This window comes from Lycorma delicatula, chromosome 11 (assembly GCF_047948215.1).
Source record: "Lycorma delicatula isolate Av1 chromosome 11, ASM4794821v1, whole genome shotgun sequence".
Taxonomy (NCBI): Eukaryota; Metazoa; Arthropoda; class Insecta; order Hemiptera; family Fulgoridae; genus Lycorma; species Lycorma delicatula.
This window is the reverse complement of record NC_134465.1, coordinates 22,353,507-23,360,440: the sequence shown is the minus strand read 5'-3', so window position 1 is coordinate 23,360,440 and position 1,006,934 is coordinate 22,353,507. Positions and strand designations below refer to the sequence as shown.

The following is a 1,006,934-nucleotide window of genomic DNA, read 5'->3' as shown; positions in this document are numbered from 1 at the left end:
TCAGCAAAAATTATTATGAATTAAAATAGTCGCTTAGTAGTCTAATTTTTAACTAATGTAAGGATGCAGAATGAGAAAGTTGAGCGGAAATGTATTAGTGAAGGCATATTATGAAGAGATCATTTCGAAATTCTTTTACTGCGTAAAGTGATTTACTTTACAACTGAATTATAATAAGAATATAAAAAATTACACACATTTTCAAGTTAATCAGCAGGTATGAATGCTGTCTTTAATTAGGCAAATAAAAATTTAACCGATTTCATTTCATTGCGAGTTTCAGAAATTTTGTTTAAATTTAATGATAAGTATCAAATTTAAAAATTTGATAATGATCATCAAATTTTTTCCCGTAGACTGCTGCATCAGAAGCAGAAGCTTTTTCTTGCTGATAGAACATTATTTTTACGCGCTTCATTTCACCTCAAAAAAGATGAGATAAACAATAAAGGAACCAATATATATCCAACACGTTCTACGAATAAACACAGGTAATCACTAATCGTAATCTTATACTAAAACACAAGAAATAAATTTAATATAAGCGTATATCATTCAAAACTTCATTACGTGTAATCGTTATTGAATTTATAGAAACTAGAAATAACTTTTAAAAATATACCTAACAGGATCAGATAAATTGATTTTAAATCCATTTTACAAATTATTTTTTTTTATCCAACTATTTATTTATTTAAAGAAACTTTCGCAAAATTTTAGGTTGGTTTAATTATTTATGTATTTTTTTATAATAAATGGACCTAGTAAAGAAGCTAAATTGTTTATAATAAGCATTTTATAACCACTAATGATAGCTTTATACTATTCGCCGTTTGCGAAGGCTATAAAGAGACTAACAACGAACAAATTTCTTATAAATACAATTTATTATTTTAAAAATATATAAAATAATAAAGATAATTAATATATATGTAACATAAAAAATAGTAATTTAAATAAACAAAACAAAATTGAATTAATAACAAATTAGTTTTTCAAATATGGCACCGTTAGGTATAATAATTATTATATATAATTTAAAAAACAGCTTACCAGATCCCAGTTTAATTTCCTCGTGCGCTTTCGGTTATTTGCCATCTTCAAGAGAAATATAATTATGATTAAAATTATAAAACTACCATAATTAAATTATATATATATAAAACAATCGATCGTCAATTTATTATTCGTCAAAAGTTAAAGTTTAAGTTTAAGTGACTACGTCCGTATTGAAATACTTTCTCAGTTGTTATCTAACGTAGACATAAACTATAACTTTTGATGAATAATAAAATGACGATCGATTGTTATATATATAATTCAATGATAGTAGTTTTATAATTTTAATCATAATTATATTCCTCTTGAAGATGGCAGAATAGCCGAAAGCGATCGAGGAAATTAAACTAGAATTTGGTAAGCTTTTTTTTTAATTATATTTAATAATTAATGACAATTACATTATAAATACCAAAATACAGTCCAATATACTATTAAATTTGCAATGACTCTCTCTTTTTTCCTATTTAGCCTCCGGTAATTACCGTTCAGATAATACTTCAGAGGATATGTATGAGTGTAAATAAAGTGTAGTTTTGTATAGTATAAATTCGACCGTTCCTGAGATGTATGGTTAATTGAAACTCAACCACCAAAGAACACCGTTATCCACGATCTAGTATTCAAATTCACGTAAAAATAACTGACTTTACTAAGACTTCAAAGCTGGAACTCTCGACTTCCACATCGGCTGATTTGGGAAGACGCGTTCACCACTAGACCAACCCGGTGGGTAACTTTGCAATGACTAATAGAGACTAATAATGAATTTTTTTTTTTTTTGTCTTCAGTCATTTGACTGGTTTGATGCAGCTCTCCAAGATTCCCTATCTAGTGCTAGTCGTTTCATTTCAGTATACTCTCTACATCCTACATCCCTAACAATTTGTTTTACATATTCCAAACGTGGCCTGCCTACACAATTTTTTCCTTCTACCTGTCCTTCCAATATTAAAGCGACTATTCCAGTATGCCTTAGTATGTGGCCTATAAGTCTGTCTCTTCTTTTAACTATATTTTTCCAAATGCTTCTTTCTTCATCTATTTGCTGGAATACCTCTTCATTTGTCACTTTATCCACCCATCTGATTTTTAACATTCTCCTATAGCACCACATTTCAAAAGGTTTTAATCTTTTCTTCTCAGATACTCCGATCGTCCAAGTTTCACTTCCATATAAAGTGACACTCCAAACATATACTTTCAAAAATCTTTTCCTGACATTTAAATTAATTTTTGATGTAAACAAATTATATTTCTTACTGAAGGCTCGTTTCGCCTGTGCTATTCGGCATTTTATATCGCTCCTGCTTCGTCCATCTTTAGTAATTCTACTTCCCAAATAACAAAATTCTTCCACCTCCATAATCTTTTCTCCTCCTATTTTCACATTCAGTGCTCCATCTTTGTTATTTCTACTACATTTCATTACTTTTGTTTTGTTCTTGTTTATTTTTATGCGATAGTTCTTGCGTAGGACTTCATCTATGCCGTTCATTGTTTCTTCTAAATCCTTTTTAATCTCGGCTAGAATTACTATATCATCGGCAAATCGTAGCATCTTTATCTTTTCACCTTTTACTGTTACTCCGAATCTAAATTGTTCTTTAACATCATTAACTGCTAGTTCCATGTAAAGATTAAAAATTAACGGAGATAGGGAACATACTTGTCGGACTCCCTTTCATATTACGGCTTCTTTCTTATGTTCTTCAATTGTTACTGTTGCTGTTTGCTTCCTGTACATGTTAGCAATTGTTCTTCTATCTCTGTATTTGAACCCTAATTTTTTTTAAATGTTGAAAATTTTATTCCAGTCTACGTTATCGAATGCCTTTTCTAGATCAATAAACGCCAAGTATGTTGGTTTGTTTTTCTTTAATCTTCCTTCTACTATTAATCTCAGGCCTAAAATTGCTTCCTTTGTCCCTATACTTTTCCAGAAACCAAATTGGTCTTCTCCTAACAGTTCCTCCACTCTCCTCTCAATTCTTCTGTATAGAATTCTAGTTAAGACTTTTGATCCATGACTAGTTAAACTAATTGTTCTGTATTCTTCACATTTTTCTGCCTTTGCTTTCTTTGGTATTATGACTATAACACTTTTTTTGAAGTCTGACGGAAATTCCCCTTTTTCATAAATATTACACACCAGTTTGTATAATCTATCAATCGCTTCCTCACCTGCACTGCGCAGTAACTCTACAGGTATTCCGCCTATTCCAGGAGCCTTTCTGCCATTTAAATCTTTTAATGCTCTCTTAAATTCAGATCTCAGTATTGTTTCTCCCATTTCATCCTCCTCAACTTCCTCTTCTTCCTCTATAACACCATTTTCTAATTCACTTCCTCCGTAAAACTCCTCAATATATTCCACCCACCTATCGACTTTACCTTTCGTATTATATATTGGTGTACCATCTTTGTTTAACAGATTATTAGATTTTAATTTATGTACCCCAAAACTTTCCTTAACTTTCTTGTATGCTCCGTAATTTTACCAATGTTCATTTCTGTTTCCACTTCTGAACACTTTTCTTTAAACCACTCTTCTTTCGTCAGTTTGCACTTCCTGTTTATAGCATTTGTTAATTGCCGATAGTTCCTTTTACTTTCTTCATCACTAGCACTCTTATATTTTCTACGGTCATCCATCAGCTGCAATATATCGTCTGAAACCCAAGGTTTTCTACCAGTTCTCTTTATTCCGCCTAATTTTACTTCTGCTGATTTAAGAATTTCCTTTTTTACATTCTCCCATTCTTCTTCTACATTTTCTACCTTATCTTTTTTACTCAGACCTCTTGCGATGTCCTCCTCAAAAATCTTCTTTACCTCCTCTTCCTCAAGCTTCTCTAAATTCCACCGATTTATCAGACACCTTTTCTTCAGGTTTTTGAACCCCAATCTACATTTCATTAACACCAAATTATGGTCGCTATCAATTTCTGCTCCAGGGTAAGTTTTGCAGTCAACTAGTTGATTTCTAAATCTTTACTTAACCATGATATAATCTATCTGATACCTTGCAGTATCGCCTGGCTTTTTCCAAGTGTATATTCTTCTATTATGATTTTTAAATTGGGTGTTGGCAATTACTAAATTATACTTCGTGCAAAACTCTATAAGTCGGTCCCCTCTTTCATTCCTTTTGCCCAGCCCGTATTCCCCCACTATATTACCTTCCTTGCCTTTTCCAATGCTTGCATTCCAATCTCCAACTATTATTAAATTTGCATCTCCTTTTACGTGTTTAATTGCTTCATCAATCTCTTCGTATACACACTCTACCTCATTATCATCATGGGCGCTTTTAGGCATATAGACGTTAACAATCGTTGTCGGTTTAGGTTTTGATTTTATCCTTATTACAATGATTCTATCGCTATGCGTTTTGAAATACTCTACTCTCTTCCCTATCTTCTTGTTCATTATGAAACCTACTCCTGTCTGCCCATTATTTGAAGCTGAGTTAATTACTCTAAAATCACCTGACCAAAAGTCACCTTCCTCTTCCCACCGAACCTCACTAATTCCTACTATATCCACATTTATCCTATCCATTTCCCTTTTTAAATTTTCTAGCCTACCAACCTTTTTTAAGCTTCTAACATTCCATGCTCCGACTCGTAGAATGATATTTTTTTAATTTTCTGGTGACCCCTTCCTTAGTAGTCCCCACCCGGAGATCCGAACGGGGGACTAGTTTACCTCCGGAATATTTTACCAAGGAAGGCCCTCCATCATTGTTATAATATTGAATTAACAATAAGATAACAATAGAAAATCAACAACTATTCACTTTCTGCAAGTGACTTTTACTGTTTACAAAAGAGCTACACTACATTTTACCAACTAATAGAATACACTCCTATTTTCACTCCTATTTACAAATAACTTTCCGAACAGCTTCTTGGTTTACAACCACTATCCAAAACGGAATACTTGTGATGCACTCTTCAAATGTCGTTACCAAACCCTTACTGTTATCCCTGTTATCACCACTGCACCGAACTCAGACTTGAAAAACTACTAACTCTGTGTTGCTGGTCCTCAGCTGTATTTACACATCCTGGCCTGCAAATCCACTACCCCACAAGTCCTATTAATTGTTCAAACGCAATACTTTTTTATTGTCCACACCTTCTATGTTTTTCTATAAGAACTTTTCTAGAAAGAATCCCTTTTTCGTTATTTCTACAGTCTTTTTTGTTTATTTTTTCTCTCTTTCTGCTTTTAGAAGAAACCCGTACACTGACCCCGCTACAATACGAATCATAATCCTACAAAACAATACCGAAGCCTGATTATCTAATTTCAAAGAATAATCTATCGAAAGATTACATGTATAATTTAAATAATTATATATATATTTTTTTTTTAAAGAGAAGTAAAACAGACGCAATACTTTTATCGGAATAATATTTCGGATTTAAAACATAAAACCGGGTATATAATTACCAAATATATATAAACACACTTTGCTTCCTTTGTCCCTATACTTTTCCAGAAACCAAATTGGTCTTCTCCTAACAGTTCCTCCACTCTCCTCTCAATTCTTCTGTATAGAATTCTAGTTAAGACTTTTGATGCATGACTTTTCCAGAAACCAGATTGGTCTTCTCCTAACAGTTCCTCCACTCTCCTCTCAATTCTTCTGTATAGAATTCTAGTTAAGACTTTTGATGCACACAGTAAAAGTCACTTGCAGAAAGTGAATTGTTGTTGATTTTCTATTGTTATCTTATTGTTAATTCAATATTATAACAATGATGGAGGCGTACAAGCATACAAGAAAGTTAAGGAAAATTTTGGGGTACATAAATTAAAATCTAATAATCTGTTTTTTATATATATATATATATATGATATAAATTAAATTAACTAGAATAAATGTACGAAATAAAAATATAAATTAAATTTAAAAAGAGATAATAATATAAAAATAGAAGGAAGCCAAGTTAAAAAAAAAAAAAATTGCTTTATTTTTTAAAATCAATTTTTTATATTAACACCAACAGAATATATTTATGGGCAGTATTAATACAATTAGAAATAATACCCCAAAGCAAATAGCAAGGAAAAACACAAATAGAATTTAAACTCAGCTGTTAATATAACTGTAGATTTATTTTTGGACAATATAATAAGTTACTTAAAACCAATAAGCTTCCAAAAAATTTCACCAAGAAAGAATAGTCAACAATATGCTCTGAAATGTTGAAAGGAAGATATGTTAGTCATTGTTGTAGTGAAATTGTTATTAAATTAGGATATTTTTACTGAAACCGTTTTGCAGTGGTATCAGCTACTGACTGACAGGATTACATAGTAATGTACTGTAAATCTAAAGCTTATTTTTTTTTTGTAAAACATGAATTGTACTAATATATTTAAGTGGGTAAGGTGAGTACATTATGTATCCTTATACCTCTACATATTCATTCATAATAAAATAACAGAAATTGGATTCAAGCAGAATACAATTTCTGTACAATCGTACAATTATTTGTATAAAGTTTATTTTTCAATGGATATAGAGAACTGCTCAGTATAACATTGAATTAGATTTTATATAAATTTTTAAATAAAATTTCCAAATTTTCTGTTCCTAACCGTATGAATATCTAAAAGAATGCATTATATGCAACGAGAATAACATGATAGCAATTGATGTACGAGTTAGAAGTAAGTTACGACACGAGCCTTGGCGTGTGTCGTAAATTTCGCAATAGTATATTATTATCCATCATAGAGATTTGCATACCGTATTTTTTTTTCAGTTGAGAAAACATTGGGATTAATGATTTAAATCAATGATAGAATTCATAATTTAGGGAATTTTTTTATGTTTTCCAAAAATATATTAAACAATACATTTATATGGCAATAAGTTATAGTCATAAGTTCTGCGTTTTTTTTAATATCGATCGATGTCAAAGACATTTCTTCCTCAGAATCATAATTAATGAAACATAATTAATATAACATAATTAATAAAACGATAAACAGTGTAATATAGAAACTTAGTTACCTATCGATGTACTTTCAAACTAACCTCTGCTTACAACTATTAAATCGGATTAAAAAAAAAAGAAACAGCTGATGGATTAAACAATACTCGCTTCTGATCGGTCCGTGATTAAAGAGAATAGACTTCTGATTGGTTGAACACCTGTATCATAATAAAAATCTGTTTCATAATTGGCTGGATACACGTTCCAGTCAAACGTTATATGTACCATCAGAAAAAGGTATTTATTTTTTTAAAAAAAACCTTAAATATGTAAATCTTTTCTTGAAAATACTATATAAAATGTTATCTATTTATTCTTTAAAGGTAGTTTTGATCACTAAAACCACTTTCCTAGTATTAAAATAGAAGTTGTGTGAGTAAGATTAAAGTACTTACGCGTTTTCTGATTTATCAATTTCACTCCTTAATCTAAAATAAAAAACACATTAAAAATTATATTCTAATAAATTATATATCTATCCATTTATGTTGACACTGTAAATACATTTCATTAATATTAAAATATACTAATACAGGACCGTATCGAATGATGCGATAGAAGTACTTGCGGGAATCCTTCCGATAGATCTGGTAATCTAAATACGGATAAGACTACGTGAGCTTGGGGCCCTCTCACCCGCAGACAGAAAAAGATGGAAACGCACACTGACGGAGGAGATGGAGAACAAGTGGCAAGAACGGTGGAACGGCAGCACAAAAGGCAGATGGACACACCGCCTAGTGAGAGATGTAAGGCGCTGGCGTGGGAGAGCTCACGGCTCGCTGGATTACTGCCTTACCCGGTTTATGGCGGGCCATGAGGGATACAGAGTATACCTTCATAAGTACGACCTTGACGACGAACAGAACTGCCCGGTATGCGAGGAGGATGAAACACCATACCACTATGTTCTTCCACTATCCAAGATACGAAGGACCTAGGACAGAACTACTTGATATACTATTCGCAGGGAAGTGATGTTCCAGCCTGAGTAGCTGATGGACATAATGATAGAAAAGAAAGAAAACTGGAAGGCGGTCACTACATATGAGAAAATCATGATGAAAGATCTGCGAGTATGGAAGGAATCACGAAACAATAGGTGGCGCGGTGAGTGCGGGGTGGACAGGCTCGTGAGTGAGCGACTAGGAGGTACCCCGTGCATGTCGCCTTGATGTGAAGAGGCCACGGACACTCTACTACCGTATCTGATGGCGCCCACAGGTATTAAGTATAAGGGGTATGTATGTGTGTCCGGTTAGTTTATGGTGTAAGTTTTCTGTACTGATATCATGATGTAATGTTTTTGATTTTATTACGATTTATGATTTAATATTTTTAATGATTATATTGTTGTGAGACTTATTGTTTTCCTGAGTTTTTGTTCTTTTGTATTTGTATATATTGTGTGACATTTTTATTTGTACGTAGTTTCATAATCTGTATTCTGTATCCTGATGTACGGTGATGTATCTTGTTTGCTGTTTTGCTGTGACTGGTATTTTTATTTTTTTTATATTCCTATTATGATTTCGTTGTACTATGACGTATGAGTGTATGAGCGAGAGTGTAACCCCCTTCTAGAAGGAATGCTTAGCTAGCAGTTCCAGGAAGGGTGGTAGCCAGAAGTGGCGGTTCAGTCGGTAGTGCGCAGGTTTACATACGCATATTAATCACAGCTTGTGGCACCTGTTCGCAAGCCCGACACTGCTTAGGTGTCCGTAAATGGGATCTTAAACAAACCTCTCTTAAACAAAAAACCTCTTAAACAAAAAAAAAAGGAAAAAGGTATATACTGATTTAAGCTACATTACATCATTAAAACAAGTCTCCAAATACTATTCTGTACACTTCAATATGAATTGTTATCGTTACTCTCATAAAATTTTACGTCTACATATTATACTACCATAATTTTTAGTTTTTTTCGACGTCTAGTTTTGTTTTGCTTTTTCTTTTTTTATTACAACTTTTCATTTTAGTATCCATATTTATTATTTTTTTTTCTTTTCGTCAGTTAATTGCATGAGTTTTGAGTGCAATTTTATTTTTTTGTATCAATTATTATTATTATTACTAGCCGATCAAGGCTCCAACGTTTAGATCTCAACTAGGTTCATTATCCTCATGCTTTTGAGAATAATACTGATAGATAACAATCTTACGTCAGTTCAGTTTATGTAATCTAATAGGGTGTTGTAATTTCTTTAGGTCAACTGTTTAATCAGAACAGGACTCGAAAGTTTGAGGGATCTGATGAAGTATGCGGGTTTCAGAATAGTCGGCCCTACCTTAAAAATAGTAGTCAAGTAACTGGAGGCAGATCCAACCAGTCGCATTTCACATAACTGTGACAGAAGCTGTGTTGATTGACCCACCGCTCCATACACACTCGCAACTTTTAAACTACTTTTCTCGAAAGCCAAAATAGATATCGAAAAACTTTTATTGAAGAAAATTTAATTTCTGAATACTGGTCAAAATTTCTGAATTCAATTCGATTAACAGTTTGGTAATAACAAAGTTCATAATAAATGACAAGGAACATAATCCGGTTGTTACAGCAAACCATTAAAATTACCACTTTGTAACGGGAAAAATTTTTATAACGGCTATAGTCCTATGTTCTTTCTAAGTATAAAACAATACTCTTGCAAAGTTTCAGCTTATTCAGTCGAGTAATTTTTGCGTGAAAGACTCACAGACACCATTAAATTTTGTATATATAATAAATAATATATTATTATAATCATTATAATAATAATATATGTTTGATTATAATAATATAATTATTATATTATATAATACAATTATTGACAAGACAAGAGTCTGACGTTCTCACGACGTACAGACTCCTCATATTTCCGGTACATCATTTATGAAGTTCGATAACGATAACGAGAAAATCACATTATCATTATGAGAGGAAATGAGAGAGTCCAGGAAATTATGGATTTTCGCATACGTTTTGACCAAAAACTCTGTATGGTCAGGCATGTTGAGGAGATAGTCAGCAAGGCGAGGCGGAATCTTGGTCTAATTCGATGGTTGGTGAGGAATTTTAAAGATGTATTCACCTGTCTCACTCTGTATAGGTCCCTGGTACATTGTCATCTGAAGTACCTTACAGTATTGTGGAACCGAGAGAGGGATTTTACATCTGAAATCATCGAGGATGTCCAAATGAAATTTATCTTATGGCTTCTGTGCAAATTCCGTTTTCCTATCGAAATTACAGATGATGAAATTCACAAACAACTTGGCCTTCCTTACTTAAGTAACAAGAAAATATTTTGACTTGTTGCACTTCCATTATCTGCTGCATAGTCAGTTTGATAACTGTACTGACTCGATGCTACGCATCCCTTGTATGAGAATAAGAGGTTTTAAACCTTTTAAGACTGAGCGGAAAACTGATTTTTCTCCGAATGCAAGGTGCACGGATGCAGCTAATGAATATAATGAGAGAATTGACTTCTTTATGTCAAATGGAAGATAATTCATTAAAAGCCTTAAGAAACTATTTGAATAACATGACATTTATACGGATTCATGTTGTTTTATACTGAAGTTGCACGAGGGATGGTGGAGGTGCAACATAAAAGTGTTATTTAACTAGCTGTTTAATTTTTTTGAGGTATGCAATTATTTATCCATAATAATTGTGATATTCCATCATAATTTGTTATTATTGTTATTATTATTTTGATAGTATAATAGATATCAATTAACATTGATAGTGATGTAAATTTCTTTTTTGGCTATTTTTACCTGCACATATATTTATAAATTAATAATGTTTTATAATTACCAGCATTTCTAATTAAATTATAATACAAATGTAGTTGGATGAAGGAAATAAGATGTAAATGTGACAATGTGATGTACTGCTACTTAGATATATTAATATTATTATTATTATTACTATTATTGTTGAATAGTTTCTTATGCCTACTTTTTATTTTAAAGTAAGAATTAAAGAGTAATTTAGAATATTTTATTGTATATCACGATTCTTAATTACACCAAACACATTAAAGCAGGTTGAATTCTTGTATACAAATAATCTAAACCACAATATACTCGTATATATTAGGTTTTATAAAAATCTGCTCAATGCTATATACAAAATTAATGAAACTGCCAATAATTAATATAAAAATTAAATAAATGTAATAATAGTAATAATAAAAAGATATGCTTCTTTTTATTATAGTAATGCAGAAGCTATGCTTCTGCATTAATATAATTATTAACAATATAGATGAAAACACTACAAATAAAAATGGATCGGATTTAAATAAATACTTTATCAACGCAGGGAAAAATAATCCAAAAAAAATATCAAATCTGATTCTTTGTCCTTCCGTTTTATGAAAATCAACCGATAGTTAATTCTATTTTTCTTGACACATTTATTCTTCAGAATTGAAAAAATTATTCATAATTAGTAAAACAACCTTGGGCTAGATAAATAACATAACACTTAAACGAATCGGCTCATTTATACGTAGACAACTAACAAAGAACTAATCTGCATGAAAGGAGTATTTCCTACAAAATTTAATTTTAAATATTAAACCTCTATTCAAAGCTGGAAATCCAATATGTCTTGGATATTACAGACCGATTAGCTTATTGAGTCATTTATCCAAAATTATGGAAAAAGCAATGAAAACTAATAAAATTTTTAAAGCTGTATAAAAGTTTGATTTTCAGAGCAGCAAAAGAACTGAGGATGCGCTTATTCACATTACAAACAATTTCTCATAACTTAGAAATACGAATAAGGAAGCACTACTAGTTTCCTTGATCTAATTAAATCTTTTTATACTATATCTCACATAAAATTATCGGAAGAAGTGGAACATTACTGTACTATTTTAAAAGTGTTTCACGAATATTTTCAAAATAAATAAAAAATATTACAAATAAATTATGATTCTAATAAAATGATATCGTTATTGTCTTATGGTTTTACCATAGGGATCTGAATCGTTACCTATTCTTTTCTTAATATACGTAAATGTCTCTTAAAACACGATCAGAAAGAGGTAAAATTATTCCATTTACAGACTAAATAGTGCTGACTTTTTCAGAATTTTCATGGAAGAAAAATTATATTTCATCTGTTAACGATAAGACATTTCTTGATCGTTATTAATATGGGTGAGAATGTGAAAAAAAATACAAATATATATATATATATTTGTATATATCACATTTACCCTAACTAAGGTTTAGTTCTATAATTGATTAAGTATTAATTTCTTAGATGATAACATGTGTAATTATAACTTGTAAAAGGTTATCGTAATAAAATATTTCTGAGTAATAATAAATCAAAATCTGTAATGGAATCTCCATATAAACTAATTGTGTAAAAAATTAAAACACGTATATTATATCTACAAAATGAGAAGGGTATTATTATTTTATTAAAAATAATTAGGGAATTATAGTTTATTGCTTTTATATAATTTCCTCAGTAATAATTATGAGGTAGAACACTGACTCATTTAGTGGATTTATTTAGACGACAAAAACTAATTATAGATACAATACTAAATAAACCGTGAATGTATCCGTGACACTTAATATTTAAAGACTTCATTGTCATGAATAAATATAACTGTATAATTAATTAGTTATAACGATGATAATATTAAATCTGAATTACCACATGATAATACAACTATTAGAAAACGGCTAATCTATGTATTTATGTATAAATTGAATCTTAAATAAACAAATAAAGTTTATTAATTCAACATTACTACGACCAAATCGTTGGTAGAATCGAATTCAAAGACCACTTGTTGTATTTTAAATTAAATTTTATACAAAAAACGGTGTATTCGTCTTTTTTTATATCACTTTCGGTTATCGAAAAAAGTAGCTTTAAAAGTACGATGCGGTGCAGCGCGGCAGCTTAACCAACACAAGACAAAACACTACCATTTTAGTACACCCGGTTCTGTTTATATGACAAAAAAAAAAACATAAAAAATGAGAAAGGAAACATAGGGTGCCTCCTCATGATGTTTATTAGGTAACGCTAAGAATGTGAAAATTTCCTTGTATAAATTTATATATTTTTACCTGTAAAACGGAGGCGTAAGCAATTATTTTTAAGTCGAGGCAACTATTCTTTTTTTTCCGTAGGAAGTGGGAAAATTTTCCTGAACCAAATGCCCAGCAGCCCGCACATACTGGATGTGTGAGATTCACCACCTATACGGTGGAACCCATTAAAAATTCACTCCCTCGCGCTGGATGGTGCTGGACTCGACATAAAAGGCGTAACATCAGCATCACCCGCGTCACAGGCACACTTCTCATTCGCATCAACATTTACATAATACATTCAGACACCATTTACACTCGATATTTACAGTTAATATATACAGCTCGAATATATACACTATAGCTAAGCCGGACTCAGACAACAGGAACGCGTCCAGCGGGAGCCATTATTGACGACAATGCCGAGGAACCTCCGCCACACGTCCCCGAAGACTGGCGTCCATCTATTGATCCTCCTCTATTAGTTTCTGCTGTAGCACCCTTTTTTTTCCCCTACTCTCCCCGACCGGATATCCATTTAAGTATACTCAGTCGGAGAGAGTGTCCTTCTACTCAAAGGGGGCGTCCCCCACCCACCGGCTTTACATCCGGCACGGCAGGTTGGCCCCCCCGGTCTTGGATCTTTTGTTTTATTTTTTGCCTGCCTCTAATTCCCCGCGTTAGGGCCAAGGTCCGGCGATGCCGTCCCCCAGCCCCTCCGCAGGGAACCGGGTCTCGGTCTTTACGCCTATGCCTCTAACCGACGGTACCCACCCCACAAAGCGCCTAGACGCCCGCAGGGAGACACACCGCCGGCCGGGACTCGGTCTTTTCTTTTATTCCCATCTCCCCTGGAGTTCTCTCCCTTCGCAGGAACCCGCATACCAGGGCACACGGGCCCTCCACGGAGAGACTGTCCACCCTTCCCTACTTAACTTAATCACAGTCTACCGCCCTCTTCTTCCTTAGTTCTCAGGATCTCTCCAGCAAACCTTCTGAACCAGTCCCAGTTCTCTTGATTTTGTACCATCCAATTAATTAGATTATCCGGTGTTAATCGATTTGTTATAATTACCCTCCTGTTTTCAGCCCATCTAGGACATACAAATATAGTGTGCTCCGCATTATCTGTTTCCTCACAATAAACACATTGTGGTGTGTCCCTTTTTCCAATTCTGGCTAGGTACTGCCCGAAAGATCCATGCCCCGATAATAACTGTGTCATATAGAAGTCAACGTTTCCGCGTCTACTTCCATACCACCTACCTATATCAGGGATTAGTCTTCTAGTCCAATCCCCGACTCTTGAGCGTGACCATTCCAATTGCCATTCTTGCTCCAATTGAGCCGCTATCTCGTCTTGTGGTAGTCCCTCATATCTAAGCATCCTGCTTTTAATCTGCAGGTCTATTGGTAGAACCTCTGTTATTACGCAAAGCGCGTCATAGGACACCGTTCTGTAACTAGCGGCCACCCTCAACAGTGCAAGTCTATGCGCGCTTCTCAATTTTCCTTTATTCCGTTTAATACTAATTGTATGTCCCCAAACCGGGGCCGCGTATAATATCATTGATGTTGTTGCAGCAGTTATTAATTTCCTAGTTTCTATTTTTGGTGTTCCATGGTTCTGGAAGAGTACTCTCAGAGCTTTGACCATTGGAGTGACCCTACTACATATCATATCGATGTGTCTACTAAATCTCAAATTTTTATCGAGTATGACTCCCAGATATTTTGCCTCATTGACTTGCATAATTGGCTCTCCTCTGTTATTCAAATTTATACCTCTAATAGGTCTTCTGCCGGAAAGGGCAATACAACTGGACTTCCCTGGGGCTATCTGTAGTTGGCTTCTTTGTAACCATTCATCTATAATTCCTAATGCCAGATTGGCTTTGCGTTCTAAGTTATCTACATCCCTATCCTCAACGAGGATTGCTATGTCATCAGCATAGCCAATTGCAGTAACTCCTTCAGGATAATTCAGTCTGAAGACTGCGTCATAAAAAATGTTCCACAAGGTTGGGCCCAGCACAGAACCTTGAGGAACGCCACCAAACATCTGGAAAACTGCCTTACCTTCCAAAGTTTTGATCTCAAGAAACCTTTGATGTAGATAGTGATTAACTTGATTTATTAGATATTCGCTTATTTGCATCTCATGCAATGCATCAATTATAGATGACCAGGGTACTGATCCGAATGCGTTTCTAATGTCCAGCATTATCACTAGGGGGATTTTCCTGATCCTCCAGATTCCGCTCCTGCTATTTAAAGCCCAATTTTTAACTTTCTCTAAGGCATTTATGGTAGATCGGCCTTTTCTGAATCCATATTGTTGTGGATGTAGACAGCTCTTTTCCTCAAGCTCTGCTCTAAGCCTGCCTTCTATCAGCCTCTCAACCACCTTTCCCATATTATTAATAAGAGTAATCGGCCTATATCCATTATTTACCCCCGCCTTGGGTATAAAAACCGTCCTGGCTGCTTTCCAGCAGCCAGGAAAATTACAGTTTTGTAGACCATATTAGCCAGATCCACAATTTCCCAGGGCATTATTCCTGCTATAGTCTTGATGATGGCCGCAGGTATGCCATCCGGCCCTGGACTTTTCCGGTTTTTCAACTTTTTAATGGCCTCCATTACCTCTTGTTCTGTGAATCTGCCACCTTCACAAACAATTGTTTCCCTATTCAGATTTTCAGGTCTAGGGAAAAGAATCCTAACTTGTCGTTCCGCTTCCTCCTTACTGAACGTTGGCACCTGTCTACCTAGCCTTTTGGTAATTATCTTAAAAGCTTTCCCCCAAGGGTCAGTGTCAAGTTCGTTACAGAGCTCTTGCCATTTATTCCTCTTAGATTGCTTAATGAGAAAGTTAAGCTTTTTCCTGGCCTGTCTATAGTCTTGGGCAGCACGTCGACTTTCTTCATCGTTACTATTCCTTGCTCGCGACCTCTGAGCAGTTCTTTTGTGACGCTGCATGATTTTCCCTTGGTCTTCGATTTCTTTGGTCCACCAGTACACCGGATGATATCTATTACCGGAATGCGGTATGTTAGCAATTTCCTCTTTGATTATTTCTTGAAATTTCTCCGGTTCTATGTTTTCACAGTTCCTAATCCTATTTGCCGCATTATTTGACACCCGGTGTATCTGGAAATCCGTTAATCTAGAGATAATATTATCCTGCCTTACCCGCCTTGGACAATCTCTGATGTTAACCAATACGGCCTTGTGATCACTACCAGTTTCTTCGGTAAGGACAGCAAACTCGACGGTTTCTGCTCTAAACCTACTATCCACAATTACCAGGTCTATTGTTGATTGGTGACCTCTTGCGCTGTATGTAGGAGCCCCATTATTTATACAGCACGTACCCGTAACCTCCAACAAGTCCTCGAGAATTCTACCTCTAGCATTTGTAGAATTGGCACCCGCTACAGTAGTTTTACAATTAAAATCTCCAAGCACTACCGCTCTTTTCCGCGATCTGGTCATGATCTGCTGTAGGTTAAATATCTGGTTTTGATAAAACTCTATAGTGCAATTGGGGCTGATGTATGTACCCACAATAATCGTGTCACTTAATTCAATAGCTATTATTCCGTCTTCTCTGCTGTACAAGTTATAATCCACTCTATCGAGTATTCTTCTGATGGCCACAGCCCCATTCCTGTCGGGTATCCATTGACCTCTGGCAGCCGAATAGACATTAGGCTCCGTAGACACCAGAAAGTCGACATTGTATCTTGTGGCTATTTCCAGCGTCTCCTGATAGTAGGCTTCTATTATTATTACTTAATAATATTTTAATCATTATGTTTATTGCAGCTCACTCTCCCGGTTCTGTGTTCTGTACTTCTGCAATCGAGACACTTCATTGCTTGCCTACAGTCTTTGATGAAATGCTCCGTATTACCACAGTTGAAACATAAGTTGGTGCGGTCAGGGCCCCTGCATTCTGTTCTACCGTGACCCATGCTCCAGCACCGGTAACATTTTTCGTTTTCGATGCGGATATGTGCCCTACAGCAAACCCAGCCTACTCTCAGTCTTGCTGTTATTAACTTTGTTGCGTTGCGTTGAGTAGTAATTACTGTAGCATTTTTGGTACTACAGTATGCGTCTCTCATAGATGTTATTTGAAATCTCTCACCCGTTCCTAGGACCTTCTCAATTGCCTCTTTTAGCTCACCTTCCGTAGTATCTCCAAGCATGTCGTTAATGTGTACAACTGTTCTACGGTCTCCCTTATAACGTATATCGACCTGAAGATCCCCTGCTCTATCCTTCAGCATTGCAGAAAACTCCCCTGCCTTCTGTACTCCACTTACCCTAACTTCTAGCTGTTCATCTCTACCCTTTCTTATAGAAAGAATTTCTCCAGCCTGCTCTACTTTAACTTTCTCTTTCATAGTTTTTAATAGATCAGCGTATGTTTTCCCTTGTCCTTGTACAACAATGGTTTTACTCTCGGCGACCGGTGGGGTTCCTCGCCTTACAGACGCCGATCTGAATCTTGGTCTCGCATTGTCACTTGGATTGGGGAGGACCATCCTTGGTAAGGTCTTCCCCTTCCTTAAAATATATATTACTATTTTCCTAATCAAAATGCCTGGAGGGCCATTTGGTATCACGAAAACTGAAGACTCAGAGTTACCCACTACTCTTCTTAGTGCCTTAAGTACGTGTGACGCCATTTCCTTATCCCCGCAACTGGAGTCATAGATGACTGTGTATCTTGTACCGTTAGTTGTGACCTTACTGTCTTCGAGTATCGTTGATTCCTGAAGAAACATTGCACCAGGCGTTGCTCCTGCATATATGCTGTTTGGTCTTATGCCACTCAAGTCTACAAACTGACAACTACCCTCTCCAGGTTTTGCTGCGTTAACCTGAGTGTCCTGTTCATCACCCACCTTGACCATCTGAGGGCAGTCTCTCTATCAATTGCTCGTCTGATAGATCAACATCCAAAATATCCGACATCTCGCTGTTATAATGATCTTCAGTCTGAGTGGTCTGATTACATGTCTCCGCTTTCTCTTCACACAGTCTTTGTAAGTCTTCATATATTTCTTTAAGTTCCCTTTCATGGGCTTTGATTGCAGTTTGACTCCCCTTGCCAGTCATGTGTCTCAGTTGTGTGATTGCATTACCTAATTTGTAGGTAATTTCCTCAAGAGTAGGAGGGGTTTCTTCCTCCTCCAAAGAACCCGCTCTAGGTCTTTTGGCTACTCTGCCCTCGGTTTCCCTCCATTTATACTTTTCCTGGGTGCTCACCGTAGTATCGATACCTTCAGTGTCCACTGTGCCACTCTCTCTCCTTCCAGTTGCTCCCTTCGAGGGTCCTGCCCCTTGTGAGGCTGTATCCTCAGATGGGAGGGAGCTACGACGTCGCATGTCTCGAAATTGTACTTAGGGGACAATTCCGCATCCGTTGATACTCAAAAAAAGAAAAAAAAAATATATATATATAAATGATAGCTTGATAAACTAAGCTACAGCAGTCTATCTTATCAAGAGATAACAACAACCGAAATTAATTAAATTAATTCCAATATCAAAAGTTTATCACTTGAATAATAATAAACAATATTATCAGTCGATGCCAGTTACAATTGTCTATGCCATCCACTACAGATAAGCTACACCCGAATTGAAAACAACTCAAGGTACACCACTACTTACTCACACCAACCACTGCGACCAGCAGTCAACTATGAACCTTATTGCCAATAGCAATAAGGCTACTCAGATAAAAAAATCCAATAAAAAGGTCAGTCCGAAACCAAAAATCACCAAATTATATTAAAACACTTCCGAAAATTTTCCACCGTCGATTCCCAATTCCAATAATCAGATATAAAACCGTTAATCCGAAAAAAAAAACAGTATAAGACAGAGCGCACAACAATACGTCCAACCGCAACACAAGCTTCCACTCGACTGCTGTAGCACCCTTATAAAATACCAGGTACACGCAGTCCAGGCTTCACCGGGAGAGAACATCAACCACATGATTCCCGCTCCGGCGAGTTCAATCGCCACGCGTTATCTCCTTCCTCCCTCTGGGGCCAACTATTTTGAAACCGTCATACTTCAGATCCCTCAAAGTTTCGTACCCTGTGCTGACCATATTTTTTCTCTTAATAAATTACGGTACAATGATAGTTTTTATAAATTGGAGAGATTTTGATTGTTATTTATCAATATTATTCTCACAAAGATTTTCTTGATGCTAGTTGGAAAGAAGGAGCCAGTTGAGTTTGGACCGGCTATTATACTCGTATAATAAATAAATAAATATATATATATTAAGTTTTTTTCCTGATATGCTAAAAATATTCTGTTTTTATTCGGATTAAAAGCTAAAGACTGAATCAAAAATTGATATGCTTTTTTAACTTTCTAAAATCCTATTGATAATCTTGATACCGCTTCTTGTTTATGTATATTTATAGAATAATAATTTTATTATATATTTGTCTTTTCAGTGTCCAAAGCTGTACTCCAAATCCGAGTACAAAAATATTTTATGATTGAATTGTTATTTTACTTTAAGAATATATTATTCCCTTTGCGTCGGCTTCTCTGTAACGAATTGTAATTGTTTTTGACAAGAAAACTATTCTTGTTGAGCCTCTGGAAAACAATATATAACCATATAAACACAAAGTTTTAAATAAACGTACATATTAGAAAATAAATTATTTTACTAATGTTATTTCATTCTATATTTCTTAAGAAATAAAAAAATTCTTGTCATACTTACACGTAAAGTAAACATCTTATAAAAAGTTTTGTAAGTTCTTTAAATTCAGAAGGTGAACTCCGCAAATTTATATGATGAAACAATGAAGGAAGCTGTTCTTCCATTACTTTTGGAAATTTTATCATAACTTCCCTAAAATAAAACAGAAAATTTTAAAATTATTCCGTAATTTATATTTAAAGTTATTTCTTTCTATGTGCAACAGAAATAGTTAAACATTGCCGGGTGGTTTCTACCAAAGTTTGTTTGTGCGGCAGGTAGAAAATGGATGAAATAATAACTCGGTTATCCATACATTTTGGAAAATCCAAGATTGGGAACTTTGAAATTCTCCTAACAACCAAGCTGAAGAGGGTGCAGAGCCTCGCGATGGAAGTATGGCAGTTAGAATGTGACACCAGGACCAAAAGAAGATCCTTGTATAAGTTTATACAGGATTTGGGGAGATGGTATGCCTCGAGCTCGTTTTTATGGACAATGGATGCCCGGGTGCTAACCAACCACGCTAACTTGAACCAATATCTATTTCGGTTCCGCTTGGCAGCTACTGACGCAGCTGTGCGTCTGCGGGGAAGTCCAGTCAAATGAACACCTGATGTTTGACTGCCCTGCTCTTGGAGGGGGGTGGGCAGAGTCCGGGCCACCCTGGAACTTAGAAATCAAGGGGAAAATTGATCACTTGTAAGCGGCGAGTCAATGTTGCGAGAGCCGCATTGTCAGACCGTGTGGGAGTTTCTAGGTGCGGTTGCTTTGTTCAACCGGCATCTGTAGTTTGCTTAAGGGAAAGACTCTTACCGCATTGCCGTGGGAAGCTAACTCTGAGTACGGCTGACCACTAGCTAATTATTATGGCTCCAAGCACTGCAAAATAGCGGACAGGTACTTGCTGGCATTCAACGACCTAGGCGTGGCAGCGAATTGCTACGACGAAATAAATTTTATTATGGATGTCATATATATTTTTATTTTTTTAGTAGTTGACGGGGTGCACCTACCCGTTTTAGCAAATACGTATATGACAAGTGAGCGGTTGGGACACGTAGGCCGATGGTGTATGGCACCATGCTTAGTCCGCTCACGCTGTTAGGTAAGCTTTAGGAGCTATGTTAGGATACTGGTCGCTATACTGTTCGAAGCTCAGTTGCCGTTTGTGGCACAGACATTAGGTCTTATGCTTTAGGGCGACCGAATGGGCTGATGGCGGGAGAAATATCATGCAAACCAAATAACTCCAGACCAAATAACCAAGCTCTTAACAAAATAATTTATTAATATATTCTTCTCCTCGTAAAGGCAGTTACTTTTATAGGGATTTGAGTACTAAATAGTGGATACCGGTGATATTTGGTAGTTGGGTTTCAATTAACCACACATCTCAGGAATGGTCAACCCAAGACTGTACAAGACTACACTCATTTACATTCATATATATCATTCTCATTCAACCTCTGAAGTGGTTCAACCTATCTTACGGTGGTTCAAGAGGCTAAACAGAAAAAAGAGAATATTTTTCAACTATTGGATTCAGTTAAAAACCACTATTTCCTTCTCATCTGACTAAAAAAATAGAAAAAAATTACTTTTGTCAATATTCTTTGGTTAATTTTTATTTCTCTTGTATTTTCATTTTACTTTTTCAGGAATACCCTTCACATAATATTAGTTTTTTTTTTGTATCTACAGAAAAAATTCTGGTCGATTCCAAACTCTGTTCAGTTGGAAAAAATACCAGTGCTTCATTTCAACAGTATCTTAATATATATATATATATATATCAGTATTGTTTTCTTCGAGCTATTTACGTGTCTAGATGGCAAATACTGTTCAATCAAACTAAAAATGTGTTGTGTTCTTATTTTTAAGCCAGTAATCAGAATCTGATTTATTATTGTAATGCGAGTAGTATTATTACTGTACGTGAGATAATTGTACATCTCATCAATCCCTTTTTGTAATAAATATACTCAGACCGTGGATTCAACATATAGTTAAAGTGATAATTGCTATTACTAGCGAAATGGAAAGGATGATTACAAATCTATGAGGCTAGATTGATTCGGTCAGTGAATACGCACATATACGTGCAATATATACTACATCTTTCATCCAGCAGTGTTACAAAAATACTGTTTTTTTGGAGGAATAAGGGATCACAATCGGCAATTTTGGTTGATTTCAAAATAAATCCTTTCTTCGGTTAACCAAAGGAAATTAGATTACTGAAATATTTTAAAGGCTGCCACACATTCATATCTAGCAAAATAAAGTATACCCTATTTCTGTTGCTAAGTATTTATCATTTTATTAATTAGTTATATTCATTCTTATATATTCAGTTCTTTGTGTTCCATAATTTCAATTATAATAAAATAATTGTTTTTTTTTTTTTAATTTTTAGCTGGTGTGTAAAATAAACGTTTTTAAAGAAATATTTATCGATTAAAAGAGGAAAATGATTCTGGTTGATGTTAAAAAAAATAATAATTATTAAGAAAACACTTTATTTGAGAATGTTATTGAAGCGCTTCTTTCGATAAATTCTTAATGGTATTACACTTTTTCAATGTAATTCAAGTTTAAGCGGTCCAAATGATACCAGATAAATACCTGACTTACTGCCGTAATCAATATAATAAGATACGACGGTGAATCAAATATAAACGGTAATTTTGTTATTCTACCAAGCAAGCATTTTCAGAGTGTTAGAGGAATGGAACCAGCTTGGTTAGCTCCTCAACACTGTTCTGTCGTCAGTACAGCCATGAGTGGGCATGAGGTTCTGTCGTCTGTTGCGCAACGTATAATCATAATGTTTTTAATCTAATGAAGGACTTTAACTCGCGTAAATTTTAACTCGTATAAAGGTACAGTTTGGGGACGCTACACTGTCCCAAAACCAGTGTATGTATGAGCCAGACAATTTAAGGACGGATGAGTAAGTGTAGAAAACGAAATTCATTTTCTACGCCTAAGGTCAAGTCTCACAACTGACAACATTCGTGCCGTTCGAGAGCATGATCCAAGATGATCGGTGGTTCACTGTTGAAAAAATCTTCACTCTTGAAGAAATCTATTTCTCTAAAAGCTTCTGTGGTGAATTCATTAAAAAAAAAAAACATTATAATCACCAACATAATATCATGTCTTTAATTTTTCAAAATATTTTTTTTACAGTTATGTTCATGCAAATAAAAGCTGTTAAAACAATCAAATACTTTATATACCCTCTCTATTTGACTTTTTTTTTTTTTTTTTAAATAACTGAGAAACAACTAAGAAAGAATTTAAATCAAATAAGTATTCTACAATCCGGAATAAAGTCTAAAAACTTTTTGTAAATTTTAATGTAAAATACAAAAGGTATATCTGAGATGAGTTCCAGATTATACCGATTTAAGCGCGAAGTATAATAACAGGTATCAAGGATCATTAATATATATATATTTTAATAAATTCATATTTCTGCTTTTAAATGGATAATAAAAACAGGGAAATTTAAATATCAGTTGAATTAACGCTGGGTGATTTATCTAATACAATAATACGGAAAATCAGTACTCACACATTAGTTGGCTTTTTTGCGACCTGCAAAAGCTTTTGCGATTTTCCATTTAAGATATTAATCATATGTTGTGTTCTCTCATCAAGATTTTTCGTTGAATTTGCTGGTAAATCTAGCGCATTTTTATTAGGAAAATATTTTCCAGTTAACCATGGTGAACGATAATTATTTGTAACCGTCGGTTGTTGATATATTTGTGGAGAATATGGTGTAACCATATTTATCCAGTCAGGGAAGCTACTGGAAAATCCTTGTTGCACCAATCTATAAAAAGATCAATATAAAATGTAAAATTATATTATTATTACTGTACATAAAATATAACAGTAAAGTCAATGGAAAATACAAGAAAACTATTTATAAGAAATTAACTACATCATATCGTATTCCTAATTCTGTATCCAGCAAAATAAATCAATTCAAATTGAATTGAATTTGAAATCAATTCAAATTGAATTAAAGCTCGCATTAAAATTTTTTGCTCATTTTTGCAAAGTAAAATTTAGTTAATTGTTTATTCCCATTTATTTAAGTAATTTTATTCTTTCTCTCTCTCACTGTAAAAAAAAAAATAATAAAACTTTTTCGCTATAACTAATTGGTATTATAGTTGTCAATATTAGTGAAGTTTCCGAACTAAAAACGCATGCCTGAAAAGGAATAAAAGTGCTTTCAGAATTAAAAATGTTATTTTCCTTTATTCCTTTTGGTATAATTTTCTTGCTGCTCAACATTCTCTTTTTAAGCGGAGCAAATATTTAAATATAAACTTAAAAATGGTATCTAATTTAAAATTTCAGATGATAAATAGACTGTAAAGGGGTATCTGAGCAGTTCATACTATAATATACAAAAAGTCTGATTATACTATCATTAAATTGTATGGATAAAAAGTAATTATAACTAAATTTTGAAAGCCAAATATTTTTTTAAATTAAACTGACTTACAAATTATATTTTTGTTTATTTTATTGAAAAAATGAAACAAAAATTGTATAAGTAACTCAATTGATAACACGTGAAGAAAAAGTAATATGAGGTAAGATTAGTTTATTTTTGTTTGTAATAACATTGTTTTTATTTTTTTTTTTCTTTCCGTAGCGGAGGAAAAAGCTCTGCCAGCCGCGTACTGACGGCAGTGCGGGGCTCTCACCCGCTAAAAAACCTCCCCTTCTACCATGCAGGGGCCGGATCTAAGCCATATGGTATCTACAGCCCCTGCATGATCACCCAGGCACTCCACTATCCGAATCCGTGTGACCGACCGGAAGGCGTCCCCAGGGGGCAATCGACAAGCGACGACTCCGAGGAGCCCCCACCGCCCACCACCAGAAGCTGGCCTCCCTTGATCACCCGTCATCGAACTGCAAGCCTCCATAGATTCGCATCACCTCAGCCTGCCGTTGTCTCTCTTCATTGGCCTTCTCTCGTATGATTGATACGATCGTAGCCGAGACACAGTCCCACTTGTTGCTGTCGCTGAGCATTACCTCGATTATATTGTTGGCCCCCGCCACACCCTGACCATCAAGCACTACGCGGAAGTTGCGCCATCTAGGACAAAAAAAACTACATGCTCTGCTGTATCCAGTCCGCCGCAATCGTGACAGCGACTTGTATCGCATCTGTCCATCCTGTACAGGTAGTCTCGAAAACATCCATGTCCAGACAGGAACTGAGTTAATTCGTAGCCTGTATTACCGTGCTTTCGCTCCACCCTGTTCCTGACGTCTCGAATTAGCCCATACCTTCCTTTGTCCGAATCTCGCCATCTGTCACGGCAAGCCATGTAGAGACCGTCAATTGCCTCCTTTCTGTCCACTCCATTCACAATTGCAGCTCTCATTTGCGCTTGTAAATCTATTGGCGGTACTCCAGCTATAACCGCCTCGGCGGTGATCGTACGATACCCTGCGATGACACGTATGTTATTATTGTTATTATTATTACGTAATATACGTATGAAATAAAAAAAAAAAAAAAATGTTCTTTCGATTACTGCTCGAAAACTAAGTTCGGCCAACCCTTCGAGAAGCAGATCTCTTTGGATAATATGCTCAATACTGTATGTGTAATATTGAAACGTTTAGACACATACACACATAAGTATAATAATTTAGTAAAATGTACATATTAATAGAAAATAAACAATACGCGATAGACATATCGTTCAGTAACAATAAACGTAGTTTTTAAGCGACATTTCAAAGAAAATTTTAATGATATTAGTTTCGGTTGTATTGGGTGAGAGGGGAGGAGAAAATGAATATTCTATAGATTTTGAGGAATGAGGAGTACGAAAATTCACTTAATTTCCAGTTAAATTATGGTCTCATATATTTGTTTATTTTTAGAGGTATTAGTAAATGTTTTTGGATCGAATATCTCCAAAACATCTTGATAAATTTCATTAAAATTTAAATAAGCTGTTGATTGATTTAGTTCGGTTTGCTTGAGATTTCTCCCGCCACCACCCCATTCGGTCAGCCTAAAGCATAAGACCGAATGTCTGTGCCACAAACGGCTACTGAGCCGCGAAACAGTTTAGCGACCAGTGTCCTAACTAGCTCCTAGAGCTAACCTAAAAGCGTGAGCGGAATAAACGTGGTACCATACACTACTCGCTTGCGTGTACCACCGCCCGCTTGTCATATATCACTAAAATGGGTAGGCGCACCCCGTCAACTACTAAAACATATATGACTATCAGTAATTAAATTTCTTTCGTCAAAGACAGCAATTCACTGCTACGCCTAGGCCGCTGAATGCCAGCAAGTACCTGTCCACAATTAGCCTTAATCTAAGCCATATCTCTCGGTTAGCTTCCTACAGCAGCGCGGTAGGAGTCTTTTCCCTTAGGTAAACTACTGATGTCGATTGAACAAAGTAACCTCATCAAGGAACTCTCACACGGTCCGACAATGCGGCTCTCGCCACATTGACTCGCCGCTTGTGAGTGGCTAATTTTACCCTTAACTTCTAAGTTCCAAGGTGGTCCTTCCAAGAGCTGGGCAGTTGAACATCATATGTTCGTTCGATTGGACCTCCCTGTAGACGCACAGCTCATTAACTGCCAGGCAGAACCGAAGCAAATATTGGTTTAAATTTACATGGTTGCAGAGCACTCTGGATCCCGTTGCCATTAAAAACAAAGGAGAGGCATACTTTTCACCCAGATCCTGTATAAATCTATACAAGGACCTTCCCTTAGTCGTGTCATGCCATTCTTGCTGACATGATTCCATCGCGAGGCTATAAAGCCTTCTCCAAAGGCTGGAGATGGGCAACTGTTCGAAATTTAGAACCGGTGCATTGAGATCAACGTTCGTTCTGTTACAGACCCGGCTCCATACAGCATCCCAAATACCGTCCCCTCCCAGCCTCTTCGCAATTTCCATATGTGTATCTGAAGTTGTGCATGTGAAAATCTAATGAGGATTGGTAGAGTCCTTCTTTGGAAATTTGAGCGAGGCAAATTAGAAACGTGGTTCGTTACGAGCTGCAACTCGGAACTTTGATGATACTTTATCTTCGATATCTGTTGGTAGCAATATTAAAACAGATTAAAAAACAATATTAAAACCAAATTATGTTAAGAAAATCTCGGTCTTAATGCGCGAAATTAACCAAGATTTTTAATATTGATATTCACATGAGTTGATTGTCACATCTCGTGGTTCCTGTTTTCAATTGTGATATTCTTTACATTCAATCGAGTGGTATACCATTTTCTTCAATGTGCTAATGAAAGAGATAAGTATTTTTTCACTTTACGCAATCTTTAGCAATTTTTTCATACTTTGTAATAAAGTCCTTTTATTAATCTAATATTGTAACATACAGATTTGTTTATTAGAGAATATAGACATAAATCATAAATAAAGCAAATAATTTAGTCAGTAACATAAATAAGAGAAAAACTGCTAACATTAATTTTGATTACACCCGGAAGTTAAAATTCTGTTTTCATAAGGTTTGAATCCCTCTTCGAAAAGAAGACATTCTTTAGTTAACATGCTCAATATAATATATCTATAATGAAGATCAAAAACTTTGGAAACAGTTAACTAAAATAACTTAGGGGGAAAACGTATTAAAAGAAACTGAAAAATAACAAATCTTTTTCATATATATTTATGATAAAATATTGATTTATTTATATTTGCAAATGATTTAAAATTATTTTTCATAAAAGTTGATATCTCATGATTACCGTTTTTACTTATTTATTTTTTTTAATCTTTTCCAGTTTTTTTACGTCACATAATTAATTATTTTAGATGAAATAATCTAAATTTAGTTCAGGACAAGTATTCAGTTTGAAATTCAGGAAAACGTACTGGCGAAACAGATTAAATTTTTGATTATCTCACCTGAAACACCTGGATTTTTTTTCACATGAAAAAATGTGTATTCATGATAATAGTTATTAAGTCTTACAGAAAAATTGAATGAATTTATAATAATTTTCCTTTTTATATAAAATAAAAAAACCATTCGTTAAATAGCATATTGCACATATCATGTAATGTTCATCGAAATGAATGTTTGTTATACAAATGTAAGTTTTTTAAAATTTTGTTTTTTTTGTTTTGATAGTCGTTTTTAAATTGCCCTTTCGTTTCTTTTGCAACTGAAACTGTTCCCAATTAACGGTTTTTAATAATTTATTCCTTTTTAAATAAAACTAATCCAATTTTGTTTTCTCCTCGGAAATATTTGGAAACATATAAAGTTATTTCATGAACATGCATTGCTTTTATTTAATTAAATTGAAAATAGTAATTTCTTTTGTAATACCGTACATCCTTTATACTTATCTAAAAAATCTTTAATGATTACCGATGCAAAAATATAGATAAATGAAAAAATTGTAATACTTACAAAAGTGTAGAAAAGATATTAAATAAAATTTTGAAAAATATCATTTTCGTTTTTATTATATCTTCTTTTACTTTAATGTATTAACAAAATTTTAGATAATTATAAGAATAAATACATATACCCAATATACGGATGTTTTATACGGCTTGAAATGTCGAGTAAAATAGTTATAGTACTATTCGATGAAACAACAATGTATATTACATATTCCGTATTAAAACGTAACAATAAATAATAGATTAACAGATAAAAAATACTTATATATAAATTAATATTTAAATTCAAAAACTTAAAAATTAGTACGCTTTAAATAAAATATATGAATACTTGTATTTTAATCATGCAACTTACATAAATGAACACTTTTACGATTAAATATGTAAAATAGATAAAACAATAAATATATAAATTATTTATCATGAATTGGTTACATATTTTTGAATACAACTAATAATAACAATAGTAATATTTATTAAAAAAAAAAACACAATTGTAATTTACAAAATTATAATAAATTATTATAAAATTAGAATATAACGTTCGAAATAATTTTAATTCAAAGGTCATGGCATATTAAAACCAAGATATTAATTGTTTAACTGTGCTGTAATAATTAAAATCAAGGAGCATTTCGATATAAGAAAAATCAGCATCGGTAACGTATGTCTTACAAAACAGTTACAAATGTGAGTACATTGTTTAATGATATTAAGAATTATCATTTAGAAAATTATTCCAAAATTAATCATTAAAAATATTAAATAATTAATATTTAAAATTAATAAAATATTCTTAGTCTCATTATTCAGATCTTTTTTTTGTTGTTGATAATTTTGTTATTTAACGAAACAATCAAATTATTATCCAAATTACAATTTTCATTTAAAAAATGAAATTAACGTTAACTTATCTATTTTCCTAATGTATACGTTGTAATCTGTTCAACTAGTAAAAATAAACAACCCTCCTCACACGTCCAAATGAGATTAGGATGATATGTATGATGTAAATGAGGTGTAGTCTTATACAGACTCAGGCAGACCATTCCTGAGACTTGTGATTAATTGAACCCCAACAACTAAAGCACATCGGTATTCACCGTTTAGTATTTAAATCCGTAATCCGTAAAAATGCAATCAATCTTTGCTAGGATTTGAATCTCAGAAACTTACAACTTCAAAAATAAGTTATTAAACAACTGATTTGCGACGATATGTTAACCGCTAGACCATTCCGGTGGATAATAATTTTTTTTGTTTTTTTGGTCATGGTTTGATGTAGTTCTCCAGGATTCCCTATCTAGTGCTAGTCGTTTCATTTCGGTATACCCCTTACATCCTACATCCCTTCATTAAAATAAAATACAAGTTTAAGTTTACAAGAGATGATAGCTGCTAATAAAACACAAAAAACACGAACAGTAGCAAAGTGTTGCAAGATTTGATACATAAAACAGAAATAAATTTGATTGGTAAAACTTTTATTCGTTACAACTATTTGAACTAATTGATAGAGAAATTTAAAAAAATGTAATTTAATAATATAAAAAATGTCCACGGATACGTTAAAAATTGAGGGTTACACTTACAAAATAATAAGTGCAATATTACATCAAGGATCTTTGATTCGTGAAAGTAATTATATTAGATCTATTAAAAAAGTAAACTTATGGAGTGAAGTGAATGAAATGACTATCAACTAAAAAAATTAGCTGATAAATTCAAAAAATGTATATTTGTTTGTTTTAAACAGACAATAAATTTTATTAATAAATCCATAAGATAACAATCAGTAATTTATAAAAGAATAATCCAACAAAACGCAGTGATATCCAAAGAATTACAATTAAATGGTAAACCGTTCGGTAAGTCTCGTATATATCACTTCTTCCGCTCAAAGAACAAAAATCTCTTTCATATAAATAAAACTGTTATTAACTAAATAACAATAATTTCAAAAAAGGTAAGACACTACATTTCCATCATTAAAATCTGTTATTAATTTATAATTTTGTTTAAAAAAATGCGTGTTAAATATATATAATTCACAATAGATATACAATAATAGATAATAAACAATGTTTAAGCGTACCATATAATAAGCAAAAATTTATTACAAGATTCTTACCGGCCCGATTTCATTTATATGTAATACATATCACATTTACAAAAATAATACAATTTTTATGATTACTCGTTGTTTAAGAAATGAAATCGGGCCGGTAAAATCTTGTAACAAATATTTCTATATTTTGCATATTATATGAACGCTTAAACAGTTTTTATTACCTATTATTGTATATCTATAGGTTATTACATATATTTTTGTTTAAACAAAATTCTAAACTAATAACAGATTTTGATAATAGAAATGTAGTCTTGACTGCATTGCTTCACGATACAAAAACTTTTCATTCAAGGCACATTGTGCTGTTTTGTCGGACATAACTAATACATACATTTGAAACTTCTCATCTTAGTCTACCTTAAAATGTATTCTTTACAGATCCAAAATTTAATATATCAAATAATATCGATATTTTAATCGGAGCCCAATTTTATTTAGATCTTATTTTACCTCCTAAATTTATTCGAAATTCAAGAGCCTAAAGTAGGATATATTCTTAGCGGTTGTCTTCCTACTAAATTTAAACATAAGAATACTGTTTGATTCCTTTTTTCAAGCGATAATAACTTAGATCATTTAACTATACTTGAACATTTTTTTGGAAAATTCATGAAACTGATTCTCATGTTTCCGTTAATTAAACTTCTATATGTAAAACAAACTTCCAACTTTATACCGCTAGGGACAATCAAGGCAGTTTTATCGTCTCATTACCACGTAAATCCGATAAACTCCGACTAAGTGATTCTTTCATTAACGCTAAAAATAGGTTCTTATATCTGGAACGAAGATTATGCAACGATTCTAATCTTAAAGTGGAATATTCTGCCTTTATGCAAGAATACTTAAGATTAGTTCATGTCATTACTTAATTCTGACGATTCACTAATGCTTAATTCTGAATTTTATCAATTCACTAATGCATCAGATATATATGATTTACCTCACCACCCGGTATTTAAGCCCGCAAGTCGATGCGAGATGTCTTCGATGGCTCAGCTTAAACCTCTAATGGTTTATCTCTTAATGATGCGCTTTTAATTGGGTCTGTTGTCCAACAGGATCTTTTATCAATAATACTTAAATTTAGCATTCATAACTATGTCATTACATCAGATACAGAAAAAATGTGTCGGCAAACACTAGTTAAACGTAATGACTAATTTATAACGCATACTTTGGCGCGAATCTCCAGATCATGAATCAAAATATTTTGTACTTAGGACTATGACTTACGCAACCGCTTCTGCATACTTAGCCACCAGATGCCTAATTCAAATATCAAATGAAAACCAAACAGATTTTCCCATTTGCATGCAATGCTGATAGAAATTATTTTTATCTTGATTTTATCAAGCTCTGACCACCTAGATGAAGCTAACCAACTAAAGGTTGATTTTTCTAATTTACTCCTATGTTATGGTTTTCCATTTCATCAGTGGTTCTTTAAAAATCATAATATTGCTATTCCTGAGCATAATTGTTCTATTCCTTTAGCCCAGGAACATGCGTTACTTACCTTAGCCATTATGTGGAACAATTTTAGAGACACATAATTGCTTCGGCAAGCCTAACTTGATAAGCAGAGGTGGAAGGAGAACTTTATACGGATTTATGAGAGCTTTTTGAAGCACAGTTTTGGTTCCAGATTTTAATGAAGCTCTCTTTGGCTAATATTTTCTCATCCAATGATTTTCTCTGTTTCTGCTATCCCATTCACACAAAAAACAAGGAAACTTTGTGTACCTTCCTTGTTGTTCTAGGAGCATCGATATTATTTTGAGATCGCCGCACGTAATCCACTTATGATTGTCGTATTTAATTTTATCGAGAACGAATTCCAAATTCATAACTCTCTTTTAAATGGACAGAATGTCCGAAGGGTATTGACGGATACGTATTCCCATTGTGAAGAAGGACAAATCTGAGGCTACTTTTGAACGAATTTATGAACAGTCTCCGATCGGTACTTTCGTACGGAATGTTAAATCGAGTCAAACCTCCACGTACATCGTGCAAAAGACTAATTCTCCTTCTTCAAAAAAATATGGAAGAAAATCATTTCTCTGTTCCTGAACTAGGAAAATGAGGTGGCAGCTGCAAGCAGTTCTTCTCTTTAAGCCTTGAACCAAGCAATTCTGAGTTATCTTTGGTCAGATGTAAGTCTCAAACCAAATCGTTTTGTTCAGACTGTGAATAAATATTTTGTGTACAGCCATTTCAGGGTTCGTACTCCTCGATGTTATCGTCATTTTAATCACTTGTGGATTCGACTATTTTAGGTAAGTTTTCTGATGGAATTGGCACTGGTACGTCTGGAGACCATGACGAACCAAGTGTAAAGTGGATGGTATATTTGGATAGACGATTCTTTTTTTATTCTTAAAAATGAAACTATGAACACCAAGCGTACAAAAGTAACAATTAATAGAGTGATTTAGAGGTTCTCCCCAACCCATTTGAACTCCAAATTTTAATGATTCTTGTTCATATTTTGACCGTCTTAGTGCGTCTCAGTTCAACACATATGTAGCAAACGTAAGGGGGTGCTGAAGTTTGTTTTGATCTATTTTCACTCCGGAATACGTGAGGTACACTTGTTGAACGAAACTCCTTATATTTTTGTTTTGCCTTTCCACAATTAACTCAACAAAAGTGTAATAAAAAAAATCTGTAGAACTTTCGCAGCCTCTTGAAGCCATTTTGAAAACAAAAAGTTTGCTTTATGGCCTGAAAATATATTTTACACCGACAAAAACGCGTCTGACCACGGAGGACGGAAAAAACTCGATTACGCACGCTGATGGTTGAAACAGCTATGATAGTAGTTGCACGGTGCATGAGTGAGGCGAAGCTACCAATAAACATGCTACTCTTTGTAAAGTCTTGTGACAACTTGTCTACCAAGTTCTCCTACCGTATCGCCATCTTCAACCCAACTCTTCTATTTAGCCCACTCAACTCTTTAGCTATAAGAATGCATAGTATAAGACAAAAAAAAAATATATATATCATATTCATTTATTATAAAGAAAAAAGTTTTATATTATCACATTTTTGTAATTTTTCAACTTTTTACAAATTTTGAAATTTGCGATTTACAAAAAATTCTAACATGTTCGAAAAAATACATATGACGCTCTTTGGATAATATACTCAATACTGTATGGCTGCCAAAGACTGAAAGGTTTGGATACATAGATAAATACAATAATAATAATAATGAAGCCAAATGTACATGTTAATAGAAAATAAAGTAAGGTATGCGATTCACATATGGATCAATAAAAATAAAAGTATTTTTACTGACTTTCCAAAGAAAAGACGGTATTATTTTCGGTCGCACGGATGTTGGGGGGGGATGTGAAAATGAATTTTCGTTGCATTTTGAGGAATGGGGAGCACGAAAATTCAATTTACTTAAATATTTAGTTTCCTTATAAATTTGTTTATTTATAGACCTCTGTATAAATATTTTTTGGTCTAAAATCTCCAAAATACTTAACAATTTCATTAAAATTAAAATATGCTGTTGAAAGGTACTTGAAGTTGTGCTTCTGAAAGTTTGATGAAGATTGATCGAGTCGTTCTTGAGTTACGCTAAAATTTTTACTTCATTGTACAAAGTAAAGGAAGTATTTGGTGGCGAAAAATTTCATTTTTCAGATTTCAACAGAAAAAATATCCATTTTGAACATCCTTGAATTCATTTTGACTAGTTTCGGCGAGACGTCTATACGTATGTATCTCGCATAACTCTTAAACGATTAGCCGTAGGATGCTGAAATTTTGTATTTAGGACCTCCACTTTTCAATGCAATCGATTGGACCAAAAGTGTCCAAAAAAGCCCAAAATCCAAAAAATATGGAACTTGGACTTTTTATAACTGCAGTAATAAGCCCTCATTGAGTGTTTTTCAAGTATCATAAGTGATACTTATTTTCATTGGTTCCAGAATTGCAGACAAATTAAATTTTAATTAATGAAATATTTGGATCTTACAATGGCAAATCAGTTCGAATCCGACGTCATCTTTATTTAACTTTTTTTTTTTTTTGTTTTTTTTTTAATTTAAATATATTGATTTATTAGTAATTATTAACCACTGATGGTAAATACATTTTACGATGTATATTTAATTTAATAGGCGTACAAGGAAGTTATCTGATGTCCACATCAAATTTTTTTTATTAGGTTACAAAACATCTGTATTTTAACTCACATTAAAAAAGTATACTCAGGGTAATACTTATTAATTTTCTGGGTTAATGAAATGAATTTATAATAACTTTCCTTTTTATAAAATAAAAATTCGTGTAGTTTAACGATTTTTTTTTTTTTTTTGCATATCACGTGTTGTTCAGCGCAATAGCTGTTCGTTACATCAATGTTCTGCCTACGTTTTTGTTTTAATTTTAAACGACCAACGTTTTTTGTTACGATAATCATTTTTAAATCAACCCTTTCGTTCCTTTCATACCTGAAACTGTGCCTCATTAACCGTTTTTAATAATTTATTTTTTTTTTTAATAAGACCAATTCAATTTTTTTTTTTTTTTTAATTTTTGGTGGTAAGACTTTTTTTCTCTTTGAAACTATCTCGTAACATATAAAGTTATTTCATGAACATGCATTCCTTTGTATTATTAAATTAAAAAGAAAGTTTTTTTTGTATTGACGTACATTCACTGTATTTAGGTAAAAATTTTTCTAATGATTATCTAAGCAAATATATACAATAATGTAAAAATGTTTATACTTAAAAAGTGTAGAAAAGATTTGAAATAATATTTTGAAAAATATCATTTTCGATTTTATTATGCTATCTTCTATTTTTATATGTTTACAAAACTGCAGAACAAATACATGAACGCAATATACGAATATTTTATAAGATTAGAAATGTCGAGTAAAACAATTATATGCAATTTGAAGAAACATTATATATACAAATAATAGACTAACAGATAACAATTACTTATATATAAATTAATATTTAAATAAATTCAAAGACTGAAAAATAATAAGTTAAAAATATGCTCTAAATAATTAATATATATGAATAGTTTATTTAATCACGCAACAACAAAATAACAAATTTGTTGTTAAATATGTAATACAGGCAACGCAATAACTATATATAAATTACTTAAAATGAATTAGTTACATATATTTGAACACCAGTAATAACAGTAATGATATTTATTAAAAGTATACAATTGTAATTTATAAATTATTATAAAAAACTAGGAGAGCAGACAATGCTTCGTTCGCTATTGCTAGATTTGAGCTAGATTTATATATTTATATATATATATATATATATATAGATTGAATGAACACAACTGAAAGTTTGATAAAACATGACAAAATGAACATTACGGAACTTCACAAAGTTCCGCAATGGAGCACGAAAATTCAATTTACTTAAATATTTAGTTTCCTTATAAATTTGTTTATTTATAGACCTCTGTATAAATATTTTTTGGCCTTTCACCCATTACTTTTTCCCATTTCCTCTTTTCCGCCCCTATAACTTACCTCCCCCACCCGTTTCTCATTCCCTTGTTTCCCTTTCCCCCTTCCACTTTTCCTTTTTCCCTTTTATTTTTTCTCCTTTCCCCTTTCCATTTTCTTGTTCCGTTTTTCCTTTTCTCCGTTTTCCCCTTTTTTATTTTTTCCCTTTCTCCCTTTTTTCCCGTGCGTAAATCGGTCCATAAGTTTTTAATCTATAGCGGACAAACATGTAGGAAAAACTGAAATGGAATCGTAAAATATTTGTTTTGCGTATGTTGCTTTTACGTCGAACAGAAAGCGCTGTTTTTCAAAAAAGCATGTTTTTACCATTCACAGGTGTGACATCTTAGGTATATAAATAATACATATACAAAAACACGCGCGTATTTGAATGCAACGTTGTGTCAAAATTTCAAAGCAATCGGTGAAGAACTTTCAGAGATTTAAGATTTTGAACAAACGAATATTTACATTTTTATTTATAAAGATTCGAAAATAATGTGATAGAAGACGGGATGACTTTGATAGAAGAAAAAATATTATTCCAATCCTGTTGTCAAACAGACTCATAAAGACCGGATATTCACCTCGAGACAACAACAGTAAACCTCTAAAATTTTTATGAAACTATTTAGTCAAATGTTATGTAAATACCCAGGGGATCGTAATATTCAATGTTCAACCTCGGATTACAAAATACAATTTTCAGACCGCTTTCACCAACCATGTGAATACGATCATGATACCATTTTTATATCCATTAAAAAAAATAATTTATGGACAAAATTTTCTAAAACACAGTAAAAATCCAGATCCTTTTCCTGAGTTTTCTTCCTGCAAGAGGCAGATTTGGGCTAATATATTATGTAACACAATATAAGAAAGATCGGAGCTGCGATCACCATGTAGAGTTATACTATTATTTAAATTAGCACTACCAATCCGATAACACACAGGAGTATTATAAATTTTGGGTAACAGAAAACAGTCAGAACATAGATATACCGCTATATTCAATTTATGAAGAATTATGCTATACGAATTGTTGCATGCTACGCGTTTTTGCTTCCCAGAAAATCCCTTATCATACCCAAAGTAAATCAAACCTATCGCGTCAAATAATAATATACGAAGCGTTTACTAACGAAAACTTCTAGTCGCAGTTCAATATATGAATTAATTTTCCAACTTTAGCTTACTTTTTTTGGTGTTAAAAGTTAATATTATGCTTACATGTAAGTAAATAATTTCATTTCTTAAATTAAATGAGGATGTTCGGCGAATACTACATATCTTTAGTACATCTACCTTTACCTCTTATTGAAACGTATTATCAAAATAAGTCTTAGCATATCACAGTTATATCGCTGCTGTGTACTAATCGCTTAAATTAATTATCTCAATCGTGTGCCGTGTGTTTTCTGTAATCGTCAAAATTGGTTATTTTAATTCGACATGGGTTTATCCATTAAGGTTAGGCGTTTGAGAAACAACACACCGTTAGGTTTTTACAAGCCAAAGGGATTTTACATAACTAGTTTTTATGCGCAGAGTCGTGAAATATCACTTTCGGTAAGATACAACGAAGATAAAAGGCGAGTTAACGTAATTCTGCTAGTTTGTAGAGCGGTAAGTAGCTGTAATACAGAGAATTGAAATCGGAAGATTTCCATTATTTCCTGTACGCATATAGTATCGAATATGTAATGTTTTAGGTTCTGTAACAAAGAATTTGGTACGGGTAGTACAACCGTAACTGATTGAAAAGAATTTTTCAGGAAAGATTAGACAGATATGTTATTCCGTGATCCAGAAGTAAAAGGTGAGAATTATCTAAACGTGGAAATAGACAAATCTCTTTTTTTCAAAGAAAAAATATAACGTGAAGTAACGTTTACCCTTGGTAATGTGTGTATTTGCGAATTCTCAGAGAAACAAAATATTTTGCGGACGGTCCAGGACTGAACGAAAGATAAGTTCTTAGGTGTTATAAAAAAGTATATAAGATTTTGAACAAATTGGAAATAGTTTAGAAAATCAAATTATAGTTTGTTGAGCAATAGAAAGTAGACAGATATAACTCCTACTTTTGAATAAATTCCTGTGAAGACTGCGAAAAGAATACCGAGAACAGCACGTTATCTTTCGTGGCGGCGATACTGTCATTTTTTGTTATCACCGTTAGGGAGATTTTGTGATCGATTTAAATTAATTTTGGGGTCAAATCACTGTGTAAAAGAAACTTAAATATATATGTATATCATATCTCCCGGAAACTAATTAAACGTACAACCAATTTTTTAATGAAAACAAAAGAGAACTACGGTTTTAATAGGATAAAATAATAGAATGAAAAAAAAAATAGTAGGTAAAAAAAAAATGTAGTAATTGGATAAAATTAATTCTTTATTTTTATCGTTTACAAATATTCTTACATGTTTCCAATAATTTAATATTTAATTTTTTAAGTACATGCTAAACAAAAATCATTATATTTAAAGAAATTATTTTAAATTTCACGATAAAATAAGTATTTATTTTTATTATTATTATTATTTAATGACAGATGATACGTGTTATTTAAATATTTTAAGTCCATCAACCTGGCTCCTTTGATGCGATGTATTGATTTTAAAAAAGAAGGATGGGGTGATAATGATATCGATTTATTTCAAACCCAAATACAACATATATAAAAATATTATTTTATTAACGAGTGGCTAAAATAGTTTTGTTTTCGACATAGCAAGATATGCAGCCTTGCAATTTCATTTTATACAATTAACGCTACACAGGGATTTTATATAGGTTTATGTTAGATTTACTTTGACTTCTATAAGTTGTTTTTTTGACGTCCCCTATTAGAAAGTCCCGGATAGTTAAGTGCATATTTTATGTTAAACGACTGTTTATGCATTTTTCACATTTAGAGTAGTTCACAGAAAACGGGGTCGCTATAACGAGAGATCGCCGTAAAAAAAATTAAATGTTAAGATTGATTTAACTGTAAAATTATTAATCGCTTTCAGAAATTTATTTTATTTTAATTATTTTTTTCTCTCTTTTTCTGCTTCTCCTCCGGAACGGATCCTGCAATTAAGTATTACACAGCCCAGAGGAGTCCTTTAATGTAACGGGTCTCCACGTCTCGGCCCGCCGGTCGGATCTCACTTTGCGCCGCCTCAAACCCCTAGAGTAGGATCCATAAGGCCCGGCTCTGCTGTTCCTGGATCCACACTCCGGGAGCCGGGACTCGGTTTTTATGCCAATGCCTCTAACAGGGACACACTACGTGGGGCATCCCCGCCGGGACAACTCATTTTAATTATTTATTTAATCGCAATATAACTTTTCCAAATGATTCTAGACAAACATCAGTAAAGATTTCTGATCGTAACTCTTTAAACATTAAAAAAACAAATTTCATGAAATTACACAAAAACGATAACTTACGGTATAAATAATAATAATTACCTAAAACTAATAAAATAATTACGGTATATAGCGTCTAAAACTATTTTTTCTTCCTGAACATTAGGTTCAGGTTCTTATTGACTAGGTGGTTCTTTAGATTAAGCGGCAACCGCGTTTGGGCTGCCTGAATTACTTGTCCCCTGTGGTGGATTTTTGGGATCGGTTACTGCTTGAGAATCATTTGAACTGTCTCCTGATTTATAATGTTCGTTGTGTGTGGACGAACTTTCATGACCTGTTGAAGGTTCTGGCTGAGATGTGGCAATTGGAACATCTTTAGATGATACCTCCTCAGATGTTTTAGGTACTAATGTAACATTTTCAGCAATCGTTGTCGGAGAATGTGCGCCGCCAGTAGGTAAATGTGTATCTACACTATCACCTGTATTTTCATGTGCTGCCGGGGTACTTAAGGCATCTTTATGTACCTCTTCATCGTGTTTCTGTGACGGAGTTGTTTTATTTAATTGGGGCTTAATTACTGGTATTCCAAACACAGTATTTTCTGAATCTAGACCCGCTTGCTGCAAACGAACAGCAAATCTTGTGTTTGGTGTTCTGCGTTGAAAGATCTGCCGTTTTGTTGGAGTAAGGCCTATTACGTCTTGTACTATAGGTAAAAACTCCCTGAAACATTACAAAGAAAAAAACGCAATTAAAATTGATAATAATATAACATAAAGAAGTTCCTTCCAAAGGTAAGTTTTTATTGATCATTTAAACATACACATATAAATTAGTCACTTTGTGCCTTAATCTCAGTAATATCATTTGACATATGGTTATTAAAATCGTATTATCGCGTGTTCGCTGTTCGCTGTTCGACAAGGATATTGACATATTAACGTAGTTAAAAATTTTGTATAATTACTTAATAATAAAAACTATAAAATAAATATATAATATATCAGGGTTTACTTAAAATTATACAAAAATAAATTGATTTAAATTGTAAATATCGAAACAGATATATCACGGAATACATATTAATATTTCACCAGAAACTACCTTTGCATATATCAATTTCAGCGATGGAAACATTATCTATATATCATTATCTTAAGACAAACGTTTAAAAATATTATTTTAGGAGTTGCGGTTAATAAGTTGAAAAACAAAAGTATGTGTAAAAAGCAACATACCGTTTTTTAATATATTTTTTAAATTTTGATAAACTAAATAAACCGCATTAATTATGGATATAATCGTTATCGTATTATCCGTGTATCACAGGACCATAGTTGCATAGTTTCAAAGTATCCGTGCGCATAGAGTTAAAGATTTCTAACTCGACCCTATTACTTTACAATGACGGTTTGAAAACCATCATGTTATCTACAGTACTCTGTATTGAAACTTTGTAGGGCGTCCAGGAAACGTGCAATAGTATGCTGAAAAACATACTATTAAAAAATACTATAGTAAATTACTAAAATACTATTGTAAAGTATACTAAAAAAAGGAAAAGACAGATACTTTTAGAAATTAAAAAAAGCCTTGAATATTGAAATAGAATTTATGTAAAAATAAAGAACTTACGGATTTTCTGATTTATTAGTTTCAGTCCTTAACCTGAAAACAGAAAAAAAATTATAATTTTAAAAGAAATTATACAAATATCATTACACGAATAAAACAGATTAAGGAAAATGTAATTGTATATCAGCGCTCATTTAACTACATCATCAAAACAATCACCCTCATACAACCACGCGGAGATGAAAAGCAGGTAGTAGGTAAAACAGAAAAAGAGGTAGTTGGAAACAAAACGGTCAAAACATATGTACATTGTTGAACAAGAAATAATCATTTTACAAAATTCATCTTTTTCTATCAGTCATACAATATAGTAACGTTCAAATTTTCCTTCATCTCGCCGATCAACACTTTTTGTGTTTTTTTTTACTAAGATATTACACTTATTATCGTACAATTTCTCATTTTGTTAAGCTTTTTTATTTTTCTTATCGTCAAAAAAATTGGCTTGATTTTGACTAAAACCATCCGGAAGAAACATTTTGAATTCAAACTACTCATAATTATCGCTGAAGGATTGGAAAATTTGATTTTACATCCATCACCTACAGTACCAGGAACACAAAGATGGTGGTTTGTTGTTATATTTTGAGCTGCTTATATATTTTTAAAGGACAGGATTCAAGGTTTAATATATTCCATTAATATTAAAGTCTCTTAAAATGCAACCACATGTAAACAAATTAATTTCTAATACGCCATAAACGCCAGCGATCGTTTGCATTCCTATTAATAAACTAGACGTCGGCTGGTTGAGAAGATTAAACGTGTTTACTTTTATATAACTTAAAATCCGTATAATACGAATTATTCAATTTATGGTGCTATTATATTTACGTATAAAAGCAAACTTTTCGTGAGAAATATAGCAACAAACCTTACGTAGATACCTGAGATAAATATAAAGATGCAGAACAATTCCTAATATTCAAAATTTAACTGTGAAATTGAGGTAGTCGAAAAGGTGTTTCGATTCTGAATATAAAAAGAAATAATTTCTCCAGTGTAAATGTAAATCTATTCTTTTTTGTGTTTGTCCTCCTGCTCCCCTGGGCCGGCTCAACAATCAAGTACTACTCTCGCGAGGGGAGTGCCAAGCCTCCCCGCCTACCAGCAGTACGACAGGTGTACCAGGTGGGTTGACCCGTTCCGGATCATTTCGTTATTTTCATCTTGCCTCTCTGCCTCTAACCGCCAAGGCCAGAGACACTAGGCCGGGCTATGCCATTTTCGAGTCCTGCTCCAGCAGAAGGGTGTTAGTCAGTCTTTTTTTTCCCCTTTAAGTAACTTCTCCCACTTCATGTAATTCACTTCCTTTCCTCATGTAACCTCAGCCACGAATCTCTCTATTGTCAGCCATTCCTCTTTACCGCTCATCATGTACTTGGTTGCAGTTTGCGGGGCAATCTCTTGTATGTTATATCTTGCGTTTATATCCCCCCAACGTGCACTATCAAAAAAGGTGTGCCAGTGTGTCCTCTCTTGACCGCCGTATACAAATAAAGCGGGAACTCCCTTCTTCTAACCCTTATAAGTATACACCAAATCTTCCATGACCGGAGAGGAATTGTGACAGGTAGTATCCCACGTCGCGGTATTTCCTCCCCAACACAGTCCTAACTCAGGAATAAGCTTCTTTGTCCACGCTCTAATTGTACCGGCGTTCCACTTCTCTTGCTATTCTTATAGCCGGGGATTAGTGGCATCTTCCCTGTCCATGCTCTCATTTGGATAGTCCGTAACTGGATCAACGGCACCCCGGCACATCAGCAGGACTCCCGTCGCATCCGCAGTTGTAATATTAAATCTGTCAAATATTTTATTACAGGATACTAAAAACGTAATTCGCGTTACTAACCTAAAAAAAAATTTTTGAAACTTTAGTGAACCATTAATCAATAAATGTTTTAAATTTTATTTTATCAAAACAATTCATGTAACCGTCTCATAACATATCTTATTACCCTTTCGAGATTAAGATTATTTTTTTTTAATATTATATACTTACATATCAAATAAATCTCTTAAATAAAGTTTCATGAGTTCCTTAAAATCATAAGATATATTATGCAAATCAGCGTCCTCAAAAATCGATGAAACATGCTCTTCCATAAATTTTGGGAAATGTATCATAAGATGCCTAAAATCAAACAGGAAAATTAATTATATTATGCAGACTTCCATGTTTTTGAGAATTATTAAATGCCATCAGTTGTTTTTTTTACCAATTTTCATTTGTTATTGGCAATTTTACCAATCGATTGATTTTTGATTTGTTTTACCAGTTTTGAAAAGTTGCGATATCTTAATCGGTAATCAGGGGATGAATGTTTACAGCTTATTTCGATTACCGAAGATTTCTGGTAATTTGAGATAGAAATAAAATATTTCGCAATGTAAAAACCGATAATTGTATGTTGAAATCACTGCTGTGACACTAGTATATAAAATTCAACTTTACGTCATGATTATCCAAATGTATATAGCAGTCCAAATTTGTAAATAAAAACTAACACGAACAGCTTTTCTGAATATCACTTCGGAAAAGTGATACTCAGAATTCTTACGAACTGTTGTCGACAAAATAAAAAAGAAATATTAGATCGATAAAAACTACAAAGAAGATGGAAGTTTACTTTATGGCAGTTAACGGAGTTGAAAGTAAAGGAGATAAGAAACGGCAAATACCGGAAACTATGTAGTTTCAAGGCAATTAGGTATGCAATGTCCAGGTCAGCGTAAACAAAGGACACCGACGACAGAGATAGGAAAAGATAGAAACTTCTGGTAGTAGATTATGTGTCATGTTCTTGAATTGCTGTTCTGTTGGATTTTGTTGGAAAGAAATATCTGAATTTCAGTATCATATCTAATAACATAACCATACTGTCTGTATATCAGGTCTCTTATTTGATGTAATCCTCAACAAATCTTTGGCTTTCTTCGTAACTTCATAATAATAGAAACGGTTAAATTTTAGTATAGATATCTAAACCTTAGATAGTTTGTTCCAACACATTCTTTGCTAAAGTATTTGGTTACTTTGTTTCTGATTTGTTTACTAGTAATCAGGGAAGAAGTATTTAAAATGAAGCATAAGTCGACAAATAGAAAAAAAAACTTCTCCGAGGTAAGTTCCGAGGTTATAAACGTTAAAGGAGAAAAAATTATTTTTATTTATGAAATTATAAATAATATTTAAACTATCCGGCAAATTACAGTTTATATGTTGTTATGGAATTCCGGCCCGATCCTAAATCTCATTACCATCCAGTATACAAAATCATTCTTTAATCGTAAGGTTTCAGTTCCAATTCAAAATGTTATTTATTTTTATTGAAATGTTTATTTACATTGTTGTTTTTTTCTGTATTATTTATATCTAAATTTTAAAAAAATATTCTATCTCCTTGTAAAACGTGATTATTACTTATATCACGTTCGCAACATCGTGCGCCCGTACGGGTACACGAGTTGTTTTTTTAAATAACGTCGTGTACCCGTAACGGCGCATTCAACTCATTAGTAAAGTGCGTCGTGCGCCCAACGGAATACACGTCTTCGCCGGTTCCTTATAGCACTTATTTTTAGTCTGGCTATACTGTAGGTGTTTAAAATCATACAACGGCATATTAGAATTGTCATTCATTTTTATAAATAATTACGGCAAATAAAAAATTTATGTATTTTGGCAGCCGTCGCGAACGTGATATTCTGTTTATTCATCTATTGAAAATAATTGTAACATAATGAAGAGACTAAAAATAAAAATTTATTAAAAGGTAATATTTAATAAAAATATATTTTGCATCGAAAATATATTTTTACATTAAATTTTACGTCGCACCAATATTCTCAACAAATTAAGACGTTATATAGTACAAAACCTAAAACTAGAATTACAAAATAGGATTTTTATAATCATAAGATATATAAATTGTTATATATATATATATATAGGCATATATATATATATATATATGCCTCCTCTATGAATCATGAGACCTTGCCGTTGGTGAGGGGGCTTGAGTGCTCAGAGATACAGAGTAGCTGGACGAAGGTCCAACCATATCGGAGAGGTATCTGTTGAGAGCTAGACTAAGGAATGATTCCTGAAAGAGGGCAGCAGCTCTTTCAGTAGTTGTTAGGGGCGTGAGTCAGAATGACTTAAACGGTCATATCAACATCATTCAGTCCTCTGAGTACTGCGCAACTGAAAGCAAAGGAAAACTACATTTGCTTTCTTCCAAGAAAATGTGGCTCTCTCCATTTTCATATAGCAATGATGGAGGCGCCTTCCTTGGTAAAATATTCCGGAGGTAAACTAGCCCCCGTTTGGATCTCCGGGTGGGGACTACTAAGGAAGGGGTCACCAGAAAATTAAAAAATAACATTCTGCGAGTCGGAGCGTTGAATGTTAGAAGATTAAAAAAGGTTGGTAGGTTAGAAAATTTAAAAAGGGAAATGGATAGGATAAATGGGGATGCAGTAGGAATTAGTGAGGTTCGTTGGGAAGAGGAAGGCGATTTTTGGTCAGGTGATTTTACAATAATTAACTCAGCTTCAAATAATGGGCAGACAGGAGTAGGTTTCATAATTAACAAGAAGATAGGGAAGAGAGTAGAGTATTTCAAAACGCATAGCGATAGAATCATTGTAATAAGGATAAAATCAAAACCTAAACCGACAACGATTGTTAACGTCTATATGCCTACAAGCGCCCATGATGATGATGAGGTAGAGTGTGTATACGAAGAAATTGATGAAGCAATTAAACACGTAAAAGGAGATGAAATTTTAATAATAGTTGGAGATTGGAATGCAAGCATTGGAAAAGGCAAGGAAGGAAATATAGTGGGTGAATACGGTCTGGGCAAAAGGAATGAAAGAGGGGACCGACTTGTAGAGTTTTGCACGAAGTATAATTAGTAATTGCCAACACCCAATTTAAAAATCATAATAGAAAAATATACCCTTGGAAAAAGCCAAGCGATACTGCAAGGTATCAGATAGATTATATCATGGTTAAGCAAAGATTTAGAAATCAACTCGTTGACTGCAAAACTTACCATGGAGCAGACATTGATAGCGACCATAATTTGGTGTTAATGAAATATAGATTGGGGTTTAAAAACCTGAAGAAAAGGGGTCAGATGAATCGGTGGAATTTAGAGAAGCTTTAGAGAAGCTAGAGCAAGAAGAGGAAGTTGAGGAGGATGAAATGGGAGAAACAATACTGAGATCTGAATTAAGGAGAACATTAAAAGATTTATATGGCAGAAAGACTCCTGGAATAGACGGAATAGCTATAGAATTACTGCGCAGTGCAGGTGAGGAAGCGATTGATAGATTATACAAACTGGTGTATAATATTTATGAAAAGGGGAATTTCCGTCAGACTTCAAAAAAAGTGTTATAGTAATGATACCAAAGAAAGCAGGGGCAGATAAATGTGAAGAATACAGAACAATTAGTTTAACTAGTCATGCATCAAAAATCTTAACTAGAATTCTATACAGAAGAATTGAGAGGAGAGTGGAAGAAGTGTTAGGAGAAGACCAATTTGGTTTCGGGAAAAGTATAGGAACAAGGGAAGCAATTTTAGGCCTCAGATTAATAGTAGAAGGAAGAATAAAGAAAAACAAACTGACATACTTGGCGTTTATAGACCTAGTAAAGGCATTCGATAACGTAGAGTGGAATAAAATGTTCAGCATTTTAAAAAAAATAGGGTTCAAATACAGAGATAGAAGAACAATTGCTAACATGTACAGAAAGCAAACAGCAACAGTAACAATTGAAGAACATAAGAAAGAAGCCGTAATAAGAAAGGGAGTCCGACAAGGATGTTCTCTATCTCCGTTAATTTTTAATCTTTACATGGAACTAGCAGTTAATGTTGTTAAAGAACAATTTAGATTCGGAGTAACAGTACAAGGTGAAAAGATAAAGTTGCTACGATTTTCTGATGACATAGTAATTCTAGCCGAGAGTAAAAAGGATTTAGAAGATACAATGAACGGCATAGATGAAGTCCTACGCAAGAACTATCGCATGAAAATAAACAAGAACAAAACAAAAGTAATGAAATGTAGTAGAAATAACAAAGATGGACCACTGAATGTAAAAATAGGAGGAGAAAAGATTATGGAGGTAGAAGAATTTTGTTATTTGGGAAGTAGAATTACTAAAGATGGACGAAGCAGGAGCGATATAAAATGCCGAATAGCACAAGCGAAACGAGCCTTCAGTAAGAAATATAATTTGTTTACATCAAAAATTAATTTAAAGATTTTTGAAAGTATATATTTGGAGTGTCGCTTTATATGGAAGTGAAACTTGGACGATCGGAGTATCTGAGATGAAAATATTAGAAGCTTTTGAAATGCGGTGCTATAGGAGAATGTTAAAAATCAGATGGGTTGATAAAGTGACAAATGAAGAGGTATTGCGGCAAATAGATAAAGAAAGAAGCCTTTGGAAAAATATAGTTAAAAGAAGAGACAGATTTATAGGCCACATACTAAGGCATCCTGGATTAGTCGCTTTAATATTGGAAGGACACGTAGAAGGAAAAAATTGTGTAGGCAGGCCACGTTTGGAATATGTAAAACAAATTGTTAGGGATGTAGGATGTAGAGGGTATACTGAAATGAAACGACTAGCACTAGATAGGGAATCTTGGAGAGCTGCATCAAACCAGTCAAATGACTGAAGACGAAAAAAAAAAATATATATATATATATATATTTGCAGTAACCGACATTAAAATTATATAAATCTAGATTGATTGCCCCTTTCGTGCGACTTTGGCTAGGTTTTGTTTGGTGGATTGAAGTAAATACCCGGATTGTGGGACTCATGATACAGTGGACCACATCCTCTTCGTCTGTCCCCAATACGAGGTAGAACGTTCACGAGCTGTTAGGGAACTTGAAAGAATACATTCCTTCCTGGATCTCTGTATCAACTGAATGACCCGCGAGAAATGGTCTATAATGGCTGGTTTTCTTCACGTCCTTGCGATGTGTAGGTCTGCAGAGGGAGTTTAATCGAGGTTCTCGATCGTGATAGGATCACGGGTGGCTAGGGTTCCAGCTTATGCATTGGATTGGTTGGAAGTAGGCGGATTGGCATCGTGCCACGGTTACACTTGTATCGTTTGTGATTCGATTTGTGCTGCGCTGCCGGGGTATGGTACCCGTGTGACCGGTAATGTGGCTTCCCTCCGCCGGTGGCGGTCCTGTTCGTGACTTGGCAATGCCACGCAAGATACTATGATGGGACCGGGTGAGAGTGCGTGGTTTGTTCCTGGTTCTTGCGCGGAGCGGAATGAGGCTGCGTTCCCCTTGTTAGGTGACTTAAAATGGACGACTTATTTGGCTGTAGGTCTGAATTTCTACGTTGCGTAAAATACAATTTTGATCGGTATTAGTGTAGCACTGATGTAACTTTCATCTCGTTCGTTTTCTGAGGTATTCATAGTCACGCACGGAGTTGTCAAATCTGTACTAGGCACGGGGTTCGCGTTTCCGCGGTTTCGATTATTTAGTTTGAAGGAATCATGTTAGGTCGGATGTGAAGATGTCTCTTTGAGACCTAAGTGAAGGTGAAATTTAATTTGTATTTTACTGATGCAAATGTCTGGCGAGGCATTTACATCGGTGGCATCCCGACCGAGGCCTGGCTGATGACTGTGAGATGTAATCAGTTAGAGGGTCTAAAGAAGACCTCAGATAAAGCCTTTCAAGGTTCTGAACGGTGGGAGGGGGGTTGTGGTGAACGGTAACGTAACAAGTTGGGTGTCTTCCCCTTATAGGGATGGGATGTACCTGATCTGGTTACTTGACTAAAATCAGAATATAAAAAGGTTGTTTTTTAAATGAGACATTTTTTAAAATGGTCACCTTCTATTTGTGTTTATCCGTTAATGCTAACAAACCGGGCAAAATACATGTTTACCCTAACAAAGGACGGGTAACAAGCAATAACTACTATTTTTAAGATGGAGGCCGACTATTTGTAAACCCGTATTCCTCGGATCATTCAAATCTCGAGGTTTTGTAACGACCAAACTGTTGCTCTGAGGAAATTACAATACACTGATAGTTTTTATGTATTGATTAGGCTATAATTTTATTTTTTTATCATTATTATTTACTCAAACATGAGTTTAATGAACAAAGGGGGGTCCAATAGCACTGATTGGCTAGTTTTAGTATAAAATATAAAAGATAGATTTCAGAATGCATAAAATATTCAAATATTCATTGACGGACACAAAGAAATTAAATATGAGAAATGTAATTTATTTTGTAATTTGTTTTTCAGTTTACTGTAAAATAAAGGAAAACATGATAGGTTAAATTAGAATTTGTAAACAATAAGTTATTCAAATTCACTAATATTACGTTATAATGACAGAGTAAGTGCAAAAGCGTAAATACGAATATCACGAACAGGTGATTTTGAAAAACGAAATCTATTCCTTTATTTAGATATTGGTAATATAAAATAATTTAAATATGCGGTTAAGTACGGCGGTAAGTTAATTATTATAATAATGATAGTGATCGGTACTCACACGTTCTCTGGTTTCTTTGCCATCAGCATGACTTTTTCTACTTTTTCATTTACGGTTTCAATCATATGTTGTGTTTTATCATTATAAACGTCAATCGATGTTGCAGGTGTACTCTGCTCTCTGTTTCCAGGAAAATATGCACCGGAGGGTACTACGGGAGACTGGTTAACTGCATATCGATTCGCCATTGGTTGACCACTTTGCAGAACGTTTTCATTCATCACATTTCCCTTGTTAGGGTTGGTGAACATATTATTCTGCTGTGCGGCATAGGGACCATAAGGCGGAAAATATTTTGCAATTGTTATTTTTCTAGTTACACTATTACCTTCGCCAATCCCACTCAGCATTTCTTCAGTTGTATTTTTCCCGGTGCTATTTACATCTTGAGATTGATGACTATCTTGAGACTCATTATGTGTATCTTTCTGTTTAGTATCGTTGGCTTTCTTATGTTGATTCATCGGTTTAATTTTTATTTTTTCAGTGTACATCATACCGTGTTCCATTTCATTGGCGGCACTCGCCATAGTTCTTTTGGCTTGGCTAATATTTTGTGCAATCTGTTGGCCTTCAGCATCAATCAATGTCTGAGAGGGTTGAGCCTGTCCGCGAGGTTGCTGTGTTGTTTGAAGAGGTACAGACTGATGAAGTTGAGGTTTTGGTTGATGTTCATCCAAGTGCTGCTGATCGTGATTTGGCGGCAAATCATTCGACGGCGCGACAGGAGGTTGATTATCTGTATTAGGCTTTTCTTGTTCATTTCGATCACGTTCTGATTCCAGAACAGAAGCAGAAAATCCTCGTTGTACCAATCTACAAAATAGTTTTTATATTAAATACAATATAATACGGATATTGAATCATAATATTACTAGTTTTATATACAATAAAACAGTATAACTAAACACACGGTCTGCAATAATTAATTTGATATAAAAACATAAACCTAGGATTTTACATATTGCTGCAGCAAAAAATGTTGCTACTTTACCTGGTCTAAAAAACAATTATTTACAATTAACTAACTACTCAAGCATTGTATCACATGTCCACTCTTCCGTTTACCTATATCTCACACTCTCACTCTATCTGCCTCTCTCACTCAAACTCTCTCTCTCTATCTCTCACTCGTTCTCCCTCACTCTCTCTCTCACTCTATCTCTTTCTATCTATCTATCTATCAAGCTATCTCTTATGAAATAGTGATTCTTTTTGTTATAATAAAATATTACAACAGCCGTAGGTATCAGCAAGAATCCAAACTAAAACTGATGCTTAGAAATAATCAAACAATATGTTAACAGTCAATATTTTTAACAAATCGTTAATTTGATAATAAAAAAAATACTAAATTTTTGTCTTTCCATTTCCTTGGTAATAAATGCTGTAATATAAAAAATTTGTAAATTGTAAGCTTATTTTTAAAGAAATTAGATCATATTTTCTCGTTCATTATAATACGATTGTGGAACAATTGTTTAAAGTTTCCTCTAGCAGGACACATTTAATGTGATTCTTTCTATATTGGTGATAATAAAACAACCAGGTAAAGGATATCTTGACGCAGTTTAATTATAACAATATATTACAGAAGAAAAAATCATAGAAAGGGTTTAGATTATATTATTCTATGTTATGTGTTCACAGTTACAAATCATCTAATATTTTGAATGAATTTCATATATAGCTCAGTAACTATGAAATAAGTTCTTTTTGCAAATCATCTAACAATCTTTTTCATAAAAGTTATTTTATCCATTCGGCGGTTACCGTTTGTATAGTTTTTTGATACTTTTAAGATTCAATAAAATGTTAAACCTTTCTTCAATGTACTTAATAAAGAAGTACAGTAATTTTTCGTTTTACACCCGATCCTTTTGATATCTGCGAATATAAAAATAATCTAAGGAATACATCAGTGTCACTAATCACAGTTGTTATCTCTTAGAGCAATAATTTCTTTATAAAAGCAGTTTACGCGGTGAAATTAATAGTTGAAGATTCGAATATCCTTATGCCAATTCAGTAATGCTGAAATTGGCAAACCGAAATTCATTTCACCGAAGGAGGAAGCTTGAATCCAGTCCATTTCAAGACAACACTGCATATCATGCTTTTTATTCTTAAAAACGGTTTTTTTTCAAAAATATCTCGTTGAATTTCACAATAAGTCTAAGTCATAACACCGAGCTTGTAAAAATACACATTAAATAATTATTCTTCATCATTTTTTAATTCTCATTATTAATATAGTGTTTGATTTAAACTTAAGCTAAACTTCGTTCATTCCAACGAACTTTGTAAGTCCAAATGAAGGAATGTATGCTGCCATATTAAATCTAATCCGGGACTGGATTCCTCCATATTTAATATAAATAGATGACAGCAAAGCTGTTGTTACACTTTCCTGGCATTGGTTATTTATTTCATATACAGTGGAAAAATAATGATACGTGAAATAATTTACAAAAAATTAATATATATTTACTTTCTTCTGCTCGTTCACCCCCATAATACCTCCTCAGAATACTTTTGTCAATTGTTTATATTTACTATATTAAATGGAGGAAAGTAAAAAAAACCTCCGCTGATAACTATATAATAAATAAATTGTTACCTAATATTTATTTTTTTTGTGGTATGTGACTTACGATCAATTTTATTATAATATTATTATTAAAAGATTAAATAAACCAAATAAAGATTTATAAAATTCCAAAAATTTCAATTTTTCAACTTTGATCCGCTCCTCTACCATCAATATTTCGCCGAAAGTATTTTTTCAGGTCATTTGAACAACTACAGTTCCTAGGAAGACATAATATTATCGGTTAAAAATATAAATAAATAAAAAGAAGACTTTTCCTATTTTCGAGGACGTAAGGAATTTTAGGACAGATCTTTTTTTTTAGTTGTAAGACAAGCATGTACGCATGTACTGAGGTTGACATATAAAGTTATGTTCGCAAAATTTTGAGAAAATCTACATCAAAAATTTTTGTCGTTATGAAAAGATAAAAATGCAAAATTACCTATACTCCATTTTTTGACTGATTACCATAATTTCATTCTTTCATCGTATTTCTGGAATTTAAAAATTAGAAACATTTTCAAACCTAACCGATTATATGATCCTAAGTGCTTTCAAAGAAAACGGACAGATATTACTGGATAGTATAATCATCAAAATATTACATAACAATTTTTTGTGTTCAGTGAAGAAATTTATTTCTACGTGTTACAATAATATTATAATATTAATAATATTTTTTAGTTACGTTTATTTTACATATTTATCTATGTTTCCAAATTTTATGATTACTTATGCAAAAATAAATATGGATGCAAAATTTTTATACTTACAAAAGCGTAAAAAATACTTGAATTAACATCTTTTAGAATCTCTTCTTTTCAATAAAAAAAAAAAATATTATGTTAAAATTTTATGTTTCTAAATATTATTTATATAATTTTTCCACAATCGTAGGTAATTATAGAAATAAATATACATATATATATACCCAGTGTTAATATATTGCTTAACCAGAACGTATGAGCAAAAAATAATATTATAATATGCTATTTAAAAAACAGTATATAGGCCGTACTAGAGCGTAACTATGATTAATAACTGTTAACAGAAAACAAATATTTATATATAAATAAATATTTAAATAAATTCTAAAAATTGTAAATTAATTTTCTTATAGTATATAAATAAATTATCATCATATTTTTTGTCACGGACCTTACATAAAATAAAGTTAATTAAGGATTAAATATTAAAATTAGACAACGTTGTAAATATATAAATTATTTATCATTAATTAAATACGTAATCTTAAATATAAATTAAAAACGAATAATTTAATACTATTTTTAAAAAACAATTCATAATTTAAAAAATTATGTTTATTCTGTTACAAAATTAGAAATAATGGTAGCATTGCTTTAATTCAAATGGTACAGCCCAATGAATGCCATTATGCTTATCGTTTCGATGAAGGTAGAAATATTCAGCGTTTTGTTTGGAAAAAATGTAGTTAAATCTTTTACTGGTGTAAATAAACAATACATTATATCCTGTTCGTTAGCTTATAGAATTCAACTAAACAAACTGGGGGTGTGTGGGTTCAGGCGGCCCATTCACAAGCATCTCCTGTAAATTCTGATAAATATAAAAGAACAACGCAACGTTAATATTCATTAACCACGCGCTATTATTATATTCTAAATTGTTAAAAATATTTAAAATTTTAACAAGAAATTTATTAGAGTTTTTTAGAGTTATGAAACGGTCGATTATCCACAAACCATAAATTTCTCTTATGTCTTAGATTAAATTTCTATGATATTAAGCAAATAATGAATTCAGTTTTCTTTATCTGATTGCGAGAAATCTGTAGAGCTGTCAGTATTTAAAAAGGGGGACTCAATTTTATTTTCTATTATAAGATCCAATTCCCAATAATTTGGTTCAATAGTATCCGTCACATGTTTTTATACAGTTTTTCCATTCCTGTTGGTTAGTTTTATCGATGACTTTTAAGTGTAAATTTTTAAAATTAGATATTTTAAAAGCAGTATTTTCTGACGCTACGTAACTTTTGTGATTTGTTCCCGAATTAACTCAATCGGGTTGACCACACAATGATATGAAGGTAATTGAAGCACGATTTTGCCGCTGGATTTCGTTATCAGACACGGTGTCAAAATAATAGTATAAGTCAAGTCGCACAGACAAACATCTAGGAATATAGTATTACGCTCACATTTCAGTATACTTAAAAAATTACATTATATTAACTTTAAATAACGTTAGATTAAATAAATAAATACAGAAACACAAAAATTGAATACGAAAACAAAATAGCGATCGTATGAAAAGGTCAAAGGTTTTAAAATAACTGAGAAGACATAACTTTATATAAACTTTTGATTACATAGATTAATATGTAACAAATTACTTATATGATATCTACATATGAGTAATGACTGTAGTTTTGTATATAGATATGACGTCGTTGTAAATCGGCAGTGCGATATAATAAAGGATATAATAGGAAGAATAGACGATAGAATTGACTTCAATAGAGAATGTACCGATATCAAAGTCGAATACAAAAATTAAACCAAATATCTGGAATATTTCAATTTTTCACTTTGTTGAGTGAAAATTTGTATTATTTCAATGTACATTATTAATAAATGAATGAGTTCGAATTCTATATTCACATACCAATATTATAAATTAAATAAATCACGGCAGGAAAAAAATGAAATGTTGAAACTAAAAATATAGGGAAAATTTATCAGAATCGCATGATAAGGTTAACTATCAATTAGGAAATAAAAAGAGAAATGGCCATACTGCATATTAATATACATTTATTACTTTTATTTCTTCATTTCACTTATGAATCTTTGCAAAAAGAAAAAATTAAATAATTCAAAAAATTAAGATTAAATCATAAAATATTTAAATATATTCTTTCCGAGACGTCACTAAATTTGGCTGCATATGTTGATAAATTTATATATAGCAAAAAATTTGTTTTATTCATTTTTATCATTATTAAAAAAAAAATCACCAAAAATTTATTAATATAAATTATATTCTTAATATATATATTTAATATATTTTGCTAAAATTGATCGAAAAAGAAATAACATATTAAATATGCACATCAAGTAACCAACTAATATTTTTTAAGTTATCGAGACATTATCGGGTGATCAGAAATGATTTTATTTTCAATAAAATAGTATTTTTTTTAATTTATTGCTGACTATTCAAAGAGATGTATTGTCCAAATAAATTCTTCTACAAATTTATCCCAACCACTTTGCCCCGTATTCGCTCAATTAAATACATATACTCAAAACGCAGACTAAAAATGTACTCTAAGCAATAAATATTATTCTCGATTTAGTAGCTTTGAACTTCAATATATCCTAAAATTCAATAATTTATAAATCATCCCTACACGAATAATGATTTTACTGCATCATTTAGATTCGTAGCACTGACTGTCTGCTGGATTGTCTTGACCAAGTACCAATCGGACGCTCTTCAATTTTCTCGTTCCTGATAATCGTACATTTTCTATTAATAAATTACTTTCAAATAATTTTTCCTGTTTTTATATAGGTTACATATTCAATCCTTCTCATTGTTCCTCCTCTTTTTCTGTTTCTTTCCTCCCACTAATCTATGTTAATAATCTTTATGTTTTTATAATTTTATTTCTGTACATACCTGCACAAATCATTTCAATTCCTTTTGTTGTGATTTTCCCTCTTTCTCCTCCAGAATTCTTTCATTCTTTCACTATATTGTGTTTTTCGTACTTATGTCCAGCACATGCACACTCTTTTCTGTTTTGCATTCGCAAAACCTCTACTCTGGGAATTTTTATTCTATTTTTTTCTACCTTGACAATCATTTATTTATATATTTGCTCTATTTAGAACTTCGTTTACTTTTTTTATGTATGAGGACGGAGTTTTATGTTTCCAAAATTTATCAGAAGTTTTTTTTTCAATCTTTGTGAATCGATTCGAATCATGTGACCCGCATATTACACAACTTTTAATTTGTTGTTATGTAAAATATTACAGGTATACTTAGAGAGAAGTAAGAGTATTAACTTGACCTATTGCTATTTCAGTGTTTGTATATTAATAACAGCTTTTCGGCAAAAGAATATTTAACTTTTTCTAACATCCTGCAAAAAAATCACTTTGTATGAAATTAAACCGGAAATTAATGATTTCAAATAGCAGAAGAATTCATCTGGCTTACTTTTTTTTCAACTACCAGCAATAAGTTTTGCTGGAAATTGTAGTCCTCAACATATAGTAAATATACAAGAACAATGGGACATCACAGTTTTTATGAGACATCACACCATATTGTGAAAATCAACTTTATTTGCAATAGCTAAGCACTTGTCTTCAATATTTATCAATGATTCGTTGTAAATGCCTTCTGTAAATTCCACGGTCATATTGGTATTTTCTAGGCGTACTCTATGCAAAATATCCTCAGCCATATGCGATCGATATCTTTCCCATAACTCTGTGAGAGATGAAGGGAAGCAAGCGGTCAATATAATTGCAAATAAGGCGCGAATTTGGTTTGGGCAAGACGTCCTCCGATTAAACCACTGATGGCTAGGAACGGAGGGTGTGATGTAGCGACCAGAAACGCTGCGAGGCAGGTGTTCTCCCTCGTGGGGGTGAATTGAGATGAGTGAATGCTGTGAATTACGTAGGTCTCCTTGTGTGCGTTCAGAGTGCTATACGTTTGAGTCTGCTTTCAGTTATTTTCAAGCTCTTCATTGAGTGTGTACCCACCAGCAGTTACGGGCTTTCACGGCGTTTAGACTTGTCCTATATGAATTTTTCGGAAGTAAAAAGGTGCTATTTATTCCACGTGTACCCGTCTCATCGCAGCTGAAAGGTGTCAACGATTCCTGGTCATCAGTTCCTGTGACAAGCAAAGGAGTAAATCCTAGTTCTGCTTGCGTTCTTCTTAGAACGAGGGCTATAATCCGTGGTTATTTTATAACCGATTCAGAAGCGTCCAAGAGGTACAAAGATTGACAGGGGATTACAGAAGGCCTCAATTATCCGTGGCTCCCTGCGGCCAGTAATCACATTTGTGGGTTTGTCCACTGTTATTTGTAGGAGTAAGACAGCGAGCAATGTCGTCGCAGGGTAGTGAGGCTATGGTATCTCTGGCCATTATAGTGGACGCGATGCTAGTTCCCGGCGGAAAAGAAGAACGAAACTTTCCCCGTCATCCTCAGGGTCAGACGGCGAGTTCTCCGAGATAAATATAGAGACATCCACCTTTACAGAAGAAGTGACTCACTGGTCAAAGAGTTTCTTGCAGCTAAGGTTAGACCTGGAAGTTATACCCAGATTACTCTCGCAGCCCATCAGAGCCTAGAGAATTTATTGGACTTCGTATAAGGCCCCACAACACTGATGCTGTTGACCTTATACGAAGTGCAGTTTCTACTGTTGCATTTTTGCAATTTTACTTGGCTAGCTTACTTCTCTTCACATCTGGCACTGGCGACTGCGGGTTCATTCAGTGTTGATTATCCGGGTGGCTACGGTACCGTCCGGAGAGTTTGATTGGCAGGAGGTAAGCGTGCTTGGCACAGAGTCCTGGTTAGAGTAGTTCAAGTATCAATGGGGGTCGTGCTCGGGAGCGTGATTTTCATTCTTCCGGGTACAATTTCACTAACTTTAGCATAGCGATTTGTTGAATTGGAGTACACTTATTTAGAGGCAAATAAGTAAATGTTAGTTGCGATCAACTTAGCGTTAAATCCAAATGGTCCTCAAGTTGGAGCAGAAGTGACTTGAGGTTACACTCAGCTCCTGATCCGACTAGACCTGAGGTCCTTTAGTATAATTTCATTTACACTGGTTAGCACTCCAATCTTTAAAATAACATATTTTAAAGTCTTACGCAGACCTACTGCGCATAGTGAAGACTGCAGTAAAAACTTACGAGGCAAGCGACATCATCTCACTTCGCAGAGGGAGGAAAGAGGAATTACATGTAAGGATCCAAGGAGCTCAGAAGGCAGTGGACTTTGCAACGGCTATTCGAGATAAAGCAGTCGATCTGCGGTGGACTTGAAGTCCAGGGCTGGCAGAAGAACCATTCAAGGTTGAATATATTCCATTAATATTAAAATCTCGTGAAATGCAACCCAAATGAAAACAAGTTAAATTCCAATAAGCGATCAACGCCAGCGATCGTTTTCATTCTTATTAGTAAACGAAACATCGGCTGGTCGAGAAGATTAAACATGTTTACTTTTATATAAAATGTAAAATCCAAATTATATCACTTGTTTAATGTATGTTGCTATTATATTTAGTCATAAAAGCAAACTTATCGTGAGAAATATAGCAACAAACCTTAGGTAAATACTTAAATTAATATAAAGACTCAGTACATTTTCTAATATTCAATATTTAATGGTGAAATTGAAAAAATTGAAAATGTGTTTCAATTCTGTATACGAGAATTACCTATAAGGAGAAATATTCTTTGCAATGTAAATGTAAAAACTTTCAGATAGTTGCTAAAAGTATTCAAAAGGTTTACAGAAGATGCTAAAGGATTTCCTCTTCTCAAGCCTTTTTCTCCTTTCCCTTTGATTTAAAAATGTCTAACATACAGCACGGTTTAATAAATATATTTTTAAGTGTCCTTAACATTTTGAAAATTTTAATTTGCATTTTCAAGCAAACGTAAATCTTCAACTAAAATTTACTACTGGTAATATTAAATCTGTCATATATTTCATTCCAGGATCAACAAAAGCCATTCGCGTTATTAACCTAATAAAAACAATTTTTAAGTTTTAGTGATCCATAACCGATAAATGTTTTAAATTTTATTTTATCAAAACGACTCATGTAACCGTCTCATAACATATTTTATTACCCTTTCGAGATTAAGATTATTTGTTTAATATTATATAGTTACACATCAAATAAATCTCTTAAATAAAGTTCTGTGAGTTCCTTAAAATCATAAGATATATTATGCAAATCAGCGTCCTCAAAAATCGATGAAACATGTTCTTCCATAAATTTTGGGAAATGTATCATAAGATTCCTAAAATCAAACAGGAAAATTAATTATATTATGGAGACTTCCATATTTTTGAGAATTATTAAATGCCATCAGTTGTTTTTTAACCAATTTTGATTTGTTACAGGTTGAAAAGTTGCGATTTCTTAATCTCATAATAAGGAAATGAATGATTACAACTTATTTCTATTCGGTTTTTGGTAATCTGAGGCAGAAATCAAACATTTAACAAACTAAGAACAGGTAACTGTATGTTAAAATCACTGTTGTTAAACTAATATATCAAATACAAACTTACTTCATGGTTATCCAAATGTATATTTATAGAGCAATCCTTTCTTCCCGTTTAGCCTCCGGGAATTACCGTTCAGGATGGTGGAGGGCCAGCCCTCGTGGGTGGGTATCGGTGGTCCTACAGGATCGACGCTCTGGGTTCCCTTGGGGGACGCTTGAAGCCGCTGCTTGAGGACGTCACAGGTAGAACCCGAGACAGTCTTGGGGATGATGTGTGCTTGCTTAGGAAAACCCATCCTCATGCTGTGTGAGGGGGATGGTTTTTAGTGAGTCCCTGCTTCGCCAGGAAACCCCACACACTTAGTAGTACGGTCTGCTGGGCGTCTAGTTGCAGATTTTCCCTTCCTCCGAAGCAAATAAAAAAAGAAGAAAACAATGTACGCAACGACCAGGTCGACGCAAGCAGAAGATACCGATGACAGAGGTAGGAAAAAGATAGAAAATTCTGGTAGTAAATTCTGTTATGTTCTTATTACCGTTTGTTTCGATAAATGAAATATCTTAATTTTACTACCCTTTCTAATAACGTAGACATATTGTTTGTGTATACGGTACTTCTATTCGATGTAATCTTCAACAAATCTTTGGCTTTTTTCGTAAATTCATAATAATAGAAATTTAAGTTAGGCGTGTGATAAACAACATACCATTAGTTTTTTACAAGTCAAAGGGATTTTACATAACTAATTTTTATGCTGTTTTTCAAAAAAGCATATTTTTACCTTTCACAGGTGTGACATCTTAGGTATGTAAATAATACATATACAAAAACACGAGCGTATTTGCATGCAACGTTGTGTCAAAATTTCAAAGCAATCGGTGAAGAACTTTCGGAGATTTAAGATTTTGAACAAACGAATATTTACATTTTCATTTATAAAGATTCGAATATAATGTGATAGAAGACGGGATGACTTTGATAGAAGAAAAAATATTATTCCAATCCTGTTGTCAAACAGACTCGTAAAGACCGGATATTCACCTCGAGACAACAACAATAAGCCTCTAAAATTTTTATGAAACTATTTCGTCAAATGTTATGTAAATACCAACGGGATCGTAATATTCAATCTGCAACCTCGGTATTACAAAATACAATTTTCAGACCGCTTTCACCAACCTTGTGAATACGATCATGATATCATTTTTTATATCCATTAAAGAAAATAATTTATGGACAAAATTTTCTAAAACACAGTAAAAATCCAGATCCTTTTCCTGAGTTTTCTTCCTGAAAGAGCCAGATTTGGGCTAATATATTATGTAACATAATATAAGAAAGAGCGGAGCGGCGATCACCAGGTAGAGTTATACTATTATTTAAATTAGCACTACCAATCCGATAACACACAGAAGTATTATAAATTTTGTGTAACAGAAAACAGTCAGAACATAGATATACCGCTATATTCAATTTATGAAGAATTATGCTATACGAATTGTTGCATGCTACGCGTTTTTGCTTCCCAGAAAATCCCTTATCATACCCAAAGTAAATCAAACCTATCGCGTCAAAAATTAATATACTAAGCGTTTACTAACGAAAACTTCTAGTCGCAGTTCAATATATGAATTAATTTTCCAATTTTAGCTTACTTTTTTTGGTGTTAAAAGTTAATATTATGCTTACATGTAAGTAAATAATTTAATTTCTTAAATTAAATGAGGGTGTTCGGCGAATACTACATATCTTTAGTACATCTACCTTTACCTCTTATTGAAACGTATTATCAAAATAAGTCTTAGCATATCACAGTTATATCGCTGCTGTGTACTAATCGCTTAAATTAATTATCTCAATCGTGTGCCGTGTGTTTGCTGTAATCGTCAAAATTGGTTATTTTAATTCGACATGGGTTTATCCATTTAAGTTAGGCGTTTGATAAACAACATACCGTTACCTAAGGGTATGTTGTTTATGTAAAATCCCTTTGGCTTGTAAAAAGGTTTTTACAAGCAGAGTTTTTATGCGCAGAGTCGTGAAATATCACTTTCGGTAAGATGCAACGAAGATAAAAGGCGAGTTAACGTAATTCTGCTAGTTTGTAGAGCGGTAAGTAGCTGTAATACAGAGAATTGAAATCGGAAGATTTCCATTATTTCCTGTACGCATACAGTATCGAATATGTAATGTTTTAGGTTCTGTAACAAAGAATTTGGTACGGGTAGTACAACCGTAACTGATTGAAAAGAATTTTTCAGGAAAGATTAGACAGATATGTTATTCCGTGATCCAGTAGTAAAAGGTGAGAATTATCTAAACGTGGAAATAGACAAATCTCTTTTTTTCAACGAAAAAATATAACGTGAAGTAACGTTTACCCTTGGTAATGTGTGCATTTGCGAATTCTCAGAGAAACAAAATATTTTGCGGACGGTCCAGGACTGAACGAAAGATAAGTTCTTAGGTGTTATAAAAAAGTATATAAGATTTTGGACAAATTGGAAATAGTTTAGAAAATCAAATTATAGTTTGTTGAGCAATAGAAAGTCGGGGCAGATATAACTCATACATTTGAAAAAATTCCTATGAAGACTGCGAAAAGAATACCGACACCAGCACGTTATATCTCGTAGCGGCGATACTGTCATTTTTAGTTATCACCGTTAGGGAGATTTTGTGATCGATTTAAATTAATTTTGGGGTCAAATCACTGCGTAAAAGAAACTTAAATGTATATGTATATCATATCCCCCGGAAACCAATTAAACGTACAACCAATTTTTTAATGAAAACAAAAGAGAACTACAGTTTTAAAAGTATCAAATAATAGAATGAAAAATAAAATAATAAGTAAAAAAATAAATGTAGTAATTGGATAAAATTAATTCTTTATTTTTATCGTTTACAAATATTCTTACATGTTTCCATTAATTTAATCTTTGATTTTTTAAGTACATACTAAACAAAAATCATTATATTTGAAGAAATTATTTTAAATTTCACGATAAAATACGTATTTATTTTTATTATTATTATTATTTAATGACAGATGATACGTGTTATTTAAATATTTTAAGTCCATCAACCTGGCTCCTTTGATGCGATGTATTGATTTTAAAAAAGAAGGATGGGGTGATAATGATATCCATTTATTTCAAACCCAAATACAACATATATAAAAATATTATTTTATTAACGAGTGGCTAAAATAGTTTTGTTTTCGACATAGTAAGATATGCAGCCTTGCAATTTTATTTTATACAATTAACGCTACACACGGATTTTATATAGGTTTATGTTACATTTACTTTGACTTATGTAAGTTGTTTTTTTGACGTCCCTTATTAGTAAGTACCGGTTAGTTAAGTGCATATTTTATGTTTAACGACTGTTTATGCATTTCTCACATTTAGAATAATTTAAATCATGCCGCTTCCCTGTTTATGTAATGTTTCACGGAAAACGGGGTGGCTATAACGAGAGATCACTATAAAAAAATTAAATTTTAAGATCGATTTAACTGTAAAATTATTAATCGCTTTCAGAAATTAATTTAATTAAATTATTATTTCTCTCTTTTTCTCCTTCTCCCTCGAGCAGGATCCTGTAATTAAGTATTACATAGCCAAGGGGAGTGTCCTTTACTGTAACGGGTCTCCACGTCTCGGCCCGCCGGCGGTATCTCAGTTTGCGCCCGCCTCAAACCCCTAGAGTAGGATCAATCAGGCCCGGCTCTGCTGTTCCTGGATCCACACTCCGAGAGCCGAGACTCGGTTTTTATGCCAATGCCTATAACAGGGACACCCCGCCTGGGGCATCCCCGCCCAGACAACTCATTTAAATTATATATTTAATCTCAATATAACTCTTCCAACGGATTCTAGACAAACATCAGTAAATATTTCTGATCACAACTCTTAAATATTTTTAAAAACAATTTCACGAAATTACACAGAAACGAAAACGTACCTTATAAATAATAAAAATAACCTAAAACTAATAAAATAATTACGGTGAACATCATCCACAACAACCTTTCAGTTTCTTTTTGAGTAGATTCTTGAGATTCACCGCCCACCCGAATGGGCCTGGACTTGAAGTCGTTGTCGGAGAATGTTTGCTGCAAGCTTGACTATCACCTGTATTTTCCTTTACCGCCGGGGTATTTGAGACATGTTCAGTTACCGGTTCATCGTGTTTCTCTGACTTAGGTAATTGTGTACCTTCAATGTCACCTGTATTTTCTTTTACTGCAGGAATACTTGAGGCATCTTCAGTTACCTGTTCATCGTGTCTCTCTGACATAGGTAATTGTGTACCTCCACTATCACCTGTATTTTCCTTTACCGCCGGGGTACTTGAGGCATCCTCAGATAACTTTTCATCGTGTTTCTCTGACTTAGGTAATTGTGTACCTTCAATGTCACCTGTATTTTCTTTTACTGCCGGAATACTTGAGGCATCTTCAGTTACCTGTTCATCGTGTCTCTCTGACTTAGGTAATTCTGAACCTCCACTATCACCTGTACTTTCTTTTACTGCTGGGGTACTTGAGGCATCCTCAGATAACTTTTCATCGTGTTTCTCTGACTTAGGTAATTGTGTACCTTCAATGTCACCTGTATTTTCTTTTACTGCAGGAATACTTGAGGCATCTTCAGTTACCTGTTCATCGTGTCTCTCTGACTTAGGTAATTCTGAACCTCCACTATCACCTGTACTTTCTTTTACTGCCGGGGTACTTGAGGCATCCTCAGATAACTTTTCATCGTGTTTCTCTGACTTAGGTAATTGTGTACCTTCAATGTCACCTGTATTTTCTTTTACTGCCGGAATACTTGAGGCATCTTCAGTTACCTGTTCATCGTGTCTCTCTGACTTAGGTAATTCTGAACCTCCACTATCACCTGTACTTTCTTTTACTGCTGGGGTACTTGAGGCATCCTCAGATAACTTTTCATCGTGTTTCTCTGACTTAGGTAATTGTGTACCTTCAATGTCACCTGTATTTTCTTTTACTGCCGGAATACTTGAGGCATCTTCAGTTACCTGTTCATCGTGTCTCTCTGACTTAGGTAATTCTGAACCTCCACTATCACCTGTACTTTCTTTTACTGCTGGGGTACTTGAGGCATCCTCAGATAACTTTTCATCGTGTTTCTCTGACTTAGGTAATTGTGTACCTTCAATGTCACCTGTATTTTCTTTTACTGCCGGAATACTTGAGGCATCTTCAGTTACCTGTTCATCGTGTCTCTCTGACTTAGGTAATTCTGAACCTCCACTATCACCTGTACTTTCTTTTACTGCTGGGGTACTTGAGGCATCCTCAGATAACTTTTCATCGTGTTTCTCTGACTTAGGTAATTGTGTACCTTCAATGTCACCTGTATTTTCTTTTACTGCAGGAATACTTGAGGCATCTTCAGTTACCTGTTCATCGTGTCTCTCTGACTTAGGTAATTCTGAACCTCCACTATCACCTGTACTTTCTTTTACTGCCGGGGTACTTGAGGCATCCTCAGATAACTTTTCATCGTGTTTCTCTGACTTAGGTAATTGTGTACCTTCAATGTCACCTGTATTTTCTTTTACTGCAGGAATACTTGAGGCATCTTCAGTTACCTGTTCATCGTGTCTCTCTGACTTAGGTAATTCTGAACCTCCACTATCACCTGTACTTTCTTTTACTGCCGGGGTACTTGAGGCATCCTCAGATAACTTTTCATCGTGTTTCTCTGACTTAGGTAATTGTGTACCTTCAATGTCACCTGTATTTTCTTTTACTGCCTGAATATTTGAGGCATCTTCAGTTACCTGTTCAGCGTGTCTCTCTGACATAGGTAATTGTGTACCTCCACTGTCACCTGTATTTTCCTTTACCGCCGGGGTACTTGAGGCATCCTCAGATAACTTTTCATCGTGTTTCTCTGACTTAGGTAATTGTGTACCTTCAATGTCACCTGTATTTTCTTTTACTGCCTGAATATTTGAGGCATCTTCAGTTACCTGTTCAGCGTGTCTCTCTGACATAGGTAATTGTGTACCTCCACTATCACCTGTATTTTCTTTTACTGCCGGGGTACTTGAGGCATCCTCAGATAACTTTTCATCGTGTTTCTCTGACTTAGGTAATTGTGTACCTTCAATGTCACCTGTATTTTCTTTTACTGCCGGAATACTTGAGGCATCTTCAGTTACCTGTTCATCGTGTCTCTCTGACTTAGGTAATTCTGAACCTCCACTATCACCTGTACTTTCTTTTACTGCTGGGGTACTTGAGGCATCCTCAGATAACTTTTCATCGTGTTTCTCTGACTTAGGTAATTGTGTACCTTCAATGTCACCTGTATTTTCTTTTACTGCCGGAATACTTGAGGCATCTTCAGTTACCTGTTCATCGTGTCTCTCTGACTTAGGTAATTCTGAACCTCCACTATCACCTGTACTTTCTTTTACTGCTGGGGTACTTGAGGCATCCTCAGATAACTTTTCATCGTGTTTCTCTGACTTAGGTAATTGTGTACCTTCAATGTCACCTGTATTTTCTTTTACTGCAGGAATACTTGAGGCATCTTCAGTTGCCTGTTCATCGTGTCTCTCTGACTTAGGTAATTCTGAACCTCCACTATCACCTGTACTTTCTTTTACTGCCAGGGTACTTGAGGCATCCTCAGATAACTTTTCATCGTGTTTCTCTGACTTAGGTAATTGTGTACCTTCAATGTCACCTGTATTTTCTTTTACTGCAGGAATACTTGAGGCATCTTCAGTTACCTGTTCATCGTGTCTCTCTGACTTAGGTAATTCTGAACCTCCACTATCACCTGTACTTTCTTTTACTGCCGGGGTACTTGAGGCATCCTCAGATAACTTTTCATCGTGTTTCTCTGACTTAGGTAATTGTGTACCTTCAATGTCACCTGTATTTTCTTTTACTGCAGGAATACTTGAGGCATCTTCAGTTACCTGTTCATCGTGTCTCTCTGACTTAGGTAATTCTGAACCTCCACTATCACCTGTACTTTCTTTTACTGCCGGGGTACTTGAGGCATCCTCAGATAACTTTTCATCGTGTTTCTCTGACTTAGGTAATTGTGTACCTTCAATGTCACCTGTATTTTCTTTTACTGCCTGAATATTTGAGGCATCTTCAGTTACCTGTTCAGCGTGTCTCTCTGACATAGGTAATTGTGTACCTCCACTGTCACCTGTATTTTCCTTTACCGCCGGGGTACTTGAGGCATCCTCAGATAACTTTTCATCGTGTTTCTCTGACTTAGGTAATTGTGTACCTTCAATGTCACCTGTATTTTCTTTTACTGCCTGAATATTTGAGGCATCTTCAGTTACCTGTTCAGCGTGTCTCTCTGACATAGGTAATTGTGTACCTCCACTATCACCTGTATTTTCTTTTACTGCCGGGGTACTTGAGGCATCCTCAGATAACTTTTCATCGTGTTTCTCTGACTTAGGTAATTGTGTACCTTCAATGTCACCTGTATTTTCTTTTACTGCCTGAATATTTGAGGCATCTTCAGTTACCTGTTCAGCGTGTCTCTCTGACATAGGTAATTGTGTACCTCCACTATCACCTGTATTTTCCTTTACCGCCGGGGTACTTGAGGCATCCTCAGATAACTTTTCATCGTGTTTCTCTGACTTAGGTAATTGTGTACCTTCAATGTCACCTGTATTTTCTTTTACTCCCGGAATACTTGAGGCATCTTCAGTTACCTGTTCAGCGTGTCTCTCTGACATAGGTAATTCTGTACCTCCACTATCACCTGTACTTTCTTTTACTGCCGGGGTACTTGAGGCATCCTCAGATAACTTTTCATCGTGTTTCTCTGACTTAGGTAATTGTGTACCTTCAATGTCACCTGTATTTTCTTTTACTGCCGGAATACTTGAGGCATCTTCAGTTACCTGTTCAGCGTGTCTCTCTGACATAGGTAATTGTGTACCTCCACTATCACCTGTATTTTCCTTTACCGCCGGGGTACTTGAGGCATCCTCAGATAACTTTTCATCGTGTTTCTCTGACTTAGGTAATTGTGTACCTTCAACGTCACCTGTATTTTCTTTTACTGCCTGAATATTTGAGGCATCTTCAGTTACCTGTTCAGCGTGTCTCTCTGACATAGGTAATTGTGTACCTCCACTATCACCTGTATTTTCTTTTACTGCCGGGGTACTTGAGGCATCCTCAGATAACTTTTCATCGTGTTTCTCTGACTTAGGTAATTGTGTACCTTCAATGTCACCTGTATTTTCTTTTACAGCAGGAATACTTGAGGCATCTTCAGTTACCTGTTCATCGTGTCTCTCTGACTTAGGTAATTCTGAACCTCCACTATCACCTGTACTTTCTTTTACTGCCGGGGTACTTGAGGCATCCTCAGATAACTTTTCATCGTGTTTCTCTGACTTAGGTAATTGTGTACCTTCAATGTCACCTGTATTTTCTTTTACTGCAGGAATACTTGAGGCATCTTCAGTTACCTGTTCATCGTGTCTCTCTGACTTAGGTAATTCTGAACCTCCACTATCACCTGTACTTTCTTTTACTGCCGGGGTACTTGAGGCATCCTCAGATAACTTTTCATCGTGTTTCTCTGACTTAGGTAATTGTGTACCTTCAATGTCACCTGTATTTTCTTTTACTGCCTGAATATTTGAGGCATCTTCAGTTACCTGTTCAGCGTGTCTCTCTGACATAGGTAATTGTGTACCTCCACTGTCACCTGTATTTTCCTTTACCGCCGGGGTACTTGAGGCATCCTCAGATAACTTTTCATCGTGTTTCTCTGACTTAGGTAATTGTGTACCTTCAATGTCACCTGTATTTTCTTTTACTGCCTGAATATTTGAGGCATCTTCAGTTACCTGTTCAGCGTGTCTCTCTGACATAGGTAATTGTGTACCTCCACTATCACCTGTATTTTCTTTTACTGCCGGGGTACTTGAGGCATCCTCAGATAACTTTTCATCGTGTTTCTCTGACTTAGGTAATTGTGTACCTTCAATGTCACCTGTATTTTCTTTTACTGCCTGAATATTTGAGGCATCTTCAGTTACCTGTTCAGCGTGTCTCTCTGACATAGGTAATTGTGTACCTCCACTATCACCTGTATTTTCCTTTACCGCCGGGGTACTTGAGGCATCCTCAGATAACTTTTCATCGTGTTTCTCTGACTTAGGTAATTGTGTACCTTCAATGTCACCTGTATTTTCTTTTACTCCCGGAATACTTGAGGCATCTTCAGTTACCTGTTCAGCGTGTCTCTCTGACATAGGTAATTCTGTACCTCCACTATCACCTGTACTTTCTTTTACTGCCGGGGTACTTGAGGCATCCTCAGATAACTTTTCATCGTGTTTCTCTGACTTAGGTAATTGTGTACCTTCAATGTCACCTGTATTTTCTTTTACTGCCGGAATACTTGAGGCATCTTCAGTTACCTGTTCAGCGTGTCTCTCTGACATAGGTAATTGTGTACCTCCACTATCACCTGTATTTTCCTTTACCGCCGGGGTACTTGAGGCATCCTCAGATAACTTTTCATCGTGTTTCTCTGACTTAGGTAATTGTGCACCTTCAGTGTCACCTGTATTTTCTTTTACTGCCGGAATACTTGAGGCATCTTCAGTTACCTGTTCAGCGTGTCTCTCTGACATAGGTAATTGTGTACCTCCACTATCACCTGTATTTTCCTTTACCGCCGGGGTACTTGAGGCATCCTCAGATAACTTTTCATCGTGTTTCTCTGACTTAGGTAATTGTGTACCTTCAATGTCACCTGTATTTTCTTTTACTGCCTGAATATTTGAGGCATCTTCAGTTACCTGTTCAGCGTGTCTCTCTGACATAGGTAATTGTGTACCTCCACTATCACCTGTATTTTCTTTTACTGCCGGGGTACTTGAGGCATCCTCAGATAACTTTTCATCGTGTTTCTCTGACTTAGGTAATTGTGTACCTTCAATGTCACCTGTATTTTCTTTTACAGCAGGAATACTTGAGGCATCTTCAGTTACCTGTTCAGCGTGTCTCTCTGACTTAGGTAATTGTGTACCTCCACTATCACCTGTATTTTCTTTTACTGCCGGGGTACTTGAGGCATCCTCAGATAACTTTTCATCGTGTTTCTCTGACTTAGGTAATTGTGTACCTTCAATGTCACCTGTATTTTCTTTTACTGCAGGAATACTTGACGCATCTTCAGTTACCTGTTCAGCGTGTCTCTCTGACATAGGTAATTGTGTACCTCCACTATCACCTGTATTTTCTTTTACTGCCGGGGTACTTGAGGCATCCTCAGATAACTTTTCATCGTGTTTCTCTGACTTAGGTAATTGTGTACCTTCAATGTCACCTGTATTTTCTTTTACTCCCGGAATACTTGAGGCATCTTCAGTTACCTGTTCAGCGTGTCTCTCTGACATAGGTAATTGTGTACCTCCACTATCACCTGTATTTTCCTTTACTGCCGGGATATTTGAGGCATGTTCAGTTACCTGTTCATCGTGTTTCTCTGACTTAGGTAATTGTGTACCTTCAATGTCACCTGTATTTTCTTTTACTGCCGGAATACTTGAGGCATCTTCAGTTACCTGTGCATCGTGTTTCTCTGACTTAGGTAATTGTGCACCTTCAGTGTCACCTGTATTTTCTTTTAATGCTCGAATACTCGAGGCATCTTCAGTTACCTGTTCTTCGTGTTCCTCTGACTTAGGTAATTGTGTACCTTCAATGTCACCTGTATTTTCTTTTACTGCCGGAATATTTGAGGCATCTTCAGTTACCTGTTCATTGTGTCTCTCTGACTTAGTTAATTGTGTACCTTCACTATCACCTGTATTTACATGTGCTGCCGGGGTACTTAAGGCATCTTTATGTACCTCTTCATCGTGTTTCTGTGATGGAGTTGCATTATTTAATTGGGGCTTAATTACTGGTATTCCAAAGACAGTTTTTTCTGAATCTAGACCCGCTTGCTGCATACGAACAGCAAATCTTGTGTTTGTTGTTCTGCGTTGGAAGATCTGCCGTTTTGTTGGAGTAAGGCCTATTACGTCTTGTACTATAGGTAAAAACTCCCTGAAACATTACAAAAAAAAAGCGCAATTAAAATTGATAATAATATAACATAAAGATGTTCCTTCCAAAGGTAAGTTTTTATTGATCATTTAAACATACACATATAAATTAGTCACTTTGTGCCTTAATCTCAGTAATATCATTTGACATATGGTTATTAAAATCGTATTATCGCGTGTTCGCTGTTCGCTGTTCGACAAGGATATTGACATATTAACGTAGTTAAAAATTTTGTATAATTACTTAATAATAAAAACTATAAAATAAATATATAATATATCAGGGTTTACTTAAAATTATACAAAAATAAATTGATTTAAATTGTAAATATCGAAACAGATATATCACGGAATACATAATTATATTTCACCAGAAACTACCTTTGCATATATCAATTTCAGCGATGGAAACATTATCTATACATCATTATCTTAAGACAAACGTTTAAAAAGATTATTTTAGGAGTTGCGGTTAATAAGTTGAAAAACAAAAGTATGTGTAAAAGACAACATATCGTTTTTTAATATATTTTTTAAATTTTGATAAACTAAATGAACCGCATTAATTATGGATATAATCGTAATCGTATTATCCGTGTAACACAGGACCATAGTTGCATAGTTTCAAAGTACCCGTGCGCATAGAGTTAAAGATTTCTAACTCGACCCTATTACTTGCAATACGTATACGAAACGTGCAATAGTATGCTGAAAAACATACTATTAAAAAATACTATAGTAAAAGTACTAAAATACTATTGTAAAATATACTTAAAAAAGGCCTTGAATATTGAAATAGAATTTATGTAAGAATAAAGAACTTACGGATTTTCTGATTTATTAGTTTCAGTCCTTAACCTGAAAACAGAAAAAAAATTATAATTTTAAAAGAAATTATACAAATATCATTACACGAATAAAACAGATTAAGGAAAATGTAATTGTATATCAGCGCTCATTTAACTACATCATCAAAACAATCACCCTCATACAACCACGCTGAGTTGAAAAATAGGTAGTTGGTAAAACAGAAAAAGAGGTAGTTGGAAACAAAACGGTCAAAACATATGTACATTGTTGAACATAAATAATCAGTTTACAAAATTCATCTTTTTCTATCAGTCATACAATATAGTAACGTTCAAATTTTCCTTCATCTCGCCGATCAACTATTTTTGTGTTTTTATTTTACGAAGATATTACACTTATAATCGTACAATTTCTCATTTTGTTAAGCTATTTTATTTCTCTTATCGAAAAAAAAATTGACTTTATTTTGACTAAAACCATCCGGAAGAAACATTTTGAATTCAAACTACTCATAATTATCGATGAAGGATTGGAAAATTTGATTTTACATCCATCACCTACAGTACCAAGAACACAAAGATGGTGGTTTGTTGTTATATTTTGAGCTGCTTATATATTTTTAAAGGACAGGATTCAAGGTTTAGTATATTCCATTAATATTAAAGTCTCTTAAAATGCAACCACATGTAAACAAGTTAAATTCTAATACGCGATAAACGCCAGCGATCGTTTGCATTCCTATTAATAAACGAGAGGTCGGCTGGTTGAGAAGATTAAACGTGTTTACTTTTATATAAAACTTAAAATCCGGATAATACGAATTATTCAATTTATGCTGCAATTATATTTACGTATAAAAGCAAACTTTTCGTGAGAAATATAGCAACGAACCTGACGTAGATACCTGAGATAAATATAAAGATGCAGAACAATTCCTAATATTCAAAATTTAACTGTGAAATTGAGGTAGTCAAAAAGGTGTTTCGATTCTTCATATAAAAAGAGATAATTTCTCCAGTGTAAATCTAAAACTGTTTCGCATACGGGCTAAAAGTAATAGATTTCCTTTTTTTAAATTTCTCCCTTTCTTTTGATTTTAAAACGGCCGAACATACCGCACCTTTTAACAAGTATATTTTTGTATTCTTAAATTTTGAAAATTTTAATTTGGATTTTTAAGCAAACGTAAATCTTCAACGTCAGTTTACTACATGTAATTTTATTCTATTTTGTGTTTGTCCTCCTGCTCCCCTGGGCCGGTTCAACAATCAAGTACTACTCACGCGAGGGGAGTGCCAAGCCTCCCCGCCTACCAGCAGTACGACAGGTGTATCAGATGGGTTGACCCGTTCCGGATCATTTCGTTATTTTCATCTTGCCTCTCTGCCTCTAACCGCCAAGGCCAGAGACACTAGGCCGGGCTATGCCATTTTCGAGTCCTGCTCCAGCAGAAGGGTGTTAGTCAGTCTTTTTTTTCCGCTTTAAGTAACTCCTCCCACTTCAGGTAATTCACTTCCTTTCCTCATATAACCTCAACCACGAATCTCTCTATTGTCAGCCATTCCTCTTTACCACTCATCATGTACTTTGTTGTAGTTTGCGGGGCAATCTCTTGTATGTTATATCTTGCGTTTAGATCCCCCCAACGTGCACTATCAAAAAAGGTGTGCCAGTGTGTCCTCTCTTGACCGCTGAACAAATAAAGCGGGAACTCCCTTCTTCTAACCCTTATAAGTATACACCAAATCTTCCATGACCGGAGAGGAATTGTGACAGGTAGTACCCCACGTCGCCGTATTTCCTCCCTAACACGGTCCTAACTCAGGAATAAGCTTCTTTGTCCACGCTCTAATTGTACAGGCGTTCCACTTCTCTTGCTATTCTTATAGCAAGGGAGTATTGGCATCTTCCCTGTCCATGCTCTCTAGATCAGTCTCATTTGGATAGTCCGTAACTGGATCAACGGTACCCCGGCACATCAGCAGGACTCCCGTCGCATCCGCAGTTGTAATATTAAATCTGTCAAATATTTTATTACAGGATACTAAAAACGTAATTCGCTCTACTAACCTAAAAAAAATCAATTTTTGAAATTTTAGTGAACCATTAATCAATAAATGTTTTAAATTTTATTTTATCAAAACAATTCATGTAACCGTCTCATAACATATCTTATTACCCTTTCGAGATTAAGATTATTTTTTTTTAAATTATATACTTACATATCAAATAAATCTCTTAAATAAAGTTTCATGAGTTCCTTAAAATCATAAGATATATTATGCAAATCAGCGTCCTCAAAAATCGATGAAACATGTTCTTCCATAAATTTTGGGAAATGTATCATAAGATTCCTAAAATCAAACAGGAAAATTAATTATATTATGCAGACTTCCATGTTTTTGAGAATTATTAAATGCCATCAGTTGTTTTTTTTACCAATTTTCATTTGTTATTGGCAATTTTACCAATTGATTGATTTTTGATTTGTTTTACCAGTTTTGAAAAGTTGCGATTTCTTAATCGGTAATCAGGGGATGAATGTTTACAGCTTATTTCGATTACCGAAGATTTCTGGTAATTTGAGATAGAAATCAAATATTTCGCAATGTAAAAACCGATAATTGTATGTTGAAATCACTGCTGTAAAACTAGTATATAAAATTCAACTTTACGTCATGATTATCCAAATGTATATAGCAGTCCAAATTTGTAAATAAAAACTAACACGAACAGCTTTTCCGAATATCACTTCGGAAAAGTGATATTCAGAATTCTTACGAACTGTTGTCGACAAAATAAAAAAGAAATATTAGATCGATAAAAACTACAAAGAAGATGGAAGTTTACTTTATGGCAGTTAACGGAGTTGAAAGTAAAGGAGATAAGAAACGGCAAATACCGGAAACTATGTAGTTTCAAGGCAATTAGGTATGCAATGTCCAGGTCAGCGTAAACAAAGGACACCGACGACAGAGATAGGAAAAGATAGAAACTTCTGGTAGTAGATTATGTGTCATGTTCTTGAATTGCTGTTCCGTTGAATTTTGTTGGAAAGAAATATCTGAATTTCAGTATCATATCTGATAACATAACCATACTGTCTGTCTATCAGGTCTCTTATTTGATGTAATCATCAACAAATCTTTGGCTTTCTTCGTAACTTCATAATAATAGAAACGGTTAAATTTTAGTATAGATATCTAAACCTTAGATAATTTTTTCCAACACATTCTTTGCTAACGTATATGGTTACTTTGTTTCTGATTTGTTTACTAGTAATCAGGGAAGAAGTATTTAAAATGAAGTGTAAGTCGACAAATAGAAAAAAAAACTTCTCCGAGGTAAGTTCCGAAGTAATAAAAGTTAAAGGGGGAAAAATTATTTTTATTTATGAAATTATAAATAATATTTAAACTATCCGGCAAGTTACAGTTTATATGTTGTTATGGAATTCCGGCCCGATCCTAAATCTCATTACCATCCAGTATACAAAATCATTCTTTAATCGTAAGGTTTCAGTTCCAATTCAAAATGTTATTTATTTTTATTGAAATGTTTATTTACATTGTTGTTTTTTTCTGTATTATTTATATCTAAATTTTAAAAAAATATTCTATCTCCTTGTAAAAAATTATTACTTATATCACGTTCGCAACATCGTGCACTCGTACGGGTACACGAGTTGTTTTTTTAAATGACGTCGTGTACCCGTAACGGCGCATTCAACTCATTAGTAAAGTGCGTCGTGCGCCCAACGGAATACACGTCTTCGCCGGTTCCTTATAGCACTTATTTTTAGTCTGGCTATACTATAGGTGTTTAAAATCATACAACGGCATATTAGAATTGTCATTCATTTTTATAAATAATTACGGCAAATAAAAAATTTATGTATTTTGGCAACCGTCGCGAACGTGATATTCTGTTTATTCATCTATTGAAAATAATTGTAACATAACGAAGAGACTAAAAATAAAAATTTTTTAAAAGTTAATATTTAATAAAAATATATTTTGCATCGAAAATATATTTTTACACTAAATTTTACGTCGCACCAATATTCTCAACAAATTAAGACGTTATATAGTACAAAACCTAAAACTAGAATTACAAAATAGGATTTTTATAATCTTAAGATTATAAAAATCCTAAATAAATAAATTAGGATTATAAAAATCCTATATATAAATTGTTTTATATATATATATATATATATATATATATATATATATATATATATTTGCAGTAACCGACATTAAAATTATATAAATCTAGATTGATTGCCCCTTTTATGCGACTTTAGCTAGGTTTCGTTTGGTGGATTGAAGTAAATACCCGGATTGTGGGACTCATGATACAGTGGACCACATCCTCTTCGTCTGTCCCCAATACGAGGTAGAACGTTCACGTGCTGTTAGGGAACTTGAGAGAATACATTCCTTCCTGGATCTCTATATCAACTGGATGACCCGCGAGAAATGGACTGTAATGGCTGGTTTTCTTCACGTCCTTGCGATGTGTAGGTCTGCAGAGGGAGTTTAATCGAGGTTCTCGATCGTGGTAGGATCACGGGTGGCTAGGGTTCCAGCTTATGCATTGGATTGGTTGGAGGTAGGCGCATTGGCATCGTGCCACGGTTACATTTGTATCGTTTGTGATTCGATTTGTGCTGCGCTGCCGGGGTATGGTACCCGTGTGACCGGTAATGTGGCTTCCCTCCGCCGGTGGCGGTCCTGATCGTGACTTGGCAATGCCACGCAAGATACTATGATGAGACCGGGTGAGAGTGCGTGGTTTGTTCCTGGTTCTTGCGCGGAGCGGAATGAGGTTGCGTTCCCCTTGTTAGGTGGCTTAAAATGGTCGACTTATTTGGCTGTAGGTCTGAATTTCTATGTTGCGTAAAACACTATTTTGATCGGTATTAGTGTAGCACTGATGTAACTTTCATCTCGTTCGTTTTCTGTGGTATTCATAGTCACGAACGGAGTTGTCAAATCTGTACTAGGCACAGGGTTCACGTTTCCGCGGTTTCGGTTATTTAGTTTGAAGGAATCATGTTAGGTCGGATGTGAAGATGTTCCTTTGAAGGCGAAATTTGATTTCTATTTTACTGATGCAAATGTCTGCCGAGGCATTTACATCTATGGCATCCCGACTGAGGCCTGGTTGATGACTGTGAGATGTAATCAGTTAGAAGGTCTATAGACGACCTCCGATAAAGCCTTTCAGCGCTCGGAACAGAGAGGGTGGTGCTGCGAACGGTAACAGTAGTACGGAAATAGGCATACTAGCATCAAATTCAAGATGGAGCCATCTTGGATTGGACGCTAGTATGTTGCCCGTCAGTGTTGGCAACACTGACGGGCTACGACGCTAGAAGCCCGTCAGTGTTGCCAACTTTGTAATATATCTGTTTTGAATATTATTTATAATAATTAATTCAAAGGTTGGTACCGCTGTTGGTCAGTTGTAGTGTACCAGAAAAAAAACTTGGTGGGCTAAGACTCAAACCCAGTCATGACTAGACGCGACTGACTGACGCCTTAAACCAATCGGATGCAGTGGCTCCCTGAGGTAATGAGTGAAACATTTTCTGCATAAACTGTAAATCAACGTCACGTCAGTCTGTACAAAAACACACATACACCTATACACAACTACACCCACCTGCACCCACCCATGCCCACCAACATCCACCCGCACCCACCCGCGATATCCACCCACACCCGCCCACATCCTCCCACGCCCACTACCACCTACACACCCATCCACACCCACCACCTAACCACCACACACACACACACACACACACACACACACACACACACACACACACACACACACACACACACACACAAACAGCTTGTACTGCGCCACTAGTTCTCCTGGTGACCAGTAGGAGCGTTAGTGTCGCGGCCGCCACCTTGAATTTTCCCTTTTTCCCCTCGGAATTTCCCTTTTCCTTTTTTTTCTTATTGAGTGAAAAATGAAATATATTATGGTTGTGTGTGTGTGTGTGTGTGTGTGTGTGTGTGTGTGTGTGTGTGTGTGTGCGTATGAATAAAAATTTAGACGTACCTCGAAAATGGCCGTGGTCGTTGCACCGGGAGGCGCCACACACTACTCAAGGACCCGAACGTGGCTAGTTCTCCGAGTTGTGGTTGCGTGTGTGTTCACGTGAGTGCGTTGACGAAGCGGCACCTAGTTGTTGACAGTTCGAAGTGTGACGCGCGACTGAAGAACAGCTGACGAACATGACCTAAGGTTGAGCATCCTATTTTGAACAGCCGTTACTGTGCTACGCCCTTCCGACCAATCACAGCGTAGCATTCAAAGCGGTTGCGCATGCACAGCACAGATACAAGGCCTTTGACGTTGAAGCCACATTTAATTTTACGAGTAACCTTGAACAGTGTTAATCGTGTAATTCTAAGAAACGATTATGCATAATCAGCACTTTTAATAGCGTAAGTAACCGGAAACGGCATATCATGTTACACAAACTAAGAAACGACTACTATCGTATAATTCTAAGAAAAAAACAAAACCTGACGTCACACACACACACATGTCATAACCGTATAAAGTGCCACACCCAAACCGACGTTAAATGAAGCCACGTGTCATTTTACGAGTTACCTTGAATAGTGTTGATCGTTTAATTCTAAGAAACGGCCATGCATACTCAGCACTTTTAATAGCGTATGTAACCGGAAATGGCACATCCTGCAATTCTACAAAACTTGTCGAGATGTTACGGTATGTTAAATCCAACAAAGGTTATCGAACCCCGCTTTTATAATTTTAATCAAATGTAGCAATGTCCTTACACGACGTTAGGAGAAATAACCTAATCCGATGCGGCTATATCAACATCCATCGTGAAACTGTACCTATTTACTAGTTGCATTTTCACACCACCCTGGAGGTAGCAACCATGGCGCGTTAAAATTTTTTTTTACATGAGTGAAATCTCTCCCCTATAGGCCTACTATAAAACACTCGTATTAGTTTTTATATGGTTTTTTCTATTTTGTACTTTATTTTGTTTTTATTTATTTATTTTTTCTTTTGAATGATTGTATGTGATCCACAAAGCAAGCTTAACTATAAATTCACCTCGACTGTCGAGAAAGCCGTGATATTCGATAACTCCTTCCATGACCGTGTTCAAACTACGAATGCCTGGTCAAAGATAACTTTCTTATATCACCGTAGACGTTGTGTGGGTAACCCTTTCCACTTTTTCTTCTACAAATCCATCATCATTATGTTAACGTAGTAACATCATCATTTTTATGTATATGTAATTTATGTATATGAACGTTATGTTAATATAGTAATGATGTAACATTCATTACGGGTTTCTTCATTTAACCATACGTTAGGTAATGATAAACTCGTATTACTGACGTTAACCTCTGCTTTTTATGAAGGTAATGGTGCTGTGATGTTGCTAACAGTATCACCAGACTTGTTTTTTTGATGATTATGATACGGTAGTGTTGTAAAAAATGGACACCGCATTACCGTTGATGAATTACACCATATTAACGGAATGTTAACCGGCGATGGTGCAGAAAAAACCAGTCTACATCGTATCGGTTTCATGCGAAAAGTCTTCCATTAATAGTTTGATTTTAAATAACTCCCGCATTACATAACCTTTTTCACTATTCCCATAAGCCGAGTGTATGTGACATTGGTATCATGTATAATGAGACAGTAGGCAAGCGTGTGCGCTGGTATATTGTTTTTGTCTCAAAATCGATAAGTAAATCTACGGTTCTTGTTTTTAGCGAATCGTTCTGACGGCAACAGTCGATTACTATTAACGGTACACTGGTCTTGAAATCTGCCAAACTGTAAGCGGGACACTCGTCCTCCGGTTTGTTGTAATAACCGGACCGAAAGCTGGCGAAAATTTTATACATAATTTTCACATCACCCAGTAGATTGTCGTACGGATAGTATTGCGAATTCAAACACAGACGAACGTTTACCAATTCGCACATATCGAAGAGTGTCCGTCTGTAAACCAAATATCACGTATCTCAGTTTCTCCGTTTGCGCACATGTCTTTACCGTCCATGAATGTATTTGTTTGTGGTAGTGCCGGAAATTCGTAGATTTGCCATGAACGAAAAGCTACCGCTAATGTTCTATCTTGTTCTACTACCTTCAATAATTGCAATCGCATCATATCGGCATAGTGAACATACGGAATTTTCCACGCTACCTTAGTCACTTTCAACTTGGAATCGAGCGCCTCTTTGGAAGACACTAGTGCGTTCACGTCGTTGGAAGATCTAAGCATAACCTATTCTTGTTTGACGTTCAATATTATGTGTTTTTAGTCTTCGGCAAAACCCATCAGCATACGCAGCGGTACGTAGAAACAAAATCTTTCCGTGGTTTCATCCAAATCGAATTTATTCGTCACATCGAACTTCCACCCGAAATTTTCCAAAATAACTTTTTCGCTTTTACGCAACGATAGGATACGCGTTGTTTGTTAACCACAATTCTGTTGCCATTTTATCACATGCCTTAGTAGTTAGCGACCCTTCAACCACCAAAAGCTTTTATAGGGTAAAGTGTACACATCCTGTTGGTGTATCGGTATCCGAATTTCATCGTTGTTGTTGAAAGTCGACGAAGCGTACGGTAGATGAGTATGATATTCGTACAGGGTGATTTTGTTGTCGAAAGAAACACTTTCACCAACCTCCAACAAATTCGCCTCTATTGCTGCCATTACGGTTCAACACAACTATAAAACCAAGTTTTTGAAAAAATAACACGTTACGCGATGTTAACGCTTTGTTGTTTTCACATCAACTGATCAATCTGCGTATCGTTTCGCTACTACTACTACTACTACTACAATCGTTATTGTATATTATCCCTATCGGTCGGTCGGTTTTCCTTTTATTTTGGTTTTCTTTCTAAATGCAATCTCACCGTTATGGTTTCACCGCGGAAATTTATCAGTTTTCCGTCTTGATCGGTAAATTTTATAGCGATCGCGTCTAAGCTCTATGTATATATGGGTAGATATAGTATATTCTTCAGCGATTCGATTATTTTGAAACCAGGTGGTACGCTTATCGTAAATTCATGCAACACGTGTCCTTCTGATCCGATCGTATAGGAGCCTCGTATAAGGTTGCATTCGACCCGTACGGTGTTCACGTTGTTAATGGCAACCGGCTTCGATGACTCGTGTCATATATTCGCCGCTAGATTAGTTTTCTCAAACCCCAACAACGATGCCAAACTATCTCTTGATGATAGATTGATCACAGCATTGCATTTAAGTTCGCATTTTAACATATTGCTATTCGGTTGCATAAGTAAATCTATCTATATGGTGTTTGTTTTTGAGTTCATCGCTCAAACGTTTAGGAATATCATCCACTTCGTACGATCCGGTCGGCAGTGTAAGCTTAATCGTTTTTTGAAATTTATTTGAAACAACAATAATTGTGTTGTTGATTCCCTCTTCGACATTCGGAATCGAGTTATATGTTGTTAGGTTTATCAACGCCAATTCGCAATCAGCATCAGACAAATCCAATGGTGGAAAGAATGTAGCGTGTAATAACGACCTATTTCCACTTATGCAGAACATGATGATGATGATGATGATGATGTTTACTAGTAGGCTGACGAACCATGACTGAGAAATTTGAGACATAAATATAACCGTGTTTATATTCTGTTTGGCATTATATTTGAAATTTATAATCGAATCGAATGGAAAATAATGCATCAATTCGTTAGGTGGACGCATATTACCGAAACTCAAAATAGTCCACCATTCGTCCACATTTTCTATAACATACCCAGTGTGTTCCACGACTGGTACTGCGTTCAAGAATAACTATCGCAGACTCGTTAGTCTTCAGCTTTTTGGGTAATGCGTCCAACAAGAAGACTCCTCGAAAATCGGCTATATTAATTTTTCTCGCGTACCACATCAGTTCTATATTCGATAGCGGATGCACTGCTATTCCCTTTATTGGAGGCGATGACGACGATTTTTTTTTTACCACCCATCCCCGATCCGGTCACAGGGTAGGGCTTAAGGTATAATCCCCGCCCTGCAGTGCCGGCTTTTCTTTTCATCATTTCAACAAGACGTTTTATATTATTCCTTTTTGATCGTCTTCTTCTTACTCTTCCACCGCCGAACTTTGCTTTTAACTTCATCGCGTTTGTAACCGCCAATGCAGTAGCCTTTTCTGCGATACACGAGTCCTTTGATTTAACTCTTTCCCAAGCACTATCGGCTAATTTACGATATGCAGCCGCTCTGTTTTCGTTATCGTTGTACGTAGCGTATGCGATATCGAGTTACAAGCTGCGTCCAACTTGTTTGCACCGGGATTGTTTCTCTTTAATTGTTTTTCTAAATTCGTTCCCGGTCCGCAGTACTGATATCCAGGAATATGTAACTCTACCGGCATTAAATCGATTCCTTTGTTTACAATTTTACCCACCACCTTTTTGACACCTTTTAATGCTTTATCACCAATATAAGATCCTAACACCCCTGCAGCTCTTGCTGTTAGACTGTTAACAGTCCACCGCCTCGTTTAAGACTGGCATTTCGTTTACATCTTCTCACCTTACCCTTTCGAACAGGGAAACGTTTTGACCTCCTCACTCTTGTTATGTTGAACAGACAATGAACCTTTTTACAATCTTCCAGCAACTTACATTGGTGGTCGTATCATATTTTCTTTCTTCGTCTTCGACGTGAATCTGTTATTGTTTAATAATTCCATTAGCACGTTTTGATCAAAGTGTGTTAATTTTGACGTCAAATTTTATTAGAAATCTGTAAAATTTAAATAGATGCGCATCGACATCTCCCTTAGTTGCGAGGTCGGTTGATTTAATAAGTGTTTTGGTGTTTATAATACTACTCATTAATTTTTGTTGATGCAATTCCATATCGTCTACGTAGGACTTTGTTGCGAGATTGGAACTATTCTTAGGTATACCAGCGTTAGTGATAACGCAACCTCTAGCATTAATTATCTTCTTTTCATCGAAAAGGTTTGTCCGTAAATAGTTGACAGTAAGACGTCTGTTTTTTCAATTGGTTCACCGATATAGCATAATCGCTTCTTTGAAAAAAAGAGTGCGTTGTTGTCCATCGTTGAAACTGACGGTAAGTATTTATTATTCAAATCGCTTTGCTTTACGTACATTTTTTAACGTAACCAAATGTTGTACCATCGTTATCATCAACAGAAGTTCCAAGATTCCACAAACGTCGTTTTTTGATATCGAAATTCCCGTCAGCGGTTTTGTCGAAAGTTTCAACAATTCGAGTTAGTGGTTGAGATGTGACGTGTGTACCTCCAACGGGAGAACGTCCGAACTTGTCGATAACCATCTTCAGACTGTTTAAAATAAAACGTTTCCTCTACCACCCCCTCCTTTATGTATCCATATCCATGCAGTTGTTCTATGATGGAAATTATTTCGTTATTATGATCAGTATGACCAGCGCGCCTTGAAGCCACCAATAAACGCAGTCTATCGCAAAGTTCGTTCGGATCGTCCCAGTACACGTAATCTGGTCTAACCGTTTTCTTCGTTTTCATAAGCAGAGCTATTCCTGTTATTGGACTTTCGTTGTCGTTTTGACTCGCATTTCGTTTCCAAGGAAACAGTTCTTTAATAATAGTATTGTACTTGATAGATTTACTGGAGATTATACGACCAGTACTTTGACTCTTATGCGATTCTGTATATTCCAATATCTTCTTATAGTGGTGTAAATCTTTTTCCGTATAATCGTAGGGTTCATTAAAACATGTCAACTGATACAAGCCGTCGGCTCCATTATAACTTTTTTATCGATAACAATTGTATTTCCTTTGAACACAACTTCCTTTTTCCTAATCATCCACCGATCGGTAACGTTTTTCACTCTGTACACGTTTCTCTTACTTTTATCGGTTACGGCTAGATTCAAGTAATGATTTGCACAAAAACCCGGTGATTTCGATGACCGCGTGTCTACAGGTTTGACAATCTCTTTTTTTGGAGTACTAAATTGTCATCTCATAACCGTTGGTGAAGATACGCTACTCTCTTCCTTTACATCCATCGCCTCCTCCTCCTTTAGTTCTTTTTTAATATCATCATATTTTTGGTTAAAGGCTTATTAAGATTGCGAATCGGTTCGACAATAGATTTAAAACGCTTTTCCATAACTTGCTCCGATTCCGTTATTCCTTGCGTAATAGCGCGATGTTTTCTTTTAATTGAATCTCGTATTCTATCGATTTTCATTACTAACTTCGCAGACGACGACGAATTGTTCGACATCATTCATTCTTGTTCGACATCATGGTTACGAATGATCGGAAAACGGTCGATCACATTACCATCCTAGTTCGATCGATCTAAAGAACACTGGTTTTTTTGGTACTGTGTAAGAAACGTATAACATAGATTAACCGAAAAGTTCATTGCACAATTCGCGGTAATATTGCGTCACACCCTGATCATAATAGACGGTAAAACAGTCTTACCATCTCCACCGTTTATCAACTGAACTCTTTTACAAACACATCGAAGCCTACTCCATACCGTCCTGCGTTGATGTCGCTCTCCTTATCAACAACCAAAAATATGTGTGTTTCTTCCAGGCTACACCGCACAGACTTTTAAACCGATCGAATTTCATATCGGTATTTACGTGATCTTGATGGATGTGACATAAATTGAGATCGTCTTGTCTGAATACCAGAAGAAGTTTGGCGTTGTCCCGTACGAGGTGGTTGCCAGCGTTGGAATATGTCTGTGTGAGATAAAAGCTATCGATGTTGTGACGACCGATCGCAAAGTACTTGCGAATATTATTTTGCTTTTCACAGGCTATATCGTCGAAAATCATTATTGAATTCGCTTCCGCTACGTCGGGCACCATCACATAATCGTTTTCAGAGTAGGCAAAATAACCGATCTCCGATATACAAGTCATCACATGTTCTAGAAATTTATATTTCGGTTGGTTACCACTTACCACTTTACAAATAATTTATCTTCTTTTCTTCGTAAGACTTTCTCGACTAAATACACATTACTTTTAACATAAGTTTTAGTGAGCTCTTCACCGTAAAATTTACCACTCACCACCTTACTCTTAATATCAACCACCGTATAGGTACAGGGGCGAGCTTCGGTGCGTACTTTATAAACGGTAAATATTTCATTTGTCCAATCCGGCAAGTATCCTTTGGGGAAGGGTTTTTTAAATTTGCTTATTCGTACTCGATCGCCTACTTTCAATTTCGGTAATGTAGGCTTTCGATACAGTACCGTGTTGAGTCGTCTTAAAACGATAAACTTGTTGCTCTTAGTTACATCTTTTGGTTTCATACCGATAGTGCGATGGCGGGTACCGTTATATTTAACGATCAATTTCGGAAGTAAATCCAACCAATTGTACGTACCCTGTTCATTAAATTTTCTCCACATCATTGTTTTCAGAGTTCGATTAAAGCGTTCGACGATCGATGCTTTTTATCCGAATGTGTAGAATATTGATTTATATTGTACGAAGCCAATAAATTTTTCACCGGCGGATTGTAAAACTCGTTGCCCGAATCAGTTTGAAAATGTCGCATCGGATGTTTATCCAATATAGGTTTAAGGACCATTGCGATTTCCGAACCGGTTTTGTTTTTCACCGCCACCCCGATCGCCAGTTTAGAAAAACAATTTATCATCGTCAGTATGTAACGATAACCTTTGTTGGATTTAGCGTACGTTAACATCTCAAGAAGGTCAGCTTGATACAGGTCTGAAATTTCTTTCAATTCAACGGTTCTTGTGGGGTAGTTTCGACGCGCCTGACGATGGCGCTCTTTAGCTATTGACGCCTTGACGTTCATTTTTGTACTGATCGTATATCGTGTGTGTGAATAGGATATTTATTTATTATACTAATTGTGTTTGGATAGTATTAGGAAGAAAAAAAAGGATCTTAATTTTTTTACCCACTTCACCACTTATATCCCAGACTTGCACCGACCGTAATGATAACAATGATAAATCACTAATATATCTACAGATTTACACTATGATGTGTGCCATATGTAGAGGAGAGGCTGCCACCGCATTCGACGATGATGCATCAGTCATGTAAATAATTACAGATTTATGTTAGAGGTTTTTTAAAAAAGTAATACAAAAATTTTATGAAAATAATTTTTTTATATAACATACATAATTTCTTTTTCAGTTAAAATAATTTATTTTAAGTACAAATGATTTTACTTTAAGAAATTATTTATTAATTTTTTTTAACGAAATAATATACACCATTTTTTAACAATAAATACATTAATTTATTTTATATTACGTACGTAATCTTTTTCACTTAAAATGTAATACGGAAATTTAATGAAAAAAATATATTTTGTATTGTTACATTCATAATTTTTTTAAATAATTTTTTCACTTAAAATAAAAGAAAGGCAATGTATATCAACATTGTAAAAAAATTAACAATAGCCATGGTCGTAGGCTATTGGGACTTCGTTTACGGTTCTTGGACTACAATAGTCATGACCGTGGGCTGTGAGCACTTCGTTTACGGTTCTTGGTCTCTTTCGGTCGTCATTCGTCTTTGTCGTCATTCATGGGTGGGAGTTTACGTTTCTTTTTGTTTATACTATAATGTCCATACGGATTTTATTTTCTAATATATAACGTTTATCGTCATATGACGAAAATGATTTTTTTGACTTATTAATAGAAAATATATTGTGTAAAGTGCTTATGATTCCGTACGCCCTTATAAATGTAACGGAATCATTAAAAATACTTTTTTTTACAGGTCGTGTCTAAGATCCTTTGCAGGTGATATTCTAGGAATACCCTTTGCAACATTCTTCTCCTTCTTGTTGAAATCGAGAATGCTATACATCTTAGCACGAAGTCAAACAAATTCATGAATAGCTTTTCCATTCATCTCGTCTTTGAATTTACCAAAACATACGTGATCACGGGGGTATCTGAAGCATCGAACCGATCGATATCATGAAGAATATGACCGATGACGTTGTAAACGTTATCGGTCACTATATGATACATCAGGCTGTCATCAGAAGATTTATATTATGACCGTACTTTTCTACCATGTAGTCATAGTGGAATTCGTACATGATCATTTTGCTAATGACCAATACGGTAAATCCGATGTAGCTCGGACGATTAAGGAATATCTCCGTTTTCTTCAGACTTACCCCGACCACCTCCGGGTTATAGATATATCAAGCCTTAACTCTTGGTTTTGCAATCACTTTGTCCAGTTTACGTTCGTTAGTGACCTGTTGAAAGTCTATTCTATTTCGTATGTTTTCCAAGGACTTACCATACACCGCGTTGTTCATCAACTTAAAAAAGTCCTTTTCAAAACTGTTTCGTGCTAGTGCACGTTTTTCAGTATTGAAGTCGATGTACGGTTTAAGCCAAGGCAATTGGAGAATTCCAGAGCTCTGAGAACGTTTTTTCAGTTTCAGTACGAGTCGAGTGTACAACTTTAAGTTTCTGTAATGTACAACGTATCATTCATTGTCGTACAATGTTGTCAGTAATTTCTTTACGGGACATCTCTTTACGTCCTTCAAATAAGGGGACAACATTTCATCGGTTGGTAGTAATCGTTCTGGTGCGAGAGGGTAATCCTTGTGACGATCGTGTAATTCTTGTAGATACTCAAGATCCACTTCCAAGATATAGCCCTTTTTACCACGATCGTCAACGCTGTTAATATCGAAATTGTTAATCTCTTCAGTACTCAACCACCTAAAATTAGCGTGTGGTAAGGGCTCAACCATAGCTGTCTCGTAAAGAATGTTGCAATCATAATATTGAATCCAGGACGTGGGTTCGGATGGGTCATACTGATCAGGAATGTCTGGATTGTTCGCCTTGGCGTATCTGTTTGAAATCATGGCAACACCGCCACGTGTACCTTTTTAAGATGCATATCTATGTCGGTCAACAGTTCCAACTGTTGACGGGTAAATTTTAACATGGCATTCCACATGAAATGGGGGTGGAGTAAAAGTGGCAGGGGTTCAAACCGTAATATTGCATAGACGTACTACGAAAATTTTCAAAGGCATCTGCTAACAATAATACATCGCGAAAAAGGTAAAGATCGTGGTAATCGCCCAACTTAATGCAGTCAAACGTTTCCCACACGTTTTGAGCGTGGACGTAATCATCGTCCGTTATGTACGCTCTTCTTAGCGTACTGTAGAATGCCGTCTGTGGTGGAAGTTGGGTTTCAAAAAAATTGTTTACATGTGTTATATATTTGTACGAATAAACGCCTTTACGGATTAAACAATACCTTTTCTCGGGTAGCGAGTAACAATGTGTGTGACGTTTAAATACGGCGTCTTTGTCCTGACAATCTTTTACTAGATTTTCAACAAGTTTTTTGAGGATGACAAAAGAAATTGTAGAGTCCAAGATCCTCAATGGATCGACGGACAGTGACTGTAATCGCTCAGACGTGTTGGCGATACAGTTTATTTTTACATCGTCCTTGTATTTTCACAAAACTTGAACTATATGATGGCTATCGTAGCCGCGGAGGTTATGAAAAAATACCGGAAAATGCTAGGTGTGCTTACAATTTAAATTGCACTCATTATGACATACACCAAGAAACCGGCCTCTGGTATGCGAGTGATGACGTACACAATCGTCGTTCAACTCGCAATGACATAGCTCGTTAGACTACAGGACCTTCGCAAATCTGCCCTTCCTCGTCGACGATTACGTATGCGTAACCGGACGGAAGATGATGGGCTACCTTATCGGTAAAACTAGTGTTGGGTTTCGGGATGGAAGTGTCCATCGGATGTACAAATGATTCAAAGTCTGCATACGCCGAATACGGAACGCGTAGTGCGGACGGGTAGTCCCTGAACTTCATCACGCATTCCTTTTCTTTAGCGGGATCAGGTAACCTTATCATTGTGTTCTGTGTCGCTTACACTCAATCAAATGTTTGTCCAGGTTTTGTTTAGGGACAAGTGGGTCTGATGAACTGAAACGGTGCAGGCAATATGGAGAGTACTGACCGCTGCAATGAGTTTTTGTGGGACCCGAAAGGAGACGAGATAGCCCATTTTTACCTGGTTTGGTATTAATAAAACAATAGTGGAATTTATCTCTCGTCTCCCCTGTAAGCAGTGGTAGGTGTATGCAGTGGGTACAATCGCGGTTTTCGGCAACACGTACCGGGTACACACGATCGTTTTCTTTCTCATAGCCGTAGACGTTGACGCTTATTGTTGGGTTCAACGCCTCAAAGTGACCAATGTCTTTTACTTTTACTGGATATTATATTCCGGTCATGTTAATTTCATTTTCGTGTGTAGCATACTATCCCTGTCGTTGTTTACGCCTGGTTGGTCATGTAAGTATGCTAACACGGATCAAAGGAAACATTTTTCATCATGTGGATTTTGTATATAAATTATTGCTTTTCTTTTCATGAGTTTAGATGGAGATTTTATAAAGGAGGAAAAAGCACCGTGTAGCAGACATAAATTATGTTAGTCATTACCCATCCACTGCCATTGTTGATGAACTTTGTCAGCGTCTCCACGATTTTCTCCATCGACTTGATCCAAAGTTCATCGACGACGTCGGCGTTTTCCTCCAAATTTATCACTGTTCTGGTTTTACCGTGCAAATAAAGATTTGTGAACGACGTTTCCACTCCGTCTTCGAGACGTGTTTGATTCATAAGTTCAACGTTGACTGCAACATACTTGTGTGTAGAAACGAAAATAAATTTATTAGTTCATATTCAATTTTTTTCTTCTTTATGGCTGAAAAACGAGATTGTTAATAACAAATATCATCTTCGTATACATAATAAATAGTTACCATTTTACATTGCCGTCAAAACGCCTGCCTTCTTTCTTAAGAAAGTTCAGGATGTTTGTTTGATACCGTAGAAGGGTTGAGTGAACGTACAATTCATCAAAGTCAGACAGGTCCAATCGAAGACAGATTACATTGTTATTTATTGCACCGATAATCGCCAGTGATGCTATTTCTAATTATATCTGAAACAAATTAAAATATATTGTAAGATTTTTTATTAACACAAAAAGATGTTAATTATTTTTTGTTTCAGTTGGAAAAAAAAATGAAAATTTTTTTTTAATTTATGTAATAAATTTTTTAAAGAATCTTTTGTTTACGTTCTGTTTTAATCCTTTTTTTAACAATTTTTTATTTATGTAATTATTATTTTATTTGAAAGTTATTTAAACTTACCTTGTTTATTAGGATAAAATCACACGTTATAATTTGCGAACAGAGATAATGATCTCACAGCAGACTATGTGATATCTCATTAAATGACAGATTGTAAATGATGAAATCGCGCGAGGTTACTCAAAGTTAGTCATAAAATGACACGTGGCTTCAACGTCGGATTGGGTGTGGCACCTTATACGGTTGTGTTCCTATTGGTTGTGTGTGTGTGTGTGTGTGTGTGTGTGTGTGTATGTTTGTGTGTGTGTTTGTGTGTGTGACGTCAAAGTTTGTTTTTTTTCTTAGAATTATACAATAGTAGTCGTTTCTTAATTTGTGTAACATGATATTCCGTTTCCGGCGGTTACTTACGCTATTAAAAGTGCTGATTATGCAAAATCGTTTCTTAGAATTACACGATTAACACTGTTCAAGGTTACTCGTAAAAGGACACGTGGCTTCAACGTCGGTTTGGGTGTGGCACTTTAGACGGTTTTGTTCCTATTGATTGTGACGTGTATGTGCGTGACGTTAAGTTTTGTTTTTTTTTCTTAGAATTATAAGATAGTAGTCGTTTCTTAGTTTGTGTAACATGATTTGCCGTTTCCAGTTACTTACGCTATTAAAAGTGCTGATTATGCATAATCGTTTCTTAGAATTACACGATTAATACTGGTGAAGGTTACTCGTAAAATGAAACGTGGCTTCAACGTCTAAGGTCTTGTATCTGTGCTGTGCATGCGCAACCGTTTTGAATGCTACGCTGTGATTGGTCGGAAGGGCGTAGCACAGTAACGGCTGTTCAAAATAGGATACTCAACCTTAGGTCATGTTCGTCAGCTGTTCTTCAGTCGCGCGTCACACTTCAAACTGTCAACAACTCAATGCCGCTACGTCGACGCACGCACGCGAACACACAACCACCACCTCCCGGAGAACGAGCCACATCCGGGTCCTAGAGTAGCGTGTGACGCCTCCCACGCAACGACCACGACCATTTTCGAGGTACGTCTAAATTTTTATTCATACACACACACACACACACACCGGTGCAACTGCCACGACGACCAGGATCATCCTCAAGGTACCTCCATACTTACTTATTGGTGGTGGTAGCAGTAACGGTATACGTAATGCGCATGTGCGGTCGCTTTGATTCCGGTCTGGTATGTATTTATACCTCTAATTATTTTTCCGATCTACAAAATTTTAAAGAAATCATTTTTTTTTAGTGGAAATAAATTTGTAAAATTTTTCTATTTTATATTATTATATAAATAAATTTACTTTTCATACAATTATTAAATAAACATATTAATACTGCATAAACTCAAGGGTTTTATTCCTTATTCGATTAAATAAAATTTAAAAAAGGGCATAAATTTTTCTTCTGTTACAATGATACGTTATATATCACATTTTTATTAGATGTTGGGGGCGTTAAGAGATTTTCTTTTTCTTTTTGCTTAACAAATAATAATTAATTGTTGCAAACTTTGTATTCATCATTAATATTTAATTCCTGGGTGTAAATATACTACTTTATTTGTAATAATACAAAGTTTGAGTATAGTGTGTGTGTATGTGTATGTGCTTGTTGCATGACGCTACTGTCCATCGTAGGAATCTTTTAACACACACATACATACACACACACACCTAGATATTTTATTTTTTATAAACAATGTCTAAATGCTGAATCAATGTTTACGGGATAATTAGTGTAAGTTTACGTACATACACACACACACAGAGAGAGAGAGAGAGAGAGAGAGGGAAGGAGAGAGATAATTTTGCATTACGATGATTCAGCACATTCCTATGTGTGTGATTATTGTTAAGTTTTATGTAGGCACGTGTCTGCAGCGGTGGTGGTAGCAGCAGTAATGGTCTACATATTGCGCATGCGGAACCGCTTTGAATCCGGTGCTGTGATTGGTCGGAAGGGTGTGGCGCTTTCGCGCCAACCACTGCAACGGACGTTCAACCTTAGGCCATGTTTGTCAGCTGTTCTTCAGTCACGCGCCACACCTCGGACTGTCAACTACTCGGTGTCGCTACGTAAACACACGCACGCGAACACAACGGCAGCCGCCGCCTCCACCATGTGAACGGGTCACGACCGGGTCCTAAAGTAGCTGGTGACGCCTCCCGGTGCATCAACCACGACGACGAGGATCATCATCGAGGTACGTCTACATTTTTATTCCTACACACACACACACACACTCACACATATATTTAATTTTTTACTCAATAGAAAAAAAGGGGGAAAAGGAAATTCCCACGGAGAAAAAAGGAAAATCCAAGATGGTGGCTGCGACACGTACGCTCCTAGTGGTCATCAGGAGAAATATTGGCGCAGTACAAGCTGTCACATATATAAGGGAAAAGGGAACTTCCCACGGGGATAAAGGGAAAATCCAAGATGGCAGCTGCAAAACTAGCGCTTCTAGTGGTCATCAGGAGAACAAGTGGCGCAGTACAAGCTGTGTGTGTAGGGTGTAGGTGTTGGGTGGTGGTGGATGTATAGGTGGTGGTGGGGTTGTATGTGGGGGTGTTATTGGTGGGAGTGGGTGTGTGTGTGTGTATATGTACAGACTGATGTGACGTTAAGATTCACAGCTTATGTAGAAAACCTTTTTTTCATTACATCAGGGAACCACTGCAACCGATTGGTTTAAGGCGTCAATCAGTCGCGACCCATCATGACCGGGTTCGAGTCCTAGCTGAAGAAAAAGTTTTTTTTCACTTCAAATATTATTTATTTATTTAATTCAAACCGACCGGTACACAACAGCTGAATAACAGCGGTACCAACCTTTGAATTCATTATTACAAATAATATTCAAAAACGAATATATTCCTCAAGTTGGCAACACTGACGCGCTACTAGCGTCATTCTAAGATGGCGGACGCCGCCATCTTGGATTTGACGCTAGTATGCCTATTTCCCTACTACTGGTAACGTCAAAAGGTGGGTGTCTTCCGCCTATGGGGATGGGATGTACCTGCTTCTGGTTACTTGACTAAAATAAGAAAAAAAAAAGTTTTTTTTTAAATGAGACGTTTTTTAAAATGGTCACCTCCTATTTGTGTTTATCGTTAATGCTAACGACCGGGCAAAATACATGTTTACCCTAACGAAGAACGGGTAACAAGCAATAACTACTATTTTTAAGATGGAGGCCAACTATTTGTAAACCCGTATTCTTCAGATCAATCAAATCTCCAGGTTTTGTAACGACCAAACTGTTGCTCTGAGGAAATTACAATACACTGATAGTTTTTATGTATTGATTAGACTATAATTTCTATTTTTTTATCATTATTATTTACTCAAACATGAGTTTAATGAACAAAGGGGGTTCCAATAGCACTGATTGGCTAGTTTTAGTATAAAATATAAAAGATAGATTTCAGAATGCATAAAAAATTCAAATATTCATTGACGGACACAAAGAAATTAAATTGAGAAATGTAATTTATTTTGTAATTTGTTACTTCAGTTTACTGTAAAATAAAGGAAAACATGATAGGTTAAATTAGAACTTGTAAACAATAAGTTATTCAAATTCACTAATATTACGTTATAATATTATAAAGTTATAATATTACGTTATACGTTATAAAGTGCAAAAGCGTAAATACGAATATCACGAAAAGGTGGTTTTGAAAAACGAAATCTATTCCTTCAGTTAGATATTGGTAATATAAAATAATTCAAATATCCGGTTAAGTACGGCGGTAAGTTAATTATTATAATAATGATAGTGATCGGTACTCACACGTTCTCTGGTTTCTTTGCCATCAGCATGACTTTCTCTACTTTTTCATTTACGGTTTCAATCATATGTTGTGTTTTATCATTATAAACGTCAATCGATGCTGCAGGTGTACTCTGCTCTCTGTTTCCAGGAAAATATGCACCGGTGGGTACTACTGGAGACTGGTTAACTGCATATCGATTCGCCGTTGGTTGATCACTTTGCAGAACGTTTTCATTCAACACATTTCCCTTGTTAGGGTTGGTGAACATATTATTCTGCTGTGCGACATAGGGACCATAAGGCGGAAAATATTTTGCAATTGTTATTTTTCTAGTTACACTATTACCTTCGCCAATCCCACTCAGCATTTCTTCAGTTGTATTTTTCCCGGTGCTATTTAAATCTTGAGATTGATGACTATCTTGAGATTCATTAGGTGTATATTTCTGTTTAGCATCGTTGGGTTTGGATATCGTATCTTTCTTATGTTGATTCATTGGTTTAATTTTTATTTTTTCAGTGTACACCATACCGTGTTCCATTTCATTGGCGGCACTCGCCATAATTCTTCTGGCTTGGCTAATATTTTGTGCAATCTGTTGGCCTTCAGCATCATTCAATGTCTGAGAGGGTTGAGCTTGTCCGCGAGGTTGCTGTGTTGTTTGAAGAGGTACAGACTGATGAAGTTGAGGTTTTGGTTGATGTTCATTCAAGTGCTGCTGATCGTGATTTGGTGGCAAATCATTCGGCGGCGCGACAGGAGGTTGATTATCTAAATTAGGCTTTTCTTGTTCACTTCGATCACGTTGTGATTCCGGAATAGAAGCAAAAAATCCTCGTTGTATCAATCTACAAAATAGTTTTTATATTAAATACAAAATACTACGGATATTGAATCATAATATTACTGGTTTTATATACAATAAAAGAGTATACCTAAGCACACGGTCTGCAATAATTAATTTGATATAAAAACATAAACCTAGGATTTTACATATTGCTGCAGCAAAAAATGTTGCTACTTTACCTGGTCTAAAAAACAATTATTTACAAATAACTAACTACTCAAGCATTGTATCACTTGTCCACTCTTCCGTTTACCTATATCACACACTCTCTCTCACTCTGCCTCTCTCACTCACACTCTCTCACTCTATCTCTCTCACTCTCTCTACCCTCTCACTCAATCTCTCTCTCTCTCACTCTCTCTCACTCTATCTCTATCTATCTATCCGTCTATCTCTATCTACCTAGCTATCTCTTATGAAATAGTGATTCTTTTTGTTATAGTAAAATATTACAACAGCCGTAGGTATCAGCGAGAATCCACACTAAAACTGGTGCTTAGAAATAATCAAACAATATTTCAACAGTCAATACTTTAAAATCATCAATAATTTGATAATTAAAAAAAAATACTAAATTTTTGTCTTTCCATTTCCTTGGTAATAAATGCTGTAATATAAAAAAATTGTAAATTCTAAGCTTATTTTTAAAGAAATTAGATCATATTTTCTCGTCCATTATAATAGGATTGTGGACAATTGTTTAAAGTTTCCTCTAGCAGGACACATTTAATGTGATTCTTTCTATATTGGTGATAATAAAACAACCAGGTAAAGGATATCTTGACGCAGTTTAATTATAACAATATATTACAGAAGAAAAAATCATAGAAAGGGTTCAGATTATATTATTCTGTGTTATGTGTTCACAGTTACAAATCATCTAATATTTTGAATGAATTTCATATATAGCTCAATAACTATGAAATAAGTTCTTTTTGCAAATCATCTAACAATCTTTTTCATAAAAGTTATTTTATCCATTCGGCGGTTACCGTTTGTATAGTTTTTTGATACTTTTAAGATTCAATAAAACGTTAAACCTTTCTTCAATGTACTTAATAAAGAAGTACAGTAATTTTTCGTTTTACACCCGATCCTATTGTTATCTGCGAATACAAAAATAATCTAAGGAATACATCAGTGTCACTAATCACAGTTGTTATCTCTTAGAGCAATAATTTCATTATAAAAGCAGTTTACGCGGTGAAATTAATAGTTGAAGATTCGAATATCCTTATGCCAATTCAGTAATGCTGAAATTGGCAAACCGAAATTCATTTCACCGAAGGAGGAAACTTAAATCCGGTCCATTTCAAGACAACACTACATATCATGCTTTTTATTCTTAAAAACAGTTATTTTTCAAAAATCTCGTTGAATTTCAACAATAAGTCTAAGTCATAAACCGAGCTTGTAAAAATACACATTTAATAATTAGTCTTTATCATTTTTTAATTCTCATTATTAATATAGTGTTTGATTTAAACTTAAGCTAAAGTTCGTTCATTCCAACGAACTTTGTAAGTCCAAATGAAGGAATGTATGCTGCCATATTAAACAACACAATAACAACATATTATATCAACACAAGTTCATACGTACTTGTGAACAAGAGCCTCATATTTTTTTTTTTTTTTTGTGGGGGAGTCGGTTATGAAACGACAAAAATGCAAAATTACCTATACTCCATTTTTTGACTGATTAACATAATTTCATTCTTTCATCGTATTTCTGGAATTTATAAATTAGTAAAATTTTCAAACCTAACCAATTATGATCCTAACTGCTTTCAAAGAAAACTGACAGATATTACTCGATAGTATAATCATCAAAATATTACCTAACAATTTTTTGTGTTCAGTAAAGAAATTTATTTCTACGTGTTACGGTAAAAATATGTACATACGGTACTTCCTTTAATTTATTCGTTGAAATTACATTGTTATTTCAATGTCACGTATTACTTTTATTTAATTAATTTAAAAATACTTAAACAATCATATCTTTTAGTTACGTTTATTTTACATATTTATCTATGTTTCCAATTTCTATGATTACATATGCAAAAATAAATATGGATGCAAAATTTTTATACTTACAAAAGCGTAAAAAATACTTGAATTAACATCTTTTAGAATCTCTTTCTTTTCAATAAAAAATATATATATATATATATATAAAATTTTATGTATCTAAATATTATTTATATAATTTTTCCACAATCGTAGGTAATTATAGAAATAAATATACATATATATATGTATATACACAGTATTAATATATTACTTGACCAGAACGTATGAGCAAAAAATAATATTATAATATGCTATTTAAAAAACAGTATATAGGCCGTACTAGAGCGTAACTATGATTAATAACTGTTAACAGAAAACAAATATTTATATATAAATAAATATTTAAATAAATTCTAAAAATTGTAAATTAATTTTCTTATAGTATATAAATAAATTATTATCATATTTTTTGTCACGGACCTTACATAAAATAAAGTTAATTAAGATTAAATATTAAAATTAGACAACGTGGTAAATATATAAATTATTTATCATTAATTAAATACGTAATCTTAAATAGAAATTAATAACAAATAATTTAATAATATTTTTAAAAAACAATTCATAATTTATAAAATAATGTTTATTCTGTTACAAAATTAGAAATAATGGTATCATTGCTTTAATTCAAATGGTACAGCCCAATGAATACCATTATGCTTATCGCTAAGATGAAGGTAGGAATATTCAGCGTTTTGTTTGGAAAAAAATGTAGTTAAATCTTTTACTGGTGTAGAGAAACAATACATTATATCCTGTTCGTTAGCTTATAGAATTCAACTAAACAAACTGGGGGTGTGTGGGTTCAGGCGGCCCATTCACAAGCATCTCCTGTAAATTCTGATAAATATAAAAGAACAACGCAACGTTAATATTCATTAACCACGCGCTATTATTATATTCTAAATTGTTAAAAATATTTAAAATTTTAACAAGAAATTTATTAGAGTTTTTTAGAGTTATGAAACGGTCGATTATCCACAAACCATAAATTTCTCTTATGTCTTAGATTAAATTTCTATGATATTAAGCAAATAATGAATTCAGTTTTCTTTATCTGATTGCGAGAAATCTGTAGAGCTGTCAGTATTTACAAAGGGGGACTCAATTTTATTTTCTATTATATGATCCAATTCCCAATAATTTGGTTCAATAGTATCCGTCACATGTTTTATACAGTTTTTCCATTCCTGTTGGTTAGTTTTATCGATGACTTTTAAGTGTAAATTTTTAAAATTAGATATTTTAAAAGCAGTATTTTCTGACGCTACGTAACTTTTGTGATTTGTCCCCGAATTAACTCAATCGGGTTGACCACACAATGATATGAAGGTAATTGAAGCACGATTTTGCCGCTGGATTTCGTTATCAGACACGGTGTCAAAATAATAGTATAAGTCAAGTCGCACAGACAAACATCTAGGAAGATAGTATTACGCTCACATTTCAGTATACTTAAAAAATTACATTATATTAACTTTAATTAACGTTAGATTAAATAAATAAATACAGAAACACAAAAATTGAATACGAAAACAAAATAGCGATCGTATGAAAAGATCAAAGGTTTTAAAATAACTGAGGAGACATAACTTTATATAAACTTTTGATTACATAGATTAATATGTAACAAATTACTTATATGATATCTACATATGAGTAATGACTGTACTGTAGTTTTGTATATAGATATGACGTCGTTGTAAATCGGCAGTGCGATATAATAAAGGATATAATAGGAAGAATAGACGATAGAATTGACTTCAATAGAGAATGTACCGATATCAAAGTCGAATACAAAAATTAAACCAAATATCTGGAATATTTCAATTTTTCACTTTGTTGAGTGAAAATTTGTATTATTTCAATGTACATTATTAATAAACTACCAGCAATAAGTTTTGCTGGAAATTGTAGTCCTCAACATATAGTAAATATACAAGAACAATGGGACATCACAGTTTTTATGAGACATCACACCATATTGTGAAAATCAACTTTATTTGCAATAGCTAAGCACTTGTCTTCAATATTTATCAATGATTCGTTGTAAATGCCTTCTTTAAATTCCACGGTCATATTGGTATTTTCTAGGCGTACTCTATGCAAAATATCCTCCTGGGGGTGTGTGGGTTCAGGCGGCCCATTCACAAGCATCTCCTGTAAATTCTGATAAATATAAAAAAGAACAACGCAACGTTAATATTCATTAACCACGCGCTATTATTATATTCTAAATTGTTAAAAATATTTAAAATTTTAACAATAAATTTATTAGAGATTTTTAGAGTTATGAAACGGTTATTATCCACAAACAGTAAATTTCACTACTGTCTTTGATTAAATTTCTATGATAATAAGCAAATAATAAATTCAATTCAGTTTTCGTTAACTGATTGCGAGAAATCTGTAGAGCTGTCAGTATTTACAAAGGGGGGCTCAACTTTATTTTCTATTATAACATCCATATATTACATCCATATTACACAACTTTTAATTTGTTGTTATATAAAATATTACAGGTTTACTTAGAGAGAAGTAAGAGTATTAACTTAGTCGAGTACTGGACTCGTTACCGTACGGACGCCATTAGTGAGCTGCGGCTATGTACTGTGTTTTGGTGAGATATTGTTATTTTTGTGAGTTTTGAAGTGTGAATATTGAAAATATAGAGTAAATGAAGTATAGTGGTGAAAAAATTTTTCAAATCGGTTGGAAATAAACCGAGATACAGGTGTTTTAGTGCTAAATACGGTAGCTGCTTGGCGGCAAACTGGTGAAATTTCCAAAAATTTTTTAGTGAATATTTATGATACTGTGGATAGTTTTAGGTTGTAGATTTAGTTATTAGACGTAAGTAAAACCAAAGATCAGTGGAATCGGTCCGTTAGAAGCTGAGATATTAGGTTTTTTACGTGAAACTAGGTTAAGCACGTGGCGAATTTTCGTCTACGAATATTTATTTTTAGGGATAGTTTTTAGTGAATCTAACGACGTGAACGTTTAACTCATAGTAGGATAAGTTTTAGTTTTAATTTTCGCCGTGATTGGACGATAATTGTGCTAGTTATAAGGTTTTTCAATTTTTACACAAACACGTGGTAGCTAGCGGGAAGTTAGGGTTGGCAGGTTTGCCAATCCACTTTTTCGAGTAGAGCGAAAACATCGTAAAGTTGTCGGCAACTGAGGTGCTCCCTGGTGAGTTTTGTGCAGCACTACAAACTTTGTAATCTAGAATAAGTTATACTCTTTGTGTCAAAAAGGTTGCGGCGGGTATTTTTAAAATACGAATATAGGACTTAGAATATTTTTTAAATTTTTTAGTATAAGTCGTTCACGGAAGACCCGTACATCAAAAACTTTGAATTTTTTTCACTAGTGATTTATATAGGGAAACCTTAGTTTCCCTATAACTCCGGCTAGGGACCACCTAGCCCTAAACCCTTTTGGGTCTAGGCCAGACCCAAAAGGGTCTGGCCTAGACCCTTTTTTTTCTTTCTTTCTTTCTTTTGATTCCCCATCTTGAGACTTTCTTTTGGCAAGTATGCCAAGGAAAAGGGTAAAAAGTGCGGGTAGTGACTCCGCGGAGGAAGGAGCACGGGCGTCACACCCTGACCTACTTGACCTCCGTATCGAGGTCGATAAACTGCTGTCACTGATAAAGGAGAACGTCAACACGAAGCGGGAGATCAAGGAAGCGGTGTGGATCCTTGACAAGCAAGTGGACGACGTTATAGAGAGAGTAGACGGGCTGCGGGTTCCGGACACGAGAGAGATGGCGGTGCAGACGGACCCGGAGATGGCGGTGACGGAGGTCGCAGAGGGTGCTGAAGAAGAGATCCGCGCCCAGCTGGAGGCAGGTGTAGAACCGGAACAGCTCCCGGTCCTTATCGCTCGTAGGTGGCCGGGGGACTTTTTCCGGCTCACAAAGGTGGAAGAGGGACTGCCAGAGGAGGAGGCCGGACAACGAGTGGCCATGATACTGGATCTGAAAGGGGACAAGAAGGGCGCCTTTGCACGCAGGGTATGCGACAGGGCTCCACGCATTTGTAAAATGCTGAATGACGGGAAGGCGGCTCCGGGGAGCGTCCTCCGAGACTCCGTGGGGGCGGAGGTTTTGCTGGGTGAACCGGCAGAGAATACGAACGAGACCTTCGTCCTGGTGGTGGACTCGGAGGCTCCGGAAGTGGAACTCGCCCGCCACATTGTGGAGGGATTAGCGAAAATAGAAGGCGTCGCTGGGGTAACAGTCCCGGTGTGCAGCGTGACTGGGAAGGCGGCGAACTGTGTGCGGAGGCGCCAGGAGTACTTGGCCAGAAGAGACGGGGTGACGAGGACCGTCTACGTGACCAGAGAGGAAGCGGGCCGCAGGAAGGTGATTTTGAAACCGTCGACGCCGACGAAGACTGTGGTGGTCCAGAAGGAAGGACTGACCTTCGCTCAGCTGCTTCGAGAAGTGAAGGCGGGGACCGGTGAAGAGCTGGCGGGGGCGGTAGTCTCCGCCCGAAGAGGTAGAGGAGAGGGCCTAGAGATTAGGATCTCCGACAAGGCGGGAGAGGCTAAGGCCCTCTCCGAGAGCATTCAAGGGCGTCTTCAGGGGGTGAGGATCACCCCAGGAGGAAGAGGAGAGAGGCCCACGGCGGTCAATGTGAAGGGGCTTGACTGCGAAGTGACGAAAGAGGAGTTATTCCAGGCAGTCAAGGCCGCGTTGCCCATGGAGGACCATTGGGCAACGAGAGTATCATCACTGAGACCGGCGTATGGGCAGGCCCAGAATGCCACAGTGGTCCTTGCTAGGAGAGCAGCTGAGGCACTCGTGGCCACAGGCAGGATACGCGTCGGGTGGCAGTCGTGCCGGGTGCTCCTGTGGGAAGACGACCCACGCTGCTTTCGGTGTGGGGAACAGGGGCACAGGGCGTCTGCGTGTAAGGGGCCGGACAGATCCAAGTCCTGCTTCAACTGCGGAGGTGCGGGCCACTTGAGGAGGGACTGCAGAGAGCAGCCAAACTGCACTAGATGCGGCCAGAGAGGACATGGCTCTGGAGACCGCAGTTGCAGAGGAGCGTCCACCGCGAAATGAGGCTGCTCTACCTCAATGTCAACAGGAGCGGTTTGGTTCATGACCTACTGTGGGAAGCTGCCTCGAGGAACGGAGCGGACTTCGCCCTGGTGGCGGAGCCAAATGGCCGGGTGGTCAAGGACAACGGATGGCTGATAGACGGAAGACAGGATGTCGCATTGAAGGACCTCACGGGAGGGTTTGCAGTCTCCAGACAACACCGAGGAGACGGGTTCGTTAGGGCTAAGGTGGGGGAGATGTACATCTACTGTTGCTACATCTCCCCGAACTCCACGTGGGACGGCTACGTGGAATTCCTTAACGAACTCGGGGATGATATAAGAAGGGTTGGGGTTCCCACCCTGGTAGTGGGGGACTTCAATGCGAAGACTGCTGAAGTTGGAGGAGGTGTGACAGACGAGCGAGGAGAGGAGTTAGCTGGCCTAACCGCCTCGCTCGGGCTGGTCAGCCTGAATGACGACACCCCAACTTTCTGGAGGGGCGTCAGAGGTTCGGTCCTTGACCACGTTTACATCTCGGACACGGCGGCTCGACGCGTGATCGACTGTAGAGTCATGCAGGAGGAACTGGGCAGTGACCACAGAGGTATATGGATTGAACTGGGTGGCCCGCGACCAGTGGAGCGGCAAGCGGCATTTGTTGTCGGCGATCGACATCTGCCGGGGCTCCGGCGACGGCTGGCCGGCCGCTTCGCCGAGGAATACCCTAGTACTCCGGAGGAGCTGATGGGGGCGGTACAAAAAGCCTGTGAGGACGAGCTCGTAGTCGGCCGGAGCCCGCGACGAAGAGTGTACTGGTGGACTGCGGCGATTGGAGAAATGAGGGCCAACGTTCAACGTCTTCGACGTCGTCTCAACAGGAGTAGAGCTAGAGAGAGGGACGACGTTGAGGAGCTAGCGCGTGACCTAAAGGCGGCAAGGAATCGCTTGAAAAGGGAGATCCGGAAGGAGAAGAACGAGTCGTGGAGGAGGCTTCTCGACGAGCTGCAGGAGGACCCTTGGGGGCAGGCCTACAAGCTTGTCACCAAGAGGTTGGGAAGGAGGCTGCCGGTCATCGCCGGGGACATGATCGGTAGAATAGTCGACTCGCTCTTCCCCAGTCTACCGGAGGTGGAGTGGAGAGTGGCGCCGATGGACGACGTCAGAAGGATCTCCCTTCCAGAGCTCCAGGGAGCCGCCGCGAGGATTAACACCAAGAAGAGCCCGGGCCCGGACGGGGTGCCGGGGGCGGTGGCTCGGATGGTTGTAGAGGCGTTCCCGCTGTTGGTGCTGGAGTGTATGAACAGTGCCTTCGAGCGGGGCGCCTTTCCGGCTTGCTGGAGGGTCGCGCGGTTGGTCCTGTTGCCAAAGCCGGGTCGTGCTCTGAGCGATCCGGGAGCATTCAGGCCGGTGTGCTTGCTAAGCACACTGGGCAAGGTCTACGAGCGGATTGTCGAGGGACGGCTGACGGCGGAAGTGGAGGCGGGTGGTGGACTATCCCCCCGCCAATACGGATTCCGACGTGGTAGGTCTACAGTCCACGCAGTACGTGAGGTTATGAGGTTTGTCGACAACGCTGCCGGCGGGACTTGGAGGACACGAAGGATTCCGGCCCTAGTGTTACTCGACGTGAGAAACGCATTCAACAGTCTGCCCTGGGAGAGCATTGGGCAGGCGTTGGAGGAGAGGGGTATCTCCGGTCAGCTACAGCACATCTTGAGGGAGTATCTTCATGACCGGAGAGTGCACGCGGATACTGACGCCGGACAGCGGATGTTCCATATGCAAGCAGGGGTGCCTCAGGGTTCAGTCTTGGGACCCCTGCTATGGAACATCACTTACGATGGAGTGCTGCGGCAGAAGTATCCTGAGGGGGTGGAAGTCATCGGCTTTGCAGATGACCTGGCCCTGCTAGTTGAAGGTTCGACGGAGCGAGAGGTTGAACGAAGAGGCAACAAGGCGCTGCGAGAAGTCCATCGCTGGATGGTGAACCACGGGCTGTCGATAGCCCCAGAAAAATCGGAGGCTGTCATCTTTGCTGGAAGGCGGCCTCTGGGAGACATACGGTTGGCTATCGATGGCAGAGATATTCGGAGGGTGCCAAAGGCCAAATACCTTGGGGTCTGGGTGGACGGAAATCGTTCATTCGGGCCCCATGTAGTTGAAACAATATCGAAGGGCGAGCGACTACTGGCGGCGATCTCTCGCCTGATGGCCAATACGGCAGGGCCAACGGAGAAGAAGAGGAAGGTCATCGCGACGACGGTGACTTCCGTGCTGCTCTACGCGGCCCCTGCGTGGAGCAGGGTTGTGTCGGTCCAGAGATACAGAAGAAAGCTTGAATCGGTCCATAGGAGACTGCTCCTGCGTACGTCCTGTGCGTATAGGACGGTCTCCTACGACGCGATCTGTGTCGTCGCGGGGTCCCCTCCCATCGACCTCATGGTAGAAGAACGGTGCATGAGGTTCGGCGGGATCTCGAAAGAAGAGGCGAGGGCGCAGATCCTGGACCGGTGGCAGGCGAGATGGGCGGTGAGTCAGGTGGGCCAATGGACCAGACGTCTGATCCCGGACGTGAGGGCTTGGGTGGGGAGACGACATGGAGAAGTGGATTACTTCCTCACCCAGCTGCTCACGGGACACGGCGATTTCGGCAGTTACCTGCATAGGTTTAAGCGCAGAAGATCGGCGAGGTGCAGGTACTGTGACGAAGTGGACACGGTCGAACACACCTGGTTCGAGTGTGTCCGGTGGGACGCTGCGAGGAGAGCGGTGGCGGCGTTCGCACCCGACGATGTGGTCAGGCGTATGGTCAGGTCCCGGGAGGAATGGCAGGAGATGGCGAACCTGGCTCATCAAATTTTGGATACCAAGGCCAAGGATGAACCCCCGAGATTGCGTGCACGCCTCTAAAGAGTGAATGCGGTTCTAATGTCGGTGTCGACGGACAACGAATAATGTAAGCATTGGTTAGGATAAATTTAATTAGGTACGGTAGGTTATAATAAAAAAAAAAAAAAAAAAAAAAAAAAAAAAAATTTTAAATTTGTGCTTAGAATTAGGATTTTTATTTTTTGGTGATATGTATGTTAAGTCGTTCTGGTCCGGGAATGTATTAGTTGCCGGACCTTGAAGGTTCTTAGGTACTTTTCTGGCTGCGGGATGACGGGAAAGTTATCTAATGTCAGCCCAATGAATCAGGAAAAAAAAAAAAAAAAAAAAAAAAAAAAATTACGTTAAATTTGTGCTTAGAATTAGGATTTTTTTGTTTTTTTGGTGATATATGTTATATGGTGATAAGTCGTTCTGGTCCGGGCATGTATTAGTTGCCGGTCCTTGAAGGTTGAGGGATGAAGGGTAAGTCATCTAATGTCAGCCCATAAATCGGGGGAAAAAAAAAAAAAAAAAAAAAAAAAAATAATAATAATAAAAAAAAAAAAAAAAAAAAAAAAAAAAAAAAAAAAAAAAAGCCTCAAAAGATTCTGGAGGCTGGGGTTGAAGCGTGGCGACGTGTAGGGCCAAGGGAGGTAGCCTTATTGTCTAGGGTGTTCTGGCTCCACTGGCAAGTGTAGTGGGGTCGGGGCTCCCCGATGATGGCATCAAGGACCCTCAGGTGTGTGAGGAACGCGTGGGGGTAGCGGTACGCGGAAGGCGTGCCGGCTACATGTAGGTTAGGGACGGGGAGGGTAGCCCCATTGAAGAGGGGGGAGTTAGCTGCCAAATGAGGTGGTTGGCTCACCCCGAAGAGGCTTTGGGGACCCCGGCGGGAGATCCTCCGCAAGGAGGCAGTCAGGGTGGGCAGAGACTGCTGCCACGGCACTGCAAGGCGACCATGCTATGTCTTAACAGGCGGAGGCTGGTTGCCTTGGGGTGCTTAACAAGTTAAAAAAAAACAAAAAAAAAAAGAGTATTAACTTGACCTATTGCTATTTCAGTGTTTGTATATTAATAACAGCTTTTCGGCAAAAGAATATTTAACGTTTTCTAACATCCTGCAAAAAAATCACTTTGTATGAAATTAAACCGGAAATTAAAGATTTCAAACAGCAGAAGAATTCATCTGGCTTACTTATTTTTTCAACTACCAGCAATAAGTTTTGCTGGAAATTGTAGTCCTCAACATATAGTAAATATACAAGAACAATGGGACACCACAGTTTTTATGAGACATCACACCATATTGTGAAAATCAATTAAATGGTACCGATATCATATGATATATTGTGAATTGGTATAATGACGGAACCCTTCCGTTTTCTGCGCATTGGTTTGGTACGCACGCCAGGAAACAACACTTGATAGTCGAATGCCCAACTATAGAAATCGTGACCATCACGAAACTGAGGTACAAATTTGTCAGCCACATGCCGACGCGCATATTGATATTCAACTGGCAAGTACGTTCATTGCAACACTATATCACACTATATTAGTCAGAGAATTCTAAACTCGCATGTTAAACGTCCAAAACAATATTAAACTGCTTTCACGATAAATGTACAGAACCAATTCTAGGTAACCGGCTGTAATGTAAGAGATAAAATTTTCGAATGCATTTTATGTCAATGCGATAAGGAAACTTACTCTTATTTTGTCTTTACCGTCCGAGGCATTTTAACAAACAGCATTCCTATATTATTAAAAATAAATATACGGGGTATTTAAAAAAAACAATCAGTGGCGCCGATATTCAATAAAATTACTGCATTAAAAAAAAAAATACATTTACACTTGGAGAAATATATATAAACATAAACGTTGGTGCGGGCATGTATGTAAGTTAATTTTACATATCATGTGTAATTTCTAAAAAATCCCTTTCGGCACGCCGGAAGGCGGAGGTAGATTTCATCGTCGCTAAGGAGGGGATAAATAGATTTCCACTTAAAGTTAAGAAAAAATTTCAAATTACTCAATACGACAATGGTTGCATGTGAAAAAACATTTTCACATATTTAGCATACGACAAGCCTCATCTTCTTACAATTCCGGTAATATTTTGGTCATTCCTTGCCGTAAGGGTTAGTCATCAAAAATTATTTCAGACAAAAGTTTTAGGTAATGTTTAGAGGATTAAGGAACACTTTAAATCGATTAGATACTGTGCCTATTAAGGGAAATAAGATTTTTTTCTCTTTGAAACCCCATTTTTTCCACCCCCTGAGTCAACGGTTGGTGATATCATACAACTTTACTTATATTAGTTTTAGGCCCTTATCCAAAGAATAGTAAGAACTTTAATCGAATTCGATATTTTACTTAATAAACAAGTTATAACGATATTTTATTTTTTCGTAAAAGACCCCCATTTTTTCATATCTCCATTGGGGATGTGAAACGCGAAAATATGTCGAAATTTTTCGGAAGTTGAATCATGAAATCATAACTCCAATACAATACCATAACTCGGCGGCTATTTGTTAACCGATTTGAAAAAACAAAATGTTATTTTGTTCAAAATAAAAGGGTTAATATTTCAGCAAAACATACATTATTATAAAACTTATATTTATGGAGATAAAACCGATTGAAAAATAAACGTAGCTACCATTTTTTAAATTTCGATGGTATTTAAATCCTGATTTTTTTTTAACTTTAAAACTTATTTCAAAGACCGCTTACAAAATATTAATGCGATTCCTTTATCTGAACTTGAGATATAAAAATTATATAAAATTATTTTATATAAAAATTTTATATTAACATTATATTTATAACGAGAAAGTGTATAGATTGGTCAAAAAATAAATAAATATATAATTTTTTTTTTTTAATTTTTGCGCCTTAAAAAGACATTTAAAAGAAAGTTAACAAAAAAAAAAACGATTTAAATAAATTGTAAATAATCAGCCAAAAAAATATTTATTCGAATGCTACGAAGTCAAAAAATCTATTTTTATCAGACGGATGTTATACACTTATGTACACATATGTAACATATGCTGGCTTAATATTTAATCTTGTAACTCTAAAACCCGTCGATCGATACTTCAAACTTGGTATAAAGGTACCTTTTGTGAAAGAATGAATGGATTAAATGTTTCTAACTATTGGAAAAATATGTGGAGTTTTTGCCAAAGTAAAATTTCAGATCTTTACTAGGACACTAAAGTATCTTTCTTACAAAAATTTAATTCTTTTTATCAAGACCATAAATGACCAAAAGTATTTTTTAATAGTCACCCTTTCCACAAAAATTCAATACATATTTTCCTTTTTTAGCTAATCTTGCTTCGAAATGGGAGTCAATAGGAATTTTTTACATCTACATTTTCTAAATCAATAGGCCTTCAAATCGCTAAAAATATCCTTTGTTCATACTACTTCAATGATATGTAGTAACAAAATGATTAATTTTTTTTTAAACAATTTTTTCTAAATTTTACATTTGTCTCGTAAGATATTCACTGCATTTCAAAATCAAAAGTTAATTTTTTTATAACCATTATTCTAGTATTTTTTGGCAAAAATGTTCACCCCTTCCTAGAAAATCTACTTTTTGTTTATTTATAGTTATGGTTGCATCATATGTTATTTTTGAAATAATTTTAGAAATTTTTTTTTTTAATTTACTATCACCACTTAGGATTTATTTTATTCAAAACTAATTTTACTTGAATGCATTCGCTTCAGTATGGGAGTCCCCAAAATGGAAAAAAAAAATTTGTTCGTTTTACAAGAACATAAAATATAATTGTCCCACCGTTCAACTTCAAAAGTATACAAATAGAGTTTAAAATGATTGAAATTAAAAAAATTAATTTCATAACTTGTCTGGTGTAGCCGATAAAGTTATACAATTCATTGACGGCTTTTTTGATATCAGATTATCATCAATTTCCAAACAAAAATTAACGCAAAAAATTTTTGAATAAATATTTGATTAATAAAAAATTAAATATTTTATTTCGGTTTGTTATTTTAGATGAATAGGACGAAGTGTGTGTTTGTATGTGTGTATAATACGTTCGGATTTTTATTTTTATAAAAAAGGAATATCTTTGGCCGGACTTCATATGCCAAAAGTGGGACATACAACGGAATAGGGCGGGTATCGCACAGTGCACACCAGATACCCTTGTGAACTACATGTTACAAAGCGAACATTGGAGGAGAGTCGACACATATGTCACGGAGGTATGTCACGGAGGTAAGTCACGGAGTAAAAATAAAGAGGAGCGGCGCCGGGACTATTAGTATAGGAACGGGAGGACAGCCCCAGAGGTGAGAGCTACCATGCCCAGGTGTGCCAGTGCTTATGATCCTCTGGGGACTCCAGAGGATGGTAGGCACAGTAAAAGAGAAAAGACCCGGAGCTTGTTTTGGGAAGATATGTCCGGACTCGGCGTCAAGAAAGGGAGCAATAAAGACTCCTCAAAAGAGCTGACCGGCGAGCAGACCTAACATGCCGGATATACAGCCGGTTGGTGGAAAGGCTCGTTAGAGTAACCAGACACTCCTCTGGGTGGAGTTATACCCGACAGTGCGGACCAACCTAGAGGAGTAAAGGAACAAAAATACAATGCTATTCCTCCTATGGACGAAGATGATAAAAATAATGTAATACTTTACTTTAGTTTCTACATACATTATCATTCTTCGTTTTCTTTTTAAATAAAAACTTGATGATCAAAAACTGTTTTGAAATGCCAGTTGTGGGAGCTGCATTTTATGAAAATAAACTGTTTTAAAACTTTCAATTATTAACACCTTCAAGATTTAATTACCGATGTTTTTTTCAAAATAGGTAAATTAATTAATAGAGATAATTAATTAATTTTTTGCCGTACATCAAAAATATAGGGAATTCTTATTTAAACAAAGGATAGAATAAAGGGAATAGAAGAATATCGGATTCCCACGGATTCATTCTGATAAAATATATTTTTTAAAAATCCGTACAATAGAAAAAAATATATATTTATGTCCAAACGAACATAATTCCTGTAATAATAATAAAGAAGTAAAAATTCTTACGGTAAAAAAAAAAGAGTAATGAATGAAATGTTTTACTTCAGCATTAAAAAAATAGTGTAGAGAATTAAATATGATTAAACACCATTACCAATATTTATAATCAATATATAATTATAGATTAGAACTGTACAATTAAAACATTAGTTGATGATATTTTTATATAATAGACAATTTATAAAAAAGTAATGAGGCGATTAACTAATTAATCGTGTAAATAAAATATTAGGTCTTTTGTTAAGTACTAAATTTTATTTTGATTAAATTAAAACGATTTTCATTCACGCAAATGAAAATTTTCTTTAACTACGTCACATTTACTCAATTGAAAACCTCGTTAATTGGAACATCAGCAATGTACTTGTCCACACAATGCACAATGATAATAAGGCGTTGGGTAAGAATATGGAATACAATATTCACTGTAATTATCACCTGGTATTTCCGATTGCGAACTATCATTGGGAAGTGTAGAAGTTACAGGTGTCTTCTGAGAAGATGCAGGGGAAAATGTATTTGCTGAAGATGACTGTTGAGCATCAATTGAGTTATCAGTAGATGAAGATGATTTTACATTACCATCTGTATTTCCATCCCCTAGCTTAGAGAGGGTAGGTGAAAGAGGTACAGACGATAACCTTTCAGAGGTTACAGGCAATGAAGTATCGCTTCCATCTTCATGAATTGGGTCGGAAGTAGGTAAAGGTGGTTGTACATTATCATCTGTATGAGAAGATAATTCTTCAATTGGGATTGATGTATATTTTTCACCATTCGTCATTTGAGGAGGTGTGCTGTCATTAGCTAAATTTGGAGTATCTATTATTTCTGTATTTACTGGTTTTCTGTCGGAGATGTTAGTTGAGGCATCTTTAGATGATAACACTTCTGTTATTTCAGGCGCTGAAGTATGTTTTTCACTACTCGTCATTTGAGGAGGTGTGCTGTCATCAGATAAATTTGGTGTATCTTTTATTTCTGGATTTACTGGTTTTCTGTCGGAGATATTAGTTGAGGCATCTTCAGATGATTCCACTTGTGTTTTTTTAGGCGTTGAAGTACGTTTTTCACTATCTTTTTGCATATTTACTTTTTGCACGTTGGAATTATCAGCGAGTTTTTCTGATAGAGTTTCAGTATTTAATTGAGGTTTAATTATTGGTAATCCAAAGACTGTTTGTTCTGAATCTAGATCCGCGTGCTGCATTCGAACAGCAAATCTTGAGTTCCCTCTTTTGGGGGTAATGATCTGCCTTTTCATTGAAGTTAGGCCTATTTGGTCTTGTACTATCGTTAATAACTCCCTGAAACATTACAAAAAAAGGTACAATTAAAATTCTTAGAAATATAAGATAAAGAATTTTGTTCTTTTCTATGTTACTTGTGTTATATGTATAATTTAAACAGAGATATGAATTTGCCACTTCAGGGTTAATGTATTTAATAATATAATTTGACACACGGATCTGTTTGATGATACACGAACCGTGCTACTCTAATATTATTTCATAATATCTGTGTACAACGGTATAAATTATAATTTTATAATAGTTAAATAGTATCCGTTTGCACAGTTTTAGTGATTCCTAAATCGAACCTACTGTTAGAAATGGTAAAAGAGCCTTGAATGTTAAAAAAAACTTATGTATGACAAAAGTACTTACTCATTTTCTGATTTATTCATTCTAGTCCTTATTCTGAAATAAGATAAACAAGAAAAAAATTATAATTTAAATAAATTATACAAATACCATTACACTGAATAATACCGATTTTCTAAAATATAATTGTATGATTTTACAAGCGTTACTGTTGTGCATAACACTTTTTTATTATTGCAAAATTAAATAGCTAGATTTGTTAAAAGTCGATATAGTGTTTAAAGTCACTTTTAGGTTAGCTCTATGAGCTAGTTAGGACACTGGTCGCTAAATTGTTTCGAGGCTCAGTAGCAGTCGTTTGTGGCATAAATATTCAGTCTTAGGTTTAGGGCGACCGAATGAGATAGTTGCTGGAGAAATGCCAACGCAAACCAATGCTGAAGTCGACATATTACTTGGCAGAAACTTTTCTAATGATATTTTGAAGCAAAACTTTAAATGAAATATTACGTTTAGTAACATACATACTCGATTTTACTTAAATTTTGTGTTTATACCGAAGTTATATTAAAAAAAAATGTGGTTACTGACTTCAAAACAACAATAATAATATAAATAAATATATCATGTTTAGATGTACAACATCTAAACAATTGCAACTCATAAGCTGCGTTCAGCTATTTAGAAAAACAAATAATATTAAACGATTTTGTAAAATATCCACTGTCAATGAAACAATATCATATAAAAAATTCAAGATGATAAGACTGAAAAAATGAAGGTTATTTCTCTTTGCTTTTATTAGGTTCTAAAAGAGACTTCTAGAGGGCTGCAACTAATTGTTTGAACTAACCACTCTGAGAAAGCAGATGACAACCTTTGATAGCTTACAGACAATGAAGTATTGCTGCCATCATTAGCTTCTTGTTGAATTGGGTCGGAAGTAGGTAAAGGTGGTTGTAAATTCTCATGTTTGTTTCCATCTGCTTGCTCAGAGTAGTTAGTTGAAACAGGTTCAGATGATAACTTTTGACTGGTTTCAGGCAATGCAGTATCGTTGTCATCATTAGCATTTTCCTGAATTGTATCAGGAGTAAGTAAAGGTGGTTGTACATTCTCATGTTTGTTTTCATCTACTTGCTCAGAGTAGTTATTTGAAACAGGTTCAGATGGTAACTTTTCCCTGGTTTCAGGCAATGAAATATCCTTGTCATCATTAGCATTTTCATAAAACTCCGTTCGGTTATTTAGAAAAACAAATAATATTAAACGTTTTTGTAAAATATCCATAGTAAATGAAAAAATATGATATGTAACATTCAAGATGATAAGATCGAAAAAATTAAGGTATTTCTCTTTCGTTTTATTAGGTTCTAAAAGAGACTGCTCGAGGGCTACAAGTGTCAGAGCTCTACTGATAAATCAATTATTTTTTTTTTTAAGTATTATTAAAAAACCCTAGGAAATTGTTCATTAGATCTATTTTCATTAGAGTAAATGTGACTGAATACGTTATAAATTTATTCGACATACAAATAATTTTTGCGTTGTCTTAACTATGTATTTTTAACTTTTCAAATACTTGCATTAAAAATTTTAAAAAACTGAACTTGTATTTTTGGAAAGGTAGCTTTTAATAAAACGGTGAGAAAAAAATGTACATGGTTGAATAAGAGAAAAGTGAATTTTACAAAATTCATTGTTTTATATCAGTCTTCGGAAATTATCATAATGTTAAAATTTTTCTTCATCTGTCCAATCGACACTTTTTGAATTTTTCTACGAAGATATTGCACGTTATAATCGTACAACATCACATTTTCTTATTAATTTTTATTTTCTTATCAGCAAATGATCAGCTTGATTTTCACTAAAACCACCAGGTAGAAATATTTTTGATTCAATCTACGACATAATTATTGATGTAGGTTTGGAAATTTGATTTTTCATCCATCAGGAACACAAAGATGGTGGTTCGTTGTTATATATTGTAGTCAATTATATACAGCTGGTTACATATTTTTAGAGGACAGGATTCAAGGTTGAATATATTCCATTAATATTAAAGTCTCGTAAAATGCAACCCAAATGAAAACAAGTTAAATTCTAATAAGCGATCAACGCCAGAGATCGTTTTCATTCTTATTAGTAAACGAAACATCGGCTGGTCGAGAAGGTTAAACATATTTACTTTTATATAAAATGTAAAATTCAAATTATATCACTTGTTTAATGTATGTTGCTATTATATTTAGTCATAAAAGCAAGCTTTTCGTGAGAAATATAGCAAAAAACCTTAGGTAAATACTTAAATTAATATAAAGACTCAGTACATTTTCTAATGTTCAATATTTAATGGTGAAATTGAAAAAATTGAAAATGTGTTTCAATTCTGTATACGAGAATTACCTATAAGGAGAAATATTCTTTGCAATGTAAATGTAAAAACTTTCAGATACTTACTAAACGTGTTCAAAAGGTTTTCAGAAGATGCTAAAGGATTTCCTCTTCTCAAGCCTTTTTCCCCCCTTTCCCTTTGATTTAAAAATGTCTAACATACAGCACGGTTTAATAAATATATTTTTAAGTGTCCTTAAATTTTGAAAATTTTAATTTGCATTTTCAAGCAAACGTAAATTTTCAACTAAAATTTACTACTGGTAATATTAAATCTGTCAAATATTTCATCCCAGGATCAACAAAAGCCATCCCCGTTATTAACCTAATAAAAACAATTTTTAAGTTTTAGTGATCCATAATCGATAAATGTTTTAAATTTTATTTTATCAAAACAACTCATGTAACCGTCTCATAACATATCTTATTACCCTTTCGAGATTAAGATTATTTTTTTAATATTATATACTTACTCATCAAATAGATCTCTTAAATAAAGTTTCATGAGTTCCTTAAAATCATAAGATATATTATGCAAATCAGCGTCCTCAAAAATCGATGAAACATGTTTTTCCATAAATTTTGGGAAATTTATCATAAGATTCCTAAAATCAAACAGGAAAATTAATTATATTAGGCAGACTTCGATGTTTTTGAGAATTATTAAATGCCATCAGTTGTTTTTTTTACCAATTTTGATTTGTTATTGCCAATTTTACCATTTGATTGATTTTTGATTTGTTTTACTAGTTTTGAAAAGTTGCGATTTCTTAATCGGTAATGAGGGGATGAATGTTTACAGCTTATTTCGATTACCCAAGATTTCTGGTAATTTGAGATAGAAATCAAATATTTCGCAATGTAAAACCCGATAATTGTATGTTGAATCTCATAATAAGGAAATGAATGATTACAACTTATTTCTATTCGGTTTTTGGTAATCTGAGGCAGAAATCAAACATTTAACAATCTAAGAACAGGTAATTGTATGTTAAAATCACTGTTGTTAAACTAATATATCAAATACAAACTTACTTCATGATTATCCAAATGTATATATATATATATATATATAGAGCAATCCTTTCTTCCCGTTTAGCCTCCGGGAATTACCGTTCAGGTATTACATCAGAGGATGAATGAGGATGATATGTATGAGTGTAAATGAATTGTCTTGTATAGTCTCAGTTCGATCATTCCTGAGATGTGTAATTATTTGAAACCCAACCACCATAAAACACCGGTATTCACGATCTAGTATTCAAATTCGTTTAAGTATATAGCAACACAAATTTGTACGTAAAAACTAAGATGGCATCACTTTGGAAAATATTCAGAACTTTTACGAACTGTTGTCGACAAAATAAAAAGTAAGCACTGGGTCGATAAAAGACTACAAAGAAGACGGAAGATTATTTTATGGCAGCAACAAAGTTGAAAGGAGATAGGAAATGTCGAATGCCGGAAACAATGCATTTTCAATACAATCAGTATTCAATGACCTTTGGCAGGAGAGATGGTGTAGTACCCTAACGAGTCGATGGACCTTCAGGCTGATACTCCGTTCAGGCTGGAAAACCGTTCATCGAAAAATCCCAACCGTAGGGAACAATGAGAAAAGATTAGTTCTTATGCATTTGATGAACTTTTAAAACAATTAAAAAATTGGATCTGTCACGCGGGTGAAGTCCAGTAGTTTTAAGAAGAAGATTAACTACCCGATATACTACAGTTAGTAAGTTCTTATGGATTTCCGGCCCGATCCAAAATCACATTACCATCCAGTACACAAAATCATTCTTAAATCATTTCAGGTTTCAATTCCAATTCAAAATGTTATCTATTTTTATCGAAATGTTTATTTACATCTCTTTTTTCTACTGTATTATTTATATCTAAATTTTTAAAGAATTTTTTTAAAAAATTTACCCTCTCTCTCTGTGAAGCAAGATTATCATTTACATTGTTTATTCACCTATTCAAAGTAATTGTAAAATAATGAACAGACTAAAAAAAATCTAAGAAAAGTTCGAAATCAAATACATATTTTTAGTATCACAGTCTAAATTTAGTTCAATCCGTACTACGATCAATTTTACGTCACATCAATATTTTTAACAAATTAAGACATTATATATAGTCCAAAACCTAAAAACAGCATTACAAAATAGGATTTTTATAATCTTAAGATATGTAAGTTGTAATATATATTTGGGATAAACCGCAGTAAAATTAAATACATCTGTACGTTTAAATCAAGATGTCCTAACTGATTCATAACCAATGGAAAGCAAAAACTACCGATGATAAATCGCTGAAAATTTATATACACAAATTCATAGGTTATGGTGGACACCAAAAACTGATTTTATAATTCCGAATTTAAAGCTTTAAAACGGGATAAAATTTAATTTTATTATTATTTTTAATTTCTCAGTAAGAAATAGAGATATCACATTGATATTTAGCAAGTGTAATCTTTATATGAATATCTAAAAAACAATTTCTATTTTTAATAAATTCGACCTTTAAAGCGGTGAAGAAAGGTAAAAATATTTCAAGCAATGATTGCAAATTTCTCAATTCCGACTACGCTAAATCAGATATTCACTCGATTTGAACTTGAAAATACTCTTCAGATAAATATGAAAAACCGCTTTTATGTTTGTTTTTAATCTCGCATTTTTAAGGGATACGACAGTATACACAGCCGGATCAACCTGTGAAGGGCGGCTCAACCAACACATCCATTGCCATTTTTACTACATCACTATGCGATGCGACTGGCTGTAACTGCCTCTGTGATAGAACAGCATGGTGTTCCCCTGTGGCAAACCAGATGGAATGAGAGTGTGGACGTTATACGCATTATCTTTTCCCTAATGTTGTTGATTTGCCGGACGCCTCTTGGGTACACCCGAACAATTATGTGACGCAAATACTTTCTGGACATGATGGTTTTCGGGACAGACTTCAGAAATTCAGCTTGGCGGACTCTGGTATGTATCCGAAATGAAGAATGCTGGACGATGCTTATCGTGTGATATGTGAATTTGCTAGGTATGACTAAATGCTCACGGAGACCATTTTTCGGCTTGATATTATCGAGTCGACACTTGATTTCCGTATTAATTAGAAAAGCCGTGCCGAATGGGTGATCGTGGAAACTTTTATTGAATAAAGGTATCGCTTAAGGGGTATGATATTCTCTTGGACTTTCTTCTTTGTGTTTGTGTTTGGTTTTATTGTAATTTTGTCAATGTTTTTGTTTCTGTTTGGTTATAGATTTTTTTCGTTGGTTATGTTATTTACATTATTATGTTTTTTTTTAGTGGTTTTGTGTTGCGTTTTATGATTCGTTGCGTATCCAATTCATTTTTACCTTTCTAGTACGTAGGGTTGAATCGTTCTTAGAAAATCAGTCTTGTTTGAGACTTGGCTAGATGTGTTTTGTTTGGAGTTTATGTTAGTTCGTAGGACACCGATGGAAATGTCGCTTGTAGCATTCGCATCGGTGGCATACTGGTTGAGGTTTGACTGAAATATGTCATTGCCGAGGTACTGAATATGACCTCCAATAAAGTCCATTCGGCGAAGCGACCGAAAACGTAACATGGAGGTTGTCTTCCCCTATGGGGGTCAGAATGTACGCGCATCCGGTCACTTGACTAAAATACAAAAAAGGAATTTTTATTTTTTAACAATGAGAAATACGGTCTCCTCCTAGTAGTGTTTATCCGGTAATGATAAGAAACGGGGAAAATATATGTTTACCCGTACAAAGGACGGGTAACCAGCTTTAACACTATTTTCAAGATTGAGGCCGACTATTTGGATACCCGTATTCTTCAGATTACTCAAAGCTCCGTGTCTTGTACCGACCAAACTGTTGTTCTGAGTAAATTACAATACACTGATAGTTTTTATAGATTTATTAGGCTTTAATTTTTTTTTTTATCATATTATTTTCACAAACACGAGTTTAATGAACACAACTGAGGTCCACTAGTCTTGACTGGCAAAATTTAGCATAAAATAGAGAAGATAGATTTAAGAAATGCGTAAAGAATTCAACTATTTCACAGACACAAAGAAATCGTACATTAAATTTTTAATTTGTTACTTTAGTTTATTGTAAAATAAAGAATAATATGATGGGTTAAATTAGAATTTGTAAACGATAAGTAATTCAATTTCACGTAATATTGCGTTACAATGCCAGAGTAAGTGCAATAGCAATTACTCTCACCTGAAGCTGTTACCTGAATTAATGAGTTACCTGAATTCAAATCTTTGTTGCGTGAACGACTCTACGCCAACGTTTTCGCCCGTGTACACTCATCAGTGCTAGATACCACTATCCTCGAAGGGAGGTGGAATCGTGATTGTTGTTCCTGGAGATTGCTGACAAATGACACCGCCAGTGACCGTCTGGTTACCCTGGTCGAACTTGGGGATGCCTTTTCCGTCCACGGATTTAAGTCCCTCCTACTCGATTGACATCTCGAGAAGTTTGTACCATCGTTGAGGAAGTTTAGACAACATACGTCGTGGTCTACACATCACACCTGAAATCTTACAGTACACTGTTGAACAGGCGATTGCTAGGTTGGGTATCAGACACCGCTCATCGGCCAGCCTACTGGTGGACCCCAAAGATCAGTAGTTTACGAATGGAACTACACCGACATCGGAGGACTATGCAACTACTTAGGCGACGTGCTAGAGATGCCTATGATTTCGTATCCCAAAATTATTTGCATTGCTAGCGACCCCTTCAAAACACCATCAAGAACGGAAAGAGGAGGAAATGGCTGGATCTCTGTTCAGAATTAAACGAAGATCCTTGGGGCCAGGCATATCGACTGGTCATGAAACGTTTTGAAAAACGTTTACCAAGTTTGACAGAAGAACGAGCTAAAATAGAGCTGTAAAGGCTTTTCCCATGCTTTAAACGGGATTTGTTAGCCTCATCGACTTCGAGCAACGACGAAATACGTTGCCTGAGTTGACTATAGCCATGAGCCGACTGCACAACACCCGCAGTCCTGCCCCTGATGGAATAACATCTGCAATACTTAAGGATCTCCTACTAAAGGCTCCGCAGGACCTGATTGAGGTTGCCAATCAAGGACTACAAGCAAGAATTTTTCCGGCTTGCTGGAAAGAGGCCAGACTGGTCTTCCGTCCGAAGCCGAGCGTTGGAGGCTGGATTAACACCTACTTGCCACTAAGCTTTCTGAACAGCATGGGTAAGGCCGTTGAGTGCATGCAGGCCATGCGGCTTATTGATGAAATACCCGCCGGCCCCGGAGCTGTTTTCGGTTTTTGGAAGCATTCAAGCCCTCTTAAAGGTCACATCTTGGCCGAACACTATGAGGAGGGGGAACTTGACGAACGAGACGACTGCCAATGCTAATTTTATTGGATGTCTGCAATACTTACTCGATCCCATGGAACGCTATTCTTGACGCTCTGCGAAGGAAAGGAGTCAGTTGTTATCTATAAAAGAAGATTTGGGATTATTTTCGAGAAAGATGGGTCTCTGTTGATACACAGCAAGAAGACCTACGCTTTCGGATGTAAAGGGGGTTCTGCAGGACTCTGTGCTTGGCCCCCTCCTCTGGAACGTAGTGTTCGAAGAGGTTCTCGAACTTCATCTTCCGGAACAGTTGGAGATGATTGCTTATGCTGATGACTTGGGTATTCTGGTTGGTGGTAAGTCTGAGCAGGACCTCCGGGACAAAGGCAACATGGCCCTTACTACTATAGAGAGATGGTTAACGGTTCACCGACTACGTTCATTGGCACAAAAGAGTAAATATATCGTTCTAGTCGGTCGGAGGAAGGTGGCCCGGATAGACCTACGCATCGGAGTAAATGTGATCCCGTCCAAAGTCGCAGTCTACTATCTACGGGTGACTATTGATCGGTCCTGTAGATTCAGCGACAACATCATCGCGTTCTGCGGGCGGGCAGAGAACACACTTGCTGCCCTAAAACGGCTTCTTTCGAGCCAGATGGCACCTCGAGCAACGAAACGAGAGGGTCATCATATTCACCGTTACATCCATCAATCTATATGCTGTTTCGATTTGGGCCTCAACATTACTGATTAAAAGAAACCTCGCTACACTTAAGAGACTGCAAGACGATCACTACTTGGAATCATTGCAGCATATAGGACTACATCTTATGATGCTGTCTGCGTGTTATGTGTGGTGGATCCATCCATTGATCTACTGGTTAAGGAGAGGAAGGACAGGTATATTGAAATATCAGCTGACTTGGTTCAGCATGTGACATATAGTGTCCGGCAAGATAGATGGCTGGCTGGGGACACATCAGCCTATACGAGGATTCTTATATCGGACCTGTGGCTGTGGTACTTAAAAAAGATTAATAACCTCGACTAATTCACTACCTAAATGTTCACAGGCATGGAAACTTTGGAAGCTATCTACACGGTATTGGGAGGCGTAACAACCCCTACTGTGTATTCTGTACAGCGCAGGACACTATCGAACACACCTTGTTTCAGTGCCCTGAATGGGAGGAACATAAAGTTCGTGCAGGGATTCCCAGCTTGACACCTGCATCTTTACTGACTCACTTAACTGCTTCTGCAGCTTGTTGGAATGCGTTCAGCTTCTTTTCCCGGACGGTAATTTGAGTTAAGGATGATGAGGAGCAGAGAAGGAGCTTTTAGCGGGTGGCGTTGGACAGCTTTAGCTGTAAGGACTGGTTTGCCTTGGTGTACCAGCTCTGATGATTGGTTGGGAATTCCGTAAATGACGTATACGGCTATGACAGTTCCCTGTTGTGATGAAGATCTTCAGAATCCGTAATCCACTAAGGAGGAGTTCAGTCCAAAGTCCCGGTGGAGGATACTCTTGGAGATTCCTCATTTAAGGCATAAGGCACAGACAAGACCGAGACCCGGCCTTCGGCATACGAATAAAGGTTGCAGATTAACTGGATCCAAAAATGCTGGTAAACAGCCAACCAGTGGGCCGACCTACATTGCCGGACGTACAGCTAGTGAGCAAGAAGGCCCGGTAGAGTTAAAGGACCCTCCCCCAGGTTTAGTTATACGTATTTGTGGGGATCTGTCTGTTAAACGCAGGCGGAAACCCGGAAAAAGGGGTGGTTCTCTGACCTTAGCGTGCTGCGCGCAAAAGTTAGGTCCACTAAGAAAAGATACTAGCGTTGCACCCTAACGGGGATTATCGTTCATGACGTGAACTCTGAGCGTCTGCGGATGTACCGGCGCGCAAATATACGCATATACCAGCCCTGGCAACTCGCAAAATCAAGTTACCGGCCAAAGCCATTGCACGTGTTGTCCAGTGTTGGATGCGGGTTTGGAGGTCGTGACCACACATTAACAACTGTAGCGACTTACCAGGCGTTCCTGGATACTCTGTTTTGACATGTTCCGGAGGGTGAAGCAGAGGTCGGCGTTAGGGCGGAGGCTACGCCCTTTCCTGGCGTACGGGCTGTGGATCTCAACGATATAGTCCAAATGGTTTCTCAAATGACACTGAAAAAGGCACCGGGGATTGGCCAACTTGACCCGGACATATACTACCATCATAAGAGAGCCGCTTGGCAGGATGTTCACGGGGTATATTAACTGCGTCGGCGTCCCGACTTGTTGGAAAGTAGCTTTGGTGAGGGTGCTCTTAAAACCAGGAAAGGATCCTAGTGAGGTCGGCAGTTATTACCCCATCACCATCTTGCAGGTAATCGGCAAGTTGCTTGAAAGTCTGGTGGTGGAACAGCTCTGGGAAAGCATTGAGGTGAACTGTTTTCTAAATCGAGGCCAATATGGGTTCACGAAAGGGGTTGGCACTGAGGATTGCATATTAAATGCTTTTGCCGAGGTGGAAAGTGGCGACTGTAAATATTTTTGGCAATTATTATAGACATACAGGCACATTTCCTTCCTTGTGTTGGAGTTCTATCCGCTAAGAGTTGGAACGCCGCAATGTTCCCGTAGCCCTGCAGGCCGTAGTACGTGACTATTTGTCTAATCGTACGGCTCTGTTTAAAGATGCGCACATAGCTGTGAAGAACTCCGTCACCAGGGGAAGGCCGCAGGGTTCCGTTCTTGGTCCCTTGCTGTGGAACCTGGTATTTGACAGGATTCTGGGACTGAAATTCCCAGAAGGCGTCACGATCCAGGCATTCGCTGATGACTGTCTCCTTTTAGTTCATGGTAATTCACGACCACAGCTGGAAGATAGAGCACAAGTGGCCCTTGTCAATTGCAGACGGCTGGATGGATATTCAAAAAAGATTTCTGTGCCCAAGACGAAGTTTATGCTTCTCAAGGGTGCAGACAAATTATCATACAGTCATAACGCCTATATTAAGTATTAAAGCTGTGTAATCAGCCGAGTTCGAGTTCATAAGTGCCTGGGTGTTTTGTTTGATAAGAAGTTGCTGTTTAGCAACCACATTTTGCAAGTAGAGGCGGACGCCGTCTCTGTGATGCACAAGCTTAGAAGGATTCCTAGAAAGGATTACGGGCTGTCGAGTCGTCATTTATACAAGGTGTACCGAGTTGTCTTCATATGTATGACCTCTTAAGCGGTGTTCATTTTGGCGCATAGGTTGGAAATAAATGGAGCACTTATTCAAAATTTAACGAGTGCCCAGCGCAGTGCCGTAATTGTATGCACTGGTGTTTTTAAAACAACCTCCTACGAGGATACCGCTCTATTTGGAAAGGCTCTCTCTCTCAATTGAGTGAGTTAGTGGTGAAAGTTCGGACAACCATGTGGAGATTGCGAAGAGGCAGGCAGGCCGATGTGATTGGGATGCGGTTTCGAGCCCTGTACTGGAGCGGAAAGGTGATCTCAATGCACCAGTTCTTAATTTCCAACAGTTTCCAATGTCCCGCCTGCGGAACAGGTTTTGCAGCCTCGCGATGGAGCATGGCAGCAAGAATGGCACGCTACGACTAAAGGAAGGTCCTTATATAGATTTATACACGATCTGGAGGGATGGTATGCCTCTCCTACTTTTTTAAGGGCAACGTGTTTTCTTCAACCATGTAAATTTAAACCAATATTTGTTACCGTTTCGCCTGGCAGCTGATGAGCTGTGCATCTACGGGGAGGTCTAGTCGAATGAACTCAGGCCACCCTGGAACTTAGAGGTCTAAGAAAAAATTGGCCACGCACAAGCGACGAGTCAATATGGTGAGAGCCGCATTATCGGAAGTGTGGAAGTTCCTTGAAGCGGTTACTTTGTTCAACCGACATCAGTAGTTTACCTAAGGGAAAAGACTCCTACCGTGCTGCTGTAGGAAGCTAACCGAGAGATATGGCTGGCTACCAGCCAGATTAAGGTTCCAAGCGCTTTAATGGTGGACAGGTACCTGCTGGCATTCAGCGGCCTAGGCGTGGAAGCTAATTGCTGTCTTTGACGAAAGAAATATATTTATTGATAGTCATATATATTTTAGTAGTTGACGGGGTACGCCTACCCATTTTAGTGATATATGACAAGTGGGCGGTGAGTCATGCAAGCAAGTGGTTTGTGGCATCACGTTTATTCCGCTCACGCATTTAGGTTAGTTCTAGGAGCTAGTAAGGACACCAGGCGCTAAACTGTATCGAGGCTCAGGAGCCGTTTATGGCAGAGACATTTGCGCTTATGCTTCAGGGGGACCGAATGGGTTGGTGGCGGGAGAAATTCTAATCAAACCAATACAATTATCTATGGGTCTGGCTCAAAGGAGGAGGAAAAAAGTGCAAAAGTGTAAATACAGATATCACGGAAAGGTGGTTTTTAAGAAAGGAATTTATTTCTTTATTTTGATACTGGTAATATAAACTAATTTAAATATCCGGTTAAGTACGGCGGGTAACTAAACTATTGTAATAATGATAGTGATCGATACTCACACGTTCTCTGGTTTCTTTGCCAACAGCATGACTTTTTCTAATTTTTCATTTACGGTTTCAATCATATGTTGTGTTTTATCATCATAAACGTTAATCGATGTTGCAGGTGTACTCTGCTCTCTGTTTCCAGGAAAATATGCACCAGAGGGTACTACTGGAGACTGGTTAACTGCATATCGATTCGCCGTTGGCTGACCACTTTGCAGAACGTTTTCATTCATCACATTTTCCTTGTTAGGGTTGGTGAACATATTATTCTGCTGTGCGGCATAGGGACCATAAGGCGGAAAATATTTTGCAATTGTTATTTTTCTAGTTACACTATTACCTTCGCCAATCGCACTCAGCATTTCTTCAGTTGTATTTTTCCCGGTGCTATTTAAATCTTGAGATTGATGACTATCTTGAGACTCATTATGTGTATCTTTCTGTTTAGTATCGTTGGCTTTCTTATGTTGATTCATTGGTTTAATTTTTATTTTTTCAGTGTACACCATACCGTGTTCCATTTCATTGGCGGCACTCGCCATAGTTCTTCTGGCTTGGCTAATATTTTGTGCAATCTGTTGGGCTTCAGCATCATTCAATGTCTGAGAGGGTTGAGCTAGTCCGTGAGGTTGCAGTGTTGTTTGAAGAGGTACAGACTGATGGTGTTGAGGTTTTGGCTGATGTTCATCCAAGTGCTGCTGATCTTGATCTGGCCGCAAATCATTCGGCGGCAGGACATGAGGTTGATTATTTGAATTAGGCTTTTCTTGTTCATTTTGATTGTGTACTGATTCCGGAATAAAAGCAGAAAACCCTCGTTGTACCAACCTATAAAATAGTTTTAATATTAAATGCAAAATACAGTTAAATATTAAATGGAAAATACAGCCCTGAGGTAGATAATCCCCACGTCCGGAACATAACATCTACGTTCCACGTCCAGGGCGGTAACAGCTGTACTTAGGTACAATACATACAGCTGGCTATCGGCGTTCCGAGTAGATTCCTCGGATATGCTTTTCTTTTTGACCTGTTTCCACCTTCAGGTCACCAGACTGAGATTTTTCGGCCACCTGCAGGATACGGACAAATATACGATTTGGAAATGGATTCATACCATATTTAGAGCTTGCGATGTGGCGGCCAGGATCAATGTTATTGCAGGTGTAACGGAGACACTTCCGTTGTCCACATGCACCCTGTGATGGCAAGCATGTAGCAATGGTGCCCATGTATGTCGGTCCATGGGAGCTCTGAAAGCTTCAATGAGTAAGAGCCTGGAGTCAGTGAAGAGATTGCGCATCCGCTCTCTGCCAGAAAATATGCCGGTTCCACCGGAGTACCGGATCGGACCTCCGGTTAGTAGCCCTGGAGTGTGGGTGTACCCCGGCGGCTAGCCTTGCTACAGAAGGGATAAACTCACATGAATATTCTTGAACAAACAAACGTGGCAGAGGGTGCAAGTAAACACTCTCGTTTAGAAACCTCCGTTTCTCCACCAGCGAACAGGAAAAAAGTAAGGAGACAGATAAAAAGCATCAGGAAAGATGCTGATAGAATCAGTAAAGACTTAAGGAAAAGTTTATTTGGCTATAATGTACTTAAGCCAAGATTTTTAATTATTACGAAGGAGAATGGAAACTTCCAAAAGGTTAGTCCATTCTTAATCGCTAGAGAGATTGATAATTTTGCTGGTGGTCCTGTTAAAAAAATCCGGAAGACTTTTAATGAATTACACGTCGAAACTATTAACGACAGTCAAAGCCAGAAATTCCAGGCATTGAAGAAGATCGGTGAATTTGCGGTATCTGTGCAACCGCATAGCACCCTTAACACATCCAGAGGAGTAGTTGTTTGCCGCGATCTTCTAAACTGTACAGAAGAAGAAATATTACAGGAAATGTCGAGTCAAGGAGTGATTCAGTGTCGCAGACTAACAATGAGAAGAAACGGCGAGGTTCTTCCTTCGGCCTCGCATGTATTGACATTTAATAGGCATAATCTTCCTGAAAAGGTACGTGCTGGCATACATCGGCTTGATGTACGTGCATTCATTCCGCAGCCTATGAGATGTTTCAAGTGTCAACGTTTCGGACACACTGCAGCCAAATGTGAAGCGCAGGAAATTTGTATATGTGAAATGAAAACACATGAGGGTGATCCATGTAAAGACCCTCCAATCTGTATTAATTGTAAAGGGCACCACAACTGCCGATCAAGAAACTGCCCAGTATATAAATTGTAAACGGCCATTCAGGAAGTTAAAACGCTTCAAAAAGTTAGTGATCCTGAAGCGAAGAAAATTGTTAGTCAGGGAACACCACGACCATCAACCACATATGCAGAAGCAGCTGCTGCCCCTTCCACATCTAAAATTAACGTGGAGCAGTTGCTTAACACGATGGGACAAAGTCTTGCGACAATGATAGAAATAATCATTAATTCAAAGATTGAGTCGACTCATCGGATAGAACCAACTAGACATGAGAAGGCTCATTCCCGGACTGACATCGTCGATATAAGAAACGTACCAGCGCAGCATAAAAAACTAGTAAAACCTGCGATCATAACACCACCACTTGATGTAATAAATAAAAATCCTGATTTATCTGGAAAAGAGAAATAGATCACTCCGACGTCTAGTCACAAGGCTAAGGAAATTGTGACAAGAGTACAGGAAAAATCTGTGTCTACCGAAATGGAGGTGCAAGTCATTATTGAGAAAGCTCCAGACACAGACGATATAAAAACTGTACCAATAGAGTCTCCCAAAAGCTCAAAAAACAGCTTCGGTAAGGGCGTCTATTTCAGATGGATCCAGCACTCCTTTAGAGATCGAATCCAGCTCATCAGCCGCCGAAAGTGCATCGCTTGCTAGTTTAGATTCCATAGCAACGATGCTAACAGCACCAACAAAGCTTTCATCACCTGATGGAAGCCGGAGAACATCATTGTTATCAGAAAGAGAAGAAGATGCCATGTCCGAGGCCTCAGACATACTATCATCAGAAGTACGAACAATGGAAAAGCGGTGCAAGAAAGGATGGTCGAAAGGAAAGCCTAGGCGTTAAAAATTAGGTTTCAAAAGTGAAATAGAAATCGGAAATTATGAACCGTTTTTTTTTTTTATGATGCCCCTAAAAACCTCAAAAAAAAACAATAGCAATAGCAATAACAACAAGAATAACAATAACAATAATAATAATAATAATAACAAGGATGGTATTTGATGTAAATTAATACAAATCTCACAATTATTTTAGAACTCTAAGATGGAAAAAAACGCATCATACTTTACGGAGTAAAGGAGAAAAGTCCTTTTATCTTCGTTTTTTAAGTCAGTGTTAAAGTAAAACAGTTTATTATCTCCAAGTGAAAATGAAATCTTTTTTAAGTGTGATTATTATTTTAAATTAATTTATTTAAAACGAGTTCATAAATTTATGAATAATAACTGCACCGTAACTGTAATTTTTGTTTCATTTGGCGAGTTACATAGGTTTTTAAACGTCAATGAAAAGCATATCTCCACGTACTGAGTTTAATAAAATTAGAGGTACTCCTAGAAATATTTGCAAATAAATACATATTGATATATAAACTTTTATATATGCGAAGGTATGTCGAAATTTTCTGGAAGTCGAATCATGATACCCATTACAATAGGTATCTTTCTTATGAAATCTACCTAAAATATATAAATTCGAAGCTTATTTTTACCGTTGTTTATTTTTAATTTATTTAAAATATACTCAATCATATTTGAGAATATTAGGTAAATTTTTAATATCTATACTTAGTTTGATAAAAAACCGTATCCTGAATGGTTGCTGCATGACGGTTCACCATTTAATTCTCTGGTCATAAGATATGAACCTCTGCCATTAATATATTTTTTTTTATTTGAGCGTGTTAAAAGGAAACATTCAATACAAATCAATAGAAGACATAAATCATCTCAAGCAATTCAACCATAATCATCAAACGTTCTGTGATATATTGTTAAAAACCAGTCAACAGGGGTTGTTATAGATAAAACTGTTACCCGTAAACCTATTTAGGGGGGGGGGGGTACTTTGAAGTACTTTTCTTAGATGAAAACGTATATGTTTTAAAATTGTAACTAGGTCGTAACAATCGTTAAAACAATATTTACGTGCAAAAAAATGGTTTTATTTTCGTTCGTACATCTTTGGCGGGCAAGTGCACCACGGCGCTCGCATCAAAAATATATCTCCAAAGGTATACCCTTACTACCACCGCCTCGCTCAAATGTAACAATCGAAGTTTGAATGCATTTTAAACTAATTCAACGGTATTTAAACGAATGAAAATAAATTAATGAATTGTTTTGATTCTCTAGTTTCTGAATCCCTATTTAAATTTTCATTTAAGCGATCATCTTTTAATTTTTATTTAAGAGTTAGAATGAACGAAGCAAGAAAAGGCTTGAAAAATTTAGAATGTCTATTGTGTACAAAGTACGCATCCGATAGAACCCAGCTTCTACATCCAAATTCTGTAAGACATTACCTATATTTTCTCCAAAGACCGAAGCTTCATACGTAAAAACTATAAATGTTGGAAATCTTTGCAAAAATAACCGTTTTTAGAATTTTTGCGGGAAATGCATCAATCAAAACGCATAAGGTCACATTTTACAAGTTCTCCAATTTTCTACAACTTTTGTATTAATTCTATTGTCATTGGGGAACGGTTTTCGTTTCATAAGAAAAAAACGAAAAAAATAATTTATTTCAGAAAACATTGTTTAAACAATTGTTATACCTAGTTGTGAGTTTAAAATATGTACGTTTTCATATATGAAACGTACGTCAAAATATCCTGCAATATGTTTCCGGGTAACAATTTTGCCACAAACTCAGGCCTTTTTGAACTCTACTGACCGTGGTCTATGTGTCTTGTTTGTTTCCATTTGAAAGTAGTTAATACTTATATAAATACGAGTATGGCGTTCAGCCTAGTATCTTGTTCTTTACATCGATGTTGATCTCTAACATAATCTTCTTACAGCGAAGTTTTGTTTTATAATCCATTTATATTTATTCCATGCCTTCCCATCTTAAACTGTCCCTTCATGAGATATAACCTAACCTTCTTTCATGATCATATTATTTTTATGCAATTAAAATAAAAATTACAGTATTAATAGTACAACTTCAGTGTTTACATTTTCAAATTTTTTTGATTCTTAATTCTAGTGATTTTTAGTGTATTTAAAAAATGATAGTACTTACAGAAGTATAGAAAATATTCGATAAAATATATTGAAATAAATCATTTTTATTTAATTTTATCGTAATTATATTACAAATATAATTTTATAATAATATTAAAGATGGTTATAAGAACAAATATATACATGTATATAATATTCTGGATATTTTATTTGGCTAAAATTATTAACTTAAATAATCGTATTTAATTTCGACATAAATTAAAATATATAATCGATATTAAAACCTAACTATGAGTAATAACGACGAACAGAAAAAATGTATGTTTATATACACATAAATATTTAAATAAATTCGCAAATTAAAAATTAATACATTAAAATTATGCTCTAAGTAAAAGATCATAATATTTCAATCAAGCATCATACATAGAATAACTCAACCATAATTAACGATGAAACTTAGACAATGCAAAAAATATATAAATTATTTATCATTAATTAATTTTTGTTTTTATTTTATTTACAAGATGTATTATATGTTTTTTTTTTTTATTTTCAGTCATTTGACTGGTTTGATGCAGCTCTCCAAGATTCCTATCTAGTGCCAGTCGTTTCATTTCGGTATACCGTCTACATCCTACAATTTTAAATATTCCAAACTTGTCTACCTGCCCAATTTCTCCCATCTATATGTCCCTCCAATGTTAAAGCGTTTATTTCAAGATTCCTTAATACGCGGAATATAAGTCTGTCTCTTGTTTTAACTATATTTTTCCAAATGCTTCTCTCTTCATCAATTTGCCGCAACACCTCTTCATTTGTCACTTTATCCAACCATCTGATTTTTAATATTCTCCTATAAAACCACATTTCAAAAGCTTCTAATCATTTCTTCTCAGTTACTCCGATCGTTCAAGTTTCACTTCCATATAAAGCTACGCTCCAAACATATACTTTCAAAAATGATTTCCTGACGTTTAAATTAATTATTGATGTAAGCAAATTATATTTTTGACTGAAAACTCGTTTCGCCTGTGCTATTCGGCATTTTTTATCGCTTCTGTTTCGTCCATATTTAGTAATTATACTTCCCAAATAACAAAATTCTTCTACCTCCGTAATCTTTTCTCTTCCTATTTTTATATTCAGTGGTCCATCTATATTATTTCTATTACATTTCATTATTTTCGTTTTGTCCTTGTTTATTTTAATGCGGTAGTTCTTGCGTTGGACTTCATCCAGTCCATTCACCATTTCTTCTAAATCTTTTTTCTCGGCAAGAATTACTATTCTTTTCATCACCTTGCACTGTTACTTCGGATCTAAATCGTTCTTTATCATCATTAACTGCTACTTCTATGAAAAGATTAAAAAGTAACGGCGATAGGGAACATCTCTGTAAGATTCCCTTTTTTATAACGGCTTATTGCTTAAGTTCTTCGATTATTACTGTTGCAATTTGGTTTCTTTTTAGGTATTCCTTCATACACTCTTTCGATTTTTGATTTGTATGTCATTTCTCCCGCCATCACGCCCATTCGGTCGCCGTAAAACATAAGACCGAATGTTTTTGCCACAAACAGTTACTGAGCCTCGAATCAGTTTAGCGACCAGTGTTCTAAATAGCTCCTACAGCTAAGCCAATTGCGTGAGCGAACTAAGCATGGTGCCACACACCGTGTCCCACCGCTCACCTGTCATATATTCTAAAATGGGTAGGCGCACCCGTCAGCTACCAAAATATATATTCAATAAATTAAATTTATCACGTCAAGACAGCAATTCCCTACCACGACTAGGTCGCTGAATGGCAGCAAGTACCTGTCCTCCAATATTAAAGCGCTTGGAACTTTAATTGGCTGATGGGCAGCCATAACTCTCGGGTAGCTTCCTACAGCAGTGAGGTAGGAATCTTTGCCTTAAATAAACTTCTGATGCCGGTTGAACAAAGCAACGGCATCAAGGTACACCCACACGATCCGACAATGCGGCTCACGCCACATTGTCTAGGCGCTTATGAGTGGCCAATTTTCCCCTTGACCTCTAAGTTTTAGGGTGGCCTGAGTTCTGGCTCCCCCAAGAGCTGGACAATTAAAAATCATATGTTCGTTCGATTGGATCTCGCCGCAGTCGCACAGCTCATCAGCTGTCAGGCGGAACCAAAACAAATATTGGTTCAAGTTTGCGTGGTTGGAGAGCACCTGGGTACTCGTTGCCCTTAAAAACAAAGGAGAGGCATACCATCCCCCCAAGTCCTGTATAAATCTAACAAGGACCTTCTCTTAGTCGTAGTGCGCCATTCTTGATGTCACGCATCCATCACGAGGCTGTAAAGCCTCCTCCTCAGGGGGGAGATGGGCAACTGAACGAAATTTAGAACCGGTGCATTGTGGTCACCGATCCGCTCCGGTACAGGCCAGGCTCGAAACCGCATCCCAAATACCTCGGCCTCCCTGCCTCTTCACAACTTTCACATGGCCACCCGAACTTTCACCAGTAAATCAATTGTGAGAGCCTTTCCCAATACGGTGGTAGCCTCATAGGAGGTTGTTTTCAAAACACCAGTGAATACTATTAATGCTCTGCGCTGGCCATACCTTAAATTCTGAATAAGTGCTCTATTTCTGTCCAACCTATGCGCTCAAATGGACGCAACATAACAGTCCATCCTTTCGAAGACATCTCGGTAAACCATGTACAAATGACGGCCCAACAGCCCGTAATCCTTCCGAGCAATCCTCCTAAGCTTATGCATCACAGACACGGCGCCCGCCGCTACATGCCTAATGTGATTGCTAAACAGCAACTTCTCATCAAACAAAATACCTAGGAACTTATGAACCCTAACTCGGCTGATCACACAGCCTTTATACTTAATACTGGGGTTACGACACTATGATAATTTGTCTGCACCCTTAAGAAGCATAAACTTCGTCTTGGCACAAACTCTTTAAATTTTGAATGTCCATTCATTCCTCTGCAGTTGACAAGGCCGCTTGCACCCGGTCTTTTAGCTGCGGTCATGAGTTACAATGAACTAACAGGAGACAGTCATCGGCGAAAGCCTGGGCCATGACCCCTTTCAGGAATGTCGTCCCAAAAATCGGTCGAGTACCTCGTTCCACGGCAAGGACCGAGAACGGAGCCCTGCAGGCTTCCCCTGGTGACGGAACTTTCCACAACTAGGTGCGCATCCTTAAACAGAGCCGTACGATCAGACATGGTCACGTACTACAGCCTGCAGGACTACGGAAACATTGTGGCTTTCCAACTCACACAGGACAGAACCCCAATACAAGGAAGGAAATGCTGCCTCTATGTCAATAAAAATTGCCATAATACATTTACAGTCGGCGCTTTCCACTTCGGTTAGAGTATTTAAGATGCAATCCTCGGTGCCAACCCCTTTCATGAAGCCATACTGGCCTCGATTTAGAATACAGCTCATATCGATGCTTTCCCAGAGCCTTTCCACAACTAGCCTTTCAAGCGACTTGCCGATTACCGACAAGAGGCTGATGGGTCGATAACTGCTGACCTCACTCAGATCCTTTCCTGATTTTAAGAGCACCCTCACCAAAGCCACCTTCCAACAATTCGGAAAGCAACCCCAGCTTAGGCACCCCGAGAACAATCTGCCAAGCGGCTCTCTTATGACAGTCAGCAGATGATAGAAAATATTCGGGTCAAGTTGGTTAATCCTCGGTGCCACTCTTTCAATTTGCTTAGCCCGTAGGCAAAGTGGTGAACTCCCGTGATCACCCCGATTGCATCCCCGGAGATAGTCCGGTAGGCCGATGCGACCGCAATCGCCATTGTTCGTTAGAAGGATATCACCAACCCAGCCTAAACCGTTATGTCTAAACCGTTACTCTATGCCGGTACTGAATACAATAATGCTGACGTAGCCACTGAGAGAATAAGTTTCCTTCTACTTGGTTTTGAGCCTTTCTTAGCAGGTAAAGGCTTCTTTATACTAACCGTTAACTTTTTTGCCCTGGCGCTAGCTCCCCTGACTTGGGTGGTGAAACTCTCCGTCCTCTTTACCCACAACTCCCAGTTTTTTTCTGCTCTCTTCTCATTGATTTTTCCCTTCTTTTGATCTAATAATTTTGCTAGATTTTTATCCAAAAATCCACAGTATCAATAATTTCTATATTATGATTGTTCCTGTATTATAGTAGATGGGAGATAAACAATGAAAGTCCTTCGATTTAAAGGATAAAAGAAAATTTATCGTGACAGATTCAAATAAAACAGGCTAGTTATTTTTCTTTTGTATTATTAATAAATATACTTACATTATTATCACCTACAAATGTATTTCTTTAAAATACCGAAGGATTAAAGAAAACTGAATTCTATTTAACCATGTAGCATTTATTATTAACATATTTAATATAATAAGTTTTTTTTTTGCTTTTTACGTCAACTAAATTTTATTTTCATGTCTAGGCAACTTAATTTATGATTAAAAAAGGAAGAAAAAACATTTTTACGGCGCTAAAATCGATCTAGGTTTAACAAAATGTAAATGGCATAATGTAATACTAGTAAAGAATTATATTTTACCCTTTTTTTTATTAATAAAACATCTTATTTTTACCTTTAAAAGAAGAAATGATATCTGTTTGATTATCGCTTAAAGTTAAAATTTTAAATTAAACTTATTACCAAATTCTTAAAAATATTGCGTTGGAATTGGTAAGTAGTTATAAAAATTTAAAAAAAATTCCAAACTTTTCAAAATTGTGTTATATTATTACAACTACCACAGTTTGCGGGACAACGACTTATTTAGTGTTCGGAATAACAAAATAAGTTTAGCATCGACCTTATATCTCGAGGGGTCTAAAACTAACTTTATTTCAGTGTTTGTTAAATTCAAATACCAAATAAAAAATTTTGATCCTTTACTTCGTGCCGTTAAATAAACTACGAACAAATAAATTCGATCATACTGGGATCAAACTTTCATTGAAAAATATATAATCTATACTCTTTATTAACCAAAAAGATAGTGGTCACGTAGAAACAAAACGCATCTCAGTCAGTCTTAAAGAAAACTAAATACGCAAACACCGAATGAGGAGTTAAAAGTGAGTGCGACACACAACTTGAACTAAAACTAAAACACACAAAACATAAACCGTAACATAACTAGTAAAGAATTAACAAAAACAAAGAAACAAGAATAGAGACAAAAGAGACAAAGGAAGGCTAGCCGGAACTAAACCCCTTCCGCTAACCTTTCTTTTGCTAGATAAACCGTGAATTCCTTAACAAATTCAGCACTGATCAAAGAATATCCAGTCGACAAATGATCTCGTTACGCTTCTAACCATATTTCATACCCTCACATAGCACATGAAAAGCAACATCTAACACCCCGCACTGCGGGCATAAACCCGTAACAACCAGGCCAAATCTTGCCAGCTTACCCCGAAAAGCGCATGTATCGTACGGGAATCTTCTTTAAACCTCCTTTATCTTAATAATAGAATTTTCATAAAAATATTTTTAACAAAATAAAATCGAAATCAAATAACGCCACACAATAAGTAATGGTTTTTTTTTAACATATCAATTTTAGTTCTAGCACCAAATTAAAATTAATAAATGAATTATTTAATCTTTTATTTAAATGGTTTTTTAATAAATTTTTGTCAGCGTTATCGATTAATAATTTTCTTATTGTGATCTTTGGATTTATTAATTCTTCTTATTTTTGTAGTTTCAACAGGTAATATATTAAAAATCAGAATTTTCAGTATTAAACGATAACATTCTGTATTCGTAAGTTAGTAGCTTACCATCATAGTTAACACTTATACATGATATTAAGAACTTCGTAAATCGCACAGAGCTCAGCCAAAAAAAAGAAACAACCTCTGTGTTTATTAATAAAAAAATGCTAGTGTAATCTAAAACGCCAAACGTATAGTTTCCTAAATATTTCAGGTTCTGAAAAGTTCAAGAAATTCGGCCGTTAGTAAAACTGTAGTTGAAGTGGTCCATGATATGAACACGTTCCACTCTGTAAATGATTTAATTAAATAATTATAAAAGATACATAGAAAGTTTTATTAATATATTATTTTCACGCTTGTGCGAATAATACTGAAAAATAAAAATTAAAAGTTGTTCAGTTTATAAAAACCATAAATGTATAGTAATTTCTTCAGAGCAACAATATTGTCAGCACAGGTCTAGAAACTCTTTGAGTGATCTAAAGTATGTCGGTTTCAGAACGGTACTTATATCAACAGGGGATCATCAACTAGCTAAAATAGTAGAATCATTACTACAGAACAGGCGTTTTTATGTTAGCTTCGAAGGAAAGAAAAGTCGCTGGAGAAACCAGAGGAATGGACTGCCCCAGAGCAGTGTGCTATCACCCTTACCACTGTATCACTGTATACCAACGATCGACCTATCTTCCCCGAGGCTGAGCATTTCCTGTATGCGGACGACCTTGCCTTGGCTGTTCAAGACCGAACTTTTCCAGAAGTTGATAAGAGACTTACCGCAGCCCTAAATGGTTTAACTGAGTATTATAAAGCAAATTCCTTAAAAACAAATCCAGCAAAAACAATTGTATGCGCCTACCATCTGAAAACCAGGGAAGCAAAAAGACGATTGAATGTTACATGGAACGATCAGCAGCTGGAACACTCAGAAGCGCCAAAGCACCTTGGAGTTATATTAGACAGATCACTTACGTATAGGGCTCACTGTCAAAGCACAATGTTGTAAGTAAATACGAGGAACAATCTACTGAGGAAACTCCAAAGCAATAAATGGGGTGCTAAGCCAACCGTCCTGTCGACGACAGCTAGAGCTTTGTGCTATTCAACAGGCGAATATGCATTTCCTGTGTGGAACAGATCAACACATACAAAAAAGGTTGATATAGCTCTGAACGAGACTTGTCGTTTAATAACGGGATGTATGAAACCCACTCCTATTGAAAAGTTGCGCCGAGCGGCGGGCATGGAGGAACCTGGAATACGTCGAGCTGAAGCCGAGTACATTGAACGGTTCAGACAATCTTTCGATACACGACATACAATGTACCAGATGGAGCAACCACCCCCTCCGAGACTGAAATCGTGAAAAGGGATTTTTGAACTCTACATCTATCGAGCCCCCTCCATGGTTCCCAAAAAGGGCCCCAACACCTCCAGGACATGATCTGGACTGGCAAACGTGAGTACTTTAAACCAGCTTCGAACTGGGGTTGCACCAACCAGAGTTAACCGCGCTAGATGGCGTCAAATAGAGCTTAACGGCCTGAACTGCGAGTGCGGTGAGATTCAGGTTTCTGAACATCTCCTAAAGTGCACCCTCTGCCCGACCAAATGCACACTAGAAGATCTGTTGCACGGAAATGCTTCTTGTGTTTCCGTAGCACAATATTGGTCGCAAAGGTTTTAATGTCTCATCACTCGGACACGAAGAAGTAAAGTAAGTTCAGAACGGTCGGCCTCGATCTTAAAAATAGCAGTTACAGCCGATTACCCGTTCTTTGTACGGGTAAAAAAAATTTGACACATTTTTAATGTTACCGGACAAACACCTCGAAGAGGTGACCGTAATTTGTTGATAATGTTTTTATTTTTTTTATTTTATATTTAATCAAGTTAGTTTAATCAAGATAGGTGCAGCTAGTCGCGTCCCACATACTCTTACAGAGGCAGTGGCTGTGTTGATCGAGCCTCCGCACCGTGGTATAACGTCGCACCTTGAAAGCTTCTTTTCTCGATATCAAAATGAGATATCAAAAAAGACTTTTTCGTAGAAAACTTAATTTCAAATACTACTGGTGGTCCCCAAATTCTATTTAACCACCATTTTGAACACAGTGAAGTTGAATATCGGCAAAAAACATAATCCAGTTGTTACAGCATTCCATTAAAAAGGCCACCTTCTTAAAATAGTAAACTATTTCGTAACGGTAATAGTCTTATTTTCTTTCTAGGAATAAAAATTATATTCAAACAAAATTTTGGCTCAAACTGTTGAGTAGTTTTTTGCATAAAATCGTCATAGACAGCACTCTACATATATATCATATTTTTACACATTTTAAGAAAACTTATCCAATAATTTCTATTCCTAGGCATGATTTTTTGTCTTAAATTATACATTTAAGAAAACTTATACGTAACTATTTGGAAATATTTCGTAATAAAACCATAAATTTTATGTATGAATTCGTTAAACAAGCTAATAGTAAACATTATAATCTTAAATTTATTTAAATTAATAATAATAATAATAAAAGTTAATTAATTCGAAAAATTAATACGTAAATTTATTAACATCAGTTACAACAAAATCTATTAAATAATAACTGCACATTAATATTCATATTAACTGGTGCAGTTATTAAATAAACATCTGTTAAATTAATTTATAAAAATTGAATAAATTATAATAAAATAAAAGTAATAATAATAATAACAATAATAATTTTGCTCAGAAAAAGCTGTGTATGATATACCGCATGAAATTGCAGAAACTAAACAGAAATTTTACGCCGATCAGCTGTTAAATTTTTTTTTTTTTATCCCTCCAGGCCCACAGTTAGGTATTGCTTCAGAGGATGAAATGAATGATAAGTAACATGTGAAAATGCCATGCTTGACCGTGATTCCAACCCTGGACCTCTGGATGAAAGGCCGAGACGCTACCACTCGCCCCACAGTGGCCGGCGTTATAATTAAACGTAGCCGTTATAACCAAACGACTGTAGAAGGAATTGATATGATTGAAGTAATTTCCGATAATGGTTAAATCCTTTTTTAAAAATAACAAACATCTCGTGTTAAGCTTATTAAAATAATTTGAGGAATGAAGTAGTTTTTCTTTGTTATCGTTACTTATCCGAAAATACTATTTCATATCGATATGATATACGGTTGTATTAATGTCGATTTGTCTCCATGTTTTTTATTATTAATTTATTCCGTACTGTTAATACTATTTTAAGATTAGGTCCCTAGTCTACCTTAAGTTGTGAATGTGAAAATTTAATGAAAATTTGTTGAGTCGTCTTGTTACACTCAATTTAAGGTAGAAAAAATTTGGTGATAATGAAATGTAGATTGGGGTTCAAAAACCTGAAGAAAAGGTGTCAGATGAATCGGTGGAATTTAGAGAAGCTTGAGGATGAGGAGGTAAAGAAGATTTTTGAGGAGGACATCGCAAGAGGTCTGAGTAAAAAAGATAAGGTAGAAAATGTAGAAGAAGAATGGGAGAATGTTAAAAAGGAAATTCTTAAATCAGCAGAAGCAAACTTAGGCGGAATAAAGAGAACTGGTAGAAAACCTTGGGTTTCAGACGATATATTGCAGCTGATGGATGAACGTAGAAAATATAAGAATGCTAGTGATGAAGAAAGTAAAAGGAACTATCGGCAATTAAGAAATGCTATAAACAGGAAGTGCAAACTGGTGAAAGAAGAGTGGATTAAAGAAAAGTGTTCAGAAGTGGAAAGAGAAATGAACATTGGTAAAATAGACGTATAGTATAGGCATACAGGAAAGTTAAGGAAAATTTTGGGGTACATAAATTAAAATGTAATAACGTGTTAAACAAAGATGGAACACCAATATATAATACGAAAGGTAAAGTCGATAGATGGGTGGAATATATTGAAGAGTTATACGGAGGAAATGAATTAGAAAATGGTGTTATAGAGGAAGAAGAGGAAGTTGAGGAGGATGAAATGGGAGAAACAATACTGAGATCTGAATTTAAGAGAGCATTAAAAGATTTAAATGGCAGAAAGACTCCTGGAATAGACGGAATACCTGTAGAATTACTGCGCAGTGCAGGTGAGGAAGCGATTGATAGATTATACAAACTGGTGTGTAATATTTATGAAAATGGGGAATTTCCATCAGACTTCAAAAAAAGTGTTATAGTTATGATACCAAAGAAAGCAGGGGCAGATAAATGTGAAGAATACAGAACAATTAGTTTAACTAGTCATGCATCAAAAATCTTAACTAGAATTTTATACAGAAGAATTGAGAGGAGAATGGAAGGAGTGTTAGGAGAAGACCAATTTGGTTTCAGGAAAAGTATAGGGACAAGGGAAGCAATTTTAGGCCTCAGATTAATAGTAGAAGGAAGATTAAAGAAACACAAACCAACATACTTGGCGTTTATAGACCTAGAAAAGGCTTTCGATAACGTAGACTGGAATAAAATGTTCAGCATTTTAAAAAAATTAGGGTTCAAATACAGAAATAGAAGAACAATTGCTAACATGTATAGGAACCAAACAGCAACAATAACAATTGAAGAACATAAGAAAGAAGCCCTAATAAGAAAGGGAGTCCGACAAGGATGTTCCCTATCGCCGTTACTTTTTAATCTTTACATGGAACTAGCAGTTAATGATGTTAAAGAACAATTTAGATTCGGAGTAACAGTACAAGGTGAAAAGATAAAGATGCTACGATTTGCTGATGATATAGTAATTCTAGCCGAGAGTAAAAAGGATTTAGAAGAAACAATGAACGGCATAGATGAAGTCCTACGCAAAAACTATCGCATGAAAATAAACAAGAACAAAACAAAAGTAATGAAATGTAGTAGAAATAACAAAGATGGACCACTGAATGTGAAAATAGGAGGAGAAAAGATTATGGAGGTAGAAGAATTTTGTTATTTGGGAAGTAAAATTACTAAAGATGGACGAAGCAGGAGCGATATAAAATGCCGAATAGCACAAGCTAAACGAGCCTTCAGTAAGAAATATAATTTGTTTACATCAAAAATGAATTTAAATGTCAGGAAAAGATTTTTGAAAGTGTATGTTTGGAGTGTCGCTTTATATGGAAGTGAAACTTGGACAATCGGAGTATCTGAGAAGAAAAGATTAGAAGCTTTTGAAATGTGGTGCTATAGGAGAATGTTAAAAATCAGATGGGTGGTTAAAGTGACAAATGAAGAGGTATTGCGGCAAATAGATGAAGAAAGTAGCATTTGGAAAAATATAGTTAAAAGAAGAAACAGACTTATAGGCCACATACTAAGGCATCCTGGAATAGTCGCTTTAATATTGGAAGGACAGGTAGAAGGGAAAAATTGTGTAGGCAGGCCACGTTTGGAGTATGTAAAACAAATTGTTGGGGATGTAGGATGTAGAGGGTATACTGAAATGAAACGACTAGTACTAGATAGGGAATCTTGGAGAGCTGCATCAAACCAGTCAAATGACTGAAGACAAAAAAAAAAAAGTCTACCTTAATGTTGTTCGGGGTTTTCAGGTAGCGTTACCTACTTTAAGGATCAGATAAATGAATAGGTATGTATTTTTTATGTTGAGTGTGCAGTGTTGCATTTTTCATATACACTTATGCAGCGAGTCACAGTGGTGAGTGACTTGAGAAGTTTTCAAAACGAATCAGAAAAAATTAACGAAAATTCGGTCTTCTTGCGCAGAACTGCGAAGTAGCTTTTATTTGGTTAATGCTAATATTCCTAGACGGGCACTGTTTTAAATCATCTTATTAATGTAATTCTGTGGATTTCTGATAGAAATTTGTCTGTTTATTATCATAATAAAAAGGATAATTGGATACAACCATTCAAAAAAAAAAAAAAACGGGTAAGGAAACATAAATAAACAGTTAAAAATTCGTTTATTAAAAAAATTTTATTAGGACAATATATAGCAAATTACATTACACAGTCACCGGTATATTTTTTGTACTTGTTGCTTGATTGAAAAAGCTTTTCTAGAAACACACCATTATATTATAATTTCGTAACTAAAATATATTTTAACTGTACTGTACTGTATTTTTTCAACAAATTTGTATGCTTAAAATCAAATTTTGATTGTTAAATAACATTTTTCATTAAAATTTTGTCATTTTTTTTAAATATATTTTTTGCAAAAATCCATTTACAAAAAAATTAATTTACCTAAAATAATAAAATAATAAATAAAAACATTTTTACCATAATAAGTAACAAATAAGTCTTTAACGCTAGGTCCAATCGCTGGATCAAAGTATACCCGAGCTCTGTTCTCCCGATATGCATAACAATGTCCTAAACTTAATGACCCTGTCTAAAGAAATAAGTAAATTATAATTCATCTTGTACTTGTCTAATATTAAACGGTAACTTTAATTTTTCTTTAATATCTGATAACGAAGACCAAAAATTTAAACCGGCTAAATCATTTCTGACAACCGGAAATGCTTTATCGTATGATAATATTTCCAAATATCGGATTTTATTTCCATTTTCCAAAACTGTAGGTATTTGCTCGTTATTAAAAAATTCTGGTTTTCTGAAAAAATAAAATAATAAAAATAAAAATAAATAAAATAAACAAAAATAAAATAATAAAATTAAATTAAATGAGAAAATAATCGTACATTTTAATGACACATAATTTTTGAAAGAATGAATGAAACATTGCGGAAAGGAAGAAAATTAGGCAGAGTAAATTATTAGTTAAACTAATAAGCTTCATATTAACCAAATCGTTTAAAAAGAAAAAAAACTGTAATTTTATTGATAAACACAAATGTTGCACCTTTTTTTAAGTAAAATTTTAATGTAAATTAAACTACTAAAACATTTATTTTAAATCGTTTATTCTTTTTTTTTCAACACCTTTGTTATTAGCTAGCCGGTCAGGGTTCCGCTCCCTACAGCCCCACTATCATTACCCTCATGCTTATGAAAATAATACTGATAAAATAACAATTAATTGTGTATTTAATTTAGATCAACAGTTTGGTCAACAAAGACTCGAAACTTTGAGCGATCTGAAGTATGCGAGTTCCTGAATAGCGGGCCATTATTTTAAAGATAGTAGTTATAGCTGGTCACTCGTACGAAGGACGGGTAAAAAGGTAGTTTTTTGGTTCTTAGCGTAACAAAAACACCACGAGGAGGTTGCCCTGAAATTTCGATTTTTTTTTTTCTTTTTTAGTCAAGTACCCAGAAGCAGATGCACCCAGTCGCGTCGCAAACATAGTAACAATGGCAGCTAGTTGAGCGCTGTACCGTACACCGTCACACGTTCAAAGGTTGATTTTCAAAAGATATATAAAAAAAAATTATAATTAATTTCAAATACTGCAAGTGGTCACTAAATTCGATTTGATTAACAGTCGGCGTAGTAAAGTTGAAAATCGACAATGAATGTAATTCGGTTGTTACCGCAAGTCATTAAAACAACCACTATCTTAAAACAGTGAAACATTTCGTAACGTCAATAATTGTGTATTCTTTTTTCTTGTTATAAAATTTTAGCTCAATCGGTTGAGTAGTTCTAGCGTAAAAGAGTAATAGATTCAGATATACCACTAGATATATATATATATATACACGAGTTAACACTAAATCCAAAAACCAGAAAGTGATTCAGTGAAAAGATTAATTTTTGTCTTAGAATTGTTTTCCTTAACAATAAAACAATAAAGGAATGATTGTTAATTTTATCTTATATATATGTATATATATATATATATATATATACAGGGTGTCCCATATAAAACGCAACCCATCAATCACTCATCCATGAAATTTCAAAAGTCAAGCTTACTCCCTTACTCGTTACTGAAATGGACTCGTCCAACATCTGAACATCGCGGCGACGCAGTAGAACAAGAAACACAAAAGATCTGCGTCAGTGTTGAATACAGATACAGTCACTGAAATCAAAGACCGTTAAATAAATCGATCAGACGTTTGTCTGCTGAAATTAATTTGTCTAAATCGACTGTTCATCGGGCGACCAAACGATTACAATTACGACCTTATCGCATTCAAACGGTTCATCGACTTCTTGAGCACGACAAAGAAAAACGTCTACAATATTGTCAACGGTTCCGTCGATTTCTGCGTGAGGGAATGAATGTTATGGATTGTTATTTTTCACAGATGAAGCACGGTTTCATTTGGATGGCTACGTAAACAGCTACGTAAAAGGTTGGGTTGCGTTTTATATGGGACACTCTGTATAATTAAAAATATTACCTTTATTAATCTGTTGGGTTAACCGATCAACTATACTATCTTATACATTAAATATACTACGTTTCACTTAGAATTCTCTAAGCTTCTTCAGGTATTTTTAACTAAAATATGTCTTGTTATAATTAATTCTATCCAATCAAGAGGAAAATAAATTTAAATAAGGTACATTTAAGTTAATATTCATGTACATATATGTGAATATATATATATCAGATAAAATTAACAATCATTCATTTATTGTTAAGGGAAAACAATACAAAGACAAATATTTATCTTTTCACTGAATAAATGTTTTGGTTTTTTGATTTAATGTTAACTAGTTCATGTATTTTCTGTAATAACTAGGTTTTTATATATTTAAAATAAAATTAGATTTTTTAACGATAACATGATTAAATGTTTTTTTCTAATAATGGAGAAATGTGGCATAACTCCTAATAAAATTGAGAAAAGTCTTCTTTTATATTATAGAAATACACATTAAAAAAAAAACCGGGTGTTGAACTGGAGTTTACTACTGCAAAGAAAAGCACATAGTTGATTCTGACTGAAATGAGGAACGAGTATGATGGAGTATTCCAGGAACTTTGGTAGATGGATTACAAAATACGGCTAGAGCTGCAAAGAACTTTCTCAGAAAAAATGGAAATTTTAACTCAATCAGCGTATCCATGTTTTTTTTAATTATGTTTAAGCTTTTTTTTTCTGTTTAGACTCCGGAAATCACCGTCAGATATTACTACAGAGGAGGAATGAAGATGATAATACGTATGAGTATCCAAACCAAAACACCAAACAAAACAACCGGGTTGGTGTAGTGGTAAACGCGTCTTCCCAAATAAACTGAGTTGGAAGTCGAGAGTTCCAGCGTTCAATTCCTAGTAAAGTCAGTTATTTTTATATGGATTTGAATACTAGATCGTGGATACCGGTGTTCTTTGGCGGTTGGGTTTCAATTAACCACACATTTTAGGAATGGTCGACCTGAGACTGTACAAACTACATTTCATTTACAGTCATATTTATCATCCTCATTCTTCCTCTGAAGTATTATCTGAACGGTAGTTATCGGAGGCTAAACAGGAAAAAGAAAAAGAACCACCAAAAAACACCGGTATCCACCATCTATTATTAAAATCTGTATAAACGTCACTGCCTTTACTAGGACTTGAACGCTGGAACTCTCGACTTCCAAATCAACTGATTTGGGAAGGCGTTCACCACTACACCAACCCGGTGGTGGGTTATGTTTAAGCCTTACCTATTTTTAAACTTATCACTCATAGAAAAATGAATAAATTTTATTGTTTCTTTTTCTTTTTTTAGAGATAGTTTATCTAATGATTTCATGGTCATTTTTCTACAGATAACTTAAATTACAGAATTTTTAATTAAAAAATTACGTATCTGTAAAATATATATTTTTCATTTGTTTTTTAACAAACAACCGATCTTTGTGTTGGAGTGGCAGCGTCTCGGCATTTCATCTTGGAGTCCCGAGTTCAAATCTCGGTCAGGTATGGATGGAATTTTTAATACGCTGCAAAATTTCCATATTTTCACGTACAAGCTTCTCTGAAAGCTTCTGTGATGAAATAATGTATCAAATAAAAAACAATATCGATCTATTATTTGTAATGGTATATATAGACTATGTTATTGTATGTTTAATTATATTTCCACAAAAATTCAAGAAAATTAGTTGGGAAAACAGGATAAAAATCATAATACAGTTCCCCAGAGAACCTAATCTCAAGCTCTGAACTAGTTTATCAACGTCGTTTTTGGGGGTTTTTTTTAATTCATTTCTTTAGTAATATACCAAAAATACAGGTTTTTGCCGTTGCGATTCTGGTTGTTTTTCATATTGAGTAGTTCTGTTTTTATAGACTTATTCGCATTTAAAACTAAAAAATGTAATTAAAAATGAATTTAAATAATAACATTAGAAATAAGCTTCATAAAATAACGTTTATAGATTCTTTAAGTATGAATTTTTTATGTCAACACAAAATTCAAGATGTGTAACTTGTAATTAATTCGTTTTGTGTTAAATTTCTTTTAAAACTCAAAATCTTAGAATTAAACGAAAATTAATTATTATATACATTTTTTTTTTGCCTACGAGCTAAAGTTTATTTTTGTTTGAGATCGTTTACGTAGAATATATCAAAATTCATTACGTTCCCGTACTCTTATTTATCGATAAAAATCCGTAAGTACAAAAAAACGTTTACACCAGACTTCCTTAATAATTACAAAACTAAAAAAGATAACATTGCGCCTGAGTTAAAGGAAGGAAAGTCCAACGAATCTACCGCCACAGCGTTCAAGATCAGATGATACAATAATGAGCGTGCGCATCCGTTATTTTGTGGTGAAATTGGCGCTTTCGGGAACGCTATAAAATTTGAAACCGCAGCAAATTGTAAATTTCATTTCATCTGTGAAATATTTGCTGATATCTGCAATAATATTTCCTAAAAACTTGATTGAATGAATGAAAAATTATGAAATAAATGACAGTTTTGTGAAAATACATCGATATTTTAACGTGAGGAAGGTTCAAGCTTACCGGAAAGGAAAACGAGTAGAAAATGTGCTTCAAAAGGAATCGAATTAGCCCAAAATTTCTGAGACTGAAAAAATACATGATAAAAAAAAATGTCGGTGGCAGTTTATAGATTACATAAGAAAACTTAATTGGCTTCTACCTGCACCGATTTTTGCTCATAAATTCATTTCTAACAGCTAACAGCCAAGTGAAAAATTCTAAACCAAAAAGATCTATGCAGCTTTCACTCCCTTTTCGTTTTAAAATCAGTTTATTACATTTATAATGAACGAAAAGAATATAAATTACCAGATGATGATAAGAAACAATATGTAGATTAACCCGTTTGAGTGGCAGGTAACAAACGAAAGATTATTATAAAATTCTGGAATATATAAATCAGGAATTATTATTATTACTTTAATTCAATAACTATAATACAAATCAGAAAATATATTGTATGTAACAATTCGATAAATAAATGTTTTTAAAAATTCTAACAATCAAGAGAGCTAAGTGCAAAAGTAAATTAAAAAATAAAATTCACCTTAACATTGAATCTAGCAATTACTTAAAAAGACTATTTCTTAAAAATACGCACATACTTCTCGTATGTAGTAAACATTCTTTAACATAAATACACTATTACCTAAGGAAGAAAAAAAATAAATTTTAGAACTTCTTTGTATAATACAATAGTTACAGAACATCGTACAAATTTTATACCCGTTTAAGTTTATTAAATCTTTCCATTTTAAAATGTATGTATAAACACATTTATTAGTATCAAATAATAAACCTATAAAATCAAATACATAAAATTTACTGTAAGGTAACTTAATTTTTCTTGAAAATATTATTCGATTAGTATAAAATATATAGAAACGTATAAAAAGGTTTGCCAAACGATCGCTAAAATTCATTGTAAATTAAGATTCCCTAAGAAAAATGATTACAGAATATTTTATTTGAAATCTAAACAGAGACATTTACTGTTAAACAATCATGATTACTTAAAAAGCATTTATAAAAAAAGGATAGTTTTTTTCCCAGGAAAGTCGTACGACTGCGGATTGTTTCTGGTGCACGACTTACAAAACACATAAACACAAAATTAAAAATATTTATCATTTTATTTAAAAATAATATTTTTTCGTTTATTTAATTCAATATTTCTAACTAAAGCGCGCGCGCGCATACCATATTTAATTCGTGTGGGTGTGGCGGTACTAGCGGCGACGGTCGGCACTAATGTAATTTCACAACTTACATAGAACAGATTTATCTTGTGCGGTAACGCAGTATGCTCACTGAATTACTAATTTAGAGAATTTTTTGGTGTAAGATGCGATTTTACAGGAATATTTTTTCCAAATATTGTTATTTTTTAATTGTTAACAAATTTCTGTAAGAAAAATATAACTTTAACTAGGCGAAATAAATTTTTTCTATTGTATTTTTTTTTTGTCTTCAGTCATTTGACTGGTTAGATGCAGCTCTCCAAGATTCCCTATCTAGTGCTAGTCGTTTCATTTCAGTATACCCTCTACATCCTACATCCCCAACAATTTGTTTTACATACTCCAAACGTGGCCTGCCTACACAATTTTTCCCTTCTACCTGTCCTTCCAATATTAAAGCGACTATTCCAGGATGCCTTAGTATATGTCCTATAAGTCTGTCTCTTCTTTTAACTATATTTTTCCAAATGCTTCTTTCTTCATCTATTTGCCGCAATACCCCTTCATTTGTCACTTTATCCACCCATCTGATTTTTAACATTCTCCTATAGCACCACATTTCAAAAGCTTCTAATCTTTTCTTCTCAGATACTCCGATTGTCCAAGTTTCACTTCCATATAAAGCGACACTCCAAACATACACTTTCAAAAATCTTTTCCTGACATTTAAATTAATTTTTGATGTAAAAAAATTATATTTCTTACTGAAGGCCCGTTTAGCTTGTGCTATTCGGCATTTTATATCGCTCCTGCTTCGTCCATGTTTAGTAATTTTACTTCCCAAATAACAAAAATCTTCTACCTCCATAATCTTTTCTCCTCCTATTTTCACATTCAGTGGTCCATCTTTGTTATTTCTACTACATTTCATTACTTTTGTTTTGTTCTTGTTTATTTTCATGCGATAGTTCTTGCGTAGGACTTCATCTATGCCGTTCATTGTTTCTTCTAAATCCTTTTTACTCTCGGCTAGAATTACTATATCATCAGGAAATCGTAGCATCTTTATCTTTTCACCTTGTACTGTTACTCCGAATCTAAATTGTTCTTTAACATCATTAACTGCAAGTTCCATGTAAAGATTAAAAAGTAACGGAGATAGGGAACATCCTTGTCGGACTCCCTTTCTTATTAGGGCTTCTTTCTTATGTTCTTCAATTGTTATTGTTGCTCTATTGTATTACTAATACAATAGACATGTATTTACTAGCAATACTTACCAGTATTTTTTATATATTTAAATATATTTGGCTAGATAAATATGTTTTACTCTCATGAAGCCAATTAATTATAAAAAATAGAAAATGTAATAACTTAAAAATGTGTAATAATATTTACCCTGTTTTTACAAATGAAAGCCATATATTGATCATTCTTTTACTCATGTCACGATCATTTTGTGTCTGATCCATTTTAAGGATTTCTGAATTCAAAATGTAACCAGAATCATCTGCATGACAAACTCCTGTAAGTACATAAATTTATATAACAAAACGAATAAAAAATCAAATAATAATATTATAATCGTATTAGTCGTAATATTAAAACTAATTCCCTACCATGCAAGTTACTATCATTTACACGACAGTATAATCATTATTTAGAAAAACTTGAAATTTAAATTTATTAGAAATATTTTGTATGCTTTTTTTAATGTCTTACGATAGTTTTTAAATGAAAAAATATCAATACACGCATACGAACAGAGTAAGAAAGATCTACACACTTTAGAATAAAAATAAGGCATTGAAAGAATTATTTTCTGACTCAAATGCTAGAGAAAGTGAAAAATACGCTTCCTCCATACAAAATTATTCTTCAATAACTGGCAATGTACTAATGATATCTGTTTACGATAAGTAGGCAGAGTAGCACATTTTTTTTATTTAATCACTATCCAATCACGTGCACCGATACGCATATGCACCGCTCTTATGCTTAAGCAAGATTTACGTCACTGCTACAGTAACGGGAGTAAGGTAACCTCACATCCAATACCAAACTCTAATTATGCACAAATTAATCGGGATTACCTCTCTATTTGTCCAACCACTACTAATACGTAACGTTTTTAATTGTTTATGAAAAGTACTACGATCAAAGTTCTGCTATGCTAAATTACTCACGATTGTTTAATCGTGAATTGTTAGTCAAATTACGATGACATTAAATTGTATTAACACGTTAATGATATACTTATTTCATTTATCTTCAGTTTTCAGTATTTTATTTTGACCGTTCGACTGATATTGGAAAAATCTAACTAAAAAGTAATTGCACTGACACAGAATCTTATAAAAATAATATAGTTTGAAAATTAAAAAAAAAGACGTATATTTTGTTGTCAAAATTCATTACCTTGAAGAATTTCAGTTGAACCGTATTTATTTTATGTCAAATAAATTTGAATTCAAAATTTTAATATATTTTTATGTTGTTATAATATAAATTATTATTGGATAGCTTATCTCACCAAAATCGGTCTCTGTATGAGAGAATGCTTGAGATGCGCTGTATTTTCCTCGATATCCAAAACGGTACAAATAAACAGGAGCTTTCTCTTCATCAGAAACAGCAGCTTGCATTAATGCAGATTGTACAATACCCGATCCAAAAATTCTGTCACCAACCAACTATTATAAAATATATAAGGTACATTATTATTATTATTATTATTGTAATAAAAACATATATTTTTGAAATATTTTCATCTTTTTTTTATTTCCCCGTTCATTCCTATCGTTTAAAATTAATTAAATCCAAAAAAAGATTTTGAAAAAATGAAAATATTCCATAGCATGAATGATTCCTACTAAACTATAAAATATATTAACATCTGGATGTGAATAATGAACGGTCAGAGGAAAAAAAGAGAATAGAAAATTATTAAATATAATTATGCAGAAAGAGGAAAATGAAAAGGGCTGATAAAAAAGGAAAACATTTGAGATTACTGAGAAGTTTTAGAAGGTAAGGAAAAAGAAAACATCTTGGTTGGGGCATACTTTAAGAAAAATTGTGTTCAACAAAGGATGTAACACAAAAACTTTGAAGGAAGGAGAGAAAGAAGAAGAAGAATAGGAATGCTTACAGATATTAGGACCGAAAGAAGTTACAAGGAAACAAAATTCTTAGGGCCAAAGAAAATTAAAGATAAAGAGATCTACAAAAAAATTTAATTTAAATATAGCACACCGAGTATGTAAATATCCTATCACCCACATCACTAAGTTTTGTAACTATTTAAATATAATTTTAAATGATATTTAAAATTGAATTTTTTCAGCCCTATTTCCACAACTGAACCGTGCGTTTTTGTACTAAAATAAAAAATGAAATATCGTTTAACATATTATTACTAAAAAAACCGACCCGTGGATTTCTATCAAAAGGATCACATTAATTGTCAATCCTATGCGAACGATTCGGATTAACAAATTTTGAACGAGATGTAGTTTATCGTTGAACTTTAAAAGATAAAAATCTTTAACGAATACAACAGAAAAAAATGTTTTAAGCAATTCTACTGAATAATTTTCAACCTGTCTACCATCACTGTGACCATATACTGTTACCGTTTATGATTTATTTTCTTTCGTAAAATATAGAATTTCAACAGAAATAACGAAAATTTGTTTTCTCAAATTTTCGTTATTTTTATTGCTTGGGAATTACGAGACCTGACTTTATCCGATAGGTACTTGATCAATAATAAAAGTCATTATTACCCTTATGGATCAAAAAATATGTATTAATCTACAGCCAGATCGTACCACATAACAACCGTGCTACAGGCTGTAATAGACACGTGGAGAACCCAAAGTAGGAAAAGTTATCAGAGATAAAGAAACAAAGAGAAAAAGATGAAAAAGGAAACAACTCGCGGAAGGACCGCAATAGAGACAAACAATTCCATCCAGAAGATAGATCAGTCTAGAAATAAGACGCCTCAGACTAGCAAAAATCCCTTATAGTTATCTTAGATATGACTCAATTTTTCGATGATTAGATCTCACTTTAATTTCACTTTCTTATAACTTCGGCATCGCAGTCGCTATTTCGGCTTTCTGAACAACGATAGGAAACCGAGTCAGTCACGGAACAGTTACAAAGACAAAGAGATTCGTTTCCCCATTGTGCCTAAATAAAAAAGCGATTACCGGTCCGCGCTTCTTGAAGGTGCCATCACTACAAAAAAAATGGAATTGGGACGGAGCTGATTATGCGCAACCTTTCAAATAACATAAAAGGAATAAAGGACAAAGAACTATTTGTCAAAAGCAGGTCTGCCTTTACTGGTAGATAACCAGTTTTACCCTTCATGGTTGCATATTATTGATTTCATCAACTATTTCTATTTTACTAACTTATTTGGTGTTTTTTTATTACGTAGAAAAAAAAACTGTTTTTCCTTCAGAAATTTAAGTCGCTGATTACAATAAATTATAGAATTTATAAAGGAACTACTTCGAAGATTACCACAATATTTCGGTGCGTGGAACTGTACAACTCGATTACAAACCGGGCTATGGTAAAAACCTTCCTACTACCTGTAACACTAATATTAAATATTTATTTTTTATAAAGAAACATATGTATAGTTTAAAAAATAAAACATTAATCTTACCTGTATCAATTCTTTAACACCTTCTGTTATCTTTTTATCCTTTAAGTAATATTTTGTTATTATATCTGTAATATAATTCTTTTTATCTAAAGGAACAGTGTAATTATAATCCAATAAATGTGGAGCATAACTGTACCAATTTTTTTCAAGTTCTTTAAGTAGTTCAGGATTATCGACAAATTCTGAAATTTTGAATAAAATACAAATTATAAAAAAAATTTCAAAATAGAAATATTGTTGTGAAACAATAAATTAATTGATAAACATTCTAATGTTTTTCCTAACAAAAAATTATTTTACCTTATTCCCGGTTTTAAATATTGTACACTAGCGTTTTAAATTCAAATTTCTTAAAATAATAATAATAATTATAATTATAAAACTCAATTTTTTATTCATCATAAATAAATTCTGTCAGTACTATAATTTAAATTCACAAAGATAATTCATATTTTTCTACAAAGTATCCTAATATTTATTTAAAACACATAATATTTATTTGTTATTAAATACAGTCTTTTCTGACATGAATGCAAATTTAATGTACGTACATAAAAAATCAGGGAAAAACAGAAGCAGCAATCAAAAAATAATAAGTTAAACAATAAACGATACGAAAGATTGGGGGGGGGGGGTGAAAATGGTGATTACTGAGCTTCCGATAAAATTAATTAAATGTTTTAATGAAAAATCGCCACTCCGCCCATCTCCGTGGCGGAGTGGTAGCGTCACCGTTGGTCCCGTATTCGAATCCAGATCAAGAATGGCATTTTCATACGCTACCAAATTCCACTCCATACAAGCTTTGCAAGGCTTCTGTAGTGCATTAATTCATTAAAAAGTAGATAAAAATGAGTAAATTATGTACTAAAATGGCGTAACGGGATCTAAAAGAGCGGGTAGTGACCAAATGATTTTTTTTAAACAACCATAATTCTTTTATGATATAAGTACGGAGTTTTATGATATAAAGTACGGAATACGAAACGTTAAAAATGAAATAACATGAAAGAAATTGTTATTAAAATCGATGTTAAGGAAAAAATCCCTTTCGACAAGCCGGAAGGCGGAGGTAAATTTCACCGAAGCTAAGTAGAGGATTAAAAAAATATCCACCTTAAAAATAAGAAAAACTTCAAATTTACTCAATTCATCAATAGTTTCAAGTAAAAAAAAGTTTCACATGTTTAGCATACGACAAGCACCATTCTTCTTACAACCCCAGCAACATTTTGGTCTTCCCTTATTGTAATAGTTGGTTATATCAAAAATTTTCAGAAAAAGGTTTTGGATAATGTTTAAAGGACTAACGACCACTTTAAACTGATGCGATACTGTACCTATTAAGGGAGGCATAATTTTTTTGTCTTCGAAACCCCATTTTTTTCACCCCCTGAGCCAATGGTTGGTGATATCAAAAAATTTTCTTAGATAAGTTTTAGGCCGTTATCCAAAGAATAGTAGGAACTTTTAACGAATTCGATATTTTAGTTAATAAGAAAGTTATAGTAATATTTTGTTTTTATCGAAGAAGCCCCACATTTCCCTTTCCATAGTCCGATTTTGCCCATTAACGAACTCGACCGAGATTTTGGGTCTTTACATTTTATGTATCAATTTGAAAGTGATTGGCACAAAATTACAACACTTATAGTGACCACAAGAAAGGGAAATATATATATATATATATATATATATATATATATAACCGTTTGAACTGACGATGGTTTTGGGGTCTGGGGGATGTGAAACGCGACGATAAGTCGAAATTTTCCGGAAGTCGAATCATGGTACCCATTACAATAGGGTAGTTTTATTGAATACCGGCACCACTGATCATTTGTTTAAATACCCAATTTATTTATTTTTAACAATACAGAAATGCCACTTCTTTAAATTCCTGTAACGAAAAGGATGGAAAAAGTACATTTTTTTATCACAATAATGTAATTAAAACTCGGTATCTGTATGTAATGTGTTGCAGCGAGTTACCTTGATTCGGTTATATGCGTTTATAGTGAAACTAGTTTAATTTTGCTACCGACATTTAACATGAATATTTGGAATTTTGTGACTGATGAACACGATGCGAGTGGGTTCCTTCAACTGTCCGGGAACCAGGAAATATACTCACGGATACGCTATATGTCTTCGTCTACAAAACTGACTGCAGTGTACGGCATTCGAAAGTCAATATATGTCACTGTAAATGCTGTAAAATTCTAACCTCAACTTCACGACCAAAGCTAAGGTGAATGAATATACGTTTCTATAGTTGGGCGTTCGATTATCAAATGATGTTCGGTGTCATCGTGAATCGGATATGTATTGAATGCAGTAGTCGACTGGAATAATTTCGTTAGAGAAGTAATATAAATATTACTTTACAGCTAAAGTAAAATTGAATTAAACGGTGTGGACGTCGAAATCATCTATAACAATTTATTTTCGACGACAATGAGATTCGTTGTTAAACTTGTTGACAGATCGATTAAAATTTTACTGCTTACAATGTTAATGGCTCGAGCATATTGTACTGGGTCTCCTGGAGTACGTAATCAAACGGATGCTCTGGAAACGGAAGGGTTCCGCCATTATACTATGATAGTGAACGAGAACCTGCTCCAGAAAGTAATCGATGCAATAAGGGACACCTGCCTTCGGTAGTTGCCATATAGTAGTCAATAACTAAATTTCCCATCATATTTAAGTTTATATAATGCAGTAGGCCGTAAATCAACAATGAAAAAAGAGATTCATTTGAAAAAGTCAACGATCTGAAGGGAACGAGTGATGGCGGCGATGTCCGATAAAGGAATAAGGATAAGAGACACATGCCGATAAAAATCTATTTGAAAGAAGGAAACAGAATAAGTTAAACAGTACGCGTAGTTGGTAAGCACACGAGAAAAAATATTGTGACAAGTAAAAGACGTGACTGATTGGCAGTGAAGAGGTAGGATTCTATAAAAATAAATATTTATTGTTATTTAGCAAAAATGAGACTTACTGAAGCATCATGTGAAATGCTTTTGCGGGCGTATATATCGATATAAATATAAAACAAGGAGATTAAAGAAAAGGAAGACATACAAAACCATTCTGATAGAGAAACTGTTAATATAAAATGAAATCCATACTGGAAATTTTTCTAACTGATATCAACACTTTATCGACTACAAATTAAAAAATGTGGCCGGCCTCTGTGGCACGAGTGGTAGCGTCACTGCCTTTCATCCGGAGGTCCCGTATTCGAATCCCGGTCAGGCATGGCATTTTCATACACGCTACAAATCATTTCTCATCCTCTGAAGATGCCTAACGGTGGATCCGGAGGTTAAAAAAAAAGAGAAAAATTGTACAATCATAAAAAAAATTATATTGATCGTCTGCTCACCGGTAAAAGTGATTTCTTTGTGAAGAAAACCCAAAAACTTAATAAATTTCTTAAATTATTCAGGTTTAACAATATATATTTGTATAAAAAAAAATATTTTGCAAATTTTAATCTTGTTAGAAAACTTTAAAAATACGGGTATAAAGAATTATTCCAAAAAAATTGCTTTTACTCATATTTTTCCTATTACTTCTTCCCAAATAGGAAATAGTTTTTTTTAAATTATGATTTTTACCATAGTTTTTCAAATTAGAACCGATGGGAAAAAATTCATAATTATCTGATTCTAAATGCATTTACCAAAGTTTAAATTTTCTGTTTAGGTTTTTTATTTGCATTAATAATCCAAAATTCTTCAAATACTTTTTGCTGTTTTACTGATTCATGAATCAGCTGGATTTTTGTTTTTTTTATTTAACGTATACATTTTTTATTTATTTATTTATTTTTTTTTTTGTTATTTCTATTTTGGGCCCTGAACTGCTTTAGTATGAATACGGCACCAAAAGGAGAATCAGGTGGAATTATTTACTCCTGCACTTATTATGTCATTTTTATAGGAAAAATCTTCACAAATATTGTGGACATCGTGTGCTGCCACGTCCGTAGCATAATCCCGGCAAAGATTTCTGGAAAAAGGCACACTGAATTCCTTTCAGCATACTTCGCTGTGCTGCAGGAACCGATCACACATGTACCCGTACGTTTTGCGGAATCCTCTTTCCCGCAAGTCACATTTCACAGAGCGTCTTAACCTCCACGCGGACAGGTGCACTTTAAATCACCCGTGACCGGTAAGGAAATCAACTAGTACCCCAATTTCGGTCCAGCCATCTTTGGAGGTCCAGAATCGGCCTGTACGTCAATTTACCACTTTGTTGACCGATTCCAATGTTATCTATAATTAATTATTTCTCTGGATCGCCAAGCCGTGAAGTGTGATTAATTAGAATCTAATAACATAATGAAAGGCGATAGATAATATGAAGGAGAAGTTGGGTGTTATAATATAACCGGTCATCTACCGTGAACTGCCTACCTAATTCTCATACGAGAAAACAAGCTCTAAACCTCTGCGCCACTCTAACATACTAGAAAGTGGCTTAACGGAAAAAAATTTCATCGAAACTTATTGGCCAAAAATTGGACAAGAGTATACGCCAAACAAGATTTGTTTATAGCCTGTTGTGTGGAAGTATAGAAATATAAATAAGTCAATCAAATTTGTCTTTCTGTGAAATTTACAGATTTTTATATTACTTGCCTCACTTTCACAAGTATACTAACGTTGATGGTTATGATAATGACGATTTCTTGGACTCACTCAGAATCAAAACCAGAATAATAATAATAATAAACAGAACAAAAATATTACAATAAAAATATATTACTCTTACCTGAAGCAGGATAGAGACCTTCTTCAGTTGTGAAACTGGCAAGCCAAGGAAGCTTTGCAAAGTCACCATCTTTTATCATGTCGTAAGGATTACGCGGTATGAATGGTGATTCTGCATCTTCGGGTTCAACTACTGGGCCAAACGGAGTAAAAGGACTGTATAACCACCCCTTAAAATATAAAATTTTTATTACTTAATTGATGAAGTAAACACAATAATAAATATTACAGAAAAATTAAAACATTTAAAACAATAGCGGTGCTGCGAAATAACAACCAATTAGTAATACTCTTTAAATAATATAAACACTTTAAAATTAACGTAACTATTTCAACTTTTTTTATAATTATGATACATAATAATTTAAATCTTTTTTGTTAAATGTCAAAAATGTTATATATAATTAAATGATCTTAAACTACCATGTACTTAGAAAAAGAAAATTAAAATACATTCTTACTTACTACGTGGAAGCCAATAGCGGCAATATCGCTCAAGAATTCTTGAAACAAATCGCGATTTGGTATTCACACGAGTTCAACGAGATACGACTCAAGTAGTGTTCTATTTATTCCACGATCGATTCTATTCCATTATTTGACCAACCTCCACGTACTTTCTATTTATCGTATGTTCGCTCCAGTTTGCGATGAACGAAATTTTCCGCCTTGGCACGCGCGCCACTCGTCTAAAAAACATTTCCGAACTTGGACGATTATAATTCGTTACGAGAGGCGGTAACATTTCTGCATTCTGTCCTGCACAACAACTAGAAAACATTCCTTACGACAGAAACCGCCGAAAAATCCATTGCTGAAGTAAGACCCGGCCAACATTATGTTTCCGACGTGAGAACAAAGTCTCATTGATTTGAACTGTTAAGTTTAGCCCCCCTCCCCCCCCCCCCCGTGATTACTGAGGGATTTTTTATACTATTATGAGCACAAACTAACTGCACGTAGTCGCACTAATCAACTGTTGTGTTATGAATTATCTCGGATATTAGATTCTTCGCCTAGCTGTAAATGAAAAACACAATTTTTCGAAACTGTAATCAAGATCCGATAAGAAAAGATTCCCGACTTAACGTTTTGTATTCTGTGCAACTACTTCGGGATCACGTCTACCGATCACACATACCAATACGAAAGATCATTTCGTGACTACTTTGACATATGTGAGGGTTGTAAACAGCGTTCTTTTGCAGGGATGAGACAGCGTCGTTTTCATTTGCAACTTTTTCTACCAGATGAATAATGTTTATGGCGATTGAGAAGAAATAAACATGCGACTGATAATACGTACCTAAAAAATTGTTAATAGCCAACAAACGAACCACACGTTCGAACATGCAAAACTTGCATCGTAAAAATATGTTCATCAAAAAAAGAAATATTAATACAAAAAAAGAACTAAAATATATAACCAAAGAAGATTTTATAATACGAAATGATATATGAATCATTTTCATGATTTGTCTGTGTTTTATGGTTTTTTTTTTAACACTGAAATGAAAAACTAATATAAACTAATATATTAATTATTATATATTTAAAGTATAAAAGAAAAAAAACCAAACCAGGCGAAAGGAAATAATGAAAGATAATTTCTTGACATTTCGTGAAAGATTCATATATTTATATTCGTTAATTCATAAGTTTGCATATGGGGGAAAGTGACCAGAAAAGTTAATTCATATGATTCATATGATTCATTCAGGGAAAGTTAATTCATATGGGGGAAAGTGACCAGAGATGAGATCGGTGTATTGCAGATGGTTTGAGGGAGCAAAAGGATGAATCTGTGTTTCGTAGATTTAAAGAAGGCATTTAATAGATTCAATGGGGGAAAACGATGGATATTCTTTAAGAGAAAAAAGTAGAACAAAAAAACAGAAATTTAATTAAAGGATTTTACATGAGACCAACAACAGCAGTAAAATTAAGTAAAAGTATTACTGACCGGGTGAGTCTAGGTTGAAGTGTTAGGAAAGGACTTTTCACTGTGACCGTTTAACATTTACATTAAAGATATGATAAGGAATATGTCGGGAGTAAAGAGAATAGGACCAAATAAAATGTTTAATCTTTATTGAGGATGCGTTAATTCTACCCGGTTCTACATTTGTCGTCGATGATTGTTAAGAGCCTTAGAGGAACAACGAAAGATTACGGAATGAAAAACATACAGAAAATAAATAACAAAGAGGATTTAGCGGTACGGACGATTAAAGGAAAAACAGAAAAAAGCATAAATTACAGATTTTTGGGTACTGTCGTGACAAAGGACTATCAAAGCGCAATGAAAATAAAAGGAATGACATCGATGGCAAAAAATGCCTTCCGTACGAAGATGAAATTACTATGAAGTAAAATTCTGGATTTATGAGATAAGATAAAGGTGAACCGACTGCTATATATTACTTTAATAATTAAGTAAAGCATTTACGATGCAGAAGAGGGAGAGGATCTGGTTATAGGCTTTTGAGATTTGGATACGGTGAAAATGTAGATTAAGAAAATATTGAACAGGAGTGATGAAGAAAGAGCACTTACGCGAAAAGTACACAAATAAAGGAAATCGGTTAGGGCATGTATTCTAAAGGAAAAAATCTTAACAACTGCATCGATAGAAAGAGTAGAAGAAGAAAACAAGAGGAAAATGAAGGATGAATGAAGTTAATACACGAGGTAAGGATTGGAAACAACAGGACGAAGAAATTGTAATTACAGACTTACAAGAAATAACGGAACTTGTGATGCGATTTGTTCAGCCGGTCTTCTATTTAAACATTTGATCATTATATTAGAATCTGAAGTCGGACAACCTAATCTTGTTGCTATTATTTTAGTCTTTAATGGAACATCTTCAGCTAGCGCCCAAGGATTTAATACTGCTCCACTCGACGATATACCTTTATTAAATAAACCTGAAAAATAATTTTATTTCAAATTAAATTATAAGTAAAGCTTCACAAGAAAAACTACAGTTTTGATTGGTTTATATATATATATATATATATATATATATATATATATATATAATATATTTATTTATATATATATTCCCCTCCTCTAATTTTTACATTTCAATTTGCTAAACAAGTGAACAATAAACAACCTCCGCTAAGGCCCAATCAGATGAGGATGTTAAGTACGACATGTAAATGGGGGGTAGTCTTGTACAGACTCAGGCCAATCATTCCTGACACATGGTTAATTGAACCCCAACCACCAATTTTTACGAGTATAACTGTCTAGTATTCAAATCCGTATAACAGCAACCGACCTTTACAAGGATTTGAAACTCAGAACCTGAGACTTCAAAAATCAGCTGTTAAACAACTGATTTTTAACGACGAGTTAACCACTAGGCCAATCAAGTCTAGTGGTTAATATATTTCATACAATTTTTTAAAATAAGAACCTTACTGATGGTAATATTGGATAGGGGTAAGATGAAAAGTCAGATTCGGGTTTTTATGAGGGCGGCTATTTTGCCTCCATCGTAAAGATCTTATGGAAAAAAAGAATTGTAATACAGTATAAATTAATACATTTTATAAAATATACATTCATATATATATATATATATATGTGTGTGTGTGTGTGTGTGTGTGTGTACACAAGTATATAGAATATCGTTTAATCGTCTTTGTAGGCAGGAAGTAAGTATTGATTTTTGCGAGCAAAATTACAACACGATCGAAGAGAATTCTATAGGAAGAAATCAGCAATGACGTTGCTTAACTTTGTTAACAAATGGCTTGCAATGTGATCTCATTGACCGTTTAAAGTTTGAAGATTTTTGTCCAAGCCGATCCTTATACGATTATATTAATTAAAGAATGTAACCAACACACCGATGTTAACAAAAGAAAGAATTTTTTCCTGCCACCTTAATGATAACCTAAATCCAAAAAAAGAAAATTTAGAAAATCGGGTTTAGTGTAATTCATTTCATTTTATGGTCGAATGATGTAAGGATTTAGAAAAATAGAAAAAGATTCAAACTAAGAACCTCCACATTTTATTGAAATTGGTTAATAAAACTATAAAACCAACAATATAATGTATACTTTGTAAAACTCGAAAAAGTTACAAACATTATACATATATATTCGTTTGGACCATTTAAGGATGATGATCAGGAGCATTCAATTTTCAGTCTTTCCAATACTTAATCGTTCTTTCTAGGCGATTCTTTTTTCTTTCTGCTTTCCATGCTAGGCTTTTTAAGATGTTTTGTTCCTCTGTAAACTTAACTTCTAAAATAGTATTTTCTTTTGATATCTTAATAATTTTTGTATGAAATTTTATTATGGCAGTTACTAATGTAAAACTATTTAAATGATTACGATACTAGCATTCAATAGTATTTAATAATAGTGTCATTTAGTGAAAATTTATTTAAGTTTTACTACTTCATAACAATCACTTAAAGTCCGTAAAAAGAATGAAGTACGACATAAACATTTAGAGGATTCTTATCCTCTAAAAGCATACGAAAAATATACACCGATGACAATACACATACATCCTTCCATATCGCCGATAATGCCTACGTTTCACCGCCACCACCGATTATTTCCATAACTAACGAATCAAAATACCGTATTTTGATTAACGATCAGAAATGATGATTTGTACTCACAAGTACAAATGCGTGTGACCAATCAAAATTATCATCAGAATTATTATAATTCATTATCAGAGTTATCATCACCGTTATTTTAACTCATAAGCATAACAAAAATAATTCGTTAACCGATCCAGATCATTTTATTAATCGATATTAATATATGTATAAACAACCCGCTGTATACATGCATTGTAATTTTTCAATTTAATGTGTGAAATAATGTACTGCCACTATAAATCTAGTAATTTTTGACAGATATAAACAAGAAACTGTTTGCGAGCGATATATTAACCTATTACCAGTTTAACTTTTATGTATTTTTAAAAGCAACACTGGTATCGTTAGGATAGGATATAAAAAATAGAAAATTTTTTTTTTCGGAATTGAGAATTAAATTAAAAATGTTATTGTTAATTTCACATAGTTTTACGAGTCAAAAAACCTAACGGCATATAGCGGTGTTTAATTTGTACTGTTCACTATAAGGGAAGTTGGTGGCTAGATGAGGTCATGTCACAATAAAGAAAATGGCGTTAGCGCGGCTAAGATCTAGCGTTAGCGGTGGTCGAAGGAAGAGGAGGAGGAGTATCGTGGCTGGGAAGCAAATTGGGGACTAGTGATAGGGGAATGGCGAAGAGCCCTAATCAGGAGGTGGCGGCTCGCTGAGGTGGACCGGATCCGATGAATGATCGGGGACCCCAAGAGTCTCAGGAGTGGAGTCTGTGGCTTAGACGGGCTGTCTAGGAGGGGGGAGTTAAGACCGTGTCCCGGTGGTGCGTACCACCACTGGGATTTGGGGATTCACCACTTGAGACAAGGCAGAAAGATCATAGACCGATGGGGATCCCTTGGGGGGTCCCCGTTAGAGGCACGGCAATGGCAGACCATAGCCACGGTGGAGGGCCCCTTTTGGGGTTCCTTTATTTGAGGCGGAGCGTAGAAGACCCTGTCCCGGCCGCTTGGGTTGCTCTGGCGAGGCCGACATAGCCAGGCGCACCGGGGGGTCCTGAGTGGTCAGAGGCTAGGTACCTCCCAGGATGCTTGATTGCAGGTCTAGTCCTGGGAGGCTGGAGAAAAAAAAGTAAATGTTGCAAATTTTTCAAAATGATACGAAGGAGTATTTAGTTTTTACGAAAGAATCGCGACAGTACGAAACTGACCCAGAAAAATTTCCATTCAGACCGCAAATACAACCCGAATGAGTGGTCAGTAGTCTTGGTACGTTTGTAAAACAAGACCCTAGGATCGAGATATATAATCTTATTGGAGATCGGTCGGGAAAAATTGTAATATAATAACAAAACTAATTATCTTATTAACATAATGAAAATGGTTTCGGACTATCGTTTTCCCAGTGATTACATTTTAATATATTAAGCAGTTAAAGAGCTTTCTTAACCTTGTCCGTAACATTTTAATCTTTTTTCATCAAATCATTTTAATCCATTTTTTGTAAAGATCTTCCTTTTTTTCTTGTGATATATATATATATATATATAATTTTTTTATTCTGTCTTAAATATTTCAGTTTCTGGAAAATATATAAATCGATTAATCGAAACTAGACCATGAATATTTATCGATACTTAGTGGCTGTAATATCAAAGTTGGTGATTATTAAAAATATATTAATAATAATAATATTAAAAAATAGAAAAGTTACTATTTTATGTAAGTTTTAATATGTTATTATTTATATTTCAGTTTTTTATCTAAACCTTTTTATTTAAGTTATATTAAGTAGAATAAATATATATAAATACTAGCTGCAGAGGCGCGCCGTAGGCACGCCCTCCTCAGCTAGGACCTCAGGGCCGGTTGCCCTAGCGGGCGGCATCTCGGAATGGGATTATTACAGATCCGAAATTGATTACCTCTTCCGTAAAAATATTTTCTTTTGAATGATGAAAATTGATATAACGATAGCTAAATTAGAAATTTAAATTTAGAAATTGATACGAACGAATCGGAATTTTCCGCTAGTGACCGTGTGACCATGTTCAATATAATAAAAAATAACATTTCCGAGGGAACAAATATATATTCAGACAGTGGAAAGCATACTTTACAACAGAATTTAGAAAAATTCCCATATTTTAAAATCAATCATACGATCCGTTGAACCTCAAAACTAGGACCCATATTTAAAAATTGAAAGTATTTTGAGCTACTGCTCAAAATACTCTCAATGACGCAATTATGCTTTTTTTGCCACTTCCAGTACGAAGTGGCGAAAAAAGCACCACTGCGCTACAGTACGGCATCATTTTTAGTCGTAGAACTTGTATGATTCAATATGATATGTAACAAAAACGACTGCTTTCTCGGACATATTTCAAGCTATAAAATCATTTTCGGGCTCCGATTACACACCATGATTAACCATCATAATCGGGAAAAGTAGGGTGGTGACTCTAAATGTTTATACTTACACATCTACATATCAATCTGGACACATAAACAACTAAAGCTATCGTGCTTAATAACTTTTAATGAAGGTTTAATAAAAAACATGTAATAAAACTCACTTAAATAAGCTGATCGGTACCTGAGTTTTAAGCGTAGCGAATATGAGAAAATATTGTATACTTACATAACGAAAATTCTATTGTGTGTGTGTGTGTGTGTGTGTGTGTGTGTGTGTGTGTTTATATGTATATATATATATATATATATATATATATATATAATGATATTACCTCTACTAATTGGAGATAAATAATGATAATGAACACTGACACCTCCAGCTGATACACCAGTTATTGTTATCTTATTTGGGTCACCACTGAAATATTTTATATTCTTTTTAATCCATTTTAACGCAAATGCTTGATCTTTTAAACCTAAATTTCCAGGAAGTATTTTATCTCCAGTACTCATGAAACCTAAAAAATCAGATTAATAAATAACATTAAAACTAAATAGGTTACATTACTACATTAGATTAATGGGTGCGGAAACACTAAACACTAAAACTGGGCACTAAAAACGAATCTTTATTTTGAGCACCGAAACCCCCCCCCCCAAAAAAAATAATAATAAACACTAGAAGTGGTAATTTGAACTATTATACTTTGTCAAAAAAAATCAAAAAACAAATTTTTATCTTCAGTATAATTCCTACTATTATTGAGAGAAGAGCCATACTTTTAATTAAACCAGCTTTTTTTTAGATGTGAAAACAAAATCCGATAACTTTTACTTACTTTGCGAATATAGCTAGAATAGCAATAATTAAAAGAGAAAGTATGGTGGTCATGTCAACGGTACAACTTGATCATCTAAACTAAAAACCACATAAATATGTATGTACGAGTATGTGTCGCACTCAGATTTTGGTCTTACATCGCAGAATCTTCCAAACCGTTTTTCTTCAAATTTGGCTGAAATATTTCTATATATTGATCGTATTTATTTAATTTTATTCAAAATTTGTTAAGGGAGATGGGTGATATCGTGAAAAAATCAAAATTTGATTTGATTTTCTTCAGAAACATTTTAGAGAAAACTTTATTAAAGTAAATATGTTACTTACAATGTATAGGCAACATAAATTAAACAAATTTAAATCAACTCCAGACTCTTAAAATTTAAATACATGTTTTTCTCGTCAATCTCCCTTCGGTTTAAATATTTTTCAAAATTTTTGGAATGTTTATACATATACAAAAAGCTATCAAGATCATTTTTAAAATTTGTTACTTCCTTGTATGAAGTAAAGGAAGTATTGTGATAGCGAAAAAATTTGTTTTCACATTTCAACGGATATATCCATTTTGACTTCCCCTGAATCCATTTTGACTAGTTTTGGTATGACGTCTGTACGTACGTACGTATATCGCATAATTCAAAAACGATTAGCCGTATGATATTGAAAGTTTGAGTAAAGGACTGTTGTAATATCTAGTTATGCACCTCCCTTTTTTATTACTATCGACTGGACCAAAGTGTCCAAACATGCCCAAAATCCAAAAAAAATTGAATTTTATACATTTGTTAACTACAGTAATAAGCATTAATTTAGACCTTTACAACGATATATCATAAGTGTATGTATATAAACTGTTTTTTTTTTGTTTTTCTTTTATAGCTCCAACTATTTTAATTTTTATTGTAAATAGCCGGGGAAATTAAGCAATACTTTGTCAGATTTTTAATTCATAAAATCATTAATTTCAAATTTTTAGTAATTTATCATTATCTAATCTCTCCTTTTTTTATTTAGTCTTCACTCAGCTATCAGCTCATCAATCAGCTGAATGAGTTGGTGTAACTCTCCTTTCCTTTCTGTTCTGTTCTGAGCATTCAACCGCAATATATTTTGCACACCCTCAATTATCTGTTTAACTTTTTCTTATCTCTATTTTCCTCTATATTTCTTATTTTCTACGTGTTCATCACCAATTTAACTAAACCTGGATGTTTTAATATACGGCCAATCAACCTAGTTGTCTTTTAAAAGACTGCCACAATTTTCTTTGGACTATTTTAAACTTCATTATTTCAAATTTGACCGATTCATCTAATTTCCAACATTCGTTTGTGATGCCGTTTTTTAAAGGCCTCTTTGTTTTTCCTTTCTGTTTCTTATTTTGTGTTTCACTATAATAAAAAACTTCAATCCAAACAAGTTCTTCCAAATTTTTTTTTTTAATTCTTCAATGTATATTTGATACAACCAATTTTCTATTTTTAATAAATTTTATCTTTCTTGCGCCAGTCTACTTTCTATATCTTCATTAATCCGTCCATCCTTTGTATCTAATTTAACTATTTAAATAACGAAATTTTCCCGTTTGTAGTTTATGAATATTTTAATACAGGAGGTTATTAATAGTAGGGGAATTCCTAGATTCCTTCTTTCTGTGACATCTTATAATCTTGGCTTTAATAATATTCATTTTTAAATTAAATGTCTCTTTTAAAAATGAAACCGTGTTATTTAGAATTTCTGAAAACTTGCTTTTGGTTTCTGACAAAAGAATAATATTGTCAGAAAATGTTAACTTCTTTCTTCTTAGATATTTGCTCAAAATTTTCTGAATTTCTGTTATTATTTTTCTTGTTAATCTTTAAATTGAGAAGCAATCGAAGACAGATTATATGAAACTGGAAAATCGATCTAATATAGACATCCGATTTTATCGTTAGTCAACACTTTCATCGATTTTACACTAACAATAATCAATAAAGGAGCTACATATGCCCAATCTAATAAAATATTTCGCTAAACAAAATACTTTACGAAACTCAAGAATGTACTAAAACGTCAAGAGGTACTTTTGATAATATTGAGTGGTTCAACTTTTAAAATTAATTATTCTTCTGAAAAAATTATATTACATAAATTTACTTGAAACACTTAAATATAAAAAAGCACGACCTTTAAGAATATATACACAAAATTTATTTTCTGCCGATCACATCTTGCAGGTAAGCTCTGTCTCTGTGTAGACATTCCTACAGTAATGAAATTCTGCACGGTTCAATGTAACATTCAATAAAAGTTTCAGCAATTTTTGTTCGGATCTTGGCTTTTAATCCTTCTGTCATAGCAGGTACTATGCACTTTTCTTTAAAGGTGATCCCACAAGAAGAAACGGTTCATCCAAACCAGAAGATCTAGGAGGCTATGGAATGTCACCATTTTTCGAAATTATACCGTTGCCAGAAACTTATGTGAGCATTTATTTATTACATGTCTCAAATTCATTTAATTATAATAGTGCACATTGAATAAATTTATTAATAAAATTCCTTTAAATTTTATAACACGAATAATAAAAGTTTGGGGCACACTTCAGTATCACACATATATTATATATATATATATATTTTTTTTTTATAATCATTTCATTGATAATCTGCTATGTAATACAATAAAGGGTGCAGCACGCTTTTATTATTCGTGATATAAAATTTAAAGGAATTCTGTTAATAAATTCATTCAATATGCATTATCATAATTAAATATAGCTGAGAGGTGTAATAAATAAAAGTACATTCGTTACCGTAAATAGAAAACACATTATAAATCATCATTATCAATAAAAACATTGTTTGAATTTAATCGAAGAGTTTATTACAAAACATCGAGACGTTATCTCTAAACTAAATACATTTTCATTTGTAAAAAAAAAATATATTTTGAAAACTTTATAAATATTTTTTATTTCTCTTAAACTAGATACTTTATACTAGTTCTCAATATGAATTAAGACAATTATCGTTGCGATACACCAGTTTCAATATATCCCCATCGTATTCTTCTGCCGTCAGTCGATTTAAACACCGATTAACAGCATTTTTAAGTTCATCGTAACCCACGAATCGGTAACCACTCAAAAATTCTTTTAATTTCAATTCGTACAATTTTCTTGTAAGACTTACCGTTTTGGAGCTGTAGCTTGTGAAAGTGTGAAAATGTTGTGAATTGGGCATTGCCGATCTCCCCGGCTACAATAAGAATAGGACCGCTGCGTTGCCATTGTAATGCTAAGTCGTACAAGAAAATTATTTAAATAAAAGTTGTCTGTTTTTTTGAGATAGACAACTTTTCCAAATGCAATACAGACGAAAAACAATTTTTTCAGGTGAAAAAACACATTTTTTACAACTTCAGCGCCACCTAGTATTTCAATTTCAAATTATACGGCATAAATTCAAAGACATTAATTGTAGAGAATGTCCTCTACATTTTTTGTTTGAAAAACTAATCTCTAAAATGCATAGATTCAGAGAAAAACGCATTTCAAAAACTTTTTGAGTTTTTCGAGTTTTTCAAAAATCGATGGGAGAGGGGATGTTAAAAATCTGGAGTTAAGCTTCCCTCATCACCCCTAGATCAATAGGTACGTAAGGATTTTCAAATACAGCCTATTTTGATGACAAATTGCCTGTGCTATAAACGAAACAAAATTTTAATTATTACAAAACTAAAGAATTAAATATTTTAAAAAATAAAAAATAATTTAAATCAAATAAAATAACATATCAAAAAGCAATTTATTAGATATCTTTAAAGATAACTAAAATTTATTTTATCTAAATTTATTTTATACCTTGACAATATTAACGGATGATTCCAAGAAGTAAGTTATTTCTCTTGCATTTTAACAACAATAAACAATTAAATAAGTGAATGGAATACTACGTATATCGTTATTTTCATGTCCTCCTTATTATATATAAACAAACTATGTAACTCTTTTCTTCTTATTTATGTCAGGATATGATAATCAAATTTAGTTCAACAGCTGTTCTTGAGAACGCTATTGTTAGAATACGTTTCATTAAAATAAATCTTCTCTCTCTTCTAAAATGTTGTTACAGTAAAATCATTGTCTTTAAAAATTTTATTAAAGTTCAATAAAAGATGTCTTAAAGTCTAAATCAATGCTGTTTAAAATTTAACTTAAAAATATGAATCTAAATAAATACTGAAATATAAATATTTTACATGTATATACCGATTAATCTCAATAATGTGAGACAAATGTAGCTACGAACATAATAATAAAATAAATGAGATATCTAAGACTGTATTAAAATGTATGTATAATAAAAATAAAATTGAGTACATTAACAGTACATTCAGTACATTAACAGTAACAGTACATATTTATTGAAGATATTGATCCAGCGGCATAAGTATCAAATACTAGAAGGTGCAATTAGGCGCAGTTATTCGAACATATATGTCATTATCTAACAAAACCTTGTAAATTTTACAATGAAGAATACGTAGAAATTACTTTTTTTATGGGTTCTGCAATGGAAACACACGAGCTTAACGGCGTAAATATCATTAAAATTTCCGAATAAGTAGAAAGTTTGTTTTCCGACCTCAATATATTATTTTACGTCATATTTCTCAAAAACCACTAAAAACACAGTTCTGGTATCTATTTTTTGCAAATTTTTAACGGTTTCTATTTAAATCGTTAAATGTATACCTTAATTTGTATCCCAGGAATTATAGTCTTGCTTAACTTTACTGAAGGGACAAAAATGTTTCGCTAACCGATACTCCCAAACTAAGTGTTACCAAACTACGTTATATGAACCTTTTTCTTTATTTATCACCAGAATGTTCTGAAAGTTTGTTAAATTCTTTGCAAATCATTCTGTATAAACGGTATAATATAAACGATCTGAATGTTATATACTAAGAAAAACGAGTCGTTAAATTACACCTCCATGAATTTATTTATAAGGCTAGAATTAAAATAAATGAAATATTGTATAGCTAGATCGAAATTTTTCTATATTTCAAATGAAAATGCAAATAATTCTTAACTGTTCCGTTCCTACGCTACTTAAAGAGGAATTATTCATTCGATTCTTTAATTAATCTAATTGTCTTTTGATTAAATCGTATTTAATTCGACAAATTATGGTTTTTTTTTATGTAACAAGTTGAACTTAATTTAAAATACTTATCGTAAAATAAAAATTATTGTTCATTTAAATTAAAAATATTTACCTAACGGCCCTAGTCGATAATTAAAGCTGACGAATACAATATCGTGATTCATTAATTTATCAGGTGTAAAACCTCTGGCAGCAAAAAACATAAATGCACCTCCATGTATATGGACTACTACATCATATAAAGATCCATCTTTAATGGAAGTCTGTAAGAAAAACCAAACTTATTACAAGTTTTATAAAAAAATAAATGATTGAAGGGTAAAATAAAAACGTCAACAAAATAATAATAGGAAATGGATGTTTATTGTATTATTCAGAGTGGAGATCGGTTTTCTGATCGCATGAAATAGACCACAAATCGTGTTAGATTATTATTATTTCAGCATAATTTTAGCTAGATTTCAAAAGAAATCTACCTATTTTAATGGGTAACATGATTCGACTTGCGGAAAATTTCGACATTTCGCGTTTAACATCCCCTAGACTAAAAAACCACCGGGTCCTGTGGACCCGAAAACTGCCGTAATATTTCGCCAATCACTTTCACATTGATACATAAAAATAACTCAACGCAAAATCTAGGTCAAGTTTGTTAACGGCCAAAATTGGACCATGGGGGTGGAAATGGGGTGACTTTTACAAAAAAAAAAACAAAAAATATCGCTATAACTTTCTTATAAAATAAAATATCGAATTCGTTTAAAGTTCCTACTACTCTTTGGATAACGGCCTAAAACTTATCTAACCAAAGTTTTTTGATATCACCAAACCATTGGCCCAGGGAGTGGTAAAAATGGGGTTTCAAAGACAAAAAAATTGGTTTTTAAATTGGTCGTTATTCCGCTAAATATTACCTAAATATTTTATGTGAAACAATTTTTGATATGACCAACCCTTACGGCAAGGGATGGCCAAAAGATTGCTGCAGTTTTAATATGGTGCTTACGGCTAAACATGTGAAACTTTTTTTCACATGCAACCATTATCGTATCGAGTAAATTTGAAGTTTTTCTTAACTTTAAGGTGGAAATATTTTTTATCCCCTACTTAGCACCGGTGAAATCTACCTCTGCTATCCGGCATGCCGAAATGGATTTTTTATTTTTGAGTTAATTCCTTCATATAATTCTTTTCGTATGTAATTAAATGAATTGAAAATTATCGAAAACGTTCTGAATAAGCCGTTAATTGAATCTTCTGTTTAGCCTCTAGAATCACTATAAAGTATTACTTCAGAGGATGATATGTATGAATGTAAATGAACTATAGTTTTGTACAGGCACAGGTCAACCATTCCTGATAACTGTAGTTAATTGAAACCCAGCCACCAAAGAACACCGGTATCCACGATCTAATATTCAAATCCGTATAAAAGTAACTGCCTTTACTAGGATTTGAACTTAAAAATTCTTGACTTCGAAATCAGTTGATTTGCGATGACTAGTTGACCAATAGTCCAACCTGGTGTGCTGGGAATTGAACACTACAATATATTACAGATTTTAACCAAAAAACCTGGGTTGTATAGGAAACATACCTTTTTGTACGTTTGATACACTGATATACTTGTAAGAGTCGATTATTGGCAATTGAATTATATACAGACTACCAACACGCAAAATTTACACAAATTTAGTATAGTAAATTTTATATTGAACTATTGAGTTAAAATAACATTTATAGAATTTTTGTATAAATATAAAAAAGGAACGATTTTTTTAATTAACAGTTGATGAAATAATTGCATTTAAATTTACTTTATTTTCTTAAATTGAAATTAATTAAATAAAATATCATTCATTTTATTTAAGGAAATGTTACAAACAATTGAAACGATGATCCCTCATCTTTAACACAATAATATTTCATTATAGCTTTACCTGAGTTAAAAATGGTTCTAATCACTTGTACGTTATATAGATTCACTACAGTGTTTTATTAAAGTAATAAAAAAAAATACATCCGGAAGAATCAGAAAACCAAAAGTGATTGTTAAGATGTATTCAAAATTCTTCATATATTCACGTATTCAAAAAAATATGTTGAATTACTTTACTTTCTTTCATTCACTGGTAACAATGAGAAGTTTTTTGTTTTGTGTGTGTGTGTGTGTGTGTGTGTGTGTGTGTGTGTGTGTGTGTGTGTGTGTGTGTGTGTGTGTGTTTTAACTTACGGAAGGTTTGTAGATATTCAAAAATAAGCAATCTTCTGATCCAACCACATCATATCCAAAATGAGAAAACTGTAAACAATCACTTCCGTACGAAGTTGCGTTATAAGTCCCAATCCATTCTGGTAATTTTTGCGGTTCCTGTAAATAAATAAAAAGCATTAAAATTATCGAGAAATAAAGTAAAAATTCGTTAAAAATTGAATGGAAATTTATATATCGTATCGTAATTTATTACACAGCCTATTTAATGGATGTTTAGTCTGTATGAATCGAATTGGACAAATTAAAAAAACTCTTGCGAAGTTTGCGCGAGAAGACAGACTTTTAGTTTCCGACGCTCTAACTGTTTCACCGTCAGAAATTCCCTGATTTACATAGTTCAATGCAACTGTATACGTTCGATTAACAAGTAGACCGATTAACCACTGTGATTCACTGCTTAAAGGCGTATAAAACATGCACCGATACAAAGTCATCATAATCTCAAATTGAGGTTATGTTGACGAATTGAGCTTATGTTCACGAACAACTTCTTTGAAGTCGTTCGTGAAGTTACAAGACGATTCGTGAAGAATCTTCATCAAATTTTGTTATACAGAACTTCAAATACACAACAGCATATCTGATGAATTTCAATGAAACTGATCGTGTAGTTCAGGAAATTTATTTTCTTTAAAAAGTTAAATCGTTAATCGAAACCCAACAACCACCAAAGAACATCCCAATCCGCGTAGGGAAACACCTTGTGACGATTCCGGTCGCCATATATATACCCCACCCGCGTTCATATCCCTAATGGGCTTTAACAGAAGTCATCTTCTGACCCTCTAACGTTTTACATCTCACAGTAATAAAGCAGAACTCGTTGGGATGCCACCGATGTAAATGCCTCGATAAACATTTACATCAGTGAATTTATAACAGCCTTACGCTTCTTTCGGACATCTTGACTGACCTACTTCGTTGTTCTCTGAATATTTTATTTCATCCGGAGGTCCTGGCTTGAAAGCCGGTCAAGCGTGGTATTTTTCATACGCTACAAATTTATATTTCATACTAGCAGACTTGTCAATGCTTCGCTATTGCTAGATTTGATTTATATATACACGACGTCTGTTCAAGAAATACGTAAACTGTTTGAATTTCTCAGGTCCGGTTGGTTCCAGTCAAATCCGTTTGGCGCCGCCATGTTTGTACAGATCAGCTGATTACAACGCAGGTTTTTGATTGTAGATATCATTAATGGTCGCTTAGCTACGCGGTTGTTTGTGAAGAGTGTTTTTTTCGTTTGGTGGATTTTAGAACGACCGACTTGAACGAGCAAAGAGTTGCAGTGAAATTTTGTATTAAACTCGGAAAATCTGCGAGTGAAACTTTTGATATGTTCAAGACGGCATACGGCGACGTTGCTATGAAGCGTGCGACATGTTTTAAGCGGCATGGACGTTTTAAAGATGGTCGTCAGTCGATTGAAGATGATGAGCGTCCTGGACGTTCTTCCACGTCAACAGACAACTCACACGAAAAAAAGATCAACACCCTAGTTCGTGCAAATCGACGTCTGACCATCAGAGAGTTTGCTGAAGAGTGTGGGATGTCAGTCGGTTCATGTTACTAGTTTTCGAGATCATTTTACGAGAGGGGTGACTGGTTTTTTCATCATGACAACGCTCCAGCCCATTCAGCCCTCTGAATTCGTGAGTTTTTGGCCCAAACACTCGATCACTGTTCTTCCCCACCCACCCTACTCACCTGACCTCGCTCCTTGTGACTTCTTCTTGTTCCCCAAACTCAAAAGACCTTTGAAAGGAAGAAGATTTGAGACGATTCTCGAGATTGAGGAAAATGCGACGAAGGAACTGATGAACATCACAAAGAAGTGTTCCAGGACTGTTTCCATATGTGTAAACACCGTTGGGATAAGTGTGTGCGTCGGTGAGGAGAGTACTTTGAAGGGGACCCAGACAAGTAACTTCTAAATAAAATACATTTTGCATTATGACGTTAGACTACGTATTTTTTGAACAGAAATCGTATTATACACATTAAACGAACACAACTGAAAGTTTGATAAAACATTAAAAAAATGAACATTACGGAACTTCACAAAATTTAACCTTTCACTTTATTTCTTTTTCCCTTTTTCCCTATTACCCTTTTTATTTTTTCCCTATTTCCCTTTTCCCCTCCTTCTGTTTTCCCTATTTCATTTTTTACTTTTCCCTTTTTCCTTTCCCCTTCTTCCCCTTTTCTTTTTTTCCATATTTCCCATTTTACCCTTTTTCCTTTTGTTCCGCAGGAAAATCGTAGTTTTTTAGTCTATAGCGGACACACATACGAACATTGCCTTTTACATTTATATATATATATATTATATATAAAAAAAAATTCTGTTTGAATATTTCTTTATTTAAAGAAATATACGCCACTTAGAGGGTATAGTTTTTGGAAAAATTCTCCTTTTAACGTAACTAATACATATGCTGAATATGAGCAAAATCGGTCCATAAATACATTTTTCTCAATATCTCAACCCGAGCGCTATCTAGCGGGTCCATTTTTTGGAGAGGCATTTCTTTCCATGTAACATATTTTGAATATGAGCCAAATCTGATAATAAATATAATTTTTAGAAATATCTCGACTTCAGCGCCACCTAGCGGGTCCAAACTAATTCAGAAACCTTTGCGGACGTGCGCACAACTCGCCAAAGTTTCATCGCGATCGAATGAATGGTATAGGAACGCATACGAGACAAACAAACAAAAATTCGTTTATATATATATATATATATATATATATATATAAGAAAATATTTCCATGCACAAGCTTCGAAGCGTATATGATGAATTTGATCATCTAAAACAAAATTGTTTATTTTATAATACTACTGCGATTACATTTTTTCCTTAATCCCTCCAGGTAAATTTTAGGATAATTTTTTATTTATTTATAAATCAGCATATCTATCCATTCTAGAAGTGATCTATATAATGTATTATTATGTAACGAAATTTAAAAAAAATATTTATAATTTAAAAGATTGTAGTATTATAATTAATAAGATTAAGATTGTAGTATTATAATTTAATAAGGATTGTAGAATATGGATTGGAGATACGAAAAGATCATCTATCCTCACAGAAACCGCAGTATAAAATATGTAACTTCACGTAAAATGTAGGTCAAAGTCCTCTTCTAGGGCTTATAAAATACGGGGAAAGAATTGAATAAAATTTCACTGTAAAGGAGTTTTAATTTATAGCAATACATTACGCAATAGAAATTAATTTCCTTCAAAATTAAACAACATTTCGAGTTAAGTACAAGCTTATTAAAGGACAATCTTGTTCATCGAAGGAACAGTGTGTTATTTGGAAATATCCAGTTGTATAATAAATTTCCAGCTTATCAATGGAATTTATAATACAATTAGAGATAAGAAATCATTTTGAGGTAAAAAATGTAAAATTTTTCAATCGCTCAACCGATACAATTTTTCAGATATAACAACATTGTTTCTAAATCAATTTAATTAATATAATATAGTATTAATTCAAATTATTCTCATATTCATTTTTCTTTTCTTTTCTTATTAATTCTGCTTAATTTTTTTAATAAATAAACCTTTTAATCTCGTAATAATTCATCAAATACATAGTCTTTCTGCAAGGAATCAAGTATAACGTGTATTAAATGCATAAATAAATATCTATGTGAAATGGTGTGTATGAGAGCAATGTATCTTAAATTAGGCAATATATTTTTAAACGATATGCTGCGTTTTTCGTTAGCTTTACTCTTATCACTGACAAATGTAAGTAGCTTCTCTTAAGAATGTTAAAAAATTAAACAATTAAAAAAATACTTGTAACTTATTTACTTAATTAAATATAACTACTGGTAATATATAATTCCTCGTACCTCATTTATCGGTAAATAATTACTGGCATTTTTTTTATTATAAGTAATAAAATTAGGAATACTTTTTAAAATTCCGGCCCAAATATTGTTACATTTGAGTATACATATATATAAGTTAAATGAACACAATTGAAGGTTTGATAAAACATTAAAAAAATTGAACATTACAGAACTTCGCAAAATTTTATAAAAATATTTATTTTCACGTAACTAATATATATTTTGAATATGAGCCAAATCGGACCATAAATGCAATTTTACTAAATATTTAATCCTCAACGCCACCTAACGAGTCCAAACTAATTCAGAAACCTTCGCGGGCGCGCGCACAACTCACTAAACTTTCATTGCAATCGGATGAATTTTACAGGTACGTATACGGAACAAACAAACATTAAATTTTACTTCCTTATACGAAGTAAAAGAAGTATTGTATCTCGAAAAATTTCGATTTTCAGATTTCAAAGTAAATATCCATTTTGACCATCCCTGAATCCATTTTGACTAGTTTCGGCGTGACGTCTGTACGTACGTATGTAAGTAGGTACGTATGTATCTCGCATAACGTTGAAGTATTGGATTTTGGCCTGTTGTAACATCTAGTTGTGCACCTCCCATTTTGATTGTAATCGACCGAACCAAAAATATAAAAAAAAGTCCAAAATTAAAAATAAAATTGGATTTTTGATTTTTTCTTAACTGCATTGTGTCCTCATTGAGAGCTTTTCAATGATATATCATAAGTTATACTTTCATTGGTTCCAGATTTATAGCTAAATAAAATTTTAATTAATGAAATATTTGGTCTAAGGGAAAGGCACATCGGTTCGAATCAGACGTCATCTCAATTTTTCTTTATTTTTAATTTAAATATATTAATTTATTAATAATTAATAACCTTTGATTGTAAAAATAATTTTACGATAAATAATAATTCAATAATAACGATAAAAAAATCTGATGTGAACACCACATGACTCCCTTGTAGGCCCATTAAATTACATATGCACTTTTTTTTTTTAAATGAGAAGTGCATAAAATTTTATTTCACTAATAATAACTTCTGATATTTTTTATGTTTTAATTATTTTTTTTTTTGTTACTGAATTATTTTCATCGTAATTTTTTTTTTGACAATCAGAGATTAATAATTATTAATAAATCGATATATTTAAATTAAAAAAAAAAAGTTAAAAAAAAGGAAATGAAGTCTGATTCGAGTCGATGTGGTTTCCCCTTGTAAGATCCAAATATTTCATTAATTAAAATTTGATTTGACTATAACTCCGGAACCAATGAAAACAAGTACCGCTTATAGTATATCGTTGAAAAGCTCTCAATGAGGGGCTTATTCCTGCAGTTAAGAAAAAATAAAAATCAATTTTTTTTAGATTTTTGCCATTTTTTTAACATTTTTGGTTATGTTGATCGCAATCAAAAGGGGAAGTGCACAACTAGATGTTACAACAATCCTAAATCCAAAATTTCAACATCCTGCGACTAATCGTTTTTGAGTATGAGATACATACATATTTACGTACAGACGTCACGCCGAAACTAGTCAAAATTGATTCAATGATGATCAAAATCGATATTTCCTTTGAAATCTGAAAAACGAGATTTTTCACGATAATAATACTTCCTTTACTTCGTACAAGGAAGTAAAAATATGAAAAAATATCAGAAGTTATTAACGAAATGTTTATATGTAATTTAATAGGCGTACAAGGAAGTCATGTGGTCCCAACAATAAATTTTTATAAATGTACAAGATTTTCATTCATAATCTGGTTTGTACGTTAAATTTAATGTAGCTTTAACAATAAAATATTGCTAATTTCTTTGATAATATAAATATATGCTATTGTTGAATTTGTGCTTTCTAAGCGATTTTTTTCCTTATAATATCACTACATAAGCTTAAAGCTTGTGCTTAGGCTACGAGAATGAAATTTTATTGCGTATGAAAGATGCCATGCCTGACCGAGTTTTGAACCCGAGACCTCCGGATGAAAGGCCGAGGCGCTACCGCTCTGCTTTTACATCATTGAATTTATATATACTAAATCAAAATATAAATTGGTTGTATTGTCAAGCAGATTTAATTATTTTACCCTTTTTAAATAATAAAATTTTCAAAAAGGATAATACGGTTAAATTTTGAATAAAAACTTTGAATTAAAATTAAAACTTTTGATGATGGATTTGTTACTTTTGGGGGATAAAAAAAAAATAAATAAATAAAATAAAAAATTAAATTAAATATAATAAACAAATAAATATATATATAATTAAAAAAATAAATATAAATAAAATAAATTGTTGTACTTAATATAAATAAATATATAATAAAATTTTAAAAACTTACCTTAAATCTTAAATCACCAACAGGAGGTTTAGCGTAAGGTACACCTAAATATGCTTCGTAAAATTTATCATCTGGTGTTTTTAAATAAGTACCTTTAATATCACCATAAGGTGTACTAATATGAGGTAATTTTTCATCACAAATAATTAATTTTATAAATAATAAAAATAATAAGTATATTAAAATTTGAAAATTATTATTCGGCATTTTATATATGCAAAACTATCAATTATTAGTGTATATATATATTATCAAAAGATTTGAAGATCATGCACGCTTAAATAATTAAATTGAAATAATAAATCATTTTCTTCTACTCTTAGTAGGTTATCTGTAACAAAAAAAGAAGGTACGCTTTTTATACATTTATAAAACAGCTTATCATTTTAACAGCATTAAAAATTAACAAATTTAGTAGATAGTACTTATTGTTTTTGTTTATGTAATACTTAAAATTACTCGTACAATAGATCATGATAATAATGGCGTGATGATAACAAGAATTGTCAACAGAAAATGTCGTTTAATATATAAATAAGTTTGACTACTGAGAGTAAAACTATCAAAAATAAGGGGAATTTCTCCTTTAAAGGGAATTTTATTAAATATGCTATAATAAAATTGTAAAATGAATAAAAGTAATATTATGTTGAGAACATTATTATTATTATTACATAAAGTATTTAACGGCTGTGAAAACATAACAAGAACACAACGGTGAACTCTATTTTAATAGAATGAAATTCGGCTTAATATTTTAGATGAAGGTCTTCCCTTCGATACTGACGTGGACAATAATTGGATACTGACTTCAACAATCTGGGTTTTTATAGCACGGACTATTTCGAGGTTAACAAATTGTCAAACTAATATAATATCATTAAAACGTAAAGTAATTTAAAAACCAAGATTAAATTATTTTTATAATTAACCATCATATAATAACGAAAATAAAATTCATTAACATGAATACAATTTTTTTTTGGCATGAAAACTTCATTTTAGGTATTTCATAAGAAAACTATCTATTACCTATTGTAGTGGATACCATGATTCTATTTCCGGAAAATTTTGACATATCTTTGCATTTCACATCCCTCAGACCCGAAAACCACCGTCAGTTCAAGTTTATATATATATATATATATATATATATATATATATATATATATTTCACTTTACTGCAGACACGATAACTGCCGTAGTTTTGCACCAATCACTTTCAAATTGAAACATAAAATATAACAACCTAAAATCTCGGTCAATTTTGTTATTGGGGTAAAATCGGACCATAAGGGTGGAAATGGGGAGACTTTTTCGAAAAAAACAAATATCGCTATAACTTTCTTATTAAGTAAAATACCAAATTCGTTTAAAGTTCCTACTATTTTTTAGATAAGGCCCTAAAACTTAGCTAATAAAATTTTATTGATATCACCAACCATTGGCTCAGGGAGTGAAAAAAATGGGGTTTCCAAGACAAAAAATCATACCTACCATAATAGGTACAGTATCGAATCGGTTTTAAGTGGTCATTAGTCCTCTAAAAATTACCCAAAACGTTTATCTGAAACAATTTTTGATACGACCAACGCTTACGGCAAGGGATGACCAAAATATTGCTGGAATTGTAAGAAGATGGGACTTTTCGTATGCTAAATATGTGAAATGTTTTTACCATAGAGTAAATTTGAAGTTTTTCTTAACTTTTAAAATGGAAATCTTTTTTTCTCCTACTTAGCACCGGTGAAATCTACATTCACCTCCAAAAGGGATTTTTTTAGTTTTACAGAGCAGAAATAATTTATGTAAAAAGGTTTATGACAGATTAATTATCTTCATTTTTCGTCTTAAGAATTTATTTTTTAATTATCTCCCTCTCTCTTTTAATTCAGAGAAAAATATAAAACAAATTACAATTTTTTTTCTAAAAAAATATATATATCTTTTAACATACTTTATTTTATTATTTTATTCTTTATTTTAAGCCAGATTAACCGAACTTTATCATAATTTCGCACTACTTATAGGAATTCTACTGTGCATCCATTGTAATTTTTTTCAATAAAGTTTTGAATTAATTTTATTCAATTATTTTTTTCGGAAAATATATCCTTAATGAATAAATAAGAAAAAATAGTTTTTACACAAGAAGGTTCTAAAAAAAAATAAACATCACGGAATTTTCTCAGAGTTTTCAAATAGTGTAAAATTAAAATTTTCCATCCGGTTATTTTATTACACGTATATTTTTTAATATATTTACTTAAAATTTTAATAAATTAATAAGAAATATAACAATAAAACCTCTTCAATTTTTTTTTATAAAATTAAAAAAAATTTCCAAACCCAAAAAAAAAACAATTGTACATGACAGAGATTCAACAATTAAGGTAGTAAGTTACTGATAATAAAGGACTTTCTTTACTTAAGGAGATTTATTAAAGGTTTATTTAACGATCCATAAGAGGTTTATAAAAATGCCGTATAAAAAATTCAAATAAAAGATGAAATTTTATCATCTCTAAGGGAATCGTTTGGAAACGAAACTAAGAATTATTTTAAGTAATAATTTCTAATGATTAAAGAGGTTCGTTTCCTTATCTTAAAAAAAATATTTAATTAAGAACGAAAAAAAAATAAATTTAACAAAACCCGTTCTCGAATGCGTTTCCCAATTTACTTCTCATCAATAATAAAAAGAAAAACCTGACAGCACAGTTGTAAGAGTTTAACGTCACGCAACGGGAAATATTTATCATATATTTAAAATATTTATCAATTTATTTAAATATAATAATTTTCATTTATTTAATTCAATTATTCTAACTGAAGCGCGCGCGCATACCGTATTTAATTCGCGCGGGTGTAGCGGTACTAGCGGCGATGGTCGGCACTAACTAAACTAATTTCACAACTTACATAGAACAAATTTCGCTTGTATGGTAGCCGCAATGCTTAACGCAACCGGGCTATCGAGTTCGAGACCCGAGCAGATCGAGTTTACTTTTTTTACACTTTAAATACTATTCATTTATTTAATTCTACCGCTCAGCTGTGACGCACAACATAGCAGACGACTACAACAGAATTTTTGGGATGGGAGTGCGATTTTGAAAAAAGGTTTTTTACAAATATTGTTATTTTTTAATTGTTAGAAAATTAGAAAGAGATACTGAGGGTCACCTTGCTCTACAGCTTCACCCCTTTGACCGTTTAAGTTGAAAATTTAACGGCAGCAATGCCCTGTATATATAGATGTAATCTGATCAAGTTTGGTGAAAATTAGTCCAGTAATTCTGGAGATATAAGGTGATATATAGGATAACACCGAACACACACACGTCCATTACGAACATCGGAGGATTTCCGGATTTCTCAGGATTTCTCAGGTGTCAAAACGCATCCGATGCAAACCGAATACGCCCAAATTGGACTGATTACAATACTTTCCCTTCTAGAGCTATAACTCTGCTAAGCGCTATCTAGACGGGAAAATAGAAATATTTAGATATTGCTAATAAAATATATAGTATAAACTTTTATATTCATTTTTATCAGAATACTTTTAAAATTGGTAATAATTACATTTTATGACAAATATTATATAATCGGGCTTATATCGATAAAGTTAGGTATAATTTTTATGAAAATTGTACGTATAAGTTTTACAAAAAATAGTTAATATTTTTCTTTTTTACTAAGATGTACGAGTTCGTTTGTCGTAATTCTTTTGGAATGAAATTAAAAAGTTTTCAAAAAATTAAAGTCGACAAAAGTCCTATTATTTGTTATATGTACTTAATAAACTCATAAAAATAGTAGTATTACATCTGTTATGAAGTTATAATGATAAATATAAATGTGTGGTTTTTTTTTTAGTTTATATGTTATTTCTTTAGTTGACCGACTTTTCTGCTACTGTTAATGCGAAAAGGGAGTCCCAAAGTAATTTTCCAAGTACAATATCTTCAAAAGGTTGCTTGGATCTCGTGACTAGAAGTGAACAGCGAGAAATGTCCATTAAATTCTCAAACCTGACCGGTCTACCCGTTGTCCCTCTAACTAAGTTTGAACTCTTTGTATCTCCCAACAAATTTCTCCCAATATTTTCACCGCAGCACCATTATTCTTCCGTCCACCATTCTACGTTATTAGTCAGTAACCTCTCTAAAAATATTCTCAAATCTTTTACGCCTTCCCCCTTACATCTTTTGTAACTCTACAACAATTTTATTTTTCTATTACAGATACCAAATTAATTGATAAAAAGCAAAAAAAAAAAAAAAACGATATATCAGAAACAAATATTTCAGTTTACGATGTTTAAAAAATATACTATTAACACAAATACAGTATTTAAGTGTAAAACGAAATAATTAATAATAAAAATATACATGAACAATAGTGTGGCAATAAATAATGTTACAAAGAACAACCTTGAAAGAAAATTAAACTTGCGGTAAATTTCTTTAAATAACGAATTAATTGTTTTAAAACTTATACGTTAAATCAATACACCAAAAATTATTTAATTCAATAATAGAAAATATATTTAAAAGGAAAAATTAATAAGGAAAGATTAGAACATAGAAAATAAACACCAAGTAACCAACGAATAATGTTTTAGATTCGAATACGGTTAGCAATCGTGAAAAGAGAATCTCTCAGTAGCTCGTAGAAAATAAATTTTCCTTAAAACTAGCTGTTTGATATTAAAAATTGTAAATTTTTGACGGACACGGTTCTAAGGTTGTCAAATAAAACCGTTGAAATTTTATTTTAACTTATGCTTAGTTATTCAATTATCTTTCGCACCCTACCATCTCTCTTTTTTTGTTTAGCCTTTGGAACCACCGTAAGATATTATTTCAGAGAATGATATGTATGAACGTAAATGAAGTATAGTCTTGTACAATTTCACTTCGACCGTTCCTGAGATGTACCGTTAATTGAAACCCAACCACCAAAGAACACCGGCATCCACGATCTAGTGTTCAAATCCGTATAAAAGTTACCGCCTTTACTAGGAAATGAAACGTTGGAACTGTCGACTTTCAAATCAGCTGATTTGGAAAGACACATTCACCACTAGACCAACCCGGTGAATAGATACCTAACGACCTAAAGACGATGTACATTATGCTAACTTGTTTAATTTTTTTTAACGACTTTTCGAAGAAAGGTACGGTGTTACTTTCGGTTGCACGGTGGGAGTTGGTGAGTGAAATTGTATTATCTTTACGTTTTGAGGTATGAGGAGTATGAAGATACCATTTTTTTAAATTTATATATATAAATTTAAGAAAAATATACAAAATTTAACTCAAACAGGCCTCCCCGTCTACCGGCAAGATCCGGCATGGCAGGTCGGCCTGCCGGTTGGATCTTTTATTTATGCCTGCCTCTAACTTCCAGAGTAAGGTAACCGGGCCCGACTTAGTCGTCCCTAGGCCACACCCCAGAAGATGGAACTCGGTCTTCACACCAATGCCTCTAACGGTAGCACACCCCAGGAGGGGCGTCCCCGCGTCTCATCACCATCGCCCATACGCGTACGTACAAGCAAACGGTGACGCCGCAAGGAGCTGTCCATCACCCACTCGCTCACCATCGCTCATCATGCTTCTAGCGCATGATCTTCGTGATAAAGCTTGCTCTGCTTTTAATTTAACAGGACTTAATAAATCGCATAGTTTTTTCTATTAAAAAAAGAAATGGTAGAGCAAGTACAAAAGGAAAGCGATGAAAAATGAAAAAAATAATTAAAAAATCACACACTCGCACACACATACAGGCGCGAAACCAGAATGTGTAACAAGACTCAGAATCTAAAAATCGATCAGAGAAAATAGCTTTAAACATAAATCTATACATTTAAAACGTTTCTCTCTGTATGTATCGTTGAATACATGTATGTATCCGTTTATTTTCCTTTCTGAAAGTAGAGTACGAGTTGCCTATAGAATTGTAATTTACTTCAAAAGAGGAGTCTTCTATTCATTTCCATTCTATTTCCTTACTTTTTTATACCTATACTAAATAATATCTAGACAATAGGATTGCTTAGTCGTACGTAAACTAAAAGCTTGTATTTCTATATTATATATACCATAAATTAATATGAACATTATACGTATATTACAATATATAAAATACACCAAACTTATGGTTTCATACAAAAAAAAGTGTGTGTATGTGTGTGTCATAATGTTCATTATTAATTATATCTAAACTGTTTATGAATTTAAAAACATCTCTTAACAATTGAGCATGTAAAAGATACTATAAAAAAACTGTACATACATATATTATATTTTTATAGATTCTACAGATAAAAATTATAAATATATATAAAAATATTGTTTTTTTGGAGGGGATTACAGGCATCGAATACTAAAGTCATTAGCCCTTTTAAAAAAAAAAGAGAAAAAATTTCTTTCCCTCCTTAATAAAAACACCAGCGAACTAGTTAGAAGACTAGTCTTGTCTTTTTTTTTTTTTTTTGTCTTCAGTCATTTGACTGGTTTGATGCAGCTCTCCAAGATTCCCTATCTAGTGCTAGTCGTTTCATTTCAGTATACCCTCTACATCCTACATCCCCAACAATTTGTTTTATATACTCCAAACGTGGCCTGCCTACACAATTTTTCCCTTCTACCTGTCCTTCCAATATTAAAGCGACTATTCCAGGATGCCTTAGTATGTGGCCTATAAGTCTGTCTCTTCTTTTAACTATATTTTTCCAAATGCTTCTTTCTTCATCTATTTGCCGCAATACCTCTTCATTTGTCACTTTATCCACCCATCTGATTTTTAACATTCTCCTATAGCACCACATTTCAAAAGCTTCTAATCTTTTCTTCTCAGATACTCCGATTGTCCAAGTTTCACTCCCATATAAAGCGACACTCCAAACATACACTTTCAAAAATCTTTTCCTGACATTTAAATTAATTTTTGATGTAAACAAATTATATTTCTTACTGAAGGCTCGTTTAGCTTGTGCTATTCGGCATTTTATATCGCTCCTGCTTCGTCCATCTTTAGTAATTTTACTTCCCAAATAACAAAATTCTTCTACCTCCATAATCTTTTCTCCTCCTATTTTCACATTCAGCGGTCCATCTTTGTTATTTCTACTACATTTCATTACTTTTGTTTTGTTCTTGTTTATTTTCATGCGATAGTTCTTGCGTAGGACTTCATCTATGCCGTTCATTGTTTCTTCTAAATCCTTTTTACTCTCGGCTAGAATTACTATATCATCAGCAAATCGTAGCATCTTTATCTTTTCACCTTGTACTGTTACTCCGAATCGAAATTGTTCTTTAACATCATTAACTGCTAGTTCCATGTAAAGATTAAAAAGTAACGGAGATAGGGAACATCCTTGTCGGACTCCCTTTCTTATTAGGGCTTCTTTTTTATGTTCTTCAATTGTTATTGTTGCTGTTTGGTTCCTGTACATGTTAGCAATTGTTCTTCTATCTCTGTATTTGAACCCTAATTTTTTTAAAATGCTGAACATTTTATTATTATTTAGTCTTGTCAACACCCAAAAATAGACTTGTATAGAACATTAGAAACTCCAAAAAATAAGACAAGATAAGAAGGTAAAGAGCCCTTGTCACTTAAAATCAAACAATCCATTTCTAAAGAAATGTCCGATTTACCAGAATAGTTGCACAGTCATACTATTATTAAAAGATTTATCTTCTAATTATATTCGTGAAACGATTTACATTCTTATTTATATCGCTTAGGTTTACCTTTAGGCCACGCACTTTTCTTCTTTTTCTCCGCCATCCTGACGGCTCCGATGTAGTATTCCAGAGTGTCTTTGACCTTAGAGATGGAATCTTTTGATCCTCCGCAGTAAATTACGAAAGATGTCTTACTACTTACATCAGATTATACCGGCACCAAAGATACGGTGAGCAATGCATCGAGTCGAGATTAGATGCATTCCCCGTTAAAGCGTGTGAGGAGCTGAAATGCTCGCCCTCGCATCTCTGTGCTTTCGGAGGCTCCATTGTTGGTCTTCAAAATCCACTTTTTCTTGCATCTTTATTTCTTGCTTCTTAGTTCCTTGAATGGGGATTTTTTTAATCTCAATTTTATTTTTTTTTATTTTACTTTCTTTCACATTAGTTCTCAGTTGAGAACACTCCTTTCTATTTGTTCACATCTATTGTCTTCTTTACCGGTTTTGAGTTGTCTTCTTCTGATCGGTCGTTTATTTAATTCCTTATTAATAATACTCTCAACCTTACTGAATAAAGCTGGTGCTAGTTCTAAAATCATACCTTTCGGTATGAAAGATGTCGCAAAGACACAGCAACTTGTGCGTAAGACGTTACCTTCTGAGATTTACTTTGAAAAAGTTTCTTGTCTTAGAAGTAGCTGACCGTTTGAATGGTCTTTACCTTTTGAATTCCTACTTTTTTCTTATAAGTCGGACAGTTCCGCAATCTTGTTAGTTGATGGCCTTGACAATTTCCAGAAGCAGGAGGCTTTTTACACGGATCCTCTTGATGAAGAGGTTACCACAACCACAGATCTGTTTTTGACGGTAAAACGTGCCGCTGTATGTCCAATTCTTTGACATCCAAAGCAGTGCAATAAAGTCGGATAAACGAATATACATCTAATCTATGGAATCCAGCTTTTATTTTCTTTGGACAATTAGGTGTATTGAAAATCTGGACATGCGACGCAGAGGGTGCAACATATCTGCGTATCCTCCTGTGTTTAATCGTCGACAAGCAACAACTCCTTTTTCATGCAGCTCTAACGATTTACTCTTCAGTGCCTGCACACAAAACTATTTCAGGTATTTAATGCGCCATGCGGTGTAACCTCAATGTCCAACACTCCAATTTTCTTCGCCTTGAGTAACCGTGAAGATTGTAAATCGTTGACGGTTTAACAAACAGTCCAATAGTGGTCTTTCTAACCTCGACTATCGGTCCTCCAGCAGCTTCTGATTTGTCTCGGATCAGGAATGGATTAATCTTACCAAAATCTCTTTCCTATCAGCAAATATTTTGGTATCACTGCGGGGTCTTTCGGTTCGAACCACCCCATGAGGGGGGGAACCCCCCAAACCAAGTTCGGGATCGAACTTGGTTCGATCAATCTTTTCTGAATTCGTAACCTCTGCACTCTTCCTTTGCTTTGTTTTGCTTTCAAAGACAAAGCCTCTTGATCCAAGAGTTTTTATTAGACCCTCTGCACCAGAATGTGTGGAAGTAGAGATTTCGATACATGAAGATTCAGCATTCAAGACGTCACAAGGTGTAGGCGGAGAAACATACCCCGGATCGCTGATCCTACCTGGATTTCTTAGCCGCATCCCCCTGATTTAAACCCGGCCGAGAAGTCAGGTACTGCCTGATCCGCTATATAGACAATCAGAGACTCGCATGTAACAGTAAGTGCTCCGACACCCTTACCCCTGGGATTATCTCTGCCAAAGGCCGAAATGACTCTCACGCTGAGCGGTTCAAGACTTCAGCGGAACAAACTCACATCAGCCCACCCTTAACATGATCACCACCACTGGGAGAAGGGATGAGCACACCTCCTCTGCACTTCACCCACTGTCGGCGAAAAACAGATCGCGGTCATGCCTCCCGCCCATTATTGTCAACGGTGATGATGTCATCATCGTTGTCGACGTAGTCCTTCAATAAATGTCTTCATAATGATCATCATCAGTGTTATTTATTATTCGGAAGGCTATTATTATTAATATATTATTATTGTTGTGTTTAAGCCATTAATTACAATATTAATTGCTTATTGTTTGTTATTGGATGGAATTCTGAAGGTAATACGTTATAAAAAAGTTACTACGGGGCGTTTTACCTCCTTATATTACTACAGCGAGTTTTCCACACACAATAGTAGAAATTTTGTAACTATAAGAAGCCGCATTTACTTCTAACCTCCTTGTATTTGTCAATTTGAAATAAAAGCCGTTTTAATATTTTAATATCACTCTGTATATACACCGTAACTGTAAACAGATTTTTTTTTAATTTGACAGAATTATTTATTCTGTATTATTATATTACTTACCTAAAAATAAAGTAAATTATGAATATAAAACTAAATTACAGATACAACTTTTTATTTAATGTAATTTACATTTTACTAATAGGTATTTTTATTTTTCCATTTCGTTTCATTACGTAATACATTCACTTCAAAATTTTCCATTTAGAGTTTAGATAAAAAATGATGGAAAAAATTTAGAAGGTTAAGTTGTAATAGTACAATAAAGAATATATAATGGTAGGGAAGGGTTTATGGATGAACGGTTTGAGTATAGCGATCGGGGTGTAAGGAGATGTATTGCTTGCTGTTATATCGAGCAGTAAGGAGAAATTTGATGACTTCCTCGCCATATCCTTACTTTCCCCACCCTTTTTTTCATATGGTTCTTTTGTTACAAATCTACCACCCACCAACCCACTACACCAATAACCATTTTTTTTCTTTTCCCTTTAGTCCTTGTGAACTTTGTAACCACTTCTAGGTCTACCAGGCTTATGTACCAAACTACGTGGAAACTTTAATATCTTCGATTGACCATTTAGTGGAAAACTTTTTTATATAACAGAACCAACACGAGCACGCGCGATATATATATCATACGTACATTCATAAGCAATCAATATCCTATATAATAATTTTGTTACTTTTTTTGCTAATCAAATCCTGTACCAAGATAATATAAAAAATGAAACCCATTTCATTTTTTATCAATTTAAAAAAAAAAAAATTTTGTTCTAACCACTTTTAAATTTTAATGAAACATGTAATAATGTTAAAGAAACTTATGAATGAAAAAAATTTAAATAGAGAGATGGGATACAAACAGAGAAAAATAAGCATGCATAAATTAACAAATAATGTAAAATAATTAAAGTGGAATAAGAAAATTTGTGGAAAATAATAATTCTAAATTAAAATAATGTACCTTGTATAATGAGAAATAAACTAAAACTGATGAATTCAAATAAAAATAATAATAATAATAATAATAATGCAAAAAAAAATCAAGACAGGAAAATCTAGACGTTTTTAAAAACAAAATTAATGAAAACTATAAAAGACCAAACAATTTAAAGAAAATGTACGAAGTTCATTTAATAATTAGATAAATGAGTAGCTGTAGAGGCAAACCAGTTGGTAGGAAGGTTATGCTACTTTTAGATCAGTAAGTTGGTAATCCTGTAATGATTTTTGATCAGCTGTTTAAGTAAAATTATTTTTTTTTATAACTTCAAAATCTCATTTCACGATGACAAATCCTGAAAGAGTTTGCAAATTTGTTGAACAGCTTACAATGATTGGTTCTTTTTTGCTTTCAGAAGGTGAAAACCCAATTAACATTTACTGTCGTGTGACAAACAAACAATATGCACAAGGTTATATGAACCGGAAAAAGTTTTACATATAGGTAGAAAACTGTAATGAGAATGAATGAAGATAGGTTGCCCAGAAGGGACTATTAATCCAAAACGTCGGAAGGAGAGATCGGGTAGATCAAGGAACAGTGGAAAGATGTGGTTAGGGGCGGTTTTGTGCGACGGGAAGGAGACTGGAATCGAGTGAGGCAAATGAACGGGAATCTCAACGAAAAGATATTTCTTGTAATCTCGACAATTGGTAGTAGAACGGTATAGAAATAAGCAGCAGAATATGTTGAAAAGCGAAAAAAAATCACATTGATTAAAAAATCGTTTAGCTTCACAGCAATATGTATCTTTAAGTGCTTTATGATTGTCTTATAATTAGGTAGAGAAAATTACGATTACTGTAAAATTAGAGATCTTCCACAGAAAAAATAAAGTCTAGTGAAAATGATAACAAAATATAATAATTTCAGAGGTGACCGAAAATTATGTTAAGGTGAGAAAAGATAACTAACTGGTTGGATTAAACGAAGAGAGATTAAATAGAAGAGATCACTTAAGACAAAGTTCCAGAAAAAGAAAATAAAATATTTTCGTAACGATTTCATTTTGAGATTCGGATTTGACAGAACTCTAAAGTACTTTCAAAGTATAAGTTTATGGTAATACAGATGTTTACGCCGTTTGCGTAAAGTCGTTTTATTCCAATGAATTCCAAGATTATGGTCGAGGCTTGTAGGTTACAGTCTTGGTAATTTATTTTGCATTTTTGTAAGGCTTATCTACGTGTATTTTTAAATAGGTTGTTTGGGTTTGTCTTCGATATCAATTTCTCCAGGCTCCAGTTTGACTTACTGTTGCATCATCATATTGGTGTTAGCTTATTTCTATAACGCATTATTTCATTGCTGTTTAGTCTTAATGTATATTATATATTAGGCTTAGTGTTTTTTATTCTCAACCAATTTCAATATTGTCATAGTTCCTAGAAGTCTATTTCTCTTTGTTTGCCCTGATGTCATTACTTCAACTTGCGTATTCAGAAATTATTTTATCAATCTTTTGATAATTCTTTAGTGGTCTGCTTGCTTGTAAATTATTTTTGTTATGTCTTCGTTCCCAAATTCCGCACGTTTTCTCTAATCGTTCTCATACTAACAATAAGTCACTACTCTTGTTGTCAACACACACACACACACACACACACTCTTCTGTCCATTGCTTTGTTCGCTTCCCCTACCTCTCACCACGCCAGCTTTGGTCATCCTAGTCCTGACTTTCACGCTGTGCAGATCCTGGTCCTCCCGCCTTGGAGGACCAGGCTTCGATATTCTCTTTCGCTCGTATAATGTTAGTACTTTCTTCGTCTTCATAAACGTTGCGGTATTTCTCTGTCAAAATATTCTCTAGTTCTACTCGTCAGTTTTTCGTGATTTCACAGTTTTCAATGTTCGTCCAGCCTCATTTCTTTGTTTAGTTATTCTTCAAATTCACTATTTTACGTCTCTCTCGAAAGTGCTTCAATCGCTACAAACTGCCAATTCTATCGACGCCGAATCTTCTCGAGCTGCTGATTATATTTTCATCGATGCAGAATCTCCAAACTCGTTGCTACATATCTGAGATACTACGTATTAGTCTACCTATAAACCACGTCTCAGCCCCGTATTCCTGAAAGCCCAGTGCCAATAATAAGATTTACTGTAGTTTATTTTTCTAAGTTAATGACATTTGTTCATTGCTAATTTTCATTATTACAGAATATGTCAGTAATGCAACAGTTTTCCAGTCATACTATGTTTATTGATGTTATGTTTTTCTAAGTATAGTATTGTAAATAACGTGTTCTATGTTCTCTTGTTTTCAGGCTTTGTTAAATTGTATATTTTCAAAATGTGTATTTGAAAAATGTTTATTCATGTATTTTTTCATTTAATATCATTATTCATATGTTGTTTTAGCTGATATTTCTTATACAGACTTAAGTTATGTTAATTTCATAATTTCTTTTTAGTTTTTAAGGTTATGATTTAACATAAGTTCATTTGTTTTCTTTCCAATTAAAGTCCAATTTCTTTTGGCAAATACGAGCTGTGTTTTCTTTTATTTTTGTTAACTTTACCCAACAACAGAAATATATGATATATTTTAAAATCTACTACATTGTTTATAACTATGAATCAATAGATTATGTAGAATTTATAACAATTGATATATAAGAACTCTCAGATTAAAAAATTTACGATTTTCGTTACAATAAACAAAAAGTTAATAGTTGTGTGGACAATAAGCTTCACTCAATTTGTACAGAATTTAACAGATTGCAGAACCGAAATTAAAATAATAAAGCGAAAATTTAAATAAAGTATAAACCAGAATTCAGGGGAGTGCCAAAAAATTACTGTATTACTAATATCAAAAGAATTATTTCCATGGATGACGGGCATTAGTGATAGTTGATTGTTGAGAAATTATTTACAATACATTTACAATTTCAATTACATTACATTTTCAATTTTTACTTTCTTGTATGATGTAAAGGAATTATTGTATCAAAATATCCATTTCGACCATTCCTGAATTTATTTTGACTAGTTTCGGCATGACGTCTGTACGTACGTACGTACTTATGTGTTGTCTTGCATAACTCAAAAACAATTAGCCGTATGTTGATATTTTGAATTTAGGACCGTTATAACATCTAGTTGTGCAGGTCCCTTTTTGATTGCAATCGACTGAACCAAAAGTGTTCAAAAAAGCCCAAACTCCTACACCAAATTTATGGCCGTATGATCTTCAAAAAATTTCCAAGGTCATATGTGTGACAGACATTCCATTACAAAATTTTCTGCTCTTTTCAATGGTAGGGTCAAAAAATGGGTCATTCGATTTGAAAAAATTATGTTAACCCTAAAATAAGGTCAACGTCAAATTGAAATTCACCATGAGTTGACCTCTCCAATCACAGTACTTTTGTTAAAGCTATTTTTGGTATTATGCGTAGTTTAGAGAAAATCGTCTGGGATTATTAAAATGAAATGCCCTGAAAAATTGTCCAGGTCATACGTGCGATCACATATTGCAATGTTAAAAAAATATTCTGCTCTTTTCATTGGTGGGGTCAAAAATAGATGATTCGTTTGAAAAAATCGTGTTAACCTTGACATAACGCCAACGTCAAATCCAAGGTTAACATGAAGTGTCTCTCCAATCTGAGTAAGTTTTGTTTAGGGCATTTTTTTGTGTTGTGCGTAGTTTACAAGAAGATCGGCTGGGGCTATTAAAATGAAACATTCTATATAGCAGACACTAGTCATGACCAAATTTTTAAGCTTTTCCTATTTTATATACTTTTTAAACACAAGAGATACAAATATCTGAAAAAGATAATTCTTCAGAATGAATTGTTTTCCCGTTTTTTATTATATAATTTTTATTTATTTATTTTTTTATTAAATGTTGACCCACTCCAACATTTTCCATCGTAAAATGGTTGTTTTAAATCGTACAGGTTGCTTAAATTAAATACGATTTTGTGAAAAAAAAATATATTTTAATTTTATTAACTAGCCGGTCGGGCTTCCACCCCCTGGACTCCCGAGACCCAGGTTGGCCCAGATGAACCCCGGAGTCAACCCAGGGGCCTCCCTCAGGACCGCAGAGCTTACTTCATTTACCATTCATATCTACCAGAGGGCTCCGCCCCTGGTTCCCCGCATAGCTCCCTTTACTTGACGTTCCCACAGAGCTCGCTTCGGTTGCAATTCCCGTCTACCCACACAGTTTCACCGCCTGGTCACCCGCAGGGTTCGTTACCCTCATAGTTATGGGAATAATATTGTTAAATAACAAAATATTCAAACTTTATAGAAACCTGAAAAAGAAATTAAATTCCAAAAGACATTATAGTAATACCTATGGTAACTTAAATAATAACACCTCTGACAAAGAAAATTCATAACATATTTCTGTTGCCATGGTGACAGAAATATAATAATGAAATAAAAGATTTATCTTTTCTTTAATGAGTATCTTTAATTCACAATTTCACCCCTCACGGGGGCTAAGTTCTCGGTCTATGGCTTAAGACCTTCCTTGTGATAACGCGAATGAATCCTGCAAATTTTAAAACAAACGGGTGGGGGTAGTTCTTGCGTGATGCCAGAACAAACAAAGAAAGAGACAGACAGTCAAATTTTTGGTATAATTAATTATATGAAGAAATTAATTGAAGGGCAGGAATTAATTATTATCTCAAATAATATTTTTTATTTATATTTCTTTATTACTTCTATGCACGAAGTAAAAGAAGTATTGTGATCGCGAAAAATTTTGGTTTTCAGATTCCAACGGAAATATCCATTTTTTCAATCCCTGAATCCATTTTGACTAGTTTCGGCGTGACGACTGTACGTATCTGTCTCGCATAACTCAAAAACGATCAGCCGTAGAATGTTGAAATTTTGGATTTAGGACTGTTGTAACATTTAGTTCTGCACCTCCCCTTTTGATTGCAATCGACTAAACCAAAAGTGTCCAAAAAAGCCCAAATTATTGGATTGTGGACTTTTTGTCAACTGCAGTAATAAACCCTCATCGAGAGCTTTTCAATGAAATATCATAAGTGGTACTTATTTTCACCGGTTCCATAGTAACAGCCAAATAAAATTTTAATTAATGGGATATTTGTATCTTACAAGGGGAAGACACATCGGTTCAAATCCGACATAATCTCCTTTTTTTGTTTTACATTTTTTAAATTTAAATACATTGATTTATTAATAAAATTATTAACCTCCAATTGTAAAAATATTACAATAAATAATAATTCAATAAAAAATATATATATGAAAAAATATCACAAGTTGTTAATGAAATAAAATTTTATGTATATTTCATTTTAAAAAAATATATATATGTAATTTAATAGGCGTACAAGGAAGTCATGTGACCTATAATTAAAATGCATTATCAACATAATTCCATATTGTTATACATATGAAAGGTAGGGGATAGTTTTATGATCATATAAGGGGAAATTGTAAAAAATAAAACAGGGGAAACGAGGAAAATGAAATGGAAAGGGGAAAGGAGAAAGAAGGGGAAAAGAGTAAGGGGGAAGGGAAATAAGGGAAAGAGGAATGAGGGAAAAAGGGAATATGGTAGAAATGAAAATGGAAAAGGAAGAAAGGGAAAGAGAAAAGGGAAAGGTTCAATTTTGTGAAGTTCCGTAATGTTCATGTTGTTAATGTTTTATCAAACTTTCAGTTGTGTTATTTAATCTATACATGTACTCAAATCTAGCAACAGCGAAGCATTGCCGGGTCTGCTAGTTTAATAAAAAATATAATTTTACTTAAACAATAATTTTCATGTCATAATTATTAAAGAAACAATTTTTTTCCTGAACGTAGAATATCATTGTAAACGATTTTATGAATGTTAATGGTAAAGTTAATAGTTCAATTTCAGTAAACGTAGATGATATGAAACCTTAGATGAACTTTATTAATCAAATGACACGTTTTTTATTAAAAAAATGTTTTTAGACCATAAATCGAATGTCCTCAAAAATGATAGCATATCTCCTAAAGTAGTGCCCATGCGAGTAACAAGCTTTTTTGTATAATACCACGAATTCTATGAAATATGGTACTCATGATCGTCTTAAGTGTATTAAAAATAGCACTACTTTATTTAATAAAAAGATTAACAAAACGGTTATCTCAAGTTTTTTTGTGTTTTTTTTTTTAATTTATTGTAATGCCTGAAAAATCATATGTGCATTATTAAAATTATGAATTTCATTTCTTACTGGACGAAAATTAACTATTTCAGCTTGTAATAAGTCTAATTTCATCTAATTTAATTTTTAAAAGCATACGCATTTATTCATCTTAAATTTCATGTTTTATTTCATTACATTTTCATTTTATAAAGTGCAATAATCACTTTAGCAAAAATAAGTTAAAGACTTTCAGATTATCATTTGATATATTTAAAAAATGTATTATTGCACTGCATTTAACTTTTTGATAAATTAATTAAACATACGATTTCTTGAATACGAGTATATACAAATATATAGCAACTACGTGTATAAATTTAAAAAAATCATTCTCACTGTGAATAACAAGTAATAATGATTTTTAAATATGCTTTTATTTAAGATTAATAAAATAACTAGCAATCCTGACGCTGTTTCGCAAGCGCTACATCATTATTAGAGTTTCCCGTCAAGATCAGGGGTTGTTTAGCTAATTAGACTCCCCCTTCCCATCCAGCCAGAGGGGTCTGCGCCCCCTGGATTCTCTGTGTTCATTAAACTCATGCTTATGAGAATAATAACGATAAATAAAAATTAAAGCATGTTCAGTTTATAAAAAATATCAGTGTATTGCAATTTCTTCAAGCAATAAGCAGGGAGAAATATTGGGCAGTACAGCACCCTTATTACTGATTTATCTGAGGTATGTTGTTTCATAATAGTCGGAATCCATCATAAAAATAGTATGGTTACTCGTACGGAGGACAGTATATATGTATTTTGCTCGGTTCTTAGCGTTACCCGATAAATACCACTAAGAGGTTATCGTATTTCGTTTCTGTTTTTTTTTTTCTTTTTCTAGTTTTTGTATTTAGTCAAGTAAGCAGAGGCAAGTGCAGCAAGTTACATCACACATACCTCTAACAATGGAAATGGCTGTATTGGTTGGGCCACAACGTTGAATTCCTAAAAAAATCAAAATTTAAAATCCCTAACTTCTGTTTAGATATTTATCTGAAGAATATTTTCAACCCCAAATCTCGTTTAGTGTAGTTGGAATTGCGAAATATTTGCAATCATAATTCAAAAACTTTTAAATTTCTTCACCCATTTCATGGTGAAATTTCTAGAAATCTTGAAATTTGTTTTTAGAAATTTACATGAACATTACACAGACCAAAAATCAAGTGAATATATACATTTGTTAGCAAGAGTTTAAGTAAATAATCGGGTTTCAAAAATAATTGAAAAATCAGTTTTAACCCGTTAAACTCGAAACAGTAAAAAAACCATAAATTGAATTTTATATATTTACATGAAGATTACACACTCCAAAATCAAGTTGATATTTTCATTTGTTACAGAGAAATTCAAAAAATGATAAATTTCATAGTTATTCCTGTTTATCCTTTAAACTCGGAATTTAAAAAACCCTTTTTTTAGTGTATACTTACACGGTAAGTAGAACATGTATACAAATTTTCGTAAATTTATCTTCACTATCTTTTGTTGGACGTTGATTAAGAATCACTCAAGACATGTTTATTTAAATATATATATATATGTCGGAGAATAAAGAACAGTGGAGTATCTTCCGACAAAACGATGAGAATATTCTTTAGAATGTCTGTATTTTTAGTAGTTTTAAGAAATGTATTATTACTAGTAATATTTTGTAAAATAAGGTTTAAATTGTTTTATTGCGGTAGGCTTAGGCTAGGTAGGCACATGGTTGTCAACGTAGTCGGGATCCCAGGACGATAGGGGTATTATAAAATTAATAAGGAAAAGGAAATATGCAGTAGGTATATTATTTGAGAATATGGAGAAAGGGTAGTCTTGCTTTGGAACCCAGATCGAACAGACGTCCTGGTGATCGCGAATTCGTTATTTCCCTGAGCCTCGGTCTATCGCAAGTTGTTTTAATATTATTTGAATTCTAAATTGAATTAATCTTATATTGTAATTCGTGTGCTACTGAGTTATTGATAAGTGATAATTATCATTTGTAATTATTTCATTGTACGAGTTATCTACTCATTTTTATTAATTGAACTTTATTGTAATCTTATATATTCTCCACTTGTAATGGTGGGAATGAGTGAAGCACAAAACGTTGAATCCCTGACAAATCTCCTCGCCTCTCCGACATATATATATAATCACTAAAACAAAAAAATAATGTAATTTAGATCTAATAGAATCAAAATACTAAATTATTTTCTTTAAAAACCTAATCTATGCTACCGAAAACTAAATATAGAATGATTTTCTTTTGCGAAAACCAACTAGGTTTATGAGAAAAAGGAATTGAATAATTTTCTTTACGTTAATAGAAAAAAAGTCATGAAAAACGTTTTTTTTTACAATACTCATCTACCATTTGATTTCACGAATAATTAAAACTGTAGGCAACTTAAAGAAAAGTGCCAGCCTCCGTGGCGCGAGTTGTAGCGTCTCGGCCTTTCATCCGGAGGTCCAGGGTTCGAATCCCGGTCAGGCGTGGCATTTTCACACGCTACAAAAATGTCCATTCATCTCATCCTCTGAAGCAATACCGAACCGTTGTCCCGGAGGTTAAAAAAAAGAAAAAGAAAAGAAAATAAAGTTACAAAGCGGTAATGATAGCGAATAAATAATTATTAATTACATTTATATGTAACAGTTCATTCTATACACCCGTTTTACATTGAACGATTGGCCTACCAACGTATTCGATTGTTTCCATTTGATTGAAATGGCTTTCAAATTTATGAAGATGGTTTGTAATTTTGGCAACGTGACCCGATCATCAGATTTGGTAATCGGGTTCTCGATGATTTTGTAAATAAAATTATTGAATTAAAGAATAATTTTTCGACAACGAATAAGAAAGAACGTTAAATAAGTCAAGGAAAAATTATTAATGAAAGTTTTGAATAAAAACAAGCGAGGCGAAAGATAAAAGAAGAATCTAACTCGTGAACCGACTGAACAATTTGAGTAAATTAAAACATTCAAGACATTATTATCAAAAACAGTAGCTTCAAATTCAATACAGCAACATAAATAGATTGTCTTACTCGCAATTTAGAATAACACTACCGTCAGAACAGCGAGAAAGTAGATAAGAACGCGGCTATTTGTAACATTCACAAACTAAGCAATCAGAACTAGAAATTATATTAGTACATGACTGTTTGTATCACTCACAAGTAAGACTAGCAGAAACATCAAAACAAAGCGAAGCTAGATTGTAGCCGAATCGTTTACATTTTCAAATTATATAAAGACAAATTAACTGTCTGGAGAAACACCTTATAACAAAACAAAAAACTTATCAACCTCAGGTTGAGGTTATACGAACTTAAGTAACATATTTCCATTAAACACATCATTGACACAAGAAGAACGCTGCCACGGAACTTTTCCGCTCACATGGAACCTACATGAATGCACACCGTCAAGGAATTAAAAAAAAATCAGCATAGCAGCAGATGAAACACGTTAGTAGACAAAACACACACGGATATTTACACACTCTCTCTCTCTTTTTCTCCCATCCTGACCCCTGTAAGGGAAGACACCCCCCTTGTGACGATCACGGTCACCACACCGCCCCTCACCGCTCAGTTCCTAACCCTGATTGGCTTTACCGGAGGTCATCTTTTGGCCTCTGTCAGGATTCCACCGATGCAAATGCCTCGGCAGACTTTTCTATCGGTGTATTTGCACAACTTACTATCTCGTCTTCGTATACTTCTTTCAACCTCAACCACCTACAGCTAACTCTCAACTAACTAATTAAGTCATTCGTGGAAGAGCAATCCCCACGCCGTCTCTTAACACCACAAGTTTCACACAAACTATTTCGATATCTAACTTCAATTAGCCTATGTACTCAGATCATTTTTTGATTGAGTCTTTTCAAAAATAAAAATACTATTCTCATACCAACAATACAAGTGCTGATCGTAATAACAAAACTTTTGTCCTATAATTCAATTTACTCAAAAATCAATAAACAAATTCATAAATAAGATAAAACTCTAATGAAAATATATCCTATCTTTTTCTGCTCCGGTTCGCTTTCGGAAGTAAGATCAATACCTACACCCTCCTATACCGCAGCTCCACAACAGAGTTTTCAATACATCATTCTCATCCTAACAACGAATAGCTAACCGGATGTCGATTCCAAAGTACCTTCTTGGCAAAGTAAGCGCTTAGGCAGGCCCTTAGCCAGCCGGGTTGCTACTCTACGTACGTATCCATAACAGGATCAAATCTTCTCAGCCACCCTCCGCAGGACTAAGAATCTTAGGAAGCCACCAACTTTGTTCCATTCCCTTTCGGTTTTCCAATTAGCTTGCAGATCAAAAGCAAAATTGACTCTCGCAAGGTCTCTAACTATTTTGGTACGTTCAGCTTCGTACCTCTCTCTCTCTCTCTCTCGCTCTCTCTCTCTCTCTCTCTCTCTCTCTCTCTCTCTCTCTCTCTCTCTCTCTCTCTCTCGCTCTCAGTCAGTCAACTTCGAGTATATACGTTTGAAATCGAATATTTAAAAAAAAAAATTAATTTATTCGTGAAAATTTTTGTCACATCGTATTTTTATCCACAACGAATGTGTATGCTAATTTTGGGTAGCTAGCTCAAAATTTATGAATAAGTAAGTTAAATAAAAATCGATGCCAAACATTACCATCCCGCCGTCGATAAAACGACAGATAAAAGTGAGTTAAATAAAATGTTATATATAATAAGACATTTTTTTTCACTAGTACATTATGCATGTATCGTGTGAAAGAGAGTGTACGTTCTTGTAAATACATTTAATTAACGTTTAATTCATTAGTAAGACAAAGAAATTTTTTATTTAAAATTTAGGTCATGAAGTATATAATAAATAAGGGAAAATTACTTATTTTAAAAAAACGAACTTAAAAAATAAAAAAAAATAAAAAGAAAGGGAAAATTTCAAAGTTTTGTATTAATGTCAAATAAGCTAACAAAGTAGATAGCTAAATTTAAGAAACTACGAACTGAGTACATATCCCAGATTCTAATGGTAGATTTTAATATATTGCTGACCTAAAATGTCTTTTAAACTCTACTGAAAAACTAAGAAAATATATGTCGTATTTATACAGTTAAAAGTTAAATTCTTGGATTCCTTCCAAAGAAATTACTTTGTTAAAAGTTTTACGAATATAACTTTACGTATATTTATATATATCACAATAACTAGACAGATTTTATATTTTTATTAAAGTATAAACGTGAATTTCAGTTAGTAACACAGGATACTTCTACATGTACGAAGAAATATTGTAATAGGCTTTCTCATTTTCTAGAGTTAAATGAGTTCATATGAAAAACGCTGTCCTATCTTTTCTTTATGATGTGATGAAAGAATTTAAATATATTAATTATATTAAAACAATATATTATTTTGAATATAGTATAGTTAGTTTTTTCTGTGAACAAATAAAATTACACACACAGATATATATAGCGTTTCTAAAATGATGGGCTGGAAATACTTTTTCGGATTCTACTTGTAAAACTAAACAAAAAATATGCTTAGGAAAAAAGACAATTTTTCCTTCGTTCTCCTCCGGTTCTCCATTTTGTTATTTTTATATAATAATTTATATCTCAAGTTTGGATAGACGAATCATTAATATTTGGTAAGCTTTTTGTTAATAAAGTTTTAAAATTAGTAAAAGATCAGGACTTAAATACCATCGCAAATTACAAAATGGCGGCCATGTTTATTTTTCAATCCGTTATATCTCCATAAATATTAGTTTTATCAAAATTTATGTTATTCGCTAAAATATTAAGTCGTTTATTTTGAACGAAATGACATTTTACTTTTTAAAATCGATTAACAAATACACGACTTATGGGAGAAAAATTGATGTTGTAATTTTGCATCATAATTGTTAGGTCTATTATTGTGAGAAATTATTACTTAATTGTATACTAATTTTCAATACTAGAATTAAAAATGAATAAAACAATTAATATTTCGTCGATTTCAACGTAAACTAAAGGACATGAAAAAAGACACATAATTACTTCAAAATGTGCCATAAATTTCTTCCATATATATATATATATATATATAAATTTTGAATTAGAATTGCGGCAGGCTTGGTATTTTTTCATACCAAAAAAAAATTAATTTATCATCATAGAAATTACATATATTGGTAATTAAAAGACAAACTTATGCTCCAAAACATTTTCAAAATTTTTTAGCTACAAACATAGATACATACGTATGTATATATGTACATACATACACATATATATGTATATAAACGTGAACGAGCACAGTAATAATTACCATATTCTTTAGAAAATCCGCTAAAAAAGTCAACATCTGTTTATTTTAACTTTTCTTGAAAAATATGATTCTTTTTTGATTTTATTTAACGTTTTAATCAAATATAAAATTTGATTAGAAGTATTAAAAATAGTAAAACATCCGCGTAAATAAACTGCCGTAGAATACTAATATATTTAATATTTTAGAATTAAATACTTAAGACTTGGATTTCAGATTATACTGTAATATATATTTCAAATTTCGTCAATATGCAGAATGATTTATTGAAACTATTATGATTCCATAATACATTTATAAATTCGACGGATAAAATACTTTTAACAAAAATTATTTCGGTAAGTTAGTTTTAGGTAGAATTATTTTTTTAAAAAAATATCAAATATATGGTTAAAATAGGTAATGTTTCACATAAATTCCTTTCATTGTCTTATTAAATATAATTAAAATAATTTTTTTTAAAGAGTGAATTAATCTAACGACTTGAGATTTTACCTACAATAAATTGATTATTTTTTTTTTTGTCTTCAGTCATTTGACTGATTTGATGCAGCTCTCCAAGATTCCCTATCTAGTGCTAGTCGTTTCGTTTCAGTATACACTCTACATCCTACATCCCTAACAATTTGTTTTACATATTCCAAACGTGGCCTCCCTACACAATTTTTCCCTTCTACCTGTCCTTCCAATATTAAAGCGACTATTCCAGGATGCCTTAGTATGTGGCCTATAAGTCTGTCTCTTCTTTTAACTATATTTTTCCAAATGCTTCTTTCTTCATCTATTTGCCGCAATACCTCTTCATTTGTCACTTTATCCACCCGTCTGATTTTTAACATTCCCCTGTAGCACTACATTTCAAAAGCTTCTAATCTTTTCTTCTCAGATACTCCGATCGTCCAAGTTTCACTTCTATATAAAGCTACGCTTCAAACATATACTTTCAAAAATCTTTTCCTGACATTTAAATTAATTTTTGATGTAAACAAATTATATTTCTTACTGAAGGCTCGTTTCGCTTGTGCTATTCGGCATTTTATATCGCTCCTGCTTCTTCCATCTTTAGTAATTCTACTTCCCAAATAACAAAATTCTACCTCCATAATCTTTTCTCCTCCTATTTTCACATTCAGCGGTCCATCTTTGTTATTTCTACAACATTTCATTACTTTTGTTTTGTTCTTCTTTATTTTCATGCGATAGTTCTTGCGTAGGACTTCATCTATGCCGTTCATTGTTTCTCCTTTTTATTCTCGGCTAGAATTACTATATCATCAGCAAATCGTAGCATCTTCATCTTTTCACCTTGTACTGTTACTCCGAATCTAAATTGTTCTTTAACATCATTAACTGCTAGTTCCATGTAAATATTAAAAAGTAACGGAGATTGGGAACATCCTTGTCGGACTCCCTTTCTTATTACGGCTTCCATCTTATGTTCTTCAATTGTTACTGTTGCTGTTTGGTTCCTGTACATGTTAGCAATTGTTTTTCTATCTCTGTATTTGAGCCCTAATTTTTTTTTAAATGCTGAACATTTTATTCCAGTCTACGTTATCGAATGCCTTTTCTAGGTCTATAAACGCCAAGTATGTCGGTTTGTTTTTCTTTAATCTTCCTACTATTATTAATCTGAGGCCTAAAATTGCTTCCCTTGTCCCTATACTTTTCCTGAAACCAAATCGGTCTTCTCCTAACACTTCTTCCACTCTCCTCTCAATTCTTCTGTATAGAATTCTAGTTAAGATTTTTGATGCATGACTAGTTAAACTAATTGTTCTGTATTCTTCACATTTATCTGCCCCTGCTTTCTTTGGTATCATTACTATAACACTTTTTTTGAAGTCTGACGGAAATTCCCCTTTTTCATAAATATTACACACCAGTTTGTATAATCTATCAATCGCTTCCTCACCTGCACTGCGCAGTAATTCTATAGGTATTCCGTCTATTCCAGGAGTCTTTCTGCCATTTAAATCTTTTAATCCTCTCTTAAATTCAGATCTCAGTATTGTTTCTCCCATTTCATCCTCCTCAACTTCCTCTTCTTCCTCTATAACACCATTTTCTAATTCATTTCCTCCGTATAACTCTTCAATATATTCCACCCATCTATCGACTTTACCTTTCGTATTATATATTGGTGTACCATCTTTTTTTTAACACATTATTAGATTTTAATTAATAAAATTAATAGATAAAATTAAAAAAAACGTTAAAATAAAGAATTTAGATAAGAAAAAACAATACATTTGAAAAGAGTAATATAAGATAAATAAAAAACAAATTAATTAAGCAGTTTTAATTGCATCTCCGTAGCGGAGTGGTATTATCTTGGCCTTTCATCCTGAGGTCCCGGGTTTGAATATTGATCAGGCATAGTGTTTTTCAAACTAAAACATTCCACTTCCATATCCCCACGTGCAGGCTTCAATAACTACTGCAGTAAATTATAATATCAAGTAAAAAATACAAAAGGAATTCAGTGAAATATAAGAGATTAAGTTAATTAAAAACATAATATAACGATTTGCATATAAAAAATGTGCTTTTCAATAAATGAAAATACGATCCAATCGAAGAAAATATTTATAAAAATACTTGTGAATTAAACAATGAAAAAAAATGTTTAAAGAGATTACCAATAAGAAAGTTAGAGAAAAAATCAAACATAACTAAATCTAAAAAAAAAAAAAAAAACGAATTCAAATTGTTTTATTCTGATCATTGGTTTTTATCCCCTAATTTTAATATTATTGAGAGATAAAAATCAAGCGATTTACAGTAACAAATTCACCTGCCGCCTTCACTTTTTTCTTTTTTTTAGGGGCTGATGGTTGGGTGATAGAAAATAAGAATGTATGAGGAGGAGAAATAAAAGGTAAAAGTGCAAATAACAGAACAAACAGCGATAGGCTGAACGGTTTAGTAACAACCGCATCAGATTGAAACTGCTGGAAAACTCCAAGTGCTCGCGTAAACACTTTTATCCTAAAAAACAAAAAATCACGTATCTCTTCATTCCGTTACAACGCATCAGGTTTTCTTCTTTCAATCACGTTTGACGGTGCACAAATATAATAATATACAGAGATAAATGCAGAAATATGTAGTTTAAAAAGATATATAGAAAAAAGTACAAGTTTTATACTTCAACGAATTTTATTTTCCAATAATATTATCTAATATGATATATAATTTCTAATAAATTAAAAATGTTATTACTTCTTCGGAGAATTAATATTTATGAAAGCGGAAAAAAATTATTTTATTTAGTTATTTATTAAAGTTTAGTTATTTAGTTGTTTATTTAATTAATTTAGTTTATTTAATTTGGTTGAACCCCAACCGTAAAAGTACACCGGTATCCACTGCCCGGTATTCAAATCCGTATAGAAGCAACATAACCTTTTTTTACCGCATATTAACTCGCTCTTAGACTATGTACGTGAAATTCATGTTACGGAACCTTATAGTCGAATTTTGAAGCACTTCCGCTTATCCATTCGCTCTAAAATTTTGCCCCTTAAACTTATGCAACCTCGTTTACATGGTTTTATAAACAAGTGAGATATAAATTAGGATATACAGTTGCTACCACAAATTCTGTACAGTAGCGACTGAACTTTTGGGAAAACTTATTACTTTTTAACCGGATCAGAATTTTCGGGTGAAAAATCGCAAATACCTCAAAAACGGTAGGTTCTAGCGCTCTGAAACATTTTTACGACCACCATCCGTTCCCAGTGGTACCCATCGGATGATATAATTTTCAAGCGCCCCGGGGCGCAGTTCGGAAATTGGGGAGGGGGTGTGATGGGGTGCCGCCGTAATATCTCGGCAACCGCTCGTTCGATTATCACGATTCAAACGGCGTATATTCATCCGTAGGTGACGGGTTCAAATCCCGGTCAGACATGGCATTTTCACATACGCTACAAATCATTCATCTTCATTCTCTAAAGAATTCCTAACGATGGATCCGGAGGTAAAAAAAAAAAAAAAACGGCGTATATATCAACGGGTCAAGCGCTAGCTGTTTAATGCTTTGGTTATATTTTCGATCGAACGGATCTTGGTTATTCGGAAATTAAATCAATTTAAAAACCGAAAATTTAGCGATATTTTCAAAGATTTTTAATTAAAAAAATAATTTTTTTTTTAATTTTAGTGCAGTTTTTTTTTTTAAGGCAACCACTTTTATATTAACTTGCTATTGGACTATGTGAGATTGGTGGTACCGACCTTTTAGTCGAATTTTGAAGCGCTTTCGAAATTTTTCATACAGGTTTGCTCCAGATGACAACACATTTTAGCAACATTTCTAGTCGCTAAGATGCATCTAAGTTGCTATGTGAAAAAAAAACGCCGCTTGAACTTATGAAAACTCGTTTACATGAATATTTTCTTAGCGAAAGAATTATCCGTGTTTGCAATAGTGCCGTGTGCGAGCAGGATATGCTGAATCCAAAAATAAATTACTGCGTACACATCTAGATTATGGCAAGAATCAAATACAAAAAACACGACTTCTCCAACTTGCTCCGATCAAGTATATATGAGTATATACAATAATATTTTAAGATATATGAACTTTTAAAGCTGTCTGCGGTATTGGAAATTGGAGACATGAAAACTTCGAAAGATCGCTCACACCTATGCGCTAGCGTAAAGTATAAACTTATGAAGACTAAAAAATACAAAATAAAAAATATGTAAAAAAAAACTTTTTAAAAATCACTCATATTAAATTCAATAAAAAGTAGAAAATAATTTTAGTTACGCATCTCAGAACGGATTTGACAACAAGCTTTGATGATGATATGTAAGATTATATGAAAGTCATAGCTTCAAATTAAAAATTTGATGCTTTTGATCATTTTTTCATATGCGTGATGAATGGCCTAAAGAGTGAAGTGCTCATGTCAAAGTACAAATCTTTGTATCCCACACTTTAGGCCGTTCATCACGCATATGAAAAAACGGAAAAAATATCAAATTTTTAATTTGAAGGTATGACTTTCACATAATCTTACCTAACACCATCAAAGCTTGTTATCAAATCCATTCTGAGATACTGTTCTAAAATTATTTTCTACTTTTTATTGAATTTAATATAAGAGTGGTTTTTAAAATGTTTTTTACATATTTTTTATACTAATTACATAATATTTAATTATTTATTCTTACATGTAATTTATAAATAGCAAATATTAAAACTTACTAAAAAATATAGCGAAAGTACAAAAAAAAAACTTTTTTAACTAAACAAAATCCAATTACTTAATTAAAAATTAATAAGTAATAACAATGAGATATCCATTTGCCTAAACGTAAATAAACACAATCTCCAATCTGTATAGACAAAATATTTGATGTTACGTTCACCACACAACCGATATAAGACTGTGATGAATTTTTAAGTTCATAAACCCCGACAATTCGTTTGAACAATTATCATTTAAAAACAACAATATAAATAACAATAATTATAATACAACAGCACATTATACTTAGAATAATTAACGTTTCTTTCATTCATTAAAATTAATATAAAAGTCACAAATAACATCATAACATAGTCTTTTTGTATTGGTCATTTTATAAATACGTCGTTAAATTACACTGTTAAAAAAACAACTGCTTTTAAATAAAACAGATATAATTATTATTGTAGGCGTCACGAAAGAAAAGTATTTCTTTGAAGACTTATATATTAAGAATCGCTTGATAAAAACAAAAAATATGTTTTATATTACATTAAAATTTGTTTTCTTTTTATTATTTGAACACAGACTGTGGGAATTATGGCAAGTTATGAATAAAACTTAATAAATCTTTTTTATTTTCTTATTAATGAAATTTGAATGTTTTATAACATAACTAGCAGGTTACCAATCGCGGCCTCGTCAACGCGATACTTGAATTTTATACATATTTATTGAATGTTTTGGAGTGTTGCTTTTACTTATTATGTTGCTTTTTTATTATTTCTAACAGGAATAGTTGAAGAAGAATTTTGTGAAATGTTGTCTTCTAAATCTGGCAAATACATATTGAAATGACCACTATTAGCATTCCCAATAAGACGCAATCTTTTTACGGGCAATGTGTCAGTACCAAATTTCCAATAAAGATTGCGGTTGTAATAAACTTTAAATAAAAGTGGAAAAGTCTTACCGGCTGCAACTAATTATAAATACTGGTTTGTAAAATTTTACTATGCCACAGTTTTTTGTTTCTTATTTGACATTTTCGTTTCAGTAGAACAAGATCTCTTTCATTCATTTATCTCCTTTCATTTGGTTATTTAATCAAAAAGAATTAAAAACTAAAAAAAATAATACTTAAAGCTAAAAAAGAGATCTTGAAAATTAAAATCAATTTACAAATTATTATTTTTTTAATAGGTAACGTACAGTGTTTTTTTAAATTGTTTTTAATAATATTACTGAAAAAATATTATCTCCGAAGCGGAGAGGTTGCGTCTCAGCCTTTATTCTGGAGGTCCCGGATTCGAATTCTGGTCAGGCATAGCATTTTTCATTGCTACATAATTCCGTTTCCTTATCCCCCGCACAAGGTCCAAGCTTATAAATGATGCTCTATCATCAAGAAAAAAATATGTCATCAATATTTCAAGAAATAAATTTTGAGGTCAGTAGATAAAATAACAGTAATAAATTTTAATCAATGAACGAACTGATGCAGTCGTTTTATATTTAAAGAGATTTCAGAGAGGTTGTACGAAAGGTTAAACATTCAATCACGCTCAATTACTCACACTCCTATTATATCTTCTTGATTATGATTTTCAATTACAGATATTTAATAAATACTAGCAGACTCGGCAATGCTTCGCTATTGCTAGATTCGTATATATATATATATATATACAAATTAAATGAACACAATTGAAAGTATGAAATGGCTGTAAAATCATCACAATTAATACTTAACATTAACAAACTTACAAAACATTACGGAACCTTTCATTTGATGAAAGTCACAATGTAAATAAATCCAATTGTTAAAACACCACTACCAATCATTTTTAATTCTAACTAAACTTCAAGCACAGTAGTCGGTTCAAAATACCCCTAACTTTCTTTCTACTGGTCAGATCGAAGATTTCAATAGCTTTAAACCTACACCGATCAACCCGGACCATTTTGCAAAAACCCACACGTAAATTGGTCCAGTAGTTTTTTAGTCTATAGCGAACACATATACGAAAATTTTATTATATATATATATATATATATATATATATGGAAGAAGAAAGTCTTTTTGTATATTTGTTTGTTTCATAAATATCTCGACCCCAAAGTCATCTAGCGGGTTCCTTTTTTGCAAATATATTTCTTTTCACGTAACCAATATATTCTGAAAACGAGCCAAATCGGACCATAAATACAATTTTTCAAAATATTTCGATCCCAGCGCCATCTAGCGGATTTAAGTTAATTTAGAAACCTTCGCAGGCGTGCGCACAACATCTCACCAAAGTTTCATCCCAATCGGATGAATGGTATAGAAACGCATACGGGACAAACAAACAAACATTCATTTTTATATATATAGAATATATAAGATTGAAGAATTTGATTTTAATTATCGTTTTTTACAATGTCCTTCTGAAATGTTTATGAATTAATGAGATCTGGTTGTATTGTTATTAAAACAAGTTTATTTTTTAGTTTGAGTCTTATAAATATTTTATTCCTGACAAAAATATTTATAATTCAGAAATTTCTTGGTTTTCTATTTTTCTTTTACACTTGGTACTGAAATATTTAGCTTCTTTGTTAATTGTACCATGATTTTTCATAAATATTTTCTATGTTTAAAAATTATACAGACTAATATTACACAGCCTGTACATTTTCCTGCATGGTACTTTTATCGAATACCGACACCACCACATATTCCTTTCAAATCCGCTGATTCTTTAACCGAATTTCTTTATTCACTTTCAAGGAGCTACAGCATTACTTTTAGTTAAAGATCACGGAAAATTTATTTACTGACTGATAATGGCAACATTCGGTGGTCAGGTGTCCCACATAGCCACCTCCAACTCATCATAAGATTACAAAGTCGAGAGTTGTAAGGTTCAAATTCTAGTGAAGGCACTTCCATTTATACGAATATGAATACTATATCGTGGATACCGGTGTTCTTTGGTGGATGGGTTTCAATTAACCACACATCTCAGGAACGGTCGGCCTGAGATTGTACAAGACTACACTTCATTTACCTTCACACATATCACCCTCATTCATCGTCTGAAGTAATTCCTTACTGTGGTTCCGGAGGCTAAAACAGAAAAAAAAGAGAAAGGTGTCCCATATGACATCGAGTACTTTCTGGAACAGGTTCTTCTTCCCTACCGTGCGACACTACATGAATTTGACGAAGCAAGATTCCATGTGGTACCTGACGGTTCCCCTCTGCTATGTATTTTCACAATTTCAGCGGCCTTCACAAGCTTTTACGGTTTGAGTATGCGTACCGTTGTGAGGATCAACAAAATGCAACCGATGATTCAGAGTATAATAGTAGAACCTTTCGGTTAGCAGCGCATTGGTTTGGTACGCACTGTGGGAATCCGAAAACAATAAGCTTCCGGTCATTAAAGTTGTCTTTGATAGCAATCAGCAGAGTTTGAATCGATCGTATGCAACTTTCATAACGAAACACTGGCCGTTTTCATGATAAATGCCACCGAAAACTCACTGCTGCGGGTAGACGCGATCGGTATTATTTTTGCGCCTCGAGAACCTATTTTTGCGCCTTCTCATCGATTTCGGCGATTTACTGTTTCCCCCCAATTTTACCTTAATTATGTTGTTCAAAATAGTCAACACCTCTCAAATGAAATTATTCCAGTCGACTACTAAATTCGGACCCGTATCCGATTCGCTATGACACCGATCAACACTTGACAGTTCGAACGCTTAACTGTATAAAAAACTATGAAGGTTCAAGCAGCTAAGGTCGAATGTTTTAGCGACGTACTGACACGCATATTGATTTTCGATAAGTAATGCAAGTACGTTTGTTGCAACATATAACATCTTCATTTTTGCAAAGACGCATAACGAGTTCGTCGGGATACGTCCGGATTCCTGATAGAATGTCACGCAGTTGCAGGAACTCAAATGGATCGTGTTCGTTATCGGAAAACTACAGCATTCATATTAAACGTCGATAGCTAAATTAAACTGCTTTCACGATAAACGCACCGAACTGAATCGAGGTAACCGGATGTAATAAATTATAGATGCAGATGCAGAGTTGAATTTATGTTAATGCGACGAGGACTCTTATCTTATACTCTTATCTCCTATCTCTTAATCTTATCTTATATTTTCCGTTCGAGACATTTAATCATTTTTTTTCCGTTGAGACATGTCTGTGTTGTTATAAAGAAACCAAACTGCCTATTTTTGTATTTATTATAATAATCAGTGGCGCAAGTATTCAATAAAAGACTAAAGTGTTCCTTAGTATATTTGAAATCAATGTTTCAGTATTTCATTACTAAAATTAATGCTTTGCTTAAAACTAATTCTCATTTTTTCTTTAATGACTGTCGTATACAATAAAAAAATGTTGTTTTCTTTAATAATTATTTTTATTTTTTATTTAGCCTTAGCAAAAAACCGGCTGATTGTACAATTACAGTTGCTTTTATGATAGATGAGATATGAATCTCTGACTGGGATTTGAACCCAGAATCTTTCGGATAAAAGAAGAAGACCTACCGCTCCACCAAGGAAATCGAAAGATTGATATAAATAGATTTATATAATAATCCTAACCGAACGAATGTTTATCACTTAATTGATTGTTTTAATTCATTAATTAAAGTTTATTAATGGTTATCATAATACAATTCACTCTGAAAATGAATATATCTATTCTTAAGAGTAACAAATATGCTATGCCAAGTTAGAAAGAGAAAGAAAGGAATTAGGTGGTGTTTCAAATTATGTTTTATTACTAGAAATCAGGGAAGAGTTACGAAACAAAACTGACAATATAAAAATACTACAAGAAGCAAACTCCACATTTAAAATTAGAGAAAATAAAACAACAAGGGTTTGTTCAGAAGAACTCAGAAAAGCAAGATCTGACAGAATGAAGAAGTATTGGGAAGCAATCAAGAAAAAAAGACGAACCAGAGTTGACTAAATGGTTCACTGTGACCTAAAAATCCTCAAAAAAAAAAAAAGTCAACTCGATACAGGAACACCATTAGTAAATTGTCATAACTAGATCTAAATATCACCTGAATTTAAATAGACTGAACATATTGATAATCAATAATACGAACAGGTTAGGGGGAAAAGAGAAAACTACTTCATATCTCATTTTTTCTAACAATCCTGAATATACGTTTTGGATGTTCTTAAGAAGGGTTTAAGTCATTTTGGTTTTTTAACGGGAAAATAATTGAAAACAAATACAAAAAAAAAAAATTATACAAACAAAAAAAATAAAAAATATGAGTACATTATACATATAGTCGAACAAATTAAAATGACTTTCTAATTTTTAGCAAAAGATTTAATAATGTTTTAATCGATACATTTAATGAAAAATATTTTTTGGATCCTGTATAAAATAATTAACTTTATTTACTTAAAAACTGATAATTTTTTTAACATCTGGAACGTCTGACGAAATGGATAGAATCCTACAAATTAATAGGTATTATTAAGTAAGGTGGGTAAAATGGTAATTTTTAATAAACTGACTTCCATAGATAACAGGAGATCTACAGATGAAGATAACTGGATCTACTTACATTACATCTGTTAAAACTAATCGATTTACCAGTACTGTTACTTCAGATTAAAAAAAAAACGAAACAAATTGGTAAATTTTTTTTCAAAACCTACAGTAATTCTGGAATATAAATGTTTTGAAATGTTATATTCAAAGACAATAAACGATAAAAAAAAATAAATAAATAAAAAGAAGTTTTGTCTGAAAGAATTTTTATATATGACAAATTGTTTTATTTAAGGAAGATAAAAGAAATATATAATCACAAATAGAATTCGAAGATTCTTGAACGTAAAAAATTTTAAATAACTTTCAATGCTTGAATAAATTTCTTTCCTGCATCTATTTATTTTGTTTTTTTTTCTTGTATTGAAAAAAAGCGTAATATTTTTCTTTTTCACATTTGTTTAAACTAAACAAAATAACTTATTTCTGTAAACTTTAATTATTGTGTTATATTAGAAAAAAATTCATTTTGAATCTAAAACGTTGACAACACAGTTGTAATTCTTTCCTGGCATTAGTTACTTATTCTTATACAGTGGAGAAATAATTATACTTGCAAAAAATAACCTACGATTTATTTTTTGGGGTGAAGGTAATTTATGAATGAAATTTTACTGTAAAATTATCATTATAAGTTTTTAATTTATATTTTTAAACTCTAATATTGCCCCCAAAGTATTTTTTTTGTTCATTACTACACTACTACTATGCATATGAAGACAAAATGAAATTCAAACAAAATATATGCAATAAATAGAATTGCAGATTTTTTATTTTTGGTAAGGGAGAATTTTGAGAAATATATATTTTTTTTAAATAATAAGCTAAGCATGCCCGTAAGTACTGAGTTTAATATAAAGTGGAGTTATGTTTGGAAAATTTTGAGAAAATTGACAAAAAAATTATCTTCCTTACCCTCTAGAGATGTTGATCCCAAACTTTTACCTACAAATTGCCCTATATACACAAATCTCTGTACAAAATATGTCTAAGTCAAAAGTTATTAAGCTTCAAATGCGCTAACACACGTACGTACGAACATTATCCCCAATTTTCCTACGTCATAAAACGTCAAAAAATGCAAAAAAAAAACAACCATACCCCATTTTTTGACAGATTATCATACTCGACTTTCCATCTTGCACAATAGCTCTAGAGCTATGAAGCCAGGAAAGTAAAACGATAGAAAAGAGAAAAATAACTGTTAAATAATTATATACGTTTTCTTCTTGTTGAATAGTGGAAGAGAGTCAAGCAGGAGAAATATTAGAACGCTTAATTTATTTTTTAAAAAATAATAATACCGTTTTAAAAAATAAGTTTGACAAATGTTTTTCTTCATAATAAATGGTAAAACACTGTTTTTTATATAAGAAAGATAAAAAAAATTAAGTTAACGCTTGTCCAATAAAACTCCGGTAATTTGTAGAAAAACGTTAAATATGACGGATAGATATGATTCAATGTAAGTATTGAGGGTGTGTGTGAGCGCGTGTACGCGCGAATGTCAGAGTTGTTGAGAAATTCAAAGAGAAAAGATTGCTGTAGATGAGAATAAAATCAAATGTATGTGTGTGTTTCACACAGACCTAAGGTTTAGGTTGTAAGTTGGGGGGATGAAGTTTATCGGACTAGAATCCTGATTTGGCCTAGAATCAATAAATTCCTCATCGATTCCTTTTTTCTCTCTCAATCTATCATCGTCCCTTTTCACTAACAATTCTGAATTCTCAACTCTCCTAACAATCATGTTTCAACTGTACTTGAACAAACATTTGCTTCCCTCATAAGAATGCGGCTTGAATTCTACCGCTTGTTGATTTCTCCTAACTCTCAAGAGACTTTCAGTAATAACTCAAAGCTATTATATTATATATATATATATATATATATTTGTGTGTGTGTGTGTGTGTGTGTGTGTGCGTACGTGTATGTATGTATGGAAGGTTTATTCGTGTAACAATTCTTTTATTACTGTTTTAAAACGCACACAAATATAACCTATACACATTTACTATATTTTAAATTGATTTGTTAGATTAAAAATCATTCACAGATATTCAAAACCTAACACGAAATAAAGTATATATACATACACACATACACACACACGCATACACACACACACACACACACACACACACACACACACACACGCACATATTCTATTACAATTGGGTGTTAGGTATTTTCTATGAATATCTTTGTATGATTTATATAAACACACACGCCCACGCGCGCGCGTGTATATATATATATATATATATATATATATATAATAATAATAATAGAATATAATATATATGTTTGGACTCCAAACATTTTGAAAGCACAATTAACCAAAATTATTAAAAAAAGATAGATAAAAAAAACAAAAAAAATCTGATAAGGACACTACATGACTTCCTTGTACTATTAAATTACACGTACACATTTTTAAAAGTAGATAAATTTTATTTCTCTAATAACTTCTACTTTTTTCATATTTTCTTTTTATTGTTATTAGGAAATTATTATTTATCGTAGAAAATCTTTTACAGTCAAGTTAGTCACCGTTTAATACGTAATTATTAATAAATCAATATATTTAAATTAAAAAAAGTTCAAAATAAAGGAGATGAAGTCTGATCCGAACCGATGTGCCTTCCCCTTTTAAGAGCCAGATATTTCATTAATTAAAATTCTATTTGGCTGTAACTCTGGAACCGATGAAAATAAGTACCACTTATGATATATCGTTGAAAAGTCCTCGTTGAGGACTTATTAGTGCAGTTGAGAAAAAGTCCAAAATCCAATTTGTTTCGGAATTTAGGCTTTTTTGGTCACTTTTGGCCAGTCGATTGCAATCAAAAGGGAAGGTGCACAACTAGATGTTACAACAGTTCTAAATCCAAAATTTCAACATACTACGGCTAATCGTTTTTTGAGTTATACATACGTACGATGTACGTACAGACGTCACGCCGAAATTAGTCAGAATGGAATCAGGGATGTTCAAAATGGATATTTCCGTTGAAATCTGAAAACCGAGATTTTTCATGATTACAATACTTCCTTGTACGAAAAAGTAAGTAAAGTGTAAAGAGCTATTCGTAAAGAGTGTAACAAATTTTCAGAACATGTTCTGAGGGTGAAAATAAAGATGAAAGTTCATATAAAGGTAGGTTCGGAAATGTTTCGTTAGTGAGTGTTGACTAGCGAAAAATATCACACAAAACAGTATTTTATTTAGTTTAATTAGTTTTCACGAAACAGTATTTTATTTTTGGTAGTTTTTGAGAAATCTAGGGAAAACTAAAGACGGATCTAAAAGTACACCACTTTACGTTTGGGTAAAATAACTTTGTGAAATGGGTAATCCTATCCTACTAAAGGGCATTTGTATGCGGGTCTGTGTGTGTGTCCGTCCTCCTTAGGTTAGCACCGGAATGTACCGATCGCTAGCGGAAAATCCCGATTAACTTCTAGAGTTAAATTTCTAATTTAACTTTAGTTATACCAATTTTCATCATTCAAAAGAAAATATTTTGACCCCAAATAATCTCATTCCGAGACGCCGCTCGACAGGACAACCCGTCTGGATGGACTAGCTGCAGAGGCGTGCCGTAGGCACGACCTCCGCAGCTAGTAAACACGTAAAAGTTTTAACCAAAACTTGCAGAGAATATTATTTTGAGTTACGAATAAAGTCCATAAAAACTAAATACGAACATAAGAGTTTTAATTTTATTAAAAGCAAAATATATTAAAATGTAGCAAATTTTAATTAGGTATTAAACGAAACAAAATGTTAAATATTACAAAACAAAAGAATTAAATAAATATTTTAAAAAATAATGAACAGACAATAAAACCAACTAACAAACAAATAAATAAACTGATGAAAACGTGATCTGAATGACAATAACATTCATCGGTTGCATAATCGGTTTTAAATGACTGAATGTCTGTGTAAAGGAAAATACGGATCGACCGAAGATGTCTGAAAAAAACTGTTGAAAGAGTCAGGAAGTCATTCACGCATAGCATTAAAAAATTTGTTAGGAAATGCAGCCGTGAAATAGCAACACCACGTATATGGTACACATTATACTACTGACTACTCTGAGTGTGCTGAATTCACATTCTAAATGTTGCAACATGAATTTGATGAATTCCTGGATCGTTTAATAATTAGTGACGAGTTAACATTTCATTATAGTGGAAAAGTTGACGTAAATAATATGCGTTTCTTGGGTTAGAAAATCCCTTTGAACTCTTACAATGCGAACGAGGCTCCCTAAAATTAATTTTTTTGTAAGCGATATTTCGACGGCAAGTTTATACAGATCGATCTTTTTCGATGAAGTAAGCGCAACAAGAGTTGATTATTTGAATATTCTGCGTGCATGGCTCTTTCCTCGGCTGTAAGATATACCAGAGAATTTTATTTGGCAAAAAAATGGTGCGTCTTTTCATTAGCATAACTCTGTAGGGATCGGTTGAATGTAGTTTTTCCCACCGCTGAATCGGTTGGCATGAATACGTTGACAGATCATCTTCAGGTACCCTCCAAGATCATCCGATATGACCCTATTTGATTTTCTTCTTTTTGGGGTTTATTAAAGAAACCGTGTTGTGCTTCCACTACTGATTTTCCTTATTTTTTTACATTTGTACAGATTGTTTTTCCACATTTAGTCGATTTGAGGAACAAGATTGAAAGAGTTGTCGCTTCCATTACTCCAAACATACTGGTTAGAGTATAGGACGGACTCTTTTATCGGTGGATGTGTGCCGCATGACGAAATATGCTCACATTGAACACTTGTGGGGAAAAGAGGTTTTCTCTCATTTAATTTCCGATTCATTACTGTAAATCAAAGTTAAGAGACATTAAATGACTTTACAACCCCAATATTCTATTTTGTACAACTTTTACAATATACTGTTTCATATTTCTCGCTGTGATATCACTTTGTGAAAAAAAATTGTCATTTTAACCACAAAGAATTATAATTTACGATTAGCGTATTACATAATATTTGTTGCAAGTCATATTTTTATCATTATCAATTTATTAAAAACGAAGCTTACGAAAACTAGCTAACCTATGACTGTTGGTATTTTATTTGTTTTCTGATAAATTATGAATCATTAAAAGTAATTCATAAAGAAATTTATTTATTTATTTATTTACCTTACTGTATATATATATATATATATACATTATTTAGAATATTTACTTCTTTTAATTCCTTAAAAAATGGATTGTGTTAGCCTCAAAAGAACGTTTTTACTTCCTAGTTCGAAGTAAAGAAAGTATTGTGATCACGAAAAATTTCGGTTTTCAAATTTCAACGAAAATATCCATTTTTACGATTCCTGAATCCATTTTGACTAATTTCGGCGTGACGTCTGTACGTATGTATGTATGTATGTATGTATGTACGTACGTGTATCTCGCATAACTCAAAAACGATTAGCCGTAAGATGTTGAAATTTTGGATTAAGGACTCTTGTAACATCTAGTTCTGTACCTCCTCTTTTGATTGCAATAGACTGAAGTCAAAAGTGTCCAAAAAAGCCCAAAATCCAAAAAAAATTTGGATTTTGACTTTTTATTAACTGCGGTAATAAGTCCTTCTCATTGAGAGCTTTCCAACTATCGATCATAAGTGGTACTTATTTTCATTGGTTCCAGAGTTACTTTAATTAAATGAAATATTTGGATCTTACAACGGGAAAGCACATCGATTCGAATAAGACCATCTTCCTTTTTTTTTAATTTACATATATTGATTTATTAATAATTATTAACGTCTGATTGTAAAAAACCTTTTTACTATAAATAATAATTCAATAATAACAATTAAAAAAAGTTATGAAAAAATACCAGAAGTTATTAATGAAATAAAACTCTACGTACTTTCAAAAATGTGTATATGTAATTTAATAGGCGTAGAAGGAAGTCATGTGGTGTCTACATAAGATTTATTAAGAATATGAAATTATAAAACACGAAAAAATAATTCCAATAAAATAAACTATACGTAATAAATAAAGAAAAAAGTGAATTATAACAAAAAATTTTCGTAACTAAGCGAAAAGAAAATGATTAAAAAACTGGAAAAACATATTGCGTAATATCCTGTAGGCGTCTTATTAAAGAAACAGCTTCAAATGGAATCAATGATACTATATATAATTCTGATCGTATAACGGCTATATAACTGTAAAGATAAAGGGTGGCAGATTAAAAGGATGGGGTGCATCGAGATTGGTAGCCGAGAAACGGTACCCTCCAGTTTCGTCCTCCCTCTCGCAGTACTAAAAATAAAATCTCATTCAATTAACAGTTGAAACACTCTTACATTCGTTCTGTAGAATAGTATTTCCAAACGCTTTTTTTATTCAAAGATTAAAAAATAGTTCGTCCTTTAATAAAACAGTATATAACATTCCTTTTTTTTAACGGAAATGTATCTTAAATTGCTGAATACCCAACTACGATATTCATCCCGTTCTCACACTCACAGAGATACTCACTCAATTCCTAGCCGTTATTGGATACTACAACCCAGATGGTCTGGCAATTTGCGATTATTAGATTTCTCTTTTATTTTACTTTTTTTTTATCTTATCTTTCCTTGTTTTTATTAAAAAAGAAATCGTAATATTTTTTTTTTTATATTTACACAAATTAAATAATAATTTTATTAATAATTTAAATAAATAAGAGATTAAAATTTGTTGTTGTTTTTTTGTAAATAATCTCATGAACCACTGAGCCGATTTAAAAATTAATTTAATCGTTTAAAAGCTGATTTCCCCCAAAATAAAAAAATAAAAATAATATAAAAATTACTTTACACCGTCTCTATCATATAACGTCATCTTTTTCACATTCTTTTAAAACATGTAATAAAGAAATATGCCAAAAGGATATGATAGAAAAGTGTTAAGACAGCCTATACTAAACTAACAACACTGTAGACACCCTTACCACAAGTAATAAAAGCGTCCGCAAAAGTATACATATTTCCTTCAAACAAGCATAAATTTTATTTATATATATATATATATATATATATATATATATATATATATATATACAGAGTGATTCTAAAATGGTGGGCTGACCCTACTTTTTCGGATTCTACTTGTAAAACTAATCAAAAAATATCCTTAGGAAAAATGACTTTCTTTTTCGTTCTCCCCCTGACCACCATTTTGTTATTTTTATATAAAAATTTATATCTCAAGTTCGGATGGACAAATCACATTAATATTTGGTAATTTGTCTTGGTAATAAAGTTTTAAAATTAGAAAAAAATCGGAACTTAAATACCATCACAAATTACAAAATGGCGGCCATGTTTATTTTTCAATCCGTTATATCTCCGTAAATATTAGTTTTATCAAAATTTATATTATTTACTAAAATATTAAGCCTTTTATTTTGAACAAAATGAAATTTTATTTTTTAAAATCGGTTAAAAAATAGACGAATTATGGCAGAAAATTGATGTAATTTTGTACCTGTTTTCATGTCCGCCACTACGTTCAATTCCAGGAAATATTGTTTTTAGTTATTGTAAATTAGTAATAATTTTTTCACAATAATAGACCTAATAATCAAAAAAATAAAGCAACTTCCTGCGATAATCTTACGTTAATTATTGTAGAACATTAGGTGTAATTAAACAGTCAATAACTGTTAAAAAGTTATCAGAGATGTTCAAAGTGTCCACCAGTCTCAAGTCTTTTACTGAGAGATTGTCTTAACCGTTCAAAAATTCCGGGAGTATTCCTAATCGCTTGAAATTCATTTTGGATCCTTTGTTGAAGATCCTCAATGTCGAATTGAATAAACAATGTTTCAAATGGCCCGACAGGTAGAAGTTAAGAGGATTTAAGTCAGGTGATCGGGCAGGCCAGAGCACTGGCCCTCCCGGTTTTTCACGGAAAGTTTCATGCAGGAAATTTGATACCGACTGACTGAAATGTGCTGAAGCTCCATCGTGGAAAACCACATATTTCCTCTTAATTGTAGAGGTAGGTCTTCCAAAAAATGTGGAAGATTTTTGGTTAAACGAGCAAGATAATTTTTTCCATTTGAATGATTTGGTAGAATGGCAGGACCCAAAAGATAGTCATTAAAAATACCTGTCCATATGTTTAGGGAAAATCTTTGTTGATGGCTACTTTGGAGGTAACATGGGGATTCATGTCGCTCCAGATACCTTTTGCTTGATGATAATCTTGGTGATAAGCTTGACGCATAAGCTTGAAGCTTGTGCGTGGGATATGAAAATTAAGTTTTGTAGCGTATGAAAAATGCCATGCCTGACTGGGATTCGAACCAGGGACCTCCGGATGATAGGCCGAGACGCTACCACTCGCGCCGTGGAAGTCGGAATTATAAAAACCCAAACAAACAGTGCCAACCAAATTGAAATGGTCTTGAGCCAATGATAAACCCAGTCCAGTATGGCAGCAACGAGTGCGTTCGTACACACACATATAATAAAAGCAACTGTCTATTTTTCTTTTCTACTAGCCGGTTAGAGGACGGAGCAACCCTGGGTTCACACTGTGTTCATTATTCTCTTACTTGTAAGAATGATATACTGATAAATAAAAACTAAAGCCATTCAGTTTATATTGTAAAACTATTAGTGTATTGTAATTTTTTGAAAGCAAGTAAGCACAGTATTCGAAACTTTGAGTGATCTGAAGTATGCAGTATTTAGAATAGTCGGCCTCCATCTTAAAAATATTTGTTATAGCTGACTACCCGTCCTTTGTATGGGAAAAAAGTATTTTGTACGGTTCTGAGTGTTATCCGTACACCACGAGGAAGTGACCTTACAGTACTTCTTTTTGATTTTTTGTTGTTTTTTTAATTTTATATTCTTTAGTCAAGTAACCGGAGCCAGGTGCCAATCTCGACACATCGCGTCGCATCGTTCACAGAGTAACAATAGCAGTGGCTGTGTTGATTGAGCTTCCGCACTGAACACCGTGGCATCTTTAAAGAAACTTTTCTCGATAAGTGAAAGAGATTATCAAAAAAGATAAAGAAATTTTTTTGCTTAAAATTTAATTTCAAATACTCATGTGGTCTCCGAATTCGATTTGACTAACGGATTAGCTAAATAAAATTTAATGTCGGCGAGGAATATAATTCGTTTATTGCTACAAACTACTTTGAAACGCCCACCATTTTGAAACTGTGAAACCTTTTCTTACAATAATAATCTTATATCCTTTTCAGGTATAAAATAAAATATTGTCGAATTTGAGTAATTCAGGTGTTCGCATGTGTTCGGTTTTGGTCTGCGATTACTGATATTTTCGGTCGGATCTTTAGCTTTATTAATGGTACAGACATTTGGAACTTCTGGTATAGTGATTTTTGGACATGTTTAGTGGGGTTTGATTTCCGGAAAACGGACGGATTTGGTTTTTATTGGTTTTTACTCTACTAGGGTGAAGTCGCCGTATCTCGACCTATAACAGGTTATTGAGTAAACTAATAGTGTTTTTTTTATAGAGCGGAAGGCTTTAATCATTTACAGCTTTGTTTATAGTATTTTCTGTTATTTTTTAATATTTTTCGATTCTGGTTGAAGTTATTAAACTAATTAGGTTAAAGACAAGAAACAACTAGTAGGTGACGTCACTTTTGATGTACACTATAACTAGGTTAATAACAGATACCTACCGGGTTAGTCTAATGGTAAACGCGTCTTCGCATATCAGCTGACTTCGAATTCTAGAGTTCTAAGGTTCAAATACTAGTAAAGACAGTTAATGTTATTCGGGTTTGAATACTAGATCGTGGATATCGGTGTTCTTTGGTGGTTGGGTTTTAATTAATCACATATCTCAGATATAGTCGACCTGACACTGTACATGACTACACTTCACTTACACTCATACGTACTCTGAAATACCTGTCGGTGATTCCCGGGCTAAACAGGAAACAAAAAGCTTAGTAATAGCTGTTGCTTGATTTGGCGGTAAATCAGTTAGTTTGGCGGGAATCGGCTACTATTTTTTAGGTTAGCCTACTTTAAGTGACGCGAAGGCTGTTCCCGCGTTTACAAACAGTTGTAGTTCTTTTCTTTTCCAAACTACTTTTGCCAAGAATGTTTACATTTGGACTTGTATTATTTTCGAAAGGTTTATATAAGCGGACTTGAAACTTTTCTAAGTCTTATTTGTTCTTTGGACTGACAATTAGTATTCTAAGTCCTTACTAGTTGATAAGGGAACTTTCAAAAGCCATATCTTCATTACATTTCCTCTTTTTTTCATTTCCGCTTGTATCTATCCGAAACAGGCTATCCACATCTCCCCCCCCAAACTTTCTCCAATATTCGGTCACATACATTGTACTTCCCCCCCCCCCGACCAATAGTCCTGTGGAGTGTCGTTCAAATCGGAATGAGAAGGACGACCTACTACTGTGTGTATTTTTGTCGATGGACGCATTGGAATGGAGAAGCCTTTGGGAGAGTTGCTGGAAATTTCAATGGAGTAAAAAATCAGCAGTCGGCTTAGCTGTTTCATTTAAAATTGTGTACAAAAATTATGATAAAGAAACACGATTCTGGAGTTCAAATAATTTGTTTAACTTTTGACGTCGAAGGTTCTGAGGTTTAAATCTGGAACGAGTTAGTTACTTTTAAACGGATTTGAATACTAGACAGTGGATACCTAGACAGTGGTGGTTGAGGCTCAATTAATCACACGTCACATAAATGGTCGTACTGAGTCTGTACAACACTACACCTCATTTACATGCTATACATATCATCCTTATCTCATTTGGTCATGGGGGGGGGGGAGTGATTATTGTTCATTAGTTAACAAATTGGAACTTAAATATTAGGAACAAAAAAAAAATGTTTACATAACGACGTGTTGACGTACAAAATAACCCCGCTATAACGAGGTTCAAAATAACGCCGATGTTCCCCAAAAAAGTAATTATTATGAAATATTAAAAAAAATTTCAATTTTTTTATATTTATATAGAAACGCAATACCTAAGTCTTAATTTATATACATTCAGTTTATTGTGTTAATGCAGTAATTTATTCTAATAAAGTACGTTACATTACGATATATTGAACTAAAATCGGTTATTATATGACTGTATTTTTAATTAGGCTATAACGGAAAGTGCTTGAAATACTGTACAATTACCGTAGTTTACCGTTCCAAAAAAAAGTGAAAATGTAATCCACCTACAAAAATGTAATTACTGAACAGTACATATTCAGTACTGTATTTTTATTTTTTTACATTTTATTTTATTCCATAATATTCTCATTTTTAATTGTAACATTCGGTAATATTTTAATTATCTTACAATATTAGCTTGTTTTTTTTTTCAGTTTATCACTCACTATCTTCGAAATAACGCGGTTAACGTATAACAGTGTATAACGGGTAAAAAAGTTGTCTCCGAATGGTTGCGTTAAAGCGAAGTCATATTGTATTGAGATTGAAAATAATAATAAGAATCGTTAAACCGGTTGTGTAGTATTTATTGAAGCATTTTTGAGAGTACAACTTAACAAAATGTGAAAAGTACGTAATACATAAGATTTCCAAATGTAATCAGGGTGTCTGGATATTGCAAACAATATAAGAGGAATTAAAAGCATAAAGAGCTCCATTTTTTTTATCAGCTTTATTATTGCTTAGAAAATTAATAAAATTTAATCTTTAATTTGATACCTATTTTAAAACTTTGGGAGTTGAATTTTATCAAAAATATTTATTAAACTGGGTTCTTGTAAAATTTCAGTTTTTTGAACCACGGATTCGAAAAATACTGTGATGAATAACCGGGTGAGCAAATATTAATTTGCTTTTATAAAAGACAAACTTAACTACCCACCTGTTTTTCGCAACGATAAATGTTTGTTAATTTGCTGAAAAATATTATAACCCAAAGTATTTTATTTTTAAAATCGACAATGAACGTAATTCGATTATCAGAAAGTAACGAATTTTCTTTTTTGTCTCTATATAATAGGTAAGATTTGAAATCTCATTGTGGCCCATATTAAATCCTGTTAATCTTTACTTATGGCAATAAGTTTTACATGGTTACGATATCTGGTTATGGGTTATCTACGAGTATAAAGACCTGCATAATTTAAAACTACAAGAAAAAAATTATGTTAGCAAAAAAAATAATACAACTATTATTATAGTTAGTAATATAGATGCGGTATTGAGGGGATAAGACTGAAGTATCTTTATGGATGGCCATCTCCCGTTTACCTCTTAACAGTACAATATTTAGAAAACATGAACTCTATTATAGATTTGTATTTATTTACTACACTAGCTAATAAAATCGATGTGAAAAAACAAAATTATTAGATAGAAAGGAAAATAAATAACGTTTTGATTATATGCAGTTCCTCTTTCCGGCTGATATATCGTGTTCATATGTATCTCAAGATTATAGATATATGAATACTATAAAACTGAATCGCATACAACTTAATTAAGTTACTTATTTTGCGATAATAGTTAGACACATATTCAAGGTAGAATACAGATAAATAGATACAAGTATCGTACCCTGTTACGCTCACACAAGCGATTATCTGTACAACGTATTTATTTATAGGTGAACACATGACATCAAAAGAGAAGGACAGAGCTTTACGTACTTTCTCTTTCTCACTATAATAATACCCCTCTACTATCGACCTGATAATAATTCCTGACCCGCAGTCCGCTATATTAAGCTACCTAAATATCATCTAATCACCTCTGCTACAATCATTAATTTAGTCGCTTCACATAAATATGTACAATTAGCAGAGACCGATCTCCTTTACAGTACCCCGATGAATATCGCTTTCAAAGCCCGTTATTGTGTACACTATGTCAAAGATGAAATCTTACTGTATGCTGAATACAACATCCAATAAACAAGTCTGTCTTACATATCCCTTCTCTATAATTATATATATATATATATATATATATACATATACGGAATATATATCCCAAAACATCCCTTTATCATTTCTAATTATTAGAACCCACACCTTCATCTTCTAAATCATTACTTAAATATGTTATTCGATAAGGAAATAAATTATACTGCTTTTCATGTTTTATTGATACTTGTCCCTTTGGAAAATGTATTAAAAGTGTATTAAATTATACTTTTCTCAATAGAAGTAATAATTTCTAGTACCTCGACTATTTTTAGATAGTTGTATCTTTTTAATGAGTATACTTGTCGCATCCTTGTGTAGCAGATGTGGATCGCCTAGACAAGATATGTTGTTAATTACAACCTAATATTAGAATGAAATCCGAGAGTCAGTATAAAGAATCTGATAGTATAATATGGGAAGGCTAAAAATAGCCACTCCAATTTTTTAACTGTTTACTATGTATATATATATATATATTTACATAGTAAACAGTTAAAAAATTATATATATATATATATATATATACATCTAGTGTTTTCTGTGAATCTATTACTCTTTAATGCAAGAACTACTCAAGATTGCGCTGAAATTTTACATAAACATAGTTTTTATACTTGGAAAGAACATAGGATTATTACAGTTACGAAATGTTTCACAGTTTCAATCTAGTGGCAGTTTTAATTGCTTACGGTAACAACCGGATTATGTTCCTTACGAATACTAAACTTTAATACGACCAAACCGTTGATGAAGTTGAATTTAGAAACCACTTACAGTATTTTAAATTAAATTTTCTTATTTTTTTAATATATATTTTTTAGTTATCGAGAAAAGCAGCTTTAAATTTATGACAATTTACGGCACGGCGACTCAATCAAAACAGCTACTGACATTGTAACTCTTCCGTGCGACTCGACTGGCTGCACCTGCCTCTAATTACTTCTAAAAAACATAAAACAAAAAATTGGTTTTAAATAAAAAATGAGAAACGAAATACGTTAACTTCCACATGATGTTTGTCTGGTAAAGCTAAAAACCATGAAACAAATTTTTTTCCCGTATGTAACTAGGTAACCGGCTATAAATACTAATATTAAGATGGGAGCCGACTATTCTGAAACCAACTTATTTCAAAACACTCAAAGTTTCGAGTCCTTTCTTTTTTCCTGTTTAGCCTCCGGTAACTACCGTTTAGATAATTCTTCAGAGGATGAATGAGGATGATATGTATGAGTGTAAATGAAGTGTAGTCTTGTACAGTCTCAGTTCGACCGTTTCTGAGATGTGTGGTTAATTGAAACCGGTATCCACGATCTAGTATTCAAATCCGTGTAAAAATAACTGGCTTTACTAGGACTTCAACGCTGTAACTCTCGACTTTCCAAATCAGCTGATTTGGGAAGACGCGTTAACCACTAGACCAACCCGATGGGTTTAAAGTTTCGAGTCCTGTGCTGACCAAACGTTACTCTGAAAAAATTACAGTACAATACTTGTTTTTATAAATCGATCAAGCTTTAATTTTTATTTATCAACATTATTCTCACAAGTATGAGGATAATGAACACAGTGGAAGTCCCCGTCTGGAGCAACCAGGCTAGAAAGGAAGGGCGAACGTAGCGAGACCTCACCAGCTAATAAATAAATTGGTTCGAGTCAAAAATTACTCATACATTTTTCTATTTCTCTAAGTATATTATGTTATAATAAATCTTGTTTATAATATTCTAAACGTATACGTATTAATAAGTGTCGATTATCCTACAACAGGGAATCTAGCTGAACAGATTCTAATATCCAGTTAGATCCTTTCACACGCCATATAAATCGTAGATAAGTTTATTTTAAATAATTTAAGCACTGAATGAATCGCACTTTACCGTTTGGAAGAAAAGGGATTTTTTTTTTTGAATACGCTTAAACTGATCAATACAAAATCTATGAGAAGTAATGTTCTACAGCCATCCTAGGGAAATTTAATCTGATTTTCAGAAAGATTACAAGCAGAGCAAAAATTCCAATTTCCACAAGATATGTGGTATTAATCTGGATAGGATTGTCTCTTTTACAGTCCTTCCTGAGTCGTTCGTAACTTCATTTTTTCTTTCTTGGTACTTTTTATGAGTTTTTGACGTATTAAAATTCCCATTAGATTCGTGTTTAGGATGTGATGATCCTTTTCAGTTATCACAACCTAATTATTTATATAGCTAAATAAGAGCGGCTTTATCTATAAATCTTCCCACATTTATATTTCCTTTTCGGTGGTTGTATAAAATTCCAGCCAGAAGTAAGGTACTTATCTACAAAATCCGGACCGTAAAACAATTACAATTGTTAGTCATGATTCTATATAGTAGGATTACTACTTTTACAAATTAATTTTCCAGTAACATTAGAATTAATTTAAGATAACTTAAAAAGTGAGTACACCCATAAAAAATTGATATTTCAATGTTTTCATATTTTATTTTTTTTGTTCCAACCGACTGGTTTGAATTATTTTTTTTTATTTTTCCTTATATATATATATATATATATATTTTTATATATATATGAATATATATATATATTCATATATATATATATATATATATATATATATATATATATATATATAATACTGTTGTTACCTTTCAGTATGAAAGTTTTTTCTTTTTTTAAAGAAAATAGGCTTTACGTAATCCAGACAAAAGATACACCTAACCATACATGCATAACTTTTTAACCTAGAATATTTTAACATAAGAAACGTCCAGATGTCCAAAAATTGAGATGAGTTGGTGCGTCAATATTGGATCGAAAATAATATTATCCCATTTTTAAACATAATTAACATCCAGAGGGAGGGAAACACCTTTAAACAGAATAAATCTACAGCAAACAAACATAAAATTCAAATATTGTAAGCTAACTGCAAAATTAATATTCTAATGGTTATGTAAAACCATAAGATACTCCTGTTTTACTTGTAATAACAAGTAATCGTAACCTTGGGATGTGAAAAAAAACAGAAGGTAATTAGAAAATCGAAGTTAATTAAGGTAAATGTAAATACAACTTTACGGTTCGGTAAATATACTTTTTTTTCTAGAGGTTGTTAAACATTATTCCTTGAAAAAACTATTAAGAAAAAAGAAAAATGAGTAAATATTAAATGTCCTAAGATCAATGTCATAATTCTTTTTTTTTTTACCTGCTTAATTATTATTTTATTTGTATATTTATCTGTGCATAAAATATGTTTACGTTAACAAAAAAAAATCCTGTCTGTATGGATAAAAGCCTACTCCAAAAATATCAAAAGGCAAAAATCCAGTAACTACAAAAAGATACGATAATTAATGGAGAGATATTTCATAAGAGACTAGAATCGAGCGTAAACTCAACAACCCAACGATCTACTATTAGAATAAATATTTTAGAATCCAACAATTTACTATTACTTTTCCGGCAAATATAACTAGTAAACCCTTAGCACCTTTAACTAACATGGCACCTATAGCCATGTTAAAAATGAGAGTATGGTGATCATCTCTAAAATGGTGAATCGGGTATTTGCCAAGCTCTACAATTTAGGGTCCAACTAGTTCATCTATAACAAAAAAGCATACATTTGTATGTACGTACAAATGTATGCTTTTTTGGTATAATGTATGTTTTTTTGGTACGTACATGTGTCGCACTACATCTCAGGATTAACCAAACCGATACAATAAAAATTTGGTTCAAATATTTATATATATCATTGAACGTATTAATATTATTCAAAATTCGATCAGTGGATGTTGGGATATCACGAAAAGACCAATTTCGACTTTCTTTAGAGGCCCTTTAGAAAAACTTTACTTTGGCGAATTTTTTACCTAAATTTCATATATAAAAAATCTGATATGGGCACCACATGACTTCCTTGTACGCTTAATAAATTACACATACACATTTCTTTTTTAAACTAAAAGTACATAAAATATTATTTCATTAATAACTTATGATATTATTTCTTTTTTTTTTATTATTATTATTTGTTGTAATTTTTTTTTTACTATCAGAGGTTAACAATTATTAATAAATCAATATATTTAAATTAAAAAAAGTTAAAAAAAACAGATGAAGTCGGATTCGAACCGACGTACCTTCCCCTTGTAAGATCCAAATATTTCATTAATTAAAACTTTATTTGGCTATAACTCTAGAACCAATAAAAATAACTACCACTTATGACATCGTTGAAAAGCTCTCAATGAGAGCTTATTACTGCAGTTAAGAAAAAGTCCAAAATCCAAACGTTTTGGGTTTTTTTGGACCAGTCAATTGCAATCTAAAGGAAATCTGCGCAACTATATGTCACAACAGGCCTAAATCAAAAATTTCAACATTCTACGGCTAATCGTTTTTGAGTTATGCGAGATATATATGTACAGAAGTCACGCCGAAATTACTCAAAGTGGATTCACGGATGGTCAAAATGGATATTTCCGTTGAAATCTGAAAACCGAATTTTTCGCGAAGGAGTATATACTTCCATTTACGGAGTATTGTGATCGCGAAAAATACAATACTTCCTTTACTTCGTACAAGGAAGTAATAAACCAAAAAAACATTTTATCAAATAATCAATCACCATCTCTTATATCATAAGTGGTACTTATTTTCATTGGTTCCAGAATTACAGCCAAATGAAATTTTAATTAATGAAATATTTGCATCTTACAAGGGGAAGGCACATCGGTTCAATCTGACAAGATATATATATATATATATATATATATGTTTATTTCTTAATAATGATTAATCTTCAATTGTAAAAAAAGTTTTACAATAAATAATAATTCAAAAACAATAAATAAAAATTGAAAAAAATCCGAAGTTATTAGTGAAATAAAATTTTACGTAGTTTTCATTTTAATTCAAAAATTTTTGCAGAGGTTAATAATTATTAATATATAAATACATTTAAATTTTAAAAAAATAATAAAAAAAAATGGATGTATACATCCATTTTTTTATTATTATTTTTTAGTCGGAATCGAACCGATGATATATGCCTGGTTACGGATCCGACACGTTCTCACTTACACCACATAACTACTTGAGCGACGTGAAACAAAATTAATATATAAACTAATATAAAATGCTGATACGGTCACCTCAAAAGAATGTATTGTAATGTGGTGACCACCGCAATGCAATTGTGTAATTGTCCCCTTTATTAAAGAACTGGAGGAGCGTATCTCCCTTTCAAATGAAATAGATTTAAATTAAGTGCAGCAAAAAATGTGTATGTGTAACTTAATAAGCGTACAAGGAAGTTATGTGGTATTCACATCAGATGTTTTACATTTGCGGAACATTAATAATATGAAAAAAGTTCCAACATATTTTCTTTAAATTTTACTTAAAAATAATTTTAATACGATAACAATCAATTTATGAAGACAAAACAAAGCGGAATAGTAGCGTCTCAGCCAATCAGCCGGCTGGACTAGTGGTTAACCGGTCATCGCAAATCAGCCGATTTTGAAGTCTAAAGTTCTAAGGTTCAAATCCTAGTAAAGACAGTTACAATTATACAGTTATTATTATAGTATCCAGGTTGTAGATACCGGTGTTCTTTGGTCCTTGGGTTTCAATTAACAACAATTCTCAGGAGTGGTCGCCCTGAAACTGTACAAGACTACACTTCATTTACATTCCTACATATCATCCTCTTAAGTATTACCTTTCGGTGGTTCCGCATGCTAAACAGAAAAAGAGAGTGTCTCAGCCTAACCTCTCACTCGGTCTCTATGGTATGAGTGGCAGCGTTTCGGTCTATCATTCAACGTTCCCGTGTTCGAATCCTGGGCAGGGTGGTATTTTTTTATTCGCTTTAAAATTTTTATCTTCAAATTTGTACGCAAAAGCTTCGAGTTTATGTGGTGAATTTAATACATCGATAGAAAAATAAATAAATAAAAATTTTAAAACTAAAATTATCTTCAGTATATTAAAAATAATATAATTTTTTGTTTAAAAGATGTTCCAGTTAAGTTACCTGAATGAAATTTACAACGCAACAAACAGATGTTGTTCCTATACAAAACAAAAAATAACAATAGATCGGTGCGATTAATTAACAGTAATGTTTAAAAATGTGTATTAATGAAAAAAGTATTAACCGGTTGATTTTACCATTCGCGATGTAATTTGTATAACAAATAATAATTATCTGTTTTGATAAGAATAAAGTAAACATTTATTCACTAAAATTATAAACACGATTGTAAAATATTAAAATACTACCAAACAGCTGTTCTATTGAAAAATTTCAGTACAATTATTTCTTTGAAAATGTACTGATTAATAAAATTAAAAAAAAAAAATACTTACATTTCCATGATAGAAACAAGATGAATAAAAAAAGTAAAAACAAAAAAATAAATCCACGTTTTGTATGAATCAGTAAATAAATAATTAAATCATACGAAAGAAACTAAAATTAATGTTTAAAAATAAAACTACATTTAGGGTAGCAACTTGGTTGGCACGTAACTAACTTCACAACTGTGCGAATCAACAATAGCCACCTCCTGACCTAGAATACAGTTTAAAAGAAGTTTGACTAGTTTCACTTGCCGTATTATTACTACGCAACACAAATCGTTACACACTTTTAATGATTGAATAATAATTTATGTACTCCATATTTTTATTTTAATAAGAATTAAATGGAAAAGGAAGATGGAGGGACTTCCCCTCGTAACCACGTTTCATATTAGTATCCAATAATAATTTTTATAATGAAAGATTTAAGAAAAATAGAATATATTTGCAGAATTTTATATAAATAACAATTTTAATTATATTATAAAAATGGTTATTTTAATTTTACTTTCCGCACTATTTTTGCTATACCAACGTACCATTATCTCATTTCTAACTAGAAACTCACAACGATAAAAATTATTGCAATTAAAAGCTTTCTCCGATTTCTAGAGATTAAACGTAAAATTTAAATTTAAAAAAAAATGATAAAACTTTAAGCATTTAAATAAATTTTTCTTTCATAAAGTCATGAGTCTAATCGTTAATCAAATTTTATAGAGAGCGTTCGGAAAGTCCTTATGCAATATGATATAGAACCCATCGGGTTGGTCTAGTGGTGAACGCGTCTTCGCAAATCAACTGATTTTGAAGTCGGAAGTTCCAGCGTTCAAATCCTAGTAAAGACAGTTATTTTTATTCGAATTTGAATACTATATCGTAGATACCGGTGTTCTTTGACGGTTGGGTTTCAATTAACCACAAATCTAATAAATGGTCAACTTGAGACGGTACAAGACTACTCATAAATTACACTCATATATATCATCCTCATTCATCCTCTGAAGTAATAACTGAGGGTTATTCCCGGAAGCTAAACAAGGAAAAATGTATGCATTAGAATTACGTGATGCATTCTGTTCTAACGGTGTTAGGTTGGCTGCCCTGTGGGTTCGTTGAGCATTGCTCAGTAATAAACAAAGAATTCAGATGTTAAGATGTGACTGAACGTGCTTAGTTTCATTTTGTGTTGTTTTATTTATCAGAATCTATATTTACAAGAAATGAAATGTTTTTTTCGGTAGAGAAACTCATTTTTCTTATTGAACACGTCTTTCGTGAAGGTGATAAGTACACTGCTTTAATGAAACACAATTTTTCTGAAAAGATTTCAAATACGTCTGTTCCTCATCGCAATCTAGTTCGAACTCTTATCGAAAAATTTCAGGCAACAGGCTCTGTTGAAGACGCTGATCGAAGTGGATGACTACCTAAATTAAACCAACAGAAACTGCTTGATAAAATAATCAAATAAAAATACAAAGTAATAATTAAGAAAGTTTTGTCATTAGACTTCCATAATTCCAGTACACCGCGAATTTGCGAACGCGCTGTATTTTTCTTACAGTAAAATAAGTTCCACAAAACAAGGTACAAAGTTTATACAATGTGATTCATGAAGAATGTAACAAACTTTAGAACATGTTCTACTGGTTCTACGTATAGAGGAGAAAGTTGATATAAACATATGTTTGTTAAGGAATGCGGCTGGTGAAAGATTTTTGCACTTTCGGTAAAAGTAAGATAGACTGTAATTTTTTAGGCCGAAATTGAGGGGAAAATTTACTAGTTTTATATGAAAAAACTAACTAGTTTTAACCGATCTGGAAAATTATAAAAAGCAAACAGGTCCAAGAACTGTATTTTTAGTATTTTCTTTAGAGAAATCTGGAATAAAATACAAAAGATTAGGAACTAAAAAGACACTAGTTTATGTTTAGCGTAAAATAATTCTATTAAACGGGAAATAAACACACAAAATATTTAAATAAAGCTTGTAGAGAATTTTATTCTGAGTAAAATGGTGTAATACCTACTTACAAGCTGCCACATTTTGATATGTTTCTTTTTAATAAAAATTTAAAATCTTAGATTTGTATCATCTAGTTTATATGAATTTACTTAAATCATTTTACTCAGAATCAAATGCTCTACAAGTTTTGTTTAAGTAATTTAGCCCGTTGGGCTCTGTTTATTCTGTTTATTACTTCAAAGGATGATATATATGAGTGTAAATGAATTATAATTTTGTACAGTCTCAGGCCGACCACTCCTGACATGTGTGGTTAATTGAAACTCAACCACCAAAGAACACCGGTATCCACGATCTAGTATTCAAATCCGTATAAAAGTAAATGCCTTTACTACGATTTAAACGTCAGAAATCTCGACTTTGAAATCAGCTGATTTACGATGATGAGTTCACCACTAGACCAACCCGGTGGTAGCCCGTTCGGTTACTCTGTATACAAATATATATTTTTTTTAATTAAAATTTTTTTATTTGGTAGTTTTTCCCGTCTTTTTTTATTGTCGCATCAACGATAACAGTTATTAGTGACTAAAATAAAACTAAGCGATTATAAATAATTATACAATAAACACACCAAACACTGGATAAGAAAGTGGAACATAAATAACAAACGGGTAACAAAGATTGGAACATGACCCCGAGACTAATTTCACTATGCATTCACTACTCCGTAAGGGATCTCACGTAAGCAAATCCGCAAAAATAATTTCTCATCCCACTACCAAAGAGAGACAGTCTTTTGATGTATTTTTTCCCGGTTGAGTATACCTTTCATCTCTCAATCTAGGTGTAATTGTCGGCGATAGACCCGAACATTGAGCAATCTACATTGACCATTTTACATTGCACGCCTACAGTTCCACTGAGAAGAGCCAAATCGATGGGGCTGGGTTAGCTGTGTGTGTCTAACTCTCAGCCAGGATGATTTGGTTTCTTCTGGAATAGAAGATTTCTCGAAGACTTTCTCCCGGATATCATTAAGGCCTGGAAGGAATCACCAGCCAGAACCTATTCCACTGAGTACGTAGTTTGGCACAGACTGTCTACGTGAAGTCGCTCTCACACGTTAATTCTAATCGGAGGCCATTTTTGCCGCTTTCTTGGTAGCCTCATCAGCACTTTCGTTCCCGAAGAAATCCGAATGGCCCGGAACCCGCACCAATACCAGTCTTCTTTACTGTTGAGAGGATATCGTAGATAATTTGAATGGTGGATCGTCTACTGTTACAAGCTCTCAAGTCCAGTCCAAGAATCACATGTTATTTGAAAGCTGTCGTCACTAAGGGCCTCAATAATTTTCAAGGCGGAGTAATTGCGTAGGCCTCGCAAAAGAACACAGTGGAATAGGCACTAAGCTTATATATTATCTCTTTATAAGAGAATATTATTGAATAGCCACACCCGACCGTCTGTATAGATGTGTGTGTAACCTTTTTACTTCTCAATCATCAACCTAAATTTCTGGTTCTTAGCAGATCGGTAATGAGGTTCCCGTTTAAGTCTTCCAGATGGTAAGTATTCATCTTTAGAGATGCTGTTCTTTTTATTTATGGAAATAAATTAATATTTTAAAAATAAAATAAATTTAGCTATAGTCGTATGCTACCCTTGGCGATTTCAACTCCTTGGAATTTTGGAGGTTATACGGGTGGTTTGCCATTTTTTTTTTTTGACCTCCAGGACGACCGTTATGTATTGCTTCAGAGGATGAGATAGATGATTTGTAGTGTGTAAAAATTCCATGACTGACCGGGATTCGAACCCGGGACCTCCGGATGAAAGGCCGAGACGCTACCACTCGCGCCATGGAGGCCGGCCAATTAGCCTTTCCGATGCGGTTAGTTGAAACCCAACCACCAAAGAACACGGGTATCCACAGTCTAGTATTCAAATCCATATACAAGCAACTGCCTTTACAAGGACTCGAATATTAGAACTCTCGACTTCGAAAATCAGCTGATTTTGCGATGACGATTTTAACCACTAGACTAATCCGGCGGGGTTTTTTTTAAATAATTTTTTATTTCTAAATCCATTTAAAAGCAGATGAAAAATATTAATTTCATTTTGAATAGAATTTTTTTTTATTTTAATATAAATGAAATAATTTTTTGGGAATTTATTTATTATTTTTATCAAATTAAAATTTTTCAAATTTTAGCATAATTGTAATTGATTGATTATGTACATTTTACAGAATCATATTGTTTGTTGTTTGTACAATAATATATTTTCTATTACAAAACATTGGTTATTTCTTTTTCTGACACAATAGAAATCAGGGATAAATAAAATGAAAAAATCCACCTTTTGTGGAAACAAGATTTTCCGTACGTAACAAAGAAGTTATTGTTATCATTTTATTATTGTTGTTATATTTTTAACGAAATAGAACTGAAAGATTGGTTCACTGTATGTAAGCTTTGAATTCAGTAGATAGTTCTTGCGAGAAGTACTTATGTTTTATTTAAGGTTTGTGTATTAATTCAACGAAATTTATAAGATTTTGTGTTATCTTTATTCTTGACTGACTTGTAAGTTTTTTTTTTTGCGATGTTGTATATATATATATATTCTTGTAATATCAAGCAATACAATTAATGAAAATGTATAATGATAACTAGTGCGGAAATTTTTTATTGAATTAATTCTTTTTTTTCTATCGACTTCCACTCCTTGATGCTCCAGCTATTCTTTTATCTGTATACTTCTTTTATTCTTATTTCTTTTTATTCTTCTTTCTTTACGACTACCTTGAAGTTTTAGCTTAAATCTATTTTTGATAAATAAAATAATTTTATTTGTGAAAAATATTTCAAAACATGTTTACCGTTGCAGGTAAAATTTATAATAATAATCTAGATAATAAATATGTTATAATCTTCCCGTGGATTTCCTTCATTTTTCTACGTTTACTATGATAAATGAAAAAACTACACAGAATTCCACTGAAAAATTTACGACCAATAAAAAGTTACCTAGAACTTCTTTTTTGCGGTGGGTGGGGGGAATTATGGTGAAATGTTTTTATAATATTATTACTAAAAGTATAATATTTAAGATTTTCATAATATTTTATATTTCCACTTGGATTATTAATTTATATGAGTATTATTTTCTAACTTTCCTAGAATTATCATTCTAACATTCGTAGTCTGTGCGTTTCAAGTTACCTCCATTCTCAGAAATGTTGAGTGCTGAAAGTAGTTTTGAGAATGGAAGAAATCTGAAGAGCATCTTCTACGAATGTTAGAGACGATGCTAGGAAGGACACAAAATAACACTAAAATGAATTATTTTTTTTAAAATTAATAATGTTAAAAGTTTAGATAAAATGATAAAGTTTTTAAAACTTCAACAAAACCGTTAGTTTTAAACGTTGATCTGCTCCCCCCTCCACAATACTGACCCCCAAAGTTTTTCTCTTTTAGTCATTTGCACAACTATGCCTAAAAAAAATGTGATGTGGACAACACATGAGTTCCTTATACGCCTATTAAATTACATATACACATTTTTTTTTTTAAATGAAAAGTACATAAAATTTTACTTCATTAATAACTTCTGAAGTGTTTCATTTTTTTATTGTTATTCATTATTATTTATTATATTTATTTTTTATTTACAATCAGAGGTTGATAATTATTATTAATATAATCATCAATATAATTAAATTTAAAAAAATTAAAAAAAAAGGAAATGAAGCCATGTAAGAGCCAAATATTATTAATTAACATTTCTTTGGCTATAACTCTGGAACCAATGAAAATAAGTACCACTTGTAATATATCGTTGAAATTCTCTCAATGAGGGCTTATTACAACAGTTGAAAAAAAGGCCAAAATCCAAATATTTTGAATTTTGGGCTTTTTTGGACACTTTTGGACCAGTCGATTGCAATCAAGAGGAGAGGTGCACAACTAGATATTACAATAGTTCTTAATCTAAAATTTCAACATCCAACGGCTAATCATTTTTTGAGTTATGCGAGATACATACGTACAGACGTCACGCCAAAACTAGTCAAAATATTATCGGTAATAAAAGGTATTATCAGACGAAAGAATTTCATATTTATATCCGTTACATAAACTTTCATAAGCAAATAAAGAAAGCTCAAACAAAATGGTCCGACTTTGGAAGAGGAATAAGGCAAAAGTTTACCTTATTACTGCTGTGTTGAAAATATTTGATCGAAAATATTCTGGACAAATATATAAAGGGATCAGTGAAGGAAAAAGAAGAGTAAATAACATGTTATTATTTTTTTTTTAAACTAAAACATAACAGATTTATCAAATTGTTTCAAAATTAGAATATATTAAGGCAGAATACGGAATGAAAATGAATCTTAAGGAAACAAAACTAAGTCGATAAATTTCTGGTCAAAAAAGAAAAACTGAAAATCTAAAATAATATCGATACTTAGATGCCGTAAAATGAAAGAGAAATAAAACCAAGATAAAACGGCGAAGAAAGCGTTTAACAAAAACTAACAATTATTATGTATTACGATGGAATTAGAATCGAAGCATTAACTGAAATCTTTTATTTTCCTGTTGGCTACGTCGCAATATGTTAAACTACAAAACAACAAGCAACCCTCTCACAGTCCAGTAACATGGGGATGATATTTACCGCATGTAAACGAGATGTAGTATTGTTCAAACTTAGTCCTTTCCTGAACCATTCCATTCCGAAAACCATTCCTGAAAAGTGTGGTTAATTGAACCCCAACCACCAAATTACACCGGTATCCACTGTCTAGTATTCAAATATATGTAACAGCAAGTAACTTTTATTAGGATTTGAACCTTAGAATCTTCGACTTCGAAAACCAGCTATTAAACAAGTGATTTGCGGTGACGAGTTAACCACTTGACCAGCCCGTGGGCTATGTTATATCTGAATGAACTTTTACAGTGAAACGTGGACGCTAAAAAAAAAGAAAAAAGTACCCGAGATATTTTTTGAGGTGAGCATTAGAGTTTTTAGAGAATATTAAATTAAGAGATAAGTGAAAAGTAAAGAAATAATTAGGAGATTTAGGTGATTATTGAAGGAGAATTGTTCTTATTGCACAGCTAGGTGATAAGAACAATTCAAATTAGAATGATAATCGGTTGTGATACACCGTGTGAGATAAAAAGGATTGATTAAAATAACGGTAGAAAAATCAGTAGAAGAGGTAAAAAGGAGAGCGTGAAAAATAATAAAGATTATTATTTAGCTGAGGTGCCTCGCCCCGAAATCACAAAAAAAAACATTGAATTGAGTCAAATATATAATTTTACCAAAGGCAAGATACATAATATGAACAAGATTTCCTTAAAATTATCTAATATTTTAATTTTTTTATCGTTAAATATTCATTAAAAAGGGATACGTGCGTATATAATAAATAGAAATTCTTTACAAATTAAAAATAATTCAAATTATTATTAAGTTTTAATAATTAATTATTAAGACACAGTTGTTTTTACGCTTAAAATTTATTTCGCATTACCGGATGACAAGTTATAACTTGTACCATCGTAAATTCATAAAAATTAAATCTAATCTACCGTATAATATATAAAACACCACGCTTAAAACTAAAGTAGTTTACAGATGTTATGAAGAAAATAAATGAAAGATACTATAAGTTTAAGGATTAAACAGAAAACGATACCTCACGAGTGTATAAAACGAAACAAAACAAAAAAGAGGAAAGAAAAAGAACATCAGAAAAGAATCACAAAAAGTAATATAAGAAATAAAAGAAGAGATACAAATGGGCTTAACGACATTGGAAAAAGGCAGGGTGTTGTCAAGGGTGCTAATAGGGGTCGTTTAAGCGGTTCAAAAGAGCAGGGAAAGAATAACAATAGTAGTTATAAAAGAACAAGAAGCGAAGAAGAGGGGAATAAAAAAGGAGAGAAACAAAAGGGATGATCGATGAAGAATGAAAGGGTAAACATTAATTCGTCTTCCTTTTATTTTTGTATATACGCAACTTACGTTAAAGTTGTTCGCTTTAAATAGAAGTTATTACGGTAGTAGAATATAATAAACATGTTAATAACCAAGCACACTCACGCCCATATAACTTATGAACAAAAATAAAGTTTCTTTTATTATTATTTACTACATTATAGCTGTATGTGAATATTTTAATTCATCTTCAATTATTTAAAATCTAATAATTTATAGTTGTTCTTTATATGAAACAAATAAAGAACAAATATAAATAATGTGTCGCTTTATATGATAGTGAAACTTGGACGATCGGAGTATCTTAGAAGAAAAGATTAGAAGCTTTTGAAATGCGGTGCTATAAGAGAATGTTAAAAATCAGATGGGTGGATAAAGTGACAAATGAAGAGGTATTGCGGCAAATAGATGAAGAAAGAACTATTTGGAAAAATATAGTTAAAAGAAGAGACAGACTTATAGGCCACATACTAATCATCCTAGAATAGTCGCTTTAATATTGGAAGGACAGGTAGAAGGGAAAAATTGTGTAGGCAGGCCACGTTTGGAATATGTAAAACAAATTGTTAGGGATGTAGGATGTAGTGGGTATACTAAAATGAAACGACTAGCACTAGATAGGGAATCTTGGAGAGCTGCATCAAACCAGTCAAATGACTGAAGACAAAAAAAAAAATATTTGTTCAGTACCACAAATAACGGATATATTTTGAAAAATAACGCCCACAATAAAACAAAGCATAGAAAAGAGAAGGGTACCGCAAATATAACTTGATATAAGATTAGTTAATTCCTTTTTATTTGTGGACGTAGATCTTGTAACACTTAAAGCGGCGTAATTATGTTGTACGTAAATTTTCAAAAAAGAAAATAAGCTATATATTTATTTAATTAAAACTTTTGTCATCAAATCATCACCTCACATCGATATTGCTATCAAAAACATAGTCCGTCGAGCAGAGTGTTGTACCCGTTATGGCAGAAGACGTATTCAACAGTTTATTTAATTATTTGTAAATTGTTTTTTAATGTTTGTATTTGTTATTTTTATAAAATATTTAATTCTTTTACTTTCCGATAATGAAAATTTTATTTCGTTTATATCTAGTTAAAATCTTTCATATTTTGATAAGTTTGTTTTTATTAAAATTCGAAATTCTGATGTTTATATTTAATTTATGTAGACATTACACATACCATTTTTCTTAAAATCAAATTCTATACAAGTTTTGTTTTTAAATGTTTTTTTTACGTATTTAACAAAATTATTTAACGCCAAACGTAAAATAGTTTGTTCTTAGACCACAATATTTTGTGTTTTACCACCAATTTCTCAAAAAACAATTTAAAATACTGTTCTGAAATGTATTTATTACTTTTTTCTTAGTTTTTCAGGTGATATTTCATATAAAACTGCTAAATTTTACTACTTAGATTTGGTTCAAAGAATTACATTCAGGCTTAATTTTACCGAAGGCGCAGAAATCAGGGAGAAATCTTTCGTCAGCCGATACTCACTAATAAAGCGTTTCCGAACGTATTTTTCTAAGAACTTTCTTCTTTATTATCACTAATAGAACATATCCTTGATGTTTCTAATCTAATTACGAATGAGTAAACATTTTAAACCGTTAATCCAGTAGAATGTTGGTTTACATCAGTACCATACATAAGTGAAACAGATTTTAAAATCTATTTGCTTAAAAACGTGGATTCAGAATACTGCAAAACATAAGGACAATGAAATATAATATTTAATTCATGAACATAACGGGGAATTGTATAAGTTTTCGTCGTGGGTAATATAAAAGTAATTAAAACAAAAAGGACTTAAGAGTAGTTAAATCAAATAAGAGATAAAACTTTGTTAACTATTTTAATAAACACTACAGTAGTTAGATGATATGATTCCAGACAGAGAAAAGTTATAATTAATTATCCTTTTTAATGTATACCGCTTTTGAATGTAAACGTACGCGCATTCACAAACACGTACAAAAAAAAATTATTTTTTCCTTTTCTAAAGAAATACGCTACCAAGTAAAAAAGTATGATCGCGCGCGCGCGCGCACACACACACAGACACATACACCACAGATAAATTACTATTTATCAGTAGTACTCGGAATTTTTCAATTCATTTGATAATATTATAATAAATTATGAACAATTAAAAACATCTGTTTTTATAATAGACGAAGTAAAGTTGTAACAATTTAGTTTATTTGAAATATTATAATTAATTGATTCAAATTATAAATTAACCTATTTATTATACCAGTCGCATTACATCTTCTTCGATGAATTTTAAGATTAATTCGCTTCCTAATAATTATAAAAAATTAACGATAAACTCTATTGCAAAAAATTGTAAATGATAAATAATTGTAAAAAATTTTAACGATAAAAATCTAAAGCACACATTTCTGGCTTGCCTACTTTGGAAGGCTATGAGGCCGATCGAGGAAGACATCACCCCAGAAGACGTAATGAGATGTAGGCTCTCTTCCAGGGAAGGCTGGAACCGGTGTTCCGAGTGGTTTCGAAAAGTCCTTTCTCAGAAGATGATGGATGAACAAAATCGGTAGGAAAGCCGGAGAGAGTTGGTGGAAGGCCAACCCTCGTGGGTGGGTAGCGGGGGTTCTACCGGATCGCCGCTGCTGGGTACCCCCGGGGGACGCAAGAAGCTGTGGCTCGAAGGCAACACAAGTGAGGCTAAAATGGTAATACGTGATCTGACAGATGATGAACAAGCATTTCTGCTTGCCCACGTTGGGAGGCTATATGAGGCCAACTGGGAAGGATATCACCCCGAACGACGTAATGAGATGTATGCTCTCTTCCAGGGAAGGCTGGAACCGGTGTTCCAGGTGGTTTCGAGAAGTCATTTCACAGAAAACAATTGAGGAAGAGAACCAACAGGATAGTGTTCTGCCGAAGAGTGGGGGTTGGAAGGCCAGCTGTCGTGGATGGGTAACGGGGGTCCTACCGGATCGTCACTGCTGGGTGCCCTCAGGGGCGGCCTGAAGCTGTGGCTCAAAGACTATGTAGTTGTACCCGTTAACACACGAATGATGGCGATGAATACCTGATTAGGTGGTTTCCATCATCACGTCGCGGATGGGAGGAGGTTTTTTAGTGGGAAAACCACTTCTGCGGGATACCCCACTCATCCAGCAGTACGGGCTGCTGGGCGTCTGGATGCAGATTTTTCCTCCTCTGACACAAAACAAAAAAAAGTTCATACAAAATCTCACTAAAAATTTAAAAAAATATACTTGATTAACCTTAAATTTTTTAAATACAGAAAAATGCCATGTTCTTTCTTATAAGTTAAATAAAAAGATGTGTGTAAAAAAGTTCCAGATCCTTTATTTCTCATTTATATGGATAACTTACAAAAGGATAGTTTTAAAGGAAATCGCTTTTCTTAATGATGACAGACGTTGTTTTAGATTTTATAAATGCACACACACACACACTTGGCTTCATATTACAAATACTAACTCATACAATATGAAAACTGCTTCATATTTCAAAACTGAAAGATGCTAGGAGGTAAAAACAAATGCAGATATGTATAGTTAGAAAATTACTTATTTATCTTTGAAATTTTTGTCTGCCATCTTGGTTCCGCCACATTGAATCAAACTAAAAGAAAGATGGACGTATGATACATGATTTTAATGTAAACCTTTACGAGAAAAACCATGGCGAAAACCATTTCTTGATAAATGCTTTCATTTTCAAGTTATAAGCAATCAGTCTACAGTAACTTTTTTATTTCATATTACCTTCACAGTTACATCTAATAAAAAATTTTAAACAGTTAACAGTTAGTTTTTTTTTTGTTTTTTCGGGTCCCTGGGTCATGAAACGTCGAGAAATGCATATAACCCATACTCCCACTTTTTGACTGATTAGCATAATTTCCTTTTAGCAACTTAGAGCTATTATTTTAATATTTTTTTAAGTTCAATAGTAATTTTTTTAATATTTAATAAATATATTTATATATTTTACACATGACTGTATATAGTAAAATAAAGCTATTATAAAAGTAATCTATATCTAATCACCAACAATGAATATTTAAAAATATTATCCAGAAACTTCCATTTGAATATTATTATTAAAAGATTTTTTTTTTATTAAATAATGTTTTACGCTTTTTTATTATAAATAACAACTTAAAAACTAAATAAAAATAATAAAAAGTTAACAAGCTGATTGGAAACTTTTAATATAGAAGAACAACGCGGCAGTTTATGTATAATGCATGTAGCTTGTTAACATGACTTTATTAGGAGGCAATTTCCTGGCTTATATCTTCTAGGTGGAAGCAGTTTACATGCAAATTTCTGATCAAAAGATTTTATAAAGGGTGAGGAAAATGTTTGCATAGGTTTGTGTATCTGTGTATTTGTATGTGTATGTTGTTAAGCACTAGGCTTAGCCTATCTATTTTAAGTATATGCAATGAGGTTATTTTATGAGAAAGAAACCTTCCTTTAAGCCAAACTCTACTCTAAGTTGGGTACAGCTTACATTTAGAGTAAAACACTGTTGTTTGTACTTTTAGAATAATCTATACTTATCGTTTTACGATTAAAAGGTTCAAACTGCTGTTAATCCCAGACAGAATAAATATGGATGAAATGTAAATAAGAAAAAACCAAATGAGATCTTTTTACTAAAATTTAAAATAAATATAAAAAATGCAGTTAATAATAACTATTATAATTCTGTATGTATAAATATTATTTATATATGTATGATTTAGTTATTTAGTATGAATCAAAAGTCACTATAACATATATAACACTATAATACGCCATAATGAATGAAAGATTCAGGTAAACAAATGATATCTTTGATTTACACTCAGGATGTCATTACTCTAACAGCAATGTTGTTTGTTATGGAGCTTCTCTTCAGATGATTTAAATGTCATGGCCATAAGAAAGACTAAAACTGTTTTACTTCATTAAATAAAATTTAAAAAACAATCCACTTTTTAAATAGAATTTAATATTTTTACAAGTCAGATTAGTACAAAATTTAAAAAAATTTACTGGGCCATTATTTGGTATCTACTTTTAAAATTCAAAATTTATAAAATACTTAGAAAATAATAATTTTTATTTTTCTAATAAATTCTAGATTGATCTTATTTTTTTACATTAAAATATATATATATAAATACAAAAAAAACAAACAGTTGTAATGTTGTTTGCATTAAAAAAAATTATTCATAAAACCCTAAATTCTGTAAAAATAAAAAAATGAATACCAAAGAACAGGTGTATAAGCTAATTTTGTTTGGAGTGCAAGAATAAATATTATAATTTTTTACTTTAAGTTTTTTTAAATATTCAATTGTTTTGAAATTCTTCTCAAAATATATATATATATCACAAAGAAATCAGTATATACTTCATTATATTACTAAAATCCATACTCAGCAAATTATGGAAACAAAAATGGAAAAATACCCTCTAATTGTCTTTGTTGACAAAAATTTTTCCTTGAAATACCTTTCATTAATGATGAATGGAAAAACCCTACAACAAAAACTTCCACCACAAAAAACCAAACAAAAAAAAAATTCATTAAATTTGGGCATTCAATAAAGATTTAACACGCATAACAATAACTGCAAAATTTATGCACCATATAATAAGAATTAAAAATAATGGTTTCATATTAGATATAAGAATTCATTTTATATATATATTTATATATACAGTGTTTATAAAAGAACTCCTTCAAGTACTATTTAAAAAGCATTCTATTTAAAATATTACTTACATGAGTGTATATTCTGAAAGGGTAAATTCTGAAGCCTTTGCAATTTAAAACACTTCAATATGTGCATCATTTATTGCCGTGCACAAGTACAGATGGTAATCCAGCTCTTCCCACATACTTACCAGCATTTCAGGTGTAATGGATGCTACTGCCGCAACAATCCTCTCCAGTAGTGGTTGATGTTACGCATTTTTTCCGAATAAACAATGTTTTTCATATGCTCCCACAAAAAGAAATCTAGTAGGATCATATCTTTGCTCCTTGGTGGCTAGGCGATCAGACCCCTCTTACAATCGAACTGAATGTTTAATGCAGCAAGGACACGATTGCTGTAATGCAGCAAAGCACCATTTAGCTGATAGAAAATTAATTCTTATTTTTTCATTAAACTTATATTTTCATGAAAACAAAAATTAAAAGATTTTTTTTTATGATTAATTCACTGTATACGCTTGAAGCTTGTGCATTGTATTATGAAATGTAAATTTTGTAAAGTATGAAAAATGCCATGCCTGACCAGGATTTGAACCTGGGACCTCTGGATGAAAGGCTGAGATGCTACCACTCCATCAAAGAGATCAATAATTGTATTATTTTTATACCTACTGAAAAAATTAATATTAAATATTAATATCACTACCCTCTAATTGTTGGGTCTGACAAAACAGGTAATAGTTCAACAATATTCTTACATGTGCTGTACAATCCATGAATGTGCAAGGTTATCTTCAAATTGATCTTAACTAGATAAAACTGCTTCAATTTCCCTAGAATTTGTGAACAATATGAACATCTGTTACCAACATGTCTTCAGCTTTCCCGTGGTAGGAACATTCATTTGTTACCTTAATCCTTCCTTGACATCTACTAACTTTCCATTGATCTCTTCTTTCCTATTTCTCACTCTATGAGTCTAGATTACCCCCTTCTATGTTCATATTGCAAATATTTGGAATGCTTGATATGATCTGATGAGGGGCTACCTAAGAGATAAATCCAGGCATTTTTATTTTCTTTACAATAGCTACGCAATAAGTCATGATAGAAGTCTTTTCAGGATGATACTGGGCTTTTTAAAATATAAACACTTTTCTATATCTGAAATGAAATAATTAACCTTAAGAACTGGGTTGTTTTTAATTAATTTTGGATTCATCTGATCAAAACTATATTCCAATTTTACAGTAATTTATTATTCAAATTTGCATAAATTTAGAATTAAATTTTTAAATATATATATGATTGTTTGTAATCATTCAACCATAAATTTTCTCTAGATTTTTATTCAACACACATTTGCAAACTTGATATTAGTAATTTTTCAAACTTAATAAAACTGTAAATGAATTAAAAAAAAAAAAAATTGAAAATTAAAAATAACACCTTAGGGTTTCATTTAACCGAAGAACTTTTTAAATTATCAATAAAAATGTTGGTATAAGAATAAATTTTTCTGTAATAAATGTGCTGTATTAGAATAAATACTTCACAGCCAAATATAATTTGCGAACTGAATTTGTCTGAGATATGTAATATTGAAAATTGTTAAATATTAAATTAAGTACATTAAATGAATGTAAATTATAAATTTATAATTTACAAGACATGTAAAGTAAAGAGTATTTGAAGTACATAAGGCAGTAAAGCTGCTTTTTCTAAGAGTAATGATATTCATTACACAATTAGGCCCTTTGGTGAAATATGCGAGTGATATATCATTTGTATGCCTGAATATCACCTGCATTTTAGCAGTTTACCAGGTTGATATGGAACAGTACATTCAACTAAGTAAAGAGAACAATAGAAACCAGTTTATATATACATACATTACTTTCCCCACTAAAATCCCTGGCAAAGAATTCTAGTAAATTCTGGGGAATGGCTATTCAAATTTCATAAATAATTTGTAATTTTTACTGAGCTCTTAAAATTTAGTTAATAAGTTTTTAAAGTTTGAATATTTTTTTTTGAAAAAATTATTGAATGTTCAATATTAGGTTTGGTATTCTTCTTATCCTAAAACATCCTTTTTTCATCAGCAACTAAATGTAATCGCCTGTATTTCCTAAAGTAAGCATAGTAAATAAATAAATATTACAAGATCAATAGGAACATAAAAATATTAATATTATATATATTAAGTATTCCATGCTCCCTTACATTTTCAGTGAATATTTATGATTTTTATCAAATTATTGTTGTAAAAGAAAAAACATTTCAGTCAGTTTTAGCTATAATAAAATAACATATCACAAAAAACTACATAAGCATAATAATTATTAATAGTGAATTATTTTATATAAATGGATTTTACAATTAGAATTACGCATTGGAAATACTACACAGATATGTGATAATGTGATTGTACGTACTTGATTAGTTGCAGAGACATGAATGGAATTCAATAACACAATTGCAACAGTAGCTGGTTGTATGAAAAGGACGATGGTAGGGAGATGAAACATATATAGTATCTAATGTAGTGTCAGAGAAGGGTTAAACAGTGACAGAGGTATTTGTAAGACAGGAATGCAGCGGTTTGGTTCAACGTATATAGAGATATGTATATTGTAATATGTAGATGTACTGTTCAAGATAACATTATGTAATTGTGACAACATAAATTACTAGTAATTGACAACCTATTTAATATTATTATTGTTGTTGTTATCATTATTATTATTTATATAATCTCTTATGGTAGTAACTCTTCCAACAATAACAGGTACTATACAACTTTATTGAGTTATGCAAACCTACATCGCATCATATAAGTAAATAATTAATTGCATGCTATTGCACAGGCTATTTGGTTTAACTGCAATAGAATGTCTAATGTCACGATGGGATGGTATGACATTACACATGACTATAAAGCAATAAACATTGAAATTCCTAATCGCTGGTAGAATGTGGTGTAAATGGTTACCTCTATGTTGGCAACACTAATCATGTCATGAGTCAGTACCTAGGGAAATTCTATTGTACAGGGAATTATATATGATTATAGATCGATCTATTGCTTTCATTTAAATTTCTATTCTCCTTTCTCTCTCAACCCTTATTTCCTCACACCATTCCATAAATAAATTTGTATTAAAATACTAAATTAATTAATAGTAACAATATAATTATTTAATACATAAAAAATTATTGACTAATTACAATGACCAGTTGTAGTAGTGGTTCTGGAACTAAACTAACTTTACTGCTGGTTACACCACACATCTAAACCATATAGTTGTATGAATACAACCTTTTATAAAATGAATACCACTTTCAGTTTAGTTTTTATGTAAATATGTTTTTTTTAATGTGTAAAGGTCAAATAGAAGAACTGAGGTTAGTAAAATCACATTCATTATTCATATTTACCTTAACGCAGATGCAGAACTTAATCTGAATTGTTGAATGTATTAAGAAGATTGTCAACTATTCTCTTGAGTTAATTATAAATGTTTGGCGGTTGATCTTGTCATATTATTTATGGAATTTTTTTATTGTAAGCTATACTGCAGTTCATAATTACAAATCAAAGGCTTCAATAAATAAGAAGAGAATTTTGTGACTGAAATCTATTTAAAATCAACTACATTAACATAATTTTAAAGATAAAAATTATTTTAAAAAAATAACTTTACCAGTTTCTGAGCTGGTTTTCATTTGATGTTAAATTTTATAAGCAACCACTGCTGGGAGCACCATGTGATGTAGCGCTAAATGGAAATTGAATATGATACAGATATTTGAATCAGTTTTGAAATTTTTATAAATTATAATGTGTTTAAAAAGTGCATGTATCATTTGTTCATTTTAGAATGCTGTTTTATGTATTGCTGTATATTTTAAGTTGCTGTAAATTTGTTTCTGTCTTTTGCTGTATAGATAAAATTTTCATGTTGGTATTGATTTTTGTGCATTTGTATCTTTTTTCAGTGAGTTAATCAAAACTAAATGACTGGTGGTATATAAAACTTAATTGTAGTATAAGATCAGATGAAAGACAATTTTTTATAACTTCTACTATTAAAAAGTATACTGTCGTGATTTTATTTTTATAAATTTCAGTACTTTAAAGGCAATACACCAATGGATATCATCATTTAAATATTTTTATCACATTTATAAAAAAATTGTCTAAGAACAAGCCACATTAGATTGGAGGCATTATTTATTACTTAAGTTGCTTGTCATGTGGTCAATTGTGTGCAACTTGTTAGAGCGCAACTCATAATGTTGTTTATGAAAAGGCTCTGCAATGACTATTATATAATTTAATACTATATTTATTTTACCATTATTAACTCCTTCCTCTCTCAACCCTTATTTTATCACAACCATTCCCTATAAACAATTACGAGTGTATATATATATATATATATTAAAATACTATATACTATATATTAAACAGTATAAATATTTAATGTATATTTAATGTACTTATATAATTGGGTATATATACCCAATTATATATATAAACAATTACAATTGTATATATATGTATATATTAAAATACTATATACTATATATTAAACAGTATAAATATTTAATGTATAAAAAATTATTGACTAATTAACTGGTTGTAGAAGTAGTTCTAAAATTAAAATAATTTTATAGCAGGGTTTTTAATGTTGGCGTTATATATCTATCTACAGTCTGTAGATATACAAATTTAATTTTAAACAGAATGATACTACTTTCAGTTTTGTTTTTACATAAATATTTTTTTTTAAATGTATAAAGGTTAAATAGAAAAATTGAGATTTATTAAAATCATCAATTTTCTTCTTAAAATTTAAGATTTATATTACAAGCGTGTTAGAATGACTTCATTTAAATATAACGTATGAATTAAACACATGCAGCAGAAATGTAAAACTGTAACTATTTAGAAGAACAAAGTTATTTGGACAGTTCTGGATATTATGAGTAAATTATTAAAATAATAATAGAACTTTATTTTTTTTTAAATGTTCTGATATAATTTTATCTTAAAACTTTTTGTTATTGATACTACACTTTATAATTTTTTATTATAGTATCTACCTCACATATTTAGAGGTTCAATACAAAAAGTTATATATTCTTATAACTTTATTTTTTGAACTTAATTACCTGTCTATTTTTAATTTATTGAAGTAATTACTAACTTGTTCTCTTTCTTTCATTATTACTTTTTAATTAATTTGTGATAAAAGTTTCGATAAGTAATTCCTTCTTTTTTACATGAAAGAAAATAATTAATGAGTTTGGTTTATTGCAGCAAGAAGTTTTATCGTAATATTATAAATAATATTTTTATTTATTTAATTTTTTAAAGTTTTAAAGGGTTCAGTAATTAAAAATGTATCTTTTTTAAGAGTATGTAAAAGTTTATAACTGAAAGATGGTTTTCTTTTTTTTTCAAGAAAGAAATATGAACAAACAGTATTTTAAGCATGATGTTTTTTTTTGTCATTATTAATTTTTTCTTAAATAAAACTTATCTTCTTCATTATAAAAGTTATTATGGAATGAAACAAAGTTTTTGTGTTAAATAATTTATTACATTGATATTGTATACACTGTGTATGAAAAACAACATTTTTCTCTTGAGTAATGATACTGTTCTAAATTAATGCGCTATTTTTGTTGATTTTTTTAGGTTATTTGATTAGTTTGTCTCTTGACATACTACAAAATTATTCTTCATTAATCTGTTTCATAAATTCTAATACTCATCTTTCTATACAGTTTTTACCTTCTACATATCTCCCTATATCTAAATTAAATCCATCTGGACATCTTAGTATGTGGTCTATCAACTTATTACTTTCCTTCCCTATTTCCCATAAGACCTCTTCATTTCCAACTTTATCAATCAGCTTAATTTTTAACACTGATTTCTAATATCACTTTTATAAAGCCTTTCTATTTCTTTCTCCTTTTCTTACTGTCCAAGTTTGACAATAATAAAGCACAAGACCCACATAAATATTTGTAAGAATACCTTTCTAATCTTAAATTCAAATTGGATACAAATAATGTTTTTATTGTGAATTTTTCTTACTTATGTTAATTTGCTTTTTGATATTTCTTTATAACTTCACTTCCTATATAAAAATTCTGCAAATTATGATCCAATCATAAAATTTGTTATTAAGGAGTACATTAATTTGTGGCTTGATTTGAACTCTCAGTCTTTTTTTATGAGTATGACACGTATAAAGCAACTAAGATGTAAGATGCCCCAGTTAATACTACTTTCTTTCAGAGTAATGATATTCATTTATATGGTGAGTCTCTGTCATGTAGTATGAAGGTTTCACAAGTAGGATTGAAAATTATTTTACAGGGCTTAACTTGCTCAAATGGGAAGGAAGCAGCCAAAATGAGTAAGTACTCTACCCGAGTAATTATTAATTACTACACCTTGTATCTACTACACTATTCTAGAAGTACAAATGTGTAGTACACTTTAAGACATTGAGCAATACTTCACAAATTTTTCTTTTCTTTTTTATTCTTTTTATTTAATAAATTTAGATGAAGAACTTTAATGCTTAGTTTTACTCGACTAAAATTACTTCATTATATTGACTTCATTAGTTATGTTTTATTTTATTTTCTATAGTTTATTCATTTTTTAAATCAATTGATATCTAGGTTAAATGAAAAATAATGTATAAAAATAATAATATATTATATTTTAAGAAAATGGGAATATAAAATATGAAGTAATAAATGAATTTTAAATAAAAAATGAAGGGTAATTTAATTCTTATATGCTCCTGAGATATTGTAAAACTTTTTCTAACTATAATGAAGTTTTCTATGTCTGTACGAGTCATTAATATTTCATCAGATAACCACTTCTTCTCCATCCACCATACGTGTTCTTTCTTTAATACTGCTAACTTCTTATTTTTACATATCCTACATTCTACTTTAAATCGTGTAAGTGTTATCTCTATAAATATATATACACACACACACACACACACACACACTCTCACTCACTCACTTTAGTATCTGTTGTACTCATATTTCACAATTCCATTCTACTTATTCATTCTTCCCACCCTATATCTTGTTTTGAATTTTATTCATCATAGAACCCTACCCCTTCATCAAAAACTATTCACAACCAAATCAGCCAAAATCCAAACTCTCACTGTTCCTTTCCTTTCACAATTCCAAATATGATTTTGTAATGTACTAGCTAACAAAAACAAGAGATAAGTTCTTCAGTTATTTCACAATAGAAGTCTGTTTTCATATTCTCACTCATTTACATACCAATATAATTCAAGGAGTCATTTCACTTTTCAAACATGACCCAATCTATTTTGCTCTTAGAATATTATAGCATTCAGTAATAATAATAGTAATAATAAACAAAATAATAGTACTAGCAGTTATATTATGGTACTTATATTTCTTCTAGTTTCCTTATTTGTTATTAGCATTTCAAAAGTTAAGCATTCTTATCATCATTTCCTCTTTTACTATTAATTTATTTTACCTCTTCAGACTTTTCTTCAACAAAAATAATTTTCAATTACTCTCATTTAATTTTATTCAAAATGAATTTTCTTTCTTTAAATTTTAAACTGAAAAAAACTTGTTTTTTTTCAGATGACACAAGCCCGCTGCAATAAAATGACTGACATTAATTTTAATTACTATTAAATATAATAATGAATAAAAAATGTATAATTTGTAAATATTGGATTTCAAAATTCCCAATTTTTTCTTTATAACCATTATTACGTGTAGCTGATCAAAAGAATGAACCACATCATGATTGTTAATTGAAAAACATTTCTTTCTTTAAAACCATAATAACAGCAAAACTGGTGTTTTAAAATTTAACTGTTAAGATTTATGAGTATATCTTCAAGAAAAATAAAAATTATGGAAGATCAGTTCCATTACACTTACTTATAAGGGGTTGTGTTGAAAAATGAATTTTTTTTGCATAAATTTTTTAATACACAGAGTGTATATAAAAAGAAACAAACCAATCTCAAACCAGTGTGCAACCTCACATAGTCAGTGAATAAAATGTACATTACTTGAAAGTGGGCGTCCTAAAGTTTCAAATACTGGCTGCAAGATTGCTATACTACTATCCAAACATACACTAAACTCAGTCGTAAACAGCAAGGCGGTTATGCAATAGAAAATGTTTTATGTTCTACAATTGTAAAACAAAGTCCATAATAATGGTTCAGCATGTGTTTCAGGATTGATCCACCACTAGCTAAGAACAATCATCACTGGAATAAAAATTAGAAAAATTGGGGTGTTTATCTAAGAGGAAGAATCCAAGCCGATCATGTACTAAGAGATAAAATGTACCACAAATTCAAGAAGCATTTTGAAAAAATCTACTTGTCATGCTAGACAAAAATTTGTGATCCTTCATATGACTGTTTAGCATGACTGTTTTAGACAACACCTGCATTTCAGGCCGTACCAATTACAATTGGTATATACTCTTTGTGTAAATTACAAAAGAAAATAAAGATTTTTGTGATATGCTCTTAGTCGATATAGAAGACGATAGGTTCTTATTGCAGCTAATTTTTTAGTGATGAAGCAACATTTCATTTAAGTGGTAAAGTTTGGCGTCACAATATTCGTATATGGGGACTTGAGAATCCACATGAGATTGTACAGCAGCAGCAGGATTCACCAGTTAATGTTTTCGATAGTGTTTTTTTTACAGAAATCTATGCCTTTTTTCACTACACTCCTGGCCCCCAAGATCCCCAGTTATTACCCTTGATGTTTTCTTGTGGTGATGTATAAAACAACCCCCAGTAACTTCGGTTACAAAAGACTTCTGCAATGCACTGGAGAAGAATTCAGTTATTGTCTTGATGTGTTATCCAAACAGCAGATGGAGGGCATATTGTTCATTTATAATTTGGTAAATTAAATTTTAAACATTTTTGGATAATATTTAATTTATTTTTTAATTATAATATATTCTCATTATGAAATATGTCTGTTTGAAATCAGTTGATTATTTTTTATACTCATTGTTTTATGGAAGCAATTGAAAACAATAATCAAGAGGATTCAGTAATATTAACTGACAGTTTGTCATATGTATCATCAGAGCTTGAATGGGAACATTTTAGACAGGTTAAAAATTACCATGAATTCCATTTTATTGGCTAAACCAGTGTAGTTATTAAAAATATAGAAAAACCTGTGTGATCAACAAAATCGATAATTAAAAATGTTACATCTATAATCTTGCGTAACGAGATTAATTACCCTTTAAACATCTCTTAAAATGCCCATAAATCTTCTCACAGTATGAGCCATAGTTCCACCCTGTTGAAAACCAGACATTTTGATTTTAAATTTCTCTAATTTTTGGTCCTAGAAAGTTGGGGAACATACCATTTTACTGATCGGTAGTTACTATAACCAGTATGCCTCTCTCCTCAAAAAGTAAAGTCCTAAATTCCAAATGATCCAACTGCACGCCAAACAGTAACACTTTGACTGTGGAGGACTATTCATGAAGCTATCAAGGATTTTCTTCTGCCCAATGTCAAAAAATCTACTTGTTAATGCTGCCAAATGAATGAAAATGAGCTTTGTCACTTATTTCCAAGATTACATTTTGAAGAATATCCTCTTATCAACATGCTCTGCGGTTTTCCAGGTTGCGTTGATCACTTTCTTGTACGACCATCATTTTATATGGATGAAACTTCAGGTCATGTAAAATTCTTTTCACAGTTTGATCTGTGAAATCAGACTGTGAGAAGTGTGTTTGATCCCTTCTAGATTTGTTAAACCCAGAAGCATGCTTACAGGCCAAATGTCTGGGAGATCAATACTGATTCTCTGATAACTTAGATGTTTTCTGGTGTCTGAACACTAATGAGCCTTCCACATAATTTTCTTTTTAACGCTGAACCTGTGGATTTGAAATTATTTACTAGTTTGATATAACTACATTCCTAGTTTGATATTTTCTGTAATAGTAGTCATTAAGGTGAAAAATAATCAATGTGGAATCTTTAAGATAAAGCTCTCATGTACTGACTGGCAGTCATCAAAAATCTATTGGAGATGTTGTCATCTAACAAGATTTTTTCAAACATTAATCAATCTCAAATATTATCCCAAGATATTATTCTCTAGACTCCATGATGTTCTCATTCACCTCATAGACTTAACAGCTTCAATCTGTAACCGATCCCTTCCACATGTTCAACAAATTGCAAAGCATTTGTTTACAAACTATAACATCCAATTAACAGCAGTTGTTCGATTATACAGAGTTTACTATGACATATATGATTATTACATTGTCAAATTACTCATTGTGAAGTACAAAGCGCAATATCCTGGACATTTCTGTAACCACATCTATTAGGAAGGAACCCAACCTCTTAAAGAAACATAATAACAGCCTCTTCTACAGTCACAGTGAAGTCCCAAATTCTCATTTCAAAAAGTAGTCATAAAAAACTCACAGGATGACTAAGGAGCATTACTCTAGCAAATTGATTACTTAGGAAAAATATGAAACCATAATTCTTACAGAGAGCATAAGATATGAACATCATACAGTTGTCAAAAATTACAAAGAGAATCATTGATGTAGAGATGATTGAGTATTCAGAGATAACAAAGTAAATTGTAATATCAATAAGAAATACTGAAAAACAATCATCAAGAGACAGATGGGACTGTTATAATGTAGGTTTTACCCTATGAATTTTTATATTATTTAATGAAAAGCAATTTTTTTTTTTTTACGTAGAAGAGGCTCAGTACTGTTCTGAATTATGCCAAGTTCTATTTATAGTATGACAGTCATACTTCACAAAAGTCATAGCAAATTTTATGGGCTTAATTTATGTCTCTCACACCAATTTTGGTTGAAAATTTAACCTGAACAACTAAACAACAAAAAATAAATCCATCAAAATAGGCAATTTAATCATGAAGTTTCAACTTTAAAGTTGTTCTTACATCACGACTTAAGCTGTCAAAACAGAAATAGGTATATATACAACATACACTTACAATTTTACCCAAACTATATAAAATCTCTATTTTCTAATGAAACAATCAACTAACAAACAGCTAAATTTTTTTTCATAAACTGTATTTATATTAATGAAATCAAGATTGTACTTACAGCCAAGTTGTTTGGAAACAATACAACATGACCTAGAAGATCTCCACAAAATTAGAAGAGTTAAATGATTAAATACAGATTGATTTTACTGTGTAAATTAATTCCTCTCATCTTTTAAATATGGTCAAGTGTACTTAACGGGAATTATTTGCTAAAATAGTTCATTAACTAAATGTATTTCCAATTTTAATACCACGTAAAAATTTATATTTTCGATAATACATATTAATTTAATAAAGTATACTGATTATTATGTAATTACATTAAATAATAAATCGTTACGTGAGAAAAGTGTTTTTCTTTAAAAAATTATAATATTATTAATATAAAAATCTGAAATTAAAAAAAAATTAGAAATATCATTTATTGATTTACCATATATTAATCATTTGATATGGAAAAAGACCCTGGAAATAATGTTTAAATCGAAGGTTTAACAAGAAGAAATGTAGTAGCAATAATTTAGCTGTTTACATAGTAGGCAGTTGGCTGTTACAGCCAACATAGTTGGCAGTTGGCAGTTGACGTAACTTGTGAAAACTAGGTAGTTTTCGTAAATGTGGTGTTAATTCTGTATAGAAAACATCTGCTAACAAATGATGAAAAAATAGCTTAAATTGAACATATAAATAAGACGTGAATTTTTTTTAATTTAGTCCGATTGTTTTTCTCCACACATGACACAAAGTTTTATGCAAGTTTTCTCGGTTTTTGATGATCATATCTGAACAGCTGATAATATATAAACATTAGACAAAAGAATATTTAAAAAAACTACCACAAAGACTATCTTATGTAAACATATCTGTTGTAAGAATAAATAAATTATGTAAACAATTAACATAGATCATTTATGTTAATTTTTATGATAATCTGAAACGGTTTAAATTCTTCAAAAAGAGTAAATAACATATATTTTTTTTTTTTAATTTTAATTTTATTTACAAATGAGAATACAAATTTATTTTCTCACTGATCAAAGACTTTACTGTAGTATCAACATCTAAGGTTTTCTTAAGAATTCCCATTGTCTGTATTCTTATTCTTTTTTTATTGTTTGTTTATAGTCACATCAATGATAAGTTATTAGCGTCTTTCTTTTTTTTCTGTTTCACCTCCAGAACCAACATAAGGTATTACTTCAGAGGATGAATGAGGATGATATGTATGAATGTGAATGAAATGTGGTCTTGTACAGTCTCAGGTCCACCACTCCTGAGAAGTGTGATTAATTGAAACCTAACCATCAAAGAACACTGGTATCCATGATCTAGTATTCAAATCCACATAAAAGTAACTGTCTTTACTAGGATTTGAACCTTAGAATTCTCGACTTTGAAATCAGCTGATTTACGATGATGAGTTAACCACTAGACCAGCCTGGTGGGCTAAATTATTAGCGACTTACACAAAACTAAGTGTTCATAAGTAATTAAGCAAGTAACACAAAACACTGAATAACAAATATGACCACTAGACTATTTTCACTACATACACAGTACTCCATAAGGGATCTCATATAAGCAAATCCACTAAATTAAGTTCTTCATCCCACTATCACAGAGAAACCGCAACAGTCTTTTGATGCATTTCTTTCAGTTGAGGAAACTTTTCACATCTGAACCCAGGTTTAATATATGACAAGAATTCCTGAACATTAGGCATTCTAGAATAAGAGATTTACAGATCATTTTACATTGCAGGACAGCCAAATCAGTGGGTGTGAGATTAGCTTAGTGTGTTTGATCATCAGCTGTATTAGGATGACTTCGTCTCTTCCGTTGTTTGGAATAAAAGGTTTTTTGAAGATGTTCTCCTGAATGCAATATAAGGGTGTGGAGGACTCAACAGCCAGAAATTATTCCATTGAGTAAGTAGTTTGACACTGAAAGTCACTCTCTTAACGTTAATTCCAATCAGAGGTAATTTGTCACTCCTTGGCAGCCTCATCAGCTCGTTAGTTCTCAAGAATGTTGCAATGGTCCGGCATCCTTTAATGTTTCTTTAATTATTGAAATCTAAAACTATATTTTTTTCAATAAAAGTGTGAAAATTACAGTATAATAATTTGGTTATCAACTGAGAAAAGAAAAAGGGAAAACAATAATGCAGTATAAATAAAAAAATTAACATTACAAGCAATTACAAAAGTCAGAATAAAATGATTTTAAACTTATGATTAATCTTTAATTATTTGAAACAATTATCAACTTTAATTAAAAAGTAAATAAATAAATTGGCAATAAAATTGGCAAAAATTAAAACCTAAATAAACTTAAAAATATTACCATAATAAAATAATGTAGGACTTATGCAGATTTGTAATTTTATAAATAAAGTTAGTTGTATTGATAAAAAATTAAAACCTGTTTTTCACTGTTACTGAAACTTGAATACTTGATAACATTCTTCAGGCTAATTTCTTTCAAAATAATATTTATCAGTATAAGTAATATGCTACACGATATTTCTATAAAATGTAAATATACTAAATAATTTGACTAAGTAGTAGAAAAAGATTTATTTAAACCACTATTATTGATATTATTTTATTTAAATAATTGAATTACTTAAACCACTGATATTATTTTAGTCAATTTTTCCTGACTAAATTGAATTTAGAAAGATTTTCGACTAAAGTAACAAAATTACTTTGGTTATTTGCAATAAATCTAGTTTTGTTTGGTTTATCAACAGTTTTCATTTATAATTAGTATATTATTCACAACATTAAATGAAATATTGTCAGTGAAACAATGTTAAGAAGTATAAAATGTAATCAGTAATTCTTCCCTGTGTTATATATATATATATATTTTTTTTTTGTTCTTTTCTTTTAAATTAACTGAATATAATGTTTGCACAATTTGCAAATTATGAAGTGTATTCATATTCAGCCAGATAATGTACTACAAAATGAACTAATCATTAAGATCGATGTTTATCAGATTCGTGTACTATTTTGAAGGTTGTTGTTTGTATTGACAACAAAAATGTTACATGTAGTTGTTTTATATTTAATGATTACTTTACAGTGGCAGAGATGACATTTTTAAATATTTAAAGTTTGACTAAGAAAGATATGTGCCGCATTTCTTGTTCCAACAGGAAGGATTAGGTAGGTTATGTAATTTAATACCATCGTCGGAGGTTATCGGTGTTTTTTGTATATGTGTAACTAAAAGATTGTTTTCTTCATAAATTCGTATATTTACGATTCAGCCTTTTTAAAAGGGCGTTGATTAAAATTCATGTTAAAGTTAACAGGTTTAAAAAAAAAATGTAAGGTTATGTTGATTCATGCTAATTTATTGCAACTATCCTCTTCAGTTACTGATAAAATAGCTTACTAAGAAAATTTCAAAAATAGTTTTTATTATGTCTGAGAAAATTAATATATAATCATAAACATATGTATGTAAATACAGAAAAAAGTGAATTAACTTGATTTATTTCTGTTAAAATTGTTTATTTACAATAAACAGTGTGATATCAGCAATATAACTTTATAGAAAACATGCTATGTTTAATAAAAAAATTACATTTAGTATTACAAATGTAATCAGCTTTAATTATAGTTATTTAAGCAATAACATTTCAGTTATTCTTTGCACTTGCTCGATAACAAGCTTAGAATTTTATTTATTCTTTGTTTTTGCATATATTGGTAAGCATACATTCAGTCTCTCTTGAAGTACTTAAGATAGTGTAACCAGAGCAGTTAATTTATATACTCTTGTTGCTATATTTGTTAATTTGAAAGAGACAATAACGTTCCTTCCTGAAAATCCTGGCAGTTTTGTGTGACTGCTGATTGATGATATTGTTATAATCATATTTGTCAAAAGTATGTTTGTATTATTTCATATTGTTCAATCATGTTAAGATTTTTAGGTTTTATATGCTATGCATAAAATGTACATGATTTAAATAATTTGTTTGTGTAATGTTTTTATTAGGCGATTTGCAAACATTGATTCTGTTGTCATATGCAACGTCTGTTTCAGGGTTCCTGACCTTTTAAGGACAGATTCCATTAACAGCAGCATCACCTAAAACTACAATGAGGAAGGTGTATTTAGCTCTGATCTGATATTTAGCTTTTGAAATTCTTTTGAAAAAGTAATTGCATTATTTTGGGAAATTAAAACTTTTTACTGATTTTATGTTTTTTTTAGCATATTAACAATATTATTTATATTACTAGTTTAAAAATAAAAACCAATTAATTCTTTTGTTTTAGTTATTAAATTACAATGGCTTATGTACAGAGTTCACGGTGTAAAAAATATGAGTTATTGACAGCTTATGGAGAAGAACCTACAATACATATTGAATCTGAAGGTGAAAGATTAATTCGTGATTTAAGTGTTAAACAACTTGATACTAGTTTAACATTTGAAAAGTAAGTTAACAAAATTTATTTATTGTTACTTTAATTTTGAAATTATTTTATTTATGTAATGTTACATATCCATATTTGTAAGCCTATAACTTACTTTCATTCATAAGTAATGTAATAAAATTAAATTTTTTTTGTCTTTGACAGGCTAAAGAAACAAGAAAAAGAATTTGAAAGAGGTACTGGTTTTGTACCGCTTAGTGTACATAGTGGTGGAAGTTCAACATTACAAGAACTAAAAGAGAAAGTTATTAGAGAAGAAAAATTAGAAAAACTTCATATATTAGGTTTAACAAATAAAGAAGCTAATGCTGTATTAAATAATGAAGATTTGACATTTCCAGATAGTAAAATTGAAATATCTGTTAAAAATGCAAGAGCCGAACAAATTAAAAAAATTATAAAAGGTAGTAGTGATAATTTACTATCAAAACAAGAGGAAAAGTAAGTATGTTTTTTAAAAATTGTATTATATAACGTTTTGTAATTACATTGTAAGTTACTTACGTAACTTACTATATGACTACATTGCCAAATTGTACTTTATACATTTGGATGCCTATATGTAATTTATTCAACTTTTTGGAGTTTATGTTGCTAAAGAAAGTTCTTGTTTACAAAAAAAATTTAATTTTTTTTACATATAAGAAATGCAGTATATTATTTTCTTATTGGATTAAATAATCCTTACATTGATGATGACAGTAACTCACAATATTGGCAAGAATTTTATCAAATAGGTCGGTCCACTTCCTTCTTGTTGGTGGTGGCATATAAACTTAACAGATAAGAACCTATTTTAAGATAAGGTGAGGATCTGTTATTGGTAAGGTATCTATTTTTGTAATGCAAAGTCCTGTACTACAGCCTGTAGCAGTGTTTTGCAAGTTTCCATGTGCTTTCTAAAGCTTGTGTGTGCCCAATTGAGCTTGGATCAATTAAATTATACATATGTAACAGAATGGGGCTGACACAGTTCTTGAATTTAGTTATACGCCTTTCACTATACTGATATAATGATTATGCCTGGAAGAATGTGTTCATGTATGATAGATAACAGTTGTGTTTTGTTCTGTTTTTTACAACAATGATAAAGCATTCTTTTATTTACCTGCATATCACCAAAAGTCTACTTCTCAGATAAAATGCACCTAATGACACAGCATATTGCACTGTAACTTTGTTGCTGTATAGTAAGCACTAGTGTGGTTGTGTAGGGTTTTCTTGTACCCAAAAACAAAAATTTTGTTTATTAACAAATTCATTAAGGTGGAAATAGGCTTCATCCAACATCCACAGTTTGTTAATAGTCACTGTTTATCTTTACAACCATTCATTTACAGAATTGAGGGTACATTGTGTGATCGTTTGATGTCAATTTCTGAATAATCTCCAACTTGTATGGAGGGTAAGATAAGTCTTACAACAGTATTCTTGAAACACTTGAAATATGAAAATGTAATGACACTGCCTGATAACAAATTGAATAGTGTGGGTTTTCATGACAGCAGCCAAAACAGTCTTGATATTGTCTGATGTACAAACAGTCTGCACAATGCCTTGAGATTTCTTTTTCTTTGCTGAACCTGTTTCCTCATCTCAAAATTAATTGTTTGTGCTGGCAGTGTATGATCATGGCATCCTAAATTAAACTAGCAGCAAAATTCTGTACATGCAGTTTCTACACTGTCATTATTTTTATAAAATAAATAATTTCTTTCTATATATCTATACTTTGTTGTGAAATTCAATAGCTTTCTTCTAAAATTGAGGCAACTATAATTACTTTATTTAATATATTTTTCCATTTAAATCTAGGCATATTTAATGGTTAACGCTATTGTAAATAGTATAATATATGAAACACATCTTTACAGGGATTTTATTAGCAGACATGAAAAAGAACTTGCTTTAGCTGTAAAACCAGAAAGTACTGAAACGAAATTATTACAGTTTGCTTTGTCTTGCCAAAAAAATCAAAATTTTGATAAAGATATAAGACCTCCTGGACATCCAATAAATCATTTACAAGAATTAGAAAAAGAACTTTTCAGAGATTACAATCCACATCAACTAGCAAATACTGTAAAAAGAAAACGGTATCAACTTTTGGAAGCTTCTTTATCACCATATGGGGTAAGTAAAAAATTTTTAGATGAACATATACAGAGAAATATAATGTTATTCTACTTAACAGACCTTTTCACTTAACTTAGTACAGTGAATAATAAAAAACCTTCATTCGAGTTAGGGTTTAATTGGTTGGTGTACAAAATCAGTTCTCTACTACTAATAGAAAAATGTACAAGGTGTGTACTGGATCTTTAATGTAAAAATTATTTATATTTTCACAATACATTATATTATTTGTCATCATCATCATACATTTTTAGAGTCATGGAATTGAATTAATAATAACAATTTATCAGGCGTAGTCAGCATGAGACTGTACTGAAATGATAACAAAACTGTAATTAGTCTTGTCTTCCTACATAATCTTGAAATCTCTTTTTAAAAAGTATGAGGTATATCCATAAAGAAGTACAGTTTTCTCATTAAAAAATACCATATGACAAAATAATTTTATTATTGCATGGAAAAGCATTCTTAAACTACGTTTCTGTATAATTTCCACCATTATTAAGCACTTCACATATCTTGAAATCAATTTTTTATTCTTTCCTCAAAAGTAGTGCTACCAGTAAAGATAACTACTTTGTTTAGCATTTTTCACATCGGCATCATCATTGTAAAGCTGACCAGCAAGGGATCATTTGAGATGGAAAAACAAGTGGTTGTCACTTGTTCATATCACAGGACCATTTGTTCATCTTATATTCAGAACGATAAGTTTCAGTTGCTCCCATCCAAATTGTTGATTCAGACTTCTGAATTTTACCAGTAGCATTGTCGTGAAGCAATAAGACCCAAATGAGCGATGCCCTCCTCTTTTTTTTGTAATGTACTACCCAGTTTTTTGAGAGTATCACAATAAAGCAAAGCATTTATATTTGCTATCTTGACGAGAAGTCAACCAACAAAACCCCTTTCTTATCCAAGACATTGCACGTGATTTTTTGTGTTAAAATTGTGGTTTTCAATTTCTTTTTTTTTGGAGATGTATGTTGCAATTGCATTGGCTGCTGTTCAGATTCTGCAATGATGTGAGATCAAGTCCCAGTTGCTGTTTGACTCAAAAAATCTTCACCTTCATTTTTCTTTCGGGTACAATAAACCAAGCAGAGTCTAATCAATTGAGAACTTCATCAGCATTTTTGGCACCCAAGAGCAGTTTGTGATAGTCTTAAGTTTTGTGCTAAAATTGTCAGGATTCTCAAGTAACTTGAACATTTCTTTAGACGTATTCTAATAAAACTGTATCTCACTGTAGTTGTAATTTTATCTACTGATTGCCAACAAATGAGAGAATGTGGTGTAGATGCATAGAGCTGTGATGTAGCACTGCATCAGTTATAGAAAGAAACAATATTTTCCAGATTAGCCTCTAAAAAGATGTACAATACATAGATTTTTTTTTTTCAAGTACCATCTGGTAAATCAGTTATTGCCAAGTAATCATCTTTAGTTCATTAACACTGATAAAATGTATTAAGTGTTTGTTATTTGTAATTTAACTTGATTTACAAATGATCTAGACTAGATTACATAGTGATGTAAATAACCTATTTCTCAAAAGTTAACCTTAAAAATGACCACCACCTATATCCCACAATTTTTTTTATTTAAGTATTATAATTTTTATAAACAATATTTTAATCAAATTTTGTTTTAAATATGTAAATGTTTGTTTTCAGCCAAAATTTTTGAAAAAATCAGATAATGAAACAAAAGCATCATTATGGGACCAAGAGGTAGACCGATCTGATATTAAAAACGCAAAAACTGAAATTAAAGTAGCAAAACCATATTCGTGTAAAAAACAAACATTTTACACAATTAAAGATGGTAAAATTGTTGAAATTGATAAGCTGAAAAAAGGTGAAACTAATAAAAACAATGATGAAATAAAAAACAATTGTAGTCCTACATTAGGGACACCTTTCGTTAACATTTCTCAGTCAAATAATACAGACTTCAGTGAAAAGCAGTTAACCAAATTATCAATGAGATTATCAGAAGAAGAAATAAAAAAGTTACCACATTTTACAAATTACAAAAAAGGTATTCGCTCAAAAGTAAGTAGATTATTGCCTATCATTAAATTTTTATTTAACAACTTTGCAAAATCCTTGAGTGTGTTAGTGTCAAATTTATAAGGAATTTTCACACTTCTCCCTCCAATTGTGACATTTCTACCATTGCAGTCAGTCAGAATTGTTGCTGAATTTTGTGCACACATTTATGAAAATTTTTATAAAATTTTGTTATTTCACTGTTACAACCAGTAATTTTTATCTTTGTTTTACTAAAATTGACATTTGACATTATGTTATAAACATATTACATATGTGTTATTGTAAGTGTTTTATAAATGTACGCATCATTCTATTTATTTAGATATGGAACTATAAAATTATTTGTCACAATTATATTATAAATCCTATTTTAATGAGATTGTTCTGCAAAAATTTGATGTTTGGTTATTTTGTAGCAGGTTGTTTTTAAAAAGTAGCTACAGAAATAAGAATGATTTATTTTTTACTTACGAATAGGTAGCATTAAAGCAATGGAAACAGAGCTGCCCAATAAATTAGGGTAAAAAGAAAGAAAAAAAAAATCAACTCATGTGCATTAGAAAGAACTTTTGAATGTCCAGCTCATAAATAAATATTTTTAAAGATTCTTTAACTTAATATACCTATTACGCCTCCAATCCTTTTTTATTTTTACAGGTACTTTATATTAAGAATCTGAGTAGTGGTGTAAAAGAAGATGACCTGGTGGAATTACTAAAAAGATTTCAAAGATCAGATCTACCATGTCTCATTTATAGATTAATGTCTGGTAAAATGCATGGCCAAGCATTTGTAACATTTCCTAGTAAGTATATCTTTTATACCACTTTCTGCTATATATAGACTTGTAACTGGTAGACAATGCATCCAAACAGAATGTTCACGTGTATTGATATATTTACTGTTCAAAAACTGCTGGGCCAAACTAAATGGTTCATCAGTGTTTTCAGTGAAGTTTGGGGATGGTTTTTACATATAAATTTATTCATAAAAAAGTCATTGTGAGGACAGTGAAGCTTAGAGATCATGTCCATATAGAATCATCTCATTTAGTAGTATTTTTAAAATTTAAGTGTGATGTACAAAAACCTGAATCTTAACTTTTCATATTCCATTTATCAGGATTGTATAATTTTTAGATATTTGCAACTTGATTAAAAATTTTACTTTACTATGATGTACATAGCTAGGAGTGTGTTGTTACTATTCGTAGTAAGTATTATGCAAATATATATATGTATATGGAATTAAAGGTACTTAGTTTTATTTTATTTTTATGTTATTTTGCATACAGAACTACCATATCTGCATAACTAAAGCAAAACAATTTATTTAAATTTATGTTCATTACCTTGACTTGCATATGTTGTGCTGCTTGTATGGGATTATATTTGAATGACCTGTTTAATGAAACCTTTTCTTTAATTAGATATAGAATTTCATCATCAGTGATTCCTTCCTCTCATGACTGAAAGTTGGTGATCTGATTCATATCTCGCTGAAAATTTCCTGCCATAGCTCACAGTCCTCAATGTGCCTAAAAACTTCTCCTGTCGCCTCTTCAATTTGGTCCAGCCATCTTTTTGGCAGTCTTCTGTGTGACCTGCTGCCATGATTTTTCCCTGTATGACTAGTTTCTCAAGATTTTCACCAGACGTATGGACTATATGTTTAAAAAAGCAGGGGATGCACTGGAAGCATATTGCAAACAACTTCCTCTGTATACCCAGCACATTCATTCTCTATTCCATCCATGTGATGTGGGGCATTCTTCTGTAGGGCCATATTTTGAATGCAACAATTCTCCTTTACTGTTAAAGAATAGAATTTGCATGATTAAAATCTTAGCAAAGTCTGATAAATTTCATTTTAAATATTTATTTACCTGTGGCTTGGCCCCCTCTTGACAAAAAATTAGACTTTAGTATTACTCGTTCAAGATTTCCTGATAAATAAAGAAGTAATAGAACAAAAAAAAATGTTATATGGACACCACATGATTTTCTTGTACGCCTGTTAAATTACAAACACACATTTTTTTTTTAAATGAAGTATGTAGTACATAAAATTTAATTTCACTAATAACTTCTGATATTTTTTCTTATTATTTTTTTATTGTTGTTATTGAATTATTATTTATCGTAATTTTTTTTTTACAATCAGAGGTTAATAATTATTAATAAATCAATATATTTAAATTAAGTCTGATGTGCCTTACCCTTTTAAGATCCAAATATTTCATTAATTAAAATTTTATTTGTTTATAACTCTAGAACCAATGAAAGTAAGTACCACTTAATGATATATCATTGAAAAGCTCTCAATGAGGGCTCTTATGCAGTTAAGAAAGAGTCCAAAATTCAATTTTTTTTGGATTTTGTGCTTTTTTGGACCTTTTTGGTTCAGTTGATTCTAATTAAAAGGGAGGTGCACAACTAGATTTTACAACAGTCCTAAATCCAAAATTTTAACATCATATGGCTAATCGTTTTTGAGTTGTATGAGATACATATATATATATACATACAGACGTCACACCAAAACTAGTCAAAATGGATATTTCTGTTGAAATCTGAAAACCGAAATTTTTTGCTTAATGTGAAATCTTCTAATTTAGATATTCAATATAAATTTCAAGCAATGAAAACCATAAATTGAATTGTATATAACTTCTAACAGGGGAACCCTTCTCTCATCTTGAAGAGACATTTTTTATGATCTTTTTTATCACAGAAAATAATTCTCAGTACTATATTAACAATAAAACTCCAAAACTTTCTGATTCCGGTCATGTATCAAAATTTTATATATATGTAGATAAACCAGGCTACAAAAGTATCATAACTTAGAAATACCTATTATCTGCCTCTTTATTTATCAGCAAATACATTTATAGTAATATGATTAAAAGTTAGCCTAAAGTGAATGTATGATTTGTTTATTTTCAGATGAAGATATTGCAGAAGAAGCTTTAAATTCTGTTAATGGAACAATTGTAAAAGGAAGACCTCTAGTAATTCAGTTTGGTAAATCTTGAAATTACAAATAAAAGCTGTATAATTGTTTCTAAAACTTATCAGTAATATGAGAACTCAAGATGATTGGCTAAGCATCTGTATTAACTTAATGAGAGCTAATTAGATACTATAAATAATACTATTTACATTTTAAGAAATATTTTACAACTAACCTACCTCAAATTTTGATTCCTTTCAAGGTTTTAGAGTGTTTTCACCTTTCATTTAAATATATACGTAACATGACTGAGGTTGTGATAAAAAATATCCATGAAAATTTACTGTTTAATTATTAAGAAAGCAGGTGAGAAACAAGCTCCAAAGGCATTTATGATCCATTCAGCTCGTTTTCCTTAATTAGTGCCAGAACTTTTTTATTTTTTTGAAACATTGTGACTTGTGACGGCCTTGTAACGGACCAAAAATCTGAATCTGAACAAACGTGTTTGTTATGATGATTCCATAATTAATCTACTACGGGAAAAGAGAAGCATCAAGCAGCCCTTGGAAGTGCTTATATTTATTATGGAAGATTACTACCAGGATCCCAGTGTTTAAACTAGACTGATAGAGTTGGTTATTAATGCTCTCTTGAAGGATTAATAACTCTCTCTGAGAGGTTGAACCTCTTTTCCATTTATGGCCTCTAAGTTTGTGGTTTAAATTTCACTGAGAATAATTTCCTATCCATTCAGCTCTTTTTCCTTGATAAGTGCCAGAACTTTTTCAATTATGTTAAAAGTGTTCATAGTAAACAAAACATAGTTGCAAAGATTTTTCTGGAATAATTTCCTATGTAAAGTTTCTCGGTAGTCTCAAAAAAGAGCAAAATAAATTGTCAAATGCTAGGTGCTAGAGTGGAAGTTGTTCCATACTGTTTGTACCTATGTTTTGTTTAGTATGAACACTTAACATAAAAAGTTAAACACTGGGATCCTGGTAGTAATCTTCCATAATAAATATAAGCACTTCCAAGGGCTGCTTGATGCTTCTCTTTTCCCGTAGTAGATTAATTATGGAATCATCATAACAAACACGTTTGTTCAGATTCAGATTTTTGGTCCGTTACAAGGCCGTCACAAGTCACAATGTTTCAAAAAAATAATAATGTACTTGATCAAAATCAAGTTCATGTACCACAACAGTTCTACATAAAATATTGATGATTTATTTAAGAGTATTAATAAACTGGCCCAAATTTTTTTTAAATCTTAAAAGAATTAGCAACTGGTTAAAATATATAATTTGTAAAGGAAATTATTATAAAATTTATAGATATAATTTTTTTTTTAAACAGTTTTTATTTCTTATTTTAGTTATTTTCTCTGTCTTTAGTAAGATTGGTATGCTATTTGTTATTGGTTTACTTGAATCTTTCTCACTACTTAAGAGTCCTTAAGAACTTTTAGTAAATAAACATATATAAACTACTTTTGTCAGAATAAAGAACTGTCTAACTATGAATCTGTAACCCTTATATCCTTCTTATTAATTATTAAACTAATAATAACAGGCTAGTTTCTTATTCCTAACCCTTGCTCTGATAATCTGTTCTGGTTTGATAATTTGGAACCCTATTTATGGCATACAATATATGCCATAAATCCACAACTACAAATCAAATAAATTATCTGTACTGGAACAGTGTAGAGAATTAGTGCTTGCTTTCCTTCAAGTAAGAGAGCCAATTTGAGGTCCAGCTTGGTGAATTTCTTAGTTATCAAAATTTTCTACTAACCACCATTCAGTTGTTTGATTCTAATTGTTTTAGTTGACAACCTTATGTTGTTGTCCTGACAACTTACTACAAGTATACCTGCTATACAAACAATGGATGTAGATGCTTATGAGCACAGCAAATCAACTAAATGGCAGAAGAAATCTAGAGACTTCCACAATATAATCAGATATTGCAAATTCCACTGCTAAAGATGCATGTGGTCAACTGTCCTTCACCAGTCGTATTACTACTATTGTATAAAACACACTATTCATGCAAAGTGGCAAGGTGACTGGACTGTTACAATTGATACAAGCTTTGATGTATCAAACATACTGTGCTGCCTTGGGACTCCTCGTGCAGAAACGTTTGCTTAGAGGAAGTGGTCTCCTGCCGATTGTGGTTAGGATATACAAGAGCTCCTCACAAGTTTTTGATGTTAAGAGAAAACACTCGTTATACATACAATGTGACAGCTGCTTGACTGTGACCACATCCTTGTGGATTGCATATGTTACGTGGCCTTGCGTCTTAATTATAAATTGCCCAGAAACAATTCAGTGAATCCTGGGCAATGATAAGGAAATTTTAGACCAGGTGTTGTTATTTCTTAGGGCCATCTGTTTATACTCAAATATTTAAATTATTGTAATGTGTATAAGCTCTTATGCTAACTGCTATACAGCAGTTGGAAATTTTATTATTCTAATTAAGGTATAAAATGTGATATTATTATATTAAATATGTCGTGTCTAGGCAATGTCAACTAAGGTGTCTTTCATGGGATTACTGTCTTTGAAGATGGAGAACATTGGATGAATATACAAAATCAAAATGATATTCGATTTAACATCATTTGATATTGTCATGAACTGATTTTGATATTGTTTTTTTTCTTTTTCAATGATAACACTTTGGCTTTATCATTTATCAGTTGATTTTTTTTTATATACTAACGAAAAATATATTAATTGGGCCAATTTTTGTGTAATATACACCTAATTCAAAATAGTATGTACATAAGAGATTGGTCAGGAGATCTACTCTGTAAATTAATACAATGTATATAGTTTATAAAAAGACAGCAGTAGTTTTTTAGAACTACATGTTCAGTTTTTAAAAGATATAATCTTCACCACTTGCAGATTGTAAGCCACTTTGCTGCTTCACTTACTAAATAATGTTATTTTGATTTTGATTTTGTATACTCATCCAATGATCTCCATCTTCAAAGATGGTAATCCCAAGAAAGACACTTTAGTTGATCTGCATCTTCAACATCAAGAATTGCTCACTTCAGAAAAGATAATATAATTTTCAAACCATCCAAAATGGACTCCATCACATTTTAGCTGTTTTTTTGCTGAGAATTTAAGTTTATATGCTGTAAATTAAATGTTTTCATTTACTGCTATACACTTTTCTAAAACAAATAGCTAATTTATATGTTACATGTAATAAACTTACTGAATGTACCAAAGTTTTGTTTTTATTGCACTACATATTTTTGTATAAACTGTCAAAACCAAAAAAACAATAAAACTTTCTGTTTTTATTTGGAAACATTAAAGTTTTTCATCAATTCTTTTTAAAAAAGCTTACAATTTGAATTATAAACTTTCAGATATATTATCCATTATCCATTGAAAAGTTTCTTAAATACAAGATTAAGGAGAATCATATATTAATAAAATCATATTCAACAAAACAACCACTAAATAGTATTAAACATTTATTTATTTATAAATTAGAATAACTTAAAAAATATAACAATTAGAACAGCGAAATAGTTTCCTTATATTGCAATCAAATGATTACATCAGTTGATTGATGTAAAAATTGGTTTGAACACCACAGTTTCCTTATCTGTGACAATAATATAATAATATTTAAAAACTTTATCATCAGTTTCTATTCTAAATGGAATGACTTGTTTAATTTCACTGCCATTTAAATTTATAGGGATAGTTTTTGGTTTTGATAATCCACCAACCCATATCATCGTATATGGATAGCTACAAGGTGATGATAAAAATATAACAATTTCATTTGTCTGGACGATTACCATTTTTATAGAAGTTTCAGAATATATATTGGAATAAGATATGTCAATAATGTTCCATAATTTATTGAATCTGAAATACAAGTTTAAATAAAAATAATAAAAACAAGATAAAAAAATAAAATTAAAATTAAACTTAAAAAAATTAAATGAAGTTCTGGATAAGAGAGCAAATTAACAACCTTATGGTTGTACAATACCTGGAATACTTAGGAGCCTCAGAAATATAAAAATGTAGGTTCAAAATATTTAAATTTAGATCTTGCATCCGACACTAATTGTCTTAATTGGCAAACATCTAAAACTAAAATGTCTTAAATATATTAAGTCTAAAATTACAAGTTATAACCCAGATGTGCAACTTATTTTCATTAAACTACTAATACATATCCCTTTTTAAAGAAAAAAACAGAATACTGAATTTAAAAAACAATATTTTATGAATATAATTTAAACTTTCAGGAAACATTAAAAAACAATGTTATTTTTGTGCTTTTGTATATATATAGCTGATATAGTTTAAGAATCACAGTCTAATTTTGTATCTATATTTCATTTATAAGACAAGACCCACAAATTTAAAAATGTTCAGAATGTTAAAGAACCAAAAATTATAAGAATATAAACCTTATAAAAGTATTTACCTATCTATAAAAGTAACTAAAAGTCATAATGTTGCATACAAAATCAGCAGTAAAGAAATTCATAAAATGTATGAAAAACCAAAATAATGCAATCATTCAAATTAAACTTATCAATAACTCCAAATTTATTTTTTGAAAACAATCAGTTTCTATTAAAACTTGGTAAAATTGAAAAGTAAAAGTATATAATTATTTGAAAACTTTCTTTTGCAATATTGTCTTTAAAATATCATTTCAGTTTTTATTCGTGATAACAGAGGAAACATAAAAGGATAAACTCCTTTAGTAACTGCAAGTAGTAACTGCATTTCTACTTATGATACTATATACATTTAAAAACTTAAACATTATCTTAATTCACATAGATTGGCTCAACAACTGATATGCTAACCTAATAAACAACTTACATTAACGTGACATCCATCAAACATATATTAAAAAAAATTACCTGTAAAATATTAAGTTTGTCCCAGCAGAAACTGCTAATAAGTGCTGTTTTGTATCACTATCATAAACAGCAGAAATTGAATACGGTTTAATATTAATATCTGTAATATTTAATACAGAAATCAATTCATTATGATCATTTAGTCTCCAGACACCCAAACTTGGTTTTTTATTTCCATGAGCATTACTTCTGTTTCGCAGTTTATGACTTCCTCTGGCTATTACAACATATGAATTGTTACCATCTGATGTAACAATACCCTATAAAAATCAATTTTTAGAATAAATAACATGAGTAAATTGCTAAAATCTACATGTTTTTCTTTAAAAAACTATTAGACCAAGTTAACAAGAATACACAATAAAATCTGAGAACCAGGGAAGTGGTATAATTATTGATCTCGGTGACACGTGGCTGTTGCATAAATGTGCCTACGATTGAAAAATCGTAGGACTGGAATGTGATGAAATTTCTAAAATGATATTGTAAAGTAGTAATCAATACTCTCATATTATGGACTACAGTTCTATTTTACTGAAGTGACGTTCACTGTATAAAACTATTCACTTCATCAATTAGCATCAATGATTTTTTATAAAAATACAAATTTGTACAGCCTTATTTCTTTATGATGACAATACACATAATTTCATAATGTAAAAATTATTAGTTTAAAGTTGATAATTCTCTGCAGCTCATAACTGAAAGTTCTATACTTCATCAGACATCCAAAGAGTTTTATGAAAATTTTAAATTTATACTTTACTAAAAACTTTTCTGAAATGAAAATCTGTCACTAGAATCCATGTTCTCAATTCCTGGGTCATTTGCATTCTGTATGCATGAAATAATAATAAATCTAGGTTCAATATTCTGCCTAAAATCTGATTGAGCAGAACACTGTAGACTATGCAGGAATAAGACACTGTACCAGTTTCTGGTATTCAGAAATTTTTTATTGTCGTTGTCTACCTTAATATTTAACTTCAAAATTTTCAATCTATGTCTTTATAGTCTCCACTGATTAAACTCTGTTACAACCATGATGCTGAGGTTGGAAGTTACTATGAAATCATCTTTGTAAAATACTATTACTGCAAATTTACGAAGTACTGTTGACCAGTGCTTAATTTCAATTATTGACTGTACACTCTGTATTATAGTATTTAAAGCATTTGGTAAAAATAAATGAAAAATAAGCTTAAATAACAGGCATCTGAATATAAACAATGTTTATAATGTCCTTTTGGTTTTTTCAAAGTTCATAAACCTATTGCCTTTACATTAAATACTTTAAAGTATTGTAGAAAATGGCATGAATCTATCTTCAAGCTTACCACTGTCAACTGAACCTGCTCCAGCTGACATTCTATTCCCCATTTAGTGTAACATACAGTTTGCTACGGAACCATCTATATTTATACATTATATGAAATTAGCACTCTAAATATTTATTATTATTTCATTCATGTTGATATTAATCATGTCAAAAATAAATTTTCTTTTATCTTCAGTCATTTGACTGGTTTGATGCAGCTCTCCAAGATTCACCAGTCATTTCATTTAGGTGTACCCCCTACATCCTACATCCCTAACAAATTATATACCTTATGCTAAAAATCTTTGTTTTTCAATATTATGCCGATCCTATGATGAAATAACTGAAGTTATATAGATTATTTTATAGATCTTTAGAAAAAAACACTAACTATTACATGTTTTACACAAATTTAAATAATACACAAATTTACAAAAATAGAAATAAACATAACACTTTAGAAATTAAAGCATTTGAATGTCATCATCCATATCACTAAATTCTGATTTTCCCTTGTCACTTTCACTACCACGATCATCTTCTAAAGAAATTGAAAAGATTCTGTAGTGTTGTCAATTACGTGCTCCTGTCTAATGTATTCATTTTCATTTCTTTGTACTTTTTTGCAATAACATTGTACAATCCTAAGTACTCTTCTTCAGCCTAAAAAGAGTGGAGTACTACAACAATTTGGTTTCAATTCAGAAAAGACTGAAAACAATAGAAAACTTATTGTTGAACATCATGATATTAGAATTAAACTAATATACTACATAACATGATCAAAAAATTCAATAACTGCAAGTGAAATAATTCAGGATAATTTTATTTTAATTCTAATTAAATAAGTATTATATTTTTCTTGGCAAGTTCATCAAACAAAAAACACTTAGTATTTTTATTTGTTCCTTTTAATTTAGTTTGTTCATTTAGATGAACAAACTAAACGCATCACATTATAAAATTGTATTTAACAGTGATTTGTGATAATTTCTTTGTTAAACAAGATTTACTTTTAATGTAAATTGTAAAGCGATTGAGATTGATTCATGAACAGATTTAGTTTTCCGTTTTATAAACACTGATATAAGAATTGATGATATACAACATATTAGTTGCTTGACTACAAGTTTTGGATTTATGCCCTTACTTTGTAAGAGTACTACTCTAGTGGTATAATCAGATGCTAAGAAAAAAAGTGATAAAATTTTACCTGTAAAACATTTTCACAACTTAAAGTCTGTTGTAAATGACTATTACAATACAAATGACAATGTTTCCCTTTGCCAGTGTCTAATAGCAGATAGCATTTATCAAACACGTGTAGTAGTAGCCCAGGATGGTACATAGGAACCGATGAATTAGGCCATGGAGCATTATTCATGGATAAATCCCAATTAAATAACCAACCTTTATATTGAGGTACATTATTACGATAACTTTGTTCATCACCTAACAGAAAAACAAAAAATAATTAAGATGTTAATTATAATGTTATTATTTAAATACAGTATAGTCTCTTTTATATATTCCTAGACAGCTGTTTCATTGCCAGCTGTTTGAGCACTGGATAGAAAAACTAAAAGATGGTTTTACTGCAAATCGTACTCTTTTATTTAAAAAAATTAAATTTCTTAAATGCATTTTTCTGAATAACAGTCTCTTTTTTAAGAATAAAACATTTTAAAAACTCTTAATGAAATAAACAAGAAATAAAAAAAGAAAATATCTAGTTAACATGAATAAAAATCAAAATGATTGAATATCTTTTAATAATATTTGCAAATAAAATGAAATAACATAAATGTAATAATATTCATTAATACATGAATATATATTTTATGATACATGGGTTATTAATGAACCATATTATAATTATTTGTCTACATATAAAATTTAAGGATATTTTTACTGATTTTATTTTAAAACATAGTTGGTTTTAAAACAAACTATGTTTTTAATTCTGTTATATATTTATGTCATACAGTTTAAAAAATGTGTTATTGTTAATATTCAAAAATATAAAAATGAACTATAACAAAACTTACTATTTGAGTAGTTACGTTCATCTGTAACTATAAACAATTTGCTCAATTTTACACCACTATCAGTTTCATAGGTTGCGATTGGAGCAACAAGGTGTGGTGAAATCGTAACACTGTATCTGTAAACTGTAAAGATTGATTTTTTTTTATTTACATCATAATATTGTGACAAAAAATAAATTTTTTGATAATTAATACAAGTTTATTTTAAATTAATCTCAAAAATATACTTAACTTTTATTTTATTGCTAACATAAAACTCCCACATGGTAACTATTACTAAAATAGAATTGTTGAACAATTCCTTTTTTAGTATTTTTAGAGGTTACCAAAATGTCAAACAAGACAATACAGGAATCTAGCACCTTTTTTCATAAACAATTAACTGATCTACATAAACAAAAAAAAAAATTGTGGTGAGTTAAATGTTAAAAATGTTATTACTTTGTTGTTAACAGACCTAAATCAAAAAAAGAAATTAATTGATTGAGAGCTTTATATAAACATATTTTTTTCATATAACTAAAATTTTTTAATAATGTCACAGACAAACCTTAAACATTAATTAACTCTTTACCATAATACATCACTATCTGGAAACATCTAATGCTAATAATTTGTCACGTTAAAAAAAATTAATTCATTTCCCAGTTTGCATATTACATGATTATTCAATGTTCATTCTCACGTAATTTTTCCTATTATAATCTTAAATTTTACTGATGTACTCTTATAATTTTTATTTTAATAACATCATCAGTTACTTCTCTTGGCACACCATTAAATATAATTTAGATCGATTGTAACATAATTATCTTCGTGTTGTTACTTTTTTTGTTCTTTCAATCCTCAAATTTATTTTTTTCTTTGAAGAATAACTACTAACATTTTTGACAAATCTGATATCTTTCAATAAGTACCCAGGAACATTCCCATTTCTTACTTAAAAATTAACATTAAGCTTAAGAACAATATCCATTACTTAATATTATTTCTAATAATATAATGTCTTCAACATGAAATTAATGCTTGTAAATCAATTAACTTTCACTCACGTCACTCTGTTTTATAACTTCTGTATTCTGTCAATTTGTACCTCATTACAACAAAACAATATTGAGGCACAAAAATCTACATAAGGTGCCACCATATTTTTATATAAATTAACAGCTTTAACATAGTCTAAATTTTTGACATTTTTTTAGACATTTGATCAATATGATTGTTGAATTTAAACTTCTTATTATACTCTACTTTTTAATATCTTGAATCATCTATTCTTACTGAAACTGTTTTTGATTTTTGTAATTTAATATAAATTTTGTTTTGCTACAATTTAACTTTATTTAGATTCACTGATTTTCTATTTTTATTTTAATCTATTTGAAGTTTCACTTCAGTGCTATCTATGTCATCATTTTGTATATACACCAAGGTATTGTCAGTAAACAATTTTACACTAGTGAAGTACTTATTTTAATTTCAATTACATACAAAATAAACAGAAAACCTCATAACACAGTCTCTTGTGGTATCAATAAATTAACAGCTTTAGAGATGGTATTATTCATCTTTTAATAAAATTTACATATCATTTATTTTTCAATAGAAAAAAACTCAAAACTATATTTTTACACTCATCCTTTTAAACACAAAATAAATATTCTGCCTAATGTAAATTAGCAATGAAAAAGTATGCTAATTCCTGTTACTGGTTATCAAATAAGCTAAATTATCTACCTTTTGGTGAGCTTGGTTTGTCAAAGAAAACAACAAATAACTTTATTTTCTTCGATAAGCCTAGCATAAGATGAAGTTCTTCTTTATAAAGGATATGCTGCTTTTGGAGTAACTAATGATTCATGTCAGGTTGATATTGTTATAGGACTTAAAAAAGATATATCTGAAATGAGATCTAAAACAATTACCCAGGTTAGTTCTTGGGAGTCAAATGAAAATCAGAAGGATAATATGATCAAGTAATTGTTGGTAAACATTCAACAAACAACTTTGTGGTGAAAGTATTCACCACTGAAATTTTTAAAAATAATTTTTTTTTAAATTTAAATCAGAATGTACATATTTCTGGTTAGTCTTTACAAAAGTTTTATACCCTTTATTAAGTGAGCTTACAAAGGAGGAATTTTTAATCACATTACAGTTTTATTACTCACTAATCTCGATAAAGTGACAGCAGAAATATAAATATGAAAGGAGATTTAATAAATGGACACTACAATTGAATATACACTGGATACTCACTTTAATCTCTACAGTTTCATAAAACTATCATATATAATTAATTATTTTGGTGAAAACCAAGAAAGAAAATTTAGGATTTATAATCATCTGGTTAGAGATACATTCCAAGAAGTAATCACTGTATACTGGATAGATTTATCTATATAAATATATTTTCACTGACCTTTCATTAATTTAAAATCATGTACAAGCACATATTTTTAATACTTATTACAACACATCTATTGTTATACAGATAATATAATTTTTTGTCAATACAAATTTGATGTAGAATGAATGGCTTGGTTTATTTTATCAATACCTGTTATTTTACAAAACAAATGAATTTCTAATTATGTTATTTAAAGCCAAATTAATTAATTACCTGGTTTCACGACAAAGTGTTGTAATATTTCATTCCACGTATGAACAGTTAAATAATACCCACGATTCCCATATGCTATTAGACCAATAGTAAATTTTGGGTTAATATCATATGATTTTAGTGGAACTAGTAAATGAACATTACCTTTGATTTGTTGAACTACTTGCCATCCTTTTAACAAGTATGCTTGCCCTAAAACCAATAATAACAATAATTATTAAAAATTATAAGAAACACGTATAATTTTTGTAAATAAAGCTTTTTAGTAACATACTCCATATAAAAAAGGGAGTCAGGCAAGAATATTCCCTACCCCTGTTACTTTTTAATCTTTACATAGATCTAGCAGTCAATAATGTTAAACAACAGATTAGATCCAGAGTAACAATCAAAGGGGAAAAGACAAAGATGCTAAGATTTGCTGATGATATTGTAATTCAAGCTGAAAGTAAAAGATTTAGAAGAAACAATGAATGGCATGTATGAAGTCCTGCACAAGAACTACCACATGTAATAAACAAGAACAAAACGAAATAATGAAATGTAGTATAAATAAAGTAGATGAACCACTGAATATAAAAATAGGACAAAAAAAGACTATGAAGGTAGAATTGTTATTTGGGAAGTAGAATTACTAAAGATGGACAAAGTAAGAGTGATATAAAATGTAAATAGCACAGGTGAAACAAACTTTCAGTCAGAAATATAATTTGCTTACATCAGAAATTAATTTAAACATCAGGAAAAATTTTTTAAAAGTATCTGTTTAGAGCATAGCTTTATATGGAAGTGAAACATGGACCATTGAAGTACCTGACAAGAGAAAAGATTAGAAGCTTTTGAGGTGTGGTGCTATAGGAAAATGTTAAAAATCAGATGGGTGGATAAGGTGACAAATGAAGAGGTGTTGAGGCAAATTGGTGAAGAAAGAAGCATTTGGAAAAATATAGCTAAAAAAAAGACAAGACTTATAAGCCACATCTTAAGGCAACCTGGAGTAGTCGCTTTGATATTGGAGAGACAGGTTGATGGGAAAAATTGTGCAGGAAGCAACATTTGGAATATGTAAAATAAATTTGTTAGGGATGTAGGTAGTATACCAAAATGAAATGACTCGCACTAAATAAGGAATCTTGGAGAGCTGCACCAAACCATTCAAATGACTGAAGGCAAAAAAAACCATATATCAACTCCATAAAACATTATTAGTCCAAACTTGCACAATAATTAAACAATCCTTTAAATCTAGTCAAATGTAAACAGATCCAAAGTAAGATATATAAAAACACACACACACCTTAGTTCCACTAAGATGTGCTAACACCGTGTTCAAATTGTACCTTACTTCACAATCTATTTATTTTGAAAATTAAATAATTCTTATTTTCAACTGCAACTAGAATCAAGAAACCAATTGCAGTGAAAAAGTCAACAATTTTTGTATCGTATAGGTATTATTTGATAAATAATTTGAAAAATGCAATTTATTATCCTAAAAAATTTGATAATCTAATCTGTCATCAAATAATTTTTAATTAATTTTCTCTTGGTGAAATCTAATGTAGACCTTCATGTTAACTAAATCTGTAAATTACATCTTTTCAGCATAATGTTAACTACAAAAACATTTTCTTAACAACATATTTGAAAAATATACAATTTTTTAATATAAAACATATGTTAACAATAATTAGTAATTACTGGATGAAAATATAATAAATACAGACTTCTAAAAATCTTGGAACAGATTACATCTTACAATTATTTTCTATCCAGATCTAACCAGTTGAATTTTAAATTTTATTGTTTTTTTATCTTAATTCTGAAAAGCTCATTCCAGCAAAGATATGAAAACTTGTTTTTTTTTATAAGAAGGCAAAAAATGTAGATGACAATGAACAACAACAAGTTTAGATGACGCTAAGCAATTATAAGTCTCCTGATGACTTGCCAAATATAATTTTTGGAATTTTACTTCTTGCAGCAGTTTACTATGCTTGCTCCTAACCCTTTAGGAGCAAGGTTTAAGTACTTTGCCTTCCTTATAAGAACAATTAAAAACCTATCTGTACAAGTTAAATTTTAATTCTTTCAATTCTGTCTCTAAACCATAATTTCTTGTTAAGTTTGTTGAATTCTAGATAAAAATAAATTCTGGCCAAGAAAATCAAGCAAATATAATGCATTTATGTAGACTGTCATCTAATGAATTACAAATTTTATACAACTATCTAACAGTCACAACTGAATAAACCTGAATCAAATATAAGTTTTGTTTCAAACTGTTGTAAAAATCACTCACTGCATGCTTTTCCTTGAATACATACACATACAGTATTGAGGAACAAAAATGTTTTATGAAGTTTTATGACTATTGCAGTTTGGTGATTTTTTGTTATTAACCTGATAACTGGTGGTCTTTTATTTCTCTGGTGAAGGACTGCTTTAGTGCATTTTGCTTGTGTACTTGAAATCCTTTTAAATAACTGCATTAAATGATGAAAATGCTTTTGTTTGGAAAAGTATATGGAAAATTATTGTAATATTCAGAAATTACTGTATAATCAATAGTTGCTAGTTCTAACATAAAGTTATTCTGTATTGTTTTTGGTTTTGGTCCTAAAACACTATTCATCCCAACAGAAATATAACTGAACCTGAAATATAAAATTTGACTTAAAAAATGTTGTTTTCAATGTGTTTAGGAATAATTTAATTTTAGAAATATGGCATTCAAAAAAATTATCTACTATCTGATTTGAAATATGTACATATTAGAAAGTGTCAAATGAAAGATCATATTTCAAATAAGAGAAAAATAAATAAATAAAATAAATCATGGTACCTAATAAGGGTATTGATTTCATTTTTAGACTGACAGACCCTGCAGTGTAAAATGTATTATTCCCAAACTACTTTTAATCAGTCCTCAAAGTCATACACAATTCATATTGTTTCTTCTAAATATCACAATAAAACTGATTTTCTAACCAAAAAATGTAATTAAAAAGTTTGGTTTTTCAATTTTTACCAATAATTTTTTGGATCTTTAAGATTTCACAATTCCTTTAAAAATTCTTTAATTATCTTTATTTATAATTCAATTTTTGAGTTTCATTTATAATAATAAAGGGTGCAAAAAATGACAAGAAAAGATTAGTAATGACTTCTAAAGGAAAATAAGGGAGACTAAAAAAATAAAGTTAAAAGAGGAAGTGAACAACGCAAAATTAAATTAAAATGATTCAAGGCAATATTTATCGTAACTGGTAGCAGCTTCAAATTCAAAATAACATCGGCAGATTTGAACATGATCATTTGTATCATTCAAAAGTATGACTATCAAAAACATCAGAACAGTGAACAAGTATTATTAAAATACCATACACAAACTGAGGAACCAGACAAATGTTAAAGAAGATTAGAACTTGGCTGTTTGTATCATTCACGAGTAAGATTAGCAGAAACACCACAGCAATGCGAACATTTACATTATTTATACATTAGAATGAATATTCTATAAAATTCATTTCAGACAGACTGACAGGAAGAAAGCTTTGCAACAAATGAAAAAACTCATCAATCTTGGGTTGAGATTATTTATGGAACTTTTCCACTGATAGAGCAAATTTCAATGCATTTTGTCAAGAAGTTAAGCAAATCAACAGAATAGAAAATGAAGCATGTTAGCAGACAACACACATACACACACACTTTCTTTCTTTAGTTGTTTCAAAAGCGAACAACTTCAGATGAAGTTGTTCACCTTTGAAACAACTAATTTTCTATTGAAAACAATCTGTTTGTGAAAATGTTCCATTATGTTGTTATCCACAATAATTGTATATGCCAATTTTGAGCTCACTACCTTATTAGGAAGTCAATTAAAAATTGGTAGCAAAGTTTTGATCATCTTGCTGCTGACAGAACAGCAGACCTAAAGAGCGCATTAAAATGAAGACCATTTATTAAAATGGGATATTGTTCTTGAGATATCAGTGATTAACAGAAAATTTTCATGTTATCTTTGTTTGGTATGATACTAAAACTTTTTTTTTCCTGTTTTATTGTTAATGTTATACTGTTTTTGTTATTTACAGACTACAAATAATTTTTTTTGAAAAATTTCATAGGATAAGAATTAAAACAAATAAAATTTGATACAAATTTCTTACTATTTTTTTTTTTTAATTTTGACAAAGCATTTCTTTTCTTAGTAATAAATTTTACCTTGAAATATGTGATTATAAATAGTACATAGCAACTATAAAAATTATTTTAAAAAATACCCACCTAAAATACTAATTTCAACATTTTTCCGTATATTTTTAAGAATTTCAAATTCATCATGAAAATTAAATGCTTTATACTTCTCATAATTTAAGATACCATCATTTAGATTGGATAAATTTAATTCACCATAAAATTCTGGTAACATAACATTATTTGCAGACAAGTCAGACAAGAAAACTTTATCACCAGTTACTGTAATATTTTCATTTTTATACATCTGTTTAAAAGAAAATCATTAAAATACTAATAAAAAACAAATTAATGTAAATAAATAACTATTCAAAAAATTTTCTTCAGCATTAACACTACAATACAGAATTATGTAAGCGATTTACAAAAAAAAATTATAAAATATAATTAATCTATAGATTAAGGATCTAGATTGAGTTTAACAATCTTACAAACTAAGAGTTTGTAGATGAAGGAATGTTACAGGCTTGACATTCAACAATGCTACTGCCTGGTTAAAGTAACACAAAACAAGTGTAGCTGCTATAGCTCTATTGCAGATAAGTACAAAGTTCTGTTCTGTCAGAAACAATATACTGTATAAAACAATAGTTTCATTATCTGTCAAGAGATTGCAATGCCAGAAATACAGTTTATTTTTAGGACGAAGATTTTAAACTGGCCTTTTTTGTTTTAATTGTGTTTTTACTCTAATTTCATAAAATATTCTGATGAAACAGATATACAATGAAAATACAAAAAGTGGAAAAAATGAAGCAATAAGTGGAAAAATTATGTTTTATAAATAATCACACTCGCATAGTGAATTACATATTTTTTGTTGGTTTATTCATTAAACCGATTTCCTTTACTGGCATTTATATCAACATTCTTTTATTATAATTTTGGTGTTATAATACAACAGAAGATAATATAGTAAAGAAGAATGATGAAACAACCTTGACAAAGGTAATCAGAAGCTCGGATGTCTATGAGAAGGAGAAACGAAACAAAAAATATAATAAATCATCTAAGTAAAGCAGCAGTTAAGTTTTATTTACAAATATGTAAAAACTTGGAAAATTATTAATTACGACTTATATGTATAAATGAACTTACTTGTTTTTTAAGTAGGTCTGTAAAATTAATATTGTTAATATAATTATCAGTAAAAAGTTTATTAATGAAAACATCAGATGTATTATCAAAAACATTATATCCAGTTAAAATCTGATCGCTATTTGTTAACAATATGTTATCTTTATCAAATTTTACACCATTAACTAGTCCTTCAACCCTGAAAAAAAATGTTTTTAAAGATTGAATAAAAAATATGCTGAATGTTACTTACATTTCGACCAAACAACAGCATACTTATAATCATTAAAAATTATTAACAACTCATTTTCAAACACATCAATTTGTTCTACCAAAAACCTTTAAGAATGAATTTATGAGCGTTTCTTCAGTATCTAATTATTTTCTTCTGGTAGGAGTGTAAATAAAAAATTCAAAAACATTAATAATTGAATGAATAATGCACACTAAAAGCAACACAACACCTGAATATGTTGATGGTCTCTTATCAATCTATCTTATTCAATTACAAACTTAAGTAGTTTTTTACTTTTTTACAATAGACACTATTAACAACAATGTTATTATAAACTCTATTAAAGATACCAATAATTAGTTCCAAAAGATCTTTGGAAGAACAAGTTTCATTTATTTGATAGTGAGGCATTTATCATTTTAAAATTAAACTATATCACATCTTGTCATGCTGTTTAACAAAGAACATTCAAAACTGTAACGTTAATTATAATCAATATAATTAAAACTCAAGACTCATTTTTATTCCCGTTCATGCCCTAGTAAGCTCTATTCCAACAAATGAAAAATTCTCTTTTACATAATTAAATTGTAGATTATCAATTTATTTCAAAATTTTGTATTTTGTTGCAGTTCTAGATTCAAGTATCTTTCAGAACATAAGTTTATTTTTTAAGCGTTCAAGATCATCATTCTATCAGTTTACAGTACTTCATTTCAGCTCAGTTTGAAAATAATTACTCCAACTCAATTGACGGTGGTTTTATGATCATTAGGTATCAACATGTTGATGGTCTCTTATCAAACTATATTATTCAGTTACATACTTAAGAAGTTTTCTACCTGTTTACACCAGACATTATTAACTACAAAACTATTAGAAGAAATTCTATTAAAGTGCTATTTTAAACTCTATTTTCTAGCTATAATTATACCAGCAACAGTACTAAAAGAAAAAATCCAAGTGCAATCATTTCATATAGGGATAAATTAAAGACAGACTATATACTTCTCAATACATTTGTTTTACAAGGAGCAACTGTATATTGACTTTTCTAACAGATGACCAAAATTGCTACCAGTTTTAATAGAAATTCTTCTTTCCTTTACAATCCTTTTTCCATTACAGAGTTAATTAAAATTAAAAGTATTGTAATAATTAATTAATTAATTAATTAAAAGTATTGTAATAACATAGATAAAACATAGTGTTCAGCTCAACAAAAAAAAAATGTCCTACATATGCTGATAATTAAAATAACTTTTTGTTCTTAACAATTACCATATTAAAATTTTATACCACGAACTTAAAAAAAAAAACAAGAAAATTCTTAATAACAGAAAAACTTCTGTTCTTAAATATAATACTAAATGGCTATTTTATTTTACAAAACTTTTTAATAATGTTATAAAAATTTGAAAATATACTACCAGGAAAGCAGGGTACATTTTTTACATCCTGTCATAATTTTGATTCAAATAAATCGCAACTTACAACAAAAATTCAAAAAAGGTTTTATACAGTATAAAATTAACTTTTTTTTCATTAAGTGATTTCTAAGACATCCCATTCAGACATCCCTGGTCTGTATGATGATGGTAAACTATCCCAACCTAATCTAATAGGCAGATCGACTCTTTTCCTTATTCTTGATCCTTGTTCTGTGAGTAAAGCTCTTAAATTGCTAGGTTTTCCATGCAAAGAATAATGAAACCTGAAAAGCTAGTGAATCATTGATATCTGAGACTTGGTATCTGGTACAATACTAAGTTGTTCAGAAAGTTCTCAGCCTACACAGAGATGGCACAATTATGACAAAATGATATTTGTCAAGTATAATCCTTTAGAAGTTGTGCTGTGAAGTTTCATGAGTTTATTTGCTCGTTTGTGGTAAACAAAGGCAAATAAGTTTTGATATTTTCTGAAAAATGGATAAACTGAAATTCAAGATTTTATAAAGTTGTTTATCCTAAAAGAGTTAATCCTGACAAATATGTAAAAAAGTAAATAGATTCCACTTTAAAAGATTTTTTCTCTTCATTTTCAGGAGTAAAAAAGTGGGATGCTCAATTTAAATCCGGTCATATATCCATTCCATTTGATGAATGCTCGAGATGCCCAAAAACTGTTATGACCAATGAAATCATCACAAAAACTCAAAATGCTGTATAGATTATCACCGACTGATTTTTGCTGACATTTCAAACATCTCAACATAGTGTCCACTACATTTTACACAATGTTTTGGTATGAAAAGCTTTCTGCCAAACGGATGCCATGTTTGTTAACAGTCAACCAAAAATGCAGTTGACTGAACACTTTTTGAGGTCTTTAGACTTATTTAAATGTAATTATGCAGAGTTTCTTCAACATTTTATAACAGTACATGAAACATGGATTCATCTAACACACATGAGACCAAACAGTGATTGGGAGCTGGTGAAAGCAAAAACAGTTCCATCTGCAGGAAACGTAATATGGTTGTGGTTTCTTGAGATTCTTATGATATGGTGATAATAGACTACTAGGAAAAGGCAGGACCATCATCAGAGAGTATTGCGCTTCACTACTGGATCAAAAAATGAAGGATGCTTATTCAGGCTGAATATCCACATCTGACCAAAAAGAAAGTGTTCTCTTATCAGAGTAATGCACCTGCACACATGCCTCTAGTTGCGGCAAAAACTCCATGACCTCCACTTTGAGATGCTTCCACATGCATTGTGGTCACCAGATTCCCAGTGATTTCTGGGATTATTGCGATTATTTGGCTAGTTGGATAAATCACATTAAACTGAGGGTAATATAGAGTTGGAGAGTCATTGGTCTAAATCAGCATTTATCAACTTGGGGGATGCAGTGAAATAAAAGGGGGTGGTCAGGAAATTAATTAGCCTACAACTTTTATACATAAAATAATAAAATAATTTTATGAGAAAAAAATCATTTATTATAAACATTTTACTTACATTTATAAGTATACAGGTAAAGAAAATAAATTAATGAGATAGTTGCATTTGCTTTTCATTTAAAAGTTGCTCCATACATGGATCTACATTAGAAATACACGAAAGCAAATTGTTTTCAAGTAATAAAAGACGATTCCTATATTTAGTTTTTAGTGCGACCGTATTTGAAAAAAAACAGAGGTAAGATGTGGTGGAAGGGATTAATATTTTCAATTCTTCTGTGACTAAATTTCCATATTCGACAAGCAAACCAAAATGTATCTAAATCTTCAGATATGAATTGTAGTTGTAACTTTTATCTTCAGACATATTGATGGGCTGGTCGTGAATCTCAATTGGTAACTTAGCAGCTGCAACAACATTTTCACTAAATGGATTCAGTACCCCATTGCTTTGAGAAATCATTTTTATCTTCCGGGAAATACTCCAACTGAATTTTCAGCCCATGCAAATGCATTTTCGTGTTATTCAAACTGTGGTGAATAATAGTGTCTTCTTCATTCAAATTTTTCTCAATATAATTAGAAGCGAGTGGAAACATCAAAATGTTTGCATTGAAGATGAAAATCAAGATAAGAAGCTTCCTAATGAAACCCTGAACTTTGTCATCAATGAAATGTTTTTATCACATCCTTGTAAATTTAGATTCAAGTAGTTTAAATGCAAAAATGCATCAGCTAAGTAAGCCAACACCAACATATACTCATTATTCTGTAAAAACATTGAGAATGCTGTTTATTTATCCAGGAAAAATATTATTAATTTATCTTGCAATTCCAATAACTAGATTAACACTTTCCCCCGTGATAACTATCTGACTCGGAAAAGAAGAGTTTTTTCTTTTCACACAGTTTAGCGCACAGCCTATTATATAATGGTCAACTTTTAATAAAATTAAACATTTGTAAAAACTCACAAAAAATTTGTTTGAAATTTTCTGGCATATTTTTTTGTGGAAATAGCACGTCTGTGAAGGAAGCAGTGCATCCATTCCACCCTTGGTATAAGATGATTTTTTTAATTTTTTAAGAAATCCACTGTTTTTTTCTATTATTACCTTTGCACAGCACTGTGCAAAGGTAATACAGCAAGGTAAGTACAGAAGTACTGCAATACATATTGTCCGATTAACTTTTTTTGTAGTTTCATCAAAAAGATATTTTCCTGTTACATGACCAGATATTGATTTGCAAAACAACATATTTTCTTTGATTGATCTGTACCTATCTCAATCATACCTCATAAAACATAGGAAATAAGAAATATTTGCTACATCTGTTGATTCAACAAATTAAATACTAAAATATTCTCTTGAACTCACTTGCTGAATTATCTGATCGTGAACATCGGCAGCCGTATCATCAATTCATCTTGACTGTGTCATTAGAAAGTAAATTTTTTTCCAATTTCTTTGCTTCTTTCATGCCTATTAAAACACTGACCATATCAATTGCAGCAGTCAATATTTCTGGCAGTAATTTTGCGATTGTATAGAGTTTGGATACCTTAGCTACTCTTAATGCTACAAGATAAGATGCTTCAGGTGTACTTTGATCAGTATGGCTTCATTTACAAATAGAAACTTGTTGATTTCTCAAAGTATGTAATTTTCTTTCAAAAAATTCCAAGTGTTTGATTTTATAATCCAGGTGTTTAGTTTCCAAGTGTCAAATAAATTTTGATGGCTTCATGCTTTCAATGGAGAGGACTAGAAAGCAAACAATGCACTGTGGCTTTCCACCTAATGAGGTAAAGCCATAATTTAAATAACTGTCATTGTGGGAGTGCAGGGTTTGTCCCCGGCTCCTGTGCGAACCGGAATAAGGTTATGTTTCCCTTGTTAGGTGACCTAATTTTGTCGACTTATTTGGGTGTAGGTCTAAATTTCTATGTTGCGTAAAACATAATTTTGATTGGTGTGAGTGTAGCACTGATTTAACTTACAACTCGTTCGCTATCTGAAGCATTCACAATCACAAACGGTGTTGTCAAATTTGGACTAGGCGCTGGGTCTGCGCTTCTGTGGTCTCGCTTAGTTAGTTTAAGGGAATGCTAGGTTGGATGTAAAGATGTCTGTTTGAGGCCTATGTGAAAGCAAAATTTGATTTGTATTTTACTGATGCAAATGTCTGCCGAGGCAATTACATCGATGGCACATCAAGTTAAAAACTGTAATTGCTCATGTTTGTACTCTTCATACATGTATGTTTATATCTGTCGCTATCAGTACAGCTAAATAGCTTTAACTAGGTTTCATTGGGTTGTGATTAGGGGGGTCGTGAAATATTCATTATACATTTTTTTTACACAATGTTTTGGTATTAAAAAGCTTTGGGGTTTGTGGAGCTAAAAGGTTGAGAATCACTGGTCTAAAGGCATCAAATTCCAAGATATATTGAAAAAATTTCTGAAAATCTTATTTTCTTTATCAGATTGAGTACTTTCCAAACAATGCTCATAATCCTAATGGTTGAAATATGTACTGATTAAAACATTGGGTATTTTAATATTTCTGGAAAAATATGAAAAACATTTGCTTTCAAAATTCATACTATACGGGTATATGGGTAAATGAGCTTTAGATTTTTCATTTTTCACAGCTGAGAATGGCAGGGACTGGTAGGCTGGATAGTGTGCTTGATTGTCACTTAGTAATATTAAGAAAATTTTCTGGATGTGTTAAAAACAAACAATAAGTTTAGTTCAAGAAATTGAAATGGAATACAATCAGTGATCCAGAATCACTATCAAATCTCTCAAGAAATCAGCACACTGAAGCTAAAAAATGTTCAAGTGAGGTAAATGACTGTAGATTATTTATTATTCAGCAATGGGAGGTTTGCGATAGAGGTGAATTATACAGTTTACAAATCTGTGAGCTGTATAATTCATTCATTATGTCAAGCCGTATATAGATTTCCATATCTAACATTTTTTAAAGTTGCTGCAACAAACATGTTAAAAAATTCAAACAAGTAAACAGATTTCAAAATTCTCATTTAAAGAAAAAATTTATTTTAATATGAAAATAATAACTTACTTTATATCATCTGAAATAAAAAAACCACCATTAATGATTACATTACCATGAACATTATATTTCCCAGTTTTTCTAACAGCCAAATCATCCCATTTCTTAATATCAACACCTTGTATCTTTATTACTTTATTTGGATCAGTAAACACATTATTAGTTATAACGTTTTTAATTGTTGTACGCCCATTAACAACAATATTTCTACTATATTTATCATTATTGTAATCATCACTTATTATCAACACATCCGATGTAATATTTAAGCCATTTATAAATCCTTTAGTTTTGAAATTATCTGAAATACATAACAGAAGGCGGCATTCAATAAAAGTGTACATCAAATTTTGAAAACTATTATTATTCCCCCTAATAAAATAAAAACAATTCGATGTATTTTTATAAGAAATTATACCTACACTTCCATAAACCTTTCAATTTAAAAAAATAAACTAATCTACATTTCCATCACTTTGGCCTGTAATTTTTAATTTTTATTTATTTACTTTATAGATATCATGTCCAGGTACTGATAACACAACACTTCACTGTGCACCCACAAAAAAAAAATTATAAATAACGTTGCACATACCAAACTTTTTGAGCGAAATTAAAAGTCTCTGATTCATTTCAGTGTTGTAACCAATATCCCAACTTTCATAACATGCGATGTTATTCCCTGATTGAAAATTTACTTTTATACTCCCTTATAAAACACAGGGAATTAGAAAAATTTGTATGTTGAGAGGTCATTCTGTATAACTGTCATCTTCATCTGACTTTTCACTGCCTTTGAAGCACTCAAAACACTGCACACGATTGGAAAACGTAATCTCTAGAACGCTAACAAGACATTTTGAATACCTTGGATACAGATTTCCTGTGCTTCATCGAAACAAATTTACTAATGCTCCTTTTTGATAACTGTCTACTGCATTGCAACCTTGAACATCAGCCTTAAAATATCTTTAAAAAAAAGAAAGAAAAATTGTTAATGTGGAATGGATTGCTATGTTTATAAAATGGGCTCTTTTGGTACAAGAAAGTGGCCATTAACAATTTTCTGCCTACATATTAAGGTTAAGAAATAGAAATAGTTGGTTGTAAGGAAGACAGTAAACTACCATAATCTTATTATTAAATTTTTTTACTGGTGTAATTTTTCTATTTAGTATAATTATCTAGCTTTCTTAGCTTTGTCAAATTAAATCACATGTTGATGTGTTTTGGATATATATCCATTTTCAAAACTTACTGTATTCGAGTTTTTTAAGTACAGCGAGTTTTGAAAAAGGATATATTCTAAATGCGATTTAATTACGACAAAGCTAAGAAAGATAGATAATTGTACTCAATATAAAAATAAACTACCTCAAGCTGTTACTGTTAACACAGTCTTTCATGAGTTAATCATCTTAACTTGTCTGGAATGATATTAGGGGTTTGTATCAGCTATTGTATCACTGTTATTTGTATTATCATGCTGTCACAAGTTATAGCTGATGGATAGGGCCATCTGCTTCCATCATAAAGTATGTTCTACTTGTGGGTTTGTTTTAAGGGCTTTTGTGGATTTGTTAAAGAATCTAGTTAATGTAGAAAAACCTTTAGGTGTACCTTACTAAACCTACAAAAATCAACTAGTAGGTACATTTTGAAGCTTTTTGGAACCTCATAAAATAACCAATGTACAAAATTCAAAAGATACTACTGTATAAATAACAAAAATACAAACCTTGAACAGTAATGCTAGAAAAATCAAGTATATCAGAAATATGTTGTTCAGTACCATTTTTAAGGATATTATCAACAAATTTATCCAAGACAACACCATTAACATGTCGTCCAACATTAACTTTCTTAGCACGTAACAGTCCTTTAACAATGACACCATTCATAAATGTTATAGGTGCATTTATTTTTTGATCCTTAGTAAGACTTAAATATTCTTTGTTTAACAGTTCCAGATTTATACCATTAAAGCTTCCCTGAAATCAAAATATTGTTATTCAGTAAGAACAGCAATAAATTTATAGGTTCATAAAAAAAAACTATTCTACAAAAGAAAAATGCAATTACATAAATCTCAATAATCCAAGTAGAACTATTAAATATAATATGAATAATGGTTATTATTTTTTCTCCTTTTCCATCTTCTCAATTCAACCTTGGTTCATAATATTATATGTCTTTTTAGTCTTGCAATGAATGAACTATTAAGTCGGTTTGAATTGGCAGATTTAAATATATATGTCAATCTCCCAGTCAACTAGAATTATAAGGACTTTGGCCAGCTTTATAGGTAATATTTTTACAAATTTACCAAAAAATAATTTTCAGTCCTATTGTGTAGATAGCATCTTTCAGATCATAATTGTAAAATTGCAATTGCATCATTTATAAATGAAAATGTGCAACAAGAAAATGATTTCTTTTATTCTTTCATAAGGAAAGAATATTCAATTCGAAATGTTAGAACCTTGTTTTCAGTAACAAATCTGGAAAGTAATAAGAAAATTAGTTATAATGAAAAATTAACAATTTTCTTAGTGAGTTTCAGAAGGCTTTCTTTCTAGCTTGCCCTTCAGTAAAAAAAGTAACAATTTAAATATGAAAATAAATGAATGAGTTTGTAAAGGAATTGTAAAATCTAGCGCAGCACCAAGAAATCTCTTTAAATATAATTTGTCTGACAACTTCCAGAAAAATTTATAATTTACAAAGTTATTCATATTACTAAAAGAATTTATTATGATAATTTAACATCTAATTCAAACAATAAATCTAAAACCATGTAGGCAGTTATCAAAAGTGAACACTGATTTTAAAATAAAACAGGTTAGGTAACTCCACCAAAGTACAAAAAGATTCAACAGCCACTTCCATTAAGTCATCCCCTAATTAGGAAGCAGAGAAATTTAATAATTTTTTCCAGTATTTCAAACAAAGCCATTTATCTTGAACAGTTTTGTTAATTAATGAATATTTTTGTTTCTGTTGGTATCCAGGAAGTTAAAAATTTTATTTTAAATACAGTGTAAATATTCTGTGGGTATTGATGATAGTCCAGCTAGTATTTTAAAAGAGGTTGTAGATGCTACTGTTACCTGTTTTACAGATTTAATTAATAAATCTTTCACGAATGGAGTATTCCTAGCTGCCTTAAGATTTCAGTTGTTATTCCCTTCCTTAAGAAAAGCTCAACACCTAATTTGCAAAATTATAGGCCAATTTTGTTAATGTCTTAATTTTCTAAAATAGACACTTGAAAAAATTATGAAAAATCTAATTTTAACTTTTCTTGAAAGGCATACTGATAATAAACTTTAGCAAGGTTTTAGGGAAAACCATGACAGAGCCTTTTCTACTTTTTGGAAAATATTTAAAATTCCCTAGATAACAAAAAATTCTATTTTCAATTTTAGCAACCTCAGTAAAACAATCGATTTAGTTCCTTTTTTATTGATGAAAAACTTAGTAGCTAAGCTATTAGAGGACCTGCTTACAATTGGCTAAAACCACAAGTAGTTGATATGTCATCTTTTGATAAGAAAACAGACATGTAAAATTTAGGTCATTCTAATGACCTAAATTAGAATGACTAGTCATTATGAATGATTAGTCATTAGAATGACTATTTAGGTCATTAGAATGAAATAAAGATATTTAGAATGTGAATACCTCAGGAAGCGTTCTTAGTCCCTTATATGTTTATTAATAACCTACCTCAAAATCTTAAGTCATTCATAGTAACCCTTTTCAAAGATGATAACTATATCTATATCTTAAGATATTTATATAAACAGAATTGAAAATTGTACAATAGCAGTTCAAAAAATAATTCATTAGATGGATTGCAACCACCTAACTTTAAATATGAATGAAATTGTTACATTGTGCTTCTCAGATACATGCAACATTTCTGATCACAGGATAGAATCCTGATTAATAATGACAGTATTTCTGTTGCCCACAAAGTGAAATTTCTGGAGGTTAAAATGGAATTCAGAGAATGATTAAATTGATTTTGATAGCAACAAAATCAAGCTGTACTAATTTGCTCTAAAGTGTCTTAATAAAATGGTAAGCTTGTCATCATTATTAAATATTTATTATGCTTACATTTTGTAACAAGACTGGTATAGTGGACCTGACTAACGGATTCCTACCAATTAAGAAGAAAGTAGTAGAAAATAAAATAATGGGAGAAATCCAGAAAGCAGCTAAAAAAATCCTTTTATTAAATATAACAGGTCTGTTTAACAATCGTCTTTTGTAATACTGCCTACTGACACACCTATGTTCCTCTGTGAGAAGAGTTACCGGACCCATGTTAGGAATGAATGGGAATGAAAGGGCTCGGTTGATCATTCCCATGCTCAACTGGGGTTTGGTCCGGCAGATAAAGAAGGTAGGAGTATAAATACTTTGGGGAAGACCAGCTGAAGTCAGTTCTGCAAATCAGTCTAGGCGAGATGTTATGATGTCAGTCTGCGAGATGAGAGTGTTACGATAGAGGAGTTATCATGCGAATTCAATGTGATTAAGGTTACAAATAATTCCAGTACATGAAAACAAGAAATGGTTTGGTGAGTTACTGTAAAACTGTAAATGAAAGAAATAATGTACTAAATCTCATTCATAAATTCTTAGGGTAGTATTATTTGTGAAAAGCAAAGGTATTTCCAGTAAAAGGACTTTATACTTATCTTATCTGTTCTACTATTGTTGTTCATACAAGACTGGTGATTAAAAGTGTTAAGACTAGCAGTGACACTAATGTCTTTTGTCAATGGGACTGAATTCTGGTTTCCATTATTTACCTACCTGTGAATAAATCTTGATAATTACTTAAATTCTGTTTTGTATGTAATCATTGTTTATTGTTATTGACATTTATTATTGTTGTTTGCTGTTGTTGTTGTTTTTATTATCATTATTATTGTGGTTATGATTACCATTTTCATTATTCTAATTATTATTTTGAGTTGTTTATTATGGTCGCTTATTATTATTATTATAATTTATTTGTCCTGTTTTACTTGGGTTTTTTAAATAGAAATTATAATTACATAAACATTTCCAATCGTCAATCTCTCAATATCCTGATCGAGCCGCAAACATATGATAATATATTCTCGTAAAAAGTATGTTATCTACAGGGGCTTCCTTAAAAAGTCGAAACAAATTTTTAAGATACAAAAATGGTCAGATACATGGCGCTGATAAACATGAATCATGTTGTTTATCAAAAAACAAAAAAAATGTTAACTTGCCCTTGTGTATTTACTTTATACCTCTTTTTATCAACTTTTAATTTTCTCGAGATAAGAGTTTAATTTTAAGTTTAATAATTGTTTAGTTAATAATAAAACCAAGAACAGTTATAGAAGCTTAATCAAGTAAATTTCATAATTTTTTTAACAGCATTTAAGATTAAATAATAGCATCTGTTTAACGTTATCACAAACAAATCTTTTTGAGGTCATGACTAGCATCATACATTGTTTTCCTTACAACCTGATGCTGGTGCAACACCTGTAACACATCAATCTGGAAGTTGAAAGATGTGAAACAAAAACAAATGCCAACAATCAATGTCATATTCAATAAATTGGTTCTCGTAATCATTTAAGTTAAAAAACAATGGATGCAGCTGCTAGCAATTGGCTGTAACAGCCAATATTTCATAAAACTTAAAATTATTAACAAAATAATTATTTATTTTACTTATATTTATCTTCACTGTAATTAGAAAAAGAAAACAGTCACGTGATGAGAATGAGATGAATTTTGTAGAAAATGCAAAGCCTTTAACAATAAACCAACCTGTAAATCAATGTCATGATGGAATACAACATCTGGAAATGAAACTGTCGATGTAAATATTTTATCCTCATAATAAAGCCATGCTAAGCCAGACAGTAATTGAAGAGTAATATTATTTAAAGTATTTACATATGGTTCTTTAGAGAAAGTCACATTACCTGAAATAATAATACAAAACTTCATTAAAAAAAAGCCCATATTTACATATATACTGTGCATGTGAGTGTGTATTCGCACACATGAACACACATGGGAAGCATTACTTTAATGAGCTGTAAAGATGTACATATCTTCCATTAATTTCAGAATGAAGCGAGTTAAAATTTTTTTAAAAATTGAATATTACTTCTAATTAAAAAAAATACATGCTAGTTTTTCAACATATAATAAAATGAATACATTTTTCCCAACCTATGATCTCCATAGAGCATTTTTTTTTTAGTAACTAAGCTGATATATTACAAACTGATATTTTTGATAATCCGAATTGCCAAATTGTTCTTGGGTAATGTGGTTACGATCTTATTTAATCAGTTCATAATCTTGAAACTGATTCTTTGAATGTCATACAAAATTGATTTTCTACTATGAGGTTTATCTGATATATCTGCTGAACCGGGTTTACATTTACAAAATTATATTACAGAAAAAATACTAATCATTAAATAGCCAGAAAAAACCGAAATTGTAAATTTTCATAGGTTTTCATTTTATCGATAGCATTTTTAATGAGTAATGCAAAATTGATAAACTCCTACAAAAAAATATTTACTTTTAAGTTTTTCCTCTGATAATATTTGTAAATAAAATAACATTAAATTTGGTCATATATATTAGATCTTAGACATTCACTAGGGAATCTTTTTTTAAAAATTCAACCACCTTAAAGTTAAAAGACATACCAATCTGAAAATGATAATACAATTGAAACTAACATTCCAATCCATTCTCAATGCTCCAGGCATTTCCTCACAACCTTATTATCAAAGTAGAAACACTCATCATTGCATTATGAAATTTGATATCAAAATTATATGATGGCGCTAGATGTCATATTTTATTTAAATTTTTATATTTTTTATAAAGGAAATTAATATTTCCTTTAAAAAAATGTTAAATTGTTTGTGTTCCTATAACATAAAGTACTCAAGAAAATTAAAAAGAAAAACAAGAAATAACTCGATACTCACCAGAAATAACAAGTGATTGATTGCTAGTTGTATTTGAAAACAGACGACATAGATTATCAAGTGATTTTATATAAATATTGTCAACAACTAAATCATTCATTAGTACTTTATCTCCTGTGATAACAACAGGTGAACTAATCGTAGACGGTCTATATTTAAGAACAACATCATTTGGTATATCAATCCCATTAGTTAAACCAGATACTTCTACATTTTCATTTGATTTAACTAAACAATCTGAAAGAGCATAAAATAATTAAAATTTTCATTTTGACAAAAAACATATTAAATAGTTCATCCAGTCACTTTAAAATAAACACCAGTGATAATAGTATCTACAATACCACTAAGGGTAGAATTTTACCACTGTTCTAAAAAGTCTTCGGAAGGATATTTTCAAGCAATAAGAAAGGAATACATTCATTACTTCAATAAATTTTAACATTATTGACAATTTTTTTTTTGTATAATGAAAATAAATACACACTATTTCACTAACTTAAGGTGCCCATTCTTTGCATGAATATCTCCTCTTTCATAAACGTGTCTTTGCCCCTTTGAGTTCAAGAAAATATATTGTGTCTAAAAATCAATACCCAGTTTCTGCTGTCAACTCAATTTCAAATGTGACCTGTGAATGGCTCAAGTTTTATTCTAAAGTTTTCTCCATAACAATACGGTTAAATATCTCAATCTACTTGATGAGGGATTCTTTCTCACTGATCACAGAGTTTATTATCCCTGATCTGTTTTCCTCTATTATTTGTTTTGTAGGTGTAAGTCTGAATCTCCTGGGTTCTCCTTACTGAGGATGCCATGGCTTGAACAGCCAGTGTAACCTTGGTAACAATAAATTAAGATAGAAAGATAAAATAAAGTGAAGATAGAAAGTGAAAATTCACCACCTTCTATCCTGAAAATGGGACTGAAGAATAATATCAGGGGTGTGCCTAGAAAGAAAGAAGGCCTATCTATGGCAATCAGCATGGTAAATGAAAACTTCTCCTACATCACATTACTCCATTTTCCCCTCTCACAGTAGGTGAAAATTTTGCTATAATTTACTTGCAAATAATTTTAAAATGTAAAATGATAAAATGATGATGAGTCGGATGTTTAATTTTTAGTAGAGGAACCTGATTGTAGACCGACTCACAGACTCCTACCCAGTAGATGCCTACAATCCTAATAATTGAAATAAGCAACAGGTAAAGCCAGGACTCCTCCCTCCCCAAAAAAAATTACATTCATGGATCACGTACATTTGTTAACCGCATAACTTTTTATGAATGTACACTGGAAATATGAATCCTTGTTATTCATCTTCATCCTAAGAGTGTTTTAAATTAAAACTCTGAAATATACTTTGATAGAATTTTGTATATAGCATCCGTGTCAAATTAGATTCTACTGAATGTATTAGAAATATCAATGGTCAATGATTTTGTCACATGATCAATATTTACAAATATTTTCAATGTTTTTCAGCAAGCATATATACATGAACAATGCAAAAACAATATATTAATTATTTTATTTATTGCAGCTGTTAGTTGTTAAATAAACTAAAATTTATTTGAGTTGATAAATAGCCATGAAAAAAGTTCTATTATTTACACAGTAATTAAAATGATGACATATGATTCATGTCATATTTTTTTCTAAATGTATTTATCTCACCCATTAGTTACACTTGTATTAGTCACATATTGTGCAGTATATATGAATTTTGTTTTGGTAATTCAGTGCTGGATGTAATACTGTAAACAATAAAAAATGTATCATTGCTGGCTAAAAAAAATTTCAACTACTTCAGTTAAGTGAGATCTCTTCTTGTGTGTGTAACATTTAGTGATGCAGCTACTTTTCCTACCAATTTGTGATTTTATATTTTCCTGTTAAGTCGGTGTATATACTACACTAATGTGTGTATACATTAATGTACGTGCTTAACATTTTGTAATATATCTAGCTGAGTGTATTACAGTGAACTTTTTAATAAAAATGCACACATTTACATTAACCATCCAAATAGTTTCTGCTACATTTGTGGTGAGGTAACATGAAAGTCTCAGAGGAGAAATATAATTCCACTGATAAAAAGGGAACATATGAACTATATTTTGGATGTAAAGTACGTGATCAGGACAGGTCCTGGACTCCTCATATTTGCTGCAATTCATGTGTAATGCTTTTGACTAGTTGGTTGAATGGATTTCATCAGATGATACTAGCGATTCAAATGAACTGGAGAGAGAGAGAACAGAAAGATTACTTCTTGGACTGCTAGTTTTGTATCTTTTATCAGGGATAACAGCTAAGATTAGACATATTGTTAAACATCCTGATAATCCCTCTGCTATAAGACCAGTACCTCACAGTCCACAGTATCCAATTCCAGTTTTACCACCAAAAACATGGGAATTAGACAAGGTGATGCTGTTGATGTTGAAAGTTGTCCAGATTTATCAGATGATGAACAAAGGAAAGATCCAGGCCTTTTAGAAAATGCAACTAGTGAACCACGTAATTAATCAGTCAGAATTAAATGATCTCGTTTGTCATTTAAATTTATCCAAGAATCAAGCAGAAATTTTCTCATCATGAGTGAAAGGATGGAATCTTTTACAACACAATATTTGAATGTTTCCTCTTTTAGTACAAGCACTTAATTTATTATAATGATGTGAAATTTCTACTAGAAGCTTTGGGATATATGCACTGTTCTGATGAATGGTGTCTTTTTATAAGCTCCTCAAAGCATAGTTTGAAAACAGTCCTTCTTCATGTTGGAAATAATATCCCATCAATCCCTTTAGCTCATATAGCTCATATGAATGAGTTATCTGAAAATATGAAATTTGTGTTGGTTATGATTTCAGTATGAGAAATATTTGTGGAAACTTGAAAGTGTACTATTATTTAGTATTGTTTGGAGATAGCACTGTTACTTAATTTACAACTTGGGTATACTAAATTTTGTTGTTTCTTATGTGAATAAGACAAAAAAGTTAGAAAAAATCATTATGTTAAAAAAGATGGTCAAAAAGACTGTAGGAGAGAATAACATTGTGAGCCCAACCTTCTTTCTTTTTCTGTTCGGCCTTCGGAACCATCGTAAGGTATTACTTCAGCGGATGAATGAGGATGATACATATGAATATAAATGAAATGCAGTCTTGAATTGTCTCAAGTTGACCACCAAAGAACAACAGTATACATGATCTAGTAATTGTGAGCCCAACCTGAAAAGTTTATCTTCCCGTTACAGATTAAGCTAGGTTTAACAAAAAATTCTGTAAAAACAATGGATTGTGATGGGACTTCATTTCACTTTCTATAAAACAAGTTTTGTAATATAAGTGATGCTAAGAAAAAGGATGGTGTATTTGTTGAATCACAAAGAGGAGAATTGTTGAATGATATTGAATTTGAAGACAGCATGATGGCTGTGAGATTGCTGCATAAAAATCTTTTAAAAAAGTTGTAAACAACTTTCTTGGAGATAACTAAGGCAGATAAGGTAGTAGTATGGCAGATAACTATAAAACACTTATAATTGAGCTTTTTAAAAATTATAAAGTACATGGATCTAATATTCACTAAAGATCCACTTTTTAGATTCTCATCTGGATCTTTTCACTAACAATCTGACTTGCGAGTGACGAACATGGATAACGCTTTCACCAGGAAATATCTACCATGAAAAAATCCTACTAGGAAAGATGTAACTCAAGAATACCGACTGACTATTGCTGAAATCTCAAGACTGATGTACCTACTACAGCAAACTATACACAAAATCCAAAATATGCTGATTTTAGGAATTGTAGAAATTGCATGTACAGTAAGCACTTTTATATTGTTACTATGCTTTTGTCTTAAAAAAAAAATGGTAATGACAAAAAACTATGCCTGGTAGAAAGAAACCACTGACATATTTAAACTCCAGTTTCAACGATTTTGTAAGATTCACCAATTAACGATCTTGTAAAAAAAATTTTAAAAAATACTACAGAATATAACTTTTTATAGAGTTTGATTTACCACCTGTGCTAGATTTCAAATTTTTATTATAAGGGTTCATAAGACATATATACAGAGTAGGAGTTACAAATTAAATTCATTTAAACCTCTTAAGAACGGTTTTAAAGAAAATTCCTAAACTTACAAGTAATTAATCTAATAAATTTCAGTTTACATCTCAACTTGGGTAGATATTATGATTTTAAGTAAATCAGTTTTCACTTCTTTTCAATGGTCAATTTTAAGGAGATTAAAAAAAAAAAGAAGACTTCTCACAATAATTTAGTACCAAGGGTAACTTGGTAAGATTTAAGCTTCCAACTCTTGATAACCCTTTTTAATTCAAACACTTACAGGATGTTAATGAAAACAGTTTTTAGTTTATTTTTCTTACATATACCCTACGGAACAACAATGGCAATTTTAATTTTTAGATTTTCAGGAAATGGAAAATCAGTAAAGAGCAAGTGATCTGAGGAATTTCTATTTCATTGTATACATTAACTCATTTCTTTGAAAAAAATAAATAATTTATATATATATATATATATATATATATATATATATATATATTTATACACGAGGTGCGACAATAAAGTAATGAGACTGATTTTTCTTTGCAAGATATGGCAACCCTGCAGCTTGTGTAGGCACACCATCTTTGACCTTGGTCTATAAGCTACTTCTAGTCCAAGCGGCACATTGATGCAACTGCTCAGTCGTGAGTTGTGCTGTAATAAGTGAACACGTGTTTGTGTCTCTCGTCACAGAAATGAAACCGCAAAATATTGCTCAACGGTATGCCATTTCTTTTTGCTTTAAATCGGGTGAAAACACGATGACAACTTATGGTAAGCTTCAGAAGGCTTTGGGAGAGGATGTTATGTCAAGAGCCCAGGTTTTTCGGTGGCATAAAATTTTTAGTGACACAAACACGTGTTCACTTATTACAGCACAACTCACGACTGAGCAGTTGTATCAATGTGCCGCTTGGACTAAAAGTAGCTTATAGACCAAGGTCAAAGATGGTGTGCCTACGAAAGCTGCAGGGTTGCCACATCTTGCAAAGAAAAATCATTACTTTATTGTTGCACCTCGTTATATATATATATATATATATATATATATATATATATATATATATAATGAAGAATTAAATTTAAAAATCTCATAATTAAAAAATATATTCTGATTTACTATTATACCACTCCGTGATATTACTACATATAAATATCACTCCATAGGTAGAATCTACCTTTCATCCAGAAAGTTCTGGCTTCAAACCCCAGTCAGGCTTATCATTTTTCATACACTACAAAATTGAAGAACTAGCCCACAGTTGTTAAAATAAATAAATAATTTATGCTGTAATATTTTTTTTCTTCAGTCATTTGACTGACGCAGCTCTCCAAGATTCCTTATCTAGTGCTAGTCATTTCATTTCGGTATACGCCCTACATCCTACATCCCTAACAATTTGTTTTACATTTTCCAAATGTTGCCTGCCTGGACAATTTTTTCTTTCTACTTGTCCTTCCAATATTAAAGTGACTATTCCAGGATGCCTTAATATGTGGCCTATAAGTCTGTCTCTTCTTTTAACTATATTTTTTCCAAATGCTTCTTTCTGCATCGATTTACAGCAACAACTCTACATTTGTCACTTTATCCACCCAAATGATTTTTAACATTCTCCTATAGCACCACATTTCAAAGGCTTGAATCTTTTCTTCTCAGGTACTCAACCATCCACATTTCACTAAAGTTATGCTCTAAACATATACTTTTAAAAATGTTTTCCTGACGTTTAAATTAATTTTTGATGTAAACAAATTATATTTTTGAGTGAAGGCTCATTTTGCCTGTGCTATTTGTTATTTTAAATTGTTTCTGCTTTGTCCATCTTTAGCAATTCTATTTCCCAAATAACAAATTTCTTCTACCTTCATAATCTTTTCGCTTCCTATTTTTAGATTCAGTGGTCCATCTTCGTTATTTCTACTACATTTCATTACTTTCATTTTGTTCTTGTTTATTTTCATGCGGTAGTTCTTGCGTAGGACTTCATCCATGCCGTTCATTGTTCCTTCTAAATCTTTTTTACTCTCAGCTAGAATTACTATATCATCAGCAAATCGTAGCATCTTTATCTTTTCACCTTGTACTGTTACTCCGAATCTAAATTGTTCTTTAACATCATTAAGTTGTACGTAAAGATTAAAAAGTAACGGGGACAGGGAACATCCTTGTCGGACTACCTTTCTTATAACGGCTTCTTTCTTGTGTTCTTCAATTATTACTGTTGCTGTTTGGTTCCTGTAAATATTAGCAATCATTCTTCTATCACTGTATTTGAACCCTAATTTTTTTTAAATCTGAACATTTTATGTAATATAAAATGTTTCCCAAACAACAAATAGATTTTCTAGAGTGAAGTATGCCAGATTTTTCTTGAATTTAAACCCACAATTGCCCAGATAAAAGGTTGAGATGCTATCGCTATTCCATGGATGCCAGTCGACAACTTTTCATTGCTATACTGTTTTGAGATCAAGTACTCTCCTAATATTGGTAAAAGTACTTCTTTTTTCTATTTAGCAAATTTTTAACAATTAAATATTATTTTCAAAAAAATATATTTTTAAAGTAAATTTCACAAAAAACATTATTTTGTAATAGTTTAAAATATATAGTTCAGGACCCGCAGTGATTGTTTTAAAAGTAAACAATAATATCAAGCTTTATTAACTTTATAATTAGCTCGATTTACTCATTTTTTATTAATTATTTGTTAATTATAATAAATTTATACATTAACCAAAAATGTACCAAAAATATACCACTGGTATAATCAGAAATCCCACTAATAGCCATTTATTTCATAACTGGTGTGCACACCTTAAATTACTGAATGATTATCCTGCTGTTTAAAACAGTTATTACAACTCACGAACAAAAAAAATTATATTTATGTCAAAATTAAATTAACAATGTGTAATGATACAAACCAAAAGTAATTCCTGAAAGGTTACTAGGCTCATTAATTTTCACACTAATTTCTGAAAGCTCAGTTATATTAACCCCATTAATTACACCTGATATTATGTTCAATCCTTTTAACGTTTCTATTGATGATACTCTTTGCTGACCCATTATCACCTCAAAACAAAAAATTAAAATAATATTCAATTAATACTTTTAAATCAATACTTTTTTACACAAAAAAAATAATTTAAAAAAGATTAATAGTTAAATAATGAATGACTAGATTTATCTAGTCTTGCTTCTTTACTTGCTACTTCAGTTAAGTATACAGTTGATAATTTTACGATTCCCATTTGTAGTAATAGTTCTATTTCATATTGAATGACTCATTAGATAATAATTTCTCATAAGACATCCTTATGTCATACTGTTTACAACAAAATAAAGCCATACTGTTTCACTAAGATATATCTCATTGAAACACTAATTTTTTTATTACTTATATCCTTTACAACTTTTTCATAAATTTTATTAAACTTTTCATACTGAATCTGAAGCAATATGCAATCTCTTTTATGTTTTGTTTTGTTTATTGGCAGTGAAATTCAAAAAATGTATATTTGTTGTTCTAGAAAGGCAATAAATTTTAATAATAAATCCATAAGATAACAATCAGTAATTCAAAAAAAAATAAATAAAATAAAAGAATAATCTAACAAAATGCAGTGATATCCAAAAAAATTACAATGAAATTGTAAATCGTACGGTAACAGTCTCGTAAATATCATTTCTTCCCCTAGCAAAGGAGGTTACTTTTATACAGATTTTAATACTAGATCGTGGATACCGTTGTTCTTTGGTGGTTGGGTTTCAATTAACCACACATCTCAGGAATGGTCGACCTGAGACTGCACAAGATTACACTTCATTTACACTCGTACATATCCTCATCCATCCTCTGAAGTAATACCTGATAGTGATTTCTGGAGGCTAAACAGAAAAAAATATCATTTCTTCTACTCAAAAAACAAAAATTTCTGTAATATAAATAAAACTGTTTTTAACAAAACAATCCTAATATCAAAAAAGGTAAGATACTATCAAAATCTGTTATTAATTTAGAATTTTGTTTAAAAAAATACATGTTAAATAGATGTAATTGACAATAAATACACAATAATAGATAATATAAATGATGTTTAAGCATTCCATGCAAAAAATTAAAAAAGTTGTTACAAAACTCTTAGTGGCCCGATTTCATTTATTAAACAATGAATAAGCATAAGAATTGTATTATTTCTGTAAATGTGATATGTATTACTTGTTGTTTAATAAGTAAAATCGGGCCAACAAGAATTTTGCAATAAATTTTTCTATTTTTTGCATGGAACGCTTAAACAGTGTTTATTATCAATTATTGTATATCTATTGTCTATTACATATATTTAACATGTATTTTTCTTAAATAAAATTCTAAATTAATAGCAAATTTTGATAATAGAAATGTAGTGTCTTACCTTTTTTGTTATCAGTATCGTTTTATAAAAACAGTTTTATTTATATTAGAAAAATTTTAGTTTTTTGAGCAGAAGAAATGATATCTGCGGGACTCTTGCTGTACAGTTTACAATTTCACTCTAATTTTTTTTGGATATAATTTGTTTATAGCCACCAACTTGGAAGTCAATTTTAGGATAGTTCTCATATATTTTAAGTGTAGTTACAGTCATCAGGAGTAAATATATAAAAACAGATAAAGAATAAGCAACAAAATATGAAATCTAATTGCTGATGTTAAATCATAAATGATTAAGTATTTTTTAAACTTTTAAATATTTAAAACAAACTATTGAAAAAAAATTACCTGGTCACCTTCACTAAGAAGCCATTTACCAAATTCATTAGCAGGGACACCATCTAAACTACCTATAAAAGAAAAGTAAAAACAACTTGAAGTCACATTAAATAAATTTATATGTAATTAATTTCTTTGTAAATAAAAATCTTAAATGGTAATATAAATATTACTACCATTTATAAAATTTTTCTTCGCTTATTTGTCACCTTTATAAGAAAATAAATTGTGGGAGTGTATAATGAACAGTTTGAAGATTAAACTGACTTCTTTAAAGTCAACCTTTTTTTGCTTAAAAAAGCTTACACTCACTATAGAGATGTACAAAGACATATTATAGAAATAATTTCAGTCAAACTCGTTTTCAAGCATACACTAACAACAGGCCATTCTTTTTTCCTTCTTATTTAAATACCCCCAAAAACCTCGCTATAAAGCATGACACAGTCACCTCAGGATGTCGTGGCAGCAGTTCCCTGTCTTGCCTCCTCCAGGGACTTTCCCATTGGGGTTCCCCCAGCCTCATTGGAACACACCGACTTCCTCTTCTGGATAGCCAATGCATCCTCCACTAGGAGGATGCAAAGGGTAGCCATGCAGCTACCCTTTCCGTTCCTACTCTACCAGCTCCAGACATGTATTTTGTACATCCTTTGCTACCCACGACCCACTCAAGCCTCAAGGGTCCTCCATGCCATCATCGAGGTGTTCCAACCCCCCCACTCTTGAATGTGGGTGGACCAAAATACCCTAGACATAGAGGCTGCTTCCCTGACCCTAAACATCACCACGTTTTGTTTCAGTTTTTTTTCTTTTATTATAAAAACACTCCAACACGTCTTCCAGCTACAACCCCATCCAGGACAGGGTGCCACACCCTACCCTCCACACTTATACACTGCACAGCCCTTGTTTCATCATGGGGCACTTCCCACAATACACAGCACACCATTAAACAAACACTATATCACATAATATATGCCAGGCATAAATACCTAACATCCTAATCTGCCTTAGTATGAAAGATAGAATATCTCCATGGATACACTCCTGTGGCACAAGAATCTATGATATTCCTAGCAGTTAACCACACATATGCATATCCCAGGACAGGGAAACAACTGGCTATTGATATGTAATAAGTAAACTGTGTAATATAAAAATTGAAAATCTCTTATTAGTATATGCTTCTAAACAGAAAAGAAGTTGGCTGAATTTATTTAACATGCTGCTTAATGCATCTCCATAGTGAGGTACAGGCTTTTTAAAGCAAAAAAGGATAGACAGGGAGAAGTCAGTCTAATATTCAAGCTGTTAATCGTGCATTCCCACAATTTAATATCAGAATGTTAATGCCTGACACTTCCCCCACCATCTTACATTCTCCTCTCTTGAACAGTCTTCAATAGCGGCAACTACTTTAAATCATTACTGCATTAGGACTACTGTTATCATCACTTTAGAGTTCAGATTCACATAATTATGAATTTATATTTTCTCTGTCAATTTTAAAGAAGAGATTGAAAAAAACATATTTCTCAATCTGTTTTACACTTCTTTCAATTTTCAGCTCTACACTTTTCAAAAAGTATGATTTATTATGACTTTTTTTCATGTAAAGGTTAATCTATTTATTGTTACAACTATTTTATATTTTACTTTAGCCCAAAACAGTTCAATTGGATTTGAAAATCAAAATGATAAGATTAAACCTATAAAGAAATTCCACCGTGATTTCATTATAATTTCATTCACAAAGGGCATTTATTTTGCATATGAAAATCAAACAAAAGTTTGAAGTAATTAAACTATCCCTATACAGAGTGCATTTTAATGAAAACTTTAATGGTGAACTAATAACTGAAAACATTTTTAAATCTCCCCACGGTCTCAAACTAAAAAAAATCAGAGAAAAAGCCACAATAAAGTCGTTTGAGGATAATATGGTGAAAAATCTACTAGGACACTTTTAAAGACTAATATTGGGCCGGAGACAGAAATAAAAGCTTCAATAGAAATATCACTAAAATATACTTATCAAATGAGTAGTAAATCAAGGTCTCTATTAAATAAATTAATGCATATAAAGTACAGTTTTATGACAAAAAAGTCCACATTAATTTAAACATCATCTGCCCCGATCTTTCTTATGACTGTAATAAAAGTAAAGCACTTGAGGTAAATAATACACCAACCAATCATGATTTCTGTAAGAGAAATATTTTTTTATACTATAGAGCCAATTCAGAAAATAATTTAAATCTGTTACTTATATGATTGAATGTTAAAGTTTTCGTAGAGACAAATAATTCAACCATTGGGAAGAACCAGAGATAATTGTATGATTTCCATAAAAAAATTACATTATATTAATCATGAACTAATTAATGTCTAAACCATTTCATATGAATACTAAAATAATTTTTATTAATAATACAAATTGCACAAAAATAAATAAGCAAATAAATTTAATATAATGGATAATAGAAACATTATTTTTTATATAATATAACTAAATAACAATACATTTCAGCTTACCAGAAAATACCAAGCTACGAACAGACAGATGTTTATCTTCAATATAGCGTAAGTTTTTTGAATCAATTTCAACTGAATCACAATAAACAGTTGATTCTAAATTTTTATCATTAAATCCTTCAATATCATCAACAAATTTATTAATTTGTGCATTTCCATTAAATACTTTTGACTTCTCAAACTTCTTAGAACCTGTAAAATGAAATTTAAAAGATTCCAAAATCTTCAGTTTTTTAATAACATCTAAATCCTATTGATTGCGACACTCTTTAGCCATTAATAGATAGCAACACCATACAGTGAAACTACAACAGATGTTTAACTTCAGTAATTTATGAGGAAATTTTTGAAATGTAGCTTCAGCTTTTAACTTTTTATACTTACACACCCCACAATTTCTGAGATGATACTTCTTAAGAAATTTCAAATAATAAAAACTAGCGATTCAACAACACATTTATCTAAAATTATACAATAATTATAAATATAAACTTTGTTATTAGTAAATAATCTACTGATTGACTGTAATTAAAAATAATAAAAATGTTATCTGTAGAAAATAATTCTAATAAGAATAATAACCTCAATGGATAGTTTGGTTTTTAAAACTCAGACAGGGAACAGATTCCTCAAACAGTTGAGTCTTCTCATTCATCCAGTAAATGAATATTTGCTATGATGCAAGCTGCTAGGTATCAGCACAGTAATCTAGATGAAGTACGGTGGTGATTGAGATTTAATTTCCATTGCACCAATTCTTATCAAAAAAAGAGATGAAGAATTAGGAAAGAGGAGAAGAGTAAAGGAAGGAGACAATAAACTGATATAACTGATATAAAAATTATTGATAGCGTTCATTTATAGTTCTGCCCTAGGCTATCTATGTTAGAGTAATGTGATATTTTGTCTCCCTATAAAATTATGTTTATGAGAAACATACCATTGTTCTTAATGTACTGAATGATGTCATTTATATCAATTCCATTAACAGTTTTATTTATCCATAATGATTTTACATCAATGTCATTTTTAATAATAACTGTCTCCCATATGTCTTGAATTTCATACTGGCTATTTTGGTCAATATTTTTTTTATTTATTTGATTATTTTCTGAACTGCAAATAAATAAAATTAATATCAATTTAATATTTTAGAGCTCTGAAAATTACTTATACCATAACATAACTTAGTAGTTCCTAAGAACATAAGTAGAAGTACTCTTAAGTTTCTCATGAAAACAGAGAAGAGGATGTTAACAAAACAAACATTCTATCAGAAAAAATCTGAATTATTAATAGCTAATGAAATAAATATGGTTGACAGAAACGCGCACGAACACACACACACCATATCAATAAACTAACTTAAATCCAATAAAATTTAAAAACCAGTCAATTCAATATTTAACAGAAATGTAATCATTACAAATCTAAAACATTTTTATAAGATTGAATCACACTTAGAAAACTAGTCTAATAATTACAGAACTAACTACATAATCATTTTACGAATCATACAAATATTTCCAAAGAAACTAATTACCAAATATATTCAAACTTTAAAAGATCGAGCATTAAATGACTTGATATTTTCACTAATAGCTCATCACACACATATTGCACAGAAACAAATATACTGATGTATAACTACAAACAACTACAATAGCAATAAGAGATTTCTTATAATATTTTAAAACAGACCAGTCTATATTTTTAGATATTACAAGATAGAAAATATGAGAAATTTAATAAGAATTCTATGGACTTTAACAAATCCATTTATGCAGTAGTCACTTCATTGGATAAGTTCAATCTGGTCAAGAAACAGTGACTTGGAAAAAATTTGGTAGTCTAATTACATTCCATCTCTATTTTCCATAGCCATAATGAAATTTGGCTAGAGCACATTAGTGTTTATAACACAGTAAAACAAGTTACTTTTTTTAAATATGAAATATAATAACTAAAAGTCAATTAAAGGATATGAGTTTTAAATTGTTAAAATAGGAAAATTATTTTTTAATTTAATTTTCCTATTTTAACAATTATTATAACAATATAATAATTATTATACAACTATTATAACAATTATAAATTATTGGTTTCAGACGATATATTGCAGGTGGATGGATGAACGTGGAAAATATAAGAATGATAGTGATGAAGAAAGTAAAAGGAACTATCGGCAATTAAGAAATGCTACAAACAGGCAGTGCAAACTGGCGAAAGAAGAGTGGATTAAAGAAAAGTGTTCAGAAGTGGAAAGAGAAATGAACATTGGTAAAATAGACGGAGCATACAGGAAAGTTAAGGAAAATTTTGGGGTATATAAATTTAAATCTAATAATGTGTTAAACAAAGATGGTACACCAATATATAATACGAAAGGTAAAGTCGATAGATGGGTGGAATATATTGAAGAGTTATACGGAGGAAATGAATTAGAAAAAGCCTTCAGTAAGAAATATAATTTGTTTGCATCAAAAATTAATTTAAATGTCAGGAAAAGATTTTTGAAAGTGTTTTGGAGTGTCGCTTTATATGGAAGTGAAACTTGGACAATCGGAGTATCTGAGAAGAAAAGATTAGAAGCTTTTGAAATGCGGTGCTATAGGAGAATGTTAAAAATCAGATGGGTGGATAAAGTGACAAATGAAGAGGTATTGTGGCAAATAGATGAAGAAAGAAGCATTTGGAAAAATATAGTTAAAAGAAGAGACAGACTTATAGGACATATACTAAGGCATCCTGGAATAGTCGCTTTAATATTGGAAGGACAGGTAGAAGGGAAAAATTGTGTAGGCAGGCCACGTTTGGAATATGTAAAACAAATTGTTAGGGATGTAGGATGTAGAGGGTATACTGAAATGAAACGACTAGCACTAGATAGGGAATGTTGAAGAGCTGCATCAAACCAGTCAAATGACTGAAGACAAAAAAAAAAAAAGGAAAATTATTAATAAAGATTAATTTTTTTATGATAGGAAGCTAACAAAAAAACTTTTTAACAAAGATTATATAACTAATGAAAAAAAATTATCAGACTAATAATCATGTTACAGAAGAAACAGACTGTACATCCTACAGGTTACACTGCAAAGGTATGAATCACGGATTATTTATCTTTTTATAAATGATATAAGTGTACTGGCTGCAAGGGCATTTCTTAATACAATTATGTCTGATATGTTTCTCAATTTGCTAAATTTAGATGTCTGAATGGATGTATTAACATCTGGTAAGCCTCGGCCAGATATTTTGAAATTTGAGTAGAATTCTGAACTTTCTGTTGCGAGATCAATCATTAATAATTCAATCAACTAACTTTTGTTCTTTCAGATAAATAAAAACAGTCAGAGGTTGTACGTATTTATATGAGTTGCATGACAACGAAAAAAATTCCATTAAAATTAAATTGTGTAGCGATTTAGTAGTGAAACCTATACACAAATTGATATATTAGTTAACATGTATCTAGCTGGTTTGCAATAAAGTGAAATCATACATTAATTAATGCAGAAAAGTTCCAGTAATTACTGCACATTTAGTCTGACAGAATGAAAACATCACTTTAGTTAAGTACATTTTACATCTGTAGAGTTTTGTTTAAAATTTTCACAGAATCTTGGCTAGTTCTGAATTTGAAGTTAGTGAACAAACTCTCTGATACTTGAAAGGATAAATTCAAATTTTTGGACAATTTTGGATTACTATAACTAAAATATCTGAAAAGTCAGATTTTATTACTATACTTTTAAATTCTTAAATTTAAATATTTTAAAGTTTCCTCAGATGAGACATGGGTTTCAATTATTAAAAAAGTTGAATTTTTATATACGACATAACTTTTCTTGATTTCGACAATAACATAAACTGCAATTTCATCAGCAGTCTTTGAAGCTGTAACAAATTTATCCCTTAAAAGATCAAACAGTTTTCGCTTTATCTTAATATTTCAACATTTACAGATGAAAAAAAATGTTTTAATAAAAAAAAATTATCCTTTAGTTTAAATTAATTTAAGCAAAGTTCATTCCTTCTTACCAGAAATTTGTATCTATTCTGTAAAAAAAGTTACCACATTTACTGCTCTCAATACAAACATTAAAAAATTCATAAAACAATATCATCTACATCTTGAAAACAAGATATGATAGAATACTATTTCTAACTAACAAAACATTGGGAAATATAAGAACATATTAAAAAAAAAAAGAAATGGTCAGGCAACTGATATTGATTCATTTGATATATTATGACCTTAAGTAAACTTATAGAAAGAAATTTCATCAAACACCAGCGCAGAATGAAATTAATCATAATTTGTTAAACATTATTTTTTTATTTATTTTATACAAAAGGGTAATGTTTATAACTGTAGTGACATTTATTACTATTTTATAATAATGAAAAATATAAAATATTAGCCAAGAATTGAATTCAGGACTGACTGATAAAAAGCAAGTAATTATTAACTACCAAAATTAATCTATCCAATTTAATGTAATATATACTTACTCATAATTCATACTTGAAGATTTTTGAGCCATTGTGTCAAATTCTTTCACCAATGATGAATCGTTAACATTTTTTTCAAAATCTGTTATATCTATACCATTAATAGTACCATTAACAATAGCACCACCATTAAGATAAATATCACCAATAAATGTCTTATGACCAGTTATAGGTACAGGAATGTCTTCATTTCTTTGTAACAAAGATTCTGGCTTGATACCATTTATATCATTTACTTTTAGTGTCTTAGTCTAAAAAATATTTTAAAAATTAATCATAAAAGGATTCTGCAAGTATAATTTATAACTGATTATAGTTTATAATTTTTTTATACAACTTATATAAATAAATAATAATATTTTTCATCAATTTTATCATGCCACAAAGAAAAATAAATACAAAAAAAGGCTTTCAGATTTATTACCTCATGCTTAAAAACAATTCATTTTTTAATTATAAACTCAATATATTAGTTTTATAAGGAATAAGTTTTAATTGCACAATGAGTTAAAAAACATATTGCAATGAAACCTTTTCTTTTCTTTTTCCTGTTTAGCCTCCGGTAATTACCGTTTAGATAATACTTCAGAGGATGAATGAGAATGATATGTATGAGTGTAAATGAAGTGAAGTCTTGTACAGTCTCAGTTCAACAATTCCTGAGATGTGAGGTTAATTGAAACCTAACCACCAAAGAACACCGGTATCCACGGTCTAGTATTCAAATCCGTGTAAAAATAGAACTTGAACTCTGGAATTCTCGACTTCCAAATCAGCTAATTTGGGAAGACATGTTCTCCACTAGACCAATCCAGTGGGTTATCCCAATGAAACCTAACCTAAGTTTGTAGTACTCTATTAATATGTTCATATTACATAATTTGAACATATTTTTCTTTTTTTTTCTTTTTAAAGAATGAATCATAAAAAATGATTGCCCAAATGCCAAAAAGGAAAGAAATCATGACAATTTACTAGAATTATATATCTAATTTTGCTTAAGCATGAAAAAAGATGAACACACCAAAAGTGAGTTTATAAAACTTTTGCAAGCACCAGTATGTATAACTGAATGAACAGAATCCATAAAGTAGAAAGTTATGTTCTTTTTGAGAGGCAATAAATAGTTAAAGCTGTATCAATACTGAAATTAAAATGTACTACGTAGATCACATCTGGGTTAGACAGGAGGTATGCTACATGAATTAAAAAACAATTATATTTCCATGAGAGAAACAAGAAAAATCATGGAAAAACTTTGATGAGTGGATTAAAAAATATAAAAAAAATATAAGTAATATTAAAGTCCACGTAAATACGAGGTCTGTTCAAGAAATACATAGACTGTTTGAATTGCTCGGGTCCAGTTGGTTCCAGTCAAATCTGCTTGGTGTTGCCATGTTCGTACAGATCAGCTGATTACAATGCAGTTTGTTGATTGCAAATATGATTATTGTTTGCTTAGGTACGTGGTTGTTTGTGAAGTGTGTTTTTTCATTTGGCAGTTTTTAGAATGAGTGACTTGAACGAGCAAAGAGTTGCTGTGGAATTTTGTGCACGCCTCATTGCTATGAGGCGTGCAACATGTTTTAAGTGACATGGATGTTTTAAAGAAGCTCGCCAAGTTTGTTCCACTGTGAAGGTGATGTTGACAGTTTTTTTTGATGCTCAGGGCGTAGTCCACTACGAGTACCTCTCCCAAGACTTCACAGTGAACCAGACTTACTACATTGAAGTTCTCAAACATCTGTGGGACACTATTTGGCGGAAAAGGCCAGAAATGTGGAAGAGTGGTGACTGGTTTTTTCATCACGACAATGCTTCATCCCATTCAGCCCTCAGAACTTGTTAGTTTTTGGCCAAACACTCAATCACTGTTCTTCTCCACCCACCCAACTCACCTAAGCTCCCTCCTTGTGACTTCTTCTTGTTCCACAAACTCAAAAGACATTTGAAAGGAAGAAGATTTGAGATGATTCCCGAGATTGAGGCAAATGCGACGAAGGAACTGCAGAACATCACAAAAGAAGCATTCCAGGACTGTTTCCAAAAGCAGAAACACCTTTGGGATAAGTGTGTGCATCGAGGAGGAGAGTACTTTGAAGGGGACCCAGACAAGTAACTTTTAAATAAATTACATTTTGTTTTATAAAATTAATCTATGTATTTTTTGAACAGACCTTATATATAAAAATTAAATATACGGACATCTTCAATTAGTAGTGAAATGCAAAGCACAAAATAAAATCTTAATTTTTCTTGAATTACTTTTCTTTGTAAATTATTAATTCACTACATATGGTAGAAACTTGTGTGTGTACAGACACACATACACATACATATATACATACACATACACATGAACAAATTACCTGAAATGGAGTAGTGAACTTAAATGGTCTATTAATAACATCATTTAACTTTAAACCGTTAGTAATTATATCGGATACACTAATGTTTTCATGTAATAATTTAATATCTGAGACATTCAAAATTCCTCCTCTAATAATTAATCGCCCTTCAATAATAATATCACCTAAAAAAAAAAAAAAACATCAATATAAATACATACATTACAGTGTCTATCATCTAACACTAGTAGAAAAAATCTCATGAAAGATTCTTTTTTTACTGTTCAATCATACAATATGACAGGGTGACAAATGAAATTCTTTACATAAAATATAATGAATGAGTAATATTAAAAAAATAAATCTTTTCTGAAGTAACAACTTTATCAGAAAAATCTCTATTTGCCTTGGCTTCTTAGTAGAGGATTTGTTGCAAAATCAGAGTAGAGGTAAAACGTTGATGGCAAGGTATAAGATTATACGAGTGTAAAGATTATAAGGATCAAAGATCAATTTTAGAGGAAAGAAGGAAATAAAACTGAATGATTTATCATAACATTTATTAATAACTGTAATAAATAGATACACTTAAATAAAATAAATAAAAATTAAAACATCTTTTGCCTAATTTTGATTAAGGTATACAAGTTTGAAGTATAGTGAAGCACTAAACTGGAAATAAATTAATGGTATTTGAGAAATATTACAAGTAAAATTGATGATGGTAATAGAAAAAAAAAATAACAATAAAATAGTGAACATCCTGATTTTGTAGGGAAAGACACCCAACATGTGTCAGTTGTGGTTGCCAGGCCACCCACTCTGTAGCTAGCCCTTATGGGCTTTACCAGAGGTCGTCTTCAAAGCCTTGGCAAAAGTCATATCTCAGGCTTGTTCTTACCTCAGTCAGGATACCACCCATCACATTCCCATCAGCGTACTACTATCCCTAAAAACAAAACACATCTCATGTTAGTCTCAAACAAGACTGAGTAAGCAAAATATGGAAAAAACTGAAATCCACTACCTACCCGAAGGCAAAATAGTGAATTCAATGCACAATGACAACAAAACAAACCAACAATAATTAAAAACTTATCAATTAAAATACAAACAAAAGAAGAACGAGGGAAGGTCCAGGCAACACCCTAAATGCCCTCGGCAATCCTTTACTTTGCCAAATGGTGTATAGAATTCGGCCTGGTTTCGCCAATTGACACAGAGATCCATCGCCGACCCGATAATATCGAGTCGACAAATAGCAACTCATAGTTTAAACAGATACGCAGAACATGATGCACATCGTCCAATTGTCTGCATTGCGGACATATTCCTGAGTCGACCAGGCCGAACCTCTGCAGCCTATTCCGGAAAGTGCCATCCCCAGATTGCGTCAAGTACTTATTCGGGCGTACCCAAGAAGCGCCCTGCAAACTAACAACATCAGAAAACAGATCTTGCGTATAACGCCCGCCCTCTGCCCCATTCCATCTGGCCTGCCACGAAGAATTACCATGTTGTTCAACTTTCCGAACTTTGTCAGAAGTTAACTAACCTAACTTTTAGGCGACATAATGCTGTTGCCACTCTGACGCAATCAAGTTTCTATCGGTTTCACGTCCGCAGTCACCAAGGTCCTGTGAAATTGTAGGTAGCCACCCGCTACCGTTAAAAGTATAAGGCCTTGGAGCCCTCAACAGTATGTCACGATAGCTTTTAAACTTCAGTTCATCCGCCCAAACCGCCGCGCATATAGCATAATTTCCTCGCAGACGTCCTTATACAGCATACTCGTAGTCTTAAAATTAAGACCCCAATCAGGACTGACCACCCGCCGAATACCAAAGAAGGCACTACAGGCCTTCTCCGCAACCCAGTGAAGGTGCTTCTTGAATTTCATTTTCTAATCGAGAAACACCCCAAGATACTTTTGAGCCTAAACGTATTTTATGCGCTGGCCTGCCATCGAAACACGAACCTACCGCCTCACTGTCAAACGGCCTTTGAGGAGTATCATAGTGGTCTTCTTCGGGCTGAAAGTCATCTTATGTTGATGACCCCATAGCTCAAGTATCCTGCAAGCCTTTGTAGTTCGGAACTCAACCTCCATCCGCGAGTGTCCTTCGACCACAGGAGCCCAATATCAACATAAGCCACAATGCGACACCCGCTGGGCAACCTCAGCCGCAGAAGAGAATCGAACTCCACCACACACAACAAAGGACCAACCCACTGCCCTGGGGATACCTCTTGGAAGCGTCTTGCCTACCTCATTGCCCCCTCCCTGAGCAGCACATCCCGATCACTGAAATAACTTTTCATTACTTGCAATTCACTCACAGTGCATTCTCTTTTTAGCAGTTGATAAATTGCCGAGGGCAATTAGTTATTTTTTTTTTTTTGCCGAGGACCGAGGGCCACTACAAATTGTTAAACGCCCCTGAAATTTCTAGGAAAATTCACAGGACATATTCCATCTCACTTGGTTCTCCACCAGTAAGCCACGCGAGGTGAACCTCTCATTTATGCGAAGGTACAGAACCTTCTCAAAGACCTTACCAATGACCGGTAGTAACGTCAAGGGCCTAAATGACGAACTAACAGTAGGATCTTTGTCGCCACCTTTAAACGACAATTTAACACTCCCTTTCTTCCAACAAATAGGAAAGCATCCGCCAAACAACAAATTCCTGAAAATACGCGTGATAATTCTCATGCTTATCCCTACCGAGCGAACAAAAAGCTCCACCGTTATTCCATCGAAGCCCGTAGCATTACCCCTACCTAAACTACAGATCACTTGACGCACCTCGGTCTCAGTAATCTCCAAAGGCAACGTTCCCTCACGAAAATGAGCAACCTCATTCCGTACCCGCAGATGGTATGCGGTCTCCCCAGCCTCGTCGTCGTCAGGCAGTAAACCGTCTATTAATCTGTGCAAGATTTCAGAAGTATCTGAAATCACACAAAGTCTAGGCGAGAGAACAGACAGAAGAATGTCCTTTCTCCGTTGTGTCCCAAAACCCTATATACGACTCCTCGGGATCCTTATTCCCCTGCTCATGCACAAAGGAACGCCAGGATTCTCTCTTTGCCGTACAAATCTTATGAAAGTAATGAGATCTGCGGTCTCGATATTCTGCAACAAGGACCGCCCGCCGCTCAGGATCACCCTCACATTGAGACGCTCTCCTTAAGCGACAGACAGCCTATTTCAAGGCTGACAATTCCCTGGACCACTAAGGAGCAAACCTCTCTCGACCTAAACTGCGGGGAATCGACCATCCAGCGGCCTCGATGAAAGCCGCCGACAAACTCTCTGCCAGCTCCTTCAATTCCAAAGACTCCAGATCCAAATCTCATAAACAAAACAATCAATCGATGATCGCTTGTACAGTCATTCACCACCTTCCAGTTACAGACACTGGCAGGAATAAACTCACCAACGGTAACATCGATGCTCGTTCCACCAAACAACCGATGCCCGTCTACATTAACTGCGTAGGTTGGCAACTCACCAGGTACATTGAATACCTGTAGACCATATTGGGCAAAAAAGCCCTCTATCAATTCACAACCATCATCGGTGAAGCCAGTATGCCACAATAGTGACTTAGCGTTCACATCCGCGCCAATTAGGATTAGATTGGTACCAGAGAATCGTAGGATTTTATCCCAGATCTCAAGATGACGATCAGCAAGCAGGGTCTCCATACTAAAACTATGAACGTACAACATATAGATGCATGTTCCAAACATCGACACGGACAATGACATATGATTATTAGCAGTCGAATGAAGACAATCTACTTCCCTTCTATACACAACAGCAGACATGCTATTAGAACCACAATAGAATCGCTTCCAAGAAGAAAAACCTGGCAGCTCTCTAGACACAATCTACTTCCCTTCTTCACACAACAGCAGACATGCTATTAGAACCACAATAGAATCGCTTCCAAGAAGAAAAACCTGGCAGCTCTCTAGACACAATATATGGATGTTGCAATAAAACAACATTCAACCCTTCTACAAAGAGTGACTTCACCGAGCTCAATCTGAACAACTTAAGCACCCTGTGCATTTAATTGCCCGAATTTAATCATTTAATGCTAAATTATTTAAGTATTTAGTGACAAACCTCTGATAAAAACCACATTCCTTGCTATTCACAGAGTGCTTGAACTCCTTCCGAACACGCTTGCAATTAGCACATGTCGGATCTTCTGACTTCTTTGGACACTCATCACGCTTGCGACCCTCATCACCACAATGAGCATAGACTGCAGGATGATTACAGAACTTAGCCCTGTGACCATACCTGCAGCATATGAAGCACCTTTGGACATCTAAAAACTCCTTGACTTTACACGAACAAAAATCCACAAACAATTTGCCCTCGTCTACCAAGCTGTGGAAAAGAGTCAGACTAATCTCAAAAATTTTTTGGTAGCACTCAGCCTCTCGCCTACCTGATTTGAACAATAATCGACATTTGGACTTGAAGGTATTCTCAGTCATCTGAGTGTTTTACTAACAAAGTATTTTTTTTTGTTGAAAATATTTGTTTTAACAAATTTACGGAATGAAATTGAAAAAGTCAATCTTAAAAATATAACAATTATCCAAATGTATAAAATCATCATCATTGGTATACAAAGAAGCTAATCCTCCAGTTCAGAAAAATCAACTTAAAATAAATCCCTTGACTGAATCTGCAACTGACCAACAATAGAATGTTTGTAAAACAAGATTACCTAATCATCATAAAATGAACAAATGTAAAAGAAATAATTTTTCCTTCTTTTACATAAAATATTAATTTAGAATACATCAAGAGTTAAGCGAATGTAATCCAACAGATATAAAAATCAAAAGTGAAGATAATGAGAAATTCTCCATGAACAGTTTTCAACAAATAATTATAAAAGGATTCTTTCCTCACCCTTTTTTAAACAAAAGAAAATTTGAAAGAGATAAAACAAAAATTATTATTAAGATATTTAAAGAGACTTAGAAAAATTTGTATATCAAAAAAATAAAATTCAATTAACAGGAAATAAAATTAATTGCAACTCTTTGGAATCACTATTTGTTTTTAACCAGATAAAAAACCTTAATGACAAAAAACCCTTCAGTTGTTGAATGTAGGGACAAATAAGATTTGATTTGCTGCAATAAATTATGAGCAGAAATTATTTTATTATATATGATATAAACAGCTTACCAATGAATTCAAGCACAAGATAACAATTGTGGTACTAATACAATACGGACATAGTTACTTTGACTTAAGAACTTTTATAAAATGACGATCAATTGTTAATAAATCATTATTGTATATAATTAATATCAATTGTATATAATTTAAATATGGGAATTTTATACATTTCAATCATAAATTATAATCCCTCCTGAGGATGGTAGAATAGCTGAAAGCACTTGTGGGAAACAATTTATATATTGGTAAGCAGTTTATATTATATATAATAATTATATTTTACCAACAATACCACGTAAAAAAACTTAATGGAAATTATTTTGTTACAACTACTGTGCATTATGTAAAACATTATGTAAGAAATACATTCATTTCATTTCTGCATCATAATTACACGAGATCTATTTAAAAGACATAAATTTCTTATTTCTTAGATTAGAATCTCACTTTAATACAATTATGTTGTCGTTCAGTATATATTATAGATTAGGGTAAAGGATGGTAGCTTAATAAGAATTATTTTATTTGTAAGTGCAAAAACTGATCACAAAAATTTGTCATGCAGAAAGAATGATAACAAATGCATAAACTGCTAAAAAGGAATTTCACTGTATAATAAAATTATTGCATATCAATATTAACTTACCATAAAAATTAGTATAGGGTGCACGATTAGGTTTAGGGTGATAGTCATTGCTACTAGCACGGCGATAAGAATACATTTCATCTTGATCAATCTGTAACGATAATTAAAAGATTAATAAATCATCATAAAAAAATTACTTACTTCTGCAAAAGGGTATAAATGAAGATTATGTATAAATTCAGAATAATTCCTGTGGTCTAAATTAGATAGGACCAACTTTGCGTGAATCGTAGAACTGGATCAGAACTAAGTTCAATAACAAAAATATTAAATTTCATTGAAATGGCTATATATTTTTACTTTCAATGCACGCTAAACAAAATAATTTATTCTATTTAAGTTAAAGTACTATGCAGACATTCAATCAAATAGCTATTTTAATTTATTCAAGAACAACTGAAAATCATTGTACACAGGCATGTTCAGGATGGCTATTTGTTTTACAGACACTGAAATGCTGCAGACTCGGTTTGCTAATTCAAAGGGTGATATTGTAGGAAAGAAGAGAGAAGATGTCCGAAAGAAGCCTAAATCGAAGGCGTTGGCTTTGATAATAATTTTTACTGATGTAAATGTCTGCTGAGGCATTTGCATCAGTGGCATCCTGACTGAGGCCTGGCTGATGACTGTGATTTGTAATCAGTTAGAGGGTCTAAAGACGACCTCCAGTAAAGCCCCTCAGGGCTCAGAACAGAGGGGGTGGTGTGGCAACCGGAATCGCCACGAGAGGCGGGTGTCTTCCCCTACGGGATCGGGATGTACTCTTTTAAGTTACAAGATTTTAACTCAAATTAATTAGATTACTCTTGCCATAATCAGTTCTTAGTAAAATAATTCTAATTTTTCTTGAGATATTGAAACAGAAATTTAATACCATTCTCCTTTTCTGAAAAAACCATACAAATATAGTAGCTTTAATGAATTTTTTTCAAAACCTTATTTTCATTTTTTTATCAATTATGTACTAGAAAACAATGATTAGCAACAGGAAAGTTGATCCTTTTAAAATACTCATCACCTACTTTATATTATATCATAGTTTATGATTTCTTTTAATATTAGGTTAGAAGTGACTACAACATGTTTTATAAAATCTATCTCTTTTTTTTAATCTTTCCATGTTATAACTTTTAAATTTGATTCTAAAAACAAAAAAAAGTTTTTTTAATTAAGATTTTTTTTACATTTTAGTTCAATTCTAAAAACCTGGTATTATATCTATACAGAAAGTTAAGTAAGTCAACAATCTAGTTTTAAATTAATTTTGGTTTAAAATTATATGTAATACTTTAAAACATTTGTTTACATCCAAATTAATTAAAGTTAGTAAAAACAAAAACTGACAACACAGTTGTAGGACTTTCCCATCACGTGGCTTTTTTCTGATGCAAATCTTACACACACACACATACACACACACACACACACACACACACACAGAACTTAATTTAAAATATTTATCACTTTATTAAAAATATAATATTTTTCTTTTTATTTAATTCAATGATTCTAACTAAAGCGTGCATCCATATCGTATTTCATTTGTGCAAGTGTGGCGTACTAGTGACCACTTTAAATACTTTTTTTACACTTTATATATTATTCATTAATTTATTCTACTGCTCACCTGTGACATCACAACATAGGAGACGACTACAGCAGTTATAAGTCAGTACTACACTAGGGCTCCTTGTGGTGAAAGGGGGTGCTTTTGATGCAGTATACCCATTTAGCCACTAGTTTATTTAGAGCATTTTTTGGAGTGGGGGTACGATTTTGCTAAACTTTTTTGCAAATATTATTTTTTTTATTATTAAAAATGTGCCTAAGAAAAATAAGACCTTAATTGGGTAAAATCTTGAGATACTGAGGGTGACCTTGCATTACGCCTCACCCTCTTGACCTTTTAAGTTGAAAATTTAATGGCGTCAATACCACACATATAGAACTAATCTGAGCAATTTTGGTCAGAATTGGTCGAATATTTCTGGAGATATAAGGGGATTTAGAGAAACATACACACATACATAAAAACATCAGGAAAATTTCCAATTGGTTTTTGGGTTTTTTTGGGTTCCTTAGGTGTCAAAACATCAAGATCGGGTGAAAACTGCATATGCCCAAATTGGACCGACTACAATACTTCTCTTCTAAACTACAGCGCAAGACAGGAAAGTGCCCGTATAAAACTTTATTACTGCCACTTCTAGAATTAAACTAATCTAGATATTACTTTTCAAAGAACTTAAAGTGGTATAAATTAACTTTTAATTAATAACAGAGGTTATTTTTATAACAATAACACAAAATTAAAATTTTTAGATGAACTTAGCCTGCCTCATTAATAATCACTTACAATTTCCCGTAGATCATACTACATTATAAATAATTTCACAATAAAAATAACATCCAGGATACTCAAAATAAGTCATACACACTGTTAAAAAAAAATGAACAGTATTTAATTAATGAATTTAATAATAAAAAATAAATCACTAAAACTTACATAATAATTATTATTATTGTTATTTGATGGTTTTAATATAAATGTTTCAGTTCGACTATAATCGCTCATACGTTTTGGACTAATAATCACTGATGTGTTTTGAATAATATTATTAACAAATAATTCATCAACTTCAAGATTTTCATAAGTATAATAACCTATTAATAAAAACAAAAGTTAAAAATTGTTTAAAAAAGCATAAATGACATGTGATGTAATTTTATAACCCAGAGTACAGACTGATCACACATAATGAATGAGCACATCATGATGAATATTTCATATAGCAAATTCTGTTCAACTGACCAATGTAAAAAATAAACCTTTAAATTGTAAGCCCTTATAACTGTAATCTTTAGATTATAAACATTTAAACTGTAAAAAATAAATTTTTACAATCGTAAAAGTATATAGATTCCAATAAACAAATAAGACCCAGAATCAATTTGATTATGACACTTAACAGATACAAAAAACATTCTCGCAAATGAGATCTTTACATTTGATTTAACTTTAATTAACTAAAATATAATTTTTCCTCAGTTTTGAACACATTTTTTATTAATAAATTTTATGAAACTAAGAAATTAAATTATTTTTTTAAGTTTTAACATTTTTCACAGTAGGTTTCATAATAAGATATTAAATTTTATAAAACAAATTGGATCAGTTTCATGAAATGTATACATATAGGATTAAAAATTATGCGGAACTTTAATAATTAAATACTTATATAAGCTCAGATAATTTGCTATGAATGATATAACAAAAAATGGTAAATTGTCATGAATCACACGATCAGATTAATATTTTTGAGTTGTGTATGAAGGATATTTCCAGGTCAGCCAAGCACAAAATAAACCTGTTTTATTATATTTTGTGTCCAAAATATCTATAACTATATCTATAATCTTAACTGTATAATATCTATAATCTTTAACTGCTTTATGAGAGTTTTAAAAAAAAATCCATAATTTGTTTTATTAAATGACTCTCAATCTTAAGATCAAGGTCTTCTACAGACATTTCTTGAATTAGTATCATGAGTTATCAACTGATTGTGAATTTGTTAATCTTCTTCCTAAATTGTGTGACATCTGGTCTAACATCACACCAACTTTTTCTTATCTTTTTCCCTTTTATGATTGCTAATAATCGTACTATTGTCTCAAGTTTCTTCTATAGTCACTGTTTATAGAAGAAAAAAGTTTTCTGTAAGAGGTAAAAGATCATAAAAAGTGTAACTTATCTTCTGAAATCAAACTTATACAATATTTTTCATAAACAAAAACATATTTCTGGTATAATATGAATGAATTAATATCTATGACATTGAAAAGTAAAAAAAAGAAAACACAAAGTAAACAATGAAATCAATGCATTGTATTTTATATTAAATAACATTAAAAATTACTTGATATATTGTAATATAAACGTAACAACAATATGACTATACAGTCTATATAACTGAAATACAAATAAAGGAACACAAATATATGACAACTTCCAAGTAAAACTCACAGCAATAAGAAAGAAATATTGGCAAAATGAGACACATAAATATTTAAAATGAGTAAATTCTCCAGGTTAGATTGAAAAAACAAAATAACCCGCCTGTAACAAAAAACTTTCTCTATTCAAAAAAGCCACCTTAGAACTTTACAATATAACTTGAAAAACTATTCACCCTTTTTAAAAATGGAGAAGAAACTACTAGGGCTTGTAATCAAGACCAATCTTTGTTTCTATTTATCTTAAAATATTTATCTATAATACAGAAGAAATTATTGAGCATAACCTATAATTGGTTAAAACTGAGTACTTCAATTGAAAAATGATTAATACAAAACTAAACAATTTTAATATCTGTAATAATGTCATTTACTAATAATAAATATTTACTTGTAAATATTACACATACCTGTAATGATTTGCTTATCACTCTTTACTTTCAGCGTGTTATTAACTACATCAAGTAAATTAATACCAGATATCAGACCATCAGTTAATGTTAGATTTTCAACCTCTAATTTTGGAATAACTTTCAACAAATTATCCCGTTTATTAACTGCTTTATTTGAATTTAAAGGAACATGATTAATTGTTTTTTCAATTGTTAAATTACCAATATTCAATGATTCAGCAATCAATCTTTTACCTAAAAAAAAATTATAATAATAAAGAAAGGAAATATGAATTATTTAACAATAGTTTCAGATCGTACAAAGACCTAGAAAAAGAAAAATTAAAGAGAAAAATATAAATAAAATGCTGATGATCTCCGTAGTGGAGTAGAAACATCTCAGTCTTTCATCTGGGGGTCCCAGGTTCAAATCCTGGTCAGGGATGACATTTTACATATGCTACAAAATTCTATTTCCATATTCCCATGTACAAGCTTCTCTGTAAGCTTCTGTGATAAATAAATTCATCAACAAAAAAAAAACTGCAGAAAATATCTATTTTAAAACTTGTTAAAAAAAAAAAAAAAAATACATCAATCTTGGCATGTGAAATAAACAAATCTGTCTAATCCTCTTCAATAAATTGATGAATTGATCATGCACAGTTAACAGTCCTCTACTAATTAAATAAAGTTCATCGGATAAAAATTAAAGTAAGGAAAATGTTTTAACAAAATTCATACAAAGAACCTTTTTTTTTTAAATTTCTTAATATTAAATGCAAAATTCTTAATCACAGAATGAATTTTAATAGAAATTTTCAGGGTAGAACTAAAGCAAATTAAAATCTATATATATTTTTTTAATAAATAATTCTTTATTTGCTATATTTTTATTTATATTATTATGAATTTACACATAAGTAAGAATTCTCACAAAGTTTAAGGTTGTTCATTAACAAGAACCACTGTTATTTTACAGAAACTCTTTTGATCTTATTTCAAATAAAAAAGTGAAATAAAAGAGAAGTTTTACTTTAAAAAGTACACAGCAAAAATATTTCTAATGGTAACTTACAAGAAACTAATGATAGTTATTAATAGTTAGACTGTTGATAGAAACTGAAGATGTTATTTTTTTTTTAAATATTCCTCTTCACACATAAATATGACTAGAACAAGCTATTAAGAAAGTAAATGTAAAAAGAAAAAATAACTGAAGAGAATTATCATAAGAAAACTTTAAAAAAAAGCAGTTCAAATTCAATATCATACATAATGAATAATTTTGAGTTCAATGAAACAGAATTTTCAGATTTAATAAAGATGATAACATCCTTTTTAAATATATAATATGAAAAAAATATACAATTGAGGTGTGAAATATTTTAAGGATTCTTATACTGATGATAACTGGGTAATAACTAACTAAGAATTTCGTTTTCATATTAGGAATCATTATTACAAATCTACCCATAGAAACTTCAAATGATATGATATAAATTATATATATATATACACAGTAGATTCCAGAAAATTGGACCTCTTCAGGACCAGGGTTAAATGGACATTTTAAACAGCAGGCCCTATTAAGCGATATTAAAGAAAAGGTATACAAAATTATGCACAAATACGGTGTACAGGTGTATTCTAATTATTAAACTCAAATTTGCAATTTACTATTCTGAATTTTATTTCTAATACTAAGAATACACGAACAATAATACAAATTACAACATAATAAAAATTTAAGTCCTCTACCGTATAATACGTATCTAATAAAATACAATACATTATTTACTATCCTTTTACATTATACAGCTACATATAAAACAGGCCTATTACATTTAAAAAGAACTACTGTTCTGGGACAATGCATTACTGAATAGTTTTTGTAATGTTACATAATTAAAAAAAAACATATTAAATAAAGCAAAACGATCGATAAACAAAATAAAGGTACAAAATACAGTAATGAGTGCTATTTATGATCAGTAAAATAAAAAAATCCCTTTCGGCATGCCGGAAGGCAGAGGTAGATTTCACTGGTGCTAAGTAAGGGATAAAAAGATTTCCATCTTAAAGTTAAGAAAAACTTCAAATTTAATCAATACGACAAGTCCCATCTTCATACAATTCCAGCAACATTTTGATCATCCCTTACCATAAGAGTTGGTCATATCAAAACTTGTTTCAGACAAAAGTTTTAGGTAATGTTTAGAGAGGAATAAACGACCACTTTAAACCGATTCGATACTGTGCCTATTAAGGGAGGTATGATTTCTTTTGTCATCGAAACCCCATTTTTTCAACCCCCTGGGCCAATGGTTGGTGACATAAAAAAAATTTACTTGGATAAGTTTTAAGCTCTTATCCAAAGAATAGTACGAACTTTAAACGAATTCGATATTTTTCTTAATAAAAACCTTATAGCGATATTTTGTTTTTACAAACCCCCCCCTCTTTCAATCCCCATGTTACGATTTTAGCCATTAACAAACTCGACTGGGATTTTGGGATGAGTTATTTTTAAGGAACAATCTGAAAGTGATTGGCACAAAATTACAGCAGTTATCGTGTCCATAAATAAGTGAACTGGCATATATATATATATATATATATATATAGATACATATATAAATGTATGTATAAACTTTTGGACTGACGGTGGTTCTGGGGCCTGAGGGATGTGAAACACGAAGATATGTACGAAGTCGAATCATGGTACCCATTTACAATAGGTAGCTTTCTTATGAAACCTACCTAAAATACTTTAATATCTCTTACTTTTTAAACTTTATGAAAAATCTTTTTATTTCGCTTTTCGTCTTCCTTTTAATACTTGGTGTTCTACAAATTTTGCACAGAGTTGTAGAGTTTGCAATTAAGAAGAAATACGGTTTCATAGTTCTTCTAGCGGGCTTCCTTCATTCCCTTCTTGTATAAAATTCTGCTGAAGTCCGTCAATGAATTTTGTATAAATAGGCGTTTGACAACGGATTCTACTTTATTTTGGCGCAGGACCACTGACACTTACTCTTTGACTAGTAATGATAGAAAACCATTCATTTAAAGCTTTCTCAATGAGTGAGTCCTTTCCTTCACGTTTCCTAAACCATTCATTGCAAAGCGTTTCTTCTTCTTGCTGTAAAATCCGAGATATTGTAGTTTTTGATGCTCCTAGCAGTTCTGCAAGTTTATGCTGGCCAGTGTTAACTTTTTATTTTGTATAGCAAAGCAATTCTTGCTGTCAATGACATGTATTTACGCGGCATGGTGATGAATTGGATAAATTATGAACACCTGACTTTAACTAAACTAAACTCTCCAAAGTAAAAAGATAAGAAAAGCGATTAAAAATAATTATTGAAAAATGATAAAAACAGTACCACACACAACGAACAACAGACTCGCAATTAAGAAAATAAAAACATTTGCTGTGTCATAACTGCATGGTGTCATCTGTGACGCCATGCACTACGTACTGTGCAGACCAGTGATAGAAGGAAGTTGCCTCCCTCAATACAACATTCAACAACAATCAAGCGATTTAAATCACTAATAAAATTGTGATATTTTAGAAATATAAGAAAGAAACGAACGAGGTATAGGCCTTATAAGCGGCATTTTGGACCATTAAACCAGAGTAATTTTACATGAATTATACCAGTATGTTTCTGTTTTAACAAAAATGCCCCATTTAAACGGCTGCCCCGAATAACCGGTGGTCCTATTAATCAGAATCCACTGTATATATATGTGCATGTGCGTGCAGTAAGAATAATAACAATTATTATTATTAGTCATAATACTAGAATCTGGAAAAGGTAGAGTGACAAATATTATTACAAGTATAAGACAACATCAAAAAATCACAACAAATCTATGCAATATAACCCTCCAGAGATTTTTTCTGTCCTCCCAGTTTTTTCCTAAACCAAATCAAATTTTTTAATGTGTGTATTTAAAATGACAGATAAATGGGAAATTTTCTTTGGACTATAACCAATTTTCTGGTCAACTCTTCCACAAATGGAGTCAGTTACTCAAAATTCTAGTGAGTCAACCAAAGGAGGGGGTATACCACGCCCTGTTACTTCTCCTGAACAACAGATGCTATCATTTTTTTACGTAATCTAATAAAATTTATATTTTAATATCCTGTGTTATTTTCTCTCTCATGAGACAATAAACTGCTTCACTACACTTGCTTGATCATTGAGGAAGAAAAGCAGAGATAGCCAGTCGTCATTCTTAATATTTTAATAGAAACTATGCATATTCTGCCCTTCTTCTTATATGAATAAAATAATACCAACCATGATAGATATACTCAGAAAACAAGCGGCTTACTGTTCCAGCTACTGTCTGAAAAGAATGAGGTTGAGAGAAGAACCCTACTGATTGTCTTTTAGTTTGTGCTAGAGATTATTCCTAGCATCTATTGTTAGATTGTTTTAGTTACAATCTGTTTATTGGTTTTTTGTGAAAAGAATGGTACGGTATCAATTACAATTTAAAGTGAAATTGAAGTGGTTTAAGGTGATGATTGCATCAAGGTGCAACAATGTAACATTGTTTTTTATATTTTATTACATATCAATAAATGTGACAGACAAAGAAAGGAGTTTGCATCTTTCTACACCACTAGAACTTCCAGGAATCAAAGCACTTTTGCATAGTAATTACCACATCACAATAAAACATTGAATGTAAAATTTAACTCAGGAGACACTGTTAATGACCGTTTAGAATATACAGCAAAACATATGACTATAGTAGAGTCCGTTCACACAACTGACGAAACAGGACTCTTTTGGAAAATGTTAATTGGCAAATTCTTCAACACCTGAATTACAGCCCGTATCAGACTCCAAATTTCCAAATTTCCAGTAATGAAAAATTAATTCCACAGTGATCCAACCAGATAATTTCAAGTGTAATGTGAAAAATGGGTGTATCAACAATTTTCCATTTTTTTAATGAAACAATTTTAATTTATTGGAATTTAGAACCTGAACAAACGCATCAACCAAGAGCAACAATATTGAAAAGTTGTGAAATTATGTTATCTTTTAAAAATATCTCGTAAATATTTTTGTAAAAAAAAATTATTAAAATAGTACTGAAGTCGAGAACCTTATTTTCTCGCTTTCTCTAATAAAATAATCTTTCCAGATGTTCATATTCAAATATAACAAAAAAAACACACCTGAAAAACTTTGATCGCCAGTAGTAAGCAATACAGAATCATTTGATATAGAAACTTCATCAACAGTTCCACTGACAGTTATTCCATCTTCATTATCAATAATAATACTACCTCTTACCATTAATGTTTGATTTAAGTTATTATCATATTTTGTTACGAGATCATTTAATTTATGATTATTGATATAAGTGGTGTTGATAACACTTTGAATAGCAACATTCTCAAATTCTAATGGCACATTGTTTTTTGAATTTAATGTAAAATCTTCTTTTACATCAACTGTATTTTTTAATAATAATGTTAAATTTTCACCATTTAATGATTCAATAAACAATTCATCAAACTGACATGAATTTGGATAACAATCAATTTCTATAGCAGAAAAATTTTCACTTTCTGTAAACAAAGAAATAAAAATAATACAATCATTAATACATTTTTTCTAATCCTATTCAACACTCCGGATGCTATTGCAATCAAAATTTTTGTTAATATTTCCATCCACTTTACCAATAAAAACTTGATTGATGTAGCAATCCAGAGATATAACAATTATACTGATAGATGGACCTTTACACAAAAATTTGGCAACGGATAAAATATTCTATTTTAAAATTTATTTAATATAATTATCACATGAAGTAAATTGGGAAAATTTAGAAAGTAAATTCTGTGAAAGTTCAGCTAAGTTGTATTTAAAAATACATTCTTTTAAATGTATTGATAACATTAAAAGTAAAAGAATATAACAAATTACTTGAAAAATGTATTATTTTGTCCCATGGCTTTCTAAACAACTATACTTAACACATATTATACCCTTATAATAATCGATACATAAATATTTGGATTGTATTAGAAAATTGATTTTTCTTTTGATTAATTTGCATTTGCTCTAGCTTAAAATTCACCAATGTACTGGTAAATGGAACACATATTTACAATATTTTAAAAGATTAAAATAATTCAGTCAGTATTGAATAATACTTTAACAATGGGTAAAGCAGTGTATTTTTTTAATAATTGTATGTACACATCCAAAATGTAGCTGACTTTATTTCGCTTTCCTGAAACTGTAGGAAAAACAGTAGTGCTTCTTAAAGCCCTCCTTGTAGACTTTGTTAAAAGAATAAAACACTTATAAATTGCTAGTTCCTCTACAACTGAAACATCCTGGAAATTTTGATGATTATATGATAATAATTAGAGACCAGATTATATGCATTTGCATATTAAGCCCATTCTCACCAGTTATTGCATGTTTTCCTTAAAATCTAGTGATGATGCATATTTTCGCTATATTTACAATATTTTTCAGTAGGGTACCCTGATAATAATTGAAATCTTACTTTGTAGCTGGCCAAACCTATTAGCTGCATGGCTCTTAGAGTGCACTTAGCAGTCGCTGAACAGTACCTCTGATTGTTTGTGTTTACAAAAGTAACAAAATGTAATAATTGTTAATTATCAAATTTATCGATATGTTATTCAACTAATTACTACTTGTATGCTGATTTTTAAATAAAAAAACTAAAAATTACTATTTTTTTATTATTTAAAGTTGCATATTTTGACACTTTTCATGCACATTAACATGCATATTTCAAGCTTTTTATGTTGCATATAATCTGATCTCTAATTATAATGTAAGGAAAAATGAAATGTGGTGACATATTTTTTAGTTTTAGAGCGAGTTGTGTTGGAAAATCATAAGACAGTTATAGGGAAGTTGTAAACGAATTAATGCCCACCTAAAATTGTCAAAGCTCTCAAGAAGCTGTACTCAAACAAAAAAAAAAATATATATATATATATGGTTTATTCACCACAATAACACTCCAGTTCACTGCTCCAAACTTTGCTCTGAGTAACTGGCCAGCACTAAAATAAAACTGTTAGGCACTCCCCTGTAATCCTAACCTTGATCCATGTGACTTCATGCTGTTCCTCCCGTTGAACAGACTGGAAGGGAGGCATTTTGTAAGCAATGATAACCTCCTAAGAGCTTGGAAGAATCAGTTTGCCCAGATCACCGACAAAATATAGCAAGATTGCTTTGATGTCTTGTTTTAAAAGACGGAGAAGTGTATAATGTATGGTGGAAATTATTTTGAAAAATTGTAAAAAATAAAATCGTATTGAAAAACTTTTCTAGTGCTTTTTATATATTACATCAAGAAAGAAAGATAAATTAATTTTTCATTATAAAAATATGTAAGGAGCGAATGCTTGATATTTGCCAAGAACTTAGCTTAGCTAAGAATTATTTCATATAAAAGATTATGAATTTAACATTTAGTTTGTATAGTTTTCTATTTGATAAATCATGTACTTATAGCTAAGTTTTATATACTAATAATTCACTTATAGCTCAGTTTTCAGATAAACCTTGCTCCTAATTATATAACTTAGGCTAGCAATACACCTTTTCTATTTCTGTTCAGCCTCCGGAGCCACCGTAAGGTATTACTTCAAAGGATGAATGGGGATAGGTATGAATGTAAATGATGTGTAGTCTTGTACAGTCTCAGTCGACCATTGTCCAGAAATGTATGATTAATTGAACTCCAACCACCAAAGAACACCGGTATCACGATCTAGTATTCAAATCCATATAAAAGTAACTGTCTTCTGCCTTCACTAGGATTTGAACCTTGTAACTCTCAACTTCGAAATCAGCCAATTAGTGATTATGAGTTTAACCACTAGACCGACTTAGTAGGTTAACATTACACCTTTAAAACACACAAAATCAAGTATTCTGAGTAGGTTATAAAGCTTATAAAAATAGTATTACATAATATACTTACTTTGAATAGAATATACAGGTGCCTTATCAAAGCTATTCATTAAATCTTTTAATTCATTTTCTGCATTATTAATAAATTGGGTCAATGTTTTATCGTTTTCATCGATAACTGACTTATTAACTCTGTCATCATCATTCTGAAAACAGATTAGTAAAATTAAAAATAAGTAAAGTAGGTAACATAAAATAAATGTAAAAAGATTAATAGATTTAAGAACTTAAACTAAAAAACAAAATTAAGCATCTTCTTTCCTGAAATAAAGAGAATTTGATTAACTTATTATTTCTGTGTAGAATATTTTTCATGATTATCCACATATCTTTAATGAGTCAATTTATTTTTCAATTTCAACATTTTTAACAAATTACTAAAATGGGTTTAGATTAGAAAGAATGTTATCAGGAAGTTACCAGATTTATTTGCAACAACTTTTATTTATGAAAAAGCAATGTGGAATAATGAAGATCGAACTCCCAAACCTACTCAATCAGTCTGCCACGAATCATTATGTTATGTACATACATTCAGACAATACAAACAATTCTACAACCATTGTTAACTTTCTCAATGGCTCATAAATTCAATATGCTTGCATCAAATTTTACACAAACCTTAAGAAATGATTGGCTACTTATACTTTTGAAATGATTCTTCAGACTTTAAAAAAAGATTTTAGATTGTATATAAGTTTTTAAACAACATAATCTTGTGAACAATATAGGTTTACAGCATAGTCTATTTGTGTTAACATCAGAGTCTAAAGTATTACATTAGTAAGCTAAATATAACTACAAAAGTCCTAACAAATATAACTCAGGGCAGTCAAACAAAAACGGAAAATAAAGAAAAATTTTAGAAAAACATCAATGAGGATCGTTACTGAACAGTCTGTGAACTATGAATTGAATCGTGACAAAACCTGCCAAAAAATTTAATAAAAATCTTGAAAATGCACTGCATACTGCAAAATTTGTCTATTAGTTTTTTAATCACTTTTTAATTTATTTTTTAAATGGTTCTTGTCTTTGTGAGTGTGTGTGCATGTGTATTAAAAAAAGAATACTTATATGTATACTTTGCCCACCAGGCTGTCTAGTGCTTAACTTATCATCACAAATCAGTTATTCAACAGTTGATTTTCAAAGTCGATGGTCCTGTGGTTGAAATCCTTGTAAAAGTCGGTTACTTTTATACTGATCTGAAAACCAAACTTTGGTGGTTGGGGTTCAGTTAACTACGTCTCAGGAACAGTCAGCCTGAGTTGAATCTGTACAAGACTACACCTCATTTACATGTCATACATATGATCCTCATCTAATTAGTCCATGGGGAAAGGGGTTGCTTATTGTTCACTAGTTGAACAAATTGCAACATACACACTAAGAAAATAAAAAAATTGCATATATATATGTATGTATGTTTGTATACAATAATATATGGGACTGTAAAATATTTAAATGGCAAACCAAGTCAAATTTATTAAATACAATAATTTCAAAACATATGACATAATGTCTGCACTTGCTTTTTAGCAATCTATAGTAACTAGTGTTCATGTTCTAACCCTGTTATTTATTGTTTTATTTTTTATTATTTTTTTTTTTGTATCAGACTATTAAAAATTTTGTCAACTACTGTATTGAAATGTGTCTGTCTATTCATTCGGTACACTTAATGTGCATTGATTTGTATCAATGAAGTGGATGGTAAATGTAGATGCTGTGTTTGTTATGAGGATTTTTTTAAATGTTTATTGTATCTGTGTTTCAAGTTGTCCCATTTGACCAATTAGAACATTATGATACTGGATCAATTTTGTTTAAAACAATATTTATTAATTTGGTTCAACTAATTAAACTTTTTAAACTTTATTTCAAAGAAATAAAGTTTAAAAAACTTTCCATTTTTTTTTTTTTTACTTGTAGTTGATACTAAAAGAATATATTATTTACTAACACCAATATGACTGTAAATATTTAAAATATTTATCATACATCAAAAAGTTTTCTTCTTTTTTCCTTTTTAAATAGAATCTAATTCAAACCATTAAATTGCTGAAACTAACTCTTTCATTGATACTTACTCAACTTCAATTTGTGTTTAGTCAAAACGTATATATATATATACATATATATATATATATACTTTGTACTTAGTTAAATATTTGTACATGTACTATATACAAAGTACATATATTAATAAACTAGCAGGCCCGGCAATCCTTTACTATTGCTAGACTGGAATTTTATATATATATATATATATATATATATATATATAGATTAAATGAACACAATTGAAAGTTTAATAAAACATTAAAAAATTAACATTACAGAACTTAACAAAATTTAACCTTTCCCTTCTTCCCCCTTCTCTTTTCCTTTTCTCCCTTTTCCTTTCCCCATTTTCCTTTTGCCTATTTTCATTTTTACCATATTCACTTTCCCTTTCCCCCTTTCTCTTCCCCCTTTCCCTTTTTCTTTTTTCTCCTTTCCCTTTCCATTTCCTTTTCCCATTTTTACTTTTTTCTTTTTTCTATTTTCCCCTTCTTCCCTTTTACCTTTTTTGATTTATTCCTATTTCCCTTTTTTGATTTTTTCCTTTCTCCCTTTTTCCCCACGCATAAATTATTCCAGTAGTTTTTAGTCTATAGCGGACACACATATCGGAAACATTGAAATGGAATCGTAAAATATTTAGCATAGCATGTGTTGCTTTATGTCCAACAGACGGCGCTGTTTTTCAGAAAAGGCATGTTTTTACCTGTCACAGGTGTGACATCTTAGATATATAAATAGTAGGTATATAAAAATATCCACATATTCAAATGCAACATTGTGTCAAAATTTCAAAGAAATCAGTGACAAACTTTCAGAGACTTAAGATTTTGAACAAATGAACATTTACATTTTTATTTATATATATACATATAACTAATATAAACCTGTTACAATACATCATTAAAGAAATTAAGAATCTAATGAAATGATAAAAATTAAAATTGATCTCCAAAAAGAAGAAACTTTTAAAATACTTAAAAAAAAATTAATTTTTTTTCTTTTAAAAAAAAAATGATAAAAAGATAAATACACTCACATTAACTATAATCGTAATATTACCAATTCTTGAATCACCAGTTAATACAAAATCAGAATTGATTTCAATGACTTTATCATCAATATGTGGAACATCATGTACAGAATTTAGTATATGTGACAGCACAATATTACCATCTTTTACTTCTTCTAATGTTTTCTTACACCATGATTCCATCTCTGATTTAAAACGTGGAACTTGATTATCTCTTTCAATAATTATTTTGAATACATTTTTCTCTGTACCATCATTCCCTTTATTAGCAATAGCTAAAAAAAAATGTTAAACTCAAATAAGTATAATAAAAAAAAAAAATATTATATCAAAACAAACTAGCATAGAATTGAAGGAAATATAAATGGCATCCCCATGATGAATGATAGCCATCTCAGTCTTCCCAGAATGTCCTTAGTTCTAATCCTGGTCACAATTTTAATTTAATAAAGATGTCATTACATATTCCCACACAGTGCTACTTAATTGGTGGTTTAATTTTCTCTGTATAGAAGAACAACTGCTAACCTTTACAGGAACCAAACTGCAACAGTAATAATCAAAGAACATAAGAAAGAAGCCGTAATAAAAAAGGGTGTCCGACAAGGATGTTTCCTATCCCTGTTACTATTTAATATTTACACAGAACTAGCTGTTTTAATGATGATAAAGAACAATTTAGATCCGGAGTAACAGTGCAAAAGCAAAAGATAAAGTTGCTACAATTTGCTGATGATACAGTAATTCTAGACAAGAGGAAAAAATATGTAGAAGAAACAGTGAATGGTATGGATGAAGTCCTACGCAAGAACTACCTCTTGAAAATAAACAACAAACTGAAAATAATGAAATGTAGTAGAAATAATGTAGATGGACCACTGAATATAAAAATAGTAAGAGAAAAGATTATGGAGGTAGAAGAATTTTGTTATTTGGGAAGTACAATTACTAAAGATGGATGAAGCAGGAGCAATATAAAATGCCAAATAGCACAGGCAAAACGAGCTTTCAGCCAGAAATATAATTTGCTTACATCAAAAATTAATTTAAACATCAGGAAAACATTTTTAAAAGTATATGTTTAGAGTGTAACTTTATATGGAAGTGAAACTTTGATGATCAGAGTACCTGAGAAGAAAAGATTAGAAGCTTTTGAAATGTAGTGCTATAAGAGAATGTTAAAAATCATTTGGGTGGATAAAGTGACAAATGAAGAGGTGTTGCAGCTAATTGATGAAGAAAGAAGCCTTTCTTTCTGGAAAGAAGCCTTACTTTCTGGAAAAGTATAGTTAAAAGAAGAAACAGACTTATAGGACACATTTTAAGGCACCCTGGAATAGTCGCTTTGATATTGCAGGGTCAGGTATTTGGAAAAAATTGTATAGGCAGGCAACGTTTGGAATATGTAAAATAAATTGTTAGGGATGTAGGATGTAGGGGATATACCAAAATGAAACAACTAGCACTAGATAGGGAATCTTGGAGAGCTGCATTAAACCAGTTAAATAACTGAAGACAAAAAAAAATTTTTCTATAACAAAAGTTTACTTACATTATAACGTAGTACGCTCACTAGATAACATATTTCTAATGATTTTTTTTTTTTTTAATGTACCACTTAATATGAGATTAGTATGAGGGATTAAAAATGGATTATTTTAGCAACTGAAAAATGTCAATCCTGAAACTACCTAAATGAAGGATAGAGACCCTAATACTCTGCCGTGGAGATCAATAATAATTTGATTTTTTTTTTAATAAAACAAATTAGAATTGGAAATGGAAATTATTACTAAATTAAAATATTACTGCTGGAATGGATGAAAAAATGGTACTATAACATTCCTTTAAAATCTTACCAAAAATTATTTGAGACACCAACTAATTTATCCCAAAAGGTTTGAAAAAGTGAAAAAGCAATATATATATGTTTATGAAAAATTTCAGTACAATCAGTTGAACAGTTTTTGCATGAAAGAGTAATAGACTCACAGAATCCATGAGATTCTTATATATAAGAGATAAACAACCAAATACAGCAGGAATGTTCTACCAGTTATATATAATTTATATATATATGAAAAGGATTTCAAATTGTATGGCAATCGCTTGGGAGAAGATTTTATAACCAAAAATTAAAAAAAAAAACATTTAAACATAGGTCAGAAAACGGTTCGTTAGCGGTTTTTTGGCTTACAAAAGCAACCTTGCTTCTGCTCCTTCTGTGAAATTACACCATACTAAAATTCTTGGACTACAAATCAAGTAATAAACTTGGTGTATCCTTATTTTTTTTTAAAACACGAAAAGTTTTGTTGGAAATTACACTTTTTTAGGTTTTGAATAAAATAACTTTGTTAATTTGCCAATAAACAAAAAAAAATGTCTACTTATCTCTGTAGATAATTTAATTCTGAGAAAATAAATATAAATAATGTTATTAAAATTAAACACAAATTTGAAAAGTTCAACTTTAATTACAAACAAAATACACAAACGGGATTAGAAAATTTTAAATACAATTTACACACAAATGCTAAATATTATAAAAATAAATTTCAAAGACATCCTTCTAAAACATATTAAAAATTTTTATTTTTACATAGGTTGGTAATAACAGCTGATCAACATTAAGTTTTGTGTCCAGCATCTGAATATTCATTTAAGCAGTGTTTGTTCTTTTATTGTTCGGCAGTCATTCACAATGGATGATACCACAAATTTGTTTTCATTTAGTGAGTTGACGGACATGTAGTTAATTTATGGTAAAATAACTAAAAATGAATTGGCTGCTGTGCATGAATACCAGAAAAATTATCCACGTAAAAGAGTACTGTATCGTAAAGCATTTGAGGCTTTGGAGATCAAGATGATTTGGATTTGGATTTTGAGGCAAGATCGAGAAACAAGTATGCTTAAACCACAACAATTCAGTGCTGGTAGTGAACGTTTTGTGAGAAATGAAAGCACTGAAGATGCAATATTAAAAGCAGTACAAGTATTTCCCACCTCAAGCACCAGAAGGTTGTCACACCACTTTCATGTTTCACAATCAAGTGCGTGATGAACGTTACGGGAGCACAATCATACCCATTCCATAAGTGTAAAAGTGTTATTACCATCTTATTATGAAAAACAGATGAAATTCTATCGATCATTGAGTAGAAAATATGAACATCATCCTGATTTCCTAAATAATATTCTAATTACTGATGAATCCTGTTTTACAAGAAATGGCATTGTAAATTATTAAAACACTCACACTTGAGAAGAAGAAAATCCCCATGAGACTGCTACAATTCATTTACAACATGCTTTTTCATTTCATGTGTGGTCTTCTTGGTGATAATCTTATAGCCATTTTTTCTTACTACTAAGGCTCAATGGAGAGCAGTACTTGCATTTTTTGTAAACAAATCTGATGGAACTCTTGAAAGATATTTCACTTGCAGATAGAGTGCAGATGTGTGTTTTCAATGATGACGAACCTGCTCGGTACTGTTGTGATGTGATGAATCATTTACATAACACATTTAGTAAGCGATGGATGGTCAAAACAATCACTGAAATGGTCACCTCCATCTCACCCAGAAAGAACATAGGACTACTGCCATTATAAAACGTTTCACTGTTTCAATATTGTGGCTGTTTTAATGGCTTGGGGTAACAACTTTATGTTCCTTGGCGATAACAACTTTACTAAAGCCAAACCATTAGTCAAACTTAATTCAGAAAACATGAGCGATATTTGAAATTAGATTTTCTACAAAAAATTCTCTGTCTTTTTCCACATTTCTTTCAAGCTTCCCAGTATCGAGAAAAATAGCTTTAAAGAAGCGACAATGTATGGCATGCATTCCTTTAGACTTTTATTACTTATCAGTATTATTCTCACAGTCATGAGGATAATGAACAGAAAGATCCTCCAATGGGGGTCTAGCTAGACAGAAAGGAGACGCTGGACCAGCTAGTTAATTATAAAATCACAACTGTTTTTATAAAAACAATTTTTTTACATTCCTCTAAAGTTACCAACTATTTTACAACAAAATTATGGTATTTGTATACTTTTAGTAATTTCATTTTTAAAGTTCATATAAGTTCAATGTTTCAAGAATACTGGTGAAGGAAATAAAACTAAATATTCAAGTATTACCACAAGTATTAATCTGAAGTCAATCATTAACATAAAATAAATATATATTTTTTTTAAATATATTTTTTTAAACTTATCTTTGTTACATATTTACATATCTCTGTTTTATCTTTTTAATCTAAGATTAATACAAATTTTTGTCCAAAAAAATGTAAATCAATTACTGTGTATTTTTATTAAATACTAACAAATTAAACTTGTAAAAATTAATTACAATTCAATAAACATTATTATTAGCCATACCCTACAAATGGCAAAAGCTTCTCCCATACATATAAACACACACACACACACACAATCCATTTTTTTTAATCTGCAATGAAAAATAGGTAAAATACTCTTACAGAAACAAAATTAAAACTCCAATTTCTATGGTGACTTTTTAAGTTTTATAAACAAATCAGACCCTACTAGTGAAGTTCCACAATTAATTATATTGCTTAATTAAGAGATAAAAATAATAGCACAATTCTTATAAATCTTGAAATCATTTTAAATAATATCAGTTGAGCTGCCGTAATCTCTCATTTAATTTTATATTAATATTGAAAGCATCTGTTAATTGTATACTCTGTTTTTAATTACTGAATAAAATCTGATTTTAATAATGTTTGAGTTGTTTACAACAGTAACTACTCGACAATCTTAAAATGAAATGTTAAAACGTCCTTTAGGACATTTCTCAATTTTATTAGTACATGAATTTTGGTTCTCTGTTATCTCAGAAGCAGTAACAGATCATCATAATTTTTCTAATTAATCTGTTTACAAAAATCATGTATAACACATGATAATCTTGCTGTATAAAGAATTAAAGCTGAATCGATTCAAAATAGCAAATAAAAATTAACTCTTTCTGTAAAGTAGTACTGTATATTTGTAGTTGTAAGCAACTGCATGTATTTTTATCATTTAATTGCATTCAACTCGGTAATATGAAACATTTTAACACTATATTCAAATTTTTTTTGAAAAAATCTATATGCAGTCTGTCTTTAATTCAACCATTTCACTGCATTATAAACACAAAAGTGTATCTGCAAAGATGCTGCTCTTCCTTTTAACTTTTACATTTTTTTTAACTTTATACTTTCTTACCGACAGATGGTACAGTAAATTCTCAATTTTTCAACAACAGAAAATAATCTATAGTATATCACAAAAAATAGGATGTATCTGTTAATAAATATCATTTAATCAGATTAACTTGGGTTTTATCTGTCAGTGTCATCAAAAGATCAAAATGTATTACAGATTCACTCTAATTTTACTTTAACAATAAAAAAGAAGAATTTAAGAAATAATAATAAATAATTAACTTACTTAAAAGAGATTTATTATTAAATATAAACTCTCGTATTGTTGTAATAGCACTATCAAATAATCTACCAAAATATCTAACAGGACTTTCAACAAATCTCCATCCATTATACTGATATGCTTTTACTCCATAAAATCGGCTGACTACAAACAACAAACTTTTATTTGTACCTCTCTGTAAAAGGAAGAATAAGTTAATGATTACTATACAATATACTTACTTAGAAAAAATAGATAAAGGAGTCATTTTCTGAAGTATTCGATCCTTTGGAATCAGGAAGAAACAGTTTATGGTGTCAGACTAAAAATTAAAACATCCTATCACATCCGGCTGCTCTATAGGATGATCATCCCCTTATCCCTCTTACCATGACATCATACTCTAGGGTATGTGCTTCTTTATTGTGCAAAGTGAAACAGAAGTTCTGACCTACTGGATTGGCCAAGGATAATCCAGTAGGTCAAATTTCTGGATATTGCTCCAGAAATTTATTCTCTCTCAGAGAAATTATTTCCTTCTAAGAAAAAAGGAATGATCCTGTAAGAGTTATCTAGGAGTGTTCATCTATTCAATTATCAGTGGAAAAACACATAAATGCAAAATGATTATACATTATTACAAAGATGTTTGCTTTGATTCATCGTTCCTGCATGCAAAAAAAATATGCACTTCACATTTCTTCCATTTATAATCAAAACATAAAACTAAAAAATAACTTAGTTAGCCCCTGTCAGTTATGAGATTAATTATTCACAGGTCACTGCAAAATGGAAAAATTAAAAAATGATACTAAAATAGTATTCTTTCTAAAATCCAAACATTCATATTACATTAATAAATTAAATTAACAATTAAAATTAGCCTTGAAAAATCTTGAAATAAGTACCTTCAAAAAAAAAAGTTTACTTTCTTAAAACAAACATGTTTCATAAATATACATGACATACCATTACTGGGAGCCACTGTATTGGTGCAGACACTTTAATACTCTGAAAAGGCATGAAGTATTTGTCATCCGAAAATTTATAAATTATAGAATGAGTCTCGTAATTTAATGTTTCATCTGGTTCTAAAAAGTAAAAATACAAAAAAATGTAAGTTCATTATAACATAAGCAATTGTTATTTGCTTGTTTTTTCTTACTTTATTTCTAGCATTAGCCTCTGAAAGACAATTTTGTTGAATAAACAAGATGAATGAGTAAAAATATACTTCCTTTTTTTAAAATAATTATTACAGTATTAACTTGACAATACAAAAAAAATCTAATACAAAGTTTTTATTTTATTGAAATATTTAATTTAGTTAACGAACTCCCACTGATTTTTCTCAATTACTCAGTATGAAAAACATAAATACTAAGTAAATCTAGAAAACTGTTAATTAGGCACAACTAACTATAAACATGTTGATTAATACCACCTATATAACACTGATAAATACATGATGTCTTATGTTTCAACAGTCAAACATCATAACTTAAATTTCTATAAAATTTAGCATACAACTCAATTTAAGTGCTGGAGCTAAAATAATAAAAATTATTTTAACTTACCCTCACGCAGTGAGAACAAAATTCTGAAGATAAAGATGCTTTATTAATGAAACTAATACTACTGTTAAAAAATAAATATATACTCACTCTGCACTAGAAAATCATGCAGAAACTTTTCACACATTTATGAGTAGAGCCATGATTATGAACCATAATTATTCAGTATTTTAAAGAACTTTATTATTACCAGAATGAAGTAAGGTCCAGCTTTAACCTACATTTCTTAGGATCTTTCTTCAGCAATTCATCTGTTTTGCACCCATAATGTTGTTACAAAATTCAATTTCTGATTTTTAGATTTTGTTACATTGTTATTTGTTAGTAGGCAAAATGACATGTGTGTAAGAATTTTTAATAAAATTTTTCATCTCAAAATAACAGCCAGTACAGCTCTAACCCATATAATTTGAAATATAACAGTTTAATGAATGATCTGATCAAATGCTGAAGAGTCTATAAAACTGCTTTAGTGACAATTCTCTACCCGCAATGGTTAGTTTTTTTAACAGAAAATGAGTGACCATTAAAATCAGAATTTTAACTTCTATCTTTCTAATTTAGAAGAAAGGAAAGGATCAGTGGAAGGAAGTTTCAATTACCAAGCCATTACGACTGGCAAACAGAACATCTTCGATACACCATGCCTTCCTTGGGTAAGACAGCACTGGTTAGAGCTTACAAAGCAACTAATTAGATAGCATTGTTTCTTGCTTCAACACTGTGTTGTGATATAAGTAGTGCCTGCATACTGCCACTTCTCATTCCCCAATAGTACTTCTTTCTGGACAGATCCACTACACTCTCTTTCATTCTGATTATGTACAGTCATCCAACCACTCACTATTTCCAGTCTCAGTAATATACATAAGATACTCTTTCATGATTTTCTCCAACTATAAGCCTGCATTTGTTTCTCAGACCATTCTCCTACCACTGCTGTACAATATGTTTTTCACAATACAGTCATGATTAAATACTAATTGATAAACATTTCATAATTTTCCCTTCAGATAATTATTTACTGTTAAGTACACATATTTTAAAAAAGTTTCCTTTATATTTTTATTTACAAATAGCTATTTCATCAGTAAATCTTTTTCACTTATTAAATTTAATTTTACTGTAGAGATCTATTGATTAAATTCCAAACAAAAAGAGTGAAGTCTACTGACCACAGAACTTGCAGTACAAATTTTGCACTTAGCTCTGTTTTTATGAAACTACGAGCATATTCTACACCTGTATAAAGGATTACATTATGCAATATAAAACAGCAATTAAACATACATATCTGTATCTGTATCTGTACATACATACATATCAGTATTAAACATACAGAGGATTTACAGACACTAGAATAACATACCTTTAACAAAATGATTGGCAACAACCAGAAAGCTCTCTTTTTGATATCCTTTTTCAAAAAAAAAATACTTTATGTCCATAGCAGCATGTGTTCTTATTTTTTGATGCAATAAAAATGTTTCTTTGTCTAAGTTATAACGATATATTTCTGAATCGATATCTGTCTCTCCTATACAAAATCAATTTATTTTATATAAATAGATAACGACATTATCTTAACACAAGAATATTATGAAATAAGCAATATGACATAAGCATTGTATGACATACAATCATAAGACACAATTCAAATCCAACATACTTTCCAATCATACTCTTAACACATGACTGCCTAACAAGAAAAAACCACCAGAAATAAAATTAGCTGCTGTAAAAGGGGAGAGTATGGTGATCATGTCAAAAATGGAGAATCAGGTTTTTTGTAAAGCTTCACATTTTAGAGTCCAACAAGTTCACTTAAAGCAAAAAAAAAAAAAAAAAAACATACGAAGGTAAGTCAATTATTATCCGCAATGTAACTATAAATTTTATTGCAATACAAATAGGAAACTTACACGTACATCATTTTTCAACATGTCCCCTTGCATTTCAACGCACTTGGTCCATTGTTGCACAAGCTTCCTGATGCCCTCATAAAAGAAGGATTTTGGTTAAGCTGCGAGCCAGGAATGAACCGCTTCTTTCACAGTTTCATCCAAAATGAATCGACGGCCCCTTAATGCCTCTTTGAGCGGACCAAACAAGTGATAGTCAGAAGGGGCAAGATCAGGACTATACGGAGGATGAACCAGTATTTCAAAGTTGAGTTTCTGGAGCGTTTCAGCAATGTGGGCAACAGTATGTGGACGGGCATTGTCGTTCAACAACACAACAACTATTGACAGCAGTCCTCGACATTTGCTTCGAATTGCAGGCTTCAGCTTAGCAGTAAGCATCTCATTGTAACACGCACTGTTTATTGTCCCTTTCCTCATAATGTTCCAGTACTGGGCCTTGTGAGTCCCAAAAAACCGTAAGCATCAGTTTTCCTGCCGACGGTTGGGTCTTGAACATTTTTTTGCAGGGCGAATTTGGATGTTTCCATTCCATACTCTGTCGTTTACCCTCTGGCTCATAATGATGGATCAATGTTTCGTCACCAGTGATGATTCTTTCTAAGAAGATGTCCCGTTCGTTACCACAGCGATCCAAATGTTTTTTGGCAGATGTCCAAGCGCGTTTGTTTATGCAACTGTGCGAGTTGTTTTGGGACCCAACTGGCGCAGACTTTTTGAAACCCAAGTCTGTTGTGGATGACTTCGTAGGCAGAACTGTGACTAATTTGCAGATGATGTGCCACTTCATCGATATTTACTCGTCTGTCTATGAAAACCATGTCACGTGCACGCTGAATGTTTTCCTAATTTGTGGCGGTAAACAGTCATCCGGCTCCTTCGTCGTGTGTAACACTTGTGCGACCATTTTTGAATTTTTCAATCCATTCGTAGACACCCCATTGCGGCAACACACTGTTCCCGTACAGTACCAAAAGTCTTCAGTGTATTTCGACCCCTGATACACCTTCCGACCACAAAAAGTGGATCACTGAACATTGCTCTTCTTTGGTGCAAACAGAAAGTGGAGCAACCATGGTTAACGCCAGGGCAGCGATAATGGAATTAACCTAGCAGCATCAAACCTGCACAGACATAACAACAATTAAACCACGCATGCGTCATCTATGCAACATGACAGTACTACCAACATAAACAAAAATATAACTAAATTGCGGATAATAACTGACTTACCCTTGTATGTATGTAAGTGCATATATATGTACATATGTGTGTTGCACTGTTTTTGACCTTATATTTCAGCACTAATCAAACTGATTCTCTTTGAATCTAGCTTAAATATTTCTATTCAATATATATTAAAGGGATATAACAAAAAAAAAAAAAAAAAAAAAAAATTTATTTTCTACTGAGGCATTTTAGAGAAAACATTTTTAAAGTAAATTTTTTTACATAAAATGCAAATATAAATAACCCAAAAACGTTTTTCAAAAAGTCAACGCCAACCTCTTAAAATTGAGTAATATGTTTTTTGTTCTTTTCCTCTATCTCCCTTCAGTTTAAATACTTTTCAAAATTTTTGGAAATATAACTTCAATGAGCTTCATATGAGCTATCAAGATACAAATGTTTTGTATCAAGAAATGTTTTTTTTTAATTATAGACCTCATACCCAGAGTGGAGAAAAGTTTTTTGGAAAACTTTCTTTTTCTTATTTTAATCGTTATTAAAGTCTGTATTAGATTTACAGAAAACTTTACTAACTTTTAACCTGTTAAGCTTAACCTATATATGAATTTTTTTTTCTTAAAATTTATTCCCCACCTCTAAAAAATGTACATTCTGGTTTTTGTTTTTTTGATCTAACTCTTTTAATTGTTATTACTAATAGCTGGGAAAGTTATGTGATACTTAGGCAGTTTTTTTTTGTTTTTTACATTTATAAAAATAGTTAAATATAATTTTTTAACTGAAATTTCATTACTCATTTAACTAATTTAATTCAGAAAATATTCATGCGCAGTTGCATGCACTTCCCCCCTGTAAACGTTCTACTATTTTTATATATAATATGTACATATCTATAAATATTTCAATTTTCAAATACCTCTTAATAAGATTTATATTATAAACTTGAAATATGAAATCTCAATTAAAATTGTTAGATTCAGATAACTTATTTAAGCAAACAGAAATGTTTAATATCCTATATTAGGTACTTAAGTAAATACAAAATTTGGTATGGATGTAACAAAAAAACATAATTTATGTACACCATTAGTAATAGCAAAAAAATTACCTGGTATGACACTTTGGTATATATTCAAATGTTTACATTTATGTTTGCTTATATATATGGTTGAAAAAGAAAGTTGTCTTCTTTTTAAATTAAGTTTCTACATAAAATTCACAAATCTTTGTCAACAAAATTTTAATTAAATTTATAAATATTAAATTTTGAAACGTTCTTTCAATCATAAAATCATTTAAATAGATTATTATTTGATTAACTTTATTTTACGTATCTTTTAGCTGCTGTTATTTATTTATTTTTTTTTTTCACTACTTTAATAATTTTTTAAGAGTGTGTTTTACCATCAGTAAATTAAAATACACACAAAATAAGATTAAAAAATGACAGAAATTGTTGCAATTGAATTGATACTTTATATACCATGGTGGTAAAAGGTGGTACACCGCCTTTTTAAAAGTGGTATCTGAAAGTTTCTGACTAGTTCCAAAAATATGTTTACCTTATTCAAAAATAGTTGCTACCCACATTTTCCTGAAGTCCATTCATTGCCTGCAGTAGTAATTTATTGTCATCTGTGTTCTGTGATAGATTTGAAGTGGTGACATTTTAGTTCAATTTCACTCATGGAACAAGTTATACCACAGTGGACTGGATTAAAAGAATACAGAGACTGTGAAGCAACCATATTATTTTCTGTCAAACACTGCACCATTCTGAAAAAGGCTGTAATTCCTTGGAATCTTCCAAAGGATAAACTTAACATCAATTCCATGTATTTTTAAGTTGTCAGTTAAGATTTGTGAGCAGGCCCTATAATTAAGCCAAACCATGTCAAGGAATTTACAGAATTTTGGCCGATGATTCTTATGGAGAAGTAACAAAATTTTTTCAAGCATTTAGCGCATAGCTGGCTCATGATTGTCATCTTTAACTGATCATCGACTGGCCAATGTTCAAACATGAAAAGAAATATCTTTATACTTCTATATTTTAAAGAATATATTTAAAAGCCTGATAAAGCATTCTGAAAATCTTGGGAACCATTTTACCAAGTTAGATTTTATGCAACAATATTATCTAAAAATCATAGAACTGACTGAACCTACATCCACAACACAAGGCCTAGTGGCGGACACCTAGCAGGCTTTGGTGTAATGATAATCATTGTTCCATGTGGCATCATTGTAAAAGATAGTCCAAGAATGTTTTGATCCACCCTCTCATGTCCTATCTGTGAAAGAACACATATATGGCAATTGTGCAATTAAATTTGAACCTCAGTTTTATGCACTTGTTAATATGCTGCTCAAGCTTGCACATATATTGTTTTGCTATTTAAAAATTAAAGTTCACATATTTTAAAGGTTTATATTTTGAAAAAGAGCAAAAATAAACATTAGAGCATAGGCGATTCAAATGACTACACATAACTGTATAGTGTGCAGTTACACTACATACATCAGTAAATCTAAAGTCAAAACTATGAGTCCAGAGAGTTTCACAAATTAATTAACATTAAAAAACCAACTTTTATATATTACCTTTATCATTTTGATAATTTGCAATTGCCAAATACATTGTACTTCCAATTGTAAATGGAGTAATACTTTTTGGGTTATATGTTTTTATAACTGAATCAATTTTATCAAAATATGTATCTAACCATTTATATACATAACTTTCAGTATTTAACTGGAAATTACCAATCATATTTGTAGCAGCTGCTAAAAAGACTGTATTCATATCTTTTTGTTCCCTACAACAAAGTAATTTTATTTTTATTTAATTCACATATTTTTCTACTAATGTATAAATATATTCGTTAAAAAAAAAATTGTTAGATGTAAAAAATCAAATAAAAATCGATTACATGCAATCAAATGAAAAAATATAAACAGTACTGAAAACAAATATAAAACATTTTTCACATAAAACTAATCTCATTACACAAAACAAATGTTGGAAATAGAGTAGTTGTGTCAACAGTAAGCCCCACTCATTTTTTAATAAATTTAACAAATTAAGTTCTACAACAGAACTGAATAAATGAATGAATATTTTTTAAATTAAAATAAGATAGAAAACAAAACTATTAATTGTAATTGGTTGAGGGAAGTTTAGCAAATGCCAAAAATGATCTTATAACATTGGGCTGTTAGCAGGAGCAACGGGAACATATGGATGTACTAAAGAAGTATTTCCATTGGGAAGTTTTTTTTCCAGTAATGTAAGGGACATAATAGCATGTTGGATGAAAATTTCCCCTCTACAGCCAACATTTTGAAACGAAAGATTTTGTGAAAAACTTCAACAAATATCATTTTACCAAATCTTTCTGAGAAATTTCATAAAAATTGGAAAAATGTCCAGTTGTGACTGCATCACAAACACACCAACAGACAGAAAGACAAACGGTTAAGTAAAAACAGGGCTTTATTTTGCTTAGGCAAAAGATATAAAATACAGACCAATAATAAATGGAAAATTATAATAATTATCAGTTTGGGGTAAAAATATTGGCCAAAAATTAGTAATTACTTTTATGACTTAAAATACAATTTTATGAATAAATCAATACAGAAATAATTATAAAAATAAATATAAAACAAATTTGAATACTGAAAAAAAAGGTAATAGAAACAAAGAAAGTCATTTTTACTTCTTTGTACTAAGTAAAGGAAGTATTGTGATCATAAAAAATTTTGGTTCTCAGATTTCAACGGAAATATCCATTTTGACCATCCCTGAATCTATTTTGACTAGTTTCGGCGTGACATCTGTATGTACATATGTATGTAGGTACTATCTCGCATAACTAAAAAATGATTAGTCGTAGGATGTTGAAATTTTGGATTTAGGACTGTTGTAACATCTAATTCTGCATCTCCCCCTTTTGACTGCAATTGACTGAACCAAAAGTGTCCAAAAAAGTTCAAAATCCAAAAAAATTGGATTTTGGAGTTTTTCTTAACTTCAGTAATAAGCTCTCATTGACAGCTTTTCAACAATGTATCATAAGTAAGTGAGTGGTACTTATTTTTATTTGTTCCTGAGTTATGGCCAAATGAAATTTTAATTAATGAAATATTTGGATCTATAACGAGAAGGCACATCGGTTCAAATAAGACTTCCATCTTCTATTTTATTTTTTAACTTTTTTTTAATTTATTTTTTTAACATTTTTTTCTAAATTAAATATATTGCTTTATTAATAATTAACCTGTTATTGTAAAAAAAAATTTACAATAAATATTCAATAACAAAAAAAAAATGAAAAAAATTATTAGTTATTAGTGAAATAAATTTTTTTTATTTTATACACATTTTACTTTTAAAAATGAGTATATGTAATTTAATAGGCATTATTACATGCATGTATATATAAGAGATTTGATGAAACATCTGATTATTTAATATTAATTGAAAAATATAATTTAGAATGGTATTATTTTTGGATTTTTTAATTTAATTTCTGTTTAATTTTATCTACATTAAAGTTAATTACAGAATGACTGAAAAATAAACCCTCACAAGAACAATATATACACTGAGGCCGTATAGGCCGTAGGTATGTATACAATATATACATACATGCCCGATCTTTAATAAATTGCAAAATATTCTTATCTTTTAGTTCATTACTCCACTGATATTGTGTTGGACAATATCCTCCCTAAGTCGGAGTTCATCATCATCATTTCGTTTGTTTTTTGTTGCTAATCATTAATTCACTCTTTGGTTTGATATAATTCTTCTGATCTTAATTTGTGTACATGTTCTCTAGTTTTCAAATTTTCTCTCTCTTTATATTCATCATCCACTCTTGATCTTTTTATTCTTTCCTTGGTCTTAATGTTTTCTTTGACTTTACATTTATCATCTTCTTATTCTTTCTTTGGTTTTAATATTTTCTTTCTCTTTATAGTTATCATCTTCTCTTATTTTTTTTTTATTCTTCCTGTGTTCTTAACATTTTCTTCCTCTTCATATTCATCTTCTTGTCATTTTTTGAGATATATTACTTCATGTTATCTTTCTTTTTACTGTATGATTGTTTTTTTTTTCATTTTTGATTATTCACCAAATAATCTAATAATAAAAACTAAATATTTTACACTGTAAGGTCAAAATTAACAATTGTAACCAGTTACAGGAGTTCACTAAACGGAATAGTTTAATTATTATTAACTTTTATTTATGACACACCAGAAATCTAAAACTTTTATTAATCAGCAACTCATGAAGATACAAATAATATTGATCTAGTAATACGAATAATAAAAGGACTTTTACTCTATCCTAATATTTCATGTAAAATTGTTGAATTAATTCATGTATAAATATTTGATGTTACTAAAAACTAATATTCTAGCAATTCTGTAACTGTCCACTTTGTTAAATAATTGGAGAATCATACCTCACTTTCAAGTGAAATAAGTTTAAATGTAGTGCATATGTAATTTAATAGGCATGCAAGGAAGTCATATGGCGTTTATATAAATTTTTACATAAAACAATAATTTTTTAGTCATTTTTAAAAACAAACTAATTAATAAAACTATAAAATGTTTCAGAAGAAATCAATGCAGAAATTTGAAAATATATCACATTTTATTAAAATAAAAATTAAACAAATTAAAAAAGTAATCATCTATAAAATAAGAGCTTAGAGCAATAACACATTTGATCTACACTCAAATTAAAAAACAATTGGATCCACACAAAATTGCACAGATGCTAATGTAATCATTTTATAGATCTATGTGGTCCAGAAAAATGCTCCAGCATTCAAGGCAGGCAACATTTTTTTAAATTATACTTTTGGTTCCAAAATTTTAAATTACCTGCTGGGATTAATGTTAAATGACTAATTGTGAATAACTTTTAATGACAAAATTCTGGGTAAACTCAAGATAATTTTCAAAGTAGCAAAATTTCAACCAAACTAAAAAGTTTTTATACATACTTTCATAAAAAAAAGAAGTCACTATTAAATAGTTAAGATTTAAGGCTAACTTTAATAATTTACTGTATATGAGTTCTGATCCAAATAAAATTTACTAATTTATCAGTCTATATTCATAAATAGCAAATAATACTTACCACATTACAACATCGCTTAAACATTTGTCACTAAATGTTTGTATATGTTCTAATTTTAATGATAAATGATTAACTTTATATATAGCCGAGTTGTTGTGCGGATGATTTATAGTGAAATTATCATAATTTTTATTATTATAACATTCAGCAACAACAACATATTGATAATTATTAATAAAAAGAGTCGATAATTTTATTCCATTTCTTATATTAACTTCATCGACTTTAGAAAACTCATATCTCTGAAATTACACAAAACAAAATTTTAATGTATATTTTTTTATAAATTCATATATTACTAAGTTTTTAAAATAAATTAATTTTTCTCAGCCCCACAGTTTAATTAGCAAAATTTTACTCACAGAAGAGATAATAGGTTTGATTCTCTAAATTAATTTGGTACATTTTTCATCTTTTATTAAAATGAAATCTTTTTAGATTGAAGTGAAGATTCTCCCAAAGTCATATAAAGAAAGAATACCTTTCAAATACATATGTAGAGTGATTCACAACTATATGGCAATCTCTTGTGAGCTGATTCTACAGCTAAAATTAGTAAAAACGTTTGCATAAATATAAGCCCGAAAATGCTTCATCAGCAAGTTACGGCTAGTGACAGATTTTGCCCCGATTTCTGCTCCTCTGCTGAAATGAAGCCCTACTGAAATTTTGGAAAGGTAAATTAAGGGATGAATTAAGTGATTTATTATGATTTTTGACCTGAAAATATTTTAAAAATCAGTCTCATTACTGTATCGCAATAGTTTTAAGGATATCTGGCATAAAACACAAAAATTGAGGATAAAAAAAGAACACGTTTTTGGATTTAATGTAAGAAAACTTTGTGAAATGATTAATCAAGATGTATTTTTCTTTTTCAATTAGAAATGTAAAAAATTTAATACTGAAAAGACTCTTGTAAATTACCTAAGAAAAGATTGAATTCAGGATATTGAAATTTAACTTATTAAAAAACAAAACAGACTGAATTGTGAAAAAAAATTTTAACAGCATGAAATAACTAACTTTGTCCATAGGTTGGAAATAACAGCTGATCATTTATTTACTACTTTTTTATCAGAATGAATTAATTTGTTTTCATAGGTTGGCAATATCAGCTGATCAACAATAAATACTTGAAATGGTGTTTGAATAATCTTGATGACGGTTTTTTACTATATTAAGGTATCTGTGAGATTCTGTGTACAATTAAGGAAACAGAATTTTTTTTTTAATTTTTACAAAATTTAGTGAAATTTTCTGTAATACAAAATGGGAGAAAATATAAATATGTAATCATTTGAAGAGTATATGGTCATGATAATAATTTATAGTAACATAAACAAGAATGATTTGGCTGCAGTTCAAGAATATTGTGATAATTATCCACATCAAAGAGCACCTGATAGAAAAACCTTTTAAGCTGTGAAGAGACAACATAAATCAAAACAAGTAGATAGTGGTTCAACGTAGAGCAAGAAACCATAATAATGAACAAGCAATAATAAATGCTGTATAATTATCATCAACTAAAAGCACCAGACATCAATCATATGGTGAGCACTTCATGAGGCACAGTTATACTCGTTCCATGTAACACGGGTACAAGACTTATTATTGCAAGATCATAATAAACAGAAGATATTCTGCCAACGGTTAACTAGAAAATGTGTACAAAATTGCAATTTCCTTTGTCGTATTCTGGTAACTGATGAATTTTTCTTCACCAGAAATGGAATAGTAAATTTTTGTAATACCCATATTTGGGCGGATGAAATCCCACAAGAGACTGAGACAAGACATTTACAGCATACATTTTCAATTAATGTTTAGTTTGGTGTTCTAGGTGATAATTTGATTGGTCCATTTTTCTTACCAAGAAGGCTTACTGGAGAAGCATTCCTTTTTGAAAACAAACCTGCCCACCCTCTTGGAAGATATTTCTTATGAAAACAGGTTAAAGATGTGTTCATGCACGATGGAGCACCTCATTTTTCTAAAAACGTAAAGGTTATTAATATATCCATCTGACATAGCAATAGTACATAACAGCTAGTTCATAGTCTGATATACAAGAAAGTGCCATATTTTTCTTCCATTACTAGTTTTGATAATCATAAATTCACTCAAAAAACTTTTCATCAATTTGTTTAAAATAAACTTAAGAGATTACCAGTTTTAAATCAATATTATACTTTTGACAAATTTTTGATTAACAATAATTAAAACCTTTGAAATTTTTGCAAACTTGATTAATGTTAATAAATAATATTTCTTAAATAATTTCCAAATTTTTATTGTTTGTATAATCTTTTTGGTATCTCCATTTGCTTTACAATAAATATATTTATTATTATTGCTATTATGTAATAATTTGTATATTATACATAATATATGTATATTACGTATAATATATGAACTTCATTTACTTATATTTCTTATAATTAACTGAATACTTCAAGATGTTGATTGAGATAATGTTTTACCATGGTTTTTCTTTATCTGTCAAGGTAATGATTGATTTATTTAAGATTACAAACTAATTTATTTATCAGTGCAGTAATAGATTTCCCTTCCTAGTATGATCTATGTAATATACAATTAAATATTGACCTGAGAAAATATTTATCTATTTATCATGAATGTTTTATCAATATATATGTATATATATGAGACATTTAAAAATATAATGAACTCATAAAAAGGTATTACTAAACATATTCTCAGGATTTATGTACTTATCCCCATATTCAAAAGTTTAGGTTTAATCAAGATTTGTCTTCAATGTTACATTATTTGATGTGGCAATAAACAAAGTTGTTAAGATGTGTAAATAAACTAATAATTTGTTTAACAGCTGGAGATGAGTTTATAATTTACTCGACATCACATTCTTTTTTTTTTACAGAGAGAAATACAATTTACGTACAAAGTGTCAGGTTCAGTAACAGGTTCCACAAGATGTTATTGAGTATGTATGTGTGCCTGCGCCCCCGACTAAACCTCCACCTCTGTTTGTTACCCCTTCCTGGAACTGCTTATGTGGCATTACTTCAGGAAAGGGGCAATGCCATCAGATACAGGAGACAGAGTGCCCACAGCTTCATCACACCAAGGCGACCTCCTCATGCTCAGGAGATCCCCTAGGCACTCAGCCGGCACCCACTGGTATCTCCTTCCCATACAGGACTCTTCTGCTTCATGTAGTTTCACCATCATCTTCCTTGCAAAATCCTCTAAAGCCTTCCAGCCGCCCTCACTTTCTGTTAGCATCTGTTGTGTTTCATCTGTACGGTCGTGACTCGTGTATCTAGGATTTCCACACGGTCTTCTGTGAAATGCAGACACCAGAAGCAGACTTGTTTTGGAGTCTCTTCTTCCTCACACTCTGGACACATGTCCAAATTTTCCCAATTAAATCTATAAAGGTAATACCTAAAGCTGCCATGGGCCACCACGAACTGCGTGAGGCTGTATCCTAGCAAACCATGCAACCTCTCATACCAACCGTTTAAGTCACCAGAGGTAATGGATCCAGTGGCCCTTTGTGCTCGGGTCCCATCTCTCCTGCCATATTGCCATCAGCTCGTCTGTTATTATCTTGAGTGCCTTTTTAATGTCGCTGGGTGGCAGGATCCCATACTCTCTAAGTCTCTTTCTTTACAGCAGTACCAGATCAATCAGCATGTATCCAGCCAGCACTTCTGCTGCCTCTAAAAACAGTGTTATATAGACAGAAATAACCTGTAAACTGCACCTTCTGTTTAACGAATCCAATTTCACTATGTACTTGCTGTATCTAGCTACTCCCGGCCACAGCTCAAATCCATATAAGAGAATAAAATATCCCATCCCAACTAGCAACCTCCTTTGCTGTTGGTGAAGTCCACCTTTGTTCAGAAGCACCTTTGTTCAGGAGTCTAGAGTCAATCCATACTCTCAGGTACTTGATTGCCGGTCTCATGACAATCTTTCTACCTTCAAGTGTAAAGGTCAGGTCAGGTCAAGAGCAAAGGCCTTCTTGTAGCAGATGTGATGACCACCATTAATGTTTTCTCTGGTGCCAGCTCCAGCCCGACACCGGTCACCCAGCCACTAATCATCGAACAGGAGTTACGGATTTTAACAGCCTCCTGCCATGTACTAGCATCAATCACCATAGCCAGGACATCCGCGTATCCAAAAAGCGTCACTCCCTGAGGAAGAACTACCCAGAACACACCATCATAAGCCAGATTCCAGAGAGTTGGCCCGAGGACCGACCCCTGTGTTACTCCTCTGTCTAGTCTTCATTCCACTAATCCAGTCTGAACCTGGCATATCAGCCTACGCCCGGTAAGATACGGACCATCAGAGTCCGGTACTTTGGAACACCGTAAGCCGACAAGGAACGCATAATGGCGATGTGAGAAATGTAATTAAATCCATTTCTCACATCGCCTCCATCTTTCTGGGAAGACACCTTCGGTAAGGCAAGCATTGCAAACTTCCAGAAAAACATTTTGTTCAGCCCCAGCTGCCACCTTAACTACTAAGTCAGGCAGCAAGTCTGGGCCTGGCCCCTTATCTGTTGGTATCCGCGACACCGCAGCAGCAAGCTTCTCAGTGGTGAACGGAATCGGTGATACCGCTTCATCCCAAACATCTGCTTCTAATTCTTCTCCATGAGGGAAAATTCCCTCTATAATGCACCTTATTTCACGTGCATCTCGTGTTACGGGTACCCTGGGTCTTAATCTGGCACGGTCTTCCGCACGGATCAGAATCCACCTCCGAGATTAGTTGTTTCCAGGCCCTTCTTTTTGACTCTCGAATTAGTCCGCGAGCTCTTTCCTGCACTCCCTGTATTGGAGTGGCATAAATGGTCTCACGGACTGCAGGTACGCCCTGGTCATCCGCCTCCTGGCCCAATGACATTCCTCCCTATTTTTAGCGATGTCAGGGGTCAACCAATAAGTGGGTTAGTGTCTTGTTTTACTTTATTTCCATGGTAATTCCCCACAAGCCTCCTCCAGACAACCTGCCAGGCGGGAAGCCTTTCCCTTTAACGTAATTTAACACCCGGGTCTAAGTCCACCCGTGGTTGATGCTCCAGCCCGCAAACATGAGCGAACCACGTTTATCATGGCCGTTATCAGATACTGACATCAGAACCGGTTGATGATCGCTGCCCATGTACTCCTCGGAGACCCGCCCGTAAAAAATCCGAACGGCCACCTCCGGCGTAGCGAACGTTAAGTCCACGATGGACCCCGTCATACTCTTCCTGTAGGTATTGGCGTCTCCCCATCGTCTGTCTTGGCGATCCTCAGGCCATAGACCAAGCATTAAAATCACCGGCTAGGACCGTCGGCCGATGATCACGGAGATCCCGAAAAAGATTCTCCAGAATCTCCCTGTAATTCTCTACATGTATGTTGGACGAGAGGTAGCACGAATATTAAAACACTCCACCTACCTTCGCTCTCATAAAACCAGCGTTCCTATGAGCGTCTTACATCGGCAGGGACACATACGATCACAGTGCTGCTCCACAAACCTCGAATACAATCCAATTCGTGTCCAGTCGGGGTACATACGGCTCGGAGACAAGTTCTATATCCGCACTCGCCCCCAAGACATGAACGGTCAGCATATCCCGTGCTAACCTAGATTGATTCATATTTAATTGAACAATTCTCATTATTAAGCTGAGGACTGACTCAGCTTAATAATGAGCGAGCCGGGGGTGGACCCCCGGCTCACTCTTCTTAACTTTTTTGTCTTTGTTGATTTCTTATTTCGCCCCTTTAGGGCATGAAACACCACAGTACGATGCCTCTCTAGGTTGCATGTTGAGCACTTTTTAGGCGTTAACTTAGAGTCGGCCGCACGATGCCCTACTCCGCTATCCCCGCTCGATTCTCACTCTTAAAATTTATAGAAACATGCCCCATCACCAGGCAACGGAAGCATCGCTTGGTGGGAGGGGGGTCAACAAGGTCCACCCTACAGGATACCAAGCCAGACCTTATCCTCTTATCCCGGCCTTCTGTACTACAGGAGCGGCAGCGACGCCGGAAGCCGAGATATTGCTACCCCAGTTTCTCCATAGTCCGGCCTAACCGAGACTCTCAGGTCACCCGGCAACTTCGGAGGCCACAACCCGTCCCCGTATAATCTCAGCAGGTAGTATATCTTTCTCCAGGTCTCTTATGCGGAGAGCGACAGTTCTGGTTTTCATAAAGGGATTTCCTTCCTTTATTGCCAAGGATATAGCCTGTCTAAAGGTTCCTGAGTACTCCTTTTCTTCCGTCATTCTGATTTCCATTTTGTCCCGGCCTTCCTGATGGACAAAATTTCAGTTGCCTCTGGGACCACCACCTCGGATCTAACTGTCTAGAGTAGGTTCGCATATGACGACCCCGACTGACCACTATTGTCTCCGTCCTGTGCGTCTGCGGTACTGGCTCGACACTGCTCCATGCGAGCGAAAGCCTACCCACCGGTGAGATGAGGTGATACTTGCGTTCAGTTCTTCTCCCCTTCCTTTAGAAGAGTTCCCCTCTTCAGAAGCTTAGACTGTGGACGTCCTGGTAAGTTCTGTGAAAAGTATATGGTAAGTACATTCCAAGATTTCACGTTCACAAATGTGGCCGTAACCCTCTGTCTGCAGCGGTCCTATATTGCCATCACTATTGCCCTGACCTTTTCGAAAATGTCAATCAGGGTTGAGCAAGGTCGGCGCCGTCTTCAGAGTCCATATATCTCACATGGAATTTATTGGCGATAGGCGGATTATCACTTCCACAGTCACCAATTAGCCTAGCCTCATCTGTGGCCGACATCACAGTCCCGGGTTTAGTGCCAGGCCCGTTCAAAAGCCAGGCTACTTGTGGGTGCCTAGCGGCTAGCTTATGCAGCACTTTGCCCTCCTTCAGTTCATATGGCATCACATTCTGTAGTAACTTCATTTAATAAAACAACATAAGCGTATACATGTTTATCTCAATTATGGATGAATAATACATCGAAATTATTTTAAAATTACTGATAAAGTATAAAAAAGGGTACCTATCTGATAAAAGTAAAAAATTAGCATAATTTTAAATAAGCATACTTACGTCAAATTTATACAAAACCAAACGATCAGAAAATAAGTTCTTATCACTACCTTCAAGAGTGATACCAAAACAACCTTCTTTACTTACACCCTCAGGTAAACAAAATAAAACTATGTCATCTGTGAATAATCCAGGTATTTTATAAAACTCCTTGAATCCTTTAAATCTGTAACCGGCTAAAAAATAAAAAATATACGTTCAGCAATTCAAAAAATTAATATCAAAAGAATTAGCTCAATCTAAACATATTTGATAAATAAATATATTGTAACAAGCCTGGTATAACGGATCTGATTTCTTAACGCTAGAAATCTGCGTTAAGAAAAATGGTAGAAAAGATAAAATAAAATAACAGAAGCACCAACTGCATATGATATAAGATAAGGTAAAGACAATTAAGTCTAAGCTGTATTAATAAGAAAAACAGAACTAATTCCTAGCTACTTTTTAAACATTTCACTTTATTCACAGTTCTATTAAACAACAAAAACTTGAACTGTAAAAGTAATTAAGTTTTCTAATCTTAATGCATAATTTTATTTCTCCAAATACATAACTGATACAATCACTAGATACAGCTATATCTGATTTCTAAACATACTATCTATGATGGACTTTGGGAGATTTGTTTAATACAACAAACATTTATGCATTAAACAAAGTTGAAAAAATTGTAAAATAGGAAACTGCAATGTCAAGATAGATGACTTAGTAAAAGAACAATATCATCCTCATTCAAGTGTTACAAAAAGTATGGAAAATACTACATGTGCTGACAAAGACCAGTAGAAAGGTTTTTGCAACATGACTTTATTTTTATAATTTTTCAAAATAATTTTGACCACACATTATACACTTCTCCATCCTTCAAAACCAATCTTCAAAAAAACCCTGTCATGTTTTGTCAGAAATCTGGGGACACTTATCATTGAAACCCCTTAGGAGATCATCACTTCTGGTAAAATGTCCTCCTTTCAGACTGTTCTTCACCTAGGGGAATAATGTGAAGTCACATGGAGCAGGGTCAGAACTATAGGGAGGTTGCTCTTACAGTTTTATTACAGTGCTGGCCAAATACACAGTGCAAACTTTGAAGCAATTTGCTTGAGTGTTATCATAGTGAAGAAACCATGTGTCCATCCTTGATATTATGCCCAGCTTCTTGAGAGGTTCAACAACTTTAGGCAAGCATTCCTCAGTATACCACTTCCCTGTAATTCTCTTCTGAGTTTTCAGAAAACTCACTCTAAAGCTCCACTCACACTAAAAAATATGGCTAACCAAACAGCCAAGATGTCTCCTCATCTTCCAGCACCCATGTTTTGTTCTTAGCCTTGGTCGGGATGTCATAATAGTACAGCTAAATTTCATCACCTGTCACAATACTATTCACATAGAAAGATATCTCATTTTCAATTTTTTTCAGATTTCACAGCACTATGAGTGCCACCTGATCATTTGGTCAAGTTATGCAGCACCCAAACGGTACAAAGCTTTTTTTAACTTGAAGGTTATCTCATAGAATAGAATGAACTACTGATGCTACCCAAGAACACCTCTATTTGGTGGTAGTAGTAATCACACGCCTGTCTGTTTCAAGCATTTTTCAAACTACAGCAATGTTTCCCTCAGTCACAGACAGATGGTCAATCTTACCTTGGAGTATCCTCAAGGCCAAAATTTCCTCTTTCAAACTCTTGGTATCACCTAAATATTGTTGTACAATAAGGACAATCTTTTCCAAGCACAGGAATCATTTCTTCTAAACAGTGATATACACTTAAAGTACATGCAAAATGGCAGCCACAAATATAAATATAATTATACCTATAGAATATTACACTTCTTTAAATTATGAAAAATTTAACAATATTTTGAGGAAAATCTAAATAGAACACTAAAACACAACATTTAAATATATAAGCAATAGTGTTCCAGTTGCCATAAAGTAATCATATGTTTATATAATGTAATTAAAGCTATACTATACCTAAATAAAGTAGGAATTGTAAAGGGACTTTAACTAACATGAAAATTTTTACATTAAATTTATAATATCAAATTGATATTATTGATATCATATATATATAAAATTTAATGTAGAAATTTTCATATATATATCACCAATGTAGAACTAAAAGCCTGCCTGCAAGAATTAAAAGTATAGAAGATTAATTAAAACTCAGATAAAAATCTGACAAGAATTTTTAGTTTACCAATTTCACTAAAAACCGATTAATTCTGGATGCTACTTGAAATCGACACAATCCAACATAACATGCAAAATCTAATAGAATGTAATGTATAGTCATGAAAGAGTCATAAAAAATTATTTACCACCACATCATCAGACAAAATAAAGTGTGTTAATCCTAGTGGGTGCTCCAAACACACACACAACAAAGGACAAATTTAACAGAGCAACTATCTACTGTTAATGACTTCCAAGAGACTACTAAAAGTACTCCCAAGAGAGTATCAAACTAATATAAAGATAAATATAATCTATTAAGTAATACTGTTTTTAGAGTGCAGCAATTCATCACAAATTAGAAAAGATTAACATGTCACTTATATAACTTTTATGTTAAGATATAGTGTTAAGGCGTACCATTTAATAATTATGGCTCAAGCAACTTAAGGTTAATATATAGTGGAAAAGGAAATCATTTAATAGTTGTGGCCTTTGACTATGATTTTTCCATTCTTACCAAAAGATGAATATGGACACTGAAAATTTATCAAATTTGACCGTAAAGTAATTACATTTTTGGTACTCACTTTGAAAATTAAGTTACGAATCTTTCAGCTTGTTCCTTATTGTGATTATAATCACTTTAATTTATAATTCACCTACAATTTATTGTACTTCATATTATTTATAAAAAATATGATTAATTTAGATATGGTTATAAACATAAACGCTTTAGGAGTAAAAGCAGTACCTTCTCTGACAATAAAAAAGTAAAAATAGAGTAACAACTTCAATGCAAACCACAGCATATAAGCTGTCTAAATTATTCATGGTAATTTAAAGTGAAAAATCATAAACTTACAATAGTGTTTTTTTTTCCAAATTCAAACTATTTTTACTAACTACCGAATGCAAAGTAACAATTCTCGCCAATATACCTTTGGCATCCGTAATTTAAAGCAGCAATGCTTAAATATCTCTAAAATATATTACATAATGAAAGCTTCGTTGATAATATATATTTCGAAGGACTTACTTTGTTTCAAAACATACAATAACAATAACATTAATTTCAAGGAATGTAAATTTTTATATCGTAATCGAATAAAATTAATAATAACAAATTAAATTACTGATAACAACCTCGCAATTTCGTGAAAAATAGAGAAAACAGTTAATCACTTACCCGATAGAGTGTTCCGACACCTTACATGAAATGTTTCCAATTTTACGAGATTAAAAAAGTATCTAATTAAACTAATTTTTAATATAAAAAATAAGATTAATATTTTACACTGTAAAATAAGTAAATATCGAAAATTACCAAAAGTAAAAATAAATATATACTAGAAACTCTTACTGCTGTTGTCACAACTGTCAGTTGTGTTTATTATCTTTGTTGACGTTAACCTCTTGACGTATATTTTTTTTTTTACTCCAGTTAATTACCGTACGTACTACTATTTTATGGTACTTAAGCAGATATTTTAATTGTTTAATTTATACAATTATCAATAAGCATAATGTAAATTATGAATCCGTCATTGTCAACGAGATCAAGAAAAGAAACATAACCTAAAAGTCACGTTGTACATGTGAAGAGTGATTGATTTGTTTTGTTGTGTAAAACCTATTTACAATTTTTTATATATAATTTTATACACTATTAAAGATGTCTGGAGATTGGCCTGAAGATAGTTATCTGGATTTTAAGTTATTAGAAGAGCAAATAACAAGGTTTGTTGATAAAAGTGATTATGATGAAATGTTAAGAATTCAACTGAACGAACTTGAAATGTTAGAATCTATGTTTTCAAATCCTGGGGAATTTTCAATTTATGATTATAGTGTTATTGCTGATATAAATGATTTTCTCGATGGCAAAACTTCTATATTACCTCCGTGCTTAGATTTTAATATAAACTTAACAATAGGAGATTCAATTAAATTAGAGGTATGTGTAAATTTACCACACGATTATCCAGCTAATGAACCCGATATATTTGTAAGAAATGATACACTAACACGTAATCAACAACACGATTTAAATGCGGATCTAGCTGCATATATATCAACGCTTGATCGTGGTGAAATATGTATTTGTCCAGCTGTTTCTTGGTTACAGGAAAATGCAATAAGGTACTTTAATAAATGTGATAAACCAAAAAAACATCAATTAGCTAATAATGTACATGATCCTACAAGTGATAAAAGGCTTTTTATGCGGTATTGGATTTATTCGCACCATATTTTCAGTAAAATAAAACGGCGAGAAATTTTAGATCTAGCTCAAGAATATAATATTTCTGGATTTTGTTTACCTGGTAGACCTGGAATTATCTGTGGTGAAGGATGGAGTATAGATTGTGAAGATTGGTGGCAAAAGGTAAATTACCTTATTCTATTAATATGTAGTATGTATATTAATTTTATAACAATTTAAATTACCTAGTTTCATTTTAATATAAAAAGGAATTTTTTGTTGACTACCTCTAAATCAGTATAACCATACGCAATGCAAGAATAAGAGCAAAATGTGTATGAGATGCTAGCTCTTAATTGAGCTTAAATTTTTTATATTCAAAGTAATCCTTTTTTTAAAAGATGAACTGAACCCATTTTAAATATTTTTTTTTTTTTAGTGTGAAATAAATCTCACCATTGAATGTTGTTTTTATTCCCTTTTTTAGGATTTTTTGGAATTATTACTCTTGTAGAACATTAAATTACTGTTTTTTAATATAATGTTAATGTAATTTGTAACTAAATATGTAATGAAATTGATGAACAGAGACTTGCATTATTTTTTTACATGAAGGTTCATTCTGTTACACATATAATTTTTTTTGTTTTTATTTATTTCATATTAACATTGCAAAACATCTGAGGATGTTTTGGATAAGTCAGCTTGTTTATTTTAAAATTTTTTTGTATTTTTTAATCCGTTAGTTATCTTCTTCATAATCTTTGTTTATACATGTTAGGATTTACTACCCTAACATACTTAAATATCCTAATATACTTTGAAATATCAGCTGGATCAGAATTCAGTATCAACACCAGTTACTTAGCTGAAAATATTGATTTCATGATATCCTTGCAGGGGTCACTTTAGATTTTTTTATACTCTTAAAACATTGAACCAATTTGTACTTATTTTTGGAGCCTTTGACTGTAATATATATTTGCATTGAAAGATAGGAATAAAATTTTTATGTACTCTATTGTTAATAATCACTTAGAATCAGAGAAAATCGTTTAAATAAAAGGATTAAATCAAAAGAATGCTAGTTTATCACAATATTATTACAAACCTAATAAGTTTCATTTCTATAAACTGTGTTATATACAGGTTTTTATATATTAAATGACAAAGTAATAGATCTCTTTCTTTCAAAGGACTTTTTGGCGCTAATTACTGGTGCTATTCATAACAATAGAGTCATGTTTTACTAATTATTTTGTAGAAACTAGACACTCATTCAAAGCAATTAATCACAACTTGGAAAAAACTTTACATATATCACATAACTAAAATCTTGACATTCTTTAATATGAAATTTATAAACAACATATTGAATGTATTATACGATTACATACTTAAGGGATTTCCTAACATTTTGGAAGATAGCTACAATCAACAACTGTGTAACCAGAACTTCTACTGTAGAAAATTCTGGTGATTAAGCTTTGAAAAGTCTACAAAAAAAAGTTTATTTAATTTTTTAATAGAGTTATCTAATATGTTTTTATATATATAATAAATTAGATACATTTACACTTGATGAAGAGAACTTGTTCTTGAGACATATTAAACATGGAATGAGTTAGAATTTGGATTTAAATTTGAGGTATTTATTAATAGAGGTGTTTTATAATTATAGTAAGCAACCTAGTGTGAGATACCAATTACCCTTGAACAAGTAACCTATTCTAGGATTTTTCTTTTGTTATCCCATGCCTTAGTTCTCGTTTTGTTTTATGGAAATATTCTTTTTGCAGATACGTTGTATGAATTGGAAAAAAATAATGTGCAAGAAAAAAGAAGAAGTGCCTTTAATAAATAATTCAACTAATAATATAGATTATTTACGTAAATTTAAAGGATTTCATGAAATTTCATTTGAAGGCGGAAGAACTAAATCACGTGATACACATATGAATATGGGTGAATTTTTTAGATATCTATCTCAACATGAATGTGGTTATGTTTTTAAAGATTATTTTGGTGTTGATGGGAAAACTGGAGCTTCAACTGCTGCTCATTGACACATCACTAATTACATGTTTATTTTTATATAAAATAAAGTGGTTTAAATATTAACAACATAAGATAATTCTTTTTACATTATATCAATGAAATTGGTTGTAACTGAGAAGTTTATTTTGGTTTATTAAAACCAACTTATTTTAAGTGTAACTTTTTAATTACATTCTCTTTATCGGTTGTTTTACATATCACTATTTATTTAATTAAATTAAGTTCTTGCAGTAAAATTTTATGATTTTTATAAGTGTAAAGTTTTATTTCACTGCATAAAATTTTATCTCAATTGTTTGTAAGTTTTTATTTTACAGTGGTTATCTATATTAAAAAAATTTTTTTTGTTACATTCTCTGAAAAATTTAATTTACATTATTCGTCATAAAATAAAAATTTCAATTGTTATTGAGAGAGTAATAATTATTATTGTATTCTCTGCTAAGAACACTATGATTTCTTTGCACTTTAGTGTGAGTGCAATAAGTTTTGACTATGGCGTTATTCCAAAGCACATCAGCATATAATAAAAGAATGGAGCTAAGAAAGGTAAACAGTACTCAACATAAAAACTTCAACTTTTTTGAGCAGTTTCAAAATTATGCACCCAGGTTACATCCAAAGACTAATTTCTTGTTGCAGCATCGCTTTGTTTCCACCATTCATGTTTAGTCATTAAAAGAAAAAGATAATAGTGTATTTATAAACCCATTTTTAAGTTTTGAAATTTCAAAGCTGTAAAATGTTTACAGCTGTCATTTTTTTTAATTCCCAAAATAACTTGTATTTTTATTTGCGTAAAACATCATGTATACATTTTTAACTTATAATGATGAATCAAATAAAAAAAAGGAAAGAATAATTCATATAGTTTTTCCATATACGTGTTCAATGTGAGCACCTTTTGTCAAGCAGCAGGCACAGTCAATTGGATAGTTTTTCCATACTTCAAATCACCATGTTTGGAATAATGGAAGTGACAGGTGCTTCGACCTGCTCTAGTTGGGTAAATCAGTAGGTAGCAGAGGTGCATATAGAAGATCCTCTATAAAACCTCAAAGGGAAAAAATTACATGAGGGTCATGTTAGGTGACTTTAACAAAACAAGCTAGTCATCGAATCCATGCCGACCGATCTAGCGGTCAGGATGAACAGCATTCAACCAATCCCATACAGAGTTATGCCAGTGAGGAAACACATCATCTTGAAATGAAATTCTGAGGTTCATCTTGCAGTTGAGGAAAGAGCCCACGTACACAGCATATCCAAAAAACAACATCTGTTGTCGCTTGCTTTAGTAAAAAGGAATGGCCAAAAAACTTGCCATCAGGATATCACACAGAAAATATTTAATTTTGGGTAGTACGTTTCACATTGAGTTCATGAAGATTTTCTGACCCCCAGATATGGACATTGAGTGTTAATTTTTCTACCAAGTTCAAATGTTGACTCGTCACTAAACACAATAAGACTGAGAAAATCATGCTGCAACAAGTCAATTTTGAAGTCAGTATGCACAGCAGCAGTTTGTAGGCTTTAAAGCCTGTAACAGCTGTAGACTGTATGGACGCTTAAATAAATGTTTACTTAAAATATTTCACACTTCATCACCGGCAGTTGCTAGTTCACTACAGGAAAGACTCACAGACACGTGCAACATTTTCTTCAGACAACCTCGGTTGTCCTATACTCTTCCCTTTACAAACATCCGTTCATTTCAAAGCAATTGTGCTATCGACAAATGTTATTGTCACTCGGAGGATCACAGTTAAACCTTCTATGGAAAGCACATTGAACTGTATCTACAGACTCACATTTAGAAAACTGAAAAACAGAGAAGGCTTTATGTTTAAAAACTACAACTACCATCTTTATTAGAGAGCTGTCGAACGGAAAGATAGAGAATCAATCTACAGCCAATCACCCAACTAAAACTGACTTCTTTGCTTCCAGCCTTAAATTAACACTGTACACCTTGTACAAGAAATATAACAAATTAACACCCTGATATTCTTTTTTGTACACCCAGTATTTTGTTACATGTTAATACTTTAACATGTAAAAATGTAAAACTTAACAAAAAACTGAAAAAATATTGAATAAAGTAAAAAAAAAAAAGTGAAACTAAAACTAATAAAAAAGGAGGAACTGCACATGAATATTAATTTGACAGTTTAAATATATATAAATTATATCTGAAAATTATATAAGCTTTATACAAAAAGTTTATTTTTTGTTGAGTAAAAGAAAATTTATTCCTTTTATGAAGCAATTTATTGTGAGGAAAAAAGGTTTGTTTCAGATAGTCATTATTTATATTTCACCTTTTTTCACTCCCTTAGTTATGAGTAAGAAAAAAATTCCTTCATAATAGTAGCTTTCAATTTAGAGAATTATCTCTATCAGGTTTTAAGTTTTCTGATTTAATATCCCTTTCTAACATAACCTCTTAGAGGTTGTTATCAAAATATTTTTGTTTACTTTAGTCAGAATTTTAGACCACCCAAGGAATAAATATGCCATTTTCAGTTTTCTTGTTAATGTATTGAAAATAATTAAGAAAATTAAAACCATGTGGGACAAAATAAAATTTTTATCAATATAAAAAAAATTACATAAAATGAGTCCGCGATTCAATCATTTCTATAATACTCGTATCTATAAATGTGTTGTGATAAAAATAATGGTTTATAAAAATAATTCAATAGGCAACCTTTTGACAAATTAATCATTTTTATTATCACTTCGCTTATACAGTGACCCAGAAACATTCTTCGTTTATATTGCCGCTTTATCCTTGAAATTTTTTACGTTATTATAAATTCAGTGGATTAGATATTATACATATTTTCACAGTAATAGTAACAGTAAATATCTATATATATGTAGTTTATATATAAACTGCCAGGCATTTTTCCACTCTTAATAGTAGTCAACTGTGCTTTTAATATGATGGCAATTGTAACTAAATATGTATTTAGTTACCAAATATGTATTTTTAAATGTATTACCAGTATCATTTTTTTTTTTTTTTTTTTACAAATTCTTAATTATTTTTGTCCCTGCTAAATTTAAAGAACATTAGTGAATACAAAGTGTCTTTAATTGGGCGTTTTGGAACAATCACATATGTTAATGATCTTTCCTTTTAAAAGGACAGTCATCTCAGTATACCTTATTACGTGTTAATTATTTTATAAGCTGTTTTATCATTCAAAATAGAAACTGTAAGAATACTAATTTTACAGTGTTTCATAAGAATTAATTGTTAATTAATATCTATCATTATTTCTTTACTTTCTTTTAATATTATTTTTTCATTATCTACTTATGAGCACTGTCTTTTCTTTTCAATTTATGGGATTTTCTTGATTTACTTTTAACATATTATGTTTACCAAGTATTATTAAACACAACATTAGTAGTCATGTTATATCTTTGCTAATGATTTTGAAACTTAATATATAAATGTAAAAGTAAAGAGAATGAGCCGACTTAATTCTCCATTTAATTTTTTTATAATCTACACAATTTGATTTTATTACTGAAAAGACTGAATGATAATGAAAAGTACCCTTTTTTGCTTAGTTTTCTAGATATCCAAATAATAAAATTCCAATAAATATTTCTATTACTGGTTGTCAGCATCCTGATTTTTTAATGACATAGCATATTGATTGTAATTTAAAAACATGTATTTTGTATCTTCAGCGATAACTAATTGCATATATCAATAGATAATAGTGGTTTTGTTTACTGACATTGTTAGTTACTGAGAAAATAATTTTTTAAGTTGCCAAGCTCCCGCTTTTGATTTTTGGGGTTAATTGATGGAAAGTTTTTCCTTTTAGCCTTACCTCATCATTACTTCAACAACAGTTATTAACTGCCCTGGCCAGGTAAATAAGCAGACTATATACTGCCGACTAGGGTTTATAGTATTCTCATATGTATGATATGACAGTCTTTATCGGGCTGAAGCATAATTCCAATGTATATTCCTTGTTCTGAGAGAAAATATCTTACTTTGCCATTTTCTAATGCAGATTTCATTCAAGATGGGGCTTCAGTAAATGTTAATAGATAAAAGAAATTTTTTCTGTTTAGCATATTAAAAATGCGCGGGTGTTTTATGAATATCTGTATGCTTGCATGTCAAGATTGTATTATATCAATAGTACTGTCCGTAAACGTAATGTACAATTAAAAAAAAGGTAAAAATCAGTTGAAAAGTGACTGTGACTGTCTTTTAAAAGGAAGCTGAAATCGAATGACATTTTGTAAAACAAAAATCCATAATAATAATAATAGTAAAATGAATAACTTTTTTTAATGTGTTTGTATCAGGAAAATTAATAAATAATGTAAATCCCTGTTCAAATTGAACATCTCATTGTTAAAATAGACAGTGGTAAATAATTTGTTAAAATTCAAAAAGCTTAGCCACTTCGATAAAACATCCAGAATTCTCACTACAAAAAAATTTAAGATGAATATTACTTCCCCTGTTGTTTTAAAAGGCCATTTAGGTATGCAATTTAACATATTTTAGGCTATTCACCAAATTATCTTGGTTAAAGATGTATATTTTTTGCTTCATTTTTACTTAAGTTGCATCAACCGTTCTAATCATTAGTCAGAAAATATTAACAGCACATAATCATGCATTTAAAGGGAAACTGTATTCAATAATCTGTTATTGTCATGGCCATCTACAGCAACCAATTGACTAGACAAAGCACTCGCTGGTTTTAGGCATTTTATCTTACTTCATTTATTATTATTATTAAAATATCTCCTCATCATTTTTTTTTTTCATTGTTTGGAGTAACAATGCAGATAAAATCTTTAGTTACAGAAAACTAAATTCTCATGGAATAATTTATTAATGTTATATTTTATTCTAGTATTAGAGCCAATAGTTTAAATTTTTATTATGTAAGGAGAGAAATTATATTTTAATATCACTACGTTTCTCAGTATAGTTCAATTGACAATACAGTTAAATTGAAATAAATATACTTAATTTTACTATAACACATTTTTTATTTATAACAATTTTTAATAGTGTTCATCTATTTTTATGAAATGGTTGTGCACTACATAGTTATTTAAAAATTGCCAAATATTTTTATATATATGTGATTCAATTTTTTTTTAGTTGTATATCATTTAGAAACTAATATCATTACATTTTAGTTCATATTAAAATAAAAGTTTGATACTTTGTGTTTTATACGTGTTTTTGTTATTATTGTTAGTTAAAAGTTATTAAATTTCTTTGATTTCAATTGTTTTCTGATCTTATAACATACATATTTAATGTTTCTTCATTCGTGGTTTTGTTGTACATCACTTTTTATTTACAATTTTTTTTATACCTGTTTCTAGCTTATGACTCTTGATACATAGATTAAAATAATACATTTCAGAATATACTTTACATAATTAGAGTTATTACAACTTTCAAATCATTAAAATTTTAAATAACATAAATGTGATCTTACAAGTGTGCATCATAGTCTGTATCAAGAGCATTGACATTATTTAACTTTATTGATTTTTTTAAAGTATATATAATTTTCACATTTTGATGACTTCAGTGGAGGGTGTTTCATTCTGATGAAACAAACATACAAAAATGCATCATTTAATCTATGAAAAAAGTCACCTACATTTTAAAAGGTCGAAAGGATGATATTGGTATCATACATTTTTTATTCCTAAAGTGACTGACTTGGATATTATAAATTAAAATTTTTATTAAACAGTATTTTTTATATACACAAAACTGAAATACTCAAAAATAGATGAAATTTTAAATTGAATTTTGATTATATCTCCGGTTGTAAATTTACAAACATGTCGCGCACATATACTACTGTAAAGTTTTCTGTAGTTCAGTTTTCTAAATACAAAGACTTTATCTGTGCAAAAGGAAAGGGAAATTTTTATAAACTTTTCATTGGTCTATTAAAACATTTTTAAAATGCCCAGTCCAAACTTTTAAATTTATTTTGTGATTTTTAAAATTAATTACAATAAAATTTGTAAGTATTATGTAAAGATATACTCAAAAATCAAAATTTTAATATTTAAATTCAGAATTATTAAACATTACTCTACTCACAATTATTAAACATCATTATAAAAATCTGTTTTTAGAATGTTATACAGGCATTATTATTTTTCAAATTTTATTGTTACAAATGTAATAATACAGCAAAAACAAAAGTGGGGAAAAATGAATAAAGGTTGTGGATGGCTGTAAACTCAGCTACATAGATTGGTCATTCATTCCAGTATCATTCTGATAATAAAAGGATTCAAATTAATATACTTTTAATTATTAACTCATTCAGTATTATTTATTATACGTATTTAAGGACACTAATAGAAATTCTTTTGATAATGGAAGAAATAATGAACTGATAAATATGTTGATCCAAATTTTGGAAAACACAATACTTTAATAAAAAAAATGTAATTTAAGTTAGTTGCTATTTAATTACTGTAAAAAAAAAAGGAGTATTTGTTTGTTATTTAATTTTAAGTTTGTATATAACAGTTTAATAAGATTTTATTATAAGTTAGAAATATGTTAATGTTATTTTTTATTGTTTTATATCTCAATTGTTTTGTATTTTGTGTGATTGAATTAAATGGTAAATGTTCTTGTAATAAGTTGTCGTGTCACTGTAACCTTAAGAAATATAAATTACCTTTATTAGCACGTAGTATGTTTGATTTACATGATATCTTTGGCTTTTTAAAAAACCAAAATTCACTATGTGATAAAATAAAATACATAATGCGTAAAAATGAAGATTAATAGAACATTGTTTAAATAGAAAAATTTGGATTTAGTTGTTTTCTGTTTTAAAGTAATTTACAATAAAAATTATACTGTAATCATTTGAAAATCTAAAGTTAAGATGTGATTGATATATTATACATTTTCGGAATTTGTAATTACAGAATATCATCCTTAGAAATTGTTGATATAAGTTTCCATTTCGGTCCATGAAATTTTACCATTGTTGTAAGCTAAATACACTATTACAATAGTGATTTAGTAACAACAGTCTTCATATATAACAGGAGATATATCTGGTAAAGGAACTATAAAATTTCCATCTATAATGATAAAAAGTTGTGAAATAGATAAAATGGATTTGTGATCTGTATCGGGTAAAACTTTAATTGAGATACAGAAAAATTACAAAAGGAGCCGATTCTTTTGTCTGTGACAAAATGAGACAATCATGAATTAACAGAAAATAAAACATTATCACAGCTGAAAGATAATAAACTTAACTCGATTGCTGGTTTTTGACTTCTTAAAATTGTAAAAAAAAAATCTGTTTTTATCTCTATTTTATATTCTATTTATTTATTTTTTAATAAACTAACTGCAATAGTTACCCATAACTAATATTAATAATAACAGTAATGATAATAATTTATTTTTTTCTCATAAAAAAAATAAATATCAAAATTTGAAGCATTAGTAATAGTAATGCCCATAACTAATAGTAATAATAACAGTGAGGATAACAATAATTATTATAAGCTTGTAATAATAAGAGAAATAAATTTTCTCATACAACACATTCTCCTTATGTAGATTATAAATTTACAACCACAATAGATTTTAAAAAATTAATATTAAAAATAGTTTTATATTATTTTATATTTTAAATGGCTAAACACTAGGCATTTCCAACAAAAAAAATTAATAAAATTGTATAAAAAGTACAATATATAAAACTGCCGCACCCTACATAAATTGCCCTTAACCTTTGTCTAGATGGAAGTAAATGAAGCTGTTGTGTTTAACTTTTAATAACCCTTTCTAGTCGGTATGCAGTCTTTTGGGATAGGAATGTATTAAAATATTTGTATCCCATTTCACGTCATGAATATCTTTCATATGTTGATAAGGATAGCTTGATAATGTCAGATATATTGTTCTATACAATCTTCAAACACTCAATAGTTCCTTAAGTACACTCAAAAATGTTCTACAATTAGATATGAGTTCCTTACGGCTATTCAGAACTTCTAGAAAGATCAATACCACCATTTCAGAACAGTTTCAAAAAATATTGGTCTTGAAATAATAGATTTTCACTGAGAAAATCTCTTTTGGAATAGTAATCATGTTTTCTTTATAAAAAAAAATTACAAAGATATTTTTCATTCAGTGACTTGTCCTCCTTTATGATAAAATGAACATCACACTCTTTGCTAATAAATTAAGCAAATAAATTCTCTGATACAATCCAGCTTCTTAGAAATCTGTTGGTTATGATCATTATCCAAAATTTCTCTCCTTATCATGTGATAGTTTGGTCTCTGAATTGTCCACAAAAGAATTCATTGTTTACTACATGATATAAAACCCAAAAATCCCTCTTTTGGAAACACAATCAACTTTCTACTGTTTAATATTAATATCACAGGTTTGGGATTAAGATTTTTGAAGCCTTCTTGATCACAGTATCTCTACAAACAGTTTATTGATTACTGTGTTTTTTCATATTTATAAAATGATCATGAGTACTCTTAATTGATTCAACACCATATACCATTGCTGTCTTCAGTGATTCCTTCCCTTTTTTGCGACTATTTTCAGATAACTTTCAATGAAGTAAAACACTTAAGAGTATATAAAAACCAACAGTGAATGATACTCTCATACATTACATGCATAACAAAGACTTCATGAGGCCAGTTCATAAATAAAACAATCTGGATTCAGTATGGCCTTCACTACAACAAACAAGTTATGTATAGGTCACAATCACTGAACAACATGGTGTTAATGGGATATATAAATATAATTTCTTAGGCTGCACAATCTTATACATTGATCAAATAGGACACAGCTTCAAACAAATAGAAACTGAAAATTTAAACACACTTCATAGGAAAAACGCTACATTCTGTAATATATAAATGCACAACAGCAAACTTAATGAACAGACACAGTCCAAATCTAATATACTCCTTGACTGCATCTACCTAAGTCAAAAAACTGCTAGTAACATCAGCCAACGCAAAGATGACGTAGCATCAATCTTTAAAGGGGCTACTAGAGTGAACCTATGTTTTAAAAAATAAAACAAGTCTTTGCTCTCATTTAATATGTTTATTCTAGTTTATAGCTGCAAAAAATTAAAAACTATTATTAAATCAGAATAATTTCAGACGATATACATCCAGATCTGGGTGGACAAAGGTTATGGAGACTACATGTGTATGTGTGTGTATTTATTAGTAAACTTTATTTTTTTATTTATTTACTTTTTATATTATCTACTTAAATGTTAATTACATGCAATTCCATTTTAAAATCTCACCTGTATCCATGACATAATTTATTTTCTTTCAGTTTATACTTAACGTTTGTCGAGTTAATGAGTATTTATAAAAATATTTTAACATTTTAAACATGAAAATAAGCATTTATTTAAAAAAAAAATTATATTCTGGACAGAAATAAATACATTTTTTAATCTTATGGTTTGTATTGCAAAGTTATATGTTCTTTTTTTGTTTATATCTACACATTTTGTTAAGTTAAGGATCATATTTATTTTATATTGTAAGCACTATAATATAATGAATTGTCATAAATGTGTGGTTTTCTCTCACTTGATATAAATCAGATAGAGAGTTTTGATCTTCATGTAATAGATGATAATGGCACCTTTTAGTTTAAAGCTAGAATATTTAGATCATGAGATATGTACTATTTTAATAAATATCTTATAAAAACACAAAACAGAGTTATGAAAGAGGTATTTAGTAGATAGAACTGTTGCATTAGACAGGGGCCAGAGATCTGTATCTTAGTTAGAGATTTGCTTTGTGATGTTTGTACTATTAGTATGATCTTCAGTTACGCATTTTTATAAACACTTACTTTTAATATTAAGGATTTTGAAACTGTACACTGCCTTCTTAATCCGTCTGGAAATAATTACTATTATTTTATGAAAAATTATTATATTTTTAGTTTTGTGATTTATGAATAAAAGAGTACTGTTTTGAATTTGTAAGTAATAGATTTTATTAACCGTTTTATTTTAAATAACCTGGCAAACCTTTAATTTTAATTACACCAAGGGTTCTTTTAAAGCTTTACTCAAGTACTATGAATGTTATACAATTACATTTCTTTCAGAAGAAAACAATTCAAGAAAAAGTTTTTTTTCAGGTTCCAAAGGTTTGATCCATAAAAATATTTTTACTGCACACAGTATAAACTATCATAACCAAACTTCTTTTATTTGGAATCTCTTGTAACCAAGATCATTTATGTTTATTCATAACAGTTATTGTGTTGAATGGTGAAGGTTTGTTTGATCTAAAAATGTTGTGATTATTTAAGTTTTTTAACAGTATTATATATGCTTTCAATGTTTAGTGTAACATCTTAAATTAGCTGTGCTGTCAATTGCAAGGAAAAAATCATGATAAGAAAATATTGAAGGTATTATGAAAATTGTAAAATTGACTTTTTGTGATTTAATGAACAAAAAAAAAACATTTCCAAATTTGGAGTAACCAGCAACAGTGTAAAATAATGAAGTAGAAAAACATAAAACCGTGAAATTAAGTTATATAAATATGGTCTCCTCATCAATGAAAAAAGGGTCATGCCCTGTTTTACAGAGAAGAAATTTTAGATTATAATTAAAGAGGTTTGTGGTTAGAGGGTTGGAAATTGTACTACAATAATGGGTAAATGCGGAAAAATTATATAGCATAAAAGTGGTGCAACTGAATTCAAAAACAAATTTTTAAACTTTATATAAGTATATATAAGGGATCCGTTTATAAAGACCTAATTTGAAGCTGCTGTTGATAAAGTCTTGTTACCAAATAAAAAACATACTGGATAACAAAATAAATAAATAACAAACCGTTTCCATTTTCTTGTGTGATACAGAGATTGTGATCTTCCATTTTAACTTTTTGTGAATTCAAAAAAATTGCAAGTAAAAATATTAATTCATTGCTTAGCGAAATGGTAGTGTCTTGGCCGCTTTATCCAAGAATTCCAGATTCAAATCGTGGTTAGGAAATGGCATTTTTCATATGCTACAAAATTTCATTTCCATACTTCCATGTACAAGCTTCTATGGTGAATTAATTCAACAAGCAAAAAAAAGTGCATTGTAAGTTCATTATAGAAATCAGAAAAATTCAAATATTTTATGATTTATTAAAATATTTGTTGCATTTTGTTCTTATAGCTGGAATTTTATTAGCGGAATATGTCCAGCTCACATTACTATGGTTAAGAGAAGTTTTATTGTATCTCATATATAAATATAACTTATTTTAAAAAAATAAAATAATAACACTTTTAAAACAAAAGGAGTAAGTTAATCTTTATTTCACATTAGAATACAATGCGGGGAAAATATAGTTGGGATTGATAAATGCCATTTTTTTCTTTTTTAACTTTATTCATAGTTAATGTTTGCAATTATTAAATTGATTTGTCAATGTTTTAGGTCAGTAGATCACAATTTAAGAGTTTCAAAAGGTAATAGAACAAGCATCTTTTATTAAACTTTTAATTGATACTAATTATTGGTGATTATTTGTAAGAACAATGTAAAATCAACAGCGAGTACTATTGTAATATGCTAAAAAATAAAATGAAACCGCAAAAAGGATAAAATGTTATGTTTCTTTCACAAAAGGTGTAACTCTACATGATAACACCCAACCCCACACCATCAAAAGGCAAAGGAAGCTAGTCAAAAGTTGGGTTAAGAGGTGTCTCCTTAACCAACTTATATTCTCCATTTTTCATCAGCAGATATTTTTTTTGACCCTCTCAAAGAGTTTTTACATGCCACTGACTTTGGCAACAATGAGTAGGTCAAAAGTGGCTCAGACACCAAAGTAACAAATAATTCTTCATAAGTGGAATAAGAAAGCTTACAAAAGGATGGTACAAGTGCCTAAATGTAGTTGAAGATTATATTGAAAAGTAGAGTTAGTTTCATCGTCATTGAATAAAAAATAATAATTTTTCTACAGTCATTTGTCTCTATTGAATGATATTCATAATAAATAAAATCACTTTTTTTTTGTTCAATGAAATTCATTAGTAACAATACGTAAATAAACAAAAATAGAACCAAGAAAAGAAAGAATTTTTGTTATGTATTCAAAAAAAAGTACTTCTGCTTTATGTATCCACCCACATGGCTATTTTTTACACATAAATCTTGAAGGGCTCATTTGAGAATGATTTTAAATTTTTATACAAGATATTCTTATCAGGATATTAGTTGATTACAAATAAGATATTTACTAGTTTAATAAATTTTCAAATAAAATATTTCTCTAGATAAATAATTTTACTTCAACCTGCCAGATTATAGCATAATCATGTATTAAACTGTGGTTTAAAAAACTGCCAGCTATCAGTATTTTATTTTTTTGTGATTCAGCTGGAATCAGCAATTGTATTCATCATCTGAAAGCATGCAGTAAAATTGCATCCAGTTTGTTTAACATTGGTAATAAATAGAAACTGATATAAAATCAAATCTTTGGTTACTCGTATTTATCGTTACTTCACATACTTTAATTTCAAAATTGCTACCATGAGACATTCTGAGCGTTATAAAAACATTGAGATATGATGCAGTTTACAGTTAAAACTGATTTATTATTAGCTTCACAGAAGCTCATAAAAGACTTTTTTCTGGAAAGAAAGGTATATAACAAATTATTAATCGCTGAGTACCCAGCCAGACCTTCATCTTAATAAAGAAACTGTATTTGCTGCAATAAGTCTAAACTGTATGGTAAGATCACCTAACTAAATTGCTCATGTAAGGTGTCTATGATTGTAATCTACAGAATACTGTACTAACTTTGAATTAACTCTTGTACGTAGTGTAATAAACAGTTTTCAACTATGAGATTCCAGGTTTAGGCATGATATTTATCACATGGTACAAAATTTTCATATCATATACCTACACATAAGCTCTAAGATTATTAAGTGAATTAATTATTTAAATAAATTTTTTATGGCTTAAAAAGTTCATATTATCAACTAAAAACTTATAAGGAGAAGTTCATTTTCAAAGAAACAAGAAATTATTCCCTTTTTAGTCAAGGAAAAAATGTTTAACGAACATGAAAATAAAATGAAAAATAGGTTTCATTCTTAAAAAGGAAACCTCTATTTTACTTAATTGTAGAATATTTAATGTTAACTTCTTCAGAACTGAATAATTTTTCATAAGTAAAAGTGTTTATATCATAATCCAGTTTAGAAATGCTGTTAATATATTTAAATAAAAGTACATTTTATGTATTATTTAATAGATTATAAATATATTTTGTTACCTCCAGCATCTAACATTTCAAAGTTTTCACTTGTTTCTCTTTTGTTTCGATCATTATTTTGTTCTTCATTATCATCCAATAAACCAAGATTATGTTTTACTCTTCTTAAATAATTATTTACTTCATTTTGTATTTCTTCTTGTATCATTTGATCACCTATAATTAATAAACTTATTAAAATATAATAATAAATGTCATATACCAAGTTCTGTTTTTAAGTTTATACTACCTCACAACAGGCTGAAAGTCCACATTTACAATCCCAACTGACCTTGTTCAATTAAGTTAAATCTCGGTTAAAAAAAAGTTTAAAAATAGAGTTAATTCATGTAAAACTAGATTTCAATACTTTTATTTCAGATATGAAAAGTATGGTTGTTTCAGTTCGGTTAATGGTACTATCCCAGGAATGAGACTTGAACAGGTATGTCCACTACTATTTCAGTCACTGATATAAACTACTGCAGTATGTGTATTTTTTGGCTGTTGCAATCTGCTTGGTGTAGCTGTATCATTGTACCAGTGTCTGAGGTGTAAACAAACTTCTCTATATTTTTAATATTTTAATCACGTTTTTAATTTAATTCCTCATGAAACATTCTGATGAAGCAGAATTTTCTGTGAAAGTATTACTTGTCAAGGTTTAGAAAGTGTAAACATACAGATGTACTGTATTTCTATGCGGGGTGTCTGACAGTGATGGCGATAATGTAATACAAGATGACTTAGGTAGTAAGAAGCCAGTCCACCCATTCACCTCACCTTGCGCATCAACTGAGCTTTCTAAACTCACAGTGGAAAAATCTTTTTTGTAAATAGTTATACTTTCTGCTAGGATCCAATTTATTAAACAGTCTTTTTATTCAACCGATTTTATGAATTTTTACTGTTGCATATTCTGTTTTCTTGACCAATCTGGGGGTAGTACAAAATGTAGGTTGTAATAGGTAATAAAATATCTCTAAATTTTATATATATATATATATATATATATATATATATATATATATATATATTTATATATGTTTTTTTTTTTAATAATTTGATATTGACAGTCTTTAAGAGATTTCATGATATTGAGACACTGGTGAAAATAAGTGTAGACTTGTTGGACATAAAAATGTGTTTGATTATATTGAGTTTGAAGCACTCCACAAAATCAGCTGATCAATAGAATAATAAAAAATGACAGATTGAATTGATCAGGTCCTTTGTAAGAGACCAGCTGGACCTTTGATTCACATGGCCCATCTTACATAGGCGCATTCATTTTCTCTTGCTCTTTCTTACAATTTATAACATTTTTCTTACATTTGACTTTTTTATCATTTGCAATTTTACTAAAAAATGAATCTGCAACTTCCGATTTTTATTATATTGTTTTATCACATTTTTATATATAGCTTCTTCTTTGTGAACATTCACTAGAATGGAAGGTGTATTCCAGAGATAATAAAAACTTTGTTTTAATAATTTTCAAATTCCAACCATTTTTAAAAAAATAAATGTCTTCCATTTGTTAACAATTATGAACAATTTTTTAATTCAAATAAAAAAGTAATGTCATTAAATATTTTAAATGACAAACTGCTATGATCTTAGCCACTAAAATAGATCCACAGAATTACATGCTGTGTAACTTCAACCGGCATAACCAATATTATTTGTGCAATAATTAACTATTAATAATGTTTAATAACTGAATTTAAGTATGATTAATTTTTTGTTGTAATCAATTGTAACTAACATAAAAAACCTGATTACTTCTGAACATGAGGAAAACATTTGAGAAATTAGTAACTAGGAAATTAGTGAACGTAACATGACTGGTAGTTATAAAAAACTTTATATGAATAGGTAAGGTAATGAGTTCTGGCACAATACATATACATTATAATAGTAAAATGTCCAACAATATCCACCTTAAAACCTAGATAAAAAACTTTCTCTGCTCCATATATGGCATTATCACCACATGACTTGATATTCTTTATAAAAGGATAAGATTATTCATTATTTTCCTTAATTTACTTGTACGTTACTTTTGTACAACCATAATATATAGATTAGCTTACCAAAACATCATATTTTCAAAATTTGTATGTTCAAAATAACTTTGCAAAGCTAATTACATCTTAATGGTAAACCACTGTTAAAGAAGTCATTAGCTTCAAAAGGCTTTCTGGAAGCACAATTTACAAATAATTTGAAACTCAGTAATTCACCTTTTAAATATTTTAACCTAATAAATAAGTGATGTTAATTTAAATTTTAAAGTTTAGATTTATAATGGATCAATTAAAAATAGCTTACTTTCCAACAGAGTATCTCCTTGAAATAAACTCTTCACTGAAATAGAGAGGAGTTGCAGCATGAATGAGAACCAAATAATCTGAAGTCTCATCTTAGTACATCACATATATCTTACCTAAATAAAAAAAACATAAATTTATTGAGGGGAAAACTGTAGAACATAGAGGAAATGTATTATAAAATGCTTTATTATTGTGTTATTATATTATATATGTATGACATAGTGTTTATTTCAGAGATTACCAATTTAATAGTTTATGCATGTGCTCTTCATTTCTTCCACTTTAGCCATTATTAATGAATTACAAAAAAAAGGTACATAAGTACATAACTGGAAATGAAAATAAATAAAAGATTTAAAAAAGAAACATCCATACATTAGTAATATCTTAAGAATTAAAACTTCATTGTTTAAAAATAAAATAAAAATTTCATTAATAATTTAAGTGTGTGTGTGTGTTTGTGCACTCATGCACATGTATGTCTTAGAAGGAAAATCTAACTAAAATAAGCACTTTTCTGTTAAATTAATTAAAGATGAATTAAACTAGTTAGTTATAAATCTAAATTTTAAGAACTTAAATTAAATAAAACAAGAAGATTTTTAAAATAAAAATTTGAATAATTTGTTTATACCATACCAAAAATTTAATAACTTAATATTTTCTTAATTGCCATAGAGAAATTTTTCACTTAAATCATTTTATTTATTATGCTACATGTAAATGTAAAATACATATGATATATAATTTTTGCAATTAAACCTTTACCTTACAATCGAAATTATATAAAATAAAACAAATTTTTACTGTTTTTCATTGGAATAAATTACTTTCTTAATGTTCACTTTAAAGACCAAGAAGACACAGATTAAATTATTAGCAGCATTCAGAAATAATCGTGGATTATGTTAAAACTTGAATGATTTTCTTATCAAATTAATTTATATAATTCTTAAATCAAAATAAGGAGATAAATTACTTTTAACAATCAGAAAAATCTTTATTTAGATTTTTTTTATCATATTGAATTAAGTAAATTATCAAGTAACTTAAACATTAATTATTTTAATTAAATTTGTTTGTAATTGTACCACTCAATTTATTTTTGTAATTTTAGAAGTTATTTTCCTACTTAAATAAAGATATTTCTTTAAGAAGACAAAAAATATAATTTATATGATTTGAGATTAAAAAAAAATTATGTTACAAATTGTCAGCATCTATAACATAATCACAACATACAAAATAAGTGGAAGGACCATCTATAGAGAATTTCTGAATAGATCTGAAGAACAGACTGCAAAAAACTAGAGATCTGGAAACCGGATGAAACACTGCAGCAAGCTACTCAACCTAATCTGTGTAGTGCAGAAGTAAATATAACAAATGATAACTTAAATTTTAAAGTACTTTTCAATTTTTTGAGCGATTAAAAGGCTCAAGTACAGAGAGATCCAAAAGTCATCATAGTAATAAAAAAATAAAATATTGCGTAATAATATTTAAAGATTTATTTATTTTCAAAACGTGCTCAAAATGGCTAGCCCCATTCAGCAATGTGTGTACAAACTCTTTTTACCATGTTCGATGTCACTTTGTGGAGCTCATATATACTGATGTTAATTTCTGTTGTTATGTTCACCTTTGTCCTCCAGTGTGTGCGGCATGTTTTTATAGACCTTTCCTTTAAGATAACCCCACAGGAAGAAATGTGAGGACATCAAATTGGGTGAATATGGGGGCCATAATCCATTAGAGATGATATACTCGCCAAAAAACGCACAAGAAATGCATGGTTTCATTAAATGTATAACATGTGGCACTGTCTCACTGGAACCAAAAATCACATTCATCATCTTCAAGAATTACAATAAACTGAGAAATGATATGTTGGTACACAACATTGTTCACTGTTATTTTGAAAGAAAATGGGACCCACTGTTTGACGAAGTGATATGACACATCACACTCACATTTTTTGAGAGTATAAGGGGTTTCATGTAATACATGTGGATTTTCAGCTGACCAAATTCCAGTGTATTGACTGTTCACTAGCCACTAAGGTGAAACAATGCCTCATCAGTGAAGAAAACACGCTCAAGCTCTACAACTCCTTGGTTGTCAATAAATACCCGAAACCATGTACAGTACACTAAACGCTCTTCTTTATCTGGCTCCTTCAATTCCTGACCAGTGAACATGATATACATGAAAGTGTAACCACTTCATCACTCTCTGAACACTTTCATATGAAATCTGAGGGTGCTGATAGTCTTTCAAGCTTTTTTAAGGTGACTGCATCACATACTTAAACTCAGCCAGTTTAGCATCAGTCAAAATGGCTAACTGTACTGCATTCTCTTAAACAGATCATTAATCTTGTTATGACTGAATTGTTAGGTACTATCACATCCAGATATTTCCCATGAAATTCATAAGAACAATTGAAAAAGTAATGTTCAACAATGAAAACTCATTGCTCTTGGGAAAACATGTTCGCCAGTCGATAAACAAAGCACTATTGCAAGTGTTGTGTGATCAGTACACATCGCAATGGTTTATGGCTATCTTGTGGTAGTCTATAGAACTACACTATTTATAGAGACTGTAATTTTGATGTTGCCGACTTTTGGATCTCTCTATATAAAGCCGCATCCCTTCATTCTTAGAATCGAGTCAGATTTATAGCCACAGAACTGATGAAAATATTAAGAAATCAAGAATAAGAAAAAAACAGTAACTTACATGGCAAGAAAGAATAATTTACCTTCATCCTTTACTGTCTTGCCCAGGACCTTAACTATATTTTAGTTATCTGTCTTATAAAAAGAAACTTGTTATTTAAACCTAGCTATTTAAAGAGCGCTTCAATTATTTTTATTTTATCCCAAACTGACATTGTTTTAATAACAGGATAAAATTATCTGAAGTATTCCAGAAATTATGGAACCGAAAGTTTGTAAAAATCAGTTTACTATTAAAGCCTGATTACATGAATTCCATTATTTTTTTATTAACACATCAACTTATTTTTTGTATAATAACCATTCTTTGAATCTGTGTGGGGCAGTGATAGAATCTCAGCCTTTCATCTGTTAATTGCAGTTATAAATCTAGGACAGCTTTGATATTACTCATATATGTTTAACCACATACCCACTTACATGCAAATGTGATAAATTATTCATAAAAATAAATAATAAATACAAAATATCACAGCTAATCAGACAATCTGCGATGCTGCAAATACCTAATTCTAATCCGGTAATTTAAAAACAATCTAAATTTCATTATTACTAATGGTCTTAACTCAAAAGTCAAATGAACGGTCCAACTGAGACTGTACATAACACATTACAAAATGTAATGACATTTGTATCATGTTATGTAAGGCAATACAATCTAAAACAAAAGTAAAAAATAATTTTGTAAACTTTAACATAATATTTAGCTCGATAAGGAGTTTAATAAATCTGTGAGAATTTTCAGATTATGTATATTTTTATCTTCAGGTAATAACGTAGGAGATTTAAGAAAATGTTACTGAAAAAATCTAGTCTGCTTTTTTACGCAATATATGGATATAAAACTAAATAATTATAGCGCTCTCTGACATACTTTCCCTAAAGCACATATTGGAAGACCTGTATAGGCATACCACAATATAATCTTAACCGCCAAATAAATTTTTTTTTATCGCATTTTATTATGAATTTTGTAATAAATATTGCTACGAAATAGATACTGTCAAAAACTATATACAGCTCCAAAATATTTTTACACCTGAAATTACTTAACGATCGACAGCACTTTTTTTAATGACCGACATCACTCGACAATTGCCCCAGATATTTTAGCACATAGTGTTTCAAAGACGAGTACTGATATAGCAATCATCTCCAAATCATATACGGCCCGGCTTTGTGTGGACCGGTTGGAGTCGGTGCCTTATATTATTAACGGTAAGGAGGTTACCGTACTATTTCACCGGAGGCGATCTTGGTGACTGCAGATGTGAAACCGATAGATTTCATTACGTCAGAAAAGCAACAGCCTTAAGTTACTAATTAGTCAGGTGAATTGACTTCAAAAAAAATTTGCAAGATAGAACGGCACGACAGTGCTTTATGGTAGGCCGATGGGACGAGGCAGAGGGTGGGCGTTATACGCATGTTCTCTTCCCAGATGTTATTGGTTTGCACGGCGCCCCTTGGGTTCACTCTAACTAGTATGTGACGCAATTTCTTTATGGTCATGACGGCTTCAGTGACGACTCCAGCGATTTGATCTGGTGGATTCAGATTGAGGACAACTAGATGACGTATACCATGTAATTTACGAATACGCAAAATAAGAACTTATGCGCACGTAGACTGTTGTCTCGACATTATCGGTTCGATATTAGATCTCCGTGAGGATTGTAAAACCCGAACCTAGTGGGTAATCGTTGAAAATTTCATCGGGTACCTGGCAAGAGAACGGATTGCCGAGGGAATTTAGGGTTCCGCCTGGTCTTTCCTGTGTTTCGTCGCATGACAGGGGACAAGAACCCCATTCCAGAAAATACTCGATGTAATAAGGGGCACCTGGCAGCCGGAGGTCGTTATATAGCAGTCGGTAAGTAAATTAGCAATGAATAAAAAAAAACCCCGATTTGAAGGGAACAAGTGGTGGTGCCGATATTCGATAAATGTAACGAAGTTTTTTCAGTTATTTTTTACTTCAGTTCCTTAGAGGCCTTCCTTATGGCTACACAACTCGAGCATGGCTGATCATACTGAAGTTAAAAATTTAGCCCGTTCTCAATATTTCAGTGCCCATAGGAATAGCAGATTTAAATTTTACAAATAATCAAATACGAGGTGATTTTTTTAAAGTAGGGACCTTTTTGAAATATAAGCAAATTTAAATACGTAAAAACTACATTATTTTTTTCTACATAGTTGCATTCAACTCAACACTTTTTTATAGCTTTTTCGAGAAATTCCGTCACCAGTGACTTAAACCATCTCTCGAGTAACGCCATTTTTCGTCGTCATTAGACAACTGCGACACAGTGAAGCGCTGGTTTCCTCCAGTTTTTTAGTCAAATTATGCGTTATCAATGACGACCGGCCGCTAAAGTAAACTAAACTAAACCGTTTCAGTTTAGCATCACTGATAATATTCGTCCATAAACGAAAAAAAATCCGATTTTGGTTATCAAAAATCGGATTACTTCTCGAGGTTTACGAATTGTAGCACTTATTATAAATGGATGAATATAAACTATAAACAAAAAAAAGAGTAAATTAGTGTTGCTAACACCTAAGAATAAACATTAACTGAAGCTAAGCTAGCATTATTTACATCGCATATCTTCTTCCTCATGTTTTGGGTTCAAGTTATGATTACGCAAGCGGATCGTTTCATCTTTTCCCTGGACGTCATTTTGGCTTATACTTTTGTAGTAGCTTAAGTATTGTCTCTTCTGCCATTCTTTCAACACGGGTTTGTCCATTTTGATTCACTCATTAACGTTATAGATATTTAATTAATTTCTGATGTCACTGTTCCTCTTCCTATTCGACAACTGGTACCCTGCGATATTTCTTAAAAATCTAATTTCTGCGGCCTGATTTTTTTTTCCATTTGTTTTGTAAAACATGAGGTTTCTGCTCCGTAGAGAAATGCTGTGAATAAAACTGTTTTGTAGAATTTTAATAGGGTTTCTTCCTGAATTTTATTTCTCAAACTCTTTTTACGGTACCATTATAGTATTAAATTTCTAAATTTAACTTGGAACATCTGATTCACCCCAACCTGCGACAATTGTTCTATGATTTCCCTGCTGTGTGGGATTTTTGATCTGATGATAACTTTACCACAGAAAGAAATTACTTTCACGTTCATTCTTTTGCTACTTTATTCAATTTACAGAAGGCCTTCTGTATTTGATAATAATTATAGATCATCTGCAAACAGCATGGATACAACAAATTGATAAAATTTAATTCATATGTATAATCTAGCATGCAGTCTATCACTTCCCGCAGAATATCGTCTATGTACACGATAAACAATATTGGTGTCAGTGCAGCCTTGTTGAATTTATCCTAATTCTATTATTTCTCTCCTCTGAAATGACTATCTAGTTACCTCCACAGATTTCTTGTATGGTGCTTGCGAGTTGTTTTGGAATTCCTCGGGTGTTTAATATTTACTATAATTTTTCTCGTTTTACTTTATCAAATGCTTTCTCTAAATCTACATATAATATTTGTGTTTCTCTTCCAAATTCCTGATATTTTTCTATCAGCTGCAAATACATTATCTGTACAATTTCTATCCTTTCTGATACCAACTTGTTCCTCTCTTAGAATCGTTTCTACTATATTTTTAATTTTTTGTATTATAATTTTTGAGAATATTTTAAATCCAGACGGAAACAGACTTATTCCTATATAGTTTTTTCATAGCCTTCTGCAATTCTGGCATATCCAGGCTGTCCACTTTTCCATATAATGTATTATCTCTCTCCTCCTCAGTATTCTGTTCATTGATCATCCATAGTTGTTGAAAATATTTCAAGAATTTTCCTGGTTCTACAGCTTCTATTTTCGCAAGATCCTTCTATTCGTTATTTAGACATTTCATTACTCTATATGCTATGTTTTGTCATTCGTAGATGTTATAAAAAAGTCCCTAATTTCTTATTTTGTTGTTCCTAGCAAATCTTCTTACTGATGTTTCTTTTTCTGTTGTATTCTTCATCTTTTGTCATGAGCCACTTCAAATATGCTTCTTCTATTTTCTTCTTAACTGCTACTTGAATCTTTTCATTCCAAACATTTATCTTTTTCTTGGTTGATAGTTTCGATTACCCAAGGTCTTCATGCGCTGCTCTGTTTAATATTCCCTTTCTGTTATTCCATTCTTTGTTAATATCATACTATTATTATGGATATCTAATCTATTATTATAGAGAAGTTTTACTGACTTTTCTTCAAGGAAGTGGATCTTGAATTGTAAGTCCACATTCTTCCTCTGTTGTGTCTTAACCCAACGCGCCTTGATATTAATTTCTACTCTTAAAAGGTAGCTGTTCCTACTTCAGCTCCTCTAAGAACTCTTGTGTCTTTAAACAATTCTGCCGTCTTCTGATTTGTGATTAAGTAGTCTATTACAGATTCTTGACCTCTAGCTGCCCATGTTATTTTATGGATTCTCTTGCGCTTAAGAAATGAATTCATTATTCTCATATTATTAAACCTTGCAAAGTCCCTTAACTGTTTTCCATTATGATTCACACTTCCCTCATCATTCAAACCAACTATTCCTTCCGATGGTTTATTTCTTACATTAGCATTATGATCTCCTCCTATTATTACATAGTCCTTTTTATTACAACGGTCCAATGTGTCCTGCAGCTTATCATAAAATAACTCCATTTCATCTGTCTTCCCTTGTTCTGGAGCACATACACATATAAAGGAGTGTTCCATTCCTAGTTTGAGCCAGCTAGTGCTGCTCTCTAGTTTTTAGTAGCGCTGGCCTGCGAGCCGCATTCAATCTATTCTATTACATAATGAATGTAATTCACATTACATTCATTCTAATTAAGAATCCCGTCTGGCGCGGTCATGTATTTTGTCGTCTTATGTTGTTTAGTATTTTGACGAATTAAATTCAATTACCTATAAGAACACAGTCTTATTCTTTCATCAACAATTAATACCGTCCATCCTAGCTTTAAAGAATTAACAAGGATATAAAAGTATATCCTCTCTGCAGTACGCATCTTAATAGTATATACATTGCGGAAATGGCAAATTCAAAACAACCTAGCTTTACTTTAAAAACGCTTCTTATATATTACTTTTAACTTTTTAGGGATCTTTTGAAATCAGTTTTATTTTATTTTTTAAACCTGTTTTATATTACTATTAGGACTGTGTATCCAGCTATAAATGGAAGGATATATATATATATATATATGAATAATTTGGATTCATCATGTAGGTCGGCTGTTGTTTTATCCTAATAACAAGAAACGACTTACAAAATAGTGGTCAAAAAACAAATAAATCCTTCCTTCACTTACATGTATCCACTAGGAAAATATAAAATTCAAATATCTGATGACATATGAAGTTACAAAGGACTAACATGAACTTGTTTATGGCCTTAAATGAACTGAATCCACTGGCTCATTACAGGTTTCAAACTCCTCATTTGTTTTACTCAGTTACAGGAAGGCAAAAAAACATTGAAATAAATTAACATCATCAATACAAAAATAAATAATTTATTTTCTACAGCAACATATATTATTTATTTTAAAATGCAAATTATTAGGTCTATGTACAAAATGAATAATAGAAAAAAATGTAATATATCACAAGGTAAATAGGAAACTGCTTAATTTAAAGAAAAAACAGATAAATAAAATAGCATATTTTAAGAATATGATTGTAAATATATATATTTTTTTAAAAATTAAAAATATTTTGAATGTTATGACTTTGGTGAATGAGTAGATTAATGCAATTTACATTAATACAAGTAGATCTAGCATGATAGAAAAAGACAATTTTGTACAATTATTAATTTAATAACAAACAGTAATTAATTTATATTAAACTTGATTACAAAACAAACAACCTGTTTTGACAAATGCAGTGAAAGAGAGAAGGAAAATCAAAAGTCCTTTAACAAGAAGTATATGAGAATTGTGATATCACCAAAAAGAATAATTAACAGAGGAGAAACACAGGCTGCTACAAGTGTTTCATGATGAATATTATCCTGTCATGATTTAATGAAAGCTGTCAGAATGAAAAGAATAAATGCATCTGTTTATTGTAAAGTCTTGTTCAAAATATAAGGTATGATGAAAAAATAAGTGAAATTTTTAAATTTCCAAAGCTTGAATAAGTCAAATTCTTTTTTGTTGTGTTGGCACACTTGTCCCTAATGTACATTTACATTGGTAGCCATATTGGATGCTTAGTTTATTGTTGTGTTGAAAAAGTTACACTGTTTTTGTATGGACAAAAATTTTTAAATTGTGGGAAAAATGGAACAAAAAATTTTCATTAAATTTTGCTTTAAGAATGGAATAAAGGGGCACTGCATTGAAAATGCTGTATGTTGCTTTTAGTGATTCTTCTATGAATAAACAAATATTTACAAGTGGTACAAACATTTCCAAGAGGGCCATGAAGACATTTAGATGATGAGTAGCTGGACATCTGATGACAACATAAAAAGTAAAGAAAATGATTATGGACTATCACAAGAGCCAATAAGAATTACTACCTGGAAGTACTATGCTGTCTGCATGAATCAATCTGAAGGAAACACCTGGATTTTTGGCAAAACAATTCATGGCAATTGCACTGTGATAATACACCTGCTCATACTTCACTGCTTGTTTATGAATTTTTGGCCAAAAACTACACAATTATGAAACCTTAGTCTCCATATTCAGTGGACTTAACTCCTTTGATTTCTTCCTATTCCCCAAGCTAAAAAGAATCATGAAAGAATCATATGTTTTGCAAACATTGTAAAGACAGAATCTCTGAAGGAGCTAAACATCATACTGAAAATCACGTTTCAGAGGTGCTTTAAAGATTGGAAAAGCACAGGAACAAATGTATTATATCTGAAAATTAAGTAATTTGAAGATGACAAAATCAATATTGATAAATGAATAAAGATTTTTTGAGAAAAACTAAAACTCCATGTATTTTTTTTATCAAACCTCATAGTTATTAAAAGTATTGTTTCACAAGATTATTCTAAACGATCTGTTATATACCAATTTTTAACTCGGTGTACTAAAATGAAAATGTAATTCATTGTTTTCTGTTGCCAGGTTAAGGGACTTCAGCCAGGCTTATTTTGCAACCACCAGGCAGGCAGGAAGAGAAATATTTAACTGATCACACCAGCAATATCTTTACTGGATATCCAAGATGAACTGGCTCTTTAAGTCCTGACATCTTCAGTGTGGTAAGACTAACAACATCAGACCTGCATCCACAGAACTAATTATGGGGAAATCCAGTCACAAAGAACCATGTATCAACTGAAAAAAGCTTCAAGAGATTATAGATTAACTCACTGTGATTTCAGGTCATGAAAGTTGGCATTGATCTACAGATTAAATATCAATGAAAGAAGCTTAGGAGTGCAAAAGAAAAGAAGCAAAATGATTGTTTCTTGGGAAGTCATTCTTCTTGGTTGAACAATAAATCCCAAGTTCTGGAGTTCCATTCTGAAAAATATGCATCATGACAATGCACCAATTCATGGTTTCTGGATGAATGCACAAGTTTTTGTACACCTTTGTACATTACTGTAATATTATAACTTATGCCTTAATATTAAAATAAACTTTAAGATATGTCTGACATTAAAGAAGAAGTTCAAAATAAATCTCAGGTGGTTTATGATTTACCTTAAGAAAAGGAATTTTACAGAGCATTTAGGGAATGACAGAATACTGCGATCATAGAACAAATCTCAAGACAATAACTAGTAATACAATTAATTTTAAGCCAAGTCTGGAAATTTTTCAGTAGTACCTAGTATTTCTTTATCTTAAAAAAATCATGGCAATTGGTAACAAAAAGAAAAAGATGGGTAATTAAATCTCTACTTTGAGGACAATAATGCTGGATAATTACAGTAAATAATGTATTAATTTTCTAACTCACTTTACTACAACAAAGATTGTTTTTACTGGCAGGCATTAAAATTTAACTATCTTCTTTAATCACTATTACATACCATTAACAAGAAATTACTCATTCAAAACTACACCTGAATAATTTCACTGATCTATGGAAATCAGTATATTAAATGTGATACCAGGTGTATTAAGGTTTATCCTTACTTTTCATCATTCTATTTTCCATGATACTGTAATGAAGGTGTTACAGAACAATCAGGTGGTTAGGCATTAAATTCACAATCCTGCTTAGGGACTGAGTTATATTACATATAACATATACTGTTAAAAAATATTTGTTAATGTTAACTGACATTAAATTAATAATCAATTAATAAATAAAAAAATGTGGTAATGTTAACATACAGCAAATTAAGTCTTTATTTATTGTAATAATTTTGTTAGTCTGTGATGTATAATTATAATTAAAATAATTTTACTGAATATGTACACTCAAACTATACCACCTCCAAATTTTAGCTTTGATAGTGGGGCAAGACAGTAAACTAGCCTGATCAGAGGTAGTTTTACAAGATGCCATTTCCTCTTTTTCGTTTCCAATTCTGTTATTCTTTTATGTTTCTCCTTGGAAGATTGGCAAGGGAGCTAGGTCAGCTCCCATGCTTGTCAATCTGTGGTGTCATAAAGATTCTAGTAGGTGGCAATGGACTATCTTTTTTATTGAGACTCAGTGGGTGGCATCACTCTTTTATGTGCCAATGGAATTGTCCAAGTAATATCTATTTTAAATTCTGGAGGTTACACATAAAATCATAATAACAGATAAGTTTCTCATAAAATCTAATCTTATCACAATTTTAACAGGCGTCTTTATCAAGTAATATTAATGAACATGGAGAAGCAATTAATATCAACAAACAAACAAGAAGCTAAGTTTTAAAAAATATTTATAGAAATCTTTTTTATAGTTTAATGATATTTTTCCTCCTCTATTTCACTCGCTTTACATTTACGTTTGATTTTTACTTCTTTCATATTAGAAATTCTAAACAGACATTATAAATTACAATTATTATGTGTAAATATTATAATTAATTAGTTATGAATTATTTCCCATTGGCATCAGTTGGTCATTAATGTCCGTATTATTTTTGGATTTAATATAAAGATAATACAAAAATATAATTTTGTTATACTGTCATTACATAATGACATTACATAATAACTATGGTTTGATGGTTACAGTCTGATAAATTGTACTATGTAACATCTTATCATCTAGAGTAGTCTTAAAATTAACGAGCTCCACTCCAAGTAGCAGTAAAGTTGAAACACACGCTTCAGACAGTGTTTGTTTCAACTTGTTCAATGGTTTCCCCTAATTTGGGCTCTATAGACCTATCTAAAATAATAAAGTTATAAAAATAATATAATAAAGTTCAGTAAACTAATTTTACTAAACTGATATTTCAATTTGTGAGTTTTAACTACGAAAAGCATATGATATATATGTACAATTTAATTGAAACTTAACCACCAAAACACAGTAAACAGGTAAGCAAACTTACCAAATTAACACCAATAATTGATTTTTGCAGGATTCTGCATCATCAGTTGGTATTCAATTTATAATTATATCAAAATCAATTATTTTAAAAAATGTCAAATTCAGAATTACCTAAAACCCACAGTTTTATTATCCTGCAAATTTTTTTATGGACGAACATGCAACTCCAATGTCCATACTGGAATGATTCTAAATTTTTTTTTAAATAATTGATTTTGGTATAATTATAGAATTGAATAGCAACTGGTATGCATTACCAGTTGCTTATAAGTTGAGATCTTGCATAGATCCCACAAAGATTGATTATTGGTGTTAATTTGGTAAATTCACTTATTTGTTTGCTGTGTTTTGGTGGTTAAGTTTCAGTTAATATTGAATTTAATTAGCACAATGGTCAATATGTTGATGAATTATTTGAATTTTCAATATACATATAAAAACCTTTTTTATGATAAGATCCTTCAGTAGATCAAAGGAAACAAATCTTAGGATGACTACTGAACTAAAAGGATTTTTTTATTTTTTTATTATGGATCAAATATATAAGATATGATTGTTAATAAGTATACAGATGACAATGGATAATAAAATCATACATTAGAAAAATGGTAATTATAAACAAATAAATGAATAAAGCTTTAAATCACATATTGATTTTTTTACATAAATAAATGTAATAATGAAAAGTCAATTAAAAATAAACAGTCTTGATCTTGACAAATGAAATGTCAAAAATTACCATGGCCAGCATGGGTCTTCACAATCTTGTATCCATGAATGTAGATCACCAGATGTAACATCCATTATTGCAGTATAAGTTGTCAACTATTAAAAGGATAAAAGTTACAAGAAAAGAAAATTATACATATGTAAGAGATTTTTTTTTTTTAAATATAATTTTTTTAATTTTATGTTTTCGCTTTCATTAACTTTATAAGATATCTAATGAGGCAGTTATCACAAAATAAAAACTTGCCTTTGGAAAGTTACACTTCACAAATCACTAGATAACAAAAAATAATTCTCAACTAAACTAAACCTTATTTTACTTCATGTGTTTTTTATGTGTCAATAAATTTAAAACTGTAATATAGAAAAAAAATATGTACCTGATTTTAATACATTTTTCATATAAATATACTTCGAGACCACTTAGCTCAGTTTGTTTACAGTAAAAAAAATCTCCCTTAGGAATATATTTATATTCTTCAATATATTTCCAAATAAATAAATAAAACTTTTATTTCCTTATTAATAAATGACAACAGACTAAGATAACATATATAAAGTTAATTAATACCTGCAAAGGAAAATGCTGTGCACAAGTATAGCCATTATAATTTAAACAGCGATGAAACAAATATAATAGCAGTATGTTAACAAAGTTCAGTCTTGTAGGTACAAGGGTTTGGTAGTTAAAGAACGTTTTTTAGAGAATTCTTATCGCTGTTTAAAGTCACACACCTGAACAGTTTAAACACTATTATCATTGTTTTTTTTTTTTTTTTTTTGTCTTCAGTCATTTGACTGGTTTGATGCAGCTCTCCAAGATTCCCTATCTAGTGCTAGTCGTTTCATTTCAGTATACCCTCTACATCCTACATCCCCAACAATTTGTTTTACATACTCCAAACGTGGCCTGCCTACACAATTTTTCCCTTCTACCTGTCCTTCCAATATTAAAGCGACTATTCCAGGATGCCTTAGTATGTGGCCTATAAGTCTGTTTCTGCTTTTAACTATATTTTTCCAAATGCTACTTTCTTCATCTATTTGCCGCAATACCTCTTCATTTGTCACTTTATCCACCCATCTGATTTTTAACATTCTCCTATAGCACCACATTTCAAAAGCTTCTAATCTTTTCTTCTCAGATACTCCGATTGTCCAAGTTTCACTTCCATATAAAGCGACACTCCAAAACATACACTTTCAAAAATCTTTTCCTGACATTTAAATTCATTTTTGATGTAAACAAATTATATTTCTTACTGAAGGCTCGTTTAGCTTGTGCTATTCGGCATTTTATATCGCTCCTGCTTCGTCCATCTTTAGTAATTTTACTTCCCAAATAACAAAATTCTTCTACCTCCATAATCTTTTCTCCTCCTATTTTCACATTCAGTGGTCCATCTTTGTTATTTCTACTACATTTCATTACTTTTGTTTTGTTCTTGTTTATTTTCATGCAATAGTTTATGCGTAGGACTTCATCTATGCCGTTCATTGTTTCTTCTAAATCCTTTTTACTCTCGGCTAGAATTACTATATCATCAGCAAATCGTAGCATCTTTATCTTTTCACCTTGTACTGTTACTCCGAATCTAAATTGTTCTTTAACATCATTAACTGCTAGTTCCATGTAAAGATTAAAAAGTAACGGCGATAGGGAACATCCTTGTCGGACTCCCTTTCTTATTAGGGCTTCTTTCTTATGTTCTTCAATTGTTATTGTTGCTGTTTGGTTCCTGTACATGTTAGCGATTGTTCTTCTATCTCTGAATTTGAACCCTAATTTTTTTAAAATGCTGAACATTTTATTCCAGTCTACGTTATCGAAAGCCTTTTCTAGGTCTATAAACGCCAAGTATGTTGGTTTGTTTTTCTTTAATCTTCCTTCTAGTATTAATCTGAGGCCTAAAATTGTTTCCCTTGTCCCTATACTTTTCCTGAAACCAAATTGGTCTTCTCCTAACACTTCTTCCACTCTCCTCTCAATTCTTCTGTATAAAATTCTAGTTAAGATTTTTGATGCATGACTAGTTAAACTAATTGTTCTGTATTCTTCACATTTATCTGCCCCTGCTTTCTTTGGTATCATAACTATAACACTTTTTTTGAAGTCTGATGGAAATTCCCCATTTTCATAAATATTACACACCAGTTTGTATAATCTATCAATCGCTTCCTCACCTGCACTGCGCAGTAATTCTACAGGTATTCCGTCTATTCCAGGAGCCTTTCTGCCATTTAAATCTTTTAATGCTCTCTTAAATTCAGATCTCAGTATTGTTTCTCCCATTTCATCCTCCTCAACTTCCTCTTCTTCCTCTATAACACCATTTTCTAATTCATTTCCTCCGTATAACTCTTCAATATATTCCACCCATCTATCGACTTTACCTTTCGTATTATATATTGGTGTACCATCTTTGTTTAACACATTATTACATTTTAATTTATGTACCCCAAAATTTTCCTTAACTTTCCTGTATGCTCCGTCTATTTTACCAATGTTCATTTCTCTTTCCACTTCTGAACACTTTTCTTTAATCCACTCTTCTTTCGCCAGTTTGCACTTCCTATTTATAGCATTTCTTAATTGCCGATAGTTCCTTTTACTTTCTTCATCATTAGCATTCTTATATTTTCTACGTTCATCCATCAGCTGCAATATATCGTCTGAAACCCAAGGTTTTCTACCAGTTCTCTTTATTCCGCCTAAGTTTGCTTCTGCTGATTTAAGAATTTCCTTTTTAACATTCTCCCATTCTTCTTCTACATTTTCTACCTTATCCTTTTTACTCAGACCTCTTGCGATGTCCTCCTCAAAAATCTTCTTTACCTCCTCTTCCTCAAGCTTCTCTAAATTCCACCGATTCATCTGACACCTTTTCTTCAGGTTTTTAAACCCCAATCTACATTTCATTATCACCAAATTATGGTCGCTATCAATGTCTGCTCCAGGGTAAGTTTTGCAGTCAACGAGTTGATTTCTAAATCTTTGCTTAACCATGATATAATCTATCTGATACCTTCCAGTATCGCCTGGCTTTTTCCAAGTGTATATTCTTCTATTATGATTTTTAAATTGGGTGTTGGCAATTACTAAATTATACTTCGTGCAAAATTCTATAAGTCGGTCCCCTCTTTCATTCCTTTTGCCCAGCCCGTATTCACCCACTATATTTCCTTCCTTGCCTTTTCCAATGCTTGCATTCCAATCTCCAACTATTATTAAATTTTCATCTCCTTTTACGTGTTTAATTGCTTCATCAATCTCTTCGTATACACATTCTACCTCATCATCATCATGGGCGCTTGTAGGCATATAAACGTTAACAATCGTTGTCGGTTTAGGTTTTGATTTTATCCTTATTACAATGATTCTATCGCTATGCGTTTTGAAATACTCCACTCTCCTCCCTATCTTCTTGTTCATCACGAAGCCTACTCCTGCCTGCCCATTATTTGACGCTGAGTTAATTACTCTAAAATCACCTGACCAAAAGTCGCCTTCCTCTTCCCACCGAACCTCACTAATTCCTACTATATCCACATTCACCCTATCCATTTCCCTTTTTAAATTTTCATTGTATTATCATTGTATTAATAAGAAACTGAAGAAAAGCAGACAAAATTTCAGTCTATCAAGAAGTTTTTCACAAACGAGTAAAAAAAGACAAAGTTTTGAACTATAACTCAATGGAGGAAACAGCAACAGAGAAAATAGGCTGGAAGGGCTCATGTACGCTAGTGAGATTTTCCATATGTTCATATTTTAATATGCATAACTGAATTGCATTTTTGTGATAATTTATATGTTAAAATACTGAAGCACAATTAAAGTATTATATATATATATATATATATATATATATATACACACACACACACACACACGAGGTGTGGCTATTAAATAATGAGACAAGCTGTAAAATATTTTATTTTAAATTTATACATATTTAGTTATCTCCTTCAATATACATCCCTCCTCTATCCTTACAACACTCCATGCAAATTTTCCATTGTTTGAAACAGTGCTGGAAGTCTTCTACTGTGAGCTCTTTCATGACGCGTGCCACTTTTTCTTTTACAGCTTCAATGGTCTGAAATCTTGTTCCTTTTAATGCAGATTTGACCTTGGGGAACAGACAAAAGTCACATGGTCCAGGTCAGGCGAATGGTCTAACACTGGGATTTTATACTTGGCTAGAAACGTCTTGACAGACAATGCAGTGCGAGTCAGTGCGTTGTCCTGATGAAATCCCATGACTTGTTCTTTGACAATTTGAGTAGTTTTTCCTATTTTTTAAGAAGTTGAGCATGGACCTCAATGTTGATTAACAGTTTGACCTTCAGGAACCCATTGAAGGTACACAATCCCATGAATATCAAATAAAACAATTATCATCGCTTTGAATTTTGATTTGCTCATTCGAACATTTTTAGCTCTCAGTGAAGTTGGGGGCCTTCCAATGCATGGATTGACGCTTAGTTTCTGGATCATAAGTGAAAAACCAAGATTCATCACATGTTATCACTCTTTCCAATAAAGTTTGGGTCATTTTCAATGGCATTCAAAGTGTCAGAACAAACATTTTCACAAGCTTCTTTTTGTTCGATTGTGAGAATTTTAGACACCATTTTCAGGCAAACTTTTTTGTATGTTAAAATTGTTATGTAAAATTTGCCTTATGCATTCCTTGACAATTCCTAAAGTTTCAGCAATCACATGAACAGTTAACCGACAGTCAGATCAGATTACCAATTTTGTCCATATTTTTATCCGTTTTTGACATGGAAGGGTGACCCAGATAAACATCATCTTCAACATCTTCTCAGCCATCTTGGAAACCACTCAAAAACCCATACACATGATAAACATTGCCATACACTGTTTTTAATAAAAGATAAGTTTCAGAATCAGTTTTTCCAAGTTTCATATGAAATTTCATGACAATTGTTTGCTCTAATAAAACACTTATTTTTTCGGCAAAATAAAAAACAGATGTTATCCAAACGAAAGCCACAGCCAGATTAATGTCTAAAGAAAAAACTAGAGTGGCAACAATCGAAAGAGAAGGATTCACACTACACAGCTGTCGGTCATATGAATTTATATTTCATTATAAATAAAATAACTTTAACAAATACACAAGGGATATCTCTAAAGTAAAGGCCGCTTTCACTCCTTAAGGTTGGTGAACCTGTGTTGTTCATGGCCACGCTAATAATGTACATATTGCATTGTTGTCTGTAAGTTAGCGCGTTGTAGTATCTTTGACTATGTGTGAGTTATTACATTATAAAATGAATAGGAAAATCAATGTTCCTGCCGACTGTGAAATACGCGGTCATATGGTTTTTAAACCATTAAAACATTAAGCCGGCTAAATTCATAGGCAGTTGGTTGCTGTGTATGGTGATAATGTAATGAATGAAAGAAATATCTGAAAATTGTATGAAAGGTTTAGAAATAACAGAATTAATGTGCATGAAGAACCTTCGTGGAGGTCCTCAATCACCGAGGGCTTGTTGAAACACATCGATAATGAAATCAAAAAAGATCATCGCTCAATGATTTCTGACTTGGCCCTTCTTTTTCCTAATGCTTCAAGAATTGTTATCGGTCGCATTGTTCATAACCATTTAGGCTTCAGAAAGGTTTGTGTACATTTTAATGGAACATCACAAAAAAATCCAAATGGAACCTGCTTTGGAATTTGTGATGCGCTACACAGAAAAAGGTGATGAGTTTATTAATTCAACTGTTACAGGCGATGAAACATGGATTTCATATTACATGCCAAAGTAAAAACGGCAGTCAAGTGAATGGCATCAATCACCAACCAGGCCAACAAAGGTCAAGCCACAGCCATCTGGGTGCAAACTGATGACCACAGCCTTTTGGGATCGATTTGGCATATTGCTAATTGATTTCATGCCACATGGAATGACTATAAATGCAGAAGCCTACTGTGAAACTCTACATAAGTTATGGCACGCCATTTAAAATTGGTGACGTGGGTGGCTAACCGATGGTGTCGTCCTGTTGCACGATAATACACATCCACATGTTGCAGGTCCGACACATGATAAACTGAGAATGTTTGGATAGGAAATATACAATCCAAGACCATATAGTCCGGACTTAGCTCCTTCAGATTACCATTTGTTTGGGAAATTCAAAGAATTTTTGAGTGGTAAGCAATTTGCAGGTGACAATGAACTTAAAAATGTCTTACAAAAAATGTCTTAATTCATGAGGAAATTAGTAGTAAAGGTAGTACAGGTATTAGTAGTAAAGGTACTTCTAATTAGTAGTAATTTGTGGTAAAGGTATCTAGTTTAAGAGAAATAAAAACTATTTATAAAGTTTTCAGAATAGATTTTTTTTACAGTCTTTACTTAGAGATAATTTCCTGTATAAAAGATGCTATACTAACTTCAAATAGTGAAGACATCACAAAGCAATGAATTATGACTTAAACAACTTTATATATTTTTCTTAGTTTTGTCATTTTTTCAGAATAACAAGAACGTAGAGTTAAAGAGAAGTGGTAAAGCACGGAAGAATGCGAAAAGACTCAAACAAAACAACTGGGTACTTGGCAAACAAACAATGACCAATCTGAGAAGACTGAAAATGCTTGTTACTTTATGAATACATTCTTTAAACACAAAAAACTTAAGAGAAAGGTAGAATAACATTAAGTATCAGAGTCAAGGTATATGGATGATCTACTGTTGGATTGATTGTAATGTTAAGAAGAAATATTTTATTTTCAGCAGCTTGGCAAAAAAAATTATTTACAGTAAATTTTGAAAATGACACAAAATATTTTATTTTGTTAAAAAAATTTTTCTTTAAATTCACTTTTTTAATTTATTATAATCTTAAGTTCAGAATGACGTAAAACAATGAAAAACTACTTTATTTTTTAATTAAACCTAATTAATATTTTTTTTTTAAATCAGACATTAGTAAAAATATATAGATATATATATATTTTAGGTAAATATTCAAAAACAAAAAAGGAAGCAATTTGCTGGTGACAGTTGATGCAAATCATGTCAGATGTTTATCGTAACAACAAAGCACCTTCAATCATAGTAATTCAAATTCGATTAACAACACGGTACTAAGTTTTGTTTAATTATACATGTATACATTTTTTTTCAAATAGTTTAATCACATTTCATACAATGAATGAAGAACAGAGTAGTAAATTTAAATAAAACAGCATTTTTAGAAATAAATACTGTAATAAGACCATTCAGTTAATGACTAAATGAACACTTTGCACAATGTTTTGTATTACATCAGATCACACCACTATTAGAATGAATTAAAATGGGTAATTGTACAAGTGAAGAGAAATATTAGAAAACATAAAGCGAATACTTGACCATATATTAAGTTTAAAAAAGATGGAGTATTGTCTAGAATGGAAAGTTACATCAAACATATCAGATCTAGTCACATGACTGACGTAAATTAGTATGTTTCAATGAAATATTACTCCAGTTTACAGCCTAACATTAAATAAACTAATTAGATACTATACCCAGCCCATATTACTAACCTTATTTAAAACAGGCCTGGTTGAAAGAACTTTATATAAAGTGTCTTCAGCATGTTTACTACCAAACTGTTTCATACACTGATTAGCAGGATCAACTCTATTGTCATAAAATGGTGGTTTTTTCCAGTGATCATAATTTGTTTGTACTAAAAACCATTTACTTGTATTACTACTATCAACATTATCAATATTGTCATTAACAACGTAATTTTCTAAACTCCAAAGGTCTGCATCATGTCTACCACGAGTTATAACACAACCCTGAAAATATAGAAAACAAAATCAAAAACAGAATTTACCGACAGAATAATTAGAATATTGTAATTTGTTCAGCACCGCAGACGCATATTTGGCAACCATCGGTTCTCCACATCTCTAGATACTGGTGTCCCATGTGTGCCTTAGCCCGCAGTCCTACTTCATCAGAGTGCTCAGTTATGACCTTTATTTTCTTGCAGCATGTAAACTGAAGTATAAATTTTATTATTTTACGCTCAATCTTAGTGTGCCTTAATATTATAATGAAAGAGGAAAAAAATTCCTAGTCCATCGCAATCAAAAAGGCAAGCTTAAACATTAAAAATACTTTGTTCGATTTTGAATTAAAGCAAATTTTAGAAAACGATAACAATGATGAAGACTTTACTGATGAAACTAACTGACCTAAAAAAAAAACCAAAATAAAGATTCATCAACCAAAATAAAGATCTATAGGGTCTTATCGTCCCTCTTCTAAATTTATGCTTTTTAACTCAAAAATAAAATTCAAATTAAATTTTAAAAATAAAGTATAATTTTCGTCAAACCTTTCATTCCAGACCTCAATTAAAAGACTAATTATTATGCTACCTTAGCACAGTCAAAATACTGCGGCTATTTAAACCGTTGAGCAGGCCAAACCTTAAATAAATCACAAAAGGACATGTTTTTGATAAACAGGCAAAATTATTTTTTGCCTAATTCATAAATAAATTTTTAAATCTACTAATTCAATCATAATTAAAAATAAAAAAAATAATTAAAATCCAGTAAAAAAATAAATAAACAAAAAATTAAATTTTAATCTACAACGAACTTTAAATGATGAAAGATTCTAATCCAACAAGAAAAAGAAAAAAAATTATATAAAAAAAAGAGCTTATCCACCTGCATATAAAATTTCAAAATGAAAAAAAAAGAAGAAATTAACAAAAAGAAATTCTCGATTAAATCAATTTACCAGATAACCAGATAAAAAAGAAATGAATTTCATATCAAAACAATCCCAAGCTTATAAATAATTATTCTACAATAAAATACAGATTAAGATAGATCTTCATTATTCTGGAAAAAAAAAAATTTTAAAGTTAATTAATCCTGATACCAAAGGTACTAAAAAAAATTATTATTCTAAAATAAAATTTATTAATCCAATACTGTACAATCAACTAAATTAAAAAAAAATCAAAAAAAAGAAAGACACAAAAAAAAATTTTATCTTTGTTTTGTTGGATGGATGGTGATGTTAAAAGTATAGAAAAATTATTGGGGATAAAAACCTTGATGATTTTAATATGAGCAATATCACCGAACAGCAACAATTTTCATGGTCGACATGAAACCAGATGACCTGATATTAATTTCTACTCTCTAGCTAATTCTTCAAGTAATATTAATTGGGTGTCAGACAAGTTAAAAGTTAAAATAGATCTACTTATTTAAATCTTTTCAAGTTTTATAAAACAAAATTTTTCTGCTTTCTATTTATTAATCCTTCATTTCAGATGTGCCTGCCTTATTCCCACGTTTTAATGAAGATTTTTAGGTTAACAATTGTTATATTCAAATAAAATAATAATCGCTAAATAATAAATTCTTACAATCTTTTCTAGATTCTTATAAGTATAATTATTATAAATAAAATTACATAGTAAAAAATCATCTGTGTTAGTGTATATGTAAGAAAAATATAAAAAAAGGATTGGAGGTTGAATCAGAGAACTCTCAATTATTGTAACTGAATGCTCACCAGTCAGCTGCTGCTGCTGTGACTGGAGATTTAGAAATATTAGACCTCACATCCTACCACCCTGCAAAGGGCATTAATAAACTCCATTTTAAACCAATTTCTTACCCAAGTTAGATAAAAAATGGGCTCTTCAGACAATCAATTTTTACAGGAATTTTGATTTTTGTTATATTTTTACCAAAAGTTGTTCAGAAAAAATAATTTTGTTCTTAATCATGTGTTTTCAATTCCTGGACCATCTAAATCTTGGAAACAAAAAGTTAAAATCTAGGATCAACAGTCGATCCAAAGTGGAATAAATTTGCCTAATGAGATGGCATATTGCTGTGCAGAATGGTATGAATTCTGCAGGAACGATGTTGATTGCTTTGATGTTTGGATATGAGTCTGTAGTTTCAAAATCTTCAACCGATGTTAAAACTTAGTATAATAATAAAGAATGTGATCTGCAATCCTTCCATCATAAACAATCAGCTATGGAACCGAATAATGGCATTGATGTTAAAACTCTTGTTTGTAACCTCATAACAATTAAAATGTTTTGTTACAAACACAAGATGCAATCCTAACCAATTTCCCACTATAACTAAATTTAATTAACCGGGAACAAAATGGTTTAAGAGTTCTGTCAACTTAAAATATGCTTTGCAATAAAAAATTTAGAATTCTCTATTCCCACACACCACCTGTTACATATTATAACATATTCCTTTTCCTCTTCCAGATACTTAAGTCATTCAAAATAGACTACCTTAAGAAAATTCATACCCCATTCTCAGAACTGTAACACATGGAAGCATCTATCTAAACTATAAACTGTTTAGTGAGACCCCATTGAGTGGGTGACCGCTTGTCATAAATATTCAAAAGTCTGGAAATTGTAGTGTAAAAACTACATTAAAAAAATAAACATGGAATAAAATAACTGCAGGTACAACTTCCCTGTATGCTGTTATGTTTTATTAGAAGTTGTTGTGTCAATTAAAACCAACTGCTTAGAAGTAAAATCAGAGAAAAACTATGAAAATTAGGTGAACAGCTTTTAACAAAGGATACCCCATAACCTGTACATCAATATAGTTATTTCATGCTCTAACAATTATAGTACTGTTACTAACTTGATGAGATTTTCTACCAGCTAAAATAAAATAAACTGGCGCTATTAAATCTGGAGCAAATAATGCTTTTTGGGCTTGGGTGTATGAGTTAGCTGTCTCCATTACTTCTCTAGTTAAAAGTCCCATCCATTTTTGGTCACGTCGTCCCAAAATCCATTCAATTAAACCAACATAGCCTCCGTTAAACTTAAATCTTTCATTAACTGTCAATGCAAATGCATCCTGCAAAAAAAAGCATAAATCAATTAAACTGAAATTCTAATTACTGTTATATAAAATCTACAAGAATAAATCAAAATTAAAGTACAGTTTTTACTCCAGCAAGATAAAATTTCCACTTAACCCTTCCCTTCCTATCACTCTAGGATTTTTACTAAATTTAATAATTACTATATTAGTAACCAAGATGGTAAACATATACTATACCTTCAATATTTTAAGTTATTATTGTAATAACTTAATTTATAAAAAATTTAAGTTATGTATTGTATATTTTAAGTTATTAATTAATATACAGTGTTTCATGTTATTTGTTAACATAGATTGTAGTTATGTTAGTAATTAACAAGAAAATGTTCCAATAAAACAGAGATCTCTACAACAGTGGTAAATTGCTGATCTCTGTAGTGGGGTGGTAGTGTCTCAGCCTTTCATCCAGGGATTGCGGGCTCAAATTCTGATCAGGAATGGCATTTTTCTTATGCTACAAAAATTTCATTTACATATTCCTACGATTTTTTAAAATTTGTTAAATGCTATCTGTTTTATCACTAAATGATTAGATTATTTTAAATCTGTTTAATGATGCATAAATTTTTACACTTTGCTAAATTTTAGTATTAATTCAGGTATTTCCACTTCACTATTTACTATGAACTAAAGTTGTTAGATTCAACGAAAACTTCATTACGGTTACAAGAACGATCGGCCATTTTACCCACGTGAATGCTGAGTAGGATGTAAACAGCTGATTTAAAAGTAATGATAAAAATAAAACTATCAAAACAGAAATGGTAGCAAATGATATACAACATCTGTACTTCCTTATAAAATTAAACTCTGTATTACAGTAGAATGTTGATATACAAGCTGAAATATAGTGATGGATTGGGCCTGTCTTTCAGAATTACATCATGGAAAAAACATGGACCATGTTCGTCTTTCATGATGAATGGGTTTTATCTTGTGTACAAACACATAAAATTGTGTGTGTATATATATATATATATAAATGTAGATACATTTAGATGAAATAGTCTAGCCTAGGATTTAATAGTCCACATCCTAGGTTTTCTTAATTAATGTAGTGCTTAAACATAAAAATTACAATGAAAACTGTAACACATACTGTACCTTTTTAATAGCTGTAAGAATACCAATGTAACCAGCAAAACTAACAGATTTATATAGTGTTTTATTTTGTTTTTTAAATTCTATTTTCACAATTAAAGGACGTAAAAATTCAGGAGCTATCCAAGTCTTGTTCTGTACATCCCACCTGCCAAACAAAAATCAAAATGCTGTAAAAAAAAAATAATTTATAAAATTGAAGAATTGATTCACAGACGTATCTTACCATACAAATATACAAGAAACCAAATAAAAAATTATTAATTCTTTACCAATTTCCTTCACGAAAAAAATGGATTAGCACAGAGTTGACTTCAACATTAGAAGAAAAACTGAAAGGTTAAGGATTTAAGTAGTAAAATATAAGAAATGGACAATATAATAGAAAAGCAGGTTTGCTTTCAAAAGACCCAACCTCTTACACAATGATGAAAAAAAAATTAAAATGTTAATTAAGAATAATATTTATACAAACATGATATTTAGAATATTTTTCCAAACAGTTTTCAATGTTTTGAATTTAACTTAATAAACAAATTCCATAAACAAATCATACTGCAAAAACTAGAGTGACATATCCACAACTAACAGCATAAAAAAAATAAACAAAGAAACAGCTGTGGTGCAGAATGATGGACTGCAATGAAACGTCAAAAATGGCTCTAGTTACAAATTCTTTATATCAAAGTGGTAGAAACAAAGGAGAAAAATCTTTCTTTATAATCATGCATCTATAGGATTAAATTTTATCAAAAATAATGCATAATAAGAGGGCAGCATAAAATGGCATGTCAAAAATACACATACAGTACAGCACAACTTACTTGGATTAAAACACATTGTTCTTTTTTGATGAAATATTTACAGTAAAATACATCATATTAAAAGTAATCAAGTTGAGATAATCTACAGATATTAATAAAAACTGAATTACAAAAAAAAAAGTATGCTAATTCCTTTATTCGGTTAGTATCGGAGGTCTGTTTTCATTACTTCCGTGGCATCGTTGCTCTAGAACTACATTGAAAGAAGGAAAGTATGGTAATCAGTCAAAAATAGAGTTGGGTTTTTTGCATTTCTCAATGTTTCATGATTCCAGAACCACAAAAAAAGTAGGGGTGTAATGTTTGTGTTTATATGTATGTATGTGTGTTTGCATGTTTGAAGATTAAAAACTTTTGACTGGATAAACAGATTTTGATGAAATTTTGTAGACTCGTGTATATGGGGAAATTTGTTGGTAAAAATTTGGGGTCAATATCTACAGTGGGTGGTTTAAGTATCTTATGGAATCAAATTTTTTTTAAATTTTGCAAACATAACTCCACTTTATATTACGCTTATAAGCATGCATTCTTTTCTTACCATTTTTAAAAAAAAAATTGCCTTAAATTTTCCCTTCCCCAAAAATAAAATAGCTATCTTTTTATTTATTGCATATTTTTTAACCAATTTTTTTTATGACTTCCTGGGTATACTAGTAGTGCAAGTGACCCAAAAGAATACTTTGGTGGCGGGAAGCCAATCAGTTTAAAAATATTGATTTTTTTTTTAAATTTTTTATAACTTTTTAAGTTTATTTTTGTTTCATTATTTTCCACTACATAAGAATAGTTAACCAATACCAGGAAAGTATTAAAATTTTTTTTGTCAGCCTTTGTTTTTTATTGGGAGTGAAGTCATTTAAAACTTTTAAAAAATCATGCGTATTTTCACAAAGATGGCCAAGATAATATAAGTAGCAAAGTGTGTCACATAGAGAAAGAAATAATCAGAAGTAACTTTCTTAATTTTGTAATAGGATATAATTATCATTAAACTTAAAACTTGTATTTAGCTTAAATAATTGTATTTAAGCAAAAGATCATTTTCAACAAAATGTGTCATTGTAAATACTAATTTAACTAATCAGATAGTGACATATAGAAAAGAAAACATCCTACTAAACTTTTTAAAGTTTCTGCTATTGAAAAAATTTTTACTTCTAAAGTGAGAGATTTATTAAAATCATAGTGATGGATAATTAAATTTATGGAAATTACATAGATTTCTCTATAATGATATTAGTTAACAAAATCATCTTAAAAGTAACTTACGTAATCAAATTCTTAAGTAATACTTACTTATTTGATTACTTAAATAATCAAATTCTTAACATTGAAGAAAAACAAAAACCAGTGAAAATAAAACTTACTATAAGAATTAGGTTGGTAAGCAGTCATTTACTAAGGTATCCAGGGTTAGTTGATTTAGTGATCAAATTTATATAGAATGTAAAAACTGTAAATGAAGAAAAAGGTTTGAATATAGAAAGCATGGCATAATGGTAGTTGCAGTCTTATATAAAGAAAGAAATCCTAAGTTTGAATGCTGGTCAGGTTTCTTAATTATAAACACAATGAAAATGTCGCACAAGATTCTCACAGCAATCCTAGTTTTACACAGAATATTTTTAAGATTTTCCAGACTGCCTTTTGATATTTCCCATTTTGGACTGTGAAATAAAACACTGAAAAAGACAAACCACTGTAAAAGTTTTGATGTGAGATATTTGTACTATCTTGAGCCCTCTTTGGATTAATCCAAATGTGTATTGAATAAGCCATCTAAAAGATATTTCAAACAAATGTATTGGGTATTTTACTGATATCAACCATGATTTTTTAAAAGAATGTGCATTGAGTAAATTGATTTATTCTATTATACAATTCCATACATAACAGTTTTCAATTTGTAAATTCTAAAAAAATCTGATGTGGTCACAACATGACTTCCTTGTACGCCTATTAAATTACAGTACAATTTTTTTTTTTATTGTTATTATTGAATTATTTATTGTAATTTTGTTTTTTTTTTACAATCAGAGGTTAATTATTAATAAATCAATATATTTAAATTAAAAAAAAAGTTAGAAAAAGGAGATGAAGACAGATTCAAACCGATGTGCCTTCTTATAAGATCCAAATATTTTTAATTAAAATTTCACTTGGCTATAACTCTGAAACCAATGAAAACAAGTACCACTTATGATAATATCGTTGAAAAGCTCTCAATGAAGGCTTATTAATGCAGTTAAGAAAAAAATGGCTTTTTCAGACACTTTTGGTTCAATTGATTGCAATCAAAAGGTGCCACAACTAGATGTTACAACAGTCCTAAATCCAAAATTTAAACATCCTACAGCTAATTGTTTTTGAATTATGTGAAATACATATGCACATACGTATGCACAGACATCACACCGAAACTAGTCAAAATGGATATTTTCTTTGAAATATGAAATTTTTTGTGATCACAATACTTCCTTTACTTCTTACAAGAATAAAAATTGGAAAGAATAGCATTTATTAGTAATAAATTCAAAATTATGAATTTTTATAAAAATATTTGCTGGGAAAATTTTATCAATGTTAGTTTTTTTTTGTATATTATAATTAAACAATGAATCACATATTAATATAAACATAAAAAAATTATATGTACTACAGTTATGTATGCTGTATTTAATCTTGAAAAAAGTATCTATGAGTCACCAATACAAAATAAATGTATTTTCATCAAAAACAATTCATGAAAAAATATTTTGAATGGTTTTTTCTCTGCAATTCATTAGTTTCATTACATTTTCATCAATTTTTCTAACATTATAGTTAATTTAGGGTTTTAAAACCCATAAATTTGAACAGATACATGAGGTTATGTGAAAAAATTCAACTCTAATCCAATATGCAGTAAACTATAGAGGCACAGTTTACATAGTGTTTTTGCCACTTGTAGTAAATCCAATTGTAACTAATTTTATTTGTATTTAAGAAGAACTTAACAGAATACTTAATAGAATATGCTTGCTATAGTGAAAAATCCTAGTAGAAAATAACAATTTTCTATCATTTCTACATTATCATTTCCAAAACTGATTATTGCATTCATAATAAAGATTTTTTAAAAGAGTATCATATCCCCACACCATGAATTCACCACAGAAATCTTTAATATGATGGGAAATATAACACACAAAAGAAATTGATTCAAATTGTGTTTTAATATAATAATACAATAAGACAGACAGAAGAAAGTTGTTATATATTCTGAATGTCAGAATGTATGAGTAAACTACACAGAACAATATAGAACAATGACAATTACTAACAGAATCTATTGTTTTCTTTCTGTAACTTCTAGTAGGGCATCCTTATCACCACTTTAGCAGGACATCTATTCAACCAAACATTGTGTTGTTTTATTTTATGTATATATTTCACTAAAAATGAACTTCATTAAAATAATAATCTGAGAAAAAATAAGATTTTATAAAATTTAATCATTTTTAGGGCAATGATAAACATTCTAGGGCAAATACACCAAATTTCAGAACATTTTCAGAACCGGAGAAGTGATTTTCAAATTCCAGTTTTTCCAGGATGCATGTGGGAACCCAGTCACATCAGTGTAATGATAATTTTAAAAATTCTATATTTAATTAGTATTTGTACGTAGATATGAACAAATTCTAAATTTTCAAAATTCAATCATGCAAATCAACAAAACTAATTTCAACAAAACCTAATTTTATTCTTACCACCAATGTTCATGCCTATCACAGTTAAGTAATTAAAAAACATTTTTTTTTTTAATGTAATAACTTACCCAAGAAACAATCCAAAATCAAGATTTCTACCAAGATACATTCGTTTATCATTGCTTTGCATAACAACTGATGTACATGCGCTAAACAATTCATAAAATATATTATAAAGTGTTACTTCTCCAACAGTAATACCAGTTGCTGAAGAAATTCCAATTAATTCTTTATAATATTCTTTAGGTAATGTCTTAGTTACAAAAGGCATTAACAGATCAACATATTCTAATATATTAACACCAAATAACTGATATGTATTATTTTTTAACATTTGGTACAAGGCTAATAACTGGAAAAAAATAAACAAAAATTAATAAATAAAATATAAAAAGAAACAAAAAAATTGTGTAGTTTCCATTCTTATAAATATAAAAAATGAAATATAAAAATAAAATCTTTTGATAAGTATTAACAAAAACTGATAAATAAATTAGTTTATTATCAACCAATCATTATTTGAGCATTTTCAGAACAACTGTTTTTTTTCTGTCAGGATGAGCTGCTCCTGATAAAAAAATACATATAATATTTAAGGGACTTGAAGATTGTTGAAAATTAAACATTGATGTATAATTTAAACAGTAATATTATTAATATATTTATACAGTAATATATAAGTGTGGAAACGGCTTCATATTTCAAAACTGAGGGATAGTAGATGGTAGAAACTAATGCTTATCTATATACTCACAAAATTACTACTATAAGATGCATTTGAAATTTTTAATTCCATCTTGGATCTGCCATATGAATCAAACTTTTTTTTTAATAGGAAGGTGGACATGTAATGCATGATTTTAACGTAAACATTTACGTGAGAAATTATGGTCAAAACTGTTTCTCAATAAATGCCTCTGTTTTCGAGTTATAAGCGATCAAATCTGCAAAAATTGTGGAAGTAATAAAACAAGATAAAATACCCCATAATAACTTTTTTACTTTCTATTATCTTCAGAAGTACATCCAATAATAAACTTTAAGCAGTTAGTGTTGGAATTAATAACCCAAAACTAATAGTAGCAGTTTTCATAGTAATAAAAAAACATAGTATAAAAGGATTTGGATCTTAGGCAAATCGGTTCAAATCAGACTTCATCTCCTTTTTTTTAATTTTTTTTTTTAATTTAAATATATTAATTTATGAATAATTATTAACCTGTGTTTTTACGATGAATAATAATTCAACAAAAAAAAAAAAAAGAAAAAGTATTAGAAGTTTTTAATGAAATAAAATTTTATGTACTTCTCTTTTTAAAAATATATCTACATGTAATTTAACAGGCATACAAGGAAGTCATGTGTTGTCCACATCAGATTTTTTTCAAACAGTTAATGTTTTCATAAAAAGAAGGAAAGAGTCGTAGACTTAGATGGTATATGTGATAGAGAGAGAGTAGAAATTTACAATAAAATGCAAAAACTTAATTCACTGACAATAACATCAACAGTTTTTAAATTCATTTATATCTATCCTGATCAAAGCAAAGTTCAAAATATTATTTTTTATCTTATAAATTAAAGATTTTTTCCTTAATATAGCTTTTAAAAACATAAATAAATAGAATTAACGAAAAAAAACATGATTAAAAATATATACTGGTAATAACAAAAGAAAAATCTAGTTTAAATTGTACTAAACCAGTTTATTATTTTAGATTACACTATCAGCATAAATGATAAATATAAAATAAATTACAATGACTCATATATGCATATTAAATATAGCAAACATATTAACTATAGTATTAGTTACATATTTCATAAATGCAATAAATAAAAGTTTAAAATTAACAAAGAATTTATGTATATATATATATATATATATATATATATATATATATATATATATATATATATATAATTTTTTTTTAAGATTTATAATGCAAAATGTATCTTACGTTCTCTCAGGTTATTACTAGGTTCTTGTGATAAAAGTTTATTATTTACAGTAATTTTGAAACCAACCAATCAGTGATAAAATGTCAAACTTAAACCCCATCTTACCGACCCTCAGAATTCAGGTCATTCCCCTTGACCTCTTGTCACTTCACCACTATGCTGCTTATTATCAATAATAAATAGATCTGTGTAATGAATGATTTATTACTTTTCTGTTCTAAGCATTTAGTCAACTCGTACAAAATAATTATATATTATATTTAATTTTAATCAGTAATGTTTATGAAGAGACTGGTTCAGTCCCATATTTATATGTCAAGTACTTTAAGAATAACCTGAACTAAATCAAAGTCATATTTTATTGTACCTATAACTATACTCACATAAGGAAATTAGATTTCAGTGTTAATTAAATTAAAAAAATTCATCTTGTAAATCTATATATTAAATGAGAAGGAGCTTTCTCTTAATCACCGTAAAAGATAATAATAGACCACTTTAGATTTCAAAAAAGAAAAATTGAGGATTAAAATCTGCTGTCCTAAATTTACATAAAAATTATGGTTCTGATAATTGATCAAATATGTCAAGTTAAAGCAAGTTATGATTTTTGCATATATTTTTACCATAGATATTGTGTTTTTTACTAATCTTAACATTTTAGGGTCCAACTAATTCATCTAGATAAAAAAAAACATACAGATGTATGTATATATGTGTGCCATACTGTTTTTGGTCTTATATCTCAGGATTAACAAACCAGTTTTTTTTGTTTAAAAAAAAAACAGTTTTTTTAGGTGATTAAAAATTAAAAAAAATAAATAAAAAAGTTAAGTAAAAATTAAACTTTTAGAAATGAAATCTAAATTTTTTGAATAACTAAAACTTTTATAGTTCTAATGTATTAATTTCATTCTTATATTTCTGCAATTAAAATAAATTCATCTTTCTGTTATAATATGCGTTTGATTTGTCTTTTGAAACTTAGAAGGCACTTTACTGTTATATAAAACTAAATCTAAATATGTTCATAAATTATTTTTTCTTTATTTGGTAATCTCTTTGTTTAAAAATATGATTTATTTATACATGTGTGCATATGTGTTTTAACACACAGACACGCACGCACAAGGTTTGATAAAAAATTAACAAGAATTTTGTATTTTCTCTGAAATTATTTACTCAATTTACAAAGTTTATCCCACCCCCTTCAAAACAGTCCTACTGTGATATTACGCACTTATGCTAATATAGCTTCCAGTTTGAAAAATACTGATGAAACGCATCTTTGAGTATCGACTTGATCTTGGTTAGGAATTTCCCTTTTAACTCATCTATTGTTGTAAAACATTGTTACTTGGTTCCTTTACAGTTTGGGAAATAAAAAGAAGTCACAGGGAGTCATGACTGGAAAATAAAATGGCTGCGCCATCACTACAGGATTATGTTTTGCAAAGAACTGTTGGATAAGTGAAGCAGTGTGTGCCAATGCATTGTTGTGGTGCAAAATCCATGAGTTGTCTTTCCAAAGTCCGAGTCATTTTCTCCAGATTATTTCACACAAATTGCATACAATTTGTAGGTAGGTAGTACCCCTTGTTGACTGTAAAATCTTGCGGTAGGGATTCACATGAATAATTCTATTATAGCTGAAGAAAACAGAAGTGGCGTCACATTTGACCAGACTTGATGTGCTTTTTTTGGTCTTGTCTCCTCAGAAAACTTTCAATGGGATGATTGAACCTTCATCTCAATGTTATACCCGTACACCCATGTTTAGTCATCAGTTTTGATATGTTCGAGAAAGTTGCAATAATGGTTTTGCAATGCTGGATTTGTTGAAAACTTTAAAGTTTTGGAACAAATTTGGCTACGATCCATCTCATGCTCAAGACATTAGTAAAAACTGCTTTGCATTAGTCATATGAAATTTCTATTTCTTTGGTAATCTCTCTAATGGTGATACTGCATTAGCAAACACATTCCCTAAGTTCTTCGACAATTTCATCAATGATTGATGAAAATCAAGTCTGTGTGTCTAAGAGAACCAGACCTTGCGTCTCCTTTGATGTCTTTTTGCCCTTCCTGAAAGAGTTTGTACCATTCATAAATTCAAGCTTGTAACACAGCATCATTGCCAAAGGCCTTCTTTAACACTTTAAATGCTTTGCTACACTTATTTCCATTTTTAATGCAAAATTTCAGATAAATAAAGAAGTCTGATAAATTCTTTGATCTGACATTTCACCACACAAAAAAATCACAGAACACAGTATAGTAAGTCTTGCTTTTTGCTTACCAAACACAAATTAAGCGTTGCAACTGGCAGAAAATTAACACATACATCACCGACAGTACTACCAATATACAGAAAAAGATTAACTCAACTGACAAGATACAATGCATGCAATTAAAGATTCTTGTTACTATTTGATCAGACCTCATGTAAATAACATTTATAAGTAAGTATATATAATTATTTATATCATAATTTTAATAACTTAACAGAAGTATAGAGCTTATATTAAAGTAATAATAAAATTAAATTGCATTTTAAAGCATTATTTATATATATATATATATATATATATATATATAATTTATAATTTATAAATTGTATATTTTATTTGTGTTGCACAAAAAAAGGATTGTAATGGAAAAAAAGGATAAAAGGATAAAGGCTAAAAAAAGGGTAAAAGTTGAGGGTTTAAAAGCTGTTGAAAGCAATATCAGTATATGACCTTCACGCATCTATCAACTCTTTTCAAGTAGGTTATGCTATTCTTTTTTTAAAATCAAGAGTCATCTTCAACAAAGTTCTATGAGGAAAAACATTAAAATCCAAAGAATATGAACCAATTTTCTTCAAAAACATTTCGTAATTTTACAAAATTAATCGAATAAATTTTAATTTTATGAAATTAAGATCTATTAGTTATAATTTGTTTTCTCCCCATTTATATTCTATTAACAACATAGAAGTCAAATCACAGTTCAACAGTTACTTTCACAAACATTTAAATTAAAAAATTTTGAGTTAGTATAGTCAGCTGAATCCGAAAATGACTGAAGTACATTAATAATTTGGTCTATTGCATAGCGATCCCATATACATCCTTGTAAAATGTGTCAATTTCCTAAAAAAAAGATGGAAAAACTTCTAATATTTTGTGATAATGTTTACCATTATTTTGGATATTTCCCACTCAATTAACAACCAAACTGATTCACAATCACTGTATTTGCTACGTATATCAATCTTTCATTCTCATTCTTCTATGTATTAAAAGTATCCTGATATTATTCGTATTCTCAAATATAATGTATAGTAATTTATATTCAAAATTTCTGTAAAATGTGTAATTATTTAACGCATATACTTTTATGGCATAAACAAATTCTAAACAACTACTTCAAGTAAATGTAACAATTTTAGGTGATGTATGAATTTTAGAAATATCTTCTAAAGCAGTATAATTGTAAGAAAACAAAATTTAGTTACTGATATGAACTTTTTAAAATCAATGATGGCACTCTTGGATATTTGCAAATAAACAAAACCTCATAAATTGTATTGTGACTGCAATGCAATTTACATACTGAGAGGGTTAAGAAACTGCGAGGGTTTGGTCTACCCTTAGTTCAGATCACTTGATTTTTCCTGTTTGTATTAATTTGCAGTTGCAATAACAGACTGTAAAAGCCTGAATGGGTGTTAAGCAACTACCTTAAGAACCCTATCGATCATAAAAATATGTACCCAATCCAAATAAACCACCAATTAATTTATATATACTGTAACTTAAAAAAAAAAAAATTTTTTCACGAAATGTATTCATATTAGATCTTAGGAAAACTAAACAGAAACAAAAATCAATATGATAAGAAACAGAAAATGAAAATATAATAAAAAAATAAGATTAAAAAAAACTGAATTTATGGTAAAACAGATAGTTACTTACTTCAGCGTTTTTATCGTTAACTAGTTGTACCCATCTTTCTTCTGGGGGTTTGTCTAAATCTAATTCATATGTAGGTATATGTTGCCTGTAATAAAAAGTAAATTACACTAACTATTTTTTTAAGTATCAGTGAAAATAGCAAAATGATCAATAATATTAAATTAACAAAAAAATTATAATATCACAAATTATGCTATCAAATAAATTAAACAACTGTATTTACATTTACTAAAATTAATGCTTTTACTGTATATTAATGGGAACACCTGGTTGAAATTTCTGTAAAATCTATTATATAAAAATCAAGAGATTAATGTGAATCTATTTTTTTTCATGCAAAATTTACTCAAATAATTGAGCTGAATTTTGCATGAACATAGGTTTTATACCTGAAAAGAACACAGAACGACCATTGCCATTTCAAAATTATTTACCGTTTCAAGATAGCGGCCATTTTATGGTAACGACCAGATTGTGTATCTTGCTGATATTCAATTTAATATGACCAAATCAAATTTGGAAACCACTTGCAATATTTCAAATTAAATTTTCTACAAAAAAAGATCACTTTTTTGCCTTTTTTATATTTATATTTTTACTGAGAAAAGTAACTTTAAGGATGCAAAACTTTAATAGTGTACAGCGAACATTCATTTAGTTTTACCCTGCGCTTACAACTACCTCCAGTTTCCACTTAAAGTTGGTTTATTATTGACAATAAAGTCACAAGAGCAGATGCTTCAAGTGGCAGGTCTGAACTTGAAGAGTCAATGCTTCCCGAATGAGCAATTGTATGCGGGTTACTCCAGAGTCTCCTGCGGGAACAATCTGTATATATACACTCTAAAGATAAACTCTATAAATATTGTACACAAGTCATTCTTTAGATTATGTTGTTCAGAAACTGTTCCACAAAAAAATGTGACAAAGTACAGTCATTTCCTTGTGGTAGTTGTCGTGTAATGCTAAGAACTGTGCAAAATAAAATTTTTTTTGATCATATGAAGGATAACTTTAACTGCTATTTTTAAGAAGGGGCTAAGTATTCTGAAATTCACATATTTCAGATTAAAATGAATCTTATTTTCATTTACGGAAAAATTCTTTAAGTGAAAATGGAATCTTTAATCTTGCAATTAATTAGAAAATTATGATCTAGTGTTTTTACTTTATGGCTACTGTTACTTATCTGGATAAAAAAATTTACTGTAGATACACTATAAAATTACATCCTTTACCTACCTCATGAGACTGAATTTTAAGGTTACCTGTAAATAATTGTATAAACATATTGTTCCAGATATGAGCCATTGAATCAATTTTAGATTGCAATTGAATGAATCCTGCCAGATTTAAAAAAAAAAATTACTCATTAACTGTCTATTTACTGAATGTTTATAATTAGTCATTTTTTTAATGAAAAAACAAAATAAATTTCTACTGAATTCAGACCGACATGTGGACAGGACAAGAACAAACTGTTATTTTCACACTTTCTGGTCTTATTTTTGAATTGATCCTGGTCCATGTTTTAGAGAAAGCATTTATTTGAGAAAACATTTTTTTATACAAAAGTAATAAAGAGTAAATTTTACATATTCCTAAAAAATGTTTTAATTGGGAAAATCGTAATGTTCTCTCTGTGGAATGACATGACTAGAAAAAAAGAAGTTACTTACATATAACATCAATAAATATATGTTGAGTTATTTAAAAAATAAAAGTAATTTTATTTCTGAAATAGATACCTTCCTATAGGCTCCTGATGGTAAAAAAAACTTCTATACAGCAAATATTGAAAAACATTATAGTATATGTGTCCTCCCTACAAGCTGCCGCCTGTATAGTTGCCTCCTCTGTACGGCTACTGTTTGCCATAAAAGTAAGACGAGTCTTGTACTTATTATTATTTTTTATTTTTTTATTATAATTTTTTTTCACTAAATTCATTTATTTTTGCTATTATTTATTTAATTAAATTTGTTGTTTAATTATTACTTATTTCATCTGTTATTTATTTATTCTACTGTATTAATTTATTTGAGCTACTACATAAATTATTTTGTGTGAAATGATTTTATGTTTCGTAAAATAAAAATTTTACGTTTATAAAATATAGCATGAATTAACATTTTAATTAATTAATTAATTTTGCATTTATTATAGTATGAACTTAATAGCTCTGTAATATTCATATTTTTTTTAAATAATTTAATAATGATTATAATTATATTACTTTTATTCACGTTTCTTTAATACTTAATTTATGTATTTTTTTGCATAATTTAATATTTATTTTTTTTGTGGTTTTGTAGGCCTACAAAGCTCAAAAGATTATTAGTTTTTTTTTTAATAGGAAATTAAAAAATGACTAAATATCATAATCAATTAATATATATGTAATAAAAATTACAACTGTAATTAAGATGTAATAAAAATTAATATAACATTATAGCCTATAATAAATAAATAACTCATTTCATATATGTTTTTATTACATCATTGTTGTGTTTATTTATAGAAAAACCTTCATTTAACATACTTGAAAAAGCTGATAACACAGTTGTAGGACTTCCTCGTCATTATTAATACATAAAATATAATTAATTTATTAATGACATATGAAATCGATGTTATAATTACAAGATAATAACATTGGCATGATGTTAAAACTGCAAATTTAAAATCTGGTATTATTAAAAAAAAAGCTTCTATTTCAACAATTAAATTTTAAAATCGTTTTTAGCACCCTTGAAAATATATAAATTATTACCTCACACAACCATATTTGTTACTTTTTGCACGAACCCCAAAGTGGAAGTCAAAGTTCAATTTTATAATTTTTTTTTTAAAGCAGTCTTGATTACAATAAAAAAGAAAAATGTTAAAAAATGCATGTTGGTTGGGTCTGGCCGCTTGGTGAGGTTTGGTTCTCAATTTAATAAAGATTAATTTATATAGATGACAACAGAAGAACCCACAATGAAAAACAACCATCACAGCAATCACAAAAAAGCTTTAAAGTTTAGAGTATGTCTTGGAGAGGGGATGCAATTCTCAAAATATTATGTTTTAATTGTAAACAAATGTATCTAAGAAAAATATGATCTTAATTAGATGAAATCTTAAGATACTGAGGGTTACTTTGGTAAAAATCGGTCCAGTAGTTCTTGAGTTATAAGGATTTAGAGGCCAACACCGATCACACACACGGACATACAAACATTAACATTCAGAAAATTTCCATCCAGTTTTTTTCGGTTCTTAATGTCAAAACACCAAGATTTGGTGAAAATCACAAATGCCCAAGTTGTACCGATACCTTTCCTTCTAGAGCTATAGCATTATCTAGATAGGAAAGTAAAAAATACATATACGTTCAATAAATAAATAAATTACTTCATTTACATCTTGAAAAAAATATTAGGCATAATTTTATTTGTAATAACAAATTAAGAGAACATATTTTGTTACAATAATATCGATGTCATAATTAGACATGGTGCAAGTCATTGCAAATTAATTGATGTCACTTTTGGAATACATTACTTTGGCTGCTAGTGTGTGGAGAAGTTACTGAATGATGTTAAAAGCAGTGGAGGGGATGCTATAGTGTACTATGTACCCATCTTCAGATATTACATTCACTATAGTAACCGCATTATATTCACTATTACCATTATTCTAGCAATTATTATTATTCTGGTAGAAAATACATAAAAATAATAAAACTAGAACATTAAAAAAATCTAAATACAGCTATTAAATAAGTTTACATTTCAATAATTTAATGGACATCTATGTTATATTGTAAGAGATGACAAAAATAAAATATTTATCACAAATAAATCAATTTATCACAAATCAATCTGTATCAATGAATCATCATCTAATCATAACTCTTTTTTTTAAATGAATATCTAAATATACTGCCTACTGGTAAAGAAAAATTAATAAAATATATAAAATAGTATCAGCACAAGAGAGTTGTTATTATACATGTTTGCAAGACTTATAACATAAGTCCAAGTGTAGCTCTAGAGAAGTAAAACACAAATGATTATGGCACAAGTACGTTTCAGGGCTTACCAAAACCACTTTATAAATTCTCATTATTTACTCTTTAGGATCATTTACAAGATAATTTTAGTTCATTTCTAATCCAATTTAAAAGATTACATAATTGTTTAACAACAAATAGAAAACTAATACTGTTTAGGTTTTCATGATAAAAATTTTGGAGTTATTTTGAAAATTTCTCTTTATAATTTTAATATTATGTTATTATTTGTAAATACTTTGTTACAATATACATAATTGAAAACATCACATCCTTCAGAAAAATGTATGATCTTTATAATAGACATAAATTCATTTATCACATGTTAAGAAATTAAATCTATGTTACATCAGTGACATTTAATATTAAATAATTTATATAACATTCTTTTACAGTAAAACTTAAGATATGAAAACTTTACATGATATTTAAAAAAACAACAGAATTAAAATTTATTTTAAAGTTTTATTGTAGAAAATCTGACCAAAGTAGATAATTTATATCAAATACAAGAAAACAATTAACCTGCTTTCTAATGTAATAACAGAGAATATTTGATAGGTAATATAAAAGGCCCTTATCAGTAATAAGAGAATTGATTTTAATCCTGGGTTTCCTATATCTATTCAAATTTGCCATAATGTGCAACTTAAAGATAACTCTAAGAAAAACAACTGTTATTAGTATATAGGCTAAATAAATACATAGTTAATATTCTCATTGCTTGTTAAAATATAGATGCTTTATGCATACTTGTTATTTTTCAGTCATATGCAACTGATAAAGATCTCTTTATACAATTCTCATTCAACAAACTTTATCATTTTTGAAAAACAAGGTAAACTAAAAGATTTTTTTTTTATCACAATGATATCAAAAGAAAACTGATACAAAAGTTGTGATTTTACATTTATGTATGTACATTTCATACGCTTTTTTATAAATTTCAGCAAATACAAAATTTATAAATAGTAATATCAGTTTAAAACGGACACTTTACTGAACAAGTTGGAGTCATTTTTTTATAATTTTAATTGCAGTTTTAAGTATTTTAGATAAAAAAAACCAAAAAAAAAAAACAGACTAATAATTCATGTCATATCAACATGTTTTTTTTTTATCAAAATTAATATGTAGAAAATAAAATTGAGTTAACTGGTTTTAATAATTCATTTTGAAAAAATATCAAAATAACAGGTAGATTTTGTTGAAAATGTGTTATCATCTATCACTGAGCCATTAAAAGCATGACTATATTGTATTATCTTGATAAAATCAACTCAAAGTGTTTCAACATATATTAGCTTACTAAGAAAGAACTTTATCGTTAAAAGTATTGTACATACGTATTACAATTTTTTTTTCAACACACTTGCATCTTACCACTCAATTATCATTTTTAGCCTTTTATTTCCTTGATAGATTTCACCTTCTACATTTGTCTTTAATATCTAATTCTAAACAGGTGTTCCATAAGACAAGGCGCACACTGTTAGTCTAGTTCGCCATTTAAAGAATGCCACAAACTTCTCTCTACCTCTAATTCATCTTAAAATCTCTTAATTTAGAAAAAAAATTACCATCTACCTACTTGTCCACCACCTACCTTACAGAATCTTCAAGTTATCCTTACTCCAAAGGCATCTATTCTTTTCCTTTCTTTTTTTCCTTGTTTCAGTCTATTAAACTTCACAAAAATATTCTTAACTTTGTCTGTCAAGTGTTCCCCAATCTTAAAACTTAATTTTTCATTAGTCATATTTTTCTATCACACTTCATTAACTTTGTTTTAGTCCTATTTATTTTCGAACAAAATTTCTTTTCTAGTAATAAAACTATGTAATTCAATTTTTTTTTTAAAACTCATCTTCTAATGCATAACAGAGCTTTATCTACATGATATTTTAATAAATTGGTAAAAACTATGCATACAAACATTATTCATTTTCAAAATAAAATTAATACACATTATATTTACTCAGAAATATAGACAAGCACTGACATGTTGAACCAGAAATGGTACTCTCATATGTAAGTAGCTATACCAGACTTCATATAGTAAATATGGATATGTCATACAGCAATTATGAAAGGAGTAAACCATATCATTTTCTAATATAGGTGTTTTTAGCTATCTCATTCATTTTACAGTTTTGTGAAGAGGGTTAACTATGAATAATATATTATAAGCAAATGTTGGTATATCATTTTACAGGATTTTGCGTATATTTTTAAATTACAGAAATCTTTTTCTTAATTATAAAAATCCAATAATTTTTCTTGTACAGGAGGTTTATTTTTGAAAATTAATTATTAGAAGAATAAAAAATAATAAATTACAGGAAAAACTTACTGTAGATCTGGTGGATATGTATTGTTAGCACATCCCATAAACTAAAAAAAAAAAAACAAAATTAACAAAATTAATGGTTGTAGTTAAATTTTAGTAAATTATATTGCTAGAATTTATGATTTATAAAATAATATAACAGAACCCAATCTTCACCATTTACTGCATTTGTATTAAATCAAGAGCAATAACAGTAATAATAATCTGGAATGGTGAATATCCAACAATCTATTCTAATAGATGACAAAATACAACCAATCATTGATTTAATAATCGCCATAACTAAACTTTTATACACATAGTAATAGTCTCAAACATTGTTTTATTTTTAAAAGATCATAATTCACTGCATACAAGGTGAAATAAAAAATAAAGAGAATTTTGTAATTTTGTGAGCTATGTCTTTTTGATTAAATTTGACTTTTCTCCAAGTGATGGCAGCACTACTATAATGCATATCAATATTTTCAGCCATACTAGATACAATTTCTTTTGTTTTCTTAATGTGTGTTGTAATCTGTAGTAAAAGTTAGTTCCTTTTATACAGATTTGAATACCAGACTGTGGATATCAGTGTACTTTGGTGGTCACACATGTCTCAGGAATGGCCCGAGTCTGTACAAGACTAGACCTCATTTACATGTCATACATCATGTTATCCTCATTTCAGTGGCCATGGGGGAGGGGTTACTCATTTATTGTCCACTAGTTGAACAGATTCAAACGTACACGTAAGAAAATAAAGATATTAAATAAATAATTCAAATCTGGTAGCTGACTAATTAGGACTTATTTATCATGAATGGCAATTTATTTAAATTGAAATTAATGGAACAAAGATTTGCATAGACTTTGCTTTAAAAATGGAATGAAACGCAATGAAGTAGTAAAGATGCTAGAGAAGGCTTTAGGCATGGATCTAAGAGTGGTAAAGATAGTTTTTAGAAGGCTGCGAAGACAATAAAACAACAAGTGTGGTTGTCCTAACACATCATCAATCAATGAAAATATCAACAAAATAAAGGATATTGTGATCAATAATCATCAAATCACTACTAGAGAAGTTCCTGAAGAATGGGAATCTGTTATGGCTCATATTAAACAATTTTAACAGACATTTTTGGGTTTGATATGAGTAGCGGCAAAATTAGTTCCAAAACTGTAAAATTTTCAACAAAAGCAACATTACAAAACAATTGTTAGCCAACATCGCTGATGACTCAGAAATATTCAAATGTTATCATAACAGGTGATGAAATGTAAGAGTACAGTTATGATATCAAAATTAAGATCCAATCATCCCAAATAAGTTTCCCTAAGAGCCAAGACTGAGAAAAAGATACTAAATTCGAACTGTTTTTTTCCTTTGATTTTAATGATGTCATCATTATAAATTCTTACAATATTGTAAAGTTACCAAACAGTAAAACTTAGCAGTTTATATGAGGCAATCCAAAGAAAACTACCATAAATGTGGGCAAACAATTTTTGGATTTGCATTAAGATAAAGCTCCAGCTTACACTTTGCTATTAATTTGAGATTATTCAGTCAAAAATAACACCGTACTGATGCCAAAGCTTCTTTTGAATTTTCAATATATATATAATATTTTAAAACATTTCATTATAAATACACTCTTTTTTATTTGAAAATAATGGTCATCCTCTGTTATCCTTCTTCCCCGTCTGTCGAATGTTATTACCTCAATTTATAATATATTTATTGCTACACTTATAAAAGACTGTGTTAATAAAACTTATAACTCAAGTTTATGTTCATTCCTGCCTGTTTAAAATAGCACCCCATCAAGAGGTTGATGTAATTATGATTATTATGTTACATTTTAGCAAGCACTTGTCTCATTACATTGTATGGTGGATATTGATATTCAGAATGGTATTTATTTAAAAAATTACATTAGTAGATAATAATTAATCGAGCAGTGTTGTACAGCTATTGTCGCCATTGTACTAATTACAATTCAGCATCATTTTCAATTCTTCTAATTCTGGAAGATATTTCTGCTTTTTGACTCGCATAATAAATATTTATGTTCATATGTAAATATTCAACGTTTTTTTTTAATATTATTATCTTGGTTTCAGCTTTCATTAATTTGTATTTAACACTTCAATTTACAAATTATTTTGTAAATTTATTTATTTGCACATTTTTTATTAATTTTCTTTAAATGTAAAGTAACAACTTATGAATTTAAAAAAAAGTTTTCCTGAACTGCTAGTGCAATTTTCTGCCAGAAATATTCGCAAAATAAAGAGAGGAGGATAACAGATATATTTTTCAGATCAATTTTAAAAAATTTCCTACTTTAACTATCATATGTAGAATACTTTTTTTCATCTAGTCGTTTTATTTTTTTAAACAACATTATTGAGCACATAAAGTTTAACAGAGGGCTGCTAACAGAAGGCCAACTTGGATTTAGAAAGGGTATAGGTAGAGAAGCAATTTTAGCACTACGGCAAGTAGTAGAGAAACAACTGAAGAAGGTAAAACTACTTTCATATCGTTTGTAGACCTGGAAAAAGCATTTGATAGTGTAAATTGGAACATTTTGTTCCACCTATTGAATCAGATAGGTATTAGCTACAGGGAATGAAGAATTATTTAAAATATTTATCAGAATGAAATGGGTTAAGATTTGCAGATGAAATAGCTGTAATTGCAGAAAGCAAAGAAGACTTGCAATGAATTTAACTGTTATGGATATGGTACTGAAAGAAAAATTTCACATGTGTATTAACAGGCATAAAGCCAAAATACTGGTATGCACTAAGAACAGGACAGGACAAATAGAACAACAATAAAACTGAGAGGTGAGACTAACCAGGAAGTGGAAGAGTTTAAATATTTGGGATGTAAAATAACAGATTATGGAAGAAGCAACAACAAAATAGTGAGTACAATACACCAGACAAAGAACGCCTTTAACAAAAATAAAAACCTTTCTACAGCAAACATAAGCCTTTGAATTGAGAAAACAATTAGTGAGAACATTTGTGTGAAGTATTGCATTGTATGGGAGCATGTCGTGGACAATTGGATGAAAGGAAAAGAGGAGACTTTTAACTATTGAAGTACTGTATAACAGAAGAATGATGAAGATAAGGTGGATGGAAAAAGAGTCAAACAAAGAGGTATTCAAGAGAGTTAACGAAGAGGGAAGTTTTTGAAACAATTAAAAAGAAGAGCTTAACTACTAGGACACATTCTTAGGCACCAGGGTCTGGTTAAGAGGGTGATAAAGGACAGATGGAAGGGAGACATTTTTGGGGAAGGCCTTGGTTGGAGTTCATAAAATAGATAATGGATAATATGAACTGTGATACTTACTGGGAGCTAAAGAGAAAGGCTGATAAGCGAAAAGGGTGGAAAGCTGCTTCCAACCAGCCTAAGGGCTGTTCATCAAAGAAGGTTTAATAATTTCAACAGGGTGGAAAAAAGTTAAAATGAGAATGAAGAATTTCTATTAAAATTGGTTAGAATTTTGGTCATCTGTTAGAAAACCATAAATTTACTTTATACAAATGTATTATTACACAGATATTATAATTTTTGATACCAGATAAATTAACTAAAATAGTCGGTGAATAGTAATGTAAAGCAATTGTGCTCTTTTCAATCAGACGGTTGAGAATTTCCTCTATTTTAACAAAAATTCTTAATTAATTTATAACTCTTTTTCCACTGAGACTATGTAATATAATAAATTTGTTAAAATGCATGTTCAGAATAGTTTTACACAGTAAAAAATTAAATTGAAAAACACAACCTGATGATTATTTTTTACATTCCACAAAGGGGTTAAAATGCCCTCATGATGAAGAAAAGATTCCACGTTTGAATTGTAATACTAGAATTTGTTCACACTCCCTAAAAGCTAATTTTATATTTTCAATTACAGCTTCAAGCTTATATGGTGAATAAATCACAATAGGTTTTTGCAACTTTGGATTTCTATTTGGCTATTCTGATAATGACCACAAAATTGGTAAGTATAACTGCCAAATATTCTATAAAATGATAAAACTAAATAAACAGAAAAACATTCAAACCAAAAATAATCATACTTACTGAAGGAGGATATGGATTATTAATTAATCCATTAACAATGCTAGATCCTTCTTCTGTGTCTGACAAAGTATAGTTGATAAAACATCCAAGTAGCAGATGCATATAGAAAAGAATCATAGTTAATTGTGAAAGACTCCTACAACCACAATAAAAAAATTACTGGAATTGTTTAAATTAAAATTATTATTATCAAAATTCTTTAAAACCATTTTCTTAATCTCAACCAACAGTCTTTCAGTACTACACGCAAACTTAAAAAAAAATGTGCATAATTAAGTAGCCAAATAGTAGTCTTTACCTTTCATATTTTTTGTGGAAACAGCATTTTTAATATATATTACAAATAGTATTCCTATAAAGTGTTAAACTTATTTGGAGAATAAATCCACTAAAAAAATTAATTTCAAGTCATTATCGGTAAAATTATTAAAAGATATGGGAAAATTAATATCTTCAACAGAGTAATAAAGAACTCTACTTGTGAAACTAAATTATTCCCTTATGACATGACACCTTTTTCAATAAAAGTATTTTATATCAAAAGGTAAAATTATCAATTCCAAAATTTCCAATAATAAAATTCTTTTGCAGGCTACATAAATATTACAGCAATAATCTAACTAAAAAAGATTGTAGACTATAGATAAGAAATAAACAGTCTTAAAATTAAATAAAAGCATAGGCAATATTAAAATCAAGGATGAGATTTTGCTAAAATAATCTAATATTTACAGTAAGTCCAAAAAGTTATAATATTAAAATTTTTACAGAGAATCCAAATTGATATTTTATACAAATTAGCGGTGTAACTTAAAGATTTATTTTTCCTGAATCAATTGCAATTCTTTTTTATGTAATTTACTGTTTTTGAACATTGTCGTCATTTATAAAACATTTTACAAGTTTAAGATCAATCTCGTAAGTGTAATTACATTAAAAAACTTCCATCATCCACCCAGAATAAAAAAAAAGGTACCAGAACAAAAAAAAAATCCGTTAAAAGTTAAATAGGGAACATAAATTAGAAAACAATAAATAGGTTATAATCAGGTATAATATTCTACAAACACCACATCTTAGGCACAATGTTAATTATTATATATATATATTTACCCGATCAATTCGTTAAACAAAGGTTTTGAGAAGTTATCCTATCTTAAGCAAGATTACTAATAAACCCTCTCCGAACAACACCGCTCATATACGTCAAATTAGTAATCACATGTACTGCACTACTTAGATCGTAATTACTCATCTGATCCGGAGGTATACGAAAAGACGTAAAGAAAAACCTTAAGGAGCGCTCGTAGTGGTAATTTTGAAAATGTAGCCAAAAGTATAATAATATTCGTTCATGTGTTCTTAATTAGAATCTCTTTAAAATCTTAATACTTAATAAATACTATGAAAAATATTCTAATAAAATGTCTGTTCGTTTAGTTTAGATGATTGTTACGTAAATAATAATTAATTTGCTTCTAATTTACCTCACACATAATTGAAAAATAAATATAATGTCTTAGTATTTCAACTAATGTTTAACATATTCCGATTACATGGAAAAAATCATTCATTACGGAAAAATAAGACGAATACAAACATTGATAATCTTCACCATACTTTAAATGACCATAATATTTGCTAGGCATTTCTCTAATGTGTTAGTACAGTGGATATGGCAGAATCAGAATCAATGAACTAGTTCAGTTGTTTCAATAGGAAGCTGTGACGTTAAAAACGTGCCTTATCGATGTATCTTATTGCAGCGTTTCTCAACCTTTCAGTATTTGCGACCCAATTTTCATCACCACACCCATACTAAAACAATAACAATGTATACAATATTAATGTATTTTGACGCTGAAGCTATACTACGATCTTAATTAATTACAAACCTTAAAAATTACCAAGAAAAGTAAATTTAATGATATTTGGCAACACCGACCGCTGTACTGACAAAACCAGAATCGATGTCACTCTATTGTTCTCTGTTTTACGTCAACCATATCGGACATTCTCGCAGCTTAGCGAGAAGTTCCGATTTGTCTCTTACATTCTGGAACGTCTGTGCAAACGTTATAAATGCTGCACCTCGTTCGATTCCAGCCATTAGCAGAGGAAGAAGACGATGAAGGAAGAATTACCGCTGAAAGAAGGAACCTGCCTTCTCGCCCGCTTAGTTCTTTTTAGAACTACAAGCAAAGCGGTGACTTAGAGGTTACTCAAGAGAAGAGTTAGGCAAGGTCTACGGCTTCGCAGTGAGGTCCCACCAAAGGAAGACTGGCGGACACGCTACCAAATTCCGCGCCCACTTCCATACCCTTCCGGCAGCACAACTGCCTTAACCCGTCACCCCCACATTCCACGGTGATGAATGAGCAATCTTTCTCACCCCTTCAACAGTTCAATCCGCTGTGTGCTTGGGCTTTTCTTTTTCAGGTGAATCACCAAGAACTCCAAGGACAGCTAGAAGAAAGCGTGTTTGGCCACACACCACCAGAACCCCCAAACCCTCCGCGGACCATTATATTTTCTAGGGCTAGACCAGCATCTGCATCACGCCCAAATTTATATATAATAGGGGGGCGTCTTATTCAAAATTGTCACCACCCCGGCGCACGGCCGCTCGAAAAACAACCTGCGTTATGTATATCTCTCCTGCCTGCCCTTACGGCGGGCAGACATCTAATCCTTAATAGAGGTATATCGCGCTCAGACTAGTAAATCCTAATCCATAGCTCTGGGGCGCAACGCCTCAGAGTAATCCATCCAACCACATTTCCTTAATTCAAACCAAGTTAAATTGAATTGAATTAAGTAAATGATTAAGTGTAGGTCCAAAAATCGCCTCCGACGATTTTACAGTGAAACGATTTGATAGTGAAGCATCAACAAATTCACAGAAGCGTGGTTCCCAAAATAATATGAAGAATACTTAAATTTTGGGTTTACCACTATGAAGTAAGTGAAGAATTAAGGACCCAGTTTGTCATTTGCTCAAAAATTTTGGCAGCAGACAGCATGAAACCTAATAAACTTAAACGACGTTTGGAAACACTTCATAGTGAGTACGTTAACAAACCCTGATAATTCTTTGAATTAAAATCAAAATCATATGAAAAAAACATCATTTTTAAATAATGTTTGTGAATGAAAAAGCTTTACTTGCCTCTTACAAAGTTTCATATAAAATAGTCAGATGTAAAAAGCCTCACAACAGTGGTGAAGAGCTTATTTTGGCAGCTGCAATTGAGATTGTAGAAACTTTGTTTAGAGATAAACTTGCCAAACAGTTGCAGTCCATACCTCTATCAAATGATATTGTTGCTTGTCAAATTAGTGATATAGCTGAAGATGTACAGCATCAGCTTTTTGGGAAGTTGCATGACAAATCGTTTTCAATTCATCTTGATGAGGCAACAGACAGCAAAAAAGATGCTTATTTCATTGTCTATGTTCTATTTTGTGATGGTATGTCAGCAGTAGAAGAAAATTTTTTCTGCAAACCAATAGAACTCAAAGGGACAGCACTCACATTATTTGCTATCTTAAATGATTTTATAAACGAGACAAACATAGAGTGGAAAAATTGCGTCAGAATATGCACCAATGATTCTTGTTCAATGTCTGGAAGATTCCAAAGTATACAAGCACTTGTGAAACAAAAATCACCACGTGTCTGGATACATTGCATGATCCACAGACAAGCTCTGGCTTCCAAAGAAATGAGTCCTGATCTGAATATTGTACTAATGATGGTTGGTTACAAACATAGTACGTAACACCATTAGTTGTAACCAAAATAAATTATATAAAAATGAGACACCTAAAATCAAGAATCTTTGATTCACTTTGTACTGCTACTAATCTTCACTGTACTTTGTAAAGACAGGGGTGCAGTACATTCAGCATTACTATTTTATTGCAAGGTAAGATAATTATCATGTGGGAAATTTTTGTAATGTGTTTATGAATTACAAGAAGAAATCACGATTTTTCTAGAAGGAGAAAACCAACCAGAAGCTGAGAAGTCTCGAGATGGTTTATTTGTGATGGAATTGAGCTACTTGGTTGACATGTTCAAGACATTAAAAAACCTTGAAGTTTCAATTCCAAGGAGCAAATACACATATGATGGATACAAGTGATAAAGTTAATGCTTTTTGTATAAAACTGGAATTGTGGACCAGAATTTAAAGCAAAGAAACCTAGAAATGTTTGCAAATGTGGATGAATGTGTTAAAATTTACAAGGTTGAAGAAAAACATGAGAAAGTTGTTTTTGTAACCATTGCAAATCATTTAGTCATGCTGACAAAGAATTTAAAAAAGTATTTTCTTGTTGACGACAACTTGGTAGCAAGTTACGAGCGGGTAAGGGATTCATTTCAAAATACACCCGAAGGGCGCTCAAGTGCTGAAGAAGAAATCTTCACAGACTTCATGGTAAGTGGCGAAATCAAAAGACAATTTAGTATTAAATTCCTCTTTGAATTTTGGGCAGGGTTGGATGATGAGTTTTCTGCACTGAAAACATGAGCATTTCGTATACTATTACCATTTTCAACATCCTATCTTTGCAAAACCAGATTTTCTGCAGTGGCTGCTTTAAAGACAAAATACAGATCTCAGTTAAACGATAACTTTTTAAATGACGATAACATTTTTGTTTTTAATTTCTAAAGAAATAAATATTTCACGAAAAGAGGTCAGATCAGTTTAATCATTAAAACAGCATAAATTTGATAAATATCAATGGTTCATAAAACTAAATTAAAATGCTATTTAAAAAATAAGAGTATTTAAAAAATGGGGATTAGATGACTGAGATTGAAACCCATCTCACCCCAGTTGGAGTACAAAGAGAACTGGTGAATGAGTTTAAAATTATTAAAAGTATGGATTACATCAATCTTTGTGAAATGATTCAAATGGATTTGTGGGTATTTTCGAATGTATGGATTGTACAACTCACCAAACAGCCTGCTGAATATCAATTTTATAAATATAATTTATAAACTTTGTGATTTCAAAGCACATCTTCCCGCCATTGGATACCAAGACACTAATGGTGCTGGCAAGGCAATTCAAGATATTATGTCAACAAATTATGTACAGCTTCTATATAATGCCACTATTACACCTTCGTACTTCCACTGTAGTGGATCAACAACAAATTAAGGTTTAACTCTGGTCTCCATTGATGTTCACTCCATGATGTTAGCTCGGAAGTAGGGAAGACTACAGGGTGGTGTATTGAGTCACCTTCTTTGGATAATTGAGTTCGATTTTATTTTACGGTTGAGGTTGCTTAGTGGTTGCCACATTATTGCTTATGCAGATGATGGCCTATTGCTGGCTGAAGGGGACTCGCACAATGAGGTAAAACTCCGGCTGCCCATACATGTTAGATTCTCAGGTTGTGGAGTTTCCAGCATAAGATGATTTTTAGTCCAGAAAAAAACACGATGATGTTGTTGAAGGGTTGGCTGGCCAATTCATGCCGAGCACGGGTTTCAATGGTCGGTCTTCTCATTAGATATGTTTCTGTTCAGAAATACTTTGGTGTAATCCTTGATGAGAATCTTTGATTCAACAAACACCTTCAATATGTTGCCAAGAAGGCTGTTGCTGCCTTTTTTTGGAATTCGCAGAATTATCCATCCAGATAGGAGATTGAATTTCTGTACCATGCATATCCCCTACAAGGGTGTAAGTGAGGTTATTATGTTATACGCTGTGCCTGTCTGGGCTCATCGCATGATCTTTAAGTGTCATAGGGGCATTCTTTTGAGAGCCCAGCATCTCCTTCTATTGGCTATTGTCGGTGGTTACAGGAATGTGTCACGGGAGGCAGTCTGTGTTATTGCTGGCATTATTAAGCCTATAGATATTGCTAACATAGATCGTAAAGAACGTTATATTTCCAAACAGTATGGTCTTCTTACTTTGGAATGTATGCGGGAAATTGAAGAACAGGGTTTTACATCTTGACAGGCCAGGTGGGATGACTCCCCTGTTGGTAGTTATTGCATGGCATATTTCCAATTGTGTCTGATTTGCACGCGATTAGGTGGATTTCCCCCAAATAAGTATATTACGCAATTCCTTTCCAGGCATGGTGCTTTTCAGGAGAGATTGGCTAGGTTTCATTTAGTAGATTTAGATCAGTTGTATCTTAACCCACTGAAAATGTACAAGACTACACTTAATTTACACTCATACATATCAACCTCATTTATCCTCTGAAGTATGAGTATTATCTAAATGGTAATTACCGGAAGGTAAACAGGAAAAGTAAGAAGATCAGTTGTCTCAGGATGCTAAAATAAGAAAGAAAAAAAGGTCTATGCCCGGATTGCGGGGTCGACAAGATGGCCAATGTCCTCCATTCTGTCCTCAGTACGAGGCTGAACGTACCAGATCATTTAGGGAACTTGAGAGAGTGAACTCCTTTCTGGATCTCCGAGTTAATTGGAAGATCCATGTGGAGTGGTCGATAGTGGCTGGTTTCCTCTCTTTCCTTGGATTACGTAGATTGGCTGAAGGTGTTTAAATGGAGTAGGATCCTGGGTAGGTGGGGTTTTAGCTGAGACATTTGATTGGCCGGGGGTAGGCGTTTTGGCAATGAGCCTCAGTTTATTCAAAAGTAGTGACTGTTAAAATCAGATGGCGGAACCAGTCAGCAGAGGGGGTGACTGCGCTGCCAAGGACATAGTAGTCCATGCAGCCGTGACGTGTGGCACTGTCTTGGCAAGAGCAGTCTTCATACTTGAAGACTGCTCTGTAGTAGGTGATAGGATGTAGGTTGAATTTCATTGTTATGTATAACACATTTTGAAGTAAGAGTTTAGTATTGTATTGACTTGTTATTTAGTCGATGGTTGAGGTATTTACAGTCACAAGCATTGGTATTAAAACTGTACTAGGCACAGTTGCCAAAAGAATCTAAGAGGCAGGAGAAATATATAAATCAATAAATGTTAGAGGCTGGAACGACAAATGTCAAGACATCTTCATTGATGAGTTCACCGTGTAGGAGGTTGAAAGAACCGCCCGCTCCCTGAAGAACAAAAAGGCGTCAGTTGCAATATGATAGTAGAAAAATTCCTCAAAAACCCTGGGCCGTTTACACTGCAAATGCTACTACAGCATCACTATTTAATCAAATACGGAAATGAGATGTCCCAGCATCCTAGAGGAAGACAATAATAATATCAATTCTGAAACCCAAAAAATCTTCTGACTCTCTCTCCAGCTTCCCCCCCCCCCCCCAATTTCTCTGACCAGTGTTTTGATTAAAGTTATGGGGAAAATGGTGAATGGTTGGGTAACCTATTTCCTGGAGAGAATGAATATTATTTGCCAGGAGCAGGCAGGCTTCAGGAAATATCGATTGACCACGCAACTTTTATGGTTTTCCACGAAATTAAGGATTATCTGGATAAATCTGAAATGACTCTGGCAGTTTTTCTGGATTTCAAAGGTGCCTATGAGTAACTGGAGAATGCAACTTATATGAAAAGTTATAGGGGAAATGTTATAAGTTGAATATTTAAGTCTGATTTTTTTTCTGCTTGTTTTAAGTTGGATTTACTTTTTTATCAACCAATGGATCTGTGCTATGATGGTCAACGGTACATTATCGGATTTAAGGAAACAAAATGTTGGTGTACCTCAGAGAGCTGTATAGAGCCCAGCCACTTTCAACATGATGATCAATGACTTGCCAACTGCCCTACAGAAAATAGAGGGGATCACTGCATAGCACTTTATAACAAACACCTTACTGCAATTATCTTACTATATTAAATCTATCATCTATCATCTATATTAAATCTATTATCATCACATCTATCTATATTAAAATTTGATCTTTTGATCACTTAGAATATCTTCCTTGGAATGAAGCATTTCATGAAAGAATTAATCAAATTAGGCTATTATACCAATTTGTGTTTGATAACATTAAACTGGTTTAGGTACAGTCGCATTTTAAATTATGTAATCTTTAATTTTATCTTCACTTAAATTAGTACTAACAAAATTCAAGGACATGCCTGTCAGTAGTTCAATGGCACCCTCTTGCAAAAAACTTATTTTTTGGTTTATCAAATTCAGTTTACCAAATCGATAAGTAAATGTATTAAACAAAGTTTAATACATTTTTGTTACAGAGTTCTTACATTTTTTATCCCCGTTTCATCAAAGTTGAGAGGAACAGTATGAAAAAAAATGAAGTTTTTGTCTGAAACTTCTTTAAGGGGCTAATCACATGATAATCACAAACTTGAAGCTCTAGGATTGTCTAAGATAATTTAAATATTTTATTTTCACTTACAATGTCAATATGGGGTATTGCTTTCTTAAGGAAGAAAGATTTTGAAATTAAGAACATAAATAATTTTAAATCAATGAACTGTTTTAAGGAATTTCACAGCAGCACACAGTAGTATTATTTTGTCGTTTGTGAAGAGGCAACGTAAGTTATAACTTAACTAAAGCATAAAAAAAGCAGTCTTCTAAATATTTTTTTTTTAATCAAATATACTGATAGTTTGTTGGTCTGTTTTTAATGTCCAGGTAATTAAATTTATTTTAAATGAATATTTACAAACATGAATTATGCAAATTCCATATAGTAAATTTTAGTGTACTGTCAAATTTTTAAATTATTTTCCTATCCTGAGTAAGAATATACACTTCTCTTCTCTTCTTCTGGTTACAAATGACAATGCTAATTTATTCAAAGTTTTGACAATTAAACAACTAAAAAGTGCTATTCAAAAATCTTTTGTGTAAAAAATGAGAGATTTTAAAGTTTTGACAGATTTGAGACGAGTTTTGATCTTGATTATGTTTAACAACACACTTAAGGCATTCAGATCTCAGTAAAAAATGTATATAATTTCCTACCAGTCAATTTTAATTTCTTCTGATCTTTTTATTTAAATATTTTTTGTAATTATCTATTCTGAAAATGGCATGGCCATTCCAAGAATAACATGCTGGGCATATTAAGGAAAAAGAAGAGTGAAGTGGTTTCCAGATGCTTTTTATTCCTTGTACGAAGTAAAGGAACTATTGAGATTGCAAAAAATTTAGGTTTACAGATTTCATGGAAATATCCGTTTTGAACATCCCTGAATCCATTTTGACTAGTTTCGGCATGATGTCTGTACATACATATGTATCTCGCATAACTCAAAAATGATTAGCTGTAGGATGTTAAAGTTTTGGATTTAGGACTGTTGTAACATTTACTTGTGCACCTCCCCTTTTGAATGCAATCGAATGGACCAAAGGTGTCTAACAAAGCCCAAAATCCAAAAAAAATGGATTTTACTCCATCTCCAATTTTTTTAACTTTTTTTTAAATTTAAATATATTGATTTATTGATAATTATTAACCTCTGATCGTAAAAAACGTTTTACAGTAAACAGTATTTCAATAACAAAAAAAAAAAAAATAAATATGAAAAAATATCAAAATTCTTAATGAAATGAAATTTTATGTAACTTTCATTTAATAAAAAAATGTGTATATGTAATTTAATAGGCGTACAAGGAAGTAAGTCATGTGGTTTCCACATCAGATTTTTTTTTTAATCGAATATGTTTTTACATGCAACATGTAAACCCTTGTAATATTCAGTTTTACAAGTTACCAGAATAGAAGTATCCTTCTATTCTGGTTAACACATTGACTATATTGTAACACTGTTACTCCCAGAGAAAGTAACTCCAACTGGTTTCTTTTGAACCTCCAGTGTTTAACCTAAGTCATTGCCATAAAAAAATTATGAGAGATAATGTAAAGCAACAGATTAATATACCCCTTCCTGTAAAAAAAACGAAGCATTTTATATTATATATGTATGGAGTCTTGTGCATAAATAAACGTGAACAAGAGTACATTTTCAAAAATAATCAAATTTCTTACTTTCAAAGAGTGTACATTGTTTACTACAGTATTTAATATATCCTCCTCACTCTTTAACAACCATTTCAATTCTTTTAGGCATTGAATCTATAAGTTTTTTACATTCTTCTTGAACATGAACCCATTTTTCTTGATCATGAACCCACACCTTTATCACAGCATAAATCATCTTCTTTTTGGTAGTGCACTCCATTTTTCTCAGTCTTTTCTTCACAATTGCCCATAAACTTTCAATTGGGTTCAGGTCTGGTGAATTTCCAGGCCATTCCAAATACTGAATGCCTTTTTGAGACATGAAAAGCTTAAATTTCTTTGATGAGTGACAAAGGGCCAAATCTTGTAAAAAAGTGTTTTTGATTCCAAGTAAATCTGCAAGTTTTTGAAGTTCTGGCAGAGCCCTATTTTCAATAATGGTATGTACATTTCACTGTTCATCATCCCAGAGATGTGTGTTAAAGTTTTAGATCCAAAGTAGCTGAAACATCCACGAAACATCTTCTTTAAAAGATGATTTAAAACTTGTTTGATACATTTTGGTGAAACTCTTTTACCATCGCTTCTTTGCATATGTGACATGCTTATACCCTGAACTAGAAAATTACTCTCATCAGAGAAAAGGACTTTTCTCCAAGTCTCAGCACTCCAGTTTTCTTATTTTTTTACCCAAAGAAGTCTTTTTTACTTTATGGCATCTGCAAGAAGTTGTTTTCTTACAGGCCTTCGTGCCTTGCAACCACTTTCTGGAAGTCTTCTGCATACAGTAGAATGTGAATTTTCAAACCAGCTGATTCTAAGTCTTTTTGTAACTTAAAAATTTTTTTCTGACGCTTAATTTTACTTATTCTACATAAAATAGTATCAATATCTTTTAAAGCAGTTTTACATATTCTTTCATAGAGAGCTTTTCATTGGAGATTGTACCCATCTCAAGATTTTGTCTTATTATCATATTTACTACACCTAGACTAACTACACTCTGTTGCTATCTGTCTTTGAGTCATATGAGTATGTTCATTGAAGTTATTATCTTCCTTCTTTTCTTAGGAGTTAAATCCACATTGCTACTTTTCTAAATTTATTAACGAAATAACAAGATCACTTACACTAGAAGAAACCAAAATAAAATAGGTAAGCAATACACATAACCTCTCAAAACAAATAAGATATTTTCATACTTGAAATGAAGAGAAGCAGCAGTACTACATTTGGAATCAGTGATACATCATAACTAACTAAAGATTACCTCTTGTTCACATTAATTTGCACAAGACTGGAAAAAAGATGTTTGTAATATATGTAGAGAATTCTTAGATGATTTAATCTGTAGTGTGTTATGCTTTAGCTATAGCTGGCAGCTTTGGTTTAACTGTTTTGCTATATAACAATAATTTTGTTTTGTAAAAATTTACTATTTACATAGATGTGCTATGGCATTTGTTTATTCTTCTTGTAATTTGAAGGAATTAAAAAGTAATTCAGTACTTATTACATCCTTGTAGATTAATAGTTAAGATATCCGATAAAGAAAAAGAACCACATTATTCATAAATAAATAGCTGTATATTTCAGATCTGTAAAATATATAAAGAAAAGGTTGAATGTTAATACCCAATCTTTTGTTTCTTTAAATATTAAAGTTATTTATAATTTTTTTGTCAGGTCAGTAGCAAGTTCAAAAAATCCAGTTTTAGGAATCCTCCCTCAAACATTAAAAAACTGATTTAAAAAAAAAAGGTAAAAATGCACTAAAAACTAAAGAAAAAAATAAATACATTTCTAATATTTTATCCAATTTTTTTAAGTTTGCTCAAAATCAAACAAGAACCATTTAGTTTTTATGTAGTTTTTAAGTAGTTTTATTTTTTTTTAAAGTTTATTTTTACGATTTGTATTTTTATTTAAAATTTAAATAGGTCTACAAAATTAAAAAAAAAAAATTAATAAAAATATTAATGCTGAGAAAAATACACCTTTATAAAATTAAAAAAAAACTGATTTTGAAAAAGAACTGAACACAGTTGTAGGACATTCCTGTCATGCAGCTTTTTTATGATGCACGGCTTACACACACAACTTAATTTAAAATATTTAACACTTTATTTAAATATATGTTTTGTTTATTTAATTCAATGATTCTAACTAAAGCACGTGCTTTAGCGCGGGTGTGGCAGTACTAGTGGCCACTTATATATTTTTTTACACTTTAAATATTATTCATTTATTTAATTCTACCGCTTCCCTGTGATGTCACAACATAGCAGTCAATTACAGCAGCTGCACATCAGTGCTACACTAGCGCTCCTTGAGGTGAGAGGGGGTACTATTGACAACCCCCTCCATAGTAAATTTTAGTAGTAAATTTTAATATTATTGGCTTCAATGCCCCATATATAGAAGTAATCCGACCAAGTTTGGTCAAAGTTGGTCGAGTAGTTCTGGAGATATAGGTGTGAAACACCAAACGCACCCATGTACATGCGAACATTTCCATCCAGTTTTTGTGCTTTTTGGGTTCCTTAGGTGTCAAAATGTAAAGATCCAGTGAAAACTGCATATGACCAAATTGGACCAATTACAATACTTTCCCTTCTAAAACAAAAATATTGTTTTCTTCAAATAAACAGAATATTTGATGATGGTGACAACAAATTACCCAATAAGCCAGTAAGATCAAGTGTTTGTAATAATATCCAAGATCATATACCATAAAGTCTGATCTAAATTCTGTAACCTGTCTGGCAAAATGTTAGGTAATATTTTATTAATTATTTTTTTTTTAGGGCATGACATTAATTATAAACATTATTACAAATGCAATTGATTTTGTTTTGTTTTCAGCTTGATTTGCATCTTAGTTTCCTGCACTATTAAAAGAAAAATGCTATGTTAACAACTGATCCACAATGACAGTAATCAACAACCCAACTTGATCAGATATGCACTGAAAATTGTTGCTGAAATTGAAACTAAATTGACAGTAACTTTACGACAATTAATAGCAAGATATAAGAATTATTTTTTTTAAATTTATGATTAATTTACCACATAAGCTTAAAGCTTGCACACGGGAATATAAAATGGCATATGAAAAACCAAACCTCACTGAGATTCAAACCCGGAAACTTTCAGGTAAAAGGCTAAGAGAGCTTTTTATCTCCATAACTAAGTTTAGTAGATTGATTACAACTAACAGATAAATTATAGGTAATTGTTAAGTATGTAACTTTAAAAGAAAATAATCAATTTCTTAACATAAAATACAAATTATACATTCAATTCTAGAAATACGATCACTGTTGTACAAGAATTTACACAATATATCTGAAGAAGCATTCTCTGCTATTAATTTTGTCTAGGTTTTCGTGAATGTAAACTGGAAGTCCTAGCTTATGCTAAGTATGACTGATATTGTTTAATGAAATGTAGGGCTGTTCTTTTAAGTTACTAGATAGTAATTGCACAGTTTGTTTAGAAAGTACATTTACCATATAGTAACTCAGTTTAATAGTACTAAAGTTTGTTTACATTTACCTTAAATTTATAATGCATTTAGAAATGCACTCCATTAGTATATTTTCAAAAACTTCACAAGTTTTTGACAAGTAATGTTTCTATTATAGTTGGCAGCAACTTTTTATAATTCTTGGAGCATATTGTTATACATATTCTTCACAAAAGTTATTTTTTCAACATTTCAAAAGAAGAAGCCTAATAGGGTTGCATCTAGAAAAAGATTTTTCAGAATTTGTCAGACTAGCGAATTGACCAAATGGAAAGAGTTGGAAAAACTCTTTTCAGTTGCTTTATAAAATGTTGGTAGCACATATGTGTAAATAAATCAATGCGGTTTAGTTTTTACACTGCTACTAAAATAATCAGTTTATTAAAAGTGGTGTTGGCTGTTAGCATAGTATCCTTCTTTCCTATTTTTCTATTACCTATTCTATTTTTTATATACAATTCAAGCTTGATATTTCCACAAAAAATTGGGACGCCAACACTCAACTGGTTCAAATCTTCCAAACAAAATATGACAATTTACTTTTCAGAATTTCATTTTTCTTTTAAATTTACCTTTTCTACCCCTAATCATCTTCCTGCTTACTTATACGGTTCATTTTGAGCTCTGAAAGATTTGAGATCTTGATAAAATATTCTTCCTTGATCAAAGCTGTCAAACTAGTGGGAAGCAACCATGCATGGAACAATGAAAATCTTCTTCCTTATTTTAATGTTTAATATCTGCATAGATTTTGCTTACTTACAACCAGTATTTTTCAGGTTACTACTACTTGTCACATTCTGGGTTTAGTTAAATCTTAAAGTTGTAGGAGAGTGAGAGTGAGAGAGAGAGAGAGAGAGAGAGAGAGAGAGAGAGTGAGAGAGAGAGAGAGAGTGTGAGTGAGAGTGTGAGTGAGAGTGAGAGTGAGAGTGAGAGTGAGAGTGAGAGTGAGAGTGAGAGTGAGAGTGTGAGAGTGAGAGTGAGAGTGAGAGTGAGAGTGAGAGTGAGAGAGAGAGTGAGAGAGAGAGTGAGAGAGAGAGAGAGTGAGAGAGAGAGAGAGAGAGAGAGAGAGAGAGAGAGAGATAATTCACAATGTATCTCTTACCTTTAGTTCAATCTGTTGTAAATTTCATTTTCTGTAAGGCTGTCTCTGAGTTTGTAAAAAAAAGTTATAAAATAACAATCAAAATTTAATGTTTTTATAAAGAATATGAATGCTATTAATGTTTTTTTTAGAAACTGCTATCTAGTCCAATATTTTCATCCTTCAGAGGGATTGCATGTACAACATAATTTTTAAAAAGCTTACAGGATTTTTTGCATAAATAAAATCATCTAACCTACAAAAAATAAATACATCAAAATTTTGCAAACATGAAATGTTTGGAATCAGTTTTATTTTTCAAGGTCAATACAATTCAGTTTTAAACCACTGTTGATTTATAAGTGAAAAGATTGAGTTTTTTTAAACTGTTCTTGTGTACAGTTGCAAGCACAATACTCTTATATAAGACACATTTTTGCTTATATGTAGAAGTATAATGTTCAACTTACATAACAGTTTATAAATCAACCTTTGACAAGAATATTACGTAATAATAATAATAATAATAGTAATAATATTTAGCTAATATAATCAATGACCTCTTAGGCATACAGTTATGTTTTGAATATGCTGTATATATATCATCTGAGACAGATAAAATATAACTTACAAAAATAACATTTCTGATTGGTGAACAGTACAACCTATTCATATAGTTTTATTACATAATAGTATGTTTTATATGGAATAAATTACTGTAATATGATTAAGAATTAACAAGTCTTTAATAATATATGTATCCTTTACATCTTTACACCACGTCAAGTCCTTTTCAATAAAATTATCATTAGGAATATTTTTAATTGTGTTCAATAGCTTGCATTATTACCACGCATAGATATACTCATTCTTCGTTCGGCATGACATGGTGGAAATGAAGCTGGTGGTGGATATCTCCAATTTCTAGTTTTAGATAATAAATGTCCATCAGTTGAAGCTCTACCACGGAATGGAGGTAATTCAGTATTATTAACACGCGTTTCATTTTCTACTTTTTCATCTTCTTCATCCAGTTCTACCTCTGTCCAACGACGTCCTAAATGAAATAAATATTATTAAATAATTGACTGTAATGAAAAAGTCATGTAAAATTTCAAAAAAAAAAATTATGGAATTTTTTACATATGTTAACCAAACGATACAAAAATGTTAAAAACATGAGCTATAACCATAAGTTAACATAACCTAACCTAATTCATATTAAATTTAGTTAAATTTAAAAAATAAATTATTGGTTTCCTTAACTTGATATAAAGCTAGTGGGATCACTCAAAATAAATAGACCTAGAACACAGTTAAAGAATACATCTTGTGCAATTTTATGTTTATCACAAATTTATTTTTTAAATGAATTATTTACAAAGCATATAAAAGCTTTCAACATAAGCAAAGCTTCGCATTGCATCACCATTAACAATTTGCAAACATTGCTTACAAGATCTCAAATTAGAGTGCAATAACTATTTAATTTGCTCAGGAATTTATTGTTTTTAAATGTAAATGAATTGTGTAATTTGTTTTATTACTATAACTTTATTTGAATTCAAATTGCAGGTTAGCAAACATAAGTAAAATATGGTTAATTCTAACTCAAATGTTTACATCTTTATTTCATAGATAATTATTTGAAGTAGCCCTTTCCAAGTGATCAAATTAGCAGATTATACATATTTAAAACACTGAGCTACAGTTAATTTAAAAAAAAAATAGTATTGAATAACTCCAAACATTTAAGTTTATGTATATTTAAAGTGATTCTGATATATCAACCAAAAAAAATCTTCTTTTTAATATAAAATACAAATTGATCACAATTCACTTCTTAAATACTTGGAAAAATGCTTCCAGAAGATCTTTATAATACTATGGTGCAGTTCCTTCCTATACTGTTCCTAATTAATATTGTTATACTGTTCCTTCCTATACTGAGTATAATTAATCTGTGTTGCGTCTATTTATTTTGTCAAATTTAAAATGTTAGAAATTTCATTCTGTTCAAGTATATTGAGTTTGGGAACATGTTATGTGTAATATTTTTGTACATGTTCTCAGTTTCAATGATGTGATATGTAACAGTTGATTTTGCTGTTTGCATTGTGTTTGTATGTATTTTTGTACATTACTGTAGATTAATTTATATGGTTTCACTTGTATATACTTGGTTAAGGGGACGTGGTCCTCATATGTTTCTCCATACTAACATAAGGAACATTTTCTCAACCTGCGGTTGAGATAATTGGATGAAATTTATAACAGACATTTATTGGTCCTTCATACATGTTTTAACATGAGAGTTTCTCGAATTAATTTTTAGTTTATCAGGAAAAAATTTTCTTTGATAATGTCATGAATTTTAAAAAACTTATTTTTTTGCAACTGTAAAATTGCTTTAAGCAATTTTTTTTGTTAAACCACCATATCAAAATGTTCATTACTATATGAAAGATATGAGCTCTGTAAATAAAGTAGAGACTATTTTTTTTTGGTAGCTAAAGTGGCAAACTGTAAAATTACTAGTAAACATATGGTAATATGAACAGCTGATTTATATTAGGTATTAATATTTTTAATCTATTGTTGCCATGTGAGACGTAAACAAACTTTTTGTGAAATGAGTTTTTGTTGTGCTTACAAAACTGAGTGATACTAATTATGAGCAATGTACATTGTGCAATCAAGTTTTGTGTAAAAACTCAGTGAGAATGCTACTGAAACGATGTCAAAATTGAAAAGGATGTTAAAAGATATTGCTCTGTCACAAGGATATTTGAGTACGACCCAGAAACAAAATGCCAGAGCAAGGAGGGGCACATTTCAAACTCACGACGTCCCAAAAAAGCAAAAATGAACAAATCAAAACCATGCTAATTTGTTTCTCCAATAGTAATGGCATCGTCCATAAGGAATTTTTGGCTACAGGACAGACTGTAAATAAATATGTTTACCAAGAAATTCTTGAAAGACTGTGGAAAAGAGTTGCCCACGTGAGAATAGCCATCAAAGACAATTGGATGGTGCATCATGACAATGCACCTTGTCAACTGCAATCTCAGTTAATAAGTTTTTGACAAAGAAAACATTCCTGTAGTTCCTCAACCACCTTATTCACCTGACTTGAGTCCCTATGACTGTTTCCCGTTCCTGACTTTAAAAACTACCTCAAAGGAAACCATTTTGGAACAGTAGAAAAAATTTAAAAAATGTAACCGACCATCTGAAGGATATTCCGGTTTCTGAGTTCCAACGCTGCTACGAAGAGTGGGAAAACCATTTGAAGCGTTGCGTGGTTTCCCAAGGGAAGTATTTAGAAGGTGATAGAGTCCATGTATAATTGGATTGTAAATAAAAAGTTTTTCTGAACCAGTCTCATTACCATTTACAGACCTCGTATACCCTGAAAATTTCAAGTAAATATCTCCAACTGTTTCTGAAAAAATTTTCCTTTAACATAAAAATATTTAATTTCAGGAAATTAAACGTAAAGAAAGTACAATAATTTACCTCAGCCTCGTACATTTCAACCTTATATTCAGATAACTCCTGATAGTGATCTAATCTCCTAGCAAGTTTTCTTACTCTTCTACTTTTCCTTTAAAATTCAGAAACTGATCTTTTACTATTTCTACTTTCTAATAAAATATCCTGGTTTTAGCCAAAGTATATTTAACACTAAACATCTAATATGTAAATCAAGTTAAAATGAAACAAAATCAATTTCATAACTGTAATTAAGTTTACAATTAATGACATAACCTAAAAAAAAAAAAAAATGTCTAATAAAATGTTACCCAATGTTTTTCCGGAGAAGTTACAGAATTTAGATAAGACTTTTATGGTGTATGACCTTGGATGTTATTATAAACACTTGATCTTACTGGCTCAGTGGGTAATTTGTTGTCAATATCATCAAATATCCCATATATTTGCAGAAAACAATATTTTTGTTGTGCATGGCAATAAGCAGTGAATGTTATTCAAATTAATTGATAACTAATTGCTTCTTTATTAAAACAAGAAATAGCTTCATAGATACCTAATTATAAAGTTTTTATCTGTTCAAAAACATTTTTAGATAGAATATTCCACACCACATTATTGAACAAATCGTTCAAATTTTGTGTTTTACCATGTCTGGATTTACGCAGAAAATCTTTCTGTGATAGGTCGAACACTGGTTTTAATCGCTTCTGATATTTTTGCTAGCATTGCATTTTTATGTTGGTAAAGAGCTCCATCACCTTCAGCTTCTCTTTTTCTATACTTACACCAATTATCAGGACCAAAAGGGCCAGGCATTACGCATTGGGTTGACTTCTTATAAAAATAAATTGTCCAGATAGCTTGATGGATTGTTTCAATTGAATGCAAGTTTTTTTGAATAGCATTCCCATAGTATGTTTGCGACTTCTTTTATCTCAGCGTCAGTCAATCTATTTTTTCCTCCTATAAGTAAATTACCACTCTGTAACTGTCCTTTAGATTCTAATTCCTTCCTCTGTAATCTAGCACCCATTATCTTCTGGATGTGGCCTACGCACTCCATTTGATAGTTACATCACTGCAAGGTTTACTATCAAGCACCGATTTACCACCTACCTCCAAGTCTCCACTACTTCCACAGCAGTTAGCCTTACAATCTCTCCATGATGATCATTATCAATGCTCAAACAATTCATGAACAAACAACATAATCAATAACTTTTCCAGTATCAAAATTAGTGGCAGAAAAATGCCATTCATTACTGGTGGCCTCCTTTCTGCCACGTCCCATCAAAAGCAGGTGATAAATCTGTTTTTTATGTCACATTCTGAACCGTTTTCTGTTACTGCTTCCTCCACTGCTTTAAACAGTGCATCTTTAGCAACGTGTTTTACAGCTGGGCCTAATATGTCAATATATTTATTAAATTTTTCTATAGGTATAGATAAGTTCATAATCCCACAAAACATTCTGCATACAGTGACTCCTTTTCCATTAAACATAAAAACATACCCAACATTCAAATAAAAAAAAATTCTTGTTGTATCCTTTTCTAACATCTCTTTCCTTTTTGAATTATAAAAATGTGTTTTAAATCACATTTTTTTACAAACCAAGCTAAAATTACAGCCTAACCCACACTGACAAACTACCTCTAATGTTATACCAGCTTTACTACAATTTTTATGCAGAACATTTTCAGATAAATCACTATATAATAAATTTAAATTACAAATTTGATTCAAGTCTGTTTCACATTCAAAATCAGAAAAATTGTTCTTCAAAAGTTTTAGTTTAGAAAAACTAGGAGTAATGCAAGGAGAAGACTTACTTGTACTTGGTTCATTAGGCTCAACTAGTACATTTATCTTAGAATAAGGCCGATTTACTGATTTACGCTTTTTAACATGTTGTTTGAATACATACTGATAAAAACGATAAAATAGTTACCAAGCATCATTGAAAAAGGTGATTTCCCATTACTAGGAGTCGGTGGATGACTGTAAGGTGGTGGAGTTTCAGGACTATGTATATCACTTGATGATCTTTTCAGTTTTGGAAATTTGTTATGAACTTTCCAAAACTGCCAAACATCTCTAAAAACTGACCAAACCTGAAAAAAGTAAAACATAATTATAAAAATATTGTTGTTATCCATTTAACCGAATCAATGCATTTTCAATTACTTTTTTTTGCTCCATAGAATATCTATTATATCCTGTGCTGTATTACCTTTCAATCTCATAACAAAAAGAGTTTGAATTTGCTTCATTTAATATAACTAATTTTTCTGCATGTCTAATAATCTTCCATTGCATTTTTTAAATATCTTTATTACATATAATTTCCAAACCAGTTAAATCATAAAAATAGAACAAAAACTCAAATACAAACCAACCCAGGTTACAATTTTATCTTTAATAAATTATTCCAACATATCTATTGTAACAGTACATAAACTACTATTTTCATTAGGAAAGAAGAAAAAGAAAACCATATGATAACTGTTGGTAGCATTTCCCAGCTCAGAAATAGTTACAATAACTTCACAAATACTTGTATTTTTTTTAGTTTTTTACAATGCATTTTTCACCCCAAAAAACTGTACTTTGTCTATTATCAATCATTAATGATAACAATGAGTTTAATTTAATACTTTATTCTTGAAAATTAAAAAAATATGTTTAATGTAATAAAATCAATATTAAAACACTGTTGATTCCCTTAATTTGTAATATGTATTTTTTTCTCTTTAGGAGGACAATCTCAAAATACTTTCAAATTCACTATCCTTTTAGAATAAAAAAATTTTTAAATTAATAAAGTAAATATTCTAGTCAGTTTTTGCAATAAATTTATAGTGTTCTTCTTTTTTTCTCCTCTCCTTCATTCTTGTAAAATATGTAGGTAAAACTTACGATTTAGTTAAGTTGTGATTATTTCTTGAAAATAATGGAGTGCAAATAACTAATCCAGAATAACAAATTAAGATGTATTTTTTTATCCTGTATATGATCATTTTTCACATTGATATACATTTTACTTGCCACTGACCATCTAGGTTGATTTACCATCCCACTAATCATGATATCTGATGAATCAATATTTTTTTAATTAGTATTTGCAGAGTAGATTTTATCTATTTTACTGTTTTTATTTCTCTGGTCACTGTATGTAAAGAAACTTTACAGTGATTAAGTTGATTAATTAGTATGATATTTTCATCTGACTATAGTGTCAGCAGATCACCATTTGGGTGATAACTATAGTAGATTTTTTAATAGTTATTTATCCACTGGCCTACCAGTTGGTGGTGGTTTTTGATAATCTTTTCACTTAGCCCTACATATCTCAGTTGAGAATCTGTATAAAGACAGCTTCATACCTTCACTTTCACCATTGAGATCTTTCATATCAATTCGTGATACTGTTGTACACTCATAGATTCTTCTGGAGTTCTACTCTAAATTATTATTGTCATAATGGATTCGGTTTTTCATATTCTAAAAAACAAAATGCTTTTTCATGATTCTTGCTGGTAATATGTTTGTTAATATTGTCAGTTACTTGCACCACTTACAATTAAAGCAACCATGAGCATGTAATTTCTTTAATTTAAAGAGGTTAGCTTCTTGACTGCATTAAAATTATAACATAATTTTATAAGCATTTCATAATTTGTATCTACATAAAATTTTTCATAGATTTAATAATTAAGCAATCTATAAATAAAGATTTTACTTTATTTTTATATAGAACAGATTTTTAAGCAAAAAATAACCTTACCTGATCAATACTTTCTCTAACAGAGATCTCATGAAAACATATACAACCAATTTCACGACTTCTTCGTTGACCATCTTCTAATGAAACCATTCGGTCTCCCCACTGGTCTAATTTATTACCGACAAGCACAACTGGTACATCAGTCATCATCTCCTGGACAAATAAAATTAGAAATTAACAAACCAATAATTTTAAAATGTAAAGAATGTTTAAAAGAAAACAAATAACAAAGTGCATTGAGTAATGACAAATTATAATTTTAAGTTTAAGAATAATACTATTTTCATTGAATATCTATACTGAGGTAACAGAAGTGTTAAAATTCTTACAAAGAATAAAAAAAAGTTAAAAATATTAATGAAGAGGTAAATCAAATTTTTTATTGGTATTAATATTTGTGTTGGGAAATATGAATTTATGATTGTAAGTGTAACATTTTAGAATTAAATAATCTTACTTCCTTTGCTTGTAGAAGGAACTGACTTGAAGTAAACAAAAATCTGTTCATTTAGGCTCAATGCATATTTATTTTTGACAGTTCCTTCTCAATGCATTTTAAGAGAAATGTATGAAAGATTTTTTTTAAAAGTTAGGACAACTTATTACCAATTAAGTTTCATTATATTAACAAATATTAGTCACAAGTATTTCACACAAGTATTTTTTTAAAGAAATAAGAATAATATAAATAGAAATAGTTTGTTCAATAAAAGTTAAGTGAAAGTTGTTGAAAAGGGTTCATAAATCACTGGAATTTTCACACATGTCAATGCAAAGACTATCTCAGTGAATCGGACATTAGTGGTGTTTATTCAGCTAGAAATAAATGAAGACTCCATCCATAATGGATTAACATGTTTAGATTTAGCTTTAATTCAAAACCTAATATTAAAAGATAAAAATAAATACTTATAAAAAAAGTATAACTTAGTTTTCCTGCCTCAAAATTGAAGTTATGGTTGAAATACATATCTTTGAATAGCATTTAGAATGATTAATGTTTCGAGAAAAATAATAAATAGAATAATTATTACTTTATTTACATGCAAAAACAGTGTGAAAGTAGGTATAATTGATGAAAAATAATTTGTTAATACCCAGGAGTCACTTCCAGTGGAGAATCTGACTGAACATGAAAAAACCTCATTGAGTATCCTGATGAATTACATATTTCAGGTAACAATAACAAAAACAATTAATATTTCATCAAATTGAACATAAAGTGGAGGAAATGAAGACATAAAATTACATCAATTTTCTGCCATAATTCGACTATTTGTCAACCGATTTTTAAAAATAAAATGTCATTTTGTTCAAAATAAAAGGCTTGATATATTAGCAAATAATGTACATTTTGATAAAGCTTACATTTATGGAGATGTAATGGATTGAAAAATAAAAATGGCTGCCATTTTGTAATTTGCAAAGTTATTTAAGTCCTGATTTTTTGCTAATTTTAAAACTTTATTGCAAAGATGCTTACAAAATTTTAATGCAATTCCTCGATCCAAACTTGAGATATAAATTTTTATATAAAAATAACAAAATGTTGGACAGGGGAAGAACAAAGGAGAAACTGCCATTTTTCCTAGCAATATTTTTTGTTTAGTTTTACAAGTAGAATCCGAAAAAGTATAGCCAGCCCACCACTTTAGAAACACCCTTATATAATTCAACTGCACATTATTTAAAAAAAAAAATATTATTCTATTAAATAAAATTTCCTGAATGATGAAACTCAACATGATCCTTTTAGTTTTGAGAATATAATTTACTCAAAAAAATTAAAATAACTTTCTATATTTAAAAAAAAAAATATTAATTAAATTTAGAAATCAATCTGCCTCTTGATCGTTAAATAACAATTCATAATTGGTAACCATAATAATGCTTAATATTTGAGCTATTTTTACAATCTGTAAAGTCTCTTTAAAATTATATATGAGTATATTTCTACAATCAATTAATATTTTAATGTGTTTTAAAGTGTTAAGTACTATCAATGTTATGAAAAGGATTTTAGTTTTCTTTTAACTACCTTTCAAATTGCTAAGGTACATTTATAAATGCTTTCATATCTTGTATGTTTTTTGATAAATATAACTCTCTTGCACAGAACTCCATGCCTGTTGTGTATAAAAGTTGATTTATGTTTTTTATTTTAACACTTTCTCAACACATTAAATTTGATATTACTGGCATTCTTTTTTAAAAATGCCAACAATATGGATCTAAGAAAATTATTAAATTTATCATAAATCTGACAATCTACAGGAACTTGTTAGTTAAATTTTGATTTCATTGTATATATTAAGGATGAATGAAAAATGTCAGCTTGACATTTTTCATTTTTAACATATCTAAATGGCTGGGGCTCTGCTTACATAAAAGATATAGTCATATCTGTTCTAAAACAATATTAACTATGGAGTAACACTTGACAAAAAATTACTGTTTTAAAAATAAAAATAAATAAAATATTAAAATAAAATAAATAAAATAATTAAACATGAACATGTTATACGAGTATACATAACAAACAGGGTGTAATTTGTTTTATTTTAATTTTTACTTCTTGCTCCAGCTATTGAGACACCAGTCAGAAGAAAGTTAACTCTGATGCATTCAAAAAGAGTTTGAAATCATCGGAATGTAAGGAATTTAAATTACTAATCTTTTCCAAACATTTTTAATTAATTACATTCATGATATAATAAAATGATGATGTAAACAATTCATCATTCATGATATAAAAAATAAATATCACACATTTACCTTTGAACTATTTAATCTTCGTTTTCTTTTATTATAATTAATAAGAAATTTAAGCCTGTTACACTCATCAAATGAACATTTATCTGTGACAGAATACATGAGTACAAATGCTTCTGCCCATCTTATATTTGCTTCCAGAGTCAAACACTCACTTTCCTGTAAATAAATGAAAAAATAACAATAAAAAAGTGTAATTTTAATTGAAATCTATGTTCAGTTCTATCATTTTAATACTTTTATTTATAAACATCATTTATTATTTTTTTTAAAGCTTTTTAAAAAGCTGGCAAAGTATTGTGTAACTTTCTCAGCTATGCCGATCAATTCATACAATACCTTGCACAGTTTTTTTTTCATTGCAAAATTTTCCATTTTTACCATAAAGTTTTTACATAATAAACCTTTAAATTTAAGTAAAAAAAATTTCCAGATTTTTTAAAACTTTTGTGGTCCCCGTATCAATGGGGCTTTTTTAAATCGATTATAATGATTCAAAATTAAGATTTAAGCACCAAAATTTCCAAATTTCAAATAAAAATATTTGAGATTTTGGGGACTCCCTTATTCTGTGGGGGCAACTTACTCATAGATTTAAATTTTTTTATAAAAAAGTTATCCTTAAAAAAATAATTGTAAGAAAAGAATTGTTTAAAAATACTGAAAAAATAAAAGTATAACTTTTATGATGGTAATGAAAAGAATTGCTTATTTTGTGTCGGAAAATATATTATTCAGGCCAAAACTACTTAAATTTTAATTGCCTTAAAGTGAAAAAGAAAAGTATTTTTTTTTAATAATAAAAATTAAAAGAGTTACCGCCAAAAAAAAAAATAAATAAATAAACAGAATATTGTACTTTTATAGGTGGAACATAAAAATTCGTAAAAACCTTACACCCCCTTCAATAAAGGCTAAAATAAGAACGTAAACATTTTTAAAAACCTTTTACGTGTTTAAGGTCCAAGACTATAATTTTGGAAAATTGTGAGCATTTTACAATAACCCTCTACATGATTTATAAAATACCAATAATTTGTTTAAAAGTATTAAAACCACAGGGAGAAGGTGCAAAAAAAAAATACAAAACATATATTTCAACTTTAAGAGGTGGAGGTTGATTTTTTGAAAAAAATATTCTTTGGATTATTTTTATACACAATGTAGGTTACAAATTTATTTAAAGTTTTTTCTAAAGTGCTTCTGTAGAAAATCAAAATCAGTTTTTTCCCCAAAAAAAATTATAATTTTGTGTTGTCCTAGAGAAATAATATCACGTAAGTAAAGTTAAGTCTTCCCCTGTTTAAGTATAAGACTCCCCCCAGAACAAATTAAAAAAAGAATAATATAATTAATGCTCCATATATAGAAATATTTGAACAAAACCTGAAGAAAACTGGTTTATCAGCCATGCGATACAAGGCCAAAGGTAGCATTGTGTATAATGCATTGTGTATGACGCACATGCGTACATACAGACACATATATAAAAAACGCTTTTTGTGTTCTAGTAAATTAGTTGAACCCTAAAATGTATAGATTTGCAAAAAAAAACAATATTCCATTTTTCCCCATTCTCCAGGAAAATAAAAATAGCAAATTAATCTTAAAAAAGAACAATATTCACCTCTACCAAACAAAACAACACAACCTTTTTTTCATATAACTCAACACAATATTTTAACGCATGAAAGGGCCTTATTATTGTTTCATTATCATTTTTAATAAATTATTGATCCACCTAAAAGATATTTCCACTCGTTTATTTGGTGGAAATTTGGTGAAATTTTATCCATACAAATTAAAAGATTTTTTTTTTTGCAGAAACAATATTACTGTTGATGAGTTTTTAAATTACATCAATCTATAAAACCCTCATATTTTTGGACTCTTTTAACAGGTATATAATATATTGTTAAATATTTTTTTTTTATTAACATTTTCTAAATTGGTATTATTACTGTAATTATAATTTTTTATCTTCTCATGTTTACTATTATTTCATGTATCAATCTATACATGTATGTTAAACTACTAATGTGGGCTTAACCATATCTTAATTAATTGATAAATTTAGTTACAACCTTAAGTCAAACAAATATAAGACTGCTTTAGAAACTTTAGGTGAAGTTTTATGAACTTGTTCTAAATTTTGAAAATAAAGTTAAAAAGGAAATATTGTTTCAAAAGATAAATTCTGAAAAACATTGATAGGTTATAAAATTAACAATTGTGAGAGCGGTAATTACAATGTTAGAAACTTAGTTTTAATCAATTCTATAAAAAATAAGGTGTTAGAGAATGATATAGTTTTTAAACGTGCAGATAAAGGAAAATCTGTTATTGCTTTGGAAAAAAGTAATTATATATCAAAAACCCTTGAATTTTGAAATCTAAATAAAATTTGATATTATTAAGGTGAATACTAAATTTGAAAAATAAGTAAAAAAATTAAAAAGTATACTATTTTCAGGGAGAATGTTGTTTTACATTAACAGTAACGAATCTTTCTTCTTTTCCTGTTTAGCCTCCGGTAACTACCGTTTTAGATAATACTTCAGAGGATGAATGAGAATGATATGTATGAGTGTGAATGAAGTGTAGTCTTGTACATTCTCAGTTCGACCATACCTGAGATGTGTGGTTAATTGAAACCCAACCACCAAAGAACACCGGTATCCACGATCTAGTATTCAAGTCCGTGTAAAAATAGCTGGCTTTACTAGGACTTGAACGCTGGAACTCTCGACTTCCAAATCAGCTGATTTGGGAAGACGCGTTCATCACTAGACCAACCCGGTGCGTAACAGTAATGAATGTGTAGCTACCAAATTACACTCTCTTATTAAATTGCATAGAGAAAATTAATTATTATACCAGTTGTTTCATATGCTAATGCTCCTGATGTTAAATTATCTAGGAACATGATTAATATTATCCAATCTCATTGTAAATTTCAACAAAAATTTAGTATAAAAAACTCAACTGAGCTTGTTGAAAATATGAAGAATTTATATATTCCAAATAATTCTTCTTCGTATACTTTTAATGAAAAATATATTTTTCATAGTATTCCAGCACAAAAGGTTATCAATATTGTTAACAAGGTACTGATTACCCAGAAAACTAATGAAGTTACAAGAACTGAGGTAGTTGAAGCATTGAATGTTTAAATTAAATAAATTAATGATTAATATAACCCATCTTACCAGCACATTGATATATTCTCTAGATCTTTCGGCTTTCTTGGAAGCCATCATCAGTAGTTAAAATTAAGGATTAAAGTCAAAAGTTTAAAAAAATCATAGTTAAAATTTAAAAATAGTTATGACTGTCATGTCCTACTAGTATTACATTATAGAGTATACTGTTTTTTAAATTTTAACTATGATTTATTAAACTTTTGACTTTAATCATTAATTTTAACTCCTGATGATGGCTTCCAAGTAAGCCGAAAGATCTAGAGAACATATCAGCATGCAGGTAAGATGGATTATATTAATTGTTAATTTATTTATTTAACATATCAGCGATACCATTTTTAAGAAATTAATTCTTACACATTGAATGTTAGTTTTAATCAAAATTTTTTTAATTTTAATTATGATGTTTTTACTCTGAAAGAGGGTCTTATTATAAGATAATCCACTTAGTTCATTAGCTGCTGAAATTTTTATGGATGATTTAGAAAATAATATTTCCTGTTCATCCTTTTTTCTATATTTTAAATTTTGGCATAGATATGTGGATGATATTTCTGGTTATTTTATGAGTAGCTTGATACAATTAGCAATATTCTTGAATTTTATTAGTATATTACACAAAGATATAACTTTTACTTTGGAGGTGAAACAAAATAATTATATCGTTTTTTTAGATTTGAATATTACTAAAATCAATAAAAAATTGGATTTTAGCATACATCACAAACCCTCACACACTGATACTGTCATTCATAGTACTTCATTACATCCATTAGCACATAAATTAACAGCTTTTAATAATTAATTATATTCATAGACTTAAATGTTCCAATGTCAGAAGGTAATTTTGAGAGATAACTTAATATTATAATACAAATAATGGTGAATAATAGTTACAAAACAAGTCTAATTGATCAACTGCTTCAAAATAAATTATACAAAATTTCAATTAACAAAGGCTTTTCCTTCATCAAGTAATTCATTCCAACAACAAAAATTTCACACTTGTTATTCTTAATAAATTTATCTAGATGATTATCAGATTTGAAAGCAATATTAACATCTCATTTAAAAATTTACTAATTTTCTCTATGGGTTTACCTATGTAAGTGAATGTGTAAATTTATTTTTTAAATAAAATGATAAACTTAATAAAAATCAGGAGTTTACAAACTTGAATATGGTTCTTGTGATAAAGTATATATTGTACAGATTGGAAGATATTTTGAAAAACATATAAGAGATCACAAAAATCTTGTTTTTCCAATAATAAAAGGCTTTCTAATTATGCCTGTCATTTAATTGATGAAAATCATGTTTTTAATGTTAATTTCAAAGTACTTCATGCTGAGAACAAAGGTTTGAAACTAAACCTTTTAGTCTTTGGAAATTAATAAACTTAATAATTCTAATTTACTTCTAAATGATCAATTAGACTTGAATAGTTTGTCACTGTTGAACTTATGGGTACATTTAGGGAGTGTACATGTGTGTACACTCCCTGTGTACACTCCCATATGTGTACACTCCTTCTTGTTCCCCTTACTTTTTTCATTGTAATGTACTTTTAGCTTTTGTAATCAGTCTGTAACATCTGAGGAAGGTGCTGCGTGCCGAAACAGCTGTCATGATTTTTTTTTTAAATAAATTTTGTGAAAATTAAATAATGTATTTTTTATTTTATTTTTGTTTTTGAGAAAAAAATGATGAAATTTAAAAATATTTAAACAAGTAGAACAAACCATGAGGAAAAAAGAATGAAATTTTACAGACACCTGCATAGAATATAATTATCACCTGCATGGTATAAATAATTATTATATGATTTATAGGTAATGAATAAGAGCAAATAAACCATATAAATTTTTTATTTTGTTTAAAAAAAAATAAGCTGATTTAGAGAAGCAAAAAAGGATTTCAAAATACTCAATACATCAGAAAGCAGAACAGATAAACTTTGTGAAAAAGGATAGGTGAAACAGAATTTCCAGAGGAGCAGAAGAAAAGCAAATTCATAAATGGTGTGCTGAAATGTTATGGTGTATTAAAAAAAGAAAAATGAGTGAAAGGATGAAGAGTTTTTAGAAAATAAAGTAGTCTGAACTATGTAAATACGATCTTTAAAGAGCACATCAAAAGAAGAAAAATGTACAATAAATGAAAAATAATTTTTTTTTCAATTCTTCTTTAAATTTTGATGTATTGAAGCTGACACCAAATTAAAAACAAACTACACATAAAATACTAACCATTAATCTAGACTTAGAATGTCAGAATTAATAACTGAAAAAGTATTATTTTTTACTTCTCAGTGCATTTCTTAAAGTTTGTCTATTCTTTCTTTTTTTTTTAATAATTTATTTACCTCTTTTTTCCTATTTATTTAAAATATGAGGGGGTATAAAATTTAGGCCATTATGAAAAAATATTTCATATCTTTTTGAAAGATAAGAAAAGTAGGAAGTAAAATTGAAACATTTAGAAATTAAAAAACAAAAACAGTGATGATAAAGGAAAAAAACATTTAGTAATAGTTATATGATAGAATTTTATATACAATATTAATAAATTCTTATAAAAAGAAAGAAAAAAGAAACGCTATTTCTATTATAAAAAGAAGTGAAGAAGCAAGAGAAACTGTTTACAGAAAATAATTTTAAAAATAGAATGAGTTGATTGAATGAAATGATCAGAAAAAAAAGAAAAATAGTGATAATCTGCAATAAAATGAAAAAAATCTGACACTGAATAGGATTAAGTAAAGGATAGATATTATTTTCCTTTTAAAGAAAAAGGAAAAGCCTGTCAGGAAAATTAAATTTTAAAAATATGACTTTTCAATGAAATTAAGAAAACTGTATTCACTGTAACAAAGTCATATAATCTCATAATTGGATTTATGAATGTTGTAAGCTTAGTTTTTTAATATTTTATAATGATATGTAAAAAAAATACGTTGAGATGATTGGTTAATTTTTTTTTAAAAGTATTCATCAAAATTATGACAATTTCTTTAAAACCATTTTTTCTGGTACAGTATTTGTAAATAGCACTAATATTTTACTTAGTAATTTTATGTAACTTTTGTAAATTTTAGATGACTAGTTGGAGTTAAGATTTTATAATTATCAGATAAGTACTGAAACTATACAAATAACCCACAATGCAGTAAAAATATTTCTTGTGGTTTTCTGTATTTAAATTAAAAAGTCGAAAATCTGTAAAAATAGATTACAATACTTTTAAAAGAATATGGTGATCTGTATAAAAAAAAATGCCTAAATTATGAGTATGGAAATGCATTGTATTGTATATACATTAGGTTACACATATCTTTTTTTCTTTTTTTTCCCAGGCCAGACATACAGTTAAATAAAACTCAACTTAGGGGAGTATCCTTTACTCTAAGGGCCTCCCCCCCCCCCCCCAACCGTAGCGGCAGTAAGTCCGGCATGGCAGGTCAGCCCCTGGTTGGATCTTTTCATTCTTTATTTCCCACTCTAATGGGAGTACTCCATTACTGGATTTCCCCCCACTGGTATCCGGTCTTTTTGTTTGTATCGCCTTAACCTACTCTTCCTTGGAGTCCTCAGTTGATCATCGGAACTGAAATGAGACAATGTTACTCCCAAAAAATGGCAAAATTCATTCCCAGCAAAACAAACATATCAGGCAGATTAAGAAGGGTATGAAAAGAAAAGAAGAGTAAGAAAAGAAGAGTAGATGGTCTCTGTTGCCTTCTTTACTGAACCAATATATTATCTTATATCAGCATGTCGCTCCATCAAAGTATAGGTGATATTCAATCCTTCACTTGTTCACCACCAAGTTATATAATGAACATCATTACTCTACAGAAAGTGTACTCTAACTACACTTCAGATACTCTGTATGCATCCTGCTTATAAAAAAGGTTGTGATAAAAAGTGTAAATTAAAAAGTTTTTATAATTTTTTTTACAGGAAAAATGCTTACATTCATTGTTGAGGGTAGGAAATCTATTATTGTGTATTACTGGTCATTTAATATCATAAACATGTTTTTGTCATCATATAATATCATATGAATGGGGTTTTATGTCGTCAGAAAATTATAATTACAATATTTTTTTCATTTTGGATAATTACAACAATGTCAAATTTTTTATTTTAATTCCTTTTGATTCTAATATTTAAATGTTGAAAAGAAATAGGCCAGGCTATTCTTGTCTCACTTTTCTCAGTCACATTCCAGCCTTATTCATTTTCTATTTTTATAATACCTATTGTGATATTGATTATGTAGATCTCTTTTTCCCCTAAATTTATGTCCAAATTTTTAATAGTTTATTGAATTTTTATTTTTTTTATCACGCTTTTATTTATAGTCGCATCAACAATTATAGCCATTAGCAACTACAGTAACACTAACATGCAGCATTATATAAAACAACAAAAATCATAAAGAATAAAAATTAAAAATAAAGTAACAGGAACAATAAACAACAAACATAGACAAGCGACAACAATAAATGCAAAATAAAATACACAAATCAGACATTATTGAATATTAATGTTTAGTATATAACGGATATAATTTGTATACATAATATAAAAGTTTAATCTGAAAAATATTGATTGCTATGAAAATTATTCAAAAAAAAATTAATCCCACTCATCAATCAAGGATTATAATAGATTAACACATCAAGTACTCAGGTGAGTACGTCTAAAATTACACCACTAATAATTAAAAGGTCTGAAAAGATTAAATGATTACTTAAAAGGTATATATATATATATATATATATATGATGTACTAGACATAACTTAATCAAAGTAATATTTCAAATTAATACGCTAAGAGGGTTATAAGATGTTATAAGTAAGGGTATGAGAATAAAATTGTAATTCAACTTTTTTAAAACATTAAAGATAGTTTTACGCACTTTCCTGGTATATATCATTTCCCAAGGTGGAAGTAATGTAAGACTGTAATTTAATCCAGTTCGTTGCAAAAAAGTTTCATGACTACCTCTTTCATATTATGATAATTTATGACTAGCCTTTTTTTTTCAATTTCATAATTCAACCTCTTATACTTTATATAATTTATACTTATAAATATATTTTTTTTCTTAATTAAAGTTCTTTAAAAAAATTTGTATATGTAAATTTTGTACATATTACAAAAGTACAAAATCTTACAAGGTCAACTCCTCTATTATCATTAGACCTTTTCTTTCTGGTCACTTAGATTTACAAAAATTCATTCATTTATTTTCCTCACATCATTTAAACAATAATATCCCTTTTTTATCTCATTAATTTGCTTCTTTTACTTATCCACCACTTCTTTGTATTTATAATGAAGTTAATTTTCTTGGTTTTTACCTTCCCTGGCAAATACAGCTATTCTAGTTATATTAAAGGGGAGACGTATGATAATCATGTCAAAAATGGAGAATCAGATTTTTTGCAAATCTTTAAACACATTTGCAACCAAAATAAAAAATGTATGTATGCATGTGTGTGGCATTGCTCTTGACCTTATAACTCAGTACTGAACCAAACAATTTTCTTCAGCTCAAATATTTCTACATAAGGAAAATTAATCATATTAATTTTTTCCCAAAAGTTTATTTAGGAGTGTTAGGGGAAATTACAAAAAAAACAAATTTTAATTCTCTTCAGAGGCATTTAGGAGAAAACTTTATTGAAGCAAATTTATTACTTGCATATATAAAAAAAGCCCCCAATTTTTTTTTTTAAATAAACTTTCACCTTTTAAAACTGAATTTTTTTTTAATCTTTTGTTTTAGCTCTCAATTTAAATATTTTTTAAAACTTTTATATTTCATATATTATCAAGAAAAGACTAAAAAAATTTTTAAATTATAGTCGTCAGACCTGAAATGCAGAAAAGTTCTTTTGAAAATTCTCTTTTTCTTATTTTAGCTTCTATTGAATGGAGTATTAGATTTAAAGAAAACTTTATTTCAGCAAATTCGTTAAGATTAACCAATACAAGAATATTTTTCGAAAAATCTTTCTTAAAATTTATTCCTCATCCCTAAAAAATATATATTCTATTTTTTTGTATCTAACTATTTTAATTTTACAATTAAAAATTTGTTTTTGTATTTATCTTTATAACTTAAACTGCTATTAAAATTAAACTAGCTGTGGGCGCCTATATTATATTCTGGAAATATATTTAAAAATGAGAAGCAATTTTTTTCATTACTTTCATTAAAGTTTTCTTTTATTTTTTCAATATTTTTAAACAGTTCTCTTTTAAATTAATTTATTTTTTGTTAGGGATCACTTCTTTATAAATAGATTTTTCCTAAATTGGTCCTGACAGAGTAAGGAAGAACCTAAAATCAAAAATAATTTTATTTGGAATTTGTGAATTTTGATGCTTAAATTTTAATTTGATAAACATGACCTGACTAGCAACCAGGAAAGTCATGCAATGCTTTGTCAGCTTTTGTTATATGATTCTTATAAATCCATTTTCTGCATTAAAAATGTACAGAAGTAAATTAGAATCGCTCTGATGTTAGTACTTTTTCTTACAAACAATATTTCTATTCTTTTGAACCCCTACTATTTAAACATCATACAAAAATAAAAATTATTTTTCAATTGTTCTTTAAATTTGATTTTTTGAAATTTTACTAGATTAAAAAAATGAACCACTTACTAACATTTAATTTGGTGCTGATGAAATTTTGAAATTTGAAGAATTCAAAAGTATTATTTTTTAATTTTTAGTCCAGTTTTATTACTGCTTTTTTTAAGTTTATTCAATTCTATCCTTTTTAGTTTTAACATTACTTGTATATACTTAAAAAAAGCTGTTCGAACCAAAAAAACTTTTCCCAAGAAACATAAAGGTGAAAAACTTGTATTTTTTTAAAAATAAAAAATAATGGAAAGAAACAACATAAAACATTACTAGTAACTGCGAGCTAAGGCTCTAAAATAACTTTTATTTAAAGAATTGGAGGATTGTATTACACTTTCAAATGAAATAAGTTTAAATGAATTGCAGCAAAAATGTGTATATGTAATTTAATAGCTGTACAAGGAAATCATGTGGTGTCCACATCAGATTTTTTTACTTCATATTGACAAAAATAAGGGACAAAATGCAAAACAACTTTAGAAAGATATTTTTACCAGGATCTTTGTAGCATAGAAATGTGCTATTTTTTACTCTAACTTAATTCAGTAATTTTCTTGAATTTTTACAGGTAAATACTTTAATCAACATGAGATTAGGTTATACATCATCATAATTCTACAATAAGTAATAATAATGAAAATAAAATATCTCCAAATGATTTATTTAGACATACAACATATCATTAAAAAAATCCACTAAAGATATCTTGAAAAAACATATAATCAGATCACTAGAGGAAGTCCTATTAAAAAAAACTCATCAAATTAATTTTTATGGTAAAGAGTAAGACTTGAAGAAATATAAAAAAATATAAACACAAGTTGAACTGAAAATCTTCTCCTTTTATAAAAGTCACTTAAAAAGTAGAGTAAAAAAGAATTTTCATATACATAAGTTCTGCATACTACATTACTTCTGCATACCTACATTACTTCTTTACATACATTCTGTCTACAATTGGACACTTATCTTGTTGTAAGACCAACTTTGGGAGATCCTTGCTAAAGAATTCTGACATCAGGGGGTCACCCATTCCATTAATAAAATTAATGGAATGGGTGACATGAGTTTCTCTGGGCATCAAAATTACTACTCAGGTAGATGTTCATCTTGGTGAAGAGCTGGATAATTGGAAAAATATTTAGGTATTCAGGAGATGGTCGAAAATTTCCTGTTTCAACTGGTCAATTAAAGGTTTTACACAACCACTGGCAAGGGCTACACATTTTCATACATTCTTCATTGAATATTTAATGCAATTTATTTTGGATTTACCTCTAAAACCTCTTTAACACTTAACAATAAACTTTGACATTATTTTGGTATCAGGTTTTATGAATTATATCAACAAAATACCCTTGCATTCTTAAAACACTGTAAACATAACCTTTAGATCAGATAATATCTACTTGAATTATTTTGTTGCCTTACTACGTGATGTGTTTTACTTGTTAACCTAAATATTTTAACATTATTACGTAACTGGACACAATTTTTTATGGATTAATAAATGCTGTGTCCTTCCACTTAAAAAAAAAACAAATCATAATATGTTTCTGACAGTTAGAAGCAGGAACGACAATGACAAATTTCATCGACCAATAAATGCTTGTTCTAAGCTAATAGAACAATTTCAAAACAAATTTCCAATGACAAAAGTTATTGTAAATTTTTTTTCTATTAATAAATGTTCAAAAAAAATTATTTTTTTCAAGTAGGGAATCACTGTAAATAATTATTCGGAGTATTAATATAACATATATATATATTTTTCATAATAAAATAGAAAAAATCTGTTACAGAAAGAATAAACAAAATTTCCTGTACTCCTGCGTAATAAAATTTGTATGATACTTTATCAGATATAATAATAAATAAAATTATTATATAAATACTTACATTGGGTTGACCAGCCGTATCAAGTATTTCAAAATAAACCATTTCACTATCAATTAATGTATGAAATGTGTATACTTTTTCAAGAGTAGGATCATATTCACCGATAAAACGTCTTGTAATAAATCTAACAACAAGTGCTGCAACAATAACAGTAATATGTATTATAGTATTTATTCGTTGATGATTGTATTTATTTGTCAAATTAATGTATAAAATATACACCTACAATACAATTTGTGATGGTTTAAGTAAAAGAAATATTATAGATAATTATCAACAAAAAAATTATTCTTTTTCACATGTAATTACAGTTCTAATTACAGATTAGTTACATTTATTTATCAAAGCTTGTTTTTGCGAAATCCAAAAAAAATCTTGTTGGTTTATTATCATAGTAGTTAAACATCATTACTAATTCAAATTTATCATCATCATCTTATGAATATTTTCCCTGAGGCAGATTCCTTGAATCATGTTCGTCTCCATTTTTCAGAATTTCTAGCAACAATTCTGATAGTCTTTCTCATCTTTCAATTCAACTTTTTCATCTTCTCTATACAAATAAGCCTTTTTTTAATCTACTCTTGCTCATGAAAAATTTAAGGTTAATGTTTTAAGGAGACCTGGTGCTGATAACACATCAGCAGTTACAAATTGAGCTTTTTTTACAGCCACCATAAGAAAAATTGTTTCCAAACAGATCCTCACACAGAACTAAACCGACCAGAACAAATACTAAGGCCTCAGCAATGCAGGTTTCCATACCTGTAATAGGCCATACCTGCAGGTTTCCATAACCTGTAATTTCCATACCTGTGGATCTAGGAAGATATTTAATTAAAACTCACAGAACACTTAGGGAGATCAGAGAAGGATTTAGTGCACCCAACAGAGCACACATATTAAGCCAAACAACCCTACTCAAAGAAGTGCTTCAACGCCTTCTGATGGATGCCCATCTGACACAATTCTTTGAAAATTTAGGATATTTTTATCCAAGATGACAGTACTGTATCAGAGACAGACAATGCTCATAATAACTCAGTAATTTGGCATAAATATGGAAAATTGATACCAAATAAGCGAGTAAAATTTATTAACTTGTATCTTTAAGCTGACCATTAGGGCATTCTATTGCTGTGACAATAAGTGGTAGCCAGCATGTTATGTCATAGGAAACAGTAGTACGGATATCTGAGTATGGACTCAGATTCCCTTTTTTATAAGGATGTAATATACTTAATTTTTAATATATTATATATTTAATAGATGAAGTAACCAACTTCTTACATCAACAACATTGGACTGAAAAGCGCAAAAATGTTTACGGTTAAAAATACAATTCTGGAGGCAAGCAAAGTTTTCCTTTACGGAAACTCTCACCTGACAATTACAAAGAGGGAAAGATTTTTGGAATGTTTTTAAACTCATCTATGCAAAACTGTTTGTCAGTAATGGGCTGTTCTTCTCACCTTGGTAAAAAATACTTCAATTTCCTGAGGGTTATGGGTGGGATGGTTACCTAGAACCAGAAGAGGACATAAGGCACTCATATGGGTAGGATTGTTTGCTCATTTTACTATCTTTTATTTGGAAGATCATTCTACCACTCTCTACTCTTCCTCTTTACCTCCTATCCGCCTCAGTGGCTTTTGTAGGTATAGCTAAATATCTGATCAGTGATCAGAATGTAAGGATCTCTTTGAATTATTACACCCTAAATGGATTTGATAGGATGCTTGCCTATAGACCTGTTAAGGTATTCTACTTTCTTCCTGCCAGTTGTGCAAAAAGCCTAACTTGTGACTGACGTACTATTGGATGAAGCTAGGCTTCCTAATCCTTGAAGTAGGTTTATTGAATTAGGACGTTAAATAATTAAAGAGACAAATGAAAACAGCGGAAAGACTATTTAATTGAATTGAAATTGTGTGATGTTCAAGTTTACACCCTTGATAGAAAATATCAGCTGTTCAAAAAAACAATTCATTATTACGACCTCTTTTTTTATTTCAAAATATAATTCCATTTGATATGTATGTTTATGTTTGTTTCTTTCAAAGAGTTTTTACTGATACAAAGTTCGACAACAATGAGCAGGTCAAGAATATGGTACAAAAATGGCTTAGACATCAAGGTGAACAATTCTTTACCACTAGAATAAGAAACTTATAGAAACCACCTAAATGCAACTGGGATTATGCTGAAAAGTAGTATTAGTTTCATTATCATTGAATAAATATTTTTTCTTGTTGTCATTTGTTTAATTATTGAAAAAACTTCAAACAATATAATATAAATCTTTTGTGTTTTTAATGGATTCCTACTTAAAAGAAAAAGCCCTAGAAATTAATTTTATTATTATTTTCTTTTTACTCTTGAAATTTTTTTTAAAAATAACATTAAAAATAATAGTAATAATAATGATAACAATGTAATTGACAGACGAATTGGATTATTTCCAAAATAACAAAAAATCAATAATACATTCATAAATGTTTTGAAATTAGATTAGATTTAGATTGGGCTACTGAAAAGATAAAAATAGAATTTTTAATAAATAACTTCTCATTGACCCCGAATTTAAAATTAAAAAAAAAAAAATTTCAATGAAGTGATTTAAGAATTCAATAAATATAGCTAACAATTTTTGTTTATATGTGTGCATGTTTGTGAATATGTGTATGTAAATTAGGTTAAATAATTTTATTAAATGTTTTCTTTAAAAAAATAGAAAAAATGGATTAAAAAACTTTTAAGTAGATTTCTCTTATAAATATGCCATTTAATAAGGTTTATTATTATTATTATTAGATATATATATATTTATTCTTTTCTTTTTAAAATAATCTTTTTACATGTACTCTGCAGTAAAAATACGAGTAGATATAATAATTTTAACTACAAGAATTTTTTTTTTTTAAATACCAAAACAAGAAATGTTTTGTAATTTGCTTTTTTAGTAATACTTTATTTTGTTAAAATTTCATAGTAAGTTAATGTTTTATTACTGATCATTCAATTTGGTTTAATGTAAATGCATGTTATAACATACTTCAAAGAAAATACAAACATATGAAGCTGCTATAAAAAATTTTATCTTGGATAATATTTAATCATAATCTATGATCTTTTAAACACAAAGAGATAATTTGTTAGCTTGATCCTGGCTGTCTTTTGTACATGCGCCAATTTTTCAATAAAAATATTTTCTCATAAAACGTTTTATGTTTTATTTAGTCACCTTGGGACAGAATCCTTAATAATTATATTTCTGTAAGGTCATTAGATATATGAATGCTTATCTACTCATTCATCTATTTATAATAATAACAATATATTATACATGTTATAATCTCATAAATCAACAATTACAACATTATGTAAATTGTAAATAAATCTTGGTGGCTCTCAGTCCTTCTGGTTGAAAAAAAAAAATTATGCCATTGTAAGAATTGGCAGGAACAGCAATGTCAGGTGCGTATTTCACTGACAACAGCTTTGCAAAGTGAGGAACAGATGGGCATGTAATGAGGTCAGATACTCATATTACTGGTAGATACTCATTTTTCATTATGAAAAAAAAAAAATTGGCACTTAATAAAATAGCCAATAATTTATACTTTTTTTTTAAGTAAAAGGAGAGACTTTATATATTATTATAAGAATTCTCATACCATTACTGTTTTGAATGATTAATTTACCACACAACCACATCGACTTTCACTGTTTACTTTTTAATTTAAAAAATGATAATCAATGGTTTTAATTGTGAAAGTTTAACAAAGAGATTAAATCTGGAAGTTAAAAATGACACACGAAAATTAATAAAATGTTATAGTTTGGGTTGAAATTCAAGTCTATACATACTTGGACCATAGACAAAAATATCTATGTATGGTTGGTTAGTGAACTCTACAATTAACACATTCACTTTGTCACAACAATGATTTACTATATGACTAGTGATGCCACAACATTACAATAACTAGTCTTATGTACTGGGTAACAATATTTAACATGTTTTATAAACATTAGATCTTGCTTATTTTATACTGATTTTAACAAATTGAGCTTCCCAATGAAACTTTAATAATAAAATCAGGTTTAAAGAAAATATAAAATAGATTATTTTTTTCTAACCTATTTTGGAAAGGTTTCCAAAACTTTACAGTATTAAAAATATCATAAGTACTATTTTCTGAGCCATCAATCATTAACTGATCGCTGCTGAGTGATACTTTACTGTTGTTTATACGTTTTAAAATTTTCTAACTAGAATCTATATAATAAAGTTAATATTTATTTACAAATAGTATTAAAAAATCACTTGATGAGTACAGGTTAACAGCTGGTGCTGTCATAAACCATTAATGTAGAAAAGAAACCTTAATGTAAAAAAAATTATAAAAATCAGAAGACATATTTGGCCTTAACTGTATCACAAACAAACAAAATTTCAAATGGTTGAGCCAAAACAGGATATTAATTATTTATTAATAATGTATGTACCAAATTTTTCCAAAAGTTATTAATTTTAGAAAAATTAACAAACAATATTGGAGAACTATATAAATATTTTTATTTAACTTATTTTATGTTTTTTGTTTAATATTGTGTTTTATAATTTATTATATATATATATATATATATATAAAGAGCGTATATTTTAATAAATAAATATATACTGACCAGATTTTCCGACACCAGACTGTCCAAGTACCATAACTTTAAGAGGCTTGTGTTTTGAGCAAAGCCCTATTTTACAAAATGACGATTTTGGTGATGTTGTTGCCATTATAGCCATACCATTTTTAAATTGCAGACTGAAAAAAAAGCAAATAAAATTGAAATGTTAAATAAAAAAAAATTATTCTTGATATTATCTAATATAAAATTAAGGATTTTGTAATTTCACTTTCCCGCCAAGTGCTAAAAAAAAAAATTTCTCTTGAAAAAAAAAAGGTTTCTCTTGAATCATCCAGGCAAATGTTAGAATAGTTCTTTTTTTATGTGAAGTAGCAAACAATTCTATATATTCCTGACATGGTTTATAAAATATATTATTTTTTACAGATTACAGTAAAAGTTTTATTTAATTATTAGTTTTCCTACATTCCATTCCTTATGTAAATTTTGCAAATTTGATTATGGTGTCTTATACATAGAAATGTGGTGAATTTTTTTTTTTTTTTTTTTTTTTTTTGTAGAAGGGAAAGTATAGTAATCGGTCCAATTTGGGCATATGCAGTTTTCATAGAACCTTTACGTTTTGACACCTAAGGAACCCAAAAAACTAGATGGAAATTTTCCAGATGTTTGTATATATATGTGTATGTGTGTGTCTGTGTGTTTGGTGTTAGGTGTGGCACCCTAAATCACCTTATATCTCCATAACTACTCCAAGTACCAATTTTGACCAAACTTGGTCAGATTACTTCTACGTATGAGGCATTGATGCTAAAATTTTCAACTTTAAAAGGTCCAGGGGGTGAGGCTGTAGAGCAAGGTCACCCTCAGTATCTTGAGATTTTGCCTAATTAAAGTTTTATTTTTCTTAAGCACATTTGCTAACAATTAAAAAAAAAAAAATTTTAATAATTTCTTGTCATATGCTGCTTGCTACTGATCTTACCTAATGGTGAATCTGAGCAACTAGAAAGGAGACTAAACTAAATGAAGTGTAAACATTTGTATAATATGGTTTTTATTAAATGTCATTTTTAAATTAAATTCACTTTTTTACAACTTTAAAATTTTATCTTCTTTTTAAAAATTGTATCTTCTTTTAAAATCATTTATAACCATTTAGATTTAATAATAGTGTTAAGTTATACAGAATAAAAGAAAGGTTAAAAAATGGCTTCATATTACAGGAGCAGTATGATTTACTGAGGTGCATTTAACTTTAAATGTTCAACCTGCATTTTGTATACTTTGGATTAGTTTGAATGGTTTTATTAATTTTGTACTTCTGTTAACAACAGTATTTATTTTAAATATGCTATTTAATCCAGTCATTAGATGAAACCCAATAAAAACATATTTCGTGCAGCATTTAGAATGTGCAATTTTTACTAAAAAGAATAGTCAGTTATTCTGAAAAAACAACAATATACTTGTATACCTCTATCAAATTAGAAGGAAATCTAGTTTAATAGAATATAACTGTCCTTAGGTAACTTTCTTTATTTTGTTTAACCTCCGGAACCACTGTAAGATATTACTCGTACTTAAGAGGACAATATGTATGATGTAAATGAAGTGTAGTTTTGTACAGTCTCAGATTAACCGTTCCTGAGATGTGTGGTTAATTAAAACCCAACCAGCAAAGAAAACTGGTATACATGATCTAGTATTCAAATTCCTTGTGTAACTCATACTTTGGCTAAAGATAAAAAACTGAATATTATGCTTTGCTGCCATGATTTATAAGTTACTAAATCATTTTAAAAATTTTCACACGAGTTTATTAAAATAAAAAAATTAAAAGATTTTCTTTTATGGAAACAATATTATTCTGTCTATGGAATTTTAAATAATAAAAAGTAAAAACTTTTTGCATTTCCTGTTCAAGATATAATAAATTATTTTTTCAAATAATTTTCAGTAACAACTGAAATTGTTTTTTTCAATTGTTACAGTGTTATGAATTATCTTTTTTAATTTTTTTTTCTTCTAATATCTTCTTGTATTTATGTTTTAAATAATTAATGTGGGCTTTCTCAAATATATTTTTTATTTTATAATTAATTATACATTTTTAACAGACTTCAAAAAAGGAGGTTATGTATTATATTCGTATATTTTTTTTATGTTTATTCACCCACCATTTTTTATGTTTAGAGTTCACCAAGGTTTCTCTTGAATCATCCAGGCAAATGTTAGAATAGTTCTTTTTTTATGTGAAGTAGCAAACAATTCTATATATTCCTGACATGGTTTATAAAATATATTATTTTTTACAGATTACAGTAAAAGTTTTATTTAATTATTAGTTTTCCTACATTCCATTCCTTATGTAAATTTTGCAAATTTGATTATGGTGTCTTATACATAGAAATGTGGTGAAACAGGTTTTAGTATTCTTCTGCTTATCAAAATCTAAATGAAAATCAACAATCAGATTTTTCCATGCAAAAAATTAAAGTTGGATTTAAGATGGCAGATAGAAATTTAAAATTTTCTGTTAAATTATATTTTTATAAATGTTCACATATGTATCTGTTTCTAGTTTATCTAGTTTCCCAAGTTTTGTAGTATGATGTTGTTAACAGAATTTTTAACAATTTGTATATTATAAGCATTATAATTAATCTTTTATATTTATTAATAAACTTAAAAAAAAATAAGGACAGAGTTTAACATGTATTAAAGAACTTAAAAATTACACTAGTCAAAACAAAATTTGTACCTAACATGTTATACAATTTTTCTCACTGTAATTTGGATGCTGATTTCAAATATGTTATTAAAATTGCATTACCATATAAAGATTTTATGTAAATCGTAATTTTTTTTTAATAAACTCATTTTGATCAACTACTGGTTACAACTAAGAATAGTTTCTGCATTTTTATTTTTAAACAATTTGCTTGCTTAAGAAAGGAAAAATAAATAAATATATATACTGTATCATGAGAAGTAGACACGTACAAACATGTCTGTATGATGACATCATACAGACATCTGTTGTTGCCTACTACAGAGCTCAAAATCTTATTCAGTCTAGCTTAACTTGTCTATACTGTATGTTGTGTTTCACAGAATTATTAGTGTTTTCCTATATTTTCATCAATCCTTTATAAACAAAAGTGATTTTTCTCATTTTTATTTGCTAAAACATGGCTTCTGGAAAGGTTCGTGGATGTTCAAATCATCCAGACAATTTTTGTTATGTCTGTGATAAATTTTACCTTAATCTCAAAGAAAGATTATTTTTGAGTCGATAAAAACAGCTTATAAATTTTATTTGATTGTGCACTCAGGGATCAAGATAAAATCTGGGCACCTCATATTATTTGTATATCATGCTCAGTAACTAACTGAAAGGTTGAAGGGGAAACAACGAGCCATGCCGTTTGCTGTACCAATGGTTTGGCGTGAACCTAAGGATCATTTCACAGACTGAAACTTTTATACGACAAATATATTTGGATTTTCATTCAAAAATAGAAATTCATAAAATACACAGATGTGCCCTCAGTTCTAAAGCTGTCATAGAGAGGTTACCTGTTACCTGTTATCACCATCTAATCCAACATTGTTAGAAGATCAATCTGAAAAAGAAGCAGATGATGTAGAAGATGTTGAAGAATTTCTTCCTGTATCTGATGAGAAATCTACAAATTTCATTCAACGATATAAACTTAATGATTTAGTTTGTAATTTAAAGGTATCAAAGCAGCAAGTTAAATCTTTGGGGGCTAGACTGCAACAGTGGAATTTTTTAGCGGAAAAAGCAAAAGTTACTACATTTAGAACATGAAATAAAACTCTTTCAACTTATATTGCTACGAAAAATTCATGTACTGATGTCGATGGCCTGATTAAAGAGCTTGGAATTCACCATATTCCTGAATAATGGTGTCTTTTTACTGACTTTTCTAAAGATAGCATGAAAGCAATTTTATTGCATAATGGTAACAAACAGCCATCCATTTCATTAGTTCATGCAGTCTACATGAAAGAAACGTATGAAACTATGGCATCAATATTAGAACCAATAAGATATAAAGAGCATATGTGGCAAGTTTGCAGTGATCTGAAGGTTGTTGCATTACTTCTTGGTTTACAAGGTGGGTTTACAAAATATTGTTGTTTTCTTTGTTTTTGGGATAGCGATACAAAAAGTCATTGCCAGGTAAATAACTAGCCATTGCGGCAGAACTTTGTAGCTGGTGAAAAAAGTGTAAAGCATTTAACATTGAGAGTGGTAAAATCATACTGCCTCTCAAGGAGGGTATATTTATTGATCCACAAATCAAGAAACTGCTGAAGAACACAACTTTTGACAACAAATGTGAAGTATATTGGTGGTTTTTTAGGGGGAAAAAATATGACAACTATTTTTTTTTTTTTGGTTAATAAGCTGTTAGAAAATTACAAACATTCAGGATGTATAATGTCATTATAAATTCATTTCCTACACTCCCATCTAGACTTTTTTCCTGAAAATTTGACCTCTTGCAGCGATGAGCAAGGAGAATGCTTTCATCAGGATATCTTGGCCATGGAGCATTGGTACCATGGAAGATGGTATCCTGGGAAGATGGGTGACTATTGTTGGTTTATATTTAGAGAAACTGATCAAACATCGCATAAGCGAAAAAGTTTGCGAACATATTTTAAGAATTAAGATAAGACACAAGTCAAATGATTTGAACTTTTAATAACTGTTATTTTGAAAAAAACATTTCCAATTATTTAGACTTTTAGAAAATGTTATTTTAAAATTGTATTAATGTATTTCAATTTATCTGTGTTTGAATAAATAAAAATTAAGTTGATTTAAACAAATTTTAAATGAATACATGTACATAAATAATAATCTTTTCAAAATTCTGATTTCACAGTGGTTATGCATTTATTGGTAAATAAATCGTAAGTATCTAAGAAAAACATGACATACTACACAAATTCTGAAAAAAGTTTTGAATTTACTACCCCAAAATTAGTTAAAATCACCAAGTACGATTCCAGATACACGAAGAACATTTTTATTAGTTGACGAGTGTTTTTAATGAAAATCACGATATAATGAAGGTCGGGATTGGGTGGGATTAGTTTATTTTGGTTACTTGATATTACCAGTAGATCTTTAAAAAAATTCTTAGTTGTTTTTTACTGATTTACGTTTGTTTCTTTTACTTTATGGTAAAAGAATGAAGAATAAACAAACATTTTTGGTTAATTTAGTTGCTAGTGCTTAAAAAGAAGAAGATAATTTACATTAGATATAATTTCTCCTTTAAGTTGAATACGAAAAAATAGATTTTAATTTTTTTTTGTCTTCAGTCATTTGACTGGTTTGATGCAGTTCTCCAAGATTCCCTATCTAGTTCTAGTCGTTTCATTTCAGTATATCCCCTACATCCTACATCCCTAACAATTTGTTTTACATATTCCAAACATTGCCTGCCTGCACAATTGTTTCTACCTGTCCCTCCAATATTAAAGCGATTACTCCAGGATGCCTTAATATGTGGCCTATAAGTCTGTCTCTTCTTTTAACTATATTTTTCCAAATGCTTCTTTTTTCATCAATTTGCCACAACACCATTTATCACCATTTATCACTTTATCCACACATCTGATATTTATTTAACATTCTCCTATAGCACTACATTTCAAAAGCTTTTAATATTTTCCTCTTAGGTACTCTGATCGTCCAAGTTTCACTTCCATATAAAGCTACGCTCCAAACATATCCTTTCAAAAACATTTCCTGAATTTAAATTGATTTTTTTTTTTTTTTTAATTTTACGGATACAAAAGTGGAAAAGCAACAGTATTCAAGTAATCCTTTGTAGGGATATTAAAAGCTGCTACTTCCTTTTACGTTCTACTTTGTAATACTTTCTCTTGACTTGTTGGCCCAAGCAGCGCACCCAATCATTTTGTGTATAACTACTCCTTTCTAATAAACTTTTGTATAATTTAGGGCAAGTGAAAGTAGGAGGAATTTACAATTTCATAATTTTCTTTAAAAAGCGGATTAAAATCAGGATCTCCTAGTAATATAAGTTAATAGTTTATTATCTTATAATTAAAAAAATAAGAAATGTTTATTGACATGTAATAAAGTTGTAAATCTTTATTAAAGGTAAACTTTTAATCTAAAAACTCTTGGAATAGCCTTTTTTCGAGTATGAATAACAATACCTGTTTAAAGTGGAGTAGGTGTGAAATTTAATCACATATTCTAGCGATAAAACCACAAAAATGTATCATAATACATGAAGAAGAAAATATACATGTGCATGTGTTATTGCATACAAAACTTGTTCATTTATATTTAATTTTTTAAAAGTTTTGCAGTATTTTATGTCCTTTTTTAAAAATTTATTCTGAATATAATACTTTCTTTTAAAGAGGTTCCAATAAGGTTACACTTTTTAACATTAGAAGTGTAGAATATAAAACCTGTAAAAAAAGATTAAAATATAAAAATCAAATGAGTATACCATAGAGGATTTAGAAATATTTTAAAATTCAAAGATAAGTACAACTTTAAAAAAATCCCTTTTGACACTCCGGAAAGTGGAGGTAGATTTCACTGTTGCTAAGTAAGGGATAAAAAAGATTTCTACCTTAAAGTTAAGAAAACCTTCAAATCTACTCAATACGACAATGGTGTGAAAAAAGGTTTCGAATATTTAGCATACGACAAGCTCCATCTTCTTACAATTCCAGCAATATTTTGGTCATCCCTTTATAAGGGTTAGTCATATCAAAAATTGTTTTACATAAAAGTTTTAGGTAATGTTTAGAGGACTAAGAATCACTTTAAATCGATTCGATTCTGTCCCTATTAAGGGGGAGGTATGATATTTTTTCTCTTCGAAACCTATTTTTCCACCCCCTAAGCCAATGGTTGGTGATATCATAAAACTTTACTTAGATAAGTTTTAGGCCCTTATCCAAAGAATAGTAGAAGCTTTAAACGAATTCGATATTTTTCCTAATAAGAAAGTTATAGTGATATTTTGTTTTTTCGAAAAAGCCCCCCATTTCCATCCCCATGGTCCGATTTTGCCCATTAACAAACTCGACCGAGATTTTGGATCTTTATATTTTATGTATCAATTTGAAATTGACTGGCGCAAAATTACGGCAGTTATCGTGTCCACCAGAAAGTTAAATATATATATATAAAAACTTTTGAACTGACGGTGGTTTTGGGGTCTGGGGGAGATGCGAAACGCGAAGATATGTCGAAATTTTAGATTAGATTAGATTTTAGATTAAATTTTGTTCGAAATATAGTCGATGAACTTTGTTTTATGTGACAACGAATACTTCAGTACTTTTTATATCATATAAAATAAAAATTATTTAATTAAGTGTTATTTATTCAAAATTTTATTTAGGGTATTTAATGTCATCTTTTGATCGTTTGACTCAGTTCAAATTTGTTTGAACGCGTAAAAAATTATTTTTTTTTTTTAATAAACTTCAAGGCTCTTACGTTTGTGTGTAGTTTCTGTTAACTTCATTCATAACATTTTACCTAGTATTAATTTTTCTACAAGTTTTGTTTAAAAGTCTTATGTGTTTATTATTTATTTAACAAAGATATTTTAGGGAAAAAATAAAATAGTGTGTTTTTCGACTCCAATCTTTTGTCTTTTACCTCAGATTTCTCGAAAGTTACTTAAATACAGTCTAAGGGACGAATTTTTTTCCCAATCTTTTATATCAGATTTCATATAAAACCGCTAGATTTACTCGTTAATTTGGACAGAGATCAAGGTAAAATCTTTTGCTGGCTGACATTCGCTATTGAAGAACTTTCAAACCTATATATATGTACATATATATTCATTATTTTCACAAAGAGAATATGTAATGGAAGTTTGTTAATTAGTTGTGAAATACTCTTTATATATAATATACCTTTAAAAATATATAAATAACCTTTTTGTATATATATACACGAGTATATACACCGACAGGGAGTATCACGAAATTCTCCGGACTTTCATAACCTATTTCAATCGTGAAAATAACAAAAAAGTTCAATAAAAATACGTCCTAGCGAGTTATAGCTAGTGAAAAGTTTCAGCTACATCGATGAAATGAGGTCATACTGAAATTTTTAGGACGTTAATTAAGAGTCAGAATTAATGATTTCTTATGGTTTTTGACCCGAAAAATCGAGTAAAATAGGTCCCCAAACCTTACCTGCAGTAGTTTTTGAGAAATCTAGGGTGAGGACCAATCAATTGGTGTAAAAAAAACCCTGTTTTTTTATGTTTGACGTACAATAATCTTGTTAAATGGGTAATAAACTCGTAAAACTTAAAAAAAAAATTATAGAGAATAATACAAGAACAGTACGACCTCATTTAACCGGAGTAGCTGAAATCTGAGTGAAATCTTTCACTGGTCGTAACTCGCAAATGAAGCATTTTGGGACAAATGTTTATATAAACTTTTCCTATTATTTTTACAAGTAGAATAAGTTACGAAAGTCCCAGAAGAAATTCGTGATACATTCTGTATATATATTTACAAATTAAAGTATCGATGATAAAACCAATACATTATTCTATAAATTATGATTTTTTAGTTTTATTCTATAAGTTATAATTAGCGCCGTACTTTTTAAATGTTTCAAGTAGTACTCGTATAAAGAAAGTCAATTTATATTTGAATTATATTTAACAAACACAAAAAATACGGATTGTTCAAGGTATATTTACATTATGACCAATTTTAATGTATATTTATGCATCGTACTCTATTGCTTTTGCTGGGGAAAAGGAAGTTAAATTACTTTTGAGTCGTATTTTAGGAAAGGCTACTCCATTAACAAAATTGATTCCGCTATATTAAACAATTTTCCGAACAAATATACTTTAATGCAGTTCATAACACACATACAAGATTACCTATTTTACACCTCTTTAAAAGATTATAGGAAACAAAGGTTTTTACAATAAATGAAAAATTTGACTAAGGAAATTTATTTACATGAAATTAGGATATTAATGTTACGAGTATATATATATATGTATGTATGTATGTGTGTATGTGTGTGTATGTATGTATGTATGTATGTATGTATGTGTGTGTGTGTGTGTGTGTGTGTGTGTGTGTGTGTGTGTGTGTGTGTGTGTGTGTGTGTGTGTGTGTGTGTGTGTGTGTGTGTGTGTGTGTGTGTGTGTGTGGTGTGTACTTTAAAAAGTAATTTATTTTTTATATGATGTTTATATTTAATATTTTCAATTATTATTTAAAATAATAAAATTTGCAACGTATTTTTAGATTTATGTAATAACACAAGTTTAGGTTTTTAATTTTTCGATCATCTGTTGTTAAAATAATTCTGAAAGATCCTAGTAAAATTTAGTGAAAATAATTATTAGTAACAATGAAATAAATTTGAATCTCCTATTTTAACTAAGTATTTTAATTACTGAAATACAGGTATAAATAACTGAAAATATTTAAGGGATTTCTCTTTTAAATTTAATTACAATTTGTATATTTATAAGCAACTGGAAATTAATTTTTAAAAAATGAGAACGCTGTTTCGCCCATACAAGAATAATAATGGTTAAGAAATATTTAACAGAAAACCCTTTTTTAGTATTTGTTAAGATGGAATTATACTTGAAGTATCGGCTTACGAAAGTCATGTTTGAAGTGTACAACGACGCAAACAATCTTGAAGCTTGGTGCTGCTGCGGCTGAAATAATTAACTGGAGTAGAGAAAAAAATCTTACCCGATTTTCGGCAGCTTTCTTTTTCCTGTTTAGCCTCCGGTAACTACCGTTCAGATAATACTTCAGAGGATGAATGAGGATGATATGTATGAGTGTAAATGAAGTGAAGTCTTGTACAGTCTCAGTTCGACCGTTCCTGAGATGTGTGGTTAATTGAAACCCGACCACCAAAGAACACCGATATCCACGATCTAGTATTCAAGTCCGCGTAAAAATAACTGGCTTTACTAGGACTTGAACGCTGGAACTCTCGACTTCCAAATCAGCTGATTTGAGAAGACGCGTTCACCATTAGACCAACCCGGTGGGTTATTTTTCTAGCAGCTACCTTTTCTCTTTTCCACTCTTTGGGCTTGGGATCGCGAAAACCTTCACACGCAGCCGCTGTTCTTTCTTCACATTTTTTCATTTGAATGAGGTGTTTATCTTCTTTTTCCGGTTTCGGAAATCACCTTTCTTGTTTCATAAAATTATACACGCTATTTATTATTTACTGGGCCTGCCGTTTTAGTTTTTTGTTTTTACGGAAGACTTAAGTTCATTCATAATTATAAAACACTAAAAATACACAACCGATTATAAAATGCGATTACTTTTCTCCGTCAAAACTCGAATAAAAAGAAACGGAGTTACCACAATTGGTCTTACAGGATCAACAAATACAGGACAATTAGTTAATTGGATTATACTCCGGCATTCAATAACGTAGGATTATTGCTAATTATTTATTTTTTCATTGGCCTGGCTGTATTTGAAAACTATGACCGCATAGTAAACAATATATCTATAATGTTCTTTTATATGATTCTAAGAAAGTAACTCGTTTCTTGAGTTGTAATACTTGTTTGTCCGTGTTTATTTTTATAACAAAAAAATTACGATAGATTATAAACTATGTTTACATATTTCAGACAATTATAATGCAAGTTATTTCATCATTTAACGTTTGTCTGCCGATGTAATTATAATACTTATTGAGAATAGAGCTACATTTTTATACCGTTTAAAAATATACCGTTACATTTTTTTTTATAGTAAAATACTTCAATCATCATTTTTAAAGTACGTATAAATAACAGGATTAAAACATATTTAAAAGTAATCCCTAACATTATCCAGTAGCGTAAAATAATAAGTTCGTATTTACAAGAAAACAGTTTGCTTCTGTATATGAAAACTAAACTGAACGTTTTCAGTTTGATAACAGGGACTGTACTAGCCGTCGTAGAACAAGCTTCACGATTTATTGCGGTAGCTATACGTCTACCTAAAAAGTATAATTCCACGGTTTTTTTTTCATATTTAAAATTAAACGGTTACAAATTTTCAGCGAATAACATTTTAGTTGTTATCGTACAATTTTCAAATAATTATCTTCAGACGTAGAAATAGTAGTATGATCTACAAAAGGGGTTGTTATAATGAATGGCTAAAGATTTGGGGGAAAGCCATTAATAAAAATATGGGAACAAGAATACTTCCCTGAAGCATTCCATATTCTACACCTTGAACTGATGAGGACCTACAACATTTTACTTGTGTATTCTTGTCAAAGGATGAAATGCCAGGTTGTTGACGGTTTGTAATTTGTATCATAGAAAAATTTACGTTTTAATAACGGCTGTTAGAAATTTAAAATTCAATATTAATATTGATATAATACGAGGTAAAACCGGTTGGAAACCTCAGTACGATCTTATTTTTTAGAATATGATAGAAATATGTAATGATAAACGGATAGAAAAAGTTAACCCGGCATCAAGTACATTCAAAATTAAATTTAAGTTAGCGATAAATGAATTTATTAATGATAAATACAGTATAAACTTTGTTAGTATACCGTTCAGAACTGCAGATGGAGTGATTCCTGTAATTATACGATCAAAGAGGAAATTGATTGATGAATCTCCCTGCATAATAAGCAGGAAGAGAAAAACATCATGTTTTTTTTCGTAGGGTTCCATAGAATCTTAATTTAGGGAAAGTATTTAGACAGAAAAAGAAATAATTAGAATTTAAAATTTAAAACAAACGGGTCAGATTGATGAATTATAAGAACTTTATAAGTATAAAAACAATTTTAGAATGTTTAAGGTTTGAATGCGCTACAAGCGTATGCTTTTTTTATTTATATAAAATAGAATTAGTAGTTTATTTTAAAATTAATATAAGTCTATTTTATCTGTCAAAAAGTTTTTCATAATTGCTTTTACATCTGAATATGCAAAGCAGCGCAAAAGTTTTAATTTCTATCAAATTATACTTAATCAATTATCTTACACAAATTATGTTAATTATTAATTTAATTTTACCTGTTATTATTATTATTATTATAAATAAATAAATAATGAGCTAGAAGACTGTTGTCTATACAGTCGTGAATATAGAGCGTTAAAATTAGGTTTTCCAAAAATGTTAAAAAAAAAAAATCGAAATTTTTTATATTAATTAAAAGGTTCTCTCTCAATTTTGTTTTTGTACAGGTCGTTCGGAAAGTCGCTATGCAGTGTGCTTTACAGTTTATGGTGTATTCTGTTTTTTCTGCGTTAGGTTAGTTGCCCTGTGAATTGGTTAGGCACTGATCAGTAATAAACTAAGACGTCAGTTGTGATTGAACTCGCTTCGTTTCGGGTCGTTTCGTTCATCGGAATCAATATTTGCGAGAAACTTAACGGTTCTTTCGGTAGCGGAACGCATTTTTCTCGTTGAACACGTATTTCGTGAAGGTGATAAATATACGGATTTTGTGAAGCCCAAGTTTTCTGAAAATTTCCCAAACACTCCTGTTCTTCCCCGCAATGCAGTTCGGACTCTTAGGAAAATTTCGGCTAACAGGCGCTGTTGAAGGCGCTGATCAAAGTGGAAGTCCATATAAAATAAACAAACAGAATGATTGACGAACTAAAAACTGCAATAACGTACGAGACATTCCAGTACATCGGCCGGTTAAAGTATTTGAAGATAAATTGAAACGCGTTATAGCGTTGTACTGATGTCGGAAGAGGTCATTTTCAACCTTTTGTAAACTACTACAGTTATTGGAATAACCGTTTTTGTAAATAAAGAAATAAAAACACGAAGTTAATAATTAAGAATGTTTCATTATTAGACTTCCATAACTCACAGTGCACAGCAACTTTCCGAACTCTCTGTACAATAATCAAAGAAACAATTTTCTAAGCGATAGAAAAATATGTTTTTTTTAAAAACAACCTTTAATTTTGTAAAGTTATTTAAAAAAAAATTCCATCTTTCATATTGAAAAAAGGGCCTGAAATATTATGTAAAAGTATATACATATGCATATATACGTACATTACACTATGTTATTACAGGTGCATTACGTCTTCTTATTTAATTTTTCTTTACTATATCGCAGTTTGAGAAAATTTTGTTGTTAGAAATCATATAATTTTTATCTTCCTCTTTTTTATGATTCAAATATCTATTTACTCTTTAAATAAAAATTAACATAGATAATTATTTTAAAAAAATACTAATTTGGGTTACTTTTTCTTGTTAGGTAAATTTTAATAGTTCGTTCCTTTCATTCAATCGATGGATGAGGCCGATAATTGATGAAAATCCACCATAACAAAAGATAATAAATATGTTAAAATATTTTCATGTTTTCATATTTTTCATATTTATTTATTTTTTATTATTTTATTTGTTGTTTAAATGACCAAAGATATTATCATATGAGAAGTATTAAATAAATAACAAGTGAAAATAATTTAATAATAAAAATATGTTTTATTGTAGGGTTGAATATAAATGAATTTATTTTCATTTTAATAAATAAATTTGGAACTTTAAATAACAATAAAAAACCGTAAAGTAAAAACAATATTTACCTTTTATAACTAAGAAAGGAGATAAATTTTAAATTTTAGATAAGCGCTAGGAAAGTTAGGTTACGCAAAGGAAAAAAAAATTCAGGCGTTTTATTATTTATTTTTTTCATTGAAAACTCAATATTAACTAGAAAAGTAATAAATACATTTTTGAAGACGTGTCATTCAAACAGTAGGAGAAGAAGAAAAAAGAAAAGGAGAAAGAAAAATAAAAAAAATATGAAGCAAGAGAGAAAGGAGAAAGGAGAAAGATAAAAACAATGAAACAAAGAACGAAGGGAATGAAAAAAAAACGGAATAAAAGGAAATGAAGAGAAGGTAGACAGACGTTTAAAAAAAAGGGAAGTATAAGGAGATAAATTAAAAAAAGGATATAACAAAGAAATTAAGACACAATTATAATAAACTAAGTTACAGCGGAAAGAAATACTTCAAATATAATGATTGTTTTTTTGACCCCGTGTTCAAGCCAAGTACTTGAAAGTAGGTGCCAATTGAATGTACGTGTTGAATACACTTAAAAGTTAGCCGACCTATTATACACACACCGTACATAAAAATAAAACTAAAAGAAAAAGAATTAAAAAAGTTAACTGTAAAGGAAATGTCCTCATTTTAAAACTAAAATATACCTAGCATGTAAAAAGTTTTTTTATACATTTAATTCTTTTATAGACGTTAATATTTTTTCTATTAAAAAATGTTGTTTATTAATTCTATCAATATGTATCCGTTTATTAAAATTTATTATTATAATTAAGCGATATAGAAATTTTAAACTATAACTGTGCTTGTTCCAATTATCTAAAATATTTTTTTTAATAATATTTAGAAGAAGTGATCGATGTATTCTTTTTAATAATATAAGCAAGATTTTTAAAAATTAAAATAAAATCTAAGATTTCCGATCGCATTAAGAATTACGGTATTTATAAATTATTATATAAACAGTTCAGCATTTATTCAAAGTGGGATTAAAAAGATACAATTGAAATCATACCTAAATTTTAGTATAATGCTCAAAATTAAAAAAAAGAAAAAAAACATTACAGAGAAAAAAATTTCTTACGGTACCATTATTTGAAATAATAAAAAGAAGAAAATGCAGTCGGTTGGGACACTGGGTGACACAAGACTGCCTGTTGGTGAAGGCATTGGAAGTATTTGTAACGGGGAGGAAAGCAAAAGGGTGGACAGGAATGAAAACGATAGACAATGTAAAAAGGGAAGCGAAGTTACTATAAAATGAAACGGATGGCACAGAATCGAACAGAATGGAGGGCAGCCGTGTGAAAACCTGCCTTTGGGCAGACACTTAGTATTATTATGGTACTAGGTTTCTAAATTATTATTTTTATACAAATGTTTCAAAAACTTTAAGGAAAAACATCCGGTTTTACTTTTCCGTCAAGCTCTATAGGATAGCTACACCACCTTTAGAAGGGAAAGAATTGTAATCGATACAATTTGGGCATATGCGGTTTTCACTGGATCTCTACGTTTTGCCACCTAAGGAACCCAAAAACCGATTGGAAATTTTTCGGATATTCGTACTTTTGATATCGCCCTCTACATCACCTTATAATTTCCACGACTGATTTTGGCCAAATTCGGTCAGATTACTTCTATATATGGTGCATTGATGCCATTAAATTTTCAACTTAAAAGGTCAAGGGGATGAGGCTGTAGAGCAAGGTTACTCTCAGTATCTCGAGATTTCGCCTAAAGTCTTATTTTTTTAGGCGCATTTGTTAACAATTAAAAAACAATATTTGCAAAAAAGATTTTTTTTCAAAATCGCAACCCCACCTCAAAAAATGCTCTAAATAAACTGGCGGCTAAATGGGTATACTGCGTCAATAGTATCCCCTCTTACCACAAGGAGCGCTAGTGTAGCACTAACGTAGAGCTGCTGTAGTCACCGCTATGTTGCGATGTCACAGGTGAGCGGTAGAATTAAATAAACGAATAATATTTAAAGCGTAAAAAAGTATTTAAAGTGGCCGCTAGTTTCCAATTAACCGCACATCTTAGGAACGGTCGACCTGAGACTGTACAAGACTATACACTTCATTTACATTCATACCTATCATCCTCTGAAGTAATACCTTACGGCGGTTCCGGAGGCTAAACATACAAAGAAAAAGTGGCCGGTAGTACCACCGCCATATGAATAAAATACGGTATGCGCGCGCGCTTTAGTTAGACTCATTGAATTAAATAAACAAAAAATATTACATTTAAATAAAATGATAAATATTTTAGATTAAGTTGTATGTGTATGTGTGTGTAAGCCGTGCATCACAAAAAAGCCGCGTAACGGGAAAGCCCTACAATTGTGTTGTCAGCTTTTTTCATTACATATAACGATTTAAATAACAATTTTTACAAAATTCTAAAAATTTAATTCAGATAATATTACAATTAATCGACACAAAAATAATATAGACGCCGAGTCTACAACCATTTAGTATCCTGTTGTTACACGAGAATATTATAGTATACAAAATAAGTCATATATGATATTACATGAAGGTGTACCGGATTTCTTTCGCACACAAACAAAGACCATTCATTTTTCTTTTTTCAAAAAAAAAGTGCCGTACTCTTATAGAATATATACGTCACATTTACAATTAGGACATCAGAGAATAATGTTACGTGCCAAAATTACTTCTCGTTCTACATTCTGAGTAAGAGCATGTTTCTCAAACTGAAGAGCGCGCGCGTGCACATACACATATACAGCATTTGCGAGAATTAACGTAACTCATATATTTTAAGAAAAAAAAAATTGTTCTATAAATAATGTGCAGTAAAACTTATTCGATTGGATATTATTTACAGAAGAATTTTTTTTTTTTTTTGATGTAGTAGTTCAGGCCAGAAATATCCTTCTTATTAATTGGTGTGAAACAAATTGTCTAAAATTTCAAACATGATATTCTAGTTTTTAGAAGAAAAAAATTATTGAGATCAACTGTCCATGTAAGTACCGATAAAAATATTTAAAAAAGAACCCAAGTCGCGCGCTCCCCCCCAAAAAAAAACTTTTATAGTTTCAACTTGATTTTAAAATATCTGAATTTATTTTCGCCAGTTCATCCAACAAAAATATACATTTCGATATAAAACAAAGTAAAAAGTTTGACAGATATGTAGACTTATCCGATTTTTCAAAATGTTCGATAGCGAAAAAGATTAATGTTTTTTTTTTTTTACTTCATAACTGTCCCTAACAGATCGTTTTTTAAAAAGTTATAGTTTTCGAGGAAACTGTAATCTCACACACATATAAAACACACATATATATATGTGTATATTCTATTCTATATTGTATATATATATATATATATATATATATGTGTGTGTGTGTGTGTGTGTGTGAAAATATATTAAATTAGCTTTTATTTTTATTTGTAACATGTAATGTATTTTTACAGTAGGGGTCTAGTTGATATTTGTTGATAAGAACTCCTATTTACTATTATTGGGAGTTCAGTTGGATACATTCACACTCCATAGTATTCCAGGAATTGACATTATTGTTCCTTCAGGACCCTGTACTGTATTTGTAATATTTTTTTCTAGAACAAAAACCAAATTTTAGATTATTTTATGATTTGAGATTACAGTTTCCTCGAAAACTATAACTTTTTAAAAAACGATCTGTTAGGGACAGTTATGAGCGCGCGCGTATGTGTGTGGGTTGATGAGGGGGGGTGTATATGCAAAAAAAAACTTTTACATAAGTAGAAAACTTTTTTAAAATGAAATGTTTTAAAAAATCAAATTACACAAATGAAAATAATAATCCATTTTATTCATGTTTTAGAAATGAAAAAAATCTTACAGAATAACAAAAAAATAAAATAAAAATAAAATCTGTACTAAAAAGAATAGTTAGAATTTTGTAAAGAAAGAATTACATACCGGGTGTACAAAAAAGAATTAGGGTTTTAATTTGTTTCAATATTTCTTGGATAAAGTGTTTATTTAAGGCTATAATCAAAGAACAATAAAAAAATACGCTTTTATTTAACTAAAGAAAAACGAAACAAATAAAAATAATTTCACTTTCATATTAAATCAAGAATAAATGTTTGTAATAAACTCTTTTGATTAAATTCAAACATTTTTTATGATGATCTATAAATTAACAACATTCAACATCGATAATGATGATCTATAAATTTGTTTTCTATTCACGATAGTGAATGTACTTTTACATAGCAAATGATGATCGATAAAACGATTACACTGATAGATAAAAAAAAAATATTTTTAATGTTTCTCTAAGTGTGATACCATTTCTTGAATTGCTTTTTTGCGTACATTACAGATCTGTAAATACAATTTTTTCTATCGCCATTAGTCTTAAATAAATAACGCTTCAAAAAAAATTAAGGAAAAATATAGTTAAATCTATAAAATTTATAATTTTGCATGGCCACCAGTGTTAGAATGACTTCGCTGATGCTTTTCTTTTATAAATAGCCTTAGTCACATCCCGAATTAATGTCCAACACTAATCGGCTAGCATGTTAGTATTCCATTTCTTTTTATAGCGGCTTTCCATCACCGAAATGTCCTCGTAGAATCATTCACCGTGTTCGTCATTTACATCTCCCAGGTTGTCCGGGAAAAAATCCAGATGTGAAGAGGAAATGCATTTTCAAATACGTATTACAAACCGTATAGTTCTGTATGAAGTAAGAAGTCGATTAACAATATCGTGGTAATTGTCGAATTTTAGTTTGCCGAAAAAAACTTTTACAAACGTCTTTAAATGAAGCCTAAGGTGCGCTTTCTACATTATTTAACATCGAGTTAAATACATCTTTGACCAAGTCTCTTATTTGAGGACCAAAAAATATTCCTTCTTTAATTTTTCCTTTACTTACATTCGGAAATTTCTACCTGATATACAAAAATCCAGGACTATCCTTCTTCATTGCTTTTACAGATTTTTTCATTAATCCTAGCTTGATATGGAAAGGGGATAAAAATATTTTTTTGGGTTCAACTAAGGGCTCGTGAATAATATTTTTCCTATTTGGAGTTAAGTTGTCTCCTTTCTTTCACTCTCTGGTAACATAATGTTTATCCCTAGCTCGGCCGTCCCATTCGTAAAGAAAACACATCTACTTAGTACAGCCTATCTGCATGCCTAACAAAATAGTTATAACTTTCAAATCACCACATTTGTTCCAGTTATGTTTTTAATTTATTTTTTCAAGAACGTTTCATCAAATCGTACGTCTCTTTCAAATTAATACCATAATCGATTGGTATCGAACAATATTTGTTACCGTTGTGTAGTAGAACCGCTTTTAAACTGTACTTAGACGAATCTATGAAAAGGCGTCAGTTCTCAAGTTTATGAACTTGTCCTAAGTGACAAATAAGCTCATCAATATTTGTGAAATAAACCAAATTATTTTCATAAATAAAGTACTGAGAAAGTTCTTTTTGTCGGCTTGGAAGCCTGAAATTTTTGTATTTTTTTTAATGTAAAAGTCTTGATTCTAGCAATTCAGTTTGATTTTTTGATAAATTTAAATCCCTAATCAAGTCATTTAATTTACCTTTTGATATAAGATGTGGCTTATTGGAAGGTAATTTAAAATCAAAATCAAAATCATTATTGTCTTCTTCAGTACTGATCGATTCTTCATTCTGCTTTCGAAACGTACATTCACAGGTGGCTCAGGAACTGGAATAATTTCACTGTGAGGTACAAGACTGATTGCAGATTGCAATGAAGGATATTTTACAGTATGTTTAGATTTTTTAGAAATTCCAGACACCCTTGTTAAACAAAAGTAACAATCGGTTACATGATCCTTTGGTTCACGCCAAACCATAAGTACACTAAACGGCAGAGCCTTCCGTGTACCTTTCAGCCAACCTCTTAGATATGTAAACAATTAGATCGTACTGTATGAGGAGCCCACGTGTTATCTTCATCACCAATTTTACAGTGAAAGTATAAATGATATGCTTTTGTAATTAAAGGTGTAATGTTTTTATATTTTTTATTTGATTTTACGGCAAACTGTGTACATACATAACAAAATGCATTCACATCATTTACACAATTTCGAGGCATTATGACACTGCACTGTTAACAAACTTAAGACAGCAATAAGACTGAACAAAATTAATTCATTCCTAAATTCAGTGCTTAATACAAACAATACGGCTGTGTTTTCAGCTACATGTTTTCTTCTCCATGAAGGCACACTCTTCAGTATTTGATATGATGTCATAATATGTGACTATGATATGATTTAATTCTTTGTCTAGTATTATTTATTTATAGCTTACAAATTATGATAACAAAGTTAAACAATAAAAAATGAGCTAACAATGTACAATGTAGGAGCTTAAAATGATGATTATACGTTGAAAAATGAAAAAAAATCCTTTAATCAAAATTTAAAAAACAATTGTGGGTGATAGAAAGATTCTGAGTTCATTTTCGTTTTCTAGATCAAAAAATATATTAAAATCAACTATCGCATGTTAGGAAACAAACATTTTGTTTATTAGCGTTATAAAATATAATGTGATACAAAGAAAAAGAAAGGCGCCCCGCGCTTTTATTATTCATGGTGAAAAATGTGAATAAATTTTGTTAAGAAATTCATTCAATTTGTATTACTACAATTAAATTTAGTTTTCTTTTTGTTGTGCATCTTTTTCATTAGGTAAATAATAGAGTATTTATTTAAAAATGTTTGTTATGTTTATAATTTTTAGTCTCAAAGTAAAAAAAAAAAAATTACTATAACAATTAGACTGTGTAATTAAAAAAAAATTCTGAGATTATTTCCTTCAGGGAAACGTGTGAATTTTAAACACTTTTGTACTGTATGAATACGTAACTCAACAGGCTTGTACGCAATCGTAGATGGATTTCTTCTGAAATATAATGATTTAGCAAACTGAATAACCGACTCGAACACATAAAGTATAAATCTAAGAGCAGCGGCGATTCATTGACACTAGTTGACAGATGTAATATAAAAATACGTAATAATCTCAAACGGAAAAGCAATCAAAACACATAAATATGAATTCCACTGATGTAATATCGGTGTTGGTTTTTATGAAGTATACGAATACAGTATTGTAGAACGAATTTATATTACGAGGGATATCTCTAAAGTAAAGACCGCTGGGAAATTTCTCTCCTTAAAATTGGCGAACCTGTGTACATTACTAGCGTGGCCTTGAACAACACAGGTTCGCCAACCTTAAGGAGAGAAATTCCCCAGCGGTTTTTACTTTAGAGATATCCCGCATCTACTTTAGAGATATTTATTTTAAGAGATATACCGCATTGTTGTCTGTAAGTAGTAGCGTTGCAGTACCTTTGATTACGTATGAGTGGAGTAAAATACGTGAACTCATACGTTTTTTAAACCATCAAATCGTTAAGTCGGCTGAAATTCATAGGCAGTTGGTTGCTACGTACGGTGATAATGTAATGAATGAAAGAAACGTTCGAAAATGGTGCGAGAGGTTTAGAAATAATAGAATGAGAATGCACGATGAAGAACGTTCGGGAAGGCTCTCGACAATCACCGAGGACTTGTTGAAACGCGTCGATGATGAAATCAGGAAAGATCGTTCTCAACGATTTCCGACCTTTAAAACAACATACGAAATCATAAAGTTCACTTTTATTCTTTTACTTTTTTCTACGTATATATTTTGAAATTAGCCTCTGAAGATGGTGGATCTATCGAAAACGTGTTAGTTTAATTTTAGCGATTATATAAAGATAAGTTTTTTTTTGTTTTTAACTTAATCTAAATTAATAATTAAAATATAATTTTTAATAATATATATTTCAATTTTTTTTTTTATAATTAATTAAAATTAAAAAACTTTTTAAGTTCAAAATTAAAAAAAACCTTGGTAAAAACTGAAAACTAGAGAACAACAAGAATAAATTCAACTAGTTGTGCTATAAATGGAACAAAAATTGTGGTATTTTATTTAACCGACAATAAAATGACAAATTTGTAACATATAAACAAAAAGTAATAATAATAATAATATTAGTAACTTTAAAATCGAACCAAGGTCGTCAAGTTAGTTAATATCTGATATGTGTATAAATTTGAAAGATGTCTACTCATATCATATATAAATTATTATTTAATATAACAATATATTTGACCACCCATATCCTGATTTTATGATTGAACGAACACGGTTTCACACATCAGTAAACATTATTAAAATACATGTAAAGAATAAATTACTTATTTTCACACATACGGTTGGTGTTTTTTATATATATATATATTCATGTAAAATAATTTTAAATGACCTTACAATTTTTATACGAGCAATTAAAAAGGCTATTTTAAATTTTTTTATTGGGCGATGCTAAAGAAGCCAAGCGATTTGAAAAATGTATAAAATTTTTATTCTAATTGATTTTTTTATCTTCTTTTAGATATTATAAACGAAATCCGGGAAATTAATGTCGATTCCTACGAATATCACAGAATTCAATTTTGAAAATCAACATTTATAGTAAAGACTCGACGAACTTATTGCCGTCCTTTCAATATAAGGAATCTCTCTCCAGAGATAATGTAATGATTAGGCGTTTGGTGAAACGATTTCATCTGTAAGGTTCACTAAGGGAAATGCCAAAATCCGGAAGACCAACGACCGATTAGCAGTTTATAATTATATTTGATTATATTACTAAAAGAATTTTTAATTTCGCCTACAATAAAAAAAAAAAACTATAAACATCAGGTTTAAAGATACGAGGGAACTAAATTACACGGTAGAAATTAATCTTAAATAGAAATAACTTAAGAAATATTAATTTAGAAAACAAGGGTTTCCAGGAAAAATACCCGAAAACATTTGATTACAGATGGAGTAAAGAGAGAAAGCGAAAATATAGAGAAAGAATAAAGAAAGGAAGTCAAAAGAGAAAAAATTATTAAGATGTTTATTGTGGTCCTGTTGGCCAATACAAGAAGAAGAAGAAGAAGAAGAAAATTATTTCCTTGTCTTTAGATTTTTTTCATTGTGTTGTTGAACGGTGTAATAAAATCATAGAGAAAAGAAAGTGATTATTTTTTTGCACTCATTAATTAGGTATTCAAAAATATCTTATATCTTAGGTTTCAGAATAAAGGGTAAAATAAAATTTTATTATTATTAATTAATTTCTGTTTGTTATAAAATTTATAATTTTGTGTGTTAAAATTGATTTAATCAATTGAGATTTTAAAAATATACATCGTACGTACTTCTACGGTAACCAAGTAAAAATGGAGAAGTTAAAAAAAAACATTTCCGTATATAAGGTTGATCTTAAAACTACTATTCCCGTAAATTTTTAATCTAAAACAAAGAAATGGTCTTACGTTTGAAAGTAACTTAACTCTCTGCAATCTAATTTAAAGAGAGAGATTTATTTATAGAGAGTGATCGAAAAATGTCTACACTCTTTTTAAATTATAGACCCCGGATTTAAAACGCATACAGTTTTTTTTTAAATTCTATTTTTCTTATTTTAGTCTATATTGAAGGGAATATTAGATTTAGATAAAACTTTACTTAAGCAAACTTGTTAAATTCAACTTATATATGAATATTTTAAGAAAAAAAATCTTAAAATTTATTCACCACCTCAAAAAAATAATATTTATTTTTGGTTTTTTTTTTTTTGGCGCCTACACTTTTAATGTATATTATCAATAACCGGGAAAGTCATGCAATACTTTGCCGGTTTTTAATATTTAAATTTATCAATAATAAGCCTGTACTGTAATATTCGTTTTAAAATTCTCTCTCTGATACGTAGCCGTTAAATCGAAATTTTTAACTTTTTTATGTTAAATAAGAGCTTCTATAGGATGGCTTACAATTCAGTAAAACGGAAAAATTCCAGTTATTTAATCCATAAAGCAAACTTTTTAACTTTGTTTAATGTTCCTGTAATTTGATATTTCTATTATTCATATACGAAGAATTTGATTTGGGAGTTGTAATATTTAGTCCACGAAACGAAATATTACATAAAAATCGATGGCAGAATGAGCAGCTTTTATTGTGTTTAAAAGAAAAAATACGTCTCAAACTCCAAACATTAATTATATTTTGAATTAGTATAGAATTAATTATTGGTTAGACACTAGTAGGCTCTAAACTATATATATTCTTAGAAAATAAAAATCAATAAATTTTTAAGTTGTTTTTATCATCAATATGTGAATCAATTAATTTGATTAATTAAGTGATAATTTTTATCAAGATTTATTAAGTAGGTCCTCACATATGCGTAAAATAAAGAAGTTATATGTCACATTTTCTTTTTTTTTTTTTAACTTAGATTTATTAAATTATATTAGATTATTAAATATTTGATTGAAAGTACTGTCTACAACCTATTTTAAAGAGAGAAATTTATTTATAGATAGATTCGTGGCTGACGATATACGAGCAAAGGAAGTGGATTACAAGAAATGGGAGGAATTACTTTAAGAGAGAAAAAGAAAAACATAACGACCGAGACCAGGCTGCTGGGGCAGCGCCCGGGAACGGCGTAACCGGGCCCAGAGTCCCTGACTTTAGCGGTTAGAGACAGAGGCAAGATGAAAATAAGGAAAAGGTCTGAAACCGGTAAGCCGACCTGCCATGCCGGACGTATTGTCGGTAGGCGGGGAGGCTCATTAGAGTCGCAAGGACACTCCCCTGGGCTGAGTAATACTTGATTGTTGAGCCGGCAGAGGGGAGCAGGAGAACAAAAAAAAGAAAAAACATATTTTAAAAAGATTTATTGCCCGGAAACCAGAAGATAGTATTTTACTTAACTAATTTTATAGTTTTATATTCCAGCTTATAGATTTTTCATTGTTTAAGGTACGATTATGTATAATAAATTATTTATTCTTTCTTAAAATATAAATTGAATAATCACAAATTATTTTATTAGTAAAAATCATTAATTCTTCTAATTAATTTTTCTAACAGAAAAAATGCAACTATATTAGAATCACGCGTGGAACGAATATGTTAAGAACATGGAAAGTTTTCCCCGACGAATGAGATTCTCTGTAGATACTTATGTAGCTTATAGAAGTCTATAATCATATAATCAATTATACTCTATAATCAAATAGAGAAGTCTCTATAGCAAAAATAGTCACGTAATTATTTATACTTGAGTTGTTTTACCTCAAGAAAGAGAGAAAAATATTGTATATCAAGAGTAAAAACAAATATGAAAAAATGGACTTTCACGCTTCGTTTACGGTATTATAACTTGTAAATACCATCAATTAAAATTGAAAAGCCTTTTTTTTTTTAAATCAAATATATCCATGAAGATTTATAAAAATATTCTAAATATATTAAAAATTTAAATAATTTTTATACTGAGATAATTAAAATAATGTATTTGGTTAAAAAAACAAAAAAACAGAATTAATTAGTAAAAAGATAACGCATACATTCATTCATTCACCCATTTGCCATATTTTTATTGTAAAGGCTAAAAAAGCTTTTTAAAAGATTAAATTTTAGATTTAAATGTATACAATAAATTAAATTCTACGACACTGTTTTTAAAATACAGTATAAAAATTAATAGGCTAAGATAATAAGTCCAGCCAAGCGTATAAAACACAAAAAACATAGAATTTTGTAAAAATTAACGGTATTCCCAAATATTAAGTACAACTTGATTCGAAAATTAGAGAAACGTAAATAAAAAGGTTTATTTTAAAAATAAATAATTACATTTTTCCTCTTGTATATTAAATGTAAAAAAAATAAAAAGCATAACATAGAGGAAGTGATAAATGGCATTTAAATAAACAAAAAATTTCCAACAGACTAAAAAAACTACTGAACCGATTTACGCCCGGGGGTAAAGGAAAAAAACAAATCGGAAAAGGGAAGTAAGGAAAAATCGGAAAAGGGAAAAATTGAAAAAGGGGAAAATGGAAAAAAAGGGAGAAAACGGGAAAAGGAAATGAAAAGACGAAAGGAAAGAAAAGAGAAAGGATTAAAGAGGAAGGAGAAAGGGAAATATAAATGGAGAAAGGAAAGGGAAAGGAGTGAAAAGTGAAAGGGGATATGGTAAAAAAGGGGGGAAAGGAAAATGGCGGAAAGGGGAAACGTTTTTGTCTACAGGACAGACTGTAAATCGACATGTATACCGAGAAATTCTTGAAAGACTGCGGAAAAGAGTTGCCCACGTGAGACCAGCCATCAAAGACAACCGGATGCTGCATCATGACAATGCCCTCTCAATTAATGAGTTTTTGGCAAAAAAATCCCTGTAGTTCCTCAACCACCTTATTCACCTCACTTGAGTCCCTGCGACTTTTTCCTGTTTCCGACTTAAAAAAAAAAAAATTTCAAAGGACACTATTTTGGAACAGTAGAAAACATTAAAAAAGTGTAACCGACCATTTAAAGGATATTCCGGAACCATACCACAGTCCATCAAATTTTGACAAACGAAATGGACATAAAAAGAGTGTGTGCAAAACTGGTCCAAAAAAACCTCACTTTTGAACAGAAGAACAACAGGGTGGAAGAGTGCCGCGATCTTCTAAGGCGAATTGGTGTACAGATGCGAGGTTTTCCTGTTCCCGACTTTAAAAAAAACACCTCAAAGAAATTTTGAACACTAGAAAACATTTAGAAAAATATATCCGACCGTCTGAAGGATATTCCGATTTCTGAGTTCCAACACTGCTATGAAGAGTGGGAAAACCGTTTGAAGCGTTGCGTGTCTTCCCAAGGGAACTATTTCGAAGGTGATAGAGTCCATATATAATTGGATTGTAAATTAAACGTTTTTCTGAACCGGTCTCATTACTTTACTTACAGATCAAATTTTAATTAAATCCTCCTAGAGATAACAAGAAAATAAAAGGCAATAATTACTAATAAACACATCCGATCCAAAATTTAAAACAAGAATGTTCTAAGTTAAAAAAAAAAACTAAAAAAAACGGTTGATTATTTTTACATATATAATATTTTTTGTAAAGTTCTATCATCATTCATAAGCATTTTAGGCCTACAATTCAATCATCGGACTACTTTTTTTTCTCTCCTTCGAATCGGATTCTACAGTGAAGCATAACGCAATCTGGGGGACTGTCCTTTTATAAGCCGGCTGGATCTTATCTACTAATGCCTGCCTCTAACTCCCAGAGTAGGGTTACCGGGCCCCGACTATGACGTTCCTGTTTTTCCACCCTAGGAGCCAGGACTCGGTATTTATGCCTTTTGCCTCACACGAGAACACTCAAAGGAACATTCTCGCCGAGACTACGGTCTTTTCTACAAGAGGACGATACAGTCCCAGTGCCTCATCACTGCTACCCTTCTATGGATGCACTAACGAATATCAATTCTGCAGGGAGCTGTCCCTCATCCCCTAGTTTCCCTAGCACCCTGTCAGACCACGTAACACGCAGCTTCCTATTAATATAGGATACAGTATTTCTAAAGTACTAGCATCATCAACATGAATCTGAGGCATAGTCCGACCTAAATACATAGTCAGACGTAGAACCTAAATCGAGGATCAAATGATAACCGGAATGAAGTAATGAGAAAAACAATTAACCTATGGAGTTCGTTGATTATTTCCATTGCTAGCTCAATAATTTTAGGTTAATCAACTTAAATACAGAATGTCCCTCGAAGAAACTTTCAGGACATGTTCTACTGCTGAAAATAATGAAAAAAAGATCTTTATAAACATAGATCTAGAAACGCTTTGTTATCGAGTTACGGCTGGGGAAAAGGTTTTCCCGGATTTCAGCTTTTTTTATACAAAGAAACCCTATTGTAATTTTTGGCATCCAAATTAAGAAGTAAAGTTGGTGGTGTAATATGTGCTGGGAAATAGGATAAAAGAAGTATCAGAACTGTAACTCCACTAGTTTTCAAGATATCTGACGTAAAACACAAAATTAGATGTACAAAATCAAGTTTTTTTTATTAGGTTTGTAGTACAATATATTGTTAAACGACTGTTAAATGTGAAAAATTTAATAACAAAAATTTTAGAGAATTTAATTCTCAGAAATAAATACTGCCTATAAAAAGTAAATAATTTTTTTTTTTAAATCCGTTTTTACTTCCTTGTACGAAGTAAAGCAAGTATTACGATAGCGAAAAATTTCGGTTTTCAGATTTTAACGGAAATATTCATTTTGACCATCCCTGAATCCATTTTGATTAGTTTCGGCGTGACATCTGTACGTACGTATGTATCTGGCATAACTCAAAAACTATTAGCCGTAGAGGCGTTGAAAGTTTTTATTTAGAATTGTTGTAACATCTAGTTGTGCACCTTCGCTTTTGATTGCAATCGACTGGAAAAAAGTTTCCAAAAAAATTCAAAATCCAAAAAAATTGAATTTTGGACTTTTTCTTAACTGCAGAAGTAAGCCCTCATTTAGAGCTTTTCAACGATATATCATAAGTGGTACTTATTTTCATTGGTTCCTGAGTTACAGTCAAATAAAATTTTAATTAATGAAATATTTGGTTCCTACAAGGGGAAGACACATCTGTTTGAATCAGACTTCATCTCCTTTTTTTAATATATTTATTAATATATTTAACCTCTACAAAAAATATTATATATTTATATATTTAGAGGTTAATATTTATATATTAACCTCTATAAAAAAAAATTTACGATAAATAATAATTCAATAATAACAATAAAATAAGTATGAAAAAATATCAAACGTTATTAATGAAGTAAAATTTTACGTACTTTTAATTTTTAAAAATGTGCATATATATAATTTAATAGGCGTTCAAGGAAGTCATGAGGTGTCGACATCAAATTTTCTATTAAACCAAAACAAACGAAAAATAGACAGAAAATCGTATTATTCTTTCTGTAACTAATAAACAAAAGCGTATCTTATCAGTTTCATTTTTTATGTCATCCATTTGTTAAAACTTTTCGTAATTGTTCCCCATTTCAGCGAGTTTATCGATGTAACTCATTAAAATTTTTGAATAATTTGAATAACTTTTTTCAAAAGAATAAGGGCAATCAAAACGATTTGTAATTACCTATCCATATTCCAAATTAAAGAAATTTTTCATTCAAACCTATAGGGGGCACAGGTAATCATAATTTTGGATTTCTATATTTTCATAAATATAATATATAAAAATAATTTATCCAAGTCGGTAAAAAAATTTGACAACTTTCTTACACGAATTAGTGTCCCAATAGATAAGAGGAGACAATGCCGTACAGTTCCGCACAGGATCTACAGGAAATACAGTTCCATACAAGAAACAGGAACTACAGTTCCTGTTTCACGAGCAATTTAAAATATCATAAACATTTTTAAAAAAGCGTGTACATAATTATTTATATTATTTTAAACTAATATTTTTTAATTAAAGTATTTATTAATACACTAATTAAATTAATTTAGGAAGGTAATTCTTTATTTATTCTGAGCCTGATGATGATTATTTAACAATCAAAATAGCCATCTACTTTTAAATTTTCTTTCAATGATTTTTAAACGGTTTTTCCAAATTTATTTTAATATCCATTGCTTATAAATATTAGTAAATTCTACGTTTTCAGTACGAGCTCAGAGGGGCTGTCTCAAAAATATTTTTCAACTTTTGTTGAGAGAAGAAAAAAAATCTTCCGCAGTTCTACGCAAGAAGGCGGAGTTTTCGTTAATTTAATCTGGTTTTAATATTTTTTTTTTAAATTTGGTTTAATATTATTAACAATAGATAGCGCAGATAAAGAAACGTTAATGTTCCAACTTGCACTTTCATAACGAACCGTGTTTCTAACTTTTTTCGATCTTAAATTGACCGTAACTGAAGAACGACTCGACCAATCTTCATCAAATTTTCACGTGGACAACATCAGATACATTATAACAGTATGAAATTGATTTAATGGTTTTGGTGATCTTTGAGCCGCAAAACTTTATACATAAGCCTATAAATATATAAGGAACCTCCGCGATTTAAGTGAATGAAGTTTTCGTACTCCTCATATTTTAAAACGTGAAGAAAAATTAATTTTCCCATTCCATTCTAATGATGCGACCGGAAGTAATGCCGTACTTTTCTTCAAAAAGTTGATAAAATACTTTTTTTTGTAAAGAAAATAAATTATTGGATATTATTCGATATACGATGTTTTGTGACCTTGTTAACATATTCATATTTAAATAAATAGTTTACTTTAATATGATTATTACTAAGAATACAACTAAATGAAAATAAAAATACGTGTAGGCAAAATGAAATTATTTTATGTAACATTGCAAAACATTACAAGCGGGAATAAAAAAAAATATGAGTCGAATGCAACTGTGTATTTTAAATTCTCTCCGTGTTATTTATTTAAAATTCAACTGAGAGAACTACTTAGGAAAATAAAAGATGTACTCGGTGGCTTTTATCTTAAACTTGGAACGGTTATGTTATTTTTTACGTACAAATATCTTACATTCATATATATATATTTATGAATTTTGTATTTCGTATGTACATATTAGATATCCAGTTTGCTTATTTTCATCCGATAAAACGGAAAAACCTTGAATAGACAGTGGAATGCAGTCGTAAAAATAAAATAAACGGGAAAAAAAATTTACGGTTGTTGAAACTATAAATAAATCTTGTTACCAAATGTTCAATATTGTGTTAAAATATACACGTTTATCTCACCTTCTTATTTTTGGAATACATTCAATTTTCATCTTAATTACACGAAATAAAAACAATAAATTTTAAGTTATTTTACTCCGTATATTATATTACGTGTATTTTCTCAGACATTGTACTTTATGTGCGCGCGCGTCTTATAGCTAACCTACTTTTATTTGTTTTTTACTTTTGTGTGCGAAGTAAAGAAGTATTGTGTCGGCGAAAAACTTCGTGTTTCAGATTTCAACGGAAATATTCATTTTGACCGTTTTTTGAATAGTTTCGGTGTGATGTCTGTAGATACGTATGTATCTCGCATAACTCAAAAACGATTAGCCGTAGAATCTTGAAATTTTTTATTTAGAACTGTTCTAACATCTAGTTGTTCACCTCCCCTTTTGATTGCAATCGACTGGAACAAAAGCGTCCAAAAAATCCAAAATCCAAAGTTCAAAATCCATTTTGAACTTTGTCTTAACTGCAGTAGTAAGCCCTGATTTAGAGCTTTTCAACGATATATCATAAGTGGTACTTATTTTAATTGCTTCCAGAGTTATAACCAAATAAAATTTTAGTTAACGAAATATTTGGGTCTTACAAGGGGAAGGCACATCGGTTCAAGTCAGACTTCATCTCCTTTTTTATAACATTTTTTTTTTAATTTAAATATATTCATTTACTCGTATTAATAATTAATTTCTGATAGTAAAAAAAAAATTACGATAAATAATAATTCAATAATAACAATAAAAAAAAGTATGAAAAAATATCAAACGTTATTAATTAAATAAAGTTTTATGTACTTTTCATTTAAAAAAAAAAAATGTATAAGTAATTTAATAGGCGTACAAGGAAGAAATGTGGTTTTTTTAATGTTACTATCAAAGTTTTTCCTTATTAAAAAAAAGTTTGTCTTTTTATCCATTTTTTTGTTAGGTGGTAGTGAATTTGAAGGATTTTTATGGCCGGATCTCTTCCTGTTGTCAATTTAATAAACACAATCATCATCATATGATATTAGGCACTTCCCTTGCCACCCCCCTACACCAAATCCATTTCCTTCTATTCACAGCGAATTTATAATCCTGAACGTTTCCATCCTTTTTAGATTACTTGTAACTTTTACTCTTCTCCGCCATCTCTTTTGACTTTCAACTGATACTTTTACCCGCTATTTTAATAGATCCTTCGCCATTTACGACGTCTCAGCCAAATTGTTGATTATCCTTATATTTTCGTTCACTTTCTTCATTACGTCATAAAATTTCCTTTTATTTATCCATTTAATCTTCTTCAATTTTTCTATGCCCACCTTTATTCTTATTTTTTATAGTGAATATGTATCTAAAAGAAATACAAGCTATGGAAATTCTTAGCGAGAAAAATATCATTTCTCCCCGGGATACGATCGCGGGACATCGGAATAAAAAATTTTAATACTAGCACTTTGGTACGAAGGGTGATGGAGTAATAAAAAAAATAATAAAAATAAATTTTGAAAATATTAACGGAGAAAGTATGGCGTCCATGTCAAAAATGGGGTATTTATTTAGACCACAAAAAAAAACATATATATGTAAGCATCGGGCATAAATATGTGTGTAGCACTGCCATTGGCCTTATACCTCAGGATTAATTTTTTCAAATTTCCTTAAGTGGTGGTGGAATATCGCGAAGTACCTAATTTCGATTTTCTTCAAAGGCATCGAAGAGAAAACTTTATTAAAGCAAATTTGTAACCTACAATGCATATATAAATAATTCAAAAATTGTTTTTTTCAAAAAATCAACCCCCACTTCTTAAAATTGAAAAATATGTTTCTGTCCTTTTTCTCTCTCAACCTTCGGTTTAAATATTTTTTCAAAATTTTTTTTAAGTTTTTACTTCGTATATTGAGTTATCAAGAAATGTCTATACTTTTTTTAAATTATAGACCCCGGATTTAAAACGCATATAGTTTTTTTTTAAATTCTATTTTTCTTATTTCTTCATTGAAGGGAATATTAGATTTAGATAAAACTTTACTTAAGCAAACTTGTTAAATTCAACTTATATATGAATATTTTAAGAAAAAAATCTTAAAATTTATTCACCACCTCAAAAAAATAAAATTTATTTTTTGGGTTTTTTTTTGGCGCCTAATCTTTTAATTTTTATCAATAACAGGGAAAGTCATGCAATACTTTGCCAGTTTTTTAATATTTCAATTTATTAATAATAGGTCTGTATTGTAATATTCGTTTTAAAATTCTCTCTCTGATACGTAGCCGTTAAATCGAAATTTTTAACTTTTTTGTGTTAAATAAGAGCTTCTATAGGATGGCTTACAATTCAGTAAAACGGAAAAATTTCAGTTATTTAATCCATAAAGCAAACTTGTTAATTTTGTTTAATTTTTCAGTAATTTGATATTTCTATTATTCATATACGTAGAATTTGATTTGGGAGTTGTAATATTTAGTCCACGAAACGAAATATTACATAAAAATCGATGGTAGAATGAGCAGCTTTTATTTTGTTTAAAAGAAAAAATATGTCTCAAACTCCAAACATTAATTATATTTTGAATTAGTATAAAATTAATTTATGGTTAGACTAGTAGGCTCTAAACTATATATATTCTTAGAAAATAAAAATCAATCAATTTTTAAGTTGTTTTTATCAACATCAATATTGTGAATCAATTAATTTTATATAGTAAGTGATAATTTTTATTAAGATTTATTAAGTAGGCCCTCACATATTCATAAAATAAAGAAATAAAAACAATCGCAGTCAGTAACTTATAAATTTACCAAAAATAAAATAAAGATTTTTTTAAATTTAGATTCATTAAATTAAATTACATCATTCTACCGTGAAACTAGGATGAAAGGGAAGTAATGATAAGACTTCAACATTAAATAATTGCTTCTATATTTAATACTGTTTACGACGCAAAACAAGTAATCTCAAGCACACACCTCTAACGCCATAACTTCTTTTTTTTTTTGAGGATGAACAGAAATTCCGACTTACCTTTTCAAAGTGAGGAAGATAAGAATAAGAAAACCGAAGAGAAAAAGATTGCATGTCAGAATAAAGTTAGTACTGGGTGAATAATTTTCTTTCCTTTGCACAGAGGGGAATCAGAAAAACAGTAATTCGCATTTCGTAAAGAATGTTTTATTACAAAGTATTTGTACATTTTATAACGTAATTCTTTTTTCTTTTTTGGAAAGAAAAGGTGATAAAAATATTATTATAAAAAGCAATATATATATATATAATATGTAGCTTAATAATAAAATAATACAATTCTGCTTTTTTTCCAATCAGTTTCCCAAGTAATACCGGGTTTGGATTTGTGTGTGTATATAGTCAAATGAAATTACCGCTATCAGTTTGCCAGGCTTGTTGTATCTGCAGATATAAGTGTAAATTTACCGGTAAACATGCAGTCTGGAATAGATTCAGGTCAACCGCTCCTGAGACGTGTGATTAATTGAAACCCGACCACCAACGAACACCGGTATCCAGAGTGCAGCATTCAAATCCATAGAAAAGCAATCGCCTTTACAAGGACTCGAACCTAAGAACACTCGACTTCGAAAAGTAGCTGATTTTGCGATGACACCGATAAAATAATACATTAATGTAAGATAATGTATTATCTTAAAGAACCAATTTATTCAGAGGAAACCTGAAGGAATTATAAATTATGAAGTGATGGCTAAAAATAGGTATCTTGTTTTCAGCTATTTTATGTAGATTTCATAAGGAAGCTATCTATTATTACGGGTACCATGATTCGACTTCAGAAAATTTCAACATATCTTCGCGTTTCACATCCCCCAGACCTCAAAACTACCGTCAGATCAAAAGTTTATATTAAGACATCCTGGAATAGTCGCTTTAATATTGGAGGGACAATTTGAAGGAAACAATTGTGCATGCAGTCAACGTTTGGAATATGTAAAACAAATTGTTAGGTATGTAGGATGTAGAGGGAATATTGAAATGAAACGACTAGCACTAGATAGGGAATCTTGGAGAGCTGCATCACCAGTCAACCAGTCAAATGACTAAAGACGAAAAAAATATATATACATATATATTTTATTTATAATATATATATATGTATATTTCACTTTCTTGTGGACACGATAACTGCCGTAATTTTGTGCCAATTACTTTCAAATTGATTCATAAAATATAGCAACCCAAAATCTCGTTCGATTTTGTTAATGGGCAAAATCGGACCATAGGGGTAGAAATGGGGGATAACTTTCTTATTAAGTAAAATATCGAATTCGTTTAAAGTTCCTATTATTCTTTGGATAAGGACCTAAAGTTACATTTTTTTTATTTATGATCTTTTTTATATTATTATTTTGGTTTAGATTTATTATTTTATCTTGATTTTTCAAAATTGTTGACTATTTTTCTTCTTATAAGGAAAAATTAAGCCTCATTTATTTTAACTTCGCATCTATGTATTTTCATTATATTGTTTAAGATTTGCCGAAGAGAAGTTCTTTAGCGAATAATATTACTGTAAATTTTATTATTGAATTTAAAGGGTCAATGAGTTTTTTTATTGTTTAATAATCGTTTATATAAATTTAATTTAGTTTCAGAATTTTTTTTTGTATGCTATTATAAAAATGAAACTTTATGATGTACTCTGAAGAATTTTTGTTTTTTTTAATAAAATAAGATTGTTATATTTTTAAGAAAGAATAAATTATTATTATTATTAATTACTCATCGTTATATATTTATTACCACCGTTTCATTTGTGTGTAGGTTGCGTAAAATAATATATAACTTACTCATATTTCCAATAAAGATTAATTCCACAAAAAACGAATAATTTTAGCTACATACTTACCATGACGTAAACCAAGTAAAAAATTGGATATAAGTAATAGTTGAACCCAAAATAAATTAAGACTGACACATACTGTTGACGATATCTCTATATATATTACGCCAACTTATTTTCTAGCTACTGCTGGGTCTGGGTGTGTGTACAGGCAAATACAATTATTGCTACCGGCTTACCAGGACTGACTTAGTATAAAAAGGATTTATACATATATATATATATATATATATATATATATATATATATATTTATATAAAATGTTCAGCATTTTAAAAAAATTAGGGTTCAAATACAGAGATAGAAGAACAATTGCTAACATGTACAGGAACCAAACAGCAACAATAACAATTGAAGAACATAAGAAAGAAGCCCTAATAAGAAAGGGAGTCCGACAAGGATGTTCCCTATGGCCGTTACTTTTTAATCTTTACATGGAACTAGCAGTTAATGATGTTAAAGAACAATTTAGATTCGGAGTAACAGTACAAGGTGAAAAGATAAAGATGCTACGATTTGCTGATGATATAGTAATTCTAGCCGAGAGTAAAAAGGATTTAGAAGAAACAATGAACGGCATAGATGAAGTCCTACGCAAAAACTATCGCATGAAAATAAACAAGAACAAAACAAAAGTAATGAAATGTAGTAGAAATAACAAAGATGGACCACTGAATGTGGAAATAGGAGGAGAAAAGATTATGGAGGTAGAAGAATTTTGTTATTTGGGAAGTAAAATTACTAAAGATGGACGAAGCAGGAGCGATATAAAATGCCGAATAGCACAAGCTAAACGAGCCTTCAGTAAGAAATATAATTTGTTTACATCAAAAATGAATTTAAATGTCAGGAAAAGATTTTTGAAAGTGTATGTTTGGAGTGTCGGTTTATATGGAAGTGAAACTTGGACAATCGGAGTATCTGAGAAGAAAAGATTAGAAGCTTTTGAAATGTGGTGCTATAGGAGAATGTTAAAAATCAGATGGGTGGATAAAGTGACAAATGAAGAGGTATTGCGGCAAATAGATGAAGAAAGTAGCATTTGGAAAAATATAGTTAAAAGAAGAAACAGACTTATAGGCCACATACTAAGGCATCCTGGAATAGTCGCTTTAATATTGGAAGGACATGTAGAAGGGAAAAATTGTGTAGGCAGGCCACGTTTGGAGTATGTAAAACAAATTGTTGGGGATGTAGGATGTAGAGGGTATACTGAAATGAAACGACTAGCACTAGATAGAGAATCTTGGAGAGCTGCATCAAACCAGTCAAATGACTGAAGACAAAAAAAAAAAATATATATATATATATATATACACACAGAGTGTGATACAAGGAAACGGGAAATTTTGAAGTAACTCTCACAAAAATAAAAAAAAAGAATTTATAAGTTTTATTGTAGAAAAAAGTAAATTACCTGTCATTAACTGTGCCAGAAAAAAAATTTTGATTCTAAGTACAATATCCATAAGACAATGGCCATTCAACCGATGGATTCCTGGAAGCGAATGCTGAGATTTTGCATGGCACTTTAAAACATTTCCATGGGAATTGTATCGATTTCTTCTCTAATCCTCGTTTTCAACTCAGCGATTGTCGCCGGCCGAGAGGTGTACATTTTACTTTTGAGGTGGGCCCACAAGAAAAAATCGCACATTGACAAATCTGGTGATGTTGGGGCCGTAGGGGGAAGACACCCACCTTGTGACGTTACAAGTCGCCACACCACCCCCTCCGTTCCAAGCCCTGAGGGGCTTTACCGGAGGTCGTCTGTAGACCCTCTAACTGATTACATCCCACAGTCATCAGCCAGACCTCGGTCGGGATGCTATCGACGTAAATGCCTCGGCAGACATTTGCATCAGTAAGATACAAATTAAATTTCGCCTTCACGTAGGCCTCAAACGGACATCTTCACATCCAACTTAACATGATTCTCTCAAACTAACTGACCGAAACCGCGGAAGCGCGAATCCCGCGCTTAGTCCACATTTGACAGCACCGTTCGTGATTGCGAACGCCTCAGAAAACGAACGAGTTTAAAGTTAAATCAGCGCTACACTCATACCGATCAAAATTATGTCTTATGCAACATGGAAATTTAGACCTACACCCAAATAAGTCGACCAATTTAAGTCGCCTAACAAGGGGAACGCAATCTCATTCCAGTCCGAGCAGGAACCGGGGACAAACCCCGCATTCCCACCCGGTCACCATCTTGTGGCCAATAAACTTTGCCAAACAGTGAGATAACGTGGTTATCAAAGAGCTGTCAAACGGCTACCATTGATGCTCTGGCTCTGTGGGCCGTGGCTTCATCTTGCTGAAGCTAAGGACTGCGAAGATCAGGAAAGTTTTGAAGCTGTTCTGCTACAAACGTTTCAAACAATCAAAATATCGTTCAGACGTTACCGTCGTTGCATCCCCTCTCTCATCCTCAAAGCTGAAAGAAGTAAGGCTCGAACACAATTCGCGTTGATACGGCACATCAAATTCTAACTTTTTGGTTGTGTAACGGTCGTTCGTGAAATTGACGAGGGTTGTATCCGCTCAATATCTGCAATCCCGCTTGTTTACATACTCGCTGATGCGGAAATGTCTAATCCAACAAGAAAAGATTGTCAACAAAATTGGGGTCGTCATAAATCTTTTCAGTCATTTTATCATAGAATTGTTGCCACACTACGTGGTCTGATAGTTTCAGTTCCTGGACAACGTGACTGTAACGTCCTGGACAGCCGGTTGTTTGATTTAGGTTCACTATTGACGAGTTTCCTTGCCGATCGTCGCGCCGTGGGCTCATACCGATTGAGGCCCGAACTGCTTCAATGTTTTCCGGGGTACGTTGACCTCCTGGTGGTTTCTTTTTTAGAGCTGAATCCATCTCCTCGAAATTCTGAACACATGTCTTGATGGCGTGGTATGGTGGAACGCGATCACGACGTCTTAATTTGTAATGACGTCGGAATTTTCGTTGAGCAGCAGTCACACTGTCACCGTTCTTTTAAAATTCCTTCACGGTAAATGCACGTTGCGTACCAAGTCACTGAACCGTGATTACCAAATTGCAGGTTCACAGAAGAATAGCACTCTCACTTTTCTACCAGCTCCTCAGGGCTGCCACTACTACTTTCAAAATTTCCCATTTCTCTGTACTACTCGGTATCCACACATAAGAATTTATGTGGTAAACGCACATAAATTCTTTTCATGTAAATTATTTCTTAAAAACAAGAGATAAATATTAAAAATTAAAAAAACACGACTACCAAAAAAAAATTGCTGACAAAAATTGCTCTTTAATATAGGACAATTAAAGAGCATGCAGGTGACAATTTTGTGTATAGAATTTTTTTTCACATTTTAAAAATTTATTTAAATATATATATATATATATATATATATATGTGTGTGTGTGTGTGTGTGTGTGTGTGTGTGTGTGTATGTAAAATTATATATGTCTTAATGAAATGTATGCAAAACTAGAATTTATCTATAAATGGTATTTTTTGAAATTATTTATTTATTTTTTTTTGTTAATTCACAATTCGGTTACCGACCAACGCAAATTTTATAAATATGAATTCATATTCAACTATTTAAATAATATGAATTCAGAGAATTCATATTATTAAACGTTTTACCTGTGGTCACTGCATACTAACACTGAAAATCATTGTATGTAGAATAAAGTGTATAATAAACAATAATATTTTTACACTACTCTTTGCTTGGAATATTTGACCATTAAGAACTATAACATCGTTACATGGATCCTTCTGGTAATTTTGTAAGGATGAAAATTTACAAATAGAGGAACCTAAAAGAAATGAATTCAGTAAAAAGTCAACTTCTGGTTTTATAAAGCTAGTGATTCTGAAGAAAAAGATACAAAACGAGAAAATAATAATTCTAAACATCAAATTAAAAAAAATCACGTTCGTCACGCCGGAAGACGGAGGTAAATTTGACTCATGTTAACTAGAGGATAAAAAAGATTTCACCTTAAAGTTAAGAAAAACTTCAAATTTATACAATACGACAATGTTGCATGTGAAAAAAGTTTTACGTGTTTAGCATACGACAAGCCCCATCTTCTTACAATTCCAGCAATATTTTGGTCATCCCTTGCCGTAAAGGTTGGTCATATCAAAATTTTTTTCAGACAAAAGTTTTATGTAATGTTTACAGGACTAACGACCACTTTAAACCGATTCGATACTGTGCCTATTAAGGAAGGTATGAATTTTGTCTTCAAAACCATTTTTTTTTTCAGCCCCCTGGGCCAATGGTTGGTGATATAAAAAAACTTTATTTAAATAAGTTTTAGGTTCTTATCCAAAAAATAGTAAAAATTTTAAACAAATTTGATATTTTACTTAATAAGTAAGTTATAGCAACATTTTGTTTTTTTTTCGAAAAAGCCCCCCATTTCCTCCCCCACGGTCCGATTTTGGCCATTAACGAACTCTACTGAGATTTTGGAACGAGTTATTTTTAAGGAACAATTTGAAAGTGATTGGTGCAAAATTACGAGAGTTATCATGTCCACAAGAATGTGAAATATATATATATTGTATATGTATATATTGTGGCATATATATATAAAGTATATATAAACTTCTGAGCTGACGGTGGTTTTGGGGTCTGCGGGATCTGAAATGCGAAAATATGTTGAAATTTTCCTAAATATAGCAACATTTTGTTTTTTTTTTCGAAAAAGCCCCCCATTTCCTCCCCCACGGTCCGATTTTGGCCATTAACGAACTCTACTGAGATTTTGGAACGAGTTATTTTTAAGGAACAATTTGAAAGTGATTGGTGCAAAATTACGAGAGTTATCATGTCCACAAGAATGTGAAATATATATATTGTATATGTATATATTGTGGCATATATATAAAGTATATATAAACTTCTGAGCTGACAGTGGTTTTGGGGTCTGCGGGATCTGAAATGCGAAAATATGTTGAAATTTTCCTAAAGTAGAAATTTTTCCTAAAATTACTTTAGGAATTTTTCCTAAAGTAGCTTTCTTATGAAATCTACCTAGAGAAAGGCAGATATCAGAATAGAACTAAAAGCTTAATTGTCACGTATTAAAAATAAGTGTCATGAGAAGGATTTCGATGATAATTCACAACTGTATACTAAAAAACTTAAACGGGCAATCGCGTCAAAAACATGTTTAATTTTAAATCTTAACGCAAAAAACGGTCTCTACAAAGAGACTGTAAGGGTTTTAGATTCGGAAATATCTAAACTCAAGTCTGAAAATGAGAAACTAAGGAAAAATTCAAGAAGTCTTTCTAGAGTTTTCAAGAAATAAAAACTTTAGCTTCTTGAAATGAAGCTGAACGATAAAAGATATCTTGAATTTTCCACTGTCCATGAAAACTGTGATGAAATAAAGTAGGTTAGAAAAACACAAAATAATTGCTAAAAATGAGGAAAAGTTTTTCAATTTAAGAGATCTCAGCGATAATGATACTAAAATAACGAATAAGTTTAAAGTAGTACAACAAGCTTTAGGATTAAACTTTCAGCTAGGCGATGAGGTTTTCCAAGATAAAGATGAATATTTGCATATAAAAGATAATCCGTAACTCTCAAATAAATATGTGTACATCAATGCATACATTAAAAAATTTACATTAAAATAAACCCGAATATCAGAAGAAACCATCAGAATGTGATGGTATATCACATTCAACTGGCGATATACCATCTCATAACCGAAATAATCAAAGAAGTAATGAATTTTGTAGACTCGAAATGATTGTATCTAAGGTCCGATTATTCACAGTAGATAATAATTTTCATCCAGGGTCTTATTCCAGGCTTTCTTCGAAGAAGATAATTCTAATCCAGGCTCACCTAACCCCGAAGAAGATAGTTTTTCTACCTTCTTTCTAATTATCTAATATAATATTAGTTTGGGGGTACGAACCAAAGTCTGGTTCTATAAGGGAACAAGACTAAATTTGGTTGTTGCGAGCAACATCTTTGGTGGTATGTTGTGTTTAAATTTGCCTCGAATATCGATACATTACAGAAATTGGCTCAATAAAAATAGAACTAGGCGCGGGGTTCGTGCTTCCGCGAACTCGTTAAGCTAGTTCAGAGGAAAACAATGTAGAACATTCAAGATGTTCGGACGAGGCCTACAGCGAAGACAAAAACCGAGTTAATAAATCACAGATGTAAATGTCTACCTAGGCATTTACATCAGTGGAATCCCAACGATGTCAGGCTTATTACTATGAGATTAAAAAAGTCAGAGGGCAATAGGCTATTCCCGTTAAAGCCCGTCACGGCAAGGAACTGGAGGGGGGTGTGGCGATCCCGAAACGTCACTAAGCGGGTGTTTTCCCCTACGGGGTTGGGATGATTATCTAATATTAAGATCCGTCTGTTAATACACTTCACACAAAGCAAACTTCCTCACCCTAGGCAGGTTTATTTTTTTAAAATTGTTATTCTTTCATAATAATAACAACAGTAAATGTTATGTCGTCATCATTTTGTCATCGGTCTTTAGTCAGGTCCCTTGCACCATATCTGTCTTTTAAACTTTTAATATCCGCGTAAATATTAAAACAAATACGGTTGATGATGAAGTGTTTACATTAAAAAATAATAATAATAAATAAAATGATATGTATTTTAATTAATAATTGTTGTTTTATTAATTATCAATATTGCGTAATAACTAAATTAAAAATAATTGAATATTATTCAAAGATGCAGAGAGCAAAAAAATCTGCAGTCTGTTTACTATAAGAAAGATATTATTACTTGAACCCCATCAATCTACGAACAGGATGGACTGGTTAGTTTGGAAAAGATCGCCATCCAGCTTATCAGATGAGACTGTTCATATCGGCACACATTTGTCCATCAACGGGACGTCCGGTTAATGGATGATGCATGATATCTGCTAGGCTATTATTTTGCAAGTGTTCGCGTAGATATTTTGGTCTGCATATGCGTGGCAACTTTCGGGTTATCTCTCGTTTAGATTTATACTGTTGTCTTACAATACACACCCGGATCGACTCTTCAGGTCGGGAGAATATGTCCTATGTTACGGGGCCTTCGTTTACTTATGTATTCGGCATGTCAAATTAAAGGAAAAGGCTTGGGATTAAATTGCAACCGCTCTTGGAGAACTAGATTACCACTAAAAAATAAATAAATAAATGACGATCTCTTCAGCAGAGTGGTAGCTTCTCGGTCTTTCAAGCAATGTTCCGGACTCGAATGCCGGTCAATCATGGCATCTTTCATACCCTAAAAATTTCCATCTTCATACTCTCACGTATAAGCCTCTTTGCAAGCTTCTGTGGGAAATTAATTCATCAGTAGAAAAAAATTTGAGAAAGTGTACATAGCAATACTCGCTGTTTACAAGATGAATGATGTTTAAAAAAAAAAATAGTGTAATCTACTTCCACAAAGCTAATTATTTATGCCTATACGACTATTATTTATCAGACGTAAAAGCAAGTTAATATTGTTCTAAAATGTATATATATATATATATATATAATGAACTATAAGCCGTGTTGAACGGCAACACAGTTTCATGTTTTAATTCACGTGACAATAAAATTATAAATTTTATTAAACAATAGCTCTTCAGACAACTGGTATATCAAACTACTTTCCCAAGTTGTATGTAACACGTGCATTGGTATGATAGTGTTTTAATATTCTGTTCTCAGAAAGTACAGTATTATTAAGAACTCGTATTATCAATAAAACCTTTTGTCATATACGTTGATACACTCAATATGTTATCCACTATAGTTATTAAATTTCATTTTATCTATAACGTTAGAGTTTTTTAATTTTTATTTCGTTTTATCTGAAGTTGCATTTTAATTAATTTTCCAATACGTATAGAGTAGGCCTACTCTGAATAAAATAATAAAATATTTTACAAAACATACATACTACAAGTAGAAAGAAAAGAATCTGAAAACAAAAGAAAGAACACGCTTAGAATGAGAAAAATATCGACCGTTCACAAGAAATTTATTGAAATAATAATTTGATTATTATCTAATCCTAATCATACATCCAGTAAAAGAAACTTACTTTAAAAGATATCTGTACTACGAACCACGTAAACGGAACTGTTGCTGCACTCTTGTCTGGTTCAATAGTTTGCTTTGTTAAATAATATACGTTGTGATTCATACGCGTTACTGGTGCTTTCTGAGCTCATTTAATAGCAAAAATAATAATAAAATAGTACTTCGTTAAAGAGTTACGGCTAGCGAAAGTCTTCGCCATAATTCTTAGGCAAAGAGTGAAATAAAACCGTACTGAAATCCTAAGAATCCAAATTAAGGAGTAACTTAATGGTTTCTTATGGTTTTTGGTCTGACAAATTGAATAAAAAGTTCCAGAACTATATCTCTAATGGTTTTGGTAATATCCGACGGAAACAGAAAATTTGTTTTCTAAAATCACGTTTTTTTAAGTCTGTAATACAAAAACTAATAAATGCCTAAAATTTGTTATCAAAACTTATACAGAATTTATTTCTGAGAAAACTGATGTAAAGTAGCCCAATAAAAAACGAAGCCCTTTCATTTAATAAAATTAAATTTCTTGAACAATTAATAATTTTTTTTTTAGCTCAATGAATGAAAAAATATATCTATTTCGAATTTTTAAATATGAATTAAAGAAATTGTAAACTTTTGCAAAAAAGCGTAAACAGTCAATTTAAATAAAATGAATTTTACTTTTAACCACAAATTTGTTTTTTTTTGTTTTAATTATAAAAATATTATAAAAAAAAAAAAATATATATATATATATATATAAGGATATTGAAAAGGACAAGTATATTATGTTACTTTATTCAAAATTAATATCATGTAATATATAATCTAAATATTGCAAAACTGATTTAATTACTGAAGCTAATGAAGCGTAATATTATTTTCAAAAACAACCTGTGTATTAATAAGCAAAAATTATTTTGTAAAAAAAAAACCGGATGTATATAACGAAACAGGTAGTGTGGGAATTTATAAATAAAGAAGTTATCATACATCCGGTAATATAAAACAAGATTATATTGATGATACAAAATTTCAAGTAGTAGTTTTATGTTTGTATAAAAATCATAAAAGAAAAAAAAGCTGGCAGTAGCGTTAAAAAAGTTCCCCGATATCTATGTAAAGCTTAAACTTTAACTCAACTTGAAGTTTTAAAAAATAATTTTAAAATTTATTATTTTATTAAAGTAATTTACTTCTATATATTATTTTACACATATTTTTAAAATACTTCAATATAGATATTTATTTTACTATATTTTTTCGGTATTCTTTTAGAGAAACTTCCTTTGGGTGATCAAATTATAGTTAATTCTATATAAATAATGAGTAAAATTTTAAACAAAATATTAAACTAAAAATGTAAAAATCCATTTCTAGGGATTCCGGCATAAAAAAAATGTTTTTACTATTTATAAATTACGTAAATTACGTTGCTCAAGAATTATAATATTCTGGGAATACACTACCAGTTATCAGCGAGGTTCGCGTCCAGTTGCAGCTTGACAGCTACCGCAGGTATTCGTCCGAGAAATTAAGGACGACATCATCCTTGGTCTGGACATCCTGCAAGCTTGCGAAGCGACTATAGATGTCGGTCGGCATTTCCTGCGGCTAGATAGTGAAGAAGTAACGATCTGGAGTCAGGGAAGCGAACCACGTCCAGCGAGAGTGATGCCGATGCAAGATAAGACGAGACCGGTGTAGACAGAACGAGAAAGCGGTGATGACTCGGTTGTCAAGACTTCTAAAGGCGGCGACAGAAGTTAGAGATCCTAATAATACGGTACCCAAAAACAAAGTTCGTGATGGCTGTTAAACAGTTATGATGAAGGTTCTCGTCCGGGTGGTAAACCTCGGAATTACCAAGAAGACTGAGGTGTAAGGCTCTGATAGGGGAAGGTGTAAAATTGCAGGCTGGGCAACTCCTAGAAGTTCACAAGAGAAGGTGCCGAAAAGGAAGAAATAAACAGTTTGCTGCGTAGAACATCGTCAAGGAGATGAATTCAAACCGGATGGAAGGTACGACCTTTAGGAAAATTCGTCCGGGTTTCGGGAAGAAGATCTCAGAAACACCAGACCATTTGGAAGGGACGTTACACCGAATTGAACAAGGTCAACGACGTGGTCATCAAGAATCAGCGCAGGTCAAGAACAAACAAGATCGTGGTTCTTCTAGATCTACTGGCGCCTTATCAGGGAGCTGTTCGGGACGAACAGGAAACGAAAGTAATCCAGAAGATATTCGCTCCTTTACCGACTCGCAAAATCTAACCTCGCAGAACATTCGCTTGATACTCATCTCACTCGTCTTCCCCGGAGTGTTTATTCTCTTATACTCTTTACCTGCAGAACTAGACCCAAGTTGAAGCGTGAGAATGATCTTCGCAGACACTTTCCCATATATTCCTAACCTCATCCGGTAACCATTCTCGTGGAACAACATCGGTTGTGGCTGTGCCAGCGGGCAGTATTACAAAGAACGATTGTTAAACGGAACTGTTAGCCTTAGAAAAAGGATTCCTTTTAGTCCCCTTCTGGATTCCATTCGTTTGTTATTTTCTATTACTTTTTTCTTAATCGGCAGAAATCCGTTATTCAGATCCGTTATACCAGCCTTGTTACAATATATTAAATTTTTGAATTATTTCTGCTAGCTGAAGAAATCCATTTAAAATATTTTAAAAATATATTTTACTTTTTCGGTGAATATAAATAGAACAGCTATATAAAAGAGAAGATATGGAGATGTCACAAAATGGGGTGTCGGGTTTTTGCAAATCTTTACGTTTTCGGGTCTAACCAGTTCATCCAGACAAAAAACATATATATGTATGTATTAGTGTCGCACTGCTTTTAGCCTTATATCTCAGGAATTACCAAACCCATTTTCTTCAAATCTGGCTCAAATATTTCTATATATGGGGCATTGACCATATTAATATTTTTCCAAAATTCAACCCTCACCTCTTAAAATTTAAATATATGCTTTATGTTCTTTTGCTCTATCTTCCTTCGGTTTTTTAATTATCGACCCCCAATCTAAAATGGAGAAAAGGTTTTTGAAAACTTTCTTTTTAATATTTTAGCCTTTATTAAAGAAGGTTTTGGGTTTAGAGAAAACTTTTCTTAAGCAAATTTATTAAGCTTAACATATATATGAATATTTTTCGAATAAACTTTTTTAAAATTTAGATTCAACCTCTAAAAAATATACGATCTGTTATGTTTTTTTTTGTCGGTAATAAAGTAGGATATTACTTTTGGACGGGAATGAGAAGGTGGTAAAATTTAATTTTCATTATACGTTTAAGGTACGAGAAATAGGAAAATACCATTCACTTAATATACAGCATGTTTCATGAAGTTCTCCTGGACTTTCATAACCTACTCGTGAAAGTAATGGAAAATATTCATATAAATATATATCCTAAAATTCTTCGTCTGCGAGTTACGGCTAGTGATTGATATCGCTCGGACTTCAGCTAGTTCGGCGATATGAAATTTAAGACTTTATTAAGAAGCAGAATTAGATTTCTTATGGTTCTTGATCTGAAAAATCGAATAAAATAGGTCCCAGAACCGTATCTGCAAGAGGTTTTTGAGAAATTAGGGGTAAAAATAAAACTGTTTTTGAGAAACAGTAAATTGTGGTAAAAAAAAACCTGTTTTATATGTTTGATATACACAATACATTTGTTACACGGATAATAAATACATAACATTTTTGAACAAAACTTGTAGAGAATTTAATTCTGATCAAAATAGTGCAAGATAAGTTGAATAAATCAAAGAAACATGTAAAAAAATTGAGGTTATATTAACTTCCACTTCTTTTTCCTGTTTAGCCTCCGGTAATTACCGTTCAGATATTACTTCAGAGGATGAATGAGGGTGATATGTATGAGTGTCAATGAAGTGTAAGTCTTGTACAGTCTCAGTTCGAGCATTCCTGAGACGTGTGGTTATTTAAATAAAACCCAACCACCAAAGAACACCGGTATCCACGATCTAGTATTCAAATCAGTGTATAAATAACTGACTTTACTAGGACTTGAACGCTGGAACTCTCGACAACAAATCAGCTGATTTGGGAAGACGCGTTAACCACTAAACCAACCCGGTGGGTTCACTAGACCAGCCGGGTAGGCTATTGAATTATTTAAATATCATTTATTTAGATAAGTAAATTAAAATTTAAATTAAACCAAAAAATAATATATTTTCAAGCTGAAATTTTCTGATAATAATAATCTTCTATACTATTCAACATTTTTAGTTGACTGTCATTGGCTAGTCTTAAAATTTTGGTTTTATCTCTGGACAGTTACTCCACTCTCAAATTTTTCCTTCTTAAATTCCTATAATGCTTCTATTAACAAGGTGAAAGCAACTAGAATAGCCTAGGTAGCAACGAGAATATCCTGTCACTCTTACCTGAATTATAGATTGCCTTTCTTCATTTTCCAATCTTAAATTTCTACCTTATTCCCTTGGTAATCGGGCAACTGGTACGTAATTCTTCTATAGATTATAAATCCTCTTTTCTCCCAATATTTAAATCATATTTTCTTCATATTTAAAAAATTTAATTCCATTCTACATTTTCAATTTCTTTCTCTAGATCTACAAACAAATGGCTTTATTTATTTTAAACCTACCTTCTACAATTAATTTAAAATCCACCAGATTGACTCCTCTTGTATCTCTTGTAGTCTGTGTTATAGTCAAACCCATAGATATCTTGGCTAATGAGCGCAAGGAACGCTACATTTCCATGGTAAATAACCTATTGACGTCTAACGAAATCAGGAGATTGAAGATCGGGGCCTAGCGTCTTTGCAGGTCAGGTGGGACGAACCCCCCACAGGTCACTAAACGCATGGTGTATTTCCTATAGCGTCTAATTTAGGTGCGATTAGATGGGTGTCCCCCAATCAGTATATCACACGGTTTCTCTCCGGGCATGGTGCCTTTCGAGCGAGTTTGGCTAGGTTTCGTTTGTTGGATTCGAGTCGGTGCCCGGATTGCGGGACTGATGATGCAATGGACCACGCCCTCTACGTCTGTCCCTGATACGAGGTCGAGCGTTCACCAGCTGTTAGGGAACTTGAGAGAATACATTCGTTTCTGAATCTCCGTATTAACTGGACGATCCGCGATGAGTGGTTTATAGTGGCTGGTTTTCTTTGGGCCCTTGCGGTGTGTAGGTCTGCAGAAGGAGTTTAATCGAGGTACTCGATCGTGGTAGCATCCTGGATGGTTAGGGTTCCGGCATAGGCATTGGATTGGTAGGCGCATCGGCATCGTGCCGTGGTTATATTGGTATTGTTTGTGATTCGATTTGAGCCTCCCGCTGGTGGGAGTGACTGCACTGCCGGGCTATGGTAGCCCGTGCGACCGGAGGCGTGGCTGCCCTCCGCCGGTGGCGGTCCTGATCGTGACTTGGTAATGCCACGCGAGACGCACCATGATTGGACCGGATGAGAGTGCCGCTCCTTCGCGGACCGGAATGAGGTTGCGTTCTCCTTGTTAAGTGACCTCAGTTGGTCGACTTATTTGGGTGTAGGTATGAATTTCTTTGTTGCGTAAAATATAATTTTGAGTGGTATGAGTGTAGCACTGATTTAACTTCAAACTCGTTCGTTTTCTGAGGCATTCACAGTCACGAACGGTGTTGTCAAATCTTTACTAGGCGCTGGGTTCGCGCTTCCGCGGTTTCGGCAAGTTAGTTTGAGGGAATCGTGTTAGATTGGATGTGAAGATGTACTTATGAAAGAGATTTTCATTATAATACAGGGGTTCAACCGATCAAAAGCCAGAAGGTGGTATTGTTCAATGTATGAGCTGTTTTTTACTTTGATTTTAATCCAGGTTAGTAATTAGTAAACTAAATTAATTTGAAAGTACACCGATATTAAGTTTCTATATTACATTATTTATTCTTTTGTTGATTATGTCAGATTCTAAGGAAGAAATATCTTTAACAGAGATAGATATTAAAGAAAATGCAAAACTAATGCTTCAATAACCTATTGCCACAGAAATATATTTTTTAATATATTTTTTGTAAAAATTAAAATAATACTCCGTAAATAATGTATTATATTGATTTAAATCAATAATCCCAATATTTTCTAATCCGAAGAAAAAATACGATATGCACCCTCTATAATGGTCATTAATGCATCTTGCGAAGTTTACCAGACGAGCCTTGGTGAGTGCCGTAACTTTGCACTCGTGTATTAATGGCTGTAAGAAGCTCGTTGCATAATATACTAATAGTCGATTTAAGTTACATTTTTACGAGTATAATATCTAAACGGAATGATTAAAATTATTACTTAATAATATATTATTAGATTTCTAATCTAGCGATTATACGGATTTGAATCCAATCAAGATCGGTTAAAGTTTATAATTTAATCAACGAATAGCTTGTCAATTCAGATTACAAAACTCGTCTTCACTTACTGTGAAAATTAATATGCGAGCAATATCAAAAACTTTAAGTAATATTGACTGTGAAATGAAGTAGCTTTATTTAACTTACTATGATGAAAAAATAAGGTTAATAAATGTTTCTTCTTTATCCGAGAAAAACAAAACATAGATTTAAATTTTATATTATCCTCTTTGTTCATACGATTGACAAAACTTAAATATTTTTGAAAAAAAATTATTTTATTCAAAATTATAATTACTTGAAATATAAGGAAGAAAATCAGAGATTTTAACCGGCAGATTTATATTATGCAATTAAAAACAATCGTCTTAACTCTAAAATAAATTTAAAGTCGGTATTTTGAATTATGAAAGAAAGAAATATTCTGAGAATGAAAAAAGGATCTTTTCCGTTAAATGTCAAGAAATTATTTTTCATTTATTCTTTCGTCCCGTTTGTCTTTTTTTTTGTTTTAAACATTAAATACACTAATTAGTGTTTTCATTTCAATATTTAAAAGATTACACACACGCATTGTCTCAGCACTCGCTGAGAGAATGAGTCGTACACTAATTGTATGTTATAAAATTATATATATTTTTGTTTGGATGACGCACGTTTTGTTTGTTCGAACATATGGATCTTATGTTGGATATCAACAATTTTGTTAGTAAATACTTTCAATCGCGTGTTTATTTCCATTCGCTCGCCAAGAATTTTATTCGTCTCGTAGAACAAATTGCAAATGAAAACGATGCCGTCATATTCTTACAGAAGCACGGAATTGTAGATAATCCTCGCTTATGTCAACGTGATCATGAAATTATTTTTCGAAAGGGTGCGCGTGATCCGTGGACGTGTTTCGGAAATGTTTGTACGAAATACAAACAGTTACATTCAGAAAACTTTCCTGTTGGGTCTAAGTAACCGATCTGCAAAATTGTGTTTTTCATTTTACTGCCGAACGAAGAGTTTAACAACCGTCAATTATTGGCCGTAGAAGCTGGAGATTAACCAAAAAAAAGTTGACGAGTAACTATATGAGATAGAATTGTGACAACAATACTATAAATAATCCCTTAATAACCGAGGGGGGTGGACTAACAGTCTGTTCTCACAAAATATAATGTCGGCTGAGTTCCACTTCAGAATGGATCTTCGGCGATTTTTGTCGTAAAACTAAAGAACGTTTTCTGGTTGATGTGCAGGAAATGCAGTAACGTTACTTATCCCCTACAGGGTTGGGATGTTACTCCCGTTAAAGCCCATCAGGGCTAAAAACGTGGAGGGGTATGGCGACCGTAAGTGTCAGAAGACGGGGGTGTCTTCCCCTATGAGTAACGTTTACTCATAGCGAATTATAATCCGCCGAAATCGGTTAATTATTACAGAGGACTGGCACGCGTACCGTGGTATTCAAAACCTACCGGATATTTATAAACACACCAAACGGTAAATCACATCGAACATTTTGTTAACAGAGAAACAGGAGGACACACTTAAACGATAGAAAGTAACTGGAGGTCAGCCAAACAACAGAATAAAATTGACCGAGACATCATTAAAGCACTTATCTCGTTGAATTTTTATGGGGCCAGCGCTACCATGATCGCGATTTGTTTCAACAAATCCTACTAGATTTTGGCGCTTATTGGCCTCCACAATTAGAACAGCTTTTATTTTTTTTTGATTGTCAAGTGGTAGATTAAATCATAAAATAAAATAATTTCTGAAAAAAACCCAAAAAAAACACTTCTTCACACTTAACGGAAAAGATCCTAAAAAAATCACAGTATCAAAGAAATTAAGAGTGGAAAAAATGAAAACCTATCGTACGATAAGCTTAATACGCGGGTAAGTCAATTATTATCCGCAATTTAGTTATATTTTTGTTTATGTTGGCAGTACTGTTGTGTTGCGTAGATGTCCCACGCGTGGTTTAATTGTTGTTATGTCTGTGCAGGTTTGATGCTGTTAGGTTAGCTCCATTATCGTTGCCCTGCCGTTAACCATGGCCGCTCCGATTTCTGCACCAAAATACAGCAACGTTCAGCGATCTGTTTTTTGTGGTGGAAGATGTATCAGAGGTCGAAATTCATCGATGACTTTCAGTACAGTACGGGAACAGTGTGTTACCGCAACGGAGTGTCTACGAACGGATTGAAAAATTCAAAAACGGTCGCACAAGTGTTACGCACGACGAAGAAGCCGGACGGCCGTTTACCGCCACAAATGAGGAAAACATTGAGCGAGCAAGTGACCTAGTTTTCTTAGACAGACGAGTAAATATCGATGAAGTGGCACATCGTCTGCAAATTAGTCACGGTTCTGCCTACGAAATCATCCACAACAGACTTGCGTTTCATAAAGTATGTGCAAGATGGGTCCCAAAACAACTCAAACAGTTGCATAAACAAACGCGCTTGGACATCTGCCAAAAACATTTGGATGTCTATTGTAACGAATGGAACATCTTCTTAGACAGAATCATCACTGGTGACGGAACACGGATCCATCATTACGAGCCGGAGAGTAAACGCCACAGTATGGAATGGAAACATCCAAATTCGCCCTACAAAAAAAAGTTCAAGACCCAACCGTCCGCAGGAAAACTGATGCTTACGGTTTTTTGGGACTCACAAGGCCCAGTACCGGAATACTATGAGGAAAGGGGCACGACAATAAACAGTGCGCGTTACAGTGAGATGCTTACTACCAAGCTGAAGCCTGCAATTCGAAGCAAACGCCGAGGACTGCTGTCGAAACATGTTGTGTTGTTGCACGACAATGCCCGTCCACATACTGCTGCCCACACTGCTGAAACGCTCCAGAAACTCAACTTTGAAGTACCGGCTCGTTCTCCTTATAGTCCTGATCTTGCCCCTTCTGACTACCGCTTGTTTGGTTCACTCAAAGAGGCATTAAGGGACCGTCGATTTACCTCGGACGAAACAGTGAAAGAAGCGGTGCATTCCTGGCTGGCAGCTCAACCGAAAATCTTCTTTTATGAGGGCATCAGGAAGCTTGTGCAACGATAAACCAAGTGCGTTGAAATGCAAGGGGACTATGTTGAAAAATGATGTACGTGTAAGTTCCTATTTGTATTGCAATAAAATTTATAACTACATTGCGGATAATTGACACCCTCGTATATCATGTAAAGTAATACTTTCTAGGTTAACTTGAAGAAGAATAAAGTACATCGGATTTGAAGAAAAGTAGATCGGTTTCAGAAAGAATATGGCTAAAAGACAGACCATTTTAAAACCTAAGATAAATTAAAGAAGGCAGGGTTAAAATGAATAAAACGACACACATTTGCAGATCTGAGAAGTATTTAAAAATTGAAAATGGAATAAGATGTTTACAATTATAAACAAATTTGGATTTAAATGTAGAAAAGGGAAACATATTTATAATTTGAATAGCAGTTACGAACCAGTTATGAAAATAACAACAGAAACATGTATAATTGAGGTAAATTCAGAAGATGAAGAAAAGAAAGTTTCAGTTCAGAAAGCAGTGAGAGACGGATTAAATCCGTTCTAGTTACTTTTCATCTTATAGATTAAGAAGCAATTACAGTAAAAATTTGAGAAATAGAGTGACTGATTATAGAAGAAGGGAAGAATAAAAATTTAAAGTTTCTGTGATCCCACCGTTGTTTTAGCAGAACGAAACAAGAGTTAGAAAATTGCTAAATACGGTCATTCTGAAAATTCTCGGCTTGACAAAATATAAACAAGTGTTTTAAAAAATTTTATTTTATTTTTCAACCTAATAACCTTGTAGTTTGACAGATTTAGATCAACGACTTTCCAACTTAATAATACCTACATTATCATCCGATTAGTTCAACTGTGTAAAATAAGTAGTTTTCTCAAGTTTATCCATCCAGTTTGAAGTAAATCTTCTTTCAGCGAGATGTTTCTTGAGATTGGCAAGAGAAAGAAATCGCTGAAAGCCGAAATCTCCCAAATTCGTCAAAGAGTAGGTCATGGAATTTTGCAGCAAAAACCCGAGACGTGTGTGCATTACCTTGGTGAAAGGTTTTTTTTGGCTAAATGTGGACGTTTAGCCAGAATAGCACTCGCTCATCAATCGATATAATAAAAGCCTAATACTCCCCAATAATGGTCCTATTTTTTCCAGACAGTCTATGAGGATCGCATCACGAGAATCACGAACAATAACTTTTCATGCAGATGAAATCGTTTTTGCATTTTTAGGCGCACTTTCACCTGCTTCCATCCACTCTTTAGTCTCTGGAATCTAATGGAAAACCCATGTTTCACCTATTGTTGTAAAATGTTAAAGAAACTCGGCGGAACCGCATTTAAATAGGTATAATCACCCACGAAAAGCGTTCAGTCGAATGCGGTTTTGATCGACCGTTATCAAACGCAGCATCCATCAAGCGAAAAACTTTTATATACCCAAAATATCGTGTAAGATGTAACGGACTCGGTGTACAGAGATTTTTTCGTTAATATCAAGCTCGCGTACTTTCACTCGGCGATAATTTAATTCGGCATTATGGATTTTGTCACGAGTTTTTTAGTCGTAGCAGTTTTTGAGCGTTCTCAGCGTTGATAATTTTAGATGATGACGTACAACGTGGTCTATGTATGTACGACCATATTTAAATTTAGGAGCCCAATTTTTACCGTCGAAAGCGAAGCGGAAGAATCCTTTAAAGTACAATATAACGCATTTTGTATGTCCGTTTGTGTTAAACATTTTAAAACAAAGTACTTTAATACAGTTCTAACTTAAATTTAAACATTTTTCGTAAAATATTAGAACTTTTTTACTTTACTAGAGCGCTACCAAGCAAGCGACTAATTGCACACGTCTGAAACTTCGCAGCATGCTATCTAAAAGACCATGTTTGTGGTAGGCCGAAATTTTCTGTCACTCCGAAAATTTTACTAACAGCCATCGTACATGGAGTTATTGTTAGCAAAAAATACAGTCTAAAATTAATAATTAAGACTAAGTAAAAGATAATGTAATGTGTTAAAAATAAGGATAATGATAAGTTAAATAAATATAAGAGAATATAAGTTACACAATCTACACCTGAAGTGGATGAATTTGTTATTTGTAATGTAATTGTTATTTGTACAATGGATAACAAAGTAATGGAGACGTAAAAAGCCTGCTGGCACAAGTACGGAGAGCTTTCCTAAAAAAGTTCTTCTAGTATTAAATGTATATCTAAATATTAGAAAAAAATTCTTGAAAATATTTGTAGCGTTTTATGATAATGAAAAAAAATTTCGGAAATGGGTGTTTGATCACTAGAAGTCTCCATTAATACAAAGCATCTTGGGTCCCGTAAAATCAGGGCGAGATAGGTTTCAAGTCTTGAACCCACCGGGTTGGCCTGGTGGTTCTGCGTCTTTGCAAATCAGCTGATTTCAAAGTCGAGAGTTCCAACTTTTAATTCCTAGTAAAGGCAATTACTTTTATAAGGATTTGAATACTAGGTCGTGGATACCGGTGATCTTTGGTGGTTGGGTTTCAATCAACCACACATCTCAGAAATGGTCGACCTGAGACTGTACAAGACTACATTAACACATATCATCCTCATTCATCCTTTGAAATAATATCTAACTGTGATTTCCGGACACTAAACAGGGAAAAAAAGATTTCAAGACTCGACTCAAAATCAGAAACAGGCTAGAACGTACATTTTCCGAAAGTTTCTGAATCGATTACGACGAAAAAAGATTAACTTTTTTTTACGATAACGCCAGGTGTCACACAGTCGTTAGCGCTCAAAATAAACTGGAATACATTTTGTTTGTAAACTTAGAACATTTCCCGTACAATCCAGATTTATCCCCTTGCAATTTACTTTTTTTGGGGGCCACTGAAGTCGGTACTAAAAGGACAGAGGTTACAGAGCAACAACGAAGTAGAGGAGTTCGAACTCAATGACTCGTGACACGTCCTCAAACGTTTCATGAAGAAGGAATTCCCAAGATCTCCACACGTTAGGAAAAAATTTGTAGAACTTCAGAGATACTACGTAGAAAATCAATAAATTTGTTTTATTTATTTATTTTGTACTAATAAATGTTAAATACAGAAGTCCGATTAATATTTGACTGATCTATATAAACAAATTTAAAAAAAAGATGCGAGTTAATAAAATTTAAAAATTAAAATCATAAATTAGTTTTTTATATAATTGTATGTATAAAACACTATTTATATTTTTATTTTTTAAATTATTTTATTAATATTAGAGTATAAACAATATAAAGCTATATTTTTCTTATGATTAAAATTTCCTCTGCTAGGACAATTCATATTTTTAAAATTTAACATTTTATAACTCTATTTGTTATCTACTTTTATCTTATTTTTTTGAGTAACGTTATTAAAGCCTTAAATATATGTTATCACAAAATACTCATAAAACAGGTTTAACCGCTACGATAACCTACTTTTTTGAAATTTATTAACTTATTATTTACAGCTTTAAAATATTACGGGATTTCCCTTTTTTTAAAGATAAAAATAAAATTCAGTTTACATTACTTTACACGTTATTTTTCTTTGTCGATAAATATTTATATATAAAAAAAAAATACAAAAAAATACAAATTTACTCTATACTTCACATACATCATTATCTGTGATATAGTTATTTTGTATGTCAATAAAAGTCTCCCTTTATTTCACATTTTCGCTTAAATAATGTAATAACATTATTTTTGTGTGCGGGTGTATCCTTGTAGATTAACTTTACTTCTCCGACAGTTACTTAGATGAAAGAGGGAATATTACAGATACTGACAAAAAATTATCCCCCGAACCGATTTTACGTCAAAGTTTTTCATTCCTTAATCAATAACTATACATTTTGGGGTAAAATACTGATCGTATTCGTTTTGGCATCTATAAATCTTTACGCGTAAGAGATTCATTTATACTATGAAAGTTAAAAATTAAGATTAGATAAACGATTAGGAAAGTATTGAGAGGAAATGGAAGTACTATTTTTCGTTTCTCTTTTTATTTCTTTGTACTTCGAAAAAGGAAGTAATCGCGAAAAATTTCAGTTTTCAGATTTCAACGGAAATATCCATTTTGATTAGTTTCGGAGTGACGTCTGTACGTATGTATCTCGCATAACTCAAAAAACGATTGGCAGGAGAATGTTGAAATTTTGGATTTAGGACTTTTATAACATCTAGTTGTACACCTTTCCTTTAGATTGCAATCGGTGGAACCAAAAGTGTCCAAAAAAGTCCAAAATCCAACTTTTTTTTGGATTTTGGACTTTTTCGTAATTGCAATAATAAGACCTCATTGAGAGCTTTTCAACGATATATCATAAGTGGTACTTATTTTCATCAGTTCCAAAGTTATAGCACAATAAAAGTTTAATTAATGAAATGTTTGGATCTTACAAGGGTAAGACACATCGGTTTGAATCCGACTTCTTCTTTCTTTTTTTTTATTTTAAATATATTGATTTATTAGTAATTTTTAAACTCTGATTGTAAAAAAAGTTTTAATAATACTTCTTCAGTAATACAAATAAAAGAATGAAAAAAAAATCAGAAACTATTAGTGAAATAAAAGTACTTTTAAAAATGTGTATACGTAATTTAATTGGTGAACAAGAAAGTCATGTGGTGTCCACATCAGATTATTTTTTTACTAAAAGATAGTATACAGTCGAAAATACCGGTAGATGTAGAAAAACCAAAATTGGAATTTAAAACTTTTTTAACACTACATCAACCTTTTTCATTTTCTGTTTAGCCTCCGGAACCACCGTAAGGTATTACTTCAGAGAATGAACGAGGATGATATGTATGAACGTAAATGAAGTGTAGTCTTGTATTGTCTCAGGTCGACCATTCCTGAGATTTTGCGGTTAATTGAAATCAAACCATCAAAGAACATCGGTATCCATGATTTAGTATTCAAATCAGACACTATAACAACCAAATTTTTAATTCGTTAATCGATTTATAAAAGGGAATATATAATTTGAAGCCGTATGTTTTGTTTCAGATTTCGAAAACTTTTCTAATATTTAACAGAGAAATTTATAGCTCTACTGTAACAAATTTTTCTAGATGACTAATGGGGAAGTTAAAATTACACGGGATACACATAAAAATTACATTATAATTCCGATTTAGACATCTGTTTCATTCTATTTTTGATGACATCATGCTTAACTTTTTTTAAGATGATGTTATAATGTTTGTTAGTCTTCCAATATTTACATAAAAATAAAATATAAAATTTTAAAAAATAAACATTTTTATAAAATAAAACCGAATAAACAATAACCAGCGTTAAGATTAAAAAAAATTCAATTTTCCTTTTAATTTCAATTTTTTTAAGTCGGAATAAATTTTGATAATTTATTGGTAATTCATTTTAATCTGGCTTGAAAAATAATTTTTATTTTATTTATTATTTTCTTTAAGAGTTTTATAAATCTTACTTCTATATAAACTTTAATTAAAGTGTTTTTCGTTTGTTCTTGATAAGTGTGACAAACCAATCATTTCGAAATTTTAACTTTAACTTTTTTATGACCCCCTACAGTGTTTACCAAAGTTAAAAAAAAATAGTACTACTTCTTTTGCTAAACTTAATGTCGTTTCTATATCGATTATTGTCTACGCCAATATCAACTTCTTCAGACAGTTATTACGTGATTTAGTCAATTTAAAGCCCTTGCGAATAAAAGATGAACCTGTATTATTATTTTTTTTTTCTTTCCGTAGCGGAGGAAAAAGTTCCGCCAGCCGCCGTCAGGCCCGCACTGATGGCAGTGCGGGGCTCTTACCCGCTAAAAAACCTCCCCTTCTACCATGCAGGGGCCGGATCTAAGCCATATGGTATCTACAGCCCCTGCATGATCACCTAGGCACTCCACTATCCGAATCCGTGTGACCGGAAGGCGTCCCCAGGGCGCGATCGACGAGCGACGACTCCGACGAGCCCCCGCCGCCCACCCCCAGAAGCTGGCCTCCCTTGATCACCCGTCATCAAACTCCAAGCTTCCATAGACTCGCATCAACTCAGCCTGCCGTCGCCTCTCTTCATTGGCCTACTCTCGTATCATTGATGCGATCGTAATCGAGACACACTCCCACTTGTTGCTATTGTCGAGCATTACCTCGATTATATTGTTGGCCCCCTCCACACCCTGACCCTCGAGCACTACTCGGAAGTTGCGCCATCTAGGGCAAAAAAATACTACATGCTCTGCTGTATCCAGTCCGCCGATGGGCATCTGCCCATCCTGTACAGGTAGTGTCGAAAACATCCATGTCCAGACAGGAACTGGGTGAATTCGTAGCCTGTATTACCGTGCTTTCGCTCCACCCAGTTCCTGACGTCTCGTATGAGCCCATAGGTCCACCTTCCTTTGTCTGACTCTCGCCATCTGTCACGCCAAGCCATGTAGAGACCGTCAATTACCTCCTTTCTGTCCCCTCTATTCACTATTGCAGCTCTCATTTGCGCTTGTATTATTATTATTATTATTATTATTATTATTATTATTGTAATATACATAAAAATAAATTATTTCATTTTATTAAATGATTTAATTTCATTTTATTAGTACGTAAATTTTATTATATAGTTTTGAATTTATTAAAAAGAGAAAAGGTTTTGCCAGTTTTTGCACTTTTAGTTGTATAAACGTATTGACATAAAATTCACATATTATTAGTATATTTAACGTAAAGAGATAGTGTTAGGATTGTAGAATTTGTGAATTTTATGTAGAGATTACAAATTAATTTTCTTTTAACTCGTTGGGTTGGCCTAGCGGTAAACTCGTCGTCGTAAATCAACCGATTACGAAGTGGAGAATTCTCAGATTCAAATTATAATAGAGAAAGTTAATAAAAATGTAAATGTTCGTTTGTTCAAAATCTTAAATCTCTGAAAGTTCTTCACCGATCGCTTTGAAATTTTAATACAACTTTCCGTTCGAATACGCGCGTGTTTTTATATACCTACTATTTGTATACCTAACAGGTAAAAACATGCTTGTTTTGAAAAGCAGAGTTATCTGCTGGACGTAAAAGCAACATACGCTATATTAAATATTTTACGATATCATTACAATTATTCCTGAAATTTCAAAAATTACTGGACCGATTTACGCGCGGGGAAAAAGGGATAAAGGGAAAAATCGGAAAAAAGAAAGAAGAAAAAATCGAAAAAGGTAAAAGATAAGAAGGGAAAATGGGGAAAAGAAAAAAGGGGAAATGGGGGGGAAATAAGGAAAAGAGAAACGGGGAAGGAAATGAAAATAGTGGGGAAAGGGGGAAAACGAGGGAAAGGGAATATGGTAAAAATGAAAATGGAAAAAAGTAAAATGGAATAAATTAAAGGGAGAAAGGTAAAAGGTGAAAGGAAAAGGTTAAATTTTGTGAAGTTCCGTAATGTTCATTTTGTTAATGTTTTATCAAACTTTCAATCATATTCATTTAATCTATATATATATATATATATATATATATATATATATATATATATTCAAATTTAGCAATAGCGAAGCATTGTCGGGTCTGCTAGTATATATATATATACACTTTGTCCCCTTGAACTTCGATTTTTTGTGAGAGAAGGATGTATTAATCTTTTTAAGGTTACTGAAACAGAATTTGTGATTATTACTAATTAATTTAAATCTAATGAAATGTTTCGGCTCCACACTATTACAAAAGTTTCTAATAAAAAATGTGTAAGTGTCTGTACACACACACACACATAAACATATATATATATATATATATATTTGTGTGTGTGTGTGTGTGTGTGTGTGTGTGTGTGTGTGTACAGACACTTGTAAACTATAAATTTCCTTTATAGATAAGTCGTATCATGATTAATGTTATGTAATTTGTTCTTCCTTTAGTTTACCCCGATATAGTGTAAAAAAAACACATCACTTAGTGTTTACTGAACCGAAAATTAGATTCTTGAAAGCCAAACATGTTTTATTCATAGTTAACGAAAAAAAATGCGGTTTTTTTAAATCTTTTCTCCACTGAACAAAGTTATATTAGTTTCTGCGCAAACTTACAACACACACAGAAACAACTCGAACGCGCGCGCACGAACGTTCTCAGAGAGTTGAATATACGTTCAGATGTATGAGCATAAATTTTTTATGTTCTGTAATATTAAATACTTAAATTTTTTGCCGCAATGTAGATAATATTAATTAACTAATCGTATTTACTACGTCGGAAAGGACTGATCGATACAATAAGGCGAGGAAAGATTTATTCTCAGTTTGGATTTATTTTCACGGATAAAAAACCAGAAAGTTTATTACGGCTAGAACACAAACAAAGAATTCTACAGTAGAGTTTAATAAAAAAAAATTTCTCTCTTTAGAAATTCTAAAAAGAAAAACTGAGAAATATACAAAAATGCTGTAAGTGTACAATACAGAAAAAGAGTTGTACAATAAGTAGGGGGTTTATTACAAAAAAATAATAGAAAATAAATTGTGACCAAAAAAATGGAAATAAGATAATCAATATTATGTAAGTAGATAAGTTAGAAAAATCTAAATGGATGCTTAATATTTGTCCAGATTAAAAAGAAAACAATAATGCAAAATATATTAAAGTTCTGAAAATATTCATTTTAAAAATATTATCAATTTTGGTTATAGTATCACTGATAAGAACGTCAATTCTGTATGTTAGTTTTAATATTCATCGGTGCCACAAAACATACACAATTAATATGAAGAAACTTGAATAAGTATTATCTATAAGACATTTTCTGTAGCACCACCAAATGATACATGGTAAAAACGTGTTAATCAGACGTGTCTCACTTGGAACTGATAAAAAACAAATTTTTCACTACGGTTATAAGTACTGATACTTTCCACTTTTTTTTTTTTTTTCTATTTAGCCTCCGGAACCACCGTAAGGTATTATATCAGAGGATGATATGTATGAATGTAAATGAAGTGTAGTCCTGTACAGTCTCAGGTCTACCATTGCTGAGATGTGTGGTTAATTGAAACCCAACCACCAAAAAACACCGGTATCCATGATCTAGTATTCAAATGCATACAACAGTAACTGCCTTTATTAGGATTTGAACCTTAGAACACTCTACTTCGAAATTAGCTGATTTACGATGACAAGTTCACCGCTAGACCAAGCCGGTGGGTTGACAATTTCCACTGTTAGTTCATATCTTTACTGCATTCTAGAAGTTTTTCGTAATTAAAAACATACTTAGATTAGGTGAATACAAGCTTCTTTAAGCGGCTTCATCAACATATTTATCACGTAAGTTCTAACAGGTTCTTTAAAAAACCTTTAAACAGCCAACGTTACTAATTACGTCTTATTCATTTTATCTCCCTACACAATTCCTTTACTTCAAATATCAGATTTTAACAGTGTTAAATCCACATTAATATTATCGAATAAATAAACAAAAAATTAAAAAAAAACAATTTAATGGTTTTTGTCTGATTTATGTATTTTAGTTTGCGTTTGTTGTAACTTGTCATTGTTTATTCTTTATTATTCCTGTTTCTTTATTTTTTATTTTTATTATTTATGATCATGTAGTGTTATTTTAGTCGCGAATGTAATTTTAGTGTTATTGTTGATGCGAATGTAAATAAAAGTGTTAAATATTAAAAAATAAAATAAAAATTACTCTTCAAACATTATTCAATTTTTATAAGAAAAATGTTTTGCTAAAGTACTTCAGTAGAGATTTGAAATTTTTTTCGGCCAAAAAATGCCACTCATTTTCCAATTTTTACGAAAATTTAAAACATTCATCCCCCCGCCCTATAACTAATACTTATCTATCAAGTTTGAAGAAAAACGGTTTTCGGGATCCAGAGTGTAAGACTAAATACAGACTGACACATTATGTATATACGCACAAACGTCCATCTGACAGAAATACATTTTCTTTAGGACTTTGGAGCATTACAATAAAAAATTCTTTTCGCAGACAAAAAACTTTACTTACATAAGTTGTAGGCTCTTATCTAAAGAATAGTAGGAACTTTAAACAAATTCGTTATTTTACTAAAAAAAATTATAGCAATTTTTTTTTGTTTTTGTTTTGGTCATCTCTTGCCGTAAGTGTTGGTCATATTAAAATTTCTTTCAGACAAAAGTTTTAGGTAATGTTTAGAGGACTAAGGACCACTTTAAACCGATTCGATACTGTGCTTATTAAGGGAGGTATGATTTTTTGTCTTCAAAACCTTATTTTTTCCATTCCCTGGGCCAATGTTTGGTGATATCAAAACCTTTACTTACATAGGTTTTAGACTCTTATCCAACAAATAGGAGGAACTTTAAACGAATTCGATATTTTACTTAATAGGAAAGTTATAGCGATATATTGTTTTTTCGGAAAAGTGCCCCAATTTCCACTCCCGTGGTCCGATTTTGCCCATTAACGAACTCGACCAAGATTTTGAATCAATATATTTTATGTATAAATTTGAAAATGATTGGCGCAAAATTATGGCAGTTATCGTGTCCACAACAAAGTGAAATATTTATATAACATATACATATATAAACTTTTGAACTGACAGTGGTTTTGGGGTCTTTGGGATGTGAAATGCGAAGATATATCGAAATTTCCCGGAAGTCGAATCATGGTACCCATTAAATTGATAGCTTTCTTATGAAATCTACCTAAGATTCGTTACAATTAATTACGAGGGATATTTATTTTTTAAGGTCCGATCGGTCGCGAAATAAAAACCTGCGCAAAAATCGGATGAACCTTTGCGCATATGTGTTGCGCAGCGTCTCTAGTATGGCCTTCTATGACACCGCGTCACTTCGTTTAGTTCTGAACACCCAGCTAGCACGAAAACATGTCTACAACAATAACAACTCCCGCCAAGTGTGAAATTCGTGCGGTAATTCGATTTCTTCAGGCTGAGGGGTGTAATGCGGCTGAAATTCATCGACGAATAAGTAATGTGTACGATGAAACTTCAATGAGTGACAGTAAAGTGTGACAATGGTGCAGGAACTTTAAAGCAGGACGTACAGATGTTCATGATGCAGGCGATCAGGGAAGGAAGAGGGGGTCAACCGATGATCTCGTTGAGCGAGTGGATGACGCGATTCGAGAAAATCGTCGGTTCACAATTTCTGTATTGAGTGATTCGTTTCCTGAAATTTCAAGGTCAGCTCTCTACACCATTGTGAGTGAGAGACTTCAGTACCGCAAACTGTGTGCGAGATTGGTTCCCAAGATGTCCGACCATCACAAAACAATGAGAATGGACGCCTCCCTAACGTTTCTCCAGCGCTACCACAATGAAAAAGAAGATTTTTTGAACAAAATTGTCACAGGGGACGAGACATGGGTCCATTTCGAAACTGAAGAAACTAAAAAACAATCCAAACAGTGGATACATTCTCATGCTTCCAGTAAACCAAAGAAGTTCAAGCGAACCTTCTCCAACAGAAAGCGTATGGCAACTGTGTTCTGGGACCGGAATGGAGTTCTCTTGGTGGAATTCATAGAACGTGGCACGACCATCACTGCAGCCTCATACTGCGTGACTCTTCAACGTCTACGAAGGTCAATTCAGAATAAGCGGAGAGGAATGTTGTCATCAGGCATTGTATTTCTCCATGACAATGCTCGGCCGCACACTGCGGCTGTAACAAAGAAGCTCCTGCAGCGTTTTCGTTGGGAAGTGTTCGATCACCCACCATACAGCCCGGACTTGGCTCCATCCGATTTTCACCTCTTTGCTCACATGAAACGCTGGCTAGGAGGGCAACATTTTGGCACAGACATCGAGCTACAGACCGGCGTAGAAACACGGCTGAAAACACAGGCGGCTCCGTTCTATGACGAGGGTATTAGAAAGTTGGTACCACGCTACGACAAATATCTAAATCGCAGTTGCGACTATGTAGAGAAATAGCGTAACTATGTAAGTACTTGTTAAAAATAAAAAAACTTTTTATTTTCACTGTGATTTTAATTTCGTGACCGATCGGACCTTGAAAAAAATAACCCTAGTAATTTTTTTTTTTTAAATTATGCTGATTACTTTCAATGTAATGTGTCGATTTTCATTATTATACTCAATCTCTTCAGAGACAGAATAAAATAGACACATTATTACGGTCACAATAATTTTTAAAGGGAAATTAATAATTTTTTTATGGAAAGTAATCAATAACTTCTTACCTTGTGAGCTATTAACTCTTTTTTAATAAATTTGGAGCTCAAATACTTTGGAATTATTACTGAAATATTAACAAATGTTCAAAAATAATGAACGAGAAATGTTTTTTTTTTATATTCGTACATTTAAAAAATATCACGTTACGTGATCTCTCTCACTCTCTCTCTCTCTCTCTCTCATTCTCTCTCTCTCTCTCTCTCTCTGTGCGCGCACGCGTGTGTGTGCACGCGCGTATGAGTGTGCGTATGCATATGTTAAAAAAAGAGGTCAATAAAGAACCTTCAATCAAGAATCAAATTGCAAAAGACATTTAGATGAAGCCTCGGAAATATTTATTATGTTAATACAAAAAGAAACTATACGCGCAATAACAAATGATTTTAAATAAATCTAACCTATCATATATTTTTTTTTATCTTTCAATTCAATTTCACTCGTACGGGTTTTCAATAAAGTCAATAACTCAGATATCATACATAACAACTAATCATGAATGGCCGGTTATAAATTATGACTTTGAAATATAGTTAGATCTCTTGTGAATCGTTATAACTACTATAAAATTATTACATGAAAAAAAACTATTTATTCATAGAATGTCTCACTACAGAAATGACTATTTTAATTTACTATTGACCGTTACGAATATATATTCGTCTTTTTTAAGACTTTGACGCATGTGAACCACCTGAAATCCAAGACAAAAATTAGCTTTCTAGAATAATCACGCCCACTATATATTCGGTTCTGTTCTCAACAAATTGATGTTGTATATCGTATTGGTGAATATCATCTACATTTTGGTCAGGCGATACGTAAACTTTATATTTCATAAATATGCCTCGTACATTTGGTTCAGAACACTCCCTCAAACCGGCCCCATTCCTGCAAGCAGATGGGGAAGTGTGAATTGTGAAAGAGATGCCAACCTCGTCAAGAAAACCTTTGTCCATTTGGCTCCTGATATTAGTAGCCAGTTATAGAGGCCCTGCCTAGGGTTACAGGTAAAGACTGGTCCAACGGTCTTGAAAATAGATGAGGAAATATTCCTAAAGGTAGACAGAGCGGTTGAGCATCTCTAGTGGTGATTTCTTCCCAAATCAGCTGATTTGGAAATTCCAGCGTTTAAGTCCTAGTAAAGGCAGTTACTTTTATACGGATTTGAATACCAGACCGTGGATACCGGTGTTCTTTGGTGGTCGGGTTTCAATTAACCACACATCTCAGGAGTGGTCGAACTGAGACTGTACAAAACTACACTTCATTTACACTCATACATTTTATTCTCATTCATCCTCTGAAGTAATACCTGAACGGTAATTCCCGGAGGCTAAACAGGAAAAATAGAGAGAGCGGATGAGCATAGAGCAGGGCAATCCGAAGGAAACCCTGCAGGCTTAGCTGCAGTAAGTTAGCACCCAACTGTTAAGCTTAACTTGCAAAGTTTAAATGATTAAACACTTAAGGGCACCTCGTACCCTGTATTTTTTTTATAATTCGATTTTTTTTTGCTTATTTCAAATGTTAGTTTATGCATATAAAACAATAAAATAAGGAAAAATAATATTTGTAGTGCCAAAATTGCACTACTCCCTGAAAAATCCGAAGTTTGAAGTTTTTTTTAAAGATTATTTGTTTTTTGTTAGCACTGTCTAGTTATTATGAAAGGGAAATTTAGTGTTTATATTGGGAAATTATATGAATTTTAGTTAAATTTGAAATTTTAATCATATTCAGAAGCGGATGACCTCATGATTGCGAAATGTCCGCGGAGAATGTTCTGTTAGAAAATGGTAAAACAATTTCAGGAAAGGGTCAACTGAGTGGTAAACTGATCGATGAAATTCAGGGCTACTACGGTGTTTCTATAACAAAAAATACGCGTAGTATCAAAGACATGAAGTGTGCAATATGGGTTATTTATTTTCATAAAATCTCGACTGATAAAAACCCTTCACATGGGATCTGTCCGTGGAACGTCATGAACTATCATCAATATATGTACTTCATGGAATATAAATTGCTGATAAGAAACCAAAAAAAGTTTATTAACATGGAACTTAGAAAAACAGAAAAAGAACTCGACCAGAATATAAGGATGATGAGGAAGAAAACCCAGACAATGCAGAATATGGTGCTGGGATGCATTGACCTGCAGTAAATGATGTTTTTAATCGTTTTCAAAAAATTTCATGTTTTTAAAATAAAAGATCCGTTATCTCATGAACCGTTTAAAATAGGAAAATGAAATTTTTACAGTGTGTTTGCGTATGCCAAACACAACTACTGAGTTTTTTTTAAGACCTGATGATTTATATTTTTTAAGATACATAACTTTTTGTGCCAAAAAATAGCTTCAAAAAATAAGAAACTGAATAAAAATTGTACGTGAAAACATTCTTGTAGTAAATCTATGAAAAACCTCAGTAGCTAAAAGAAAGACCGTAAAATAACTGTGCAAAATTTCCCTGCTGAATTCCTATTGTGTTCTGAGATAATAGGTCTTAAAAGTTAGAAAAAAATAACATTACCGAGATACAAGGTACCAGGTGCCCTTAAATGATTCAGGGAAACAGAACCAATGTAGATTTAGAGAGAGATGGAAGAATGCAGGATTCGGCCTCCGTGGTGCGATTGGTAGCATCTCCGTCTTTCACCCGAAGGTCTTGGGTTCGAATCCCGGTCGGGCCTGACGTTTTTCATACGCTAAAAATTTCCATTAGGGCTAAATGATCATAGCATTCGACGCTCGCACATCTCATTAAATAAAAAGAAAATGATGTAGGACGATAGAATACTCAAACAAGCCGTAAACACTGCACCGGTTGGAAAAAGATCACGAGGACGACCGAAGAAACGCTGGAGAGACGCAACAGATTTATGACTTACACATTATTAATAAAAGAAAAGCTTGATAAACAAAATGGAGGTTAATTTTTCAAAACAATGAATACCTTTCACGGTCAGTAAAATACAAAAATACATATTTTATTGTCTCTTACTTGGTTAAATTTCTTGAAAAAAATTCTTCTTTTCTCTATGTCACCCTTTCTTACCGGCATAATTTTTTACACGAATTATATCGTTACGTTCCACAAAAACTCTCATAAATGGCTGACCTGAATAACCGGTGGTTTTGTTAACCGGAATTCACAGTATTATAAAAAAAAATGTAAGCAAAAAGTATCACCAAAGTAAGGATATAAGAGAACTGGTTAACTGGTATTTCTTCCGCCACCACCCCATTCGGTCGCCCTAGAGCATATGACCAAATGCCCGTGCCAAAAACGGCTACTGTGCCTCAAAAACAGTTTAGCGACCGATAATCTAATAGCTCCTAGTGAGCTTACCTAACAGCGTGAGCGGATATAAGAGAAAAAGAAAAATTAAAATTACGAGAAAACGATCTTGCGGAAGAAGAAAAATTATAAACAATAAACATCAATCTTCGCACAGCTCTATAAAGAAAAGTTTTACCTGAGGTTTTTTTTATAAAACATAATTTTCATTATTGCATAATGAGCGCTTGTTTTCAAGCGATAGCCCGGTGAATAATAATGTCGGGATTCGTCCTTCCTCTTTCTGTTTACATTCTCTTTGCATGAATTATCGATTGCATGAAAATTATTCGTTATTACATTATAAGAAGCAGAAGAAGAAGGAAGAAAAATCTCAACGTAAATAATTTGGAAAAAAAATTAATTTCAATAAATGCATTTAATTTTAAGAATTTTCCTACTAATTCTCAGATTCTTATTATTGTTTCTGATACAATTTATCATTTAAATTTATTTAAATTCGTCTTTCATTTCACTAGTTCGATGTAATTTTTACTACTATCCATTTTAAAACAATCTTTAATTATTAATAATGTATCCTCAATTTTTTATACTTTATCGTTGTCTTCATTTACAATATCCCCCTATTCTTTTAAAATCAGACTAAATAAACTTGGCTGCCTCGTACACCCAAGTTATCTTTGATGGTCCACTACTACACTAGTCCTTTTAATAAAGTGCTGTTATAATTATTCAATTTTCAGAATTCATCCTAAAGTTGTAATTATTTTACATTATACGAGCCTATCGAAATTATAATATTTTTTTTAGGTTTAAATATAAAAAATTATCGAATTTTTTCTTTCTTATATCCCGTAACCTATGTTTCATTACCATAAAATGGTATCAACTGTAATATATATATATACATCCCATCCTACTAAAGGGCATTAGTATGTGTGTCTGTCTGTGAGTGATCCGTCCCCCTTAGCTTAGCAACAAAATGTACCGATCATTAGGGAAAATATCGACTCGTTAGTATCAATTTCTAGAGTTAAATTTCTAATTTAACTTTCGTTATATCAATTTTCATCATTCAAAAAAAAAATATTTTTACATAGGAGGTAATCAATTTTGGGCACCTAATAATCCCATTCCAGACGCCGTCCGCCAGGGCAACCCACGCGGATGGCCCAGCTGCGGAGGGCGTGCCTATGTCACGCCTCTGCGACTAGTATAGTTACGAGGTGTGGCTATTAAATAACGAGACTAATGCTGCTTCAAAAGAACTGCGCATGCACCAAATACGTACGACCAATAGCTGTATAGCGTGAAGCCTTCTCTTTCGATTGTTGTCACTCCAGTTGCTTTAGGCATATTAGTCTGGCAGAGGCCTTCATTTGGATAACATCTATTAGTTTAATTTGCCGAAAAAATGGTAAGTGTTTTATTAGAGCAAAGAATTGTGAAATTATGAAACTTGGAAAAACCGCTACTGAAACTTATCTTTATTAAAACAAAGTATACGGCAATGAATTTTTATTTCGTACGCGGGTTTGGAGTGGTTTAAGCGTTTCCAAGACGACTGAGAAGACTTGAAGATGGTATTCGCCCGGGTCGTCCATCAACATCAAAAACGGATTAAAATATTGAAAAAATTGCTAATCTGATCCGATCTGACCGTCGGTTAACTGTTCTTGTCTTTATTCAAGGTCCTTGCTCAACCCCGTGAAAAAATAAGAAAAAAACGACCCGAATTGTGGAAGAACAAGTCATAGGTTCTTCATCAGGACAACGCACCGGCTCACACTGCATTGTCTGTCAAGACGTTTCTAGCCAAGTATAACATCCCAGTGTTAGACTATCCACCATATTCGCTTGACCTGGCACCACGTGACTTTTGTCTGTTTTCCAAGGTCAAATATGAATTAAAATGAACAAGATTTCAGACCGTTGAAGCTGTGAAAGAAAAAGCGGAACGCGTCATCAAAGAGCTCACAGAAGAAGACTTCCAGCACTGTTTCGAACAATGGAAAATTCGCATGGAGCGTTGTAGAGATAGAGGAGGAATATATATTGAAGGCGGTAATAAATAAATATGTATAAATTTAAAATAAAATATTTTACAGCATTAGTCTCGTTATTTAATAGCCGCCTCGCATACATAAAAGAATATGTTTTGATATACAATCAACGCCCAGCAAAGGCTACTGAACATAAATCGATGGAAATTTGTATACACGTTCTTTTTACCGCGTAAGCGCACACTAAAAAAATATTTTTTTGTAATTCCGAGTTAAAAAGATTAACAATGTAGTAACAATGAAATATACTTTCTTTTTTAAATTTATCTGCAACAAATGACGATATCAACATGAATTTTGGTGTGTAACATCTAACTAATTACCAGATTTTTTTAGATTTGACCTTGAAAGGGGTGAAGAAAAGTAAAAAAAATTTGAACAATGCCAATTTTCCCCATTTCCGACTACACTAAACAAGATATTTGTTCGATTTGATGTTGAATAATATTCTTCAGATAAATATCTAAATACCATTTTTGGGTTTTTCGAATTTTAATATTTTAAGGGGTAAAAAACATAAAGTTTTTTTATATTTTTGCCGTTTCATGCTATCCCAATGGACTCAATCTTTATGGAATTTGGTAGCATTATGATGACAATTTATGTTTGTAATTCTGATTACACGTATATTTTGCTAGGAAAACCTCGATGGGAAATCTATAAACCAATTACTGGCACCCGTGAACCCCCAATCGGTTTATAGATCAAGATATTTCAGACATCATTTCAGCAACCAAACTGCTGCTCTGAAGAAATTACAATACACTGATAGATTTTTTTTAAAGTGAAGGCTTTAATTTTTATTTAATGTTATTATTCTGAAGCACGAGTTTAATGAATACAGAGGAGTACAGGGGGAAGAGCGAATGAAGCCCGTTCATTCTCGAGTATGCTGCAATGGCCAGGAACCCATACCAATACCAGTCTTATTTATTCAACAGAATTAGATTTTTCAAAATTAACAATAATAGTCAACTACTCGATGGACTTCCTCAATAATGGTCTGACGGAGTCTATTCAATCTGTAATATAAATACACACACACACATATATATATATATATATATATATATATATATATACAGAGTATTTCTAAAATGATGGGCTGGCTATACTTATTCGGATTCTACTTGTAAAACTAAACAAAAATATATTCCTTAGGAAAAATGGCGATTTCTCCTTCGTTCTCCCAATGTCCACCAATTTGTTATTTTTATATAAAAATTTTCATCTGAAGTTCGGATAAGGGAATCAGATTAATATTTTGTAAGCGTCTTTGAAATAAAGTTTTAAAATTAGCAAAAAATCAGGAGTTAAATGTTTGCAAATTACAAAATGGCGGCCTTGTTTATTTTTCAATCTGTTATTATATCTCATGATATAAGTTTTATCAAATTTTTATAGAAAATTATTACTTAATTTGATACTAGAATTAACAATAAATAAAAACAATTAATTTTTAATCGAATTGAACGTATAGTGGGGGACATGAATACAGATACAAAATTACAACATCAATATTCTGCCATAACTCGGCTATTTATTAACGGATTTAAAACATAAAATGTCATTTTATTCAAAATAAAAGGCTTAATATTTTAGCAAAACATATATTTTGATAAAACTTATATTTATGGGGATATTACTTATTGTAAAATAAAAATGGCCGCCATTTTGTAACTTGCAAAAGTATTTAAGTCCTGATTTTTTGCTACGTAATTTTAAAACTTTATTGCAAAGACGCTTACAGAATATTAATCTGATTCCTGTATCCGAACTTGAGATGAAAAGTTTTATATAAAAATAACAAAATTGCGGACAGGGGAAGAACGAGGGAGAAATTGTCATTTTTCCTAAGGATATTTTTGGTTTAGTTTTAAAATTAGAATCCGAATAAGTATAGCGAGCACACCATTTTAGAAATACTCTATGTGTGTGTGTGTGTGTGTGTGTGTGTGTATATATATATATATATTTTTTTTTTTTTTGCATGAAAGCTGATCGAAATAGTTAGTAATAAAAGGAATAATAAAAGGATTGATGATGATATATGATTAGATATAGTTCATAAAAATAGTTAAAAGAACTCGCTCAAAAACCGAGCAAAAATAAAGTTTAAATTAGATACGTATTTCGTTTGTTAAGCAATCATCATCAGTAGATAGAGTAAAAAAAAACATTACGAAAAGGATATTTTTAAACGCATTAATAAATTAATCAAAATGCTGACAACAAAGTTAAAACACTTTCCTGGCATTAGTTATTTATTCTTACATAGTGGAAAGATTTCATTTTGGGGGGGGGGGGGTAATTTATGATGAACTATTTAAAATTATCATTATATGTTTAAATAAAGCAATAAAAGAATTTTAAAAAATCGGTATTCTTTTATTTCTTTCTGCTCCCCGGCCTCCAAAATCACCTTCCATGGAATTTTTTTTGCTTTTTCCACGTTCACTGTCTTAAATGTAATAAAAAAAAATAATTCCATTGACAAATTAACAACAAATAAAAAGTTACCTAAGATTTCTTTTTCGGGGGAAGATGGTGAATTATGATGAAATATTATTGTAATATTACTATTATTTTAGTAAAATAATAATAAACTTATTAAAAGTTTCAATAAGCCAAAATATGTTTTAAAAAATTCATAAAATTTATATTTTTAAACTTAATTCGGCGCTCCCCCATCCCAATATTGCCTTCAAAATATTTTATTTTCTATCAATTGCACTACTACTACTACTACCTAGGTAGAAATAAAAAAATATTTGGTTTAAAAATATGCAATATATAAAAAATAACCTTTTTTTTAGCTGTTTGGAGAAGAGGAAATTTTTGAGTAAATTAAAAAACAAACGATAAGATAAGCATGTATGAGCTAAATATAAAGTGGGGGTTATGTTAGCAAAACTTTAAGAAAATCGATCCCAAAAAACTATCTAACTACATCCTTGAGATATTATTCCCAAACTTTTATCAACATGTCTTATATACACGAGTCTCCCGCAAACAAAATTTCATCAAAATCGGTTTATCCAGACAAAAGTTGTTAATTTTCAAACACACCAAAACAAATATATACGTACGAACAATCACCCTCCCTTTTTTGTCTTTTGGAATCCCTAGGTCTGAAACATCGAGAAATGCAAAAAATTAAATACCATATCCTATTGTCTGATTTTACTTCTTCCAGCTTGGCTCAAGAGCTATGATGCCAGGAAAGTAAAACAAATAAATATCGATTTAAATAATATCAATATCGATCGATTTCATAAAAGAAAGCGGGTTAAAAACTGTTCAAATCACAATACACCGCCAATCTAAACTAACTTTGCGCTTTCAACTTGAAATACCTAAAATTATACTATATCCTTTGTTTTTAATAAACTTTTTTTTGTTAATTTTATTTACTTTTTATTTCATAAATAAGTTAGAAAGACTATTATAGCTCATCCTACATATTGGTAATTTATTAATAAATTATTCCTTCACAAATTTTAAGCTTTTTTTTTATGTTTCTACAGTATGATTTTACTGGTCCTGGTTTAATACCATTATGTATGCAAATGATACTAGTTTTGCTATCAAAATATCCACGTAATTATAGATTTTATTTTTAAATTGTTGAGAGTTTTGTATTAACGATTTTATATCAAAAATTGTTCGGTATAGTTATTTTCTTTGTATATAATTAATAGATATAGATTTTTAACTAGAATTTTATACAGAAGAATTGAGAGGAGAGTGGAAGAAGTGTTAGGAGAAGACCAATTTGGTTTCAGGAAAAATATAGGGACAAGGGAAGCAATTTTAGGCCTCAGATTAATAGTAGAAGAAAGATTAAAGAAAAACAAACCAACATACTTGGCGTTTATAGACCTAGAAAAGGCTTTCGATAACGTAGACTGGAATAAAATGTTCAGCATTTTAAAAAAATTAGGGTTCAAATACAGAGATAGAAGAACAATTGCTAACATGTACAGGAACCAAACAGCAACAATAACAATTGAAGAACATAAGAAAGAAGCCCTAATAAGAAAGGGAGTCCGACAAGGATGTTCCCTATCTCCGTTACTTTTTAATCTTTACATGGAACTAGCAGTTAATGATGTTAAAGAACAATTTAGATTCGGAGTAACAGTACAAGGTGAAAAGATAAAGATGCTACGATTTGCTGATGATATAGTAATTCTAGCCGAGAGTAAAAAGGATTTAGAAGAAACAATGAATGGCATAGATGAAGTCCTACGCAAGAACTATCGCATGAAAATAAACAAGAACAAAACAAAAGTAATGAAATGTAGTAGAAATAACAAAGATGGACCGCTGAATGTGAAAATAGGAGGAGAAAAGATTATGGAGGTAGAAGAATTTTGTTATTTGGGAAGTAAAATTACTAAAGATGGACGAAGCAGGAGCGATATTAAATATCGAATATCACAAGCTAAACGAGCCTTCAGTAAGAAATATAATTTGTTTACATCAAAAATTAATTTAAATGTCAGGAAAAGATTTTTGAAAGTGTATGTTTGGAGTGTCGCTTTATATGGAAGTGAAACTTGGACGATCGGAGTATCTGACAAGAAAAGATTAACAGCTTTTGAAATGCGGTGCTATAGGAGAATGTTAAAAATCAGATGGGTGGATAAAGTGACAAATGAAGAGGTATTGCGGCAAATAGATGAAGAAAGAAGCATTTGGAAAAATATAGTTAAAAGAAGAGACAGACTTATAGGCCACATACTAAGGCATCCTGGAATAGTCGCTTTAATATTGGAAGGACAGGTAGAAGGGAAAAATTGTGTAGGCAGGCCACGTTTGGAGTATGTAAAACAAATTGTTGGGGATGTAGGATATAGAGGGTATACTGAAATGAAACGACTAGCACTAGATAGGGAATCTTGTAGAGCTGCATCAAACCAGTCAAATGACTGAAGACAAAAAAAAAAAGATATAGATTTAAAGATAAATATTTTAAAAAATAATTAATTAATAAAAAATCAAATTATCAAAAAAAAAAACTCAAAAGCAGAAAATAAAAATAATTACAAATTTATTTGTCACAATGTTTTCGGATTATTAACCTGAAAATTTTTACCCCGAAAATAACGATAATTTCCACGAATCAATTTACCTACGTTTACTAAATTATATATATATATATATATGGAGTTAGAGAGTAAATAAAGTAGAAATAAATAATTGAAGGTCCTATAATTTATTTACAACATTATTATTGATTAATGACAATATGATTGTTTACTTCCTTCATTCTGTAAGTCGGTAACTGTATTATACGCAAATAAGTAAACAAGGTCAAAGAAGTGATTGCGGGGGTTGTTTACTTGTTTTTATTTTTTTCACAAGTTTAAATCATATTTAGAAATATATTTATACATTATTTAGATTAAACAAATTATAACGTGATTGATTACTATCATATAGATTTATCTAATGTACACATCAAATTTACGAAAAAAAAACATGGAATATATTCTTTCATATTGTAATTTTATATTGTTTTTTTTAATTCAAGCGAATATCAGTGGCTAAATTACTCCAACTTCATAGGAAATTTATCAAATCTATTTGTCAAAGATATGTTGCTTTCATAATTATTGCTTTTTTTTAATCTGGTTGTCTTAGTTTTTTTATTATTTTTTAACATTGGGATAATTTGTCAGTCAGGTGTATCAAGTATCGTATGACCTTCCGCCAAACTGGCGCCTAGATTACTTGAATGCGCAATTTTAGTAGACGTCCTGTAAATGAAGGAGAAAGAGAGGTTTTTTGAACCTAATATTTGATTTAAAACTACATCCAACTCATTTCGTTCCATCACGGTAGCTAATAATTTAATATTTTTAAAAAAATTTGCTTCGAACAAAATCCAAATGTAAATAAATAAATATCATGTACAATACAATACTCACTTACCTTTTGCAATTTTTTTTTTTACATTTTTACTTTTGCATTTATTTTTTTGCAGAATTTCAAACAATACAATATTTAACAAAAAGTATAATATATTTTTTTTACTTATATAAATATAAAATTAAAATCAAGCTCACCAACAGTTTGTTTATGTATCTCTAGTACTTTTGGTCATTCGACCAAGTCGTAGTTGTGAATGTCAACCCACCGGAACGGTCGAACTGAGACTGTACAAGACTGCACTTCATTTACACTCATACATATCATCCTCTGAAATAATACCTGAACGGTAATTCCCAGAGGTTAAACAGGAAAAGAAAAGAAAAGAAAAGTTGTTATGAATGTTAACGGTTCGAGGGAGAGATAATCAGGTTAGTACCTTGATAACTATTGATTATTTATTTGAATAAAATATCGTCTTTAAATTTGGTTTGTTCGTAGATTAATTTATTGTTATAATAATATGTATGAAATTGTTCGAGAATACTGGTTTTATTAAAATCGTTAGAAATGTCTAATATTTTAATCGAATTATCAAGATTGTAATTATGTTTATTTTGTAATATATATTTACCATAATTGGATCTATCTAAATAGCCATATATCTAAACTAAAAAAAATTTATTTATTTATTTTTTTTTTTTGTAAAAAATTGGAAACAAAATAAACAACATTACCACCAACATTATAAGACTACATAATTTAAATTTTAAAATATCGTGCATTGTTTCTGATAACTGCGATAATAATAGAGTAGATTAATGAAAAATAATCATTATTTCGACGCGGATGATGTGATATTTGAAAATAAAAATGTGATTAATACAATATTTCAGTTTATAACAGGAAATGTGTTGTGAAACTAACTTTAAAAACCTCGTGAACGGTTCGTCTTCTCAGAAACAGTATCCAATAATACCTCAATCGGATTATTACGCATCGTAGCTTAAGTACTTTTCTCCTCGCTATTACTAATTAAGAGTTTATTTTAAGATATTCAGGTTATCAAAATGAACGTACTAATTTTTTTTTCTTTGGTTGTAATTTTATTCGAAAATATTTATTTCTGATTGGAAGAAATATTAATTGAACATTAAATAATAAACTTAAAAACAAATGGTATAAGTAAAACTTAAATTCGCTGAATACAATGAGAAATTAGTTATTAGGAGTTAAAAAAGTTATTAAGTCGCCAACTTTTGTGATTGTTTAATATTATATCTCGATTTTTCTTTTTTAAGGTTAACACAGTAAAAAAGTTCCATATGACATTTCCACGATCAATTTGATAAATAGTTCTACTACAAAAAAAAATCTGATGTGGACACCACATGATTTCCTTGAACGCCTATTAAATTACATATTTACCTTTTTTTATTTTTTTAATGAAAAGTACATAAAATTTTATTTCACTAAAAATTTCTGATATTTTTTCATATTTTTTTTTGTTGTTATTATTGAATTTATTATTTATCGTAAATGTCTTTTTACAGAGGTTAATAATTTTATTAATAAATCAATATAATTAAATTAAAAAAAAAAAAGTTAAAAAAAGGGAGATGAAATCGGATTTGAACCGATGTGCTTTCCCCTTGTAAGATCCAGATAATAATCTTTATTCTACAAAATAAACAGATTACAAATGGAAATAAAATTATTTACAGTTATAAATTGTTAATACATAAGCTTAATAGACTAACAACCAAACAATATAAAATCATAAGAGTAAACAATTATTACATAATCATGTGGAACTAGGTACCCCCTACAGTAATAACTGTATTGGAGGTTACCATCCATTATTTTTCAACGAGCAAAATAATAAACTAACCATTTATTGAATAACGGTCAAGTATGGATTTCCAAGTTGATTTAAAAAATAATTACACGATACAAGTCTTGCAGTACTAAAATTTCAGTTAGTGACAAGATTATATATACGTACGTACAGATTAAATAAATCAGAACCGTAAATACAATACAAGAATACTATAATAAAATGGAAAATGAAATTAATCCTAGATAAAAAATTTAAAGAAAAATAAAATTAAAAAAAATGAAATATTTCATTAATTAAAATTTTATTTGGCTATAACTGTGGAACCGATGAAAATAAGTACCACTTATGATATATCATTGAAAAGCTTCGATGAGGGCTTATTACTGCAGTCAAGAAAAAATTCAAAATGTAAATCTTTTGAAATTTGGGTTTTTTGGACTCTTTTGGTCCAGTGGATTGCAATAAAATGGGAAGGTGCACAACTAGATGTTACAACAGTCCTACATCCAAAATTTCATACTCCTACGGCTAAAAGTTTTTGAGTTATGCGAGATACATACGTACATACGTCACGCCGAAACTAGTCAAAATGGATTCAGGGATGGTCAAAATGTATATTTACGTTGTAATCTGTAAACCGAAATTTTTCGTGATCACAATACTTCCGTACTTTTCAATTTTTTAAGATTTTTTTTTGGATTGATGAATTAATTTACCACAGAATCTTATAAAGAAGCTCGTACGTGGGAATCTGAAAATGGAAATTTATAACTTATGATAAATTCCATACAAGACGGATTCAAATCCGGAACTTCTGGATGAAAGGCCAAGATACTCTGCCACAGAGTTCGATGGATTCAATTGAACTAAAATTGCTCAGATGAAAAACAAAAACTAAAAAAAAAACGTTATAACTGAATGAAATAAGACCATCCTCGATTTTTTCTAAACCAAATATATCGGTTTAATAAAACGCGTCTGGTACAGAATGTTAAGTTTTTTAAGTTTCCTAAAATAATTTTTTTTTACAGTAAGCAAATTTTAATGGCTCTTATTTCTTTAAAACTGATTTAAAAAAAAATTGTTATACAAAAAATAATAATAAAGAAAATATACATTAATTTTTTTTTAAATCTGTTTTTATGTTGTTTTTTCATGTTTAAACAAATATCTAAAATCTGCTCCTGCAAAACAATGAACAGATATGTTGAATATATATAACATGATGGAGACAAAAAGCGAAATCGTAATTAACTGCTCAATATTCCGTTTTTCTGGCTGGCAATAGATAACAACAGCTGTAGACAAATTACATTCTTCCAAGCAGTTTTCCAGCTACTGCCGGGTCTGGAAATTTGTGAATAGGCAAATGAAATGACTGCTATCAGCTTGCCAGGCCTGACGAAGCTGTAAATGACCGGAAAACATGTAGTATGGAACAGACTCAGGTCGACCACTCCTGAGACGTGTGGTTAATTGAAACCCAACCACCGTAGAATACACCCGCAGTCTTGTATTCATACCCGTATAAAAGCTTACAAGGATTCGAAATTTAGAACTCTAGACGTCGAAAATCAGCTGATTTTGCGACGACGAATTTAACCGCTAGACTAACCCGGTTGGTTCCGATAAATAATAATGAGATTAATTTTTTTTAGCGAGTGAAAAAATATCACGCCTGACCGGGATTCGAATCCAGAACCTCCCGATGAAAATCATTTCACCACGGAGCTCGACCAAGAATAATTTTTGTTCGATACTTTACCGATGATTTTTCATCAAAAATTAAAAATAAACTGCCAAAAAAAAAATTTAACAATTGTGTATAGATATTAATAAACATCTTTAAAAAGAAAAAAAAAATTAAATAGTACAATAGTAAAAAAAAGTACTATAATGTTTTTTTACCTTCCTACGCAAATAGTTCGTTTAATGGTTTTTAAACGTCTACCTACATCTGACTAACTCATTTCTATACATCCGTCTCTCTTTTACGTATTCCCTCTCTTTATTCAAATCTTTTTTTGACATGTGTAGTATCTTTCTTTACGTAGTGAACATCTGGGAACAAACAACTTAAAACTGTTACACATTAAACTAAATACTCTCTTCTCGTTCATTAAAAAATAGAAAAGAACCACGCATATAGTAACGTATAGTAAGTTATATATTACGGGCTAGTGTAATTCGGTAAGTAATACAGGAATAAGTTTCTTTAAATATCGTAGAATCATTAACCTAACGGTCTAAAAATCTTCTATTAATAACAGCACATCAGCATATGCTTCAATAAATAAAGGATTTATTACTTATGAAAACACCAAATGCGATAAAAACCGACCGTTTTATTGTGTTAAAACACCGTTTGTAATAAGAACACGGTTAAGTACATATTTATGTTTAAGACCGATCTTTCTCAAAGTGGGCGACAACGCACCATTGTGGGCGCTGGAGGCCTTCAGGAGGAGCGGTAGAAGGCTCACAGAAAAATTAGCGGCGTTCAGGCGGTCTAGAAAGCCGATGGCTAATAAAAAAAAAGGCAAAAATTGTGCTTGGCTACCGAGAATTTTGGCTGCAAAAGCCAATTCCACAACTGTACCAATTATTATTTTTAACAGATAGTAAGTTTAAGAACTTTGGGGGCGCTAGAAAATTTTTAATTCTCAATGTGGGCGGTGGACGAAAAAGTTTAAGAATAAATGTTTTAGACTAAAGGATGGGTGACTGTACATTTTTAGTATCCAATGATATCCATCAGTTTAACGTCACGAAAATCAAATACTCATAAAATTTTACTAAATATCTTCCATCCAACCTGAGATTACCGAGAAGAAATCTAGTATACAAGATCATATTTAAGTTTAGAAACTGCTTCATGTTTCCAAACTTAAACATGTTTGAAATTTTTTCCGCCATTTTCGTTCCGCCTAAAAGGAATGAAACGATTTTTTTTTAAATAGGAAGGTGGACATGTGATATATGATTTTTATGTAAGATTTTATTCGGAAGACGAAGGTGAAAACCGTTTCTCGATAAATGCCTTTGTTTTTGAGTTATAAGCAATCATAGTTACAAAAATGGGAAAACCGCGGTACTAATAAAACGAGGTAAAACGTCCCGTATTAACATTTTTATTTCGTATTACCGTCAGAATTATATCCAATAACCAACATTAAACGGTTAATGTTGGAATTTTAATGGCGCAAACACAGATAATATAACAGCCATCACAACAATAACTAACCTCGATCACAAATGAAACCAGTTGTCAATGAAAAGGTTAGTAAAACTTTCCAAATGAAAATTATTTTTTAACTGAAATTTTTACGGGCATCGACTGCTAAGGTCATTAGCCCTCGTCACATTCTTTAAAAGAAATTATTATTTCCATCAGGATCGTCATATGTAAGGGTGAAAGGGCCCTTACATTTTATTTAAAAACACAAACTTGACGATAAACATTAAAACATAAAAGATAAGGACAATCACAAACACTTACGGGGTGTAAAGGGCCCCAATATTAAAATTAAACTTATCAATACCATATATTTCTTTCTTTCTTCTACGAAGTCTCATTTATAGTTTGTTTAAGCACCCTCGGGGCGACCAGAACCGCCGTTGAGCAGTATATCAGTCGTGCCAGGGTGCCGTGGCAGTTGAATCCTTCTTATATCAGGCCATAGGCATGCACGGCATACACCCATAGCCTCGCGCCCTCAATCCACCCTTGAGGGTCCCCCATGCCATCATCGGACACACGCCGACTCACTGCTCTTGAATGCAGGTGAGCCAAAATGGCCTAGGCAAGAGGGCTACCTCCCGTCACTATACGTGCCACGCTTCGAGACTCCCTTATATGTATATATAAAACTACCGCTTAGAGTATCTTTTACCACAGCTTTAAACTTCCATTTTATAGACTTTTAAGAAGTCCGCTGGCGTGTAAAAATGCAACTACATTTTCTTCATTTCCATTATTCAGATCAGCACTAATATTATTTGTAAGACCGAACCTCTTTCTGAGGTCCTCATATATGGTACACTCTTCTATTAGATGCTTGATTGTCAGTGTTTTATTACAAACACCGCACATTGGTCTCACTTCGCCGGTTAACAAATATAAATTTGTTAATCGCGTGTGACCGATTCTAAGTCTGGTCACCGCTACTTGTTCACGGCGAGTCAACTTAAAGTCGCTTTTCCATTTGTAAGGAGAAGTTTTAACTGAGTTTAATTTTGTATTTAAACTCCTCCATTCAGCGTTCCACTTGTTTCTTACTATGTTTGTTAGACGGTTTTTAACATCTGCCACTCTTACAGGAAATGCATCCAAGTCATCGCAGACTGTTGCCTTTCTGGCAGCTTCGTCTGCGATTTCATTACCTGTAATACCAGCATGCCCTGGAGTCCATACAAATACGCATCGCTGTCCTCGTTGTTTTAGTACGTATAAAATGGACAGGATGTTTGCAATTAGGACATCCTTAATGTTCTTGTTCCGAATTGCGACGAGTGCACTTAATGAATCGGAACATATTAGCACTCACTCTTCGCAATAGTGTTCAGTGTAGCGAAGAGCTTGCTGAATTGCAGTGAGTTCTGCCGTGTAGACACTGGCCACATCTGGCAGTCTCCAAAAGTGGGCTTCTTCATTTACATATATCGAGCATCCAACACCATGTTCGGTTTTAGAACCGTCAGTATAAATTCTAATATGTTCTTCGTAACTACTGACGGTTGCTAAAAATTCCTGCTGGATGATCACTGCTGGTTTCTTTTTTATTTGTCCTTGAGAGAGATCCAAACTTGTAATTACCGCTGGCAAGAGCCATGGCGGTATTTCTCTAGTAGAAATTGCTAGTGTCTCTGGTATAGCAATTTCATATTTTCTTCTTAATTCGTGGTACCTAATTCCGGTTGGTCTGGAATAGGTAGCACGATGTTCATATACTGCAGCCATAGGATGATTCGTAAACAATTTATTGTTTATATGAGCAGGGAAAGCCCATACATTTGCTACATATCTTAACAAAAGGATCTCTCTTCTATAATGTAGTGGCATTATTCCGGCTTCAGACATCAGACTAGCCGCCGGACTTGTGCGGAAAGCGCCTGTTGCATATCTTATTCCGCTATTATGAACTACGTCTAACTTTCTTAAGTGCGACTTTCTAGCGGATGAATATACGATACATCCGTAGTCTAGTTTAGATTGAACCAATGCTTTATACAATCTCAATAATGTCTCTTTGTCTGAGCCCCAATTTAAATTCGATAAACATTTTATAATGTTTAGGGCTCTTTTGCATCTATCACTCAAGTCCTGTGTATGTAATCCCCATGTAAGGGATTTATCCAATACTAGTCCTAAATATCTTACGCTATCTTTATATTGTATTGGATTATCGTCAATTGTCAACGCAGGACTTTGATGAGGAATTCTGTTCCTACAAAAGTGTACACAGCATGTTTTCCCTGGTGAGAATTGGAATCCGTTATTCCTTGCAACTTCATTTAGAGCACTGATCGCTCGTTGCAATTTGTACCTCACCATAGCAGTCTTGTTGCTGGCATACACAATTGCCAGATCATCAATATAGACGCTTTTGCTGATTTCTACTGGAATGGCTAGTATCAATTTATTAATGGCAATGGTAAACAAGGTACCACTCAACGGCGAACCCTGCGGTATGCCATTTTCCAAGATTCTTTCACATGAATATTCATTGTTGACGCGTACTTGGAAGGTACGGTCATTCATGTAGTTGCTGAGCAGTATAGGCAGATTGCCACGAATGCCCCATTCATGTATCTGGAGCATTATACCATGACGCCAGGTCATATCGAAAGCCTTCTGAAGATCAAAGAAGACTCCAACACAATGTTTCCTTTTAATAAAGCTGTTATATATAATGTCCTCTAAGCTGATCATTTGATCAGTGGTAGAATGGTATTGCCGAAAACCTGCTTGATACGGTGATATCAGGTTTTCTTTTTCCAAAACCCAGACGAGTCGATTATTAATCATTTTTTCCAGTATTTTCCCATAGCATATGTCAAAGAAATAGGACGATAGCTATTGGGGTCTGTTAAATTTTTATTTTTCTTTGGTACTGGAACAACATGAGCTTTTTTCCGCTGCTGCGGGTACGTTCCATCCCGCCATATTTTATTATAAAGTTCTAATAATTTGCGTTTTGCAGTGGTATTCAGCTGCCTGATCATATTATAATGAATTTCATCCGGATCAGCAGCTGTGTTACCTGCTTTTTCCAACGCTTTCGCGAATTCTTCCATTTTAAATGGTACATTATATGAGTAATTATACTCAGTTCTAAAATTTAGTAGACCTTCGAGTTCTTCTTTTTTGGTTCGAAAGCCATCCTCGTAGTTGGTTCGAAAACCATAACTCCAGTTGTTTCCGGGAGTATCGTTCTAGCTGTGAAGCTCGTCCAGTCTGCCTTTTCAAATAACCATCTTTTAGAGATGGGATATATTGTTCTTGTAACATCAGTTACAATTTGCACCGGGAAATGATCGCTTCCATGCAGATCGTTTATGACATGGAAGCTGTACCTCGGTGCTATCGATCCGCTTATAAGTGCAAGATCTATACAGGACGTCGATCCATCTCTGGCATTGAAAAAGGTTCCTGATCCGTCGTTTAAAATAATAAGTTCTGAATTCATCAGGAACCCTTCCAGTTCTCTTCCACGGGGATCTACTCGATCTGATCCCCAAAGAGAATTATGAGCATTAAAGTCATCTACCAGTAAAACAGGTGGGGGAAGCTCGGAAATTAGCCTTGCTATGTCATCCAATCAAAATGTTATTCCAATCAAAATACGGCAAATATATGCTGCAGACAGTGACCTGGAGCGGACGCTTCATTCTAACGGCGACCGCTTGTAGGTTTGTGTTTAGAACAACCGCTGAAAATTATTATTATTATTATTAATGTTCTCTCAATTATTATTTAATTTCTACAAAGTTATTACTAGTAAATTCTACTTAATTTAGATTATATAACAAATATAATTATAATCTTATATATATATATATATACATAAAAATGAATGTTTGTCCCGTATGCGTTCTCCTACACCACTCATTCGATTACGATGAAACTTTAGTGAGTTGTGCGCACGCCCACGAAGGTTTCTGAATTAGTTTTCACCCGCTAGATGGTGCTGGGTCGAGATATTTTGAAAAATTGTATTTATTGACCGATTTGGTTGATATCAGAATACATATTAGTTACGTGAAAAAAATATTTTTACCAAAAATGAACCTGCTAGGTGACGCTGGGGGTGGAGATATTTGGAAAAATTGTATTTATGGTCCGACTTGGCTCATATTCATAATATGTTACTTACACTGAAAGAAATACCTCTGCAAAAAATGGATCAGCCAGATGGCGCTGGGATTGAGATATTTGGAAAAATTGCGTTTACGGTCCGATTTGGCTCGTATTCAGAATATATACTATTAGTTACGTGAAAAGAAATATTTTTGTGAAAAAATGGACCCGCTAGGTGGCGCTGGGGTTGAGATATTTAGAAAAATTATATTTATGGAGCGATTTGGCTCATATTCAGAATAAATATTAGTTACGTGAAAAGAGAAATTTTCACGTCAAAATCAAATACTATACCCGCTAGGTGGCACCGATGTCGAGATATTTACGAAACAAACAAACAAATTTACAAACAGAGAAATAAAAGGCAATGTTCGTATGTGTGTCCGCATAGACTAAAAAATTACTGGACCGATTTAAGCGCGAGAGAAAGGGAAAATAAAATGGAAAAAAGGGCAAAGAGGAGAAGGGGAAATAGTTAAAAAGGGAGAAAGTGAAAGGTTAAATTTTGTGAAGTTCCGTAATGATCAGTTTTCTTTATGTTTCATCAAACTTTCAAACGTGTTAATTTAATATATATATATATACTCAAATCTAGCAATAGTCAAGCATTGCCGGGTCTGCTAGTATTTAATAAAATATATCATTATAATTAGTTAAATAATATCATTATTGTACATTAACGTTATATAAGTCTTTAAGGAATAATTTTTATGGCTTTTTTCCACCCTGAAAAAAATTATGTTTCAAAGTTCCCTTAGGTCACGTAACCATTATTTTGTGGCCGATAAAATTAGTACTCAGATATTATGTTGATCATAATTTAGTCTTACGTGATTGGTTCCTCTTCAATATTTGTTACAATTAAAAGTTACATTTTTTTTTTTTTTTGTCTTCAGTCATTTGACTGGTTTGATGCAGCTCTCCAAGATTCCCTATCTAGTGCTAGTCGTTTCATTTCAGTATACCCTCTACATCCTACATCCCCAACAATTTGTTTTACATACTCCAAACGTGGCCTGCCTACACAATTTTTCCCTTCTACCTGTCCTTCCAATATTAAAGCGACTATTCCAGGATGCCTTAGTATGTGGCCTATAAGTCTGTTTCTTCTTTTAACTATATTTTTCCAAATGCTACTTTCTTCATCTATTTGCCGCAATACCTCTTCATTTGTCACTTTATCCACCCGTCTGATTTTTAACATTCTCCTATAGCACCACATTTCAAAAGCTTCTAATCTTTTCTTCTCAGATACTCCGATTGTCCAAGTTTCACTTCCATATAAAGCGACACTCCAAACATACACTTTCAAAAATCTTTTCCTGACATTTAAATTCATTTTTGATGTAAACAAATTATATTTCTTACTGAAGGCTCGTTTAGCTTGTGCTATTCGGCATTTTATATCGCTCCTGCTTCGTCCATCTTTAGTAATTTTACTTCCCAAATAACAAAATTCTTCTACCTCCATAATCTTTTCTCCTCCTATTTTCACATTCAGTGGTCCATCATTGTTATTTCTACTACATTTCATTACTTTTGTTTTGTTCTTGTTTATTTTCATGCGATAGTTTTTGCGTAGGACTTCATCTATGCCGTTCATTGTTTCTTCTAAATCCTTTTTACTCTCGGCTAGAATTACTATATCATCAGCAAATCGTAGCATCTTTATCTTTTCACCTTGTACTGTTACTCCGAATCTAAATTGTTCTTTAACATCATTAACTGCTAGTTCCATGTAAAGATTAAAAAGTAACGGCGATAGGGAACATCCTTGTCGGACTCCCTTTCTTATTAGGGCTTCTTTCTTATGTTCTTCAATTGTTATTGTTGCTGTTTGGTTCCTGTACATGTTAGCAATTGTTCTTCTATCTCTGTATTTGAACCCTAATTTTTTTAAAATGCTGAACATTTTATTCCAGTCTACGTTATCGAAAGCCTTTTCTAGGTCTATAAACGCCAAGTATGTTGGTTTGTTTTTCTTTAATCTTCCTTCTACTATTAATCTGAGGCCTAAAATTGCTTCCCTTGTCCCTATACTTTTCCTGAAACCAAATTGGTCTTCTCCTAACACTTCTTCCACTCTCCTCTCAATTCTTCTGTATAAAATTCTAGTTAAGATTTTTGATGCATGACTAGTTAAACTAATTGTTCTGTATTCTTCACATTTATCTGCCCCTGCTTTCTTTGGTATCATAACTATAACACTTTTTTTGAAGTCTGATGGAAATTCCCCATTTTCATAAATATTACACACCAGTTTGTATAATCTATCAATCGCTTCCTCACCTGCACTGCGCAGTAATTCTACAGGTATTCCGTCTATTCCAGGAGCCTTTCTGCCATTTAAATCTTTTAATGCTCTCTTAAATTCAGATCTCAGTATTGTTTCTCCCATTTCATCCTCCTCAACTTCCTCTTCTTCCTCTATAACACCATTTTCTAATTCATTTCCTCCATATAACTCTTCAATATATTCCACCCATCTATCGACTTTACCTTTCGTATTATATATTGGTGTACCATCTTTGTTTAACACATTATTACATTTTAATTTATGTACCCCAAAATTTTCCTTAACTTTCCTGTATGCTCCGTCTATTTTACCAATGTTCATTTCTCTTTCCACTTCTGAACACTTTTCTTTAATCCACTCTTCTTTCGCCAGTTTGCACTTCCTGTTTATAGCATTTCTTAATTGCCGATAGTTCCTTTTACTTTCTTCATCACTAGCATTCTTATATTTTCTACGTTCATCCATCAGCTGCAATATATCGTCTGAAACCCAAGGTTTAAAAGTTACATATTTTTCTAATTTTAAATTATTTTTTTTTTTAAATCTGCAGATGGCTCAAATTAATTTGTTATAGTTTTAATAAATCTGTAGTATTGAGGTCATAAATACGCTAATTTAATATAATCTATTTTTATTTTTATTTTTTCATATTTTGGCGGTTATGGAATTTTTTTCCAATTATTAAAAGGTGTAAAGGAAAGAAGGAATTTTTTCCGTCATATTGGTGTCTTACAGTCGATTTCAAAAATTGATATTTATATACTTTATGCATTTCAGTAAATCTTACATTAATGCTTCTGATAGCTTACTCCGTTACTGAGTAATGATTATTACAAAATTTAATTTTAGCTATCATTTTTTGGTGAAACCGACGGCCGATCGTGGGAATTCGTAAATATTTGTAATCATCTAATTGTGATTAATTTAATCCGAGACAAAAAGACATTCACATACATACTGAATTCAATAATGAACTGTTCGTTCGTTGAAAATACATTAAGATTGAATTAACATAAGATGAATTAACAGTAAACATGCTAAAAGAGTAAACAAGTTTTTTAAAAATAAAAACAAGATACAAAAAAACTACTTTGAATATTTATCTCTCTGATTTTGTAATGTATTATTTTGCCACTAGGGATGCTGTAATTCAAAAAATAATTAATAATCTCTGTTCTACGGTATCTCACAAAGAAATATTGTTATTCACTGTTATAGTAGCGATTTATAAGAACGCGTTTATAAATTGTGTCGGGTTTTCCTTATAAGTAAACATTCAATATAAAATTGAATGCGAATAAGAAATAATTCAAAAAATATTATTTTGTATGTAAGTTGTTATGTGTTTTTAAAACTGTATGAAGTAATACAGTATATCAGGCGCAGTAATTTTACAACTGTCAAATTCTTCAGCGATCAACTGAAACAAAGCTAACACTTTTTTTAAATAATTGCAATATGCTATATACCATTTTGTTAGAAAAATTTTATAAAGAAAGTTACTGAGTAACGAAAAAAGTAATAATATTGTCCTTATGTATATTTTTCCTTTTATTCAATCACGCGTAAATAATTAACATATTTAGCTTAACGTCTTTGTATATGTCACGTCTCTACAATGGAATTTATAGATGATGATTCTGTTGTTATGTCTATTCCTAACATTTATGTGTGGAGTTTTGTTCATTTTACCGGTTCGAAAAAAAATTAAGTCAAATTTATTAGATTTTATATAATTTCGGATTGGTCTTTTTATCTTTTAGTTGACTTTACGATTTTATTTTATTCGTAGTTTTGAAAACGATATACCTTTTCTTTTATACAATTTAGTAAATATTTTTTACGTGTGTTATAAGTATTGTGTGACTTACATGTACTTTACCGTTATTAAGACATGAAATCAAAGAGAGTGGTCTGAATTTATTTGTACAAATTTTTATTCCAAAAAGTTTTGTATTTTTGGATTACGAAGATATCAAAAATTCAAGAAATATAAATATCCAGATAGGGTAATTTTTTGGACGATAGTTATACATATTTTCTGTAGTAACTGAAAAGGAAAAAAGGGGTAAAAAAATAAAATTTCATTAATTTAAATAAATTGTAATTTTTTAAGCTGTTCTTAAAAGAGAAAGTTGTGATGATTTTTATAATTGAAAGCGATAATCATTTTTAACCAGATAAATGAAAATGAAATTAATTATTAATTTGCGTCGACCAGAGAAAATACAAAGGTTATATTTTCCTGAAATTAATACTCATCCATCCTAGAACAATTACAGAATTCCTAGAGATAACTTATTCGTCCCAAAACGTGGAGTATACCCGCTTATTATGGGAATGTACCGGAAAATTAGTTGGTAAATTTAGCGGTTAATTTAAAAATTGTGTGGCGACCGGGATCGTTACAAGACTTTCTCTATGGGGGTCAAGATTAGGAATCAAACCAAAAAAATTTAATATCCACAAAAAACATTTAATACATGAACATTCATAACGTGAATTCGTCACGTGATATTTGAGGAAGCGATAATATTTGCAGTACGATAACAGTGTATACTTAATATTAAAAATAAAACGTAGGCCAGACTATAAGGTAAAATAAATTTTTTATTTCTTCAAAAAAGTAGTATCTGAACGGCGTTCTGGCATAATTTCACTCCTGGAATCTACTCGACTGCAAACAGAAAGACCATTCAGGTGGACCCACCCCATAATTGAATGATACCACGTTAAAAGTAGCAATCTTTTTTTTTACCTTTTACTGTTTCAATTTTATATTTAATTTTTTTATAAGTTTTTTAATGAGTAATTTTATCAAGGTGAAAATATTTTTTTCTACCATTAAACACGAAATTAGAGGAGAGGGTATTTTTCATTTAAAAAACTAATTTTTCTAAAAATAACCAAATTTAACACCATTTTATATGACTCACGAAGTTTTTATAAGATTCTAAAGACAATAGTAAAAAAGAAGAATTAATAAGTTTGTGAAATAATGTAAAAATTGTCTTTAAAAATAATTATAAAAACCTTTTTTTGTAAAAAAAAATCAATGTCATTAAAGAGAAGAAGTTTTTCAAGATTCGATTTGTTTGTATTTTTTAATGTGTATTTGAGGGAGAATAAATGCACTAAGAATGGAAACTTTAATTATAATTAATATAGAAACCATTAGCGGCTAGGATATTTTATCTTATCGAGAGAAGAATAATCGATTAAAACGATGCTAAAAGATGTAAAGAAGACAAGCAGGCAAACACGTCATTCCAAATTATAAATAAATTAAATGAAATAATTAATTAAACAATAATAATAATTCATTAGTTAAATGAAATAATTAGTTAAAAATCTAAATTTATTTTTCTTTTCGATAATCTTCCAAAAATATTTACCGTCAAATCCTAGAAGAAAAAAAATTAAAGCCTAAAAATAAATGCCCGTTTCGATTATTATTAGAATCGACGAATTAATAAATAAGTGATAAAAATTTAAGTAAAAGTAATTTCTGTGACCTCTTTTTTTATTTTATTTCAAGACACAGTTTCTTCTATTTGCAAGCACTTTTTTTCATGCAGAGAAAATAAAATTTTTGAGCGCCCAATTAAATTTCAAATAAAAGAAAAAATAAGTAAAATAAAATAAAACTAAATTGTAAAAATAATAAATAAAAACCGGTAAATTTCTTTTACTGAAACTGAAATCATGGCAAACATTAAACATTTTAACAAGGAAAATAATCTATACCAAATTAGGAAATGCAAAAACAACTAAAGCCTTTAAATATGTAGGAGAAATAATCAACAATAATGGAACAGAAAAAATCCTTACAAAGAAATGGGTAAATTAAAAAAATTATTATTTTTAATCAAAAACCTTTTAGCCATTAATGCCAAAATTAGGCATTACAATACAATAAAGCCTGTCATTCTTTATGGTATGGAAATAGTTTAATAATTAAGAAAAAATATTAAAAACAGAAAAAAGATTCCTCAGAAGAATATAGGACTAAAATACTTATGAATTAAGAACAAATAAATAAATTTATCAAAATATCAGTGCACTAGAAACAGAAAAAGAATATTAAAATTTCTTAAACGTATTATTAGGATAAATGAATCTAGATTGAAAAAAAACAAATCTTTGATAAAATTTGGATATACTAAAATCATCAACGTTACATCAAACAAAAATGCATAAATTCAATCTAATGGAAAGTTTTACAAGTAAAAATTTATTATTTTTCTAATGTTTACGATGCGATTTATTCAACTACTATATCATAAGCAATCCAATAAATTGAGAGTGAAATGAATGATATGTAAATGAGGTTTAGTTTTATACAGACTCAGTTAACCATTCTTGAGATGTGCGGTTAATTGAACCCCAACCACCAAAGTACACCCACCGGGTTGGTCTAATAATGAACGCGTCTTTCCAAATCAGCTGATCTGGAAGTCGAGAGTTCCGGCGTTCATGTCCTAGTAAAGTCAGTTATTTTTACGCGGATTTGACTACTAGATCGTGGATACCGGTGTTCTTTGATGATTGGGTTTCAATTAACCACACATGTCAGGAACGGTCGAACTGAGACTGTACAATACTACACTTCATTTACGTTCATACACATCGTCATCATTCATCCTCTGATGTAATACATGAACGGTGATTCCCGGAGGTTTAGCAGGAAAAAGAAAGGAGAAGTAAAGAAGCCACCGCAGTACACCGACAACCGCTATTTAATATTCAAATACGTAAATAAGCAACTAACTTTTAATAGGATTTCTTCCTCAGAATCTTCGACTTCCAGAATCAGCTGTTAAACAACTTATTTGCTAGATTTAACTCCTAGAACAGCCCGGTGGGCTAAATACAAATGAGTTTAGAAAGTTCTTGTACTATTTGAACGTACTTATGGAACAGAAAAAGCCCGGTTGTAAGAAATGGATTGAAGATAAAAAGATCAGATAAATGAAGAAATTCTGGGGAAAAAAGAAGATATCTGCGTGATACTTTGACGGTCAATTTGCACAAAAAAAAAATAAAGAGATAAAAACCGGCAAAAAATCCTTTTGTGGTTATAATCAAAATAAGATATTGGTTTAAGCTTGGCACGGTGAAATTTATAAAAAGTGAAATTTTTTTTGTTGAGTATCTTAATTATTTTAGTTTTATTTTTAATTTGACAAGAAAATAAGTTGTTGCAACAGTAACTATCATTATTAATTTCAGTACGTTTAAAATCTATACCCAAATTCCAGGAGACTTCAGCGGCATCTAGCCGGCTTTTAAATTTTTTTTTTTTTTTTTTAATTATTTCTTTAATTTTACCATTATATTTAAATACCTATTGTAATAATTTTCTTTTTATGTTTTTCTTGTCCATTTGTATATATTTAATTAAGTTGAAAGGATCATTGACAACCAAATACAAAGGGATAAATTGATCAATAAATCTCTGTTTTCTCTCTCTCACTCTCTCTCTTTCTCTCCCTCACCCCTTTCATTTCTTCTTGCTTTTTTATATAGAAATATAGTTGAGGTAAAATAAATACAAATAAAAAAAAATGATAATAGTAATAAATACTTGGAAAAAAACCCATACAAATTAAACAAATATTATATGAAAATAATAATAATAATTATTATTATTTACAAATACTTTTAAAAAGAAATTACTTGTACTTAATTCTAATTTAATAATTTTAGAGATTTATAAAATTTTGGAAGGAGTTTACAAGTTAAAATAGTTTTTAACATTTTATCATAATGTTATTTTTAGTCTCCCATAATTAAAACCAAATTATATTACAATTTTAATAATAATAGTAATAAATATTAAAAAAAACCTTTTTGGGGCTAGCAATCCGAAGTACGAAAAAACTTATATGTCCTATTAAAAAATGCGATATTATTTAATATTAAATTCTTCTGTTACATTAAGATTAAAATGTATTAAAATATTACGTACTGAACTTTCCCCGTTTCTATACATATCTTAAACGACTTTTTATTTTGTTTAAGTTATGTCAAATATTTCTTTTATTCTTTTCGTTTAATTATTTAAAAACAATATTATATTTACTATTATTAACACACCGGGTTGGTCTAGTGGTAAACTCATCATCGTAAATCGTGATTTCGACGTAGAAGGTCTCAGGTTCAAATCCTAATAAAGGTAGTTTATTCGGATTTGAATACTAGATCGTGGATACCGATGTTCTTTGGTGGTTGGGTTTCAATTAACTACATATCTCAGGAGTAGGTGACCTGAGTTTTTTCAAGACTACAAATTTACCGGTACAATTACATTACACCGACAAGTCGCTAATGACTTTAATTGTCGATGCGACTATAAATAAAAGTATTAAAAAAATTATTAAAATCTGTTTATATATTACTTTAAATATATAATATAATATTTATTTAATGTCAATTGAAAATTACACATACAATTTTATTCAACATATTTATCCTTGACGCAGGTAATAAAAGAAACCTCGAGCGCTACACGCCAGTTCAAATCATTAAAATAGTATGATTAATAAAAGAACTAATTTAAATAATAATTAATTACAAATACAATAAAACTAAATAAAAATACATGATTTTTGTAGCATAATACATATAAATATACATCATCATAGAAACATTAATAACGCCTACACAAGCGTGCACCCACATGCACTCAAATGTACACAGAAAACTAACCATATAACATGCTGAATTACCACTCTTGTAAATTACCCAGGAATGAAACTTCAGTTACATCTCCAAAAATGTTACCTATGAAAATCGGTTCAAATATTTTATTTTTTTTAATTGTTGCTTGCTGAGGTATTTTACAATATAACTCCAGCTATTAAATAAACTTTTGAAATTGTCAAAAACATATTTTTTTTTTATCTCCAATGAAAGACTGGCAGACATATATATATATAATTGTACCAATAAAGTAACTTGTTCTGACTGACTGATTTATAAACGCCCAATCAAAAAATTGCTGAAAATAAATTGATGAAAATTTGTGTACATGTTCTTCTTACGGTGAAAGCGCACACTAATAAAGGATTTTTTGAAAATCTTATTTTGAAGAGTTAAAATAGAGTAACAATGTAATTTACAATCTTTTTAATTTCTAAGTTGACAAATGAAGATATCAACTTCGTTTTTGGTGTGGGTGTAATCCTTTACGTGAATATCTAAAAACCAGTTTCTAGATTTTTTGAAATTCGATCTTGAAAGGGGTGAAAAATATAAACAATTTTCGAACATTGATTGCAAATTTTCCCCGATTCCGATTACACCAAACGAGCATATTCAATAGATTTGGGCTTGAAAATACTCTTCAAATAAATATATAAAATCCATTTTCAGGTTTTTTTTTTAATTTTAATATTTTAAGGGTTAAAAAGACATAAATTATTTTATATTTCTACCTTTTTATGCTACTTCTATTGAATCAATCTTTATGACATTTGATGATAATCTATATTTGTAATTCAGACTACGTATTTCGCTAGCGAAGCTGCGACGGGAAATCTAAAAACCAATTAGTGAGTCTCGCTCTGAAGAAATTACAAAACACTGATAGTTCTAATCAATTGTAAAGAGACTAATTTTTATTTATAATTATTATTCTCACAAGCATAAGGTGGATTCCAGACTGGATAGAGCAGGCGAAGGCGCAACGGGAATGCTTGTATATATATTTTCTATATAATACGCTTTTTATGTATACCTTTAGTACAGAACATAATATACTATAGAATATATACTCGCGCGCGCGCGCGTGTGTGTGTGTGTGTATATGTATATAAGAAACAAAGTTCATCTAATGTAGGTTCGGAAATTCTTCGTTAACGAGTGATTTCTGCTCTTTTAGTAAAATTAAGCAGATTGTAACTCTTAGGTCCCAAATTAAGGAGTATATTTAATGGTTATCTGTGAAATCTGATCCGAAAAATTGACAAAAATAGGCCCCACAACTGTATTTTTAGTAGTTTTAAAGATATCTGGGGTAAAAGACAAAAGATTGGGGTCAAAAAACACATTATTTTATGTTTAATTTTTCAATCATGGCACCGTTGGTATGTAAGATTATTTATATATAAATTAATTATATCAAAATTCAACATTGGTCTGTGCTTTTTCAAGTAATATCGGTCATTCGACCATCATCAGTAAAAATTCTACTTCAATTTAAAAGTATTAAAAACAAAACCAATAATTAGATTAATAAGTTACTATTAATGAAGTAAGGTTGAATTTTTATTTATTTTATTTATACATAAATACCCTATTTTATGTTTGGCCTAAAATAACCTTGAAATCGGTAATAAACACAAGTTTTAAACAAAATTTGTAGAGAATTTTATTCCAAGTAAACTGGCAAAAATAAAATCGAGGGGAACTAAATACAAACGTAAGAATTTCGAAGATTATTTTAAACTAACCATATCAAAATGTGGCAGATTTTTAATTAGTTATTGAACGCAAAAACACGTTCAATATTACGAAACAAAAAATCTGATGTGGACACAACATGTACGCCAGTTAAATTTACGAATAAATTTTTTTTTTTTAATGAATAGTACATAAAATTTTATTTCATTAATAACGTTTGATATTTTTTTTCATATTTTTTTTTATTGTTAGTATTGAATTATTATTATTTATCGTAAGTTTCTTTTTATAGAGATTAATAATTATTAATAAATAAATATATTTAAATTAAAGAAAAGGAGATGAAATCTGATTCGAACCGATGTGTCTTCCCCTTGTAAGATCCAAATATTTCATTAATTAAAATCTCATTTGCCTGTAACTCTGGAATCAATGAAAATAAGTATCGCTTATGAATATCGTTGAGATGCTCTAATGCCCGCTTATTATCGTAGTTAAGAAAAAGTCCAAAATCCAATTTTCTTTTTGGATTTTGGGCTTTTTTGGACGTTTTGGTTCAGTCGATTGCAATAAAAAAGGGAGTTGCAGAACTAGATGTTACAACAGGCCTAAATCCAAAATTTGAACATCCTACGGCTAATCGTTTTTAAGTTATGCGAAAAACATATGTACGAACAGACGTCACACCGAAACTAGTACAAATGGATTCAGGAATGGTCAAAATGGATATTTCCGTTGAAATATAAAAACCGAATTTGTTGCGACCACATTAATTCCTTTACTTTGTACAAGGAAGTAAAAATTAAAAATTTTAGAAAAATAATCAATCAAAATCAAAATAAATCAATCTAGTAACGGTCTTTACAGCTAATTAAAAATTAATTTAATCTAAACTTGTTTGAAATAATTCATTTCATAAGTTTGCAATATTTAACAGTTGATTCCAAAATTAAGTTTTTTGTATTGCGTTTGAACAGCAATAAGCTTACATGTACGTCGTTTTATAAAAATGCCTTATAAATGTTTCAATGAAGAATACGTAGATATCGTTTTTATTTATGAGTTCTGTAATGGGACCGAACGAGCTACACAGTGAGAATATCAACAAAGATTTCTGGACAGAAGTTTAATGATTCATGAAGAATACGAGTATAACAACATCCTTCTTGAATCAATCTGTAGATATTTTTGGCCAATCAGAAATTATATTCATTGTTATCTGTAAATTTTTAATGAATTAACTAACATTAATCTCAAAGCAGATTTCTCGAAATTATTTGTTATTCTTACATCTTAAACATTCGAGATTGAGTAATGAATAAACTATAAACCAGTTAGTCATCCCGCAGCTCCGTATAACGGCTGCGTTTAGAAAAGAGTACTCAAGAATAAAAATATCTTAAAATATTATTTTCTACCCAAAAATGCAATAAAACATGAGGTTCCCATTTGATATAATGAAGTTGGCTACCATATTGGAAAAACTCCTTTTCGTCACCGTTAGGTGGAGGTAAATTTCATCGGTGCTACGTAGGGGATAAAAATATTTTCACCTTAAATTTAAGAAAAACCTCAAATTTACTGAATACGACAAAGGTTGCATGTAAAAAAGTTTCACATGTTTAGCATACGACAAAATCCTTGCCGTAAGGTCATATAAAAAATTGTTTCAGACAAAAGTTTTAGATAATGATTAGAGGATTAACGACCACTTTTAACCCGATTCGATACTCTGCCTATTAAGGGAGGTATGATTTTTTTTTGTCTTCGAAATCCCATTTTTCCACCCTCTGAACCAATAGTTAGAGATATCAAAAAGGTTTACTTAGATAACTTTTAGCCCCTTATTCAAAGAATAATAGAAATTAAAAAAATCGATATTTACTTAGTAAGAAAGTTGTAGCAATATTTTGTTTTTTTGAAAAAGCCCCCCAATTTCACCCTTACAGACCGACTTAACCCATTAACAAACTCGACTAAGATTTTGGGTCGTTTTATGTATCGATTTGAAAGTGGCGCTAAATTATGGGAGTTATTGTGTCCACGAGAAAGTGAAATATATATATATATATATATATATACACACGAGTATATATTGTCGCCGAATGTCTTCGACGCGGATAGCACGTAATTCTTAACCTTGTGATGGTTCTGAAAGGGCCGTTTTTTGTGTTAGCTCTGAAAAGAGCTGTTGGGTCCGGAAGCTAATTTCCGGCTAAGTTGCAGCTCGCAACTCCCCGACTTCGCCGGAGATCAGCTTCCGGACTTCTATGGACGAGCCGTCCATAGACCGGGCTTTCCCTCAGCGCAGTTGGGTCCCTACTACAGCATGGCAGTGGTGGCCTCCAGAATCTCGCAGTGTCGGGTCGGCGTCGGTCGTCCTTCGCCGGCGTGGCCGAGGCGGTTCTCCCCGAGCGATTCCAGGCTGGGCCGGCCAGGGTGATTGAAGTCCGGCGAGCTGGAGCAAGAAGGTAGCGTCTGCGTCCAACGGCTCCCTCGGCGGGCCGGTTGGCATCTGCCGGGAGGTCCCACGTTGGGCCAGTCGGGGAACTTCTGTCTTCTTCTTGGTCTTCGCCAGGTGGTGGTCGACGATGAATTGATAATTCACTCTCGTGCACGCTCTTTTATTGGAGCCTGAGAGTGGTGGGGCCGCAGCGCCGCTATGGTGTGAGAAGTGCGCGTCGGTAGTGATGCTTGTATCAGCGCGTCCGTATACTATGCGCCACCTCACATTGAGTTGCTACAGTGTTCGTCCGCCAACATTAAATTAGGCATATATGCGGTAAGAACATATATATATATAAATTTTTGAACTGACTGTGGTTTTGGGGTCTAGGGGATGTAAAACGCCAAGATGTGTCGAAATTTTCTGGAAGTCGAATCATGGAACCCATTACAATAGGTTGCTTTCTTATGAAATCTACCTAAAAGGGCGAAGACTTCAAAAAAATGGTAATACTGTATTTTTAATGTAGCAAAAAATACTACGGAAGGATCCCCATTTAAAGTTTCTCAGAAAAACTATAATTTATGAGATGAAAATGGTAGCCATCTTGAGTTGATCTCTCTGTACATTATGCATAGGCTATCCAGAAAGTAACATACCCTTTATTGTTTGTAAATGAATGAACGGGGTAGCGGCAACATTTTGATGATCGTTGCTAGGCTGACTAAGTACGCATCGAGCTGCGCTAAGAGAAGAACTGTGGCGCACCTTGTTGATTTTTTTACAAGCGTTTAATATGTGTGACAGTTGTGAAGTTCGGTTATTAAAGACCTTTTGTCAAAAAACTACAAACCCACTGAAATTTATCAGGAACTATATAATGTTTATGGGATAGATGTAATGAGTGAAAGTGTAGTGGGACAGTAGTAAGCTGTTCTAAAAATGGCCGCACAAATTTTCACGAAGAAAAACGATGTGGTCTGTCTAGTTTTTTGTCTTGATGAACCGGTTTCGAAAGTTGATAAATAAATTCGCAATAATCGGCACTTTACCAATAAAGAACTTTCATTATAGTTCCCGAAAATTTCACGTAGCCCTTTGTATGAAACTGTGATAAAAAAGTTGAGTTACCATAACTTTAGTAAAACAGTCTCTTCGAGCAAAGTGGTATGATGACTGAACGGCCACCGTTGATAACAAATTCCGGCACATTAAAGATTCTGTTTTGCCTTGGGATTCCTCATGCAGAAAAGCGGAAGGAAGTGGTCCTCTGTCGATTGCGATTAGGACATACCAGCGTCACACACGAGTACCTGATGTCAACAGGACACGCACCACTATGCGCACGATGCAATTGCCCCATGACCGTGCACCACATTCTTGTGGATTGCATACGTTATGTGGCGGCTTTACGTCGTAAATTTAAATTGCCCAGAAATATCCGTCAATTTTTGGGCAATAATAACGAAGTTTTAGACCGGTTGTTTCTGTTTTTGCAACATACTGATCTTATAACTAAAATTTGATATTGCGGTGTATAGTTTTTGTTTTTGGTAAAGTCTTTAGTATGTTTATTTTATTTTTTATTTTTATGTTTCTGGTTTGTTTTTTTATCCTATTATCCGAAAAGGGGCCCTTTACACCCCCTCCTCAGGTATTGTAAAATTCTATATTTATATAACTTTTTATACTGTTTTTTTTTCATTTAAATAATTTTTGTCGTATTTTAAAATTCCGATGTAATATTAGTTGTAAGTCGTTAGTGATATTAGATATAAGTTTTTAGTGATATTAGTTATAAGTTTTATTTCATATTTAGTATTTTAATTTTTATATTATGTATATATTTTTTTATGTTAGTTATAGTTTAGTTATAGTTTTTATTTTAGTTCTTAGTCTTTCTGTTACCCGAGAAGGGGCTCTTTACACCCCTTTTCGGAATTCGTAAAGTTTTATTTTTGTGAATTTTATATATTTTTATTATGTTTTCTTATATTACGTTTATTTTTAATCGTTTAAGAAAGCTTTTATTCCGGGCGATGATAACACGAAAGTGTTTTTCGCCCTCAAAAAAAATAAAATAACTTTAGCGTTCGATGGGTTCTAAAATTTCTTTCAGAACAACCCAAATTGCAGTTTATGCCAATTCTTTAACTTTTCTAGCGACTTATGACGTGGAAGGTGAGGCATAATTTGATAAATGACAGGATGACGAAAAGCTAGCTGACAACTAAGCGCTTTGACGACGATGAGGGGATCTAGTAAGATGTCGCTAACCGACTGAAAAACCAGGAGGTAGAAGTTTTTAATGATGGGATACAAAAAGTCATCCACATGTATGATGTGTCTCAATTTATTTGGGGAACCGTGGAGAAAAGTAGTAAATGGTACACAATAAAAGATTTTTCAACAGCTATTTTTTTTATTCTAAAACGTAGTTTACTGTATGGACATTCCTACGTATTATTTGAATATGTATATATTTTCAATCGTTTATTTTGAAAAATTATACATTAAAACATACTAAACAAATAAAGTAATTCATACAAAATATATATATTTTATGAAAAAAATTAAGGTTTTTGGCATTAAACAAAAATTATCTGTCAAATAAATAAAAAAACAATGTTAAGTTAAACGAAAAAACAGATACGTGCATGAAATAATTTTGGAAATTCACGGTTGGATTTGAATGAAACATATTTATTTTATTTTTTGAAAAAAAAAAGTATACTGTTTGGCTTGAAGCCTATGTTGTATTTAAAAATATATTGTAAACAGACTGTCAAGGTAGTTTTTTTTTTTAATGTTAGTAAAATCATTCAATTCATTTTTCAGAGATTATTTTAACAACAAAATTTGAGTACGCAGATATGCACTAGCACCCGCACTCGCGTAGACACACACAAGTGCGTTCACTACCACTTCTACATATCTTTTTTATACAAATCATAATGACTAACCGCTTGAATAATCTATTTAAGATCGTCTAAATTTCACGGATCGCTAGGCTTATTTGAATGATCACCTTCGAATTGATCGAGATATAAACAAAACTTAGGCATTAGATATTGGATCATCACCAAAATTTAAAATGAGAGATTATTCATTTTTTACAGCATCATTTTTCGTGCGGTAATATTTTAGCCGCTAACTAAATCACGTTCTCTAAAAAATCCCTGCGTGGATCCCTTAAATAAAATCTAAAAAAATAACCCGTGTTTTATTTTGATATTTAATTTATCAAAATCGGATAATCTGTACATAAACCCATCCAAAAAAAAACCAACAACGTCGGACTGTTGTTCTTAGATATTTCTTCCTCAAAATGTTATTTTCAGGAGCATTTGAAAGAAAATTCAATTGGTACATACGAGTACTTTTTAAAAAAATCTGATGTGGGCACCACGTAACTTCCTTGTACGCCTACTAAATTACATATACAGATTTTTATTTTTTTTAAATGAAAAGTACATAAAATTTAATTTCATAATAACTTCCGATATTTTTTCTTTTTTTTTTATTGTTATTATAGAATTATTATTTATCGTAAATTTCTTTTTATGGAGGTTAACAATTATTAATAAATAAATATATTTAAATTAAAAAAAAGAAGATCAAATCTGATTCGAACCGTCTTCCCCTTGCAAGACCCAAATATTTCATTAATTAAAATTTCAATTGATTGTAACTCTGGAACTAATGAAAATAAGTACCGCTTATGATACATCGTTGAAAAGCTATCAATAAGGACTTATTACTGCAGTTAAGAAAAAGTCCAAAATCCAAATTGTTTTGAATTTTCGGCTTTTTTGGATATTTTTGTTTAGTCGATTGCAATCAAAAAGGAAGGTGAACAACTTGATGTAACAGTAGTCCTAAATCCAAAATTGCAACATCCTATGACAAATCGTTTTTCAGTTATGCGAGATACATACGTACGTACAGACGTCAAGCCGAAACTAGTCAAAATGGATTCGGGGATGGTCAAAATGGATATTTCCCTTGAAATCTGAAAACCGAAATTTTTCCTTTACTTCGTACAAGGAAGTAATTAAAAAAAAAGAATGAAATAAAGTTGAAAACAAGATTTCTAATATTTTAAATACAACACTAGATAGTTTGATTATCGTGCATTTTTTTAACTTTTTTGGAATTTTTATGAATTGAAATCCAGCCAAATTATTAACAGAATTATTATAATCAGAACTGTTGTTTGAAATTCGTCTTAAACTTATGAAAAATCAAGTTTAAGATCGTTAAAGAAGTCTTAATCAGCATAGGAGATCACAACAATAAACGACAGCTTGACTTAATTATGAAACTTGTTTCATTCGATAACTATGTACGTCACGTAGTTTTCTTTTCTTTGTTTTGAAATTACTTTACTATTTCCACAAAGATTATCCGCAACCTCAGATTTTTTTATTAATTTTGGTGTTCCACGATATCTTTTAATAGTTTTTTTTTTTTTTTTTTAAGGAAGGAAGATTTAATTTTTAAATATCTGTCCTTCTGCTTTATACATAATCGAAATAAACCCATGATATTTGCTATTTTAATTTTATAGACAAAACAAAACAGACATGTGATTTGATATCATCGAACTAAATCTGATTTTTGATTTGTTTGGGAATGAAATTTTCTATCGACGTGTATCGACTAAAGGAAAGGACCGCTCCAGCAAACTGAACCTTATTAGAGCTAAGGCCTGGTTTTATCCGTACCCTAGAATATTCTTTTGATCTTCCTTCAGAGCACGATTTTCCATCTTTGGGTACATGCTGGAAACACGTTGCCTTCTTATATTATTTTATGGAAATAAAGTAACAAGTTATCTGATATTATGTAGTACATAATGGACGAAGAAGGAGCGATATAAAATGCCGAATAGCACAAGCTAAACGAGCCTTCAGTAAGAAATACAATTTGTTTATATCAAAAATTAATTTAAATGTCAGGAAAAGATTTTTGAAAGTGTATGTTTGGAGTGTCGCTTTATATGGAAGTGAAACTTGGACGATCGGAGTATCTGAGAAGAAAAGATTAGAAGCTTTTGAAATGCGGTGCTATAGGAGAATGTTAAAAATCAGACGGGTGGATAAAGTGACAAATGAAGAGGTATTGCGGCAAATAGATGAAGAAAGAAGCATTTGGAAAAATATAGTTAAAAGAAGAGACAGACTTATAGGACATATACTAAGGCATCCTGGAATAGTCGCTTTAATATGGAAGGACAGGTAGAAAGAAAAAATTGTGTAGGCAGGCCACGTTTGGAATATGTAAAACAAATTGTTAGGGATGTAGGTTGTAATCTTGAAATGAAACGACTAGCACTAGATAGGGAATCTTGGAGAGCTGCATCAAACCAGTCAAATGACTGAAGACAAAAAAAAATGTAGTACATATATTTACATTGCATAATGTGTAATATGAGCGGCGGTTTTATAGCCGTATCTAGTGAGAAGAATTTCTGTGTGGTACTAGGTTTTGGGATGTTAAAGCTCAGTTTTTGTAGGCCTTTTCTTTATACTTGCAGCAAGCATTTGCATGAAACTTCACTTCATTTCCTTCCCAGTATCATTTTTGAACAGAACAGCAAAGCATCATCAACAAATAATAATTTGACATAGCGTGCAGAGAAGCGTAATGGGAAAAATATATGAAACAGAACAATGTAAAACAAAGAACCAAACAAACAAGCTTAATTTTTGATATCTGATAATGAAGGAACTTTCGCACACTGAACTTATCATTTTCAAAACTTATTTATTAATCCTTAAAGTAAATTTTAACTATCATACCTACTTGTCGCTGGCATACTTTAAAAAAATAACCTAACCCCAATGAGTACATCTCTTGTGTTCTATTTTCCGGGATAAATCCAAATTACCCACCTAATAAAGAAATATTAAACTCTACTTAGATACATTTACACTCTACTCTTTTTAAGTGTACACAGCAAACTCAGGAACATAATTTGTAGCTAAAAAGACGGGATATGGATAATGCTTATGTCCCTTGAAAAAACCTTAGGAAATCCAATCCTTCAGGCTAAAAAGAAAACCCATTTAGTCAGAAAAAGTTGAAAATTATATACAAAAATAATCGAATCTACCCGAAACTTTTCTGCAGTATTAATACAATCTCTGCGACCAATCGTAAAGCTTTAAACCTGCTCTTGATAAGTGTAACGTAAATCTTCTCTTCGGTCATGTGTACATAAAACCAACATTAATTCAATCTTCATTTTAATACGATATAAAAGTGAAAGTAACTTTCATTAAATAAAAACCAGCAAGAGCATCCGTAATTTCAAGCTTTGGAACCGCATGAGAAAACAGGTTTTCCCATTTACAAACTTTATTTTTTTAAATACCAAAAGTAAATAATTTATAATTATTATTAATAATAATTACCCGATTTCTATTATATAATTATTTAATGGCTTACACACATTCACGCATCAATTCATCCATCACAGTATAAATTAAATTCATTATACACATCTTAAATTAAATTTTATCTGTACAGAATCCCATTTGCAGTTTCGCTCGCGCTATACGATTACTTGCGTTTCCTAGTCACGGTCAATTGTTCTTTTTTTTTTTAATTTGGTTTTTTAGTCAAATAACGGGGGGAAGGTTTAACCAACGCTAGATCACGGATACCGGTATTCTTTGGCGGTTGGGTTTCAATTAACCACACATCTTAGGAACGGTCGACCTGAGACTGTGCAAGACTACACTTCATGTACACTCATAAATATCATCTTCATTCATCCTCTGGCTATGTTGATTTATTCGTCGCATCACTTAAAATAACAAAATTAAAAAAAAAACAAAAAAAAAAACACGAAAATGTTTTAGATATTTATATCTTGAAAACTATTTTCAAGTGAAAATCTAATGAATATCTTGCTTAGTATAGTCAGAAATGGGAAAAATTTGAAATAATTTTTTAAAATCTTATTTACTTTTCAAGGTAGAATTTCGAAAATCTAGAAATTCGCTTTTATATATTTGTATGAAGATTACAAACCCCAAAAATCATGTTGATATCATCATTTATTACCGATAAAATAAAATAATAAATCGGGTTTCAAAAAAATTAAAAAATCCGTTTTAATCCTCTAAACTCAGGATTTCAAAAAATTCTTTCTTAGTGTGCACTTACACCGTAAATTATACGAGCAAAGGAAGTGGATTACTAGAACTGGTAGGCGTTACTTTAGAAAAAAAAAGCATGACCGAGTCCCGGCTGTTGGGTCAGGACCCGGGAACGGCATAGCCGGGCCCGGTGTCCCTGGCCTTAGCGGTTAGAGGCAGAGGCAAGATGAGATTAAGGAAAATATCCGGAACCGGTAGGCCGACCTGCCGTACCGGACGTACTGCTGGTAGGCGGGTAGGCTCATTAGAGTCGCTCCCCTGGACCGAGTAATAATTGATTGTTAAGCCGGCTCAGGGGAACAGAACAAAAAAAAAACGTCATAAACTATTGGAGGAAAATGAAAAACAAGAATTAATACTAATAAAATATTTTTAAAAATCATAAAAAGAATCGCACTCATCAAATCAAACGGGGTTGGTTAAATTATAAAATATCACCACTATAATCTTAAGGTAGAGAAAATATGATCTGTGATTTGTAATCTGACGGATGAAGCCCATTACAAGCTCTTTCAGTCTAATGAAAAGTAATTTATTTTCATTGAAGAGGTCTGTCCCGTCTGAAAGAAGATAACTGTGCTTGTTTTAACCCTACACTTCTCCGCGTGAATCTTCGCATTAAGAAACGGTTTCATCGGTAAAACAATCTCTAAATTTTTAACATAATGCATAATAATCGAATATTATTGATATATTCCATAATTTAAAGAAAAATAGATTTAATTTTTAAATAAAATTGTGAATAACGACAACAAACCGAACACTGTTGATTTAAGTCTCGATTAATCGAATTTATAAGCGTGTGATTTTTTTTTTAATTTACGTTCATAACTGCTTAAACACCAAATAGATTCATTTCATTGATACTAACTTTATTATAAGCCTGGATTTCCCTCTGTTAGTCATTTTTTCAAGGGAATAATTACATTGTACATACAATTGTTTTGAAGACTTTTTAAAAATCTATTTCTTATCATAATTACGTAGTATTGGAGGGTTATAACGAAATATTAAAGAGCTGGAACATAACAACAATATATTTCTATAGAAATCAATTTTGGGTAAAACCATACAAATTCTCTACATTTTAAGGAGACTTAGTTCGAGTTTGGTAACTTTGGATAAAGTTTCTTTGCATTTATTTCAAAATTTTTATCGAGATGCTATTTTTACCGTCATTTAAAAAAAAAGGTATTTCTTTCAGTTGTGTGACGGGATTGGAGGGGTGAAATTGAATTTTCTTTGCGTTTTGAGGTGTGAGGAAATCGAAAATACCAATTTGCGTATAAAAATTTATGGCTCGAAAATCTCCAAACTACTACACAAATTTCTTTAAAATTTAAATATATTGAAGTAGTGTATATAAGATGTGCATTTAAAAATTGGAGGAAGCTTGATCAAGTCTTTTTTTCAGTTACGCTCAATTTAAAGTCGACAACAGAAATTTCAATTTGAAATTATGTTTTCTTTGTATCGGTGTATTTTTCATAGCACTAAGGAATGTTTTTCGTGGAATAACAGCTAAATTATTAGCTATTAATTGGAAGCTAAGGGAATAACTCTTATTTTATTCAGACACTGTTTTAGAAACATTAGTGGGATGATCAAAATTACTTTGACACGTTGATTTTTCACCTCTTTGTACGAAGTAAAGGAAGTAATGTGATCGCGAGAAATTTCGGTTTTCAGATTTCAACGGAAATAGCCATTTTTATCATCCCTGAACCTATTTTGACTAGTTTCGGCGTGACGTCTGTGCGAATTTATCTCGCATAATTCAAAAACCATTACCGTAGGATGCTGAAATTTTGTATATAGGACTGTTATAACATCTAGTAATGCACCTCCCTTTTTTATTGCAATCGACTGAACCAAAACTGTCCAAAAAAGCCGAAACTCAACAACAATTTGGATTTTTTACTTTTTCTCAACTGCAGTAATAAGCCCTCATCGAGAAATTTTCAATGATATATCATAAGTGGTACGTCTTTTCATCGGTTCCAGAGTTATAGCCAAATAAAATTTTCATTAACAAAATATTTGAATCTTAGAAATGGAAGGCAAATCGGTTCGAGTCGGACCTCATCTTATTTTTTAACTTTTTTTAAAATTTAAATATATTTGTTTATTAATAATTATTAACCTCTATAAAAAGAAATTTACGATAAATAATAATTCAATAATAACAATAAAAAAAAAAAAAATATGAAAAAATATCAGAAGTTATTAAAGAAATAAAATTTTATGAATACAAAAAAAGTTTGTATATGTAATTTAATAGGCGTAAAAGGAAGTTATGTGATGCCCATAACAGATTTTTTCTATAAAAGTTCATCAAAAGTAAATTACTATTCTATTAATTCAGTACTTAAATACTAATTTTTAAAAATATGATCTGCTTTGATAAATCATCATATATGGCTAAATATTTTTATACTCATATTTTATTAATATCGTAACTTTGATAGACACTGCAGTACTGTAGAACGATCTAGACCGATGGTTATTTATACTCGGTTGAAAGCAGAGTAGCGTAGAGCTGTGAAGTAACTGTAGACGATAATAAGCAGCGACGTATAAAACAATTACTGTATTGTTCTCGAAATCGTACAATGCAAGATAACAATCGTGAAGAATTTGTAATTTCATGATTTCGTATGGGACTGATTAACGCAAACTGACGCGGATTTCTCATTTTGTCTTCCGCTTTCCATTTAAATTAGCTTCCGAGCTGAGTTATTAAATGATTTTTTAAGTTAATAATAGCTTACTTTAACATTGACTTTGCTGTGAAAATTTTAACTAGCACGCGGCATTGAAAGTGATACGGCGAAAAAGATAAAATATTTTAACTGCTTAAAGCTTTAAGTTTAAATTTAGGATCTTAGTTTTTTTTCAACATTGATGTTATTTTAATTTCCCGACGTAAAATGGGAAAGTATGGTAACGTGTTAAAAATGTAGTAAGGCCCTTTTTTTGCAAATTTTTATGTTTGAAGGTCCAATTAGTTCATTTAGATAAAAAAAAATGTATGTACGGTATGAAAGCACATAAACATGTACTAATGTGTGTGACATTGATTTTAGCCTTACATCTCAGGATTGACTGAACCGATTCTCTTTAAATTTGGCTCAAGTATTTCTATAATGGGGTATTAATAATATTTTTTTTCAAAAATTGTTAAAAGGATAGAGGATATCGCGAAAAATCCAATTTCGATTTTCTTCGAAGGCAATTTAGAGAAAAATTAATTTAAAAAAATCCCTTTTGGCATGCCGAAAGGGGGAGAGATAGATTTTACCGGTGCTAAAAAGGGGATAAAAAAGGGTTTCCACCTTTAATTTAAAAACTTCAAATTTACTCAATACGACAACGGTTGCATGTGAAAACGTTTCACATGTTTAGCATACAAGCCCCGTCTTCTTACAATTCCAGCAATATTTTGGTCATCCCTTGTCGTAAGGGTTAGTCATATTAAAAATTTTTTCAGACAAAAATTTTAGGTAATGTTTAAAGGACTAACAACCACTTTAAACCGAATCGATACTGTGCCTATTAAGAGGAGTATGATATTTTTGTCTTCGAAACCCCATTTTTCCACCCCCTGGGCCAATGGTTGGTGATACCAAATAACTTTACTTGGATCATTTTTAGACCCATATCCAAAAAAAGGAACTTTAAACGAATTCGATAGTTTACTTTCTAAGAAAGTTATAGCGATATTTTCTTTTTTTTTAAAAAAGTCCCCCCATTTTGACCCCCATAATCCGATTTTGGCCGTTAACAAACTCGACCGACATTTTGGGTTGTTATATTTTATGTATCAATTTGAAAGTGATTGGCGCAAAATTACGGTAGTTAACGTGTCCACAAGAACGTGAAATATATATGTATATACACTTTTGACTGACGGTGATTTTGGGGGTCTGGAGGAAATGGGGGTCTGTGAAACTCAAAGATATGTCGAAGTTTTCTCGAAGTCAAATCACGGTCCCAATTACAATAGGTAGCTTTCTTATGAAATCTAACTAAAAATCTGTTACCTATAATGCACACATAAATAATTTTTAAAAAATTCAAAATTCTACCCCCACCTCTTAAAACTTAAATATTTGTTTTTTGTTGTTTTCCTCTATCTTCCTTCGGTTTAAATATTTTTTTTAAGTTTATGTTTCAATAAGAAAAACCTTTCTTAAAATTTATTCCGTACCTCTAAAAAACAAATTTTCTGTTTTTTTTTTTTTATTTATTTTAATTCTAGCACTTTTAATTTTATTTATTAACAGCCTGAAATGTTATGGCAATACTTTGCCAGCTTTTTTTTTTATTAACATGGGTGTCTCTTAAAAATCCATTTTCAGGTTATATGTATTTATTGTTTTCCTTATTTTTTACTTTCCCGTCTAGATAGCGCTATAGCAGCGCTGTAGCCCTAGAAGGGAAAATATTGTAATCGGTCCAATTTGGGCATATGCGGTTTTCACGGGATCTTGATGTTTTGACACCTAAGGAACCCAAAAAAAACCGGACGGAAATTTCCGGATGGTAATGTTCGTATGTACGTGGATGTGTTTGTGTTCGGTGTCGGACTCTAAATCTCCTTATATCTCAACACCTACTGGACTGATTTTGATCAAAATTGGTCAGTTTGCTTCTATATACGGGGCATCGATGCCACTAAATTTTAAACACAAAGTGTCAAGGGAATAAGGCTGTAGAGCAAGGCCAACCTTAGTATATCGAGATTTCGACTAATTAGTTATATTTTTCTTAGGCACATTTGTTAACAATTAAAAAATAACAATATATGCAAAAAAGACTCTTTGTCCAAAAAATTATCTAAACTACCACCCCAAAAATTACTGCTATGATGTAACGTTACAGGTGAACGGTAGAATTAAATAAATGAATAATAATATTTAAAGTGTAAAAATATAACTCTGTCTGGCCGGGTATCGAATTCGATCGCCCGGTTGATTCGGTACCACGTGCGTTAAGCCTCGCGGTTGCAACCGTCTGCCCACTGTACAAGCGAAATTTGCTCTATGAAAGTTGTGAAATTACATTAGTTTAGTTAGTGTCGACCGTCACCGCTTGTACCGCCACACCCATGCGAATTAAATGCGGTATGCGCGCGCGCTTAATTAGAGTCATTGAATTAAATAAACGAAAAATATTATACTTAAATAAAATGATAAATATTTTAAATTGAGTTGTGTGGGTATGTATGTGTAAGCCGTGCACCAGAAACAAACCACGGTTGTAGGCACACGGCTAAAACCGCGTTCTGGGTAATTCCTACAGCTGTGTTGTCAACATTATTGGTATACAGAGTTGTCATAAAAGAATGGTGCGGTTTCAGTAATTCATAGGAAGATTGTAGGGAAATTTCTAGATGTTATATTGGTATCCCTGAAAGCCTCCAACCCAAAAGTTTGTTTATCAGGAGTTGTAACCGCAACGTCAGTTCTTGTATTGTTGCGGTGAGTTTAGCGAGTTACTATATTCTCGGATAAAGACAAAGCAAAGTGTGTTTTATCGATAGCCGAATTAAAATCCGTAATTTTAGTTCAACGTGCGTTTCGACGTGAATTCGGAAGAGATCCGCCGCACGAAAATAACATAACACGTCGGTTCAAACGATTCGAAGAAACCGGATCGGTTAAGAAACAGAAATCAACCGGCAGACCGAGTGTACCGGACGAAACGGTTGAACTAATTAGACGATCGGCAATTAGAAGTCCTGGGAAGTCCATCCCCCGTCGAAGCGTCGAATTAGGTATTCCAAAATCAACAGTTCACAAAGTTTTACGGAAAGAAACTGAAATTACACGCTTATAAAATCCAGATACTGCAGGAATTGAAACCCGATGATGGTGTAAAACGTTACAATTTCGCTGTTGAAATGTCGGACAGAATAACTGAAAACGAATCGTTTTTAGACGATATCATTTTTTCAGACGAAGCTACATTCCATGTGAATGGATGCGTTAACAGACACAATTCACGAATTTGAGGCTCTGAAAACCCACTCGCAATTATCGAGAAACAACGCGACTCGCCTAAAGTTAATGTTTGGTGTGGTGCGATGAAAAATCGTGTAATAGGGCCTTTCTTCTTCGCTGAAAAAACAATTAATGGAGTTGTGTATCTTGACATGTTAACCGATTATCGCTCTCCTCAGCCGGATGAACTCGAAAACATTCATCGACTTCATTACCAACAAGACGGTGCTCCCCCGCATTTTAATGCGTCGGTCACGGACGCTTTGAACGAAAAATTTGGAGATCGATGGATAGCCCGGCAAGGACCCGTACTTTAGCCTCCAAGGAGTCCAGACCTGACACCTTGCGATATTTTGTTGTGGGGGTACATCAAAAGCGTTGTTTATACATAAAAAATTCGCGACCTAAACCGTTTAAAAAACAGGATTAATGAAGCGATGACAACCGTTAACGAAGAAATGTTAACTAATGTTTGGAGAGAAGTTGAGTATCGTTTGGACATTTGTCGAGCGACTAAGGGCGCACATATTGAAATTTATTAATTATCTAAAAAAATGTTTGAGACGACAAATTTGAAAAATAAAAAACATAAACTGTAAGTAATTCCGTTTTAATTTAAACCGTGTTCAAAACCGCACCATTATTTTATGATAACCCTGTATTTTTGTTCTAATTTTATCTCATTTTAATTTTTTTCTCATTTATTTTTTGTCATTTCTATGGTATTTATTTACAATCATTTCTTTTTTTTTCTTTATCAACAGGTTTCTTTCTTTTTCCTGTTTAACCTTCGGGAATTACCGTTCGTGTATTACTTCAGAGAATGAATGATGATATGTATGAGTGTAAATGAAGTGTAGTCTTGTACAGTCTCAGTTCGACCGTTCCTGAGATGTGAGGTTAATTGAAACCCGACCACAAAAGAACACCTGTATACACGATATGATATTTAAATCCATAAAAAAAAAATTGCTTTTTCTAGAACTTAAACGCTGGTACTCTCGACTTCCAAATCAGTTAATTTGGGAAGACGCGTTCACCACTAGACCAACCCGGTAGGTGCCTTTATCAACAATACTACTAAAAATCTGTAGTTGTTTTCCCTATGGCTACTTTCTTTATCGATAATATTAAAAAATTCTACATTCTTTTCAGTAAATAAATACTGCGGATTTATTTTGTTTTGCTTTTTTCCAGGAATTACAAATATTAATAAGCATTTATTAAATTAAATAAATTTATTTAATAAAAATAAATTTTGCTACCATTATTAAAATTTTTAAACGATAATAAATTTCCTTTTTTTTTCATTAATGTGAAAGTTCAAAGTGGTGGAAAATGAAGCATTTTCGAAACATTTACTCTAATTTGTTTTTATTATAAGGAATCATTTCGCAATGTATTTTGATATTGTACAGAAAAATGAAATACTGAATAAACCCCAATAAAATACCTTCTTCCGATCCATGTCTATAAAGAACATAATATAATGAGGTATATTTAAAAATAATCATTTATACAGAAAATTAATATATATATTAAATTAATTATCGTAAAAAGTAATTATTACTTTCATAATTGAAAATGCTGTAAATAAATGTTTTAGTAGATTGTTTGATGTATCGTAAAATTTAATAATGTTGTAACATTAATAGCTTTTGTTGGCAACACTGCGTAAACATTTACACATTCCTAACGCAGACCCATAAAGAAATGTGAGCATCTACTCTTTAAAACAAACAAAAAAAACAATAATTATTTTAGTTTAACAAATTTATAATAAAATAAATATGGATCAATAAGTAATTAATTCAGTAAAAAAAAGAAAAAATATTAGGCTTAATGGTTGTTTAAATAAAATGGGAAAACCAGAAAATGTTAAAAACATTTTTTACATAAACTCTTATACTAGATGCTAATTTCTATTGAAAAACAATCGTCAGAAAACATTCAGGAGCAGTAATAAAAAAAAATTATGACAGAAAAAGCAATGGAAAAAATACAAATAAGCAATAACTATGAAATATTACAAAACTAAATTTTGCATGTAAAGCAACTGAACTAGAAAATGCACTAAAGAATTGCTTTCCTTGAAAATTTACTGCGCAGAATTCTGTTAATACAATAAAGGTACATCATTTATTGATTTTAATATTGTCTCGTATTTCAATAGACTTGCTGATAATAATCGTATGTTCAATTCTATGAAGAAAGTAACGGGAATCTATTTCACTTTTGATTTTCTCTAATAAACCTGGCATGCAATGCTTCTTACTCTTGAGAAAGTTTATTTAAGCCAAGACGGTTATTATTACATTGTAAACTTATGAAATAAATTATTTCAAACAGATTTAGGTAAAATTAATTTTTAAATTAGCTTCAAAGATGTCTAATAAATCCTTTTATTTGATTTTCATTTATTTTTTAAAATTCTTTGGTTTTACAATACTGAGAATTTTTTTAACTTTGACCTTTTTTTATTTTTTAACCTTGTTAAACACCCCCAACATCTCCGGCCTCCGCCGTTAAGCTATGCGCAGGAATGTCGGAGTGTCGTGGCAGTCGACTGACCCCCTGTCACGCCTTCTATCCGGCATCCCATCGGGGTCCTCAGTTTCATCGAAAACTTTAAATTTGACCTAGTTGAAATCTACCTCATTTGAATACGTTTTATTTTTAGTAAACTTCGAAAATCTTACGTTTATATTTCTGTAAACATTATTCATACCATTTTACTCGGGTTTAAATTCTTTACAAGTTTTGTTTAAAAATGTTATGCGTTATTACCCATTTAACAAACTTATTTTACTCACTTAACATAAAATATTGTGTTTTTCGATCCCGCTCTTTTGTTTTCTACACCAGCTTTCTCAAACAACACTAAAAACACAGTTCTAGAATCTACTTTTTTTTAATTTTTTGTTATAAAACCGCTAAATTTACCCCTTAATTTCAGTCCCAAACAATAAAGCCAAACTAATAAAATTAATTTTAACTAAAGCAAAACTAATTTTAAGCCAAACTATAAAGTTTGGCTTAAATTTACTGGTAGGCCCAGAAATCAGGGCGAAATGTTTTCCAGCCAGTACTCGCTAACGCAGAACATATAAGAACCTTTTTCTTTATTTTCACCAGTAGAACATGTCCTAAACGTCTCTTACATTCTTCGTGAATCACTCTGTATTTTATCGTAAAGCGAGTGTTAACAAAATATGGTAACTCCTGAATAACTTTACAACATATAAATATAAAAAATGAGATTTAGCAAAGTCTCCTACCTCGAAACGATCTATTTTAACGTCTGGAAATCACTCCACCACAAGGAAAATGGTTTGATTTTTTTTTTTTTGTTAGGACTATTTGATTTAACCCCGGTATCCACGATCTAGTATTCAAATCCATATAAAAGTAACTAACCGCCTAAACTAGGATTTGAACTTTAGAACTCTCTTGTTTGTCCCGTATGCGTTCCTATGTCGTTCATCCGATTGCGATGAAACTTTGGCGAGTTGTGGACACGTCCGCGAAGATTTCTGAATTAGTTTGAACCCGCTAGATAGCGCTGGGGTTGAAATATTTCGAAAAAAGTATTTATTCTCCGATTTGATTTATATTCAGAATGTATATTAGTCACATGAAAAGAAATATTTTTTGTAAAAAAATGGACCCGCTACATGGCACTAGGGTCGAGATATTTCGAAAAATTGTATTTATAATTCGATTTGCCCATATTCAGAATACGTGTTACTTACATGGAAAAAAAAATACCTCGCAAATAATGAACCCGCTAGCTGGCGCTGGGGTTGAGTTGTTTGAAAAATTGCATTACGGTCCAATTTTGCTCATATTCAGAATATATACGAGGTGCGACAATAAAGTAATGAGACTGATGTGAAAAAAAATGTTGCTTACCGTTTTAGTCATGTTTAGTGTTAAGTTCTTCTGCAATCATTTTCACGGATAATTTTCGATCAGATCATACGATTTCACGCACCCTGGTCAAGTTGACATCTGTCCGTGAGGTTGATGGTCGTCCACTGCGGTCTTCATCTTCAACATTCGTTCTGCCTTTACTAAAAATTTTATGCCACCGAAAAACTTGAGCTCTTGACATAACCACCTCTCCAAAAGCCTTCTGAAGCTTACCGTAAGTTGTCGTCGCGTTTTCACCCGATTTAACGCAAAAAGAAATGGCATACCGTCGCGCAATATTTTGCGGTTTCATTTCTGTGACGAGAGACACAAACACGTGTTCACTTATTACAGCACAACTCACGACTGAGCAGTTGCATCAATGTGCCGCTTGGACTAGAAGTAGCATATAGACCAAGGTCAAAGATGGTGTGCCTACGCAAGCTGCAGGGTTGCCACATCTTACTTTATTGTCGCACCTTAGTTACCTGAAAAAAAACCTTTTTACAAAAACTATACCTGCTAGACGGCGCCGGTGTCGAGATATTTACGAAAAAAACAAATAAAGACTTTCTATTTATATAAAGACTTGTTCTATGTATATAAAAGCCGATGTTCGTATGTGTGTTCGCTGTAGACTAAAAAACTACTGGACCGCTTTACGCGCGGAAAAACGGAAAAGTTGAAAAGAGAGAAGGGGAAAGGAAAAAAGAAAGCCGGAAAATTGGAAAAGGGAAAATCGAAAAAGGAAAATGGGAAAAACAGGAGGAAAGGGAAAGGGTGATAGGGAAAAGGGAAATAGGGTAAAAGTGAAAAGTTAAATTTTGCGAATTTCCGTAAATGTTCAATTTTTTAATGTTTTATAAAACTTTCAATTGTGTTCATTTAAAATTATATATATACTCAAATATAGCAATAGTGAAGGTTTGCCGGGTGTCTATAGTGTGCTAGTTGTCTATAAAAGATCGATTTGTACTATTATCGTAATATATGTAAAAACACATTAATCTGATAGTAAAATTAAAGGGAATGACGACTATTTACATATTTAACGAAGTTTTGATCGTATGAGAAATACTCATATCGATATCGACTTCTTCAGAAATTTATTATGTATTTTACTAAATTTAATATCGTCGTATAAATCTGGTGATAACTCGCGAGAAGTCATCCTAACGCGAATAAAGTAGCACTCCGTAGATTTTTATATATTGAACTTGCAAGTTCCATCAAGATCAGCCGTACATGTAACTGGCATAGATTCGACTTTCTATTTTCTATTAATATTTTCATAAAATTTAGATAAGTGAGGTCACTTCTCTAGAAAAGAACTTCTGAGGCTACTAGAATTTATGATCGTAAACATAAATTGAATCGACGCCAGAGCGTTCTCAAAGAGTAACGTATACGCTCTTCTCAAAATCAAGTTCAACCGAAGAGAAATACGTTATAAATTGTGAACGGTGATATCTCTGAGAGCTAACGCGTAATTACTAAAACGCTATATTGAATTTTTGAAGTTTTGTATGCGGATGACGCGCGAAAGATGCCGCGACGAAAAATGCTATTGATATATAAAAATAAATATCTGAAGAATTTTTTTTCCCTACAATAATATTTTAGTCCCGTTGTACAATTAACAACTTTTCTCACAATATTATATATTACACTTTTATTAATGGAATATAAAATCAATTTTTTTTTTTTACTTGAAAGTATGCTAATTAAAATTAGCTAAATTAAAATTACTAATTAATTATATTATACAGTTCTGAGTCTTTAATGCACCATAAGTTTATGTTACAGTTAAATACTTGTGTGTATACGTGTTTGTGTGTGTGTGTGTGTTTGTGTGTGTGTGTGTGTGTGTGTGTGTGTGTGTGTGTGTTGTGTGTGTGTGTGTGTGTGTGTGTGTGTGTGTGTGTGTGTGTGTGTGTGTGTGTGTGTGTGTGTGTGTGTGTGTGTGTGTGTGTGTGTGTGTGTGTGTGTGTGTGTGTAAATAATTTTATGTAGAATTAAATAAATGATTATTAAAATAATTACAATACCGTGAAGTGAAATTCTAAAAAATCCGTGTAACCTACCTGAAAAAAACAAATATCCTATTATTATTTTTTATTTATTTACAATAAAATAGATTACTTGTACTAGTAGTACTTAAATATTACGTTAAGATATTTTCTTATCAGATAAAATTTTGTTTTTAATTAATATAACCTCGATCTGTATTTATATTAATTACTCGTGAAACTTTAGAAAGCTCGATTGACGTTCAAAGGTGGGGGATGGCTTTACTGAACCGAGGTTAATTATTCTCTTGCTACTTAAGACGTCCTGTTTGGACTGTACAATTTCTTTCACTAACAGGTAAAACCATAGCGCATCTACGTATTTACGCTTTATAAACTTTGACGAGTAATTTGTATCTAAATTAGGAAGCGAAATAAATAAAATCGTAGAAAAATAATTAAGAGTTCAATCAATTTTAAATAAAAAGTAACAGATTTAAAAAATATACGAGAAAGATTTTTCATTATTTCTTTAAATTTCTGTTTTAAAAGTTGCTTCAATAATCGAATAAATCGTTAATCAATTCGTATTCATATAGTAAAAACCTAAAGTAGTATTGAGATTATTTAAAGCGTATTATTTTTTTTTAATTATATTTTTATTTATGTTCCAATCAGCAATTAAAGTCATTAGCGGCTAAAGTATAACTGTCAATATACCGGTACACGTATAATCTTGAACAGACTCAGACCGACCATTCCTAAGACATATGGTTAATTAAACCCCAGCTATCAAATAACACCGGTAACGATCTAAAATTCAAATCCAGGATTTGAATACTAGATCGTGGATTTTACCAGGATACTAGACCTTTCTTTTTTCTGTTTAGCCTCTGGAACTACAGTAACGTATTACTTCAGAGGATGAATGAGAATTATATGTACGAATGTAAATGAACTGTAGTCATTTAGAACCCCCTGTAGCGAACAGATAAGACATCCGTCTCCAGGATACCAGACTTGGATTGAAAAACTAGATCGTAGATATCCGTGTTCTTTGGTGCCTGAAGTAATACTTAACGGTGGCTCCGGAGGCTAAACAAAAAAAGAGTATTCAAATCCAAATAAAAGTAACTAACTAAGGATTTTAAACTAAGAACCTTCGACTTCGAAATCAGCTGATTTACTTTATAGAAATTTAAATCTTTAATTTTTTTTTAGATTTATGTTTATTTCAAATATGGACTGATCTACAAAAATACTCTCCCCGTACGATCAAAGCGATTTTAAAGAAATTAAAAAAAAGTGTCATTCATCTAGATGAATAAACAGGATAAAAAACAAAAAGAAACCCAGCACCGCTGCAGAATCGGTAGGTTGTGTTAGAATGAAATTTTATGAATGATACGGATAAATTAAATAAGAAAAACATATAACGTTATTTAAATGTTGCATTTATGTTCCTTATTGTTATAAAAGATGTTCAAAATGACCACCCTCGGCATCGATACACTTTTCTACTCGACTGATTATACAGAGTATCGTCTGACGCAAAACGTTGTTGTCAATTCCGTTGATTTCTCGTTGAATGTTCACCTTCAGTTCATCAATATTATGGGGATTAGATGCGTAAAATCTCTCCTTTCAGTAACCCCAAAGGAAAAAATTGCAAGCAGACAACTCTATTTATCTACCAACAATGTTTTAGAGAAGCCGATTGTCTAATCTCCTTTCAATATCGGCAATGTCCTGTGAAGTTCTAACGGAAGGTTCCCTATTTCGTTTTGCATTTAAAACCTAACCTACGCCATTTTAAACAAAATTGTGTATGCTACTCTTCGCTGGCATACAGCCAATCGGAAATTTTTCTAGGAATACTTGACGTGATTCTTCAACGATCCAGAACGAATATAGGCCTCGACTATACCTATCCTCTCCTGCATTGAATAAAGCATTTTACACAAACACAACTGCACTCGCAATACTGCACTTCAACAAAATGTATACCGCACTGACACGTAACCGCATGACAAACGGCAGCAACAATCAGTAGTAACATATACATCCACTAGTCGCGCTAGTTGTGTGAGAGTCTTTTATAAATAGTGTTTGTTGGGTAGCGGTTTCATTATGGGTTCGGTTTTATGTTGCTCACCTATATACACACTCACCTTTATACGATATGTTTTTCCACCCTAGCAGCACAACGGATGAACCGATTTAGATGTACTACTCCGCGTTGGAATCCTACGTTACCAGGCTTGTCATGGGCTATATCTATATATTTTTTTTATAACAAATAATACATATGATTTTTTTTATGGGGAGTATGTTCGATCATGTAAACATCCCCTTCCTATTTGTACTTATTTTTTGTTGCTTCTTCTTACTTTTAGGTAATTGCATAAAAAAAGCTACCTATTGTAATGGGTACCATGATTTGACTTCCGGAAAATTTCGACACATCTTCGCGTTTCACATCCCCCAGACCCCAAAACCACCGCTGATATATATATATATATATCTTAATTTCACTTTCTTGTGGACACGATAACTGCCGTAATTTTGCACCGATCACTTTCAAATTTATACATAAAATATAACGACCCAAAATCTCGGTCAAGTGTGTTAATGGGAAAAATCGTACCATGGGGTTGGAAATCGGGGGCTTTTTAGAAAAAAAAAACCAAATATCGCTATAACTTTCTTATTAAGTAAAATATCGAATTCGTTTAAAGTTCCTACTATTATTTGTATAAGGGCCTAAAACTTATGTAAGTAAAGGTTTTTGATATCACTAATCATTGGCTCAGGGGGTAGAAAAAGTGGGGTTTCGAAGACAAAAAATCGTACCTTTCCTAATAGGCACAGTATCGAATCGGTTTAAAGTGGTCGTTATTCCTCTAAACATTACCTAAAACTTTTGTCTGAAAAAAGTTTTGATACGACCGACCCTTACGGCAAGGGATGACCAAAATATTGTTGAAATTGTAAGATGGCGGTGGGGTGGTGGGGGGGGGGGGTTGTAGTATGCTAAACATGTGAAACATTTTTCATATGCAACTGTTGTATTGAGTAAATTTTGAGGTTTTTCTTAAATTTAAAATTAAAATATATTTTATCCCCTACTTAGCACCGGTGAAATCTACCTTCGTCTTCCAGCGTGCCGAAGGGTTTTTTTTACTCAAAGTTTATATTCGTAAATAATGTAAAATAGCAAATCAACAGTTTTTTGCTCATATTTATTACATAAACAACTTTTATATTTAAAAATATTTTTTAGATTAATAAAATGTTAACTTAATTTTTTTTAAACTTTCATGTGAAAATATGTTAAATGAAATTAATTACAAAAATTGAATGCTAAGCAATGACAACAACAAATGAAATATTTAAAAATTGTTTATTATGATCCTTCATAGTGGAACAATCTCCAGCTAAAAATATATATATATATATATATATATATATATATATATATATACACACATGAATTTCTAATTACTTGAGTGAATTTGTAAAACATAATTTAAAAAAAGAAACAGGGTTTAATATTTTTCTATTGTACAATTTTTTTATAGGGGGTTTATTTAAACATTAAACTCAATATTATTATGAAGTTTATTTTTATTTAAACTCAATTTATCTCGTTAGAAATACTATAATTCAACTAACTTTTATTATTTATAAACATAAAAATTTATTCTAAAAAAAAATAAAATCTAAAAATAAAATCTTTCATAAAATATAAATTTTATTCAATTTTTTTTAATTAAAAATGTTTTTTTTTTAATTTTCATTAATAAAATATCTACCCAGTTATTTAATCAGAAGAAAGCAAACAAAAAGATAAGATCAGATTAATTTTCTGTCCTGCCGCCAAAAAAAAAATTGAAGCAAGATAAAGACTAGATCTTAATCCGGAAGGTTCAGGCTTCAAATCCCATTCAGGTTTATCATTTTTCAACATAGGTTTTGAGTAAACTAGTGTTAATTTCGGTGGTATATATTGAGGGAAGTGAAAATGAATTTTCTTTACGTATTGAGATATGAAGACTACGAAAATTTCAGTCGTGTATAAAATCCTATCGTTAGAAAATCTCAAAAATTACATTCATGTATAAATCTTGTTGCTTGAAAATTTCCAAAACTACTAGATCAATTTCAATAAAATTTAGATATGCTGTAGTAGTGGAAATTGTGCGTGTGAGAATTTTATAAGATTGGTTAATAATAAGATTGAGAAGTTTTTAAGATTAGAATTTATAAGAATCAGTTTCATTCGTAAGATTTATACGTCATTCATCAGTTACGTTAATTTAAATTCGGCAACAGACAACATATTTGAGATTATGTTGACTTTGTATTACTGTATTTTTTATATGCGCTTATGAATGAACCTCAACGGTGAGCGAATTTAAACATGATGCTTGTGTGTCTAATTATTTCATCTAATTATGGTTATAGTAGTAATTTAATTTTCTTACAGTCAGAAAATACGAGGCATATCCCTCAAGTAAAGACCGCTAGGAAATTTCTCTCCTTAAGGTTGGCGAACCTGTGTCGTTCACGGCCAGCTAGTAATGTACTAGCTGCATTTTTTTTTGTAAGTTGTCGCGTTGTAGTATCTTTGATTACGTGTAACTTATTACATGATAAAATGAATAGGAAAATCGGTGTTGTCGCCGACTGTGAAATACGTGGTCAGACGTTTTTTAAACCATCAAAACTTTAAGTCGGCTCAAATTCATAGGCAGTCGGTTGCTGTGTACGGTGATAATGCAATGAATGAAAGAAACGTCCGAAAATGATGTGAAAGATTTAAAAATAAGAGAATCAATGTGTACGATGAAGAACGTTCGGGGAGGCCCTCGATAATCACGAGGACTTGTTGAAACGCGTCGATGATGAAATCAGAAAAGACCGTCCCTCAACAATTTCCGATGATGTTCATATATTTCCGATTCTTTTTACTAATGTTTCAAGAGATGTTATCGGTCGCATTGTTCCTGACCATATACCTTCAGAAAGGTTTATGTTCGTTCGGTGCCACACGTCTTAACAGAACGTCACAAAAAATCCGAACGGGATCTGATTTGGAGTTTTTAATGCGCTACACAGAAAAAGGTGATGAGTTCCTTAATCTAATTGTTAGCGGCGATGAAACGTGGATTTTGTATTACACGCCAGAGAGAAAACGGCAGTCAAGTGAATGGCGTCATTCTTAATCACCAACAAAGATCAAGCCACAGTCATTTGGGCGCAAACTGATGGCTACAGTCTTTCGGGAACAGTTTGGCATGCTGCTGGTTGATTTCATGCCGCGTGGAACGACTATAAATGCAGAAACCTACTGCGAAACTCTACGTAAGTTACGGCGCGCCATTCAAAATCGACAACGTGGGCGGCTGACCGACGGCGTCGTCCTGCTGCACGATAATGCACGTCCACATGTTGCGGGTCCGACACGTGATTTACTGAAAACATTTGGGTGGGAAATTTACTATCGCCACCATACAGTCCGGATTTAGCTCCTTCAGATTACAATTTGTTTGGGAAATTGAAAACATTTTTGAGTGTTATTCGATTCACGGGTGACGATTAACTTTAAGATGCTGTTAATCAGTGGCGGTAGAATAATACGAATAGGATATATTGAAGCTAATGTATCGCTTCGATAATGTCTTAATTCACGTGCCGATTATATTGAGAAGTAGTATAAGGTATGTAGTTTCAAGAGAAATAAAAATTATTTATAAAGTTTTCAGAATAATTTTTTTTACAAAGAAACTTTTTTTTACTTTAGAGAAAACCTCTCGTATATTTTAGTATTAAATTAAAAAAAATATCTCTTCGTTTTCTCATTTATTTATGATTTTTATATTTGTTGCGCAAAAAATTATACAAAATAAAATAATGAAAAGTCGGTTTTCTTGAGCAGAATTGCAAAAAATATTTTTTTTATTCTGTAAAACCTTTTATACTGTATTCCTAAATATAAGTATCAGAAGGAGATTAGTAATAATAGATAAATAAATTAAGTGTTCGAAAAAGTACACGTGACATGTCATTTTATAAAAAGATTTAAAGATATCTAATGTGAAAAGACGTATACGTAATGATGTCCGTAGAAAAAAATATTAATTATTAAAAAAGAAAAAGTAAGCAAGGAAATTCGTCGGAAGTTATATTAATAAATAAAAGGAAGTGAAAGGTACGTTTTGTTGATAATGGAAAAACAGGAAATATTTTTAAAGGAAATAAATTCAATTTATTTTACATTACAAAATAAAAATAATAATAAATGCATAATATGTAAACAATTTCTTAGAATAACACTCAAAGAATACAAGATAAGTAAAACCTGATAATAAACGATACGTAGGAAATAAATAAATAAATTGAAACTTAATGATATCCAAAGGGGATGCTATATTAAAATAAATCTATAGTTACAAAAAGAATACCGGGTGATCATTCGAAACGTTGCCGCATTTATTATTCAACGGCTATCAGTCCCACCGTGTTTCTGTTTACAGGCATGTATACTATTCTCGGGGAGAACTTTTTTAAAATTATTTTCAAAGGGGTGGAACCCATCCTCTCCGTTACACCTATCCCAACTCAAAACTTTTAAATGACAATGGTAACATTTAATTGACAACTCGAAAAAAATAATGAATTTTGTGAAAAGAAAATTAAAATCCGTCCGGCCCTTCCATCGGTAGGGGTGAAAAACCATTTGGGGTAGTACTTTTTTTAAATTTCAATCCGACAAAAATAACTATAAAATTACGTTATATTACTTCTCAAATCTTTTGAAATAAATGTGTAAATTTCTCCCTTAAATTAATTTTCAATGTTGAAAACTTATTTTTTTTTTTTAATGAGATGATGTAGCGTGTGACACACATTGGAAGGACCTTTGAAATTTGGTACAAATTAAACAAAAATGGGTTCACTGTTATTGAACTTATGATTAAAAATGTAGTTTTTTTAGGTTATGTTGGGATACAGTGTTACTGACTCGAAGAAAGGTCTGAAATCGTCCGTCCTTTTTAAAAATATGGGTTTTAAATTTCTCCAGCACTGGAAAAACGTACCAGTAAACACAGCATTATAACATCAGTTAAACATACGGAAAACCAATAGTAAGATACCTACTTAATTGCTGGTAACATGTTGAAAAATTTATTACCAGATAATTACGTGACTGTTTTCATTTCCTCCACTTCACGTTCAATTTGATGAAATATTAATTGTTTTTATTTATTGTTAATTCTAGTACGTAAATTAGTATCGCATTAAATAATAATTTTCTCACAGTAATAGACCTAATAATTACGACACAAAATTACAACTCAATTTTCTGCCATAACTCGACTATTTGTTAACCGATTTAAAAAAATGAAATGTCATTTTGTTAAAAATAAAAGGCTTAATATTTTAGCGAATAACAAAAAATTTTATAAAACTAATATTTACGGAGATATAACGGATTGAAAAATAAACATGGCCGACATTTTGAAATACGCGAAGGTATTTAAGTCCTGATTTTTTGCTAATTTTAAAACTTTATTACCAAGTCGCTCACCAAATATTAATCTGATTCGTCTATCCCAACTTGAGATATAATTTTTTTTATAAAAATAACAAAATGGCGGACAGGGAAAGAACAAAGGAGAAATTGCCATTTTTTCTAAGAATATTTTTTGTTTAGTTTTACAGGTAGAATCCGAAAAAGTACAGCCAGCCCACCATTTTAGAAACACTCTGTATACACTAACAGAAGACTAATTAAGATTAATAAAAACAATCCAAAAGGGAATTTTTTTATACCTACATAATTAGGTCATCCAAATAATTTTTATCATGTAATTTCATTTTTGTCTTCATTAACTTTTTCAATCCGTTATATTTTATTATAATGAATACAAATACAATTTATTTAAACATAGGGTAAATAAGAAAATACTTTATTTCTTGAGTATATCGCGTATCAATAGATAGATATACATCATATATTTTTCATTTAACGTTAAATATTTGGAAATTCTATAAAAAAAAATATATTACTACCGATGAGAATCTTTTAAATACTCCAAAATTTTTTCTAACAACTGTACGCTTGCTATAAGTCACGTGGTCTTGCGAGAGCCAATCGCACACCAGCACGCTTCAACTCAGCCAGTCGCGCCGATATACGTTCTCACAGTTCAACTTTTTTTCTTTTTTTTAATAACCGGGAATCACCGTTAGGTATTGTTTCACAGGATGAGATGAATGATTTGTAGCGTGTGTGAAAATGCCATGCCTGACCGGGAATTCGAACCCGGGACATACCGGGTTCACTTCAACGGGTTCACTTCAACTTTTTTTTTCTCTCAACTCCCCTGGGCTAGTCCGACTTGTTGGTATTACGCCACCCAGAGGAGTGTCTGATTACTCTAACAGGCCTTACCACCTACCGGCTATATTCCGGCATGGTAGGTCGGCCCGCCGGTCAGCTCTTTTGAGATTTTTCTTTATTATTAATGCCCTTTTTTGACACCACGCCATACCAAGTACGTCGTGACGTGATGTAGGGTCATTTGTTCCAATTTCCTACTCCTATACTCCCTTGGAGTCCTCAACGGTTCATCGAGACCGACACACCTCAGCATGTCGACTCTTACCGCTGAGGCTGTCCTCCCTTCCCTAATCTCTTACTAATAACCCAGAGTCCTTTCGTCGGCATTCTTCTGGGACAGCACATTTCTTACGAATTCAGCCACTTTTTTCCATAGTAATTCGTCGCTTAACATGTATCTTAGTATCTCAGGTGGGCTTTTACCCGCATCGTCTCTATAATTTGCTCGCTTGTGGCAATCCAAGAACGTATGCTCCACGTCATCCAGTCCCTCACAGTACATACAATGTGAGTTCTTCTCGTCTACCCACCTTATGCAGATAACTATTAAAATTCCCATGTCCTGTGAGGAACTGGGAATTTCCTCTCCAAGAAATCGGCCTCTCCATGCCGTCTCTCTATCCAAGATTTTATATCTGGTAATAACATTTTTGTCCACCTAGCCATCCATCTCTCCTGCCATCTGTGGATTGTTCCGCTTCTGACCTCTTGCTCATCCTGTCCCTTGTGCTCTCTCGACACGGTACCGTGCTATCAAATCGATTGGAGGCACATTAGCCAGCACACACAAAGCATCATATGATACCGTCATATATGCTGCAACAACTCCCAGCAATACTCTTCTGTGTGTCCTCACAAGCCTGTCACGATTTTTCTTGAATCTAACTGAAGGCCACCAAGCGGGTACCGCATACATCAGTGAGGACATCACCGTCGATGCTATAAGGTTTCTCTTTGATGTTCTAGGGCTCTTTGCGAGGAGGACATGATTAAATTAAAACTTTTTATCATGCCCTCCGCTTTCTGACATATATTGTATATGTGTTCTGTATATCGACAGGTTTTTTGCAACGTAATACGTAGACATTTCATGCACCGCACCTCTTCAATCATATTTCCATTGATTTGGATATTAGGTGGATCCAGGTCCCTTCTACCTGTGAAAGCGATATACTTGCATTTTTCGACAGATAACTTCAACCTACCCGTCGCGTTACTTACTTGCACTCACATATAACATCCCCGATCACCTGGCAGATAAAAAGTACCGCCAAAATATCCTATCCTTTTAAAAATACATTTTTCTAGGTATAAATATTATTCTGTCTAAACCTCAGCTCGCCACAAATATATTTTTTGGATATTAATGAAACACAATTTTGAAACGGCCTGGCAAAGTTTTAAACCTGACTAAATAATCTGGCTCTTTTAATTTTAATTCCAAGAAATACTAAATTTGAAAGTATTAAAATTTCAAAATACCTCGAGGATTTTTTTTTTGCATATAGTATTTCACATAAGTAAAAATTCAAGGTTTGGCTAGACCCCACTACTCTTCAGCCCGGTCTTCGATTTTGTATTCAGATATTACAAAAGGAGTGTTACACAAATTTTCACGGTCCCTCAAATACATAACATTTTTAACAGCTCTTCTTCTACTATGGATTGAATGAGCATTTTATATAAATACAACTGCACTCACAATACTGCGCAGCAACAAAACGTGTACTGCACTGACACGTAACCACCTGACAAACGGCAGCAACAATCAGTAGTAACATATACATCCGCTATTCGCGCAAGTTGTGTGAGAGTCTTTCATAAATAGTGCTGTGTTTCATTATGGGTTCGGTTTTATGTTGCTCACTCTGTATAAAAAGATTAATCGAAATCAGTACAACAGCAATTGCTGAATGAAGAAATTTATACGTTTCACAAATTGATAAGTTCTTCAAGCTTGCATAATATTTTTAATTTTTAGAAAAATTAACGATGATATCAGATTATATTGTATTCTATGTGCTTCGCTATAAAAAAATTTAAAAAACCATTCATCGAAATCGGTACAGTATTTTTGGCATGATCGAGTAAAAAATAAGCAAACAAACTTTTAAATTTATATCTACTATATATAAAAATGAATGTTTGTTTGTCCCGTATGCGTTCCTATACAATCCATCTGATTGCGATAAAACTTTGGTGAGTTGTGCGCACGACCGCGAAGGTTTCTGAATTAGTTTGGACCCGCTATGTAGTGCTGGGGGTCGACATATATAAAAAAAAATGTATTTATGGACCTATTTGGCTCATATTCAAAATATATATTAGTTACGTGAAAAGAAAAATTTCTGCAAAAACTACACCCGCTAGTTGGCGTCGGTGTCGAGATATTCACGAAACAAATGAACAAATATATAAACTGACTTCCTTCTTCTATATATATATATATATAAAAGACAATGTTCGTATGTGTGTCCGCTATAGACTAAAATGCTACTGAACCGATTTACGCGCGGTTTTTGCAAAATGGTCCTCGTTGTCCGGAGAAGGTTTAACGTTATTGAAATCTTCGATCTGACCAGTAGAAAGAAAGTTAGGGGTATTTTGAACCGACTACTGTGTTTAGAGAATAGTTTGAATTAAATCCGATAGGTAGTGCTGTTTTGACAACTGGATTTATTTACATTCTGACTTTTATAAAATGAAAGGTTAAATTTAATGAAGTTCTGTAACGTTCAGTTATTTAATGTTTTATCAAACTTTCAGTGTTCTCCTTATTAAGGGGAAAACACTGAAAGGAAGGTCCTAAATGAGACTCAAATGAAGTTTTATAAAGTGATGGCTGTTCCTACTGTGTTGTATGGCTCTGAGGATTGGGACAGCTCAGTAAAATTGAGGCAGCGGAAGTGAGATACCTGCAATCGGTAAAGGGGTGTACTAGAAAAGATCGTTTTAGGAACGAGGACATCAGAAGACAGTTAATGTTCTCCCCTTTTGCTACACGATAGTAGTGAACAGGGAGAGGTTGAAGGACCATGTTAATAGGAAGGTTCTTCAAGCAAATAATACACAATCGACCGAAAGTCAAAAGAAATGTGGGACGGCCAAGAAAGCGCTGTTAACCCTTTGAAACCGGAACGGGTGAATCTCCTATACCGTAATGGAAGAAGAAGAAAATGATCAAACTTTCAAGGATGTTAATCTAGCAAAATGTAAATCAAGCAATAGCGAAGCATGTCTGCCAGTATTAGTATAACAAATTGTGTCACGACAGAAATTTTAAAAGAGATGCATTAATTTCTTGTTTTACAATACGTGTCCCAGTCTTTTTTATAGCTAAAACATATGTTAAGCTGTGGTGTAAGTGGCACTTGTCAGAATTATTTTTTCTTTAACGGAATGCCAAATATACAGTTATGACCGAAACTATTTAATCTATTATATAAATAAAATAATTATTTATTTACTATCCTAAATACTTAATCGAATGTAAATACTGTATGATAATCGATACTCGGTTGTAGGCTCTTTAAATAAACCTTTTCACATCTACTTAACGTATAAATGGCAGATCTAATTTTAACGAAACTATTGAAATAAGTTACAGCAAGCAGCCTTGGCTTAAATTTTGGCTAAATTTCATCAGAAAAATTTCACGAAAATAATTCTTGTCACGAAAATCTCGAAGTAAACCGGGCGTATGCGTAGATAAAAATAAATTGTCAGTTAATAAAATAAAAAGATTCTTACAACTTATATTTATTTATTTATTTACTTTTTTTAATTTATAACAGAATATTTCGATACCCTTTAAGAATTAAATTAATTATTTAAAATTTTTATTATTTTAAAAATTTGACTAAAATAAAGATAAAAGTGAACGAAAGAAGAATAATAATGAGATAAGAGAGAGAGAGACATATATTACATCAGAAGAAGGAAATTTTTAATATTTAAATAATAAAGTTACAAAGGGTTTGATGATGTAATACAGATATAAAAACAGACTGGCACAAACAAAGAGAGTTTTATGAAAAAAAAATAATAATAATAAATCTGCTATAAAAAATTAGATAAAAAGAAAATTTTGAAAATATTTGTATCTAGCGTTTCGCTTTACGGTAATAAAAATAATCACTAAGAAAAGAATAAAGACCTTTGAGTTACTGTATTGACGAAGGATGTTAAAAATTAGAATAAGATTGATAAAATTCGAAATGAATTCTTAAGACGAATAGAAGTTGAGAAACATTTATGTTAAGAGTCTTTTAAGAAAAGATAAAACATAAAACGGTTGAGTAATTTATTGAAATACTCATAAATTAGATATAATTCAGAGTAAAATCTAATTTATTGAAAATGAATAAATTACTTTTTTAATCATGGCCCGTTGGTACTAAATAATCGAAGAAATGAACTCCTTAAATAATGACATTAAATTCGCATTAGATCGAGAAAATAATAACAAACATTTTTCGGATATAATAATAATAAACTTGATATCGACATATGTAGGAAATCAACTAAACAGGACGCCATAATTCATTATAATTCGTTTCATCCTTGGAATCAAAAATTGTCGACGTTTAATTCATTAATATAAAAAGCTGTAAAATATTTAAAACATAACAATATAAAATGAAAAATTTAATTAAATTAAATAATATCAAATATATAGCTATGTATAATGGATACAATAAAAATCTAATAAAAAAATTATATACTAAAATATAAAACAAAATTTATATAAAAGATAATATAAAACTAATACACAATAATTAGTGAAGTGAATAAAATCCAGTATTTACTTTTACTTGCAATTATACAAGTGTTTACTTGCAGTTCTGTGAATAAACAACGGTAAACCAAATACTTGACAAGTATTCTCTTTACTTGTAAAATAGGGAAGTGAATAACCTTTACTTATCAAGCGTTTACTTGTAACTACACGCAATTACTGATTCCGGTCAGACTTTACTTAAAACGAGTGAATAAAATCCTAAGTTCGGAAGAGTATTCAAGTATTTACTGGTAGAATTTCAAGGTAGCTATTTAGTAGCCTTATCAAACTTTCATTTAATTTTTTATACTTGGTATAAAAAATTGCCTTTGTCAACATTCGTCAACCAAAAACTTACAAAGAAAGGCGAGTATTGAGTCCAAGAAGATATGAAGAACTAATTCGTTTTACAAAAAAATCAGTTGAATTTTTGACGAACGCTTTTTTGGAAGAAAGTAATGAAAAGCGAGGAGGTGCTCTGTCATCGCAACAGAAGATGGAAGTATTTTTGCGGTACTTATCAGACCCTGGATTTCAAAACGGTGTCGGTGAAGACTTCGGGATTCACCGTTCTACAGTATGCAAAACTTTTGATTACGTTCTGATTAAAATAAACGAAAAGGCATCTGAGTGGATTCGCTTTCCACAGAATGCTCATGAGTTAAATGAAGCCAAGAGAAAATGGAGTTCTCGCTTTAAAATGCCGAGCGTAATAGGTGCTGTGGATTGCACGCACTTAGAAATAAATAAACCAGCACGGTACGGAGACTGTTACGTAAACCGTAAGAAGTATCCCAGTATCAACGTTCAGGTAACATGTGATTCCACTGAAAAAATCACTAGCGTTGATGCTTCTTGGCCGGGTAGCACCCATGACAGTCGCATTTGGAAACGGAGCAATGTTTGCCAAACCGTGGCTAAATTTAATGGTACGGTATGCCTTTTGGGAGACAGTTTTAAAACGCTATTTTGTTTATACGATGTAAAATGTTTTATTTAGACTAGAAAGAATATGACCATTTTTTTCTCAGAAATGTATAGCTTATCTTACTAGCAACATATCGATGTATTGAAACACATAATAAATTATGATATACGGCACACAAAAAAAAAGAAGGAATTTGTGGTCATAAATACGTCACTTTACTTGAGGTCTATAAATATCTTTTCTGACAAATGATATCGGTAAATATATAACACATAACGATTCGTAATGAATAAGAGTTTACAGTAGAAATGGTTTTTCTCAATATGAATAGCCTTTTGAGTTGTGGGAAATTTTATAAAACGTAGTTTTCTGAATCTACGTTCACTTATACTAACGTATGTTACTAATCTGTGATTTATGACACGGGTTTTTCATCATATTTTGCCCAATTTTCAACCGATTTACTTGAAAGTATTATTTTTAAAATCGGCAAACAACATTTCATAAACACAAAGCAAAAAAAAATTTCGCTAATAAAAAACGCGGTAGAAATGCGCAAAATAATTCTGCAATTAAATTATCGTAATTTTTTAGGCAATCAGATACCAAGATATTTTCGCGGATACCAATCAACAGCGGATCTATGTGATGGGAAAAGATTAAAACAAAAGAAACGTTTGATGTATTGACAAACGTGTCTGAACATGATGATGTACAGGATATGAATCATATAAGTGTTTACTTGATAAGTAAAAGAGAATACTGGATAAGTAAAAGCAAACTGGGAAAACTACTGGCAAATACTTGGACAATTACAAATGTTACAAGTGTTTACTTATAAGTATTAGTAAAAGGTTATTCACTTAGTCTCAAGGGTTTACTTTACTTGACCAGTATTTACTTTAAAGTAAAAAGTATAGTTTATTCACTTCACTAAATAACGGATACAAATATGCTAAAACTGAATACAATATAGATTACGAAGAATTCAGTAAAATATTTAAATCTTTTGAATTAAAAACTGCATATGCAACGAATAATAAACTATATAAATAACAGGGATTCTACAAGAATAATAAAACAAAACAATAAATTTAATTTAGATAAACAGAGAGTATATAGTTTAAAATACGCAAATTGCGATCTGGAATATATCGGGATGACAAACCGATCTTTTTCGATTAGAATTAATGAGCACATAAATTATATAATAAGGTAAATAAGAACGATTCAATTTTGCTAGACATATCTAAGAATTACAACCCAGATAATTTTATTAATATCTTTGAATATACCAATAACCTTCGTAAAACAAATATTATATATACGTTAATAAAAAAATTTGATAAATGAGCAAACGAAATTTGAAAATGAGGAATTATTCAAACAAATATTAAACAATAATTTCGTTTCTTAGGTTGGTTATACTGCTTTATACTAATTAACATAACAATTGAGACCTTCATGCTGAAATAACGGATAACGGTACATTATTTTACCTTTTGAAGATCGATTGTTATACTTTAATTTTTGTTATTACAATTCAAGTTAGTGTAATTAATGATATTTGAAGTAAATAATTATAATTATAACTCATAAATGTTCCTGAGGATGGATTAGTAATCGAAAGCGCTCGAACATACTATTAAAGATTGTCGGTAAGTGGAAACTATTATATAAATAAAATAAGTAGAAGAAAAGTCAGAATATATAAAACATATAAATGAGGATGTAGATAGAAATAAATATCGTAGTTGCTCGAATCTAAGCCGCCGACGATTCTAAGCCATACCGTAAATTTTCAAAAAGTTTTTTATAATCTAATTACAAGTAAAAATAAAATTTTAATTTTTTTTCCTAGTAGTTACGTTGCAATCTATTCAACAAGTGACAAACAAGCAACCTTCTCCCAGGGCCTAATCAGATGAGGGGGATACATACGACATGAAAATGAGGTGTAGTCTTGTACAGATTCAGGCCGACCAATCCTGAGACATGTGGTTAATTGAACCCCAACCGCAAAATTACACCGGAATCAGTGCCTAGTATTCAAATCCGTTTAAAAGCAACTAGATTTTACTAGGATTGAACCTCAGAACCCTCGAATTCGAAAATCAACTGTTAAACAACCGATTTACGACGACGAGTTAAACATTAGACCAGCCCGGTGGGCTACTTAAAATTAAATAATAAAAAGTTGCGATATGTAATTTAAATTAAATAAATATTAATTAAAATCAGATAGAACACTCGCTTTCATTGTCACTACTCTGCCTTTGGAAGCGATATCAATGTCATCATTACCAACCCATATGAAATCGTCTTCTGTTCCGTTCATGACATTTGCGACTGCATTTTTTAAAGGAGTGTGATATTTCATTCGGAATTTTATTCCAAGCGATAGAAACCCATTCCGGTTTGGTTGAAGAACTTATAATTTCCATTTTCTGGAAGCAGTTAGAAGACGGTTTGTTGGATGTAACCGGTTTTCATAGGCTTTTCTTACGTGGAAATCGAGAGGTTTTATGATACAGACATCGAGTGGCTGGTCAAACCACCCGAAATTATCATAGAACCACAATTTTTTTCTTTATTCTCAATGAATCCGCTAAATGTCCTTTAAATGCAACTATTACTTGCATGTTTTTAGGTTTTCGCAAAGTTCCGGATCCTCTGCTCCACGCGTCATTTATCCAATCTTCCATAATTTCGGAAGTATTCCGACCATGTAGCACGCGCTAAAATATCGTTTGGAAAGTTTCGTTTTTGGGCATTGTTTTCCTATTTAATATTAAGAATGGCAATCATTTCTGTTCTTTTGCCGTAATAAGTAGCATTACTAAGACACATTGTTTTTCGTATCCTGTACAAACAGTTTCAACTTGTTTTTTATCCTTTGAAGTACTGTGTAATTACTCTGCAAATCCAAGTACTCTTCCGCATCTCCAGTACTCTTGAATTCATATCTATGTTTTGCATCCAATGATATGTATTTGAAAATAATACAAATCAACTAAATTAAAAGATACTAATAGGAAAAAAATATTAAAAGAAACCAAAGTTTAGCTTATCTTCAAAATCTACAGGAAGATTTTCAGTCATATTAAGAAGTTCTCATTTAAATTAATTTTATTAAGCATGACCTGTTGGTATTAACATACAAATTATTTATATAATATTTTCTACTTACCGACAATCTTTAATAGTAATGTTCGAGCGCTTTCGGATTATTAATCCATCTTCAGGAACAATGATGTGTTATACATTATAATTATTTACTTCACATATCATTAATTACACTAAATTGAATTTTATAAAAATATAAATATAAAGCATGGCTACGCCGATGACCGGGTGCTAACAACAAAATGTAGATCATTTGAAGAGTCGGAGGAGATCCTGATGGCCGACCTGGAGAAACTGGAAAGGTACCAAATGCTAGTAAAACAGAGAGGTATCGTGCTTCCATCTGAGTAAGAAGTTCGCTAATAGAGAGGTTAAAATTCTATTCAAGAATACATAACTTTTTTCACAATAAGACACCAAAATATCTAGGACACTTGATAGAACTCTATAATTTAAGGAGCACCTTATAAAAATTGCAGAGAAATTGAAAGTGAGAAACAAAATTATACATGAGCTCTGTGGAACAACGTGGGGAGCATCGGCTTCCACTTTGCGCTCATCGGCTCTGAACCTGGTCTTCTCGACTGCAGAATATTGTGCGCCAGTGTGGCTTAACAGCCTTTATGTTCATAGAATTAATGCTCAACTTAATAACACTATGAGAATGATTGCCGGGGCTATCAGGTCTACTCCTGTCGAATGGCTGCCAGTACTGAGCCACATACCAGCCCCAAATCTGCGCGGTATGAACGCTCTTATAAGAGAGTATAAGAAGATTATGGACAATCGAAACCTACCGATACATGAGAACATTGAGGATGCCAATCGTGGTCACCTTCGATCTATAAAGCCACCTATCAAATCAGCAATTGCCGCCACAGAGGAAGGATTCAACCTAACTGACGCCTGGCGTAAAAAATGGACCACAAAGCAGAATAACCAAATTCCATGCATCACTCAAAAGCCGCCGGGCTTTGACTTGCCACGTAAAATATGGTCAACGCTAAACAGAATATGAACTCAGCATGGTAATCAAACTGTTAAACGCATCATAAAAGTTTGCCCTAGGACAGCTTATGAAGGGACTCCTGAAGATTTCCTGATGGCGACTCCAGAATCAACATCGTGCATTAGTTTGTTCATATTTTTTGACTGTAATTGGTGTTGTGTCTTGGTGCCATATGCTAAATTAATAAATATAACAATTGATCGTCAAAAGGTAAAATAAAGTTAACTTATCCGTCATGTCATTATGAAGGTCTCAATTGTTATCTTTAAAATCGTTAAATTACCTCTAAGACAACAACTGAGACCTTCTTACTGACATGACGGATAAGTTAACTTTATATTACCTTTTGACGATCAATTGTTATATTTATATTATTATATAATTCAATTTAGTATAATTAATGATATGTTAAATAAATAATTATAATGTATAACACATCATTGTTCCTGAGGATGGATTAATAATCCGAAAGCGCTCGAACATTACTATTAAAGATTATTGGTAAGTGGAAACTATTATAAAAATAATTTAAAGTTCTCCGTCCAAGAGAAAACCCGTCCCTTTTCATAAATTTTCTGTACCAGCCTCTTGATGAATTAAAATTTTAAATTGATCAATGACTTCTCTTGCCTTCAATTGTAACATCTGTATTGTTACTGACAGTGCTTTAGATCGAGCATTTTTTATAAATTGAATAATATAATCAACTAGTTGGGAAAATTTTCCTGTTTTCCGTTCTTTGAAAGGATTTGTCGTAGATTTTCAAATAAAAATCAAATTACGTTGTTTATGACACCTACGAATCATCATTTGTTTTTTTTTTTTCAACGTCGAACTTTCTGGCAGTTGATCTATTCTCGTTTTCTTCCGAGTATAAAATCATCCTCCTTTTTATAACGACTTCTTTGTGAACTCTTCTTGATGCTATTGACAGCACACTAATGAAAGACTAACAAAAATATAGACAATAAAAATGCAGTACTTAGAAAAATTAAAATAGTAAAAAATTTAAATAGGTAAGTACACACAACCAAGTTACAAGATAGACTAAATATCTACTGAAGTTTACCCTAGGAATGGTATATTACAAATCATTATTAAAAATTAAAAGGTTGTCAATCTTTAAACTGAAAGGACTCACTTTTGTCCTCGATAGCATTCTGAAAAACTACCTAAGAAAATAAGTTAAAACTACCAATTTTCAATGAAAAAATTTATTAACTCTGGAGAAAGGATGCTTCTATTTTCAGTCATTTATTTCTTTCTTAAATGTTAATATTAAATCGTAATAATGTACAATACTTAAGGAACTGAAACTAAAGACGCTAAGAGGATTTAAAAAATCTGTAATAAATATTTTTTAAAGGTTAAAAAAAATTCGAATTTAAGCACAAGATTTTTTAGATGTTAAAAAGAAGAACAAACGTGAAGCTCAGATTCGAATAAATACAGCATATCATCTAGATTAAAGTATTTATCACAGAACAAAAAGGGACGAAGTATAGTATTGAATCATTCCACTAATTAATAAATCAAAAAAATGATTTTATTAAAATTGTGAAAATGTGTTTATTAGTTATGTAACTGAGATTCAAAATGAAAAATATATTGTTATTCTTTAAAAAGATAAAAAATTAAATGAAATAATATACAACGAAATCCGTTATTTTAATTAAAAAATAATAAATAAAAATACAAACTCTAACTTAAATTAAAAGAATATCAATAAGCTTTTTTACGGTACTCAATAAACATACAATATTTTTGTTATTTTAAAAATATTCTTGTCCAAAGAAAAATAAATATTTGTTTGGTCGCTAAGCAACTTCAATATTGCCATACTAGTTTAGTTATATCTCTGACGTGTAGCTTGAAGATTAATAAATCATTTTATAATAACAGAAAAAATTAAGAACAGCTTTTTTTATTCAATTATTTTTATTTTAACAAAATAGTTTAATTTATTGAAATTATTCTTCAAAAAACTAGAAAAAACAAAAATTAAAAGAAATTTACCAATTTCCTTATTTTTTAATCTTACTCGAATTTATATCCGTGTTGTGAAACGCCTAAAAATAATTCTGTAGTTTATATCTTACAAACAGCCTAATTAATATCTTATTATTATTAAAAGCACACAATTATTATTAAAAATTCACTTTAATCTTGGTCCTCTAGTATTTATATTGTATTTTAATAACATCAGAAAAGGTATCGAGTCAAATATTTTAATGTTTGTCGACGATTTCAAATTATATTCTACAATTAAAGGTTATGAGGTCTTTGACGTAAAACTTCATTAAAATCACACCGAAACGTGCGGCTACTAGAACAGAAATTTGTAACGTAACGAAAAGGTCTATATCGTCCTACCTTAATAACTCCCTGACTATTAGTCTCAGAGACGTAAATTCGGTGTCATTTTATAACTTATATGGAGAGTTCACCGATACAACTTTTGAGTTTGCAAGTGGATTGGCGGGAAGAGGGCACAGCCCAGATCGACCAAAACTGGCGCTCTCGCTCATTTCCATTCAGCGTACCTCACGCGGTAATTAGTGTGTTTGTGGTTAGAGTTTCTCGAGATAGATCGATTTAAGAAATAATAAGTGTATTTACGTGTAAAAAACTAAAGTAAACATGTAAAAAAGTACAACAATTCAATACGTCAGCCTCAGCCCGCTCAAATACCAGCCGGAAATATAAATTACGCATATCGTTGGATAGGGGAGGTTATGGACCACACACACGTACCCCAATATGCGGTGCCGAGCGAGCGAGACTGTTTCGAGAGCGTGGCAAAGCTGGAAGGCCCGCTCAGTTTTCAATACACTTCTATTGTATGAATACTGGCTGTTTTCTGTGGCTTCGCTCGCATGAATTTTGAATTTGCACCTAGAATAACTTTTAGGTGAAAATTTTATAACATATATATATATATATATATATATATATATTTACTACAATTATCTTGTATCGTACGATTTTATAGTCTGTGAATTTGTAAATAGATGACCAGCATGTAACGTAACCAATATAATTTGTTTTCGTGGACGTGAAAACATTTACGTACTGTAGAATTATACTGACACTGAAAACATTACCGAATGGGATTGTACAAAGCAAACAATAAAATCAAATTTGCATGAAGGAAGAAATAAAGTGAGCTTAAATTAAAAATATTCCGTATCGAACTTGAATGATAAAACTATACAGAAAGTGGATCGGAGTCGTCTCATAGAATAGTTACGTATTATTGAGATTTAGAATTTCATTCAAAATTTTGTACACCTCCTTAATCCCCAATATGGATTTTTGAAAAAATGATAAAAAGTAAGCCTTTTCATTTTGAAGGAAAGTCTTAATACTAATTTCACAACCGTAACATCTTCAGCTACGTATGATTTTATGGAAGATTTTGCCTCTCCTTTTGCCGACACAAATTGGATATTTGAAAAGTTGCGAAATAAATGTAATTTTATTTTTAAACAAGAGTTTAAATACTAACTTCTAGAACTATAACATCTTCGATTCGTAAGATATAGAATTCTCATTAAAATATTTAAAAACATCATTAACTCCCGCCCATTAAAAACTCCGTTATAGAAGGAGTTTTCCAAAATCCTTCCTTAGCAGTTGCATACGTTATAAAACAATGTAACCTCCAAAATCACTTAGGTTAAGGGGTTCGAGCTGCGAGGTTGATGACTCGGTCAGTCAGTATATTTATTTTATACGTACAAGATATTAAAATGTGGAAACAGCTTCATATTCAAAAATTGAGAGGTACTGACCTCATAGGGGAAGACACCGTCCATGTGACGGTTTTGGTCATTACGCCTCCGTACCTAGCCCTTATGGGTTTTGCCGGAGGTATCTTCATGACCTCGATAATAACATCTTTCAGTCAAGTCTCAGCCAGGATATCACCGACGAGAATGTCACAAGCGACATTCCCATCGCTGTCCTACTAACATAAACTCTAAACAAAACACATCTAGCCGAGTTTCAAACAAGAATGAATGACTTTCTATAAACAAAGAAACTGAACTCTACCAACCCAAAAGGTAAAAATGAGTGCGACACGCAACGAATAGTAAAACAACGCAAAAAAATTAACAAAACATAACAATAAAAATAAATAATCTTTTATAACCTTTTATAAAAGATTAATAAATAATCTTTTATAACATAAAGCATATCTAACGAAAAACAAACAGATATATAATCACACAGAAACAAAAACAGCAACAGTTTAGCAAATAGGAGGTGAAAACAAATGAGGATGTGCAAAGCTACCAAATTGTAACTTTATGATGTTTGAAATTTTACTCCGCCATCTTGGATTCGCTACACTGCGCAAACGTTTTTTTTAATAGGAATGTGGGCATGTAATGTTACGGTTGCAATATAAAGATTTTTTAGAAGAACTATATCGAAAGGCGTTTCTCCATAAATTATTCTGTTTTCGAGTTATAAGAAATCAACTTTTCAAAAACAGGAAAATTATGTTGGTAATAAATAGAACGATGTAAAACGCTTCAAAGTAATTGTTTTACTTCGTATTACCTTTGGAATTACATCAAATAACAATCTTTAAACAAATAATTTTGGAATTAATGGCCCATACACCAATAATAACAAGCAATCACAATAATAATATTAACAACAATAATAGTAATAATAAGAAGAAGAAGAAGGAGAAAATCGCCTGATTGCTGACGTTTCTTACCACTGGTCTCCAACATGAATGAATATTTATCGAAAAGGTCTGAAAATACCAAAACTTGGTAAATAAGATCGTGGAGATCTGGCGTCATTATAAAGTGAAAGTAGTGACCGTAATTAATGGTGCACTGGCTGAAATACCCAACACCCACTAAAACTCTAGGCGTTCTACCTAACCTCTACCTCACCACGCAGAAATCAGTTGGATAAAAACGTGCGAATTGTTGAGGAAGTAAATCATTTCCGAGTAGGGGCACTGAAAAATCTATAGATTCGGGTGTTCCCGTGTCTGTCAGTTCGGCCATATGATATCTGATTAAATACGCCGTAATTAGTTTTCCATAGCAAAGCAAGAGACCAGATTTTATGCCTTTCTGCGGATGGAAGCGTGTCAGTAAGAATGGCGACTAAGTGGCGTGCCATTCTCCTTGTATAGATTCATACAGGACTTGGGGGGATGGTACGCCTCTAGTTTTTCTCTAAGGGCAACGGGAGCCCAAGTGCTCTCCAACCACGAAATTGAACCAATATTTGTTTCGGTTCAACCTGGCAGCTGATGACCTGTGCGTCTGCAGAGAGGTTCAGTCGAACGAACACATGATTTTCGACTGCCCAGATCTTGGGGAGGGAGGCAGAACTCAGGCCACCCTGGAACTTAGAGTTCAAGGGGAAAATTGGCCATTCACAAGCGGCGAGTCAATGTGGCATGAGCCGCATTGTCGGACCGTGTGTGAATTCCTTGACGCCGTTGCTTTGTTCAACCGGCATCGGTAGTTTAAGACTCCTACCGCTTGTTGTAGGAAGCTACACTCGATAAATGGCTGGCCATCGGTCAAATATAGCTGCAAGTGCTATAATATGGTGGAAGGTACGTGCTGGCATTCAGCGACCTAGGCGTGGTAGCAAATTGCTGTCCTTGACAGAATATATTTTCATTTATTTGCAAGTCAGTATGTAGACGGTAGTAGTATGTTGTCGGGGTGCACCTACCCATTTTAGCAATATATGACAAGTGAGCGGTGGGACACGCAAGCGATTGGTGTAGGGCACCACGCTTATTCTGCTCAAGCAGTTACGTAAGCTCTAGAAGCTAATTAGGATATTGGTCGCTAAACCGTTTTGAGGCACAATAGCCGTTTGTGGCACGGACATTCGGTCTTTGTTTAGGGCAACCGAAAAGGTTGGTGGTGGGGGGAGAAAAGCCAGATATAAGCTACACTTAAGCCGGCTGGGGCCTTTATCCCATTTAAAAATCGAGCTGTGTAAAAAAAGTGTAGTGAAAAAATCCATTAAATAATAAGACATCATTCAGGTAAAGATATGCGTAAAGCATACATAAAGAATATTAAGGGTAAATTGCTATTCTCAGGATATTTCTGAGAATAGCCGGTATTCTTACCCTTATTTACGAGTGGTTTGCCTTAAGAATAAATTGCGCGATCTAATACCCTTTTTTGGGTTTACAGTCTTCAATACATGTTTACTTCCCTGTACGAAGTGAAGGAAGTATTGCGGTCACGAAAAATTTCTTTATTTCAGATTTCAACGGAAATATCCATTTCCACCATCCCTCAATTCATTTGACTAGTTTCGGAGTGACGTCTGTACGAACGTACGTATGTATGTATCTCGTATAACTCAAAAACGATTAGCTGTAGGATGTTGAACTGTTGTAACATTTTTTTATGTACGTTCCCTTTTGATTGCAGTCGACTGGACTAAAAATATCCAAAAAATTCCAAAATCCAAAAAAATATATTTTTTGGATTTTTTCTTAACTGCAGTAATAAGCCCTCATTGAGATTATTTCGATGATATATCATAAGCGGTACTTATTTTCATTGGTTTCAGAGTTATAGCCAAGTAAAATTTTAATTAATGAAATGTTTGGATCTTACAAGGGGAAGGAATCCGATAATAAAAATAATAATAAAAAAAATGCAAAAAAATATCAGAAGTTATCAATGAAATAAAATTTTATGTACTTTTCATTTTAAAAAATCTTTATATTTAATTTAATAGGTTTACAAGGAAGTCATGTGGTGTCCACATCAGATTTTCTCTTTTAATATAATTATTATTTTTAAAATAAAAGAACAAACGATACCCAAAATACATTAATTAAAAAAAAAAAATTAAATTGAATTTCCCATTTCGTTGTTTATTGTTTGCAAAAGCAAACGACCCCCAATAGTCGTCAGTCGTATTTTTGTTTGCATTTAATGTAATTAACTTCATCAGAAATTATTATTATTATTAATTTATAATACAAACATTCAGTTTAATAAGCTAATATTAATTTCCCTTAGCATTTATTTTGGGAACGAAAAACAAATTTAAACAGACACAAATGTTTAAAGTAATTTCTGAAGAGAACAATCAAATAAACAAGCAAACAGAAGCACATTGCACACCACGTGAAACTTTATCATGCTAGTACGTCACTCTGTTAAATTGAAATTATAACGTTAATAAAGAAAAATTGATTAAAAACGTATTCTACATAATTTTGTGATAAAAAATTTAATTTGACCGACAGATGAAAACTTACAAGATTCAAATTTTTTTCATCAATTTTTACTGACTTTTCGTAGAAAAGTACGGTATTACTTTCTGACTCACGGTGGGATAGGGAATATGAAATTGAATCTTCTTTACAGTTTGAGGTATGAGGAGTATGAAAATACAATTAACTTAAAATATAAGTTCCATATATATATATATATATATATATATATATAGGCCTGTGTAAAAAATTGTGGCTCAAAAAATCTTAAAAATTACTAGGTCAATTTCACTGAAACTTCGATATACTGTAGAAATGTATCTGAATTTGTGCATGAGAAAATTTTATGTAGATCGGTTGAATTGTTCATGGGTTACGCTCAATTAAAGATCGACAGAAGAGAACATAAGCTCAATTTGATGTATATTTTCGGTCACACGGTGAGATTAGGGGGGTAAAACTGATTTTTTTTTTTTTTTTTTTGAGATATGAGGATTATGAGTATACCACTCGTGTATGAAATTTTACGGTTCGAAAATCTCCAAAGATACTAGTTTAATTTCATTGAAATTTAGATATGTTGTAGTACTGTAACTGAATTTGTGCATGTGAAAATTTGATGAAGATCGATTGAGTCGTCCTACAACAGACAACCAAACCTCAATTTTAGGTTATTGTGACTTTCTATCGGTGTAATTTTTCATACGCGCTAATGCAGTGACTAACAGTGGTGATTACGTTTAAACTCGATGCTTATGTGTAAGATCTACTCGTTAATCGAACGTATGTTGTGCGTTACACTCTGAAAATCAGTGCGTTTCTGATGGTAAACTAGTGAGGCATTGGAAACGAAAAGTTCTTGCGCAGAACTGCACAAAAATTTAAAAAATATATACATAAAAAATATGAACAGTGTATAAAAAAAACTTTTTCATTGCAAAAATGTAATCTTTTAAGCGAATATAATTTTATGGGAATAAGCCTAGATAAATATTGTAAGTTTCGATGATACACTATATTTAATTCTACATCAGAACAGATGCACACACAGATTTTCATTAAATAAATATTAAACGGTTGGTTTATCTTCACCACTCAAGTTAAACTGAATGAGTATGTGATGGATTTACGGAAATAAGAATAAAAATCGTTGGATAACACTTTAAAAAAAAAATTGAAATTCATAAGATAGCTTGATTTGAATTAAGCTAATATGAGAAGGATAATAATTCTAAAAGCTATTAAAATAATTTAATACTGGAAAGAGAAGATTCTCAAGAAATACTTACAAAAAAATTAAAAACTGAAATCTCATGCATTTCCATTAAGAAATTATCATTATTGGATATAAGAAAATATTAATAAAGAAAAAAAATAAACTTAAATAAACGGTAATATTTAAAACAAAATATCTCCGTGTTGGGAGTGGTATCGTTTCGGCTTTTCACCGGGAGGTCCCCGGGTAGGCATGACATTTTTCATACCCTACAAATTTTCATTTTCATATTTCCACGCGCATATCTGCAAGCTTGTGTGGTGAATTAATTCATCGGTTAAAAAAACTAAAAAGTACAAAAATAATATATTAATTTATTTTTTATAAAAAAGTAACTCCAATGAAAACAACTGTTTTTTTTTTTAAATGATAAAATATAATTTTTGATAGTTCGATTTGAAAATGTAAGTTTAAATACGTTTATTCAGTGCTAGTTAAATACTAAACTCGGTTTGGCCACCAAACTCTAAATCACGTTCCTTATACACAGTAAATAAGATAAAGGTGAAATGCATCCGTACAATGAACCTTCTATCTCCATAAAAATAAATTCTACGATGCAATTTAGATTTAAAAAAAAAGTGATTTCGGCTGTAAATTATTAATCACAAAAAAGATTTTTAATAAATTTTAAAACTCTGAAAAGATTATTAAATAATCTAGAAAAAAATATTGATCCTTATGTTTATTTCAATAATAAATCTTCTTTATCATCGTTTGTACAGTAAGTTTCTAAACAATAAAATTCTTGTTTATTATTGAGTGTTTAAAAAACATTGTGTCTAGAAAATTAATTTTCGAAGCGATGTTTGACCATGGATAATCTGTTTTCTTTACTAGTAATGAGCTAAATTCTCCTTTATTTTACTTTAAGTCTTCCTTTTTCCTTATGTATTTTAAATTTCAATCATTATTTTTACAAATCAAGTAATAGGTACCTGTTCATTCGACGAATTTAGTTTAGTTGCCTGCTTCGATCGTTCAAATATTTAAAAAATCATACTAAACTTCTATTTTTTATTTAAAAAATGATAAGTAAATAAATATAAAAGTACTAATTTAAAAATTTATCCCTGGTAAAAGGATTACAGATTTAAACACTAAACAAATCCAGTGAGGTATAACAACATCGATTCGGGCTCGTTAAATTTTCAATTTAAATATATTAAAATTATTTTTTACTGATTTTCTTTATGAAATTACGGGCTCAATTGCTATGGTCAACAACCGAAATGGAAATTTGTAGCGTACGAAAAATCCCATGCCTAACCGGAATTCGAACTTGAGACCTCCGGATGAAAGGACGAGACGATACCACCTCGCCACGGAGATAGGCTTTTTTTATTGACTTCAACGTATAAGCTTCCAGTTATATTACGATGTGATATTTTTATAATGTATGAAAAATACCGACTCAGAATGATAATCGATATTGGGACTTTTCGAAAGAAAGACTGAAACTTTGTTATGAAAACCGAATACGGTTTAACCGAATAAATAATAAATTGTCAATACAGAGAATATTTTTTAGTATTATTACATAACTTAATAAAATGACCGCTTAAAAACACTATACTCCAACGGTGGTTAATTTCAATTTCTATGTACGCAGAAACAAATACGTGATTAGGTTTTACTAATTACCTTCTCTTTAGCCCTCTGATTTGGCGATCAAAGAGCCCTTGCTTTCTACCATCTTCTGATCATTACTGAAACAAACAACTAAACCGCTTTCATATTCCTTCCACCGACTAAACTAGAAAAAGGAACGTTCCATATACACGCGGAGTGAAAAAAAAACTATCTTCCACCGGCACGCCAGGGTAGGCACTGCGGGAGCGACAGTGCTCTCCTTCCCTCACAGTCTCACGTGCAGCTTCCTATTTGCGCATGCGCACAACAGCCAAACATCATGCTTCTGGAACTGTGAAGCGCACAGTTCCGTACAAAGATTTTTGTTTCTTTTCCGTAAATTAGGGGATGGCTACTGACATTAAGCTTAAGGATTATATGTTTTAAAAATATAAAGAAAGAATTAAAGAAAAAAGGACTCGTTCTATTAAATGTTATCGATAATATTAAGTGGAAATGAGGAGTGCTGCAGTTCCACAATAACTATAAACGAGCCGTCACTGAATAAAAATATAATAATTAAGGGAAAAATAAGTAAATGCAAAAGAAAAAGAATGTTAAATTATTGCATTAGCAAAGACAAATAAATTAATGAAGGAAGTAGGAAGTAGGAAGTAAGAAAAGTATATATATATATATATATATATATATACTTATTTTCCTAACGTGTACTTAAGTTTGATCAACTAACGAACAATAAGAAACCCCCCCCCCCTCTAGGCCCAATCAGTTTTATACAAAGTCAGGCCGACCATTTCTGAGACGTTCGATTAATTGAGCCTCTACCACCAAAGTACAGCGGTATCCACTGTCTAGTATTAAAATTATATAAAAGCGATTAACTTTTATTAGGAACGCTAGAATCTGCGACGAAAATCAACTATTTAATAACTGATTTACGACGACGCGTTATCCAATAAACAAGCCCGTGAACAGTATTTTATATATTTGGCAAAAAACATTCTGCCTGCCATTGTTTTTACTTCTTTTTACGAAGTAAAGGAAGTATTGTGATCGCGAAAAATTTCGGTTTTCAGATTTCAATGGAATTATCCAATTTGATCATCCCTGAATCCATTTTCATTATTTTCGGTGTGACGTCTGTACGTACATATGTTTCTCGCATAACTCAAAAACGATTAGCTGAAGGATGTTAACATTTTTGATTTAGAACTGTTGTAACATTTAGTTCCTCCCATTTTGATTGCAATCGACTGAACCAAAAGTGTCAAAAAAGTCCCAAAATAAAAAATAAAAATGAATTTTGGACATTTTCTTAAATGCAGTAATTAGCCCTCATTGAGAGCTTTTCAATGATATGTCATAAGTGGCACTTATTTTCACCGGTTCCAGAGTTATAGCCATATTAAATTTTAATTAATGAAATATTTGGATCTTATAAGGGGAAGGCACATCGGTTCAAATCAGACTTCATCTCCTTTTTTTTGTAATTTAAATATGTTGTTTTATTGATAATTATTAACCTCTGATTGTAAAAAAAATTTACGATAGATAATAATTCAATAATAACAATAAAATAAAAATATATGAAAAATTATCAAAAGTTATTAATGAAATAAAATTTTTTTGCATATTTCATTTAAAAAAATATGTGTATATATAATTTAATAGGTGTACAAGAAAGTCATGTGGTGTCCACGTTAAAGTTTTTGAATTTCTTCTAAAACCAACAGGTTTTATTTCCTGCATGAATATTACCTGTATGAACTTTAATTCTGATTAGTCAAAAAACACGTTATTCAACAGCATATTAAGGTATTCCCCATTTAGTTATGTTTTCTGCTCCTTGTGTTCGTCTACGGGGGGAAGAAATCACCGTATGGATGGTGGAGATGAAAAAAAAAAATTAATAGTTTTTTTTTTATTTACTTATTTTCTTAACTTACAATTTTCTTATTGACTACTATTGATGGTTATTTTTTAATAAACAAAATAATCGTTTAATTTTAGCTTGTAAGTAAAATTTTGGTAAAAAAAAAAACATTTTTTGAGAGCAATCTTCTTTTACAATATAATTATTAAATTCGTATTAAACTGTTCTTGAAAAAATAATAATAAAAAATTAATACCGATTGATTTTATTTTTTTTTGTTTTTAAAAAAAGAAAGGATCTTCGGAAAGAAAAAGTTAATTGTAGAAACTCAAATGATAAATGAGATTTATAAATGTACATGTAATGCGGTTAGGATAATATTACAATAAAGTTTTATGTTTGAGTAGTTCAAAATTAAGATCGCCTTCGGTTGAGTTATTTGTGTTCATCTGTAACGTTCACACAAATTAAACTCGCAAACAAATTACACGAAACTTATTCACGTAACACGTATTTATACTTTGGAACAGTAAAAAGTAGATGAATTTAAAAGCTGACGTTTATATTACTTACCTATCTTTTCTTCTGTTATAATGAAAAAGATAGTTACAACTTGACAATTTTCAATGACGGGTAATATTTAAAAGTAATAAACGTCTATTATTTGAAAGATTTATTTTGTTGCTTAATGGATTTTAGTATTTAAAAGAATAATGTCAAATTATCCTAAAGTTAAATTAATTACATAAGGATCTAAAATTTGAAAAATTAAATTAAATTATTTTGAAATAGTAGCCATACAATTTGGCGCAGTTCTTTCTGTAGCAGGGATGTGTCTTCGAAAAAATATTTTTAATTACACAAAATTGAATTTTAACCCAACACCCATATTAAGATAAAAAAAAAAAACATTTTCCCCCAAGTTTTAAGTGTAATATTTATTTCTGCTTCAAATAATTAATAACCAAATGAATTTTTTCCCCGAAATCTGGTGAAATTCAAGAATACGGTATACCGTATTCTTGAATGTGATAAAGTGTAGAATTAAATTATTATCCTGCTTTCAGCTATTGTATTCGATTCATTTTTTCTCGGTTCTTTTATTTTACAGAAAACTGTGGCCTTGAAAAGGCCCAGAAAAAATTTTCTGGAGCAGCACCCCCACTAATCTTAGCTATGAGCCGTCACTATTTTTATTTATTATTGTAAATACTTTTTACCCAAAACAATTTTTTTAATATATTTTGTTTAAGGTTGGAAGAATTCTTTTCCATTTCCACAATCACACTTCTTTTGCTTACATCATTTTTTAAGTAAGAGGAAGGGGATCTTTTATAGCACCATCCGGTCTCGTACCGCATGATAATGTGAGACTCTCCTTTGCGGGCTTACTCACTAAAAGCTCCTCCACTACTACAACATGGGATGCCGGGCCTACAATACTTTATCAGAGAATCCGATGTATCTTAAGCCACTCCACCCCCCCCCCCTTTCTATTCAATCTGCGGGAGACTCAGGGGGAATAATTCACTCCTGCACTTCCTCCGCCATCATCATAAGGTTAATAATCACCCACACCGCGGAGTCTATGTACAAAGTCCGTTCGTCCCGTAGAATAATCCCCATAATGTTATATGGGGAAAGAATGCCGAATCCCCTCCAGCATTCTTACCTATGCTTTTTTCCCCCTCCACCACTGGGTCAGATCGACTGATTGGTATTTCACAACCCAGGGGAGTGTCCGTTATACTCTAACGGGCCTCCCCGCCTACCGGCTTAATATCCGGCATGGCAGGTCGGCCCGCCGGTCGGCTCTTATGAGATTTTTTACTGAAATTGATGACTTCATGTCATACCTTGGTCTATCGCAACGTGTGTCAACATTTCTTTTATTTTTATTTTTTACCTACGCTCCCTTGGAGTCCCCAGCGGATCACTGAAATCGGCACACCTCAGCATGCCGACTCTCACCGCTGGGGCTGTCCACCCTTCCCTATTCTACACTAATAGCCCTGTAGTCTTTCATCTTCATTCTTAGTCTTTAAGATTCTTTTGATGTAACCTGTTACTTCATTCCATTTACCAATGCTTTGTAACATGTACGTGGTTAACCCACCAGTGCTTTTTTCAACAAAACCAGAATCCGTTCTGTATTGGTCCCATCTATTGCAATCTATGAACGTGTGTTCCGCAAGATCATCGCGTCCGCAGAACATACAGGCCGGCTCCTGCCTTCTGCCTATCCTGTATAAGTAATTGTTAAAATTGCCATGACCTGTATAATACTGCGTCATGTGATAATCCATATCCCCGTGTCTCCTGCTGAGCCGTGCTTGTAGATCTGGTATCAGCTCTTTAGTTCTGTGCTCTTCTGTGTATCTGCTCTTTAGTTCTTTATTCTTACCTACGCTGCAGGAACTTGTCGCACACGAACACCGTGTGTTTTGCGGTGTCCTCCTCCCCGCAACGATTGCATTCCGCAGAGCGTCTCAACGTCCACGCCTACATGTATGCTTTCGAAGCACCCGTGACCGGTAGTAAACCGGGTCAACTCTACTCCGATTCCCGAGATTGCCGTCCAGCCATCTCTGGAGGTCCGGGATTAGCTTGCAAATCTAGTCGATTGATATCAACTTTCCTGCCACCAACGGATAAGCGCAGGTGCCTCTTTCCTTCTTCCGAAAGAGGAGATCCAGGGGCACATCGCGTACAAAAAATGCCTTACCGGGATTCTAACCTGGGAACCCCGGATGAAAGGCTGAGACGCGTCAGCGGCGATCTTCAAGTAATTTTTCAGTTATTATTTCTTAATTCTATTTTTAAAATAAACATTACATAAGAAGAATCTAGAGGAAAAGGAATCTAAAGTTCCATAATTTTACGCTCCCTAAATTATGAATATTGAATAAGAACGATTTATATTTTGTTATTTTTCCCCGATTACGTTTACTTTATATTATATGATTTATTTAATCTCAGATTCATTCTAAATCGTTCAATAATTTACTCCGTAATACGTAGTAATAATAAATTCATTAAACAATGGTTTTAATGGGTATGAAAGCAATTAAATTTGATTTGAAAAGAAACAGAACTGGTAACATCGATAGATTAATTAAGCATGTAACCGATATCAAATTTCAAGAATTAGTTATTTCAATTTAGAAAAGCTTCGAGTAACAACATACTTAATGAGTGTAATTTTAGATACTCTAATTAATGGATGTACAATTACGGTCAATAATGAATCCAATTAATACAATACGATAATTGTAAATTTTCATTTACTTTTGCCAGTTAAATAACATACGGGCGCGCGCGAAAATATGTAAATCGAATGAAAATAACCAATCAAGGACGATTAATAGAAATTGTTTGAAATATTATTACTTGACAGGTACAGAGTATTGGTGAGACCCCGCCTATTACACTGATAGATAAAAAAATATTGTTAATGTTTTTCTAAGTGCGATACCATTTTTTGAATTGTTTTTTGCGCACATTACAGATCTGTAAATACAATTTTTCGATCGCCCTTAATTTTAAATAAATTACTCTTCAAAAAAAATTAAAAGAAAATATAGTTAAAATCTGAAAAATTTATAATTTTGCATGGCCATACCTGTTAGAATGATTTTGCTGATGCATTTCTTTATAAATAGCCTCAGGCACATCCCGAATTAATGTCCAACAGTAATCGATTAGCATTTTAGTATTCCACTTCCCTTTATAGCGGCTTTTCATCACCGAAATGTCTTGGCGGAAACGTTCACCGTGTTCGTCGCTTTCATCTCCGAGGTTGTCCGCGAAAAAATCCAGATGTGATCGGAGGAAATGCATTTTCAAAGACATATTACATCCCATATCTCTATATGAAGTAAGAAGTTGATTAACAATATCGAGATAATTTTTGTTTGACGAGAAAAGTTTTTCAAACGTCTTTAAATGAAGCCTAAGCTGCACTTACTGCGTTATTCAACATCGAGTTCAATACATCGTCTTTGACCAACTCTCTTATTTGAGGACCAACAAACATTCGATCTTTAATTTTTCCTTCGCTTACATTCGGATATTTCTGCCTGATACACAAAAATCCGGGACTATACTACTTCACTGCTTTTACAAAATTCTTCATTAGTCCTAGTTTGTCTTTGATGACGGGGTAAAAATATTTTTCTGGGTTCAACTAAGGGCTCGTGAATAAACTTTTTCCCATTTGGAGTAAAGTAGTCTCGTTTCTTCCACTATTTGGTAACATAATGTGTATCCCTAGCTCGGCTGTCCCATTCGCAAAGAAAACACATGTACTTAGTGTAGCCTAACTGCACGTCTAACAAAATAGCTATAACTTTCAAATCACTACATATGTTCCAGCTATGTTTTTTATAATTTATTTTTTCAAGAACGTCTTTCATTACCCCGTATGTCTCTTTTAAATTAATACCATAAGCGATTGGTATCGAAGGATATTTGTTACAGTTGTATAGTAACACAACTTTTAAAATATACTTTGACCCCTATATATGAAAAGGCGCCAGTCCTCAAGTTTATGAACTTGTCCTAAGTGCAAAATTAGCTGATCAATATTTTTACAGTAAACCAAATCATTTTCATCAATAAAGTATAAAAGTTCTTTTTGTAAGCTTTGAAAGCACGAAATATTTATATTTTTTTGAAGTAAATTCCAACCTTGCAGTCTTGATCCTAACAGTCCAGCTTGATGTTCTGATAAATTTTAATCGCTAAATAATCACTATAATTTATATCACTAAATCATTTAATTCACTTTGTGTTATATGACGTCGCTTATTGGAAGATAATTCAAAATAAAAATTATTGTTGTCTTCTTCATTACTGCTCGATTCTTCATGGCTGCTTTCGAAACATGCATTTATAGGTGGCTCAGGAACTGGAATAACTTCACTGTGAGGTACAGGCCTGATTGCCGATTGCAACGAAGGATATTTTACAGTACGTTTAGATTTTTTTAGAAATTCCAGATACACTTGTTAAACAAAAGTAACAATCGGTTGCATGATCCTTTGGTTCACGCCAAACCAAAGGTACACCTAATGTCAAAGCCTTCCGTGTACCTTTCAGCCATCCTCTTAAATATACGGCACAGTTAGTGCATACCGTATGAGTAGCCCACGTCTTATCCTGATCACCAATTTTACATTGAAAGTACAAACGATATGTTGTTTTAATTAAAGGTGTATTGTTTTTTTCTTAATTTTACGGCAAACTCGTCACGTACATAACAAAAGATATCCGCATCATTTACACAATTTCGAGGCATTATGACACTACAACGTTAACAAACTTAAGACAGCAATAGGACTGAACAAAAGTAATTCATTCCTAAATCCAGCGCTTAATACAAACAATACAGCTGTGTTTTCAGCTACATGTTTTCTTCTCCCTGAAGGCTCACTCTTCAGTATTTGATTTTTTTTTGTCTTCAGTCATTTGACTGGTTTGATGCAGCTCTCCAAGATTCCCTATCTAGTGCTAGTCGTTTCATTTCAGTATACCCTCTACATCCTACATCCCTAACAATTTGTTTTACATATTCCAAACGTGGCCTGCCTACACAATTTTTCCCTTCTACCTGTCCTTCCAATATTAAAGCGACTATTCCAGGATGCCTTAGTATGTGGCCTATAAGTCTGTCTCTTCTTTTAACTATATTTTGCCAAATGCTTCTTTCTTCATCTATTTGCCGCAATACCTCTTCATTTGTCACTTTATCCACCCATCTGATTTTTAACATTCTCCTATAGCACCGCGTTTCAAAAGCTTCTAATCTTTTCTTCTCAGATACTCCGATCGTCCAAGTTTCACTTCCATATAAAGCGACACTCCAAACATACACTTTCAAAAATCTTTTCCTGACATTTAAATTAATTTTTGATGTAAACAAATTATATTTCTTACTGAAGGCTCGTTTAGCTTGTGCTATTCGGCATTTTATATCGCTCCTGCTTCGTTCATCTTTAGTAATTCTACTTCCCAAATAACAAAATTCTTCTACCTCCATAATCTTTTCTCCTCCTATTTTCACATTCAGCGGTCCATCTTTGTTATTTCTACTACATTTCATTACTTTTGTTTTCTTCTTGTTTATTTTCATGCGATAGTTCTTGCGTAGGACTTCATCTATGCCGTTCATTATTTCTTCTAAATCTTTTTTACTCCCGGCTAGAATTACTATATCATCGGCAAATCGTAGCATCTTTATCTTTTCACCTTGTACTGTTACTCCGAATCTAAATTGTTCTTTAATATCATTAACTGCTAGTTCCATGTAAAGATTAAAAAGTAACGGAGATAAGGAACATCCTTGTCGGACTCCCTTTCTTATTACGGCTTCTTTCTTATGTTCTTCGATTATTACTGTTGCTCTTTGGTTCCTGTAAATGTTAGCAATTGTTTTTCTATCTCTGTATTTGAACCCTAATTTTTTTAAAATGCTGAACATTTTATTCCAGTCTACGTTATCGAATGCCTTTTCTAGGTCTATAAACGCCAAGTATTTGATATGATGTCATAATGTGTGACTATGATATGATTTAATTCTTTGTCTAGTATTGTTTATTTACAGCTTAAAAATTATGTTAACAAAGGTAAAAAATAAAAAACGAGCTAACAAAATACAATATAGGAGCTTAAAATGTTAACTATACGTTGAAAAATGAAAAAAATCCTTTACTTAAATTTTTAAATTTTTCAAAAACGGCGGGCGATAGAAAGATTCTGAGGTCATATTTGTTTTCAGCATAAAAAATCAGATTAAAATCACGCATCGCATGTTAGGAAACAAAAATTATGTTCATCAGTGTAATTTTTAATTTCCGATTGTAAAAGTTTTTTTACAATAAATAATAATTCAATAATAACAATAAAGAAAAAAAAATATGAAAAGATATCATAAGTTATTAATGAAATAGAATTTTATGTACTTTTCATTTAAAAAAATTGTATTTATGTAATTTAATAGGCGTACAAGGAAGTCATGTAGTATACACATCAGATTTTTTTATCTTATAATTTATAAATAAAATAAAATACGAAAAGAACTTGCCCGAAACATTTTGCAAGATTATTCTGTGAGATGCGATTTCACCTGCTGAGCAATAATATTGTCAGTATATATGGAGAAATAGCAGAATTTAGTGAAACTATAATTTAAATAAGTGTAAAACAATAAATTAATTAGATAAAAACAACTTACAATAATATCCCGTTAGACATTCCCATTTGAAAGTTAGTTTAATATAACGTTAACCGATTAAAATACCGCTCTGACTGCTGTCAAGCCTTATTCCATATTCCTTCTTTTACATAGGGTAAGTTGTTCATAAAGGTAGATTCGCATACTAAAGCATTATAAAAGTATTTCCAGTAATAAAATAAGAGGTAAGAAATGATAGTTGTTTAAAACAAGAGGTAATTTTATTTATAAACAATAGCTTTTTTTAGCGTTATTTATTTATTTTTATCTTTTTGTTAACAATCGATTTTATAATAATTTATTTTTTAAGTTTTACTTAATTTTAATTTTACAAATTAAATAACCGCATCTGTGGTTAGTTCTAAATATTTTTCTTTTCGACAGTTTTTGAATATTCTCTTACAAATTTTATACCAATAATATTTTAGTCTTCATGTTTATAAATTCAGATAATATTAATTTGTGTTACTAGATAGATTATTTATTTTTATGTTTTGTTCAATTTTTTTTTATAATTTTTAAAAAATAATAAATATTATAAAAATGAGCATTTATTCTATTTTTTATTCTTTGAACTTTCTCTTTTTTATTTTTATTATATATATTTTTTTTTGTGCTAACTTTACTGCTAATGCTTATTACCTGAGTACTTTATCTTAAAATTCGTTTCTCTTTTTATATATATATATATATATATATATATATATATATATATATATATACTCATTTTTTTTATGGAAGATTTGAGAAAAAAATTCCATTTAATTAATATTTTCTGTTTGTAAAGATGAGTTAAATGAAACGATCATTAGTCATTCTACATTAATCCATTTTCTACTAGACTGCAACCCTTAACATCGTAAAAACTACCGCGTATTTTCTAAACGAACGAGCTACTCCATTAAATAACTTATAGCACATCTTATAAAAGGTTAAACTTGACGTAAATTACAAACGACAAAAGCATTTCTATGAAAGTTTTTTTTTTTTATAATTTTTTACTGCGTACCTTCAGTAATTCCACAAAGCAAAAGATTTACCGTTAGGTACATCCAAGAATAATTAAACGCATTATTTTTATTTTTTCATATAAAAATATGACTAAGTGGATTACTAATGTTGAAAACGACTCGAGTAGTCCACCGATTACTCCTTACTTAAATACAATGAACGTCTGTTAATTTTCTTTAAAAATGTTTAAAAACAGAATTTAAAACGCACAATTTTAAAATTTAATTCTGAAGATCTTAATTTAATAAATTATTATTTTCAAAATCCTACCGCTATTCATCGTAGTAATTTATAATGGATCTATCTAAATTTAAATGACCTGTATAGTTCAATAATTAGAGAGGCATGAACTGCTCTGGAGCTAAAGCGGTTGTTTATTTAACTGGCGTAACAATTTTTCACATTTTAACATAATTTCCAGTAAAATTAATACATTTTTCTCATCTCTGAATTGAGTTTATTTATGTCTGCCGCAGTAAGGTTTCAGAATAAGTTGGACACAAGGAGTCTAGTCGTCTAACTAATCTTAAAAGACAATTTTTTTTTCTCCGTCGATTTCCCCGCCCCTTGGAGCCGGATTCGCGACCAAGCACAAGCTCAGCTCCAAGGGGTGCCATCGCCTCAAACTACCTCGGAAGAGCACGAGGTCCCGCCCAGGCAGCCGGGACTCGGTCTTCCTCGATTGCCTTCCTCAAATGAGGGGATCGCAAAAGGTTCCCTTCATCGGGACTCCGGTCTTAACGCCTCGACCCTAACGAGGAACCAAAGAGATCCCTCGCCGGGACTACGGTATTACTTTCCCCCCCAACGGGACTGCAAATGAGTCCCCATCCGATCATCGAAGATGAGACGGCGGAGCCTTTCACCCCACCCGGATGAGGCTGTCCCTCGCAGATACCACAGCGCAGCTTTGTACATATTCATGGTGCTGGCGTAGGTGGGGCCACCTTACATCCTCGAGCTCCGGGTGCACGTCCGTGCGATCTACATGACTAAAAGCGAGGTTCCTGTGTGTATTTCCTCCTTCTAATCTTATTAAAAGATAAGCTTGAAATAAATAAAACCATCTATATAACATTGTAGCTCTAGAAGACTTTTTACTAATGTGGAATAAAAATTGAAATTAAAATCGTAAAATGGAATGAAATAAAAGAAATAAGTAATAAGACATCAAAGCACTAATTGGAAAACAAGATTATATAAATTGAATGAAAGATTTTTTCTAAAATTTATGCTTTAACAAAAAACGTTACTCAAAATCCTAAACATATTTCGATTGTTAAACAATTATCATCATCCCAACCCCGCAGAGGAAGACCTTGTGATGCTTCTGGTCGCCACACTCTCCCCCTTTCTAGATTTATCATCATCAGTAAATATTGAGAAGAAAAATGCAAAACAAAGCAGATAAAATCTTTAATAATCTTTATAACGATATAACTTCAGATCAAGCGGCAACCAGTAATTCTAAAAAAAAAATCTTATGTGGACACCACATGACTTCCTTGTACGCCTATTAAATTACATATACTTGTAAAACAAGTACAATACATATTTTATTAAATGAAAAGTACATAAAATTTTATTTAACTTCTGATATTATTTCTTTTTTTCTTTTATTATTACTGTTGAATTTATTATTTGTCATAATTTTTTTTTACAATCAGAGGTTAATAAATCAATATATTTACATTAAAAAAAGAAGGAAATTAAGTCGGATTTTCTTGCTTTCCCCTTGTACGATCCAAATATTTCATCAATTAAAATTTTATTTGACTATAACTCTTTCTTCTTTCTTTTCTTTCTTTTCCTGTTTAGCCTCCGGAAACTACCGTTTAGATAATTCTTCAGAGGATGAATGAGGATGATATGTATGAGTGTAGTCTTGTACATTTTCAGTTCGACCATTCCTGAGATGTGTGGTTAATTGAAACCAAACCACCAAAGAACACCGGTATCCACCGGTGTTCTTTGACTATAACTCTGCAACCGATGAAAATAAATACAACTTATAATAATATATCGTTGTAAAGCTCTCAATAAGGGCTTATAACTGCAGTTAAGAAAAAGCCCAAAATCCAAATTTTTTTGGATTTTGGGCTTTTTCGGATACTTTTGGTGCAGCCGATTGCAATCAAAAGGGGAGGTGCACAACTAGATGTTACAACAGTCCTAAATCCAAAATTTCAATATCCTGCGGCTAATCGTTTTTGAGTTATGCGAGATACATACGTACAAACATCACGCCAAAAGTAGTCAAAATGGATTCAGGGATGGTCAAATATTTCCGTTGAAATCTAAAAACCTAAATTTTTCGCGATTACAATATTTCATTCGCTTCGTACAAGGAAATAAAAATATAGCTGTTAAAAGCAGCACATCTCATGTTACAAAGGATAAAATACAGGAAACCTAAATGGTTTTACTAGAAAGAGATTGTCAGCATACGGAAAAAAACTGGGGCGAGGGAAATTAACAAACGTATCGATAAATAACCTTACTTCGGTACAATAAAAAAGATCGAAAAAAGTACGAATAAAAATTGCACACAAATAAGTTTTCAAACCGCTATAAAAATGTTTTGCTCATTCCACTCCAATGGTCTCCGGTAACAAAAGATTTTTTTTTTAATCTAAATCCATCTCACAAGGTATCTATTGCATTTAAAATATAAAAATCTTATTTTTTTTATTCCCCTTATTTAGTATTTCTTTTAAAAAAAAACTGAATTTCTTATGATTTTCACTCCTTTCTTCCTTGACTTGCAAAGCAGGGAAAGGTTATGTAATACAATGCCGGCATTTTTACTGCAATAATAGTAAATAGTCCAATTTAGGAAATGTGTCAGATTTCAGAATAAGAACCAATTTAACTGTTACAGCAGGGATTCGAACTTCTATTTCCAATATGTTAGGGTGTGGGTTTTACCATCCATACTATCCGTAATATTAACGCAATGATATTTATTAATTAAAAACAATATCTACTTTAAAATTTAATCATCACAAAACGCAAATAATAAATAAAGATTGAATATTTATCGGTTGATATTAATATAATTGATGATTTATTGTTCAAAATACGTACCTTACGTGTCTGATTATTAGACTCGGGAATTATATTATTACTTAATGCATTAGTTAAATTACAAAAAAAAGTATCTTTTTATCGATTATACGTCATAATAAACAGCATTTATTACTTAAATAATATCATTTGTTAAGTATTCTTTAAAATATTTCTAAGTAATAAATTTAAATTTATTTTTTTATATACTCGTGTGTGTGTGTGTGTGTGTGTGTGAGACAGATAGATAGAGAGAGAGTGAAAGAGTGGTCGAGAGGGCGAGCGGGCGAGAGAGAGAGAACGAGAGAGCGAGTGAGTGAGAGTGTGGGAGAGTGAGCAAGTGAGCGAGAGGGCGAAAGGGCGTGAGTGGGTGAGAGGGCGACTGGGTGAGTAAGCGAAAGAGCGAGAGAGAGAGAAAGAGAGAGAGAATGAGTGAGTTTGAGAAAGGTGAGCCGGAGGTCTCGGGTTCGAATCCCGGTCAGGCATGGCATTTTTACACGCCGTCATTTATCTCATCCTTTGAAGTAATACCTAACGGTGGTCCCAGAGGTTAAAAAAAAAACTAAACTACAAAGATACTCTGCCAGAAATGTTAGGCGGCTACAAGGTATACACAGACGTGCCCTGATTGGCGTTACTAGCGCACCTTGGTTACCGCACCTTGTCGTATGAGACTGCTTGTGTCCTCGCTTCTGATCCACCTATTCAGCTTAAAGTGATGGAAAGATCGATGCGCTTTCAGGGCTTGGAAAAACTACAAGCGAAGGACCAGGTCCTGCAGAAATGGCAAGAAAGATGGGACCAGCACGATGGAGCCCGATGGACTAAGCGTCTTTTTCCGGACATAGGTCAGCGGGTGAATCGTAAACATGGAGAAATTGGATATTACATAACACAAATGTTCTCAGGTCATGGGAATTTTCAAGCATACCTTTTTCGATTTCGTCTGAGAAGCTCTCCCAGATGTACGTACTGTGACAATGACGACAGCCCGAACATACTATTTTCGGGTGTGATAAGTGGAACGATACTAGATCGCGTACCGGCATACCAGTTCAGGAGCCAGAGCAACTAGCTGGATTCCTCTTAGCCTCCGAGGAAAATCGGCAGAATTTTGAAAAATTTGCTTATATAGTCATTAAGGAGAAAGATGAAGAAGACAAGAGAAGAGGTTACTAATAAACGTCGCTACTAATAAATATGGAAAAAAAAGTTAAGACCGAGACCCGGCCTCGTGGTCGGGGCCCGTGACGGCATAGCTGTGGCGGGCTCCCCGGCTGCGGGGTTAGAGGCAGGCACTGGTTAAGACCGCGACCCGGTCCCCCCGGGGGGGAGGGGACAGCATAGCTGGACCTGGCTAACCTTCCTGGGGATTAGAGGCAGGCAAATATTGATTAAATAAAAGATCCGACCGGGGGAGGGCCGACCTGCCGTGCCGGTAATATAGCCGGTGGGTGGGAAGGCCTCCTTAGAGTAAAAGGACACTCTCTCGGGCCGAGTATACTTAATTGGATAACCGGCCCGGGGGAGTAGGGGAAAAAAACTACAAAGATACAGATCAACTGAGTATAAGATATAATAAAAGAACCAGTTATATAAAGTAAAAATAATGAAATAAATGTTATTTCTTTTAATCAACAATCGTTATCAGTATAACATTAATTTACACTAACCGAACTGTTAAACTGAATTAGCTACAAATTTTGTTTGATCACGTAAAATAAACACAGATGGAAATTTCTGTCAAGGAAGACCGGAATTCAAATAACAGTTCAAGTTTCTTTTCTTTTGAAGAAATAAATTATAGGAGATACCAAGCAATAATTCTCTATTTAAACGAAATGTTTTAGGCAGCAAAGCTTTTTGAACTGAAGAAACTAATTCAATAAATATAATACTACAAGCTAATTAAGTAATTATAAATATTATCGTCTTAGGTAGACAAACAAATCTAATAAGATGAGCTTTGTAATTAAGCTACCTTTAAGAAACAATTAAATCAAGGATACATTTAATATTCGATCTATTTCATTTTCATTCAAACATTTTCATTAAATTAATTAGATGACTTATTCATTCATTAAGATGAAATATTATCACTTAAAAGAATGTAAATATTCAATATACGTTTTCAATTGATAGTTAATCTAAAAACTATTATTTCCTACAATTTACGCGCAAAACGATTTTTTGAAAAACGTGAGATTTGATGAGCTACGGATATCAACATACAGAGTGATTCAGGAGGATATGACAATACTTTCACGACTAATTCTAGAGGCTAAAAATAAGAAAAACGTTCATATAAACATAGGTCCGAAAACGCTTCGTTAGCGAGTAATACAGAGTGAAAGATTTCGCCCGAGTTTCAGTTCCTCCGGGTAAATTAAGGCTTTCTGAAATTGAAATGTTTCTTATGGTTTTTAAGCTGGGAAATTGAAAAAAATAGGTCCCAGAACTGTATCTCTCTTAGTTTCTAAGATATCCCATGTAAAAGGCCAAAAATGGGGTCAAAAAACACATTTTTTTACGTTTGACGTACAATAACGTTGTTAAATTGGCAGTAAATCATACATTTGTTTAAACATAAATTGCAGAGAATTTAATTATAAGAAGATTGATGTAAATAATTTCAACAAAAAAGAAATAAAATTTTAAACATGTCGACTTTTATTAACAACAAAACCGACGAAAACTTAGAAGAAAATGTTATAATGTATATAACGTTATTTTTATAATGTATAATGGAAAAATAACGATTCATAAAAAAGTTGCGTAAGATTTATCTTTTGGGGTGGGGGTATTTTATAATGAAATTTTATTGTAAAATTATCGTTATACGCTTAAATTTTCCGGCTCTCTCCTTTTAAGATCACCTTCCAAGAAATTTTGTCGACTTTTATAAGTTTAATATGTTAAATGAAAAAAACTGAAAATAATTCTACTGAAAAGTAAATAACCAATAAAAAGTTTTTTACGATTTCTTTTTTGATTGAGGAGGGTGAATCATGATGAAATTTTATTGTAATATTATTATTAAAGGTTTAAATAAACCAAAAAAACATTTTTTAAGATCAAAAAATCGTTATCTTTAAACCCTTCCCAAACCCCAATATTGCCTCCAAAGTATTTTTCTGGACCACTTGCACTACTAACATGCCTAGGAAGACGTAAAAAAAAATTCGGTTAAAAAATATGCAAAAAAATACAAAAATAGTTTTTTCAATTTTTGGTGAAGAAGAAATTTGGGGGCAAAATCTTTAAAAAAAAAAAAAAATGGTAAAATAAACACGCACAAATATACTGAGCTTAATAAAAAGTGGGGTTATTTTGGCTAAATTTTTAGAAAATTGACCACAAAAACTGTCTACCCCAACCGCTGCAGATATCGACTCCAACAAATTACCTTATATACTCGAGTCTGTAAAAAAATTACCAAAATTGGTTTACCCGATCAAAAATTATAACGCTTCAAACACCCCAACATATGTACGTAAAAATTATACTTCCCACACTTTTTTTTGTTTTTGAGGTCATTGGGAGATATAACGGCGAGAAATGAAAAAAACATACCCTATTTTTTTTTGTTGACATTTTTACCGTACTTTCGTTTTTGCATCGTAGTAGCTCTAGAACTATGATGCCAGGAAAGCAAGATGTTATAGAGCATTTGTCATGTATGGTATATGTAAATCGTAACCAGGATATGAATACGGAACCATCTCTATAAATATGAAAAGACACTCTGCCAAGGAGGTTAGCTCAGAACATAGTTTTCCTATTACTTATTATTAACAAACCGCGAATTGTTATTTTTGTTAAAATAAATATTTGACGTAAAAAAAATAATATACAAGTTCACTTTTTTATTGATGTTTTTCCCTTTATTGATTCAAACGGTTTCAATTAACAAATAACCTCATCCCTCGGTATAAAATTTCACCTTGGCAGTTAAGATTATAGAGATAATATATGACTTGTATAAGGAAAATTGATTTTTTTTCATCTATCTTATCAAACATCTCATCTTCCTCATTACACGTATAAGACACGTATAAGATCACAATGAAAAATAATAAAACCATAAACTAGGTACCGTAAAATGTAAATGAAACTCCTACCCGCCAAGAATTTAAATACATAATGTCTATATCGCTATAATATTGTATTATAAAATTAATTTTTCCGGTAAGTAGAAAATGCAAAATAAAACATTCATACGCAGTTCTGCACAAGAAGACCGACTTTACTTTATTTTATTTTGTATATTTTTTTGCCTAAGAAATAAATATATAGAAGAAAAGTAAAATTAAAAAATATATATTTTTATTTTTGTTTAATATTGAAATATACTTTCTGTTTATAAGAAAATTAAATTATTATAATTGTAATTTGAAGAAATTATTAAATATAACCAGTAGACACTATTGACCCCGTGTGTGTGTGGGGGGTGTGTGTTTGTGTGTGTGTGTATTATGTTATATAGAGGTTGATTTAAATTTATTTCATTTTTATTTTTTGGTTTAGTTTTTAGTTTAAATCGATTTTATAGAAGAATGAACGATCTTAAATGCAATCTTTAATGGATACAGAATTTATTTTAGCAATACGTAAAATTTTCATAAAAAATCCCATATTTCTTAATAAAAACATTTTTTTTTAACATTTAGTCGCTCAGAACATATTTTCAATAAAAATAAAGCACGTAAGATGTCAACAGAAACTTATCAATTTTATCATATGCATAAAGCTTACATATAACTTCTAAGTCTATATTTATATAAAACATTGTCATTCATAATCAACGCCCAACAAAAACTACTGAAGATAAATTTATGAAAATTTGTATACATGCCTTTTTATGGTGTAAGTGAACGCTAAGAAAGAATTTCTAGTTTAAAGTGTTAAAATGTAATAACAATGAAATTGACAACTTTTTCAATTTCTTAATAACAAATTAAGAAATCAAGTTCATTTTTTGTGCGGGTAATCTTCATGTAAATATCTAAAAAGCAATTTCTAAATTTCTCGAAATTCGACCTGGAAAGGGAAAAAGTAAGGTAAAGAATGTTAATAATGATTACAAATTTTCCGCGTTACCGACTATACTTAACGTGATATTCACTAGATCTTGCATATATACTCTTCAGATAAATATCTAAAAACCATTCAGATCCATTGCTACACGGAAAGGATGTCTAATTAAAATTAATTTATTGAACTTCGGTCATTAATAAAAACATTATTATCTATTTTTTATGTATTACTTCCTTGTAAGAACTAATGGAAGTATTGTGATCGCGAAATTATTTAATTAATTAAAAGTTTATTTAGCTATAACTCTAGAAACAATGAAAATAAATACCGCTTATGATATATAGTTGAAAAGCTCTCGATGAGAGCTTATTACTGCAGTTAAGAAAAAGTCCAAAATCAAATTTTATTGAATTTTAACTTTTTTGGACATTTTTGGTCAAGTCGATTGCAATCAAAAAAAAAGGAAAACACTAGATGTTACAACAGTTCTAAACCCAAAATTTCAACATGCTACGGCTAATCGTTTTTTAGTTATGCGATATATATACGTACGTACGTACAGACATCACGCCAAAACTAGTCAAAATGGATTCAAGGATGGTGAAAACTGATATTTCCGTTGAAATCTGAAACCCGAAATTTTTTGCGATTCCAAAACTTCCTTGTGCTTCGTACATTGAAGTAAAAATACACTATTAATATATATATATATATATATATATATGTGCCACACATCAATATATCATAATATAACAAGAATACACCTGACCATCACGAGACATGTACTAACGAATCGGGATTTTCCGCTAGTGATCGGTACATTCCGGATCTAAGCTAAGGCGGACGCAAACACAGACACATGCAAATGTCGTTTAGTAGGGTAGGATTACAATTTAACATAATTCCGCCAACATAATATACTGTATTTTTTACCCCAATATTTTATCTTTTACCCCATATTTCTCGAAAAGTACTAAAAATACAGTACTGGGACCTATATTTTTTTTCAATATTTAAGATCAGATTTCACATAAAACCACTAAATCTGTGTTCCAAGAATTACATTTTACCGAAAGCTCTGAAATCAGGGCGAAATCTTTCGTCAACCGACACTCGCTAACGAAGCGTTTCAGAAGCTATGTTTATATGGACTTTTTTCATTATTTTCGCCAGTAGAACATGACCTGAAAGTTTTTTACATTCTTCGTGATAGAAAAAAGTGGGGTTATTTTTAAAAGATTATGAGAAAACCGATCAGAAAAAACCATCTACGTCTGATCGACTCCGAAACCTTACCAACAAATTGCCCCATATACTCTAGTCTCTGTACAAAATTTCTGTACAAAGAAATTTCTGTTTTATATATATATATATATATATATATATATATATATAAACTAAAATAGAAAATTTTCTAATCCAATTCAATTTTTTAGTTTTTTTATATTTGTCTAACCAAAGAGTACAGTTTAGTTATTGTTTTATATATCAATGTTTATTTTTATATATGTATATATATTTTAATAATTAAAGAAGCAAATGACGTTGAAAAATTATTTATTCAATGAAAATTAAAGAACGCTAATCTGGAACTTATTTCCCGGCTACATTTTGTCATTATCCAATAATATTGTGAACTTTCTTATTCCAGTAATTAAGAATTGTCTACCTCGGTGTCTCAGTAAATCGTACTGTATTGTTGACCTGCTCATTATTTGACGAACTCCGTACTTCGTAAAACATATTTGAGAAAGTTAACAAAAAAAAAGACGGAACGAGATCGGAACTGTAAGAGGGATGTGGCACACCTCCCCTCCTGACTTTTGAATAGTTTTCCATGTCTTTGAGCGGTATGGGAGCCGGAATTATCATGCGAGGGATTATAAATTTTGTGAGAGAACCAGATATTTTCATGTTATTATGAGTTTTACCTTATTTTGCATGTTCACAATAGTATTTATCGTCGATTGTATGTTGTTCTTCTAAATAATCGCAATAAATTATGTATTTATAGTCACAAAACGACATCAGGATCACTTTGCCGCCTGACGGATAGGTTTTGGAAATTTTCCTGGGAGAGGGCGAACTCGGATGTTCCCATTTCACATTCTTACGTTTGGATTTCAGTTCAAAACGATTAATCCAAGTTTCACTGTTTGTCCAATTTAAAACGCAACCCACCAATCAGTCTTCTATAATATTTGAATCGATTGCCCAACTCCCCTACGTTTTACTGGAATGGACTCGTCCAACAACTTAACATCACGGCGATGCAGTAGCAGTCTACCGATAGCCATAACAAAGCGATCATAACGCTCAGTACATTGTTAGAGAGAAGATTGTGTTTTCGCAAGACGAACGTGTTTTTATTCTCGAGTCGAACTTTAGCAAGCGATCAGTGGTTACAGTGGAAGAGTCTTTTTGCTGTAAGTACAGTCATAAACCAGCGTCTAACAAGACATCACTGTAGAGGATTGTGGCTAAATTTAGAGAGACAGGTTCTGTTAACAACAAGGAACCGTAAAGATCGATGTCAGTGTTGAATGCAGGACACAGTCGATGAAATCACAGACCGATTAACTGCCTCTTCAAAAAATCAAATAGACGCTAGTCAGCTGAAATTAATTTACCAAAATCAATCGTTAACTAAGTGACAAAAAAAACTTACAATGATATCGAATTCAAATAGTTCACCTAATCATGATCATGTTATGGATTCTATTTATTCGCAAACAAGGCGTGCTTTCATCTGGGTGGCTATGTAGACAGTCATAATAGTAGGATTTGGAATGTTGAAAATCCCTACGCGTATCATGAAAAAGAATTGCACCCGTTGAAGATGGGCGTATGGTGTGCGACATCACGAAAAAATTATTGATCTTCTCTTCTTCGAGTACACCATTGTTGCAGACCGATATCAGATTGTTTCATGGCAATTTATTGCACTCTTGCAAAAGGAAGATCGATAATACTGGTTCCAACAAGACGGTGCGACATTACATTATGCATATTCAACTTCTGATTTTATTTACGAATTCTTCGGTGGTCGCGGAATTCGACGTGGCTTATACCCACTAAGATCTCTAGATTTGACTACCCCAGATTTTTTTCTTTGGGGTTATCTCAAAGAAAACATCTACAGCAACAAACCACGAAAACTTGAACAACTGAAGTTCAATAAGGAACAGGCTGTTTTAAATATCAACCCGCAAACTCTGAAAACAGTTGCAAGAAAAACAGTGAAAAGGGTGAAAGAGTGTTTTCATGAAGACGGCAGCCGCTTCCAGCATTTACTCTAGAATTTAAGAAACTGGAAAATCAGGAAATAAAATGTTTAATTTAATCACTTACAAATTCATCTTTATTTAAATATACTTACTGATATAGATGAGTTGAGTTTCATATGGAACACCCTATATAGTGCGAGTACTTCCGCTAAAACCCTTTGTTTAAGTTCCGAAGAAATGTGAATTCGGGTGCCGTGCGAATTTCGAGTCGACCGTCCCAGAATATACCGTGATTAAACTTACCATGGATAACGGAATGGATAGTGTCAAATATTCGTTCTATAATTTCCAGCAATTTCCCCAATTTTTACTCGTCTGTCCTTGTGAATAAGATCATTAATGCGATTTTGCAATGTGTCGGTTGAAACTTCCACCGGTCTTTTGCCACGATGAAAACCGGTGACACCTGTTCAGTTCGATTTAAACTGTTTGATCCACTTATAAAAATTTTCACCGTTAATAATTTTTTTATCATATTATTTGTATACAATTTAAGCAGAAGAAGAAGTGTTAGAGTAAGACCAATTTGGTTTCAGAAAAGGTATAGGGACAAGGGAAGCAATTTTAGGGCTCAGATTAATAGTAGAAGGAAGATTAAAGAAAAACAAACCGACATACTTGGCGTTTATAGACCTAGAAAAGACATTCGATAACGTAGACTGGAATAAAATTTTCAGCATTTTAAAAAAATTAGGGTTCAAATACAGAGATAAAAGAACGATTGCTAACATTTACAGGAACCAAAGAGCTACAGTAATAATTGAAGAACATAAGAAAGAAGACGGAATAAGAAAGGGAGTCCGACAAGGATGTTCCCTATCCCCGTTACTTTTTAATCTTTACATGGAACTAGCAGTTAATGATGTTAAAGAACAATTTAGATTCGGAGTAACAGTACAAGGTGAAAAGATAAAGATGCTACGATTTGCCGATGATATAGTAATTCTAGCCGAGAGTAAAAAAGATTTAGAAGGAACAATGAACGGCATGGATGAAGTCCTACGCAAGAACTACAGCATGAAAATAAAGAACAAAACGAAAGTAATGCAATGTAGTAGAAATAACGAAGATGTATCACTAAATATAAAAATAGGAAGAGAAAAGATTATGGAGGTAGGTGAATTTTGTTATTTGGGAAGTAGAATTACTAAAGATGGATGAAGCAGGAGCAATATAAAATGCAGAATAGCACAGGCGAAACGAGCCTTCAATCAGAAATGTAATTTTTTTACATCAAAAATTAATTTAAATGTCAGGAAAAGATTTTTGATGGTATATGTTTGGAACGTAGTTTTACATGGAAGTGAAATTTGGACGATCGGAGTACCTGAGAAGAAAAGATTAGAAGCTTTTCAAATGTGGCGCTACAGGAGAATGTTAAAAATCAGATGGTTGGATAAAGTGACAAATGAAGAGGTGTTGCGGCAAATCGATGAAGAAAGAAGCATTTGGAAAAATATAGTTAAGAGACTTTAATAATAGCTTTAATATCGGAGAAACAGGTATAACGGAAAAATTGTGCAGGCAGGCAACGTTTGGAATATCTAAAACAAATTGTTAGGGATGTAGGATGTAGGAGGTACACCGAAATGAAACGACTAGCACTAAATAGGAAATCTTGGAGAGCTGCATCAAACCAGTCAAATGACTGAAAACAAAAAAAAAACCTTTTAAGTGGAGCAGACATTTCAAAAAACAAAAAAAAAACAAAGGAAGTATAATAATGATAATTCTTTTCGAACTGCTGATATTTTATATGTCAGGATTGCCATGTTTAACGCAAGAAAGAACCGATGTGCCTTACCCTTCTAAGATCCAAATATTTCATTAATTAAAATTTTATTTGGCTATAACTCTGGAACCAATGAAAATAATTACCACTCATGATACATCGTTGAAAAGCCCTCAATGATGGCTTATTATTACAGTTAAGAAAAAATCCAAAATCCAATATTCTTTTGGATTTTATCATATATATATATATATATATATATATATATATACAAAGTATATAACGAAGTTCTGGCGGGACTTTCATAACCTATTCTACTCGTGAAAATAAGGGAGAATGTTCATATAAACATATATCCTAAAATTCTTTGTTTTCGAGTTACGGCTAGTGAAAGATTTCGCTCAGATTTCAGTTATATCCCAGCGAAATGAGGTCGTACTGGAATATTTAGGGCAATAATTAAGGCACAAATTAGTAATTTATTATGGTTTTTGACCTTAAAAATCGAATAAAATAATCCCCACAACCGTATCTCTACTAGATTTTGAGAAATCTGGGATGGAAACTAATAAATTGGGGTAAAAAACCCTATTTTTATGTTTGACGTGCAATAACTTTGTTAAATGAATAATAAACACATAAAACTATCTATAGTAGTTCTAGACCCTATTTTAATCGATTTTTAAGGTCAAAAACGATAATAAATTACTAATTTGTCCTTTAGTTAACGTCTTAAAAATTTCATTTCGACCTCATTTTGACCGGGGTAGCTAAAATTCTAGCTGGAATCTTTCACTAGGCGTAACTCGCAAATGAAGTATTTTAGGACATACGTTTCTATGAACGTTTTCCATTATTTTCATGAGTAGAAGAGATTATGAAAATTTTGGGAGAACTTTGTGATAAATTCTGTATATTATTATTTTCATATATTTCCAACATCATATAAATAAAAAATTCATTTATCCTTGTATTTTTTAAGGAAAACCTTGAGGGATATATATATATATATATCCCTAAAGATTATAGGTTAAAGGTTACACATGTATATACTCGTGTATATATATAACTTCAACCATGAGAAGAAGGAACATAAAAATAATGAATTATATGTTTTAGAAGATCTGGATGTAGGAGAAGCCTTCCCTAGTGAACAGAATGTTACTAAAAAACATTATTAATCTAAAAGCAAAAATAAAAAGTTAAAATTACTTATAAGTTAAAACCTCTTAATTTATTTAATTAATTTTATGTTTTTTCTTTTACATTTAATACAATCCCACGCAAAAAAAAAAATAACGAGAAATTAAAGAAAAAGATGAAGTACAGCATCTTATAATTATTTATCAGACCATTTAATTAAAATAAACAACTTGAACTTAGTACCTTATAACCAACCATCCATGCATTTTATAAAGTTTAACTGCGAAAATTTAGTTACTTCTTAATGATTATGACGTAGTAAGAATCTAAAAAAATATGTAGCTGTTAAAAGATTTCTTTAAACAATTATTATAATGAATTCTATATAAAAAAGAAAAAAGTTATAAAAACAGTAATTACACAAGTATATTCTTATCACATTAAAATTAAATGTATCGTTTTTTAAGTATAGAATGTTTATTATTATTAACTTTTCTATAATTTACATTAAACTCAAATAATAATTAAATATCATATCGTTTTATTATATCGTAGAAAGACGTGTACAAATCACATAACAAAAACCACTTAAAAAAATTGAACATCATATTGAAAGATTAATTCTACATTTTTCTTTTAAATTAGGGCAGCTTCCCGATCGTATCAAACTCTACCCTTTTTTTCATTATCCCTTACTCCCCTGGGCAGAACATACAATCAAATAAACCACAACCCACCGAAGAGAACGTCCTTCAACTCTAAGAGGGCCTCCCCGCCTACCGGAAGTAGATCCGGCATGGCATTTCAGCCGGTGGACCGTTTTTATCGCCTGCCTCTTATCTCCGAGAAGAGGAGTACCGGACCCGACTATGTCGTTCCCGGGCTGTTCCCCGGAGACCGGGTCTTGATCTATACTTTTATACTTTTTAATGCCTCCCACCTCTAACCACTGAGCAGGGAGAATCGGGCTTGACCAAGTCGCCCCCGGTCCCCAACCCGGCAGCCGGGTCTGGGTCTTTTATTTTACCCCATCCCGGCCTAAGGACCCCGGTGTCTCCATCAAACTCTACCTACAAAATTTATACTGTATCAGGCGAAGTATCTAAATCGGAGTAAGTCCAAAATCAAGACATGTGGCTTATTACAGAAGCTGTTAAATAAAAACACTAATCCTATAGACAGCGTCTGACTACCCATCTTTAACATCAAAATTAAAAAAAACTAACGATTCTTCAATATGAAAAACTAACCCGGTTATCTTTTACACAATTACTAACTACAATCGTAGTTGGCAAGCGTAGTTATAAGAACAATGAAAGGTTATACAAAATATCGATGCGGTAAGAAAAAACACTACCGTCCACTCGTTAAGAAAAAGGTCTTTTGCCTCCAGCCTGTCCTCTCAACACGTTTTCTGTAACAAATTGATTTAAATGAATCGGTCCAAAAATTGGCAATAAGTAAAAACATCCTTAAAAGTATGATATTACCACCTACTATTAAAAAAAAAAAAAAAAATGGTTATACTTGTATACCTTTTTGTTTTCAACCTTGTTAAACACCCCCAACATCCCCGGCCTCCGCCCTTAGGCTATAAGCAGGAATGTCGGAGTGTCGTGGCAGTCGACTGCCCCCCTGTCCTGCCTTTTCTGTGGCGTCCCATCGGGGTCCTCTCAGATTCATCAAGATGCAGTAGCCTTCCCTTCTGGACGACCACTACATCCCACCACTAAGAGGCTACCCTTCCCGTCCCTACTTTAGGTTGCCGGCTACGCCTTGCGCGCAGCCGGCAAACGGCCGCGTTCGTCCCTCTCATACCTGAGGGTCCCAGATGCCATCATCGGAAGTACCCCGATCCGTCCACTCTTGCGTGTGTACGGACCAAAGTATCCTAGGCATCCATATACTTGTATACCTCCTCTCTTTTTCCTGTTTAGCCTCCGGTAACTACCGTTTAGATAATTCTTCAGAGGATGAATGAGGATGCTATGTATGAGTGTAAATGAATTGTAGTCTTGTACATTCTCAGTTCGACCGTTCCTGAGATGTGTGGTTAATTGAAACCCAACCACCAAAGAACACCGGTATCCACGATCTAGTATTCAAATCCGTGTAAAAATAACTGGCTTTACTAGGACTTGAAAGCTGTAACTCTCGACTTTCCAAATCAGCTGATTTGGAAATATTCTTGTATACCTACAACTGATTGACTAAACGGTTGTAACATCGGTAAACAGTAGTTATTTACTTTTAAAAATACCTGAAAATGTACCATTCACATTTTGTTTAGTGAAATAGAGACAACAAAACTAAATCTATAACAAATGTCAATCACAGACGCAAACATAAAAAATATTGTGCGCGCGCGCGCGCGCGTGTGTGTGTGTGTGTGTGAGGCACTTCGTAATTATGTTTCTAAGCAATAGCGTTGTTGAAAGACCAGTTAACCTCCTTATAGTGAAGGAAATAAAGCCTTTCATCTTCTCCGTAAGTCAGATCAAACCAAATTAATTACCAAGCGGGTAGCTTTGGAAATAAATAGATATTCTAAAGTTAGAAGGGAACTCAAATCAGTTAAACGTCACCAAAAAAATTACCTTACTGTTTAATCAAACTGTATATTAGTAATAACAGAAAAATATTATTATTAAAAGACAAACAACCAAGAATAGTGGAAATATTAAGGACAATTACAGGCCATAATAGTTTTGTAAAAGACCTAAATAAAATTTCCTACCGACCGTTGTCTAAAGTATATAGTAAATAAACAAGAATACATAGTTATGATTTGGAAACATTTAAGAGAAGTTATGAATTTAGTAAGAATTCGTTGATCAGTTTTACTAGGAAATTAAAAAACTGTTTACAATTTTGAAAAATATGTAATTTTTAATTAAACTATTTATTCGTGATAAATTATTCTAAAATCGACAAAAAATATATTAACTACTTTCAAAAAGAATTCTGATTTATTAAAACTGTACAAAAAATAACAATCAAATTTCAACTTTGAGTTAATAATTTTCTAAATTAATATTATTAATCATGGCCCGTTGGTGTTGATATATATAATTTATTTATAAAATAGTTTCCACTTGCCAACAATCTTTAATAGTATGTTCGAGCGCTTTCGTATTAGTAATCCATCCTCAAGAATATTGATTAATTATTATTGATGAATTATTAACATAATTAATAATTATAATTATAACGCATCAATGTTCCTGAGGATGGATTACTAATCCGAAAGCGCTCGAACATACTATTAAAGATTGTTGGTAAGTGGAAACTATTTTATAAATAAATTAATAATTTTCTGTATTAAGGAATTGTAAAACGTTGTAAAAATACTTAAAATTAAGATATTTAGAAAAAAATTATGAATTTAAATAGCTTGTGATGGACGCGAATGTTTTCGTCTGTTCAAAAAGTTATTGGAACCGTTTAGTCGTCAAGCGATTCAAGAATGATGAATGGAGTGTTTTAAGTTATATTTAAATGGGCTTGAAAAGAGAAAAGATATTGTGGATCCCGCGGAATTTAAGGTAAACGACATAACCTTGCCAGGTTTCAACACACAATTAAACTAAGACGTAAATTTTTAGTTAATACTTCACATTAAAATTGATAATTAATCAAAAAACCTTAATTCAAAGATAGTCGTCGTATATCAATAAACCATCAGCACGTCAAATCTCATTTTCCCTAACGTTTTGCATTTTATGTAATTTCATAAGAAAGCTACCTATTGTAATGGGTAGCATGACATCCGGAAAACTTCTACACATCTTCGCGTTTCACATCCCCCAGACTCCAAAACCACCATCAGAGTCCAAAAGTTATTATATATATACATATATATTTAACTTTCTTGTGGAGACGATAACTGCCATAATTTTGTGCCAATCACTTTCAAATTGATAGATAAAACATAACGACCGAAAATCTCGGTCGAGTTCGTTAATGGATAAAATCGTACCATGGTGGTGGAAATGGGAAGTTTCGAAAAAACAAAATATCACTATAACATTCTTAATAAGTAAAATATCGAATTCGTTTAAAGTTCCTACTATTCTTTGGATGAAGACCTAAAACTTATATAAGTAAAGATTTTTGATATCACCAAACATTGGCCCAGGGGGTGGAAAAAATGGGGTTTTGAAGACAAAAAAGAACATACCTCCCTTAATAAGCATAGTATCGAATCGATTTAAAGTGGTCGTTACTCCTGTAAACATTACGTAAAAATTTTTTCAAACAATTTTTTATATGACCAACCCTTACGGCAAGGGATGACCAAAAAAAAAAAAAAACAGTAAAAACATTTAAGTTTTTAGAGCTAGGATGGACTGTATTGATTGTTGGATGAACGAATGAACCAATATTCTTCTAGGATAGTTGAATTTAATTTGTAAAAGATACAAAATAACATACTAGATAACTAAACCACGTAAGTCACATTAGACGAAGAAATACGTGTCCGCGCCGGACGGGATTCTTAACTCGAATGAATTGTATTATCTGGCTCGCAGGCTAGCGCTAATAGAAAACTAGAGAGTAGCACTAGCTGGCTCAAACTAGGAACGGAAAAAAAATTGTTATAACTAAATTTCTTATTAAATAAAATATCGAATTCGTTTAAAGTTCCTACTATTCTTTGGATAAGGAACAATGGGTGGAAAAAACGGGGTTTCAAGGACAAAAAAAGTCATAGATCCCTTAATTGGCATAGGAATCATAAAGAGGTCTTGATAAATTCAGCAATAGCTAAATTTATCAGACTACGTAAAACATGGAAAGTAATGTTTGATACGAGCTCGTACAATCCGAGTTCACCTACTCCTATTTTGCCCAGATGAAATCTACCTCTTGCCGAAAGGAATTTTTTTTTCTTGTTAGCGTAAAACTATTCCTATTATGTAAGGTAAAATCAGGCTTTATTTGGCGTAAAATAATTTTTTTAACTGGGTATTAAAGACATAAAAATTTTAAACAAAACTAGTAGAAACTTTTATCTTGAGTAAAACGATATCAGTACATTGCAGTCCACAGAAACTGAATACAAACGTAAGCATTTAAAAATTTGTTAAAAACAAAGCATAATATGATAGAAACAAAATACATAATATAATAATAAATATAGTACCTATATGAAGCTGTTAAATAAAGTAAATATTACAAAATAATAACAGTTCAGAAGTTATTAATGAAAATCTATCGGCCACACATTATTTTTAAATAATATAACAAAAACATTACAGGTTTTATTTTAAATTACATTTTTAATTGGAATTATTTAATAATTTATCTGGATAATAATATTGTTGTTGTAAAAATATCATTAAATTTTACTTTAAATCAATTATTTTAAAGATCCCTTAAATGAATAAGTAATCTATTAAAAAAGATTAAGGATGTATTATAGATCCTTTCACGTAGGAGTTTCACTAATTGTTAATTACGTCACAATCAGGATTTTTTTTTTATAATGGTGAATTAATGAATTAATTCTCAAAGCTTTCGAATACTGTACGTAGAAATAGGGAAATGTATGGAAATGAAATTTTTTAGCGTATGAAAACTGCTATGTCTGATCGGGATTCGAACCCGGGACCCCCGAATAAAAACCGAGACATTATCACTCTGCCACTGGGATCGGCAATTCCTTTGTACTCTATATATTAATAACGATTAATAATCTATCGTTATCTGCACCTATTTGAAATTTTTGTTTTTTTTTTTTTATTTTCAAGCAATTTTATTAATGATTTTATTTTGAGAATAAAAAGAATTTTAATTTCTTTGGATCCTTAAAGAACAAATTGAACAAAAGAAAATTATTCTTTTATTTGTTATTTCACTAGACTACTATTAATAATTTCAAAACAAATTTCTATCTGAAACGTAAAGCTTCTTTACTTATGTTCGGAATAATTAATTACAGATTTATTCCTTTAAATATTACGTAACTAGATACTCGTAACTATATATCTCATAGAATTAATAAGAACAGCGAAGGTCTTTATAAACAATTTCATAAAGAGGCTAATAATTGACTTAACCGTTAAATGTTCTCTATTAATTTAGCCTGAATTTGCGACAACTTCTTAATTACGTAACAACAACAACAACAACACCCCATATAAATCAAATAAAGAACCGTAAAGCATTATATAATATATAACAACTACACTTATAATAAACTGCTTCAAGAAGAATGTTAATATACTCGTATTAGAGTAATTTTAATAATAATTTAAAAAAATTAATTTTGAGATTAAAAATAAATTAGTCTAGTAAATTCTAACTGATTTAATTAAAAAATTCAAGATGTGTTAAAAAATTAAAATTAATTATATAAAAATTACGTGACACATTTATAAAATAAAAAAATATATATTTAAACGATTAAATACTTCAATAATTGTTATTTAATATTCCAACCAAAATTTATTCTAAAAATAATATATATATATATATATATATATATATATATTATATATATATATATTGTTATATATATAATATATATATAATATATAATATATATATATATATATATATATATATATATATATATTGTATATATATATATATTATATATATATATATATATATATATATATATATATATATATATATATATATATATATATATATATATATATATATATATATATATATATATATATTGTTACCACATATATGTCTAATTTAATATTGGCGGACGAACACGGTAGCAACTATGTGAGTGCCGCACAGTATACGGACGCGCTGATACAAGCATGACGCCCATCGCACAGTTCTCCCACCACAACGGCGCTGCAGCCCCACCACTCTCAGGCTCCAATAAAAGAGCGTGCACGAGAGTGAACTTTCAGCTCAGCCATTAAAGAAGTGGATGAAGATTTTCTCCTATCCATTCCTAAAATACTTACAATCAAATAACTTAAATTAAATCAGCAATTGCGACTCCCTCCGGAGAAGGGGGCGCATTGTTCCCTCCAAATAACTAGTGCCCCCTTGTGGCGTATTCCTGCTAGACAATAAAGCGTTAGCACCGAAAGGACTTCAGCGGACGGTCTGAAGGGGAATCACGTCGGGAGCATGGGTTTTAAAAGCCTAGCCTCCCGCGGTCGGACCCAGAAATGGGTATCAGAACGCTGGACACGTAGGGATATGGAACGCTATACAAAAATCCGTCCATAAAACTAAAGGAAACCTTTAAACTCATACCCGACATTAAAATAAACCCCTAAACACGCCCGATTAATAGAATGATACAGCAGCAAGGGACACTCCAGGCTCTGCGTTTTCAAAGGGAGAAATGAAACTCCCGCCACTTTTGCGTTCCGTTCCGTGAACTTTCAATTCATCATCGACCACCACTTGAAGAAGACAAAGAGAGGAAGAAGTTCTTTGGCCGCCTCAACGTGGGACCTCCCGGCGGATGCCAACATCCCCGTCGGAGCAACAGGCCTGGCCGGCCCGCCGAGAGAGCCGCTGGAAGCGGACGCTACCTTCCCACCAGCTCGCCGGGCTTCAATCGCTCTGGCCGGCGGACTCAGCAGCAGTAGCCGGCCCAGCGTGGAATCGATCGGGGAGAACCGCCTCGGCCGCGCCGGCTATGGACGCCCGACGCCGACCTGACACTGCGGGGCTCTGGGGATCACCACTGCCACGCTGTAGCGGGAACCCAACTGCCGCTGAGTGATAGCCCGGTCTGACTTCAATTGGCAAGCCGCAACTCTCCGACTTCGCCGGAGTCCAGCTTCCGGATACAACAGCCCTGCTCAGAACTAATGCAAAAAACGGCCCTTTTCAGGGCCATCACAAGGCTATGAACTACGAGCTGTCAAAGCCATTCGATGACAACAGCCCTTCTCAGGGCTATCATAATGTTAGTAAGTGCCACGTGCCGTCCAAGCCATTCGGTGACAATATATATATATATATATATTTAATTTAACGTTGGCAGACACGATAATAATAAATATATTTCTAGAGTAATATTATTATTATGAATAATAAAGAATATTAATTACATAAATTCAAAGAAAACGTTCGAAATATACGAAAAACGTGGCATTATATAAGTAAACGGTTTGCTTAAGAAAAAGGAAAAAAATCAACAGAAAAAACTATCCAAAACCATAAATCTGTACAACCACGAATGGTCATTAAATGAAATGTTCACATTTTGAAAGAGCGCGTCCTAGAGTTTCAAAAAACAGCCGTCAGATTGCAATACTAGCACTCTAACGTAGGCTAACTTCGGTTCATAAACCCACCGGGTTGGTCTAGCGGTGAACTCGTCATCAGCTGATTTCGAAGTCAAAAGTTCTAAGGTTCAAATCCTAGTAAAGGCAGTTACTTTTATACGGATTTGAATACTAGATCGTGGTTACCGGTGTTCTTTGGCGGTTGGGTTTCAATTAACCACACATCTCAGGAATGGTCGAACTGAAACTGTACAAGACTGAACTTCATTTAAATCCATACATATCATCCTCATTTATCATCTGAAGTTGAAGTTTACCTTACGGTAGTTGCAGAGGCTAAACAGAAAAAAAAGTCATATACAAATTTAGCAAGACACAGCCCAAAATAACGGGTTTTTTTTTTTATAGAAACAGATATTAAAATAACTGAAATAGTTTAAAAGTTGTTGAAAATGACCTAATAAAACACTGCACATGTTTCAATTTGTTCTCAAACACTTTATCAAGCTGATGTACTGGAATGTCTCGTACTTATGTCGCTATTGCGGTTTTAGTTCATCAATCGTGCATGATCTGCTGCGATACATTGCTTGTTTTGCAGACCCCTCCCCCTAATACCTTTCTTTTTCCTGTATAGCCTCCGAGAATTACCGTTTAGGTATTAATTAGAGGATGAATGAGGATGATATGCAAGAGTGTAAATGAATTATAGTCTTGTACAGTCTCAGTTCGACCATTCCTGAGACGCCCCATCGTAAAGGGACCCATCTGCGGAAGTCAGATCGGGCGATCGTGCAGGCCACAGATCCCTGGAAATAATTCGTTTACCAGACTTTTCGTAAAAAGCCATTGATCTGTTAAGTGCGAGCGCTGTGGGGCCACCTTGATGGAACCACCCGTGATTGATTTCCACTTATTTAACCGACTAATGAAGTTTGTTCAGCACAATAACACAATAACGATCAGTATTAATCTTCAAAAAAGATTGGACCAACAATCCGTATTCTACTTACACCGACCCGAAATTCGCAAAGCGAATTTTCGCTTTGCGTAAACATCGTGTAATTTATGAAGGTTAAGTGTCGATCAGACTCGTGTATTTTGTGAATTAATATATTCTCGCTGACAAAACTACGGTTCTTCAAATGTAAACTTTTCAGAAAAATTGTGCTTCAATAAACCAGAATACTTATCACCATCACGAAAGACGTGTTCAACGATAAAAATGCGTTTCTCTACCGAAAGAACCATTACGTTTCTCGTCTTATTGATTCCAATAAACGAAACGAAATGAAGCACGTTCAATCACAACTCAACAATTGACGTCTTGGTTTATTACTGACCAACGCCCGTTGAACCCACAGGGCATCCAACCCGGCGAAAGAACAGAATGCACCACATACTTATGAAGCATACTGCAACTTTCCGAACACTCTGTATATACAAATAATCTCTCCTCAAAATATCCGCTCCATTCTTAGTATAAATTAATTATTTTTGAATTCTATAACATTGATAAATTAAATTTGTTTCACAGTTTATAATGCTTGGAACTATAAATGAAAGTATAATTATAGGGTATGTACAGCAAATGTATGTTATTTTTTTATTTTAAATGAGTTTTTTGTAAATAATAAATTAGTATAAAGAGAAGTTTGTAAAACATTTAATTAGTTGTTAATACTCTGTAAAGGTAAATAGAGAAGTTTGTTGTTCAAATTTAACTAAGCATTAACTCTAAATAATTTAACTTGTGAATATACATCAAAATATAGATTTTATGGTAATGAAGTTTCTTCTTCTGCATTTAAATGTTTTAAATTAAACCGAAAAAGTAAGCAGAAGAATTTTTACGTAAAAAAAATAATAAATTTCAAAAATGTAAAAAAATTAAGAAGATAATTATTTCCTTCTTTTTCTCCGAAAAAAATATAATTTACTATTATACAATGAAAATAGACAAAAAGAATATAATAAAGAGCCATTGATGGCTTTAATATTCTACATCTTCGGTTCTATTCATTTATTAAGATACTAAAATATATAGTGATTATTTAAAAAATTATCTATCTATTTATTCTTTTTACGATTAATTCACCAAATCAGCACGATGCTTTTACGCGGTACGAATAATATGGAACGGAAATATTGTATCGCATAAAAATGCTCTGCTAACCGGAATTCGAGCACGGGTCCTTCCGGGTGAAAGACTGGAACGCTACCGCTACGCCATTAAGGTGAGCAAAAAATGTTATACAATTTCTTAAAAGTAATAAAATTACTTTGAATCTGAATTTCTTTTACGTGGTACGATAAAAAGAAAATCCCATTTACGCCTAAAAACTTTGCTTAGTAATTTTATTTTTAACATGTACTTCCCGTAAAAAAGAATGATTTTATACTAATACTAGCTACAGGATATGCCTACGACACGCCTCCACAGCTAAGCCCTCCGGACGGGTTGCACTGGTGGGCGGCGTCTCGGAATTCTATCTCAGGAACGGTAGATCTGAGAATGTACAAGACTACACTTCATTTACATTCATACATATCATCCTCATTCATTCTCTGAAGAATTATCTAAACGGTAGTTACAAGAGGCTAAACATGAAAAGAAAGAAAGGTGTCCAAAATTAATTACCTCGTGTAAGAATGTTTTTTTTTCTAATGATGAAAATTTATCGAGGAAAAGAGAAAAGAGGGTTCGTCATCGTTCAGTTACGCACCCTTATACTGAAAATACTTTGTTCAAATCCATAATATCCATATTCAGATTCACTCCCTACAAGAGCTGGAAGCTTAAATATAAATTTAATTAATTAATTTCTTATTTATGTATTATATTCAATTTACGAAACAAATTATCGTAATACGAAACTAACCTTCCGATAAAATATCAATGGATACTAAATGGATAATCGATAGTATTTTCAGTATCGACTTCTTTTTATCGAAAACAGTTTTGTTTTAAGATCTGCTACGATATTTAATGAATGAATTACAGTAGTAATATTTGTTTTATAATTATTATTACTGTTGTTATTTATTGTTTATAAACATTTAAGAAAAAATCTTATGATTTCTTTACGGGCAGTAAGTTTAATCATGTTAGCATGTTCTTCTTTTTGATCTTTATTTCTTGCTGCGCTTCTACTTAATTATTGTTTATAAACATTGAAGAAAGAACATTATACTACGGGATAAAAAAGATTTCCGCCTTAAAATTAAGAAAAACTTCAAATTTACTCAATACGACAACGGTTGCATGTGAAAAAAGTCTCACGTATTTAGCAGACGACAAGCCCATCTTCTTACAATTCCAGCAAAGTTTGGTCATCCCCTGACGTAAGGGTTGTCATATCAAAAATTGTTTCAGATAAAGGTTTTAGTTAATGTTTAGAGAACTAACGATCACTTTAAACCGATGCAATACTGTGCCTATTAAGGGAGATATGGTTTTCTTTTGTCCTCAAAACCACATTTTTTTCACCCCCTGAGCCAGTGGTTGGTTATATCAAAAATCTTTACTTAAATACGTTTTAGATCCTTATTCAAAGAATAGTAAGAACTTTAAACGAATTCGATATATTACTCAATAAGAATGTTATAGCGATATTTTGTTTTTTCTGGTTTTTTTTGGTTTTGGTCATCCCTTGCCGGGATGACCAAAACTTTAAGTTTTACCTAAAACTTAAAGTTTTAGGTAATATTTAAACGACTACTGACCACTTTAAAACTTATTTTATACTGTGCCTATTAAGGTAAGTATGGTTTTCTTTTATCTTCTAAACCCCATTTTTTCCACCCCCTGAGCAATCAAGGTGATATCAAAAAACTTTACTTACATAAAACCTTTTAGGCCCTTACCCAAAATATCTTAAGAACTATAAATAAAATCGATATTTTACTTAATAAAAAATGTATAACAATATTTTGTTTTTTTCGAAAAAGCCACCCTATTTCCATCGCCATGGTCCGATTTTGGCCGTTAACGAACTCGACCGAGATTTCGGATCGAGTTGTTTTTTTTTTCAGGAAACACTTTGAAAGTGATTGGCGCAAAGTTACGACAGTTATTATGTCCGCAAGAAAGTGAAATATACAGATATACTCGTATATGTAAATGTATGTATAAACCTTTGAGCTGACGGTGGTTTTGGTGTTTGGGTCTGTGAAACGCCAAGATATGTCGAAATTTTCCGGAGGTCGAATCATGGTACCCATTACAATAGGTTGCTTCTTATGAAATCTACCTAAAATCGTATTTTTTTTTTTTTTGATGGACAGTATGTTTGATCATGTAAGCATATTCTCAGCTAAGCGGATGCACACACAGACAGATCCACAATAAATGCTCTTTAGTAGGTCAGGATTTTACGATTACCTTTTATTTTTGTTTTAATTTTTGATAAATTAGTTTTCTTACGTTTTTTGTCCTTTTCCTTAATACGCCTCAAAAATTGATATAGTTATGGACATAATATGGAAAATATCAATTATTTTACTGAATAAAAACTAAACGTTATCTCACGTTTAGTAAGATTTGTCTTAGGACATATCTTTTGAATTTTGTCCGTCTTCATTCTACTAACAGTTTTAACTTTTTTCCATCCTCTCTTTATACATCTTCTAATAATCCTTCTGGTATTGTTTTGACCGAACCTTCTTCTCTCAAGATATTTCGCAACCAGTCAGCTTTCATATTTTGAATTTTTCTAATAAAGTTGCTTATGTGATATAAGTTTCACAAGTAATTCTCGTCGATTCTTTTTCACACCGTTCGTTTAATTTTCTTATTTCTCACAGATACCCACATTTCAGAGGTTTATAGCCTTTTCTTTTATCTTTTTACTAACCATTTTTTTTGTCTTATCCATATAGAAGTGCTTCCTCCAATCAAATTTCATTTTTTATATAAGTTTCTTTTAGATGCTCCTTTACCCATTATATTTTCGTTTTTAATTTAATTTTTCTAATCTCTGTTAAAATTAAAAATTGTTCAAAACTCCTTTCTTTAGTGCAGACAATTTATTGGCTTATCGTCTCCTTATTTCATTTTTTCTAGTTTTCCTAGCATTCTTCTTTCCATTCTACTATATCCTGACACAATGTCTAAATACTGAAATCATTTGTTGAATATCCAACAGATTCCTTAAGAAATTACTCCGTCTCCAAATCTTTTACAATTTATTCTCCTTTCTACTATACCGATTCCTTAATCTTATTCAAGAACATTTTCTAATGTATCTTCCAACATACATATCAATCAAACAAGGTTTGTGATCGGGCAGCATCGTTGTCTTAATACTCTTCCTAAGTCAAACCACTTGGTTCGAGTATTTCTTTATTTTTATAACCGTCGTTTTCTTAAACATGTCAAATAAAAATCTTAAAATAAGTAACTTTTTTCTTTCTTTATTATATTTTTTTTACTGCCACTAGCTAAAAAGATTTTTAAAAAATCAATAGCTTAATAACAATGAGAGCTTAAATTTGATGTAAATGGTAAACTAAAAATAGTATAATTTTCATAAATATGAGGTTAAATATTGCCTTCCAAGAGTTCTTCGAGTTTTCAAAATGTATCAAATGAAAATGAATTACTAAACATTAATTTCCCAATGATTTTGATGCGAGATAATGCGTAACACGATATAAGTAAAAATACGAAGAAGTTTTATGAAGAGAAAGACTCTATGCCTTATGCATATTTTCTGTAAAAGTAAACCACCAAGAAAATTGTTCTCTTGTACCGATCGTGTATCTAACTTTCAAAGTTTGTTTTATTAATATTTTTTTTTGAAAAAAAAAACTTTTATCCAAGAGACAATATAAGCAAGATTCCTATAACATTTTTTGTCGATATATGATCCCTTTTTATCTCACCGCCTCCACGGTAAATTTTTTAAAACGTTCATTTTTTAGTAAACATTCTACAAATTTTCAATCGTCTGTATAAAGCAGTTACGTAATATGTAATTGAAACTCTTATTCCTTTCAAAACGTTCGTGAAAATGAAACTTAAACATCCCAAAAAAATATTTTTTTAAAGATAATTAATACGCCTTTCTCCGTAGCGGAGTGTTTGCATCTTGGCCTTTTATCCGAAGATCCTGGGTTCGAATCCCGGTCAGGCATGGCATTTTTCATACGCTACAAAGCTCCATTTCCAAATTCCGTGCACAAGCTCGAGTTTATAAAGCCCCAAAAATAAAAAAAAGTACTACTAAGTCACGATTAAAAAAAAACTAGGCGTTGATTGAAACTCTTATAAATTAAATATTTCCCGGTTACCACGGTCAAGTTACGGAATTCATTTTTTCAGTACGTCATTTAGATTTCATTTTTCATTTGTACCTTTACGATAAAATAATTCTTTTTTACTGAAAAACAAAAATTTTGGGACTCGTGCATCAGGGAACTTTTTTAAAACGGTTTAAATATTCATTAAAATTGATTTTAAATAAATTTATTTGTTTAAACGTTATCGATCATATAATAATGAAGTTATTTAAATAAATCTGCACGCATCAAAATCCATGACAAATATTCAATAGAATAAATATTCGTAAAAGAATAAATCAGATCGATTAAACGGTTTTAGAATTTTATCCGAGTATTTGTTAGATAAATAAAACGTATACATAGTATGGATTTATAAAACTGTAACAACACAATATAAAATATATGTATAATATTCATATACGTATATTATTATTATTATTTACATGTCGTTTATATATATATATATATATATATATATATATATATATATATATATATACATATAAGTTGTAAATATTAAGTTACCTTCTACTAACTTGTAAAATTCTAGATAAAATAATTTACAAATTTACAACATTCGTTAATATAACGTGTCAACTGTGAATTCTAGTGTACGATAACAAATACGGATATATATTAAAAAAAGATACATGTAAATTAAACTGAATGCGTTGATAATCAGCGATGTCAAATTCTTATGCGACAAAAAATTGTTTAAAAACAATGATAGAAACATACTATACTAGCGAATGCTACAAAATTCTATTACATAACACAGTAATTTATTAAAGTATATAAGATATGTGTAGACCATGACACTCAATTAAAAGCAAATTAGAATAAGTTACGTTCATCAATCCACATAACACCAATGTATGTGAAGGAACGTTCACAAATAAGCTTATTTAAGTTACAGAATATTCCAGTATCTGTCTGTAAATTTTATGATTAATATGAAATCATATTCGTCGCATTAAAATAGATTAATTTTGAAATACGATACCGAAATTTTAATGGAATATTGATTTGTTATATATTTCCAAAAGGAAATATAATTATTATATAAATTTATTAAAAAATAAATAAAATTTTATAAATAGAAAAAATTTAAAATAAAAAAAAACATTTTCGGCACGCCGGAAGGCGGAGGCAGATTTCATCGGTAATAAATAGGGAATAAAATAGTGCTAGTAGGGCTCGTGCGCAAGTTTATGAGGATGTGTCAAAGGACGAAGCCAACGCAACTGTCTACAGGGACTGGCAAACCAGGTGGGATGCATCCACGAAGGGAGGTGGACGCATCGTTTGATCACGCACATTGAGCCGTGTGGACGGGAAGAAGTTTGGCAAACTGGGATTCTGGTTGACACAATTCCTGACCGGCCATGGGGTCTTTCGTTCATACCTGTGTGGACAAAGAAGAGCTGAAGATCCCTTCTGTCCCTAATGTCGGGCATTAATATAACATGTAATATTGACATGTAATATTGATTGACATGTAATATCGACATTAATATTGGAACATGTAATATTCCAATGCCCGCGTTAGACGAGGAACGCCGCAACTGCACTGCCGTAACTGGGAATCTCGACGTGGGCACCATCGTTGGAAACGATATTACGCAGTTCGGTGGACTTCGACACTGTGACGGGGTCTGTGTAGGGAATATTGCAAATGAAATATCGGGAAGCGAGGGGATGAGGGACAGCTCTGTACGGAGCTGTCGTTCGCCCGTACTTGCACGGGTGGACGGTGGTGAAGTGCGGGGACTCTCGAGCCGCTGAGCTCAAAGGCTGAGTCCCGGTGGGGCCGTCCTTCCGGGGGTATCCCCGTTAGAGGCGAAGCACAAAGGACCGAGTCCTGGTTGCTGGAGGCCGGGAACGGCATAGCCGGGCCTGGCGTTTCCCACGTCTGGCGACTAGAGGCAAAGACACGTCCCGGAACCGTGTTCATGCTTAATTGGAGGCTGGTTCCAGGTGGCAGGGGGAAAAGTAGGGAATAAAAAAGTTGTCCACCTTAAAGTTAAGAAAAACTTCAAATTTACTCGATACGACAACGGTTGCATGTGAAAACAGTTTCACATGTTTACCATACGACAAACCCCATCATACAATTCTAGCAAAATTTTAGTCACCCCTTGCCATAAGGGTTGGTCATATCAAAAATTGTTTCAGAGAAAAGTTTTAGGTAATGTTTTGAAGACTAACGACCACTTTAAACCGATTTGATGCAGTGCCTATTAAGGGAGGTATGATTTTTTGTCCTCGAAACCCCATTTATTCCACCACCTGGGCCAATGGTTGGTGATATTAAAAAACGTTTCATAGATAAGTTTTGTGCCCTTATCCAAAGCATAATAGGAACTTTAAACGCAATTCGATAGTTTACTTTATAAGAAATTTATAGCAATATTTTTTTGTTTTTTTTCGAAAAAGCCCCTCCATTTCCACCCCTCATTTTTAAGGAAAAATTTGAAAGTGATTGGCGTAAAATACGGTAGTTATCGTGTCCACAAGAAATTATATATATATATATATATATATATATATATATATATATGTATATATAAACTTTTGAGATGACGGTGGTTTTGGGTGTGGGGTGTGTGAAAAGCAAAGATATGTCGAAATTTTCCGCAAGTCAAATCATGGTACCCATTATAATAGATAGCTTTCTTATGAAATCTACTTAAAACCAACTTAATATCAACAGTAATAAAGACACCTGGATTTATTAAAAAATTAATTTGAAAAATATAAATGACATTTTTTTTCTGTCTTCATTAAGAGAATAGAAAAAAAAAGTTTGATAAATTATGTTTCCTGACCAAAATAACTGTAATATAAAGAACTTCTCAATAAAAAAAAGTCGAGTTGATGTCCAAGCACTGCGCTCTCTTATGGCGTTGCTGCCATAAGAGAGCACAGTGCGTATACTGGTTTACAGAAACAAAATTGTATAAAGAAACTACACGCGAGTGTATTGTAAAAAATCTCAGAGTGAGGAATGCAAGCGGTGAGAATAGTTTTTGTAAACCGGAAGCGTTTTGAAAGAATACTCATCAGGTGGGTCTAAAACAAGTACCGAAAACACAGAAACAATTCGACTGTCTTCCAACAAAATTCAGAAAGTTTAGTTTTTAGTGTTATACGTCAGCTGAACATCCCTAAAAGTACTGTCCATGATATCATCAACGATAATCCACAAAGAGTCAATTTCTAATAACGATGTTAGACTTCATTTATGCTAACGAAAACCGCTGCGCATTTTATTATCTGATGAAGCATCATTTCAATCTTCATATTCATGGAGCCATAAATCGCCATAATTGTCCAGTATGGTGCTCAGAAAATCTACACGAATCAGTAGATTCATCCACAACTGTCCTAGAGTGAATATCTGATGCGGTATCACGCACAAACGAATTTCCGACCCATTTTTCCCACTAGTAAATTATTAATGGGATAATGTACTCAGACATGTTAGAAAACATTTTTATCCGCAGATTTAAAATACGGAGAGCCTAATTTTTCAACAAGGTAGAGCATTTCAACATCATGCAGAACTGCGCTTAACAATGAAAGGCTGGATAAGATGAGAAGCTCCAGATTTGACACCGATTTATACTTTACGTAAAAGACATCGAACACCAAGAAAAATCCAATCACTTGACCACCTAGTCTAAGAATAATAACAATGGTAGAAGCGTGTCCCGCAGAGTGTGGAATGAAGTGGATGATCGATTTGACGTCTGCAGGGCTGTAATTAGTATTTATAGTGAGTTACATTAAGATGTAAAATAAAAAAATAAAAAATTATAAAATACATTTTTTTTTTGTCTTCAGTCATTTGACTGGTTTGATGCAGCTCTCCAAGATTCCCTATCTAGTGCTAGTCGTTTCATTTCAGTATACCCTCTACATCCTACATCCCTAACAATTTGTTTTACGTATTCCAAACTTGGCCTGCCTACACAATTTTTCCCTTCTACCTGTCCTTCCAATATTAAAGCGACTATTCCAGGATGCCTTAGTATGTGGCCTATAAGTCTGTCTCTTGTTTTAACTATATCTTTCCAAATGCTTCTTTCTTCATCTATTTGCCGCAATATCTCTTCGTTTGTCACTTTATCCACCCGTCTGATTTTTAACATTCTCCTATAGCACCGCAATTCAAAAGCTTCTAATCTTTTCTTCTCAGATACTCCGATCGTCCAAGTTTCACTTCCATATAAAGCGACACTCCAAACATACACTTTCAAAAATCTTTTCCAGACATTTAAATTAATTTTTGATGTAAACAAATTATATTTCTTACTGAAGGCTCGTTTCGCTTGTGCTATTCGGCATTTTATATCGCTCCTGCTTCGTCCATCTTTAGTAATTCTATTTCCCAAATAACAAAATTCTTCTACCTCCATAATCTTTTCTCCTCCTATTTTCACATTCAGCGGTCCATCTTTGTTATTTCTACTACATTTCATTACTTTTGTTTTGTTCTTGTTTATTTTCATGCGATAGTTCTTGCGTAGGACTTCATCTATGCCGTTCATTGTTTCTTCTAAATCCTTTTTACTCCCGGCTAGAATTACTATATCATCGGCAAATCGTAGCACCTTTATCTTTTCACCTTGTACTTTTACTCCGAATCTAATTGTTCTTTAACATCATTAACTGCTAGTTCCATGTAAAGATTAAAAAGTAACGGAGATAGGGAACATCCTTGTCGGACTCCATTTCTTATTACGGCTTCTTTCTTATGTTCTTCAATTATTACTGCTGCTGTTTGGTTCCTGTACATAATAGCAATTGTTCTTCTATCTCTGTATTTGAACCCTAATTTTTTTAAAATGCTGAACATTTTATTCCAGTTTACGTTATCGAATGCCTTTTCTAGGTCTATAAACGCCAAGTATGTCCGTTTGTTTTTCTTTAATCTTCCTTCTACTATTAATCTAGGCCTAAAATTTCTTCCCTTGTCCCTATACCTTTTCTGAAACCAAATTGGTCTTACTCTAACACTTCTTCTTCTGCTTAAAACGTATACAAATAATATGATTAAAAAATTATTAACGGTGAAAATTTTTATAAGTGGATCAAACAGTTTAAATCGAACAGAACAGATGTCACCGGTTTTCATCATGGCAAAAGACAGGTGGAAGTTTCAACCCACACATTGCAAAATCGCATTAATGATCTTATTCACAAGGACAGACGAGTAAAAATTGGGGAAATCGCTGAAAATTATAGAACGAATATTTGACACTATCCATTCCGTTATCCATGGTAAGTTTAATCACGGTAGATTCTGGGACGGTCGACTCGAAATTCGCACGGCACCCGAATTCAAATTTCTTCGGAACTTAAACAAAGGTTTTTAGCGGAAAGTACTCGCACTATATAGGGTGTTCCATATGAAATGCAACTCATCTATATCAGTAAGTATATTTAAATAAAGAGGAATTTGTAAGTGATTAAAATTAAACATTTTATTTCCAGATTTTCCAGTTTCTTAAATTCTAGAGTAAATGCTGGAAGCGGCTGCCGTCTTCATGAAAACACTCTTTCACCCTTTTCACTGTTTTTCTTGCAACTGTTTTCAGAGTTTGCGGGTTGATATTTAAAACAGCCTGTTCCTTATTGAGCTTCAGTTGTTCAAGTTTTCGTGGTTTGTTGCTGTAGATGTTTTCTTTGAGATAACCCCAAAGAAAAAAATCTGGGGTAGTCAAATCTAGAGATCTTAGTGGGTATAAGCCACGTCGAATTCCGCGACCACCGAAGAATTCGTAAATAAAATCAGAAGTTGAATATGCATAATGTAATGTCGCACCGTCTTGTTGGAACCAATATTATCGATCTTCCTTTTGCAAGAGTGCAATAAATTGCCATGAAACAATCTGATATCGGTCTGCAACAATGGTGTACTCGAAGAAGAGAAGATCAATATTTTTTTCGTGATGTCGCACACCATACGCTTACTTCAGCGGGTGCAATTCTTTTCATGATACGCGTAGGGATTTTCAACATGCCAAATCCTACTATTATGACTGTCTACATAGCCACCCAGATGAAAGCACGCCTTGTCCGCGAAAAAATAGAATCCATAACATGATCACCCTCATGCATGAATCGACGAAATCGATAACAATATCCTAGCCGTTTTTTTTTTGTCTGGATCAAGAATTAGGTGAACTATTTTAATTCGATATCATTGTAAGTTTTTTTTGTCTCTCAGTTAACGATTGATTTTGGTAAATTAATTTCAGCTGACTAACGTCTATTTGATTTTTTAAGAGGCAGTTAATCGGTCTGTGATTTCATCGACTGTGTCCTGCATTCAACACTGACATCATCTTTAGGGTTCCTTGTTGTTAACAGAACCTGTCTCTCTAAATTTAGCCACAATCCTCTACAGTGATGTCTTGTTAGACGCTGGTTTATGACGGTACTTACAGCAAAAAGACTCTTCCACTGTAACCACTGATCGCTTGCTAAGTTCGACTAGAGAATAAAAACACGTTCGTCTTTTGAAAACACCATCTTCTCTCTAACAATGCACTGAGCGTTATGATCGCTTTGTTATGGCTATCGGTAGACTGCTACTGCATCGCCGTGATGTTAAGTTGTTGGACGAGTCCATTCCAGTAAAACGTAGGGGAGTTGGGGAATCGATTCAAATATTATAGAAGACTGATTGGTGGGTTGCGTTTTAAATTGGACAAACAGTGAAACTTGGATTAATCGTTTTGAACTGAAATCTAAACGTAAGAATGTGAAACGGGAACAGCCGAGTTCGCCCCCTCCCAGGAAAATTTCCAAAACCTATCCGTCAGGCGGTAAAGTGATCCTGATGCTGTTTTGTGACTATAAATACACAATTTATTGCGATTATTTAGAAGAACAACATACAATCGACGATAAATACTATTGTGAACATGCAAAATAAGGTAAAACTCATAATAACGAGGAAATATCTGGTTCTCTCACAAAATTTAAAATCCCTCGCATGATAATTCCGGCTCCCATACCGCTCAAAAGACATGGAAAGCTATTCAAAAGTCAGGTGGGGAGGTGTGCCACATCCCTCTTACAGTTTCGATCTCGCTCCGTCATATTTTTTTTTTGTTAACTTTCTCAAATATGTTTTACGAAGTACGGAGTTCGTCAAATAATGAGCAGGTCAACAATACAGTACGATTTACTCAGACACCGAGGTAGACAATTCTTAATTACTGGAATAAGAAAGTTCACAATATTATTGGATAATGCCAAAATGTAGCCGGGAAATAAGTTCCAGATTAGCGTTCTTTAATTGTCATTGAATAAATAATTTTTCAACGTCATTTGCTTCTTTAATTATTAAAATATATATACATATATAAAAATAAACATTCATATATAAAACAATAACTAAACTGTACTCTTTGGTTAGACAAATATAAAAAAACTAAAAAATTGAATTGGATTAGAAATTTTTCTATTTTAGTTTATATATATATATATATATATATATATAAAACAGAAATTTCTTTGTACAGAAATTTTGTACAGAGACTTGAGTATATGGGGCAATTTGTTGGTAAGGTTTCGGAGTCGATCAGACGTAGATAGTTTTTCTGATCAGTTTTCTCATAATCTTTTAAAAATAACCCCACTTTTTTCTACCATGAAGAATGTAAAAAACTTTCAGGTCATGTTCTACTGGCGAAAATAATGAAAAAAGTCCATATAAACATAGCTTCTGAAACGCTTCGTTAGCGAGTGTCGGTTGACGAAAGATTTCGCCCTGATTTCAGAGCTTTCGGTAAAATGTAATTCTTGGAACACAGATTTAGTGGTTTTATGTGAAATCTGATCTGAAATATTGAAAACAAATATAGGTCCCAGAACTGTATTTTCAGTACTTTTCGAGAAATATGGGGTAAAATATAAAATATTGGGGTCAAAAAATACAGTATATTATGTTTGGCGTAATTATGTTAAATTATAATCCTACCCTACTAAACGACATTTGCATGTGTCTGTGTGTGCGTCCGCCTTACTACAAGTTCCAAATTAAATTATTAATATATCAATATTTAAATTAAAAAATTTTTTTTTAAATATATGTATATAAAGTCGGATTCGAATCGTTGTGCCTTCTCCTTGTAAGATAAAAATATTTCATTAATTAAAATTTTATTTGGCTATAACTCTGGAACTAATGAAAATAAGTACCACCTATGGTATATTGTTGAAAAGCTCTCAATGAGGGCTTAATACTGCAGTTAAGAAAACGTTCAAAATCCAATTTTTGTTTTATTTTGAGCTTTTTCGAACACTTGTTGCTCAGTCGATTGCAAACAAAAGGGGAGGTGCACAACTAGATGTTAAAACAATCCTAAATCCAAAATTTCAACATCCTACAGTTAATCGCTTTTGAGTTATGCGAGATACATACGCATCTATATTTGATGTGACGTCAAAACTAGTCAAAATAAATTCAGCGATGGTTAAAATGGATATTTCCATTGAAATAAGAAAACCAAAATTTTTCGCAATCGCAATACTTCTACTTCGTTCAAGGGAGTAAAAGTTTATTCTATTATGTAGATTTTACTGGACTGTAAAATCAATAAAATATTGAAAGGTTTTAGTAAGATACGGGAAATCTTGAAGAAAATTGATTACTTATTTAAACTGTATTCAATTCCTATTAACTTTCCCTTTCGGTATAAGGAAAAAACGGAAGATCTGAGCTATGAATTTCCCTTTAAAAAAGTGATTAAACATACCGCATTTTAAGCCATAATAAATTCTGTTTTAAGCAATAAAAATATTTAATAGATTTCAAAAAAAAAATTAAGACACTGTAAAAAACTTCATTTTAACTAATTTTTAAATTGGATTATGATTCCAAATTTTTTTATTATACTTCTGTTTATAGTCGCATTAGCAATTAAAAGTTATTAGCGACTTATCAGCGTAATGTAACTATACCGGTAAATGTGTTGTCATTAACAAACTCAGGCCGACCGTTCCTGAGACGTGTAGTTAATTGAAACTCAACCACCAAAGAGCACCGGTATCCACGAACTAGTATTCAAATCTGAACAAAAGAAACTACCTTTTTAGAATTTGAACCGTAGAACTTCGACTTCAAAATCACCTGATTTACGACGACGAGTTTACCATTAGACCAACCCAGTGGGTAAGTTCAAATTTTAATTTATTAAAAAACATTATTAGCTTGTACAGTTTAACTAATATGTAAATAAACGTTGTTTTTAGAATGTTTAAAGAAAATTAAAAAATATATATTATTTTATACTGTAAACTTTTGTTACAGATACGTAAATCCTGTATATACGTATAGAGCAATCCATTACTAAATCATACAAAATAAAATGTATAAAGTAAATAGCACGTTCATCTATTCACAAACAAATCTCTATCGTGTATCTTGTTCTTTAAAATAAACATAAACTCCTCACATATGTTTTGCTTACTTTTTCTACCTATGTAAAAGAGAAAGAGAGAGTGTGTGAGAGAATAAATGAGAAAGAGTTTCTCTTAGAATTTGCTACCTTTTTTCAAGTGAACGTACATCTAACATCTTTATATAAAAATCAGAATGTGTATGTGTTTTATGTTTATTTATATACAATTATTCTCTTACAACTACAAACGCCGAGCCGATTTAATATTTAGTTCATTTAATCCTGGCCTTTACTAGATTATTATTCTTATTATTTCGATTGTGTCCTTCCTGTACCATTCATTACTTTTCTACCGCATTACTAGTTTAAACCAAAATAATAATATTGTCAATGAATATTTTTAATTTTTAATTAAAGCCACTGTAGAAAAGAAAAAAATAAGATTAATCTGAAAAATAGTAAATCGATTGAAATAATAAAATTTATTTTTATATTTTAATTGTAGTCCCAATTGCAATTCTCTGCTACAGGGTTTCGTAGCTAATCTTGCTTCATTTAAATAAATTAAGCCCTAAACATTTTTTGTTACGTCAAAAACCAAAGATGTAAATACATTTATATTCATTAACATTAACACGAGTAAAATTATTAAAATTATAATCGAAAAATAAAAAAAAATGAAATAATCTAAAATAACAGGGTGTACATATTTACACCATTTAAATACAGAGTTATCATAAAAGAATGGTGCGGTTTCAGTACTTCTTAGGAAGATTATAGGGAAATTTCTAGATGTTATATTGGTATCCCTGAAAGCCTCCAACCCAAAGGTTTGTTTATCAGCAGTTGTAACCACAACGTCAGTTTTTGTATTGTTGTTGCGGTGACTTATGCGAGTTACTATGTTCTCGGATAAAGACAAACCAAAGTGTGTTTTATTGATGGCCGAATTAAAATCCGTAATTTTAGTTCAACGTGCGTTTCGACGTGAATTCGAAAGAGATCCGCCGCACAAAAATAACATAACGCGTCGGTTCAAACGATTCGAAGAAACCGGATCGGTTAAGAAATAGAAATCAACCGGCAGACCAAGTGTACCAGACAAAACGGTTAAACTAATTAGACGATCGGAAATTAGAAGTCCATCCCCCGTCGAAGCGTCGAATTAGGTATTCCAAAATCAACCGTTCACAAAGTTTTATGGAAAGAAACTGAAATTACACGCTTATAAAATCCAGATACTGCAGGAATTGAAACCCGATGATGGTGTAAAATGTTACGATTTCGCTGTTGAAATGTTGGACAGAATAAGTTAAAACGAATCATTTTTAGACGATATAATTTTTACAGACGAAGTTACATTCCACGTGAATGGATGTGTTAACAGACACAATTCACGAATGTGGGGCTCTGAAAACCCACACGCAATTATCGAGAAACAACGCGATTCGCCTAAAGTTGTTTGGTGTGGTGCGATGAAAAATCGTGTAATAGGGCCTTTCTTCTTCGCTGAAAAAACAATTAATGGAGTTGTGTATCTTGACACGTTAACCGATTATCGCTCTCCTCGGCCGGATGAACTCGAAAACATTCATCGACTTCATTACCAACAAGACGGTGCTCCCCCGCACTTCAATGCATCGGTCTCGGACGCTTTGAACGAAAAATTTGGAGATCGATGGATAGGCCGGCAAGGACCCGTACTTTGGCCTCCAAGGAGTCCAGACCTGACCCTTGCGACTTTTTCTTGTGGGGGTACATCAAAAGCGTTGTTTATACACAAAAAATTCGCGACCTAAACCGCTTAAAAAACAGGATTAATGGTGCAATGACAACCGTTAACGAAGAAATGTTAACTAATTTTGGAGAGAAGTTGAGTATCGTTTGGATATTTGTCGAGCGACTAAGGGCGCACATATTGAAATTTATTAATTATGTAAAAAAATGCTTGAGACGACAAATTTGAAAAATAAAAAACATAAACTGTAAGTAATTCTGTTTTAATTTAAACCATGTTCAAAGCCGCACCATTCTTTTATAATAACTCTGTATAGTGAGCTCACCAGTGTACTTTCCAGCCATTTTTTAATTACTTCTTTATTTTTCAGAATTGAAGGATAGATTTTGCCGGTAGGGAACCTAACTTTTTCATAAACATTGGCTGCAATCATAACATAATGCCAACGCTACATCTCAACCATACATATTATTGACAAGTTGTAGCATATGCTATTTTCATTGTAGAGAATGGAAAACATATATATATACACATACGCATCTGCAGCTTGACAAGTAAGGTTTTAGTCAAATCTAACCCTTTCATTCATCCTGCATTCAATTCTGAAAAATTCAGGATTAATCTTCTAACCGACAACACCTGCATTTATCGTCCATCAATCAGTCTTCCTACCTTTGTTTTTAAGCTTAATATATCTTAACTCATCATCAATGACCAGCTTCTTAGTCTTTGGTATAATTTTTAAACTTTCTCAAGATGTAATTACTGTACGAATATGTTTGGTCCGTTTCTACAATATCAACAACAAATTTTGAATCCGATCAGAAATATAATTTCTTAATAACAGTTTATTTTTGATGACACTAATATAAGCTTAAATTATTTTAATATATTTATATGATTATATTTGAAGTAAAGTTTTTTTATTTATTTGGAATTAATGTTTGCCAAAGAAAAAGACATTTATTGAGCTGCAAAACTGGTAGCAAAGTAATAAAATAGCATTGGAGGTTACAAATAAATTTAATTTGTTTTTATCCATAGAATATTTTTATTAATTTTCTAAAACTGCTGAAATGCATAGAAGATTATTCTACTGCTACATATTTAAACAATAAACATAATTAATTCTTTATAAGTATTTTTGAGAAAGTCGCTTTGAAATATTTAAAAAGAAAAAGCTAATTTATCAGCGTTTAATGATTTACTTTTCTACTGATCTACGTTAATTAAAACAAATTCCTGGAGAGAAGCGAAACAAAAATTTGAACTTTTATCAAATAGAAAAAGCATATTACAAACTTTTTTATATGTGAAAAATCATAAAGACACCTATTACAGATAATTTTAATTATAAGTAACATTAGGTTATGTTTTAAACAAAAAAGAAAAGCTCTAATATTCTCCATTAATTTTCCTTTTTAATGTCATTTAATTTTGTACATATTACAACAAAGAACAAAGTCGACGTTAAAGCAAGTTCCTTTTTTTTAAATCGTTTCAAATGAAAGAACAAAGTAGAATTTTTCTATTAAAATTGAGAAAAGTTTTAATAATGAAAAAGAAACAATATACTTTAAAAGGAATTACAATAAAATAGAAAAAAAAGACTTCAAATAGAAATAAGAAATCAAATTAAAATTACTTTCGTTTGAATGAACATAAATATCTTGTACTATGTTATATCATTTTCAATCATATAAATTATAAAATTTTCATCTAAATTTTATACGATACATTTTAGCCTTTTTACTTTTCTGACGAATACAACTAGAATACTTATATTAAAGAGGAAATAAGGTGATCTTGAAAAAAATGGGAATTTGGGTTTCTTAAAATATTTACGTTTTAGGGTTCATCTAGCTCCTCTAAACCAAAAAGACACATCTACAGTATGTATGAACGTACGTATGTCGAACTGCTTTTGGCTTTATATTTCAGAAATGACTAAACTGATTTTCTCAAATTTGGCTCAAATATTACTATATAGGCAGCACTGATCATATTCATTTTGTTTTCAAAATTCGTTAGGATATCGCGAAAAACCTATTTCGATTTTCTTTAGAGACATTTTAGAGAAAACTTTATTAAAACAATTTATTATCGACAATGCATACATAAATTTTAAAAAATTGACCCCCACCTCTTAAAACATATATATATTTATATAAAACAGCGATTCATAATCAACGCCCAGCAAAAACTAATGAAGATAGATTGATGAAAATTTGTATACATGCTCTTTCGGTAGAGGAACACAGTAAGAAAATAATTTTTTGAGTTTAAAGAGTTAAAATGGAGTGACAATGAAATTTACTATTTTTTACTTCCTTGTACGAAATAAAGGAAGTATTGTGGCGCGAAAAATGTCCTTCTTCATATTTCAACGGAAATATCCATTTTGACCATCCCTGAATCCATATTGATTAGCTTCGGCGAGACGTCTGTAAATAAGTATCTACGTACATAGTATGTATCTCGCATAATTCAAAAACGATTAGCCGCAGGATGTTGAAATTTTGGATTTAGGACTGTTTTAACATCTACTTGTGCACCTTCCCTTTTGATTGCAATCGACTGGACCAAAACTGTCCAAAAAATCCTATAATCCAAAACAATTTGGATTTTGGAATTTTTCTTAACTGGAGTAATAAGCCCTCATTGAGAGCTTTTCAACGATATATCATAAGTGGGACTTATTTTCATTAGTTCCAGAGTTAGAGCCCAATAAAATTTTAATTAATGAAATATTTGGATCTTACAAAAGAAAGGCACATCGGTTCGAATCAGACTTCATCTTATTTTTTTTCTTAACTTTTTTTTAATTTAAATATACTGATTTACGAATATTATTAACCTCCGATTGTAAAAAAGGTTTTACGATAAATAATAACTCAATAACAAGAATAAAAAAAAAAACATTATGAAAAAATATCAGAAATTATTAATGAAATAAAAGTTTATGTACTTTTCATTTAAAAAAAAAAGTGTAATTCAATAGGCGTACAAGGAAGTCATGTGGTGTCCACAACAGTTGTTTTTTTAATTATCGATAGCAAATGGAAAATATCAACTTGTTTATTAATGTGCGTTTTCTTCATGTGAATATCTAAAAACCAATTTCTAGAGTTGTCGATATTAGACATTGAAAGAGATAGAGGAAGGTAAAACGTTTGAACAATGATTGCAAATTTCCCCCATTTCCGATTATAATAAACGAGATATTCAGTAAACTTGGGCTTTCAAATATTCTTCAAATAAACATCTAAAAAGCATTTTCAAGTATTCTTTAATTCCGATTTTAAAAAGGTACGACGGTGTATGGCACCACTGTTACTGTATGGACGACACGACTGGCTGGATCTACCTCCGGTTACTTGACTAAAAACATAGAATAAAACAAGTGACCGCGACAAGAAATGTAAGCAAACATACATCACAGACGAAGCCATGATGAGGACGCTATTCGAAATACCTGTTTTTTTTTTCAGCTCTATTTCGCTTCGGTCAGAATTTTTTTTTTTTAATTGTAGAACCCGCATGCAGTAAAGTTTCTTTTTAAGATTTCTTTTCTTATATAATAATCTCTATTAAAACAAGGGCTGTTACACATTTAGAAAAAAAATTGTTGAAGCAAATTTCTTAAGTTTAAACTATATAAGATTATTTTTAGAAATCTTGAAACATTTCGCAGAGTGCTAGCATCTTGACCAGGCATGGTATTCTTCGAACGCTACAAAATTTTCATTTCATATTACGATCGATGCACAAGCGTCAAGCTTTTAAGGTTAATTAATCATAAAAAAAGATAAATGAGTAGGATTCGGATTAAATTTAAATTTTAGTTGTAATTGTTAGTGAAGTAAAAATAAATATTTTTTTATTTATGCTATGAGTGCATAAAATAATATATATATAAAGCAGCCATCACAATCTTCACAGTTTTAAAGGTAAGAAGTATTTTTTATATTTAAAATTTAATTGACGGCAGGAATTTTGATTAAACTATAGTAAAATGTGTTAATTAAGTCACCTTAAAAATTGTGAGCTTCAGAGGGTTAAATCCACTTGGATAAAGTTCTTAAATTCAATACGAATCTTTCAGGAAAAGTATTGTAAATCTTTTTTTATTAATTATAACAATTAGAAAAAAAATCTGAAGTGAACTCGTGTATATCATCAGTGTTCCTTCCTGTCACGTCTGAGAGCCGGTGACCCGATTCATATCTCGCTGATTTTTTCTCGCCATAGCTCACGACCCTCTGCCATTCGAATCAATGCGCCTAACCTTTCTCCTGTCGCCTTTTCAATTTCATTCAGACATCTTTGCGGCGGTCTTCCGCGTGACTTGCTGCCCTCAATTTTTCTGTATGATTAGCTTCTCAAGATTTTCACCGGGTCTACGGATTATATAGCCGAAAAAGTTGGTTGGCTGAAAGCCATCCACTTTATTTGTTCGTCCTTTTTTTCGTCTATGCAACGCGGAACATTCTTCTGTAACCCCGCATTTCAAAAATATCAATTGTCCTCCGGTCTTCCATCTTGAAGGTCCAGGTTTCAACGACGTACTTGACTACTGGGAAGACTAGTATCTAAAACGGTATCAGCTCTATATTCTTCGTGATTGCCCTAACATTCCAAATGGGAAGTAGTCAACTTCGTAAGCGCCTTTTTCGCGGAGACAATTCTTCTTTGTGTTTCAGCCGACCGGCCTCCATCTTTATCTATTGTGGATCCTAAATATATGAAACGGTCCATTTTTTCGAAATTACACGTCGCATCACTGACTAGAAGATCGTCGACTGTGTCTAAAATCAAAACTTTTGTTTTTCGATTTTTTATTTCTGTCTAGTGTCTTGCTTTCTTGCTGAACGCCGTCGAGGATTTCCTTCATTTCAACATCAGAGTCTACTAACTGGATCGTATCATCGGCAAACCTTTTGTTGGTTATACGTCGGATTCCTATTCGTATACCGTCATGCCAGTTTTTCAGGCTCTTCTACATGATATATTCACCGTAATTGTTGATTAAGATCGGAGAAAGAATACGTTCTTGTCGTACTTCTCTTGACGGGTAAAAGGGTTCTGTTGTGTTTCCATTTTAACCATCACGCTGTTGTTTTCATATAGGTTCCGAATGAGGGTATAAAGATGATCAGGAACGCCCATCTCCTTCAATAATCTTCACAAATCTTTCCATCTAACTTTTGTCGAAAGTCCTGGCGTAATCTAGGAAGCATATTACAAGAGAAGTGTTGAACTCGCTGGCTTTCTCTATCGGCCGGCTAATATTTAGAATTTGCTTACGCATACTCCTTTATTTGACGAATCCGGGTGCTCTGCAGGAATTTCTCTGTCCATATAGTTTCATAGACGTTCATGAAGTACATACAACAAAATTTTACTCGCGTGTGAAATTAGAGAAATAGTTCTATAATTTTCGCAACCTTGCGTACGACCCTTAGGGAATATCGAGGTTGCTCACTGATCACACCTTTTTCCAGTTAGCCATATGTGTTTACAGATCTGGTGCATAATCGTAACACCTAATTCATCAGTTGCTTTGACCGTTTCCGCTGTGCGCTATCTGAGCCTGGCGACTTGTTGTTTCTCAGTTTCTTTATTGCTTTCCGTACCTCCTTTTTAAGAAACAATTTTTTGTTGAAAATTCAAAATTTTCGGAAAGCAGCAAAAAACGTACCACATTTCAATCGTTCTTTTTCAGTGTTTATGTCTTCCTGACTTTTAAATAGTTTTTTCTTCCTATTTATTTCTTAGTCGCTTCTCTGTTCAATTTTTTTTTTACTTATTTTTCTGCATTTTTAACCGTCCTTTTCCTTAAATGTACGTATCGCCTTCTCACTTAGTTCCAGCCGATACTTTTTAATAATTTTTATAAATAAAAAGTTTTTATCATGCAAGGTTATATTATAAAATAGCGTAGATACTACTACTAGATAATATATATTTTTTTAAACCTGAAAATACAATTTTCGAAATTTTTGTTCATAAAATGTTGATTCGTTTAGGTTCTATGTAAGGTCAACCAGACCTTTTTTTTCAAAAGAGTAGAATTTAAAAAAATTAAAAATGAAATTTATACTTTAAAAATGTCGTTTTCTTTCTATAGTTGTTTCTTTGGTACGGTAAGTTTATGGAAATGTATGTTTTCAGTTCTCCTTTGTTTTGTTGATTTAATATGTGTTTTCATTGTCGATATAAAGTCCATTTGTAGTTTGTTCAACGCTTGAAGTTTTATCCAAATAGGTTGCGCAAACGGTACGTTTTATATCGTTTAATTTATATTTTTCTAATCGAGTGATTTGATTCCGCTCGTAAACTGCATTTCAAATTTAATACGCAACTGGTATTTATAGTAGAAAATGTTTTTTTTAGTTCCATAGGGGGGTAAAAGCAGTGGTCCGAACTTAAGAATTATATATTAAAAAATATATCCTTCGCCCAAGCGAAGGACGGGTGCATCAGCATATTTTAATTACATTTTAGCTGACTGTATAACTTAATTTATGTTTAGTTCTTTAAAGTATGTACTGTTTAGGTCATTACAGTGGATGTTCGCTTAAGAATTTTCCAGATCTTAGTTGGGAATTAGATTCGATTTATTTGTTATAGCAGGCAAGCGCCTGGCCTTTTGTCATCGAGGCGATCGAATCTAATTTTCATTCTTTTTAATTAAATTATAATCTTTGTGTAAGTATAGGAATTAAAAAGCAGTAGAAAAGAGTGACTTTAATAAGAAGTTTTAAGAAATGTACCGTAAAATATCTTCGTAAAAATTTATTATAATTGGACTGCTGATTAAATTTTGTTGTATTAATTAAAAGAAGACTTTTATTTTAATTGGAATTTTTATTCAGCAATTAAACAAGAAAATATAATTATAGTGTATTTGAGATAATTTTTTTTTTTTGAGTTGTTTTAATTTCTCTTTCTATAAAGTAGTAATTATTTGTCATATTGCATTTTTAAAATTTTTTACTTAATTAATTTCGCTTTGTAAAGTAGATTAATATATATATATATATATAAAACTGGGAAAGTATTGCATAACTTTTCCGGCTACGCCGGTCAGGTGAAAATGAGATTTAAGAATCAAAATTCTAAAATTTTGATAAAAATTTGATTTTATTCACTTGCTGTAGTGAAAATTCAGGAAGAATTTGTTAATAAAGAAGTCCAAGAAAAAAGATTAATTAAAAATATTTTTTTTTTTAATATTAAAGATAGAAACTGCAGTAAAACTTTTCATAAAAGAAATTAAAAAATAGTTTCTCATTTTGGGTCTGGAATGTAATATAGGTATCAAAGATACTTTAATTTTAATAACCTTAATTATTGAAGAAAAATATGAAATAACATTTTTATATTTTATATAACTAGCAGACCCGGCAATGCTTCGCTATTGCTATATATATATAGAGAGAGAGAGAGATAGAGAGAGAGAGAGAGAGAGAGTTTAAATGAACACAATTGAAAATTTGATAAAAAAATTAAAAGACTGAACTTCACAAATTTTACCTTTCACTTATTATCCTTCCTCTTTTCCCTTTCCAACTTCACCCTTCTCCTTCGCCCCTCTCCAAGTTACCTTTTTACCCTTTCCCGTTTTGCCCTTTTCTCTTTCTACCTTTTCGCCTTTTTCCCTTTTGCCCGCGCGTAAATCGGTCCATTAGTTTTTTGTCTTTAGCGGACACACATACGAACATGCCTTTTATATATATATATATATATATATATATATATATATATATATATTTATATATATATATATTTATATATATATAAAGTCTGTTTGTATATTTGTTTGTTTCGTAAATATCTCGACACCGGCCCCACCTAGCGGGTATAGTTTTTGCAAAAATATTTCTTTTCACGTAACTAATATTCATATTCTGAACGTGAACCAAATCGGTCCATAAATATAATTTTTCGAAATATCTCAACCCCAGCGCCATCTAGCGGGTTCATTTTTTGCAGAGATAATTCTTTCCATGTAATAACATTTATTCTGAATATAAGGCAAATCGGACCGTAAACACAATTTTTCGGAATAATGGTCGACGCCAGCGCCACCTAGCGGGTCCAAACTAATTCAGAAACCTTCCCTGGCACGCGTCCAACCATTTCCCAAAGTTTCATCGCTATCGGATGAACGGTTTAGGAAGGCATAAGAGACATACTGACAGACAGACAGTCAAACATTCATTTTTATATGTATAGATAATACTAGCGTACCCCATCGCGACTTCGCCCACAATATAGATGTAGGTTCACTCGCGATGCTCTTTTTTGCAAACTAACTTAAATAAAAAATATTTAATCGACAATATTATATTTAGATTTTCATTAAATCCTGAGGAAACGGTAAATAAAAATTTTTATAGGAATATACGATAAACAATTGTTGCCAAAAACTTAAATAAATGAAAACAAAAAAAGGAAGATAAGAAAAATTGAACAATATTTGTTAGACCGATCCATTTTATGAATGAATTAAAGTAGTTTAATATAATAGTTCAATAAAGATAAACAAAAAATGTATTATAATCCCAAATCTAGCATCCTCATCGTGGCTTCGCCCGTGCTCTATGGTTACTTGCGCCTCCCGTCACGATCAGAGGTTCATGTATGGCTCGTTTCGCTCTCCCTTCCAATTTTTTCCATTTCTTATTCCCGTTTTCCCCCTTTTTCTTTTTTCCATTTTCCCCTTCTTCCCTCTACCGTTTTACCTTTTTCGATTTTTCCTTTTACCGATTTTCCCCTTTCTCCCTTCTTCCCCGCGCTTAAATCGATCCAGTAGTTTTTAGTCTATGGCGGACACATTAGAATGGAAACATTATCAATCGAAACATTACAATGGAAACATTGCAATGGAATCTTAAAATATTTAGTATAGCGTATGTTACTTTTACGTCCAACAGATAGCGCTGTTAACACGACAGCGATTAGAACCCCTAGGTTCTAATTTGAACCCCTTAAGGTTCTATCGATTTATCGATAGGTTTTATCGATTTTAACCCCTTAAAATCGATTTCGCAAAATCCTTTCTTAGTGCACGCCTACTTAACGATACCAAGGTACCCTGAAAATTTCAAGTCTCTACCTATAATAGTTTTGGTTGTGCATTGATTATGAGTCGGTGAATGAGTCAGGACATTCTCTTTTATGTAAGAGAGAATATATTTTTTAGAGGTGGGAAAAAATTTAAGTTCTTAAATTTTTTATTAAATCTTTATGATTTTTTAAATAATTTTGGGCGTGCGTAAAATTCTAATATCTGTACATTTTTCCCCCGCCCGCCACCAGACCCGGATCCGCAACTAAACATAAACTCGGCTCAGAGAGGTACCACAGCTTTTAACTACCTCGTCGGGAACAAAGTTCCCGCCAGATAGCCAGAACTCCAGCCGCACGCAAGAGTGACCGGGTCAAGGCGTGTTGATGAAGCATAAACGACCCTTGTGGTATTCGGGGAAGGCGCGCTGGATGAAGGGGGTACGCGTGGGGAGCACACTCGGACCCCAAGTAGTGTAGGAACGGGAAGAATAGCCCCACTGAGGAGGGGTATCTCGGCTGTCCTGGAGAGGTGATCGGGATGTCCTTATGATCCAGAGGGGACCCCGATGGGAAGACCGGATTGGACTGGAGTCAGGGTGGGCAGTCTACGCCGCGACACACTGGTGCGATCGAGGCAACGCCTTTTAGACAGTTACCGGTCGCCCCTTGTTGTGTTTAAAAAACGGTAGTAAAAAAGAAGGTAGTCAGGACTCGGTCTTTTAGACGCCATGCCTCTAATGAGGGGACCCCAAAGATCCCCACCGGACTCGGTCTTTATGTCTTGCCTCTAATGGGGAATCCCCGAAAGGATCCTCACCGGGACTAGGTCTTAGTTTCCCCCCAACGGTACTACAAGGGAGTCCCCATCCGATCATCGTAAGCGGGAGACCGAGGCTTCCCACCCTCTTCCGTATGGGGCTGTCCCTCAGAGATACCATGATGTTCCTACGAAGAAGCAGTTCCAGATGCCGATAGAGCCATCTTACATCCCCGACCCCCGGGCGCATGATCATGTGACTTGCAGGACAAGCACCTAGGGTCCTGCTGGTAGTCCTTGCGTAAATGGCCAATATCTGTACTTAGAAAATAATAAAAAACTTAAAAATAGTTAATAATAAAATAGGTATTTTTATTGAACCATTGTACCACCATATTGAACCATATTGTACCACTAATTATTTATTTAAATACCCAATTTATTTATTTTTAAAAGTATAGGAATGCTATTCGATTAAATACTTCGTATAGAAAGTATAAGATAAGAGTAAGTTTTCTTATCACGATGATGTAAATTCAACTCTTTATCTAATATATTGCACCCGGTTCTGTAAGTTTATCGTGAAAGCAGTTATTAATTTCATTACACTCGATGCCACTGAGCTCTACAACTGTACGGCATTCTACCAGGAAACAGAACATATCGCAATGGATATGCCACTTTGCAAAACTGACGGTGTTGTACGGCGTTGTAATAAACGTACATGCCGGTCAAAAATTAATATGCGTGTCGGTTCACGGTTGAAAAAATTGAACTCCAGCTTAGTGATCGACCTATGTTTTATATACAGTTGGACTTTCGAAATATAAAGATTGATTTTTGGCACCGTAAATTGAGTATGGATCCGAATACAGTAGCCGACTGGAATAATCTCATTAAGAAAAGCGTGTATCGTTTAAATTGAACAGAACAGGTAAGGTAAAATCGGGGGATACGGAATAGTAGCCGAAATCGATGATGAAACACTACTCAGACACAAACACACGCTGATCGCGTTTACCCAAAATAATGGGGTTTCGTCACCATTTTTCGTGAAAACAGCTAGTGTTCCGTTGCGAAAGTTTGCTGACAGATCGAATAAACCCTGCTATCAAGAACAATGTTAATGACGGAAGGATACTGTACTCGGATTCCCGCGTGCGTACCAAAGCAACGAATTGGAAATGGAAGGGTTCCGTCATTATATTGCAAAACACTGATACAATTTCGATGATTCTCAGAGCAGTACTCATACTAAAACCGTTGATCGTTTATGAAAGTCACCGAAATGGCCGAATAAAAAGCGCAAGGGAAATGACAGACGCCACGTGAAATTTTACTTCACCGAATTCATGTAGCATCGCATGATACGGAATTACAATCCGTTCCAGAAAAACACTCCATGGTATAAGGTACACTTAGCGGCGGTCGGAAGTCTTCATGCAGTAATCACAGAGTAAATTTGTCGTGATTTTTAAAGTTGAAATAATAAATTAGCACTTAAATTAACAATGAATGAAGAAATTAACTAGAACAAGGTACCGATTTAACGGGAACAACTAGTGGTGCCAGTATTCGATAAAAGTACCGTAAAATAATTTTACTTTTATTTAAAAACTAGCGGTTGAAACTCGCTTCGCTCGCTCTACCGTCTAGCCAGGAAACTCCACCCCCTGCACCCGACGTATTTGTTATCTTCATGGTTGTGAAGAGTGTGAATATTAGTTATTTTCCTTCGTTATAATTCTAATTTTTTATTTCTTTTTTTTTCAACTATATTAATCGTTTATATTATATTAATCTTTATTTCTTTAATGAATATCTTTAATTCACATCTTACAACTTCTCCCCACAGGACTAGGGCCTCAATCTACGGCTTTCCTAGTATAACAAGAATGTATCCTAAAAATTTGAAAGCAATCGGTCGGTTGCTTCTCGCATGAAGCTGTTGTAAACAAACAAACAAACCATCAATCATTAATTCAATGAATTACTACCGTTTAACAGAATCGATTTGAAATATTACTAATTACTAATCGTAACAGATATTGACCGTTAAAAATAGTTAAAATTGGAAAGAATAACAATAAAGAGATAAGATAGATATGGACTCATTAAAAAGTAGCATCGATAAAATAATACTACCATACTAAAGGGCATTTGCATGTCTCTCTCACTCTCTCTCTCTCTCTCTCTGTGTGTGTGTGTGTGTGTGTGTGTGTGTGTGTATGTGTGTGTATGTGTGTGTGTGTGTGTATATGCGTGTCCCTTAGCTTAGCACCGGAATGTACCGATCACTAGCGGAAAATTCCGATTCATTAGTCAAGTCTCGTGGTGGTCAGGTGTATACTTTATATTATTATACGTCGAAATATATGCAAAATATACATCGATATATATGCGAAATAAATATTACGAATACACTTTTTTATTAATGTGATTATTTTTCTTTATAAAATAATGAACTGTAACCAAAAATTGGGCAAAACAGGTGGGTTAAATCAAATGGTAAACTATAATAAAAATTAAAAAAAATTGAATCCTATATATCTTCCTTAGTGATTTATTGATTTTGAATCCAGTTTCTCTTTTGTTATTGTGTCAAGGAAGGTTAGTTTCGTATTACGATAGTTTTTTCGCAAATTGAATATAGTATATAAAGTGCAAGCAGATTTTTTTTACAAGTTATTTTGGTTTTAGAAAGCGCGATGATGATACCCCACCCTGAAATTTATTTACTAATGAGGAAGGATGCTTAACTGAACGATGACGAACCTTTTTTCGCTTTTCCTTTATCAATTTTCATAATTCCAATAAAAAAAAAAGCATCTTTACCCAAGAGGTAATCAATTCTGGACACCTAATAAATAATACCATTCCGAGACACCGCCCGCCAGGGCAACCCGCCCTGAGGGCCTAGCTAGTCTGCAACTAGTTGTAGATTGAAACAAAGGATTCGAACCCGACACCTTCCGGATGTAAATCAAACTCGCTATCCTCTTGATCAAATAAATATGAAACGATTAATACAACCTAGTCGGTACGGATGAGATCGTAGAACTTAATGCAATTTTATTCGCTCGTTACGTTTACGTTTTTTATTTCCATATAATTCTATCAAGAAAACCGTTTACATAAAATGAAATTTAAACTAAAATTTAATTACGTATAAGAAAGTAACACGTAAAAGAGATACAATAGAATACTCATTTAATTTTGTATGCAGAACAGAAAATGTAATCAGTCTTCGTATCAGAGAGTTGGTACTCCCTAATAATAAAAATCACTACTTTGTTACAAGAATCAGTACTAAAACACGTATTTCCCTACTTACTAATTTAAAAGAATTAGGTTACAATCTTCTTTCGTTTACATTTATTTCAGCGAATTAAATTATAAAACTAATTGAAAAAACATCCACTTAATCATTTAAATTAAGATATTTATTTATTTGCTGTCAATTCGTCTTTCTCCGTTAAAAAGACAACTCACAACTTCAAAGGAATGTAACATTTGGCAGAAACGGTGTCCATAATTCAGGTCGACATATACGAATAAGAAGTATTTTAAAATGAATGATTTTAAAAAAATTGAGATTTTTTTTAATGTAATTTGTTTTATAAGTTGAAATTATATTTTTCTGTAAAAAAAGATGCGCAGAGACCGAAAAAATAAAGTGGTTATTGAATAATAAAAAAATAGCTGACTACACAGTTGTAGGACTTTCCCGTCACGCGGTTTTTTCTAATGTACGGTTTTAAAATATTATTTAATTTAAATACAATATTTTTTCTTTATTTAAATTAATGATTCTAACTAAAGCGCGCGCGCATACCGTATTTCATTCGCGAGGATATGGCGGTACTACCGGCCACTTTAAATAGGTTTCATTTATTTAATTCCACCGCTCACCTGCGACATCACAACACAGCAGTCGACTACAGTAGTAGTCCACCCGCTACGTTGGATGTGGAGTGTGTACGGGGCGGGTGGCTGGGTTAAAACCCCACTTTGATGGGGAAAAAATTTTTTGATCCAACGTGATGTTAACAGAAAAAAACTAGAATGAAAAAGACCCGCTGTACTGCCTTCTACAACGTTTCAAAATTATTTTTTTTTTTCCAGTAAAGGTGCACTTTAGCAAAAAAATTTTTACACAAAAGATTTTTTTTAATAATTGTTCACAAAAATTATTAAAAAAATGCAACGAAAATCACTCCTTGTACAGCCTTCTGTAACCCTTCAAAATAAAAACCGATTTTTAGTGTGGGGATGAATCTTATCAAAACGTTTTTACAAAAGTTATTTACTTTATTAATATACACAGAATTATAAAAAAATATATAACCTTTATAGTGCAAAATCTGGAGACGATTTCGTTTTTCCTTCCTGAATCCCCTACCTCCAGACCTTTTGAATTAAAAATTGAATAGCATCAATGCCCCTACTATAGAAATATAGCCAATTCAACGAAAATTGGTCAAGTAGTTTTGGAGATATAAGGCGATTTACACGCCAACATACATACATACGTACGCACATTTTGTCGTAGAAATTTCGATGCTATTTTTCGGTTTTCTGGAGTCGTTAGGGTCAATAGTATCCATAGACTAGCATTCAAATCCATATAAAAGTAACTGCCTCTACAAGGACTCAACATCAGAACTCTCGACTTCAAAAATCAGCTGATTTTTGGATGACGAGTTTAACCACTAGACTAACCGGCGCAATAATATATATATATATATATATATATATATATATATATATATATATATATATATATATAATATATATAATATATATATATAAATACTACTGTCGAATTTCAGACAATAATGTATTATAGTAAGTATTTTTTTCTAGTGATATATCTTTATTATAATCAGTTTCTAACAAAACCAATCACTTAGGAGGTTGCTAACTTTTTTTAATTTTATGGACACTGGACAATTTCAATGAATAAAACATTTTGTACTCTGATCAGTTTCAACTATTAAATGTTAAGTTGTTCAAATGTTAATGTATTAGTGTTTTTGTTAATATTAAAAATATTAGGTTTGTCCTAACCTTCACTTCACTTTTATTTTTGTCGATAGGTTATTAACAAATTATTAACCGAAAAAATATAACCTAAATTACAAAAATCAGACCGCACAAAAATGGTCTTTGGTTGGATATGGATATCCGTGAAAACATCGCGACAAAATAAGTTCTAAAAATCTAATTCACGAAAAAAGTTAAACGTTTGAAAAAGCCAAGTTTTGCTTCTTTTTAAGGTAGACATCAAAATGAACGTGCGTTTTTCAGGACATACAGCCAGACGCCAGTGGTTGTAGATCGACCCGCCGGGTTGGTCTAGTGGTGAACGCGTCTTCCCAAATCAGCTGATTTCGAAGTTATTTTCGAAGTTATAGATTTAAGGTTCAAATCTTAGTAAGGCAGTTACTTTTATACGGATTTGAATATTATATCGTGGATACCGGTGTTCTTTGGCGGTTGGGTTTCAATTCACCACACATCGCAGAAACGGGTCGACCTGAGACTGTACAAGACCACACCTCATTTACATTCATACATATCATCCTCTGAAGTAATATCTGACGGTGTTTCCCGGAAGCTAAACAAGAAAAAGGAAGAAGTGGTTGTAGATCATAGTGGTTGCAGTATGCTATAATACAAAATCAAATATTACTGTACTGGAGAATTTACTAGTGCAACCCTGCCGAAACTCTTATCAATAACTGCATGTTACTCAAATTAGAATAAAAAAAAAAACCAAAGATCTTTTTTATTTAAAATTTCATCCCTCGTCTAATATTAGACATTAGATATTATTAGATATTTTATTTTGATAGATTCATCTTCAAAAAAAAACAAATTTTTCTTCAAAAACCCCAACGAAAATCATGCAAAGAGGGTTTTTATATTAACCTGAACAATAAAAAATTCAAGGTGAGTTTTCTGTACTAATCTAAGCAGAAATACGACCTGTACGAAAAATTCACCCGATTTGGAATTTTTATAAAACTTTTGCGAAATTTTACTTAGTAGATATATTTATGAAAGGAAATATTATATAATTTGTTTAGAAAATGAAAAAGAATTGTCATCAACACATAGATAAGGAACTAATCGTTCCAATTTTATGTATATATATATATATATAATATATATTTGTGTGTGTGTGTGTGTGTGTGTGTGTGTGTGTGTGTGTGTGTGTGTGTGTGTAAGCGCGTACGGGAGTGAATTATTGTGAATTTATATTACATCACGTTCTGAATTTACTGATTACACAATTTTAGTTCTAACTTTAAATGAATATTTTATAGTACTATTCAAAACCAGAACTTATCAATGAATAAAGTTTTACATGTAAATAAACTGTATTATATATAAGTTAATCTCCCTCTAGCAGCAGCAAAAAGTTAGGACTATAGATGCCAAAAACTTTCTTTCACTATGTACATTAAAATTGGCAATTCTTTTTTTTTTACTTGATGAATTAATGAATTCTGTGTTTCACCGCAGAAGCTAACCGAGAAACTTGTATATGGGAATATGGAAATGGAATTTTGTAGCGTATAAAAAATGCCATCCATAACCGGGGTTTGAACCCGGGACCCCAAAAATCGACGAAATATAATTGTAAATATTTTATAAATAAATATTCTGTACAATAAATAAATATGAATACGTAAAATAAATAGAGCACTGCTAGCATATTGAAATTTATCGTTTATTACTTCAGAAAAATTAATGTGCGGGGCAGTTATTTTCTCTTTTATGCCGTTGTCCATGTACTTACTACTAGTTGCATGAAATAAGTATCTATAAAACATACGTATAAAATGTATTAAAAACGTAAAAAGAAAATATTAAAAAAAAAATTATAAAACTAAGCGCGCATTTCAATTTTTAAGCAACCATAATAGTAAGATACAAGGGCACTATTAAAAAATTAAATATAAACACAAAAAGTAAACTAAATAAATATAATAATATTAAAAATAAATTAGTAAAAAAGGGAAAAAGAACACCTGTTTATTAAATATCATAAAAATATTATTTTTAAACATATTTATAATTATATATATATATATAATCTATCAATGTCGGTTTATTCACTCCAGGTCACCAACGAAATCTGAGAATAAATACGGGATTTTTTTGTAAATGCGTAGTTGGCAGCACTGCTTCCATGATTACAGGTGGAAAGATTGCCGCTCTGTAATCATGGAGCAGTGGAACGGTCAACAACATGCTTTCACCATAAAAATGTTTCACAAAACCAACGATAACTTGGAAGGTGCACAGAGGGAGTTCAAAAGTTACGTTTTTCTTTTTGTGTCACCTGTACAATCCAACCCACTTGATCTCGTCAGCTGGACTGGTTGTTACGTAATGACTATTTAATCAATATCAGCTTCTGATCAAAGGTTCTTGACATCGATCTTTTTTTAGATAAACCTTTACCTTATCATAGCCTGTTAAAGGGCACACAACGAGGAGTGTTGGCTAATTCGAATGAGAAGTTTTAGAGGTTAGATTATGAATCTTTTCCGTTGTCAAGTATCAAAAAAGTATTTTTCATTACATTCTTTCGTCTTCTTTATATTTTTTACTTCCTTGAACGAATTAAAAAAGAAGTATTGTGATCGCGAAAATGTCGGTTTTCAGATTTCAACGAAAATATCCATTTTGACCATCTCTGAATCTAATTTGACTAGTTTCGGCGTGACGTATGTATGTATGTACGGACGTACGTACGTGAGTATACATCTAACATAACTCAAAAACAATTAGCCGTACGATGTTGAAATTTTGGATTTAAGACTGTTGTAACATCTAGATACGCATTTCCCTTTTTGAATGCAATCGACTGAACCAAAAGTGTCCAAAAAAGCCAAGTCCAAAAAAAAAGATTTTTCATAGCTGTAGTAATAAGCCCTCATTGAGAGGTTTTCAACGATACATCATAAATGGTGCTTATCTTCATTTCTTCCAAAATTGAGTTGTAGCCAAATGAAATTTTAATTAATGAAATATTTGGATCTTAGAAGGGTAAAGAACATCGGTTCAAATCAGACTTCATCTCCTTTTATTTTTAATTTAAATATATTGATTTATTAATAATTAACCTCTCATTTTAAAACATGTTTTACGATTAACAATAATTCAATAATAATAAAAAGAAATATATCATAAGTTATTAAGGAAATAAAATTTTATGTACTTTTCATTTTAAAAAAGTGTATGTGTAATTTAATGGGCGTACAAGGAAGTCATGTGGTGTCCACATCAGAATTTTTTTAACAAAAATAATCTCCACTATTTTAACTTATATAATTTGGTTTACGCAAAGCACAGTTAGTTTATTACAAACAGAATATTAATAAAGCATTGTTAGGTAATAAATTAACAGCGTATGATTTTTTTTTTTTAATTTGTGTATACGATAAAGAAGTACGTAAAATTCTCTTTAAATAAATAAACTATAATTACGTCTTCATTCATTCATTTATTTGTCACTTTTAACAAATAAATGAAAAAATTACTTTCGTAAACTTTAAATTGAGTATGTAATATAGAGTCGCATCGTCAGTTTTATTATTTTACTAAAAAATTATTTATTACTCTCTAGCGTAATAACTCTTTCTCAATAACTCAATAAAAACACTTCATACGTAAGACGCAAGAAACCACAAGCGCGCGCGCGCACACACACACACACACACACACACACACATGGGCGCTTGCATTACAAAAAAAAAACAGATATATATCCACACTCACATACACAAATGTGACGTTATCCATCTTTCTGAGAGGGAAAAAGTCTTGCTCCAAAACAACTGACCCACTTCTAATAAGATTTTTTCCCGTTAAATTTAGATTCTTAAAAAAAAACCAGTAGGTTGTTCATTTAAAAATAAAGACAATCTAATAAATCTGTTTTAACAGGTTCATAATTTTAATACAAAAAAAAAAAAAAACACTTAACCTCTATGCTTTGGTTGTCATAAAGTACACATTTTGGTCTAGAATAATTAAATTTGGCAATCACAAATAAATGCACTAATAAGAAAAATTTCATAATTTTCCTATAAAAACTTCGAAAATTAAGTTTATTTGGCATGATTTTCTTCTTTCTTTTTAAATCAGGTTATTTTATATTATTAATTAAAACTATTTATTAATATAAAAATCTGATGTGGACACCAAATGACTTCCTTGTTTGCCTATTTAATTATATATACACATTTTTTTTAAATGAAAAATACATAAAATTTTATTTCACTAATAATTTCTGATTTTTTAAATTTTTTTTGTTTATTGTTATTATTGAATTATTTTATGTAAAAAATGTTTACAATCAGAGGTTAATAATTAATAAATCAATATATTTAAATTTAAAAAAAGGAGATGAAGTCTGATTCGAATCGATGTGCCTTCCCCCTTGTAAGATCCAAATATTTTATTAATTAAAATTTTATTTGGCTACAACTCTGTAGCCAATAAAAATAAGTACCACTTATGATGATATATCGTTGAAAAGTTCTCAAAATGAGGGCTTATTACTGCAGTTAAGAAAAAGTAAAAAGTCAAACGTTTTTGATTTGGGGCTTTTTTGAATACTTTTGGTTCAGTCGATTGCAATAAAAAGGGGAGGTGCAAAACTAGATGTTACAACAGTTCTAAATTCAAAATTTCAACATCTTATGCCTAATCGGTTTTGAGTTGTGCGAGATACATATATGTACCTACGTACTGACGTCACGCCAAAACTAGTCAAAATATGGATTCAGGAATACTCAAAATGGATATTTCCGTTGAAATCTGAAAACCGACATTTTTCGCGATCACAATACTTCCTTTACTTCGTACAAGGAAGTAAAAAACAATCAATATTCTCGTATGTATATAAATATATATTTCAGATAATTTAATTAGCAGATAAATAGTCTAACAAATTGCTCCTAGCAGGAATATTATTTATTACTTATAAAAATTAAAATTTTCACTTGCAGTTTTATTTTTACTTTCCCGGCTAACATAGAAAGTGTAGCATTACTAAAAGTATGTACAGTAATCGATTTCAAAAATGTTTTAATTTGTTTTCATATTTGTAATTTATATAATACTGACGTAATCGGTATGTACAAGATATAAATATTTTATAATATAATATTATTTTACAAATATTCTATATATATATATATATATATATGCATATTTTATATTTAAAAGAATTAATCATATTTGTTAGGATTTAATTAACAGAAATATAATGGAAAAAATAATTAGCCGAAGTATAACCCCTTCTGACATATATTATTATATATATAATAATAAATTTATTATTTATAAATTTTTAACTAATAAATAAAGCATAGTTTTTTCTTAACATAAAGATCTACCTATATAATCTACAAAAAATTTGTATGTGAAATTATTCACGTTCAAAAAAAACAAAAAACAATTGCTAATCAATAAAATACAACTTTTCTCAGATAATTTTCTTTATTTTAAAAATCACTTTTAGTTGTAATATTTTAGCATTATAAGAACTTTTTTCTTTCGTTTAAAATTATTATTTTTGTATACCACATTTTATTTTTGTTTTGAATTAAATTCGAATCTGTGAAACTTGTATTTTGTTTCCTGTTGACTTTAATTGCATAAAACTTTTCAAATAAATTTTCTATAACTTTTTTGTTGTAGACAATTAAACAAATAATTTACGGGACAAATTTAATTTATAATGTATATATATATATATATATATACAGAGTGTATCATGAAGTTATCCCAGAACTTTCATAATCTATTCTTACTTCTAAAAATAATGGGAAAAGTTCATATAAAAACATGTCCTAAAACGCTTCGTTTGCGAGTTATGACTTGTGAAAGATTTCCGAGCGGAATCTTTCACTAGCGACTCAGTCAACCATCATCATCATCAAATTTACACACCCAATTTCAGATACACTAATACAACATTTCTAAATTGCAACGAAATTGATGCAGTAGTTTTTGATATTCTTGAGTATAAACGTACAGGTATGTCGTAAAATGCTTTGTTTGCGAGTTACGGTTAGTGAAAAATTTCGCTCGGATTTCAGCCACCCCGGTGAAACGAGGCCGTACTAAAATTTTTAGGACGTTACTAAAGGGGTAAAATTAGCGATCTCTTATGGATTTTGATCAAAAAAATTTAATAGAATAGATCCCAGAGCCAAAATAGTCTTTGAGAAATCTGGGGTTGAAAATCAATAAATTTGGGTAAAAATTCCTGTTTTTTACGCCTGACTTAAAATAACTTTGTTAAATGGATAATAAACCCGTAAAACTTAAACGCAACATTTAGAGAATTTAATTCTAAACAAAATAGTATTAAGTTGAATAAAACAAAGAAAAGTTTAAAAATTTCGATTTTTAGTTAGAATTAGTACACTAGAACAAAATGCATTATACGTACCAGTTTAGTGTTTTAGTAAAATGATATAATCCTATAATAGAATTTATGCGATTTTGTTTACGCACTTAAATTTTTATAACATTTGTCATGATATATCTTTACGGATGAGTTTAAAATTTAATAACTAGCTTCATCATCACGACATTAAAATTTAAGGATTGCCCTATTTTATCCCCCCAAACTTTTCTTCTTTAAATCTATACAACACAATTTTATTATTCCATTTTCTTTTTATTAATTTTCAATCGTACTTGACTCTACCGCGAGTGCGAAATAATAAAAAAAAACATTCTACCGATTTAAATTATGAACTATCGAAAAACTAATTTCTCCTTATTGACCCTATTAAATTTGGACGTTTTAAGACAAAAAATATCGACCATTTCTTATGTAACATTTTTTTTCAGTCAGGAATCGGCAAAAAAAAGGAATTTTATTTTTTATCGCCGCATAATCTTGAAGACTTGTGCGCGTGGGATACGGAAATGGAATTTAGTACTATGAAAAATGCCATCCCTGACCGGAATTCAAACCCGGAAATTCCGGATGAGAGACCGAGACGCTACCACTCTGCCACTGAGCTCGGCTAATTTTTAATTTTGATTAATTTCAATATAGAAATGAGGTTTAATAGATAGAAAAAGAAACTGGAGTAATAAAATAAATAACATCCGCTACTTTTTTTCCGTATTATGAAACTATTAAATATCTACAGCATTGCCGATGATAAGCGCATAAAGATTTTTTTTTTTTAATGTACGTTATGTTAATCCATAATAAAGATATAAATAAATTCAAGAGCGTAAAAGTTATTTATGTATAAATAATGTACAATAAATCTCACAGGCGGATGTACAATGAAGTTATTATTTTGTAACGAAGAAACAAAAATTCTCCCTCCCTGGCCGAGAATCAAACAGATTATTTAAACGAGGTAACGACAAAAATATGTACGATTACTTTTATTATCAACAACAACAAAAATTGTAATACCTTTAAAAGATTATCCGATATTCTTTTTCTCGGAAAAAAAAATTGAATCTTATTTAAAGTAGCAAAATGTATACAATTTTTTTTAATATTTACGTAGCATAAAAATAATAAATTTCATAATATCAATATATTACAATAAAAATATTAAAATAAATCATAAATACCTGAATAAAATAAAAAATATTTCTTTAAAAACAAAAACTAAGTCGAAGAAAAAATTGACGATATGGCAGATAAAGACTAAAAAGTAACGTCCTTCGCACACGAAGACAACTGTAGTACTAACAACAGATGCGAACCGACATAAATTCTAATCGTCGAGCGTGCGCACTAGAATCACAACACAATCACCCCTTCCTTATTCATTTAAATAATAAAAACAAAACCAACGAAAAACTAACCGCAACATTATAACAATCAACTTTATTTTTATTTACCTGCATAAAACAAATTAAAATTCATTTACAGTTCTTAGTGTTAATATCGTATTATTAAACTAGTTTTCCGTTTATTTGAAAATCAACAGGAAATTTAACAAAAAACGTTTATTATGTACAACGTTTATAGTTTTCTAAAATTAAACAAAATGAAAAAATCGAAACTGTGTAGTTAAAATTTCTCGTAAACCTGTTATATATTTTAATTTAGTGTAAGAATACTTTAAACACAAAAAATCAGTGTAAAAAGTTTTAATGAAAAATACTAAAACTGAAGGAAATTAAAAATTAATACAAAAACTGTTTTTTTCTTTTTTTTGTTTGGTAATATTTTGAACGATGCAGTAACGTAACCGAAGTCTTAAGGCAATATCCTTGTATGCCTATAACGACAAACATACCTGCTGATATTATTGTTTTATTAATTAACACGCTTAGAAAACCTTCCAAATACAGAAACACTACCTCATAAATTTCTCCTTAAAAACAACGAATGACTTTACAGGTGTTGTGTTTTTTTTTGGATTCTAATAAAATGTAACAGAAAATTGAAAGGTACATTCTGAGAGTCGTAATACAAATATCAATTTGTATAATGTTTTAATAAATTTTTAACGGGTTACTGAAATTGCACAGCAAATATACAATACTGGAAAAATTTCCTAACAAGTAATAACTTTTCACGATAAACTGCATCCTTTTACGTTGGAGATGCAAACATATTTAAACCGAAAATCGTTAATCGTAAAACTACATGCGTACAAAGTTAATAACTTTTCTATGAATTTTTAAATGGCAGAAGCTAATGTAAGAATACGTAAAAAAATTTTAATACGGGCATCCATTAATTTTTAATAACAGTGCTATTTGGTAATATTAAAAATCTGCCCCTTCACAACAGTCCCCTAATGATTCTAATCTTCCAAAAGATAAAGCTATAGAGAATAAACCAATGACAATATACATTCGTCCTTGAATATCGCAGATTAAGCTTTAGTTCCCTCGCCCCAGTAAATTTATTCAGCAACTAACCGATCACAAAACACTAATTCTCTAATCGATCAAAAGTACGATTACGATTGACCGATCAAAAAGTCACAACTTCGCATCAATCACAACTATAAAAGGAACTGACCAATTATTAAGCAGTAATTTCCAAACGATCACGATACCTGATTGTAATCAAAAAAAGATGTGAATTAAATTTACCGATTGGAATACAGAAAATGTTTACCGATAACATATGCACCGACACTTAATACTGATAACATTAGTTAGTATTTAATCACAGAACTTTACACTTTATTAGACACATAGACCGGGAAAGATCCCAAAATCGATTAATTTTCACCAAGCACTAGAAACAGAATTATCATCACCATTCTTTTATGCTCTAAGCATAGCAAAATTATTATTAACCGATCCATATCTATTTATGATTATATATTTATTTAAGTATATAAAACCTACTACATACATATATATTATGATTATATCATAATATATATTTATTAAGTGAAACGATATAATTCTGTGCATCTCTTAATTTTTGACAGATGTAAACAAGTAAATGTTTGTAAACGATAAAACGAAAAATTAAAAGTTACATTTAAAACCCAGAGCGATACTTTTCGCACGCGAGAAAATAGGAAATTGATTTTGTCGAAATCGAGAATTAAGATTACAATTTTGTAACTAATTTCACATATTTTTTTTTAGGAATCGAAAAATCTAACGGCATATAGCGATGTTTGATTTCTTATATTACCGGAAATGAAAGTTGATCGATATCAAGTGGTCATATCAAAAAACTATTTTTTTTGTATTTTATACATATTACCAAAAAGTCTCTGCAATTTTCCAAAATTACAAACCCCCGACCTAAAACAAAGAAAACGATTTTGAAAATTTATTTATTGGAAGGTTGTTAGTTTCACTTAAGGTAAATTTACCCTAAACCTATAAATAATTTTAAAAAAGGTTTTTAAGAAGCATCACCTCTTTATAAATATTTTTTTATAAATAAATAAAAGTTATTTTTTTTTTACAGTCATTTTTTTCCACAAATAAGGAAGCTCCTAAAATCGAAAACTTTTTGTTCGATATTTGGGAATTTTTGTACTTAAATCTTATTTTGGTAATAATCATAGTCAATAAAAAAACCCTTGATACTTGGGCTCCCAAATTTTAAAAAAATCGGAATAATTTCTTTTGAATTTTTTCTATCTCAACGTTTATAAGAGAACTTTAATTAATATTAGCGTTATTTTTAATACTACAAAAATGTGCAAGAACATGTATAATGATTTTTTTAAGGCTAATTTAATTACGACTTCGTGGAATTTTTTACGATTTTATCATTATACAACTTCTTTTTACTTTATATTCCCGGCGAATATAGCTAGGATAGCTGTATTGAAAAGGGAAAGTATGGTGATCATGTGAAAAATGGAGTATCCGGGTTTTTTTTAATTTTACAATTGTTTTTTTATAACTAGAATTTTTTTTTATTTTACAAATATTAATTTTTTTACAAATTTGTAAAATAAAATATGACTACTGACCGGTATAGCCGGGAAAGTCATGCAATGCTTAGCTACTTCTTTTTTTTTTTTAAATTAAGATAGATATAGAGTAGGAGCATTAAATTCAAAACACGAATACAGGGACAAAATTTTTCTGTCGATCATACCAGGTGGAAAAAATCCCTAAGCATGCCACAATTATCATATTATAAGTCGAGAGACTTTCTACAATTCCGACAGTTTTTATAAACAAAATAAAATCTAAGAACCGTGTTTATTTCACAATTTTGGCTGTGGGTCGTTAAATTGATTTTACAAAAAAAAATCATTCTTGTTAAAAATTTAAACCAGAAACTTCTACACAGAAAAATCTATTGACACATTCCGGTCGCATCAAAACAAAACGAGCTGGCACAGTAAACAGTAGCGCTATATATACGCCTATCAGGAAAGATATGAGGTAGCCGGCAGCACCGTTTTTAACACGCGATAAAGATAAACATACCTATAACTTTTGATCGACAATAGATAACGCAAAACATCAAAATGTCATCGATAAACGATTCCTAAACATAACGTTTGGTAAATTTAAAATAATTTGCTACGTTTATGAATAACATATTGTACTATAATGTTGTCAGGTCGAAGTATTTTCAGATTTGTTTATCAAAGAGCTGAAAATAAAAAACAAATTTAAAAAATCGAAAAATAACAATGAAAATATATTGTTGAGGTAATAATAGGTTTCGTATCAAAATATATTGTCATTTTTTAAATATTAATCATTTTAAAATCATTACATTTCAAAAGACGTATTTTGAGACTTTCGCTAAGTACAAAAACCAATCATAACTTACGAGGTGTGTGAGAAAAGTAATGAAATTGGTAATACTGTGAGCGATCTGGCAACGCTGTGTCTACCGGTCTGTGCTAGACCGGTTTGTTCATCCCTTCCACACGCTCAGTACGAGTTTCAACTCCGTTCAGCTAACACATTATTTTTGACAGCGCCATCAGTGAAGTTGTGTTTTTGTTGTGCGTTACGAAAATGGAGCATCGGATAATAGAGCGATGTTGTGCGATCAAGTTTTGTGTTAAACTTGGGAAATCCGCGAGTGTGACCTTTGAAAAGTTGAAACAGGCCTATAGGGAACATTGTTTATCAAGATCACATGTTTTCCGCTGGCACAAAACATTTTTGGAAGGTCGAGAACAAGTTGAAGATCACCCTCGCTCAGGGAGACCTACAACTTCAAAATCTGACGAAAACGGTGAGCGTGTGAGGGTTCTTGTGAGATCAGACCGTCGTTTAACAATAAGGATGATGAGTGAACGGTTAAATTTAAACACTTTTACCGTACATCAAATTTTGACAGACGATTTGAACTTGCGAAATTGGTGCCGAAAAACCTCACAACGAAACAGAAGAACAATCGAAGCGAAGAAACGTGTGCGTTGATTTTCTTGAGAGGATTGACAACGACCAAGAATTCTTCAATCGTGTGATCACAGGTGATGAATCCTGGATAGTTGAGTACTATCCTGAAACAAAGCGGCAAAGCGAGGAGCGGCACACTCCGTCATCTCCTCGACCGAAAAAATGTCGAACGAGCAAATCAAAGATCAAAACCGTGCTGATTTGCTTTTTTGACAGAAGGTGTATCGTGCATAAAGAATTTTTTCTTCCAGGACAAACTGTCAACCAAGTGTTTTATAAAGGTGTCCTTGAAAGAACAATGCTCCAGAAAAGAGTGATTCGCGTGAGACCAGATATTGCAGACAAGTGGATACTTCATCATGACAATACCCCGTGTCACACGGCCATTTCCATCAGGGAATTTTTGACCTCAAAACGCATTCTTACGGTTCCTCAACCCTCCCTATTAACCTGATTTGATTCCTTGTTACTTTTCTTTTCCTAAAATTGAAACACGTCTTAAAAGGACGTCATTTTGAAACTCTGGAGAACATTGAAAAGACTGTGACCGACCGGTTAAAAGCCCTACCGGTTGAAGCCTTCCAGCGCTGCTACCAGGAGTGGGAACAACGACTCCGCCCGTTCTCCGTTCTATAATGAAATCATGAGACAGCATTGAGTTATAAGAAAAAAAAAGTACAAAACAAAATAAGACTGCAATGCATATTTTTGCAGTTACTGTAGTAACAAGAACTCCTATTCCTTAATTTAAAAATATTAAAGCCTTCAAAAAATTAATAATAATGACTAATATAGAATTTAATTTATTCTTTTACAGTCAATATTACGTACAATAACGACCTGTTCTATCCTAAAAAAATTTTTTTTTTTAAATTGAAAAAGGAAACTGATACATAAATTAAAACAATTCCGTCTTATATTAATTCATCCTTAATTATTTTGTTAAAATATAAAGGAAAGCTAACGGGTCTCTTTATAGGTAAATTGACTCAAGGGTAAAGCGACTATGGACATATTTAACAGAAACAGTGAGGAAAGATAAGTACAAACTTTTAAAACTAAGAGGTTTTGTACCGGTGGCCTTTGCTGACGATCTGGCATTGGTAGTATGGGCGAGGGTTGTAGACGACGTAGCGACAGCGGCCAACCTTGATGAGATAGGGGTTAACCTTGTCTCCTGAGAAAACATGATTCATCTATCTGGCTGACGGGCTATCTGGCTATCCTCTTTCTCCGATCCAGATCTCGGTTGGCGGAGCCTTAGTACTCCAGTTAGAGTCGGTGAAGTATTTAGAGGTACGGCTGGACCGACGACGTACGTTTTTCGTACACGTGCTAGAGACATCTGATCGTGCAGGCACTGAGTAGGCTTCTGGGTAACGTGGCCGGCTCCCGGTCGTCCAAAAGGAAGTTGTACGACCATGTGATCAATTCTGTACCGCTATAGGAGTAATTGTTTGCTCGAAAGCTCTGGGATGTGATCGAAATCGGCGGGTACTGGAGGAGTGCAGAGGTGGACTACCCTCCGCATCGTTTCGGCATACTCTTCAGTTTCGGCTGACGCATTGTTAGTCATTGCGGGCATGCTTCCATTTAAACAACTAGCTGGGATTATTGGGGAAGATGACAGGAGTGATATGCACAGGCGGTTGTTCCGAAAATGGCAGGTTCGCTGGGACCTGTCCTCCACAGGGCGATGGACACATCGACAGATCGAGCCTTGGGTCAACCGCAGCTTCGGTGAGGTCACCTACTGGTTGACCCAATTTTTATCTGGCCACGGCCTGTTTCGGATATACTTACATGCCAGGAGGAGAGCTAACGACCCCTTTTACCTTTCTTGCGGAAAGCTCGAAATACCGGAACATGTCGTGTTCGACTGCCGACGTGGGCTACTGAACGTCGTTGCTGTGAGTTGGCGACTGGGCCCTACAGTTGACACAATCATAGACTGTGCTTTATCAGAAGCAGAGAGGTTTCGTGCGGTAACTGACTGTTACACGGATACTGGAGCACAAAGGCAGGGAGGATGAGGCGGTAAGGGGTTGAGGGACATCGTCTATGCTTGCGTGGATGAACGGCAGTGATGAGGTACTCTCTTTTTCCTGTTTAGCCTCCGGTAACTACCGTTCAGATAATACTTCAGAAGATGAATGAGAATGATATGTATGAGTGTAAATGAAGTGTAGTTTTGTACATTCTCAGTTCGACCGTTCCTGAGATGTGTGGTTAATTGAAATCCAACCACCAAAGAACACCGGTATCCACGATCTAGTATTCAAATCCGTGTAAAAATAACTGGCTTTACTAGGACTTGAACGCTGGAACTCTCGACTTCCAAATCAGCTTATTTGGGAAGACGCGTTCACCACTAGACCAACCCGGTGGGTTAGTGATGAGGTACTGGGACTCCCGCATCCCTTCGCGAAAAAGACGGATACCCGGTGTGAGTGGCCTGCACAGGGTGCTCTCACTAGAGGCTTTGGTGTCAAGCCCGAGTCCCGACTTCTGGGGTGGGGTCCAGGAACGACATAGTCGGGCTTGGATACCCCGCCCTAGGGGTTAGAGGCAGGCAATGGAAAGATCTAACCGGCGGGCTGACTTGTTGGACTAGACTTATGATCGGAAGACGGGGAGGTCCGTTTGAGTAGATAACCCCTGGGCTGTGCTTTGCTTTGTAGTGGATCCGGCCCGGGAAGTAGGGTGAGAAAAAACTTTAGAAACTGTCGGCCTCCGTGGCGCGAGTAGTAGCGTCTCCGCCTTTCATCCGGAGGTCCCGGAGTAGTACGGAAATGGTGGTACGGCGCCAAACAGTGACGTCATTCCAAGATGGCGGCTGTCCGCCATCTTGGATTCCAAGATGGCGGTGGTCAGCCATCTTGGATTGTGACGTCATTGGCGCCGGTACCCCGTCAATGTTGCCAACTTGATTTATTTTATGTCGATGTGAGTCAGTGTTACCAACTTGATTTATTTTTTGTTGACATGTTTATATATTGAAGAAATATTTCAAAGGTTGGTATCACTGTTGTGTGGCGGTCGATTTGAATTAAATAAATGAATAATATTTAAAGTGAAAAAAAATCTGTCGGCTAGAGGATTCGAACCCGGTCATGACGGGACGCGACCGACTGACGCCTTAAACCAATCGGCTGCGGTGACTCCCTGATGTAATGAGTGAAAAATGTTCTACGTAAGCTGTGAATTTTAACGTAACATCAGTCTGTACACACACACACACACAATCACACATGCACACATACATATATACACACAAGTGAATATAGACGTACCTCGAGGATGATCCTGGTCGTCCAGGCGATGGCGTCGGGAGGCGTTACAGGTTCTCGTCGTAGATCGTGCACCGGGAGGCGGTGGCGGTAATGTCTGCTACGACACACACACACAAACACACACGCACACACACACGCGCACACACATACATATACACACAAGTGAATATAGACGTACCTCGAGGATGATCCTGGTCGTCCAGGCGATGGCGTCGGGAGGCGTTACCGCGACGGAGAGAGGTTCTCGTCGTGGATCGTGCACCGGGAGGCGGTGGCGGCGATGTCTGCTGCAACACACAAACACACACACACACACACACACACAAGTGAATATAGACGTACCTCGAGGATGATCCTGGTCGTCCAGGCGATGGCGTCGGGAGGCGTTACCGCGACGGAGAGAGGTTCTCGTCGTGGATCGTGCACCGGGAGGCGGTGGCGGCGGTGTCTGCTGCGCGTGTGTTTGCGTGCGTGCGTCAGCGGAGCGACGCAGACGTGTTTACCGTGCGAGATGCGGCGCTCGACTGAAGAATTGTGGGACCGACGTGGTCTGAAGTTGTCCGATTGACCAATCGCAGCGTTGGAATTCGAATCGGCGCATGCGCACTAGCCGTTAGTGCGTACGTGCGAACTCGAACGTCGTCTCTCTAATAAGAGCGGAAGCGATAAAGAAATTTTTTTTTTTTTTTATTATTATCGGGTCACTAATACAAAAGTGACTTGAGTTGTTGTAACCGGTTAAATCCGGTTGCGTGTATATAAGTGAAAAAATTTGTGTGATTTCATCATTCGCAATCTGTTATTGAAAGTGAATACATCGATCGGAGAGAGATCATTACATTTTCATCTTAATTAGCAAGGTAAGTTTTACTTTAATTAAATAAAAAAAATAAATACTAATGGAACAGTATGGTATTATCAAATAACTTTCAATCAAATCAAATCAAATAAATTATTTAATTAAATCTAAAAAAATAAATACGATAAAAACATACTTTATAAATTTAAAAAAAATACTTTTAAACAATTAAAATAAATACAATTAAAAAATACTTTATACAATTAAAATAAATACAATAAAAAATACTTTTAAACAAATAAAATAAATGATATATATAATGAAAAAAATGTCTTCTTCTGTTATTCACTGAAACACACAAAAAAAAAACAATGTTACGATATATGTTATTTTAATTTGTTTCAGATATTACAAAAAAAATTGAAATGGTATCACCGGTAGTTATCCATGCAATAAATAACAACGTCATCCGTCTTCGATGGGACCTGTCTGACTCTGAGGAGTTGTATCTCCTTTCAACCCTTCTACGGTATCAGAAGAACATCCTGAACTGTTTGAAGGAAGAAGGCAGACGCTTTGATGGCAACATAAAATGGTAATTAAAAAAAACGTTAATATTTTTTTTGTAAATGTACTGTTTTTTTTTTTTTTTTTTTTTGTTTTTTTTAAAGTAGTCAATATGTACTAAAATTATTCTGTTTCTACAGGTACGTTGCAGCAAATGTTGAATTGATGAAGCGGACACAACTCGAAGACGGAGTAGAAACAACATTCACAAATTTGTACTTGCATGGAAAAACTAGAACGGTGATAAATTTGGACGATAACACCGACGTTGTTGAAGAATCATGGATAGAATCAGTGGAGAAAATTATAGAGACACTGACCAAATTCATCAACAACGGCAGCGGATGGGTAATGAATAAAATAATATATATTGATTTAAATATTATCCGTTACCGTCCGTTATATGGCGCCTCTAGTTCATTTATAAAAACACCACAAAAACTTGTAAAAAGAGAGGCAATAATTAATGTAAAAAATCCGCATGATGAAAAATGTTTCCTATGGTCCGTACTAGCATACCTGCATGACCAACCAGGACGTCACTATCGTCAGAGTTGGTATGCACGCTTTGAACATGAAATTAACATGACCGGGATATCATACCCAGTAAAGGTAAAAGACATTGATCGCTTCGAGGTGTTGAATCCCACAATAAGCATCAATGTCTACGGCTATGAAGAAGATAACGATCGCGTGTACCCGGTGCGTGTTACCGAAAACCGCGATCGTACCCACTGCATACACCTATTGCTGCTTGCAGGGGAGACGAGAGATAAATTTCACTACTGCCTTATAAATACCAAACCAGGTAAAAATGGGCTATCTCGTCTCCTTTCAGGTCTTACAAAACATGGCGGTAGCAGCCAATATTGCCCTTACTGTTTGCACCGTTTCAGTTCATCAGACCCACATGTCGCTACACAAAACCTAAACCAACATTTGATCGAGTGTAAGCGACACGGTGCACAAAGGATAAGAGTTCCCGATCCCGCTAAAGAAAAGGAATGCGTGATGAAGTTTAGGGACTACTCGTCCACACTACGCGTTCCGTATACGGTGTATGCAGACTTTGAATCATTTGTACATCCGATGGACACTGCCACCCCTAAACCCAACACTAGTTTTACCGATAAGGTAGCCCATCATCTTCCGTCCGGTTACGCCTATGTAATCGTCGACGAGGAAGGGGAGATTTGTGAAGGTCCTGTAGTCTACCGAGCGAGAACCGATGGTGAAAATATCGTTGAAAAGATGCTGGATGAATTGCTCGGTCACGCCGATAGATTGCACCAAATTATGATCACCGAAAAACCGATGGTGATGACTCCCGAAGACACTGAAACATTTCAAAGGGCTACCGAGTGTTTTCTTTGTCATTGTGAGTTGACCGATGACCGTGTACGTCATCACTCGCATACCACAGGACGGTTTCTCGGTGCATGTCATAACGAGTGCAATTTAAATTGTAAGCGCACCGAGCATATCCCAGTATTTTTTCATAACCTCCGCGGTTACGATAGCCATCATATAGTTCAAGCTTTGGGAAAATATAAGGACGATGTAAAAATAAACTGTATCGCCAACACGTCCGAGCGATTACAGTCACTGTCCGTCGGTCCGTTGAGGTTCTTGGACTCTTTACAATTTCTTTCGTCATCGCTCGAAAAACTTGTGGAAAATCTAGTAAAAGATTGTCAGGACAAAGACACCGTATTTAAACGTCTCACAAACTGTTACCCGCTACCCGAGAAAAGAGATTGTTTAATCCGTAAAGGCGTTTACCCGTACGAGTACATGACCCATATAAACAAGTTTTTCGAAACCCAACTTCCACCGCAGATGGCATTTTACAGTACGCTAAGAAGAGAGAACATAACGGACGATGATTACGTCCACGCTCAACACGTGTGGGAAACGTTTGACTGCAATACGTTAGGCGATTACCACGATCTTTATCTTCTTAGCGACGTATTATTGTTGGCAGACGTCTTTGAAAATTTCCGAAGTACGTCTATGCAATATTACGGTTTGGACCCCTGTCACTTTTACTCCACCCCTCATTTCACGTGGAATGCCATGTTAAAATTTACCCAACAAAAATTGGAACTGTTGACCGACATAGATATGCATCTGTTTGTCGAAAAAGGTACACGAGGCGGTGTAGCCATGATTTCAACCAGACACGCCAAGGCGAACAATCCAAACATTCCAGATCAGTATGACCCATCCGAACCCACATCCTGGGTTCAATATTACGATTGCAACAACCTTTACGGAACAGCCATGGTTGAGCCCTTACCACACGCTAAATTTAGGTGGTTGAGTACTGAAGAGATTGACAATCTCGATATTAACAGCGTTGACGATCGTGGTGAAAAGGGCTACATCTTGGAAGTGGATCTTGAGTATCCACAAGAATTGCACGATCGTCACAAGGATTACCCTCTCGCACCAGAACGGTTAGTACCAACCGATGATATGTTGTCCCCCTATTTGAAGGACATAAAGAGATGTCCCGTAAAGAAATTAATGACAACATTGTACGACAAACAAAAATACGTTTTACATTACAGAAACCTAAAGTTGTATACTCGACTAGGACTGAAAATGAAAAACGTTCACAGAGTTCTGGAATTCTCCCAGTCGCCTTGGTTGAAACCGTACATCGACTTCAATACTGAAAAGCGTGCACAAGCACGAAACAGTTTTGAAAAGGACTTTTTTAAGTTGATGAACAACGCGGTGTACGGCAAGTCTTTGGAAAACGTACGAAACAGAATAGACTTCCAACTGGTTACTAACGAACGTAAATTGGATAAGGTGATTGCAAAACCGAGAGTTAAAGCTTGGTACATCTATAACAAGGATGTCGTTGGGGTAAGTCTGAAGAAAACGGAGATATTTCTCAATCGTCCGATCTACATTGGATTTACCGTATTGGACATTAGCAAAATGATCATGTACGAATTCCACTATGACTACATGGTAGAAAAGTACGGTCATAATATAAATCTTCTAATGACCGATACGGACAGTCTGATGTATCATATCGTGACCGATAACGTTTACGACGATATTCTTCACGATATCGATCGGTTCGATACTTCAGATTATCCTCGCGATCACGCATGTTTCAGTAATACCAATAAGAAACGACTTGGTAAATTCAAAGACGAAATGAATGGAAAAGCTATTCGTGAATTTGTCGGACTTCGTGCTAAGATGTATAGCATTCTCGAATTCGACAAGAAAGAGAAGAATGTAGCAAAGGGTATTCCTAGAGTATCCATTGCAAAGGATCTTAGACACGATCTGTACAAAAAAAGTCTTTTTAATGATTCCGTTACGTATACAAGCGCGTACGGAATCATAAGCACTTTGCACAATATATTTTCCATTAACAAGTCAAAGAAATCGCTTTCACCTTACGACGATAAACGTTACATATTAGAAAACAAAATTGACACTATTCCTTACGGTCATTATAGCATAAAAAAAAGAAAAGTACCCGCCAATGACAACACTTCCCGAAAGAGACCGAGAATCGAAAACGATGTCCTCATAGCCCATGGTCATGACTACATACAAAGAAGCCAGAGAACCGAAGACCACATAGACCACGATCATAACTATTTTTAATATTATTTTATCATGCGGATATATATTGCCTTTCTTTTTTTTTAAGTGAAAAAAATTATATGTAAAAAAAATAGGACAAAGTATATATATCTAATTACATAAATCACTTTTTTCAAAAAAATTTAAAATATGAAATAAAGTATATATCTAATAATATAAATGACTTTTTTTTCTTTTAAGTGAAAAAAAATTATTTGTAAAAAAATATGACAAATTATGTATCTAATTATATAAATCACTTTTTTTTCAAAAAAATTTAATGTAAAAAATATGAAATAAAGTATATATCTAATAATATAAATGACTTTTTTTTTATTTTAAGTGAAAAGAAATTATTTGTAAAAAAAATATGACAAATTATATAAATCACCTTTTCCCAAAAAAAAAAAAAATTTAATGTAAAAAAATTATAATTACTTACATCAATTACTGCCGTCGTCTCCCTCTCTAATCCGATGGTATCCACACATATCCCGTCGACAGACGGGACAATTCCTGCTATATCTCGCTAATTTCCTCACACAGTCTTCACAGTATCGATGACCGCAACCCGACAACTCAACAGTAACCGATTCTGTTAAACAGATCGGACATCTGTCGGTTGTCGGGTTACCATCATCGCCCTCGTCCGACTGGCTTGGATTAGCGTTGACGACCTGTTGTAGAACTCTACTTACAGTTCTACAATAAGGTCGACGGGGTCTCGAATTAACATCCACGTCTGTGACCTCCGGCCGACGACACACCCGAACACGCCGACGTTGACATTGTTGTGCACGACGAACACGATGACTTATGCTACTACTACTCTGACCACTATCACCATCGATAATCTCATGTATTATCTGAAGTTCATTGTCTGGTAATGGCGATTGTGGTGGTTGATGGTCATTGCTGATGTTGTCGTCGTTGGTGGCCGGAGTGAAATCTGTTGTGGACCCATCGGATTCTGCCTCTTCCTCTGGATGGTTCGATGGTGATGACGGTGGAGGCGGTCCATCAAAACGAGCGGCTAATAGCATTGCCCGTCTTCTTGCCCTCAATATAGCGTTTGACAAATCAGTCGCCGCGTGTTCGATCTCCGAGTGGTCATATACATTTCTTACTATTCGGTCTTTAATGACAAGCAGATCTTGAAATGCGCTCATCAACTCATCAATCTCGTGCTGTACCGTATAATAACTCATTGTGAACACACTCTCAATATGTAATGATGACATGTAAAATGTTGAAGTCAGAATGATACTTATATATATACAAAAAGAAATATTAAGTAAACTGCAATCTTATCAATTTTAGTTTATGTACTGTTTTTAATTGCAGTGTCAGCGATAACAAGTACGCGGTTACCAATTAATTTTATACAAAAAAAAGAAATAATAAGTAAACTGCAATCTTATCAATTTAGTTTATGTACTGTTTTTAATTTTATTAAAATACAATTTTAACTGCAGTGTAAGCGATAACAACTATGCGGTTTTGATAAAACTTCTTATAACAAATAAATATAATTATTAAATAAATTAAATTTTATTTAACTTATCAGCGGAAGTTGCATTCAGATAAAAAAAATAATTGGAAAATAAAATAAATTGCATACGATAATTTAATCGCGGTTATAAAGTCAACTCTTTGAAAAAATTTTATTTTCGGAACTTGCATTCAGATAAAAAATAATTGGAAAATAAAACAAGATAATTTTTTAAGAGATAAAAAATATTATTTGAAACTTTATTCATTCTTGCGTTAACACTCAATCATAATGGATCGTTCTTTTTATGATAGAGTCCATACATTTTATAGGGTTACTAGAAACGGTAACAAAAAGATTTATACGCCGTTATGGCCACATATGGACAATCCGTTTCTTTCCCCCCTGATCCTAGCTATGCATGGATTCAGGTACGAAGGTATCGACGATCTGGTCAGATGTGACTATTGTCGTATACGTTTGTTTAAATGGGAAGAGACAGACAATCCGTATGTGGAACATATACAGCGTATGCCATCTTGTCCGTTTTTTCGGTAACCGTTTAAAATGTAAAACGACACTTTATGCAAAACGGTCCTTTTCAGGACCACCCTAAACCCCCCGAATCGATCACACATTAAATCTTTAACCGATCTGAACATATGTGCAGATCGATTAATGATTTATTATTGTTATCGATACGGCCGGTGCCAAGGCCGGGATATAAGAGTGGTGAGGCGGGTAAAAAAAAAATAAAGAAATAAAGATCCTTTTTTGTTCTTCCTATTCCTATCCAAACATACACACACGAAATACAGTCAGTACAACAATGAACGTCAAGGCGTCAATAGCTAAAGAGCTCCATCGACAGGCGCGTCGAAACTACCCCACAAGACGCGTTGAACTTAAAGGTATTTCAGACCTATATCAAGCTGACCTTGTTGAGATGATACCGTATGCTAAATCGAACAAAGGTTACCGTTACATACTGACGATGATAAATTGTTTTTCTAAACTAGCATTTGCCGTACCGGTTAAAACCAAAACCGGTACGGAGATCGCTAAAGCCCTCAAACCCATATTGGATAAACACAAGATGCGACATTTTCAAACCGATTTGGGTAAAGAGTTCTACAATCCGACGGTTAAACGACTATTACAGTCGTACAATATAAATCACTATTCCACACATTCGGATAAAAAAGCGTCGATAGTCGAACGGTTTAATCGAACACTGAAAACGATGATGTGGAGAAAGTTTACCGAACAAGGAACCTACAAGTGGTTAGAATTACTACCGAAACTTATTGCAAAATACAACAACACTAGTCATCGTACTATCGGAATGAAACCGAAAGATGTAAATAAGCGAAACCAAGCCGCTGTTTTACAGCGGTTAAATACGGTACTCTATCGAAAACCTACTTTACCGAAATACAATGTCGGTGATCGAGTGCGTATAAGCAAATTTAAAAAGACATTCGCCAAAGGCTATCTACCGAATTGGACGAATGAAATATTTATCGTACATAAGGTACATGATAATACGCGTCCGTGTACTTACACGTTGATCGATGTTCACGGTGAGGTGGTGAGCGGTAAATTTTACGCTGAAGAGCTCACTAAAACTAACGTTACAAATAATGTGTATTTGGTCGAGAAAGTCTTACGAAGAAAAGGCGATAGGCTATTTGTAAAGTGGCAAGGGTTCGATGGAAAACACAACAATTGGATACATAAGGCGGATTTGGTGTAGTGAATCGATCAGTCATAAACATGAAGTTGGAACGTCAACAGGTCGGTAATATTACGCTAGAAAACTTCGACGATTATACAGGTGCCGGGTGTGGAGAGGGGAAAAGGTCTCGTCATGGACCTCTTCTACCGAATACAATCAGATGTATTATCTGCGGACCGTCTAATTGCGGAAAAACAAATGTCCTATTCAACTTGCTGTTCTCACCGGACGGTTTACGATTCAGAAATATTTACGTGTTTTCTAAATCGCTGTACCAACCGAAATATAAGTTTCTAGAACAAGTCATGACTGGTGTCCCGGAGATCGGCTTTTTTGCATACTCAGAAAACGATCATGTGATGGCACCCGACGAAGCGGAACCGAACTCGATAATGATTTTCGACGATGTAGCTTGCGAAAAGCAACATAATATTCGCAAGTACTTTGCGATGGGGCGACACAACAACATCGATAGCTTTTATTTGACTCAGACATATTCAAGTGCCGGGAAGCACCTTGTACGAGACAACGCAAATCTCCTTCTTATATTCAAACAAGACGATCTCAACTTACGTCACATATATCAAGATCACGTAAATACCGATATGAAGTTCGATCAGTTTAAAAGTCTGTGTGGTGTTGCATGGAGAAAACCTCATGGATTTTTGGTTGTGGATAAGGAGAGCGATATCGATGCTGGACGATATAGAGTAGGCTTCGATGTTTTTGTAAAAGAGATCAGTTGATAGTCGGTAACAATGGCAAGCATACACACCTATGAGGACGGAACACCGTACGCTAACGCCATACGTTTTAGACAAAAACCGCAAAACAACTTGTGTTCCAAATATTTTAGCGACCGTCAGAAGTTTTGCGGTAACTACGTGTGTCGTAAAGTGAACTACTGTGAAAATAAAGACCGACGATGCTGGCGACATGTAAAAAGAATGAATCGTGACTATCCGTTGGTCGTTCTGTTGATGATTACTAGCGAAGGTAAGATTTTCAATAAGCGTATATGGTTAAAATTTTTAGAAGAATGTGACAAATACGAGATGCCAATCGAACTGGTGATATACGATAAAAACATGTTCAACACCACAATTCGACACGGATGGAACTTTATTTCAAGATTTAGACCCTCTCCACTCGTATACAAAAAACCTTTATTGGAACTTCGAAACCGACATGCATCTATGGACTACACAAACGTTTACATGCACATGTTGGAATACGGTAGTCGTCTAGAAGGAGCGAGATGCTGTATAGTGATCACGGAACGAACTATTCCGATCAGGTCGCCAAAAACGTTGTACCGCTTAGCGTTATCATACGGTAGAAAATGTTTTGTGGACACGGCTTACGGAGTACAATTTACCGACGACGTACCGGAAACATTACCGATAAGACGAGGAGGATTACCGTTCGACATCGTGAACAACAGGGCGCAGGCGCTCTTTTCCGGTGAATTTCTAAACGAAGCGATACCTACTTTGCGACTATACGCCAATGTGTTCGGATTGAGGTACAACGAACGACGCGAACTGTTTGAAGTCCAAAACGAAGATCTGTTGCGAAAATGGTGCGAATATGCAGGAGCGAAACCAGACGAATTTTGGCTGTTCAATAGCTATCTGTTGCATTTACATTCGGAAGGTGATCGTCATCCGATCAGACGACTTTCCACACGGTACCTGACAAAGGTCCCACAACGCGATCACTCAACTGTTGTGGATATCCCAATGTGGGTTGGAAATGTAAAGAGAGCTGTTGTCTTTAAAGACACAAGCACGAAACTCATGATACCGTCTATCGATCAGGGTGTAACGCAATATTACCGCGAATTGTGCAATACCATTCGTCGTCCGACAAGAATGAATGTTTCGTTAATCGATATTATACGCTTTTTACGCAGAACCAAAAAACATGCAGTGTTCTTTAGATCGGTGGAACTAGGATGGTGATGTGTCGACTGGTTTCCGATCATTCGTAACCACGATGTCGAACAAGAACGAGGTCGATATGTCATCGTCGTCGACGTCTGCGAAGTTGGTAATGGAAATCGATAGAATACGAGATTCGATTAAACGAAAACATCGCGCTATTACGCAAGGAATAACAGAATCGGAACAAGTTATTGAAAAACAATTTAAACCTATTGTCGAACCGCTCCGAGAACTTAATCAATCGTTTAAACAAAAGTCCGATGTTAAAAAAGAACAAGAAGAGAATGCAAATGGAGTGGTTGAAAAAAAGGAGGAGGTGGTGGAAGAGACACCGACGGTTATGAGAAGACTCTTTAAAACACCGACGTCGGAAAAACAATTCGTGAAACCTGTAGACCCGTCGACACCGAAAACGATGGGTTTTCGTGCAAAACATTTCTTGAATCTTACCGTAACAGATAAAGGTAAAAAAATAGACAACGTCTACGGAGTTAAAAACATTGACGATCAATGGATGATCGGAACAAAACCACTCCAGTTCAAAGGAAATAAAATAGTTATCGACAACAAGACGTATAGCGGTTCCAAAGGTTTATATGAATTGATTTTTTTGAATGAGCCTGTAGATTACACAAACAAAGATTTAAATAACTATAAGAAAATATTAGAAACTACTGAGGCGCATAAAAGTCAAAACACCGGTCGCATAATTTCCAGTCGGTCGTTAAAGTACAAGAATATTATCAAAAGACTGTTTCCTCGTACACATCTTTCGTCGGAAAGCTGTCATGACGACGAAGAAAGTCCAATAACCGGATCGGGTCTGTTGATGAGAGCGAAGAAAACGGTTAGACCGGATTACGTTTACTGGGACGATCCGAACGAACTGTGCGATAGACTGCGACTTTTATTGGCTTCGAAACGTGCGGGTCATACCGGTCATAATAACGAAATAGTCTCGATCGTAGAAGAACTACAAGAAGGCGGATACATAAAGGAGGGTAGTACAGGGAACTTTTTATTTTAAACAGTCTGAAGATGAGTATCGACAAGTTCGGTCGTTCACGGGTTGGAAGCGCAACCACCCAACCACCACCAACTCGGATTGTCGAAACGTTTGACAAAACCGCCGATGGAGATTTCGATATCAAGAAAAGACGTTTGTGCAACGTTGGACCGCCTGTTGAAGATGATGATGGTGCAACAATCGGTCACGTTAAGAAAATGTTCGTAAAGCAAAGCGAGTTGAATAATAAATACTTACCCACGGTTTCACCGATGGACGACAACGCACTCTCCTTTTCAAAGAGGCGATTGTGCGATATCGCCGATCCAATTGTAAAAACAGACGCCGTAACTGTCGACTATTTACGGAAAAACCTTTTCGGTAAAAATGAGACAATTAACGCGAGAGGTTGCGTTATCGCAAATGCTGGTGCACCAATTAATAGCACGGATCTCACTACAAAGTCGTACGTAGACAAAGTGACAAATGGGATTTTTACGAGTAAAGACGGCGTTGTGGATATCCAAAAAAGTGTTATAACAAACGCCAAGGCACCTGTTGAGTTGACTGACCTCGTGACTAAAGGATATGTCGATCTAATGAAGGGTCAATTGAAGAGAAAGATGGTTGAAGAGTTCGTAATGCATAGCGACCTAAATCATGTTTTCTTAGCGAAGTGTTTTAAAGATGATGACAACGCAATTAATTATCAACATAAGCGATTATGTAGAGTCGGTGATCCTGTCGAAAAGACGGACGTCGCAACAAAGTCCTACGTAGACGATATGGAATTACATATACAAAAATTGCTTACTGCTACTAAGGGATATATCGATGACACACTATTTAGGTTCTACAAATTTCTATTAAAAATTAACGACAAGGCTAACAGAAACTTAAATCAACAAACGCTTATGCGTATATTAACCGCTGACAATCATCACCAAAGCGATTCTGCAAACACAGATCTAAATAGTAAAGATACAAAGGAGAACGAGGATGTGACAAAAAATATGGTACGTCCACCAATCACTGATAAGGCATTGAAAAATGAGGATGTTTCTGCAAACACAGTTCTAAGTAGTAAAGATACAATGGAGAATGAGGATGTGACAAAAGATATGGTGCGTCCACCGATCACTGATAAGACATTGAAGAATGAGGATGTGACATTGAAGAATGACGATGTTAATGAAAATATGATACGTCCCCCGGTCTCGGATGATGTGAATAAAAATATGGTACGATTGCCGAACACGGATCCAATGTAAGATGGTGCAATGTAGTTAACAAGCTCATTGTCATTCCGACATGGCAAGAGTGAGGAGGTCAAAACGTTCTTCTCCTGTTCGAAAGGGTAAGGTGAGAAGATCTAAACGAATAGCCAGTCTTAAACGAGGCGGTGGACTGTTAACATCTCTAACAGCAGGAGCTGCAGGAGCGTTGGGATCTTATATTGGCGATAAAGCATTAAAAGGCGTCAAAAAGGTTGTGGGTAAGGTTGTAAATAAAGGGATCGATTTACTACCGATAGAGTTACATATTCCGGGATATCAGTACTGCGGACCGGGAACGAATTTAAAAAAACGATTAAAGAGAGGCGATCCCGGTGTAAACAAGTTGGACGCCGCTTGTAAAGAACACGATATCGCATACGCAACGTACAGCGATAACGAAAGAAGAGCGGTAGCAGATCGTAAATTAGCCGATAGCGCTTGGGAAAGAGTTAAAGCTAAGGATTCAAGTATCGCGGAAAAAGCTACGGCATTGGCGGTTACAAACGCGATGAAATTAAAAGCAAAGTTCGGCGGTGGAAGAGTACGAAGACGAAGAAGACGATCAAAAAGGAATAACATAAAACGCCTTGTCGAAATGATGAAACAAAAAGCGGGCGCTGCAGGGCAGGGATTATACCTTAAGCCCTACCCTTTGACCGGTTCGGGGATGGGCGGTAAAAAAAAACGTCGTCACCGTCGTCGTCGTCGTCGTTGTCTCCAATAAAGGGAATACCAGTGCGACCGCTATCGAACATAGAACTAATGTGGTACGCGAGAAGACTAAATATAGCAGATTTTAGAGGAGTCTTCATGTTGGACGCATTACCCACACAACCGAAGACTAACGAAACTGCGATTGTTAATCTTGACCGCAGTACCGGTCATGGAACACACTGGGTATGTTATAGAAAACGTGGACGGATGGTGGACTATTTCGATAGTTTCGGTAATTTGCGTCCACCTAACGAATTGATGCGTTATTTTCCACTCGATTCGATTATAAATTTCAATTATAACGCCAGACAGAATATAAACACGGTTATCTGCGGTCATTTATGTCTTGAATTTCTCAGTCGTGATTCGTCAGTCTACAGGTAAACATGTTCTGCATAAGTGGAAATACGTCGTTCTTACACGCTACATTCTTTCCGTCATTGGATTTGTCTGATGGCGAATGGGAATTGGCGTTGATAAACTTAACCACATACAACTCGATTCCAAATGTCGAAGAGGGAATCAACAACACATTTACTGTCGAACCAAAGAGACCACAAAGACCGATTAAGTTGACACTGGCGACAGGATCGTATGAAGTGGATGATATCGCTAAACACTTGAGCGATGAACTGAAAGACAAAAGCAAAATAGATTTACTTATGCGTCCGAATAACAATACGTTAAAATGCGAACTTAAATGCAGTGCTGCGATCGATCTGACCTCTAAGGATAGTATGGCACCGCTGTTGGGGTTCGAGAGAATTAAACTGGCGGCGAATATATGGCACGAGTCATCGAAGCCAGTCGCCATTAACAACGTGAACACCGTACGGGTCGAATGCAACCTTATACGAGGCTCTTATACGAACGGATCAGAGGGACACGTGTTGCACGAATTCACGCTAAGCGTACCGCCTGGTTTCAAAATAATCGAATCGCCGAAGAATATAATCTATCTACCGGTGAATACGAAGAGCTTAGGCGAGATCGCCATAAAGTTTACCGATCAAGACGGAAAACCGATAAACTTTCGCGGTGAAACCGTTACGGTGAGATTGCATTTACAAAGGAAAACGAAGTAAAACGAAAGCCGATAAATGGGGTTAATATACAATAGCGCTGGTACTAGTAGCGAAACGTCACGCAAACCGATCAGTCTACGTGCAAACACCAAAGCGTTAACATCGCGTAACGTGTTGTTTCTTCGAAAACTTGGTTTTACAGTTTTGGTGAATCGTAATGGCAGCGATAGGAGCGAATATGTTGGACGTCGGTGAAAGTGTTTCGTTCGACAACACGATCACACAGTACGAATATCATACCCATCTACCGTACGCTTCGTCGACTTACAACAACAACGATGAAATCCGGATTCCGATACACCAACAAGATGTGTACACGTTACCGCATAAAAGCTATTTAATGGTCGAAGGTGCGTTAACTACTAAAGCAGGCGATAAAAAGGCAACGGAATCGACTTTAACAAACAACGCGATACCGTTTCTCTTCGAGGAGATACGATACGAGATAAACGGCGCGGAAATGTGTCGCGTACAAAAGTTAGGAATAACGACAACGATAAAGAATATTCTTTCCTTGCGTAAAAGCGAAGAAAATATTTTGGAAAACTTCGGGTGGAAGTTCAAAGCTACGGATAAGTTCGATTTAGATGAAACCACTGGAAGATTTTGTTTCTACGTTCCGCTGCGTATGCTGATGGGTTTCGCCGAAGATTACAAACACATAATATTGAACGTCAAACAAGAATTGGTCTTGCTTAGATCTTCCAGCGATGTGAACGCATTAGTGTCTTCCAAAGAGGCACCTGATTCCAAGTTGAAAGTGACTAAGATAGCGTGGAAAATTCCGTATGTTCACGTTGCCGATACGATGCGATTGCAATTGTTGAAGGTCGTAGAACGAGATAGACCGTTAGCGATTGCTTTTCGTACATGGCAGATCCACGAATATCCGGCTCTACCACAAACAAACATACATTCATGGACGGTAAAAACATGTGCGCAAACGGAGAAACCGAGATACGTGATATTCGGTTTACAGACGGACAGAAAGGATAAAGCTACAAAATCATTGACGCTCTTCGATATGTGCGAGTTGGTAAACGTTCGTCTGTATTTGAATTCGCAGTACTATCCGTACGACAATCTACAGGGAGATGTGAATATGATGTATGAAATGTTCGCCAGCTTTCGGTCCGCCTATTATAACAAACCGGAGGACGAATGTCCCGCTTACAGTTTGGCGGATTTCAAGGCCAGTGTACCGTTAATTGTTATCGACTGTTCCCGTCAGAACGAATCGCTGAAAACGGGAACAGTAGATGTACGTATCGATTTCGATACCAAAAACAATATACCAGCCAATACGACTGCCTACTGTCTCATTATACATGATAGCATCGTCACATACACTCCGCTCACTGGAATAGTGAAAAAACTTATGTAATGCGGGAGGTATTTGAGATCGATCAATTAGGTGGTGGACGGGAAGAGGAACGTAAAAAGCAAATATTGTCAACGTGGCGACAGTTTACGAAATGGCTGATAACATTTAGTGTATTTAAAACGGGTATTGCAGTTGGAATAATCGTAACACTGTTACTGGGCGACTTTTCGCATGAATCTTGTACAACGATGAAACCGATACGGTGTAGAGTGACTTTTTCTGCACAATCGCCGGTTAACATACCGTTAGTATGGTGTAATTCATCGTCTGTGGAGGTTTTGTCCATTTTTTACAACGCTACAGTATCACCATCATCTTCAAAAAACGTGCCTGCTGGCGTAGTTAGCAACAACACTACATCGTCACCTTCAGAAAAAGCAATAGTGTTACCAAAGGTAAACATCGACAAAACCGCATTGAAGAGGAAAACCATAGTGAATGTAAAATCATCATTACCTTCAGCGAAGACAACAGTGTTACCAAAGGTAAACGCTACCAATATCTCATTACCTAACATAACGTTACATGCACATGATGATGCTGACTATGATGGTCCTCTAAACGAGGAAGAAGAAGAACAGGTGGAGGGGGTAACCCCCACCACTTCTACTTTGAAAGTATAAAAAGGCTTAATCCGACTGCGTACACAAATCAGTAGTTGTTGAGCATCCGTCATGGAAGGAAGTGGTGTTTATTCGCCAGACGACGTTCAATCGTTTCTATTCATGAACGATTCTTTGCATAACATCGATCGCCATCCTGAAGTTACGAAACCGACTGAGAAGGAGGTTAAATCGAAACCAACGAAGATCCGCAAAAGGAGAAATCCGCGTAAAAAATCTTATGATAAACCTTCTTCAGTTGAACACACGATCACAAAGACCAAGACCGATAAGAAGCAGAAGAAGAAGAAGGACAAAAAGAAGGCGGATAAGGGGAACGAAGGGATATCCCCCACCAACATTGTGATTTCATAGACATCGTCGGTGGTTACATATCGCCATCCTCATACACGGATGAGCGATCGTCATGGAAGGAGTTATCGAGTATCACGGCTTTCTCGGCAAACGAGGTGAGTTTATAGTTAAAGAACTTGCTGTTGTCGGTGATGGAAACTATATGATTCTTCACTTTCGATCACCGTACCCAAAGTCTGAGTTGACATCTAAATACAAACGGATGGCCGGATGGTTGGAGAGGAATTTTCACAAAATCGATTGGAATTACGGCGAAGTCGTTTACAACGACGATATCATGAAGGCGTTATGTTCGCAGTTTGCCACAATACACACCAAAGGGCTGGAGAAAGTGGAATTTTTGCGACGGTTTCATAACGATGTTCGTCAGATACCGGACGGCGCACCGAAACCGAATTCAAATTATATCGTAAATTGTCCGTACCACACGCACAAGGAGAGTGGAAAATGTGCGTTACAAACCGGTTGTTTCTACATGGAGTGGTTGAAGATGTGTAAAAAGCCGTTGGATCTGGTGAGAGAAGCCGATCGATTGCGATCGTTTGCGAACACAAACGCGGAAAACAAAGAGGAATTGGCAAAAAACGGTTATTACTATTCCTTCAACGAATTGTGTGTAAAATGTTGTTGGTGTAACGAAAGGATGGATGTGCATCACCACTCAACTCGTTGTCAAAACTGCATCAAGGAAAACGTACCGCTTTCGTTTGAACATGTTGTTCCACGTCGAGTACCGCTGTAGAGCTCATTCTGCTGCAAGATGTTGATGAATCAACATCTTTGGTTAGAGATCTCAATTATAGTTATTGCCTTCCATCTTGGTTTTATGCCTGGAATATTATTTATGCTTGCACTGAATCACTTGCAAACATTTACAAAAAAAAATAAAAAATAAAAAAAAATAAAAAAAATATAAAAAAAGATTCGAGTGTTTTACAGTAGGCCTATTGGGGAGAGATTTCACTCATGTAAAAAAAAAAAAATCTCAACGCGCCACGGTTGCTACCTCGTGGGTGGTGTGGAAACGTAACCGTTTTTTTTAAATTTAAAATAACAAGCGGGAAATAACAGGAAGTACAGTCCATAACAGTCGCACTGATAAGGTATATATATTTGTCGCTCTGCTCACTACATCATTCATTTCACAACACAGCTGCACATCAGACGAACATGGGTGAGAGAACATCGACATCATTCGAAGTTGCTAAAGCAAGAGTGGTTTCCAGTATTAGAAACTTGGTGCGCAGTATCTCAAGTGTGAAGGGTGCAGATGTACTGTTTTTAGAATCGCTTAGTGAGGTATTAAGAAATGTGAAATGTGCAGTAGAACGAGGTGTTATACGAGATGAAGATTTGACCAGTACACTGCGATGTAAAATATGTCTGATTGCACGTGTAGGAGCAACGATACTACCGTGCGGTCACACATTCTGCATAGATTGTGTACGCTATTTAATACAACACAACCTTCCATGTGGGATGTGTAGACAAGCGGTGACTGGCTATATAAAAATCTATTTCAATTAGTCACCTCTCCGTCTTTCCCAAACTGTCCTTTTCAGGACAACAACAACACATTACACAAACAACACAAAATTACACGCGTAGACAAAACAAAAAACACTTTAAACCCCCATACAATAAATTGTAACTAATTATTGTTTTTTAATTTAGAAAAAACTATATTTATTTACATTTATTGAATGTAGTGGTTCCAAGGCCCGTGACACGATATGATATTGGATTTATCCACTATCAATTGTGTTACAAATGGTGAGGAGAGTGTTTTATAGTAAACCTATTGCATTTTTTCTCCATAAAAGTCCTTCCGATGTGTAATTCCATCCGCAGTTTAGCGATGGACGTTGACATAGCCGCATCGGTGTGGACGATTAGATTTTTTCCGAATCGCCGCGTAAGAACGTTGCGTCATCTTATGAAACTTACAATTGCTGCGTTTCCTCACGCAACAAGAATTACCGCAGACATACACCGTTTCAATACGATTAGAGTGGTTTTCAATTACGACGCCACTTACGCTGAACTTCACGACGGTTTACAAGAATATTTAGACAGTTTAAAAATAGATACTGTAGACGGCTTGTGTAGACATTATATTAATTATAGTGACGACTCGATATAGTAGCGATGAAAACGTTTAGCGATTCGGTAAACGAATTGAGGTTTATTGCATCGTATATTTGCAAATATTGTTTTATGATGCTTACCACCTACTACGATGTTAATGATGAAATACATGCTTTCGATTGTAAGAAATTCGACTATTGCGGTCGTGGTCTACCAGAATACTTATGTTCGTGCGAACTGATTATTGAAAACGTGAAAAAAATGCACGCTATGGTACGTGCAAATAAATACGAAGTGTTATGGGAAAGTCCGTTCGCCTGTACAGTTATCGATAGTAACGAACTCTATCGGTTGTTTTTCAAAATTGTCGTGGAAATAGGGGGTAAGAAGGTAAATCACAATTGCAATTGCCATTCGAGTTTGAGCACTGCGAATGTTAAGATGGACGCCGTAGCATTTATTAACGTTTTCAACGATGAATATTGTTTTCTAAAGAAGATGCCGTTCAGGAGGTTGACCGATCTTGATATCGGTGTGAGCTACGTACTGTTGGAAATGAGAAAAATATTTACTCAATACGGCGAACTCCGTATTTGCGTAATATTGTACGACAGCGAATCGGATGAACCGGAAAGCTTTCAAACCTTATTACCAAAGACGTATACAAACAGATTTACCGACGATGAATTGAACGTTGTAAAAAATCATTCGATGAAATTAACTTATTATGGAAAGAAAAAACTCGCCAACGGTGACGTTGACGAGTTCAACGAGGATATAAAAATAAGTTTGTAAAATTTTGCACGAGTGTTTGTAGGCCTATTGGGGAGAGATATCACTCGCATAAAAAAAATCTCAACGCGCTGCAGTTGCTACCTCTTGGGTGGTGTGGAAACGCAACTCGAACAAATTTATTTTTTTGTGGTGGTGGTAAAGGTTTTTAAGAGACTTATAAAATTTCTCTCATCCTCTCACAACGCGAATGTACCTTTACTCGAGAGGCTTTAAATCAATTAAATTCTTAAATGTACATAATTATAATTTTGTGTAACAGTCTTTTTTGCTTTATTCTTTTTTTTCTTTATAGGTCTTCGGTATTGATTATTATTATTGTTTGTTAAAGTTTGTAAATACTGAAAAATCTCACCAATATTTGGATCGATATTTTCTTTATTATCGCACTCTATGTCGTACAATATAAATTGCTCGTCGGTAACAAGATCCATTGTGAATAGCGTTCAGTGAACGTGATAAAAGTAATTTTTATATGATACGACTGAACGCAAGTTATAGATAAGAACAAAAAAAAATAATTGGCTTGTGGTATGGAAAGAAAAAAATTATTATCGCGTTGATAAGGAAAAAATAATTGGCTCAACCGGATGTGGGTAGTAGATAAGAAATTAAAAATAGATACAATTCGTGGAATTATTTATCGTGACGATAAGAATAAAAAATTATTTATCGCTTCGATAAGAAAAAATAATTGGCTCGACCGGATGTGGTTAGTAGATAAGAAATTAAAATAAATGCAATTCGTGGAATTATTTATCGCTTTGATAAAAAAATTAAAATTAATATTATTCGTCGATTCTTGGAATACCGAATGCGGATGTTGATAAGCAGATTTGTGGGTATAAAAAGCCATTCGTAACCGTCCTAGTCTCATTCTAGAGCTAACGTTTGAAGAAATAACAACATTATAATGACTGACGGAAGAAACAATTTTATTCACAATTTGAATAAGCGTCTTGTTGCAACCAACCTAGAGACGAAGAGCGTTGGTGATCTTACGATTGGGAAACCGTACGAGGTTGTATGGTTAAGAAAGATTGCAACGCGGTATGGCAAAAGTATCGTGTGTCGTTTACGCGATGGTGAGGAAACCATGTTCAATGTATATTTGCCGAGAAGGTTTGCGGAAACGTTAAAAGAGGACGAATTTGAGACAATAACTGAAATGAAGCTGAAACTCGTCTTCAAAGGACGCATCGGAAAAGCCTTCGATGTGGTATTCGAGTAATACCAGGTAGCTATTCAAACTGTCCTTTTCAGGACAACAACACATTAAACAAACAACACAAAATTACACATACATACACAAAACAAAAAACACTTTAAACCCCCATCAATAAATTTGTAACTAATTATTGTTTTTTTAAACAAAAAAAAAACGATATTTTTTTACATTTATTGAATGTAGTGGTTCCAAGGCCCGCGACATGATGTGGTAATAGATTTATCTACTATCGGATTATGTTGCAAATGGTGAGGAGAGTGTTTAAACAAAAACGATCTTAGTTCTTTGTTTTTAAAATTTCTCACGAGGGGCGTCTTAGTCGTCTGCTAACGACAATAAATTTATTCCTACTTCTGCATTTGGTGTGAACGGTTGAACATCGGGAAAATGAATATTTTATTGTGTGTACAGATTTTGTGTTACATTATAACTACTGTAGAGTGTCACCATTCGTTATTCTACGAAACGTATATGCAAACGTTAGCTTTTCGGTGTAAAGTACCGCAACAAAGATCCGTACCGGTAATGAGTCTTTCGAAAGATTTAAATTCTCAAAGATTTATTTTCAGACCGGTTTATGTTGTTCTACATCGTTGTGATATAGGTTCGGGTTGTTGTCAGAGTCCTGAATTCGTATGCCAACCAGATGTTGATGGTATCGAAAAGGTGATAGTCGAAATTAACATAACAGAACAGTTTATTAATAACACTTTGAAAATGTATCATAGAAAAATTGTAGCTTCAAATCATACAAAATGCACTTGCCAGGATATCACCATACCTATCAGATGAATTTTTTTCGAATTGTGGAGGGGAGGTTGTGACATTCTGATTCGTTGATAGCAGGGTGTGGTAGTTGTGGTGGTGGGGAGGAGCTTATAAATACAGTGTAACTGAGTGAAGCAGTTTATTCGTTGAGAAACGTTCGAGTTATAAACATGATTCAGTTTAGTGAAGAAGATGTACGCGTGCGCGTCGGTGACCAACAACTGACGACTATGTGTTTTAAATTAAAACACAGTTACGTATATATTGTCGATTTATCTGAACATCATTTTGATAAAAACGGTGATAACTTGACCATAAGAGTGGTTTTCAATGATGATGATTTCGGATATGGACGAAAATATTATTGCGAATTTGAATGCGGTGAACAAGCTATCGCACTTATTCACAGCAAAGAAGTACTGTTTTCTGGATTCTACGGTGACGACGGTAATGTAAAGGCGTTCAAATTAAATCGTTCGTCGAATATGAATTTGAATGCGTCCGTGTTAAAAAATCTCAATACGTCGCATCGAAAAAATAACGTACTCGCTGTAAACGTGTATGCCGCAAACGAAAGAAGAAGAGTAACAGCTAATGTAGCGACGGACGGAGGACTTTTCTTCAGAGGTCGTGATGAGGTAGATTGTTTCGCCGATGGTTGTGATGATGATGATACCCAACCGCTGTTGGTGGCGTACGACACAAATGAAAATTCAGAATTCGATTACGTTAAAACCAATCGATATATGAAAGGACGTCACATCGCTTCTCTTTATTTTATTTTATACAAGAATACGAAACGCAAAGAAGAGGATAAAGAAAACCGTCAACGAATATTTTAATTTCTACGATGTTTAAATAAGTCCTTTTAAGGACTACAACACATTACACAATCAACACAAAATTACACACATACACAAAACAAAAAACACTTTAAACCCCCATACAATAAATCGTAACTAACTATTGTTTTTTTTTAAAAAAAACGATATTTATTTACGTTTACTGTATGCAATGGTTCCAAGGCCCGTGACATGATATGATATTGGATTTATCCACTATCAATTGTGTTACAAATGGTGAGGAGAGTGTTTTACACATTTTTTAAGTATTTTCAAAATAGTAGAAAGTGGTGCGATAGACATATGCTTGCAATATTACGTTTATGTATGCGAAACATTATTTCTTTACTTCTTTACAAGAGCGTGATGTTATGAACAACAAATGCAAGTAATGAATAATGATAAACTTACACAAGAAGGTAGGTTTCGCATACATAAATTAGAGAGTTATCTTGGGATTTTTTTTTGTTTTCACATAGATGTGCTTTCTTGTATAAGTTTATCATTACTCATTACTTGCATTTGTTGTTCATAACATCCCGGTCTTGTAAAGAAGTATCATGAAGACGTTTCTTAAGATATATATAGTCGAGTGTTTTTTAGGCCTACTGGGGAGAGATATCACTCTAAAAAAAATCTCAACGCACCGCGGTTGCTACCTCTGGGGTGGTGTGGAAATGCAACAACACTCTAAACCCCCATACAGTAATGTAAAGGTGAGGAGAGTGTTCCAACACATAAATTCTATTCATAACTTTTTTTTTTTTTTTTTTACAGATCCAGACGCAACCGGATTTAACCGGTTACAACAACTCAAGTCACTTTTGTATTAGTGACCCGATAATAATAAAAAAAAAAAAAAATTTCTTTATCGCTTCCGCTCTTATTAGAGAGACGACGTTCGAGTTCGCACGTACGCACTAACGGCTAGTGCGCATGCGCCGATTCGAATTCCAACGCTGCGATTGGTCAATCGGACAACTTCAGACCACGTCGGTCCCACAATTCTTCAGTCGAGCGCCGCATCTCGCACGGTAAACACGTCTGCGTCGCTCCGCTGACGCACGCACGCAAACACACGCGCAGCAGACACCGCCGCCACCGCCTCCCGGTGCACGATCCACGACGAGAACCTCTCTCCGTCGCGGTAACGCCTCCCGACGCCATCGCCTGGACGACCAGGATCATCCTCGAGGTACGTCTATATTCACTTGTGTGTGTGTGTGTGTGTGTGTGTTTGTGTGTTGCAGCAGACATCGCCGCCACCGCCTCCCGGTGCACGATCCACGACGAGAACCTCTCTCCGTCGCGGTAACGCCTCCCGACGCCATCGCCTGGACGACCAGGATCATCCTCGAGGTACGTCTATATTCACTTGTGTGTATATGTATGTGTGTGCGCGTGTGTGTGTGCGTGTGTGTTTGTGTGTGTGTGTCGTAGCAGACATTACCGCCACCGCCTCCCGGTGCACGATCTACGACGAGAACCTGTAACGCCTCCCGACGCCATCGCCTGGACGACCAGGATCATCCTCGAGGTACGTCTATATTCACTTGTGTGTATATATGTATGTGTGCATGTGTGATTGTGTGTGTGTGTGTGTACAGACTGATGTTACGTTAAAATTCACAGCTTACGTAGAACATTTTTCACTCATTACATCAGGGAGTCACCGCAGCCGATTGGTTTAAGGCGTCAGTCGGTCGCGTCCCGTCATGACCGGGTTCGAATCCTCTAGCCGACAGATTTTTTTTCACTTTAAATATTATTCATTTATTTAATTCAAATCGACCGCCACACAACAGTGATACCAACCTTTGAAATATTTCTTCAATATATAAACATGTCAACAAAAAATAAATCAAGTTGGTAACACTGACTCACATCGACATAAAATAAATCAAGTTGGCAACATTGACGGGGTACCGGCGCCAATGACGTCACAATCCAAGATGGCTGACCACCGCCATCTTGGAATCCAAGATGGCGGACAGCCGCCATCTTGGAATGACGTCACTGTTTGGCGCCGTACCACCATTTCCGTACTACTTCCCGGGCTTGAATCCTGGTCCGACATGGCATTTTTACACAGTACAAATCATTCATCTCATCCTCTGAAACAATACCTAAAGGTGGTCCCGGAGGTTAAACTAACAAAAAACTAAAAAAAAAAAAAAAAAACTTTTAAAATTAATAATAGACGTAACAACTCCCTTATTTTTCTCTAATAAATAAACCTGTTCAACAAGACTATAAAATGTCCACAAGTTTGTTGGTTATATCGATTGTGTTTTACTAAATAAAAGTCCTACGCATATAATGAAATCGATTCAATTGACCTTATTTTTGTTTGACATAAATTACATTAGCTTAACGGTGATATATAACCATCGATGTTTATAAAATTTTACTACGCCGAGCGCAATTGTTCTCTGTCACTAGAAACGATTTAGGGAAAAGTATTAATTCTCGAAATATCTACATAAAAATATAATTAAATTAACTTAGATAACGTGCTGTAATTAATAAGAAATTGTTTAAAAAAAACAGAATCGATTTCAGATTTTATTTATAGGACCGAATTTTAAACAAATTTACTATTACAATTAATCATAAATTTTTAAGAGAATTACGTATATGATATTCACTTGAGATTTTATGAAGGCGATGTACACAATACGTAACATCTGATAGTTATATTTGCCAAATATTAAACGGTGTATTTTTCAACCCAATTTTTTATCTTTTACCTCCGATTTCTCGAAAACTACAAATAAAATTCTGGGACAAATTTCTTTCAATACTTCTGGTTAAATTTCATAAAAAAATGACTAAATTTAACCCTTAATTTTGGTCCCAAGAAATACAGTCCGGCTTAATTTTACCGAAGACATGAAAACGTTTTCAAGCCGTCCCCCGTTAAGGAAGCTTTTCCAAACTTGTTTATAAAAACTTTATTTTCACCAGTACAACATTTCCTGTAGGTTGTCACATTTTTCGTAAATCACTCCGTATGTACGGCTTTTTTTACTTTCCTGGCATCATAGCTCTAGAATTATGGTCCTAGATGGAAAATATGGTAATCAGCCAAAAAACTGGATATGGGTTTTTTGGGGGTACGTTTGTGTGGCGTGTTTGAATCTTAATAGCTTTTGACTGGATACACCGATTTTGATTAAATTTAGCATAGAGACTCGTGTATATGGGACAATATGTCGGTAAAGGTTTGGGGGTCAATATATATATATAAGGAGTGTATTAGTTTCTTTCGGGTCAAATTTCTCAAAATTATGCAAACATAACCTCACTTTATATTAAGCTCAGTAAATGCGTACATGCTTATCTTACCATTAAAAAAAAATTATTCCCCACACCCTCTCACTTCCTCAAAAATCAAAAAAGGTATCTCTTTATTTATGCATATTTTGGACTACTTTTGTCTTTCTAGGCAAAGTAGTAGCGAATGGCAAAAAAATACTTTGGAGCAACAATGGGGATGCTGGAGTTGATCAAAGTTTAAAAATAAGAATTTTTTTAAAGTTTTTCGTACATAATTATTTTTCCACTGTGAAAGAATAAATAACCAACTCCAGGAAAGTACAACAACTTTGTCGGCAGTTTTTTTCTTTTTTAAATAACAAAAGTTTACTTTTTTCTCTTTTTTTCCCGTATTCCCCTGGGCCAGACCTACAATCAAGTATAACTCAGCCCAAGGGTGAGTCCTTGAAACTCTAACGGGCCTTCCGACCTACCGGCTTGGCAGATCGACCCGCCGATTGGATCTTCCTTGCTTCCCTGCCACTAACCGCCGGGGCGGGGTAACCAGGCCCGGCTATACCGTTCCTGGGTCTCATCCCGACAGCCGAGACTCGGTTTTGATTTTCAAGCCTCAAATAAGTTTATTTAAACCTTTCCAAGATCACCGAACAAATTCTACAGATCAAAATATATTATATATTAAAATAAAATAAAAGCAAATTAATGGGTTACAGCGTTAACGCGATGCGTATTACGTATCAAACAACGGTTAATAAAAAGATCAGTCGCATTTCAACAAATTAAAAAATTACTACGAAATAAATACAGGTGTTCTTCTCATCTTAACCGATTTTCAGCGTCTCAGCCTTTCACCCGAGGTCCTGAGTTCGAATCCCGTCAGACATGGCATTTTTCAAACGCTACAAATTTCCGTTCGAGCTAAAGGATCACAACAGTCGATGCCAGTTCATCTCAAAGAAAAAAAAAGTGACAAAAGCATTATTTACTAAGGTGGTAGAAAAAAATATAAGGTGGTTCACATCAAATAAGAAAGAAGGAAAGAAAGCGAGCTGGAAGTGGACGCTGAGGCTTAACGTCAACGGTTTCCGGGTCTAGACAGAAAAACTGCTATAATATTGCGCTTACCTAATATTTAATAATAAAATATATATTGTCTTGTATTGGAACATATATAACGAATCTGGATCTGTAATTTGTAACCCAAAATGGTACAATATAACTGTGATATTCAATAAAAATCATCGTTGTTATGTTCCGAATTTTTTTTTTTTTTTTTTTTGCTTGTTGCTATCGCTACATAAGCTTGAATCTTGTGCGTAGAATATAGAATTTTGCAGCGTATGAGAAATTCCATGCCCGACTGGGATTCGAATCCAGGATCTCCGGATGAAAGGCCGAAACGCTACCACTCGCGCCACGGAGGCCGGCGACTGGCCTCCGTGGCCACGCAATTTTTTAAGTAAAATGTGGGAACTGACTGTCCCACTCTTTTTTAAAATTTAATTTCTTTTGTTGTATATTTATTATTACGGCAGTCAAGATGTCCGGAAGAGATCTGCAGCGAAGGCAAAACCCAAGCTAAAAATCACCGATGTAAATGTGTATCGAGGCGTTTACATCGGTGGCATCCCAACCGAGGCCTGGCTTATTACTGTGAGGTTTAATCAGTTAGAGTGTCTGAAGACGACTCCCGTTAAAGCCCATCAGGGCTAGGAAAGGGGGGTGTGACGACCGGAATCGTCACAAGGTGGGTGTCTTCCCTTATGGGGATTAGGATGTATATTTATTACACGTTGAACCATTGTAATATATACTACTGACCGCTTGGCTTAAAAAAAATTAATCAAATTCAGAAAAGAATAGGATCCAAAATTTTAAGGTAAATGGAAAGTTATCGGTTATAAATATATTTTTTATCGTTATGACACTTGGTTCAGTCGATTGCAATCGAAAGGGGAGGTGCACTACTAAATGTTACAACAGTCCTAAATCCAAAATTTCAACATCCTACGGCTAATCGTTTTCGAATTATGCGAGATACATATGTACATACATACATACGTACGTACAGAAGTCACGCCGAAACTAGTCAAAATGGATTCAGAGATGGTCAAAATGGATATTTTCGTTGAAATCTGAAAACCGAAATTTTTCGCGATGACAATACTTCGTTGAAGGAAAATACCCGATTGGTAACAATCCCGTGAACTCCTGATTAAATACTCAGATTTTACCATTCCGCCTCGAAGATGAACAGAGCCGTAATTGATTTACTTTAAATTTATTTAAAATAAATCATATGATACCCATAAGTTAGGATAAAATACTTTGTCAAAAAAAATGTATTGTTATTACGCTTAATAGTCAGCCTTTTCATATACGTATAGTTTACATCTTACATGTATACTAAAATTTCTTTTTAAATTCAACATGATAAATGTATAAAATACAGTAAATTAAAAAGCTCGTTTGATAAATTTAATATTAAATATTTTAACTACCGTCGGAATACAAAGAACACTATTATTTATAAATGTATACTTTGAAAACTTGTTTTAGTAACAGTATATGTTTATAAACGTAAAATAAAAACGAAAGAAATAAACATGTTCCATTTAATACGGAACGACAGTAATATAGGTAAAATTGTCTTTGTATACGTCTGTGTAAAACAGTGTAAAAAATAGTTAAACAGAAGTAAAAAGAAAATATATAAATGTTTAGAGATCTCATTCAAACTTTTTAGAATCTGTTGGCACCGATTCCAAATTTAAAACCGCTCTGTTCTGTGATCGGTCAAATGTTTGATATTTAAATAAATATTAACGTGAATCCATCTGTTTAATAAATATGGTTTACGCTCGCTAGGCATAATACATTTTGTTTTTAACTTTATTTATTATAGTAATAACATAAACTACATAAAAGGCTATAAAGATTATTAAAGTTAGGCATAACCTAAATTGGTTCATAAAACTTATAGAACGGAATAAAATTTGTCATAAATATTTGAAATAGATTTATTTAATCAAACACACACACACACACACACACAAAGGTTGTAACACAAAGTTCTTTCACGACACTATTCGTGAAAATATCATATACGTCCTAAAAAAACTTCGTTTACGAGTTACGGCTAGTGAAAGATTTCGCCCGAATTTCAGCTATCCCGGTGATGTGAGGTCGAAATTTTTATGACGTTAATTAAGACCAGAAATAGTAATCAATTATGGTTTTTGAGTTGAAAAATCCAATTAAGGAGGTCACAGAACCGTCTCTGAAGTAGTTTTTGAGAAATCTGGGGTGGAAAACGAATAAAATAGGGGTGAAAAACCTTCTTTTTTTATATTTTATGTGCAATAACTTTGTTAAATAGGTAATAAACACGTAAAACTTTTAAACAAAACTTGTAGAGAATTTAATTCTGAACAAAATGGTGTACGATATGTTGAATAAAACAAAGAAACAAATAAAACAAATCTATTTATAAACAGTACACTAAACCAAAGTGCATTTATACGTACCGGTTTATAATAAGGGTTCAGAAATAAGGCCACCATTTTCAACACATTTCTTGTCACGCTTTTGTTGCTCCTTTTAGTTCTTCAGGGCTGTCCTCAAGTTGCTTTCCCGCATCCGTAATGCGGACAATTAATTTCTCTTTATCCTCTTTTTTTTTATATACACATTTCTCATCCGTCCCCACAGAAAAATGTAGAGGGGTTAGATCAAGCGATCTTGGTTGGCCAGGAACATAAAAAATGTAAAAATACCCTAATTCAAATCATACAATTGTCAGTGCAAGATAATAATTAATAAAATAGTTTTTATTTTTTAATAAATAATATAGTAATTATAATTAAATGATTGTAACTAAATGATCAGCGAGTGAGTATATGCAACTAAAATGGTAAATTAAAGCTGATAATTTTAAAAAAAAATACACATCATAGAATTCACGGTTCCTTAGTAAATGTATTAACTCAATATGTACAGTTATTTACATAATACTGTAATAAAATAGCATTACCTGCGTGAATAAATTTGTAAATTTTTTTAAAAAATAATCATAAAAAATAAATCTAAAAATTTAATTAAAAAAAAAAATCTGATGTGGACACCACATAACTTTCTTGTACGCCTATTAAATTTCATATACACATTTTTTTTTAAATGAAAAGTACATAAAATTTTATTTCATTAAGAACTGATTTTATTCATATTTCTTTTTATTGTTATTGAATTATTATTTATCGTAATTTTTTTTTATAATCAGAGGTTAATAATTATTAATAAATCAATAAATTTAAATTTAAATTTAAAAAAAAGGAGACGAAATTGGATTCGAACCGATGTGACTTCTCCATGTAAGATTCAAATATTTAATTAATTAAACATTTATTTCGCTATAATTCTGGAACCAATAAAAATAAGTAGCATTTATATCATTGAAAAGTTCTCAACGAAGGCTTATTACTGCAGTTAAAAAAGTACAAAATCAAACGTTTTTGTTTTGGGGCTTTTTTTAATACTTTCGGTTCAGTCGATTGCAATAAAAAGGGCACAACTAGATTTTACAACAGTTCTAAATCCAAAATTTCAACATCTTATGGCTAATCGGTTTTTTGAGTTGTGCGAGATACATATGTACCTACGTACTGACGTCACGCCAAAATTAGTCAAAATATGGATTCAGCAATAGTCAAAATGGATATTTCCGTTGAAATCTGAAAACTGAATTTTTTAGCTATAATAATACTTCCTTTACTTCGTACAACGAAATACAAAATTATGAGTGAAAAGTCTAGTAAGACTTTCCCGAACGAAAACTCTTATTCTTATTATTATTATTACTGTTCCTTCAGTTATTAATTCATTTTTAACAGTCATTATTTCCAACTACTACTTACGCAAAATTAAAATAATTTATTAATGTCGAGTTTTGGTGGTCTTATGGCATTTTTACTTCCTTGTACGAAGTAAAGGAAGTATTATTATAGCTAAAAAATTCAGTTTTCAGATTTGAACGGAAATATTCATTTTGACAATCCCTGAATCCATTTTGACTAGTTTCAGCGTGACGTATAATTAATTAATTTTTTGATTTTTAATTATGATTAAATTAGTAGTATTATTATGAATAATTATTTATAAGTTTGGGATTGTTTCGATATGAAATTCATTTCTTTTTGTATTTGGTTATCTGGTAAATTGATTTAATCGAGAATTTCTTTTTGTTAGTTTTTTTTTTCATTTAAAATTTTATATTAAGGTGGATAATCTCTTTTTTTTTATATATAATTTTTTTTTTCTTGTTGGATTAGAATCTTTCATCATTTAAAGTTCGTTGTAGATTAAAATTTAATTTTTTTTAAATTTATTTTCTTACTGGATTTTAATTAATTTTTTTGATTTTTAATTATGATTAAATTAGTTAGGATGGATCTCGCATAACTCAAAAACGATCAGTCGTAGGATGTTGAAATTTTGGATTTATGACTGTCGTAACATCTAGTTGCGCACCTCCCCTTTTGATTGCAATCGACTAAACCAAAAGTGTCCGAAAAAGCCCAGAATCCAAAACAAAAATTGGATTTTCAACTATTTCTTAACTGCAGTAATTAGCCCTTATCGAGAGCATTTCAACGATATATCATAAGCGGTAATTATTTTCATCGGTTCCAGAGTTATAGCCAAATAAAATTTTAATTAATGAAATATTTGGATCTTACAAGGGAAGGCACATCGGTTCAAATCAGACTTCATTTCCTTCTTTTTTTTTTAATTTAAATATATTGATTTATTAATAATTATTAACCTCTGATTCTAAAAAATATTTACGGTATATAATAATTCAATAATAACAATAAAAAAAATATGTCTTTTTACAATATCTTCATATCGACTATGCAATCGTAAATTTTTCGTTCTAAAAGCTTCAAAGAATAAAATTAAACCAGACTGACATCCGGTACAATTATCTTACACGGAAAATCTTTTTCATAGTACAATAAATATATTTTGCGGAAAAATTAAGATCAGCCAAGTTTTAACCGAAAATTGCTACAAAAAAAAACAAAAATCGGATAACACAAGAAAAAATTTTAATTTTGAAAGCGATATTTTAAACACAGTTATACCACTTCGTTTAAATGAAATAAATAAAAATTTTGAGTTCAATGAATTTTTTTTTTTTATTCAGTAGCTTTGTTTATTGGTTTTATTGAATAACGTTTAAATGGATTTAGTACAGTATCTTGTCTGTCTGAATGTTATTCAAAAGTTTTTTATTAATTCTAACCCAAAATTATTTTGATTTAGCTCATACGTCGTAATATATTTGTAAGTTATAAATAGTGAAAATATGATAAATGACAACTGCTGAAAGATTTCATAGGAAAGTTTTAGAGCGGTCAGTTTATAATGTATAACTGGAAAACATCGCTTTATATTTATATATTTTATTATTATTATTTATTAGGCCAATGAGAATCCATATTTCATTCTTTTTTAAATCTATTTCAAGGTTAATTTGTATTTGTTTAAAAAAAACATTAGATCGGTGTTTATATTGTGTGTGTGTGTGTGTGTGTGTGTGTGTGTGTGTGTGTGTGTGTGTGTGTGTGTGTGTGTGTGTGTGTGTGTGTGTGTGTGTGTATTATTTTAAATACAAATACTGAAACTACGCATTATGTGTATATTTTATGGATATTTTCATATAATCAACCTTTCCTTAATTTAATTATTAAGTTTCGAGAAATCTTATTTATTACACAGAAAAGAACCTTCGTTTAGAATTTAAAAAATAAATCCTAAGTATTTTAGGTAAGAAAATTAATGTAAATTTATGTGCTTAAATCGTTAATCTCTGAAATTCTTTATTAAAATTCATCTATAACGTGTAAAAAACAAAACCTTATCTTCCCCAAAATGAGGGGAAAAAACATATTTGAAATTTCAAATAATTCTCTGTGGAAATTTATATACAATTACTTCGATTTCTTTTATTTTCATTTCTTTAAATCTGTTGACAAAATACATTATTTAACAAAAAGGTGAGTTAATCGCTTTTCTGTCTTGATAGCGCTGTAGCTTTAGAAGGGAAAGTATTGTAATCGGTTCGATTTGGGCATATGCGGTTTTACCACGTTTTGACACCTAAGGAACCCAAAAAACCGGATTGAAATTTTCCGTATGTTAACGGTCGTTGTTGGCCTCTACATCACCTTATATCTCCGGAACTATCGGACCTATTTTGACCAAACTTGGTCAGATTACTTCTATATATATGGAGCACTGATGCCATTAAATCTTCAACTTAAAAGGTCAAGGAGGGGTGAGAGGCTGTAGAGCAAGGGCACCTTCAGTATCTCGAAATTTCGCCTAATTAAAGTTATATTTTTCTAAGACACATTAACAGTTAAAAGATAACAATATTTACAAAAAAAAATTTTACAAAATTGCATTCCACCCCGACAAACCCTTTAACCCACGGCTATATTGTGACAATATAGCCGTGGTGAGCGGCTATAGGTAGGTTGGCTATAGGTGAGCGGTAGAATTAAATAAATAAACAGTATTTCAAGTGTAAAAAAGTAATTCTGTCTGGCTGGGTTAAATAAATTAAATAAACTAAAAAATATTATATTTAAATAAAATGATAAATATTTTAAATTAAGATGTGCGTATAAGCCGTGCATCAGAAACAACTCGCAGTTGTTGGACTTTCCCGGAACGCGGTTTTAGCCGCGTCACGGGAAAAAAGGCGAATTTATTTTGTTTAACCATATTTTTTTCCGGGTCCACCGTTAGATGCTGCTTCAGAGGATGAGATGAATGGTGTGTGTGTGTGTGTGTGTGTGTGTGTGTGTGTGTGTGAAAATACCATGCTTGACCGCAATTCCAACCCGGGACCTCCGGATTAAAGGTCGAGACGCTACCATCTGCGTCACAGAGGCTGGACTTGTGTAACCATCTGGAACGTGTAAATATTAAACATTTATTTTTTCATTATTTTTTTTTTTCAATATTTCAACTGAACGAAAAGAATATTGCGGAAATTAATTGTTACAGATTGATATGTATAAATTTTGTTCGTTTATCAAGTTTCAAGATTGATGTACTCTTCAAGCACACATCAGTTAAGAATGCTTTGTACCCGTACAAACAATAAAACAGATAAAAATCGAAATAATTGACAGCGGATGAAATTTTAAAAAATATTTCATATTTTCATACATCTCATTTAGGAGATGTAAAGCGTTAAGAATAGAGGAGCTAATACAAGAATATAAGAGCTTTTCTCCCCCTTTATTAAAAAAAAACATTTAAATGCATAATATATTCTAATGTGTATATTTAAATTGAATCTCAATACGTAATTAAAGGCGTAATAAAATTCTTCATAATTTAATATTAATAGCATTTAGCTTCTAAATTAAATAAATTTCTTTTTTTAGAAATTAAATTTAAATTTATTTTTAGTTGATGTAATTAAAATTTAATAAAAGTATGAAAATTATAAATATCTTTTCCCTCTCTCACTCGCACATTTACTAAATATTTTTCTCTCTTTTACTTTGTTACGTAAAATTCAATTAATTTTAAATTAAGAATAAAATTACTGTAATTAAAAATAAGGAAATAGTAAAATGAAGTAAAGAAAGACGTAGGATGTAAATGAAATTACGATATAATTCAAGAAAGCTTTAGAAGAACAAAAATAGGAAAACGGTGAAGTTTTCAATTAAAGAGCGGCGTTAATAGATTTTAATTAAATAATTATTCAGTATCATTTATTAAACGCTGCATACGTAAATTTCATTTTATTTATTTGAAATATATATTTTTAGATGTTATTAAAAAAAAAAATTATTACGCGTGAATGAAATCAAAACTTATAAATTTACCAAAAATTTACAAATAAAAAAATTTAATCCTTTAATAAATAAAATATATTAATTAGTATTACAATAGCGTAAATAAAAACGACCGATTACATGTTAAAGATATTTTATTTATAATAATCAAACGTAATTTGACTCCAACAAAATAAATTGTCCAACAAAAATTGAACGAACAGAATCTCAAGTGTGTTAACACGAAACCAACTGAGTTTCAATTAAATACAAGAGCCGATAATACAAATGTTTTTTCTCCGGGCGAAAAATATTTTCGCGTTATCATCGCCCGGACGCGATATATTTGTTTTAAAAAACTAAAAGTTAAAAATTCACAATTAAAAACTAAAACTCAGCAACGTAAAAATACGAGTACATCTTAAGGTGAAAATACCTTTAGCGTATGCTAAAATCGAAATAAAATCAAAAATATATATCTCAATTAAGGTAATAAAATTACCATCTGATTTACGGCAAATGGCATAAACAGCCGAAAACATAATGCATTAATTCAAATATCTGAATACAAATGGACGACCGTAAAAAAATCGTAGAACACAAAATAACTTCCATACATAAGGACGTGGTGCGATGTTAGTCGGGAATCACAGTGAACACAAAGGGGTGCACCTGTCTGCGTCATCAGATATCAATGAATGAGCCTAGTGTGCCCTATTCGTAAACGGCGTATATAATAACTTCACGACGGTTACTTCTGCATCAGTAACTCCACTGTGAAACACTGTTCTTAATCGAGTGAAGTTTATTGTTCGTGGTATTTATCCCATTCGCTTCGCCACTCATCGTGAACTAACCTCTTCAGTAAACAGACATGATAGTAAAAAATCCATTTCGCCCCGCTGGAAGGCGGAGGTAGATTTCACCGATGCTAAGTAAGATAAAAGAGATTTCTACCTTAAAGTTAAGAAAGTCTTCAAATTTACTCGATACGACAATGGTTGCATGTGAAAAAAAGTTTCACATGTTTAGCATACCACCAGCCCCATCTTCTTATAATTCAAGCAACATTTTGGTCATTCCTTGCCGTAAGGGTTGGTCATATAAAAAATTGTTTCAGACAAAAGTTTTAGGTAATATTTAGAGGAATAACGACCACCTTTAAACCGATTCGATACTGTGTCTAATAAGAGAGATTTGATTTTCTTTCACTTCGAAACCCCATTTTTTCCACCTCCTGGGCCAATGGTTAGTGATATCTAAAAACTTTACTTAGATAGGTTTTAGGCCCTGATCCGAAGAATAGTAGGAACTTTAAACGAATTCGATATTTTACTTAATAAGAAAGTTATAGCGAATTTTGTTTTTTCGAAAATGCCTCTCATTTCCGCCTCCATGGTCCGATTTTTCCCATTAATGAACTTGACCGAGATTTTGGGTCGTTATATTCAATGTATTAGTTTGAAAGTGATTGGCGCAAAATTAAGGTAGTTATTGTGTCCACGAGAAAGTGAAATATATACATAAACTTTTAAATTGACGGTGGTTTTGGGGTCTGGGGGATGTGAAACGCGAAGATATTTCGAAATTTTCCAGAAGTCGAACCATGGTACCCATCCATGAGTGCCGAATTCATGGAAGTTTAATCTCGATCGAGTTCGTTAATGAGCAAAATCGGACCGTGGGGGTGGAAATGGGGGGGACTTTTTCGAAAAAAACAAAATATTTTTATAAGTTTCTTATTAAGTAAAATATCGAATTCGTTTAAAGTTCCTAGTATTCTTTGGATAAAGGCCTAAGATGAATCGTGGTAGCTTTCTTATGAAATATACCTAAAAGCAACGCGATTGGTAAAAGTAGGCCGAAAACGAGCCTCTTTTGCCGTACTATTTGCCGCTCATTACCTGAAATTCCTATATGGTTGGGGGATCCAGCAGAAGCTGACTGTTACATTACTTGTAGTCAATTGTGAAATACTACACTGAATCTCATAAACAGGGTGTCTGGAGTACACAATCACTAATCGCCTGTAAGGCACTCGTGGAATCTGAGCAAACAAGAACATGTCGAAATTTTGGGCTAATTATACTCATAAGGCCTTATTAATGGCATACAGTTTACAGATCTGCAACGAAAATACTGAGGATATTGGGAAGGCGCCAACCGCAAAACCACAACCATCAGAATTAACGTTTCTAGAGCCGTCCGTATAAACTGCAACATCAGGATTAATTTTATTTATAATATTATAAAATCTCATTTTGTAATATACATATAAAGTTACCCGAAAAGGTTTTGACGTGAAACGTCTTTAAAATCACACCGAAACATACAGGTACCAGAACACAAATTTGTAGCGTAACGAAAAGGTCTATATCGTCCTACCTTAATAACTCCCTGACTATTAGTCTTATGCGGTGTCATTTTATAGCTTACACAGTCAGCTCGCCGATACGACTTTGAATCTGGGTCACTGTTGAACGGGTTGGCGGGGAGGAGGCGCAGCGCAGATAGGCCAAAACTGGCGCTCTCGCTCATTTCCATTCAGTGTATCTCACTACTTAGACGTGATAGCGCGGTGATTCGTGTGTTTCCGTTTAGAGTTTGTTAATTTAAATCTGTTTAAGTAATAATAAGTGTATTTTGGACTATATTTATGTGCAAAAAGTTAAAGTAAACGTGTAAAAAAGTATAAAAATTCAATATGTCAGCCTCAGCCCGCGCAACAGCCAGCGGGAAATATAAATTACGCATATCGTTGGAAAGAGGAGGTTATGGGCCACGCAGAGGTACCCCAATGTCCGGTGCCGAGCGAGCGAGACTGTTTCGGGAGCGTGGCAAACTGGCACGGCCCGCTTAGTCAACGTCGCCGACGGCGCGAGCTCCTTTACCGCTGCTTATTACGCCTTATCTTTCTTACCTCTCATATCATAGACCGATGTTGAACAAAACTGTCGTCGAATATTAGTCGAAATAAATACCGTGTACCATTTAGCGTCTGTTTTATGTTAAAATTAAATTAGTACGCAGTCAATGTCTCGTTTTTATTTCAATCCAACGCACTAAAAGTAACTCGCTGACATACAGACCGACAAATTTATCTTGGCAAAATGAAGGAATAATAAAATTTTCCATCGGAGACTTTCAATTTTGTTAAAAAAATACGATGGTTGCTCTCCCAATTAACTCTACAGGTAAGTTGGTCGGATTGTAGCTCGGAGGAACTTCATCCGAGGTCAGTAAAATTTCAAGTTAAACCAATGGCCGTGCGCTCCGACACAACTCCGCCCGGTTTTTTTATAAATTTAAAATAAACTGTGTTTTTTTAAGATGCTTACAAAGTTATTTCAATGATAATTTAGAGATAAAAAAATTCGTGTCGGTGAATGAAAAACATATTTACCGAGAAAATATTTACGATTTCCGTGATGGAGCGGTAATGTCTCAGCCTTTCATCTGGCGGTCCCGGCTTCGAATTCTGGTCAGGCTTTTTTCATACGCTACAAATTTCTATTTTCATACTCGCACATAGAAGTTTCTTTGTAAGCTTCCGTGGTGAATTTATCAGTCAAAAAAAAAAAATGGTAGAACTCCACAAATATTCCTATATATATATATCCCTACGGCTTAGAGATAACAGTGGTGTTATTTTCATCGTAAATTTTATATTTAACAATCGTAATTTATTTTACATTTCAGAAAATTAAAGGAAGTGATCTCTAACTTTTAATATTAACCGAAGACAATTCTTTATTGTTGCCTATGCTTTTTATAATATCAATAAATAAAGATTTAATAGAGCAAGGCGATGTTTATTAATCGATGAACTTTGATTATTTAGATTTAATTAATGGTACTGTCCAAGAATGGTTGATCTGAAAACCGTTACTAATTGCTAAAGTGTAATTAGATTTATCTGCTTATCTAGTATTATGTTAATATCTTCTAAAAAAACATTAATAAATAACTGATCAAAGCTGAATTAAAAATAGTCGAATAGTTTATAAGCAAAAAGAAAAATACTTTATGAAAATGTTAATTTTACTTGGGATTTATGATTACAAACAAAACCTTTTTCTCTTTTTTTTTAATTTCTAAGAGGTGAGCTAACGTATAAAAAGAACGTCAAGTAGGGAAAAAGTAATTAAAAAGCTGTTCTACTAAATAAACCTATATACATATATATATATGTATATATAATCGACTTTAGTGCTACAAAATTGTTTTAATTAATACTGAAGATTAAAGTAATTTTTGTTAAATATGAAAGTAAATTGTTGCTTATTGCAAAAAAAAATCACATACGCTTTATTGTAATCTTTACTTTCCTTGCAAATATAGCCAGAATAGCTAATTAAAGGGGAAAGTATGGTGATCAAGTCAAAAACTGAGTATCTTTTTTTTTTGTAAAGCTTTATTTTTCAAAGTCCAACTAGTTCATCTACACCAAAAAAATCATATATATGTAGGTATGTGTTTGTGTATGTATGTGTGTCACACTGTTTTTGGCATTATTGGATCGATTGATTTTCTTCAAATTTGGCTCAAATATTTCTTCATGCGAGGCATTGATTACATTATTTTTTTTTAAATTCAATAAAATTATTTTAAATATATATATATAAAGTATAACTACTGGTATCAAACAAATTTATTTATATTCTACTATAATATAGTATTTCTGTATTTTAATTCAATAATAAATGAATACAGTCCTTTTGTATGCAGTAAGTTACTTCTTGTATATGTAGAAGTCTAGCAAAGGTTTTTGTTTTAAATTCATTCTTTTATAATACATGTTAAAGGTGTTTAATGACAGTTAATTATTAGGATATTGCTTAGGTAAATTGTGTTTTATTGTATAATAAAATTGAATCAAAAAGTCAATAAATTAACCACATATAGGACAACATGTTTTCAATCGGTTCTTTTTCCTTTGTAAAATTTTTTCACTATAGAATTCCTGAACGGGTCAGATCGGTATAATCCTTCTTTACGTTACATACCTTCAAGCCTTTCCTTTATTCTTATTATTTTTCCTTTCACTTTTATTCGTTCAATTACTCTTTTTCATTTATTTTCCCCTTTTTTTTAGTATCTTTTATTCTCTGTTTTTTTCATACCTAATTTTCTTTCTTTATTGTGCTAAAAAACCAGTAATGGCTGTCATTACATCAACAAAGTATAACTTTCTGTAGTTCCATTTCGGTACTTTACACGTCTTCATGTACCCGGAAGGTTTTATGTATCCCACCTCTTTAATTCCTGCAAAATCACTATTCTTTTTTTTTTTCATTCGTCGATTATAAAAAAAGAAATAACTCGTACATCTGAGAACTTATTTTTATTTGTTAACTTTCATTTTTCCAAAATGAGCTTTATCCTACGAATCTATAACTATTAATTCATTAAGTAAATGATTTCTGAAATGTATTAAATCTATTCAGATTATATTCATTACAAAAAAACCGCACAAAAAATCTAACGCATGCACTCAGGTTATACAATTATCACTTTGGTATATATTTTGTAGGCTGCATTCAATAGACTGATACCCCAACAATTTTTCCATTGACTCTTGTTTCCCTTTTTAAGAGACAGGAGTAAATTTTAAGAAGGGAGATCATGAATTTATATTTTAAATTATTAATGTGGGCTTTAACCAGTTCTATTTTTATTTTATAATTAATAGTGTATTTGTTACGCTAATTTAACCAGTTTTATCATAGGCAAACATTGCAACAGTTTGCTTGTTTTAATCCTTTCAGATTAAGTTTTGTTTCTGTCTATTAGATTTCTTGTTTTTTTTATGTCTATTGTATCTTTAATTATAGATTGTTTTGCTTTATAGATTATGACATATAACTGATGATTTAAATTTGGTTCAACCCACTGGGTCGGTCTAGCAGTAAACTCGTCACCATAAATCAGCCGGTTTTGAAGTCAAAGTTCTCAGGTTCACATCCTAATAAGGGTAGTTACTTTTATTCGGGTTTGAATATTAGATTCTAGATACCGGTGTTCTTTGGTGGTTGGGTTTCAATTAACCACACATCTCAGGTGTAGTCGATCTGAGTTTGTTCAAGACTACAAATTTACCGGTACAGTTACATTACATAAGTCGCTAATGACTTTAACTGTTGATGCAACTATAAATAAAAGTATTACAATTTTTTTTTTTAAATTGGTTAATTTTTATTCAATTTATTTTAAAAATGTAATTAATTTTTATATTCAATACCCGAATTTGTTTTTGGGTTGAAATTGTTTAGGATTTTTTCTTTTTTTTTTTTTTTCTTGTCTTCAGTCATTTGACTGGTTTGATGCAGCTCTCCAAGATTCCCTATCTAGTGCTAGTCGTTTCATTTCAGTATACCCTCTACATCCTACATCCCTAACAATTTGTTTTACATACTCCAAGCGTGGCCTGCCTACACAATTTTTTCCTTCTACCTGTCCTTCCAATATTAAAGCGACTATTCCAGGATGCCTTAGTATGTGGCCTATAAGTCTGTCTCTTCTTTTAACTATATTTTTCCAAATGCTTCTTTCTTCATCTATTTGCCGCAACACCTCTTCATTTGTCACTTTATCCACCCATCTGATTTTTAACATTCTCCTATAGCACCACATTTCAAAAGCTTCTAATCTTTTCTTCTCAGATACTCCGATTGTCCAAGTTTCACTTCCATATAAAGCGACACTCCAAACATACACTTTCAAAAATCTTTTCCTGACATTTAAATTCATTTTTGATGTAAACAAATTATATTTCTTACTGAAGGCTCGTTTAGCTTGTGCTATTCGGCATTTTATATCGCTCCTGCTTCGTCCATCTTTAGTAATTTTACTTCCCAAATAACAAAATTCTTCTACCTCCATAATCTTTTCTCCTCCTATTTTCACATTCAGCGGTCCATCTTTGTTATTTCTACTACATTTCATTACTTTTGTTTTGTTCTTGTTTATTTTCATGCGATAGTTCTTGCGTAGGACTTCATCTATGCCGTTCATTGTTTCTTCTAAATCCTTTTTACTCTCGGCTAGAATTACTATATCATCAGCAAATCGTAGCATCTTTATCTTTTCACCTTGTACTGTTACTCCGAATCTAAATTGTTCTTTAACATCATTAACTGCTAGTTCCATGTAAAGATTAAAAAGTAACGGAGATAGGGAACATCCTTGTCGGACTCCCTTTCTTATTAGGGCTTCTTTCTTATGTTCTTCAATTGTTATTGTTGCTGTTTGGTTCCTGTACATGTTAGCAATTGTTCTTCTATCTCTGTATTTGAACCCTAATTTTTTTTAAATGCTGAACATTTTATTCCAGTCTACGTTATCGAAAGCCTTTTCTAGGTCTATAAACGCCAAGTATGTTGGTTTGTTTTTCTTTAATCTTTCTTCTACTATTAATCTGAGGCCTAAAATTGCTTCCCTTGTCCCTATACTTTTCCTGAAACCAAATTGGTCTTCTCCTAACACTTCTTCCACTCTCCTCTCAATTCTTCTGTATAAAATTCTAGTTAAGATTTTTGATGCATGACTAGTTAAACTAATTGTTCTATATTCTTCACATTTTTCTGCCCCTGCTTTCTTTGGTATCATAACTATAACACTTTTTTTGAAGTCTGACGGAAATTCCCCTTTTTCATAAATATTACACACCAGTTTGTATAATCTATCAATCGCTTCCTCACCTGCACTGCGCAGTAATTCTACAGGTATTCCGTCTATTCCAGGAGCCTTTCTGCCATTTAAATCTTTTAATGCTCTCTTAAATTCAGATCTCAATATTGTTTCTCCCATTTCATCCTCCTCAACTTCCTCTTCTTCCTCTATAACACCATTTTCTAATTCATTTCCACCGTATAACTCTTCAATATATTCCACCCATCTATCGACTTTACCTTTCGTATTATATATTGGTGTACCATCTTTGTTTAACACATTATTAGATTTTAATTTATGTACCCCAAAATTTTCCTTAACTTTCCTGTACGCTCCGTCTATTTTACCAATGTTCATTTCTCTTTCCACTTCTGAACACTTTTCTTTAATCCACTCTTCTTTCGCCAGTTTGCACTTCCTATTTATAGCATTTCTTAATTGCCGATAGTTCCTTTTACTTTCTTCATCATTAGCATTCTTATATTTTCTACGTTCATCCATCAGCTGCAATATATCGTCTGAAACCCAAGGTTTTCTACCAGTTCTCTTTATTCCGCCTAAGTTTGCTTCTGCTGATTTAAGAATTTCCTTTTTAACATTCTCCCATTCTTCTTCTACATTTTCTACCTTATCTTTTTTACTCAGACCTCTTGCGATGTCCTCCTCGAAAATCTTCTTTACCTCCTCTTCCTCAAGCTTCTCTAAATTCTACCGATTCATCTGACAACTTTTCTTCAGGTTTTTAAACCCCAATCTACATTTCATTATCACCAAATTATGGTCGCTATCAATGTCTGCTCCAGGGTAAGTTTTGCAGTCAACGAGTTGATTTTTAAATCTTTGCTTAACCATGATATAATCTATCTGATACCTTGCAGTATCGCCTGGCTTTTTCCAAGTGTATATTCTTCTATTATGATTTTTAAATTGGGTGTTGGCAATTACTAAATTATACTTCGTGCAAAACTCTATAAGTCGGTCCCTTCTTTCATTCCTTTTGCCCAGCCCGTATTCACCCACTATATTTCCTTCCTTGCCTTTTCCAATGCTTGCATTCCAATCTCCAACTATTATTAAATTTTCATCTCCTTTTACGTGTTTAATTGCTTCATCAATCTCTTCGTATACACACTCTACCTCATCATCATCATGGGCGCTTGTAGGCATATAAACGTTAACAATCGTTGTCAGTTTAGGTTTTGATTTTATCCTTATTACAATGATTCTATCGCTATGCGTTTTGAGATTTTTTCTTATCGCTTAATAATTTATTATTAAAGTTTTTGTTATAATTGAAATATTTTATTTATAAATTGATGATGTTTAATTTTGGTTATTGGCTTTTTTTTTTTTTAATTTTGGTTCTTTTAATTTTTTTTTATTTGTAATCATAACTTTGTTATAACTTATTTTATTTATTTCTTTTATTAAAATAAATTAATTTCATTTGAAAAACTCTACGCTTTTTTCTCCACACTTTATCCACGGAACAGCATGCCTACCCATCCATTCTTGACGTGATTTTATGTAATGTATTATGTATATATCAATCGGAATACTGTATTTCTTACTAGAATTCAATTAATGACACCGTACCTTAAGAATGATTGGTTTGAGAACGATTAACTACTTTAACCGTGACTGGGATACAACCTATTAAGAGATAATATGATCTTTTGTATTAAAAAAAGACGTATTGTTTTTAATATAAAATACCAAAAGTGCAAGCATCTGGGTGAAAACCAATAAAGACTGAACAAACTGCTGACAAGAGTCTGTCATGCGCACATCTCTCTTCCTCATCATCACCGACTTAAATCAAACATTCTTTTCACATTCTCATTCATAAAATCACAATTATAATATTTCTTTATTTTCAAATCAGTTAAATATCTTCATAATATCAATTATCAAAATAATATTGGTAATTTCTTTAATATTAAATTATTTTATATAAGTAGTTTAATTGATACTGAAAAAAATTTGCTAATATAATTATTTTAATAAATAAATAAAAAATTTATCTTTTAATGTAAACTGTCAATTTCACTTTTTAATCAAATACTTTCATAGCACTCCACTGCATTAATTTCATAACATACAAACAACTGTAATAGAAGCAAGTAGAACAGTTCATTTTATTTCACTGACAGACTTAATGAAAAAATATATACATGAATGTATGTTTGAATTTTTTATGTAATTATCTAACAAAGCAGATCTCTGGAAACTTGCTTAAAGATACAGTTAACGAAAAAAAATAGCAGTAAATGAAAACAATTAATAGAATAAAAATCAATGTAATAAAGTGTCTTAAAAATGAGCTATACCTTTTTATCATTTTCATTTTAGATATTATTTATTTTAAATAAAATAGTTTACAAAATATAGGTAATTCATTTACTAGGGTCTGGTTTTAATGTTATAATGACTTTATGAACATTTTTTTAATATTAGTCATTAAAAATATCCAATAAGAACTTCTAGCAACTGTTAATGTTGTACAACAGAAATGGAATTTGAGCACGCACATTCATTATAAACATTCGTTAAAAGTAATTTTACTGATGAGTAAATAATATACTACTAATTATCTGTTGGACTAAGAATATAAAAAGTATCAAACAACTAGTGAGTAATACATTACATTTTGCAAAAAAAACTTTGCAATTGTCAATAAAATTATTTGTTGTTCTCACAATTTAGTTCAAATTAGGCTCCACCGCCTCCTGATTTTTGGATTTGCAGATATGGTGCATAAATAAATTACTCATACAGTTTTGCTTTTCATTAGATTACTCAAACTTTGCATTACTCAAACAGAATATAAAATTCAATTTGTAACAGTATTTATACAAATTGTATCTTAAAGGTAAGAAATAAATAAAGATAAATAAGCTACCGTTAAATAACAAAAACAAAATAGCTTTACAACTTGTCTATTATCATTGTAAAACTAAATTAAAATAAATTTGAATTAAAATCAAAACAAATAATTATTTTATTCAAATAAAATCACACACACACACACACACACACACACACAAAAGGTAAAACTTTTTATATAAAATCCATGGAAAGCAAAAATAAACTGTTCTGGCATTCACCTAACAACCAAGGAAAACCATGGTAAAACCTTGGTTAGAACTAATACGTATGAGGGCGATCCAGAAAGTAACGTACGTTTGTGCCTAGCAAATGGGTGAGATGGGTGGGGATAGAGTCGCCATCTTGGCATCAAAATGTTTCTACACTCAGTACACAAGAAGCTATCGTAGCGTGTGGACTGTGATTTTTCTACTTTGTTCGTTGTGAATTATTGAAATATGCGCATCAATAGAAAATCCTGCGAGTTGTGAGATGCGTTCAGTGATTAGGTTTTTACTGGCAAAAAACCTCAAACCAATTGAAATTCATTGACAACTTAGTGAGGTGAATGGAGATGGAATAATGAGTGAAGGTGGATGCAGCTGTGCATTCATTTTGAAAATGGCCGCATCAATGTTCATGATGATCGCAATGGTCAGCCTAGCCTTATGACTGATGAACTGATGAAAATCAGCAATAAAATTCGTGAAAATTGCTGCATTACAATTACGGAACTCTTGCTTCATTTCCCCCAAATTTCACAAAATTTACTGCATAAAACTGTATTGTGGAAGCTTGGTTAATCACAAGTTTTTTGCAAGATGGGTGCCAAAAATCTAAGGCAGATTTCTTTTTTTTTTTCTTTTTTTTTTCCCCGGGCCGGGTATCCATTCAAGTATGCGCAGCCCGGGAAAGTGTCCTCAAAGGAGGTCTCCCCACCCGCCGGCTGTACGTCCGGCACAGCAGGTCAGCCTCCCCGGTTGGATCTTTTGTTTTAATGTGCCTGCCTCAAGCCCCCCCGACAAAGAACCAGGCCCGACAAAGCCGTCCCTAGCCCCTGCTGAGGGAACTGGGTCTCAGTCTTTTCATTACCCAGTTGTTATGATCCCCAAACGAAGGAATGATCTTCTCCTCATAGCTGCTTGCCTTAACGAAAATATTAAACTACTAAGTTACCATGGGGCCTCAATGGCTTCTTTCTAGGCAGATTTCTACAGAGAAGGAATTAAAAAGCTTTTACATCGTTTTGATAAGCGCCTCAATTTAAATGGCAACTATATAGAAAAATAATTTAAGATTGTCCCTTTAAAATGTATATAATAAAATTTCTTTTTTTTATTTAGTTGTTTTATTATTTCAAAACATAAGTTACTTTCTGGACAGCCCTCATATAATTAAAGCTTTTATATATTACAAAAAAAATAACTGTTTAAAATAAAATTGTAAATAAACATTATCAGTTATTTTCTAATAATTATTACAATCTCAATTAAATTCTACATTAATTTATATAAAAAAAGAAATACTGAAATCAGATGAAAACCCTTTAAATAATAAAGTTAATAAAAAAATATATAACAAAATGAAAAAAAATCAAAATACCAACAGTGGTTATTTCTAATCTTAAATGAAAAACTTTCATCTTTTTTTTTTTATATTTTTAATCTATATTTGATTGGTTTTATGCTACTCACCATTTTTTTCTGATTTATGGATGTTTCCCAATCTACACTCTTCAGTCACTTCATAGCCAATTCATATTCTACCTTCCCGATTCAGACAAAGATTTTTTATGAGTTCTTTGTTCTTTCAATTCACTTTTTTCTTTGATTATCTCTATACGATTATTTCAACTCATTTCATCCCTTAGTACCAAACCAAAAAAATACTTTCAGTAGAAAATTGACAAAAATTTATCAGTCAGCAAAACTTTTATAAATATAAATTAGTAAAATTATTAACAAATTTCACAAAGAGACAAAACAGATATTGTAATTATTTTTTATTAAACATTAGAATAAAATACAAATTTTAAAAATTAAAAAAACAACAAATAACTATCTATTTTGTAAGAAATTCAGCAACACGTAATAAAATCATTGAAATATTTTCTTACTGGTAAAATTTTTAATGAAAATAAGTATCATCTTTTATTAAATTTGTTACTGTCAGATTTGTTATGCAATGCTAATTTCTTTTTTATAATATTTCTAAACATAACTAACCACACTTAGTAGGTATTTTTTATACACCACTTTTATTAATTTTTTCAACTTTAGCTAATTCAAATTTTGAATTATATACATGCTTTTTTATTGTATAATAAATTATATGTTCAAAAAATTAAACAATTTGTTCTATAAGAAACTATTTAGCTAGTGTAACTCACTGAAAAATGCAAAAGAATATGTGGTAAATATTTTTATAGTTAACTTTTAGTACACTTGTAATCAGGATACTTATAGACATAACATCTTTTTTTTAGAGGGCCTCCCAACTCCCCTTATAGTCCTCCCAATCCTCCCAGACCACCAGGAAATCACAGAAAGAATAGTTTTTCTACAAACATACAATAAGATTCCTTAAGCATAAAGTCTGTCAGGAGGAGCGATTAAAAAATAATAATGCAATTCCTCATTTCAAAAACTTTCTGCGAGATAAAACTAGCACATGCAGATAACATGTGCATTTAACATCTAAAACATATGCTGATTTCATCATAATTTCAGCTGTTATCAATCCACTGCAGGATGAAGACCTCTTCAGCACATTTCCATCTAATACGGTCTTGTGCGATCTTCTTCCAATTCACACCTATGTACTTGATATTATCATCAAATCCAATATGCCTTTGGTTTCTTCCTGGGCGTTTAACATCTAGTGGTAATTCAAGTACTAATTCAGTTCACCTGCCGTCAGTTCTTCTTGCTACATGGCCTGCCCTCCATCATTTTAATTCTTTAACTTTCTTGATGATATCATGTACTTTCATCTGTTCTCTGATCCATTAGTCTTCTTATCCCTTCTGATTTCATATTTCTTTAAGCTACCCAAACGGTTAATGTCAAATTTTTGTTTCTTTGAGGTTTTTTTTTGAAAACAATGTTGTCTCCCAAATGCTTGCCATCTAAGCTTAACTCATCATCCAACTTCTTTGATTGCCACCCTCAGTTGACATCCATTAGCCAAGATATATGTAATGATCTACCTGTTCGAGTTCTCCAGAGACAGAAATCTTTCTTTTCTCGGCAACCTTGTTAAACATGACCTGGCTCTCTTTAAGATTTATCCTTAAGCCATACGGTTTGCCAACCAGTTCCTGTGTATTCTTCTGGTTCTTGTGAGGAGAGAACTATATCATTTCTGAATTTCTGGTAGTTTAGATATGGGCCATTTATTCATATGCCCCCTTCTTCCCATATCATGTTTGTAAATACCTCCTCAAGGCAGGCTGAAAAAACATGAGTTATATAATGTAACCTTTTTATAATGTAAACTTTATTTTATAATGTAACCTTGCTGTACACCTTTTGTATATTTATCTCTATTTTATCTTCACTGACACAGATGATAACTTTTGCTTCTTCATATATCAAATGTAACAAGTTCATATAGACTGTGTTTACATCTTGGTTATTAAATGCAATTATTATGGCTTTTGTTGTTATAGAATCAAATGCCTTTTCATAGACAATAAAAACCAAACATAGGAGCACAGTATATTCATTCTGTCTTTCTCATATTTGTTGTATGTGATCCAGTGTGCTAAAACTGCTTCTGAAGCCTGCCCGCTTCTTTGGTTGTGATTCATTCAGTTGTTACCATTATTTTTGCTATTATTTTGATGAAAACCTTATAAATAACTGAAAGAAGGTTTATTGGGCGATAATGCTTCAGGCCTTCCCGAGTTCCTTTCTTATGTAGAAGAATCTTTTCAGTAGTTTCATTGCATTTGAAATGTTTTGGTTTTTGAGCTACTTTCAATACAGTTTTTCTAGTTCCAAGTGCAATGTTTTGCCACCAGCTTTCAGCATGTCAGCAGTAATATTACCTGTTCCTGAAGCTTTTCCATTTTCCATTGATTTTATAGCCTGTGATACTTCTACTAAAACATCTGATGCATCTTCATCTTTTTGCTTACTTTAAAAATGATAACTGGCTAGTATGATTTTTTTAACACGTAATGTAAGGGCAATCTACATTGATTGCATTAAAAGTCACTCAATATAATAATGTCAGTTTGCAGTCAAGCAGTTAATACTTTAAAACTCCCATATACTACTTTAAGAATAAAGGAAAAACATCAGGGACTGAGGGTCTTTGGTGACAATGGCTAGCATTCCCAGCTATAATAATAATAATAAAAATTAATAATCTATGTTTGTTAGGCACCATAACTAAACAGTTGCAAGTGAGGCAGAATTACTTAAAAAAAAGGGCAATGATGAAGAAACCAAACATCCTGCCTTAGGTTTATCTTCTTTACCAAAATGAGAATACTACTGCACATCAGCAAACAATAGTAATGTACAGCTTTTAATGTCTTTGGTCGAGCTTACTACAGAAACTGGCTACGTAGCAAATACCAGGTCACCAGTCTTTGTCAGTTCAAGTAGAAAATTTTTAACCATCTTATTGTACTGAGTGACTACTATTTATTCAAAAATATGAAGATTTAGCTAGCTACGCAATACATTGAACTAATGAGGGAGTTCATAATAGGTTTATAATTGTCTGGATACACTGCCAGTTAAACTTTTAACAAGAGTCTACAAAAGACGAGTCTCACAATATGTTATTTATGTGGCTGGCAACTATATGGGCAGCAATATACAGCAATATATATGCTTTCTATATACATTTTTTTCTATATATATAGAGGTAACTTATGGTGATTTAGATAAAATTTATTTGGTTTTAATTAGTCATTTCATTAATATAAAAATGAGATGTGCAGAACATTTTATGCAATCTACAAATAACACAATTTTCTATACACTGCTCAAGATAGTCTTTTTATCTTTATTTTACTCTAAATTCAAACAAGTTATTCTCAGTATATATAACCCAGGCAAACTATTTACCCTGACTGTTCATGTAAGAACAACTGACCATTTACACTACAAAAAAGGTAATTAAACAAAACTAAGAGAAAAAGTATTAATGTGCTAAAACCTATGAAAAGTTTTGTTGAATTTATATCCTACTGTGATTTTAAATAAATGTTCCCATGGATTACAACCTTTGCATGGCATAACTTTGCACTGGAAATAACTAATATTGGCCACCAGAGAAGTGATGAATTAGTAATAAATATTGCATTAACATAAATTTTACTAAAATAAATGAAAAAAATCAGACACGTTGATAAACAAATCGGTACTTATGTATTAATGCCACCGCAGCTACAGCTTTATTTAAAAACAAAGTAGTCAATCAGATTTCGGTGGAAAATGAACAGTCTCTTTATTAATTTTAATATATGGTTATTTATATTTATTTATTTTATAAATATAATTTAACCAAACTTAACCTACGCTCGCTAACCTTGACTAATTATTTACCGTAATTTTTTGAGTATTTATTTAATAAATTCAGTAATTATTGCAATTATTTATTATTTTTAAAAAGTGTTATAGTCGTGATACCAAAGAAAGCAGGGGCAGATAAATGTGAAGAATACAGAACAATTAGTTTAACTAGTCATGCATCAAAAATCTTAACTAGAATTCTATACAGAAGAATTGAGAGAAGAGTGGAAGAAGTGTTAGGAGAAGACCAATTTGGTTTCAGGAAACGTATAGGGACAAGGGAAGCAATTTTAGGCCTCAGATTAATAGCAGATGGAAGATTAAAGAAAAACAAACCAACATACTTGGTGTTTAAAGACCTAGAAAAGGCATTCGATAATGTAGACTGGAATAAAATGTTCAGCATTTTAAAAAAATTAGGGTTCAAATACAGAGATAGAAGAACAATTGCTAACATGTACAGGAACCAAACAGCAACAGTAACAATCGAAGAACATAAGAAAGAAGCCGTAATAAGAAAGAGAGTCCGACAAGGATGTTCCCTATCTCCGTTACTTTTTAACCTTTACATGGAACTAGCAGTTAATGATGTTAAAGAACAATTTAGATTCAGAGTAACAGTACAAGGTGAAAAGATAAAGATGATACGATTTGCTGATGATATAGTAATTCTAACCGAGAGTAAACAGGATTTAGAAGGAACAATGAACGGCATGGATGAAGTCCTACGCAAGAACTACAGCATGAAAATAAACAAGAACAAAACGAAAGTGATGCAATGTAGTAGAAATAACGAAGATGTATCACTAAATATAAAAATAGGAAGAGAAAAGATTATAGAGGTAGAAGAATTTTGTTATTTGGGAAGTAGAATTACTAAAGATGGACGAAGCAGGAGCAATATAAAATGCCAAATAGCACAAGCGAAACGAGCCTTCAGTAAGAAATATAATTTGTTTACATCAAAAATTAATTAAAATGTCAGGAAAAGATTTTTGAAAGTGTATGTTTGGAGTGTCGCTTTATATGGAAGTGAAACTTGGACGATCGGAGTATCTGAGAAGAAAAGATTAGAAGCTTTTGAAATGCGGTGCTATAGGAGAATGTTAAAAATCAGACGGGTGGATAAAGTGACAAATGAAGAGGTATTGCGGCAAATAGATGAAGAAAGAAGTGTTTGGAAAAATATAGTTAAAAGAAGAGACAGACTTATAGGTCACATACTAAGGCATCCTGGAATAGTCGCTTTAATATTGGAAGGACAGGTAGAAGGAAAAAATTGTGTAGGCAGGCCACGTTGGAATATGTAAAACAAATTGTTAGGGATGTAGGATGTAGAGGGTATACTGAAATGAAACGACTAGCACTAGATAGGGAATCTTGGAGAGCTGCATCAAACCAGTCAAATGACTGAAGACAAAAAAAAAAAATTTATTATTTAAGTAATCAAAACACTCCTGTTAGTTAGTGAAGGTTAGTGAGCGTAGGTTAAGTTTGGTTAAATTATATTTATAAAATAAATAAATATAAATAACCATAACCATTTATTAAAATTAATAAAAAGACTGTTTTGAATCTATGTTAAAGTCTATATCGGTCCATTTTCCACCAAAATCCGATTGACTACTTTGTTTTTAAATAAAGCTGTACCTGCGGTGGCGTTAATAAGTAAGTACCAACAAATCTTATTCTAATATATATAATAATAATTCTGATATAATAATAATATGCTATACTGATCGTATAAGGTATGAGGAGTAAGCATGTTACCAGTTAACCAATAAATACATTTGAAACTATAAAGGTTAAAAATAACAAATAACTACAAGCATTTTTACAGTAATCTTGAAATAATATGCACAAAAAAAAAGTAAAATCTATGTATTAATTTTAAAGACGACACTGAAATCTAAAAAATAAAATTATCATATCCATATGGCATTTTTCATCATTTTTTCTGTGTGATTAATTCTAGAACAAAGTGCATTAATGTGAACAATGAATCAATATTTTTAATTATCATTTCCATTTATTCTAATTAAATTAAAAGCATTAAAAAATGACTGAAATTTCTTCAAGTAACTTAATAAAGTTTTATAAAATAACAATCTCAGTTACAAGTATGAATATTTTGAACACCTAGCCATTAATCTGAAAGGTAAATTTTCTTTTTAAAGTATACCATCAGTTGTTATTAAAATAGGTTATATTATAGAAGTTATAGATAAATAAGTAAAAATTTTTTTTTTTTTTTTAATGTCAGAGAATAAAATTCAAACCATTAAAATTTCTGAAAACTAAGAAATAAATACAGTCCAAAAATTAAAATGTCAGAGAGAAATAATAACACCAAATAAATCCTAAAACATTTCACGAAAAACATTCACAACAAAAAATTCCCATCATAGAACCCAACATCAAGTCATTATAAAATTGTGGTTCTACGAGAAGCACTAAATGATCCAGAATATTTACATGCTTTTCAGAACAAGAAATAACAAAAGAAGTGTAAAGAATTCTATGAAAAATATAAGAACTGAAATATAACAATGAAGTTTACTAACTGAAAAGTGAGAAAGAGATTTACAAAGATGCAGAAGAAATTGGAGACTTAATCTGAAAAATAGGATTAAGATTTTATTTCTTGGTGAGTACTGTGTAACTTATGAGGGCCATAACTCAGGTGAAAGGCATATCAAATGAATAACTTCAATTATAATGAATAACTTAGGTCCTAAATAAGGTATATTGCAAATTTCATCAAAATCAGAGTCAAGTCCATAATTGTATATAATTACCATGCTACAAGTTGGCTGGAACCAGGTGTCTGGTACATGGCAAGTGTAGCTTCTCTTAATATGAATCTGACTTATGTTTGCAGTTTGAATGCGAAGTACTAGACTTAATATGCTTATGTGAACACTTTAGTCATACATCATGATTGCACACAGCTAACACAGGAGAATAGCCAGTGGAATACAGAGGTGAAATTTGATACACACATCAAATTCATTCTCTCATAGTTATAACTCATTTAAAGGCTAATAGGCAATATAGACCCCCAATTAGTATATACTATATACACTTGCTGATTTGTTTTCATCACAGAGAAGAACCATAAAGGTGCACTCTCAGTGATATATGCAAACTAAATCTTTAATAATATTACAAATATATAAAGCAGAGTAAAGTATAAGTACCTTAATTTTACAATGATGTTGTCCTGCAGCTAGACAATTACATGAAATCCCAAGAAAAGAGAAGAAATCCAGCAAACAGTAGAAACGATCAAGCAGTACGCCAACAATCCATATAATGAACTCCTATTTGATGCCATGTAAAATGAGTCTCCTTTTGTAGGTCCTGGAGTACAAGTTCCATACTTCATGAAGGATAAACACCACAGTTTTATACAGTCACGGATTTTATATTTTTCACTAAAGAATCATAATGTCACAGTTTATTTAACACTTAAAACTAGTTAGTTCAGTTCTTGGACTATAAAGCCAATCAATAATTAATAGTCACAGAAAATGAAAATATTAATGACGATGCTAATTATGTTGAGCTAAATATCGACAGAAAATAACACAAAAAAAAACCGGGATCAGCTCATGCCTTTTTAATTATTATTTTTTTATTATTAACTATACTCATAATAGAGTATAGTTTTACAATTTAATTTTTAATGTTAATTTTAATTAATTTTTCTTGTTTTTAAATTTTATTTAATTTTTAATGTAACTGAATAAAAGTTAAAATAAAAAAATAAAAGATTATTTCTTGGTGGGTACTGTGTAACTTATGAGGGCCATAACTCAGGTGAAAGGCATATCCGATGAATAACTTCAATTATAATGAATAACTTAGGTCCTAAATAAGGTGTATTGCAAATTTCATCAAAATCAGAGTCAAATTCATAATTGTATATAATTACCATGCTACAAGTTGAAGCTTAAAGAAGCTTAGAGGTTTTAAATTTTAAATAAATGCTTGATACGAAGTTTATAACATAATTTGAGAGGAATAATATAATGCAGCTGATGATGCGAGTAAATCACAAGAGCATTCCTGCATATATAGTGGAATAAGGTAGGTCATCCTTTCTTTTTCCTGTTTAGTCTCTGGTAATTACCGTTCAGATAATACTTCAGAGGATGAATGGGGATGATATGTATGAGTGTAAATGAAGTGTAGTCTTGTACAGTGAGATGTGTGGTTAGTTGAAACCCAACCACCAAAGAACACCAGTATCAATGATCTAGTATTCAAATCCATGTATAAATAACTGACTTTACTAGGACTTGAACTCTCAACTTCCAAATCAGCTGATTTGGGAACATGCGTGCGTTCACCACTAGACCAACCCAGTGGGTTAAGGTAGGTCATCCTACTTTATTTATTCTGTACTTCAGGTGATCTAATAAATAAATAAATATGTGTATATATATATATATATATATATATATACACACACATTAATCACCATGACAAAATGTGATTACACCATGAAAATGTTAATTTTTTTAAAAGATTAATTTCAAAATTCACATAAATTTTTCTCCAGATCTTTTTAGAGCTTTTTCATCAGTGTCACTGGTAACATTACTGAAGAGGATCCTTTCGGAATTAGTTTAAAAAAGATCCTCTGGAGCAGAACTTCCAAAAATAAATAAACTGGTTGCTTTTTAATTTAAATTTATGTTATCATTTTATAAAATATAAAGTAAAAAAATGACTTCCTCTAAAGGCATTAAAATTAAAGGTTTGATTGAAAGGTGAGAAAAAAGCCATAATAAATAAATAATTTGTGTGGCAAACTATTTATTAATTAGCAATAATCATAAATCTTAATATAACTGTTACAGAATGTTGCCATTTAGTTACATTAAGCAATGGGTTTCAACCCAAAAATGTTCTGTTACATTTCAGTGGAGTGTGATAAATGTTTAAATGGCTACTGACATAACATTATTGAATTCAATAATATGATTATAAAATGCAAGAAAAAGTTTAGGATTTTGAACAACTGAGCAAACAAAATTTAAACCTCACATATTCATGAATACCATAAGATCTATAAAAATTTTACTTCAAATACTGGTGTCAAATCCAATGATATGATTTTTAAAATGTAGGTTATGGGAAAAATTTGAGAATTAGGTAAATTGACAGTACAAAAGCAGAAACTTGTAAAAAGAACAAGACAAGTGAAATGTCATATACTAAGAAATCCAGGGGTAGAGAAAAAAAGAAAGTTTAGATGACGAAAACAAAAGGAAGCTTAAATAGTCGCATAGAATATAAAGGAATGGAGAAGTGCATCAAACAAATCAAATGAATGATGATCAGAAAATAAGTAATTTTATTTTGAATTACTAAGATTGAATTTATGCAAAATTTTATCTTGTACAGAGTTATTTAAAATGAGATAGGTTAATAATTTTACAATAAAACAGCTTTACAAAAGATTTTATATCAGGTTCAATCAGAGATCCAGAAATTAATGCATTTGGTTACAACTGACATGCAGGAAATATTCCAAAATGTAGGAAGCAAAAATAAATTTGAAATTATATTTTAATAAAACTAATTAAATTAATCAATATAATTAATTAATTATAATAAAATATAAAAACCTTATTTTGATAAAAACTCTCGAGACATACATGAAAATGAATTTAAAATAACTGAACAGTCTTAAGAAGTAATAGTGGGCACATTATCGTACTCAAAGTAATATTTTTAAAGATAAAACAAAATGAAGGAATTTACACAATAAAAAGGATTAAATAATTCATTAAAGATAAAGTAGAAATTCCTCAATGCAACCTTTGTGAATGCCAAAATAGTTAATCTTATGAATAATATGTAATTCTCAATGTATGGGTAAGGGAGATGCATGAATTTAAAACTAAAGGTACAAAGGTAACAACAGTAAAAACTGGTTATATGAAACAAAATTTAACAGCTATTAATCTTCTCTCTTTCATTTATGTAAAAATTTTATGAAATCCATCAATTTACGAGAAAATTACACTCACAATTGGCATCATTCCACTAGCATTATTACTCTGTATTAGCTTAGCATTAATTAAATCAAATACCTTCTTATAATAGTCTGATAATTAACTACAAATTTTAAGAATATTACAAATAAATTAAAATGAATGGCACTATAGATTCAAAAAAAATTATTTCAATATAATGTTTTTTTTTTCAGAAACATTTAAAAATGTGCAAATTCAAATCAATTTATTTATTTGAATACAATTTAATTATGGTAGAAAATACAAAGGTATTTTCTAATTCAACAGCCTTATTTCAAGATGCACAACAAAAATTCAGATAATTCATATAGACATACTAAAGCACAGGATTCTACAAGTAACAATAGCAGACATGAAAACTCATCTTCAAACATGTCTGTACAAGATTCTTCTTGCCTTTAAAATTATATTTCCTATTTCAGTATCAATCACATATGTATACAAACACAACAGTGTATCAGAATAGTTCCAATAAAATCAATGAAATATTAAAATGTAATTTTTGGTTCACATAGTAATTTAATCAGTTTTATAAAAATGTCCATCAAATTAATGTACTAATTTAAATATTGCATTAGCGTAAATAATTTTTGGAAGTAAAACAAAATGTACAGGCAACAGATTATTATAAAACAATCCTACCTGTTAGAATAATCTAATAAAAAATGAATAATCATTTTAACTCTAGTATAAAGTTACACCCTACTAATCCTAATATTGCGCTTTGTAAAACCTATATCATTAAATAGATTTATAAGCTCCATTAAACTCTAAGAAAAAATAATTTTATTTAAATACTTTTAAAATAAGAAAAATAATCTATGTCGTATATAATAAAATTAATGTTCCTCACTTTAAGAGTCCTAATTTATAGTCTTTCATGTCCCTTTCCAGAAAGTTAAGATGTCCATAATCACATTTTCGAAATACACAACGTAAAGACGAAAGTAACCCTTGGACTGACTGGTACGTTCAGAGCGGTACATGGAATTCGTAAACAACTTTATTACCTTTCAGTGTTTGTGATTGGTCAATTAAAAACCAATCACAAACAGCGAAACATATCTCGTGAACCAACGCTTGTTTCAATAAATGTTTTTACACGACTGCCCAACAAGAGTGTAATGTATTTAGGGTGTATGTTTAATTGTAGTTTGTTCACCGTAGTAGCTCAATGGTTGAACCGACTTAGATGCATGACCCAGCGTTGTAATTCTTACGTTACCAGGAATGCCTGCCATTCCTAGTAACGTAAGATCCCATTCCTTACGTTACCTTATGTAGCCCATAAGTATGTATATATGTTTAAATAAATTTGAAAAAATTAACTCGCACTATATAAAAATGCAATCTACAAAAATGTCACCTGCACACCTTTAATTAATCTATTTTTTAGTTTTTACTTGATATCACCACATAAGCTTGAAGCTTGTACGTGGGATGTGGAAATTGCATTTTTTGAGCGTCTGTGAAAATGCCATACCTGACCGGATTCGAACCCTGGACCTCCGAATGAAAGGCCAAGACGATATCTCTCGAGCCACGGAGGTCGGCACGATCTAATAGACCTGGTTATTTCTTTCAGAAAAACTATTTCTTTTGAAAAACTATAATACAAAACTATTTTAAACAATATAAGTTTAAGTGTACAATAAACAATATTTCGTACTCCATGAACCGAACGGATTATTTCATTGTTTGTTTAAGAATTATTAATTAAAATATGAAAATACACAGTAGAATACATTTGTTTCTAAAACTCATTCTCCGATGTAGGATTCTATGTTTGAAAGAGAACATTTTTTTTTTTTTTAATTAGAATACGTTTACAATAATTATTATCCATTCAATTATGAATATATTGAAATTATTAATAACAAATAATGAAACTGTTTAGAAACGGTTTGGTAATCAGCTGTTTTTAAAAAAAATATTCGATTTCGCGCATAAAAGTTATCTGATTTAAGAGGTTGGTTAAAGGAATTTGTTTTCTTAAATTTAATATTATTAACGTATTCTATGTAAGGTTAAATTATAAATTGTCGTGATAACTTCATTTTAATATGTGGATTTCATAATTTTACATTTAGGGTATGATACACTTGTATCTATTTTACTTATTTTTTTAGGTTAAGTACGCTACATCTATAAGTTGGAACGTAATTTTATTCTCTAGTATTATGCTCACTTCAATTGCAATTATCTATAAAATAATAACTAATGAAAAATGTAGAAAGTAATTAAGTATTTTTAGAAATTATCTCATTATTATAGCTTTGTCTTCCAGATAATATACAAAACAATTTTTACAATAACTGTAAAAACATAAAGCTTAGTATTACTATATTTATAAAAAGATATGAAACTATTAATTTTCTTTACAAATTATTTTCAACAAAGATACGTCAATATTGTTATTGGTTTTTTTAACTACTCATTGTTATTCTTTTCTCATCATTATGATCCCAACTGCCAAAGTATTTGGATAAAGAAAATATGTACAATACAACTCATAATTCATAAAAATATTTGTAATATTCTAATGAAGTTTGAATAAAACTATAGAAACTGATGTAATAAAATACAATTATTGGCACTTTTAATTACTAATTAAGCACTTCCCTCGTGTAAAGATGTGTTGCAGTTGGAAGGTCAATTACGAATATGTAATAGCTAAAGGCATATAGCAAAAAATGAATAAAGTACAAATCTGTATCAGAAAGCTTAATTTATTTAATTTCATTTACTAGTTTACACTGCAATAGCAAATCTAATGTTTTGCACTGCAATAGCAAATCTAATGTAAAACGTACATAAATATATCACTAACATTACATACATCACAACAGTAAAAAGGTTATAAAAAATACATACTCTCTACATATATGTCTCTTATAAGTTTTGGTGTGTGTATGTGAACATTGAAGTTTTAAAAATGTGTAATCAAAAACATTTATTGTACAACTGTAAAATTGTGTTGAAAAAAATTCAGCTCTATTGGTTTGTTTTGCCATCCCCACCTATTAGTTTAACTATTTTACCCTCTCAACTACTGCTATATATCAGTCGCATATCTGTTTTGTATATACATATTAGATACTCTTTCTTCCTAAAAATAAAGTAAAGGGCGCTTTTTTTGTTTTACCATTTCCATAACTTACTATTTGTTTATTCAAATTCTTTTAGGGTTCCCATAAAAAACACAATTATAGTATAGTAGTGTGTGTGTGTGTGTGCGTGCGTGCACATGTGTTGTTTCTACATCGTATAAAAAATCTGACTATAAACATTTTGTTAACAATGTGTATGTGCGTGCACACATTGAATCATAAAAGAAAGACTACTCTACTATAATTGTGTTTTTTTTTGGGAACCCTAAAAAAATTTTAATAAAGAAATTCGTCTAAGTTATAGAAATTGGTAACAGTTTAAAACAAAAAAGTGCCCTTTACTTTATTTTTCAGAACAAAGGATCTATATACCAAACAGATATGCGATTGATATATAGCAGTAGTTGAGAAGGTAAATTAGTTAAAACTAATAGGTAGGGATGGCAAAACAAACCAGTAGAGCTGAATTTTTTTCAATTGCCTTACAATCACTATTTTATAGTGGTACAACAAATGTTAAATAATTTTTTTATAGATAACTTTAGATATTTTATACATAATTTTATGTATATATAATAGGAGGGACGAGCATATTGTTATTAAACACTAAATGAAGTCTAAATTTTAACTTTTATCTTATAATACTCCAATTTTTAAGAGAAAATAAAATAATTTTGAATTAGTATATCAGTCAAATAAAGTAATCCTTTTCCAGAGTATCTATCTATTTCTATGCCTTCTACAAGTAATAAACTCTAGTCCAAACGATAAAAGTGTGCACAGATATGTATGTATGAGTGTATATACATATATAAATTTTTTTTTTTTTAAATAAACTACATAGTACAGTATATTGAGATAAAACGTATCTTAATTCATTAAATGAGGAAAGTAATTTCTAAAAGTAACAAAAGTTAAATAAAAAAATTTAATTAATTTTTAATTGTATTAATAATTTAAAATACCATTCTAGATTTACATCCTTTTGAACTTATTACCCCTAAATTAACTGGACTACTAAAAATTCATAAATTAAACATCCCAGTGTGTGACCTTAATCAATTTTAAATCTGCCCCCTGTTATATTATATCCAAAATAATAGATATAATTCTTAGGGATAAAATTAATTTACCTAGTGCATTTAATATAAAAAGTGATTATGAATTAGTAAATAAATTAAATAGCATAAATGTAAATAAAGACACAAGAATGGTTAGTTATGATATAACCAACATGTATCCTAAGCACACCTATAGACCATACCATAAAAAGATTAAGAAATAAATTAAAAAGCAACTAAGAAGATTCAGAATTTATTTAGGTGTCATCACTACTATAAGAAATATATGTCAACAGAACTATTTTGAATTTAGTAACAAATTTTATACAGAAAAAATACCTTAACTATGGACTTTCCATATCAGCAATTATGTCAGAAATATGTATACAGGATTTTAAGAGTAAATTAGTTTGTGGCATAACATTTTAATATGAACACTGTGTGTTGATGATATTCTCTTTCTATATATAAAACTGTAATAAACAACGAACAAGTAATAATATTAAACAAATTAAATTCTTATAAAGAAAACTTAATATTCACATTTGAAATAGATAATAATAGAAGATTAAATTATTTAGATGTCAATATCAAAATAAATAGGACAACCAAATTGAAACATTAATATATAGAAAACCTACTTCTAATAGTATAACAGTTTATAAAAAATAAATACCCTTGGTCTGAAAAAATTAACATTTATACAAATATCATTAATAGAGCAATCAAATACACACATAATAACAAAGAAAAGTCAAATAATGAAATAAACATATAATATAGCAATTGAAAATGGTTGGTTATGTTACTGTTTTAATTAATAATATTTATAAAAAATCTGATGTGGATACCACATGACTTCCGTGTATGCCTATTAAATTAGATAAAACACTTTTTTTTAATGAAAGTTCATAAAATTTTATTTTATTAATAACTTTTGATATTTTTTCACGTTTTTTTTTTTTATTATTATTATTGAATTATTATTTATTCTAAGAATTTTGTAGTTGGATTTCAATTAACCACCCATCTCAGGAACGGTCGACCTGAGACTGTGCAAGACTACAAAATTTAACGTTTTTGACATACTTTCATGTTCCAGCAATATGTACTACCGGTTTAGAAGAAAACTTATTCGAGTTATGCAACAGCACTGCTTTTGCGCTTCTTTTTGATGAGTTTATAAATAAACTCCAATCATGAATAACATATTCAATGTCCAGTTCAGACATAGCCCCCTAACATCATGGTAGGAACAAATTAAATCATCTCTTCTAAAGTATTTTAGTAAATCTTTCGATTTCTATATACTGAAATTTTAGTATTCTCATTTAATAAATTCCATTCTTTAAGACGTGTACCTAGAAGTTCTGCATGTTGTTTCGACAAACACATGTCACAAATTAAGTTGCTCAGTTCTGCTTGTGTGATATCTATTGAAGTTGAAGATTCATCGGTTGAGCCTTCTGGGGAATCAGAAATTTGTTTCCAAGAAGTTGGAATGATCGGAATTTGTAAATCAACACCATGAAATATTTGTCATAGCTGAATGAACATTTGGGTATGTGATACTGCATTTATTCTTTGAATTGCAAACAATAACATTTGTTAAGCAAAAATAGCTGTTATCATAGTGGTTAGTAGGCTCTCAGCAAATCATAGGTACGCCAAGAGGCAAATGTTCTTTTTTCCTTTTAACCACATTATAAGGAAATGTTCTTTTTTTAGTTTAACGTAGACTTGATGCATGCTACATGTGGAGCCCAGGATTTATCTTGCATCTCCCAAGGATTAATCAAAATAATGTTTGTAAGCAGTTTTCAGCAGATCTGATGTTGGTTTTTGTTGACTTTTCATGGTGAATTCTCCACAAATATAACAAAAAACATGTGGAGAATTTTTACAAGTCTGATTTTTATTTATTGTAAAATTCAAATTTTTTTAATGAATGAAAGTAAACTGAAATATTACAGAAATACTTAATCATAAAAATGATTAAGCCTTAATTTATAAATACTTAATTATTTAAAATACTTCATAAAATTGTTTTACCATGGAGTGAAATAAAACAGCGTGGAACACAACTGCACACAACTTAACTTGATGTTCAATAAAATAATACCAAACGTTCTTCATAAAAATCTTTCACTAAATTTATGAAATCACTTGTAAAAACAAACTTTATAATATGTGTATGATAAAACCACTATTAAATAACACAGCAAGTCATACCAAGAGCTGAACTCATTCTGAAGAAAATTTCATCACGTTGACTTATTCATTACTTGAATTGCTGACATGTCTATACATGTCTGGCTTGACATGAAATGACATCATTCGACTCTTATATATCAAATATAGGTCTACAGCATGCATCACAATGTAATTCAGATGTGAATAAGCAAACATACAGATGTACTAACTTATTTGTTTTGTTTGTTCCAAAAATAAATTTAAGGGGTTGTAACTTAAGAACGTTAAGTTAGAAGATGTTTAAATATTTCATTTGTAAAATTTGTTCATCACATGATTGTTTGTTTCGGAATACTTTTTCAGATTCAGCATATAAAATACTGTGTAGAACACCTACTCCCTTTCAGTTCAAATTTTATGTTGACTGGGTTTAAATTTACTTGCAATAATAAATTAAAGGGTGTTAAAAGAATTTTAAATAATTCATCTCTAATGATGGTTTGATCACATCAAAATCCTTTCTGACAACTGCTTAAAATCCTCACACACACAAAAATTATATCTTTTGACTCTCAATTATTTGCCTATTGTAACAGTTAATTCTTTGGTGAAAATTTTACCTTGGAATAGATTTACGTCATTATAAAATAAAATGTAGTAGACTTCTTACTAAGAAGTTAAGATTTTTCCAACTTATATTACCAATTAATATCTCAAAAACATAAGTATCCTTAGTTTTGATCTTTTGTGTTTAATACAAAATAAGATTACATAAATTGAACCTTCTTCAGTGGGATTCAAATTTTTTTGCTTCAAAATAATGTAAAGTGGATTAAAAGAATCTAAAATGATCTTGAAATGCAAAACATTATTCCTGCCACTACTACAATGTGTGCTATAACTCTCATAGCATCTCTAATTAGAAAGGATCACTAGATGTAAAATATTTGAAAGCAGTTTACAGGTTTGTTCCTATTGCTACAGATATCGGAAATCTTGACAGAGAATGTATCAAGAGGCATCATCCACGAGTTGTATGAATTTCCACTATATAATTATTTACTTTTTTCTTAAGGCAGATAATATTTTGGAAAACCAAAGTTTTATTAGTGCAGTACTCTGATTTTTGTAAATTATGGTAGCAGGAGGGAGGCACTTGTGGGACTTGAATCTCTCCCTCTCATATATGGTATTTTTATTTTTCTGAAAGTAAAATGCATTTTGAGACAGAACGTTATGAATATTCCAGTATCTTAAAAAATTGAGAGTAAATTTATCCTTTGAATAGATTTACATTATAATATGAAATGTACAACCTGTTCAGTAAAAAGTCAACCATTTTTACAACTTTTATTACCAGTGCCTATCTGTTCAAATTTACCTTATATTTAAAAATAAAGGAAGGATGTTAAAAGGGGAGGTGGTATAAATCTTAGGTAAAACCTTAAGGAAAAATTACCTTGCGCGAGCATTTCCATGCCGATGTATTTTAGTAAGACTTATCGCTGAATAATCAACGATACCAATATAATATTTAATATTGGTGCCCAGTTGGATGTTCTATGTTAAAAAAGGGATTTTTTTTTTCATTTTATGCCTTTATTGCTAGAATTATTATTGCAGCTTCAAGTAAATACTGGCTGTGGTTATCAATTTGAGTTGATCATTCGTTGTTATTGGTATTTACAAAAAAGGCCCCAAACATCCAAATATATATTTTAAAAAATCCTGCAGATGGTCCAGAAATAGGTAAAAAAGAAGGAAGTTCCGTGCTAGTGAAACTCCGTGCTAGTTTAGAAAAATTCAGGTGACATTTCTAGGTTATATCAAAATTCAAGCAGCGTTAAGTACAAATTCATAACTGATACTAGCATAGTTCCTCACGAAAAAAATATTTACATAAACTGAAACATTTTAAATGCAAGACAGTAGTAATAACAATAAATTTATTTATTTTCAACCACATCATCAGTACATAATATATATATATATATATATATGAAAAAGACAAGATATCCTATTCATTGCATTATATAAAATACAAAGTGCTTAGGTAATTTGTTTAGCATGCACTGATATTTAATCAGTTTACTACAGCAATAAATTTAACTCCCTGTTATTGATACTGTAGTTTCATATAAAAATATACTACCTTTTTCTTTCTTTTTCCTGTTTAGCCTCCGGTAACTACCATTTAGATAATTCTTCAGAGGATGATATGTATGAATGTAAATGAAGTGTAGTCTTGTACATTCTCAGTTCGACCATTTATGAGATGTGTGGTTAATTGAAACCCAACCACCAAAGAACACCGGTATCCACGATCTAGTATTCAAATCCATGTAAAAATAACTGGCTTTTTACTAGAACTTGAACGCTGTAACTCTCGACTTCCAAATCGGCTGATTTGGGAAGACGCGTTAACCTCTAGACCAACCCAGTGGGTTGAAAATATACTACCTACAAAGCTAAAACTTGACTGCAGGTAGGAGTACCGGATAAACACTTATAATTAGAAAAACATTAAAATAAACAACCTTAATTACCTTCACACACACAGAGCCTAAGCACACAACACAATATTGGCACGGACCAGGTATGAATATAATTAACATCCCATTTAAATTAAAAATCTACAACTGTTAAATTTACACTAAATCACCGCTGAATGTAATGCTTCCACCTCATCAACTGGCAAGTAGAAAATCCACTTCTTTTAAGTTAAATTTAAATTGATTCAGATAACAGGTACTTCTTACACTATCAGACAGGCAGTTAAAGAACTTAGGTGTTAGAAAAAGAATAAGATTTTTGAAAAAATGGCTTTAATTTCAATAAGGCTTTGGAACAAAAATATTTCCTGTAAAAGACTGCCTATTTATTTAATAGCTTTCACTCTTAGCTGTCATCACTTCTGCATTACCCCCCCTACTTTTGTAAGAAGATTAGAAGCACCTTATAAACAAAAAGAGATCTAATGGAAATCAGCTATTATCTCAAACAAGGGAAAGAATGAGTTTTACTCGCATCACATTTTAATTGTTTGCCTTTTGCAAAATTATAACCTGACGAAGCAACTGTAATTTCAGATGAACTGGAGCAAAATAGATTTGATGAAAAACATTGCAGGAAAAACTTATATTTTAATTCATATAAACAAATCATCTCTTCAAACTGTGTTTGCAAATTCCTGGATAATTTGTCATTTTCCATCAACCCTAAATTCACCCCAGATATAACTGAACAGTTGAGTTGTAACTGAATATGATTACAGTCCACATGGTATATTAATGGATCTAATAAGCTGGAAGCAGATGGTAAAGAATAAATTAGATATTTGGTATTTAAAGGATTAAATATCAGACTGCAACCTATCAAAATTCTGAGATGTATGTACCAGAGCAATATCATTTGCAAAACATGTAGCTTTACCATGAAATTTATGCAAAAACAGGTCATTAATAAAGATTATAAATAAAATAAGTCCTTAAAAACTGAGCTCTAGGGTACTCTGCAATTCATTTGAAGGATATTGCTCACACAATTGCCCAAAACTACACACTTACTTTGGCCCTCCAGATAATATGCAAATAATTTTAAAGCTATACCTCTAATTTCAATGTAATACATTTTATTTAATAAAAACAAATTATTAACTGTATCGATTGCTTTATGAATAAAAAAATAAGCCATAAAATTTTTGCTTATTTGCTTAATTTACTACAGAATAATAAATTCATGTATTGCAAATTCAGTACTCAGACCCTCCTGAAACCGAAATTGACACAAGTAAGAGATTTATTTTTGGAACTAAACTAAACTTTTTTTAATAACTTTTTTCAACAATTTTGAAAAAACTGAAAGTAATAAAATGGACAGCCAACCACATTTTAAAGAGTGTGATTTATGAACTAGAACAATTTTTGCCAATTTCAGGGCAGAAGGAAATTTACCCACAGCAAGACTATTATATATACCAGATAATATAAGCATCCGTGGAACAGAAATTTCTTTAACCAGAGAAAAAGAGATCTTATCAATACTGAATAAATATATATATATATATATATATATAAAGCTCATAATAACTAATAGGGTCAATCCATTTGAAGTGTCCCAAAAAACATAAGCTGGTTGCTTGACCAATTCAAAAAAAATTGAAAAGTACACTTGTTTCCTACATGTTTCAGGACCTTAAAACTATTTTAAATTTTTTATTTAAGCGATTTAACTGTGGTGGCCATTTCTGTTATGGTTCACAAACCTATTTTTGTGATTGTTAAGGGTTTACAGAAAAAATCATAACTAAAAAACTATTGGTCCTGGAAGGATGAAACAAAAAGCAATTTTATCATATTTTCTCAAGGTAAAAGATTGGTCCAGTGATTTATTTACCTATCTTTTCTTTTTACGAGAAAATTACCAATAAAGTTAAACATGAAAAATGGTGAAATTCCAATTTTAGTAATCTTTTTCAAGAAGCAGGGATGGCATACACAGTTGAATTATATTTTTATGTGTAAGTGCACGTTAGTAGTGTACCATAAATAATATTAATGGTGATATACTTACCCCCTTAATTTTTATGAATTTTTGAAAACTAATTTTTTAAAAAGATTTAAATTTTGGCTTCAAGTAACTCTGATAAAATTAAAAAAGTGAAAAATATAAAATTTGCACAACTTTCAGTGTTTTTGTAGATGTTTATGGTAAATAAAAAACTTCTTGTGTATTTTACTAATAAAAAAGTTATAACCTCAAAAATCATGAAAAACCTGTTAAAAGCGATACCATTTTGACTCGCTAAATAAGTGTTCCAAGGGGGTTTCTTGCCTTCTTTGCACTTACTAAACATTTTTTATGTTTAGTCCCTATGTTGTTGAAGTTGATGTTTTCAATATTATTAAAATAGTTTGTTTTTTTTTAATTATTAAAGATAGTCCATAATTTAATGATAACTTAACCAATACCAGTAACCTAATACAGTTTTGATACAAAAATGCTTGTAAAACTTACCCAAACTGAGATTTCAATCCTTTCTGGACCAATAGTTTTTTATTTATGATTTTTTTCTGTAAACCCTTACAATCACAAAAATAGAAGTGTGCATCATAACAAAAATGGCCGCCACATGTAAACTGCTTAAATAAGAAATGAAAAAAAAATAGTTTTAAGGTCGTGAGTAATGCAGGAAACAAGTGGGTAAGTTTCAGTTTTTTTTTAATTGGTCAAGCAACCATCCTTGGGTCACTTAAAATGACCCTAATAGGATTTAAAAAATGGATTTAAGTGAAGTGGGAGAATTAAACTGATAATGATAATTCTATATTATTCATAGTACTAGTGCTACTGATAACTTCATTATAAACTCCAACAAAGTATTCATTAGAAATTCACCTTCATCAGAAACATTACCGTATACACATATTATTGATAGTTTATTTTTAATATTACACAAACCACTGATTCTTGGCAGACAGTTCCCTCATATTTAAAAAAATATTGTATTTTAGCCACCATAAGCCATACATCAATATTTTTTCTTAAACTTTGATGTATTCAGTCTTAATTATATGGCTGTAAGAATTTTTATACCATTTCTTATTCAGTCCATCTCTGTGAAATGGTAATGTACAGTCCACCTGTTATCCATGGCTTAAAATAAATAAACTGATTTATTTAAAAATAAATAACAGATTTTGATCGATTAATGTATGTGATTAATATACGATTAATATATATGTAAGATATCTAAAAATTTATTAAACTGAAAATCAACATCATTATCAAGAATTTCACTCGTCACATTCATATAAATATGACCTTAATTTATCATACACAAAACCTCTTTAAAATCCGTAACAAAATTATTTTGAGTTCTGTCGTTAGAAACAGCTATGGTAATAGGCATATGATCATTAAAATGTGTCAGAATGACAGCACAAGAAAAATTGTATTTATATGAAATTGATTTATAAAAAATGTGATCAATACAGGTTGACCTATCATTCTCAGTAACCCTAGTACCAGTATTAACTAAGGAGCTGTACCCATTCATGCCTAGTATTTGTAGATATATTGTTTACTATTACTATCTATTCTTACATTAATATTTGTTAATATCTGCTGTTAAAAAAGTATCGCATGTCGGAATTGTAGGAAAATTGTGAAGTTCTTCCAAGGCCTTTCAAAATAGTCTTATTTTGCTTATTCCAGCCATAACACTGAGAATGTAAAAAGTAAATTAAATCACTGACATTCGAAAAGAATAACATCTGCATTCAGTAACTCACAATCTACTGTCATGCAAGTAAAACCCTTCACAACAGATGCAAACGCAATAACCCCAGTAGCTTAAGAAAAATCGACTATACATACAAAAATATATGTATGCATCTATTCTATATAAAGAAGCCTTGTCAACTGACTTCAGTTATATCTCAGATAGAAAGATAATATCTTATTTAATCTTCCAGCTGGTTAGCAACAACAAAAAAATATCAAAATTCTAATTTAAATTCTTAATACCTTGGTGAAATCATTTGGTTTTTCTGACTCATTAAGAAGCTATTGTTTACATCATTAACACTATGTATATAATGTATTACAGCTATACTCCATTATTTTAGCAAAATTTAAAAATACACATCTCTGGGCAGTAATAATGACAGCATAATACATAACGCCACAAATACTTTTTTTCGTACATGCCCATAAATACATCACTCATATACCCACTAAACTCAAGTACAGACAAAATGACTCTTACACTCGTGTATACTACATACATGCATTCAAAAAATAAAAATCATCAATCAACTTATATTATCAATGTCTATTGAATTTTTAACTAGTAGTATAAATCAAATGCACAACAAACCTTAGTTTAGTTTATTCTGTGTATTAACATAATTTAACAGTATCATAACCGATCACATGATAAGTATCACTTGTTTATTAAATGTATATTAATAGTTCTGCCAAATTAAAAATGATTTAAGTATTGTTATTTATTAATAAATAACAATAATAAAATTGACATTGGACCATAATTTTCCTCCAAGCATCAAAAAGATAAATAATGTTTACTGCAGCATTAATAGAGTAACACAGATAATTGAAAATGATTTGGCATTTTAACGAGTATGCTTCATGTGTTCAACAAACCTATTCCTTACAATATTTCTGTAGCTTTCTGTTAAGTCATGTTTTATCCTGCATAATTGAATGAAAGTGACAGTAAATATACTGTTTATACTTCTAAGAGATCTTTCTATAAGGAAAATGTTTATGGCACATTTTCATTTCTGGATCTTGGAAATGAGAGTTAATATCACAATAGAATCTTTAATTATAACACGGTAACTGGGAGGTAATCATTTGTAAAGATATGCAAGAGAAGGAGCAAGTAAGTACATGTTATGTTTTACATTATTGTTCCACAATGGCCCTACATTGTTATCAGATAATCTGGTGCTCATATTTCTAAAAATAAAATTAACACGAGTAAATCACTAAAACAAATGAAAGAAGAAATACAGTAAACCATTGCCATACAATCTTAACTGTACTAAAAAAGAAGAAAAAGGCCAAACAAAAAATTCCAGTTTACATTTGTTCATTTGTGTTAGAGCTGGGTGGTGTCAAATAAGCTAATAAAGTGATTTAACAGAATTGCTTTATAATCTTACCTGCTAAACAAATACTAAATCATCTAGTTATATTAAAACACAACTTTTATGTTTGTTTATTTACTATAACTACATTAGCCTACTAAGTTAGTAATTTTTGGATGATAGTAAGCAGAAATATAGCAAGGTTTAAATAAATCTTTATTTTTTTAATGGTACAGTTTGAATTCTTTCATATTTATTAAATAAAATTTTTGCATGATATTTAACAGTTTTTCTGTGTATAAAAGTAATAAACTCAGCCCTACAGATTTTGCATCAAAAGGGCAATTCTAAGGATTAGAGTTAGGAAAATACCATTATTATGATGGTTATACAAATAAAAAGAATGTGGCTTAAATAAACTTATTTCAAGGTATAAATCTGCACAGCTCTAAGCAATAGAAAACTACACATTATCTTATTCAGGAAAGATTCAAAGCCCAAGCTTACAACAGTAGTTCTGGTTTGTATGACAACCTCTTGCAATGATAATTTGATATTAGTAGGAGACTGGAATGTTGTAGCAAGAAACGTACAACAGAAAATGCTTGGAGAGTATAGGCTAGATAAGAGAAATAAATGAGGATCGAGGTTTTCAGAATTTTCTACTAAAATAAACTATTGTTTGTGAATAACCTTTTCAAAAATCATAAAAGAAGAAACACTTTTGAGGTCAAGAGACACAGCAAGGGTTAGGTAGGGATTCGGAAACTAAATAATGAAATGTAGAGTATACAGAAGAGTAAATATTGATTCTGTCCACAATTTAGTTGCAAAAAAATATAGGGTGAAGTTTAAGAAACTAAAGAAAAAAAGTCATTTTAAGAAATACAAACAACAGACTGAAAGAGACTAATGCAAAGTGATAAATCAAACAAATCATGTGAACAGAACTAAATTCAAATTTAGTCAACTGAAAATTAATCAGTCAATTTACAAAAATAAAGAATTAAGATAAAAAGAATAAATTTTGGGCAGAAATGTAACAGTTTGTATAAAATCATGAATAACATAACCCTGCAAAATTTGGGTTGTGGAATGTTTTTAATTTTTAATTGATTCCTATGTATTTTTTAGCACTGAATCTGAAAATAACCTTCATTTTATTTTTATTACATTACAGTTTTTCACAAATTACAAATTTCAAAATTTGTAAAAAGTCCAAAAATGTGATAATATAAAGTAGATAAAATGTTTTTTTTTTTTATAATAAATTAATGTAATATGTTCACTTTTTTGGCTTGTACTATGCTTTCTTATAGCTAAACAATCTAGTGGTCTGAAGAGACAGTTAGGGTGGGTTGAACATGTTATGATGAGACAGCAGGAGAGCTTGGCCAACAGGTTGTGATGATTTACGACGTTTGCTACACATGTGTTGAAGGACTTGAACAATGGTCAAAGGGTGAACAAAAAGCATTCAGATTTGGAGTTTCAATGGTGTGGTGAGAGCCATGAAATCACACAAATGATTATTACTTTTGTTCTACTAGTGTTCACGATTTCAATTTTAAGAATAAAAAGAGAATCATGTATCCAAATATGCCATCTGCTTTACACCCAGTTCCTCATGTTTCAGATGTACCAGTGTTAATTACACTGGAAAGTTTACTAAAATAGATGGTTCCACAAGTGATTTAAATGAAGATAACATTGAGGAGTACGAACTCGGAGATAGCTGTACACCAGAGCTTTATTCACAGTCTGAACTAAACAATTTGGTTTGAGACTTACATCTGACCAAAGAAGATTCAGAAATGCTTGGTTTGAGACTTAAAGAGAAGAACCTGCTAGCAGCTGGCACCTCATTTTCTTGGTTCAGATATAGAGAAAAGGATTTTTCTTACATATTTTTTGGAAGAAGAAGAATTAATCTACTGCACTGATGTATGTGGACTTTTGACTTGATTTAACATTCCAAACGAAAGTACTGATTGCAAAGTGTACCTAGATTCCAAAGAAGCCTCAAAGTTGTCCTGCTTCACAATAGGAATTTGTATCTGTCAATACCCATCACACATTCTGTACATTTAAAAGAGGGTTATGATAATTTGGAATTCATTCTCGATAAAATTAAATACGTCAATCATAAGCGGATTATGTGTGGTGATCTTCAAAAAACCTTATGACAAATACCTTTCTAGGTCGACAATCTTAAGTATGCATTGCTGGTGTAAGATCTCTCAGACATATTTTATTGGTTCCAAAAAAATGAGGTCTACAAATTCATGCTAAATAAATCATAAAATATATTTTTTTTATTATTTTAAAAGAATATCTACTTTTTATAGGAAAAAGATACTACTATATTGGTTTCTCACTTACTTTTAAGTGTATAAAAAAACCATTAATGTAACAGATGTAAAAAACCTTTAAAGCTGTAAAGTTGTAAAAACCTTTAGAAGCAATATAAAAATTTCAGAAAAATATTTACTAAATCTACTATTACATACCAGACAAAAATTGAGTTTTTTAATGGTTGATAAGAACTTTTTTTTAAAAACTTTAAAAATATTTTGACTTTTTTTATAAAAATTATAAATGTTTTAATTCAAAGTAATTTTGTTGGGTTTTAACCCTATTAACTTAACAAAAAACAAGTTTTTTGTTAATTGAAGAAGTTGTAATTATTTTCAGGGTTATGACTTAGGCTATGGCTACACACAATTTGCTTATCTTCAGTCACAAATTATTGGTAGTCTGCTGTGTTTAACTTTTTTTTATTTTAATGTTGATAATTTCTTATTAAGCGTGTGTAATAAAACATATTTTATGGCAGAAATATGCTTGTAAACAAAATGCTAAATTATATCTACACCACAAACTGATAAAATTAAACTATATAATGTTTTATTCTCACAATTTATAGCAAAATCTTTCCGGAATGACGTTTGAAGTGTAACCATAAATGCATCTGGATCACTTTCTCTCAATTCTAGGAATGCTATTGACATACAGAATAAATATAAGAAATTATCATTATGGACAGGATGTGAAAACATAATCCATGAATTTTAATAAATAAAATTAAAGAAAATTTTGTTCTAAAAAGCATAACTAGAAAAATGGGTCATAATGAAAATATATATGTGAAAAATATTCATATAAATAGGAGTAATTTTTAATTTCATATATTTAATAATTACAAATCTATACACATGTAAGATGACTCATTTTTTAAAAAAGGTAAGGTAAGGTGTCAGATGAACGGGTGGAATTTAAAGAAGCTTGAGGAAAAGGAGGTAAAGAAGATTTTAAAGAGGACATCGCCAAAGGTCTGGGTAAAAAAGATAAGGTAGAAAATGTAGAAGAAGAATGGGAGAATGTTAAAAAGGAAATTCTTAAATCAGCAGAAGCGAACGTAGGCGAAAAAAAGAGAACCGGTAAAAAACCTTGGATATCAGAGGATATATTGCAGTTGATAGATGAACGTAGAAAATATAAGAATGCTAGCGATGAAGAAAGTAAAAGGAACTATCGATAATTAAGAAATACTATAAATATGAAGTGCAAACTAGCGAAAGAAGAGTGGATTAAAGAAAAGTGTTTTGAAAAAGATTTTTTAGTACATAAATTAAGTAATGTGTTAAACAAAGATGGTATATATTGAAGAAAGATGGTATATATTAAACAAAGAATATATTGAAGAGTTATACGGAGGAAATGAATTAGAAAATGGTGTTAAAGCGGAAGAAGAGAAAGTCGTAGAGGATGAAAAGGGAGAAACAACACTGAGATCTGAATTTAAGAGAGCATTAAAAAGATATGAGTAGCAGAAAGGCTCCTGGATTTCACCTAATTAAGGTCATATTTTTCTTAAGAAAATTTGTTAACGATTAAAAAATGCTGTTGTAGTCGTCTATGTTGTAACGCCACAGGTGAGCAGTAGAATTAAATAAATGAATAATATTTAAGCGTAAAAAGTAACTCGGTCTAGCCGGGTCTCGAATTCGATCGCCCGGTTGACTCGGTATCTGGTGCGTTAACCCCGCGGCTACACCAGTCTGGCGACGTTCAAGTGAAATTTCTTCTATGCAAGTTGTGAAATTAGTTTAGTTAGTGCCAACCGTCGCCGCTAGTACCGCCATACCGCACGAATTAAATGCGGTATGCGCGCGCGATGTAGTTAAAATACATCATTTAAATAAAATGATGTTTTAAATTAAGTTGTGTGTGTAAGCTGTGCGTCAGAAACTGTAGGACTTTCCCGTAACGCGGCTCAAGCTTTTTTATTTGGATATTTTATACATCATATAAGCTATCAAAAACTCCCTATATTTTCCAAAATTATTAACCCCGGACCTTAAACGCAGATAAGTTTTCTGAAAATTTTTACGTTCTTGTTTTTAGCTTTTATTGGAGGGGATGTTAGATTCTTAGAAAAATATCTTAAAGATTTATTTTCCCCTAAAAAATATAATTTTTTATTCTTTGGTTTTAAGTCATTTTTTTTATTAAGAGTTTTTCTTTGTCACTTTAGGGCAATTAAAATTTATGTAGTTTTGGCCCCTGTAAAATACCCTGGACCCAAAAAAGGAGCATTTTTTATTACTATCATAAAAGTTATACTTTATTTTTCCAAATTTTTTAACTTTTTTTTTGGTAAGGATTATTTCTTTATAAAATTTTTTTTCCTAAATTGCAACTACAGAATAAGCGTGCCTCCTAATCAAAAACGTTTTTATTTGAAATTTAAAAATTTTGTTGCTTAAATCGTATGTTGATAATCAATGACATATACTGTACGACTTGTATACAATATATGACAAATCATGCATTACTTTGCGAGTGTTTTTTAAGTATAAACAATCTGGTGAGTCATAACCCAAAATGTCTGTTCTTTAAACAAAATATTAATAAAAACACTCCGCCGATTTCTGTGGAGTAGTGTAGTGGTAGCGTCTTGACCTTACATTCGGAGGTCCCCGGATTCGAATCCCGATCAGGCATTATTCGCTACAGAATTCTACCTCCTTATTCGCACGTACGCGTATCCTCTGTAAACACCTGCGGTGAATTAATTCATCAAGAAGAAAAAAAATGACATCTTGTTAGAACGCATAAAAAAGTATGACATGAAATTGAAAAAAATAACATCAGGAAGTTGTAACGGGATCCTCATGAAAAGGACAAAAGTTAATAAAAAACAAACCAAAATAAAATAGGCGCAAAAAGTGCAGCAATTGGGGAAAATTCAAGAAGCCAATTAATGTATGAGAAATAAAGAAATATAAAAATAAGAAAGAAAGGTAACACACACACACACAACCTTTTTTTTTAATATTTTTAATTAATGATGGTTCCTTTATATTTCATTTATGAATTAGTAATTAAAGTAGACAGACTGATTTTAATTATGATTAAATTAACTAAGAAATTGAAAAAAATAGATTTATGGAAGCACAAGGACATTATTTAAATACGAGCAATTTTACATTAGGTCAAGGTTTGTGGAAAAATTACTAATTTATCGTCGGTACCAGTGATATAAAAAAAATACAAAAACAATTTCAATGGAAAAATGTATATTTTTACCTCAATCGAAATTTTTTTTCCATCCCTAATTACACGTTAGGTAATTTTAGATTAAGGAAATTACAGAATTAGTTTAAGTTCAACTTTTGATTCGCCTTTACTCAGTACGAGTTACTACGGAATTGTAATAAAAATGTAAATACAGGCGATATGTAAATGTAAATACAGGTAAATTGTAATGTAAAATGTAAATTACATGTAATTAAGACAAGAGTGTGAAGGACTCTCACCAAAAAAACTTAACGGACCGCGAGGAAAAAACAATACACGAGTCTTTAAAGCAAGACAAAACCGTAATACATTTCAGAAATTTTAAACACTTGTCGAGTAAATCAATCTGACGGCTAATTCTGTGGATCGGCTTAAATCTCCAATGCAATGCCACGTAACATATGCAGTCAAGGAAAACGTGACGTACTGTTAACATGGCAGTTATCCAAATGACATGTTGGAGCCTCACCAGATAACACGAGGTATCCGTGCGTTAACCTAATGCGCTCCAAACGCGGACGACAAAGGACAGCTTCTCCACGGCTGTCTCGCACTGACGACATTCAAAGTAATACATTAGTTTTAATGAGATGTAACTTACTGTGGAGAATTTTTAACTTTTATTATACTAAACTGCCTTCAAATGTCATTTCATTTAAAAGTGAAGTTAAGAAAATTAACCTAAAGAAAAAACTTATTTTGGAAGAGTTGCATCTTAAACTACATAATGTAAAAATATGAACTAACAAAATTAAAATGGTTTAAACTATATTAAATCTAGTTCTTTCTGCATTGTTACTGTTAAAAGTTTTTGAAATAACCACCCGACAAAATAACATACACACAGTAAAAGAAATCTGTTTTTTTTATCTCAAACAATTTGTAATTTGTTAATAGATTACAAACAATTATTGTTTAACTGTATTTAAGAACCTAGTTTATTTATCATTTTAAATTTCACTAAGGTCAATTGTTAACCAAGTTATTTTTTAAATTACTATTTCTTCTCTCACTAAAGGTAGAATTTTTTTTTTTACAATGAATTATGTTTTAACATCAGTATAACGTTACGTACATGGTATCATAATTTTAGTTGACAAAAAAAAAGGGGTATGAAAAAAGGGTTAGAAAGAACCAATGCCACTTTTATTAAAACACATCAAAATTACCAGAGAATATTAAATACTGTTAGTTTAAGACAAGTGCAAAGATATTGCACTTATCTGAACAGTTGTTTCAGTGAAAACCAATCTGAATCGGTTATCTATTTAATAGAAAGCTGATATTGCTAGCAGTATATCTTTAAAAATGACTGTTAAAACAAGAGCAAGAAATGTTAAGTATAAAACAAATACAAAATCAAAAATTAACCCGAATAATATTTTTTATTAATAAAGGAAATATTAATGTGACAACAAAGTACAGTTGGCAATTATTAAAATATGTTGTAATATTAAAAATAACACAAAGTTAGTCAACAATTAAAAAAGGGATGTTTATAATCAAAAACTAAAATGCAAGAAAAATTTTTGATGTGAAAAATTTTACAATTAAAAAAAAAATGAAATAATTTTTTCATTCCAATTGTACACAATACAGAGTGAAAAACATAAAACTGAATGCTACAAACAAAACATAGTTGCAACATGTAACATTTTATGAATGAAAAAAAAGTAAATTAAATTAAACTCTGTTGTATCAATCTATATTAGGATATGTTTATATTACTAAATATCGAAAGTCACCTTATGAAAAGATTGCTTCTTGTTGAATGTTTGCTTTCAATTCAACGATAGTGTGGAGATTTGATTCATACAAGCAAACTATAACATTCAAATAGCCCCAAAGGAAAAAATTGCAACCAGACAAATCTGGCCTCTACTGGCAGTTTGTTCCTCTGTAAAAGCAGACTTAACATGTGTTAGCGAATCGTTTGTTGTGTGACACCACATTGATCCATCTTGTTGGAAGAAGCCATACTCTCAGTCATGATCTGTTAACCGAGCTTAGAATTCTTCAAAGTAGTACAGTACAATTTTGTATTGTCAGTTCAGTCAAAAAATATTGTCCCTTCAAAATGGTTACCAAAAACACCATACACCAATTTTTTCAAATATCTGTTGACGATTTTCAGTGATTCAACTACCGGTGTTATGCATATTAACATGCTCAGATAAATGAAATGCCTCATTTGACATGAAATATAGCATCATTTCTATCTGTCCATAAATAATGATTTTGAGAAGCAGTCACAATAATTGAGATGTTTCGGCTTCTACATTCTTAAGTTGTTACACGATTTGGTTTCAAATTTAAATGATGAAATATATTACAGCAGATGTGTATTTTACACCACTTTGTTGTGATAATTTATGTATAGATTTTTACAAACTGATATTCTTTGAATATTGTTTATGGCCTTTAGAGTTCTACTGGAAGGTTGCCTATTTTGTTTTGCATTTGAAACTGATCCTGTTGTATACCATTTTGTAATTGAATGTACGCTACTCTTTGGCTACGACAATGGCTTTGGAAATTTTTTCCTCGGTCAATTGAAACATTTCAGAAAACATCCAACTGAAAAGATTGAACTACGCTGCACCGAAGCATGAACATCTTTACAACTGAAAATAATAGACTTGAATAGTAATATACAAAACCAATACTGGTGTTAGTAATAGTAGCAACAGTAACTTTTTAAAGGAGACACTCTAATAACCAAAGTTCAAGCCTGCTCCGTTCAGTTTGAAGTTGCCTCACCCAGTAATATAGTATACAGATCACCTTAGTAATGAGTAGATATGGATAAAAAGAAGCTGTCCCAGCATCTGCCTGGATTGATCGAAGAAAAACCATGGTAAAACCTGGATTTTACCTTGATTGAGCAACATCTCAAAATACACATTTAATTACAGAATAAAGATAGATGTAATTAAAATCCATCATAATTATTTCAAATACAAACTTATGAAATAATATTAAGGTAAACATATGAGGATATTAAATATAAAAATTAGCTACAAAATAATTGACAGGCATTAAATGAAAATTATTAGATCACATATCTAATAATAAATATTTAATAATGATGACAAGCTTAGTATTTTATTAAGGCACTTCAAAATAAAAAAGTATCATTTGATTTTATTGTAGCTAAATCAACTTGATTATCCTAAAAGAATTCATCATCGAATGAAGTACCTAAAAATGTTGTTTTTTGGGCAACAGACATACAATCACTATCATTAATGGGAATTGTATCTTGATTATTATCAATGTTATGTCTGCCTGAGAAATAAAAGGCAATGGTTTTCTCTATATTTAAAATTAAATGGTTACAAACCATCAGTGAATAATTTTTTAAAGTAGAATTTTCATCCTTTTAAAAAGAAAAGTTACTTAGAAAAAAGATTAATATACATCCAAATATGAAAAAAGGAAGTTTTTGAATTGAAAATAGTCATTAAAAAAATAATAAAGATCGATTAATTAATTCAATCCACCAGGTTAGTCTAGCGGTTAAAAACTAGTCATCACAAAATCAGCTGATTTTCGAAGTTGAGAGTTCCAAGGTTCGGGTCCTTGAAAAGGCAATTGTTTTTATATGCATTTGAATGCTAGTCTGTGGATAGTAGTGTTCTTTTGTGGTTGGGTTTCAATTAACAACATGTCTCAGGAATAGTAGGCTTGAGTCTGTACAAGACTACACATTTACCGGTACATTTACACGCCAAACTGTACACAGATGCCTTGGCATCTCTGCACAGTACTGTTGACATCATGTCACTGCGCTGTTACTCTGTAACCTGGTATACATAATATAAATAAATAAAGTAAAATAAAAACCTTTAAAAATAAATAAATTAACACTACAAAAGGAAAGGGTGAAACAGAGAAAAAATGTATAAACATTAACAAATAGTTTATATTAAAAAAAAAAAAAAGAATTTTTTTGCTTGATTATATAATCACAAAAGCTTAAAGTTTGACCATGGGATGTGGAAATGAAATTTTGTAGTGTATGAAAAATTCCATGCTTTACTGAGATTCGAACCTAGGACCTCTGGATGAAAGACCAATACGCTACCATTCACCCACAGAGATTGGCTATATTTATTTTATAATTATATAATGTAAATTTATATTTATTTCAAAACAAATTAAGTTTAAGTTTTACGAGTGTAGTTTCTGCACAGGTTGAAAAGGGTATTTTAGATCCAGTTGACGGAACTACACTGTTGCAGTACTACCAGAATAGAGAGAAACCCACACACGTGATTGAAGAGTTAACAATCTCTTACACTGCAAAATATTTCATTCCCCTTCCCATTATACGTGCTTCCACTAATCTTAATCAATCAAACGCTTATAAAACTTAAACTAACTGTAATTAAGTTAAGAAAATTATTGTATTCAAAGAACAAAGTTTATAGTATTAAATAAAATTAGAAAGAAGTTTAAACATAAAAATGCCTACATACACTTTCAAAATTAAATTTACAAAAAAAAATTGTTCAACAATATTAGAAATTAAAAGATAACAGGGCTAATTTAGCATTTTTAAAATTGAAAACTATTTAATAATTACATAACATTTATGGTGAAAATAGGAATTTTTCTTTTAATAAGATACATATGAAAAAAAAAATAAAACTCATCTAAATTTTAAACAGCTTTGTTCTAAGCACAAAGAAACCTATCTAAAAGAAAATACTGGCCTTAATTTACATAAATAAATAAGAATAGGAGGTCTTGCTTTATCTTGTAGTGTGACTACATAAAGCATAGAATTGCTGCCCCACTAATGTACGAGTATGTTCCATGCAGCTGTGGTGTATGTTGGGAATGTCGTAGGCTATACAAATTAGCATGAATATATATATATGCTTAAATAAATTTAAAAATTTGAATAAAAAAATTATACTATATAAAAATACTATATACAAAATTGTCACCTGCACGTCCTTTAATTATCCTTTATTAGTAGTTATCCTATAATAAAAAGCAATGTATGTCAGCAATGCTTTTTTAGCAGTAATTTTTTTTTAATTTTTAATATTTATCTCTTATTAACATTACATATTTTTTTTTTAAGAAGATACGAGGTCTGTAAATAAAGTAATGAGACTAGTTTTTCTCTGGCAGCCAAAGTGGCAACACTGTAATGTTACTAGTAAACATGTGGTTATATGAACTGCTGATTTTTATTAGGTATTAATATTTTTAGTTTATTGTTGCCACATGAAACATAAACAAACTTTTTGTGAAATGAGTTTTTGTTGTGCGTTACAAAAATGAATGATACTAATTATGGGTAATGTTATGCGATCAAGTTTTGTGTTGAACTCGGTGAGAATGCTACTGAAACTTTTTCAAAATTGAAAAGGGCGTATGGAGATGAGTTTTTAGGTGGTTTAAAGCATTTTCAGATGGTCGGGAATCAGTAGCGGACGATGGAAACTGCTCTGGAAAGCCGTTAACGTCAAAAAGTAATGACGTCAAAAACATTGAGCAAATCAGTGACTTGATACAGTACTACCGGCAATTAACTGTCAAAATGATTGCAGAACAATTGAATTTGAACCGTACCACAGTCCATCAAATTTTGACAAATGAATTGAACATGAAAAAGTCTGTGCAAAATTGGTCCCAAAAAATCACTATGAACAGAAAAACAACAGGGTGGAAGTGAGCTGCAATCTTCTAAGGTGAATTGAAACCGATCCTGATTTTCTAAAAAATGTTATTACTGGTGATGAATCTTGGATATTTGAGTACGACCCAGAAACAAAACGCCAGAGCAAGTTGTGGCACACTTCAAACTCACCACATCCAAAAAAACAAAAATGAGCAAATCAAAAACCATGCTAATATGTTTCTTTGATAGTAATGGCTTTGTCCATAATGAGATTTTGCCTACAGGGCAGACTGTAAATCAATATGTTTACTGAGAAATTCTTGAAAAACTGTAGAAAAGAGTTGCCCGTGTAAGACAAGCCATCAAAGACAACTGGATGCTGCATCATGACAATGCACGTTGTCACACTGCACTCTCAATTAATGAGTTTTTGGCAAAGAAAAACATTCCTGTAGTTCCTCAACCAACTTATTCACCTGACTTGGGTCCCTGTAACTTTTTCCTGTTCCCAACTTTAAAAGAACACCATTTTGGAACAGTATAAAACATAAAAAAAATGTAACCAACCATTTGAAGGATATTCCAGTTTCTGAGTTTCAACACCGTTATGAAGAGTGGGAAAACCATTTGAAGTGTTGTGTGGCTTCCCAAGGGATCTGTTTCGAAGATGACAGAGTCCATGTATAATTGGATTGTAAATAAAATGTTTTTCTGAACCAGAGTCCATAAAATAATAATACTAATTTTGGAAATGATAGTATTTTGATTATTACTAATATTTTTCAGATTAAACCAGAAATCAAAAAATGTAAATTAACTAAACTTTTTGTTTATCTTTAGTATGCTTTAAAAAAGTTATATTTACATAAGTTTATTTTCACATCTTTAAAAAAGACTGTATCACAAATTTATTTTGAATTATTTATTTATGATTAATCTTCTTGTATATTAACGACATATTGCAGTTTCATGAATTTTATTATACAATATGAAGAAGAAAAGTAATGCTTTATAATTCAATACATATTGGATTAACTGAAATATCTAAATTAGGAAAATTTGTGTAAATCATAATCAATAATATAAAATATTGGAACACACATTACGGTACTGTAGTTAAGTAATAATGAAGTACAAATATTTTTTTACAATTAAAATGAAATTTAGTTATATATTTTATAATTAATAATTATGAACTTTCATAATCAGACAAATATCTTGTAATTTTTCTCTACACCTTATAACAATATTTTCAGTACTTTGAAATAAGCTTTCAGAGTAGTCAACGACTCAGCTATAATGAGATACATCATTACAAGAGATAAGAGTTTTTTTACTGTTATACTGTACTTTTCCTTCATTGTTTTCTATCCCCCCCCCCCCCACCTTATACAGTCCTAGTCAAGAATTTATTTTTTTACTGTCTTAGTAATAACAATTATAATATTACAATATCTATAATAGTAATAACAGATTAACATGGAAAATATTGAGTAGTTATAAAATCATTCCAATCTTATTCACGATTATCACATTTTTTTTCATGAAATGACAAATAGCCAAGAGGGTTATTATTACCAGAAGTTATCAGAAGAATAAAAAAAAGGTATAGACAACATAGTAAGGCAAGGTATAAGGAACTTTAGGGAATAAGTCAATAGGTGGAACTTTCCTGCAGTTCCTCCATGTAATGTAGGTGTGATAAAACGGTTAAAGATTATTAACATCCACTCCATTCTTCTATACTTTTCAAATTTTACCATTGGCATCTAAAAAATAAGTACTACCACCACTTAATCAGACTTAGGTATTACTTGTTAATTACATTTTGAATTCTATTAAAATAGTATTTTTGAGATATAAACTAGACTAAACAAGATATTCACTAGATTTGGGGGTTGCAAATACTCTTCAGATAAATATCTAAAAACAATTTCCGGGTTTTTATAAATTTTGATATTTTAAGGAGTGTGACATGGTGGCACAACCCACACAGCCACTTTCACTGTTACAGTATGTGTGATTCAACTAGCTGCATATTTTTTTAATATAAAAAACAATCATGGTCCATACCAATCCCTGTGGTGAAGTGATAGCTTCTTTAACTTTCCTCTAGATGTTCCAGCTGAATCTCAGTAAGACTTTTAGAAACAAAAAAATAATAATTCTGTGCATATTCCCTTATGTAAGTTTTGAGTCATAATAATTCTCTCAAAACCCATTCACCTAACCCAAATAAAGTGGAATAAATTCTTATAATGTTAAAATTAATGTTATAATAATGTTATAATTATAAGACAAAAATATGAATCATCAAATAAAAAATTTAAAGATTTCCAAAAATCAAGTAAATAATATTTGTTATTCAGATTGGTCAGTCCTCCTGTTATTTCTTTTTACAGCACTCTTTGTTTACTTGTGAATTAATTTTTAATTCTCTTGAATAAACTTCTCAAAGTTACTTATATATTTTTTTCTAAATAAAATAAAAAACAAACTTAAAAACACAACCAGTGACAGAAGATTCATAACATTTATATACATAAACCAACAATCATATAAAAATGTCAATGTTTTCAGAAAGAAGGAATATTAATTTCAGAACAACTGCAGTACATATTAGACAGAATATTAACAAAATAAAGACTGTTAAACTTAACCCAAGATTATTCAAATTAAACATAATGTTTGTATCAAATATTATATTGAACACACTGGATGAATGTTCACCAACAGATACAAATAATATACTCATACATTCAGCACAATTCACAACAGAATCAACTTGTAAGAATTAACTGTAAATCAGATCATAGAAACATGACATACATTCAAAACTACTAACTGCAATATTACTTACTTACTTTTATACATGTTCTTATGGGTGTTTGATGCATGCTAAAAAAGGATTTTTTGAAATTCCAAGTTTAAAGGGGTAAAATGGAATAACAATGAAATTTACTGCTTTTTGAATTTCTTGGTAAAAAATGATGACATCAACTTGATTTTTGGTGTGTGTAAGATTCACGTGAATATCTAAAAACCAATTTCTAAATTTTTCAAAATTTGATCTTGAAAAGTGTGAAAATAGATAAAAAAATTTTGAACAATGACTGCAAATTTTCCCCATTTCTGACTATACTAAACAAGATATTCACTAGATTTGGGGTTGCAAATACTCTTCAGATAAATATCTAAAAATAATTTTGGGTTTTTTAGTTTTGATTTTTTAAGGAGTGTGACATGGTACAATCAACATAGCCACTTTCACTGTTACAGTGTATGTGATGCACCTATCTAATAACTACTATCAATAACTAGCTGCACCTGTTGATTACTTAACTAAAAAACAAAATAAATTAAAAAAAATTAAATGAGAAACAAATTAGAATCACCTCCTAGTGATGTTTGTCAGGTATGCTAAGAACCAGGCAAAATACATTTTTAATCGTACGAAGGACATCTTGTGAAAATAAGAAATCTCTGATGATTTCTTTAAGGATGAATTTTCATTATTTCTAATTTTTATAATGTACCCATTTAATTATAATTGTGGACTGACATAGTAACATAAAATTAAATAATTGTAAAATTTAAATGTACAAATATGAAGTACACAAATCATATGTGTATGATCATACCTAAAGTAACGTAGTGCTAAAACAAATAATACAATACTAATAAAACAAAACATAGAAAATTGTTATCGTTATAGAAAAAAAAGATTAGAATCTATGAAGTAAATAATTAAAGATGTAGGATGTAGAAAATAAGTTGACATAAAAAGAATAATGTATGTAAAATAGAAATGACTGAAGAAATGCATCTAATCTTATGACAGATAGAAAAACATTGTAGGTAGAGGAGAAGATTTAACACCAGTAGTAGTAATAATGTATTGTACCTTCTCAGTAGAATTTCCAGTAGGTGTTATGGTACTTGCAGTCCTGACCTCATCACATCTGAAGTAAAAGACAATCATCCCTTTGGATAAACAGAAAATACATTCTTACACATTTTACATTGTCTAATGCTTGCAGTCTGTAAGCCTGTTAATACACTGAAGAAGTCAGTAGAATAGAATCTGGCTCAAGTTAATTGCAGGCATTAACCGATACTTATAGACAGGGTATTATTGAGGAAGTACGAACCCTTATATAAGATATAATTCACAGTTGCTGTGTAATCATGCTTATAAAGTTCAGATTTAGTTGAGTTCACCTTTAATATTTTGATTTTGCCATTGTATTCTTTTGTCTTGTTTGTCTTTTAAATATTATAAATATTAAATATACTAATCAAGGATTTCATTTCAGTGTTTATAAAAATTTGCAAATTTTATTCACAAATAAAATTCACTTATAGTACATTATATGCGGCTGCGATCAGTAATTATTTCAGGAGACTGGTGCACGTATGTGTTACTCAAAACCTACTGGGTAATTATAAGCACCAAACGGTCAATCATTTAAAAAATGTCATTGACCCGCAAACAGGACTCAAATGATAGAAAGTATATGGAGGTTGAACAAACAACAGAATAAAATTCACTGCAGCACCAGTACAGCACTCCTCGAGTTGTATCTTGTTTAGTTTACACGGCACAATACTACCAAGATCGTAACTTTTTTTCAACAAATCCTGAGAGAAATTGCCACTTATTGGGCTACACAATGACAAGCAAGAGCAGTTTTTCATTTGTTAGGTACATAGTAGTTTAACATCAAATAATTACATAATTTCTGAAAAAGAAAAAAAAAACATTTCTTGACATGTAACAAAAAAGATAATTTTTAATATAATAAAATATAATTTATAATTTTTAATAAAAGCTGTCATACTCCAAAATCTAATTAATTTATTTTTTAGATTTTCTCTTTCCCAATAACTAAAAGATGATTTGCACAAAGATGGGGGATTTAATTTTCTGTTCAATTTTTTTTTATTTAGATATGCATATATATTACATACAATTATTAAGTTTGTTTGGTTTTTATTGATTGTAAATCATCAATCAATTCAACTAAGAGTGATTTTTTGTTATAAGAAAGAGAACAATTTTTTTTCAAATCCAGAACCTTCCAGGTGAAGACACTTGTTTTTAAATTATTTCCATTCAAATAATCAATATTTTTCTGTCTTTTCTAGAATATCTTATTGTCAAATGATATTAGATCATCCATATCGAATAACTGCAGTGAAAAAAATTAAACAAGAATTTTTTACCTAACTAAAGAAAAAAAAGTGGTTTGCCTTAAAAAACCTTCTAATATGCACAACTTAATTTCATTAACCTTTAAGGTATGACCAATAGGTGCTCTCAATACTCTAAAGAGGAAAGGCAGTAAAGGGAACTTGACAAAGAGATGTCGCTAAATAAACACTAAATCAAGGTCACTAGAGAGATAAATTTAATCTTAAGTTGTGGATGATGAAAACCATCTTGTTTATATTATTTTTCTAAAAAGATCAAGGGCAAATTTGAAAACATATACCATTGCATTCTACAATTTAAGAAGTACATATATATATATATATATATATATTTTAATTCTAAAAATTCACCAAAATGTTACAAATAAATTTACTGCAAATGCTGAATTTGCTGTTTATACATATATTTATAAATAAAAACTATCATACATATATAAAGAAATATATAAAACATGCTAATCTTCAATTTTGAACCAATTTAAAAAGTCAATTAAAAAATATTTGTGAATCTTTTCCATTTTATAACAGTATAATTTATACACTGTGACAAAACTTTTACATACTGTGTAACACTATACTTGATTATTTATTTTCAGATTTTATGGATCATAATGAAGAAATAATGTTTTATGAAAAGATAGCAATCTCCCCTTTGTTTTCCTTCTACCCATAACTTTCTATTTAAAGAAAAATGTATAAATGGTGGCTATTTAATCTTTTATACTTCAGTAACCATCAATTTTATCAAAATACACCTTGGATAAAAATTTAAGTCTTTCACTGTAAACAGAAAAACAAAACATTTTTTAAAATCTATTGATAAACAACCACGATACTGTAGAAAATTAACATAATTTTCAGCTGGATTTCATCTCTATCAAAAATAAAAAAATTATTAAACTATATTGTAAATGTAAGGTTAATTACATGTTCAATCATTTCAAACGTAGTGCATTTTTTACGAAGATATAATCAATAGGATGATTTTCAGCAGAAAAATGAACATGAAATTTTAGACACAAGAAAAGATAAGATACTGTTTACATAGAAAATATTTATTAAATACAATAACTTTGTAAAAACACTTTAAAGGTACACAACATATAAATAATATAGCCTACATATAATAAATAAATATTTGTATATACAAAAATATTTTATAACACGATTCACGCACAGAAAGTTTAATTTTTTTTAAAGGCCACTACAGCTAATACTTGGTTGACAACACAGTATAGTACTTGAGATAAGAATTTTATTATTAAGTTTAACTTTATTTACTGCATTAGATTGCTGTGAGTTTAAGATTTTTTTAAAACTTTAACATCATATAAGGTGATTAAAAAAAAAGGAATCATTCCTTATGATTCACTTATTATTTCTTAATAATTACTAATTATTATTTCCTGTGATAAGAAAATAAATATTATAGTTTCAAACAGTTAAATAAATGCATGTAAATGTCTTAATTCAGTCTTTTGTTACAGATATTGCTTCTGATATTTTACTGGACATTATTTTATTGCATTTTTTGTTAATCAAATGTTTTTCACATCTTTAATAGTGAAAAACTGAAAAAAAAAAAATTTATAACCTTCCATTTTATCTGTTTTTTATAAATAAAAAGTTTTCAATACTCTTATTGTAGTTCTGATACTTGTATTATTCAGAGCAGAAAAGTTGTTAAGCTTTTTTAAATTTTGGTCCTAGGCAAGATTACTCTAATCTCCTAAAAAATTTATAATTTCTTCTTTTTTTGATCGAACATCCTCTCCTTTTATCCATCCCAAAATTATCCTTTATCCTTTGTTTCTCTGAATATGTATCTCAGATAACAAGATCAACTACCATATTATTCCATTTGCAAGGGTAGGAATCTGTAAGTATTGGTGGAGCTGAAATTTACTTTTTAGTATGGTGGATACTACAGAGGGCTTATCAGAGAGCTCCGTTTTCTTTACAGTGGGGTTGCAAAATTGACCCGACAAACAAATATAGTTATCAGGCCAAATACTTCAATGGTGATTCAAAAATGTACATCATATTTAGTCTTTAGTTTTATGGTTTTGGTTAAGAGTGAACTGCATAATTAATACGCTAACAACTTCACTACTACTGCTAAAAACATTTCTGGAGTAAAAACCCAAGTTTATAAAAACAGGTCCTGCATTATTTAAGTTAAATAATGTTAAGAGTATGTTTAATGCTTGAAACACTAATTATCAAGAAGCACATTGTTGCTTTAAGAAAATGCTCAACCAGAGAGGACTTTGCTCAAATCGAAGAATTCATGTCAACTGACTAGAGATAATTTCCCTACAGATTAAATCAAAGCCAAGTTATTTTACTTCTTCCTGTATTTGAAGAAATTCCTTGTTGTTTAGTATTACAAATACATGAACAGAGCTATGGAGCATTGGCTGTGTTCACAAGGAGCATGTAACTTTACTTAGAGGGTATTCAGAAAAAGGTTCATACAAAAACAAATGTTTTTAATATTATTAACGGAACATATATTAAATCAAGGTATGGGCTTTCATGTAATAATTACGTAGTTTAAAAATAAGTTATCACTATTTTTTTAACAAATCTCATTATATAGATCATGTCAGATATGAGATTTTTAGGATAGGTTTACAGAATCAACAAGTAGGAATGTTATTATTATTATTATTATTATTATTATTATTATTATTATTATTATTATTATTATTATTACTACAACAATTATCGACAATATAATTTTATTGAAATAAGTATTCTACTTTGCTCTGGAACTTTCAGAACAAAAATAAGTATCATTAAATATAAAATAAAATTTTCTAAGGATATGTGAATAACTGATATATTATATATATATATACACACAACTCTCAAGGATAATGAAAGGAACTCTTATAGCACTTAACAGAAAGATTAAATGATAAACATAAAAATCTTGAGTTTCTTGATTTTCAGATACAGCAGTGGTTAATGTTTTTCAGAGCATACTTTTCAAAAGGTTTGCTGCACCTAAAAATTTAAGAATCTTAAACTCAAAACAATATTCTTAATAAATTAATCAATAAAAATTAAATTATTTATTACATAGACCTTATTAATCTATGAAATGGTAAGATTTAATTCAATTCATCAATCAACAGACTCTAAAAACAACTCTTATTAATTAATTAAATAAATGCAACTATAAAACATTTATTAATTTTTAATGAATTAACATGTTAAACTGACCGAGTATGAATCTTCCATTGCTTTTTTTATGTATATAATCCATCTAGAAAAAACATTCTATTAAAAAAATATATACGGTACAAAACATAAAATTAAATAGATGTCCTTGGCATATTTAAGTTCATTCTAGAAATACTTTTCTGCTGCTCAGATTTATCATTTGGCGATTCAGGTGAACCAGGTATAATATTAATATCTGGTTTATTTACATTACAATCAAGTAATAATTTACGATTAACACTTTTTAAGGTCGGTTTATTTCGTCTTGATCTTTCACTTAATGATGGATGGTTTGAAAATTTTGACTTTAAATCATGATCTGATCTGCTTGATACGACACCTTCATTATTTATTCTCTCCCCAATTTCTCTCTTTTGTCCTTCAGCTTCTTCTTCATCATCAAGATTTTCTTCATCTACTTCCTAAAAATAAACAAAATTTATCATTAATTTAGATTTTTTAAGTGTAAATCATTTATATCAAATAAAGTAGTACCAAATATAGTTCTAAAAATTCAAAAGGTATTTGTGAGAGGATAGCGATTTATGATATTGAAACGTGGTATGTATGTTTAATACATTAAATGTCATAACTTACCACCAAAAATAGCAATACCAACCTTACGAAAAAAATTCTAAACCACACTGAATAGTTTCAGATTACCTTTTTAACTGAACCAAATACAAACTTGCTCATCAACATGTCAAGCCTATCAAAATACAGCTTACAATCAGCCCTTCACGTGATACCTTCATTCTGTTTATTACAGGAAATGGCTATATAATTAACCTCATAATTCACAGAATGCAACTCAGACCTGTGTCTTTTATCCCAGGTACTTAACATGGCTACAAAAAAGAATAGAGGAAATAAAACAAAAAAATTGTAAAAACAATACATTCGTGCAACCATCTGTAATAAAACAATGTATTACGTATATAAATTGGTTTAACTCAACAAGGGATGAGTGAAACATGAATAATAGAAAGGAAAAGAACAAATGTATTAGAAATGTAATGTATATGTCTTAAAATACACAAGAGAGGAGAGAAATTGGTTTGTAAAACTCCAGTGAATAAACTACACTGATAGCTCATGTTCTAAAAAAGTCAGGTTTAGTTTAATTTGTCATACAAATATGTGCAGAAGATAACAACTGTAGAGAAAGACAAATACTGAAAAATGTAGAACCAGTAATTTAGGATGTAGGATATAGTAAATTTGTGAAGGTTAAATGGTTAACAGAGAACAGAATCAAACAGAAAATAACATCAAACCAGTCAATTGACTGATGACTCTTTACGTGATCAAACATATTGCACCAAAACAAATAATTTTAGATAAAGTGATACTAATTGTATACTACTGTAAATTGGTTTAACCAAACTGCCCTTAAAAAGCAATACATACAATTGATAGTTGCAGAAAATTATGACTTCATACTATCAAATGAATTTAGCATCTGGGTATAAACTTTTATGGTTTTCATCCTAGAAAATTGGTAAACAAAATTATTTAAAACTATAATAAACTTTTTAAGGAACAATCTGTACAAAAATTTAATAAACAATTTTTTTCAGGTACTTAGCAACTGTTACTGATGACGACACAGTATACATTGGCAGCAACTAGTGTTATTGTCTTTTTAAATTAGGCAGATTAATATTAATAATAAGCATGTTCAATTTGAATTCTGTTTATTTATTTAGTATATTGTAGTTGTGCATTTTTATATTTTACGATTTGAATAAAATGTGGTTATTTAGGATAATAACCTTACCAAATCAATAAACACAGAACTACAATCGACAAATAAGTACAACGCCTCTGGAATAAACATAAACTAGATAATCTTGCCTCAACAATGAGGAAGCCTAAATGGCAAATCCATTAAACTGTATACAGCTGAAGTTGCAATAATGAAACTTAATTTGTTTTGCCTTATTATTACATTAAATAAAATTTGTTTAATGTTTTAGTAGCCTATCTTAATAACAATGTTGCATATTATTAGATAATAGCAAAAACGTTCTTATTGGTAATAAGTATTTTACGTTATTGTTCTCTAAATTTAATTATTTTTTGCTTCTTCTGAGATGATATAAGAATAAATAATTCTGGTATACAATATTATCTTAACCAATTATTACATACTCAAAAATAGTTTTTCTATATAAACTTATTGTCAATTATATATCTGCCTATATCTAGACATAAAAAAATTAATGTTGCATTTTCGCAACTTCAGCACCAATGAATATTTGTTAGGAAAGCCATGAGTCACCAGCAGTATAATGATATAAAACGAAATTTACATTTGGCTGACAATGATATGTTAAATATTACAAAACTGTTCTCTAAAGTGCAGCCTTACATTGATCTTCTGAATAAAAACTTTGACAAATACATTTTGTCAAAGATTTTGTTCTCCACCTCAATAGATGAACAGATGATATCACACTTTGATCAGTATTCTTGTAAAATGTTTACGAGAGGAAAACCCGTGTGTTTTGGTTACATGGTGTGGTATTTATATTCTTCATAAGGATACCTTTTCAATTTTTCTCTTTATCAAGGAAAAGAAGCAGAAGTAGATTCTATTCTTGGATTAGGTGCTTCAGCTGTTCAAAATTACTTGTGCATTGTAGACAATCTTGGAAAGCATAGCATTTATTTTGGTAATTTTTTAGTTGATACAAATTATTAAGTTTACTGAAGAAGAAAGGCTTTTTTTTGGAACAGTTAATGAAAATAGCATTCAAAACTGCCCTTTGGAAGATTCTTGTTCTTGGTGTAAGGAACCTTGTGGGATGTACAATTTTCAATTTAATACCAGCAATTAAATTTTTATTACAAAATGGAACGAAAATTCTCCTAGTACGCTTACAAATTTTCAGTCCACTGAACCTCTGAATAATGTCAAAAGGTATTCTAAGGTGAAAAAAGAGAAAATTTCAATCCAACAGCCAGATCTCATCAAGCAATAAAATCGAATTATGGGTGCGGTTGATTCCCTGGAGAGTGGTGTCAGTAACTATCAAATAACAATAAAAGGAAAAAAAGGTGTTGGCCTTTGTTTTCAGACTTTCTTCATGTAGCTTTAGCAAATTCATGGAAGCTTTATAAATATGTCCATAAAGAACAAGTTGAGCAACTAAAATTTTGACAACTTGTAGTAATCGCATAATTATCATCAAAGGAAAAGGTAATTATTATTTAGTTGAGGTGCCTCACCCCAAAATCACAAAAAACATACCAAATCATAGTAAAATCTTTTGAAATGTATTTTATGATGGAAACGAAGTATCGTAAAAGATACACTCAATAATGCAGATTCTCACCTCTTTCTTATTCACTGCACTATATTTATTATTTATAACTTATTCATTACATTACATTGTTGTCTGCTAATCTCACATGGTGTCTAAGTTTTCTTAGTTTTCTTTATAGAATTTACAGCGTTCAATAAGTAAATGGAGTGAACTATAACGGATGAAAAAAAAATCTGCTGGACCTGAAATGTATATGTAAAAATTGTGAATTTACATTTAATACACTTATTGAATTCTTTCAGTCGGTTGACAATGCGAGACAATTTTTTTACAATCATGGCATTTTGCCGAAACAAAGACAATGTCCATCATGTAATAACGAAATGAAACTGAATGAAGATCGACACATTTTCTGTTGTAGAAAACGCATTCATGTACTTAACAAACATTACAAATATGAAAGTAAACAATGTAATGTAGCCATACACCGATACATGGTTAGCCACCGTTAGGTTAGAATTTCCTACCCATCGGGTTGGTCTAGTGGTTAACGCGTCTTCCCAAATCACCTGATTTGGAAAGTCGAGAGTTACAGCGTTCAAGTCCTAGTAAAGCCAGCTATTTTTACACGGATTTGAATACTAGATCGTGGATACCGGTGTTCTTTGGTGGTTGGGTTTCAATTAACCACACATCTCAGGAATGGTCGAACTGAGAATGTACAAGACTACACTTCATTTACACTAATACATATCATCCTCATTCTTCATCCTCTGAAGAATTATCTAAACGGTAGTTACCGGAGGCTAAACAGGAAAAAAAAGAGAGGTTAGAATTACCTGTTATTTTACGTTTCTCCGTAATATGGTGTGTAATAAAGCCACCTCAGCAAGATATGTTGTGTAGCGAGCTAATTTTATCGTCTAGTACTGTGGTAGATTGGAGTAAATATTTTCAGGAAATTTGTTTTGAATATTTGTGTACCAATTCGAAAAAGGTTAGAGGAGTAGGCAAAGTTATAGAAATCGATGAAGCCAAAATCGGTAAACGAAAATATAATCGTGACAGAATTATAAATGGAAATTGGATATTTGGTGGAATACAACATGACACAAAAGAAGTTTCATGGTTCCAGTACCAACACGTGATAAGGAAACTTTGCTCTGCATTATAAAGGACTATGTGCACACAGATACTACAATTATTAGTGACTGTTGGAAATCTTATGATTGATTACAAAAAGGAGGCTTACAACACTTAATTGTGAATCACACATACAATTTTATAGATCCGAACATTGGGGCACATAGGCAGTCAATCGAACACCATTTCCACGGATATAAGCCCGAATTTTTATTTAAAAGGAACTATTGTGATTTAGGAAGTATTGTGACCATTTATGGCAAATTATAAGCGAGATAAGACATTGATTCGGCAAATCGCATGTGTGATGATTCTGCAAAGTATCATCGCAATCTTCAGATTAACTGTTTGTTTAATTAATTGTTTATATCTTTTAATATAATGCTTCACTATGATGTAAGTATTTTTTTCGTATCACTATGTAATTTGTATTTGTGTATTGTGTATTTTTGTATCACTATGTAAATTTTTATTAATTTTCTATTTTCTGACACCCAAAATACATCATTAAATGAATAAACATTAATTTTAAATGAATTTGATATGTTTTTTTTTGTGATTTCGGGGTGAGGCACCTCAACTAAATAATTACAAAGGAGAATAACAGGGAAGAAATTGCTATTCCACAAATGCAGAGACAACCAAACAAAATGCAGGCTTGGACAAACAACAATGTTTTCAATTGCAAAAACTCATCTTCCTGAAAAAAATGTAAATTACCAAAGAATCAGCTGCCAACAACATAAAAGTAAAACAGTATTTCTGGGTAATAAGTGTAAAGTTTGACTTTACCCAAAATGTTTTATCGATTACCACGAAAAATAAACTAGATATATTCATTGTATAATGAAATAAAACATAAACATTTCATTTATATTGTATCCTAATTTCTGTTCTGTTTAGTATTTATTTATTCTTAAAAATATAAAAAAACCAGTAAGCTTAAATCAGACTGTATAAATTTAGACACCCTTTCCTGTTGATGTTGCATTTTTGCAACATTTCATAGATAGATAAATAAATATACCTGAGGGTCAAAAATCACATATATGATTTAGAAACATCTATAAACCTAAAAAATCAATATAAAATCACTTTACAACCAGTGCTGCATCAGAGTGCGGTAAAATATGGGTTAACACTGACAATATTTGTAAGATAGTAATCAAGATTCCCGTTTGGGAGTCAGTGAATCTCCATCGAAAAGCAAAAGTGAAAAATAACACAAGAAAACGAGAAATGGGTGTTATTCTCAGTAACGATGGAGCATCATCTGAAAGGTCAGACCTTTTTGTTCACTATAAAAACATACACTAACATGATAACCATATTCCTTTTTTTTTCTTTTTTTAAATAAAAACTACTTTTACTATTAAATATTCATTAATCAACCGTTTTTAATGTTTGTCATTACATAAAATGAAATTTACCATTTTGATTCTTCTCTTTCAGCAAGCCAAATAATTTCAGCATTTTAAAAAGCAAATGATGTTTTGTCTATGTTTCATCTACATTTAGTCAGATAATGTAGACTGCAATCACATGTTTTATTCTTTTCTCATCAAGAAAAATTGAAACTCCAATTTTCTGATGTATAACATCAGATGGTGCAAGCAATCAGAGTTTAGAAAATACTTGGATGTACCAAAGGTTATTATGAAAGAACATTTTAATAAATTATACTTATAAATATGATAGAATTAAATTAAATATAATTAAGTATAAAAAATAAAACTAATGTAAAATTAAATATTTATGCTACATATATTAATAATATATTAAATATAAAATGAAATATAATCTTTATTAAATTATAATTATTAATGAATAATAATTAAGAAAAATAATAATAAGAAAGGTACTTTTTTGATGGGTGAACACAGTAAATTTACAGCTGAATCTACAATTAGTCTATGATACAGTAATTACCAGTTAAATGTAAATAATGCACATAAAATGCACAAAATAAAAATCAGTAAATAAAACGCGTATATTAAATAATTTTTTTTGCTGGGAAAATCAACATCAACAATCTAAAGATAAAATGGTCCATTTACTTATTTTATTTTATGTCATTTATGTCTTGATTAGAGATATTACAACCAAAATTATTGATATCACAACAACCAAGAAAAAAATTTCATTGTAAAAGTGTCAGTGAATCTTCTTATGACAAAAATATTATGAAATCAAAAAAAGGTGAATATACAAACTCCTGAAAAACACTTACAGTGCAAAGGTATCCTCAAAAAACAATTGTTCAACTTGAATCAAGAGAACGAAATTTTATTTTTAAAATTACAAAGATTCACTCATCATAGGGTTGTTCCAAAATGTAACAAACAACTGGTTTAAAAAAAAACACACAAGCATGCTAATCAATCAAGAGCATTATTTATTATTTTTAAATTGAAACAGCCCTGTGGCGAGTGAACCATTTTAATTTTTTTAAATATGAATTTTTTTCAGATTTGGGAGAAACAACTGTTTATTGAGGGATACCTTCATAGCAAGTATTTTGAGGGTTTGTATTATTCACAGTTTTTTTGATTTCATAATGTTTTTGTCATAAGGAGACCACTAACATTTTTACAATGATATTTTTTTGGTGGTTGTGATATTTTACATGTACACAAAGAAGCCAGCTTTCTCTAAGTATTGCCTTACTCAAAAGAACTGCTTGCAATATCAGTTGACATCAGGTTGAGAACACCAGGATCAATCGCTAAAGACAGCTAAGCTACAAATGTTTTAATATGAGTTTTGAAAGCATTATATTAATTCAAGTTATTTTATATTAATACAAGTTAAGTTATTTTGTTTTAGCGGGTAAATATGGTAACATTCAGTAAAATAAAGATTATACAGAGAAGAACGTATTAGGAAAATCATCTTTATATGACATGTTATCAGCTGATACCTCTCTTAAAATTTGTTGTCTGTTCTTAACAAATTAAGGTTTAAGTTCTATTTTAGCTGGCAAATATGAGAAAACACCACATGTATCTCTTAATGAATATAAGAATATATTAGTTTATGGATGAAAAAGAAAAACAAACATTCATATAAGAAGCCAGTTTTAGAAAATGCACATCAAGCAGCTATTATATTCTATTAAAGCAATGAAATATTTGTTTTTTCCACTCAGCATGAAGCAACAGTATTTTTTTATGAGACCTGAAAATTCAAAATGACTGATTTTTATGAGACCTGAAAACTCATTATGAATGATAAATGATATTGCGGTATTTGAATGGATCCTTGAATTCTGATGGCTAGTACTGATTGTATTGTCTTGCAGATATAAATACTAAAATAGGAAAATATGCATAACTTTCAAAAAATAATTATTAAATTGTTTACTCAAGCTTAAAGCTTTTATTCCCTATGTTGTAGGGTTTATATATTTTTTTAAAGAATAGATTTCTAAAACAATGCTGCAAGATAAAATAAATTAATTCAAAATAATCACAAAATTTTAGTTTGTTTTTACATTTTTTTCATTGTTTTTCATTTGAAAAAGAGCTATTAAAAGATTAAATGTAACTCAAAATTTTACTATGAGATGCAAATAATATTTGCAGACTAAGCAATTAAATGGGAGTTGAGTAAAATTAGACACATTATTTACTAAAACGTGCAAATATTACATTCCATAGTTCTCTACCACCATGATCAACACAACTATACAAGACATCATTTGGAAATCACAACATGTTACTAGAGGCTCATCACCAGAATGATGCTTGTCAGTATTTTAATTATTTTTCACAGAATAGCAAAATACTAAATTTGTTTTTTCTGATTTCTTTATTACTAAAAAGTAAAACAAGATTCTTTTTTAACTTGATTTTTGGTCTGTGTGTTTGTAATACAGTTGGCGAACTGTATTTTCTGATTTATATGAATTTCACTGTAAGATCTGTTTGTATATATATATATATATATAAACTTACTCAGCCGCTCCACAAGTACAGAAACAAAAACACTCTTACCTTACATTTCTCTTTCCATCAAGCGTTTTCGGGCCTAAGCCCATCTTCAGTAATGTTTTTAAAATTTTTTTCTCTTTCACATTTAAATTTTTGATAAGTTAAAATTTTTGGAACAAATATTTGTTCAGTCAATAATTTTTTTTTTTTAAATTATAAAACATTAATATTTAAAACTGCCTTAACATTTAATCTAATGTTAATAAAGTACTGTACTGATTTGATTATCTGATTTATTTAAAATTTCTTGTCAATATATTACCAAAATATATAAGTTTATACTTTGTAATTAGCTAGAATTTATGTTCAGAGGAAATATGACCTACAAAAAATTTTATTTAAATAAAAATGTATGTATACAATAAATTTTTACAAAAGTACACTCAAAAATTGTGTTGCTTTTTTTGTAGGGTTAATGAAGAGGTGTGGTAAAGGGAATGTTTTTGTAACTGTACTACTGTTGCTAACAACTAAACTCATGGGCTCCCTTCAACTCCTGTCATTATTAACTGTTCCAATAGTGGTTTTATGTCAAGACACTTAATCATATCTTAGTCTACCTCAAGTTTAAGATGAGATCAATCTCCTACTACTGTACTGCATTTTATCTTTCCTAGTAGACTACTAAATAGTTAATTTTATGAAGATTTTTGATGAATTTATTTTTTATCATTTTTTCCTTAATGTAAAAAAATAAAAAAATAATGAGATAAAGTAGAAGAAGTTCCTCCTTCACAATTATCAGTCAATGTTGTCACTTATCTCAGGAAATATTAGCTATGACATAAATAAACTGTAAGATTACTTTTGGTTCTGTTTAAATCTTCAATAAACAAATCAAAATTGAAAAAATTCTGTTATGTACTTTTTTTAAGTTCAATTTTATTTTGTTGTGGGGTGAATTAGTAAAATAAGAGCAAGGTCTATTGTTTATAGATCTATTAATATCAACAATATATGAACTACAGAAAAGAAATATTGAAGTTACTTTAAACTACATTAAAAATAGGACAATAATTCAGTTTTTTATAACAAATTGACTGCTAAAAAAATTTAAGAGTCTTTAACATTACATCAAAGTTTTTAATTCATAGTTTTTTCAATATTGGTTATTGGAACATAAAATGACCAGGTGAAGTTTTTGTTTATTTTTTTTTTGTTAAGATATTATTATATTTAAAAAAAATTAGTCCTGATTGGTTTTATTGTCATGATGCATAGAAATTTAATTTAATGTTCATTAAAATTAATCTCAAAAAATTTTATTGTCTTGCTTTAAAAAAAAAATTTTTTTTTACAGCTCAATTTTTTACTGTTCTTTACAATTTTCACAATTCTTGTGACAAAAAAAATAAAAACGAACTAAAAATATGTAGTTATTTAAATGACAGAGATAACTATACTTCAAAACAAAAACCTTTTAGTTACTTAAAAAAATTAAGCAATCAAAAAGTTATTTAATAGTCAACCTGTTAAAAAGACAAATAATATTTATTATTCTTTCTATATGTATATATATATATACATATATACATATATATATATATATACCAAATAAAACTTCAATGAAAATAATTTGACTTTTGCTGACTGTAGTAATTTGTTTTTTTATTAAAATATACTAAACATATGATACTGATGCTTATAAAAATAAAGATGGATTGTGAATATTACCTGTATTTCAGAAAATGTAACAGGGAGTGTTCTGTATCTTGATGCAAGTCTGCTGTTACCTTTTCTTCGATCCATTCTACGATATACTTGAGATAACGGCTCAGGATAGACTGTATCCATTTTTTTTCTGAAATCAAAAGATTTTTAAAAATAACAAATACAGAAAAATAAATTTTTAGAAATTCATGAATACAGAAATACGAGGTTTGTTCAGAAAATAACCAAACTTTATCTTTTTAATCTTTATTATTAATTTTACAAATTGGTCCTTGCCTCCTTCAAAGTATTCCTCTCCCCTATTCGCACACTTTTTCCAGCACTTCTACTTCATGAAGCAGTCCTGTTTAGTCTCATTTGAAATGGCCCATTCGTCTGTGACGAATTTGTTTTAATATCAATAGTTTCAAAACTGCATCCTTTCATCACTGATTTTATTATCGGAAATAAGAAAAAATCGCAAGGAGCCAGGTCTGGTGAGTAGAGGCTGAGGTAGGACAGTCATCTGATTTTTGACGAATTGACAAACCTTGAGTATGTGGGTGTATCGTCGTGGTGTAGGAATCATGAGTTGTCTTGCCACAACTCTGGTCTCTTACTGTGGATTTTTTCATGTAATCATTGTAAAACGCCTTGATAATAACCACAGTTCACCGTTTCATCTTGAAGCAAGAATTAAAAATGCACATTCCATTAAAATCAAAAAACAAGAGCATTGCTTGAACACTGGATCGAGACTGAAGTGTTTTCCAGGGACATGAAGATCCTTTGACAATTCATTGTGATGATTGAACTTTATCTCGATTTAGTAGCTGTAAACCCAGCTTTCTTCTCCTGTTATGATCCTTTGGGTGAATGTTTCTTCGTCATCTGCTTGTCCAAGAAGTTGCTGACAAACATCCACTCTACGTTCTTTCTGCTGTTCAGTCAACAAACTTTGCTGCAACTATTTTCAAGTTCAATTTTTCAGTCAAAATGTCAAGGCATGACCCAATCAAGATGCTAACCTCTTCTGCAAGTTCTCTGACAATCAATCCTCGATTTGAACGCACGACAGAAGTCGAAGGCCTTCTGGTCGAGGGCCATCTTCAATTGACTGACGATCACTTTTAAATCGTGAAAAATCATGAAAAACCAAGAGCATCGTCTTCATAAGCTTGTTTCAAATACTGAAACGTTTCTGTGAAAGTTTTCCCCAGTTTCACACAAAATTTTACGTTGTCTCGTTGCTCCTGAAAATAGCACATTGCAAAAATCGCTACTGACACTTAAACATGTTGCACTAAAATAACAATACAAAAACTAAACAAGATATCAACAATACAGAGGAGGTTATGTGAAGCACAATGCTGCTAATCGCATGTCACTAAATATTTTTGCTGGCGCATAATTAAGAATGTTCGGTTATTTTCTGAACAGACCTTATATTTAAAAAAGCATTATTTATTCTTTTCATTTACTCAGTATCAATTCCACATTTATACATGACCAAGAAAATAAAAGTGCTTCTTTTTTATTTGTACATTTTTTATTTCTACACGCACACACGCACTTCAACCATAATCTAAAAACTGTCTTCAAAGCAACAAGTAGATAGTAACCAAATTCTGCAATAATGCTTGCAATCACAGAATGCTGCCCCAATTTCAATTACCAGACTAATTTCTTTGATGCCAGATTAATTTTATAGTATATAAAAAGTGCAGCCTTAAAGGAATTTTAAAAAATTAATGAGATGAACAACACAGTGGTTCTCCATCATGTAATAATTTTATTTAACAGTTAAAATGGACAATACATTTTAGAAAAAAGATTTGCTAGGTTCAGAACAGATTTAAATAACCGAAAGATTTTTTTAAATATCTGTGAAACGTTTATCATTTAACAACAATGAAATATGTCCACTAGTAAAACCAGGTAGATAAGAAATAACTAGGTTTTACAAATCGGTTTTAAAAGAATATTAGATGATAAAATATTATTTTTTAAAAAGCAACAAAGGTTAGTTAATTTAATAACAGAAGCAAATGTACGAGATAACACATGCAGGAAGAGACAAAGATTAGAACACATAAAGCAAACAGTTACATGAAGAGCGTGTAAAATAGTTGAGGTACAAATTAATGCACAATAAAAAGGAATGGAAAGTGCATCCAAGTATACTGGTGACAAAAAAAGTTTTATCATTTATCCTTTTATTAATTAACTTAAGTATCAAATTAACAACAATAATTTAAGTAAATTTAAGAACTAATACAGATACAAATACGAAACAAAACATTTAAACAAAAATATTAATGAATATAAACAACCTCTTTGTCAGTTATAAATAGAAAAAACATGGTGACTATTGAATGTTAAGTAGGCAAGAGTCTATAAAAAGTACACAGTTCTTTTTTTTCTCCATTGGCTATAAATTTAGGAGGCACTGACTTGGTCCTTACAGGCAGTTAGGAAATAAATAACTTGAAATTGTGTTAGTGTGTGTCCTCAGCGGACTGCATTAAAAATAGAATTGTTGTAAACTATCATGTTTGCACTCTAGTGGATCAGTACATAAAAAAAAAAACACTCATACATATGAATATGAACTATAACCATGCACATGCACACGCTCAAGAGTAAAAGTATACCATTGCAAACCACTACAGCTATAAAATATCCAAATACATCAATATTAACAGAATATAAAAAATACCAAAGCTAATATTAAATAATCAGATAAGAAAATTTATGTACAATAAATTATTTTTTTTATTTCATTAATTTTGGCAAAACTACAAAGCAATCCAGAATTTTAACAATAATTCCTTGAGTTGTTTTTTTTATTTCTCTTTTATTATTTTAAAGGCAAATTTAGATACTACAAGAAAAATTCCTGCTATAAATATATTTTTCCATTTAATTGCCAGTAAATTAACCCAAAATTTAATTACTTCTTAGAAGTCTTATATAATTTCTGTGAACAGATGTTGAACCAGGAAACAAAGTTATATATACGTGGAAGTGTGTATACAATCTATCACTTTAAGAAATAACATTATCTGTTTTTACAAACATTAACAAATGTCAATGTGTCACTTGCATACTCATTTTTCTATACAGATGGTAGTCAAATATGTAAACTAAAATACAGCGTATAAAATGAAATATGAGGCTGTCTTTCAGAGAGGATGCCATACTTACAAAAAATGGATTTATAATTCATTCTAAACATAAATTAATATTTAATATCAATAATAAAAACTATTACTCACTTTCAAGCTGGTAATAAAGAAAAAAATAAACTTATTTTACTGTCTAGCTCATAAAATTTATATAAAAAAATTTCTACTTCCGAACATATATTCTTGTACATATTTTTCAATATATATTAGCAAAGTTTTAGCCTTGTTGTGAAGAGCAAAGCAGTTTGCCAAGTTTTTTTTAAAAAATAGATATTTTTTTGGCAAATTTACCTTTTCCTTTTTCAATCACTATTTCACACATTTGTAACTGATAATAAATGAAAGAAATTTATTTTTTAAGTTTATATATATAAAATATATGCTTCGCATCAAAAACTTACAGAACACAGTCAGGGAGAAAGAGATCCAACGAAAAAGAAAAATAGGGAAAATAAGAAAAAATAGATCTATTCACAGAAGCAGCAAAAAACAAGGTAAACAGCTTCACTCAAAGAAATGCTTGAAAATCATCTCTTTTAAGTAGCAAGAATCCATTCCATATATAATCCCTAGGGAGATTGGGACATCCTTGGGGATTGGGAGCGGCATTGATCAATAATTTATTATAATTAGCTAATAAAATGCTGTAACAAGAAAAGCCGGATTATTCTAGTGAAAAGTATCATAAAAAGACCAAAGCAACAAAATTTGCTTTTCAGTTTTGTAATAAAAAGTAAAAGCCTATTAACAAACCTAAGCTGCATTCTCAGGCGAAGTGTTGGCATCTCTGCCTTTCATCTGGAGGTCCTGGGTTCATGTTTCCGGTCAGGCTAGGCATTTTTTCACACTTTACAAAAAGTGAATTTACCATTACCATCAATTTGCAGCTGTTACAAGATACCAGGCAAAATAAATGCGATACAAAGGAGTTAACTGTTGTCGGGCTTTCTATCATTCAAGTCAATTATAGATAATCAACACATCTATTTTTAATGTTCCAAGCAAAAGAGTGTAGACGTTTAATTGTGTAAAAAAGAATTTGTCTTATAACAAATCAATAAAATAAAATAATGGAAGATTTTCAAGCTGTTTGAGCAAAACGGTAAACATTTTCACTATTTTTATCAATCAAACAATTCCAAAATTGTTCAAAAAAATTTTCCAAAATTCCAAAAAATTTTCAAATTTTTTCATCCGTTAATATCTTTTTTTAAGGGTAAAAAGCAATATGAGCAAAATGTTCACTAACATCCCTATTACACATATTGCTCAATGTTCATCAATGTTATAAAAATTTAATAGAATCAATCCTTTAACATTAAATTCTTGAAATCCTTTAACAATTCATTCTTAAGCTATAAAATCAAATGATGTCACCACATATAAACACATCCATCCATTACAATGTTGTCACAATACGATAATCTGCCTTAAGATAGATCCCTTGCACCATATCCGTAAACATTATTCAATATTTCCAGAAAACTTGATAGTTTCCAGTTCTTGATAATTTCCATAACCTTTTTTATAACAAGTATAATTTTCTCATCTGTTTTACCTCTGAAAATACAGTATTTATATAGCTGTTCTTCCCTAATTATATGCTCAATTTTTGTGATTAAGCTTCTATTTTTTTTTTTTTTTTCTTAACAACATTTAACTTTCATTCTGTTAACCTTCTCCATATCCTCTATAGCAATATTTCAAATGCCTCCTTTCCATCTCTCTTTTACTCACATTCATTTTCACATCTCGTCTTTTTCAATTTAGCCTCCGGAACCACTGTAAGGTATTACGTCTCAGGTTGAGACTGTACAAGATACACTGAGATATGATGCGATGTACAAGACTGTACATTCCTGAGGTGTGTGGTTAATTGAAACCCAACTATCAAAGAACAGCGGTATGTACGATCTAGTATTCAAATCCGTATGAAAGTAACTGCTTTTACTAGAATTTAAATCTTAGAACTCTCGACTTCGAAATCGGATGATTTGTGATGAGTTCATCGCTAGACCAACCTGGTGGGTTTATTCCCATTTCTACTTTCAAACATTTAACAAGCCATTCTTCAAGTTAATCGAAAGAACTCAAATAAATTCTTCCACAGCTGTTGCAACATATGTATTTTTTCACTTTTACAATCTTATATTAATAAGGCATTTTAATGCTTTTACTATTTTAATTGTTAAAATTTTCATTCTTTTCCAAAGTCACTCATCGGGGGATTATATTGTCTTCTATCCTCATTAGATGTTTTCTTAATGTTCATTATTTTGGCCAAATTCTGTCAAATGTTCTTCTAATCTTGAAATTATTTGTTAAATAACCGTGTCATCTACAAACCTTCTAAAATCTGTCTGTTTTCCTTTCCCCTATGTTGATACATATCTACGGTATCTGTACCTATAAAGCAACTTATCCCGACTGACTGACCGATTCATCAACGATCAGCAAAAACTACTGAAGATAACCGATGAATATATGTATACAAGTTTTTCTTATGGTGTAAATTACCACTAAGATAGGATTTTTTAAAATTCAGAGTTTAAAGGGTTAAAATTGAGTAACAGTGAAATTTACTTGTTTTTTTCTGTAAGAAATGAAGATATCAACTTTATTTTTGGTACGTGTAATTTTCAAAGACCGATTTCTAAATTTTTCGAAATTTGACCTTTAAAGGGATGAAGAAAGGTAAAAAAAATTTAAACGACTGCAAATTTTCCTAATTTCCGACTATACTAAACGAGATATTTCACTTTATTGGAGGCTTGCAAATACTCTTCAGATAAATATCAAAAAACAATTTTCGCTTTTTTTTTTAATTTCGAATTTTTAAGGGGTGCGACGGTATACGGTACGGCGGCTCAACCAACAACAGCCACCATTACTGTACGTACGTGACAACGCAACTGACTGCACCTGCCTCCAATTACTAGACTAAAAAACATAAAAGTTAATAAAATTTTTTTAAAAACGAGAAACGAATTACGGTCATCTTCTATTGGTGTTTGTCGGGTAACGCTAAGAACCGGGTAAAATACATTTTTACCCGTAACTGTTTACCCGTACAAAGTACGGGATAACCAGTTATAACTAATATTTTTAAGACGTAGGCCGACTATTTTGAAACCCACATTGTTAGATCACTCGGTTTCCGGTCCTGTACTGAACGGAAGAAATTGTAAGAAATTATAAAACATCGCTATTTTTTTATAAATTGAACAACAAGCTTTAATTTTTATTTATCATTATTATTCTCAAAGCACGAGATTAATTAAAACACTGCGGTATAAGGGGCAGAGCCCTCTGGTTAGACAGGAAGGGCGAACAAAGTAAGCCATGACCGGCTAAATATTACTTGACCGCGACGGAAAACACAAGCAACCATATAGCGCGAGGGGGATAGTTTATTATTTTCGAGCATGCAAATATTCCTCAAATATATATTTCATAACCACTCTGGAGGTTTTTTGGATATTTTAAGGAGTCCGACGGTGTACGGCGCGCGCCGCGACGGCTCACCCAATACGGTCAATCCCACTGTTACTATCTGTGCGACGCGATTGGTTCCACCTGTCTCTGGTTACTCGACTAAACAACATTAAAAAAAAAAAATTGACTGCTATGTGAAATGCAAGTAACCGTACAGCAAGAGCGAAGCTGCGACGGATGGATGCTATTTACGTGAAGTACAACCCCATACGTTTTCTCCGCTCATAGGCCTTCAAGAACCACACAAATTTAATTTCATGTATTTTTCTTTTTTTTCCAGAGGTTCCACATTCTTTTGGACCGTTTACTATTCTTTCTTCAATCCATTCTTATCGGTTGTTTTTTCTTTTCATCTATAGGAACCTTTAATTCAAAAAAGTTTTTTCAGTATTTTTTTCGATCTACTTTTTCTGCAACGTTGAACTTTTTGAGCTCTTCTTCAATCTGTTTAACATAGCCACCTTGAACTTTGTAATTCTAAAACTTAGTAAATTGAAAATTTATTTGTTTTGCCTTGATTGGTTCCTTCGGACCTGTATCAGTAGAGTTTTAGTCGTCGTTTTGTTATTTCCAGGTCTTTAATTTTATCATACATTTTTTTTAATTTGATCTCGGTTTGAGCTTCTTCTGTTCTTGGGACCATAAATACATTCTATATTGAGAAAGAAGAATATATATAGTTTCCATGCCGCCCATGATAAAACTGTGCCTTAATTCTGTATTTCAAAAGAAAAATAATGTTACACAAGAGGTAATCAATTTTGGCACTTAATTCCATTCTAAGACGCAACCCGCCCTAGGCAGCTAGTAATATTTATAGGGGGATGAATTAATATCCTCAAAACATTTTCCACTCTAAAAAATTTTTGTATCTCAATTTCTTTATAAACCCAAATAGAAAAACTTTAAATTCTTTAAAAGTATAAATATATACAATAATACAACCTTTAAAAAGGTTGTATTATTGTAATATTACAACCTAATATATACAATAATACAACCTTTAAAAAGGTTGTATTATTGTATATATTTATACTTTTAAAGAATTTAAAGTTTTTCTATTTGGGTTTATAAAGAAATTGAGATACAAAAATTTTTTAGAGTGGAAAATGTTTTGAGGATATTAATTCATCCCCCTATAAATATTACTAGCTGCCTAGGGCGGGTTGCGTCTTAGAATGGAATTAAGTGCCAAAATTGATTACCTCTTGTGTAACATTATTTTTCTTTTGAATGTGGAAAACTGACGTAACGAAAGTTAAATTAGAAATTTAGCTATAGAAATTGATACTAACGAATCGGATTTTCCGGTGTCTACGTTTTGCTTATAGTTCATTATTTTACGAAGAAAACAGTCATACGGTATAAATAAAAAAATTTTAAGTGGGCACCACATGACTTCCTTGTACGCCTATTAAATTACATATACACATGCTTTTTAAACATGAAAATTTTATTTCGTTAATAACTTCTGATTATTATTGAATTATTATTTATTGTAATTTTTTTATAATAAGAGGTTAATAATTATTAATAAATCAATATATTTAAATTAAAAAAAAAAAAGTTAAAAAGAAAAAGGAGATGAAGTCTGATTGGAACCTATGACCATAAGTACCCTTATTATATATCATTGAAAATCTCCCAATAAGGGCTTGTTACTGCAGTTAAGTAAAAGTTCAAAATCCAAATTTCTTTCGATTTTGGGCTTTTTTGGACACTTTTGGTCCAGTCGTTGCAACCAAAAGGTTAAGTGCACAACTAGATGTTACGACAGTCCTAGATCAAAGTTTCAACATCCTACGGATAATCGTTTTTGAGTTATGCGAGATACATACGTACGTACAGACGTTACGCCGAAATAGTCAAAATTGATTCAGGGATCGTCAAAGTGAATATTTCCGTTGAAATCTGAAAACCGACATTCATTGGGATCACTTTACTTCGAACAAGGAAGTAAAAAGTAAAACATATATATTAAATCAATTTTTTTTTCACAAAAAATGTTTAATTCATTTTAATATTAATTAATAATAATAATTAAACTATAAATAAATAAATAAAATAAATCGGATAAAATATCAATTTAATAATACAAAAAAACCTATTTATTTTTAAAATTCCCGTAATATTCGTATTACTCATGCTAAGTTTTTTGAAACCCGATAAATATCTTGAAACGTAAAACATTCTAAGAGTTAAAATTTTATATTTAGAGCAACAGTTCAACACATTCTTTCTGTAGTATTAGGCTGAATCAGAGCCCAATATTTAGAAATTGAATCACAACTTATCATCAAATCTAAAATAACAAAACAGCCGACTCGATAAAAGAGTGAGTGTGCTTTATTTATAACGCACATAGACGCATAAATTAAGACAGCTTGTTTTGTGATATCTAACATACTGTACTATTAAACAAACGTGTAAAAATACCACAATCGTTATAAAGAATAATTTTCTAAACTCTTACTTATAACTTATCAATAAGTACGTTAAATACTATCGACATAAAACACCTATCGCTGGTGAAAATGACACAGATATTCCCACGAACAAGTATACCGTGCCGGGTTTACTAACGAAAGTACGGATTGAAATTACCCTAATAAATATCGCTTAAAGAAAATACTTAAACGTTTAATAGTACACATTAATTTGTTTGTTTAACCTGCATTTAAAGAACTCATCACGCGGTAAAAAATATGAGATCTAAACGTATTTCCCAGCTTTAAAATAAACGTAAAACCGTAATTGATCATTAATGTTTATAATTACCGATTTCATGGATCGTGAATAATAGGGCTTACGTTTGGTGTACCATAGCACTTGCTACAGTTTCATGACCGATATGCTTTACCAGTACCTGTTAGTGTATGCTTGAATATCTTCATTTTTACTTACCGGTACAATCGTTAACGATAGTCTCTCTTATAAATTATTATCAAATGTCTTGCATTTTTCATAAATTTCCTTTTTTTGAATCGTAGCAATCCAACGGAAATTTTCCCACAGATTTTCAGAAAGCTATTTGCGACTTAAAAAAAAATCATCCAAACTTCAGTTACCTTATTTATCCCCACCGTTATTAAATTCACCATACCGATGGTGCAATAGAAAAAAAGGCTGACTACACAGTTGTAGGACTTACCCGACACGCGACTTTGTGGGTTGTTTCTGACGCAAGGTTTACGCAATCAACTTAATTTAAAATATTTATTATTTTATTTAAATACAATAAAACGATAAACTAACTAAACTAATACGACTTCACAACTTGCATACAACAAATTTCGTTTGTACGGTCGCCAGACTGGTGTAGCCGCGAGGCTTAACGCACCAGGTACCGAGTCGACCAGGCGATCGAGTTCGAGACCCGGCTAGACCGAATTACTTTTTTACGCTTAAATATTATCCATTTATTTAATTCTACTGTTCACCTGTGACGTCACAACATAGCAGTAGTTTAGAGCATTTTTTGGGGGGTGGAAATGCAATTTTACAAATATTTTTAATTTTTAAATGTTAATGCGCCTAAGAAAAATATGACCTTAATTAGGGAAAAATTCAAGATACTGAAAGTGACCTTACTGTAAAGCCTCACTTCCTTGACCTTTTAAGTTGAAAATTTAATGGCATCAATGCCCCATATATAGAAGAAGTAATCTGATCAAGTTTGGTCAAAATCGGTCATGTAGTTCTGGAGATATAAGGTGATGTAGAGGTCAACAACGGACACGCACGCGCGCGCGTACATACGAAAATTAACATCCGATTTTTTGGGTTCTCAGGTGTCAAAACATGAAGAACCGGTAAAAACAGAATATGCCCAAATTGGATCGATTACAATACTTTCCCTTCTACAGTTATAGCGCTCTCTAGAGGAAAGTAAAAATAAGAGAAAATACGTTATTAATCCACAAATAATTTCAGGTATGATTCACATCAAATTTCTGTTGTTAATCCAAGGATAAAGACATCCATTGTGCCCGTGGCGAAGCGGGTATAGTCTCAGCCTTTCATCCGGAAGTACCCGGATTCGAATCCCGGTCAGGCATGGCATTTTTGATACGCTACAAAATTTCAATTTCCTATTCTCATGCAAAAGCTTTCAAGCTTATACGGTGAATCAATCATAAAAAAAATTAATCTAAATATAAACGAACGTAAATGTTTTTATCATCAGTTTTTTAAAAGAAAAAGCTTAAATTTTCAGGTTAACCGATTCAGATTATAGAAGAGTTTATAACAAATACTTTACAGTCTGTTCTCCTATACAATGATAATAACGTGTAACTGGTTTTTCCATTTATTCATAATTACAATTGCCTATTAATAGAAGACGGTAAAAAGTATAAAATCCCATTTATATATAATTATAATTAAAACAAAGTAATTCTCTTAGAAATTTTAAATGATCAGCACAACTATAAATAAAAAAAATCATTTTTATATAAAATGATTACTGACCGAACTTGGCAACAGACCAATATGAAAATATTCTTATTAAACAGTCTCCTGTTTAGAACATTCATTTCTTCTAAATATTTTTTATTTTAAAAATAAAGAACGGCAAAAAAATGTAACCAAATTAAAGTGCTATTGAAATAATTTTAAAAGCCATTCACGTCGGAATACTTTCTTTTATATTTTTCATACGCTTCAACAAGTATGAGTATCTCAATAGTTTACGTTGAATATTCTGCCATCCCACATGATATTCCAAACGTTGCCTACCTGCATAATTTTCCTAATCTACCTGTCCTTCCAATATCAAAGCGACGATTCCGGAATGCCTTAAGATGGGGCCTATAAGTCTCTTCTTTTAGTTATATTATTCAAATGCTTCTTTCATCAATTTGCCGCAATACCTCCTCATTTGTCACTTTATCCACCTGATTAACATTCTCCTATAGCACCGCATTTCAAAAGCTTCTAAACTTTTCTTCTCAAGCATTTTGATCATCCAAGTTTCACTTCCATATAAAGCTAACGCTCCAAACATATACTTTCAAAAATTCTTTCCGCACGTTTAAATTAATTTTTGATTTAAGAAAATTATATTTATGACTGACTGCATCAAGCCCCGGTTAGTTTAGATATTCACTGTAGGATGAGAAGCATGAATGGAGAACTCTATGATGATGGAGCTTTGGATGCGGGAGGGTGTAGGCATTGACCTCGCTCCTGTAGCATTCATCACACACTTGATTGCGAAACATGAAAGCTATGTGACAACCTTCTGATGCTTAAAGCAGGAGATACTTGTACTGCATTCAATATTCTTTAGCGTTGGCATTTCTTACAAAATGTTCGTGACTAGCATCGAACATTTGACACTCAACTTAGTTCTTCAGTTGTTATTGCCAATCTATAATAAATTAATATGTTTTAAATTTCTTTCAAATTTATTTTTATAATTTTATGTACTGCGGCTAAACTAATATAAAAAAAAAAAAAATCATTTATAACGTTTTACCTGCTATCATTAATGAAAAGATCTTTAATAAAACTCTACTATTTATAATAGTTATGAAAACCTTCAGCTTTCTTAGCCATAGCGTAAAGCTTATAAAACCTGCTGTACCTTTTTTATTTATTCATACTGGTAGAATTTTTTTCCAAATATCTACATCATTTTTACCCACTTCTTGCATTATTTTTAACATTTTTGTCTTTAAATTTATAAATGACTACTTCACAAGCATCCCTTAGTGAATTTAACCGATGAGTTCAAACAACTTCATGGAATGAAACATAACATAAAACTGTTCTTATATGTTAACAGGATACCGTTTAAATATATTAAAACTTAATTCTGTAATATGAATTACATAAATAAGGTATTAATTTAATTTTAATTGAATCGCATATAGTTTTGATAAATTTTATAATTGACATTGTCGGAAGAATGAAAGCTAAGAAGACAGTTCACTAAACAGTCACCCATATTCTAAGTATAAGACACAATATGCATATGTGGGAGGTCTAACAGCACGTTACTAGTGAAAGTAAGACAGTAATACTTACAATTTAATAGTTCTCCATTATACAGTTCAGTGAATAGTAATTTAGTTTACTTTGTACTCCAGTAACACTCATTTAATTTTATTTTATTTTCACTTCGGTTTTTGTTTTATTAACTATATACCCAGAATATAATAAAAAAAATCTATCTCATACCAGGAATAAAATTATAACAATTGCCGAAATGGATATTTATAAAAAAAAGGGTACATTTAACCTGTTTATATACTTAAGTCTTTCATAAAATAACATTAACTGTTAATAAATAAATGACAATTGTATTTCCAAATTTTTTCAGAAATGATTATTTTTTTATAAGATGCTCACCCAAGAAGGATGTTTTGTGCTTTTATTTCTTTATTCCCCAGCTAACCAATAGAAGTATGTATAAAAAATAGTTTATTTACATTAGTATTTAACCATAACAAGGCATAGTATTTAGATATGTAAACAATTTTTTTTTTTATTTTAATAGCATGTGGTATTAAAAAAAATTATAATACTACACCGAAGAGATAATCAAAGCAATGAATAGAATAAGAGACAATAGATGAATTATCATCAAAAATACTGTCTATATGGTTTATTCAAGTACTGCGTCTAAATATAATGGGGAAGTGAAATTAATTTGTTTGGTAAATGCGTATAATGTAATTGTGTGTGTTTTTAGTGAATTTTAAAACAAAATAATACGTTGTTTTTTTAACATAAATGAAAACAAAGGAAAATAACAATTAATATTCTAAGAGTTTCTAGATTATAAATTAAAGACTGTTTATTACACCCAAAACGCAATTAAAAAATAAACTACTAACATTGTAATCTAAATATTATACATAAAAGCAAATGCCTATTTCTTAAATTACCAAGACTCAATAGCTCATCTGATTTTAAAAAATTTGCAAAATGATTTAAACCTAGTTCTCAATCAAGCGTAGGCTATATGGGTCTTAAAAAAATTCCTTGAGGTGCCATATGCAAGGTAACATTTTTGTGTTGTTTAAACAAATTTTGTCTATAATATTTTCTGATACTTCAACATACGGGTATTTTTCTGGTTATTGTTATCATCTGAGACAGATATACAAGCCAGATGCTGCCAACATTATGATTCGCCTCCTATTTCACCTGTACTCCTCACTTCCTGCCACTAGGTTCTCGCTGTTCATTCATTATTATTGAAACAATGAAAATCTGATTGGATAGTGAACATTACTACAATCTTCAAAACTAAGTTAGTAAAATTCTCACAACTTTTAGTGTTAATAAATTTAGAACATTCTAGTGTGTAAAGACATTTATTTCACAACACTTAATTTACTATCTACCTAAATTTAAGTTTATCTGGTTTCTGTTAATTAGCATGTTAAAGCACTTGATAAATGTCTCTAACCTTGTTTATTTGTAAAGAATTTCATCAAAGAGTATAGCATATTTCACAGCCATCACAAAAATACTTCACATTCTGAATCATAAAAAAATGTCTAATGCAATATAAATCAATAAAATAAAGATATAAGTGTGTATTGCAATATGCGACAAAAAAAAATATAACCTTTGATCAGATATATTTTACAATTCATCCGATGAAAAAATATTATACATTTATAAATAGCATTATAAAACTATATACTGTAATGTTGCTTTTAAAAATTGTTCAGGGCAAAAAATCCTACCTTTAGCAGGAGCCAAAATAGAATTATTATTTTTTTTTTAAATTAGATTTTCTTTTTTTAAATTCAACAGTAATAAAATACTATGAAATATTTTCAAAAATAATTTTTGTATATAATTTTAGGATTTTCAAATAAACAACTCTCAAAAAAAAGGAGAAAATAAATAGTTTTAATAAAATATAAATTTCATTTCTTTCCATAAAGTGATAATTCATTCAGTCTCATTTACGAGGGTAATTTTTTTTCAAGGACCGATCGGTAAGGAAATTAAAACCACAGTGAAAATAATTTTTATTTTTAAAAAAATAACCCTCATAATTCTTATCATTATCGGGCATAAAATTCCAACCAATTGTATTCTTTAGTTTTTTAACCAATCATAAGGTGACCGTAATTCTTATCATTATCAGGGACAAAATTCCACCCAATCGTATTCTTTGTTTTTTAAGCAATCATAAGGTGAGAGTAATTCTTATCATTATCAGACACAAAATTCCAACCAGTTGTATTCGTTGTTTTTTTAACCAATAATAAGGTGAAAGTAATTCTTATCTTTATCAGACAAACAATTCCAACAAATAGTATTCTTTGTTTTTTAACCAATTATAAGGTGAGAGTAATGCTTATCATGATCAGACACAAAATTCCAACCAATCATGTTCTTTGTTTTTTAACCAATCATAAGAGAGAGTAATTCTTATCATTATAAGACACAAAATTCCATTGGTTATCATTGTTATCATTATCGAGCACAAAATTCCACCCAATTGTATTCTTTGTTTTTTAACCAATCATAAGGGGGGAGAGTAATGCTTATCATTATCAGGCCCGAAATTCCAACCAACCGGGTACTTTGTTTTTTAACCAATCATAAGGTGAGAGTAAATCTTATCATTATCAGACAAGTTTAATTTAAAATTTTTGATTTTATGCCTTGACATCATATTTTTACATATGTAAAAATTTTAATAAATTTTTCATATTTAAATTTTTTTTAATTTTTAATGTAACTGAATAAAAGTTTAAAAAAGATTAATAGTTTAAAACTGTTTAAATAAAGATTAAAAAGTTTAATAAAAATTAAAAGTTTTAAATTTTAAATTAAAAAAATAAATGCATAAGTTATTATATTTTATGAAGTGTCATGTAATTGGTGATGAATATATGAATATGTAATGCAGCTGATGATGCAAGTAAATCGCAAAAGCGCTCTTGCATATATAGTGGAATAAGGTAAGTCGAGCCATGCTAGTAACATAGTTCAGCAGACGAAGCTTTTGTATTATACTAGCAAATAATTGTTTGAATTTTGAAAATTGAACGACTGTTTGCAAAGATATAACATTTCCAAATAACTATGACTTATTAGATTGAGAGTGTACCTGATGCATACTAAAGTTAGCCTTCAACCGACTAACAAGTACGCCGTTTGAATTTTGAAAATCAGATAATTGTTTGCAGACAACTGCAAACAATTATCTGATTGCACCTCCCAAACAAACGCCCCAGGGGACCCTGCTTGTTACCAGTTAATGGGAATGATTGGTCTAGCCTCACAGATGTGCTTGCATCACCTCACCACTCTAACTTCACATGCAGTCCCCACGAGAAGCCCATTATTATTAAACAAAAAGTTTTTTAATTTATTTTATTTTATTTAACGTAAATCTAATTCTATTTTTGTAATATTACTTATTTGATTGATTCAAATCATTCAGTTCAAGCTCAACTACCGCAGTAATTGAGGCTCACAGTTCATAGTTCATTTAATCAATTTATTAAAGTTTATGCAACCGACAACTCTTCACACTAAAAATATATAAACTTGTACATATACATATTTATATAACCTATGACACTGCCATAACGTAAGGATTCAAACATAGGGTCAAACATCTAAATCAGTTCAGCCATTCAGCTGCTACAGTGGAACAAACATACAGCCTAAATACATTACACTCCTTTTTGGGCGGTCGTTAAAAGGACCCCATATTAAAACATCTGAATATTACTAAATATTAAACTAAATTGGCAAATGCAATTCAAATCTAAAATACTTTTCAAGAATATTCTAATTAATTTTGAATAATTTTAGTCATCCACAATCATAGATAAAATAGATATTTTTCTGTTTGCGGTATTAAAATTATTAAAACTGACAGTTAACATCATTAGTTCTCATATCTATCAGATACTGCTAAGAAAATAATTAATCATATATGATAAACTGTAAAACAACTTTGTAAAAACCCTCACAAGTTTTTTCCCTTGATCTACATGCACTATCCTCCTTATTGCAATGTACAAAAATACTTACTATTAAAAGCATGTATCATCGCTGCATTTATACAAAGTTACAGAAGTAAAGCTTTATGAGCGAGTGACATTATATCGCTGAAGGTATCAATAGAATCTAAACAGTTCACTGAATCCTCCCAATTAAATGTGAGCTAGTGAAAAGTGGATGAATTAAATAACAAAAATATAAAACATATTACAGATAAATTTTCTATTTCTTTAAAAGGATTTGTTTATTCAGACAAAAAGATCAAAGGGGCTTATAGGAAAATTTTGTAATTTTAAATATTTATATCTCTTTGTTAAATGATTACTCTTCTTTTTTTTCTATTAAAACAAATGGTATGTACAGGTTTATTATCGAGTTTTGTTACTATTCATAATTATGTGAGTTGAACTCATATAATTATGTCCTTTTTATTTTATTAATAATGACAATTCAAAACAATAATTATTAAAAATTACTTATTAAAAATAATAAATGAAAACAACATATGCTAAAAATAATTAAGCATATATCTGTTTAGTCTAAAATTTTAGTTATTCAGTAATGTGAAAGGTAATGCAATAAAATGGTAAATGATCTTCTCCCATAATCAAGCATATGTAGCAGCTGACATTATCTACACATGATATATTAAGCTTATATAAATTTTAACTTTTAAATATCTGATCTTTTCTTAAAATTAATAAAATGTTAAAGTAAAATAAATCTTTTTTTCAATTTTTCATTAAAAAAAGAGGAACTATACCTCTGTCTGTTCATTTGATGATTTTTTTTTTTTTTTTTAATTTGACTCCATCAGTGGAAGATTTACAAGCTACCTACCAGTTTTCATGATAAAAATTGCCTGTACAAAGATTTTAAGCAAATATATGACAACACCATGCATATACTCATACATACACAGACTGTACTTAACATAAAAATTTTACCCACGTATATAAATAAACTAGACAGACACGAAAAGTTTTGAACCATTGCAATATTTTTCCTTATATGTATGTATTTTACACAGTAATGGAATAAAAATGATTAGTTTTGAATAATTTCACCACCAATTGTCACGAAGAGACAAACAAACTGAAATTTTAATCAGAATTTTCCAATAAAAAAGTAATTTAAAAAAAAACATTTTCCTTCAAATAATAGCAGCTAATTCTGATCGTTCAGGTTTCTTTGAAAAAACACCATTTCATTACAAACATTAAAGACTCCCCCAAACAACATCGAATCAGCAATGATCAAATCTCTAGTCAGCAAATTCAAGTATCTCGGAGCCCAACATCTCAGAAATAGAAGCAATGATCAAAAAAGTATGCAAACTGCAATTTGCATAAATTCACCTAAAACATTTACAATAAAATATAAATCTCCATCTAATTGTGTAATTCTATGGCACAATATGTATCCATATGTACATAAAAATGCAAAAGAACAATAGATGGATTGACAATATCCAAAAATATATGCAAGAAATAAATATAACCAATGAAGAAAAACAAGGCCGGAACACAGTTTGGGACCAAATCAAGAATTTCAATGGGTTTCAAGAATTACCGAACAAGTCAACAACTTGGCATGATCTGGGAAGAGACAACAGCTCCATACACAAAAAATTACAAATTACTGAGTAAAAAGATTAAAAACTATACATAGTGTTCTATACATGTGTAAAAACTATACATAGCAGTATAGATGGCCTAATACAAACAAAAAAAAAATCAACTAATAATTAACTAATTAATTTCAATTAACATTTGTTTAATAAATAACTTAACAAATGGATGCAGCACTATTAGCATTATTAATAATTATAACTATTTTGATGCTGACCAAAGTTTAAAATGAGATAAAAGTATGTTTACTTTTAACAAGATTTAAATGTATTATTGGTGTACTTAAATAGTTCGAAATCGATTAATTGAAATATCTCAAATACACATACCCATTAATAAAAACTGTAATCTTGAAAAAAAATATATATATATTTTTCACCACCCATAGCATTACTTGCCAATTAGATGTTGGTTGCCCTTCCTTTCTAGCTTGTTTTTGCTAATATGAATAAATAAAAATATTAAGTTTGATGATAAACTAGATGACCCACAGTTGTGGGAATAATACTGATAAATAACAATTAAAATATAGAATTTACACCAAATATCTGAAAAAGAAACTAAATTACCAAGGATATAATAGTAGTAACTAAAGTATACAGATTTTTGACGAGGAAAATATAAAGCTTCACTACAAGGGGGCAAGGGCCTCGATCTATGCTAAGGATAACTGAAAAGTATCCTGAAAATCTGAAAGCAATTGATTGATTGGATATTGTGTGATGCTGTTACAGACAGAACCCACCACAAACATTTGCATTTATATATATTAAATAACACAAAAATCTATACACACAAATCATAACTAATAAAAATTTTTTTTTAAATTACTTTGAAAGGTCAAAATTGCAGTTTTAGTTTCAAATTTATTTTTTATGAACCAAAAAAAATTTGTTGAAAATAAAACTGAATATAATTTTTTTTTTAAATTAAAATTTTAAAACTAAATTTTTATTTCCTTATACAAGGTAAAGGAACTAATGTATTCGCAAAAATTTTGATTTTCAGATTTTAATGGAAATTTCCATTTTGACCATCCTTGAATCCATTTTGACTAGTTTTGGCATGACATATATATATATATATGTACGCACGCATCTTGCGTAACTCAAAAATGATTAGCTATAGGCTGTTGAAATTTTGGATTTAGGAATCTTGTAACATCTAGTTGTGCAACTCCCCTTTTGATTACAGTCGACAAAACCAAAAAAGACTATTTACTTTTTCAGTAATAAGCTGTTATAGAGAGCTTTTCAACAATATATCATAAGAGGTACTTATTTTCATTTGTTCCAGAGTTACAGCCAAATAAAATTGTAATTAATGAAATATTTGGATCTTACAAGGGAAAGGCACATCGGTTCAAATCCGACTTCATCTCTTTTTTTATTAATTTAACTATAGTGATTAATTAATTATTAACCTCCGATTGTAAAAATAATTTTACAATAAATAATAATTCAATAACAATGATAAAAAAAGAAATATGAAAAGATATCAAAAGTTAATTATGAAATAAAATGTTATGTACTTTTAATTTTAGAACTGTGTGTATATAATTTAATAGCCATACAAGGAAGTCATGTGGTGTCCACATCAGATTTTTTGATAACACATTTATTTGATTTTTAAAAAACTGTAACTGGCTACAAAATAAAGAACCAGATCCTTAAATCAATTTGTAATCTTTTTTTTATTTAAAAAGTTAAATATTTTAAAATTTCTTACATATTTATTGTTTAAATCTTTATTATTATATGGACCGATTTCAATGATTTGCCTTTTTTCAATCAGTAGAGGAATTTTCTCTGGTGGTTATGTTTTAAGTAGAAATTTTGTAAAATGATAATTTACATTATCTATAAAGACTACTTGAAGAAATTTTTAAATGTTTGGGAACAGTATTAGTTTGCTACAGCATAACAATAATGTAGTATGATACTGAAAGTCTTTTTTTTTTGTGAAAATTCAAAAAAATAATTGGAAAACTTAGGTAAAAGTAACATATTTCTCCATTTTGAAGAATCTCGGCTTGCTCAATAACAATTTTTTAAAACAATTTTTCTCAATTCTTTCCCTTATTTCTATGGAGGATATTCTTCCCTGGATTAATCCTGTGAATGGCTTGTTTTCATAATTAAAAAAGGCTAAAAAGATTAAAGAACTGAAAAAAATGATTTTTTTTATTTTTTGGGATAGTTTTTTTAAAGGTTAATTTTTTAAAGTTTTATTTCTTTTAATATATATTTTTAGTATCTGGATGCAATTATTGAAAATTACCTTTTTCCCAGATTTTTTATTATACATTAAAGGTTGCGGTTTTGAAAAAAAGAATGACTAGAAGAATTTTATATTGAAAATAATACTGAGTAATCTTGTTATAATAATGAATTCAAAAAGATCCCCAAAATTTATAATGAATAACTGCCACTAGATACATACACTTGTACATAAAACAAATGAAATTTAACGTAATGAAAACAGCTTCTGCAACAACCAAGACTATTACAAGAACATGCTATATTTGGTCATCTCAACATACACTCTTGTGACCAAACCAGAAAATTCTAACCTGTTCCAAACAAACTTCCTTCTGCTGTTTTGTTATCTCAGTTTTGTAATGAAATACATTATATATTCTTTGAACCAAAATTTTTAAAATCATACCAGAAGCTCACTGATATTGATTTATTGGGATAAGATGTTAAAAATTTACATGGACTTTTATTTAGTTATAATTCATTGATCGTAATTTCCTATGGAAAATGGAACAAATCATTATCCTTAACTCTAAGCTTAGTATACCTCATCACTGGGTCCTAGGCTTTATTTGAAATCCACGATAACATTATAAAGAACTGAACCGATCAGGTTAATCCCTGGCTAAAGTCTGCAGGATAACAAAAGAAATTGAAATACTCATAATTATCAAACAAAAAATTGAAAGAAATAAGTTTATGGAAGCCTATAGAATTGGTACAAGCTGTCTTATTCTTATTAAAGCCAAATATGTTTTACCTCCTCTACTAGGTTTAAGTTAAACTTCTGACTAACCCAATAATTAATCACCAGGGGAAGGCAAGGCAGTGTGTAAAAGACAAACCGTTCTAAAATAGTCATTTTGAAACATATTTCTATATATTTTAAGAGTAATTTTTCACTTTTTTAAACCACATTCTGAAACTATGATTTACAAAAACAGAGAATATACATTAATATTATTATGTAAAATGATTAAAAAATGTTAAAAAACAAATAAAAATATTATTTTTCTTTTCTATCTATTATACTAATATTGAAATGTGTACATACTACCAATCAACAGAATACTTTGATAATACACAGTTACATCACGCAGACCTTATAATATTCTATTTGTATATTCTTATCAGTTTAATTCTTACAAAATTAAAACCTGTTATTTCATTTCAATACCGAAAAAATTTTAAAACTTCTATGTATTATATTATATATATATATATATATATATATATATATACTTGCTTTAGAAAAAGTACATATAAAAAAAATTACTAGAAAATACATTTTAAAAAAGTCTTTATATAAGTTAATCTAGTCTAGGAAACACTTTAAAGAATAATAAAACCGATTCAAAAAAGTACCAAAAATCAAAAAAAAATAATACTCTATAAATCTTCTTTAAATTTTGACTTTTTAAAATTAATTCCATATAAATATACACATTATCAACACTAGCTAATATTTACCTTAATTTAGATAAAAAAATTTAAAGAAGGTTTTTAGTGCAATTTTCCTAGTTGTGTTTTTGTAAATTTAACTTTTGCATAAAAAATGGATTTGCTTAAAAAAATAAAATGTTCTAAAGAAAACAGCAGCTTCACAAGAAATATTAAAAATAAGAAATCTGCTTGATGAAAAAATAAAAAAGGAATGCTAATTTTCTTGAAGTTTTTGTGTGAAAATATTTCAATGTCACATGCACGCACGCAAAAATATATATATTTAAATTTTATTAAATAAACCACCTAGTACAGAATATTGAGATGAAACATATATCTTAATTTTTCATGAAAGTACTTTTGTGGGATCCTGCATCCTTAGGCATGACTGAAATAATAATTTATTAAATATAATTTAACAATACTGAAGGAATAGTATGAATCGTAAAAACATTAATTTCAATAATAATGTATATATTTATATATATATATATATATATATATATATGGGAGCAAAAGAACTCTTTCTGCCGAATAAAAAATCAGTGATCAAAATCAATGTATTTGGTTATTAGTAAAGCCTGAATCTACATTAGAAAAAATAAATTTATATGGATTAAATATCAAATCTCCTGATCTTCTAAAGTTGCTTACAAAATTGTATATATTCTACTACTTTTCAATATGTAAAATTCAGTAGAACTTAATGTAGTTTTTTTTTAGACATGTATAACAAAAATATAAATACAAAATAACATAAATCAACAATAAAGAACATTTATTTAAAGAGAAAATGTTTCTTTAGATTAAAACAGTTAAATTTATCAATGTAAATACACAAAATTAAAATGATGATAAATTATACATGATATAAATACTCCAAACACCTTGTAAAATGTTAATTCACTAAAGCAAACTACAAGCATTATATTTAAAAAAATTTAATTCTTAAAAAATAAAAACAATGTACAACCACAATATCATGTTAAAATCATAACAACATTTTATTTTATTTCTTTTTTTTCTATTATTTAATCATTTTTAAATTTGTAGATGTGCAACAATTATTAATAAATTTTAGAATTAATAAAAATAAATACATACCAACGTTAAGGACAATAAATATTTTTTTTAAATAATAATAAATCACAAACAAAATAAAAAACCAACAAAAAACAAACAGCAAAATACCCGAAATAACACTACAACACAAGTTACTACGGTAGAAGAAATGTTCAGAACTGTGTCTGGTTTTAGAGCATTGCAACATATACGATTTAAAGGAACAAGTATTAAAAAAGAAATAACGAAGAGAGAGGGGAGTAATGAGGAGGATAGGAAGTAATACAGATGAGAAGTAAGGAATGGAAGGGGAAAATGTAGTTTTTAAGATTAAGTAGAAGTGTGTAGTATATATCACTCTAGTACATGGAGGGAGAAATTTGCAGAAAACGAGAGATGTTTGTTCTATTTTAGTCTTAACAGAGAAACTGAGGGTGTTCTCTACCAATTTACACAATGTTGGTTATATGGATATATTACAAGTATGAGAAAAAATATCACATCCAGTAGAGTAGTCTAACATTATAATTTTATAGAGTAATTTTATAAAAACTAAATACAAAATTTTAAGTTATAAAATATAAATATTTGATTAATTATTATTATTAAAAATGTATATAATACAAACAATTACAAAAAAAAAAATCAAATAGTATGTTAAAAATTAACAAAAAAAATCCAGTACAATTGATCTTTGCAAGTTATCAACACAGACATTAAATGTGTACATAAATTGTTTATTTTCTCAAATTACAAGAGGCTGTTACCTAATTTGATTAGGTAATTAATGAAAAATATTTTAAATAGAACTATTTAAAAACACTAATTTCAAAAAACATCCAACAAAATAAAATAAATAACACTTTCTCAATTCTTCAAAATTTGACTTGAATCAGCATAAAACTGTAAGTTAATATATTGTTCGTTAATATATCAGTCTACAAAAAGGCAAATGGACCTACTGACTGATGAATGGCTGTGTCCAAAAATTCAAGAAACTGGGGTGTGAGTTGACCCAGTTCCTTACCGGAACTAGAATCCAGTATAGGTGTCACTATCTTACTGGATAGATATTTCACTTGTGAGTGTAGATGCTCAGACCCTCCATGGAATGTGATTATTGGAAGTAAGAGGATACCGTAGAACACTTGATATTCACGTTAACCAGTTCCTGCAGCACAGTGAAGTATGCAAGAGAGAATTCATCTTGCTTACTCCAGAGAACATCATCGCTACCATACTGCATACCAAACAATCATGTGACATGCAGTTTTCATGATGTTGGTTAAGATTATTTGAACAAAATTAGTGGATGAAGTCCAAGGTGAATAATCCCCTTTGAGTCTTCCTTGGAGAAGATTCCCAGCCCTAAAGTCGAGGTTAAAAAACACAAAAAAACTGCAGGACCAGATGGGTTCAAGGAGTGAGGCCAGCAGTGAAAATGTGGTGGTGACAAGTTACACAGGATGCTGTGATAATACCACAAGGTGAGCTTGGTATCCCATGTTGTAGAGGGCGAGGGATTTTAGTGGGTAAGTCTCCAAGGGAAAGTCCCATACACTAACATGGAGTTAAAGACCGCATGATGCCTATAAAAAGGTTTCCCTTCCAATGAAAAAAAAAGAAAAAAAACACTAACTTTTTTAAATTGGTTCTATATCTTTTAAAGTTTATTTTTTTAAAGCAATAAAATTATTAATTATAAAAGTTATTAATAGTTTTATTTATGACATTTGATATTTTTTTCATTTGTTTTTTTCTTCACCACCAATTTCAAACTACTATTTACAGTGATTCAATAATCAAATAATCTTTAAATTAAATTATTTCTAATTTCTAATTTATAAAAATTTATTTAAGTATTTTTCAACAATAATTTTATTACAGAACCCTACAATACATAGAAAGTTTCTTACATCTCTATACACAAACTGATAAATTTAATTTTAAAAGCTTAATTTATTTAACATATTTTTTTATCCAAAAGATTTTGTAGAATGTAAATAATATTTAAATTACTATTATAGAATATGTTGAAATTATCCTCTATTAAATAAAATATTTTAACAGACATAAACCAACTTCAAAGCACATGTAGATACATTTCATTACATTGACCGGGATGTCCCTTACATTATTATTTTCTTTTTCTTTGTTTAGCCTTCAGGACCACCATTAGGTATACTTCAGAGGATGAGATGAAATGACAATTTTTTACCATGTGAAAAACACCATGCCTGACTGGGATTCAAACCCGGGATTTCCAGATGAAAGGCTGAGATGCTACTACTCACACCACAGAGGCCAACTTCCCTTACATCTTTAGTGTCTGCTCATAAACCCTACAACATTCTAAAATTATCGATACACACTTTCAGACAGTTCCAATCCATTAAAAGAAACACGGGTTAGACAAATCTAGTAACTATGACCCAAAGATTTTTCAAAATTAATAAAGAGCTCATGAAGCATTATAATTGTTTTACTGGAGGTGGGACATACTGCATTTCTCATCAAAAAAAAACAGCAGTAAAATTCATTAACTTCAAGAACAGCTTCAAATTGATTGAATTTAGTAGTCCATATGCAATTAAAATAACAGTTGCATAAAAATAGATTAGCCTAACAATTTTCTACCGAAATATGGTACAACAAATCGATTTTCATAATATTAAACAGAATCTCATGAAATTAATTTGAATAAGCAATTTTGAATTGCTTATTCAAGCGAATTTTGAATAAGCTATGATGAAAACAAAACAAATATTATTACTATCTTTTTATCTACACAGGTAATTTAATTTTTTTAAAGTCTACGACTTAGATTATTACCTAGAAATACTTATTCGACTTATAATCACTGAAAAAACTCCTCCTTGAAAATACTGAAAACTCCTCACTGAAAATACAAGAAAAGTCTGTTTATACATAAAGTTGTTGCTACATTTTTCTGAATCAATTTGATGTTCTTTTGATTAATTTTATGCTATAAGGAATGAATGATCCACAAGCTTCTATGAAATGCTCTATAAATTGTAACACATTAAAAATCAGTAATTTAAGAAACTGACAAGGGTATTATGATGTTGCATGATAACAAACATCAACATTCAAACACTTTTTAGATAAGACACATCATTTGACAGGAAAATTCTGACAGAAATTTTCATTTACCCACCATACAGTTTGGATTTAATTTAAAATGAGTTTAATTCGATCAAAAAGTTGAAGGAAATTTTAGCACATAATTCATGAATAACAAATAGAAAGCTAAGCTATCAACCAACGATAAAATGTACTAGCAGCAAATTAATTTGATAGGGAATTTTTTTAAACTTGTGGATTAGCACAACAAATTTTTTAATGCTGACAATGATTAATCATAAAAGTAATATAGGGTGTATAATTTTAATTAAAAGAGAAAAGTATAATTGTATTTTTTTTAAACAATAATTGAATTTAAGTTTCAAGTTAGAATGTAGAGTATATGGTGTGAAATTATGTAACATATAAAAAATACCAAGTCTAACTGGAATTCAAACTTGGGACCTTCAAAATGAAAGGCTAAGACACTGCATTCTAGTTTTATATTTATTAAAAAAAAAAGATGTAAAATCAATCCGTACTGTAAAGAAAGCCCTCATTGGCTTTACTGTGAGAATGTAGTAATTAAAAAATTATTATTTTTAGTTTGAGCTGGAATTATGTTTAATAATAGAAGAAACAGTTGAGCATAAATCCTCCTACAAGGAATGACAAAGATTATAATGTATGAATCTGATAATTCAGGATGTATTAATTGAAAATGATTTCAATATTAGATAATAAGCATATAATGAAAAAGAGCATGTATCAAAACAATCAAATGACTAATAAACAGAAAAAAATATTGAAGAATTAAGGTTTTGCCATACATGAATGTCATTCATACTACTACTGTTACTTAATGTGAAAATGTGAATGACATTTGTGACTGAAGATAATGGAGGGGGAAGGACATTAGTTTGTGGTTGATGATTAATTCATCGTCTTGGTAATAACCCACGGTTGCCGTTGTCAATTAGTAGTACTAGAAAAGAAATAAAAGAAGACCCATGTCAGGTCATCCTCAATCTCTCTCACATTAATTATCTCTTTCTTTCTCAGTCTGTTTCTCAAATTGAAATTTATCAACTGGGAACTCTATATCCCTTCCTCCATAAGCATCAACCATTTTGTTTAGATTAAGAAAGCTTAATAGTTTAGAGAGCAATGAATAAAGTATAACAAATGATAAAAAATTGTCACATTATACCAACAGGAAGCATTTTGATAGCACTGATAAGGTGCTATTTAATCGGCTGGGCTTGCCCAAGAATTAAAACCTTGTGAATGGTTCTTAAAAGAATTATTTTATCTAGCCATTTGGCAGCCAGAGTTGGAAGCCTGACCAGGGTCATCAGCTTCAACCTTTTAAGTGACTTCAAAAACAAAAACATTTTGGCTTGCCAGCAGCATATGATCAGAGTCACGTCCTTGACCGACCGGTCATCATAATGAGGAGGCCTACACTATCAAGCATCTTCTTGTTACGACATCATCTGGGTCTCTTTCAACAGTGCAAGCACACTGTTTTCTAAGGGAAACTCCTGATTTACTGAATCAGTGTGCAATATTGGTCAGAATAACAATTATTCATATTGGTTTCCTGGCGTGATCCCTACACATAATTACAAAATCATCACTGATCCTTCCTGACAGCTTGTGACCTGGTGACTTGATTCATATCCTGCTGACAATATCCTGCCATATATCACAGTTTTCTGCCATTCGAATCAATGTGCCTAACATTTATCCAGCCATCTCTTCAATTTTGTCTACCCATCTTTTTAGCAGTTCTCCCGGTGACCTGACTGCCTTCGATTTTCCCCTGTACAACTAGCTTCTCAAGAATTTTGCCAGGCCTCTGGACTATAAAAAAAGGCAGAAAATGTGCTGGAAGCATATTATGAACACCCTCAAAAGTAGACCTAATCAAAATAGAAAGCTTCCAACTGGCTGCTTTACATAAGACTGGTAGTGCAGTAAAATAACTTAAGCATAATAATTTTTTTTAATAAAATAGATAATTATTTATCAGTTTTATAAAATATATCAAGTTTTATTTTTTCTTTAATAAAATACGAGGGTTATTTTATTAATTAATTACGGTCACCTTATGATTGGTTAAAAAACTAAAGAATACAATTGGTTGGAATTTTATGCCCGATAATGATAAGAATTATGAGGGTTATTTTTTTTTTCAAGGTCTGATAGGTCACGAAATTAAAACCACAGTGAAAATAAAGAATTTTTTATTTGTAAGAAGTACTTACATAGTTATGCTATTTCTCTACATAGTCGCCACTCTGATTTAGACATTTGTCGTACCGTGATACCAACTTTCCAATACCCTCATCATAGAACGGAGCCGCCTGTGTTTTCAGCCATGTTTCTACGCTGGTCTGCAGCTCGATGTCTGTGCCAAAATGTTGTCCTCTCCTGTCAAAGAAGACAACTTTGTGAAAAAGCCACAATTCAGAATAAGCAGAGAGGAATGTTGTCATCAGGCATTGTCTTTCTCCATGACAATGCTCGGCCGCACACTGCAGCTGTAACAAAGAAGCTTCTGCAGCATTTTCGTTGGGAAGTGTTTGATCACACATCATACAGCCCGGACTTGGCTCCATCCGATTTTCACCTCTTTGCTCACATGAAACGCTGGCTAGGACAACAACATTTTGGTACAGACATCGAGCTGCAGACCAGTGTAGAAACATGGCTGAAAACACAGCGGCTCCGTTCTATGACGAGGGTATTGGAAAGTTGGTACCACGCTATGATAATTGTCTAAATCGGAGTGGCGACTATGTAGAGAAATAGTGTAACTATGTAAGTACTTGTTACAAATAAAAAAGTGTTTATTTTCACTGTGGTTTTAATTTTGTGACCGATCGGACATTGAAAAAAAATAACCCTCATATTTTAATCATAAAAGCTGAGTTTATTTCATTTTGTTCTAATTGAATAATTACACGGAGCTCAATTTATAACTGAAATATATCCCAAAAATAAAATATAAACTTATATAACAATAAACTGATTATTATTCTATGCTTTTCAAATTTTTGTGTTTAAATCATCATGTAGTGAACTCATTTCCAAAATTTTCCTTTAATATTTAACATTTTTTTTTAAAAGTAAAAATGCCTCACTTTATATAACTTCATTTTATCTAGTATGGTTCTGGCAGGGCATTAGTTTATAGTTCATTTATAACTTCCACGCAAAAAAAAATTTCATTGAGAAAGCCCAAGAATATTTTCAGATGAATCTTTAAGAATAATAATAGGTTCAAAGAAGCAAGTCGAGCATAAATGCACTCAATATGGGTTCTGTGCTGTGCACTCCTCTAAGGAGTGTACAAATAGGCCCTCTGCGTAGATCTAACTCATAAATCCAAATTCATGGTTATCGAATACCATGCTTTGAAAAGTCTACTTTTACATTTTGACCAAGTTACTTAAACAATTTCTGTGCAACAATTAAACTCTACTCTTGATAAACTACCCTCTTCAACTTGTGCAATATGACACTCCCGGCCTGTCATGATTATAAAAGTAATTAATTTTTGAGCAGTAAACCAAGATACTTGTGGTCCCTTAAATTCAATGTGGCTGTTTCAGTTAAAACTTAATTTTGTGTATCTTACAGAAACGTGTAATTCATCTTAAACACAGATACATTAAATTTTTTTTCTACATCCTGCTTTCTTAAATGGCCAAAGCCATCTGTGCACTCTTCTTTAAATTAGGTATGAGTTCTTATACTATTAAGAAAAAACAGTCGTCTGGGAAGAACAAAGTAAAGTAAAAAAAAATGTGAAGAGTATGTGACAGCAGCAACTATCACATGATAAGATTAGTCTATTGGAAATTGATTCAACAATATACTAATCAAAGGATCTAGTTAAATATTCATTGCATCTAGTTAAAGTTTTCTACCAGTTATTATTTAAAAGCAAGTTATTTTCTATAATTAAAGTATGAACACCAGTAATTATTATTAACTGACAAAAAAGATATCTTATTCGATTTGTTTTTACAGTAACTTAACACCTAATCAAAATATCAATTCAACCCATTTACTTCCATTTGTTTGTTAAAATACCTTTCATAAAATGTTTAATCATTCACAGATCAAACAGAAATGAATTTCTAATATTTCCACCAGCAGAATGAATCAACATTTTAAAATTATTATTGAAAACTAGAACATAAAACTCATATATTTTACCCTGAAAGTTTTTACAAACAAAATACCACAATCCATTTTATATAATAAAAATAAAAACTTACAAACCTCAAACAATGATATCAATAAACAAATAAATTATGATTAAAAAAGAAAAGAAATATAAAAAATTACAAACTTAACAGACCTTGTTGAAACATGTTAAGAAATAACAAACAAACAGAATAGGTAAAAGAAACATTTACATATGTATGTAAATGTAAACATCTTGGCAGTGTATCTTTTATTTACAAACAAATAAATTTATGTTCTACTTCTGGAATACATCATCTAATAATAATATAATGTATATTATAAAAGGTTTTTTACTAAAAAAAAAGCCATTAGTCTCTAAAATAATAGCAAGAATGAAAACTTACAACTTCATTAATTTTTTTAAATTATGTTTTTTTTTGTAATTCAAAATTTTTTTGGGACTATGTTTATTTAAAATACAATAAAAAATTATAAACCAGATTAAAGCTTATTTTTCTACATTATTTTATTAAGAATGCAGTTTAAAAAATGAACACATGTTACCAATGTAAGCACAATGCGCAAACATTCCATACTTTCAAGACTTCTCAAAAATTAAATTTTTTTTTTTTTTTATCATACAACATTTCATAAATTATTTTTGATTCAATCAAAGAATTTTTATTAGGTACGCTTAATATTTAAATTTACGCAAATACTTGTATCTTAAATTTACTTTTATCTATGTTTCAAATTAATTGTTCACAAAAAAAAAAGAATAAATTTTATCAAAGCTTCAGCCATGTACATCTCTTGTAAAATATACTTAATCCTGCAGTAATGATCTAATTTCTTCTTGAAGAATGAACATAAATTAAATGTCATACGGCTGTGGACTCATTGCAAAAAGATCCTCTGTTAATACATTTTCTATGGATGATATTACGCCTTCTGACTAATCAGATTCTAAACATTCACTTTTTTTTTTGTTTATGATAATGCGATAAATTACATTCTGTTGCTCTTTCATTATTTTCTCTAATATTTCTTCTTTCTTCAAAAGCAATCATTCCATGGATTTTTTGAAGAGATTTTTGACTTACTTTCCTCTTGACATTTTATATATTTATATATGGGTGTATGGGAAATTCTTTACACTGTAATAAATTCAGTGTAATCTGGTTCTACTGCTGCCAATTCTCACCACTGATATCACTCACTGCTGCTGGAAAAGGTGGAGGAGGATAAGCCATGGTGGGGATCATTCGGCATGATAATTTGTGGTGGGAAGACCTTAGTCATAGTCAAGAATTGAACGATGGTGGATACGAGTGCATTCACTGTTGAAGAACATTTGTTCACTTGGGTATGGGTCTAAGAATGTTCACACACTAGTAAACATTGGGGAATATTATGAATGCCTTCTTTGTGCATTTTGGGAAATCAACACCATCACAGAAAATGTTACCGACATGGAAGAAGAAGGCTTTTCCAACGGGAAGTGTTCTTGATGTGCCACGCAGTGGGAAGCCAAGCACTCGTGCTGGGACATGTGCTGCTGTAAAGGCATCGATTCAACAATTACCAATGAAATCAACACACAAACATTCTGCAGAGTTAGGCATTCCAAGATCGAGAATGTGAGACCATATGCAGAAGAAGAATTCCGCATATGAAAGACTTGAAAGTTAAATGTTTTCGTCCAGCCACAGTTAATGAATTAAGTGACAATGACCTTGATTGACATGTTTATTCATGTCAGTTATTGCTTAAACACTTTCTGAGAGCAAACAATAAGAAACATCATGTTCTCAGACAAGTGTACGATTTGTTGAAGCTCTCAAAGCGAAATATTTTTTCTAGGCAAAAGATAAACCTCACTTTTTGAGAAAATCATACACTATCCTCTTCACACGATTGAGGTTGTATAATTTGGGCTGGGATGACAGCTGAACATCTACTTGGTCCTTATTTTTTCAATGACACAGTTAACCAATAAAGTAATCTAAGAATGATCGATGGTTGGTTGTTTCCAGAATTAACAGCAAAAGGGATTGCTAACATCATTACGTTTTAGCAAGATGGTGCTCTGGTGAATTTTTCTTTGAATATCCGCAGACGCCTCAATGAAATTTTCTTGAATCACTGGACAGGACATGGATCAGAGAGTTATAGGCTCCACTGCCTTGGCCAGCAAGAAGCCCTGACTTCACCAGACCTGACAATGCACTCTGGGCTTTTGTAAAAGAAAAGATCCGAGAACGTAGATATATCAATAATGAGGAGCTCCAAGTGGCTTTCGGTCAGCATTTGAAATGATCACCCCCCGATATGCTGTTGTGGATGAACAACCAGACATGGAGGCACATATAGCTGTGTTTTGAACAACCCACAAAGACATTTAAGATCCATAGTAAGTAAGTTGCACCTATCCTAATAATTTAATAATTTGTGTAAAGTGGCCTTGCGCCCACCCCATGTGTGTGTGTATATATATATACATATACACACACACACACACACACACACTAAAAAAAATTACTACACAATAAAAAATTATGTGCCTATCAAAATATCATCCTAATGTCATTAATTTATTCAATGTAATAATAATTACGATGAATATAAATAATAATGGGTCCTTTCTGTTGAGCACCCTGCACTTTTATGCATTATTTATGAATTGTTGTATGTTTCTCCATGTATTCATTAAGTTACAAACCTATGACCACCTAAACATAACACTAAGAATTTTCCAATTGGACACTGCAAGTTTACAGTAAAGTAGGTTAACTTTTAGCTCATATAGCCGTGTCATCTAAACAACAGTTTTATAGCGTTTTGTTACACAGTAACTAACAAAACATCACCTGAGCTTCACAAAGAAACATACAATAGTAGAATATTAACAAAATACAAACTTTAACTTACCATTTTGTAATTATGTTATCCAAAAACAAATTTGCCATAAGAAGAAAAGTATCCAACAAAGTACTTTTAAAAACTATGTTACACACCAACTCATACATTTAACATATTCTACACACTTAACTAACTAAAATTAACCTAACCAATACTTTGAATAACAAAACATTATCACATTTTTATGCAGGCACATAATTTTTGTGCAAAAACAAGATATTAATACCGCATACAAATAGACATTACTAACTATCACTAACTTATCTGTAAGCTGTACAGGCCAAAACAGTAAAAATTTTACAAAATTATTTATTTATGACATTTAATCATTCAATATGATTTCAATGATATTGCAACATTATTTCATATAAATCCACAAGAAATAACCAAAAAACTGGGTGCGGAATGCATAACAGGGAAGAAGACCCATAATAACTACAAAACTCAACACAAAAGCATAAAGCATGGCAACAAAATCTTCAACCAAAATCTCAAAATAAAATACTGCAAAACAAGTAAACTGATCAGACAAAACAGAAAATGGATTTTCTTAAAATCTTAAATATTTAACTAACACCAGAATTTGTATTCATATTATATAAGAGATAAATATCAAAAATTAAAAAAACATGACTGCCAAAAAAAAAAAAATTCTGATGAAAATTTGCTACATATAGGATAATTATTAACATACAATAATTAAAGAGCGTGCGAATGACAATTTTGTATACAGTATAATTTTGTTTTTAAATTTATTTAAACAAATATATATTTATATAACCTATGACACTCCCAGTAACATTAGGATTTCAACGCAGGGTCATACATCTAAATCAGTTCAGCCATTGAGCTGCTACGGTGGAACACATATGTAATACATATGTAACACCCTAAATACATTACACTCCTTTTTGGGTAGTAGTAAATTATTTTAGTATAAACCAGTGAGTATTTTTTAAAAGTAAATGATTTTAATTTTTCAAAAGTCTAAATTTATTGTACAAAAAACAGCTGTTTTGTTAAGTTTGTTATTAATAAATGCTGATTTTTTTTGTTTTTCATAGACTTTATTAAAACAGTTTTCTCAAAATAAAATTTTCTACACCGTTGATAAAATTTATGGATTTACTACTCATTTAACAAAGTTATTGTACTTAAAACCTAAAAAATGTTTTTCATCACTGAATGTTTCTGTTTTACATTGGATATCATGAAAACTACATGAAAAACAATTCTGGGACCTATTTTTATCTATTTTTCAAATCAAAATCTATAAGAATTCATTAAGTTTATCCCTAACATACTGAAATTTCACCGATAGAACTGAAATCCATAGAAAATTTTTCGCTAGCCAAAAGTCTATAACAAAGTGTTTTTGGACATGTTTGTATGAACTTTTTTCCTTATTTCAAGCACTAGAATCAGTTTACAGAATATTTCCTTTTGAATCACATGCATATATACTTACATATATATACAGAGTGTTCCACAAAGAACCCGACATACTTCAGAGGTGTATTCCTCTCATCAAAATAATGAAAACAGTTTATATAAACATAGGACTGGAAACACTTCGTTAGCGAGTTACGGCTAGCAAAAGAATTCATCCAGAATTCAACTCCCCTGGTGAAATGAGATAGTACTGAAATTTTTAGGATGTTAATAGAGGGGTGAAATGAATGGTTTCCTATGGTTTTTGACCTGAAAAATTGAATAAAATAGGTTTCAGAACTGTATCTCCAGTAGTTTTAGTTGAAATAAAACTGAAACATTTGTTGTCTAAAACAATTTTTTAAACTAATAAATGGGTAAAATTTTTTAAAAAAACTTGTAGAAAATTTAATTGTAAAAACAGCGATCTAAATAACCCCAATAAAAATCAAATAGATGTTTTAAAAAATCTAATTTTACTGAAGAGAAGCAGCAGAATAAAAGTAAATGAAATGACTTATTCTAGAAATTTTTGCAATCCATGCATTTGTTTGCTTAAAAATGACAGTTAATAATAAACAAATACAGTATACTGTAGTATTTCGTTAACTAAAAAGTTACAAAACATTCTAAAAAAACGGGATTTCAAGAATTCTGAATTAATTGGAATTCTTTAAGTTTATTGAAAACCTAAAGTTAACAACACTGTTCTTTTTAGAAAAAAAATTGAACTGAAGTTATTGTACAACAATTAACTGCTGTTCAACAATTAACTTATTATTAAACATAACTATACACCACCTAATTATTCACAATATATTAGACAGCATTTAAACCTAAGTTTTCCAGGCAGATGGATTGGTTGAGGTGGGCCAAGTAATTGAGCTAATTTATTATGACTTGGACTATTATTACCTTTGGGGTTATTTAAAGGAACTTGTTTACGCAGAAAAAGTTAATTCCAAAGAATTATTATTGAATCGAATTTAAAAGCATTTGAAAATCTTAAGAACAACTGCAATAGTATTTGAAATTTTTCCTTTGATGTTATATGTCGCACTAGATTTTGCATAAACTATCAAGATCATTTTGAACAGTGTGTGTAAGGTATGAAAATTAAATTTAAACAAATAAAACAAAATTAAATATAATAAGTTTTTTTTTAACATACAGAAAAATAAGCCATTTCCAAAGTGTTAAGTCATTTCATTTATTTTTTGTTTTGTTTCTTCTTCAGTAAAATTTGATTTTTCAAAATGATTACTTGATTTTTATTGCAGTTATTTACATCAATATTTTTTAGAATTAGATTTTCTACAAGTTTTGTTAATAAATTTTTTGCATTTATTAATAATTTAACAAAGTTATTGTATAGCAAACCTATAAAAAAACAAAAAAGAAACGGTTTTTGGTCAACAAATGTTACAGTTTTACTTCAAATATCATGAAAACTACTGGAGATACATTCTGAAACCTATTTTAATCAATTTTTTCAGGTTAAAAAGCATAAGAAAACATTAATTTTACCCCTTAATTAACATCCTATTAATTTCAGTGTGACTGCATTTCACTTGGGAAGCTGAATTTCGGGTGAAATCTTTTACTAGCTGTAACTTGCTAATGAAGCATTTCCAACACTGTTTATATAAACATTTTTTATTATTTTGATGAGAGGAATACACCTGTGAAGTATGTTGGGTTCCTCATGGAACACCTGTAATATAGATATATTTTTATATATATATAAAGCCTATGACAGTCCCAGTAACATAAGGATTCCAACGCAGGACATACATCTATATCAGTTCAGCCATTGAGCTGTACAGAGAAACATACATACATATACCTTAAATACATTACACTTCCTTTCTGAGTAGTTGTGTAAAAATAACTCGGGTAAATAACAATGCCAGTGAGATACGGTAATTAGATTATCCAAAGGATGAGGCAAGTTTTTTGACAAGGAACAAAATGAAAACAATATATTCTAGGCTTATCGCAAGGACACGTGCCAATGTAACCCTTTCCTCGTGCAATATGTCAATCATTACTTAAATTATGAAGGTCATTAAAAATTAGAATAGCCGTAGATCAAGCGATTGAAAATCAAGGATCTACTGTAGAGATTTATTTCATAAAAAGGAGTCACAATTACAACATTACCTTTGCTTTTTTAACAACACAAATTAAAAACAAAAACCGAATATATATGTGTTTTAGAGATTGGAAATAAATCTCAAGAAAAACTTTTCTAAAGATATTCATAAATAGGTAAAGTTTAAACAAATTTGCTAAAGTTTTCTCTAAATCTAACACCCTCTTTAATAAACGCCAAAATAAGAAAAAGAAAATTTCCAAAAATTTTCTCTATTTTCAAGATTCTTTTATTTTTAAAATTGACATTTCTTGATAGCTCTATACATATACGAAGTATAAATTTTCAAAATATTTTGACTGAAGCAGAACAGAAAAACATACATTTCAATTTTAAGAGGTGGCGGCTGATTTTTTGAAAAAAAGATTTTTTGGATTATTTATATATAACACATTGCTTTAGTAAAGTTTTTCTACAATGTCTCTGAAAAAAAATGAAATTGGTTTTTTCCGATATCTGCTCACCCCCTAACAAATTTTAAAAAGACAAATTAAAATGATTAATGTCTTACATATAGAAACATTTGAGCCAAATTTGAAGAAAATTGTTTCGGTTAATTCTCAGATATAAGGCCAAAAGCAGTGCGACACACAAATGTACCTACAGAAATACAATTTATTTTTTTTGAGCATGATGAACTAGTTGGTTCCTAAAACATAAGGATTTGGAAATACCAATACCCATTTTTGACAAATACCCCTTTAATATAACTATTCTAGCTACATTCACCCATTAAATAATATAAGAAGTCATAATAAAAAAAAAAAACTTCTGACACATCAATGTTCAAATATCTGCATTAGTAAATTACACTAATTGATTAACACACCTTTTGAATCTGATTACATCCCATACAGCAGTAGGGGGAACAGTGGGAAGTAGAATTTATACTACAAAACCATGCATGCATTGAAGTGCTTTTTGATACATAGAATGAGAAGCTGAAAATATAACAAACTGAAAATAAATACATATCTTTTCAACTGTAAGTAATCTATAAAGAATCTGTTATATATACTACATACATTTATAACTATGAGAGTTCAGCTCAGCCATAGACTACAGGTGTGATTTTTAATCAAAATATTATTATTTCTGTTTATTTGTCATTGTCTAACAGTGTGTTTTTCTATAGGATGTCGGTCACTGGACACCAGCCAGCTGTTGCTAATATGAATAAATAAAAATATTTTTATTATTCTTGACGTTTGAAAATTTAATTATTATTTATTAAGTATAAAAATCCATACAAGTTAATGTTACTAAATCTTACGATAAACTAGCCTGTTCAATTATGAACAGCATAAATTGAACAGGCTAAGCATAAATTTGCTATTTATTTTAATTTGTAAAATTATGATAAAGCCCGTTCAATTTTTAAAATCTATCAGTGTATTGCAATTTACTAGGGCCTGATCACCACAGGACTCAAAATCTTGAGCAATCTAAAGTATGTGGGTTTCAGAATATTGGCTCCCATTTTAAAAACAATAGTTATAGCTGGTTACCTGTCCTTCATATAGGTAAAAAGGTATTTTGCACAGTTCTTAACATTACAAGAAGATGACTGCACTTCATTTCTCATTTTTTTATTTTGCTTTTCAGCCAAGTAACAAAGATAGGTGAAGCTAGATAGGCATGTCACTTCACATATACAGCAACAGTAGTAGTGATTATGTTGGTTGAGCCACCACTACATACACCATCAACATTAAAAGCTACTTTTTCCAATAAAGATACTGAAAAAAACAGAGACTTTTTTGAAAATTTAATTTCAAATACTACAAGTGTCTTCAAATTCAATTTTACCAATGGTATGACTAAAGTAAAATTCCATATGAGCAAGGAACATGATTTGGTTGATACTGCAAACATTAAACTGGTCACCATCTTGAAACGGTGAAACATTTCTTAACGAAAATATTCCTGCGTTCTTTCCAGGTATAAAAAGCATGTTCATGGAAATATCAACTCAATCTGTTCAGTAGTTTTTGTGTGAAAGAATAACAGACTCACAGAGATCAATAAACTTATATAGTATTTACATATATATATATATATATATATATATATAAATGCAAAAGTTTGTGGATCTGTTGTTTGTCCGTTTGCAACAGCATCATGCAACAACCAACCAACCAACCAATTGCTTTCAAATTTTCAGGATACATTTGTGTTACCCAGAGAAGATTTTAAGTCATAAATCAAGGCCCTAGTCCCCTTGGAGTTAAGATATTCATTAAAGAAAATAATTCTTTTACTTCATTATATTTCTGTTACCATGGCAACAAAAATACAATATAGTAAAACAACTAATTATTTTTCTTAAATAAATATCTATAAAATATTTAATATTCTCAAAGCCATGAGGGTAATGAACACATTGGACTCCAAACTTGCTAGACAGTTGAGTGAGCAATGTGAGCCCTGACCAGCTAGTTTATATATAAATACACATCAGATAATTATGATTCTAAAAAACAAAAACATTTTTCATACAAATTTGTTAAAAAATAAATTTTTAACCAAATTGTAAATGTGTGTAACCAAAATGTATATTTTTGATCAATACAAATATTACTGATCTTTGTCTTGTAAAATACATGTTTTATTGCAATTGATCAGTTATTTTACCCTTTTAAAACCAAAATCTTACTCAAAATATAAATAGCCAAAAAAATGTAATATATCTTCATTTTTTTAAAGTACCCTAAATCTTGTACGAATAAAATGTTCATCCTCTGATTTCGTTTGAGATTCCAACTACAAATGTTAAAAAATTAAAAGTTTCACTACTTCATATAAAGAAATTAATATGTATGTAAATTTGGAGAATTTTAGTCCTATCAATCCCAAGTTACAAGGCTCTGCTGATAAATTTTGCAAACTAGCATGCTACACGGAGACAAAAGGTACTATGTCATACAGCTGTACATGATAGCTAAAATCCCCTTTACAAACCTGGGATATGCATTAAAACCCATTTATCGGTTTGTTTTCAGTAGCAGTAAAAATGGAGCTGAGTACGGCCAATATGTCAACGCGGTTATAACAGTCATTACCCCACCGATGACGAGGTGAAGGAAGCTGTGACCACTTGGATCTGAGAAAGACCGCCAGAATTTATCAGTGATGAAATGCAAAATCTTGTCACACAGGAAAAGTGTGTCAGCGTAAACTGGGATTATATTGAAAAATAAATATTGCATTTTGTAGCTAAGGTATTGTACTTAATTAATTTTTTATTTCATTCCAATATCTCTTTTCATTTCCATGCTACGCATGCATATATGTGCAAAATTTATCAGCCAAACCTTGTATTTACCAATATAGAGACTCTCACATACATAAGTTGTTTTCTAGTTTTATTCTTCAACATTTTATAACCCCTTGAAAAAAAAACATCAAAAAAGAGGAATGGTGATAGTCTTTGACATGATACACTATCTACTTATCTACTTTAGGCCTAATATAACTGAAGGATGTTAAAAAGGTTTAATAAAAGTTAAAAGAAAAAAGATTTTATTTCATTTTTAAACAGATTTTTTATTTGAATACAGAAATAAAGTAATTTTAGAAATAACATTAACAGCATTAATAATCATATCAAAACTACGATAACAGCTAAAATAATAAGCTAACACAATGCATTTCACTTTTCAATAAAAGAAAAAAGGCAAAGATAAAGAAGTTTAAAACAAAACAGCAACTTACAAATAACTTTTTAAGGCAAATTTAACAAAAGAAACAAAAAAAACTCTAGAAACAAAAAGTCATTAAAATCAGCTAGATATTTTAGCAATTATTCAAATACTAGCCGCTTTTTGATTTATTATAAATGCTTCTGAAAAAAAGGAACTGGCTACAATCCAGAGCATCTTATCTACATTTCAAAAATCAATATAATAAAACATAAATCTATATTTTAGTAAATTATAAAAAGTATAGCACACATAAAGCAAAACTAAAACATATAAACTAACTACATATTGAAAATATTTACATACCTTACAATATATGCAGTCACTGCTTAATGAAAGTTAGCAATATTTTCTTGAAATAAAAGAAACTACAATATTATAAATCAGTTGATTATAATTCACTATCTCATTCAGATTTAAAATCAATCTAGCCAAGCACTGTGAAATTCTTTAGTTATGTTGATTCACTATATTTCGTATCCTGTAAACACATAACAGTATCTTAATTCTCAGATACTAAATAATTATTTAATAAATTAAATGTATATTGGAGGGAAAAGAAATTAGCATTTGCTTTCTTAAATGAAAGGTTAACATTCTGAAGGCAGGTTATAATTATAATTAATTATAAGGCGTAGTTATAATTATATCGTAACATGATATGATATAATAGTATCCTAGGGTCCTGCACAAGAACTAATCTAGTACCATTCCACGAATTACAATCTTTCCTATTGTATGGTATGAATTTAAAAGTTAATGCACTGCTTTCATGTTAGCTTGCTAATTATTAAAAAAAAAAAACTTATTACTGTAATATAATTTTTTTAAATATATAAAAATACTGACACACTTGTTTCACAAGAAACAGTCATTAAACCAATTTATTATGATACTAAAATATTTCCATGAAAAATAAGTAGTTAAATTCAATGCAATAATAAATACATCACCAAAACTTCTTTAAATACATCACCACGCTTATGAAATGTCATATTAATTAAAAGAACATGATGTAATTTTACTCCAGTTTTTTTATAAACAAGACAATCAAGTAGTTCAATTTCATTATAAAATCTAACTTTTCATACTTACAAATACAATGTCAATGGTTTTTTTCCTCCATAATAATATTTTAGATAATACTTCTAATAATAAACAAGTGTATTTTAACACAGCTTGTTTCTAATGAAATATCTGTAACAAAATTAAAATAAAAGCATTAAATGACTGAACTGAATAAAATTTAAATTAGATGTTCAACACCACGCCCACAAAGTCCTTTGCTATATAAAGAAATAGATATGAATTGTTTGTCAATATTTTACTATTTTAACACGTATAACTTACTTTAAATTTCATCAGCATTTACTCCTCCGTTATCCACACACAGTTTTATCAGTGAAGTGCATACAGACATTCTCTTCCATGTTGAAGGATCAAAGTCATAAGACCATCTCTGACTGGTTTTTAGCTCATCAACATTACTTGGTCACAAACGGGAGATTTTTTCTTTGATTATGCTCTTAGGGAGTTTTCAGTGGTTATTACATCTTGACTTCTAGGCTGTCACTGAATTTCAAAGTCCCTATCAATCCACCATCCTTCAAAATGTTGATTTAAAAAGTTCCTTACTGACTCACCGTAATAAGCTGGAGCTCCATCTTGCTGTAACGTGGGTTAATTCCTTATCAATCAACCAAAGGTGAGGAATAAAATAATTTTAAGTATGTTTAGATAAGAAATACTGTTAACACTTCCTTCAAAAACATATTGTCCTATCAGATAAAATTATTTAAGTGGTGGGTGGACAGGATTTCCTCACAAAAACAATGATTTTTTTTTAACCAAAAATACATGTTCTGAGATCTACTGCTCGATTAATTGGCGAATTTGTCAAAGAAACTGGTTTCCATGACTGAACATAAAAGAAACCTTCTTAAAGGCCTTTGCAACAAGTTTCTTTTGAAGCCATGTACCAGTCAGAAAGCTTTTTAGCACAAGCAGACTTACACGGTTTAAACCAAAGATAATTCTTTCAATATTTTATGTAGTTAAACAGGGAATATTTAGCTCAGAAGAACTGTTCTAGTTTGACTTAAAAGAGATTGTAAATAGGATTCCTCAAAAATATTAGTTCAATTCAATCGTCTGGAAGCGCATCCAGATCATTTCAAATTGAGGACTGACCTGGTGGTAAGGATTTTTTTCCACTTTTGAACTGTTACTACTAATGGAGCTTCCTTATCAAAATACTGAATGAATCTATTTTTTTGTAATTATAGCTTTAATTTGTGTTTATACATTCATGTACCAAATACTAGCAACAAGTCTTTCTTCAACTGAATATTTGCTTGGGTCTGCCATTTCAATTTAACACTGCACAAATGAAGAATCTTACCAAGAATGTGAAAATACTATCAACTTCTAATCAAACTTGGCACTTTGTTAAGTAAATACAAACAACTGATTAACCTTTCCAATCACCTGATGGCATACAATGTTACCAACCTGTAAGTATTATCACTTACAAGTTTTATCATTTGTATTATCAATAAATGCAATACAAATAAATAACATAGTTCTGAATCATTTATTAGTAATCTGGGTAATTGTCCATTAACTGGGAGCCACTTGGTTATGTTACAAATTTTATACAACAGCTCCAAGTCTGAACTCAAAATTTCTACATCTGAACAAAATATCTTACAATAATGCATTAAAAATACATTTCGACAAGTAATTCCAAGGCAACATACATTGGGTAGGGTTTGTGAGCAGATAAAGAGTCTCTACAAATTATTACAGATCCTTCAACAAAAGAGTTAATACCAAGTCTATTGTGGTAATAATGATTTTCTTTACGTACTTTCCATGTTCTGAAAAATTAGTATTAGATCACACTTACTTTCTAATATTATTAAACGTAAATTGTAATCTTTACATACAAACATCAAAAATAGATTTTTACAATTTCAATTAAATTATGGATTATTATTATGAATTATTTATTATGAAACCAATCAAACAATATATTTTAAGGAAGATGTGTAATTGAATATTAAAATGTATGATTAATATTATTAATAAACCCTTACAACCAGAGAGTACTATCACAGTTGAATCACTTCACGAAGTAGAATTTGGAAAATTAAAGATTATAAGGTAAAAAATGTGTATTTGCACGTTAGTAAAAATTGAACTACATATGAGAAAATAAAAAATGCTGGATAATTTTTCAGGAATTATCTGTTACGACTAGGTTCAACAAACCTTAAAATTTAAAAAAATGATCAATAGATATACAACCATAGATTCTCCATTTATGGATGCATAACGCACTAAAACTAAAATAATCTATAGAATTTTTTTTTTTTTAATTTGTAATTGCTAGACGTAATACATTGAATATCACGAACAAAAATTAACAAAACTTAACATTAAGAAAATTTTCTAATGCAGTCAAAATGATATCTTATTAAAATGTAATAACACTACATAATTTAACAGTTTACCGCAATCACTTAAACAAACCGTTATATTACTTACGCCAGTCAATGCAATCGATGGTGTACTACTTTAATATTTTACAGAACAGATAAAAATACGAAAAAAAAAACAGTGCATTACAATACACTCTTATTGAAAACAAAGCTAACGGGTTCAAAAAAGGAAACCTTTTGTAAACGAAATAAAAATATAAAATTTATCGATCTTTCAACGTATTATAACCTTCCAGTCCTCTCAAAATAGAATGATTTTTATAAACTTCCATTATTGCAAAAAGAAATTAAAATGTTCCATAACATTCAGATGATTAATACAAACTGCCAATAACATATACTGAAACTAAGAATAACATTTCAAACTAGACTACTGCGTTATTACCTGATAAGAACTAAACCCTACGCAGACAAAAAAATTAAGAACTATTCTTCGAAAACGACTCATTCAGTAACAGAACGATCATGGTCCGATGTTAGCAGTTCTGTCACTGACTGTATTTTGTTTTTGTTTTTTTTATTCTTAAACAACCACCCCAACAAACATTGTTTAATTAAAGGAATTAAATGAAGATTACAAAAACCTGCTATAATTTTATTGTATCAATGATAATTACAATTCATCTTTGGAGAATAAAACCGTTGTTGTAATAAAACTGCGTGTGAATCTTCTGGAAATAAAAGTCCACCTACTGTAAAAAGGATGGTTTAATTTTTTTTTAAATATGTTTTTTAATTTTATTCTCGTTTTAAATTGAGCCGGTCTTATTTTATGACAATCGAGTCTATCGAATTGACTGTTGGGTTTTGAGAGGTTGCCATGATGAGCGGCAAGTATAATTTTAAAAAACCAATCTGTTTTAATTTACTTACTAATTTTGTAGGAAGCAAATGTCCCCAAACACTTTTAAATAATAAATAAACATTCAAAACTAAGTGTGATTTCATAGCTTAAATAATGAGGTGAAAGGCATTATCTACTGGCGTCTAATTTAATTGAAACTTGTTTCTGAATTCTTTAGACAAATGGTTGGGCAAAGAACTTAACTGGGATCATGCTTTCTAATTAGGTGTCAGATGTAAAATAATTGTAGGAAAGAAATGGATTTTAGGTTTTATTTCTAATGCTTAAGATACCAAATGGAAATCCTATTAACATCCATACCTATTCTCCCTGCCTTACTGCAATGGATTTTAGCTGGTTATGAACCTAAAAATCTATGTATCTAATGTAAATGATTTAATATAGCAACAAAAAAATACATGTTCCCAGGAAGAAAGTTGAGTAGCATTGTTGCCACTAAATTAGATACAATAAAGAATGTGCGAGTGTGTTTCTATGAGACTACTACCAAAATCTGATTCTGCAGTTGTTGCATAGTCCCTGCAGTTTCATTTGTATATTAATGGATTGCAGCATTTGCTAGTTGACATTGGTTAGTTTTATTTAAGATCTTGTGTATTTTGTTTGTTTGAAGCAATATAACCTTGATTGTTTGCAATACTACTACAATCCCTTAAAATTTTGATAATTTTGTATGACTGTTATTCTATGTTAGTATTAGATATTTTTTGCCACTATCCCAGATTGAGTGAAATATTTTATTGGTCATTCTATAATTTCAAAAACTTATAAAAATATGGCGAGATTTACCAGACATGTGATATCTTTATTCCTATTCATCACAGAAATTGAGTGAGTAATTTGAACATCATTTATTACAGAAAAAGCAACTCTGGTAGGTACATAGTGTACCTATGTTTTACATGTTAAGTTTTACATATTACCAATTACTGAGAGAATTCAGATATTGTAAGCAACAAATTAATACTTATTCCAATTAGTATGTTGTAGTTCCTAGGTTTTTTTTTTTTAATCGTGCAAAATCAATTAGACATTTTGAGGATCAGATAAATGTTCTATGTTTTTTGTATACACAAAAATATTATATACTGTAATCTCTGCTGACCAGATACTTTATATGAAGAAATAGACAGGCCTATGAGACTTCTGCTCTGCTGAAATTCATTCACTGATTTTCTCTTTTTTCAAACAGATATCCTCCAATTTTACTGGTAATTTCTATTTATCTGTTACTTTATTTTATATTTTATTTGTAATACTTCCATGTTCAAACATAGTGAAAAGTATATGTACAACATACAGAACTTGTGTCTGATAATTTTTGTAACGTGTTTATTTTTTAATGTGTGCCATATTTTTGTTATAGTCAAAATGTTTTTGATATATTTTGATCTAACCACAATGCAATAATAACAAAAAGATACATTTTTAAAAATCTTCTATCACTTTAAAATGTATCAAATTAAAATACATCTGTTAGAGAAGCGTTATTAATCTGTTGATAGGTTTTTAAAACTAAGAATCTAAACATAGATTTTTTTCATGCTTTGTTTAATGCGTACTTAAATGTAGTCTAATATCTGACAATAACCTTCCTAAGAATTGTTATTATATTTTGAACCAGTGTTATTTATTTATTAGTTATTACCTTTACATAGTCATATCACAACAATTTCATAAAATATATTTATGTATTAATACAGACTACAACCTTTTTAAAATTACAATTTTGTACCTTTTAGTGTTGCAATAATGCACTCACTTTTTTATTATAAGCTAGATAATGCTAGAAATCTCTGTACTTGCCAGCTGTGTACCTGCACTCAGTTGGTACCAAATTAATTTTTTTTTATTCTCTCAGGGCATGTAATAGATTATGAATTAGTTCATTAAATCCCCAAAGAAATTTTTAAACCTTTTACATGGGAATATGGAAATAGAATTTTGTACAATAATAAAAATGCCATCCCTAACTGGGATTCAAACCTGAGATTCCTAGATGAAAGGCTGAGATGTTACCACTCCACACCATAGAGGTTGATTACATTTTGTAGGTTGTATATGATGTGGTTTGTATACATTTTCCTCCTGTTGAAAATAAGGTATTATCTTTACTATTATATAAAGAGGAAGAGGGCTTTTGTTTGTTCGTGGTAAACAAAAAAACTACCTGATTTTTATAAATTGCATGATTATTAAAAATCGCAATCAAATTTTTATCCATGTTTCTTCGCTTAACTGAGAAGGTTTTTGGAATATTTCACCTCAAAAAATCTCAGAAAAAAATAAATAAATGTATGTGTATATATATATATATATATATAATAGAGATCGGATTATATGCATTTGCATATTCACATATGCACTTGCATATTAAGACCATTCTCACCAGTTATTGCATATTTTCCTTAAAATCTAGTGATGATGCATATTTTCGCTATATTTACAATATTTTTCAGTAGGGTACCTTGTTATTAAATGAAATCTTACATTGTAGCCGGTCAAACCTATTAGTTGCACAGCTCTTATTGCACACTTAGCAGCCGTGGAACATTACCTCTAATTGTTTATATTTAAATGCCTCCCTTTTATACATATGGTATCTAGTACCTTGCTTTGCTGGCCTTGAAAAGTTACATGTGTTTTTGGTTAATAAAAAGTAACCTTTCTGTAAAATTTCTTAAAAGCCAAAGAACGCATTTGGTCAATATTGTAACAGAATAACAAATGATAAAATGATGAGTTTTAATGTGTGATCTTGCTTCATTTTCTCATAAAGGATTAGGAGATCATAAAGTGCTGTATGTTCTTAATTGGACCACTGAATTTTTATGCTTTTCGTCTTTTGAGATGCCTAGTTCAAAAATACTAAAATCTAACATGTACAATTTTATATTTGCATCTGTATTTTCCTCTATGTGGCAATAAACTATGTATTAGCAAAACTGACTGAGTGTATTTTTCAAAGAATTGGATGCAAGGATTATGGATTTAATAAGTGTTTATCTCAAAGGAAGCATATTTCCATAGCTTATAGAAAAAAATTCATTATCAGAAAAACACTAGAAATAATAAAATTGAATATTTTGCATAAATTAAAGAGAGACTAAGAAAATGCTTTAAAAATATTTATTAATTTTAGTTTTTTAAAATGAGAAATTAGATTGGCCATTTTGATTGCTAAACAGTCATCTTCAGTAGACACTAAAGAAATAGTATGTAGAAGGATTTAAACAAATTATTAATTCTCAACTAAATAATTCAAAACTATGTGAAATGGAAATCTGTTTAAAAAAAAGATTTAAAAGTACAAACAACTGTTTTTGCTAAAGCTAACTGAATTTGTAAATTTAACCTAAAAAAATTTAGACCATTTAAACCTCTAACTCAGGTTGCTCGCAATAACTTAATGTATGCTTCTTGAATAGGTTGGATTAAAAAGAATTAGTTACATAAATATATAGATAGCATCAACGATAAATTAATGTAAAAAACCTATTCATATAATGTATATTTTATACAAAATGTAGAGGAACCCATAAATAATTTTTGAACAGTAAAAAAAAAGAAGAAATCTTGGAAATATAAAGTCAAATATATTGTTGTACATCAATGTTTAACCATCAAAATTCAGGTGATGTAAGAGTATATGAGTTACACCTTCACTCTGTTCATCACTAGAACTGTATAAAATATATCATTACTGTTAGAAAAAAGACTCTGATTAATTGTATTTGTATCTCATAAGCTTGTTATGTAACATAACAATGAGAAAAGTAGTGAAAAGTAACAAATCAACGTACCTCTTTCTGTGGGGAACAATTCATTATATTAAAAAACTATACTTGTAAGGAAAATTATTAAGATATTTTTATTTATTCTTAAAATATAAATTTCTACTAAAAAAAATAAATGGATAATGAAGAAACAGTTATTTCTGTATTAATTTTTTCATGCTTTGTAAAAATTGAACAAAAGCTTTCATGTTTTGTGTATTCATTTCTGGAAGATGCATTCAATGTAAAGAAGATCTATTCAGTCTATCAACCTTGTTTTTATAGCAATATTGCCATTATTCTTTCCATTTTAATATTATAGATGTCACATTTTCTTTTTCAAAGTTAGTATCCTTGCATAAAAAATGAACTATTTATATAATTCTTATGTAATAAACAATAAGTTGTAAAAACCTTCATGTGTAATTCATTTATGTCATTTTTATACATTATAGAAAATATTTTATTTTGAAAGTATACTACAAAAAAATATATGTTGTACTACAATGAGAAGTGCAAAGCATGATTATATAACCTATCACAAAAATATTTTGTATTTATTATTTAAATTTTTATATTTTACCTTCATTAGGCTACATTCAAAATAGAAAAACCTTTAATCTCTAGACTTCTACACAGAACCAAATATCACCAGAACTACTGTATATCACCATGACAACCTTAACAAATTACAGGTGATATTTTGGTTTAACCAAATATCACCTGTATTTTGTTAAGGTTGTTTGTTTTACCCAAATATCAACCCAGTTTGATAACCAAACTGAGTTTTTTAAAAGCAAACCAAAAACCCTAAATTTTCTTAATTTCCATTCAATCTATATGTATGAATTCAAATAATTTTCATTATTGATGAAGTGAATTGCATCACTGAAACAATTTTTAAAAGTGTAATTAATATATATGTTAGCCTAGACATGGTGATTACATTTGTAGATTTCAAGAAAGCTTATCACTGCATCCACAGAGAATACCTACTAAAAACTGTAAGATACCTCAGACTACATACCAAATTAATAAACATGATAAAACTGATCCTCACAAACACTAAATCGAAGGTAAAATTCAGATGCAAGCTCTCTGAACCATTTGAGATCAAACAGAACTGCGGCTCTCATCGCTATTATCTAACTCTAGAAATGGTAAGAGAAGAGCTCAAAAAATGCCCCCCAAAATAATAATAAGCCGAAAATTAAAAAAAAATTGTCTTGGTTTCGCTGACGACTTGGCGCTGCTAGCAAACGACATTAACAAAGTTAAATCACAAATATTCGAACTTCTAAACATTTCAAATAAAATTGGCCTCAAAATATCATTCAAAAAGACAGAAATTATATCCCCAGAAATCAACATTATTAAAAGAGGCAGACAAAACGTAACAAAATCAAAATAATAACCCTATTTAAATACCTTGGAGAAATAATATCAAACAACCTAAATAAAAAACTTTGATCCAAATAAGAAGAAGAAACTAGCTAAAGCTCAAAAATTAACCTGGTCACTTACAATAAAAAATGCCTATCAATAAATGCAAAAATAAGACACTTCAACACAGTTATAAAACTAGAAGCCTCTTATGTAGCAGAAACACCTAACACAAATTAAGACCTGAACAAATAATCAAAGACAAACAGACTTCAAAAAATTGAAAGAATTGAAAGAACCTGCTTCAATAAAAAGTACCACAAAGATTGGCAGTGGTGGATTGTGCTCAACAAAGTTGTGTACAAAGAGTTAGAATCCGTCACTAATACCATGCATAAGTGAAGACTAGGATTCTTTGGGCATATCATTAGGATAGATTCAATACTTCTGAAACAGCTAGTACAGTATAATCTCGACTCGTAAAACACTAAGATAGGATGTAGAGAAATAAGAGAGGATATGAAGGAAATTGGCCTCACACCAGAAGACACCATAGATAAGATAAAATTAAACACGAAAATCAAGAACAAAAACATTTGCTTCACACTAACAAGAAAAACCTTGCAACAGTATTAAGATAATTTCCAACAGTAGAAAAGGCACAAAGATCAGAACTTATGAAAGAGTACTGGGAGGATCGCAAGGTCCAAAACAGTCCCATCGAAGAGTCTTGGGTAATGGACTGACTAAAGTGATCCTATGCTGTCATAAAAGATAATAATAATACATGTTAACTTACTTGTATTTTTTAGATTTGATACACGTAACTGTAAAGAATTATTTAGAAAATATTAAGCTTTTAAAGATTTACTAGCTGGGTAGTAAAAGTTCCTGGCAATGTACATAAACCAAGTCTGAATGAAAAATACCAAATCTGTAAATTGTTATTTAATGTGTATTTATTTTATTTATTTGTATCTTAATATATTTCGTTAACTATTATTTCATGAATTTATTATTTTTGATTATTAATGTGAATGAGTTTAACCACAACTATTTTTTTAAATTCATAATTAGTTCATTTTATTATGATGCTGTTCTGATCAGGTTTTACCATGTTTCTGTAGTTTAATTCAGGCAAATACTGTAACAGTTCATTTTTCTATCAATGGATTGATACATTTACCCATTATATTCACACAATATACACACATTTACACTCGTATTTGTGTGTGTGTAAGTATTGAAATCCAGTTGAGTTAACTCAGGATTGACTGGACCAAATATCTTTAAATTTGTTGTAGTGACTTCGGTATTTTGCCATTTATATTATTAAACTCTGGAGTCGGATGTCAAGATGTTGAGGTACTGGATGTTAGACAGCAATTCAGGAGTTTTATATCTCAGTTGGGAGTGGAGTTAATAAAAATATTTTACTAATATAAGTTTTGAGTTTTTTTAAAAAGATGAAGATCTTATCTTACAAAATATTTCCCACTGCTCAAAAATAAAAAAAAAATGTTTCAGAATTTTCAACTTCTTCCAGATTTACTATTTTTTGTTCAGACTTGGTATATATTTTTCATGAATTTTTAACTGTGCAGCAAGTGATTTTTTTTTTTAAAGCTATTTTCTAAATAGTGTTTTTACAGTAATATGTATAAAATCTAAAAAATAGACTAATAAATATTAGTTACTCTTTCAAAGATTATAATCAATGATGCAGTTTATCTCAGCAGTTAGTATTACAAATGTTGCTTGTTCATTCATGCATTAGGCTAATGATATTTATTGCTTGGCTGTTTATTTAATCAAAAAAATCTAAAGAGTCTGAACTCCTATTTCATAATCATATAATAAATGAATATCTAGATACATCTGGAAATATGACCTTGACAGTCTATTATAGCCAACTGTTTTTTACATTCAATAATATCAGCTGATATGTTAAATTCTGGTAAATGTATATATATATATATATATATGTGTGTGTGTGTGTGTGTGTGTGTGTGTGTGTGTGTGTGTGTGTGTGTACGTGCGTGCAAAGAAAAGAGTAGAAATGCTAGTAGATAAATTTGTTCCATGGCCACATTTAATAGCTGATGCTGTATATATATCAGAGTTGCATTACAGGTAGGTGATTATAAACAATGGATAAGTAATAGCAATTTTACAGTAAGATTAAATGGATAATACATGGCTTGATAGAAATTGATAGGTATATAATCAGTATCGTTTGTTTACAGTAAACTATATTTTATTTATAAGGATGCATTAATTTGTTTGTTTTATGTATCATTGTTGTGTATATTTATTTAAAATAACTGCAGTGAAACCTCGACAGTTTGAAATCACAGGGGCTAATTAAAAAATTTTGAATTAACGACTAGTACTACAAAATCCCTATTACCAATCTAACCTAACCTTTATGTTTTATGTAGATATATATATATTTTTTTTTTAAAGTAATGTGTAGATGAAATAGGCTTCCTTTTTTGTAAGGAAATCTGCTTTTATTATCTTAGATGTGAAAAAGATAATAGAACATCTTCAAAGACGATTATTAAGTTTAATGCTGAAATAAATAGAGTTCATACTGTATATGCATTTATAATTTATATTTAATGACGTATACAAAAAAATGCTGTAATTTTATCTTGTTTCTTTTGCTTATTTAAAATTTTCACAAAACTTTATTTTAACTTATTTAAACAACCAAATATTTCTGATTCTGTATTTACTTAGTCTTTAAAGTATGACTGTAATTTCTTTAACATTTTCAACGCTTCTTTATTGTCAGGTAGTGGCAGCTATTTTTCTTCCTCAACGTTGCCGTCTTCATCACTTTCTAACTTCAGCTATGATTTCTTCATCTGGTGTTTCACTCCTAACAATGATGTTGTTCACATGTAGCAAAGTGTATACTAGCTAGTTCATTCTAATTTTCCGGTTCACTTTGTCTTCATCATTATCTTCACAAATGTTAGTAATATCTATTTCTACAATGAATCCAGCCTTCTTAAAACAGTTTGAAATGGTTTCAGGTTTTATTTGTTCACATGCAGTTAATATCATTTGATTTGCAACTAACAAATTAATAACTGTACTCATGTTTGAATCGATTTCCATTATCATCTTATTTACTAAGAGTTTGCAACAATAATATTTCAAATATCTTATGACTCCTTGGTCCATCTTAAGAAAGTCATTTGGTGGAAAAAATTGAAGTTTAATTGCATTTAAGTTAGTAAGAGAGGATCACAGTCATCAATGAATAAAATGATTTTTTTTTTTTGTAAAATAAATTTTTTATCCATTTTCTGAACCCAATTTTCAAAGAAGTTTGCTGACATCCATGCTTTGCGATTTTCAGTATACTCAACCTTCTGATTTTACATTTTTAAAGCAGCATGGAATGCAGATTTGCCAATCATTAGAAGAGGAAGCTTTCCTGTACCGTCCATGTTCGCACCAACTAAAATGGTAACTCGTTATTTGCTGAGTTTTCCATCAATGCATGGATCTCCTTTCCAAGTGAAAGTTCTGTCGAAAGTATTCGTCTTCATTGAAAACATCATAAGGTCTATATTACTTTAACAGCTGAGGAAGTTTACCTTTCCACTAATCAAAATCCTCTTGAACTACGATGCTCTTTGCATTTAAAAGAAATGCCATTCCTTTTAGTAAATTTTTCCAACATTAGCCCTAAATATAGCAACAGTTTACCAAATTCTTCGGCTTTAGACCGAATACCAGACCACTTAACGATACATCACTGCTTCTTACTTCTGTCAACAAATTCATTTTGCGGCTGATCAGTATCTGGAAATTCAGGCCCTCTGTATTTTCTTTGATCCATCCTTATTACAGTTACCTTTCATACCATATCCTTATTTTTTAAGCAGGTGGCCAATGTCAATAAAGGAATTCTATATTGTTTTGCTACATCAGACTGTTTTTCATCCACTTTCAACTGCTTTATTAAATTTTTCAAAGTTAAACTTTTGTATTTATAGTCAGTTGATATGTCAATTAACAACACATCATGAAACAATTATAAAAATTATGCCATAAACGTACAGAAAAAACACCACTAAGCAAGTAAGAAACAGTAAACAAAGATTATGGAACATAGATTTGTCTCTCATGGACTATCAAACATAAATATAGTACAGGTATAGGGTAGGAATATTTATGAATCATCAAGATGATGTCATTGATAAGAAATGTAACCGATAGAGGAATGGCGTCATTTAAATGACCAAACTACAAGCGCTTTTGAGTAAATTAAACGTAATGAAATGGAATAAATAAAAACAAATATTTTTAGTTTCACTTATAAGGTTAATTTAACATTAAGTAGTATACAAAATTGATTGGATGAATATTTCATTGAATTAGCGACTATTTTGAATTATCACGGTTTCACTGTATATCTGTTAGTAGACACAAATTAAAAATATACATTAACAAAAGCTTCAATCTTATCACGATATTATAAATGAACAGATATATTCAAATTGAATAGACCATTCTAACACTCCTGATTATGTTTCTAACTAAAAAGAAGTAGTATTAATACATCAACTGTTATCAAAATGGAAAAGGGATAGATAGATAGGTGTAAAAAAAACATCAGATTATAAACAAGTATTAAAAAACTAACTAAAAGTGTTATGATGTGAGTTTTTTTTATAAAATTTTCATTGCCGACTATAATGAACAGCAAAATTCACATTCTTTTCTCAATTATTTTAAAGACTTTTGAGTAAAAATTTTGCCTGGGATTATTTAAATTGATGTTGAATTATTTAATTTAAAATATCATCTGTGTTTTTAACTAAATAAAAGAATATTTTAAATTTTCTAGAATCCTTTCTAAAATATATTTCTATCATCAGTATTGTAAAAAATTAAAAATCTATATATAAAACATTTATGTAAGGGCTTAATGTAAAATTTACTAAAAAGGTTAGGCCTATTATGTATATATTTTATGTAATATTTACATTTTAATTAAACATTTCCATGTTTACAACATTTCATGTTTATAAATTTTGTTTTTCATTTTTATTTTAGATATGTGGTATGCAGATATGTGATAATTTGTATTGTATTTAATATGCAATTTATTTTTGTATTTTTATTTTATTAATTATTATTTGTTTGTTAATTTTCGCCTCAATTTATCGTTTAATTACGTAAATGTTTTTTTTATTATTTGTATCTATTTTTTTTTTTTACCTCTGGGTCCACCGTTAGGTATTGTTTCAGAGGATGAGATGAATGAATTGTAGCATGTGTGAAAATGCCATGCCTGACTGGGATTCGAACACGAGACTTCCGGATGAGAGTCCGAGACGCTACCACTCGCACCACAGAGGCTGGCATATGTTGAAAATTATAAACATTCCTTACAATGTAATTTATTATTATTATTATTATTATTTTAATTTGTATATTTTATTATTATAATAATTAAGATTGTTTTATAACAAAATTTGTGTAAAATTACATGAAAATTATTTATTTATTTTTTTCTTATAAATACAAATTTTACTCAACTATAGTTATTATTAAAACATTTAGTTACTTTACCATTTTGTTTTAACAATTTTTTAAATTTTTTTTTGTAATATAATTTTATTAGATTATAAATCCTCCTCTATGAATCATGAGACCTTGCCGTTGGTGAGGGGGCTTGAGTGCTCAGGGATACAGAGTAGCTGGACCGAAGGTGCAACCATATCGGAGAGGTATCTGTTGAGAGCCAGACTAAGGAATGATTCCTGAAAGAGGGCAGCAGCTCTTTCAGTAGTTGTTAGGGGCGTGAGTCACAATGACTTAAACGGCCGTATCAACATCACTCAGTCCTCTGAGTACTGCGCAGCTGAAAGCAATGGAAAACTACAGCTGCTTTTTTTCCAAGAAAATGTGGCTCTCTGCATTTTCACATAGCAACAATGGAGGCGCCTTCCTTGGTAAAATATTCCGGAGGTAAAATAGTCCCCCGTTCGGATCTCCGGGTGGGGACTACTAAGGAAGGGGTCACCAGAAAATTAAAAAATAACATTCTACGAGTCGGAGCGTGGAATGTTAGAAGCTTAAAAAAGGTTGGTAGGCTAGAAAATTTAAAAAGGGAAATGGATAGGGTGAATGTGGATATAGTAGGAATTAGTGAGGTTCGGTGGGAAGAGGAAGGCGACTTTTGGTCAGGTGATTTTAGAGTAATTAACTCAGCGTCAAATAATGGGCAGGCAGGAGTAGGTTTCGTGATGAACAAGAAGATAGGGAGGAGAGTGGAGTATTTCAAAACGCATAGCGATAGAATCATTGTAATAAGGATAAAATCAAAACCTAAACCGACAACGATTGTTAACGTTTATATGCCTACAAGCGCCCATGATGATGATGAGGTAGAGTGTGTATACGAAGAGATTGATGAAGCAATTAAACACGTAAAAGGAGATGAAAATTTAATAATAGTTGGAGATTGGAATGCAAGCATTGGAAAAGGCAAGGAAGGAAATATAGTGGGTGAATACGGGCTGGGCAAAAGGAATGAAAGAGGGGACCGACTTATAGAGTTTTGCACGAAGTATAATTTAGTAATTGCCAACACCCAATTTAAAAATCATAATAGAAGAATATACACTTGGAAAAAGCCAGGCGATACTGGAAGGTATCAGATAGATTATATCATGGTTAAGCAAAGATTTAGAAATCAACTCGTTGACTGCAAAACTTACCCTGGAGCAGACATTGATAGCGACCATAATTTGGTGATAATGAAATGTAGATTGGGGTTTAAAAACCTGAAGAAAAGTTGTCAGATGAATCGGTGGAATTTAGAGAAGCTTGAGGAAGAGGAGGTAAAGAAGATTTTTGAGGAGGACATCGCAAGAGGTCTGAGTAAAAAAGATATGGTAGAAAATGTAGAAGAAGAATGGGAGAATGTTAAAAAGGAAATTCTTAAATCAGCAGAAGCAAACTTAGGCGGAATAAAGAGAACTGGTAGAAAACCTTGGGTTTCAGACGATATATTGCAGCTGATGGATGAACGTAGAAAATATAAGAATGCTAATGATGAAGAAAGTAAAAAGAACTATCGGCAATTAAGAAATGCTATAAATAGGAAATGCAAACTGGCGAAAGAAGAGTGGATTAAAGAAAAGTGTTCAGAAGTGGAAAGAGAAATGAACATTGGTAAAATTGACGGAGCATACAGGAAAGTTAAGGAAAATTTTGGGGTACATAAATTAAAATCTAATAATGTGTTAAACAAAGATGGTATACCAATATATAATACGAAAGGTAAAGTCGATAGATGGGTGGAATATATTGAAGAGTTATACGGAGGAAATGAATTAGAAAATGGTGTTATAGAGGAAGAAGAAGAAGTTGAGGAGGATGAAATGGGAGAAACAATACTGAGATCTGAATTTAAGAGAGCATTAAAAGATTTAAATGGCAGAAAGGCTCCTGGAATAGACGGAATACCTGTAGAATTACTGCGCAGTGCAGGTGAGGAAGCGATTGATAGATTATACAAACTGGTGTGTAATATTTATGAAAAAGGGGAATTTCCGTCAGACTTCAAAAAAAGTGTTATAGTTATGATACCAAAGAAAGCAGGGGCAGATAAATGTGAAGAATACAGAACAATTAGTTTAACTAGTCATGCATCAAAAATCTTAACTAGAATTGTATACAGAAGAATTGAGAGGAGAGTGGAAGAAGTGTTAGGAGAAGACCAATTTGGTTTCAGGAAAAGTATAGGGACAAGGGAAGCAATTTTAGGCCTCAGATTAATAGTAGAAGGAAGATTAAAGAAAAACAAACCAACATACTTGGCGTTTATAGACCTAGAAAAGGCTTTCGATAACGTAGATTGGAATAAAATGTTCAGCATTTTAAAAAAATTAGGGTTCAAATACAGAGATAGAAGAACAATTGCTAACATGTACAGGAACCAAACAGCAACAATAACAATTGAAGAACATAAGAAAGAAGCCCTAATAAGAAAGGGAGTCCGACAAGGATGTTCCCTATCTCCGTTACTTTTTAATCTTTACATGGAACTAGCAGTTAATGATGTTAAAGAACAATTTAGATTCGGAGTAACAGTACAAGGTGAAAAGATAAAGATGCTACGATTTGCTGATGATATAGTAATTCTAGCCGAGAGTAAAAAGGATTTAGAAGAAACAATGAACGGCATAGATGAAGTCCTACGCAAGAACTATCGCATGAAAATAAACAAGAACAAAACAAAAGTAATGAAATGTAGTAGAAATAACAAAGATGGACCACTGAATGTGAAAATAGGAGGAGAAAAGATTATGGAGGTAGAAGAATTTTGTTATTTGGGAAGTAAAATTACTAAAGATGGACGAAGCAGGAGCGATATAAAATGCCGAATAGCACAAGCTAAACGAGCCTTCAGTAAGAAATATAATTTGTTTACATCAAAAATTAATTTAAATCTCAGGAAAAGATTTTTGAAAGTGTATGTTTGGAGTGTCGCTTTATATGGAAGTGAAACTTGGACAATCGGAGTATCTGAGAAGAAAAGATTAGAAGCTTTTGAAATGTGGTGCTATAGGAGAATGTTAAAAATCAGATGGGTGGATAAAGTGACAAATGAAGAGGTATTGCGGCAAATAGATGAAGAAAGAAGCATTTGGAAGAATATAGTTAAAAGAAGAGACAGACTTATAGGCCACATACTAAGGCATCCTGGAATAGTCGCTTTAATATTGGAAGGACAGGTAGAAGGGAAAAATTGTGTAGGCAGGCCACGTTTGGAGTATGTAAAACAAATTGTTGGGGATGTAGGATGTAGAGGGTATACTGAAATGAAACGACTAGCACTAGATAGGGAATCTTGGAGAGCTGCATCAAACCAGTCAAATGACTGAAGACAAAAAAAAAAAAAAAAAAAAAAAAGATTATAAATATTTAGATAAGGCTTGTTATGTATGTATATAAAAGTTTATATAAATTAAATAAAAGTTTTATATATATATAATATTAAATAGTACTTTTTTCTGCTCAGTTTATATCAAATAATGCTCTATAATAGATTTATTAAAATAAATTAGAAAATAAGATAGTTATTCTCAAAAACATTAACAAAAATTGTAATTAAAATTTATTAGCCCAGATAATCAATGGTTCTGGAGGCTAAACAGAAAAAGAAAAGATGACCGTTTCAATTAATAAACAAACATCATCAATAGTCATTGAAAAATACATATAAAATATCTGATGTGGACATCACATGACTTCCTTGTGTGCCTATTAAATGATATATATTTTTTATTACATACTATTTTTTTTTACAATCAGAGGTTAATAATTATTAATAAATCAATATATTTAAATTTAAAAAAAAAAGGAAATGAAGTCAGATTCGAACCAATGTGCCCCCTTCCCCTTGTAAGATCCAAATATTTCATTAATTAAAATTTTGTTGGGCTGTAACTCTGGAACCAGTGAAAATAAATTTCATATATGATATATTGTTGAAAAGCTCTCAATGAAGGCTTATGACTGCAGTTAAGAAAACGTCCTCCAATTTTTTTGGATTTTGAGCTTTTTTGGACCCTTTTGGTCTAGTTGATTGCAATCAAAAGGGGAAGTGCACAAATAGATAGTCCTAAATCCAAAATTTCAACATTCTACGACCAGTCATTTTTGAGTTATGTGAGATAAATACGTAAGTACAAACATCATGCCGAAACTAGTCAAAATGAATTCAGGGATGGTCAAAATGGATATTTCCATTAAAATCTGAAAACCAAATTTTTCGCAATTACAATACTTCTTCCTTAAAATCCTCTAAATAAACTAGTGGCTAAGTGGGTATACTGCATGATTACTACCCTCTTTCACCATAAGAAGCGCTAGTAGTGTTTCTGTTGTCATCTGCTATGTTGTGATGTCACAGGTGAGTGGTAGAATTAAATAAATGAATAATATTTAAAGTGGCCGCTAGTACCGTCACACTGCGTAAATGAAATACGATACGGATGCGTACTTTAGTTAGAATCATTGAATTAAATAAACAAAAAATATTATGTTGTGTGAGAAAGCCATGTACAGGAAAGTCCTACAACTGAGCTGTCAGCTTTTTTTAAATGTTTTTCATCTACATTTGAAGTAAAAACTTAAAATATGACTACCAGAGAAACTTATCTATAAAATAAAACAAATCCTATTCGGCAAGTAAGTTAGAGGATATGAAAAAACCTTAACCTCCTCTTCTTCTTAATCAATAAGAAATATACTTTCCTTGCAAATGTAGTTTAGATTATCTATATTAAAGGGAATAGTATGTTGATCATGTCAAAAATCGGATAGTGAGTTTTTTGCAAATCTTTATGTTTTAGGGTCTAATTAGTTCATCTACATATGTACATATGTGTGTCACACTGCTCTTTGTCTTATATCTCAGGATTGACTGAGCCGATTTTTTTCAAATTGTCTTAAATTTCTATTAAATCGGCATTGAGTGTATTATTTTTTTTTTTTAAATTGTTCGGGGAGGGGCGATATTGCATAAAAACCAATATTGATTTTCTTTGGAAGCATTTAGAGAAAAAACTTTATTGACTTTAATAAACTTTATTGTGAACTATTGTTATTTATTTATTATTTCTGCATAGTTGTACCACTATCATTTCATAAAAAATATTTATATTTATAATATGGACTAGAACCATTTCATTTTTTTTAAATTATAAATTTGTATTCTGTAATGTTTGCAACAAAACAGTTACTTTTTTATTAAAGCTAGCTTTTCTCTTATAATGCTAGATAAAGGCTGGGTGTGTTTGCCAGTTGTGAGCCTGTTCTCAGTTTGTATCAGGTTAACTGTTTTTATATTCACTAAAAACAAAAAAGAATTATGAATTATGAAAAATTGAGACGCTACCACATCGCCACGCAGAATGGTGATGTAGTTTATATGCATTCTCCTTCTGTTTTATTTTACAGAACGGTAACAAAAATGGTAATATTTTATTGTAAAGAGAATAACACAAAAATTATGTATTTAGTAAATTATAAATTTATTAAATATATTGCAATTTAAAAAAAAGATTATTTAATTTGAAAAATCACTGCTACATATTAATTTTATAGAGGCCATATCCATGTCATTTAAGATGATTTTGTACAACAATCTGAATTATTACATGGGCAGTTGGAACCGCATTGACAATTGCTTCCACATTTGCAGGATGCTGGAGAGCATGCTGTAACAAAATAAAAACATTTTTTTTTATTAGTGTTTTATAAAATTATTTTTAATCTAAAAAAATGAGGTGTAAAATAAAAAAAATTAATGATCTGATTTGTATAATACATCTGATTTTTATCAGATGTATTATACAAATTAAAATTCATAAGTTGTTACTTTTCTCTCATATTTTTTAATTTGTTATTTCTATATAATACTTATTAGTTTTATTATCCTAGTATCTATTTCCTTAGTATTTTTTTTATAATTTATTATTGTCAATAAATAAATAAAAAATAAATTTTATTTCCAGACTTCTTTTCTTTGCAACCTTATAGAATAAATTTATATTAAATGTAATTATTTTTTAACTAAAAATATTTAAATGAGACGAATCCAATTTTTTTGGAAAATAATTAGTATTTACAAGATTGGTAAGTATAAAAAATTTGTTTCCTTTGTAATTCTTTCTTTAAAAATAATAATGGAATGAAAGTTAGTTACTATATCTATAATAAAAACAAAAAAAAAAAACAGAAATATATATGTTTTTAAATTCGATCGAGGGTTGCTCTCACAAACAGTTTTTCTCTCTTAATGAAACATTTATTAATTCATATAAACAGAATGTATTTTAATAAAAAATTAAAATAATAAAAAATATACTAATCATGTAGTTTTTAGTAAATAAAAAAATTCCTTTCGGCACACCAGAAGGCAGAGGTAGATTTCACCAGTGCAAAGTAGGGAATAAAAAAGATTTCCACCTTAAAGTTGAGAAAAACTTCAATTTTACTCAATACGACTATGGTTGCATGTGAAAAAAGTTTCACATGTTTAGCATACGACAAGCCTCATCTTACAATTCCAAAAACATTTTGGTCATCCCTTGCTGTAAGAGTTGATCATATCAAAAATTATTTCAGACAAAAGTTTTAAAAATGTTTAGAGGCTAACGACCACTTTAAACCGATTCAATACTGTGCCTATTAAGAGAGGTATGATTTCTTTTGTCTTTGAAACCCCATTTTTCCCACCCTCGTGAGCCAGTGGTTGGTGATATCCAAAAACTTTATTTAGATAAGTTTTAGGCCCTTATGCAAAGAATAGTAGGAACTTTAAACGAATTCGATATTTTTCTGAATAAGAGAGTTATAAAGATATTTTGTTTTGAAAAAGCCCTCCCCATTTCCACCTCCATGGTACGATTTTGCCCATTAACAAAGTCTACTGAAATTTTTAGTCATTATATTTTATGTATCAATTTGTAAGTGATTGGCGCAAAATTATGGCAGTTATCGTGTCCACAAGAAAGTGAAGTATATATATATATCTATATATAAATTTTTGAAGTGATGGTGGTTTTGTGGTCTGGGGGTGTGGAACACAAAGATATGTCAACATTTTCTGAACATCGAATCATGGTACTCATTACAATAGGTAGCTTTCTTATGAAATCTACCTAAAAACATGATGTACATTACTAAAACAATCTCAACATTAACATGGAGTAATAATATAAAATAAATCATTTAACATGTAATCATCGATAGACAGACTGGGAATGATGGCACATCATGAATGGGGGGAAGGGTAAATATTCAGTCTGTGGAAGTAGTGGCTTGGCTTCAGTAACTTCCCCTTCAGCATCTAAGAAAAATAGCAACCACCACTTAGAAAAGAGAAAATTTATGAAAAATTATTAGATATATTTTTACACATAATAAAAAGTAACTTTACTGCAAGATTTCATAAAAATCACATAACACATTTGATCAATACTGTGTTACAATCATAATTTTATCATCCCATGAGAACTCATCATTATCGCCGTGGAATCATTTCATCATCATCATCATAAAATAACAGTAACATTGTTTTTAAAAAAGAATAATTTTTTAATTTTATTTTATTGTAAATAAATTAGTGCGAATATCTTTTATTTAGGCCTTTTATGTTGAGATATTTTCTTTATCGTAAGCCAAAGTATTTAGTTAAATGAAAACAGTTTTGTTATCTAGTTTGACTGAAGTGGATTTTGTCATTATTATTTCTTTTGAAGAATAAGCGACTATCCTTTTCAACAAAGATTTCAAATTCCCTCTGGGATTCCCAATAGAGGCGTGGCATCAAGATCGGAGTCCCGGTGAGGAGACTCTCTTGAGTCCCCTCATTAGAGACATGGCGAACGATTAAAGACCGAGTCCCAGCTACCCGCGGGAGGGACCTTAGTTCCTGCAGAGGTAGTTTGAAACGATGGCACCTCCTGGAGCTGTGTACAAGCTTAGTTGTGGATCTGGCTCCAGGAGGGGATAAACAAAGGGGAACGATAAAAAAAAAGATTTCAAATTCATTAATATAAATAAAAAGTAAAACAATATTTTAATTATTCTAAATATCATTCTACATGATTGATAATCACTGTAATGTAAGTAAAATTAAATGTAATTAATAACTTATTATAACTGATGTTAAAAAAAACATTAGTTTATAAATATAACAATTTTTTATTTTTAATTAAGAAAAACAAAATATTACGCCTAGTTTACTACTTTATTAGTTAAACAAATTAAAAAAAAAACTATTTAAACAAAAAAAGGAGGTGCGGGGTTCGAATCCCAGTTATGGCATTTTTCATAAGCTACAAAAATTACTTTCATATCCTGCGCACAAGCTTTGAGTTTCTGTAGTGAATCTCGTCAAGTAAAAAAAAAGATCCGCACTGTTATCGAATTATTTGATTTTAAATATTTAAATACGTAATATAATTATTTTTAAAATGTCTTTTATATTAAATAAAAATACAGAAAAAACTAATACTTACTTCCAGATTTGTCACAACAAGGATCAGGCATATCGAATCAAATGTTGCACTGTATTATAAGTAAACAGAATAACGTAGTCCGATTTAATGTGACGTAACTAAACAGAACAATGTCTAGTTTTCTTCCTATGGCTATACTTTTATACTTAGTTTAAAATTGAAGTGGTGGAGGAAATAATGAAATAATTTTTCACCCGTCACTACAACGAAAAACGTGACACTGAAGTTGCACACGGTATTGTTATCACAAGCTCTCCGTAATTTAATATTATCTGTATTGAGAATACTTATTTCTTTCGCAAATTTACGTTTACTACAGCATCTCATTTTTTTTTATTTACGCCTAATTTTGCACACTGATATTATTATAAAGTAAAAAACAAAATCTTGTTACAAGCTGGGCAATTAAAAGTTTTATTTATTTAAATATAAATCTTAATCTCAAATTTTATATATATACAAACCATTATTTCATAAGAAATACAGGTATATTAATTTATTGTTTTCTCCTACAACTCTCAGTTTTTGTTAATGGTTGCGACGCATTCTAAACATCTAACCAATCGATTGGTCCACCACGACCAATCCAATTTAAAAAATTAGCATTCAAGTGATTTCTAGAACTAAAAAAAAAAAATATGGCGTTTCACCATAAGCTGCAAAATCATTTGCAGTCTAGTTTGCTAAGTTACATCATCTAAAAGAGCCGGCATATTATTTTTAAAGAAATGAACGTATGTATCTCACCCGTAAGGTTTTCATTGAAAACAAATGGTCTCAGAATCTTGTCATAAATAATGCCATAGTATAACGCTACGGTATAATTTAGGTAACTTTCAAAATTAGCAGTGAAAATTATTTAATGACCGTCTTTTTTGTTACTTTTATCACAGCCTACATTTTCTTAAGTTAAAATTTTTCTTTTTCAATATATTTTAAAACGATGTATTATAAACTTAGCCTTTTCATTAGAAATCTTTGGGGGTTTGGTAATCTCATACCTCAAAATGATTTCGAGGTAGGAACATTTGCTAAATTTAATAATTTTTTTACTTTTACCGATCGAAAAGTTGTTATTTAGGGGTTCCCGTACTTTACTAATACTCTAGATATTTTTTTTTTTTGTTTAACCTGCGGGATCACCGTTAGGATGAGGACCACCTACTTCAGAGAATGAGATGTATGATGTGTAGCGTGTGTGAAAATGCCATGCCTGACCGGGATTCGAACCCAGGACCTCCGGATAAAAGACTGAGACGCTACCACTCGCGCCACGGAAGCAGGCTATACATATTATTTGCTATTTATTAATTGAATTTTTTTGATAAAATTACATTTATTGGATAAAATGGAAGAAACTGATATGGTACAATCATCTGAGACATACGGTCGGGAGTAGGGTCATCAGAAAATCGAGTCCTGCTAGAAGAAGAAAAAAAGGTCGGCGGTGGGGGCTTTATGAGTGATGTGACCGCTTTAATTAAGCGAGAATTTCGAGACGAAAATATTTACGTTAGCGTCTTGGGTTGCGGTAAATGGGCTTGAGCTGTATTATTAAAGCGCTAAAGAGAGAAAGAGAATTTTTATGAAAAATACCAGATAAAAATTTTCTAGAATTTTGTTTTAATTTATTTTTTAATTTCTACTTTGTCAATATTTACTTTATATTTCTTATTTTATATTATAGAAACAAAATGAATAGCATATACATATTATCTATTGATTGGTGTAATTTGTTTTAAAATAAATATTATACGATTCAAAGAGCATAAAGATAACAGTATTATGTTTCTTTTCTCACTTAGCTTGCATTTACAATTCAATATAAAGTAAATTAATTTTATAACGATACCTATAACACCCCAGTAAAAACTCAGCGTTAATGAAAATCAATTATATTAAAAAAAAAAATTATTTTAAAATAATTTCTTTCTACAAGAAAATGTTTGCAATATCTTTTTAATTTAAATATGTTAATAAAAACATGTTCTGTTACATATTTTGCAAAAAAAGAAACAACGGAAAACAGTTGTTGAGTTTCCCGCCAAGCGGCTTTTTTCTAATGCACGACTTACACGCACGTACATCCACAACTTAATTAAAAATATTTATAATTTCATTTAAATACAATATTTTGTTTATTTAATCCAATAATTCTAACTAAAGCGCGCGCGCATACCGTAATTCACTCGCGCGGGTGCGGTGGTACTAACAGCCCCTTAAATACTTTTTACACTTTAAATATTATTCATTTATTTAATTCTACCGCTCACCTATGACGTCACAACATAGCAGACGACTACAGTAGCTGTACGTCAGTGCTACACTAGCGCTCCTTGTGGTGAGAGAGGGTACTTTTGACCCGGTATACCCACTTAGCTACTAGTTTATTTAGAGCATTATTTGGAGTAGGTATGCGATTTTGCAACATTTTTTTTCAAATATTTTTATTTTTTAATTTTTAATAAATATGTCTAAAAATAATAAGATCTTAATTAGGCGAAATCTCGAGATACTGAGGGTGACCTTGCTCTACAGCCTCACCCTCTTGACCTAAGTAGAAAATTTAACGGTATCAATGTCCCATATACCTGACCAAGTTTGGTCAAAATCGGTCCAGTAGTTCAGAAGATGTAAGGTAATCACCTTACATCTTCTTCTTCTTCTTATAAGCTTAAAATTTAGAGCTAAACAGAAAAAGAGAAAGTGAACAATAAGCAATAATAATAAGTGAATAATAAGCAATAATCAGATGAGGATGATAAGGTGAGGATGACAGATAAGGTGTAGTCTTGTGCAGACTCAGATCGACTATTCCTGGGATGTGTGGTTAATTGAACCCCAACCATCAAAGTACAATGGTATCCATTGTCTAGCATTCATATCCATATAAAAGCAACTAACCTTTACTAGGATTTGAACCTCACAATCTTCAACTTTGAAAATCAGCTGTTAAGCAACTAATTTACTAAGTTAACTACTAGACCAGCACTGTAGACTACTGTATATTTTAAATTTAAAAAAAAAAACTGTTGTATAACTTAACTGGTGAAGTGCAGTATTTATTCTACTGATATTCAACATTATTGGAATTATGTCAAAAATAAAAAAAGGAAAAATATGGTATTTTAGATAATTAAAAATGATATAAAAATTAAATGACATCAATAACCCATAGAAATTATTTTACAAAATTATTCAGAAATTATTTTACAAAATTTGGTTAATCCAGTCAGAAGATATCAGGCAAAACAATAACTGACAAAAAATGCAAAAAAAAAACCACTCATATTAACTGCGAATTGGTTATTATGATAGTTGAGAGTTGTCAGATATAGTATGTGATCAAGGTTGGAAGAAGTCATATGACGGCAAGGGGTACGGGTCAGGGCAAAAATGCTGCAATCACCTGTGGGATGAGCACCTGCTTTTCGTTTTATTTTTATCCCTTTTTTTCGTGTTGAAGTAAATCTTGATGTTAGAACTTGTAGAACCATTCAACGCTTGGAGTGGTCTACATGTAGACTGAAGTATGGACTATTTATTTCTTATCTGTTATGTGAATAATAATAAAAAACCTACAGCTGATTACTTTTTACGTTAAGCTTTTTCTCATAGTCCCTTCTGAAATACAATTATATTAATGCAGTTATTTTTTTGTTTTGAAATATACGATCAGGATGTATCATGCATTGTTTTTTTTTTTAATTTTATGAAGAAGAACGAAACAAATTCATCATTTTGAAAAATAAAATAAAAAATCTGATGTGGACACTACATGACTTCCTTGTTACAATCAGGTTAATAATTATTAAAAAATCAATATATTTAAATTAAAAAAAAAAGGAAATAAAGTCGAATTCAAACTGATATGTCTTCCTCTTGTAAGATCCAAATATTTCATTAATTAAACATTTATTTGGCTGTAGCCCTGGAACCAATGAAAATAAGTACTACTTATGATATATCGTTGAAAAGCTCTCAATGAGGGTTTATTACTGCAGTTTAACAGTTTTCTATTTACTGCAGTTTTGGGTTTTGGGCTTTTTTGGACACATTTGGTCCAGTAAATTGCAATCAAAAGGGGAGGTGCGCAACTAGATGTTACAACAGCCCTAAATAAAAAATTTAAACATTCTGTGGCTAATCATTTTTGAGTTATGAGTGATACATATGCACATACCTACAAACGTCACGCTGAAACTAGTCAAAATGGATTCAGGGGTGGTCAAAATGGATATTTCCACTGAAATCTGAAAACCCAAACTTTTAGCGATTACGATACTTCTTTTACTTTCTACAAGGAAGTAAAAAATATAAACAGATTTTCAAACATTAGTTTGAATTTAATTTTTTCTTTTTTCAGCCTCTGGGACCACCGTTAGATATTGCTTCGGAGAATGAAATTAGATAGCAGTTTTTTACTGTGTGAAAATGCTATGCTTGACTGGGATTAGAACCCGGGACCTCCGAATGAAAGGCCGATACGCTACCATTTGTGCCACAGTGGCCAGCATATTAGTTTGAATTTATGAAATTTTTTGTTATTTTTATTTAATGGTTTTAGGCCATTTTATTTATTACCAACAGAAGAAAATACTTTACGATATCTGTAAAAATATTGTAAAACAGATTTTTAATTTACATGACAATCAAAATTATGAAGAGACATTAGTAATTAATTTAGTATTTTGGCAGACGCAAATGAAGAGATTGATAATAGACAGGTCAAAATTTAACAAAATGTTTCTATGAAATTTTATTATTAAAAAATAAATTATATGTTCTTTTCTTTAAAATTAAAAGGCATTTGATTAGCTTTTCCAATTATGCTTTCCTTGCATCATAGCTGTAGAATTATTCCGCAAGAAGGAAAGTATGGTAATCATTCAAAATAATGGGTTTTTTGCATTTTCCATGTTTTGTGACTGAGGAACCCCAACAAACAAAAAAAACAAAGTGGAAGTAATGTTTATACATATATACATGTGTTACGATTCTGATGAAATTTTGTACAGGACTCGTGTATATGGGAAGTTTGTTTTTTATAATACTATTTTGTAGAATTTTAATAATTTAAAACGGTAAGGAGTTTTTTCCATTGCAATAAAAAAGAATCAAGGTGATTTCATTTTGAAAATAACGCTTCATGTTTCATTTAGGATTAACGCTTTTAAATTTTTATGTTTTTTCTAATGAAAAAAAAGAGCAGGAACTTAGAACATTCTGTCTTTCCATTCTGGTGGAAATCTACCCATAGTAGTTGCTGGTAAAATTTTGGGGTCAATATTTCCAGAGGGTAGGGTAGATATTTTCTTTGGAGTCAATTTTCTCAAACTTTTTCTAACATAACTCTACTTATATTAAGCTCAATACATGTGAGCAAGCTTATCTTACCATTAAAAAAAAAAATTGCCCTAAAATTACCCCTAACCAAAAATAGAAAAAAATAGTTTTTCATTTATAGTATATCTCAGTGGTACCCAAACTTTTCCGAGTTGCAGTGCCCTTTTTCATCTAAAATTGTTCCATGTCGCTCTAACCTAAGTAAAAATATGGCTTTACTAAGTATTTGGCACCGTTGGTATTAATACAATTGTATAAATTAAATTTCCAATTACCAACAATTTAAAAACTATCAGAGCTATTACTAAGAGCTATCAAACTAAGTACTATCAGAGCTGTTATTCCATCTTCAGGGTTTTTGCTAAAAAATGTTAATTTAAATTCAAATCAATAAGCATTTTTAAATTAAACTGTTATGTTTATAACAGTTGGTTGTCAAGAATAAAATTAATTCGTACGTCAATAAGACAGTGTTTGCGAGTCGCAAACATCTTACAATGTTTTTAATTTTTTCCTTTTTAATGTAACATATTGAATAAAGAATAAAAGTATAGATGAGAAGTTGTTAAAGTGTTATAGATATTCTACTACAATGTGTTGTTCAGGTTTTTTATCTTCAAAATGGATCCATTAACAATAATACTTTTGAATAATTCAATGAAGAAAGAAGCTGATAGTTTGATCGCCTTTAGAAGAAATAAGTTCAATTAGTAATTTAATAATTAATAATTTGCAAAAGAGATAATTTTTAAAAAAAAGAAAAATTCTGTGTGAGGATTTTGGCTGAAAAAGAAAATTCTCATCAAAGGAGAAAGATATTGAAAACAAATCTTAAATATAATGTTGTTGAGAAAATTGGAGAAAATTTTTCTTGTTTCAGTGTTTATCCGTTCAGATGTTGGTTAGCATTCGTATGTTGCCATTAAAGGCAAATTATTGGCAATCAGCTCTTATGAAAGTTGTTTGTGATACTGAGTGCTCAGGTCCTAACCTGATTAATATGACAATTATTTTTATTGGACTAAGATGCTCATGTCTGAGTTCTATTTGATTGCTGTAATTATAAAATGGCCTGATTGATTCTACTGATGGTTATTAATCTGAAAAAGTTCACTTCTCGATGTTATTATTTATTTACATTCTTGTTGAAAAATTATAAACCGCTATAAAATTCCAAAAAAAGTTTTCTATTAAAATACTTTTCATTTGTTAAATAAAATAGTTCAAATAAATAGTATTTATTTTCACTGTTGATTTCATAAATTGTGTTATCTCTAAATATAATTATTACATAAAACAGTTGAATTAAAAAAATTAATAATAAAAAACAGTAATATGTTTACTTATTAGTAGTTATTCACTAAATTCGCATTGTACTGATTCATCAATAAATATAATAAACAATATATCTCATTCATGTAATTATGTCAAGAAAGTCACTTTATCTGATATCATTTTTGAAATGTAGATAAAAATATTAAGTGCAGCTAATAAATACCTTTCATTATTATTATTCAAACTTATATATATGTATGTGTGCTCACACTCTCTCTCTCTCTCTCTCTCTCTATCTATCTATCTCATACACACGCATGCGCACACACATACATACACACACACACACTTACTATAGTTAGAGGAAGTTGGCTTGAATTAGAGAATATGACAAAGAGGATATATGAATTGTTGTTTTACATGAACAATCCTATCTTTCATATCACATTGTCAAAATATATAAGTTACAAAAATTACTCTAGTAAAGTTATTTTCTCTGAGAATAATGTTTTTTTCTGTAAGATGTTATAAGACCATCAGTTAAGATATTCTCTAAATAATCTGAATCTGTTTTGAACAAAGTGCAGGTACCACTTTACAGCATTAAACATCATCTGCATTTCAGTGGGCGTGGCATCGTAATGTGCAACATTACGTTCAACTAAGTAAGAAGGAAAGAAGAAAATCAGTCCATTTCTCATTTCTTCTACTGATCCTGGAATGGGATTTTTTTTGTACTCAAGTGTGACAATGTTTTTTTCAGGTTTTACTTTAAAACTATATCTTTGCGTCTAACATATTGAATGAATCCAGTTTTGATGGTAAGAATACAAATAAACTCAGATTATGATTTCAGTTGTGCAGAACACATTATAGTTTTTTAATGAATTCAGTTCCCTTTTAACAAATTTCAAAAAGACACACAGAAAATGGTGATGAAATCCTTAAATTATGTTTTTTATTTATAAATGTTTTTGATAAATAACATCTTGTAAAATAAGAATGATAAATTAAAAATTTATTTAAGTTAATAAACAAAATATTAAGATACAATTTTATTAGAATTCTAAATATCCTTAGGATGTTAGGAGAGAAAAAATACAAAAGTCTCATAACTAAATAAACTGGTTTATAAAAAAAAAAGTTCCTGTTGCATGCACTCAAGAAAATATGTCTTGTGTATTTTTTACTGTGTTTTTAAATTTTTAGACCAAAATTGAATAGAGTGTAGGAGTTTTCAGTAATGCAGATTCAATACTGATTTTTTTAAGTGACTTCAAAAAAAGAGGTGATATATTTGACCCATTTTTTTGTGTGTTCGCGCATAACTTTTCTCCTATTTATCCGATTGAAATAAATCTGCTTTTATTATTATTATTATTATTATTCAGGGCGGTAGAATGGGTATGGCGCATACCAACTGCAGAGGTACATTCTGGAGATGGCGGCACGTACTGAACTCGTGATCCTCAATACAGGGAACACGACAACGTTCCGCCACCCAGGATTTTTAGAAACCATTCCCGATATTTCCCTCGCCTCTGAAGAGCTGGTCACGCTCGTTCAGGGCTGAAGAGTTCTCGAGGATTATACCGGTAGCGACCACCAATACATTTCATTTAGAGTCCTAGATTGTACACGAGACTGGTGAAAAGATAAAACATCAATAAAATCGACGAGAAGAAATTCAAAAGAATAATCTTCTCAGTGGTGGTAGCTTCTTAAAACATCACCATCGGGGGGTACGCTGGCGCTGAAGCTGCAGTTGCTTCGACCATGCGGCTGATCGCTTCTGCATGCGACGCTTCTATTCTCCACGGGGGGCCGAGGCACCAGAAACGATCCGTGTATTAGTGGAATACCGGAGATTGCGAGGTTGCGCCGAGAGTGTCTTCGATTAAGACGAGTGGCGCAACGTGCAAGGAATCGCACAGACGCAAACACCAGGTCAGCCGAATATAAGACGGCAAGGAAGCGGCTCCGTCGAGCCATCAACGTGAGCAAGGCACGCTGCTGGAGAGAACTGACGGAGACCGTGGATGCAGACCCTTGGGGGCTGGGTTACAAGACAGTAACTCGGTGATTGGGGGTCTCGCGGTCACCAGCTCCACTAGACGAGGCCAAAGCGAAGCACATTAAGATGTTATTCCCGGCCCACTTGGTCCGTGCCGAGCAGGACTTCGGCGACGTGGGCGACTTCCCGCTCTTCTCGATGGAGGAACTGGAGGGAGTCCTACGGTCGCTGAAAGTCAAAAAAGACCCCGGTCCCGACGGTATACCGGCCGAGGTGCTCAAACTTGTGGGGCGCTGCAGGCCCCATCTTCTTCTAGACATGTATAATGCATGTCTGAAGGCTGGGTCTTTTAGCAGCTGGTGGAAAAGACTAATTCCCATGTGCAAAGAAAACCCAGATTCGCGATCCTTCTACAGACCATTGTGCATGCTTGACACAGCTAGAAATGTATTGATGAAGAAGCTGTTAAAGAAAAGACTGGTTGAGGCGATGAATCAGGCAGGTGGCCTGTCACCCAACCAGTACGGTTTCCGGCAGGGTCGGTCATTGCCAACGAAGAACGCACTCGCACGTTCCTCGCATGGCAAGAGACCTGCGACCACGAGACCAGAGGACGATAGACCGCAAGGCTTATCCTCTGGTCAGACCGTGGACGGAGCGGCGGCAATTATACACGACCCAATTTTTTAACGAGTCACGGGTACTTCCGCGCTTACCTTCATGTCATAGGATAAGCGCCGTCCCCCGACTGCCTCTATTGCCCCGGTGTACGGGACGACGCTGAGCACACCTTTTTGAAATGTGCTCGGTGGGCGGCAGATCGAGGGACACTAGAGGCGGATCTCAGAGCACTGAGCACCCACAATGTGGTTGCGATGATGCTCCATAAAATGAGCGGCTGGGTAAGTGTAGCCCGATTCGTCGGCAACATTCTCAGGACCAAAACGGTTGACTTGGATAGTCCTGAAAATTAGGTAGCACCTAATCAAGCTAGTATAGGAGGACTCGATCAGAAGTAATGTGTTAAACGGTTCCGGGTCGAGTCCTGGTAGAAAGGGGGGTGGTTTTGGTCGGTTGTCTGCTGATAGTGATTGGATAATCACTATCCAATACTACGGAGTCCGAAACTCCGTGCGTAAATGTATTTTACCTCACTCGGCAAAAAGAAAAAAAAAAAAAAAAAATATATATATATATATATATTACTTTTATTTATATATTATTATTATTATTATTTAAAGCTGCTTTTTACAGTGGTACCATGATGTAAAAAACAGACACAAAAAATCAGTTTGAAAATGAAGAAAAAAATTTTTTAATAGCTATGGAAATGAATAAATAATTTTTTTGTGTTACGTTCTAGAACTAAGAACAAATTTTTTTTTAATTTATTACTACTGTTAATAATTTTATTTTCATTTATTATTCATAATACTTCTACATTACTTACTCTGTCCACCCATTTCATCTTCTCCATCCTCCTCCAAACCAATATCTTAAAATCATCTATCTTATCTTTTTCCTTTTTACCCAATGTCCATGTTTCACTACCGTGCAAAAGTATACTCCAGACATAGATTTTACCAATCTCTTTATTAGGTTCTAGAGGGTCTCAATATGATCCAAAAAATTCTTTTAAAAAACTTTCTCCTCAAAAACCGAACTTCATTGATAGTGTGATCAGCCTGATGAATGGGATAAATCTGTCTGAAGTTCTAACATCTTAAATTTTAAATCTTTAATTATGTTCTAATAATCAATCTCTGAGACAATCTCCATGGAGATCACCACTACTTCTTCACTGATCTCTGTGGTAGAGTAGTAGCTTCTCAGCCTTTCATCTGGAAATTCTGGGTTCAAATCTCGGTCAGGCATAGCATTTTTCGTACACTAAAAAATTTCTATTTCATATTCCTGTGCACAATCTTACGTGGTGAATTAATTTTCATAAAAAAAATTAAAAAATTCATAACAAATATGTTATAAATTCTATAATGATAAAGAATTAAAAAAGTGCATTACTTTTCATTCCAAATCCTATAAAAGACTCCACAGTACCTAAAATATTAGAGAATCTTAAATATTAAATATTTTAAATATTAAAATATTAGAGATCTTAAAAATAAAAAGTTTAGAAATAAAGATAAAATAAACATTTGTTTACGACATAATTATAAGTTTCATAACTCACATTAGGAATGGCTTTATGAACTACTAGTCCATAGATAAAATTGTCCTAGCATTCACCCGCATGGAATAATAAAACCTGATTAGTGTAGCATCACAAAGTACCCAATTATTCATAAAATAAATGTCCAAGGACTTAAATTACATATTCTGCATAAAAATAACAAATATTTTAAATAATATTAAATAAATTATGTTAACCTACTACATAAATAAGATTGATGTAAAAAAATTTAAAAAATTAAAAGGTGTAAATGAAAATTATTTAAATATATACTTGTGTACTTTAGACAAAGATGTGGAGATCAGAGCTTTATTATTTATTATTTTTAATTATTATTAGTAAAAAAACTCATCAATATCATAATGTTGAATATATAAAAGAAAGTACTTTAAATTTGTTTTAAAGAACCTGGTGATAAAATGTTTTAAATAGCTTGAAAATTTATTAAAAATGGCAGTCAAAGCATAATATGTTTCTTAATTTTCATCATAATCATTTACATTGAAACTGCCAGGTATAAAAAAAATAGATATGCAATTGTTTTTAGGAACAAATGATAAATGAAGAGGTCACTCCACCTTTGACTTGTACAAGACTTAAAAATCAATTTTAGGGCTAAGTATCTCCCTTGTTAGTGTGTATGTTAAAAATATTTTATCATGATTGGTACTTAATAATACATTATAAAGATCATGTCAGGAATGAGTATCCCATGAATAAAAAAAGAAGCTGCCCAAGCATTTGCCTGGATAGATCAAGGAAATTTTGGTAAAACTTTGATCACAAAAATACACAAAATCACATCATCACAAAATACTAAATTAATTATAAATTAAAAATCAAAAGTGCTTAAAGTGCATATTAATAATTAAAAATATAAGCGCATGAAATAATATTAAGGTAACGCATTTAAATTACTAAATATAAAAAATTATTCACACTGCTTTAATGAAAACTGTTGAACATGTGCACTAAAATTGAACATGATGCAGAAACTCAGAATTAAAAACAAAAATAGTATTATTTAAAAATCGATCTTTAGAATAATATTGTTTCCATAAAAGAAAATCAGTTTAATCTACTTTAAATAAATTGATGGGAAAATTTTTAAAATGATTGGTAATTTGTTAAAACTGCCAATGGGAGAATAATAATATGCCCCTTTCTAATAAGCCAAAGTATTTTGTTGAGTAACACAAAAACAGTTCTGTTGTCCGGTTTTATAGAGATGGATATTGTTGTTTTTAAAAAATAATTGAATAGACTTTTTAGTAAAAATTGCACATTCATAAATATAAACACAAGCTAACATGTTTAATTTTTTAAATATTAGTTGCACAGGTGCCAAACAATAATCAAAAAGTATGAGTAATGCAGTCATTCAGAGAGTATTGAAATCAGACTGCTCTTCATCAGCCTAGAAGCAGAGTTAATAACAAATATCTGTAGGATTGTAAAAATATTATATGCGGGTAAAATACTACAGTATCATGTGTATAACATCAGTAATGTGTAAAATATTATGTAAAATTTATTAAACTGATTGCTCGGTAGGTTTACCGCCTTTTCTACCTGAATATAAACAACAAGATTGGTTGCTGTTACACAACTACTGTAGAAGTTGAAAAAAAGAGAAACAAAGTTTTAGAATATATAATAATCTGTACTGAAATACAAGTGTTCTATTTTACCTAAAAGTCAAAACAAGCAAGTACACAGTGATGATATTCAAGGTCACTTCCCACTTAGAAAGATTATTACACATTTTCAACTGGAAGATTAGTTGTTCAAGGGCAACTTTTTTTTTGTATTCATAGGAAATATCTTAATTTTCCCACAGAATAAACAGCAATCACTTTTCGGTATGATTCTATGATTGTGAAAAAATTAAAAAAAAGCCAAAAAAAAATCAAAGTAAAGCCAGCGATTTAGTCTAAGAGGAGCATTGATTCACTTAGTTTCTTTGAAAACAATGCTCATCTTTTCACTTTACCCCAGCATGTTGCCAAGATTTAGCATCATTTACCATTAATTTGATGCAATTCACATTTAAAGTACTTTTAGAAGGGAACTAAACTCAAATGAGGAAGTCATTGCTACAAATCAAAGATAGGTGGATAAACATGCATTTAAATACTTTTTTTGTGATCAAGTTTTTTCTATGAACTGAAACAAGTGAATTCTAGCGGTAGGAAATTACTCTGAGAAACAGTATGTAAATCACTTCATTTTATTAAACAGGTAAATTGCTGCTACAAATTTTCTGTTTGTGCTTAAAACCCCTTATAAAAATTTTATTTACTAACAAATATTTAGAATTTCATGTATAATCGTCAATAATTTTATAATAAGAAAGAGTAAGTAAAACTACATTAATGTTTTCTTTAATTTCTCAAAAAAGATATGAAAAATAATTAATTTCATTGAAGGAATTGGTTTATCACTTATGATACTATTAGTTTTTGATTCTGAACAATTCAGTAAGTTACTACTATCTGATGAACTTTAAAAAATATCTGGAATCTATTATGAAAAAATATAATTAAAATTAAAGAATCTGAAATAAGAATGAACCAATCATTAGTGGTCAAAAACATTTAATAAACTATTTCTTATATAGCAATGAAATTTATATGGCACTGTCTGCAGCAATTATTTGACTAAATAATTGCAAATTGTTAGCATTTTTTGGTTAATGACCTTAGCATTCGATGCTTAAAAGAAAAATTCAAGATTTTTATTTCTACTTTTATGAAAAGTATTTCTTGTAATATAATATAAAATTAATACCATACTACATTCATAAATTTTGCCACTTGTCACAATACAGTTTATAATAAAACACACACACACACACAGGCACTAGTAAAAGATGGTAGACAAAGGGGAAAAGAGAAATTTTTGGCTGTCTGCCAATAAATTCAAGTCCATGTAGGTCACACAAAGATTCTTGGCATTCATTTTCATATTGCAATGACTCCTTATACTGTCTATTAAAATTGTTCTGTTGGTTTGATAATATATTATTATTCTTTATTATGCAGTTGGTACAATAAAAAAATTATATGATAATTATAAAAATACAGTGCATCATATAGTATCTTTATTTATAAAAGGAGATAATTATAAAATAATATTAATTTAAATTAATTAGTGATGTTTAGTATTCAAATGATATTTTCCATAATTTTGCAGATGAATTTTCCAAAATGATTTATTCATGTTATGAAAAAATTTAATGCATTTATTTTTTAGTGGAATTATAGATTTTTGTGTACACTTTTTATACACTCTTGAAATTAAAAAAATTATTTAAACATTTTTTTTTCATTTGAAAAATTCCACTAAATTGACTGTTATTACTTGCTTTTCTTTAACTCAATGATTTTTTCCCCATTTTTGTCCTCAAATCTGGCATTTTTAATTTAACATCCTTCCTGACATTGACTATTGATGAAAGTTTGCACAGATACTAAGTTCAAGTGGCAATAAAATATTCCACCATTACTTTTGCAAATATCCTTCTATTCTCAGTGGTAAATTAAGGGTGTTAAAAATTGCAAAACCTGCAAAACGGCTATACAGGCTTTTAGGGTCACTGATGACAAATCCACTAGTCATTTGACATAAAGAAATGTCAAAAACTTGGTAGGAATTTTTGTGGATAACATTTTGACTAGCTAGACCACATGGATTTCTACTTTGTTTTTATTATTGATATTAATTTTGATATTAAATTTGTCGTGATGCAGGGCTCAAACAGTTTTTGTTAAAATCTATAAATGTTCAATATGTGCTCCTCTGGTGACACGGCACACATCACGAAAGTCTAGCTCTTGCCAAACTCGTTCTAACATGTCGTTTTCGATAGAGTTGATTACTTTGATTATGCGATCCTTTACCTCAGCGACATCGTGCTGCATTGGTGGGATAAACACCTTATCTTTCATGTAACCCCAGAGAAAGAAATCACATGGCGTGAGGTCTGGTGATCTTGGTGGCCACAGCATAATGTGTTGTCTTCTTCAGACGCACGTCCTATCCAGCGCCGAGGTAATGTTGTGTTAAGGTATTGTCGAACCTCGTTAAGAAAACGGGCAGGACAACCATCTTGCTGGAAAATGAAGTCGTTGAGTAGCCGAGGCATAAGCCATAATTGTAACATATCCAGGAATATCATGCCGGTTACTGTCGTTTCCATAAAAAAGAACGGCCCATAGACTGCCTCATGAGAAATCGCACAAAAAACGTTTACTTTCGGAGAATCCTGAGTGTGTTCCACATAAGCGTGTGGGTTTTCAATTCCCCAAACTCGCACGTTATGACGGTTTAATTTGCCGCTAAAATGGAAAGTAGCTTCATCGCTGAAAATTATCTTGTTTAGAAAACCTTCATATAACAACATCCTTTCCTGTAACTGTAAACAAAAATCGAGCCTACGTGTTTCATCTCCATCAGAAAGACGCTGGATTAATTGAAGACGGTACGGTTTGCATAATTAACGTTTACGGAGAACTCTTCACACTGTTGTTTCTGGAATTCCTAATTCTCTGCCTGCAGCCGCAGTCGATTTTGACGGGCTGCGAATGAAACTTGCACGCACACGTTCGACATTGACTTCTGAGGTTGATGGACAACCGGTTGATTTTCGCTTGCACAAGCAACCGGTTTCACTGAATTGTTTATACCGTGCACGAATTGAACTGTCACTTGGTGGCTACTTATGAAATTTCAACCGAAATGCACGTTGCACAGAAATGACTGACTTTGACAAGTGAAATTCTAACACACAAAACGACTTCTCGCTTCCCGTGGCAGCCATTTTCTCTACTGTCGACTCCTAGCGAGCAAATGGTTTACTAACTGCTTAGTATAAGTGGAAAAAAACTATTTGAAGTACTTTTTCGTACAGTACTTGTTTTATTCTTATGAGTGAAATAGTTTTTTGTTAATGCATTTTCGAAACTCTGAGGAACATTATGAAACGCCCTGTACAATATTAATTTTTAATTTAACAATAAACTACACAAAAATACAAATACTAAAACATTTCAAGGTATCACAGAAGGGCAGCAGCCTTATTTGTCTGTAGAATTGTCCAAGAACTCTGTTTTTTAACTAAAGGTTACACATAAAGCTAAATTATTAAGGAGCCTATTGAGAAAATTCAGGCATCCTGTGCCTACTTAAATGTAATCCAATCTAAGAAACACATAATACAAATGAAAAAGAAAAAATATAGTCATTAAAAATAATATAACATTTTACTTAACAATTTAAATAATAACTATCAAAATTACACTAAAGGTTTTTTTTGGGAGTTTCAGATACATCCAATAATTATTTTAAAACTAAAAATATATTATTTTAACCATATTAGTACTTTGAGAATAATTGAATTTTTTTAATACTTTGAGAAATAAATTATTGAATGTACAATGAGAATTTTAATAAATTATTGTTAATTTTCTTGACGTTATTTCTGTGTTTTTTATTTTCATTTCTATGTATTTTAATTAATTGTTAACCAAACTATTTTTTATTTTTAACTGACAGAATAAATATTAACTGAAATATAATATTAAATTTGATAAATTTTTAACTTTAATGAATATTTTGACAAAACATTGTAATATTTAAAAATTATTATAAATGACTCACAAATTAATGGAACTTGTTCTTCAAGTTAATTATCAGCACCTTCTTCAGTAAAGTTTTCAGTAGTACTGTTGTTCTAATTGTGATATTACCACATTTTTACACTCTTAAAAATACATCCTTACATATTTTATTTTATCTAATATACATAGCTTTTCCAATCAATAAATAAATTAATGAATTTTTTAATTAGTTGTAATTGTTATATGTTGTATCTGATTTAAATTAAATGATTATAAGAGATGAATATACAGATATAAAGTATGAGTCATATATAAAGAAATGTGATGTCAGTTTATTCAGTAATAAAAAGAAGTACAGAGGAGAAAAATGTTATAGACAACGAAGATTAGAACACATAAAACAATAACTGAATGTGTAGGACGTAGTTAACTTACATGCAATTCTTCCTTCAATTATATCTCACACACAAGTGACTGAAAAACTATGTAGTTAGAAGCTTTAACTAAAAAATACACTTTTGCAGCCAATTTTTTAAAATTATTATAACTAATTGAATTATTTTTTTTATTTTCAAAACAGTTTTATCTTATTGATATTTATTTCCAAACAATTATTAGAATTATTCAAAACCAAATGTTTTGTCTCAAAAAAACATGGAGTTCATGATACACTGATTTTTTCAATTTAATTCACCAATATTCTCACCAGTGCTAATATTGTAGAGTTTATCGTGTTAAATATAATTAAAGAATTAATTTTTTTTATTTAAAAAATGTCTGTTAAAGGAAAAAATTACTTTTGATCATATGTCAAGCTTAGTAAGAAAATTATTTAATGAAGCAGTTCCTTGTTACTTTCCTCATTGAATTAAATATCTTACTGCAAATAAGTTAATCCCATCAAAATACAGGGTAACAACCTTTTATACCTGTAGTTAAATACCAAACCTTACAAATGACAGATCGCAGATCATTATTTACAGAGAAAGCAACTTTAACTAATATATATCTAGTAATTATGTAATTAATGGTTTACATGTATTATATCTGTACAAAAGAACTTTAAATAGATAATCTAAATCTTTTTCTTTTGAGAAACACTATTCTTTTGATAAAAGAATCAATAAAACCACCTCTTATTGTAATCAGTTATTGTAATCATCATCATAATAAATCATGATTGATTAGTTTTATAAGTTTCTATGTTCTAATCTACTTTGTAATCTTTAAATTTATTGTAGTTATTATAGTCTAGCACTTTGATCTGAAACATGAACACTAATAAAGAGGAAGAGATTGAAGAGCATTTTAAATGGACAGGCAGAATGAATAATAAAGAAGTAATGAGAAGAGTAAATGGAAACAGAAGCTTAATGAAAAAAATTCAGATTGGAAAGCTAACTGAGTAGAACATATCATCAGAAGAGAAAAACTGATTAAAACAGTGCTAAAAGGATCAGAAGGTGTAAAAAGAGAATAAAAATTATAGATTATCTGTATAGCAGTGGAAATTAAGAGAAACTTAGAATTTTAGTTAAATATATAGAAAACTGGAAACTGACATGATGCAAGGGATCAGGGCAGATTCAGGACTGTAGATGATGACATTACAACTACATGGTTTATGTACTCTACATCCTTGTTTGTTGTAACTTTACTGTATCTGTCTCAGAATTTCTTAAGGCTGTGTCGTGCATAGAGCACCTGATGTATAAAAATCACCAGTCAACATTTTTTCCCCATAAATTTTTCCTCTTCATTTTGATACCACTTCATCAAACTTTGGTGAATTTATCTACCAAATCATCAGAATTTTTCAAAACACCTTTGGAGCCTCTAGACCTTTGGACCTTTGCCTCTATTTACATTTTTGAATTTCCAAATATCCATTTTTTGGAACTGTAAGATACCCCATAAAACACTACATGTAAATATTAAACAATAGCTTTTTTTTACATTTAATAAATTTATATTTGATACTCATAAACCTCTTTTCTTAATTTAAACCTTTTTTTATGTATTCTTTTATTATATTTTGTACTCTGCTCAAATACATAGAGGAAATTTTAAATATAATTTATAATAATTCCAATTAAATAATGCTTTGCTTCTTATGTTTTAGCCACAGTTGATAGTAAACATTTTTAAGAATCAAATAAATCTATTTTTTGACAGTTGTTTACATACAGGCTATTTAAATGCAGGATAAAATTCCGATAAGATCAAAATCAGCTGAATTTGATAACAAGTTGTTCAGCAGCTGGTTTTATAAAGTCTTAGGTTGACTATTTATGAAAAGCTGTCATGAAGTGAATCCTAGTAGTTAACAAGAAAAATGATTCCAAGACACCACGGAAAATGAAATTTAATTAAAAGAAGATATACCTACTAGTGTATTTTAATCTATATATGTTGATGCCACAACTATAGTGCCCTGCATGCAACTTGATGCAAGGTGAAGTAATTTCTAAAAAATAACATACCCACTTCTAATATTAAACAATTCATGACAACTTATAGAAAACAAGAGGGCGGAATGAAATGGTTTCATACATCATTTCTCACTGAACCAAAATACTGTTGCATATAAGTACATCAAACATTCTGAAGTGGTAGTCATATTCAGCCCTATAAGTTTTGTCTTCATTCTGTTTCCTAAAGGGAATAGCTGTATAATGAACATCATTACTCTCAGAGAAAGCAACCTTGATTAGTTCCTGTTGTACCTCAGATGCTTTTCAAGCCTCACAATTAATAATCTCTTTGAAAAATGGTGGAGGCAACCAATTAAGTGCTCCTTTTTGTGGAACACAATGTTTTAAACATACTGTCTCTCTCTTTTTACTTGTTTAGCCTCCAGAACCACTGTAAGGTATTACTTCAGCGGATGAACGAGGATGATATGTATGAATGTAAATTAAATATAGTCTTGTACTGTCTCAGGTCAACCATTTCTGAGATGTGTAGTTAATTGAAAACCAACCACCAAAGAACATTGATACCCATGATTCAAATCCGCATAAGAGTAACTGCTTTTACTAGAATTTGAACCTTAGAACTCTGGACTTTGAAATCAGCTGATTTGCGATAACGAGTTAACCACTAGGCCATCCCGGTAGGTTACATACTCTCTCTGCAATATATTATAATATTGGTACAAATTCAACTGAAGTATTTGAAATCAAGGGAAATATAATTTTCAATCAAAAATTGCATGCAGTAGGAAAATTCCTAGAAAATAGCAACAGCATAAACATGTGGTTACATGTATTATTTGACAACTGTTGATGTTAATTTAGGTTAGTTTCTTGCACGAAACACCCGATTAAACTATATTAATTATACAATTTCTTTTAATGAAAGAAAACTAAACGTAAATACCACGGAAATAATAAAGTTTTATTAATTTAAAACATTGATGTCAATTTTATTGAAATCTAAAATTTGATCAAATGACGTCATCATTATAAGAAAAAGATTGATTCTAAACGTCATGTGGTTATAACAACCAATGATATGTTTTGTAGTTGTGAAGTTAAGAATAGCATGACCAATCAGAACAAAGGAGAAGTAAATCAATGTAAATATGACGTCATGTTACGATAAAACCGCCTTTTTAGTGTAAATTCGTTGACGGTAAATCGTATTTTCTACTATGCAATTACGGGACAATAAGCATTTCTTAAACACGTGCTTTCAATTATTATTTTATTTGCATAAAGTGTTGGTTTAATAATAAAAAACAATACATTTTTACTTTATTACTGTAATATTAGTAATTATAAATAGTTATAATTTGTACTTAAATGTTTATTTTCTTTATTCAGGGAGTATTTATTTTAAGAATCCAATCACCAATCCAATAATTTTAGTTGACCCATCTTATCATCGTATGGGTCCACTAGCTTCTAAACTTTAATGAGTAACACATACACAGATGTGTTTGCACCTGTTTTGTTTAATATATTTTTTTATGGATGAATGTGTAATCATGTAATTTGGTAAGGTAATTTGTGAATATGGTGCACTGATGAAATTAACTTGCACTGTATTGAAGTTTTTATGAAAATCATACTTTGAAACTGGGCAGCTGGGTAGTTCAACTTTAATTCTTGGTGAGGTAAAATGCAACAGGAAAATTTTCACAATCACTTTGCGAACAAAAGCTTTTAATTTTTTAAATAATGTATGTATGCTTTTTATACGTTTTAAATCCATTGCAATTATTTAAAAAAGAAAGTAATAAAAAAATTGTGTCACATGTGCATGATTATTGATTAATTGATGACGACTACTATTATTTTATTTTTTTTTTTTGAGGGGGAATATTTCAGGCATCAACTGCTGTAGTTTTTAGCCCTTTTCCATTACAAAAAAGAAAAAAGTCTTTCTTTCCCTGATAAAATCACTAGCGAACTAGACAGAAGTTCTAGGTGATCTGTCTGACAAGACAGATCATCCAGAAATATACTTGTCATAGAACATTAAAAATCTGAAAAGAACACCCTTGCCACTTAAAAACAAACAATTCATTTCTAAAGAAATGCCAAAGCAATCAAAACAAGTGCAAAGTCACACAATTATTAAAAAACTGATTCTTTTATTAAAATCATCAGAAGCTCATAAAATAATCTACATCCCTACTTTCTATCGCCTAGGTTTACTATTAGGTCATCCTTTTTTTCTTCTATTTCCATCTTCAATCGGCATGTATGTTGAATTCCAGGTGCCTGATGCCTCAGAGATGGATCTTATAATCCTCCGCAGTAAATTACGAGGATGTTTTGCTGCTAGCATCAGATGATACTGATTCAGATGACGTGGTGAGCACCAGAGCCGAGCCTCCATGCACTCCCCGCTAAAACATGCGAGACAGCTGAAATGTTTCCCCTCTCACTTAAAGGCCTTCGTGCTTTTTAGGGATCCATTCTTGGTTATAAAATATCTTCTTTTTTCTTGCTTCTCAGTTTCTTGAATCAGGAGTTTATTTTAAATTTGTACTTTAACTGTTTTGGTTTCACTTTCTTTCACCTTAGTCAGTGGAAAAGAATTTTTTTATTTGTTCACAACTGTTGTCTTCTTTACCTGTTTTGGGCTGTAATCTCTGGTTGATCATTTATTAAATTTCTTATTAATAATACGCTCAACCATACTTGCTAAAGCTGGTGCTAGTTTTGAAATCACATCTTTTCAAGTTGAAAGATGTTACAGGAGCCGCAGCAACCAGTGCATAAGATATTAATGGCGATCTAAGAATTTTTTTCGCTTTGAAGTAGCTGACTTTTTGAATAGTCATTACTTCTTTAATTGCTACTTCTTCCGTATATGTTACAGTTCCACGATTTTACTAGATGATGGTCATGACAATTTACACAAACAATGGCCAGTCTTTTTTTTATGGACACTTCTGTTTACTGTAGGTCAGGACTTGAATCGTCGAGTGTATAATCATCAACACGCAATAAATGTTCATGTAGCTCTTTAATGATTTCCTCTTCAGTGCAGTTCAGCAAATCCCTGCACACAACAACATCCTTTGAAGTATTTAGCGTACTGTACGGCATAACCTCAATGTCCAACATTCCAATTATCTTCGCCTTGAGCAACTGTAACAATTTTAAATCATTGACAGTTTCAATAAACAGTGCAATAGCATTCTTTCCATCCTCCAAGCTTCTGTGATTCCTTGAGCTATCACGAATGGACTAATCTTGCCAAAAGTTATCTTCTTTCCTTTTGATAACAAAAGGTATCATTCTGGCACCACAGGTATCATTCTGTGGTGCCTTTTGGTCAAAACTAGGTTCGATCTGTAGTTTTTACATTCGTAGAATCTACATTCTTTCTTTGCTTCGCTTGAGGGGCAAAGGATCTTGTGGACAAGGGCTTTTATGTGGATTCTGCCACATAATGTGTGTACGAAGAAATATCCATACAAGAAGATTCGTTAGTCAAGATGTCCCAAGGTGCAGGCGGAGAGGCAATAAGGCATGCCCCAGATCACTGATCCTGCCTGAGTTCCCCAACTCAACCACTTTCCACAGATTTAAAACTATTGCCTTGTTGTCCAACATAAATGGAAGTACCATAGTATCATATCATTATCCACCCTGGATGTGTACATATATGTTACTGTACAGATATCAGGTTGGATTTTGGTTGTGTTGTTGATTTTGTTTGAGGCATTATTATTATTTTATTTTTTTTTTTTAAGAGAAACATAAGATATCAACATATGATTTAAAAATTATAAAACACTGTGACAGAATATGGAAGAAAAGTTAAGGAATCAAAAATAACAGCTAGAAAACAATAAGTGAATGAATAAACAAAGATGAAGAATTGATACTTAGGTACTCTTTTACATATTTTTTAGGTAAAAACAAAATAAAAAAAACTATTATCAATAACTAAAGAGATATTTAACAGAAAGAAACTGTTACTGTGGTATTAAGATGGAATTAAGGTTAAAGAAATGTTCACATAACATTGTGTGTATATCTATGCAGATATACATACAAAAAGCAACTTATTAAATTCTCCCTTAAACTTATAAAGAAAAAGAAAAAGATAGGGTGGGAGAATTTGATAAGTGGTTATAGAAGAGATTGGTAAAGATTAAATGAGAGTAAAAGTGGAAAAGGAGGAGAGGTAGGAAAAATAGAAGTTTGATCAGAACAAGTCAGAACAGGAAATTGGTTGGTACATATAATACAAGGATAAGGATTGTTTAAACACGCTAGAATGTTCAGTAGAAGGTTACAAAAAAGATGTAAGAAAAGTATAAAAATTATAGCTGATTTAATTGGAAATGAGAGATATAAGGTTTCTAAATGTTTAGCTTTGAGCAGAGGAGAAAGTAGATGGAAGGGTTTGCCTTAGAAGGGTAGTTGATTAATTTCTTCATTATTTTTGGTATTATATTAGGCCTAAAAAAATGATTTAAAAAAATTTATAAGTTAACTTTTACTTTTCTAACTAATTTATGACAATTTTTTTTTTTGACATCTCCAGACTGAATGGATTAATTTGGATGAAATTTAACACAATGATTTCTGCACATAGGCCATTTAATTTTGGTCTCTATTGGTTAAGGAGGCAGAAATATACAGGCCTCATAGGTCCTGTACCTCAACCCACTGGATTGGTCTATTAGTGAACGTGTCTTCCCAAATCAACTGATTTGGAAGTCGAGAGTTCCAGCGTTCAAGTCCTAGTAAAGCCAGTTATTTTTGTACGAATTTGAATACTATATAGTGGATATCGGTATTCTTTGGTGGTTGGGTTTCAATTAACCACACATCTCAGGAATGTCGAACTGAGACTGCATAAGACTACATTTCATTTACACTCATACATATCATCTTCATTCATCCTATGAAGTAATACCTGAACGATAATTCCCGGAGGCTAAACAGGAAAAAAGAAAAAACAAAGTAAAAAAATAGGAATATTAACCTAATTACAAAACAGAACATCATGTTGAAGACTGGAAGAAGAAAAACTTTTCACATCTAGGTCCCCATTTCCTAAACAACCAACCAAACTTACCAACTGGTAATCAACCTCCTTATTCATCTCTTACTGTAAAATAGTGAATATCAACCACAAAACTTGGGCGAATTTCTGCCAGATATCTAAAGTTCTTGCACTGAAATGGTTCTCAAAGGATAAATTAAACGAAATTGGGTTGGGAGTGATATACAATTCTTACAATCACCCTAAAGGGCTGGCCTCCTTGGCGCGAGTGGTAGCGCATCGGCCTTTCAAACGGAGGTCTCGGGTTCGAATCCTGATCAGGCATGGCATTTTCACACACACTACAAATCATTCATCTCATCCTCTGAAGCATGCCTAATGTTGGACCCGGAGGTTAAAAAAATAAAAATAATCACCCCAAAGGATCGAACTACCCGTTAAAACATCTCAAAATTATATTCTAGAAAAGGATTGGAAAATAATTCTGCCTTCAAATATTATGAATACCCAAACTTTTTTAAACATATACATCTCAGTCTTAATGAACTATTCCGTAGCAAAAAAAAAAAGTCATGCTCAGCAACTAATAAGGCAATAACTTATATGGCAGAGAAAGGTCAATAGACTATGTTGTATTCCTTTATTAGGTTCTCCAAAAACCAGATGGAAATTTTCCAGATGTTCATGTGTGAATGTGGGTTCAGTCTTGCACTCCTTATATCTCCAGAGCTGCTGAACCGATTTTTACCAAACTTGGTCAGATTACTTCTATATATGAGGTAATGATGACATTAAATTTTCAATTTAAATGGTCAAGGGGGGTGTGGCTATACAGCAAGGTCACTCTCAGTATCTCGAGATTTTATCTAATTAAAAACTTATTTTTTTTATGCACATTTGTTAAAAATTAAAAAATAATATTTCAAAAAAAATTTGCAAAATCACACCTTCACTTCAAAAATTAATTTAAATAAACTAGAGGCTAAGTAGACGTAGTTTCCCCAGCAAATCTACGAGCTTGTGACGTCATTTGCTGATATCTCATATTATATTGTTTTCCAAAGCATTATTTTTGCACGTAATTATTATTTTTTTTTCATTTTTCGACTTACAAACAATACATTTATGTTGTTGTGTGTTCAATTCTTTCCACTTCAGTTGATTATATGTATAAGAATGCTAAATGACTTAATCTTGTAAACAATAACAATTCCTTAACCAATGACTAATGCTCTGATTGGTATTATGTACAGGCCTATAAAAATTTATACATGCAGTTAGAAATGATGTCTTTTGTCATGATTTTGTTTAGATCTGTCATTCTTAGTACACAATGTGTGTATAAAGAAATAAACTTTAGTCCAGCTCATATTGTGTTCAATGAAGGTATTCGGATAGTGTTTTTGTGTGGTCATATTATTTTATAATTACACATTGTTTTTCACAATTTTTTTGTAATATATTATTTTTTGTTTGTGTGTTGTTAGTATGGTTTGTTATGGCAGAATTTAAATTCGTAGTTAAGAAAAAAACTTAGGAGTCAAGCACGTTAAATTATCAATAACGTTTATGATTTTATGAAAAAAAGAAGCTCTAAAAGTAGGTAAATTAATTGACGACAAACATATAATTGGCATTCAAAAATGTGAAAATAGAACTGCTGCTGCTTGTGGGATATCAAGAACAGAGATTCAAAAACTCAGAAGAGAAAAAAGACATGATTCTTCATCCCAATCATGTTCTTTCAGCATGCCGAAAAAGTATAAATGATGTTCGAAACCTGTCAGTGGACTGGAAAGTTTTGATTTAGTTGTAGTTAAAAGAACAGTTAATGAATTCCATTCAAAGAAGAATGAATTACCCACTTTAAAAAAAATAAGGCAAGAACTACAGTCATCTATTGATTCTAAAGGCAGTGAATCAACTTTAGTTGTTATTTTGAAAAAGTTAGGTTTCAAGTGGTGTAAAACTGAAAATAACAGAAAACTTTTAATTGAGAAATCCGATATGAGTTGGAAGAGAATTGAGTATTTGCAGGCAATGACTAAGTACAGACAAAGCAATGCTATAATTGTTTATTTGGATGAAATTTACATTTTAAATTTACATTGTTCGACAAAGTAGTGTTCTGATGGTATTATTGAGGAACTCAGTGTTCCTATTAATAAATGTGACCATTTAATTGTAATTTACGCTGGAGAAGAAAGTGGTTTCATTCTGACTGCATTATAACTTGGAAAGCCAGTTCGAAAAGTGGCTACCATAACAACATGAATATGGACAATTCATGAAATGGGACTGCGAAAAATTGATTCCAAATCTTCCACCAATGTCAGTAGTAATTTTTTATAACGCCCCTTATCTCAATACAGGTCAATAAAGCGCCAAATTCTAACTCCAGAAGAAAAGACATGACCGATTGCATGGAGAAAACCCATATTCCACATAGCTTCAAAAACGCTGAAACCACAGTTATTTGAATTAGTAAAGTTACATAAAACTAAACTACAAAAATATCACTTATATGAACTTTTGAAAAATCGTGGGCATCGTGTTCTTAGACTCCCACCGTACCATCCTGATTTGAATCCGATCGAGATGATATGGTCAGCCATAAAAAGACATGTAATGAATCTTAACACAACATTTTCTTTCACAAATTTAAAAAATTAACTACAGAGAAAATTAATTCCATGAATGAAGATGACTGGTAGCCCTATTGTCAAAAAGTGAAAGATATTGAAAAAGAGTATGAAAAACTGGAACCACTAATAGATGAAATGACAGAATATTATATTATACGTCTACACTCTGGTAGTGAAAATGAAAATGAAGGTGACAGTGATAGTAATTCGTTTAGCGAGGATGGTGAACTTGTTACACGTTTGAATTAGATGCATGAAGAAAATACAAGTAAGCTTTTATTATTAAAAATTAATAATTTAGTAAAAATAAAGATTATAAAAGAATTAATTACCTATGGTTTATAATTAGTAAATGTAAATATGATAGTTATTACCACATACAATATGATAATAATTAATACTTCGATTTGATGCACAGAGTTGATTTTTTCAGGCCTAGTAGTAATACGCAGTATGCTCATGACGTCACAAGCTTGTACATTGGATGGGCCTAGAATATACTGCCTCAATAGTACCCACTCTCACTACAAGGAGCGCTAGTTTAGCACTGACGTACACCTATTGCAGTAGTCTGCTATGTTGTGACATTACAGAAGAGCGATGGACTTAAATAAATGAATAATATTTAAAGTGTAAAAAAGTATTTAAAGTGGCCGCTAGTACCGTCACACCCAAGTCAATGAAGTACAGTATTCGTGCGCACTTTAGTTAGAATCATTGAATTAAATAAACAAAAGAAAAAAAAAATATTTTAATAAAATGATAAGTATTTTAAATTAAGTTTTGTGTGTAAGCCGTGCATCAGTTGTATGATGGGAAAGTCCTACAACTGTGTTGTTAGCTTTTTATTAACGAGATGGAGTTATGAACCACATCACACAATTTCCAAGATAGATTTGCAGAAGTTCTTCGTACTTATGTTAGTCCTGATACAGAAACACCGTGTGGCCGGCCAAATAACTTGATCTTCAGTATGTTTTCTGTTGCTGGGGATATCTGGAAGGTAAGGAATTCAGTGCCTCACACAATTCAGGTGTAAAAAAACATTGAATCATCCCAGCAGTTAATTTCTGTAAAAATGCTACAAGGAGAGATATATGAATAACACAGCAGACTTAACTAATGCAAATTATTGGTCATCTGAAGGATGTTAATTTAAGAAAGAACATGTTTCAAATGTAATTAAATGCTTTTATGAATAAAATTTATTCATATATTAAAAAATGAAATAAATGAAAGAATTTATTGTTTATTGTACCTATGTTAGGTGTCATAACCACAATGATCATATGATGATTCATAAATGACTTTACTACAAACTAAGTAATTCACAAAAATAGTAAAGAAATTATCAAGAATAAAAAACCCCATGCCAAGCTTGTTATGGAATGAAATAGTTGCCTCTTCGTTTTTTTCACAGAGTCGAGAATATTGTTGCATATCAGTATGTTAACCCAATGAAATGCAGATGTTGATCAGCCCTATAATTATAATTTTTCTGTTCACCACAGTCTAACCATATAATGCTCATTCATTACTCTTACGATTTCATGAATAATTAATTATAGGTAACCATTGTTACATAGAAACAAATTGGTGTCTCCTCTAGAAAAAATGTGCCCACTAGCTAGTAAAACTGTTCATTATATATTTATATTCGCTCTATGCGTTCACAAATTTTATTTTTTGCAGGTTTATATAATTATAATACAAATACGTCTATTATTTTATAATATATATTAAAAAAATACTTTTTTGAAAATTTTATTAAAAAACTATAATTTTTTAAAAAAGATAGTTTTGTTTAATAAAATAATTTTGTATAACAATTAAAAAAAGTATTAATCTCATTTTGCCTTTTACAAAATTTTTTTGATTTTCTTTTAATAATTATTATCTAAATGTAAAAAACTGATTCCTGGGATGGAGGAAATAGAAATAACAAATAGCAAATTGGTAAAAATATCAGTGAAAAGTTTAAATTATACTATAAAGTAGTGTGAATATAACAAGAAAAACTATTATTAAAAAAAAAAAAAATGGCAGAATTTCTGCCATGTTTAACTCGCATGTTTAAGGTTTTATTAGATTTTGATTTTTCTGTGGCTTATTCATTCATAATTTTGACTCAAAACTTGACTCTAAGACAACATCATCGTCAATTTCTGATGCTGTTGGTCCTTTTCTTTCTTCATGATTTTGGCTATTTCTTTGGATTTTATGTGGTAATGATTTATAGAACTAGTGATGTATCAAAGGAATAGATAGTTTCATTAGATTTTTATATTTTGGTGTCTGAATGCATAAAGGGGCCTCATACAGTTGAGTAAGTTGAACTAAAGGTGGTCGATCAGTTGTCCAGTTGTTTTTTCAAATCAATTTGATCGAATAGTGTAATATCATTCAAATTGTTTTTGAAGAAAAAAGTAAAAGGTGCATTTCTCTGAAAATGTAGCCACTGCAATTTCCTTATACCTTGAATATTGTCTTTTACATGAATTGACATGGAACTAATTGTTGTAAAATCATTTTGCTTCATCTTAACCACAGAAAATCTTCTGCATGATTTTGAGACTGTAGTAATCCAGTCATCTAGTACAGAAATGTTAGATTTTTTTTTTGCCTTTTCAATTACATTAAAATTGTGGTCACACACCATAAAGGAGTGGCCAGATACCTTTTTCTTTTTCTGTTTAGCCTCTGAAACCACCATAAGGTATTACTTTAGAGGATGATATGTATCAATGTGAATGAAGTGTAGTCTTGTACAATCTCAGGTTGACAACTCCTGAGAAGTGTGGTTAACTGAAACCCAACAACCAAAGAACAATGGTATCCACGATCTAGTATTCAAATCCTGTATAAAGGTCTTTACTAGGATTTGAACCTTGGAATGCTTGACTTAGAAATCAGCTGATTTGCAATGATGAGTTAACCACTAGACCAGCTTGGTGGGCTAGTGGCCAGACACCAAAAATTTGTGATTGTCAAAAATAGCTTAAAATAATTGTTATTTTACATCCAAATGTATGTATGAACATAAATGCTCTACATGCGAATAATCGATTTCTAGATTTTTGAAATCAGTATTTTTACACGGATTTGAATACTAGATCGTGGATACCGGTGTTCTTTGGTGGTTGGGTTTCAATTAACCACACTTCTCAGGAATGGTCGAACTGAGAATGTACAAGACTACACTTCATTTACACTCGTACATATCATCCTCATTCATCCTCTGAAGAATTATCGAAACGGTAGTTACCGGAGGCTAAACAGGAAAAGAGAGAGACAGCAGCACAGGATAGGAATTCAGTTCTATCTGTTTGCCAGACATTTTGGTTTTTTCTAATTGTCAGTAATACACTTATATCCATTTTCACAAATATGCACTTGTACCCCTTTGCATCTCATCTCCTCATTTAAAAGCAGTCAGCTGAACAGACCGTAAGAATACGCCTAAACACTTTATCGTTGAAATTATGAATCAAAAGATGTACATTTAAATAATTTAAATCAGAATTATTATATACATAATAATATGCCACTGTAGGAAACCACTATAATTTTTCCCTTGAGTCAAGACCCAGAACATCATTCAAAATCAGTCCTGAATTGGGATAAAGGTTAATCATAAGGAAATTAGTACTAACCGGAATTTAATCTAGCTAGGGGGTGGAGCCCCCTGGACCCGTTCGTATCCTCATGTTTGTGAGAATATGAAGTATTTTACAGATAAAGAAAAGAAATATTAGTATGTAGAGGATATTTTTTTGAACATTTTGGTGTTTTTATATTTAAAATAAGCTTAAAAAGTGAGTAGATATAGAATTTAATAGTTTTTAGTAGAAATATAATATTTAACGCTAGCCATATTGATAACACAGAGAGTTGGATTGGGGACATCGTCTTCTTCGTTTAGACGTGTGTGTTCGTGTGAGGTTGTGTTAGATGTCAGCTGCTGCTACTGGCATAGAGCGAGCATCAGGCGGTTGCGCGGAGGCAATTCTCTTCCGCTACCTGTGCTCGCTTAATCTTTCTTTCCCGCAATCCGTTGTAACGTATTTTTAAATAATTTGTTAAATAAGGAATCTTCTTTTACTACTAAATATTAACTAATAATCCCTTTATTTTATTAATTAGTTCAAATAATAATTATACGAATAATTAATTTAAATATTAATAAGAATTGTTAATCTCAGATTTAAATTTAATATACAGTTGTTAGTTCAATTTTGTACCGCTAGATGGTAGCGCCAAATTCAAAATAAAAATTGAGCGCACAATAAACAAACCAACGCACCATGATTTTTAAGAGAAGGGATTTTACATTGTCTACCACAAAGCCTAGATCTTAACCCGTAGAAAATTTCTGGTTCGATTATTTGTATGGAGCTACATAATCGATTAATATTCTTTGTAAGATCACTAAACAATAGGATTCCATTAAGAATAAGTAATAAAATTAGACAAAACTATGCCGAAATGAATTGATAAACTATAAAAGTTAGGGACTTATTAAATATTTTTCTCTTAAGTAGTTGTCTGCGAAAAGCAAAAACTTTGGTAGCCAAAATTTCCGGCTTTTTTAAAAATAATTTTTATAAATGTAAAAAAACTTTTCTTTTTCCTGTTTAGCCTCCGGTAATTACCGTTCAGATAATACTTCAGAGGATGAATGAGGATGATATGTATGAGTGTAAATGAAATGTAGTCTTGTACAGTCTCAGTTCGACCGTTCCTGAGATGTGTGATTAATTGAAATCCAACCACCAAAGAACACCGGTATCCACGATCTAGTATTCAAGTCCATGTAAAAATAGCTGGTTTTACTAGGACTTGAACGCTGGAACTCTCGACTTCCAAATGGTAAGATGCGTTTACCACTAGACCAACCCAGTAGGTAAAAAAAAAAAAAATCTTTAATATTGAATTTGCCGCGCTGTGCTTAGAGTAGTGACCGGCTTAAACAGTAGAGAGGGCTAAGGTTGAAAAAGGCCACGCGTGGAATGAATATAATCATGTGTGATATAAAGTAAAAATAAATTAAAGTAAATTGTTTTAAAAAAAAAACAATTTACAAGGATTGTTAAAAAGGAATTGACACATTAAAGAATAAACTTTAAATGTCGTTTCTTTGTTTACAAGTGAGAATTTACGTAAATAGTGTAAATAGACTCTAGGATTAATGAAAATAAAACTTTGTTTACAAAGCAACGAAATATTGTTTATTTGTTTAAGTTGATTTCCATTAAAAAAATTTAGAGATTAATCTTATATAAATTTAAAATTATTTTTAATTTATATATGAATATATATTTATTATCCTAATTATACCAGTAATATATTCGATGAAGATTAATAATTACAAGGAATATAAATAAATATAAAATTTAATTTACACATGGGGCACACTATAAAAAACAATATTGATGTAAAAATTGTAACGTATGAGAACTGATATTTTGCAGATGCAGTATTCATGATTAAGAGAAAAAAATAAAAATAAAAAAAAAATATATATATATGGAGAGAGTGAGGTAAATGATTAAAGTTTTAATACAAGAGATTCAGTCGGAAGGAAGGGACAAATTTTGGGTCAAGGGAATGAAAGTATTAGACACAACGTCGCAGCGTAATTGGAAGGTTACGTAAATATACAGCAATAAATATCCATTTTCTTCGTGCAATCTTTTAAACACTTAGTTTTAGTAATTTTTAGAAATATTATAAGTAGAATATTATAATTGTAGAACTTGTAAATCAATGGTATATAGAAATAGTGAGATATCGATAATGCATTTTATGATTAACAAAAGCGGAATAATGACTTTTGGAAATCATTTCAACATTTTTGAAAAAAAATCTGATGTGGATACCACATGACTTCCTGGTACGCCTATTAAATTACATATACACATTTTTAAAAGTACATGAAATTTTATGACAATAATAACTTCTGATATTTTTACACGCATATGTATACATATATATTTTTTATTATTGAATTATTATTTATTGTAAAAATATTTTTACAATCGGAGGTTAATAATCATTAATAAATCAAAATATTTAAATTAAAAAAAGGAGTTAAAAAAAGGAGATGAAGTTTGATTCGAATCAATGTGCCTTCTCCTTGTAAGATTCAAATATTTTATTAATTAAAATTTAATTTGGCTATAACTCTGGAACCAATGAAAATAAGTAACACTTATGATATATCGTAGAAAAGCTCTCGATGAGGGTTTATAACTGCAGTTAAGAAAAAGTCCAAAATCCAATTTTTTTTGGATTTTGGGCTTTTTGGGACATTTTTTGTTCAGTCGATTGCAATCAAAAGGGGGGGTGCACAACTAGATGTTATAACAGTCCTAAATCCAAAATTTCAACATCCTACGGCGAATAGTTTTTGAGTTATCTGAGATACATACGTACGTATAGACGTCACTCGCAGAAACTAGTCAAAATGGATTCAGGGATGATCAAATTGGTTGTTCCATTGAAATCTGAAAACCAAAATTTTTCGCAATCACAATACTTCCTTTACTTCGTACAAGAAAGTAAAAATGTTTATCGTTCTGCACACACCTTCAAGTTAATTTTAAAAAATATATATCTGTGCTTCACTAATTTACTCAAAATTAAATCATTAATTAATTTATTGTCTCAATCATTAACTGAAAATTAAATGGAAACTTTTATTTTAGTTTTACCAACGTAACGTATTACTTCAGAGGATGATATGTATGAATGTAAATGAAGTGTAGTCTTGTACAGTCTCAGATCGACCATTCCTGAGATGTGTGGTTAATTGAAACCCAACCGTCAAAGAACACCGGTATTCACGATCTAGTATTCAAATCCGTATAAAAGTAACTGCCTTTACTAGAATTTGAACCTTAGAACTCTAGAGTTCCAAATCAGCTGATTTGGGAAGACGCATTCACCACTAAACCAACCCGGCGGGTTGGTATACATGGCCCTGGAATCTCAGTTTTTTCTACTTATCGCTTTTTCCATATTCTGTATTTCTTCGTACAGTTCTTGATTTAATTTCAATCGGAATCATTCGATATGATTCCGGGCCTAGGATTATTCTAAGCGTTCTTTTTTAAACTTTTCTAGGTCGGTAAGGTGTAACTTTTCACTTCCGTATGGTAACGTTGGTCTCACCGATATGACGTAATACCTGAAATTGGCCCTTTTTGAGAAGTTCTTTTTCGTGTAAATATCTTTGGTCAAGAAATCTAATTCTTCCAATTTATTTCTCCTCTCTTCTATTGCCTTTTTATCCGTACTATTTTATTTTACTATCTTTCCGACATATTTAAAACTAGGCGCTATACGTTATTTTCAATTTTTCGTGTTGTGTGCTAATTTTCTTTTTAGGGTAGTTTCGGATGAGGAACATGATTTTTTAATTTTCAGAGGATATCTGTAAACCTTCTCTCTCAGCCACATATCTTAGATCTTCTATATGTTGAATCGTTTCTTTCTCAGTTTCTACTAGCAAAAACAGACATCAGCAAAGGCAATAAATTAAAAAAAAAGTAAAAAAAAAACGAAAAAGAATTTTATTTTTATTTTATAAGTTAATTGTAGAGTAGAGTATGTTACTGCGGAAAGTATTCTATTAAAATGCTCAAGCAATTTTTGTTTTTAATTTCTGTGTGACTTTTTACAAATTATTAATTTATTATCAGGAAAGTTAAAAGCCTTGAAAACTCGAAAATATTCAAAAACCTCCCAGGGTTTGAAAAATAGGCTCAGAAGAAAATTAAAAAATCTTATTCCGGATATTTTCAATCCATTATATTTCTTAATCGAAATGCCCGATCGTAATGAAACAAAATTCGGACTTTGGTGTATTTATAATGCGTAATATTTCTTATACGTGTCTGTACGACTTTCTGTCTATTTTTCGTCTGTTTTGTTTCAATAATACCCCGATTTTTAAAAGTGTTATTTACTTTTTATCGACTATATTTACATTAAGTTTTTAAAAATTAAATTCTCTACACGTTTTATTACTAAATTTTCTGCATTTATTACTCATTTAACAAAGCTTTTTAGTACAAACCTAAAAAAAAAATTTGTTTTCGACGTCGGTTATCTTAAAAATTACTCTATTTATAATTCTGCGACCTGCTTTATCCTATTTCGCAGCTCAAATTACATAAAACACCGCTAAGTCTACTCTTTAATTTGAGTCCAAAAAATTACAGTAGGGCTTGTTTTTATTAGAAAAGCTGAAATCTGGGTAAAATCTTTCGCTAGCCGTAACTCAAAAACAAAGCGTTTCCAGACCTACGTTTATATGAGCATTTTCTTTATTTTCAGCAGTAGAACATGTCCTGAAATTTTCTTTGCGGGACACTCTATATAAATTTATATATATAAAAATTTTAAAAAAAATTAATAACGCAGAAGACGACCGGGTAGTTATTTCTTTAAACAATTGTTTACAAATATAGATTTTAGTAGTGGAACAAATTATTTTCAAGATTAAGAAAAAAGTTAAGTAAAGCAATAACCTTGTATTTTTGAATGGTATTGCAAAGATATTAATCCAGAAAAAATAGAAACTAATTGCAGAGTATCGTTTATGGAGATAAGTAATATAGTGATAATGTTAATGATGAAAAGCGAGTAGAACGTGTGACTTGAATAGTAAATGAAGGCTAAAATATTTTTTAATGTTGAATATTCGCGTTATCAATTTTATACGTAGTCAAATGTCAACCATTTAACTAATGTACGTACAAAGATCAGCTGCAAATTTACACATATGAGTGTGTATATATGTGTGTGTTGTGGGGGGGGGTGTATGTGTGTACATATTATGAATTGTTATATTGTTAATATTAGCACAAGTAACAATATCTCTTTTATACTCGTTCGTTACACATGCAGTTAAATACACACAGAACACCAGTACATCAATATTCAATTCACTCTTGTAATTTAGTATCTCTTCGTTCCATCGATAAGTTGATTCCAATGACCCAGTAAAATTTTTAACTTCCGACTTTCTTTTTATTGTTAAATTATTTAATTACGTATTACAATTTCATTCCTCCGGGTTCTGGATTTTAAGGAGTATTTAAAAAAAATTAAACTTTCAATTAAAAATTTAAAAAAAAGAATATTTCATGAATTTTTTTTATCTGATGTAAAAAATATTTTAGCCAGGAAAGTTCTGTTTTTAGGTAGATTTCATTAAAAGTTACCTATTGTAATGAGTACTATGATTCAACTTCCGGAAATATTTCGACATATATATAAACAAAGGTTTATATATATATATAATTACTTTCTTGTGGACACGATAACTGCCGTAATTTTGCGCCAATCACTTTCAAATTGATATATAAAATATAAAGACCAAAAAATCTCGGTTGAGTTCGTTAATGGGACCTTTCATCCGGAGGCCCCGGATTCGAATCCCGGTTAGGCATGGCATATTCACACACGCGATAAATCATTCATTTCATCCTCTGAAGCAGTACTTAACGGTGGTTCCGCAAGTTAAACAAAAAAGAAAAAGAAAAAAGTTCAGAAGTTAATGAAGCGAACAAATAATTTTTAGAAAAAAAAATTATCCTGTCTCAGATAATACATTATAACGAGCCAAAATAGTAGGTTTTAATATCTAAATTATGTATTTTAATTAAAAGTATTACTGGAATGTTAGATTCGTTCTGGTAATCGTGTATGTTTCTTCTGTGAATGGAGAATGTAGTGATGTCTGACAAATCATTTTTATATGAAATGTTACATCAATTTATCCTACCCTACTAAACGACTTTTGTATGTGTGTGCGTGTCCTCGTTAGCTTAGCACCGAAGTGTACCGATTACTAGCGGAAAATCCCGATTCGTAAAGACATGTCTGGTGGTGATCAGGTGTATATTTGTTATATTATTATATCGCATATATAGAGATGTATACGCGAAATATATATAAATAATATATTTTTTTATTTATTTGATTGTTTTTCTTCATAAAATCGATTATATATGTTAACACTCAGGTTTCATTTCCTCCTTTTAGGTAAATTTCATAAGAAAGCTACCTATTGTAATGGATACCATGATTCGACTTCGGGAAAATTTCGCGTTTCACATCCCCCAGACCTCAAAACCACCGTCAGTTGAAAAGTTTTATATATACATATATTTCACTTTCAATGTGGAGACGATAACTGCCGTAAGTTTGCGCCAATCACTTTCAAATTGATATATAAAATATAACGATCAAAAATCTCGGTCGAGTTCGTTAATGGGCAAAATCGGACCATGGAGCTGGTAATGGGGTGGGCTTTTTTGAAAAAAAAACAAAATATCGCTGTAATTTTCTTATTAAATAAAATATCGAATTCGTTTAAAGTTCCTACTATTCTTTGTATAAGGGCCTAAAACTTATCTAAATAAAGTTTTTGAATATCACCAACCATTGGCACAGGGGTTGCAGAAAATGGGGTTTGGAAGACAAAAATGAATCATACCTCCCTTAGTAGACACAGTATCGGATCGGTTTAAAGCGGTCGTTAGTCCTCTACACATTATCTAAAATTCTTGTCTGAAATAACTTTTGATATGACTAACCCTTACGGGAAGGGATGACACCAAAATGTTGCTAGAATTGTAAGAAGATGGGGGCTTGTCACATATACTATGTGAAAATTTTTTCACATAGAATCATTGTTGTATTGAGTAAATTAGAAATTTTTCTTAACTTTAAGGTGGAATTTTTTTTTGTCCCCTACTTAGCACAGGTGAAATCTACCTCCGCCTTCCGGCGTGCCGAAAGGGATTTTTTTTATTTATTAAATACTACATGTTTAGTATATTTTATATTTTTTTTTGGAAATTTTTAATTAAAATACATCCTGTTTATGTGAATTAATAAATGTTTCATTAACAGTGAAAAGCTGTGTGTGAGAACAATCCTCGACCCATATATATTTCCCATTTTTTTGTTTTTATTATAGATATAGTAAATAACTTTCATTCCATTATTATTTTTAAAGAAAGAATTAAAAAATAAACAAATTTTTTGATCATACCAATCTTGCATTATTATTATTATTTTTCCAGAAAAGTGGATTCGTCTCATTTAAATAATTTAAAAAATAATTACATTTAATATAAATTTATTCTATAAGATTGCAAAGAAAAGAAGTCTGGGAATAAAATATATTTTTTACTAGCAGACCCGGCAATGCTTCGCTATTGTTAGATTTGAGTATATATATATATATATACTCTATATATATATATACTCTATATATATATATATAGAGAGAGAGAGAGAGAGAGAGCGAGAGAGTGAGAGAGGTTAAATAAACATAATTGAAAGTTTGATAAAATATTATCAAAATGAACATTACGGAACTTCACAAAATTTAACCTTTCCCTTTTTTCCTTTCTCCATTTTTACCTTCCCCCTTTCCTTTTTTGCTTTTCCTCATTTTAATTTTTACCATATTTCCTTTCCCTTTCCCCCGTTTTTACATTTCCCTTTCCTACTTTCCCTTTTCATCACCCTTACCCTTTCCACCACATTTCCATTTCCTTCCCGCATTTCTATTTCCCTTCCCACTTCCTATTTCAACCCTTTCCCTTTCCCCCCGTTTTCTATTTTCCCCTTCTTCCCTTTTACATTTTTCGATTTTTCCTTTTTACAATTTTTCCCTTTCTCCCTTTTCCCGCGCTTAAATCGGTCCAATAGTTACTTAGTCTATAGCGGACACACATATCGGAAATATTGAAATAGAATCGGAAAATATTTAGTGTGCGTGTGTTGCTTTTACGTCCAACAGATAGCGCTGTTTTTCAAAACAAGTTTTAACCTGTCACAGATGTGACATCTTAGGTATATAAATAGTAGATACATAAAAACAAGTGCGTATTTTTAATGCAACGTTGTGTCAAAATTTCAAAACAATCGGTGAAGAACTTTAGGAGATTTAAGATTGTGAACAAACAAACATTTATATTTTTATTTACGGTATATAGATTTATTTATTGAGAATACTTAATTATAAAAGAAATACTAAGGAAATAATAGATACTAGGATAATAAATCTGGATATGGTTTAATTAAGGAGAAAATTAGGTTGGAAGAAGAGTAACAGTTTAACGAAGTGAGATGACGGATTATTAAAACGTTAACGTAAAAACCGTACATGTAAAAAAAATCAACGCAAAAATAAAAAGGGGAAATAAACCAGCAACATTAACAAAATGAAGACGAAAAAGAGAGTGAAGAATCGGCAGAGATAGAAGGAAAAGGAAAAGAAGAAATATAAGAGGAAAACTAACTTAAAAAAAGAATGGAAAGGAAAGGGAAAAGTAAGAAAGATAAGAAAAAGGAGAAATAGAATAAGAAGAGGACAGAGGGGAGTAAAAAACAAAAGAAGAAGAAGAGGATTAGATGAAAAGAGTGGTGATAAAGAAAAAAACATGAGATACGTTAAAGTAGATGAAAAAGACGAAGAAGAAGTAGAGGAAGAAGATATAAAAATGAAATAAGAGGAAATTGACAGGACGGTGAAGAAAAAGAGAAAAGAGGAAGAAGAAAAGAACAGGAGAATAAAACGAAACGTTAATAAAATGGTATGTAAAGATTTCTGGTCTAATAAGCAGAAAATTTAAGAAGGGGGAAGAAAATTTAAAAGAAAATATAATACGAAAATGAGTATTTTTAAAAATATTTAAATGAGGCAAACCCCTCATAAAAGTTACTTTAAATAAACTTCATATAATTCAGAATTTTAAATTGCGAATACGTTTACGTTTTCATATACTTATAAATATTAGATAGGGTTGAACAAACTGAGAGAACAAGGTAAGAAACAGCATGAGAAATGGAAAGTTTTAGGGTTGTACTTGACAACCGTTACTTCGGAATAAATAATAAAACACTCCATCAATCTGTCCGACCTCACCTAGCTACTTCTCTCCTTCATCCCGTTTCACATTTCTTTCGCTTCTGCAATCGATCGTTATTTGTAAATACGGTATTATAATTAACAGAAAAATTACTCCTTAACAGAAAAACTTTCCAAATTAAAATACGATCGATCGTTTAATGCAGTGTTATCTTAAATTAATTCTGTATAAGATTTATTACAACGCTTATGATTTTTAAAGCTTTAGTAAATCGAAGCGGATAAAGTAATGATTTAATTGAGAAACGTACTAAAAGCATTCATTTTTATTGAATAAAAAACAGAAATGTTGTTTTTATATTTTGTTTTTAAAATATTGCATATCTTTCTATTCTTTTAAGTACAGTTGTTAAAAATAGACGGGTAATAAATTTGTTAAGAAGAATAATGAATTCTCATTGTTTTAAAGTCGTAAACGATTTTTGTTTTCTTTTTTCCTTCCTCCAAGTCTTAGTGCGCGCGCGCGCGCGCGTGTGTATGAGCATTTTATTTTATTATTTTTTTTATTTACAAAAGATTTATTGTGATAAATTAAAAATTACAACAAATATTTTTTTAAAAACACAAATAAAAACGGAATTAAAAAAATCATTTATATAGCAGAAATAATCAACAATAATGGAACAGATAAAAATTTTTTACAAACTAAAAAACCTGACGATGCAGTTACAGGATTTTCTAGACAAAACTGGACTTTCCCGGAACGCGACTAGGAAAGTCCTACATCTGTGTGGGTTGTTTCTGATGCACGGCTTACATACACATCTTAATTTAAAATATCTGTCATTTTATTTAAATATATTTTTTCGTTTATTTAAGCCAATGATTGTAAATAAAGCGCACACGCATACGTATTTAATTCGCGCGAATGTGGCGGTACTAGCGGCGACAGTCGACATTAACTAAATTAAAGTAATATCACGACTTACGTAGAACAAATTTCGCTTGTACGGTTGGCAACTGGTGTAGACGCGAGGCTTAACGCACCAGGTACCGAGTCAACCGAGCGATCGAATTCGAGACCCGGCCAGACCGAGTTACTTTTTTACACTTTAAGTATTATTCATTTATTTAATTCTACCGTTCAGCTTTGACGTCACAGCATAGTAGTATTTTAGATCATTTTTGTAGTGGGTGTGCAATTTTGAAAAAAAAATTTTTTTTTAATTGTTAACAAATATGCTTAAGAGAAATATGACCTTAATTAGGTAAAATTTCGAGATACTAAGGGTGACCTTGCTCACAGCCTCACCCCATGACCTTTTAAGCCGAAATTTAATGGTATCAATGCCCCATATATAAAAGTAATGTGACCAAATTTGGTCAAAATCGGTCCAGTAGTTCTGGAGATATAAAGTGATTTAGAGGCCGACACCAAAACACACACGTAAATACGAATATTAACATCCGGAAAAATTTCCATCCAGTTTTTTTGGGTTTCTTAGATGTCAAAACGTCAAGATCCTGTGTAAACCGCATATACCCAAACTGAACCGATTACAATGCTTTCCCTTCTCGAGATATAGCGCTATCTAGACGGGAAAGTAAAAAAAAAAAAACCCGAACAATTTTAACTAAAAATGTTCATGACAAAAAAATTATCCATTAATGACGCAATTAGACATTAAAATACATTAATAAACCTATTATTATTTATGGCATGGAAACAGTTTAACAATTTTTAAAAAAATATTAGAAATAAAAAGGAGATTTTTCAGAAAAATATACGGAACTAAAAACCACCAAAATACTTATAAATTAAGATCAAATAAAGAAATTTAACAAAATATCAATAAGTTATGGTAAATTTGATTATTCCGGGGATAAAACATAATTACCGGAGAATTTGATTAATCGCCTCCAATGTTGGAGAATAACATATAATTTGTATATTTAACGTTAATTAGGCAAGTTTAGCGAGCGAAGCTAGCGTAGGTTAGGTAACCAAACATAAGCTACGCTCGCTAACCTCGACTAATTAACAGTAATGTTTTGATTATTTAAATAATAAATAAAAATTATAAATTCAGTAATTACTGCTTATAGTCGAGTTATTAATATAAACATTATATAAAATGACTAGTATGATTAATAAATTGCTATATATTTATTAAATTCTGCATTATTGGAGGCTATTATATTTATTAACCGATAATTATGGATAATTACCGGATTAATCAAATTTACCGTACCATATACATTAGAAATAGGTTTTAGAAAGAGATTAAGATTTCTTGGTCAAATGATGATGAATTAATCTAGGATTGAATAAACAGCCTAGTAAAGGCAGTTATTTTTTATACGGATTTGAATACTAGATCGTGGATACCGTTGTTCTTTGGTGGTTGGGTTTCAATTAACCACACATCTCAGGAACGGTCGAACTATGGCTGTACAAGACTACACTTCATTTAACTCATACATATTATCCTTATTCATCCTCTGAAGTAATACTTGAACGGTAATTCCCGGAGAAAAAACAGTTAAAAGAAAAGAGGATTGAATAAACAAATCTTTAATAAAATTCTAAATACAAAAACAAACAAAGTTGCATCAAACAAATGGAAAAAAATGAAAAAATTCAATTTAACTCGGGAAAATTTCTCAAACAGATATTATCATACTGCATATTTTGATTACACAGTTATTTATAACTGCTAATAATTAATTTATGTGGGTTTAAAATTCTAACCGCATTGCCTATATAATACTGTCTATATAATCTAGAAGAGTGTGACAAACAACTGTTACAAGAATGTAACCTAAGGGCATATCTTGACAATAACAGATAATGAGAAAGACCCAAGCGTTAAACTTGTTTTTTTTTTCTGGGCGAAAAACAATTTCGTTCATCATCGCCCGAAAAACAAAAATATAAAATCTAATAAGACAAAAACAGAACAAACAAAATTAAAACTGAAACTAAAATACTAAAAGCAAACACAAAATAAAAAACTTAAACTAAAATGTTAAATACAAAAATATACAGCTACCACACAAAAATAAAATTTTAAGCCTATAAACTGAATAAACAGCCTAGTAAAGGCAGTTATTTTTTATACGGATTTGAATACTAGATCGTGGATACCGTTGTTCTTTGGTGGTTGGGTTTCAATTAACCACACATCTCAGGAACGGTCGAACTATGGCTGTACAAGACTACACTTCATTTAACTCATACATATTATCCTTATTCATCCTCTGAAGTAATACTTGAACGGTAATTCCCGGAGGAAAAACAGTTAAAAGAAAAGAGGATTGAATAAACAAATCTTTAATAAAATTCTAAATACAAAAACAAAGAAAGTTGCATCAAACAAATGGAAAAAAATGAAAAAATTCAATTTAACTCGGGAAAATTTCTCAAACAGATATTATCATACTGCATATTTTGATTACACAGTTATTTATAACTGCTAATAATTAATTTATGTGGGTTTAAAATTCTAACCGCATTGCCTATATAATCTAGAAGAGTGTGACAAACAACTGTTACAAGAATGTAACCTAAGGGCATATCTTGACAATAACAGATAATGAGAAAGACCCAAGCGTTAAAATTGTTTTTTTTTTTCTGGGCGAAAAACAATTTCGTTCATCATCGCCCGAAAAACAAAAATATAAAATCTAATAAGACAAAAACAGAACAAACAAAATTAAAACTGAAACTAAAATACTAAAAGCAAACACAAAATTAAAAACTTAAACTAAAATGTTAAATACAAAAATATACAACTACCACACAAAAAGAAAATTTTAAGAACACTATTAAAAAGTTTGTGAAATACTAATATTTCGGAAAAAAAAAAATTGTTAATTTTATAACAGAAGAAATAGGAAAATTATAAAAAAATTCTGGTGCAGTTATACAGAAGACCGATTTTTCCTAATTTTATTTTGTATAATTTTTTGCACAAAAAATATTCAAAACATAAATTAAATGAGAAAATTAATAGTGGTATAATTTTTTTTTATTTAACATTAAAATTATTTTCTGTTTAGAAGAAAATTAAATTATTATAAGCGTAATTTCATGAAATAATGAAAAATAAAGAATAGATCCTACACACAAGCGTAAAGTTTAACTCACTCACAACTACAAATCTTGGTGTAAGAGTGTATGAAAAATATACAAAGTAATGTTGTCTGCTGTCGATCTGAAATTGAGCGTAAGGAGAACGACTCTACTAATATTCATCAAATTTTCACATGCACAAGTTCAGATATACTACTACTACAGCAAATATAAATTTCAATGAAATTCATCCAGTAGTTTTAGAGATTTTCGAGCCACAAATTTGATTATATATAAAAGGAAATTACATTTTAAGTTAATGGTATTTTCAGACTCCTTATATCTTCTTCTTATCTGGCGGTACAGCCAGGCATGGGCTTTGGCCTCCTCCACGATTCGCCTCCATTCTTCTCTGTCTCTCGCCGCCTCTCACCATCTTCTCCCCCCCCCCCTTTATATCAAATCACCCCCCTCCATTGCTTTCAAATCCTTTATATCCTACAGCCAGTGCGTTCTTGGCCTGCCTCTTCTCTGTCTCATCATTTCCCCTGATTTCAACATTGTTTGGACGTTCCAGGATGTAGAGTATATTTCTGTTTCCAATCTCGTTTGTTTTTGACACGTCCATTTTTATTATCCGTAATTCCAATCCTGATACAAGGCTCACCATTTGGTTTCGTAGAGGTTTTCTTTTCAAGGGTAGACTGCTAACATCATGGTTCAACCCCCAATTTGGACGACCAGTGGATTTTTTTATGAAAGTTCCACTCTCTTAGACAGACTCCTTCTACTCCAGTTTACAGAGCTCTATCTACCCTGGATTTTATTCGGGATATGTTCATCCGCCCCTTCCGTCGTTGGGAACTCTTCCGCCTTCAGGGCTGTTGGCCATCTTCACTGGTTTTGTCCACCCTGGGTATTTTATTTCCCTACTGCCCTCCAACCAAAGTTGGCGAGCACACTCCATCGCTAGGGACGGTCCCCGATAGCTGATCCAGCAACCTCATATCTGAAAACGTAAAGAAAATCCATTTTCACCCTCCAATCCCACCATACGATCGAAAGAAACCTCAAATTGAGGTTACGATGTCAATTGTCGACCTTAAATTGAGCGCAAATCAGGAACGAGTCAACTAATCTTCATAAAATTTTCATATGTACAACTTCAGACAACTACTACAGCATATCTAAATCTCGATAATATTGATTTAATAGTTTTGGAAATTTTGAGTTTTTGAAATTTATACATAGCCATATATATGTAGAAGGAAATTATATTTGAAGTGAATGGTATTTTCGTACTCCTCATACATCAAAACAAAAAAAAAACATTTTCACCCCGCAATCCCACCTTCGGGACCGAAAGTAATATCTTATTTTCTTCGAAAAGTCGATAAAAAGCTGAAACGGAATTTTTATACTCCGGCCTGAAAAACTGAATATATAATTCGAAGATTGGTTTATCGAACGATTTCAAAATTTTCCCTAACAGCTGTCTTCATTTAAACTACGTTTTTTCTTCTTGATGAATTAATTCACCACAGAAAGTACATGGGAATATGGAAATGGAATTTTGTAGCGAATAAAAAATACCATGCCTGATCAAGGGATTCGAACTTAGGGCTCCTGGATGAAAGACTAAGGCGCTGCATATATTCCACTACCAAGATCTGCAAATATTTATTTATTTAGAGAAAATAAATTCAATATGTACTATCGAACGCTTCATTTATTTTTTGTTTGCCCTAAGAAATTGTTTTTCTAAATTGCCAATATAAAATGTTGAAAATTAAAAATTTACAAATTTCCGACACACCCTCGGAAAAATTGCGAAAATTTCGAACACAATAAATGGCCCGTAAATCTATTAACCTATTTTGAATAAAATTTCTTCATCCAATCAGAAGATATTTTACGAAAACTAGTGCAGGATACTACTATGTACGTACATACATACACCCGTTCGAAAAAATATTAATATTTTGTTGGTCTTAATGGGCTGTAGAACGTAAAGTCGTTTTTGAAAAGATAGGCAATGAGTTTTTGACTGATCACTATATTTTCCCTAAGTTTTATACCCGGGAGAATAAAAATCATTTGTAATTTCTGAAATTTATTAAAGCAAAAAAAAAAAATTGCAACAAAGATTACACAAGATTATAAAAAAATATTTAAAAAATTCTTTAAGTTTGGTGACCAAATAAAATAAACGGTACACGCCCTTCTTTTAAAAGGCGTTATATCGAGCCCGGTATAAGAAAAAAAACATTATGAATATCATTACAACAAAGAAAGTCTTTGAAAATCATGTGATCTGTTATACTTGTATCTTAATTTACACGCTAGTAAGATAGTGTCGCTATCTGGACAAGGTGATCTATACTAAAGGTAACTGCGAATTAAGCACGTGCTTTTTTACATGAGGATTGAAAACTACATAATATACGGGCGTGGCTGAACACCTTCTGCAACAGTTCTATTATCACAAAAAATATTTCGATCGTACATAAAATATATTTTGTATACATATAAAAATATTAGGAAATATTAACTTAATTTCGGAAATACTGGATTCCATTTAATCAGTTGATTTCTCTAAAAAAAGAATCCAATTCATTAAAGCAAACTTTAAAATAAAAGTAAATCGACCACTCTTTTTAAAAATTCTTAGTTTTAATAATTTGATGAAAATGAAAAATTTTCAAAAAATAATGTTTTCAAGCTCATATATATATATATATATATATATATATATATATATATATATATATATATATATATTACAGTTAATTAATATCAATCTTTCTTACTTTAATACTTATTTAACTTTAATAATTATTTTTTATTTATTATTAATGGCTCCAGATAATGTGCCTAAAGCAGTTCGTTAGGTTCCTAAAGCATATGCCTAAAGTTTCTAAAGGAAAGATCTGATTTTAAGCGTATAAATTATTTTCTAAGAAATTTTTATTATTCAATCTCTATTCATAATTGAATTTTTTTTTTCATTTTACTAAAAATAAAGCTATAGAAAGAAAAACAACTACTATATGTTAATTTTACAGAAAAAAGAAAACTTTTGACATAAAACCTTCCTCTTCTTTTTCCTGTTTAGTCTCCGGTAACTACCGTTTAGATAATTCTTCAGAGGATGAATGAGGATGATATGTATGAGTGTAAATGAAGTGTAGTCTTTTACAGTCTCAGTTCGACCGTTCCTGAGATGTGCGGTTAATTGAAATCGGTATCCATGAACTAGCATTTAAATCCGTGTATAAATAACTGCCTTTACTAGGACTTGAACGCTGGAACTCTCGACTTCAAATTCAGCTGATTTGGGAAGACGGGTTTGCCCCCTTGATCAATTGCGATCAAAATTAGCCGGCATCAATGGTTTCTATATAGAAATCACGGTGTTAAATGTCATCAAATCCGTCTACACACTCTGAAGAATCAAACAAAAACAGTTCAATAAATTTCCTTCCGGAATTTTTCCAAACCTAAAATTGTGTTTTTTAGTTAAGAGGAAGATATGAAGCCACAAGGTTTTTATAAATCGTGATGTTCAGTTTTTGGTTTGAAAATGAATTTAGTAACTGGTATCAGCTGATGTTTTTGTTTTAGTAAAATGTAAAAACCGAATCGGACTGTTAATAATTATTTTTTGTATTGGCACGGTTACACGGATTGTTTTTCAAAGAACATGTTTTTACCTTCCACTTGTGGTTCTTATATTGTTTATCGTAAATAGTTCTCAGCTATAATGATGTTAAATTGTTTATGGTGTTATTATCTTCTTTTTTTTGTAGACTATCTCTTTTTATCATTGACTGGTAACGACGACCTTTCTTTAATATTATTTTTAACGATTCAATTGCATTTACATGAATCTAAATCGGATTGTAATTTTGAATTGTTTGTTTGAACGTAAAACTGTGTGGTGTTAATAAATGTATATAACTTTGGATCGCCCGTTGAATGATGATGTGTTATATTATTTTTTCCTTCGTAATCGCTACCTGATCCCAGACCCTAAGATCTTCTCAAAGCTCGCGATGATGATTTTTCTATAATATTGAAATGAAATGTTACAATAATAATATGAAAATTATAATAAGGTTTGATTTGTTATTTTAATATTCATATAATAATAATATGATTGTAAATGATAAATTATATAATGATTTTTTTTTTAACAATGTAAATGAAGTTACCGTCAATATATTGCAGGTAGTAACATGATTAGAAATTACAAATAAGTTATATACATAAATATAATGTATAATATAAATATGAAATACAAATATGTTAATATAATATGAGTATGTTGACAATCATATCGTAAGAATATAAATCAACTGAAATTACAATAAAATAGAATGAAAATGATTACATTAATAAAAAATATTAGTTAAAAATATTATTTAAATCAACCGCTTTATATTTAGGCTTAATTTATGCAGGTTTTAGACCTCTTTCCTCCACGGCTAATCATAATTGGATGAGACTGAAAGAATTTGTTTTCGGTAGTGGTAGTACATCATTAAAACCGACGTAGCTGTGTTTTTCGTTTGAATATTTTGATTGTGGCGTTATATCTTGATAGGATTACGTTTATTATTATTATTATTTCCGCCCCCCTCGGTGCATGCTCTGCCAACAAAAAGGTGTGAACGCTTGCTGCTGGCTCATGCACCTGGAACAAGGGAGTGTCAGGTCTTCCGGGAAGCCCTGGAGCGGGCGAAGAGAAGGCTCCGTTAAAATGTTGAACGTACTACAGGCCAACCTTAACAGGAGTCGGCTAGCTGATGACTTTCTGCTGCAGCTAGCCAGAGACAGGGAGGCCGACTTGGTGCTGATCAGCGAACAGTACCGGGACCGTGACGACTCCCAATGGTTCCGGGACTCGCTCGGGACTGCGCGATACGGGTTCCGTATCGCAGTAGAGCCCAAGTTCGGAGGCGCGGTGCAGACGAGGGGTTCGTTTGGATCTGCTGCGATGAAGTGACGATTTTTAGCTGTTACCTCACCCCAAATGACTCGATAGCTGACATTCGCCGGAAAGTTGACGCGCTGGAGGATGTTATCCTCGCTGCCGCTGGTGGGTTGGTGGTAGCTGTGGACTTCAACTCCAGGGCGGTAGAGTGGGGTATGGCGCATACCAACTCCAGAGGGAAATACATTCTGGACATGGCGGCACGTACTGGATTCGTGATCCTCAATGCAGAGAACACGACGACGTTACGCCGCCCAGGATATTCGGAAACCATTCCCGATATTTCCCTCGCTTCCGAAGAGGTGGTCACGCACGTCCAGGACTGCAGAGTTCTCGAGGATTATACCGGTAGCGACCACAAATATATCTCATTTAGAGTCTTACATGGTGAACGAGAGCGCCCGGGGCCCCCACGGCTGGTGAAAAAAATAAAACATCAATAAAATCGACGAGAAGAAATTCAAAAGAAAGATCTCCTCAGGGGTGGTAGCCCCTGAAAACATCACCGACGAGGGGGACGCTGGCGCTGAAACCGTAGTTGCTTCGACTATACGTCTGATCGCTTTTGCATGCGACGCTTCCATGCCCCACGGGGAGCCGAGACACCAAAAGCGACCCGTGTACTAGTGGACACCGGAGATTGCGGGGTTGCGCCGAGAGTGTCTTCGACTAAGACGAGTGGCGCAACGTGAAAGGAATCGCACAGACGCAAACGCCAGGTCAGCCGAGTATAAGACGGCAAAGAAACGGCTGTAGCCCTATTCGTCGGCAACATTCTCAGGACCAAAAAGGTTGACCTCGATAGTCCTGAAAATTAGGTAGTACCTAATCAGGCTAGTATAGAAGGAATCGACCGGAAGTAATGTGTTAAACGGTTCCGGGTCGAGTCCTGATAAAAATCAATAGGTAGGGTTCAATCATACATATCATTTTTTGGCACTGTAATTAGGAAAAAATAATAATATGCTTTGGTGAAGTGCCTCGGTTAGATTGAATTATTCATGTAATTGATTATCAGCTGGTTAAATTATTTAAATAAAAAGCCTTGAATTGATTATGAATAGAAATTGTATTTATTATATAGTTATTGTTTATGTAATTCACAAATATATCGATGATGAATGATGAATTATAGCAAGACAACGTCTTCAACTGAGGAAACGAGACTACAAGATTCTAATGCGGAGCCGGCTCCGCATAGTATAGATGAAGCCGAGTGAATCGTCAGGAGCTGTGTATATCGTACGGAGCCGAGTGAATCGTCAGGAGCCGAGTGAATCGTCAGAAGCTGTGTCTCAACACCCGACTTGTAAAATTTGACTAGAATAGCGTACGTTTCCTTATGTAGAAAACTGTTCAGTTATACAGTACAATTATACAGTAGTTACACAGCATTATAGAGTATGTAGAGCATAATTATACAGTATGCAGTAGAGCTGAGAAAGTAAAAATTTTAACGTGAAACGTTACAGACCTTTGAGAAAGAAGTTCCTCTGAGCTACAGACCGACCAACTTATCTGTAGAGTTAAATGGGAGAACCACCATCGTATTTTTTTTTTTGAACATAACTGAAAGTCTCCAATGGAAAATTTTAGTTCCTTCATTTGGCCAACTCTGCATATAAATTGGTCGTTTTGTATGTCAGCGAATCACTTTTTTGTGTGAGCGAATCGCTCACTGTGAGCGATTGAAATAAAAACGAGATTGACTGCTACTAAATTTAATTTTAACATAAACCACACTAAATGGCACACGACCCAGAGTAACCAGAAGCAAAAAATAATAATATTTTCCTGCATAAATTAACGTACCCTCCGAGAACAAGCTCAAATTTCCTAAAAGAGATGTTCTTCGACCATCGTAGAAATGTATGACGTTTTGATGTATCAAAATGAACTACAAACCTTTTAAATAAAGGGTGTTAAAAAAGTGACATAATCTTACGGGAAATGAGTAACTTACAATAGTTGTTAAAAGTGGTCTCCATTATTCGATTTACATAATTCAATACGACGTTACATGCTCTTAAGCACACGTTGTTGGTTTGCTTGGCATTTCTCCCGCCACCACCCCATTCGGTCGCTCTAAAGTAGGAGACCGAATGTCTATGCCACAAACGGCTACTAAGCCTCGAAATAGTTTGGCGACCAGTGTCCTAAATAGCACCTAGAGCTTACCTAACAGCGTGAGCGGACTAAGCGCGGTGCCAAACACCACCGGCTTATGTGTCCCAATCGCTCACTTGTCATATATTTACTAAAATGGGTTGGCGCACCCCGTCAACTACTAAAAATATATATGACATCCATAAACTACAATTTACTTTGTCAAGACAGCAATTCGCTGCCACGCTTAGGTCGCTGAATCCCACCAAGTACCTGTCCACCATATTAAAGCGCTTGGAGCCCTAATTGGCTGGAGGTCAGCCATATAACTCAAGGTTAGCTTCCGACAGCAGTGCGTTAAGAGTAAACTACTGATGTCGGTTGAACATAGCAACCGACAATCAAGGAACTCCCACAAGGTCCGACAATGCGGCTCTCGCCACTTTGACTCACCGCTTGTGACTGGTCAGTTTTCCTCTTGACCTCTTAAGTTCCAGGGTAGCCCGGTCTCTGCCCCCGCTCCCCCAAGAGCAGAAAAGTCAAACATCAGGTGTTCATTTGACTGGACCTCCCCGCAGACGCACAGCTCATCAGCCGCCAGGCGGAACCGAAACAGATATTGGTTCAAATTAACACGGTTGGTAAGCACCTGGGCAACGGGTGCATAAAACGAACTCGAGGCATACCATCCCCCCCAGATACCGTATAAACTTGTTCAGGAATCTTCCCTTAGTCGTGGTGTCCCATTCCAGCTGCCATGCTTCCATCGCGAGGATCTGCAGCCTCTTCAGCAGGTGAGAGATGGGCAACTGAAGGAAATTTAGATCCGGTGCATTGTGTTCACCGTTCCGTTCCGGTACTGGCCCGGCCCGAAACCGCATCCCAAATACCTCGGGATTTCCAACGGATGGAAACACACGTTGTAACGTTAGTTGAGGAATCGTTCAATTTCGCTCTACAATTTGGGAATGGTATGAGGGTAAATTTTATAAGCCGCATCCTTAAGGTATCCCCACAAAAAGAGTCAGGAGGGGATAAATTAGGAGACCGAGGGAGCCACAATCACTTCAAAATCACTTGTCCATGAAAATACCGATCCAAGAGAGTCATAGTGTTGGCTGTATGAACCGTAGCATTGTCCTGCTGTGTACACTAGCCGGTCTGCAGGTATAATGTTTACAAATTGTTGTTGCACCATTTGTATGTAGCATTCAGTGAACAGTGGTTCACTGTTCTATGAAAGAATGCCATGATGATTCGCCTACGTGAAATTGTACACCAAACATCTACTTTTTGTCCACGCAGAGGAGACTCGTGCAGCTGATATGGATTTTCCGTACACCAAATGCGTGAATTCTGTGCATTCATGTATCCATCAAGGTGGAAACGTGACTCGTCAGACCAGAACCAATCATCGAGTTCTTCCCCGTCTGGCGTTACAGATGATAAGAGCCAATCACAGAAAGCTACAAGTTTTCCAGTTTCTGCAGAAATCAACCCATGAATAACAAGAATTTTGTACGGATGGATCTTTAAACACTTGCGCTATGCTGTGTGGGTATTACTAACGAGGAAACCAGACTGGATAGGCGTCGCACAGACATTTTGGGAATAATAAAATACGCAGCTTGCATGTCGGTGTAAATACTTTCGGTCTATCACTTTAGGGCTACATCTGTCACATTCCCTGTCTTACAGCCGCTTGATGGAGGACTTGTTTATGCATCCACACCGTACTTTTCTGTAAAGACATTCTGGGTCTGGACATAACTGGCAAATTTAATGTACTGGGAAACAGTAAATATTCTCTACTGCATTGTCTATTCCATTTTCCTCAATTAAACTTGCAACATAAGAAGGAAATATTCTTTCATAAGTTTGCGTCATTTTTTGAACACTGTGTACAACCACACCGTATAGTAAAATCCAGGTAAATCGTTTTTTTATTCCTTAGTTATACTGTACATTTAAAAAAAAATAGCTATCGATTTTTTATTTTTTAGCTTATAATGTTCTTTATCTCAGAAATGTTTTTTTTAATGTTCTACGTAAAGTTTTTTTTTAATTTTAACCTTGTGTTAAAATTAAACTGAAACTATTGTATTATAACACGTAAATAGTTCAATTCTATTATTTAGCTTTATAAGACCTTGTACATAAAAAAAAAATATGAAAGTTTAAATAACATCCAAAACACAAGCATGAGAAATACGATGTAACTAAGTACTATCTTGATAAGTACAAACAGAGATCAGATAAAGATAAATTACATGGTATAGATGAAAGAAAAATAGACTATATATGAGTAAAAAAAAATTGTGAAGAAAAAGAAGAACGTGTAAAAAACCTAAGAGTAAAATAAAACATGGCAGCGTAATAAAAAAAAAAAACAAGATTGATACGACAGACGTGAAGAGATGTAAGAGAAAGGGAGAGATAATAAGAGAAGAAAAGTGAGTAGGAAAAAAGAGAAGTATCTTTTAAAATATAAAAGATAATTAAACGTAGTATTTTAATTACCTACCTACTGTTTTATCTTGTCTCTTTTAAAGAAATATCTATGTCGGCGTGTTAAGTACGCCTAATCATAAATTTTATCGGGGAAATTTTTTTTACTGTACGTAAAATAAATGTAACATAATTGAATTATTTTTAATTACTCCTTCAAACCGAATTTATTCCCTGATCTATTTTTCTCTTAAAATATATTCTTGAATTAGTAAATTAAAGAAATCTGATGTGGACACCACATGACTTCCTTGTACGCCTATTAAATTACATAAACATGTTTTTTTTTTTTAAATGAAAAGTACATAAAATTTTATTTCATTAATAACTTCTGATATTTTTTCATATAACTTTTTTACAATCACAGGTTAATAATTATTAATAAATCAATAAAGTTAAATAAAAAAAAAAAGAGTTAAAAAAAAGGAAATGAAGTTGGATTCGAACTGATATGCCGTTCCCTTGACACATCCAAATATTTTTAATTAAAATATTATTCGGCTATAACTCTGGAACCAATGAAAAAAGTACCACTAATGATATATCATTGAAATCTCTCAATGAGGGTGCTTAATACTGCAGTTAAAAAGGCCAATTTCCAATTTTTTTTTTGATTTTGAGCTTTTTTGGACGCTTTTGGTCCAGTCGATTACAATTAAAAGAGGAGGTGCACAACTAGATGTTACAACAGTCCTAAATCCAAAATTTCAACATCCTAATCGTTTTTGAGTTATGCGAGATACGTACTTACAAACATCACACCGAAAGTAGTCAAAGTGGATTCAAGGATGGTCAAAATGGATATTTCCATTGAAATCTAAAAACCGAAATTTTTAGTGATCACAATACTTCCTTAACTTCGAAGTTAAGGATTTACGGTATTTATTTACTTTACGGTAGTAAAAAAACTACCGTAAGTAAATGGAACAATTATTCAATTTTCTCGAAATTTTGCAAATATAACCATATTAAGCTCAGTATATATGTGCATGCTTATCTTACCATTTTTAGAAAATAAATTTACCCTAAAATTCACATTTCCGTAAAATCTAAAACCGCTATCTTTTTATTTATTGCATATTTTTTAACCGAATTTTTTTATATCTTCATAGGCATGGTGATAGTAGTGCAAATAACCTCAAAAAAATACTTAGTGGGGAAACTTATCGAAGTTTAAAAATTCGATTTCTTCTTTTTAAACAATTTTTTTTTTTTTGTTAGAATGTTATATTAAAAGTTTAAAATAATAAATTTTTGTTAATAATTTTACAATAAAATCTCCCATCATAACTCATCCCTACTCCAAAAAAAAAATCTTAACTAAATTTTTACTTGTTCTATATTTTTTGATGGAATTTTTTAGTTTCTTCCATTTATCTTAGTAAACATAGAAAAATCAAAAAAAGTTTTTGGAAGTGTTTTGAAGGTAAGGGAGCAAAAAAAACCGAGTTTGAAAAATTGTTTAAACTTTTTTTTGATCTATTTAAACATATAATGATAGTTTTAAAATAAAACTTCATCATCACTCTAAAAGAAAAAACTTAGGTTTAACTTTTTACATGTTATTATTTTTCCACTATATAAGATAAAAAACCAATGACAGGAAAGTATTACAACTTTGTTTTCATCTTATTTACAAGTGATTAATTCTCGGCCCAATGTAAATCAGAAAAACAATTAATTTGTTTCAGTTTTAAATGAAAAATTAAATTATAAAAAAAGTATGTTCCGAAAGATATACTTCCAAAATTTTATCTTTTGAAAATGTTTATAAATAAATTTAAGTAATTAAAGAGAAAAAAAATTCATTTCCTCAACAAGGATTAAATTATAATTAAATGAGAAAAACATATTAAATACATAGAACAGATTAAAACCGTGAAAAAAGCACTGAACCGGATTCTGTATTTTATTTTATATTCCGGGGATTTACGCAGTTGTACACTTGAAATAAGCTGTAATTACAGGAAGAACGCTTGATAATTTCTTTATATTGCGTCAGAAGAACAGCAGTTACTTCTGAGTATCGGAGTAGTAGTACACGTGTATAATTTTCTCATATATTTGTTACGGCTTAATTATTCAATGAATGAAGCTTCTTAATCGTTACTATCCGTACTCTATTAAATTTATAATCTTAGTACCTAGTGGTTTCTATTAGTCTGTTACTATTTCCCGCAAAATAACTCGACCGATTGAGCTGAAATTTTGCATAAACATAGTTTTTTCTTGGAATGAACATAGGACTATTACCGTTATAAAATGAATCACTGTTTTAAGACGGTGGCCGTTTTATGGCTTGCGATAATAACCGGATTATAGCCAAACCGTTGGCCTACTCGAATTCAAAAACCTTTTTCAGTATTTGAAAAGGCCTCTTTGTCTCTTTCGATATTTCTTTCGGTTATCGAGAAAAGTTATATTTAAATATTTGACGGAGTACGGCATACGTTCGTTTAGATTTACCTATCAATTTCAAGCGCCTACAGTTTCCATTTTAAATTATTTTTTCGATGAGAATAAATAACTCACAAGAGCAGACGCTTCAACTGGCTGGTCTCCACTTGAACAGTCAATGCTTTTCCCAAAGCAACTGTATTTGGATTATTTCCTGTAGGAATAATTTGAATTTATATATATATAGTCCAGACAGAAAAGCCTTAAAACGACCGGAATGCCTAACCGAGGTTACGTTCTCGTTGTTGACCTAAATTGGTCAAATTATTTGGGTGCAAGTCTGAATTTCTATGTTGCGTAAAACATAATTTTGATTTGTATGAGTGTAGCACTGATTTAACTTTCAACTCGTTCGTTTTCTAAGGCGTTCACAGTCACAAACGGTATTGTCAAATCTGTACTAGACGCGAGGTTCGCGCTTCCGCGGTTTCGGCCAGTTAGTTTGAGGGAATCACGTTAGGCTGGATTTTAAGATTTCGTTTGAGGTCTACGTGAAGGCGAAATTTAATTTGTATGTTACTGAAGCAACGGTCTGCTAAGAGGAACAGGAGACCATAAGTAATGGAATTTTTGCAAAGAAATAAATTACTATTCGGATAAATGAGATTAAAATGAAAATATTAACATAGAGTAATATAATACTAGGAAAAAAGCGGTCGTATGGCCCGCCGCGAAAATGTTACATGGTTTATGTTTGTTACGGTCATGTTTCATTACACATGATTTTGTTAAATTTGTTTGCAGATTATAACTAAATAACGTTCATGAATTTAGCGCACCAACAACAAAAACTTTTCTTTTTCTTGTTGCAGCACCGGGTGCCCGGCGCCATCACCACTGGTCCGCTCTGCACCAATAGCAGCTAAAATAAAAATGCGAGCACGTACAACAAACATACAACCATTCTTTTTTACGGAAAAGATAGAAGAAGTAAAATATTTGTCATTTAAGTTGTAAAATTAAGTAATACGAACATCAAAACATAATCGCTAATGTAAGAAATGTTGTTCATAGTAGAAGTCTGCTAATATAAAAATTAGATTAAAGAATTAGAAAGATTCTTTAAAATATTGAGTGGATTATTAAGAATTTTATTTTAATGAAATGCGAAGAACAGGTAAAACAGAAAGGAAAAGATGAGAGACTTTTGAAATATAATTTTACAAGAAAATAATGAAAATTAATGGGTTGATAAAATTTAAAATGAAGAGGTGTTAAACCAAATAGAAGAGGAGAGAATTTTAAGGATGAATCCTAAAAATGATTGTCCTAGGCTGGTAGTATGCATTAATGTTACAAGGTCAAATTGTATATGAAGGAAAAATATTGGATTTTATAGAGAAGATGCTTGAGGACGTTGGATGTGATAAATATTTTTAGGTTAAAAGATTAACAAAAAACAGAAAGTAAATGGAGAATACCAACCAGCAAACCGGTCCTAATGATTCCAAATTTAATTTAATGAATACTTAATAGTTGTAAATACACTTAAAGAACTGACATTCCAACCGATACTGAATAATTTATACCTAGTATACCAATAAAAATAATTTTGGAAATATTCAGTAAAAATATTTTTAGCGTAAAGAATAAATAATTCATAAATCTAATACATTGTGAGATTGATTTAAGCTTATATCAAGACTTGTCATCATGTAACATTATCACAGAAAAAAAATTACAGAACTATATTCGTCCTCCACAGTTTGGTTGTGTGTGTGTGTGTGTGAGCGCGCACGCACGCGTTAAACTGTACAGCGCTGCTGTATTACATAACAAATATGAATGAGAATGGATGTAAATTATTACGTCATTTTTAAGGTCAAATAACGTCATAATAATTATGAAATACAATGTACAATATAGGGTCAGTAGTTAGTTTTATTAATAGTGAATTACACTTTAAACTAACAATTCAGTCTGCTCTCTTGTGGTAAAATAAGTAATTAAATATTTTGACAACGTATTTAATAGGAAGAGGTTTAGAGATTAATTTGTTACAATTAGTATTTTTATTTTTACTGCTTTAAAAAAAAAATTAACGACTATTTATTAAAAAAAGAAATAATATCTTTAATTATGTTTCTCATTCTCTCTCTCCCTATTCCCCTACCACCATCATGTTATCTCTGCTTCTCTGTTAAAAAACTATTCCTCCAAATTTTATGAACGTTTCCATTCTTAAATAATAATAATAATTAAATATTTGATTATTAACAGAAATTTTTATTCTTTTTAATGGAAAGGAATTCTATTATTTATGACGGGGTACCCAAGGTGATTAATTATTTTTTTAAACATTTTTTTTAAAGATATCTTGAAAACATCAATCCTCTTCAAAATACTGTCTATAAGATGATATACACTTGACTCAACGGTTTTTCAAAGGTTTGAAATGTGTTATATCCTTCTGAACTAATGCTGGTAAGTGCTTCCATTGATTTTTTCTTAACCTCTCCTACGTCCTGAGATCGCTTTCCCTTGAGGTTTTTCTTCATTATTTGGAATAAGAAGTCGCAGGGGGCTAGATCAGGCGAGTAAGAGGAGGTGAGAAACCGTTTTCGTCGAAAACTGGTTAATTTTCAACGCTGTATGGGCAGGCGCGACGTCCCCATAGTCCCCCGATCGCCTTAATTCAGGTCGGTTTTTTCTCACTGCCTCAAGCAATCGCTTCAGCGCTTGCAGATAGTAACGCTGGTTCACTGTGGTGCCCTGAGAAACTAAGTCAGCTTAAACGACTACTTTGATGTCGAAAAAACAAACCATCGTGTACTTCACATTTGATTTCACTTGCCGTGCTTTTTTGGTCGGGCGATGAACTTGTCGTCTACTGGCTGGACTGCTGTTCTTCTTCCAGGATCATAGCCGTAACACTAAAATTCATCCCCTGTTAAGACTTTTGACAAAAAATCCTGGCCAGTTTGAGCCTGTTCTTTCAATTCCGGGCACACTCAGCGACGTTTCTCGCTCTGGTCATCGGAAAACAGTCATGGAACCAACTTTGCCGTGACGCGTCTCATTTCAACTCTTCATTTAAGATTCTTTGGCATGAACTCCAGGAAATTCCAGTTATTTCCTCTAATCGTCGATTGTTCTGCGACGATCAAACATGATGACATCGTGCACTTTTTTAACATTTTCGTTTGTTCTAGACATTGAGAGACGAACCGAACGGGTTTCATCTGCAAGTGATATTTGGCCACTTCTGAACCGGGCAAACAATTCCTAAATTCTTGCCTGGCTTAGAGCTTCCTTCTCATAAGCTTCCCCGATCATTACGGAGTAATGTACTGTATGAGTAAATTCATTGAAAATTGTTCTTGACCTTCAAATCGTTTCTTTAACTTATACTAGTGGCAGCTTTCGGCAACACTGGTCTACTAATAATATTTTCTCAAGCACATTCTTAAACAAACCAAGTATACTGAACGATAATTTGTTCCAACTAAACTACCTGTTCTTATAACAGGTATAAGAACAAACAGGGATAAATTAAAACAGGGATGCACTCGTAAATTTACCAGTACCGGAACTTTTGTTTTTGAATTATAGCAGACCGCAAGAATGTGGTCTATAGCCACAGACGGCTGGCTAAATGACAATTTTAGGAAAAATGCACATTCATTTCGATATTTACGTCGATAAAAAGCAAAAATTTATCATTACGCGTCAAATGTTTTTGACTTTTTTCGTTTAGCTCTAGAAGGTAAAGTATTGTAATCGATCCAATTTGGGCATATGCAGTTTTCACCGTAAGTTGAAGTGAACCAAAAAACAATCAAAGCGAATGGAAATTTTCTAGATGTTAATGTTCATACATATACGCGCGCGCGTGTATGTATGTATTCGGTATTGCCTCAAAATCACCTTATATCTCCAAAATTACTGGACCGATTTTGACCAAACTTGGTCAGATTATTTCTTTATATAGGGCATTGATGCCATTAAATTTTCAACAAAAAAGATCAAGCGGGTGAGATTGTAGAGCAAGGTACCTTTAGTATCTCGAAATTTCGCCTAATTAAGGACATATTTTTCTTAGGCGCATTTGTCAAAAATTAAAAAATAACAATATTCGCAAAATCGCACCCCATCCCAATAAATGCTCTAAATTTTGAAGTTTTGTTGTGATCGCTATGATGGTTCTTTTTCACTGTGGTTTCTTCTATTGTCGTCTAATTACAAATATAAATGAATCTTTACTAATTATTTTTTTCTTTGGTTTTATGTACACCCCTTCCAGAGCCAGACCCGCAATTAAGCATAACTCAGCTCCGAGAGGTGTCGTCACCGATTCAGCCTAAGCAAGACGAGGTCTTGCTTAGACCCCAACCGGGTCTCTGTCTTAACAGCTCGAGGGCGATAGAGTCCTCGTGTCTCATCTTCGTCGCCTATTCCGGTAACCACGGACGAACGACGACTCCACAGGAGGTTGTCTATCACCTTTACTAAATTGGGAACTGCAAACCCTCACCAACCGACTGAAGCCGATCAAAAGTGATGCGTTTTTAAAAATTTTTCTTGTTTCCCTTTTTTTATTGTAATTAAGATTGCTTTAGAAACAGATTTTTTTTAAAAAATTGATCTTTGGGATTCGCGTAAAAAGTAACAAACAAGTTCGTGAGAGGTATCCAATTTATACATTTTCAAGGGCGCTGAAGACGATTTTAATATTTTAATTTGTTGAAATAGAAGCTGATTTTTTTTTTTTAGCAACACCAGATTTGAAATTTGCGGTTTTAACCTCAAGCCAATATTATTATCTTATAATTAAACGCGGGATTTTTTCAACATGTCATTAATATATTATAAATAGCCGCGTAAAGGGAAAGTTCTGCAACTGTGTTGTCAGCTTTTTTATTTTATTCGTAAATTAAAATAGTTGCTAAGCAACAATTTAAAAAAAATTTGTTAATTAAAATGTATTTAGAAGCGTAAATTATCTTTCGTTAATATAAAATTTCATGTATCTTTTTAAAAATTTTTTGAAGAAAATTTATTGTTTTAATATAGAATGTATGGAGGAACTTACGTTACAGCGAAAGATAAATTTAATTTTATTATACTGATAACTATATTATATAAAAACAACAATAATAAAAATTTTATGTCGGTATGTACAGGTAATTTAATAAGGCAAGATCTAGTATTGACAGCAGCACATTGTGTAAACAATTCGATTCCAAATTTCGTAAAAATATATGGGGGTCTAGATTACGATACAACACCACCAAAATGGACATACTATACAGAAGCTATTCAAGTATATTTATTTCCACATTATAATAATTTTAACGGTGACATCGCTATATTAAGAACGAATACCGTATTTAAAAAATTAGAACCTGCTAAACTACCGATAAAATTATTTCGTTCGGTTAATATTAATCGTTGTTGGATATTAGGATTTGGTGAAAAATCGAATAATTCTTTTGAAAATAATTTATTTTTAACAAAATTATCGATTAAACCGAAAGGTCCGATGAGATGCGAACTGAGATCGCTGTTTTTTATATTAAAACTTGATTTTATTTGTTACACGATTCCTGAAAATGGATTTGGCCCGTGTAAGGGTGATTCTGGAGGTCCGCTTTATTGTGATGACCGTATTGTCGGGGTTTTATCGAGAAGAACTTTACCATTTACGTGCGGTACAGGCAATTCGATAACATTTTATGAAAATGTTTATAGTTATAGAGAATGGATCGAACAGATAATGCAATCTCCCATTGCAAATAGTAAAAGCAGTTCGTTTTTACTATATAATAATATACAATATAGGAATCCAATATCAGTAAATAAAATAATTTATCTTAAAATATTGATATATATTATATTTAAAACAATAATAAAAGAGTTTTAAAAATGAATTTTCTTATTGTCTATTTATTATACAGAGTGATTCACGATTGATGTTCTACTGGTGAAAATAAAGAAAAAAGTTCATATAAACGTAGGTTCGGAAACGCTTCGTTAGATTGTCGGCTTTACCCGACGGCTTGGTCTAGTGGTGAACGCGTCTTCCCAAATCAGCTGATTTGGAAGTCGAGTGTTCCAGCGTCCAGCGTTGAAGTACTAGTAAAGTCAGTTATTTTTACACGGATTTAAATACTAAATCGCGGATACCTGTGTTCTTTAGCGGTTGGGTTTCAATTAACCACATATCTCAGGAACGGTCGAACTGAAACTGTACAAGACTACACTTATTTACACTCATAATATCATCCTCTGAAGTATTATCTGAACGGTAATTACCGGAGGCTAAACAGGAAAGAGAAAGAGAATGTCGGCTGACGAAAGATTTCGTCCTAATTTCTGCACCTTTGGTAAAATTAAGCCAGACTACAATATTTGTGATCTAAATTAACTTCTGCAGCACCTCAAAATAAGAATTCTCTATTAATATTTCCTTCAAAAAAGAAAGGGTCATAAATTTTTCTAAACGAAGAAAATACTTTTTGATGAATCTCCGCTCCTCCTGTACAATTCCATGTGGATTCTCAAATCGCCATTTGGAAACTTTGTGACGTGAACTTTACCGCCGAAATGAAGTATTGCTTCATCGCTAAAGATTGAGGCAAGAACCCATCGTCTTTCATATCAACTAAGAGCATGTCACAGAAATCTTTTTTATTCTCTTTTGTTACTTACACGAAGAGTTTTATCAGTTACAATTGGTATGAGCTGAAATGCAAGCGTCATCTTAACACGTGTCAAATAATGCATATGAGAGATTGCATGTTCTTGACTAGCGTGAAGGTGGCCTTTTTCAGGGTTCGCTGAAAAGCCTCTTGAATTCGTTGTACGTTATCATCTGAAGTGCATTGCTACCCGATACTTCAAATTGTTTATACCGGTGACAAATGTTCTTAGCCGATGGTGGATCAATATTGAAACGCTGTCGAAATGCACGCTAATTTGTTATTAAGGACTCCTTCGTAAATTGTAGAACATAAAACGCCTTCTGTTTCACGTGCTTTCCGAACAGCAGGATTCCAGATCCCAAAAGAATTAACGCGACTTTTCGCAATCCTCAGGAATCAGGTTCGTTAAATAGTATTCGTTGCAGCTACAAACGATCTGTCCAACACGACGTTGTTATTGATAAAACTATTATCGATGCAGTTCAGCGCAGTCCAGGCGTCAGTGCATGACGTCTTAATAAGCGGATCAGAATTTCACATTGCATGGTTTGAGAAGACACTTAAACAAAAATTATATACTTATCATAAACAGCCAATTTAAGATCTACACCGAGGAAGCGGTCCGCTTCGCTTGTATTTCTGCAACTGGTGGAATAAATATCGATAACGCGATTGTTTTTTTACCGACGCGGCAAATTTCATTCGAGATGGCGTCAACAACTTATGCAATGAGCATACATGGGCAGAAGTAAATCGTCATGAAACGGTGAAATGCATTTTTCAACACCGATTTACAGTCAATGTATAATATGGTCTTCTTCACAATCAGATGTTTAAACCGTTCGTATTACCTGGTCGGTTAAATTCTAAGGTCTACTTGCACTTTCTTCAAGAATAATTGCTGCAAAACTGTTTGAAAATATTCCTCTAGCGCCGAGACCCAAAGTATACTTTCAGCACGATAACGCGCCTCCTCGCTTCTGTTGTGTCGTTTTCATTCACTTAAATCATCATTTCCCTGAGAACTGAATCGATCGTGGAGGTCCACGTTCCTGGCCACCAAGATCGCCTGATCTAACATCTTTAAATTTTTCGTCTGTGAATGGATGAAAAAATCGGGTAGAGGCTGTGTCACGGCACACGGCTGTTGGTTTAACGTGAAAAGTTACAGATCTTGGATGAAGTTCCTCCGAGCTACAGAGCGATCAAGAGTTAAATAGGAGAGCCACCATCGTATCTGTTTTGAACAAAACTGAAATGCTCCAATGAAAAATTTTGGTTCCTTCATTTGGTCAACTCTACAGATAAATTGGTCGGTCTGTATGTCAGCGAGTCGCTTTTAGTGTATTGGATTAAAATAAAAACGGGACATTGGCTGCGTACTAAATTTAATCTTAACATAAAACACACTAAATGATAGATTATATTTATTTCGACTAATATTCGACGACAGTCTGCGACATGAGCAGTAAGAGATATAAGACATAAGATGCGGTAGAGGTGCTCGCGCCGCCGGCGTCGTTCACTGAGCGCGCCGTGCCAGCTTTGCGACGCTCCTGAAACATTTGGGTATCTGTGCGTGGGCCATAACTTCCTCTTTCCAACGATATGCGTAATTTATATCTCCGACTGGCTTTTGCGCGAGCTGAGGCTGACATAATGAATTTTTATACTTTTTTAATATTATATTTATATAATATTTACACGTAAATATTGTGCAAAATACACTTATTACTTTATCTCTACAAACTCTAAACAGAAATATACGAATCACGTCTAAGTCGTGAGCTACACTGAATGGAAGTGAGTGAGAGGGCCAGTTTTAGTCGATGTGCGTTGTACCCCCTCACCACCAAACCATTCACCAGTGACGCAAACTCAAAGTCGTATCGGCGAGCTGGCCGTGTTAGTTATAAAATGACACCGCATGAGACTAATAGTTAGGGAGTTATTAAGGCAAGACGATATATACCTTTTCGTTACGCTTCAAATTTCTATTCTGGTACCAGTATGTTTCGGTATGATTTTTAAAACGTTTCACGTCAAAATATTTTATAGCCCTGAAGAACTAAAATGAGCAACAAAATCGGTTTAGAAGTGTGCCAAGCAGTATGTTAAAAATGGTGGGCTTATTTCTGAACAATTGTTATAAACTGGTACGTATGCACTCTGGTCAAGCGTATTGTTTCTAAATGAAATTCCAATTTTTTTAACTTTTCTTTGTTTTATTCTACTTTTCTTACAACATTTTGTTCAGAATTATTTTCTCTACAAGTTTTGTTAATAGGTTTTACGTGTTTATTAACCATTTAACAACTTTGTTGTACGTCAAACGTAAAAAAAAACAAGGTTTTTACCCCAATTTATTCGATTTCACTCCAGATTTCTAAAAGCAACACATATCGGTTCAAGGATCTATTTTATTCGATCTTTCAGCCAAAAACCATAATAAATCACTAATTCTATCCCTTAACCCTTAGTTGACCGTGATATGAAATAATGTTTTTTTTTTAATTTTACTGATGAATATCTCTTTAGATGGACCTAATTTAAGCAGGGATATGACTTATATTACGAATTTTAACAAATCAGCTGAAATTTAGGCCCGGTACTTACAAGTACCGTTGGGCTCTGAGATGCTATAAGGTCATATCACTCAGACAACCTATAAGGCCTAAGAAAGTTTCTTTACATGTAGTGGATTAGCTTACTAGATAATATTATTCTTTTTTTTAAGCATAATATGTTATATTACACACACAATTTTGTAAATTAAATGTATAGGAAAAGTTACTATGCAAATAAATTTATTAGAAAAATATTTCTTACCGCATGAAACAACTATCTGCTTATTGAAAATCCCTATTCAGACTTAGAACAATATTTAGATATTATTTTAGCCATAGTATTATACATGATACACATCAAATGAACATGTCATTCTAACACAAAAAAGTTTTGAAACACTTCTGACACTGCAGTCAATTAACACCAAAACCATACATTATCACAAACTATACATTTATAAAAACTATTTACAGAGTATTACCGTACTTTTACAGCCTTTCTTTTACAGCAACAAAACAGTTTTTTTTTGTCATTGCAACATAAATGAACTCCACAATGGTTACACTTGGTATATGGTCGAGACTGAATGCCATTTATGCTACATATTTCACACCGTCCCCTAATGTCTGTAAAAACTGGCCAGTGGACACCACGATTTCCCTCCCTAACATCTTTAGGAACAGAAAAACTTTTACCACTGCGCTTTTTATCCTGTTCAGGAAGCTGCTCAAGACTTCTACATTTAATTGAACCCTTTTTTGGTTCAGCGTATGTCAGGAGCCCTCGTGCAACTGACCGTCTAAAGTCAATCGATGGAATTTTTCCATCTATTTCACTGAATATTAAATAAGAATTAATGAACGCAATTTCCAATAAACCCCAAAATAATCTGTGCCACACTTCTTGCACCTCCAATTAATTCCATAAACTGTACGTTGTCAATCAGCGAGATCAATTCCCCCCCATATATGAATTGTAGTCTGCAGCTACTAGTGGAGCAGATACATCTCGTTTTTTCCCATCGTGGAATTTTCTGCTCACTTTACTAATTTCAGAACCGTGATAGTTTTAAGCAAAGGCAGTTGCCTTTGCTTCAAACTATCAAGATCTTTCCATTTGTAAAAACTTATATCACTACATGAAATTCTATAGTCACTATCACCCCTTTCCATTTCATTATCATGTGCCATATCAGGTGGTACTTCCTTCCTATTCATTATAATTGTTCCACAAGCTAATGTATTTTCAGTTTTTAGTTTTTCTAATAAGGTCAATGTTGTGAAAACATTATCAAAAATAATAATTCTTGATTTTCCCCATTCTTCTTTCGAAAGATGTAAAACTACTAGGTTTTTTAGCACTGCATTTACTGTCAACTTTTTTAGTCTTATAATTTTTATTTGATATACTCTCAGGTACAACCTCTCTAATTCTAGTAATTTCTTCATCGAAAACTAAGTCAAACATATTATTATTATTCTGTCTAGTCTCAAAAATAGTTTCATGTTTTCACTTGAATTACTTACATTTACAAATACAGCATTGTCATCATCATCTTCAATATTTGTTTCAAAATTGTTATCTAAATCTAATTCGTCCAAATAATTAATAATTTCACTATCAGTCACAATTGTATTCATATTGGATAAATAAATAACTAACGATAAAACAAAAAAATAAATACCAATCGGCACACAAAATATTGACAACTGTTTTCAGGTTAGGCAATCTAACCTAAAACAACAGTCAAGGAGCCCGTCGGTACTTACAAGTCTACTTCCAATAATGCACTGTTTCTAACAACATAAACAATAAATACCTTCTTTTTATGTTTCTCACGACAACTAATCGACCAAACTTTAAGAATTAAGCGTATATTAATGTTTATTATTTCACTATACGATACACAAACAGATTGAAGTCAACTAAACCAACATCATGAGTAACCATAGCAACAACATTTTTAACAGTCACTTGATCATTTTTCAGGGCTGCCAGCACTAGTTTTTTTTACTGTTTTTCAGTAATTAAAACGATACTTGTGAGTACGGACGGGTCATCGCATGCTTTACTGAATATATAAAACTGAATATTGGAAAAATATATCTGGTACTTGTGAGTACCATCGGTCAGCTAAGGGTTAATTAACGTCCTTAAAATTTCAGTACATCCTCAATTCACTGGGGTAGCTGAAATCCGACCGAAATCTTTCACTAACTGTAATTCGCAAACGAAGCATTTTAAGACATATGTTTATATTAACTCTTTCCTCTATTTTTACGGGTAGAATAGGTTATGTACATCCCGGGAGAACTTCGTGATACACTCTGTATATATATATAAATATTATTATTATTCTGTCTAGTCTCAAAAATAGTTTCATGTTTTCACTTGAATTACTTACATTTACACATACAGCATTGTCATCATCATCTTCAATATTTGTTTCAAAATTGTTATCTAAATCTAATTCGTCCAAATAATTAATAATTTCACTATCAGTCACAATTGTTTTTTATATATATATATAAAATAGCGCTGGTGATTGGATATTAAGACGTTATATCTATTTGGAAAAGATACACGTATCGGTTTTGTACAAAACTAAACCTCTTATAATTACTTATTAGATAATTCCTTATAATATTAATTTAATAATTCTTAATATTAAATTCCTTATTAGATAATGATAAAATTAATTCAAATATCTGTCCTCTTGAATGATAAATGTATATATAATAATAATTTGTTACATAAAAAAAAAACCGATTTGATGCAAAAAATATATAGCAGCACAACACTTACGCGCGCACACTTAATTTCTTGAAAGTAATGATGTTCATATATAGAATAGAATAATGAATAGTACTCCCGCTTGTTTAGCTGAATGTCACCTGTAATTTCGAAGTATTTAACATCCCAATTATCAACCGAGAATTCAGCTTAATAAAAAAGTAAATGGGAAATTTGTTCCCTACTTATTTTCTTTAATAAGCCCGGTGTGAATTTTTTTAAATATGAGTAACCTACAATTATTACTTTTATCAACTTTTATTATCAACAATAATTATATTTGATTTAATAAGTAAATTATAAATTTTAATTATATTTTCTCTACGAGTAAAAAACAAGCAGTAATTAATGTAGGTATTAAAAATTTAAAAAATTCAATTATGTACTGTACAAAAGAATCAGTAAATTATAGCTCAATGTTGTGTAACATGCAATAAGGAAGATTTTATAATTACCGATACATTTATATTTCTTTAAATGAAAATTTTCATTTGAACAAGTGATTCAGTTAATTAAAAAAAATAAACATTTAAAATATAATTCCTCTAAATCACTAAAAATTTTACTCAAGTATTGAATGTAAAAACCTTTCATCATGCATATTTACCTGCAGTTTTTTTTTTAGAAAACTATTTCTAAAAACACACTTAGAGGTCCATTTTCTCAAAAACTAATCCGAAAAAATTAATTAGCAAAAATTATAAACTATAAACATTATTTGATATTCATTAAAAGTTATGTTATTCTTACCGAAACAAATAAAAAAAATCGTAAAACATTAGATATAACTGAATGAAAAGAACAGTAATATATTTTTGGCAAGATGATAAACCAGATCCTTTTATAAGCTGATGGTTCTAGAACTCCTACACAAAACGTCATGAGGATTAACATCGTAGTAGTTCTTTTTACTTTATTTTTTCTTTATACTTGTACAATATCTAATCGTTATCTTTGATTCCCAAATCTGTCCAAAAACACGCTAGAAGGGCGAAAGAGAAGGTAATTGGTAAAAACTAATTATGCGTTTGTTTCTGTGTACATAGAAATTTTAATTAAACACCATTGGACTATAGCGGCTTTAAGCGGATATTTTGTTAAGTTATTATCTAACAATACTAAAAAATATTATCCGTATTGACATTTTATTATTTATTCGGTTAAACCGTGTGCCGTATTCTTGAATATGATAAAGTATAGAATTGGATTATCCTGTTTCCAGCTATTATATTTGATTTATTTTTTTCGGTTATTTTATTTTACAGAAAACTTTAACCGTGGCCTTGAAAAGGCCCAGAAAACATTTTCTGGAGCAGCACCCCCAGAAATTTTAACTACGAGCCACCACCGCGAGTAAAATAAAGAATATACGAACTAACGCCTTATAAATGGGATTTTAGTCCGATAATTTTACAAGAATTATTTTAATGTGTCCGAATTAAACGGTGTCCCAAATAACCGGTAATCCTATTAACTAGAATTTAATGTATTAGATATAAAATTCAACTTTATTGATATCTCACCCGATACATCTTTGTTAATAACTCGGCCGATCTCCGTGGCGAAGTTGTAGCGTCTTACTTAGTCTTTATCCGGAGATCCTGGGTTCGAATCCCGGTCAGGCATGGCATTTTTCATGCGCTACAAATTTCCATTTTCACATTACCATGTATACAAGCTTCTTGTAAACTTCTGTGGATTCATCGGTAAATAAATAATTATTAATAACGTTTTAAGAAAAATAAAAAATTCCATCCATACAAACGGAAATTTTTGTTTTAATTTTGAATATTTTTTTTACCAAAATTTGGCAATATTATTTTTAATATATACTGTTTTTTTCAGTTATAATTTCATATTTCATTGTAATCGAATCGGTAACTCGAACAAAAAAACATTTTAATCCGATAGATATTTGTAAAAAAAAATCGTATTTCATTGAAAAAAAAGATATTTTTTATTATTTTTATTTTATTTCAACGTAACACTAAATTAAGTAATACAATACCATTACGGATATCCGTTATTTTAGTTCATTGCCATAAATTTCAATTGTTTAATATGTTTTACAATTCTGTTTAACAACAACAATAGTTTTTTAACAATGTAATTTTTTAAAGAAAATTATTTTACTTCATTAACTGTACAAAAATTCTCACGTTTATACTTTTTTTTGAAGAAAATTACTTTACAAGGATTTCAAAATTTACTGTGAATAAATTAATTTTTTTATCAAAAATATTTCAAGGAAAAATTATTTTATGTAATATATTTTCGTTTTATTTTTAATATGGTTCAGAACAATGATGCGTATATATATATATATATATATATATATATATATATATATATATATATATATAAGCTCCCCGTCACAGCTTCGCCCGCACCAAATTGGTATTTGTGTTTCCCGTAGCGGTCATTCTTTTTATTTTATGTTTATTAATCAAGTAACAGGAAGCAGTCACACATACAGATACGATGGTAGTGACTGTGCTGATTGAGCCGCAGCGCCGTATACGTTCGCACCCCTTAAAAAATTAAAAAAAAAAAAAAATTTGTTTGTGTGGAACTACGTTTCGCACGAGATTTGAGCGTGACAACGTCTTGCAAAGACCGACAATGTCGCGGGCGCTACGATTTGGATGTTTTAAAAAATTACTTGTTTAAACAAACAAATTGAATCGAAACACGTTAATATTCCATTTTTCATTTCATTTAATAATAATATATAATATTAAAAAATATTTGAAAGTTTAAATTGAACGATTTGTTCAAAAATAATTACGAACAATTTGTTATAGAAATAAACTTTAATCAAATCAATGTTGATAAAGTGTCAATTTGAAACGATGAAATTGAAATCATAAATCAAATTCATGAAATTGCTGTTTTTAAAAAACCCGCCAAAACCTGCTTGACATGATAGTTTATTCCATTGTACGACGGTTAGGCGGTTCAACTTGTCAATAAAACTTCTAAATATTTTTAAAACTCGTGTTAAGTAAATCGAAATTCTGGTTAAAAAACATTAATATTCAATTAATGAGAGAGGCCGATCGTGCCTCTCTCTTGCTCGTGCCGCGCTCTCGCTCGTACGCTTGGCTCAGGCGGAACGGGACAATGAGTCATGCTTTTTCGTGCGTGCTGCCGGCGTTCATCGATTTATAAAACGTTATCACGTCAAAAACCGAAAATGATTTTTAAATATTTATCTGAAGAATATTTGCAAGCCCAAATCTACGGAACATTTCGTTTAGTATAGTCCGGATTGGGAAAATTTACAATCGTTGTTCAAAATATTTTTTATCTTTCTTCACCCCCTTTCAAGATCGGATTTCAGAAATCTTTCTTTCTTTTTCCTGTTTAGCCTCCGGTAATTACCGTTCAGATAATACATCAGAGGATGATTGAGGATGATATGTATAACTGTAAATGAAGTGTAGTCTTGTACAGTCGCAGTTCGACTGTTCCTGAGATGTATGTTTAATTGAAACCCCGTGTAAAAATACAGATTTCAAAAATCTAGAAATCGGTTTATTCGCATGTAGAGCATTTATGTTCATACATACATTTGGATGTAAAATAACAATTATTTTAAGCTATTTTTGACGCTTCATTCTTTATATCAGATATATTGTATCATAAATAGTCTCCATCCTGGAGGAGGTCCAGATCCATCCAGGTCTGCGTCCTAACTCACCGGTTTGGTCTAGTGATGAACGCGTCTTCCTAAATCAGCTGATTTGGAAGCCGAGAGTTCCAGCGTTCAAATCCTAGTAAAGTCGGTTATTTTTAAACGGATTTTAATACTAGATCGTGGATACCGGTGTTCTTTGGTGGTCGGGTTTCAATTAACCACACGTTTCAGGAACAGTCGATCAGAAACTGTACTGCACTTCATTTACACTTATACATATCGTGCTCATTCATCCCCTGAAGTATTATCTGAAAGGTAATTACCGGAGGCTAAACAGGAAACGGTTCCATTCTTGTAAGATTAATTCTCCGGTTCAAGACTAATAGACTGAGGCATTTATCAGTTTATATTTATATATGATCTTTAATGTTTCCATAATTTTATTACGTTGTTAATGAAATATATGATTTATAATACGTGTGATGTTGATTGTATGAGCGCTGAATTCAGACTGAACAATACAAATATAGCATTATTACATTATTAATATAAAATTTCAGCTGTTAACAAGGATGATAACTGAATATAGACAAATTCATTTATTTTAAAATGAGTAAGAAGAACTATACAGATTATATATCAATTTAATTTTACAAAATAATGAGATGAAACATGAGTCTTCATATACTGCACGTCAAAAAAATCATATGATTTTATTTTATATATATAAAGAAAAATGATATATGACAAATAACAACATTAATAATCATTGATTTGCAATCACTATAAGCTACATACATGATCGTTTATTTTATTTTAATATAATTGTAAATAAATAAATTATACAATTTGCGGATAATAAGTGCATAATATAACCTATAATATTGTATTTCAACAACAATAACAAATATTAATTTTTTTTAACTATCAAAAAATTTACTTTACTTCACTAATCGCTCAAGTAACAATAGTAAAATTAAATTAATGAATAATACATTATAATCAGTTTAACATGATATTTACATTCATTTATTATAAGTATTAAAATAATTATAGAATCGTGTAAATAAATAATAGTTACAATGTTCAAAGATATCTAAACTTGGTTTACCAAATACATTTTCTTGTACATTTAAAAGAAAATATATATATATATATTTATCAAAGTTAATGATCTGAATATTTTCACAATCGTACCTACAATCATATAGATAGATCTAGGATTTGTTTTAATGTGTCGTTCGTTTGTATAGAGGGAAGATGTAGCCAATGGCCGAAATATAGCTTATGTCATTGACAGATTAATGAATACGATTCTTTAAAAATAGAATTAATAAAAAAATAAATCTAGGGAAATCTATTCCTCAAGATCGTTCAATAAATTGTCACTGGCGTCTGTTGCACCTAATATATACATATATAAATAATTTTATAATGTATATGTTTTATGTGTGTGTACATGCATGTAGCATGTATGTAGTATAGTAATTAATCTGTAGATTGTTTACGAGTGTAAAGTAACATAGGTGTGAAAACACAATTTAAATATGCAAAATATACAATAATTATGAATGTACTAACAATCATAGTATGAAAGAACAAATCAAATGAAATTATAATAACAATAGTATATATAATTAAATCATTATTAGAGATCGGTAGCAAACATAATTTATGCACAGGTCTTCTTAACTGACCATTAGTAGTAATTAAATCAACAACCTTACTAGGTTATCAAAAACCGGATATACATTTCCAATGCACGGGTGAGGAATTTTCATCGGTAATTAATATTAAATCTGTAACAAAAAGATTACAGGAAATCAAAAAACCATTTTAACCCTCGAAAGTTGAAATTTCAAAAAAACTAGAAATTGGTTTTTTAAATGTTCACGTGAAGATTACACACATAAAAAAAAAACAAGCTGATATTTTCATTTGTTACCGAGAAATTCAATTGTTACCTTTAAACCCGGAAATTCAAAAATCCTTTCTTAGTGTGCAGTTTCACTGTAAGAAGAACACGTATATAAATTTTCATTTATTTACCTTCAGTAGTTTTTGCTTGGCGTTGATTATGAATCGCTCACGATATGTTATCTTCAATTTTAATACGACCTCTGTTGAAAATATTTTTAGAGCAGCTCGCTGTAAGAAAGGGGCGTGAGAATTTAGCGGCTCGTCACCTAGTGGCTCGAATGTGAAGTGCAGCACCGTAACGGATTATTTATTATCGATACGTTTTAATAAATAATTTTTCATTTTTAGATAACATTTCCGAATAACCATGATATCTATCTTAGATCGAGACAGTACCTGATGCATGCAAAAGTTATCCTTCAACCTACAAAGAATACCCCGTTTGAATTTTGAAAAACGGACGATTGGTTGCAGAGGTGTTATAAGATCTAAATTTAGTCAGATGGCACAGGCTAAAATCACATTCATTTTTTTTTCATCAAGAAAAATTTAAAACTCTACTTTTCCGTGAACATTCCGTCAGATGACGCTACGTATCAGGGTTTTTACTTTCCCTTCTAGATAGCTCTAGAAGGGAAAGTATTGTAATCGGTCCGATTTGGAAATATATGCGGTTTTCACCGGATCTTGACGTATTGATACCTAACGAACCCAAAAAACCGGATGGAAATTTTCAGAATATTTTCATATCTCCGATGCTGACCTATAAATCACCTTATATCTACAGAACTATTGTACCTATTTTGACCAAACTTGATAAGATTACTTTATATATTTAATTTTCAAATTAAAACATCACCGGAGTGAGGCTGTACAGCAAGGTCACCTTTTACAATATTTGCAAAATTGTACCCTGAACCCAAAAACTGATCTTCATTTTTTCACAGGTGAGCGGTAGAATTAGATAAATGAATAATATTTAATATATAAAAAAGTAACTCGGTTTGGCTGGGGTCTCAAACTCGATGGCCCGGTCGACTTTGGAGCGTTAAGCCTTGCGACCGGATCAATCTGCCGACCGTACAAGCGAAATTTGTTCTATGTAAATTGAGAAATTACATTAATTTAGTTAGTACCGACCGTCAACACTAGTACCGAACACCCGCGCGAATTAAATACGGTATGCGTAGGCGCTTTAGTTGGAAACATTGAATTAAATAAACAAAAAAATATTATATTTAAATAAAATGATAAACGTCTTAAATTAAGTTGTGTGAGTATGTACGTCGTAAATCAAAAACAACCCACAATTGAAGAAATTTAAAACAGTCCCGAGGCGAGTGAACCTTTGTATTTTTAAAAATATAATTTTTTTTTTATTCCAGACAAATAAATGTTTTTTGAGGTCACCTTCACGTTGTAAGAGTTTTTTGGGGATATGTATTATTCACCATTTTTTTTTTTATTTTATAGTATTTTTGTCGTAGGAGATTCAATAACACTCTTAAGATGGAATTCTTCTTTTGGTAGTTAAAATATTATTTAAAAAAATGAAGGAAATAGTAAACAAACAAAAAAGTAAAAACTATTTTTTAATGATTTATAAAAAAAAAATACAATTATTCTGTAATTTTAAGATACTGTTTGTTTATTTTCTATTTATCTCAGTTATATTTTAATTTATTCTCTTATAAATTTAACCTCTATTTTATTAAGAAGACTTTTAAATAAATAATGTATAAAAAAGAGGCAAAACACTGTATAATATGATTTTAAAAGGATTAGGCGTAGAGCTCTTTTAATAAAAGCTACTCAAATGAAGTCTGATAAATGTTGTTGGTAAAAAAAAAATATATAAAAGAACAACCAAAATACGTTATATATTTATCCATCTAAACATATCAGTTTCTTTAAAATAAAAAACAGAAAATAGTTATTGCCAATTATTTAAAATTACTAAATATGTAAAAATTATTTCAGTAATTATTAAATTAGTAATCAAACCCGAGTTTAATTCTTGACTTACTTTTTATTCCATTCTGTATAAAAGCTTGTCTTTCCTCATTTCTATTCTTATTAAAATATTATTTAATTATTATATAATTTATAACTACATCTTCACCATGTAGACCTAAAACAAGTGCCGAAAAAACAGACAGAATTCGGTTGTCTTTCCAACGAATTCTAAAACGTTCAATTCGTAATATTAATCTTCCACTAAACATTCCTAAAAGTAGTACTCTATGACGTTGTTTACAAACGACTGAAATTTCGTACTTATAAACCGCATATACTCTATGAAATTATAACCCATAAAGAACTCAAATTTACCGGCCGTGTTAGAATACATATTTTCTAATGAAAACTACCAGGAACGGATTTTATTTTCTGATAAAGCAACATTTCATGTTCATGTAGTCGTGAATTTTCATAATTTTATCGAGAATCAGGCTTTAAAAATTCAAACTAATTGGTGGAATTCGTCCCTAAATGTAGTATCATGCAAAATCGAATTTTTGGACCATTTTTTCCAGTGAACAGGCTATTACGGGCACAGTGTATTCGAACATGTGATACGTTATGGAATGTTCTGTTTCCGTAGATTGAAAATACGTAACAGGATGGAGGCCCTTCACATCTTACGGACTACGTTCAACGACAGGTTTCCAGAACGCCGGGCAAACAGAGAAGTTCCCATCGCTTGGACTCCGCGGAGTCCCGATTTGATGCCGATAGATCTCTTTTTTCGACTCCGTAAAAAGAATCGTATTCTAAGAAATAAATTCAATCACTTGACTATCTGTGCCAAAGAATAACAATAGCCACGGAAGCGATTCCTTCAGACATGTTCATACGCGAATAGAATGAGTTGGATTTGACGTCTGCGCGCATATTGAGTTTCATTAAGAGATTTAAAAAAGAATTTACGTTTTGTACTTCTGAGTAATAAAATACCTTCATTTGTGATTCTAAATGTAATAAAGTAAATTTAATTTAAAACGCGAGAGTTCTTTTTCGGACACCCGGTTTATAATGTCAGTAGAAATAAGGTATGAATATAAAATCAAAGTAGTTCAGATTTATAAATGATATTGCACTGGTAGTTAGCAGCAGATTACAGCTTGTAACAATAATTGAGGACTTAAAAAGAATATCTCTTGGTCTTAAAATGAATTTGTACATAACAAACAAGACGAAAAATGAAAATGATGTGAAAATTAAAATTAATCACAATTTTATTAAAAAGATTGAAAACAACCGTGTATATTTTGGTCAGAAAACGAACCAAAAGATGGGAAATACAAACGCAGAAGTAAAAAGAAAAATACAAGATAGGATGGACAGCAATTAGAAAACTTAAAAATAATATTATTACATGAGAAGCATCAAATAACTTTTCAGTGCATATGTATCACCTGTGATGATTTATCCTTCAAAGAATAATAGGGAAGATACAGAAGTCTCTACAGCAATAGAGAGGTCAATTTTAGATGGGAATGAACTGAGAAAACTAAAAGACGAGAAATAGTATTATGAGAATATAAACAAAAATAAAAGTATAAGAAAATTGATGACAAGAATGAAATACCAACGGGCAGATCATGTGACATAAAGACTCAAGAAGATAGATTTCTTATTTTCTGAACTACTATCGTTTTATTTACGGATTGAACAGGGCGGCTCGCGTATAGGGACTGTGGAACTGCAGCACCCGTTATTTCCACGTGATATTATCGATAAAATTTAATATAATGAGTCCTTTAATATATAATCCTTAAGCTTAATATAATTAGCTATCCCCCAGTTTATGAAAAAGGTACAAAAATAATTTTTATGGAACTGTACGCTTCACAGTTCCAGCGGCGTGGTGTTTGTCAGTTGTGCGCATACGCACATAGGAAGATGCAGCGAGGCAGCAAGGAAGAGGGAGCACTGTCGCTCGTGCCGAACCTGGAGTGGTGGTGGAAGGGAATTTTTTTTTTACTCCGCGTGTGTATGGAACGTTCCTTGTTTGTTCCCTGTTTTAGTTTAGTCGGTGGAAGGAATATGAAAGAGGTTTTAGTTGTTTTTTCAGTAGTGACCAAAATATGACGGAAAGCAAGGGGTATTTGATTGTCAAATCTGTCCGAAAACATTCTGGAAGGGCGAAAGAGAAGGTAATTAGTAAAAACTAATTAAGTATATGTTTCTGTGTACATAGAAATTTAAATTAATCACCGTTGGACTATAGTGTTCTTAAGTGGACATTTTATTAAGTTATTATTATCCAATAATACTAAAAAATATTATCTGTATTGACATTTTATTATTTATTCGGTTAAACCGAATACCATATTATTGTGTACCATATCGTTGAATACAATAAATATGGGTACACTTTGGTATATATTGTTGAATATGGTATATGGTACATATTGTGTACAATGACCGTGCATCATATTCTTGAATGTGATAAAATTAGATTATTATCCTACTTCCAGGTATTCTATTTGATTAATTTTTTCGGTTCTTTTAATTTACAGAAAACTTTAACCACGGCCTTGAAAAGACTCAGAAAATATTTGCTGGATTAGCAACCCCACTAATTTTACCTACGATCCGCCACTACGATTGACTAATAATATACAATAATAAACTGATAATATATCTTCAATTCCGTCGTAGTAATTATATTTAAATTTGTCTTATCTTATATAGGTATATGACTGTGTACTAGTCGTGCAGTCAATTATTTAAACCTTGTACTGCGTGTGTTTATTATGCTTGTCAGTATTTGATATTTTTATCCAAGATTGGTTTTACGACTTAATCCATGAGGCGATAAACAACATGCTCTTCTTTTTTTACAACCCACGAAATATCTCTTTCGTTAAGCGACAGAGAAGATAAATGACGTTGTGTAAAAGCGAGTTGTCGCAATTCTGCGCGTTTAAGTATCGGTACATGGCTGCAATCTAGCAAACTGAAATTTTAAATTTATTTTTCTACCTCGCTCACGAAAGCGGAACAGAGGTAGGGTATGTTTTCTTTAGAAGATTATTAAATTTGTGAATCTGTTTCTTGATCTAAATCAAGAATATTTTGAGTAAATTAAATTATGCGACAAAATTTTCGTTGTTGAAATCAGCACTTGTTTTGTTGGTATGAGGATAATATTTTCGGCGAATTAAATCAAGTAATGATCTGAGTCTAATTGAAGTTAGATATAGAAGAGTTTTCTGTGAAACCTTCGGTTTTAAAGGAAGGAGCGTATATCGCGATTCCTTGAATAGTTAATTTGATAGTTGAGGGTTGTAAGTTACGGTAGATGGTCGTGGCTGGAAGAGGAGAGGCAATACGAAGACGATAGGTAGTGTAAATACACTGATGTAAATGTCTTCCCCTATAGGGTCAGGATGTTTATTTCCTGTATAAATGAATTTAGAAGTATATCAGTTTAAAGTTTTGTAACGAATAATTTGGTACGGGTAGTGACACTGTAAATGATTGGAAAAAGTTTGTAAGAGAAGTGTGTGAGGAGATGTGTTTCTTCGTAACCCAATAATAATAGGCGGGAATGATCTGGACGTAGAAATAGATGAATCTCTTTTTCTCAAGGTGAAAATACAATGTGGGGACGGTTTACTTTCAGTAATGGGAATTTTCACAAAAACAAGAGTATTTCGTACGTTCGGTTCCAGATTGAATAAAAGACACGTCGCTAGATGTTATTGTATTAGTCCTGAGACAAACATAATGCCTGATTATTGGCGGAGTTACGATTATATACCTAAATGACAAGGTTACGATTGTATACATCAAACTGTTACACGTTCAAACAATTTTACACCTCGTTTGGTTACCTTTCGAGATCCAATTATTGGAGCTCATACAAACACAGTAGAAAGTTAACGGGCAGCAACGAAAAGACGGAATCGTAAGGAGTACGGTACATGGAAATCTACGCTAGACTCCTGCTTATGCGAGTACATGTGGTGCCAACGTAATCGATAGGAACCCGTTCGATCAAATTTTGCAGGATATTACCTTCTTTTCGTCTCGCAACAGTAAATTTAAGTAAGACTTATTTTTTTACTATCGCAATATACTCGTAAATATATGAAATGTATCCGCTTTCGAAATAAGATCAAAATTCTAGAATAAAGTATCTAAAAACATGATGAAAAAGGATGAGAAAGAGAAGAGAAGTAAATTTTAGATAATTGTAAATTGAAAATAATTTTAGAAAACGTTTTATAAAATTAATCAGCTAAAACATTATAAATTCAATTTTTTAAATATACTTTAAACTATATTATAAGTAACTTATATTTTAATTTTATAAATGTTATAATTTATTTTACAAACTTAAATTTTTATTTTCAAAGAGCCGTTCAATACTTCATAAGTTGCATAGAATCAAATGAGAACTGACAATTTAAATTTGTAGGTTAAGTTGATTTTTATTGAATGCACGTGTATACATCATTAAAATTCATGAAAAATCATGTAAAATACTCACTTCAATACTGCACCTTACAAATTTGCACAATGTACAATTTTTAATTAAACTTTAAAACGTTATTTCGATAAATAATAATATAATATAATATTCTCAATAAGCGCGCAATTCTAGCAGACTCGGCAATGCTTCGCTATTGCTAGATCTGAGTATACATACAGATTAAATGACAACAATTGAAAGTTTCATAAAACCTTAAAAAACTGAACATTAGCAATTTAACAAAATTTAACCTTTCACTTTATAAAAGTCAGAATGTAAATAAATCAAAATGGCAAAACAACAGCACTACCTATCGGATTTAAATTCACACCACTCTCTAATCGATTCGGTGGAAAATAATTTTTTAACGAAAATAATTTTTTGGCTGCAAAATCATTACGATTAATACTGAACATTAAGAAAGTTAAAAAAAATTACGGAACCTTATAGAATTTCACCTTTAACTTTATAAAATTCAGAATGTAAATAAATCCAATTGTCAGAACAGCACTATCTATCGGATTTAATTAAAACTATTCTCTAAACACAGTAGTCCGTTAAAAATACGAATTTTAATGTAAGACCAACACTAAGCTACGACGCAAGTAACTGATATGCGAAAAAGCAACAAAATAAAAAAAATTCCTAGAATCCGATAGCAGCACCAACTACCGGGTTTGACTGATAAACCAAAAATTAAAAAAAATTTCCAAAACGCGATTGCAGCTCTGCCTACTGGACTTACACGCTGCCTACCGGACCCAATTGTGAACCTTAACTATCCCAACATCAACAACACATAAATAAATTAAAAAACATTTTCACTTCAATACTTTACCTTACAAATTTGCACAATGTATATTTTTTAATTACATTTTAAAACGTTATTTCAATAAATAATAATATAATATAATATTTCTCAATACGCGCACAATTCTAAACGCGATCGCAGTGCTGCCTACTTGTTACTTAATCAGTTGTGATTTTGTTTACATTTGCAACGGCCATACGGGCTCTTTGTGATTGGTCGTTGTGTTTGACAGCGGCCATCTTGCATTGATCTGATTGGTTTTCCTTTGTTTACATTTCCATCTGATTTATTAGCCTCTTATTTATTAAAAAACTGTTTTTTCGTATTTTTTGTAACACAATAATAACACAAAATTACGAAATATTTTTCTCAATTTGATCGCAGCACCAATTGTCGGGACAAAATAAGATTAAAATAGAATATTACTGCGATGGTAGTGCAGTCTGCCGGATCCAATGTAAAACATTCCAAAATCAACAACTACTTATAAATAAAAAGTTAATTAAAAAAACATTTTCCAGTGGACCAAATTGTGAATCTAAATCATTCTCGAATCCCCTTGAACACACACAAAAATTTCATCAAAATCGGTCCAGCCGTTTAGGAGGAGTTCAGTGACATACACACGCACACAAGAAATATATATATAAAGATTTGTATAACGATGTAGCACTTCTGGTAATGAAATATGGACGATAAAATAACCAGAAAAAAACGAACAAAAGAGGTGTTGAAATTAATTATTAGACTTGGAATGAGCCAAGCTAAGTTTGCGTGCTTCAAATTTTATATTTTTAAGTCGCCTTGTTTTTTACCTTATATTTTGACAGTAGTTAGAATTTGATTAATTAATTTATCGATAATCTATATTTTACTCATCGTAAACAGTTTATTTAAAGCGTTCTGTTGCGATTTGAATTTTTCCACTATCGAATTTTGCAATTTGGTTGGTGTCTCAGCTCTTCTAACCGCTAAGAGTGCGGCATGTGTTCACATAACTTTGTACGTAAAGGTGAACGTAAAAAATATTATTAGTATTGCTACTCGTACAAACATTACTAGTAATTTCAAAGACAATTTATGATATCCAATTGACACCTGACATATTCATTGTTTTTTTACATATTAAGCTGTTATATATGAGTAGTATGTATTAAATTATCTGTTAACGCCCCTCTTTGTCTTATACCAATACACACACACATACACATTTTCATCCGATTAATTCCCTTTAAATCTCATAAGATATGGCTCAAGGTTATCGTTTAAGTTACTCAGTCAAGCAGAAAGAGTGAGGATAAAATATTTCAAAGAAGGGGAAAATAAAATACGTGAGTGTTTGTGAAACACGCGTACACAAATTGTTAATTTATTTAAAGAGAATATATTAACTAACGAAACATTTTATGCACTACGTATGTATGCAGCTGTTAATAATTATAAGTTATGTTAAATAGCTATCTTTCTTTTTAAAATACCGATAAGTCAGAGTATTTTTATTCTGCTTAATTTTTGTAGTTTATTTTACGTGTCTCTCAAACTATTAAAAACAAATATTTTTTTGGAAAAAATCAAAATTATTTTTAAACGACCGCTGTAACTAATTAGTGTTACTAATAATTATGTTACTTCAAAGTTAATATACAAAAAACCGGTTACTAACAATTGAATTCGAAGCGTTCAAACGCTTTCGGAATTAAATTCTATCTTCAGGAACTCTCATATTCGTCCTATTTGTAATAGTAATTAAAACTTCACGTTTAAATAATAAAAAATTGTGATATTTGCTTAAAACATAACAGTTGGTTGCCATATGTTATAAAATTATGTCAACGTAAACGTCCCGTCAATTTGGTGGTCTCAACTGTTGTGTTCTTATACAACATTTGTTCTAACAAAATGTTTTACAATTTAGGAAAAGAGAAGATAATTAGTAAAAACGAATTATGTATTTGTTTCTGTGTACATAGAAATTTAAATTAAGCGGACATTTTATTAAGTTATTATCTAATAATACAAAAAAAAAAATGTTATCTGTATTGACATTTTATTATTTATTCGGATAAACCGAATACGCATATTGTGCTTAAAAACCGTGTACCATATTCTCGAATGTGATGAAGTGTAGAATTAGATTATAATCCTGTTTCCATCTATTCTATTTGATTCATTTTTTCGGTTCTTTTGTTTTACAGAAAACTTTAACCGTGGTCTTGAAATGGCCCAGAAAAACTTTTCTGAAGCAGCACCCCCAGTAATTTTAGTTACGAGTCGCCCCTGAGTTTAAGTACAAGATTATTAAAGAATAATCTTGTTCGTCCAAGGAATATTGTGTTATTTGGAAATATCAAGTTGTATAATAAATCACCAGCTAATCAATGGAATTTATAATATCATTAGAGATAAGAAATCGTTTTGAAGTAAAATTTCAGTCTCTCAACTGATCCGACAACTTTTAAGATAGAACAACAATGTTTCTAAACCGGTTTAATTAATATAATTTACTATTAATCCAAATTATTCTCATGTTCATGTTTTTCCTTTTCTTATTAATTCTGCTTAATTTCTTTTATAAATAAACCTTTTAACCTCGTAATAAAAATTCCTCAAATTTATGTCTTCCTGCAAGGAATCAAATGTAATACGTATTAAATGCACAAATAAATATCTACGTGAAATTGTGCGTATAATAGCAACAGTATCTTAAATTAGGCTACATATTTATGAACATTATGCTGGGTTTTTTCGTTTTTACTCTTATCATTGATAAATGTAAGTAGCTGCGCTTAACGATGTTGAAAAATAAAACAATTAAAAGCCATATAATTACTTGTAACTTATTTATCAGTAAATAATTGCTGGCATCATTTTTTTTTTTTATTATTATCAGTAATAAAATTAGGAATACTTTTAAAAAATCCTCGCGCAGTTCTGCACAAGAAGACCGACTTTCCTTATTTTACTTTGTATAATTATTTTATATAATTTTTGCGCAAGAAATATATAAAACATAAATTAAATGAGTAAACTAAACGAAGTTTTTTTTTTGTTTATTTAATATTAAAATATATTTTCTATTTATAAGAAAATTAAATTTTTACGATCTTAATTTGATGAAATAAAGATAACGAGTAAATCTTGCATACAAGCATCAAGTTTAAACTATGAATTAGTATGAATTATCGCATAAGCGCTTTTATTAATACATTAATAAAAGGTCAACATAACCTCAAACTGAGCTAATGTCTGTTTCGACCTTAAATTTAGCGTTACTGAAGAACGACCCAACCAACGCATCCCCTTATCGCGGATATAAAGCCGTGGGCCAGTCGGAGGTTTGGTGAGCTGAACTACTTCCTTTTTCCTGTTTAGCCTCCGGTAACTACCGTTTAGATAATTCTTCAGAGGATGAATGAGGATGATATGTATGAGTGTAAGTGAAGTGTAGTCTTGTACATTCTCAGTTCGACCGTTCCTGAGATGTGTGGTTAATTGAAACCCAACCACCAAAGAACACCGGTATCCACGATCTAGTATTCAAATCCGTGAGCTGAACTACTGGCTCACACAATTCCTGACCGGCCATGGGGTCTTCCGCTCCTACCTGTGTGGTAGGAGGAGAGCGGATGACCACTATTGCCTTTACTGCGGCGACGCGGATGAACCCGTGGTGTTCTGGTGCCCGCAGTGGGATGATTACCGCCTAGCTTTCTCGGCGATTACCGGACCGCTCAGCGAGGAGAACATCATCGCCACCGTGTTGCGGAGCCCCAAGACCTTTGATAGCTTTGCAGAGTTCGTGGCGAGGATTCTCCAGGAGAAGGATATCAGGAGCTCGGGGATGAGGAACAGCCCTCTGCGGAGCACGTGCTTGCACGAGTGGGCGGTAGCGGTGAGGCACGAGGACTCAGACACCCCCGAGCGAAAAAGACTTGAGTCCCGGAGGGAAACCCCACTAGGGGTGTCCCCGTTACAGTCATTGACATAAAGACCGAGTCCCGGCTCCCGGAACGGGGACCCAGGGACGGCATAGCCGGGCCTGGTGGATCCTACTGTGGGAATTTGAGGCGGGCGCAACGTGAGATCCGACCAAGTGAGGGCCGAGACGTGGAGGCCCGTTAGAGTAAAGGTCACTCCCCTGGTCTATGTAATACTTAACTGCAGGATCCGGTCCAAGGGAGAAGATTAAAAAAAACCAATCGTCATCAAATTTTCACGCGTACAACTTCAGATAGTCTACTACAGCTTATTAAAATTTCAGTAAAATTGATTCAGCAGCTTTGTAGATTTTCCAGCCACAAATATTATTCATTATTATATATATATATATATATATATATATATATATATATATATATCATAATGAATAATATTTGTATATATATATAAAGAAATGTTTCTTTCCCTAACCCCCCCCCCAAAATCACCTCCCAAGAAGGTTTTTAAATTTTTTCCATTTAACTTAGTAGATGTAAAAAAATTTCTTGAAAGGTGATTTTGTGAATTGGGAGTAAAATAAAATAAAACAATAACCATTTTTAAAATGTTTTAAACTTTTTTATGGTTTATTTAAGCATGCATAATTTTACGATAAAACTTCATCATAAATTACTCCCATCCAAAAAAGAAATCTAGATAATTTTTTCATGTATCATTCATTATCTAATGTATAAAAATAAATAACCAATTTCAGGAAAGTATTACAACTTTTTTGTCAGCTTTTTTATAACTATTTTCTTGTTAATAATAATTATGGAAACCGATTTTTATCTTATTAATAGTTTGCGGTTATTAATATTACGATTGCTCGTTGTACAACAATTCCGGCCGGGGAGTGATTCGTTGTTTGTGTAAACTGTATACATTAAGTAATTGCCGGATAATCAAGAATTGTTAAACATTTCCTTTATTTACTTTAAATTTACATCGAATTAATCATTACATTATGTTATTTTTTTAAATTAAGTTCACATTTTTAAATATATATTAATATGTTGTCTACCTAGAACAGGTATAACATTTAGTAATGTTACTTCTTCAACCTTTTAAAGGAAAGTAAAAATTCATGCATTTAATAATTTTATCAATAATTAAGACCGGCTGGTTCGTTATAAAATAAAAAGAAAGAAGGTGACAGGCGATGTTTACATTAAGCAAGAGGACAAAGAAAACAAATGAATCTGACACTCATTTCTAAATTAATTTTAACAGATAGCCGTTTGGTTAAATTTTTTTAACTCTTAATTGGCATGGTGGGATCTTTTTTGACCCCAGACAAATATTTTCAAATTTTTTTTTTTTAGGTTAGTAAGCCACGAAGCTGACTCTCCAGGTATTCTCCTAGTTTAGTAGTCTATGTCAGATGGTGGCCAAATCAGACACGCGCTGCATCCTGCTACCGAATTAGAGACATCTAGGGTCGTTTTAGACTCCGCCGTACTAATTACGTTTCCTTTTTTCTTAAGTTACTATTATCGCTTCAGGGTTACTTGTCAAGTGAATGTTGGATGGATACAGAGAATTTAAGAAGTGAATTAAGTGAAATTGACAGACTATTAAATGAAAGTTTATCCGATATTGATTTTACGTCTGATTTCTCTGATGAACTGAAAAATAAGGGTTTTACTTATGTTGGCACCATGAAAAAAACAAACTAGAAATTCCTTGCAGTTTCTTGCCCGATAAAAAAAGAAAACTATACACCAGTGAGTTCGCTTTCACAGCGAATAAAACTCTTGTATCCTACGTGCCAAAAAAAATCGCGCTGTAATACTGATTTCTTCAATCCACCACGATAAATTCATTCTCCAGAATTGAGAAGATAAAAAACCAAAATAATAGATTTTTACAATATTACCAAAGTCGGAGTAGATAGTCTAGATCAAAAATGTGCCGTGTAGATCGTCGCACTAGAAGATGACCGGTGGCTATTTGGTATGCAATAATGAATATTGCGGGAGTCAATTCCAGGATTGTATTCGACGCTACCAATCCAGTTAGTTGTACGGAAAGGCGGGAATTTCCCTTATCGATTGGAAGACAACTCATAAACAGACATTTGATTCTGGGATCTCAAAAACAGAACCTACACCGAGAACGTCGATCTGTAATATTAAAAAGTCTGGGAAGAGGTTACAGAAACTTGCAGATCTGAACAGAATCCAGGCCCTTTAAAAAGGCGAAGGTGTCATCTGTGTCCAAGAAGTAAGGACAAGAAATACACCGAAAGGTATTCTAAATATTGAAAAGGTGATTGCAAGAAGCACAGCGCTAACAAAATAGTCTGTATATGCTGTAAAAACTGATGAGAAAAAATAATGAAAAAAAATGTTACTGCTGTCTACCGAGGTTTCCGTGACAGATTTCAGCTTATTAATTGATATTTTGTTTATTTTTTTAATAGCAGTCAAAGAATACGATTAAAAGTTACAAAAATATAGAAATTAAGATAGTAATAATTTTAGTTCTTTAAGAGAAGGTGTTTTACTTAGGTCTACAAAAAAACTTTTAGTTTTAATTTGTTCTAAAAAATGTTAATTGAAATAAGTCAAAAATACTCCGACTTGTAAGATTTTAAAATAACATATTGTAAGTAATGTATAGATAAATAAAAACATATTAGTAAACTAGTTTTGCGGGGAGAGGAAAAGTTTGGGGTCAAAAAACATCCCGCCATGCCAGATGTGTAATCTTTTTTCATCATGCCGGTTAGGGGTTAAATGGAAATTAACTTTTAAATAATCTTTAATATAAGTTGAACAACATAGTCCTCCAATCGATAAATGAATTAATCATATATAAAAAAAATCTGAAAATACAGTTGTAGGACTTTCCTGTCATGTGGTTAAAGCCGCGAACGTTTTTAGTAATTCTGATATGACGTAATTTTTAATCTTGGTGATTGATATACAATGACAAGAGTGTCTTTTATCTCATATCAGGTGGTCTACAATCTTTTTAACTGCGATATTTAATTATATAAATTAAAATTAACCATTTTAAAAACATATTTACAATACTTTGTTAATATAGAAGTATTAAAGATTTACGTAAAAAATTTTTTCGATGAACTTAATAATTCACTTCATAATAACACGAAGAATCAAGAATATTATTATTTTATTTCCTTACCTGTTTTTTGTTTATCTAGAAATTTTCTGTAGTTTACCCTATTCAACTTTGTTTTCAAAAGAAAATAGAAACATTTAAGGAAAGTACCTTTTTCATTATGTTTTTAATAGAATTATTTTACATTCATGAAAAACTCGATTAGGAATATTTTTGTCAAGTAAACTTATTTTTATTTACAATCAGTTCCGATTAAGCGGAACCGTAAGTAAATTTGGTTACAAAAAATAAACGATATACGAACAGAAGTTTCCATTGAAATCTCTCAAACAATCATATATACATACATATTTTGTACAGTACACGTAAATATATAACAAATATAAATGATAAGTCCAAAGTACATTGATCAAATCCAGAATATAAAAAAAAGAAAACACCGAGAAGTAGTCTCATCAGTCACACAAAAGAGTGAAATAAAAAATAAAAAAAATAGAATCAAAAAAAGTAACCCACCGGGTTGGTCTAGTGGTGAACGCGTCTTCCCAAATCAGCTGATTTGGAAGTCGGGAGTTACAGCGTTCAAGTCCTAGTATAGTCAGTTATTTTTATACGGATTTGAATACTAGATCGTGCATAACGGCGTTCTTTGGTGGTTGGGTTTCAATTAACCACACATCTCAGGAACGGTCGACTGAGACTGTACAAGACCACACTTCATTTACACTCATACATAGCATCCTCTGAAGTATTATCTGAAAGGCAATTAGTAGAGGCTAAACAGGAAAAAAATAAAGAACCAAAAAAAGTAAATGATGAAATGAAACGAAACAATTTGACGATGCATAACATGCTAAGGTTCACCACAAATCTCGAAGAACCTCGAGAGCGATCCAATGCGCATTCGCTTTAGGGACCTAGGAACGGAACGCAAGGCTAGCGGGAGTCAATTATCTCGCTTCTAGTCGCAGAACCTGGACAAATGTCTGTTGCTGCTACATCTTTCTTTTATCGGTCGGGTCATTATTTATTTAATGGCGGTTATAGATTTTTATATTTTATTTACTGACGGAGTTGGTTTTTGCGTTCCGGTACTTCAGACCGATCCGAAATAATTAACCGGGGCTAATCGTGGGAGACTAGGCGCATACGAGCCTCGTACTCCCGGAGTAATTCCCCTTCCACTGAAGTCCTTTCGGTGCTAGCGCGTTTCGGATTAACAGAAATACGCCTTCCGGGTCCCTAGTGTTTGGAGGAAACAATGCGCTCCCTTCTCCGGAGAGAGTCGCATGTGCTGACTGAAGTAAAATTGTAAGTTAGGAAAGGAAGGTGGCTAACTGGTAAGGAGAAGTTAAGGAAATTTTTCATTTTGGATGCCGTTCGTGCTGTATCTCGGCTGGGCTCGATCGGCCGGCCTTCAGTCCGTGGTGATGAGTCGCTTTGTGAATCTCCGTTCTTCTTTTTCTTCCGTGGTCTTCTTTCTTTTTTGGCCTGCCTTTCCGTTAGGCACCTAACGTCCTCGTTTGTTATCCAGAAAACTGTCAGCCGGTACACATGTCTGTTCAGTCTCAGTTTGTACGAGTATTTAGTACCGATTCGCCGCATTTCCTGTCGAACGCTTGTGGCTTCAAGATATTCATGCATCTCAATGTTTTTCGCAAACCACGGTGGTCGATGGTTCTCTTATATTTCTCAATAATTTGTTCTGGAATCGCTGTACGATGTCAATATTATTCTCGATTGTTGTACCTCACATCCCAACCCCGTAGAAGAAGACCCCCGCCTTGTGACGCTTCCGGTCGCCAACCCCCCCCCCCCCACCCGCACGGCCATTACTAGCCCTGATGGGCTCTAACGGGAGTCGTCTTTCGTCCTCTAACTTTTTACATCTCTCAGTAATAAACCAAGTCTCGTCGGGATGCCACCGATGTAAATGCTTCGGTAGACATTCACATCGGTGATTTTAAACTCAGATTTTGCCTTCGCTGCAGGTCTCGTCCGGACATCTTGAATGTCCTACATCGTTGCCCTCTGAACTAGCTAACCGAGTTCGCGGAAGCACGAACCTCGCGCCTAGTTCTACATTTACTGAGCCGCTTTCTGTAAAAGTCTTATAGATTCGAGACAAATTGAAAAACAACATACTACAAAAACGTTGTACGCAACGATTGTTGTATCTCACAGCTGGATCCTGTAGGTGCAAATCAATTTCAGGATCGTTGAGTAAAAAATCTGCTTGTTGGATAATAAAAATTGCTACTACCCCCTACCTAGCAACCAGTACATCACCCTTAACGTTAAATTGTTTCCTCTGAATGAATCCTTCAAGTCAGACAGCGATCCAGATGCAGCCCCAATTATCGTATGCTGTTAGCATGCGAGATGAAAACGCCATTCATTTGCACTCGCGGGCGGTATTATGAATGAAAATAAATTTTTATTTAAGTATAATTAAAATGTATCATTTTAACAATGTTAGATGAGAGTTAGAGTTAAATGAGCAACATCACCTTCAATTTATCTTTTTAATAATAATAGTAAAAAAAAATATATATATATATATATATACCGGAGAATGGAATACAACAGGTACCGCATAAATTGTTACATAATGAATTCGTTTGTTACATTTAAACTACCTTTAGAAGTAGTTACAAACACACACACTATGTGCACAGCATTGTTGTATTGTATTCGACGAAAATCTTAGTGTACTTTACTTAAATTCGTATCTCATCATTAACGAGTCCGAAGGTCATAGCCTTCTATCTAGAATGACCCTGGTAAATTTCTTCTTTTAATTCACACAATTTGTAAAGTAATGAATGACTTAATATTATTATTATTACTATTGTCAAAATTAAAAACAAAAAAATAACTTTTCATAAATATAACCTCAATTTTTATGCATTTATTTTTTTGTTTATTAACTTACCATAAGAGACAAATTTAAAACAAAAAATTTTTTTTTAAAATTCCATTTAAAAAAAAATAAATTAAAAAAATAGTTGCTTTTTTATGCTTAAACAATCGACAATATAAAGACTGATTCAAGAAGAATGTAGCAACGTTTCAGAGCGTGTTCTATTGGTAAAAATAATAAAGTTTATATAAACTTAGGTTAAAAACGTTTCGTTAGCGAGTGTCAGCTGGCAAAACATTTCGCCCTAATTTCTGTACCTTCGGTAAAATTAAGCCAGAATGTAATTTCTGGGGAAAAAATTTAGCGGTAAATTTAATGTTTTTGTACGTCATATATATTTATATATATTGTATAAGAATATATATCCTACCCTACTAAAGGTCATTTGTATGTGTGTCCGCCCCCCTTAGCTTAGCACCGGAATGTACCGATCACTAGCGAAAAATCCCGAATCGTTAGTATCAATTTCTAGAGTTAAATTACTAATTTAACTTTCGTTATATAATTTTTCATCATTAAAAAAAAGAATATTTTTACACGAGGTAATCAATTTTTGGCACCTAATAATCTCATTCCGAAACGCCGCCAGGGTAACCCGCCTGGAGGGCCTAGTTACGGAGGGCGTGCCTATGGCACGCCTCTGCAGCTAGTATATATATATATATATATGTGTGTGTGTGTGTGTGTGTGTATGTGTGTGTGTGTGTGTGTGCGCGCGTGTGTGTGTGTGTAAGATGAAGGAGAGAGAGAGAAAAATAAATTTGATTTATAAAAGTAATAACGGAGAAAGTTATACGTTAAAAAACTAAACTGGTTCTTATAATATTCACACAACGGGGCTCATGTGTTCACACACATAACACACAAGCACAATAAATAGTTGTATTAAAATTCTACAAATAGATTACAAATATACATATATTTGAAGTTGTATTCAAAAAAACATTTTCTTATCGTCCTGAACATCGTGTTGCATATCGCATTTTATGTGCCTTCTCATGTACCTGATGCCTTAAGTATTATTCCAAAGAAAAAACATTTGTTGATTCAAAACGAATTTATATTATATTTTTTCGCAGTAGACTACATTTAGATGAAAGACACTTTTAAATCATGAGATCATAAAAACAAAATATATTTTGAAACAGGTCAACTTTCAATAAAAAAAAGAAGTATTTGGATGCTTCTCTAAAGACTTCTATAGAGATTCGAAAGGTTTTTAAGTATGTGTATTATAAAATCCGTTTTAACACGTCTTGATACTTTACTCTGTATGAAATTTTGTTAGAATGAATTTGATATTTTAACGGTAATAAAAACCATTCCACTAATATATCTAAAACGATATTAAAATAATATAAAGCGGTAAAAACTTTATAAATTAGTTGTTTTTTATAAAATAAATTAATTAAATGAAATAATACAAGAAGGTAAAAAAAAAACAAATTTAATTACATATAAGCCGGCAAAAAAAAAAACGTAGTTATAAAATCAATTTCTTGCAAATGCAAAAATAAAACACGTTGTTTTTATTGAACCTCTGGAAATACTTTTTAATATTTTATATAAAATAATTATTATATACTTTTTTATTACTATATATATATATTTATTTATAAAACACTGTATGATTTACGAAGAATGTAGCAAAATTTCAGGACATGTATTATTGTTGAAAATAGAGAAGAAATTTCATATAAACAAAGATTCAGAATCGATTCGTTAGCAAGTGTCGGCTGGACGAAAGATTTCGCCCTGATTTCAGCGTCTTCAATAAAATTAAGCCAGTTCGTAATTCTTGGTATTCAAATTAAGCATTAAATTTAGCGGTTTTTAAATGAAATCTCACCTGAAAAAACTAAAAAAAATCTGACGTGGACACCACATGATTTCCTTGTACGCCTATTAAATTTCATATACACATTTTTTACTGCACTTCATTTAGATTTATTTCATTTGAAAGTGAAATACGATCCTCCAATTTTTAATAAAGTTGGCAGTTACACAATCGCTAAAATATTAGTTTTTATTAACATCAAATATTTATACCATTATTAATTCAACAATCTTACCTGAAATATTAGAATAGAGTAAAAGACCCTTTTTTACTCTTTAAATAAATGTAAGTCTTATATCTATCTAATACTATGTTTTTTTTTTTTTAAATTATTATGATGTAACCATCAACAAAATGAAAACAAAAACAAAAACCAAATCTGATGTGGACACCACATGAATTACTTGTACTTGTACTTGTATTAAATTACATATATATATACATTTTTTTTAAATGAAAAGTACATAAACTTTTATTTCATTAATAACTTCTGATATTTTTTCATATTTTTTATTTTTTTATTTTTGTTATTGAATTATTATTTATTGTAATTTTGTTTTTACAATCGAAGGTTAATAATTTATTAATAAATCAATATATTTAAATTAAAAACAAAAAAGTTAGAAAAACAGGAGATGAAGTCGAATTCGAACCGATGTGCCTTTCCCTTGTAAGATCCATATAATTCATTAATTAAACTTTCATTTGGCTATAACTCTGGAACCGATGAAAATAAGTACCGCTTATGATATATCATTGAAAACTCTCAATGATGACTTATTACTTCAGTTAAGAAAAAGTCCAAAATTCAATTTTTTTTAGATTATGGACTTTTTTTTAACACTTTTAGTTTAGTAGATTGCAATCAAAACGGGAGGTGCACAACTAGATGTTATAACAGTCTTAAATTCTGAATCTTAAATCCAGAATTTCAACATCCTACAGCTAATCGTTTTTGGTTTATGCGAGATACATACGTACGTACAGAAGACACGCCGAAACTAGTCAAAGTGGATTCAGGGTTGGTCAAAATCGATATTTCCGTTAAAATCTGAAAACCGAAATTTTTTGCGATCACAATACTTTCTTTACTTTGTACAAGGAAGTAATAAACAATACAGCAATAGATGATTAAAAGAGCTATCTTGATCGCATATCTAAATTAGTAAATACAAAAATACGAGTATAGTACCAGTCAACTACACATGTTCATTTTTTTTTATAATCTCCGGGACCACCGTTACGTGTTATAATGCAGAAATCAAATTGGCAGAAAGAAAGAGATCATTCATATTAAAAAAAGGTCGTTATTATCAAATATAGATTACATAATATGAAAAAAATTTTGAAAATACTTATGCAAAGTACAGCTGCTTTATGACAGTCAAACACGGACGAGAATAGATAGGTCTTTTGAAAAGTGATGTTACAGGAGAATGTTGAAAACTATTTGGATCGATCAAGTTAAAAATTAAGTCTAAGACGAACAAAAGAGGAGCGAATCTTGTTTAGAATGGTGATCAATTACTTAAGGTTAAATTAATTTAATGATCTGGATGGACGTCTAAAAGGAAAACCTTAAATAAAAGACAAAAACTGGAATATATAAAACGGATAATTAAGAATATATTAAATATGTTACTGTTAAAAGAATAGCAAAGAACAGAAAGAAATGGAAAAGAGCATCAAACCAATCAACTGACCGATTACTTAAAAAAAAATAATAAAATGAAATAAAACAAAAATTACCAAATTTATTTTAGTGATATAATATAGTTTTTTTTTTCTTTTTAACGTATCAGTCCACGTTAAGCATTATTTAGTATTGTGTGTGTGTGCGCGTGCGTGCGTCCGTGCGTGCACACACACACACACACACACACACACACACACACACACACACATAAATATTTACTAGAGATGTTATTTTAAAGTAAAAACCGTTTTGAAATGAAAACAGAATTCAATAATATAAACAAACTTTTTACTTACGCATAAAAGCTATATTCAGCCTATTTACTACTTTTCTACACATTTTTCTTAGCGTTCCATTAGTTTCTTTATTCACTCTTCAAGAAATTTCGCTGACTAAAACGACATAGTAACAAAATTTTTAAATTCGTTGTCATCGTCAAAGTTTTTTTATGCAATCCGTGGTTTAAGGAGAAGAAAAAAAAATTATTGCTAGGAGCGAGGAGTGCACTGGTGCCGGAACAACAATCCAGGACTGTTTTTTGGGGGGAAATAAAAAATTATCATTTCACATAAAATTTGTTTTAATTTAAAGCTGATAAAAAGTATAACCTAAATTATAAAAATCAAAATCCCATAAAAATGATCCTAGATTAAAAAAAATAAATGATATATGTAGATTAACGGCTCAAAATAAGTTGTTGAAAGTCTAGTTCACGAAAAATAATTAAAAATTTGATATGAAAGAATTAAGTTTTGCTTCTTATCCGTATTCAAGTCGAAATGAATTTGCATTTTTTATAACATTGTCATGTCCGCTGGTGGCTATGGACCGTATTCTTGTGGTTTGCAAGCGTTCAAAAAATAACGCAACGTTATGGAAGAATATTTTATTCTTTTGTTGCGGGTTAAAATGAGAAAAACTGAGGAAAAATGAGTTACACAATGCAGCAGAGAATATCCATTGTCTCCCAATACATTAGACGTGCCGGTTTTCTAGACTTTGATTTTCTAAGTACTTAGAAAATCAAAGTCTAGTAAAAGTTGTTACTTTTATATACGGATTTGAATACTAGACAGTGAATACCGGTGTATTTTGGTGGTTAAGGTTCAATTACTCATACATCTCAGAATTGGTCGGCCTGAGCTGTACAAAACCATCTCTCATTTACATGTCATCCTATCTCATTAGGCCACGGAAGCTTAACGAATTAAAAAAATTAAATTAAAAAAATATTTCAAATTTAAATCCATTTCACTAGTTACCCGCTGCATTTAAAATATAAAACTCTTAATTTTTTGTAGCCCTTACTCTTTAGTATTAAAAAAAAAAAATAATTAGCCAAAAACTTTCATCCCCTTCGTTAGAAAATTACATTCTGACCCCGTAGAGGAAGACACCCACCACCACCCCCTCTGTACCTAACCCTTATGGACTTTACCGGAGATCATCTTGAAAACCTCGGTATTTGACGTATTTCAGTCCGCCTCGGTCAGGATGCCACCGATGCAAATTCCTCGAGTGAAATTCTCATCGGTATACTACTATCTACAAAGAACTTGTAACAGAACACATCAATCAAGCCTTAAACAAGACTGAATGGACTAAATTACATCGAAGGAACTGAACTACCTACCCGAAATAGGTAAAGTTGAGTCCAACACGCAACGTCAACACACAATAAAAACATAAAAAACTTAAAAACAAAACAAAATCGTAAACCTTAAATCAAAATAACAACAAGGATATATGAAAGGAAATCTGTTTCACCATCACCAAGATCTCCTCCCGTGAAATTGTACGGTAGCCTCCCGGCACCGTTAACAAATATAAGCCCTTAATAATATATCCCGATAGATTTTTAATTTTTATTTTATTTTTGAAAATAACATGTCTATTAAGAATTACGGCTAAATCTTTGTATCGTATTTTTTAAATAATTTTAAGAAATTTTTTCTAAAATGTATCACCACTTTGGAATTATTTTCTTAAAAATTAATTTTTTCAAAAATCGAAACGAATTTTCATGATATAAAAACGGGCTATCAGACTTTTGTTTGTAGTTGGTATTGATGCATTTTATGCTTTCCCAACGTGCAATATTTATTAAAAAATAAAACAATTTTAACTGGTGACGTATTCAGATAATTACTACTTTTGCGTTGCAAAGAATAATATGCGTACGTGATTCATACCAGGAAAGAACTTATCGTGATTCAGTTTTTACTTTAATAAGTTACCAAACTAGGCGAAATATTTTATAATCAATTTATTTAGTATTAATTGATTTTCTTTATATAATATAAAATCTATTGATGAGCATGTTTATTTTTAATAATGCTAATTAGATAAACCTGAATTTTTTACTAACATATTTAACATAATAAAATATGGAATATGTATTCAACATCAAACATTTATCAATTAAACATTTTTTAAATTTGTTTTTACTTTATTTTTTATACCGAATTAATTAATTCTTTCTTTTCATACGGTTGCATTGCATGTAATTATTATTATATTTTGACAAGAATTACAACCACTTCTTGTCATTTTTATTCGTTCACTAATAATGTAATATAAAGAGTGTTTCAAAATGAATATCGGGGTTTTAAAGCGATGTAATATTTTTAAACTTTCACATACCGTGATTGAAATGAAAGAGCAACTCAGAGCAAAAAAAAAAAGAAAAAAACTCAGAGTTTTAGCAGCGCGCAACCTCATAAACTGTTTCCTATATCTTCCACTTAAAAGCGCTAACAGCAAAGATGGCGATCCTCACCCCAACAGAAAGCGTTCTGTGTTTTGCAGTTTATAAAGTGTGAATCTATAATTACCGTTCGACGTTTGCTCCGAGTGACAATAACATTAGTAGAAGGTATAAACGATTTGAAACCGTAGGTTGTATTTGTAAATGGAAGAGTACAGGACGACTGAGTGTGTCCGAAGATAATGGTGAACGTGTAAGAGAGTCTTTTGTGCGTAGTCCTAGGAAATCTTTCCTCAACAGTAGTACAAACTTTATTTGTCGACAAGATGCTCCTCTTCACCGGCATAATGTTGTACGTGATGGGTTGAAATTCTATCCAACCGCTGGATCGGTCGCCGGGGACCAGATGACGGGGCTTGTTTGCCGTGGTCTCCACGTTAGCCCGATCTAACCCTCTTATAAACCTCCAAAGAGGTTTATAAAGAATCAAGTGTATGTCCCGCCGTTACCGGCTGATCTACCCAACATGAGGATTGAAGCAGCTGTTGCGTCAGTTACTCCGGACTTGCTGATTAAAGTACGGGATGAACTCTCCTATCGGCCGGTTGCGTACCGTGTGACAAAAGCGCTTACATTGAACATTTATAAGAAAAACTGTTTGAGTTGTCCTTTTGTTTGATCTATAATTTATCAATGTAAGTAAAATTTAATAAATATTGCATAAATTTAAAATCCCGATATACATTTTGAAACACACGTAATGATGTCCTAATGAACATTCATTCATCTACTATTTCCTTAGATCCTTTCAGATAAATGCAGGATTAGTTCATTCTTTGTTCATTCATGAACAACCAAATCTAACATTAATGGCAAACGTAAGGTGAACTATACAATATTACTTTCCGGCGAATTAAAAGGGAAATTATGGTGATCATGTCAAAAATTGTGTGTGTGTGTGTGTGTGTGTGTGTGTGTGTGTGTGTGTGTGTGTGTGTGTGTGTGTGTGTGTGTGTGTGTGTGTGTGTGTGTGTGTGTGTGTATGTGTGTGTGTGTATGTGTGTGTGTGTGTGTGTGTGTGTGTGTGTGTGTGTGTGTGTGTGTGTGTGTGTGTGTGTGTGTGTGTGAACTTATATTTTACTTTAAAATATTATCTTTATTAATCTCTTGGTGTTAACCAGTCAATTACACAAACTTACGAATTAAATACACTAAATTAAAAATTAAAATACTGATGAATATAAGACAGAATTTTGTTTGAATGTGTATTGTCACCTGAAGAAGCGTAGAAAATTTTAAGTGTAACGTGGTGTATTTAATTTATAAGTTTGTATAGTTGATTGGTTAACTCAAGAGATTAATAAAGATAATATTTTTAAGTAAAATATTTCTTGTTATTATATTTAATTCTATCCAATCAAGAGGAAAATAAATTTAAATAAATTACATTTAAGTATATATGTTGAAATAAATTTCAACGGTAAAAAATTTGAAAAAAATATTATACTATATACAAACTTGTCACCCTCACACTCTAATTATCATATAAGAGCAATGTTTATAAAAACAATGTTTGTCCGCAAATTTTTTTTTTTTTTTTGCTGTCGTGTTTTTTAATTTTTAATATATCTCTTGTTTTATAAATAAAAGTCAAACCGTTAATGTTAATCGCAAAACTATTTCGGCAAAACCGGAATTATGTTGTAATCTGAATAAATTGTTTATTTATTCATTTATATTACTTGTTTATTTGGAACGCATCAAAATCAGTTAAGCGACTGATAATACAAAAAATAAAATTATTTTTTATTCTTGACCCGCATGGCCGGACTAATTAAAAAATAGTCAGTTATTTAACTACTAGCTAATTTTCTAAGTCGAATGTTCTGAAGTTCAAATCTTAGTAAAGTTAAGTTACTTTTTTACGGATTTGAATACTAGACCAGTAAATACCGATATACTTTTTAGGGGGTTGGGGTTCAATTAACCACACTTCTCAAGAATGGTCGGTCTGAGTGTGTACAAGGCTACACCTCGCTTGCATATCATCCTCATCTCATTAGGCCAAAGCATCGTTTATCGTTTACAAAGTTAAACAAATTGCAACGTATAATTTAGAAATAGAAAAAAATGTTATTCTATTATATTTTAGATTTTTATTTTATAGTTTCAAGTGTTTTATGTTTTTTCGAGGTTACGTTTAAATAAACATTTATTTAGAAAAACGCAAGGGATTCACAGAATTTTTATTTTAACTAACGAATAAAAAATATATTTTTTAGTTTTCTTCAAGCGGTAAAAAAATGTATTTAAAAAGTCATGTTCGTTTATTCTCGTTAATCGATTTTGTATGAAGTGTTAATAATTACGTTTCACGAATCCAATATACAATTGAAATCTATTCATCTGTGTTAAGGTAATGGAAAGAAGTCTAAAACAAGTTAGTAACTATGTAAAATAAAATGAAATAATATAAAACGAAGCAAGCGTATAATCCTTGACACGGTTAAAATACTCCTGTGTTGTGTATTATATTTAGTGTACGTTGCAGCAGTCAATATTATATTTGTAGTAGTAGTACACTTGAACACCGCTAGAGTGCAGTGCACTCGATCAAGTGCCGCTTCATTTTACCTCGAACTCGCCTAACTTCTTACTTATTATTACTATATATATTGTCTTCACTTGCTAGTAACTCGATAAGTCATGAGAACGGGAAAGAGAAAGTTAATAAAACAGTATATAAAATTCAGAAACAAGTGATTTTAAATTAAATAATGTCTCACAACTAACCGCATAAATTCCACGAACATTGTTTTTTTTTCTTATAATGAGTTCACCGAAGAAGTCTACACCATTTACTAGATTTTTAAGTACCAAATAAACACGTGATTACAAGCGCACTGTTTTTATAACTTTTCTTTTTTATCACGATTCATGTTCCTGTTTTAATGAAATTTTATTCTTTTTTATATGGGCGTTTCCTTTAATTTCAAAAATTAACTACATTTTCTATTTATTATCTGCTTCGTTAAATTTTATTTGATTATTTCATATTCCGATATCAAGAAATTTACGCCCAATTTCAGCCATTATTCCGATATTTCTTCTTAACAGACTTCAAAAAAGGAGGTTATGTATTCGAACCGTATAATTTTTTTCTACGTTCGTTCGGACATAAAGTTCATATTAATCCGATTCAAATAAATCTTGTTGCAATCGACGCAGTTGATTTTTATGGTGGTACTGTGATGATAAACACTTTTAAACAAAAAATCGGTCTGAAAATCGATAAAAAAATTTTTTGGCGTCCGGCGGAAAAGTAGTGACAATGGGAATGCTGATATTCCATACATATTTGTCACGTTAGATGATGTTATATGGTCTTAGGTAGGGCAGGTAATGTGATTTTCTACATAAGATATTTAATACCGTTAATCATCAAAATCGAGATATCTCGTCTTAAACCTTTCAAATTCCAATCGGCCGGTTGTAACCTCGCCAAAACGAAAATTATTTAATAAATCCACCAAGTCCATGTCATTTCTATATCTCATGATTATTGTTAGCTCATAAAATGAAAACGGATCCCACAAATTTATTTCTGCTTCACACTAAACGGTTTGAACAAAACACCAATGGCCTTTGACTGAAGACAGCTGCATTATATCACGAAAAAGAAGCACATTAACTCCGCCGAATAATTTATCGTTATTAGACACAGAAAATTATGAAATAATTATTTTAAAAAATGAAACCGATATCAAAATGCGCTAAAAAATAATTTCGTATAAATGCTTAATTAATTCCTGACCCGCTTTTTTGAATCGGTAATTCAAAATACATGATCATACTTGTACGGTACTTGAATGGATTTAAAATTGGCGTATGTACAAAGAGTGTAAAAATCGCAAACGGAAAAGAAATTAAAGCACATAAATATAAATTTCATTGATGTAATATCGATATTGGTTTTTATGAAGTATACGTATATAGTTTACATTATATCTAATAATTAATTTTGTAGACGTAGGCGCCGATTCAAAAAAAGTGTCTAAATAATTAATTTTTCTAAGTAAAAAAAAGTATTTGGACAATTATTTCTTACTTCTCAGTGCATTTTGATGTCGGTTCTATTTTACTTTCCCGTCTAGATAGCACTATAGCAAAGCTACAACTCTACAAGGGAAAGTATTGTAATCGGTCCAATTTGGGTATATGCGGTTTTCACTAGATCTTGACATTTTGATACCTAACGAACTCAAAAAAACCAAATAGAAATTTTCAGGATTTTAATGTTGATATGTACATGTGTTCGGTGTTGGTCTCTAAATCATCTTATATCTCCAGAACTACTGGACTGGTCAGATTACTTGTACATGTGGAGCATTGATGCCGTTAATTTTTCAACTTAAAATATGAAGGAGGTAAGGCTGTAGAACAAGGTCACCCTCAGTATCTCGAGATTTCGCTTAATTAAGGTCATATTTTTCTTAAGCATATTTTTTAACGATTAAAGCATAAAATATTAGTAAAAAAAAATTTTGCAAACTCGCACCCTCACCACCAAAAAATTCTCTAAATTACTACCAGGTTGTGACGTCACAATCCACCGAATTGATCTAGTGATGAACGCGTCATCCCAAATCAACAGATTTGGAAGTCAAGAGTTCTAAGGTTCAAATCTTAGTAAAGGCAGTTACTTTTATACGGATTTGAATACTAGATCGTGGATACCGGTGTTCTTTGGTGGTTAGGTCTCAATTAACCACACATCTCAGGAACGGTCGAACTGGGACTGTACAAGAATAATCTTCATTTACACTCAAACATATCATCCTCATTCATCCTCTGAAGTAATACCTGAACGGTAATTCCCAGAGGCTAAACAGGAAAACGAAAGAAAGGTTGTGACGTCACAGGTGAGCGATAGAATTAAATAAATTAATAATATTTAAAGTGTAAAAAAGTGATTCGGTCTGGCTGGGTCTCGAACTCAATTGCCCGGTTGCCTCGGTACGAGGTGCGTTAAGCCTGACGACTGTACAAGCAAAATTTATTCTATGTAAGTTGTGAAAATACATTAGTTTAGTTAGTGCCGACTATCACCGATAGTACCCCCACACTTGTGCGACTTAATTACGGAATGCGCGCACTCTTTAGTTAGAATAATTGAGTTAAATAAACGCAAAAATACTATATTTAAATAAAATGATAAATATTTTAAATAATTGTGTGTGTGTGTGTGTGTATAGGCCGTGCATCAGAAACAACCCACAATTGTAGGATTTTCCCGGAATGCGTCTTTAGCCGCGTGGTGGGAAAGTCATACAACTGTGGTCAGCTTTTTTTTAAACAGTTATTTTGTGTTTATAACGTAAAATGGATTTTATAATGTGTGTTAAACATTAGGCCTGATTGGATTTCAAACTCATTGGGATAATAATTTATCGTTAAACTGCCAGTTTTTCTTACCTCCAAAGCCGATATGTAATTTTCTTTCATTTTTTTCTTCAGTCATTTGACTGGTTTGATGCAGCTCTCCAAGATTCCCTATCTAGTGCTAGTCGTTTCATTTCGGTATACCCTACATCCTACATCACTAACAATTTGTTTTACATATTCCAAACGTTACCTGCCTGCGCAATTTTTTCCTTCTACCTTACGACTATTCCAGGATGCCTTAATATGTGGCCTATAAGTCTGTCTCTTCTTTTCTTTCATATCCTTTAAAATGAAATAAAACCCAATTTAAATAAAATTAAATTAAAATACAACAATATAAAAAAGGGTTAGTTAATTAATAAAATAACTAAGGACTGCAATTTAAATACGGTTTATTCAATAAGCTAATATATTTTTAAATATAATTTCGGATAGTTATATTTTATATTTCTATCGTTTTACCAAATCTCTTTATTACACTACAGCAAGCTGTAAAGACTTCGTGTTTATATCTGATCCGGTTTAATTTATTTTTATCTAATCGTTGTGGTAAAACCTGATTCCGCATAACGATTGCTTGAGGGAACCACAGAGAAAGGTGATGTAGTTAAAGCTCTCAGAAAAGTTTTTCATTTATTTCAAATGTTGATTTTTTATTTAAATTTTAACATAATTCTACAGAAGAATTTATTTTCTCTTTAAACTAAGACTTTTTTTTAATTCCTGGTTTCACTTTATTTTCAAGTCTGATTATTATTTATAATACGAAGCCGTTTTAAAAAATCTGATGTGGACGCCATATGACTTTCTTGTACAACTATTAAATTACAAATACACATTTAAAAAAAAAAATGAAAAGTACGTAAAATTTTATTCCATTAATAACTTCTGTTCTTAATAACTTTTATTTATTTTCAGTGTGACGTAGAACAGCTTTCAAACTAAGCTTTGACGAGTCGATAAAAAGTCACCAATCGTCAGGATGATGCATATGTCTCAAAGCTTCCAGTAAAGAATCCACATCATTACAGTATACTAAGTTTTCGTACTGAGAGAAGAAATGTTTAAATTCTGACTGTCTGTCACGGAAAGCACTTATTTTAGTGTTTTGTTGTAAAAGATGCTATCCTTTCGATCTTGATGCCAGTATTTCTTCTTGATTCTTTGATAAATTTAGATCATGAACCAGATGATTTAATTACGAATAATTATTTAAATGGGGTATCTATTTTCTAAAAAGTTTGGCTCCTTTTCTAGATCGCTTGATAAGTCAGCACAAGATTTGACATTTTGAACTTTATCTAAGTTTCATGTTTCTTGTGGTATTGGAATTGAAAGATCTTGGCTATATGGCACTGGCCGCATGGCACAGGGAATATTAGAGTATTTAACAACACATCTAGTTTTAGCCGTTATCCTAGATATTTTTATTACACAAAAATAAGAGTCTGCGGTGTGATCCTTTGGTTCTCTGCAAACCACTGGAATTGTAAACGGCATGTGACGAAATCCACTTAGCCAACCGGTCAACAATGTTTACGCAAGAAGTACAACAAATGTGATAGCCCAAGATTTGTCCTGAGCGCCTAATTTACATCCAAAATACAGTTCATACTACTTTTTATCAGTAGAGTTATATTTCTTTTCTGAGGCTTCAACGTTATCTTTATGAAAAGAGTATTTTACGAGTCTTTATGAAAATATGAAACTTGTATCGAGCAGGATTCAGTGTGAGAAATATTAATGGCATATTTGTGGAGATCTGAAAGTAATAGTGCTTTTTCTTGAACTGCAACTTGGATATACTAAGTTCTTTTTCTTTTTGTGCGAGTGGGACAGCAAGGATAGGAAGATCCATTATATAAAAGAGCAGTGACCAAAGAGAGAAGTACTGACTGTCGGAGAGAAGAATGTTGTTAGGCATTAGTAAAACGAGAAAAGTAATTTTTCCGCCGCTACATATTAAGGTAGATTTATTCAAAACTTTTGATTAAAGCAATAGCGCAGGGTTTCAGTTTCTAAAAAAACAAATTTCCTAATACAAGCGATGCTAAAATAAAGAAAGGCATATTTGCTGGGTCAAACTAATCGTTTGAAGAATGTTTGAACGCCTTGGAGGTTGCTGCATGGAAGTCGTTTCAAACAACTTTCTTGAAAACCATACGGCCAATAACTACAGAGAACTTGTGAATGAACTCCTTCAAAAATATTAAGAACTTGGGTGTAAAACGTCACTCAAAATCCATTTGTTACGTTCACATTTGGATCTTTTTCCTAACAATCTCGGCAATATCAGTGATGAACATGAAGAACGCTTTCACTGGGAGGGGTCTACAATGGAAACACGATACTAGGGAAAATGGAAACCAAAAATGTTACCTGACTACTGTTGGAATCTAAAAAGGAATCTACCTACATGAAATTACAGCAGAAAATCCAAAAGAAATAGATTTTAGATGAATACAAAGTGCACGTAATGTATTGTCACATTACGTTCACCGTACATTTTTTTGTTTCAAAATAAATTTTAATTACAAAAAAACTGAGCCCGATAGAAAACTCTATTTACATTTATGAAATCAGCATAAAAAATACTATAAGTCAGTCATTCACTCTTATTTAACAAACAAAAAATTTAATTTGTTGACCAATGTCATGGTTTACGGAAGGATTCATCACTTTGATAAAATTTTAGATAACTTAATTACAGTTATCAAAATAAGATCGGTCACAGTTAGAATATATATAATTCTTCCAATCAAGATGGTGCGCAGTTCACATTCTTTACGACATGACAAGATAGAACAGGTGGACCGTGTTTACCTTCACCCATTTTTTCCCCTATATATGCGAAGAATGATTCCTTGATAATTTTCATTAATCGGTCTTACAAATCCACGTTGAACATACTTTACGGTTATTTTATTTGTTAATTAAATGAAACGATAAATAACACTTTACATATATATAAAATGAAGCATAAAAAACAAAAAAACAACCGTAAAAAGTATTTTCCCCTGTCAAGTGGTACTTGACGTATAACTCTTCAATTTCAAGTCTTTACTTACCTGATAATGTAAATAATCTTAGTACAATAATGTAAATAATCACAGAAATATTAACAACTTTTTTTTTAATTTCTAGATTATGTAATGGCTTAATAAAAGAAAATTTATATCGTACTAAAACAATACTCATGCCTTACTAAAAAATATACGATACTTAAATTTTAATATAATTAAATTTTTTTGTTACAATTTTTCATTAATTTATTTGTATTAAAATTTTACATGCAACGACTACTAAGTGTAAGCAAAATCAAATTTTTTGTTGGCGTAGTTCTTTATCTTTCATATTACAACGCAGTTTAATTTTAACATTAACTCCAAGCAAAAATTAAAAAACTATAAGGTCCTGATCTACCTCATCTAAATATTAAATCCAAAGTTTTTATGTTATCCACCCTTTCTTTCTTTTTTTTATTTAGCCTCCGGAACCGCCGTAAGGTATTACCTCAGAGGATGAATAAGGATCATATGTATGAATGTAAATGAAGTGTAGTCTTGTACAGTATCAGGTTAACCATTCCTATCCTACGGGGCGTCTAGTGATAACTCGTTATCGCAAATCAGCTGATTTTGAAGTCGAGAGTTCTACGGTTCAAATCCTAGTAAAGGCATCTGGCTTTACTAGGATCCGTATAAAACTTATACGGATTTGAATGCTAGATCGTGGATACCGATTTTCTTTGGTGGTTGGGTTTCAATTAACCAGACATCTCAGGAACAACCCACCGGGTTGGTCTAGTGGTTAACGCGTCTAAGTCGAGAGTTACAGCGTTCAAGTCCTAGTAAAAGCCAGTTATTTTTACACGGATTTGAATACTAGATCGTGGATACCGGTGTTCTTTGGCGGTTGGATTCCAATTAACCACACATCTCAGGAACGGTCGAACTGAGAATGTACAAGACTACACTTCATCTACACTCATACATATCATCCTCATTCATCCTCTGAAGAATTATCTAATTGGTAGTTACCGGAGGCTAAACAGGAAAAAAAAAGAGAAAAAGAGAGAGACATCTCAGGAACGGTCGACCTGAAACTATACAAGACTACACTTCATTTAACAACAAAAAGTATATGTTATAAAATAATCAAATTTAAGCCAAATATATTTGTTTATTATTCTTTTAGGATAAAAATTTAGATCGATATTGTAATTGGAGTTGTAAACTGTTGAAGCTATACATTATCCAGGATTTTAGTTCAGTATTTACTGTTAGTCTTTAGGTAAATTTCATAAGAAAGCTACCTACTGTAATGGGTACCGTGATTCGACATCTGGAATATATCTTCGCGTTTCACATCCCCGAGACCCTAATACCGCATTCAGTTCAAAATTTTATATATATATTTCACTTTCTTGTAGACACTATAACTGCCGTAATTTTGCTCCAATCACTTTCAAATTGATACATAAAATATAACGACCCAAAATCTCGTTCTAGTTTGTTAATGGGCAACTAGAACCATGGGGATGGAAATGGGGAGCTTTTCCGAAAATTTCTATAACTTTCTTATTAAGTAAAATATCGTATTCGTTTAAAGTTCCTACTATTCTTTGAATAAGGGACTAAAACTTATCTACATAAAGTTTTTTGATATCACCAACCATCAGCTCAGGGGGTGGAAAAATGACGTTTCGAAGACAAAAATAAATCATATCTCTCTTAATAGGCACATTGTCAAATCGGTTTAAGGTGGTCGTTACTCCTCTAAATATTACCTAAAAACTTTGTTTGAAATAATTTTTGATACGACCAACTCTTACAACAAGGGATTACCAAAATATTACTAGAATTGTAAGAAGATGTGGCTTGTCGTACGCTAAATATGTGAAACTTTTTTCACACGCAATCATTGTCGTATCGAGTAAATTTGGAATTTTTTCAACAGGTAGAAATCTTTTTTATCTCCTACTTAGCACCGGTGAAATCTATCTCCACCTTCCGGCGTGCCGAAAGGGATATTTTTTATAACTAACCATGAAAATTCTGACATACAAACCGATATAGAAAACGATTTAACTAGATTCAAATTTAATTCTTTTTCATTCCGCTGAATGTCAATAATAATCATTTATTATTATTACAAAAATAATAATGAAAAATATGGAATTCCAAAGGGTCCAAAATTATAATAAAATAAATCATTTTATTATTCAGGGTTTAACCCTTTCAAGCTTCTTAAAATTAATAATTAGGATTTATGTGTAAAATATAATTCCTGAATAGTTTTTCAGTCAATATTTTTATTAAATGACTAGCTGCGGAAAGCGTGCCTGGGACACGCCTCTGCAGCTAGGCCTCCGATAGGGTTACCCCGGCGGACGGCGTCTCGGAATGGGATTATTAGGTGTCCAAAATTGATTACTTCTTGTGTAAAATTACCCTTTTTTAATGAAGAAATTTTATATAACGAAAGTTAAAATAGAAATTTAACTCTAGAAATTATTACTAACGAATCGAGATTTTACGTTAGTGATCGGTACATTCCGGTGCCTACTTTTTGGTTATAGTTCATTATTTTATGAAGAAAAACTAACGTAAATAAAACAATATATTATTAATAAATATTTCGCATATATATCGATATATCTAGCAGACCCGGCAATGATTCGCTGTTGCTAGATTACAGTATCAATATATATCGATTAAATGATCGCAATTGAAATTTTGGTAAAACATTAATAAAATGAACATTACGAAACTACACAAAATTTAACCTTTCCCTTTTTCCCTTTTCCCCTTCCCCAATTTTCCCTTTTCCCATTTACATTTTTACCACATTCCCTTTTCCCATTTCCCCTTTCCCTATCCCCCATTTCCCTTTCCCATATTTTCTTTACCTTATTACCTTTTCCTCTTTCCCCATTTTCTTTTTTCTCGTTTCCCCTTTTCATTTCATTTTCCCGTTTTTCCTTTTTCTATTTTTTCAATTTTCCCTTCTTCCCTTTTACCTTTTCCAATTTCTCCCTATTTCCCTATTCCGATGTTTCTCTTTCTCCCTTTTCCTCGTGCGTAAATCGGTCCAGTAGTTTTTAATCTATAGCGGACACATGTATCGGAAACATTCAAATGGAATCGTAAAATATTTAGTATGGCGTGTGTTACTTTTACGTCCAGCAGATAGCGCTGGTTTTCAGAAAAGCATTTTTTTACCTGTAACAGGTGTGACATCTTAGATATATAAATAGTAGGTATATAAAAATACGCGCGCATTCGAATGCAACGTTGTGTCAAAATTTCAAAGCAATCGGTGAAGAACTTTCGAAGGTTTAAGATTTTGAATAAACGAACATTTACATTTTATTTATTTAGATATTTCGCATATATATCGATATATAATAACATAACAAGTATAAAAATGACCACCTCGAGACATGTATTAATGAATCGGGATTTTCCGCTAGTGATCGGTACATTCCGGTGTTAAGCTAAGGGAGACGGACACGACACAGACAGACACACATACAAATACCCTTTAGTTGGATAGGATTGCATCAAATTTCAATTTTTTAGGTATTTAGCAACTTCAAGAACCACCGATGAATGATCAAATGAGTAAAAGCTTTTGCATTTGTATATATAAATTTAATTTTAATCATAGGACATTTGTTTACAGAAATAGATCGGAATTCATTCTGATAAAAGGTTAAATTGATAAATACATAAAAAAATATCACTTTATAAATATTTACTGATGTAGTAACAGGCTGATATCTAACAACGGTTATTGGTGGATACGATGAAATTTATTACGTATGAAATATACCATGCTTGCCCGAAATTCGAACTTGGAACCCTTCGAATGAAAGACGGTTCACTTCGCCTCGGATATTGGCATATTGTAAGAATATTGATTTAATTTTTACTTCCTTATACAAAGTAAAGGAAGTATTGTGATCGCGAAAAATTTCGGATTTCAGAATTCAACGAAAATATACATTTTAACCATCCCTGAATTCATTTTGACTAGTTTCAGCGGGACGTCTGTACGTATGTATCTCGCATAACTCCAAAACGATTAGCCGTAGGATGTTGAAATTTTGTATTTTTTACTTTTTCTTAACTGGAGTAAAGCCCTCATTTAGAGCTTTTCAACGATAATGACTAATGAAATATTTGGAGCTTACAAGGGAAGGCACATCGGTTCGAATCCGACTTCATCTCCTTTTTTTTGTAACTTTTTTTTTAATTTAAATATATTGATTTATTAATACTTATTAACCTCTGAAAAAGTTTTACAATAAATAATAATTAAATAATAACAATAAAAAAAGAAATATGGAAAAATATCAGAAGTTATTAATGAAATAAAATTATATAAACTTTTCATTTTAAAAAAATCCGTTTTGGCACGCCGGAAGGCAGAGGAATTTAAAAAGAATTCGATATTTTACTTAATTAGAAAGTTATAGGGATATTTTGTTTTTTTTCGAAAAAGCACCCCCATTTCCGCCTCCATGGTCCGATTTTGGCCGTTAACGAACTCGACCGAGATTTTGGGTCGAGTTTTTTTTAGGGAACAATTTGAAAGTGATTGGCACAAAATTAGGTCGTGTCGTACTCACAAGAAAATGAAATATATATGTACATATAAATTTTTGAGTTGACGGTGGTTTTGGGATCTGGGGGATGTTAAACGCGAAGATACGTCGAAATTTTACGGAAGTCGAATCATAGTACCCGTTACAATAGGTAGCTTTCTTATTAAATCTACCTAAAAATGTGTAATTTACTTTAACAGGCGTACAAGTTAGTAATGTGATGACCACATCAGGTTTTTCTCTTAATTTTAACATTTCTCAGTATTGTTTCAGTTTAGTATAAAATCGCAGAAGTTTTTTAACTGTAAATAAATAAAATTTTGAATTTTTCCTTTAATTTAATTCGATTAATATTATATATTTGTATTTACATAAAATAGAATCAATTTATGCACTGTGAAATGTTTAGAGAAATGTTTTATGAATTGTCACGGTTAAGATATAAAACACTTCTACTTATCAAATATTCATCCTGTTGTTTTAATTAACAGTTGTCGTTAAATATCTTATATAATTTTATCAACAAAAAAAAAGTAACATATTATTCTGTATAATTTTTCCTCTATTACAAGTAGTCTTTTTAAAAATGTAATATTATTAAAGATATTTAGTGAAATTCTCAAACCCTGAAACATTTCATCTCTGAATCACTTCGAACCCTATATACGGCAGTGATGTTAGATGAAAGAATTTTGTCTGTATATATATATATATACACATATATATATATATATATATATATATATATATATATATATATATATATATATATATATATATATATATATATATACACACACACTTGATTTTATTAAAGATATAAATGAATTTAAAGTTTCTTGTGTACTATTAAGTAAATGTTTTTTTTTAAGTGCGTTGGTGTTTTCATAGATATGGTATATAGTTGCTTTAATTTATAAGAAATACTGTAATTAAACTAAAGCCCCACTGTGTCGCTAATTCTCAAACTTTCAAATTAGTAGCCCCTAAGGCTTGATTTTAAATTTTAAAAGACTTATTCGATATATTATATAATTTATATTAGCACCTCTCCAACAAAAAAAAAGGTACTCTTAATAAGGGTTTTTAAGGGACAGTATTATTTTAGCAACACATAAATTTTTATTAAAATTTAATATTTTTAGCTGATGAAAATATACTTTTTTGAATTTGGAATTTTTTTTGGGTTATATTTATAATTTACTAAATTAGCTCTTGAAATTATAAATTATGTGAATGTATTCTAATTAGATAAAAAAAAAGAGATGTGTTTTAATTTCAATTAATAGTAACTTAATTTACAATTAACTTTTAAAAAAATCACTAAAAAGAAACAAATATAGAATTCTTTAAATTTCAACTTTATGAAATTGGCTTTATATTTAGGATGGTTAAATTATGAGTCGTTTTTTTTTTTCAATTTGGTCCCAAAAAAAAAGCTGACAAAGTATTGCATGACTTTCCCGGCTAATATTAATAAAAATTAGAACAGCCAAAAAAATCCCTTTTGGCACGCCGGAAGGTAGAGGTAAATTTCACCAGTACTAAGTTTGAGAAAAACTTCAAATTTACTCAATACGACAACGGTTGCATGTGAAGAAAGTATCACATGTTTAGCATATGACAAGCCCCATTTTCTTACAATTCCAGCAATATTTCGGTCATCCCTTGCCGAAAGGGTTGGTCATATCAATTGTTAGACAAAAGTTTTAGGTAATGTTTGGAGGACTGACGACCGCTTTAAACCGATTCGATATTATGTCTATTAAGGGAGGTATGATTTTTTTTTGTCTTCGAAAACCCATTTTTCCACTCCCCCCCCCGCTGGGCCAATGGTTGGTGACATCAAAAAACGTTACCAAGATAGGTTTAAGGCCCTTATCCAAAGAATAGTAGGAACTTTACATGAATTCAATATTTCACTTAATAAGAAAGTTATAGCGATAGCTTGTTTTTTCGAAAAAGACCCCCTCACCATTAACACCCACTATGGTCCGATTTTGCCCATTAACGAACTCGACCGAGATTTTGGATCGTTATATTTTATGTATCAATTTGAAAGTGAATGGCGCAAAATTACGGCAGTTATCGTGTCCAGAAGAAAGTGAAAAAAAAAAATATATATATATATACACATATATAAACTTTTGAGCTGACAATGACTTTGGGGTCGGGGATGTGAAACGCGAAAATATGTGGAAATTTTCCGGAAGTCGAATTATGGTACCCATTACAATATTTAGCTTTCTTATGAAATCTACCTAAATATATATATATATATATATATATATATATATATATATATATATATATATATAAAATTTTTTTTAAGGATGGGGAATAAATTTTAAAAAAAATTCTTGTAAAAATATTTATATAAAGCTAAACTTTAAGGGAAACGTATAAACTTTGAGGAAACAAATTTCCTCAAGTTAAGTTTTCTCTCAATCAAACACCCCCTTTAATAGAGGTTAAAATAAAGTTTTCAAAAAAATTTTCTGAATTGTAATTCTGGTGGGTCTATAATTTAAAAAAATTGTACATGTTTCTTGATAGCTCTATATATGAATTATACATTTTTGAAAAATATTTAATCCGAAGGGAGTAAGAGAGCAAAATAACAAAAAACATATATTTCAATTTTAAGAGCTGGAAGTTGATTTTTGAAAAAAATATTTCTTGTGTTATTTATACAAACAAGCATTGTAAGTAACAAATTTGCTTTAATAAAATTTTCTTTAAACTACCTCTAAAGAAATAAATTGTTTTTTTAAAAACAATTAATAAATCAATCAAAATTAATATGATCAGTGCCCCATATACAAAAATATTTGAGTCAAAGTTGAAGAAATCGGTTCAGTCAATTCTGAGAAATAAGGCTAAAAGCAATGTTATAAACAAACATAGGTTTTTTTTTCTAGTACGAAGTAAAGGAAGTATTGTGTTCGGGAAAAATTTCAGATTTCAACGGAAATACCCATTTTAACCATCTCTGAATCCATTTTTACTAGTTTCGGCGTGACGTCGGTACGTATAATATATATGTACGTTTTGGATTAAGGTCTGCAGTAACATCTAGTTCTACACCTCCCTTTTTGATTGCAATCGACTGAACCAAAAGTATCCAAAAAAATGCCCAAAATCCAAAAAATTTGGATTTTGGACTTTTTCTTAACTGTAGTAATAAGTCATCATTGAGAGTTTTTCAATGATATATCAATGAATAAGTGGTACTTATTTTCATTGGCTCCAGAGTTAGAGCCAAATGAAATTTTAATTAATGAAATATTTGGAGGTTAAAGGGGAAGGCATATCGGTTCGAATCAGACTTCAACTACTTTTTTTAATTTTTTTTTTTTAACTTAAATATATTGATTTATTAATAAATTACTAAACTTCGTTGTAAAAAAAAAATTACAATAAATAATAATTCATTAATAACAAAACAAAAAAGTATGAAAAAATATAAGTTATTAATAAAATAAAATTTTATGTACTTTTCATTTTAAAAATGTGTATATGTAATTTAACAGGCGTAAAAGGAAGTCATGTGGTGTCCACATCAGATTTTTTTTCTTTCTAGATGAGCTAGTTGGACCCTAATCCGTAAAGCTTTGGAAAAAATGCGATCCCCCATTTTTGACATGATCACCATTTTTTCTCCTTTAAAATATTCTATATATATTCGTCGAGAAAGTAAGAGAATTGAATAGTTTGTAATGCGAATTTCGAAACCTAACATTAAAAACTTAACAGGATTTCCTAACTAAAAGAGATAACATAAAAGAACATTCAGATAATTAAACTAATATGTTGGCAACTACAATACGGTAAAGTCCTTGTAAATAATTACATATAATAATAAATAAGCACCGCTTATCATTATCGCTTATTATCTTATCAATATTGCCAACTTATTAACAGTAAAATATTCTGCTACTAGCCTTAAAAAGAAGTAAGTTATGCATACACTCGTACATCGCTAATTATTTTTTTCTTTACTGTTTACTTAAAATATTCTGACATTAACTTGTTATTGTTATAAATTATTTTCCTAAAAAATGTAATAGTAATATTAACAAGGACAAAGAATAAGGAAAATTCAGAATCGATCAAAAATTTTACAATTCATTTTTCTAAATAATTATATTAAATTTCCTTGGAATTTATGAGTACACAAAAATTTAAACCCGTTAACATTTCCTTATCGAATAACCTATTTCATATAATAATGCGGTGAAATCAAAATAATAATTAATTCAATAAATAAATTAACAGTTAATATAATCCACTTTACCAGCACGTTGATAGTTCCTAGATTTTTCGGCTTACTTTTAAGCCATCATCAGGAATTAAAATTAATGGATTAAAATCAAGTTTAAAAATCATAGTTAAAATTTAAAAACAGTCATGATTATCCCGGTCCTCGATTCCCCCCGGAGGGGAGAAGATCCCACCTCGTAGCGCTTATCCCGGTCCTACTAGAATACTCTAAATTTTAATATGATTTTTAAATTTTGACTTTAATGCATTAATTTTAACTCCTGATGATGGCTTCCAAGTAAGCCGAAAAATCTAGAAAACGTATCAACGTGCCGGTAAGGTGAATTATATTAATTTTTAATTGTTAATTTTTTATTTAACATATCAGCGATACCGTGTTTGAGAAATTAATAATGTATTCTAACAAAAATAAAAGGTTTGTTTTGTTTTCCTTTCATATTTTCTGTTAACAGTTTAATTTTTACTTCCTTGTAAGAAGTAAAGAAAATATTGTGATCGTAAAAAATTTCATTTGTCAGATTTCAGCAGAAATATTCATTTTGAACATCCCTGAATCCATTTTGACTAGTTTGAGCGTGACGTCTGTATGTTCGTATGTATTTCGTATAACTCAAAAACGATTAGATGTAGGATGTTGAAATTTTGTATTTAAGATTGTTGAAACAACTAGTTGTGCACCACCTCTTTTGATTGCAATCGATCTGGACCAAAATTGTCCAAAACCCAAAAAATTTTGATTTTAACTGCAGTAATAAGTCCTCATTGAGATTACTATTAGATAATAGTATTATCTAATATATCATAAGTGATACTTATTTTCATCGGTTCCACAGTTATAGCCAAATAATTAATGAAATAATTGGATCTTATAAGGAGAAGGTACATCGGTTCGAATCCGACTTCTTAAATATATATATATATATATTTTTTTTAACTTTTTTTTTAATTTAAATATATAGATTTATTAATAATTATTAACCTCTGATTGAAAAAAAAATGTTTACAATACATAATAATTCAATAATAACAATAAAAAAAATGAGAAGTTATTCGTGAAGTAAAATTTTATGTTCTTTTCATTTTAATTCAAACATTTTTACAGAGGTTAATAGTTATTAATAAATCAATATATTTAAATTAAAACAAGAAGTTAAAATATATATATATATATATATATATGAAGTCGGATTCGAACCGATATGTGCTTGGTTACGGATCCGACACGTTCTCACTTACGCCAAATAACTATCTGAGCGACAACAACATTAATATATAAACTAAAATAAAATTCTGATACGGATATCATAAAAAAATGTGATGCATTGTGGCGTCCACCACAATGCAATTGTGTAACTTTCAACTTTATTAAAGAATTGGAGGATCGAATCTTACTTTCAAATGAAATAAATTTAAATGAAGTGCAGCAACTAAAAATGTGTATATGTAATTTAATAGGCGTACAAGGAAATCATGTGGTGTTCACATCAGATTTTTTAATTAAAAGAAAGATAATATATAAAAATATTTTTAAAAGTATAATAATCTTATTAAGAATAATTATAAAGGTTCCAGACGTTGACGGTGTTCGATGCGAATTCTAAAATAGGGCAAACTCCATTATAAAAAAAATAAAAATATAAAACTCCATATTAAAATCTTTCATTGGACGAATTGATTAAGTAATTGTATTTGTATTAATAAAAGGCTTGGCTTTCCTCTAGAGCAACCAACAATCAGGAAATGGTTACTGGGTAGGTCCGCGGTTGTTCCTCCCTCTTGATTATATCAAGGTCATTTACTTCATATGTTAGGAAGCTAATATTGTTTAAAACTGGTAAGTTTTAATACCGGTAAATATTTATAACATGAGCCGCATTTTCAGTCTAATCTTAAATTTATTTAATTTTTAGCCAGTATTATCTAAACTGAGGACAATTAAAGTTATTTATTTTATAATCGGAACGATTGTATATAATTTTAAAAGAAATATAAAGTCCGTAATAAACATACTTTTTCTTTTTCCTGTTTAGCCTCAGGTAATTACGTTCAGATAATACTTCAGAGGATGATATGTATGAGTGTAAATGAAGTGGTCTGGTACAGTCTCAGTTTGACCGTTCCTGAGATGTGTGGTTAATTGAAACCCAACCGCCAAAGAACACCGGCATTCTGGATCTACTCTTCAAATCCGTGTAAAAATAACCGACTTTACTAGGACTTATAAGTTACTAAGGTATTTTCTATGACTTAATAAATACTGAAATTTGACTAATGTGTTACTAGTCCTTTACGTACAACAAGAAAGATTTACTGATAAGTCATATAGCTGCGCTACAGTTGTATTTATTACTCTTAAAAGCAAGAAAGCTGCAATTTTGACGTAAAGTGAGCGAGTTAAAAGCAAAACCATACTACTACACGTTCGATGTACAGAACCGTCCTTAGCACCTCCCATCAGGAATTACACGAGGAATTACTGATTCTAAAGGATTCGATATAGTTAGTTGAATCCAGCAAAGTTCAACCTAGAACGTAATCCAAAATGAGGAAAATAAGACAAAGAGGTTGATGGATAATTCATTCAAAGAGAAATCACAGGATGAAATAAATAGTTTCACTCAGTTCTCTCTAGAAACCAGACGACTACCCTGTTCACAATTCTCGAAAAATCGAAGTAAATTTATCAAGAATAAGAACAACTTTTTATCCATGAAAGGTTTTGCTTTTCCAGCTATAAATATATTCAGAAGAGATTTATTTTCTTTATTTATTTATTAAGAGATTTATTTTTTATGGCATGAAGTAACAACAGAGTAGTAATTCAAATCGTTCAAAAAGAACCTTTGAACAGATTATAATCGCCTAACTTTAAATATCAACAAAATCATTTTTATTTTATTTTTTTTATTTTTTGGATAGATATGTGTATCTATTGGTGGTTGAAAATAATTATCTATTGGCGCATGAAAATAAATAAGAACAAAATGAAAGTACTGAAATGTAGTAGAAATAATGAAGATGGACCACTGAATGTGAAAATAGGAAGAGAAAAGATTACGGATTCAGAAGAATTTTGTTATTTAGGTAGTTGAATTACTAAATATGGACGAAGTAGGATCGATATAAAATGCCGAATAGCACAGGCAAAACGATCCTTCAGTCAAAAATATAATTTGTTTACACAAAAAATTAATTTAAACGTCAGGAAAACGTTTTTGAACGTATATGTTTGGAGCGTAACTTTATATGGAAGTGAAACTTGGACGATCGGAGTACCTGAGAAACAAAGATTAGAAGCTTTTGAAATGCGATGCTGTAGGAGAATGTTAAAAATCAGATGGATGGATAAAGTGACAAATTAAGAGGTGTAGCGACAAATCGATGAAGAAAGAAGCATTTGGAAAAATACAGTTAAAAGAAGAGACAGACTTACAGGTCAAATATTAAGGCATACTGGAATAGTAACTTTAATACTGGAGGGACAGGTAGAAGGGAAAAATTGTGCAGACAGGTAACGTTCGCAATACGAAAAACAAAATTTTAGGGATGTAGGATGTAGAGGTTATACCGAAATGAAACGACTAGCACTAGATAAGGAATCTTGGAGAGCTGCAACAAACCAGTCAAATGAATGAAGACTAAAAAAAATTGGTCGTTTAGGTAGTACTCCCATTAGTCATACCAGTATTATATTTTTAATATTTGATTAATGGTAACATTTTTGAGCGTCTTTTAGATGTTAAATTCTTTTGTGATAATTAAACTAATGTTTTTTTTTTGTTTTTTTTTTATACATTGTTCCCAGTAATTATAAAGTTATATTTTTTGTCGGCTTAAAACAGATATTATGTAAAAGCATAATTTTTTTATTTTTACTGGAACGGCCTTCCAACACAAATGCACTCCTGATTATAAGTCCATTATCGGCATTATTCCAATCAAATGTCATAGTAGATCTTTTTGTATAAAAGTATCATACTAACTAAACTCCCGACGCAATATAATGAATAATTACGTATATATCTAAATCCTGATATTTACTCACTCCATATAATGACTCAATCAATGTACTAAAAGTAAGTGATTGATGGGTTGAACAATGAAATGTTGCCATTTATTTACGTAAAATGTGATATATAATTAGGCATAATTATAATTAATCATAACCATGACTAATTATCTAACTGTTTTTAATTATTCTGGTTCTAATTATCATCTGTTTTTAATCGTTTTCACCAGCTATTTTGTAACGAATAAAAAATGTGGTTATCTGAAATTGATGTTTTTATCTGAAATTTTGTTTTTATAAATCCTACAAAGTTGAAATTTTCACAGAACATTTTTACAACCTTCGTAAAGGTCTATAAAGTTTCAATAGAATTGGTGGGGAACAAACGAGTGATTCTAAATCAAAAAGGTATACCTCTTGGTGGGACACACGCACACACACACACACACATACAACAAAATTAGATTTTCAAATAGCTAAATAAAAATATTATGAAAAAAAATAAATAGTTTTAAGAAATAATTGAACTGTTAAATATATGATTAGATTAAAAAATCTAATCCGGAGGTCCCGGGTTTGAATCCCGGTCAGGTATGGCATTTTTACACGCTAAAAATCATTCATCTAATCCTCAGAAGCAATACATAACAGTGGACCCGGAGGTTAAAAAAAATTTAATTAAATTAAAAAATCTTATATGGACAACACCTGACTTCCTTGTAGGCTTATTATATTACACTTACAATTTTTTTTTTTTAAATGAAAAGTACTTAAAATTTTATTTCATTAAAAACCTCTGATATTTTTTCATATTTTTTTTTTTTTTTTTTGTTATTAAATTATTATTGAAAGTAAATTTTTTTACAATGAGAGGTTAATAATTATTAATAAATCAATATATTTAAATTAAAAAAAAAAGTTAAAAAGTTGGATTTTGGGCTTTTTTGAACATTTTTGCTTCAGTCGACTGCAATCAAAAGGGGAGGTGCACAACTACATCTTACAACAGTCTGAAATCCGAAATTTCAACACCCTACGGCTAATCGTTTTTGAGTTATGCGAGATACGTTCGTACATATATACATACGAATCTACAGACGTCATCCCAAAACTAATCAAAATGGATTCAGGGATGGTCAAAATTGATATTTCCGTTAAAATCTGGAAACCGAGATTTTTCGCGATCACAATACTTTCTTTACTTCGCACAAGGAAGTAAAACGATAATTATATTATTCAATTTTACAAACTATGGAAATAACTCATAACATGACGTCACCACTGTTAAAATAGAATAGAAAAAGTTATTGTTTATTCATTATTTATACAAGTTGATAGTGTGAATATTATGTTCGAATTATCAGGTTTACTTTACCCTGAAAGCACCTTAATCCAGATTAGGTTTTTTTCACAGTTAATGGATAAGGACTCTTTTAACTATCTAATTTTACGTTGGACGTCCTATACTTCATATCAGAATGCTTTTATACATCCAGTTATCTTCATATGGTTAAAAACAAAACAAATATTGAATAATCTTAAGTTTTATATATACTGCCGCCCTCCGTGGCGCGAGTGGTAGCGTTTCGGCCTTTAATCCAGAGATCGCGGTTTCGAATCCCGGTCAGCCAAGGCATTTTCACACGCTAAAAATCATTCGTCTCATCCTCAGAAGCAATACCTAACGGTGGTTCCGGAAGTTAAAAAAAAAGTTATATATGTTATTTGATTTCTCCGACCAGTTTTCCAGCTACTGCTGGGGTGTGTGTGTGTGTGTGTGTGTGTGTGTGTGTGTGTGTGTGTGTGTGTGTGTGTGTAGACAAATTCAGTTCGCGCGCGCGTGTAGGCAAATGCAATTACCGCTACCGGCTTGCCAGGGCTGACTTAGCTAAAGCTGTAGTGCAACGCATGTGTTAATAATGTACCAGTAAACATGTAATCTGGAACAGACTCAGGTCGATCACTCCTGAGACGTGTGGTTAATTGAAACCCAACCAAAGAATACCGTTATCCACAGTCTAGCATTCAAATTCTTAAAAAGCATCCCTTAAAAAGTTTTGAGTCCCTTTACAAGGACTCAAAACTTAGAACTCTCTGATTTTGAAAATCAGCTGATTTTGCGATGACGAGTTTAACCGTTAGACTAACCCGGTGAGTAGGTTATACAGGATCTTCATAAAAGAACAGTGGGGTTTTTGTAATTCAGTTCACACACCTCAGGAATGGTCGACCTGAGACTGTACAAGACTGCACTTCTTTTACATTTATGCGTATCATCCTGTGAAGTAATACCTTACGGTGGTTCCGGAGTCTAAACAGAAAAGAGAGAGAGAGAGAGATCAAGACAGTAGGGAACTTTTGAGAAGTTATGTTGGTAGCCCTGATAGATCCCAGCCCAAACGTTTGTATAAAAGCAGCTCAAACCACCCCACCGGTTTGTAAGAAATACTATATTTACATCTACGAAAAGGCGATCGCCGCTCCAAAACCGCGATCGCGATTAGGTTTCACCAAAAATTGTAAGTTCCCTATTCCCTTTCCTCTCAAGAAAGAAGAATGAGGGAACGAGCCCAGCAGCCACTGACAGCATGGAAGAAAGAAGAAACCTGCACTTTCCTCCGTTCAGCCCTTCGGGGCCACGGGAATACCAAGGTTAACGGCATGTAATTCCGATTACTGCCAATTCTCGGAAAGTGCAGGACAAAGAAGAAAGAAGAGGTCATCTGTAAGGCGAAGAAGAAGAAGAAGAAGAAGAAGAAAGAAGACCCTCTACTCGACCCGACGTCACGGACAGGAGTCCGGAAGAGAGCCCAGCGGAGACGCACCGTGAAGGGCAGCCATCAAAGAAGTGGATGAAGAGCTTCTCCTAACTATCCTGTAACACTTACAATTAACTTATATCAATCAGCAATTGCGACTCTCTCCGGAGAAGGGAGCGCATTGCTCCCTCCATACAGTTAGTGCCCCGTTGTGGCGTATTCCTGCTAGCCTATGTAGCGTTAGCACCGAAAGGACTTCAGTGGACGGACTGAAGGGGAATTACGTCGGGAGGACAGGTTTCAAAAGCCTAACCTTCCGCGGTCGGCCCATAAAATGGGTTCGATAACGTTGGTTTAACAACGGATTGGAATGCAATTAAATCCTCCTTAAAATCCAAAATATAAAATAAAACAAAAATTGAAAAATTAGACCCGTCATATAAAATAAACCTTTAAAAACACGCCCGATAGAATCATCCAGCAGCAAGGGACACTGTCCAGGTTCTGCGAACTGTAGGGAGAATCTGTAAACTCCCGCCAACTTTGCATTCTATTCCATTCCATTCCACACCGGTTTTTGTATTGTTGCCGAGGTGTGTTTAGTTCGTCACTATGTTCACTGTTCAAGAAAAAGCAAACTATATTTTGCGGCAGGCTGAATTAAAGTCCGTAATTTTAGTTCGATGCATTTCGACGTGAACATGGAAAAGATCCACCGCATGAAAATAATATACGTCGTTGGTTCAAACGGTTCGAAGAAACTAGATCTATCCTCAAGGTAAAATCAATCGGCAGACCGCGAGTATCAGACGAAACTGTTGAACGAATTAGACAATCTGCGATCAGAAGTCCTAAAAAATCCACCTCTCGAGTTACATATTCCGAAAACAATAATTCACAAAGTTTTACACAAAAGATTGAAATTACAAGCGTATAAAATCTAGCTACTGCAGAAATTAAAACCTGGTGATGGAGAAAACGTTTCAATTTCCGCTGTTGAAAATTTTCACAAAATAAATGAAAACGAATCATTTATAGACGACATAATTTTTACGGATGAAGCTATTAACGGGTTAACAGACACAGTTCATGAATATGGGAATATGAAAACCAACATGTAATTTTTGAGAAAAGACGCGACACGCTTAAAGTTAATTTTTGGTGTGATGTGATGTGAGAAACAGAATTATTTTGAGACAGAGTTCCCGAAATGGAAACTAAAGGTTTACAATAGCAAACAATGACAACGATAGTAGGAAGAGTAATAATAGTGCTTATGAGTCTCGGTTAACAAATACCCTCAGTAAAAAAAAAGAGTAGGATTGAAAGACATTAAAAAAAAGAATTGTCCTTCATTCCTACTTTTTCTTTTTTATAAAACAAAGGAATAAGAATATTAAAAGTTAAAAATATTAAACTGCAAAAAAAAAATTGGATACAAAAATAAATACGAATTTATTATTTTTTTTTTTTCAATTTATCAAACACGGTAACCGTCGCTGATATATTAATAAATTATTAAAATGTGCAAATCCACCTCGATGGAATGATTGACTTGACTTGATTTGATTTTGACTTCTCGAGATCTTGCAATCCTTAGACCATCGTAAGGAGATTAAAATATCATTATAAAATAATGTTAAAGAATAAAAATATTAAGCAGTCATGACTGATAGCTAGTTATCAGTATACTGATTGAAATTTACAGTTTAATCTGGTGGAATAAAATAAAATCAACGGGAACCATATTGTTCGAATAATATTTATTTGAATTATTATCTCTTTATATCTATATATATATGTAGGGCGTGTTTAAACAATTTATCACTTTTAAAAAAATGTTTGCTCATTAATTAGATTTTTATGTTTATTGTAAACGTGATATTTTTCTAAATTAGATGTACATTCAACCCCGTAGGGGAAGACATCCGCCTAGTAACGTTGACGTTCCGGTCGCCATACCCCCTCCCCCGTTCCTAGCCCTGTTGGGCTTTAACGGGAGTCGTCTATCGCCCTCTGACTTTTTACATCTCATCGTAATAATCCTGGCCTCGTTGGGATGCCACCGATATGAATGCCTCGGTAGACATTTGCATCGGCGATTTATTAACTCAGCTTTAGCCTTCGCTGTAGGCCTCGTCCGGACATCTAGCACGTCCTACATAGTATCCTTCTGAACTAGCTAACCGAGTTGGCGGAATCACGAACGAGTGAGTTTTTAAATCAAACATTTCGGTGATTACGTGTAAATTAGAAAATATACTGTATTTTGTTAAACAATTTTTGTGTAGTGTACCTATATACAGTGCTAATAATTAATGTTGTCGTCTGTATTTCATCAATAACATCGCCCAAGTTAACGCATGATTTTTTTTTTCATTTTGCATAGAACCTAACTGTTCTTCCTTAAATGAGTATTAGTATATTCACGGTTTTCTGTATTCGCGGAATTTTTACGGTCCTAACCCTCGCGAATAAGAATTTACTATATTATAATAATTACTATCATACCCCGTCACGACTTAGCCCGCAATATAGATGTGTAGCTTCACTCGCAATGCTTTTTTAATAGCAAACTTATTTTTTTATACATAAAAAATATTTAATCGACAATATTATATTTAGATTTTCATTAAATCCCGATAAAACGGTAAATAAACATTTTTATGAGAAATACTGAAGGAATATACAGTAAACAATGAATTGTTGCCCAAAACTTAAATAAAAGAAAACAAAAAAAGGAAGATAAGAAAATTGAGCGATATTTGTTAGACCGATCCATTTTATTAACTAATCAAAATAGTTCAATATAAAAGTCCAATTAAGATAAACAAAAAATTTATTACAATCCCAAATCTAGCATCCCCATCGCGGCTTCGCCCGTGCTCTGTAGTTATTTGCTCTTCCCGTCACGATCCAAGGGTCATGGCTCGCTTCGCTCTCCCTTCCCGTTTTCCATTCCTTCTCCCGTTTCTCTTTCCCTTACTTCCCCTTCCTCTTTCCTCTTTTCTTTTTTATCTTTTCCTTTTCCATTTCCCGTTTTTTCTTTCTTGCGGCTAGTTTTTTATCGATTTGAACCCCTTAAAATCAACATTTCGCAAAATACTTAGCGCACGCCTAATTAAAGATACGAAGGTACCCTGAAAATTTCAAGTCTCTACCTGTAGTAGTTTTGGTTGTACGTTGATTCAGCGAATCTGTTACGACATTCTCTTTTAAGTAAGAGATAAGATAGGTCTAAAATTTTCATAAAAGTATTTCGGTTTTATGTATGTATGATCACTATCTAAAATATGTTTAGCGAAGTTAGAATTTTCTGGTTTATTGTTTTTTATACTATCCATGTGGTATTCTTATCCTTTTGCACGTATAGAGAACTTACGATTGGTCATACCAATATTTTTTTTTTTTTTTTTTTTTGTCTTCAGTCATTTGACTGGTTTGATGCAGCTCTCCAAGATTCCCTATCTAGTGCTAGTCGTTTCATTTCAGTATACCCTCTACATCCTACATCCCTAACAATTTGTTTTACATATTCCAAACGTGGCCTGCCTACACAATTTTTCCCTTCTACCTGTCCTTCCAAAATTAAAGCGACTATTCCAGGATGCCTTAGTATGTGGCCTATAAGTCTGTCTCTTCTTTTAAGTATATTTTTCCAAATGCTTCTTTCTTCATCTATTTGCCGCAATACCTCCTCATTTGTCACTTTATCCACCCATCTGATTTTTAACATTCTCCTATAGCACCACATTTCAAAAGCTTCTAACCTTTTCTTCTCAGATACTCCGATTGTCCAAGTTTCACTTCCATATAAAGCGACACTCCAAACATACACTTTCAAAAATCTTTTCCTGACATTTAAATTAATTTTTGATGTAAACAACTTATATTTCTTACTGAAGGCTCGTTTAGCTTGTGCTATTCGGCATTTTATATCGCTCCTGCTTCGTCCATCTTTAGTAATTCTACTTCCCAAATAACAAACTTCTTCTACCTCCATAATCTTTTCTCCTCCTATTTTCACATTCAGTGGTCCATCTTTGTTATTTCTACTACATTTCATTACTTTTGTTTTGTACTTGTTTATTTTCATGCGATAGTTCTTGCGTAGGACTTCATCTATGCCGTTCATTGTTTCTTCTAAATCCTTTTTATTCTCGGCTAGAATTACTATATCATCAGCAAATCGTAGCATCTTTATCTTTTCACCTTGTACTGTTACTCCGAATCTAAATTGTTCTTTAACTTCATTAACTGCTAGTTCCATGTAAAGATTAAAAAGTAACGGAGATAGGGAACATCCTTGTCGGACTCCCTTTCTTATTATGGCTTCTTTCTTATGTTCTTCAATTGCTACTGTTGCTGTTTGGTTCCTGTACATGTTAGCAATTGTTCTTCTATCTCTGTATTTGAATCCTAATTTTTTTAAAATTCTGAACATTTTATTCCAGTCTACGTTATCGAATGCCTTTTCTAGGTCTATAAACGCCAAGTATGTTGGTTTGTTTTTCTTTAATCTTCCTTCTACTATTAATCTGAGGCCTAAAATTGCTTCCCTTGTCCCTATACTTTTCCTGAAACCAAATTGGTCTTCTCCTAACACTTCCTCCACTCTCCTCTCAATTCTTCTGTATAGAATTCTAGTTAAGATTTTTGATGCATGACTAGTTAAACTAATTGTTCTGTATTCTTCACATTTATCTGCCCCTGATTTCTTTGGTATCATTACTATAACACTTTTTTTGAAGTCTGACGGAAATTCCCCTTTTTCATAAATATTACACACCAGTTTGTATAATCTATCAATCGCCTCCTCCCCTGCACTGCGCAGTAATTCTACAGGTATTCCGTCTATTCCAGGAGCCTTTCTGCCATTTAAATCTTTTAATGCTCTCTTAAATTCAGATCTCAGTATTGTTTCTCCCATTTCATCCTCCTCAACTTCCTCTTCTTCCTCTATAAAACCATTTTCTAATTCATTTCCTCCGTATAACTCTTCAATATATTCCACCCATCTATCGACTTTACCTTTCGTATTATATATAGGTGTACCATCTTTGTTTAACACATTATTAGATTTTAATTTATGTACCCCAAAATTTTCCTTAACTTTCCTGTATGCTCCGTCTATTTTACCAATGTTCATTTCTCTTTCCACTTCTGAACACTTTTCTTTAATCCACTCTTCTTTCGCCAGTTTGCACTTCCTGTTTATAGCATTTCTTAATTGCCGATAGTTCCTTTTACTTTCTTCATCACTAGCATTCTTATATTTTCTACGTTCATCCATCAGCTACCAATATATATCATTAAAATATATATATATATAGTTTTATATAAATCGTATAATAAATATATATCGTTAAAAATAAATATGTAATGAAGGAAACAGACGCGACCATCGTTCAGCGCCTCACTCGTGAGCGTGCGAGTAGTATGTGTTTTTATTCCTCGAACCTCCGCCTCAATCTAGCAATCCCCCTCCGTGCGTGATAACTAAACCTTATAAATTCTGATGAATATGATTTGCAGTATGTGTCGCTTAACTGTAGATCAGTTACGAATAAAAAGATTCATAACTATTGGCGATGGCAAGTTCTAATAGATATTGCGATTATTTTATCGCTCTATCGTGCACAAGTACAGGCACGCGTTTGTACAGTCAAGGAATAACGGTAATAAAGAAAATTAATCGATCTCATCACTGTATTTGTACGTCAAACAAGACGTTTGTACTGGTTAAGGAATGTTTTTTTTTTATTTATTCAATTAAAGCGCATCTAACTAGAAATAAAAATTAATTTTTTAAAAACAACAAAATCCACTGTAATTAAAAAAAACAGCAAAAAAGAAATAATAATAATAATAATAATGCTAAGATAAATATTAAGGAAAATCCTAGGGCCCAGAAAAACTAACGATGGTAGGAGATTATGGAAGAATGAGGAACTTTACCACGAGTTAGATAGAATCTCGGAAGCATTACGTAAGCAAAGACTGGAATTTTACGGACATCTGACAAAAATAGATTACGAAGAGAATTTTTGACAAGTGTAATGATGACAAGACGAACGTTAAGTAGTTCAAGTAACTTAAGGGAGATCTAAGGATAGCAAACTTACTTGACGGATTTAAAAGACGGAAGGTTGCTTAGTAAATCAATATTAAAATTTAAAAAAATTCCATTAGAAACAACGAGCTAACCTAAAATGGTCGGAAGAAAGGAGGAAGCGGCTAAGTGAAAGAATGAAGAAGTATTGGAAAGCTAAAAACTAGTCAGACGTAACTATTGTACGTGTTCGACAGTGACTGGTGTCGAAAAAAAAAGCTATTATATTTTTTTTTATATTTCAAATTTTTATAACATTTTTTTTATAAAATCTTGCTTTTTTCTAGAATTCTTGATTATATTTATCAATATATAGTCGTTTTTATAAAAAAAAAAAACTTACCAAAAGAACCTGCTTATTTATTTAACGGCTAAAGAAATCAAATTGAGACGATCTTCAATCGATTCCCCGACAAGAAAACAACCGGTTTTTCAGGTTAAAACGTAAAATATGTTAAGTTTATCACAAAATTTCTTAAAAATGATGTCTTGAATTCAGTGGCGGCTCGCGTATAGGCACTGCGAAGCTGCAGCACCCCTATTTCCACTTGATATTATCGGCAACTTTAATATAATGAGTAATTTTTTCTTTCATTATACTTGCAGAATATATAATCCTTAAGCTTATTATCACTAGCCATCCCCAGTTTATGAAAAATTTTTGTGCGCTACACAATTCCAGCGGCGTGGTGGTTTGGCTGTCGTACGCATGCGCATATAGGGAGCTACAAATGAGGCTGCGAAGGAGAAAGAGCACTGTCGCTCCCGCAGTGCCGACCCTGGCGTGTGTATGGAACGTTCTTTGTTCGTTCTCTTTTCTAGTTTCTGGTGGAAGGAATATGAAAGAGATTTAGTCGTTTTTTTAGTAGTGATCAGAAGATGGCGGAAAGCAAGGACTCTTTGATTGCCAAATCCATCCAAAAATACGTTGGAAGGGCAAAATAGAAGGTAAAAACTAATTATGTATTTGTTTCTGTGTACATAGAAATTTAAATTAAGTACCACTGAACTATATTGTTTTTAAGCGGATATTTTATTAAGTTATTATCTCTTAATACTAAAAAATATTATCTGTATTGACATTTTACTAATTATTCGGTTAAACCGAATACGATTTTTAAGCACAATGTGCTTAAAAACAGTGTACCATATTCTTTTATTCTATTTTTATTCTTCTTCATTTTTTTTCTTCTTCATCGTTACCGCCCACTCGTGCAAGCACATGCGAACGGCAACTCCGCAGAGGGCTGTCCTTCATCACCGAGCCCCCCGATTCTTCTCCTGAAGAACCCTCGCCACGAACCCCGCAATGGTGTCAAAACCTTGGGGCTCCGCAACACGGTGGCGATGATGTTCTCCACGATGAGCGGTCCGGTAATCGCCGAGAAAGCTAGGCGGTAATCGTCCCACTGCGGGCACCAGAACACCACGTGTTCTGGAGTATCCGGGTCGCCGCAGTAAGGATAGTAGGGGGTCATCCATCCTCCACCTACCACACAGGTAATCGCGGAAGACCCCATCACCGGTCAACAGTTGCGTGAGCCAGTAGTTCAGCTCATCAAACCTCCGACTGGCCTACGGCTTAATATCCGCGATAAGGCGGTGCGTCCACCTGCCATTGGTGAACGCATCCCACATAGCTTTCCAATCTCGGAACAGGGCCGCACGTATGTCCTGCTTGGGAAAGCAGGAAATCTTCCCAAATCAGTCGATTTGGAAGTCGAGAGTTCCACGTTCAATTCCTAGTAAAGTCGGTGTACCGTATTCTTAAATGCGATAAAAGTGTACAATTAGATTATTAACCTGCTTCCAGCTATTCTATTTGATCCATTTTTTTTCGGTTCTTTTATTTTACAGAAAACTTTAACCACGACCTTGAAAATGCCCAGAAAAAATTTACTGGAACAGTACCCCCACTAATTTTAGCTACGAGCCGCCACACATTGAATCGGTAATATTCTATAATATTAATAAAATAAAATTCACTTTTTAAATTTTACGCATCTACGCCTTCCCACATCAATCAATTTCATATCGTATACAAATAAATTTGTATATTCCTTTACTTTGGAATCAAACATATTACGTAAGAAATCAGAATTTTTCAGAGTTTTATTTTATGTTGTATTATTTTCTAAACATAAAAATCTTTCTTTTCAGAATTTCCTTACCAAAATTACTTAAGGCTTAATTTTTTTTAAACTTCTTTTCAGAACTTTACGCACTTTTTTTTAGAAATTTTGTTTGATCTTTCCGAACTTTCTGTACATGGATAGGATGAGGAAGAGAGATTAATTTTCGATTACGAAAAAATCTTTAGAAAAAAAAATTGTATATATAATAATCTTTCGATGAATGATATGTAAACAAATTTTTATTTTAGTTTTTTGTTGTACGTTTCATACGAGATCGAGTTATGTTAAATCGGTTCAAGAAAGAGTATTTTGAAGCCATTGAGATTTCAATAATTGAAACTTCATTATTGAAATCTCAGAAAAATAAATTGTAGAACAGAATAAAATCATCCTCGATCTTTTTCCTATAAATATTAATTAAAACATTAAGCTTAAACTTCAATGGCAAACAAAACGCGACTTGTTTAAGTCGTGGCTCAACTCAAGGCCATCTGTAAGATCAGTCAATAAAATTCCTTGTTAGTAATTCTCAACATATTAGATCAGATTTTAAATGCTGTATTTCATTTATCGATCATTTTTCACTCGTATCATATATATATAAACTAATTATATTAACAATAGTTAAGAGCAGTTTTTTATAATCAATTATTTTTCTGTTTGATGAATACATTTACATTACTTTTTTATTCTACATTATTATTCTAATTTTAACACAATTCTTACAAGCAACATTTTCCTTAAATACTTTATTCAAATATACTTAGTTAACTAAACTTGATTACCTTCATAATTACCTACCAACCTATTTTTTTTCTTCTACTAGGAATTTTTCACAAGATTTTTTACTATTATTTACTTTGAACTTTATCACTTTAAACGTACTTCAAGTTTTTTTTTTTTTAATACTTGTTAAATGAAGTTCTTATCATTTCTCAAACCTGGTTTTGTAAAATAGAATTTACTACGTCAGAGTTGTAATTTAATTTTTTGTATAAAAAAATTGCAGAGCGTGCCTACGGCACACTTCCGCAGCTAGGCCCTCCAGGTAGGTTACCCTGGCGAGCGGCGTCTCGGAATGCTATTATTAGTTGTCCAAAATTGATTACCTCTTGTGTAATGATGAAAATTGATCAAGAAAAAGCGAAAACATATCAGCAAATCTTCACAATCAAATTTGGTTTAGATCGGTTTAGGCATCTTTTAAGGATTGCAAACTCTCAACATTTTTCTCAAGATTCAGATATCCATACGCAAAATCACTCACTACGAGAGCTGGAAGCTTAAATATATATTAAATTAATTAATTTATTATTTATATATTACATTCAATTTACGAAACAAATTATCGTAATACGAAACTAACATTCCTTGATACAATAAATTGGCTTCAAAATCAATAAATCGCTAAGGAGGATATATAGGATTCAAAATTCTTCTGATTTTGACCTTTATTGTTTACCATTTGATTTGACCCGCTATTTTCTTTTTATGTATGTTTAACGTAAATAAAAGGGCAAAAAAAATCATATATACGATTCTAAATGGATAATCGATTAGTATTTTCAGTATCGATTTATTTGTATCGAAAATAGTTGTGTTTTAAGATCTGCTACGATATTGAATGAATGAATTACGGTAGCAAAATTTTGTCGATTTATTTGATAATTACAAGACTGACTAACAAATAGAACATTAGAAAAATTCAATTAATAACCGTAACAACAAAAGTGAGAATTTATAAAGGGTAAGAAAAAAGTAAAAAAGTTTTATTTTTACAAATAAAAAAAAATTCCTTTCGGCACGCCGGAAGGCGGAGGTAGATTTCACCGCTGCTAATATGGGATAAAAAAATTAAGCCAAACTGTAATTTTTGAGATTCAAGTTATGGGGTAAATTTAGTGATTTTATATGAAACTGCCTTGAAGAACTGAAAAAATAGGTCCCAGAAATGTATTTTAAATAGTTTTTGAGAAATCTAAAACATCAGGGTCGAAAAAATATATTATTTTTTGTTTGGCGTAAAATAATTTAATTAAATTGGTAATAAATAAATAAAACTAATAAATAAAATTTGTAGAGAATTTCATACCAAGTAAAATTAAATGAATACAATTAACATAAACTAAATATAAACTAAGAATTTGAAAGTTTATTAAAAACAAAATGTGGAAAATTTTAACTATGGAATGGAATGGAATGGAATGCAAAGTTGGCAGGAGTCTATTACTCCCTACTTTATCGCAGAACCTGGACAGAGTCCCTTGCTGCTGGATCTTTCTAATCGGGCTTGTTTTTTTAAAGGGTTAATTTTAAATAGCGGGTCTAATTTTTACAAGTTTTGTTTATTATTATTTAGTGTTTTAAGGACGGATTTAATTGCATTCCAATTCCGTTGTTAAACCAGCGTTATCGAACCCATTTTACGGGCCGACCGCGGAAGGCTAGGCTTATAAAGCCTGTCCTCCCGACGTAATTCCCCTTCAGACCGTCCACTGAAGTCCTTTCGGTGCTAACTCTTTAATAGGCTAGCAGGAATACGCCACAACGGGGCACTACCTGTAAGGAGGGAGCAATGCGTCCCCTTTTCCGGAGGAGTCGCAATTGCTGGGTTATTTTATCTTATTGTAAGTTTTGAAAAGGAGAGGATGTTTAGAAGCTCTTCATCCGCTTCTAGTATGGCTGCCAAAATTTTAACTAGGAGTTAAAACAAAAATTTCAATATTATAAAATATGATTTAAATATTACAGAAAATAAACAATGAAATTTAAAAATAAAATCAGAAATCAAAACATATATCGATAAAAAAATTTATTAGAAAATGTTAAAGCTAAAAAAATTAATTGGAAATATTTTTTTTTCTTAAGTTGGCAATATAACAACCGATTCTAATAATTAATTTTTTTAAATTGCATTTGAACATTCTGACCTTCACCGGGTAAGACACCTGCTTTTTGACAATCCCTGTCGCCGTACACCACCTCCTCCGTTCCTAGTCCTGATGGGCTTTACCGGAGGTCGTCTTTTACACCCTCTAACCACAATGACTGTGAGATTACATCTCACAGTCATTAGCCAGGCCTCGGTCGGCATGCCACCGATGTAAATTCCTCGGTAGACATTTGCATCAGTAAAAGATAAAACAAATTTTGCGTTCACGTAAGCCTCAAACGGACATCTTCACATCCAACTCAGCACGATTTCCTCAAACTAACTAACCGAGACCGGGAAAGCGCGGACCCCGCGCCTAGTCCGAATTTGACAACACCGTTCGTGACTGTGAGTGCATTTGAACATCCCGACTTCCGTAGGGGGAAGACACCCGCCTTGTGACGATCGCGGTTGCCACACCAACCCCTCCGTTCGTAGCCCTGATGGACTTTACCGGAGGTCGTCTTTTAGATTCCCTCTTAACTGAATACGTATTAAATTCATCAGCTTGGCCTCGGTTCCACCTGGCAGCCGATGAGCTGTGCGTCAGCGGGGAGGTCCAGTCGAACGAACACATGATGTTCGACTGCTCAGCTCTTGGGGGGGACAGAACTCAGGTCACCCTGGAACTTAAAGGTCAAGGGAAAAATTGACCGCTCATAAGCGGCGAGTCGATGTGGCGTGAGCCGCATTGTCGGACAGTGTGGGAGTTCCTTGATGCCGTTGCTTTGTTCAATAGGCATCAGTAGTTTCAGGGATATAAGAGTCCTACCGCTAGCCGTAGAAAGCTACCGTCGAGAAACGGCTGGCCGTCGGTCAAATATAGCTCCAAGCGCTATAATACGGTGGACAGGTACTTGCTGGTATTCGCGACCCAGACGTGGCAGCAAATCGCTGTTCTTGACAGAATAAATTTTAATTTATCGACAGGTCATATATTTCAGTATGTAGACGGGGTGCGCCTACCCGTTTTAGTAATATATGACAAGCGAGCGGTGGGATACGCAAGCGAGTGGTGTAAAGCACTACGCTGATTCCGCTCACGCAGTTAGGTAAGCTCTAGGAGCTAATTAGGATAGCGGTCGCTAAACCGTTTTGAGGAACAGTAGCCGTTTGCGGTACGGACATTCCCTTATGCTTTAGGGCGACCGAATGGGGTGGTGGTGGGATAAATGCCAGACAAACTAAATATCTATTGGAAGACGTTGTGATAACAAGAAGGCAAGACGATTAACCGTCACTGTGGAGCAACTTAACGCTTTACTTTAGCAGTTAAATAACACTTAAATACATTTTAAAAATAAGCGGGTAGTATTAACTGGCATCCAAGGTTACCTGATTTAACACCTCTGGACTAGCCTTTGAAATCTTAATATGTAAACAAACAACAAAATAATTTTAGTACATGAGCAAATTCAAGAGAAGAGGTAGTTATTAAAAAGAGAAGGTAATTAGTAAAAACTAATTATGTATTTGTTTCTGTGTACGTAGAAATTTAAATTAAGCACCGTTGGACTATAGTGTTTTTAAGCGGACATTTTATTAAATTACTAGTTGAGTAGGCAATGCTTCGATATTGCTAGATTTGAGTATGAACACAAATGAAAGTTTGATAACGCATTAAAATATTGAACATTACGGAACATCAAAAAATTTAACCTTTCCCTTTTTTCCTTCTTCCAATTACCATCCCTTACCTTCTTTCCCGTTTTTCACAAAAATAATAGGAGCCAAATCGGATCGTAAATACAATTTTTCGAAATATCTCAAGCCCGCCGCCAAATCGCAGGTCCATATTTTGAAAAAAAAATATTTCCTTTCACGTAACCAATATATATTCTGAATACGAGCCAAATCGGTCCGTAAAACAATTTCTCTAAATATTTCAACCCCAGCGGGTCCATTTTTTATACGAATATTTATTTTCATGTAACTAATATATATTCTGAACGTGAGCCAAATTGGACCGTAAATACAATTTTTTTTAAATATTTCGACCCTCGCGCTACCTAGCGGGTCAAAATTAATTCAGAAACCTTCACGGGCGTGCGCACAACTCACCAAAGTTTCATCGCAATCGAACGAATTGTATAGAAACGCAAACGGAACAAATAAACAAACATTCATTTATATATATATATATATATATATGTATATAATTATCTAATAATAAAAATATACTATACTACATACTAAATATTATCTGTGTTGACATTTTATCATTTATTCAGTTAAACGGAATGCGGTTTTTAAAATGTGCTTGTTCAATGTGATAAAGTGTAGAATCAGAATATTATCCTGCTTCCAGATATTCTATTTGATTCATTTTTTTCGGTTCTTTTATTTTACAGAAAACTTTAACCGTGGCCTTGAAAAGGCCCAGAAAAAAATGTTCTGGGGCAGCACCCCCACTAATTTTAGCTAAGAGCCGTCACTGGTTTTGAAATATTGAAAATTTTCTTTTGTTTAGTAATCTGCCGCATTTTGATTCGTTTTAAATTTTAAACTTCGAAATATTTATGTTTGTATTTGGTTTCTGTAGTCACTAATCATACCGTTTTACTCAGAATATTCTCTACGGGTTTTATTTAAAGATTTTATGTTTATTACACCTATTCAACGAAGTTATTTTACGCCAGACATAAAATAGCGCATTTTACGACTCCAGTATTTTGTTTTTACCTCAGATTTCTTGAAAACTAATAAAAATACAGTTTTTGGATCCATTTATTTTTTTTTTTATTTTTTAGGTCAGATTTCATATAAAACTATTAAATTTGCTCCTTAATTTGGGTCCCAAGAATTACAGTCTGACATAGTTTTACGAAGGCGCAGAAATCAGGGCGAAATCTTTTACCAGCCGACACTCACTAACGAAGTTTTCCTTGCCTAAATTTAAATAAACTTTCTTCTTTATTCTCAACAGTAGAACATGTCCTGAAATTTTATTGCATTCTTCATGAATAACTGTATACGTATAGGTTATTCGATCGTATAGTCGTGTCAAATGAATCCCGCTCTTTGTCCCTCCATCAATTTATTATAGTTCGTTGACCTACTGATCGTACAATTCCGCCTCATTTACACGAACAAAACAAAGCGACTCCATTACTCTTAAAAATTTATTAGCCGTTGGTTTATTTTTTTATACTTAATCAACGCACCTAGTAATGTTTACGGTTCACCTATTTCGCTCATCGCTTCATCGAAAAGTAATTAGTTTCTGCTGTAATTTCCGATTCCGTTATTTTGTGTATATAATCGTTACATTACGAACGAATATCTTTTTAAAACAAAATTTAACGCCAGCGTTCAACGAAGGTAATACGTTTTAATTTTAATGTTAAACCATTTTACATGTAGGCAGTGGCGTAGCGTGGGTTTCAGCCGCCCGGGGCGTAGGCCAAATTCGCCGCCCCCTTATTTAGATATTTAAATCCAAAACTCTCTAAAATTTATAGAAATTCTAAAGAATTTTTCGGTAAGAATAAATTTATTGCGTATTGTACAGGGTACAAATAAAGAAATCGTGTATTTATGTTTTATAATAAACACGTTTGTTACAAACATTCTTACACGTACGCCGGTTATCGATATAAACACACTTATGATATGCGTCGACAAGATTAAGTTATTTTTTCTATAACAAAATTAAGACCGGAGTCCCGGTGTGAGAAAATTTTTGGAATCCCCTCATTTGAGGCACGGCAAGCGAGGAAGACCTAGTCCCGGCTGCCCGGGACCTTGTGCTCTTCCGGGGTAGTTTGAGGCGATGGCACCCCTTGGAGCTGAGCTTATGCTTGGTCGCGAATCCGGCTCCATGGGGCGGGGGAAATCGACGGAGAAAAAAAAATTAAGTTATTATTACATAAAATTAATGGCAAAAAATTTTCGATAAAATTCAATAATTTAACAATCACAACACGTATTTAAAGAAAATCATGAATCGAGGTTAATTGAGTAAATGTGAATTGGACGACTGATGTTGCAGGTGTTATTAGACAATATTGAACTCTATTCTTTATTTGAAATAATTAAGTCTCGCAGAATATTTCTCGTGAACAATCCGAGCACAAAATAAAAAATCCCTTTCGGCACGCCGGAAGGAGGCAGATTTAACCGGTGCTAAGTAGGGGTTAAAAAAGATTTCCGCCTTAAAGTTAAGAAAAACTTCAAATTTACTCAATACAACAATGGTCGCATGAGAAAATATATTTCACATGTTTAACATACGACAAGCCCCATCTTCTTACAATTCCAGCAATATTTTGGTCATCTCTTGCCGTAAGGGTTAGTCTTATCAAATATTGTTTCATATATAAGTTTTAAGTAATGTTTAGAGGACTAACGACCGCTTTAACCGATTCGATATTGTGCCTATTAAGGAAGGAATGATTTTGTTTATCTTTGAAACCCCATTTTTTCCATTCCCTGGACCAACGGTTGGTGATATCAAAAGCTTTTACTTAGACAAGTTTTACGCTCTTACCCAAATAATAGTAAAAACTTTAAACGAATTCGATATTTTACTTAATAAGAAAGTTACAGCGATATTTTGTTTTTTCGACAAGTCTCCCCATTTCAACCCCTACGGTCCGTTTTTGGCCGTTAACGAACTCGACCGAGATTTTGGGTCGAGTTATTTTTAAGGAACAATTTAAAAGTGATTGGCGCAAAATTACGGCAGTTACCTTGTCCACAATAAAGTGAAATATATAAACTTTTGAGCCGATGGTGGTTTGAAGTCTGAGGGATATGAAACGCGAAGATATGTCGAAATTTTCCGGAAGTCAAATCATGGTACCGATTACAATAGGTAGCTTTCTTATGAAATCTACCTAACACGGAAAATTACCGCAAGGCAATCAGTACAAACGGTGTTGCCAATCGCTACAGCGAGCGAGATGACTGGACTCGCTTAAAGAAAGGGGATTCCCCGGTTCCGTCACAGATTAAATAATAAAACGTTCCTTGTTCTTTTCAATCGGTTCGATTTGTAGGTGCAACAAAAATATGAAAAGAAATGGTTCAAATTTTTTAGTTCAGATTACAAAATATTATTTATTGTGAAATTTTCGGCCCCCGCTACGTTACGCCATTGTGTGTAAGCCTATTTATTGTATAATTTCCAGCGTTACATAAGCGCTTTTGTCACGTTTACAAATTTTAAAAATTTATAAGATATTTTTTTCGCAGAAAATTGTCGGATAATAATTAAAACGTTTTCAGTTAACCGATTAAATTTGACAAAACTTATTATATCGTAAATAATAATGTTGAAATATTAGCTATAGATTGAAGTGATTTTAAAACACAAATTTAAAAAAAAATTGTGTTCTGCGATCCAATGCTAGCATCACAATATATGATGCATGTAAATACATGCATCATATATTCTGATGCATACGTACGTAAAAAAAAATAGGGTGGCGACTTCCATTGATTCTTCGAACTAGTTTGAAAGCTGTCTTTTTGCAAAATGAAATGAATTTCCGTACACAAGGTTTAGCCTTTTTTTTTTTTTTTTTTTTTTTGAGGGTGAAAAACGTCTATGCGTTATCATCGCCCGGATTTTTTTTTTAAGAAAAAAAAAATTAAAAAACTAATCTAAGGGATAGATAGTAAAACTTAAAACTAATATCGGGTACGGACACCTACAGGTGCAGTACAACGTGGATGGTCCTTATACTTTCCTATATTAGAATTTATAAGACTGAGTAAAAAGCCGGGTGATTTGGCTGTCCTTTGAGACGAGCAAAATAAGATAATAATAGCTGGTCTCGTCTATCCCAAAGTGATGGTACACTACAGTCTACAAGTAAGCTTGCGACAGGACTTGACCTAAACGCGTCTGTGGCAAGCCGAAGGAAAGTATGATGTACACCATCCATCATTTTAAGCACGGTTTGACGAGCTGAAGAGTAGGCGACACAACCATAATCTAAACGGGATCGAACAAAGGAATAGTAAAAATATATCATACATGACCGATCGGCTCCCCAATTGGTGTTACTATGGACTCGCATCAAATCTAAAAGTTTGGAACATTTTGTTTTTAATTCTTTTATATGTTTTATCCAAGTAAGTACCTGAGAGCGAATCGTCTACACGAACACGAAACGTTCGGTGATTTAAGAATCCCCGGATAAAAGCAAGTATATTGCCCTTGATTCCCCATTCTTTGAGGGTTTTAAGAATACCACGTCGCCAGGCCATGTCGTACACCCTTTTTTATATCAAAGAAGATAGTGACGAAGTGCTGGCGGTTTAGGAAAGCGTTTTGTATGGCTGTTTCCATTGACACTAAATGTTCAATGGAAGATCGTCCTTGTCGGAAACCACACTGTTCTGGAGATAGAAAACCATGTCTTTCCAAGTACCATGTAAGCCTGCGGTTTACCATTCTCTTCATTATTTGACACAAAACGCTTGTTAAAGAGATAGGGCGGTTGCTTGAGGGGTTCGTTTTGTCTTTACCAGGTTTTAGTACTGGTATAATAAATGCTTCTGACCAGCCGGATGGAAAGACTTGTTCGGAGAATAAACCGTTGGAAATATTCAAAAGATGTTGTAGTACCGAATTAGGAAGGTGTGAAAGCATGGCAAGGCGAATGTTGTCCGGTCCAGGGGAAGTGTCACATGAGTTTTTAAGTGCGTGTAACAATTCCTTAAATACGAATGGGGTGTTTAATTCACCAACGTTTAACGATAATACTTCTATCTGCATCTGGTATCTTTGAAAATCGTTATTATATGATGAAGTGAGAAACACCGAGCGGAAAGATTTTGCTAAAGTATTTGCCACAGCCGAAGATGATGAAAGGATTTCTCCATCATCAATAAGACCGAAAATAGATTGTTTCGGTGATCCGAAAATTGCACGGATTTTTTTCCACACAGTAGACGTGGGAGTAGTGCGTGAGATAATGCTCACATATTTCGTCCATGAACTCCTCTTAGCGTTCAAGAATACTCAGCGGCATACCGCTCTAGCCCTGCGATATAAATTTAGATATTCAGTTGTAGGCCTACGATTAAATTTGCATAGTGCCTGCCGTCGATTCCTAACAGCATATGTGCAATCATCATTCCACCATGGAACGGAGGGACGTATAGGATTACCCGATGTTTGTGGGATATATCTGTTGGCATTCTCAAGTATCATAGACGTAAAAGAGGAACATTGGTCAAGGATGTTTGCACCATCGTCATACTGTGATTTGAAGGCTTTATGCTATTCATTCCAATCCGCCTTTTCAACAATCCATCTCCGTGGCCTTCTTTTAACCTCGCGGTCTACACCAAAACCAATAATAATTGGTCTGTGATCACTGCCGTGAAAGTCATCACAAACAGACCAATTAAGATGAGGGAGTAAATTCGGTGATCATATGGAGAGATCGATGTTAGATACAGTACCAGATGATAAAGACATGAATGTATGCGATCCATTATTCAGTAGACAAAGGTCCAAGTCCTGTCTCACTCTATCATATTTTCTCGAGTGGAGCAGAAGATTGAGCCCCAGGAAATATGGTGGGCATTGAAGTCTGCTACTATTAACGATGGAGATGGCATTTGCGCGAGGAGATTTGAGATATCTAGAGCACTGAACTCAGTGTTCGGTGAGAGATACAGATTGCAGATACGCAATTTTAAGGGGATAGAGCCCTTTACTGCAACAGCAGGAATGAGAGTGGTTAGTTGAATCCTTGTAGCAGACACACCATTATTCATGGAAATAGCCACTCCACCACTCTCTCTACCATCTACTATACAGTCGTATCTCACAGAAATATCCTCTGAGTGTTATTGGGTCATTTTGTAGAAGGTGAGTTTCTTGGAAACACATGATTAGTGGATCAGGTGCGTGCGCCAGTACTCTAATATCTTCAATGCGGGGCCGAAGACCATTAATATTCCACTGAATAATGTTCAGAAGGGTAAAAAAATAATAATAAAATAAATAAATTTAGGAAACTATATAAAAATTAGTTGTACGTGATTCGGTTTTTTTTTGTATTTTTTATTTTAAACTCCGATGTCCTGGGGTCGGGTGGTTCTTCAACCATATCCTCCAGTATATGAGGTGATGGTGGAGGAGATTTATTTGAATGGGATGCCGCAGTTGACATCCCAGAGGGGGTGGTTGTGTGGGTTCCCTTTACGGGGAGCTTATTAGGTGGCTTACTGTCATCTGCTATAGTCCCTGCCCGTAACGGTAAGACTTTGGGAACAGGGACTTACGTATGGACCACACTGTTGGATACACTAACTGCAACGAAAGACTTTTTATTGATCTTTGTCAGCTCTGAAATAGTGGCTGTAAGTGAAGCTACTTGATCAGAAAGCATCTGAACAAGTTTTTAAGTTCATTGCAGGATCCGCACTGCTGATTACTAACATTTGTAGGAGTTTGTTTCGATGTAGCGGTGGCAAAAGATACATCTGGTTTAACCAGGTTCCGTGAATTATTTATCTTTTTATATTCTCTGCGTGCAGCCGGGAAAGATAGCTTCTACTCAGTACAGATTTTGAGAATTGCCTTTTCTTCTTTAAAGGTTGGCAATCTCGGGAGCGGGCTGTATGTGAACCAATGCAGTTCGCACATTTTTCACCTTCTTTGCAGTTAGTGTCATTGTCACCTTCTTTAGCACATCGAGGACAGATCTCCGTTTTCGAGCAATATGTTGTAGTGTGACCATATCCTTGGCATCTGAAACATCGCCGTGGGTCGGGTATGAATGGTCGTACCCGAACCGAGAGGTAACCCGCTTTAATCTTCTCTGGTGGAACAGGGAGATTGAATGTCAGTATAAGAGACGGTGTCGGTTCTTCTGTTCCGCCTGCCGTTTCATTATACGCTTCACTTCAACATCTTGGGGACGAAGCTCATCAACTATTTCAGTGATATCTATATCTAAAAGGTCTCGACAAAAAATTACTCCCCGGCTCGTATTTAACGTTTTGTGGCATTCTGCACTGATATTTATACCACCCATATTACGGAGGCGTAAGATAGATCGACTCTGTTCATCGTTGAATGTTTCAATCAGAATCGATCCGTCACGTAATTTCCTGACGTTCTTCGGGGAACCATTTGCACCCGTTATAGTTTTGTTTATTAAGAAAGGTGAAACTTTTTGAAGGGAGCCACCTTTCTGACTATTTCGGAGAACAACGAATCTAATATTTTTAGAATTCAAATCTAATGATTCGCGGTTCTCTTCAGTAGGACTTTTATCCTCGTTAGACAAAGCTGACCAAGGTCTCTTCACAAGACTAGATTTGGTGATTATTTCAGATGGACCACCAACCATCATTGTATTTATTATTGGAACTGAAATTTTGGTCCCACGAGTACCGGCGAAAAATGGACCACCACTCCAGCAGAGCGCACGCGTACTGGAGCTAGAGGTAAATATAATTGGGTTCGCCCTGGTGCCCAGAGGACATCGTTCGACTCACTACGTAGAGCCATTCACCCATCGGCACGATTTGTTCTCACCTTGGGTTGGGTTGGGTTGCGTTTCGTAAGATGTCGCAAACCACAGAGTGTAAATGTAAGAAATATCAGTGTAGGATGTTGTTGTGTAATTGTGTATGTTGTAATTTATGTAGTGTTCTTGGTAGTATATGTGTTCAGCAGCTCACTGTATAGTGGGAAGAAAAGCTGCAGAGGCTAGGCCCGTGGGGACGCCAACCCCCAAAGTCTTAAAGAATAAGACTCCCCGTCGAGGAATTTTTAGCTTATGTTAACATAAAATATATGAAAATATTAAAATGTTTCCTGCTGGAAAAAATTCAATAACACAGACATTGCCGTAATAAATTACGATTTAAGTTGCCTTGTAAAACGGGTTAAATCTAATCTGTACTATTTTTTTTTTTTTTTTTTGTATGAATGGGATATTAAAGTAAAGAAAAATCATTTTAAGAAACAATGCCTAGGCCTACCGGGCTGATCTAGTGGTGATCCACACTCCCAAATCAGCTGATTTGGAAGTCGAGAGTTCCAGCGTTCAAGTCCTACAGTTATTTTTATACGGATTTGAATACTATATCGTGGATACCGGTGTTCTCTGGTAGTTGGGTTTCAATTAACTACACATCTCAGAAATGGTCGAACTGAGACTGTAAAAGACTATACTTGATTTACACTCATACATATCATGCTCAGAAATATCTGAACGGTAATTCCCGGTGGCTAAACAGGGAAAAAAGAAAAAGAAAGAATGCCACAACACGAATTGCTTACTTCGATCACCAGACAGAAAAATGCTGTATGTCCATCTTTGGCCTACTCAACATGAATAATCTACCTCCACTTTATTTAAAATTAGGGCTTCTCAAAAAACTTCTTAAGATAATGTAGAAAAATAGTGCTGGATTTCATCATTTGAAGGAAAACGTTCTACGACAATCAGGCTAAACAAAATGTTAATACATGGCTTGTATTGCATATGAATTATACTGTTAACAAAGCAGCAACTTCTGATGCCCCACTACAAGTGCCTCAACAATGACAAGATTATTTAAAAGAGTCTGATGTGGGCTCCACATTAGACTTCCTTCTTTATTTTTCCTGTTTATCCTCCGGTCATTACCTTTCAGATAATACTTCAGAGGATGATATCTAGGAGTGTAAATGAAGTGTAGTCTTGTACAGTCTCAGTTCGACCGTTCCTGAGATCTGTGGTTAATTGAGACCTAACCACCAAAGAACACCGGTGTCCACGATCTAGTATTCAAATCCGTGTAAAAGTAACTGACTTTACTAGGACTTGAACGCTGGAATTTCCAAATCAGCTGATTTGGGAAGACGCGTTCACCACTAGACAAACCCGGTGGGTTACCATGTGACTTCCTTGTACACCTATTAAATTACATATACACATTTTTTGATAAAAAATGTAGATAAAATTTTATTTCATTAATAACTTCTGACATTTTTTCATTTTTTTTTTAATTATTGAATTATTATTTATCGAAATTTTTTTTACAATCAGAGGTTAATAAATCAATATATTTAAATTAAAAAAAAGGAGATGAAGTCCGATTCGAACCGATATGTCTTCCCCTTCTAACATCCAAATATTTCATTTGGCTGTAATTCTGGAACCAGTGAAAATAAGTACCACTTATGATAATATCGTTGAAATACTCTTAATGAGGGCTTATTACTGCAGTTACGAAAAAATCCAAATTTTCTTCTATTTTGGGCTTTTTTGTACACTTTTGGTTCAGCCCATTGAAATCAAAATGGAGGTGCACAACAGTCCTAAAATCCAAAATGTCAATATCCTATGGCTAATCGTTTTTCAGTTACGCGACATACGTATTTACGTCACGCTGAAACTAGTCAAAATGGATTTTTCCGTTGAAATCTTAAATCTCTCGCGATTACAATACTTCCTTTACTTCGTACAAGGAAGTAAAAAATAGCATAAGTTTGTACTTCAAATTTTACGAATGTTCTTGATCTTTTCTAACAGCCCGTTGGAACTTATAACTTCTATAATCAAATTTGTAAAAATAAATCTGTACAGATTAATAATAAATAATTATCTGACAACACCGAGCGGTCTAATATTGATATAATACTATATCTAATGTTGATATGACATATACTGTTCAGAGATTACCAGAAAAACCAAATCCTTTAAAACAATAACAATCAAATGTAATAAACGTCATCTTGTAATTAATAAACGTTCAATTATTCTACAAAAATCGAAGAATATCCTTCTAAACAGGTTGAAGATTTTACAAGCTATTTGTACGGTAGATACCAAAACGATTGAATGACGTGCATGAAATTCAAACAACGGCTAGTCGAACAGTAAAATGCAAGATTTAATTTTACCATCCTTTATAGCCTGGACTTTTTTTTATCCTTTTTTTAACACCCTCAAAGTGACCGGTCCTCGCCGTTAGGCTTTAACACAATCACTTCAGGGTGTCGTGGCAGTCGTCTACCCGCCTATCTAGCCCTCTCCTAGGGTTTATAGCCTGGACTTGCACAGTGTCATTTTTACTTCCTTGTAATATTTACCTTATTTCCTCGAAATAAGGTAAGTATTGTGAACGCGAAAAATTTCGGTTTTCAGATTTCAATGGAAATATCAATTTTGACTAATTCGGTGTGACGTCTGTACCTCGCATAACTCGAAAACGATTAGCAGTACGATGTTGAAATTTTGGATTTAGGACTGTTGTAGCATCTAGTTGAGCACCTCTCCTTTTGATTGTAATCGACTAAACCAAAAACGTTCAAAAAGCCCAAAATCCAAAAAAAATGGATTTTGGACTTTTTCTTAACTGCAGAAATAAGCCCTCGTCGAGAGCTTTCCAATCCATCCAATACCATCAGCGGTACTTATTTTCATCGGTTCCAGAGTTACAGCCAAATGGAATTTAACTTAATGAAATATTCGGATCTTATAAGGGAAAGGCACAAAGGTTCGAATCACACTTAATCTCCTTTTTTTAATTTAAATATATTGATTTATTAATTATTAACCTCTGCATGTGAAAAAAAATGTTACAATAAATAACTTATTAACCAAATAAAATTTTATGTACTTTAAAAAAAGTACATAAAATTGCCTGTTAAATTACATATATACAAAATGTATATCTGTAATTTAACAGGCGTCCACATCAGATTTTTTTCATTAAATTAAAGGTCTAGCCGAGTTTCCAGTAATAAGAAACCGCCAATGAAGAGCTCATGGAGGAAGTTAACAATCGATTGGACACCCCAGAAGCAAATCTACTTTGCGACTGAAAAAGCTATAGTCACTGAACGGGAAGTGTATCGGGTGTAAGTTGGTAGAGTGACGAGCAACGGGTGATGTTTAGAAATATAGATATGTCGGCGATGCATATACGTACCGTAATTCTTTATCTCTAATCTTTTCAATAAAACATATTTTGAAATAGCCATCAAATATTTTCCTTGTTTATAAGTTTTGTTAACATCTAAGCTATACATGTTTTTTTTTATTACAAGCTGCATTACAATTTATTTGTTCTACTTTTTTTTTGAGATACGAACAATATTTTATTGGACAACTCGTAATAAATTCAATTGTATTATTATTTTATACTTCGACATACAGTTATGTCACTGGAAAATTAGATTTCTAGCTAATCGTGATTTTCAATAATCTTATTTAGATACATCAAGCCCGCTTTAACTACGTTCTTAAACTACTCAAAGCATCGTTATTTACCAGAAGCACGCTAACCGTAAAATTCGACTAGCATTCGATGCGATTCTGCAGCAGTTTTCTTTAAACGGTAACAGAAAATCAATGCTGTCCGCAAATCTCGACATGTTCAACGCTAATTAAAACTATGCTGTTGTATGAAACTTTTATTGTTACAAGTTGAAAATCTTTGACGGCTGTCAAAGAAAGAAAACGGTGCGAATGATGCAGTTTGACGGTAACTACATCGACAGCTACGGCCATTTACGGACAAATTCCGGTTTCATATTTACACACCTGGTAAACAACCTAAAATTTCAAAAATATTAAAAATTACACGGCACTTTAGGTCCGCTTGTAAGAATTACAAACGGTTTTCTTCAATTAAACTGCTTTCATGCAAGCGAATGTTTTATTGTACATTAGGAAGCCAACCCGCTGAAATGTACTATTCAGAGCTACCAGTGATATCTTCACTCGCTCATTCAACAAACTGTATCGCATGAACATCATTTCTCTCAGAGAAAACTCTTGAATAGTCTTTATATAAACTACACAGAGTAAAACTCAGTGAAGACGGTAAACAGGCAACCACTTCACTGCTAACTTTATCTTAAAGCCCGACTTTGAATTGTTGATGACTGTAGTCATCTTAAGGGAACACCTATGAAACATACAACTATAACCGTTACAATCGTAGCAGTACATTTAATATTTCAATAATAATAAAGTTTTATTTTAGCTTTTAAGCCGTATTTTGAGTTTACTCAAATTTTGACTGCAAGAACATCCGAGTAAGACCGGGTCAGATCAAGCATTCTCTTTCTGCTAACAAAAAAATCCTTACCAATACAACATACCTTTTACTTATGAAGATTTTCCAAAATTCCACTTCTTCTTTTCTGTCTCTTCCTTAGTCATATTTTAAAAGTTTTCAGTTTAAAATTCAACTGAAATATAGATGTACATAAACTTACATTTAAGTTATCGACAATTTTAATTTCCAAATTATTTTAGAATATACTCAAGAGGAAGTAGTATTGTTATCATAGCGATGGCTATTGCGATGTATAATTTTTGACATGGTGCATGGACATTGAGATGTAGCAAAAATGTATGTCGGTTTCTATTTTCTTTAATACAAGGTCTATTCAGAAAATAACCAAACGTTTTTTATTACGTACCAAGGGAGATATTTGGTCATGCGGTTGGCAGCATTGTGTTCCGCATAACCTCCTCTGTAACCGCATGTTCTTGGATTGTTGATATTTCGTTTAGGTTTTTTGTGTTAATGTTATTTGAGTGCGATGTGTTTAAATGTTAGTAGCGATTTTTGTATTGTGAGATTTTCGGGAGCAACAATACAACAAAAAACGTTTCACAGAAACATTTCAATCTTTGAAACAAGCTTATACAGATGATGCTCTGGTCACACGCAACGTTAAAAAGGTTTTCACCATTTAAAAGTGGTCATCAGTCGGTCGAAGATGACCCTCGACCAGGAAGGCCTTCGATTTCAACCGATGACACCCACGATCAGAATCAACAATCTCGCCATGAAAATCGCCGATTTCCTGTAAGAGAACTTGCAAAGGAGGTTAACATCTAAATTCTACCGTGCGAAGACATTTTGACTGAAAAATTGAACGCGCATCGAGTTGACGTTTGTCAGCAACTTTTTGAAAAGCCAATGACGATGAAACATTCACGCAAAGGATCATAACGGGAGAAGAAAGCCGAGTTTACGGCTAAGACATCAAGACAAAAGTTCAATCATCACAATAGATTGGCAAAGGATCTCTACGTCCCAAAAAAATCACATCAGTCTCAATTCAATGTAAAAGTGATGCCCTCTGTTTTTATTTTTTTTATTTTA

At 31.7% G+C, this 1,006,934-nt stretch overlaps 9 protein-coding genes and 1 long non-coding RNA gene across 20 annotated transcripts; 3 read left to right on the top strand and 7 right to left on the bottom strand.

The window, feature by feature from the left end:
• Positions 1-140,191: 140,191 nt before the first annotated feature.
• On the bottom strand, positions 140,192-247,267 carry LOC142332330 (venom carboxylesterase-6-like). Of its 5 annotated transcripts, none has more exons than XM_075378701.1 (12): positions 247,163-247,206; positions 244,791-245,119; positions 177,311-177,641; positions 171,019-171,156; positions 168,898-169,048; positions 163,112-163,297; positions 158,510-158,700; positions 155,772-155,940; positions 150,978-151,159; positions 148,824-148,983; positions 147,689-147,815; positions 140,192-140,855 (listed from the first exon to the last, which is right to left on the bottom strand). In XM_075378701.1, the coding sequence occupies exons 3-12, from the start codon at positions 177,515-177,517 to the stop codon at positions 140,648-140,650; spliced, it is 1,719 nt and encodes a 572-aa protein (XP_075234816.1). In that variant the 5' UTR covers positions 177,518-177,641; positions 244,791-245,119; positions 247,163-247,206; the 3' UTR covers positions 140,192-140,647. The 5 variants fall into 5 exon arrangements, with proteins under 5 accessions (XP_075234816.1, XP_075234819.1, XP_075234818.1 ...); XM_075378704.1 differs by having other exon boundaries at positions 244,913-245,119; XM_075378703.1 differs by lacking the exon at positions 244,791-245,119 and having other exon boundaries at positions 247,163-247,267.
• Positions 247,268-257,687: 10,420 nt separating this feature from the next.
• On the top strand, positions 257,688-270,799 carry LOC142332276 (RNA-binding protein 41-like). Of its 2 annotated transcripts, none has more exons than XM_075378607.1 (7): positions 257,688-257,818; positions 260,192-260,353; positions 260,498-260,794; positions 262,228-262,486; positions 264,166-264,546; positions 265,204-265,351; positions 267,495-270,799. In XM_075378607.1, the coding sequence occupies exons 2-7, from the start codon at positions 260,205-260,207 to the stop codon at positions 267,581-267,583; spliced, it is 1,323 nt and encodes a 440-aa protein (XP_075234722.1). In that variant the 5' UTR covers positions 257,688-257,818; positions 260,192-260,204; the 3' UTR covers positions 267,584-270,799. The 2 variants fall into 2 exon arrangements, with proteins under 2 accessions (XP_075234722.1, XP_075234721.1); XM_075378606.1 differs by lacking the exon at positions 257,688-257,818 and adding an exon at positions 258,889-259,066.
• A 212-nt stretch (positions 270,800-271,011) lies between these two features.
• clos (closca) lies at positions 271,012-383,111 on the bottom strand. 2 transcript variants are annotated; one of them, XM_075378787.1, is made up of 32 exons: positions 383,026-383,111; positions 382,256-382,370; positions 379,943-380,098; positions 360,096-360,271; positions 352,993-353,234; positions 349,431-349,645; positions 345,083-345,250; positions 343,109-343,230; positions 342,164-342,335; positions 336,691-336,959; positions 333,595-333,730; positions 330,785-331,180; positions 325,591-325,827; positions 323,670-323,827; positions 321,164-321,254; positions 315,318-315,481; positions 312,946-313,196; positions 309,368-309,543; positions 308,428-308,619; positions 305,899-305,960; positions 304,058-304,208; positions 297,024-297,260; positions 295,834-295,991; positions 291,740-291,992; positions 290,011-290,302; positions 283,788-283,965; positions 282,720-282,936; positions 278,427-278,618; positions 275,804-275,926; positions 274,969-275,207; positions 272,438-272,697; positions 271,012-271,418 (listed from the first exon to the last, which is right to left on the bottom strand). In XM_075378787.1, the coding sequence occupies exons 2-32, from the start codon at positions 382,344-382,346 to the stop codon at positions 271,103-271,105; spliced, it is 6,090 nt and encodes a 2,029-aa protein (XP_075234902.1). In that variant the 5' UTR covers positions 382,347-382,370; positions 383,026-383,111; the 3' UTR covers positions 271,012-271,102. The 2 variants fall into 2 exon arrangements, with proteins under 2 accessions (XP_075234902.1, XP_075234903.1); XM_075378788.1 differs by lacking the exons at positions 271,012-271,418; positions 272,438-272,697; positions 274,969-275,207; ... (1 more) ...; positions 278,427-278,618; positions 282,720-282,936 and having other exon boundaries at positions 283,808-283,965; positions 290,057-290,302.
• Positions 363,690-368,698, top strand: LOC142332406 (RWD domain-containing protein 2A). Its single transcript, XM_075378845.1, has 2 exons — positions 363,690-364,675; positions 366,292-368,698. Exons 1-2 carry the CDS (start codon positions 363,962-363,964, stop codon positions 366,556-366,558), a joined length of 981 nt encoding a protein of 326 aa, XP_075234960.1. The 5' UTR covers positions 363,690-363,961; the 3' UTR covers positions 366,559-368,698.
• Positions 383,112-389,327: 6,216 nt separating the features above from the next.
• LOC142332480 (uncharacterized) lies at positions 389,328-389,741 on the bottom strand. The gene has a single exon (XM_075378930.1). It carries the CDS (start codon positions 389,739-389,741, stop codon positions 389,328-389,330), a length of 414 nt encoding a protein of 137 aa, XP_075235045.1.
• A 2,618-nt stretch (positions 389,742-392,359) lies between these two features.
• Positions 392,360-429,547, bottom strand: LOC142331998 (acid ceramidase-like). Of its 2 annotated transcripts, XM_075378051.1 has the most exons (9): positions 429,413-429,547; positions 428,300-428,435; positions 424,207-424,247; positions 417,794-417,878; positions 411,938-412,221; positions 407,294-407,438; positions 405,941-406,162; positions 402,815-403,075; positions 392,360-395,330 (listed from the first exon to the last, which is right to left on the bottom strand). In XM_075378051.1, the coding sequence occupies exons 2-9, from the start codon at positions 428,414-428,416 to the stop codon at positions 395,241-395,243; spliced, it is 1,245 nt and encodes a 414-aa protein (XP_075234166.1). In that variant the 5' UTR covers positions 428,417-428,435; positions 429,413-429,547; the 3' UTR covers positions 392,360-395,240. The 2 variants fall into 2 exon arrangements, with proteins under 2 accessions (XP_075234166.1, XP_075234167.1); XM_075378052.1 differs by lacking the exon at positions 428,300-428,435 and having other exon boundaries at positions 429,413-429,546.
• A 13,570-nt stretch (positions 429,548-443,117) lies between these two features.
• LOC142332404 (ras-related and estrogen-regulated growth inhibitor) lies at positions 443,118-687,989 on the bottom strand. Its single transcript, XM_075378832.1, has 7 exons — positions 687,886-687,989; positions 469,354-469,487; positions 464,662-464,798; positions 452,891-453,046; positions 450,116-450,268; positions 448,280-448,442; positions 443,118-443,884 (listed from the first exon to the last, which is right to left on the bottom strand). The coding sequence occupies exons 2-7, from the start codon at positions 469,466-469,468 to the stop codon at positions 443,658-443,660; spliced, it is 951 nt and encodes a 316-aa protein (XP_075234947.1). The 5' UTR covers positions 469,469-469,487; positions 687,886-687,989; the 3' UTR covers positions 443,118-443,657.
• A 95,455-nt stretch (positions 687,990-783,444) lies between these two features.
• Positions 783,445-840,168, bottom strand: LOC142332091 (uncharacterized). Of its 4 annotated transcripts, XM_075378303.1 has the most exons (6): positions 839,811-840,132; positions 837,357-837,458; positions 836,568-836,742; positions 824,120-824,285; positions 795,723-795,849; positions 783,445-786,063 (listed from the first exon to the last, which is right to left on the bottom strand). In XM_075378303.1, exons 5-6 carry the CDS (start codon positions 795,840-795,842, stop codon positions 785,734-785,736), a joined length of 450 nt encoding a protein of 149 aa, XP_075234418.1. In that variant the 5' UTR covers positions 795,843-795,849; positions 824,120-824,285; positions 836,568-836,742; positions 837,357-837,458; positions 839,811-840,132; the 3' UTR covers positions 783,445-785,733. The 4 variants fall into 4 exon arrangements, with proteins under 4 accessions (XP_075234418.1, XP_075234417.1, XP_075234416.1 ...); XM_075378302.1 differs by lacking the exons at positions 824,120-824,285; positions 839,811-840,132 and adding an exon at positions 840,150-840,168; XM_075378301.1 differs by lacking the exon at positions 824,120-824,285 and having other exon boundaries at positions 839,811-840,131.
• A 16,671-nt stretch (positions 840,169-856,839) lies between these two features.
• Positions 856,840-860,259, bottom strand: LOC142332215 (uncharacterized). The gene is made up of 2 exons (XR_012758222.1): positions 859,858-860,259; positions 856,840-857,049 (listed from the first exon to the last, which is right to left on the bottom strand). It is a non-coding gene; the product is annotated as an uncharacterized LOC142332215 (long non-coding RNA).
• Positions 860,260-920,479: 60,220 nt separating this feature from the next.
• On the top strand, positions 920,480-945,982 carry LOC142332479 (kallikrein-6-like). Its single transcript, XM_075378929.1, has 2 exons — positions 920,480-921,259; positions 945,809-945,982. The coding sequence occupies exons 1-2, from the start codon at positions 920,480-920,482 to the stop codon at positions 945,980-945,982; spliced, it is 954 nt and encodes a 317-aa protein (XP_075235044.1).
• Positions 945,983-1,006,934: the final 60,952 nt, after the last annotated feature.

Coding starts and splice junctions, on each gene's coding strand:
- LOC142332406 (XM_075378845.1), top strand. CDS start 363,962: ATGTCTGGAGATTGGCCTGAAGATAGTTATCTGGATTTTAAGTTATTA. Junction 364,676..366,291: donor GTGAAGATTGGTGGCAAAAG/GTAAATTACCTT, acceptor TTCTTTTTGCAG/ATACGTTGTATGAATTGGAA.
- LOC142332480 (XM_075378930.1), bottom strand. CDS start 389,741: ATGGAACACTCCTTTATATGTGTATGTGCTCCAGAACAAGGGAAGACA.
- LOC142332091 (XM_075378302.1), bottom strand. CDS start 795,842: ATGGATACAGTCTATCCTGAGCCGTTATCTCAAGTATATCGTAGAATG. Junction 786,064..795,722: donor TTACATTTTCTGAAATACAG/GTAATATTCACA, acceptor GTTTATTTTTAG/GAAGTAGATGAAGAAAATCT.
- LOC142332276 (XM_075378607.1), top strand. CDS start 260,205: ATGGCTTATGTACAGAGTTCACGGTGTAAAAAATATGAGTTATTGACA. Junction 260,795..262,227: donor CTATCAAAACAAGAGGAAAA/GTAAGTATGTTT, acceptor ACATCTTTACAG/GGATTTTATTAGCAGACATG. Junction 265,352..267,494: donor AGCATTTGTAACATTTCCTA/GTAAGTATATCT, acceptor GTTTATTTTCAG/ATGAAGATATTGCAGAAGAA.
- LOC142332479 (XM_075378929.1), top strand. CDS start 920,480: ATGTATGGAGGAACTTACGTTACAGCGAAAGATAAATTTAATTTTATT. Junction 921,260..945,808: donor AATATAGGAATCCAATATCA/GTAAATAAAATA, acceptor TTATCGCTTCAG/GGTTACTTGTCAAGTGAATG.
- LOC142332330 (XM_075378703.1), bottom strand. CDS start 177,517: ATGCCGAATAATAATTTTCAAATTTTAATATACTTATTATTTTTATTA. Junction 171,157..177,310: donor TTGGTGATTTAAGATTTAAG/GTAAGTTTTTAA, acceptor ATTTATTTACAG/GAACCGCAAAAATTACCAGA. Junction 140,856..147,688: donor CTTTCATTTGTAAAAACAGG/GTAAATATTATT, acceptor TTATTTTTTCAG/AAAACCAGAATTTTTTAATA.
- LOC142332404 (XM_075378832.1), bottom strand. CDS start 469,468: ATGGCTATAATGGCAACAACATCACCAAAATCGTCATTTTGTAAAATA. Junction 464,799..469,353: donor GTCTGGTGTCGGAAAATCTG/GTCAGTATATAT, acceptor TTATTGTTGCAG/CACTTGTTGTTAGATTTATT. Junction 448,443..450,115: donor TTAGAGAAAGTATTGATCAG/GTAAGGTTATTT, acceptor TACTTTTTTCAG/GTTTGGTCAGTTTTTAGAGA.
- clos (XM_075378787.1), bottom strand. CDS start 382,346: ATGAGACTTCAGATTATTTGGTTCTCATTCATGCTGCAACTCCTCTCT. Junction 308,620..309,367: donor TCAGTACATTAAGAACAATG/GTATGTTTCTCA, acceptor TTCATTTTACAG/GTTCTAAGAAGTTTGAGAAG. Junction 271,419..272,437: donor ACAAACTTAATATTTTACAG/GTAATTTTTTTT, acceptor CTTGTATTTCAG/ATTCAATAAATTATGGAACA.
- LOC142331998 (XM_075378051.1), bottom strand. CDS start 428,416: ATGATTCTTTTCTATATGCATCTGCTACTTGGATGTTTTATCAACTAT. Junction 412,222..417,793: donor TTAACGATAAAAACGCTGAA/GTAAGTAACTAT, acceptor ATTTTTTTCCAG/TTATTAGCCTTGTACCAAAT. Junction 407,439..411,937: donor GATTTTGGATTGTTTCTTGG/GTAAGTTATTAC, acceptor TTTGTTTGGCAG/GTGGGATGTACAGAACAAGA.